Here is a 1,153,433-nt window from a genome sequence, read left to right as displayed (position 1 = left end):
CGTGGCAGTGTTACCATAACCGTGTCGGTGCGTGAGAAACAGAGTGCTGTAATAGAATTTCGAAGTGTTCTTCCGCACATGCAGCACCCTCTTCTTCAGCATGACATGGCCACACCGCAGCACGAGCGTAACGACATGTGCAACAATCCGACTTCGTGGGTTCACTGCCGTCGATCATCCTCCATACAGTACCGACTCATCTGTTTCGCAAGTTAAAGAACGGCTTTGAGGATTTCATTCTGATAGTGATGATGTGATGCAACCATAGGAAAAGTTGTGGCCCCGTTATCACATATTCTACAGTGGTGGTACGAAAAAACTGGTCTCTCGTTGGGAGAAATGTTTTCGTTGCCGCGGTATCTAAGTTGAGAAATAAATATGCAGACATGAAGAATAAAGACGCAGAATGTGTTTAAAACGATATGAAGACGTCTGCTACTACATGTGTTTGGCGTTTGTTAGCTGTGTAGGGGCGATTTGAAAACGGAAATACTTACGGAAGAAATGATTTACATTTTATGTCGAAATGTTTAATTTCTTTCATCAACCTCATTTCAGTTAAATTGTTTGAATTATCAACTCTTAGTTTTTTGGGGTTATTCTACCGTAGAAATTCTTCAGGCCAGGATCGCATAAACATTTATTTTTGTACAGCAACCGGTTTCTAAAGATTTAGCACTCTTTTTCTTCGGCTTTTTGTCTTTTGTTATAAAACTGTTAATTTTCAGTTGGACCTCAACCTGAGGCTCCAAACAAAAAGTATATTTGCAATCGTGACTTTAGAAAGCTATTACCACGTAAAACAGGTCGCTCCTTTTGATTCCTTAGCATGAGAAAAATCTATAAAATTACTCCACTGTTATGTAAAGAGAGAGGTGTCTAGTCTCCTTGCCTGCTAGTCCTGATTTTAACTTGTTTATGTGACCCTCACCTTTTTACGTAAGCAAGAGCTGATATGTAGTTGTCTTAGGAGCAGTATTAACGTACGCAGTGACTATCTTGAAAGGGTTATCAAGCCTTCCAGAAGTCTCCAAGATGAAATAAAATTGTCCACTAAGTCAGATCCAGACAAAGTACCGTAATATTTAGAGTAGCCGTCTGTTTTAACAACAGTCTGTTTTAACAATTACACTTCGATGATTCACATATTAATGTTTTGATAGCCTAAAGGGCTCCTTTTTGTGTAACACCCAGCAAATAAACTACGATCAAAATGCGCCGTCTACGAGATACTGCGTAGAAATTCTGTGCCACAACCGCCCAGGATAACTTTGGTTCCTCTCTGTCTTAATCTGTCTAAAAGTTGGAAGGCTCATTCATCAGAAGATTTTCGCTGTTTCTGAGAAAGCATTACCCACAGCTATAATGTAACCATTGTGGGTAGACCCTATTATTCGTCTCTTTGATTTTTAAACGAATGAATAACAGTTTTGCTTGAGAATGACATATTGACACATTACAATCAGCATGTTTTGTTCCTTGTTTCCTATTTTCATCACAACTGCTTTTCCTTTCAGTTTATCGGAAGCTTGACTCGAACTAGTGCAGCAATGATTCATTTGTTAAATTACCTTCAAAGCTTTTGAGTTCTGCTTTCTGGTCACTGCGATAAATTCCTTCGCATGGTTTGATTCCACCATTGGAAACTGTAAGTTATTCGCACCATATGAAATACTTTGCCATTTGTGCGAATTCTGTGGTCATCACTGGGAAAACAAGGGAGAGCCGTTACATGCACGTGTGTGCTGGTTTAGTGGCAAAGTGTTCGCTCTTCGACTGAAGGAGTGTATTAGGTTTCTGGTCTAATCTCGTTGGAAGCAATGTTTTTACCTCCTCTGTGAAAGAACCACCAGCAGACAGATCTATAACGAGTAAAGAAATCCTGGGACAATTTGTATCCCACAAGATTTCGCTACTTTGATTCTGTACTTTGTAATTGTAAGGGTGGAAAACTTGCTGGATTGCACACTTGTAGTGTCTGCTTTTTCAGCCTGTGTCAATTGTAGTGACTTAATTGTGCCACTGAATGATTTGCTAACTGGCCATCTTTGCATACTCTTGTGGTAGTCTTGTAACGCTACTTCAGTAAGGTTCAAATGGCTCTGAGCACTATGCGACTTAACTTCTGAGGTGAGGTCAGCAGTCCCCTAGAACTTAGAACTACTTAAACCTAACTAACCTAAGGACATCACACACATCCATTCCCGAGGCAGGATTCGAACCTGCGACCGTAGCGGTCTCGCGGTTCCAGACTGAAGCGCCTAGAACCGCTCGGCCACACCGGCCGGCTTACACTCAATCCCTGCTATGTTCAGTATGGTGTGCGCCAAATGGCTCTGAGCACTATGGGACTCAACTGCTGAGGTCATAAGTCCCCTAGAACTTACAACTACTTAAACCTAACTAACCTAAGGACAACACACACATCCATGCCCCAGGCAGGATTCGAACCTGCGACCGTAGCGGTCGCGCGGTTCCAGACTGTAGCGCCAGAACCGCTCGGCCACCAGCGGCCGGAATGGTGTGCACCCCACTCGAACGAACTTTTAATCCTTCTCCAGATTAATCGATAACAGCTATACCAGCTGTAAATCTTGTCGTTGGTACGGTTTTAACACATTCCGCCCAGCTGTCGCTGTTGAAGGTCTGACTTCGCAGTACTTCATTTCTACGAAAGTGAAATCCACGAATTTGTTCTTTAGGTTTTGGAAGCATATGAACGTCAGATTTGGTGAAGTCGGGCGGATGGTGGATGACCCAAAACTCTGTACTGTTGCAGGTGTCGCAACTCTCTTATGTGGTCTGGTATTATCATACTGGAGGACCTGGAGCCCCTTGTTCATATGTTAGCAGTGCTAACTATAAGACCTTACACTGCTGACAATATTCTCAGTTTATTTCATAGTGTGATATTATATAGATTGGACACATTAGGAGTGCTTGAGTATACATTATGAGAGAATTTTAACGTGAGTGATTTCAGCTGTCCCCCATTAATCGTTCTGTTTTAAATGTCTACTATCTTTAATTTTTACTATGGAGACAAAGTGTGTTTAAAAAAGCTAATTGCCGGTAGCTGTACAAGGCTGATATTATGTGATGATCTGATTGGATAGTATTTCTAATTTCATCAGAATTAAACATGTCTTTTCATAAATATCTGAGATGGACTAAGTTATACGTAATCTCTCCCTGACACACACACAGAGTAATACATATTTGTATGTGCCTCTTTATTCATCCAGTATGTGTTAGTAAATAAGAAAGAGAAAAAAATTACGTTGGATCCTAGGAGCTTTTACATTAGTTTAGGACTCCAGTTTTAATTACTACATTTTAAAAACTGACAGCTTTATGCTTTCAAATCCTCTGAAATGAGCACTCTGATAAGACATTCAAATCAATCACAGTTTCATCTTCTCGCATTAAAAGAATACTGCACCAGTAGAGGACTTCCGTGACATTCAATTGTCTAACGTTGCGAGCCGGTAAATGTGAAACCAGTTCCTCTGCTACACAAGGCCTTTATCCGGAGGGGTCGCTGCACGCAGCCCACGCAGAGGCATGTGAGAGAGGCCATGCTGTTCCCTGGTTGGCTTCTGGGCGCGTGGAGGTCGGAAACAGGAGCCTGTTGTACGAGCAGACAACAGCGCCACAAGAACGCGCCGTGTGTTGGCGTGGCGTTCGCCAGGGGAGGGGAGGGGGCGGCGCAGCGCGGGCGGCGCCGTACACACTGGTGGCCGGCAGCAACATTGGCAGCACTGGAGGGCTGTGGTGGCAGCCGTGCTCGGACATTCCCCGGGGCGGACGATAAATCCCGTGCCGAGACGGGCCGGGCCCCGCGGGAAGGAAGCCGCGCCCAGGCCAGCCACTACATAAATATCGCCCCGGCAGCTCGCACACGAATACCAACCACCTCGCTGGCTCACCGAGGCAGGGCAACCGGGAATGTGCCAGGACGGCCGCTGCATCTGCCTCTCATCAGTCTAGTTTCCAGTTCATAGTCCCTCACAAGCAGAAAATACATAAGAATATGGATTATTTGTAGTGTTGTATTGCTAAATAGGCTTCGCCCTTGTTGTTTTTATCTTTAAAAGTTTGGAAGGAAATAATTCAAATACATCAATCAACATATTTTTTCCATAATGGAAAAGTTCTGAAAAGGATAAAACGAAATACGATTTTCCCGTCATTGATTTCAGCACGTGATATTCTCCGGCAATTCATTCACATTGCCGAGTATCTTCTATTCTTATAATACGGATTACTACTGCAGAAAAGTATATTTCACGAGTACTAAAAAATTTAACAAATCTCCTAATATCTGGAAATACTTCGATATAAAGATGTTAAAACGAGTTGTGCAGTCATATTTCATGTACCAAGCTTCCTAATCATAAAATATAAAAGCACCGCATTTAAATTCAGTTCGTGATTCATTTATGAAATGTTTTATGTTAGATGCTTAATTCTTGTTAGTCTTTAAGGAAATACGAATTAATGTTTGGCAACAAATTTCTTTGCAATGTAATTTCCTGTATTAAAAGAAGCAGTCAGATTAAAACAGGACGGATGCAAAAAAAAAGGTAAGTAAACTCTTTATTGTTCCAAAAGTAATGGTTATAATTGTTTATCCATCTATCCTACTGTGAGACAGGACGGTCTGTGTCTTCATGGATAAGCAATTGCTGTGCGGTGGAACCATGATTCCACCGATGCGTGCAACTCTTCGTCTGCAGCAAATCGACAGTCACCAACGTCTTTCCTCAGGGCTCCATAAACGTTGCGTTGGGAGAGATCAGGACTGTGTGTAAGGGCTTCCCAGCGAAACTTCTGCGGCGTGGTCGACAGTGGGTCCGCCCACGAGTTGCCCAGGTTCTTTCGAGTAGGCTACACAAGTTTCGCTGGAATGCCCTTCCCTTATACGTTCTCCATACATTCTCGATCTCTCGCCATGCGATTTCACTTTTTTGGAAGAGAGACATTCGTGGCACCCGATTTGCTTCGGACGAAGAGGTGCATACCTGCATTCAATCATGGTTCCGTATGCAAACAGGAGCGTTTCTCCGTGAAGATATTAAACTTGTTGTATCAACACGGGATAAAGGTATTAACAATTATGCCGATTACCTTTGAAATAATAGGACTGAAACCCATGAAGTCAAGATTGCACAGGAAATATTTTTTACTTGGATGGATTACTAGTTTCAGCTAACAATCTGGCCATCTTCAGATCGAAGACATGATCAAGACTTTGTCTTAAGTAAGAATATAATGTATGAGTAAGGTATAGGATATTTTTATACATATTAGACTAAGTGTCGTTTTGACTAATGATGGTTTAAGTAGCAGCCCGCACGCGCAACATCAAGAATCATAACGAAAACCTAAACAATGTCCGACAATTTTTATTTCTTAGTGACGGTATTAAGTAACAATAACGCATTATTCAATTTATTAAAATGAAAGTTCTTTGTAGTTTAATAACTGTATAATCTGTTGCTATTACCATTACCGTCAGAATGACGCAAAAAATTGTATATCTTTAGTTCTACATCAATTGTGGCTCACGATGTTGTGTGTTGGTGACGTTCCTTACAACTTCGGTCGTTGCGTAGACATGTATTAAAAATAAAAATATTTTGAGACTGTGGATAAGTGCTGCAATCGCTCGTGAAGTATCATTACTACAAAATGTAACATAAAATTAGGTCGCTTAGTTTGATAGCGTCACTAGATACCTATAATACTCGTTGTTATTGTTGAATTCCTGTTGCTTTAACTATAAGACAAACTTTTTCATATCAGCTACTTAATTGTATGTATGGACCCAGGATGGCAGGATCGTAGTCAAGACGGAAGGAGGGAGGAAAACGGTGACGAACATGTCCGAACTGAAAGACTGAGCGAAATCTCGCGAGACTCAAAGTCTCATATTGCTCTGTCTAATATAAGTTAATTTTTATTCTTTTCATTTTTTTACGTAAATATTGCTTCGTTATTTCTATAAGTACCATAAGTACTGTATTTAAAATCAGTCAATTGTTTCACATAAATATTGCTTCTTTATTTGTCTATCATAAGTGCTCATGTATATTCATATTGTTAGTCAAACGGGAATTAACATTCTCAATTAACAGGAATCTCCTTAAAACCGCCTTTCTATATCTGTTATTTTCATCCTCGTCACTACCACTACTACTACTATTATCTGTTTCGTAACCACTACTGCCACTTTCCATCTTTCTTTTCGCTCCCTGCTCCGATACCTCCAGCTTGTCTTTCACCTTAATCCCACAGACGCTTGAGTCAGTCACGACCTTGGACACACCTGTAAATATGTCTTCCCCCGCGAAATCCAGCTTTTGTCCCTCTTCCGGCCAGCAGGTAAACGGAGCGTGCTCGGTCCTACAGGCGGCCACAGTGGGACGGACCGGTTCCGGCGGCGGGCTCTTTGTGGCCCATGCGAACGCTCAGTCGCTAACGGCTCACTTCGACGAGTTCTGTGACCTGTTCTGCCAATCGCTGTTCCATATTATCCTCGTCTCTGAAACTTGGTTGAAACCAAACATTTCTTCCGACGCTATCCGAATCACTAGTTACTCTCTCCTAAGGGCAGATCGTGAAACACGACGCGGGGGTGGTGTGGGTGCCTATGTTCGCTCTGATCTGAGACCTACTATACTATTCACATCGGATGCAAAGGGCGAAGGAGAAGCAGAGTTCTTATTTTTCGAAATAAATACATCAAATCAGAAACTGGTAATTGGAGTAATCTATAAACCTCCAAACGTCGGTGCTATGTCCTCCTTTCAGTCTGCCCTGTCCTCGCTCGTGACACTGTATGAACATATAATCATTATGGGCGACACAAACATCGACTTACAGTTAAAATCTCCTTCTGCAGAGAAACTAAGGAGACTGTTCCACTCCAATGATATGAGTTTAACACCGCTGGACCCAACTCATCACACGCCACACAGCCATACACTCATAGATATAATAGCAACAAAGCAACCAGATAAAATAATTCGCGCCAATCAGACATCCGCTCCGGGACTCTCTGCTCATGACGTGATATTCTTAAATTACTCAGTGCATACTACCAAAGAAAAACCTCACCTGGTAACCTACAGAAACCTAAAAAAATGTTAACCATGACGCTCTTCAAAAGGATTGCTCAGACATCCCTTGGCATGATATAAGCAATGAACCGACTCTAGACGGAAAAATTCGGGAATTATGTCGCAAAATTATTGCACTGTATGATAAACATGCTCCTCAACGCACTCTCAAGGTAAAGAGAGCTCCCGCTCCGTGGCTCACCACTGCATTACGCCAGTTAATGAATAAACGTGATGCTGCACATAGGGCCTTCAAGCGTAACCCAACTCCCGAGGCGTAAGAAGCTTATAGGAAACTCCGAAATAGAACCAAGCAAAGCGTGAGGAATGCCAAAATCAGACGTGCCCGCTCTGTCGTATGAGGCATATCAAAACCTGCTGCACTGTGGAAAAAGCTGCGCAGTTTCGGTGTAGGGAAGCGAAGATCTGACGCTGTTTATCAAGCGTCTGCAGGAGAATTAAACGATTTCTTCTCAACAGCTGTAAACTGCCACGCGGCGACAAATTACCAGCCCCAAGATATCAATCTCTCGAGAGACAAGTTTTTCCTAAAACATGTCACTACCGGCACAGTACACAAGGCAATTATGAGAATCCCTTCCGAGGCATTAGGAAATGATGGAGCGAGCATTGGCATGATCAAGAACGTCGTAGACACTATTACTCTAGTTATCACAGACATCTTCAACTAGTCTCTTGTCAGTAGTACATATCCTACTGAGTGGAAGCAAAGTTTAATTCAACCTATACCCAAGACTGACAACCCTAAGTCGCCAGGTGACTACAGGCCGATCAGCATACTACCTGCAATATCTAAAGCCCTAGAATACATCGTCCATGAACAGCTGACGGATTACCTCAAAACTCATAACATCCACGACAAATATCAGTCAGGCTTTCGAAAGCACCATAGTACAGCAACTACATTAATCAAAGTAACTGATGACATTAAACATGCTATCGACAGACGTGAAGCTACCATCCTAACGCTGCTTGACTTTAGCAAGGCTTTTGATACAGTTGACTTTGAGATATTACTAATTAAAATGAAGGAGCTGAATTTCTCAAACAGCGCAATGAACTGGTTCGACAGCTACCTAAAAAACAGTTGTCAACAAGTCATTTGTGGGTCGGAAAAGTCATCATGGAAAAACGTGCGCTCTGGAGTTCCCCAAGGCTCCGTCCTTGGTCCATTACTCTTCTCACTGTACATTAATGATATTTCTTCAATGATTCACTCCTGCAACTACCACCTATATGCCGACGACATCCAACTGTACATAAGTGCAAGCCCCAAGAACATTGCTGACGCAGTAGCGAGTATGAACGCAGATCTTTGCTCTGTTTCTCGATGGGCACAGAACCTAGGTCTGAAACTAAACCCCAAGAAATCCCAGGTCATACTTATATCTCATCCCAAGTTAATCAGTCGGTACTTTCGCAAAACAGTCCCTCAAATACTCCTCAATGGTACCCATCTACCATACCAAAAAACAGTAAAAGACCTTGGAATAATCTTGGATGAACACCTAAACTGGGAGGAACAAACAGTTACAGCTTGCCGGAAATCGCTCTCCTCCATACATGCAATTCAAAAATTTAGAAAAATATTTCCAACCCATGTTAAACAAAAATTAGTCCAAACACTAGTCTTGCCTAATCTTTACTACTGTGATGTGGTTCAGCATGGCACAAATAGTGAAAATTCGAGACGCCTCGAGCTAGTGATGAATGCTTGCGTTAGATACGTGTACGATATACGGTTGTATGATCATATCAGTCCTTTATACTCCCAGCTAGGTTGGATACGCCCACATAAGGCACGCGATCTCCACACGATGTGCTTACTTCATCGATTTCTTAGCCACTGGTGCCCCCAATACTTATCTTCTCACATTAAACACCTATCATCATTCCACAACCGCAATACCAGATCGGATATGTCTAGCATCTTGGCTGTACCTTTACATAACACAAAATCTTTCTCCGTGTCATTCTCCATCTCAGCCATACGACTATGGAACGCGCTCCCCTGTGATCTGCGTCTTATCCAGAACCACTCAACATTCAAGAGGGAACTCAAGACTTACATATTAGGGACGGTATAGCCACCATTGTTGTGCCCCTTTCATCTCTTTCTTTCTCCTCTCCATCATAGCTTCGAATTTAACCATTCTATTTCTCTTCCTCTAACCTACTACCTCTTCTATATCTCTTTTACCCCATTCTATCGTCTTATGTCTCTGCTTGATGAGAATAACTCACAAGCTGCAAGATTATATAACGAGAAAATTCCCAACTAGCAATAGGACTGACATTCATAAAAGCAAAATATGTTTACTTTCACATACATAGTCATTACTATTATTATTATTATTATTCTTGATTGTTATAATAATTTTTTGATTGTTATAATTATCATTGTACTACTTTTATAATCTCTATTATTTTTCTTTAACATTAATACTTTAATAACATGTTATATGTCCTTAATGTTCTGTAGAAACTGAAATTTGTTGAATCTGAGCATGCCTGGTTAGGTGTAAGAGAGGGCCTGAAGGCCCTAATCTTGCCAGGTGAAACAAATGCATAAATAAATAAAATAAATAATTTTAATTACATCTACAACTTGTTCTTTACAATGTTATTAGAAAATATCCTTTGTATATATAGACCGTTAGGTGGCGTTAGCATATATATATATGCTAACGCCACCTTACGGTCTTCAAGCAGCTTGGTAAAGCTAGTGGCTGTCAATTTTCATTTCGCTACAGTATCGGCCACACAGATGTATATTATCTACATACTGAATGTTGCGTTTGCTGAGCGCTGTAATGGGCATTAGCTGCCATAATATACCATGTACTACTTTACAATAACCTTCATATGATGATGTCTGTTAGAAAATAATGTAAATGCTGATTGTGTCAGTTACTACTTTCTAACAGCATCACGCCTTTGCTAAGATGATTCCTTTTACATTTAGCCATTCTAGTGGAAATTTCATGCAGATAATGTTCTTTTATTCGCACTGCTTCTCCTTTATATTAATAAATATTTTCAGTTTTATGATCATCGGTCAGAAACACTGGCTATGAACGATGAAAAGCTGTTTTTAAGTTTGTCATATACGGATGTTGTCATTTTAAGAAAGATTTTAAAGATATGTGAAACGGTAATGGCACCAACACTAACCAAGACCTTTTTATTTCTGTTGATTGTGTAATTAAATCAAGTAGTACTCTTGAATCCTCCTACAGTATCATATACAGTTCTGTAAGCTGTTGTATCTTTCTAACATGTTTTACATATTGGATCTGAAGTTGCGTAGACTGTTAACCGAAACTAGTAATCCACCAAATAAAGAAGATTCCATGTGCGATCTTGACTTAGTTTTCTAACACCTAACATAAATAAAAAAACATACAAAATTTCGCGTACTAGGTTGATAACGTCAGCAAACCTGATAAAGTTTACCTACTTTTTTCCAGCTGTATCCTTTTCGTTTGACTGCCCTTTAAATATGTGTAATCAATGTTTGTTATAAATGACACTCTACTAGCGCGTTTTTCTGGCTGCATTTGAACCTTACTCTCAGAAGCCACTGTAGCGATCCTGATCTCATTTATAAACAGACTGACCCACGAGGTGGGTGTATAATTTGTAAATATTTCGTGTAATTTAATTGCACGATGATAAAATAATATCTCCACCGAGTTCTTCAGTATGTATACGAATGCTAACGTCAGGTACTACTGTATGTATTCTGATCTATTTTTCACTACTTAGACTCACGAGGAGGGTTTCTGTTTTATGTTAGGTTGGTACATAAGTTCGAAGCGTTTTTATTTTTTGCATGTTGGTATTCTGATTTCTGTTGGTTTATTTCCCGTCTGTCAGTATTATTTGTAATTCACTGTCGCTATTTTAGTTTACATATTGTCAGTTTGTCATTTGGAGATAGTTAGTGGAGTTGTGGACGCTAGAAAATGGACTGCCACAGAGAAATCGGATCATTTCTGACGTATTCATCCGAATTCAATACAGGAGTGACAGCAGTGAAGGCAGCCAGAAACATCTACGGCGTGTATGGGGATAATGCCATTGGACAGAGCACGGCAAGAAAATGTTTTAAGGAGGATCGTTTTACCATTAGTGGCTCTCCGCGTTCAGGAAGACCTTCGGGGTTTGATAAAGATCGTTTAAATGCATTATGATACTATAATCCACGTCAGTGTACTCGAGTACTGCACATGTGATGAACTGCGATCATTCCACCATTGTTATAGATTTGCAGGCAGAGGAAAAGATTCAGAAATCGGTTACATGTATACCGCATGCTCAAAGCCATTCACAAAAATCAGCGGTGGTCATATGTACACCTCTGCTTCCTCTTCATCGTTCCACTCATTGACAACAACGACTGTTTTATCCCGTATCGTTACAGGTGACGATTATGGTGTCTCTATGCTAATGTAAGGAAAAGAAAGGAGTGGCTGAGCTCAAACAAAGCAGCAGCTCCTCGTACAAAGATCTGTGCACATTTAGAAAACATAAAGTCATCTATACGGGGGAACAGCGATGGTGTAGTGTACTATGAACTGCTTTCCAGGGGGGTAAACATCACTGCTGACGTTTATTGTCAACAACTGAGACGATCAGCGGACGCAATCCCACGCCAACGATTAGGAAGGTTGGCTGAAGTGAAGGAGAATGTATTATGGATGACTGAAGTCTCTGTTATGTGTATCTGTTGTGGTCCCTAAACGTACGGAAAAAGGCTGTCAAGTTAGGCACCAACCCAATAATTTACCACCACTACGCCAGCAAAGTCTTCAGGTCGCCAGAGCGTGCGGGGTTGTTGACAACAAAGAGGGCCATCATATAATTACATTTCATTAGCAATACCCGACGAACTTCTGGGACTAGTAGAATACAAAATTTGTAGACAAGAAACTCAGAAAAGTGTCAGATTGGCGAACATTTGTTCACTTCGTAGTAACGTCTAGTAGGGAGCATTTCTTTTAAACTTGACACTTTGATTTTCTCAAGTCGCTTTTTCTTACTTACTGTTTACATTGGATCGGTCTCGTGAAATTAGCGGTATCTAGATTTGAGAATTTGTAACATCATTTTTGTTATTTATTGATTCAGGTTCAGGAGAGGGTTTCACATTTGGCTGCGGCGCCACGGTGTCTGCGTTTCGGCCAAAACTTGCAGTTCGTCATGGATGTTCGTGAGACTACCATACGTTCACGTTACTATATTGCAGTATCAAATACTTCGAAATTACGGACTAATATCTGTTCGCTTATAAAGTACTCCAGAATTCCGTGAAACATGTGAGAAGAGTGACGAGACAAAAATAAAACCTGTAAGTTAATATCAGGGATGCAGTGTCACACAGCATGATAAACATTCTCGTAGGCGTGATTTAGTTTTCAATTCGTAAGGGTAAGAAACGTGAGAAGCAAGTGGTACTTTTCTAAAATTTGACCAGTTGAGTTTTATCCAATTAGTGTTAATCTCAAAGTAATCTAGACTGTAAAACATGAAAGAAAAGCTGTGCCATACTGCTGGTAAGTCCAACTGTCTACTGTTAACTTGCACTGCAACTGTAGAAGGCAGGTATTTCCGTGCGTGCGTGCGTGAATTTTGTGTTTGCGTGAATTTTGTGTGTGTGTGTGTGTGTGTGTGTGTATGTGTGTGTGTGTGTGTGTGTGTGTGTGCACGTTTGTGTGTTTTGCGAGGAATGGCAGCGACATGTTTGCTGCAGTGTTTGCGTCACATATTGCAGTTTAACGTCACAAACAGAGCGTGTAATGAAGGTGCAGTTGCATTTCACAAGAGTAGCTACTATATATATGTGACTAGTTTTCTAGAGCAGTACAGCAAATCATATACTCCAGCTGGCATTGTAATTTGCTTCCTGACTTAGTTAACAAAACAGATTTCCTATTGCAGCTCCGGTGAACGTAGTGTGTTACATCTCGCACTCCATGTAAAAACACACGCAGTAATGAGAAACTAGTTCCTAATTTAGACGGAATACTACGTCACCCCCCTATGACTTCATACGTAGCACTACATGCCGGACGAGCAGTTGTGAGTCTCCATCCAATTACAATGTTTTCTTTGTTTTCCGCGATTTATACGAACTGCTTAAGATGAATTCAGCTACGGTACCAATAAAATAAAACTACCGATATCGTTGGCCTTTATTTATAATGAGGAATTGTGTTTTATCTGTAATGAGATCGTCGTGGATGGGACAACAATCACAGATCTAAGGAGAAATCATAATATACTTTCGGCGTTACTGAAATTTACGTAGATTTAGGAATACGTTTATTTGTGTAGGGACCCAAAACCTGTCAAGCAGCTAAAACGCAAATTTCTAGAACCGTAGTATCAATACACGAGAGCGAACATGCAGAAGCTATTAGAGACGCAAATGCGCTTGTGAACTATTGATGTGAAAAATATACAGAAGAATACACAGAAACTTTAATGATGTACCCCTACTGAATGATGATCAGATTGGTTTAAAAAATCGAAACCGTTAAGAGATTCTGATATTTCACTTGGTAGCAAAAGACGGAATGAAGGAAACCCATACTTTCTATAGTTCGTTGATCTGCAAAAGAGCTTCGTCAGTGAAATGTGGAATAAAATTTTCACAATCCTTAGAATATTGGGACTAATTCACAGACACGAAAATCTAAAAATCTACAAAACACAAGCTGTAGTAATAAAACGGAAGACCCAGAAAGTGAGTTTCGTGTAAAGAAGTGTGTAATATGCTATAACGAGTTACTCCTATTTATTACTACAATAATTAATGTTGTGCTTAAAAACACCTACAAAAAATAAATAAAAATACTGTGTTTCAGTAATTAACGGTCAATGCGAGGAGAGTGATCTCTATATCAACATAAAAAAACTTTCACTATAGAAGTTTTACTTCCCAAATCGCAATTGATGCGTACCCTGATCACAAGTTTCAACAAAGCTGTATTATCATCTTCAGCTCTGTAAGTGTCACAAATTGGTTACTAGGTTTATAATTATCATACGTAATACCGAAGAATGACTGAGCTTTACATACCATCGGATACGCGAATTATAAAGCCTCTACTTTCAGCACATTGCACATTCTCCACCGCCATAGCCTAAGACAATGTTTACCTCACGGAAAAGACCTCCACATGCACCACTAAATGCACTAAAATAACAGCCAGAACTGTATCAGAAAGGCACAGAGATGTCAAATACGTCAGATAGAGCCCATCCCCTGCTGTCAGACGTGTGTATGTTGATAACCGGCGCCTTAGTGCTGTGTAGTTTTCAAATGAACATAATACTGAAGAGTACCACCGGGCGGCAGTAGTCCCGTACAAACTAAGATGAGATGTAGGAACAACTGTAAGCTATATATAAAATAAACCAGTTTGCTTACATCAGCAATAAGCTCACATATTACAGAGCATGCCTTAGTTTTTTCCAATCATACTGATCGAAAAATATTTAGTGACCGTCTCAGCAGCGCTTGTTCTTGAAAAAAACTTGTTCTTTAGCTGAACTCCCGATAGTCGCGACATAACCCGGAATTTTGCGTGACATAAACAAAAAAAATTCTATAAAAGTTTTCCTGATAGCAAAAAAAAAAAAAAAAAACCTGTACTGTAGAAACCAACGCTTCGGCCACGGTTCAAAAATGGTTCAAATGGCTCTGAGCACTATGGGACTTAACATCTGTGGTCATCAGTCCCCTAGAACTTAGAACTACTTAAACCTAACTAACCTAAGAACATCACAAACATCCATGCCCGAGGCAGGATTCGAACCTGCGACCGTAGCAGTCCCGCGGTTCCGGACTGAGCGCCTAGAACCGCTAGACCACCGCGGCCGGCTCGGCCACGGTTACAGTGGCTTTTGTCTGAGTCTACTTATCTGATGTTCGAAATCTGTGTGAGTTCAGGTGTAGAACTGTGCTGATACAGTCCTTGATGCTGCTATAAGATGTAATGGATACTTATGGTAATGGCATAAAAAGAACTACGGTACTTAGGGCTAACAACTAACGTGAGGATGATTTCTGATAATTAATATAATAGTATAATAAAAGTATAGGTGAGTTCAGACATGGGAAATTGATAGAGCCAGGTGGAGCATAGGTTACACGATCGGGCAGCAAGCACAATCATAGTAAATTCAGTGAAAAAATTCACTTACTCTTAACAACTAATGTCGGACCGAATTCAGACATTCATGTAGCCATCATACCAGTATGTCTACAGGATACAGACATTGGGTGACACATCGCAATCTTCTATACAATACGTTAGGTAGCACCTGCTTTCGTCCTTATAACTATGCTTGTTGTGGTCATATTATTTTCCACATCAGTAACCTACACCTTACCCTTATTTCATAGCTCTATGTCCTAGACATTGAATTACTTGTCAAATAAGGTGTAATACCTTACACTTGATTTATCAGCATGAAAACCTATTTTGCAGATACTCGTAGGTTTTCTCTACAATTTTGTGCTCCATATAATGTTTTACTATGGCCTTGATTATGTACTTGCCATTTTATTTGCGTTTTAATCAACTTCCTGTTTATTATGCAAGCAACATTAAAAATGTAATTCGCCCAGTAGCAGTGCCTGGTGAAGACTCTTATGAGATTTAATTTATATCATGCTTGAACAGTTTACGTTGTAATTACGTTAACAGCTTTGAAACATGTTAAGAACATTTTCACATTGTCTAATGTTGGTTTGTTGTTATTATTACTATCATGCTTAAACTGGTACAAAACGTTGACCACTGATAATCGTTGCTGTGGTCTCTGTGCTTATTGTCAATATTGCAATATACACGATTATAGCCCTCTTTCTGTTCTGATATCATCTCGAATATTTGTAACTGTATTATGTCATGTACCATAGTATGCTTTCTTTTTGTGTAATATAAAGATATTGTATACGTACATATTACTGATATGAAACATGGATTATAAATAGTTTGGACAAGAAGGGAATATAGACTTTCGAAATGTGGGGCTACAGTAGAATGCTGAAGATTAGATGGGTAGATCACATAACTAATGAGGAGGTATTGAATAGGACGGACGTTAGAGAATATTCACTATCACTAGCTGAAATTTATTGAACTTAATTAGTCTTCCTCCTTTCTCGTTCGTACTACCAGGCCTATTCTCCCACAACTCTTCCTTCTACTCCTTCCGTTACGACAGCATTCCAGTCCTCCATGACTATTAGATTTCGAACTCCCTATACGCATTGAATTAACCGTATAGTATCCACGCATACTTTGTCTATGTCTTCATCTTCTGCTTGTGACGTCGGCATGTGTACGTGAATTATTATTGTCGGTGATGAGTTTCTGTCGATTCTGATGAGAAGAAATCTATCAGTGAACTGTTCACAATAGTTCACACTTTTCCATACTTTCCTGTTCATAACGACCCTACTCGCGTTAGACGACATTCTGCTGCTATTAATATTAACTCATCTGACTATAAAACCTCGTCTTCTATGCATTTCATGCATCTAGATTTACACGCGTACAGCGTTGTACATTGTTGGTTATTCAGTCTTATCTTCATGGTCACCTTCCACCACGGCAGTCGTTTCCCGGAGATCCGAATGGGGAACTCATCCCTAATTTTTTTATAATGGAGAGATCATGATACTTCTTCGATTTCATGCCTGATGTCGTGTAGGTACACAATTTTTTCCTGGTGGCCTTCATCAAATCAAACGCATGACTGATGAGTCATTTGACTGGCTTGATGAGCTGCGCCGCGAATTCCTCACCTATGACAATCTGTTCATATCAGAGTAGCACATGCAAACTACGTCTTCAATTATTTTCTAAATCTATTCTTATCACATTTCTTTACAGTTTTTACCCTGTGCTGCTCCCTTTAGTACCACCGAAGTCATTTCCTAATGTCTTGACTCATATGCTACGATCAGTCCCTTCTTTTGGTCCGTGTTTTCCATGTATTCTCCAGAGGACCTCCTGATCTCTTATCTTTCAGTCCACCTAATTTTCTTCACTCTTCTTTAGCAGCACGTCTCAAAGGCTTCGAATTCCTTCTTTTGCAGGTTTCCAACAGTCCATGTTTCACAACCATAAATTGGTCTGCTCCAAACGTACTTTCTCAGAAATGTCTTCCTCAAATTAAGACCTATGTTTGATACTAGTAGCTTTCTCTTCTACAGAAATGCACGTTTGACAGCGTTAGCCTTTTTTCGGTGTCCTCTTTGCTTACTAGATTGCACAATTCCTTCACTTCATCTACTTCGTGGCTATCAGTCCTGATATTAAGTTTCTCGTTGTTTTCATTTCTGATACTTCTAATTACGTTCCTGTTTCTCTTGTTAGACTGTTCGTTCGATTCAGCTAATCCTGTAATCCTTCTTCATTTCTACTGAGGGTAGCAGTGTCATCAGCGAGTCGTATCATTGATATCCTTTCCGCCTGAATATCAATACGACTCTGGAACCTTCATTTTATTTCCATCAATGTTTCTTCGATGTACAGGTTGAACAGTAGATGAGAAAGACTACATATCTGTCTTGGACACTTATTACTCCGAGCACTTCGTTCTTGGTTTTCCATTCTTGTTATTCCCACTTCCCTCTTGCATATATTGCATATTATTCGTCTTTCCCTATAACTTACCCCTATGTTTATCAAATTTCCATTATTTTACGCTATTTACATGTCGAACCCTTTTTACATGTCGATAAATACGTCATTGTGTCTTTATTTTTCTTTAGTCTTCCTTTTATTATCAGATGCAACGACAAAATTGCCTCTCTGATGCTTTTATCTTTCCTAAAGCCAGACTGATCGTCATCTAATACATCCTCAGTTTTCTTGTCCATTGTTCTGTATGCTATTCTTGTAAGCAACTTGGTTGCATGAGCTGTTAAGCCGATTGTGGGATAAGTCTTGTACTTGTCGACTCTTGCAATCTTCGGAATTGTGTGCATGATGTTCTTCCGAATATCAGACGGTATATCGCCAGATTCATGCATTCTGCACACCTATGTGACCAGCCTTTTTGTTGACACTTCACCCAATGATTTTAGAAATTCTGATGGGATTTTATCCAACCCTTCGCCTTATTCGATTTTAAGTCGTCCTAAGCTCTTTAAAATTCTTCTTCTAATACCGGATCTCTTATTTCTTCTGTATCGACTCCTGTTCCTTCTCCTGTCACGTCATCAGACTAGTGCTCCCCTCATATACGTCTTCAATGTACTCTCTCAACCTATCCGCTGTCTCCTCTGCATTTGACAATGAAATTCTCGTCGCTGTCTTAATGTTACCATCCTTGCTTTTAATTTCGCCAAGAATTGCTTTCAGTCATCTGTATGCTGAGTCAGTGCTTCCGACAACTACCTCTTTTTCGATTTCTTCACATTTTTCGTGCAGTCATTTCGCCTTAGCTTCCAAGCACTTCCTGTTTATTTCATTCCTATGTAACTTGTGCTTCTGTATTGCAGAATTTCTCAGAGAATTCTTGTGCTTCCTTCCTTCACCGATCGGCTGAAGCATTTCTCCTGTTATCCATGGTTGCTTCGTAGTTACTTTTTCTTGTAAGTTCTGTGAATTACATGTTTAGAGATATTCATTCCTCTTCAACTGAACTGCCTTCTGAGCTGTTCCTTAGTAGTTCCGTATTCCACTTCTTTGTGCTTTTATTCTTCCTTTCCTGACTATCCCTATAAACTTCTGCCTACTCTTCATTAGTACTAACTTGTGATCTAAATCTGTATCTGCTTCTGGGTCCACCTTAAAATCTAGTATCTGATTTCAGAATCTCTCTCTTCCGCTAGTTGTACGTGAATTGAGTATTCGCTATTATTACTTGGATTTGTTTCATAACTCAGTCATCCTCTTCTCTGATACCTAGTACCAAACCCATATTCTCCCATAACCCTTTCAGCTACTTCACATTATGTGTCACATTATGAAATGGTTCCCATTGACTTCTGCATCCTCATACTGTTGATCATTGCTGATTTTCCCGCCTTTTAGGAGCGGTTCCCATCCCAAGGGCAAGAGAGCACTCAGAAACTCTGTCCACTCCTCGGCTTCCTTTGACTGGGCCGTTTCTGAACGAGGGCGAATTTCTATGACAGAAGGCTTCGGTCGTCACTGCTGATGATCTTTATTCATAATTCAGACAGCGGCGGGGTTCCAAGCCAGGACCAACTACATTTTGATCACTAGGGGACAATTGTAAATCTAAAGAAGAAGAATATGAAGGAAAGTTACATTTAAGTGGAAAAATTAAATACTATTGAAGAAGTGATGAATGACGATTTTTTTTGTTTTTTTTTTGTTTTTTGGTCAGCAGTCTTCTGTCTGGTTTGATGCGATCCGCCACGAATTCCTCTCCTGTGTCAACCTCTTTATCTCAGAGTAGCATTTGCATCCGACGTCCTCAATTATTTGCTGGACGTATTCCAGTCTCTTCCTTTCTCTACAGCTTTTTCTGTCTGAAGATCCCTCTAGTATCATGGACGTTATTCCGCGATGTCCTAACAGATGCTCTACCATCTTGTCTCTTCTTCTTCTCAGTGTTTCCCATATATTTATTTCCTCGTCGATTCTTCGCAGAACGTCCTAATTCCTTACCTCAATAGTCCACCTCATTTTCTACATTTTTCTGTAACACCACATCTCAGATGCTTCGATTCTCTTTTTTATGGTTTTCCATGTTCACTACTATACAATGCTCTGCTGCAAACACATATTCTCGGAAACTTCTCTTTAAAAATAAGGCCTTTGTTTGAGGATTTATCGAAAAGCTTACCAAAAAATTGAACAGTCTTGTGGAGCATTTGTACGGATGCAGGAAACAGCTGTTCTTTAAGGCATTCAGTCAAACATAATTTCCACGTGATGTTTTGCGTAGCTTTTATTCAAGTCCATATTTCTGTCGTAAGAAAATCCAAGCATTTCGAGTGAGTTGCAAGTGATGAAAGTTCATCATTATGAGTTGGAAAAAGGTTTGCTTGATGAAGAGACCAAGGAAGAAGTAAATTTCATGATGGAGACAGTAAAATGCCTTGCAACTTTTGAACATTGTGGTTTTCATCATCTGTTTTTGTGTGTCTACGTATTTATATGAGAGTGCGTGTGTTTGTTCGAATGGTTCAAATGGGTCTGAGCACTATGGAACTTAACATGTGAGGTCATCAGTCCCCTACAACTTAGAACTACTTAAACCTAACTAAAAAAAGGAGAATACAGACATCTGTGCCGAGGCAGGATTCGAACCTGCGACCATAGCGGTCGCGCGGTTCCAGAATGAAGCGCCTAGAACCACAGGGCCACACCGGCCGGCCGTGTGTTTGTGTGCGTGCGTGTGTGTGTGTGTGTGTTTTTAGGGTGTTGCATTACAATAAACTGTATGGAAGGACATCATATCACAACCCTAAATTCAAAATTCGAAAACATGAGCTGTGTGGTGACATTTCACTGCAAAAACACGCATACTAAAACAGTAAGAAACATTCAGGCCACTTTGATCGTGAACATTCATTACTAAAGTACAGTGTCGTTTTATGAGGAAATATATACCAGACAGAAATACTTTTCGGGAAGCAAAAGGCTGTTATATGAATGCAAGGAGTAGAAATCTCTGCTTGTTTTTTTTTTTTGTTCGAAAGAAGTAAAAATGTTACCCCTCATTAAAATATTTATGTATTGGACGTAAGTACGCATGTAAAAAAAGTATACTGAGGAAATAAAACCTTTTTACTCAAAACAAAACTGTTTTGACTGCACTACCACGTCAACTAAGGACCTACTCCTAGACACTTCAGCACAACATTGTGCTGAAAAGATGTCAGCCATACATACAGGAATTATACCACACAGCACATTACCCAGACGTACAAAATCTCAATGTGAACTATATATTTTTAACAAATCTGGGACATCATATGTGCTGCAAGACTACCAGTATCTCAGGTGAGGAAACGTACTTTATTGTTTTAATTGTAGATATAATTAATGAGTGTATAGCATATGCTGAAATTTGTAACTATTTCCCACACTGGTCCACTTCATTACAAAAATTTTAATAATATATATTCGCAAGTTTCAAATCAACAGGCAAAACTGTTTTCTAATCGGTGTCTTGTATACAACATATGTACTGAAACGTTATTTAAATAGATAAATAAATATTATTCTCTTCCCTCTCTCACTCACAGTAACAGAATTTCCTCCTACTTTGTTCGCTATTACTAAATACGAAATAAATATTATTCTTCTCACACTCTCACTCACTGTAACAGAATTTCTTCCTTCTTTGTTCATTATTACTAAAATATACGACTCTTATCCGCAACCTTTGACTTTTCTGTATTGCACACGCCATCACCTAATTAAAAGTATTTAACACTATCATGAGAATTATTTATTTTTGATTACTTCTGTGTGTGTAACAACGCTGCAACACTCGTTACATTTGAAACCCAGTTATTTCTTTTCGAGCTTATCGTTCCTGTGAAAGCAAAAGCATCTGGTCCCCTCTACTAGTAACATTGCCAAATCCAGATTAACATTCGAAACACGTGAAGTTAAGGGATAAAGCCAGGCGAGAGCAGAAGAAAATTAAATACATTTGTCACAGTGAGTGACATTAAGAAAATAACGTTGGAAACGGCATGTCTACACAGTGTAATTTTTTCAGACCTGAGGGAAGTACATGCCAGTAAAGTTAGACTTCTACATCTACATCTACGTGATTACTCTGCTATTCACAATAAAGTGCCTGGCAGAGGGTTCAATGAGCCACTTTCAAGCTGTCTCTCTACCGTTCCACTATCGAACGGCACGCGGAAAAAACGAGCACTTAAATTTTTATGTGCGAGCCCAGATTTTGCTTATTTTATCATTATTATCATTTCTCAATATGTAGGTGGGCGCCAGCAGATGTGTTCGCAATCGGAGGAGAAAACTGGTGATTGAAATTTCATGAGAATGTCCCGTAGCTACGAAAAACGCCTTTGTTTTAATGACTGCCACACCAATTGACGTATCATGTCTGTGACACTATCTCCCCTATTTCGCAGATAATACAAAACTATCTGCTATTCTTTGTACTTTTTCGATGTCATCCGTCAGTCCCACCCGATGCGGATCCCACACCGCACAGCAATACTCCAGAATAAGGCGGACAAGCGTGGTATAAGTAGTGTCTTTAGTAGACTTGTTGCACCTTCTAAGTGTTCTGCCAATGAATCGCAGTCTTTGGTTTGCTCTATCCACAATACTATGCATGTGATCGTTCCAATTTAGATTATTTGTAATTGTAATCCCTAACTATTTAGCTGAATTTACAGCCTTCAGATTTGTGTGACTTATCACGTAATCGAAATTTAGCTGATTTCTTTGAGCACTTATGTGAATAACTTCACACTTTTCTTTATTCAGGGTCAATTGCCACTTTTCGCACCATACAAATATCCTATCTAAATCATTTTGCAAGTCAGTTTCGTCAGCTGATGTCTTTACAAGACTGTAAATGACAGCATCATCTGCAAACAATCTAAGACGGCTACTAAGATTGTCTCCTAAGTCGTTAATATAGATCAGGAACAATAGAGGGCCTAAACCACTTCCTTGGGGAACGCTGGATATTACTTCTGTTTTACTCGATGACTTTCCGTCTATTACTGCGAACTGTGACCTTTCTGACAGGAAATAACTAATCCAGTCGCACAACTGAGGCGAGACTCCGTAGGCACGCAGTTTGGTTAGAAGACGCTTGTGAGGAACGGTGTCGAAAGCCTTCTGGAAATCTAAAAGTATGGAATCAATTTGACATCCCCTTTCGACAGCACTTATTACTTCAGGAGTATAAAGAGATAGTTGTGTTTCACAAGAACGATATTTTCTGAATCCGTGCTGACTATGTGTCAATAAATCGTTTTCTTTGAGGTACTTCATAATGTTCGAATACAGTATATGTTCCAAAACCCTACTGCAAATCGACGTTAGTGACATAGGCCTGTAATTCAGCGGATTACTCCTACTTCCATTTTTGGGTATTGGTGTGACTTGAGCAATTTTCCAGTCATTAGGTATGGACCTTTCTGTGAGCGAGTGGTTGTATGTAATTGCTAAATATGAAGCTATTTTATCAGCATACTCTGAGAGTAACCTGACTGGTATGCAATCTGGACCGGAGACCTTGCCTTTATTAAGTGATTTAAGCTGCTTTGTTACACCGAGAATATCTACTTCTATGTTTCTCATCTTGGAAGTTGTTCTTGATTGGAGTTCAGGGTTATTGACTTCGTCTTCTTTGGTGAAGGAGTTTCGGAAAACCGTGTTAAATAACTTTGCTTTAGCGGCACTGTCAACAGTGACTTCACCATTCTTATCGCGCAGTGAAAGTACTGATTGCATCTTGCCACTGGTGTGCTTTATGTATGACCAGAATCTCTTTGGGTTTTCTGCCAGACTTAATAGTGAATTGTAGAGACCATGCTGAATAATGTGGCCAGTAGATGTGCAATCAGCAAGGCATGCATGGGGAGGTTAGTAGTGGTTGGGGTTCCAGGCAGGCACTGTAGGGGAAAACTGAGCACTCGAGGGGCAGTGACATTCTAAACTGAAGCCTATACTAAAATTTTTGTGAACATTAGGTTTAGCAAACAAAATTCTGGGGAGACCAACCACAGCTCATAGGTAATATAAATAATAACAACACTCAACATTCAATAACTGTTCAAATTGTCAAAAAATTATTACAATTGGAAAGTCACGAACGATGAGCTGTTTCCAAAGGCCACATTGATGTACGAATGTGCTTGATTCACAACTACCGGTTTTACATTAGTGTTGAAGCACCTTCAGGTTTATAATACTTACAATTCCATACCGTTATGGAGCCTCAGTTATCGGGAAGTTGTCCACATTAAGAGTCGCACCACGTTGGTCGACCATATTGTGGAGTGTAATGCTAGCCTCCACAGCTTGCTTACACCATATCGGCCTGTTACCAAGACGGTGGAATTACTCACGTTACATGGGATTTTAAGTTTCATTTATATTGGTTTTATACAGCTGGTGTCTGCTGGATCTTATAACATATACTTCTGGGTGTCATACGGCCTCAGTCATTCAACAGTTATGCTTTGTACATTTTAACAAGCATCATTTTGTCTACTTAATTTGATTATGACATCCCACAACTTCCCGAAAGCTGGGTCTCCGTAATTGTCCATATACAGTATAGAAGTGTAACCTGAATATTTGTTTATACTGACGTGAAACCTGTAGTTGAGAATAAAGAATACGGCTTTTGGAAAAACCGCATAATTCTCGATTTTCTAATCGTTATAATTTTTGTGATACTTTGAACGGTTATTAGGTGTTGAGTGTTGTTATTGCTATTCATAAGTACGCCTTCACACCCATACTTGTTAGGTGACCATTCAAAAGATCTTCAGTCACCTCTGTTATGGTTAGTATCTAGAAGGAATTCAGCTGAAAATGCAACATAAGCAGCGATTTATTTTCGCCTGGCGTTTTGACCATTTTTAATTTTCAGAGAATCGTTACTAGTGGCTAATTTTGAGCAAAACCTGGATTTTCCTTGCAGACATGTTAAAATTTGCCTCTTTTACCAAAACACAGTGCAGCTTACGCTCACCTCACTACATGTGCAGACGCATTTAGGAGAGAATTCTGAAACCATGGTCTATTAAGTGAGGAACTGTGGAAAAATAAGATCAATAGTTTATGAAAAAATGTCCTTGGTACAAAAATAAATGTGTAATGTCTTCACTTATGCTGTTTCAAAACCCTCAGCATTTCTCGTTTAACCAGTTATCTTTTGCCCTTACAACTACATTCTTTCGCCGATATAGCGTGTAGTTAGTGGAATAAAATGGTAGGCAAGGAAATTTTGCGTAATGAACACACTGGAAAATATTATACTCCTTACGTGATATCATTTGCCAAAATTTCATTTCAGTATCCCAAACTTTTGATGGAATATGAGGAATGTTGTGATTAATACATTATGGCTTCACTGATGCGCCCGATCTCAAATAATCGTGGTACATTAGATCAATTTTCTGGAGATTGGTGGCAGATACGGACCTACACCTATGACTAATGAAAAATTCAACATAAATTCCATGTACAGCAACATACTATGTAATATGCGCCAAACAAAAATCACAGGGATCCCTATTTTACATTTCAAGGTTTTCGAATTTCGAGAAGTGTCTTACTTACATAGAAATATCATAGTAACTATGACCATTAACGAAATGATGGGCACGTCTTCATGAAACCAACACGTAAAGTTAAAAGTAGCGCAAAAAATATATTATTTTGCCTTACAGTTTTTTGTAAAATCGTTGAGGATAGATTGCACGACGTGCGTCTCGAGTCTGTCATCGCAGTAAAAGTGGGCAAACAATGTGAGCCTTCCCTTCCCAAAAAAAGCGAATCGATTCGCCCAACGCTTTGGAAGAACTGGTCATTGCACAAACTTATTCCACTAATCTCTTGTGAACATAGAAAAAGTTGTCCTATGTTTGATGCTAGCATGTTTCAATTTATTTCTTGTGTAGCTGTAGGCTCAATACGTGTACCAGGAGAGAGTGACCAGCCACCAATTGTGAACATTCAGATATTATTAGAAGGTCAAAGTTTTTTAAGTTGTTTAACATTTGGTGATTCATGCAAACAACTAATTAGTGTTCATTCATTTTATTTTTTGGGATATATATATATCATAGAAACTTGTTACAAACCATTTGTTATGCAACCGACACTGTAAAAATTAAACATTTCTTAAAATTAAATATAGGTGCACGAAATTTTCTGGTGTATACATAAGTGCCAAATATTTATGACACTTTAATGTTTACATAGCTGGAGTTTGCAACGCCTGGTGAAAAGGACCTGGTGGAATAAGAGTTTTGATTCTGCCAAACTGTAAAAACATGTGAGGAAATATCAAATGTGAGAAATTTTTGAGAATAATCTGCAAAGAGACAAATGTACATTTTGAGCATTTGTCGATCAATTAAACGCTTTTTACATTGCTGGCTGGAATACACTCTGGCATTTGTCACGTCATCAGGGATAAAATATAGGGAGTGGAAGGTTATCTACAACTTGTACAAGAACCATACTGATGTTACTATAACTGGCGGATGTGTTACAGGCAGTGCTTATGAAGGGGATCGATCAGGAATGCAGCTTATCCCTTATGTACTCAATACGTACTTATTGCAAACGCTAAAGAATACTCGCGGGAAATTTGTAAAGTCAGAATTTAAGTCCAGGGAGCAAAAAAGGCTTTTAAGATTTGAGACAGAAAAGGACTTGGAACATCAGTTAAACGCTATGGATAGTGTCTTGAAAAGAGGTTATGACATGAAGATGAACAAAGGTAAAAGAATGTTACAGGCGTCTTGTCGAACTAGTTAATACGATACTGAAATATTTACATTATAAAAATGGGTGCTGAAATCAGTAGATGAGTTTCCCCTTTGAGGAGCAAAATAACACTGTCAGAAATAAATAGTACATACAAAACACCGAATGGGAACAACAATAAAAGCTATACAGGTTGGTCCATTGATTGTGACCGGGCCAAATATCTCACGATATTAGCATCAAACGAAAAAACTACAAAGAACGAAACTCGTCTAGCTTAAAGGGGGAAATCAGATGGCGCTATGGTTGGCCCGCTAGATGACGCTGCTATAGGTAAAACGGATATCAACAGCGCTTTTTTTAAATAGGAATCCCCATTTTTATTACATATTCGTGTAGTACGTAAAGAAATATGAATGTTTTAGTTGGACCACTTTTTTCGCTTTGTGATAGATGGCGCTGTAATAGACACAAACGTAACATTCCGCCAGTGCGGAAGGGATTTGCTTCAAGATACATTACCCGTGTTAAAAGGTCGATATCGTGTTGATGTATGGCTATTGCGATCAAAATGCCCAACGGGCGTGTGCTATGTATGCTGCTCGGTATCCTGGACAACATCATCCAAGTGTCCCGACCGTTCGCCGTAGAGTTAAGTTATTTGAGGAAACAAGAAGTGTTAAGTCACATGTGAAACGTCAACCACGACCTGCAACAAATAACGATGCCCAAGTAGGTGTTTTAGCTGCTGTCGTGGCTACTCCGCACATCGGTAGAAGACAAACCGCGCCAGAATCGGGAATCTGAAAAAACGTCGCTGTTCAGAATGCTGCATTAAAATTGATTGCACCCGTACCATATTTCTATGCACCAGGAATTGCATGGCGACGACTTTCAATGTCGTGTACAGTTCTGCCACTGGGCACAAGAGAAATTACGGGACTGTGACAGATTTTTTGCTCGTGTTGTATTTAGCAACGAAGCGTCATTCACCAACAGCGGTAACGTAAACCGGCATAATATGCACTATTGGGCAACGAAAATCCACGATGGCTGCTACAAGTGGAACATCAGCGACGTTCGCGGATTAATGTATGGTGCGGCATCATGGGAGGAAGGATAATTGGCTCCCATTTTATCGATGGCAATCTAAATGGTGCAATGTATGCTGATTTCCTACGTAATGTTCTACCGATGTTACTACAAGATATTTCACTGCGTGACAGAATGGCGATGTACTTCCAACACGAAGGATGTCCGGCACATCTCTCGCGTGCGGTTGAAGCGGTATTGAATAGCATATTTCATGGCAGGTGGATTGGTCGTCGAAGAACCATACCATGGCCCACACGTTCACCGGATCTGACGTCCCCGGATTTCTTTCTGTGGGGAAAGTTGAAGGATATTTGCTATCGTGATCCACCGACAACGCCTGACAACATGCGTCAGCTCATTGTTAATGCATGTGCGAACATTACGGAAGGAGAACTACTCACTGTTGAGGTTGACGGACATCATTTTGAGCATTTATTGCATTAATGTGTTATTTACAGGTAATCATGCTGTAACAGCATGCGTTCACAGACACAATAAGTTCATAAGGGTAGATGTATCAAATTGGAACAAACGAAATAAAATGTTCAAACATAACTAACTTCTGTATTTTAATTTAAAATGGCTACCTGTTCCAACTATTCGTCTAAAATTGTGAGCCATATGTTTGTGACTATTACAGGGCCATCTATCACAAAGCGAAAAAAGTGGTCCAACTAACACATTCATATTTCTTTACGTACTACAAGCATATGTAATAAAAAAATGGGGGTTCCTATTCAAATAAACGCAGTTGATATCCGTTTGACCTATGGCACCGCCATCTAGCGGGCCATCCATAGCGCCTTCTGGTTTCCCCCTTCAAACTAGACAAGTTTGGTTCTTTGTAGTTTTTTCGTTTGACGCTTATTTCGTGAGATATTTGGCCCGGCCACGATCAGTGGCCAACCCTGTATATATAAAAGTTGAGTCCGTGATTGGATTCGTCTTTGACATCTAGGCCTTTACGATGTAGACTTCAAAATGGCCTGGATAAGAAGGCTGAAAGTGGTCGACGTCTCAGATAAAGTACGTGTCAGCAACTGGAGCAGCCTTTCATTAATTAAATAAATTTAAGTGTTTGGAATTTTTTTCGATAAATATCTGTTTACAGTATAGGTATAATACGGACGATAAACAGAAGCAAACTAGATTAGTTTTCCAGTGTGGTGCTATACAAGAGCACTGTAGATACGATGGATCGATCGACTGTGTAATGCAAAGTTGCTGAACGGAAACAGAGAGAAGAGGATTTATGGCACAGACTGACTAATGGGAGGGGTAGAGTGCTAAGACAAGTCATAAGGAGCCACGAGTAGTTAATTTGTTAGAACTGTTAGAAGAGAACATTAATGTTGCTGCAAATATGGAGAGATTGAGGGACTTGCATAGGATAGACTAACCAACGCTGGCAGGTTGATGAGCAGAGTATTCGGACCGAAGATCCTCAGAAGAAGAGCCTATGAGCATTAATTAAAGGTAGATACAGGTGGCATCTGTAACACTTCGTTTTTCTTTAAATTTTTTAGTAGATTATCCTGTAACGGGTTATCTAATTGTTTGTGCCGAAGAAGCTGTAATACATTATCAGAATGCCTATCGTAAAATAGTGACTGAAATCTATAAAATTTTGAAGACGTTGGCATATAGTAAATCTATTAACATTCATTTTTGATCATTTTAGTTCAGTCTATTGCCAAGAGGTTTAGACCTGTCATCTGGTAACTCTAAAAAGGCCAGTGACATCCAAACTTATTTATACGTACACAAAAAGCTAAAATAAAACGTTACATTGTCACGGCACGATACAGATTTTTTCACAAGTGTGGACAAGGCTGTGACCAGCGTAGCTCACTCACCACTTGACGACAACGTTTTTGTCGTGGGCTGAGGACTACTATGTCGCCCTGAATGGGGTGAGAGGGAGAAAGTCTTCCAGGCTGCTCAGCACAGGTTATTTGGGAACGGAGAAGAGGAGCTCTGATTCATAGGAAGCGATTAAGGATCCAAGCACTTAATTATTCAACATAAAAGCTATTTATTGCTCGATAGTTTAACCTTTTTCGTAGAAATTTCTTACACCTGTTGTATACCTGCAAATCAATCAGCACACCCTATCACTCTATGTGGTAGACCTTGCCATCTACTCCCAATTATTGAGTTCCGTCTTTCCTTAACTATCATTTGAGACAAGTTCGAAGCAGCACTTGTTTCTCATTATATTCTGACAGATAGAGAGATCAACTATTATTCTTTGCGACTATACGTAATCAGATACCTTATTCGCAATTCTAGACGTGTACAAGACACCACTTGTTCCTCTTTTCTATTTTTACGGACAGAAAATATCAACTCTTACTCGTTGCTACTAAAGACAAAATCCGTAGTGTTTGTCGTTCTCTAACAGGTAGAAAATTCAAGATAGTAATTGTTGTTGGATGCTCACCGGAAACTCATTTCATTTCCCAGACTGTGTACAGCTTTCTTGGAATCTTTACTACAGCAGCATCAAAGCGTCACTCTGTGGTGACTGCATGTCTTGGTTGTGGTAATGCTCCTGACGACTGATAACTACACCTGATTCCTTGTAATGACTGCTTCTGACTCAGCTGGGTCTCTGTGATTTAGATTCTGCCCTTACTCGTTCGAGCAACAGGAGCAGCAGTGCAGAAAGTACACCTTTGTATCACTGGAGCAGTGTGGAATCGCTGACTTCCTTCTGCGGGTTTACGAACAGTTAGCTGAGGTCGTTAAAACACGGACTGGCCACTCCTTCTACTGACAAACAGTGGCTATATAGCTGCTACTGCTCTGTGTTATCGTCCGCTCACGCTTTCAAAGAATATATCTCTGCTCCTAAAGACATCTTAGTGGTCTGACACAACAGCGTGTGACTCTGGGATTCGTTCACTGAAAAACGCAGACCACCACTAAGTAACATATTCTGAATAACTCCATTAGCCTTGGCATATTTGTACATCATTTTAGACATTACTGAACTATTTAAAAATTTGTTTATTTAAATACAGTTAGAGAAAATCTGTAAATAACGCAGCAGTTTTGCCTGAAAGAGAAGAGTATTCTGCAGCCTTGCTGACACTATTGGATGAAGTTAAGAAGCATAGCAAGAAAAATTCTGAACCAACTCTAGAGCTATTCTTCCAAACTTACCCTTTTACTCTTAGAAAATGCAGTGTTAATTAGTGTCGCAGTGGGTAACACTGGAATCATATTCGGAAGGACGCCATCTCAGATCTCCGACTGCCAGTCAGGATTTAGTTTTTCTATACTTTCCCATAATTGAATGAGGATAATTATGGACTGGTTCCTTTGAATGGTCACGACCAGTTTCATTTCACATTCACTGTGGGCACGTGGAGCTATAGCCTTATCTGCATATATTTCGTCGTTTATCAATATTGTCCCTTCCGTTCTTCCTAAGATGTAATACTACAAATCGCGGATGGGGTAACGAACAAATGAGATGTAGAATTCTTCATATTAAATATGTGTTGCACCGTGTGAGGCATAATGGCCTAGGTTCCTATTAACTGCCCTAAGACATAGGTTGGCTACGCTTTGTAGTCGTTTGCTGTTCCCTCTCTGGTTGCGGAAGTGTTTATCTGGCAGCGGGGAAACGAAGAAGAGGTCAGTCGGTCGCTGGTCGGAGCGACAATGATAAGCGATCGCTTGGGAAGAATTTTTCCTCAGGATGAAAATGCAGTATGTTAATGACCAGCCTCAGACACTGAGGAATCGCGGGCCTGCAGTGGTTTGGATTCGGAGGCGGCCAGCCTGAACTTCCGTCAGTGACTACAGTGCGTCTACTCAAGTTTGGAGCACGGATTGGATCCATGTACGCTTCTCATTTAAACGTATAGTGAGTCTGGGTGTAGCGACATCGCCATTTCCTAGTTACCACTTACAGAATTATTTAAACTGTGTTCAGTGATTAGATACACATCCTCTGCTCTGCTTCTGAATGGCAGTACGAGTAGAATTCACATGTGTATGCGATGTGAGTGGACACTTGTATGATTACCTTTAACCGTCTATGAACCGTACAGATATTTCAGTGTCGTTCTGTAACTGAAGCCTTGTACGACAGCACGTGGCCCGTCGAAATCGTACAAAGTGTTCTTACACTGTCTGGCCGTGCTAAGAATTTCTAGTTTCCTGTTGTTAACACTCAGTTGTTCCACGGTAGCCTTCGATATTTCCTTCTATGTGTACTTACTAGTGGACTGAGTCTCCATTGGCAAGGCCTTTGCCACGGCACTATTCTGACCGCAAATATTTATGCTCCTACCAAGGGAAAATTCGGTCCCAATTATCGTCTTTATTGCGCTTAATACTCCTAACAGGTTGAGTATACAAAGTATTGATATTCATGATTCAATGCTGTTCTGAATTTGATGCACTATTAATTGAATAAATTGAATTCAGAGAAAGAATGGCGTGAACAGAAACGAAACTTTTAGAAAAGTTCTATGTTGTCATGTCGGAAAACCAGTGAGAGTATGTCTAGCTTAGTACTGAAACACTGTAAACGGAAATTATGTATTTGAAAGTCCGACATAGTCAGTCGATTTTTTGTCCATTCTATGACATTATATTGGATATAGCGATCAGTTTGCTTACTTAGAAATTTATTTCTGAGTACCAATATACAAGGCGTTGTTTTAATTTAAGTAAATGGTAAGCAAACTTACAGAGACGTTTCGCTAACCTAAAATTCAGTTGTAAGGTATAATTTAAAAGGACTTGAATTTCGGTTAAATGAGTATGTACTCTCGTGTTTTCTGAATATGGGGGCTGAACAGAAACAATAGTCATCAGTGTTTGATCAGAACAAGAGCAAGAACTTGAATGAACTGAAGAACCAACTGGCACTCCTCAACTCAGGAGATTATGCTGTGATTAAAGTAAATGGAAGAAGTAAGCAGTCACTTAAATTGTATGTATGAAAAATTTGTTATTTAGAAGGTAAAGGTTACTTTTGTTTAAACAAGACCGATTAATCACGTTTATTTTAACAGTTGAGGAGCTATCTTTGAGTGAAGGAGATGTTCGAGAGCTATTATTTTTGTGGGTACGACTTGTGGGTTCAACGAATCATGTTTAAACATAAAGCCCGTAACTTAACTTGATAACAACAAAACCAGTTCATCAGTTTAATGTTAGTTGTTTAATTTAATTAGAGATATAACAATTCTTGCTTTGAAATCAAAATAAAAAACCGTAAACCATGTAATGATTTTAGTTTTTGTACTGAATAACTCATTTTTGAACTAGTTAAATTTAGCGTCGTGTTGTCCTAGACGCAAACCAATGTTGACTTGTCCTTGTTTACTAAAAAGGCCGATAAATACAGAAAAGGAAAGATCTTCACTGGTTCTCTGTGGGGTGAACAGAATAACCAAGATTCTTTTCCAAATTTTTTTAGTTATAAAACCGTGGGCTAGTTCCCTAATCTAACTGTGTGTTTAAATTTAGGCACAGTATGTCTAATCCCCCCCCCATGAACCATGGACTTGCCATTGGTGGGGAGGCTTGCGTGCCTCAGCGATACAGATGGCCGTACCGTAGGTGCAACCACAACGGAGGGGTATCTGTTGAGAGGCCAGACAAACATGTGGTTCCTGAAGAGGGGCAGCAGCCTTTTCAGTAGTTGCAGGGGCAACAGTCTGGATGATTGACTGATCTGGCCTTGTAACATTAACCAAAACGGCCTTGCTGTGCTGGTACTGCGAACGGCTGAAAGCAAGGGGAAACTACAGCCGTAATTTTTCCCGAGGACATGCAGCTTTACTGTATGATTAAATGATGAGGGCGTCCTCTTGGGTAAAATATTCCGGAGGTAAAATAGTCCCCCATTCGGATCTCCGGGCGGGGACTACTCAAGAGGATGTCATTATCAGGAGAAAGAAAACTGGGGTTCTACGGATCGGAGCGTGGAATGTCAGATCACTTAATCGGGCAGGTAGGTTAGAAAATTTAAAAAGGGAAATGGATAGGTTAAAGTTAGATATAGTGGGAATTAGTGAAGTTCGGTGGCAGGAGGAACAAGACTTTTGGTCAGGTGATTACAGGGTTATAAATACAAAATCAAATAGAGGTAATGCAGGAGTAGGTTTAATAATGAATAAAAAAATTGGAGTGCGGGTTAGCTACTACAAACAGCATAGTGAACGAATTATTGTGGCCAAGATACACACAAAGCCCATGCCTACTACAGTAGTACAAGTTTATATGCCAACTAGCTCTGCAGATGATGAAGAAATTGATGAAATGTATGACGAGATAAAAGAAATTATTCAGGTAGTGAAGGGAGACGAAAATGTAATAGTCATGGGTGACTGGAATTCGTCAGTAGGAAAAGGGAGAGAAGGAAACATAGTAGGTGAATATGGATTTGGGGGAAGAAATGAAAGAGGAAGCCGCCTTGTAGAATTTTGCACAGAGGATAACTTAATCATAGCTAACACTTGGTTCAAGAATCATAAAAGAAGGTTGTATACCTGGAAGAATCCTGGAGATACTAAAAAGTATCAGATAGATTATATAATGGTAAGACAGAGATTTAGGAACCAGGTTTTAAATTGTAAGACATTTCCAGGGACAGATATGGATTCTGACCACAGTCTCTTGGTTATGAACTGCAGATTGAAATTGAAGAAACTGCAAAAAGGTGGGAATTTAAGGAGATGGGACCTGGATAAACTGAAAGAACCAGAGGTTGTAGAGAGTTTCAGGGAGAGCATAAGGGAACAATTGACAGGAATGGGGGAAAGCAATACAGTAGAAGAAGAATGGGTAGCTCTTAGGGATGAAGTAGTGAAAGCAGCAGACGACCAAGTGGGTAAAAAGACGAGGGCTAATAGAAATCCTTGGGTAACAGAAGAAATATTGAATTTAATTGATGAAAGGAGAAAATATAAAAATGCAGTGAATGAAGCAGTCAAAAAGGAATACAAACGTGTCAAAAATGAGATTGACAGGAAGTGCAAAATGGCTAAGCACGGATGGCTAGAGGACAAATGTAAGGATGTAGAGGCTTGTCTCACTAGGGGTAAGATAGATACTGCCTACAGGAAAATTAAAGAGACCTTTGGAGAGAAGAGAACCACTTGTATGAATATCAAGAGCTCAGATGGCGACCCAGTTCTAAGCAAAGAAGGGAAGGCAGAAAGGTGGGAGGAGTATATAGAGGGTTTATACAAGGGCGATGTACTTGAGGACAGTATTATGGAAATGGAAGAGGATGTAGATGAAGATGAAATGGGAGATAAGATACTGCGTGAAGAGTTTGACAGAGCACTGAAAGACCTGTGTCGAAACAAGGCCCCGGGAGTAGACAACATTCCATTTCAACTACTGACGGCCTTGGGAGAGCCAGTCCTGACAAAACTCTACCATCTGGTGAGCAAGATGTATGAGACAGGTGAAATACCCTCAGACTTCAAGAAGAATATAATAATTCCAATCACAAAGAAAGCAGGTGTTGACAGATGTGAAAATTACCGAACTATCAGTTTAATAAGTCACAGCTGCAAAATACTAACGCGAATTCTTTACAGACGAATGGAAAAACTGGTAGAAGCGGACCTCGGGGAAGATCAGTTTGGATTCCGTAGAAATGTTGGAACACGTGAGGCAATACTAACCTTACGACTTATCTTAGAAGAAAGATTAAGAAAAGGCAAACCTACGTTTCTAGCATTTGTAGACTTAGAGAAAGCTTTTGACAATGTTGACTGGAATACTCTCTTTCACATTCTAAAGGTGGCAGGGGTAAAATACAGGGAGCGAAAGTCTATTTACAATTTGTACAGAAACCAGATGGCAGTTATAAGAGTTGAGGGACATGAAAGGGAAGCAGTGGTTGGGAAGGGAGTGAGACAGGGTTGTAGCCTCTCCCCGATGTTATTCAATCTGTATATTGAGCAAGCAGTAAAGGAAACAAAAGAAAAATTCGGAGTAGGTATTAAATTTCATGGAGAAGAAGTAAAAATTTTGAGGTTCGCCGATGACATTGTAAATCTGTCAGAGACAGCAAAGGACTTGGAAGAGCAGTTGAACGGAATGGACAGTGTCTTGAAAGGAGGATATAAGATGAACATCAACAAAAGCAAAACGAGGATAAAGGAATGTAGTCAAATTAAATCGGGTGATGCTGAGGGAATTAGATTAGGAAATGAGACACTTAAAGTAGTAAAGGAGTTTTGCTATTTAGGGAGTAAAATAACTGATGATGGTCGAAGTAGAGAGGATATAAAATGTAGACTGGCAATGGCAAGGAAATCGTTTCTGAAGAAGAGAAATTTGTTAACATCGAGTATAGATTTAAGTATCAGGAAGTCGTTTCTGAAAGTATTTGTATGGAGTGTAGCCATGTATGGAAGTGAAACATGGACGATAACTAGTATGGACAAGAAGACAATAGAAGCTTTCGAAATGTGGTGCTACAGAAGAATGCTGAAGATAAGGTGGGTAGATCACGTAACTAATGAGGAGGTATTGAATAGGATTGGGGAGAAGAGAAGTTTGTGGCACAACTTGACTAGAAGAAGGGATCGGTTGGTAGGACATGTTTTGAGGCATCAAGGGATCACAAATTTAGCATTGGAGGGCAGCGTGGAGGGTAAAAATCGTAGAGGGAGACCAAGAGATGAAAACACTAAGCAGATTCAGAAGGATGTAGGTTGCAGTAGGTACTGGGAGATGAAGAAGCTGTCATAGGATAGAGTAGCATGGAGAGCTGCATCAAACCAGTCTCAGGACTGAAGACCACAACAACAACAACATGTCTAATCCCGCATTATTTTCACTTTCATGTTTATTTTAAATTTATCAAAGGTTTTTCTGTTTTTAAGCTGAAAACCTTTCCATCTTCCCAATTTTATAACACCGATTGTACTGTAAGAGAGTTCCTTATTTCCGTAGCGCTAAGTCACTCACGGAGCTCGTTTACAGTAGGTGAACTACACTGTCGATATGCTAGAATACTGCAAACCGTTGATGGTGCAACCCATTCGTTGCCCTCTGACTTCCTGGTATCTCCGCTTCACTACGGCTCTCGGTAGCGCCACGAAGCGTGTGCCTTTCGAGACACAATGTAGCAGTCTAATGGCTGACGCTCCTTTAGAAACCACAGCGGTAGTGAGTGTTTGACACCTGAAAAGCGGCCTCTTTTTCAAAGAGATCTCGCGCTCTGCTGCGGCCGAAAGAAAGATCGACGGCTGTTTGAAGAGGCTCTCAGCACGTTTCCAGAGGTGTTACCTGCGTCGCAGGCCTTTCATTGCTACGAAATTCTACTTCTGACGCGGTGCTGCGGCTAGGGTCAAAGGTGGCGAGTCTCTGCCATGGCTCTGAATCCGGGATACACACTGGAATTCCAGTGGAAAAGAACTGCGTTTCACGAGAAACACTGACGAGTTAGTAATTCGATGCTTATGTCCACGTTCCTAGTGTAGTAGGCGCATGGCTGCACGCTGTCCTCGTTAAAATACACGTACAGAGGTGAGACGATGTTTGGGATAATTAGATTAATTTAAAGACTGCTGTTTACTCACCCGTCCTCCATTTCTCTCTGTAAAGAGTGACTGATAAAGACGAAAGTTGCTGCTGAAGACATTGCTAAGCACCAAAAGCACACAAGTGTGAACATAAATTAGGTTCATCACGAAAATCTTCCCTAAAGTGTTACTGAACATTGCTGTTAGTGATATCTCCCGAAAGAATGTAACTGTCTCGCACTAGGACTTGGATAACAGTTTTAGGGAATGAGATATTGTGAGGAGCGATTATCTCTCTCAGACAATCACTAGCAAGTGGCTCAGCTATTGCCCACCACATTACGTCTCTCACACATTCGCGTCTCTCAAGGAATAACGTTCTGCTAAATACAGTTATTCCAAATGGTGAGGATCTCGTTAGTAGTGTTAGTTTATTATACCGTGTTGTTGAACAGAAATATGTACAATTTGTTGCAGGATAACGTTTCATTCAGATAGTTCATTACGTTTAACTCCTTCGCTTACCAACTGCAAACGAGCTGCATACTATCAAAGAATTTAAAAAAAATCTGCGTTCATAATCAGTTTCTGTAATCATACTTCTTCATCTGCTATCCTGGAATCTGAGGTTCCAGAATTTGTTTTTGCACCTGTTTCTCGTTTCTCAGGTGAACGCCAATTAGGTAACAAGTTCGTTTCATCTATATTACAAAGAGTGATTTAGTAGCTTCACAGGGATTGGTGTACTAAAATTAAAAACAATGTATCGAAAAAAACAACATATTTGTGCTATCAGTTGTACTATTGTATGTTTATTCTCTACCGGTTTCGAACATTACAATCATATTCACAGCAGATAATGTGTACGTCAGTGGGTGAAAAAAACATTTTCGTCAAATGTGATCCATCCAAATGCAGAACATACTGTTATAACAATTTGTCTTAAGACAGTCCATACAAACGTCCTGTGTCCTGACACAATGGGAGTAATGCACATTTGGTTACCACCAGGTTATCTCCAAATGTGCGTTACTGTAACTGCACCCTGGCACAGCACTTTTACTGGACAGTGTTAAGATAAACTATTGTGACAGTTACGTCAGTTAAGATCTTCATTTGGATCGGTCATATTTGACGAAAAATTATTTTTCTCTAATTGATGTACGCTGTTTTTCTCCTGTGAAGATAATTGTAGTAATCGAAACTGGAAGAGAATAGTCACAAAATTGTAAAGGTGACGGTACAACTACGTTTCTTTCCAAATCTTAAACAGTAGTAGACAGTCACCTACGAAAAGTTCCGTTAGAAAGTGTGTATTAGCATCGTATTTCTCACATTCATTCCCATGTATTCATTCCCATTTATCATTTTCATATTTATTTTCTCGTTAAGTTACATCCCATTTTGAAAGCAAATATTAATTCCTCAATCATGTTAACGAATGCCAAAATCTGAAAGTTTTGTTCACATGGTTCCTTCATATACTGTATTGAATGGAAAAAGCTTAACACAAATAAGAAAAACCTGATAAAAATAGAAAATCCTAATAGTAAAGTTCGGGATAACCTCTAATGAATTCCGTGACCAAAAATAAAAACAGGTATTACAATTTACCATCGTTAGTATTCGGTTCACTTACAAATCTTGTCTCAAGAGGAAAGCGTTTTGTGCGAGAGAACGTCTTAACGGACGAATGAAAATTTTAAATAATTGTGAAAACGAAAATACACATATAATTCTCCCCATATGAAGCTGTCTTTACGACAGGTTAGTAACACAACCGAATAAATGCTAATGCATGAATTTATTTTCAAGCTGTGTTCCCGATTACACTGTTCTGAAACAGAGAAAGTTGTTATAGAAACAAACATTACGGGTATTACACATTTAAGCAATGAAGGAATCAGTTTTATTATTGGGCACTTCTTTTAGTATAGAGAGATTTCCAATATACTTCACTACTTACAGAAATTTGGAAAACTCTATAAAAATGCAGAACCTTTCTTCCAGTAGCACGGTGAGAAGTTTGAAACTTTGAAAACCGTTATCAAATAATGGAACTAAGAAATGAATGCTAGGAACATTAGGCTGAATTTATTTGCATTTTTAAGCCATGAATTTTTTCCTGACACCTCAGGCTATTACTTACAGCTTTTAGAGGCTATTCGCTTTATAGAAAATACTGGAATTTCTTCGTATGCAGGCTTTTGGTTCTCACCTGAACACTATGCTCTAATTGCAGGCCAACAGCTTGCATATTACAACGTAGTAACTTCATTTCTAAGCTGTCTCGCAGTGGACCTATTTCGTACATTATGGAACGAGTTAACATGCCATATAGCATCTCCATTACGAAATAATAATGGATATCCTAATGGATCCAGTGACTAATCTAAAAACGAGATTTTTTAATGTGCCAGAGTTGCTTAGAAAAGACGCCATATTTCTTTCGAATGATGGCTCACCGTCAGCTGAGGTCAAGATAGAGGCCACATCAGTTTGAACTGTGTCTAAATTTATATTAACCGTAAAGCCATGAAAATTTCTCTCTTTTCATTTTCGACAGTTGCCGGTAATATTTAATAGCAGTGAAAAAACGCACAAAACGCTTAGTGCGTTCTAATTCGATAGTAATTTCATGTATTACATTGTTTTTATTATTATGACATGACTTATTTTATTGTTCATTCAGTTTTTAGGGGATAGCGGTGTCGATGTCAAAAAAATATATTTCCGCATGACACGGTGAACGAATATACATAAAAGTCATTGGATCTGACCTGTGATAAAAAATGTCGTGTGTAATACACTCGATATAAAACTACGTCTGAAATTTTGGCATCAGAACTGACCATAGCTATGGCTGATTGTTACTAGAAGTATTATTGAAATAATTCTTTGACTTCTCTTGAATTCTTGGATCACTTGTAGTGTGTCCTTCAAAAAAAATACGTTGAAGAATAAGTTCTGCGTTAATACCGGCAAAGTAACTTTTCCCTTATGACCTCACCATGTGAATGCCGTTGTATCATCTACATTAACTTCTAATTCGAAATGTTTTGCATTACGAAATCGGCAATATAAGTCCATAAAGCCGCAATTGTAACTCTCAAAATCGTGCGGAATTACCTTCAGTGCACATTTAAATGTGACGTTAAAAAATCAGTTGTATTATCACTAGGAACGTCCACATTCCTGTAACATTCTACTTCAAAAAGTTTTGTCTGTCTAGCTCTGCATCTTTCAAGCCGACCCGTTAGCGTTCTCCTTATAGGCATAGACTAAAAGAAATATAGTTTCCGTAGAAGTTCGAAGTCGTGGTTATTCCAAATGAAGAAATTAATTGTTAGGAACTTACTTCAAATTTTCTGGCAACGGTAGCAAACCACAAATTTACTCTAACAGAAATGGAAGTGAAATAGCGACGCCAATATACAACATTGTTTACAGACTTCGTTACGATGGTGTTTTTATTTCCATGGCTGACTACTTTATCCACCAAGCAGTTGTCGCATTGTAGCTGCCCGGTATGCATGTGTTATTGCAATTGAACCATGTAAACATGAACGTCCCGGGAATTTGATTTCTGGAAACTTTGTTCATTTCATGTGTCCTTGATGCTGTAATAACTGATCGGTACCCAGGATAGAAATTGGTAGTACCTCAGTTTTCGTTACTTACTTATTGGAAATTATAATGCATGACGGAAAATGTATTGTCACAGTTATGAATAAGAAAGCATCTATTTATTTTTACCACTCTTAACGGCTACGTAAACACATGATTTGTTTCTTTGCGCATATCTGTGGCAAAGTATCTTTCAAGTTATATAAGTTCCACCGGCCTGCTTGTGTAATTAATATTAAAAGTCGGTACTTCATTTTTCGTGTTCCCATGTTAATATTATGATGTCAGACGCTAAACTATTTCTGGTATTGTGGTATAGAGATTGCGTCTTCAACTACTGACCAAAAACTTTTGACTGCAGGTTCGATCCCAGCGATGACTACTATTCTAGATAAAATTCATCATCAAGGGAAGATCAAGGTCGCCGCCATAAATGTGTAGTTGTCATTCCACGAAAAGCCTTTCCGAAGAAAGCGGAGGAGCGGTTAAGGTTTCAGGCCACTCTCTTATCTTTGAGATGAGAAACTGCCCCTAAGGACGGAGAATTAATCAATGACCAATAGTATCAGGATGTTGAATGTGATGGAAACCTGTACTTCAAGGACACATAACGAGTAATACGCACAGCAAATTTAGTCTTTAAATGAATCAAGTGCCTTGATGACCTCCCCATTGCTAAAAGATTGCGGATTAGTCTGCCATTCTAACGTTAGGGTCTTCGGAAAGGGACTGAGAAAGTGGTGGTGACGACAAGAAAAACGGTGTCTTTCCATGAATAGGAAAATAAACATGCATGGGCTAAATATGCGTTTCCAGCAGACACGGAAGTGAAATGGAAGGTATGAAGGGTTTCTCTTAAAATACTTTTACGAACTTTGTGGACAGGTTGTACTAGGAGAAGAAAAAAAATCCAAGAATCCTTCGAGAAATTGATGAAAGCTGACGTTTAACGGCTTTCGAGATACAACCCTAGAACTTCACTTAACTATGCAACTGTTTGTCTCATTGTATCCTAGACAGCATTGTCTACAATGTGTCAATTGTATATGTGTATTACAGAGAGTAAGTTAACTGAAAGCCACCTGTCCAAACGTGGCAGAATATTCATTTCCTGAGCAAGCGGATATGACATTTATGTGCTGTAGTATGAACTGTAAAGGACACGAGGCTGCGCGGCTGTATCAGACGGCGTTTTCAGACCAAAGAGAGCCAATCATCCAACGGTTGGTGCTATGAATCATCACGATTCCGAGACAGGATTCATAGCACCACAGACTAATGGCCGAGAAAGACAACGTGTTGCTAGTACGCATGAAAGGAACATTATACGGACTGTTGAGGAAGAGCCGGGAATCAGCGCAAGACAAGTGACAGTGGCGTATGTTACATCTCCAAGTTCAGCATGGAGGATAATTTGTGAGCAGCTCACGTACCCGTATAATCTTCAACGTGTGAGCGCTTGCACTTGCTAACTACCCACTATATGAGAAATTTTGCTGATGATGTGTTGCACAAGTTGCCAATCCATTGATGTCTCTTCAGTTTTCCTTGCGGACGAGTTAATGTTTGGAAGAGATGGAATAATATATTTTCACAACTACCGCTTGTGAGCCGGTCCAAGTCCTCAACCTACAATATAGAGTATACATCAGCACCAGTTTAGGATTAAAATGTGGGCTGCAATAGTAGGTGACTGTCTAATAGGGCCACACGTTCCCTCAGCACATCTTAAAGGTGCTGTCTACAAGGACATTATTTTGAGCTCCCTCCAGGACCTACTACAAGATCTGTTCCTGCAAATTAGTAACAACGTGGTTTATGCATGATGAAAGTCCGGCACTTTTTAGTCACAGGATTCGAGATGCACTGTCTGGTATCCACCATGAGAGAGGAATAGGTAGGAGGGGGCCAGTTCCATGGCCTGTACATTCTCGCGACGTAAGTCCTTAGGATTATTATTATCTCTGGGGCATGTTAAACAATTTGTGTATGCAGCAGTTCAACCGAATGTAGCAATTCTTCATCAAAGTGTGATGGAGGCCTGCAAAACCATTCGAAACCACCAAGCAGTACTTGAAAGAGTTTGACGGTCTATGATTCGACGACTGCATGCTTGTTTAGAACCAAGAGGAGGATATCGATAGCATTTATTTTGCGTTTACCTGTTGATGAGCTCGGATCATTTACAGATCGAAAACGAAGGTATTTTGGACATACATTACTTGTTCTGGCGAAGGGAATTTCTTCACAATGTTTGTAAAATTGTTTTTGAACACCCTCTAACTGTCTGACGGGATAAATACATAGGGTTCCCAGCATCAGGATTAGTTATGAATAACTAATATAATAATTGTAATAAGTTAAGGAATATGATTTCTCTAACTAGAATAAAAACCAGACCAACGTCAAGGGGCTACTAACGGAGTGACGACGCGAGTGTAAGACCTCTCTCACTCAAATGTCGACCCTTCATGCTCTTGGTGTACCCTATTAAACTAACAAAGTTCTAACGACCGAGTATCAGCGGTAATACTGTAAAACTGATTGCAGAGGAAAAGCTAAACTAACGCTCAAGGCCCATTTTTGTGAAATACAACTTCGGTAAACTGAAAGATTTCAGGCCCATCACCATTAGTACCTGCTCTGGGTTGGCAAACCATTCAGGACCACTTCAAATTACTCACCGTTCCCAAAATTGCCTCGGAGAACAGGATGGATTTTCTATGACGACTCTGGTAAGATACAACGAAAAGAGGAAACACATACGTGAAGAAGTAAGATTAGCTATATGGAATACGCGACAAATTGATTACGGAGAAGAAATAGAAACATTATTCACACAACAACAGACAGACGTTGCAGCTATCTCAGAAGCTAAGAATAAGCTTGGATGTAGTAAATGTCTTGGAAAATATATAATGTTTTGTACCTGACTGCAATGGAAAGAAAGAACAAGGAAAGGTTAGGAATATACGTAAAGAGAGATTGGAAAAGTGTATAGAGAATATTGTACATATAAGAAAAAAATTATAAATCTAATTATAACAGTGGAAAGAGGAAGTCTAACTCTTACAGGAATGTGAGACTGAAGAATAAGTTCCCTTTTGTGACACTAGTGTAATCGAATACATCAATTTGTTCTGCTTGGTGAGGTAAATGCTAGGGTAGGAAACAAAATCACTACCTAATGTTGTTAGAATGTATGGAGAAAGAACTCGTAATCAGAATGGGCACTTACATAGAGAATTTTATGTTTCCAGTCATTTAAAAATAACTAATAACTCTTATAGTAAAAAAGAGATTTTCGTAAGTATACCTCTGTTGGCAGTAGGTATGGCTCAGTACGTGGTAATGAACTAAAAGAATATAAGTTCAAGTAAAAGACACAACAGTACAAAGAAGTTTCAATATTGCGATTTATCACTATCTCGTAATATTTCAAACTGTCACGTTTGCTAAATGGAAGAAGGAGAAACCTTTTACCACACAGAAGCAAGAAGAGGTCTATATGGAAGGCACATTTACCCCAGGATTAAAGTACTAAGCGTCTGTATCAGCATAGATTATAAAAAGAATTAGAACACGTAGCTGCTTGGTACACTATTCAGGAACAACTGTCAAATATGAGGGAATAGGAAGTAAAAAGAAATATCACCAAAGGCGTGGACTAAAAATGTGGCCAACAGAACCTGTATAATCAATACAAGAAACGAATAGTATGTATGAAGTATACATTTCTGGGAATACCCTGGAAAACAAATAAATCCATGAACAGAGAAGGAAACATACGAAAGGATAACTGAAGAGAGCCCACTTGAAAGCCTGGGACAGATATGTTATGAAACTCAGCATGATATTCTTGGCCACTGGTGGATAGCGAATAAGGCTTTCAGAACATTAAATAAACAGAAAAGAGAAAATTCGTTTGAATAATTTTACGAAAAAGTCGATGAAATACTATGAAATCCTATGGTACGATTGTGATATGGAAGAAAAGAAATAAAAATATCCCGAAATAAAAGAAAAAGGTGTAGCTGTGATGACAGTAAAAGAACTAACATCAGCTTTGATAACCACAAAAAGTCGAAAAGTAACATGTACAGATGTAATTACGTAGAGTTTATTAAATATGGAGAATTGTCACAAAACTGTACATTATTATATTTATTTAACAGGTACTAGAAGGAAAGGTGTACCACGAAATTCTAAGACGCGAGAAATAATATCGCCATGTACTAAACGAGGAAATAGTACGTGTGACAGTTACTAAGGTATAAGCTTACTTGACAGCGAATATATACACTTTATACAAGTATTTTGAACAGAAGACCAAAAGTTTACTTGTGATGCAACATGCCGGATTTAGAATGAGTCTGTCACCGACAAATGCAGTTTTTAATTTATGACACATTATTAAGAGACAGAGGGAATCTAAGAGAGAGGTACATATCTCTTTTAGAGATTTTGAGAAAGCTTTCATAATGTGGTTAGAGAGAATATGTGAAGAATCTTGAAGCATAGAGGTAGCCCATCTTATCGTGTACCAGTAACATGAAGTATCATAGAAATACACGGCTTACATACGGAACGGACACAAGTAAATAAAGGAGTGAGACAAGGCTGCTGTTTACCAGCTACGCTGTTCAACACTTACAATGACGATGCAGGTCTCTAATGGAATTATGGAGTAAAGAGTTGGGTGGAACTAAAGAACTGGGTAAAAATAACATCACTTCTGTATGCTGAAGAACTTATACTGACATTTCCAAGGGAAGACGATTTACAAATAGGTATCTATGAACTAAATAATGTAAGTGCAGAAAATAATACCAAAATATTTTCTATGAAATCTAAGATGAAGCCATCTTATGAGAAATGTTCAGTGAGAAGAGATAAAAAGTTCCGGAAAAAACAACTCAACAGGTAAAATATTATAACTACCTTGGATCTAAAATATGAATACTAAGAAACTACTGAGATTAAGTTCCATGTGTTTGGATCTGTGGGACAGTTAACATGAATTTAAAACATAAAACATGGCAAGAAATAAGACCGAAATTTTATAAAAGAATCGCATTTTAAAAATGGGTAATGATTACAAGGCAAAACCAAAAGAAAATGAATATAAACTAGTTTTCTTAGAGCATTGAAAGGAACTAAGAAATTGGATTAAAAATGGTATGAATATAATCTAAACAAGATAAATATATTGAATATGAAAGAAAAACTAGATAAAAAAATTTCTTTCACTGGATTGATCAGCTACAAACTATTAATCCAGAGAAACTACCATATCAGATAAATAACTTTCAACCAAAACGGGAGACGAGAACCTGGCAGATCGAGAAAAATATGGAAACTGTAGCAGGCCATCATTGTCCTAACACGGAAAGTGAAGAAGTAAGACACCAAAATCTATAGCTCACATTTATCTATCCTGAGGTTGAAGCTCACTGTCCATGTTAACTTAGAAACAAATTTATTTTTCGTTAAGTTTTGCATTGAGGAAACACATTATTCTTCTTCTTTATATCTAGATAAGTTTTGCTGAAGTTACAGCGTCATCAGTAGGATTTTTATTTTCTTTCTTTTAAGCAACATGAAAACTGATCTTTAATATCTCTTCAACTAGAACTGCAGTTTTCTATAAGAAAAGTATGTATTCCCAAATTCGAAGACAGACATTTTTTATGCATGCCATGTTAACACATGCTGTCGTTTTTAAGGATTTATGTATTTTGCGTCGCAGCTGTTTACTCTAAACAGTTTCGCATTTGCAGCTTAGTGAAATTAATAAAGAAACTTGTTTACATTGGCAATTTATACCTAGGAAAGTTAGTCTGTCTTGGTTAACACTCTGGATTCAGTGGGAACGATTGTATTTCTGTCTACACGTTTGTATCTGTGAACACAATTTGATTTTCCCCTTTGGCTTTGCTGTGAAACTGCACCTCCAAACACGTACTATTTTTGTATTTACAATCTATAAAAAGAAGAGTTAAAACAGTCGAATGTGTTCTGGGTAAGAGTTTTAAATGTGATTTATGTTTTAGGATTTGAGATGTGTATCTGACACTGTGTGTACATATGTTGTGTATATGTATGTGTTTGTGTATGTGTGTGTGTGTGTGTGTGTGTTTGTGTGTGAGTGTGTGCGTGAGTGCGTGTGTGCGTGTGTGTCATTTTGCTTTGCATGTGCTGATAGTTCTCTGATGGCAAAGAACATACATCCTCTACTAAAGTATTAGTTCTGACAAGAGAGTTAATTGGAGAAGAAATTGAGCTCATAATAAGGAATGACATAGGTAACACATTGTTAGGAACCGAAATTGAAGTAGAAAAAATCCTGAAGAAAAATGAGTAAACGTTGAAACAAATGCATTCCAATTCTCAAGAAGAGAAATCGACACTGTTGTTATAATGGAACAGGAGAGATAGAAAAATAAAACTCACTAATTTCTAGGAGACAAGGACATAGTAAAGCTAAGCAGTGACCTGACACAAAGAAAGAGACACAGTTCGCTCTAAAAAAAACATCTCACACACATTCCAAACACATTAAATGACTATAACAAAAAACATAACACACATACACTAAACTGCCACCAAAAACTGAAAAGCTGGAGATGCTGATTCAGTAGTTTTTTACATGCATGAATGCACCTAGATATCACTTAGGCAGAGAAATACCCATATAGTTACATAAAAATTATCTATACAAGAATAACAGAAACACACACAATGCCAGAAAGCTGGTAAAAAAGATCAGATATATCAGCATACTCAAAGCAGCCACACTCACATTGTACATCACATCCATGCACACTAGTAGCCCCACTACAGAAATTGTAAACTCAGCATATGTTAATTGGAACAAATCAAATAAAAGAGTGACAAACCTCATAAAAAATAACAAACAATTTAAAATTAAAGACACAGCAATACTGCTTCTTATGTATCAAATGGATCTACGGACATCAAGACATATATCCCATTGGCTCACCAGTCTGTGGAGTCCTGGGCAACATCTTCCTTAATCCAACTGAAACCTAAATATTCGATACCGTTATAAGACTCAAACAATACAGGATAGTATATAGACATTGCTATGTAGATTAAATAATACACATTGTCTCATCCAACAACTCAACAATGACAGAAGCACATTTAACTCAATAACAAAATTCACCCCAGAAACAGAAAATAACAAAAGTTGAATTTTCTACATCTCACAAAACATGGACACAACACTCAAAACAAATTTTCCACATTCAGGAAACTTGCCACCACCAGCACACCCATACACAAGAATTCTAAACATCATATAACAGAAAAAAACGAGCAGTTTACCAATACATGAGGCACAGACTGAATAAAACTGCAACCAATGAAAAAACTACAAAAGTGAACGACATTAACTTGCCAAGAGCGGATGTGACAGAAACACTTTAGACAACGAATGAATAAATTAGAACAAAAATCAAAAGAAAAACCTACAAGACAAAAGCAAACAGACCACGATCACCATACAAAAAACAGAACACAGAGAATAAAAAGACAGAAAACAAACACGCACACACACACACACACACACACACACACACACAAAGCAGGATCATCAGCATCAACAATAACAGTGATGCTGCTCGTAGGATAGGCATAGCTAAAAAACAAGGATTGAATGTATCGTATAGAACAGATGAGAAAGTACAGAGAAAACTGAGGTTCATAAATTGACATGTGAAGACTGAAATTTAGTTAATGTCGGAAAGACGAGCAGGAATTAGAATTATCAGGTGTACAGAACATAGAAAAGCACCAAAATGAGACAGCTGTCATCCTACCATTACAGAACAGCTTATCAGTATAGATCATAGATTAACAGATATCAAAACTGACTAAAATATTCTGAAATACAGCCACAGCCCACGTTCCACAAAAACTATAATTGAAGAAAACTACCAATGTAATTGAAAGAAATGAAATAATAATGATTACACAACCTTTGCAATAGAATTATGTTCTCTGCCCTCAAAACATATCAAACGAACAAAAGAAAAGTAAACTCACAGTACACATACAAACAAAATAAGAAATACTTCTCGTATTCACTCTCAGGTAAAAGACCACGCACACACACACACACACACACACACACACACACACACACACATAGAGAGAGAGAGAGAGATAAACCTCTCAAAGCCTAAGAGCAAAGCGAGATTTAGTTTAATGGTGAAGGTAATTGATAGGCCAGAGAAAGTACGTGGTATCATAATGGACCCACAGACACAAACACAAACGTAATTTCATACAGAATGAAATAAAATTGATTACACTGTAACGTTACCAGTCGTAATTTTCGATGTAAACAACTTTCTACATTAAGTTCTCCAGGATGCAGATCACAAAGGAAAACAGCAGTGATGAACTCTTTGTACAGAAAACCACAAGAAGCGCAGCCTGTATTAAAATGCCACCAGTAAAGAAACTGGCTGTGTCCAGATTTGTGAACACTCTACTTAAAGACTTAAATTCTGTATCTACAGGCAACAAAGAGAAATTTTCATGTTACATAGAAGAAAGGAAATAAAAATATCTTGTGTGAAGCTGAAACTGCAGCGGAACATATCTGGATGAAAAGAAGAAAAAATTGTGTCTGATCGAGGCACAACCTACCTGAAGTTGACATTTACAGGTCGACATCATCAGCAGATAATAGCGAGATGAAGTCTTTGTGGGAACTTAATACTACTGAAAGTGAACTGAAAATGTATTAATCATGTTAATTGTAATGGTGCAGTAGGAGAAGGAATAGAAAAGGAATTTACTAGAGATCACTGTCTCAGTAGTAGAAATGACACAGATGAAAGACGTCTTGAATTCTACAATACACTTCAGGCAATATAGCACATATACTATTCAAGAATCACAAAATGGGGAGATGTACATGAAATGACCTAGAGACATGGGAGCATACCAGATGAACTACAGCCTGGTGAGATAGTTTCTGTAAAAGGACAACGGTTTGTAATGCACACCCAGGAGCATATACAAGTTCACATCACAATTCATTGATGAAGAGTAGGCAGAACTCCCAAGAAATGTTAAGGGGGTAATGGTGTGCATTATTATTCATAAGTGGAAATCGGTTAGAATAACTCCTGAAAAATAAATGCTCTTAAGAAGAGATGAACTGGTAAATGCTGACGTAAAATTTAATCTGTTTAATGTTAAATTCATATCTTTATTTCAAAATGGATTTCTGCATGAGCTGATCAGAAAGAATATTAAGTAGCTGCTAAAAACCATGGTTCACTAGACGGATTAAAGTAACTTTTGCAAGGAAAAAGCAAATGAAAATTTTGGCAAGATGAAACAGAGATCTTTCAGTAGTTGCACATTTAAAAAAAAGGAACTACTCAAAATTACTAAGAAAAGTTATTAAAAATTCAAGGAACATCCACAATGCGTCAGAAAATTGTACTTCCAACAATAGATGTAGGGCTCTATGGAGTGCAGCCACAGAACAAGATATCATCACTCTAGAATTAAATGGAAGGGCTAAAAATAGTGAGTCACAGGTAGAAAATACGTTTAGTAATAATTTCTTAAATGCAGTGAAACATATAGGAACAAAGAGTCCAATGGAAAAATCTCAGTAATATGTTGAAAAAGCGTTTCTTGTAAAATGCAATCATTGGAATGTATCACCCACTTCTCCTACTCAGAAAATCGCGTGCTCTCTCCTCAATAAAATCTCATTTCCATTTAATGGCGTTTCCAGCATAGTACAAACTATTTGTATCCATATAATAAGCCCTGTACGCATAAAATATGTAATACATCCTCAACTCAAGGAATTTTTCTAGTGTCATTGAAATATGCCATTGATAATCCCCTCTGTAAGAAAGATGGTAGCAGACATGTCAATAACTACTGACCTGTTTTACTCCAGACTATATATTTCAATATTTTGGGAAGGGTGTACTGTTCCTTTCAACCCACTTCAATTGAATGAACTGAATTATAAAAATAGTAAAAAAAAACAAAGAAAAGAACTTCAAGTGTTGTTGGCAGAATTTCAAATGGAATTCTGAAAAGTAGTTCCAGCTCAATAAGTAAATTCCATAAAGATATATGTGACACATCACTGGCACAGGGAGCTTTAGCAGACAGTTTAAAATAAGCTGTTGTTAAACCTGCGCTTAAGAAATGTGACAAGAAACATTTAAACAATTATCGTCCCATAACCTTACTGACAACATTTTCAACATATTCAAAAATGTAAAGATGTCAAGAGCAGTCTCATACTTAAATAAAATGAATTTCTTAACATATCACGGTTAGGATTCCAGAAGAATGTCTTGGGTGAGAATGCTGTTTATTCATTCACTCATTAAATAGTATGTCTGAAATAGTAACACACTCCAAGTCCGTATTTTTTGTTATTTTTCCTAGGGATTAGTCGCTAGAAAAACTTAAGTTTTATGTGTTGACTTTAGAAACACAAAAAATCGTGTTTTTAAGTGTAGCTGCAGGAGTAATACCAAAAAAATTACATGTTTTTTATGGTGATACTAATCGACAATGTGTATCCTGTCAACTGACTTGTTACACATCATGTCGATAGAAGATAGTGTCATATGATCTATGGAACACGTAACTAACAAAATACTAACTACCTCTAAAATAGTATCCCACCTGAACAACAAGAATATCCCCAGTAAATAATAACCAGCGTACCAGAAGAGTTGCTCTACTGAGAATGTCATTTACACTTTCACTTACCAGTTTTTACAAACATGGAATAACGAAATAGCACTAATAGATATTTTTTTCTTACCTATTTAATGCAACTGACTGCCTGAATAACAATATTCTTCTAGATAAAATGAGATTCCATTGGACTGATGGTCAGCCAACAAATGGGTAATGCCACATCCAACCAAAAGAATATAAAAATATGTTCATAGCAATTCAACGAATGTAACCAGAGGAGATTCTTTTGACTGGAGAGAAGTTATGTGTGGGACTCCCCTAAGCTCAATCTTAGACCAAAATGGTTCAAATGGCTCTGAGCACTATGGGACTTAACATCTAAGGTCATCAGTCACCTAGAACTTATGAGGTCATCAGTCACCTAGAACTTATAACTACTTACCTAACTAACCTTAGGACATCACACACATGCATGCCCGAGGCAGGATTCGAACCCGCGACCGAAGTGATCACGCGGTTGCACACTGAAGCGCCTAGAACCGCTCGGCTACACCGGCCGGCTATCTTAGATAAATTTTCTTCGTCATATATGTAAACTATCTTCTCATTGCGGATGAAACTAGTACGAAATGAATTAAAGCATATATACAGTAACGGAAAAAGCGGTAATCAATGTTTTCAAAAGTATCATTGCCTGAGTATCTGTGAATGGTCTCACCATTTTAAATAGACACATGTTCAGGTCTGCACGTGTAGAGGTACTGCATCCATTGTGAGGAAATAATAAACGGGGTGGAATTTTAATCATAGTTGTTAATATTGATGAGAATTTATGCTGGAAAAGGCACATTTTTGAACTCCTACAACAATGCAGCCATATTTGCACTTAGAATATCATAGATCTTGGAGACAGATGTATCAGTGAACTGACATATTTTGTAAATGTTCTTTCAGTAATGACATATGAGATAAAGTACAGAGGTTCCTCAGCATTAAGGAAGAAATTCTTCGTTGCTTAAAAATGTGCTGCAACAATAATATTTGCGGCTCATCCCAGATCAACTTCAGACATCCTTTCGAGTCAGGCAATCAGCGTCACAGCATATTTAATCTCTTATAAAGTCCGTTGTAAATAATCAACTGCTCTTCATAATAAACAATGATGCAAGCGTTCAAATGATATATGGGAATACAGACAGATTACACCGTCGTCAACCGCCGATATTTCGACAGGACCACATCCAGCCATTTTCAAGGCATAACTCCCGTTATCCCTTGAAAATGAAAACACTTTCACATCATTGAAGATCTTACCGAAATGAAAAACAGGTAAAATGCAATATATAGAATAGCCTAAACGAAGCGACCAGAATGGAAAACAAGAGAGAAATGTTTGGATTAAGAAGGTCTTGGAGCTGAAATGCTACTTTCTATACTGTTTCTCAATGTGTGTGCACAAGAATCAATGAACAAGTTGAAGAAATAATTCAAAAGTGAGATTAAAGTTGAAGCAGAAAGGATATTAGTGACAAGGTTCGCTGGAAACACTACTGTCTAAGAGATAGTGAAGAAGTATCAGAAGACGTTTGGAATGGAATGGACAGTCTACTAAGCACAGAATAGTGTCGATTGAGTGTGAACTAAAGAAAAAGAAAGTGCAAAGAAGTAGTAAAAACTAGATTATGATGATAGGACACGACTGCAGATATTAGCTTCTAATGTACGTTAAGGATCTTAATAGAGAAAAAATTGCAGCGGAAGTCAGGCACTATAAGACATTCAACAAGTATTGGAGGTCGTTGGTCGCAAGTGCTACTGTGAGACAGAGAGGTTAGCGTAGGAGAGGAACTCGTAGGGCACCTCATCAGACCAGTCACACCAGATGTAAGATGAGCAAAAAATAAGATTTCAAACCAGTGCTTAACTAGTTACTTGTTTAGATTGTAAGTAACTTATTATAGCCAGAAAAATTAACTGTAAAAAGTTTACATACAATGAATTTACAGATATACACTATGTGATCAAAAGTATCCGGACACCTGGTTGAAAATGACATACAAGTTCGTGGCGCCCTCCATCGGTAATGGTGGAATTCAATATGGTGTTGGCCCACCCTTAGCCTTGATGAGAGCTTCCAGTCTTGCAGGCATACGTTCAGTCAGGTGCTGGGAGGATTCTTGGAGAATGGTAGCCCATTCTTCACGGAATGCTGCACTGAGGAGAGGTATCGATGTCGGCCGGTAAGGTCTGGCACAAAGTCAACGTTCCAAAACATCCCACAGGTGTTCCGTATGATTCAGGCCAGGACTCTGTGCAGGCCAGTCCATTACAGGTATGTTATTGTCGAGAAATCAGACCGCCACAGGCCGTGCATTGTGAACAGGTGCTGAATCGTATTGAAAGGTGCAATCGCTATCCCCGAATTGCTCTTCAACAGTGGGAAGCAAGAAGGAGCTTAAAACATCAATGTAGGCCTCTGCTGTGATAGTGCCAAGCATAACAACAAGGGCTGCAAGCTCCCTTCATGATAAACACGACCACACCATAACACCAGCGCATCCGAATTCTGCTGTTGGCACTACATACCCTGGCAGATGATGTGGGTATTCGCCATACCCACAGCCTGCCATCGGATCGCCACATTGCGTACCGTGAATCGCCACTCCACACAATGTCTTTCCACTGATCAGTAGTCCAATGTTTACTCTCCTTCCACCAAGCGAGGCGTCGTTTGGCATTTAACGACGTGATGTGTGGCTTATGAGCAGCTTTTCGACCATGAAAGACAAGTTTTGTCTCCTGCCGCCTAACTGTCATATTACTTGCAGTGACCCTGATGCAGTTTGGAATTCCTGTGTGATGGTCTGGATAGATGTCTGCGTATTACACATTACGACTCTCTTCAAACGTCGGCGATCTCTGTCAGTCCAGAGAGGAGGTCGACCTGTACAGTTTTGTGCTGTATTTGTCCCTTCACTTTAACACTGGACTATCAGATAGGAAACAGTGGACCTAGGGATGTTTAGGAGTTTAGAAATTTCGCGTATTGTCGTATGACATAAGTGACACCCAATCACCTGACCACTTTCGAAGTCCGTGAGTTCTGAAGAGCCCCCATTCTGCTCTCTCATGTCTAATGACTACTAAGATCACTGAAATGGTGTACCTGGCAGTAGGTGGTAGCAGAAAGCACGTAATATGAAAAACGGATGTTTTGGGGGTGTCCGGATACTTTTGATCACATAGTGCAACTCTGTTATACCAAATTCAAAAATAAACTACCTCAAAATTTACGGTCGTCATAAAACAATGGCAACAAACTTTAATGGCACAAAACTAATTTCACAGTAGAACGCACCTTTCTATAGACTCATCAGACAATTTGGCTCTTATGTTAAAAAGCCCAAAAGTATTAATTATTATTACAGACATGACAGATGCAATAATGGATTGTAACCTCCCCCTCACTTATCGACCTTAATGACAGTGAAAAATTAAACCGCGTGTACCTAATGGAAATTTGAGAAAAAGCAATCGTCACCGAAGTTAATGTGTAGGTAATGAGGGAGGAAAGGGTTACATCTAAATGAAAGGAAAAATGCAAATGAAACTGGTGGACATTAATTTTGAAAAGGGGTAAAGTTAATAGAGAAAGTAAATGTGCGGCCGTTACGTTAACAATTAACCAGCGATAATTAGATATTTGAGATTTGGGGGAAATTACGGTCGCCAGTCCTAAGGACAATTACTATAGTAACTGAAAAAGAAAGGTTATTAAACATATAAATAGCACTAGAAGCGCGGCAACTGAAGGTTGACACGTGTAGTGTGAAAACTGAAAGTTTGTCAGAAGTAATAAATTTCGCTACACTCTGACTTAATTTAGCAAAAGAATTAATAAAACCGGAAAGTCGAAAGTTAATTTAGTGACTGAAGTTAATAGTGAGCTTTCTTTCTGAAGCACATCGAAATTCAGTCAAATACGGTTAGTCTTGGACTGCTTCAACAATCATTTCAAAAGCTACTTGGATCTACGCAATTTAGAAATAAGAGATTTAACTTTGAACTTGAATTAAATGATTCTGAACAATTAACAATAGTAAAATTTAGTACGTACCAAGCTGAGCTGTAGTCACAGGTAAGCTAAAATATGGTAACAAAGCTCGCACTCATAATTTGTGCTTGTGTAATCTAAATATTGTAGCCAGCTATGAATACTTTAACTGAACTTTGAAATTAAAGCAGTGCAATAGAATAATATTGCTTTAATGCTGGCGTTTGAATTTCAACGACACTCGGGTTCATTCCGGTAAAGGAAGGGACCCTGCTTGGTAATGGAATTGGGACAATGAGCAACAAAGGTTCATGCTACGTTGCTGTATTTTGTGATTTGAACAGTTTGGAAAGCTGAGGTCTGCCATACAGTTCTAAAACTTTACGTGCTTCCAGTCTTCCTTGTTGGTTGATTGAAGGTTTGAAGCCGTCGATCGAGGAGGTGGCGACAGTCACTCATTGTCGGCCGTCGCTGTTGCAGAAGCTGGATGTTGGCGCGCCTTCTTCTCGACACGGTCACCAGACGAAACGGGCTCTTGATGTGCGCCAGCTAATGCTTCCCGTCCGCGGCACCGTGTCAGAAACTATCATAGCAAGTCGAGCGCAGTTACCTGCTGCCAAACCCCGAACGCGCGGCAACTTGCGGGAGCCTCACACAACACACCTGCTCCACTGCACTACCCCAGCCAGACTCCCGTCTCTCTGCCCGCGCTCCACGCGGCCGAGTTAACACTACCAAAGATCCTAAACACTTTCGTTCTCCACACGACCTATCGATGTATTCGTTCGATAGCATAGTTTTCCCTAGGCAAGACCCAGCGTAAAATACAAATAATATTTACAGAACAAACCAATTATACATCGACATAAATGCATAAATTATATATATATATATATATATATATATATATATATATATATAGTAAAGCAATTACAATATATAAAGACACAGAAATGTCATATCTTGAGGTAACAAAACAAAGAAAAAAAATTATAGTACAATAGATGGAAATAGGAGGATATGCATTTCCGGCGTTACAGGATGATCAATACTGTTTAAATTGCATCAATGACTAGATCCTTAAGAATGGACGTCATGCTTACTAAAGAAATCACCTACAGTTCCTAGAGTCGGCTGGTTGAGTTGATGAAGTGTGCTAGCTTTGCTCGCGCGATGTAAGAAGAGCTAAGCATTTACATAAAAGTACTCAGACTCGGTTGCAGTGGTCTGATTTGGAGCCGTGAAAAGGGTTCAAACAAGGGGCTTATCGGTAGATTTCTCGAGCCGCCTTGTGATATGGAGAATTGTAGGATTCCCCTGGAAAGTTCAGGGGTGCGTTAGACAGAGGCAACAGCTACTCGGGAAGTAGAATACATGTGGTGTCATCACAACCATGACGGTTGCTAAAGTTAAAAAATGTATGGCGAAAGCTAGGAGAGATTTTACGTTGTACAGAAAAGGATGAACAGTTGTAACCGTTCAACTTTTAAAGAGGATGGACGTAGCTCCAATATGATGGACGTAGTGGAATCATGGGCGAAGTTTAAACAGAAAGTAAATCGCGGTCTTGAGAAGTATGTGCTGAGTAAGTGAATTAAAGAAAGAAAAACCCAACTTATTTTAAAAACAAAATTCGAAAAATTCTGAAAAGGGGAGATTGTCGCAATCTCGGTTCATAAAAGGACGTAATGTCGACAGGCAATAGTCGGTACACAATCGTGCGTGTATAGAAAGGTTGATGCGTTAAACATACAACTCCCACCATTATACGTTAGCGAACAGTTATGACAAGAAACATGGAAAATTTTGTGTGGCAAGGGCTTCAACTCAGTCACTCATATACCAGTGTGGGTGCAGCGGAAGACAAGAAAACGGAAGCTGAAGTTTTAAATTGCACGATTAAAAATCATTCATGTGTCGAAGATTTTACAGACGTACCATCTGATGTAAACTTAAGGTGGAGGGGGAGGAACGGAATGGAACTAATGAAAGCAGCTGCATCGGGACGTTATGCGGAATCAGCGGTGACGAGCGAAAATCCGTGCCAGACCGGGATTCAAACCCGCTATCTCCTACTTACGAGGCAGCTGCGTTGCCCACTGCGCCACACAAACAGAATGTCCAAAAGGACAAACATCACCCATTCATATAACTGATTCGCCAAGATTTAAAAACGTATCCACAACTTTCAGGGCGGATGCGAAAGGCCATGGAGGGTATCGATGGGGACTGCGGATAAGTGGTACCGGGTTGGAATGTGGGTCGGTTGGGAGGCGTGCGGAGATAGTCGGCGCAGTTGCGACAAAGACAATTTCCAGGTGACGCAGTGGTTAACTCAACCGTCTAGTAAGTAGGAGAATCCCGGTCCGACATTATTTCCCTCGTCGCCACTGATTCCGCATAAAAACCCGATGCAGCAGATACCATTAGTTACTTTCCTTTCTCCCCCCTTCAGCATCAATTTACATAAAATGTATCACATCTGCAAATTTTGCGCGGACATGCACGAAAGAACAGACACCAAGCATTCATATAAATACCACCGTTAGACAACAGCTCCATCTCCCGTATGGATGACATCAATATGTTATCAAATATATCCGAACACCCCACTACAACATACAATTTTCATATTAGGTGCATTGTGCTGCCACCTACTGACAGGTACTCCATATCTGTGACCTCAGTGGTCATTAGACATCATAAGAGAGCAGAATGGAGAGTTCATATGGTTCAAATGGTTCAGAGCACTATGGGACTTAACATCTGAGGTCATCAGTCTCCTAGAACTTAGAACTACTTAGACTTAACCTAAGGACATCACGCACATCCATGCCCGAGGAAGGATTCGAACCTGCGACCGTAGTGGTCGCGCAGTTCCAGGCCACATTGGCCGGCAATGGGGAGCTCCGCGGAACTCACCGACTTCGAATATGGTCAGGTGATTGGGTGTCACTTGTGTCATGCGTCATGCGTCATTCCTAGGTCTACTCTTTCCGATGTCATAGTGAAATGGAAACGTCAAGGGGCACGTACAGCACAAAAGCTTACAGGCCGACCTGGTCTGTTGACTGACAGAGACCGCCGACAGTTGAATTGAGTTGTAATGTGTAATTGCCAGACATCTATCCAGACCATCATACAGGAATTCCAGACTGCATCAGAATCCACTTCAAGTACTATGACAGTTAGGCGGGAGGTGAGATAACTTGGATTTCATGGTCGAGCGGCTGCTCGTTAGCCACATATCACGACGTTAAATGCCAAACGACTCCTCGCTTGGTGTAAGGAGCGTAAGTAAACTTTGGACGATCGAACAGTGGAAAAACGTTTTGTGGAGTGACGAATCACGGTAAACAATGTGGCTATCCGATGGCAAGCTTTGGATATGGCGAATGCCCGGTGAACGTCATCTGCCAGGGTGTACTGTGCCAGCAGTAAAATTCGGAGGCGGTGAAGTTATGGTGTGATCGTGTTTTTCATGGAGGGGGCTTGAGCCCCTTGTTGTTTTGTGTGGCACTATCACAGTACAGGTCTACATTGATGTTTTAATCACGTTCTTGCGTCCCACTGTTGAAAGGCAATTCGGAGATGGCGACTGCATCTTTCAACACGATCGAGCACCTGTTCATAGTGCACGGCATGTGGCGGAGTTGTTACACAACAATAAAAATCGGTATAAAAGACTGGCCTGCACGGAGTGCTGGCCTGAATCGTATAGAACACCTTTGGGATGTTCTGTAACGCCGACTACATGCCAGGCCTCACCGACCGACTTCGATATCTCTCCACAGTGCAGCACTCTGTGAATAATGGGGCTGTCATTCCCCAAGAAACCTTCCAGCACCTGATTGAACGTATGCCTGCGAGAGTGGAAGGTGTCATCAAGGCTAAGGGTTGGCCAACATCATATTGAATTCCAGTATTACCGATGGAGGGCGCCACGAACTTTTAAGTCATTTTCAGCAAGGTGTGCGGGTACTATTGATCATATAGTGAAGATATAAGCGTAAAAGGCGGGTGAAAGACTTCCAAGCAAGTAAGTCACCGGGTCCAGATGGGATCTGTGTTCAGTTTTACAGAGAACATTTCCCCCAGAATTAACATCCTTTCATCGTAAAACTTTCGCACAGCGCCACAAACGAAATGACGAGATCAACACGCGCTGGTGACTCACAATGTAAGAAGGATAAAAGATCGGAACTAAAAAATTACAGCCTAATAACTGCGGTTTGAAAGTTGCATATTCACTCAGCACTTTCATTACTTCCCATTATTATTGTTTGTTCGGATCACGATATTTATGCCTGCTGTACTGTATGCGAGTATGCTATACTCTGTTTCGATCAATCTGTACAAGGACTGTAGCAACCTATTTTCTTTGGACACATGTAGTTTTACGGCTTTGACCTGTCAATATGATTTCTACCAATGGGAATCGTACGCTGGTTGCAGGCCATGCGAGCCTTCTTGTTTGAAAGGGTTGTTGTTCCTGTGGTCTTCAGTCCTGAGACTTGTTTGATGCAGCTCTCCATGCTACTCTATCCTGTGCAAGCTTCTTCATCTGCCAGTACCTACTGCAACCTACATCCTTCTGAATCTGCTTAGTGTATTGATCTCTTGGTCTCCCTCTACGATTTTTACCCTCCACGCTGCCCTCCAATGCTAAATTTGTGATTCCTTGATGCCTCAAAACATGTCCTACCAACCGATCCCTTCTTCAAGTTGTGCCACAAACTCCTCTTCTCCCCAATCCTATTCAGTACCTCCTCATTAGTTATGTGATCTACCCATCTAATCTTCAGCATTCTTCTGTAGCACCACATTTCGAAAGCTTCAATTCTCTTCTTGTGCAAACTGGTTATCATCCATGTTTCACTCCCATACATGGCTACACTCCATACAAATACTTTCAGAAACGACTTCCTGACACTTAAATCTATACTAGATGTTAACAAATTTCTCTTCTTCAGAAACGATTTCCTTGCCATTGCCAGTCTACATTTTATATCCTCTCTACTTCGACCATCATCAGTTATTTTACTCCCTAAATAGCAAAACTCCTTTACTACCTTAAGTGTCTCATTTCCTAATCTAATCCCCTCAGCATCACCCGATTTAATTTGACTACATTCCATTATCCTCGTTTTGCTTTTGTTGATGTTCATCTTATATCCTCCTTTCAAGACACTGTCCATTCCGTTCAACTGCTCTTTCTTTGGAAGGGTATCCGCCGTTATTACTTTACATCTGAGTCTGTGTTCTGTTCCAAGTCGGTTGTATACTTGTTGGTGGAGTTGTGTTTGGAGAAATGATTGCTCATGTTTGGTGTAAATCTATGTTTTGTGACGAATCTACAATTTATGAAAGATAGGATGATGTAATTACAGTTTACTTGCTGTGATGAAGCTAAGGTATTGTGAAGATGTTAGATTGTGAGTGTTAAATATCACTTGGCGAGTAGGCCATGTATTTATGAGATGTAAAATGGAAGTTTGTAGCTTGTTAATATGTGGTTAAATTCAGGCTGACAGTGGCGTAGTACATAATTTTTCATTTCGTGGTACTGCATTTCAGATATGTACTCTCTTCTTAAGTATGAAATAGTTTTCATTTATTCAAGAACTGGGAGACGAGGATACGATGTTTTGCAGTAAATCTTGGTTTTGTAGGCTTCAGTTGTCCTGCGAGGTTGTAAAGTTATTTTCTTGCATTCAATGACATCGCAACTGCCTGCATCTACATCCTTTATTTCAATTACACCATATCATTCTTTGCCATAAGTCACTGGAGCATGCCACGTTGCATGGGAGCGTTTGGGCTGAAATCTGTGGCATGGCTTTACGATGTACAACAACTCAAGGTGGAACGTAAACCAGCAACTAAACTCCGAACCCACAATACACTGATAAGTGATTTTACTTTGTATGCCGTTAAATCCTAGGTGATGATAATAGTAGGTCGAAGGGTGCTGTTATGCTTATTGCTGTTTGCCAAGGATTGTGCTACGCAACCACACTCACTATTATGACTTCAGGAAAGAATGCTAGTCGAGGTTTAGATGCTCGTTCGATATATTTCGGCATACAAAATTTGTGATTATGAAACAGAGTACATCCTCAGAGCACAGTTGAACATATAGGCGAAAAGTTCCCTTAAGTTCAGTTTGATTCATAGCTTTTGCAAGTCAGTACCCCATGTGCGATATACAAGTATCAGCACTCCTACTTTCTTCCGTGGAGTTGAAATTATGAAACTGCATGCGTGTGTATCTATTTCTATTTAATTTCACGGGTCAGGTAGCGTTCTCAAATTGTTATCTATGGCATGAGAATTGAACACTTGCATAGCTTGAAGGTTTCAGAGCTTGATTGTTACAACTTATGGGAGTAGGCTTTGCTTCTCTAAACACGCACACGGATTTGAGGTTTGCTGCATAATGCTTGAGGATTTCCTATTTTCGAATATAAAAGACTTCCTTGTGGTAGAAACACTAATTGTCACAAACGAACACAGACTTAGAAAGCACCGCTACTCGAAACTTTTCTCGCACGATGCTAGACAGTTGTGCCTGTTAAATGTGTAGGCGTAATGTTACAAACTGGCATAAAATGAAACGAGGACGTATTCCGGTTGTAGGGAAGGCCAATTGTCGACTTCGGTTTATTTGGAGAATTCGAGGGAGGTGGAGCTCACCCACACAGGGACCGCTTACGTAACGCTTCTGCGACCCATTCTTGAGTACAATGAGGTGCTTGGGGTCCGCAACAGATCAGATTAAGAGAAAACATCGAAGAAGTTCAAAGCATTTGCCGGACTTGTTACAAATAATTTACATCACCACGAGAGTATTACGGCAGTGCCACATGAACTGCCATGAGAGTCCCTTGAGGGATGGAGGAGTTTCATTCTCAAAACACTATCGAAGAAGTTCAGAGAACCGTCATTTGCGACAGTTTACAGAATGATCCTGTTGCCACCAATTTACACCTGCCACCAATTTACACCTCGCGTAAGGACCACGAAGGCAAGGTAAGAGAAATCAGGACTCGGACGTGAACAATAGACAGTCGTTCTTCTGTCACTCCAATTGGAAAGGGAATAACTGACAGTGGTACAAGGTACCCTCCGCCATGCACCATAAGGATTTTCAATGGGCTTGGAGGTTGAGTGGGTGAGGTGGTGACGCAACAGTTGCAGAAGGCCGAGCTAGGAAACTGATGACGATGGCTGTCATACGCCCTAACGCTTCAGTGAGACAGCCTTATTCAGGAACGTGTTTATTACTGGTGATTTTACAGTAGTCCTAAGGACGGTCTTCTCCGGCACAGTCGTACTGATTTGCATGCTCGAGGGCAACAAGGTGTGTGCTCGAAGTTCTTCGTCAGCTTCGTCGGCTTGTGGCATGTGAATGTAGATGTGCAAACTATTTATTTATGTAAAGGACAGAAAAACTGTTCATAGATATGTTCAGCCGATTTAGATACGACGGAAATATTAGACAAAAAGAAGGACCAAAATGACAAAAATTAGTACAATGAAAACATATCTATTCATGCCGTTGTGGTAGTTACGACATTCATCAGTACAAAGGAAGGGATAATATTTATGTAGAACATTATTTCTGTGAATCATTTTGAAAATAGAATTACTAGACATCCAGCTGTATTTGTTAGCAGTCCGTATACCTCTCACAAGTTCCAGTCAGAAAAACTGAACTTGTTAAACATTTTTATCTACCGTCGTATACTGCGTATACAATGCAGCATAGTGTGTTGCTTTACAGCCCAATTCATCTAACATGCATTGTGACGTTGTGAGCCATATTTCATACAACATGAACATTTTCACTAACAAATTTCATTCTGTTCACTGGTCTCAAACAATGCTGTCTGTAGCACTATCTACCTTTAGTGCGTCCCGTGCTGCCCTTACACACACTCTCGCACACAAACACGCACACTCACACACACACACACACACACACACACACACACACACATACACACCTCCGTTGGCGGTCGCGCTTTATCTCACGGCATGCCAGACCCTGCCACACGAGGACCACGTTTATTGGTTCTCAGAAAAGAATGCGCCAGCAGAATATATTGCTGTGCAGTTTGGAGGGATGGAGGTCAGTGGGTCGCTGTGAGCTGCGGTGGCGGGACGCGGAAATTACACCACCAGTGGCAGCGAGCATCAGCAGTGGCGACCTGCTATCAACGAAAGGCGCGCTTTTGCCATTAAGAGCAACACGTAACAGAAACATGCATTTGCACCAGAAAACGCAATTCTTCTACTTGGAGTTATTGCAGGGAGCGTTGTAAGATACATTTAAACACGAGCATGCTTCAAGGTTGACCTACCTGAGAAAACAGTAAGTAAGGCAATCAAATGCGAATGGGAATTTCCGGCACGTAAAATGGAGATAATTATCGCCGCTGTGGTCCTGATATTAGTGGGAGTAGTGTTACACTATGAAATAATGTGTGTAGGTTGTGCAACATACGTCTGTGTGTTGCGGAGAGAGAAAGAGAGAGAGAGAAAGGGATATAGACAGAGAAAGAGAGAGACGATTGGTGTTGAGAAATTAATGCATGGTTTAGAATTAACTTTTTCTGTTATTAAATAACTGCTTCGCCAAACAGTATTGTAGGCATAAACTGAATGAGGCTGTGCTGCGTTAAACAGTCTGGTATTGGATTCGGAGGAGTGGAGCCTGAAATCTCCATCAGGCCATCTTAATTTAGGTTTTCAGAAGTTCCCATAAATTAATTCACTAAAATATCGGCATGGTTCCTATTATAGGCCCAAGATAGATCACCTGTCCCATTAACGCCAAACGAGACCAGTAAGTACATCGATGAATTTCTATATGAATTGCATTTTTAATGTCGTCGCGTTTCCGATACCCCAGTAAACTGACCCGCGGACAAATAAAACTAATGGAACTACTCTACCTGCTACTCAACTCGGTTTCCGGCTACTTAGATTCAGATATTCTCTGATTTTCATAATATTCTTAACGTGACTGCTTGCATCTGTTGTCCGACATTTTACCCTCATGTCGACAGTTATTCGCATTTACAGATTTTTTTTTTTATTTTCCTGGTGCTACTGCTACTAGAACATCTTGTGCTTGTACGCGATGCAGGAGGAAATAGGTATTTTGTGGCAATTCTTGACTCTGCCTTCACGTCGAGGAACCCTGGCTAGGGCTAGTGCCCCAGAAGCGAATACAGCTCATCATGAACTGTTGCTAGGTCTACTGGCTCGGACGAGACTAAATTTTTGTTTCAAGAAAACGACTTTGATATTTAGATTGAAGGAACTCCAGGCAAATTCTGTTGCTAGGGAATAAAAAACTCTCTTGGTTCACTAACTCTGTACGACTTATTGACAGTCGCTGTTGTTGGAGGAAATCAATAACAGAACGGAGAAGGTGAAGGAGGTACTGATTTCATCACGTTGTTATACAACTATGTTTCTGTTCCTATTGGGTCTCTACGGAAAGTTTGCTACACAGCCCTATTTAGTTTGCTTCCCTAACATAGCTTTTTTGTAGATTCTTGTAACACACACTAGGAGATGTAGAGAGTACTAGAGAGATGGCAATTTGATAGTAATCAGTTTCCAAGGTGAAATGTGTTCGAATGTTCTGAGTTACTTAGTTAAATAACAAAAGGAAATAAACTTCATATAGTGTTCTTTGATCAGTGGCATGTTTTGATTAACTTCTCAAACAGTATGCTTCAAAAAGAAAGCTATAAACTATATTATTAGATCATCTAGTGCATAAATATATTACAGAGCAAATTAATAATCATATAGAGGATGACACAGTAGAGTATGGCCCAATAAGCGACTCGCATTTTGCGAAAAATTACAAAGCGGAGAACCAGTGTACAAAATGTTTTCTGGTTAAAAAGATGGCTTTCTTAACACGTATATAGTTTTCTTTTCTCTAGACTGTGTCGTAAAATCAGCAACAATCCTGCTGCCTTGCAACTCCAGGTAAGTGGTTTTCGTTTCATTTGAAGATATTTTGTTAGGCGGGAAAAATCATAGATACGAAATAAAAATAATAACTCCAAAAGGACAACACACGCACTTGCAAGCAATGTTCCTTCCACTGCGTATTATAGGATACAGGAACTATTAGATTTCATGCCTAGAAACAAAATTTTTCAATATGTTTTCTCAAATTGGTATTACTCGAAATCGGAGTTGATGTTCTCAAACGGAATGTCAAACCTTTCAGATGGTACATATCTTCCGCGGTATTGTCTTCGTGCTAAGGATCTGTTATACCAGATTCTCCTGGTGTAGCGGAGTTTATTGAATAGCAACTAATTACGGTAATAACAGAAAAATAGCCTTTGAAGCCAGAAGTACTGTAGAAACAATATGGTAAAGTCTGAAAATAGTTCCATGAGTAGGCATCTTTCAGGTTATTTTCTTTACGTGAGTCCTGAGTCAATGAGCTGTTACAAATACTTCGTGTTCCCAGCTTATTAATGGCTAAGCTCTCCGCAGGTTTAGGCTAGTGAAGTGAAGGTATGTCTCCAGGCGGTACTTTGGAACTACGAGTAGAGAATGCTGGTCAATAGGAGGTCTGCACAGGCAAAGTCGCGTGCTAGCGTGACCCACAAAACGCAACACAATCTGTTTTTCTTTGTGTTTCCGCCTTGCTGGTGTTTCTTGCTTCTCGCCAGTTGTTCAGTCCGGCTTGTTAACGAAGCCTATTCGGGTTGTTGTTACAGTCCGATGGCCATTCCCATGCTGCAGTCTACCAGGATTACAGTGAGACGGCGACATTGTCTGGCTGTCTGGCGTAATATCTTTTTTGCAACACTTTTAAGTCTATAGATACGCTTTCAGTTTTATTCAAACTTCGGTTGTTGAAAGGGACAGGGTTCTTCTATGCTCACGACACAAAATCGGAATTTCTCTCGCCCAGCAGTGAGGTTAGCATACTTCATTAGACATCCACTGCTTCAAGTACTCCCGTGTGTACGGTATATTCTTTTGTTCTGATTTTCATATATCGTCGATATGTGCACCACGTGGTCTATCATGGGATATGAGCAAATTCATTATTTGCCATTGTCCTTTGATTTATTTGTTAGTAACAAAGAATGTATCTTTCACTCATTTTCTTCCCACAGTTATTTATGAAATAAGCACAATATTTGGATGGCAGATATGTTCAATCTTGTGCTTGTACCAGATTTGAACACGAACTTTGCAGAGCATTCTGCCTTCAGCGGTGTTGTTAATCAAAGTGGAAGCAACTGCTATCAGAAAAATGTGTAGAATTCTTTGCATGCCTTTACAGCTTATAAGGGATATCAGCACTGCTAATACTACAGGATTTGGCACTGTTTAAGATTATGTTCGATATAATTTTATATTCACCGGTTTTGTGGACAGACTTTAGGCTCACAGAGAGAAGTTGTACATCATGATTGCATATTATCTGCCTATAAGAAAAGTCACGTCGACAGTTTTCAGTAATATTAGGTCAGTTCAGTTTATTTCTTAATGAACTTCACATTAAAATGGCTCTGAGCACTATGGGACTTAACATCTATGGTCATCAGTCCCCTAGATCTTAGAACTACTTAAACCTAACTAACCTTAGGACATCAAACAACACCCAGTCATCACGAGGCAGAGAAAATCCCTGACCCCGCCGGGAATCGAACCCGGGAGCCCGGGCGTGGGAAGCGAGAACGCTACCGCACGACCACGAGCTGCGGAAGAACTTCACATTCAACGTTGACTGTAGAGACTGTTTATTTGTCAACTTTATTTGTTACTGCCTTGTTCACTTTCACACCCCAAATAATACTTTTTTTCACTTAGTATAGTATAATTCAACATTCAATCACCCATTAAGCAGAAATAGCACTTACGTTAAAATGGAACTGATAACAAGTTGACATTGTTGTATTACAAAAATAGGAAATGCAAAACAGTAATGTATCAAAATTAATGCAGTTTAATGGGGAACAACAAAAAGTTACAATTTAAGGAACACAAGGGAGACAGATTACGAAAATATAGTGTCAAAAACAGGATTGTATAATGTAGCTATACCTTTCACCAAGAAAAGGTGTTTAAAATGAACTTTATTTATAGCAAAAATTTCTTTTTCTTTCCATGTGCACTGCAATGCACGAAATCTCGTAATATTTACAACAGGTGTAACTGTCAAATAATGTCTGTTCCTTCAGACATGCATGCATGTATGAAGGACATCGTAATGTGAGATACAGTCTGTGTGAACACTGACATTACAAATTACATTCAACTTGCGTGATGCATAAAACGTTACACAAACTGAGAATTCTCCGCTCTTCTTGAATGACGGATGCACACCTGCCGAGCTGCCAAACAATGCTGAAGGGACACAGTTGTTGAAGTGGCAAGTCATGCAGTAACCTACAGCAAAACTGCCTGAGGCGGACCAATTTCGAGGTAGAGACGTGATGCTTTTCGTGCACGTTGACACACTTCTGAGGTATTTTTCAGCGACACAAGTTAAAAATTGCCTTTTTTCTACTTCCGTCAGTTTTCTTGGCGGTATGCGATGTGTATATGTCATAGTCATGAATGAGCCTAGTCACCATAGTAATATAACAGCAATGAACGAGCCAGAAGCTCCGTACGTCGTGAAATTGTGATGTAAATGAACTATGTCCAATGTCGGCATCATTAATAAAAGTAACAATATACCAATGTCCTTAAACACTGTTTACGTATGAACTGAGCAATTTTAATGTATTTTCCGGAGAAATGCCTCAGTTCACAAGTAAACAGTGTATAAGAACATCGATGTACTGCTGTTACTGTTAACGATGTTAACGTTTGGAATAGTTCGTATAATTAACATCATTTCACGATGTACAGAGCTTCACGGTCGTTCCCTGCTGCTATTTTTTGCAGTGAAAAGGCTCAGGCCCGATGATACCATCTCCACTTCAAAAAATTTGAAGTTTAACATGTGTTGAGGCAAAATATCTTGCAATATCACTTAATAGCGGCCTCAAGACCGAAACTGTAAAATAAACAATATCTATAGTCAACAAATTCTCCTCGACCTTGATCCCCAGCCATGAGAAGTTAACCAGTACGTTGTACAATCGTGATCTTAGAGTTACTCAAACATTTGTTCATACCCTCGTTCCTTTCCAGTGGCGCAATGGAAGCATGCCATATTAATTAACATTTCCATTCCATTATCAAATAGCGTTATTAATTATTTTTGGGTGAACATTTTGCATCAGAGAAAAATATTTACAAGGCGTTTTACTGAAGTCACACATTTCGTTTACTAAGTTCAAATTAAATATAGAGACACGAATCGGAGACTGGAATGTAGAAATTGTAGTCAGTTACTGACACTAGAAAATCTAAATACGGAAACACAAACGCTCAAACTAGATATACAGGTGTCAATGAAACGAAAGGAGGATTTCGCATCAGACGAATACACGATATAATGTGGTACATCCAGCATACGATTAAGAAAGTCCTGTCTCTATGTTGTGTGGCGCTCTTTAGTGCTAATTGAAAAGTAGATTTTCGTAAGAGAGAAGTAGCTGGAGTTCTGTTAGTTAAAAGAAGCAGCCAAGTAAAAAAAAAAAAAAAGGAGTAAATTTCAATTATCACACGGCACAGACAAATTTATTTCTCAGAGAGAGAAAATTACTGATTCGATATTTTGTCTAACCCGCTTTGATACCGTGGAGTGGACTGACCAGTCACATCGTTTATTGACCGTATGCTGATCATTAATATTACGCGTTATGCACAGAAGTGCTGCCCGGAAACTGCGTTTACAGATTGTCTTAACAGATCAAGTTCGAACATCAATGATATTCGGCAGCGGTCAGCAAACGATATGTCGGCAGTTTTGCAGTTCTCCTAGCTGAAACATAGAAAAGTTGGCAGGCAAGGTTAATGTTCTTGAGCTGAAACATTGGTAAACAATAACAATTGTTCGTATATTGACGACATTTTTACACAGATAAATACTTTACACACCTTCAAAATATCTTTTAAGTACAATTGCCTGTTACGAAATGATTCGAGAGAGCGGTCATTAAGAGAGAGCGATCGACAAGAGCGGAGACATCAATAAAGAGCGTACTCCAGGAGGGAACGCGCCAGACGCCGCTCGTCGTTATATATAAGTAGACAACTGAAGACGACTTTACTGTAACTTTTCCTCAGTCTCTTCCTGTTCTGGTAGCCTCTTTCGCGGAAAAATATTCGAGAGACTTCGCTGCCCTTCTTTACGGTGCGGCTGATCGCATAAAATTCGATTGTTGACGTCGCTTGCGCTGTGCCTGATGCGTTATTTGCAAATTTAAATACAATACAAGGAATTAATACAAAAATATCGCGTTTCTTACGTAGGTTTACATAAATTATTTTAGTTTTAGGGGCTTATATTTATTTACACATAAAAAGACACATTTCAAGCAAGTCAATGAAGAGAAAGGATAATTTCACTTTAGACGAATATAGGGTAATAACAACATCAGTACAGTGTAGCACATCCAGGGTACGATTAGTTATAAATAAGAGGAGAGAACAGAGAGTGGGTCACTGCGAACGGTTCTATGATAGGGTTGCTCTTATTAGAATCGACAGCAAACACACGCCAACAGTAATAGTTCTATTACATGAGCCGATGTCACAAGCACAAGATGAAGAGAAATAGAAATTATATGAGAATGGGAGCAGGGTTGGAAAAAGATTTACGAGAGATCTTCCCTAAGATTGGGTTCGCAGCTGTGATGAACTCTGTAAATGATTTACTGATGACTGTGTGATATTACTGCTAAGTCATAGACATAGGCCGTGTACTTCAGAATGAGCGGTACTGGTTGACCTAATACCTATAATCATGTAGTTTCCCGTTGAATCGCGTGAATTTTATTACATGTCTCAAACAACAGGTAACTTAACGAACTTAATTTGTTACATAGGTGTGACTCTAGCGTACGTGAAATATGGGTGTGGTAATTTACAAGATGATAAAAAAGAGAGGTACATCAAAATAGTAAATGAAACAATCGTCAGTGTAAAATGTTATTTATTAAAATTTATGCGGACTTCAAGTAGAGGGGGAAATCATTACGTTCACTGAGTATTAATACGAGTGTCCAATGGAATTATAGTAACAAGACATTAGAAAAAGGTCGGATAATGAAGTAGAGGTGAATACGTTAGAATCACCTGGGGGACACTAAAATTAGTGAAAGTCGCACAGTTATTGCTGAATGTTATGCATAGGGGAAAGAATGAATGGCAGAAAGAAACATGCATGAGCCCACTGTCTTCATTGATCACATGTTGAGTTTGAGATTACTAATGACTGCGCTTATATTAGAAACGCAAAGGCCCTAATGCCAGTCTCGACACTTCGTGTACTTGGCTAGCAACCGCTGTGGTGGCTCACTGTAGTTGTGTTCCTAGTGCCTTTGAGTGGCAGCTGTGGCGGTTCAAAATTCTAAGTCAACTGAGCTGTCTCATAGGTCGGAATCGAACCCCTCTCATAGCTGAAACGCTCTCTGGAAGTCTCAGATGGAAGTAAGTTAGCCGGCCGCGGTGGTCTAGCGGTTCTGGCGCTGCAGCCCGGAAACGCGGGACTGCTACGGTCGCAGGTTCGAATCCTGCCTCGGGCATGGGTGTGTGTGATGTCCTCAGGTTAGTTAGGTTTAAGTAGTTCTAAGTTCTAAGGGACTTATGACCTAAGATGTTGAGTCCCATAGTGCTCAGAGCCATCTGAACCATTTTTGGAAGTAAGTTCTATAGAGCATTCCCAGCAAGAAGTAGAAATTTACTTGCGGATAATTGTGTATACTAACGACAGTGACTTTGGAAGTGCGAGCAATCTGGACTGTTCTAATATTGCAACAACCCCTCCCCCCTCCCATACACAGGCTGTAGTTAAACAGTCGTACTTGGCTATCACTATCTATCCAATCTTTCATTTTTGGCCAACCAGTCCTCCTGAACATACAAACAACGAAATTATTCCTTTTCTCCAGGACTAGACTTTTTTTTCCATATTATCCATTGACAACAGCACTTACTATTTTTTAACAGATTGAACAATAAGGGACTTAACCGTTTTACTGCTATATAAGTGGTCTCTGCATTCCGTGCTGAATGTGGTTTTGCTGTCGCCATACTGCTTGCCTCATGTTGTTACCAGCACTGAAAGACGGCGTTCTGGCCGCTACGAAACACTTTTTAACAAAACTATTAGGTGAAAAACGTTGATTTTTTGTACTCTTACAGTCTGATATCTATCGTCGATCAAGTACTGAAATTCTTCGTGTTATTTGTTACAGTCACTTGGTGCATCAAATAAAGTAAAGCATTGCACGAAATTTTAAAGAGCTTGACGAGGTAAAAACACATTTCATAGACGTAGCAAATAGTCGATTTTAGCTCATCCATTGCTATGTATGAGATATAGAGAAGAAAATGAAATTTTATTTAAAATTGAGAGTAGAACGATATCTCATTTCGCTCTGGAGATGTTAGTTCTTGCATCTAGTGGACGGTCTTGTGCGTCACACACAATTCCATCCCAGCGTATTGGGAATCATGTGGTCATAACATCATCATGCCGTATTTTATAAATGGCTCAAGATATTGAAACGAGATTTTTTTCCAAGTAATAGCTAGCACAGAGGTAAGTATATTGAACGATAAGTACTCAAAAGCCTTTTATTCACGAAGATGTGATATGTCGGCAGCACTGAGAGACTCATCGAAACAGGATATGTATACACATCAACAGAGATTACAGAAGACGCAGATACCGTGTTTAAACACGTCCTGGACACCTAATGAGTGGCAGAGCATGGCGAGTTAAGTCATCCACAGCAATCAATGGTTACTTTGCTACATCCTTATGGCTGTGGGTCAGTGTTCATAAACATGCAAGGCCTCCCATCTTATTCCACTTCAAACACTTCTGTCTCCAAATTGGTTCTCATTGGCCGCTTCCCAGAATGCTGACCTCCTGCTGGGGGCAGGGCGCCTCAAAATTCTGTTCTTCCGCTGTTTTACTGGACAAAATGTAGAATGTGCCTCTTTAATGGAGTTTAGCCTGCACACAATATACTGTCCCGACTTCCGAACTGCACTTCTCCTGACAGCACTTCTTCTTTCACAAGGCCTGTGGCTTAAGCAGGTGCTGGTTTTGTCCCTTATGAGGCTGACCATTGTCCAACCAGTCATCAATAAGGCAGCCAGTCACATTTAAACAGCCATCGTGAAAAAGAATTTAGCATGAAAATCTAATACCTTATTGTGCAGATCATTGACATTAACTTTGATTATACTTATACTTTCATTCCTAGCATAGGGTTAGTTTAGATTTGCTGGACTTGTAAACATATTGGCATTTAAACGTGGTATGAAACAGTTTTGCGAAAAATGGTCGGGTCCAAATTTTCTTCAGATGTAATTATGTTTAGACGTCTCATAGCATGAACATGTAGTATCCATGGTCTACTTAGATTAGTAACCAAAGCGTCGTCGGTCTTGGTTCGAACACTGCCACCACTTCGATTTGGAATAAAAGGAGGCCGAAGATTTCTGACATAAGAAGTTATCCTCATTCTGCCAAATGTTTTGTCAAAGAGGGAAGAGCAGTGGACAGAGGTGCAGGGACCACTCTTGCCTTTGGGGTGGGAAACTCCCTAAAGGTAAAAGAATCAGCAATGATAAAAGGCATGAGGATGAAGAAGGCAATGGAAATCACTGCATTAAAGACACGTAATGTCTATCCACAAGACATGCGGCCTGTAATTTAAAAAGTCATGATGATCTCCCAATTGGCAAAATATTGAGGAATATTCACCAATCGGATCTCTGGGAGATGGCTAAAATGGGGGATGTGAGCATGAGAAAAATTTTAAATAACCACCGAAAGAATAATGTTCCACGAGTTGGAGCGAGTAATCTCAAATTAACAATCATTCTTTACGTAACCTCCTCATTGACACTTATTTACTTCATAAAAATGGCAAGGCCTCAATAATGTCACTCGGACATAGATGGTTCAAGAACTGCATCAGACATGTTCTTCATTTAATACTAAATTGTGGTCACGTTAACACTTACTATATATAGTTGAAGTTTCACTAGCATTCACATATTTAGATAAAATCAATGTAAAACGAAACAAAGAACGTACGAACAGTAGATCATAGATTATCCAAATAATCAGTTATTCAGGTTAACAACAAGATCATTCTCATTGTTTGTTTTCGTCCATAATAAAAAAATCGAGGATATATCTGTAAATTTGGCACACACAAACCGTATACAGCTGTACTAAAGCATGCATGTTTATCACCGCCAATAATGTAAGTGTATCGTAAACGAGTGATCCAAATTCGTAGGGACATACATTACAAACACCATTTTCACTGTATGTGTGTTCATACGTATACTATATACTAAAATTCTTATTTGAAAATATTGGTACATCAACATTAAGATAAGAGTTACCTTAAAGAATCATTTAATGTTCACACCTGCCACAAGAAGATTAAGATTACATAGTTTATTAGCTCACAAAAATATTCTTTAATTAGTGAATTTACATCCAGTTGTTTATATCATTATAGCATGTTTTGCTCATTATCAAGGCCTACAGGCCAGTTCCTATGAAACAAAAATTTTACAGCATGTGAAACACTTCAAGATTTAACAGCGAATCCCTGTTAGATATAGAGAAACACGCACAAATTCATCACTGTTTCGAGGTTTATCGATCTGTTTGTCACATGACAGAATTTCTATCAACACTTTGGCTTGAGTCACAGTTCACTGGTACTAGGCTATGTTCATCTTCAATTTAGAATCGTTTTCGCGTTAATGCCCGTAGGGTTTACTAGTTACCTCTCAGCAATAATTTCTCCCATCTTCTTCTCAACATGTATCGGTGTACGTTCACTAAATCTATTTCTCATATTGTCTCTGACCATACCCTGTCTATTCTAACCGTTCAACACTGCAACTCGGTCACCATCATTATGTTTTATTTTAGTTATATGCAGGTTTATATTATTCAGCGAGAATATTGTAGAAGTTCATGCTTCTTACTGTGTTCCATCACTTGCTCAAAACGTTGTGTATCTTTTATTACATTTTAGTAGTATGCACTATATTTTCCTTCCTCAGTTAACGTGGTTCAAGATGAAAATGGTGTTCCCGTTGAGCCGGTCCATGACTGCTTTTGGGCCTCGCTCGAGGCAGCGAAACCCTGCCGCCTCGTTGGGAAGCGACAGAGTAGCGACTCTGCGAAATAAAGGAGCATGTACAGCCCGGTTAAGCGGTCTGTGGGTCCCTTCTGCCAAGAGTGTTCTGTTGACTGAACGAGTAGTGTCTGCACCGCCGAGTCTGTTGTTTTTGTGAATTGAGGGAAGATTCTGTGGGAGTTGTACGGTGACGCTCTGTCACTAGGATATGTGGTTTTGTTCCTTGGCCGCCGTAGTGCATCTTGCAGTAGAATGACCGTTATAGTTATGGTCGCCAAATACGACCTATTAATGGAGGTGCTGCACGTTGGTGATCAGAACCATCAGAAGTTGTCAGCCGTTTTCCACAATGAAGCCTGCTGTGGGTGCTTCCTGAGATATGTTTGCTGATGGAGAACAAAGCGATACTTTAATGCATATTGGGCCTTACGTTGGCACGAAAACAGTTTTAACTGGCGTTAGGACAAGTGGCTCGTCTGTGCTCTGAACGTTGGGGTGTGTGTCTGGGCTTTGAAGTTCCTGAATTTAACTGGTTCTAAGGCTTTGTTGGTTTAAGACTTTATTGTTTTAAGGACAGAGGTCAGACTGTTTCAAATTCATTATGTGTTTGTTGAGATAACGCCGTTTAAATGTTCATACTGTGCTCACCCACTTATTTTAGTGTCGTTAAACATTCCACAGTTCATTTTGAATTCAAATGGTTATGTTGCTTGAAGCAAGTTACGAAAGAGTACAGCTAACCTGTCATTCAGTCTGGTTCTGTGTCAGCTGCTGAGACTAAATGGCTGCATGAAACATATGAATAAATCGAAAAAGAAATGATTGGCGTGTGAACTGACTCAGAATGTTGAAAATTCAAAACAATTTTCAGTGTAATTAAAGAAACGTGGTAACATTAAGAGTGCAATGGAAATTCCATTGCCAATTGTTGAGGGTACAGAGGGATTGTTGGAAAGAGTACATCAAAGCCTCTATGAGAGGAAGAGTTTTATGGTGTCAGAGAAAAGGAAGCAGGAATAGAAGTAGAAGAGATAGGGGATCCAGTATTAATATTCAAAAGACCTATGGAAGAGTTAAGATCAACTGAATCTGCTATGGTGTCAGCTGTTCTACCTGATCTTCAATCTTCTTGTGCGTTATATTTAGGAACTGTTTATTGTTCTTTTCCATCTGCTCGTTGTGCTTATTCTCTCATCGTTTTCTTTCTTTTACTTTTTTGATAATTATTTGAATTGCATGTCACCCTTCTCTTATGTTTTTTGAACTGCTATTTCAAACATGCTTGTAAATCAATTGCTACTGGGACTTGGGGACTCAGTTAACGATTTACAAAACTTTGTGCAGCTGTTTCGTGACTGGTGGCTTCGGAAGCTTCCAACGTCCGTGAAATTGTCCACTGACCTCGTCCACTTACTCAGCTCCTAAAACATTCCCGCTATTCTGCATGTTACTCTGTTCCGTTTGCACATCTACTCCACCCTTTGAGTTTTTTCTGATGCATCTCCATGTTAAATATTTTATTTAACGTTTCTAATTTACTAGATAGTTCTCTCCCAATTTCGGGCAACTTCATTTAACTTCTGTCTCGCACATGCGTTACTTTCGACGTGATGTCACAAAATTAAACATGAACGTTCCTAACACTTGAACATGGCGTACAGGATCTTGCACAAATTCAATAAACTTGAGTATGCAACACAATAAAACCCTAAAGAAAACAAAAAGGTAGTAACAGACAAACCCCTCCAAAAACAGAACGACAGTCTTCAACTGGACAACGATTGAATAATATAAAGCACCTATTTTTGCTGAGAGAGAGTACGTACGTTAGATATGCACCAGGAACTTCATGATTATTTAACTTTGTTACTTCAATTGTTATTGGGATTACAATAATGGTTCTTCCTTCACAGCGCTGATTGCTTAGGAAAAGGCTAAAATTTTAATTGAAAACAAGTGTTCCGACTGCTATTTATGGAGATTGCAACTAATCTAAATCGTTGTAGGTGCCGTTAATTTTTTCTGTGATGTTACTGCTGGGCAATCGACATACCGCGCCCGCATCTCGTGGTCGTGCGGTAGCGTTCTCGCTTCCCAAGCCCGGGTTCCCGGGTTCGATTCCCGGCGGGGTCAGTGATTTTTCTCTGCCTCGTGATGGCTGGGTGTTGTGTGCTGTCCTTAGGTTAGTTAGGTTTCAGTAGTTCTAAATTCTAGGGGACTGATGACCATAGGTGTTAAGTCCCATAGTGCTCAGAGCCATTTGAACCGACATACCGCTTTCGATGTCGGAAAAAGGTGTAACAGTGGACCTCACGGAAATTCAACTGTCTCGCCATAAAATCAGATGAATGTAATTACAGGTATCACCCAATGGATAACTTAATTAATTTCTTTTATTAAATAGATCCTAGCATACGTGATACACAAGATGATAAAATGCGGAGTTTCACCAGATTCTTAAACGAAAGAATAGTCGCTATAAAACCTTAATTATTAAAATATATTGTGGACTTCAAATTAAACACAAGTTCACAAGGACACTAAATCATTACGTTCATTGAGTACTCATATAAATTTACAACGGAATTAATGTATTAGCACGTACGCAGGAATTGGGTACTGAAGTGGAGGTGAATGTGAAAAAGCATGTCTTAGATTTGGGAAACAAATACATTAGCGGGATTCGAGCAGTGACTGCCGAATATTAATCAGAGGGGAAAAATGAACAACAACAAGAAAACATGCATGTACTGACTATCCTGACTGAGCACATGTTGAATTCCAGATTATGAATGATTGTTGTAATGTAAAAGCGCTAACGTCAGGCTCAAAACTCCATGTAAGTCGTATCACTTAGTCTGCGAACGCTACAGTGGCTGGCCATAGGTAACGATTCAAGCGAGTGGCGTCTGTGATGGCAGAAAATTCTGAGTCATCTCGGCTGCCTCAGAATCTGTAATCAAATTCCCTCTCTAGACCGAAATGTTCTCTGGCAAGTCTCGGAAGTAAGTACCACGGAGCATTCGAGGCAAGGAGCAGAGATTTTACTTGTGCGTGATTTCGCACACTATGAACAGAGGTTCATCCGAGTGCTGACCAAACAGATTCATTCTAATACTGAAATATTCACCTTTCAAACTCAGTTGAAACATAATAAACCAGTCGTATGAGTTTTTGTGCTGGATTTCGGAAGAAGCAGCTTCTGAATCCCAACATCTATCATATCTTGCTTTTTTAGTCAACAAGGTCTCCTGCATGTACACACAGCGGTTCACCTTCTCCCAACCTTGATTTTATCAAAATTACCGAAAGCTGCAGCTGTTATTTTTTTTAAACAGATTGAGCAACAAAGCAAATGCTTGGTGCCAGCCTGACATCTGTGGTCAGTCTTATTACACACGAAAGTGCCGGACGGCCTCCTGTCTTTCTATTGCTTCTGTGACTACATGCTAACGGCAGGTCGCCTCAGAACTGACTTCTTTCATTGCCTGTTAGGGGCGTGTGCCTCTGGCGCCAGCGGACATTCGTGTTAAAGTCATGATAAAATTGCTTCCCGTCATTCACGACACAACACAGACCGAGCCTCTTTGACGAAATTTATCCCCTACGCAATATAGTGTTCTGAGCTCCCACCTGTGCTTCTCATCTTCCGGCAGCTCTTGCCCTTTGACAAGACCTCTGCCTCATCAATAGCCGGACGCTGCGTCCCATTCACGGGTGGATTCTGCTCGACCGGTGTTCTGTACGGCTACCAGCTACATTTAAACAGAACTCCAGAATGAGAATTTATTACAGAAGTTTTGTACTTGTATGTGGCAATCACTGATATTAACTTAATGTGTTCTTATATCGTTTCCAGTTTGAGGTTAATGCACGTTGGCTTAACTCATTAATTTATTTGAATTTAGTTGTGGTACGTGACACTTTTGCGTAAAACACTTGCTTAACACCTGCATTACTGGTCGTACGACTGCACAATTTCGACTACTATCAATATAAAGTTTTGCGTTTCACGCGTAGTTGGTAACGGTCTGGGACCAAAAGTGCACAGCCAATTAAGGACACCCACTGCGGCACTAATTCATTTGCACTTGTTAAGGGATAACACGGGCTTCGTAGTACGAATGAAATAGATGATAAACTGACCAGGTTCTGTAATAAATTCCAGGTAGTAAGAAAGAATATACTGTTCAAAAATCAAATTATACTTAAGTATGGAAAGACTCCAGGTGAATTGCGTCATGGGCAGACAGAGATTCCGAAATCAGGAATGCGACAGTAAGGTGAACCTAGGAACAGAACAGATTCGGCTACCCATTTAGTACTGATGAAGAGTAGACAGAAATTCAAGAGAGCGCCCGGGAGAATAATTTTGGAAAGAAGTATAAAGAGGGATGACGAGATGCGTTTGAATTTCCCCAAAGGTGTGGGTATTGTGACGGGAAATACCACAGCTGGCAGTTCAGTTGAATAGGAGCAGACATCTCTAAAAAGAGCAATCACACAATTTGGAAAGACAACAATAGTGCGAAGAAGGCAGTTACGAAGAAATCTTAAGTAACAGAAGAAATACTTTTGGAACACGTCAGCCATCTTCTGGCTGGATTGTTTCACGTCAATCCATTGTGGCCATCATATGAGACTAATGCTGCCAATAATTAGGTACGACAAGTTTATAGCAGTGATAGGAGAAATAATTACGACATGATAACTGGGGGTAAGATAGATACTGCCTACAGAAAAATTAAAGAGACCTTTGGAGAGAAGAGAACCAGTCGTATGAATATCAAGAGCTCAGATGGCAACCCAGTTCTAAGCAAAGAAGGGAAGGCACAAAGATGGAAGGAGTATATAGAGGGTTTATACAAGGGCGATGTACTTGAGGACAATATTATGGAAATGGAAGAGGATGTAGATGAAGATGAAATGGGAGATAAGATACTGCGTGAAGAGTTTGACAGAGCACTGAAAGACCTGAGTCGAAACAAGGCCCCGGGAGTAGACAACATTCCTTTAGAACTACTGATGGCCTTGGGAGAGCCAGTCATGACAAAACTCTACCATCTGGTGAGCAAGATGTATGAGACAGGCGAAATACCCACAGACTTCAAGAAGAATATAATAATTCCAATCCCAAAGAAAGCAGGTGTTGAGAGATGTGAAAATTTCCGAACTATCAGTTTAATAAGTCACAGCTGCAAAATACTAACGCGAATTCTTTACAGACGAATGGAAAAACTGGTAGAAGCGGACCTCGGAGAAGATCAGTTTGGATTCCGTAGAAATGTTGGAACACGTGAGGCAATACTAACCTTACGACTTATCTTAGAAGAAAGATTAAGGAAAGGCAAACCTACGTTTCTAGCATTTGTAGACTTAGAGAAAGCTTTTGACAACGTTAACTGGAATAATCTCTTTCAAATTCTGAAGGTGGCAGGGGAAAAATACAGGGAGCGAAAGGCTATTTACAATTTGTACAGAAACCAGATGGCAGTTATAAGAGTCGAGGGGCATGAAAGGGAAGCAGTGGTTGGGAAAGGAGTGAGACAGGGTTGTAGCCTCTCCCCAATGTTATTCAATCTGTATATTGAGCAAGGAGTAAAGGAAACAAAAGAAAAATTCGGAGTAGGTATTAAAATTCATGGAGAAGAAATAAAAACTTTGAGGTTCGCCGATGACATTGTAATTCTGTCAGAGACAGCAAAGGACTTGGAAGAGCAGTTGAACGGAATGGACAGTGTCTTGAAAGGAGGATATAAGATGAACATCAACAAAAGCTAAACGAGGATAATGGAATGTAGTCAAATTAAATCGGGTGATGCTGAGGGGATTAGATTAGGAAATGAGACACTTAAAGTAGTAAAGGAGTTTTGCTATTTAGGGAGTAAAATAACTGATGATGGTCGAAGTAGAGAGGATATAAAATGTAGACTGGCAATGGCAAGGAAATCGTTCCTGAAGAAGAGAAATTTGTTAACATCGAGTACAGATTTAAGTGTCAGGAAGTCGTTTCTGAAAATATTTGTATGGAGTGTAGCCATGTATGGAAGTGAAACATGGATGATAACCAGTTTGGACAAGAAGAGAGTAGAAGCTTTCGAAATGTGGTGCTACAGAAGAATGCTGAAGATAAGGTGGGTAGATCACGTAACTAATGAGGAGGTATTGAATAGGATTGGGGAGAAGAGAAGTTTGTGTCACAACTTGACTAGAAGAAGGGATCGGTTGGTAGGACATGTTTTGAGGCATCAAGGGATCACAAATTTAGCATTGGAGGGCAGTGTGGAGGGTAAAAATCGTAGAGGGAGACCAAGAGATCAATACACTAAGCAGATTCAGAAGGATGTAGGTTGCAGTAGGTACTGGGAGATGAAGAAGCTTGCACAGGATAGAGTAGCATGGAGAGCTGCATCAAACCAGTCTCAGGACTGTAGACCACAACAACAACAACAACAAGGAAACAGCACCCTGATTACACTTTTCTGTGCATGGCAATGCAGTAACAATGTTTACTTCATTTGAGTAATAAAAGTCTCAATTAGGTAGCAAGGTAAGTTTGGTATGGCATCTGGTCGGTTTGTTTCGAAGGATCTTGCAGTGTGGGAGGCCTCTAGTTGCCATCTATACCCGTGTTGTGATGACCCGGCAACGGGTCGTCTCGCTTTTTTACTCGTACATGTGAGAATTTAGACACAAAAGTGACTTTCGAAAGGGGAAATACCCAGGCATCTAGTGAAAAGCGCCGTACCTGACGTCGGCTTATCTCGGTCACGCTCGAGAATTTATCAACAGAATGATTTTATCAAGAACAGTTTCTCGCCAAAGCAATTAGACGTTCATGTTACTTATATGATGCCGATAGTTTTATGCCTGGCTTCGGAACTAACCGACTCTTCTGAAGTTCTTAACGAACGACGTTCATGAAAAAGCACTATTTAGAAGATCGCCCAGATCCACAATAATGAAAGTACGGAAATGGTCATTGTCACCTTGCTTTACATGAAATTAACACGTTTACTGTTAAGTTCCTTGAATTATACACGTTTAACTTTTTTATGAAACTTAAAAGTATTATTTAAAAAAATGATATTTGCATCTTTTTCTGAGAAACTATTCAAAAGTAGACAGGCGCTGTAAATCTATTCCTCTCAAGGTGCCTTCAGTGTACGTTCCTACCTTAAAACCCAATCGCTATAAAACCTTCCATCCTCCCTACTTTCCCATCATTAAAAACAAGAACTACATCATAAGTTGCATTTATGACAACCTAAGGAGATAAAAATGTGGCTGAACCTCATTCCTTAGGTGAATGATGTTCTGTCCTGTACTGCTTTATATTAAAGATATACACTGAAGCGTCAAAGAAACTGGTATAGGCATGCGTATTCAAATACAATGATATGTAAACAGTCAGAATAAGGCGCTGCTGTCGGCAACGTCTGTACAACACAACAAGCGTCTGGCGCAGTTGTTAGATCGGTTACTACTGCTACAAAGCTACTGCTGTCATCAAGATTTTAGTGATTTTGAACGTGGTGTTAAAGTGGGTGCACGAGCCATGGGACACAGCATATACGAGGTAGCGATGAAGTGGAGATTTTCCCGTAGAACCATTTCAGAAAAAATGGTTCAAATGGCTCTGAGCACTATGCGACTTAACTTCTGAGGTCATCAGTCGCCTAGAACTTACAGCTACTTAAACCTAACTAACCTAAGAACATCACACACATCCATGCCCGAGGCAGGATTCGAACCTGCGACCGTAGCAGTCCCGCGGTTCCGGACTGAGCGCCTAGGACCGCTAGACCACCGCGGCCGGCGAACCGTTTCACGAATGTATCGTGAATATCAGGTATTCGGTAAAACATCAAATCTCCGACATCACTGCGGCCGGAAAAAGATCCTGCAAGAACGTGGTCAACGACGACTGAAGAGAATCGCTAAAGCTGACATAATTGCAACCCATCCGCAAATTGCTCCAGATTTCAATGGTGGGCCATCAGCAAGTGTCAGCGTGTCAACCATTCAACGAAACATCATCGATATGGGAATTCGGAGCCGAACGCCTGCTCGTGTACCCTTGTTGACTGCACGACACAAAGCTCTACGCCTCGCCTGCCTGGGCCCTCAACGCTGACGTTAGACTGTTAATGACTGCAAAAATGTAGCCTGGACGGACGAGTCCCGTTTCAGATTGTATAGAGCGGATAGACGTGTACGGTTATGGACACAACCTCATGAATCCATGGACTCTGCATGTCAACAGGGGAATGTTTAAGCTGGTGGAGGCTCTGTAATGGTTTGGGGCGTGTGCAGCTGGAGTGATACGGGACCCCTGAAACGTCTAGATACGACTCTGCAGATGATACGTATTAAGCACCCTATTTGATCACCTCCATCCATTCATGTACATTGTGCATTCTGATGGACTTGGGTAATTCCAGCAGGACAATGCGACACCCCAAACGTCCAGAATTGCTACGGTATGGCTCCAGGAACACTCTTGTGAGTTTAAACCTTTCCATTGGCCACCAAACTCCCCAGACATGAACATCATTGAGCATATCTGGGATACCATGCTATTCAGAAGAGTTCTCCACCCCCTTATACTCATATGCATTTATGGACAGACCTGCATGATTCGTAGTATCAGTTCTCTCCAGCACTACTTCAGACATTAGTCGAGTCCATGCCACTTCGTGTTACTGCACTTACGTGTACTCCCGGGTCCACTACACGATATTAGGTGGGTATACCAATTTATTGGGCTCTACAGTGTATTTAACTAGAACATGTAGCTGTCGTAATGCACGTTATTGCATAGCTAATTGGATTCATTGCCTTAGGCTTGAAACTAATGATCAAGTAACTTCTTCTTCTTCGGTTGCATATCCACTAATGGATGTTTGCGATCACATTTGCCCAGTCTTCTCTATCTGTTCCAGCATGGAACAAGTCGCCGGCGTTTCTTATTCCAGTCCACTGTCTGATGTAGCAGTGCAATGACAGTTTTCTCTTGCCAGTTCCACTTTTGCCTTCCATCTTCCCCTCGATTATCAATTTAATAAGGTTTCATTTCGTATCACATTTTCCTACGCTTGATTGTGGTTAGCAGTTTGCGGTCTCTTTTTACTATTTTCAAGATCTCTTCTTTTGTGATACTCATGTGAACAATTGTCGCAGGTGGTTTCCCGTTGCCTTCCTGCCCCGTGCAATAAACAGCCGCTCTGAACCTGGAGAAGAGACGCTGCCGTGAAGCCGCTCCTCTGGAGTACAGAAACTGCCCACGTTTCTGGTTCTGGGTCACCCTGGGTATTTCATTTCCCCGGCACCACCCAGGTACCACTCATATCTGCTAGGCATTCCCCAATCACCCAGCTGGGGAAGCGCCCGATGGGGGCTAACAACCCCTCACGCATATCAAGTAACAAAGCATTACAACATTGCAACGGTTATCGGCAGTTTATTGAATAATTTCGAATTTTAGTGATGGGTATCTGTAGGTATCTATCTGAATGGGTGCCAGAGTAAAAAAGCTCTTCTTTCATGATTCCATACCTCAATCGGTGCGAACGGAACCTTTATAGTATTGATTTGCTGTCCATCCGTCAGACTTTCTGTCTGTCGGTCTATCTGTGGGTCTCGCTATTGTGACCCCATTTTCTCAGGAACGGATACACGCATCAACTGGAAATTTATGTCTCACACACTAATGTCTCTTGGTCGTGTAATACATTCAAGGTTCAACGACAATGCCATCGAAAGGTAAGGCCATTTATGTGATATATTTTGATACTTGCAACTCAACTTTTAAAAGGTATAGAGATTTTCTAATTGACCCAGAATCATGAAATATGGGGAAAAGCAAGTTTTTGCAGTAAAAGTACAGTAGAAGAAAAAAAATCTGAAAATTATTAATTTCTAACTTTATCACTGGTAAAGAAATATTTTTTTATGTTAGTGTCTGTCCATTTGCTAAGACCGCTTTTTCTCCGTAACGGGTGGACATATCAAGATGCAAATTGTATCACACACTGAAGCCCACAGTGCCTTGCCGGTGTGAGAAATTTTAGCATCCACACCAGTGCAGGCAAAATATATACCTTAAAGGAAACCGTATTTAATTACTATATCCAAAACTCATCTTAGTACGAGTGTGGATAGAGGAGGCCTTTCAAAACAACCATCTTTTAATTGCGTAGGAATGAACCAAAATAATCCTCATCGCCCTGATTTCACACGTTCTTCTGTAGCCACGGCAAGTAGACTCCATTACTCGTAACTCTACGGCTGATGTCGCCCTGGGTCCGAACACCATTAGTATCTTCTAACCCAGAAAATTAGAGTTGTCCTGCATTTGACTTCACGGATGTATAAGTGATTGCACCTTCAGTATAGCATGACCGTGTTCTTCACACTTCATTACTATAGCCCTAAGTTGTAAAGATGAATGTAGTCACTTCGTCCAAGAAAAATGTTGACTTACTTGTTGAGATTAAGTTTTGCAGTGGCTGAACCGGTTTTGCTGTGGGAATTACAATCGGATGCTGGACAGGTATGCTGCCATCATGTTTATACTATGGTAGGTGTAGGAATTGTCCATTCTGAATCCCACTAAATTCTGTATACAGAAACGATAGAGAAGAGAAAGGGTGCTCTATTTCAGAAATATTTGAAACGGTTCACATAAGCTATGTTCGCACAACACCAGAACTGCCTCCAAGACAATAAAACGTTAAAATTGCCTGTGAACTCCATGACAACACAGCACTATTGCGCTTATTAAGTCATTGTCTTTCTCCTTGAAATTGATAATGCGAAATAATTATAGTCACAGACAACCTTTTCTAGAAATGTACAAGAATTCTGTAACGAATAAAAAGTCTGTACTCCAGATTCAAGTAGGGGAAAGTGCGCCCCTATTGCCGCCGCGCCTTTCCGTTGTGGAATGAATTAGAGGAGGTAGAAAATCTACCATGAAAAAGAGAGAAAGTAAGGCAAAACATTGGAACATGGGACAGATAAAAATGTACTGATCTTGTCTGTGATAAACCCCTGGAATGTGTGTTGAATACATGGGATGGGGATTGAAAATTCTTGTAGGAATACTCCACAGTGTTACGAAATATCTATGAACGTCTACACGACTTTAATGCCAGCTATGGTATGATGCAGACAGTTTTTTCATAGTGTCTGATGTGAAATGCGATGAAAAAGTATAAAGAAAGTAGACGGTTTCTTGAGGAGCAAATTGAAGGAAGAAACGTAACTTCGAAAATTTCAACCGTTCGTCATAGTGGAACACGCCTGCTATTAGGCCACTCCTTCGTCAGCAGTCATTTGTTATATCGCTGATGAGTCTATAACACAAAGTTTAACGGTCTCTACAATGTTGTAGAGACAGGTAAGTCCACCACAGATCCAGATAATGTCCAGATTGCTGTCAGCTCCAGTGAGAAAAATTCAGACTACCATCCATCACGTCACAACTAGCTCTTTGTGAGTTAACGAGCATTTCGCTCTCATTTGAGTATACGACCGGAAGAGCCAACCTCCAGGAATTGTGGAACGAACCCTGTCGTCCAGGACCGCGTGCCACAAATGGCGCAGAGTCACCACGAGATGGGGAAATTCACAGGCGTCTATTGTCTATTGAGGCCTAAGCACTCCAGTGTGCGAGTGAGACAGATGAGAACCTACGTCATAGGGAAACCCAATAGAAGCCTTTTGTGGCCAAGGATACGTAGCAGTGTTAAATATGGCGGACCTAAGATCGGCCATAAACATTTATTAAAATTATTTAATTCGGTAGTAATGCGCGGAATCAAGCCACAGTAGTTTTAATCTGCCGTCCTCCATAAATTTTCACGGTGATCCCAACAAAACTTGAATATTGACCATATCTTTGTAACAAAGGCCTGAATGCTAAAATCTGAACGCTTTGGTCCATCTTAACGATCGACATTTCATATAGAAGCGCATAATTAAAATGACAAACGTGGTAAATATCAACTCTGTAACTTTATTTGTTTAAAAGATGTAGTAAATTTAAATGATTAGTATTTTCAGTTAAGTATCACATTATCATTTCCTCTACACAAAACACATTGAACGTTAACAGCATGACACCTTATTGTCATTGTTAAGTTTAGTGCATAATAGTTACTTTCGTTCTTTATTTATCTATCAGAAAGAAAACTGGTGCAAGGCTACTGGCCGTGCCATTCAAAGTTAAGATGGAAATTGTAATGGTTTTATGTAAAAGAATTTAACGTTTATTTTGGAATGGATATTATTGTTACTTTATTTAGAACGTGAAAGTGATCAAGCTTTGATTATTTAAACATGTTAAAACGTACAGAAAATCAGAATAAGCTCTAGCCAATCAGATGGACGGCTTCAGGAAAGGGAACTGCGCTAGTCAGTTGAGTGAAGATGTTCGGCTCGCGGGAAACGCGGTCGGAGACGGTCAGAGGACAGTGCTGGTGCATGCGCGAAAGCGGACAGTTCGGTTGGAGACACCAAAGGGTACATTGCTGAAGGATACGCGAAAGCGGGCGGTCGGTCTTTAGGCAGCTAGGAAGTGAAACGACTTACAGAATTTCGAGTTGTGCGGTATTGCGGGACTTAGTCTCTGAGCGGTAAGCAGCCGCGCGCTTGGTGTGATCTCTAAATTTTCGCCTATTTGACGAGGTCGAGTATCGATCTTGTAAATCGCGATGAGATTTTGAACGAGCGGACTGTGTCAAATGGATATGCGCTCAAGTGTAACAGTAACTCTAAATATGACCACTTTCGCTATTAGTTAGCTTTCTGAACAAACATTATTCTAACAAAATCATAACTGTGTGGCCTGATTCATTTATTGGTCGTTAATTTAGTTCCCGATATCATTATTACAGTTCATATATGTTATGTTAACTTTGTATTTCGCAAACTTGGCATCAGCCGGACAATTTAAACAAAGGGTCACAAGTGTCTAATTTAGGGCGTGTAATGCGACACGTGCGGTTCAACCCGCAGACGAGTTTGAACCAAGACATTTCGACGAAGAAGAACCGCATGTGAGCCCCAACATTTTTGGGATGTTAGCTCGCAACTTCGTGCCAAAGGGCCGGCCTAGCGACAAACGCTTTTCTCTGTAACTGCGATGATGTGTACCATCGTTGGATGACATACACAGATATGATTTCCAATCTTTAATTTGTTCTTAAAGACCAACTCTACAACCCTGTGAAGTTTGTCGCTTGTTTTGTTTCACTACTGGCGATTGCAATTTTAACACCAGGAAGGATAAAAAACATGATGTAACTTATTGTACAAATACAGTATAGAAGGAAGAATTATTAAATAATGTGTGGTCCGGAAGTACAGAAGTTTTCAGTACACAGAGCTGCAACCGCTAGGTGCAAGAACACCTGTGGTACGACTACACATCGAATCTAACTTAGCTTTGAATGACAGACAAAGCTACGCAATTCCATGCCGCTTCAACGCTATGCCAGAAGTTACCAGCTGTAGTGGCTGATGAGTGGAGGCATTACAATCTCTTGGCACCCCTGATCGTATTTGACGGGATAACAGGTCCGGTCAGGACAATGGTCGAACACCATCTGTTTCGAGGTAGGTTATAATTGAATGGTTACCAGTTGGTCTTGTGTTATTTTGTTTGAAGGTAACTTCACGGAGATCTTGGAGAACAGTACAACTGGCTTCGACATATGTTAAACTTGTTGTCCAAATGAACGACTATCAGAACCGAAGGTGCTCCTGTTCTGTCAACACTAGCACCCATACCAACAGGTGATAATCAGATATGGTGATGACCATGCTTCGGTCTCCTTTGATCCTCCACACACGTGTATGTCCATCTTGGAGCTGTATGTAGAACGTCGTGCCGCCTCCCCTGCATCCAGTACTGTCGCAGGGGCACCACTGTCGGTTTGCCCATTTCTGCTGCCGCATGATGCGAATCCGCGCTGATAGTCAATGGTCCTCCAGATGTCGGCCCACTCTCCGTCAAGTTACTATTCTTGCTGCAAGGACTTTTCATGATTTACAGTACCCGAAGTGGGTGTACCAATCTCTACAGGAGAGCAACAGTGCGTGTTCTATCGGATACCAGTCGCGCGAGGCTATTGAGGTCCTCCATGGCTTTGAGTATGGCCCTCCACCAATCGATTCAGTATTCGTATGACTTTTGTCTAATCCGGCCAACACTAGCAACAGTTTAGCGGGACGGTGATTCACATTCTCGAAATCCCACTATCTGCTGTTGTCCAACTCCGACAAGTGTTGGCGCCTGTGTCTACTACTTACAATAGCTATAACATCGTCCAGTGGCAAATAAGCACACATTCCAAAGCGATTTCCGAGAAAGGCAGTGCGTAATGTTGTTTCCACATGCGTTGTACGCAATATAGATGTCGTTATTCCTTTCTAAAGAAATGCTACCATTTGTACATACACGGGTGTTACACATTTAGTGCCAATTTGTCCACTGTTGCGTGTCGCCTTCATGATCCTACAATTTTAAGGTTCCATAACATCCCCAGAAGCGAAACAAAGAACGAAGGGGACCTCTATCGACTTGAGGCCAGCGAAGGCACTCGGGGGAAGAGGATCGACAAAACCCTTTTTCTTACGAAAAAAATATTTTCTCTTATTATTTTGTCTCCAACAATCGGAGTTAATTGTTTCTCTAGTATCAATCAATCCCAAAGTTCTCAGGCTTCATCAATAGACAGTACACCTTGGTAATTTGTCCATAAACGCAATTACATTCGGTCACTGCAAGCCTGTTACAGTGTGATTATTACCTGACTCAGTCTTCTTGAAGAAAGCACTTCACTTTGCAAAACCCTATTAGAAAATCCCAAACAAAGCTTCTGCGGATAGAATCTCTGAATAATTCATATCCATTAGCTAATCACTCATACCGGATGGCTGTAATTAAAGTGAAACTACTACTCGAGGTATTATGTGGGCTGCAATCATCGTATGGCAGCGAAACTTGGTAGGTAGATATGCTAATTCGTTAATGCGGTATTTACATCGGAAAAAATTAGTTCAACTTTCGGTTCTCGGTGCATATTTGGTAACTGGTATGTACGACGGTATGACATACACGCTTCCATCTGACAAGCTATAACATGAGAGACTGCTGCATTGAGAGAGTGTCACCGATTGAAAAGTCTGGGAAGAGGCCCTATATCATAGTTTAAGGAATAAGACAATGACACGCGGGTGAGTGTGGTGTAGCACCTGGAAGAGGAAGGAGTCCTGTACCGGTGGCTACGTTGACGATGTTGCTGTTGCTGTAACTGACAGTGCAGCCCGTACCCCGAGTAGTACTAGTGCTGGTCCAGTGTCACGTTAATTGTCCACCCCACGGTAAACACTACGGAAAGTTGTGCCGTCTATATTACACTGGTACCGGAATAAAACCCAGAAGATACAACAGCTGAAACCACATGATCGGCAGCAACGTTGTCAATGTGCTTTTAGGTTTCGGGTACGGATCGGAGTTGATTACATGTGGCCGGGCAATATTCAATGGAGAGACGAGGCACATTTTACACTACATGGAGCAGTGAATGAACAGAAACGCCGAATTAGGACACCGTTAAACTGCGTATTGTGCACGAGAAGCCATTTCACTCGCCATATCTGACTGTGTGGTGTGGATTTACAAGCACCTTTATTCTCATTCCGTTCTTCTTTCAAGAATACATCCGGAGGGTTTGTCAGGCGTACCGTTACGTCAGCACGTTTTCGAGATCTCCTTGTACAGCGCGTGACTCCTGCTTTGGAAGAGAACATTTGTGTAGAAACCACTGTTTTCACGCAAGATGGGCCAACTCCTGATGTCACTCCCCCCAATGAAAGGCCTGCTTAATGCAAACTTCCACGAACCTGTGATCTCCAGAGGTTCCCCAGATGCAAGGCCTGTAGGATCACCTCAGCTGAGTCCACGTGACTTTTCGCTCAGGGGATATCTAAAGGAACACGATTGCCAGGGACATCCGTTCGGTCTGTACGTGATGTGAAGGCCACTATAAAGAAACACGTTGTTCAGATTCCACCGGAACTGCTGCGAGCAACTGCTGCTAACGTCTTTTTACAGTGGGAGCTTCTCGTTCACGTCTCCTGTGTTCATACTGAACAAAATTACCTTTCTCACTTGTTTCACCTTTACTGCCCAAGTCCCGTTCCTAATCCATTACACAAGGAAAGATTTATATTCACCTTTCCTGTATTCCCAGGGCTAGATTTGCACCCAGTGGACGAAATTTGAACTTATTGTTTTCCAGCGTAGGTCGGTCCCGCATTAACGCCTTAGAACATGTATCTATTTCCGCTGCCATAAGATAATTACAGCCCGCAATGAACGTCTGTGAGTAGTTGTACTTTAATTATAACCACCTGCTAAAAAGCAACGCGACGACAGCATTGAGATAACACTGAAGTAATAGTGCAGTAGGCGTTTCAGTGCTACTTCCATAAAAGGCACTTAACGATCTTCATTTGAGCAACAAATAAATACCTCTTGATACTCGCTTGGCAGTTATTTGCACATCTTCTTTGCAGACTATGTTGAGGGTTTTATCAGACTTTCCCTAAGACACGTGTCAAAAGACGTCGAATTTTTCCTTCGAATAAAGCATGATGTCTTTTGTCTCCCATATTCAACCAGATGAAATTCTGTTCTCTCTTTAATGAACTTTGCGTTTACATCACGTTATACGTTACGTACTCGTATTTAAGAGATGCTGAATGTGAAACAAGCTGGAGTACGTAACATCTTCCAGCGCTGTCTGTAGTCATTTTGCAAAAATCATATATTTCCATCTCATTAACCACCTGACATGTAGAAGCAATTGTGCTGCAAAAGTACTTCATTGCTGGTTCTTTTGAAGGAGAGAGATTGCTTACCGAGAGCAACGATCTAATCGTAGCAGCATATCGCAGAAATAACTGCGTGTAATCAGTCAGAAAAATAATCTTCTTTTTTAGTATCTACATTTCCATGAGCTCGTACAAACTTATTAAGCCACCGTATGATGCATGGCGAAGGCTCCAGTTTAACACCATTTGTCATTCCCATTACTGTTCCACATGCAAATAGAGCGAGGGAAAAACGATTATCTATAAGTTTCTTATTTCCTTTATCTACGTGGTACTTACGCGAAATTTACTTGGCGACAGTAGTATCAGTAATATTAAATGCCGGTTGTCTATACTTTCTCGATAGTTTTTCACGAAAAGGACGTTGATTTCTCTCCGGGGGTTCCCTGTTGTGTTCGCTGCAGTCCGGAACCGCGGGACTGCTACGGTCGCAGGTTCGAATCCTGCCTCGGGCATGGGTGTGTGTGATGTCATTAGGTTAGTTAGGTTTAAGTAGTTCTAACTTCTAGGGGACTTATGACCTAAGATGTTGAGTCCCATAGTGCTCAGAGCCATTTTTTTGTTCACGAAATACCTCCGTAATACTCACGTGTTGATCGTAGCTACCGGTGACAAATCTGGAAGCTCGCCTCTGGGTTACTTCGATGTCTTTCTTTAAGTCGACCTGTTGGAAACCCTTAGCACTTGACCAGTACTCAAGAAGGGAAAGCGCTGTTGTTTTATACCCAGCCTGCTTCATAGATGAACCACGCTTTCCCTGTACACCGAAGTCTATCATTCACCTTTTCAACTATCGTCCTTAGGTGGTCGTTCCATTACATATCGCTTTGTAACGTTACGAACTGATATTTAATCGACGTGATTGTGTCAAAGCACTTCTAATGCTGCGTCCGATTATTATGTGTTTGTAAGCGTAAGCTTCCGCGGCCGTTGTCTTTTTCAATAAAATTCTTCAGGGTATCAGACCGCATCGTCATAATTTAAAATGCGCCAACGTTTCGGCCAGCGTTGCAGCTAGCCTTCATCAGGGCCTTACGTTAACTGCTGAATGAACACACGTGGTTCCTTAAATAGCTGCACGAGAAAACCGTGTCGTTACTTGATTGGCTGTAAAAGGAGGAGGAGGAGGGGTGAAAGGTATGCTTTATTGGTGTTTCCTATATTATCTGTCATTGGTTGAAATAGCTGTTTTCTATTGGTCTTTATATTAATCCACCCCATTGGAGGAGACGGACGAATAGCGAACAGGTGATGGCTGTGACGTCACACTGTTTCCATACTGTCCAGAAACCGGCTGCGGCATGCCATTGCTTTGTGTGCTCGCGACCACTACTGCGGCTCTCCGCGTGTCTGCATGGGCCGCCACGGCTCTGCCGCCGCTCCGTAGCCCTGCTATTGCAGGCAGCCAAGACCTCGGAAGCTTGTACCCGTCCAAAAAATGGTTCAAATGGCTCTGAGCACTATGGGACTCAACTGCTGTGGTCATAAGTCCCCTAGAACTTAGAACTACCCAAACCTAACTAACCTAAGGACAGCACACAACACCCAGCCATCACGAGGCAGAGAAAATCCCTGACCCCGCCGGGAATCGAACCCGGGAACCCGGGCGTGGGAAGCGAGAACGCTACCGCACGACCACGAGATGCGGGCTGTACCCGTCCTCTCTATTCATGTTGGCGGGTCTTTTGGCTATTTCTATCGCCTCTGTAATCTTTCTTTTGAAAGTGAGAGGCTGTTTCGCCAGGACGAGGGCTTCTTGAAAAACTATTGGTTTCCCGCACTCGTCTCGGTGTTCCGCCACTGCTGACTTAGTGTGTTGTTTCAGGCGGATATATCTTTCATTTTCCGAGAGCCTTGTGCTGTTCGGACGTCTCGTCTCACCTATGTAGACTAATCCACACGCACAACCAATTTCATACACGCCAGCTGTGTGTAGTTTGTCAACTGCATCCTTGGTAGAACCGAGCATGTCTGATATTTTGTTTCTGCTTCGGAAAATTGGTTTGATGTCGGCTTTTCGTAGAATTTTGCCAATACGTTCGGTGACCCCTTGTACATATGGTATTATGTGTTTGTTTTCCCACTCATCCGAATTAACTTATCTTTTTCTACATTTGGAACCAGCGGTCATTCATCACACCAACTATAAATTTTGTCTAATTCACTTGCATCACCTTACAGTCACTGATCTTCGACACCGTATACCACAGCATCATCAGTATATAACGGCAGATTGCTGTCAGAGAGAACAATGAAGTATATAGAAAATAACAGCGGTAACATAACACTTTCCTGAGGTACTCATGGCGGTCCCGGATCACTGATGAACACTCGCCTCGAGGACAACATCCTGGGTTCTATTGATTAAGAAGCCTGTCAGCTACTCAAACCTCAGGGAACCTACCTTGTACGCCCATACGCTCGTTAGCAGCCTGCAATGGGTTACCGTGGCAAATGTTTTTCGGAAATCTATGAATACGAAATCAGCCTGTAGCCCTTCACCCAGTTTTTGCAGGATATCGTGCATGAAAAATGCAAATTGAGTTTCACCTGAGCGACTACAATAATTCTTCTGCAAACTGTACGAAGCTTTATTGAAAAAGGCCCTCTTAGCAACCCCGCTTTTATCAACTCCAAAGACAATGTATACTGTAGTTTTGTATGGAGCTACTGCAACGTCTCCCATTACACAAGACGAATACACCGACAGAATTTGAAGGGTTATTATTAAGTAAAAACATGTGATTGAAGAAAAGGAGTAACCTTTGGTAAAGTTATGTGCTGGGTGAAACTTCGGAAAACACTGACTTCTTTCTCAAAGTTTTCTGTAAAATGGAATGAGGTACAATATATTTGTAAGGCGTCAAGATTTTGCAACCAAGCATTTAATTTATGTAGATTGTTTTCGATTTGTATTTATATAAGATCTCTGATTATGATACATAATTGGATTATTAATCATTTCATTCGCTGATACTGGCTAGCACCACTTACTAACGATTGCTGTAGTACTGCATGTCTGGGAGTTAATTAAAACTGAATGGTGACAAAAAGGGCGACGTGGACAACGCATTCCTCAGAAGCAATTTTCAGCTAAGGAGGGGTTCGGAAGAGAGTCTTTGTGTTCTGTAGGGGCGGACATTTACTCCCATGAGTGAGAGCAGAGGGAAGAGGTGGCGCTTTACAACGCTGCAGGCAACAGAAACCCTACAGCATGGACAGTATGAGTGGAAAGTTGCGGTCTGGTGGGCTGGTAAAAAGATTAAGAACAGTGTACAAGGCAGAAGAGTGTCGGTGATGGAATAAGGGGAAAATATATCCTTTCAGTATGAAGAACTGTGTAGGGTCACAAATGACGGTAACAGTGTGAGCTCTGAGGAATATTCTCACGGAAGGCGCCAGGACACGCCTCCTACTGGAGATCAGAGATGAGTGTCTGATTAGCAGAGTGCTGATGACGTAGGAGGGGAAATTGAAACTTTCAGAAAATCTTCTGAAAAGGGTTTGAACTTGAGGCAATTAGCTGGCAGATTCACGACCCATATAGTGGGAGGTAATATGTTTGTAATTGCCTCCGAGATTCTTCACCTGACCACGTAAGCAGACACCACATGTCCAGCAGGGATCGAGCATAGGAGTGGACACAGTGTGGACACACTTTCCAGCACGGGTCGATGGAAGACACTTCCCCTTGTGCCTCGGCGTACAGACCGCTAGAGAAAACCAGAACGGAGAATCTAGCTGTTAGATTTTAAAAAGCGTTGATTTCTCCGTAAGGGGTGTGTAAAGTCGTTTCTCTGTGAACAGATTTGTTTAATGTTTACTCGAGGGACGATTCGTTACCTCTCTGTGGAATCTGACACACTTTCAAATGCTTCTTTACAGAAGAATACCTGAGTCGAGTTTCTGTTCCTGGTTAGTGACCGAGCAGAAATCATGATTCGTGTTCTGTCACTTACTAAGGTAATTTCAGCTGTAGGAATTTTGCGGACGGCACACTCGTATTGCGTCCACTGTGCAGTCAGATAATTGCAGATACGCCATGTATATCATCTGCACAGTGGCCAATGCCGCAATGGGTGCGGTATAACTACCGTCTGTACTTCAGTAGGCGATATGTGTGGGTAGGGAGTACTCGCAGCAAATGCATTGAGCTCCATTTTTTGTCCACTGAGTTATCTGAAAGTGCCAGTCAGGCTGTAGGTATTCCGTTTCTCACAGCTAATCAATGTCGGCCAACTTTGTGTCCATAGTCCATATAATAAAAGGGGACACAGTATAATGAAAGTCAGACAAAGGTTCTGCCTATCTCTAAATTAAATTTAGGATAGAATCTGACATTGTATACTTTGCATTGACACCAATTATGCACTCTGCACTTTTGTGAGAATAAAGCATTTGTGATGTTCAATATACGATTCGTTCTGGTAACACCCCATCACGATTAATTGGTTTGATTTGCTAGACTGAAGTGATGTAAAACCACAAAACGATACTTCGTTTTCTGGGACTCCCTGCGTATGGCAGGGCCGTTTTAATCATTTGTAGGCGTGATAATTCCTTGCGGAGACAGCATTAGGCAACCACACTTACTCACGCTATGTGTTACAAACACCACGGGACCTTCCACGTTAAAGTCATCGATGGATGCAATTCAGTTACTGCTTGTATGAAGGGAAAATGTTTTTTCCCTTAGCTTTTAAGCTGATATATGGATCTATTTTTAAAGACATATGCTGAGTGCTTCCTCGCCCAGTGCACACACATTAGTGACAAAAATCTACTGTGTGCACGTCTTCAGACCTCAGCGGTTTTCTCTAAAGGGGGAACCTGGTGCCTCTTTTGACAGATATCGTTATTGGCTTCATCGGAACTATTCTCAGATTTGGCAAGCACATCATTATAACGCACGAATGGTTTCAAAAGCCATTCAGTGGAATTCAGCTGCCGAATTCCTTCCTCACAGATACACGAACATAGGGGCTGTGTAACTGCTTCTCAGAAGCAAGGAAGGAAATATTGTTATCCCTCCACAATCGGCTTTCCAAATCTTTTTTACTAGCACTGCGAGAAGTTGTCAGATGTACTAAAGTTTCTGCTAAGGAAATTACCACCCACATACGTTATTTCTTTGTCTTTAAGTCTTTTAACTGTTCAGTTGTTAACGATTCAGTTTTAGAACTAACTTTCTGGTAGTTATCCGCCATAAGCGGAAATGAACACAAATAAAATCTTTAAGTTAGAGGTACAGAATAACTATAAAATTTTTAACAGAACGTATCTAAAAAGTTTGCAGTTGCCCTTAATTTGGAGTTCTTACTCGTAGTGTATAAAATAGCTTACGATGCGTTTCACGGACAGTCTCCGAAAGATATCACATTAGCTGCGTGTTATATCATACCAGGAAATCATGTCTTCACATTTCTAGTCAGCTTTCTGTGCAACCAATACGCTGTAATTTGTGACGAAGTCAGTGTTCATTATCATCTCGTCACTTACACATAGCTTAAGAGATCATTTTGTTAAACCTCGGTTTATTTCTTAATGCACCTACTTTCATCTAACTGTGACTCCTTTCCCTTGTCCAATATCAGAAGTACGGTATGAATAGGAAGTGCTACGTTCAGCATTCTTAATTGGTTTACAGACAGAAATATCTGACGTATTATATATTTTACTCCTATAAGAGCTCACTGTCACAAACGACCTATACTCCGGCAAGAAAAATAGTAACTGGTAAATTCTATATAGCTCGTTGGGCATATCATAGTAGAACAACGGAGATATCGAAAGTGATGATGGTGCTCCTCTTATGTGAAGTTACTAATCTTTAACAAAAAAAAAAACTACAATGATTTTTGCCTTCACGTAGAATTTCTTAAAAGAAATTTCCTCCATTTCATTGTTAATTGTTCATTTATTTTACAAGATCACGGTTTCGCCTGAATAGCCATTCTCAAGTGCATGTTGAACTGAAAAATAATAACGTGCATCTCATAACACACAGTGCAATTCGTTTGATCAACAAATCATCATGCATTTGACAACATTACTTACACGTTAAAACATATCTGACTTGACAGTGACATTTCATCGTCGAAACATTGTATTTCTGATACAACAGCCGTCGTATTGCAGTATATGAGTACATTTCGAAGAAACGTAATATGGCTGACATTATGCACAATGAATAACCATTAACACACGCCAAGTTGTATTCAACAGCCAATATTTCCCTGTGACCTATATTCGTCACTTTCGTTAATCAACTGACGTTAGCTATGTCGAAACAGTCGCAGAGGTCGTAAAAAAAGCTGCACCATTTTGTGAGCCATATTATCTTTGAATTATCAGAGGTATTAACCGGGAAAGGGAAGGTGGATCTTTATTTAGATAAACGCTTAACACGTCCTGGTAATACACGTTGGTAACATCCTCTTGCCACGATACAATACCCGGTGTAAATGTAACAGCCGTGTCTGTTCGTTCTATGTTCCTACATCTTTGCCCGCTGGCGCGATTCTAGTCGCCGGGTGGCGCTTCAGTCGACTCTTTGTCTGCACTTTCTTGGAGCAGGTTGTTGACCACATGTTGATCGTAGAATTGCGTAGGCAAATAGGAAATACCAATCTGGTTGGATATGAACTGGCGTTACTAATGGAGTGGCAGGTACGAAGTTATCTGGATCTCCTAGAAGGTAAGGATTAATTAGGCATAATATAATTAATAATAATGTTATTAATACAAATGTGATAGAATCTTTGGGCAGGAGGTCGGTCGCTGTCAGTGTGTGTGTGTGTGTGTTTGAGAGAGAGAGAGAGAGAGAGAGAGAGAGAGAGAAAGAAAGAAGCACATGTGACGTATGGTGAGCTGTTCACGAAGCTTACGTGTGCACGATTGTCTAAGCGGGCGGTGGACGGTGGAGTTGTATTGGACGGCAATATGTGGGCCTAACGCAGACATAGCTGTTTTCCCATAGATTAAGGGGGCATAGCTGCTGATGTGCGTGTTGGAGTGCTGTTAATTTCTGGTGCCATCTGTTCTGGCCGTTGGGAGTGAGGTACTTGTTACTGGATTGACGTATGTGCCCCCGTGTTCAAATTGCTCCCGTTACGCTGGAATGCTTGTGATTCTCCGTCACTCTGAATCAAATATTACACTTATTTTCTTGTGCCTCTGTTTGAAATTATCTGAGTGACATATTTGATATGTTTCAAATTTTTTTTTTCAATTGCAACTTGTAGAAATAATTCAAACGCCATGATCGCTTAAATACTGTTTACTGGATAACCGGTTGTATACGAAAGGTGCCATCATCGGATCTGAATGTAGCTTAACATTTATAAACCATTTGGATATAACAATACTCGAGGCAGATCAGCTTAAATAAAATCATTGTCACCAAAATAAAAAAATAGAAAACAACTGCTCGTTATATACAAATGATTTATAAATGTTAAGCTACATTCAGATCCGATGACGACACATTTTGTGTGTTGAAACCGGTTATCCAGTAAACAGTACTTAAGCGATCTTGGTTTTGAATTATTTCTACAACAGAGTGTTCGCCCAACTACACACTATGTGTTCACTACATAATTGCAACGTGTTCACTGTCTGCTTATCTTGTCACTCAGGCCCGAAATTGTGCCAAATTTTCTAGCCAGCCATGTGTGTTAGTGATCACTGAGGTTGAAATTGATTCTGATTTGTACTGGAAGTTATGGCTTCCCTGACTGATGTAGTGACTATAAAATCCCGTGGCGAGTAAACGCTAGCGGCCCAGTGAACGTTAGCTCATTTGGGTAATTACGTTCCATAACTCTGGTGAGAACTCCGCTGCACTGGTTCCAAGCGTGGAGCCTTACCATACAAGAGGTGAGGAAGGAGTAGGGGGAGGAGTAACAACCTCGTTAAAAGACCAAGGTTCATTTGGCCCGGGTGATAGTACCTTGTAAGGTCTCCTTGCTAGGACTACAGTCAAGACCTCACCGGTAGTGAAGGTGGAGGCAATAGTTCTCGGTACGGCGGAAATAGCGGAAGAGGCAACCAAAGAAAAAAATCAACTTGGCGTCTGTCTTGAAACAAGCGGCTAAGTGGTCAGCGTCCGTCCATCGGTGAGGCGACTGAAACCCGTTCCTCGGAGTTAACAACCTCGAGTAGAGCCCTTAGGGGACTTGTTCCCCTAACCCAACAAACAATCAACAGTGGATATGCACTTTGTAAGCGATTTTACCCCAATGAGTAACCAATCTCCTATTTCTAAGGAAATTAAAAGTAGGCATTCGGATTCTGGGGGCCTACAGCAATGTGCGAAGGATAAGTCGGAGCATCCTGAATCCTGCCTTAAACAAGCATCAAATAAAATTAAGCACAAAAATATAAACTGTTAGGCAACTTCCAACGTAAACTCGCTTCTAAAAACAGGAAAACTTAAAAAGTTAATAAATTTTATAAAACAAGGTATACTGATGAACATTCATTTGATTCAGAGGGATTCAGAACCTTCGAAGGGAAACCGTGGAAAAGAGCTATGATGAATGTACCCCAATTTGGAACAGGAGTCGTTGTAAACCAAAATATATTAAACTCAATAATAGAATTTAAATCTATCAATGAAAGACTTCCAACATTAACCTTCAAATCAATAAACAAGCTGTATACCATTGTAAATACACATGCACCAACAAATGAGAAAAACAGAACACAATAAGAACAAACAGATTTTTTTTGGCACGAACCATCAAACACCTTAGACCACATTTCATCCCAAAACTCAGTTATATTGCCGGAAGACTATAATGCTCAAATCGGCAAAGAACATCATCACCGATCCTTAATAGGCAAATTCCCTGCACATAAAAGAACCAATGCAAATGGAGAAAGACTTATTAGTTTATGCAAAGAACATGACATAGTTCTAAAGTATACATTTTTCAAAAAACTCCCCAGGAGAGAAACTACATGGGTATCCCCGTATCCAGTCTGTGGGGAGAAAAACTTGACCATGTTGCAATAAACAGACAGTCCACATCAGAGATATTCAATGCAAAAGTTGCTAAGAGTACAGGTTTAGATTCAGATCACTATCTATCTATCGTTAAATTCAAAATTATTCCGATATATAAAATGAAGAGCCAATATCAACTTAAAAAGTTTAATACTCAGAAATTAACTAGGGAAGATAATTTCAGGACTTTGGAAAAGAGAACACCTAAAACATGGGAACAACTTCAAAAAGACGTGGCACAGACAGCAGAAGTAACCATTCTCCTTATCAAAAAATGGAAACATGCCTCGTGGAATGATGAGTGTGACGAACCAATCCAAACAAGGCAACGAGCTTGGAACATATGGAATGCAAATAAAAATGATAAAAATAGGAACTCCATAAAAGAAGCCCAGAAGTAAGCATCAAAAGGCCTTAAAGAGATCAAAGTACAATACTTGAAAGATCAAGTAGCATCAATAGACTCCAGCTTCAAATAAAACTATGATAGGGACTTTAACAAAACTTTCAAAAGTACCCTAAAGAAACACACTCCACCTAGTCTATTTTTCACGGATCCAAAAACGCAGAAAACTGCTTATAATAGTGTGGCGTCGATAGTTACGATGCCAGAACGTAGGTGCACGCTATAGTAAGTTGGCACTACGAGAGAAGACTAACTACGCCGACCACAGCGCCATCTGGCCGACGCTGTGGAGCTCAGGGAGTACCGTCTTGATTTCTGCCCCATTTCATCAAGAGCAGACGGTCTGGAAATATCGCCTCTACTACCGATTGGGCTAGTTTGCCATTAAGACTTTGTATTAGTTACGTACAGTTAAAGTTTGAACAGCAACGAGTATTTGTTAGCTTTGAGATTATACAGAACAGTGTACTGTTTCTCCTGGGTGGACTTGGGTTTTAAAAAGATGTAAAGAAATATTACGATAAATTTTATAAATAACCGACAAGTACGCCAAAGAAGAAGAGATAGAACTACAATGGACATGTTATTCCATGGACTCTTGCGCTTCTAGGTATCAACTATCTTTCCTTTGTCTTTCGCTTATCTTATCTGCCTGGATTCGGACCTAAGAGGACGTTGTTGTGTAAAGCTCATCTTACTGTACCGGCTGATAATGTAAGCTGTACTTAACACCTGAAAAATATAATGGTTATTTTGTCAAAAGAATTTGTGTATGTGGTCAATCTGTTGTTAGTCTGATACTTATATTGGGGCCTTAACAAAGTATTTTCTTAGGCGCCATCTTAGAAACGTCCTTAACATTTTTCTTTTAGCTCATATACGAGACGTGCCGTCGGTAAGGACAATTAATAGTACAGATAACTATAGAATACTTGCCGAATATTTTGAAGAACTACATAGTTGTGATCCACCGAAAGAAAAATGTAATTTCGATATTGTAAACCCAACACCACCGGACTCAAATCCACCATTCAATTGACAAAAATACACTGCTTGATATGTTGAAAGAATTGGGATTCGATACTAAAACAACGGAAATAATTAAATCAGCTTTGACAAATACAAAATCGAAAGTAAAATTTAGGGGAGAGCTCTCAAAATCGTTTGAAATAAAGTCAGGTGTCCGACAGGGAGATGGTTTGTCACCTCTGCTTTCCAATTGTGTGTTAGAGAAGGTAATTTGAGAATGGAGGGAGGCCACCAATACTAAACGGATTGAACTAAGAAGAAATCAAAACAAGATCATTTCGCAGATGACATGGCATTGATTACAGACTCGCGAGATAATTCCCAAGAACAAATTAGAGAACTGCATAAACAAGCAGCTAAAGTAGGACTACAAATATCGTTTGAAGAAACAAAGTTCATCTAAACCTCTGTGATGCTCCTCAAAATATTGCAGTTGACAACACTACAATACATAAAACGGATTCGTTTAGATACCTCGGAGAGTGGATTATATACAATGCAAAAGAAAAGACAGCTATAGAAAGTAGAGCACACAAAATGGAAAGAGCGTTTCACCTGACCAAAAACGTTTATAACAAATATCGTTGTCCTGGAACACGAAATTAAGACACGACCAAATAGTGGCCAGACCTGAAGCTCTTTTTGCGGCACAAACACTTAAACTAACAAGAAACGGAGATCTTGAGAAACTAGAGAAGGTCGAAAGAAGAATTTTAAGGAAAATACTGGGAGCTAAAAGAAACGACAACGCTGAATACAGGTTAAGACTAAACGGAGAGCTGTACTTGAAAACTGAAAAACTTACTGATGTAATGAGGAAGAGAAGACTACAGTTTTTTGGACATATATTCATAATGGGTACCAACAGACTAACCAAGCGGATATTTACATTACTCAATAGCTACAAATCCAAGCAAGCATGGTTGATAGAAACTTAAAAGAATATGAAAACGCTGGAATTACAATAGACACAATAGAAAACAGAACGCATTTAATAACGGCAGTTCAAAAGCCAAGATTTCAAGAGAGAAAGAAAGCAACGAGAAGAAAATGGACTCAATCAGAAAGGGAACAACACCGTAAAAGGATGAAGGAAATTGGGAAACTAGGGAAATCTAATACAATGAGGAGTAGACAAAGCTGATTCATCGTACCCTCCAAATGGGTTGTTCGAATTAATAACTCTGGCAAAATTCCCCCCCCCCCCCACAAAAAAACTTAAAAACTTTTGTTGTTCTGAATACAATTACTGTTTTAGTTGTTCGAGTGTGAACCCTCAAGATTTGCCTCCTACCTTTTAAACCACTTAAGTTAATGTGTATCAGTAGCCCTGACATTTCTTTCTTATGACCTTAACTTGCAATATTAACCAGTTAATACTGTTAGTAATTTTTATTGTGATATTATTGTAGTAATACGTAAGGATTGGCTTAGGCTTGAGTCCACGCTCACATTGAGTTTCTTGTCTTGGTTTGGGCATTTTCGTATGTTCTATGATTACTATGCATGAATTATGTCTCTACTTGTTTGTTCTCGGCTTTTCCAGGTGTTCGTAGCGTTTGGAGGTGCTGACCCTGGGTTTTACCTGCTACCACCGTTTCATCGGGCGTAGCCTGTCCGCGTCAGCTGTGTACGTGCTTGCGGACGGCGTGCCCCTTCCTGTCTCACCGTAGCACCTGAGACGTTGCAACCCCATGGCTTGCTACGACATCCTTCATAAGTCGAGTTTCTATTTCGTAGCAATCGTCTGTTAATTTTATCTGAAGTGCTCTTTAGTCTAAACCCTCTTACTGAGACCTGGTCGGCCGTACCTGTCCCTTCCATGCGTTCCCTGTTGAAGTTTAATTTTAACGTAACAGTTTCAATATTGATGTAATGGTCAATTTTTTGGGGTGTATTTTATTATTTTTCCACATGAGCGCTTTTATTGTGCCCAAGGGGCTTCTCTGATTGACGAAATGGTGGATACTTGCGTTGAGAATTGTTCCTGTGCTCCTTGCACAAAATATTAGTAGTTAACGTGTCTCAGCTCGTCAGATGCTAGACTTGTGAAATTTTATGGTGCTACACTTCTTGTGAGTTATATTACATAATTTAAAGCATCGACTCTGTCGAGCCAAATGTTGGAATTGTAATCTTTAGCATCATTGCTGCCACTGTTTGCCCAGCGCTTATAGAATGTTTCAATTATATTTGATTGCACCACTTGCTTGTTAGTCCTTCCTAAATTGGTGCATCTCATTCGTAATATTAATTAATTAACCATCAGTTGCTTTAATTGAAGAAATCTTGGAGTAACTGCCTGAATAGCTTTCCTTAATTATTTTATCTAATTTTCTGCTGAGATTGTAGCTGCTGTTAACGTTTTAGATCTGTTGGAGTCGCTACTTGCCACTTATCAGTAGCGCCTTCCTAATTACGTCCATTACAATGAGCTATTATCATTTGTATGTCATTAGTGTTTTTGGTATCTTTGCAGTAAAAGTATGTTGGCCGCTTGTGAAGTAACAAATGACTTGGGATAAACGGCCTGCACCTTTCCCATGCCCGTTTAGTTATTACATTATCTTGTGACGTCCACTGACATTTTAGATGCACAATAAAATTTTGATCTCAGATCTATCGCATGGATACAGTATTATAAAATAATAATTCAGTGAGTCATGGAGACACAGAAACGATCAGGTTGTGGCTCAGGATCTCTCAGATTGAGTTTTGTCACAGTCCCACCATTTGACGTGGGTCGTGCAATTCGTTGCTCAGGTATGACATCTTTTGTGAAAGTCTCCATGAATAAGTGAATTTCGATTTCATAGTTTTGTAGCTACGCGATCGTCTTGAGATCAAAATTTTAAAGCACACCTCAAATGTTTACATTCCGAGTATTAACAATCTTTCGCTGTAAGAGGCTGATATGAACGTGTATTACAAGGACATGTTGAGAGTCTAGCTACAGGAATGTCGATCCCACTTTCGATGGTAGTACCTCTTGTAAAGCGAAGACGATGTGGTTCACACAGAGGTGTAGCTTTTTGAATCGCCGCGCGGTGCAGCCTCACGGTCTAGGGCGTCTTGTCACGGTCTGTGCGGCTCCCACTGTCCGAAGTTCGAGTCCTGCCTCGGGCATGGGTATGTGTATTGTCCATCGCGTAAATTAGTTTAAGTCATATTAGGTAGTGTGTAAGCTTGGGGACCGATGACCTAAACAGTTTGGTCCCGTAAGATCTTACCACAATTTAATTAATTAATTTTTGAACCTGTCTGCCACTGTTTTAACGCACTTGAAGAACAGAAGTGATGGATGTAGGTCTCAAGATTACACTGGCTGTTACATACATTATAACAAGTATTTATGTTTATTCACTGTGCACAGTGTTAGCCTCATTAAGTGTCCTCGATGTGTACTCATATTCTGTAATGGAACGACTGGACTATAAGAGCACGACGACGACATGCCACAGGGAGATCAGATTTATTTTAACATGTAAGCAACGTTTTAAAATAAGCAATGATTTCTTGATCCTAAGCCCTCCATTGTATTATATGTATGCTTTATTAATTTTCAGTTCAACATGCACTTGGAAATGGCTATTGTTGTGGCGTAACAAGACAGCCATGCCACTCGGAAGCAGCCGAAAGGCACGCGTTAACTCACGCAGGCTAGTAGATAGGTCTGAAACAGGATACGTAATGAATGCTATAAAGAAAAGTACGTAGCTCCTGGAATACTTAACTTTAATCCATCCTTGTGGTACATCGCTCCTGACGATACAAGTGAGACTCTTTAGATACAAGCTATGTAATGCTAATGGCGCCTTGCTAGGTCGTAGCCATTGACTTAGCTGAAGGCTATTCTAACTATCGGCTCTGCAAATGAGCGAGGCTTCGTCAGTGTGCATCGCTAGCTACGTCGTCCGTACAACTGGGGCGAGTGCTAGTACGTCTCTCTAGACCTGCCGTGTGGTGGCGCTCGGTCTGCGATCACTGACAGTGGCGACACGCGGGTCCGACATGTACTAATGGACCGCGGCCGATTTAAAGTTACCACCTAGCAAGTGTGGTGTCTGGCGGTGACACCACAGCTATAAAGCAAAAATTATGTTTGTGTAAAATAAATGAACAACTTGTAGTCAAATGACTCAAATTTGTTTGAAAAAATAACTAGGATGAAACTGCATCACTTAATATACCGTACACCTTACGTAGATAGACGCAAGGTTGAGGAACCATTACGTAAATATAAATTTAAAAGAAACCAGTCTCCATTTTCGTACAGAAATACACATCACGAACGGAAGTACGAATAAAAGACGGCCAGCTGTGCCATTTTTGAGAAGTGTAACGGCCGTGGAAGTAATTGCGACATTGACACTCCATTCACCTGCTTTATTCGGAGGCCGAAAGTATCTATTAGTCTGATCTTCCTCCTGCATCAGTTCCTACACTCTTTCCAGATAATTGATAAATTTATTAATATCGTCCCTGGGAGCAGCTATTGTTTTGTTAAGCGAGTTGACAATCAGATTCGCATCTAAATCCAATACAATCTGCTATGGCTCTGATTTGTTAGTGAGATACGATAAATTAGCCAACAATGTAAAGCAAACTTGTTCACCGTCTCTTTTCTGGGATTAAACTTTCCCCCAGCCCAGAAATTGTTTTGCACTTCCGCCTGCTTCTGTTACCTAATATTCTGTGAAAAATATATCTTTAAGCTCTTTCAAACCATCGTATCGTTCAGTAGCATCACACTACAGATATTAGCTTTCCCAATAAATTTTGACTAAATAAAACCGATCTTTTGCCTATCGGTCCACAATCTTGGTAACACGTTTTTAAAATCATTCCAGAATTCCTTTGGCGGCACATTTCCAGCAGGATCAAAACGTAAGAACTGTCTTTTAGTAATGTAAGCTAGTTCAGCCGATTAAGTCATCAAGCTACCACGCACACTGTTAGTACCAACTTGTATATTATGTTCTAGTTTACTTAGTCTGTTGTTTTGATCATGCAATTAATCTGCTATCACCCCCATCTGACTAGTCAAATGCTCCATGTTAGTTCCTAGTTCTTCCACAAGATCGGGCACAATCTTTGCAGGTTTTAAGCAATTTTCACTTTCTTCATTGATTTTACTGTAGCTAGTTTACGCCCTACTTTCTGAATATTCTCTTGGTTTTGATCAACTGTTTGCTTGCTTTCATTAGCTGTCCTTTGTATAGTCTCTGTTAATTCCTTCTTTTCGGTTTCTGAGGATATCTTACAACTTTCCTCAACTTGAGAAACTTTGACTTCGACCTTTTCGTCAAAAGCCAGCAACTCATTTCGGCATATTTCCTTTAGCTCAGAAGTCTGGTTTTTTATTTACTATCAGTTTCAACTTTGAACTGTTTAAGCTCACTAGCTAAACCATTTATATTACCAGACTGCCGCTTCATCTCACCATCTGAATTCTTATTTGCTTCATTGATGTTAAGATTAGTGCCAGACTGCTGCTTCAGCTCACTAGCTAACTTTCTGTTTGCTTCATTGGTGCTAAACATTAATGCTGCTAACATCTCCTTTACACTTTTGTGTTCAGTTTCCTTTACTTGCAATATATCAGGTTTGACATCTGTCTCTCTTGCCTCCTGTTCACTTATGTCACTCTGTCTCATGTCAAATAATTCAACATCACTAAAATCACTCACTCTGCTATTAAAAGAGCTGTTATCCTCTCCCCAACTTACACCTATTAAAACATTTTGGCTCTGTTTCTCTCCCGCTACTGGAAATAACTGTTGTAAATTGGGAACTGGAACATCGTTGGTTTTTAATTCACCCACATCTCTCTGCTCTGTAGTGCTTGTCTGATTGGCACTTCCATCAAACTGAATCACATCCTCTTGCTTCACAACTACAGAATTGTCATTCCCGTCAGTTTTAAACAGTCTTTTGATACAAGCAAACAACAGATGAACTTTTTTAACTTATCTCCACTTGTCGACTGTAGTCTCGGCGCGCTGAAACTGCGGGTCCGTCCTGTGCCTCTAGCTATTTCAGTTCGTGCTCTGCCATCTGATGCCAACCGCCTCAACGCAGCTGTTGAAATAGCGGCTGCCACTGCATCCGTAGTTCCTTCTGCAAACTCCGCGCCGCATCTTCTGCCGTATCTATGCTGTCCCCTTCTTCTTCCAGCCGTAGTAGTATTATAATTCTCGTTACAGTGTTCCGCTTTTCCACCTTGTCACACTCTGTTCTATCCCATCTGTTGATCACTGTTCGTCACTGTTCATTTTCTCATTTATTCTCGAGCGCGGTTCTCTTCTCTACAGCTTTTTATACTTCCCGAGCCGTGATAAATCATATCCACCGTCGCGGCGTGCGTGAATTTAATGCTTACACACCCTAGAGGTGCTTTACGTGTTACACGCTTCCTCGTTGTAAATACTGAAAGGCACTTCTAAGTCGCAAAAAGCTACAGAGAAAATAGCTGTAGTCACCAGAATCTCAATGCGCACTAAACTCGCCTTCGCAGTGGGAAATATTTATATGAAAGTATTTGTGTGCGTAATATTTCACTCTGTCACAATAAGCTGGCATACACTAATTACTACCAAGCCTTACTCTTTACTGCATATAGTTTGAAAAGTTAACACGTACAACTCATTCATAATTATAGACAATTTATGGTAATTTTTCACCGAAAGTGTACAAACAGATTGCTCCTTTTAGAATTGCTCGTTCAAACGTTGCTGGTATCCGTATCACTGAACAAAATGTTCAAGTTCGCGAGTAAGCAACACGCCACGCGGTAACTAATGATTTAAATATTATCAAATGTTACGAATTTCACACTGTGTTTTAATTCGAATTCCTTTCTCAAACATTTTAGTACGAAATACCACTATATTAACAATTTTAGCGGCGCACATATCAACACGTCTGTTCACTGACATACAAATCCCGGCTCTTCTCTAGTTCCCAAAGAAAAAAGCACGAATGATGATAATTTCTGACTGGCAGAGAAACATCGTAGAACATCGGAAAGCAGTATCAAGCCCACTCAATCCCGCATATATATATATATATATATATATATATATATATATATATATATATATATATATATATATATATATAGAACCAATCAAGATATGTCACTGAAGCAGAACAGTAAATTACCACAAATAAATTGGAAAACCCACAAATATATAATTAATTCGCTTTTAACGAAACTGTTTTTCTGAAATCATTATCTCATTTCCCCAGTACCACGAACTGACGAAATAGTGTATAATAACGAACGACTCCTCACGTGACCAGTTACTTTAATGCATAGTATAAAAGTTTTACATAAAACAGTATTTCACATTCACACCCTCTCTCACTCCCGTACGAAACAGAACAATAGTAGTAAATAACAAGCAATTAGAAAACTAAACAAACAAAAACGGAAATATAAGTAACAGTATTTTGATTACATCTCCAACAATGCCCAACAGCTAGTAGCCTCTATGCTATGGTATAGAAACTGCATAAACTCGGTCCGTATGACGCCACATGCCTGGCGCATTAATGACGCTGCACGCCTGTTGACAGATCTCCCATCTCAATGGGGACGACGCAGCGGCGCTACGCCTCTGTCTGCAAATAGTATTTAGTGTTCTTCAGCCGAATGTGATCTAAGCCGTTTGGCAAATTTCGCCAAAAATTTTCCTTTTGCTCTTTTGGAATTCCATTTTCCTCATTTGTTAGTTCATGTGTATTTAAAGCAGTCTAAACATTGCTTGATAACTTAAATGTTTCAATCGAAAGTTTTTCGTTTATTGATTTAAATTCAATTACTCCAATTAACATGTTTTTGTTTAGAATTAAACCTGTCCCAAACTGAGTTACATTCTACTCTCTCTAATCCTAGTTTTCTCTTAAACATCTTGAATCGGTCTGACTCTAATGGACGTTTATCAGTAAATTAAGTTGCATTGATTATAATTACACAAATTTCCCTTAAAAAGGTTATAAAAAATTTAAATTTTCCTGATGATAAGAGTTTATTTACTTTCAGAGTGGCTAGGTAATTAACGTTCATTTCATGGGTTTGTTGTTGCAGGCCGGTTTCAGGGATCTACAACTCATTCTTTGTACAGTTTTGTACGCCCCCAGAATTCCTATACTTTGTTTGCTGTTCCTTTGTGCAACGGAAGATTGGTTCCTGGGATTTATTGTAAAGTGTTATGATCACTGCATGTTGTTTTAGGGGAACAAATCGACTGTAGATACTACTCGAAGTTGTCAGCTTACGTCAAAGGCACATGTTTCTAGCCGGACCTCTGGTGAACAGGCGCTGATCACATTGCCGCTTCTTGCAATTTCGGAACAGTGTACTTTTTCCTTGAGCTATTTCATCCGCTAGTTCCGTCGTCCCAAGAAGCATTGTTTCCGCCTTCACTACTGTTGAGATCTTCACGGTAATCCTAGTTTGTAACCCTCACTGGGTGGCAACATGCGGTTGAACCTTGTCTTGCTTTTTTGTTTCTTTTTTATTTTTGCTTTTTTCGACCATGTCGTTACTACTCCCTCTTTACTTGCATGAGGATAACCAGGATACGAAACCTGCTATTTGGTTATTGTACAGAACAGTGTCTAAAAGCCGGCCGGAGTGGCCGAGCGGTTCTAGGCGCTACACTCTGGAACCGCGCGACGGCTACGATCGCAGGTTTGAATCCTGCCTCGGGCATGGATGTGTGTGATGTCCTTAGGTTAGTTCTGTTTAAGTAGTTCTAAGTTCTAGGGGACTGATGACCTCAGAAGTTAAGCCCCATAGTGGTGAGAGCCATTTGAACCATTTGAAGTGTCTAAAACGTATAGTATTAACGAAGCAGACCTATGTGCCAGAAGACAACGAATAGTAAAACTTATGTACTGAGCATATCCACGTTGAAGCATCATTAATTTAGGCCTCCATCCGCTGTGAATAGCAGCAACCCAGTACGTCATTACAGGATGTTTGAATGACGTATACGCGTGCCTCACTTCTATGGAGCAGCCGTTCCCATGTTCATCAGGCAGGAGAGGTGGTCGATGAGCGAGCCACCGCATGGCTACTAACCACGTTATTAATGTTTACCAGCCGTATCTCGGCGATGATATTTCACTGTTTTGATAACGCTTGCGGCACGGCGCAGCGAGGACAGTTCTGTTTAATGTGCGGCATAAATATAGTGGGCTTCCGTCGCGGCACAAATTCGGCCCATTTCGGCGATTTACACCGGCGCGCCCGACGTCCGAGCAGACGTCAGCCGCGTCGCGTGTTTTAGGATGTAAACATCACCGACGGCGTATCGCGCAGTACACGAAAGCCGCGTAATGATCTAATCGTCAATACCATCGCGTCTGTCAGAGTAACGCACACCAACTAGTATTTGTTTTTCAGCAAACGTTTTAGCCTTGTAGATGGAATTACGATGACAGAGAGATCAGCTCGTAGCAGCCGATTACAACACCGTTCTGCCAGCATTCACATTTAGGAGAAATACGGATAAAACAGTTACGCACAATGAAAATCGGGTTACGAACATAAGTGGTGAGTAACTGCTGCAGTACTGGATGTTAATAACATCTCTTTCACATTGCTTCATAACTGAACGTGTGATATTTGATACTGCAGAGGTTGATTTACATTATTTAGCTTCCATACTGTTTGCTTAAAGTGCTGTAGTAAGTGCGTAGTTTGCAGTGCATTTCAAAAAAAATGAGACATAACGCCACATAGTATGCAGTATGATTCCTTAAAAGGTTAAGTTCAGGGAGAGATCGTAACAGCATACAGATCATTACGTGAAGAATGTAAACATTCCAAATGGTAGTACGCAACAGGATTAATGTATTATTTGAATTGCGAAGGTTCCCTTTCTGAACGAAAAACTAAGTAGTAGGGCAGTGTATGTTCTGGTCAGAAATTCTATGACATCAGCATCAGCACTTTCTTATCTATGATGACATATTATAGTTGCCAAAACTGTTATTATGATATTCCACTGCCATCAGCACGTTCTTATCTTCAAGGCAATTCCAGGAAACCTACCATGATCATGCAGTTGTGAGTGACGTCAGAATCAGCACTTCCTTATCTCGAAGATCATCCCGGAAATCACATCCCGCCACATACAACATTTGCCCCATGCCCAAATCTCCACCCACACGGCAGCCAATTGCATGATGTACAGCAGAGAAGCTGTGATATGGTGATGTCACAGAAATAATTTAATATGTAAAATGCATCACTCCAAACGTAAGCTCTAAACACGATTAATTATCTGAAGAGTCTAACATACCGAAAATTATCTCAATTATGTTTACTTTCCTGACTTCCAAAACTTCTTTAATGGACTGGCTCACCACTCACATTGGTAAAATTCATCTGAAGCTATACGTCATGTACATCAATGTGGACAGTAGAAAAAAATGTGCCCCAACAGGGACTCGAAACTAGGATCTCCTGCTTACATGGCAGATGCTCTATCCATCCAAGCAACCGATGGCACAGAGGATAGTGCGACTGCAGGGACCTATCCTTTACATACTCCCTGTGAGACTCACATTCCCAACTTAATGTCCACACAATACATTCGTAGTGCCACTGCCCATTACACTCATTACGCGCGGCAGACCATGTTACCGAGTCCCGTAAGAGTTTGGGCAAAACGTGTGCATCCGCACAGAAGAAAGTCAATGGCCGGTTAGCCTTAACTATATGAAGATGGTATCTGTTTCTTCGGACATGTCCGAAAGGACAGATACCAACGGTGACTATGCAGTGCTCTAGAGTGAAATTATAATTAAATCAAGAACCTACACTGCCGACAGGCGTTAATATATATCAACGGGGACAGTTGAAAATGTGTTCCCTGACCAGGACTCGAACCCGGGATCTCCTGCTTCCATGGCAGATGCTCTATCCATCTAAGCCACCGATGGCACAGCGGATAGTGCGACTGCAGGGACTTATCCTTTGCATACTCCCTGTGAGACTCACATTCCCAACTTAATGTCCACACACTACATTCGTAGTGCCACTGCCCATTACACTCATTACTCGTGACAGACCATCTTACCGAGTCCTGTAAGACTTTGGGCAATACGTGTGCATCTGCACAGAAGAAAAAGGTCAATGGCCAGTTAGCTTTAACTATATGTAGATGGTATCTGTTCTTTCCTACATCGGTTTTGGAAATCGATAATTGTAGTAAATTTCTAAACTTACCTAATTTTCAATTATTATGTAGAAAGCCGTCAACAGATGTAATGTAGAATTGTTTGTCATCGTTAAATAATCAACAAGTTCAAAACAGTGAACTGGCTAAAATAATGATAGATACTGTTATTTACGTAGAAGCATCAAACCTGGAGAAACAAATATAATTCAGAATTGATATATATTGATGATACGTCTGTTAAAACAGTTGTCGTCGGAAATTGACTTACAACTATCAATCAACTGTTCTTCGTTCAAAAGGTGGTGGAGGGGATGGTTCGTCAACATAACAGAGCAAGTCCTCTAGTCTTCGCGACCTCTCTGATCTGACTTGCCCACCATCTTTGCCAAACTTGTTCACGTTTAGGGGGGTTGCCACTATCCTACCACAGAACGACTCTACACGTGCAATGCTACGACCTCTGATCAGAGCTTTCTGCTACATCATATACTATATCATTCATACAGTCCAAGGACGCTTAAGGGAATGGATACAAGGAAACGTGGCACACATGAAATAAAAAGAATAAATAAATAAATAAATAAATAAACACCACTTGGTCCATTCTCTTCTGTTTGTTAGACACGTAATTTACTTCTGCATAGTCAAAACACTCTGGCTATGGTTCTCCAGTACCGGCATTTATTGGAAAAATATGGAACGGGACAACAAGCTCCGTTTCACTAGCCCGGCCTGTATGGCCGTTCGGTTCTAGGCGCTTCAGCCTGGAACCACGTGACCGCTACGGTCACAGGTTCGAATCCTGCCTCGGGCATGGATGTGTGTGATGTCCTTAGGTTAGTTAGGTTTAAGTAGTTCTAAGTTCTAGGGAACTGATGACCACAGATGTTTAGTCCCATGGTGCTCAGAGCCATTTTGAACCGTTTCACTAGCCCTAGTCTTTTTACCTACTTGATATTCTGCTGCCTTCATTATTTCATCTCTCAAAGCTAGCCATTCTTCTTCTACTCTACTGCTTTCCCCTGTTCTAGTCAATTGTTCCCTAATGCTCCCCCTGTAACACTTTACAAACTCTGGTTCTTTCTACCTATCCCAATCCCAACTTAATTTCTTATCCTTTGCAGTTTTATTAGTTTTATCTGCGTTTCATGGCCAATAAATCTGCCCCTGGAAATGTCTTACAATTAAATTCTGGTTTTCAGACCTCAGTCTTACCATTATATAAGCAATCTAAAACCCTCCAGTACCTCCATGTCTCTTCCACATAAACGCCCTTCTGTTATGGTTCTTAATCCAAGTGTTAGCTATAATGATTAATCTCTGTGCAAAATTCTACTAGGCGGCTTCCTCTTTCATTTCTTTCCCTCAGCCCATATTCAGCTACTCCTTTTCCTTCTCATGCTTTTTCTACTAACATTCCATTACACAGAGACTATCAAATTTACGTCTTTTTTAACTATCTGAATAATTTATTTTATCTCATCATACATTTCTTCAATATCTCACTCATCTGCCGAGCTAGTTGGCGTAAAATCTTGTACTGCTGAGGTGATTGTGGCCTTCATGTCTATCTTGGCTACAATAACGCGTTCACTAAGGTGCTCATAGTTGTTAAAAATATGTCGTCGATATATTGAAAAAATATTATTTTATTTTCTTAAGTTAATTAATATTTTCCTTTCTTCAACGTGGATCTTTTTTCTTCCACAATAACGACTTATTTAAGGATCTGACTGCGTTTCATATTTAGTTTTACTGAATATCTTGCTCGAAGCTATCGTATCTTAGTTGGCAAATATATTTTATCTTTATCTGCACTTCTTTTTCTTTTGCCTTAGATATTTACATAGGTAAAGTAATGTTACTCTTTCTTTGAAAGAAAATTTTCAGTCTCTCTTTTGAGTACTAGTAATACGTTTCTAAGCCAATCTGCTTATAAGGAAGTAGGTCTCGGTTTTAGTATAACGCGATAGGGGAGTTTCTTTTATTGGTCACTTCAGATGACGTGCCGAAATCGAGCTCTAGTATTGAGCAGGAATACCTCGGCCTTGCCTACAAAGAAGTTAACTGTTGCCACCGCCACTTGATCCCTGGCAGTTAGACAATCCAAGGAAGTCTCCACCCCTTTCATCCGTTGGCTTCTAACTAATTATTCTCCTCAACATGTGTAGATTAGAGATTAGATTAGATTAGTACTTGTTCCATAGATCATGAATACGACACTTCGTAATGATGAGGAACGTGTCAGGTTAGTAAAAGATGTCAATACAAGATATTATATTATACAAAATATTACATGACACCTAATATTTTTAATTTTTTTTTCAATTGGTGTTCGATATTCGATTCAGCCTAATGACGACTGCTAACACAGGACGTCGTTTATTTTAGCGTGTAATTATCACTACACTAATCGATGTAGAATTAGATCAAGTGCGAGTTTTTTAAGTATAATTGTATCTCACTAAGGGTAACTACAGTTCACTAACAGCTCAAACTCGCTGATGTGCAACAGTAGTTCCTGCAACAAGAATAACTGGGTCTTGAACACAAATCCTTCCAACCAAAAGACAGAAAGCTTTGTAACATATCGTAATATTATAAACTGATTAGCCATATCTGCGAACGTCGTCAGTGATTATATAATATTCTAGAGGCGATATTACGCGGGCAGCTTAAACGCAAGTCGCCTTGTAATTCTACTCCCTGCTTTATTAAAATAATAAAAATAACTGGCCTCAATTGCAGGACCCCTTTTTTTCTTGTTCCTCAACCGATGCAGGCTAAGCACAAAATTCTTGCATTACGCTATGATAGTGAAATTTCATTATTTAATTATCAGAGATCCTTTCACAAAAGAGTTGTTTTCAGATATTTGATATAATTTCAGAATTGGAAGCCCGGAAAAGGTATATTTCAATATGTATAATGTTTAATGCATTTTGATACCAATTGCAAGTGGCTACTAATTGAGACGGCATACGCTCTTACTTTGACGATAAATCGAGTGTGGAACTTAGCAACATCTTTCAGAGAGTAAATTACTTAAGAAATTTCGATCATAGTACCCTTTCTTCATGTCAAGTCGTCAAATGGGTCAAGCACACATAACAATGTTTATTTCTGCGTGCAAATACATGGCACATTATACCACTCAAAATTGATATGGGTCTGCACAGGCGCACTACTTTTTTGAGTTGTTGCGACAATTAGCATAAAATTATAACCATCTACTATTTCTCTAAACCAATTGTCTTCCTTATGCAGGACTTTTACGTGGACAAGTAAGTCGTCTCCAGTATAACTGAAACATGAATTGTCGTCGGAAGCAGGTGGCCACGCTTATATTGCACTCAATTGGGGCTGAATAGATAGCTTCCAAAGAGCCATATGGCCGGCGAACAATACGTTATTACTCAAACTTTTCACTTGACCCGTTTCTAATGTATCTCCATCGTCAGATATACAAGTTCACAGATGGACACAGTGTACTAGTGTTACTAAGTGTGTTGTTATTGGCATCTTCAGTCCGAAGGCTGGTTTGATTCAGTTCTCTGTGGTATTCAGTCCTGTGCAAATCTCTTCACCTGCGAATAACTAGAGCAACTCATATCCTTCTGAATCTGCTCGCTGTACTCGTTCTCTTGGTCTCCCTCTGCGATTGTTATCCCTAAACTTCTAAATTTGTGGTCCCTTGATGTCTCAGAATGTGTCTTATCAATCTATCCCTCATTCTAGTCGTCTTGTGCCACAAACTTCTTTTCTTCTCAGTCCTGCTCAGTACGTCCTCTGACTTATGTGATCTGCTCACCTAATCTTCAGTTATTCTGCTGCCCAAATAACAAAACTTATCAACTGCTCTGAGTGTGTTGTCTCCTAATCTAATTCCCTCAGCATCACCGATTTAATTCGACTATACTCCTTTATCCTGATTTGCTTTAGTTGACGTCCATATTATATCCTCCTTTCAACACACTATCCAGACCATTCAACTGCCCTTCCAAGGCCTTTGCGTCTCTGACAGAATTTCGCCGTCGTCAGCAAATTTCTTCTCCCTCAACTTTAATTCCTACATCAAATTTTCCCTTTGTTTCCTTCACTGCTTGCTCAATGTACAGACTAAATTACATTACCGACAGGCTACAACTCTGTCTCATTGCCTTCTCAACTACTGCTTCCCTTTCATGCCCCTCGACTCATAAAACTGCCGTCTGGTTTCTGTACAACTTGTAAATAGTCTTTCGTTACCGTCAAAATTTCAAAGAGATTATTCCATTCAAAATTGTCGAAAGCTTTATCTAAGCCTACAAATGCTGTAAATGTAGGTTTGCCTTTTTTAAACCTATTTTCGAAGAGAAGTCGTAGGGTGGTCAGTACGCCTCTGGTATTGCTACATTTTTCCGGAATCTAAACTCATCATTCGTGAGGCCGGCTTCTATTCTTCTGCAAAGAATTCGTGTTCGTATTTTGCCACCATGACAAATTAAACTATATTTCGCCAATATGCTCACCTGCCAGCACCTGCTTTCTTTGGGAATGGAATTATTAACATTCGTCTAGAAGTTTGAGGGCATTTCGCCTTTCTCATATCGTATTTAAGCGAATTTAACGCGCCGTCGAACCTAATGCGCACCCAGTTTCAGAAATTAAATTAATTGTGGAAATTTATTTTACAATTCTAAAATTATTTCAAAGAATAGTGAACATATACATGAACCATAAAAAACAACAATTTATTTTTAAGTTACTCATTACGGCAATATTAAACATTTTCATTATTAAAAAAGAACGCCTAACTTGATTACCTACATTACATACAACTAAACATGTCATCATTACTGGAATCCTCGGGAGAATATACATCAGATTAACAGATACTGTACCTTTATTGTCTTACTAGAGTTTAATAAAGGTTTTTGTGCTGCAGATCACACAGGGTAAGAAATACTGGTGAATGATTCAAATTTGTTCTTGTATCTAATGCGCCATCGAATCTTATGCACACCCCAACTTTGAGTACTATGTACGGTAAAAAAAGTGCGCACTAGGTTTGCGTAAATACTGTATATCTTCTACACCAGATGGAAGGGTTTCGTGACGTCTGACTTTCCCAAGACCGTCAGTAGCTCAGGCGGAATGTTGTCTACCTTAGGAGCCACGTTTCAAACTTGAGTATTTTAGTGTTCTGTCACATTCTTCTCGCAGTATCACATCTCTCACCTGATCTTCATCTATGTCCACTTCCCTTTCAATAATATTGCCTCCAAGTTCATCTCCCTTCGACAGATCCTCTACAGTCTCTTTCCACCTAACAGGTTTCCCTTCTGTGGTTATCATTAGCTTCCTACCTGAGCTCTTGATATTCATAGATCTGCTCCTTTTTTCCAAAGGCCTCTTTAATTTTCCTACAGGCGAGATCTATTTTTCTCCTGATGAAATATGCTCCTAAAGCTTTGCATTTGGCATCTAGCCATTCCTGCTTAGCAATTTTGCACTTCCTCTCAGCCTTACTTTTTAAACTTTTGTATTTCCATTACCCTGCTTCATTTACTGCATTTTTATAATTTTTCTACTATCTGCTTCATTAACTAAATTCAATATGTCATACGTTATCCAAGGATTTCTATTAGGTTATGTCCTTTTACCTATTTGATCCTCTGCTGCTTTTATTATTTCATCTCTGTAAGCTACCCATTCGTCCTTACTGTATTCCTTTCCCCTGTTCTAGGGAATCGTTACCTAAGGCTTTCTCTAAAACCCTCAACTACCTTTGGTTCTTTCAACTAATCTAGACCCAAAATCCTTAATTTCCTATCTTTCACAATTTCATTGGTTTTAATTCGCATTTCATTACCAATAAATTCTGGTTAGTCCACATCCGCCCCTGGAAATGCCCTACAGTTGAAATCTGGTTCCCAGATCTCTGTCTCACCATTGTATAATCAATCTAATGCCTTCCGGTGTCTACAAGTATCTTCTACGTATAATCTTCTTTCATCATTCTTAAATCAAGTGTCTGCTGCGGTTAAACTGTGCTCTGGCAGAACTCCACCAGGCGGCTTCCTCTTTCATTCTTTTCCCCAAGTCCGTATTCACCTATCATTTTTCCTTCCATTCCTTTTCCTGCTGCTGCATTCAACCTCTTACCTAACTGAATATTTTCTTTTACCTCATCATGCATTTCTCCTGTCTCTTCGTCATCTGCTGAGCTATTTGGTGTGGATGCATAACAGAAGCAGTTGTCGTCAGCTTTTGTTACATATCCATCCAGTAACGCTCATATCCTGTGACTCTCTGTTCACTTTGTTGTCTGATGACGAAAATAAATATGAGAAGGGTCAAGTAGCAGTTTGAGACGTAGAAATTTCCAGCTTCTGTATGACTTTCCTGAAGCGATCTATTCAAATCCGATACTTTACTACGTTATAACAAGTCGACTTCAGTTGGAGTATCTTCTGAAATGAACAACAAGGATACTGCACGTCATAGAAGCGTAATACACTCCTGGAAATGGAAAAAAGAACACATTGACACCGGTGTGTCAGACCCACCATACTTGCTCCGGACACTGCGAGAGGGCTGTACAAGCAATGATCACACGCACGGCACAGCGGACACACCAGGAACCGCGGTGTTGGCCGTCGAATGGCGCTAGCTGCGCAGCATTTGTGCACCGCCGCCGTCAGTGTCAGCCAGTTTGCCGTGGCAGACGGAGCTCCATCGCAGTCTTTAACACTGGTAGCATGCCGCGACAGCGTGGACGTGAACCGTATGTGCAGTTGACGGACTTTGAGCGAGGGCGTATAGTGGGCATGCGGGAGGCCGGGTGGACGTACCGCCGCATTGCTCAACACGTGGGGCGTGAGGTCTCCACAGTACATCGATGTTGTCGCCAGTGGTCGGCGGAAGGTGCACGTGCCCGTCGACCTGGGACCGGACCGCAGCGACGCACGGATGCACGCCAATACCGTAGGATCCTACGCAGTGCCGTAGGGGACCGCACCACCACTTCCCAGCAAATTAGGGACACTGTTGCTCCCGGGGTATCGGCGAGGACCATTCGCAACCGTCTCCATGAAGCTGGGCTACGGGGTCCCGCACACCGTTAGGCCGTCTTCCGCTCACGCCCCAACATCGTGCAGCCCGCCTCCAGTGGTGTCGCGACAGGCGTGAATGGAGGGACGAATGGAGACGTGTCGTCTTCAGCGATGAGAGTCGCTTCTGCCTTGGTGCCAATGATGGTCGTATGCATGTTTGGCGCCGTGCAGGTGAGCGCCACAATCAGGACTGCATACGACCGAGGCACACAGGGCCAACACCCGGCATCATGGTGTGGGGAGCGATCTCCTACACTGGCCGTACACCACTGGTGATCGTCGAGGGGACACTGAATAGTGCACGGTACATCCAAACCGTCATCGAACCCATCGTTGTACCATTCCTAGACCGGCAACGGAACTTGCTGTTCCAATAGGACAATGCACGTCCGCATGTATCCCGTGCCACCCAACGTGCTCTAGAAGGTGTAAGTCAACTACCCTGGCCAGCAAGATCTTCGGATCTGTCCCCCATTGAGCATGTTTGGGACTGGATGAAGCGTCATCTCACGCGGTCTGCACGTCCAGCACGAACGCTGGTCCAACTGAGGCGCCAGGTGGGAATGGCATGGCAAGCCGTTCCACAGGACTACATCCAGCATCTCTACGATCGTCTCCATGGGAGAATAGCAGCCTGCATTGCTGCGAAAGGTGGATATACACTGTACTAGTGCCGACATTGTGCATGCTCTGTTGCCTGTGTCTATGTGCCTGTGGTTCTGTCAGTGTGATCATGTGATGTATCTGACCCCAGGAATGTGTCAATAAAGTTTCCCCTTCCTGGGACAATGAATTCACGGTGTTCTTATTTCAATTTCCAGGAGTGTATTTTCAGTCGAGCAGTATGCTTCAATGTGACCTGACAACCTCTCAGTTACGACTTTAAGTAATTCTTTAAAATCGACTCGCACAGCTGGTACCCAACTCAGTAGTCAACAGCCCTTGCAGAAATCTCTCGCGTAACAGCTTTATGCAAATTCCTTCGCACAACTGCCAATATACCCGTACTACAGCTCAGGAACCTTTAAAATTCAACTAACAGCGCTGCTAGTAGTTTCAACAATTAGCTGCAGGAGTTGAGCATCGAGGAAGCGGGTAGAGTAGACCAGGATGTCCATAGTTAAAGTCTTAGTATCAAGGCACTATAGAAATAGAAGCACTGCTCAGGATCACGTGAAAGTAGGAGAAAAGAAAAAATAGCCAATAGATGGCGCTGTAAGAGTCTTAAAGTAAACATAGTCTGCTACAAATGACAGCTGAATCCCAATACCACAGTAATGGTTTGAGTTCCACGTTACACCATCCGCACTGATCAAACTGCATGGCTGCAATTCGGTAGTCAACAGTTGTGTCGTGTTCGTTATAGATCCAGCTCGTCACATTCGTACCACAACGGTTGGAGAAATAATTTTTTAATTTACACGAGGCTAAAAGCCGCATGAAACGCAATATGACGTTGATCTTAACTATCCTGTGGCCACAAACCGCATAAAAAGTAAAGTGAATCGGTTTATAACTGCCGCGACACTGGAGGAAGATATCTTAAATAAACTGTCTACCGTTTTCTGCCACAAGCTGAAGTCGAGAAACAGCATCTTTCACAACAGATCGGAGTGTCTCGAAGATCACGTTCAGAAAGTATTGCTCAATGTTTGCTTTCGCTTTAGCTACGTTCGTAAGTGGAGCGCTGAATACAACATCTTTCAGATACCCTCACAGCCAGAAGTCACGCGGTTGAAGTGAGATCTGAACACCAGGCTAGAGAAACGACAGCTGATAATTCCAGCATTTCCCAAACGCCTTTAAAGCAGTCGCTTCACTGGCTGTGCAGTTTGCGCACCAGCACCATCCTGCATAAAAATCATCCTGCCCATTGAGCAACGCTTTTGAAGCATTGGAATGATGTCGGTGTACAAAAGTCTCTCGTAGTGATTACCAGCGACCGTATAACTAACAGGACCCGCGGGACTCATCTCGAAAAAATACGATCCTGCGATAAGCGATGCCGTCAACACGAACAACAGAGTCATATTTGCGCAAAGAAGTGGTATCGGTTGACTTGAGTGCACATTTTCCGTTGCCCATGTTCTGCACTTCTGCGTTTTATCAAGTCCTTGGAAATGGGCTTCGTCTGTCCACAGAACGTTCCATGGCCATTCACTGTCCACTTCTATACGAGCAGGAAATTCCAGAGCGAACGTTTGTCTTACAGGCAGATCAGTAGGTAGCAACTCCTGAACGCGGGTGAAATTTTATAGATGGAAATGCAAGACGTTTCGTAGGATATTATGCACCGTGCTCGCAGGCATGCCCACAGTTCAGACCTGCATGCAGTTCAGACCTGCACGTTTGCACACCATCACTCTACTCCTTTTGCATTGATGTGACCACATATTCGACATCGACATACGTCGGATCAGCTGCTTTCCTCCCTCGGCAACATTGCACCTAAAAAGAACTTGTCTTTTAGAATTTAATATTCATTTTCTCCAGACTATTAGCAGACACCACAACAATGCCTTTCTGCGTACCCTTGAGTGTCCGGAACTTCATCAGGGCTACTGGCACACAGTCACCTTTCTAGTAAATGAGCGTAACCAGTAGCGCAATCATTAATTGGGTCTGCCATGTTGGGCGTCTCGGACGCCAACTGAGGAAGATCTGTGTGCCGCGTGTCTATTGGTGTGCATTGCATGATCTTAAGCTTACAGCGGCATCTATTGGTCAACCCTCTCTTTTCTTTTTCTTTGTTCATTTTTCCCTGTCTCAGATATACATGATAAACCTACGTGTTCAAAAGCCACACGAAAGCAACGAAAGCAGCAAATCACTAAAAGCTCTATTTAAAAAAAAAGTATAGATATTATATAAGTAACTCCATCATTTTACTTGGACGCTCTTAAGTTAATTGTTGAAGTGAGAGAAAAATTTAAGAAATTAATACTAATGTGTTTGTGACTGCTAGCTGTTAATGCTGAGACTTACGGATGACAGAGCATAGCTGTGTGTGTGTGTGTGTGTGTGTGTGTGTGTGTGTGTGAATTCTTAAGCGACGAAACTGCTGAGGTCATCGGTCCCTAGACTTACACACTACTTAAACTAAATTATGCTAAGAACAACACACACACCCATGCCCGAATGAGGACTCGAACCCCCGGCGGGAAGGCTGCGCAATCCGGCGCTTAGCTGACCAACGAAATGATAAATGAAAACTCTTAAATAGAATGAAGATGCTTCTTAACACAAAAACAAGTTATTTCAATAACCAATGAGGAGTCGTAATGGGGAGCAGAGACACAGTCCGTGCGGCTCCCCCGTCGGAGGTTCGAATCCTCCCTCGGGTTTGGGTGTGTGTGTTTCCGTTAGCGTAAGTTGATTTAAGTTAGATCAAGTAGTGAGGAAGCTTAGGGACCGATGACCTCAGCAGTTTCGTCCCATAAGACCTTACCACAAATTTCCCATAATGGAAAGGTAACATAAAACTCTAGAAGTACCGTTCAATAAGTGAAAGGAGAGAAGCCAGACTATTCCATAATACTGAAGAATCATCAATATTGCTTTATGTGATGACAGCATTTTAAGCTGTCATGTTATTCGCCTGTGTTGACGTTGCTGAGAACAAAATTTTTAGTTGTCTTCCAGTTCATAATATGTAACGAGCCAAATATTTGCGTGGCAGACTCCACAAGAAAAATTTGAGGCTTAATCTTATTTACCGATCGATGGCTAATGTGTAAGGCTATGTATCAAATTATTTTACGTTATGCTATTCTACGTACAGGAATATTTTTTTTTCAAATTACATTTTAGATTAAAGGAAAGGAGAAATATTCCACAAACCGCTGATGCCACAGGTAGCTACGCTGAAACCCCGTGGCGGCAAAGAGAAGACAGGGCGTCCGTAATTAAAGTGAAGTTTCTAAATACCGAAGAAAGAGAACCAATACTCAGAATGAAGTCAAATTTGAACAGAATATTATTGACGTAGGGACAAACGCCATGGGAAGAAACTGTTAACGTTAATTTGACCAGTAGATGGCGTTGAAGGGGTCAGAATATGCAAACACACGGATGTTCCTTCGAACATGAGTGCCTTCATTAAAGACCACGTGCTGCTGCCGGTTATGCTCTTTTACAAGAACTGTGACTGTGCACCATTAGCCCTGCAGAAGTTGTCGACACTCACGTGTATCAAGAGAGGGATTGGTCCTACGTCTAATGAGATTCTGCATCAGATGATTATAGAGTTCGAAAAGACAGATTCGAAGTGAAATGTGGCATAGAGAGGTGTTCAACGGTGGTTCACAAACATGCAGTGCACGCGGAATTTCCCGAACGCTGGACATGCCTGCGAACACAGGCATAAAATCGTACGAAACATCCTACATTGCTATCTATCCAAAATCACCAATATTCAGAAGGTGCTCCCTGGTTACCTACCACTAACACAAATTTTCGCTCTGGAATTTCCTGTTCGCAAGAACTGCACAAGTAACGGCCATGGAACATTCTGTGGACAGACAGAGCCAATTTCCATTTCCGAGAACAAGTCGGAAGGCAGAATTCCAGAATATGGCCAACGAAAAATCCGCATGCATATTAATCGGTACCATGTCATTCTGTAAAGATGGACTGCGTGGTGCGAGTTGACGCCATCACCTATCGTAAGGCCGTAATTTTCTGAGGAGATGTGTCCTGCGAATCCTGTTACCCATAAGTAACTGGTAAACGTCTTAAGAGTCTTTTGCCCAACGTCAACCGAATACTGCGTCGATTGTTGGGTAGGATAATTTTTATGCAAGACGGCGCCCCTCCACACACTGCACAGCCAGTGAAGTGGCTGCTGAAGAGGTATTTCGGAAATGCTAGAATTATCAGCCGTCGTTTCCATAGCTTGGCGTTCAGGTCATCCGTCTGAATTTTGACCGTGGGGTTACCTGAAAGTTGTTTTCAGCGCTCGAAGTACTAAACTAGCCAAAATTTCCATACAATCTGGCCGTATTGATCTCAATCCGCGTAATTTCTGGCTCTGAGATTATCTCATGATGTGTTCAGTGCTCCAGTTACGAACAGCTGAAATGATGGCACCCTTTGAGCAATGCATTCTTAACGAGATCCCCGGGGCACTCCGATGTGTTGTAAAACATTTTTACCTTGTGGTAGAAGACGGTAGATAACTTACTGACAATATCTTGTGCCAGTCTTACGACAGTTAGAAACTAATTTCACTTTACTCTTTATGCGGTTTTTGGTATCGGGACGAAAATGGTTCAAATGGCTCTGAGCACTATGGGACTTAACTCCTAATGTCATCAGTCCCCTAGAACTTACAACTACTTAAACCTAACTAACCTAAGGACATCACACACATCCATGCCCGAGGCAGGATTCGAACCTGCGACCGTAGCGGTCACGCGGTTCCGGACTGTAGCGCCTTTAACCGCTTGGCCACCCCAGCCGGCGGTATCGGGACACTTAAAAACCGATATCATAATGCTTTTTGTGATCAGTATTTATTCCATTCTATGTAGTCTACGTTGTCGTGGTAGAAGCGCTTACCTGGCTAGTTGTGTCACAACCGCTGACTGCCCAACTCCTGCAGTCACGCACAGTGAACAGTACGGATGGTGTAATTTGCAGCTTAAACCTTAGCCGTTGCATTGCGATTCATCGGTCGTTTGCAGCCGACCACATGTACATTAGCACGGCTACAGCACCATTTACTGGTAAAGCTTTCGATCAATTTTTCTATGTACCATTACCTTTACCCCTGCGTCAATAACATGCTGTTAAAATCTGACGTCATTTGAACAAGGTTTCCCTTTCTACAGCGTTTTGAAACTGGAGCTCAAATTATGGAGACCAATCGTACTGCATCGAATACAGTACGAATAAGTCATTGAGACAACTTCATTAAAAACCCTGCTCTGTTTCTTTTTAGAAATTTTTTTATGTCCTTCGTTTCTCTTTCTCACCCTCTCTTTCTACCTTCCTATTCCTCTCCATCTCTCTCTCGCTCTTTTGTCTCCAATATTTCAGGCAGACGAGAAAGGTAGGGTCTGTAGGTAATACTTCAATTGCACCTTCTCGATACCTTGCCGTTTTTTACCCCACAAGTGAACGTCAGCGGATAATTTTTCTGTTCGTTCCCATATCCATCCCTAACAAGGAGTTTGGAGGGCGTGCAAAATTTTGGCACCAAAATTTATGCGTACTGGGCGGCAATGCAAATAGCTGTCGTTTGCTAGCCGACGCACGCCGCAGCCTGGGGCTCGTTATTAGAACGGAGAAACAATGGCGGAAATCGAAAAGTAGGACCGAGTTGCTAACACAGCGCCCAAATTCCAGCAGTTGGTGAGCGCAGATTCGTCGGATTTTACGGGCGCATTATAATGGCGACACGACAACTACGGCGCGGGCCGTCATTTGCACACAATGCCCGCGCCAAACTGCGCCGCTCCCGCGACGCGCAAATAATTAGCGAGTCGCCGGGGGTCGCTTATTCGACGCCGGACTGTCAATGCGGCCGTAATTAGACGGCGGCAAATTGTGCCGCGGTCTGCTGGAATGCGTGGCTAAACACGTCATTCGGCAAAGAATAGGAGTTAATGTTACACGAGAATAATAGATCGCATACCGTAACTCCGATACTTTAGAGAGTACTTAGTCGATACGAGTTTCTCCATGCATTTGGTTGCATTCTCAGTTTTTACCAATAGTGTCGTACGGCGCAAAAGTAATCAGACGATCAGTGTAATGTATCAGTATTTACCACTGCCCCGAATAGGACCTGTTTCAGTTCGCGCGCGGTCCGTAACACTAATGGAATACATTTTACAGATACTAGACACTTTTAAGCTCCATTTCCAATTTAAATAAGGTTTTTGGATCACTGCGCACTTGGGTTTTGTGTAGAGTAAAGCTGACAAAGTGAGTGGGAAGTGTAAGCAATATTGTTACAGATTTTGACCATATCTAGAACTACGGGCGAGTAGAGATGCGACAGTTGCCTCCCATGCTGCCATTAATTGTGCACATCGTCTCAAAACTGATTACAAATTATTAGGTTAGTGCATACGTTCCTAGAGTTCTTGCTTTGGGAGTTGGCATGCCAGTTACTAATGGTTTATTTATCTATTGTCTTTTTTTATTTGTAGTTCACGACCAGGAAGACTGCGTGAAGCGGTGTTACTCCACAGTAACACTCGCTGTCATTCTTCTAGACTGTCAAAAAAGCCTATACGAGCGTTACGTCTGGGAAGTCATTCTGCACCCGCCTTCACCTGATCTTGAGCCCTCAGATTTTTTATCTTTTCGATCTCTGTCGAATAAGCTTCAGAACTTTTCTTTCCTGATGAAAATGCGTTCCGAACATGGCTCGACGACGTCTTCGCCTCGAAAGCATGTGATTTCTACAGTCGCCGAATCTAAAAGCTACCCTAGCGCTGGCAGGCTGTTGTAAATAATGGAGGAGAATACGTTACTCTAGTCCGCAGTTTAAAACTTTTCTCAGATGATTTGTTGAATGTAGATGTTCTTGAATGAATTTTTTACGTTGTTTCTGGAGACAACTTCCGCTTTTGTTTATCACGTGAGATATTTACAAAAAATAAAACGTTATAGTTTGACGATTTGCACCTCTGAGACCACAAATATATTCAAACACCATTTCAAACAATGTGCGTTTTTATTCAAAACATATTTAATAAATGAAAAACATTTAAGAAATACTCTACAGAACGCCCCTAATTTATTTCGTGACTACCTTGTCTAAAAGCATGAAGTCAACAGTATTCCATTAATTTTTAAACTTTCTCTTCTTTGGCTTCCATGCAGATCCTTGTATATCATGAGTTCCCCTTTTCAATATCTAAAAATATTCGGCCGTAATAGTCGCTTTCCAGTTCCCATGGCACCTCCTCTCAATCTCGTTAAAATCTTGGTGAAAACTTTTACCCTGCTCTTCACTATAATGTCCCAACTTTTCTGGAAAGTAGTCGATACGTGAGTGTACAAAGTGGAATTTCAAACTCATATTATATCCCATCTTCTCGATATTTGGCATCATTTTTTCAGCAAATGCCTCAGAATTAGGGTCTTTGTTATTCCCAGAAAATTCTTAGTAACTGATAGGAAGGCGAACAATGTGTCTTTTTCTCTCCTATTCATCGTCTTATGAAAGTCTCCATCCTTTATCAGTTGTCACGTGTGATGAAGGGAAATTTCTTCGAAATTTACTTGAAGGAGGGTCCATCCTGCAGTTGAGCCTCTACAAACTGCTTCATCAAGCTTAATTTTGTTTGTAATGGTGGACGCAAGATCTTCTTTTTTTGTGATTCTACAATAGGTCCTTGAAGGATATTATTAGTTCCAGGCACAAAATTTCTCAACTCTGGCCAAACTCCCATACGCCAATACGCTTTACTTTCTCGACTACCCCATTCGCGTATAAAGCAAGGCATTTTGTGAACCCAGCTTATTCTGATAATTTTGAAGCCACCACAGATTATCCATTTGCGTTCCTAATAATGCATGCTTGTTAAGAGTAACCTCATTGAGCCGTGTGTACTTCCATCTTTCCATGGCTCGGTCCTGAGCGTCGTGTGGAGCCAATATTTTGGTAATCGATAGTGTTTGGACGCGATCGGGCTCTAGCATCTCGTTGCTGTCTTTTATTGCTTCGCCTCTATTTCGTTTTTCCGCAGTTGTTCAGCGTTGGTCTTTTATGAAGCTCTTTCTTTTGAACTCCCGCCTGTAGTGTACCCACTATCGATTGCGAGTTCTGTCTTTGGTGTACTTAGAAACCGTAGGTTGGTAACACGACCGACTCACGTGTTTACTGCAGCAGAATCTTTGGCCTGTACTGTTTATAGGCGAGCGCGATCACGCTGGGAAGTTGTCGCGCAGTGGCCTTCGTGTCTGCTCTGGTGACGTCGACATCCTGCCTTCCGCGTACGGGTGTTGTCGAACCCGCACTTCTACACGTGGAGGAACGTCGGCCTGGTTGAGGCCCCTCTGTCCGCTCTTTACTGGTTGTCCGCGGGAGGCGGATGGCAGTCTACTCATCGCCTGCGTCGAGAAGGCAAACAAACAGTAACCACCATGGGGCGGTCGAGCCGCCTTTCGGCGAGGGTTTGGCTCCGGGAGCAGTTCGGCTGGATCGGTGTCTGCCGGGACGACTGGGGACGGCTCAGAAATGTGCACAGCAGTCCCGGACAAACGACGAAGTGCGCCGAGGGAAAGGAGAAAAGAAATTGAGTGTGAATGTTTCAAGTTGATCGTCCTTTGGGATTGAGTTCATCCAGTCGTCTTTCCCGCCTTGTGGCCACCGTCGTGGCAATCCTCTGTTATGTTCACTGGTGTAGATTCCTCCACGCATCGTTGCTAACCGGTGTAGTGGTGTATTTTGGTAGTTATTTGTGTACGTTTGCACTTCTGTGTTTTGGTAGTTCATCCTCCAGCCCTGTGGTTGCAGAATTTCGAGTGGGGAGTTAGTTCTTTGTCTCCCAAGGTCTAGTGCTCTATTATTAAGGTTAATTCTAGTTCAGTCTAGTGTTGTGTTAATCCCTGGGCATATGTGTCCGCCATACTATTTGCGCTGTATTTATTCTAAGTGAGTTGCACTGACAGTAGTTGGTGATTCGAGTCCTGTCACGCAGCTGATAAGGGGTCACATTGGTTTCGGCTTGTCAGTTAGAGGGTGTTGCCTTAGAGGTTTGTTAACATTGGCATTTCAGCGTTGTCTAGCGCTACCGGGACCTAACTAAGAACACTGTGCTGATTACGGAATGTTGTTACACGTTCTTGTTTTCATTTCGATATCTGTATTTGTGAAGGCAACTGCATGAAGTAGGATCTGTTCTGAAGCTATGCTGGATCTTGCGCGCTTGGTATTTGTGGGTTTGTTTTGATCCCGATTATTTGGTGTCAGGAATATGGAACTGTGTTATTAATGTTTGGCTTGAACAGCGGACACGCGGCTAGTTTAGTACGTGTGTAGTGGCATGGCGTCCTCGTGAAGGCGTGCCCGCTAGATTGCTATTGCGTCTTCTCAAAGTGTAATTTCCACCTTCCTAAAACCCCCTTGTTAAAAGGGAGAAAAAAAACTTTAGAAATACCTTCTATTTGCATTAACTATCTTACCTGTCGCTTAAGTAAATATCTGCTCAGTGATCAAGCTAATGGGAGCACCTATCCTAAATGCAACTAGCGCAATTCTGTTATGGTGGCCCACGTGCCTATTTTGGTCCGAAAGTTTGTATAAACAGGCTTACATGCTCCGTATCGAACATCTGATATTGTTTTTTGAGTGATTGTGGATTATTAAAATTCATTATAGTGCAAACGTTTGTATTTTATCAACCGTGTTTATAAGTTATTAATGTGATTGGCCGGAATGTAATACGAAAGTTTTAGGACCATAGGTTGTCCAGGTTGAAATTTGAAGCCATGCTGTGTTGTGAATTCATGTATTTATGTTTTATGTTGCAATGAGATTTTAAATGTGGTAAACCCACGCTTTGATATTAATAATTAAAGATTTAAGAGTGCGCTCACTTAGCGCTTACTTATGTGTTGTATTATTATTATTTTTAAAAAATTCTATTAGGCGTTTTAATTTCTTAAATTAAAGCCTTTCCAATTCGAAAGTGGTGGCCCTCCCATTTTGGGCAATTGCAAGCATCGAAGCAGGATTTACGTAGTTGTTTTGTATTGTATGTTACGAATAAATTATTTATGTGTTAAATCACGTCGAATATGTCAATTCCTTGGACCCGTCCACACCTTGGTCGTAGTCTTTTAATATTAAATGATGAGACCACCGTTCCACTCATGTTCTCACACGCCTCTTTCAGTTGAACTAAATGGGCCAGAGGAATGGACTGATACACGTTCCCATTACGCAGTAACACGCCTTCAGGCTCTTCGTTGATGAGTCTAGAAGAAGTCCCCACTGGGCAGGATTATGTTCAGTGCCGCAGAAGTGCATTAACTTGCTTATATTACTGCAGTAAGCTAAGAAGTCCTTCTGTGAGAATAAAGCCACTACTTCTTTCTCTCTATGTCTGTACCATAAGTAATGTGTTTCTAGTTCCAGAAGATTCTTACTCTTTAACCAGCAGCTAAGTGGTTCCGCAGAGTTCTATAGGCAAATTCAAATCTCGTGTGCCCTGAGAGACTAATTGTGGAGTAAAGTCGGATTCAGCCTGGTATAAATCATTATTGTCTTCGGCAAGTGTGTCAATTTTATTTTCATCGTCGTCTTCTGCCTTTTTCTCTAACAGTTGGAGGAAAGGGAACAATCAGATCTTCTCCTTGTGCAACTGGCCTAATGGCTGAATGAAGGTTTGGATATACAATTTGCTTCTTAATTTTGGAGTTGCACCCGGAAACAATAACTAAACAGAAGCAACAGTCATTATGATGACTTTTAGGCCACCTCCACACAAATGTAATCGCAAGTGGCATGCATGTTTTATTTCCACAACCCTCAAAACAATAGCTACAAATTGTCTTTGGCACCCATCACTTGGTTACCAAGTTTCATTTTAAAATAAGCATGGTAAGCTTTTTCCACAACGTCTGTTTTAACCATTCTCTGCTTAGGCACTGTACAATTTCCACAAATGCAACAGAAAATATTTGGATCGTCCACACACTTGCGCGTTGACATTGCAGTAACTGACAACAACAGGCAAACTGTTTTGTTAATACTGTGTTAAATAAATAGAATAATCACCATATAGCACTGGTAATGCAAGTCTGTGAGATAAACAACACTTTCAAGGTAAGACAGCTAGCATCAACAGGTGTAGCAACCCAAAGGCATACAGTGCCGTACTGAGAAAATTTGCTTCCAACAATACGCATAACCTAATGGCGTAGCAATATACTTTGAATAAGACTGCGGCAAATTTGTAAGTGATACAAAAAAACTTAAAGCAGATTTGGAATCAGCACAAAAAGTTGAGTAAGTATCGCGAATTAGATTTCAGACACCTGATACAACACAGCCTCGTGTTATTTATGACTGAAGTCTCTGTTACATGTATCTGTTGCGTTTACTAAACTTATGGAAAAACTCCACAAACTTATGCAACAACCTAATATTACAGCTAACGTTGGAATTAAATTGTTCGCTACTATAAACCATTAATGTTCAGACCCAGAACAGAACGCACTTCCACGATACTATAGGTCTGTGCCACACGGTGAAAGTGATACATCCATTGAGAAAGGTTAATTATTCGGTGGTGATGGAAAATGGAAACCTAACTCTGCAACATACAGCGAGAGAGAATACTTTTACTGGAATGTCTGAAAGGATGTGTGATGCATGAACATGCTATGAAACTTAGGCCACGCTCTGGCCGAAAGAAAATTAGTCAAAGGAACATAAGACAGGGTCGCAAAAACAGCAGTAAGTGTACACATTCATCTCTAATCTTAACTGAAAGAAGTAGATGTCAAAGTTTGTAAGTATTCCGACTGACTTTCCGCTGAGTGGCATATTTCATATGATGTGGGAGTATTTCAGTGTGAGCTCTCCCTCCTGCGGGTCCGGGGGTTAGAATAGACCCGAGGTATTCCTGCCCGTCGTAAGAGGCGACTAAAAGGAGTCCCTCCGCCTCAAGGGGGTAGTTTGCGCCTGCGTCCGAAGACGGACGGTTCCATGACTTTTATTTGTGGTCATTTTGGTTTTTCACTGATTCTGGTTTCTTCCTTCCTTTGTTGGTTCCTTTCTTTGTCCTTCTCCCTCTCATTGCCTTCCTTACTTTTTTCCTTGCCTTCTTCTCCTTGCCTTCTTCTCCTTGCCTTCTTCTCCTTGCCTTCTTGTCCACCCTCTACATCTACATCTACAACCATACTCCGCAAGCCACCTGACGGTGTGTGGCGGAGGGTACCCTGAGAACCTCTATCGGTCCTCCCTTCTATTCCAGTCTCGTATTGTTCGTGGAAAGAAGGATAGTCGGTTTGCTTCTGTTTTGGCTCTAATCTCTCTGATTTTATCCTCATGGTCTCTTCGCGAGATACACGTAGGAGGGAGCAATATACTGCTTGACTCTTAGGTGAAGGTATGTTCTCGAAACTTTAACAAAAGCCCGTACCGAGCTACTGAGCGTCTCTCCTGCAGAGTCTTCCACTGGAGTTTATCTATCATCTCAGTAACGCTTTCGCGGTTACTAAATGATCCTGTAACGAAGCGCGCTGCTCTCCGTTGGATCTTCTCTATCTCTTCTATCAGCCCTATCTGGTACGGATCCCACACTGCTGAGCAGTATCCAAGCAGTGGGCGAACAAGCGTACTGTAAACTACTTCGTTTGTTTTCGTATTGCATTTCCTTAGATTCTTCCAATGAATCTCAGTCTGGCATCTGCTTTACCGACGATCAACTTTATATGATCATTCCAATTTAAATCACTCCTAATGCGTACTCCCAGATAATTTATGGAATTAACTGCTTCCATTTGCTGACTTGCTATTTTGTAGCTAAATGATAAGGAATCTATCTTTCTATGTATTCGCAGCACATTACATTTGTCTACATTGAGATTGAATTACCTTTCCCTGCACCATGCGTCAATTCGCTGCAGATCCTCCTGCATTTCAGTACAATTTTACATTGTTACAACCTCTCGATACACCACAGCATCATCTGCAAAACGCCTCAGTGAACTTCCGATGTCATCCACAAGGTCATTTAAGTATATTGTGAATAGCAACGGTCCTATGATACTCCCCTGCGGCACACCTGAAATCACTCTTACTTCGGAAGACTTTTCTCCATTGGGAATGACATGCTGAGTTCTGTTATCTAGGAACTCTTCAATCCAATCACACAATTGGTCTGATAGTCCATACGCTCTTACTTTGTTCATTAAACGACTGTGGGGAACTGTATCGAACGCCACGGCATCTACCCGGGAACCCGTGTCTATGGCCCTCTGAGTCTCGTGGACGAATAGCGTGAGCTGGGTTTCACACGACCGTCTTTTTCGAAACCCATGCTTATTCCTACAGAGTAGATTTCTAGTCTCCAGATAAGTCATTATACTTGAGCATAATACGTGTTCCAAAATCCTACAACTGATCGACGTTAGAGATATAGGTCTATAGTTCTGAACATCTGTTCGACGTCCCGACGTCCCTTCTTGAAAACGGGGATGACCTGTGCCCTTTTCCAATCCTTTGGAACGCTAAGCTCTTCTAGAGACCTACGGTACACCGCTGCAAGAAGGGGGGCATGTTCCTTCGCGTACTCTGTGTAAAATCGAACTGGTATCCCATCGGGTCCAGCGAACTTTCCTCTTTTGAGCGATTTTAATTGTTTCTCTATCCCTCTGTCGTCTATTTCGATATATACCATTTTGTCATCTGTCCGACAATCTAGAGAAGGAACTACAGTGCAGTCTTCCTCTGTGGAACAGCTTTGGAAAAAGACATTTAGTATTTCGGCCTTTAGTCTGTTATCCTCTGTTTCAGTACCATTTTGGTCGCAGGGTTTCTGGACATTTTGTTTTGATCCATCTACCGCTTTGACGTAAGACCAAAATTTCTTACGATTTTCTACCAAGTCAGTACATAGAACTTTACTTTCGAATTCATTGAACGCCTCTCGCATAGCCCTCCTCACACTACATTTCGCTTCGCGTAATTTTTGTTTGTCTGCAAGGCTTTGGCTATGTTTATGTTTGCTGTGAAGTTCCCTTTGCTTCCGCAGCAGTTTTCTACCTCGGTTGTTGTACCACGGTGGCTCTATTCCATCTCTTACGATCTTGCTTGGCACGTACTCATCTAACGCATATTGTACGATGGTTCTGAACTTTGTCCACTGATCCTCAACACTATCTGTACTTGAGACAAAACTTTTGTGTTGAGCCATCAGGTACTCTGTAATCTGCTTTTTGTCACTTTTGCTAAACAGAAAAATCTTCCTACCTTTTTTAATATTTCTATTTACGGCTGAAATCATCGATGCAGTAACCGCTTTATTATCGCTGATTCCCTGTTCTGCGTCAACTGTTTCAAATAGTTCGGGTCTGGTTGTCACCAGAAGGTCTAATATGTTATCACCACTAGTCGGTTCTCTGTTTAACTGCTCAAGGTAGTTTTCAGATAAAGCACTTTAAAACATTTCACTGGATTCATTGTCCCTGCCACCCGTTATGAACGTTTGAGTCTTCCAGTCTATATCCGACAAATTAAAATCTCCACCCAGAACTATAACGTGGTGGGGAAATCTACTCGAAATATTTTCCAAATTATTCTTCAGGTGCTCAGCCACAACAGCTGCTGAGCCAGGGGGCCTATAGAGACATCCAATTATCATGTCTGAGCCTGCTTTAACCGTGACCTTCACCCAAATTATTTCACATTTCGGATCTCCGTCAATTTCCTTCGATACTATTGCGCTTCTTATCGCTATAAACACGCCTCCCCCTTCACTGTCCAGCCTGTCTCTGCGGTATACATTCCAATCTGAGTTTAGGATGTCATTACTGTTTACGTCTGGTTTCAGCCAACTTTCTGTCCCTAGTAATATATGGGCGTTGTGATCGTTTATTAAAGAGAGCAGTTCTGGGACCTTTCTATAGACGCTCCTGCAGTTTACTATTAGCACATTAATATTGTTATTCCCTGTTGTATTTTGCCTACTCCTACCTTGCCGCGTCTCAGGAGGCATCTTGTCGGGCCTAGGGAGGGAATTCTCTTACCTAAAAAACCCCCATGTGCACTCCACACGTACTCCGCTACCCTTTTAGCCGCTTCCTGCATGTAGTGCACGCCTGACCTATTCAGGGGGACCCTACATTTCTCCACCCGATAGCGGAGGTCGAGAAATTTGCACCCCAGATCTCCGCAGAATCGTCTGAGCCTCTGGTTTAAGCCTTCCACTCGGCTCCAAACCAGAGGACCGCGATCGGTTCTGGGAACGATACTAAAAATAGTTAGCTCTGATTCCACCCCGCGAGCGAGGCTTTCCGCCTTCACCAATTCCGCCAACCGCCTGTACGAACTGAGGATGACCTCTGAACCCAGACGGCAGGAGTCATTGGTGCCGACATGAGCAACAATTTGCAGTCGGGTCCACCCAGTGCTCTCTATCGCCGCCGGCAGGGCCTCCTCCACATATCGGATGAGACCCCCCAGCAAGCAGACAGAGTGAACACTGCCCTTCTTCCCCGACCTTTCCGCTATTTCACTAATGGGCTCCATCACCCACCCAACTAATAAACCCCTCCCCCCCCCCGTGCCTGCACGGACCTTGCTGAAGGAGCGGCCGCATGTCCACTCACAGGCAGAGCGGGCGACGCCACACGGCCAGCCTCCACATTTACCCTCCGCCCCGTGCGCCGCGAACGCCGCTGAACCCGCCACTCCCCTTGGGGAGAGGGTGGCCCAACCGCGCCCGGTACCCGCGAACATGTCTCGACAGCAAGGACGGTGGGTGAAGCATGTAACACCTGGGCTGTACCTTGCGACGCACCAGACTCCCCACTGCCGTTACACTCCGAGGCAGTAGCCTGAAGACGGCTGACCGCGGCCATCAACACGTTCAGCTGTTCGCGAACAGTGGCCAGCTCCTCCTGCGTCCGTACACTGCAGTCGCACATCCTATCCATCCTAAGAAATCAATTTACTGTAGAGAGTTAATCAACTTTTAACTAGACTGCTAATTCACTAAAGGCGGCTGATTGTTGACTAAACTGTGGTTGCTAGCCACTTCTTGTAGAGAACAATGAAAATAGCACTACCTGTCTCTGGACTGTATTGAAAAGAAACACTAGCACTACTGGCACTATGGTTGACTAAAGGGACTCTCTCTGACTGTATTCAAAACAAACACGAAATCTATGGAACACTATTCCTAGCACTCGACAATTAAAGCTTCCTAAAAGCAAAAACACACGGAAGGAGAAGTGACAAGTAAGAAAAATACAGTTAATACCTAAATTAGCTCGCTGCACAGCAGACGTGAAGCAGACGGCGGTTAGGACGACACTGACACTGGTCTCCGCCTTGGCGTTTGAGACAGTCTGTCCTCTCTCCCTCTCTCCCTTTTTCTTCCTCTTCTTCTTTCCTCCCTGTGCGTGTCTGAAGGCCGATCCACGCGTTCGCACGCCTAGCCGGTGACGGGGTAACGCGTAATTCCCCGCCCTGCGTAGACAAGTAAGGCACGCACGTACCCCCTGGTAAAGGCCAGGCCCAGGGAGTCGTGATTACCTGAGCTGACACCTTCCGACGATGCCGATTGGTCCCTCCGTCCGTTTCTCGGGATGTGTGACCTGAGGTGTAAACATTCACCTAAGGCGGGAGTGCCCTCTGAGAGGGTCCCCACAAGGAAGGAGCGCGCCATCGGAGACGCTGGCAATCTTAGGGGATTCATCCGCAATGGATTTCTCTTCTTCTTCTCTCTCGACTTCTGCCCAAAAACGGAAACTTGACCAGCCACCAGTTACAAAATTACTACCGCCTGCCCCAAAGTTCCTCGTAGTTTCTCGATCTGAGGACAGAAAGGATTTTTCATCTGTCAACCCTTTCGTTATCCAGAAGGGCGTAGATGCCATAGCCGGATCTGTGAAGTCTTGTACCAGGATGCGTAACGGTACCTTGTTATTAGAAACTGAGAACGCCTTTCAGACACAAAAACTGCTTTGGGCCACACTCCTGTACACGTTCCCTGTCCGGGTGGAGGCTCACCGCACTTTGAATTCGTCGCGTGGTGTGTATATACTAGATCACTCGACGAATTGACTGACGAGGAGATTCAGTCTTTTCTCGCTGAGCAGGGCGTGACGGCTGTCCATTGGGTCATGAAAAAGGTCAAGAATGACCTTGTACTGACCCGGACACTTTTCTTAACCTTTGATAGTGTTCAGCTGCCGTCGCGCATCAAAGCGGGCTAATAGGATATTTCCGTTGGCCCCTATGTCCCGACATCTACGCGCTGCTACCAGTCTCAGCTTTTTAATCACACTCGCCAGTCTTGTTCTAATGCGGCTAAATGTGTCACTTGTGGCAGGGACGCCCATGAGGGTGACAGTCCACCTCCATCTCCTCGTTGCGTGAACTGTCAGGGTGACCATGCAGCGTCCTCCCGCGACTGTCCCATCTACAAGGCTGAGCGCTGAATACAGGAAATTCGGGTCAAAGAGTAAGTGTCCACCTCTGCTGCTCGCAAGCTATTTGCTAGTAGGAAGCCCACGCGGCTCCCAGCGGGGAAATACAGTACTGCCCTCGCCTCTCCTCGGACTACCAGGGAGGTGGCGACGCAGACATGCGATCTGACCTTCAGCACTACGGTCGTCCATTCGGAAAGTGCTAAGATCGCCCGGTCAACGTCTCCTCCCCTCCCGTCACCCCTAAGACACAAGCACCTTCATCAGCTTCTGCTAAGACTAGGACCCAGAAGTCAGATGCAAGGGCCTTCAAGAAGGAACCGTCCCGTGCCGACTTCCTACGTATCTCGAACTCCCAGCCATCGACCAGTACTTCCACTAAACGACCTTCCAAGAACGCTCATAGGAAGTAAAGTTCTCCTTCTCCGCCACGGCGAGTTTCTTCTCCTGCGCCACCCAGCGATTGCCGCCCCAGGCCGTCATCCGTTTCGCCTGGCCGCACCGCTGGTAGCCGAACATCTGGCCGTTCACTGGCGGAGGAAGCTCACCCTCGCGACCATCTTAACAAGATGGCCGACGAACCTATTGAACCAATGGACGATGACTCTCCATCTATTGATAGCGGCGGCAGTGCTCGCTCGAAGCTAGGCCCTCAGCGGCCTTCGAGGTGACCCCTTCTTGCATCTCCTTTTTCTTTCTCCTCTCACGATGGCACTTCTTCATTGGAATATTCGCGGCATTCGCTCCAACCGACAGGACCTAAAGTTGCTGCTACGCTTGCACTGTCCGCTCGTCGTAGCTCTCCAGGAAACGAAGCTACGCCCATGCGATCAAATTGACTTGGCACACTATGCCTCTGTGCGTTTTGACCTTCCCCCTGTGGCAGGTATTCCGGCTCATGGAGGGGTTATGTTGCTGGTCCGAAATGATATTTACTACGATACCATCACATTACACACTGACCTGCAGGCAGTTGCCGTCCGAATTACTCTCCCCACTTTTACATTTTCCATTTGTACCGTTTACACTCCATCGTCGTCTGCCGTTACCAGGGCAGACATGATGAAAATTATTGCTCAGCTACCTGCACCATTTTTGTTAACTGGTGACTTCAATGCCCACCATCCGCTTTGGGGCTCTCCAGCATCCTGCCCGAGAGGCTCCCTGTTAGCAGACCTTTTCAACCACCTCAATCTTGTCTGCCTCAATACTGGCGCCCCTACTTTTCTTTCGGACACAACTCACACCTATTCCCATTTAGACCTCTCTATATGTACTACCCATCTTGCACGCCGGTTTGAGTGGTATTCGAGCGACCACTTCCCATGTGTTATCCATCTCCTGCATCATACCCCCTCTCCATGCTCAACTAGTTGGAACATCTCCAAAGCAGACTGGGGGCTCTTCTCTTCCAGGGCGACCTTTCAGAATCAAACATTCTCAAGCTGCGATAGTCAGGTCGCACACCTCACGGAAGTCATTCTCACTGCTGCTGAATATTCCATCCTTCACACTACTTCTTCTCCACGTCGCGTACCGGTCCCCTGGTGGACCGCAGCACGTAGAGATGCTTTACGTGCTCGTCGACGTGCTTTACGCACCTTTAAACGCCACCCTGTGAAGGCGAATTGTATTAATTATAAACGATTACGTGCGCAGTGTCGTCATGTTGCTAAAGAAAGCCAGCTGGGCTGCTTTCACAAGCACCTTCAACAGTTTTACTCCTTCTTCTGTGGCCTGGGGTAGCCTGCGCCGGCTATATGGCACTAAGGTCCACTCAGCAGTTTCTGGCTTCACGGTCGCGAATGACGTCCTTGTGGCCCCTGAGGATGTCTCCAATGCCTTCGGCCGCTTTTTTGCAGAGGTTTCGAGCTCTGCTCATTACCACCCTGCCTTCCTCGCCCGAAAACTGGCAGAGGAGGCAAGACCACCTAACTTCCGCTCCTCGAATCGTGAAAGTTATAATGCCCCATTCACCATGCGGGAACTCGAAAATGCACTTGCCCGATCACGGTCCTCCGCTCTGGGGCCTGATTCTATTCATATTCAGATGCTGAAGAACCCTTCTCCTCCGGGTAAAGGTTTTCTTCTTCGTACTTATAATCGAATCTGGATTGAGGCTCATGTTCCAACATGCTGGCGCGAGTCTATTGTTGTCCCGATTCCTAAGCCGGGGAAGGACAAGCACTTGCCTTCCAGTTATCGACCCATCTCTCTTACCAGCTGTGTCTGAAGGTGATGAAGCGAATTGTTAACTCTCGTTTGGTTTGGCTGCTTGAATCTCGACGCCTACTTACCAATGTACAATGTGGATTTCGTAGGCGCCGCTCTGCTGTTGACCATCTGGTTACCTTGTCGACCTTCATTATGAATAACTTCTTGTGGAAGCGCCCGACCACGGCTGTGTTCTTTGATTTGGAGAAGGCTTACGATACCTGTTGGAGGGCGGGCATTCTCCGCACCATGCACACATGGGGCATCGCGGTCGCCTCCCTCTTTTTATTCGTGCCTTTTTAATGGATCGACAGTTCAGAGTACGTGTGGGTTCTGTCCTGTCCGACGCCTTTCACCAGGAGAATGGAGTGCCACAGGGCTCAGTTTTGAGCGTCGCTCTCTTTGCCACAGCGATCAATCCAATAATGGATTGCCTCCCAGCCGATGTATCAGGCTCCCTTTTCGTGGACGATTTTACCATCTATTGCAGCGCGCAGCGTACATGTTTCCTGGAGCGCTGTCTTCAGCGTTGTCTTGACCGTCTTTACTCCTGGAGTGTCGTCAATGGCTTCCGTTTTTCTGCCGAGAAGACAATCTGTATTAACTTCTGGCGCTACAAAGAGTTTATCCCACCGTCCTTAAGACTCGGTCCCGTTGCTTTCCTATTCGTGGAGACAACAAAATTTTTAGGTCTTACATTTGACAGGAAACTTAGCTGGTCTCCACATGTGTCATATTTGGCTGCCCGTTGTACCCATTCTCTAAATGTCCTCCGTGTTCTCAGCGGTATGTCGTGGGGAGCGGATCGAACCGTTCTACTTCGCCTATATCGGCCGATCGGCCGCTCAAAGCTGGATTATGGGAGCTTCGTATACTCCTCTGCACGGCCGTTCATCTTACGCTGCCTCAACTCTATACAACATCGGGGTTTACGTCTTGCGATGGGAGCGTTCTATACTAGTCCCGCCGAGAGTCTTCATGTGAAGCCGGTGAATTGCCACTAACCTACCGGGGCGATACACTGCTTTGTCGGTATGCCTGTCAATGCCCGACCACCGGTCTTATCATTCCTTTTTTGACGACTCTCTCGACCGTCAATACTGGTTGTATGTCTCTGCCCTGCTACCCCCTGGAGTTCGCTTTCGTCGCCTCCTTCAGCACCTTGATTTTTCACTCCCTGCAACCTTTCGAGTTGCCGAGAGCCAAACGCCATCTTGGCTCCAGGCTCAGGTCCGCGTTCACCTTGACCTCACCTCGCTCCCATAGGAGGTTACCCCAGCTTCGGTATACTGCTCCCGTTTTGTTGAACTTTGTTCGAAGTTCATTAATATGATATTCATTTATACAAATAGCTCTAAGACCAATGACGGTGTCGGGTGTTCTTTTATTCTCGGGGCACACAGTTTCAAATACCGGCTCCATGGTCATTGTTCGGTCTTCACAGCTGAGCTATTTGCCCTCTACCACGCTGTTCTTTACATCTGCCGCCATGAACGCCATCCAGAGCCTCAGTGATCCGTATCCGGTTCACCCTTTCGTGCACCGGATCCAGCCTCTCTTCAGCAGCTGGCGGACGACAGCTCTCCGGTTACCTTTATGTGGGTTCCTGGCCATGTCGGTATCCCAGGGAACGAAGCTGCAGATGCCGCGGCCATGGCTACGGTCCTCCAGCCTCGGACAGCTTCTTGTTGTGTCCCTTCATCAGATTGTAGTAGGGTCATTTGTCAGCGCATTTTATCGCTGTGGCATGCCGATTGGGCTACACTTACGGACAACAAGCTTCGGGCCTTGAAACCTCTTCCCATGGCTTGGGCGACCTCTTCACGCCCTTCTCGGTGGGAGGAGGTCGTTTTGGCCTGGTTACGAATTGGACACTGCCGGTTCAGCCATCGCCATCTGCTGACGGCTGCGCCGGCGGCGTTCTGCCCATGTGGGTAATTGCTGACGGTACGCCACATTTCAACGTCCTGTCCGAATTTTAATACACTGCGGTTTTATCTTGGCCTGCCATGTACTCTGGATGCCATTTTAGCAGATGACGCAGGAGCAGCTGCTCGCGTTCTTCGTTTTATCCACTTGACAAACCTGTCTAAGGACATTTGATTATGCTTTTTTTCTTAATCCTATGCCTGTTAATATGTCTTTTATAGTGTTGTCCCTTTTAGTTGCCGTTTCATCCTTGTGCCTCGCGGTGCATTCCTAACTTAGTCTGGGCGCTAATGACCACTGTAGTTGTGCGCCCTAAAACCACAAAAAAAAGTGTGAGTTCTGTCAAATAATCTGTGTCGAATATGTTGCGCCGGTGGTTCATAATAATTCACCATATAATACCATGTGACTTAATAAAAGAAAATTACGAACAATGGATTATTAATTGTGGGAAAATGTCATTTACGTCACTGTTTTATTATTTCCAACAATCATTCACACACGTTCTTAAGGTTTGTTGTTATTTACAGTCAGAGCCTGCTAACTGTTAACACACATCAGGTAGTATCTTTTAAAGTGATAAGGCACTGACACTCCCATTATGACAGTTACGAGTGGGTTTTTAATAAGAATTTGTAATTAGTTCATTGATAAGTTATTGTAATGATAAAATAAGTCTTTCTTATATCTTTGGCAAGAATATTTCAAAATTGGTGTTGTTCGTATTCAACATTTTGAATGATAGGCACAAAACAGAGTTAATATTGAAGAAATATTTCCTGCAGGCAGTTACTATGCAAGCTTTTTCTAGAAGAAATGAAGAGCTTCTGGTAAATCTACCACAGCTTCCATGAAGGCCTAACTCAGTTTTGGATGGAGTGGTACAGAGGAAAGTATGTACAGACATTAGTGACAACAATAGTAGTAGGGTAAAGTGGGTCCTGGTGCCCTTTTGATGTCAAATTGATATGGTAGGTGATTAAACATATTGTTGCGCTAATTGGTTTATGGCTCCCTGGGAGGTTTATTTATGACCCCCTGAAAATAACCGATCCTTCTGAGAAACACTACACCCCATTCCTGTTCCCCCTCTAACTCTATCTGCCTCCCCCCTCTGGTAAAAGGGGCACTTGTTCTGTCCTGAGCCACTTTCCTCCTTTATGGGAAATTCCCCATCCCTTGTCTTCCACATATGGAAATTGATGGAAGACTCAGTCTGTGCAAGTGAGAAGGGATCTGATGATATAAAATTCAAATAAGTGTCAATAATATATTGCAGCGTGTTTTGTATTTAATCACTTTGTGGGAGGCAAGGCTTCACACTGGTAGAAGATACCTCAGTTGCAGTACCTGCACTCATATGATGTCACCTCTCATCCCATTTATTGATACAGGTATAGTTAGGTCAAAATCCTTACTGTATCGATTCCTCAAATATTGAGGGAATTTTGATCAATCATTTGTTTATTTGAGCATTAAATTGATTGACTATGTGGAATATTGCTGTTTGTGTGTAAAACACTTATCATATATCCAATGCACCAATGCATGATTTCACAAACACACTTCTCCACCATCACATTCCATATACGTCGAAAAAATTTTCTGTTCATGCCCTTGCAGTGACTGCAAGAGAGATGTGCTGGGAACTGCAACCACACAGCCCACCTCATGGATTCCCACTCTCGCAGGTGAGGAGAGAGGCCCACATGCAGGGCTGACTCATGTGCTGTGCAGACTGCAAGTCATGCTGATCCCCAAACAAAGCATCAGATGATGACAACCCTTTTTGTGGTTGTGCTGACATGTAGCAGGTGATAGCAAGTGCTCGCTTTCTACTGTCACAAACGTCCGATGTGATGCCCTGCTCTGTGATTACAGTGCTACAGATTTGGTGTGGGAATAACGTATCACAGAAAACATTGTTAACAAAGGACTAAAGCTTACGGAAAACGCCACCTAACACATAAACTGTAGATAGTCTCTATAAAACATACAGCCACTAATGGTTCCAAACAGGCACATAGTGTTAGAAAAATGACTGCCTTATAGCACTTTGTTGGAACCATCAGCTTCCTATGGTATCCAGAAGACTTGTGCCCATGTCTACAGACAACTATTGAGCAATCCCAGTGCGCCAAATGACATTATTGGGAACTACTAACTGGTGATCACATCACCAAGAGTGATGTGGTCCATCCCTATGTGTAAAGACATTTGAAAGCAAATCAATTATTTACTTTTCAAAAACATTCATCATATATTGGGGGTCTTGTATGGAGAGGTGTTTGAGAACAAAAGCAAGCTATTCCATGAATTCTACGCAACACACGTGATTGCAAAGGCAGCCTAGTGTGTACTCAGTAGTAGATCACAATACAGCTGCACAAAGGTTGCTGCAAATGCAGCCATACCACATCTTAATCCCAAAAAGGAATATTTTATACCAGATATCAGTCTTCTTTGATCTCATGTTTCTTAAGAATGCATTGGATGTCATCTTTCCTTTGATATTTGATACCTGATGAACATTCACCAAACCACCACCACTCTCTCTCAAGTGGCTACTTCCTGTTTGTGTGTGAACCAGCAGCTTGAACATGTAGATGAAGGTTTTCACCCCTTCTGAGAATATTTTTTCCTATAGGCTACTACTGGAGACAAAGGGAGAGTTACCACATTTGTGATGTCACAAATGACAGCATATAATCCATTTGCAGTACTTTATCAAATTAATTGTTTACAAATTTACAGGAGTCAAACAGATTGCTTAAAACAGACCCCTTCGTCTTAGGAGGCACCTTTTTTGTGATAACACCTTTTTTAACTATAGAGAATCACATGCAAACATTACACAAATCAAATAATTAAATTTCCACCACGAATACTTCATAGTGCTAAATATATCTGGGGCCTCCTATGCACTGTGGTTAGAGATGAGATGAACCCTCCTCCACCACAACATTTACACCAAACATATCTGGCAAAAATCCTTCCAATCTCGCACACTCACGATTGTGAAGCATGTGCCATCTGCAAACTGCCAGAGAGCTGGGACCATGCCGACCATGCTGTCGATTGCCGCCATATCAGATACTCAGGGGCCAGAGAGACTGCCACTGTAGCTGCCAGCCATCTACCGATCAATTTGCATGAGGAGGAATAATCAGAGAACACAATCTCTCACCATACTGAATCTTCTTACAAAACACACACATCCACTTCTGCCACACACTACCAGAGTCATGACTAGTTCAGTATTCAGCCATCCAGAGAGCACCACTAATAAAATTTGCCCCACCACTGAAGGCAAGAGCCAAGAGCATTCTTCATGCCTGCCACTCACATGCAGCTAAGCTTTGACGTCTGGTAGCCCAATAGCCACAGACACTGTGAGACCAGTAGGCATAGTTTGGACATACAGTTCTAACAACAATTTCACGCTGAAATAAATTCCCCAGTTTCCACTTTACGCTCCCAAAATGAGGATGTTGTCCATACACCTAGAATTTCTCATGTTGGTTCCTTTCGCATTTAGATTTCTTCCCTTTATAAGAGTTATTTTCGAAGACAGAAGATATCAGACCACACATACACTTTCAAATTGCTTAGACAACGTCAGTTATTGTAAAAATCCAGTACAACAGCATAAGTAAGATATATCTTCTATAAGTATTTTAACATCCAGTGAAAAAATATCTTATTATCAGCTTTACGTCCGCTGCATCCTGCGCCATAGAATGATAATACTAAACCCATTTTTAGCTCATGATGGAGTGCTAAGAGCTTACTGTACTTCAAGGCCAATACTATGTATCACTTTATAAATTTGATAATACAGCTGATTTGATTATGATGTCCATTTATCCATGTGTATGTGGGAGATTGAAATTTCATTAAAATACCTAGCTGAAATGGATAAATGTCTGATTGATTATCCAATTCACAAATCATATCAGTGATACTCTCGGCCTCGCTTCCATCCATCCAGTGAGACATTATTGATATAAAGTTGATTGAATTAATTACATTGACCACAAGAGGGTCTTCCCAGAGTGATATAATTTTTCTTGCAGTTGGATTACACTCGCTAGGTACCCGAAATGGAACTTTGGGAGGGAAGGCAATGTTCTCTTCCAGAAAAACTATTGAACACCAACATTTGAAGCAGACTGCTGAAGGATTCTACCGCCACCAACATACATTTTACGTAAGGACCATGAAGGTAAGATACGAGAAGTAAACACTTCTAAAGACGCATATACACAGTGTTTCTTTCTCTCACTCTATTTGGGGGTAGAATAGGAAAGGAAATCACAGCAGTGGTACAGGGTACACTCCGCCATACACCGTGCGATGGCTTGCGAAGTATGCTTATAGACGTTGGTGTAAATTTACTCTAGCTATTAATATGTCAGCCCATCCGTTTACAGACACACAAAACTCACAGAAGGATGTTGTCCTTTATTTGTCGAGAAAACAAGTACGGAAGTTCTGCCGCTCATACTCTCTCAGAAAAAACCTTTCGTATCAGCTCTTCATTTCCTCAGTCCAGTCACTGCTCGAGATGTTTATGAGAGGTTGTAGTAAGTTTGTCCACAAGGCTTAGAAGAAATGATATGGGATCCACCTCTTCATTCCCCTTTTGTCAGAATATCGGTTACCAGCCATATTCTCATGAATCTTCCAATCTTTGATGTGTAACATTTGAACCCCCCTGATTTCGATAAGAAAGAGATGTCACACCACAAGTTACAGAGCACTGATAATTCTCCCAAATTCCCATCACATTCTGACATGATTGCTCCACTAGTTAGAAGACTATCTTGTCCACCAACTGACTAGGTAGAGAGCTATCACAATGAGAAAAATAGCACACTAACGTACAGAAGGGTATTCATAACAATGAAGAGTATTGTGGACTGCACAAAGACATTCAAAAGCGTAGCACCTACAATTCATTGATGTCAAATAACTATTTATAAATATCCCTGTGTACCTATCCTAATATCCTTTATCATTTTCCTATGATTACTAAGCTAGAAATACATGTGTGTAATGTCATCAGAGTCTTTATTAACAGCAGACAGCCTCTCTCTCCCTATCCCCCCCCCTGTCTCTCTCTCTCTCTCTCTCTCTCTCTCTCTCTCTCTCTCTATATATATATATATATATATATATATATATATATATATATATATATATATATATACTTTTCTCCCTCATAATTTTTGTAACATCTAGCAGGGTAAAGGGCAACGGCCATGCCGCAGTGGATACACCGGTTCCCGTGAGATCACCGAAGTTAAGCGCTGTCGGGTGTGGTCGGCACTTGGATGGGTGCCCGTCCAGGCCACCAGGTGCACTCAGCCTCGTGATGCCAATTGAGCAGCTACTCGACCGACTAGTAGCGGCTCCGGTCAAGAATACCATCATAACGACCGGGGGAGCGGTGTGCTGACGCCACGCCCCTCCTATCCGCATCCAAACTGAGGATGACACGGGGGTCGGATGGTCCCGGTAGGCCACTCGTGGCCTGACGAAGGAGTGGTTTAGCAGGGTAAAACTACAAACTATGAAAACTTTGCTATTGTCACCTGACAGAGAACTCAGTAAGATTTTAACGCATTTCTCTCTTCTGATCAATCGAAAACAAATATTGTCTGTGTGTTGAAATCTAGGATATGTGGTGACCCATTAAATATATATGTATTAGTCCATTGTAGTAGGTGGCCAGTGACCGAAGTGGCTCCTGCAGACCTGTGTAAAGTTTGTCACTTGTACTGTGAGAAGACCACATCTCATAGATTATCAATCGCAAGAGAGGGCTCCTGTGTTGTTACTTCGTAAGCAGGTTGATAGATTGTTTTCTTGCTGTAACACATCTAAGCAGTGTATGACTAGAGATTTGTACACTGCCATATATTTTGGTTTATCTACGATGTCTTTCAAGTCCATGTCAAGTGCGAAGCTGATCCACTGGCGTTCATGGAGAGCTGCACATAGCATGATGTAAGGTAAACTGCTTACGCAACACATAGGAAGGTTGAAATGAAAGTATATGGCAATGTTTCATATTAAAACAAATGTGTAAGACATTGCAACTTACGGAAACTGGATGAGTTTGTGGCATTGTCGAGCATTTCGAAACAGATGTCTGAAGGATATAACCTCTGTATTTAATCTCATCTTCCACATTATGTGGTAGCAGGTGTCTCAGTGTTCCATTTTCTAAGAGACCAAGAGCACTGATTCCCCATATTGGTGGTGCATGTCACACCAAGATATATGAACGTTGTCTGGGATTCCTAAGTGGTAGTAATCCCGACCTCCAAATCTTTAGAAGCTTCATCTTTCAGTTTTATGACTTACAGAGCAGAACTGCATGTACAACAAGGAATATTTTCAGGTCCTAAGCCCACAGAGCATGGATAACATGCACCATCAGTTGTCAATCGCACCAGTGGAGAAAAGGTAGGATTTTCATACAGACAGTTGCGCATGTACCTACCATCAACGTTTTTGTGGTCTTATAATCAATTTTACGTATTTTTCATAATTTTTCGTAATTTTACGAGGTTCCACTTGATTGTAACGAATTGTACCCAGTTACTTGAGCTCCAAACCACCACTCTCAATGACACCAATGAAATGTCTCATTTCATCAATGCTAGCAGTAAATGACATTGTACCAAGGTTCTCAGTTTCTGTATCATTGATAAACTGCCCTTCCATTACTTTGGTGGGTCATATGCATGTGGACATATCCCAAACCCTGTTACACACCCTACATCACACAACTCAAATATTATTTCTTAGTGTTCTTGGGGTGGGAAACTGCCACTAAGGGAGGAAGAAGCAGAAATGATCAGTGGCATGAGGACGCAGAGAGCAATGGAAACCAAAACAATAAATACACATAACGTGTATCCACAGGACATGTGGCCTGTAATTGAAAAATTTTGTGATGATCTCGCCCTTGGCATAAGATTCCGGACTATTCCCCCATTCGGATCTCTTGGACGGGAATGCCAAGGGGGAGGTGACCATTAGAAAAAATCATTGGATAACCACCGAAACGATAACGTTCTACGAATCGGGGTGATGCATGTCAGAAGCTTGAACGCAGTAGAGAGGCTAGAGAATGTGAAAAGGGAAATGCAAATGCTAAATCTAGATATAGTAATGGTCAGTGAAGTGAAACGGAAAGAAGACAAGGACTTCTGGTCAGATGAGTACAGGGTAATATCAACAACAGCAGAATGTTATAATGGGAGTAGGATACATTATGAATACGAAGGTAGGGAAGAGATGGTAATTCAGTATTTAAAGGGAGACGAAAATCTAATAGACCTGAGGGACTTTAATGCAGTTGTATGGGATGGAGTAAAAAAAAAAAATTGTTACAGGAGACTATAGGCTTGGGACATCGAATGAGAGAGGAGAAAGGCTAATTGAGTTCTGTAATAAATTTCAGTTCGTAGCGAATACTCTGTTCAAGAATCGCAAGAGACGGCGGTATACTTGGAGAAGGCCAGGTGACATGAGAAGATTTCAATTACAATACATGAAGGTAAGACAGAGAATCCACAATCAGACATTGGAATGTGTGGCATACCCATGAGCAGATATAAACTCAGATAACACCATAGTAGTGACGAACAATAGGCTGAAGTTTATGCGATTAGTCATGAAAGGTCAGTATGCAAACAATTTGGATACAGAGGTACTAAGGAACGAGGAAATACGATTGAAGTTCCCTATTGATACAGCAATAAGGAATAGCTCAGTACGCAGCACAGTTGAAGAGGAATGGGTATCTCTAAAAAGTGCCATCACAGAAGTTGGAAAGAGAAACATAGGTACAAAGAAGAGAACTGTGAAGAAATCCTGGGTAACAGAGGAAATACTTCAGTTGATGGACGAGGGAAGGACGTACAAAAATGTTCAGGGAAATTCAGGAATACAGAAATAAAGGTCCCTGAAGAATCAAATAAATGGCAATTGCTGGGAAGCTAAGACAAAACGGCTGCACGAAAAATGTGAGGAAATCGAAAAATAAACGACTGTCAGAAGGACTCACTCAGCATACAGGAAAGTCAAAACAAGCTTCGGTGAAATTAAAAAGCAAGCATGGTAACATTAAGAATACAACGGGGATTCCATTGTTTAGTACAGAGGCGAAAATGGACAGGTAGAAAGAGTACACTGAATGCCTCTAAGAAGGGGGAGATTTGTCTGATCTGATAGACGAAGAAACAGGAGTCGATTTAGAAGAGTTAGGTGATCCAGTATTACAATCAGAATTTAAAAGAGATTTGGAGGACTTACGAACAAGTAAGGTGTAAGGAAAAGATAACATTCCATCAGAAACTCTAAAATCATTGAGGGAATTGGCAACAAAACGACTATTAACGTTGGTGTGTCTGGCATCATACCATCTGTCTTTCAGAAAAAATCCGTCCACATAATTCCGAAGACTGAAAGATCTGACAGAGAATTATCGCACAATCAGCTTAACAGCTCATGCATCCAAGTTGCATACAAGAATAATATACAAAATAATGGAAAAGGAAATTCAGGAGGTGTTAGATGTCGATCAAGTTAGCTTAAGGAGAGCTAAAAACACCAGAGAGGCAGTTCTGACGTTGCGGTTGATAACGGAATTAAGACTAAAGGAGAAGCATGACATTCACAGGACTTGCCGACCTCGAAAAAGTGTTCGATAATGTAAAATGATGCAAGATGTTTAAAATTCTGAGGTAAATGGGGGTAAGCTATAGGGATAGACCAGTAATATACAATATGTGCAAGTGCCACGAGGGAATAATAAGAGTGGACGACCAAGAACGAAATGCTTGGATTAAATAGTGTATAAAACAGGGATATAGCCTTTCGCCCCTACTGTACAGTTTGTACATCGAAGAAGCAATCATGGAAATAAAAGAAAGGCTCAGGAGTGGAATTAAAATTCGTGGTGAAATGATATTAATGATACGATTTGCTGATGACATTGCTATGCTGAGAGAAGGCCAAGAATAATGACATGATCTGCTGAATGGAATGAACAGTCTTATGACTACAGAATATGGAATGAAAGTAAATCGAAGAAAGACGAAAGTAATGAGAAGTTGCAGAAATGACAAACTTATGTCAGGATTGATGGCCTTGATGTAGATGAAATGAAGGCATTCTGAAACCTATGCAGCAAAATAACCTATGACGGAAGGGGCAAGGGGAGTATCTAAAGCAGACTAGCAATAGCGAAAATGGCATTCCTGGCCAAGAGGAATCTACTAGTATCAAACATAGCCGTTAATTTAAGGAAGAAATTTCCAACAATGTTCATTTAAATTTTTATGTGGTAATGAAACATGGATGTGGGAAAACCGGAGCAGAATAGATTCGAAGCATTTTAGATGTGATGCTACAGACGTATCCTAAGGGTTAGGTGGACTGATAAGGTAATGAATGAGGAGTTTCTGCACAGAATCGAAGAGGAAACCAATGTATAGAATATGCGGAAAACTCTGCCAAGGAGAAGGGACAGGATGATAGTACATCTGTTAAGACATGACGGAATAACTTTCATGGTACTAGAGGGAACTGTAGGGGGCAAAAACGGTAAGGGAAGAGAGAGACTATCATAGATCCAGCAAATAATTTAGGACATAGGTTACAAGTGCTACTCTGATATGAAGAGCGTTGCACAGGGGTGGAATTCGTGGAGGATTGCATCAAACCAGTCAGAAGAATGATGACTCAAAAGAAAGTATGGGAAATAGCCATCGAAATAGAGGAGGTGCCCACTCTTCCCAAGCTGAGCCTCTTTATAAATTCGGTAAGATTTTATTACGATTTGCTATCTGTCACTATGTGGATGGGAGTCACAAAGTACTCTTGCATTTGTAGGATTAAGTTGGAGATTCACAGGTCTCACCAACATCTTTTATCATTACCACCCCAACAAACGAATCATATAAATAGCAGCACTCTGCCCTCTATTTCGAAACGAGCTGCCTATTTAGTCTCCAGATTTCACCCTCAGTGCTGCGTCATACATTATCTCTCCAGATGCATGCATGCTCAGAAGGTTATAACTCATTGATACGAGCTTGACACATTTCTAAGTGTTTTAGTGATATAACGGACGATTAAAAAGAGGAACAAACGTATGGTTTATGCGTGATGGGGTCCAGATGGAAGGAGTTTGAAGCATTTAATATAAGGCACTTGTGCTGTCAATTCTATAGTACTGTTCTAGTTTTGAATTCCATCATACCATGTAGGTCCCCCACCCTCCATGAACCATGGACCTTGCCGTTATTGGGGAGGAGTGCATGCCTCAGCGATACAGATGCCCGTACGGTAGGTGCAACCACAACGGAGGGGTATCTGTTGAGAGGCCAGACAAACGTGTGGTTCCTGAAGAGGGGCAGCAGCCTTTTCAGTAGTTGCAGGGGCAACAGTCTGGATGACTGACTGTGCTGGCCTTGTAACACTAACCAAAACGGCCTTGCTGTGCTAGTACTGCGAATGGCTGAAAGCAAGGGGAAACTACAGCCGTAATTTTTCCCGAGAGCATGCAACTTTACTGTATGGTTAAATGATGATGGCGTCCTCTTGGGCAAAATATGCCAGAGGTAAAATAGTCCCCCATTCGGATCTCCGGGTGGGGACTACTCAAGAGGACGTCGTTATTAGGAGAAAGATAACTCCCGTTATACGTATCGGAGCGTGGAATGTCAGATCGCTTTATCGGGCAGGTAGGTTAGAAAATTTAAAAAAGGAAATGGATAGGTTAAAGTTATATATAGTGGGAATTAGTGAAGTTCGGAGGCAGGAGCAACAAGACATTTGGTCAGGTGAATACAGGGTTATAAACACAAAATAAAATAGGGGAAATGCAGGAGTAGGTTTAATAATGAACAAAAAGATAGGAGTGCGGGTAAGCTACTACAAACAGCATAGTGAACGCATTATTGTGGCCGGGATAGACACGAAGCCCACGTCTGCTACAGTAGTACAAGCTTATATGCCAACTAACCCTACAGATGATGAAGAAATTGACGAAAAGTATGATGAGATAAAAGAAATTATTCAATTAGTTAAGGGAGACTAAAATTTAATAGTCATGGGTGACTGGAATTCGAGAGTAGGAAAAGAATGAGAAGGAAACGTAGTAGGTGAATATGGATTGGAGTTAAGAAATGAAAGAGGAAGCCGCCTAGTGGAATTTTGCACAGAGCATAACATAATCATAGTTAACACTTGGTTCAATAATCATAAAAGAAGATTGTAAACATGGAAGGATCCTGGAGATACTAGAAGGAATCAGATAGATTATATAATAGTAAGACAGAGATTTAGGAACCAGGTTTTAAATTGTAAGACATTTCCAGGGGTAGATGTGGACTCTGACCACAATCTATTGGTTATGAACTGTACATTACAACTGAAGAAACTGCAAAAAGGTGAGAATTTAAGGAGATGGGACCAGGATAAACTGACTAAACCAGAGGTTTTACAGAGTTTCAGGGAGAGCATAAGGGAACAATTGACAGGAATGGGAGAATGAAATACAGTAGAAGTAGAATGGGTAGCTCTGAGGGATGAAGTTGTGAAGGCAGCAGAGGATGAAATAGGCAAAAAGACGAGGGCTAGTAGAAATCCTTGGGTAACAGAAGAAATATTAAATTTAACTGATGAAAGGAGAAAATATAAAAACGCAGTAAATGACGCAGGTAAAAAGGAATACAAACGTCTCAAAAATGAGATCGACAGGAAAATTAAAGAGACCTTTGGAGAGAAGAGAACCACTTGTATGAATATCAAGAACTCAGATGGAAACGCAGTTCTAAACGAAGAAGGAAATCAGAAAGGTGGAAGGAGTATATAGAGGGTCTATAGAAGGGCGGTGTACTTGAGGACAATATTATGGAAATGGAAGAGGATGTAGATGAAGATGAAATGGGTGATATGATACTGCGTGAAGAGTTTGACAGAGCTCTGAAAGACCTGAGTCGAAACAAGGCCCCGAGAGTAGACAACATTCCATTAAACTACTGACGGCCTTGGGAGAGCCAGTCCTGACAAAACTCTACCATCTGGTGAGCAAGATTTATGAGACAGGCGAAATACCCTCAGACTTCCGGAAGAATATAAGAATTCCCATCCCAAAGGAAGCAGGTGTTGACAGATGTGAAAATTACCGAATTATCAGTTTAATAAGTCACAGCTGGAAAATACTAAAGCGAATTCTTTACATACGAATGGAATAACTAGTAGAAGCCGACCTCGGGAAAGATCAGTTTGGATTCAGTAGAAATATTGGAACACGTGAGGCAATACTGACCTTACGACTTATCTTAGAAGAAAGATTAAGGAAAGGGAAACCTACGTTTCTAGCATTTGTAAACTTAGAGAAAGCTTTTGATAATGTTGACTGGAATACTCTCTTTCATATTCTAATGGTGGCACGGGTAAAACACAGGGATCGAAAGGCTATTTACAATTTGTACGGAAACCAGATGGCAGTTATAAGAGTCAATGGGCAATAAAGGGAAGCAGTGGTTGTGAAGGGAGTGAAACAAATATTCGGATTAGGTATTAAAATCCATGGAGAAGAAATAAAAACTTTGAGGTTCGCCGATGACACTGTAATTCTGTCAGAGACAGCAAAGGACTTGGAAGAGCAGTTGAACAGAATGGACAGTGTCTTGAAAGGAGGATATAAGATGAACATCAACGAATGCAAAACGAAGGTAATGGAATGAAGTCGGGTGATGCTGAGGGAGTTAGATTAGGAAATGACACACTTAAAGTAGTAAAGGAGTTTTGCTTTTAAGGGACCAAAATAACTGATGATGGTCGAAGTAGAGAGGATATAAAATTGAGACTGGCAATGGCAAGGAAAGCGTTTCTGAAGAAGAGAAATTTGTTAACACCGAGTATAGATTTAAGTGTCAGGAAGTCGTTTCTGAAAGTATATGTATGGAGTGTAACCATGTATGGAAGTGAAACATGGACGATAAATAATTTGGACAAGAAGAGAATAGAAGCTTCCGAAATGTGGTCCTACAGAAGAATGCTGAATATTAGATGGGTAGATCACATAACTATGAGGAGGTATTGAATAGAATTGATGAGAAGAGAACTTTGTGGCAAAACTTGACAAGAAGAAGGGACCGGTTGTTTGTACATGTTCTGAGGCATCAAGGAATCACAAATTTAGCATTGGAAGGCATCGTGGAGGGTAAAAATCGTAGAGGGAGACCAAGAGATGAATACATAAGCAAATTCAGGAGGATGTAGGTTGCAGTAAGTACTGGGAGATGAAGAAACTTGCACAGGATAGAGTAGCATGGAGAGTTGCTACAAACCAGTCTCAGAAGTGAAGACCACATCAATTAATCAATCACCATGTAGGTACTGGAAAGAGGGAAGTGGTTGTAGAACACACTCCTAAGGCTACATGGTTCTGCACTTAAACACGGTACAATGTTAAAGCATTGAGGTTTCCAATATATTAGTCGAGTGGAATGCAATGCTGTTAAAACTCCAATGAAGGAAATATATTTCCAAGACGTGACGTACATTCACCACGCAAGTTTTCTATCACAGCCACTATGATAAGAAACTTTAAAATGACAGAACTACCACCTGGTACGCCGAAGGAAAGAAAACATAGTTTCTTTGTGATACACGCACTACATAAATTTCCAAAGGTGTGTAGCACCAACGGTTCTCATCTGATTACAGTTTAGATGTTATGCTATGCTCACATCAGTCCCATAAAATGATCATCACCAATGGAAAATGCTTGAAAGAATGAAATTTCTTGAAGAAATAGAGAAACACATAGCAGCGGTGTTTGACGTGTGAAATTACAGGCCATACTGCACTAACTCAATGAATGAAACACGGTCTCTCACACGCACAGCTGTCAAACAAATGTATACACCGGGATCGCAGTACCTCACAAAACCCGGTCTCCAACTCAGAATTACTGCAGTTATTAAACTGAAGACTCGATTAGTGACCGAGATGTGGCAGGGAAGTCGAGTACTTCACTTACATTTTCATTAATCTAGAGGAGAGTGTCGCAATAGGTTTTCCATCGGTTGGTGGACATGATTCATCACACATCCTTTGGTTGCTCTCTGCTGACCAAGATATGGGGAGGTTTGCTGTTAACGATGCAGGTAGACAGCGCTCTGAGACACACCCAAAACTTGCAAATTTATGTGAGTCAAACACAGGTTATACTACGTAACCGATACAGACTGAGAGACCAAGGGAAGAAAATGTTTAAATGTGGGTGTAAATGATCTGTCACAACACATTCCACTCTCTAGAATACATCATCAATCTACCATTAAATCTTAGCTCGCTACAACTCCTTCTCATATCCTTCATCTACGTTTATCGTCCTTTAATGCAGATCCATGTCAGTTTAGAGGTGATGGTTTTCGTTTGTAGGAAAGCATCCAAGACATAATTGAACTTTCATGTGGTCCTATACTTCAGTAGACACACAGAAGAATATTGTCGAAAGCCATGCAGAAAGTTTTCTATAAAGTATTTATTGCTGACATCGCATGGTTGTGATTGATAGAGTGTGCAGAGAAGGACATTGTAAATACTGTTTTTTAGAGTTTCATACACGTAAAGATTCCCGTACAAGGTCGGACATGCGACCCATTCAGCAGTTGTATATTGCAGTCCCTAAGCTTGTAATACAATGCTGTTTAGCTAAGAACACGTTATAAATATCTGTAAGTTGGTTGCCTATAGCTCTGAGGTCACTCGTAGTCTTGTCATCTCTCATACATAAATTTATTATTCTACAATTGCTGCTCATACACGTTAAACAATCTATTGCAGCCACCTTATCGCTGCCCACGAAATATTACTGTTGCCCTGGTTCTGATACTTCGGTATCAACTTTGTTTTTGATACATCGGAAGCGAGAGACACGGTAAAATCTTATCGAGTTGTCTACTAGGTGACGATAGCGAAATTTTTATAGTTCGTAGTTTTACTCCATGAACGTCACTAAAATGACGAGGAGAGAGACAGAGAGAGAGAGAGAGAGCTGTGGCAACGATGACTCTCATTACACCGTCGTATTTCAAGCACAGTGATCATACGACTACATTGAAGCAGTTTAGGGCATGTACACTGGGCTATTTATAAACAGTCATTCGATGGCAATGAATTACAGGTGTTATGCTTTGAATTTCTTTGTGCAGTTTACGTGTATCCAGCATAGATGTAAATTTCCTCCTGTACATTAATGTGCTATTTTTCTCGTTGTGGTAGCTCTGTACCCAGTCAGTGACAGACTAGACAGCCTTCAGACTAATGTACAAGTGCTGTCGTAACATTATGGGTTTTCTAGAGAACTAGCAGTGGCCTGTAACAAGGAGGGGGACATCTCTTACTAGTCGACATCAGATGGATTCAGATGCTATATACTGATGATTGAAAGATTCTTGAGAAAACCGCGGGCAAGTGAAACTCTGACGGAAGGGAGTTTGAGAGTGAGCCACATATCATTCCTTCTAAGTATTGTAGACAAACAAATTACAACCTCTCACATACGTCTCACAAAGTGATTGCAGTGAGGGATCATGCGTTTCTCATTGCAGCGAGATCTTTTAATGAAATTTCAATCTCCTGCCTACACATTGATAAATCTACATCATAATAAAATCAACTGTATTGCTGAATTTATAAAATGATACGTAGTATTAACGTGACAGAACTGTTTGCTCTTAATACTTCATCATGAGACAATAATGAGTTTAATATTCTAGTCCTGTGATGCAGGACGTAACAAACAATAAGCACATCAGAGCAGATTTTCTTTATTGAACGAGAAAGTACTTAGAGGCTACACAACCTATCTCATGCTGTTGTACTGAATTTTCACAACGAGTAACGATACCTTAGCGGTATGAAAACGGGTGAATGGTCAGATTTCTTCTGTCTTCGAAAATAAATCGTATAAAGGGAACGAAACTAAATTTCTCGTGGGAAATTAAGGTGTAACATTCCCGTTTCGGATTGGGTAAAGTGGATTTTTTAAACTTTAGAGTCTATGTCGGGTTGAAATTGAAGTTAGAACTATATGTTCAAGCTGCGTTTGCTTGACTCACAGTTTCTGCGACCTACAGCCAACCTTTAGTTAGCCCCACACGAGTAGTGGGTACAAAGAATAGCCTGACTACTCGACCCTCGGCGTCAGTGATGGGGACAAATTCCGGCTGCGGCACTCTGTGGATGGTTGGATAGTGAATTAGTCATTAAGCTGGTAGAACGGCGATAGATGTGGACGTGTCTGTTGCGTGAGAAGGTTCAATAAGGTGAGTGTTTGGGCTGGACGATTTTTCCGCCTCATGTAAATTGATCGGTTGGCGGCTGGGCGCCCACAGTGACTGGCTCTACAGTCCCTAATCGGCCACAACTACCGGCGTGGTCAGCGCGACCGCTGCTTTCCCGCAATTGGCGAACCTCACGCGCTTCGCAGTGGTGAGTGACTGCGATCAGAAGGTTTCTTCGCCAGATAAGTTTAGTGGAAACTTGATGGTGGAGGAAGATGCATGTGATCTCAAGCGCTGGTGCATAAAAGACCTCGAATATATAGAGCGGTACGATCAGTTTTTGGCGGATATTTAATTACTTGATTTGCATAATGTTTGCGCCTGATTCTCAAGCTTTGAAAATGTGTTTTTCTATGAAGCAGTATCTTTATTAGGTGCTGCCGAATGTTTTAATTCATGTATTTGGCTCCTGTAAATGGTCAAGTAATTAATTAGATAGAATATTGCAAATGGACTATTTCCCACAATTTTGTGTATCGCAGTTGTACAAGCTCTCCGTTTGTCCCCAGCATTAACCACAGGAAAACAGTTTTCTGTGGAGAAATGAAAACCTCCATCTGCATGTCTGGAGAAGTTGGTGCACACGCAAATGGAAGTAGCCACTTCAGAGAGAGCGGTGGTGGTTCGGTCGTATTTCCCCAAAAGGATGCCGCCATCCGAAGGGTTTTTTTGGATCCGTGACACCAAGGGAAGCTGACATCTAATATCACAGACTCCTCAGTGCCGTGAAGACGTTAGCTGCTGCGCAGCCCTTGCATCGGCGCTCGTGGCGCCCTCTGAGCTGCTGTTTTGTGAACTGCTACGCAGTATGCATTGGGCTGCATTCTCGATAGCGAGTGTTGAGTGGAACACGTGGAGGAGACTGCTTGTTTCAAACATCTCTACATATGATCTTCGTGGAATTTTTACTTCTTTGTCAGCGATGACTCTTTGGGACATGTTATTTCCAACCCCAATCTATAGTACCCTAATCAGTGCAAGACACTAACATCTGGTGATTGTAGCAGCAGGAAGCTAGTGCTTCCTACCACTTCGTACCTCCCGTCACCTGACACTTTGCTCGAGGATTCGTGTGACTTCCGGTTTGTACACCACATGAGGCAGCACTGTTTGCGCGCCTCACTTCTGACCTTCACGTGAGAATATGCGCGTTGCGGTTCCCAACACGTCTGACCTGTGGTTGGTACGAAGACGCGATCGGAAGGTTTTTCTTGCTGGATATGGATGTGGTAGTGGAGGAGGCTGCTGGTGCCACCACACGGCGGTGCATATCAGACCTCGGATTTGTGATGAGTGTTTTTCCTACAAATTGCAATATTTCACACAGCCAATGAAGTAAATAAGATATTTCTCACCCAATATGCAAGCAGTCAATCAGAAGTGCAATATTTCGAAGGATCAGATAGGTTGTGGAATCGATGCAATAAGCATTTACATCTAACTGCAACAGTATTTACCAACAGGATGTGAAGTGACATCTTAAGAGTGTAGGTACTCCCTTTGGATTGTTTCCCACCAGGGAAGTGCTTTATCTCCTGGAAGCCGATGAAATAAACAATAGTCCGCAGCTCGTGGTCGTGCGGTAGCGTTCTCGCTTCCCACGCCCGGCTTCCCGGGTTCAATTCCCGGCGGGGTCAGGGATTTTCTCTGCCTCGTGATGACTGGGTGTTGTGTGATGTCCCTAGGTTAGTTACGTTTTAGTTGTTCTAAGTTCTAGGGGACTGATGACCATAGATGTTAAGTCCCATAGAGCTCAGAGCCATTTGAACCATTTTTGAATTACACAATAAGCAGCAATATATCATTGACAATGATTTGTATTTGGTGTCATGAGACCCTACCTCTACAACACAATCTGATTCTTTTTCCTGGCAAAAAGTGCCTCAGAACTGAACTAGTGTCCCTCTTCCCAGAGTGGTGGGGGAAAAGGAAGGGGAGGGAGAGGGATGGGGTGAGCGGTTTCTCAGAAGGACGGTTTATCCCAGGGGAAACATAAACTAATTCTCGGGAGTCATAAAACACTTAGCATAATAACAGCTTAATGGGAGAGGGAGAGGTGGTTTAATTGATCAGTTTAATTAATTACTGATATGTGGTATTTATTGGTATTAAGGAAAATGTGGAAGGGAGGATCCACCAATGTAACTTTCTTTTCACAACCCTTTTATTTTAACAATATATACTCATAAATACGTTTTCTTTACAAATTAACAAATTTGTGAAATGCTTTTACAACAGAAATCAAAACAGGAACAACACGATAATAACTACAAGGGCACAGACCTGCAGCCTACCCGTTATCGGGTGAAACAGCGGTTTTCACTACCGCACTGGACACAGTTTCTCTTAAAAATGTTTTTTTATTTTTCCAGTCTTTGATTACAGTATCAATTATTTAGACGATGACCGGTTTCAGTTCGTAATGATCATCCTCATATCATCTTATTAAATGCCTTCTGCAACACATGAAAACATACGAGTATAAGTAATATTTATGAAAAGAGTGTTTCAATTACTCAAACAAATGACGTATTTTTTTTTACTTGGAAACTGTATGTTGAAAGGTTCGGGATTAAGAGGTGCACCTATGCTTAAAGGTTAAACAAATCAGGAAATAATTATGACAATGATGAGGCTTACTTCAAAGCGAGCAAACGTTTAATTTCAATCAGCAACAAGGTGCGGCTGGATCCCAACCCGACTTTTTTCACACTCTTATTCTGGCTATTCTGGCTGTCACGTAAAGCTTGATGTTTTTACGGGTCAGGCGCAATGTCCTCTGCAGAAATTACATGTCCAAGACATTTTTTAGAAGTTTTACCAAAATTGCGATTTACTGAGATTAACTGTGAGTCCTTGTGCACGAAAAGTTCGTAACAATTGTTCAAGAATCAGATTGTGTTCAGACCAGTTAGCTTCTGCAATAAGAATGTCGTCTACATACGTTGTGATTCTGTCTTTCATGCAAAAGTGTGTATCGGATGTCGTCAAAAGTAATAACATTTTCGTGAACAAGATTCTGCGTGTCAAAAGCATTGCTTGCGTTGCTGGAAGATGCAACCTGTACAGTATCTAGTCAAATTCTATCTGACGTGCTATTATTTGCGGGAGTATGCTGTGGCATTTCGACTATTTGTACTGTTCTGTTATTTCGTCCTGACGTATTACATTCGGGATGATATCTGCTGTCTGGTTCATTCATGATAATATGTTGTTGCGGATGATTTTGCTGTTGGTAAGACCGACTGTTATTAAACGTCCGCTGAAAATTGTGCTCATTATTTTTACGTATGTCATGATAGTCATTGCTATATGGCGCGTTGCGATAGGAATTGAAATGGTGTGTTTTCTGCACATACTGATTTCCTTGTTGCTGTGCGTTACTATTTGTTGGAGCTGATGCTATACGTGCAGGCGGCGAAACATTAATGCTTGGTTGACCTTGTACATTACATTGTTGGTTAGGTATGCTAATCGGCTGGTTTTGCTGCTGCTGTTGGGAAAAACCTCTATTGTTACTGAAATGTGGTACCTGTTGCTAATAATTTTGACGATACTGATAATTAAAGTTTTGTCTGTTATTAAAGTTCTGGTGGTAGTTCTTGCCATTTCGGGAGTGTCTAATAAAAAAAATTGTCACTTTCGGTAAAACTTGTTTTATCGGGTTTTCTTTACTCATTCTTAATCATAAATAGATCGATAGTTAAAGAGCTGTTTTGATAGATATAAAGGATAGTAGAAGAGAAAGCAGCAGTGCAGAAAACTAAAGATGAAACAGCACTACTACGGCTCGGGGCCCTGTGCACGCTACAGCACATATTGATTAAAGTGTAATGAATCCCCTGAGGTCAATCACACGCTGCAAGTAAATTTTAGTTTCTGCGTTACAGGCAATGCCGGTGCAAATTCAAAAGCAAATTGTCGTATCCAGTCCAAAGCTAGTTTCTGCATTACAGGCAATGGCGGTGAAAGTACAAAAATAAATCGACATATCCAGTTCAAAGCGTGTACCTGTGCTCTGTCATTTTTAAATACTTTAGATTTTTTTACGGATAAAAATTGCTTATAATCAACGTTATCGTCTCTGAATGTGTGAACAGGTTCAGGATTGCATAAGAATCTGTTTTTCTGTGTCACTTCGTATTCTAAGTCACGTAGTCTCTGTAAATTACCTAAGTTACACTGGCTGTGTGAGTGTGACAAATGTTCGGAATGTGCCGTATGCTGTGACGTGTTAGTGACTGAAACATTTTTCATCTCTGCCACTTCTTGCTGTAAAGTTGACAATTTTCTACGTAATGTTTTATTGGACGAATCTATCTCACTGATCGTCTGCTGTAAATTTTGGAATTCAGGTGTTTGATTAAACGAAATCGGTGAAGTATCGTCTGATTTGCTGTCATTATTACTTTCAATAACGTCAATACGACTGGCCAATTCATCATATTTTTCAGTCAGTATTTTTACCTGATCATCGTTTTTAGTGTCACAAGCATTAATTTGTTTTTGTATTTTACGTGTGTTTTCGTTCAATTTTTTAACGTCTGCTTTGATGGCATCGGGATCCTGCATTAGTTCTAATTGTTCGAGTCTGTCGGTCAATGTCTGAAAGTCTACTGTGTGTGTATCTGTTTTTGATTTAAGATCGGAAATTTCATCACGCAATTCGGTGTTCAACTGTTTGATAGTATTAATTTCGTCTGATACTGTAGCAATATTGTTGTCTACGTATGTTTTTGCTTTCGTAAACAATTTACGTTTATCTTCCTGTCTCTGTGCGGTAATTGTTTCCATCACTTGTCGCTTTACTTTATTCTGTTCCTGTATGAATTTACGGTAACGCGTTTCACTGTTTTGTAGGTGGTGATTAAAACATTCGTCAATTTGGCTGTTCTGTTGTTCAAATTTCGCGTCTACCTTTACATCCAATGTGCGCGGAAGTTCTGCTGACATTAATTTAAACTCGTCGCGTAACTGTGTTGCGCTTTCAGAGAACTGTTTAGCGACTGCACTAATTTCGTTTCTAAGTGATTCTGTTGCAGCGGTTTGCGTATTCCTTAATTCTTGAGCAACAGATCGCGCTTTCAGAGAACTGTTTAGCGACTGCACTAATTTCGTCTCTAAGTGATTCTGTTGCAGCTGTTGGCGTATTCCTTAATTCTTGAGCAACAGATCTAATTTCTTCACTACTTTTCCTAGCACAAGCCTTAATTTCCTCACGTAATTGTTCTTTAGTATCATGACGTTGGGCGACAACGGCTATAATCTCTTCGCTAAGCTGTCTGGAATTGTTGTCTAGTTTTTCATTAAGTTGTTTGTTCTGTTCACTAAGTTGTTTGAGACTTTCATTAAGGTTGTCTTGTTTTTCATTCTGTTGTAGCAATACTGCTATAATTTGATCCAACCCGACATTACCTACTCTATTCTCTGTGCTGTTTGATGACGTACCTGCAATTGTCACGTTTTGTGTAACCATTTGGTCATTCTGTGATTCTTGAAAATGGTTCCCAATCGGATGCGCTCTGTTAGTCACTACCTCGGAATCAAATAAATCTGCCGTACTTTGAGTACGGTGTTCATTTTCGTTAGAAAAATTCATCTGTTCACAATTCAAATTTTGCAAATCGAGCGTGTCGAACTGGGCACCGTTCATTGGATCAGAACGTCCCGCGACATCAATTGTCGTTAAATTAACAGAGGACACAACTGAATTTGTTTGCTCATCATTAGCATTAAAATCATTACTAGTGGTCAGTACGCACTGATTGTCTGAAAATGAAGTATTGTCATCATTACAATGAGTGTCGCAAATATTATCGGTCAAATTATTAGAGTCGGCTATTTCACTCATTACACATCGCGATGTACTGTTAACAGTTTTTCGCGGCATTTTCCACAAATCAGAATTAAGCACAAAGACAATGCAAAAAATGCAACAAACACAACTACAACAAAGAGCAACAAATTGCCGATGATCTGTGAAAGAAAGAGTGACAAATTAGTAAATGCGTTGCGCCAGATGCAAACTACATTTAAGTAAATAAGAGCAGATATATGACTACTTCTCAGAATATTCCCAAAGAAATACGATCCTGGGCGGATGTCGCCAAGTGTAACCTCCCCACAAAAATAATTATATAAATAAAAATTAACCAAGTGTAACCTCCCCTCGGAAATAAGAATTAAATGAATTTTAAATATTGTAACCTCTGAACAAAATTGGTTCCCATTTATAATCTCCGTGCAGAAATGCATTCACATTTAATGTACCCACAAAATTCTTTTCTCACTTAATGTTAAGTTCGAAACAGAAAAATTCCTAAACACCAAAATAATAAAAAAATTCAGTAACCTGGTAAATTTTATGACGACAGCAGCGCTGCGCCACGGCCCTGTATTCTGAATAAAAAAACAAAAATTCTTACCTCAATAAAAACTGCGAATATATCTGCTCTTACCTAAAAAATTTTCGGCACAGCTCCGTGCAATGCTGGCCTTTGCTTTGTGATTCATGAAAGGAATAATTATTCATTGGATAAAATCTTTAAATTGAAATTAATGTTTTTTTTTAAATTACTTTATATTATAAAAATTATTATTGGGCTTTTTTTAAAAAGAAATTGGATGACACTTAACATACATTACTAGATATGCGCAAGGCTGCTTCTTTATCTTCTACAATAATACTCATCCTCCAGAGTCCCGACCAGGGCACACTGCAGACAAGCGCAGACACGCGCAGACTACCGCCGACTACCGCAGACTCCTGCCGACTACTGTCGACTAGCGACAGGCAACAGCTAACTACATACTGCTCTCTGGTCAGAGACTCTCTTGCCTGTTGCAGGCAGCGCATACATCGCATATCTCTTACATAACCCTCCACTGGGGGGGGCAAAAATTTGGCAGCGATGGTGAGTCAATTGGACTTGCCATGAGCAACAATTTTTTCCTAATTAACTAAGTTTACAATCACAGAATATATACATATATGTAAGTGCAGAACATGAAATAAAATATAGTGCACATGCGCTCTGATGAGCACTCGCCGTCGTGGACAACACGCTACGTTCTATTACTTAAGATGTCTTCGAGTCACTCACTTATCTGTGAACCTATTCCGTATGCTCGTACCTTCGTTAACAGTCTACAGTGGACTACCGTGTCAAATGCTTTCCGGAAATCTAGATATATGGAATCAGCCTGTCGTCCTTCATCCATAGTTCGCAGTATACGAGGTGAGAAAAGGGCAAGCTGAGTTTCACATACCACTGACTTATTACCATGCCATTTGGTACATCCATCACTTATGTCTGTTCCCGAAGCAGTTTCTCACTTGTTATTGTTGTGTTCTCATGTACTGCTCAAGGGAGTGAATTACGTCTACTAGCTGCAGTATCCCAAAATAACGTAACATAAAATAAGGTGAACCTCCCAAACTGATAATTAGCGAATAATGTCACTCTAGCTAGAACGTTGGAAAAATACACATTCGGAACAGTAATGGCGATTGGTTACTGTTTCTGGTCACATCATTCTCTAATTAAATATAAATCTATAATTTATGTTTTGATTGTAAGGGAAGTCCAGTAATTTTTCTGACTGATGATTAAAGCCGTTTTTCACTTTTGAACTGCTAAACAAGCAACAATTAAAATAATACTGTATGACGAGCACTCGAAACAATGGCTGGATATTTCCCTCCAATTAAAAGTACCATCTAAATAGACGTTAACTCCCGAATTTATCTACTTTACGTTAGCTAAAAAAAGATCTCCTCTACCGCATAACAAATGTGTTTATACTATAAACACGTAGTGCACACTAATTAGCACGCACATCACATAAGACGCCAGTTCTTTGACCTATCGTAGGTACCGTTTGGGGCACTACTAATTTTGTTCATAAAAAGAATATTCCAACGTACAAACTCTAGGGTTAACAAAACTTTTTCATTTCATTCCGGGGTTGGTACAGAAGATTTGTGATATGGACAATCAAACAGTCTTGATTTTTAGTACATCACAAGGACGCCTTTCACCTTTATTTAGACATATTCAGATAGGCCTATGAAAGAAAAACTAAATTTGATAACAATAGCGTCACCACATTGAATTAGCTTGAATAAGAAGAAAATGCAAAAAAAGGTACTGATATCTGGTAGCGATAGGTACATGAGATACCGCGCGTAAAAGCATCCCAACAGGTAAATGTCTCTTGTCAAAGTTTTAAAAAACACAATGCGGTGTCGTATAAAATAGAATAAAACAGCGGATGACCGCAAGGTCTTTTCTAACCATTTGTCACCTACTTTGTCCCTAAATTGACAAACCACATTAGTAATAAGAAACAAGCAGCAGATAATCTCCTTACGGCATGTGTCGCAGTCCAGTGCAAACCAAATGGGATCAGGCCTACATTAAATCTTCACATCAATAACGTGCCGGAGGTGTAGTGCATATTCTGGCTACACACGTCACACTGGATATGAAACTATACAAGGCCACTAAGACTAATGTACGCAGCTCTTGACAGATTGCGCCTGCAGCCTGTGAGCTACTATAGCGTTCAGTTGCCAAATCTTGTCGTAACAACAAATCGTAACGGTTATTATAGATGACTGGTGTTCTAAAAATTGTTAGTAAAATGCGTACATATAATCCGCAATGATCAGGGTGAATAAAATTAATAACTGCAGCATAAAAACAAAACATTGCTATAGTTGATAGGCGAAAAAGAACACAAGGAAGCTGCGAACAGCAATTTTGAGTGTCCGGAGCAGTATTATAGCCAACAACATTGTGCACGCCCGAAACTCCCTAAAACAATAATCTACGCTCTTCTACACTCCCCCTGACGCACGGGATCGTGCCATTCTATCTACCTCTCACTACAAAAAGTGTCAAAGCTATGTCCGGATGCCAAGCAAGTGAGGCATGGAAGTCGTGGAATCTTCATGAAAGCAAATAAAACGTACAATATAATATATAATATATAATCACATCATCGTTAAAAACAACCAGTGTTAACTATATGGCACCCTGGTAAAACACAGACATCCCTCAGCGAAAAAGCTGATGGAAAAAATCGATCTTAAAAATCCCACTTCCAGACAAGAATAAAAGTTCCTGTTAAAAACTTTGAGTTTTGGGATGCAGTGCATTGACTGAGTGGTATTCCCGATGTGTCCAGCCAGAATATTCACTACACCTCCGGCATGTTATTGATGTAATGACATCTGTAGGCCTGATCCCGTTTGGGTTTCATTGGGCTGTGCGACTTGCCGTAATAAGGTAATCTGCTGCTTCTTTCTTATTTCTAGGGTGAGTTGTCAATTTTGCGAAAAAGCAGGTTGCATGTTTTCAAACCGATTTTACATGTTTTATTTTATATTATAGGACACTGCGCAGTGTTTTTAAAGCATTTACAAGGAACAATTAAATGCTGGGAAAGTTTTATGCGAGGTATCTCATGTACCCATCGCTGTCTATTATCGGTAGTTTATTTTTTCTTCGTAATCCGAGCTCACTAACGACGGTCACGCCACTATTATAAAATTTTGTATTTCTTCCGTAGGCCAGTCCGAAGATGCCTAAATGAAGATGAAACGCTTCATTGGTACGTAACGAAAAATTTTAATACTGCAACTAAGTTTACTTGTTCATATGTAACGCTAGTCTCTCTCTCAGTCTCTCTCTCTCTCTGTGGGTCTCCCTTTTATAGAAACACACCATTATTTAAAACTGGATATAACCTACAACGAGATTTGGTTTCAGTTTTATCGCACACTAGTCACGCATCATTAGAAATACTTCTCGACAGTGGAGAGTGTGTGAGAGAAAACCTGTATGGGTTAAATGATCAGCTGATGTTGTCATCAAAATGGAAAACTACTGATAACAGTTGCTTCTCTCCCAGCTTTAACATATTCGAATTTCCTCTTCCCAGAGATAAAAAATACATATGATTCAGAACCATATAAAATTTAATAACATTAGTATAGAACCGAACCGTAAATGTGTAGATCACTTAACAATTGGTCATCTAACTTAAAGATTTATTGAAGGTTACCTTTTCGTACTTGAACACCTTTCCCTCTATTAGTTTATCCATTTGAAATGTGTTGTTTGCTGCAGAAACCAAACTGTGTTATGAGCTTTGGTCCCTGAATCACCTGCAGACTTGAACACACAAGCCTAGAAATATCTACCTTAGTATTCTTAAGAAAAATGTGCGAGATACCTCTGTAACGAAATTTCGTCACCATGAATCCTTTTCGTACTGTAAAACAGAATGAATCTTAAAAAGAATAATGTAGAGTACAATTTATTACTAAATACACCTGTAATCAGTATCGTGTGTGAATACGACATTACTTTTAAGAAATAAATTTTTTGCGGAGATGACTCCTTATGAATCTTGAAGGGAGATTATTGATTTTATGTTCAATTCTTATAAGAAAACGTCCGGTAGTTACTGGGCTACATTTGGGTGCTAGTCTATGGTCGTTACAACCATGTTAAAACATAGAGACAGTACATTAACTTTTTATGCTTACAATAAAAGTTCCGCTGGAGACTTCCGCGCGACCCTCTCCCGACATTTTCGACCTGTTGCTTCATTCGTGTGTCAACGCTATGGAATCATGATAAAAGAACCAGAAGAGTTATTAAAAATGAACACTGCATTTATATTTTTTGCAAAGATTGTTTGGACGACAATATCTTAAACTTAGTAGCTGATACGTATCCATAAGAAGTACGATAACAAAAAAAGGATACATGAAAATCAAGCATTCCTACACAGAGGATGTGACTGAAGTTTTAGATTAACATAAGCATCAAATGATCCAAATGGGATTTTATGGATCACCTGATGTTAATTCTTGAGTTTATTTTTTATTTTTTTTAAACTGGTCACATACTTAGGAAACAAAAGATTCTCAATGAATTCAACGTGAGAGGTAATATAGGTGAACGTATACCCTCAATGTACTCGTGGACACTAAACCGCCTTCAAGTAACAGAACCTGTACATTTACAAATGCTGGTGGCAGAATGTTTTCATAAATCTGAACCTGAATGATTCAGAAATTATAGGTTGTGGCGTACTGTTGCTCATCTCGCGAACATGTATCGTTATCTTGGTGTGAAGGCCGGCCGAAGTGGCCGTGCGGTTAAAGGCGCTGCAGTCTGGAACCGCAAGACCGCTACGGCCGCAGGTTCGAATCCTGCCTCGGGCATGGATGTTTGTGTTGTCCTTAGGTTAGTTCGGTTTAACTAGTTCTAAGTTCAAGGGGACTAATGACCCCAGCAGTTGAGTCCCATAGTGCTCAGAGCCATTTGAACCATTTTTTGGTGTGAAATCCTTCCCCCCTGGAACTGTGTGGTGTAGATAAGTCAAAAGGGACTGTTGTTATCTTCCGCAAGGACCAATTGTTTTAGTCTCCTTGTAGTAGCGTTACGATACTAGCAGATGTAAGAGTGAAAGGAAATGTAGAGGAAATAGAATAGACGAGAAAGAAATCGACGAAAAAAACAGTGTAGCACAGTATACACTAATGGTAAAGATGGGAAATGTGCAATAGCTAAAGGTATTGATAAAGTCTAATTACTGGTTGCCAACGGCCTTGCCGCAGTGGTAACACTGGTTCCCGTCAGATCACCGAAGTTAAGCGTTGACGGGCTGGGCTAGCACTTGGATGGGTGACCATCCGGTCTGCCAAGCGCTGTTGGCAAGCGGGGTGCCCTCAGCCCTTGTGAGGCAAACTGAGGAGCTACTCGATTGAGTAATGGTTCCGGTTTCGGAAACTGACATACGGCCGGGAGAGCGGTATGCTGACCACATGCCCCTCCATATCAGCATCTAGTGACGCCTGTGGGCTGAGGATGACACGGCGGCCGTTCGGTACCTTTGGGCCTTCGTGCACGGTTCGGGAGAAATTTAGTTTAGTTTAGTAAATACTGGGTACGTATTAAACTATGAAACAGTTGACGCTGTTACGACAAGTAAACAATATCGGTAAACAAGCCCAATAAATCCGCCATAGTTTCTGCTGTGTTTCCGCCATACGTGGTAGACAGCGACAGACTTGAGACGCCGTGATACCCAAAGCAGTCTCATGGCGGCGTCACACATAATTCGGTCAGTCGCCTTCTAGGTGGCTCACATTCCAGGAACTAGTTTATGCTGCGCTTACAAACCATTCACACAGTCCATTCATCCGCCAATAACTACATCTGCCACCACAGAGAGTACTGATACTCGGAACTCTTAGATGGATTCCAATACGTCAAAAACAGTCTCGTGCTGCATACTGATATGCCGAGCGCAAGATTAAGGTGACCGCCCGCCAATACTTCCCCACTTGCCTTCGTTTGCCTCAAGTTCTCTCCACTTGCCTACAGTTCTCGTCAGTTGTCCAGCAGGTTATCTACGGTTGCCAACCAGTTCCAACTGTCAGTCATCGCCGATCGTCTAAGATCAGTCTATGTGATAGTGAAAGTGTTCGCCTGTTCATAGACAGAACGTGTAAACTAACAGCATTCTGAACTGCAGTTACATTACTTAGTGGTCATCAACTACATTAGGTCAGCGCAGGTTCAGTAATTTTACATCAGCACGACGCCTTCTTTGACGATATTTTGATGTAAATTTTAATAAATGATTGTTCTTGTTTCCTATTTGTTGCCCTAGTTATTTTGTTTTAGATATTTTACCGGGTGACGTGACTGCGGTAAGGGCGCAAGTAGCCCATATTTCTACAGCCACGGAATTCTGTGGCAGAGGGTTCGCTTCGAGCTATCTTTATGTTGGGAACCTAAGTCGCTGGTGAACACAGCATGTTTGAGCCAACAGGCGAGTTCAGAGACAGTGATTTTCGGGCAAGTGCGCAGTGGGCAAGGCCTGAGGCCGTCGTCGGACCCATCGCTGGAGAAGGATTTTCAGTGGTGCAGAGTATGCGATGCTGTCCGGCCCTACGGCAGTACAGGGCTATTACAAATGATTGAAGCGATTTCATAAATTCACTTTAGCTCCATTCATTGACATATGGTCACGACACACTACAGATACATAGAAAAACTCATAAAGTTTTGTTCGGCTGAAGCCGCACTTCAGGTTTCTGCCGCCAGAGCGCTCGAGAGCGCAGTGAGACCAAATGGTGACAGGAGCCGAGAAAGCGTACGTCGTGCTTGAAATGCACTCACATCAGTCAGTCATAACAGTGCAACGCCACTTCAGGACGAAGTTCAACAAAGATCCACCAACTGCTAACTCCATTCGGCGATGGTATGCGCAGTTTAAAACTTCTGCATGCCTCTGTAAGAGGACATCAACGGGTCGGCCTGCAGTGAGCGAAGAAACGGTTGAACGCGTGCGGGCAAGTTTCACGCGTAGCCCGCGGAAGTCGACGAAAAAAGCAAGCAGGGAGCTAAACGTACCACAGCCGACGGTTTGGAAAATCTTACGGAAAAGGCTAAAGCAGAAGCCTTACCGTTTACAATTGCTACAAGCCCTGACACCCGATGACAAACGCTTTGAATTTTCGGCGCGGTTGCAACAGCTCATGGAAGAGGATGCGTTCAGTGCGAAACTTGTTTTCAGTGATGAAGCAACATTTTTTCTTAATGGTGAAGTGAACAGACACAATGTGCGAATCTGGGCGGTAGAGAATCCTCACGCATTCGTGCAGCAAATTCGCAATTCACCAAAAGTTAACGTGTTTTGTGCAATCTCATGGGTTAAAGTTTACGGCCCCTTTTTCTTCTGCGAAAAAAAACGTTACAGGACACGTGTATCTGGACATGCTGGAAAATTGGCTCATGCCACAACTGGAGACCGACAGCGCCGACTTCATCTTTCAACAGGATGGTGCTCCACCGCACTTCCATCATGATGTTCGGCATTTCTTAAACAGGAGATTGGAAAACCGATGGATCGGTCGTGGTGGAGATCAAGATCAGCAATTCATGTCATGGCCTCCACGCTCTCCCGACTTAACCCCATGCGATTTCTTTCTGTGGGGTTATGTGAAAGATTCAGTGTTTAAACTTCCTCTTCCAAGAAACGTGCCAAAACTGCGAGCTCGCATCAATGATACTTTCGAACTCATTGATGGGGACATGCTGCGCCGAGTGTGGGAGGAACTTGATTATCGGCATGATGTCTGCCGAATCACTAAAGGGGCACATATCGAACATTTGTGAATGCCTAAAAGAACTTTTTGAGTTTTTGTATGTGTGTGCAAAGCATTGTGAAAATATCTCAAATAATAAAGTTATTGTAGAACTGTGAAATCGCTTCAATCATTTGTAATAACCCTGTACATGTCTCACAATCCTTAGATGGGACAGGCAATCCGTTCGCAGGAGAGCACAACTGTCTAAGCTTGCAAATAGACAACTACAATGTAGTTTGAATGGGTACTAAAAATTTACGGCATGCTAGAATCTTATGATCGTTATAGGAAACCACGCGTAAATATTATAGTATGAAGTCATATTGACAAGATTTAAGAGGCTTCATCTTCTTCCGTTCGAGCAAGCATTTCCTCTTGGTGAAATTCATGCAGTCGTCGTCAGAAGGATGTTAACAGTCCACATTCTGGAAAAGTAACATTTAGCAATTTGTATTCACTTACACAGCACAGGTACACTCAAAAGTATTGACGATCAAAAGTACATTAATTATCCATTTCTATGGAACACAAATGTCCAAATTTGGTCGGCAGTTTATTCTAGAGTACTTAAATCCATAGCCAACACATACGAAGATGAGTTGTTACGCATGCAGCGTGCCGTAGCATTTCGCGCAGCTGGCCGGCATCCTGCGGATCCCCAGTTCCAACTCGATTACCATCAGTTTTTCGTTATTCAGCATTTAGCATTTCTGGAACGCTCTTGAAACAACTTACGTTTGTAATATTTGCAAAATTCTGGTTAATTTGTTGTCTCTACAAAAACCCAGCACAATGGAATATTCGATATTTTTATAAATAGCTGCACTTTCTATCCAGGTCATTTCTGTTCTGACTGTAGGTTGATGTTTGTAATAATCGTACTTCCAGGATTAAGTTTTGTGTTTCATTGACAACCCTCCATTCGGATACGGACGTTGAGTGTTGTTACGACGTGACAATATATTAGATACGCTATGAAAGTATGCTGCTGTCCGCATCTTTAATGCTCATAGTTCTTGTCCAATAACCTAGTTCAGTAGAGGCAACAAGCTTGAGGACCATATTCCAGTGAATGTTGTGGAGCTATACAAGGTGATTCCGTGATGATGTTAAAATTTTTCAGGGATGATGGTAAAGGATGAATGAATCTGTTTTAGGTAAAGGTCCTTGGTCCGGAAACGACAATGTAGAAAGTTGTAAGCAAAACGCACTCTTATACCTCTGACAGTGTATTATATGTAACGGTACTCTGGTGGCTAAGATTCTAATATAGGTAGTTTTCCGGCGTTGTAGTGTGGACCAAAGCAAGAAAAAATTTCCAGTAAACATGGGCTCTAAAATTCATACCTTAAGAGCTATGAGCACTTGTTCATCTTCGCTATAGTGAAACACTTCTCTTTTACTGAACAAGTAGAATGTATTTTAGAGTCCACATTTACTGGAGATTTTTTTCCTTTCTTTTGACCTATATGACATCGTCCAAAAACTGTGAAAGCCGCAGACCTTCCAGTAGATGAAACGTGTTTCACATTATAGAACATCAACAAGTTCTGATAGCTATTAAGGTATGCAATTCAGCGCCCATATTTACCAGTCTTTTCTGTTGTTTCGGCCCAGCCTACCAACTCTGAAAGTAGCACGCCCTTAAATCTTACCAACAACAGTACCGGTGCATTTAGTCCACTGTCAGAGATAACAGAACGATTCACGCTTACATCTTTCGACTCTGTCGTTACCGGACGAGAGTGCCTTTCCCCAAATTGGTACATTTACCCTTCTGCGTCATCCGTCAAACTTCACAATATTATCGCGGAATCACCCTGTATATTGGACAATTAGTAGTTCTAATGTTAGAGGTAATGGTTGTGCTACGGGCACTGTTTATCATAGAAGAGTGTAATTTTTCTCTGCATAATGCGCTGGTGCGCAATATCAACAAAGCTCTTTCTCATAGTGTTTCATGAGCTGTATTAAACAACGGTAACGGTAGACTTTTTGTGATAGGCCTTTTAATAACACCATCATTACTGTCCAGCTCGTGACTAAACATACAGCCGCATCAACAATACTTACTAGGAGTTTGTTTTAATCCTTAGTCCACTAACGCTGATTTCACTATTCATGTGTTGAGTAGGTCTACTTCTTACCGCATTTACGCGATTACCTTTGAGTGGCATGTGATTTTTGCATTAGCCACTATTACTTTTATACAGTAAGTCCACTGTGTACTATTTCCACCTAAATTTTATCTTTTGAGCGTAAAAGATACAATATCACAATTTAGAATTAAAATAAATTGCAAGAACAGTTCGTCTTGTGTGAGTCCTTCTGAGTCTGTTCAGTATAGTATCATTTCTACTTTACTTTGTTAATAATTAACGCAGTAAAGCATTGTTTTCGCTGAAGCTGCCCATAAACATTTACTGTTAATAGAGCTTTTGACCAGAATCTGCAAATACGCGTAACGCATAATTTGAACACCTGTGCTACATTGCAACGTTATGATTCCAGCGTATAGATATTATAGCCACTTCCGGAAATACGTTGATTTCCGAAATAATTACTGATTCATGCTGTTGGAGAACGATGTGTTCTGAGAGTACGTTAGCAATGTTTATCAGGCAGGTATTAAATCGGGCTATCTGGTCAATGTTTATAAGGCAACGGAATCAGTTTAATAGGCACGACAATGGAGAGATCCACCACCATATTCAGAAAGACACGACTATTCTAAGTTCAGCTTTGAGATTAGAACAATGTCCACCTTAACAAGGTATGGTATAACTGCAGTTTGGTTTCTGCACTTCTCAAATCACAGCTCTGGCTTCCATTGCCAGTAGCACTTCGTATCTCCAGTAACATTGATAAACAGAAACCCTTGGGTTATTGACGTAATTTTATAGCGAAACGGAATTCTATGGTGAAAGAGTACGATGTAAATCCACTAACAAATTGGAACCTCAATTTCAATTGCCACTTTGTAATATACAAGAAAAATGATTTCACTACTCTACAGTGTTCGATAAGAAAGTTTCATTGGTAAATCTGAAAATAATAGCAGCGAGAAAAAGCAAAAAATAAGATCTGCTCATGAAAACAAAATTACTTATTTGTTAAAGGCAGCAGAGGCCGCTCGATATAATAAATAAAATCATTTAAGTATTTGCACTAGAAGGGAATACCAGAAACCCATAAATTTCTGAAAAAGTTATAAACTTATTTATCAAAAGTCTAACAGATAATTAACACCGACTTTGAATATATACACTCCATTCAACAGATGATAATTGTTATCAAGCGACAGCAACAGAAAATTTCAAGAAAGCGCTTGAGAAGGAACTAGTCAACTCACACCCATTATTTACCACTACTATTAACTAAACCAAAGAAGATAAACGTATAAAGTTAAGACATTACCTCTGTAATCATTAAGGGAGGTAAAGGAAATGCTACTGTCGCTCTGCCAATAAAGGACTGTATTGACAGTACAGTATAGTTGTTTGTTCACAAAACATTTTTGAAAATTCAAAAGACTTCCACTCCCATATTAGAGAAAAATCACTTACCGTAACACACACTGTACAGATTTGGTGTGTGCTCATGAAGGTAAAAGCAGCGATGCTCTACCACGTTTGAGACGTCATCATTGTCAACATAAATCGTCGGACTGCTTGCCGTCTTCCTTACTTGTGGAAGTTTAAACCAGTCTGAAACAAGTCACGTTCAGGAGCTCGCGAAAACGTGTAAATGTGCTAATCATCTGCGTTGTAATTATGTTCATTTCCGTATACTGCCCTCTCTGGAGCTGTAGACTGCTAATTTTAATCCACGCTTACAATAGACGTTAATTTTTATGGCATTTGTAGCCTGTTACACACATGACGTATGTATATTGACGTCCGTAAAATTGGCAGCTATATTTTTGGCTTGTAGTTCAAACTATGTAGTTTCAAATTTATTTTGATAACAAGTTGTGAATTTTAGGCGTGTGTCTTTTAACGCTCGTAAAAGCGGTGGATATTTTCCACGGTGTTATGATATTACTCTTTTCTGTATTGCATTACGCTTAAAGAGGTACTTTCCAGCAAATCGTATGTCGACAGCCCTTTGACTCAGTCGTCAAGAAATGACATATCCTCCTGTTCAATCATAAAATGTACCCGAACAGCGAACTTGCATTTACTGTAGACAACTAACTTACTGCGTTTTATATACGACCGAAGAAATATTTAACGTGTCGCCCTTCCCCATTTAATGTAACATATCACGTCAAATGAATATATGAGTTTATTACGTTTTATTGTAGCGTAACAAATTGTATTTTCACAGCTCAGAAAATGCTTCCGTCTCTCGAGTGAAACACGTCAGTAATTGAGAATTATATCAACTTGTGTCACCTCTGCAATTTTAATTACTACAAATCATTTTACTTCATTACATCGAAAAACAAATACATTTCACTTTGCATGGTTTTCCCGAACTCTTGCGAAGTCTGAAGCAGAAAAATCATATCAGTCTAAGTATAAACTACGAAGAGCACACCAACCAGAGAACCTGCGATTTGATGCAATTACTCATTAATTAGGAGAGTGAACGACAGAGAGAACAAAGGCCACAGTCGTAAAAGAGCAAGTGTTACTCTGCTTATTGGCCAATAACGGATACGACGAACGTGGTGTGACGGTGACAGGTGACGCGTGAAGGCTTCCCCGCTGCTGGGTGGTGCTGCCGGCGGGTGCTTCCCGGCGAACAATGGCCATTCTTCCGCGGAGCGCGGATAATGGCGGGCGAGGTGCCCGCGGCGGCTGCCTCTTACCAGTGCAAACAGCGCCACTGCACAAAAGGCCTGCAGACACTTGTCGCGTCCCCTCCCGCCATGCACCGCGCGCTCTGCTCTGTCTCTATTGTCAGTTGCGTTCAGCTAGCGGACGCTCCACGGCCCTCACGAGTGTGCTCTTACGTCACAAGTCACTCTGCACTGTCTCCAGTTGATACCTGGCGAATCGACACAAGAAATGTACACGTCTGTACACTTACGTATTTTATAATTATAAAAACCTCTCCTCCGCAAGCCGTATAAAGTCTGACACCAACAAAGATTTAGGTATTAATTCAGTCTCATGTAGCGTAAAGTGGGGCGGTTCGAGAACATTTTTCCACACAAACGACATCTCATTAGGCGTCAGGCGTCTGTCCCCTTTTCCATGGTCAACTTTCACTCTCGTCAGTTTTTGCTACTAATATTGTGATACGCATCGCAAGTAAGCTTTACACTTGAGCGTTCCTGAGGCATCGGCGGCTTGTACTGCTCGGTCTGTAAATTAGCCCGCGTAGGACGGTAGCGGAACGATAGTTAGCACTGACAGCTCCAGGACTGCAGGGGACATGACACTGCCATCAGCATTCAACACTACAGTGTTTTTGCTAGGCATTTTGTTATTGGAAGCATATGACCTCGCTTCCCACCGACTTTTTGCCCAGCCAGTTACTGGCTGACCTGCAGTTTCGTGTCAACTCATAACCATTGGGAACCTCGATATTTTTCACATTACCGAACCTCTTCCAGAGCAGAGAAACGATAAGTGACAGAAAGAACCTTTCGATTAATCAGGGGCTGGATCGTGGGCATTTGACATATGGTTTGATGTTGATCTACAGAGACAAAGTTTGCAGTTTTTTGGCGTACTCCCATAACTAAACCTATGTCACACTCTAAGATTCGCTGCAAGCTTACTTGCTTGCTTATGCGACGGCTCCTTTCAGGGCTCTGTCACCTGCTAGCCATCAGCCCTGCTGGGAGCTCTGCGTATTTAATGTGAAAGATCCGGTTTTATTTATCTCATGGTTTCTATTGAGGTTCCTTGAATGCTATATGCACTGGTCAGTCTGGAGTACTCTTTGCCGACTCACGTCACAGCCTACTGGGCGGGAACTCTCGGACAACGACAGTTAACCCTCAAGACCAAACAGAACGACTCGCGCCCGCCAGCCGACATGGGGCCCTATCTTGTATCGTTCACACCGATCGGTGCATTAGGTGAGACTCGGTAGTGACGTTATTTTCGGTTCTTTATCCGAAGTTCCTATCCAGTAAGCTTCTGAGACCTGTTACCAATCGGCCCTTCTGCCGATATTTCAACAACTGTAGCAAGAGATTTTAGTTATCAATATGGCCCACTCATTGTTTTTGGTGTGGTTTATTTACACCTAAAGTTTGTTATTTTAAACATATTGAGTTGTTTTAGCTGCGGACTTAGCGATTGTCTTATTGAAGAATCACCAGGTCACGCCAGGGTGAAAACTGAGTTCATAATAGATTATTTTTCTTTGTCAGAATTATGGTTTGGATTAGTGTAACTATGAATGATTATAATATATAAGAGAAGGTTTTGGTCAATACTCTCACAAAGTACCTGTTATGTTAACGTAATGAAGACTTTAAAAATTCGTTATATTTCAAAAGGTCGCCTCTGCTTACGTATATCACATGAGTGTTAGCTGAAAGCCGGCCGTTGCGGCCTAGCGGTTCTAGGCACTTCAGTCCGGAACCGCGTTGCTGCTGCGCTCGCAGGTTCGATTCCTGCCCCGGTCATGGATGTGTGTGATGTCCTTAGGTTAGTTAGGTTTAATTAGTTCCTAGTCTAGGGGACTGATGACCTCAGATGTTAAGTCCCATAGTGCTTTGAGCCATTTGAACCGGTTTTTTTTTGTTTTTTTTTTTTTGTTAGCTGAAATTACTAGTGACTTCGGGTACTTTCTTCCCGCGAATGATGTTCTTATTAATTATCGAAACACATTAAAAACTTTTAAGTAACAATGCAAAGGAATTTTGTGGAGCCTGATAGAGGAAACCTTCCAAACCTTCATGCATTTACGGCTTACGCCCGCATCATTCGGCAACCAAGTCAGCCTGCATCTCTCTTGACTGGAATTATATACAATTATTGTACTAGCACAGTGGAAAAGGACCGAACTGCCGTTCTGAAGATCGTAGGTTTGCATACCGCTGGATACCAAAACATTTTTTCTCCTCTTTGTGTTTTTAACACATTCTGAGACTTTGTTAAATGCCAAAGTTAAGCATTTTTCTGATATATTCGTTGTTATTTACACGTAAGAGCGCGCTTTCTCAGTAATGAGTATCTGCGATTTCGTGACTTGCTCATGTTTAAGAAATGAAAGATAAAATTTCTGTGTGTGAAACAACTGACTGTGACATTTGTACTTCTCACAAATTATTCACCATTTTTTTCTGAATACATAGCTTTTTCCAAGTGTGTGGTCAGGCAGGAATCTAGGAGCACAACTTTAGTTACTGCGAAGGAGACTAGCCACAATCCTCTTTATACTATAGCTTGTCACAAGCATTTATCTGCAATCGAATCCTTAACAACAATAGACAGAGATGAAAGATTCCTGCCACAGTATTTTTAGACTATTCCACCATATATAAAACGTTCTGATTCATCAGATGCGTGTTGTAAACTACAACCAACTTCTATAGCTGAACTCGCCACACACTCTCGAAAAGGCGTTTTTTTTTTTTTTAGTTTTGTTTTTATGAACCAAATCGTTGCTGTATCATTTAGGGAAGTAGACTACTTCATCATTTCGGTCTCTAGGAGCGAGGTACAACCAAATTCTATGCATGTTGTTAGTGTTTGAGACTCTTAAACAATTTTTCGGGTTCGTGGAGATGTGTCCCGTCTATGCAACTAATTGAAGGCAGTTTGTTTATTGCCATAGGCGTTTCGATTCTTTTATTTGTGAAGCAGCTTCACAAACTGCCTTCAAATTAGTTCCATAGATGGAACGTAGCTCCATGAATTTTGAGGCAACTAAGGAACAATGGAAAACAGAAAATTGACGAATTTTTCCGGTGTTTCTATTCATGTATCTGTACAACGGTACTCCATTCCTTTCCCAACCTGTATTCCGAAACGTAAAACCCAAAACACGTCATCGATGTGAATGAGAATAAAATTGGAACAGTATTACATACTCTAGCCACACTTTTAACAGTATTACATACTCTAGCCACACTTTTTGGAACTATGAAGAATAGTAGGCCTGTGTCGGCTGCTAGCCGCTTTGAGTTCGTGCTGCCGTAGCGCTGCAGTGCGCATGCGCGGATCTGAGGCAGATTTCTTTTGAGTGGTCGGTGCGAGGAGAACTAACAACAGCGTTTCGGTTTGCTAGGACCGTTCGGCATCGCTTCCAAAATGCTTACAGAATAATGCTGTGGCTCTGCTTCGAAAAAAGACCGTGTGGTGCGTTCGCTTACCGAGCCAATCGGCAACATGGCGCGAAGATACAGAATAGGGCCCCTGCAGTTTTTCTCAGACTGTTGCAAAGAAATTCTTCGGCAACAAAATTTTATTCTCGCCATGTTATAGCTTCATTCAGCAGCTTCATTATGCACTCCTTATCATTTCGTGAATGGTCACATTTACTGTCAGATTTCAGGCTCCACTGTAAGAATTTCGGATAATTTGCAATGAGAAACAGAGCTCGTTATGAATTTGCGTTTAGTGCATGTTAGGTGACACGTATCTACGAGATGTAGCTAACATATTGAATATTCCTTTTCACTTTGAAGGCTAATTCTGACTACCACCATTCTCGACGAAATGGATCACATGTAAAGGGCTTTGTCCCAACCTGTGCGCCATTGCAAAAGCCATAATGAAATGCAGATAACCTTGTAGGTGGGGCAACCAGAGCTATGAGTAATCATCTTGGGTATTAGTGACCGCTTCAACTGTATTTAATCATTTATTACTGGATAACTACCTGTTTCATTGCAGCAGATTCTGTGACATACTGTCTTTTACCGGTGTTTTGTTTTGGTGGACTACGAATGTTGGGTAAAAAGAGTCCAAGCTTTTCTGCTCTAACGTTTTAATCATATGTTCATCAGAAGATGTGGCTTTTAGTGCACCGAAACTGGTAGTAATCCAGTAATAAAGGACCAAATACAGCTCAAGCGGTTATTAATACCCTAGATGAAAAACATAACGAAATATTCACAAAATTTCTCGTATCTCATGTATGGTTTCAGGCACTGAAACATGATTTTGACAAATCATAGTGTGCAAAGAGCAGAGTATTTCAAGATATGCTTAGAATGTGAAACTTCCATATCTGCCGCGGTGATCAAGCGACTACAGATTTTTTTCAATGAAATGATGCAATATTTAAGCGCTATTAATAGCTGGTGAAACGAGAATTGCTTGGAACAATACATGTGAAGAAATTTCAGTTTATTTTTGTACAGAGAACGGGCATTTTCAGAAATTAAGGATTTGTCTTTCTGTCAATTGTTTTATAAATCTGTCAAAAACTTCAACTGCATTTGAATGTTAGTGAGGAGAATATTTATAAACTCAGCTGTATTTTGGCGAAGGGAGCCGGATAATGTGGTAACAAGGACCCTTACATGTTACTCAAAACTCGTCATTTGTAACGTCTTTCAGAGAAAAATAAAGGCGGTGATAAGTGTGCAGAAAATAAATCGCTATTTCTGTTGAAATTTGAGCAGACTCCTACAACCCAATGTACTTTTAATAATGAATGATGTGGATTTATACCAGTCGATAGATTTTATTTCTGTTTCTCAATAATTTAAGAAATATATAAGCAATTAACAGCCTATAGCATGCCATGTTTTCTTTCGCATCGCTATACATAGTGAGTGATTCTACTTTTTCTCTATAAACATCTTTTAGTTTGTCAAAGTTATTGGTTAGTTGCTTGGAATTAGCAAATTTAAATGTTTTCATATTTCTCCGATCACTGAGATACAGAAATGGAAGTCTCTGGTCATTGTCAACCCATATCATTCACTATTAAAAACACAATGGGGTACTATATTCTGTTAAAGTTCCAACAGAAATAGCTATTCGTTTCTCCAGACTTTTTATTCCCCTTTATCGTTCTCTAAAGAGACGTTATCAGTGACGAGTTTTGAGTATTCATATGTCCTTTGTTGCCACATTCAAGTCAATACAATAATATGATTCAAATATTCAATCATATGATTGAATCACGCAAGGAAGATTATTTTTACATGGCTAACAAACGTGGACGACATATCTGATAAAATCAACTACACGAATTATGTCTGTATAATAATTAGGAAAATAAAACTAAAAACTGCAGTGGAATGAAGCACAAGTGAAACATAATTGTTAGAAACATTATGATAAAAAAGTACCATGGAATGAGGAAGTAGACTTGAATGACCTATGTTCCATATTATCAACCTTCACGAATAGAAGTGTTCCAGTTTTAAAGTACACCACATTAGCAGGTGTGGCAGTTGATTTTAGATGGCTGTAGTGAGCGCTTGATGATCGCTTCATTTGTTAATTTAGTAACAAAATGTTGGATTTATTTTACCCTTTTGCTTGTGGTTTTTAATATTGTGGTAAGCGTTTACATTTAGTTGCAATCTCGCATATGTTGTCATCCCTATATTTTTAGTTCTGATGACGGCTTTCTACAGCCAAAAGCGGTTAACTGTCATACATCTACCACAAGCAGTCAAGACAATTGTGAATGAAATACTTCAAAAAGATAGCATGACCCAGTTCCATAAAATAAAATTTCTGTCAAATAGACAATCTTGATACCTAACAAGAAACAGTCAACATAATGCCCCAATTTGCACTGTTATGAGATTTTTACAGATAAATTCAGATGGAACAATAAACAAGGATAAGATATCAAAAATGAAATAACTCTGTAATTAGTTGCCACAGGCTATTGGTCCCTTATAATGAAATATTCCTAAAAATCCACGAAAAAAATTCAGAAATTTTGTCTGTGTTGTTCGATTGTAGTCTCTGTGTATAAGGGATATTTTGTCTCGAGACACTTGCAGCAGAAACATATATTCAGCTCTTGAAATAACTTTAGCAGCTGCAGGTGTGCAATGCAAAAAGCATAACAAAAAAATGGTTCAAATGGCTCTGAGCACTATAGGACTCAACTGCTGTGGTCATTAGTCCCCTAGAACTTAGAACTACTTAAACCTAACTAACCTAAGGACATCACACACATCCATGCCCGAGGCAGGATTCGAGCCTGCGACCGTAGCAGTCACACGGTTCCGGACTGCGCGCCTAGAACCGCGAGACCACCGCGGCCGGCAAAAATCATAACAGATGAATAAAGTATATTCATGCAATCTCTTCCTATATTTTATGAAAGATATTATTCACTGACTTGCAGGAAACAATTATACATTCTATTACAATGGAACGTCGTAAGGTAGAGATAGTTTCGGCAGATGAGTTAAGTCAAGTAGATTCATCTTGCAACGAACAAGAAAGTCCGCGTTTCCCTCCATGGACCAGTTCACAGATCAATGCAATGATTTTGCCTCAAACTCGCAACATTTGTGATAATACACAGATGGCGACTTTAAATGACGAAATGTGGAATGGACGCGAGACTAGACCCTCAGCGCCATTGTTAACATCAGTGTCAGAACCGAATATGAGACAAATTCAGCAATGTGACACAAATCGGACACAGGAAACTGACAAACTGGACAGACTATTATAGTTATTTGCAGACATGAAACGAGACGTTAGTCAGAAAATTGACGCAAAACTGGACGCACTTGGTCAGGACTTTAAACAAAGGCTAGATAAAAGCGACGAAAAATTTGCCGTATTAAACCGTACTATGACCGAAAATTTTGAACGAACGACAAAACAGATGACAGAATTAAATAACACCACTCAACAGCTTAGCTAGCGATTTGAGACATTGCCCGATCGAGTAACTAAACAGGAAGAAACTTTGGTTACATTCACACATGAAACAAAAAACAATATCACCCGATGTGAGAATCAGTTAACTCAAATAGTTAATGTGCAGCAGGAAGTGAACACTGGTGTGGAAGAGTTAGCTCAGGTTCAAACTTCAGCTAGCTCCACCCAAGAAAAGCTGACTGAAGAAGTGGGAAATATTACCCAACAGCTCACAATGGTAGTTCTTGAACAAACCCACCTCAAAGAAAAGATAGAAAAATTAGAAGATCGAGCGGACCTCGCGTCACTAAACAACGACACAAACATGGCCGAGAGAATTGTACATAAATGTAAATTGTGTGACGACTACCTGGACAAAAAACTTGAAACAATTACACGACATACTCTCAAAAACAAAGACACATGTTAAAGACGAGACAAAACACATACAAGACGAAGTGACAAAATTACAAGACAATGTTGTGCCGTGTTTGGCGATTGGTGCAAACGCATCGTCAGGGAACGACAAAACAGCTAAAACCATGGCTAATGACACAGACAGAACACCTATTGTGGAATCACCTATTTCAAATCAAAATTACAATGTGCCGCTTTCTTTCCCATCAAACGAGCAATATTACAGTACGACACCTAGAGTAGCAAGTGACACAAACTACGTCAATACAGTTACGCCAACCGGCATGGCCGATGACACGTTTGTAACACATGGGTATTTCCAGACATTTTCCAGTGAGGACAAGCACAAAGTCCACCCTATTGTGTTTATCAGATCTTTTGACGGTGTTTTTCCACGTAGTTGGTCAGAAGTCGATAAAATCAGATACGTCACCAATCTCATGAGAGGACGAGCAGCTAAGTGGGGTGCCGCTATGAAATGGCGGTGCCTTACGTTTGAACAGTTCGAACAAGCCTTCTTGGACGAATTCTGGTCCGAGAATGAGCAACAGAGTCTAAGGAGAGAAGTGTGCAACCCCGAGACCTATGACCCTAAAAAAGAGACGTTAAGAAAATACTATGAGAGGTACCTAGACAAGACACTGTACTGGTCCAAACCAGCCGACTTGCCAGCGATAATTGACACTTTAAAGAGCCACTTACCCTTTCCATACCGAGACAGATTAATAGGAGTACCGGAGAATGACGTTAAGACTTTCTTAAACTTCTTAGATCAAATGGACGTAGTTTACAGAGGCGATTCACGCCATTCAAATTTTACGCATATTAGTAAACAAAATCAGCACCCACCCCAAAGGAACCGTAGTGGCGGTGGCTGGTGGAACCATCCGTCCGCGCCGCGACACAATACGATGCCTGCACGCGAAACATATTCAAATGGAAACGTGTATGACAGTAGGAACAACCGCAGAAATTCGTGGAATAACGATAACTACAATAATTATCACCCATATCAAAATGGTAACTACATGCAAAATGAAAATCACAGACAGTGCAACAACAACAGCAATAGGAGACGTGAGAATAACCGGTTCAACCCGGGCTACTTTGATAGGAACATGACATATAACAGACATAATTACCACCAAAACAATAACAATCCTAACAATCACCGACAGAATATGTGGGACACACAAAATTCACGCATGACAAATCATAACCCTCCACGGAAACCGCCGCCGTTTTCCAATACAGTTATGCACTCCCCACCACAAAGTAGCAATAACAATTACGGCGCGCCATCAGCTGACGCGTGGGCGCCAACCGGCCGGAATGTAAACATAGTGGAGCTGGTCAATGAACCCGGCCAAACACAGCAGACGACGGAAAACAGTCGACGACCGAGCTAAGCGCACGTGATTCGGTCGTGAGGTGTTGTAAGAGCGCAACGGCTGAGACGATTTGTTTCCTCAGGTACGACGACAGAATGACAGTAGAACAGGAATTAACAAACCTATCAAGTTGATGACCTTGTTCTTTTGCGTTCACATCCCAAGTCTACAAAATTAAAACAACTGAACAGAAAATGGCAGCTATTATATTCACGTCCTTTCAGAATAGCAAGCATACCTCACCCAGGTTGTTACTCCCTAGAATACCCGTTATCTCACAAGCCGAGGGGGCTGCATCCCCACAGACATTTGAAATCCTTTGTGCACTAAAACAACATAATATAATGACAACTAATTTGAACATGAGCAAGCTGCTGTGAAAACGAGATCGTAAATATTTGTATTGAATACACGAACATTAAGTTATACAGCCTAAGAACACAAACGTTAATTTATGGAAATTATATACTGCAGTTACACTTGTACACATAATTATGAAGAGAATGTAAAACCAGGCGAGTACACTTACTGAATGAGAAAAGATATTCATATAGGAATGAGAACAACACAGGTTACATTTGTTGTTAATTGTAAATTATAAGGTAAATCAACAATTAGTTTGTTATTTCAAGGCACTCCAATGACAGGAGATAATAGCTATAGAGATCAGTAATGACGTAGGTATGTAGCAGAATGAATGAGGACGTAAGAATGAATGATCAGTATGAATGAGTTAATATTTAGGTTAATATAAGAAGGTAAGTTCCTGTGAAGTAGTCGATGGAGACAAGAGATTATTTGAGGAAGATGATATTGGAGTTTTATGAGAATGGAAGTGCCAGATGGCCCACATATATGATATATTAATGTTTGATGAGGAATATGTTTAAAGTATAAGAATATATATATTATGATGAATATGCGAGTAAGGAATGAGTGAGAATGTTTTGGTAATATTGTGCTGCCTAAAGAAGTGAGTAAATAGTCTACATCTTTTGATTACATAAGAATTTCAGTTTGAAAGAAAACATTTGTGATGAGTTAGAACACGTGAGGACAAGACGTTAAATGTGAATCTATTTGCAGTGCCCTTGAAAATGAACGAATGTTAGAAAAGCAGAGTGAACATAATGGTGATTACAGCTGTTGAAAGAAACGTAATAAGAATGTAACTTGGAAACACATTAGCCTTAATTGTTTTCAGAAGTGTAACTTGGTAACCTTTTTTTAAGTTTTGTTAAGCCACTGTGTGGAAGAAAACATTTATATTTCGTGTTCAGACAGGAGAGTGATATTTTAAGGAACTTAAGTTGAAATATAGTTTTTACACAGCCCTCATGTGAATATATTTGTATAATTTTTTTTACGAAAGTGAAATTTAGTGCAATGCTAGCCTTTAATTATTATACTTACACACAACAAAAAACCCTGAGGAAGCAAAAGATAGGAGAGTTATTAAGGCCGTTTTTGCGACTCGTACAACACCTCCACTTAGCGAACAGATGACAAAATTACATCTACTTTGAAGACAACATTTGACTTTTCACGTTATGCAAGGTAAGTGCAAAGGAGCAGTGACCACCCGTGCAGCCGACATCGAGCAACGGACACTAAGAAAGAGAAATTTTACTGTCAATTATAATACTATGTTCTTTATTCATGTTTTATACAAAGAAATGATATATATACACCACATACATGATGTTTGACCTTCACTAAAGTAGAAGGAAGTTCATGGTTGAACTCTTGAGAGGAAATTTGATATATTATTATGTAATACACATTATGAGAGAAACAATCTCTGTGAGATATATTTTCCATTTGTATAGACGGTATCCACAAGAAGTGGAGATATCGAGGAAGTACTGAGCAGCTATGTGATTTACTCATGCAAGGATTTGTTAATGTATAATACAGTTAGTCATATGAACAGGCAGAACACAAACACAGGATCTGTCATGATGTTACACTACACAGACTTGACGTACGGACACTTTCATTTACCCATGATTTGGTAAATTGTAAGCACCTCCTTTCATACACCCCTTGAAGGTGATCCAAATGTTATAATGTATTATGTTCTCTTTTATGTAGTAGCTGTAGTATTTGGTAGTTTATAGGTAGTGAATAGTTTCTTCCAGTCTATCTTTCTTTCTTTCTCCATTATCCTACCACCTCCTGCAGCTGGGTATTGTTTGTTTATGGAATGTAAGAATATATTGTGTGACAGTAAACTTTCAGGTATGAATTAAAAGACATGAAGAAAACTGAGTATGGTATTACAAGCCTGGTCAACCACTAGCCAAGCTAAACTACATCGACCATATATGGCCCGGGAACAATAGTCATGAAAACGCACGAGGACCTGGAGTGTTGTGTCGTAACAGAAGACATGGACGTTGCTTCAGATCACGCACATGCTCAATCTGATATCCCTTGGCACGCCCAAACCTGAATAAAAAAAAAAAAATTAATACCCCAATAAAAGAAAGCCAATGGGACTTAGTATAATTTTTTAGTGTAAATATTTCACATGCAGATTCTTATAAATTTATATGTATTTGTATATGTATTTGTATATGTATTAAAACTTTGCATATTTCAACATATTTTGAAATGTGACCACGAAATGTAAGCTTTCATAATTAACTATGTAAACATGCTGGGACACGGTAAACTTTGTTAAAATGTAAATATGGCAAAAAAGTGTTGCAAACTGTGTTAAACTGTGAACGTTATAAACGACGAATTTTGTGTTGTTTGTGAAACTTATGTTGCATAAACCAAATAACTGTTTGTAAATCGATGTAAACTGCAATTTACTTCGACGATAATGAGGATTTTCACACTGCAAATGAACGTTTGTTGGCAAGTGTAAACAATGTGGTGAAACACCTACCTTTGCGAACATCGACGCCGTTGTTCCTGGCCGGCCTTCTGATGCTTTGGAGACAATAAGCTCAGTACCTGTCGTAGGCGATGTGGAGGCTAAAAACTACATCGACCATATATGGCCCGGGAACAATAGTCATGAAAACGCACGAGGACCTGGAGTGTTGTGTCGTAACAGAAGACATGGACGTTGCTTCAGATCACGCACACGCTCAATCTTATGGTGTCACCGAACTTAACACGCCATTTATGCTGGAATAACAACTTGTAATGAATACTATGTGAAAGTGAATACTGTGCAAGATTGTCATAACACAGCGATTTTGAAACTGCCGCACGCGAAATTCAGTGATGCTATTGCGCATGCGCAAAGACTACGTGCTGCCAGAGATGCATTGGGAAACCAACGCGGGAAGCGCACAACATTAACTGCGCTGGTGAGCAGCTTGCTCAAACACACACTATGTAAACATATATATATATATATATATATATATATATATATATATATATATATATATTAACTGTCTAAAAAGGATCAAAACTGTAACAAGTGTATGTAATATATAGATTTAGAAACCAAGTATTGACAAAGATAATCCTCTAAGTATGCACGTGGCGTTTCCTGGGAAAATATGTATAATAGACATTTAGGTATATCTATTCTATTGTTTGCTAGCCTGCCACGCTAAACGTTTTAGCGTGACAGTCGAGGGGGCGATGTAGCGGGGCTTTGAATTTCGCTGCGCTACACTCGTTCCCTCAGATAAAAAATATCCCGTCGCAGCGGTATGAGCACTCGACGGCAGAGAAAATACTAAAATGGTAACACTTTTTTTGTTTTCTATCCTTTTTTGTTTGTCTCTTGTTAGCCGAAGCTTAAGGCAGGCGTGATCTGATGCTGACGTAAAAACTTAATGGCTAATCTTGATCTGATTGTAATGTGTAGACATTGTGGAAATTGTTATGAAATTCGGAGGATGGAGAGAAGCAACTAAAATAAATTGCATTTAATAGCAAGACGGTTTTGTGTAAATTAGTAATTCCTGGACAATGAAACTTATTGCAAGATTTCGGAGCCGACTTTTCACACAGAAATGAAGGAGATTTTTGAAGACCTGGACGCCGCCCGAAAGAAGACAAGTTAACCTGGTAAAGGATGATTTATCTAGCCACTTCCCCATGTCAGTTACATTTTGTTATTCCCTGTTTCTTTTCAGTAAGTTTTGTAGTGGAAATTGGTTTAACTTTTGCTCAAAAACGCCACAAGGACAACCCCAACTATAGCTTTTCTGTAATACGAAGTCCGATTTGCTTTACATTCTTTCCCTTTTTCACGGTCTCTCTTCTCCATTTATTTTTTTATTAACCACTACAGGGGGATCCGACAGCCATCAGTTCCAGTCGTTGAACTAGGAAGGAGGCACACGGCTTGTGTTGTCTGTAGTTCAACCAAGCCTAGACGGTCAATACCGCGACATCTCAGAGTGAACCAAAGCGATGTTGTTCGGTCTTGGATGAGATACAGTGAGACAGAAACTGTCGATGAGATGCCTCGCTCAGGCCGTCCAAGGGCTACTACAGCAGTGGATGACAGCTACCTGCGGATTATGGCTCAGAGGAACCCTGACAGCAACGCCAACATGTTGAATAATGGTTTTCATGCAACCACAGGACGTCGTGTTACGACTTAAACTGTGCGCAATAGGCCGCATCATGCGCAAATTCATTCCCGACGTCCATGGCGAGGTCCATCTCTGCAACCACAACAGCATGCTGCGCGGTACAAAAGGGGCTAACAACATGCCGAGTGAACCGCTCAGGATTGGCATCATATTCTCTCCACCGATGAGTGTCGCATATACCTTCAACCAGACAGTCGTAGGAGACGCGTTTGGAGGCAAATCGGTCAGGTTGAACGCCTTAGACACACGGTCCAGCGAGTAAAGCAAGGTGGAGGTTCCATTCTGTTTTGAGGTGGCATTATGTGGGGCAGACGTACGCCGCTGGTGGTCATGGAAGGCGCCGTAACGTCTGTACGATGCGTGAATGCCATCCTCCGCCCGATAGTGCACCTATATCGGCGGCATATTGGCGAGACATTCGTCTTCACGGACGACAATTCGCGCCCAAATTGTGCACATCTTGTGAATAACTTCCTTCAGGATCACGGCATCGCTCGACTAGAGCGTCCAGCATGTCTCCAGACATGAACCCTATCGAACAAGCCTGGGGTAGATTGAAAACGGCTGTTTAAGGACGACGTGACCCACCAACCACTCTGAGATATCAAAGCCGAATCGCCGCCGTGAGGAGTGGGACAATCTGGACCAAGAGTGCCTTGATAACTTGTGGACAGTATGCCACGACGAATACACGCCTGCATCAAAGCAAGTGGACGTGCTATTGGGTATTTGACGTACGGGTGTGTACAGCAGTTTGGACCACCACATCTGAAGGTCTCGCTGAATGGTGGTACAACAAGCAGTTTGTTGGTTTCATGAGCTATAAAAAGGGTGGAAATGATATTTATATTGATCTCTGTTCAAATTTTCTGTACAGGTTCCGGACCTCTCGGAACCGAGGTATTGCAAAACTTCTTTTGATGTGAGTATATAACCTTGCAGCAGTCTGGAATGATGTGCTGTAGGTCATTATAGAAAATTAAGGACATGAGAAATGTAATTAAAGAGGCAAGGAGCCTTGAAAGTAGGATGTATAAGTATCACAAAACAATGAAAACATCGTGCTGCGTGTAGGAATTCTAGTTTCTGGGAAATGACAGGAATATCTAATTGTCTTTTCGATGAAGTGGGATTTTACCAACATTCAAACTTACTAAATACAGGGTGACTCAGGAGCAAAGGTACATGCTTTGAAATGTGATAGTAAAAGTTATTCTGAAGAAGAAACGTCTTATGAACATAAGTCCTGTTCTTAACCGTTTTCGACGAAGCTAATGAAAAGAGTGGGGACAGAACAAATGATTGTGAGAGTAAATGAAACTGTGATTTTACATCACGTGTAATTGTACACTTCCTCACAAATAGTAGAGAAAATCTCCAACGCCAACTGCAATGCTTTTTGCAGCTCTTGTAGACAGCTGTTGTTTTGCTGATACGAGCTCATTCGCACACTCCTTTACTTTAGCATAGTCATGTAACAGACAAGCTGATGTTCGATGTAGTAAGCAATGTCTTTGCTGTTGTTTAAGTCGAAGTGTCTGTAACTGGAGTAGCATCAGCCTGTCCAAGTCAGTTACCGTGAAGATATGTAGGAGACCGACTACTGGAAGCTGCGAACTCACGGAGTCGAAGTATATGTGGGAAAAAAGTGTGGTTTCAGAAAAATGACCGCTCACTAAAGACGTAGCCTAATATCGATTTGGTATTCGACTGTGAGAGCTAGTGAAGACGGACATGCGACTGACGCCCATAATTTTCAGAGTGCTGTATGTCGGATACAGTTAAGCAAGGGGCATAAGGCCATCAGGAGTTTTCGTTCAGAATTACAGATAATGTCACCGCTCAAAGCATGTGTCTTTCCTTCTGGATGGATGATTGCTGTATGCGACAGCAGTTTTGGATAATATTAGTATAGCCGGCCGGAGTGGCCATGCGGTTCTAGGCGCTACGGTCGCAGGTTCGAATCCTGCCTCGGGCATGGATGTGTGTGATGTCCTTAGGTTAGTTAGGTTTAATTAGTTCTAAGTTATAGGAGACTGTTGACCTCAGATGTTAAGTCGCATAGTGCTAAGAGCCAATATTAGTATTTCAATATTTGTCACATATTTCACACACATAAATTTTCCAATAACTGTTTTTCCGCTGTAAGTATGAACCGTAGGGGAATATATGTTACCTATGCTGCCCTAAAGCTACCAGTTCGCGTGGGGGTAGGGGTTGAGGGGAAGCTGGGGGGAAGAGGGATGTGGTGTCAAATGCACACGGACAGACAACGAAAGCAAAAATCTTTCAACATTCAAATTTGTTCTTAAATTAAAATGCATTAAGAATGTACACTCTTGTCTGACATTCATTTTCAACAGAATCTAGCTATACAAAGTGTGAGTGAAACACTATCAGAACATGCAAACTCGATTTTGACCAACTCTCTTTGCGAGAAAAACAATGTAATGAGATACTAAAAGCACTTACACGTTCCAACATAAAGTAGTTCGTTAGGGAACTCCAATCCTAAAGGCGTTGTGAAAACTTTCATTTTGTAAAATTACATAAGCAATAAGCATATAACTGGTAGCTTTGGACGAAAACTTGAGAGGGCTATCCGACCGTTCGAAGGACACATGGTTCTTAGAGGAAAAACTATATCTGTGTTTCTACTGTTCCACAAATATTTAAAAATTTAAAATACCTACTTTAAACTCCTGAATGGCACAACCAAGCGGCTTTTGTGCGATCACACCAAACATGGTACAAACCTTGATTGCATGAATTCGCAACGTCTCAAGTCGAACGCCAACAACACAGCATCCCAGGATAACATGTATTACACCACAGCCGCAGAGTGGAGTAAGCTAAAGAGGTTTTCCTACAACACACACTACACTCCGCGTGGATAACACGACACTTCGGGGCACGAGCATCTAAACGATTATGGTAGAACTGGCGTCTGCTGAACTGCTCAAATATGGCGTGAACTTAATTATGCAACATTACAGGTGAGTTTCCATTTAGGATTGACGTTCGTTGGCCACGGTAACTAAAAACCAAATTATCACATATCAACGTAACCTAGCTTTCGGGCTACGCTACTTATCTTTTGTCACCATAGTTAAATCGACCCATTTCACCGAAATCCAGTTGTGCTGCACTCATTTTAGTGACACATTTGTGGGGCGAGCGTTGCAGCAAGTTGGGCTTTCTGTGGCCTCAACTGATTGTCTCTGACAAGCGGTCGAACACGGTGCTAATGCAAACTGAAGTAGGCGCGAAATGTAAACTAGAGTGCTTGTACTTTAAGTGCGAACATAAAGCTCTTATTTACACCAGCCGGGTGCGTATTCTTGATTTACTTGTCAAGCAGACAAAAGAACTTGATTAAATGACTGACATTTAGGTGATTGGTGTTGTGTGCCATATTTTCAACTATACGTAATTCTTTCAGGGATCAATTCTTGTGTTTTGTCAGTGACTTGAATTGGAATTGGGACACAGTAAAATTAGAAACCTTCTTTTACATAAGGTTTTTCAACAAAACAGGAGTAGACAGTGACATGGGAAACTATTAGTGGGTAAAACGGGACACTAATAGCTCCTCAGATATGTTTCATCATGTCCCAAGTGCCACAGTTAAGATATTCCCACTCTACACTGCCAGTTTCGTTAGTTGTGTAACACATCTACTTCATTAGATTATTTTTGTAAGACTGCTTGCGATATGCACTGATTTTGATAGGATCGACGGCGGCCTTCATCGATAAATCCGTTATTTTCTCAAAATACTGTTTTTGTTGTGTACGATGGTTCGGAAAGTTTTCCAGATTTTGTTACATTGCTCCATACATTTGAAGCGGAAGGAAATAAGAGCAGAGGTCAATGAACGTACGACGGGTTTGTAAATTCGAGAAGGTATTCATACCTAAGTGAATTCCATACCCGTTTCTCGAAGGCTGCGCCTTGTCGATTTCCTGCAATGAATGCTCTCATCCGTCTGAGTTCATGGTTGATCCGGCTTCATTTCTTATTGCGCAATTCCTATTGCAAGTGATGTTGTTCCGTGAGATTATCGGCTACAGATGTCCATATCGGCTGTACATGGTGGTCATAACCAACCTTTCGTTACATGAGAGGGCCCCCATGAAGAACAACTGATCATAGGAAGGAGAAAACATTTGTAAGGAAATGCGGAAGACCAATAACGTACAAACCATTGAAAAAAAGAACAACAACAAAAACATATACTTTCCACACGAGAGCATAAAATTTGTTAAGTGCATACTGTGTATACGCTCCAGGTAACAAACGTTGCTCAGTGTGGAAACCATCTGCATCCACGAGACCTTGGAACCGCTCTTGAGACTGCTCTACTGCTATCCGAAACGTCTCAGATGGGATATTGGCTACCTGCCTCGCTATACTCAACTTGCAGCGTGTGTTAGTGCCCAACTGATACACCCTGTCCTTCAGGTAATCCATCAGACAGAATACATGCAGGTTCTAATCTCATGATCTTGGTGGTCACGCAGTCTGGAACGACTTACTTATGGTTCAGATTTCTCCAAACGTGTTACAGAGTAACTGAGTGACTTCACGAGCAATGTGAGGTGGAACTCCGTCGCGCATCAAAACAGCAGAGTCTACAGTACCTCTCTCTTGTAGAGCAGGGATCACATGTTTGTGAAGCGTACCGTAGTAACGTATGTTGTTTATGCCGCTATTTTACCTTGGTTCTCGGTGTCGGAGTTCCTCCTATGACGCATGACCAGCAAGTCATGACACGCAAATCCCGCAGCGCCCGGTCTGAATATAATTCCCATAAAGTTGGGTCCCAATACAATAACAAATTCTCCGTCTATACTGCCTTAAATAGTGCGAGTTTCATTATAACTACCGTGTACACCAGTGGCGGCCAGGATTTCGTCTCGTGGGCTGTGGCCATGCACGAGGCCCAAAGCGCTGTGCCTCGCAGCACATTTCCCCCACCGCCATGCTACGCTCTCTCTCCCCGACGAGCGGGAAGAGGGGCAAAATGCGAATGTACCACATTTGGTTTCATATTTCACATTTATCAATAACATAGGTCACAAACAAAACAAGTTTTCAATATTATTTGAATATTTTTGGCCACTGAAGATATAAAATAATTTTTATCTGGTACAGACTGTCGGCATACGGACACATGAAGATAATTTCACGGTGTTTCGCACTCAAGTTTCCACGTAATTGTGACTTATTTAGTTCCATAATCGAAGAAATGCCTTTCACACAAATAAATTGCCCGAAATATTGTAACACTTATGCGAGCTCATTATAGGGACTTCTAAACTCTACCAGAGAAAGCAATGTTGACGTCCTAGACAGTTTTAAGATAAAAAAAGTTTGTCACTAAAACTAGAATTACCTTGCAGGTCAATCAGCTACATCGGCACATGCACAGAGGCGCTTGCTACTAATTCGGCAAACTGTAGCGCAAACAGTACGGAAACAGATGTAAGACTTACTGTATCCTCAAAATCTTTATAAAAGTACCCTTATAATTTTTTCAATGCCACAATGAATTCTTCAAACTACGCGTTTTATTTAACGTCGGTAATCTTAGGTAACTGGTGTGTCTTTGTCAGAACCTGTTACTTCTGCAACGCTATTTTCTTTTTAAGTGCATCCCTATCAGAAAGCTATTGCAACGTCTTACTGTGACAGTGTGCAGTCAAGTCCACTCAGAACGTGAAGTGTGCAATACTTTCCGGATATTTTAATTTTCGTTCCTGCACTTCTTTCTCCTTCATACATTCAACAATAGTGAGTTTGAAATCGGAAAACTGTTGTAGTCATGCCGCTGACTTCCCCGTTGAAAACGGCTGCAACTGCTAATGGAATAATGCGTGCGACTTCGGAAATATAACTTTTTATACCACCGATCTCTGAAAACTTAGCAGAGAGTTCTTTTTTATGTACACAACAATGAATCTCACCTGCCGATCGTTGCAATTTTTTGCCCTTACGTTGTCAACTAAATCTATAACTTCTTTCTGCGAATTGAGAATTCTCATCCGTCATTCCCAATCTTTTTTAAGGACTGTGACGATAATTCGCTGGACTGCCACTTTTTGTGCAACAGCCCCTGGACCTGTGAACGTCCTCAATACCACGACCGAATAGCGAAGGTTAGATAGCGCTAACAGCACGTTTCTGCCGAACTCAAGTGAGTTGTGCTGACTGAAAAAAGCCGCCTCGTAGTTCTAAATGGAATTTAACGCAGCTTAAAAGTGCTTACGAGAAGGACTGGACAATGCCGAGTGACAGGCCAGGCCTTGGATCGACCGCAGCCCGCACACACTGCACGCGTGCACTTTGGCACGCCATGGTCGGCCCTGCTGATGTGTGGGGTATGGTAGCTGTAACGTTTATAACAGGACGTGACGAGGTATATGGCCAAGGCGCGCCAACCTCAGTAGGCAAGCAACATACCTGACGTCGCTGATGTTGGTTAAAAGTAAACATCTTTTACACTGTCTCTGTGATGTACAACCGTTAATCGGCGGTCAGCAAACGGTCGTCAGTAAGGATAGCATTTGACCGCGATTAGCTGAGTATATTGCAACGGGAGGCGCCCTGTAGATGCTACCATGTTAATAGAGATATTAATTAGCACACATCCGCCTGGATATATAAGTTTCCTAGAAAATCGCTGGTGAGTGACGTCATTGATACATGCTGACGCTTTCATCAACAAGCAGATGTGTGTTAACAGCGTTACTAGTCGCTTACTTTACTTTGACGAAATGGAAAACAAAAGAATAACACCAAATTTTTCGAAGTATGAGATAGATATAGTTCTCGAATTGGTCGGTGGGAAAGCATCAGTTCAGGAAATTATAAAGAACTGACGGATGCAATACAAAAGAAGAAATGTACAGAGATACTTTTGGGTCATTATTTTCTGTTTCCTTTTCTTTTTTCAATTCAGCTTGAATACCTACGTAATTACGTTTTAAATGCATCAAATATACGCTAATTACCACATGTAATAGTATCCTGAAAAATGTACATCTGCTTATTTCTAACTATATACTACACATTTCTACAATAGATACAAAAAGATCTACAGGAAGGTGCTGATTGCGGCAAAAAAATCATTTAATGACAAATAATATATAATGCAGAGAATAAAAGCAAAGCAGTCTGGGGTGTCATAAAAAAGGAAACGGGGAGAGGCAAAAAAAAGCAGAATAACATGTTGCTAAGGGAGAGGGATAAGGTAATAAATGATTCACAACACTTAGCGAACTATGTAAACGAGCATTTTTTAAGTATCGCGGAGAAGTTACAGCAAAAATTCTCCTAAACAATTATAACATCTGTAAATAATGTTGTACTAAATACAGTGGTGTTACTTCCAAGTACAAAGAATGAAGTCATTAAAACTGTTCAAAAACTAAAAAATAAAAAGTCAGAAGACTTAGATGAAGTACCAATGTGTGTACTGAAACAATGCATAGAGATTATACATGGCCCCTTAACAAACATAGTAAATGAATCCTTCACATCAGGGACATTTCCAGAGCAGTTAAAACAGACAAGAGTTGTACCTTTGCTTAAGAAAGGTGATGCAGAAGACATAGAACATTACCAGCCCATTTATCTGCTGTCACCATTCTCAAAATAATAGAACCAGTTATGAAAGACAGATTAATGAATTGCCTGAATAAATACAATCTTTTAAGTGAATCACAGTTTGGTTTCCGAAGTGGCAAAAATACGGAGTCAGCCATAGCATAACACACAAAAGTTGCACATGATGCTCTTGATAAAGATGTGTGTTCACAGGCAAATTTTTGGATCTTTCTAAGGCCTTTGACACAGTTGACCACAAGATTCTATTAAATAAATTAGAAGCATTACGAATAAGAGGGGTAGCTAGTGACTGGTTTTAATCGTACCTAGCTGATAGGGTACCAAGAGTAGAGATAACACATACTTCAAATAGATCTAAACATTTAATGAAACACTTACCGCAACCAAAATACATTAATATAGGGGTTCCACAAGGTATCATATTAGGACCAATACTGTTCCTGATATATATCGAAGACTTTCCCAGTAGTACTACTCATGGTGAAAAAATTCTCTTCGCTTATGACAGCAGTATTATAGTCGCCGAAAAAACAAGACAATTCCCTGAAGAGAAAGCAAATGAAACGCTCAATGAAGTTTATGCTTAGTCAATAAGCAATAAAGTGACTATGAACGCAAAGAAAACTAATTCCATGAATTTCAGTTTCAAGAGGAAGAATGAAAATGTTAAATTAAATTTATGTGTCACCTCTTTAGATTGTGTAACAAACGCAGAATTTCTAGGAATGAATATTGATTCTCAGCTGAAGTGGTGTGAATACACATAGGTACTTGCAAACAGAACGCCATCGGCATGTTATGCCTTGGAATCCTATCATCAGTGTGTAACATGTAGTATCTTTTAGTTACATACTATTCATATGTACACGCATTTCTTAGCTAAGGCATTCTTTTTTGGGGAGCAAATGCACAAACTATGAACACAGTTTTCAAACTCCAGAAAAGAGACATAAGATGCATAACGAAAAATGGTAGTCGTACTCTTTGTAAAGATCTATTCAAAACACTGGGGATTTTAACTGCTGCATGTGAATACATTTACCAGTCAGTTGCACACATCAGAAATAACATTGTTAATTACTGCACAAACAGCTCTGTCCATGACCTTGGAACAAGAGCTAGACTCAGATTACATTTACCAAGAAAAATAAAACACAAAACTCAAAACACCATTTTCCAAAGAAAATAAATAACCAAAAGAGATTAAATAAATTGCAAAATTACAATTATTTTTAAAGGCAGCTAAAAAGTACCTGTTATGCAATAAATTTTATACATTGAAGGATTACTTATACAAAACATCGTAGTGGTTTGGTAATACAAATGGTATACAAATAAATAATAATAATGATTATAAAGCATCCAACATTACACATAACACCTTCACCCTATGTTTTTTCCTTTTTTTTATTTTTCTAGAAATACTTACCCCACTCCCCCCCCCAAGCAATGCATAACATAACACTAACACCTCTTCCTCTTTCTGAGCTCAGCATCTCGCTCATTATAGAGAAATGCTGACTCAGTTTTTCAGGATAGCAAAAGGGAAGTTGCGATACAGAAAATGGCCCAGAGATCGCCAGTCTTTTTGTGTTGGTATGTGTAGTGAGTGAAGAGTTATGAAACAATGTGTGTATAGAGTGTGCAGTGACTGATAATGAGATACGAGTGAACAGTGTGGCATTACATTATTTAACAAGTTATTTGTAAAAAAAAGTATTGTATACGAGGTGTAAGTCTAATGATTGTCTCTAACTAGAAGTCTGTAAATGTATGTGTATACGAATTAGCTTACTTTAAATTGGTCTAAGCTTATAAATACTTTGACATGTCCTACGTCCTTGTAAAAAGAGATCTACGGATGAATAAAGCTACTACTACCACTACTACTACTACTACTAGAAAAGTTAATAATTATGGATGATTATAAAAGGATGTCAAACAAGATTGTACAGTTAAAACATTACAACTTTTTCTTTCTTTTTGTGCTTTTACACTTCACGTAAATGCTCATACAATATGCAACTTTGTTTATAAATTTCAATCTGTTTGTTATCGAACCCAAGTCTCCAACGCACCGAACAAGCCCCGTAACACAAAGCCGCACTGCTTGCCAAATAATACTTAACTGATTTTAGCATACTGAACATAGCCGAAAATCTTAGAAGACAATTTTGTCGACAAAATTCGATTCTGCTTGTGGTAAGTTTGGTTTATAAACTTTCTGGGTTCGTACAGTAAACGATGCCTTGAGGATAGTCTCAGTACATCTAAACTAGCAGTCAACTTAACACCATACGTTTATTAAATCCTAGTCATCTCGGGAAAATCGGGCGATAGCCTCGGCCACATTTAATCTCTGTCAGATCCCACATTTAACTTGGATCGAGGAGATGCACCAGAATTTTGGGCTGAACTTAGTGCCGTCTTTACCGTGCTTAACTTTTAATCGAAGCCGGCCGAGGTGGCCGAGTGGTTCTAGGCGCTACAGTCTGGAACCGCGCGATCGCTACGGTCGCAGTTTCGAATCCTGCCTTTGGCATGGATGTGTGTGATGTCCTTAGGTGTAAGTAGTTCTAAGTTCTACGGGACTGATGACCTTAGAAGTTAAATCCCGTAGTGCTCAGAGCTATTTCAACAATTTTTTGTTATCGAAGTTGGTGCACTCGGCCTTGCTTGGTTACTGCTGCAGGGAATCCACTTAAGGTACGTCCTACTCATAAAATCTACACGCACAAGTCTGTGTTACGAGATGAATCCATAAAGTTTTAATTATCATATTAAAAGCACCAAGCATATTCACCCTTCAGTGCGACACATTGTCCCAAAGATGAATGAATTGACGGGGACCTCGACTGTACGCGTCTGCATCTCGGTTGTTCAGGAAAAGTTTCACCTCGAAAATCAACTGGTTGTTGATTTGTAAATGGATACAACAGGAATCATACAACCAACCAGTTGCACGTCAAAAGTTTATTCAGACCATTATATAAATTTCGTCTGATAGAAACCTCTCTTCCTCAGAAGAAGTAATAGCACCTAAAAATAGAATATGGTACAACCAGTATGTGCAAGTCGTATGTACAGAAAAAGAAACATCAAAATCTACATATAGTGGGATTAAAGTAGACGTAAACGTCACATACTGCGTAAAAAGAGAAAGGAAATCGTAGGGCTTTGTCAACAATAAAACGATCCATATAAATCCTGCAGCATAGTCATATGGTTTAGTGAACAGGAAACATGATCCATGTAAAATCCCAGGAAACGTGCATCACTACGGAAACCGACAACTAACAGGACAAAAGGGACAAGCCAACAGGCAGCGTACACACTGGCGGCGCTCACTTAAGAAGCTGTATGTCACAAAAGCATCTGACGTTGCAACAAAATTACGTTAAAATAACATTACAGAAAGCGTACCAAACAAAAATTATAAAAAAGCACGTAAACCTATGCAATTGGCGAACAGTACTACGACGTACAAAATGTATGAGATTGTATCTTTGAAAAAAGCAACATTTCGAAACAACGTGAACGCGATACAGCTGCTATGTCAATCTAAGAACAGACCAAAAGCCACCGAAAAAAGTTTTTGTTTTAGGCTGTAATTCATTATTTACGATAAAGCCCCTATAACTGAAATTGTGCGTAAGAATTTGTAGTTTCTCAGCAAGTCCAATCTAAAGCCCTTCCCTTCATTATGCAAAATAACCGTGTCCTCCAGTTGATTAGGAGAGTGTCCGCATTGTACGAGATGCACGGCAGAAGTAGAGTCATAAGCGTTGCCGCCTCCTTTACACACTAAATGTTCTTTGAATCTAACCTTGAGTGTTCCTCTTGTCTGTCCCGTGCAGAAATAAGGGTAACCACAAAGACTTATGTTATACACGCCTGAGAGAGAAAATCGTTCGTCGTTACGCTTTACGGCATGAAATAAATATTTCCCAAGTCAGTTGTTAGTTTCTTAGTTTCCCAGAAGCGGTATTGAATATAAATTCCCTTCTTCTTTTACCAGTTTGTAATCTCCTAGAGTGGAACATTTTTTTCAAGTTTTACTAACAAATATTTGATTTGCTAATGACATTAAGTTTGCCGTTATTACTGGCTATAGTTTTAATCAAATTTGTCTCTGCCTGAAAATTCTTCGCCGAATATGGAGTAAGGCCAAAATGTGTGCGGGAGGGGGCGGAGGGGGGGGGGGGAGAGTACCACACGAAGATTTCTTCATATAAGGTACGTCACTAGACGCCACGTGAGTTGAGATGAGACGAAACTTGGCATTCCATGGAGGCAGCACGTACGACATTGTGCTATGCAGCATGTGCTGAAGCGTTGTCGTGGAGCAGAAAAATGCCACCGGAGGGCTTTCTGCGACGCATCGCCTGGACAGCTCGCGGCAAAATCGCCAGGTTTCGTCGGCAGTATATCCCTGTGACGGTTTTCTCCTTACCAACATAATTTGTCAGCACCGTGCCACCAATGTCCCAAAAAGCAATATGAATTACTTTGTCCGACCCATGGTTCGTCCTTCACATTTCTTGACGGTGGTGAATCCACGTGTTTCCGCTGCTGCATTTGCTCCTGCATTTCGGGATCACATTGACACCCAGAAAACTGGTCAGCACCGTGTTCGTTTGGCGTGAGTTCCCAGTGTTTGTCAGAACCACAGATATATCCACTCAAAAAAAGAAATATTATTTACGTTAACTTAGTTTACGGAGGCAATAACTAAAACTTTATGATTCCCCTTCATACGTGTAGTGGACAAACAGTATGATAACCAAGACTAGAATGAATTTTTAAAGTTCAAGCCAACGCTTTTAAAATAGCTTACGAACATTAGCATTCGCTTGTCACTAGTATAATACAAATTTATAATATAAAATTTCACTCATTATGTACCTGACGCCCTCGGGTAGTGAACACCCACTGGGAAAACAACCATTTGACATGTTTCGGTGCCCACAGAGTTGCAGTTTTTTTTTTATCGTGCTCTAGGATACCGCAGTTTACCCGTGACATCTCCTTGCAAACGTAATCTACGTGACTACGCTGTCGCGACAGTACATGATCGATTTATGTTTATGTAAGTGGTTCTCGGTGTATTCTGTGCACAGAAACTTGTGTTATGTTTAACATGTGTGTGACTCCGTACAAGCAGGCCATAAGGCAACTGCAGATACAAGTTCTTGCAAATTTCGACACTAAGTTCATATAAAGATCGTCAAACAACTAAAGAACGCGAATTTTTATATATTTCAGAACAAAGAACCTCACACATCAAGAACATTATGTAATAATGAAATAGTACACTGAGAAAACGCACATGAAAATAAGAATCATTTCCTGCAACGCACCGTGTAAGGTACAAATAAAAGAAAACAGCGACTCGTGTCAGAATAAGTCATGTACAGACAAACCCATTGGTCGAATTCAGACTAAAATATTACACTCAGAACATTGGTCCAGTGTCATTTGACAACTACTGCTACAATGTAACAGACTAGCGTCACAGCACAAGTCACAGGTTTCACTTGTCAGTAACCAGTTACTTTGCCGTAGCCGGTACGCCTGAATTTAGATTCTTGATACGAACACAGTGTTATTGGTATATTGACACTCGTTGAGGCTCGTACAGCACTAAATTTATGATTGATGAAATGCTGATTATAGGCACGTAATGTTGTACTGTTCACTCATTCATTTGTGTGTGTGTGTGTACCACGGGGCGTCGTATGTTAACTCGGTTCCCCATAGATTACGTTTTCATCCCTATGTTTCAGATTTCAGAAACACTAGTGCATTTCATAATAATCATTTTAACGGCAAGCATGTCTACTAATGATATCAACTGGATTTTATATGTACTGACAATGGAAGGGAAAGACCTAAGCCAGGCAACAATTTCCAGGAATGGATGACTGAATTGCTCGTAAATATTACGGAAAAACTGTTGATCAGGTAGAGAACTATAATAAATTCAAATATTAAGGGTGTTAAAATGAAATATATCGGGGCTAAATTAGTTTCTTTTTAGATTTTTACAATAAACTTGGAAGTCAATTAGACCATCATTTTGTCGTGACATCATGGTCGATTTTGTCTACGAAGCTGGAACTTCACAAGTGTATTGCACACTAATTTCGATTTTCTCAGGTTAATTCATCATTTATGTAGTTAAATATTATTTGTAGACCATAATAAATTAAACAGTTAATACGTTTCCTGAAAATTTTAAATGTTACACGAAATATTTTCATGTAATATTACTGATCGTTCAAGAAACATTACATAAAGTCATTACATAATAATTAGTTCGCTTTGGAATGATGTAACGTTTCTCTGGCACTATAATCTCATTACGATCCCAGCGAACTGCCACTGCGATAATGTTTGTCGATAAACATCCTCACTCTTTTCAGCTCACTATGTCACCCAGAACTGATTTTTCCCTTAGCAATATGTATTCATAACAAAAATGAGCTTTAAATTGAAGTTACAGGGCAGTCAAATATTTTAATTAAGAATCGGAAACTAAGTACTATATTAGCACAGTTATTACATAGCCCAGTCCTTTTCTCTAAGAATTCAAATGAGTGTTCTGTTCGGGCATTATGAGGCCTGCCTGCCGATAACTCGCCAACATGGAAAGATACTAATGTTTGAAATATTCATGTACGTCGGCGCATTAACGGAAGGCCCACCACACTCATTAAACAAAAACATTTGGTATCAATATTCAAAGCCTATTTCCAAAAGAAAAACGCGTGAATTCACACGGAACCCAGCTGACGGCGAGTCCCCTGTGGGGCCACGAGGGACAGGCAGTCACAGCCGGTAAGTAGTCACCGCCCTGATTAAGCCACCGGCCCGTAATTATGCTGGCCATCTATTATCCACCTGCCAGTCAACAGCCAATATGTAATCAGCCGCGCCGTTCCCCGATATCGCTTCAAAGCGAGAAACGTCAATATGCTTGTGTGCTGATTAAAGCCTCGTATCGCAGTAATTAGGGTAAGGCATTGTTAAGATGTTTTCTAAAGCACGTTTTTAAAGCACAAACAGTAGAGTACCACTAGCATAGTAACTAACAGGAATTCAACTTTGATAGTCTGTCAGTGTTATACTTCACAATACTTCACATGTACAGAACCTAACAGGTTTTGAAATTCGGTTTTTATTTATCTCTTTCAACGACAGCAATTGATTTGACAGAAACAGGTAAAGGTGTACAGCATGTATACGTCTCCCGACATCTATCGTTTTCACAACCTCCCTTGTTAAGGCAGTCCATTAGTTTTGGAAACAGATGTTTGGTGAAAGAATATTTTTGCAAATGTGGAGAAAGAATTCTGTGCATACAGCGGTCAGGTGTAAGTTGCGAACGATTACAGAGTAAGAAAATAACACATGTATTTTATTAAAGAAACACTCTTCTTTGGGTTACAGAAAACCTCCTATGAAAGACCTAAACTACCCTTCCCGACGATAATATCACATGTAGGGTATTCCTTTGCAGTAGATAATGGAGAGTAAATCAGAATTTTCTTTCAAATGCTTGCCATGACCACGAAAAGGGTACATTGAAGCCGGCTTACATTTTAGGAATGAGTTTAAATGAGTTCCGTTGGTGTTTTGAAACGATTAAAATGCATTCACTTTGTAGGTTCTTGTTTAATGTCCACGTTAATACGCGAAATTTTATAAAAACGGTTTTTAATGTAAACGTAAACCTCTCATTTTAGTTCATGGTAAGGTTCTATGTAATCTATCTACAACATACATCGAAACTGCAGTGATGAAAGGACCACGATGTTATTCATCTTTTTTCGATATAAGTTCCTCCATTGTGTTCCTGAAGTATATCACACACAAGGATCTCTCTTCACATAATGTAATCTTTCAGTTGTTCATTTATCCCTTTCTGGACTTTTCCGTTGAAGTTATTTCCAAGGGTTTTATATCTAAGTGGTGGCAGTAATCTGTAGACACAGACAGCACCCGTGATTCACTTTTCAAGGTCCTGCAGCTCGCGAAATGGATAATACAGTGACACTAAAGAATTTTTTATTTGCAACATTTTCCAGTTACTTCTCTCATAGTCGACGCTCTCAAACGTTTATCGTCGTGTGTACCCCAATACTCTTCTCATAGAACAGAACCGCCTGTGCTCCCCGCCAATTCTTTAGGTTGGTCTGCAACTCGTTGCCAAAATGCTTTCCTCGTAGCCAGCGGTTCGTGTGAGCAAAGAGATGAAAACCAGATGGCGCCAAGTCCGGGCTGTTTGGTTGGTGATCATAAACGTCCCATCTAAAACGAAACCAAAACATCTTTGTTGAGGTTGCATTACTGCTTGATGACAAAGCTTTTATCTGATTTGTCTTTCGTAGTCAATTTTTCGAGTCGTCTGTTTCACTCGCTGAACTATCGGGTGATCAAAAAGTCAGTATAACCACAGTGAGATTTTCACTCTGCAGCGGAGTGTGCGCTGATATGAAACTTCCTGGCAGATTAAAACTGTGTGCCCGACCGAGACTCGAACTCGGGACCTTTGCCTTTCGCGGGCAAGTGCTCTACCAACTGAGCTACCGAAGCACGACTCACGCCCGGTACTCACAGCTTTACTTCTGCCAGTACCTCGTCTCCTACCTTCCAAACTTTACAGAAGCTCTCCTGCCAGTTTGGAAGGTAGGAGACGAGGTACTGGCAGAAGTAAAGTTGTGAGTACCGGGCGTGAGTCGTGCTTCGGTAGCTCAGTTGGTAGAGCACTTGCCCGCGAAAGGCACAGGTCCCGAGTTCGAGTCTCGGTCGGGCACACAGTTTTAATCTGCCAGGAAGTTTCAAGTCAGTATAAATTTGAAAACTTAATAAACTACGGGATAATGTAGATATAGAGGTAAAAATTGGCACTCATGATTGGGATGACACGGGGTTTTATTAGAACCGAAAAAAAAACAAAGTTCACAAAATGTCCGACAGGTGGCCATGGACAGCAAAACGTCAGTAACTGCTACCGTGACGGGTGAGTCGTACGCCGATATGTTACAGAATCGCATCATCCCCAGCCTGGCTGATAAACATCTACTGGAACGTATGATGTTTATGCAGGATGGCGCTCAACCCCATATTCCTAGACGCGTGAAAGATCTCTTGCGCGCGTAGTTTGGTGATGATCGTGTGCTCAGCCGACACTTTCTTGCTTGGCCTCCCAGGTCCCCAGACCTCAGTCCGTGCGATTATTAGCTTTGAGGTCACCTGAAGTCGCAAGTGTATCGTGATCGACCGACATCACTAGGGATCCTGAAAGATAACATTCGACGCCAATGCCTCACCATAACTCAGGACAGGCTTTACAGTGCTGTTCACAACATTATTCCTCGACTACAGCTATTGTTGAGGAATGATGGTGGACATATTGAGCATTTCCTGTAAAGAACATCATCTTTGCTTTGTATTACTTTGTTATGCTAATTATTGTTATTCTGATCAGATGAAGCGCCATCTGTCAGACATTTTTGAACTTTTTTTTGTTTTTTGTTCTAATAAAACCCCACGTCATTCCAAGTATGTGTGTCAGTTTGTATCTCTATCTACATTATTCCGTGATTTATTCAGTTTTCAAATTTATACTGACTTTTTGATCACCCGGTATATCGTCGGTTGACGCTGTCTTCCGCCCCTGACTGCGTGCACCATGAACGTCTGTACGTCCTGCTTCAAAGTTGCTGCACCATTGCCGCACTGTGCTGTCACACGTGACAGTTTCGTCAAACTGAACGCATGATTTAGAGTGGAACCCCGTAGAAAGACAAAATCTAATGACAACACGCACTTCACATTTGTCGGGAGACGCCACTGTTCTTTGCACGCTAACGTACTCATAGCTCACTGCTCACTCAAAGTTGAAAAATGCGACGTGATACAATCTAAGGGTGTATTAAGATACTGCAAAACACATCACAAAGCTTCATATGGCTGTCACTGTCGTTTTAACTTCGTGACCAATCGGACCTTGAAAACAGATATAGCCCTCGTAAATGTATACTATAATGTCAAAGCAGAATTTATTGTGCTTTGACTGCAGCTAAGATTGTCTTGGTGTAGTCAACCTTTTTGGCCTACCTTCAAGTTTTGTGTCTCTGTCTTTACCCACCCACCCGTTTCACGTGGATGGTGACTTGTACAGTGGGGAAGTAACTTTATGTTATAAAATTTATAAAACATTGTTGAAGCATTTAATAATAATTAGTTACTGGTGGGTCGGCTAGTAGACCTTATCGTGTACGCTATTTTACTTATTTACTTTTTGTGCCATATATGGTGTAAAAATGCCACATGTATCAGCGATGTATTGCGGTGTGAAATGAAGCTGCAAACTTAAGGTATGTGCTTGAGAATGATCCAAAGTCGATATTGACCAACTGTACGTACGGATAATGAACAGAATACGGCCAACTTGGGTTATGATTTCCTTCTAGAAACTTACCAAAACTTTGTGTAAAACTTTTATGCAAACCTAATGAAAATATCTTTAACCCCCAACCGCTCACCGCCCACCATGAAAGCCGAAACGTCCACTACTTGGCGGCAGGAACCTGGTTGACTACCACTGCTCTAGTCAACGCAAAGCGCAAAAGCAAGGTCGCCTTTAGGCCCTGATCGGCTCTATCACAGTTCACAAAAATGCAACTGTCAGTTTGGTCCTTGGACAAACTGTAATACACGTTTTTTAACTGTATTGTTAGTTGCGCAACCCAGATAGCATTCGATAGTTGAAACATCTTCCAGCGGTTATTCAAAGACAATTGCTTTTTGTCATTCGCCTTCGCGGTACTGTGAAGTATAAATGTTGACAAAGACGACTTACCATTTCAAAAAAAAAAAAAAAAAACAAAAAAAAACTTCCGCCCATTACAATCTAGTATCAGTAACCTGTTTACCTATATCACGTTTTAGATGGCAGGAAAGAAGCTGATAATTATTATTTCTACTGCTATTTGCACATTAAGTGAACAAGTTCCGTACATAAGAAAATGACAAGATATTTTGCATTTGAACTCAATCGTCAAAATTTCGAAAGTATGTAGTGTTTTGAGCTTGGCAAAATCGAACCGCAAGAAATAAATAATCTCTACCATCAGGTTCAACTGATCTCACCTGGAGATTTTCTGCATCCTTTACTGTGGAAACATCACTTCCATTACCGCAGGGATTCACTTTCCGAAATGAATACGTCAGTTGATTACAGAAGGGAACTGGGCAGTCTACAGACGAGTAAAACACGGACGTTGGCAACAGCCGTTGTTGAGGTCTTCAGTCAGAAGACTGGTTTCAGGCAGCTCTCCATGCTACTGTATCCTGTGCGAGTCTCCTCATCTCCAAATAGCTATAGCAACTTACATCCTTCTGAAACTGCTTTCTATATTCCCCTGTTGGTCTCTGTCTCCTACACTAAACTGATGATCTTTTGATGCCTTAGAATGTGACCTAACAACCGATTCCTCTTTCTAGTTAAGTTGTGGAACAAATTCCTTTCCTCTCCAGTTCTATTCAGTACCACCTCGTTAGTTCTGTGACCTACCAATTTTATCTTCAGCATTCTTCTGTAGCACCACATTTCAAAAGCTTCTATTCTCTTCTTGTCTACACCGTCTGTTGTCCGTGTTTCACTTCCATACATGGCTACACTCCATACAAATACTTTCAAAAAAGACTTCCTAACACTTTAATCTGTATTATTTGTAAACAAATTTCTCTTCTTCAGAAACGCTTTTCTTGCCATTGTCAGTCTACTCTTTATATCCACTCTACTTCGACCGTCAAAACTCATCTACTACTTTAAGTGTCTCGTTACCTAATCTAATTCCATCAGCAAAGCCTGATTTAGTTTAACTACACTTCATTATCATTGCAGTGTTTTTGTTAATGGTCATCTTATATCCTCCTTTCAAGGCACTGTCAGTTCCGTTCAACTGCTCTTCCTAGTCCTTTGGCCGGCCGGAGTAGCCGTGCGGTTCTAGGCGCTACAGTCTGGAGCCGAGCGACCGCTCCGGTCGCAGGTTCGAATCCTGCCTCGGGCATGGATGTGTGTGATATCCTTAGGTGAGTTAGGTTTAATTAGTTCTAAGTTCTAGGCGACTGATGACCTCAGAAGTTAAGTCGCATAGTGCCCAGAGCCATTTGAACCTAGTCCTTTGCTGTCTCGGCAAACCTCAAAGTTTTTGTTTCTTCTTCCGGAAATTTAATACTCACTCCAAATTTTCCTTTGTTTCCTCCAATGAGCTGGGATAAGCTATAATCCCGTCTCACTCCTTTCTCAAACACTGCTTCCCCTTCATGCCCCTCGACACTTATAACTGCAGTCTCGTTTCTGTACTGTTGCAATAGCCTTCCGCTTCCTGTATTTTACCTTACTATCTTCAGGATATCAAAGAGAGTATCCAGCCAACATTATCAAAAGCTAAGTCTTCAGATGCAGTTAAAGTGGTTTTGCCTTTGCTTATACTATCTTCTATACTAAGTCGTAGGGTCAGGATTGTCTCGCGTGTTCCTAAATTTCTCCGAAATCCAAATTTGATGTTCTCAGAGGTCGACGTCTACCAGTTTTTCTATTCTTATGTAGAAAATTCGGTAATATTGGTACCTGTCGGCCTCTGCTTTCTTTGGACTGGAATATTACACTGTTTTTGAAGTCTGAGGCTATTTCGCTTGTCTCATACGTCTTACACACCAGATGGAAGTTTTGTTATGACTGGTTCTCCCAAAGCTATCAGAAGCTCTGGCAAAATGTGATCTACTCTCTGGGTCTTGTTTTGACTTAGGTCTTTCACTACTCTGTCAAATTCTTCTCGCAGTATCATTTCTCTCATCTCATCTTTATCTACGTCATCTTCCATTTCTACAACATTGCATTTATGTCCCTTGTACAGACCCTCTGTATAATCCTTCTACATTTCAACATTCCCTTCTTCGTTTAGGAATTATTTCTTGGTACCCACCAGGCATTCCCCTCTTTGTTTAGGAATGATTTTCCATCCGAGCTACTGATATTCATTCAGTTGCTTCTCTTTTCTCCAAAGGACACTTTAATTTTCCTGTAGGCAATGTCTGTCTTCCCTTAGAGAAATATGCTTGTAGATCTTACTAAACCTTCTATATTCTTAATGAAACATCGGAATGCGAGTGAAACTCGTAACATGTAGTGGGAATTCGTCAGTCCCTAATTTCGGACAACACGGCGATCAGCAAGATTGCTGTGGGTCGAGTTAAATTTACATCAAAAGCCACAGAAACACATTAGAAATAATGATAACATCTCTGGAGAGATTATTGATCAGAAAATCAGCAAGGAATTTTGAGAATTTTTAACTATGACCGAAAGTAACGAGCCATGAGCATCCATATCTTGCGAGCACGCAGACCGGGGCAGTGTGACAGAGTTTACCACTCTATTACTGAAGGTACTTTGAAACTAGCAAACAGCTTACTGGATCCCTGTGCTACAAGCATTCTACAACATACTTCTTGCGTCTAGCAGAACCTTAAGTGTGCATACGTAAGAAGATGAAACACCTACAGCGGTCCTTATGATGTCATTCATTGCATGGCTACCAGTTTCGGCTCTTCAATGCACCATCTTCAGGCCTTAGATGATTCTGAACTGGTTCACATCATCTGTACACACGGTGTATCAGTAGCCAACATAACCTGTTTACGCAACTACCTAGAACTGTGATTTTGTGTCTCCAACCATCAGCTGTTTATGGTTGTAGAGACAGCATAGTTACAGGTAGTATGCTTAAACCAGTTCATTGGCCACTGATGCATCTGACATACGGATCGTGTTAACCCCTTCAGTGTCAGCTAAGTCCTGAAGATGATACACTAAAGCACCGAAACTGGTAGCCCTACAATAAATGACATCATAAGGAGGGCTGTAGGTGTTTCATTTCGTTACATAAGAGAACGGCCGTAATCCCCCGGACCTCCAGCCACAAAAATGGACATTCGAAAACTAACTATGCATGGTTGCTTCCAAGAAGGCGGAAATCAAAACTTGAACAATGAAAAAGTCGGCAACTACCGCACTAACACTAGTCACCAAATAATGTTGAAGATTCCTTTGCTAGATGTAAACGATTACAATATTAAATGGACAAACAGAATGATCACGGCTATTATTGCTAGTTCTAATACCTTGCGTGTATTTGGTCACGTAAAGATTGCCGCTGCAGCCTGAATAGCATTGGCTCTGGTTTGATATTTGGCAGCCGCGTGTTTAATGTAAAATGCAACCTATCTAACCTTGAGGTAGTTTAAATAATTAGTAATAGACGGAAAACAATGCCCTGTATTCAATTATTGCGCAAGGAAATGCTGTGGAATGCGCCTTGGATCAGAGGTGGATTGGGAGTGGTATGAAATTGAGTTACTGAAAACCTGTATACACTTGGGGATAAAATGAACATTTATCGACTTCGATATATTAATTGAACCACAAGTGAATATAATAAAATGCAATGATTACTGGCGCCTGATACATGTTATGTTCTGTACTAGATAAATCTTAAACCATGCTTCTGAGTCCGCTGCTAAAATCGTGGTTTATGGGACGGGAATAATCAATGGACGGGTTAACCGTACACGCACTTAACATGCACATGCATTTGATGAGGTTGCCTCTGAGGAGAGAGGAAAAGAACGAAGGTCGTCCATCATGATCACATGTGGCTAACAAAGAGATGCTACTCCTGGATTTTAACACTCAAAATGAAGACGTAAATCAGCAGTTGAAACACACAAATGAAAATCAAAATGTTAACTAAAAATATAGTTAATATCATTACACTGTTCAAGAGTAAGATTAGGGAGGATATAGCAGAAAAAGCTCTTAAAACTAAACACAAGTATATGTTGGTAACGAACTCAGGCTGTAGCGAACAAATATTGATATCGAAACAAATGGATTGAAACTGCATTGAGTTCATAGCAAAGCTAACAAAATGTTATAACTAAAGGCTCTTAAAGATGAACATTAACATGTGATGGTAATGACCAAAGACAAGTACCAAACACTGGCAGCTACATGACAAAACAGACCGAAAAATCAGCGGCAATATCACAGTGGTAAAATGAAATGCACATACACTAGCGGCTAGAAAAATGAGAAGCTGATTGAACTGTATCTTTACCTATTTCGACACACCGCCACTGGTTTAAGCAACTGTTAGCATCGGAGAATAGCATACTGTATCACATAAGTTTCAAGGTACTCAGCTGTCTCTTCATTGAATACAGTTGGCCACACAAACAAGATACTATAAAGCTATCAGAGAAAAGTCTTCGGTCTTCAGCCAGACTGAACACTTATCCAAATCCAAACAATTACTTAACTATCGAGGAAAAAAAAAAATGGTTCAAATGGCTCTGAGCACTATGGGACTCAACTGCTGTGGTCATTAGTCCCCTAGAACTTAGAACTACTTAAACCTAACTAACCTAAGGACATCACACACATCCATGCCCGAGGCAGGATTCGAACCTGCGACCGTAGCAGTCGCACGGCTCCGGACTGCGCGCCTAGAACCGCGAGACCACCGCGGCCGGCTATCGAGGAAAAGCTCTTACTAGCAACAGATCTTACCAAGCTCCTAGCGGACAGTGAAGAGCTTCCTTAACAAAACTAACGTGTATCCCTCTTACAGACATGATCAAAGAGCAGCCGTACTGCATTGCCCTAGCCTACACAAAAGTTTCGGCCAAGTCAAGCAGAAATCTCTTTGGTACCCATCGGACATGAACTAAAGTTGTTGATACTTTCACAGTAGCAGACTACTCTACTCTCACGGTTACGCTCATAGCAGTCGTAACTACGCACACATATTCAGTCCTTTTTTTTTTTCATTCCAAGAGGAAAGTAAAGGACAGGTACAGTAGAATATGGCACGGAGGCATTGTAAACGTGAGTGTGGGACTTAGAGAAGTATAGTAACATAATGGGCTTGGCACAAATGTATCTGAATCAGAAAATAAGCGAAAGAGTTTAGTGTATATGTGTAAACAATACGTAGAAAAAAATGGCTCTGAGCACTAAGGGACTCAACTGCTGAGGTCATAAGTCCCCTAGAACTTAGAATTACTTAAACCTGGTAGAAGCGGACCTCGGGGAAGATCAGTTTGGATTCCGTAGAAATATTGGAACACGTGAGGCAATACTAACCTTACGACTTATCTTAGAAGAAAGATTAAGAAAAGGCAAACCTACGTTTCTAGCATTTGTAGACTTAGAGAAAGCTTTTGACAACGTTAAGTGGAATACTCTCTTTCAAATTCTGAAGGTGGCAGGGGTAAAATACAGGGAGCGAAAGGCTATTTACAATTTGTACAGAAACCAGATGGCAGTTATAAGAGTCGAGGGGCATGAAAGGGAAGCAGTGGTTGGGAAAGGAGTGAGACAGGGTTGTAGCCTCTCCCCGATGTTATTCAATCTGTATATTGAGCAAGCAGTAAAGGAAACAAAAAAAAAATTCGGAGTAGGTATTAAAATTCATGGAGAAGAAGTAAAAACTTTGAGGTTCGCCGATGACATTGTAATTCTGTCAGAGACAGCAAAGGACTTGGAAGAGCAGTTGAACGGAATGGACAGTGTCTTGAAAGGAGGATATAAGATGAACATCAACAAAAGCAAAACGAGGATAATGGAATGTAGTCAAATTAAATCGGGTGATGCTGAGGGGATTAGATTAGGAAATGAGACACTTAAAGTAGTAAAGGAGTTTTGCTATTTAGGGAGTAAAATAACTGATGATGGTCGAAGTAGAGAGGATATAAAATGTAGACTGGCAATGGCAAGGAAAGCGTTTCTGAAGAAGAGAAATTTGTTAACATCGAGTATAGATTTAAGTGTCAGGAAGTCGTTTCTGAAAATATTTGTATGGAGTGTAGCCATGTATGGAAGTGAAACATGGACGATAACCAGTTTGGACAAGAAGAGAATAGAAGCTTTCGAAATGTGGTGCTACAGAAGAATGCTGAAGATAAGGTGGGTAGATCACGTAACTAATGAGGAGGTATTGAATAGGATTGGGGAGAAGAGAAGTTTGTGGCACAACTTGACTAGAAGAAGGGATCGGTTGGTAGGACATGTTTTGAGGCATCAAGGGATCACAAATTTAGCATTGGAGGGCAGCGTGGAGGGTAAAAATCGTAGATGGAGACCAAGAGATCAATACACTAAGCAGATTCAGAAGGATGTAGGTTGCAGTGTGTACTGGGAGATGAAGAAGCTTGCACAGGATAGAGTAGCATGGAGAGCTGCATCAAGCCAGTCTCAGGACTGAAGACCACAACAACAACAACAACTAATCTAAGGACATCACACACATACATGCCAGAGGCAGGATTCGTACCCGCGACCGTAGCGGTCGCGCGGTTCCGGACTGTAGCGCCTAGAACCGCTTGGCCACTCCGGCCGGCAAATACGTAGACTGTGGCTTGTATAACGCACTCAGCTACTTACTCTCTTTATACCGGAGGAAACTTACTGCACCGTGAATTGAAGTGCCTGAGATATTAGGATGAGAATACTTTAAATAAAGCCTGTTATCGCCCACTACGAACTGAAAGGAACTCAGACCGACATAGGGCCCCGCAGTAGTTTTGTGTTCTAGGGCGCAACACAGCAGAGTGCATCCTCTCATAGAAAAAGGCCCTGCAGAAAACTTGACTGGGGGAGGCAACGCAGACTGTTGCTAGGCTTTCTCCTGTTGGGCGCTCGGCCCGCCCAAAGAAGAGACTGATGGTCCAACGACCGCGGAAAGGGTCAGTGTACCTATGCCACTTTGGCTTGTATGTAAAGATAACGGCCCCTAAAACTTCTGCTGATGTATGCCATTTTCTGTGTTGTACAGATTACTCCTCATCCTCGATCGATAGCCCTCTATTCAGGGAAGGTATCGATGGCTCCAGTCGGCTGGGGAAAATAAATTTTAAAGTTTAAGCAAGCAGACTGGATTCATAGAAATTTTAATCAACTGACATACAGGATCGTTCCTTCTACCGTTTAACTCATAACTAAATAACCAGTGTGAATCTGTGATTTCGAACATAGTCATAATTTCATTTAACTCTCTCTCTCTCTCTCTCTCTTTGCTGTGGAACTGGAATGGACGGCTGCTGAGTCTTCGCTACGTCTCTAACCATCTCAGAAGTCTCTGTCTTACAATTTTGTTCGGTAATATTGTGTAAGTATCTTGGCTGGTTGCAGAGTAATTGTACTTTTTTCGGTTGGTATCTTACCATATTTATATTTGTATCTAGACTGCTCTGGAAATATTTGCTCATGAGTGCAAATTCCGACAGTATCCGCTATGTGTCCTTTCGTGGAAAGGAACTTGTGACAATCGCCAATAGCAGTTTCCGCTGATGCAGAATTGGCCCACATGCACCTCGTGTGTGGGTTCACTGAATGTAATCGAGAAGTGGCAATGCGACGCTCTGCTGAGCGGTTCCCGCAATGACGTGAGACCGCTGATCTCTCCTTCAGAAGTATCTCCCAACACACTCCGAAATTTTGTCGTTGGAGTTTATATTCATCCTGTAATTATTAACATAGGCACGTGGGCATAAAAGACAAAACAGCTTCCCAAATATTACTCCGTTTGTTTATGGATGCAGATGCAAACAATGAAAAGTGCTTAATCAGTTTTTCTGTCAAAAATATTCCCCTATCACTACAACTCACAGCGAAAATGTAGCTCGGAAACTAATCGATGACTCGAAGGGTGGATATTATCAATAGATGGCCGCCGAGTAAGTGACGCCAGAAACCATTTCCAGAAAGATAAGTGATTTAGACAGTAATATAATTTAGTTTAACGCCGACAACAAATTAAATACGTGCATTAGTGTATCGTTTAGTCTTGCCATTAAAGGTTTCACTTTTCTTTGCGTATTTTTTCAGAAAACACAAAAAGATCGTAACTTCGCGAAGTCGCGCTTAGGCTTAAATTTTGTAAACGTGTTTGTTTCTTGTTTCACGGTAATTTAACTAGTTTCTCGATAACAAATAAGTAAACTACCGCAAATAGCGTATAACTTCATTGTTTTAATACAGATTTCAGAAAAACAGCGTAACTTTATATCAGAAACTTGCCTATATACATTTGTTTATAGGCCTAATTCTCGTAACGTTTTTGGAGAATCAAAGTTAAAGTATCTCGTTTAATTGTCCTTTTTTTCATTCCATCGAGTGAAATATATAATAAATAGCGTATACCTTCATTGTTTTAATACAGATCTCAGAAAAACAGCGGAATTATAAATCAGAAACTTGCTTATATACATTTGTGAATAGGCTTAATTCTTGTAACGTCTTTTTTGATTTTCGGTAATTTAATTGATTTATTCTAGCTAAAGTATTATTTTTGCCATGAGTGAGAAGTGCCTGACTTGCCGTAGAATTGTTAGTTCCGGGGTTTGGTGTGATGGATGTAGTAGTTTTTTTCACTGGGGGGACTGCAGTGGCGTGGGTGTTGGGAAAGTGGATCAGGCTCATCAGTGGTTATGTAGGATTTGCAGCAGAGATAGGAAGATAGTGGAACAGGAGGGGAAAATTGCTGCCCTTCAGGCTGAGCTAGATCAGGCTAGGGAAGATCTGGACAGGTTAAGGAGGGAGAAGGGCAAAGAGAGGTGGGAAGTGGCAACAGGTAGCAGAAGGAACAGGCCTAGAACTAAGTCTGACAGTTTTGTGGTGAATGTCAAAAATAAGTTTGACCTGTTGCTTCAGTTAGAAACTGATGAGCCTCAAGCAGAGGTAGGTGTAGACAGGACACAACAAACTTTCAATAGGAAATTGAAAAAGAATGTAGGAAAGTTATCGAAAAGGAAGAAGGTTTTGTTGTTAGGCAGTTCTCATGCCAGAGGTGTAGGCCAACTTCTGCAGGAGGAATTAGGACCAGAATACCAGGTCACAAATTTTTTCAAACCAAGTGCTAGTCTGGATCAGGTGACAGAGGATTTAGGTTCACTCTGTAAAGGATTTACCAGGGAAGACACCGTGGTTATTGTGGGAGGGCCAGGGAACAGCATTGACAGAGATCCTGGGTACAGTATAGAGTGTGACCTGGTAAAGATTGCGTCGGCATCGAGACACACCAATGTTGAATTTGTATCTGTCCTGAGACGTCATGACCGGCCTCATTTGGACTCTTCTGTTGGGAGAGTTAATTTGGAGTTGGACCGGCTGCTTGGGTCGGGTGCGGGGGCTCATATTGGTGTGGTTCCTGTTGATTATCTCAGTAGGTGGGACTATACCAGGCACGGCCTACATCTCAACAGGAAAGGGAAGGGGAAACTGGCTGGGGTAATAGCAGGAAATTTAAGGGGGGGAGGCACTGCCATGAATGGTAAAATACCAGTGGTTACAGGTGTTGGAGCAGCACCTTTTTTAGGATAGGTAAGACAGAAAGATGTCAAGTTCTACGAGAGGTCAGGATTGAAACAAATCTTCAGTTTAGGAAAGAAATTAAACAGCACAATTCTAGCACATTGGATCACCAATCACAGCTATCAATTATAAATTTTCACCAATCACCAGAAATTTTATTTCCACCAAGTTGTAGCTCAGTCCTAGGTAATTGCATTGATGAATTAAAGTCACCCAACCCAGTTGACATAATCTGCCTCTCTGAACACCGTGTGACCACTGGTATAGGAACTAGGCCTAAGCACAATGAGAAACTCAGACAGGAGAGTACTGCAAATGTTAGAATAAGGAAAGGTTCTCATAAAGGTATAATTAAAAATAATGTAAGTATATTTCATCAAAATATTGGGAGTTTAAAGAATAAAGTAGATGAGCTTCTGGTTTGTTTAGAAGATTTAGAAGCTGAGAATGAAATAGATATACTATGCCTGTCTGAGCATCACATTGTTACTGATATGGATAAGGTAAATGTAAGTGGATATAAGCTCTCTGCACATGTAATGAGAGAAAATATGGAGAAAGAAGGAGTTGCCATATATGTCAAAAGTTATCATTGTGCAAAAAGTATAGAAACAAAAAAGTTTTGTGTAGAGAAACATATAGAAGCATGTGCCTGTGAGCTTAAATTAAATAAAGGCACATTTATAATTGTAACTGTATATAGGTCCCCATCAGGAAATTTTCATCTATTTCTGAAAAATTTGGACTCCTTGTTGTGCTATCTGTCAGACAGGGGGAAGCAAATTATTATTTGTGGGGACTTCAATGTAGATTCTCTGAAAGAGGGTAATAGGAAAAATGACCTTGAAGTATTACTCGGTTCTTTCAATTTGACACCCGTGATTGATTTTCCTACTCGGGTGGTAAAGGATAGCAGCTCACTGATAGATAACTTCTTTATAGACCAAGATAAGTTTAACCAGATAAATGCTCAGCCTGTTGAGAATGGTCTTTCTGATCATGGTGCACAGCTAGTTACAATATATGACATAGCTCCATTCAGCAATACTAAACAGTCCTCCAAAGTGGTACGTTCAGTCAACGATTTAACAATTGCAAATTTCAGGGAAAGCCTACAGCAGTTAGACTGGGATGAGGTGTACCGTGAACCTGATGCCAATTTAAAATATAATTTATTTCATGACATTTTTGTAAATGCATTTGAAAACTGCTTCCCCAAGAAAATAGTTAAATATACTCGTAAGAAACCTTGTAAGAAACCATGGCTTACTAAGGGTATAAAAATATCTTGTAACCGCAAAAGGGAAATGTATCTGACAGCAAGAAAGAGTAGTGACCCAGAAACTATCAAAATTTATAAAAACTACTGTGTTATATTAAGAAAAGTTATTAAAAAATCCAGGAGTATGTGTATCATGTCTGAAATCAGCAACTCTGATAATAAAATTAAAACAATTTGGAATATTATTAAAAGAGAAACAGGTCAACCAAGAGCAGAGGAAGACAGTATTACCATCAAATTGAATGAAAACTTTACGAACAAAAAGTCAGAAGTTGAAAATATTTTTAATAATCATTTTCTAAATGTTGTGGATATAGTAGGATCCAGGTGTTCATTAGAAGATGCTAGGCTGTTAATGGAAGAGGCCATACCTATGCAATTTGATACAATTGAAATCTCACCCACTTCTCCCTTTGAAATTAGGAAAATAATAAACTTGCTTAAAAGCAAAAACTCACATGGAATTGATGGCATTTCCAGCAAAATACTAAAAGCTTGTTCTCAACAGATAAGTAAGATTCTCAGCCACCTGTGTAATAGCTCTCTGGAACAGGGCATTTTCCCTGATAGACTGAAATATGCTATTGTTATACCTTTGCATAAAAAGGGGGATAGATCTGATGTCAACAATTACCGTCCAATCTCCCTTCTAACAGCTTTATCCAAAATTTTTGAGAAAGTAATGTATTCAAGAGTAGCTTCACATATCTGTAAAAATGAAGTACTAACAAAATGTCAGTTTGGTTTTCAGAAAGGTTTTTCAACAGAAAATGCCATATATGCTTTCACCAGTAAAATTTTGAATGATCTGAATAACCGAACACCACCCATTGGGATTTTTTGTGGTCTCTCAAAGGCTTTTGATTGTGTAAATCATGAAATTCTGCTAGACAAGCTCAAGTATTGTGGCATGAGTGGGACAGTGCACAAATGGTTTAATTCGTACCTAACTGGAAGAGTGCAGAAAGTTGAAATAAGTAGTTCTCATAATATGCAAAGATCAGCACATTCCTCAAACTGGGGAACTATCAAGAATGGGGTTCCACAAGGGTCAGTCTTGGGTCCTTTGTTGTTCTTATTATATATTAATGACTTGCCATTCTATATTCATGAAGAGGCAAAGTTAGTTCTCTTTGCTGATGATACAAGTATAGTAATCACACCTGACAAACAAGAATTAACTGATGAAATTGTCAATACTGTCTTTCAGAAAATTACTAAGTGGTTCCTTGTAAACGGACTCTCACTGAATTTTGATAAGACACAGTACATACAGTTCCGTACAGAGAATGGTATGACGCCATTAATAAATATAGACCTTAATCAGAAGCATATAGCTAAGGTAGAATATTCCAAATTTTTAGGTGTGTCCATTGATGAGAGATTAAATTGGAAGAAACACATTGATGATCTGCTGAAACGTTTGAGTTCAGCTACTTATGCAATAAGGGTCATTGCAAATTTTGGTGATAAACATCTTAGTAAATTAGCTTAGTACGCCTATTTTCACTCATTGCTTTCATATGGCATCATATTTTGGGGTAATTCATCACTGAGGAATAAAGTATTTATTGCACAAAAGCGTGTAATCAGAATAATAGCTGGAGTCCACCCAAGATCATCCTGCAGACATTTATTTAAGGATCTAGGGATATTCACAGTAGCTTCTCAGTATATATACTCTCTTATGAAATTTGTTATTAACAACCAAACCCAATTCAAAAGTAATAGCAGTGTGCATAACTACAATACTAGGAGAAAGGATGATCTTCACTATTCAAGATTAAATCTAACTTTGGCACAGAAAGGGGTGAATTATACTGGCACTAAAGTCTTTGGTCACTTACCAAATAGTATCAAAAGTCTGACAGATAACCAACAAGTATTTAAGAAGAAATTAAAAGAATTTCTGAATGACAACTCCTTCTACTCCATAGAGGAATTTTTAGATATAAATTAAGAAAAAAAAGAAAAAAATATTAAAAAAATAAAAATAAAAAATAAAAACAAAAAACACAAAAAAATAAAGTTGTTATATTAACTTAAGTATGTTGTTAAATTAACCTAATTATGTCATGTATTGGAAAATTCGACTCGTTCCACATCATTACGAAATATCGTATTCATGATCCATGGAACTAGTATTAATCTAATCTAATCTAATCTAATCTAATCTAATCTGGCTGTATCACGTTCCGTTTCAACTTATTCCATGTAGATACTTCTCCAGAATCTTCAAATGTTTCGATAACGGCAGACTTCTCCCAGATAAGCAGGTTATCTGTCTCATTTATTCTGTTCTGTTTGACGCATTCACACTTTATTTACCTTCGCAAATGCATCGTTTTTCATTACCATCAATTTACAAAGAAAAACGATAATACCTTTTAGATAACTATGTAAGATATTACTTGTTAGCCATCGATAAATGTCATATTCAATGAATCCTACGTTGGGGAAAAATAAAGAAAGAAAGAAAATCTTCACTTTAGATTTTCAAACGATTTTCCTTTATGTCCAACATAAGGATGTCTTCCTATAGTACCATGCACTCATCGTTCAAACGATCTTGTAATTGAATCCAGCTTCCGTGCACACAACACTAACAACAGGAGAGATGTTTCTTGCAACAGTTTTTTTTAAACAGTTCATCTATCCCTAGGAATTTGCCAGCCAGTGCTGCGCAACATTTAGAGAAAACTTTCTTGGAGCGTCTACTTTTTTTATGAAAGCTCAACTTTTTTCTGACAATTCAGATATCCCCTAGAAATTTACCTATCCGTGCTCGACTCTGAAGCCTATCAACAAGGGGCCAGACTGTCAATGAAGTGCCTTGCACTGACTTATTGCAACAACTCCATTCGTCATTACTGCTGAAAACGTGATGATCTGCACTGGTTCAGAGATCCAAGTACTGCATATGGGTTTTTCAATTGGACATTTTCAAGCATACATCATGAAAGCTCTATGCAATCTCCTTGCGTCGTCTGTACTTGTGCCCCTTATGAAGGAGCTATCGCACATCCATCGGTCCTTTGATTACGCTCTTCTGGACAGTAATAAAGACTACTTGTCGTAGGAGATTTGGCTAATGGCATTGTGTTAAGTAATTATAATGATGCCACGACACCTTTTAGGGTTCCATTTCTCAAAGAAGAACCCTTATCGGATCGCTTAGTAATCTGTCTGTCTGTCTCTCCAACAGTTGAAGTCCCTTTTCCTCAGAACGGCTACACGTACCAAGTCAAGTTGAAATTTATGTTACGTGCTTCGGTCTATAGACCTTCGGCAGTGTGAAAAATGTATGTTCCTTAGTCAATGCAGTTAATAGATACGGGCATTTACGTCAAATATTTTCATCAAAACCTGCATATGAACTAAACAGATGCATGTTGGAACTGGTAGTCTAGCATAAAATCTCATTCCTGGAAATCGAGGCCTCATGGGATCGAATCGCAGTCTTCGTTGTAACCTAGTCTTCCAATCTCAACGATGAGGAGAGTTGCCAGAAACAAAAGGTGATTGGGATTCCACGTTAAACTCCAGGTCCCCTTTCCCCATTTTGATAACTGAGGTAGTTCGGCACGCAGAGCCAATAGAAAGCCTTGTAACTGGTCGTTAAGCAACACGAACTTACTGTTATGGTATGTAGAGCATTAGGTTGGTACGGAACCTCTGAGCGCGAGTCTTGTTCGCTCTTTTCCTTTTTTATGAATGAACACTAAGTTTAAAATAATTAAATACAGCTAAAATAGCATCAAACAGACACCTTGCATGGTGGTATTTGACTACATACCAGCAACATCAGACTGGTAATTCATTAACTTTTCTTTTTGAGTCATCTGTCTTCTGATTGATTTGTTACGGTCCATCACGCATTCGTCTCCAGTGTGAACCTTTTAATCTCCTTGTAGCACTTGCAACTTACGTCCTAAATCATTTGCTGGATGTATTCCAACCTCTGCGTTCCCTGCAGCTTTTACTTAATATTCCCTGATGTCTTAACAGACGTTCTTTTATATTGTACCTTCATCTTGCCAGTATTTTACATATACTCCTTTCCTCCAAATTGCTGTGGAAAATCTCCTCATTCCTTACCTTACCAGTCCACACAATCCAACAGTTGTCTGGAACACCACATATCAAATTCTTCGATTCTTTCTGTTTCGATTTTCCTACAGTCCATGCTTCACTACCATACAATGCTGTCTGTGCTCAAAACGTACATCCTCAAAAGTTTCCTCCTAATAGTAAGGCCTACGTTTCATACCAGTAAACATCCCTTGGACAAAAATGCCCTTTTTGCCAGTGATAATCTGCTTTTTATGTCCTTTTGCTATATTCATCATTGGTTACTTTGCCACCTACATAGCAGAATTCCTTAACTTCGTCTACTTTTTGGTCCCCAGTTCTGATATTGAAGTTTCTCGCTGTTCTCATTTCTTCTACTTATCATTACTTTCGTATTTCTTTAATTTACTCTCAGTGCACATTCTGTACTCATTAGACCCTTCACTCCATACAACACATCGTGTATTTCTCTTCACCTTCACTGAGGATAGCAACGTCACCAGCAGATCTCATTATTGATATCCTTCCTTATTGACTTTTAATCCCATTCTTGACACTTCTTTTTTCTTCCGTCATAGCTTCATCGATATATAGATTGAATAATGGGGTGAAGGACTGCTTATATTGAAACGTCCCCTTTGAAAAATTATACACGACTGTGCTTAAACTGACACACAATATTTTTAGCGCAACACAATCTGACTTTCAATAATCCCTACAAAAGAATGGCCCTGCTAACATTAAACTATACCTTTCACAAAACACTTACCTCACAAAAATCTTGGTTACTCGAACTACTGCAATACAGCGAGCGCCACTACTGCCAGCTAAATAAAAGATTCAAACTACTGAAGGCACTAACTACTGATAGGCATAGTTAGCAAATGAAAGATTTTAATAGAGAACAAACAATGTATTTACCTTAATAATGTTGAAAACTCATAATATACATAACAGATCATTGTATATCTTACAAATTTCCAAACTCCGCCATCTCTCTCCCCACATCCACCACTGCCGGCGGCTCACCTCCAACTGCTCAACGCTACGCGCTGTTCACAGGCAGCTGCCTAACACTACAATGGCGAGTATTACAACAATGCAAAGCAGCCACAGACTGCACACAGCACAGGCAGTGATTTTCATACAGAGGTGGCGTTACCAATAAAAAAACCTAAACAGCCTACTTACATAGCCCCCATGCTCCCCACAAAAATTTTACAAATTGTTTTGGGCATAGGCCAATAATGATTTGATAAAATTTTCCATAATTACAATAACAAAGAAATCAAATGCACACAATTATTGATACAATGTTGGTCAAAAGCTAAAATTTTCTCACAGTCCATAAAGACAGTCCTGATCGTTTATCACAGTAAAATAGCAGTGTTTTTCTCAAAGTCTGAGCAGTAAAAGAAAATGCACACGGAAGTAGTGGATTTCCATGCAGTCTTGAAGAAGTAGCGTTGTCCTTCCAACGGAAAGACAGTGCTGACTCTCGACATGCAGACAGGTCATGGGCCACAACAGAGCAAACCCACAGCGGAGTCAGTCGAAGTTTTGAAGGCTATTGGTAGGTAGGTCATCACAGCTCCGCCATCTCTCTCCCCACATCCACCACTGCTGGCGGCTCACCTCCAACTGCTCAACGCTACGCGCTGTTCACAGCCAGCTGCCTACCACTACAATGGCGAGTATTACAACAATGCAAAGGAGCCACAGACTGCACACAGCACAGCCAGTGATTTTCATACAGAGGTGGCGTTACCAATAAAAAAACCTAAACAGCCTACTTACAATATAACTAACTAAGATCCCATACTGTGCACATCTTCACTGCACGCCACCATCAGACTAACGGTACCCGTCCGTTCAAAAAATGGTTCAAATGGCTCTGAGCACTATGGGACCTAACTTCTGAGGTCTTCAGCCCCCTATAACTTAGAACTACTTAAACCTAACTAACCTAAGGACAACACACACATCCATGCCCGAGGCAGGATTCGAACCTGCGACTGTAGCGGTCGCCTGGTTCCAGACTGTAGCGCCTAGAACCGGTCGGTCACTCCGGCCGGCTAACCGTCTGTGTTAGGACATTATGGAATCATTTTTCTCAAAACTAACATGTCATAGACCAGAAAAGGCAACTCTTCGTAATAAGGTCATGCTGCGGATAGTAGCAGGTAGTTCTCAGTCCTTCCACATGCTCGACCACACACTCATCGATAGTCACTCAGTGTCTCGCCCAAATGAGTTTATCTCATATTTCACACCATTGAAGGGAATTGCTTGTGTAGAGTATTTGCTTACCAGCAAACTGAACTGCTCTTTGCCATTTGGCTCATCTCAGCATAGGACTAATTAGTCAAAAACATTGCAAGAGTGCAGTGAAAAGGAGATCTAGAAACGACCCAAGCGGACGATTAACTGCCGACACCGGCCACTGGCATTACCACTGGTGACGCATTTGTGACGCTGCTCCGAGGGACAGCTAACGCCAGCAGTTGGATCGCACGTCGAGTCGGGCCGAGGTGGCGCCGTTGATTTACCGCCGTCAGTAGAAATGAACTGGAGCCGCCGCGCGGCAGAAATACCAGCTCCGGCCCGGCGCCCAGAGATTTGCAAGATAATGGCGCATTTCGTATTCATTTCCGAGGAATGCAGCCGCCGGAGGCGCTGCGGCGGGACCAGCAGCCGCTCGGGTGAGTAACGAGGTTGCGAGCCCTCCCCACCTCCCCTAACACCTCACCACAAATCCCCCACAACTGGAGACCGAGATGTCTCTCCCTTCTTCAGGAGGCGGCACTCGGCATTAACTTAATTAGTGCTTCCGAAATAATAGTGTTTGGCGCGAAATGAGATCACGAAAGCGCCCCAAAAGAATTTGCCGGGTCTCCGTCGTAAAGAAACTGTGATCAACGTCGCTGTGATGTTCCGTCGGTGAAACCAGCGTTGCGTGTACTTGGTAACCGACATCGTTCCTCGTTTTTAGATTAATGGCTATGCTAACTAGCCGTCTCGTAAATATTCATCAAGTTCATGCAATTCATCGACTGCCGGGACGGAATGCCGCTGGGGAAATCTCTGCAATGCTAAATTCCTTTGCAGGAAGATTTTCAACTTAGAATATGTCCCGTTTCTGAAAGAGAATCCTGGTATTTTGGTGTGTTTCCTTTACAACTGCTGGTCCTGAAGCCGCGTTCGTAATTAATGACAAGCAAAAGAAATATTATGGTCACCACCACTGTTCGTACCACCATCTACATGTTCCTCTCACACCACGTTTAACTGATAAAAATGCAATAAAAATGTGTGTAAGTGGGAGTAGGGCTCGCTCACCGAGGGTTCCGTACAGAGTTAATTACGTGTAACGGTAGTTCATCCATGCCACAAATCGAGAATTTCAAGTATTTTTGCCTATTGAGGACATCTGTGCTGCAAAGACATCAAAATATATGACACGAACGACCGCATCTTTTGATTCCATTGATATACAAGCTTAAATATTTTATACGGACAATGGACTTGATACATAAACCCATTCTTGAGAAAAAGGAGTCTTAACACTAAGATAGACAGACAGTCATATAAAAATGACAAATAAAAACATTTTTTTCATGTTGTCTCCTTACAAAGTAACTCTTTTCGAAACTTTTTATTTACTTTGACTGTGAAATCTTACTTCTTGCCAAATTTCATGGTTCCAGGCCAAGGTGAAGTACCGTTTCGGTTTGCGTGAGTGAGTTCATGAGTACCAAAATATGTGCCGTAAAATCGTCTGATTTCATTGGCTTAGAAGCTTAAGTATCTCACAACGCCAATGGACTGTAGACATTAGTGAGTGACATAAATTTCAACGTGTTACGTTAACGTGTTTTTAACTATAACTGGTATTAACAGACGGACAGGCAGGCAGATAATGGATAACAGATGACAAAAAATTGGTTTTCGTTTGATACAATTACAAGCTGAAACTTTTCACATATTTTTTCCACTACTGGAATTGTGAAACTTCGCTTCTTGTCAAATTAAATGATTCTTGGTTACAGGGAAGTGCCCTACGGTTTTTATGAGTGAGTTCTGGAGCATCAAAACATGTCTCATAAATGGTCGTATCTTTTGACTGTACTGAGTTAGGAGGGACAGTGACCTTACTATGTGATATAATCTTGAACTTCGTATGCATACTCGTTTCTGAGTAAAATATGTCTTAAGAGACAGACGGACGGACAGACAGTCGGATAACAAGCGATAAAAACCTTTTTTTAAATATAAATACAGATTAATATTCTTCGAATCTTTTTCCTTTGATTGCACAGTGAAATCTTTCTTCTTGCCAAATTTCACGATTCTAGGTGAACATGAAGTACCTTACAGCCTTTGATTAGTGAATTTTCAAGTGTGACACAAATGGACGTATCTTTGAAGTGTAATGACTTACTTCACGTTTGTACACCATAAAGAGACCTTAGACATCAATGTGGGACATAAATGTCAACTTGGTAGGCCTGTCCAAACTTGAGGAAAATAGCTTTCAACAGTGGTACAGACGGTCAAGAAAAAAAAGTGATCTTATAATGTTTTCGTCTTTTCCGACTGAGGTACGGAATACTAAAAAAAAAACGTTTAAGGGGTGAACAGCTTTCACCTATGAAATGTGATTCGACGTATGCTTAATCAGTTAGCTTCATTGTCTATTTATAAGTTGTGCAGCAGGCATTGCAACGAAATTTTATCAATCGGTATAGTGTTGTAGTGATTGACCTCAGTCGAAGAGCTTCGGGAATTGGCTAACTTGAAGCAGACATGCCGACAAGAGTGAGCCAGTAGTAATGTCTCTATTGGAACTGTCCTTTATGATTACAATTTCTGTGATTTTATTCGTATTATATACAAATTACGTTCATATCTACTGAGCTGGCCACGGTGATCTAGTAATAAATCGCATACCTGGGAACAGAGAGCTTGAGGTATTGTATTCCAGTCGGAACTCGGAATATTTCACCGTGCCACCAATTTACCTTTCACCACTAAATGATGTGAAAATTCGGCTGCAACAACACGTGATTCGTAGTCTATAATATACTGAAGGTCACCTCTTTGAGTTAGGTATACTGGGTCAGGCCAGAGACACCCAACTCGCCAAAGTGAGGTTTTAATCGAAAAGCTTACGCCAAACCGTTGAACTACGTAGTATTAATTAATTGATAAAGCACTATCAAATTATTATGGCGAGTATTTTTGCTGGTTTTAGCTCCTAAGCAGTCAATCCATCTCTTCTCAACATTGGAATGGCCTCATAAGACTTTCAGCGTTTTGCATTTGTATCCAGCATGACTAATAAGCGTATACGAGGAAGATTACTTAACCCCGCCTAGTTAACCGTGCGACCTAAAGCACTGCATTCCGGGCGGGAAGGCGTGCCGGTCCCCAGCACGAATCCGCCGGCGGATTAGTGTCGAGGTCCGGTGTGCCGGTCAGTCTGTGGATGGTTTTTAAGGCGGTCTTCCATCTGCCTCGGCGAATGCGGGCTGGTTCCCCTTATTCCGCCTCAGCTACACTATGTCGGCGATTGCTGCGCAAACACTGTCCCCACGTATGCGTACACCATACTTACTCTACCACGCAAACAAACATTTGGAGTTACATTCGTCTGGTGTGCGACGTACCCCAGGGAGAGGAGGGGGGGGGGGGTTTCCATTGGGGGCCAAACCGCACAATAATCCGGGGCTCGGTGTGGGGTGGCGGTGGGGTGAGTGGACTGACGTAGCCTGCTGTGGGGTAGTGTACCACTGACCGCTACGGTGGGGACGAAGCCTCTCCGTCGTTTCTAGGTCCCCAGTTCCATACAATACAAGATTACTTAAGCACAATAGCAGCGTAACACTAAAGCTATTGTTTGTGGTACTGTGTTGTTTACTACCGAGGTTCTACTAAAATAACTGACATTATTTCTGTGTCTCTGCTGAACTTGGGTTCATTTTTATTTGCATTCACCAGGCTACATGATTACCATGTACTGAAAAGGAAATTCCGTATCTATATATAAACATACACGTATTCGAATGCAATGTTGTGTCAAAATTTCCAAGGATCAGTGAAGAGATTTTGAAGGAACAAACATGATAATTTTACTAACAATGTATCTTCTTTATGTATTACACATTCATTTATATACGTATCGCGATTCTCTAGATTTGTAAAAAAGACCATGTAAAAATTCGAGTGAAAAGTGTTAAGATTTCAAAGTAATCAGTGAAGCACTTTCGGGGATTCAAGGCTTTGAACAAACGTGCTATAAATCTGCGAAAGTTCTTCACCTACTGCTTTGAAATTTTGACAGAAAGATGCATTCGAATGTGGGCCTTTTTTTATATATCTACTGGAGAGCAACATATAATAGACAAGGTGACGAAAAAAATTGCGCGCTGGTAGGTCGGAATGCGATTCCTCATCTAGACTGAAGAGAAAAGTTTATCTAGGAAAATGAGATCGCGGGAACTTTGAAAAATGTGTGAAAATGAGGAGCTGACAACAATGTCACACCGTTCAGCGCATCGCAATGTACAGACGAATGTGTATCACGCCGAACTACCGTATCAGCAATCGTGGTTCACTGAATAAACTTGGGCCATCAAACCCACATGTTCCATGGAGCAATGGGTCGAATCCCCGACAGGTTCCTTTTCCATTTTGTCGTCGGCCGTTTCCTATATCTCTCTTAAGCAGGAAATCGTTTTGTCGCTTGACAATAGCCTACCACATGACATTTGGATCCGTTAAACAGCGTGCATGGTCTGCTGACCGCACGGTGCACAACCATAACTTGTACTGTCGTGTTTACGTAGGGTGGCTTACCGATGGGGTGAACAAACAATGAATAAGTCGATATGCTTATGGTGTATCCGATGCCAAACTTTTGGTGCTGCCCATGCGTATGTTGCACGTTGCCATCAAAGGCGTTATCCAGATAAGAACTTTTGTCGTAGCCTGGAGCAACGCTTTCGGGTAACAGGTAATTTTCGTCTACATTGATGGACAGTAGTATTTCAAGGATTAGACGCACTCTAAAAACAGAGGACGCAGTTCTTGGAAACATTCACCAATCACCACCCGTTATTCTGCAAGAAAGTACCAGATATCTCACACACTCGTTGATGACGGGTTGCAACCTGAAGAACTGCGTCCACGTCATTATAAGTTAATATCAGCGGCCAAAACACCGAATCCGACGAGTATAGTTCTGTGAATGGCTTTTGCACCAAGTGGAAGCTAACGTACATTTCATTTCATAAACAACCTGATACGGATGACGAATTAGCTTCACTCATGAAGGTATTTCCAGCCTCCACAACAGCCATTTTTTGTCGGAACACATAATTTCACCAGTGAAGGCGGCTTCCAGGCACGCTTTGACATAAACCTGTGTATTGGGATCGCAGGAGCAGTGGTTTCGGACCCATACCTATTGCCGGACTAGTTGTATGCGCCCACGTATCGTACGTTTCTTTCCAATTCTTTGCCTCACACATTAGGAAACGTTCCAGCTGGATTTCGGTGACTGCTATGGTTGCAGCTTGACGGTGCATCGCCACTGTTTGGAATGAATATGCGTGGTTATTTAAGTGAAGCGTTTCCAAGGAAATGGATTGGTTGTGGAGGTCCAATGTTCTTGCCTCCACGTTTCGCGGACCTTAATCCAGAAGACTTTTATTTTTGTTGAAGCTTAAAGGGAGAAGTTTACAGTACTCCACAAACAGCTGTACAATACCTAATATCTAAGGTGCAAGCTGCTTCGGCAGTGGTGATGCATATGTGTAGCATGCGATCCAGCGAAGTACGACCCAGCGAGTGGTGTAGTGTTTGCAAATGCATAGTGGTCGCTTTGAACATCTTCTCTAAAGTAGATGTTCCTCATACATATAGTTTACTGGCTCTATGAAGGTTAAGTCTCGACCTAAAGAGTAGACAATCGAATTACTTCTTGTGTAGATTACCTGTGGTGTTTTCAGTACCTCATCGAATACAGAGGATGTTACTACATCCACTATTAAGTTCTGTTGTTTTTATTTGTGTCATGGACTAATAACGATTTCCTTTCAGATATAAATACTGCTTCCGACGAAAACCATGAAGAACAACAGAGTGGCGGTGGTGATCATGATTCTGGTAGTGATGATGATAATGACGATGTAGGTAATTATGTCTATGAACGAATAAGCTGAGAAACGGATACCATATATATTGCTCCAAATGGTGTGCCATGTAATGCAAAATTAAACGACTGAATATAATTCGGTGAAGTTTATACAAAGACCAGCAAGGAATGTAACCTCTTACACCACCAAAGATGCTTGGGATTCATTTATTCCTCTGGCCATTACGGATGAAATTATGAAATACAAGAAAATAGAGGAAATGAACGATTTATACCAGGAAAATACACTGGCATGGTGTAACTGGAGAAGAAATGTATGCCTTCCGGGGAACTTTGCTTCATATTGGAGCAGATGAACGCTGGGATGTTCCAGTTAGAGAACGCTTTCTGGAAAAGTTTTCCAATATATGCTAGAGAGCTGCAATGTCTGTGAGTCGGTTTAAAGCAACAGGAAGATTCATGACGTTTGATGACAAATGATCAAGAAGGATTACAAACAGATTACAAACTGATAAGCTTGCTGCTACATCCTATGTATGGAAATTATGTATAGGACAGTGCAGGAAAATTATTATACCTTGTGATGAATAGTTATATTCAAACTGAAATATATGAAAATTTTTACTTATTGACACAGTATCGAGTGGAAATTGGCTGAGTAAAGTGATCGATCTCATACTAAAGGTTAGTTAGTGTTAAGGAAACCTATATAACTACGTCAGTAAGCAAAAGTGTAATGTTTGTGGTAAATGTTCATTGGAAGGAGAGAGTATTTTTTTGAAACACTAATAATTTTGTGCAAAATGAAATCTCGAAATGAATGTAAGTTGTAAATGTACTGACTGTAACATTCTAAGAGTATTAGGAAACGTAATTCATTTAAACAAAATGAAACCATATAGGTAAGAAATTCACCTAGAATTTTCAATCACCTGTCTTTTGGATGAATTTGACTCTAGCGCTACAATGGAGAAAACGAACGGAAAACCAGAAGCAGTTGCAGTCGAGCCTTGACAGTGTACATACCGTGGTGTGCCGCGTCTGGCGATGTGTGCCTTAAACACAAAAAAATCGTCGTGAAAGTTCTTAATATTTGGTGTGCAGTGGTTTATAGTTCCTCAAGTCATCTACAGTTTATTTTGTGTCGGAAAGCAAGGATATCCCATTGGTCTTATATGATGGAATATGGAGCCGATACTCCATCAAGTTAACATAGCTACCACAAATGTGTGGTAGCTATAAATTAATTCCATCACTGGAGACAGCAAGCAACAACTACAAACCTGATGCGACTGCAACGAACAAGAAGAGACATTTCCATATTAACAGTCCTTAGCAGTCTATCAGACTGTTACAATCAACCACATAGTTTGCCGAAGTTCTAACATAATTTTGTTAACAGTATTTGTTTGAATCATTCTCCCAAACTCATATATTGATCCATTGTTCGCTGTCCATTTTGTTAAATGTAAATTTTGTTTGATTCTTTGTGGCCAACAGATCGCAGTTAGTTGATTTTGGTTATACAACAATCATGCAGTATCACATAAAACTAACTTCCAAGAGTAATTGTTTATTTCAGTATGAAGAGAGAAGAAGTGTGCTCAGTTTGATAAGTCACTGTGAAGTTCAGTACATGAGATTTCTTATCTCCAAATTTGCTGTATCAGAATATTAACTTTACATAATTATTTAAAGTACAATGGCAGCCATTAAGCCATTTAAGACTATTTCAGTCTGCCTCCATCTTGTTTCGAAGCTAAATTATTACCACAAAAGTCATTAATGTAAAATTACTTGTTGCACATTTAAAGAAATGTAAACTGAAACAAAGAATTGGAAATTGTTTCTTAAGATCTGGTGATGAAAACAGAATTCGTAGCTATAGTTTTATGTGAGTGGATACATCGTAAGGTAAGGCTACAAAGATGCAAAGCTGTTTGCTAAACGGGTACTGATAAAACCAAATCCAGGCAGGCCATATAAAGTGTTCTGTGTGTAATGTCTTGTGAGGCGTACTAGTCCTGAAAATCCAACCACCTTATCTTCACCTCGATTTGGAGAGAGGTTTAAAGCATAAATACGCGCCATGTTATTAATATTATTTTGTTAGGTGACACGTGTAAAAATTTGTGTTAGATGTTGTTGTTAATGTTAGTCAAAACAGTGTAATATTGTGCTACTGGGCGTGCTGAAAGCTGTATTTTCCTGAGAAGTGAATCAAAGTCAGAGGTGGGAGGGGGGGGGGGGACGAAGATTCTTCCTTTTTTAAGGCAGTCCCGGCAGGTAGTGGTAGACACACAGCGTTTCGTTAACCCGACCGCTAACCTGGTTCACTTTCCGTAACGTGTCCAACACCGTATTTTCACTTCCTGGGAGATACAGAAATTATTCTGCAAATTATTGCTTCCTTTTTAAGCAATATTAGCGGGTAGTACAGATAAATGTTTTCACATTCGTAGTTAAAAAGCATTCTTTTCCCTGCTACGAAACATCAAAACAGCTTCGATTAGACATGATTCGGACATTTAAAATACAAAGCTCAAATCTCAAACTGGGTATATAATAGATGAGATTATCTGTATAGGAAAAGAGTCTTGTGAGCGAACCTAGAAAAATTTGGACCTTACCATAGTGAAGACCGTTGCTGGCAATACTGCTGGAACAGCCAGAAATGTTACTGTAGTTAACTATTGTACAAGTGTACCATTGGCTGAGTATTGCTTGGGTAAAAAACATAACTTCAGTGGTAACAATGATGATAAATAAAGGAGAAATTTCAATGGAGATTAAATCAAGCAGTAGAAGAGAAGTAAATTCAAGTCTGTTGACATTTACAAAAGTAACGACACTAGTTAGTTTTCGCAAAAGAAAGACAAGTGTGTAATTCTCTAAAGTATCATGCGTCATGATAACTCTACAGGCGAACAACGTCAAAAACGGAAGTCCAAGATTGTGAAATACTATAACCTAACGAAACGCGGTATGAATATTACGGATCAGCTAGCGTGCAATTGTTCATGCTAAAGACAAATCACAAAATCCTGCCTGTCTGGTTCAGCATAGTGGATGCAAGCACTCTAAATGTCTCTATTGTTTACACAACACAACATTCCACATACGACAAAGGGGTTTTACACAGGAGAAGACTTTTCATCAAGAAACTATCAATAGACCAGATCTAACTCTCTGTGACCAGAAGACCTTCTAATCCCTTTCTAGAGAAACTCATGTTCCTAGATACAGAGAAGTGCGTTACCATACCACAAACACAAAAGGCAGTAGCAACAGCAACAGTACATTGCAACACGTGAAGAGAAGAGGTGTTGACTGTATCATTCTTCGAAGGACAGAAAAACAGAGACAGTTTGCTGTAAATGCACAAAAACATGTGTGCCATGACCACGGTGGTGTGGTGTGCAACAAATGTAAAAATTAATGTGATACTTTATCATTTAACAATTTTTTTCTTGTCAATTTTATAGTACCAGTTAGTGAGCTGTTTCCGATGAATAATAGGAGTTGCTTATGTATCACTTGCCATAATGTACATGATTAAAAATATACCATTTTCAACTTTAAAAAATGTAGAAAATGATCTCACCCCTTTGATATTATACTGATAAACATTATAAACAAAATTTTTGTATGACAGTGCCCAAAAAATACTTGCTTCCTTTTCTAGAAATAGTGTTAGATATTACAAATCCAGTGAACCCATGTGCTTATGATAGAGGTCATGCAGAGAAGGTTTGATGTATGAATTACAAAATTTAGATATAAACAAAGAGTTCGATTTACATATGTAAAATTGGTATATTCAATTTAATTACGATTACTACCCTAGAAAGTAGAATGCTGTAGTCTATCACATTGTAGCACATTTGTAAAATTTTGCATGAGCTGCCACTGATTAGATTAATGACACTTGCTGATTATTGATGATGATATATTTTTTTTTGGGCGCTGGATGTTGTTATTATCAGACAGGTGTTTAACACTATGCATTTTTGGTGAAAAATAAAACAAAGCCCTTCCTTCGTAACTAAACGCGCCTGCACACCCTGTGATGTTTACTTTATTTTGGATAACTTCTACATAGCTCCTGTATAAAGATGATGTGATACAACTACAACATATTTCTTTATCTAAGAGTTTCTTGGAAATATATAATATCAAGCAAGAATCTCAAATATTTAAAAAACGCTGTAAATAGAGTTAATTTAATAGTTGAATCTGTGAGGACATGGTGGTGTAGTCGGCTATGGCTACGTTAGTTAAATCACGCCACATAGAGGGAAATTTCTCGACAGTTAGACGCTGACCTGACAAAGATGACATGAAGCAGAAATTCTAGAAAATCAACTCTTTTCCTGTTTTGATATATCGTTACCTGTAGCAGAAAATTACAATTAGTGGGTTATAGCTACTTCCTGGCTCCTCCTGCCGGCCGCGGTGGTCTAGCGGTTCTGGCGCTGCAGTCCGGAACCGCAGGACTGCTACGGTCGCAGGTTCGAATCCTGCCTCGGGCATGGGTGTGTGTGATGTCCTTAGGTTAGTTAGGTTTAAGTAGTTCTAAGTTCTAGGGGACTTATGACCTAAGATGTTGAGTCCCATAGTGCTCAGAGCCATTTGAACCATTTGGGCTCCTCCTGAGTGTACATAAAATGTCGGTGTAGACGTATGAATGAAGTGAAAGACACTTTGGACCTGCTCAATGCATCTCTTGCAATGAAGATGGTCAATGCAAGAAGAAGACAGAATGTAGTACTAGACCTATAATGTTCTCATACCAGATAAAAAAACGAATGAAATTCTGTCAACGAGATTAGCTCACTAGTTACATTTCAGATAATTCGAAAACATCCTTGCTATTTTCATATAACAATTTTAGTTGAGTTTTGACCTTACAACATTTACAAACACACACAAATCAATTTCGTTTCTTAATCACACCGTAAAAAGTCTAATGTAAAATATGAAATGAGACATACAAATGTCAATCACTGTCTCCGTAATAAAGCAGGATGAGCCAGGCACTCCATAGAACAAAAAATTCTCCAAGCAGTAAGCTCATGCTGAAGGTTGGGAACTACACTTCATTGAAAGGTGTTTAATCACATGCGTCCAGTCGCCAGATTAAATAGAGGCAGGTGAACACTTACAACATTTTGGTGGAGAAGGTAACCTTACTTGAAAGAAAGTGCAATGCATATTTAGTCAATGCATAACGGTAGAACCATCATGTTTATTGCGAGCACAGTCTAAATTAGTGTTCCTTAATGTGTGTGGTAGTTAGTAGATCACAGTTTCAGCAAGTTTCTATAATAATGGAAATAGCTTATTCCCGAAGCAAAGCTAAGTTGGAGACATTTCTACTCCATGCACGAAACTTGACGTCTACCTAATGCTATTATGAAAATGTGATTCAATGAAATAACTGAAATTGTAAACGCTATTGTTCATATTTGTGTACTGAAGTTCATTTCAATCTCTTATTACTAGTTACAACGATGTATTCATGTAAACAGATGTAGTTCAGGTAATACGAATATAAGCTGGATTATTTGACATTGCATTTATATTTTAGATAAAGAATGTTTGCTCGGTGCTTCCAGACGAATGCCTGGATAGCCTCTAATATTACTCGTAGCTCGTGGTGGTGCCCTTCCTCTTTCCATCCATGTTATGAAGACCTGTAAATTATTACAATGTATATGAATTATTATTTTTTATTATTGTTGTAATTTTATTGTTATTTTCACTATGTATTTTCATAGTTCTATGATTTTTATGCTTTTATATATTCTTTCCGTACGTACAGTGTACGTAACGTAGTATGGGATGTGTGTTGCTAATATTCAAATTCAACTAAATGTGTAGGCAGAAGTTAAATAAATAAGAGAAGCGGTTGATTTCTACACATTGTTTCATGGGGGAATCATCAGCTACATAATGTAATTTGACAAATGTTTTCTTCAGAGGCGTGTGGTTCAGAAGATTGTATAAAAGATGTGTCGTGTTGATTCTACGTGCAAAGGCGCGGTTATTGAGTTTCGTCCAACAGAGAACAGTTCTACTCAACTTTCAATGATTTCCCGTTAGAAAAATGCGAAATGTTTTTTGACAAGAAAAAGCTGTTACGGAAGCTAGCCGCATTACACATCTCTACAGATCGCATCAAAATGTTTTTCAGTATCAATTTAGCTGAGGAATTAATTGAATGGCAAAAACTTCAATATATTGTGACATGTTTGAAACACAGCATCGCCAGACCCCTGATAATATTGAGTTACAGTTTCGTCATCCACACGCAGTGACACTCACTCGTAATAGCCAGATAATGGCAACCAACCAAACCCGTTACCAAAAGGACGCTCGAACATTACAGTCTGACCGCTACGAGTGTTCCGTTTGCGATCATGATTATGTGTAACACATCACGCGCATTTTATTTATTTAGAAGTCACACTTTACATACTAAAATCGCAGTTCCACGTGATCGTCTTTTCACACTTTCGCGTTCAATTTGCTGCTCTTCCCGGACAGGTTTTAACCATTATTGGGTAAAATATTCACATCTTTTCAGAGTTCCTTAGATTCCCGAGCATGATCACAGCAGAGATGTGAACAAAACAAAGCAATTCTCTTAGGCTGTTGAATGTGATGTCTTCTGATTGGCTGATAAACATCGCAACCAATCTAATGTTAGTATTAATCTCTGGAATCCCATACCTCTTAATTTTGACCAATCACAACATAACAGCTTTTATCAACAATTTACTAAGTGATCAAATCTAGAAACTCAGCAATTATCAAAATAACACCCTCTTTGAATAACGAAATTATCGTAAAATATTTTTTGTTTCCATAGTCCCAAATACTGGCTACTTGCACTTTACAGTTTCCCCTCAATTTAATACATTTTCTCTCTGCACGGTTCTCATGCTAACGTACACCCAATCAATAAAAATAACAGTATCCATTTATTTAAAACTTCGCGTTCACACCATTATTTACGTTAATAATCAAACAATTTAGCAATAATTAATGAAACTCGCCAGTCGAAATAAATTCAGTTTTGTTTCCGAAATATGTAGTTTTAACTAATTCATAATTCCATTCGCCATAAAAAGCTGACATCTTTCGGCCATAGCTTAAACTACTTGCAGCTAGCAGCTGAATCCGAGCGTATCAGTCATGTGGGACATGGCTCGTGTAGGAAGCTGTCTGCCTGCTACTTTCCCTTACGTACACAGGCGCGGTGAAACGCGCTGCACCTCACACGGACATCTATGGAGGATAGTCGAAGACCGCTGAGTTAATGATTCTCACGTACTGGAACAAGATATCAACACGCAACATAACTGTCAAGAAGACACTGAACTAAGTGGCTAATGAAGTGTCAACTTCAGTGGCCTAACTGGCACTAACTTATCACTGTTGAGAACCGTAACTTTATCGTAAGACCAATTAACGCTGTCCATTAGACGTTAATAGCCTAATATTCCGCATCATGTTTCCTTTGAATAATTAATAAGTTATATTATGGTGTTAGTTCAAAATGGTTCAAATGGCTCAGAGCACTATGGGATTTAACATCTGTGGTCATCAGTCCCCTAGAACTTAGAACTACTTAAACCTAACGAACCTAAGGACATCACACCAATCCACGCCCGAGGCAGGATTCGAACCTGCGACCGTAGCAGTCGCGCGGTTCCGGACTGAGCGCCTAGAACCGCTAGACCACCGCGGTCGGCTGGTGTTAGTAATTAGACGCTAAGAGTCATCGAAGTTGTACAGTTCCTGGTCTTCAACTCTTAGTGGAACTAGCCACAAACTACCACAGCTCAGCAGTCAGCATTCACATGTTCAACAGCTCTTACTTGCAATTATCCACTCTGTCTGTAGGTTTACAAAAAAATGGTTCAAATGGCTCTGAGCACTATGGGACTCAACTGCTGAGGTCATTAGTCCCCTAGAACTTAGAACTAGTTAAACCTAACTAACCTAAGGACATCACAAACATCCATGCCCGAGGCAGGATTCGAACCTGCGACCGTAGCGGTCTCGCGGTTCCAGACTGCAGCGCCTTTAACCGCACGGCCACTTCGGCCGGCTGTAGGTTTACAAATATGACACATTTCGTGTGCCGCAACAGTGCTACATACTCTTCATTTTTTTTTAATTCTTCACCTAAAATATAGGTTACTACAACCACATACAGATACTGTCCATTCTGAGCATAACAACGTACAAATATTCTCCATTCGGAAGTTCAGCTAGCGAGTGGAAGGAGTTCTCAAGCAGAAATCATTATGATCTGTTTTAAAATCTTCCATTATCTGCCAGCACCTTTACTTCACTTTTGAAGCTGTATACTCATTTCTGGGGATAAGATAAGCCTGTGAATACGGAGACTATTTTAGGTAGAAGTGCTATATTTATATAGCGTTCAATTGTTTTTTAATTATGTGTTCTTTACAACAAAATTTCGAAGTGAGTTGGCGTACAGTAACGCAGAACTTTATGTGTGATACTCATTTTCCGTTAATTTGGATCTATTTTTGAATTGATCTCCTACCCAGCATTTTATATTTTAACTTACCCATTTTACCTCACAAAATATTTATTTCTTTCAACAGTCATAATCAGCTTTTATATTTGTTTTTAAAAAAAAATTACGGTCGTGCGGCTGAAGAGCGGCGAACTGTATTCGCTGACAGCCCGCACCCTGCTCATATGGTGTGGGCAGATGAAATAACAATAAAGAAAATATATTTGGTAAGTTCCTTCACCTCAGTGACAGAAGTAGTTTCGGATGGTTACTTCAGTGACGGAATAAAGAGCCAAAATCTTATCTTAATGCATACATATGTACATTGAATTTTCTTGGCAAGGATGTATTGATTTACTGGTTTCACTATGTGTATTAAAAAATTAACGACAGTGCTTCGCTTCTTTCGGCAGGTTTCGAGTTTGCTTTGCGATATGGCTGGCTGATCGTTATATTTGGATTTCGTTTTCTTTACAAATAAGAATTTCTAGAAAACTGTGGTGTCTGTCTGAATACAGCAGAATGGCTAAAAGACTGAAGACTTTGCGGTCTCAAGTACTCAGTGAAAATTTTGAAGCGAGCCTTGATGCAGCTCGAGAGTCTAAGACTTTAATTAACCCTTTGCAAACTCTTTCCAATAAAGAGGCGTGACTTTAACTCTCATCGAGGCGTCATTCGCTATCTCGCTGTTCAGAACGCCTCACTTACAGAAATTTAAAGTAACTTTTCTACAGCATAGCATCAGAAACGCGGAAATTTTGACGGGAATTGACAGAGGCGAGAGAGTTTTTATTATCTGATCCCCACACATTCCTAACAATTAACCATTTCGCTTTAAACACGTATAATTCCTGGTGAGATTATATTACGCCATGACAAAGCACACGGCCCGACTCGGCACGCTTCAGTTCCCTTTCACATCACCAGCTCTACGTGTCTCTCTCCCGTGTCTGTGAAGTAAACAAGTTTTTCTTCCTCGTCCCGAAGTGTACTGTGTCAAACGCTGCATACAAGGAAATTATGTACGGGAAAAATAAATTCCTCCAGTACGAAGTGTCCGTCACAGCTATAAATACATACCCGGGAAATAACGGTTTTGTTTCGTAAAATGTGTGTGTAAATTCTTAAGGGACAAAACAGCCGAGGTCATCGGTCCCTTCAGTTACATACTTCTTAAGCAAACTTATGCTAAGAACAACACACACACACCCATGCCCGAGAGAGGATTCGAACTTCTGGCGGGAGGAGTAGTGCAATCCGTGATATGGTACCTGAAACCGCGCGGCCACAGCGTGCTGCTTTGTTTCGTAATAAGTTTCTCTGCAGAGAATGCTTTACATCTACATCTACATGGGAACTTTTCAAATTGCATAACTTCCATAAATTATCTGTGAGTACGCATTAGGAGTGATTTAAAATGGAACGAACATATAAAGTTGATCGTCGGTAAAGCAGATGCCAGACTGAGATTCATTGGAAGAATCCTAAGCAAATGCAATCCGAAAACAAAGGAAGTAGGTTACAGTACGCTTGTTCGCCCACTGCTTGAATACTGCTCAGCAGTGTGGGATCCGTATCACGTAGGGTTGATAGAAGAGATACAGAAGATCCAACGGAGAGCAGCGCGCTTCGTTACAGTATCATTTAGTAATCGCGAAAGCGTTACGGAGATGACAGATAAACTGCAGTGGAAGACTCTGCAGGAGAGACGCTCAGTAACTCGGTACGGGCTGTTGTTGAAGTTTCGAGAACATACCTTCACCGAAGAGTCAAGCAGTATATTGCTCCCTCCTACGTATATCTCGCGAAGAGACCATGAGGATAAAATCAGAGAGATTAGAGCCCACACAGAAGCATACCAACAATCCTTCTTTCCACGAACAATACGAGACTGGAATAGAAGGGAGAACCGATAGAGGTACTCAAGGTACCCTCCGCCACACACCATCAGGTGGCTTGCAGAGTATGGATGTAGATGTCGATGTAGATGTAAGTGCCGGGCAGAGGATTTATCAAACCCCTTTGTTATTTCAGTCTCGAAAAGATCGGGGAGAAGCGACACCTATATCTTTTCGTGCGAGTTCTGCTTTTCCTCATTTTATTATGGTAATCGTTTCTCCCTATGTTGGTCAGCGCCAACAAAATGTGTTCGCATTCGGAGGAGAAGTTTAGTGATGTAAATTTCGTAAAAAGTTCCAAAAACGCCATTGTTTAAATGATTTCCACCCCAAATCCCGTATCAAGTCCTCTCTTCCCTATTTCTCAATGATAAAAAACGTGGTGTCCTTCTTTGAACTTTCTCGATGTACTCTGTTACTCCTATCTGATAACGATCCCACACCGTGCAGGAGGCTACCAATAGTGGACAGGGAAGCGTAGTGCAGGCAGTCTCTTCAGCACATCTGTGGCGCTTTCTAAGTGTTCTACCAATAAGAACGTGTCTTCGGTTCGGAATCCCCACAACATCTTCTGTGTTCTTTCCGATATCCTATTTCAGTTATTTGTAATTGTAATTTCTAGGTATTAAGTTGTATTTACAGCTTTTATGTTTGACTGACTTATCGTGTAATCGAAGTTTAATAGATTGTTTTAGCACTCGATGACCTCACTCCTCTCATTATTTAGAGTGAAGTCTCAATTTTTGTACCATATAGGTACCTTACCTAAATCGTTTTGCAGCTTGTTTTGGTCTTCTGATGACTTTACTAGACGATGAACGACAGCGTCATCTTTCCCATCTCTTTCCCCATTCCAGAACTGACAAAGGATTTCCCTTACTCCCTACCCCACCCTCTCCTCCGTTACAGAATTGAATCATTGCTTGACCACCCTCCTCAAGGTCAAGTTGCCGTGGAATTAATTGAAGGCTGACGTTAAACCGTAGCTGAACCTCACTCCCCTCCTGTGGAGGAGTTATGTGTGTCCCAGTAACCCAATGCTAGTTGCCACACTTGTCCTAGGGGGAAATTCCAATAGAACATATGTTATGAACTAATGGGACGTTATTTGTATTACAGTTGTGGTGTCATGCTGCACCGTCTTTCATAAACAATTAGACTTTTCTAATATATATTTGTGGGCCTTACCACATCCGCTGCGGATAAGCAGCCAGTCATGCCAACTGCCAGCAGTAGTAGGGATATCTCTTCTGAACAATTATGTATTTTTTATTGTTAACAAATGTAACAGGACTCAATGCCATGCTGTACATCCTATGTCTGTCTGATCACGCCATACAGATACAGACAATTATGCTATGAGCAACAAGAGTGAATCATCTCCCAGCCACTTCATCACACCAGATCTCAGAGACCTCGCTAAATCCTATCATGCCTCACTGCATACAGTGCGACCAAAACACGCTAGATGCAGCGACGCACCACACATGTTGCTTCAAGTTCCAATAATCAGTATGTTCCCCAAGGCTCTGCAGTTAATCCTCTCTGTACCCTTAGTAAGCTTACTTCTAACATGTAACCACTGCAGTGATTCTCTTTGGACTCAACAATTTGGGGCCACACAATTAAGAGTTGCCTGCTGACCAGTCTCCTATTGTAACCTGTCCTCTCTAAAAAACACAAAAGCAGAATTAATTAAAGGGTATGGTCTATGTAAACGGGCTTCCTTTTAACACTAGAGAGGATAGGAGGCGCTCAAGAGGAATTAATAAGTAACCTGATTCTATTTCAGTCTCAAGCATAGAGGTACCATGGCAGGCAACCAAACCCTCTTCTACCTTCGGGCACAGAACCACTGGGTTTGTGCGCTTACTCGCCCATTTGCTCCATCCTTGGTGGGTACATAACATGGAGTTTTTGTAAGTACTATTGCGTTATTCTCTAACGAAACGCTAAGCGAATAATGCTGGACGTGGTGATTCTGCTAGTGGCAAGCAGCTGTAACTCGATCCCGACTGGGCATGTCCTGCAAACTAGATGCTGAAAGGCACCTGTTTATTCAGAAGTTTCATTTTCGTCAAGTTGTATCTTGTTTTCTGTGTGAAAGTTTTTTATATGCTCTGCTCTGCGCTCTACTCTAGCCACATTTCATAACTTGCTACAGGATTTGCGGCCCACTCTTTTCTTGGTCACTGACATGGTTTTAAGCCCTTGGAGGGTTATTTTCTCTTGTCCCGTAAATCTTGCTCCCGGGACTGCTATCTGTTTGCAGTTTGCACTTTTGTGCATACTGTACGTATAAATTATTATAAGCTTATTTTGCACATAAGTAACGCTATGTGTGTCTATTAAGAGTTTCAGCTCCTTAGTATTATTTTTTTATTTTTCGTGATAATAGCCATCCGAGTCATATTACTATTTAGAGCTACATATTTTTACTTGTTAAGACTCTATTACGATAAAAAAATTCGCTGTGATGCAGTAACAAATGTATAGTCTCTCTCACTAACATCCTACATCCACAACTACGTAAATATTCTGCAAGCCACGTAGGGTGCGTAGCTGAGAGTATACCGCTACCAGTCATTTCCTTTTCTGTTCCACTCGCAAACAGAGCGAGGGGAAAACGACTGTCCATATGCCTCCGCATGAGACCTAATTTCCCGTATCCATCCTTTGTCATCCTCACTCGAAATGTATGTTTGACCTAGTAGATAGTGTCGGAAGTTCCATGCGGCTTTTCGCGGATGATGCTGTAGAATACAGAGAAGTTGCAGCATTAGAAAATTGTAGCGAAATGCAGGAAGATCTGCAGCGGATAGGCACTTGGTGCAGGGAGTGGCAACTGACCCTTAACATAGATAAATGTAATGTATTGCGAATACATAGAAAGTAGGATCCTATATTGTATGATTATATGATAACGGAACAAACACTGGTAGCAGTTACTTCTGTAAAATATCTGGGAGTATGCGTGCGGAACGATTTGAAGTGGAATGATCACATAAAATTAATTGTTGGTAAGGCGGGTACCAGGTTGAGATTCATTGGGAGAGTCCTTAGAAAATGTAGGCCATCAACAAAGGAGGTGGCTTACAAAACACTCGTTAGACCTATACTTGAGTATTGCTCATCAGTGTGGGATCCGTACCAGATCGGGTTGACGGAGGAGATAGAGAAGATCCAAAGAAGAGCGGCGCGTTTTGTCACAGGGTTATTTGGTAACCGTGAGAGCGTTACGGATATGTTTAGCAAACTCAAGTCGCAGACTCTGCAAGAGAGGCGCTCTGCATCGCGGTGTAACTTGCTCGCCAGGTTTCGAGAGGGTGCGTTTCTGGATGATGTATCGAATATATTGCTTCCCCCTACTTATACCTCCCGAGGAGATCACGAATGTAAAATTAGAGAGATTCGAGAGCGCACGGAGGCTTTCAGACAGTCGTTCTTCCCGCGAACCATACGCGACTGGAACAGAAAAGGGAGGTAATGACAGTGTCACGTAATGTTCCCTCCGCCACACACCGTTGGGTGGCTTGCGGAATATAAATGTAGATGTAGATGTAGATGTATGCTGATGTCAGTAGGATCGTTCTGCAGCTTTCCTCAAATGCCGGTTCTCTAATTTTTCTCAATAGCTTTCCTCGAAAAGGACTTCGTCTTCACTCCATGGATTTCCATCTGAGTACCTAAAGCATCTCCGTGATACTTCTGTGTTATTTGAACATACCAATAACAAATCTGGCAACCTGCCTCTTAATTACTTCGATGTCTTCCGAAAGGTGGGATGGTCCATACGGAGAATAGCCGTACAAGTTGGACGCGCTAGGTATGTTGTGCAACGACACTGATTTGAATAGTCAAGTGAACATCCTTATACATGTAGCCTAGCTTCTGGACGTCTATGCAGCACAAATCTGGACCGGGATGGCCGTTATGTAAGATCAGCAGTATACATATCAGCTCACTCGGAAGGTCATAATTTGACTTCTTTCAAGCTCACTCATTTGCCTGTTGGAAGCACGGGTGCATCTCCGTCTCCTGGTTACCTTCTTTCTTCACAGGTTTGCACCATGTTGAGCCTTCTGGCTTTCAAAATGGTTCAAATGGCTCTGAGCACTATGGGACTCAACTGCTGTGGTCATCAGTCCCGTAGAACTTAGAACTACTTAAACCTAACTAACCTAAGGACATCACACACATCCTTGCCCGAGGCAGGATTCGAACCTGCGACCGTAGCAGTCGCACGGTTCCGGACTGCGCGCCTAGAACCGCGAGACCACCGCGGCCGGCCTTCTGGCTTTGACTGTTCTCTATTAAAAAGTAGACTCAGATAGCGCTCTCGTAGCTATGCCACTACGTTATCTGTTTGAGGTCGACTTTGGAACCATTATCAATACCACTACAGGTGACATATGCCGTCAACGGATCAAAATGGACGTCGTCTTTCCAAGTTTCACGGCAGTGTATTTAAACAACGTGACTGTGTCAAGTAGCTCACCACTAATGCTCTATTTGAACATTATGAATTTGTTTCCCCTACTGATCTGCATCAACTTACGTTGCAAATAGTTGACCTGCAAAAGTCTGTCATAATTTATAAACGAGGTAGGACACTGCTGATCTGATTCTGACTGTCTCCAAACACGTAAGATTTTAACACTCTCACGGTAAAAGTGTTGCACCTGGTAAAACAATATCATTATACTGTATATACACTACCAGTCAAAAGTCTTCGATCACGTATGATGAAACTATAATACTTTATTTCAATATATTAACTTATCATATAAATTAAATATATCAACTAAATAAATATTTTCTGTTTCAGTCATTAAGGAAAATACAATACAGCTTATATTTTAGACTCCTGAAAGTATCCTTCCTTTGCCTTCAGCACAGCTGGACAAACTCTTGGCATTCTTGAGGTACGATTTTGTACTGTTACTGCGTATATTGCAGCCAAATACTTCTGTAAATTATTACATAAATCTTCTAATTTAGATGACAGTTTTCTGATCTGACTTTCAAGTTCATCCCACATAAAATTCAATATAATTTAAATCATGTGACTGACTTGATCAGATCATGTTCTTCACTTCCCCACATTTCTCTTTTCTATTGAAATGCCCTCTCCACACTTTTGAAACATGCTTGGGATCATTCTCCTGCTGGAGAACAGACCCAAGTCTAAGCAGTTCAATGAAAAAAAAATGTTAATGACCGTTGAATACCAGCATTCAATAACTTTAAAAGTTGTAAACACTTTTTCTTAGTTTCAGTAATACTTTAATGTCCTTGAACTTATAAGTTATTACCTGATGCACTTTAGAGCAGAATGAAAGCCTGCTTTGCAGTGATATTCAATGAACCTTCAGTTTCTTAGAAGTGGAACTTAGCAGCGGCATCTTATCGGCTGTAGACAGTTTTTATACATGGTTTAGTTCAGTGGTATTCTATTAACTCTGAGTACACTAGTATTTTCTACTTTTCTCTGTCTTTGGTGTAGATTTTAGTGCATTGTCTGAGGCAATTTCCCTGGCTTGACAGAAGTGCCACGTGAAGCGACTCATTTTTAGTCTCCTGTTAGTACACAAAGTATAGTTTAGATCAGTGTCTTAGTTCGTGTATGTATTTCCTGCAGTAGTTTTGTATAATCAGAGTTTCTAGTAAAAAGCAACTGTTGTTACAACCGTTTTCAGCAGACAGATTTATTTCTATTTCAATGAGCTGGTGGATCAAGGTATCTTAGGCTGTAATGAAAACTCCGCAGAGCCAATTTCAATGTTTGCTTATTTTTATCATTTATGTTTTGCGTGTGTACCTACCACAGTCGGAAAATTTTGTTTCTTGTGAGATCTGTTTGTACTTTCTCATTCATTCCTGACAGCTATGTTCTACTTTTTTAGATCACATTCAGTTTTTACACAGTGCAAATTGGTAGGTACTGTGCTTGCTGTGAGTGGACACAAGAAGAATTATGCAGTTTCAAACTTTTGGAGATGTAGGACCAGAACCCAATTAAACTCGCGAAGAAAACTGATTTGAATTGACTTACATAGTGGGCATATTTATATTGTGGCATTTCTATACCATCACTGAGTATTGCATACACTGCCAATTTTAGGTGACTGTAGTTAAGACCAGTCGCACTCAGTGCAGCTTCAGTAGGTCAGGTTTGAGAATGAAGCATCAGGTTCGCCCGCCAAAATATATGTACTGCAACAGTGACAGAGTTTTAACAAACTCTTCATGACAAGGAGAATTGGCTGCCGTCCGTAAACAGCTGGCAGCCGTATTTGGCACAGCTGATGGGTTTATGCCTACTGCTCAAGATGCAGCAATATCGAATTCCTATGACAGTACTTGCAACACCTTTGGCTCCGTTGGAAGTCTCCAGTGACATGGTCGTCGCTGTGTCTTCAGATAGCCAACATCGGACCAGTCCGGCTGTACTTAGGAGTGAGCGTAGACAGTGTTGGATTCTCGTGTGACAGGGCAGACGGTAAAAGAGGGAGTGGGTCACTGCTGGCACCTTACGAGTTGGCAACAGGTACGGGGTGCAGTGTTTGTAGATCTTCTGAGCCAGCTTGGTATGCCTCTCCTTTTCAGCTAGCGGCCGATTTTCCTTTCCTTTCCGGGAAAGTGCAGAGGACGTGTATGTTAGTCATTGGGAGCTCCAGCATTAGGTTGGTTATGGAGATCCTCAGAGAAATAGCAGACAGGGCGGGAATGAGCGCCAATATGTGCTCGATATCTTTGCCTTGCAGCCGCCTATCGAGCGTACTGGCTGCAAACACCTGCAAATATTGTTTCATGTTGACATGAATGGCATCTTCCGCTTGGGTTCTGACGCCCTCTGCAACGTACAGGATAAGCTCACTATTTGTAACATCATACCCAGAGTCGATTGGGGTCCTGCGATTTGGAGAACAGTGGAAGGTCTAAACAGAGGCTCAGACGATTCTGACATGCACTACATGCAAGAAGCGCCTACTACGGTAAGAGCGTACGTGTGACGGGCACGTGATGGTTTTTAGGTTAGAGGAACCCCCCCTTACGTTCATAGACGAACTGGCTGAGGAAATAGAAGGTACATCAGCCACAGTATTCTCTGAGAATCCTCATTCTTTCAGATCGGGTATAGTAAAGTTTGAAATGATGTTAGTAAACTACGTAAGCATCCAAAGAAAAGTCCGAAACTAGTATCGCTTATTGAAGGTAATAATGCTCAGATAGTGTTAGGAACAGAAAATTGGTTGGATTCAGGAGTGAATAGCAACGAAATCACAAGTGAAGGTTGGAATATCTATCGTAAGGGTAGAATAGTCGTCAACGGTGACGGTGCATATACTGCAGCAAAGAATTCGACAATATCTAGTGTCTTTATCACGGATTCTTAAGTTAAGCATCAAAGTTGGGATGGTTTTATAGACTGAATGGGTCCAGACCTATAGTGGCAGAATGTTTCACAGATAACTTTCAGAATATCGTTAAAAATTGCATAATCATTCCTAACAACATTCCTAACTTGCCAGGCGTAGATTGGGAAAGTCATGCTATCGAAATCGGTGCCACAGACAGGGATTCTTGTGAAGGTATTCTGAATGTGTTGATCAGAATTTACTTCTAACAGATAATTGGAGAACCATCTCGAGAAGGTAACGAGTCAGACCTGCTAACAACAAACAGATCTGAACATACCGATTCAGTTAACGTGGAAGACGGTATCAATGATCATAAGACGTTGATATCAACTACTACTAAGAGTATTACGAGAAATGTTAAGAAAAATGGGAAACAATTTTTTACTGTGTCAAAACACACATAGCAGAGTACCTCAGCAGTCATCATCAAATATACAATACTGAAATGCTGAGGATGAGGATGTGGAGCACAAATCGAAAAAATTGAAAAGTATCGCTCATTATGACCTATTCAACTGTGTTCCCAAAATATCTTAACGGATGGGAAAGACTCATTGTGGTTAAATAGCTGTGATAGAAGAGTGCTACCTATACAAAGAGAGCATAACAGATTCAAGAGAAGTCAAAACCTAGCTAATAATATATGCTGAACGAAGCTATAACGAGCGTAAGGAGAGCAATGAGACAAGCGTTCAATGACGTTGGAAGTAAAATTTTGTCATCTGATCTTACAAAAAAATCAGTAAGTGTTTAGAAGTTATATATTTAGTCCACCAGCGACCATGTATGCACCGAAATGAAATAAAAAAAGAAAAGCCCAAAATATTGAATAAGGCCTTCTGAAATAGTTTCACCGTGGAAAATCGTAATAAGTCCCTCGCTTCAATTATCGAACGAACGCCGAAATAGCAGATACTTATATAACCGATAGTGGAGCAGAAAAATAAAAACAATCGTTTAGTATGGGAAAGGCATCAATATCAGATGAAGAAGAGATTAGAATATAGAGATTGGAAAGAAGCGCATGCCTAGTTTGTGGAGTTCTCACATTACATCATCTGTAATTAACTTATAAAGTGCCTTTCTTAAAGTGCTGAAATTACTGATATAATCATGTGAGATGTATTTTCAACAGTGGCTGCTACAGTGAGTAGTTTTAGCCATTAAATTATTTTGTTGGAATCATCACAAGATATAAATAATGCAGAAAGCCATTTCTCACTTTTTATGACGAATATGATGAATGTCACAGTCACATTTTCCCTCTAACACTCGTTTAACAATGTTTTTGTGTTTTTCACTGAGGGAGTGTCTTGTGCCTACTCATTCGACTTTCTTGTGTACAGAAGTCATTAGCAATAGTTGAGCATATAATTCTATACCTTTCAGTATATACTTGTTTATATTTAAAACTTTTAATATTATTAAAATCGGTAAACTAGATTTTCATTCAAGCTTTCTGTCCCAGTGTGCATTCTATGCTCTGTTAAACTTGTAGACTGTGCACCTAGCAGGTATGCTTTCCCCTAGAATAAAGTGCTTGGACTAAAAAGGGTGTATGACAGGAACGTAGTCTTTTACCTTCTATTCAAGATATACATCAAAGAAGCAATTATGGAAATGGAAGAAAGGTTCATGATTGGAATTAAAATTCAAGGTGAGAGGATATCAATAATGAGGTTCATTGATGATATTGTTATGCATAGTGAAAGTGAAGAATAGTTACGGGATCTGCTGAATGAAATGAACAGTCTAATAAGCACACAATATGAACTGGCAGTAAACCAAAGGAAACTTAACATCGCGATTCATGTTCATGAAGTGAATGAATCTAAAGAATTCTATTACCTAGGTAGCAAAATAGCCAATGACGGATGGAGCAAGGAGGACATCAAGAGCAGATTAGCACTAGCAAAAAGGGCATTCCTGTCCAAGAGAAGCCTACTAGTATCGAAAATACACTTCAATTTGAGGAAGAGTCGCCTGAGAATATACGTTTGGAGTATAGTATTGTATTCTAGTGAAACATGAACTGTAGGAAAACAGGAACTGAAGAGGATCGAAGCATTTGAGATTTGGTGTTACCAACAAATGTTGAAAATTAGGTGGACTGATATAGTAAGGAATGAGGAGGTTCTGCACAAAATCGGAAAGGAAGGGATTATATGGGAAACGCTCAAATGAACAAGGGACAGGACGATAGGACATCTGTTAAGATATCACAGAATACCCACCATGGTACTACAGGAAGCTGTAATGAATGAAACTGTAGAGGAAGACAGAGACTGGAATATACTAAGCAAATAGTTCAGGATATAGTTTGGAAGTGCTATACCAACCTTTTATTAACCTTGTATTAAATTTCTGCTTCTAGCTATAAAATTAGCAGATTTAGGTTTATCAGGTAGTCTAATTCCTTGATCTTGGAGGAGTTCGAGCAATGATGTAGGCTGCATCAGTCTGTCCAGTGGAAGGGTGAAATCATTAAGGGTAGGAGTTACCTTGGGAGGAATATTGGGTTTCTGGAAGTATGGTAACAATGAAGAATAGGCAATTTCTCTCATTTCCCTGTTACTCGGATGCACTAACAAAACAGAAGTTTCTTCTTGGAACAGCCCTTAGCTGAATCATTCTTCGCCGCATTATTTCTCAGTGAACTCTGGATTCGAGTATCGCTACAAGTTCTAGTTTCGCCTGACAGGAATCTTCATTATGCTGGGCATTCAGGAGCAGACTGAGAGCTATATTGTGGGACATTCTGCCGTGTTCGCAATACATATTTTCTATTTTATTAGGCTTTGAATGTATGATTGAGCAAGTGTATTTAGTGGTTGTAGTACACTGTTGTGCTTAGCGAGAAGAATGCACATTTGTTGCTGATAAACAAGTAAGACTGTCAGTTACTGAGGTATAGTTTCGAAAACAGCCACGAATTTTGCCTCGCTACTCATCACACAGCTTTATTCGAAAACCGAGTTGCGTGTAGAGTTTTCGGTGATCTGTTTTGTGGTTTCCACAATTAATACGACTGGATGACGCTGCCGCCAATTGGCACGAATATCGGCAGCAAGAATACTGCCTGATAATGTATGAACCACTCTCCAACATTCCAATGCGTTTGAACAGCACTACGGTATCCGTTGTGTTATATTTAATGAACTACAAAAAATTTAAAGAAAATAGAAATAAAATCTAAAATAAAGTTCGTTTATCAATTAAGACGCTCTTACTGTTCAGCAGCTTCCGTATATCTTATTTGGACATTGAAGGAAATGCTGTTCGCTCTACTAGAAAGTTATTTATTTCTCTATTAGGGGAAAAGTGGGAACCGAGAATTTCATCGTTTTGCTGGTGTAAATACTTAAGAGTTAGTCATCAGTGGAGCCTTATTAAAGGCATGCGTCCTAAAAAAGGCGCAGTAAGTGTACTTAATGCGGCACATGCTCTTAAATTATTATAGATTCAGAAAATAAAAACGACCGTCACATCAAATGTTGCTTTATTGTTGTAACAAAATCTAACAAAAAACGACCTATTTTAGTAGAAAAATAGCTGTGCTCGTTAGTAAAAAAATTGTTGACGTTTATAAACAGAAGCCTTTAAGGAAGCTAAATATATGAAAAATGTTTGAAAATTCTTATTAAACTCCAATTTTTCTTATCGCAAAATCGATTTTCTGTCACTGAGTGACCATCTTCAGTGCTAGAAGTTAAAAATTTTGCGACATTACGATCAGAGAGTATAAAACAGAAAATCACAATTACATCTGCATATGAACATAACACTTGTTAGGAACATACCTGTATTATATAACTTAAATTAGTAAGCACTGGTGTCAATAAGCTTACGGCAATCACATAGACTGAGGTCGCTGTTTACATGCACTTGTTCAGCAGACCTCGGTGTGACGGGTCTTGACACGCCCTCTATGTGACATGTGTCACGTGAAGACATATTATTACTGGTTTTTCGAGATATTAACACTAAATAACTCTTGTGCATTTGTGAATCGTGCAGTAATTCAAATTTAAAATGTACGTACAACACATAGCAGACGAAGGGGGAAGGAAATATCTAAATTACATTGGCGTATTGTTTTTTTACAAACTTATAAAACATAAAACAGATCGATAAGTTGTCAGAGTGCAGGACATATAAAAAAGCAAAAGATAATGACAAAGAATGATAAATGAATAACTTGAAATGAGGTGTAACACAGGTTTTTTAAAAAACATAAAACCCACCATCTGGCGTGGGAAGTTAGAAGTACAACGTTCGTGATTTACGTAAAATGTTATGTTAAGACTGAGGAGTCAAATATATAAAAATAATAACAGTACGAAACTGCCATTACTTAATAACTAAAATGCCGTGAAACACAATGTTCATTACAAAATGTTTGTAGGTGTGGATAAACAATTTTGTTAGCATATTTAACGGCGTGATAATGTACATATCATTCGTCCCATCACTGGTTGTACGCTTCCGCATAAGCACTGGGTCAGAACCCATATGTACATTCACAGGTTGATAAAACAGTAATGAAGTTGCCAAGCAACCGGTTTTGAATATTAATAAACTAATTTGATTTTACATAACTTATAGTAGTAGTGGGCCCCATATGAAATACAAGCAGACTGAAGAAGTACCTATAATTCTAATTGTGTATTTGAAATACATTTGAAAATATAAGGTGCGAACAGGTAGTATACGTCAAACATCGAGAAACCATCATGAGGAAGGACAGGTAATAGTGTCACTTATACCAAAAGTATACATCGTACTTTAGAGAAATTAAACATAGGCTATGCACGATATCCAGCACTTACTCAAACAGCAAATGAATTGTTAACATACATTAAAAATAATTACGTAAAGTGATAACCGGTTCGTATTACTTTGTGTCAACGCCTACGAGATGTCGACTGTAGTAAATTTATGTTCAGTAGGCGTCCATGAGTTCTGCAAATTACGGAACAAAGAAGGAGCATCTTTTTTAAAAACCGAAATTAGTAATGTTATTAAACCGAAAACATGTGTGTCTATGTGTTGAGATAGTTGGAATAGCGGCCATTGTAAGCAACTATGACTGAGGCGTTGTATATAAGGGATAACAAGCAACTGACTTCGACATCTAGAGGGTTGGATCCCCTCCTTCGAAAGCGTCAGATTGCAAAGCCTGGGCTACTCTCAGGGTGGAATCTCCGTCTTCGAAGATTGTGTTTGTCTGTCTGTCTGTGTGTGTGTGTGCCCGCCGCTTGTTGCTGTCGCTGTTCGTTCGTTCGTCCGTCCGTCCGCCTGCTGTTCTTCCGTCTGTTCGCCACCGACCATCGCCGACGCCGACGCCGCCGCTGCCTGCTGCACGTCCGTCTGTCCGTCGCCGTTCGTCTGCAATGAGTACTCCCACCTCCACCGTTATCTACACATCCCCCTCCCCTTCTCACACAGTCACTTCCTGGAGTGGCGCCCCTGGCCTCCCTCCTTCCGCCTCCCCTTCCCTTCCCCCGCTCACACATCCCCCTATCTCCTCCCCTGCTCTATACCCACACCTCTACACCCTTCCTCCAGCTTCCACACCCTCAACAGCTCCCACTCCTACCCCCGCCCTCATGTACGCCTCTGTTGCCGCCTCTGCTGCCGCCCCTCAGGTCGTTGGCTTCCCCTCTCTCACCGACCCCGTCGCTTCGTCTTCTGCATCTCCCGCACGCATCACGTCGCGCCGAGCCACCATCGCCACCACTGAACCAGCTGCTTCTCCCGGTGCCTCCGCTACGCCACAGGGAACTGCCACCCGCCACCTCCCTCTCCTCCCCGTCCCTCTCCCCTCCTCTTAGCCTCCAGTCTCCAAAAAACCCCAAAAGCGCGTCCTTACCGACTCTGCTCCCGAGACTTCCCACAAAGAATCAACACCACCTCCCCCTCCCCCTGCCGTCACCATGGACACCACCCCTCCTCCTGCCACCCATAACTTGGCCCCCACCCTCCACACCTTCGTCCTGTCAACTCCCGATCCTCAGTTCCTCGACGCTCGTACCCTCACCAAGGAAATACGAAAGTACTTACCTGGTGCTCCCATTTCCCAACTCATTCCCCGCAGGGACTCAGTCCTTATCAAGTCCCCGTCCCCATCCTTTCACACAGACCTCCTGCGAAAACTCCCACGAGTTATGTTTGGCCCCCACACCTCTCTGACACCCTTCCTTTCCGCTTCCACTCCTCGTCAGCCCCAGCCTCCCCGTCGCCCCCCCACCTACACCGCTGTGATCACCAAGCTCAGCCCGGTGATCACAGAGGATGAAGTGTTGGTAGAACTGAACTCCCACCCGGACTTGGAAATCCGCTCTGCCCACCGTATCCACAATGCCTCTGGTCCCACCTACCTCATGCGGGTATTCTCTGAATCCGCCCCATTCATAGACCATCTCGTCACCCAGGGTGCCCTGACATACCACCGTCGCCACCCTGTTGAATCCTCCAAATCCCCTCCCCAATCCTACCGTTGCCAGCGGTGCCTGATGTACAATGACCACCTGACTCCCAACTGCAAAACCCCCCCCCCCACCTGTCCCCATTGCAAGGCCTCCCTCTTTCTTAAGAACTGCCCCAAACTCGCTGCTCCTCCTTCCTGTAATACCTGCAATGGCCCCCATCCCACATACTCCCACAAATGTAAAGCTAAACCCCCTCCAGCCACCCCTGAACTTACGGTCCCAGTTCGTCCCGTCGATCCCCCTGTCCATCCCAACAATTCCCTCCGTCCACCCCCCACGGCCGAGGATATCATCCGGTTCATTACCGTTGTCCTCCAAAACATTCACCCTTTTCAGCACCCCCACACCTTCCAACAAATATCCCTTGCTGCTCGCTCTGTTTTCCACCTGAACGCCTTCGCCACTCCCACAACCAAGCCCACTTCACCTTCACCCGCCTCGACACCCTAGTTTAAGTCTCTTCCCTTCCCTCTCTTCCCCCGCCCTTCCCGTCATGGCGCGGCACGAGTCTCGCATCCTCTTCCAGAACATTCGCTCCTTCCGCTCCAACAAATACCTCCTCATGCACACCCTCTCCCACCACCGGGTCGACACCTTCCTCTTGAACGAAACCTTTCTCCAGCCCCACCATTCTCTCCGCACCTCCCCCTATATCCTCCACCGCACTGACGCTCCTGGTCCTCGTGCGCAGGGTGGAGTCGCGATTGGCCAACTTAAGCATATCCCTGTCCGGCCACAACCTCTCCTCAATGACCCCACTGAACACCTTATCCTTAGCGTCTTCTTCCCCTCCCTCACCATTACCTGTGCCACCATCTATGTCCGCTCCACTGCTCCTCTTCCTTATGACTTCCTCTCACACATTGACCACACCTTCTCCACCTATGTGATTGCCGCTGACCTCAACATCCATAGCCGCACTCCTGCTGCCCTTCGGCGGTGGCATCAGTTCCTCTCCACACTTCAAGGTGACCTTGTTCCTCTTCCCCAGCACACCCGACCTGAAAGTAACACCACCCCCGATGTTGTCATTGCCTCCGCCAACCTCCTTGGGCGTATCACTGTCGCCGTCCTTGACCCCACAGGTAGCGATTACCTCCCTGTCCTTCTCACCATCACATCTGCAAACCGCCCCCCTCCGGCTCCGCACCCTGCACCCCCTCCCAAGGTCGTCCATGACTATCGCCGTGCCAACTGGGATGCCTACCGGGACTCCATCTCCGCCCAGGTCGAAAGCCACCCTCTTACCTATCGCCATCCTGACGACATCCACCATGCCTCGTCCTTCCTTTGGCAGGTAATTACTGACGCCGTGGAGGCCCATGTTCCTACTAAAACCATCCACCCACACCGTCCCACTCTCCCTCCGCGGGCTGTCCTCCTCCCCCGTGAATCCCGCCGCCTCTATCGCTCCTTCCTGCGCACTCGTGACAGGGATACACTCCAACGCCACCGGCAAATACAGCGACACGTACGGAACCTTATTACAGCAACGAAACGCCGAGACTGGCGCCAGACCTGCACACGACTCAACGCCACCCTCCCTATCAACTCCTCCAAGTACTGGTCCGCCTTCCATCGTCTTACTGGTTCCCTTTCCGCTCCCCACTACCCCCTTCTCCATAACGATCGCCCCCTTCCTGACAACCTCAGTAAGGCCAACCACTTCGCTTCCCACCTTTCCGAGGTCTTCTCCATCCGTGATGATCCCCACTTTGATTATTCTCTTTTCCCCACGGTCATGGAATGTGCCGATACCTCAGTCGCTCCTCTTGCTCCTAGTCTCCAGTACTTGGGGCAGTTGCCCCCCTCCGACATAAACACTCCCATCGCAGCACAAGACATTAAACTTATCCTCCGGTCCAAACGCAACACGGCCCATGGTCACGACTGTGTCACCTACCGTCACCTTCGCGAAAGCCCCTATTCCTTCCTGACTGTCCTCGCCCATCTCTATAATGTCGTCCTCTCTACTGGCTTCTACCCTGACCTGTGGAGGACCTCCCGCGTCCTCTTATTCCTCAAACCCAACAAACCCCCTTCTGCCGCCTCTTCCTATTGTCCCATCTGCCTCACCTCCGTCTTCAGTAAGGTCTTTGAATCCATTCTCTCCCGACGTATCCATCAGCACCTTGCTCAACACAACCTCCTCCCCCTTACCCAGTGTGGCTTCCGACCCTCCTTCTCTGCTGACGACCAACTCCTCAACCTTGTTCACCTTCTGTCCCTCCAACTCAACTCCCGTCGCTCCGCCATTTTTGTTTCCCTTGACCTCCAAAATGCCTATGACCGTGTATGGCATCCCGGTCTCCTCTTTAAACTCCAAACCTACGCCCTGCCTATCAATTTTGTCCGTCTGGTCGCTTCCTTCCTCTCGCACCGTCCTTCCTATGTCACCCTCCACAACACCAACTCCCATATCTTTTATCCCACGGCTGACGTCCCCCAGGGTTCTGTCCTCTCCCCTCTCCTTTATCTCTTGTATACAGCTGATATGCCCAAGCCACCCGCACCAGTCCACCTTCTCCAGTATGCTGATGACACCGCCTTCCTGGCTCTCTATCCTACCCTTCAACGGTCTCAGCGTACCCTCCAAACCCACCTTAACCAGTTCACCACTTGGTGTAACCAGTGGTTCCTCCGTCTCAACCCCTCCAAAACACAGACAATCATCATAGGCCGCACCACTCGCTCCTTTCGCCTCCATGATTTCTACCTCACCCTTTATGGTCATCCTATCCAACTCACCCCCACCCTGAGATACCTTGGCCTCACCCTTGACCGACACCTCACCTGGACCCCTCATCTCCTGACCATCCAGCAGAAAGCCCATTCCCGCCTCTGCCTTCTGAAACTCCTGTCTGGCCGGACATGGGGATTGCATCCTTCTACCATCCTCCACACCTACAAATCCCTCATCCGTCCTTTCCTCTGTTATGCCAGCGTTGCCTGGATCTCTGCCCCCACCCGCTTTTACAAGGCCCTCCAAATCCTTGACCGCCATGCGCTCCGCCTTGCCTTCCGTATCCGCCTTCCTTCCCCCACACGGCTCCTGTATGAACTGATCCCCTTCCCCCACCTCCTCCTGTTCCTCCAACATCTCCGCATCCTTTACATTGTTCGCAGGCTTGATCCCCCCCACCCTCTGGCTTCCTCCTTCCTCTCCACCCCCCCCCGTTGCCGCGCCTCTATCGCTGTATCCCTCCCTCTCTCCACCTCCACACCCTCCATCTCCTTCATCAGGGCAATTTCCAACGCCTCCCCCTCCCGGATGACGAACTTTGCCGTGACATCTACCCTTCCTTCCAACTATAACCTGGCCTTGTTCCCCCCTCCCCTCCCAGGGCCCCCTTTTCCACTTTCCTCCTTCTCCCAGAGCGGATTTTCCTCCGTCCCCCCCTCCCCTGAGACCCTGCACCCCATACTTGCCTCTCTCCTTCCCACATCCCTCCCTACCTGGCCCTCTTCCGCGCGCCCCCCGCTCACCTCCCCCGTCTCTTCTCCTCCCTCCCTTCTTCAGGTCTCCATCTCCTAGCGCCTGGCAGATCCTCTGTATTGCTCTTCCTCAGTGTGCCACATCGGTGTTGTTTAGTGCTCTTTCTCGTGTCCGTCAAGAGGTGTGATTTTAATTGTGTCCTACCTTGAGGTTCGCTGTCAGTGTTACGTTATGTGCTATGCCATCCGTCGCTACCTTTATGCTCCAGTCATACTGTGCCTTGTGTTCTTTTAACCGTCGCAGTGTGTGGCTTTTTGTGTGTGCTACTTTTAAACAGTTTTTTATCTCCATTTTACAGTCACCCCGTTTTTTGTCTATTGCCTTCCATGATGTTCCTCTTTTTTATATCTATGTTCACCTTATTCTCTCCTTTGCTGTTTTCAAATGTCTTCTATTGTTTTGTTCTATGTCTTTCCGCTGAAGAGCAGTGCCTATGCTGCTGCCAGCCCGCCCCGATGGGAAATTGAAATACAATAAAGGAAAAAAAAAACTGACTACGAATTGCTAATTGTGATAACTGGCCACAATTTGACTTTATTTCATAGGAAATCGGAGAAGCATTCCCAAAAATGTGTGCTTCTCGATATCGTTTGCTCGTTAAGTAGCGCGATATCTGGAGCTTTATTATGACAAAAGATCTCCATCTCTTCCATAAGGTCGAGGAAGCGACCTTTTTTACCCTTGTGCAACAACTTCAATTGCGATGTCAAATCTGGAGTTGTATGACCAGTTGCTACCAGATGGGCTGCGAAATTTGATTTTTCAGCAATATCTTTCCTCTCAAGTGCAACGTGCTCACGGAACCTTGTTTCTAATTTTCGTGCGGTTTGCCCTATGTAACCTGCATTACACGTGGCACACACAAGTTTGTAAACACCTGATTCATTTAAGACGTTGCGTTCATGAATGTTATTCCTTAAAAGCACGCCTAGTCTGTTCGTCGTCGAGAAACCTTCATTAATATTCCTCTTCTTGAATACTCTGGCAATTTTATTGCTAATGGGACCATAGAAAGGCAATGTGATAAATTTCTGATTTTTAGTTTCGCTTATCTCATTCTGACTTAAATTATCTTTACTATATTTTTTGGATATCATCTCATAAATGTTCATGACGTATTTCAACGGGTAATTATTATTTCTTGCAATTTGTTTAACTATGTTTAACTCTTTCTCATGGTTTTCATTAGATAATGGTAATCGTAACATACGATGAAATGCAAAGTGGAAAAACGCTTTTTTGTGTTGGTCAGGGTGTTGTGAACCATAATCTAAGATGATATCTGTGAATATTGATTTTCTGTAAATGTCAAATGTATGTTTTCCATTTTCCCTTCTAATGGTTAGGTCTAAAAAATTAATGACTCCATTCTGTTCTTTTTCAACTGTGAAAGCAATTTTGTTGTGTAAGCCATTAAATGTACTGACGACTTCGTCAATATCAGATTGACTGCCATTAATAAGCAATAGCGTGTCGTCTACATATCTATAGTAGTATACGATCTTTTTAGCTAATGTTGGAAAATCTTTTAGGAATTTCAATTCAAGATAGTTAATAAAGATGTCTGCCATAATCCCTGACACCGAGTTTCCCATGCTGAGTCCGTCCTTTTGGACATAAATTTTGTCGTTAAATGTGAAGTAGTTATACTTTAAGCAGAATGATAATAGTTCTATGAACGCATTTATTTCTACACTGGACATATTACTGTGGTTTCTGAGATTAGCGTCAATAATTTGTATTGTTTCCTCAATCGGGATATTCGTATATAAATTGGCAATGTCCAGCGAAAGAAACGTCATAGTGTCTGTAATAGGTATATCTTTTATTTTCTTTAGTAATTGGGTACTATTTTTAATCGAGAACTGTTGCACAAATTTATAATGCTTATTCAAAATAGTCAGGCATTTTTTCGCAATATTCAGCAACGGGCCCCCTCTCCCATCAACTATCGGCCTAATGGGATTAGATTGCTTATGAACCTTGAATTGTGATCGTAGCTTAGGAATATTTGGATTCATTACCTTGAGATTATCTCACGAGGGGCTATTACATTTGAAAGTGATTTAAGTTTCTCATTTAACTTTCTTTGAATCTCATTCGTTGGGTCTCTCGCAATTGCTGTAATACCGTTTTCTTGAAAAAATTGTAAAGTTTTTTCTACATACATTTCTTTTGTAACAATAATAACAGAATACCCTTTGTTTTAAATCCTCTGTGATCACCGGGATGAGCTTGGTGATTACAGCGGTGTAGGTGGGGGGGGGGGGGCGACGGGGAGGCTGGGGCTGACGAGGAGTGGAAGCAGAAAGGAAGGGTGTCAGAGAGGCCTGGGGGCCAAACATAACTCGTGGGAGTTTTCGCAGGAGGTCTGTGTGAAAGGACTGAGTCCCTGCGGGGAATGAGTTGGGAAATGGGAGCACCAGGTAAGTACTTTCGTATTTCCTTGGTGAGGGTACGAGCGTCGAGGAACTTAGGATCGGGAGTTGACAGGACAAAGGTGTCGAGGGTGGGGGCCAAGGTATGGGTGGCAGGAGGAGGGGTGGTGTCCATGGTGACGGCAGGGGGAGGGGGAGGTGGTGTTGATTTTTTGTGGGAAGTGGCGGGAGCAGAGTCGGTAAGGACGCGCTTTTGGGGTTTTTTGGAGACTGGAGGCTGGGAGGAGGGGAGAGGGACGGGGAGGAGAGGGAGGTGGCGGGAGGCAGATCCCTGTGGCGTAGTGGAGGCACCGGGATAAGCAGCTGGTTCAGTGGTGGCGATGGTGGCTCGGCGCAACGTGATGCGTGCGGGAGATGCAGAAGACGAAGCGACAGGGTCAGTGAGAGAGGGGAAGCCAACCACCTGAGGGGCGGCAGCAGAGGCGGCAACAGAGGCGTACGTGAGGGCGGGGGTAGGAGTGGGAGCTGTTGAGGGTGTGGAGGCTGGAGGAAGGGTGTAGAGGTGTGGGTATACAGCAGGGGAGGAGATAGGGGGGTGGTTAAGTGGGGGAAGGGAAGGGGAGGTGTTAGGAGGGAGGCCAGGAGCGGCACTCCAGGAAGTGACTGTGGGAGAGGGGGAGGGGGAGGTGTAGATGACGGTGGAGGTGGGAGTACTCATTGCAGACGAACGGCGACGGACAGACGGACGTGCAGCAGGCAGCGGCGGCGTCGGTGTCGGCGATGGTCGGTGGCGAACAGACGGAAGAACAGCAGGCGGCGGTAGCGGCGGCGGCAGCGGCAGTGGTTACGACGACGGCGATGGACAGCGAGCAGGCAGGCGGACGGACGGACGGACGGACGGACGGACGGACGAACGAACAGCGACAGCAACAAGCGGCGGGCACACACACAGACAGACAGACAGACAAACACAATCTTCGAAGACGGAGATTCCACACTGAGAGTAGCCCAGGCTTTGCATCTGACGCTTTCGAAGGAGGGGATCCAACCCTGTAGATGTCGAAGTCAGTTTTTTTTTTTTTTTACTTTATTGTTATTTTAAAGCCTGTACAACAGGCAGGCTGTCAGCAGCACACTACGCTGCTCTTCAGCCATAGAAGATACAAGCAGTAAACAGGAGAAGACACAGAAGTTACAGAATGGTGGGCAATAAAACAGGAGACACAGAGAGACAAACACGGAGCCGTTCACACTCGTCGATAAACCACACTGCTAACTGATGAGACGACGCACAAACACTGAAGATGACGATGGCACTGGTGAACGAGGGAGTGTGACGGGGAACACTGAACACTAAACACGACGGCACACACGAAACACTGATGGCGGTGATCTCCGGCGCGCGAATGTCCACTTAGCGTGTGCGAGTCCGGGGACCTGCCAAGAGGGGAACAGGGGTGAGGTGGGGGAGAGGGGGGAAAAAGGATGCCAATGGCGGAGGAGACGGGGGCAGGAGGAGAGGGACAGGGGAGGGGAGGCCCGGGGGAGGAGGGGGGAGAGAAGGAGGAGGGAGGGAGAGGAGGGTGCCCAGAGGAGCAAGCACAGGAGGAGGGCGGGAGGATCAAAGTTGGTAGGAGGGGTAGATGGAGGGGAGGAGGGCATCATCAGGGAGGGGGAGCTGGCGGAAGCCACCTTGGGAGAGGGTAAGGAGGGTGGACAGATGGAGACCGGGCGGGACGTGGGAATACAGGCGCGGCAGCGGGCGGGGGTGTGAGAGGATAGGGGAGACGAGCGGGTGAGGAGGGTCGAGTTTACGGGAGGTGTACAGGATACGTATCCTTTCAAGGAAAAGGAGGAGGTGGGGGAAGGGGATGAGATCATACAGGATCCGCGTGGGGGAGGGGAGACGGATGCGATAGGCGAGGCGGAGAGCATGGCGTTCAAGGATTTGGAGGGATTTATAAAAGGGAGGGGGGGCGGAGATCCAAGCCAGATGGGCATAACAAAGGATAGGGCGGATGAGGGATTTATAGGTGTGGAGGATGGTGGAGGGGTCCAGACCCCACGTACGGCCGGAGAGGAGCTTGAGGAGACTGAGTCGGGAGCATGCCTTGGCTTGGATTGTCCGGAGGTGGGGAGTCCAGGAGAGGCGACGGTCGAGGGTGACGCCAAGGTACTTAAGGGTGGGAGTGAGGGCGATAGGACGGCCATAGATGGTGATGTAGAAATCAAGGAGGCGGAAGGAAGGGGTGGTGTTGCCTACAATGATCGCCTGGGTTTTGGAGGGATTGACCTTGAGCAACCACTGGTTGCACCAAGCGGTGAACCGGTCAAGATGGGATTGGAGAAGGTGTTGGGAGCGCTGCAGGGTGGGGGCAAGGGCAAGGAAGGCGGTGTCATCGGCAAACTGGAGAAGGTGGACGGGGGCTGGCGGCGGCGGCATGTCCGCCGTGTACAAAAGGTACAGAAGGGGGGAGAGGACGGAGCCTTGGGGCACACCGGCAGAGGGGAAAAAGGTGTAGGAATCTGCGTTATGGATGGTGACATAGGAAGGACGGCGGGAGAGAAAGGAGCCGATCAGACGGACGTAGTTAATGGGAAGGGCGAAGGTTTGGAGCTTGAAGAGGAGACCGGAATGCCATACGCGGTCATAGGCACGTTCGAGGTCCAGGGAGAGGAAGATTGCGGAGCGACGGGAATTAAGCTGTTCGGAAAGGAGATGAGTGAGGTGAAGGAGAAGGTCGTTGGAAGAGAAGGACGGACGAAAGCCACACTGGGTAACGGGAAGAAGGCGGTGCTGGCGGAGATGCTGGTGGATGCGTCGGGTGTCGAAGTCAGTTGCTTGTTATCCCTTATATACAACGCCTCAGTCATAGTTGCTACGAGAACACTTACAATGGCCGCTATTCCAACTATCTCAACACATAGACACACATGTTTTCGGTTTAATAACATTACTAATTTCGGTTTTTAAAAAAGATGCTCCTTCTTTGTTCCGTAATTTGCAGAACTCATGGACGCCTACTGAACATAATTTTACTACAGTCGACATCACGTAGGCGTTGACACAAAGTAATACGAACCGGTTATCACTTTACGTAATTATTTTTAATGTATGTTAACAATTCATTTGCTGTTTGAATAAGTGCTGGATATCGTGCATAGCCTATGTTTAATTTCTCTAAAGTACGATGTATATTTTTGGTATAAGTGACACTATTACCTGTCCTTCCTCATGATGGTTTCTCGATGTTTGATGTATACTACCTGTTCGCACCTTATATTTTCAAATGTATTTCAAATACACAATTAGAATTATAGGTACTTCTTCAGTCTGCTTGTATTTCATATGGGGCCCACTACTACTATAAGTTATGTAAAATCAAATTAGTTTATTAATATTCAAAACCGGTTGCTTGGCAACTTCATTACTGTTTTATCAACCTGTGAATGTACATATGGGTTCTGACCCAGTGCTTATGCGGAAGCGTACAACCAGTGATGGGACGAATGATATGTACATTATCACGCCGTTAAATATGCTAACAAAATTGTTTATCCACACCTACAAACATTTTGTAATGAACATTGTGTTTCACGGCATTTTAATTATTAAGTAATGGCAGGTTCGTACTGTTATTATTTTTATATATTTGACTCCTTAGTCTTAACGTAACATTTTACGTAAATCACGAACGTTGTACTTCTAACTTCCCACGCCAGATGGTGGGTATTATGTTTTTTAAAAAACCTGTGTTACACCTCATTTCATGTTATTCATTTATTATTCTTTTGCATTATCTTTTGCTCTTTTATATGTCCTGCACTCTGACAACTTATCGATCTGTTTTATGTTTTATAAGTTTGTAAAAAAAACAATACGCCAATGTAATTTAGATATTTCCTTCCCCCTTCGTCTGCTATGTGTTGTACGTACATTTTAAATTTGAATTACTGCACGATTCACAAATGCACAAGAGTTATTTAGTGTTAATATCTCGAAAAACCAGTAATACTATGTCTTCACGTGACACATATCACATAGAGGGCGTGTCAAAGCTCGTCACACCGAGGTCTGCTGAACAAGTGCATGTAAACAGCGACCTCAGTCTATGTGATTGCCGTAAGCTTATTGACACCAGTGCTTACTAATTTAAGTTATATAATACAGGTATGTTCCTAACAAGTGTTATGTTCATATGCAGATGTAATTGTGATTTTCTGTTTTATACTCTCTGATCGTAATGTGGATAACTTCTAGCACTGAAGATGGTCACTCAGTGACAGAAAATCGATTTTGCGATAGTAAAAATATACGACCAATGCTGTCTCTCTTTTCAAGTATACCCATTATCTGGTCGTAGTACACAGGACACTATGGAGTCGCCAATCAATCAAATTTTTAGTTATCACATTGCAGATCATTCATACAATGAGGAGTAATTTACTTCTTGACGTTGAGAATATTGATTGGTGTCCTTGGCACATCCTTTCGTTCTGAAACACTGATGCTTTAGGATCCTTTATTTCTGTAAACAAAGACTTCGAAATAACTGTTGTACTTTTTTTCTTTTTTCACACAGTTTTGAGGTAGACTAGTCATTCTGAAAACCTTTAGTGAATGCACTAAATACTGTTGATGTTCCCATTGTTACGGTTTGTCGGTGTTTTTTTGTAATGTTACTGGTCGTAGGATTCGTATAATTACATTAAGGACTTTATGATACAGTGTTCCCGTCGTACTGCTTACTCCGTAACGAAATGTTACTGTAACAAATCCTTAATTCGTACCGTAGGTGTACACCACTGTGCAGTTCGAAAGATAATATTTATTTATGTGCCTGGTTATATATTGAATATCGAACGTCGAAGACTTAAGGCTTTTACCACTGATTGTAGTTGTAATATCTGAGCTTAGAAAATTGCCTTATCAGGGTCTTGTATATTTGGTTGATGTAGTAACTCACAGGAATTAACTTCATGCGAGCTCGGCGCAGTTTACTAGCTTTGGTCTTTCAGTATTCAGTTTTGTATTAGTCTGTTATAATTAACGAAGTACACACTCAATAAAATAAATGTAAATGTCGTGTGACTAGGGCCTCCCGTAGGGTAGGCCGTTCACCGGGTGCAAATCTTTCGATATGACGCAACTTCAGCGACCTGCGCCTCGATGGGGATGGAATGATGACGATTAGGACAACACAACACAAAGTCTTTGAGTGGAGACAATCTCCGACCCAGCCGGGAATCGAACCCGGCCCTTCGGATCGACATTCTGTCGCGCTGGCCACTCAGCTACCGGGGGCGGACTATACACTAAATTAATCTGTACTATCGGTTCTAATGAACACTTTAAGAAATTATTTATCACAGTCCTGTCATGAGTACGACGACAGTCCCCATTATTACTGCATCTGTCGTAAGTTATAACGTCTATCGATGTTACTATTCGTGCGGCTCAAAATTTTTGTTTCAGTCGCTAAGACTGCTTCAGCCATGTTATTTAAGAACTGTCACTTGTCTAATTAATTCACTGCCAACTTTATAATTACCCTTTCCAGAATGAATGCCAAGTCAATTTAGCCCTGAAAAATTGTAATAAATGTCGCTTTACTAAACTATCTTTAAATGAAATCCCCTTACAAACAATAAAGTAACTGCCACAAACCAGAGATCTCACCAGCAATTAAAGTAACTAGTGCTATAGCTTTCGTCTAGACAATTCCAAATAATTCACCAAACTTCGCACGTGTGACAGTTCTGACTCATTCAACCGTTTAAACATAAGACGGTGTCGTCTCGTAAATCTTTTAGTGGTTTCAAAACACTCTTTGTAAGTGGGTGAAATTCATGTCTACAATTTCTTGATAGTATGAGACGAATACGTGGTTTTCTTCGACACCATCCATAATATTAGCGTCCAGATGCGATTTTGCTTCATCAAAAATGAGGAGCGTTTCGCCAGGGCTCTTATATTTAGAAAAGTGGTCACTCGAATTCATGCAGATACTGGTTGTCATCAAACACTATCACGACATTTCGAAAGAAGGATCAGCTTTTAATTTGTCACATCATTCATCTTTACGTCTCGTTTCTTTGAATATAATCATGGGCACGATTCTTTGGCCAACAACATTTCCTCATCGAATGAGAATGTTCAAGAGCACAAAAATGAATTCTTTTAGTACTCGTCTAGACGAATACGTTCTTTTATCTATGAAGAGTGGAGCAGGAACACTTTTCATTAGCATCATAAATGTTTTGAATTTTTGCCGTAAATTCGATATCAATCATTACTTTTCTCAATTATTGAAAGCGAATGAAACGATATATTTGTATAATTTGGAAGCTCTGCCATTATTCATTACTTGAGATCTCCTTCTTTCTACATGAAGACTACGCCGAGAAAATTGTTTAAACCGTGTTCTGCCAGCTACCTTTGTGTCCTATTGATGGGAATGACTTTATTATTTATCGCGCAAAACTTAAGTAAGATAATTTTAAGAGTTTGCTTGTCGGGTGTACACATATGTAAACCAGGTTAATTATTCTGCCACATAGTTTATTTTCCTTCTCTGCAATTAATATGATAGGTCTTCGTATTTTCTGTATGCGACTGCCATGTGAAAGTGGTTCTGTAAAAGTCGTCTAGGATTTCGGAATCCCTTAGCAACGATTCCTACATTCGTCCCATCTGCAGTCGCATCTGACGTTCCCGTAAGACCACTTGTTACCACTGTCTATGCCTTTTGACTTTGTGCTCCACCATTGTTTCTTCTTGACGTTTAAGACGTGACAAATGTTCGTTCATTTTGGCTTATTTATTTAATGAAGATAGACTACCCCTCGTAATAAATTCCACGTCGGAAGATTGTTGTCAGGTAGCAGCTCTCATAGTACACACAATTAATTAAGCATAGCAAGAGGATATTATGATGTGATTCTCAGTAAAGAGAAATAGTCACTTTGATTATTACAGCATATGTATTAATCGAGGCCTACCCGTAGCTTCTTAGACTTAGTATACGCATTCTTGATCAGCTGTTAACAACTCCAAACCACTAATAATTTAGAAAATAATAACATAATGTTAAAAACAAATAAACAGGATTTCCAGGCTTATGTGTAGTATAATAAATAGTAGATCACTCTCAAATTATTCCAGATATATCACACTCACCAGATATGGTCAAACGTGACACTCAAAATCGTTAATACAAAATGGGGAAAAAGAATCAGAGCGGGCATACAGAATTCGAGCTTTCGAATGATGCAGATAGTTCGGTAAGTACTGCAGCCTTCCTCGTCTCGCTCATATTTTCAGAATTATGACATGTACAACTTATTTAAAACTGGGCCTCATCTGACACGCCAACCTTGTATGTAGTGAGTTACATAAGAGAAGCGCTTAGTTCAACGACTTCTTATCGATAAGTTGGACGGTATCCATAATCCTCTCCCATATAATACAAACACAGAACTTACATATAGAAGGAGTAGAGATTAAATCCTAGTTCACCGACCCAGATGGTTTTTAGTTGTGTCCATAAAAAATTTAAAGAGAATGTCTGGACAACCCTTTTGAAAGGAGTCGGTCAACTTGTTCTCCATCCTGCAACATTTCCTTTTTGCTACATTAAGCTTGGTAGAACACACGTCATAAAATAACTGTATCGATTGAGATGCAAAGAAGAGTTTAATCTTTTACAGTCTGACATCCTGAGGAGCCGGTATTCTGCCGGATATCAGCATCGTTCATACATATTACTTCCACTACGTAACTCATTATCTTCAGGACCTAAGAATGCTCTTCGGGTGGAATGTCTCCAGTATTAATACCTACAGCCTTTCCCCTCCATCTTCGGTTCTGTCTGGAGTCCACTCCATGTAGACGCAACCTCAGGCGCCCTCTTCCGTGTGATACACTTGGCCAAGCGTTGGTGTTACGTGTTTGGTCCAGTGCGGTTCTAAGTGCAAACCGCTCGCGCTAGAAGCGTTCTTAAGCGTGCCCCAGATCGAGCGCTGGAGTTCTTCATTCGGTCCGGTGCACGTGTCAGAACCCTGGCGTCCCACTTGGGTCCGGTGCAGTTTTAGGTGGTCTCTTTGCGGTTCGCTCCCGCTGGGAACATCCTGCGACATTACATCTTCGGTCCGATGCTCGTGGTGCTTTGTCTCGGTCCGTTCCTCACATCCACACTCTCAGTTCATGTATTTGGGACGGTGGGGTTGGGAAGTTCTGCTGCTGCCATAATTGCTTTATCAGCAACTCCGATGCCGAGTTGATACTCAGTGTCACGATTGATGATAGTCTTTGTCACCTTTATATCCATAGAATGTCCGCTTACCTGAGGTCTGTGCCAGAATCCTCGTTTCTTCATAGTTTATGGCATGAATGAGTTTCACGCAATGCTCGGTAATCGGTCATTCAGTTGTCCGTCTTAGTCGGCTGTGCCTTCGCCGTTTTTGCACCTCATGTCTACTGTCACAGTTGTTTGGTCAATGTAGAAAATTGAACTAGAGACTCGTTCATATGTGTGTGTGTGTGTGTGTGTGTGTGTGTGTGTGTGTGCGCGCGCGCGCGCGCGCGCGTTTGTGTATGTTGTTTATTTCAGAAGGCCTCGTTTGCTGCAAGCTTACTTCCTGACAGTCTTTTTTTTTTACATCTATCTGAAACTCAGCATCTCCGTTAAATGGTAAGCAGGAACTGCATTTACCATAATATTGTCGTTATATAAGATTCTGTGATACATAGTTGCTTGAGACAGTGCAGGAATTCCTCGGAAGCGCGGGTGTGGGAATACATTTTCCGACATATGAGAGCAGCAGTCTCTTCAAGTATGTGGCTTTTGCGTACGTTGGTGCGTCAATTGTAATGATAACTAGGTACACTGTCACGCCCTCTGCACGTTTTTCACCTCATATAGTCTAAGTGGAAGTGGTGCTTCAGATCGTAGAAGTGTAGATTACCTTGTCAGGCATACCCATTCCCTTCAAGGGAGCTCTGGTCTTCTTGTCCAGTTTGTCCACAGGGTCACATTCCAAAAGTCTGTATGCATGGTTCTTCAGAAGTTGACACACTTTCTCAACATAATTAATTCTCATCATAATTATTCGGTTGTAACACGACTGCCGGCCGAAGTGGCCGTGCGGTTAAAGGCGCTGCAGTCTGGAACCGCAAGACCGCTACGGTCGCAGGTTCGAATCCTGCCTCGGGCATGGATGTTTGTGATGTCCTTAGGTTAGTTAGGTTTAACTAGTTCTAAGTTCTAGGGGACTAATGACCTCAGCAGTTGAGTCCCATAGTGCTCAGAGCCATTTGAACCATTTGTAACACGACTGTGGAGATACCTTCGTCAGCTCGAAATAACAGATGCTGCAGACTTCATGGAGCCTCTTGAGTGAAAGTGTCTCATCACCCGAATGATCGATATTTCATGCTTGTTCTAGGTGAGGGTCTTGCAGATCTCCCAGCGAATTCATTCTGCCACATTTCGTATGTTGGCTACTTGCTTCACCGCACTGATAAAACATTCTATGGGAACATTTGTAGAAATCGTTACGAAGTAAAAACTGTACAGAAGTCTGTCAAAGTGATGTCAGAAATTGTTTGCAGCTTTGGTTAACCACAGCGTGAGTGTCCTCCACCTGCTGTGTTCTCTTATACATGCACACTAGCTGAGCTAGCTGGTATGTTGTTGTTTTCTTCTTGGCACACTCCACTAGAGACGAAGAAACAATGTCTGCTCAGTCCAAGTCTTCACCGCCTAACGAGGTTGCCATGTACATCAGCTCCCTGGCTAAGAAATCTTGCCTGTCGTGCGTATCTCGAATCCTCTCTAAGTATTACACTCATCCGACGTTTTAGCTTGTTTCCCATTCAGGAGATGATGTGATACTTAATCCTGGGGAAAACTTGTGCTATGTCTGCAGCCTCGACATTTCAGTACGAAAATGAGAGCGCTCAGTATCATCCCTTTACTCCGTCGCAGATTCTCCAGGTTCTTGTTATTTCGGCGCATATCCTCCCTGTAGAGTCTGTGGCGTCACCTGGAAGCCTGTCTAATGTATGACGCGATTTATTCAACTGATATGAATGTAGCGTAAAACAAGAAATTAATACCTGTAATATCATGAGTCGTTTTGTCGAGTATGAAAATATTTTGTGACAAACATTGCAAATGTTTTCCATTAATCTCAATGATACAGAATACGACAGTTCAACACGTTCCATGAAAGCATGGAACTTCAAGTGTAATATATATACACAACAGCCATGTTGCTCGCCCCTTTTTGTTCTCCGTTTTTCGCCTGTTTGTTCTCTCTCTCCTGTGGATCGATGTATATATAACTAGTTGTCTGTATGAGCTTTACGGTTGTTGTTGTTGTTGTGGTCTTCAGTCCTGAGACTGGTTTGATGCAGCTCTCCATGCTACTCTGTCCTGTGCAAGCTTCTTCATCTCCCAGTACCTACTGCAACCTACATCCTTCTGAATCTGCTTAGTGTATTCATCTCTTGGTCTCCCTCTACGATTTTTACCCTCCACGCTGCCCTCCAATGCTAAATTTGTGATCCCTTGATGCCTCAAAACATGTCCTACCAACCGATCCCTTCTTCTAGTCAAGTTGTGCCACAAACTTCTCTTCTCCCCAATCCTATTCCTCCTCATTAGTTACGTGATCTACCCACCTTATCTTCAGCATTCTTCTGTAGCACCACATTTCGAAAGCTTCTATTCTCTTCTTGTCCATACTAGTTATCGTCCATGTTTCACTTCCATACATGGCTACACTCCATACAAATACTTTCAGAAACGACTTCCTGACACTTAAATCTATACTCGATGTTAACAAATTTCTCTTCCGCAGAAACGATTTCCTTGCCATTGCCAGTCTACGTTTTATATCCTCTCTACTTCGACCATCATCAGTTATTTTATTCCCTAAATAGCAAAACTCCTTTACTACTTTAAGTGTCTCATTTCCTAATCTAATCCCCTCAGCATCACCCCATTTAATTTGACTACATTCCATTATCCTCGTTTTGCTTTTGTTGATGTTCATCTTATATCCTCCTTTCAAGACACTGTCCATTGCGTTCAACTGCTCTTCCAAGTCCTTTGCTGTCTCTGACAGAATTACAATGTCATCGGCGAACCTCAAAGTTTTTACTTCTTCTCCATGAATTTTAATACCTACTCCGAATTTTTCTTTTGTTTCCTTTACTGCTTGCTCAATATACAGATTGAATAACATCGGGGAGAGGCTACAACCCTGTCTCACTCCTTTCCCAACCACTGCTACCATTTCATGCCCCTCGACTCTTATAACTGCCATCTGGTGTCTGTACAAATTGTAAATAGCCTTTCGCTCCCTGTATTTTACCCCTGCCACCTTTAGAATGTGAAAGAGAGTATTCCAGACAACGTTGTCAAAAGCTTTCTCTAAGTCTACAAATGCTAGAAACGTAGGTTTGCCTTTTCTTAATCTTTCTTCTAAGATAAGTCGTAAGGTTAGTATTGCCTCAAGTGTTCCAACATTTCTACGGAATTCAAACTGATCTTCCCCGAGGTCCGCTTCTACCAGTTTTTCCATTCGTCTGTAAAGAATTCGCGTTAGTATTTTGCAGCTGTGACTTATTAAACTGTTAGTTCGGTAATTTTCACATCTGTCAACACCTGCTTTCTTTGGGATTGGAATTATTATATTCTTTTTGAAGTCTGAGGGTATTTCACCTGTCTCATACATCTTGCCCACCAGGTGGTAGAGTTTTGTCAGGACTGGCTCTCCCAAGGCCGTCAGTAGTTCTAATGGAATGTTGTCTACTCCCGGGGCCTTGTTTCGACTCAGGTCTTTCAGTGCTCTGTCAAACTCTTCACGCAGTATCGTATCTCCCATTTCATCTTCATCTACATCCTCTTCCATTTCCGTAATTTTGTCCTCAAGTACATCGCCCTTGTATAAACCCTCTATATACTCCTTCCACCTTTCTGCCTTCCCTTCTTTGCTTAGAACTGGGTTGCCATCTGTGCTCTTGATATTCATACAAGTGGTTCTCTTCTCTCCAAAGGTCTCTTTAACTTTCCTGTAGGCAGTATCTATCTTACCCCTAGTGAGACAAGCCTCTACATCCTTACATTTTGTCCTCTAGCCATCCCTGCTTAGCCATTTTGCACTTCCTGTCGATCTCATTTTTGAGACGTTTGTATTCCTTTTTGCCTGCTTCATTTACTGCATTTTTATATTTTCTCCTTTCATCAATTAAATTCAATATTTCTTCTGTTACCCAAGGATTTCTATTAGCCCTCGTCTTTTTACCTACTTGATCGTCTGCTGCTTTCACTACTTCATCCATCAGAGCTACCCATTCTTCTTCTACTGTATTTCTTTCCCCCATTCCTGTCAATTGTTCCCTTATGCTCTCCCTGAAACTCTCTACAACCTCTGGTTCTTTCAGTTTATCCAGGTCCCATCTCCTTAAATTCCCACCTTTTTGCAGTTTCTTCAGTTTCAATCTGCAGTTCATAACCAAGAGATTGTGGTCAGAATCCATATCTGCCCCTGGAAATTTCTTACAATTTAAAACCTGGTTCCTAAATCTCTGTCTTACCATTATATAATCTATCTGATACCTTTTAGTATCTCCAGGATTCTTCCAGGTATACAACCTTCTTTTATGATTCTTGAACCAAGTGTTAGCTATGATTAAGTTATGCTCTGTGCAAAATTCTACAAGGCGTCTTCCTCTTTCATTTCTTCCCCCCAATCCATATTCACCTACTATGTTTCCTTCTCTCCCTTTCCCTACTGACGAATTTCAGTCACCCATGACTATTAAATTTTCGTCTCCCTTCACTACCTGAATAATTGCTTTTATCTCGTCATACATTTCATCAATTTCTTCATCATCTGCAGAGCTAGTTGGCATATAAACTTGTACTACTGTAGTAGGCATGGGCTTTGTGTCTATCTTGGCCACAATAATGCGTTCAATATGCTGTTTGTAGTAGCTAACCCGCACTCCTGTTTTTTTATTCATTATTAAACCTACTCCTGCATTACATCTATTTGATTTTGTATTTATAACCCTGTAATCACCGGACCAAAAGTCTTGTTCCTCCTGCCAACGAACTTCACTAATTCCCACTATATCTAACTTTAACCTATCCATTTCCCTTTTTAAATTTTCTAACCTACCTGCCTGATTAAGGGATCTGACATTCCACGCTCCGATCCGTAGAACGTTACAGTATATTAATTGATAGTCTCTTGTGTTTCCTTTCAAAAATACCTCCATGTGAAATTTTTTTATTAATAATAATAATATAGCTGTCTATTGCCCATCTTGCTTCGACTGTTTCGGTGGCGCTGAGTCCGCCACTAGATGTACTAAAGAATATTTTAGTGTTAGCGAGTTTCACTCGCAAAGGAAAATAATTTTAAGTGCTTTTGTGAATTTTTACAGTCAGTTTTCTATATTAAGGTTAATTAATATTTTGGATTACGAAATTTATTCAGAGATTTAACACCGCAAGGACTAACAGCTAACTCAATTCTTAAAGACATAAAGTTCAGGAAATTCTCTGCAATTGCTTCGATAAACGCAAGTGTTTGTATAATTTTTTCTTTCTGTGTAACATTACATTAAGTTTCCTGGAAAAAGAAAACATTTCATGCTCTATATTAACCCCGAGTTAGTTGCAGGTTACGTTGCTGTGTCATTCATTCATAGAGAACGTAAAATTTCCATTAATAATAAACTAGTTTTTGCCTGCGTATTGAGATCAAGTCAAGGTACGTATATTTAAGACTCATTAACTCGCGCTCAAAATATTCGTGGCTTTCCCAAAATAGTATTCAGAATTTAAAGTGTTATGTTACATGATCATCGCTGTAGGTTGCGACTGACGCCTGCGCTCGTATTTCAGACCACACGTAGCAATCTTCACTGACTTATACGATATAACTAAATAAGTGGGTGCACCCCAAATTACTAACTAGAGGTCGTAAGGGTACCCCTTCCTTGTGCATCTTTGGCAGACCATACAACCTACGCAGTACGACAGCATCTGAAAGTTCCTTGAGCAACTCTTCTGACAACGTGCTCTTATTCAAAAGTGAAACAGTCTTGCACATAATTGTTTCGGTGCAGTCACTATATTATCTGCTGTCAGCTGGGTCACTGATTAGTGTTTCCATTTTCGTACGTAATCATCCTGGGTCAAAACAATCTTGGCATTCCCCTTGCCAGCTAGTAAAACTACTAAAAATGGCTCTGGGCACTATTGGACTTAACTCAGTAAAACTACTACTTCATCGTCGTTTCTGAGGGAACTGATAGCTGCTCCCTCTGCAGAAGAGATGTTGTCCCAATGTGGTGGTGCCCGACGCAACGTGTGGGACGCATATTGATTAATTTCTTCCTACTGATACCTATAAAGGTTGTGCACTGCTTGTTCTATACAGAAGATAAATTATGTGGCTGAAAGTTTCCTTGGAGGAGGAGCAAAATTTAGACATTTTTCCGACACCGCCACTGTGGGCCTTCCAACTTCTTACTCGAAAATTAAATCGTAGTATGTTGGGGTATCCTCTTCTGCTCCTGTAGTACGAGAAAGAAACGTTTCAAATTTCGACAACTCTCTTAACGGCGCTCCTATGTGTCCAGTCTCGGAGTTCCCATTTAGAACCCACTCCCAAACGTCACTTGAAAACAGGGATGCCAACTCCAAATATAAGTAAAATGAATCATTGGGAACAAAATACAGCTCTCTAATGGTAAAACTAATGCGTTCCCTAGGTATTGATTGACTAGTAAGTTTCTTTATCATATTAATCCTCTTATTTTTGTCAAATTGATAGCCACATTATGAATCTTCATGGCATCTCAGAAAGAAGGAGAGTCTATTCAACAGCATTCCTGTCTTCCGCCTAAATTTATCCAACTTCTGTACAAGTTTGACCACTTCTTCCCCACCGAGGTAGCTGATGTGACTATGTAGTCCTTACTGAAGAAATAAATGTTAGTAGTCTCCTCGGGATTGTTGCCGGATCCTAAAATAAATATAACTCGATACTTATTCATCTGGCCGCAATCATCTGTAGACTTCTGCTGCTGTTGGGCCTCACTGTAAACTGATGGCAAGGCTGCAAATTGTTGTCCTTTATAGCCCTACGTACCGTTCACGTCGCACGCTCCGCCGATCACAGTTGCTACATCCAAGAGTGAGGTGCTGGTGCCGCCTCTTGTAGAACACCAACGCCAACGATATTTAGCAGTCGAAGACTATCTTCACTCGATCCAAACGCACCAAAAAACGTTGTGTTTTGATTCGAGATAGTAAACGAATCCATTTCCTGCTAAGAGGAAGAGGAAGACGACCAACATGGCGTGAAATTTGTCGAGTCTTTGGTAGCTGTCAGTACGTCCAGGTTTTTGAACCGTATTTCTATAAAGGCAATTGAAACAGGCGGCGCGAATATTTCATTGAGATTATTCGTCGGCGGTAGTGTTGTTCTGGGGACGGCGCCAAGAGCCGTTCTTGGTGCCAGCAATTGTGGTGGTGGGTGGCGCATGCGCCATGTACGGTTTGGTAGCCTATACAGGTCGACGATTTGCAGCCTTAATATTATTTTTCAGTGGGACTCAGCAGCTGCAGCAGCAGCAGCATTTTCCTGATGATGGAAAAGTGATGGATCTCCGAAACACCGAACGTTGATTTTAGTATACAGCAGCAAACTCAAGGAGATTGCCACTTGACGAAAATGCTGCTTCCATATGTGGGGAAGTGCAACCACCACTTCCGCAGCTCTGAGGACGTCTTGCAAGTATGTATCACCGAATCGAATGTAATGGCCAGTTTTATGTCGCACACCGTACACCACATTGCCAAAGACACGCTAGAAGTGAATGCGGAAAAATTTCGCTGTGCTATGTTGGAACTGTTCTGGCGTACACTGACCTCATCTGTACAGGGCACAATATTACCAGCAGACAGAAAGTGTAGCCCAGGGCAGTCCCTCTCTCCTGTGATTGCCCAGAGCTTTATGGAAAGAATAAATTTCGTTTATTTCACGTCCATGGTCACAAATTTTTTGTCGTCACGCTACCGGTTTCACTCTATAATGACCATCAAAGATCAGTTTTGTAAAAAAAACATGGTAATTATAGACCGAAACCGGTAGTGTGATGGCAAAAAATTTGTGACCATAGACATGAAGTAAAGGAAAACTATTCTATATTCGGGTCACTGTTCAATTCGTGACCATGTCGCAGCTTGTAAGTTCATGAAATGATTGAAGGAGGAAGCGTTAGCGACGGCTAACTACAAACGTAAATGCTTCTTCAGGTGCTCTCTTGACCGAGAGGGACTCAGTGAGTTTCTGGAACATCTTAATACACGCTACCCAAATATTCCCATCACAGAACTGGAAAATGATGGCTAGCTGCCATTTCCCGGTACACATGTCAAATGGGGAGTAGATGGGTCGTTCGGCGACAGTGTGTGTCACAAACGTACGCACACTGATTTATATCTGCAAGCCAGCAGTTGTCAGCACCCAAGGCAGAAAATGGAATTTGATCAATGGCGTCCACTCCTTGTCTTACAGAGACAGTCTGATGGAGGAAATATAGCATCTAGATTAGTATTCTGTAAAAATGGACACGTAGCCTAATACACACACGAAAAAAGTTTTGCATCACCTCGGTTCCGAGAGATCCGGAACCTGTACAGAAAATTGGACTAGAGATCAACATAAACATCATTTCCGCCCTTTGTTTAGCTAATGTAAACCAGCAAACAGCGAGACCTTCAGAGGTGGTGGTCCAGATTGTTGTACACACCGGTAACTCTAATACCCAGTAGCACGTCCTCTTGCATTGATACATGAATATATTTGTTGTGGCATACTATCCACAAGTTTATCAAGGCACTGTTGGTCCTGATTGTCCCACTCCTCAACGGCGATTTAGCATAGATCCATCAGAGTGGTTGGTGGATCACGTCGTCCATAAACAGTCTTTTCAATCTATCCCAAGCATGTTCGATAGGGTTCATATCTGAAGAACACGCTGGCCACTCTAGTCGAGCCATGTCGTTATCCTGACGAAAGTCCTTCACAAGATGTGCACGATGGGGGCGCGAATTGTCGTCCATGAAGACGAATGCCTCGCCAATATGCTGCCGATATGGTTGCACTGTCGGTCGGAGGATGGCATTCACATATCGTACAGCCGTTACGGCGCCTCCCATGATCACCAACGGCGTACATCGGCCTCACGTAAGGCCATCCCAAAACAGCAGGGAACCTGCACCTTGCTGCACTCGCTGGACAGTGTGTGTAAGGCGTTCAGCTGACCTGGTTGCCTCCAAACACATCTCCGACGATTATCTGGTTGAAAGCATATGCGACTCTCATCGGTGAAGAGAACGTATTGCCAATCCTGAGCGGTCCATCTACACCGCGCTGCAAGGTGTCGTGGTAGCAAAGATGTACCTCGCCATGGGCATCGGGAGTGAAGTTGTGCACCAAGCAGCCTATTGCACACAGGTTGAGTCCTAACACGACTTCCTGTGGCTGCACGAAAAACATTGTTTAACATAGTGGAGTTGCTGTGAGGGTTCCTGCGAGCCATAATCCGTAGGTAGCGGTCATCCACTGCAGTAGTAGCCCTTGGGCGGCCTGAGCGAGGCATGTCATCGACAGTTCCTGTCTCTCTGTATCTCCTCCATGTCCGAACAACATCGCTTTGGTTCACTCAGACACGCCTGGACACTATCTTTGTAGAGAGCCCTTCCTGGCACAAGTAACAATGCGGACGTGATCGAACCGCGGTATTGACCATCTAGGCATGGTTGAAATACAGACAACACGAGCCGTATACCTCCTTCCTGGTGGAACTGATCGGCTGTCGGACTCACTCTGTCTAATAGGCGCTGCTCATGCATGGTTGTTTAAATCTTTGGGCAGTTTTAGTGACATCTTTGAACAGTCAAAGTGACTATTCTGTGATACAGTATCCACAGTCAACGTCTGTCTTTGGAAGTTCTGGCAACTGAGGTGATGCAAAACTTTTTTTTTTTTTTTGATGTGTGTAGATTCAGGTGGCCCCTCAGTCATCCAATCTGCTTTACGATCTATAACAAGCGCAAGATGAAACGTACATTCACTATGAGGGATTTATTTCTGCCAAATTCAGCACTATTCTCACGAAGCGTAACATCTAGTATCTGTCCCGCCCATCTACCAAAATATGAGGAGTGCTGGGAAGTGTGGAAGATGAGCTGTAACCACGAGAAATAGGAAAAATTTCTGTACTTTATAGGCCACCCACTGACTGTTTATTGACTTGTAGTTGACTTTTTCTTGGTACAGTCTGGCTGGCTGGAAAGTCGGGCACCGGACAGTCAAAAGTAGACGGTTTTGGAGGACGAACTTATTCCCAAGGTACATGCGTCGATAACTAAAGTTCTGACGGTGAGCCTACAACTCATGCAGTATTTGTTCTCCCACACTGATCTATAACTTATTGCCCTCCAAAATATTTAAATAATATTGAATACATTGCAGTATGTGAAATTTTTTTACGACTCAGATAATTTATTCTACTTTAAATTCAAGTGTTAGACCCCTGATTGTTCTGATCACACTCATACTACAGTTACAGTCACAACTCTGTTACGAGCTTATATGAGTTTAGCACTACAGATGTCTTCTGTGCTGTCGCCTTTTCGTGATATAACAACTCCTTCGACAAGGAATTAATCCTGAGCTTCAAAATTCTCACTTTTACCACACATATACGCGTCCTACTCACGTGATTCCGCCAGGGAAACATACGGTCCTTCCGCACGTACTTCACTTCTACACGCGATCACGGGAAGCGCGGGCACCGGAATCTGCTCTGCAGGCATGCTCCTGCTCGACCGACTCACTCTTTTTCTTCAAACTATGTCTTTGCGTCAGTTTCACTCTCCTACAACTATAGGGCATACCCGTCAGCGATGCTGCTATGCTGTGGCAAAGAAACATATGGATGGATTCGATCCTTCACGTATAAGGTTGATGTGTACTCTTACTGCCTTGCCAACGTGGCATCTCACGCATTGGCCAAACAATTAGGACAGTAGATATCAGCTGCAAAGAAAATGAGAGGCACATCCATGTAACACAGGCAACTAAATCAGCTGTTGCCGAGAACCGTCTGGATCTCAGTCATTCCATGAAATATAATAGAACGGTGGTCATGGCACAGGGTCTCACATACTGAGAGGTCTACAGAGATAAGGGCGATAGAAGAGCTCATGTATTGTGAAGCTAAGAACCACCTCCGTAGAGCCTGGAATCCCGCCGTGGAGCTGTTGGAATGAGGGCAGCAGCAGAATTCTACAAAAAGACGAAATGAGACTGAATGAACCCCACAGAGCGCCAGGCACCCCAGACCAAAGAATTAACACCGCAGAACTCTTATAGCGGGAGTGGGACGTAGAAGGAACACTCAGAACCGTACAGGCCCGAAATCGGAATGCCTGTCTACGAAAAGGTGCACCGGACCAAAGACTGAACGCCAGCGATCGGCTTGATGCACTGGACTGCAGGGGGTTCCCCTAAGAACCTTCAATAGGGAGCGGACCGCACCTAGGACTTCACTAGACCGGAACCGAGGAGTCAGTGCGCAGTGAGGTGCGCCAGATGAAGGAAGGAACGCCAACGCCCTCCCTGGTACACGGGACCGAAATGGGATCACCTGAGGGTGCTTCCAGCGGGAAAGAATGGCAGACGGAATGTCTAGTAGCAACCATGGAAGGAGAAGGACGTACATATAAGTACTGGACTCGTTCCCCTCAACGAGCAACCGCCAGATGACGATAACAAATCACCTTTTCGAAATACTGTGCATGAACTACGCTGCTGTCCGACATATTACTCGATACGTGAATATGGCAACAGATCCCTGGGAATGGTAAAAGAATTACATTTTTATAGTTTTACTGACAGTGACAGATTTGACGTGGGGGGAGGGAGGGGTCATTATGCGTCACAGCCATTTTTTTTTTTTTTTTTTTTTTTTTTTTTTTGGGCATCAGTCTACTGACTGGTTTGATGCGGCCCGCCACGAATTCCTTTCCTGTGATAACCTCTTCATCTCAGAGTAGCACTTGCAACCTACGTCCTCAATTATTTGATTGACGTATTCCAATGTCTTCCTCTACAGGTTTTGCCCTCTACAGCTCCCTCTAGTACCATGGAAGTCATTCCCTCATGTCTTAGCAGATGTCCTATCATCCTGTCCCTTCTCCTTATCAGTGTTTTCCACATATTCCTTTCCTCTCCGATTCTGCGTAGAACCTCATCATTCCTTACCTTATCAGTCCACCTAATTTTCAACATTCGTCTATAGCACCACATCTCTAATGCTTCGATTCTCTTCTGTTCCGGTTTTCCCACAGTCCATGTTTCACTACCATACAATGCTGTACTCCAGACGTACATCCTCAGAAATTTCTTCCTCAAATTAAGGCCGGTATTTGATATTAGTAGACTTCTCTTGGCCAGAAATGCCTTTTTTGCCATAGCGAGTCTGCTTTTGATGTCCTCCTTGCTCCGTCCGTCATTGGTTATTTTACTGCCTAGGTAACAGAATTCCTTAACTTCATTGACTTCGTGACCATCAATCCTGATGTAAAGTTTCTCGCTGTTCTAATTTCTACTACTTCTCATTACCTTCGTCTTTCTCCGATTTACTCTCAAACCATACTGTGTACTCATTAGACTGTTTATTCCGTTCAGCAGATCATTTAATTCTTCTTCACTTTCACTCAGGATAGCAATGTCATCAGCGAATCGTATCATTGATATCCTTTCACCTTGTATTTTAATTCCACTCCTGAACCTTTCTTTTATTTCCATCATTGCTTCCTCGATGAACAGATTGAAGAGTAGGGGCGAAAGGCTACAGCCTTGTCTTACACCCTTCTTAATACGAGCACTTCGTTCTTGATCGTCCACTCTTATTATGCCCTCTTGGCTGTTGTACATATTGTATATGACCCGTCTCTCGCTATAGCTTACCCCTACTTTTTTCAGAATCTCGAACAGCTTGCACCATTTTATATTCTCGAACGCTTTTTCCAGGTCGACAAATCCTATGAAAGTGTCTTGATTATACTTTAGCCTTGCTTCAATTATTAGCCGTAACGTCAGAATTGCCTCTCTCGTCCCTTTACTATTCCTAAAGCCAAACTGATCGTCACCTAGCACATTCTCAATTTTCTTTTCCATTCTTCTGTATATTATTCTTGTAAGCAGCTTCGAAGCATGAGCTGTTAAGCTGATTGTGCGATAATTCTCGCACTTGTCAGCTCTTGCCGTCTTCGGAATTGTGTGGATGATGCTTTTCCGAAAGTCAGATGGTATGTCGCCAGACTCATATATTCTACACACCAACGTGAATAGTCGTTTTGTTGCCACTTCCCCCAATGATTTTAGAAATTCTGATGGAATGTTATCTATCCCTTCTGCCTTATTTGATCGTAAGTCCTCCATAGCTCTTTTAAATTCCGATTCTAATACTGGATCCCCTATCTCTTCTAAATCGACTCCTGTTTCTTATTCTATCACATCAAAGAAATCTTCACCCTCATAGAGGCTTTCAATGTATTCTTTCCACCTATCCGCTCTCTCCTCTGCATTTAACAGTGGAATTCCCGTTGCACTCTTAATGTTACCACCGTTGCTTTTAATGTCACCAGAGGTTGTTTTGACTTTCCCGTATGCTGAGTCTGTCCTTCCGACAATCATATCTTTTTCGATGTCTTCACATTTTTCCTGCAGCCATTTCGTCTTAGCTTCCCTGCACTTCCTATTTATTTCATTCCTCAGCGACTTGTATTTCTGTATTCCTGATTTTCCCGGAACATGTTTGTACTTCCTCCTTTCATCAATCAACTGAAGTATTTCTTCTGTTACCCATGGTTTCTTCGCAGCCAGCTTCTTTGTACCTATGTTTTCCTTCCCAACTTCTGTGATGGCCCTTTTTAGAGATGCCCATTGCTCTTCAACTGTACTGCCTACTGCGCTATTCCTTATTGCTGTATCTATAGCGTTAGAGAACTTCAAACGTATCACGTCATTCCTTAGTACTTCCGTATCCCACTTCTTTGCCATTTACGCAAGAAAAATGTAACAGTGGACCAGACAAACATTAAACCAGTTACTAAACGATACGAGAACTTGGTATGACAGACACAGCTAACAAATGACAGTAACACAGGCTAGAGTGAAACACACAACACTGGTGTAATATGCTATATTCATTATCTGTTACACGGACCGGTTTTCGGCTGTTACGCCATTGTCAGATACAAAGATAAATTTGTGCTGCAGTGGAATCTTGTTGGACCAAAGAATTTAAACTAGTGTATGAGCAGATACTTCCATTTCGAGAGGAGAAAAATATTAATGTTCGAATTAGGACTAATACAAACGGGATTATTTCAGTGCAAATGCGATATAAGATTATTAGGCTAAGATACAATGTGTGGCACATTCATTAATGAATTGTAAAGAAATTACAAGAGTTTTACATAGAAAAATATGAGTGAACAATAAACTTTGGTGACATATTCCGAAGATGTGGCTTAACAAAATAATCTTGTCTTTAATAGATCGTAAATTACAAACATATGAGATATATGTGATAGTGATAATAAGCAAATGAGTGAAGCAGATGTGATTATACAAAGTAAAAAAGTTTTAACACATCAAGAAAACTCACGGTAACCGAAATAAAGGAAATGGAGCATGTGAATAAAAGCGGTAATTAGCACCACGGCCTTGATGAGTTATGAGTAGTATCTGCTGTTAGAAGTGGCGAGTAAGGGAATTATGTCTGTTCAACTCTGAAAATGGAAATACTCTACACATGCAGTAGTTTAAGATCTTTGAACCAGCAAAATTCCACTGCACCACATACTCATCTTTGTACTTGATTGTGACGTAACGTCGAAAACCGTTTCGTGTAAAAAATAATAAATATTGTAGAATATTGCACCAGAGTTGTGTGTGTTTCATTCACAATGTACAAAATTTTCCACCAAGTATCGACGGAAGAATGCCGTACACTATAGCTTTTAGTTGACCTGAAATAAATTGATGCAGATACAGTATCTTTCGCCTTTGGAGCTTGCCGGAATCTGCTTAGCTGTGTGTGATGCCTACCATAGGGATGGCTACTACAGAGATCGTATTTTAATTATTCTTCTGTTTTTATTTTTTCATTTTGCATTCTGGAAGTTCAGTCCTTCACGTCTCTCAAACGCCTCCTTGCAACCAGGCGTTGCGTTTATTAAGACGCGCGTTTTATAAGACGCCTTTAACGTGGGATACAAACACAGAAATGACCATAAAAAAATATACGAAGGTGGTAGATAAAAATTAGGGTTGGACAAGTATAAAACGAAGACCAGTTCAACGAGGAGAATGAAGAAGTGGTAGAAGAAAAGAGCTCAAAAACAAGAAATCAGTAATGTTTTCTGAAAAGAAACAACACTCAATGCAAATCATATAAAAAAGAAACGTAGAAAGTTATACGGGAAACCAAAAGAAACTTTTCAGCTCACAGAAATACAATTTGTCGATAAGGGTATTAAAATTTTTAACAAACATTTACAGACACACTTATAGGGTATCAAGCTGAAAGTGTTTGTCTGAAAGATTGAAATGAGAGAATAGTATTATGTAAGTAGGAAATCTGTGATATACCGGGTGATCAAAAAGTCAGTATAAATTTGAAAACAGATTAAATCACGGAATAATGTAGATAAAGAGGTGCACATTGACACACATGCTTGGAATAACACGGGCTTCTATTAGAACCGAAAAAATACAAAAGTTCAAAAAATGTCTGACAGGTGGCGCTTCATCTGATCAGAACAGCAATAATTAGCATAACAAACTAAGACAAAGCAAAGATGACATTCTTTACAGGAAATGCTCAGTATGTCCACCATCATTCCTCAACAATAGCTGTAGTCGAGGAATAATGTTGTCAACAGCACTGTAAAGCATGTCCGGAGTTATGGTGAGGCATTGGCGTCGGATGTTGTCTTTTAGCATTCCTAGAGATGTAGGTCGATCACGATACACTTGCGACTTCAGGTAACCAAAACGCCAATAATCTTATGGATTGAAGTCTGTGGACCTGCGAGGCCAAGCATGACGAAAGTGGCGGCTGAGCACACGATCATCGCCTAACGAAACGCGCAAGAGGTGTTTCACGCGTCTAGCAATATGGGGTGGAGCGCCATCCTGCATAAACATCGTACGTTCCAGCAGGTGTTTATCAGCCAGGCTGGGGATGATGCGATTCTGTAACATATCGGCGTACCTCTCACCCACCACGGTAGCAGTTACAAAACCAGATTCATGCATTTCCTCGAAGAAAAAAGGCCCGATAACGGTAGATGTGGTAAATTCAACACATACCGTGACTTTCTCGTCGTGCAATAGAGTTTCCATGAGAGTTCTAGGCTTTTCGGTAGCCCAAATTCAGCAGTTGTGGGCGTTGGCAGACCCTCGGAGGGTGAAATGAGCTTCGTCGGTCCACAACACGTTACTCAACCAATCGTCATCTTCCGCCACTTTTTGAAACGCCCACACTGCAAATGCCCTGGCAAATAGCCAGGTAACAGTTCATGATGCCGATGGATTTTGTACGGATAGCATCGGAGGGTACGCCTCAGTGCTAACCAAACAGTAGTGTATGGAATGCCGGTGCGACGTGCGACTGCATGAGCGCTGACTTCCCCGTGCATAGACGAACCCGGTAAAGTCTCCATTTCTTCCTGAACTGTCTCAGCAGCATTACGCCTTGTGCTCGGTCGGCCACTACGGTGTCTATCGTCTAAACAACCCGTGGCTTCGAAGTTCGAAATCATTCTCGCCACAGCTGCATTTGTCAACGGACTTTTACCCGTTCGAATCCCCCTGCTATGGCGATTGGATCGTAACGCTGAACTAGCACATTCCCCATTCTGATAATACAGCTTCACTAAAAGCGCCTTTTCAGGTAACGTCAACATGCTGCGACTGCTGGCGCATCTGATTCTCTCTCTCATTACAGCTCCTTTTATACACGATTGTCATGCGCAGTCACTGACCTTTTGATGTCCAGCGCCATCTGTTAGACATTTTGTGAACTTTGTTGTTTTTTTTTTTTTTTGTTCTAATAAAACGCATTTCCTCGAAGAAAAAAGGCCCGATAACGGTAGATGTGGTAAATTCAACACTTACCGTGACTTTCTCGTCGTGCAATGACCCCATGTCATTCCAAGCATGTGTGTCTATTTTTACCTCTCTATCTACATTATTCCGTGGTTTATTAAGTTTTCAAATTTATACTGACTTTTTGATCACCCGGTATAGTATTCTGACACATTCTTAAACTGTCTAGTTCTAACAGTTATATTCAAGTATCCTGCAATTCCAGAAAATCTTGAAGATTTCCCAGCATTACAGCTATAAATTTATGAAGCCATCAAAGCACTGAAAACTGTAAATGAAGTAGTGAAGACTCCTTTACACTTCAATTAATAAAATCTTTGGGACCAAAGAAAATAAATGATCTGTAATTGCTTTCTGAAACATTTGGAAACCAGAAAAGAATCCATTAGAGTGGAAAATAGTACTGATCCACCTGTATCACATAATCGGACACAAACAAAATGTAACAAAAATTGCGGGGCTGTGTCACTTCTGCAAATGCATACAAAATAGTATCAAGTATTCCATGAACAAAGTTCAATAAACTTCACACGAACAATTTTTAGAAAGGGAAGGACGTTCACTAACGCTAATCAGTAACTATCCAACAAACCTTTAATGGTATCATGTATTGACTGATTTGAAACAGTAGACACAGAAATAACAGACAAATCATAACAGAATTTAATGTTAAAGCAAAATTAGGAAACATACTTCGTGCAATTCTAGAAATACGACAACTAAGGTTAAATTCGTTGGAGAAGTATCTCACCGACTTGAAATAAAAAAGTGGTATTAGACATGTAGTTTGATTATCATATTTACTATGTAAATAATTTTCAGAAAACGCTCTGAAGACCTTGTATTTTTGGTTAAAAAATACAACATTAAACTAATAAATCTGGGAAGGGAAACAAAAATTGAGTTATGATGAACTGCCTTGGTTTTGCACAAAATTTTGCATTTCTTCCAGAAAATCTCCCAGAGACAGCTACACAAAGTACTACTGGTCTCAAAATATCCTACGAAACAGGTAAAACTGAGCGAAATAGTTAGGTTAAATACCTTGGACAAACTACCCAGCAGAATGGACTAGAAAAATTAGCAATAGATGTGAGAGTTATGCAAGAGAAAAAACGCATGGTTTGCCAAAAAACTACAAAAAGAAATGCATATGGAAAGAAACAGCATTAAAACTGTATATCAGAACCGTAAGACCAGAATGATTATATGCATCTGAATGCTTAACGATGAACTACAAGCTAGTACTTGAGAGATGGGTTATTACTAGAGACGGGTTATTGTTACATAAACATTGGGCGAAATTCAAAATATGGAATGTTGGTAAAAGAGCAGTAACGAGGAGATATATGAAAATTTAGGAAACATATAGGAAATAACGGCAAACTGAAGATTAATCTTCTTTGGACAGCTCGAAGCTATATCAGATGAGTAACAACATGCTAACGAAACAAATTTACTTGCATATCTGAGAAAAGAAATCAAAAAGAGCTTGAATTACAGGTATAAGACCGGAACTAAAAAGAAAAAGAAAAATAAAAAACATCAAAAATACGAAAATAACAGAAAGAAATCTTTCATGAAAAAATACTAACTTTGAAAGAAGCACTTTGGAGCTTAGGAAATATTACAAACCGAATTTTTGTGACGTTGATGAACTTTTATTATGTCTCTGAACCTAAAATCATAAATATTGCTTCATTAATACCGCTGTTATTTTATTATTAATCTTCTTTGTGGCAAACATTTACTTCTGGATCAGTCACACCGAAAATTTCAGTAAGTACGGGATTTAGTTTTTGGCTACAGGCCGGCCGGAGTGGCCGAGCGGTTCTAGGCGCTTCAGTCTGGAACCGCGTGATCGCTACGGACGCAGGATCGAATCCTGCCTCCGGCATGGATATGTGTGATGTCCTTAGGTTACTTAGGTTTAAGTAGTTCTAAGTTCTATGGGACATGACAGATGTTATGTCCCTTAGTGCTCAGAGCCATTTGAACCATCTGGCTACAACAATTTTACGTATCTGATTTATTTACAAATGTGCACAAATTGGGGCAAACCATTCATTTGCTGACATTGTCACTACATCTCAAGACCGCCTCGCCCCATGCCAAGATGCGTGAGAGCTCAACCAAGGCCACGTATGAAACAGATAACAGCTCTTAAATAAAATCAGATGGAATGTACGGTATATTTGTCCCCCTTTACAACTAACATTGATGTGTTTTATATTTCAACACAACTTTTTGAAATGCTTATTTCAAGGTTTCCAAATGCGTGGTTGGTTTTAAGTTATCTGGTTTCATTTATCATCTAGAGGGCCATAAATGCACTTGTCACAATACCCTACTATCCTACATGATACAGTTCAACAATTTATACCAAAATATAATCAGGATTTCATGTATGACGGCAAATTTTAATTAGGTTCACAGTTCACTTCGATTTAAAATAAAGCAAGTTTATTAATTCTCATCTGAGGATGAATTATCAGAATGACAGATGTAATGGTTTCTGAATTTTTTGTCCAGAGAAGTACGTTGAATTTCGGTAAATCACCAAAATCATTCTGTGTACAACCCCTTGTGTTCAGACTTATAGTTCAGCACTAGCTTAATTACGTGAAATAATTATCTAGCTCATAGAGAATTTTTGAAATATTCTAAACGCAACTGTTACTACATGTCCAAGCACTCGCTAACTCACGCAAATATTCTAATTTGAAACTGCGCAGCCTATGAGAACCACTCGCTAATTCGAGGAAATTTGCAAGTCAACACGAACATTTTCCGAAAAAACGTCAAGGTTTTCACAATCGACGTGCAAGAGTTTCACAATCTCTCATCTGGGATGGCGCTGTAAATGTTGCCCAACAGGGGTCTCAGAGGGGCCTTTGCCATTTTACCCACGCAACTGTCAATGTCGCACTCCTCCGTGATCACGTCGTAGGAGGCAGCGAAACACTAGTGTTGAAAAAGCATGAGACCTTTGCTGCTTCGGATTGTGTTCATATTTGGTCTAATGTTCTGAACAGTCCATAGTGGTTCAGCGGTTTCACCAGATCAGACATTGCGGTTCCACTGCAGTCTAAGGGATGTGATCACGTTCAGTGGTTTGCTGGTCCTCGATGTGCTTGGAGAGGGGTGGAACCGTCTTCGTGGTGTCAGCAGTGTCAAAGATGGACAAGAATGTCGTTATGTTGCTCATCGCATTGCGAAATGTAGTTTCCGACCGCAAAATTTATGTGCATCAACGCCTCAAGCGAAGTGGTGTTGAACCACTTTATGCCACTCCTGAGGTCTTTTTGTATCGATTGTGAGAGACTGTGTTTCTGAAATGTTTCCTTCGGACGGCCACAAGAAAACCGCATGATTTCAACTCTGGGCGTTGTGGTTTTAATCTCCATCGTGGAGGTGTTGATATAAGAGGATGAATGTGGATGAAGGAGTTAAGGGGGTGTAAAGACCTTCCCATCGCATGACACGTCCACAGTGGCGTTAGGCCGAACTTTGCTGAAATTTGGTGTCAGTGTGACATCATTAACTCACCTTGCACCTGACGTGAACGTCCAGGCTCTGGCCTCTTTGTGTCATGTATCCACACACTGGTGTTTGAAACCTCGCCGAGCCCGAGGGTGACGCAGTGCACATATTCGTACACAGGGTGTCCCATTTATCTTGTGCACCATAAATAACTGTTTGTCTAGATGCAAAATATAAAATGTTTCAAGCAAATGTTCTTCAGCCGACAGGGGGAACATCAATCAGCATATTTGATTTCGTTGTAGCTTTGTTTTTTACAAAGATATGAGCAGCGGTATGATTTTTAAATCGCATCCTGTAGTTTTTATTCGGTAATTCATTTCCTCTCCTAATGTCCTATTCAGAAATGTATCACAGTCACCCATTCACTGAAATATAACGTTATTAATTACATAACACAACGTTTACCTTGGTGGAGTTGTTAGAAAACAAAATAAAACCTAGTAAAAACATAACACAAAATTGACTTTGACTCTCCCGTACCATTGCCCAAGAGTAGAACATTCAAAGATGCTCAAAGTGGTGACCCTTGACACCGATGCACTGGTGCACTCGTTGATTGAAATAATTATTTACTGCTTCCAGTGTTGCCTGCTGAAGAGAATTACAAGCAAGCACGATACGTTCCTGCATGTCCTCTGGAGTTGTTGGAATATCGCGATAGACGTCTTTAATGCATCCCCAAAGAAAAAAAGGTCGAGAGGATTTAAATCAGGAGTTGACCCTGGCTGTTGACACACTTGTGCCACTGTGACACAAGGCGGTGAATGGCTGTCTCATAAAGTTCCCGTGCCTGCGATGTTAACTAGTTCCGCTAGTACAGCTTCTAATATAAGAACAATAACATACGTACCAATCCAGCAGAAGTCAATCTCTAAGCTAAATACAGAATAAACGAAATTGGTCACTCTAAATTTATGCCGTATCTTTATTTATTAGTTTTCTCAGTGAAATTTTACTTTACTTTAAATGAGTGAAGTTAATACTGAACACTGCAGATTAGTGAGACCCCTGTTATGCAATACAAAAATGAACTGTTTATGAGGCAGCAAAATTTAGACTGAAACTGGTCATTAGCGAAAAAAGCCTAACTGGAAGTAAATACATAATCAGTTCTAATATTTTAACGACACTCGGTTGATTGCTTGGAATGGAAAGGGGCCCTGTTTGGTAATAATGTCTGAGGACAATGACTACACAGGCGTCCTACAGGTTTTAACGATTGCAGGTCATTATTCAAAGAAGTTAGTTATCAACGGTTGTTAAACAAATGTCACCGGGTAATGCCTGTACAATATTAGTTGTACTCTGTTAGTTAACAGTCTTACGATTTCGTAGCTTTGCGGACGACGACAATTCTGAGCTTCTGGTTGAGAAACACTAGTCGTCTCCAGAGCCAAGGTAATTATGGGACAGGCAACAGCAAAATTTGCTGCTTTCTCCGCCTATCAACTCCGACCGGCTGTCAATACTCGGTGGTTAACAAAACAGCTACGCCTACATTGGCACGATCATAACTGCACACCGCGTCTGCGGGAATGCCCAACAAATACTTCTGCACTCCTTCAAGTCTCAAGTTGCTGTGTGTTCTCTCCGCCCGCAGCGTGACACAGACTCACCATACGCAAAGATAAACTACAACAGCACAACTACTGCCATTTCTGCGTCGCTATCGATAGATTTAAACAGTTCCCTTGAAAGTTGCCCACCAATTTACAGTATCCATTATGTATTAAATTAAGTTTCCCTAATAAAGCTCCTAAATTCAGAAATGTTGACATCCCAAAATATTGTCTGCATTCTTGGTACATTGGTGGAGCTTGTTCAACATTACACTGTTGCACTGCATAAATTAATACAATTTTTGACGTATTTTCGCTGCGTAAAATCTTCTCCAAGGATGTAAATCGTATATCTTGAAGTCAACGCGGCGGCATTCCTTAGTCTCTTTCTTATTAACTGTGTCGTCTACAGGATACTGCTGTAAAACTTCACAGAGCACAAGGATAAAAGCTGAGATCGTCGTGCTACATTCAAGTCATTCACACTGTTAGTAAATTCATAATTTTTCTTCTCGGAATAACATTTTTCGAATCTTGTTTAATGACACAGGTCACATTTTGAAACTCGAAAACAATCTTGAAATTTTTTACAAACTCGGGAAAAGTGAAAGAATGGATAAAATGAAGAAATGGAATTTTTCATTTTTAATGCAGAAAGGAAATGATAATATTCTTGATGAGATACCTGAATTCAGAAGCACCGATTTCTTCAGTTGTGTTAAAGCAGTATACTGAAGTAGATTTAAGATGAGCCAGTGTGAAACAACGACTACCCGACTGGCAGTGTCGCGAATAACAGAGGTAGGAAACGATAGTCGATACTTATCCATGTGCTGCAAGGCCGCCATCTAGTATTTAAGATATACTGTTTACATCTATGGAGAAACGTTTGTTCAGCGAAAACAAATTAAAAACAGTATTAGATTAAGCAGCAAACTAATTTAATGGATAACAACATCCACGCTAATGTACCAGTGATGCAGATGACGTTTCGGGCCATCAAAGTCATAGGTGACAACCGATATATATAGTTTAAGATTATCACACTCAAACACCACAACAAGTGATGCACAACCCCTTGCATCCCTCACAGGTTGTGTTACCAATAACAACTACTGGAGTAGCTCCACATCAGCAGACGGCAAAACAGGACATAGATTTTTTCTGGCCACCCATTACCAGCAGTCTCCCCCAAAGTATCCTAGTAACTGCTCCAGCAGCAGAACAGCGAACAGAAACTGTTCCAGGTTAATTTAGACCCTTGAGGTTGAAGCTCTCCTGTCCATGTTTGCTGACAAACAGATTTCTGTTTGGAGATGGCCTGCCTTGAGCAAAACATAATTTTTTATTTTCACTTTTATTTCCCAGAGATATTTCGGTGAAGATTCAGTATCATCAGTGGATTTTTATTATCTTTCTATACATACATATCCGGTTGAGTTTTTAAGACAGTGTTTACACATTTGAAAAACAAAGTTTAGTTTTTTACCACATGCTGTGAATTTCGTGGAATTTTTATGTTATTCATTGCAGTTGTTTGTTTCACAGTTTTTTATCGCCAACTATACGGAACTGAATATAGAACAGCTACTTACTTAGAAATTTTAAAGCTGGGAATTTTATGGTTATGTCTGCCATTAAGTAATTCTATGTGGAAGATGGTGTGTGTGTGTGTTTATACTATGTTTCACTTACCTCCTCTGGTTCTCCCGTTATCTTCTCTGTGAAGGTCTGGGCTAAGTAACTTTCACTGTCATTACTTACAAACTACTGAAACTCCTGTAAATGTGAACGTCTGATGACAAGCAGAACATGTCGGAAATACGTTGCAATGAGTTAAATAACACTGGTCAACACTCATTTTCTTGCCAAGGATATTTGAGTGGCTTTAGGATGGGTTAGTGGTGCTGAGGACGAATATAGCAACCATTTATGCAGTTTGGCTCTAGTTTTTGAGATAATGCATGATTTATTCAAAAAATTAGAAAAAATTGCTAATACTGAACTCGATCGCTACAAACTACAATGAAAAAAGAAAATAATCTTTATAAATAGCTTCTATGAAAACCTGATAGGCATTTGTCCACGTATAAAACATAATTGAAAAGTTTCTCTATAAGTATATCATTTTCCGTCCATGACGAACCGCTTCCTGCACGCTTTCCTTTTATAGGTCTCTTCAGAACAGTCACGTTGCAGATTCCAGCAATAATCTGCCATCATATGCCTGTCCCATCTTCCTTTATATCTTTCCTCTATTCCTTTCATATCTTGATGGAACCGCTCTCCTTGTTCCTCACTGAAATCACCTAGATTACGAGGAAATCGATCCAAGTGGCTGTGAAGGAAGTGCAATTTTATGCTCATGTTAGCTCCTAAGTTTTGAAAGTTAGTGAGCATGTTTTTGACCAGTTCCTCGTACTTGGGAGCTTTATGATTGCCCAAGAAACATTTTACAACAGCGACAAAACTGTTCCGGGCCGATGCTTCAGTGACAGTCATGACACTTGTAAAATTGGTATCGTTGATTAGCCTGCGAATTTGAGGACCATCAAATATTCCTGCCTTCAGTTTTTCACTACTGAGTCCAGGGAACGTATTGCAGATGTATGTGAAGCAATTACCATTTCTGTCTAAAGCTTTGGTGAATTGCTTCATTAGTCCTAACTTAATATGTAATGGTGGAAGAACAATCTTGTCCCTACTAACCAGAGGTTCATTAATGATGTTTGCTTCACCAACAGCCATATGTTCCCTTGGAGGCCATGTTTTCTGCTTCCAATGTTCGTGCTTTGCCCTACTATCCCACATGCAGATAAAACATGGGTGGTTTGTGTATCCACTTTGTTGTCCAAGCAAGAAGTTCACCATTTTCAAATCAACACAAATCAACCACTGGTGCTGCATATACTGAATTTTCTGCAGAACCATCTTGATGTTAGCATATGCTTCAAAAAGTTTTGTTGAGTGGGCAATTGGAATAGATGCGTAACGATTGCCATTGTGTAGGAGAACACATTTTAAACTTCTAGTGGAACTGTCTATGAAGAGACGCCAGTCCTCTGGTCTATATTCCGGCAGCCCCAATTCAAGTAAAAGTCCAGGTATATTGCTGCAATGCACTATAACCTCTTCTTGGTTGAAGTATGGAAGAAGGTTTTCTTCTCTCGTCCGGTAAGCTGTTATTTTAACACTTGGATGAAGACAGTTCTTTTCCTTAAGCCTGGATGCTAAGAGTTCTGATGCTTGCTTTGAAAGATTGAGTTCTCGTATCAAGTCACTGAGCTCCTTCTGGTCGAACTGCTGGGGTTGTGTCTCACGTCCTTCGTATTCCGAACCACTACTTGTACATTCCTCGCCGTGCACATCGTCATCTGATGATGTTAGCGTGGGTAATGTTGTGAAGGTTGGTACAGGAACATCGTTGCTGTGCACCACCGGTCTTCTTGCTGACTCCAAATCGGGATATTCCCACTTTCGTTTTTTGAACCTATTAAAACCTTTCACATTAACAATGCAAAAATAGCAATCATCTGTATGGTTCTTCTGCTCTCGCCATACCATAGGCACTCCGAAGTTTAAGCTTTTCCTTTTTCGTTTTGTCCACTGCCGTAAGCACTCCACACAGCATTTACAAACTTTATGGGGTGCCCACGCCTTGTCTTGATCTCCAAGTTTAATTCCGAAATATGCCAGATACGCTTCCTTCACAAAAGGAGTGATATTCTTCCTGTTCTTTTGAAGAACGTATTCACCACAAATGTAGCAGAACTCATCTGGATGGTTCACGCAAAGACGGCGTGAAGAACTCATGTTTTCCTAAAACAAAATTGCACAAATACTACATATTATGCAGAACTTTCTTGTATTTGCATGTCAATCACATCCAACAAACATCATTAATTGTTTTGTGTGAAATGAATACTCACCTCTTATTTGCTACGTCACGATGAAAAGGTTCTATCTCCTTGAAGCTGCACTGCACATGTGTGTGACTTTCGACCATCGCCATTTTTCTTGTTTACACTGAACGCTACCTATCGGCTGTTGCGGGGATTACCTCGGCCAACAAATGAATGTCGAGTACCGCCGAATTCAAATCTGCACAACCCTCAATATCTTCTACACACGCACCACACAACAGGACTGAACACATGCTGACAGTGTGATGTTTGCGTGATGTAATCCTCAACCACACAGATGCACTCCCTGAGCACAATTGTTTAATAAAGATAGTACAATATCACTAATTAAAAAACAGGTAGTAAACACATTACACCACATATGGACCCTGCAGTCGATATTATCCACATGAAACTCTCATTTCCACAAATAACCTATATCTCAAAAACCAGAGCCAATTTGGAAAAAGTACAAATATACTCGGAATGAGTATCATAACAATATCCCATTTTCGTTCAAACTTCCCTGGCAACGAAAAAAAAATTTTATTTTGTAGAGCTGTGTAATCATAAAATGAATTAAAGTGTCTTTAGCAGAAAAATACTATTAATTATAATTAACACATCCCTTGAAAAATTTTGAACTGCTGCGGAGAACTCCTGCACAAATTAAAAGGAGAATTCCACAAGGCAATTTTTGAAATTAGGTTGAGTACTTGAGTTTATTATTCATTTTTTCGGTTATGATGCGAGTCTATTGAAAATGAGACCCGTTGAACAGCGCATACCTTTCAGTAAATTTCTTTTTCATGTAGAATTCACTTAACAAATTATGCAGTTTCTTCTGAATGAGTCAGTACCGTCAACAACAAATCCTGCGTTTGGCTCTTTGTATAGGATTGACACACTAAGAATTTAGAGAAACCTCCAGAATGGGGCACTCGATGTTCGCTAAGATAGCCAACTGACTGACCACCCTTTTTTAGATTGACAATATTCTTGATGAGGACTCGGAGTACCCGCAAAACATACCTGCATATAACAGAATGAAAATAAATTTGCCAAAGGTACTTGGTGTCAGAGACAGTGGAGATTATTGTTCTTATAGTGAAGATACCAGCATTGTATCTCTACACAAATACTTCGACGTGTTCCGTTCAAGAAAGCTTTTCACCTATTCTCAGCCCTAAGAATTTACAGTAATCGACTGGCTAACTGTATAACGATATTTCCTTGTCAAAAGCTGTATGCTTTGTGTTTTGTTGCAGTTAAGCATTAAAAAGTTCTCACAAAGCGACACGCTGATGTTAGCAACTAACCTATTAGTTATTACATTAGGTTCGATGTCTCTCACAGTAACCAGGTATGTACAAAGAGATAAATGTTTCAGTTATCTGGCATGTTTTGTGACAGACTATTAATGCGTGTCAAGAAAAGCAAAAGATCAAGAAGAGGAACCTGTATAACCCCCCTCCTTGAAAGATCCCTGTCAGATTCAAATGAATCAGTTTTGTTGACAGTGAACAGCGAATTTCTGCTTCAAATAATTTTAGGTTATGAAGTGAACCGTTGTAGGGAATTACTTATAACCCAGTACGGTTCTAGCCTACGAAAAAGTTCTGTAATTTCCACGCAAAAACATACGCTTGTTTATTAATGAAAATAACTTCTGTCCTCAACTTTTGCTTTAGATCTAATTGCACCTCAGAAACTAAAGAGTACATTACATCCTTTGTGCGTGCTCCTTATCTGACACCAAACTGCGAGTGGGACGGGAAATTATGTGTTCTGAGATGGGCCACTAATTTCGAAAACAAAGACAGCAAAGAAATTGGTCGGCAGTTGCCCACATTGTCTATTTCCCCTTGTTACAAAGTGATTTCATTAACAAGTAGTTCAGTTTGTCAGTCTGAATACTGAAACAATATATGGGGTAGTGTTCTTCATAATCCAAATTAATGTTTCATTAAACACATGGGCGTCTTTATTCATAAGTAACTGTCCGCAGCTCGTGGTCGTGCGGTAGCGTTCTCGCTTCCCACGCCCGGGTTCCCGGGTTCGATTCCCGGCGGGGTCAGGGATTTTCCCTGCCTCGTGGTGACTGGGTGTTCTGTGATGTCCTTAGGTTAGTTAGGTTTAAGTAGTTCTAAGTTCTAGGGGACTGATGACCATAGATGTTAAGTCCCATAGCGCTCAGAGCCATTTGAACCATCATAAGTAACTTTACAACTACCTCAGTGTTGTCTTTGCTCGTTGAATAGCTGTCCCGGAACACCAGGTTTTAAAGATTCAGCATATTTACCCGTACTAACAGAATTTTAATTTAATTTGTTTCCTATTTACGGGACACCATTATTATTTTCCGCAGCTTCATGCAACAGAGATATTACTTCTAAACGGTCCAGCGGAAATCACAAACGTAAATAAATAAATTAAAAACTCCGATGGGAAAAGTTTGTAATTTCAAAAAACAATGGGAATATATTATTCTTCAATCGCTGTTCTGTGATTTGTTCCAGAAGTAATATGGCTATGTGATGAGGACGCATGAGAATGTATAATAATAGTTGCACCGGTTCCTGTGTGGGGCGAGTGACGTATTTCTGCTTGTTCGTGCAGACTACATTTAACAGCCATCGCGGATGGGTAACTACGTAGATGACGGAGCAGTGCGTAGGAGCACTAGCTCCGGGGCAACACTGTACGTCAGGCACACCTGAATGTCGAGCGACTCTATTTGCAGAAATAAACGGACGGCAGCGAGGGAGCGAAGCCACACATAAGCATTGTTCAGGCCAGTATTTATGGCACGGCCGCAGGCCCGGTTTTTTCCGAAGACGTATCTTCTCGCGCGCCGGGCTTCCTTTTTGCCGCTGACGCTCTTGGCAGCGCCATAAGTCAATTTGTTCGGCTTCTGTAGCGAGGAAAAGGATTCTTTCGCTCTCTGGAATACGAGAGAGCTTGTGCGCCTTGGAGTACAGGAAAAAAGCAAATATAAAGCTACGTTCACTTTGCAGGCCATCTTCGCGTAATATAAACGAACTGAGAGATAGGAGATGAAGACGCATTCAGATCGTCTTAGGAGGTTCGACAAAGATAAACATGCATAACATGAACAAGCTACCCACATTTTTGTAAAATATTTGTACTAGAGGTTGAAAATGTACATATGATAATGTAGTATATAACCATATTCAATACTCAAGAGATATCAATCACCTCCAGTTCTTTAATATATACGAAAAGTTAAAAACGAACTACTGGGTTTGTATATTCCTTGATAGCTCTCCAATTATTAAATGTTTGTTCAATGAAGCGCCGAAAAACTGATATAGGCTTGCGTATTCAGAGAAATGCAAACAGCCAGAATACGGCACTGCGGTCGACAACGCCTATATAAGACAACAAGTGTCTGGCGCACTTGTTAGATCGGTTACTGCTACTACAATTGGAGGTTATCAAGATTTAAGTGCGTTTGAAAGTGGTATTATAGTCGGCGCACGAGAGATGGGACACAGAATCTCCGAGGTAGCGAAGAAGTGGGTATTTTCCCGTATGACCATATCACGAGTGTACCGCGAATATCAGGAACCAGGTAAAACATGAAATCTTCAACATCGCTGATGCCGAAAAAAGATCCTGTAAGAACGGTACCAACGACAACTGAAAAGAATCGTTCAGCGTGACAGAAGACCAACCCCACCGCAAATTGCTGCATATTTCAGTGCTGGGCCACCACGAAATGTATGCGTGGGAACAATTCAACGAAACATTATACATATAGGCTTTCGGAGCCGAACACCAGTCGTGCACCATAGATGGTTGCACGACGGAAAGGTTTAGACCTCACCTGGACCCGTCAACACCGACATTGGACTGTCGATGACTGGAAACATGCTGTCTGGTCGGACGAGAGTCGTTCCTAATTGTTTTTAGCGGATGGACGTGTACGGGTACTGAAACAATCTCATGAATCCAAGGACTCCGGATGTCAGTAGCGGACTGTTGAAGCTGGTGGAGGTTCCGTAAAGGTGAGGGTGGCGCGCAGTTGGAGTTGTGTGGGACCCCTGGTACTCTAGATAGTACTTTGACAAGTTTCTATCGCCTGCGTCCATTCGTGTCCATTATGCATTTCGAGGGAATTTGGCAATTCCAGCAGGACAATGCGACAGCCCACACGTCCAGAATTGCTACAGAGTGGCTCTAGGAACACTCTTCTGAGCTTAAGCACTTCCGCTGGCCACCAAACCAAGACATGAATATTAGCTGGGATTCCTTGGAACATTCTGTTCAGAAGAGATCTCCACCTCCTCGTACTATTACGGATTTATGGACAGCACTGCAGGATTCTTGGTGCAATTCCCTCGAACAACAGACATTACTTGAATCCATACCATGTCATGTTGCGGCACTTTCGCGTGCTCGCCGGGGCCCTATAGGCAGGTGTACCAGTTTCTTTAGCTCTTCAGCGTAATTGAATTCGTAAAACTTAATCCAAGATACGGACAAAATATGAGCTGGAGAAGTCAGCTATATCACTTAAGACCTTTTAGTAATTATTGGATGCAGTGAAGTCTTCCTCAGAACTCCTTGATGGTATGAAAAAAGACTCGTTGCGTAAACCAGACATAATTACCTTATATTTCCCTTAATACATATGTGTGTGAAACCACAGTAAAATATATATATGCTTTTACTGAAATTCCGTAGCATTATTTGCAGGGTGTTGGAGCTAAATTCGTAATGTTGCTGATAGCAAGACCAAGAAACCTGCTTTTACTGAATGCAAATAACTCCCTAAGGCCCTATAATACAGGGGGGCTGCCAAATGAGAAACTAAACACCCGTCACAATGTGACCAAGGAATGGTTCGATTCAAAAGTAATCATCAAACACAATAAGACATTTGTCCTACTGGGAGACGGACGATAGTTCCTGTTTCGTAGAACGAGTTCGGCCGCTGACGAATCCGCAACTGCACCTAATCCTGGACTTCCTAGTCCGGCTGAGACGTACGTCCACGCATGCCTTCTTCAGGTCGCCAAAGACACGAAAATCACACGGTGAAAGATTCGGGCTGTACGAAGGGTGTTGCAGTGTTCCCCAATCAAATCGCAACCTTCGTCCGATTGGCAGTGTGGGGGCGGGTCTTAACGTGACCTCCTTCGACTGCTGACGTCCTATGCTCCTCGAATTCCTCGATAGTGGAACTACGAGTATAATCAATGTGCAGCGCTATGAAGACACTCTGGAGACTTTGCGAAGCGCTATAAAGTCAAAACGCCCAGTAATTCTGTCATGTCTCATTACACGATAGCGCCCGTCCCCACACTGCCGATGGGACGAAGGCTTCTCTTCAGCGATTTGATCGAGAAACACTGCAACATCATCCGTACAGTCCAGAATTTCACTGTGTGGTTTTCGCATCTTTGGCGGCCTGAAGGAAGACATGAGTGGACATAGGTTTCAGTCTGACAAGGAAGTGGAAGTGCGGGGTGCGGTTGTGGATCCGTCAGCGGCCGACCGCGTTATACGAAGCAGTAATTGATCGTCTCGCTTCCCAGTCGAATAAATATCTTGATGCGTGAGGTGATCACTTTTGAATGGAACCAGTCCATGCTCCCGTTGTAGCGGGTGTTCAATTTTCATGTGACTGCCCCTCATGACAGGCTGTGCCCTGCAAATATAGTTGACAAGCCTATTCGATGAGTTGAACGAGTGTTCTTCGTATTCAGTGAGCAGACTTCCGTTGCTTAGTTAAGCTTCTGTGAGATTTTTCTACTGGTTACTATGAAGAGCCATTCAGTTCGTCTACTGAGATCTATTTTATTGCGTATGTCATCCTAGACAGTCACATGTTATTTGAGTTGATGTGTAATTCGTCCAGAAGAAAAACTGGTTAAACTTATATATTATGTTGTGGAATATTATCAAGTAAAAGACTAAATAAAGGCCGAATGTTTCGTGGTATAAAATTCTATACGCAAAACGCTCCACAAGGAGCTCACAGCTAGACATCGTTCAAGTTTTAATCTTCCACAAAATACTATCGCTGTAAATGGAACGCTGAAGGATAAAGACATCAGACCTTGAGGAACATTTCCCTACTTGCTTGTTCTTTTGCGTCCTTAAGAGCTATTCATTAAGTTACAAGAAGCAATTTCCCGGCTTTTCTCTTTCTTTCTACTCATCAGCAGGTAATTTACGTCCTAAGGCTTTTTCATTTCCTCTTTAATTATGCAGAAGCAGCAATAAAAATATTCTTTTATTAACATCATTGACCAAAGTAATGTCTTTCGAATATGCCGCGCCATTCTGCTAAGATGTGCGTTTAAATTTTTGTGCTCATGTTCTGACAATAGCATCTTTTTACACAAAAGGCAATGTTGAACAAGGTCTGCGACAGGTACAAGTCCGACGTGGATAGCTGTCATTGTGGGACTATTCCTTTGTGCCCCCAAATGGTTGGTCGTCTAAGTAGAGCGAGCATTTCTCTGACACGCATGTATCTGTGGGGTCATTATGTGCTTCTAGTCTTCCTACCATTAAAAATTGCACACCATGCAGGCGCCGTGAAAGAGAAACTTTAAACTGGCGCTATGTGTACTACATGCTTCAATATGGAAATGATTAAGTTTTGGGTGCACATAGTAGGTAAGAGGAACAACAGCTGCATTTCCCGTGCAATGAAAAGTTATGCAGTGGGTTTCTCCGTCAGTTATCTCAACTGAATGTCGTTTGTGAGAAGATAATTTTCAGCCTTATGTAAGATGGATGAACCTCTACCTGCCGGGGTCGGAATTAGAAAAGAGGCAGGATTTGTGTAGGTACATATATGGTTTATCTGCATAGACAAATGAGATGTATTAATTCCTACAAGCGCCAGTTGCATGCGCCAAAGGTACATTAATTCGTATTACTTCGCTTTGACGTAATTTGAGAGGGCGGCGGAAAAATTAAAAACAATGCACCTTCAGATATTTTACAACACCTCTCTTGTTTTAATGCTTGTGACATAGCTCAGCTGCTCTATTCAGACGTATTTTTGCTCTATGTGTCCAACAATTAAAAAGTGGATATTTCGTGAAAGAAAAGTATTTTAATTCTACGAGCTTCAAGTACACCTGATCCTCCCTTTTTCGCACCATGAACCACTGGAGTAAATCTTCGGATGTACCGGAATAATTCTCAAGAAGACGACCGCCGCTATGTCATTGCCATTGTCGTACTACGAGAGGGAAGAGATAATTATCATTAATAGGAAGAGACCTCTCAAGAATAAAATTAATGTTTCAGAAGATTGGAAGCAGTCCCTATCTTCATATCCTGCACGGTGTTTGTGTAAAAGAAAAGAACTTTACCAATCGACGCAGCTGCTGCCTAGTACGAGACCATCACCATACCTTCCTCTCTAGTCAAATTATTTCTGTTTTTATACAGATCATCGCCCGAGACTGAGATTTACCGTTCCGCGATATTGTTGGTCGCATCGGTTGGGACTCCACGACCGTTATGGGAATATGAAATAGATAGGTTCGAGGTAGCATCTTTGACTAATAATCGTAGCGCCCTGGCTGCCGAGTTTGACCCTAGCCACTGCATAATTTACGAATAAAAGTCATTACCGATAACGGCCTAAGACTTCCGGCAGAAGAAGTCACCCTTGTTTTTGCCAACGACATTGACGAAGAGGGCAGAACAGCGGGGAGCGGCTTAGGACACTCCCCTGCCCTTGGGGTGGGAAACTGCACCAAAAGTGTGGGAAACTCAGGAACGATCAACGGCATGAAGATGCTGAAATCAATAGAAACCACTTCAATAGAGACACAGAATGTGTACCCACAAGACACGGGATCTACATGTGACCCGTAAATGGAAAGCGTAATGATGATCTGTTCACTGGGAAAAGATTTCGCAATATTGCCCCATTCGGGTTTTTGGGAGGAGATTTCAGAGGCGAGGTGACGATAAGAATAAGACAGAATAACCAACAACGGGATAAAATACCACCAGTTTGAAACTGGAATGTCGGAAGTTCAAACGTAGTGGGAGAGCTAAAAATTCTGACAATGGAAAGGTAAAGGCTCACTCTAGACACAGAAGGGGTTACTGAAATGAAATGGACGAAGACAAGGATTTCTGGTCGGATGTTTATAGGGTAAAACTAACAGAAGCAGAAAATGGTATAACGGAAGTAGAATTCGTTCTGAATAGGACAGTAAGGTAGAGAGTGAGCCACTGTAACACTTCGGCGAACGTGTTGTTCTCATCAGATTCGACAGCAAACCAACACAGACAATGGTAGTTCAAGTATACATGCCAACGTCGCAAACAGAAGATGAAGAGGTAGAGTAAGTATATGAGAATATAGAACGAATAATTCAGTATGTTTGCGGAGACGAAAATCTAATGGTAATCGTGGACTGGAGCGCGGCTGTAGCGGAAAAAATATAAGAAAGTTTTACTCGAGCATATGTGCTTGGCGGTCGGATTGAGAGAGGAGAAGAACTAGTTGAGATACCGAATGAATTTCAGAAGGTGATAGCGAAGAAACTGTTCAAAAATCAAAGGAGGAGGTGTACTTGGAAAAGACTCGGAGATACAGGAAGATTGCGGCAGCATTAAACCATAGTTAGAGAACGGTTCCTAAACCAGACACTAGATTGTAAGGCGTTCCCAGGTGCCGATATACACTCCCGGAAATGGAAAAAAAAACACATTGACACCGGTGTGTCAGACCCACCATACTTGCTCCGGACACTGCGAGAGGGCTGTACAAGCAATGATCACACGCACGGCACAGCGGACACACCAGGAACCGCGGTGTTGGCCGTCGAATGGCGCTAGCTGCGCAGCATTTGTGCACCGCCGCCGTCAGTGTCAGCCAGTTTGCCGTGGCATACGGAGCTCCATCGCAGTCTTTAACACTGGTAGCATGCCGCGACAGCGTGGTCGTGAACCGTATGTGCAGTTGACGGACTTTGAGCGAGGGCGTATAGTGGGCATGCGGGAGGCCGGGTGGACGTACCGCCGAATTGCTCAACACGTGGGGCGTGAGGTCTCCACAGTACATCGATGTTGTCGCCAGTGGTCGGCGGAAGGTGCACGTGCCCGTCGACCTGGGACCGGACCGCAGCGACGCACGGATGCACGCCAAGACCGTAGGATCCTACGCAGTGCCGTAGGGGACCGCACCGCCACTTCCCAGCAAATTAGGGGCACTGTTGCTCCTGGGGTATCGGCGAGGACCATTCGCAACCGTCTCCATGAAGCTGGGCTACGGTCCCGCACACCGTTAGGCCGTCTTCCGCTCACGCCCCAACATCGTGCAGCCCGCCTCCAGTGGTGTCGCGACAGGCGTGAATGGAGGGACGAATGGAGACGTGTCGTCTTCAGCGATGAGAGTCGCTTCTGCCTTGGTGCCAATGATGGTCGTATGCGTGTTTGGCGCCGTGCAGGTGAGCGCCACAATCAGGACTGCATACGACCGAGGCACACAGGGCCAACACCCGGCTCATGGTGTGGGGAGCGATCTCCTACACTGGCCGTACACCACTGGTGATCGTCGAGGGGACACTGAATAGTGCACGGTACATCCAAACCGTCATCGAACCCATCGTTCTACCATTCCTAGACCGGCAAGGGAACTTGCTGTTCCAACAGGACAATGCACGTCCGCATGTATCCCGTGCCACCCAACGTGCTCTAGAAGGTGTAAGTCAACTACCCTGGCCAGCAAGATCTCCGGATCTGTCCCCCATTGAGCATGTTTGGGACTGGATGAAGCGTCGTCTCACGCGGTCTGCACGTCCAGCACGAACGCTGGTCCAACTGAGGCGCCAGGTGGAAATGGCATGGCAAGCCGTTCCACAGGACTACATCCAGCATCTCTACGATCGTCTCCCTGGGAGAATAGCAGCCTACATTGCTGCGAAAGGTGGATATACACTGTACTAGTGCCGACATTGTGCATGCTCTGTTGCCTGTGTCTATGTGCCTGTGGTTCTGTCAGTGTGATAATGTGATGTATCTGACCCCAGGAATGTGTCAATAAAGTTTCCCCTTCCTGGGACAATGAATTCACGGTGTTCTTATTTCAATTTCCAGGAGTGTAGAAGCAAAACACAATATAATGGGTAAGAGTGTACTTAAGTTAAAAACAATCGTTCGGAAGAAATAGTGACGAAGGAAGTGGGATACTGACGTGCAGGGAAACGATGACTTACGTTTGAAATTCGCTAAGGGTGTGGATACTTGGATACTGCCACAAGCAATGACACAGAAGGTAGTTCAGTTGCAGAGGAGCGAACGTCTCTAACAAGGACAATCACAGATGATGTTGGGCAAAACTATGTACAAGTAAGGTAACTGTGAAGAAACCTCATTCAACAGAAGAAATTTTTAATAGGTAGACGAAAGAAGGCAGTACAAAAATTTTAATGGAAAGACAGGAATGTACCAACATAAATCCCTTGGGAATGAAATAAACAGGATGCGAAAAGGATAAAAGGTAAAATGCAACAGGAAAAATCAGGAGAAATCGAAAAAGAAATTATCGTCGGAACGACTTAGTGAGCAATTTATAGAAAGGGTAGAAAAACTCACATACGCCCGAAAGGGCTTGATCATTAATCTTCAGGCCAAGGTTGGAAGCATTTCCGAAATAGCTGTGTCTGTGAATTGTTCGCATGATACCGTGGTTAAATTAGTATCCTGTGCGTGGCAAAACGGTGCTATCGAAAACTGGAGCCGAGGGAACTGTGGTATACCACGAGCCATAGATGTGAGGTGTGAACGACGGCTGCGGAGAGAACAAAAGTGCAGCTCTTCGGAAACTAATAATCGAGAAGAACCGGGGGGCTACCAGCACAGTCTCCTCAACGACCGCTGAGCTAACGTTGCTGCGTATGGGCCTCCACAGCAGGCGTCTCGTTCATGCAACCATGCTGACAGCTGTTCATCGGATTTTGCACGTCAACACTCCAACTGGATGTCCACTGTGTGACGACTTGTGACCTTTTCAGATGGCCGCTGGCATGGACGGCCTGAAACGTCTTAAAGTAAACACCCGGCGGCAATCGGAAGGGTTCAGACGGAAGGAGGGTGCATTATGGTCTAAGGAATGTTTCCGTGATATTCCCTAGATGATCTCGTCTTCTGGAAGACACAGTGCATCAATAAAAGTAAGCACTGATCTTTCAGGACCATGTCCATCCCAACATGCAATTTGTTTTCCCTCTGCACGATGACATCTAACAGTAGGGAAATGCACCGTGTCCCACATCTCGCAGTGTACCGTGCGTGGTTCGGAGATCACCAGGACGAGTTTACCGCGCTCCCTTGGCCACCAGACTCCGCGCATATGAGCCAGCTCGATTGGGCTGCACGCTCCATGGATCATCAACCAAGAAACCTAGAGCAGCTGGCTAAGGCACTAGAGTCGGCATGGTTCCATAGTCAGTGCCATCCACAACCCCATTGACTCTCGTTCTATATGTCCGCACTGCAAAATGTGATTCTACATCTACATCTGCATGGATTCTCTTCAAATCACATTTAAGCGCCTTTCAGAGGGTTCATCGAACTACCTTCACAATTCTCTATTATTCCAATCTCGTATAGCGCGCGGAAAGGACGAACACCTATATCTTTCCGTACGAGCTCTCATTTCCCTAATTTTATCGTGCTGATCGTTTCTCCTTATGCAGGTCGGTGTTAAAAAAAGTATTTTCGCATTCGGAGGAGAAAGTTGGTGATTGCAATTTCATGAGAAGATTCCGTCGCAACGAAAAATACCTTTCTTTTAATGATATCAAGCCCAAATCCTGTTATCATTTCTGTGACACTCTCTCCCACATTTCGCGATAATACATCAGTCCTATCTGGTAAGGATCCCACACCGCGCAGCAGTATTCTGAAAGAGGACGGACAAGCGTAGTGTAGGCAGTCTCGTTAGGATCTGTTACATTTTCTAAGTGTCCTGCCAATAAAACGCAGTCGTTGGTTAGCCTTACCCACAACAGTCTCTATGTGTTCCTTCCAATTTAAGTTGTTCGTAATTGTAATACCTAGGTATTTAGCTGAATTTACGGCTATTAAATTAGACTGCTTTATCGTGTAACCGAAGTCTAACGAATTCCTTTTAGCATTCATGTGGATGACCTCACAATTTTCGTTATGTAGGTGTCAACTTAGGGTGATTATTAAGGCTTTTGACATGTTGTCATATTAATGCGACTGGACCCTGTGTTACAGAAGCCTTAATTTAATTTCATATTCCTTGTTAAAAATAAGTACCACGTTTGATGATGACTATCGACATAAAGCGCACTCACGAATCCATGTTACCTCCGTTGGAAATTAGTACCATAGCAGCAGATTTTAACGACGCATACACGCACATTATTTATCAGTATGGGAAGACAATAAAATATTCCCATTCTCAGTCCTTTTTCTCTTCAGCGTTCGCTTCACTTACCCTTCTGCCATTAAGTTAAGATCCCAACTTTAATCAGCTCACGGCCGAATTGAACAACGCTCTGGGCGCTAACAAAACCCTCACCATTACAGAGCCCCCACCAGCTTCAACAGTCCCCTGCTGAAATGCCGAGTCCATGGATTCATGAAATAGTTTCCATACCTGTACACGTCCTTCCACTCGATATAATTTGATACGAGACTCGTCCGACGAGGCAACACGATTCCAGTCATCAACAGTCCAATTTCGGTGTTGACGAGCCCAGGCAAGACGTAAAGTTCAGTTGTGCAATCAACACGGGTACAAGACTGGGCCTTCGACTCCGAAAGCCCACATCGACGATGTTTCGTTGAATGGTTCACATGTTGACACTTGTTGATGGCCCAGCATTGAAATCTGCAGCAATTTGCGGAAGGGTTGCACTTCTGTCACGTCAAACGACTCTCCTCGGTCGTCTTGGTCCCGTTCTTGCAGGATCTTTTTGCGGCCTCAGCGATGTTGGAGATTTGATGTTGTACCGGATTCCTGATATTCGCTGTTCACTCGTGGAATGGTCATACGGGAAAATTCCCATTTCTTCGCTGCCTCGGAGATGCTGTGTCCCATCGCTCGTGCGCCGACTATAATACGACGTTCAAACTCACTTAAATCTTGATAACCTCCAATTTTAACAACAGTTACCTATCTAACAAGTGCGCCAGAGACTTATTGTGTTATATAGGTGTTGCCGACCAAAGCGAAATATTCTGCCTGTTTACATATCTCTGAATACTCATGTCTATACCAGTTTTTTGGCGCTTCAGTGTAGTTCCTAGATGCATGTTGTTTTAAAATATTGTTGAGGACCTCGGGCCTCACGAATAATTGATACTGGTTTCAAGGGGGCCGCGGTTTATACGATTTTACCTCGAACAGTATGATTTTCGCATTGAGATATTAGACTACAAATTATTAAAGAAGGTGACGGTATGGTCTTCTTTTTTGTGTCTTTTTCCTGCATCAGAGCAAGACCGGCATGGTTGATGTTACGGGGTTGCCAGATGCCCTTCCTGTCACCATCCTCTTATCTCCCAGGACGGAAAAAGTATAGGATTACCGTGTAACGTTACACACGTGAAATTGAGCAAAAGCTTTACTCATTCTTGCGAATTGCGGAGTTGTGTGCCAGTCAGTGTAACTGCTGCGGACTTCCAACAAATTGTTGAGTCCTCGCCACATCGAATTGTTGCAGTATGCCGTGCAAAAGAGGTCCATCACAATGTTAGTAGGTATCCCATGAGTTTTGGAAGCCCAGTGTATTTTGATAGTAGGCCTATATGTCATGGGGCGAACTTCCGTTTGATATTGGTACATCTTAATTATACCAGTTTCCTTTCTGTATACATGTACATACTTACAGTAATTATTTTAATTGTGCCTCTTACAATGAGTCAATAGTACTAGACAATACGATCTTGTCTCTTACTTGGTTTTCAATATTCAAAAACTGACTACTGTATAAGGTGTACTACTAGTGTGGCTGGTCTCACGAAACTTTACTTTTAAGACCTGACAGTATTTACCACGTTCAAACTTTGTTTTTATAAAGTCAGCTACAATCAATCGGCTTTCAATGCTTGGAAACTATTTGGCTGAAGAGAAGTCGATAACTGCATCCTTCGCTCTTAGGACATCAGTGCCAAAAATACAATATACTTACCATTATGAATGGGTATTTTATACCTCCATTTCCTATTTCAGCTTCCACCTGTATTTGTGTTTTATCAGTTTTCGGCTTAACACCAAAAATGACAACGAGCCTACAAATGTGCAGACACGTTTTTGGTATCAAAAATTCAGAAATAGTATTCAATGAATTAGGTGACATGACATTTACCGTAACATCCATCCCTAAAACCATCACAGACAGTATCTTCTCAACAATTACATGTACTGTGGCTTGTGGAATCTCTTCCCAGTAATCATGGCATTTGTAATGATCAGCATTTAATTCTTCCCTAATGTCTGTGTCATCATAGTAACATAATACGCTTAATAGATTATATTCTTTACCCCAAAACCACCCCATAGCCAATATCTGAGTGTTTAATGCGCCTGATCTTAGCTTGTCATATTCTACGTCAGGGGGCAGGGTTCCTCTGTCAACTCAGTCATATTTATGCTAGGCTTCTACATCCCCCAGTCACGTTCAAATACGTGATTTTGCATTGGACTTTCTTACATACTGTTGCTGTGCATGGTGGCTGAATGTGGTACCCTGTGGGAATTCCATACACTTTTGTTGTTAAAGTTCTGTCAGTGGCTGTTACCGTTACCATTGGTAATGCGAATAATGCATAGGAGCCCACCATGTGTGCATCATACAATTTATTCAGTTGTGTCTTGGGCTGCTGTGTTTGTGCAATTATGCATGCAGTGGAGAGGGCTGTGCCACGCTTTTTCTGTGACGCTTATCCTCATGAACGAGGTCAAGTAAATCTAAAACAGATATGAAGTGTTCAAGACTAGTTTCCGGTATACGGCTAACTTGTCCCTTACATTAAGCGGTAATTTCACGTTTAGTAACCTTAGACTGCACTTATTCAACAGCGGTTCGTCCCAGTACCATACCTAACTCAAGTATTTTTGAAAGAACTTGCAGAGCTTAATCGGTACTATTAAAAGGTTCCGGGTTAAAGACCTCCTTTCGGGGTGTCTCTTGAAAACAACTTGAGCAGTATTTAGATAAGAATGCCCTTTGGAACTGATCGTAATTTTGACGATTTTGTGTGGCTCGGTTACCCAAACGGCGGCTTCTCGCTGCATGACACCTGTGATGAAGTGGATCTTTACTTGAAGCATCCATAGCCTTGGTGATACACGTTAAATGACGTAATGAAGGCAACAGTATGAATACTTTTTTACCTGGCGTAAACACTTGAAGCTGTCAATTTTTAATAATGTTTCATCCAATAGAGCTGAAGAAAATGGAGTTACTACATCCATCACATGACAACCTGTATTACTTACATCATTGCTGTATCTTCTCTCATACGACGCTGGACTAACATTTTCACTATCATATCAACAGTAGGCAGAGCACCATTTACTCTTTGTTTAACAATGGAAAGCACGATTCTGTCGTGAGATTGTCACGGAATTGTTCTAGTTCCTTGTTTTGCGCCATTTTCATTTCGTTTATTTCTGTGTTAATTACTTCTCCTGAAGCTCCACCCTATGAAAACACTTCAGAAACTGTATTTTGAGCATTACATAATACTATTAAATCTATCAATCATTTATATTTATTTCCTTATTACACATACAGCCAGAAAAATCTTTAGGAAATCTCTGTTTGGATGAAACTGAAGTTTCATCTTAGCCTCCCGGTCAGGAATAAAATTCTCTGCCTTTAGACCTAAGTTTCAAACGTATGCCGTTATTTGTGTCTATTCATCAAACAATTGTTTTATCACACCAAATATACCGAGATAAGCAGTTTTCAATGTGATAATTTCAGTAGCTAAACTACTTTGTTGCAATGACAAATTTGTGACCTCCTTGGACAGACTGGTCAATGTAGATGACCTTACATTTAATTCAATTGTCACTTGATATGAGATCTCAGGCTATAATTTATTTGACATCTCCTTCGACTTCTCTGACATTTAAGATGACGATTTAGACTACAGTTGATCTGTTATTTCATTATCTATAATGAACAATCATTAAGCTTAAGGAACCCATGTTATTTGAATGACATTCCGTCACATGTAGCTGAAACTACATTACGTGTTTCACTATGGTATTCGTCATTGTTAGTGGGCGTTTGCCGTATCATGTTCGATATCAGGTGAAACATGTCAAAAGCTGCACCTCATGTGGGGCAGGTATCGGAATCGAATTACTCACTTGGAGTGACTGATTCAACTTCGTGAGGTGAGGTTTCAACCTTTTAATTTGCTACATCAGCAGATTAGCTATCACCAGCAATGGATTCTATCTCGTCTCTCGTTTCACGTTCCATTTTTCAGACCTTTCCTATTTTCATCATAACATGTAAAACGTCTGAAATCAGACGTGTAAAGTGAAGGAAGTATTTAGAATTACTATTATGGTGCAATATTGCTGAGCAAGATCTTTGTGGAAACTCGACATTACTGAGACGAAACAATAAAAGAAGCACCGTGGCGTTTCTCTCGTCTTGTACAAATTAAGTTCTTACTGTTATTAATTACCAAAAATATTTTAGAATTTTAAGTACTATGTAAAATCTAGCCTATGACGTCTACAGATATTCTGCAAATACGCTCTATTCTCAGGCTTAGCAAATTACCAATTTGCCCTTACCTTTTCTATCACCACATAACGTAGACAGTGCTCCAGATTTAATTTAAAAATTTTGGTTTTTGTTTCAAATATAACAATATTTCCCCACCGTCTATTTTTCACATTCTGTTTCTGCAGCTGCTATTAGCTCTTTTCAGCTCTCCGGAGTTTCTTTAATGGAAAATGAAACAAAAACAGGAACAGTTATAACAATGTGAAGACAAACAGTTATAACAATGTGAAGAAAAACAGTTTTGGACATAATAAATATAACATGTTAAAATGGTACAGCCAGAGTATAACCTTTGCAATGTTTCCCACAAAATAAAGAATGAACAAATAAAGTGAAATTTTGAATGTTAATTATTCGGAAGGTAGTACCTTTCACATTGATGACAGTGAGCATGCGAATGATATAAGATAAGTAGGTAATTTTTCAGGTGGAATGAAATTAAAACTGCCATTGCTGGAAGCAGTCTTATTACCTCGACACATAATTTCTTGTAATTATAGGCGGTGAAGCCGTCCTTGGGGTGAGGAGGAGCTTAGTGATGCCAGACCGTGGTAATATGAAATTTATTGTAATAAATGATTTGCATTACAACCCCAACAGTAATCCTACTTCGTAAAAGGGATTTAGACTCAAGGTTTGCTTTATGAGAATTCAATAGTGTGTTGTTGGCGTGTGATCGTCATGCCATCAAAGTAATCTCATCCATTTCATATAAATGGCTGAAACATAAACACATGCTTTATGCATTGTTAATGAAAGGGTATTAATCATTTCCTAAATGAAAGCAAAACTTAATTAGGTCAATTAATAATATTATTTGTATCCAAATAACATGTAACAAAATAACATGTCCTTACATCATGGAAGTCTGGGGCCAAAATGTGACTGAAAGGTGATTTATCGTGTCTCATTTTTTTTTTTTTTTGAAAACGTAAGATAACCGCAATTTATAAACGTATATTATTTTACGTCAAAGATATAAGTTCTGCTATAAACTGAAAATGATACGATCTCTGACATTGCGAGCACAGTGTTTCGTTAGACTGCTATATGCACGTAAAATGGACAGACTGTATTAGTCTATCTGATGATGACTAGACCTGAAATTAAAGGCAGTTACGAAAAAGAGTCTTAGTTGTCCATCATGTTCACTTGTTCTCTAGGTCGTTCGTGCTAAAAGAAAAAAAAAGACGTTAATATTTCATCTGTCACCTGATAGTAGCTTCAAAATTACATTTATAAAACATAAATAATTCGACATCATTAAGAAACTAGATGTAATTAAATGTTAAATTCATTGATGAGGGCCGGCCGCGGTGGTCGTGCGGTTCTGGCGCTGCAGTCCGGAACCGCGGGACCGCTACGGTCGCAGGTTCGAATCCTGCCTCGGGCATGGGTGTGTGTGATGTCCTTAGGTTAGTTAGGTTTAAGTAGTTCTAAGTTCTAGGGGACTTATGACCTAAGCAGTTGAGTCCCATAGTGCTCAGAATCATTTGAACCATTGATGAGGTTTCGGTGAATCTCATTAGATTTATACTACATACTATGAAACACTTCATGATAGCACGGTCAGACACGTTACATTTTACAGCCTGGTTACACCCAGATGTAGTATATGAGTGGTCGTATGTATCGTGTTCAGGAGATGACACATTCACGTTAGCCACCGAAATTTAAACAAAGACTTTGGATTTAGAATACTAACTATTTTCGCCTTACGATATTTTCACTGTGTAGGATGTAAGTTCTTCTGATTAATTTTGGCACATATTGTGAGCTTCTTGAGGCGACTCGGATAAATCGACTTGCCTGCGTTCTTCGGTTAACAGACGCAAGTACACGAGGCGTTATTCTCCCTCCCCTAATTACCCTTTACATCTAATTAGCATTCCAACAACGACAGTAAGTGCTGCCACGCAATCAGGCTGTGTTCGTATCAGTTGCTGTTTCCCTCCCACCACTTACCTCTGGCACAGTCGCTTCAAATAAGCAACAGTAGTCTTTGTTAGAGAGAGACAAACAACAATTTACAAGTTGTACTTCCTGTTGTCTTTGAGAAACTAGGACGTTACTCTTGCGCTGTATTGGAAAACCCCTTACCGTCGGCTTGGCCTTTCAAATGCAAACTTGTGTCCGGGCCAGTAGCTGATTGGCAATTTCGCACGTCGCTGCCCGTGGCAAATCTCGGCGTCTGTGCACTTAATTGGAACAAACTAGAAAGGGCGAACGCTGTTTGCCAAATGTAGATGCTTTCCTTTTCTTTCCCATTCCATTTCAATTTATTTTGCATCTCCTTTCTATATACACTGTCGTTTGAAGAATGTGCTTGGTCTCAGATTTAAATCTGCCTCCAGGAAAGCTGTGTAGGAGGACTTGATTTCGGACTACGCAAGTTTCGTCAGTGAGCTCTAAATATTTAATTTCTGTTGACAACGACATTTATGAAATGAAGCTTGTTTTCTTATGCTAAACGTAATAGGTAAATCATACAAAGGAATCAGAATTTGTATGAAAAAGTCATATTTTCTTTTTCTTGATAATATTGGAACTTTTATAGAAATCAGAAAAACTATTGAAAACACAATATACAGGATGACTGTAACTCCATCTTTTTGTGGAGTATGGGACTACGGCTGTTCGAAGTTCAATAAAAACAATACCAATCGTGAATGCCCGTAATAGCTATTACGAGACCAGTTAAAGGCACTGCTATATTTGTGACACGAAGGTTACTGGACTGGAGCAGTTTAGGCCTGAAGATGACGTAGTGCAGCGTCGATATTGGTTGCCAAGAAATAAACGTTTACAACGGCGATTGGTATTGTTTTTATTTAACATAAAGGATGGTCGGGTAGTGAGGGTGTTGCAGGCTTGATTGTGCTGAGAAATGATGGTTAAGAAAATTAGATACGTTGCGCTGTTTCCGAGTTAATTAGCATTGAAGTTAGCCGATTAGACAGTCACGCGCACATATTCAAGTTTTACGTCGTAGGTGGTATCGCCAAACGTGTTCTCTGCTTGGTCGAGTAAAACCAAACAAGAGAGCAACACAAAAATTTGACATGTAACGGTTGTATGAATAAAACCCGAGCCAAAGGTCGAGCAGTCTCGTGAGCTGTCATCTATATTATGAGAACAACCGACACAAATTGTATCTGGCTGTCCGCTTGAATTTGCTGCGCAACTGCCTAATTGTCTAACTTCAATGTTCATTAACTTGAAAACAAAGGGAAGTATTGATTTTTTTTCACAGTTATTTCTTAGCACGAACTACCCTGCAACACCCTTAAAAACCTTTTCAGATTATTTCTAACCATCCTGTGTACTACTACATAGCAAGCAGTAGCTGTTTATGTTTCCTTAGTTACCGGGGAGAGCAGCAGTTAAGGCATTTTTCTAATGGTAAGGATTACTGTAGTCAAATACACACATCGAATATTACCATTATTTACATTTATTGCAAAATCTCTTTTTATTCATGAATACAGTTTATTATTTTGACTGATAATTAGTTTCGGTTGAAGTTGTTAGACACCTTCAGATCTGTCATTACAAAAAAAACTGAATATGAAGGAAAACGTTGTGGTACAAACTGTCAATACAAAATAGTTTTTCCTGAGTGCAACCGCTAACCGGTAGGATACGTCTTCATAAATTTTGTGCAAGTTGTGTAGACTAATCTATACAAAATGCAGTGTCCTGACTGACTGCCTCATCATCGCCCAGTCCAAACCGCTAAGGATAGGAACTTGATACTTGGTGATAGTGTTGAACTTACACTTTAGGCGTAGTTTAAGACGAGATTTTCCGATATTTCACCCCCTAAAGGTATAAAATAGGGGGTGAAAGTTGTTATGAAAAATGTCGCGATTAACGAAATTTTTGATTTCGCAGTAAAAATAAAAACAATACGTCTTTCATCATTAATGGAAATTTGACACTCGTTGGGTGGAATAGTGGGTGGAAGTGTTTTTTTTTCTTTTTAAAATATGTCGTTATTAAAGAACTACTAAAATATTTTGCAAGCACCATATATGGAAACTGGTATTTGACTTCTAGATCATAAATAAAAAAATGCATATTTCAATGTTTTGAAAATTCAACCTTTAAGGGAACGAAATAGGAAATGAAATGGTTTTTAGAATATTTAATTATAGAATCATTTTTAATTATGTATCTATGAAACTTTGATTTTAGCTCCTTAGAAATAAAAAAAATTGTGTTTCATTGTTTTTGGAAATTCATCCCCTATGGGGGTGAAATAGTGGATGAAAGTTTTCATGAAAATATTTCATTATGCAAGCATTTTTGAAGCTAAATCTATGAACATTTGTATTTAGCCTGTCTATTATAAATTAAACAAATATGCATTTCACTGTTTCTGGGAATTCAATCCATATGGGGATTAAATAGGGCATGAAGTAGAGGTTGAAATGTATTAATCGTATTGTGGAAGCATTTCTAAAGCTGAGTCTTCGAAATCTGGCATTTGGCTTCTCGGTTAGAAATCGAAAAATACTTGTTTCAGTATTTTTGGAAATTCGACCCCTAAAGGGGTGAAATACATAATAAAATTTTTTAACAAAATATTTCGAAATTTTGAACAAATTTTACAGCTACATTAATAAAAAATGATATTTCACTTCGCGGTTGGATATAAAGAAATAAAGTGTCTACGGAAATATCACCACAAGAAGGCTTAAAAGCATGGTTGGTAAAAACATAGACAATATTTACTAGACTCGCTTTTTGGTCAGAAGTACAAATGGTAGACACCATGTGGCCTTAATTGGAGTGAAAAGTTTAGAAGGTATTGCAATTTGAGAGCAACGTAAAAATTCAATAAAAGGAAAAACAAAACAACAAAATGTGGAGATTGTACAGTCTACGTGAGCAAAACTGTGGGCTCTACGTCAGTCTTATTACACAGCATGACGAGACATTAATGTAAATTCATCTGAAACCATATTTACATCATGAGCAGGTGTTAGGATGCAATTCAGCATATCATAAGAAAAGTTGAGACCATATAATTCTTACCCAAAACTAAGAGAACGTCGCATCCACACTGCAATAATATAATTAACACATTACTTTCCTGCAGAGACATAGCATACGAAAACAGTTCGTAATTTTCACTCTGTCAGATGATCGTCACGCTGAAATAACTTCTGACATAACCAAATTGTTGTCCAAATCTTAGCTGAAGGGGGTAAACGAAATTACCTCCATACCACATCTCTCTGCGCGTGTAAGACCCAGTATTAGCCTGACATTTGACGCGCGTTAGGCATGAGGTCCTCTCAAGTTGTATTTTTTGCTTCCCTTCCACACCGCCGCCCAACCTCTCCCCCCCCCCCCCCCCCCCTACTGCCAGGGCTGTAGCCACGGCTGTTTACAGTGTTGTTCACGTGGAGGCTCGGATGCGCTGCGAGATCGTTTGGAGGCGAGCCAACAACACGGCTGGAGCCTCCTTTCTCCGGGGAAGAGCGCAAGACGGCAAAAAGAGCAAGGTCACTTTTGTTTCTGGATCATTAACCGTCCGGATGGGACGAAAGCCCCGCAGTTCCGGGCGGCTACTTGTAATCTTCAGAGGAAGAGGGATGGGAGGCAAGTGGCCCGCTACGGACAGGCTTTCTTCCCGAATGAACGCCTCCTCATATCTCTGGGCACATCACGGACAGCCGGGATGTCACCCACGCAGAAAGATTAGTTGTGACATCTTTTTTCTACAGATATCATGTTCAAAGGGAAAAGTTTCACTTACTAACGAAATATCACAATACTGTTCACTTCTACCACCCACGCAAATATTTCGTGCATTAAGGAGTGATTTAATACACAAACTTCTCACATTATTTTATGTTTCACTAGTGAGTGGAATCTCAGGAAAACTACTGTATGCAAGCACACGCTCGACAATCTCCCTGACGCGATCTTATAGTCCTTATCAGAAATACATGCTGAATAAAGTACAATCGTTTAACATTTAATAATCCCATTGGCTTGCATAACAGATTTTCTGTAAGAGTACGTAGTTTTTATACCAATAGCATGTAATTTCCTTGTGGGCATCCTTTACACACTAATGTATGACAGTGTCGTCCTGTTATAAATGTAGTAGAGGGTATCCAGCTTAAGAGAGGCCCCGTCACTTATTTGTCCGTCCTATTTTGTACACAAGTCGACACCCTTGACCATGTTCCTGGCTACTCTTGTTAGCTTTACACTCTGTATTTCTTTGACGGCTTTCCTAATGTTTGTCTTCAATTCCCGCATTGTATGTGGATTGTTCCGGTCAGCAATATCTTTTAAGGAGCCCCACAGAAAAAAGTTTGGGCTACTAATATCATGGGATCATGGCGGCCACAACATTGTCGAAATAATTCTTTCACAACAACAACAACAAAAAGTCCTGTAGCACTCGCATAGTAGAGTGAGCTGTCTGGCAACTTTCGCCATCCTGTTGAAACGAAGAGTCACGCTCATTCTCTTGCAGTAAGGCTATGAACTGTTGGATAGTGTCTTGGGAGACGGCAGCATCCACAGTTGATTCAAGAAAGAAAGTTAGTACTATTCGTCGCTTTGAAACCGTACACCACACGCTAATGTTTTGAGGATGGAGGGGAGACATAATGGAAGTGTGCGGTTTGTCAGTACCTCAGGTCCTATAGTTCAGGATATTAACACGCCCAACAGGATGAAATCAAGCTTCATCTGAGAAAAACACTTGAACTAATACGCCAATGTTGCCTCTAATGCAGAACTGGACCATTCGCAGTAGTGAACCCTTCTGACATAATCAGCATTATTCAGCTCACAGAAAACCTGCATGCGGCACGGATAACACTTCAATAGTCTTCTCACTGCAGTGCGTGCTGAACCAAGTGACATGTTCTTTTCCTGGTTTAATCTACGCAATCACTTATCGAAAGATACTGTAATTGCTGCTTTAATATCCTTAATGACGTACGCCGTTAAAATGGCCTTCGTCTGTCACGTTTCTTGTCTAACACTGAACCTGTTTCCCAAAATTTTGTAACTAACTTCTGAATAACATTTTTTCACAGGTGCTTCCTTTTCCAATTTCTCCGTGAAATTTTGCTGGCGAACATAACAATATATCATCATAACAAGATATTCAGCTATGAATATACGCTCTTCAACAGCCAAGCGGCATTTTAACAAACAACAAAATACTATTACGCAAAAACCAATGCTCAACAGTGACTGGCACAAGTTATTAGTTTGCAGCCAACAAACATGCCTCCCTCTCCAGCTCCAGTCTTGCCAACAATACAAACGTTAGCTCACTCATCTCACACTGACGCACTCATTTCATCAACGATATATTTAGTACAAACTATCGAAAAATGGAGCCCCTCTGACATCATTCGATTTCCTCCTTTAGTATAATCTGCTAAATCTTCCAATTATACATCCAGTCCCCCCTAGATTCTTCTTCCACGAAACGTCTTTTGAAGATCCATTAATGCATAATCGTACCATTCACCACGATGTAATACGGATAGCCCACACAAAAATGAAAAGGAAAGTACATTTTTATCGGTAACATTATGCTTTCGTATTACATCTGAGAGTAGCACTTGCAACCTACGTCCCCGATTAGTTGCTGCATGTATTTCAATTTTTGTTATCTTCTGCAAGTTTTGATCACCACAATTCCTTCTAGTGCCATGGGAGTTGTTACGTGCTGCATTCACAGATATCTTACCATTCAGTCCTTTTTGTCAGCGTTTTCCAAATATTCAGTTCCTCGCCGATTCTCCGGAGAACTTCCGCATTCGCTATCTTATCAGTCCACCCGATTTTCACACCCTTCTGTGGCGCCACACCTCAACTGCTTCCATTCACTTCTTTCCCCGTTTTCCACCAGTCCATGTTTCACTATCATACAAAGCTGTGCTCCAAATGCACATTCTTAGAAATTTCTATCTCAAATGAGGGCCTATATTTGTTACTGGTAGATTGCTCTTCGGCAGGGATGCCCATTTTTCCAGTGCTAGTCTGCTTTTATGGCCTTATTGCTCCTTCATGGGTTATTTTGCTGCAAAGTTAGCAGAATTCCACAACTTCAAACCTGATATTAGCTTTCTCGCCATTTTCATTTCTGATAATCCTCATTACTTTCCTCATTTTGCAGTTTATTCTCAGTCCATATACTGTAGTCGTTAGACTGTTCATTCTGTTCAGCAAATCTTGTAATTCTTCTTCACCTTTAGTAAGAACAGCAATAACATCAGCGAATATTATCACTGCTATTCTTTCACCCTGAATTTTAATCACACTCTTGATCCATTCTTTTAAGTTTGTTATTGCTTTTTTGATGAATAGATTCAACAGTAAGAGCGAAAAACTACATCCCTGTCTTACACCCTTTTGGATACGAGCACATCATTCTTGATATTCCACTCTTATTGTTCCCACTTGGGTCTTGTAAACATAATATATTAAGAGTCTTTCTCTATGGCTTACCGACATTTTCCTCGAGATTTCGAACATTTTACGTCATTTGACATTGTCGGACCCTTTTTTCCAGGTCGATAAACCCTATGAACGTGTCTTTCTTCCATTACCAACCGCAGCGTCAGAATTGTCTCTTAGGTGCGGTTCCCTTTCCAAAAGCCGAACTGATCGTCATTTAACACTTCTTCAATTTTCTTTTCCATCCTTCTGTACACTATTCTTATCAACAAGTTGGATGCATGAGCTGTTAAGCCGATTGTGAAATAATTCTCGCACTTATCGGCTCTTGCCAAATTCGAAATTGTGTGAATGATATTTTTTCGAAAGTCAGATGCTTTATTCCCGGGCTCATACAGTCTACACACGATCGTGTACGGCCGTTTTGTTGACACTTCTCCCGATTTTAGAGATTCTAATGGAATCTTATCTATCCTTTCTGCCATATGCCTTCGAAAGATCTAAATTCTCATCGTAAGACTGGATTCCCTATCCTATATCTACAGCTTTCTTGTACCACGTCATCACACAAGTCTTCCCCCATATAGAGCCTTCAGTGTACTCATTTCACCTATCCGCTCCCTCCTCTGCATTTAACAGTGGAATTCTCAATGCACTCTAAAATGTTACTACCCTTGCTTTTGTCTTTTCTGTGTGCTGATTCAGTCCTCCCGACAGTCTTTCAGTTTCGATTTCTTCACATTTTTCACGCATGTATTTCGCCTTAGCTTTCTTTATTTCCTACTTATTTTGTTCCTAATTCACTTGTATTTCTGTTTTCCTGAATTTTCTTAAACATGTTTGTACTTTCTTCTTTTATCGATCAACTGAAGTATTTATTCCATTACCCATACTTTCTTCACAGTTACTATCTTTGCAACTAAGTTTATCTTTCCAACTTCTGTGATTGTGCTTTCAAGAGTTGTCCATTCGTCTTCAACTGAACTGCTACTAAGCTATTCCCTATCGCCGTATTATTGCAGAACTCAAATACTCTTTCACCTCCCTCATTCCTGGTACCAAGCTCATATTCTCCCGTAACAGTTTCATCTCCTTCTTTCCCTAAAGCTGCATTTCAGTCTCCTGTTACTACTAGATTTTCATCACATTTTACGTTCTGAATTACCCGTTCAGTATACTCAAACACATTCTATATCTCCTCATCTTCTACTTCCGACTTCGGCATGTGTGCCTCAGTTATCGTTGTCGATGTTGGGTTGCTGTCGACTCTGATGACAACAACCCTATCATTAGACTGTTCACCTTAACTCACACTCTGCCCCCCCCCCCCAAACTTATTTATAATGGATCCTACTCCTGTTGTACATTTCTGTTGCTGTTGAGTATACCCTATAATCATCTGACGAGATATCCTAGTCTTCTTCCCAGTTCACCTAACTGACGACCACCACGTCAAGATAGATCCTTAGCATTTCCCTTTTCAAATTTTCTAGCTGGCCTACCACGTTAAAACTCCTAACATGCCACGCCCTGGCTCGTAGAACGATATAATTTCGTTGGTTACTCAAACTTTTTCTCCTGGTTACCTCACCACTAGCAGCCCCATTCCGGTGATCGGAATGGGAGACTACTTTGGAATTTCTGCCAGTGGAGACAGTTTTTCAGTTACAATCCATGTGTTCTGTGGATTCATTTTGTGGTCTTTACTGCAGTGGTTTCCATTACCTTCTGCATCTTCATGCCGTTGATAACTGGTGATACTTCCGTCTTTTTTGGGGCAGTTTCCGACATCAAAGGCACGAGAGAGCTATGAACTTCTGTCCACTCCTTCGTTCTCGTTCACAATTTGATTGTCAGCATGAAGGTAACTTCTTAAGCTAGTTCTCTTCGACCGCAATTTTTTTTTTTAATTTAAGCAGTGGAGGTTTAGGACATTGGAACGAGATCGTTTTGATTAATAATTAAAGATGCTGTCACTAGAGCACGGGTTCCTTAACCAATGTTCCTATACACTTCTTTAAAGTAAGTTGTCGTTCTTTTAACCAAGTGGATAAGTCGTCCAAAAAAGGGAAGCCGCCAGGTCACGGATGTGGATTACAGAACAAAAAAAATAGTGAAGAACGCTGTTGGCTATTAATATAGGAACTGCGTCAGAGAAACGTCAAGTTGATTGGAGTGTACTAAATGTTTGGGTACACAACCTTAGCATCTCAACACAACTGCTCCTGATAAGTAGGAGTAACGTCATCTGCCATTCTGCGTATTAGGAAACTGTATGTGAATGTCGATTGTTTGCGGGAATATTGTCTTATGCTTCTTGTAAGAAAGAGATGTGTCTACCTCCAAGTTTCCAGATCGATAATGGCAGGATTATAACCAATCACTATTGTCACGTGTAGTCTGGCATGTTACTACTCGCGCTAGTCGCGATCCCACGACTGTCACGGGAGTATCTGGTCGATAGTTTGAGGACGGACACACCCAACGCCATTCAGTATCTCAGCGGCCAGAGTGACTAGAGCCAAAGAGCACAGATACATTGTTCACTGGGCCACACACAATCGTACAGTCACGCCATGAACCTTGCATCAAAAATGCTCTTGTTTGCAGCGAGACGACTATCTGCATGACATAGTACCGACTGCAACACCACGTACTGGCGGAACGCGACCATTAGTTCAGCTTTGTTAGATCCGGAAGCAGAGAGGGATATACAGTGGCGCGCACAACAACACTGGACACAGCCCCACGTGGCCTTTTCATACGATCACCAGTTCCGCGTGTAGCACGACGAGACGCAACAATGTGGGAAGGTCTGAGGCCAGTGAACATTCATCAGTATCATACCAACCCATCATCGTGTAAGTGTATTGCATTATCGATGCCAACCTTCTCTCAAGAGCGCGGCTCGTGTTTGTTTAGAAAGTAGAGTAGTAAACTAGATAAAAAATCGGTAGTGTCATATCTCAATGAGGAAACTGAAACTTCCAGCAAAAGCCAGGAGCACGTACAGGAAATCTGGCTCAAGTTTAAAAGACTAGCTGACCGCGTACTGGATTGATATGTGCCTACTAGAACAGTTCATAACTGGAGGGAACCTTCATGGTATACAGTCACTGTAAAGAAACTTTACAGAAACAGAGATTACTGCATAATAGGCGTTAAACAAAGCGTAGGGCTATAGGTAGAGAGACGCTGAACGAAAAGCGTTTGCTTTCCTGAGGACAATGCGTGATGCCTTCAATAACTACCGCAGCAGAATAATGTCAAGTAACCTTTCGCAGAATCCAAATAAATCCTGGTCGTATGTAAAGGTTGTTAGTGGCACCAAAGTCGGTTTCCAGTTCCTAGCGAATGAGACAGGAACTGAAATTGAGGACAGCAAAGCAAAAGCTAAAATGCTTAAATGCTTAACCGTGTTTTCAAATCTTCCTTTACAAACTAAAATATAGGAGAATTACCCAAATTTAATTCTGGTACTGAAAGGTCTCTACATGATCACGTTCATGATTTTGCCAGTACACACAGCTTCATCTGCTTGCTCTCTGGCACCTCAATTTTTCGTTCAAAAAGTCTATTACCCTACACGTAAAGAAGAAAAGTGAAGAGACTGGACAGCTGAGGTGTGTTTGTGGTGGTCAGAGTATACTCTCCATACTTCCTGTTAACATTTCATTAGGTTATTGGTGCCGGCCGAAGTGGCCGTGATGTTAAAGGCGCTGCAGTCTGGAACCGCAAGACCGCTACGGTCGCAGGTTCGAATCCTGCCTCGGGCATGGATGTTTGTGATGTCCTTAGGTTAGTTAGGTTTAACTAGTTCTAAGTTCTAGGGGACTAATGACCTCAGCAGTTGAGTCCCATAGTGCTCAGAGGCATTTGAACCATTTTTAGGTTATTGGTACTTGTCGGAGAGGCAGACGCATGTTTGATACATTTAAGTGCCGTATTTCAATGTATCTTTTCATTCCTCTTCTTGTTCGATCAGGTAAATGTATGAATGAGAGTGTGCAAGGATTTCAGCGTGTAGATGTATGCAAGTGTAGTAGCCTGCCACTGTGTCAGAACAGCCAACTGTAGGAAACACGTACCAGGTAGTAAAGAGGTTTCTGCTTGCCTTGGACGAACCTTTCGTATAGTTTGGCACCACAACAGGATTTCCTCTGGCCACTTCCATAGGTACGGTGAGCGGTTTTGGTTGGAGAGCGAATGCTCGTTGAGTGTTCCGTGGGACGTGAGACGGGTGAGACCTAATGGCGGTAAGAAGTTAATGTTGTGTTTTATGTGATTTTTTTAAAGCTAATCAAAGTAAATGATTCCTTTCATCGTTCATAGTTTCATCGAGTGTGACAAATTTTACTTACTAATTTTCGAGTGTTAAATGTGTTAAAATCCAGGGACGGTGTAGGCTACTGTTCAGTTGATCTGTTAATCAAACACGTGGATCCATGTTGAGTTTATTGTGATTCAGTTCTTTTGTTTAGTATCCCTTTCGCAAGATCATGTATATCGCATATGATTTCCACGATTTTATGACAGAATTTTGTGCAATTTGTCTCACTTGATAACTTTCTTTGTGCGCACTTTTGTTTGTGAGGACCACATGGTCGTGATCTAATGAGAAAGTTTGCAGTGCCAAGGAAATAGTGATCTTCCGCTGTAGAATATCCGAATCAATTATGATTCTTAATTATGCTTCACTTTCATAGCAATTCACTTCGAATAGAAATTTTATTCATTTATTCCTCATGTTAAATTCAACGGAACAACCTCTCTTGCTACCCACGTCTGCTGTGGTGAAGATATTGTTTTTTTTTCTTCCTGGTAGTCTCTCAAATGCGCAATTAAACCATCCTTTAATCATTCCCCTGCATAGATCATAGACCTTGCAGGGGACTCGGAAGTGAAGTTGTAGGGTTAATTAATATGCGACGTAATTGATTGTAGGCAACAGCAACCATCATATTACTCACTATACACATTCATGTCTGCAATTAAATTTACTGATGTAGTAAATGTTCTTTTGCCAGAATGTTTGTTTACGTTCTCAGTGCTGAAATTCCACTCCATGCTTCATCCAGCTCATATGTACAGGACACCCTACAGCATTCCGTCTGCGCGACAGTTGTACATTGAGGCCGCACTTTACCCTCGATATTCAGATTAATTGTAAAGATGGCCCTTCATTGTAAAGATATCTTTCAGTACCACTAAAAAGATGAATGTAGTAAGTATTAGTGTCAGTGATGTTGAGAAACAGTAGAAACCGTTAAAATTGAACAAAGCTCCAGGCCCTGATGGAATCCCTGTCAGATTCTATACCGAATGTGCGGCTGAGTTAGCCCCTCTTCTCATTATAATCTGTCGAAGCTCCCTCGAACAAAGAACGGTGCCCAGTTCCTGAAAGAAGGCACAGGTCACACCTGTGTACAAGGAGGGTAGAGGGAGTGATTCACAAAACTACCGTCCAATTTTCTTGACATCGATTTGTTGTAGAGTCTTAGAATATATTCTGAGCTCAAACATAACGACGTACCTCGAACACAATGACCTCCTCAATACCAACTAGCATGGATTTCGAAAACATCGATCATGTGAAATCCAACAAATATTTTTATCTCGTGACACAATGAAAGCTTTGGATCGAGATAACCATGTAGATGCACTGTTTCTTGATTTTCGAAAAGCGTTTGACTCAGTACCGCAACTATGCTTATTGTCAAAATTACGATCATATGGGGTATCATGTGAAGTTCGTGATTGGATTGAGAACTGTTTGGTAGGGAGGACACGAAGTGTTGGACGGAGAGTCATCGTCAGCTGTAGAAGTAACTTCGAGTGTGCCACAGAGAAGTGTCTTGGGACCCTTTCTGTTCTTGTTTATATTTATGACCTTACAGAAAATATTAATACTAAAATAAGGCGTTTTGCAGATGATGCAGTACTATCTGAGAGAAGCTGCATAAATATCCAGTCAGATCTTGATAAGATTTCAACATGGTGCAGGGAAAGGAAACTTGCCCTAAATGTTCATAAATATAATATTTTTCACTTCACAAAGTGAGAAAATTTAGTATCCTATGTCTACAATACCTGTGAGTCACTGCTGGAATCGGACAACTAATACAAATAATAGGATGTAACACTCTGTAGGGATATGAAATGGAATGATCACGCAGGTTCAGTCGTGGCTAAAGCAGGGGGTGGACTTCAGTTTATTAGTAGAATAGTGGAGGAGTGCAATCAGTCTACAAAATAGATCGCTTACAAATCACTCGTACAACCGGTTCCAGAATATTGCTCGAGTGTGTGGGACCCGTACCAGATAGGACTAACAGTAGTTATTGAACGTATACAGTGAAGGGCACCGCGAATGGTCACAGGTTTGTTTAGTCCGTGGGAGCGTGTCACAGGGATACTGAAGGAACTAAGCTGACAGACTCTTGAAGACAGACATAAATTCTTCCGAGAATGTCTGTTAACAAACTTTCAAGAACCAGTTACTCTAGGGATATACTACAACCCCTGCGTATCGCTTACATAGGGATCGTGAGGGTAAGGTTAGAATAATTACTGCACGCACAGAGATATTCAAACAATCATTCTTCCCGTGTTCCATACGTGAGTGTAGCAGAAAGTAACTGTTACAATGGGACGTACCCTCTGCCAAGTACCTCACGGTGGCTTGCAAAGTGTAGAAGTAGATGTAGATGTAGATTTGGCGTGGTCTTCGTTGTTGGTACCATGAGTATGTTCGGACGCGTTTCTTACATAAATGCAAACTGTAGTGTTGGAACCTGAAACACAGAAATTGTTTGTCCCTTAACTGCGTTCATCGTAAAAAGTATGTGTAAATTATTATGAAAAGTGTACTTTCCGCATTCGTGTGCCATGTGGTCGAGGTACCAATTAGCCGCACCGCGACGACTACGGAGGCAAAAATCGTGGAACTAATTATAACACAGTGTCCATTCTAATTGAGGGAGAGAGTGAGGGAGACCTATTAACTGTGTGCAGTTAAGATTTGCAAGTCGAGGTACTTTTGTTCTCATATTGAGTTGCGAGATCGCAAACCAGTAGCGTCGTGAAATGGTTAGGTATTCGCTTTTGAAAATGACAGGTAGTGTAAATAGGCTGAACTAATATTAATTACTAGAAAATTCTTTTGTGAAAATGATTGGTAGTGTAAATGTGCAGAACTAATGTTAATTACAAGCTACTGTGTCCACTCCCACCCAGGCAGCCAGGCATGTTAAAGTATCAATTCCGAGACCGATAGATGCGCTGGCATCGGTTCGGATCCCCGGTGAACTGACGATGAGGGTCAGTGTACCTGGAAGTGGGTCTTATAAGCGTCCCGCTAACAATGTGTTTTATTTCACCAAATCTATATGCATGCTCCTCTTGCCAGCAGTAATTGAAATAAAGACTTACAGGAATAAATTTTAGCTGGTGGTTCGAGAAAAGAGGAGACAAGCGCCCCAGTGGAACAGGTAGGTGTGATCGAGGTGTACGGATATTAAATATTCCGATTCGCATGCCTCTGCTATGTAACACTATGCAGCTTCTGAGACAAAAAAAAATTGTTCAAATGGCTCTGAGCACTATGGGACATAACATCTGTGGTCATCAGTCCCCTAGAACTTAGAACTACTTAAACCTAACTAACCTAAGGACATCACACACATCCATGCCCGAGGCAGGATTCGAACCTGCGACAGTAGCGGTCACGCGGTTCCAGACTGAAGCGCCTAGAACCGCACGGCGAAACCGGTCGGCCCTTCTGAGACACTCTGTGAACTGTGGACGTACTATTTAATGGTCTTGACCCCCATGTCCAATCCCCACCTACCACCCCGCGCCTCCTCTGTCCCTCTCCACAACATCGCTTAGAACCTGGTGTTATATTACAGTGTGCCACTGAGTGCATATCTATTTAGAATAGCCAGTAATGTGGACTTCCGACGTTACAATGATCCCTTAATGATTGTGGTTGTGCCCTACTTTTGAAGCATTCGTGATGGTATCCTTCCCACAGGATGGCACAAGACCGAATTTTGCCCATTCTGTCCTGAGCCACCTCGATACTGAGGATGTTCGACTGTAGTTATGGCCAGCACATCGCAGCGATTTTGAAAATATCTGGCCATAGGTTACCAATACTCCCAACACCTACGGTTGATGAAGTCCAACATAAGGACAAAGTAGCAAGGAGTGATACATCAGTATCGGTCACCCCAGCTCACATTGATTCGTTGTCCAGCAGTGAAAGAGCTATTTTTAATGCCAAAAGTGGCAACCCTGGGTGCCGCATTTCACACTGTGTGAACCTAGAATCACCTGCTAATTAGGGAGTGAATTATGGTACGTTAAATCCCGCCCGCTCCGACGGATATGTCCGCCGGTTTCTTGTCACTGATTGACCAGAATCACATGTAACGCATTGTTCTATCGACAGCACCGCCACGCTTGAGCTGAGAACAGTTGTGGCTAGACACGAGCCTGTCTGTGTAGAGCTACCGAGAAAGGATCACAAGTTAGCAACAGACGCGGGCGTGTGTGGTACGAATAGAGCTGCAAGTTCGCTTGGCCAGCAGAGGGGCAGGCTTGTCGAGTCTGGACCTGACTTACCTGCTGATGAAACTTGTGTTCAAAGCACGGAAATCAGTTTCTGTCCCGGGTTGGACGTTACACCAGTGTATTCTGTTCCTGGGCGGCTGTACAGCGGAAGAGTGTTGGCCGTTAGAGCTTGGAGAAAGCATCGGTTGTGCAGTCCCTTGCATTCTAATTGCGATACGCCTTCAAACTGTCCTAGCAGTAGGATGATTCAATGGTTTCCGTTTTACGGCTGTCCTAAGGTGTGTCCCTGAAAGGCCTAGATCTCTTTGGCTGAAATATGTTGCAGCTGTAGAAAATTTATATGAATCAGACACTGGTGGCAGGGCAGGGGTGCTTCTGTGTTATTGTTGAGTAGTATTTAAATGGGCGACCTCTTACATCTCATCGGCTGGCCTAGTTTTTGATTCTGAAGAATCCATCTTGTCTATGTAACAACATAGTGTAGAACGTTTTATGTGTTGTTTAAGTTACCCGTTTTGTACTGTCTTTAATTGGTGGTGCGCAAAATAAATATTAACTTTAAGTATTTGCGAGTCAGCTCCTTTTTATATTCTTATTTATGAACTCCCTATTCCATGATAGTTCCTTTCAGCTGGTATAAGTAATTAGTTGTAGGCTTGGAAATGTAACTTGTATCTCGTTCAGTTTTATATTAAGGTGCAAGAATACTGTGGTGTTTCATAAGTAGCTAATTTCATGTGTGTGTGTGTGTGTTTTCATTTGTGTGCAATCAACAATTTTTCTTGTTTTAATGATGCTGATGAGCTCTGTTGTACTCCATTCTTTTACTAATAAATTCTTTTAAACGTTAGACGTATTTATGCTGCCATAACCGCCAGCCACTTACCACTCTCAACGTTTCCTGCTCCACAAAACACAACCATCAGTTCTTTCTACTTCACTGTCTAATTTATTTAAACAGGACCTTCAGAAGAATATCATCCACAGATGGCAAATTCAAGAAAGTCAAACAGAAGTGAAAAATACCGAATAGTTTTTTTCACAGCTAAAGCATCAGCGTTGTGGACAAAAATAACATTCAGAGAAATCGCAGAGGAAACTGAGCTCCTGTTAGATGACAGCTATTCCGCTTTAGGTAAGGTGAAGGTATTACACACACACACAAAAAAAGTTTTGAATGACCTCGGTTCCGAGAGTTCAGGAACCTGTAATGAAAACTGGAATTGAGATCAACATAAACATAATATCCGCACATTTTATTGCTCATGAAAGCCACACATTGCATGTTGTACCACCTTCAGAGGTGGTGGTCCAGTGCCGGCCGGGGTAGCCGAGCGGTTCTAGGCGCTACAGTCTGGAACCGCGCGACCGCTACGGTCGCAGGTTCGAATCCTGCCTCGGGCATGGATGTGTGTGATGTACTTAGGTTAGGTAGGTTTGAGTAGTTCTAAGTTCTAGGGGACTGATGACCTCAGAAGTTAATTCCCATAGTGCTCAGAGCCATTTTTGGTGGCGCAGATTGTTGTACACACAGGTACCTCTAATACCCGGTAGCATTGATGCATGCCTGTTTTCGTCGTGGCATACTATCCACAAGTTCATCAAGGCACTGTTGGTCCAGGTTGTCCAACTCCTCAATGGCGATTCAGCGTAGATTCCTCAGAGTCGTTGGTGGGTCACGTCGTCCATAAAAATCCCTTTTCAATCCATCCCAGGCATGTTCGACACATGCTGGCCTCTCTAGCTGAGCCATGTCGTTATCTTGAAGTAAATCATTCAAAAGATGTACACGATGGGGGCCCGAATTGTCGCCCATGAAGTCAAATTCTGCCGATATGGTTGCACAATCGGTCGGAGGATGGCATTCACGTATCTTACAGCCGTTACGGCACCTTCAATGACCACCAGTAGCGTACGTCGGCCACCGCTAAACACCAGGGAATCTCCACCTTGCTGCTCTCGGTGGACATTGTGTCTAAGGCGTTCAGCCTGACCGGGTTGCCTCGAAACACGCCTCCGACGATTGTCTGGTTGAAGCCATATGCGACGTACGTCGATGAAGAGAATGTGATGCCAATCCTGAGCGGTCCATTCGGCATGTTGCTGAGCCCATCTGTACCGCGATTCATGGTGTCGTGATTGCAAAGATGGACCTCGCAACGGACGAGGGGGGTGAAGTTGCGCATCATGCAGCCTGTTGCACACAGTTTGATTCGTAACAAGACGTCCTGTGGCTGCACGAAGAGCATTATTCAATGTGGTGGCGTTACTGTTAGGGTTCCTCCGAGCCAATCCATACGTAGCGATCACCCACTGCAGTAGTAGCCCTTGGGCCTGAGTGAGACACATCATAGACAGTTCCTGTCTCTCTATATCCCCTTCTTGTCCGAACAACATCGGTTTGCTTCACTCCAAGACGTCTGGACACTTCCCTTGTCGAGAGCCCGTCCTGGCACAAAGTAACAATGGGGACGCGATCGAACCGCAGTATTTGCCGTCTAGGCATGGCTGAGGTACAGACAACACGAGCCGTTTAGCTCCTTCCTGGTGGAATGTGTGGAACTAATCGGCTTTCGGACACCCTCTGTCTAATAGGCGTTGCTCATGCTTGATTTTTTTATATCTTTGAGGTGGTTAATTGACACATCTGAACAGTCAAAGAGTCTGTCTGTGATACAATATCCACAGTCAATATCGTCAGGAGTTCTGGGAACCGGAGCGACGCAAACCTTTTTTTGATGTGTGTAGAACGGCTGTTCTGACGTTGTGCTTCATAATGGAGGCCATGCATAACTGTTCGACAGTATAAAATGATGAACTCTGTTCGCAATCCTCAGAATTATTTGCATAGGCTTCCGTGAAAGACTACAAGCGTAGAATACTTACAAGAGCAAATAGAGATAGTTGTGAATGGATGATCTAGTAAATAGTCCTGTGGTGTAAGACACGGTATCAGTCCCGCATTGTTACGTCTGTGACGTGAATGAGCAATTATATGTACGAAAGAAATATTCTGAAGTACAAACGATAATAAAGTTTATAGTGGCAGCGTCAGGAGTCTCGCTCGCCGGCGGAGATAGGGCCACGGCCATTTGCGACAGCGGCGCCTCCCGGCGGAGCGACTCGCCAGGCGGCGGCCACGCTGCTCTTCGCTCCGCGGTGGTGGAGGCGGCTGTGCGCGGGTCTCGACCGGCGGACGGCGGCTGCTGTTGTGACACAGAGTCCCTCCCTGGGCCTCAGCGTCGTCGGTAGCAACCACAGACAGAGGGCCGACGAGGCTGTGGCACTAAGTTCCGTGAAGGACCCAGCGTGGCGGCAGACGCTGGTCTCAAACTGCTGGCTGCTGGTGGCTCTGTCCTGTCGTCTCTCGTTAAGGCAGTGCCCGGCGTCGTGGTGCGGCTACTTAGTGATGACCAAGTCCACGAATCGAATGACGTCCTATCACCGAATTCAGCCTTGTTTGTGCTCCGTTACAACTCTTTTGCTTCTTTAATGTCTGGTGTCTGGTCACGTCGCCCACAACAAAGCGACTCGCTCGAGTGTGGTGACAAATAATTCTAGCAGTGTACCACAGACCCACGCACACGGACCGTTATTTGCACCGGGATTCGAACCACCACCCACAACAGAAGCGGGGTGTTATCAAGACGTTAGCGGACAGAGCTAGAAATATTTGTGAACCTGAGTTGCTCGACGCTGAGATGGAACATCTCCACAATGCACTAACGAAGAACGGATATTCGTCCGCCGAAATAAAACGTGCGTTGAGGCAGCCACGCAGAAATCATACTGAAGTACAGGCTACTGCAAAATCTAAGGTTTTCCTGCCGTTTGTTAAAAATGTAACGGAAAGAATAGGGAGGATCTTGACTAAGCGGAATATTACCGTAATTTACAAGCCCACCAGGAAGATACAGGAATACCTTAGGCCTGCCAAGGACGCTCGCAAACCATTGGAAAAATCTGGAGTGTATAGGATCCCATGCAGCTGTGGTGATGTTTATGTGGGTACCACCAAAACAACTGTTTCTAAACGTTTGGAAGAGCACAAGGGAAATTGTAGAAGAGGAGAAACGGAACGATCAGCTGTTGCGGAGCATGCTTTCCAGCCAGGGAACCACAATATTCGTTTCGAGGAGACGCAAGTACTAGCGGCCACGAGCGGATACTACGAAAGGCTTTACAGGGAGGCAATCGAAATCGCTAAACACCCAAATAATTTCAACCGAAAGGAGGAGGGCGTCAAATTAAACGGTATATGGATGCCGGTGTTAAAGAAGATGTGTACCACTCGTCCACTACTGGGTGATGGCAACGGCGATCGACGGCGACGGACAGCGGCCAATTGCACTGACGTTTTCAAAACACGTGACGTCACGCCGCGGCGCGGGGGCGCGCGGACACGGAATTTAGCGGCAGTCAGTAGCGAGCCAGTGTGTGTGTTGGACCTTCCATCAAGCTACGGACCCCCTTGAAGATGTCTCCCGCAGTCGGAGACGAAACGTTGGGAAACAATACGGAATTCATCAACCGACCACGGCATAACAGCCCGGATAATTATAATGGACAGTGCCACTGTAGCAGCTTCAACCTACCATAACTGGTCGACAGTGTAAAATGATGGTGAACCATATATTATGGTTTACTTGGTCCTAGTTGATTCCATTCGAACAGAATTGGGCCTCACAATGGATTCATGTAAAAAAAAAAGCCTGATTGCGTGGTAAAAGAGATTAATTCATGGGAGAATTTGTTTAGTTTCCACCCCAATGAACGCTTTGTCAATAAAGCACCATCCTGTTTCTGATATGTGTTTGTCACTTTTTTGTAAGATTTATCAGCTCGTTGTAGTTATAAAAGGATGACCAAAAACTTGGCAGTATCTTATGATTTGGAAGTTACTGAAAATAATATTTTTTTATGTAAAGGCAACATTTAGCGTCACTGAGAATTTATTTATCATTAAAGCAACCGACTGTTTGTAGCCTACCTCTTGTGCGCTCGCAGTGTGTTGTTCCTAGCGGCCCGGCAATTTTTGCTTATAGTCTCCAAACTACCATACACGAGCAGTATGTCGTTGATCGACCAGACTTTATTAGACAACGGTGAATTAACAGCGAAGGCAAACATGGGTCTAGCAGGTGTAGCACGATGAGCCTCTTGGTGCGCAATATCCCACGCGAAGGTCAGCCACCCTATAGAGTTGTCCCACTGGATCTTAGCCTTCGAATGAAGCACAATGAGAGCAAGTTTCGATTCACGAGCTCTGCAAATGACGGTTGCGGGTGGTAAGGAGTAGTTGTTATATGTCGGATAGCACTGCCAAAAGGAAACTTCTTAAATTTCCTCGACAAAAAGGGTGGAGCACATCACATACCAGCACCCTAGGTGCCCCAAAGACGGAGAAAACCTTAGGCAAATGTTGAATAGTAGCTCAGCATACTCACGCTACTCGGAAACAACCAAACAAAGCGAGAGAACGCGTCTACTACAACCAATAAATATTTGTTTCCCAGGTGAGTGCGTGAAAGAGTACCTAGATAACCAATAAACAGTTTCTCCATGGGTTGTTTTGCGAGATCAGAATTTAATTCACCTTTCTTGGAATTCAGATTTGGGTTAGCTCTATGATACTCTCAGCACTGGCTAACCAAATGCCTCACCTCCTTATTTAGGTTCGGGTATGTTAAGTCCTCTTTAATTTTCGTAGGGGTGTTTAAGATACCTAAGTGACCGTCCCAAGGAGAGTTATGAGAGTACTTAAATATGGCAGGCACCAAGTCCTGGGACACAAATATCTTAGGCTTTTCATCCTGACGGGTAGCAGAACACAATCTCCTTAAAAAACCGGTAACCCGGAACCTCTCCCTCCGGCTTTAGTCGCGCCTCAACTACATCTGGCTGTGCGTCGTCTTGCCTAGCACCAAGATCACCAATGCATGCGCGATAGTTCAGGAGAATATCGACGCCGCGCAAATCAGGGAAAGACGGAAGAGAGCGCGCAATCATCTGAGGCTGGCCTATGGACGGACGGAACATAGGTACAACGCGGATAGGGATAAGCTTCGTACGAGGGATAATCCGTGGTTCCGTAATTTTCAAGCCACAAGTGAGCGCGTGAACAAAGTCATCATGAAATTGTTGCCTCGGTATAGTGGGTCAGAACAATTCCTACGGCTTGTAACTCTGGTTACCATACCTGTAAGAGATCCTGCATCTAAGTGAATACTACAAGTCACAGGATTAGACGTTCCAAGAGGGTCCCACGCTAGAGCCACAAAAAAGTGTAAACCGCGCGTCCAATACTCGCTTCCAGAATGTAAAGCTTCGTATGGTTCCTTGTACTACTTAGTTATGAGTACATTGACTGCCTCCTGATAGACACAGACGCCAAAATGAAGTTCGAAATTAGAGACGCTGGGGTTCTGGGCGCTGGCGTGCTGGGATATGTGAAGGTATCCTCGAGAAGTATCGTGACAGTCTGCTGTCATTTACATGTATCCACGACTGCTGCCGGTAAGACCTGTTACGAGGGACCAGTGTTGATCTCGCCTCCTCCTCCGCTGCCCGGCTGCTCCAAGTTTGCGGAGGGGTGACGGGGTGCCATTATCAACGTCACCTTCCGAGCCACTAAATTTCCCGCCGCGGTGGCCAAATACACAGCATCGCGCATCTGGCCGGAACGGCGGCGTTGCGGTGGCCAGGGGCGGAAGTCGGCGGGAGCAAGAAGCGTTCTAGAGGACTTGAGTTTTGACCACCAAGGTGGAGAGAATGTGTGTATCGGGGTGTACAGCTGTGGCGCTGTGGTGGAATCTTCACCGTGCTTTTGGTCAGTGTTAGCGGACAATGAGCTGGAGTAAATGAGTGTCTGTGAGTTGTAACGAGGTGTGGAATAGGAACTGCGGAGTTTTTGAGACTTTGCATCTACAAGTGGGATAGGAAACATGAATAAATGCATTGATAACTGTATTTTGTGGATTTTTTTTATCTTGTACGATTAAACTTTAGGCGTAGGGTCAGTGTCAGCCCTTAGTATTCATGGATGTTTACTTGTTGTCGCCGGCCGGAGTGGCCGTGAGGTTCTAGGCGCTGCAGTCTGGAACCGAGCGACAGCTACGGTCGTAGGTTCGAATCCTTCCTCGGGCATGGATGTGTGTGATGTCCTTTGGTTAGTTAGGTTTAATTAGTTCTAAGTTCTAGGCGACTGATGACCTCAGAAGTTAAGTCGCATAGTGCTCAGAGCTATTTGAACTTGTCAGTTTCTTAAAACTCGTTTAGTTTAATTTAAGCAGCTGTATTTATGTATGTTAAATTTTGTGCTCAAAGAGTGCTGAGTAATGGCTATGAAGTAATTTTAATTTTGTGCCTTGACACAATAGGCTAATTTCTCGACAAATGTTCATTGGCAAGTTGACTGCTAAAAATATGCGGTGCGTTACAGCCGTTTCACAAAAGGGAAATAAGCGTATGACATCGTTGGCTGGGAGGCACCATCTGGGGAAGTTCGGCCACCAAGTCCAAGTTTTATTTCAGTCGACGCCACATTGAGTGACTTGGGCGCCGGTGATGAGGATGAAATGATGATGACGACAACAGAACACCCAGTACCTGAGTGGAGAAAATCTCCAACCTGGCTGAGAATCGAACCCGGCCCGGCTTGCATAGGAGGTGAGCATGTTACCACCCAGCTAAGCAGGCGGACGGCCGTTTCACACTTTTCATGACAGTCGATATGATCATCATTTTCGTGAGCCTTCGACCCACTTCAACACGGGGCTGGCCTCCGTAACATGGATCTGCCGATGTTAGTGACGGAGGGTGGCCGGGTGCCCTTTCTGTTGCCACTCCGTACACCCCCCCCCCCCTCCTCTCTGGACGGAATTAGTGAATCCTCCAGCTGTCTGAGTCTGGTCTGCTGTAAGCCATGGAATAGTGTGAACTTTTTCAAATGTCTGCGAGTCGTGTAACTGAGGTGGGGTATGGAGACCAGCCCGGTATTCACCTAGTGCGATGTGTAAAATCTCCTCAAAACCACATCCAGGCTTACCGGCACACCGGTATTGGTCGTTAATCCGGCGGGCGGATTCGATCCGTGGCCGGCGCGTCTACCCGAGTCCAGGAAGCAGCGTATTAGCGGCCTCGGCTAACCTGGCGGGTTCCTTACAGTCAATATATGTCTAGTTATTTGTTCTTTGTTTACGGGGCGACAGTCTATTGCTTTCTTCGCTATACTAAGTGGGATCCGACTTAGTTCGATGTCGCTGGTCGTGCCTGTTACCTGAATTCTTGTTGTCACTAAGGCGAACGCCTAAGTGTGTTCGTTGGACGACAAGGACCTTGAGAAGCAACTTAAACTAAATGTGAAAGAAATTATCTCTGTTCTAAATGTTTCTGCTCTAGTGTCTGTCATTTACGTTTGTGGGGAATCTGAATGAATAGATATCGAAGTTTGGTTGACAAAGGGACAAACGTAGCAGACATATTATTGGAGCTTTATATATATATTTCATTTGAATAAATGTCTAGATAAGTGTAACAGGTTACCTGCTAGTTGATGAAGCAAGTCTGAAGTTATGATAATCTGTGTTTGTCTTGTCCAGTGTACTAAGGAGGCTTAGGGGAGCAAGTAAAGTGTTCAAACGTTCTTGTAATGTGCTAATGGTCAGATTTTAATAAATGTTTCTGCTGACGTCTAAATCTTGGCGAATTCCTTCTCATCCCAACTTCGCCCAAATCTAATGGGATTGTATCCTTGCTCCACCCTCTATCCTTGCTACAAACTTAGCATCCTGCACCTTTCAATTTTTCGTACGCCTACTGTCACAAGGGCAAGTATGAGGTACTTACATTCTGAAGTTTCGTATCCCTTAGATTAATAACACAATTTTGAGAGAGATGGTGTGTTTCATTCAATATTATCAAGAAACGTTGTGGTAACACTGATTTTTAAATACTTTTGCAGTTCTTTGTGACAGTGAATAACGAGTTACGCTGGACGTTGGTAATATGCTGACGCCTTTGTTTGGCCATCATTAAAGCAGCCTTAATTCTATATCGCATGGTGATTAATAGAACCTGCATTTATTCTAAATTTATCTTACACAGTCCGATATCTTACAAAGAATCATAGCATTGAAAGCCCATGAAGGTATTAGCAACGAATCAACGATGACTGATTACGCCGATTGCTACTTTAGCTCAAGCCATTAAGATAATTCAGGTGTCTCGTCTTGCTGGTCATCAAATAACTAACCTAAAAAATGGTTCAAATGGCTCTGAACACTATGGGACTTAACTTCTGAGATCATCATTCCCCTAGTACTTAGAACTAATTAAACCTAACTATCGTAAGGACATCACACACGTCCATGCCCGATGCAGGATTTGAACCTGCGACAGTAGCGATCGATCGGTGCCAGACTGTAGCGCCTAGAACCGCTCGGCCACCCCGGCCGGCAAATAACTAACCTTTCATCTTTTATTTGAATTGAAGCCATTCTATGCAATAGTTGATACCGCTGCATTACGCATCCTTCAAGCCCTTAATAATAATTTAGCAACCGGTTACCAACAGTTGGGTTCACAACCACGCGGGCCGCAAAGTTACTCGTCTGCAATTTGGTGAACTGTTGAGTTCTTTGTGGAATCATGCTGAAACTGTGGGCAATGCACCTCTGTATTTTCATTCTATGGAGTTTTATCCACATGACCCATCCAAAATCTCAGACTACGCAATATCCACTAAAGCAACTCCATGTACAATTGACACACAATTGGGAATAGCAGAAAATGTAATAACAATATTTAGTGTAGAGTAATCTAATAATCCTGTTGTACCGTCCACAAGTCGTGTTTCAACGATTACTCCTGCACCAGTACCTAAACAGCGGTAGCTATACGCAATGCAGCACTACCCAGTGCTTCAGAACCATACAAAATCCGTGGAGAACTATCTAATAATTCCTTTTTTTATGACATAAGTTCTAAGCCTTCAGCGTCTAGGCCAAACAAGACAAAAACGCAAATTTTAAAGTTTCTAACGAGCAGTCGAGTAAGAATTCAGATGCAAGACAAAGCATAAAAGAACGGATAAAACGGTGTAGTCCTCGAAGGAAGGAGTTGAGACCACAAAGCAGTTCATCTTCAGTCAATGAGAAATCTTTATATCTGAATAGCACAAATTCAGAGACTGACCGATAGGACGATATTTGTCTTGACTGTAAGGGCTTTTTTCGTATCAAGAAAGGCCCCCAGTGTGACTGGATACAATACATCGGATGTAAGAAGTGACTGCTTGAGGGCTGTGGAAATGACAACCACTACACAAATATTTGTAAAACAAATGAAAGTAGCAATAACCGACTGTTGACTGCCAGTATATTCTAGTTTATATTTTCCGTAGTCAAAATAAATTAGTTCTGTTGTGTTAACACTTAATTTATTTACAAATTTAATTTCTTTCACATAAATACGTCTTCTTCCAGTACAGTTATTATCAGTGGAAGATGCAGCTGTACAGTACTTCCAGTATCACAATATCTGTCATTTATTTAAATGTTTATGCTTTATAATTTCAGTGTACTTAAATGCATTATCATGCTTTAACACAAAACGAATTTCAAGCTTTTTGGATGGGTGGTTCAACCATTACAAAAGGAATTTCCTTAAATATGTTGTGTTCTCCGACTTACCTTACTTAAGCATCACACAGAGGAGAGTCCTATAGCATCGCCCACTTTAAGCTTTCCACTTGTAAAATGTTAAAAATTTAAAATTTGGGGATTTAATACAGGAATCTAGTACTTGAACTAATGCCTTAGGGTTATAGATGTATGATTTTCCAGAATCTTCACAAAAGTGACAGGTTTTGTAGTAAAAGCAGGCGGTTTTTCAGTCAGTACAAAAGTTGTCTATCAGTACCGGCCAGTTCCTCTATCGAACGATTTTCAGGCTTTATTGATAGATAACATTACACAAGTAAAGAAAACCATTGAACACAACATTATAATAACAAAATTCACTAATTTCGTGAACCATTGTTCACTAATAGCAACGATGACAATAAAACACAGAATACTTTCTTGGCCTTCACAACGAACATCTGCCCACTCTTTACATTTAGTGCACTGCACCCATCCTTCTTCAAGCGATTCACAGAATATTACACCGATTGTGCTCTCGTCCGTTGTTAGAGCGTCCCCACAAAATTCCAACTTCTTTTGACGTTTCCTATTTGTTGCACCACTATTTGAACTGACTACTTCTTTCCTTCTATTATGTACACCTGTCGTTACTCTATATAGCGTTTGACCGACCTCGAGTCTTTTTATCACTTCAGTTTCTCTGCTCTTTGCCTTTCATCTTCGATTAATTCCTCTTTTCTTACAGCTGTGGCTTGTAGGGTGAAGAAATAAAGATTCCATCTCTCTGTGTCAGTGGCTTTCGTTCTTGGAGTTTCACTTCTGAGTGTTTTGCAACAGGAGAGGTTTTCTCAACTACTGGTCCTGAACTAGAACGAATAAGCTTAGTCACAGTTGACAAAGGAGCTATTGATACATGACTGGAAGACGAGGGTGATACCGCAGTATTCCGATTGGAGTTCACATACCAGAAACTGGTTGAAGAATTTGCTGAAGTTCCTGGTTTACATGCGTTACCTGACGAAGGTCCCTGTTTGGAAGGAATATATGATGATTGTCCTGGTTCTGAGCTAATAGGGCTGAAGCACTGATCATTCATAAGCGCAGGTTCCTTAAAATGTGTAGCACCAATAAAATCCAAATTAGTGAACCAGTTTGGGTTCAAGGGCCAAAGACCTCTCAAGTAAATACAGACTGCGCTAGATCCATTCTGCAGATAAGATAGGATCAGTGTTCACCAGTCCTGCAAGATTTTCTGGGCGATCTTCAGCAGCTGGTATTTTCTCATCCACACGCAACAGGCCTGATTGTATGCTTACTTAAATGGTCGTTTTATTGCTCGATCTAAAGGCTACAACCTGTGCGTTGTGTGAGGAGGCAAGTTGATCGTGCGTACATGACGTTGCCTTGCGGGTACAAGATTACTTCGAGATCTTGGTGGCTTGCGTGGCCATCCGGAAAGAGAAGCACTGGTTCATCTTTAGTAGGATTTGCCCTTTCAACAAACAAAACTAACCACTTCATAAATGATTTTGTAGATATCCAACTACTTGCTTGAGCTGTGAAAGTACTTCCTAGAGGAGCACCCTTTTTTCAACACTTCGTATATTCTCGATTTATTGGGAAAGACAAAAAGAGAAGGAACAAAAATATTTACAACAGCGTTTAAGCATAGGAGGTGGTCACATTCCTTTATCTCTCTTCTGAAGTGATTTCGCTCAGTTGTTTTCCCCCTTTGTAATACGACCTTCATATCATTCGCATTAACTACTGAAATTCTAATTTGGTCGTAGTTATGAATTGTGCTACTAGAGAAACTAAATATCCTAAAGAAGAACTCAAGCTGGTGTCTGTTGACTCCCAAAGTTCTCCGAAGGCTAGTAGATTCAGGACACCTAATGGACAGTTCAGAATACCGTGCCATAAAGTCATAATAAATCTTGCTGCCGGCAGGTGTTCTTTTCTTTGTTGAATTAGTGAGATGATTTCAATGTTCAATCAACGCAAATGCTAAGTTCAAGAATTGTTTCCTACTAAGTAACATGAACCTGTTGTCTAAATATTACATGTACAGAAGTATCCGTGTGTCCACGTCATCGTTGAACGTGTTCTTAAACGTCTTCAGATGAGTAGGGTACACATATGCGCCTGTTCTAATTACTTTTATTCGATCACCTAAAGTGCTCCTCGGGCCATGAAAAGATTCATCTGTCTGCCTTGCTGTCATTGTCTGCGTTATTACTTAATTTATTGCCATCCTCATATTCTCTTCAGTTAATTTTCCTCTTATTCGCAGCCACTGCAAACTGAAAAGTGAAGAGAAAGAATTATTATTGATTTTCACCAAATGTTCTAGTTGGTCGGTACTGCAAGACTACTGGCCGGCCGGTTCTGTACGGCGATCAAGCACTAAAAACGATGCCGATTGCGTATTTTTTAATAACACACAATGTCTTTAAAGTATTCCTAAACAAATAAATGTAAAAGTCAATCAAATTACCCACCTCATAAAAGTGTACCGCAGTCTTGAAACTGGCTTCTTGCGCGCTCCTCTCACACAAACAACATTAAGCGCTTACAACACACAAACAACTGAACACAGGACAAAATTCCTGACGTATTGTGGGTGGGATCATGACGTCTCCAGCTCACCGCTTGCATGTGCCGCCACTTGGTACTAGAATCAAGAACAAGCGATGGCTGTAGGATCTTCCCCCATTCTTACACGATATGTAATACACATCCGCGAATGTTTTATTTTATTAAACTTTTCTGTTTTTAGCGTGTACCGTGGGTAGTGAATTGTCTGGGTGACGTTTAATATGCGTGACTTTCTTCATAAGAGGACTACAAAATTCCGTAAGTAACAATTAACCCCCAAAATTCACCCTGACGCCTACAGAAAGATCCTTGACTAATTATAAAATTACACATGTTTATTCGCCACCGGTAAAGATGTTAGTACACCCTTTTAGAGCTTTCCAATTCCATCAAGATTTGTTGTTGCAACAGTGCTTATGGAGTGCATATAACGATTAAACTCACAGATCAACAGCGCAAACGGTTCTGAGGTACCAGGTCCGACACATTCTGTAACACCCATATTAGTACGTGGTGCAGCCTCCAGGCGGCAATGCTGGCGCTGACTCTGGTATCCAGTCGACCATACAGATGGCGGGGACTGTCCTGGGATACGCCATGGCACGCCTGCTCGACTTGTTCACGCACATCTGTAAGAGCTGCTTGTTGACGACTCGTACGACCTACTTCTTGCACCATCATATCCCACAAGTGCTCGATTGGAGACAAGTTCGGAGATCTTGCAGGCCGGACAAGTTGCTGCACGTCTTGCAGAGTATGTTGACTTTCAAGGGCAGAAGGTGAGTAAGCATTATCCTGTTGGAGCAACACAACACCTTCCTGTTGCAAGAACGGCACGTACCCAGCGCTGGTTAGCGTCCATCGACAAACACCAAATGCGAACGAGACTTGCAGATTATCTCAACTCAGACCATAAGGCAGAATCTGCTTTCATCGCTGAAGACTGCGGCGTGTCATTCCATTTTCCAACTGATTCTCTGGCGACACCAGTCGAGCCGTGTACGTCGATGCTGTGGCGTGAATGGAAGACAAGCTAGAGGTTTGCGCGCCCGCAGTCCCACTGCTCATAACCGGTTCACAATAGTTCATAATCACACGTCCGGCCTCGCAAACCTTCTCATCTGTATTATGGTAGCTCTATAATCTGCCCTTACAATACAACGATCCCGGCGGCCGTCTCTGCAGCGTAGACGTCCACATCCTCGTCTATTACTGTGAGAATCTTCAAGCGGTCACTGATACAAGCATCGTTGTACAGCCGACGCAGTAAGTCCTACTTGTGTGGCGTTTCTCCGAAAGGTCCATCCAGCCACTCGGAAGTTCACAATTCGACTCCTTTCAAACTCGCTCAGTTTTCGACTCGTTTGCAAGTCGCTCAGTTGGCTGTAGGAAGCACGAGTGCGTCTTCTTGGCATGACTGCCTGCTCGCTTCGCACGTCTGCACCACACGGCGCCTACTGGCAGTGAGCATTCCCTATTAAACGGTAGAAACAGGTGTCGCTCTTGTAGCTATGTAACTACACTATATGTCAGCGAATGTCGTTATCAGTACATCTTCTATTGACCAGGTTGCCTGTGCTATAATCGGATCAAAACGGACGTCGTCTTTGCAGATGTACAAATTTTTCCAACGGTGTATATCACAGAACACGCTGAAGACTAATTTACACACATCAAAAAAAGTTTTCCAAGATCTTGGTTCCGAGAGTTCCGGAACCTGTACAGAAAATTTGAATAGAGATCAACATAAACATCATTTCCACGCTTCTTATCGCCCATGAATGCCACACATTGACTGTTGTGCCACCATAAAGCGAGACCTTCAGAAGTGGTGATCCAATTGCTGTACACACCCAGTAGCACGTCCTCTTGCATTGATGCATGCCTGTGTTCGTCGTGGCATACTGTCTAGAAGTTCATCAAGGCACTATTGGTCCAGATTGTCCCTCTCCTCAACGACGATTTGGCGTAGATCCCTCAGAATGGTTGGTGGGTCACATCGTCCATAAACAGCCATTTACAACCTATCACAAGAATGTTCGATAGGGTTCATGTCCGCAGAACATGCTGGATGCTGGCCACTCTAGTCGAGCGATGTCGTTATCCTGAAGGAAGTCCTTCACAAGATGTGCACGATGGCGGCGCGAATTGTCGTCCATGAAGACGAACGCCTCGCCAATATGCTGCCGATATGGTTGCACTATCGGTCGGAGAATGGCATCGTACAGCCGTTACGGCGCCATCCTTGACCAGCAGCGGCGTACGACGGTCCCACATAATGCCACCCGAAAGCAGCTAGCAACCTCCACCTTGCTGCACTCTCCGAACAGTATGTCTAAGGCGTTCGGCTTACCGGGTTGCCTCTCCGACGGTTGTCTGGTTGAAGGCATACGCGACACTTTTCGGTGATGAGAACGTGATGCCAATCCTGAGCGGTCCATTCGGCATGTTGTTAGGCCAATCTGTACCGCGCTGCATGGTGTCGTGGTTGCAACGATGGACCTCGCCATAACCGTCGAGAGTGAAGTTGGCGCATCATGCAGCCTATTTCGCACAGTTTTAGTAGTAACACGACGTCCTGCGGCTGCACGAAAAGCATTATTCAACATGGTGGCGTTGCTGTCAGGGTCCATCCGAGCCATAAACCGTAGGTAGCGGTCATCCACTGGAACAGTAGCCCTTTTGGGCGGCCTGAGCGAAGCATGTCATGAAGGGTTCCTGTCTGTCTACATCTGCTCCACGTCCGAACAACATGGCTTTGGTTCACACCGAGACGCCGGGAAACATTCCTTGTTGAGAGCCCTTCCTGGCACAAAGTAACAATGTGGACGCGATCGAACCGCCGCACTGACCACCTAGGCATGGTTGAACTACAGACAACACGAGCCGTGTACTTCCTTCCTCGTGGAATGACTATAACTGATCGGCTGTCGTACCCCCTCCGTCTAATAGGCGCTGCTCATGCATCATTGTTTACATCATTAGGCGGGCTTATTGACATCTCTGAACAGTCAAAGGGACTGTGTCTGTGATACAGTATCCACAATAAACGTCTATCTTCAGGAATTCTGGAGACTGGGGTGATGCAAAACGTTTTTTTGATGTGTGTAGCAATGTCGTAACACTGAAAATGCGCTTGGAAACATGCATTGTATCCCGAAAGACGTCGTGTAGGAAATGAATAAAACCAAATCGTAACTGGCCGAAAAAATATTATTCTTTGACTAAAAAAATTATTATGTTTACAGTCTCAGACTTCCACAAAAAGAGCCTCAATTATAATTGAGATCTAAAATTTTAAAGGTAAGTAATGGAGACGCCCGTGAGAGGTTGCTAGTGCCATATTGGTCGCCTCCCAGGTGGCTGATTGGGGAAAGCATCCCAGATATCGGTTGCTCTGTGTAATTGAAATACCTGGGGTGGACCAAATCTAGCAGTATGGGCGGCGTCTGTATTCCAAAGGAACAACCCACCAAAGGCGTTTGCACTCCACGTTAGGGGCTGTTTTGAAAATCAGATCAGCAATCAGTTCTCAAACAAACCTGGTGATTACGGTTCATACTTTAAAATCGCAATGTTTGACAGCAAGGTAATAATATCCGGAGTTAATTTAGCCCCTCATTAAGATCTCTGAGTGGGAGCTGCTTTAGTGTCACAAAATCGTAAGAGTAAGGAACTAGAGAAACATTAATATGCACATATAACTGTCGATCGGTAGTGGAACACGACAGATTGACAGAAACAGGAACCAAGTGTTGAGTGCTATTGACAAGTGATTTCAAACTCATTCCGTATATCTAGATTTACAGACGGCTTTAGACACTGTACCTCACAAGCGGCCTGCAATCAAACTGCACCCTTAAGGAATATCATCTCAGTTATGCGACTGAATTTGTATTTCCTTCTCAGAGAGGTATTAAGTGAAGGAAAGTCGTCTACCAAAACAGAAGTATTTTATGGCTGTACCATAGATAGTGTTATAGGCCTTCTGTTGTTCCTTAACTTTATAAACGATGCAAAATGATTTAGATATCAGTATGGAGCGAAAATTGGCAGTTGACTCAAAATAATTAAATGTTTGAGGTCATCCACATGACCCCTAAAAGTAAACAGTTAAACTTGGGTTACACGAAGAATCAGGCAAATATAAGACCATAAATTCAACTATATGCCCAGGAATTACAATTACGAACGACTTAAATTGGAAAGAACACGCACAAAATGTTGCGGGGATGACAAACCGAAAAGTGATTTTATTAGCAGAACACTTAGGAAATCTCAAGAGACTGCCTACCCCACGCTTTTATGCCTTCTTGTGGAGTACTTCTGCGCGGTCTGGGATCACTACCAGGTAGGATTAACGGAGTACATAGAAAAAGTTCCAAGAAGAGCAGCACGGTTTGTATTACGACGAAATAGGGAAGTGAGTGTCTCTGAGATGATACAGGATATGGGGGTGGAGATAATTAAAACAATGGTGTTCTTTGTTGCTATGAAATCTTATCTTCTCACGAAATTTCAGTAATCAACTTTCTCCTCTGAAAGCGAAAATATTTTGTTGACGACCACCTGCATAGGCAGAAACGATCATCATGATAAAATAAGGGAAATCAGTGCTCGCACGGAAAGGTATACGTGTTCATTTTTTCCGCGTGCTGTTAGAGTTTTGAATAACAGAGATTTATTGTGAGGGTGGCCAGATAAATCTTCTGCAAGGTACTTAAGTGTGATTTACAGAGTATCCTGTAGATGTAGATGTAGGAGAGGAATTATAAGAAAATAACTGAAACATTATTGGCTTCGGCTGAGTTTGGTAAATCACTTCCCTTACTGTGGTGAACCAAATGAAACACTAAACGGAATCGGTTTTTTTAATAGACAGAAGGATCTTTAAACAGAATTGCACTTGGGTCTTCAAAACATATGCACCTACTTCTAGTCACTCAGATGAGGAGATAAGAGAATCCTTTTATGAGTGCCTGAAAAAGCATATGAAAAACGGAATCATGTTGTTGTTGTGGTCTTCAGTCCAAAGACTGGTTTGATGCAACTCTCCATACTACTCTATCCTGTGCAAGCTTCTTCATCTCAAAGTACCTACTGCAACTTCCATCCTTCGGAATATGCTTAGTGTATTTATCTATTGGTTTCCCTCTACGATTTTTACCTTCCACGCTGCCCTCCAATGCTAAATTTGTGATCCCTTGATGCCTCAGAACATGCCCCAACAACCGGTCCCTTCTTCTTGTCAAGTTGTGCCACAAACTCCTCTTCTCCCCAATTCTATTCAATACCTCCTCATTTGTTATGTGATCTACCCATCTAATCTTCAGCATTCTTCTGTAGCACCACATTTCGAAATCTTGTATTCTTTTCTTGTCGAAACTTTTTGTCATCCACGTTTCACTTCCATACATGGCCACACTCCATACAAATACTTTCAGAAACGACTTCCTGACACTTAAATCTATACTCGATGTTAACAAATTTCTCTTCTTCATAAACGCTTTCCTTGCCAGAGCCAGTCTACTTCTATGTCCTCTCTACTTCGACCATCATGAGTTATTTTGGCCCACAAATAGCAAAACTCATTTACTACTTTAAGCCTCTCATTTCCTAATCACCCGATTTAATTCGACTACATTCCATTATCCTCGTTTTGCTTTTGTTGATGTTCATCTTATATCCTCCTTTCAAGACACTGTCCATTCCGTTCAACTGCTCTTCCAAGTCCTTTGCTGTCTCTGACAGAATTACAATGTCATCGGCACCCCTCAAATTTTTTATTTCTTCTCCATCTATTTTAATACCTACTCCGAATTTTTCTTTTGTTTCCTTTACTGCTTGCTCCTATACAGATTAAATAACATCGGGAATAGGCTACAGAAATGTCTCACTCCCTTCACAATCACTGCTTCCTTTTCATGTCCCTCGACTCTTATAAATGCCATATGGTTTCTGTACAAATTGTAAATAGCCTTTCGCTCCCTGTATTTTACCCCTGCCACCTTTAGAATTTTAAAGAGAGTATTAAAGTCAACATTGTCAAAAGCTTTCTCTAAGTCTACAAATTCTAGAAACGTAGGTTTGCCCTTTCTTAATCTATTTTCTAATATAAGCCCTAGGGTCAGCATTGTCTTATGTGTTCCAACATTTCTACGGAATCCAAACTGATCTTCCCCGATGTCGGCTTCTACCAGTTTTCCATTCGTCTGGAAAGATTTCGTGTTAGTATTTTGCAGCCCTGACCTATTAAACCAATAGTTTTGCAGTTTTCACATGTGTTAACACCTTTTTTGTTTGGGATTGAAATTATTATATTCTTCTTGAAGTCTGAGGGTATTTCACCTGTCTCATACATCTTGCTCACCAGATGGTGGACTTTTGTCAGGACTGGCACTCCCAAGGCCGTCAGTAGTCATAATGGAATGTTGTCTACTCCTGGGGCCTTGCTTCGTCTTAGGTCTTTCAGTGCTCTGTCAAACGCTTCACGCAGTATCATATCTCCCATTTCATCTTTATCTACATCCTCTTCCATTTCCATAATATTGTCCTCAAGTATATCACCCTTGTACAAACCCTCTATATACTCCTTCCACCATTCTGGTTTCTCTTCTTTGCTTAGAACTGGGTTTCAGTCTTAGCTCGTGATATTCATACAAGTGGTTCTCTTTTCTCAAAAAGTCTCTTTAATTTTCCTGTAGGCAGTATCTATCTTACCCCTAGTGATGTGCGCTACTACATCCTTACATTTGGCGATCTCATTTTTGAGACGTTTTTATTCCTTTCTCCCTGCTTCGGTTACTGCATTTTTATATTTTCTCCTTTCATCAATTAAATTCAGTGTATCTTCTGTTACCCAAGGATTTCTACTAGACCCTCGTCTTTTTACCTCCTTGATCCTCTGCTGCCTTCACTATTTCATACCTCAAAGCTACCCATTCTTCTTGTACTGGATTTCTTTCCCCCATTCCTGTTAATCGTTCCCTAATGCACTCCCTGAAACTCTCTGCAGCCTTAGCATCTGTCAGTTTATCCAGATCCCATCTCCTTCAATTCCAACCTTTTTGCAGTTTCTTCAGTTTTAATCTAGTCTATTACAGTTTATAACCAATAGTTTGTGGCCAGAGTCCACATCCGCCCCTGGAAATGTCTTACAATTTAAAACCTGGTTCCTTAATCTCTGTCTTTCCATTAAATCATCTCTGTGAAACCTTCGAATATCTCCGGGCCTCTTCCAAGTATACACCCTTCTTTTATGGTTCTTGAACCAAGTGTTAGCTATGATTAAGTTATGCTCTGTGCAGAATTCTACCAGACGGCTTCTTCTTTCATTTCTTGCCCCCATTCCACATTCACCTTCTACGTTTCTTTCTCTTCCTTTTCCTCCTATCGAATTACATTCACCCATGACTGTTAAATTTACGTCTCCCGTCACTACCTGAATAATTTCTTTTATCTCATCATACATTTCAGCTGTCTCTTCGTCATCTGCGGAGCTAGTTGGCATATAAACTTGTATTACTGTGGTAGACGTGGGATTCGTGTCTATCTTGGCCACAATAATGCGTTCACTATGCTGTTTGTAATAGCTTACCCGCACTCCTATTTTTTATTCATTATTAAACCTACTCCTCCATTATCCCTATTTGATTTTGTATTTATAACCCTGTATTCATCTGACCAGAAGTCCTGCTCCTCCAGTCACAGAACTTCACTAATTCCCACAATATCTAGCTTTAATCTATCCATTTCCCTCTTTAAATTTTCTAACCTCCCTGGCCAATTAAGGGATCTGACATTCCACACTCCGATCCGTAGAACGCCAGTTTCCTTTCTCCTGATAACGACGTGCTCTTGAGTAGTCCCCGCCCGGAGATCCGAATGGGGGACTATTTTGCTCTGGAATATTTTACCCAAGAGGACGCCATCATCATTTAACCATACAGTAAAGCTGCATTCCCTCGGGAAAAATTACGGTTGTAGTTTCCCCTTGCTTTCAGCCGTTCGGAGTACCAGCACAGCAAAAGCTGATTTGGTTAGTGTTACAAGGCAAGATCAGTCAATTTCTAACCTCCCCGGCGAATTAAGGGATCTGACATTCCACACTCCGATCCGTAGAACGCCAGTTTCCTTTCTCCTGATAACGACGTGCTCTTGAGTAGTCCCCGCCCGGAGATCCGAATGGGGGACTATTTTGCTCTGGAATATTTTACCCAAGAGGACGCCATCATCATTTAACCATACAGTAAAGCTGCATTCCCTCAGGAAAAATTACGGTTGTAGTTTCCCCTTGCTTTCAGCCGTTCGGAGTACCAGCACAGCAAAGGCTGATTTGGTTAGTGTTACAAGGCAAGATCAGTCAATCATACAGACTGTTGCCACTGCAACTACTGAAAAGGCTGCTGCCCCTCTTCAGGAACCACACGTTTGTCTGGCATCTTAAAAGATACCCCTCCGTTGTGGTTGCATCTACGGTACGGCTATCTGAAAGTTTGCTTTTAGAAATTTATAAGTGGTGACTTTAATGCCTAAGCTGGAACTTGCAAGGAAGGTGAACCAGTTATTAGCAAACATGGAACACATGAAAGATTTGATAGAGATCAGAGACTTGTTCAATTTGCAGAACGCATGAAAACACTTATTATGAAAACATTTTTCAAGACGCATCCTAGTCGCAAATGGACTTGGAAGGTGTTATGTATGAGACGGAACTATGGACCTCATGGAAAAAGGGTGACCCGGCTTAGTCACGCAATTTGACTCTTAATCTTATCACGAGGGGTGGCCAGTAATTGCACGCGTTGATTCCGTAGGCTGACGCGAGGATCAATGAACTGTACTTAACGGGAGGTATCTAGAATATCTTAGGTGATTAGAAAGTTAGTAGACAGGAATAGAATTAAATACTTAGCTTTAATTCAGCATCAGCGGTGAACATCGATCTTGACTTTGTCCAATAATGTTTACAAGTGCAGTTACAGACTGAACTGCGAATACCTCTTTACAATTCTGATTACTTTACGCATGTAGATCAATTGTCAATGAATAAGCTGTATGTGGCACCTGGCTAGGTCGTAGTTACTGACTTAGCTGAAGGCTATGCTAACTAGCGTCTCTGCAAATGAGATCTCTGAAGCTATAACAAGTGAACCATTCCTATTAAAGTCGGCTGTAGAACTGGCCAGTGCGCTAGCTTGTCTCGTAAGAGCTGCCGAGTGGCGGCGCTCGGTCTCCTAGCGTCGACAGTGGCGATTCGCGGGTCCGGTGTGTACTGACGGTCCGCGGCCGATTTTTTGCGTACAACCTAACAATTGTGGTGCCTAGCAGGTGACACAACAGAAGGGTTGTAAATTTAAAGAGAAAAATGAAATAGACTTTATTTTTACCACCAGGCCTCAAAAAGTTAAGGCTCTCTCTGTTCTGTACAGGTTCAAAACAAACACTGATCATCGATTAGTAAAATCAGTATTTGAACTGAATACAAAAAATAAGATATTTAGTATTAAAAACAGTCTCTATCAAGATTTATTTATTAAGGTGACCGATTTCGACCACTACTGTGGTCATCTTCAGCTAAAGATTATTACAGCCTACTCATTGAAGATCGTTTCGATAAAGACAAGTTGCTGCTCAATAATATATCGTCTGACGTGACAGTCTTCGCCATTGCACTTTCGCAACAACTTCGTGAGAAAGAAGCCTGCTGCCACATCTTTGCACTGGCGTTTATCCTCACCATGGCAACCACTAGTTTGTCTATCGACTTTACAACAACTTCAGTGGAATGAAGCCTGCTGCCTCATCTTTGGAACGGCGTCCAACTTCACCATGGCAACCAGTGGTTCCAAATGGTTCACTAATAGGCCTTGAGAGGGCAACCCATGTACTGTCATTTATCCTACATATTTAAATGTTTTTAACGCTTCTTTATTGATAATAGCTGTTTAATAATCTAAGTTTTGTGTGTGTTTATTTTTATTTCTTGACAATGTTCTTTTAACCAAGAACTTTTACATCGTTATTCGACTTATAACTCATTGGTTAGTAATGACGTCATGCCGTCAAAAGTGGGCGGAGCCTCCATTACATATAGTAAGACGTGCACTGGTTTCTCCAGTAGTGATTCTCCAGCAGAAAGAGGTTTCTACTCAATGGTAATCCATCGTTTTATAGCTTTATAACTTTATGTATTTTCTTTAATGTATTTAGCCCTCTAATTAAAGCTTCGAATACGACTTGTAGGTCTGAAGATGACCACAGTAGTGGTCGAAACCAGTCACATTAATAAATAAATCTTGATCAAGACTGTTTTTAATAGTAAATATCTGTAACACATTGATCAATGTCACTCCCATAATGTATTCAAATACAAAGAAGAAAGACTGAACGTAATTAAAGAAAAAATAAAAATTCTAATTTTGAATATCTCGAACATCGGGAAAAGGAATTTTAAGAAAGAATTAAAACAAAATTAAAGGAAAATCAAGCAGAAGCAGTAACAAAGATACTACGGCTGAAGAAGTTAACAAATAAAACCGTAAGTTTGATGGAGAAGAGAAGAATAATGGAAATGGAAACACACAAAGATAAGGTTGTGGGAAAGAGCGTGAAAGATCACATCAAAAAGTATGAATACAATACGCTAAAAGCCAGTCTTGTAAATAAATCTAGTTTAAAGATGAGCAAGTGGAAGCTTAAGATTGGAAATAATGAGCTAACAGTTTTAGGCCGAATTACTGTTAAGAAATAAATACTCGAATATGCTGAAAACTCTTACACTAAGCTGTACAATAAAGTCAACGATAAACACTTAACCCTAAAAATACTCCCCTCAGAAGTCAAACATGCTGCAGACGAGATGAAAGAAGGAACCGCTGCAGGTAGTGATCACCTCTCAGTCGACATTTTAAAGCTTATGGATGACGAATCTACAAACGCTTAACCTAAAATATTTTCGGATTGACTGCACAGTGGAGTAAAGCCCAAATAATCCTAATACAGAAGAAAGAAAGTACTAAAGATGTAAAGAACTACCGCCCTTCAGCCTCCTGTTAATAATGTACAATACTTTTACTAGAATATTGACTACTAGATTGAGCATTTCACTTGACCCTACCCAACCCATTGGGAAAGCTTGATTCCACACAGGGTGACAATTACTGAACTATATGAAATAAAATCTGAACGGTTTGCTTTAGGACGTTCTAACTACACAGTTGGCCACTGAGCATGATGGGAACTAGTATTCACATGCATGATTTGATTTATCGACGAAACCCATTTTCATTTGGATGGGTTCGTCAGTAAGCAAAATTGGGGGATCTGGGAGACTGAGAATCCGCATTTCGCGAACGAGTAGTCTCTTCACCCTCAATGGGTGACTGTGTGGTGTGCAATGTCCAGGCACGGAATAATTGGTGGGCTATTCCTTGATGGCATGGTGACTACCGAACGTTGCGTGAAGGCTTTGGAAGATGATTTCGTCCCCATTACCCAAAGTAACCCTGACTTCGACAGGATGTGATTTATGCAAGATGGAGTTCCTCCTCATCGAAGCAGGGGAGTGTTTGATGTTCTGGTGAGGCAATTTGGTGACTGAATCCTGGCTCTGGGATACCCAAAGGCCACTGGCATGGTCCTCGATGAGCCGCCAAATTATCCGGATCCGAACACATGTGACGACTTCTTGTGGGGCTACACAGCCACAATCCCAAAATTATTGCTGAGTCATTCAAGAGGTAATCGACAGTATCGATGTCACGACACTTCAGGGGTCCTGCAGAATTTCGCTATCATCGCTAATGATAACAGGCATATCGAACATATCATAACCTAAATCCCAATATCTATAGTGACGTTTACACGTTGAATAAAGTGTGTCCACGCCATAGTTTGTAACTAATTTACGTTTTTCTTTTCATGTAGCTCAATAATTGTCACCCTGTTCAATTCATTATATCTTCACTCGACCAGAAACAATTAGAAGAACCAATGAGTGCCATCTACCTCTTGGCCTTACATTCATAGATTTTGAGAAGGCGTTCGATTCGATAAGTCACTCAGCTGTGTTTGAGACTGTAACAGAGCACGGAATAGAAAAGACCTGTATTAAAGTTTTATTCAACTAGTACAAATCTTCCATAGCGTTTGTAAATGTAGTTGAAGAAACCAAGCCGGACGCTGTGGCCGAGCGGTTCTAGGCGCTTCAGTCTGGAACCGCGCTGCTGCTACAGTCACAGTTCCGAATCCTGCATCGGGTATGGATGTGTGTGATGTTCTTAGGTTAGTTAGGTTTATGTAGTTCTAAGTCTAGGGGACTGATGACCTCAGATGTTAAGTCCCATAGTGCTTAGAGACATTTGAACCATTTTTGAAGATAGCAACGAATTTCCCGCCGAGAAGGACGTAAAACAAGGTGACACAGTATCTTCAAAACTATTTTCAGCAGTCTTCGAGAAAGCAATGTCCACATTAGATGGCAAACAAAGGGAATCCAAATGCTGGGACCGAGATAAAAGAAGCCGAGGTTAGCTGATGGTATTACACTATCTGCAAACAGTATTGAAGAACTTAAAATATTGGTTAGTCAACGTGTATCAGTCTGCTCTGAAGTTGGCCTAAAAATGAATTATGATAAAACGAAGACCATTATGAATGAATGGACATCGGAGGGAAATATACCCGTTGGAAGTACGCAACCTCAAACGGTCACAGAATATGTCTATCTCGGTCAACTGCTAAACACGAAAGGAGTCTTAAAACTGGAAATATTTCTCGTATGAAATTAGGTTGGCAAGTTTATGGAAGATAAAATTCAGTTTTGAAGCCCAAGATGTTCGCGGAACTGAAGAAAACAGCAGTCTATATTGCCAGTAATACGTTACGGCTGTGAGACATCGACATTAAATGAGTTTGTTGTCAGAAAAATAGCAGTAGCCCAAAAAGGAATAAAAAGGTCAGAGTTGGACTATGCAAAGAAAGTAGGAAAGGAAGCAGTTGATATCAGGTAGACAACTAAGGTCAGTGACATAGTGGAAAGAATGAATACCCTGAAATAACAGTAGGCTGGTTATGTCGCTCGAAGAAAAGATGGCATGTGGTCAAAACAATGAAATATTCCAACAGATAATTCCGATGCAATGTGGAATATTATACTGAAGAGCCAAAGAATCTGGTACATCTGCCAAATATCGTGTAGACCTCACCCCCCCCCCCCCCCCCAAGCACCCAGAAGTGCTGCAACACGCCATGGCATGGACTCTACTAACGTCTGGAGTAGTGTTGGAGGCAACTGACACCATGAATCCTGCACGGCTGCCCATCAGTCCGTAAGAGAACGAGGGGGTGGAAATCTTTTCTGAGCAGCACGTTGGAGGGCATCCCAGATATGCTCAATTAGGTTATGTATGAGGAGTTTGGTGGTCAGCGGAAGTGTTTAAACTCATAAGAGTGTTCTTGGAGCCACTCTGTAGCAATTATGGACGTGTGGGCTGTCGTATTGCCCTGCTGAAATTGCCCAAATCCATCGGAATGCACACGAACATGAATGGATGCAGGTGATCAGACAGGATACTTACGTACGCAGAGTCGTATCTAGACGTATCAGGGGTCCCACACCACTCCCACTTCACACGCCCCACACCATTACAGAGCCTCCACCAGCTTGAAAAGCCCACTGCTGACATGCAGTGTCCATGGATTTACGTGATTGTCTCCATACCAGTACACATCCATCCGCTCGTCCGACCGGGCAACATGTTTCCAGTCATCGTCGGTGTTGACGGGCCCAGGCGAGGCGAGGCGTAAAGCTTTGTGTCGTGCAGTCATCAAGGATACACGAGTGGGCCTTCGGCTCCGAAAGCCCACATCAATGATATTTCGTTGAATGGTTCGCAGGCTGATACTTGTTGATGGGCCAGCACTGAAATCTGCGGTAGTTTGGGGAAGGGTTGCACTTCTGTCATGTTAAACGATTCTCTTCAGTCATCATTGGCCCGTTCTTGCGGGATCTTTTCCCGTCCATGTAGGACATTTGATGTTTTACGGGATTCCTGACATTCAGGGTTCACTCGTGAAACGGTCTTACGGGAAATTCCCCACTTCATCGCTACCGCTCATGCGCCGACAATAACACCACGCTGAAACTCACTTAAATCTTGATAACGTTCCATTGTAGCAACAGTAACGGATCTAACAACTGCGCCAGACACTTGTTGTTTTATGTAGGTGTTGCAAATCGGAGAGCCGTATTCAGCCTGTTTACATATCCTCGTATCTGAATACGCATGTCTATAGCAGTTTCTTGGCTCCTCAGTGTATGATCTCTGTAGAAAAATAGCGAATATATTAAGGTTGATCTTGTTTTGTCTGTATATGGTACCTTTACTTTTTGTAGCATTGCACAGAACTTGGACAGAGTGGAGTATTTTCGTTCCTTATCTAATAATAAACTTTCGAGCAAAGAAGTCGGCGTACGTAATTATTATTATAGTCCTTTGGCACGTTTTACTGTACAGATGGGAGCTGTTCTTCATGGCTGTAGAAAGATCTAAGTGAAATGGGATTAATTCTTGGCTTCAGAATGAGATTTTAACTCTGCAGCGGAGTGTGCGCTGATATGAAACTTCCTGGCAGATTAAAACTGTGTTCCCGACCGAGACTCGAACTCGGGACTTTTGCCTTTCGCGGGCAAGTGCTCTACCATCTGAGCTACCGAAGCACGACTCACGTCCGGTACTCACAGCTTTACTTCTGCCAGTACCTCGTCTCCTACCTTCCAAACTTTACAGAAGCTCTCCTGCGAACCTTGCAGAACTAGCACTCCTGAAAGAAAGGATATTGCGGAGACATGGCTTAGCCACAGCCTGGGGGATGTTTCCAGAATGAGATTTTCACTCTGCAGCGGAGTGTGCGCTGATATGAAACTTCCTGGCATATTAAAACTGTGTGCCCGACCGAGACTCGAACTCGGGACCTTTGCCTTTCGCGGGCAAGTGCTCTACCATCTGAGCTACCAAAGCACGACTCACGTCCGGTACTCACAGCTTTACTTCTGTCAGTACCTCGTCTCCTACCTTCCAAACTTTACAGAAGCTCTCCTGCGAACCTTGCAAAACTAGCACTCCTGAAAGAAAGGATATTGCGGAGACATGGCTTAGCCACAGCCTGGGGGATGTTTCCAGAATGAGATTTTCACTCTGCAGCGGAGTGTGCGCTGATATGAAACATCCTGGCAGATTAAAACTGTGTGCCCGACCGAGACTCGAACTCGGGACCTTTGCCTTTCGCGGGTAAAGGCTCTACCATCTGAGCTACCGAAGCACGACTCACGTCCGGTACTCACAGCTTTACTTCTGCCAGTACCTCGTCTCCTACCTTCCAAACTTTACAGAAGCTCTCCTGCGAAGCTTGCAGAACTAGCACTCCTGAAAGAAAGGATATTGCGGAGACATGGCTTAGCCACAGCCTGGGGGATGTTTCCAGAATGAGATTTTCACTCTGCAGCGGAGCGTGCGCTGATATGAAACTTCCTGGCAGATTAAAACTGTGTGCCCGACCGAGACTCGAACTCGGGACCTTTGCCTTTCGCGGGCAAGTGCTCTACCATCTGAGCTACCGAAGCACGACTCACGTCAGGTACTCACAGCTCAGATGGTAGAGCACTTGCCCGCGAAAGGCAAAGGTCCCGAGTTCGAGTCTCGGTCGGGCACACAGTTTTAATCTGCCAGGAAGTTTCAATTCTTGGCTTGTTTGGACTTTGTCAAAATGGCAGTTTGCGCGGTATGTAAAAATTAGGAGAGTAGTTTCCAACCTTTTCAAGAACTTGCAGTCCTTAACTTGCCGATTTTACGGTCAAAAGATAAAAGGAATAATAGTTTTCTCCGGGTCAGCTCATCAGAGATACCGATTTAAAGCGAGACAAAATAAAATACGTCACTAGGAAATAGCGCGTTCGTACCTCTCTCGCTAATGTAAAACCCCCTTTTGTGTGCTGCGGCTAACGATTCCGTCCAGAATCATCCTCAAATTGCGAGCGTATCTGATTTTTAAAACTATTAAATTATTTTTCTGTCATTATGCAGTCAACAACTTTTATCGCCGTCAGTAAAGCCTCACATAGGCAGATGGGACAGAGACTTGATAAAGACAGCCTGACTGAAATGGCATCGAGAAAAGGTCATCAGATATGGAAGAACTAGCAGGGATCCTATGTAGCACGCCAACTCAGAGAGGCCACATCGCCAAGTGATCGAATTGGCTGATGATGACAACGATGGCTATGAATGGAGGAGACCTTGCACTTTCATCTTGTGAAAGATGGTTCAGATCGTATGGAGGATACAAGAAGCGGGAAGAAACCCTGTGCTCTCAAGTCCGCCGCCGGTGACACTGAAGCGAGCGTCCATTCGGCGGGCATCGTCGGCGGCTGCCGCCGCGAGGCGCTAGCATCGCGCCGCGTCGGGCCGTGAGCGCCTGGCAACGCCAGCCCCCGGCCTCAGTCGCCCTGCGCCGCAGCTGCAGACACGGCCGGCTGTCGGACGCGGAAGTACCGCTCTGCGTGCGCGCTCGCAGGCTACGTCACTGGCCCAGCGCGGGAAAACCGAAACGTGCGCTCCGAGACTACCGGGGAGGCCGCCTGCCCCTCAATCTCCTCAGTGTGTTCGCCACGAACGGCAACGTGTCTCTGACATCCCAGCCGCGAGGCTTGTCTCTCCCGAAAACATTCCCTTTCATCGCAAATACATCGTCTCTTTCGAAAGAGATCGATACACAATGCAACTGATATTAGACACATCCCCACTTCGCAGGGCCGTGACGTCGGGCCTCCGCGGACGGTACAGTATCGCGGGCGTTTGAATCGGAGAATCGACTGTCACTATTCGCGAATGTGGCGGACACTGACGTAGAAATCTGAGTTGGTCAGACGAGGCTTTCAGTGCGGCGATGGACAGCAGCTGAGCGCCATGAGGGGCCTCCTGGTGGTGTCGTCGCTCCTGCTGCTGTGCTGCGTCGATCGCATACCGGCGTCCACAAAGAAAAGTGCGTATGGCCAGCCAAGCCTTCCGTAGTCGGTACGCTACTCGTGGCCCACTAGTCTGTCTAAATGGCTCTGTTTAAAGTATGTCTGTGAATGAGTTTGCGAACTGGTGTGCGTGTGTGTGTGTGTGTGTGTGTGTGTGTGTGTGTGTGCGCGCGCGCGCGCGCGCGCGCGCGTGAGAGTGAGAGGGATAGAGACAGAGAGAAACTAAGAAATGCATGCGCTCTAGCAGCCGCGAGGCACTTAGCAGCGGCTCCATTGTTTACAACCAGCTGTTCGTGGGTGTAAGAGCGCCTATTAGCACGTATGTGTATTCATTAAAGTTGTCACGTACCGGTGTTTGCGGCCTATGCTGCCCTTAATGACTATCTCCACACTTGTGTGAACATAGACACTGCTTGAAACCTTACACCAAGTGTACAACGGTAAGCAGCCCACAGAATGATTCTACTAAACGTTTAGAACAAACTGAATATCAGTTTCCGCTTTCGTCACAGTACGTATTTTTTTTTCTTTTTTTTTATACAGCATACTGCACATACTGTGCAGTTTTATATAGACAGTATCAAGCTTTCCGAAAATTTCATGATTTTAAAGCCACGGTTTCCTTTGCGACATTTTATACAGATACATCTCCTCTTCGTTAATACAAGTGTATTCCCGTAACACTGATAATGCCTTCCCCTTCACGCACTTACAGCAAATGTAACGGCAATGTAGAAAATCAATTCGCAACCATGGCAACATCGAATGCAATACTAACTGGCAGAGGCGACAACTAAATTGATCCAGTTGGCGGTAGTTACTTACCCTTTATGTTTACACATAAACGGTGCTTTAGAACGTTCACGTTATGGGCTTGCCTCATTACCAGGGAAACTTCGGCGAATGATAAAGTTGAAAGCGGCCTGGCTAGAGTGTCTTAGTAACTTGCGTTGAGACAAATGCAAAACTGACGAGAGCAACGTAATCATTAGTTGTGTCCAGGCCCTGAGAGAAGCAATATAACAGGAATGTTGTTAAAATTTTAGAATTTTTTTTAAAGTTCTGACGTGGCAATACAGTCAAAACTATTTTAGTAAAAAATAATGTACAGAAGTTTCCCATAAGGCTCATAGAAGCACATCTACATAAAGTCTATAAACACTTATTAAAATGTCTCTTTCCACATAACCAACTCCATAATGTAGACTTAACTACGACCTAGCAGCACGTGTGTGAGTAACTTCACATTGATGCAGAGTTTGTAATTTTTCTTGTTTCTGATGCATATCCTTTAGTTGAAACAGCAGGAAAATAAATAAGTGCATTTATGTATTACTCGAGTTAAGGTACTCGTATGAAGTACACTTAAATGCGCAATACCTTGTCCAATATTGTCATCATTAAAGGCCAAATCCCAGTTCAAAAGTCACTGCTAGAAGATTTTTCGAAAACAACTGCCTTGTTGCTCCGATAAGCGCTACATTTTCCTCTAGTTAAGCATTTTGCGTCACAACAGCAATCTGAATTTGGTTCGCGCGCTACAACTGTCGAAGCGCTTATATAATCCTGTAAGTTGATAGTATGTAATAGACGCACGCAGTAATTTCTCTTTCAGTATTTCACGTATTGGTGTAATGTTTGCAGCCAGAATAAGTAAATTTCGCGTGACGTTACAAAAAAAACTTGGGAAAAAGAGCGCTTTTCATGAAAAGTGTATATTTCGGTGCTTTCAGAATTTAAGAAATATACTGATGCTGGAAACAGTTCTTCACCCAGTCACCTTACAGTTGGTTGAAAACACAGTTATTACTGAATCTACCGGAAATGTCACTGTTCCCCAATATACTGTCACTATACGATTTTTCAGATATGTTTGCTCTCGCTTTAATAGTTCAGTTCTTAGTTCAAATGGCTGTGCAGAGAATATGAAGCACTTTTTTTAAATACTTTCGGTCTTTAGGATAGTTTCATCTCGTTTAACAACTGCTAACTTAATTGTTCCTACATTCTTCATCTCCTGTTTATCGGTACTTCTGTTAAAGACTTCCCGAAGACTTATTTCCTCATGTATTGTGTCTAACAGTTTATTATTACGTATTAATTATGTCCACTTAATATTTTACATATTTATTTTGGCCAGAAACAGATGATGCATCAAAATGTACCGTTTGTAACGATAATATACACTTACTTCTGTTACCCTCTCTACGCGAGTTATTTCTTTCCTGTTGAATGACGGTTATGACAGTAATTTATATTCCCATTTCATTTATATGTTCTACCTTATTTTCCTTTTTCACATGGTAGTTTTGTGGTAACTTTTTTTAGTACTTTTCTAGAAGTGTATGTATTTTCGGTCAGTTTTAAGTATCCTTCTGCTTGAGATGCTCATGAATTTTGGAGAGTCATTCACAGAATATGTATTAAAGTTTTTAGATTTATTTATTTCCTTAGCTACTTGGTTTTAATATCTCGCTAGGCTAGCTTCAGTTTGGACACTCATTATCATCTTCGTTATCACTTGTAAAGACTCTACTATTACAAACAATTTCAACATGAAAAAGAACCTTGCGTTACTAGAAGAAAGTCATACAAAGAAAATAACTTACGACAATACGGTGCTTGATGATGACCTCACAACTGATATGGTTTTCATTACAACTAGCTGAAGTTTCCCTAGTGATTTAGTATCAGGCATTTGATTGAAATAGTTAAGACTCTTCTTCAAACATTTCAGGAAGCTAAATTGGCAAGGAAAAGTATTTCGTCTGCGAAAAACTGTATCTCGTTTATTCGTTACAGAAAATGACGAAACATGTGGTACTTCTATCGGTAGAACACATATTTCTCTGCAGGAAGCTGAGTTTTGTAATGAAATATTAACCTATAAACTTTAGGTACGAAATAAAGTAACACTCTGCCCCGCAGGAATAGTAAAGTCATCGGTAATACAGGGTGATTCAAAAAGAATACCACAACTTTAAAAATGTGTATTTAATGAAAGAAACATAATATAACCTTCTGTTATACATCATTACAAAGAGTATTTAAAAAGGTTTTTTTCACTCAAAAACAAGTTCAGAGATGTTCAATATGGCCCCCTCCAGACACTCGAGCAATATCAACCCGATACTCCAACTCGTTCCACACTCTCTGTAGCATATCAGGCGTAACAGTTTGGATAGCTGCTGTTATTTCTCGTTTCAAATCATCAATGGTGGCTGGGAGAGGTGGCCGAAACACCATATACTTAACATACCCCCATAAGAAAAAATCGCAGGGGGTAAGATCAGGGCTTCTTGGAGGCCAGTGATGAAGTGTTCTGTCACGGGCTGCCTGGCGGCCGATCCATCGCCTCGGGTAGTTGACGTTCATGTAGTTACGGACAGATAAGTGTCAATGTGGTGGCGCTCCATCCTGCTGAAATATGAATTGTTGTGCTTCTTGTTCGAGCTGAGGGAACAGCCAGTTCTCTAACATCTCCAGATACTGTAGTCCAGTTACAGTAGCACCTCCGAAGAAAAAGGGACCAAAAACTTTATTGGCTGAAATGGCACAGAAAACGTTCACCGTAGGCGAGTCACGTTCATACTGAGTTGTTTCCCGCGGATTCTCAGTGCCCCATATACAGACATTGTGACGGTTGACTTTCCCGTTAGTGTGGAAAGTTGCTTCATCACTAAACACAATCTTTGAAACGAAATATTCATCTGTTTCCATTTGAGCAAGGATAAAATCACAGAAATCGATTCTTTTAATCTTATCAGCTGCAGACAGTGCTTGAACCAATTTCAGACGATAAGGTTTCATAACTAACCTTCTTCGTAGGACTCTCCATACAGTTGATTGTGGAATTTGCAGCTCTCTGCTAGCTCTGCGAGTCGATTTTCCTGGGCTGCGAACAAATGCTTGCTGGATGCGTGCTACATTTTCATCACTCGTTCTCGGCCGTTCAGAACTTTTCCCTTTGCACAAACACCCATTCTCTGTAAACTGTTTATACCAACGTTTAATACACCACCTATCAGGAGGTTTAACACCATACTTCGTTCCAAATGCACGCTGAACGACTGTCGTCGATTCACTTCTGCCGTACTCAATAACACAAAAAGCTTTCTGTTGAGCGGTCGCCATCTTAGCATCAACTGATGCTGACGCCTAGTCAACAGCGCCTCAAGCGAACAAATGTACAACTAAATGAAACTTTATAGCTCCCTTAATTCGCCGACAGATAGTGCTTAGCTCTGCCTTTTGTCGTTACAGAGTTTTAAATTCCTAAAGTTGTGGTATTCTTTTTGAATCACCCTGTATATATCGTTTTTGTGCCGTCATTAAATAGTGACATATTCAAAATAATACTTTCAAACATTGACGTAAGGTGTCAAGTATTGACGTCTAAAAGGTCACAGTATTCATCAAGACTTTTGGGATATTAACGATGAGATTATTTGTAGAGTATTGGAAGCATTAACATTCACGATCAAAAATATGTTACACACGTTTCAAAATAATACTTTCAAACATTGATGTAAGGTGTCAAGTATTGACGTCTAAGAGATCACAGTATTAATCAAGATTTATGGGATATTAACGATGCGATTATTTGTAGAGTATTGGAAGTATTAACATCAACGTTTCCTGGTTTTTAATGTCTTGACATTACTTCAATGTACTCTTCAGGATTCTGTATTACCTGCCTTTGTGAATTTTCTTTAGAACACAAGCCAGCGAGTCAGTCACGTGAAATAATATGTCCAAAAGCTGAAAAATGTTTTAGATTTGTGGCAGATACCTGTAAACCATCGGAGAGTGTATAACGATACGTCTAGATGCTTACGTATTACCAAAAATGAACACAGCCTAAATAGTTGTAAATACTGAAACATAAATGAGTTATTAGAATGAGTCACTAAATTAACAAAGGAAGAAGTATTTATATCATTGCTTAGTCTGCAATGGCATTGTTGAAACTAGTTTTTAATTACAAGAGCAAACCAAACACTAAGGTAAGGAAAAGAAGTAGAAGTTATATCAGCTATTTAGCTGTCGATCTCGTCCATTTCTCTGGATGAGACTTTCTGTTCCTTGCTCTGGTGGACGAAAGTGGGATTACTTTCTCTGTGGTATTTACAGTATATAATGTAAAGTAGTAATAGCTCCTATTGTAAATATCTCAGTAGAAGCACCATTAGTACAATTTATGACGAAGTTATGCTGTAGTTAAACAAACGAAAAACCATGGCTAGCAGTCACATGAACAAATGTGGTCTATGAGTGACCAAAATGGATATTGCAAGCCTTTGCTACTCAGAGTGCAACAGATGATCATGCAAAGTGCAGCTTTCGCTTCTATGTCCAGTTACCAGTAGGGACATAAATCCATTTACTGGTACATCTGCTTTTGCTTCTTCAAACGGGTGGACGTTGCTAGAAAACCAGCATCTATCTTGTTCCTGCCACAACATAACATCCTAAAAAATTGGAGATTGCTAACTCCGTTTCTAGGGGGCACAATTTGTTTTTTAAGGTTGCTCGTATTTAGATCAGATATTCATATCTGTATTCTCGGGCTTCTGTGAGTGAGTCTTCGTGGTGTTTTAGAAAACTTTTAAAGACTGTATACACCGCCCAGTACGACACACTAAATATTTTCATATCAAAAGCCTCCTTCTGTCGAACTACTTCTAGGAACAGCATGACTGCTTTACTGAGAGAAAAACTCGAGTAGCTGGACAGGCTAATTAATTATCAACTCATGGACGTGTGAGAATGCGAGAAGTCAGGAGTGAAAAGCATGGAGTCGACAATTGACAAGCCGTCCTGTTTCTATCGTTACTGTCGTCGTCCTGCTTATGTCATCTGCAAGTCCCAGATTTCACGTATACTAAGAATACTTTCACGATAACAAAACCCATCTAACTATCTGCTACTACTATAACTACCTACTATTGCTATGAAGGTGACACGAATATAAGATGAATTTCGCAGGCACGCCAGACAAAAAATAGGTCCAACAGTCACGTCACTAGTACCGTGTAGCACCGCCTCAGGCCCACACATAACTGCGTCATTTCGACAGTGAGAGAGTCCATAAGGTTCTTCAAATAGACCATCCAGCTGAGACCACTCTTGGAGACTGCTATCAAACTACTGGGATGTAGACTGATAAATTTAACCGGGCGTTTCAAATAATGCCAAACATGTCCTAAGGGATGAAGATCGGTTGATATAGCGGACCAGTCGTGGTATCATAGGTCATCAGAGTATCCGTCAAAAGAGGGACCTATGCATGTAGACCTGTGAACACGGCTGCTATTACGTTGGATGACAAGACTGTCCACGGCATAAGGATCATTTAGAGAAAAGGACTACATTTTGACAACGACAATGTGAAATAAACATTGCTCATTAATGCTGAACTGAATGAGTGGGCCCAAGTCATGTTGCGAAAAACTCTCCGAAACTTCACAGAACCGCCTTCTACGTGAACTACACTTTCGACACATGGTGGGTTAAACACATCGTTGTACCCTAGGTCCGCGCACACGAACAAAGGAAAAATCGCGAGTCGTCGGACAACACTAAATACATCCAGTTAGTGCAGTGTCTTTGATATTTGGGTCATTGAAGAAGTGCATCATGATCTACCGTTTTGAGTAACGGGCTTAGCCAAGGTGCCCGATTCCCAATTCCCATTACATATAGTTCGTTTGGCAGTGTTTACTGGTTGGGATGGTCCGGCAGTCACTGGCAGAAGCATTTTTTGTAAGGTTTGAAACTGATTCTGGTTGACAAGCTGTTGCATCCATCTCCGGTCGATGTTGGTTAGGATCTACTTAAGACTAATTTTCTTAGGCCGCGTTACATGGCTAGGATTGGTATATTATTCTTCATAAAAACAGGGGCTCACTGCGTTGATCCTCTTACATATCGAATACCTTCATCCATAGTATTATTCTGTCAGTTCCCTATGTCGACTTATTTTACGGTGCTGATTTCATCCAAACTACTCGCGCGTGGCCCACGCACACACACACACACACATACACACACACACACACACACACACACACACATACATACACACACAAACCACATCGTCTTCATAAAATACATCAGCAGTAATGGGTTACAGACCAGCTAATGTATTGCCGTCGCGGTGTTCCGTCACACCAAAGCTTAGCTGAGATTCGAGTTTCAAGCCGTATTTTGAGTCCATGACTATTGCTTTTTAAGAAATATCCCAAATTTTGAAGAAAGGTTTGCGATCGGAGTGTAAAAGTTGCTTGACCACGTGCTAATTGCACCTGATGATGTAATGTAACATTACGAAACCTGTGGTGCCTTTAGTAGAGGATTTTTATTGAACACGCTTGTTATCAGTACTACATCACCTACATTGCCATAGAGCGACCGCTGAGCTGCTTTCAGGTCGTGAGTAATATTTTGTCCGGTGATCTTATTAATGTTACGGAGGTACAGCTCTTAGTTTGAGAGCTCCAGTAGAAACTCATAACACTTATTGAATCAAAGGCAGCCAGCATATGTTATTGGTAATCTCCTTGAAAGTGAACTTTATGTGAGTTCACGCATCACCATACGAACAAACTTCTGACCATTCATGTGCTAGACGACATTTTACGCTAACCGGCGACGGTTACAAAGCTGTGCTACCGAGCGTTCTTCGAAGACGGTTTCCACATTCGATGCTACATATTACTGGACATCGCCCTGTTCAAACATGGCGTGTATAGTTACCAGACGAAGAGATCTATGGGCGCCTCCCCAGTGTAACAGTAGCCGATCAGATTTCTCTCATAAAATATGACTGGGCGCCTTTTCATCTGCCCTGAAACCGTGGGAGACGTAAACGGAACTACGGGCCCCACAAATTCGGTGCGACACCAGAAAGGTTAGGGCAGAAAGAAATTTCAATTTCTTTATTTATCGTATGCTTCTTTAAGCACAGTATTAAAGGAAATACAAAGAGTGACAATTACAATCAGATATATAAATTTTTAATATAATCAGTTGCGTCGTTCGTTTACATCATGAATTCGTCAAAAAGTTCTGCCTTATTCCCCATTGTGACATTCTGTAACAACGTGGTGAATTGTTTGCCTGGCTGGTGCTGAGTTGCATTCTAGAGATGGAGCCTTATCTCATCTGAGAATCCACGCTTCTGGCATGTTTGATGCGTGTTCTGTTAATCGTTGTCCATGTTCCGTGTGATTGTTCGCAAGCAGCGAGCTTCTTTCTTATGCAGGAAAAAGTTTCGGCAATGTGGAGTATTAGCGTCTCTCTAGTCTTGTCTCCATGAGTCGGTTAAGAACAACTGGGACGTGTATAGATCCAAGGCTACTTTAATGTTGATGTTATTACTCGAAGCCGGTCTCTTCCTACGAGTTGCGGGTTGCCTTGCACGAATTTAAAATGACAGAGAAGAGCTGCTCTTCGTCAAATACCAGAGGCCGTAATGTGGCTCAGTATAGAAAGCCATTCGCGTGGGGATGATGTGCGCTAATAAGCCACATAGGATCATCAAATTCCAAAGTGCAGAAGACTAGTACAAGTGCCGAAGTGTGCAGAACTTCATCAGCGGAGCCAGTATTATTCCGTACAGCTTCTGCACGATGTTGTTCCTAGTTCGTATCTTCACCGCGGTGTTTTCCAGATGACAAATTTAGTAGACAAAGCAAGTGTGAGCGTACCTCTGGAGGGAAAAGTAGCTCTTATGCAGCTGCGCGTCGAGTCGCAGTCGTGCCGCGAGTCATGGCGCTAATATTTTCCTTGGACGCACCGCTGTCGGCGTGGATCTCTATACTGCCGCTATGGCGTAGTCATCATACTCCAGTTGTCGTCGCCCTGTCCGTGTTGACAGTTGCTTGCTGTAAGTAATTCCATTTCGTGACCCAAGGTATGTTACGAGCGTGTACGAGGCTGCACAGCCGAGCGAACTATACAGTGTGATCCATTGACAGTGACCGGGCCAAATATCTCACTAAATAAGTGTCAAACGAAAAAACTACATAGAACGTCTTGCTTGAAGGGGGAAACCAGATGGCGCTATGGTTGGCCCTCTTGATGGCGCTGCCATAGGTCAAACGGATATCAAATGCGTTTTTTTTTAAATAGGAACCAACATTTTTATTATATATTCGTGTAGTACATAAAGAAATGTGAATGTATTAGTTGGACCACTTTTTTCGCTTTGTGATAGATGGCGCTGTAATAGTCACAAACGTATAAGTACGTGGTATCACGTAACATTCCGCCAGTGCTTCGTGATACATTACCCGTATTTAAACGGACCGTTTACCAATTGCGGAAAAGGTCGATATCGTGTTGATGTATGGCTATTGTGATCAAAATGCCCAACGGCCGCGTGATATGTATGCTGCTACGTATCCTGGACGACATCATACCAGAGTCCAGAGCGTTCGCCGGATAGTTACGTTGAAACGTCAACAACGACCTGTAACAGAATATGATGATGCCCAAGCAGGTGTTTTAGCTGCGGTCTCGGCTAATCCGCACATCAGTAGCAGACAAATCCCGCGAGAATCGGGAATCTCAAACACGTCGGTGTTGAGAATGCTACATCAACAACGATTGCACCCGTACCATATTTCTATGCACCAGGAATTGCATGGCGACGACTTTGAACGTCGTGTACAGTTCTGCCAAGGGGCACAAGGGAAACTACGGGACAGATTTCTTGCACGCGTTGTATATAGCGACCAAGTGTCACTCACCAGCAGCGGTAACGTAAACCGGCATAATATGCACTATTGAGGAACGGAAAATCCACGATGCCTGCGAATATCAGCGACCTTGGCGGGTTAATGTATGGTGCGGCGTTATGGGAGGAAGGATAATTGGCCCCCATTTTATCGATGGCAATCTAAATGGTGCAATATGTGCTGATTTCGTACGTAATGTTCTATCGATGTTATTAAAAGATGTTTCACTGCATGACAGAATGGCGATGTACTTCCAACGTGATGCACGTCCGGCACATACCTCGCGTGCGGTTGATGCGGTATTGAATAGCATATTTCACGACAGGTGGATTGGTCGTCGAAGCACCATACCATGGCCCCCACGTTCACCGTATCTAACGTTCCCGGATTTCTTTCTGTGGGGAAAGTTGAAGGATATTTGCTACCGTGATCCACCGACATTTCCTGAAAACATGCGTCAGCGCATTGTCAATGCATGTGTGAAGATTACGGAAGGCGAACTACTCGCTGTTGAGAGGAATGTCGGTACACGTATTGCCAAATTCATTGAGGTTGACGGACATCATTTTGAGCATTTATTGCATTAATGTGGTATTTACAGGTAATCACCTTATAACAGTTTGCGGTTTCAGAAATGATAAGTTCACAAAGGTACATGTATCACATTGCAACAACCGAAATAAAATGTTGAAAGGTACCTACGTTCTGTACTTTGATTTAAAAACTTACCTGTTACCAACCGTTCGTCTAAAATTGTGAGGCATATGATTGTGATAATTACAGCGCCATCTACCACAAAGCGAAAAAAGTGGTCCAACTAAAACATCCGTATTTCTTTACGTACTACACGAATGTTTAATAAAAAATAAGGGTTCCTATTTTTAAAAAAAAGCTGTTGATATCCGTTTGACGTATGGCAGCGCCATCTAGCGGGCCAACCATAGCACCATCTGGTTTCCCCCTTCAAACTAGACATGTTTCGTTCTTTGTAGTTTTTTCGTTTGAAGCTTATTTCGTGAGATATTTGGCCCGGTCACGATCAATGGACCACCCTGTATAGTGAGGTGGGAAAACTCGTAGTACACCTCCTAACATCGTGTCAGACCTTCTTTCGCTCGGAGTAGTACAGCAACAAGGCGTGTTATGGACTCAACAAGTCGTCATGAGTCCCTTGCACAAACAAATGAGCCAGAGTGCCGCTATAGCCGTCCATAATTCCAAAAGTATTGTGTGTGCGGGATTTTATGCACAAACTGACCTCTCGACTGTGTCCCATCAATTTCGATGGGATTTACGAGGTGTGGCTAGAAAAAAACCGGACTAGTACTGGTGAAACAATAAAACGAATGCAATAAGGCTGAAAGTCGCGTGGCCTGTCACGTGACTCTCGCTCCGCCTACTGCTAGAGTTTCATCTGCCTCCTGCACTCAGTCTGCCGTGGCGTCTGTTTTAAGTAGTTGACGTTTTGTCTGTGCGTCGGAAAATGTTGAGTGTACAGAAAGAACAGCGTGTTAACGTCAAATTTTGTTTCAAACTAGGAAAATCAGCAAGTGAAACGTTTGTAATATTACAACAAGTGTACGGCGATGATTGTTTATCGCGAACACAAGTGTTTGAGTGGTTTAAACGATTTAAAGATGGCCGCGAAGACACCAGTGATGACACTCGCACTGGCAGACCATTGTCAGCAAAAACTGATGCAAACATTGAAAAAATCGGTAAACGTGTTCGACACTTTCCTTGTCAACTCCTGTTAACTCAGACACTGCTCTGATTGTTAAACGGCGATCTTGTCGAACACCGATTTTTTCAATGTTTGCATCAGTTTTTGCTGACAATGGTCTGCCAGTGCGAGTGTCATCACTGGTGTCTTCGCGGGCATCTTTAAATCGTTTAAACCACCCAAACACTTGTGCTCGCGATAAACAATCATCGCCGTACACTTGTTGTAACATTACAAACGTTTCACTTGCAGATTTTCCTAGTTTGAAACAAAATTTGATGTTAACACGCTGTTCCTTCTGTACACTCAACATTTTCCGACGCACAGACAAAACGTCAACTACTTAAAACAGACGCCACGGGCAGACTGAGTGCAGGAGGCAGATGAAACTCGAGCAGTAGGCGGAGCGAGAGTCACGTGACAGGCCACGCGACTTTCAGCCTTATTGCATTCGTTTTATTGTTTCACCAGTACTAGTCCGGTTTTTTTCTAGCCACACCTCGTATGTTGAGCGATCTTCGTGACCAAACCATTCGCACGATATGTCCACAGTGCTCTTCAAATCATGTAGCCAACAGTAGTGGCCAGGTGACAAAGGCGCATTGTCATCCATAAATATTCCGTCGGTCTTTGGGAACATGAAGTTCATGAAGAGCTGCAAATGGTCTCCAAGTAATTACATAAATGAGTGGCATCTGTTCTCTCTTACATATCCGGAAGAACACACACCAAGCATTCATATACACTCCTGGAAATTGAAATAAGAACACCGTGAATTCATTGTCCCAGGAAGGGGAAACTTTATTGACACATTCCTGGGGTCAGATAGATCACATGATCACACTGACAGAACCACAGGCACATAGACACAGGCAACAGAGCATGCACAATGTCGGCACTAGTACAGTGTGTATCCACCTTTCGCAGCAATACAGGCTGCTATTCTCCCATGGAGACGATCGTAGAGATGCTGGATGTAGTCCTGTGGAACGGCTTGCCATGCCATTTCCACCTGGCGCCTCAGTTGGACCAGCGTTCGTGCTGGACGTGCAGACCGTGTGAGACGACGCTTCATCCAGTCCCAAACATGCTCAATGGGGGACAGATCCGGAGATCTTGCTGGCCAGGGTAGTTGACTTACACCTTCTAGAGCACGTTGGGTGGCACGGGATACATGCGGACGTGCATTGTCCTGTTGGAACAGCAAGTTCCCTTGCCGGTCTAGGAATGGTAGAACGATGGGTTCGATGACGGTTTGGATGTACCGTGCACTATTCAGTGTCCCCTCGACGATCACCAGTGGTGTACGGCCAGTGTAGGAGATCGCTCCCCACACCATGATGCCGGGTGTTGGCCCTGTGTGCCTCGGTCGTATGCAGTCCTGATTGTGGCGCTCACCTGCACGGCGCCAAACACGCATACGACCATCATTGGCACCAAGGCAGAAGCGACTCTCATCGCTGAAGACGACACGTCACCATTCGTCCCTCCATTCACGCCTGTCGCGACACCACTGGAGGCGGGCTGCACGATGTTTGGGCGTGAGCGGAAGACGGCCTAACGGTGTGCGGGACCGTATCCCAGCTTCATGGAGACGGTTGCGAATGGTCCTCGCCGATACCCCAGGAGCAACAGTGTCCCTAATTTGCTGGGAAGTGGCGGTGCGGTCCGCTACGGCACTGCGTAGGATCCTACGGTCTTGGCGTGCATCCGTGCGTCGCTGCGGTCCGGTCCCAGGTCGACGGGCACGTGCACCTTCCGCCGACCACTGGCGACAACATCGATGTACTGTGGAGACCTCACGCCCCACGTGTTGAGCGATTCGGCGGTACGTCCACCCGGCCTCCCGCATGCCCACTATACGCCCTCGCTCAAAGTCCGTCAACTGCACATACGGTTCACGTCCACGCTGTCGCGGCATGCTACCAGTGTTAAAGACTGCGATGGAGCTCCGTATGCCAAGGCAAACTGGCTGACACTGACGGCGGCGGTGCACAAATGCTGCGCAGCTAGCGCCATTCGACGGCCAACACCGCGGTTCCTGGTGTGTCCGCTGTGCCGTGCGTGTGATCATTGCTTGTACAGCCCTCTCGCAGTGTCCGGAGCAAGTATGGTGGGTCTGACACACCGGTGTCTATGTGTTCTTTTTTCCATTTCCAGGAGTGTATTTAATTAAGCCTAACTGGGCAATGGATGCACCTTCTTTGCGGACCTCCTGTCGGAATCTCAGAGTAGCGAGCTTGGAGGAAATGGACGGGGACTGCTGATACGTAGCGTTCGATGGGAATGTGGACAGACCCTCAGGCGTACCAGTCTAGTCCAAGCAGCTGCTGCAATGCTGTGTCTCGGTTCCCGGTTGGCGCAGTGGTTAACGGGCCTGTCTAATAAGCAGGAGACCCTGGGTTCAAATCACGGTCCGGTATACATTTTCACTCGTCACCGCTGATTCCGCGTAATGTCCGGATGCAGCTGACAGCAGTGATCCCCTCTCGTTCCTTTGCTTTCTCCCACTATCTACGTCAATGTATACATAAAGCCTCCAAGGAGCCGAACATAACCATTTCCTGTCAATGATCAGTCCATTCCGTGTAAACACAGCCCACACCGTTATGCAGCCACCACCAGTTTACATAGTGCCTTGGGTGTATGGCTTCGTGAGGTCTGCACCACAATCGAACCCTATCGTCAGCTATTACTAACCGAAATCGGCGCTCACCCGACCAGGCCACAGTTTTCCAATCGTATACGGTCCAGCCGATATAGTTACGAGACAGGGGGAGGCGCTACAGACAATATCATGCTGTTAGCAACGGCACTCGCATCAGTCGCCTACTGCCATAGCCCATTAACGCCACATTTCGCCGCACTGTCGTAACGGATACGTTAGTCGTACTTCCCACATTTGTTTCTGCGTTTATTTGTACGCAAAACACCGTTATTATCGGTAGTTAAGAGCAGGACGTCGGTCAATTGAGACGCCTGAAATTCGGTGTTTTCGTTACGCTCTTGATTCTCTCGGTCGCAGAATACTGAATTCCCTAACGTTTTCCGAAATGGAATATGCTACGCGTCTAGCTCTAACCACCACTCCGCGTTCAAAGTCTATTAATTCCCGTCTTGCGTCCATAATCACGTCGAACACATTTTCACATGAATCACCCGTGTACAGATAACAGCTCCGCCAATTGTTTCCCCTTTTACACCTTGTCTGATCGATACTACCGCCATCCCTAAATGTGCATATCTCTGTCCAAAGGCTTTTCTCGTCAGTGTATGTTTGCCCTGTCGGGCATCAGTCGCGAGGAGTTGCTGAGATCGTGCGTGGCGTTGTACGTGGCCCTCCTGAACAGATCGATCCCGTAGTCGGATGATAGGCGTGTGACCCCGACCAACGTGAGCGATAGACCACAGAATCAATACGAATTGACCCTTCTGCTGTTCTACGTCTACAACTTCATCTACATGACTACTACGCAATGACGATTAAATGCCTCGCAGAGGGCTCATCAAACCAGCATCAAGCTATTTCCCTATAGTTCCACTCTCGAACAGCGAGCGGGAAAATGAAACTTTTCAGTCTTTTCGTGGGAGCTCTGCTTTCTCTTCTTTTATTACAGTGATAATTTTTCACTGTGTAGGTGGGGAGCAACAAAATACTTTGGCATTCGGAGGAGACATCTGGCGATTGAAATTTCCTGGAAAGATCTTGCCACAATGAAAAACGCCCTTTTTCTAAACGATTATCACCCCAACTTGGTTATTATAAACGTAACTCTTCCCCATTTCGCGATAATCTGAATATTAAGGGCGGTGAAAAGTTTCCGTCTGAGAGCGTTGCTGCAGCTTTTATGAAACGTAGCGTTACCCCGGTGCTGGTATACAACCTCCGATAGGTAGGCGACGGATTCGTGTGGCGTTCATGTCATTCTGACGTGCTTGCCGTAAGTGCGGAAACGGGAACTAAGGTGACGTAATTACCAAATACGTTCAACCATGATCAACGCGCTATTATTCTCTTCTTGCCTAAAAAAAATGGCTCTAAGCACTATGACAACATCCGAGGTCATCAGTCCCCTAGACTTAAAACTACGTAAACCTAACTAACCTAAGGACATCACACACATCCATGCCCGAGGCATGCTACGAACGTAGCAGCCGATTGGTTCCGGACTGAAGCGCCTACAGCCGCTCGACCACAGCGGTCGACTCTTCTTGCCTGAAAGGGACAAACACACACGTTCCCATATCGCAAATTTCGTAACGCAGAAGGGCGCCAACTCAAGAGGGAGGTACTCGAGTATCCGCGCGGTAGTCCTGATCTCTCCACACGCGATTATCATCCCTTCTGACCCGCGAAAAACGCCGTGAAGGTTCGACGATTCTTGTCCGACGACGACATGCAGCCGGCAGCTACGGACTTCTTCACACAGCAGGACGCGGTGTTTCATCAGACAGCTATCTTGAACGAGGTGCATCTGTGAGATGCTTGCCTCAGTGCTCACGGCGATTTTACCGGATTGAAACACCGATTCTGGACTTTTCGGTCTCCGAATGCACACGTTTTGACAGTCCATTATATAAAAGGAGCTACCATTTTTTGAACTTTTTCGATGTTCTCCGTCAGTTCTACCTCATGCGGATCCCACACCTCGCATCAGTTCTTCAGAAGTGAAGGGAGAGGCGTAGTATAGTCTGTTTAGTAAACCTATCGCATCTTCTAAGTGTTCTGCCAGTAATTCGCAATATTTGATTGATCTTCCTCACAACGTTATCTATGTGATCGTTCTAGTTTAAGTTATTCGTAATTGTAATTCCTAAGTATTTGGTTGAATGCACAGCTTCAGATTTGTGTCTTTTATCGTGTAACCGAACTTTAGCTGACTTTTAGTGCTCACTTGGATGACTTCACACCATACAGACATCTTGCTTAGTCATTTTTCGGTCAGTTTTGATCGGCTGATGACGTTACCAGACTGTAAATGGTGGCATCAGCTGCCAACAATCTGAAAGGGCTGCTCAGATGGTCCCCTAAATGATTCAGATAAATCAGGAACAGCAGGGCGCCTATGACACTTCCTTTGGGAATGTCAAATATCACCTCTATTTTACACGACGGATTTCCTTCGATTACTGGAAACTGAGACATTTCTGAAAGGAAATCACGAATCCAGGCGTCCAATTAAGATAATATCCCGTAAGCACGCTACTTGGCTAGAAGTAACCAAAGTTAAAACCCTTCTTGAAATCCTTGTAAGTTGAATTCCGTCACTTGGGGCTATAGGTTCCTCCTTCTTACAGGATAATCTAAGAAAGACAATTTTCAAATGTGATTTCGGAACGAGAAACCGGTGCGTAATCATCCTCTACACTATAGAATGTAGATGCCGTTGTGCGGTTGCATTGAAATGCTTAACAATCGCACATCGGCACATGTAGTACTCATCATGCTAGTTTGATGTTTCTTGCCTGCCGCCTTCGTGTTGTTGCAATTTTGTCCAGCTATGCAATATTGCTTCCACGCAACGAGGCCGGCCAAGGTGGCCGTGCAGTTCTAGGCACTATAGTCTGAAACCTCGCGACCGCTACGGTCGCAGGTTCGAATCCTGTCTCGGGCATGGATGTGTGTGCTGTGTTTAGTTAGGTTTAAGTAGTTCTAAGTTCTAGGGGACTGATGACTTTAGAAGTTAAGTCCCATAGTGCTCAGAGCCATTTGAACCGCTCAACGAGTCTCTTTCCGTATCGCTTCGGTGACCAGTTATTAGACTGCGTTTAACAGCACAAAAGCGATCGCTTTTGGCGACGGTTGCTGCTCATAATTAAATGTTTTCAGGTCGATGCCACTGTAGATGCCTGAGACAGCTTTGCAGCCATTACTGCGGGATTGACAAGGGACTGCGCCTACTTGTCATCACCGATTTTGATCAGATTGATGGTATCTGCGGGGATTGGTTATAAGGTAAAGTGACAGCAACGGGAGCTCCAGATGCTGAAGCGTTTGGAGGAAACAGTATTTTTGGGGATGGCAGAACGAGGCAAGCCATTTATGTTAGCGATCAGGTAGCGGCTGGGGCCGATGGATAAGCACAGACCGGTAATCGAAGGGTCGTGTGGTGAAGTCCGCGTGTGGAAACTTTCTTCGATTTGAATTTTTATCTTAATTACACACAAAATAAACTAAAATAATATTCAGCGTATTGTACTGAATAATATTTTCATAAAAGTTATGAAAAGAAAAGGCAAAAGAAAATTTGGGATTGGAAATAAATTTCCAGGAAGACATAACAAGTGCGCATGAGTACATCGATGATATTTGTCGTAAAAATGGTAAGCAGGAATTTTTTCAAAATCTTGCGTCCGTTACACACTCCACATTTTCCCAACTACACGATATTTTAAAGTTTCTACACAAGAACAAACTCATTTTGCATCATAAAAGTTTCGCGCCCATTACACAGTTCAGTTTGGCAGCGAACAACACGTAACGCATCATTTCGCCAAATATTGGAGAGGATAGGCGCTACTGTATAATGGAATGTAATTTCCCATAGTCTTCTCGGAATGTGAATTCTTTCCTCTTTCTCGATGAGACAAGAGCAGTTGTTGAAGTTTCTTGATCAAATTCCTTAACTGGCGTTAAAATAGACATCTAAATGATCGCTCTAGCGGAATGAATTTGGGCAGAAACGCTTTAACGCTTTCCAGGTTTTACGAAATAATGACACATTCTTATGTATTTTGCCACGTAATAATCCTCCATTTTTGAATCCTCTGTGTAAAACAGCCAGTACTCTCCTGTAAACACAGATGGCAATAATTTTCCACAAAGCACTACAGCAGACATTCTGTTCATTGCTCATATTCCTTTTTATTTTTAGCATAAGTAAACGTAAGACCTACGAATAAAAAATTCCATGTAGGAGCACGACACCATGACCTTCGAATTACACTTCTGTGCTCTTTCTGATGCACAAAACTATTACTTATTAACTACGCTAGTAAATATTATCTTTTCTAAACGCTAGGCCACCTGCAGCTCTGACTTCTGTCACTTATTTCTGGCCAACTCCACCCTACTGTATATACAAATTTGGTCGAAATCGACGATGACAAGTAGGGGCCGTTTGCTTGTCAGTGAGGGAAACCCGTAATAAGATACAACACCCTCGACGATATTTAAATACCCGCTACTTCACGCAGTGTTTGTGTGTGCTGCGAAAGGCAGTTTGGTCCAGTGGCGCTCTTGCCGACATTCCAGCGTGCAGCGATGCCGGCGCAGACAGGTCCATGGTTTTTGCAGTGCTCCAGCGTCGATCCAACACCGTGGATCGCGTTACGACCATGCTAACGTGCTATAGAATGGACCCAGCTGGCTGTACGACCCGTTCCGTCCATTGGTTCGATACAAGCATTACTATTATAGTGGCAATGTTCGTCCGAATCGAACTGTCCCTGAATGAGTCAAACTTTTATGCTAGAGAATGATCTTCCTCCTGTTTTCTAGCTCAGTACTAAAATTTGGCTCAACCAAACGAATTCATAGTGATACAAAAGTCACAAGACGTGTTTCAAAAGCAGTGTCTCGTCTTTTAGTAAAAAAAAAAGAAAACAATAATTTTTAATAAATGGTAACACTTTAACGAACTAAAATGCAGAAAATTTGTTAAAGAATAAACTTTTTTTAACTATGCTTGAATGTTTCACCTGAAAATGTGTTATGTGACTTGATTCCCCGGCAAGGATTTAATGTGAGTGAGGCAGATTTAATATGTTACTAATATTTCGCAACAGCGATCTCACCTCTTGCTGAAATGGAAATATTTAAACCGACCTAGTTCACTTTGATACATGGATACATGGATTTACCTTCATATGTCTAATTCACCTGAAAGTCCTAAAATTCCTGAGTCTTCAGGTCACACATGACGATGGTAGGATTGTGTTGACGTTCGTTCTAAACTCATGCGAGAAGAGTGTGCTTATCAACGAAGAATGTTTAAAATTAGACTAGCGTAGAATAATATGTCTGGAAAAACACTTGTGCAGCCCTAGAAATAATATGTAGAAATCTTATACATACTAAGCAAAACTAAGAGAGTGAGTTCAAAAACTTAAGGTAAGGATGCGGGATATGGTAACTTATAAGATGAACAGAATAGGAAGCTAACGTTGTTGACCGTTGGATTAATAAACAATGAGGGGCGTTGACTAAGTAAGCAACACATTTTTCCCTCGGCCGATTTTGGTTGAAAATATGTGCAGTTTGTTGTGGGACATTGTGCAATATTTCCACTTCAGCCCCTATAGTTTCAGGAAGTTCCAATAGGGAGCGGCGCCATACGAAGCCTTCAAATTGGCATCTGTAACGGAGGAGCGTTCCACCCAGAGAGCTACCAGTGATTTTCGTTTGGCGGAAACCCAGAGAATCGCAGATACTCATGGAAACTAGCAGAATGTCTATGGAGCCCTAGTAGTGAAGAAATATAAGGCGAATCATTGTAAGAGGCGTCTGTCACAGCAAGTTCGCGCAAAGTTGTCCGACCTCCCACGTGCTGACTGGTCGCACACAGCTGTGACTCTTGCAATATCGGAACGTGCGGAGACTCTCATTCGACGCCATCAACGGGTCACAATCAAACACCTCGATCATCAACTGCTCAACGTCTCCGTTGGCAGTGCTGACACTCGCGTCCACCAGCTGGTTTCCTCAAAGATGTGTGCCTGCTAGGTTCCTCACCCCCTAACTGAAGTCGATAACGAGTAACGAAGGACCATCGACGCGGAGCGGCTAGATCGCTACGAGGCTGATCGTGGCAACATTTTATCGAACATCGCCAGATGGAATGAAACACGGGTTCATCACTTCGAACCGGAAACAGGGGTGCAATCCATGATGGAGTACCGCCACATCACCTCACCTCCGAAGAAAAAGTTTAAAGCTGTACCCCCCCCCCCCCACAGCAGTTATAGTCATGGAGACTGTCGTCTGGGAGTATAAAAGGTTTATTATGTTTGATGACCACGCTCATGGTGCAACTACAACTATCAATTCTGAAGTGTTCTCTGCTACCCTGAGGAAATTGACAAAACGACTTCGGCGCGTCTGTCGCCACAAAAGCCGCGCGGGATTCGCCGAGCGGTCTAAGGCGCTGCAGTCATGGACTGTGCGGATGATCCCGGCGGAGGTTCGAGACTTCCCTCGGGCATGGGTGTGTGTGTTTGTCCTTAAGATAATTTAGGTTAAGTAGTGTGAAAGCTTAGGGACTGATGACCTTAGCAGTTAGGTCCCAGAAGATTTCACACTCATTCTTTTTGTCGCCACAAAAATGCAAATGAACATCTCCTTCTCCATGACAACGCAAGGCCTCACATATGCCTGCCCACCCGAGAGGGACTCACAAATCTTCATAGGACCGTTCTTGCTCATCTACCCTACAGCCCGGATCTCATACCCTCCGACTTCCACCTATCTGGCCAAATGAAGAGTGCACTCTGCAGGAAGCAGTATGTGGATGACTGGCATGTAGTTGATGCAGCGGGACATAGGCTCCGACGCCGAAAAGTAGAGATATATCATGCGGTCACACACGTCCTCCCAGTAAGGTGGCGTAAATCCGTCGCACTGGACGGAGATTATGTTGAGAAGTAGGATTTTGTAGCCAAAAGAGTGAGGAACAATATGGTGTATTGGAATCCAGAATAAAATCAGCCTGCCTAAAAAAAGAGTTGTATTACATATAGAACACCCCTCCTATAAGCCCGCTTTGCCTGGTACTCGGACGTGACACATTGTATCAAAAGAATGCAGTCGTTAAGAGGGAATGAAACCCATCCTCAACGTCCGTTTAGTGCTATATCCTCGTGAAATTATAAAACTGGTTATAGAGTGGCTGAGTCTGAAATTCTCGTAAAGCGTAACGCGCAGCGCGCTAGCTTCAGAGACAGGGGAGTAAGCCAGATCCCGATCGAATCCGGGTGGCCAATTAACTATTGTGGGCGTACAAACAAACCATCTGGAACGTGGTTTTGAAGAGGTTACCAACGGTCGATTAGACAAATGATGGGCTATTCCCCAAGTTCCACCTCAGGGAATACGATATACAAATAGTTTTATTGTGCGATAGCATACACAGATTAAAGATTGAAAGGTTCGCAGACAAACGACGCACATGACTTCCCTTCCTTTGGTTACTTTGACTGTGGCGACAGAAAGGGTATTCGGCCACAAAGTTAAATAATGAAACCAAGTTTACGAAATCCATACTAATGGGGAAAACGCTAGGGGAAGAGCTAAGTGTGCAAGTCTAAGGCGAGCTATTGGAGGGACCGATAATATGTGTCAAAAACTGAAGTATAGCTGCATTTGCTACAAGTGATCGCCAGTTAGTCGTATTCTCACATTTACATCCCTGTCTGATTCACCAGCAAGAGGACAACCAGCAGTGGAACGGCATACCACCTGTTATTCCATTCGCTCGGTTCCATCGGTTCCCCAGTGCCACTGCATGCAGCCGTCCCATCAGAACTCACACTCGCAACCCTTTTTGACGTCTTTATATGGTTTCAGAGGTTGTATGGGACTCCAGGTATCAAAGAGGTAGATAAAACTTTTCAGAATGAGGTTTCCACTCAGCAGCGGAGTTTTCGCTTATATGAAACTTCCTGGCAGCTTAAAACTGTGTGCCGGACAGAGACTCGAACTCGGGACCTTTGCCTTTCGACTGAGCTACCAGATCAAGCCACACGACCCGTCCTCACAGTTTCAGTTCTACCAGTACCTCGTCTCCTACCTTCCAAACTTCACAGAAGCTCTTATGCGAACCTTGCAGGACCAGCATTCCTGGTAGAGCACTTGGCGCGGAAGGCAAAGGTCCCGAATTCGAGTCTCACTCCGACACACAGTTTTAATCTGCCAGGAAGTTTCAGATAAAATTTTTACGTCTGTGACTTTCAGCAGTGCAGTATTAAGGATAGCACGTAGATCTGCCAGAACAGATGAAGTAAAATTCTGAGGAGTCAATGCGCTTCTCGATGAACTACATTCAAATCAGGGTTCACATGTAAATAATACAGAATTAGGACTTGAATGATAGTTGTAAATGAGCTCCACTTTAAGCTTTGCCAGTTCTAAACTAATTTTAGGCTCTCCAAAATTATCCTCTATTACTGATCTCAAAATCTATCGTTCCTCCCAGACGGTACTTAAAACGTCGTTTCATTGGTGAGCGAGCGGCATTTCCTCGTTGGGTATTACTTTCTTACGATTAGTTTTGGAGAATCATAATTCACAAGTCAGTAATGAAGTAGAGATTGGACGAAAATTCTCTAAAATTAAACTCTCATGTCTTCTCTGTTCTTTATGATTATGCCTACAACATTTTTAAAGAATTGAAACGAAATAGAATATGTGCTTTCATATCCCTAATAGCTTTAACATTTACTTTAATTTATATATGATAACTTCACGTTCTTAATAGGTGGCTCAGTACCGTCATCCGCAAGTCCAAGAAAATTAAAAATACAATTTGATCGGTTAGAAAGAGGCCAACTCAGCTGAGACTCTCATTGATCAGTATGTGCGATATTTCAAGAACACAGGAAAGAACCATGGTGGACGAAATTCTCGTAGCAGCTCCTGAGTGCTATCACCACACCGTGTTCATATGACCTACTTTGTTTTTGAAACAGCTCAACTTCATTGTGCGCAAGATGCCCTCCTTCCCCCCCCTCCCCCCCCCCCTCTGCGCCAATACCAGCAATTGTTGGAGGAAACTTCATGCTGCGTCAGGCCTCAGGTTTGAGGAGTAAAACAGCACTTTAGCAACAAGGCTTCAGAAATTTTTAATAGTTTCTCCAAAAGACATACAACCAATGATTTATCCTGTGTTAGAAGTTGGTTTATGCACATGCACCCAAAACGCACTGGAGTATGGGAGCCGTTTAATGGTGTACTTTATCATGTTCCACCCATATGTTTATCTGTCGACTTGAAGAAAGGGCGCGTTTGAGGTTAAGTGTTGTGCCGTTAGTTAATCTAAGCGCACTACCCAAATTGCGGTGGATGATTTGGACATTAGGATAAGACTTAATCCAGATTTTCGCTCATAGCATCAATTTCGTATAACATAGGCCGAGCGGTTAAAGGCGCAACAGTCTGGAACCGCACGACCGCTAACGTCGCAGGCTCGAATCCTCCCTCGGGCATGGATGTGTGTGATGTCCTTAGGTTAGTTAGGTTTAAGTAGTTCTAAGTTCTAGGGGACTTATGACCACAGCAGTTTAGTCCCATAGTGCTCAGAGCCATTTGAACCATTTTCGTATAACATATATACAAAGTAGTTTATTAACCACAGGAAAAAATTACCCATCCACATTAACATACATCTATTTATTCTTCGAAACAGAAAATCGTTACTCACAAAGTATCAAGCCAACAAGTTTTTAACATCAGTGTAAAACTTCAATCACGGATACTGGCCATTATCTTACACAATGAATATCTTGGCAAAACTGAGGCAAAAGTTCCCACAATGTCTTAATTTTATGCTTCTTCTTTTAAAACTTATGTTGGTTGTCTTGAATAATCACATCTGGAGCAACATTAAAACAATTTCCTCAAACGCAGTTATAGTGGACAACCAACACAAGTTTTAAAAGAATAATCAGAAAAATATTACGTAAGAAGGTGAAAATAATCCGTAAAGACTGTTCGGCTCCAATAACTAGCTTACAAAAAACTACAGGCTGGCTGAAAGGTAACTTGATGTGTCGAAGACACAGCACTCTTTACTTCACACTTTCCACATATGCTTAGCATCTCTTAACGACCAGTGGAGCTACTGACGACCGCTTTCATTACAACGTAACCCAGCTTCACAATGTGCCTTTGAACATAATGCACGCCATTCCCTGAAACATGCACACGGTAGACACCGGCTAACGGCAGATCAAAACACAAGCAGGAAGTGACGGCAGTGCTTACTGCGCTACAAATACTTTTAATCTCGAACAGAAAAGCTGACAAAATCTTTTGAGGTTGTGAGCAATAGTTGATACAAATTATGTCCAGCGAGAGATGCAATACTAGCCTCAAAAATATTTGTAGTGCAATCTCAGTCCTAACGCAGGCCTTGGGTTTACTTGGTAAGCTTTACGTTAGCCGTGACATTACAAATCATAGACCACAATTTTACTTGTTGCCACAAACAGAAAATAAAAAAAATAGTAATACTGAACAAGACAGGCACCAGAATATTCGTAACATCAACTCGAACGAATCGCAGTAATCCTACAGTATCTCTAAGCATAAGGAAACAATTACTATGCAAATGGTTCAAATGGCTCTGAGAACTATGGGACTTAACTTCTAGGGTCATCAGTCCCCTAGAACTAGTCTCAAAAATATTTGTAGTGCAACCTCAGTCTTAACGCACGCCTTGGGTTTACTTGGTAAGCTTTACGTTAGCCGTGACATTACAAATCATAGACCACAATTTCACTTGGTGCCACAAACAGTATACATGTTTCAGGGAATGTCCTGCATTATGTTCAAAGGCATACTGTGAAGCTGGGTTACGTTGTAATGAAAGCGGTCGTCAGTAGTTCCACTGGTCGTTAAGAGATGCTAAATTAAAGTTTGTACTGACTGGAAAGAGATGAGTACTTACAAGTCACATTTTAAAAAATCTAAGCCGGAAAGGCGACGTCATGAATAGTTGTAAATAAGATGGCGAGTGCTAAGTGCTGCTCGTACTTGAGTGAACAATGGTGGCAACATTATTAATGTATTATATACCTAATATGTTTTAGAACTGTTAGTTTAGTTCTGAAGACGACGCTCATAGTAGCGTCGAAACCTGGTCAATTTTGACTTAATATTTGTGACTGAGGGCTTATTTGTTCTAATATGATAAGATATATTGTTAGCAAGAATGTGCTAGGGCTTTTTATGTCAATATTCGTAAATCTTTTTAAATAAAACGAACGTTATTAATATTCTACACCTTTATTCTTCATGTATACGTATTTTCAGCCTTCTGTCGCTAGAGGACTATAAAATTGTAGCGTGTGTAACGAAGCTAGGTCTGTGTGTTATAAAATGCGTGCTCTAACCGAGTTTCAATTTGGAATGTTTCGTCCACGCACTGAGCTCCCTCTCCTTCAGATTGACAATGCCAGACTACACAAGAGTGCTTCGACATCTTCAACAATCCAACGCCTTGAGTTCTGCGTCATTGATCGTCCTCCATATAGTCCCGACTTGGCCTCATCCGATTTTAATTTGTTCGCCATCCCTTAAAGAACGGCTTCGAGGACTTCAGTATGATAGTGATGAAGCACCGCAAGAAGAAGTGAGGTTGTGGCGATCTCAACGAACTGATCTCTCGTCGGATGAAACGTGTTCGTCGCCAAGCCAACTATGTTGAAAAATAAATTTGTGTACATGAACAATAAAAATGTAGTATATTAAAATCATTTCTTTTATTTAAAAGGCTTTAACAATTTTCCTATTAAAAATTCGGAAGCATCGCTTTTCGTCACGATCTCGTAATTTTATTTGCTATTATTTGTATAATATATACTTGTTTCAAACCATAACTTTGTGGGTTCACTTGTTCTTTAGAAAATGTATTACGAAACAGTATCATTTCATCTGACACTGAAAAGATATTACGTCATGTATACTGATGACGGTCACCGAGACAATTTCCTTGTAATTATTTACTGCTTTGTGACGACGTTGGCCGTGATACTTTTGATTAGAAACACCCCTATATATCATTATAAGTGTTCAACGTGTTAGCATCATCAACCATTGTGTACTATCTATTCTGCAGCCTATGGGCAAGAGCCGTTTGCAACTCGTGGATGAATATGTGTGTGTGTGTGTGTGTGTGTGTGTGTGTGTGTGTGTGTGTGTGTGTGTGTGTGTATATAAGTGTGTGGCTGCTGAGTTGGACTGGGCAGCTATCCATACGAAATGACTGAGAGCCATTGATTAAGCACAAAATAGTGAGTTTCCCGCAGACTTTTAAGTGCCAGACGTTTGTACCAAGGAAGTCTCCCCTTCTGGAGACCAAACTTCCGCAGAATCTACAAGGTGTACGTAAGTAAGGTTACAGTTTCAGAACGCTGTAGAAAGAGAAACTTTTCTCAGAACGGTGTCATACTGCGTCAGCTGGCTGGGCTTCCTTAACTAACAATGCCTCAGCTATTGACAGCAGAACTGGTGCACTGATAGAAATTGAACACTAGGATGGTGTAATGTGCAACTCAAAACACAGCCGTCGTAATGCGATTCATCTGTCATTTGCAACCAACACTGTTTACATTAAGACGCTTACAGAACCATCTATTGGTGAAATTATCGTTCCATGATGTTTCCCCCTGCGTCAGTAATATGCTGATCTAACCTGACGTCATCCAGAGCAGTGGTTATCTTTGTATAGCGTTTTGAAACTGGAGCTTAAATTAAGGACACCCTTTGTTTTCTAAAAGTATTCTGTTCTTCAATAAGACGAAGTCTGCCAGTATCTGCCAATCTCTGTGTTGTGTTGAGTGGCGAATCCTCATACGGAGCTCGGATTGTCACCTTCATTGTATGCATGCACTATCGCCCTGACCAAAGACCAAAAAAATGCTATGTGTTGGACACATTCCTTTGCAACAGCAATTCCTGTACAATGCTGAAGACTTTGAAAGACGACAAGATACTTACAGCATTTCGGAGAACTTCTCTCCGTGAGTCTCAGTTACGACTTTGGAAAGCATTCACCATAGTGAAAGTAATACGAAAATTGCTGCCAGACCAAAATTAGAAAAATTATCTGGTTGTTACTTGGAAAAGTCTGATAAAGTGGTCACAAAATTATACTTGCTAGCTCAAAGCGTTATAGCATTACCAGCACCCCTCTTCTATGGAGAAAGCAGAGGTTCACTTTAACACAGATGGGATTGTAGCATGTGAGATACTACTAGAATCGGTACTTTGCCTACTCTTTTTCTTATGCTAAGTAAATGGTCTTCCCGAGAATTTAAGGGTTAGTTGAAAAACAGTAGTGTTTGCTGATGACACTAGAATGAAGTTCAGGGATCGAAACACAAACTTAGGAGATATCGCTTATAGGATAGCAGAACACATCCACTGTTGGTTCATAGTTAACCGTTGAAGGCCTAATCTCACAGACACTAAAGTTATGTGACTTTAAAATAGGAAAAGTGACATATTACTAACAGAAATGTAAATTAAATTTCGTACACTAATTGAAACACGGTGTTTCAATTTCCTTACCGTCCCTTAGGTACGTTAAAATGACAGAACACATGGAATTCAGCGTGTTGTGCAGTGAAATAATCTGTCATCGTCTTGACACGAAGACAATACTTTTGGCTTATTTTTGCATTATGTTTTCAACTGCTATTGTGTTATTAAAGTACGTTTTGTGACAAAACAACAGAATTGAACAACGTGTTTCTTCTACAGAAGCTAGCAGTATGAATACTGTGTGAAGTTCATAACCGTATGTCTTGCAACAGCTTTTTTAAGGATCTTGGAACTACTATGTATATGCGCTTCCCATTAAATTTACTACTCACTGCTTTTTGTTCCTGGTAAAAATCAATTTCAGCTGAACTTCGAATTGGTCAGTTTCAAAGATAAACACATTATACTGTGGAATTTGTCTCCTTTTATAGAATTCGGAATTTTATGTGCTTTGATGGGAAGATATTTAGCGAGTTCCCATCTATCACGAAGCAGGAAATTCCGATTGATTATCATTAAAATAAATCGCTCATTAGCCATTTTTACTTTAATTATTTTAAATACATGTACTCTAAATCGAAATGTTCTGCCAGTTACAAGCCAACTAGCAAAGTCCGTTGTAAAACTTCAAAACAAATAGTAATATTCTCTAAGTAGGTCTTAGTATTTACAGATGTAAGTAAATTGTTTCTTTTGGCCCTCACATGAAAAGAAATAATTCCTTTGAATTTTGATTATATATCAGCGTCCAAAAAGAGGTGCAACTTAAAATGGTATAAAAGAGTTTCGGTTAGAAAACTTCGTGATAGTAGATTTGTACGAGGTTGCTGAGAAGGCATAATTCAACATCACCAGGCAGTTACATTGTCAGTAAGTGCAGTGCCGTCGACGGTTGTAAAAGCAGTATATCACCTTGCAATGCTGAAGTTTATTTAAGATATCCTGTGTACAGACAATAAGTCGTAGACTACCTCTCTCTCTTTGGGGATAATACTACACTATTTTCTGTGGCGAACTGAGCACCATTGTGAGGATTTAGAATCATTTGGCATTATAATCTATGGAAAATCTTTTGCCTGATATTATGATGATGAGCTATTCATGAAATGTTTAGTAAATAAAGTTTTAACAATACGTAGACCAAAAAATGTGCCTATTACATGGAAGGTTCCCATCAATTTTTTCCTTGCTTGAATTATATCAACTATCTTCTCTTTGTACGGGCAACTGTGTCCTGAACCTTCCAGTCTCTTCCTGGGACACCTGAAGTGATCTACGAAGTGTGTCGGTGCTGCTGTAATGTTAAAGAAATTGTTTTACACTTGTTACAGTGTGCTGTACAGGGTGACCCGAAAATATTAATAGGCCAGCCGCAAATGTTAATGGTGGACGCATAAAGTGAAGTAGTAAAGCAAATGATGTTACATAAATTTAACGAAGACGCTTTATAATGGCTCTTGCTTTAGGTCCCTGAAGTAATTTTAGGGACGGAAGGGATTTCGGGGGCTTGCGTGACCCACGCACAGTGCTCAGCCTGACAACCAAGCGCTGGCGTCACGCAATCCGTGACGGCGTGAAGGGGTGAGCATCTTTGGTGTGGGTGCAGCCGCTGACAGGCAGGCAGAGGAAATGACAATCATAGGCAGAGTAAATACAATAGGGAGGCACTAACTTCACTGAGTGTTCACCTATAACCAATCACTCCGATGTTCCATGGAAAATATGCTTATGAGAAATGCAAAACTTGAACAATGTATACATTTGAATGGAATTTGTACATTTGTGATCGCTTCGTCACATATATGTAGACAGATGGTCTTGGCCAAAATTTTTACATCTTGGGTAGCCTCTTCTACCTAACTACAAACTTTCAGCCCATAAGGGGCGACCAAAAATTTTCCATTTGAGGGCACTGCTGCAGCGTATTGGAACGTAGCATGTCGGCAAGGGAGTAGTGTGGTTTTCGTGCCTTTCCGACGTGCGTGCAGTAAATGTGGAAACGTGAATAATGGCGACATTATTACCAAATGCGTTAGAACAGGACCAAAGTGCTGTTTTGGTTGCCGAATGAGAAACATCGGTAGACATCCATCGGGGAATAAAGAATGTGCGTGGAGCAACATGTCTGCCGAAAATCACCGTTGTGTAGTGGTGCGCCCAGTTCGTAGCCAGTCGTGATGCGACACAAGACGCCGGTCGATCTGCGAGGCCGGCCTCATCCATTGCGGCAAATCAAGGTTGGAGACCTTCCAGCACCCGCCTTATTATCCCGTAGGATTATGACGCCTTCGATCCCTGAAATAAGGCCTTCAGGGGGTCAACGATTCCTTCTGTGGAGGAAGTGCAGCAGACAGTTACGTATTCCTTCACGCAGCAACACACGTTTTTTTTTTTTTTTTTTTTTTTTTATACTTAATGGATATGTATGACCTGGTGCGTCGGTGGAATGATTATCTCAATGCTCACGGTGATTTTGCCTGATTGGCGTACCTATTATGGAGTGTACGGCCTTCGAACGTAACCCTTTTGATCTCCCCTTATAGTACATAAACATAGACCTCGTGGTTGTGTGGACGGAGATATGTGCCTTTGCATGTAGGCTTAGTTAAGGTATACAGTCCCTAAAATCTTTGGGAGGACGGCAGGATGGTTGTGTTGTTTTAGTGATCGTATCCTCCACTGTTCCGTGTACTTTAAATACAACTTGGAGGCTATCATAAATCACGTAGAAATGAACATGTGCGTGTGTGTACTTGAGTGTACACTATGGAAAATAACAGATGAGATCTTAAGTTTAGGGCTTCATCGCTTAACAGGAATCGTTGTTTACTATTTGAGAAAATTTTTCAGTTAGAAGCAGCACGGACGTTGAGGGTACGTACAGTACTAATCATCAAAAATGAAATCTTCACCGCAAATGGTATCAATGAATATGTTATAAACACAGAAAAACGCTCTTTAGGACGGCGGGAAAGAGGTGCTTATTCCACCATGGTTTATGGTTCCCTGACCTTTCGGGCTTCCAGCCGAGTTATGTCGACATCTTGCCACGATAGCTCGTCTGTCAAGCACTCAGTTACCTTCAAGTGAACTTTTGCGCTGGAGATTGGTGGTGCACCGCGAATGATCCCGGTTCTATATGCGCGTAAGTCGTAATTTCAGACATCCCTTTTCTCGAGTTTAGCACCAACTGTCGAATATTGCTCTACTTCAGATGAACTGGCGTATGTGCAACGTTGATATTGCCGCAGCGGCCTCTGTCGAACTGCAGGACTGCAGAATTAAAATTCAGTTATCGAAATGAGAAAATTATATTTCGTTGAACGCGTCATCAGGCGAAGAACATTTTCTGTCTGAAGATATCAGACAAATCACCGGCTCTCAAGCCTTGTCAAGACACCATCACAGTTAATAAAATCTTCCCTAAATGTATTTCCGCAGATTCGTTCATAATTCAGTCCCAGAAGGATACGGTCGTTACCAACATTCTCAATGGAGAGTAACACAAGAATGTCCTGTGGAAATTCAGTGTTCGGCTAAGGCTGACTTACTAGATGCGAAAGGAGATTGTGGGGATCATGTTACACGCACCTTTCATAAACTGTAACAAACTTAGACTTTGCCACATTGATGTATGCAGTACACTCTATCTTTTCACAACCAAAGTGCCGAGAATAGCACAGGACTTTGTAGGTGGCCGAAAGATTATGTTAACACTGTGTTCCTTTAGGATACAATGTAATTTAGATGAAATTTGGCCCACTTGATGCTCTGCAAGTAAACAGTTCCGCTCCTTTACCTTGTGAATGATCACTTTTAGTCCTAGTTAAAACCGTCCAAATTTGACGTGAAGAACATCCATTGACTTTAAACACATATTGTAGATGTTCTAGCTCCTCTGAAGAGCTGTCCGTATCAGAACCAACATACCTACGGTGCACCGGCATTCGAACTACGTTCATAGTCTGCGAAGAGTGGTGATAGCTGGCCGCCTGAAAATACACGTCCGTGTGAGTGGACTTAAGGGAAACATATTGCCCTAGTGATCCATCCACTTACCGACTACGACATCCAGGAAGTAAATAATAATCCACGTACATCGTAAATTCAAAATTATCTAAATAGAATTTAAATGTTTACACTGTAAAACTGACGTGTAATTTGCAAAGCCCCACTTTCTCAAACGAAGTATATACCTACACAGGAATGTAGTTTGTGTCACCCCGAGATTGTGGTAAAATGAAATGCTTTTTGCTCAGGTTCGTAGTATGACTATACTGCTTGTGGGGCCTACGGTAATTTAGTGACCGGAGATATACTGATGGTTTTAGGAAATTTCAAAACAAGTATTTGAAATACGAGCCTGGTTGTTGGGTGATACTGCTATGCAACTGGGTGAACTGATAGTTGCTAGTAATAAGCTAGCAGGGCTTGCTGAAATATAATGCCATAGAATTTTTTATAAAGTTTTTTAATTCAAGCAAACGCTATTAACATACTACAACATTATTCTTCATGTCTACATATTTGTTTCTCAACACAGTCACCCTGGCGAAAAACTCATTTTCCCAACGATACTGTGGAATCTTTGTTGGTGAAGCCACAACCTCACCTTTCCCTGAACTTTATCACTATTACTTTATCACTATCGAAGATGTTCTCTAAGTTTTGGAAACAGACGAAACTACGATGGCGCCAAGTCGGGACTGCATGGAGGATTATCGAGGACAGCCAAACATGTTGTTGTTGTTGTGGTCTTCAGTCCTGAGACTGGTTTGATGCAGCTCTCCATGCTACTCTATCCTGTGCAAGCTTCTTCATCTCCCAGTACCTACTGCAACCTATATCCTTCTGAATCTGCTTAGTGTATTCATCTCTTGGTCTCCCCCTACGATTTTTACCCTCGACGCTGCCCTCCAATACTAAATTGGTGATCCCTTGATGCCTCAGAACATGTCCTACCAACCGATCCCTTCTTCTGGTCAAGTTGTGCCACAAACTCCTCTTCTCCCCAATTCTATTCAATACCTCCTTATTAGTTACGGGATCTACCCATCTAATCTTCAGCATTCTTCTGTAGCACCACATTTCGAAAGCTTCTATTCTCTTCTTGTCCAAACTATTTGTCGTCCATGTTTCACTTCCATACATGGCTACACTCCATACAAATACGACTTCCTGACACTTAAATCTATACTCGATGTTAACAAATCTCTCTTCTTCAGAAACGCTTTCCTTGCCATTGCCAGTCTACATTTTATATCCTCTCTACTTCGACCATCATCAGTTATTTTGCTCCCCAAATAGCAAAACGCCTTTACTACTTTAAGTGTCTCATTTCCTAATCTAATATCCTCAACATCACCCGACTTAATTCGACTAAATTCCATTATCCTTGTTTTGCTTTTGTTGATGTTCATCTTATATCCTCCCTTCAAGACACCATCCATTCCGTTCAACTGCTCTTCCTAGTCCTTTGCTGTCTCTGACAGAATTACAATGTCATCGGCGAACCTCAAAGTTTTTATTTCTTCTCCATGGATTTTAGTACCTACTCCGAATTTTTCTTTTGTTTCCTTTACTGCTTGCTCAATATACAGATTGAATAACATCGCGGAGAGGCTACAACCCTGTCTTACTCCCTTCCCAACCACTGCTTCCCTTTCATGTCCCTCGACTCTTATTACTGCATTCTGGTTTCTGTACAAATTGTAAATAGCCTTTCGCTCCCTGTATTTTACCCCTGCCACCTTTAGAATTTGAAAGAGAGTATTCCAGTCAACATTGTCAAAAGCTTTATCTAAGTCTACAAATGCTAGAAACGTAGGTTTGCCTTTCCTTAATCTTTCTTCTAAGATAAGTCGTAAGGTCAGTATTGCCTCACGTGTTCCAGTATTTCTACGGAATCCAAACTGATCTTCCCCGAGGTCGGCTTCTACTAGTTTTTCCATTCGTCTGTAAAGCATTCGTATTAGTATTTTGCAGCTGTGGATTATTAAACTGATTGTTCGGTAATTCTCACATCTGTCAACACCTGCTTTCTTTGCGATTGGAGTTATTATATTCTTCCTGAAGTCTGAGGGTATTTCGCCTGTTTCATACTTCTTGCTCACCAGATGGAAGAGTTTTGTCAGGACTGTCTCTCCCAAGGCCGTCAGTAGTTCCGATGGGATGTTGTCTACTCCGGGGGCCTTGTTTCGACTCAGGTCTTTCAGTGCTCTGTCAAACTCTTCACGCATTATCGTATCTCCCATTTCATCTTCATCTACATCCTCTTCCATTTCCATAATATTGTCCTCAAGTACATCGCCCTTGTATAGACCCTCTATATACTCCTTCCACCTTTCTGCTTTCCCTTCTTTGCTTAGAACTGGTTTGCATCTGAGCTCTTGATGTTCATACAAGTGGTTCTCTTATCTCCAATGGTCTCTTTAATTTTCCTGTAGGCAGTGTCTATCTTACCCCTAGTGAGATAAGCCTCTACATCCTTACATTTGTCCTCTAGCCATCCCTGCTCAGCCATTTTGCACTTCCTGTCGATCTCATTTTTGAGACGTTTGTATTCCCTTTTGCCTGCTTCACTTACTACATTTTTATATTTTCTCCTTTCATCAATTAAATTCAATATTTCTTCTGTTACCCAAGGATTTCTACTAGCCCTCGTCTTTTTACCTACTTGATCCTCTGCTGCCTTCACTACTTCATCCCTCAAAGCTACCCATTCTTCTTCTACTGTATTTCTTTCCCCCATTCCTGTCAATTGTTCCCTTATGCTCTCCCTGAAACTCTGTAAAACCTCTGGTTCTTTCAGTTTATCCAGGTCCCATCTCCTTAAATTGCCACCTTTTTGTAGTTTCTTCAGTTTTAATCTACAGGTCATAACCAATAGACTGTGGTGAGAGTCCGCATCTGCCCCTGGAAATGTCTTACAATTTAAAACCTGGTTCCTAAATCTCTGTCTTACCTTTATATAATCTATCTGATACCTTTTAGTATCTCCAGGGTTCTTCCATGTATACAACCTTCTATCATGATTCTTAAACCAAGTGTTAGCTATGGTTAAGTTGTCCTCTGTGCAAAATTCTACCAGGCGGCTTCCTCTTTCACTTCTTAGCCCCAATCCATATTCACCTACTACGTTTCCTTCTCTCCCTTTTCCTACACTCGAATTCCAGTCACCCATGACTATCAAATTTTCGTCTCCCTTCACTATCTGAATAATTTCTTTTATTTCATCATGCATTTCTTCAATTTCTTCGTCATCTGCAGAGCTAGTTGGCATATAAACTTGTACTACTGTAGTAGGTGTGGGCTTCGTATCTATCTTGGCCACAATAATGCGTTCACTATGCTGTTTATAGTAGCTTACCCGCGTTCCTATTTTCCTATTCATTATTAAACCTACTCCTGCATTACCCCTATTTGACTTTGTGTTTATAACCCTGTAGTCACCTGACCAGAAGTCTTGTTCCTCCTGCCACCGAACTTCACTAATTCCCACTATATCTAACTTTAACCTATCCATTTCCCTTTTCAAATTTTCTAACCTACCTGCCCGATTAAGGGATCTGACATTCCACGCTCCGATCCGTAGAACGCCAGTTTTCTTTCTCCTGATAACGACATCCTCTTGAGTAGTCCCCGCCCGGAGATCCGAATGAGGGACTAAAATGGTTCAAATGGCTCTGAGCACTATGGGACTCAACTGCTGTGGTCATTAGTCCCCTAGAACTTAGAACTAGTTAAACCTAACTAACCTAAGGACATCACAAACATCCATGCCCGAGGCAGGATTCGAACCTGCGACCGTAGCGGTCTTGCGGTTCCAGACTGCAGCGCCTTTAACCGCACGGCCACTTCGGCCGGCTGAATGAGGGACTATTTTACCTCCGGAATATTTTACCCAAGAGGACGCCATTATCATTTAATCATACAGTAAAGCTGCATGCCCTCGGGAAAAATTACGGCCGTAGTTTCCCCTTGCATTCAACCGTTCGCAGTACCAGCACAGCAAGGCCGTTTTGGTTATTGTTACAAGGCCAGATCAGTCAATCATCCAGACTGTTGCCCTTGCAACTACTGAAAAGGCTGCTGCCCCTCTTCAGGAACCACACGTTTGTCTGACCTCTCAACAGATACCCCTCCGTTGTGGTTGTACCTACGGTACGGCTATCTGTATCGCTGATGCACGCAAGCCTCCCCACCAACGGCAAGGTCCATGGTTCATGGGGGATGGAGCCAAACGTATGCGTCTAATTTTTCCAGAGTATATGGCCTGGCTTTTTCAAGCTCAAGGAGAAGGTGCTCCGTGTGTGGCCGACTCTTTGAATTCGAAACTCGATTACAACACGCTGTTTCTCACGCACCAGCATACAGTGAAAAAAAAATCCCAACACCATAATATAAGTAATATAGGATAATGAAATTTCGGGAATCACTTGTCTAGCTAACACATTTAAGTGATTAACATTGCAAGATCAGAGGTTAATGTGTGTGCGAGGTAAGCCATTTTAAACGTGAAGTGCTGGTATGTTAATAATCGGTGCAACAGCCGGAACGATGAATGTTGAATGAATGGGTTGTGCAGGTACTGGATGTCGGTTTGTGGGATGGAGTTCTATGCCTGTTTGCACTTGGTTGGTCAATACAGGGACAGTTTATGCTGCTTGTTGATGACAGTGCAGTTGTCTGATGATGTCCTGTATGTGCTGGACTAGAGGCAGAACTGGTGATCGAGCAGGCCAAGGACACGTCGACATTCGGTCGAGCACGATGGTTTGCATTAGCGTTATGTGGGCGAACGGTATCCTGTTGGAAAACACTTCCTGGAATGTTATTCATGAATGCCAGCACAACAAGTCAAATCACCAGATTGACGTATAATTTGCTGTCAGGGTGCGTGGGATAACCACGAGAGTGTTCCTGCTGTCATATGAAATAGCACTCTAGATCATAACTCCAGAGGTAGATCCAGATTGTCCAGCACATAGGTTGGTTGCAGGCCCTCAAATGGCCGACTCCTAACCAATACACCTCCACACTGCCCTCCACTGTGCACCGAAGTCGCAAACGGTGGTAGTTTGGGGACAGTGGATTGCATACTACAGGGCGTCTAGTTCAAAGTTGTCCTTAATGTGACCGATTTTTTAAAATTTTTTTGTGTCGCTGTGGTGTTAACTGCTGCACCTATTGCTGCTGCAGATGTAGCACGAAGTAACAGACCTATACGCCGAACAGAAGGGTTTTCCCTCTCAGCAGTGTCACGTGGTCTCCCGGAGCCCGGTGTTCTTGCGATATTACATTCCCATGACTACCGCTGCCAGATATAACGTACACTGGCCACATTCCTACCAAGATTTTTTGCAATAACGCTGAAGGAACATCCAGTTTCTCGTAGCCCTGGTACACGGCATCGTTCAAACTCTGTGGGGTGTTGATAATGGCGTCTTTGTTGTCTTAAAGGTATTTCTGACTATCATTAACTCACCACATCCAGTCTCAAAGGTAACTAACGTTCACAACCGTTACAGAGTGTATTTCAAGCAAATCTGATTTGCATCCTCACAGTAGCAGTACTAGCGCCATGATTATGTCACTGGTGCGAAATTTCAATGGACGTTATCTTTCTGATGTAGAAACACGACTACCAACTTTCGCTTGTGTCGCACATCCCCTTACTGGTGCTGCGATGTTTCATTCCGTCAGTGTAGTTACCTTACACCCTGCCATGTTACAATTCGAAGCCAACTAAGAGCAGAGGGCTGAAAATATATGGACATCAAGAATAAAATGGTTCAAATGGCTCTGAGCACTATGGGACTTAACTTCTGAGGTCATCAGTCCCCTAGAACTTAGAACTACTTAAACCTAACTAACCTAAGGACGTCACGGACATCCATGCCCGAGGCAGGATTCGAACCTGCGACTGGAGCGGCCGCGCGGTTCCAGACTGTACCGCCTAGAACCGCTCGGCCACACCGACCGGTATCAAGAATAAAGATGCGGAATGGTAGCAACGTTTGTTGTGTCCGAAAAGCTTAGGAAATTTCTAATAGGATACTCGGAGCATCACTTTACAACATGTCCTCGTAGTAATGATGGTATTAAATATCTAATATATAATTTAAACTGTGTTTGAATTCCCAAATAATGGACAAACAGATCACAATGAAATAATAATTACTGTCATAAGCCGAGTTACTGTTAACATTAATCACTCTCGTTGTGTTATGTTACGTGATGAAACAGCGTTCGGCAATGATATTACAGGGTGACAATTATTGAACTATATGAAAAAAACATAAATTAGTTGTAAACTACGGTGTGCACACACTTTATTCAAAATGTAAACGTCACAACAGATATTCCGATTCAAGTTATCACATGTTCCATATGGCTGCCATCATTGGCGATGATGTGACGCAGACAGTTAGGGAAATTCTGCGTAACCCGCTGAAGTGTCGGCACATCGATGTTGTAGATTACCTCCTGAATGGCTGTTTTCAGCTCATCAGTGGTTTTGGGGTTATTGCTGTACACCTTGTGTTTAATATAGCCCCACAAAAAGGAATCGCATATGTTCAGATCAGAAGAATATGGAAGCCAATCGAAGTCCATGCAGTGGCCTCTAGGTATCCCAGTAGAATGCGGTCCCCAAAGTGGTCCTCCAGGAAATCACCTGTTTCGATGGGGTCGAGCTCCGTTTTGCATGAAGTAATTTCGAAATCATGGTCTGTCTGGATGATGGCGACGAAATCATCTTTCAAAATCTGCACTTACTGTTCGGTAGTAGCCGTGTCATCAAGGAAAATCGCACCGATTATTCAGCGACTGGACATTGCACACCACACAGTCACCCGTTGAGGGTGAAGAGACTTCTCGATCGCGATATTCCGATTCTCAGTCCCCCAAAGCACCAGTTTTGCTGATTAATGAACCCATCCAAATGAAAGTAGGCTTCGTCGCTAAACCAAACCATGCATGCACATAGTAATTCTCATCATACCTCGCGGCCAACCGTGCAGTTTGAACGTCCTCACGCAAACCGTTCAGAAGTTATGATTTTATTTCATGTAGCTCAGTAATTGTCACCCTGTACCAACATACTGCGCACGGCATGCGCAGTGTTATAGAATTTATGGTGTAACATTATTTTGCCGCAAGACTTCTGAGTGTAGCACATATTTAGCTGTTTACTTGTTATCGAATGAAAACTATGTATAAGGGCAGTCAGATGAAAACGAGATAGAAGGGAAGAAAGTAAGGAAATGTATGTTATTTCAAAAGTAATGGGTATGACTGTTACGAAATGTATACCCCTGTGAGACCAACCGGTCCATACCTACACAGAAAAATGTTTGCCGTTAAATACGGAACCATGACTGTACCTACGTGTGCACTTCTTCGTCGGAAGCAAATCGACGGCCACGATTGTCTTCCTTCGGGGCTCCAAAAGTACGTCACATGTGGAGACATCGTGGCTATATGTAGGATCTGTACCGACCCACGTCTTTTCTTACTTATTTTCCGTCTGTCTAGTTTCATATCACTGCGCTTAAAAGTACATGCGACTCGAAACGTTAGGTGTCGAATATGGCAAAATTTACACAAAGTATATAACAAATCACGCAACAGAAAGAGAATGTACTTGCAGATTGTGGTGGAAGTCAGTACACGCTTACAGTGTGCAGAACGTCAGTAAGAAATGTGATTGCTACGAACAGTAAGCACAAAGGATTCATGGAACGGTGGTATTGCTTATGGCGTCTACGAACTGTACAAACATTTGCGAAGTTGTTCTCACAAGGGAACCTCCCCATCGCACCCCCCTCAGATTTAGTTATATGTAGGCACAGTGGATAGGCCTTGAAAAACTGAACACAGATCAATCGAGAAAACAGGAAGAAGTTGTGTGGAACGATGAAAAAAATAAGCAAAATATACAAACTGAATAGTCCATGCGCAAGATAGGCAACATCAATGATAGTGTGAGCTCAGGAGCGCCGTGGTCACGTGGTTAGCGTGAGCAGCTGTCGAACGAGAGGTCCTTGGTTCAAGTCTTCCCTCGAGTGAAATGTTTACTTTATTTATTTTCGCAAAGTTATGATCTGTCTGTTCGTTCATTGACGTCACTGTTCACTGTAATAAGTATAGTGTCTGTGTTTTGCGACCGTAACGCAAAACCGTGCGATTAGTAGACGAAAGGACATGCCTCTCCAATGGGAACCGAAAACATTTGTTCGCAAGGTCGTAGGTCAACCGATTCCTCCACAGGAAAACTCGTCTGATATATTCCATACGACACTGGCGACGGCATGTGCGTGACCTGACAGGAATATGTTGTCGACCCACCTAACTTGTACACTTGGCGAATGGGTAAAAATATTCTTCTACCTTGCCCGATTTATGTTTTCTTGTGGATGTGATAATCACTCCCAAAAAAGTGATCGCATCGGACGGACGGACGGACAGATAATAATTGCCTGAAAATAAAAAAATTAAATTTTTCACTCGAGAGAAGACTTCAACCAAGGACCTCTCATTCCGCAGCAGCTCACGCTAACCACGGGACCACGGCGCTCCTGAGCATGTGTTGTCCATGATGTTGCATATCATCCGCATGGACTACTCAGTTTGTACATTTTGCTTATTTTTTTCATAGTTCCGTACAACTTCTTCCTGTTTTCTCGATTGATCTGTGTTCAGTTTTTCAAGGCCTATCTGCTGTGCCAATTTATAACTAAATCTGAGGGGGGTGCGATGGGGAGGTTCCCTTGTCAGTGAGGAAAGAGTTTGGTGGACGGAACGGGCATGCCTCAACAAAACGCATCAAATAGCTCTACGGTATCAAAGTTGGCGATGAGGCCACTAAACTACCATTTCATTCCCTTACTGTTGAAGGTTTTCGTCCAAGAGGTGAGCTATTTTTTATCAAGCCTCTTTCCTTTGTCGGAATATACTATTTCCTAGAACTTAAATGACGTGCACAGACGTACACGTAAGTAGCGTTGGTTGTCAGACACAGTTTGATAAGATTGTAGCGGTGTTGCAGGGTAGGTTGTGCTGAGAAATAATTGTTAACCAGGAAATTCTATACGTTGCCCCATTTCCGAGTTAATTAGCATTTAAAGCCAATCAGGCAGCTGCGCACGCAAATTCAAGCAGCCCCCTAGAAATGGTGTCGCCATTGGCTTCCAGAACCGAACAAGAGAGCGATACAATAATTGGACCTGGGGCGGTAGTAGGCATCGAACCCTAGCCAAAGACTGAGCACTCTCGTGCGCGATCATCTGCATTGTATGTACAACTGATACCAATTGTATTTGGCGGGCCACATGGTTCACGCGCAGTGGCGTGATTGGCAAACTTCAGTGCCAATTAACACGGAAATGGCACAATGTATAAAATTTTGTTTCTTATCAGTTACTTTTGAAACGTCCTTGAAAGCCTTCCAGGCTGTTTCTGACCACACTGCAATAACAGTGTTCGTTGAGGTATGACAGAAGTTACATTTAAGCCTGAGGATTCCTCTCTGTGCTGACGTGCTGTGTTCTGTTTCCCAGGAACTACATTCACAGTCTGGTTCCTTATTTCGTTCACTCTTATTTTCTTAATTAGGTGACAGTTGGGCATTGTATAGCATGCCTTCCGGAAGAAACGAACACAGAACCAATCTAAGCGACGATATCAGTGGGAGACGCGATTCACACAATCGTTGTTTACGGAATCAATGTACAGTCCTACAGATAAGACATTTGATCTCTAGAAAGGGCATAATACACTACTGGCCATTAAAATTGCTACACCAAGAAGAAATGCAGGTGATATACGGGTATTCATTGGACAAATATATTATACTATAACTGACATGTGATTACATTTCCACGCAATTTGGGTGCATAGATCCTGAGATATCAGTACCCACAACAACCACCTCTGGCCGTAATAACGGCCTTGATACGCCTGGGCATTGAGTCAAACAAAGATTGGATGGCGTCTACAGGCACAGCTGGCCATGCAGCTTCAACACGATACCACAGTTCACCAACAGTAGTGACTGGCGTATTGTGACGAGCTGGTCGCTCGGCCACCATTGACCAGACGTTTTCAATTGGTGAGAGATCTGGAGAATGTGCTAGCCAGGGCAGCAGTCGAACATTTTCTGTATCCAAAAGACCCGTAAACGACCCTTCAACATGCGGCCGTGCATTATCCTGCTGAAATGTAGGGATTCGGGGGGATCGAATGAATGGTAGAGCCACGGGTCGTAACACATCTGAAATGTAACGTTCACTGTTAAAAGTGCCGTCAATGCGAACAAGAGGTGGTCGAGACGTGTCACCAATGGCACCCCATACCATCACGCCGGGTGATACGCCAGTACGGCGATGATGAATACACGCTTCCAATGTACGTTCACCGCGATGTCGCCAAACACGGGTGCGACCATCATGATGCTGTAAACAGAACCTGGATTCATCCGATAAAATGACGTCCTGCCATACGTGCACCCAGGTTCGTCGTTGAGTACACCATCGCAGGCGCTCCTGTCTGTGATGCAGTGCCAAGCGTAACCGCAGCCATGGTCTCCGAGCTGATAGTCCATTCTGGAGCAAACGTCGTCGAACTGATCGTGCAGACGGTTGTTGTCTTGCAAACGACCCCGTTCTGTTGACTCAGGGATCGAGACGTGGCTGCACGATCCGTTACAGCCATGCGGATAAGATGCCTGTCATCTCGACTGCTAGTGATGCGAGGCCGTTGGGATCCAGCACGGCGTTCCGTATTACCCTCCTGAACCCAGTGATTCCATATTCTGCTAACAGTCATTGGATCTCGACCAACGCGAGCAGCCATGTCGCGATACGATAAACCGCACTCGCAATAGGCTACAATCCGACCTTTATCAAAGTCTGAAACGTGATGGTACGCATTTCTCCTCCTTACACGAGGCATGACAACAACGTTTCACCTGGCAACGCCGGTCAGCTGCTGTTTGTGTATGAGAAATCAGTTAGAAGCTTTCCTCATGTCAGCACGTTAGGTGCCGCCACCGGCTCCAACCTTGTATGAATGCTCTGAAAAGCTAATCATTTGCATATCACAAAATCTTCTTCCTGTCGGTTAAATTTCACGTCTGTAGCACGTCATCTTCGTGGTGTAGCAATTTTAACGGCCGTAGTGTAGCATAAGACTCTTACAATTCTAAAGCAGTCTGGTGTCTCGGAAATCGGCCGACTATTTTGTGCTTTTGTTCGATGGCCATTTCTTTTTAACGCGACGAAATTGACAGATGTAACAGTTGCTTCGGGATTACACCAAGAGATTGTTACGGAACAATTATTAGATAAAATATAACGGATGTCGGACAGTGAACTATTAAGAAAGAAAGACGCATATATCGTAAACTTAGCGTTTATGCCATCGTGGCTTACATATCTGAGAAGAAGAACTGGCAGCATTTTAGTACAATTCGAAGTAAGCGTCATTCTTAACGCGTAAATGTTCGCAAACGTCTCCGGTGCGATCTATCTTACATCCGTCTTTATGTTCCACGATGGTATGCAACATGAGCTACTGTAAAGGTATAGCAATGTAAACCACTATCTGGTACGAAGGCACCTCTTTCACGTGTGTGTTTGATTTGCTACAAACTAACTGGTTTGCTGTCACTTTGAAACCTGAAATGGCACCCAGGCACGACGCGTAAGGTTCTCCATTGAGCTGCAGTGCACGATAGATGTTGACGAGGCTGCTGGGAAGGATCCCTGCAGTGAAGAGCGGTGAACGGCAGAGCGGCACACTCGTGGCTGGTTCGCCCTTATGCGTACACAATTTATGAGCCTCTTTGGGCACACTCCTCGGCATCGCCTTTCGAGTTCCTCCGGGATCAAAACTCGGTCGTCGGCACACGTTGTAAGCCATTGCAGTCGTTCTCTAGATTTCGGCTGTGAGATGCCACCACTGCCTGTGAACAGCGAAAGTCACAAACGGGGGAAAAGCAGGTACCACCTATGTTCAAGAAATGCAAATGTAACAGAAGTGATTTGCAGAACTACTACCCTGCCTCACTGACATCCATTGTAGAACCCTGTAACATATTTTGAGCTCAGGCACTACGAGTAATATCGAACAGAATTAACTCCTCCTTATCGACCAGCAAGGATTCTGAAAACACTGATCAAGCGAATCGCAACTGGCAGTTTGTACACGGTCATCGGCAGAAGTAAATGTCTGGCATGCCAGAGGGAAATGTATTAAGACGCTTGTTGTCCGTATTCTATATTAATGACCTGGCAGACAACATTAACGGTAACATGAGAGCTTTCGCAGATCATGCTTTTATTTATAATCTTTATTACTAAGTGATTATCCAGGAACCTGGATCTCAATTCCAATCGCAAGTTGCCTGCTTAGTGGCTTGTAGGGGCAACAAAACTTAGATCTTCGATTTTTCGCGTAATTATTGGCCGAATTTTAAAATTTAAATAACTTTTCGTGTGTCTTGACCACACTTTTATTATTTTCAAAAAATGTTACACGTTTCGACATTCCGTCATTTTCAAAGGCAGTGTTATGTCAGTCATACAAATTTGTTCATTAGATCGCGTCATTATTCTCATTCATGACACAAGTGCAAACTTGTGAGTTTGCACTTGCGGTAAAGAATGTTGACGTGATACAATGTATCCAATGAACAATTTTATACGATTGACATAACACTGCCTTTAAAAATGGCTTACAGTCGGAAAGCATCAGATATATTTGGAAATAATGAAAGTGTGGTCAAGACATCAGAAAGGTTATAAAAGTGCATCCAAACGGCTGCCTCTTCTCGCAGCATTTTCATGCAAATTGCAACTTCACATTTAAAATTCTGTCACAATCTCTTCATCGGGAGATATGGTCTTTTGTTGAAATTTTAACACAGTGGCGTAAGTTTCACAGTTAGTAATTGTGTGAATATCTTGAATTAGCGTAAGTGATGGCGCGTAAATACTTGGACATTATTCATCCAGTATTTGAGAATTACTTAGCGACTATAACAAATTTTAAGCATTATTCAACCACCTTTGAACTTATTTTGTTTACATGGTTAACGTTAAATATTCAACACATGAATCATTTGTAAAGTAATCAGATGTTTGAAGCTGTATTATACATGGTAGTTCAATTCCTTAAGGAATATTGACGGGTTTACTATTTAAGCTCTGTCTGAGGAAAGCTGCACGTACAGCGTGATTCAGAACATCATATTCTTTATCAGTATCATGAATACATGTAAATACCTTTATAAAAGATTCTAAAATTGTCCTCCATTTTGTAATAAACACTTATCGCCCCAACGGTACATGTTTGCAGATATTCGTCTCGCTACCTCGAATGTGGCGCCCCTGGCAGCAGCGACAATGGTATTCTTTAAACCCTCCAGCGTTCTCCAATTTCGGTAGCCCACTTTCTCTTTAAAATAACCCTACAAAAAGAAATATGGTGACGTGAGATCCAGTGAGCGTGGGGGCCACTGATTTTTACACATTAATCGATCGTCGAAGACTTGCGAAACATCGTCATCGGAGTTGTGACATGTTGCACAGTCTAGTTGAAACCAGGAATAACGTTTATTCACTTCAAGCATGGCTGTAAATTGGTTTATGATGTGTGCACACACAGCTGAAGAAATTAATGTGTTACAAACATTTGTGTAGCAGTTCACTACCTAGATATGGCATACCACATTCGAATTTTTGTGGTTTAGGTTGACACTCATGCAATGTGTGTGGGTTACCGGTAGCTGAAATGCAAGTGTTCTGCCTGTTAACACACACATTGACGTGGAACCAGGCCTGATCATTGATAAACTTATTGTTCACTCTTTTAAACCACTGACAGTAGGCAATACCTTAAGCTGAACCCAAAAGATGCAGTTCCTGAAGTACCTAAATTCAGTATTTGTGCAAACTCAGATGCTTCGTAGCACTTTGTCAGGTTTAGGAAGATGTTACAAGCTGTTGAGACAACCGACGTAGTAATTTACCAAGATATATAAGGGAAGGCTGCTGAACACTTTGTTAACAAGTGAGGTTGACAGCTTCGAGACCTCTGGCTAACACCTCCTGTTTCACAAAAAGTTTTACAGTGTCATGAATTATATTTTTTTCCTGGAATAGAGACATCAGGGAACTTCCCGTGAATCAACTAAACAACGCTTATGAGACTTTATCGCGAAATATGTTTCAGATACTGCTTTCTATCCTCTGCCATTGCGTGAGCAACGTGACGAGCTGAGTAGCCGCCGCCTGGCACCAGCGACACCAGTGGGTGTGTGTGGAGTGGGAAAATGAGGCATTACTATATAACGTCTCCCAAGGTCAGCGCTATGAATAACAATAAAATGAATCGGTATTGCCGGCCGCGGTGGTCTCGCGGTTCTAGGCGCGCAGTCCGGAACCGTGCGGCTGCTACGGTCACAGGTTCGAATCCTGCCTCGGGCATGGATGTGTGTGATGTCCTTAGGTTAGTTAGGTTTAAGTAGTTCTAAGTTCTAGGGGACTAATGACCACAGCAGTTGAGTCCCATAGTACTCAGAGCCATTTTTGAATCGGTATTGCTTTTAAAACAAAATGCATAAATATCTACGCTTCCGACGTACCTGAATCACCGCATATCGAGCCAGATTTTGACAAGATTTCAAAGCTGTAGGACGTTAAATTTTTAAACATCCAGAAATAAAAACTCCACATTTTTGAAATTCAGGCATATGACATAGTGATAGCAGTCATAGACCACAACAGAGTAAAATCTTAAACACAAAAGATGGAAAATTAGAATTTACAGCCAAAGCTTAGCCTCGTGGGCGCGATCTCTGCAGACCAACGATGGAACTAAGTACGCCGCGACCAACTCGACAGCCGAAAATCTAATAAACAAGTGTGTTGAAAACGACACAATTTTCGCGCGTGACCGGAAAGGGCGGTCCCGCTCTTCGCCACGTCCAAAACCCAACAGCCAGCGTCCGTCTAGTCCACGGGCGGGCAGGAATTCTGCACGTGTGCGGTGCACATGCACGTGTGCAGTTAACAGGTGTTCTGCGTGCACACAGGGGCAAGCTGGCCACCCGCTTCTCTCCCCTCCCCACCATACCGTCTCTCCGCTTCTTCCTCTGTAATGCGTTTTTTTTTTTTTTCCTGGCCTGCTTTATTGAATGAAGGAATAAGGTTTGTAGGAGTGCTTGAAAGTAATCATCATTTGAAAGAGTACCTATTACCTACGATACGTTTTATTTAATTATCACAGGTGGAGTTTACAATACGTTTAATGTCTGGAACAAAATTTCTACATACAGACAAATGCAAACAGTTACGTAGATTTTCATTACTGATGTTTGCTCTTAACCGAGACTTATTAATTTTCATAACAGAAAAAATCTCTCACAAACGTATGTCGACCCAAACATTGACATTATCTTCGCGGCTTCACGATGGAGACGAGGAAACTTGCTGTGGAAAGTCGTGATAAAAATCTATCACACATCTTGCCAAAAGGAACCTGTCTCTCAGACGAGAATTACGGTGTAGACCTATTAATTCCATTTGCAAACTGGGATGAATATCATCTACAGAAACAGCAGATTGTCTCGAGAACTATTCAAAACCTTGGGATAAGTAAGATATATCCCCAAATCGCTTGAGAAATTACTCTTTTGTTGCACTAAGAACGGCAACATACTGCAATTTATTATAATGGCGTTCAATATTAAACTTCCGCTGACCAGCGAGAATACTGTAACATATTATACATTTCCAATTTTCACGTTTTTGCACAGAGAAAAAATGATTCTCCCATTCCTTTTTAAAATGTAGCAAATCTCCAATTCTCCGTTTCCTTGATTCACTCTGCATTCTCCGGTTATTGAAATACAACGTTCACTAAGTAGTGGGGCTTCGCTTCAACGTCCGCAGCGTAGCCTGGAACTACACGGAGTGCCATATGGCGCCACAGGCTGTTGCAGTCAAGACATCAGGTGGCAGCCGGGGAGCTGCTGGCCTCTCCAACAGCACCAACTTCTGTTGTGCCGTGAGCATGGTGACGAGTCGGGTAGTGTGAGTTTACAAGGGACTGAATGGAAGTGACAGAAGTGAGAGATCCAGATGGCCAAGTGTTTACAGAAAAATATCATTTCTGATCCGTGTCGGGCGATGCATGAGCCACTTATGTTAACGCAGTTGCTGGGCAATGATTGTTGCAGCGAAAAGGGTACAGAACGTTAGTCCGATGGTTGTGGGGTTGAGTCCCTATGGCGAGAATTTTTTCCAGTTTTAACGTTACTCACATTGCAAATAAACTAAAATGCTCAATACATTGCATTTCCTTATATTTTCATAAAAGAAAAACCGTGGAAAATTTGAAATGGCAAACAAAATTTGAAGAAAGGGTTGTACTTACAGCGTCCCAGACGACACAGTTATTAATCCTCCAACAACGTATTGCCATTAAAGAGTAGAGGATTTCGTATTTCATTAGTTTCATTTCAACCTTCAAACACAGTTGCGCGTGCTTTGCTGCAAAATCTGCGATGAGAGACAACCAAGTTTGTTTTTCTATAGAAACTTCATAACGACCATGTGATTGTAAAACTGAAGCATTTATACCGAGCGCAAGATGACGAGATATTTACTGTTCCCCCCGTTTTACGATGAGTACAACCCCCAGGAGGTAATGGGAATGAGCGTTTGGCGTCATTGGCCGGGAGGCCCCATACGGGGCAGGTCCAGCCGCCTTCGTGCAGGTCTTATTACATTAGATCCAGGTGGGAATCGAACCCGGGCCCCTTAAGACGGCTGTCCGTCCCACTGACCATTCATCAGTCGGGGCGGGCACCCCCAGGAGGTGTAAATCTTCAACTGTACAATAATAACAGGATCTAATTTTATGTATATACTTGTGTACGTCTTACAAACTTTTCCTGGAAATTTATTTGCGATCACAAATTTTCCTTCGCCACTCCTTTTAATGCCTTTCACTAAAATATTAAGATGCGATGTACACTCTTCTTTATTTAGGTTTGTTTGCAGTATTAGGAACATAAAATTTGAAAATAAATAAGCTTCCACTTAAGGACTCGATCCGACGACCCCAGGATTATCGTTCAGAGCTCTTTCCGCTGCGCCTACCACCTCTTGAGAACTACGTTAACATAAATGGCTCATGCCTCGTCAGACCCGAGCCAGTGTAATGCTTTTTGAGCGCCCCCTTCTTGCACTTTCATTGCTGGCCAAGCAGTACGCATGCTATAAATCTGGACGAAATCGTTGATGAGGAGTAGGTGCGGTCTCCTTCTCAGTGAACGATGGTTCCTTCCCAACTTTCAGGCACTGTACGGCTTTATTCAAAAATGGTTCAAATGGTTCTGAGCACTATGGGACTTAACATCTGAGGTCATCAGTCCCCTAGAACTTAGAACTACTTAAACCTAACTAACCTAAGGACATCACACACATCCATGCCCGAGGCAGAATTCGAACCTGCGACCGTAGCAGTCGCGTGGTTCCGGACTGAAGCGCCTTGATCCTGCTGTTATTTGCCTTTCCTTTTGTTCTGGCAGCCTATTCGCGAATGATTGGAAAATAGATGCTGGGCGATATTTTCCCCCGATGAGCTGCCAGTTTTGTGGAACAAGGGTCTACAAGAAAAGGATTCATAAATAAATGCGTACATCGATCTAAACGACGAACTGAGTGGATCATATCAAACAGTGATCGATAAAGGAGGAAGGAGGAAGTTAACAATGTTTTATTGTACTATTTTCTAAAACGTGTCTATTGAAATTAGTAACAACTCTTCCCAAAAAGTTGTTTTATAAACCTGCCGGTTGACAGATCCAGTTGAATTAAAAAAAGACGTCTATAATTTTGCTTTGTATATCATTCGCTGAAATTCATCCAAGTATATGTCTATCCGCCTGCACTTGGACAGTTATTGACTATCCATTTCCAGAAATACAGTCTTCTTGTGACAAGTTTTAGTTGCCCAGTCGGCAGTCATTACACTTACATACCATTGATTTTGGCAAATTTGAATTGCAATATTCATACCATCTATAGACGTTAGATATTGTGCCATTCTAGGTAGTTCACAGTCACTACGTAGTGCAGTACATAGAGTGGCACAGCATTAGATGCTTGTAAATTAACTGAAATGGCAATTAAAATTTGTCGAAATTAGTGGTATTTATGGGTAATTGCTACGGTCTGGGCAAGTGAAACTTCTCTAATAAGATTATATTTTTCATAATAAGAAATAGCTCTCCTGCCGACATTGTCAGGTAACGAATGGATTTTCAGTTTCAAAGTTTTCGTTGTCTCGCACAAAGTTGTACGAATCGGCACATGCTTTTACAATATCTACACAAAAATCAGAATCCAAGTTCAAATACCTTTGAAACGTACTCCATTTATCGCTCAGTATCACAAAGCACATTACACATACCATCCGGCTATGGAAAGAGAATAATTGAAAATGCTTAGCAGCTGTCAACATATTTCCTCCGTAACACAGAAGGTGTCTGTGCAGTCGAAAATCGTTAGCGTTATTGAATGTTGATATGGTAATTCGCAAGTACTGGAAGAATTGCCCCGGATCAGTACGAAGATCTTGAAATAGGAGACTAGTTTTTACATTAATTCAATTATTCCAGGCCGGCCGGAGTGACCGAGCGGTTCTAGGCGCTACAGTCTGGAACCGCGCGACCGCTCCGGTCGCAGGTTCGAATCCTGCCTCGGGCATGGATGTGTGTGATGTCCTTAGGTTAGTTAGGTTTAAGTAGTTATAAGTTCTAGGGGACTGTTGACCTCAGCAGTTAAGTCTCATAGTGCTCAGAGCCATTTGAACCATTTTTTGAATTATTCCATTTTACTGTATGTCTTCTTCTTTTTAAGCAACGATGAGCTAGCGTTTGTTCAGGTTCCATTTCGCTTGGACGGCGCTAGGAGCCTGCGGAGGAATAAAATGCTGCGAACTGCCGTACTGTGCCACGCACTACCGCCACCGGATGGAAGTGAAACTGAGGCGTGTACATATTACCGTTTAGACGGTTGCCGGAGAAGTCTGAAATGGTCTTACGAGGTTGACGCAGACCTGACACATCACTGAATGTGCTCCGTGGCCAGGTGAAATCTTTACCGTTACAGCTGGACAACTTTCGCAGGCGGTCGAAATGCAAAACTAATGCGTCCCAATCTTGACACATTTCCTATTCTAATCTGCTTTTTATCAACAGCACATCGTACCTGGCTATGTTTCTGAATAATCGTGATAATGCATGTGCGGGACACTTTCATTACCATCTAGTTTCTCTTCGGCTTTTAGGGTAACAGTAAAATTATGGTTCCTTCCGAAATTTTGTCGAAAAATGTTACGTTTGCTGTCAGTTGCTTTACTGGTCATTGTGAGACAGTAGAAATACCATTACGTCAAAAGCAGAAAGAACAATTTCATGTAACTGATTTCAATTTAGCAGATTGCAGAAACGTGACAACTGGTGACTACGATCACGGGAGAGAGGTGTCACCACTCGCCGTATTTTTTTTCACTCAAACCAGCATTGCCCAAACTCTGACATCCCGACGTGTAAAATTTCTGTAACACGGTGTAGCGTCCACCCCGGACGTGTATATATTAAAAGTCGATTAATGGAAAACGATGCACTACTGAAATTTTCACACAAAGGGGCGAGTGGGTCGGGCCGGCGAGTGACACGGACGACCAAACGATTTCACGGCTGGTGGAGGCGCGGCACCGGCGAGCTGTCACCGGTGACGGGGCCTGCGCTCCGTGCCGGCAGTCGGAAATGGGATTAGGGGCGGCGCGGCGCTGCTCTGCGGGCAATATGGGGGCGGGCAGCGGCCGCGGCCAGGTGTTAATGGAACGCTGCGGGTATTGCTCCGCGGCGGCCGCAGCGGGGCCGCGTGCGTGGGGTGGGGCGGCTTTCATTAACATTTCAAGTGGGCAGCCGCGGCGCGAAGGGCGCCAGGGTGGCAGCGGCGGCGGGAGCGGCGGCGGGAGCGGCAGGAGCAAGGGGAGCGGGCTTTTTTTAGCGAGCCCACTTCCGGCCCCCGCACCTCATGGCGTCTCAAGAGACCACCCCGTCACGTGGGGCTCCCTCCTCTGCCTACCCTCCAGCTACTACGGCTCAAGATGGAGCACAGCCGACTTGGGGCCTTGCAGTCGCACAGTGTTTCCCTTAGGAAGCAGTCCATATTGCAGAGAACGTGTTTCGTCATTTGTGTAGCTCTGTGTCTTACTGTCCGGAAGTCCGTCAAGACGAAGGCGAAGCAGATCGTTTGATACATACTCTAATTCAAAAATTGTCCGCTCCCGGTAGCTGAGTGGTCAGCGTGACGGAATGTCAATACTAAGGGCCCAGGTTCGATTCCCGGCTGGGGCGGAGATTTTCTCCGCTGAGGGACGGGTGTTGTGTTGTCCTAATCATCATTTCATCCCCATCGACGCGCAAGTCGCCGGGAGTGTCAAATCGAAAGACTTGCACCTGGCGAACGGTCTACCCGACGGGAGGCCCTAGTCACACGCCATTATTATTCAAAAATAGAAAAAGAAGAACCTCGCACCGCGAAGGAAGTATCCGAATGGGACGGAAATCGCAAATATAATGTACAAGTACAAACAAACAAATGAACAAAATTCCAGAAAAATTTCTTGATCTATTCAAGAGAACAAGCTTCAGAATTTGAGCAGCTCAATAACGCATTTATCCACCTCGGAATGTCGTCCAAGCCGTTAATGTACTTCGCACTGATTGACATAACTGTCGGATGTCGTCCTGAAGGATATTGCGCCAAATTCTGTCCAGTTGGTGGGTTAGAATGACACAATATCGAGAAGGTAGGAAGGCCCTGTCACTCTTGCTCCAAACGTTCTTAATTAACTAGGGAGAGATCCGGCTGGGCAAGGTAGCTAGGTTTTAACAAGCACTAAGATAAGCGGTACAACCTCTCGCCGTGTAAGTTTGGTGAAATGTACGCCCAGGATGGCTTGCCATGAAGAGCGTAGAATATCGTCGACGTACCGATGTGCTGTAAGGGAGCAAAAATTTGGAAATTAGTGGTAAGTTCTTATGGGACCAAACTGCTGAGGTCATCGGTTCCTAAGCCTACACACTACTTAATCAAACTTTAACTTACGCTATGGACAACACACACACCCATTCCCGAGGGAGGACTCGAACCTCCGACGGAGGGAGCCCCACGGACTGCGACAAAGCTCCTCAGACCGCGCGGCTACCCCGCGCGGCTGTGAGGGTGCCGTAAGGATGACTACATTGGCACCCCAGAACATCTCGTATCCCACCACTGTCCGGTCAGTCTCCGGCCACGAGTTCCCGGGTCAGTTTCAACCGGGACACATCACTGGAAACAGTTCTTCTCCGCTCAATAATATTTCACGCCGAAGACGTGTCTGGACACACCCTGACCAGCAACTGGATACCTACCTCAGTAGCGCACGCCATACATCCCGAAAACGAAGTGTGATGGTCTGGAAGGCCACTTCTTTTCATTGCGGAACCCTGTGGTCGTGATACTGCACCCTTATAACACACCGGTACGCTAACGCTTTTCTACGATTCATTTGTAGCTCTTCATGCCAGCTACTTGGGCTTATATTGTAGAAAGCAAATGCCCGCCCGTATACGGAGAGAGTTTCTACTGAAGTTAAAATCTTCTGGATTATTAGGCCGCGTCATGTTTCATGTTTCTTTTAAAATGTTCGACGTTTCGACCCCTCTTCTGGGATCTCCCTCAGGATCTTTTGGTGTCCACCGCTTCTCTTCGTGCTTCGTGCTTGCCAAACATCACCAAGGCCAGCGAGGTCGTCGGATCTCTCACCAGTTGAAATCGTTTGGAGCATTACGGGCACACAATTTGGCACGACATCCCTCAGGAGGATATTTAACAACTCTATCAACCAGTGCCCAGGCGAGTTACTCCTTGCATAGGAGTCAGAGTTAGAAACTGCCCGTTTTCGAATCAATTTGTGAAGCTTCTTTTTTTTAAAAAAATATCATTCAATTATTTTCTGAAATTGTTATCATTTGTTAGTCTGTTCTTTTAAGTCACATATACCGATTTCTGCCCCATTTGGGTAATTCCTCCGAAGTGCGTAGCTTTTTTCGTCTTAGAGTTTATTTTCTCTGTTACGAATGAAATATCTACATCTTTCTAGTCGACTATGATAACAACTGCACTTTCACAGAGAACTTCACATCATTAGACGGTTCTATCGACGAAAACCACGTGCACCTAGTCCAAAAGCGACTATCGGTCTTTTTCGTTGCGGAAAATGGTGAGGGAATTGAGGTCATCAGTGAAGAGGAGGCTGAAGTACATCTGCGACAACTTAACCCCACGGTGACCAGGTAAAGAGTGCCGTGTAAAAACAGCTCTCCGAACGCGCCATCCGTCCTCTTACCACAATTTTGCGAGCGTCCTTGCGGGGTGTCAACATGCATAGGTATTTGCAAAGGCTACTGGACGACTAGTCTTTGAGAGACATTGTCAAGAGAGCATTGTATGTCAGTGCTGAGGATCTCATTCCATCTCGTTTGATTTCCGGTCCGGGCGTAGCAACTACTGCATCTTGTGGAGGACGCGATGGGTGTCATGGAGTTTTGAGAGGGTCGGTATTCCTTGGCATCTTCGAGGCATCTCACCGCCTTTTGCATGCGGGTCTCTCAAACAAACTCTTTATATTGGGGTACCAACGCCACACGTCATGCTCATCGAGTCCTACCTACTTTCAGAATGTGTGCTGGAGATGGCGCAGGTCTATCTGTACCTAGGCCAACAAAAGGGGGAGTACCGCAGGGTTCCGTGCTTTGTTTCCTGCTGAACTCTGTAAACTTCAGAAACGCCAAATGTCGACGGAGTTGCGTAGGCGTTATATGCAGACGATACTGGTCTCTTTACTATATGTCTAAAGATAATATCACTCGCTACCGCATGTCACGAACTTCGACTCAGGGCTGCTAAGACTCTAGGCTACTAAGTGGCTTCTCCTAATAATCACGAAAAAAATTTGATTGGGATCTCCAACAAGTGCGGATTATGGAGGACAAATCAGAAGGTCTCGCACTGCGAAGTATCTTTGAGTATCTCATCTAAGGACCACATATCAAAGAAATTAAATGCAAAGCGTTTGGCCGAAGACAGGTCGATCGAACCACTGCCAGAATATGCAGCCGTGGTGTGACGGTTTACGGCTGAAAGTCACATCTATCGGCTCCATGGCCTGCAAGACACAGGCTGTAAAAATATGAGTTCTCGCGGAGACAGCATATCTACTGATATTGTATGACTTAGCGTAATATGCAAAATGAATAGTGACACAAGCAAACAAAAATACTTTCGAGGTTTGTCGTACATGATAACTCTGAGGAGTTTCAGCTAAGATTCCGGTCTACGAGGGCAGTTCAATAAGTAATGCAACACATTTTTTTTCTCGGCCAATTTTGGTTGAAAAAACCGGAAATTTCTTGTGGAATATTTTCAAACATTCCCGCTTCGTCTCGTATAGTTTCATTGACTTCCGACAGGTGGCAGCCCTGTACGGAGCTGTTAAAATGGCGTCTGTAACGGATGTGCGTTGCAAACAACGGGCAGTGATCGAGTTTCTTTTGGCGGAAAACCAGGGCATCTCAGATATTCATAGGCGCTTGCAGAATGTCTACCGTGATCTGGCAGTGGACAAAAGCACGGTGAGTCGTTGGGCAAAGCGTGTGTCATCATCGCCGCAAGGTCAAGGAAGGCTGTCTGATCTCCCGCGTGCGGGCCGGCCGTGCACAGCTGTGACTCCTGCAATGGCGGAGCGTGCGAACACACTCGTTCGAGATGATCGACGGATCACCATCAAACAACTCAGTGCTCAACTTGACATCTCTGTTGGTAGTGCTGTCACAATTGTTCACCAGTTGGGATATTCAAAGGTTTGTTCCCGCTGGGTCCCTCGTTGTCTAACCGAACACCATAAAGAGCAAAGGAGAACCATCTGTGCGGAATTGCTTGCTCGTCATGTGGCTGAGGGTGACAATTTCTTGTCAAAGATTGTTACAGGCGATGAAACATGGGTTCATCACTTCGAACCTGAAACAAAACGGCAATCAATAGAGTGGCGCCACACCCACTCCCCTACCAAGAAAAAGTTTAAAGCCATACCCTCAGCCGGTAAAGTCATGGTTACAGTCTTCTGGGACGCTGAAGGGGCTATTCCGTTCGATGTCCTTCCTCATGGTCAAACGATCAACTCTGAAGTGTATTGTGGTACTCTTCAGAAATTGAAGAAACGACTTCAGCGTGTTCGTAGGCACAAAAATCAGAACGAACTTCTCCTTCTTCATGACAACGCAAGACCTCACACAAGTCTTCGCACCCGAGAGGAGCTCACAAAACTTCAGTGGACTGTTCTTCCTCATGCACCCTACAGCCCCGATCTCGCACCGTCGGATTTCCATATGTTTGGCCCAATGAAGGACGCAATCCGTGGGAGGCACTACGCGGATGATGAAGAAGTTATTGATGCAGTACGACGTTGGCTCCGACATCGACCAGTGGAATGGTACCGTGCAGGCATACAGGCCCACATTTCAAGGTGGCGTAAGGCCGTAGCATTGAATGGAGATTACGTTGAAAAATAGTGTTGTGTAGCTAAAAGATTGGGGAATAACCTGGTGTATTTCAATGCTGAATAAAACAACCCCTGTTTCAGAAAAAAATGTGTTGCATTACTTATTGAACTGCCCTCGTAGAACGAGAGAAAGAGGAAAAGTGCACTACGCCGTAGTAATGTCGGCAAAGTTTAGAAGACGGATCAAAGAATAGCCTCGATATTGTACATGTGGAGTACAGCAGAAGACGTCAAGGGCTACACTATGATACCGCATGTGATGTTATGTGTTCATAGAAACGCTCCTAAAGCTGTGTTGAGTCTGTATTCACAAAGTAGAAGACTGCGACTAAAAGAATGGAAAAGGCACTCGTCATAACTGTACATATTCGGCTCCGGAAAATAAGCACAGGTCACTTAGTATAACAATAAGGGGTCAATGAGAGTCAGTAAAAAAAAGAAATACCAAATGCAAATTTCGCATTTGGTAAGAAAACTGTGGGGACAGACAGAATTATAACGTGCTCCTCTGAAGATATCCCTGGTTCGGAATATTTCGGATACTGCGAAGACGTATTAAAACCAGAATGTCTTGAGGAAGCTGCAACCCTCATCGCGGCACTGCAGCATCTGGTGCCACTGGGACTACCGAACAGGTAAAAATATGTAGAAAGTCACTTTTCTACTGGTGGAGGAAGTCCAGGCCTATTAATAATGTGGCCTATTAATAATGTTTTCAGTGAAATAAAATAGCAGCTCCACTCGGTTTAATGGTGCTGATGTTGATTAGTGACATACTGAAGCAAAAAAAAAAAGTTTAATTGCATCGTCTACCTAGGCTACTATGTTGTTTGTTAAAGTGCAATAAAGCTAAAAGGAATCTTAATAAGTATCTCAAAGCCGATCAATCAATATCTGACTGACAGGCCGTTTGTTGTGAGATCTGGGGAACTTACTCCAGATTCGGTAAACTGAAGACACTATGAAAGTCATGAATTATATTTGGGGATAATTTGTGTTTTGGTTGTAGCGGAACAAAGGTTTGGATTTTAGGTGGTGAATGTTGGGACAAACATACAGACAGAATTATAACGGGCTCCTCTGAAGATATCCCTGGTTCGGAATATTTCGGATACTGCGAAGACGTATTAAAACCGGTAGCGAGCTGGAAAACAAATGATCCAAGGAAAACACTTTGTTGTCTTCGATAAAGTGGAAGTGTGCATTGCATGTGTGTGACAGTTGAACCCACATACCTTTGACTGTCAAACGACGACAATTCTCTCAATTGATCAAAGAGCAAAGAAAGGAACTGGCAGACAGTTAAGTGGAGCTGGCAACGTCCAGAGATCCGATCACGAGTATTTAAATGAGGGTTAACAACAGGGCTCAGTGCAGTGGTGCAGGAAACGGCTAATGAACCTTGTCTCGCTGGCCAAAGCGAGGCTGCAAACTCTCTTACTGAAAGTGGAGTAATTTTATTCTAAATTGGAAAACTCTCCTCTACCTCTCAGCCTACTGTGATATTTAGACGAAAAAATCTACGACACTAATAGAGCAGATCTCTAATATCCCATACTATCTCTTGGAGTAGGCAGTGAAAAATATAACAATAGTAATGATAATAACAGTAATAATTTACATAGATAATGAAAATGAATTTGGCAGGACACTGCTTGGAAAATGTGGATGCAGAACTGCTGACATAATTGGATCAGACATGACATAACTTTTCCACCTGGCATGCAAGATGTATGAAATAGGCGACGTACCCTCTGACTTCAAGAATTGTATAATGATTCCCGTTAACATAAAAATCAGACTCGGACAGGTGGGATGTTACCGAATTGTGAATTTTAAAAGTTATGGTCGCAAAATACTGACACGAAGTACTTACAGAAGGATGGAAGAACTGGTAGAAGCCGACGTCAGTGAAGATCATTTTGGGTACCGGAGAAATATTGGACAACGCGAGGAAATATTGACCCTACGACTTATCTTTGAAGAAACGTTACGGAGAGGCAAAGTTACTTTTACAGCAAAGGAAAATAGATGTTATAAGACTCAAAAAGGCCCCATCCCTTTAGCAGAGCATTTATTCAGATTACCAGCTTCGGCAAACCTATATTGCCATATTCCGATCTTCTGCACCACAATTCAAAGCACTTGGGTCACATAATAAATAGCGTCTGTTTATTATGTGACACAAACTATTGTACATGTAAAGGAGATGCTTTAGAGTGTAGTGCATCAAATCCGAAGATTGCAACATGGTTTCTCGGAATTCCGTAATCTGAACAAATGCTATACTAAAGCGATGGTGGCATTTTGAAGTTTGGTACTTCCATTTTTATATAAATCTAGATCGCCCACGAGTGGAATAACTTTCAGCATTAGTAGATTATGAGAATGATTTTGACAGTGTTGATTGGAATAGAATGTTTAAATTTTTGTAGGTAGCAGGGAGCGAAAGGTTATTTACAACTTGTACAGAAACCATATGGCTCTTATAAGATCGATGTGAATGAAAAGGAAGCAGCTGTTGAGAAGGGAATGAGACAGGTTTGTAGCCATTCCATAGTGTTACTGAGTCTGTACATCGACCAAGAGAGGAGACTGTATTGAAGTTCTGGGAGAAGAAATAGAAACTGAAGTTTTTAGAAGACTATGTGACTCTCGCAAAAATAGAAAAGGACCTGGAAGTGCAGTTCAACGGAATGGACAGTGTCTTGAAAGATAAACGTGAGCAGAAGCAAAACAAGGGTAATGACATATAGTCGAATTAAATCAAGCGATGCTGAGGGAATGAGATTAAGAAATGGGACAGTAATAGTAGAAGATGAGTTTTGCTGTTTGGGCAGTAAAACAGTTTATGATGACCAGAGTATAGAGGATACAAAATGTAGAGTGGCAATGACAAGAAAAATAAAATCTGAAGATGAAAAATTTATTAACTCAAATGTAATTTTAAGTTGGCTCTGAGCACTATGGGACTTAACTTCTGAGGTCATCAGTCCCCTAGAACTTAGAACTACTTAAACCTAACTAACCTAAGGACATCACACACATCCATGCCCGAAGCAGGATTCGAACCTGCGACCGTAGCTGTCGCGTGGTTCCAGACTGTATCGCCTAGAACCGCTCGGCCACAACGGCCGGCGTAATTTTAAGTGCTGCGAAGTCGTTTCTGAAGGCATCATTGCCGTAGTTCAGTCTTGTACGGATGTGAAACGTGGACTATAAGCAAGTGAGACAAGTATAGAATAGAGCCTTTTGAAACGCGGTGCTACAGAAGAATGCTGAACATTAAAAGGACAGACTACGTGATTGATGAAGAGATACTGAATATAATTGGAAGCAAAAGAAATTTGTGGCCTGGCATGTCTAAAAGACGGGACATAATGATAGGACACATTCTGAGACATCAAGGAATCGTCAGTTTAGTATCCGAGGAATCTGTGAGGGTGAGGAGGATTAAAAATTGCAGAGAGGTGCCAGGAGGCGAGTACAGTCAGCAAGTTCGAATGGATTTGGGTTACGGTTGTTATTTGCAGAGAAGGAGGTTGGCAATGACTGATCAGCGTGGAGACCTGTATCAAAATAATGTTCCTGCTGAAGACCGCCACAACAAAAACAACATGTGGACAATTCCGGCGAAAGTTTCATTAGCGTATAGTGAAGAAGAAATTATTACGTTTTACAAACTAATTGTGAAGTCTTTTATGATAACGTCCTTGAGTGAAAATAGCGGTTTTTTTAAGATACTGAAATAAACTGTTACAGTATATTCTGTTGTGCGTTGTCCACTGTAACGGTCTAGTTACATTGCAATCTGAGAGAAACAGTATCGCTCGTATAATCATTTTTACCTTATCGACCCTTGAGTCTGTGTTGATACTCTTCCTACCACAACGAATGAGAAATCCTGTTCAAATACAACAGCGGCTCTAAAAACACAGATACAGAGTTGAGACCCTACATTATAAATATTAAACTGATTAATGCACTTTGTGCAGCTGTTCGTATATTGCATAACGGAATAACGTATCAATCACAGCTTCATTATGTCGTTTTAAGTAATTTAACATTACATTCTGCAGCAGTTAGATTACTCTTTAATAACTATGCTTCCATAGCAACAGTTTATAAGGAAACAGAAAACATCTCATGAAGATCATTCTCAAAGACTCAAAATCTTCTCTGAATATATTTTAAAATAATCTCAGGTAGCACTTAAGTAATCAACAACATTGTCAGTAAGCCAAAGTCAAAGAACAGACATGTCTTCACAGACAAGGCGATTGATGAACATGAACTAATACAATTCTTTAATGCATGTAGCAATATATATATATATATATATATATATATATATATATATATATATATATATATATATATATATATATATATATATACACTAAATGTGTATTTTCAAGCAACTGATTGGTGTGATTCGTGAATATGTGATACATGTATGTATACAGTTGTACAGAAGATTAGGATGACATGATGTCTCACTGCCAAGTACCATACTCGCAGCTTGATGGAACTTGGCCCATACATAGAAAGAGCTGCTGCAATTTAGTAGAGAGTGTAATGGAAAGAAATATGCAATGAGACCAACAGAAATACCACTTTTTTTTTTCAAAGACAACAATTACACAGTGACCACTGCTTTTCATGATGTCCTCTGAACGTTAAAACATCGAGGACTAGGTTATTTATAGAATTTGTGATAACCACGGTAGGCAGTGCATGCTACGCAACACGCTTCCATGTGGGCCTGTGGGTGGTAAGAAGTTCCTGTGGTAGGCTGCCATCAAGGCAGCTGAGACATTGTAAATGTGTGTAAACGTGCTGCATACATCTCCCAAACGCTAAAATACTTCTCTTCATCACATCCCACACGAGCTGAATCGGAATAGGTAGGCCAGTCCATTCGCCAAATACCCTCTTGTTCCAAGAGTTCATCGAACTGCACTATTCTATGCCATGCGCATTTTCGTCCATAACAATGAGGTCAGGACTAAATGCACTCCTGAGAAGATGCACGTGGGGAAGAAGTACAGTGTGATAACAACGTGCCACGTTCAAATACTTATATCTACCTCCAAATATTTGAACGCGGCACATTCAACAGTCAACGAGTTGGACTAACAGTAGAGTGGAATAAATACTTAGCTGTGCAATGCCGAATACTTAGCTAGAGTACACATATACTAGCTGAGTACTCGGCATTGCACAGCTAAGCATCTATTCTACTGTTAGTCCACCTAGTCCTTCCCCCTCCTTTGACCATCTTCTTCCCACTTATCTATGTTGATGTCCTCCTTGCCTCTCGTGGTCTGTCCATCTCCTCCGCCCTCTTCTCTCGCCAAATTATCACCCCCCCCCCCCAATAGGAGGATGGCGGTTCTTAGCCCCACCCCACAGTATTTCTTTCCAGATCGTAACTAATATGTGTACCAAATTTGATTGAAATCGTTCCAGAGGTTTAGGATGACCTTTTTACCACTGGAAATACTCGCTTAAGTATATGTCTAATATATTCAACATATTTCACACGTGTTTACACAAATATTTCACGTATATTTCCAGCGAATTTCGCACTGCAGTTGTGAACAGCTGTCTTCAGAGCAATGGAAAAGAGATACTTCGATTTTTCGTCCTGTGTAGTTGTTGCAAATCCTTTACTGTGCCAAAACATATAATTACATACAGTAAAATTGCGAAAGAGGTAGACAGTGGCTGCACGGCGAAAATTACTTCCCGTAAATTATATCTTCAGTATACGCCAAGTACGGAAATAATTTATCATCGGCATCTGAAATCAGATAGAAGCCATGTACATTAGCGCTCAAGTAAGTAAAAGCCAAACAAGCGAAAAAATTAGTATCATACATTTTCACAGTGAGCCATTTCTGGTAACATTGTAAAATATAACTGATTTCACATTTTATGATTTGATGACGTTGCATAATTGGGAAATAAACTGTTGGACTGATGTGGTGGAGAACGGCCGTTCGTCTAGACACGAACACGGAACCACTCACAAATACAAATATTTCTCTCCCCATGTGACTTCAGTCCCTACTCAAGCAATAAAACATGATTTCTAAGTGACAGCAAGTGCATAATACATCTGCTCAGAAAATAAAATGAAAGAAGCTGTGAATGTTCACATGGAGCTGCTGCTGAATTCAGCATGTACAGAATGAAAAATCTTCTTTGCCCAGTGTCAACTTCATTAATAACCTTTCGACTTTTTGGCAAGGTTGCACGCTTTGTTTTACATATTTATGAACAATATTATTACACAAATATGTTATTATAGCATTCTAAGCTAGGTCAAGGCAAAAGATTGCTCAACATCTTGTTGTATTCTGTTGACAAATGTCTTCATCAAAAATGTGATAGCCTTCAAATGACTGTCCCAACCGAATATACGGTGAAAGAAATACAAAACGTAAATATTAAAATAAAAGAAAAAATGATAGGGCTTTCAGATGAGTGCATACAGTTTAAACAAACATTACCAATGATCATTAATCGATCATCTGGCTCAACTTAGTTGAGATGTGAAGAAAGCAATGATCAGTGCTACGACACTGTGCTAAACACCAAGCTGAGTTATCAAAATGGATGGGAAAAGATGACACGTGCAACAACACAATAACAGTCAGACCAGCTTAGCATAGTGTGTTACTCCTTTCAAGAACACTTGACATAAATTCCAGGCCTGTAATTTAATACAATAAGATACTAAAAATTCATGCGCACGGCCTATCAGGGCAAAAGTTCGAGTACGCAAGCCGAAGATCTCACAGAAACAAAATTTAGCAGATCTTAATGTAAACTCGATCTCTTAACCGCAGGAAGGCCACTGCAATCTACCACCATGGAAACGAGAATACTGTAGAACGAACACAGCAGATAAACCCCCGTTCGTCATGGTCAGAACACTTCTGACTACCGGCACATCTCTCGTAACCAACTCTACGCTCCTCACAGATGCCCAACGATGAATTCAAGGTTTCTTCAGGCTGCGATGTTGAGAGCCTTTTTTCCCTATTGCACCGACAGACCAGACTCTGGCAGACGATTTGTTTTCGCTTCCGCTTGACAGCCCATACTGCCAAGAGTAACGACAGCCAAACTCCGGGTCACCACAGCCCCCACAGAGGCAGCCACACTCGTTTCAAAGCCCCGCGGTCAAAGATGAGAGGTTACTACCAGAGTCGATACCACCAGATAAGCCGCCAGTGCTCAACACTGACATCGACAGTGTAGTAGGGGCTATTTGTGTATGCGGAGGATAATGAAGATTTGATTTGCGTTCTTATCGCACACATAGCCACAGAGTGATTGAGATCTAGACCTGCAATAAACGGGTTACTAGCGACTGACTGCGTTACTTTTCTCAAGTTCAATTCTCTTTCATCAGTTCCATCTTTGGTTTCCTTCACAACTTTCTCAGCATGCAGTCCGAGTAACATAGGTGACAGGTTACAACAATGTCTCACTCCTTCCTGAAGTACTACATCTCTTTCATGTCCTATGGTTCAAAAATGGTTCAAATGGTTCTGAGCACTATGGGACTTAACTTCTGAGGTCATCAGTTCCCTAGAACTTAGAACTAATTTAACCTAACTAACCTAAAGACATCACACACATCCATGCCCGAGGCAGGATTTGAACCTGCGACCGTAGTGGACTCGCGGTTCAAGTCTGTAGCGCCTAGAACCGCTCGGCCACTCCGGCCGGCTCATGTCCTATGAATCTTATTACTGTATAAATTACAGGTAACATTTCGCTCCCTGTATTTGATTCATCTTACAGGTAGATGAAATGTAATATATAGTGATCGTGAAAGGTTTCACTCAATTAGAAAACGAAAATAACAATAACAAAAGCAGAAATGATTATAAACGTTCTCAACAGTTAACTAAAATACACTAAGTGGTAAATTATGGAGGCCACATAGAAAATAAACGTAAGTTTCATGCCGGTCTTTAAAGCACATACGAAGAAGGAAAATGCAACAATGATGACGTTGCTCCAGTTCCTAAGTACCAAGCTCTCACCGGAAACGGGGACAAGGATAGCACCTCGTGAGATACGTGGCTCAGATTATACAGCTGCAACGCCGTCTGGTAACGGAGCACACCGGTCACAATAGGCAACTGCAGCGATCTCGGCGCCTCCTGGGAAAGCCACCAGGCAGAGTGGAGGCTGAGGTGAGCACTGCGGGTAGCCGCAGGAGCAGCGGCAGGCGGCGGCGCTCACCTAGATCGCCCACGCATCTCCGTTTTAATTAACGCTGATGAGTGTAGCCCAAGAAGCTGGTGGGGCGTGCAGACTAGCTCCGGCAGGAGAGCGCCTAGGCACCGCTTGCACTTTATAGCTCGTCGTCTGCCCAGTCATTAGGGCCGCGCACAGCCAAGTCGGAGTCGGATTACGCAAACTCCCATTCCAGTGGCAAACCATTTCGCGCATGGGGCGTAATGGCCGGAGCAATCGATTTCTGTAATGAGACAATGTGGTTGCTCCTCTAATCCTGACGTAGACTCAGTTGCTATATCTGGTGCATTAACTTAATATGTGACACAAGGAGGTTAGCATATTCCAAAGTTAATACTTCCGTCATACGAACATAAAAATATTTGGACGTATAAGTGAAAGGTGTCAAAACATACTCATTGGTCTGCCCCCTTTTACGGTCAGCAGATTCATCCTGTGAGCTGCATTTGTGGAAGGTATTTAGAATTGGAATCAATACCTTTCACAACACGATCATTCAGTTAAAATCTTTTGCAGTCATAAATTTGAAGCGAAAAATAAATGGTACATTTAAACCCCTTCCTACGGCTGAGGTACACAAAACAAATGTTTTACCCACAAGAACAATAATTTGTTTTTCTAGCCACACCTCCTGCAGCTGCTCCTCAAAGCTGCATAACAATCAGTACTTATAGTTTTACCCTTTTCAAGTTAAAGAACAAGTTCATACAGTGCTCTGGAGAACTCTGACCATAATCTTGACTTCAAATGAGGGCGAGTCCGCCTAGTTGGTGCTGAACTATCCCTTGCAGCCATTTCCGTTTTGATCAGCATTACTCCATCTGGAATTTTTTTTTTTTTTTTTTTTTTTTTTTTTTTGGTACCGAGCTTTTCTTTCTGATATATCGATAGTGTCTGCGATTCCGTGCGTCTATAACTGACAATCATTCGATATTATGTTTGCACTCTCTTTTTCTATAGTTTCAGGCCTGATTAGCTCTTCATGATCCCGGTTCTCAAGGGTTGAAATGTACAGCTTGAATTCCGTGAGCTATTCCTTAACCATTTAAATAATGGTCATGACTGATATTACGTGTTAAAAAACCTTAATCTCTCTCAGTAAACATTGAAAGTACGTTCCTGGTAGATGGTACCTTTATGCAACACTATTTAGTATTCATTACGTCACTAATATAAATAATAAACCTAGTTGTTAATTTGTTATATCTATGAGTTACCTTTCCACACCTAAACAATATTTACATTGCTTACAATTCATTAGTTAAAAATAAACAGTGAAATGTAGATATACGTATTACAGAATATGCAAGAAACGAACAGGAAATTCGTGCCTAGTGCTGCATCAAGCTGGCTGAAAGACCTAGGTGAAGTTCATATGGTAATACAGGAGGGAAAGTACGCTTAAAACTTTGAGGAAAATAATAGTCGTAAGACAAACGTCTTTGAGTGTGGCAGAAGTAAAGTGATGTACTGATGACATACAACATATGAAGATGCTATCGTAACACTGTAGGGGCTGGGAATATATCAGAGAAGAATTATGTACCAAATTTCCAATTTTCTCAGGAAAATCGTTATAATACAGTTTCATTTTGATAACCCTCGTTCACGGTTCTGGTGAAACTGTAGGGTATCGTGATTGATCAGATTCCTCTCGGAAGTTCATCATCCGCCAATAATTGTATTTCGTTAAACATCCCCCGCCCGCCACTGACGATACGGTTTTATCCTGGCGGCCAGCAATCGCGTGACGGGGGCCCATTTTCTGCGGAATGCGTTTTAAATTGGGGCGCCGCTTTACACGATTCGCATGCGAGTCGAAGCGTGGGGACCGAAGGCAATCGCCGCGGTATCGACCGGGCGGGTCCTGGAGTGCTGAGAGGCGAGGGGGGAGGTGGTACCGGCTTAGGGAGGTGGGGGTGGTTGGTTGAGAGAGGGGGCGGGGGCGGGGACGGCAGCGGCGGCGGTGGGAGGCTACGGAGCCGCCGCAATCACGGACGCCGGCCGGCCCGGCACGCGACCAGCCAGTGTTCCAAGGAGTTTGCTTTCCTATTACGACGGCCTAATGACGTTTTCATGGCTCTCCTCAAGCAGTCACCGAGGAGCGTTGAGTTAATTGCTTCGACAATCGATTCTCTCAGTTGCAGGTTCTAGAGATTTCATTCGAGAACGAACTGAAATTGTCGCTGATGGACCATCACAGTGACGCACAGTACAAGAAACTAGACCAAGAACAACCTTTTCCTGTAAGCTTTAACGTAGTTTAAAACCAAATATATTGAAGGTGCAATAACAGGTATAATTACAGTCACTTACATGTGAAATGGCATCAGTCAGTCGCTTATATAAAGGCATCGCTAGGTAACAGATCATTATCATCGCAGCAGACACTCGTAGAATGGATTTGTCTACCAGTTACCTGTGATTTCGGAGGTGAGTGTACAGTCCGATGTGAGTTTCTTAATGTCAGCCTCAATTACATTCTTAAATCGTCTCCTCACATAGAGCTTACCCACTGTCAACTGGAACACTTGTTAAGGAATGGGATTATTTACCATGCCAAGTGCGTTTCCTGCCAAACGTAACTGCTGAATTACAACCGTCCCTCCTACATTGGCAGTATATGCCTCTTCAGTGATGCTGACATTTACGCATGGTTCCACATTTTTAAGAAGCAGTCTCTAGCACGTCCACGAATGAAAATTCATTAAGCAGGGCAGGATTTACTAGTGAAAAATTGCATGCAAAGAACTTTCTTGATGTCATGAGTGTAAAGAGTTGATGACTCAATGATGTTTGCTGACAGAGGGTGTAAGCGTGATCTGGTATCGAACCCACAGTAAGACGTACTGAACTGAAATATTTGGGAATGTTCTTTTTCTTATGAAGCTTCCATATAACATCCGTTTGTACTAAACACCTAAGTGAATGACGAGATTGTACAGCCTATGATAATACAAGGCAAAATGTATGGAAAGTAGAATTTAAAATGATAACATTAGTGTTAATGAAAACCACCACAGGTGCAGTTCATGTACGTTTATTACGTCACAATAGGTTTAGTCCTTCACGTAACTGACATTTCACTAACAGGCTTCATATAACACTGCTACTGTACAGAAATTTCCAAAAAATCTCCAAAATGATCTTAAAGAATCCTGTAATTTTTTTAAAATCAATAAAAATTAGAAAAGACTGCGTTAGCTGTATCAAGGCTCCTTTATTAGGTAATACAGCCGGTTTCACACCATTGCACATGCAGCTTCAAATGATAACAACTTTTTACTTCATAAGGCTAGAGGGAATGTGCGATGTCCCAACGTTCGAGTCCTAAGCCAGTGAACTGCTTAACCTCTTAAGAGGTTGATTATTGAATGAGTGAACTCACCATTGTAGTTTACACTGTAAGCTGAACGTCGAAAGCGTCAAAGCTCATGTTCCATTTAAAAAACCTAGGGAATGAGAGCAAATCATAGAACGGTGTTAGAATAGACTCAGGGTCTAAAAAGCTGACTCCTTATTAAACATGGTTCTTAAATGCAATCCCCGTTAAAAGAGTAGTACAGTTAGCTCATGCAATGTCTCAGACAGGTAGAAAAAACTGAAGTTCATGTAGAACACCAATAATGCTGTTCTAAGACAATGATAAAGGAACCGTGATAGTTGAAGGTGTGTACTGCAGAGATCTGTTGTTTTCATCATTCGAAGATATCGAATCGCCATACAAACAAGTAAGCGCACATTCTGGAACACTACGAGGATGGAGGGACATTTCACGACCAAGCACACACGTGGTACAGACGAGGAACACAGAAACACGCTACGGTATACTGAACTGTTCAGATGATGCCACTATAGCGTTATGCGTGGAGATTAGACACAGTGGCACATTTCCGCCACTTCATGAGATTTAGTGACAAAGTCTGTCAGGTTTCGGTCACCTGAAGGTGCTAATTTTGAACCAAACCGGTTGTGGAACTAATAAACGTAATTACAAAACAGCTGTGGTGACTTTGATTAACATTTAAAGTATTTAACTGAGGAGTAAAATATGATCAAGATTACTTAAAGGCGTAATATTTCGTCCTATCAAAGATGAGAATGAAAATTACTGTGAAAATTGTAATACACACAATGCATATGAATTTAGTTCATTTTACCGATATTAATAATGCAAAATAGAGCAGAAAGGTATTGGCAGGGGCATACCAATAAATTTGAAATACCGTGGAATGATTTGAGAAACCACGAAAATCAAATATATTTCTGTGCGTTAGTTAATTTTCACCTCATGTTTCTGCTACCAGTCATATGGAAGATATTGTCTTGCGATTTTGGATGAATCTTTCCAAAACACCCTATGCCGTGAGAACAACTTCATCAATATGTATCACAGATAATAACATCGGTGGAATTCCTTCTCATTAGTTAACGGAAAGGTCAGCAACTTTCCCTGCGTTACAGGCAAGAAAGGTAGGTACAGTCTTCTTCGGTTTGTTACAAGTAGGAACTTGTTTGAAAATCTTTGTTTCGACAGGACTTCAAGACTTCAGTAATTAATTTAAAAAAGTCTCAGAGAATACGCCTGCCCAATAAATACTAAACATCCAATATCGATTTCAATCGTACATAACCTTTTGAGTTAAAATTAATCGTAAATCTCTATTGCCCCTCTATAAACGCGTGAACGATAACGCGATGTCTTTGCTTAAACGCTTATTATTATTTAGGTGTTTCCAATTGGAAAACACGTTCTGCTATGGTCGACTTGTAAATACGTTCTAGACAGCCGCTACTTCTGTGTACGGCTAGGTGGGTGTCAACATTCTTTTTGTGGTTCCAATGTGTACTTGTTCACAACTATAAGGAATTTTATATCCTCCAGGTGTGGCTAATGCATGTCGTGCATTTTTTGCCATTCTTAAGCACTGTTTTCTTTTCTCTGGGGGGGAACGTTCATTTTAACATCATATTTGGCCAATACTTTTCTGATGCGGTCCTTAATCTCGTTCTTACAACCTTGTTCTCATTAGGTCTTGCTTTCTCTTTATTTGAACAGAAATCACAGTCCATCACTTTACAGAAGTAGCCACGCTCCTTAAAAGACGACCGTGACTGATTCAGCTCACCTTACAAGTAAAACGACTCATAAATTTTATTAGCTTTAACTAAGGTGGTTCTAACGAAACCACTATTTTGCTTTGGGATATGGATTTCTCATAGAGGTATAGATCATTGTGTTACCTGTCCTGTAGACCTTATGAGCCAAAGTCCAGTCCACTCACTGTGTGACACAGGATATAGAGATTGCTTGGGTGCAGGGAAACCGCCGTTGGACGACCTTATATTGACAAACGCCTGCGTCGACTGATCAGTCCCTGTGCACTACGTAACGTGGTGATGACAAAATCTGTGTACCCTGTAAATCTAAGAGGCCCGTAAACGGTCAATCGTGTTTGACAAAATTGCTCTTACCTAGCAACATATTTGCCAAGCAAGCCCGTACACGTTCAAACCACGTTTTTCCGTTTAACCTCACTTTGCTGCAGATGGTGTCCGTCATCGTAAGTATTTTGACAGTAGTGACAACTGCAACAAACGTAGACAAACCGGTCCTGGCACTAACTTTGGCACTATGTTTAAAGAAGAAGAAGAATAAAACAAGATTCCGGTCCAGGGAGTGGCTTAAAATGAGAGATTTGCCCATGAAAATCTGCTGAAGGAAATATTACCCTCAGCGCCTGATGATTACGTCAGCTTTCTTCGAATGGATAATGAAATTTTTGGAAACTTGTTAAGAGTCTCCTAATGGAACAAACTGTCGAGTTCAATCATATCTAGCCACGGCAGTGTCAAACAAGCCCATACACGTATCACGGAGGCTTGTCAACGATACTTTTGAAGCAGAAGTTTTCCGTGTATGTTGTATTTTGGCAGTAGTGGGAATGGCTAAAAATGCAGATAAAGCGTTGTTAGTAACATGGGGAGCTGCATAAAACCACTCTTCGGACTGAGGTCCACAAAAATAACAACATTCACTCTGCCAATGTGCTTAAAGAAGAAGAAAACAAGGCGCTGGCTCAGGGAATGTTTCAAAATGAGAGAGAAATGTACAACTGAAATCCTGTTAATGGATTCGTTACATTCAGAACCTGATGATTACATAAACTTCCTGCAGACGGACAGTGAGACGTTCTCTCCTACTTATTCCTCTAACACATTTCATTAAAATACCACAACGCAGTCTCTTATAGCCCACATTGTCAGTGTAAGGACAGGATAAATTCGATTTCTTCTATTTCATTCCAATTTCGCCTGTATGTGACTGTAGGCGTAAAATACTGATTTTCTTCTTAACCTTTTAATATGTAATATAAAGCTGGGAGAGATGCTGTACCTCTACCATTTTAGTAATTGTCAGTGCTATTCTGTTTTTATACTTGACCGCAGTTTCCCTGGTTGTGGAAACTCACGATATAATGAGACGAATTGTAATAAAACAGTTTTTCACCAAATATTTGCTGCGAATCATCGTCACAAATAACGTCTACCATCTTGTCAAACTTTCCATCAGTCAGAATATCTGGCAAACACGTCGAACACCATCTATGCTTGACAAACACGTCAAACCGCACAGCAGACGGTCAAATATTTGGCAAGCATAGTTAAGTTTGACCCAATGTTTGATCCTTTACCGGGGCCTTAACACGCTACAACCAGAGATCCGACATGATACTTTTGCTACTGCATGTGAAAAATTTTCTCGCGAGGGGTATGTTTACACGTAATCAAACGGCGCACTTGATATATGTCATCCTCTCACATCACGTTCGGAATATAACGTTTACATTAACAGGTTTTCATTTTACATTTATCTCTCATTCTGAAACGTTCCCTGAACCACTGTCTTGTTTTCTTCTTCTTTAAACACATTGCCAGAGTCAGTGTTGTTGTTTTTGTGGTCTTCAATCCTGCATTTGTAACCATTCCCACTACTACCGAAAAACAGCACACACTAAAAGCTTCTGCTTCAAAAGTAGGGTTAAGTTGACAAGCTTCCTTGGCACGTGTACGGTCTTGTTTGACATATCCGTAGACAGATAAGAAACAGTGGTGCGTCTGTGTAACTTCGGTCAGGCGATCTTCTGCAGAACATTTCAGTGCCCCATCGCCCAAAATTCCGTCAGAATTGTAGGAGGAACACCTCACAAATGCGAGATTTGTAGTGTAGCTCAGGATTTCTCCGTAGGTTGCTTTTTTTTCAGTCCACACCAGTTCACGTTATGTTCCGACTGTCATTAGTGTTAAAGGGGCTAGTACAGGCCACTAAATTGCGAAGTTTCAGGAAAGGGATTAAAATTCAGGATGTCAGTGACAATATTCATTGATAAAAGTGAGGAACAATTACAAAACCTGTACAATAGAATGAACTGCCTAATGATCAAGTAATGAGGACTGAAAACTCCGTCAGACCAGGCTTTGGAAGACCCAACGGTACCGACCGGCCGCCGTGTCATCCTCAGCCCACAGGCGTCGCTGGATGCAGATACGGAGAGGCATATGGTCAGCACACCGCTGTCCCGGTCCTATGTCAGTTTACGAGACCGGAGCCGCTACTTCTCAATCCAGTAGCTCCTCAGTTTGCCTCACAAGGGCTGAGTGCAACCCCCCCCCCCCCCCCCCCTGCCAAAACAGCGCTCGGCGGATGGGATGGTCACCCATCCAAATATTAGCCAAGCCCTACAGCGCTTATCTTCGGTTATTTGACGGGAACCGATGTTACTACCGCGGCAAGGCCGTTTGCTATAGGGACTGAAAGTAATCCTGAAAATGACGGGAGTGTTGAGGAGTACCAGAATTGAGATTAATGATAAACGCAATAAACGTAACATCAAAACTGGGAGGCACGCTGTAGACGACGTGAAAGAATTGTGCTGTCTTGGAAGCAAAATAACGCATTGCGGACGAACCAGATTAGTAGCCGGCCGGAGTGGCCGTGCGGTTCTAGGCGCTACAGTCTGGAACCGAGCGACCGCTACAGTCGCAGGTTCGAATCCTACCTCGGGCATGGATGTGTGTGATGTCATTGGGTTTGTTAGGTTTAATTAGTTCTAAGTTCTAGGTGACTGATGACCTCAGAAGTTAAGTCGCATAGTGCTCAGAGCCATTTGAACCATTTTTGAACCAGATTAGTAAAGGCAAAGAGAGTATTCTTCGCTACGAGAAGACTACTACTATGAAACAAGTGGACTACTACTACGAAACATAGGTGTTTGTTTGTGAAGACTTTTCTGTGAATGCACATGTGGAATACAGCTTAGAATGGAAGTGAATCGTGGACTGTTGTAAAATTGGTAAAGAAGAGAATGGGACTTCTGAACAGTTGGTGCTGAATATTAAAACGCTGACTTGAAGCGACAGAGTGGTAAGGCATGTGCGGAGACACCAGGGAGTAACTTCCATTGTAGTAACTAGTGATCTCTCCGTCAAAGCGAGATACGGCACTTAAATGAAAACTGCAACGTTGTCATTTAAATGAAGATGCAGTGCGTGACTATTGAGACTTTGAACAATGAGCTGGTAACAGATTTCACTAAAACCGGTCAACGCAGTGGTAAGTGACTTGTACTTCATTAACAACACTATTCTTGCACTTACACGGAAAATGTCTTGAAAGAGGACTAGAACGAAGAAAGACTGGTGCTGCGGTTCGTTGAATTAGTGGTGTATCCGTTGAAAAGTAAGACTCAACAACTCCACATTTGATAATTCGTTTCTTCCATAGTTCACACCTTGTCTGCTTGTACTGTCCAGGAGGGAAAAACTCATCACTAATAAACCGTCACATTGTTCATCGACTTTGACGAAACGTAACGCCGTATACGATAAAAGCTAAATGAGCCGGTAACGGATATCACTAAAACCGATCAACGCAGTGGTAAGTGACTTGTATTTCATTAACAACAGTATTCTTGCACTTACACGGAAAATGTCTTGAAAGAGGACTGGAACGAAGAAAGACTGTTGCTGCGGTTCGCTGAATTAGTGGTGTATCCGTTGAAAAGTAAGACTCAACAACTCCACATTTGATAATTCGTTTCTTCCATAGTTCACACCTTGTCTGCTTGTACTGTCCAGGAGGGAAAAACTCATCACTAATAAACCGTCACATTGTTCATCGACTTTGACGAAACGTAACGCCGTATACGATAAAAGCTAAGGCCCACTATTACTGTTATTTCCATCTTAAAGTTACTGCGGTTTAGAGCGTTATTCATCAAACGCATTTCTCTTTTATTTGCAAACCAAGTTAAGCTGTCATTCTTGAAGTATAGCGTACGTAATATCCATAACATGTATCAGCAGTTTGATATTAATAGATTAAAAAGAGTTTCTGGTTATAAATTCTGCCTATGATTTACCCAGTGTGCCTTTCCTCTTGTTTAATGTTATGTCCATAGGTTTTTCGTTAGCCTAGATTTAAGTCGAAGAAAAACGGGTTGCTCATTCACCTTTCACAATATTTCAGTATTAAAGAAGCCCGCATTTCCTTATGTAATGTGACTTAATCTTCGATAGTGACACGGGAGAAAGCAATGGAATTCGAAGATCCACACGGGAGGAGAAGCTCAGTCAATAACTCGAACACAATGATAAAGAAAAATCGTTTCAACAAATGAATACTGCAATTAAAATGATACTATGTGTACCATATTGCCCGAATGACCGCTGAAGATGATTCGTGAGTAAGAGCGGAACGCATCTGGTAGACAGTATTCTTGAATTGGCAAGCTTAAAAAGGCAATAAAACAGTAATTTATGTATAACAGCTGTTGCAGAAGATGGGCATGCAAAGAAACATATAACAGTTCAAGGTCTATCAACATATGCGCAGCCAGCCGGGGTAGCCGAGCGGTTCTAGGCGCTACCGTCTGGAACCGCGCGACCGCTACAGTCGCAGGTTCGAATCCTGCCTCGGGCATGGATGTGTGTGATGTCCTTAGGTTAGTTAGGTTTAATTAGTTATTAGTTCTAGGCGACTGATGACCTCAGAAGTTAAGTCACATAATACTCAGAGCCATTTGAAACATTAAAGTTAAGTCCCACAGTGCTCACAGCCATCTGAAGCATTTGAACAAATGCGCAATGATGTGTCACCGCAAGTATATCTAAAGGAATATGAGCAAAGTCGTGTCTTTTGCCACTTGGAAATACACAAAAGCGCCAAAGAAACCGGTATAGGCATGCGTATTCAAATACGGAGATATCTAAATAGGCAGAATATGGCGCTGCGGTCGGCAATGCCTATATAAGACAACAAGTGTCTCGAGCACTTGTTAGATCGGTTACTGCTGCTACACTAGCGGACTGTCAGGATTTAAATGAGTTTGAACGTGGAGTTATAGTCGGCGCACGAGCTATGGGACACAGCGTCTCCGAGGTAGCGATGAAGTGGGGATTTTCACGTATAACCATTTCATGAATGTACCGTGAACATCAAGAATCCGGTAAGACATCAAATCTCCGACATCGCTGTGGCCGGAAAAAGAACGGGACCAACGACGAATGAAGAGAATCGTTCAGCGTGACAGAAGTGCAACCCTTCCGCAAACTGCCGCAGGTTTCGATGCTGGGCCGTCATCAAGTGTCAGCGTGCGAACCATCCAGCGAAACATCATCGATACATCTACATACATACTCCGCAATCCACCATACGTTGCGTGGCGGAGGGTACCTCGTACCACAACTAGCATCTTCTCTCCCTGTTCCACTCCCAAACAGAACGAGGGAAAAATGACTACCTATATGCCTATGTACGAGCCCTAATCTCTCTTATCTTATCTTTGTGGTCTTTCCGCGAAATATAAGTTGGCGGCAGTAAAACTGTACTGCAGTCAGCCTCAAATGCTGATTCTCTAAATTTCCTCAGTAGCGATTCACGAAAAGAACGCCTCCTTTCCACCAGAGACTCCCACCCGAGTTCCTGAAGCATTTCCGTTACACTCGCGTGATGATGAAACTTACCAGTAACAAATCTAGCAGCCCGCCTCTGAACTGCTTCTATGTCCTCCCTCAATACGACCTGATAGGGATCCCAAACGCTCGAGCAGTACTCAAGAATAGGTCATATTAGTGTTTTATAAGCGGTCTCCTTTACAGATGAGCCATATCTTCCCAAAATTCTACCAATGAACCGAAGATGACTATCCGCCTTCCCCACCACTGTCGTTACATGCTTGTGCCACTTCATGTCGCTCTGCAGTGTTACGCCCAAATATTTATTCGACGTGACTGTGTCAAGCGCTACCCTACTAATGGAGTATTCAAACATTACGGGTTTCTTTTTCTTATTCATTTGCATTAATTTACATTTATCTATATTTAGAGTTAGCTGCCATTCTTTACACCAATCACAAATCCTGTCCAAGTCAACGACGATACCTTCCCGTACACCACAGCATCATCAGCAAACAGCCGCACATTGCTATCCACCCTATCCAAAAGATCATTTATGTAGATAGGAAACAACAGCAGCAGAAGACCCACTCGTCTACCCTTGATGAATGCACGACACAAAGCTTTACGCCTCGCCTGGGCCCGTAAACACCGACATTGGAATGTTGATGACTGGACACGTGTTGTCTAGTAGGACGAGTGTGGTGTGCGTACTGTAAGACCTTCGGTACACACACCATCAGATTATTTGATTTGTCGCTGTAACGAAGTAGGCGAGTGTCAGCAATATGTCTCGTGGTCTTATCGTGGCGTCTTTTATCTTCTGCCTTTAGGTCAGACGATAGAAATGCCACTTGCACGCTTAGAGTAGCAGATTGACGGTGACCATCTTTAAACAGAATTTGATTAATTTTCACACACGTTTACTAAAATAATAAAAAACGTACATATTACGTAACTTGATTCTGGATGCTGTTTACAATTGACAATCTGAAGTTCCTTTGGTCTTGGTACGTTAATCTTATTCTCACATATGTCTGATACTTGACAAAGTGTTTGTACATTTCTCTTCATGGCTATGTACAGGAATATGGTAATCTTATTAGGCGTAGACTGAAACTTGACTACAGACTAATGCAGAGTGGTACAGACTAATGCAGACTGAGTCGTTATAATACCTCTAGCGTTCAGGTATCACTGCGCGAGTGTGATCCGCGAGGAAAAAAGTTCTACGTTAGCAGCAATCTCATTGGCTGCGTTACATATTAATACGCGGATCGACGGCAGCAGAATTTGGTCCGTCTCTAAGATAGCGCCATCTCGTAGTGCGGAGACGGACGAGCGCTGCGCCTGCGCTGTTGTGCTTAGCGGGGCGCGCTCTAGTGGGAAAGTTGTGTGCGCGCTGACTACGCGGAACTATGTACACAACAACGAGTCTCGTTTCAAATTGTATAGAGTGGATTGGCGTAACAACTGGAAATTTAGACGGCTGAAGGTGTTCGACATTTTATGGTGAACATTCGAGATCCCGCAATCATCTGTAGAAAGATGGACTTCGAGGGATGCGTGATACTAGCCATATGGCACAAGATGACACGGCGACAGGTCGGCACCGCGCGATTCAATGTGTCTTTAGCAGTGTTTACACAAATGATGACATACCTGTCCCCTTCTCAGTTAGAGTGACGTACCCTCGACTCTACGTGAGACAAATACAGGGTGTTTCAAAAATGACCGGTATATTTGAAACGGCAATAAAAACTAAACGAGCAGCGATAGAAACACACCGTTTGTTGCAATATGCTTGGGACAACAGTACATTTTCAGGCAGACAAACTTTCGAAATTACAGTAGTTACAATTTTCAACAACAGATGGCGCTGCGGTCTGGGAAACTCTATAGTACGATATTTTCCACATATCCACCATGCGTAGCAATAATATGGCGTAGTCTCTGAACGAAATTACCCGAAACCTTTGACAACGTGTCTGGCGGAATTGCTTCACATTCAGATGAGATGTACTGCTTCAGCTGTTCAATTGTTTCTGGATTCTGGCGGTACACCTGGTCTTTCAAGTGTCCCCACAGAACGAAGTCACAGGGGTTCATGTCTGGCGAATAGGGAGGCCAATCCACGCCGCCTCCTGTATGTTTCGGATAGCCCAAAGCAATCACACGATCATCGAAATATTCATTCAGGAAATTAAAGACGTCGGCCGTGCGATGTGGCCGGGCACCATCTTGCATAAACCACGAGGTGTTCGCAGTGTCGTCTAAGGCAGTTTGTACCGCCACAAATTCACGAAGAATGTCCAGATAGCGTGATGCAGTAATCGTTTCGGATCTGAAAAATGGGCCAATGATTCCTTTGGAAGAAATGGCGGCCCAGACCAGTACTTTTTGAGGATGCAGGGACGATGGGACTGCAACATGGGGCTTTTCGGTTCCCCATATGCGCCAGTTCTGTTTATTGACGAAGCCGTCCAGGTAAAATTAAGCTTCGTCAGTAAACCAAATGCTGCCCACATGCATATCGCCGTCATCAATCCTGTGCACTATATCGTTAGCGAATGTCTCTCGTGCAGCAATGGTAGCGGCGCTGAGGGGTTGCCGCGTTTGAATTTTGTATGCATAGAGGTGTAAACTCTGGCGCATGAGACGATACGTGGACGTTGGCGTCATTTGGACCGCAGCTGCAACACGGCGAACGGAAACCCGAGGCCGCTGTTGGATCACCTGCTGCACTAACTGCGCGTTGCCCTCTGTGGTTGCCGTACGCGGTCGCCCTACCTTTCCAGCACGTTCATCCGACACGTTCCCAGTCCGTTGAAATTTTTCAAACAGATCCTTTATTGTATCGCTTTTCGGTCCTTTGGTTACATTAAACCTCCGTTGAAAACTTCGTCTTGTTGCAACAACACTGTGTTCTAGGCGGTGGAATTCCAACACCAGAAAAATCCTCTGTTCTAAGGAATAAACCATGTTGTCTACAGCACACTTGCACGTTGTGAACAGCACACGCTTACAGCAGAAAGACGACGTACAGAATGGCGCACCCACAGACTGCGTTGTCTTCTATATCTTTCACATCACTTGCAGCACCATCTGTTGTTGAAAATTGTAACTACTGTAATTTCGAAAGTTTGTCCGCCTGAAAATGTACTGTTGTCCCAAGCATATTGCAACAAACGGTGTATTTCTATCGCTGCTCGTTTAGTTTTTATTGCCGTTTCAAATATACCGGTCATTTTTGAAACACCCTGTATATGTTGAGGAAACAAGGCTACCAGGTGGGACAACTAGGTCGCAAGTAGCTGCCTAGACGTACTCGAGCGAGGCGCACTCGCTGTGAAACTTAGCGTCAGCGGTGTCCGATGTCCAACAGGTGCAGCCATTGTGCGGCAGCTATCGCCGGACAGGTGACGCAGCCCGCTACGCGCCACCTCGTGCCGGCCCGCCACGCACAAAGACCGCCAACGCACAATGGAGCGCGCCGCCTCGCGAAACAATTGCAGCTCCGGCGCCGACGCCAGCGCGCACACACCGCCCTGCCGGCGGCGCTTCGCGCGAGCGCCGAGTCCGCCACCTGTCACCTGGCGAAGCGGCGGGTCGAGCGTACGTCTGGCGGGGCGCTCGCACTCCCCGGTAATTGCAGTCAATCCGAACTCCGCGGTCGGAGGCCACTGCGCCCACAACTTGATGTAGCAGGTAGTTACGGCAGTTACAACAGTGTGTTGTGCAGAACTGGGTATTTGAGTTAGTGAAATGAAATGGCTGTGAGCACTATGGGACTTAACAGCTGAGGTCATCAGTCCCCTAGAACTTAGTACTTCTTAAACCTAACTAACCTACGGACATCACACACATCTATTCCCGAGGCAGGATTCGAACCTGCGGCCGTAGCGGTCGCGCGGTTCCGGACTAAAGCGCCTAGAACCGCTCGGCCACTCCGGCTGGCAGCATTAGAGTTAATACAACTTTAAATGCGAACATTTTCAATGGGCTTGATGGCGCCTATTATCATTATCAAATGAAAATAAAAATTTCTATAATTAGTCAAACAAATTGGTGTTCAAAATTTTAAGGATGCAAGTGTCTTGGGCATGATAAGTCACTATAAATCAACATAGCTTAATGAAGCCATAAATCGAAAGAACAGCAACAGAGCAGTACAGACCCTCCTGATTCAGATGATACAGTAGCTGAACGGTTTAAAGAAAAGTTGAGAATCATTGAAAATGGCTACCCCGTCATATAGTTATACAGGATGGCTCATATGCCCCTAGCGATAGGTTTTGTGGAACCCGCAACGTCTTCAAAAAACATATTCGCTCATTCCCTATATGTAAACCAATAATCCAACAGGAAAATTAACAGGTCCTTTTTGTAGGCCACAGCTTTCGAGTTATTGAAGGGAAACGAATTTTAAGGCCACTTTTGTTCGTTTTTCTTGAAAAACGCGAAAAATGTTGCGTCCAGCGAAAATGTATCTGAATAGATAATTTAACTACATTAAATTTCCTACAAACATCTTTTCCATGTTTTCAGTAGGAGCGCATAGCGAGCGAGAGAGCATCAAAACATGCACGTTGATTTTTGTAGGCGTTGGAGGTTGCACAAAACCCTTCAGTAGGAGCAGCTGAATCGGTGTGTAGTTGGTGGTGCCTTCAATCTTCCTTCGAGATTTTGGCAGTATACGTGTCGAAAGCAAGTGGTATGTGTGAAACCTCGTCTGAAATTGTTCTAAACGATTACTGCAGAAAATATTTTAAGCAGTTAGTTTAGGAGTCCATTCCAAGTGTAAATGGTCGCAAAAACAAAAACATCAAATGGGACTTAACTGCTAAGTTCATCAGTCCCTAAGCTTATACACTACTAAACCTAAATTATCCTAAGGACAAACACACACACCCATGCCTGAGGGAGGACTCGAACCTCCGCACAGGGTCGCAAAAACATACTTGAGCTCTTTTCGACTAATAATCTCAAGCAAATAGAGAACATCGTGGTGAATATAGGGATTACTGACCACATAGGCCGTTGTAGCGAGACTGAATACCTCAACACAGAAACCAACCAAAAATAAATGAAACTCTATATATTTAAAAAAGCAGATAAAAATTCGCTTCAAACCTTCCGCAGTGGCAGTCTCCATTCCTACTCACCTACGTAATCTTAGATCAGATGATGCTTGAATTCAAAGAAATATTTTCGGCATAAATTCAGAAATTCGTACCACAATAAATTATCACGAGATGGAACTGGTTATCCGAACCCTTCCCCTCCCCTATCCCACCCCATTGCATGAAAGTTAGAATAATGTTGCAGAAGGAACGGAAGAAGTATTTCAAATTTAAAATAACACAAAAAAACCCAAGGTTGGCATGGTTTACGGAAGCTCGGAATTTACCGTGGATGTCAATGCGAGATGCCCTTAATAGTTTCCAAAAAGTATTTCGGTTTCCAAACTTGACAGAAAATCCAAAGAGATTCTGGTTGTACGTCACGTACACCAGCGGCAATATGATATTAATTCCTTCACTGCGTGGTAGCAACGGTCTTTTTATCGATGACAGTACTACTAAAGAGGAGTTAGTGGATAGACTTTTACTGTATTCCTTCAGAAAAAGAAGACGAAGTAAATATTTCAGAACCCCAATGAAGAACTGCTGCCAACTTGAGTAACTTAGCAGTAGATATCCTCGTAGCAGTGAAGCAGTACTAACTTAATATAGGGAAGTTTTCCAGTCCACAATGTATACCAGTTACATTCCTTTCAGAATGTGGGGATAAAATAACTCCACGTTTAGCAGTGATAAACAACTCCTCGCTCAACGAAAACTCCGTTCCTAATGACTGCAAAGTTGCACAAGTCACCCCAATACTCAAGGAAGAAAATAAGAGTAATACGCTGAATTACACACCAGTATCTCTGATGTCGATTTCTAGTAGACTTTTGTAACAAACATTATATCCGAAAATTATGAAATACCTCGAAGAAAACAATCTAGTGACACATGGCACGGGTTCATAAAATATCATTCTTGTGCAACACAAGAAGTTATTTATTCACACGAAGTAATGAAAGCTGTCGACAGCGTATCTGAAACTGATATCATCTTTCGTGTTTTCCAGGTGACTTTCGAACCGGTCCCCACAAGCAGCTTCTAAATGAGGCGTACCTCCGTTGTGCGAATAGATTCATGATTTACTGCCCGAAAAGTCACAGTTTCTAGTGACTGAGGGCAAACCATCGAGTAAATCAGAAGTGATGTCTCAAATTCCTCGAGGATGTGTTATAGGCCCTCTGCAATCACAGCAGCTTAGATTGTTTGTAGATGATGCTGTCTTTGACCGTCTATAAATCCATCAGAAGATAAAACCCAATTACAAAATTATGTGGACAAATTGTATGGTGCACAAAGTAGCATTAGTCCCGTATAATGAAAATTGTGAGGTCATTCACATGATTGTATTGTATTGCATTGTATGTTAACCGAGGACCTAGAAACGACTGAGAGGCTCCGTCCCCGCCGCAGCCTCAGTGGTCCACGACCCCACGGCGACTATCGCAGTCCACTTCACCCCTCCGCCGCACCAAGCCAACCACTCTTTCAGGGTTATTGTGCGGTTCGGCCTCCATGGACTTCCACAGGGAACGCCTCACACCAGACGAATATAAGCCCTATGTTCGTGTGGTAGAGCAATGGTGGTGTACGCGTACTTCGAGAACTTGTTTCCGCAGCAATCATTCACATGATTACTAAAAGAAAATACTTTAAATTTCGGTTACACGATAAATCACACCTAAAGGCTGTCAACTGAAATAAATACCTAGGGATAAGATTAACGAAAGACGTAAAGTGGAACGATCACATAGATAGAGAACGTTGTGAGAAAGGCGAACCAAAGACCGCGTTTTAACAGCAGATCAGGTGAAAGATGCAATAAATCCACTACAGCGACGGCCTACACAATGCTTGTTGCTCCTGTGCTAGAGTACTGTTATGCAGCATGGGCTCCTTAGCAGACAGGGCACTGACGGGGAAGATCGTAAAATCTCAAAGTAGAGCAACTCTTAACTATTGCGAAATAGGGGAGAGAGTGTCGTGCATATGATACGCGAGTTGGATGGGTAATTATTAAAGGAAAGTCTTTTTCGTTGCAGCGATATCTTCTCACCAAATTTCTATCTCCAACTCTCTCCTCCGATTGCGTAAACATTTTGTTGACGCCCACCTACAAAGGGTGAAATAATTTTAGTAACACAAAAGAAAAATCATAGCACGCAAGGAAAGACTGAAATGTTCGTCTTTTTCGTGCACAGTTCGAGAGTGGAATTATAGTAATAGTGTGAAAGTGGTTCCGTAAACCCTCTGTCAGGCACTTACAATGGTCTGCAGAGTAGTCGTGTAGATGTAGATGTTGAAGATAACTGAAAGAAATACGAAATGAAGCGAACAGAAAAGACCCTTTTATTCAAAAACAACAATTACACTGATGTCACCGTGAATATTAGGCGAATGGACCGGCCTTCCCGTTCCTACGGCTTGTATTCTTCCCAGCAGAAGTGGGGTGTGTTTTGAAGATGTACTGCAGCACGTGCACACGCACCAACGACAATTCGGCTGCGTGAATCGCGCTCTGAAGGAATGAAACGCCCTGCCACGAGAACTGGCGTGGAAACACATTCCACGGCGTGCATTGCGATCCGTGGTGATTACACACCACATAGAGAATCGTGTTCCGTTTTTTATAATGTCCGGGGGACCTTTACAAGTAGCGGTGACTTTAGTGTAATTATTGTGCCTTCTGTTCGTCTAATTTCGTAACTATGAGTGCGCCTTTTTGACGATATTTGAAAAGTGAATAACGAAACCTGAAGTAGCAAGCTAGACTTACCACAATTATTTTTGTTTAAAATACACATTTCTTGCAAATTAGGTAAAAAATATCCATGAGTGGTTAAATAGCGAAGCCTCTGAACATGAAACGTTCTATGGCGTCTGACATCCTAGCGTTCGTCAAAGTACCACTTATGACCACGGTCAGTGTCTGCACACTCTTACTTGTTTGTTTTGTGCTTTATGCGAGATAAATGACGTGACTTATTTCTTCTTAGCCTGTCTCCTAAGCATTTGCTATTGGTCCCAGCTTAATTGTATGTATTTATTCACGTATACTATTCATTTAAATAGGGGTCGCCATCCTCGCTTTGACTTCTACACAGGTAATCGATGACCTTATAGCAGTCCAACTACTTTCGAAAGACCCGGAAATCCACCAACTGCATTTGAAAATGTACACGTCAAACCGTCACCACATCATCACTAGCCAATTTCTGCGATTTCGTCTATGAAAAACACATGATCACAGTTTAAAGACAAAAATGATAAAGGAACACACAACAAATCTACACTTGAGATTTCCATTCGAGGAAAACAGAGTTGATTATATTCTAATAACGCTCAGTAGCCCCAGCAAGCTAGTTTCTCCACGCTTTGCTATGTAACCTCGTGCATTCAGTTCCTTTTATACCCTTTGGCCAGCAACCGCCTCCTTGAAAACTGACTAAGCCAGTACTTATGTCGGTCCTCAGGAACACACTGCTGAACTCTATCGATACTTCCTGAGAGGGGAGGACCGCACCACTGATCACTGAAAATAAGGTCCGCAACACTATCTCTGCCCCAAAGGGCACAAAAATAGCCTCATGTATCTCACGAGTGGTGATGTGGAGATGGCTGACTGCCAGTTTCACAAGATACCAAACCGCTCCATCAATTTGTTTTAACATGAAGACCTTTAGGCCAGTGAGCGTCCAGAGTAGAAAATAGGCACTTGAATTGTCATTCACCTGCTAACGCTCATAGTACTTGCTCTAAAGTGCTGCTTCCTGCAGACATTCTAGAATCTCAAACAGTAATAAGAAAGACCAGAGCACAATCGGTCCACAGCACTGTGAGGCAACGGGAGAGTTGTGGTGCCCTGAAAATATTCTATGTTCGGAGTTGGCGTGGCCGCGCTGGGGCCTTTCGGCGTGCCGCTGTTCTGCGGCCGCCGCTTGGTGGCGAACGTTAGCTGGGGTCCAGCGCGACCACGTGGCTGGGAATTCCACTGTGACGCTGTGTCGATGAAGGAGACATGCCGAGAGTGCCAAAGATGGCGGACTTTTTGAAACCATAATGGCAGGCATTTCATAGTTCGTATAGGAATTAATAGTAGCTAGATGAATCATGATACCTCAAAAAGAAACATCTACATTACCATTATTTTCACGACGATCCTAATGGTGTAATCAGATTTTCAATACCTTTATTAACTTAAAGTTTAGTATCTGATGATAAATTAACAAGTAACACCCAGCAACGAATTTCCAAAATCTAAACGGTTCGTCCGATTTTGTCAATCAATGTGTCTTCAGAAAGCTATTAGTGTAAACCTAAATTAATATAAATCACAGGCATGTAACTTGAATAGTACATGAGCTATGGGAGGTCAAAGTGGCCGATTGCTATCGATCACCTCAGGCCGTAAGTACTCCAAAGTTACATGAACAAACGGTAGCAGCATGCTTATAAATATACACTCCTGGAAATGGAAAAAAGAACACATTGACACCAGTGTGTCAGACCCACCATACTTGCTCCGGACACTGCGAGAGGGCTGTACAAGCAATGATCACACGCACGGCACAGCGGACACACCAGGAACCGCGGTGTTGGCCGTCGAATGGCGCTAGCTGCGCAGCATTTGTGCACCGCCGCCGTCAGTGTCAGCCAGTTTGCCGTGGCATACGGAGCTCCATCGCAGTCTTTAACACTGGTAGCATGCCGCGACAGCGTGGACGTGAACCGTATGTGCAGTTGACGGACTTTGAGCGAGGGCGTATAGTGGGCATGCGGGAGGCCGGGTGGACGTACCGCCGAATTGCTCAACACGTGGGGCGTGAGGTCTCCACAGTACATCGATGTTGTCGCCAGTGGTCGGCGGAAGGTGCACGTGCCCGTCGACCTGGGACCGGACCGCAGCGACGCACGGATGCACGTCAAGACCGTAGGATCCTACGCAGTGCCGTAGGGGACCGCACCGCCACTTCCCAGCAAATTAGGGACACTGTTGCTCCTGGGGTATCGGCAAGGACCATTCGCAACCGTCTCCATGAAGCTGGGCTACGGTCCCGCACACCGTTAGGCCGTCTTCCGCTCACGCCCCAACATCGTGCAGCCCGCCTCCAGTGGTGTCGCGACAGGCGTGAATGGAGGGACGAATGGAGACGTGTCGTCTTCAGCGATGAGAGTCGCTTCTGCCTTGGTGCCAATGATGGTCGTATGCGTGTTTGGCGCCGTGCAGGTGAGCGCCACAATCAGGACTGCATACGACCGAGGCACACAGGGCCAACACCCGGCATCATGGTGTGGGGAGCGATCTCCTACACTGGCCGTACACCACACTGAATAGTGCACGGTACATCCAAACCGTCATCGAACCCATCGTTCTACCATTCCTAGACCGGCAAGGGAACTTGCTGTTCCAACAGGACAACGCACGTCCGCATGTATCCCGTGCCACCCAACGTGCTCTAGAAGGTGTAAGTCAACTACCCTGGCCATCAAGATCTCCGGATCTGTCCCCCATTGAGCATGTTTGGGACTGGATGAAGCGTCGTCTCACGCGGTCTGCACGTCCGGCACGAACGCTGGTCCAACTGAGGCGCCAGGTGGAAATGGCATGGCAAGCCGTTCCACAGGACTACATCCAGCATCTCTACGATCGTCTCCATGGGAGAATAGCAGCCTGCATTGCTGCGAAAGGTGGATATACACTGTACTAGTGCCGACATTGTGCATGCTGTGTTGCCTGTGTCCATGTGCCTGTGGTTCTGTCAGTGTGATCATGTGATGTATCTGACCCCAGGAATGTGTCAATAAAGTTTCCCCTTCCTGGGACAATGAATTCACGGTGTTCTTATTTCAATTTCCAGGAGTGTATTTATTCAACTATGTCTTTGTTTATATCCAATATATGTTACTCATGAAGAAATCGGTCAATTATTTACTGTGTTAGGAAGCACACAGGCATTAGGCTACGGGCTTACTTCTGTTCTATTGATATATGTTTATTTAATTTGGTTATGTATTTAATAACCTGTGTTAGAGCGTGTTTATGGCCCAGCCATAGGAATATTTATTTAATTTCAAGTTATTTAATTGTAAATCCAGTATTTCTAATGCGTTTAAATATGTTTATGAGTGTGTGTTGGCTTGAAGACATAGCGGGATTGCTCTAGCCCATCACAGCGCTCGTTAATGGGGAGACTGGATGTAAGAGGGGAGAGGACACGAGAGAGTTCTGGACAGTACGGGAAAGGACACGAGAGAGTCCCGGACAGTAAGGCGCGACGGAAGCACAGTCGCAGGAAAGACTTGGAGAGTGGAGCAGTTTGCGCCTGGTCGCGGGAGATATAAATATTTAGTAGTGCCGACTTGTGCACCTGGGAGTTTTCCATGGCTTCTGCAGTGAAGACGTAGTTTGCGTTTAGAAGTGAATGTTTCGAGAGCTATGCTGTTGTTCATATCCAATTACGTGAAGTAGGAATTTATTGTTTCCCTGTTATTCAACTTATATTTTATTTAATTGCTGGACCATCGACACCAATAAGTGTTTTCCATTAATAAAGGGCATTCTTAAAGGTACTTTTGCTATCGTATCCATCATTTAAAGTCGTTAAATAGTACCTGCAGAATTTATTTAATTGCAACTTTTCATTTATAAATTTCTGTAGAGCATTCAAAATTCGCAATTGCAGAGTGATAGGAACTTTGGACCATTCGATGCATATGTATATTCATATTGTATACTGTAGACTCAGCAATATTTGGCTTTTAATGCGGCAACTACATGTCCCGGCCCCTAGACAACGAAACCAACGAAGTCAACTTTTAACATTTCAGCTCTGAGTCAGAGGGTAGTTGAGGGCCACCATTTCATTCGTAACTAAATCCCCTCACCAACTTAACTGATGTCTATCCTGTTGTAACCTACACGCAGTCCTCCAGCAATACAGATCGCTGCTGCGGGTTGCCGGATCCAGGGCCTGCCGGCGCCGCGTTAGCGGGATATTAACAGTAACAAAGCGGGCCTGCCGAACCTGCGTCAGCGAGGAAGAAATACAACAGTCCAGGACAACAACGACAAAAACCATGGGTTTTCGTCATAGGAAAGTATGACAGCCACCGCTGCGACCAATGGCAGGGGCGAACCAGAACCAGTACAGCTGACGACTCTTGACAGAATTCACCTGCACCGACCTCCAGTGCAGTCTGGCCTTGGATTTGTTTTCGTTGGTTATCCGCCGGGCTACACCTAGCTTCGCCTCATCGACGTGGTCTCTGCGATTCCGAGCTTCTATCGTATACTACATCAGTTATGTACGTCAGACAGCAGTCCAGCCTCTGGGATTCTCGCACGTAGACGTGGATCACGTCTCACTTTGACTGCGCTCCCTTCACGGGCACTTAATTAAATGTCGTTGAATTACTGTCTGACAGTAGCAGCGCATTGTACTTGTTAATGACGGATTCAGCAGCAGTGGACATGGCTCTTCCAGTGTCTATACTCACGGTATGCCTAATAAAACACATCGTGTGTTACTTGTCTACTAGAGAGCTTCTTCTGTTGTTCAGCGTGGCCATGTTACTTCAGAGCCCACTGTCTCCCGGCTGGGGAACAGCCTCATTTCGGAAACAAGAGATGTGGCTCCTGTGTTCGTAAGAGCGAACAGGTTTAATCGATGGAGGCAGCCTGGAAATGGTGTGTGACAAACGGTAATTTGTGCAGCTAGATGGGGGACATACAGTGAGCAAAATATGCTCGCTGGAGGAAGAGAGCAAAGACACGGGAAACGGGATCACCGTTATCACGCACGGCTGGCCCTGAAATGAGCTGATCTGTTTTTACAGTATTCACGACAAAATGTTTCTTTAGGCTCCTTCGTTAGGAAAAATCCCAATGAGAGAAAAAAAAAAGAAATTTTAATGTTAATTTCCCAAAATGGTTCAAATGGCTCTGAGCACTATGGGACTCAACTACTGAGGTCATAAGTCCCCTAGAACTTAGAACTACTTAAACCTAACTAACCTAAGGACAACACACACATCCATGCCCGAGGCAGGATTCGAACCTGCGACCGTAGCGGTCGCGCGGTTCCAGACTATAGCGCCAGAACCGCTCGGCCACCAGCGGCCGGCAATTTCCCAAAAGTGAAATGAAAGCTAGTGATGTGATGTGCAGCATGTTTTAAGTGTATTTTTGTAAGTAAGCTTCTGTTGAGTGGCGCGGATGTTAAAAGTTCGAATGTGGTATGTAACAAGATTTGTAAGTACAATAAATAGCGATATCTGGTAAAGGCATGTGTATTTTGTATTATCCGTGTTTTCTGTTATCCGTGAAGATTTTATTCCGCATTAACCTGGATGGTAGGAGATGCTGCATTATTTCTTCCACTCTGCGTTTTGGGGAGTTCATGTCAATTAATCAGGCATGGACGTTTTGTATGTACGACTTTTAAGTAAACTGTGGCACTAAATAGGTGCCTCCGACCACTGACCAGTATTTAAGTTTATATTAGAGTTCACTTCTGTAATTGAAACAACCACACAACCGTGAACTTTGTATTAAAACAGTTTTTTCCTTTCATTGCCAGATAGTGCCACAGGTTACCGAAAAGTCGTACAGACAGTACATCTGTGCCACATTCATTAACATAAAATCCAGCTGCTCATGAAGGTATAAGCCACCGACAAGTGTATTGTAATGTTCAGTGTACTAAATGTGATCGGTTACAGAAATTTCTATTTTCAGTTCTTAGAGATATAATCAATTAACCTTTGATCTCTGTTATACTCCATATCTCCATGTATTTAATTATGAATAATTGTGATTATTCTTCTCCAACGTTTTCTCAAATTTTTCAGCGTTCCCTCTAACCATTTCACGAAACGCTGTTACTCCATTCATGGGGGCACTGCCACCGCACTAACCCATGCATCTGACGGCGACATTCATTTGTTTAACACTCAGGATTCAAAAATATTCTGTGAGAGGGCTGCCATACGGTCCTCTTTTCAAGAAAATTTATTTTGCATACTTCTATTTAGCGATTAGTAACTAGTTTTTGATAATTTTTCCACTACGCGTACAGAATGACACATTCATGCATAAATAATTAATCTCTCGAGCTTCCAGTAGTATTATCTTGTTAAATTGCCAGGAATGAATTGTACCTAATAACTGCAGTGTTGTAGACTATCTTGTTGTTCTGCATTAAAAAACGAAGTCCCTCTCAAGAATTGCGTGGCAATTTAGAGGCTGAGAACTGTGCAGTCAAATGTTCTTCAGATTGTTTTAGTTATCGTAATTAGCTATGCGTTCTGTAACCCACTAATATAATGTGGACGTACAGAATGTACTTTTGGAATGCTTAATCTGATTTTAAGACGGAAGCCGTGCACGAATGGTGATCGTTTCATCGGGGATAGGCGTTAAATTTAAAATAAGGTTCCAATGTGACGATGGCTCGGTGTTCCACATTTCGTGAAGAAAACAAAGAAAGTGTCACACTCTATGGCACATTATAAAGGGACTTAAAATTTTTAATCTCTATATAGAGTGCATCGTGTAAATCGTTAGTGCAGAATTCATTACATGTCTTAGATAAATCGAAATACAGTCACAGTGGTTCTCTGCTGTATTTTACGTAAGACTGTAGTTGACCGTAAATAAACTTGAATAACTTCTACTGTACGCAAAAATAGCATGCAACGGATGGTTTATTCGAAAAATCTGACAGGAAAATTACATCGTTGCGTGAAGAAAAAAAAATGCAGCTGCCAAAAAGTTTCAGAGGATCAGTGCTTCTAACTAGATGGACCGCATATTCTGAAATGGTAACTCTTATACTCACATATTTGTATATTTCCAAATAAACTACGCGAGTAAAGGTTGGTAAAGTCCTCGAGAACCGTCGACTTTTGGTCACCATTTTCAAGGCACAGATGAAAATACCGATCTCATATGCATGGCAATTTAAACTCCCAGCGTGAGGGGGAGGGCGTGTCTGATGCCGTCATAGAACAATGAACAAGAGTCGACACGGAAGAGATAGGGGAGACAGTATTAGAATCAGAATTGCAAAAAAAATTTTAGGACTTAAGATCATATAAGGTACGAGGGATAGGTAACATGGCATCAGAACTTTTAACAGACAGATCCGACATGAAGAGCTCTCAACTGAAAAAAACACCTTCCACACTTTCATGGTGAAAAAGTGCGAATTATTTTGCATACACATGTTACTGAATACGCCATAGTATTGACCTAGCGGTTCACCCAGTAATTCACTACTTTCCTCTCCGTAGCATATTGACAGAAGCGCGCCACGTAGCGGTTGGGTATGGGCATTCGTCTAGTTTAACTATTTCTAGTTGAATCATGTCACAACGAAGTCTGCAAATCGCTGTCACAGCGAACTGCTATATATAATTTATTTCACTATCACTGTAACTAAAAATGTTGACAATTTTCTCATCGGTCTATCGGAAACTGTCGCATCAAGGTAATGTCCTTTTCGTTTAACGGTAAAACCCCAACGAAATCTTTTCTTTCTTTCGCTCTGGACTGTCGTACCAGGGGTTACCTCTCGATTCATACAACATTTCGCTGTGACAGCGATTGTAACATGATTAACCTACAGTAAGAATGACGTAGGACGATAAAGTTAAGACATGCAAGCTATCTTAAACCGCCATTTGAAGAAGTGGGTGCTAACATTGAAGTTCAGCTGCTATAACATGAATGTAACCGTTACTTGGTACGATGTGTATATTTTAGAAAATTTACAACACGAAACTAGTCAGAGATATATCTGATTCCCGATTTAGAAATATACCTTTTTCTAATTACAAACTTTTACAATCTTTGCATCACGTTTCTTGACTGTGTAAACTTTAGGGTAAACCTAATACTCATACACTAAAGTGAGATGTGCAATACAAACAAAAAATAATCTCCCAAGCGAAATAACTACGTGCTACCACAACCAAATGTTAGTGGTTGGTCCTACTGAGTGAGTATCTTGAGGTACAATGTTAGAAATGTTGCTGTCGAAACGAAAATCGTCATGAATAATGGTAATCTCTGCCAGCTTTCCCCCGGTCTCGTATCTCACAGGTGATTGCTGTGTTCCGTAGCCTATGAGAGTCAGCTTCCTCTCTGTCTGTGCAAAGGGGATTCAGCTATTTAAGGCTGAAAAACGACGAACACTAATGGCAATGAGAAGCCAAACGGTAAAATTTCCTTTTATTCCATTGCATCAAGGTACCTATTTCAGATGAAAGCATAATACCACTGTACAATACTAGTTGTTATTCACTTCCCCAAAACAGCTGGACCGAAATACTTAAGACAGCTGCCAACAAACAAAAGCCAGTTGCATCCCTTTGAATGATGTGGTGCGCAGTGGAGGCAGTGAACTCAATTTAGAGTCGTGTGAACCTTAAATACTTTTCTCGACATCCAGCTCTAACTTTTTTCTGCTCTCCTTAACTCGTTTCTGGCGCAAAACAATTTATATTGTGAGCAGCCAAAGTTGTAAGAATGCTTACTTGCTATACAAATCCGCAGCAGCTGTTGGATAATCTTTTATTAATACAAATGGTTTCCCAGCCAAAAGTCGTATCAGGTACATACTGAGACTACTGGACGTCCTCCTCAGTCTCGGCCAAATTGTAATCAAACGTCCTTAAAAGGAACGTTAGTCAAAATATGTAACTTATGATGCAATTTTAGCTAGCTAAACCGGTTGTATTAATGGAAGATATTCGACAGGCGCCGAGGCTTTGCTTGACTGGAACCATTTAGTGCGAATAGCAGGATGATCAAGTAGAAAACGGCTACCTCATTCATAGATTGTGTTTAAGAATATGCCGTTGACCCCACGTTATATCCTAAGCTTTCATTGCTTATTTTTGCAAGTTTCAACAAAACTGATTCAAGAATGTCGCTTACCAGCAGGCATTTGACCTAAGAAATTTCACCTCTATATAGAATTTTGCAGACATCGCTATCCAATTCAGTAAAGATTCCAATAAACGTCAGTGTGAAGTGTGCGCCACAGTCCCGATAAAAAATCCAATCCCCTGAGCCCTCCCTATAATAATAAATCAGCGGTAAGCACCAAAACTTCAGTAGATGACACGGAGATTCATGTAATGCATTTGACCAGGTCCGCATCAAAATGTCTCATGGACAGATAATCTGTAGGTTAATGGGGGTATAGTACTGGCATATTGCTCCAAAGTTACTAAATAGCTGATAAAATGTTGCAATTAGCTGGACATAGGATATACAAGCTTCAAAAAAATGGGCCGCCGTCTCCAAGCAAATAGCAGCCGAAGAACCATATCACCAGTCTTCTAAAGTTTGGAAACACATTTGATCATCCGTCGACAGGTGGAATTTATGGTTCATCAGCCTTCAACATATGAAAGCAACAGGTCACCAGACAGACTGACTGAAAGCTGATATCTTCAAAGATGCTACTGGAGAGAATTGTGACAACCGGAGCGACTGAGCGACATTTTAAAACCTTTATGCCTGTGTTGGTAGCAGGAGGAATAAAACGGAATCTCCAAGAACAGTGTAGAGATGGTAAGAAGTCCAATAATTCTGGTACGACACTCAAGATTCGTGAAGAAATCAAGAACTCTCCTCGAACTGCCTATTCGTTTCCCCTCCTGGCAGCATGTGTCCTGATCTGAGAACACTGGAGACACTTATGAGCTTATACAACACACGCATTACAGCCCCCTGAGCCGGCCGCGGTGGTCTCGCGGTTCTAGGCGCGCAGTCCGGAACCGTGCAACTGCTACGGTCGCAGGTTCGAATCCTGCCTTGGGCATGGATGTGTGTGATGTCCTTAGGTTAGTTAGGTTTAAGTAGTTCTAAGTTCTAGGGGACTGATGACCACAGCAGTTGAGTCCCATAGTGCTCAGAGCCATTTGAACCATTTTACAGCCCCCTGGAGGGATTTAGGGAGAGATAATGATTGTTTACCTGTCGTTCGAAATAGCAAAAACAGCCAGCAGAATGAGCTAACCAACTTAAACACATGTAAAACGAGGAAATGTTGTTGATCTTGCAGCCCCTGTGTCATTGCTACGGTTTTCATTCTGAAGAACTGTTTGACGTACGTCTCCAAGCTAGCCTATCCTGTGCAAGCCTCTTCATGCTGCATCTACAGCATCCTACCTCTTTCTGAACTTGCCTATCATAGGAAACCTTGGTCTCCGTCTAGAGTTTTTACCCTTCAAGCTATTTTGAGCGTTCCCAGAGGCCTCAGGACATTGCCTATTAATCGATCCCTTCTTTTATTCAAGTTGTGCCATAGATATCTTCTCCATTCAATTCGATTTAATAGGTCACCTATAGTTAGCTGATCTATACACTCAGTATTCAGCGGTCTGTCGTAGAACTATGTTTCAGAAGCATCTGTTCTCTCCTTGTCCGAAACGTTGATAGTCCACGTTCCATTCTCGCCCTAAAGGTCTTTCAGGTAACACTTTGTAATGTCTTAGTGACTTTCGGTAATAACATTGTTAACAAACGTGAAAGATGTTACGTAATTGCAACGCGTATTGCGGCTTCATTACTGTGATACTCAGCTGTCAAATTTATTCGATTTAAAAACAAATATACTGCTTCATTACCCAGCAACAAATCATTGTGGTTGTTACATTTTCAAACGACTCGAATCGAATCACCCATATACCTGAGTAACCAGCTTTCTATGCAATGATGTAAGTTTTGTGGTATGGACACAAAGATATTTGTGGGATTTCTTACCTACGTACTGTACCCTAGCACAGACTACTCATCTTTAACTTATTTCATTTGTAAAATTCTTTGTTGGAAACGCTGATTTCGCCAGGCTATTTTCTTTGCGCCACAGTATGTATTTCTTCGAGTTTCAGCTGAGCTACGATTGAACAATACTGTTCTCAGAATACGTAATGCAAACGGTGGAAATAACTACAATTATACAGTACTACTGGTGCACTACGCAATACAAGCGACAGGAATAATTTCAATATATCCGTGGTCGCGGGTTACGTCTTCTGAATTGGGACAGATTATTTTTGCTGTGATCGAAGTGTTCTATCAAAAATGGTTCAAACGGCTCTGAGCACTATGGAACTTAACATCTCAGGTCTTCAGTCCCCTAGACTTAGAACTACTTAAACCTAACTAACCTAAGGACATCACACACATCCATGCCCGAGGCAGGACTCGAACCTGCGACCGAACGGTCGCGCGGTTCCAGACTGTAGCGCCTATAACCGCTCGGCCACTAGCGGCCGGCGAAGTGTTCTATCAATTTTTAATTATTAGAGGAACTCTGAGAGTATTGGAGGCTTAAATCCGAGTGTGAGGAAGAATAATGTCATGTGCCATTTACTACACAACCACTGATATTTGATGTTAATTTTGCTTTGTCCAAAATAAGGAAACTTAGAGCTATATATACAGCAAGAGCATTCATTGCCTGCATCGGGTCTTTGTCGTTGTCGACGTCGTAACTTGCTACTCTACTTCAAACATAGTTCAAACTTAAGTTTAAGTACTATAGTACTTTCAGGAGTGCTAGTTCTGCAAGTTTCGCAGGAGAGCTTCTGTAAAGTTTGGAAGGTAGGAGACGAGGTACTGGCAGAAGTAAAGCTGTGAGTACCGGGCGTGAGTCGTGCTTCGGTAGCTCAGTTGGTAGAGCACTTGCCCGCGAAAGGCAAAGGTCCAGAGTTCGAGTCTCGGTCGGGCACACAGTTTTAATCTGCCAGGAAAGTTTCATATCAGCGCACACTCCGCTGCAGAGTGAAAATCTCATTCTGGATACTATAGTACAGCCAGTTTAATCCTTAGTGCTGCCGGCCAACTTTAATCTGTATATTCTTATGATGCTCTAGTTCATTTGAAGGGCGAAACCGATAAAGAAAAACTGCTAATTATAATTGTGACTGCTTTGGTAAAACATAGCTACGTTTTCAGTGAGCTGCATAGTCAAGAAATTTATAAAAATCAGGTTTAATTACAGTAAAAACCCAATTTGAACACCAGAGAAATAAATCACTAGAGTGAATATTTCACTCTGCAGCGGAGTGTGCGCTGATATGAAACTTCTTGGCAGATGAAAACTGTGTGTCGGACCGAAACTTGAATGAATAGACACTACGCATTCATGTACTCTATTCGCCTCGATGGGCAATCAATCCACAGTCCTCAGTGCCGACGCACAGTTACACCCAATTTCCTGCGGGAATCCAACATTAGCGAGCGTGGTGAACATGGGTGGGAGATTGCAGATAGTTGGTACTAGGTGGGAATGTGAGTCGGCTGGGGACAGTCCCGAGGTAGGCCATGCATTGATGTAAACACTGTGTCTGAGTGGCCCAGAGGTTAACGCAACCGCCCAGTAGGCAGGGGATCCCGCATTGAAGTCCGGTCTGGTGCACATTTCCACTTGCCGCCGCAAAAAGTCCCGATGCAGCTGGTATCACTATATCACTACTTTCTTCTCTTTCCTTTCCTTTCTCCCTCCTTCACCTTCAATTTACGTAAAAGCTGTGTCAGAGCTGCGGATTTTAAGTGGTGTCCGTTCGCTCCGAATGTTCGAAAGAACAGACACCAAGCATTCACATAAATGGTTATTTGCAGACTAATACTTTCACACACTCATAGAAATACTCTGGACGTATTTGTACATATCGTGAAAATGATCTATGGAACATTAACTATATAATCGATAAAAACGAATCCTAAGACTCCAAACGAACTCGATTTTTATTTATTTAGCGTATGGCATCCACAGAGTAAAATTGCACACGTGCTATTAACTAATGTAATAAACGAATTACAAATATATTATTAAATGATTGATTGCAAAGAACAATATGCGAAAGATTAGGGAGACGGCCATTGCGGCTATTACAAGTCCACATCTAAGCAGGTCACCCGCTGAACAGCACGTGGAGTAGCATTCATTATATCCCTCCATTCTCCTTCATACATCCTCGCAGGACATTCGAAGATCAGGTGAGGGATTGTTTGTTCTTCTGCACCACAGTCTCATCGTGTGTCATCAGTGAGTTTCCATTTGTGGAGAATGGCCTTACACCTGCCGTGGTTAGTCCTCACACAGTTAAGTCTGCACCAGGTTCTTCTTGGCATTTGCATTCCTTACACCGGTTTCGAAGGATCAGAATCAATGACGAGAGGATGGTGATTATTCAGCGACCAGTACTGCGTCCATTCCCTTGCTATGTCGTACCTTTCTAGGAATTTGAGGACTTCGTCTTCCCATATAGGTTTCCAGGATTTTAGGTGGGTAGTTGGTAGATGGTCCATTATTTTTCGGATGGGTGTATCTTCAGAGACAGAGGGGTCATTAATTTTCTTCCATTCTCGGATAGCTGCTTGTTGCCTTCTTAGGGAGGGAGGAGCTATACTGCAAAGAGCAGCCGGCCGGTGTGGCCAAGCGGTTAAAGGCGCTACAGTCTGGAACCGCGTGACCGCTACGGTCGCACGCCTCGGGCATGGATGTGTGTGAGGTCCTTAGGTTAGTTAGGTTTAAGTAGTTCTAAGTTCTAGGGGACTGATGACCTTAGAAGTTAAGACCCATAGTGCTCAGAGCCATTTGAACAATTTTTTTGTAAAGAGCATGAAGCCAGGGAAGAGTTGATTGCAGAGCTCCTGAGACAATCCACATGGTTGTATTAAGCTGGAAATCTATTTTCTTTATATGTGTGTTCTTGTACCAGACTGGGGCGCAGTATTCTGCCACCCAGTAAATAAGAGATTGTACTGTGGTGCGTAGGGTGTTAGCTTGAGCATCCCAGACGGTTCCAGTCAGCTTTCTTAATGCGTTATTTCGATCTTTTATCTTTTGACTGGTTATTTGTAGGTGTTTCTTATATGTTAGTAACCGGTCAGGAGTGATTCCTAGGTATTTTGGATGGCTGTTGTGCCTCAATCGCTCATTGCAGAATGTTACTTGTAACTCTCGTCTTGCCCCATTAATGTTCAGGTGGGAGACGCTTACCTCAGTTTTATCTGGATATGGGCAGAGCCTCCATTTCGTATAGTGCTGGTTAAGAAGTTCAAGGTCCATTGACAGAGTAGCTTCCACCTCTTCGAATGACTTGCTCTCAGTGGCTATTGCAATGTCATCTGCATAGCAGAATTTTTGCGATTTAGTTGCTGGTATGTCACTCGTGTATAGGTTGAAGAGAAGGGGAGCCAACACTGATCCCTGTGGGAACCCATTGTTTATTGAGCAGGATTTACTCGTAGACTGACCTACGTTCACTCTGAAGTAGCAATTTTTCAACGAACTCGATGAATGATGTTTAATCTCATCGCGATGATACCAGAAATGATAACGTTTGGCTGTGTGGGCACTCTTATCAATTCTGGCAGTTCATTGAATTTTGCCTTTTTTTTTTTTTTTTTTTTGTTTCCTAATGAGGAGCTCCATCGCATCCCGCAAAGGGACAAAGAACTTTCGAATCTTTGACGGTATTTAATCGCACGCTCGCCTCTCTTCTGGAACTTGTCTCGTTGGCTGTTCTGGGTGCTACCAGGCTCGCTGAGCACGGAGGCTGTTCGCTGTGTTGTGGCTATCAATAGTTCACCGTGAAGAGCCTTTAAAGAACGTCCGCTTCCCTCTTCCTCCGTGGTCGTGCGTTGTTTCTTCTGAGGTGACACAGTTTCTATCTAAGCTGTTAGTTTGGTGGATGTAGTCCCATCAGCATTCCTTATTTCGCACAGGTCCGGTGTGCTAATAAATGGTAAGTACCTTGTTTAGTGTGTAATTAAGTGCTGGATGCTCCGATTAGCGAAAGCCCCTGTTTTTTGCTGAGCCCTTGTGACTGAAATGTTTTGTGTTTTCGCCTATAGCTTTGCGAAGCTTGCGCTGGTGATCGTTACCTTGGTTTGTGTTTTTAAAGTGGATAAGCAACCCCCGTAATCGGATCATGCCTCAGTTATTGTCAGGAATGTTGTAAAGGGGTTCACATTCCGGCCGCTTCCAGTTCCATTATTACGTGATTAACCACAGTGGTTAATATTTCAAAACGTAGAGAGGTTGATTTCTTAAAACTGCACGCGTGTTTTTCTCTCATTGCTCAGATGTTCAAACTTCTATAAAATATTTTGTATTTAAAGCACTCGTGCATTAATTCTTTAAAATTATAAGCGGTTTTTATTCTGAGTGTTCAGGTGTTCGAAGAGTTTTAAAACATTTCTTTCATCAAATGTCTGCTTAACTAAATGGTATTGTGGAATAAACGAGCAATTTTTTTTCTTTTTTTTTTTTTGCTATAAATTTATCAAGGTAAATCCCAAGACCGTGTGCGACCTGTAATTTGTTTCCCTGGTAACTTATATTTTAATAAGTATTCTGTGGATGTTGTAGACTCTGAGCTGCACTGAGCAACTGTGTGGCTGAGCACAAGACGGTAAATTTAGATGGCTTAATGGGTCCTGCATACTCGTTAAATATGGGGTGCTTAAGAAACCTGCTTTCTTGTGTCGCTAGACAAGAATTCAAGCAAATTGTATTAATGAATTTTTATTACAGTAAGATAAATGACAATACGTAACTTTGATAATTTACAGTGGTGTGTCACAAGCAACGGAGGACAGAAAAAATAAGAAATTCTCTTCAGTAATCATAACTCCTAATACAAGTGAAACAGTACAGTTCCTACGTCGCTGCTGTAGAGCTCGTAGAACGGCTAGTTTTCAATTGGGCTTCGGCCAGATGGCGCGGCGCTTATGTTCTCTTCACCTAGAGGCGGCTGCTGTCTCGGTCTCGTCCTAGAGAGGGGGCGGTCAGCGCACTATTGGCTGACGACTTCTTCACAGCCTCTCTCCTCTGCCGTTCCTGACATCGTGCCTGTGCTTGACATTTACACTGGAACATGGCTGATGCATTCTTTTCAGTTCCCCGTAATTCCGTTTCAAATATTTTAAAAATGCACATGTTTTGCTGAAATACCGTCTTAAGGGGAGGTTTACTACCTTTGGCTGAAAAAAAGCATGTTTTTTAGAATTTTTTTCTCGGGGTGTATTGTAGATATCAGTGTCAAATTTCGCCAAACTATTTATTGAAATTTCCTCTACAAACTGCAATTTTTTCTACCGGAAATTCCGAATAGCAAAGGTGGAAGTGCCGTCGGAACGAAACAAAATTTTGATGTAGACCCCCAGCCGGCTTGTCTGAACTCAAAACTGAGTTCACGTTAGCGAAGTATATAAGATTCTTTAAGAGTTGTACCACGCTTAAGTCATTTGGACCATAGGAAACAAAATGGAGGCCATTTGAAAAAAATAGGGTTTTTTTAAAAGTTTTTGCGATCTCGGCGGCCAAGTAAAAATATTTATAGGTGATGGATCGGAATAAAAGTGGTACAACTCCTTGACAATTTAGTTAGCTTCGTCAGTAGATTTGAAGGTATCATACCGCGCGATAAAAAAATCGTCATTTCGAGAAAAACGCGTTTGAAGTTTTGACTACATATAAATGCAACATTATGCAACGTACGTTCAATCTGCTATTCCGGGTGCATAAACTAATCGTTCCTCTTCCTCATAGAGGGCGTTCTGCTCGATCTGGGCCATCCTGCGCTGCTCCAGAGCCGCTCCTACGGCCGGTGACAAGCGGTTTTCGGCCGCTTGAATCCGGTGGACGTCCGAATGCTTGGCAAACTGCGTCGAGTAAAGTCCCAGGGTGACGTCCATCGTTGTCATGGTCTTCAGAATTGCTGAATACCCTTCGTTGAAGCTGCTCACTGGCAGGAAAGTCACAATCGCCACAGTCTTCGCACCAGAATATAAATGCTTGGGGGCTAACTTCCAAACACAAGCGTTCAAACTTTCATTTGTATTTTGTGTGTTTCCTCCCAAGCACCAGTACAATAACTAGTCCTCCGAAAGAAAAGAAAAAGACTGGTGCGTGAAAAAGTCCGATTTCAAGCAGGTACATTTTTTTGTTCAACCATGAATAACAAACATTTCCGTTCCATATTCTGAAAAAACGTTTCAGGGATTGATTCTTAACACTTTTATCGATCCAAAAGTATAGTTTAAAAAAATCAATTTTTTGAACCAAAAGATAGTAAACCTCCCTTTAAGCATTCTTCTACCGATTGATGATGCAATTTAAATTATGCTTGAGTTAGATGATTCCGTAATTTTAAAATTTTTGTTGAATATTTCTCAAGTAGCGAATACGTTAAAATCTTATTCTAAGCTGTTGTGAATAGTCTTTTGAATGCCTCTGGGACAAGCTCTTAAACTTTTGTCAGATTTAAGATCTGTTAAAATTTAGAACTTAAAATTATAATGTATTTATGTTTGGTACACCCAGCACCTTAGGATTTCCGGATACAGGCTCCCTACCATTTTACATTTATTATTCGGAACTGCAAGAGGCCGCTCCTTTTTGTATTTCGGTGATGCCTTGGCTCGTCCGTGATGCCACTAGTCAGTGTATATCAGATAGTGTGTAGACCGTCCAGTTAATCTTCTCCATGTGCTCTAATTAATTTGCACTCACGCTTCAGCCGAGAGGGATTCTCTCTTACATTTCTTGTACTTGAAAATACAACATAAGTGCATCACAATAGGCATTCAAATTTCTATTGATCAGAATATTAATGATTAAATACACTCAAATTATAGCACAAGTTATCATTTTGTAGCTAAATGCGTCAATGTGAAACCAGTGAAAGGGATGATCCGAGAATGGAACGTTAGAATTTCCTGATATTTAAATCCGTATTACACTAAATATTTACCTTCTTGATAGCGATTGTGTTTGTTAGACCCGTCTGTCTCAGTAATTTTTAATTCCCCTTGCGTCGCCTTATTTAATTCGCCTTCATTCCATTACCCGTCTTTTATCTTTATTGACGCTCAACTTTTAACTTCGTTTCGAGATACTATCTATTCGACTCATTTCAACCGAACTTCCAAGCTGTTTTCCGTCTCTAACAATATTACAGGGCTACCGGAGTTTCAAAACGTTTATTTACCACCGCAGAGAATAAATTTTCTTTCCCAATGAAGGAGATCAATGGATGGATATGCTCGTCCTTGGTTTAGTAACTACTAATCTAACCATATTATCCGTTGCTTTTTGGAATGTAACTCAGCTGGTAACAAGTAATTCAACAAACGGCACTAGAATGCATGGTCCTCTATGTAAATTTCTTGTCTAATTGTATTTATTTTCCCATCTTCTATTATTTTAACGAAGCACACAACATTCGATAATACAGAATACACTCTTTTGGTTATCGCTTCCTTCCGTCAATGTCTTCAATTTCTTTTTGCTGTCCTTCACATCTAGTTAGATCTAATGATTAAATAACTTCGGGAATAGCCTAAAATACATCCCCACTCTTTCTTCAACTATTGCTTCCCTTTCACATTCTTTATCTCTTATGACCCATCTCGTTTCGTTATAAGCTTCTTAGACTAACAAATAAGTCCCTTGCTAAACAGTATTGTACACTTGGGACCAAATGACGTAACACTGTTTCACACACACTGTTCGTGTTGAGGTTTCCATTCCTCATCCAGTTAAACTCATTTACGTTCTCTGTGATTTCCCTAAACCACTCCAGGTAAATGACAGGATGATTTTACTATAGGGCCACGGAAGACCACCTCTCTTATTCTGATACGTGTGTGGATTACCGTACCTATAAATTCTATCGTTTTTTTATTTTATTTTAATTTTTTTTTTTTTTTTTTTTGCTTTTAAGTTGCAATACCACGAAACGTGATATATACTTGTAGAAGTTATCTGTAGATAACTACTGCTACTACTACTACTTCTGCTACTACTATGGAAAACAAGGAACGAAAGATTATCTACAACATTTAGTAGTAGTGGTAGCAGTGGTAGTTAGTAGTAGTAGTAGTAGTAGTAGTAGTAGTAGAAGCAGCAGTAGTACCACTTCTACTACTACTAGTACTACTACTGCTGTGGTAGTACTTCTACTACTAGTATAGTAGTCGTAGTGGAAATGGTACTACTGCTACTACTACTACTACTACTACTACTACAACTACTCGTGTTCCTGCTGCTGCTACTGCTACGGCTACTGCTACTACTATTGATGCTAGTACTACGGATTGAAGATAATCTTTCGCTCCTTATAATTTGTCCCTGGGATCCAGGGAATTTGAAATAGTTTATTGCAGTAAACGCTGTCAAAATCTTTATATAAATGTAAAAACGCTATAAACGGAGGTTTACCTTTCTTCAAACTGTCTTCTGAGACTTAGGATAAGAACTGCCTTGCATGTTCCTATAATTCACCGAGACTCAAACCGATCTTCGTGCTACCTTCATTTCAGTTGTTATGTAGCTAATTTGTTTAGTTGCTATGCGACAGTCGTTTTGCTGGTCTTTATCGCGAATACTCACGGGGTGTGCATGTTGATAATAGGATTTGACTAAAGTGGTAGTGGGTTACCGGACGCCCTTCCCGTCAGCAATCATTACCGATCGGCGTAGTTTATGTACCTAAACTGTCTGCATCTAGTGTTATTCCATGAGGTATCGTGAGAACGTTCTCTAAATGTTTGTACCGTATCACTGACGCGAGACGTACGTGCCAGCCCAGTACTCAGGTAGTCGGATAAAGGAGACCACCTAAAAACCATATCCAGGCTGGCCGGCGTACCGGCTCTCGTCGTTAATCCACCGGATTGGTTCGATCCGGGACCAGCATCCCTCCCTGAACCCTGAAGTAGAGTGGACGGGAAGCATATCCCGACAGTCGTGTTCTGCAATGTTCACATCTTCATCTCTTCTTGAATTCTGAGCGTATTTGACGTGCGTGATATACGTTGTATACCACGGTGAATTGATTTGCCATTGTTTCTTCCCTCGGTTATATTAACCATTCTGAGAGAATATTGTCTATTATCTTCTGAGGTTCAAATAATATATTCTACTCCAAGTTGCCACAAGCTTCCTCCAAGGCTAAAGGCCATTGTTCAGTAGGTGAGGGTGTATAGCTTTCACCTGTAGCCAGCCCTGTAATAGAAATTTAATACACTTTCTTCTCCTACTTTTAAGCGACATGGTTCACTTTCCATATCTTTTTCTGAAATTACAAACATAACTCCGAAAAATTAAGGATTTCCGAAGGAGACACGTGGTGCGACATGTCATGTAACCAGGAACAAATGTTACGAGGGGCGTTCAGAAAGTAAGCTCCGATCGGTCGCGAAATGGAAACGACTATGAAAATCCGATAAAGCTTTGCACAGATGTGTTGGGTAGTGTCTCTAGTATAACCCCAGTTAGCATCACGTCGCTCTTCTCATTTCTGAGCTCGCAGTGAGTGCGTAAAGATGTCTAGAAAATAGTGTCTGCCGCCAAGTACGAGGGCCTTGTGAGAAATTTCGCCTGAAGCTATGCAGCTAACATTACATAACTGTCGTGCTGTTTCTTCTTCAAGACAATTCTCAGCCGCATTCTGCAGGGGCAATGAAGATGCTCCTGCATTGTTTTCAAATGGAAATGTGAGATTACCCACAATACAGTCCGCAATTGTCTCCCCCTGAGTTTCATCTCTGGTCACATGAACCGCTGTCTTTGAAGACAACATTTTGACACAGACAACGAGGTGTAGGCCAGCGTGGAGAATTGGCGGAAAGCACTGGCGGCTGCCTTCTATGATGAGGCTATTGAAAAGTTGGTACAACGCTATGACAAAAGTCTAAGTCAGAACGGCGACTACGTAGAGAAGTAGCTGAAAGGTGTAGCTAATTGTTACAAGTAAAACATTTCTGATGTTCACTGTGGTTTCAATTTGGCAATCAATCGGAGCTTACTTTCTGAACAGGCCTCGTATATTGAACTTTGAAAGCTCTGTGTTGTGTACATAGTTCCGCGTAGGCGTACACAACTTTCCCACTAGAGCGCGCCCCGCTAAGCACAACAGCGCCGGCGCAGCGCTCGTCCGTCTCCGCACTACGAGATGGCGCTGTCTTAGAGACGGACCAAATTCTGCTTCCGCCGATCCGCGTATTAATATGTAATGCACCCAATGAGATTGCTGCTAACGTAGGACCTTTTCTCCTCGCGGATCACACTCGCGCAGTGATACCTGAACGCTCGAGGTTTTATAAAGAGTGTACAGACCTCCGATCAGTCAGTCTGCATTAGTCGGTATTCAAGTTTCAGTCTGCGCCAAATAAGATTATCATATTCCTGTACATAGCCATGAAGAGAAATGTATAGACACTTTGTCAAGTATCAGAGACGTGAGAATAAGATTAACGTACCAAGACCCAAAGGAACTTCAGATTGTCAATTGTAAATAGCATCCAGAACCAAGTTAAGTTACTTTTTATGCTTGTTATTATGTTAATAAATGTGTTTGAAAATTAATCAAGTTCTGTTTAAAGTTGGTCACCGTCAATCTGCTACTCTAAGCGTGCAAGTGGCATTTCTATCGTCTGACGTAACGGCAGAAGATAAAGACGCCACGATAAGACCACGAGATATATTGCTGACACTCGCCTACTTCGTTAGAGCGACGAGTCAAATAATCTGATGGTGTGTGTACCGAAGGTCTTACAGTACTCATACCACACTTTGTAATGGAAAAAGTCTTGTCAATACTATATTTCATTGTCTATAGATCACATTATTACGCTACTACACAGCAATGTAACCAATAAGTGAAGTGAAAAACAGGTACAAGTTAAATACATTTTCAAAATTACGAATTTAAAACTAAGAAATAGTGAATTTAAAAGACAGGTAAAATAGTTAATACTTTAAAGACAGTCAGTATCACATGCGTCATGGTAAAGACTGTCTGTCTCAAGGTGTGCACGACGATCGATATATGCCTCGAGTATCCACATCGTTTTCTAAATAGTTCTATATACACAGGATTGTCAGAAACAGTCTGGAAGCTTGTAAGGTTGTTCCCTGTGGTTATGCTGATAAATAATTGTCAAGACCAAACCTCGATACCTTGCGCCATTTCCGAGTTAATTATGCTTGAAATCAGCCAATCATTCCGTCGGGCGCGTAATTCAAAAATCCTGCCAGATACAGTTACTGCTAGTTGTTTTCACAGGTTAGATCACGGCCTTTGAAAGGTTTAAACCCTGCCCGCGGAAGACGTTCATGAGAAACACAGACATTTTACTCTCCCGTGTTCCAGAGTTCAGTTTTGAGAGTTTCTTTGTATGATAATATTCATGTTCTCTGAAAAGATGTATTTGAGGCATAATTTATTGGCATGGCATGTCAGCAACCTTAGGCCTCAGTTAAAATATCCGTAAACATTATCACGAATGCCGTATCTTCGAATTTATGCAACAGGGGCGCTGCTACCAAGTCACCTGCGTAATACTTCCTTATTGGCCGTACAGTCTGCAAACGATTTAGAGCTTTCTGCTGTGTTATGTTTAAGCAGTTGAGGCCATTCCGTGCAGTGCTAGTAACATATGATTCGCATATGTCGTCTGATGGTAGATACGTCACACGGAAGTTAGGGGTCGATGACACCATCATACTTGGAAAAGGCCGGGAGACACGGGAAGATTTCAATTAGATTACATCATGGTCAGACAGAGATTCCGAAATCAGATACTGGATTGTAAGGCGTACCCAGGAGCAGATATAGACTCAGATCACAATATAGTAGTGATGAAGAGTAGGCTGAAGTTCAAGACATTAGTCAGGAAGAGTAAATACGCAGAGAAGTAAGTACTAAGAAAGGACGAGATACGTTTGAAGTTCTCTAAAGCTATAGATACAGCAATAAGTAATAGCGCAGTAGGCAGTACAGTTGAAGAGGAATGGACAGAAGTTGGGAAGGAAAACATAGGTACAAAGAAGGTAGCTGCGAAGAAACCATGGGTAACAGAAGAAATACTTCAGTTGATTGATGAAAGGAGGAAGTACAAACATGTTCCGGGAAAATCAGGAATACAGAAATACAAGTCGCTGAGGAATGAAATAAATAGGAAGTGCAGGGAAGCTAAGACGAAATTGCTGCAGGAAAAATGTGAAGACATCGAAAAAGATATGATTGTCGGAAGGACAGACTCAGCATACAGGAAAGTCAAAACAACCTTTGGTGACATTAAAAGCAACGGTGGTAACATTAAGAGTGCAACGGGAATTCCACTGTTAAATGCAGAGGAGAGAGCAGATAGGTGGAAAGAATACATTCAAAGCCTCTATGAGGGTGAAGATTTGTCTGATGTGATAGACGAAGAAACAGGAGTCGATTTAGAGGAGATAGGGGATCCAGTATTAGAATAGAAATTTTAAAAGAGCTTTGGAGGACTTACGGTCAAATAAGGCAGAAGGGATAGATAACATTCCATCAGAATTTCTAAAATCATTGGGAGAAGCGGCAACAAAACGACTATTCACGTTGGTGTGTAGAATATATGAGTCTGGCGACATAGCGTCTGACTTTCGGAAAAGCATCATCCACACAATTCCGAAGACGGCAAGAGCTGACAAGTGCGAGAATTATCGCACAATCAGCTTAACAGCTCATGCATCGAAGCTGCTTACAAGAATAATATACAGAAGAATGGAAAAGAAAATTGAGAATGCGCTAGGTGACGATCAGTTTGGCTTTAGGAAAAGTAAAGGGACGAGAGAGGCAATTCTGACGTTACGGCTAGTAATGGAAGCAAGGCTAAAGAAAAATCAAGACACTTTCATAGGATTTGTCGACCTGGAAAAAGCGTTCGACAATATAAAATGGTGCAAGCTGTTCGAGATTCTGAAAAAAGTAGGGGTAAGCTATAGGGAGAGACGGGTCATATACAATATGTACAACAACCAAGAGGGAATAATAAGAGTGGACGATCAAGAACGAAGTGCTCGTATTTAGAAGGGTGTAAGACAAGGCTGTAGCATTCGGCCCAACTGTTCAACCTGTACATCGAGGAAGCAATGATGGAAATAAAAGAAAGGTTCGGGAGTGGAATTAAAATACAAGGTGAAAGGATATCAATGATACGATTCGCTGATGACATTGCTATCCTGAGTGAAAGTGAAGAAGAATTAAATGATCTGCTGAACGGAATGAGCAGTCTAATGAGTACACAGTATGGTTTGAGAGTAAATCGGAGAAAGACGAAGGTAATGAGAAGTAGTAGAAATGAGAACAGCGAGAAACTTAACATCAGGATTGATGGTCACGAAGTCAATGAAGTTAAGGAATTCTGCTACCTAGGTAGTAAAATAACTAATGACGGACGGAGCAAGGAGGACATCAAAAGCAGACTCGCTATGACAAAAAAGGCATTTCTGGCCAAGAGAAGTCTACTACTATCAAATACCGGCCTTAATTTGAGGAAGAAATTTCTGAGGATGTACGTCTGGAGTACAGCATTGTATGGTAGTGAAACATGGACTGTGGGGAAACCGGAACAGAAGAGAATCGAAGCATTTGAGATGTGATGCTATAGACGAATGTTGAAAATTAGGTGGACTGATAATGTAAGGAATGAGGAGGTTCTATGCAGAATCGGAGAGGAAAGGAAGATGTGGAAAACACTGATAAGGAGAAGGGACAGGATGATAGGACATCTGCTAAGACATGAGGGAATGACTTCCATGGTACTAGAGGGAGATGTAGAGGGCAAAAACTGTAGAGGAAGACAGAGATTGGAATACGTCAAGCAAATAATTGAGGACGTAGGTTGCAAGTGCTACTCTTAGATGAAGAGGTTAGCACAGGAAAGGAATTCGTGGCGCGCCGCATCAAACCAGTCAGTAGACTGATGACCAAAAAAAAAAAAAAGACACCGTCAACATTACTGTGTATACGTCAGTATAATGACCGTCTGAAATAATGGCGAACAATACTAATGTCGACCAAAATATTTCTATATTAGAAGTATCCACTGAGCATTAGTAAATAAGTCTTGTCCGTTATGGACTTATGAGAACACTACAACGTTTGAAATAAAAAGTAACTTATAAAATATTGGAAACAACCCGTTGCTCTTATTGGCATTTGTTCCTCAATAATTAAATTTCAACATGCCTGGCTTCAGGTGTTTTAATTTATTTACGTATCGTCAAAAATATTTCTTTGAATCTAATGTTGCAGAATTTTGAAACGCAAATTTTTAGGAGAGCTGTTGTGAAATGTCGTAAGTAGAGAAACAACGTAGATGACTCGTAAATATCTGAGGTCTTTAGGAAGTAATGCAACACATTTTTTATTCAGGATTCCAGTATACCATACGCAGTGAAGAGCCAAAGAAACTGGTACATATGCCTAATATCGTTTAGTACCCTCGTGAGCACGCAAAAGTACCGCAACACGATGTGGTGTGGACTCGATTAATGTCTGAAGTAGTGCCGGAGGTAACTGACACCATGAATCCTGCAGGGCTGACCATAGATCCGTAAGAGTACGAGGGGTGGAGATCTCTTCGAAACATCACGATGTTCATATCTGTGGAGTTTGGTAATCAGCGCCGACCGTTGTGGCCACGCGGTTCTAGGCGCTGCAGTCCGGATCCGCGTGACTGCCACGGTCGCAGGTTCGAATTGTGCCTCGGGCATGGATGTGTGTGATGTCCTTAGGTTAGTTAGGTTCAAGTAGTTCTAAGTTCTAGGGGACTGATGACCTCAGATAATAGGTCCCATAGTGCTCAGAGCCAATTGAAACTTTTTTTTTTTTTAATCAGGAGAAGAAGTGTTTAAACGCAGAAGAGCTTCTGGAGCCACAGTGTAGTTACGGTCGCAGGTTCGAATCCTTCCTCGGGCATGGATGTGTGTGATGTCCTTAGGTTAGTTAGGTTTAATTAGTTCTAAGTTCTAGGCGGCTGATGACCTCACTTTGTCTTGCTGCAATTGCCAAAGCCTGTCGGAATGCACAATGGACATGAATGGATGCAGGCGATAAGGCAGGATGCTTACGTACGAGTCACCTGTCAAAGTCGAATCTAGACGTATGTGGAGTTCCATATCACTCAAACTCCATACGTCCTACCCCATTACAGGGCCTCCACCAGCTTGACCAGTCACCTGCTGATATGCAGGGTCCGTGGATTCGTGAGGTTGTCTCCATACCCGTATACGTCCATCCGATCGATACAATTTGAAACGAGACTCGTCCAACCAGGCAACATGTTTCCAGTTATCAGCAGTCAAATGAAGGTGTTGACGGGCCCAGGAAAGGTGTAAAGTTTTGTGTCGTACAGTAATCGAGGATACACAAGACGATCTTCGGCTCTGAAAGCCCATTTCTATGATGTTTTATAGAATGGTTCGCACACTGACGCTTGTTGATGACCCAGCATTGTAATATGCAGAAGGGTTGCACTTCTGTCAGGTTGAACGATTCTCTTCAGTCGTCGTTGGTCCTGTGGTGTCACCGCTAGACACCACACTTGCTAGGTGGTAACTTAAATCGGCCGCGGTCCTGTAGTACATGTCGGACCCGCGTGTCGCCACTGTGTACTCGCAATCCTAGCGCCACCACATGGCAGGTCACAAGACACGGACTTGACCTCGCCCCAGTTGTACGGACGACATAGCTTGCGACAAGACATACCAAGTATTCCTCTCATTTGCCGAGAGACAGATTAAATAGCCTTCAGCTAGTCCATCGCTACTACCTAGCAAGGCGCCATGTGTATCATTGCTAATTGCTTACTACTATGCAAGAGATGTATTTCAACAAGAAGAACATCATTAAAAGTTAAGTAGATGACAATCTCTCTTCTTTTCTTTATAGTTTTTCATCCAGTCTCCTGTTTCAGAATTTACGCCCGTCTGCGTTAGTTTCGCGTGCACCTAGCCACTCATTGTGTCGAGACCTTAGGGAATCGACACAACAATATTTTGGCGCCGAGGAGTGGTGCCGCGCCCACGTTGCAGTCTTTGTGTTCTATTTGCTCTAATTTGCTTGTGTCATGGCTTCGCCGCATTCTCCAGATGTACTGTCCGAATTTTTTCGCTTGCAGAATCAGCAGACGCAGGCGTTATTGGAAGCCCTTGGACAGCTCGTCCAGGGTCAACGTGCGCTGCAAACCGATGCGGCGGCAGCCGCTTCTTCGCTACCGCAGCCACACAACGCTGTCGCACCGCCATTTAGGCCCTTTGAGGCCACAACCGAAAGCTGGACTGAGTGGGCCGATCAGTTCAACTTCCACCTCACTGCTTATGGAATTCAAGGTAAAGAGCGGCAGCCGTTTTTGCTTTCTTGTGTCGGTGTGTCTACCTACCGGGTGATAGTGAAATTGTTTCCCCGACGCGACGTAGCAACTCTGACCTACGAGGAAATTTTGTCGGCTTTAGATGCCTATTTCAAAGAAACAGTAAATGTAGTTGCCAAACGGTATACGTTTTTTCGTACAAAACGTACGGCCGGTCAGACTAATAGGGAGTGGGTTGCAACTTTGCAAGGACTTACTAGAGACTGCGCGTTTGCCTGTGAATGTGGCCTCCCATATTCAGATACTATGGTGCGTGATGCAATTGCACAGAACGTTTCTGATGTTCGCATAAGGGAACAGATTTTGAAACTAGTTAATCCCTCCCTGCAACAAGTGATAGACATATTGGACAGGCAAGACACACTTGACTTTGCTCAGGCATCATTTGAAACTTCGCCAGCAGTGTGTCACATTAATCGGCCCGCCCGGCCCGCTGCACGGGACGCTAAGCGGCCCTCGCGCCCGACTTCGCAGCGGCCGCCTAGCTTGCAACCACGTGCGCCGCGTAAGCAAGCAAATGCAGTGAAATCTTGCCCGCGGTGTGCAACTAGACATTCGCGTGAAAATTGCCCGTCACGCCAAGCTATTTGCTTTTACTGTCAAAAGAAAGGACATGTACAAAGTGTTTGCCGGAAAAAGTTAAGATCAGACAATCGCACAAATTCCAGGCCTTTTGCTTCGCGCCGGAATCGAATCCAGGACAATCAGGCTCGTGGACCTTCGCCCATGGACATTAATGTAGTTCATTCCCACCCGTCCAGTGACACTTTAGCTAACAGTGACTGTGTTCGTCCCACCCAAAGTGTGCGTCGACGTCGCCGGCAATCCCGTAAAGTCGCAAGTGCTTCTGTACCTGTCTCAGTTCAAATTGCACGAGACAGTCGCTCTTGTCGTCAACAAGACAATAAACTTTTTGTGGACTTAGACTTTGCAGGAAAAGTGATACAATTCCAGCTCGATACCGGAGCTGCAGTTTCCTTGCTCAATCACGACACGTACAAACAACTGGGCGCCCCGCCATTGCGTGCCGCAAATGTTACGTTAACTAGTTACTCAGGACAGCATATACCTGTGTTAGGACAGTGCAGCCTTCTTGCAACATACAAGGGACAGACAAAACTTGTGTCATTTTATGTTCTTCGTTCCTCTAGTGCAGTGAACTTGTTTGGATTAGATTTGTTTCAATTGTTTAATTTGTCTATTGTAAATCAGGTCCTATCTGTGAATCAGACTGTGCCTTCCGCCAGTGTTTCTAGTCTTTGTGAAGAATTTGTAGACATTTTTGCACCGGGCCTTGGTTGCGCTAAGAACTATGAAGCGCATTTGGAACTGAAAGACAACGCGCAACCGAAATTTTTCAGAGCGCGCAATGTTCCCCACGCATTGCGTGATGAGGTCGCCAGAACATTGCACGATTTAGAATCTCAAGGTGTAATTGAACGTGTGCAGGCTTCTCTCTGGGCCTCACCCTTAGTAATTTTGCCAAAACCTTCCGGAAAATTGAGACTTTGCGTGGACTTCAAGGCAACTGTGAATCCACAACTTGTGACTGCTACTTTTCCTTTGCCCCGCCCGGAAGATCTTTTTGACAAACTGTGCCCGGGAAAGTATTTTTCAAAATTGGACCTAGCAGATGCGTACTTGCAGATACCTGTGGACGAAGAATCCCAGCGCGTCTTAGTGGTCAACACGCATCTTGGCTTGTATCGCTTCAAAAGACTGCCATTCGGGTGTGCATCCGCCCCTGCTTTGTTTCAGCAATATTTACAAACTGTTTGTGCGTCGGTCCCTACAGCTGCGAACTATCTGGACGATATTGTAATCTCAGGAAAGACAGAAGCAGAACATTTGCAAAATCTCCGAACATTATTTCAGGTATTGCGTCAGAATGGTCTTCGCTTGAGGAAGGACAAATGTGTGTTTTTTGCTCGTGACTTACCGTACCTGGGCCATGTCCTTAACGCCCAAGGTATACATCCGAGTCCAGAGCACCTTCGTGCCATTCAGGACTTGCCGTCACCGCAGAACTTAAAACAGCTACAGAGTGTGCTGGGTAAGGTAAATTATTATCACCGATTTGTGCGCAATGCTTCTTCCATTTCAGCTCCGCTTCATCGCTTACGCCGTAAAGGTGTTCCGTTCGTCTGGACGACGGAATGCGAACGCGCCTTTCGCCAGTTGAAATCGGCGTTACTTTCCAATACTTGCCTTACGCCATTCGATCCCCGAAAACCCCTTTTGTTGATGGTAGATGCATCGGATTTCGGGATCGGTGCTGTGCTTGCGCACAAAGATGGCTCGCATGATCGCCCTATTGCCTTTGCGTCCAAATTGCTCTCATCTGCGCAAAGAAATTATTCACAAATAGAGAAGGAAGCTTTGGCTCTGGTGTTTGGTGTCACAAAGTTTCACGATTTCTTGTATGGTCGTCACTTTACCATCATCACGGACCACAAGCCTTTGACATCGCTTTTTCATCCGAACAAGCCTGTACCTCCACGTACAGCGCAGAAATTCATTCGCTGGTCACTTTTTCTCTCGCAGTACCGCTACGATATCTTGTATCGGTCCACTGCTAAGCACGGCAACGCTGATGCGTTGTCCCGTTTGCCTGTTGCTGAGGATAAAGCATTCGATTCTTCCGAACTTGCTTGCATGTTCATTGATTCGGAAGCCGATGACGTGGTCGCATCGTTTCCGATTGATTTTCGTCGTGTAGCTACAGCCACAGCTGCTGACCCTGTCCTTGCTCCTGTTTTGCGTTTTGTTGCTACGCAATGGCCCTTGTCAAAGTCACGGATCGAGGATCCTTTGGTTCGCCGATTTTTTGCCCACAAGGAGAGACTTTTTGTCCGACGTGGTGTTTTGTTGTTGCGTTCCGATAATGATCAATCCCGAGTCGTGGTCCCACGTTCGTTACAGTCCTCTGTCTTAAAGCTTCTTCACCAAGGACATTGGGGTATAGTGCGAACGAAACAACTTGCTCGACAGCACTGTACTTGGTTCGGAATCGATGCTGCGATTACAAATATGTGCTCCTCTTGCGTGGCGTGTGCCGAACAACAATCCGCACCGCCGCGGAAATTCTTTGCATGGCCGAAAGCCACTTCCCCTTGGCAACGCTTGCACGTCGATTTTGCTGGTCCATTCTGGAATGCTCGATGGTTGGTTGTGATCGATGCTTTCAGTCATTTTCCTTTTGTTGTCCGGATGTCTTCCACGACGTCTTCTGCCACCATCCAAGCCTTGTCTGCTATCTTTTGCATTGAAGGTCTTCCGCAGACTATTGTTTCCGACAATGGCCCACAATTCATGTCCGCAGAATTTCAGTCGTTCTGCAAGGCCAATGGTATTCAACATCTGACATCCGCGCCGTTTTCGCCTCAGTCCAACGGTGCCGCGGAACGATTGGTCCGGACTTTCAAGTCACAGATGTTGAAATTGCAAGAATCGCATTCTCGGGAGGACGCTTTGTTACTCTTTTTGTCCTCATATCGCTCTCAGCCCCGCGAGGGTCGCTCGCCGGCTGCGTTGCTCCATGGTCGTCCTCATCGAACTCTGATGTCTTTGCTGCATCCGCCACATCAGGTTCCTGTGCAGCGGCAGACTCCTGCTTTTGCTCCTGGCGCCGTTGTCTATTATCGCAACTATCGCGGTTCACAGCGTTGGCTCGCAGGGCGCATTCTTCGCTGCCTCGGCCGCGCGATGTATTTGGTTTTGGGGGCCTCTGGTGAGGTGCGTCGGCATCTCAATCAGCTGCGCCTCTGTCGTCGCCTGGGTTCTGCCGCTCCCCGTCTGCTTTCAGCGACGGAGCCGTCAGGTCAGCGCCCTGGGGACCCATCTACTGGCTCGCCTCATCCCCAGGTGTTACCGACGATGCCTTCCATTTTGCCTCATAGCGTCGCGCCGCCGCAGCCGCCGCCGGCGCCGCCGGCCGCGGCCGCTTCGCTGCAGCCGCCTCGCGCCTCCCTGGGTCACGCGCCGCCGCTTGCTTCCCGTGACCAGCCGTCCTCCGCCATGGACCTCTTGCCCGCTCCGGACCAGATGTCGTCTTCGCCCGTCGGGTGCTCCGACCACATGGAGGTCGACCCCGCGGCTCCTCTTATATCATTACGTGCGCATACACCTCATGTTGACGTGCACCCTGGACTAGGTTTGCAGGCGTTTCCTAGCTCCCCTCGGACCGAATGGCCGGGTGCGGGTGGCACAGCCTCGCCTGTTGTTAGGCTCCCCACCTCATCGCATACGTCAACATGGGGTCCTCCCCACGGCGGGCGGAAGCCTTATCTCACGACCGTTCGCCGATTTGCGGGGGAGGAATGTGGTGTCACCGCTAGACACCACACTTGCTAGGTGGTAACTTAAATCGGCCGCGGTCCTGTAGTACATGTCGGACCCGCGTGTCGCCACTGTGTACTCGCAATCCTAGCGCCACCACATGGCAGGTCACAAGACACGGACTTGACCTCGCCCCAGTTGTACGGACGACATAGCTTGCGACAAGACATACCAAGTATTCCTCTCATTTGCCGAGAGACAGATTAAATAGCCTTCAGCTAGTCCATCGCTACTACCTAGCAAGGCGCCATGTGTATCATTGCTAATTGCTTACTACTATGCAAGAGATGTATTTCAACAAGAAGAACATCATTAAAAGTTAAGTAGATGACAATCTCTCTTCTTTTCTTTATAGTTTTTCATCCAGTCTCCTGTTTCAGAATTTACGCCCGTCTGCGTTAGTTTCGCGTGCACCTAGCCACTCATTGTGTCGAGACCTTAGGGAATCGACACAACAGGTCCCATACTTGCAGGATCTTTTTCCGGCCTCAGCGATGTCGGAGATTTGATGTTTTACCGGGTTCCTGATTGGGTACATTCGTGAAATGGTCGTACGGGTGAGTCCCCACTTCATCGGTACCTCGGAGTTGTTGTGTCCCATCGCTTGTGCGCCGTCTATAATACCACGCTCGAACTCACATCGTGCTAACCTGCGATTGTTGCAGCAGTAAGAGATCTAACAACTGCGCCGGACACATGTTGTCTTATGTAGGCGTTGTCCATCGCACACCCGTATTCTGCCTTTTTGCATATCTGTGTATTTGTATACGCATGCTATACCAGTGTCTCTGGCGCTTCAGTGACAGTCCCCACTACAAAACCCTTTTTTTCAGTATGATCTGCGTTCAATGGTAAGGCATTACGCCATCTTACCGGGAGGGCCTGTATGCCTGCATGGTACCATTCCATTGGTTGACGCCGTAGCTAACGTCTTGCTGCACCAATAACCTCCCCATCATCCATGTATTGCTTCCCGCGGACTGCATCCTTCAGTAGGTCCAACAGACGAAAGTCGAAGGTGTGAAACCCAGGCTGTAAGGTGGATGAGGAAAAACTATCCAATAACGTTTTTTGAGTACCTCTCTGGTGCGCAGAATTATGTGTGGATTTGCTTTGCAATAGAGAAAGAGAAGTTGGTCTCCCATAACAAAATACTTCTCTCAGCAGCCTGTGACTGTAGCGTGCTGCACGTTTTGAGCCGCCGTTCACCTCGATGACGACGTTTGTGGAGACCACCAGCGACCTAGTGTAGCAAAAGTGTGGCTCACCGAAGAGCCGAAAGGTTTCCACTGATCGGCGGTCGATTCCCAATGGTCCCGTGACCACTGCAATCGTAATTGATGATATCATTGGGCCACCACTGAAGACGTAGGAGTCGTCTGCTGCAGAGCTCTATGTTCAATAATGTACGATGACCGTGTGCTCCGAGACACTTGTGCATGCACTACCACTGTGCTCTTTCAGAAGAGATCCTACAGATCACCGTCAATCCTATTTCACAGAGCAGACAAGCCTCTGAACCCCACGTTCTGTAAAGAGTCGTGGACTGCGTGTTTCACTATTTTCGGAAATTCTACAGCTTAGGTGGTGAAATAGGGGGTGAAAATTATTAAGAAATTATTTAGTTTTATAAAAAAATTTAAAAGCTAAATCTATGGCAACTGATATTTCATTTCGCAGGTAGATATAACGAAATATGTGTTAAGGAATGAAATGGAAATATCACCACAAAAACGCAAAATGCATGATTAACAAAAGTCTCCAACTACCAGAATCGCTTTTCGGTCCGAAGTACATTCGGAAAAGGCCATGCTTCCGTCGTTGTATTTAGCGTGATAAGTTTAAAAGGTGTCGCAATTTGTGAGAAACTCAAAAATTCGATTAAAGTAAAACAAAATCTGTGGAGATTATAGTGACTACGCGAATAAAATATCGGGTGATAAGCTAGTATATTATGCAGCACTTGCGTTGTAGAACGCGAAACTTTTACAAAAGCTGCAGGAAAAGCAACCTCTCGACTAACAATAACTAAAGCTATGGAAGTGATAACGGGGATTTCTAAAGTGCTTTCCTTGATGTGCTAAGATCACTCACTAAGCTGAAGTACCGACCAATATAATCATGTGTTGCTAGGCACAATGTCTTCTAGGAACAGCACTCTCCACTTCTAAGGTTTATCACAGTGTATTGCCTTGCATATTCCTGTATCTCTCAGAAGTCGAAACTTACCTTCGCCGATGTCGTCTTCTACCAGTTCTTTATTTCTCTAGTTAATTGGTGCACATTTGTCACTACCGGTATACTTTGGATTATGAATTGCTGCATCCTTCTTGATGCCCGAAGATATTTCACATGTCTCAGGTATCTTCCATACAAGGTGGGGCAGTTCTCCTAATGAGCTTATAATTCCGACGGTGTGTGAACGTCAGAAGCCTTGTTTCGACTTAGGACAGATTTTTCTTCCAAGGGATATTTTTTCAGCTTAACTCTCCCTTTACAGTCACTGCAAATTACAAATTAAGTATCGGTTACCCGAGATTTATAGTTTTCAAGATCAGCCGATGTGGAAACATTTGCGTGCGCTCCTGGTGAATGCGGAGGGAAGTGGACGGTCCCTTCTTTTTAAACCTATTCGTTCTTCCCTGGAGAGGGCGCTGCTGGCAGGCGGCTGTCGAATTGTTTCCTCCGAGGTTGATGTGTGCTGCGGGTTGCCTGCTCCCTCGCCCCTCCCATTGCTCGGGCGACGACAGCCCTGGGGAGCGCCGGCGGCGCGCCGCCATCAGCCGCCGCGGGAGATTGACAGCGGCTTATGGGAGCGCGCGCTTCGTTAGCTCGCTCCCAAGGTAATACGGGCGCCGCTGCTAAACCCAGATAATCAAGTTGCGTAGGCGCCGATGCAGTGACGGCGCCGTGCAGCCGGTCGCCCACCGTCGAAATATCCGCGCTCACTTATTCAAGGGCGCCCACGCGTGACGCGCGCGTCAGCCGCTTCCATCGGCTGACGCCTGCTGTCGCCGTGACTTTGATTTCGGGCTGCACTCCACCGTGAGGTTAATGTTCATGAATACCAATACTCTTAATGTGAATTTTAATTTACAATGGAACACTATAGATGGAGAACACAACCAGCCACAAAAACGTTTAATGTGCTTTATTTTACTCCGATGGACCGTTGTGACACCTTTCTTGGGTTAAAAGTTTTCCTACTCCTTTGATGCAGCCTGCCACGGGTCCGTCTTCAATATAAACATCTTTATCTCAGAGTAGTACTTGCGCTCCACGTCCTCAATTACTGTTGTATAGATTCCATCGCCTATCTTCCCCTACATATTTTACCTTCTAACAGTCGCCCATGGAATTTATTACCTGATGTCATAACTCATATCGTATCAATCTGTTACTGTGTTTTCCACTACAGTATTCATTTCGTAACAAAAACTTTGCCGGCCGGAGTGGCCGTGCGGTTCTAGGCGCTGCAGTCTGGAACCGAGCGACCGCTACGGTCGCAGGTTCGAATCCTTCCTCGGGCATGGATGTGTGTGATGTCCTTAGGTTAGTTAGGTTTAATTAGTTCTAAGTTCTAGGCGGCTGATGACCTCAGAAGTTAAGTCGCATAGTGCTCAGAGCCATTTGAACAAAAACTGTGAAGAATCTTCTCATATCTCATGCAATCAATCCACCTGATTTTCAACAATTTTCTGTCGCACCACATCTCATATGCTTCGATTCTCTTCTGTTCGCGTTGCCCCACTGTCCATGATTCGCTTCCATGCTGTGATATGCTTCAACTATACGTACGATACTATATTATAATCTCTCCCCTGCATGGGAATATGTAGGGTGATTATACGAGTAATTAAACTTTCAAACCCCTTTGAAATCAGGTTACCTTCCATTCAGGAAGCTGATTCACTCAGGGACTGTTATATTGACTTGTAAATTATAGATTTCAGCGATCAGTCCTCCTTTTCGCTCAATGCATGTAATTCCCTGCTGGTCGGGCTTCATCGACAGTTCATTACATACTACAACTGTAGAAATAACAGCACTGGTTAGAATGACGTCAAATTGCAACCGAATATTATCGGAGAATGGGGACAACGTATGGCAGAAGAAAATTAAATAGTTACAAAATGTAGCAATAGATGGCGCTGTAAACATCATAATTTAATAGTGCTCGACTACAAATGACAAATGAATGATTAAACAATGTGTAAGGTGTGCGACTGACGTTAAACAAACTGTACTACTCAGTGTGCATGGGTGTACAGGTGTGATACTCTTAGTTATGTAATCCCATCCACCACGGCAAGGTCATATCATATCGGATTGGAAAAAAAGCGTTATTTAATTGTTCTGAGGTCTAAAACTGCATAAAAAGACTCACTCACATCGGTTTTTAAGTGTCCTGAGGCAAAAAACTGCATAAAAAGCATCAATCCAATCGGTTTTCATATGTCCTGAGACCAAATACCGCATAAAAAGCATCAATCAAAATCAAATCTGATTATTAATTTCCGTGTTACTGGCGCAAAACATGTTCAATATGTTGTCCATTGTTTTCTGCAACAAGTTGAAACCGAGAAACAGCTTGTTCCACAACTGATTGAAGTGTTTCCGGAATCACTTTCAGAATGTGTTGCGCAATGCGTGCTTTCAACGCAGCTGAGTTTGCAGTCGGAACACTGAACATCTTTCAGATAGCCCCAGAGCCAGAAGTCACAAGTATTACGATCAAGTGATTGGGACGGCCCGGCTGTAAGGGAATGGCGACTGATAATTCTAGAATTTCCGAAATGGCGTTTTAGCAGCTGCTTAACATGGATACGTGCTGAGCACTCTTGTGCAAGGGCTCACGCTCCCCATTGCCACGTTCCTGAATTGTGGAATTTCGTGTGCTTTCTTGCCCCAATTAGCTTCGTATCTGTATTGCACTGAAAACAGTGCACAACAGTGCAAATGCCGGTCTGTGCTATGTTCACTGTTTCCTTTCGCTCACGACACAGCGGATGGCAACAGCAATGTTAGGATCACACTGAAATGCAGTTTGGACGACAATTGATCGGTTGCTGTGGTTCTGGTACGCGGTCAGCGCGGTCACCACACATGATGCCAATCACCTTCGTCTTCTGGGGACATGTAAAGGGCCTCTTTGATGAAACTCACACCAATACTCGCATGGACTTGATTGCTAGGATCATCCTAGCCTCGGAAGTAATACGCCAAACTTCCGGAATTCTAGAGCGTGTAAAACAGACTACTGCGCGTCGATATACACTCTGCGATCATGGTCGAACTTTTAAACCATTACTGTAAGGGAAAAATTGAGCATTTGTTGCGTTCTGTACCGTATACTGACGGAACAGAACGGCCACACCGTGATAAGAGAGTGTGTGCTGTTGTCAACCACTGTATCGTGAGCGAAAGGAAACAGTGAACATAGCACAGACCGACATTTGCACTGTTGTGCACCATTTTCAGTGCAATACACATACAAAGCCAATTGGGGCAAGAAAGCACACGACGTGCAACAATACTGGAACGTGGCGTCAGAGACCGTGAGCCCTTGCACAAGAACGCTCAGCAGATACCCCTGAAATACGCCTGAAAGTCTGTCTGTGGAGTTGCGTTTCAACCCGCGTACAGCAACAATCATCGGACTGATAGTGGTATTACTGAAGCTATTTCTGTTTTAGTAATGACTGCGGAATTGTGTATTGTACTTTATTTTTGTGTTAAATAATATGGGTCCGCAGCCCCTATAAATTTTAAGATTATAGTATGTCTCTCATTATAGCCATGATATTATGGTAACTGACTAGCGAACGTAACGTTATTTGAAGATATTAGTACATCTGTCACAATAATGATGATATTATAGTCATTATCATTATTTAACTAAAATTTTGTATACTGTACTATCCAAGAAAGCTTGATCAGTTTAAATAAACAGGTAAATAAAATGAACGAATAGAGTGGAAAGTGTTTAGTTGCAGTTCTGTGTGCTTCACCACAAGAACTTTTGCTAACCTATTGCTGTAGCCGAAAAGAGGAAAGTAACGTAGATGGCTGAGTTGATGTCCTCCCCTCTCAGTTGCAATAATCTGGTGACGTCGTCATCTCACTTGGCGATGAACAGTTGGTTTCATTGAATTTAGGAACTAGTTTGCAGAGGAATTCAGTTGATTAGAGGTAACTCACTGATCAATATTGGATATCTTTTGTTTATTGTCTCCTTCGCAGCTCAACAAATTAATGATGGTTGCCTACATGGCACAGAACAATTGTTCAGTATGTCCAACAAGAGTCTATTAGCCGACACCACAGAACAGACAAGCTTTAGCTTGCGCTGTGGAACACAATGTCTCTGCAATAACGCAGGCTGGCTTTTATGTGGTTGCGGCATTGATATGGGAGACAATGGCGACAAACTGTTTCCTTCACAGAGGCGTTAAGCGAAATACCCAATTGTAAGGGAGCAGAAAATAAAACTGCCACGACCACTAACCATGGACGTCCAAAATTTTCGTTAAATTGTTTTTTTTTTAATCTTCCTGAAACTGCGGAAATCTGAAACATAACGCAAGCTAACTCAGTTGTCCCCTAACTCCATTTACTACGATCTGTATTGGATTTGTTATCGTCTCCATAATAAATAAACGTTGCTTTTGTAGTGGGTAGTAATGACTCGAGCTTCATAAATACTGCGCTTCAAGATTTTCCTAGGCATATTCTTTTCTGTGTTTCTCTCTCAGAGTGAGGACTTTCTTCATCACCACACCGTTTTGTCTGAAATACTTATCAACAGTGCTACAGTTGTTTCCATTACACTACATATTTTGTTGTTAGTAAAATAAATTGAATGGACTATGAGGAAAAGTCGCACAATGTTCTGTTTACGAACACGTATGAATAATAAAATCCTACATGATAAATAATCATTATTGTAGAGTCTCTGTTTCTGCGTGGTACACCTAGTGACATTATTACCCTTGAAGTTTGGAACGTTGTTGGAAGGAAAATTTATTGAATTCTTCGAATATCGAAAACACTCACAAACCAAGGTTAAATAAACACATCTGCGTAGAGATAAGAAGTTTTTAAGGGCATTTTTACGAAATAAAAAATTATTTTTACTGTGCTTAATTATTTAGAAGTCAAAGGACCATAAGAGAAGTGCAAAGAGAATATGCCATCACTCCAATCCTCAAAAGATCTCTAAAAGAAAGTGACTGTAATTCTTAAAAGTATCTTAAATTACTGAACCACTAGACATAGACTGAACTGTATATTAAATTGTTTAAATTTGTGTGCAGATTTCCAATAATTTTATTTCAGTAGTATACACATCGTCTTTGTGGGTTGTTGCTGATTGTTCTGGTCATATATCGTGACGTTTAACTGAGAGAGTGGAACAGTTTCAACAATATGAACGACAAACGTTCTGTAGTTCAACGAATGCATTAAACTGAAGTAAATTTAATTTTGTGAAACTTGGAAACATTACTCCGAAATATAGTTTTTTCAAAATTAATGTTTCGGAATGAAAGCAGTATTTTTCTAGACTCATAATACTAAAGCAGTTGTTTTGACGCACTTACTAATATGTAACTTTTGAACATCATACGATCCACGGGGCTCTGACGGCTATAAATTACAACTGTGCCACTGGAAAACAGCGTACGCACGAGTAAACCTGGGGATAATGTTGCCGCCCGTGGTGTAGAGACCACTTGCTGTCGACAGCGGGAGCCCAGACTGGCAGCTGCCTCGCATTCCTGGTCGTATGAGCGATGCTTGGTCTCTATTAGCCGCGTGCCGACGTCCAGCGAGCCGCATCGACCAATTTGAAAGCGAATTTTCCATTTAATTGGTAGAATTCCGGGGCCGACCTCTGGCTACTGGCCCAGAACGTGGACAGTGACGACGGCAGCAACGAGGAAAAGGCTTCCTATTGTTTTGTTCATTCTGCTTTATACACTTAACACTACGAAACACAGGCATTCTTGGAACGGGACATTAGAGAATACTGTTCTGTCGTGGCCACATTGCGCGTGAATTAGATACTTATCTTGAGCTTTGAGATATTTCTGCAGTTCAATTGTGCGGCCCTTAGACTTCCAATGTGAGACATTCTCACAGTGATTCCCCTAGTGGACATGTAAATTGTAGATTCATAACGGAATTAGCAAACTACAAGGTAATTAAACTATGAAGTAGCATCTGAAATGAGAGAAATCTTACTTCTGATTGTCATAGAAACACATGGAACGTCCACGTAAAGAAGTGTTTAGTGTAACAGGAAGGTGAATAAACGACATATAAGTCGTTATATTTTGTGAATATAAATTACATAGGAGATGGGTTACATAGAATGATTTAGGCATGGATGGTATTATAAGTAGATTTGCGGACTCGGATAAAGTTTACGTTCGACATAAAATCTTTTGTAAGTACTGGAGAATGGAGCACGTTAAACTGAAACATAAATCACCAAAGCGAGGAACGACTTGAACAATTTGAAATACGGTGCAGCAGAAGTACGTAATTAACTGGGTAGAAGAAGAACGAATCGAAGAAGGTCTATGAAGATTAAGTGCGATGCGGTAATTCTTTACTAGGGAACAGGACAATCGGTTGGACACTACTAGCATCCAGAACTAGTAAACTTGACATTGGAAGAACCTGTAGAGTCACCATCCAAATCGCTCACAAAGACTAAAATATTTCAGACAGGCTATGGAGAATATATGGTATAATATATAGAGAAGAAAAAAAATAGTACAAGGCTGCAAAAACAGCAGATGGCGTCAAACCACTAGAAATAATCACGAATTACAAAAATAAATCATATATACTTTTCTTTTATGATTCAAATGGCTCTGAGCACTATGGGACTTAACATCTGAGGTCATCAGACCCCTAGAACGTAGAACTACTTAAACCTGACCAACCTAAGGACATCACACATATCCATGCCCGAGGCAAGATTCGAACCTGCGTTCGTAACGGTCACGCGGTTCCAGACTGAAGCGCCTAGAACCGCTCGGCCACTCCGGCCGGCTTTCTTTTACAACAGACTCATCCGAAAGTGAGAGAAAAATGTACATATAAGTTTTTGTTGTTTTTTCTACTGTATCTGTGAATGTGTCTGTTACCTATTACAGTACTCAGTCGAGCGGGTTACCAAAGAAACCAAGATTTTCCTTCCTTCATGGCAGGACTGGAACTGTGTTGCCAGCCTTAAAACGAATATTGAAGAGCAGCATGTAGGAACAGTAGAGGGTCTAGATTTATAATACCGCCAAATGACGTTTCTATCCCAATTTCCAGTTGCAGTGTAGCACAACGTGACAGCTTAATTTTCTCTTTCGCGTCCGATCTTTGTGGCATTATTTCATGAGAGTGTAGGAGGAATAATGAAATACTGAGAGAGTATTTTCATTATTTCCTCTGCGTTCTGTGAAAAATGTTTATCTGTGTCAGGAGAATAAACTGACGAGATGTCGTGCAGTGTAGTGTTTCGTTTGACTATTGGTCGTCCTCTGTAGTGTTGCGCTTGTGTTTTATGTGTTATCGAGTTTTTTTCAGTATATGAGACATTGTGTAGCATTTTTCAATTAGTGCACAATATTGCCAAAAATACTAGCAATCAGGAACGGACATAACTTCAACTCACCTGGCTGTCCAAATGTTGACGAGGAAAGCTGCAGCACTTTCGGCAGGAAGGTTAGCAGTTTCTAACTCCAAATACAAAGGCACTAGCTCTGTTTGGTAACATCTTTTTCTGCATGTGTTAGTAAATGGTTTGATGTGAAATTTATTTCCATTCCCAGGTTTTTGTTACACAGGATTTCTGAAGACATTTATCATATGAAAATTGGCTGAAAGTACAGTTTTAATCTTCTGTGACATACGAGCGTGTAATATGAGTTCAACATGACACTATGAACGAAGTGAGAACTTTAGCAAGTCTGTAGCAGAAGTTGATGTGCCTATAAGACACACCTGCTCGTTATTGCTTAGCTTTTATCTAAGGAACGCGAAATTTATGCGGACGAAGTTTTTATATTAAGGAACGCATAATGAAGAAGGTATCAGAGTTCATAAACTGGGTCATTTCCCTGTTTAACCAAAGGCTACTACTTTCATTCTCCAGCGAATATGGAGTGGACACAAGCAAAAGTAAAGTATGTAGTTTTACAAGGCTTTAAACTCTCTTCCTTAGCTGTGCAGACTTGTATACAGAAATATAATTACAAACTGGGCACAGAACAGTTGCGTCCCAAAACTGTGCTGACCATACGTATTTCTAGACGACGTACCTGCATAAAAAGGCATAAACTGTGTCAGTGTATGTTGCACTGAGTAGTTTATTCTGCCAACAACGAATGATCGATCAACGATTTCAGATACTTCCGGTATTTATAAGATGTCCAACTGACCACTTAAAACAATATACTACGAAATCCTTTATTTTCTAAATATGAATTCGCTAGTCTTGTATACAAAGTTATGGCTTTATGAATACAGAATTTGCGCCATGTCACAGGACTGGTATGTTTTCCTTGGTGTAGTCCTTCATTAATGCAGAGTTCGTTTTGTGGCATATGGTTGGTATAGCTGGTATTCTTTCCGTGACGTAGTCTTTTACGAATACGTAGTATGTGCTGTGGTGTACTAGTCACAGAGTTTCGTTCTATTATATTGAACACTGTATGACCACACATCTAAGATCACGCCACAGGTATCCAACAGCAGATAGCCCAATACTTATGCTCCTTCCATGAATTTCAGTGACTTGGTTAACGAGAGATTCGGCATTAGTTGCTTCATTGTGTATGTTCAACTGATGTAGTACCCATCACACTGTCTTAGTCGATGTAGTGTTTACTGAACGTGTACTGAGGTGAAAAATCGTTTCCTTGGAGGTAATTATTCTGTTAGATGTTAAGAGCCACACAACTGCCCCATTCCCTATCAAATATATTTTTATCTTTCACTTTTTTGTCGTGGCAAAATAACATTTTTCCATGACAGCTCATACTTCCCTTGAGCGCAGGAAATGTAGGTATCATCATCCCTAAGTAGACATACACTAACGTCACGACAGTATCAGATTAGCTCCCACCTACATTTTTTACGCTTTGCATTTAATATAGGCAGCTTGTTTGACAATTTGGCGCCACCAAAATCGGTAAATTATTTCGTGGCAATGTTTTCTGGTTTATTTATGGATTGTAGGAAGAGATATAAAGCATATACTTTTTATGGAAGGGTGAGACGTGCTCCATTCACTTGCAAGAATTATGGTGTTATCGAGTCGTAACAGCTTCGCCGTAGATTATATGGTCCGTTCTAACGTTGTACTGTAAGTTCCACCACGTGAAATCATTTCTTAAAGTTAACATTATGACGTAGTGTCACGTGTTTCCTTGACTCTTCATGAGGCATGCTTGAAGATCATGTCGGAGAATGACATGCAGTCATCATCGCCGATATTACAAGCGTCGAGTTCCACCAACGACATATGTAATCATTTTTCTTGGAAATGTAAGGAAATCACCAAGAACAGACACTTCAGCAATGATAAACTTTAAGATTTGTTGTATACTGTACTCAAATATCAGTAAAATACATTTCGCGTTACCTAAATTGTTAAACAGATAGATAATACGGATATTCGATGCTTCGAATAAAATGGTACGTGCGTGGTGGACACTCTTCGTGATTTTCACATAGTCTGGATATTTTCTGCAGAAATGGACTTATATCTATACGCCGCATTTACTTTACCACTATAATGAGTATCAGGTTCAAATTCTCGATATTAGCTCGTTTGAGTAGAAAATAAAGTCGTGCAGATAAAGTATTGCTGAGAAATGAACGGTACAGACCTTAATAACTCAATTCGTTTAGTTCCCAGCAAGGAGTAAAGTTATTTTTCTAGGCGTGTGTAAACGAGCTAACAGCGTAGATAGACAGTGATAATTAAAGGAGCAGGTACACCACCATTTAATGGTGTTCGTTAATTATCCTCAGTTACTGTCTAACTTACTGAATCGATATACAAGGGTCGATCAAAAAGTTTCTGTTTGGGGCTGCTACTACAGCGTATGTGCAACGTAGCTACACTACGATGCGGGTACACAGGCATAAGCATGTAGGTAGCGCATTAGCGTGTCATTCCGACCCGCGGTCGGCAAATACGGAAACGTGAAATATGGAGAGGTTATTAGCAAATGCTTCGTAACACGACAAACGTGCTGTTATTCTTTTTTTGGCCGCCGAAGCACAAACGCCGGGGGACATACACCAGACAATGAAGTATGTTATTTGAAGGCATGGTGTGTCTTCCTTCGCAAGAACAGACACCGCACAAATCCCGCAGCTCTAAAACACTATTTGTATATATTTACTTATAGCGTTTCACAGTTGTGGGATGTGCGTGGTGTCTGTTCTTTCGAAGGAAAAGACACCATGCATCCAAATAACAGATAAGCCTGGCTGGGAAATGGATCCACTCTTTTCAGTGTGAATATACAGCGTGGTCCATTGATCGTGACCGGGCGAAATATCTCAAGAAATAAGCGTCAAACGAAAAAACTACAAGAAACGAAACTTGTCTAGGTTGAAGGAGGAAACCAGCTTGCGATATAGTTGATCCATTAGATGGCGCTGCCATAGGTCAAACGGATATCAACTGCGTTATTTTTAAAATAGGAACCCCCATTTTTTATTACATATTCGTGTAGTACGCAAAGAAATATGAATGTTTTACTTCGACCACTTTTTTCGCTTTGTGATAGATGGCGCTGTAATGGTCACAAACATATGGCTCACGATTTTAGACGAATAGCTGGTAACATGTAGATTTTTTAAATTAAAATACAGAACGTAGGTACGTTTGAACATTTTATTTCGGCTGTTCCAATGTGATACAAGTACCTTTGTGAACGTATCATTTCTGAGAACGCATACTGTTACAGCCTGATTATCTGTAAATACCACATTAATGCAATAAATGCTCAAAATGATGTCGGTCAACCTCAATGCATTTGGCAATACGTGTAACGACATTCCTCTCAACAGCAAGTAGTTCACCTTCCGTAATATTCGCACATGCATTGACAATGCGCTGACGCATGTTGTCAGGCGTTGTCGGATGACGATAGCAAATATCCTTCAACTTTCCCCACAGAAAGAAATCCGGAGACGTCAGAGCCGGTGAACGTGCGAGCCATGGTATGGTGCTTCGACGACCAATCCACCTGTCATGAAATATGCTATTCAATACCGCTTCAACCGAACGCGAGCTATGTGTCGGACGTCCATCTTTTAGGAAGTACATCATCATTCTGTCATGCAGTGAAACATCTTGTAGTAACAAAAATAGAACATTACGCAGAAAATCGGCATAAATTGGACCATTTAGATTGCGATCGATAAAATAGGGGCCAATTAACCTTCCTCCCATAATTCCGCACCATCCATTAACCTGCCAAGGTCGCTGATGTTCCACTTGTCGCCGCCCCTGTGGATTTTCCGTTGCCCAGTTGTGCATATTATGCCGGTTTACGTTACCGCTGTTGGTGAATGACGCTTCGTCGCTAAATAGAACGCGTGCAAAAAATCTGTCACCATCCCGTAATTTCTCTTGTGCCCAGTGGCAGAACTGTGCACGACATTCAAAGTCATCGCCATGCAATTCCTGGTGGATAGAAATACGATACGGATGCAATCGATGTTAATGTAGCATTCTCAACATCTTCGTTTTTGAGATTCCCGTTTCTTGCAAAATTTGTCTGCTTCTGGTGTGCGGATTAGCCGTGACAGCAGCTAAAACACCTACTTGGGCATCATCATTTATTGCAGGTCGTGGTTGACGTTTCACATGTGGCTCAACACTTCCTGTTTCCTTAAATAACGTAACTATCCGGCAAACGGTCCGGACACTTAGATGAAGTCGTCCAGGATACCGAGCAGCATACACAGCACACGCCCGTTGGGCATTTTGATCACAATAGCCATACATCAACACGATATCGACCTTTTCCTCAATTTGTAAACGGTCCATTTTAACACGGGTAATGTCTCACGAAGCAAATACCGTCCGCACTGGCGGAATGTTACGTGATACCACGTACTTATACGTTTGTGACTATTACAGCGTCATCTATCACAAAGCGAAAAAAATGGCCCAACCAAAACATTCATATTTCTTTAGGTACTACACAAATATGTATTAAAAATGGGGGTTCCTATTTTAAAAAGCGCAGCTGATATCCGTTTGATCTATGGCAGCGCCATCTAGCGGGCCAACCATAGCCCTATCTGGTTTCCCCCTTCAAGCTAGACGAGTTTCGTTCTTTGTAGTTTTTTCGTTTGATGCTTATTTCGTGAGATATTTGGCCCGGTCACTATCAATGGACCACCCTGTATATACAGGTTATATCAAAAAGGATGGAGCAAACTTACACGGCTGAAAGTATACGATAGCAGAAGTTCAAACGTCAAATAAACGTGGGCTCTAAAACGCATACCTTAAGATCTATGAGATATTCTTGAGTTTCAATATTGTAAAACAAATCTCTTCTACTGAAAACTCTTTGATGTCCATATTTTGAGAAGTGGTAGTATGGATCAAAATAAGAAAAAATGTCTAGTAAACATGTGCTCTAAAATGCGTAACTTAACAGCTATGATCACCTGTTCATCATCGGTACTTTGGAACACAACTCTTCTAATGAACAAGTGCTCATAACTTTTAAGGTATGCATTTTAGAGGACGTTTTTCTTGTTTTGGTCCATACTACCACTTCCCAAAATATGGAAAGCAAAGAGCTTACAGTAGAAGAGATTTGTTTCACAATATTTAAAATCAAGAATAATTCATAGCTCTTAAGGAATGCGTTTTAGAGCCCATGTTTACTGGGCATCTGAACTTCTGTTATCGTGTACTTTCAGCTGTGCAAGTTTGCACCAATCGTTTTTATACACCATACATATATCCCAGAAAATTGTATCCATAAGCCCATACGCTTCACAGCTGCCGGATCTGCGTCATGTCTGTTCATTTAAATGATTGATAAGCTTGGCTGGGCGATGGATCCACTTTATTTATTGCGAATGCGCAAATACATCAGACCTCAGGTGGGAATCTCTAAGCACCGAAAGGGAATATAATGGACAGGAACTGCGGATAGGTGGCGCTCGGTTGAAGTTTGGATTGGCTATGAGGCGTACCGCGATAGTTCGTACAGCTGTGATAACGCTGTGTCCTGGATGGCACAGGGGTTACCGCACCTGCCAAGTAAGCGGCAGTTCCTGGGTTCGAATCCCGCTCCAGTGCACGTTTTCGATCGTCGCCGCTATTGCCGTTTAATATCCCGCTCCAGCAGATAGCAGTTACCCCCCTTCATTTTACATATAAATATATCCCAATTTCAAATTACATATAATGAAGTATGTGTTTGAGGCAGCATGTCTGTCGGAAACCGTCGTTGTCAAATGGTGGGAAGAGAGGGGGGGGGGGGGGAGATTACTGTTTGACGTCCCATCGACAACGAGGTCATTAGAGACGGAGCACAAGCTCGGATTAGGGAAGGATGGGGAAGGAAATCGGCCGTGCCTTTTCTAAGGAACTATCCCGGCATTTGCCTGAAGCGATTTAGGGAAATCATGGAAAACGTAAATCAGGATGGCCGGACGCGGGATTGAACCGTCGTCCTCCCGAATGCTAGTCCAATGTGCTAACCACTGCGCCACCTCGCTCGGTTTGTCAAATGGTGCGCCAAGGGTGCTGCTGCTTCATGATAACGCACTTCATCGTATCGCAAATGTCGTAACGCAGTAGCACCTTCAACATAAGTGGGAGACACTCGAGCACCAACCCTATACTGTTGATTGCTCCCCATGTGCATATCACATCTTTGGTTCCTTAAAAAGGCCTTCAAGGGTCAACGATTCTTGTCGGACTACATGCAGCAGGCAGTTACGTTCCTTTTCACGCAACTGGGCACGGTATTTTACCAAACGGGCTTCTTCAAACGCGGTTCTTTTCCAGATGGCGGGTCGGCGGGATGATTACCCCAGTCCTTGCGGTAATTTTGCTTAGTTGGCGTACTGATTCTGGACTGTACGACCTTCGAACGTTAACTTTTTGATCAACCCTCATAGCATTTGATTTCTATTCCGCAACAAGCATAGTGATTTGTGGCATATATTAAAACACAGTCTACGCCTTTTTGTTAATTTTTATAAGGTGGTATTGTTCCACATAAATTAGAGTACCTTAAGCAAGAAATAAGAAGAAGAAGGAGAAGAAGAAAAGTATTATCCATACAAGAAGTTAGTTAGTAGGTTGAGTAATATCACTTTTCGACGATGGTGTTGTGATACTTATGAGCCGTTAAACATTTTTCTGGGCTTTAAGTGGAACTTTTATAGTTTTATAAATTTAAAATTCGGTCACTGCTCTTTGTTTCTTCCGTTTAATGATTTATTTTAGCTCATTGTCCAAAACTTATAACAAATAATTCGTTTGCTTTACTCTACCACTAAAAGCTGGATATTAACGTGAAAACATTTGTAAAGAGAAGATTTCGAAGAGTTTGAAGAAAGAGTTAAGACTATATTGCTTTATCCATTGATGGGACGTAATTCCGACTGTAAATGAAACTGAATATGAAATAATAAGTCAACAGAAATTTGGGAGTTTACACCTGGAGATTAAAGCGTTCATATAACTACAGACAGCACGGGAAATCTGAGAAACACAATTCAGTACCTGGTATAAAATCAGAAATGTCTCTAACTGCCGGCCGGTATGACCGAGCGGTTCTAGGCGCTTCAGTCTAGAACCGAGCAACCGTTACGGTCGCTGGTTCGAATCCTGCCTCGGGCATGGATGTTTGTGATGTCCTTAGGTTAGTTAGGTTTGAGTAGTTCTAAGTTCTAAAGGACTGATGACCTCAGTCCTATATCGCTCAGAGCCATTTGAACCATTTTTGTCTATAACTGAATGTCTGCATCACACAGTAAAACCGGATAACATGGTGAAGTGTTCCTCGGTTTTCACAACGCTATGAAGTAAACGTTTTTGCTATGCTTCGAAGAAACTGTAAGAGAGCAGCAAGTGCTTTACATCGTTTTTCTTCTGACAATTGCAAAAAATGTACTCTTCACGTCAGTCGAATGAATTTGTAAAGAAGTTGAACCACAGTTAGTTTGCAGTGGTACCAGGGGACTTACCAGATTCTTGATAGCATGATATATTCAAAACCAAAACACTTTTTAATTACTAATTGTATTGCAGCGTAGTATTGACCTTCAGGGTAGACTTGAAGTCGGCCTTCCTTTGCCCATTCTTCTCTGACTAAATTCCGCATGCAAATCTTGAAATTTGACGTTGGTGGACGGACTTTCATTATAGAATTAGAAACGCTAGCCTGCTTCGCCATCTAGTCGATACTATCATTGTAAATGTGCTAGGGTGATTTCCACACCCCTTCGTTTGTTTTACAATGATTCTTGTATAATTTCAAGTATTAGGATGTTTACATTGATGTCCCACTTTGGGTATACCATAAATTACAGTTCACTTTTTGAAAGTAATTAGTTCGTGTTTCTTGCTCCGAAATGCAGGCAGATTTTACAGTCTCTCGAGCGACTGTGGGTTCCTGAATGTTAAGTGAACTATATGCCGTGAGACGAAATGTTTGTGCTTGGTGACCACAAATGCACATCTTTCTGCTGCAGTTTGTTGATGCTGAGAGTCGTTGCTATACACTTGGGTTTTCTGCGGCCACTAACGGATAACGTTAAATGGTGACCTTCTCCTTCACTTTCAGAGAAAAATTCTATTTGCGAGTCCATAGGTGGTAATAAGTTTGTTTCCCAAATAGTTCAACAGCTGCACTGTATTCCAGGAGAGAGTGATATTTCTAGAGGGTAGTGTGCCTAGGAACACACGACGTTCTTTAGTCGTTGCTTCAGTCTAGTGACATTTTATAATCACATGAAAGAATTGCCCTACTACCACCGTAAGCCGTTTCCACCACTTTCAACAATATGTATTGTTGCTCGACAAGGGGTTGCATTTTTTGTGCTGCTTTTGTAAAAAGTCTACATGTTTATGTGCGTCTGATATAACTCCTTGAATAAAACTGCCATGTTCTTTAAATCAGTTACTGTATCAGGATGCGGCTTTGGAACATTCTCAAATAATCAGAGAAATTAAATTCCTTCCAAACTTCGAAGTACAGTTAATGGCCCACCTATCACAAAAGCCATCTCTCCCACATATACTAGTCGGCAACTCTATCGTAAAAAGCACTCCCTCCCACACAACTTTTCCCTCCTCCTTGCTACAAGAGTTCCTTATTTAAATTCTCTTCTTTTCTAACAGCCACTGTTAATGTCATTTCGACTTATGACCTCAGAAGTCCCATAGTGCTCCGAGCTAATGTCATTTCAATCTTCTCCTCTTTCCTTATCTTCTCTGTATCTATAATACTAGACTTGTATTCAAATGTACTAAAGTAATTTACGTCATTTGTAATTTCCTTTACTATTATTATCACTATTATTATTTTCATTGTTATTCTTAGGGTCAATTATTGTTTTCAACATTAGTGCCATTTATTGTTATTATTATTACTTTTATCCTGCGAATATTTTGTAATATCTTTGGAGTGCAATGTTGCTAGCCATATGTAACACAGGACATTAGGGTGCTAATCTGGCCAGGATAAATAAACAATAAATAAATAGACAAATAAGCTTGTAGTTAATTCCTTAGTTAGAGAGTTTCATGGCAAGTGATAATTTACGTATTGTTAAAACTAGTTACACACTGTGTGTTCGTTTAAGTCATCTTTCGTCGATCACGCTCAATATTGTACCTTGAAACAGAAACAGGACTTTTACCATGGAACATGTAATGTTGGCAAGTGAAGCGAATTTCGTTAATGTCTTTCCTTAATGTTTTTCGTTGATGTCTTGACAGCTTTACTTGTCTCGAAAATGGAAATTTTTATTAGTTTCCAGTAGCTTCTATTTTGCAATATTTAACTTGTAAATGATCCAGAATGAGATTTTCAGTCTGCAGCAGAGTGTGCACTGATATGAAACTTCCTGGCAGATTAAATCTGTGTGCCGGATCGAGACCCGAGCTAGGGACCTTTGCCTCTCGCGAGCAAGTACTCTACCATCTGAGCTACCCAAGCACGACTCATGCCCCGTCTTCAGAGTTTTACTTCCGCCAGTACCTCGTCTCCTACATTCCAAAGTTTACAGAAGCTCTCCTGCGAACCTTGCAGGACTAGCACTCCTGGAAGAAAGGTTATTGCGGAGACGTGGCTTAATCACAGCCTGGGGGATGTTTCCAGAATTTTTGATAATGATACTTGCTCATTTAGTTTCTCTCTCGGTCTGTAGTAGAGTAGTAATAGAAATATAATACTGACAAGATTTTCTCAACTGCAACGCTTTTTAAATTTAAACAGAGTATTTGTTGCTAAGTTCGCCGGCCGGTGTGGCCGAGCGGTTCTAGACGTTTCAGTCTGGAACCGCGCGACTGCTACGGTCGCAGGTTCGAATCCTGCCTCGGGCATGGATGTGTGTGATGTCCTTAGGTTAGTTAGGTTTAAGTAGTTCTAAGCTCTACTGGACTGATGACCTCAGATGTTGTCCCATAGTGCTCAGAGCCATTTGAACCATTTTTTGAAGAATCCTTCACTTGAGGCGATGATTTGTGTTATTTGAGAGAAAGGCAGCAGGGCATAAAAAGTGAATTCGGTCATTTACAAATGAAATAAGGAAACGTACTAAGCATCCACTTCAGGCCTGGCCAGAGGCGAAAGAAAAGTATTGCAAGGTACAGCTCTCTCTCGTATACCTTGGACTATGGTAATTACGAGCGCGTGGAACAAGCGAATGAAACTACAACTAGTAGAAGTATAAATAAAAGAAAAAGGATAAAACGTAGCTCCTGAACTTCTACTTAAAAAAACAAAAAAACCAAAAACAAACAAACAAACAAACAAACAAACAAAGAATTACCACTAAAACTCGAATTGGCCGTTTAGGAGTCATTTTTCATCAAAACTGTCATATTGAACATAGGTTTCCACTGGTTTCTGAATGGAATTCCAAGTGGGACAGTGCCGCTATGCGAGCCGTGACACGTCAGCAGGTGGCCGTGTCGGGGGCACTTGCTACAGCCGGTGTAGCGGGCAGGGGCAGGCGAGTACACCGTGTCGTGACGTCGGGCGCAGGGGGTGCGCGCGGCGGCGGGCGGCGAGTTATTCTTCCGTGGCGGGGTGGCGGCGGCGGCGGCGCTATCGACCGGGAGCGCGCGGCCCCAGCGCCGGCCCGTCACGCTGTGGGGTGGCCTCGTTACCGCGGAGCACCGCGGCACGCGCACACACTCGCCCAGCGCCGCTGCGGACCGCCGGGTCACGCCACGCAGCGGGCCGGTACCCCGCTAGCTGCACACTCTCTCGTACCCTGTCGGCAGAGCATCGACGAAAAAGAACGTCTGCCGATGACGATGATGCGGTACTCTTGCCAAAGAGCAACTTTTGTGCAATTTCTAGCTTCCTTCTCGAAGTGTTTTCAGCTGTCAAACTCAGCTGTTCATTTCCGTTTTATGGACAATATTTCGACTGCTTACCCAATCGTCTTCTTCGGAATGAACAGTTCGGACGATCGCAGACAAAGAGGGTCTAGTGAGAGATTTGCAACATTTGTGAATAGCAGTCTTAGGAAATGAAACAGACTTTGATTGCAAGACTTTTTCTTTTGTCTTATGACGGGTTTTGAGCAAAAAGATCACAAACAGACATACCAGTATGTTGTTATAAACTAGTATATCAAAGATAAAGAAATGGTTCAAATGGCTCTGAGCAATATGGGACTTAACATCTGAGGTCATCAGTCCCCTAGAACTTCGAACTACTTAAACCTAACTAACCTGAGGACAAAAAATGGCTCTGAGCACTATGGGACTCAACTGCTGAGGTCATTAGTCCCCTAGAACGTAGAACTAGTTAAACCTAACTAACCTAAGGACATCACACACATCCATGCCCGAGGCAGGATTCGAACCTGCGACCGTAGCGGTCCCGCGGTTCCAGACTGCAGCGCCAGAACCGCGCGGCCACTTCGGCCGGCCCTGAGGACATCACACACATCCATGCAAGAGGCAGGATTCGAACCTGCGACCATAGTGGTCGCGCGGTTCTAGACTGAAGCGCCTAGAACCGCTCGGCCACACCAGCCGGCAAAGATAAAGAAAAAAAGCTTGTTTCTATTATACGCACGGTTAAAAATGTAAACACATGACGGTGTCCCTGCACTGCTGGTCATTTGAGTTTCTTTATGATAATTTCCTTACGTTTTTCTATCTATTGACGGTGTCTGTCTTGTAGCTAATATATATTTTATACTGGGTGGTCAGAAATACACTATGTGATCAAAAGCATCTGGACTCCTGGCTGAAAATAACTTACAACTTCTTGGTGCCCTCTATCGGAAATGCTGGAATTCAGTATGGTGTTAGCCCACCCTTAGCCTTGATGACAGCTTCCGCTCTCGCTTGCATATGTTCTGTCAGGTGCTGGAAGGTTTCTTGGAGAGTGGCAGACGACTCTTTACGGGGTGCTGCACTGAGGTGAGGTATCGTTGTCGGTCGGTGAGAGGCAATTCTGACGATACGGCTAATAATGGAAGCAAGGCTAAAGAAAAATCAAGACACTTTCATAGGATTTGTCGACCTGGAGAAAGCGTTCGACAATATAAAATGGTGCAAGCTGTTCGTGATTCTGAAAAAAAGTAGGGGTAAGCTATAGGGAGAGACGGGTCATATACAATATGTACAACAACCAAGAGGGAATAATAAGAGTGGACGATCAAGAACGAAGTGCTCGTATTAAGAAGGGTGTAAGACAAGGTTGTAGCCTTTCGCCCCTGCTCTTCAATCTGTACATGATGGAAATAAAGGAAAGGTTCAGGAGTGGAATTAAAATACAAGGTGAAAGGATATCAATGATACGATTCGCTGATGACATTGCTATCCTGAGTGAAAGTGAAGAAGAATTAAATGATCTGCTGAACGGAATGAGCAGTCTAATGCGGACACAGTATGGTTTGAGAGTAAATCGGAGAAATACGGAGGTAATGAGAAGTAGTAGAAATGAGAACAGCGAGAAACTTAACATCAGGATTGATGGTCACGAAGTCAATTAAGTTAAGGAATTCAGCTACCTATGCAGTAAAATAACCAATGACGGACGGAGCAAGGAGGACATCAAAAGTAGACTCGCTATGGCAAAAAAGGCATTTCTGGACAAGAGAAGTCTTCTAATATCAAGTACCGGCCTTAATTTGAGACCGAGCGGGGTGGCGCAGTGGTTAGACACTGGACTCGCATTCGGGAGGACGACGGTTCAATCCCGCGTCCGGCCATCCTGATTTAGGTTTTCCGTGATTTCCCTAAATCACTCCAGGCCAATGCCGGGATGGTTCCTCTGAAAGGGCACGGCCGACTTCCTTCCCCATCCTTCCCTAATCCGATGAGACCGATGACCACGCTGTCTGGTCTCCTTCCCCAAACCAACCAACCTTAATTTGAGGAAGAAATTTCTGAGGATGTACGTCTGGAGTACAGCATTGTATGGTAGTGAAACATGGACTGTGGGAAAACCGGAACAGAAGAGAATCGAAGCATTTGAGATGTGGTGCTATAGACGAATGTTGAAAATTAGGTGGACTGATAAGGTAATGAATGAGGAGGTTCTACGCAGAATCGGAGAGGAAAGGAATATGTGGAAAACACTGATAAGGAGAAGGGACAGGATGATAGGACATCTACTGAGACATGAGGGAATAACTTCCAGCCGGCCGCGGTGGTCTCGCGGTTCTAGGCGCGCAGTCCGGAACCGTGCGACTGCTACGGTCGCAGGTTCGAATCCTGCCTCGGGCATGGATGTGTGTGATGTCCTTAGGTTAGTTAGGTTTAAGTAGTTCTAAGTTCTAGGGGACTGATGACCACAGCAGTTGAGTCCCATAGTGCTCAGAGCCATTTGAACCATTTGAATAACTTCCATGGTACTAGAGGGAGCTGTAGAGGGCAAAAACTGTAGAGGAAGACAGAGATTGGAATAAGTGAAGCAAATAATTGAGGACGTAGGTTGCAAGTGCTACTCTGCGATGAAGAGGTTAGCACAGGAAAGGAATTCGTGGCGGGCCGCATCAAACCAAATAGTAGACTGGTGACCAAAAAAAAGAGACCTGACACGACGTCGGCCTTCCAAACCATCCCAAAGGTGTTACATATTATTCAGGTCAGGATTCTGTGCAGGCCAGTCCATTACAAGGATGTTATTGTCCTGTAACCACTCAGCCTCAGGCCGTCCATTATGAACAGGTGCTCGATCGTGTTGAACGATGCAATCGCCATTCCCGAATTGCTCTTCAACAATAGGAAGCAAGAAGGTGCTTAAAATATCAATGTGAACCTGTGCTGTGATAGTTCCATGCAAAACAACAAACGGTGCAAGCCCCCCCTCCATGAAGAACACGACCACACCACAACACCACCGCCTCCGAATTTTACTGTTGTCACTACACACGCTGGCAGATGACGTCTACCGGACATTTGCCATAACCACATCCTGTCAACGCATCACCACATTATGTACCGTGATTCGTCACTCCACACTACGTTTTTCCACAGTTAAATCGTCTAATGTTTACGCTCTTTACACCAAGTGAGATGTCTTTTGGCATTTACCGGCGACTTTGATGGCTTATGAACAGCCGCTCGTCCATGAAACCCAAGTTTTTTCACTTCTCGGAAATTCAGTTGATGCTGATGCAGTTCGGAATTGCTGTGTGACGGTCTGGATGGATGTTCTCCTATTACACATTACAACCCTCTTCAACTGCCGGCAGTCTCTGTCAGTCAACAGACGAGGCCGACCTGTAAGCTTCTAAGCTGTACGTGTCCCTTCACGTTTCCAAGTCACTATCACATCGGAAACAGTGAACATAGGGTTGTTTAGGAGTGTGAAAGTCTCGCGTACATATGTATGACACAAGGGACGCACAATCACCTGACCACGTTCGAAGTCCGTGGGTTCCGCAGAGTGTCCGATTCTGCTCTCTCACGATGTTTAATGACTACTGAGATCGCTGATGTGGAGTACCTGGCAATAGGTGGCAGAGCAATGCACCTAAAATGAAAAACGTATGTTTTTGGGGGTGTCCGGATACTTTTCATCGCATTGTGTAGGTGAGTAACTTGTAAGGGTGTTCCAGGGGACATTGAGTTGAATAATAACCATTAAGAAGAAGATTCGATGCTTTGCGTCGTTTCTGAGTTATACAGTACTAATGTTAACCAATCAGCTTATTGCGCCCGCAAAATACATGTATTTTCACGTGATGAAATTGTGAATCCGTTAGTTACCAATTAAAATGTGCCTTTTTTCGAAAATGACAAATTGAAGCTATGTGAGCAATAGCTACATTTGTTTGTTTTGAAATGCACGTTTGGCGACACCGCCTCTGCCAGGCTATTAACTCAGAAACGGCACAACGTATCGTGTTTTTTCTTAAGAATTATTTTTCAGTAGATCCTCCGCTGCAACATCCGTACAAGATTAACAGACTGTTTGTGACCAGCCTGTATACTAGTCTAGGGAGATAGACATACATGTTGATTATCCTGAAATTCTTTGTCACAAAAAAAAACTAGGAAGTAAATAAAATTAAAATTTGATCCAATTACTATTACATGATGCGAAAGCCGATGTTAGTAAACAGTGCTATAATGGTGTACTCTGTAGGAGTGCCTGAATGCCTGAAGTGCTGTAAACTGGTCATAAAGTAAAAGAAAAAATTTTACGAACAAAGACTTTCCCAAACCATACAAATTTCAAAACTGCTTCGCCATATCCTTCATTACGATTATGCAACAGTTCCTCAACTTACTAATAGTGTTCCGAACTAACGAGTACTCACACCAACAAATTGAGCGGGCGTTACAGTCAAAACCATCAACGCCTTAGGAAGAGGTTGAGAGTTAGTATCGCATATCTGCCTTATACAGATCCAATTTCCGGATAGAAAAGAGGCCGTCTACATTATTTCGCTCGGGTGTGCAAAGATAAAAAATCCCACTTGTAGTGTTAAATACGATCTAGGTCCCCGATAGCTGGACGTGGAGCGCATTTCATTTGAATGTGGCGTACCTTACGTGGGATACGTCATCAGAAAAGCTGAGGAAAGATATAAGCGAATTAATCTGCTTTCGCCCAGCACCATCTCGAGTTTAATAACTGAATGAAATACTGCGAGACCAGTGTCGTAGTGCAAACACCAAGTTTCTAGCATAGCGTAATTAAGGAAACTATCGTAATGAAGGTATCGGTAACCTAATAGCCGGGATGTAGGTATGAATTTTAGCAACGCTTGGTGTCAGACGAACAATTTTTTAAGATGCCGACAGCTGTCTCATCCATCAGAGTTTTAAAAAGCTGAGAAAATGTAGGATTCACGGGGTAACAGCACAGTCGCCGAAACATAAATTAACATCAAACGGCGCTGCTAGCAGTGGGAGTCGACCTCTCCAGTGTTTCACAGTCCCGTTGGAGTTCAACTAGCCAGAATGCGTAACGCGACTCTCAGCAACCGAAGGAGGCGGGTGGGCGAATTGTCGAAATATTACTCTCGAAAATGAAATCAACTACTGTTCTGAACACAGAAATATAAACCATCATTTTCTTTCCTGACCTACTTATATTTCATTAGTAAATAGCTTAGTAGTAAATAATTAACATGAGAAGTATTCGCAGTTACGAATGTGAACAACCATCAGCTATAAAAGGAAATGACGACAGTAAAAATATGTGCCAGATCGGGATCCCAACCTGGATTTCCCGCCTTACGCAAGCAGTCACCTTACCTGCTTTGGCTATACGTGCACGACTCACAGCCAGACAAATGGGTTCAAATGGCTCTGAACACTATGGGACTTGACATCTGAGGTCATCACTCCCCTAGAACTTAGAACTACTTAAAGCTAACTAACCTAAGGACATCACGCACATCCATGCCCGAGGCAGGAGACGAACCTGCGACTGTAGCGGTCGCGCGGTTCCGGACTGAAGCGCCTAGAACCGCTCAACCACCGCGGCCGGCTCCACTGCCAGACCCTCACGTCCCTGCGTCACAGCCTGAGTCGTACATACATAATGTAATTCCCGTCCAGGGGAGGACATTTTAATTGAAAATTGCTGCCTGATATCGATGAATAAGTACCACATAACAGTGCCTGTGTTGTTAAGAAGAAAGTGTGTAGTGTTCCTTCGGACATGAATGTTGTCTGAAGGAACAGTGAAACGTTTTCTTAACAATAGAGGCACTGCTATACAGTAAATAAATTAGCTGTGGAATTCTGGGTACAGCATTCACTTATACATTCTTTTCATTTTCCACAGAGTCACGGAACATGATTGTACTCTTAATCGGTTTCAGCCGTACGCTATTCATCTCCAAAATCTATACGTTATGAGTGGCCAGAGACTGCTCAGGACGTAATCATCAACTGAAACAAAATTGCAATTCGAAGTGTCGGAGTGTGGAATGTCACATCCCTTAATCGAGTAGGAGATAAGAAAATTTAAAAATTGAAATGAATAAATTAAGGTGAGATATAGTGGGGATTTGCAAAGATGTTGGTAGGGAGGACTCCTGATAAGGGGGTTAGAAGTTTATCAATACAAAACCAAATATGTTTTTTGTGGTCAATAAGGGAATAGGAATGCGGGTACGCTTCTACGAGCAGTATAGAGAGAACATTATCGTAGCGAAGATAGACAAGATGCCAACACTCATCACAATAGTGCAATTTTTTTACGTCAGCGCTCTACAGATGATGAACCATCATCATCGTCATAATTGGTGTTCTACGCACAGGTTTTCACATTGTAACTCCATGTTTTCATGTCTTCGGCCACCCTCTTCAGGTCCACGAAACTTCAGCTTCCTTTGATGCCGTCTGTCACCTGGTATCTCCTCCTGCCTCTCACTCTCCTCTCACAAACTAGTCCTTAAAAAACGCTTACCAGTAAGCACTTATATCTCAACGAGTGTACCATCCAGTTCCTTATCCTTCCTGTTAAAATCTACATCAGTCTTCTCATCAATCCTTTCCAAACGTCTTCCGTCACTCACTCGTTTCAGCCAGCTTATGCTCTCCACTGTCCTCCTCATCCATACCTCAAATGTTTCTAGACTTTTTTCAGCCTCACGTCCCAGTGTCCATGTTCTACCGCATACAGTGCCATACTTCAGACAAAATACTTGCCAAGCTTTTTTTCTCAGATCTTTATCTAATTTGCCACATAATAACCTCCTCTTTCAGTTTCCACCTCCTCGTCACATGTGAAGTCTTCACTGACAGAACTTCCAAGGTATTAAAATTTGTCCCACATTAATATTTGCCAGTGTCACCATACTGTTTGTTTTTGTTGTACTGATTTTCATCCCATATCTAATACGAGGTTCATTCAGACCTCTTAGCATTTTATTTACAGTTCGTTCCCTTTCTGCGATTAATTCCTTGTCTTCATCAAATCTTAAACATTGTATTCTCTTCCCAACAATAAATACTCCCCTTTTTGCATCTAATAATTTCGCAATAATCTCTTAGAGATATAAATTGAACAACAAAGGGAAGAGGCAACATCCTTGTCCAACGCCCCTTCCAGTTCCGCAAAGTGGTGAAGAGACTGAAAAAATGTATGAAAAATAATATGAGATTATTGAGAGACTTTAGAGAAGAAACTTAAACTGTGACTAAGCACTGGAATTCGATTGCGGAAAAAGAAAGAAAAGGAAAAACAGTAGGAAAATGTGGACAGTGAGAAACGAATAAAAGAGAAATGGGTCTGACAGAATTTTGCGTAGCCCATAATTTAACCATCGCTAATACTGCTTTAAGAATCATAATGAAGGTTGTGCACTTAGAAGAACCGTGGGAAGGTTTCAGACAAATTATATAATGGTAAGACAGAGATTCCGAAACTAGATATTAAACAACAAAGCATTTCGAGCACCGGCCGATGTGGCCGAGCTGTTCTAGGCACTTCAGTCCGGAGTCGCGTTCTGCTACGGTCGCAGATTCGAATCCTGCCTCGGGCATGGCTGTAAGTGATATCCTTACGTTGATTTAGGCCTAGTTCCATGAAGCACTGAAGGCTTTGAAGAAGAAGAGGAAGGTGTGGTATAGGTGGAATTTAGTAAAGAGTTTAGTAAAAATTAATAAAGTGAGAAAAATGAGTGTAAACGAAAGCGCGTAGAGAGAAGCGACCGTCATGCAACTTTCTCGGAGCCACATTGCAAGGATAACCAAAATAATTTTTATTTTCCGTACGTTTCACAGCTTCAGTTGACAAATACGACAACGTACTTAAAATAAGTCTTAGAACATCTTCAGTTTAGTGAAACATTCAAACAACTTTCATACATGAGTCCGTAGGTGTCCACTTGTATTGACCACATTGCTCATCTACTGATCAGTCTTTTTGACTAATTTAGTACATTTTATTACATTAACCGCTGTTGACAAGGGATTTCGAGTGATATCACTTTCGACGTGCACTTACTGAACTGTAAGGGAACTAGAATGTTTTTCAATAAAAAGAAAGCAACCACCATTGCTGCAAGTAAACGTTAAAGTTTGTAGGATATCGCCAGTCTCGTTAAAATCTTTGTGGGGAGACTGCCTCTTCATCTAAGAAAATACTTAAAAAAAAAGGTTAAATTAAGCCGACGTATCTGCCGTATTGTAGCAGCATTCCATGGGATTACCGCTGTAACACAGCCAAAACCTCGTTCTATTTTAGATTTTTGCAGTACTTCATATGATGCAACAGTAAACTCAGGCGGATTTTAATGAGTCAGTGGGCGTGGGAGCCGACTTACGTATTCCATGTGTTCGTCTGATGCACCCGTCGTATAATAATAAATTTTTTATGAGAGAAGGCCCGCTTTTCCAAGTGTACAGTTACTACTTGAACAGCCTCAGTCAACGTAGTAGTAGCTTATTGGATGTTGTTGCCACTACCCGGTCGGCCGTACTTCCAAATACACTCGCCGACTGTTACGCCATCGCATTTCCTACAGCTGCCACCGCGGCACGAGAGCGCTGTCGCGAACGGTTACGCCGCTGCCTATGAGATGCAGGCCTGCCCTCTCCGCAGCTCCAGCGACGGCTGTATTTAAGATCGAACATTTATGTGCAGAGCGCGTTGTCTGTGTTGGCCAGTTGAAAAATATTTACAACTTCCATAATGGCCAGCTCTCGTGGTCTACTGAATGGTTATTGCGTTGAAGACTGACTGATTTGTACATCTCCGGTATCCGTATATGTCTCAACATCCAAACCTACCGTTAGCAAACGACGATCCAAATACAGCAAAGAAGCTGTTTGTCACTTTTAGTATTTGATACAGGCTTTCATGTAAAAATAAAATTATTGAGATATCTTAGCACGTCTTTTTTTAATTTCAAAACGGTACTTACATAAAAAACACGCCTGGTAGCTTATGCCTATTTTTCGTACAGTTTCGTATATCTTGCTCCATTTTAAGTGGTCCAACACTGTTTGAAGAACCTCGTATCCTACAAATGTATCTGGATTTTTCTTAAATCTTGCTTCCCTTATGAAGTGCTACGTGAGAACTGGCTCTCTTCTTCCTTTACCTTTGTTAAAGCCAAAACAATCGTCTAGCAAGTTCTGCTTTCCGGGCGGGAAGGCTTGCCGATCCACGGCACGAATACGCCCGGCGGATTAGTGTCAAGGTCCGATGTGCCGGCCAGTCTGTGGATGGCTCTGAAGGCGGTTTTCCATTTGTCTCGGCGAATGCCGGGTGATTCCCCCTATTCCGACTCAATTACACTGTCGGCGATTGCAGCAAAAAACACTGGCTATACGTACGCGTACGACATAATTACTCTACCACGCAAACATTGGTGTTACACTCGTCTGGTGTGAGACGTTCCCGATGGGGTCCACTTGGGGCAGAACCGCACAATAACTCTGGGTTCCATGTGGGGCGGCGGTGGGGTGAGTGGACTGCCGTAGCCTGTTGTGGGGTAGTGTACCACTGCGGCTACAGCGGAGACGAAGCCTCTCCGTCGTTTCTTGGTCACCAGTTCAATACAATACAACTCTTGATTTTCCTCTAATGAGAATATATACTGTAACAGATGACGTCATTCGATATTCATAGTAGATGCTGTGAACTTTTAACATAAGAAAAAATAGTAATTCGTGCGATGTATTAAAAAAGAATAGAATGACAGAAATATAATAGTAAAACACAGAGAGGCTAGTAAGTTTCATTGGCATGTATATTTGCTACTGAACTTGCTGCCTGCTTCTATACGGAGACGCATCGATTCGGGTACTAATTATCCGTTGGAACCGGTAAACGGAGAGTGTGCAGTAGCAGAGCCGGCAGGAACTATGATATAGCGAGAGCTTCCAGCAGGTGTTTACTTTGCGGAGACGTACGCTGCTAATTGGACACTCATGCGAGCCAGGCCAGGCACAGCTGTGGCAGTCGGTACTGCGCGCTCCTGCTGTCGCTGTTACGGCTGTAACTTGAGAAAATACTGCTCCACAGAGAGCAAAAACTAACGGACAGGAGATAAAAGCAAAACAATTGCGTAGAAGTAATACAAAACTGAGCTCGCACTGAAGTGCGACCGAAATGAAGTGCTGCAAAACCCGTCTACACGATATTATTTACGGGAAATAACAGACACCACGCTGACACAAACATATTTTTGTGAGTGTTCTCACTATTAACTTGTTGCACAGCAGTGAGTAAGTTTCCTAATCTCCAATGTAAATAAAAATGTAAATATTGAAAATCGTGTATCTCCGAAAGTTCTCGATCGATTGCTTTGAAATTTTGGCAAAATGATACATTCTAATATATATATATATATATATATATATATATATATATATATATATATATATATATATATATAATGGTAGGGAAAGTTGTTACAAAATTCTCAGAAAGTTACACATACACACAGTGCAACGAAGTTTCAAAATTTTAAAGTAACGGTCAAAAACTGCCGGAGATTTGCGAGTAGGAACATGTATAGTTTCTTTATAAGGACAAACATAGATGTTCGTTACTCCAAAAACTCAAATATCTGAAAGCTCTTCATGGATTGCTTTGAAATTTTGACACAACGTTGCATTCGAATACTCAAGTGTTTATTTGTATGTGCTGGAAAGCCATCTTGTATATTTCTAATGTATATGTAATAAAAGAGGCAACTTTATAAAAATATAAACGTTGGTTTGTTCAAACTCGTTAATCTCCGAAAGTTCTTGACCGATTCCTTTCAAATTTTGACAGAACATTGAATTGTAATACGGGTATGTTTTAGGTACGTAATACAGGGAAAACATAATTACCAAAAATCTCAAAATTTACCTTCCAATTTACTCCAAGTTTCTACACGTTACTGTAATTTACAAACACACACACACACACACACACACACATATATATATATATATATATATATATATATATATATATATATATATATATGGTGTGATCCCTAAAGGTTTTCGACTTCTTTGGGGGGGGGGGGGGGAAGGGTGTGTGGGTAAGTAAAGGGGGCTGCCATCAGTCTTCCGACATGTTTCATAAGCCCTGTCACGAATTTCTCTCCTGTGACAAACTCTTCGTCTCACAACACTACCTTCATCCAATGTCATAGATATATAATAACAGTGAGACGTTATTAGTAAGTAGGAACGTTGAATTTATGGCTTACTGTTTTATGATTAGAATACTACTACAGTATCCGAATTTTTAATAACAATAAGCAAGTCTCACGGTCAGAGATAGTGGGAAAAGGAGATGGACACAGAGTTGGTAAGAAATGTAGATAGAAAACTGGAAGGAGATGATGTTCAGAGAAAGGGGGTAAGAGGTGATGGACTGAGAGAGTGGGAGAGAGAGGTGGGGCGGGAGGAGAATATGGACAAAGAGAAGGGGAAGAGGTTATGTACAGAGAAAGGGGGAGGAGAAAGGCACAGAAAGGTGAAGGGGAGATGGACAGAGACAGGCAAGAGTGGGAGATTACGGCACGTGTATCCAGCTCCCATAGTACAAGTATTAGAAACGTGGGCATTCTCTTTCCATTCGTTTCCATTTAAGCAGAGTGTCCCACAGGAAAGCGTGGCTGGATACAGCCGGTACATAATTAGAATCTAATTTTCAAAAATAAACGAAATCTCTTCACACAGGCACAAGAAACACAACGGTTACCGTTATATGAATGATTTCCTGTGTAGCCACTACGTAATGGTCTTCGACACAGAAATCTCTTATCACATTTCTCCCTCCAATTTGGTTCTGTGTAAAGATTTTTATTCATGTTGTGTTCTACAGAGTTTGATTGGGGGCTTACCTCCACTCAACAGACCGTATTCTCAAGGAGTACACTCGACCGAATCGAGAAATACCGGAAAGTAAGAGCAGAAATTGGTGATACGTCATTCGAACCGAACATTGTACAGCAAAACAAGATGTGTATGAACATAGAGACAGAGTCCAGAATTAAGTGAATTGCAACACCATCAAAATCTAGCGGGCTTTCGATAGCCAGTGGCGACGTGTTGGTGCCATGTTTCACGCAGGAACCAGTCGACCGCTCTGCGTTTAACATCTAGTATGAACCCCAAAGCTTTTCGACATTTTTTGGGGTGTGATCGGGGGAAGGGAAGGGGAGGGCGTGTGGCGAAGTAAAGTGGGCTGCCATCAGTCTTCTGACGGGTTTCATGCGTTCTGTGACGAATTTCTCTCCTGTGACAACAGTCTCACAACAGTACCTACATCCATTGATCTCAACTACTCGTGCGACATGTTACGATTCCTAAATTCTAAATTTACCATCACTGGTCCATTTAGTACCGTGTAAGCTGTTCCCTAAGGCCTTAGCACATGTTCCACCATCCTGTTCCTTCTTGTGAGTGTTTACAGGTATTCGTCGGCTCGACTATTTTGTGGAGAACTTTTTGGCTTCTTATTTCCACTATATATTCAGCATCCTTCTATTGGAACATCTATAACGTTTCAATTTTTTAAAGTTTTCCCACAGTCTATGTTTAACTTTTATGTATGAGGGGCATTCAGAAACTAATGCAACACTTCTTCTCAGCCAATATTTGTTAATACGGAATTTGTTGTGGGACATCGTGCAATATTCCCGCTTCAGCTGCCACGGATTCATGAAAAGTGGCGTCAATAAAAGGAGGTGCGTTGCAAGCAGAGCGCGGTCATTGAGGTTCTTTTGGCTAAAGCAAGAGTAGTGCAGAATGTTTACGGAGACCTGGCAATGAACAAAAGCACGATGAAGCGTCTGTTACCATCGCAACAATGTCTTGCTGACCGTTGTCCAAGGAGCTCGCATGCCCGGAATAATCGTTTCGAGACCAGTTAAATGTGCTACTGTATTTTGTAACACGAAGGTTACTCGATTGAAGCAGGCCTGAAGATGACGTAATGTATCGTCGAAATTGATAGCCTACAAATATAACCTAAATAGCGGCGATTGGTATTGTTTTATTGGAATGTCGTGCGAGGTTATCCTGTCTCCCACGTGCCAGCCAGCTGCACGCAGTTGTGACTCCTGCAATGTTGGAACGTGCGGACACTCTCATTCGAGGAAACTGATAGATCACAATCACACACCTCTTAGCACAACTCGACGTCCCTGTCGGTAGTGCTTGCAAAACTTCATTGGACTGTTCTTCCTCATCCACACTACAGCCTGGATCTCGCACCTTCCAACGTCCATCCGTTTGGCCTAATGAAGCATTACGTGAATGATTGGGAGGTTACAGATCCAGGAACATGCAAGACGTTGGCTCCGACTTTAACCAGTAGAGTGGTAACAAGCGGCTATATTCTCTCTCTCAGTAAGGTGGCTTAAGGCCGTCGCAATGAAGATAGATTATGTTGAAAAATACTGTTTTGGTGCCAAAATAGTTGGTAATCACATGGTGCATTGGAATCCTGAATAAAACCTACCTCCTTTCAGAAAAAAAATGTTGCATTCATACTGAATGTCCCTCGTATCAATCCCCTTGAGATGAATATTACTAGAAATGTATTCGTCAAATGAACGTCTATGACTGTAGATTCCTTTTGACAAGGGATGCTCTCTTTGGCTGTGCTAGTTTATTTTTCATATCATTCATGTTATTTACCTTCCAAGGTAGCAGTAGTCTTTCACTTTGTCTACTTTGTGGTCTTATGTGTTTATTTTGTAGTCTTATGAATAGCGCTAACCCTATTTCCGTTTACTGTTGCTTTCGTCTTTCTTTACCTTCCTCTCAACCTATAATCTGTGCTAATTCCATTTGGCAGGTCCTTAGTTTCAATTAAGATAGCAATTTTATCAACGAATCTTCGCATAAACTTTCATCATGAATTTTGGTCTCACTCCAGAGTATTTCTTTTGTTTCTGTAATGGGCTGTTTTGTGTACAGATCGAACCAAAGGGACCAAATGCTGCATGCTGTCTTGTACCCTTTTTAAACCGAGTGCTTTGCTTATAGTATCCCTTTTTACTGTTTGAGCCCGCATCTCGTGGTCGTGCGGTAGCGTTCTCGCTTCCCACGCCCGGGTTCCCGGGTTCGATTCCCGGCGGGGTCAGGGATTTTCTCTGCCTCGTGATGGCTGGGTTTTGTGTGCTGTCCTTAGGTTAGTTAGGTTTAAGTAGTTCTAAGTTCTAGGGGACTGATGACCATAGATGTTAAGTCCCATAGTGCTCAGAGCCATTTGAACCATTTACTGTTTGCTTTTTAAACATATAACACGTCAGCCTCAGTTGCAAATACACTCCTGGAAATGGAAAAAAGAACACATTGACACCGGTGTGTCAGACCCACCATACTTGCTCCGGACACTGCGAGAGGGCTGTACAAGCAATGATCACACGCACGGCACAGCGGACACACCAGGAACCGCGGTGTTGGCCGTTGAATGGCGCTAGCTGCGCAGCATTTGTGCACCGCCGCCGTCAGTGTCAGCCAGTTTGCCGTGGCATACGGAGCTCCATCGCAGTACTTAACACTGGTAGCATGCCACGACAGCGTGGACGTGAACCGTATGTGCAGTTGACGGACTTTGAGCGAGGGCGTATAGTGGGCATGCGGGAGGCCGGGTGGACGTACCGCCGAATTGCTCAACAAGTGGGGCGTGAGGTCTCCACAGTACATCGATGTTGTCGCCAGTGGTCGGCGGAAGGTGCACGTGCCCGTCGACCTGGGACCGGACCGCAGAGACGCACGGATGCACGCCAAGACCGTAGGATCCTACGCAGTGCCGTAGGGGACCGCACCGCCACTTCCCAGCAAATTAGGGACACTGTTGCTCCTGGGGTATCGGCGAGGACCATTCGCAACCGTCTCCATGAAGCTGGGCTACGGTCCCGCACACCGTTAGGCCGTCTTCCGCTCACGCCCCAACATCGTGCAGCCCGCCTCTAGTGGTGTCGCGACAGGCGTGAATGGAGGGACGAATGGAGACGTGTCGTCTTCAGCGATGAGAGTCGCTTCTGCCTTGGTGCCAATGATGGTCGTATGCGTGTTTGGCGCCGTGCATGTGAGCGCCACAATCAGGACTGCATACGACCGAGGCACACAGGGCCAACACCCGGCATCATGGTGTGGGGAGCGATCTCCTACACTGGCCGTATACCACTGGTGATCGTCGAGGGGACACTGAATAGTGCACGGTACATCCAAACCGTCATCGAACCCATCGTTCTACCATTCCTAGAACGGCAAGGGAACTTGCTGTTCCAACAGGACAATGCACGTCCGCATGTATCCCGTGCCACCCAACGTGCTCTAGAAGGTGTAAGTCAACTACCCTGGCCAGCAAGATCTCCGGATCTATCCCCCATTGAGCATGTTTGGGACTGGATGAAGCGTCGTCTCACGCGGTCTGCACGTCCAGCACGAACGCTGGTCCAACTGAGGCGCCAGGTGGAAATGGCATGGCAAGCCGTTCCACAGGACTACATCCAGCATCTCTACGATCGTCTCCATGGGAGAATAGCAGCCTGCATTGCCGCGAAAGGTGGATATACACTGTACTAGTGCCGACATTGTGCATGCTCTGTTGCCTGTGTCTATGTGCCTGTGGTTCTGTCAGTGTGATCATGTGATGTATCTGACCCCACGAATGTGTCAATAAAGTTTCCCCTTCCTGGGACAATGAATTCACGGTGTTCTTATTTCAATTTCCAGGAGTGTAGAAACCAATCTTTACCTAGGTTTCAGCCAAAATAATTTGGCCTTCCTCAGGAGCTATTGACACTAGACTACTGCATACCAAAGTTTGGCCATGTCAAGTATAAAAATATAGCACTATAGTACCCGGTCATAAGTCTATGGTACTTAGCTGAAGAGAAACAGTAGGCCCCACTGCGCGGACGAGGTCGGTGGGCCGCGAGAGCTCTGCCGGAACTAATCGCATCGAGCAGCTGTGTACCGAGCACCGCTGATGGTCATGAGCGCTTGGAAATATAGATGCTTAACAGTAGCTACCTTATGTTAGAAATTGTATTAATATAAGCATTAAAACTGTTAGTGGCACCAGTCGACCCTTGCCGGATGCCTCCTACTTTTCTGCCATTTTTGAATCCGTCATTGTTTCATTGGCGTTTAGTTTAAATTCATGTAATTTCGGTGACTCTATCGAGCTTGTCCCTCTTAAGCCAGTAAAGTACGGCTCTATAAAGTATTGTTATGTCTGTAGGGCTGGTCCCCATAATGACGCAAACTGTCTCAAGTGATGTGGTGTTGAAGGCTCCGCTGATTCTCAGGAGTACTCGAAGTTGACCTCGTCTAGCAATCGTCTTGTTGGTCTGTATGTTCAGTCTTTGAGCTCAGCACTTGCAGTGAATCACGCAGTGGGTTCAAATATTGCAATTTTGTAGGTTCTTATCGTCTTAATGAGTAATGTGTACTGAGTTGGGTTGGGTCTTGCTAATTGGTGCACAATTTTGGAGGGTCTGTCAATTGTCAGTTTGATATGATCGCTGAAAGTTTGTTTTTCATCAGTATCCAGTCCTACACAACGTGCATCTTTCTTCCTCTATATGCTAGTATTGTCTGATTTTACAACTGGGTTCCTCTGTAGTGCCTCTCCTGACGTACGCGAAAGACAACAACTAAAACATGTCGACCGAAGCCAGGGGTGGTCCATTTCCTGAAAGGCCATGGGCCGTACCCGGTACACTTAAACCGTGTGGGACTAACAATGAAATATCCATTTGCGGAGAAATTGGGAAACCAGAAAACATCACACTACCGTGTATCACGCTAGCACACGTGAGACCAATACAAAATGACAGTGACATCGCCAGAATAATACGAAATCCGATAACTGGAACCCAATAAATAGAGTAGCCGATATCGTATGGAACACATTCCCTGAAGAGTAAAAGCGCCGAAATACATATAGAAGGAGACGCAAACAAGCACAAACAACACATAAAACCACATGGGAGGACACAAGCACGACCATAGGTTCCGAAACGGAGAAAGGAACCAACAGACTAAGTGAGCATTACTAAGAGGGGATCAACACGTAAGGTTCAAATGGTTCAAATGGCTCTAAGCACTATGGGACTTAACATCTGAGGTCATCAGTCCCCTAGACTTAGAACTACTTACACCTAACTAACCTAAGGATATCACACACATCCATGCCCGAGGCAGGATTCGAACCTGCGACCATAGCGGCAGCGCGGGTCCAGACTGAAGCGCCTAGAACCGCTCGGCCACATCGGCCGGCAACACGTAAGGGGCCCAAACAAACAACATATGACACTGCATGCCATAACACAGTCAGAAACTACACAACAGGCAGTAACAGTCATAAAACAAACAAGCATCGACACCACATACTAATAATGGCATCCGTCCATCCTTGAGGGATGATGGTGTAGCATGCTTGGTTCAGAGTCTGCAGCGTCTGCTGTGGCTAAAAAGTCCCACTCGAGAGTGGCAGTCCCTACTGCAGTTTGGACATGTGAAATTTGAGGGACTTCGAACAGAAGCCGCTCTGTCTCTTCGCTTTGTCCTCTTCCTGATTTGTTCCTGTGTGCGTTCGTCCTCTGAGAGCTTGACGCCGTTGCGCACAGTTACTCGCCACTTGACACGGTCATCTGCAATGCTTTCCCAGCGGCTTGGATTGATTCTGGTCTTGGTCAGGTCTCTCTTGCAGACATCCTTGAAACGAAGATGCGGTCGTCCCACTGGCCTCACACCTTCCTAAAGTTCGCCGTACAGCAGCTGTTTCGGTATCCGCTCAGGATCCATGCGCCTAAACATGTCCCAACCATCTTAGACGTCGATGACTCAGGAGTGCAAAGATGCTGGTTGTGCTTGCACGATGAAAGACTTCGGTGTTGGATATTCTATCTCTCCAAGAGATCTGAAGGATCTTCCGGATACAGCGGAGATGGAAGCTGTTGAGTCGAGATTCATGATTAGAAAGAGTTGTCCATGTCTCACAGGTATAGAGAAGGGATAACACAAGCGTTGTAGACTTTTAATTTAGTTTTTGTGGTAAGCAGTCCGTTGTTCCATACTCTGTTTTTCAGTCTAGCCATGACAGATGATGCCTTTGCGATTCTGTTAGTAAGTTCAGTGTCCATGGACAAGTTGCTACATATTGTGGATCCCAAGTAGGTAAAGTCATTAACTATCTGGAGAGGATTGCCATCAATGCTAATGGATGGAAGGTTGGTAGTGCTCTGCGCCATGATCTTAGTCTTTTGAAGGCTGATGAGTAGACCAAACTTTTCACAGGCATTTGATAATTTGTTGATTATATACTGCAGCTCATCTTCTGTGTTCGCTACTAGAGCTGCGTCGTCCGCATATAACAACTCACGGATAACGACTGTATTTACTTTGGTCTTGGCCTTGAGGCGAACAATGTTGAAAAGATTTCCATCAGACCTCGTATGTAGATACACTCCCTCCTCACAGTCTTCAAAGGCAAATCTGAGCAGAAGGGAAAAGAAAATCCCAAACAATGTAGGAGCTAACACACACCCCTGTTTCACACCGCTATTAACAGGGAATGCTTCTGATGTTTTACCGTTGAAGCAAATTGTTGCTTGTGTTTTCTCATGGAAAGAGACAATTATCTGCAGTAGTTTAGGTGGGCATTCAATCTTCTGCAACAGTTTGAAAAGCCCATTTCTGCTCACTAAATCAAACGCTTTAACAAGGTCAATGAAAGCAATATAAAGTGGCCTCTGCTGCTCACGACATTTCTCTTGTAGCTGTCTTAAGGAGAAGATCATATCTACGGTTAATCGGCCGGGCCTGAAGCCACACTGAGATTCTGGGTAGATTCTGGAAGCTAAGATCTGTAATCGCATTAGGATGACTCTTGCATAAGCTTTCCCGGCTACACTTAGTAATGAAATGCCTCGGTAATTGTTACAGTCACTTCTGTTCCCTTTCTGTTTATATAGAGTAACTATCCTCGAATTCCGCATACTCATCGGGACATAACCTTCTTCCCAGCTGGTTGTGATAAGTGAATATAAATGTTTGAGAATAACAGACTTGTTGTACTTAATAACCTCTGCAGGGATCCCATCTTCACCTGCGGCCTTTCCGTTAGCAAGAGAATCTATTTCTCTACTAAGTTCTTCCATAGTAGGCATTGCATCTAGTTCTTCCATAACTGGCATTTGTTTGATGGCGTCACATGCATCCTTGCTAACTTCATTCTCGACTGCATACAACTCGAGGTAGTGTTCAACCCAGCGTTCCATTTGTTTGCCTTCATCAGTAATGACTTCACCCGTCTTGGACTTCAGAGGAGCTGTTTTTCTGATAGTTGGTCCAATTGCTTTCTTAATACCATCGTACATTGCCTTAGCATTCCCAGAGTCGGCCGCTTTCTGTATACCTACACATAAATTCAGCCAGTAGTTATTTGCGCATCTCCTGGATGTTTGCTGTGCCCTGTTCTTTGCTTTCTGTAGGTCATCTCGAGTTCTTTCATTTGGGTTTCTTTTGTAAGCAAGCAGGGCTTTCCGTTTAGCCTCAGTGACTGGTTCCATTTCTTCCAAATTTTGCTCGTACCAGTCCGTATTTCTATTTCCTTTTATTCCATAGGCCAATACTGCTGAGTTGTAGATTGCACCCGAGAGTTTTGCCCATTTCTTATCAACATTCCTTTCTGCTTGTACGTTTCCTGGGAAAGCACTTTCAAAATTACTGGCAAAATCCTGCTTTCTTTGTGTGTCATGAACATGATCTGTGTTGATACGGGGATGACCTCTCGGTTTAGCGTGGTGACATTTCTTAGGAGTGAGCTTCAATGTGCACGCTACTAGGGCGTGGTCTGTGTTGCAATCAGCACTATGATAACTTCGTGTCAGTAGCACATTTTTGAGACCAGTACGCCTAGCTATGACTAAGTCAAGTTGATGCCAGTGATGAGAGCGCGGGTGTCTCCAAGACACCTTGTGCTGATCCTTAAGCTGGAAATATGTGTTTGTGATACAGAGTCCATAAAAGCAGCAAACTTTAAGCAGTCTCTGGCCATTTTCATTCATTTTTCCCACCCCATGATGTCCCAGGAAATTCGGCCATATGTCGTTATCTGATCCAACTCTAGCATTAAAGTCCCCTAGAATATACAGTGTCTCGGTACTAGGTACCTTGGCTATTCTGTCACTGAGTAAGTCATAAAACAGATCCTTCTCTTCCATGCTGGATGATAAGGTAGGAGCGTACACATTTAGGATGTTGACAGTGCCACTTGAGGAGCATATTTTCAAATCAATAATTCGCTCTGTTCCACTGGATGGTGGCACAGTACAGTCCAGGAGGGCGTTTTTAACAGCAAATCCTACGCCATGAAGTCTTGGCTCGTCTTGAGACTTCCACTGCCAGAATAATGTGTAATTATCCTCCCTGATATAGCCCGCATCTGGAAGCCGCGTCTCCTGCAGTCCCGCAATGTCTACATTCAAACGATGGAGCTCTCTGTCAATTTACGGCAGTCTAACGGATGAAATCAACCTCTTGGGCATCGTCAATGTACCTTGGACACATTGTCCTAACATTCCAGGTGGCAATACGCAATAGTGATTTCTTTATTATTTCATTTTTGTTGTTGGTAGTTGTACTATATCAACCCGCTTGTCGAAGATTACTTCTAAGCTTCACACACCCCGTGAAGCAGGCGGATAGTGGCGGGACAGCACCTTATTGACTGGGGGCTGCCCAGCTTGAGGCGGGCGGTAGCTGTCCAATGAGATGCAATGATCTCTCACACCGTCGGAAGTGGCCCCTGGCACTCGAGTCTTACGCCAATCAGACAGAGCTTATAACCGGTAACTGCCTCTTCCCGTGTTGTGCCGAAGTCCTTGGACGCCGCTGAAGTGTCCTCTCCAGGATGCTACAAGCCTGAGCGATAAATATGAAGACATGTGAGTTGCCCCATTAACACGGTCTCCCTCTCGACCTAAATGATAATATCCAGAGGAAAGGCAAGCCAATACGTCTGGTATCACTTCGGTTGCAGGAGCTGCCGAAAGGGGACGTAGTACGGATTCCAACTGCTTCTGGGGCCCCACTCCAGATTTTCTTTCAGGGTTTTCTCCCTTAGCCTTCATCCCTTCGAGACCAACCACAAGGCAGTGGTGTGTTAAGGTAATTAGAGAAAGAGAAGGAATGGTAACTGAGGAGAGGGTAGGGAATAGGATATATAGGATATAAGACGGGTCGTTGTGAGGCACACTTTGTCTGGCTCCTCTGCTGAGACCTGCCCGGCTAGGTTGGACCTGCCAGTAGCTACGCTACCGCCGATATAGCTCTCAGCTTCCTTGGAGCACACAAACTCTCCCGCCCACACGGACAGTGCTACGATAAGGCGGTGCCTCATGGGAGACGCTAGTAATACGGTAACGTCGCTTGGGAGGAGAAGGCTCTAAGAACTTCTATTCCGAGGCTCCTCCTCCCCAACAACTCATCGCACAATATTTAAAATATTCTGTACACAATCAGTAATGTATTTTTCGTCTTATTAGATGTTGACAGAAGTACATTCTCTTCTTAATGTAAAGCTACAATCAGGCAATTTTATATATGAAATGTATTTTCTGTATCACATATCTATCAATCTAAAAGTGTAATGTGTTAAGTTATTTAAGGAATACTGTAGCAATGAAAGACGCTCTATTTCTACTTACAAATTTACAACCGTAAGTGTATACATAATGTAAAGTTAAGATTCGTGTATTCCCTGTACCAAACACTGAATCAGTACAAGCTCTATAATACAAGGTACATGTATGTAAGGTATCACACAGAATGTATCACAACTAACAACAATAAGACAAACAAACAACTACTAAATATCATGTAGTGTCCTGAGATGCAACACTCCAAGTACTCTATTAATATACGCAAACACAGTAAACATACATAAGCACAAACCATTTCAGATGAAAACAGCTCGAGGTTCTACGGAAACGCTCTCATCCGAAGTATGTGGAAACAGGCTATTATCAATCAACAAACTACTTAGACTATATTAAACATCCAAATATAGAATATCACTTCTGTCTACATGTTGCAACTGATTTTCACCACACTTATTGTATTAAACTTTCTCTTTATTGTTTGATATTTGCATTACATAAATTATATTCTCCTCAACTACACAGATATAAGTCATATATAACCCATTTAACAACTGTTAAGCATTCAATTCTTTGTACCCTTAGAGAAAATTTTGTATATCATGTTCTTTATATTATTTAAAAAAAATATTAACAAGTATATACCAATGATGTTCGACGTTTGGTTTGCGGGGCGCTCAACTGCGCGGTCAACAGCGCCCGTACAGAGTCCCAATTTTTAGGCAGTCCAGTTTTGCCACTGTCACGAATGATGATGATGATGAAATGATGAGGACAACACAAACACTCAGTCCCTGCGCAGAGAAAATCCACAATACAGTATACCAATGAGATTGTAATAATAAGAATCCTTAGCTGTTAGATTTAGAAGTATCTCACCCACCTTATATTTCAAAGCTGTGGGTGACTCTGTACTGTTAGTGAAATAAATAAATAAGTCGTAAAGCTGAAAAGGAGAACGAGATGGAACGTATTCGATCGCCTCTGTGAAAAGAGATACTAATGCTACCACCAGTGACTAAGAAACAGAGGAACTAAACAGAGCATGTGAATATCACATCGCCCATCCGAGCGCATCCAGCCTGAACGGACAAAGGACTCTCGTCATCGCTGACATGATCACACAACACTTACGCAACTGCATCCACCCCTCCCCCCCCCCCTTTCTTACGTGTGTCTCTCCGGATCATGGGTTACGAACTGGCTCGCACGTCATCATGCTTCTGACAGTATTGTCTTAGGCTGGTTGCTTTTTAACGCCAATGCATGTTTTTTATTCACACTCTTCGATGCGAAATCCCGTGCATTTCGATTCGAACGACTTGAAGGTGGTTGACCTAGTAGATAGTGTCGGAAGTTCCATGCGGATTCTCGCGGATGATGCTGTAGTATACAGAGACGTAGCAGCATCAGAAAATTGCAGCGTAATGCAGGAAGGTCTGCAGCGGATACGCACTTGGTTCCGGGAGTGGCAACTGACCCTTAACGTAGACAAATGTAATGTATCGCGAATACATAGAAAGAAGGATCCTTTATTGTAGGATTATATGATAGCGGGTCAAACACTCGTAGCAGTTACTTCTGTAAAACATCTGGGAGTATGCGTGCGGGACGATTTGAAGTGGAATGATCATATAAAATTAATTGTTGGTAAGGCGGGTGCCAGGTTGAGATTCATTAGGAGAGTCCTTAGAAAATGTAGTCCATCAACAAAGGAGGTGGCTTACAAAACACTCGTTCGACCTATACTTGAGTATTGCTCATCGGTGTGGGATCCGTACCAGGTCGGGATGACAGAGAAATAGAGAAGATCCAAGGAAGAGCGGCGCGTTTAGTCACAGGGTTATTTGGTAAGCGTGAAAGCGTTACGGAGATGTTTAGCAAACTCAAGTGGCAGACTCTGCAAGAGAGGCGCTCTGCATCGCGGTGTAGCTTGCTGTCCAGGTTTCGAGAGGGTGCTGCTGTTCAGGTTCAGAGAGGGTGCGTTTCTGGATGAGGTATCGAATATATTGCTTCCCCCTACTTATACCTCCCGAGGAGATCACGAATGTAAAATTATAGATTCGAGCGCGCACGGAGGCTTTCCGGCAGTCGTTCTTCCCGCGAACCATACGCGACTGGAACAGGAAAGGGAGGTAATGACAGTGGCACGTAAAGTGCCCTCCGCCACACAGCGTTGGGTGGCTTGCGGAGTATTAGTGTAGATGTAGATGTAGATGTAATACACCACCGAAACTGCTCATCATGTATGGGTTGTCTATCCAAAATTGCTGTCGGGACAGCAAAAGTGTTTTGTATAATTTTTTTAAAAAGTTTTGATAACTTAGGTTAGGGCCATTGTCTCCCTTTTGATAACGGCAGGCTTCAGAAATTCTAACGGTGTAGTCGAAGAACCATGTTTTGTATGCATCGTCTTGCGGGTGACTGCTTGTAACAGAAATATTAGATGATCAGACCGCTTACATGTCATATCGATATGTTTTAACGGAACGGAGAGTGACCGAATAGATTAGTGTCATCGTTAATAGACGTGCCAATTACGTTGCCATAGTAATATGTCCGACACCTAGATGTCTAGAGTGATTCGAAGAAGTAATGAGAGCTTAGGTAATGTTTTGGCGATCGCAACTGCTCTGGGCCTCCCTATTTCTTGGTGCCTCGACCGCGGGTCGTTAAAATAGAGCTCCCCACAGGGCCGAGAGTCATTAGGGGCAGGCTCTCACGCAAACGCAACCGCTCGAGGGCGGAGGCATCTATTCGTGTCGTTTACTTCCCTTCCCGCGCTCGTTTATTCGTGCATTTCTGACTTGCCCTCCGGAAAAAAGAGAGTGCTCGCCGGCCGCCTAGGGGAGGTCCTGGCCGGGCCGGAATGTCGTGCCAGGCGCGGCCCGGCGTGCGTGCGCTGTCGGCTGCACAGTCGGCGACTTCTGACTAATGGAGCGCGCGCGGGCAGTAAAAACCGCCGAAATATGTCGGCCGGCCTGCGTCACGCAACACTAACGAACGAACACCCGCTTCTAGCGCGATATGCATGCTCCACGAAACAACTGCAATATCTCCGGCCGATGAGAAACATATCCGTCTTCTGTCTGTACATCGTAGATACAATACACGGACGAGGAGAGACCTTTCGGGGCACAAAATAATTCCGTTGGTACGAGACCTATACTACGGCGTAATGTGCAGCGGTGGTAAGACACTGACTCGCATCTGGGAATACGGTACTTCATATCTCTGCCCGATCGTCCAGATCGAGTTCTCCCGTGGTTGCCCTAAATCACTTAAAACAAATTTCAGGATGGTTTCTTCATAAATGACATGCCCGAATTTCTTCCAGATTGTTTCCCACTCTGAACCTGTGCTCCGTCGCTAATGACGTCATTGTTGACGAAAATTTAAACACTAAACCAGATCTCCATCTTTTGAGACAGACGCTGTGTTCATCTAAGCTTTATTTCTTGTTCGAAAGACTTTGGTTACGACGTGCGTCCAGTAAGTAATACAACACATCAAATTTTTAACTCGGCCAATTTCGGTTGAAAAATATGCGGAATTTGCTGTGGGATATGGTAATATTCCCGCTTCATCTCCTGTAGTTTCATTAATTTCCGGTAACAGGCGACACTGTACATAGCTTTCAAAATAGCATCTGTCACATAGGTGCGTTCCCACCAAGAGAGCTGACACTGATTTTCTTTTGGCAGAAAACCGGAACATCGTAGTTAGCCATAGGCGCTTGCAGCATGTAGGGCGTCTCTCACCACTGCATCAAGGTTGCACAACATGCCCGATCTCCCGCTTGCCGGCCGACCGCATATAACTGTGACAACTGCAATGGAGGAACGTGCGGACACCCTCGTTCGAGGTGATCGACGAATCACAATCAAACACCCTGCTGCTCAGTTGGAGGTCTCTGCTGGTAGTGCTGACACACTCGTCCACCAGTGTTGGACCCTACATCCAGGATGTTACACCTCTCGATTTCATCTGTTTCGTACAATGAAGGGCAGTATGACGTTGGTTGTGACACCGACGAGCTGATTGGCGTCATGCGGGCACACAGGCCCTCTGTAAGGTGGCGTTGCATTGAACGGAGTTTAAAAACTTGATTTTGTAGCCAAAACAGTGGGGAATAACATGGTGAACTGGAATCTTTAATAACACCAACTTGCTTTCAGAAAGAAAAGTGATACATTACCCACTATCAAGTTGAATGACAGATAATGGAACACTGCGCATATCATGTTCAGAACTCACCGGTTTTATCCGTCACATTAATCATATTCGACTTCGTGTTCGTGAAACTATGCTCAATTATGAATCGGTGACTCTGTTTACTAATGTCATTATGGAACACTCTTTACCGAGCGAGGTGGCGCAGTGGTTAGACACTGGACTCGCATTCGGGAGGACGACGGTTCAATCCCGCGTCCGGTCATCCTGATTCAGGTTTTCCGTGATTTCCCTAAATCGCTCCAGGCAAATGCCGGGATGGTTCCTCTGGTCCTCTGAAAGGGCACGGCCGACTTCCTTCCCTAATCGGATGAGACCGATGACCTCGCTGCTTGGTCTCTTCCCCCAAAACCAACCAACCAACCAACCATGAAACACTCTTTAGCCCTAGTACCACAGTTCCTTAAAGGAGAAGAGGTCGAGGTATTCAGGCATTCTCTTACGTTATCTTATTTTCTTGTACAACCGCCAATATTACGATCAGATAGACGACGATGTAATTGGAAGACCATTAGCTCTAGCTGCTACAAACGTCTTTATGGAGACTTTTGAGGATACTGGAGTAGACATAGTCCATTAAAGCCTAGCTGTTTACTTCAATACATTGACGACACGTTCGTCATTTGGTCCTAGGAACCTGTAAGACTTGGCGAGTTTCTGGAAAATCTCAGTAGCCATAACAGTAACATACATTTAATTGCGGAAGCAGAATCTCTCTAATTTTACATTCGTGATCTCCTCGGGGGTATAAGTAGGGTGAAGCAATATATTCGATACCTCATCCAGAAACGCACCCTCTCGAAACCTGGCGAGCAAGCTACACCGCGATGCAGAGCGCCTCTCTTGCAGAGTCTGCCACTTGAGTTTGTTAAACATCTCCGTAACGCTATCACGGTTACCAAATAACCCTGTGACGAAACGCGCCGCTATTCTTTTGATCTTCTCTATCTCCTCCGTCAACCCGATCTGGTACGGATCCCACACTGATGAGCAATACTCAAGTATAGGTCGAACGAGTGTTTTGTAAGTCACCTCCTTTGTTGATGGACTACATTTTCTAAGGACTCTCCTAATGAATCTCAACCTGGCACCCGCCTTACCAACAATTAATTTTATATGATCATTCCACTTCAAATCGTTCCGCACGCATACTCCCAGATAAGTATTAGAAATGCTTATTAAACTTTGCTTTCATATTGTGCACTGTTTAGACTAATTTTCATCAAGCAAACCTTTGATACTTTCGTAAGAAACACAGATAAAAAAGCGATACAAATCGCTATCATCACTGGCTGCGCTCCTTGCAGCGGAAAGAAATAATTAACACAGATAATGGTTACTGAGAGAGGAATTAAAGTTACTAATAATTATTCACTCATATTTGTAATAATAATGAACTCTATTCTCAAGTAATAATTAACAAATAATTACAATTTCTTAACAGACCTCAGTTTGATGTACGTCTTTCGTCCGCAACCTTCAAAAGCCAACCAACAATAGGTAAAAACAAAGGAGGACAAACGCAGATCATAAAAGGAATTTAAAATTGATATGTCGAATTATATCATAAAATATTATATAAATAATTAATATTATTACCGTTTTATATAAATGTTATTTCATATGTCGGATGGATAATGTTTATAACTGGTAGAGGCGTAATTTCCTCTCGTCGCACTGTAGCTAAAATTTATCTCGTGGATGTTACAATACCCACTCAAAGTCTTCAGGAACAACTGTTACAACGATCACAATACAACTGAAATGATCTCAAGTGGGAATTGCAATAAGATCGTTGCAGAGGAGGAGGAAAAAAAAGCCTACTTTTTTGGCTTTTCTGTGGCTCTGTTTCGCACAAGGTAAGTCGCCTGACGATAGAACACAAAATCAAATCGGCATTAAAGTCAAAAATCGGTCTATTATTGAGTTCAATTAAAGCGGCGATAGGTCCCAGAACACCCCAGGGTGAAAAAAATACATTCCGAGTTTGGTCAATGTTACATCAGACAAAAAGTGCACACTGAGAACAACGAATAAAGGAGCGTAAGTCTGAAATATCTGCTGTAACTGACCGAGGCCTAGAAAATGATCACTATTTCACATTTGACGAAACCTCTGTCAAGGGTCGGGTTAGCGGCTCCAATAAATGCAAGGTCGAAGTGGGGAGGTCAAACGCAGACCACTCAAATATGTACACATACTTACATCTTCCGCAAACCACAGTATGGCGCGTGGCTGAGTGTACCCTTTCTCACAATCATCGTTTCCTTTGAAACTTCCTGGAAGATTAAAACTGTGTGCCGGACCGAGACTCGAACTCGGGAGAAGGAGACGAGGTACTGGCAGAAGTAAAGCTGTGAGGACGGGGCGTGAGTCATGCTCGGGTAGCTCAGTTGGTAGAGCACTTGCCCGCGAAAGGCATTGGTCCCGAGTTCGAGTCTCGGTCCGGCACACAGTTTTAATCTGCCAAGAAGTTTCATATCAGCGCACACTCCGCTTCAGAGTGAAAATCTCATTCTGGAAACATCCCCCAGGCTGTGGCTAAGCCATGTCTCCACAATATCCTTTCTTTCAAGAGTGCTAGTTCTGCAGGGTTCGCAGGAGAGCTTCTGTAAAGTTTGGAAGGTAGGAGACGAGGTACTGGCAGAAGTAAAGCCGTGAGGACGGGGCGTGAGTTGTGCTCGGATAGCTCCGTTGGTAGAGCATTTGCCCGCGAAAGGCAAATGTGCCGAGTTCGAGTGTCGGTCCGGCACACAGTTTTAATCCGCCAGGAAGTTTCATATCAGCGCACACTCCGCTGCAGAGTGAAAATCTCATTCTGGAAACATCCCCCAGGCTGTGGCTAAGCCATGTCTCCGCAATATCCTTTCTTTCAGGAGTGCTAGTTCTGCAGGGTTCGCAGGAGAGCTTCTGTAAAGTTTGGAAGGTAGGAGACGATGTATTGGCAGAAGTAAAGCTGTGAGGACGGGGCGTGAGTCGTGCTCGGGTAGCTCAGTTGGTGGAGCACTTGCCCGCGAAAGACATTGGTCCCGAGTTCGAGTCTCGGTCCGGCACACAGTTTTAATCTGCCAGGAAGTTTCATATCAGCGCACACTCCGCTTCAGAGTGAAAATCTCATTCTGGTATCGTTTCCTTTCCTGTTCCACTCGTAGACAGAGCGGGGGAGAAACGACTGTCTATACGCCTCTGTATGAGCCTTAAGTTCTCGTGTCTTATATTCGGGGTTCCTATGCGAAATATATGTTGGGGGCAGTAAGATCGTTCTGCAGTAAGAAGGTTGTGATGGGTGGGGGGCGTGTGGGGGGATGGGGGGGAAGGGCCGCGTCAAATCCGTTAATAATGATGCCCGTCAATGCATCGATGCGGGATACAAGCAAAATAAGAAAAAAGAAATATCTTAGATCTAGTGTACTCGAAATTAGTATACTAGTGCTTAAAAACCCAAAGGACGACCGAAAAAATCTCTGTCAATGAATGCCAAGCCGAATAACTGCTTGCGTAAGTACCAGAGGTAGACTGGCACGTTATTGACTTCTTCGGTTTGTAAAGCACTTTCGCTTGAATAAATCGTACAGTTTTTTAGTAGTTGTAATCATTTGTTTGTCTGTACATGCACGTCAAATCTAGCAATTTCCCTCCCGTTCGTATAATTCCTTCATGGTGAGTATCTTTGTTTCTTCTTTCATTCCAAGAGTGTATTATTAAAATGCGCTTGTGTGCGGCAGATGCAAATTTGCAAAATATATGTAGCGACTGGGAGCGCCAGCCCAAAGAATGTAAAGAGATTGGTCACAAACACTTATTCTTGTCAACAAAGTGCCATTGGACAGCAGTTACTCAAATACAATTTACAAATTTCTTTATTCCTGAAAGAGACGAAAATTATTTGCACATTGTCATTCGCAAGATTCTCGTTGTCGTTAGCAGCGCGATTAAATCGTGCTTGCACAAATGGAAATGGCAGCCGGACCTGGACGGAGCTGTGGTGCGGTTTACGTGGCGGTGATTAGGCTCCTATCGGCGCAGTGGAAGATTCGCCGCAGGCAGCTGGCAGTCTCCGCGACGGCAGGCATGTGTGCCGCAGACGGCTGGCCATATCTCCCAGCGGCGCGTATGCTCCGAGCAGCGCTGTCTCGGTCACAGGTGTCTTTTTTTCTCCTCTAACCAACAGTTGTCTTCTTTCCCGACTGTTGGATTACAAGTGTCCTCCAGGACGATACTTTTACGTTCTTCAGAGCTCTTTTCCTGGGCATGGCATACACCCAATCGGCTAGCTTATATTCTCCTCCATCAAAAAAATGGTTCAAATGGCTCTGAGCACTATGGGACTCAACTGCTGAGGTCATTAGTCCCCTAGAACTTAGAACTAGTTAAACCTAACTAACCTAAGGACATCACAAACATCCATGCCCGAGGCAGGATTCGAACCTGCGACCGTAGCGGTCTTGCGGTTCCAGACTGCAGCGCCTTTAACCGCACGGCCACTTCGGCCGGCCTCCTCCATCAATCAAGTCATTGTTCACCATGCTAGTTAAATGCTCTGTGCTGCCTAGAATTCCCACTGCTTCACCACCAGTTGCAGGCTGCATTGCGGGTGGAATTATTTCAATGGGCAAACTCCACGTCGCCAGTTATACAAACTTATGAATACGTATTACCTGTTATGTCCACTTGTCGCAAGCTTCTCCTCTACTAAAATCCCATTCCACTTCAGTCAGACCTTTTACACACTTTCCTCGGTAACAGAGCGTATGCGAACGCTAAAAGGCATTCACTGCAAGCACTCTTTCCCTTACCAAACTGCATACGTAGTTTCACTTTAGCGTCCCACGTCCTATAGAGACGTCCGACTATCGCAACCGCTCCTTGATCTGATAACGTGTCCCTTCTGCTCAACAGCATAGAAAAATAATCTGGCATCTGTCGGTATTGATGTCCCAAAGGGGTAGAGGGGGCGGAGGCGGAGAGCTCTCTTTTTCTGGTACCTGCTTGCCTCCTACAGAGGCAGACAGTGACCGAGGATTTGGCAGGTTTCTATCCTTAGATCCGTCACACTATCAGGGGGTACATTTTCTTCCTGAAGGCCGATCAAAAAGTTTGCGTGTTTCTTAAATGACAAATCAATTTTTTATTATGAGGATTACAGGAAGAAAATCGTGCCACAATCTCTCTGGCAGTTTATATTTATGTACCTTAATGAAGTTACGTATAAAAGTTACCATTAGAGATTGTTACTTCTTACTTGATGTAACATACTTCTCGCATTTTTATTTTATTTTTTTTTGGTTACATGTACCAATTAGTTATTTGCAACCGGTTCGTTGAGTGATTCCTATGATCAGACCGAGCAGTCGTGTCAGTTTACTGAAATTGGAAGTTAGCACCTACTCGTCCTACTCACCATCACCTACACGCTTCTTCACTCTGTCCTAACATACATCGAAATGTTATGTAGGGCTATCCCCTTAAAAAAACTAAATCCATAATACCCTCTAAAGGTCCTAGAACCTGATGATGCCCCTCACGTCGCCGATTTCATGCATAAAAGCTTGTCAGACGCTATATTATCCCAATCACTTCACTCTCACCCTACAAGCATTACTAAACCCCCGACTACCCCGTATCTTACACCATTCCTCTCTAGCGACTAGTAACGTGAATACAGCTTCAGAAAAATTAGAAGGCTTATTGAAGAGGACGATCTGCACAAGCTGAGCAAGTCAGTAACGAGATGGTCCCCCTCTGGCACTTATGCAAGCAGTTATTGTATTTGGCACTGATTAGTAGAGTGGTTGGATGCCCCCCACAGAAACACTGTGCCAAATTATGTCCAACTGAGGCGGTAGATCGTCAAAATCCCGAGCTGGCGGGAAGACCCTGCCCAAAGTGCTCTCAGCTCGGGAGAGATTCGTAGACCTAGAGATATTCTGAGACCTTGCTGGACTAGGCTGGGTTTGGCAAGCACAAAAAGAAGCATAGAAACTTTCGTCTTGCTGAAATGCAACCTCTGGATGGTTTGCCATGAGGAACAACAAAATATTCCTTCCCATAATTTTCGGGTTTGCAGCCGCATTCCTTCAACATTCTGCCACGATATTTTGACCCAGAGACGTCCGGCCATCCTCAGGTGGTAGACGAAGTACTGAAGAGACCTGATGCAGTCATGTTATTCGCAGGGAATCCCGCGCATGCGAATTGTACTGGCGGGTTACGGCGTATGCGTTAGGAGGTGACATGCACGAGGCAGCCACGTAGTGTGTGCTGCCCTCAGTGGTGAAACAAGAACAGTCTAATCGCTGAGTATCAACTGAGCATGTCCATTTCGCTATGACCACGACGTGGCTAGCAAGGTCATTGGATCTCTATACAATTTAGAACGTCACGAGCATTATCGGTAAGCCTCTCACACCAGCTCGGGAGTTTGAAACGAACTGGACAGAATCTGGCACAATATTCCTCAGGTGGACATCCAACAACTGTGCTAGTCAATGTCAAGCCGAAAAACTGCTCCCATAGGGTCCCGAGGAGGACCAATGCGTTAGTGAGTAGCTTATTTTAAAGCTCTTTCTCTTGAATAAGTCCTCTATTATAGTCATTTATTTGTCCATGCAACATCACATTTACCGTTTCATGTTTCATTCCTGTAATTGCGTCATGGAGCGTCTTATTTTCTTTTTGTTTTATAGTGTACCTAAAGTAACAGAATTTTATGAAAAACTACTGACACTAGAGATGCAACATACTTCACCCTCAACTCCTCCGATGTAGATACACATTTCATACTTCACTACCCACTGATCCACAACCACCATGCACCTAACAGCTTGAGTAAACTGATCATTCTGTATTCCATATGTGTGACATCTTCACAGTTCCTGACGACCCTCATTTCGACAACTCCCTCTCCTGAGATTACTGCACTGAACTGTGGAAAACCTCCAAAATCCTACTTTTCATTCAAAAAATTGTCTTTCTTCTGATATATCTTCTCACTGACGAAGGAGAATCTGTCAGCGTTTGGCAATTCATTTGAATCCATTCTCTTCCGACATTTCCAAGAAAGGAAGGATAGGGTTAACATCCCGTCAGTATCGATATCATTAGAAAAGCCTGACGTTTCCATCAACAGTTGACCTACTAACAACACCTTAACTCTAACCAATGTTCCTTCATATTCGATATATCCCATTTGTTATCCAATAAGCAAAAGAACCGAAACACAGAGAAATCAAGACCTCGAGAAAGCGTAAGATCATGTATGGCATTCCAGCATTCTTTTCGAAGTCGACATATGCTTTTCCAGTTAACTAGGTCTACATTATTGTATCCTTCTTATTTAGTCGCTCATCCTTTGTCAATATTAACAACATCAAACCCCATACATCCATCCTACTACAAGTATGCACTAAGGCTCTGTCGTCTATTTCTCCTTTATATTCTCAACGAGCGAGGTGGCAGAGTGGCTATCATAACAGAGTCGCATTCGGGAGGAAGACCGTTCAGATACGAGTCTGGCCATAGTGATTTAGAATTTTCATGATTTCCCAAAGTCGCTTTAGGCAAATGCCGGGATGAACACAACTGATTTCCTTCCCCATTCATCCTTGATTCAAGCTGATGCTCCATCTCAAATGACCTCATTATCGACGGTCTGTTGAATACAACTGTTTCTTCTTTATATTCTCTACACTGCCGATATTCCAGGAACACCTCCAAGTGTCTGTCTGCTTCAGAGCACTGAAGACACCGCTTTAGCCTACACTCCAAAGACGGGTCTATCTTAAGTAGCTTACGTGTAAGGTAATCAATGAATATCAAGACAACTCTTCCAAAATTCCTAAATCGGAGAATAATTATAAAATGAAATACTCACGGGTTCAGCAGCTACGAGATATACCTCACAATTTATGTCGGTCCATCCTTATCAATCAACAGAATAAAATGTCTGAGATTAACAACTCGATAGCATCTAACGTGAAAGTCCCACCTACCAACCATAAAACAGAAAATCCACAGTAGACAAAAACAATGAAACTGCTAACTGATCAGATATGGTATTCGCAGATCTCCATTATCCTCTACACCTATAAAACGTCAATACGACCTACCCAGCACCAATATTGAATAGTTACCACCTCGACTGAACTTCTGTCGCTCGATCGATATCTTTGAGTACTTTGTCTTATGCCTTATTTCCTCAATATCCAGAATGGATCTTTCACCATCTGATCACATTCTGACATATTCCCATGCATACTGAGCACCTCTATACATTCCACATCATCCTCAAACTCACATTCGACGGTTCTCCCTTCTCCTTCCTATTTCTGACCCTGGTGTGCTTCCGCCCTTCCAGCTGCATATTCTACCACCCCTATAGTGTACATACCTCTTACCCTCTCCCAAAGTGTAAACATTCTGGATATCCTATAAACTCTGCTCCACCTATCCGACCCTACATCGCGACTCCCTCTTCTCTCTCCCTCTTTCTCTGTCACTCCTTTCTTATCCTACCTCCATCTCCATAAATGATAGCCAAATTTCCTTTTGATATACCTACGCCCTTCAATCATAAAACAATTGTTTACCCAGCGTAGGTTCTTCAGCTGTTAGAAGAAATACTTTTCTCTTTTTGACTTTTCGGTCTTATGTAACTACATACCAAAAACGTATCTTTTAGTACATTTGTGTACGTTCCTCGTTTTAATTATAATGTTTCGTTTTTATGTGAATTTCGAACTTCTTAGCTGAAGAACGGGATGTTCACACCGTTGACAACCCATTCCCGCCCATATGGGACGAAGTACTTCATCATCAACAACGTATTTATCGCTCATCCAGATTTCCTGTACTTTATGTGACAGACGTTTTCTTCGTATGTTATTAGTAAGAGGTATGCATTCAGCTATTTGAAGACGAATAATGCTGTTGAGAATAAATGACCATATTTTCAAATAACATTTACGGAAAGGTACGCCTATGGGTTCTAAAACTGAAAATTGATTATTGATTTTAATGAAGTACAACCGTAATCGTTTTGTCCCTCCAAAGCTGAATAATGAGAATGTAAATAAAAACCGCCGCAGTTCTTATATCTATTATATTTAACACGCCACAAATAATTTCGTTCTAAATTATCATCTTTAGGTAATCTGAAAATGACAGAAATTTGCCGCTGCCATGACTCAAAAACTCCTGATCACCCACTAAAATATTAAGACCAACATGAAGGGCACAGTGTGGTAGTCGTCTTCCAACCGTTTCAGTGTTTAGTATGGTGATTATGCATATTTTACTCACGGTACAGCCACATTTTAGCCACTTTCAGATAACCCCAAGAAGTTCATTTAGAACGAAACTAGTGTTGGCGTAATAAACTCATCTAATAAAATAACAGCAGTTATTTTTATTAATATTCTCATTGAAGGAATTTTCGTCTTACATACGTTTATCCTGCAGTTTACGTTTCTTGGAAGCACCGTTACGAAGATTAGATCGCTGTTGATTGCCGTTCCAGGGATTTTTTTCTGCCACAGAAAAGCAACGCAAAGTAAAACGTGAGTGACGCCCGCATTTCCTGCGAGACGTCGGAATGGAACGCGCCACCCTATCTGTAGCGAGATATACGATCTCCGCGTCAGTCGCTAATGACGTCAGCTTGAGGGTAAGGTAGCAGTGTGGGCCGTTCAGCAGTTTCCCTGCCATTCGAAACTGGTGCTCGAAGTCGGTGTAAATGGATCACCAACCCACTAAGCTTACAGTAGTCGACAAGCTAAATCTCCTCTTTCCCCGTATACGCCGTTTGTACGTGTGTGTTTGTGCATGCGTGTGTGGACGCACGGGTGCGTGCATGTGTGCATAAGGGTGGCGACGTGAGGGGAGGAGTAGGAGGAAGCAGGCAGCGAGTGTGTTGCCGCGGAGTGGAATTATATATCAGAGGAGACGGCGGCGCACGGGAGCGAAAGGGCACAGCGCACCGCGCGAAGAAAGGCGGAGATTTATCGCTTAATATCCGGGCGGCGGCGGCTCGTCCATCGCGGCCGCTGCAGACGGCTCCATTGAATGGCCATCGTTCCATTGTCACCCGGCGGCCCGCCGCCGCAGCCGCAGCCGCGCCCCGCTCCCCTCGCCACGCTGTTATTCCCGCGGCCGGCAATTGGTTACGTCACAGCCACTGTGCGACTGTCAGGCCGCGTGACAGACGTCCGCTGCGAAATTCCAGTTCGCCGGCTGACAGCTGCTACCTGGACCAAGTAACGACCCTCGCCCACGGTCCAGCTAAGCTGGTTACCGCCGTTAATTATTTGATGCGCCGTTTCAGTCTGCTGCGCCGGACGTACGCATGCGGATGCAAGCCAGATGTCTGGATGAGGAGGTCAGCGTTGTGCAAGGGTAATCCGCTTATAACGATAACGGAAGTCTTACTCATTAGCTTCAAGATCTGGTTTGTTACGATCTCAAAGGTCTGATTCCAGTCGACACTCCTTCTCTAAGAAACTTCCCCATTTCCAGTGATTTAGTATATAGACAATCTGCGAATTCAGTTCTAAGTGTTTGCACATTGCAGCCTCATGATTCATCCAACTGTTTTTACACTCTGCTACTCATTATTCAATGTGTCTTCTCCATAGGGTTTCACAGTCATATGAAATGAGTCATCACTGTTACGGTCCAAAGACAGTAATGGAATTTAAAACAAAATAATTTAGAGAGCAGAAGGTGACAATGATGACTTTAAAAAATGATTCATTCTCTATTATTTTATCTCCTCTTCTTCCTCAGCATTGTCCTCCTGCCGTCAATATATCAGCTCCTTGACGTCTTCCATCAGTATGTTTTATCGATGTTGCTTTTTTCCCCTTAAAATCCAGCGAAAAACCATGTTCATCTGTTATCCATTTTCCTGACTCATTGCCAGCATATCTCCATTTCTAATTAATTACCATCGCAGTTACGTCACATTTTAGTTTGTTCCACATACATTTATTTGTTTTTTTATCTGTCCTAGTAATTCCTGCCACGCACCTCTTTCGCCTGCTTAGCAGACCTCGGTTACTGAATGCCTTTTGCTTCTAAAGTCCGTCCCTCTCTGATGTACTTATAAACTGGCAATATACATTGATTACAAACCTGGCGTTTGTGTCACAATGGAAATGTTGCTACGAAAACGTCTCCGTTTTCAGCTGCTGTTAATACACTAATTCATCTTCCGATTGTTCATAGTCAATTAATACAATTTTCATTTCGCTACGTGCAACTTGATTCATTATACCGTAAACGGCAGTGAAAGATTCGTCTCAGCTACCATACACGTTTCGCTTCTACGGTTTACTGCATCTACATTTGTTCGGAGTATGACAGAAGGCACATTGCGAAGCGTGATCAATTTCCCCCGAAATTTTTATAATCGTGGTCCACGTTGGAGAAAATGATGTGTTTCTTGTCTCATGTTGGAGCTTGTACATTAAGAACTGTATAAGAGTGAGGTTCTCTGAAATTACGAAGTTTCTAAATTAGTGGCTACATTGGAGTTTATGAGGCATTCCCGTGATGAAAGTCAAATCAGCGAGGAATCAAGCAGGGCAACGTGTGGTAGCGGAGCGGTCTGAGGCGCCTTGTCACGGTCCGCGCGGCTGCTCCGTCAGAGGTTCGAGCCCTCCCTCGGGCACGGGTGTATGTGTTGTCCTTAGTAGTGTGGAACCTTAGGGACCGATGACCTCAGTAATTTGGTCCCATACGACCTTACCACAAATTTCCAATCAAGTACGATTTCGTGTGTTGCGTACTTCGTGATAAATGACACCTCTGACTAGCTTTTGCGTTTGTAAGAGCTTGAATTACATAATCGACCGATATTCAGTTGTTCTGGATCTATATTCTTAGGTATTTGATAGTTGTTACGGATTCCTGTGATTGGTTGTTGATCGTTATGTTAATACTATCTTTCGTCCGTTTATTTAAGCGTATGTTATTAAATTTATTACTCTTGAGCTTTAGCTGACGGTATTTTCTTCCATTGCTGATCATCGGCAAACGATTCTGAAGTTCAGAACCCATTTCTAACAATGTGTTAGTTCTACATACAGCTACGTCGTCTGCAAAAGGCTTCCGAGTGTATCACGTGATATGTGTCGTTACGAATAACGACAGATAGTACTTTTTAACATCCAGTAAATCACACAAGACTCGGCTGCGTGTTAATCCTGCTGGTCACCAAACGTAAGCAGTTTCAATCTGTCTGCTACATGAGAACTGCTCAGTGGTTTTGGTGGAAGTATTGAGGTACATGAGATCAACGTGACTCATGTTAAAATATTGTTACTAGGGCTGTTCTTCTTTCAGCTAACTTCTTCGGAAGTACGATCTGCCCTGAAGCGATATATAATGTTTCTCAGCTAAAAGAAAAAAATAAGCTTAAAAAATAGCTCCACTAGACATGTGAACAAAGTGCTATAACACAAAGAGTTGATCGACGTAAATTTGAAGTATGTCCCGTTATGTTTCACTGAATGAACTGAAGTGTATTAGTAGAGAGTTGTTAAATCAATGTATTAAGAGGTGTACTGTGTAACTCAAAAGCAATGAAAGTGTACCCTTATATTCACGCTGTACCTATACTTAAAGATGCAAAATACAGGATCAAAAAAATTAATTAGCATCATTTTCCGGCATTAAATATGCAAGGACATGCTAAAAAGTCGGACCTTTTACGTTAAAAGTCTATTAAATAAAACAACCGTTATTAAAACCTTACATCTTTATACTTCATGCCTACAAGTCTACAGCACACGGCTTCTAGAAGGTTTGAAATTGCATCTTGTAACGTGGCAGAGAGTAAAAAAAATACGGCGCTACCCCAGGCCACGCCGCGTACGTCGCAGCACGTGACACTGCAGGTCTAACGCGGCCCAGCGGTCGTCTCCGGCGTGGAACGAGTAACTACACTCCTGGAAATGGAAAAAAGAACACATTGACACCGGTGTGTCAGACCCACCATACTTGCTCCGGACACTGCGAGAGGGCTGTACAAGCAATGATCACACGCACGGCACAGCGGACACACCAGGAACCGCCGTGTTGGCCGTCGAATGGCGCTAGCTGCGCAGCATTTGTGCACCGCCGCCGTCAGTGTCAGCCAGTTTGCCGTGGCATACGGAGCTCCATCGCAGTCTTTAACACTGGTAGCATGCCGCGACAGCGGGGACGTGAACCGTATGTGCAGTTGACGGACTTTGAGCGAGGGCGTATAGTGGGCATGCGGGAGGCCGGGTGGACGTACCGCCGAATTGCTCAAAACGTGGGGCGTGAGGTCTCCACAGTACATCGATGTTGTCGCCAGTGGTCGGCGGAAGGTGCACGTGCCCGTCGACCTGGGACCGGACCGCAGCGACGCACGGATGCACGCCAAGACCGTAGGATCCTACGCAGTGCCGTAGGGAACCGCACCTCCACTTCCCAGCAAATTAGGGACACTGTTGCTCCTGGGGTATCGGCGAGGACCATTCGCAACCGTCTCCATGAAGCTGGGCTACGGTCCCGCACACCGTTAGGCCGTCTTCCGCTCACGCCCCAACATCGTGCAGCCCTCCTCCAGTGGTGTCGCGACAGGCGTGAATGGAGGGACGAATGGAGACGTGTCGTCTTCAGCGATGAGAGTCGCTTCTGCCTTGGTGCCAATGATGGTCGTATGCGTGTTTGGCGCCGTGCAGGTGAGCGCCACAATCAGGACTGCATATGACCGAGGCACACAGGGCCAACACCCGGCATCATGGTGTGGGGAGCGATCTCCTACACTGGCCGTACACCACTGGTGATCGTCGAGGGGACACTGAATAGTGCACGGTACATCCAAACAGTCATCGAACCCATCGTTCTACCATTCCTAGACCGGCAAGGGAACTTGCTGTTCCAACAGGACAATGCACGTCCGCATGTATCCCGTGCCACCCAACGTGCTCTAGAAGGTGTAAGTCAACTACCCTGGCCAGCAAGATCTCCGGATCTGTCCCCCATTGAGCATGTTTGGGACTGGATGAAGCGTCGTCTCACGCGGTCTGCACGTCCAGCACGAACGCTGGTCCAACTGAGGCGCCAGGTGGAAATGACATGGCAAGCCGTTCCACAGGACTACATCCAGCATCTCTACGATCGTCTCCATGGGAGAATAGCAGCCTGCATTGCTGCGAAAGGTGGATATACACTGTAGTAGTGCCGACATTGTGCGTGCTCTGTTGCCTGTGTCTATGTGCCTGTGGTTCTGTCAGTGTGATCATGTGATGTATCTGACCCCAGGAATGTGTCAATAAAGTTTCCCCTTCCTGGGACAATGAATTCACGGTGTTCTTATTTCAATTTCCAGGAGTGTATTTCAATCGAGTTCAATACTTACTAACTGCGCGTTTAGATGCATGCAAGCTCTCGACATCACACGATGAAGTTAAGACCTTTAATGGGTACCTTTGATTCGCATATTGATTTCCTGCTAGCCCTGCACGGAGGCGGCCGTTCACGAAGTGTGGCGGACAAGCCGACTAAAGTCACAGCCCAAGTTCGTTGCAGGGCTCTTATATATCGTGGGTTCCGGTCGCTGCACGAGAAACGGGGCACTGCAATCCAGTTTCGAATTCGAAGAGTTTGTCCACACATCGAGCACCCTTTCATTCAGCATGACAATTCCGATCGACACATTAGTACTGCGAGATACGTAAAAACCCGCTCCCCTGCGTTGATTGCCATCAATCATCCCAGTCCCGACTTGGCCAAATCCGATTTTCATCTGTTTCCAATATTTTAAGAACATCTTTGAGGCCTTCATTTTGAACATGGTGAAGCGGTGCAAGCAGAGGTGAGGGTGTGGCTCCGTAAAAAATAAAAATAAAAAAATAAAAATCAAACACCCTGCAGGGATGGTATCAACAAACTGGGCTCTCATTGGTAGAAATGTGTGCGTCACTAGGGTGACTACCTTTTGAGAAATAAATATGTAGAGATGAAGAACGAAGATGTAGAAAGTTATTACTGTATTCTTTTATTCTAAAAGCTTTAAGAGTTTTCACATGAAAAATTCGGAGGCGTTACTTTTCAGCACGACATCGTAGTTCCTACAAATACGTGGTAACAGTGTTGGTGAGTTGGCGAATAATAGATACGCATGCACACAGAAAGGCAGTCACTCAGTCGGATTATATTGATTCTCTCAACCTGTGCCACTCGCATAACAATGTAAGTAAATCAGCAGCTTACACGTGTACACGAGCCGTCAATTTCAAACACAGCAAGGGGTACAGTTCTCGTCCAATAACACCAGAGCACATTTACGATGGAGTAAAGCGCACGCCGTATAATGATGGGTGCAAATTTGCTCACAGAATGTTATTTATTTATGACGTGAGGAATCAGAACCTGCGAAACATGACAAATGCACTGAATAAATGGAAGCATGTGTCACTACAGTTCCACAAACGAATAGAAGATTGTAGGAGGGAGGGGGGTGGGGGGTTGTGGAGCAAAGACAGAGGTTACACGTTAGTGCTGTTGCGGTGTCGTCTCCAAATCGTTACACACACACACACACACACACACACACACACATACACATACACACACACACTCCTGACCTATTGCACGGAAGCGGTATGACGTCTATAACGTCGCAGCCCCCACCGTGTGCATTTCTGAAATACGTGGTTCTGGTGTATTTACGGATTACACTTGTGTATACGATGTCCTACTCCGAGGCATCCATGAAACAGTTCCAGTTCAGTACGTGATTCGGCAAATTTCAAGGCTTATTCCCGTCACCGTAATCTTCAAACATATCGATCATACAGATTGGTTCCAATTCAGCCACGAATATTAATAGCTGCCTTTCTATAATTCACACTGACAAGGCGTGCACATTAATTTGAATGTTTTATCCGTGCCTTTAACCATCAAAAACTGCCATACTGTTACATCGACGATCACCGTCTGCCCGTCAGTGATAGTGTACCATTCGATTTCTCAGTTACGATAGTCTAAACAGGCTCACTTATTGCATATATATGCATCTACAAATAGAAAGAACTGTTTATGTTCAGCTCTATGTATAATTTAAATGTTCTGGCGTTTATTTATATACTAGCTGACAAACCAAACATTGTCAGTTTTTTTAGACAAGAAAATGACCTCTGTAGTGAAATATCGAAAAAATCATATTTCCATGTATTCGTGGAAACACATTTGAAAATATGAAACAGTCACTCAATGAAATATGCGTAATGTACAAATGTGGAAGTACATTACCCAAATAAAGAAACATGATCCCTGATAGTTTCTCTACGATGGGCACAGATGCTTCGAGTGTCTACAACGCGGTTTTGTAAACGTCTCTATGGCAACTGCTCTTCATAGCTCTATAGAGGGTTATTATTTTCGCCTGCAGCCATTTCCGCCCGCAGTTGAAAGTTGTCAAAAGTGCTGCAAGGTTTTAGGGATATCCTTGATTTGACTCTGCTGTCCGAGTGTCGCAGCAGTAAAGAATAAATGTATTAAAACTTCGTGCATGAAGCGACAATTTTTCACGTATCTCAGTGTTTATGACACCATATCTCTTTAAATATGTGTCGTACAATGATGTAATTGTGTACATACGTTCAGCGGAAACTGTGAGTACTCTCTGCGAATTGTGCTGCGAATAGAGTTAGTAGCAAAGGAGTAATAAATTTCAATGTCAAGCACAATGCTACAGCTTTTCACACACCTGAAGTTTATGACGTCATATCTCCTCAAGCATGTTATATAGGTATTTCTTATCCCCCATAATCGTTATTGCCTGACAGTGAAACATACGTGCACAACGTCTGGTTGTTCTTGCTCCAGTGAATGAATAGGAGATGTTAGAAACACACACACACGCACACACACACACACACATGGACATACAATTTGTGATCAAAAGTATCAGGACACCCCCCCCCCCCCAAAAAACATACTTTTTTCATATTAGATGCATTGTGGTGACACCTACTGCCAGGTACTCAATAACCTATCAGCGACCTCAGTAGCCAATAGACGTAGTGAGAGAACAGAATGGGGCATTCCGCGGAACGCACGGACTTTGAACGTGGTGATGTGATTGGGTGTAACTTTTGTCATACCTCAGAATGCAAGATTTCTACTCTCCTAAACATCCCTAGGTCCACTGTTTCCGATGTGATAGTGAAGTGGAAACATGAAGGGACACGAACAGCACAAAAGCGTACAGGCCGACCTCGTCTGTTGACTGACAGAGACAGCTGACGGTTGAAAAGGGTCTTTATTGTGACAGTATGTACGCATGAATCTGTTTAATTCCCAGAAAACTCGCCTATTGGATTGCCTTGAGGGTGGTAACATGATGTCAATATTTGCCGAATTCCAAGCTGTGTTAGTGTTTGTTTCCAATTACATCCAGTAAAAATTCTGGCATTGTCTGAAATTACGGATTTAGGTAAACGTGCATGCGGAATATAGTCACGCACAAATCTCATTGCAACAGTTCTGGCAGTACCACATTTAAATAGATATATTTTTACGTATTTTGTAAATACATCATAAAACCCAACAATGAATCTTACTCCTCCTCTTGACCGTGGAAGTGGGCCACAGATATCACACGAAATTAGGCTCTTGTGGAATAATTGAATGCAGAACATCTTTACTACCTCTGTTATCCGGTTTTGCTTTCTGACGGATTAAACGCTTTTGTATTAGTTTGTGCACTTTCCTCCTAATATTCGGAAAATAACAGTAGGCTCCTATTTTGTTTGCATATTTAACCACTCCAAAATGTCCCCATGATAAATGGGTGAACCAGATTAATTTCTCCTCGTATTCTTTAGGGGTTCACACACACCACCGTGGGTTGTTGTCCTTCCCACATCTGAAGAATAATACTCCATTCACTAACTTGTAGTGATCTAAATTGGCACTTCAATTTTGTTGTTTCTTTAGCTGAATTATCTTGTTCCATCGCTGATACTTCCGTTGTAAATTTCTCATATCTCTACAGAGTTGTATATAGTAAGCTTTGTAGTTATTCTCTTGCACAGTATTATTGGAAATTCCGAAGTATTGATTGATTCTATTTCCTGCGTTAAACCTTCAGGAGATCTCGAAAGTGCATCAGCAATAGTATTCTCCTTGCCAGATACATGAACGATTTTAAATTGTTATTGCTGTAGTGTCTTTGTCCAACGTGACGATCTGGGATGTAATAATTTACACGTCTGCCTAAAGTTTAGTGGTTGATGGTCACAATACACAATGGTTTTCGAGCCATATAAATAATAATTAAACTCCTTGAATGCCCAGATAACTGCATGTGCTTCAAGTTCTGTTGTTATATAAGCTGTTTCACATGGTGCTAAAACTCTACTAGCAAATGATACTGGGCAGAATGTTGTTACTTCTTTTATTTTCCTGATCTGAAAGAGACAGGCACCTAATCCAACTTCCGATGAATCCGTAGAAAGACAGAACTCACAATTCATGTCAAGGTGATATAACAAGGATGCATTGACGAGTTGGTCTTTAATGTCTCGAAACGCTAGTTCACATTCTTCGGTCCATTGCCATGGCACATCCTTACGCATAAGTCGGTTTAATGCTTCGGAATTCATGGCTTGATTCTTTATGAAACGACGGAGGAAAGACGCCAGTTCTATGAATCCCTTCAGTTGTCTCTTATTCCGTGGAGGTGGGAAATTTATAATTGCACTTATCTTCTTCTCAGTCGGCAGAATACCTTTTGCATCAATCATACGCCCCAAGAACTTAATCTGTGGTAATGCAAAGTGAGACTTCTGTAGGTTTACTGTAATTCTTGTCTTCTTGAAGACATCAAAAATCCTTTCCAGAATATGTAAATGCTCTTCCCATGTCTTCGTGGCTATTAATAAATCGTCAACGAATACAGTTATGCGACTTCGCAATTCTGGCCCAGGAGCATAATCCAACGCTGAAATGAATATTCCGGCACTGATTTTGAGTCCGGACGGGACAACTTTCAATTGGTAACTTCTATCTGCATAGGTGAATGCCATATTTTCCTAGATTCTTCATTCATGGGGATTTGCCAATAAGAACCTCTCAGATCGACACTAGTCAAGTACGAAACATCTTGAAAATTTTGAATTAACTAATCAATATTTTCCGGATGGGTTCTCACAGGTACTATTATTTTATTGATCTGTCTCGCATCAAGAACAAATCTTACGTTGCCTCCAGGTTTTGGTACGACTAACAAAGGGGAACAATATAGACTCGTTGATGGCTCAATCAGGTCTCATTTTAGCATTCTATTTATCTCCTTTTGAATAGATTGTTTTAATCGCCAGGGGATCGGATAGTGCGTGTGACATTAAGTTTGATGTGGGTTTACTTGCAGGTGGCAAATATACTCTCCGCTAATTCCCGGTTTCTCTTCATAAGCCGCTAACAGATGATGAAGTTGCTGCCTTTGTTCTATGGTAAGCTGATTTGATTCACTGGCTTTAAGTATTGCTGTTTGATTAAAGTCTTCATTCTGCATCGAATTATTTGAAAAATCCTTCCAACGACCGTTTGTAGTATCAATTAACTGAATAGTGGCACCGCGTCAATACTTCTCATACACTGTCTCCTTTCTGTTTAAGTCCAGTGCTATTTCTCCTTCATTTATTCTAAATTTAACTTTCCCTTCCGAAAAATCAATCTTACAATAGTACTTCTGCATACTCCTAATACCAAGAATACAATTCACTAACAATTTCTCTACTACAAGGAATGTGCATCTTATTTCTACATTTCCCATCTTCATCTCCAATTGTGTTTGTGCTTTGACACTGGGAGAGCGTGCAACTACAGCTCGGATGATTTTATAGTTTTGTACCGGTAAAATTGGTACCTTCCTCTTCTTAACAATTCTCCTAAAAAGATCGCCTGAGATGACATTGGCGGAAGCGGCGATGTCTAGTTTTACATTCGTTGGATTCTCCTCTATTTCGACAACTACCTCCGATACAGGAACACTCGATCTTTCATTGTGACACATTGTTAAATCTTTCGTCAACTCTTCATTTAATAGTTCACCATCATTGTATCGTAACATTTGCACTTTTACTGACTCGCCCCCAACAGATCCCCTGACCGCTCCTCCGGGGCACGATGCGGTCACGATTAGTTTGACTGATTTGTATTACCATTGCTATTTGTATCGTCAATTATTTCAGTAAAGATCGTTTGTTGTGGTGAGTCGTAATTACATTCTGTCTGTTGAGGTGAATTTGGTCGGTATTGCCTCGATTGGTTCGTGTAGTTATTGTTATTATTCTGCGGCTGTTGATAGAACTGTCTTGCATTCCCATACATAGGATTAAATCGATTAAAATTTCTGTTGTCCCTGAAACTGCCCCTCGCGGCACTGTTATTGAACTTTCCGTTATAATAATAATTGTTGATTCCATGTAATCTATTTCCGTTCCTGGGGTAGCTCGGATTTGCTTCAATTGCTCTTATTTGATGGAACATTTCTCTTGACCTTTGATCGTCCTCCTCAATTAAATCAAGGTGATCAAGAGTGGTCATAAACGAGTCTAAGTCCTTATCATTTATGTACAAAAGCTGATTCCTTATATTCGTGGGTAATCTGGATTTATGAATTCTGAGTATGTCAGGCAAAGGAATTGGTACGTCCCAGTATAATGATTTGTTAACATATTTCTCAAAATATATCTTTAGGGATCCTCTAGAGAATGAGAAAGGCTCGGATATAACACTTCCTGCCTTAGTCTTTCTTGTATTCCAGCAGACCAGGCTTTTGATAGAAAAGCCTGCTCAAATTCTTTATATACTTTACAGAACAATATTTGCTAAGATGCCCACAATGCACCTGATCCTTGAATATATCCTGACACAAAACTAACCTTTTTCCATTCTGTCCAAGATCGTGGAAATAGACCTCTAAAGCTTCTAATGGATTAAAGACTAGGAATTGTCTTTGTTTAATAATTTTTTCTTCTACCGTACTACGATTCCAAAAATCATCCTGTTCAAAATCTTCACGGCGACAATCTGGTAGATCAACTCTAACCTGTGACGTTATACTTCTGTCTGCGTCTGACCTTGACGTTGACGGAATGTCACGCATAGACTGAGAATTTGTTTCTTGCTTCGCGCGGTTTCCAAATCCTCCTGCGAGAGATTTAACGATCTTTCAGTATTCTCCTTCCAACGCGAAAATTCCTCACCAAGTTGGTCACGGACTTCCTTCTACCCTTTGTTAAAGAAATTCTCTTCGAAACTATCAGAAATCGACTGAAAAGCTACTTTCACTGTTTCTTCGAACTTTTCAGAAGAAAAATTCTGCCGTTCTAAAGTTATTTCTGAAAATTTTCCGGTAAGTACATTGATTCTATGTTCAACATTGGTCTGGTTTTCCCTGACTTCGTCGAACTGCCTCTTTAGGTTGTTTTGTGATTCTATTATTTGAGGTATCATAGCTACGGCACACTGCATGTCCTCTTGGGCTTGTATTAATTGAGGAACAAGTTCGACTTGTTTTTGTGTCGCGTCTATCTTGACAGATACATATTCGGTTAGTTCCGCCTTTAATGTACTGTTAGTTTCTTGACATTGCTGACGGACCTGCTGAATTTGAGCAATGAGATTTTGTTCGGTTCTTTCTGCCTGTTCTTTCATTTCCTGTGTCTTGGTATTTAACCTGTGATCTAGTTCATTAAAGCTTACTCGTAATTGATTCTGTAATTCGGTTTGATTTTCACTTAACTTATTATGCAGGTCAGACTCTACTGCTGATAATACTCGTTTGACTTCGGCTTGCCCTTCTGCTAAGAGGGATAGCTGCTGCATAATCACAGTTAACGGGTCCACAACATTTTGATCTGGTGCCGTACTAACATTGTTTGAACCAGCGGGGGTTTCTATATTGCTACCGCTATCCACAAAAGTTTCAGAATCACTTTCTGTGGCCTCCGCTTCGGCGCAAACAGCTGAAGGCTGTTGCACGTCTTGTTGCTGATGCATCGACATTTTACATGCAGCTCTAGTTAATACCATGTAATAATTATCTATCACAGTTTATAAACTACTGAATATTGTTTCAAAATTAAGTTTAACGTTCATATTAATTCACTGAGGTAGTCAAGTTAAATGCTCACACACGAAATAATAATCATACAACATTAAAATTCTACAAGCAAACTACTCTCTGAAAAACTTCTTTCCTAGATACTTCAAATTCTATTTTAAGTTCAAAATTAAAAATTGGTTTGTTCTGGCCTTTATCTGGAGCGCAATTCTTGTCTAGTAGGTGAAATCATTCCTGTCGACAACCTTTACTGTCAGCACAGGATATCTCTGCAGCTTAATTCCAGCTCGTTCTCGTAGTTTATCATGAAACAGAAAATAGATGTATTATAGAACAATCCAAGAGAGTCCTGTCACACTGGCGCCAATATAATTTTAATTAATATTGTGACTATACTGGTTGTTGGTGAGGAGGAAATTTAATTATTAGTATTTTAATAATTATCTCATTTATAAGCAGCCATATCACAGTCATCACAGTCACTATAGAAAGTTATAATTAAGCTTTACTTGTTTAATCAGAATCGGACGATGACTCTCCTTGTCCGCAGTCTCGACGATTCGAAGCGATCTGCAATCCTGTGTAAATAAAATATCTTGGTTTTCTTGCGTTGCGTAGTCAGTCGGGAAATCTCAGATCAAGCGGAAAGTTTGCTTTGATAGAGTTTAATTATACGATGAAATAATGGAGCTCTTGGATCTAATAATTGCAGGTTAGTTTCCAATTCATCAGTAGTTCGCTTCTGATTACCAACGAAACGACACCTCCGTGCTAATTTACATATATAATGAAATTCCTTACACACCTTTGATGTAAATGCTCAGTATATATTTTCTTGAGTAGCATACAATATATTTCCAATCTCTTTCTTCCAGTAATCTCGATAGCAAAATTACAATTAATCAATGCGACTATTCGGCACGGAGAAGATCCTAGAAGTCCTCTCAACACACCACAGAGAATATTACAAAGATTAATTATGCGCTCATGGAATAGTAGTAGTACAGTACTACTTTGCGCATCGATTCTGCGAATATATAGATGGTCAAGTAGGAAACGTAATTCACTCATAGAATTGTGCAGGGATAATAAGTAGAAAATAAAAAAAAAATACAGGCCGTAATGTATAATAGACAGACATCTATCCAGACCATCACACATGTATTCCTAACTGCATCAGTATCTACTGCAAGTACTATGACAGTTACGCAGGAAGTGCGAAAACTTGGATTTCAAGGTCGAGCGGCTGCTCATAAGCTACACATCACGCCGGTAAACACCAAACGACGCATCGCTTAGTGTAAGGGGAAGAACGTTGTATGGAGTGACGAATCACGGTACACAATGTGGCGATCCGATGGCAGGGTGTGGGTATGGCGAATGCCCGGCGAACGTCATCTTCCAGCGGGTACAGTGCCAACAGTAAAATTCGGGATGGGTGGTCTTATGGTGTGGTCGTGTTTTCATGGAGGGGGCTAGCACCCCTTGTAGTTTTGCGTGGCACTATCAAAGCACAGGCCTACACTGATGTTTTAAGCAGCTTCTTGATTCCATTGTTGAAGAGCAATTAGGGTATGGCGATTGCATCTTTCAACAAGATTGAGCACCTGTTCGTAAAGAAAGGCCTGAGGCGGAATAGTTACACTACAATAACATCCTTGTAACGGACTGGCCTTTACAGAGTCCTGATACGAATCCTACAGAATAACTTCGGGATCTTTTGGAACGCCGACTTGGTGCCAGGCCTTACCCACCGACATCGATACCTCTCCTCAGTGCAGCACTCGGTGAGGAATGGGCTGACACTGCCCAAGAAACCTTCCAGCACCTGATTGAACGTATGCCTCCGAGAGTGGGAACTGTCATCAAGGCTAAGTGTGGGCCAACACCATATTGAATTCCAGCATTACCGATGGAGGGCGCCATGAACTTGTAAGTCATTTTCAGGCAGGTGTCCGGATACTTTTGATCGCATAGTGTACATACATTTTTGCAATATGTATGGATTTACGGAATAAAATGAAATAATAACGGCAATAAATATTTATATACACTCCACAGAATAATACATATATTTATATTGCAAGAGTTATTTAACTACGTTATAAAAATAAAACGAGTTGATATCAGTACGTCTCCGTGCAACTCCTAAGTGAAGAAACATCACTGCGTTGAAATCTGTTTTGTATTGTTACTGTACGTGAGCAAATTTTATTATTACGTCCTTCCCACCACACTTCGAGGAATAAAGGTACGAATGTAAGCATACTTTGTACCAATAATTTATTATAACATCTCCCCCCCCCCTCTCTCTTTCTCTCTCTCTCTCTCTCTCTCTCTCTCTCTCTCTCTCTCTCTCTCTCTCTCAACCAGTTATTGAAAGAGCTGCCCATTAAAAAAATAAAAATGTTATAAAAAACAATATATTTAAGGGCTTTGAATTATCCTTCAATCAACGCGTAGTTTATTTCATCTACGAGCAAAGAAATTCATGCATGGTACAACACACGTATTTTCTTAACCTCAGGATTAAAATCTCAGTTACCACTAAAAACACGAAATTTCTGTAGAAATCAACCACGACTGATCCTAAGTGTTCACATATTATTCAAATTTTTCGTAAATCATCACAAAAGGAATTACAGGCGGAGGCTGTATGATCTCACTTCGCGAGAGGTGACCACCGCCTTCTCTGTGTTCGCGCACGAAAATCCTCTGCCCCTACCAAAAAGCACGAAAAGTGTCCTTTCCAATTGGCTGAATAACATAGTAAGCCGTGAGCTTCATACTTAAATTAACGTAAATCGGTGAACAGTTGGCATCAGTAAAGCGCGATGTCAAAAATAACAGGACTTCTGGTCAGAACAATACAGTTTTATCCATACAAAATGAAATAGAGCGCCTTCAAAAAGGAAGAACAGGTTTCAGTTTCATGTGTTATAGAAAACCTGTGAAAAATGGACATACTCAGCGCATGTCATTGGATAGAGGAATGTTCAAAATATTATGTTCACGCAGACGCCCTATCGTACCCACAACATGAGGCGATACGTTTGTCGAGAAACATAGAAACGGTAGCCCATTTCATTCCACACACGAATCATTAGGATTCTATTTGTTGAATCAATAGCTTCAACAATTCGCTTTCTCAGTCCTTAAAGAGTAGCTGCCATAGGTGGGGCAAAGACTCTGACTTTTATGTCCCCCCACACAATAATTAGCCTGCTATGCGGTCAGGTGACCTGAGAGGCCAAAAAAAATGAACAAGATCTTGTTGTCCATTTCTTCCGATATAACGCGGTGGTATAGTTTTGTTAAGATAACGCCGTACTACAAGGTAAAAGCCAGGCCGGGCGCCGTCACGTATAAAAACTAAATTATTGGGATCTCCGTGTTGCTAAGCAAACAACCAATTTTGTAGAATGTCCAAGTATGACATTCCTCCCACAGTTGCCTTCGCAAAACAGGAAGGTCCATAAACTTCGCGAGCAGCAACGATACAAAACACGTTCACTTTCGGTAGGTCTCTTTCATGTTCGACAACGATACCAGGGTTTTGTCATCCGAAGATTCTTACATTATCGCGATTTACTTCACCAGACAGATGAAACATCGATTCGACCGAAAAGATCAGTCGCTCAGAAAAATTATCCTCTGCCGTATCCTTGAGAACCGAACTCCAAATTCGTACCTTTCGTTATGGTTGGCGGGTGCAATTGCTGCAGTAACTGCAACTCATAAGGCTACAATCCAATCGTCGTTTCAGACCATGCTAAACCGTTGTTTGAGAAAGTTGAAGTTTCTGGCCTGTCAGTCTTGTGGACTTCCGGGAGCTCCGTGTGAAAGCATCTCGGATACGTTTGACATCTTCAGTAGAGGTGTGTGGTCGATCTGTGCTCTTCCCTTAGCGTATGCAACCAGCTTCCAGGAACTTTTTATGCCAGTCACAAATCTGCTTTCGCAGGGGCAGCTTCTTGCTGAATCGACGGCGGAATGTGCGTTGCACTTGAACAATGGATTGAACTCGCACAAATTCCAGCACGCAAAATGATTTCTCTTGTGGTGTAATCGTAACGTTGCGACAAACGAACATCGGCGCAGCTGTGTCAATACTTTGAACCTTCCTCTGTCCAGTGAAATGCGCTGTGTGTTTGCATCTTTTATAGTTTGTCTGTAATCAACAACTGAAATCTGTGCTTCCTTTTCTAAGCATCCTATATTGTTAATACACGAGGGGACATAATAATGAATAAGAAAGCAGGAGTGATGGTAAGCTACTATGAAGAACATAGTGAAATTGTTATCGTAATCAAAATATGCACGGAGTCAACAATGATCATATTAATATTAGTTTCTAAGCCAAGTATTTCCGCAGAGATGAAGAGATTGGAAGGATGTATGATGAGATAAAGAAAATTAATTATTGAGTTAAAGGTGACGAAAGCTTAATCGTAATGGGTGAATGGAAAGCAGTAAGAGGTAAAAGAAGAGAAAGAGAAGTAACAGCAGAACGTGGACAGGGGTAATGGCATGAACGAGGGAGCCAAATGATAGACTTCTGTACAGAGCATAATTTAATCATTGCTAACACTTCGATTATAGATGCAGTTAATCAATAAGTGCATTTTTATCTATTTTTTTAGTTCTGTTCCTTAGGTTCTTTTAGTTTCGTGGTTACACTGATAATCTTAAAATTTGCTGGTATAAACAATTCTGTTCATTTCGATGTTAGAAAAGATCATATTTTGTGACAGAAATATATTGGATCAAACACGTGGTTATGTACTAAGGAAATTTGAGGATATGCAGCGTTACTAAGTGGTGTTCACTCATTATACGAGTATCTGTTGGTGTAGGGATAACGCCTTCGACTAATCCTGGGTCCTGTGGTTGTAAATCACCATTATTTAAGAAATCGCTTTCGTTCTTACGACGGCCTTGATGAGGAAAGAGGAACGGACAGAGGTTCAGAATAATCTGTTGCCCTTATCGTGGGAAACTGCCCCAAAAGCCGGAAGAATCAGCAGTGGTCAACCGCACGAGGATGCAGAAGGCAACGGAAACCATTGCATTAAAGACACATAATGTTTAACCACAGACAGGTGTCCTGTAATTGAAAAATATCATAATGGTCTCTGCATTCACAAAAGATTTCGGACTAGTCCCCCATTCGTATGCCTGGGGTGGAGTGACTGACAAGGTGCAGGTGACTATGTGAAAAACATTCCATAACCAACGAAAAGATAATGATCGACAATCTGGGCGTGGAATCCAAGGATTTTAAACGTGGTAGGGAACAAAGAAAATCTGGAATGACGAACGCTAAGGCTCAACTAGATACAGTGAGATACAACGAAATGAAATGGAACGAAGACAAGGATTTCTGGTCAGACGATTATAGGATACTATCTACAAAGCAGCAGAAAATGTACAACGACAATGGTATTCGTTATAAATAGGAATATATGGCAAGAGTGAGTTACTGGGAAGAGCTCAGTGACAGGTTGGTTTAAACAGAATCGACAGAAAACTAATACCGAACAATAGTCAAAGTGCACATGCCGACGTAGCAAGCAGAATATGAAGAAATTGCGAAAATGTATGAGGATACATAAGGGCATTTCAGTACATAAAGGTAGACGAAAGTACTAATTGTCATGGGGGACAGGAATGCGCTTGTAGGGGAAGGAGTAGGAGAAAGGTTTGCAGGACAATATGGGCTTAGTAAAAAGGCCGAGAAGGGAGAAAGGATAACTGAGTTCCGCAATAAATTTAACCTAGTAAGCTGAAAAGATCGGTGAAAAGACAGGTTCCACCTTAACTTTACTGCTTCATTTACATCTCGACAGTATGTAATTTCCTCAAATACGTCAACAAGTCAATTTTTCTTCTACCTTCTGTAGAGCGACTCCCACAGCTATGGGGATTATAATATACGAGCAACTGTGTGACCAAAATAGAGGAACTCTTAACAGTATGTTTTGTTTAGTAATTAAGTCATTAATTAGTATGTTATCCTATTTACATTATAGTTGTTATGTAATCCTGATACCAGAGATTAACAGAAATTGCGTAATATGAAATGTTAGGTAGACAAATACTTTAAACGCATTTCCATTCAGTTTATAATTATAAATTGTCTCCTAATTGTTGTTTCCTTTTAATGAAGCGCTACGTCATGATGGCAAGGAAATATCTTCTGGAAGTTTGATGCCAGCCAGTATCAGCCAGATACTTGCAACCTACACATCTCGCGTGTAAATTGACCTACGTTTCTTTAAGAACTATTTAAATTGTCAATAAAAACTGTCGCTGTTTCTGTCCTAGGACAGTATCTTTACAAAGCTCAGAGCAGGAACGATGAGCTTCGCATGTGTCATCTATCTAGAACAACCAACACGGGACGTCCACGTCTGGTAATCAGTGTGCATTACAACGGATCTCGATCTTCACGCAGGGCTGAAGACAGTCTCTTACTGACGTAAGAGCTAACATACTCGTACTAGTTTACTTTTGGGATCGTGAGTTTCCTGACTGGTGTGATGCGTCTCGCCAAGATATAATCTCCTATTCCAACACCTTCATCTAACAGGAACACTTGCAACCAACTTTCGCGGCTAGTTGTTGTATATATTTCTGTCATCCTCTAGAGATTAATCCTTCTGCTACTCCCGATCCATCTAGTGTAATTAATGTTATTTCTTTATTTTTTTAAGACATGTCACCTTCTCTCCCTTCTTCTTTTCAATTTTATCCACATTTTCATGTTGTCACACTTCTCGCAAAAACCCTTCTCCTCCTCATCCTCCTTATTTCTTACCTCTCTAGTTCACCTACTTCTCAACATCTACATATAGCACCACATTTCAAACGCTTCGATTCGGTTCATTTCCGCTTTTACCACAGTCCATGGTTCTGTACAGTGTGACCAGTCAAGGAATACGTTGTGGAATTGATTTAAAAATTACTATTCCAAAGGCTACATTAAAGTCTCGACTAGTTTTCTCCAGAGTATCTTGTGATATGCCTACGTGACCCAAACTGCCTGCCTTTCCGAACCCAGGCAGTTGGTCCGGTCAAAACTGCAGACAAGAGGTTCCATCAGCCTTCCACACTTGAATTCACACCATCGTTATAGCCGATAGAGAGCGAGGAAGGCATATCATGTATGTGGACACTGGAGCATTCGGGAGAGCAGAACACAGTCGCTCCTCTGTCTTGTGATCCAGACCTCGACTAGAACAGACGTCTTCCTTGGGAGGCAGAGCCTGTGGCTCAACATTCTATAACCGGCCACCAGCAGAACACGGACCGTCATCTCTCCTGTTGCCTACTAATTTAGTCTGTTCGATCTTCTCGACGCGTCCCATGTAAACCGTACGCTGAAATTTATGCTATTTATTTGACCTAATTTCCTGTTCACATTTAACATCAGCCCTGGACGTCCACTCTCAGGTCCTGACCATTGGACAACCTGTACATCGTCGTCAGAAGCGGAACACAACAACCTCCCTCTCCTCGAACCTGTACAATTCATTTCTCTAGAATGCTGTACTCCAAACATACAATCTCAGTAACTTCTTCCCTAAATTAAGGCCGATGTATGATACTGATAGACCTATTTTTGGCAGAAACGCCCCCTTCACCTGTGCTAGTCAGTTGATTATGTCCTCATCTCTTCGTCTCTCATGTGTTTTTTTAATTCCAAGGAACATCTTGGCCGCCCATATTGAGGTTGAATTTATCGGTAATCCCATCCTTTGCTTGTGCAGCCTAATTACTCTAGTCTGCCTTCGGTTTCTCTCAGTCCATACTGTGTGTTCAGTAGACTACTCACTCCATTCCGTATGTCCTGCAAGTATTCGTCAGTACATGTAGGATAGCTTTGCGTCAGCGAGCCCTATCTTTAGTTCCTTTCCTGAAGCCTTCTGTTATTTCCACCATCGCTTCTTCGATGCATAGATTGAACAGTAATGGGCGTTTAACACCCCAGTCTTATACCCCTAATCTGATCTTTTCGTTTTTGGTCTTTCATCCTTATTTTTCCTTCTTGGTTCCTTCTATTTTAACTGTCTTTTTCCGTAGCTTGCACCTATTATATTATGCGTGCTATATTTTGCGTCACAATACTATTGCCAACAGACAAGATGTTACAGCGTCACGTTTTATTGCAACTTCTTATTTCTGCCTGACATTGCCTTTCTCTAGCACATACACATTTCGTAGCCTGTTCTAGGTTGGTTCAAATACGACATGATTTCAGTGAAATTGTCTGTTATCTGAATTGTTCATTAGTCCAATTTTCATTTCACAGTCTTTATCGAGAGTTAAGTATGTCGTCAGTGGCAAATAAAATCGACTTTCGGATATAAGCCCCTTAATAGCTTTCCATCCATTAAGATTTTAAGCTTTGCTATCGAAATTTGTCCTCCTTGGTTACATCTTCAGTCATGTCCCCTTAGGAGGCCCATGTCGTCCTTCAGGTCACGGAGGTTTGTCAGTGATGTACACAGGATATAAACGTTAGCCGTTTACACTGTACCACAGAGGTACTAGCTGCCTACCAAGTCCATAATTAACTAATTAACCTCTGACTGATCCACAAAAGCACGTACGCATGCCGTGCCGGATTTTCAACATCCTCTCGCTTTCTTCCCCTTCCAGCATAGTCGTCTGTTTCATTAATGTTAGTAATTTCACTTTTCCTTGGTGGAAATGAAAGGACGAAAACAACATTTGTAAACTTTATTCAAAAACTAATCACGTCTACAATTCGATCTAGCACTGTGGCCATGCAGTAAGGAAGTCAGAGAAAAGAAGAATTAATTGTTAGTTTTATAGTGATTAAATTAACGTTATGAGGTGAAGTTTATACAAACGTCAAATTAACAATTTATGAGTGCATGACTACACGGTTTATATTATTCAAGGAAGATTTTGGACTACATTTCGCTCTTTGCTCATGCATCGTAGCTTAGGTGGGCTTTGTATGCCATTTTGAGGCACAACAAGCATCCCTTACCAATTTATTCGTCTCTATTTCATCTACACCACTGCTGTTCACACTCCCTGTATATATGCGGTCATTATGTATCATGTGATATAAGCATATGTCTGACCATATGTACATCATAATTCATAACGGCCATGTGACCGACAAGGGGGAATAGTGTCTCAGAAAACATTTTATTCAAATAACAATAATATGATGTCGTGCCATCAGTGTTTAAGTCAAACACAATAAAGAACTTCCTAAATTCATGTCCTTAGTAACCAGTGAATCCCGCTTTTTGCTGATTTTATTGTAAAATATTTTTTAATAATTGTTAGTTGTATAAGTTATGTGACATTTATTCTCTTCTGGCGTTCGTGGTACGATCCGCCTCTCCATCCAAAGCTGATTACTCATTGTCATTTGTCACGCTTGTTTATCACCTGGAGAACGAATTTTTCGGGGATGAGAGGAAATTTTCTTTAGATGTTCTAGCCTATTCCTATTTCTTTCATAATTTTCTACGCTTCCTATCCATATGCTACCTTTCTTGTTGTGTAGTACTGATTACACCTGTATTAAACTTCTTTCTCGTTAGAAAGTGAACTACTTGTGCAGTGTTTCCTCCCTGCAGCGTTATAATTAAAGAACTGTGCGTCTTTGCTAATTTCATTAAACTTTCTGTGGATATTTTGATATTTATTCCAAACATTTTCCTCTGTTTTCTTCATTACATACTAAATACACTGAAGCGCCAAAGAAACCAATATGGCATGCATTTTCAAATACAGAGATACGTAAACAGGCAGAATACGGCGCTGCAGTCGGCAACGCTTATCTAAGAAACAAAAGGCCTTGCGCAGTTGTTTCTTCGGTTACTGCTGCTACAATGGCAGGTTATCAAGATTTAAGTTAGTCTCAATATGGTGTTACAGTTGGCGCACGAGCGATGGGACACAGCATCTCAGAGGTCGTGATAAAGTGGGAATTTTCCCGCAGGATCGTTTACGAGTGAATATTAGTGAAACGGTAAAACATCAATTCTCATTCTCCGACATCGCTGTGGCCGGAGAAAGATCCTGCAAGAACGGAACCAACGACACCTGAAGAGAATCGTTCAACGTGACACAAGTGCAACTCTTTGGCAAATTGCTGCAGATTCATTTCTGGGGCATCAACAAGTGTCAGCGAGCGAACCATTCAACGAAATATCATAGATGTGGGCTTTCAGAGGCGAAAGCCTACTCGTGTACGCTTTATGACTTCACGACACAAAGCCTTACGCATCGCCTCAGCCCGTCAACACAGACATTGCACTGTTGATGACTGGAAACATGCTGCCTGGTCGGACGAGTCTCGTTTCAAATTGTATCGAGCGGATGGACGTGTACGTGTATGGAGACACATCAAATATCCATGGTACCTGAATTTCAGCAGGGGACTGTTGAAGTTGGTGCAGGCCCTGTAATGCTATGCTACGTGTGCAGTTGGAGTGGTATGTGACCACTGATACGTCTACATAAGACTCTGACAGGTAACACGTACGTAAGCATCCTGTCCGATCACCTGCCTCCATTACGTCCATTCTTTATTCCGATGGACTTCCAGCAGGACAATGCGACACCCCACACGTCCAGAATTGCTACAGAGTGGCTCCAGAAACACTCTTCCGAGTTTAAACAATTCCACTGGCCACCAAATTCTCTAGACATGAACATTATTGAACATATGTGGGATGCCTTGAAAGGTGTTGTTCAGAAGAAACCTTTATGGGCAGCCCTGCAGGATTCATGGTGTGAGTTCCATCCAGCGCTACTTCAGACATTAGTTGAGTCCATGCCAGGTCGTGTTGCGGTATTTCTGCGTTCTCGCAGGGGCCCTACACGGAATTACGCACGTGTACAAGTTTCTTTGGCTCTTCAGTGTATAAATGTTGGTATCATCTTTTAGACTCTAAAGCAATTTGTCACGTCTCCTTATGGTTGTTTACATTCAGAAATGGTAAACTGCGTCAAGTGAAAAGGCAATGCACGTTATTGTTTGGGAAAAAGATAATTTCACGCCAAACGCGATAAGACCGATAATCCCAGTTTTAGAATCCAATTGCCTTTTTCACCATTGTATAGCCTGCGGATAACGCTTCGTGCGCTGCTGATACGAGGTGATTAATTACCTCTCTGTTCGTCCAAGTTTTTTAATCAAAGCTGCCGTCATTAATTTACATATAATTGGAGATATCGGGGAAACAGTGCCTTTGCGAGAGAAAATAAAAGACAGAGGTAAAAATAAAAGAAGAAAATGCAAGAAAGTAGGTGCGTACCTTTGTATGCTGATGGTCTGCAACAAAGGGCGAGACGTGCAGGGAGAGATAAATTCTGCCGCGACGCGAGCCCGAAATTCCTGACGCAAGAATATTCCGGGCGCGTCTCATCAGGCGTCGACATTATGCTCTCCGGCTGGCGCCTGCCCTCAGCGGCTGCACAGATCCACCAAGTAGATAAGTCCGCTGAATATGCAAAAACAGCGCCGCGTTTAAGCGTGGGAACTTCTGGAACGACAAAGGCGACTCTCCACTGCGCTGGAAAGATGCATTTCATTCCGCGGCCGGGCCGGGCGCCTGCAGATAACGGCCAGAATGCAAATGACACATTTTCAGGGCGACTTCTCCGACGATGCCGGAAATAGAAGGCGCTGTACGATTCCATCGTAAGCGCCAAGTGTGTGAACGGTCTAAGAAAATCTCCAGTAGGTACTGTTTCCTTAATTTCCAAGGCAGTAGTATTCGTTTCAGCTCTTTCAAGTTTATGAAAGTATTGCGCTCATGATATTGGACTCAAGAACGTGTACTCACTTGGCTGTAGCACTGTTATTCAGGGAAGACGTAATAAAGCGGGCCACTTAAAATACCCTGACGGAGAGAGTTACGAAATTTGGGGAATACTTTTGTCTAGGTAACATATTCTAGTCATTCACATTGCAACATGACAGCTTAGCCTGAGATAAGCCCGTGCAATGGTCCTTCGTGCTTTACACGAGGCATAAAAGCAACCCAAATGCGGCAGTTGTGTGTATTCAGTGCAGCCTGTAGTCGAAAATGTTCCTCGTCCCTACGTAGCATAATGCCCGGCTACATGTCATCTACTCCGAGCTGTGCCAGAAACAGAAGAGGATATTGCGAACGCTGGTGCAAATTGTGACGCGTCACTTCATGCACCGTTTGAATCTTGCACGGGTACCAGAGAAATATAATCGTAGCCCACAAAACGTTCCATAATGTTAGTCATGGAGTGGACAATTCTAGAGACACAGCACGACCACTAACACTGCCAGTGGCACGTGCTGCATAGTCTACCACGCAACGGAAACCTCACCAATAACTTCCAGCGGGATAGGACGCCTTACTCTTCCGTGTACCACAGCAAGCTCACCCGTGTTTTCGAAATTCATTATCATCTTCTCTCAACCATTTAGTGAAATCGGGCTCTCTTCTCAGACCTTCCAGTCTGCGATACTCCCTCTATGCAGCACTGCAATTTCTGCCGTTCACATGAAGCAGTTTCACTAAGAGCGCACAGTCTCTCCTCTCGGTAGACATACTGTTCATTCACGATATGACTTGTCAATTGACAACGTGGATGTCAAACTGTCATACGAATGTGTAATGCTTCTACATTAATAACCTGTATTGTATATAAACACGCAGCCGCGCGTGCATTTTGTTGTGCAGGTGATGGGTGTTAGTTTGTGGGATGGAGCTCCGTGCCTGCTGCACATGGTCGGTCGATGCACGGGCGGCTAATACTGTTGGAAGATCACGCTGGAGTTATCGTCTGATGATATCTCGCATGTGCTGGACTGGAGACGTATCTGGTGATCGAGTAGGCCAAGAGACAAGTCGACACACTGTTGACATGTTGGTTTACAACAGCGGTATGTGGGCGAACGGTGTCCTGTTGGAAAACACCTGCTCTAATGTTGTTCATTAATGGCAGCACCATAGGTCAAATCATCAAGTTGACGTTCAAAGCTGAAGTCAGGGTGCGTGGGATCACCACGTGGGATAACCACGTGGGGTAACCATTCCAGTGTGTCCAGTGAGTAGGCTGGCCGCAGGACCTCTACCGGCCTCCTTGTAAACAACACACGGAACACTATGGTCTTTCCTCTCGATAGTTCCGCTCGGAGCCCGGTCATCTTGTGGCTATACATTCTCGTAACCATTACTGCCAGCAGTAATGTACATTCCCGCCAAGTGTTTATGCAGTATGGCAGAGAAAACATTCATATTCTAGTAGCCCCATTACACGACTTCGTCCAAACTCAAAGGCCTTCTTGACTTTAACGGTCACGAGCGTTTGTTACCTCTGAAAACAACTCGCCACGTCTAATTTCAAATGTAACTAACGTTCGCGACTGGTGTAGCGTGTAGTTGAAGCAATCCTGATTTCCATGTTCATAGCTTCATTCATATGCGACAGAGGTGAAATTAGAATAGACATCATCTTTCACATGTAGAGACATACGTAACACCTTTCGTTTATGTCGCGCAACTGCTCCTTGGTGTTGCGATTTATCCGTCAGTATATTTATGAGACTAGCACGTAATTGACTGTCATTAATTAATAGATGAATCATCCCTCAAAGAAAATGCTGAAAACCGTGATTTAAATGCAGCAGTCAGTTGCTATTTTATGTCTGTACACGAGAACTTTCCACTCAATCAGTCCTAACTTCTTCGCTGTATCATGACATTTGTGCGGGTAAATGAAGCAGACGTTTTTACTGACATTTTAAGTGCAAAAAAACGACGCTGACGATAAAACAGCTCACATTCATAGATAACATGGTCAGCGATATTTATTTTATTCAGGTGTTTCAGTAAGTCTTCATATTACAGATCTGTTCGTTCCTTCTTTCCTCCCTCGGGTGCGTAGACCGTTATAGGTGTTATATGTCCTCTGTGAAATTTCAATCTTCCTTTGATAATCCTTTCCTTACCAGTGCATGCTGCCGTACGTTATCTTCTCATTTTCTGTCCATCAGTACAACGAAAGGACAACTCTGTAGGTTCGAGTGGGACAGGATGCTCTGCTGAGGGAGGATGACGGACAGCTGCAGGAAGACCGAATACGTTTCCAATGACTTCGATTGAAGTTTGAAACTAAAGACTTGTGGGCGGCGCAGTGAATATGACGACGTCGGGCTCCCGGCTGGTAACTGCGCGTTCCGCTGCTAGGCAGTTGGTGTTCTCTGGCCGTAGCGAGTGTGGCTGGCGGCGGCAACCAAAGGAACGTCGGGCTGTGTCACGCTACTTGGGCCTGAGGTGTAGTGGTATTCTGTTGGTATCCCAGCGAAGGCAGAGATGGCCGGAACTATCGTCGTACTCCCGAGATCGTGTCCAACTACAGAGCTGTCCCTGATACCGAGAAATTTAGGCGGCAGGCAGCGTTTCAAGTCCGAGTTCAGGCAAAAGTGTCTGCGCCATCGGCGGGGCGCGAAGTAGCACAGGATCGACTTCTCTAGCCAGCTGTTCGTCGGTTACGGGCTTGTACTGTTCATTTATGGTAATTTTTGCTGTTTACGTAGGTTAGTTGATCGCGCCGAATCATATGGAAGGTTTTGGTGACCTCGCTGCTGCCGTAATTGGGTTGAATTACTCCTGCATGCTCCGCCACAGGTCGACAGCAAGCGTGTTCTGTCGCCAAAGGAGCGTTGAGAAGTCGCCGACCATGAAGTCCCCTCGCCAGTGGCGACCGACTTAATGGTCTGGATTCGACATGGCTCCTCTCTGCTCATTTCACAACCTTTCCTTTTACAATATTACCACTCCACTACATGCTCTTTGCTCAGATGGTGCTCCACTGTATAACATAAGGTCATCTTCTAGATAGCTCTTACGTTTCAACTTCTTTTTGCTTTTAGTAATGAGATGTATTGACATTAAAACCTTTGAATATTGTTTTAAGCCCGGTCTGACGTGCATCCGCTGACACTGTATGTACCATGCGGCAACAATGAATATCGCTTTTCCTCCGTCGTTCCTAACTTTTTCTTTGACTGTTCATCGCTCCTTAGTGTGAAGGTTTTTACATGGAGGAATAGGTTTTGACTTAATGATTTTCCCCCATAGCAAAGCTGGCTTCACCAAGCCTGAGGCCTTCCTGTCCTATTGAATATAAGATTAGACAATGAAAATGAAAGACAACCTCTGGCCTTGCAATCCGAATACCGTCGGGTCGAAAACAGCAAGAACTGGCCAGGAGCGCCAGATAGAAAAGAAAACAGAAGCCTCACGCAGGTAAGACGAAACAATGTCTTAATTAGCTAAAGGCACGTATGGTTGACACCCACCTTCTCCCAAGAAGTAAGTCCGACAGCTCTCTCACTTACTGACCACCTTGCATGGGTGTCGTACCACGAGCGCAACTCCCACCAGCAATCCTCAGTCATTCATTGAGACATAAAAACCTTCCAACCAACGTTCAGATGGTAGTTCCTGTGGAAGATACGTATTATCTGACTTTAAATTGTATTAGTACCATTATTATTACTATTACAATGCAATCTCGTACATTTAATTGATGAATGGATGTTTGTAGTTACCTTAAATTTTCCACTAAACAGATTTGTTAACAAGTAAAGTAGATCTTAGTGAACACCAAGAATATACTCTCAGACAAACAATAGCACATTACCACAAGGAAGCTACAATATTTTTAGTGTATATGAATGTTCAGATTACAGTACTGCATTAGAAAGGTTCCTAAAATGCACGTGGTACGGCACACAAAGTGCGCAGTACACAAAGGGAAACAATCAAACGTTCGTCCAGTCATTAAATAAGGATAGCAAACGATATTCATGATAATTCTCATTTGTTGTTTCGTCTCAGTTGCACATTTTTCTTTCTCCACTGTAAATAATATGTACATGAGCTACTGAGTACTTGGCAGGCTAGAAGTACCTCCGTCATGGACAGATGACAAACCACAAAGAATACATATATTTAAAATTTATGAAAGTGGATAAAATTTGTACACATATATAGGCACTATTTCAACGCAGAAAATTTAGGACTATTATTAAGTAATGAAAATATGAACCCATGTATAACCAGAGAAGAACGTGGATGTATACAGGTATCATGTGGATACCAAAGATGTATGTATTTCACCATATAAGAAATTTCAATTCTTTAATGCATGTCTATATTAAATAGGCACTGAAAGCGTAATATTTATTGCTGATCTGTAAGATCTAGGCTTAGTCCCTAGCACTGGTGCGTTGGGAATATTGTGAACACAGGCACAAATTTTCAAGTACGCGTAAGTAGTTAAGAAATAAGAAATTTAACAACGCTTTCAGTGTAAGTATTTTTCTTGAATTTACTTGATACACTGGAGGTAAATTCACATTATCAGTCCATCAGAACGATATGGTTCTCCTGTTTTTGTGTACCTACATCACAGATGGTAGAAATTCAGTCTGCACACCAAACACTTCTCGCTGAAGTGACAGTTGTTAATGCACATCAATAATTACACCTGAAATCGTTACCAAACTTTCCCACTAACATCCAATAGCTAAATGATTAATCGAAGTGATAGCTCACTTGTAATACATTCCAACGCCTGTTGCAAAACCATGACAGAGTATCTACCAAAATATGACTGTCCTACGGTGCTCTGCAGATTGAGTGTCAGACAATAGATGCTGACCAGCCGTCTCGCTTTGAAACCGTGTTGGAGGTGCTACCCACCACCAGCATAATGGCAAATCCTTGATCAACGATCTGCCCTGTCAATAAAGTTTAACGTCACTGCGCTACTGCCCAAACACAATCATACGATTTGGGATTAATCACAGTACACAGTAAAATGCAGTTATACAAAATAAAGATTAATAAATGTGGACTACGATTCTTTCCGTCTCCTAAGGCTTACTACGTTTGCATACAGACAACTGGAGACAACTAAACACAGCAATAACTCAAAACTGAGACTTCATTATATGAAATGGATCATATGGGCCCGTTTCATCATCATCTGACACATTTCTACGAGGTAACCCTAGTTTGTGGGAATCGGTGTTGATAACAAGGTACACACATATTAGCGAGAAGAAGCCTAGACTGTGAAGCAAACTTGGAATAGAAAGACAAAATGGAATCAACAAAAGCTGTTACAATGAATATTTATTCAGAGACAAATTCTACGGTGAAGCTACCATCTTCCTATTTTTCACGAAGTGTGTAACTACGGCCGTACACGTGAGCGTGAATCACTGAGAAAGTTAGGAAACACTATCTGTGGTGTCACCGCCAGACACCACACTTGCTAGGTGGTAGCTTAAATCGGCCGCGGTCCATTAGTACATATCGGACCCGCGTGTCGCCACTGTCAGGATCGCAGACCGAGCGCCATCACAAGGCAGGTCTCGAGAGACTGACTAGCACTCGCCCCAGTTGTACGACGACGTTGCTAGCGACTACACTGACGAAGCCTTTCTCTCATTTGCCGAGAGACAGTTAGAATAGCCTTCAGCTAAGTTAATGGCTACGACCTAGCAAGGCGCCATTAACCATTTGTAACGTTGCATGTACCTCAAGATAGAGTCTCACTTGTATCATCCAGAATGCTGTATACCAAAGGACAATATAAAAGATAAGTGTTCTAGTAGCTACGTTCTTTTCTTTATCACATTCATTACGAATCCTGTTCCAGACTTAACGCCAGACGGCGTGAGGTGACGCGTGCCCTTTCGGCTACTTCACTGTGGACTGGCTGCCTTAACAGTCCACTACACTATCTACATCCGTTTGAATACGCTATCTTATCAGCAAAATCGCTGAAGTCGTAAGGAAACAGAAAAACGAAGCTCTCTCGATTTAAACGTCTGCCTATGGTACGGCTTTGCTCAGTCATACACTGAGATGACAAAACGCACGGGATAGCGATATGAAATATTTACATACGGCTGTAGCAGCACTTACCCAAGCTGTAGAAGGCCAGTGCATTGACGGGGCTGTCATTTGCACCGACGTGCTTATGTGAAGAGGGTTCCGACTTGATTATGGCCGCAGAACGGGAATTAACGGACTTCGAACGCGGAGTGGTAGTTGGAGCTAGACACATGGCACATATCATTTCGGAAATCGTTAAAGAATTCACTATTTCGAGAACCACAGTGTCAAGAGTGTTTGAGAATACCAAATTTCAGGCATTAGTTCTCACCATGGAAACGTAGTGGCTGACGCTTTCATTTAAAGTTCAAGAACGCCAGTGATAACAGACAAGCAACACTGCGTGAAATAGCCGAATGTATCAATGTGGGACGCACGTCTCCGTTACGACACTTCGTCGAAATTTGGCGTCAACGGGCTACAGCAGCAGACGACCGATGCAAGTGCCTTTGCTAACAGCACGACACCGCCTGCAAAGCCTCTTCTGCGCTCGTCACCATATCGATTGATCCTAGAGGACTGGGCAACAGTAGCGTGGTCAGAAGATAGCCGATTTAACCTGGTAAGAGCTGATGTATGGCACAGACCCCACGAAGTCATGGTCACGAGATGTCAGAAAGATACTGTGTAAGCTGCTCGGCCGGCCGCGGTGGTCTAGCGGTTCTAGGCGCTACAGTCCGGAACCGCGCGACTGCCACGGTCGCAGGTTCGAATCCTGCCTCGGGCATGGACGTGTGTGATGTCCTTATGTTAGTTAGGTTTAAGTAGTTCTAAGTTCTAGGGGGCTGATGCCCTCAGAAGTTAAGTCCCATAGTGCTCAGAGCCATTTGAACCATTTTTTTGTAAGCTGCTGGTAGCCCCATATTGATGGTGACTGTGTTTACGTCGAATGACGTGGTCCTCTGGTCCAACTGAACCTATCATTGACTGGAAATGTTCGGCTACCATTTGTAGTCATTCATGGACTTCATGTTCGAAAACAGCGACAGAATTCTTATAGATGAAAATGCGCCATGTCACCGGGCCCCAGTTGTTAGCCTTTGGTTTCAAGAACATTCTGGACAACTCTAACGAATTATTTGGTCACCCAGATCGCCCGATGTGAACCATATCGAACATTTATATGACATTCATGCACAAAATGTTGCACCGACAACACTTCCGTAATTGCTGACGGCTTCAAAGGAAGTATGGGTCAATATCTCTCCATGGGACTTCAGACGACATGTTGCGTCCTGCCATGTCTAGATGCTGCACAATGCCGAGAAAAAGGAAGTCCGACTCGATATTCGGATGTATCTCAGACTTTAGACATCTCAGTGTATATTTAACATTGCCATAAACGGTTGCCGTTCGCGCTTAGGAATCGCTGAAAGTGTAAAGCAGCACACACACACACACACACACACACACACACACACACACACACACACACACACACACACACATACACATATAAACACGCCAGCTGAAACGTGGAATGTTCTGCCCCCTCATTACCATGTGTCACTTACGTAGAAGTAGACACTATAGACACTGCTGGGTGTTTTTACAACGCATCCTGACACATCTTTCAGTCTTTCTTCACACTATCAAATCCATTTGCCATGCACTAGTGATATGCAACTATGGCGTTTGCGTATTGGCGGCGAATTGGGCATATACCAATGCCTTAAGTGCCCTCCCTGGCCAGAAATCCAACAAATTCAAGCCCGGTGAACGGGAAGGACATGCTACGGTACCTCATCGTCCAGTCCATCAACAGTGAAATACTGCGGTGAGATACTGTCACACGACTAGAAAAACGGGTTGGCCGAGTGGTTCTAGGCGCTACAGTCTGGAACCGCGCGACCGCTACGGTCGCAGGTTCGAATCCTGCCTCGGCATGGATGTGTGTGATGTCCTTAGGTTAGTTAGCTTTAAGTAGTTCTACGTTCTAAGGGGCTGATTATCTCAGAAGTTAAGTCCCATAGTGCTCAGAGCCATTTGAACCATTTTTTTTAACTCGAAGAAAATGGCGTGGCGCCCTACAGTGACAAAACCATAGCCGTTGGCTTTCAGTAAGGGTCGCTGGGGAGATTTCCTTGAACTTACTATTAATCTAGAAACCTCAGTTACAGAAAATGATTCACCGCAATTACATTCCATGTTATGTTTCTTATACACTTTTATGCATATATACGCGACTTAAAGGTGATTGTTCGACTGAAAGTAATTGACTATAAAAAATGTTCATTAGATTAAAATTTTTATTTTTGTGGGGGTCCAAAGCTCAACGTTTTTTGAGAATCAAAATATGGTCCAGGTAGGGTGTATCCTTTTCATTGTCTGTACGCTTGCCTGATAGCAATCTCTGGTCATTTTCAAGCGTAATAGCTTTTGATGTTTTCGTGCTACCCTGCTTTAAACTCCTCGAGACTGTGCAGCACTGTCTTCAGAAAATATCATTGATTGATTGTTTGATGTGTGTACTGAGGCGATACACTACTGTTACTGTGGTACTACTTATTCTTTAAGAGCATATGTACTCTGAAAAACTCTGTGGATTGCATGGCAGATTTCCATTGTACCAGTTATCAGGCCTTTTCGCATACGGAGCGCGGGAAGAATAATTGCTTGAACGGCCTATGCTCGCTGTAGCTATAGTAATCTTGTGTTACGTATTTGAGCACATGTGAGGAGTTGAAGCGTGGATTAAAACAGATTCTTGGAACTTAGCAGGTAGGCTTTCACGGGTTAGTGTGCGCCTATTTTCAAGCAACTGCATTTCAAGTTTCTGCATCATTTTCGTGACACCTTCCCACGGGTCAAACAGACCTGTGACAATTCGAATTCCCCTTAATTGTATATGATCATATCTTTATTAGCCCTTATGGTTCGGGTTCTTATGCTTGAGCTATGGTATAGCACGGATCCTTTGTGAAGAATGTTCAGCTGTGTGAAATTGTGCACTTTGCAAAATTGAAATGTATGGTGCCGTATGGCGGCAACATCAATGAATCAGAACTGACAGTTCTGTAAAGAAACATGGGTGTAACAATTTGTAGGCATATGTAATAATTCGATCACATGGGCTGAGTCGTAGATAAAGCTAGTGCCAACTTCAGTTCTTCAGTGGGATAATATAGAAAAATTCAATCAGCCTACAAAGGAGACTGATTGAACGTTAAGGTGATCTGCTAGTGTCTGCATCACTTTTGAAATCATACCTAGGCTTCAGTGAATATTGTGCAAATGTTTTCAGATAGTAATTCATTTTAAATAACTGAACACAGTCTGTGATTAATTGCGATTGTATGCAAGATTATTAGTAACTACATGAACAAGAATCCCGATAAACTTCCTTGAGGCACACATGAAGTTACTTTTACATCCGTCGATGACTCTCCATCCAAGATAACATGCTGTGTGCACCAAGTCAGTCCTGGTTTAGTCACAAATTTCGTTTGATACTGATGCACAAAATATCCTCCGCCACACAGCATAACATTCATTGCGGAGTATAGATGTAAGTGTGGCTGTAGATACGCCATACAGTCGTATTTTGGAAACTAAGCCTAGTTGCGGTACGAAATCAAGAATTAGTTCATGTACGAGACTACCTCGATTTACGCTTCTTAGGATGTCAAATGACAAAGACTTAAACGTTGACGTCGAATCATGAGTTTCATGAACCTAATTGGCAAGCAGGCTGCTGCTGGTTTTGTACGTCAGTGCGCACGCCACTATTCACAGTGCAGACCCGACACGCACGCGCTCAGACTTTCGGAGCGCCAGCAGAAGAGGCGGGAACACTGGGAGTGGCTGGATGTCGCCGGCGCCGGGGAGCGCCTCGTCGCAGCGGCCGCGACGCGGGGGCAGCCCCTGTTAATTAAACATTGGGCTAATTTATGGCGCAAGTTAAATTATGCCGCCTTGGGCGTGCCGATTCATCATTCCCGCGCCCGCGCCCGCCGCCGCAGCCTGTGTTAATATTAAAACGTCCCCAGGCGAGGCGGCCAGCCAGCCGGCGCCGCTGCCTGTTGCCAGAGCACTGTGCGCCGCGCCACGGTGACCCCGGCTCGTTTCTTACGGCCACCTGAGGCGCCACGTGCGGCCCGCGCGTAAATCACGTCGCCGCGCGAGGCTCCATCAGCGAGAGCAGCGCAAGAAGTGGCCCCCGCCTAGGCTGCCGCACTCTGCAGCACACGTGCGGGCTTATCCGTAAATATCTACGGTGGTTTTTAAGACGAAAGCGCGGAAACTACGAGATATATAGAAAAATGCCACATGGTAATTGACAGAGCAACTCTTCAAGTTTCCACTCATAATAAACGCCACGGTGTAGTTGCAGAGCACCCAGTTAGGGGGTAGACTTGTCAGAAGATTTAGACAAATCATCTCCAACGTATTTTCATATACACTAAGCAAAAAAACAAAGGATCACTTTTTCGGTGCCTAAGATTGAAATTTGGCACAAAGACGCCTAAAGGCTGCTTTTGTAATTGTGCAAAACCTTGAAGCCCTGTGACGTCACCCTCGGACCATCGGGCTCAGCGACGCTTCACACATCAAGGACCGAGCGAGGTCGCACAGTGCCTAGCACACTGGACTCGTATTCGGGAGGACGACGGATCAATCCCGCAGCCGACCATCCCGATTTACGTTTCCCGTGATATCCCTAAATCGCTTCAGGCAAATGCCGGGATGGTTCCTTTCAAAGGGCACGGCCGACTTCCTTCCCCAGCCTTCCCTACTCCGATGACACCGATGACCTCACAGTTTGGTCTCCTCAAAAATGGTTCAAATGGCTCTGAGTACTATGGGACTCAACTGCTGAGGTCATTAGTCCCCTAGAACTTAGAACTAGTTAAACCTAACTAACCTAAGGACATCAGAAACATCCATGCCCGAGGCAGGATTCGAACCTGCGACCGTAGCGGTCTTGCGGTTCCAGACTGCAGCGCCTTTAACCGCACGGCCACTTCGGCCGGCTTGGTCTCCTCCCCCACAGCAAGATGTCGACATATCAAAAAACAATACAATCTCAGATGTTCATGTGAGCTACAAGGTGGGGTAATGATATGAAATTTAGCACCAACTTTCACCATAATATCACCGTCGCCACCATGCATGTCAACACGATGACAAGGTCGTCGCAGCCCTTCCTATCCGCATTTTACCCCTGGTTTTCACGCCTCTGCAATGGAGTTCAGAACGGCGACACCCAGCGTTCAATTCATGCAGGTTTCTTAAGTGTGGCCGAGGGAAACATTTCGGACACATTGCCGCTCAGAATCCACACGAGAACGGCTCAAGCTGTAGCGTAAGGGGCGTGAATGGAACTCGCCGTTCCCTTGGAGCGTTGATTCCCACAGATTTCGTAATCGTAAACTTCTGTTCGCAGTGCGATAACTAACAGGACGACATTCTTGACAACGGTCGACACTGGGTGTTTCAGCCCTGCTCTGAGGAGATCGTAGGTCTGCAATCTCACTGAACGTGTCCGACCGATTTGGAGCCTAGCGCTACGGCAATTTTAGCTCTGCTGTACAGCTTGGGATTACTAGGGACAGCCGCGCGGTGTAGCCGAACGGTCTCAGCGCCTTGTCACGGTTCGCGCGGCTCCTCCAGTCGGAGGTTCGAGTCCTCCCTTGGGCATGAGTATGTGTGTTGTCTTTAGAGTCAGTTACTTTAAGTTAGATTAAGTAGTGTGTAAGCTTAGGGACCGATGACCTGAGCAGTTTGGACCCGTAAGACGTTACCACAAAAAAATTTCCGCTAGTGCCTGTAAAAATCTATTCGGCAAAATCTGAACACACAAACTTTTTCACCCTTCCTTTTTCGCACCATCCTATGGTTTTATCGATGATGAGGGGGGGGGGGGGGGTTGAGCAATATTAGGATGTACGTGAATAAAACGCCAGAGATTCCATGTAAGACCATCCCCCTCAAATAAGCAACAACCTCGGTGCCACCGACGCACCTTCGTCCTGGACGTTACAAATGGATCTATCAGAAAGTTTGTCACACATTTAGCCTAGTGACTGTTCTAGCGTTTGAGGGTTATGGTTCAAACGGCTCTGAGCACTATGGGACTTAACATCTGTGGTCATCAGTCCCCTAGAACTTAGAACTACTTAAACCTAACTAACCTAAGGACATCACACACATCCATGCCCGAGGCAGGATTCCAACCTGCGACCGTAGCGGTCACGCGGTTCCAGACTTAAGCGCCTAGAACCGCACGGCCACACTGGCCGGGGCGTTTGAGGGTTAGGTGACCCCTTCAGCATCCCTTAAGAAACCCGTGTGACTTCAACGATGGGTGTTGCTGTTCTAACCTCTATCACAGAGCCATCAAAAAAGGCGTAAAATGTGGGTAAGAGGGTATGTGACGACCTTCAAATCGTGTGGTACGTGCGTGGGGCTGTAGATCTCAATTTTGGTGAACATTGGTGCGAATGTGACACCATTAACCCTTCTTACATCTCACGTGAACATGTGAATGACCTATTTTTCCATTTTTTCGACACCTTGTTGTTTGAAACGTCGCCGAGTCCGATGATGAAGTCACAGGACGCATTTCTATTGCAGTAGTAGAGAGGAAGTTTGCGTCGGAATGGGAGATTATCAAGGGGTTTCGAACAAGTGGTCCTGCATATTTGATGTGCTGTATAGAATTCGTTGTATCTTATAGATAGGTAACCCATCTAACTGATTCCCAAAGTTATTGGCTTGAATTTGACCTACGAGTACGTATCCACGTTTCGCAGCATAACAAAACGGTGCTGTTATTGAGTACCTGTAAACTGATTTAAGCTTACGAATTTTGTTTTAGTTGGTCCTGTCGACATTCTTGGATAACTGATTTTCGGCTTGCGTGCTGTGGTAGATTTGTTCCTTTATTCAGGCTTTCAACTACTTCGTATGTCATAAGAAATACTTTTGTACTAACAGACCATGTGGTAACTTCAAATGCCATTGGCTAAACAATGTCATGTAGACGTCAAGAAGAGATTGAGTTTCCATATGCTTCTGCTTCTGAAATTACCGCACGGTCTTTAATAAGGTAGATAGCTTCATATTACGGCACCAGTGGAAGTCATTGAGAGCTTGAGTATAGAAACACATCTTATGCGGCAAGAAAACCGAGAAACATTTATCTAGAGAAGTACTTTTGTTGACTATTAATGCAGTTATATACAGTGTGCTTTCTATCTTAAATAAAAGATTTGATGATGGCACGAAATAATATCCATTGATATTGATAATTTTTGTCTGCAAGAAAAATAAAGGAGTGTATCAATGACATGTTGTTTAGCTACCAGGGGGGCATTAAATGGCGTAATTGCCTTTTTTGTAAATTTTTTCGTTGCCGATATGTGAGCAGCAGTACGTTATTCTTTTAAATAGCACCCTCCATATTTTTATTGGGTAGTCTACCTCCTCTACTCAAGACCTATTAATAGTACACCGTTCACTTTAAGGCACGGTTTCTAAAAATTTAACAGAAATTTGATGTTGTCTGTCATGTACTAGCATACATAGCAGGTATCAGCGGTAATGTACCTCGTCTAAGTGCTGGAGATGATTGTAAACAGATGGAAACACAACAAAAACGCATACTGTCTTTCAATAAAACGTCCTCAGTTGAAGTGCACTGAGAGTAAAATGTACAACGTCGAAGAGAAGGTAGAAATCTACTCATCTGTGGAGAATGTAAGTCAGCAGAACTGAAACTGAAACAATGTTTTGTTAATCACCATATGGGTACGTATGATTCAGTATGGAAGTATTTTTAAACGCTATGTTACATACAGGATAGGCCGTCCTTGATTAAATAATGCTTCATCATCACTTGCCTTTTAATGTGATTGAAGGTAGGTGTAACGCTAATGAGACAGAAAAATCGTCGAGAGAGCGATATCGTTCCTCACAGTTCATTCTTCGTTGTGTTGTGACGCTTAAGGAAACGTTAAGTTTCTATCGAAGCCTACGCGGCTGTAGAACTCGCACAGACGAAGCTGCCGAAGTTACAGTTCTCACTTCTGTTGCAATCATTCGACATATGATGGCAGCTTGTACAGGAGACAGGCATTCCTAAGACCACTGCGCATCGTATTCTAACACGTCACTTGTTCCCTCCTCCTTGTGCATACCTACCCAAAGACTTCTGTGGAAATTATTTCTAGAGATTTGTACAGTTCCGTCAGCCTTAAATATAAATATTAGCCCTCATTCCATCAATGGTAACTTGAACACCAAAACTACGCCAGCATTCTCTCACAAATTGTTCATGGTCTTTTGAATGAAGTGCCGCTAAGAGCCAAAAACTTACGTGTTACCTATACAATGGAAGTCCAGTACATAACAAGTTGCGTGCGCGTCATGTTCTGAATCAAAGGTATCCTTCCATATGGAATGGTCATGGAGGAACAATGGATTGGTCTGTTCAGTCTCCTAATTTAACTCCTCTGGACTTACATGTTTCGAGGTGTGTAAAAGACATTGTCTATCACGATATTCCAACAGTTCGAGAGAAAATGCAGGAGCGTATCATCTTGTTCCTCTTCTTTCTCCTCGCCTAATCCAGTGTCGTGTTACTCTCGAATTGGCAACGTTACAGTTAAAAATCTGTCATCCTCATTTGCCTGCGTTTAGTGTTATCCTATTTGGAAGTGTGAAAATGATTGCGAATACTGCAACGAAGGCTGAACTTAGCCAACAGCCCGGTATTAACCTCGTCGGATGTGAGTAATCGCCTACAAACCATATCCAAGCTGGCCATCACACAAGTATGCGTTGTTATTCTACTTTGTGGAGTCGAGCTGGCCCGGCACGTCTTCCCGAATACGTAAGCAGCGTGCTAACTCGCGCGGATACCCTGGCGGATCCACGAACGTATCGTGTTTGCTTTTAATTCAGCATGCAACCACGAAAGCAGCGACGAATTCTTTTTACTATGGCGTGGATAATCTATGGTCATCACTTTGAATACCCCATTTTGGCGCTCCCATTGCATTTCAGTACCACGAAATGGGATAACCATGTTCGCTTTTGTTGTTTGTTATAATGAACGCTCTAATGAAATGAATACGTGACTCGTTTTTGAATGGTCTTTGACGAAAGGAAGCAAGTTATCGATTTAAAACAGTGTGTGCTAACAGAGACATACTGAATTTCATATCCTCTTAGAGGACAAGGTTATCAGAAAGGTTTTATCTTTAATTTTCCGCCGGCCGGGGTGGCCTTGCGCTTCTAGCCGCTACAGTCTGGAACCGAGCGACCGCTACGGTCGCATGTTCGAATCCTGCCTCGGGCATGGATTTATGTGATGTCCTTAGCTTAGTTAGGTTTAATTAGTTCTATGTTCTGGGGAACTGATGACCTCAGCAGTTAAGTAATTAGTTCTAAGTTCTGAGGAACTGATGACCTCAGCAGTTAAGTCCCATAGTGCTCAGAGCCATTTGAACCATTTAATTTTCCTTCTAGACATATACGTATTTGGGTTGTCAAGGAGAAAGGGGCACACTCCTTATAAAATCACAATTCATCTAAAAGTTTTATGGCGTATAAGGGACATCTCTACAGTAACAACTGTTGCACGCCAACCTTGTATAGGGCAGTAAAACGGCTGAAATTTTCGAAGTCGCAGAGCGTAACTATCTCGCTAGATTACGGCGATGTCGACACAACGCGGGCGCGGTGAAAACATTCGTCACCGAAACAGGGTCAGGGCAAAACATAACACAGGCGTTTCTGGCGAGCCAGGCAGCAGACTTCAGCAGAATGCTGTGGGTCAGAGCAGACAAACAGGGTCACGTCACCATCGTTACGTGACGAAAGAAAGCATAAGGCGAATGCAGCAAACGGTACCAAGAGCTTTTATGAACTATAACAAACTCGTTAAGTAAGCACTGCAGAAGGAAATCAGATGATACCTTCCAAATAGCAATCCCTATGCGTCATGACGAGCAACGTCAGGTAAACATTGGCCTCTACGTCGCTCCATAAAAACTCCAGCAGTTTACCTCGTAAGGCAGTCGTTCAGACTGATCGATGGCATACATGGCGCTCGCACTCAATTCCCTGATAACAGCGAAGCCACGTCTAGCACATGTCTGTTGTAGATATCCTGTACGCTACGGACATCAACAGCCTGTACTGGGAGAAGTGGCTACCTCGCCATTATCACAGAGTTGAACACTGCAGTCTGCTGTATCGCATATTGGAGGACCTGGAGGCTCAAAATGGTTCAAATGGCTCTGAGCACTATGGGACAACATTCAGGTCACCAATCCCCTAGACTTAGAACTTCTTAAAACTAACTAACCTAAGAACATCACACACATCCATGCCTGAGGCAGAATTCTAACCTGCAACCGTAGCAGCAACGCAGTTCCGAACTGAAGCGCCTAGAACCGCTCGGCCACAAAGGTAGGCTGACCTGGAAGACATTATTTCAAACTAAGATTAGGACACCAGCGTTCCTGACATTACCGCGGACTTAATATGGTCTACCTGGGTGGCAGGCCAAGGTTGCTGAATTTGATGGCTACACGGAAACAGTCATCGCTGTACGACGGATGACGGAGAAGGGCGGTGAGCGGGAGGGGAAGAGTACTAGAGTGCTGCAACGCTTAGTGTTTCACCGGTCACAGCTCGCCTGTTGAGGGGGGACCGAGCCGCTCGTGTCCGGCCTCAACACGACTCGGCTCGGTCACGTACTCGCCCCATGTCTGATGTCCGGATTCCGGACACGCGGATAACCGAGCATGACCGGTCACCGCTGACGTCTCACGTCACCTCGCCTCGTCCCGGCTCGCTGCACTGTACTGTACAAATCCAACGCCTCTCTCTCTCTCTCTCTCTCTCTCTCTCTCTCTCTCTCTCACACACACACACACAGTCTATTTATCTCTCTCTCTCTTTTAATACAAAAGTAACATTTCCAAGAACGCGTACGTGAGAGCTAAATTCATAAAGCATCTGGAAAGTAAAATGCTATTTCAATACAATCGCGGATAGAAGACGAGTGTCATTTCCAAACAAATGATACATTTTTGCTTTCATTTATAGGAAACATTAAATAAGTGCTTTCCCTGTAATCTAGAAGACAAACATCTTTATAAAGAAAGCATACAAAGAACATTAAACATTTACAGACGTAAGTAACTTGTCATACTTTTCAATTGTTTGTAACATAAACAAAATTATCGGTATTGTTGATCAGCAGGAAATCACTAACGCGTTCCGGATTTAATTGGCAGCGGCAATTTGTTAGTAACATGCCGGCCTTACTGAAGCACCTTTCACTAGGTGCGCTTGTTGCTGGGATACATAAAATACGTCTTGCATCTGCAGCCAGATCTGGCAGATCTGTTTCATGTCTGCTGCACCACTTTAAGATGTCATCATCATCTCCGGGGTGCATTAAAATGTACAGATCTACTTCATCTGCTGCCGATGATCTGTTGTTCCTCCATTCCTTGAAACGATCTCTCTATCTGGGTGGTGATGACACAGTACTTGAAGGATCTATGATAATAAACAAAAGAGACTGATATGGAAAATGATCGAAATGTTCCCGTAAGAGACCGATGACCTCGCTTTTTGGTCTCTCCCCCTAAACAACCCGACCCCCGTTCCCATAAAACCAGATGTTTTACGGTAATGAAATGTTATACGAGTCACAACATTTCCGTTTCTCTATATGCCTAATACACTTTCCACTAACTATGCAAAAACGATTATGTTCATGATTGCATGTTGTACCTGCGTACGTAGCACACATTGTCGCACATTGCTAAGAATTTCTTGCTTTTCACTTATTTCAAGCATATTAAGATCACGGAAGGACGGCCAAAGAACCGATCTTTGTGAGGTTTCCTGCAACTGTGTTTCTTTAAATGAGTGGTTCCCGACTGGAAAAACAATAAAGTGGAGCAGTTTATGCACGATACGTACCCAGTAGACGCACTGTTTTCATCTACAACCAACAGAAATGTACTCCATACTTGGCTTTTTAGACCTTCCCGTTTCTTTAATGTGTAAACATTGGTTTCAATCTTACGCCTTACTACACTGGCTTCCTCGCGCTGCTTGATTGCAGAGAGAGAGACACCACAAATGAGAAGCCCGTACTGGCTGCAGTGTCTCACGTGTAATGTGTTTGAAGTTATGTGCTACGTATTCGGTCACGGCTTCTAAGCTCGGTCACCACAACTAGTGCGGGTAGCCTATCCAGTTAGGGTGTGCTCGCCCCACCTCGTATTTTGTGCTCGCTTACTCGGTCATGCAGGACTCTACAGAGTACCTCCGAAGTCGGAGGTACTCTGCGGCGTCGCGGTACAGCCAGTGCGGGGCCAACGCAAGTAGCGAACCGCCAGTATAGCAGCCGGCTGGAACGAAGTGCGCAGTGTCAGCTGCTTTGAGCAGGCTGAAGGCTGCTTACGACCCGGTTTCCCCGCGGGCATTGACGAAAAAGCCAGTCAAGTGTCAAAACACTGCCTGCACTTTTATGGAAATGAATAGCTATTTTTGAATCTTCTTTCACTACGCCTACCGGCAACCACAGATCACTACCATCCTTCCGAGAAAAACTGGAAAGGAGCGAACTGGGAAAGTGTCTCCTGACACAGAACAATTCTGGTTGCGCCCTCCCAATAGACGATAGCAGTTTGATCTAACAACTGTAAACAATAGATCTGTATTCAGTCACTCAGTTGTGAGCAGACAGTGTTAAGTAGTGGATATGTGGCCTGTAGTCAGGCAACAATGTTGTATCACAAGTCGGAATCGAGCAACATCTCTAAGTAATTTGTTCAAGACACTGACACGCTAAGAAGAGAAAAGTGTATGCAAAGTTTGTCCCGCACACCTCGACTCCAGAACAATCACAACGACGCCTATTGCGACTTGACTGAAATGGAAAATGTGGACAAATCCGCTCTGGAAAAGATCATCACTGATGACAAGACATGATATTATCAATAAGAATTCAGCATTAAACAAAGAGGGCAGAAATTCACACGCTTTGACGACGTAACCGACGTTCAACCCAATGTGGCACGCCAGGTGATCAATATTCCAAAGTAAGGCTTTTCTGACGGTTTTGCATGGTTGTATGTTATGGGCGTGGGTGGGGACGGGGGGCGGTGGAGGGGGCAGGCGGGAGGGAGGGGCGGGAGGGACGGCCTTGTAGAATACCTGCAGCATTAAAATCGCTGTCGTAGCTAAATTTCATTAATCCAGCTTGGAACCTTTTTGGACTGGCGGGTTCATTGATGACTTTACACAGTGTAATTCATTCAAGTTCGTAATGGCCACAGACTCATTTAAGGAATTTATTTCATTTTCCTGTAAGTATGTGACTCTGACCACTTTCTTATTGCCAATGGACACATGAGTTTTAACAAAGGAATAGACACGGTGCCTACCTTTTTATATCGATGTAGGATTAACCCTTCGACAGCCTGACTGCAACCGCCGGCCCCTGCGGCCCACGTGCGCCGCCTCCCACGCCCCCCGGGACGGCCCGAGGCCAGGCAGCAGCTACAGCCAGCAGCCAGCATCGGCCAGTGCTCTCCCCTCTCCAAATCCCACGCGGCTCCCAGCGGCTCAGCCGCCCCATTGCGACACTTACGACTCCGGCACCTTTCCTCGCCTCACTGCCCTTCCCTACACCGCCCCCTCGCCCCCCTCCGCCTCCGCTCACTGTCAACCTCTGCTGTCCTCGCATCGTTCAGGTCGTCTTTTTTCCTTCTTTTCACGCTCCGCCTCCCGGCCTTAGCCCACAAATGTATACACCGACCAGCACCGAAATAGGAAAGCTTCGCAAACTTCGGTAACCGAGTCGTAGATACACGTCCGAGTAGCCACATTTCTGTCCTATGCACAACTTTTCGTTCTTGTCACGTCGAGCTGCTTGGTTACAAGACCAGATGGACCGTGAAGCTACTTCTGTTGCGCATTAACGTGAGAATGGATGTAACGATGTCCTCAGCCGCTGGTTAGTATTGTGTCTCACTGTTTAGAGGCACAGAACGCGTGAGTGTTTTCAGCTCGTTACTAAATGCAAATAAGTAGGAGGCCGAGTTGATAGGAGCTGAGGGAGTCCAGGTTGCAATAATATGCGGTGCGGCACACTGTTAGAGAGAAGGATTATTATTCAAGAAACACATAGTACAATGAAAATTAGTTACCTTCAGTAGTTTGTAGGACTGCAGCTACGGCTATAACTAATACAACATATTCTCAGGGACTAAGCCTGATGATTCCTCCTCACAGATTCAATGCAAACAGAACTCGCTGAGGGTTGATTATGAAAGTGCGTCTGCCTAGGTTGAATCTAGCTAAGAAGTGAACGGGGCACAATCCAGTTCCGTCGAACTGCACAGCCCGTTAGAGAGTTAGAGTGCGCTGTGCTCGGCAGACGACGGGCTGCCAACCTTGCGTTGGCGCGGCGCTGTAGTAGCATCTGTGGCAATGGTACTACTACAGTTAGTTTGAGAGATCTACATCTGCACTCAGCATTCCATCTTGCGGCGTGTGCTGGAGGGCACCTCTGGTATCGCTGTCCGCTCTCTATTTGTTCCACTCACCAATGGTGCTTGGGAGGGACGACTGTCTAAAAGATTCCGTAGGAGCTGTTTAATTTCTCAGATTTTCTAGTGGTGGTCATTTCATGAGACATTTGTGGGAGCTAGCAATATGTTGCGCGCTTCTTTTCTGAACATTCACCTCTTCCGTAGTGAGTGGAATTTGTAAGGCATCTGCATAACGCTCTCGCACCGAATAAACGACCCCATGAAGAAACATGCAGCTCTTCGATGAATCTTTTCTGTCTCTTTTCTTAATCGTACTTGCTAAGGGAGACAGGCTAAGGAAAGCTGCTCAAGAATCTGTCGAAAAAGTGTAAGCCACATCTTTCGTAGATTAATTAAATTTCTTAAAAATTCCCCCCGTAAATCTGAATCTGGAATCTGCTTTTCTTACAGATGACTTTATGTAAGCCATTCTACTTAAGTGCGCTTAAAACGGATTTCCCAAGATATTATGTTGTTACTGTTTACAGCAAGTTTTCATCCCTAGTGTCACGGAAGAGCAATGGATCGCTTCGTATTTTTCAACGTAATATGTTAGATTTATTTACTTTGAAGTACAACTATTAGTCCCAGTACAAGCCATCGCTCCACCATAGGAATTCCTGCATTCCTCAACAGTCATCTAGCGTTTAGACTTTCCTGTAGACAACACTATCGTCTTCAAAAACCCTTATACAACTACCGACGTCACCCACAAGATCATTTACGCACTGCAACACCCTTACCAAATCCGGCCGGAGTGGCCGAGCGGTTCTCGGCGTTTCAGTCTGGAACCGCGCGACTGCTACGGTCGCAGGTTCGAATCCTGCCTCGGGCATGCATGTGTGTACTGTCTTTAGTTTAGTTAGGTTTAAGTAGTTCTAAGGGACTGATGACCTCAGAAACTAAGTCCCATAGTGCTCAGAGCCATTTTTAACCCTTACCAGAATTTCAGACAGTTTCTCACCACCCTGTATACCGTAAATGGTAATGGACCACTACAACTCCCTTACGGTACTCCCAGAAGATTGTCAATTTTATCTGGTTATGAATAATGTAGTGAAATTTATCTCTTAGAAAGTCCTGAATCCTTTCACATACCTGGACTGATCCTCTGCACGCTCGTAAAACACTAAGGAGCCGTATACAATGCTTTGTGGAGACCAAAAAACACGGTAACACAAGGGGCGCCTTTATCTACGGCGCTTGGGATTTCATGGATGCGTTTTGGAGATAGTTGCTTCCTAACCTCATTCTAAGTAGCTTGAGAAGATGAACTTGCGCCATAACTTCGAGCGTGTGCTACTATTTATCTCAAACATACAAAATATACGAATGTGGTGGCTTGCGTGCTCAATAATACAGACAGCTGTACCTTAGGGGCTTCTATAGACAGGTCAGAATCATTCATTGATCATGAAGTGGTAGAGCAGCCTTGTCAGTAGCTTCGGGGTCAACAGTATGGATGATTGACCTGGCATTGTAGAAATATCCACCATGGCCTTATTGTGTAAGTACAGGAACAGTTGAAAGCAAAACCGTAACTTATTTTCCCTAGGGCACGCAGGTTTACTGTACGGTTCATTAACGATGGCTTACACTTGAGTAAACTACTCCTGAGACGAAATATTCCCCATGTGGATCGCCTAGTGGGGATTACTCAGGTTGGTGTCATAATCAGGAAAAGCAGATATTGATTTCTACGGGTCAGAGCTTGGAATATTAGATCCCTCAACTGGATAGGCAGGTTAGAGAATTTAAAAAGGGAATCGATGTTAGATGTAATAGGAATTCATAATGTGTGGTGGCATGACGAACAGTAACCCTCGTAAGGTAAGTTACAGAATCATCAACAAAAAAATCAAATAAGAGTAATACAGGAGTAGGCCTAGGAATGAATTAGAAAATAAAAGTGTGGTTAAGCTACTATGAAAAGCATAGCAATGCATTATCGTAGCTGAGGTAAAGACGAAGCTGATACCCACCAAAGTAGTACACGTTTATTTACGAAATAGTTCTGCAAATGACGAGAGATGGAACGAACCTAAAACGAGATAACGGAGTTTATTCATGTTGTTAACAGAATTAAAACTAAATAGTGGTGTTGACTGATATTCGATAGTAGGTAAAGGAAGAGAAGAGATAATGGTAGGAGAAACAAGGACTCAAGGAAAAAATAAAAGAGACAGCCGCCTGAAAAATTTTGCAAACAATCGTAATTTGTTCATCACAAACATGTGATTTAAGAACCATAAAAGAAGGCTTTATACGAGGATGAGTCCTGGAAACACTGGCAGTTTCCTGCTTATATGGTGGTAAGACAGGTATTTCGAAACCCGGCTAAACCTTTAAGACTGTAAGACTTTTCCACGGTCCGATGTGGAATCTGACTATAACTTACCGCGTAAATCTGCAGATTAAATTTAATAAAAATTGCTGAATGTTAGGAAATTACGGAGACGGGCTGTGGATAAACTGAAAGATCTAGAGATCGTTGACAGTTTTCCAAGCGAGATTAGGGAACATATAAGGATGAAACAGGCAATCTAACACAGCATCACACAAGTAAAAAGACAAGGCCAAGTAGAAATCCTTGAATATCAAAGGAGATATTGAATTTAATTGATAAAAGGAAAAAAAAACAGTAAATGATGCAGAAGCTGGGAATACTGGTCTAAAAAATTGAATCGATTACGGACCAAAAATTACTAAGCAGGTGTGATTAGAGGGGAAACACAAGGCTGTAGAAATATCCATAACTAGGGGATGCCACCAACTGCAAAATTATAGAGACCTTTGGGGCAACAGAAGAAGCAACTATTAGCTCAGAAGCAAGCCAAAATGAAGCAAGTAAAGAAAGGATGGAAGGAGTATGCAACAGGTCAATATAAAGGAGACATACTACATTCCCACACCTTTATTGAGGTTCTTGAGAGAACCAGCATCTTGTGCAAGATATGAGTCAGAATACCATTACACTTGAAGAAGAATGTAATAATTCCAGTTCTAAAGATTACAGATGCTGTCAAGTGGGAATACTATCGTACCATCAGTTTAATAAGTAATGTTTTCAAAATACTGACACGAGTTGTTTGCAGAAGATTGGAGGAGCCTGTGGAAAACGTCTTCGGCAACCATAAGTTTGGATTCCGGAGAAATCTAGGAAGACTCGAAGCAGCATTTACCCTTGGAAGACAGGTTAAAGAACATAAGCCTACATTTGAAGAATTCGTAGGTTTAGAGAAATGCTTTGATAGTATTGAGTGGATAAGCTCTTTGAAATTTTGAGGACAACTTGGATAAAATACAAGTAGTTAAAGCATATTTACGACTTGTACAAATGCCAGATGACATTTATGTAAAGGAAGCAGTTATTGAGATGACAGTGAGGCAGCAAAGGAAACCAAGAAGAATTTTGGAAAAGGAATAATGGTTCATGGAGAAGGCATAAAAACCCTGAGGTTTGACGATGACATCGTCATTCTGTCAGAGAAGCGAAGCACATCGGAAGAGCAGGTGAACGGAATGGATACTGTTTCGGAAAGGGGCTATGAGATGAATTGAGATGAATATTAATGAGCGTTAAACAAGGGAAACTGAATATATTCAAATTTAATCAGTCCATGTTGAGGGAAATAGATTAAGAAATGAGAGAGTAAAAGAAAATGATCAGATTTGCTATTTGGGCAGCAAAATAACGGATAATGACCAAATAAAGGCGTATAAAATGTAGACTGGCAAAGGAAAATAATGCGTTTCTATAAATGGTGAACCCAGTGATATTCAAAATAAATTGGATAAGAAGCACTTTTCTGGAAGTATTCGTAGTGTATGTTTGTAAATGCGGGTGATAATCGGTTCAGCTAAGAAGAGAATGTTTTCAAATTGTTGTGCTGCAGGAAAATTAGGAAGATAGGTAGACCATATAACTAATAAGTTGGGGGTGAGGGTGTTCAGAGTCGAATACAGAAATAAAAATAAAAATGGCACAAACTGATTAAAAAAGAGATTCATTTATAGGGCGTATCCTAAGGCATCAGAGAAAAGTGACATCGTTAACGGACGGAGGTGTGGGAGAGGGGGGGGGGGCGGATGAAAAGTGCCGGGGGCGACCTGGGCATGAATACAGTGAGCAGGTTCAGGTTGATGAATACATCAGTTGTTGTTCAGAGATAAAGAGGGTTGCATAGGACAAACTGTATGGAGAGATGTGCTGAAGCGCCAAAGAAACTATCATACGCTTGCGTATTCAAATACAGAGACATGCAAACAGGCAGTATACGTCGCTGCGGACGGCAACGCGTGTATAAGACAAGAAGTTCCTGGTGCAGTTTTTGAATCGGTCACCGCTGCTACAGTGGCAGCTTATCAAGATTTAAATGACTTAGGACGTGGTGTTATAGTCGGTGCACTAACGATGGGACACAGCATCTCCGAGGTAGTGGGGATTTTTCCGTACGACCATTTCACTAGTGTACCGTGAATATCAGGAATCCGATAAAAATATCAAATCTCCGACATCGCTGCGGCCGTAAAAAGATTGTGCAAGGACGGGACCAATACCACTGAGAGAATTGTTCAACGTGACAGAAGTGTAATCCTTCCGAAAACTGCTGCTGGGCTATCAACAACTGTCAGCTTGCGAACCATTCAACGAAACATCATCGATATGCGCTTTCGGAGCCGAATGCCCACTCGTGCACCATTGGTGATTACACGACACACACGTTTACTCCTCGCCTGAGCCCGTCAACAACGACGTTGAACTGTTTATGCCTAGAAACCTGTTGCCTGGTCGAACACTCTCAATTCAAATTGCATCGAGCGGATGGACGTGTAAGGATATGGAGACAACCGCATGAATCCATGGACCCTGCATGTCAGCAAGGGACTGTTTAAGCTGTTATAGGCCTTGTAATGGTCTGGGCGTGTGTAGTTGGGGTGATATGGGACGCCTGAGATGTCTAGATAAGACTCTGAAACATGACTCGTATGTAAGCATCCCGCATGATCAACTTCATCCAATCATGTCCATTGTACTTTCCGACGGACTTAGTCAAATCCAGCAGGACAATACGACTCCCCATACGTACAGAATTCCTACAGGGTGGTTCCAAGAACACTCTTCTGAGCTTAAACACTTTCGCTGGCCGCCGAACTCCCCAGACGTGAACATTATTGAGCATATATGTGATGCCTTGCAACGTGCTGTTCAGAAGAGATCTTACCCGTTCATACTCTTACGAATCCTGCAGACAACCCTGCAGCACTGCTTCAGACATCAGTCGGGTCCGTGTTGCGGCACTTCTGCGTGCGCCGGGGGGGGGGGGGGGGGGAGGCTAGACGATATTAGACCTGTGCACTAGTTTCTTTGGCTCTTTAGTATATATCAAACCTGTCTACAGACTGGACACCACAACAACAACAGTCATTAAGGTTTAATTATCACCTCGAAAAAATAAATTGATAAAGCGAAGATGAGTTGCGTCATTTCGTTTTGACTCTAGTAGTGCATTGCAGCGGAAATGTGGTGACGAAATTTCAATGTATATCTCGTGGGATTCCATGCTAATATGTTCAAATGGATATACATTATGCGATCAAAAGTATCCGGACACACCGAAAAACACACGTTTTTCATATAACGTGCATTGTGCTGCCACCTACTGCCAGGTACCCCATATCAGCGACTTCAGTAATCATTAGACAACGTAAGACAGCAGAATGGTGCGCTCCACGGAACTCACAGACATCGAATGTCATCAGGTGATTGGGTGTTACTTGTGTCATACGTCTGTACGCGAGATTTCCACACTCTTAAATATCCCTACACCCACTGTTTCCGATGTGATAGTCAAGTGGAAACGTGAAGGGACAAGTACAGCACAAAGGGGTACCGGCCGACTTCGTCTGTTGACTGATAGAGACCGTCTACAGTTGAAGAGGGTCGTAATGTGTAATAGGCAGACATCTAACAGACCATCACACAGGATTTCCAAACAGAATCAGGATCCAGTGCAAGTACTATGACGGTTATGCAGGAGGTGAGAAAAATTGAATTTTATGGTCGAGCGGCTGCTCATAAGCCACATATCACGCCGCAAATGCCAAACGACGCCTCGCTTGGTGTAAGGAGCGTAAACATTGGACAACTGAACAGTGGAAAACGTTGTGTTAAGTGACAAATCACGGTATACAATGTGGCGATCCGACGGCAGGTTGTGGGTATGGCGAATGTCCAGTGAATTGTGAATGTCATCTGATAGCGTGTGTAGTGCCAATAGCAAAATTCGGAGGCTGTGGTGTTATGGTGTGGTCATGTTTTTTCATGGATGGGGCTTGCACCCCTCGTAGTTTTGCGTGGAACTACTACAGCACAAGCCTACATTGATATTTTAAGCACCATCTTGCTCTCCGCTTTTGATGAGCAATTTGGGGATGGCGATTGTATCTTTCAACACGATCAAGCACCTTTTCATAATGCACGGTCCGTGTGGGGAGTGGTTAAACGACAATACCATTCCTGTAATGGACTGGCCTCCACGAAATCCTGACCTGAATCGTATAGAACACCTTTGGGATGTTTTGGAACCCCGACGTCGTGCCAGACCTCACCGACCGACATCGATATCTCTCCTTATTGCACCACTCCGTGAAGAATGGGTGCCATTCTCCAAGAAACCTCCCAACACCTGATTGAAGGTATGCCTGCGAGGATGGAAGCTGTCATCAAGGCTAAGGGTGGGTCAACACCATATTGAATTCCAGTATTACCACGAACTTTTAAGGCAGGTGTCCGGATACTTTCGATCACATAGTGTACTTAATGTGTTTTGATTTGGAGAAAACATGCAAATATGGTCATTTATCGCCAATCTTGGTCATACGATCCAAACGGAATACGCTATTGGTGAAGTGTTGTATTGTGATGCTGAAGTCGTGTGTCACCAACAGCAGTGCTACTAGCTAACGATGATTGGACTGTACGTTCCTGTAACGTTTACGGTAACGGAAGATGCAACCGTGCGAAAGACACCATTGCATCCCTTCTACAGATTCCACAAACGAGAATCCTGCCAACAACCACCTTGCGGTGACCGCGATGGGTCGCCTCATGTAGCTGCCGACGTGCCTCAGACTGCTGTAGTACGAGCCAATGCGTAATGCGGCGTTTCAGTCTGTGGCAACTTTCTCCGTCTTTTGAGCTCCTCATCCAGGAGTTTCCCCACGCATGCTTATCTCTGACAAATGTCCGTCGGTGAACAGTCACACATAAAACGGCGAGCATAAACATTATGGCCATGTGCTTAGTGGTTTATTTGCCTATCACGCATCCGACTGTTTTTTGGTAGGGTTGTGGAGGTACGTAGCATTGTATGTCTACGCACAGGTAACAGAATTCGCTTAAATAGCAGGCCGCTAATTCACGTACCCGGTGATGGCACCCGGTAGCTACTCAGATGAGTTCCATACGACTTACATCAGGCGAATTTGTTCGTCGAGACATCAATGTGAGTTCACTACAATATTCCTCAGATCACTGTAGCACGTTTCTGGCTTCGAGACTCGAATAATTATACTGCAGAAAGATAACCTAGCCGCCGTGGAAGACATCAAGCATGCAATGACGCAGGTGGGTAGCAGATGACACCGTGTCTTCGATTACTACCATAGGTCCCATCAAGCTCAGGAGAATGTTTCCCATAGCGCAATACTGCTCCCACCAACCTTTGTGTGTGGCGTGCTCCAAGTTTCGAACTGATGACGGCGTTTGTGGAGAGAACCAGCGAACCAGTGTATTAAAAGTGTGATTCACCCGAAGAGCAGTGACGTTTCCATTGATCGATGGTCGATTCCCAGTGGTGCCGTGGCCACTGGAATTGTAGCTGGCTATGCCGTTGAGTCAACATTGAACACGTAGGGGTAGTCTGATGCGGAGCTCCATGTTCAACAATATACGATGAGAACGGTGTGGTTCGAAACACTTGCATGGGCACCATCATTATGCTCTTTCGGCAGTGATGCCACAGATCACCATCTATCTTATTTTACAGAACAGACAAGCCTCCAAACGTTATTTGAAGGGTCTTGGACGTACAACCATTCAGCGGCTAGTGGTATTTTCACTGCCATTCTACCCCTTTTTGTAGCTGCTTACCACGGTAGCACGTTAACATTCGACCATCCTCACCGCTTTCGTGTAACAAGTCTAGACACTCTGAATAATAATAATCTGTCGTTTGTCAAAGTCGCTTATCTCAGCGATTTCCTTATTTGGAGCCCATATATTAGCTAGGGTGTTCCCCCGTCTTTGTCTGCTCTGCTTACATAAGAGTACTCTAATTACCGCGTCACGTGCCTGCAATGCATGCTATAAGTTTTAGGTGCACAACTGTTATTAATTGTTGTCGAAGGTATAGTTTTACGGTGCGATGCTCATTTAGAGACGATTATATGTGAGTATTAACAATTTTCTCTTTAAAAAGAAAAGTCAGTACGATACGTAAGTTTTTCTCATAGTTCATGCATATTTTTTGTGATATTTTTAATCGACTCTCTCCACTTTCATCAATGCTACATTCATTATTCACCGCTTTTCATTCATTGGAAGCGTTGTGTGTCATACAGGGTCAATTCTCATCAATGTAATCACTGCTTTTGTTCAAATTCAACGTGCAGAAATCCCTCAACAAGTCAGGTGGCACAGTGGTTAGCACATTGGACTCGTATTCGGGGTGACGGCGGTTGTAACCCGCGTTCGGGCGTCTTGATTTACGTTTTCCGTTATATCAATAAATCACTTCAGAAAAATGCCTGGATGGTTCTTTTGAAAGGGCATGGCGACTTCCATCCCCATCGTTTTAATCCCTGGGCCCGCTGACCTCGCTGTTTGTCCCCTCCCCTAAAATCGATCAACCAACCAAAAACCAATCACAGGCGGCAAGTGGCAGCACTAACAATGGAGAGTATGTAAAGCGTGTTGGAGGGACTTGGGAAACAGAGCAGTCGTTGTTGCAGTGCGGAAATGGAGCAATTTATCTGACGTCCGAAAGGGCATGGTCATTGTCTTTCGAGCCAAGGGCGGAAGCATTTCGGACACGGCGCTCATAGTGGTTAAGAATACCGAGCATGGTAAAATGACACTTTCCAAAACTAACGTCGAGGAAACTATGATGATGCGCTACGGGCCATGGATGGACGAATATTGCGGTGATGTGTTTGGTCTATGTGGGGCGGCGAGTAAGTTACTTCACTGGTTTAAAGTTTTGATGCCGTCTTTAATCACGTGAGCCTGGCATGTAATTTAGTGGTCAGCCAGAAAGCGAAGGGAAACATACTGACCTAAGTTTCCAGTCTGCACGGCCACATTCTGGTCCAGCCCACTGAAAGAAAAGTGTCTATTTCCCATTTCTTTACGGGATCAGGACTATGACTTCAGTAAAAGTTTAAAGTTCCAATCAAGATTTAATTTAATTAAAGTTTCTCACAAACAACACTTACAATTGCGTTATGTTCAATTGAAAACAAGTCTTTCTAATCTAACAACACCTTTAGCAGTTCAGAGGCGACCTCTACGGTAACTTCCTACCAGATTGTTTTTCGCTGTGACTAACATCACTCAATTGAAAGTTTGCAATAAATGTTCAAAAATTAATGCTCGCCATAAAAGTGAAATAAATTCACCACTTGCCAAGCGGAATTGAATTTCACACGGACGGCACACTAACAGTTATTTTACCGAATTCTAAACGATCCAGGACGGTGTACAGTCCTCGCGAGTTCACTATCCGTTTTCACTGCCAAATACGCGCTTGTCACAGCTCGCCTCTGACGTCATCCGAGGCAGAGCGCGACGAGACGTTTAACTGGCGTGGACCTCACATTGTCTGAGAGCGAAGTGAACCTTCCTACTGCTTCAGAGACTGTATTTATAAGGTGCTGGTGCCGACTGCCGAGAAAACATCTGTTGTCTCTGTCTATTTGCATACGGCGGCAGTCTACAAACGACCGCTATCTCGGGCACATAATCTTTAATAATATACACTCCTGGAAATGGAAAAAAGAACACATTGACACAGGTGTGTCAGACCCACCATACTTGCTCCGGACACTGCGAGAGGGCTGTACAAGCAATGATCACACGCACGGCACAGCGGACACACCAGGAACCGCCGTGTTGGCCGTCGAATGGCGCTAGCTGCGCAGCATTTGTGCACCGCCGCCGTCAGTGTCAGCCAGTTTGCCGTGGCATACGGAGCTCCATCGCAGTCTTTAACACTGGTAGCATGCCGCGACGGAGTGGACGTGAACCGTATGTGCAGTTGACGGACTTTGAGCGAGGGCGTATAGTGGGCATGCGGGAGGCCGGGTGGACGTACCGCCGAATTGCTCAACACGTGGGGCGTGAGGTCTCCACAGTACATCGATGTTGTCGCCAGTGGTCGGCGGAAGGTGCACGTGCCCGTCGACCTGGGACCGGACCGCAGCGACGCACGGATGCACGCCAAGACCGTAGGATCCGACGCAGTGCCGTAGGGGACCGCACCGCCACTTCCCAGCAAATTAGGGACACTGTTGCTCCTGGGGTATCGGCGAGGACCATTCGCAACCGTCTCCATGAAGCTGGGCTACGGTCCCGCACACCGTTAGGCCGTCTTCCGCTCACGCCCCAACATCGTGCAGCCCGCCTCCAGTGGTGTCGCGACAGGCGTGAATGGAGGGACGAATGGAGACGTGTCGTCTTCAGCGATGAGAGTCGCTTCTGCCTTGGTGCCAATGATGATCGTATGCGTGTTTGGCGCCGTGCAGGTGAGCGCCACAATCAGGACTGCATACGACCGAGGCACACAGGGCCAACACCCGGCATCATGGTGTGGGGAGCGATCTCCTACACTGGCCGTACACCACTGGTGATCGTCGAGGGGACACTGAATAGTGCACGGTACATCCAAACCGTCATCGAACCCATCGTTCTACCATTCCTAGACCGGCAAGGGAACTTGCTGTTCCAACAGGACAATGCACGTCCGCATGTATCCCGTGCCACCCAACGTGCTCTAGAAGGTGTAAGTCAACTACCCTGGCCAGCAAGATCTCCGGATCTGTCCCCCATTGAGCATGTTTGGGACTGGATGAAGCGTCGTCTCACGCGGTCTGCACGTCCAGCACGAACGCTGGTCCAACTGAGGCGCCAGGTGGAAATGGCATGGCAAGCCGTTCCACAGGACTACATCCAGCATCTCTACGATCGTCTCCATGGGAGAATAGCAGCCTGCATTGCTGCGAAAGGTGGATATACACTGTACTAGTGCCGACATTGTGCATGCTCTGTTGCCTGTGTCTATGTGCCTGTGGTTCTGTCAGTGTGATCATGTGATGTATCTGACCCCAGGAATGTGTCAATAAAGTTTCCCCTTCCGGGGACAATGAATTCACGGTGTTCTTATTTCAATTTCCAGGAGTGTAGTTACCAATTACTTCAGATACTTCGTAATTTTTTCTGGTATGCAGATATGTAGTTTGCAAGCACGTAGAAAGTTTCAACTCGCTAGAATGAAAACTTTGCTTGAAAGAATTTATTTAGTGGAACTAACGGTAGCTTGTTACCTATGAACAATACCTTTACTAAGACTTATATCAGTTGCTATTTATGTTACAAGTCTTAAACTTGGTGTAGCTCTATTATTTGATATATTTGATCATCCGGTTTAACCAGAATCCTCTATCATTAAAATTTCAAGTATCTAATCTACAACACTCAGGTACATTTTAGTTACAAAATTAGTTTTTATTTAATTATTAAAAAACTATAGGAGGTAGATTCACATGGACTCTCTTTTACTATTTTTGGAGTGTAGTGAAGCATAAAAAATATTTCCAAGTTTCTAAGTTGATTATTTAGCTCCTCTGATTTTTCGAAAAACGTGGATTCTGGCGTTTATTTTTGTTTTGTGGTTTTGGAGACCAGCATCACTTATTTATAACTTGTAACAGCACCTTCTGACCAAATTCAGGCTTCTTAGTGTCATTATTTAGCGCCTCTGATTTTCCTCTTAAAACGCCATTTTTCCGTAAACTATTAAGTTTAGCATCAAGACTTGGTATTTGGAACATTATTATACTAAACTATAATTTAACAAAGTTTTAATCATAAATTTTGATTTTTAATTTCATACTAAATTGTGGTGCAATACTTGTACGCTACATGCAGACGCGTTAAGGTGACGTGGCGTTAGTAGCAGTGAACTGGGGTACGTTCCAATGCACTCGCTCGCCTCTGTATCTCACACATGATACAGCGCTTGGTTTGTTTGAGCTAACAGGCGTGCAGCTGTTGAACAACCAACCGGCCAAATGAGAAAAGAGGCAACCAACGTGTCTCCTCATCGGTCACTGAATGAAAGTTGCTGTGTAAGGGTCCTTGCAGCAGGCGTCTGATTTATATAGGTGTCCCAGCTATCTTGTCCACCCAAAATATCTCTGGAACAATAACAGCTATTGGAAAACGACTTTCACCGGTATCAATTCAGGGCTGGGGCCCATGAATGTACATATTTGGAAACATTCTAAAACGAAAGCATATGTGTTTTTTATCACAAACTTATGTTTTTATAAATGGACCTCCTATATTTTTTCTTCAGCAATCCATAGCATGACAAAGCACATACACAATGGCGTTGATTGCATCGCAATATTCCCATTGTGTCCATTATAATTATCCGGGCTGCTATGCCGTGGTCGGTTGATGAATTCCGTGTCGATTCCCAACGTTTCGTCTCCGACTGCGGGAGACATCTTCAAGGGGGTCCGTAGCTCGATGGTAGGTCCAACACACCCACTGGCTCGCTACTGACGTTGGGAATCGACACAGAATTCATCAACCGACCACGGCATAACAGCCCGGATAATTATAATGGACATGATATTTCCGGCGTGAAAGTCTACATTGTAATATTCCCATTACATTCCGAGATATTGAGACGCGAAGTAGAGCTTGAAACACCCGTCAGGTTGTCTTATTTATCCTGCACACCCAAAATAAGGTTTATATAATGCGTTATATGACCCATTGTGCCTGTCCCGCAGGGCCTGGCTCTACCTAGTCAAGTGCCCAACATAGTTCCCACTACTGCGACAGTTACCACTTCGCCTTGTTTATGATTTGTGACCCATACAAGCGCCTATACTCCACCACCCTCCGAGCATCCCATTTGTTGTTGCTTTGGCGTACAGTACACCGCTTGCCAGTGTAGTCGTGCATCAGAGTAATCTAGTGACGGCACGGAGGTAGTACACATTGTGAATAAACGTTGTGTTGTGGAACTTATACAGTACAGTATAATGTACACACATGAAGATATGGTAGAAATGCTGCTGATCTATGGAGAATGTACGTTGACGGGAAATACGTTATGAGATTTCTTGTTTGTTGATAGTACTGTTAGCGAACATTATGGTTATTAAGTTAATATGTCTGCTTTCTACCCTACTCTACATACCTGTACTGTACCCTGTTGTAGGTGGACGAAATGCTGTTCAGACAGAACGACTGTACAGAAGACGATTCCCTGACAAGCCATCGCCTTCGCGCCGGATGTTTGGTCATCTCACATCTCGTCTACGTAAAACGGGAAGCTTAAATCCAAGACCTCGACATCGTCCTAGAACACGCACAGATGAACGTGCTGAAGTTGCTCTGCTCGCTACCATAGCTGTGAATCCTCAAATCAGCACACGTCAAATTGAACGTGAAGTTGGTGTGTCGAAATCAAGTGCACAGCGTATTCTTAAACGTCATAAATTTCATCCTTACCAGGAGCTTCATGGAAATGACTTCCGTAATAGGGTAACATTTTGTCGGTGGGCTCAGCAAAACTTCTGACTAATCCAAATTTTTTTGCAGATGGTCTCTTTACCGACGAGGCATCATTCTCCAACAAAGGAATTGTTAATATGAGGAATATGCATTATTGGTTCGTAGACAATCCAAAATGGCTCCGTCAAGTAGAGCATCAACGTCCGTGGAAAGTTAATGTTTCGTGTGGGATTATTGGAGATACCATTATCGGATCTTTCTTTATAAATGTCATCCAAAATGGCAGACAATACTCCAGATTTATACGACACAATCTTCCTGTTCTCTTGGACACCGTACCTCTGAACCGGAGAATGGTGGTATCAGCATGACGGATGCCCTGCACATAACGCCTTACGAGCACGACGACTTCTGAACCGTAATTTCCCTGGTAGGTGGATTGGACGAGGTGGCCCAGTTAGGTGGCCTGCCCGATCTCCGGACCTTACACCGCTGGATTATTTTCTTTGGGGAGCAGTGAAGGATGCTGTTTACCAACATGAACCAACAACACCAGAGGACATGAAGCAACGCATTACTGATGCTTGTCCAGCCATCAAAGAGGAAATAGTAGCACGAAGTAGGGCATCCTTCATCCGCAGAGTGACCCTATGTATGCAAGCCAATGGGCATCACTTTGAGCATGAGATGTGAACGCTATGTTTAGTATGTAGTGCTGGTATCACAGTGGAAGTTTCTACATAGGGTCATTTTACCCAGTGATGTTAAGGAACATTTGTTTGCAACAATTTGTCATTTAACGCATTTGATAAACATAACATTGATAATTATGTGATAATAAAACTAATTGGTTAAACATGTTTACATTCATCTTCTATGTCCTACCTGAACTTCCCAAATCAAAACATTTTTACCTAAACAACGGTAAAACTTTTATTCCACTTGCTCGTTTCACTAGAACCATCAACATGAATTTTACTATTACGAGTGAATGAATAACTGTCACTTGCGCTAGATCTACAGTAAAGTAAAGTTTTAACGTTGAACGGCATTACCTTTTTAGTAACGGATTAACGATAAGCGAAGTTAACTTTGTGACTAACGTTGCGGTACACAGATATGTTACAGAACCGCATCACCCCTAGCCTATGGGATAAATACCTGCTGGAATGCACGACGTTAATGCAAGATGGCAGCAGACCGTATTATTCGTTTCGGACCTCTTGATAAGTATGGAAGTATGAATACGCATGTCAATCACATCGCGATTACGGGCAGCATGGGGTTCACGCCTGAGCCTCGGGACGTGCGCTAGCAGCGCATGTCGGGTGTTTCAAGCGTCAACTTCGCGTCTTAATATCTCGGGATGTAATGGGAATATTGCAATGCAATCAACGCCATTGTGTATGTGCTTTGTCATGCTATGGATTGCTGAAGAAAAAATATAGGAGGTCCATTTAAAAATACATAAGTTTGTGTTAAAAAAACATATATGCTTTCGTTTTAGAATGTTTCCAAATACATACATTCATGGGCCCCAGCCCTACATTGATACCGGTGAAAGTCGTTTTCCAATAGCTGTTATTGTTCCAGAGATATTTAGGTAGACAAGATAGCTGGGACACCCTGCATACCCGTACTGACTGCTCTTCATGGCGACGAAGGCTGGTATCTGCACGCCAGTCCTGGAGCTAGACGTCTAGTGAGAGGTGACAAGTGACCTTTTCGGATGCATCACGTTTTATACGCCATTAGAAAGATGGCCTTTGTCGTGTACAGCATGAATCTGACAGCAAACAATCCCCAACAATCATTCGAGCGTTGTAGTGTGGAAATGTTCTGGTGGCATTCCCTAAAGATTTAGTCATTATGGAAGGTTCAACGGTTAAACAACTACGCATCTATCCTTGGGGCCCTCGTCTACACTACATGCAGTATGTTTCTCCCTGGTGTCATGGCAGCTTCAAGCTGCATGTGTTTACTGTAGTCCCCTGGCCACTGAACTCCCCGGATTTACACCAGGTGGGGAATCAATGGAATTACCTCTATCGGGCTGTTTGCGTCATAGACCCCAAAGAGAGAACCGTAACGCACTTGGCTACAGCACTGGATTCTGTATGCCCCGACATCCCTGTCGCTACCTTACAGAACCTTACTGACTCTGTTCCTGCACGTCTCGCAGTGATTTGCTCTGCAAGAGATGGATCTTCAGACAGGTTGCCACATTAATGTGACTCGACAGTGTATCACGGATAAACGTTTGGGAATTGATGAGAACGATATAAAAATCCAGTTGAAAATTGCCTACATAATAGAGTAATATTATCTACATGGCTGGTCACTTAATTTACAACTACGTGAAATTTAGTTAGTATGCGTATATATAACACTAAAGGAAGGAGACCCGAGTAAAGCTGTAGACAAAATTTAGTATACAGTGGCTCTAACGTGGCTAAGAATCGAGTCGAACTAAATGGACGTAATGTGGAATAAACGAATGTAAGAAGAGAAGCTGAAAGAGCTTCGACTGTGAAAGGATAGGATCGCATTCAAAGAAACCATCCAAGCCGTTGCTTTGCGTCATTTAAGGAAACTGTGCATGTGCATGCATAGGTGGAAATTTGAAGCCCAATTTTCCCCGATAAAGTCCAGGGTCCAACCACTGCACTGCCTCCCTTGGTGGCTGGCTTTTAATGTGTGATACATTGTTGTCAGTGAATCCAGAAATATAGTTTACATAAAGTCAAATTCATACTCATACAAATTATAAAACTGGATGTACGTATGTATGTATGTATGTATGTATGTTCCACATCTCCTCCTATACCACTGAACAAATTTCAACCAAAGGTAGTACGCATGTCATTTATTGTCTGAAAGGAATCACTGTTGTGTCAAAAACCGCCCACCTGTGAAAGATGTGGGGTTGGTATTGAAAAAGCTGTGTAGTCCAAGAAGCGATAATCCTCATACTTTAGTTAGCTAGAGACTTGCAATACTCTTCACACATAATTTCAGTCCTTTACGAAACATTTTATCGCTATAGACCACCAGAAAATGATGAAACGAAAAAATGTTTATCGCTTACTATATTTTCGCTGTTCATGCCGGAACACTGCCACATGAAGCCTGACGTTTTAAGTTAGTATTTTTACCGCTAACTTTATACGTCATGCATTTTGCAGACATTATTCGCATATACCTCTGTATATGCCTATAAAAATATAATGTTGTATGATACAAAGTTCAGGAGATATGACGTCATAAACACTAAGATACGTGAGAAACTGCAACATCATTTATTACGTTTTAATTTATTAATTCTTTACTACTAAGTCTATTCCCAACACAGTTTTCAGACTGTAGACACATAGACCATTGGATGTACCAGCAAAATTTTATCATTGCACAACGCATATTTCAGCGGATAGGGCTCATAAATATCAAACTGCGTCAAAATGAAACTAAGAGCAGAAATTCGTTAGACATATTGGTGAAACATGTATACAAATACGCGGGAAATATGTAAAATATGTACGAGTATATTTGTCATGTGGATAGCTTACAAAGCGAAGACTGGACTGAAGTACTGTAGGTGTAAGACACACTGGCCTCCTGTTGGGGTGAGTGTGACAACGTGAAGAGAGAAGAGAGGACGAAAAAAATGGTTCAAATGGCTCTGAGCACTATGGGACTCAACTGCTGAGGTCATTAGTCCCCTAGAACTTAAACCTAACTAACCTAAGGACATAACACACATCCATGCCCGAGGCAGGATTCGAACCTGCCACCGAGTACGACGGGGTGGTGATCTCTTCTGAACAGCAGGTTGTAAGACATCCCAGAATGCTCAATAATGTTCATATCTGCGGAGTTTGGTGGCCAAAGGAAGTGTTTAAACTCAGAAAAGTGTTCCTGAAGCCACTCTGTAGCAGTTATGGACATGTGAGACGTGGTATTGTCGTCGTGGAATTGCCCAAGTCCGGCAGAAAGCACAATGGACATCAATGGATGCAGGTGATCAGACAGGATGCTTACATGCGTGTCAACTGCCAGAGTCGTATCTAGACGTATCAGAGCCTCATTTCACTCCAATTGTACACGCCTCACAACATTACAGACCGTCCACGAGCTTGAACAGTCCCCTGTTGACATGCTTGGTCCATGAATTCATGAGGTTATCTCCATACGCGTACATGTCCGTCCGCTCGATACAATTTGAAACGAGACTCGCCCGACCAGGCAGCAAGTTTCCATTCATCAACAGTTCAGTGTCGGTGTTGACGAGCCCAGGCGACGCATAAAGCTCTGTGGTGCAGTCATCAAGGGTATACTTGTGGGCATTTGGCTCCGAAAGCCCATATCGATGATGTTTCGTTGAATGGTTTGCACACTGACATTTGTTGATGGCCCAGCATTGAAATCTGTAGCAGTTTGCGGAAGGGTTGCAGTTCTGTCTCGTTGGATGATTCTCTTGAGTGGTCTTGACCCCATTCTTGCATGATCTTTTCCCAGCCGCAGGGATATCGGAGTTTTGATACTTCCCGGATTCCTGTTATTCACGGTGTACTCGTGCAGTAGTTGTACGGGAAAATCCCCTTCATTGCTTTCTCGGAGATGCTGTGTCCGAGCGCTCGTGCGCCGTCTATAACATCAAGCTCAAACTCACTTAAGTCTTGACAACTTGCCGCTATAGCAGCAGTAGCCGATCTAACAACTGCGCTGGACACTGGTTGTCTTATACAGGCATTGCCGACCACAGCGCCGTGTAGCGCCTGTTTTCATATCCCTGTATTTGAGTACTCATGCCTAGACCAGTTTCTTTGGCGCTTCAGTGTAATTTGTTCAGACAGAAAATGTGAGGAGTTTTGGTGTTACGTTAAATGAATAAACGGATCAAAGCCATCTGTAATCATAAAGGCATTAAAACGGAATATAGCACAGAACAGCTGGAAATACTAAATTTCTTTTTCGAGAATTATTTCACACAGGAACATCGCACTTTTGCGTCTCCTTTAAATAGTCAAATAGGTAAAATGGCTCGAGCACTATGGACTTCACTTCTGAGGTCATCAATCCCCTAGAACTTAGAACTACTTCAACCTAACCAACCTAAGAACATCACACACATCCATGCCCGAGGCAGGATTCGAACCTGCGACCGTAGCGGCCGCACGGCTCCAGACCGAAGTGCCTAGAACTGCTCGGCCACTTCGGCCGGCTTAAATAATCAAACCTACGTCAAAATGACGATTGTTGTGACAAGTAATCATGATACAGAAAAGCAACTGATATTGCTCTAGGGAAGGAATGTCACAAGGTTCAAATGGTTCAAATGGCTCTGAGCACTATGGGACTCAACTGCTGAGGTCATAAGTCCCATAGAACTTAGAACTACTTAAACCTAACTAACCTAAGGACAACACACACATCCATGCCCGAGGCAGGATTCGAACCTGCGACCGTAGCGGTCGCGCGGTTCCAGACTGAAGCGCCAGAACCGCTCGGCCACCAGCGGCCGGCAATGTCACAAGGCCTGACGAGTTACCCATGTGATTCGACATACAGTATGCGAAAGAACTTGCCCCTCTTCTAGCAACAGTGTACCGTAAATCTTCTGACAATGGTAAAAAGCACAGGTCATTCCAGTTTTCAAGAAGTGTCGTCGAACAGAGGCACATAGGTCTATATTTTTGACGTCTCCAGTTGCAGAATTTTGGTACATGTTTTATCCTGGCGCAGTAACACATTTCTGGATGCAGAAGATCTGCTCCGTAGCAATTAACATGGGTTTCTAAAACACCGACTGTGTGAAACCCAGCTCATTCTTTTCATCCAAGACATCCAGAAGGCGCTAGGTACCGGCGGCTTGATAATTGATGTGTTCCTTGTCTTCCGTAAGGCATTAGATACAGTTCCGCCTAGTGAACACAATAACAGGGTACATAATATCAGGCCAAGTAGCAAAAAGAGCAAAGCATGTCATCCCCATTGAGGAGAACTCTTTAGACGTAAAAGAGAATTCAGGCGTACCACAAGCGAGTGCATAGGTCTTTGGCTTTTCACAGTATATGTAAGTGACATAGTAGACAACATCGGAAGTTCCACGATGCTTTTCGCTGATGATGCGTACACGGAAGTCGCAAAGCTAGAAAAATGAAGTGAAATGGAGGACGGACTGGAAAGTTGAGAAAAGCGGCAACTGACCCTCGATATAAATAAATCAAACATATGGCGTATACATACAGACCCATTTTTCGATGATTAAACGATTGCTGGAAAATCATTGGAAGCAGTTACATTCACAAAATTTGTAGGAGAATGAGTGCGGGATGTTATTAGGAAGGCAAAGACTATGTGGTATGCAAACAGAATAGCTAAATCACAGGATAAAGCTAAAATCATATGGTCAGTTGAGAAGGATGCGTCTGGTCAGTAGCACAAGGTCTACGATATAAAGTCAGTTCGTAGTAAAAATATTTCTTTTACTGATAAATCAGATATATGTACAGTATTTTACAATCATTTTCTGAGCATTGCTGGTGAATTAAATAAAAATTTAGTTTCTACAGGGACTCATAAAACTTTCTTGGCAAATGCCTTTCCGAGATTGGTGTCTGAAATACTCATTTGTGGTACAGACAGGGAGAAGACTGATTCAATAATTAAATCACTGAAGAATAAGGACTCTCATGTTTATAATGGAGTTCCTAGCAGAATATTAAAGTACTGCGCTGCACATCTTATCCCTGTATTTAGCCATATTTGTAGATTTTCCTGTAGGAATGGTCAGTTTACTGAACGATTAAAGTACCCAGTAGTAAAGCTGCTATATGAAAAATGAGAAAGGGATAATGTAGATAATTTTAGACCTGTTTCTATGCCATCGATGTTTTGGAAAGGCTGCATGTGTATGGATAACTGATCATTTTAAATCAAACGATTTGCTATGAGTTACACAGTTCGACTTTAGAAGGTGTTTAACAACTGAAAATGTTATATTCTCTTTACTCTGTGGGATAATGGACGGCTTAAACAAAAGGTTTCGAAAGCTAGGCATATTTTTTTATTTAACTAAGGTGTTTAATTGTATTGATCACAAAATATTCCTCCAGAAGTTGGACCATTACAGAATAAGGGGAGTAGCTCACAGGTTCACCTCTTACTTTAGCAACAGAGAGGAAAAGGTCATTTTCCACACTGTTGAGAATGGCTGTGATGTGAGGTCTGAGTGTGGTACAGTCAAGTGGGGTGTGCCCCAGGGATGAGTGTTGGAGCCACTCCTGTTCCTTATTTATATAAATGAAATGCCCTCTAGTATTACGGCTAACTATAAAATATTTATGATTGCTGATGACACTAGCTTGGTAGTAAAGGATGTTGTCTGCAATACTAACTCGGTTTCAAATAGTGCAGTTTAATACCAAAGTTCATGGCTTGCAGAAAATAAACTAACACTAAATCACAGGAAGACTCCGTTTTTACAGTTTCTAACACACAATTCAACGAAACCTGACCTTTAAATTTCACAGAATAGACGTATTATTAGTGAACTGAGCAGTTCAAATTTGTAGGTGTTACGATAGATAGTAAACTGTCGTGGACAGCCCACGTTCAGGATCTTGTTCAAAGAATTAACGCTCCAGTTTTTACTATTCGAACGGTATCTGAAGTGAGTGATCGTTCGACATGAAAATTAGTCTACTTTGTTTATTTTAATTCACTTATGTCGTGTAGTATTATATTTTGGGGTAACTCTTCCCATTCTAAACAGCTATTTTTGGCTCAGAAACGGGCGGTTCGGGCAGTAAGTGTTGTAACTTCACGAACCTCTTGTCGACCCTCGTTCACGAGGGTATTTTGACATTGGCCTCCCAATATATATATTCCTTACTGTCATTTCTTGTTGACAATATTAGCTTATTCCCAAGAATAAGCAGCTTTCACTCAGTTAATACATGGCAGATATCAAACCAGCATTTAGATCGGACTTCCTTAACTCTTATGCAGAAAGGTGTGCAGTATACTGCTGCATCCATTTTCGATAAGCTACCACTCGAATTCAAAAATCTTAGCAGTAATTCACGTGCTTTTAAATCGAAACTGAAGAGTTTCCTCATGGGCCACTCCTTCTATTCTGTCGAGGAGTTCCTTGAAAAATTGAGGTGATTCTTGTTGTATTGTTGATTGCGTTTACTTGAACTTATTGACTGACTTTCTTCGGGTTCATAAACATTTATTTTTGTCTGTCAGTACTTTTATGTTGTAATTCCATGTACTGACACGTTCCATGACCTTGGAGACTTACTCCTCAATTTGGTCCTACGGAACTTGAAGTATAAATAAATAAATATATAAAATTTAAACTGGAACGAACAGATAAAACTAATCAGAAGTGCGGCTGATGCCAGACTGAGACTCACTGGAAGAAACCTCATGAAATGTAGTCCACCAAGTAAAAATGTAGCTTACAAAAACCTCGTTCGACTCTTATTGTTCATAAATATGGGATGTGTGCCAAGTAGCATTGATAGAGGAAATAGAGAATATCCAAGGAATAGAAGCGCGTTTAGTTCAGATTCATTTATTAAGTCTGAAAGCGTTACAGAGATGATCAAGCAACACTAGCGATAGATGCTGCATACATCTCGCGAAAAGACCAACAAGATAAAAGTGGACAGATTCGAACCCACACTGAGGTTTACTGTCAATTGTTCTTAACACGAGCTGTTAGCGACTGGAACACGAAAGCGATAAAGTGATGGCCGAGGGAATGGGGAGTGGGGGGGGGGGGGGGGGGCGGGAGTGGAGCTGCTTCCCATATGTCGAATACACTACATCTACAAACTTCAAGCAAGCTTTCTGTGCCTGATGGGAGTACCTTGTGTATCAGTGTCTCCCCCCTCCCCCCCCCCCCCAAACACACACAGCAACACAGCAAGGCTGCTTGCAGAGTGTAGATGTAGATGTAGTTTATTTGACATATGGAGGGCAGATGCTCTGTTATTCGAATAAAATCAGTTGTTGTGTATGTACGGATCAAACTTTGTTTGTTTCTAATGTCTGTGTTAATGGCTTTGAGACCTGTTGAAAAGAACAGCATAGTGCCTCGACAGTTGTTATGGTTTTCGGTAAAATTTTCCGAAAAATGAAGAGCTTGAACTGTAATAAACACAATTATCAGCGCGGGTAGGCGGGTAAAACCTAAGGTGTGTCAGCAGTACTCAGAATCGCGTTTTGTACCTATTACCCCTCTACAATTTTGGGAAAAGCTTCACTAGAAATATTAACCAATTTGATTTCACTTTACTTATCATTTCCAGTAATACCAAGTGCAGTTAAAAATTCGCTGTATCGTACAATTAACAGTAGGGCGGTTAGGAAGCTATGAGTGTTGATTACACTGAATAACGTTGAATGCAAAACAGCTTAAACCAAAATAAATTCTTTTTTTGTATAAAATGCATTTTATCCATCGGCTGTTTATTTGTCCTATTAGTCATGTACCGGTTTCCGTTATTATCCATCATCCAGAATGTAAGGTACAACAGATTTGTTAACAGCATCGCATATCCAATGAAACTTAACAAACAATTATTCTTAGAATACTGACAGTCATGCCTTATGTCAAACAGACAGATGTCCCAGGAAAAGCAAGTCTTGTGTCTCTTGTGCGTCTCTCTGTTTGACGTAAGATATGACCTTCTGTATTCTAAGGCAAATATTTTTCTACAATTTTACTGGATAATTTCCATATTGTTCATTTTCAAAGGAATATGGGATGCTTTTAACTAACCTGTTGTACCTTACATCCTGGATGATGGTTAGTAACCAAAACCGTTAGATGACCCACGGCTGTTGAAACTCACCTAATGGAAACATCACAATAAATGCTATATGGAGACGACTTGCGTAGTGCTTCACAAGAATGAAGTGAATTGCAAAGACCACAAAAGCCGGAAAACTAAAACCGGACTCCGAAGATCCTAAAAGTGGCGAACGGTGCCAGTGCAACTTTTATCCAATTCAAACTCTGCTAACAACGAAAGGAAAACCTTTCTAGTTTGCAACATGTAAAAATGTACAGTAAACACCAAGGTCAATCGAAAACCAAATCCATTGGGAAAAACTGTTTTTAAAGTATAAGTAGCAAAATGTAGACATGCATTATGCACCTACATTTACGGAACGAAGTTCTTAAAAGCCGCCACGCTTAACGGGGGTAGGACGTGAAACAACCTGGAGAAGAAGAGGACTTTTTAATTTCCACTGTCTATCATTTCACAGAAAAAGTTATAGAATTTTATGAAGAAAAGTGTACCTATAGCAACAAATGCAGCCAATAGTAAGTGAAAAAATGATGAAATTTCACATGTAAAAAAATTATTTTGTTATGTTTCTGAACTTCCTCTGCTGTGAGTGTGAATCCTGAATCCTTCCTGGATATGCTGACAAAGTTTCATGAATTTATTTGTAAAAGTATCTAAAGTGGAAATTAAGATGTCCTGTGGTGTCTCTACTGCTCCAAGTCGGCCTGTCTCACATCCTACCCCCTTAAAACAATTAATAATGGACGTTTACCATTAGCAGATCCCCTTTTTCTGCAGGAGATGTTATATGCGTGACGTTACAGCGTCAAATGCTGATGCGGTAAAACAGCATATCTTCAATATGGGCAAGGATCACATGCACACAGTTTCGCGAGTACTCTGATGTGGTTCGTTTTGTTACATGTCAGAACTGTGAATTCTTGTTTAATTTTAATTTCCAATTGGTCTCACAGTGCCAGAATTTCTGCAAGCATATACATACACAGAGTTTAGGGCATACAACGACAATATACAGAAGCTCAACTTGGTACACCTAAAACTCCAAGATCTTGCTCACCAGCAAGGGGTCATCTGTGTAACTCTTGATAAGCAACACTTCGTCTACAACTTACTCGCGGCTTCACCTAAAATTCTTAAATCCGACGTGGCGCACTGTTCCATGTATCCTGAAATGTGTGGTGGTGACGGCAACTGATGCTTATTAAACTACATTGGCCCAGTCTGAGGTTCATATACATTGCGGACGTTGATCGACAGTCTGCAGACCTATAATATAATAATGTGGTAATTGAAAGATGGGTATTTTGTACTGCAAACAGGTTGTGCAGCTCTTAATTCTTTTATCTGGGACTTTTATTTATATTCTACATTAAGACAGTCATAGAATTCATACACATTCACTTTCCATGAAAATTGTTACATCTAATTCAAAACATTCTTAGATCACAGGTCACTGTTCTTCCGTATCTTGATGATTGGCGGTCTACTCTGTTAATACTGTGAATGTTATTGGAAACACGAAACACCCTTATGCACGCGTACAGAACAACTTCTAAGTATTCTGCCATGTACCATTGATTAATCGTATTACCTTGCCAACCAAGTATACATTCACACAAGAAACGCCGAGTGCACAGTAACGACATTAGACTATGCACAGAGGAGCCTCCCCAGGCTCATTAAGCAGTAATGAATCACTTTGTAATTCCAGCTCCCAGTACCGCAGTACAGATAACACAATATTTTGCTGCTGGTGATCCTGAATATTCAGCAGCTAATGCCATTATGGCCAACTGCTGGGATGCTCCTTCCCTCGGATGGGCCCCAGAAGAACCATCCGCTCCAAGCGTTAAGGCGTGAGGAGACTATAAGTGCAGAATTTAATCCTCAGACACTCCGAGTAAGTTTAAAAGTTTTATGTTACGCTCAGTCCATTAAGGTTAACACTAGCAAGAAATGCGATGCTCCTGCGAAGACTAGATTAATAAAATATTGCAGCACCGTGGGTGGAATGCGCAATGTCATCGCTCGTTGCAACCATCGCTCGGTACGAATATTAAGAGTTCAAGATGCTCATGGTTTCTCATTAAAGTAATTTACGAACTCTCCTTAGGAGCTGACGTCATAGAGCTCATGTCGAAAATTATAAACGTTACAGAAAAAAGTGTGTCGATGAATGGAAAGCAAGCATTCCTTCTCAAGCACCTTCTTGTAACAGAAATAATAATTCTACAGCGATTAAACTAATAATGCTCAATAAAAACTTTAGTCAGGCACCAGACTTGAAATACGCACGTTACGTTGGCACAGGATTAAAGGGGGAATTATTACGGTTATGAGTTTGCAACTAGTAAATGTAGATAATTTCTCTGACTCTTACGTAAATGTTAAGCAGAAATAGAATTGAAGCATAAAAATGAAGTGTTACATCACCTTTGCCGTCATACATGTTCTCACAGTGTCAATGAGACACAACTAGTGAACATATAAATCATGTACTTTGAAACCAAGCCTCATCTGCGAATAGCACTTATGTACTAAAGTGAAGGTTTAAATACTGTTGAATGAACCATTCGCAGAAGTGTATCCAGGCAGGAAAATCAGCTGCTGACAGCGCATACATATGCTGTACGTCGTACAGATACAAAAGTTTCTCATGTAGCACATTACAGACACTCACATGTTCAACATAACCTGCTGCAGTTAATTGTCTTATACTGACACTAGTGTTGTGGTCAACTACCCAAAGAAGTTCCTCTTCCAGATGAGGTGACGCTGTCCTGTCAGACCACCCCCACTCGCAACTCGTAATGTTAAACGTCCCTAACTCTCTGAAACGACTATCAGTTGACTCAAACGTCCATCTGCAAGGGCACTGGAAATATCTCCCGATACAAACGATGAACCCCATTACGGTTTGCTGATCAGTACAGCAAATGGGCATCTGCCATCTCAGAATTTGAGTAGATTTACGTTGCTCTATACCTAAAACCATGTCCGTGATGAACACTAACGATTGGCAGCTGCGTGCTTGATGCTAGTAGTTAGTCGCAAATCAACACAAGGAATGAAGTGAGTCACATGTCACTATTACCCTCGTAAAGTTGGAACAACCAACACTGGCTGACGACCTATGAATTACTACCTACTGTAAATTCTGACAAAATCCTACCAAGAAGGTATTTTACATTTGTCATGTAACAAAATGTTTCATGTAATGCTAGTACGCTCTTTTTCTGTGTGTTTCTCGTGGTTAAGGTGCTTATAAAGGAAAGTAGAAAGTGATCTAAAACATGGAAATAAAACGTCTCCAGACTCATTTTGGTACAACGCATTCCATTCCTACAAGAAAATAAAGCATTCCCAGAGCCATTTCCATACAACACACTCTCGCATTCGGGAGGACGGCGGTTCAAACTCGCGTCCGTCTATCCCGATTTAGGTTTTCCGTGATTTCCATAAATCGCTTCAGGAAAATGTCGGTGGTTACTTTGAAAGGCCATGGCCGACCTCCTTCCCTAATCCGATGCAACCAATGACCTCGCTGTTTGGCCACCTCGAACCAAATCAACCAACCGACCAATCCCTAATTATGTTCTTGAGTGTGTGAAGAACGTTTCCTGAAGCTTTGCGCGTAAGTTTTCGTTACACTATGTATTAAATGATGTGACTAATGTCCATTGGCAGTAATTCCATTGCAGCCTGCAAGTTTTTTTCTGAATGTTGAAGTAGTCCATATAAATCCATAGACGTAGTTTCTATGTTATCTACTAATTATGCTTTCCATATTATGGTGTTCACATCCCAAATATTGTAGAATTTTTTACTGACACCACGACATTCCGTTTTCAGTTATAACGCTTCTTTCTCCCTTGCATTTATCTAGTAATTCATAGAATATCAGCGATTCCCAACAGTAGTACATATTTCCCTTCTGTCGTTTTAATTTTAAAGAAAAACGGCGTTTGTATATAAAGTACGAAAATACTATACCAAGTATTTCTATCATGTGCTTCTGCTTTCTTTGACGTTTGTAATAGCGAAGTATTGCACAGGTTGGATTGAAATTCGTTCAGGAATAGATATGTATTTTGTTAAAAGAAGAATGTTCACTCACACCATACCGATGCGCGGTGCAAACGTTCACTAACTGATTGATGTAACTTACTGACGAAGTCCTGTTTCACAATCAGCAGAGAAGGATTCAACAAGTTTTCTTACCCTACAATCCTTGTTAAAATTCTTAATGTTTCTAGCATTATTTCACGCAAAAAGTGTGATGCAGTTTTTAAGTTTGCTGTAGAAATTGGTTTCTTATTCTCTAGAAAATATAATAAAAAAATTTAAATCCTCAGTTTCATCAGATACACAGTGTGTTTTAGAAGCAGAAGAAGCCAAACTTCATTTTTATTTGAATTATTTGATTATTCTTTGATTGGTGTCATGGTTGAAAGTCCATTCTCAAGTGTTTAGTTATGTGTACAACCAAATTGTTGAGCTGAACCTGGCATCGTCATTGGTCAGAGTCTGACAAGACTTTGAAAATAAAGGAGAAGATCGTGAGCTACGCAGTAGTTCTAATAGAAGTTGTGAAATCGATATGAACATCTGATATTTTTCTGGGATTACTCTGTACAATTTCTGGAATAATGCAGAATAATGCATACTTCTTTCATTCGAAACATTACAATGTTTTCAGTTATTGTATTAATTGTTGAAGAATAATCATAGATTTACAGGAAAGAAATTGGCTGTCGACATAGCGAATAGCTAATGTTTTTATAAAGCTAATTACACCAGAGTTTATTTCAATAATAATACGTCACGATCTGCTAAACTGTGTGGGCGGTAATGAAGGACCAATTTAAATACTGAGGGTAATTTGCACGGATAGTGCAGTTCGCCACATTAACAGCGGACGAGCTGATGAGAAAAGAGAGGAAAGTGCCGTTTCACCCTTGCTAACAATAACGGGGTTGTATTCCAGCACAGCGGCCACGTTAGCGTGCCGGTGTAGGTATCAATTCTGCTGATGTTGCAAAATTTTACTGCAACACGTTTTTTATGCTCTCGAGCGCAGCGGCTGCGAATGAAGCCGAGCGAGAGCTCCGAGATTGCGGTCGGCTTGCGAAAAACAGTGGGGCTGCCCGCGGGAAATTTATTCGGAAACAGTGTCCTGCAGCAGCCCTTTTTTGTCCTTCCCTTTTTTTCCACAGAAAAAGGGAAAAAAGAGCCCGCTTGGCAAACAAGAGGCGGACAAACAGGGCGGTGATATCCACGGTGTGGACCACGCTGCAGCACAGCGCAGCGCTTCGCGGGAAGTCGGCCGCGCTGGCGCGTACAGCCAGGGCGGCGCAAATGACCCGTAAAATTTTAACTCTCCATCGCGGCACCGGGGGCGCGAATTCCATTTTCCAGCTTCGCGGCCATGATTTATTACCGCCGGGAAAAATAATAATAACGGTGGACGCCGAAGTGCTGGCCGTCCCGGCCGGTGACTGGCCGCCCGGCCGCGGCTTGGCCACGTGTCGGCCGCCAGTTGGCACACAGCGCGCTGGGCCCAGGCAGGCGCCCGCTGGCAACCAGCGCAACACGCCGCGGCCAGCAAACAGGCGCAGACAGGCAAACCCGCGACACACGTGGCTGCAGTCTCATCGGCTCGCCAGTTTCACGCTCGTATGTGAGTGAAATCGCCTGCACGTTTGAACTTACAAGGTTAGTTAGATAACTGGGTGCTTCAGACTTAACAATAGACACAATATTTACACCGACCCATCACATTGGATAATAAGTTAGAAATCACCTGGACACATTACGCTACTACGATGTAACACCGCCTCCATCCCTGTCAACGGCCTCTGTTCGGTCAGGACGAGATTGTGCAAGTTCAGCACGTATTACATATACAGCCAAAGCCACTCATTTGTGATGAAATCACTTGGAACTACTTATTTGCAGCAAAAAAGTGGCCTACTTTATTTCAACCACGTGTCCAAGTGCCTCCAGACAAGTGCTTTGGGATAATGAGAGAGAGATCTAGTGAGTCAGTTGACTTTCGATAAGGTGACTGTTCAAACCAGGAACATGTCATCCTGCGTCATGGTAGCGTCATCAGCGTACTCATGCTGAAAATGAAAGGTCAATCTTTTATTGCTGAGAATATTGAAATAAGTATCCCTGCTTCATATTCGCAGTAGTCTGAATGACTGATCAATAGCCATGGTACGAATTCCTCCGTCTCTGTCTCCTCCCCCAAGACTAGAACCACCTCTGGCCTGAATGAAAGACCCCACACTCTGTGGGTTAATAGGTCACTGAATCGCTGCTGCACACGAGGCCTTGCATCATTTATAGTGAGAATGAACAGTGACTCGTTACACTACACTACACGTGTCCAGTCACCCTCGTCACCGTATGGCCCGTTAAAGACTTGAAGCTACACAGGGAGAGGATAAAACCATGGAACAGCAGAAACACAATACATTACCATTTCTAATACGGAGTAGGAAAATCGCTGGTATTCTAAACAGCTGCTAGTCGTCTCGAAACAGAGAGTTCAAGCCTTTTGTGTGTTTCCTGCGGAATAGTGGAAAGTTCTAGTAGACCACAAAGGCTCAATAATATTGTGATTTGTACACTATGGTGACCATATTCTCATGCTGAAAATCCAGGCGTGGACGATGCCACCTATGTGAACAGAGGACCTAACGCCTTTGAACACACGGTCGCCATTGGGAAACGAACATCGTGCAGTGAGATGGACCAAATCAGCCAAAATCGTCATATATTCCTTGGCAAAAATGCGACCTTGCACAGTAACCATGAGGCCAAGAAATTACCGTGATGTGACAGCCCAGATGACCATCGAACGCCCGCCACGTTTCACACTTGGAATTTAAACTCTAGCAAAAATGGGAACTGTATGAAACTAGATTTATCCGACCAAATAACATTCTTCCATTGCTCCTAGTTCAGCTGTCATGGATTCAGCGCCATATTTTCCTTTGAAATTCGAATGGACCTGCGTCTCCCAGCTTCTGAAAACCCTTTAGTGTTGTTATGATGCTGACTTTCAGTTCGACCGTGACTTTTTCTGCCGTCGTCCTCTTATTTTTCTTCACAACCCTCCTCAGTGACCTCTGTCACCATCATTTAACACACAAAGTTGTCCGAATTGTGACTCTGTGGATGATATTTCGCCGCTTTTCCTGTACGTGATGTAAATCTTCCTTATGGTGCCTGTTGAAACAACAAACAGTCTGTATACCTCGGTTACAGGAGAACCTACTACATGAGCACCAAGAATATGACCACGTTAGTGTTCACTTACCTCCGTCATATTGCACTTACAACTACAGAAAACACTGTTCTGATCACGACTCACACTTGAAAAATATTGAGAACACTTCACAGGTGCCGTTTGTGCTCAAATACAGTAGTGCAACCTAGAAGCAAGCCTAGCAACTGCATTTATGTTCTTCCATGCATTTGTAGCGTTGTTTGCATATTGTAGACCAACCCCTTTATATCAGCCGTTGTGAGTAAATGCCTTGGGAGAAGTACCCTTTTCCAAACACTCGTCACATGCAATTCCTTTCACAATGTTCTCTCTGAATTTGTTTCAGATGTACCTGCATTCATTGAGAGCAACACTTAATGTCGGTGTCTAGCCGATTGTCATTGATAAGACGTAATGCTCGTCTTCAGTACTATCGGTTAGGATATCGTTATAACAGTTTCTCTTCCACTGTTTTATATGGTTGTGACTTGCACATCATTTAATGAATACACTTTGAATAACCCCGTTGATGCACCAGCCCATCAGGTAACGGCGTAGTGAGAGGCGCGTCCAAACATGATAGCTCTTTTCTGTTATTCTATCACCTGTCCATATCTATGACATCTTACTGCGCTTGTAACGCTACCGCCCTTAAACGGACGTACGTTAGCTGTATAAAGCCTGTACTGTAATAAGTTCACGGGCTTCACCTTATAAACAAGGATTTTAGTACATAAATTGACCGCGTGTACCTAATAGAAGCAAGATCGGACTTGTAATCAGTAAATAACTACAGTGATGCGTCAAACATATGTGAAGCACAATTGCTCGTCCGCATGTACAAGAAGTAATCACAGTAGATGCTACCTTTGATTAATAATTCGGTCGCCAGCCTACTTAGGCAATGAGTGAGCTTTTCCTTGTACAAGTTGTTACATGTACAAACATAGTCATGCGTAGTAATGATGCGTTATATGGCAAAGTTTGGACCCGGAAAAATCCACTGAACTAAAGCTTTCTATCTTGGTACTAATTTGGACGAGACAAATTCACACAACACCACACATCAATGATTACTACAAATTGCATTTTTGTATATTGATCAGACTGAAATCGGGCATAGATTGCCCTAGGATACCCAGTTTTGAAGCCCACATACAATGTCACTATTAAAATTGAAAAACAACACTAATGCACTTAGGATTAATGTAGAACTTAACTTTACTGGTCAAATCTGATCAGCACATTTCAAGGTTTGAAAGAATGAACAAGAAAAGGGGGGGGGGGCCTGAAACTGTTATGGTCGTTATACTGAAACTGTTAATTACTAAAAGTCAAATTAACACTCAAATTTCTCAATCAATGGATAACCAATCTTTTGTTTTACTTCTGAATAATTTAACTGTCATTAGTTCTGTCTCAAGTTAATTAAATAGCATCGCTAACTCAATTCAAAAGATTATCTTTCAGTTTATTTATACTTCTACCAACATTTGCAATAGTTCACAGAACTTTTAAATTTCTTTATAGCAAAAGTTTGATTGCTGATAATTCTCATTTGCACTAATTATAAACTTTCAGTTCAGGATACTCGGGTTGCACAATACGAGGTAAGGATCCTGTCTAGGTTAGTGATCAGGATAAGTCATGGCTAAAGCAATTCTGGTAAAATTCACGTTATTATTACACAATTAGAAACAGTTTCGACACTGGTCCACACATTTACACTTCTAAAGATGAAATAAAGGTTTGACCTGTGCAAGTCGGTGCGGCGGTTGGCGGGCAGCGAGGTTACGGGCAGCACGGCACACATACAAGCGCGGCTAAGGCTCACGCTACATAGGCACTTTCCATCTTCTTAGCGTCGTAATCTTTCCAACTTTGTGCCTCAGATTATAGCCATGCCAAGTAGTCGTCGGAATCGATGCATCCGAGGCTCAATGTAATCCACTTTTCCTAGGTAGCCTCCTCGGTACAGTACTTGTTCCTCGGATCCATTTACCACTCCGACTCTTACTGTTGCTCGCCTCCGACTGACTGCTGTGCCCGTTGCGCCGAACCGCGCCCAGTGTGCGTTTTCCCGCGCTCGCCTGCCTCCACCTTTTCCCGCTCCCCTACAGGTAGGGTATTCACCACAGGTTTTCTATTACACATATTCTAATGCATTACCTACGTATGGACCAAGTGTTTAAATTACAATTTCCACATTTTACAATATTTTTAACATTAAGTACACTTTCTTTTGATTATCACATTCTCTGAAATCTAACATAAATAATAATATTCATTACAAAAGTTACTCGCAGTTTCTTTAACATCACTATACGAGCCGAAAAAGAAGTTCAAAACCCTGCCAACATTAACTTATCTAAATTCATAAAGGAAAAAATTATTATAGATACAGTTGTCGTTACACATGCCCCTGTTTCCAGTAATTTTCACAACGTGTAAATTTAATGGGAACACTAAATATTACATTTATACAGTTGTTCTGAATCCTTTTTACGTAAACGTCCAAAATTTTATACCACCTACTTCCTTTCACTCACATTATATAGGTCTATATTTTTTAACATACCAAAAACATTTACTTGTCATTTACTCAAGTGCCTTTTGCACAGTCCAACTTATCATCATAACATTACTAAAATAGTAATTTAATTATTTTTCCTAAATTTATCAAAGAAATAATTTAAAATTATGGAATACAAACATTTAATTACAAAACAATTGCATATTTTGTACACACTATAAAATAATTTGTCGCTGCTTGTTTTGAATAGCAGTCCATTTCCTTACTTACTAAACAAAGTACACACACATATATTGAAAAAATTTAAATACACCTATTTGCTGCCTATTGTGCGGATTTGGGCAGTCCTTTTCACTTCATATTGTCACTTCTTCTGGATCATATTTACAATTTTCCATCGACTATTTATCTGCCCTCATTAGTATTTGGCAGTCCTTCATATCATGATTCATACACTGCCTATTTTCCTTTTTGACAGGCCCATCTTTTATCTGGCTTATAGCCTTTATCCTTTCTCCATACATTTTTACAGTTACGGTACAAGTGGTAATCTGAAACTTACATAACTACATTAGCACACTTTCAAGGGTATACAGACATTTACAAAGATTAGTTACTTTTAGAATAACTTGGGTTCAGCATAAGATACAGCACATTTATTGCCAGTCGTTTTCTGATTATTCTTATATCACTCATTTCTAGGAACATACAGTTTCAGGTCCACAATATTTCTTACACCTAAAGGTCTTTTGGATTTTGGGTACATCAGGTAGTAAGCATTGTCGTGTGGAACATTCTGTATTATATATGGTCCATTATAAATATATTTAAATTTTGAAATTTCATGGTTTAGTTCACTAGACTTTTCGTGGGTTTTTAAAAGAACATAATCTCCAATTTTAAACTTTGAAACTTTTAAATTTTTATTGTGTCTTTTAGATCTAGCTTCAGCTTTTTGCTTTGCCCTTTTTATCACCAATTCTTTCTTTTGATCCAACCCCAAACTTGTACAAGGTGGAAACTCTAGTTTTTCTTCAATTAAACTTTTACTACTTCTGTCTAACAAAATTTCTTCCGGTGGAAATCCTGTAGTTTCATGATGTAATGTATTCATGACACTCTCAAAATCCGATATAAATCTGCCCCAGACTCCAAATCAACAAAACAATAATTCACTTTCAGGTAACACTGAGATACTGTAATAATAAAGTCATACCTAATACTAATATTATATACAAATACAGTATCCTGCCCCCAGTCTCTTTATTAACAAGGCAGTCATTTAGGGTTCATAAAACAGTCACTTAAGTCTGGTGGCTTTTTAGGCCGCCTGTTTTCTACATCTTTCACTAAGCCATTCAGATCTTGCCAACGTTTCGTTTCATCAGGTGGCTTTTTAGGTTTTGAAATTTCAAAGTCTTTAGCAAGGTACAACATTCCCTGTTCTGCCATCATTTTATCAGGTGGTTCTTTTTGTTCCTGTAATTCACACTCCTTCAAAACATTTATTAAGGCGTGCCCCAGTATAGTATCATCTGGAGGTTCCTGCAAATTATGCCCCTGTTTTACATTACTAAATAATTCATTCGGTTTTTGCCCACTTCTATTTACTGTATCTTGCTCTGGAAAATTTTCACTAATTTTCTCATACCCTCTTTCAGTAAAAGTATATTCACTTTCGTTTACACCTGCAAATTCATCGTCACTAGAGTCATCATTACTCTCTTCCTCACCATCAGATTCACTTAAGTACGCTACTTTTGAACAATAGGGAAAGTTAGTATATTCATTTTCGTCTGTATTTGCGTACCTTTCATCATCTGAACTATCGTCGGAATCCGACCATTCCGGATCGCTTTCAGGTTCTAACATAAAAGCTTTTCTGAGACAGGCACTAAGTTCCTCCTCTGTATTGTTGTCAGGCTTGGATTTTAACTCAATGTCCTCTTTTGGCAATACGGCCTCATCCTCAGCTTTATTCACATCCACTGTGACTTCATATTCGGTGTAATCCTCGTGGACTTTGATTACTTTCAGGTAATCATCTGTCCCTTCTCCGCGGTGCCTATCGGTAGCAGCTTGTACTATTTGCGGACTGTTAGCAGAAGTTATTTCTTCGTCAATGCTGAGGATTTCATCCTCCAAATCCTTCCCATTCTTAATCTGCCTCTTATTGACGGCACGCGTACTTTGCGCGGCGCTATTTATTCTCTCCCCTTTCAATTCGGGCCACGTCACCTTATCGACGCCCCTATCATTTCCTTTCCTATTAACTACTTTCTTTGCCTCATACTCCTTCTTAAAATCCTCCCACTCACATTGCTTTAGGCCCTTGTACAGATTATCGATCTGCACACGCCAATCAGTTACTTCTGCTAATTCATCCTCGCCTTTAATTTTATTGCAAACACTGCTAACCGCACCTCTCTGTGTATTCACAGTTTCCTTTATCGTTTCCTTTGCCACGGAATTATCACTCGTAAAATTTTCATTAGCTTTGACGGCTATGTTCGTATCTACTGCTGCCGTATTTCCAGCGGCTTCTTTCCTAACAGATGTTCTGCTAGGCTGGGCCGTGGCCCTCTGATGCTCCACTCGCCTGTTAACATGTAGCGTTCTGTGCGGCAGAAATGACTCATTCTGTCTCGCAGCTGACGCTTGTTTCGCCACAACACGTCGCAGCGTCCCGTGCCTGTCCCTAGCCTGTCTCATTACATTACGGTCGGTCCGGTATCTTTTTTCAAATCGGGGCCGGTATGTATTGTCCGCTTCCGTTTGGCCCGCAACGTTCGCGGAAATTAGTTTCCCGCGTCGTTATTATGTTGCGCGGTATACTCTCTACCGCGACCTGAATAATTTCCTCTTCCTCTACCTCTGCCTCTACCTCTTTGTATCATATTGACGCGAAATCCTTCGCCGTCATTTCTTTCATCATTATGTCGGTTATCACGGTTACCAAAATTTCGATAATTGGCACGACTTTCGCGCCAATGATCTTCGTCTTCGACTCTTTCTAGAAATGCTTGGAAGCTACGATGATTGCTTCCTACATACCTCTTTGAATCTTCTGGAAGCTTTTTATATAACTCCCAGATAATTTCTGAATCTGACCTTCGGCCTCTTAAATGTGTCAATTTTCGGTACCAATACTCGCAGAAATATTTCAAAGAATTTCTGCCCCTGTTATCATGCTGTTTGGCCATGATGAACTCCCGCCATAAGTGGTCCTGCTTTTGTTCGGACCAATATTCTTCCGTAAATTTCTGCCTGAATTCTTCGAACGTCATTCGTTCGATATTTAAATTTATTCCCCAGCGCTTAGCATCACCGGCTAAGGCGCTAATTACAACGTTTATCTTTTCCTGATCAGACAGGTGCTCAGGAAACATTCTCTCGCAATTTTTGATAAAATCTAACGGATGCCACCCGTTATGTTTTTAGGCTGGATCGAAGCGTTCCTCGCCTTCTAACAGCTTCGTAATCGGTGTGCTATTACAGACAACACCAGGCCTATCTTTAATTTTGTTCTCAAGGTCAAAAATTTTGCCTTGAATTTTCGTAGTATTTTGTTCACAATTTTGAACACATCCGGTTACTTTTTTATCTAAATCCCTTTCAGTTTCTAAAACTACCTTTTCCAATCGTGATATTCCGTGTTGACATTCGTTTACGATCTCAGTTTTGAGACCGAAAACTTTTTCGTCTACTTTTGTTTTTACCAGGGGCTCTACTTTCTCTTGTATGTTGAGAATTTCAACATCGAACCTACTGTTAATGTTAACAATTTCCCCCTGCACAGTATCCATATTTTTGTTAATGTTATCAATTTCAAATTTCAGAGTATTTACCACAGAACTTAAATTACCCACTTTCTGTTCTACTTGTTCTATTTGTTTACTAATTTTAATTCCCTGTCCTTCGACCTGTGCTTTAATTTAATCCACGTGTGTTTTAAGCTGTTCATTCTGTGTTTTTAGCTGATGGCCCTGCGTTTTGAGCTGCTCGTCAACGTGCGTTTTAAGCTGTTCATTCTGTGTTTTAAGTTGCTCGTCAATGTGCGTTTTAAGCTGTTCATTCTGTGTTTTGAGTTGCTCGTCTACGTGCGTTTTAAGCTGTTCATTCTGTCCTGCAATTTGTTTGGTTAATTGTTCAAATAAGTCATTCATACTTAAAATTTTTATACTGTTTTGTTCTACAGGATCGATGTGTTCCGATTCTACTTCAACAGTCTCTTTCGGTTCTTTCTTTATCTGTGGTGAATCAAACATGTCAGTGGATTCGTTCACGTACCCACTATCATCTACCAAGTCATCCTCTACTTCCTGTTTTGTCCCTTGCTGTGTTCGATACGATCTCGACATTTCAATCTGCTCGTTGACGTGTTCATGGTACTGTATGTATGCTAATTGTCTTCCGCTAACGCCATCTGTTATCTGGCCGCGTAAACTCCTGCTACTGCCAGCCGCATTCTCCATTTCGCTTGGCGCATCTACCCTGCCTACGTTTCTATCCATACTAGATACCAACTACACCACACTATTATACCTGACGCTCCTGCAATTTATTTTACTGATCTTTATTGCTATTCGTGCCACTGGACATCCACTGTTCGATCTTTACGTTAATTTGTAATCGACTACAACTGGATGTCCTGTCACCGGGAAGCCACATGTAACGCTACCGCCCTTAAACGGACGTACGTTAGCTGTATAAAGCCTGTACTGTAATAAGTTCACGGGCTTCACCTTATAAACAAGGATTTTAGTACATAAATTGACCGCGTGTACCTAATAGAAGCAAGATCGGACTTGTAATCAGTAAATAACTACAGTGATGCGTCAAACATATGTGAAGCACAATTGCTCGTCCGCATGTACAAGAAGTAATCACAGTAGATGCTACCTTTGATTAATAATTCGGTCGCCAGCCTACTTAGGCAATGAGTGAGCTTTTCCTTGTACAAGTTGTTACATGTACAAACATAGTCATGCGTAGTAATGATGCGTTATATGGCAAAGTTTGGACCCGGAAAAATCCACTGAACTAAAGCTTTCTATCTTGGTACTAATTTGGACGAGACAAATTCACACAACACCACACATCAATGATTACTACAAATTGCATTTTTGTATATTGATCAGACTGAAATCGGGCATAGATTGCCCTAGGATACCCAGTTTTGAAGCCCACATACAATGTCACTATTAAAATTGAAAAACAACACTAATGCACTTAGGATTAATGTAGAACTTAACTTTACTGGTCAAATCTGATCAGCACATTTCAAGGTTTGAAAGAATGAACAAGAAAAGGGGGGGGGCCCTGAAACTGTTATGGTCGTTATACTGAAACTGTTAATTACTAAAAGTCAAATTAACACTCAAATTTCTCAATCAATGGATAACCAATCTTTTGTTTTACTTCTGAATAATTTAACTGTCATTAGTTCTGTCTCAAGTTAATTAAATAGCATCGCTAACTCAATTCAAAAGATTATCTTTCAGTTTATTTATACTTCTACCAACATTTGCAATAGTTCACAGAACTTTTAAATTTCTTTATAGCAAAAGTTTGATTGCTGATAATTCTCATTTGCACTAATTATAAACTTTCAGTTCAGGATACTCGGGTTGCACAATACGAGGTAAGGATCCTGTCTAGGTTAGTGATCAGGATAAGTCATGGCTAAAGCAATTCTGGTAAATTTCACGTTATTATTACACAATTAGAAACAGTTTCGACACTGGTCCACACATTTACACTTCTAAAGATGAAATAAAGGTTTGACCTGTGCAAGTCGGTGCGGCGGTTGGCGGGCAGCGAGGTTACGGGCAGCACGGCACACATACAAGCGCGGCTAAGGCTCACGCTACATAGGCACTTTCCATCTTCTTAGCGTCGTAATCTTTCCAACTTTGTGCCTCAGATTATAGCCATGCCAAGTAGTCGTCGGAATCGATGCATCCGAGGCTCAATGTAATCCACTTTTCCTAGGTAGCCTCCTCGGTACAGTACTTGTTCCTCGGATCCATTTACCACTCCGACTCTTACTGTTGCTCGCCTCCGACTGACTGCTGTGCCCGTTGCGCCGAACCGCGCCCAGTGTGCGTTTTCCCGCGCTCGCCTGCCTCCACCTTTTCCCGCTCCCCTACAGGTAGGGTATTCACCACAGGTTTTCTATTACACATATTCTAATGCATTACCTACGTATGGACCAAGTGTTTAAATTACAATTTCCACATTTTACAATATTTTTAACATTAAGTACACTTTCTTTTGATTATCACATTCTCTGAAATCTAACATAAATAATAATATTCATTACAAAAGTTACTCGCAGTTTCTTTAACATCACTATACGAGCCGAAAAAGAAGTTCAAAACCCTGCCAACATTAACTTATCTAAATTCATAAAGGAAAAAATTATTATAGATACAGTTGTCGTTACACGCTCATTCGATTAAACTCTGAGGTACATATACATTTCTTCACCATAGGGTCACATAACCGCTAGGCACCAGTTCTACACTAGCAACAGTTCACCAAAGCCCCTGGACCATCCCGTAAATGTGGAGAGAAATGTATGGTCTGATGCTTCAGTTCTTCGTCTATATCAATAGGGTGTCCGTACAGTGGTGACCATTGGCATCAAATTTGCAGAGAAGTGAAGTCGGGAGCTGTACCTGCCATATTGGTGTGTTGGATGCCGTCTTACAACAGCAGCCAAATTTAGCAGTACCCACATGTGCATGTACCTTATTAAACAGCCATGAATCACGTAAAAACTTAGAGGTCAACTTGACGGAACTTAATCTGAAAGTGAACCAATGAAATGCAATTGTGCTAACCAAGACTTCATATTGGAGATAGTTGTGGCATGTAACCACGCATTCGCAACTATACGGCAAACGGTTCGTTACCAGATGGAAGCTTTTATAACGTATTTGCAAAGAAATATTTGGACGTCCTTTTACGTCATTTCGTCACCAAAGCTCCCTGTGACGCTCAATTCACTTTCAGCGTTATTTGACACTGTAGTCAGATGAACGTATCTGTCATACGCTCTCGCTCTACTTCAAAACGCTTTTGTTTCCTTTGGATCTGCTTTATCTTCTCCATCAATCCAGTCTGGTAAAACGTGTAACCTGCAGATAAAAGAAACAGAGCTAACATATGTGAGCAGCATCACCATTGTTGAATTGTATTTCTTTAACATTCTGCACCTACATCTGCATCACAGCTCTGTGGTCCACCAAATAGTATGTAGTCGAATGTAGCTTAGGTTCCACTATCATTTCCCATTTTCGATTGGTTTTGTGAATGATGAGCAGGACGTGTGACTATCGCTAAGTATTCGTATGTCACTGGCATGCTCATTTTTCGAGATGAATACAGGAGGGGGTTATACGACAGCTGACTCAGTTCCTCAACTCTCGGATTTTAACACCAAACTTATCCATGATGTATAACGTCTTTCTTGCAGCGTCTGCCACTGGTGTTACTTGAACACTTACACCGCTTTCTGACGCTTCTCTGTATTAACTAGCACCTGGTAAGTGTTCAAGAGAGGCGAGTGCTACTGAAGAAATGGCGTAATCAGAGTTTCCATGTTACCAGATTTCTGGGTGTATCGTACGGGGATATGTTGAAAAGTAACGACTCCGAATTTTTATTCTGTCGATCGACTTTACCGCTTCGCTGACGCAAGTCTCAACCCTCTGTTATTCGAGAGTTCCGAACTGTAGTGTGTAACATGGCGGTGTGTAATTTAACTATGTCACCGCATGGAAAACACCCTGCTGTAATCGAGTTTCGAAGAGCGGAGAACATGCCTTCAATTGAAATCCATAGCAGAATGGAAGCTGTGTACGATTATGATTGTATCGACCTCAGTAATGAGCGATGTTGTGTTGTTCGCGCTTGAAATGAAGACAACTGTGGTGCTAACCTCAAAGTATATGACAGAGCTCGGAGTAGACGACCGCATACGACAAATGACGAGACTCATCAGAAACAGGATGATGAAGTCATCAGAGAGATATCGGCGAATAACAAAGACACAGTTGAGCCTGGCATATCACGAGACCGTGTTCAGGCGATCATTGCAGAATTATTTGCACAGTCGTGCCTCTGATTCTCACTCCTGGCATGAAACAGAGTTCAAACGTCTCCCAATAGTTTCTCTTGTATTTGAAGAGCGATAGGTATGGGTTCCTTGACAACATTGAGTCAGGTGATGAAAGATTGGTTCACCATTTTTGCCCCCGAAAACAAGAGAGCATCAGTGAAGTTGTGCCACAAAGGATAACCGACGCCAAAAAAAAGTTCATGATCATGCCATCAGTAGGCAAAATCATGCTCACGATGTTCTGGGAAGTTCAAGGTGTGATGAGTTTGGAATTCATGGCTGAAGGTATCACCGTAAACTCTGTAATGAGACCGTTGGAGAAGAAAAGCACTAATTCGAAAAGTTTGTCCACAAATGAAGCACACTCTCCTTCACCATGACAACACCAGACGGCACAGGAGCGCTGTGATGTCTCCAACAACCCGACGCCTCGGGTTTGCTGCCATCAGTCATTCTCTATTCCGCCCCATCCAATTTTCAACTCTTTCAAACACTTAAAGAACACCTTTGAGGACTTAACTTTGATTGTGACGAAATGGTGCAATCAGAGGTGACGCTGTAACTCCATCAGCAAACATTCTACTGTGGCGGTATTAACCAACTGATATCTTGGTATGAGAAGTACATTCGTCGTGGGTGACTATGTTGAGAAAGAAATATGTAGGCATAAAGGATAGAGACGTAAAAATGGTTCAAATGGCTCTGATCACTATGGGACTTAACATCTGTGGTCATCAGTCCCCTAGAACTTAGAACTACTTAAACCTAACTAACCTAAGGACATCACACACATCCATGCCCGAGGCAGGATTCGAACCTGCGACCGTAGCAGTCCCGCGGTTCCGGACTGAGCGCCTAGAACCGCTAGACCACCGCGGCCGGCGATAGAGACGTAGAGTGTTAATAATGTTTGACTTATATAAAAAGCTTTAAGGGTTTTCACATAAAAGAGTCTGAGCCATTACTTTCCAGCAAGCCCTCGTATTTTCATGGTGCTCTTGCTATGAAGCTCAGTCTGTCAGTACTGAGGCATCACCGTTTCTTGTCTGGTCGTTCGGTCGTTTCTGTTTCCACTGACAAATTTCCAATCGTATATCAGGTCTCATCTGAATTGTAGCAAGGTACGACAAGGGCACAACAGGGGTCAGCAGCCAGAGTAAATTCTTAACTGCAGCTACAGTCGTTGGCCTGTCACTGCAGGTAAGAATTTTGCTACCTGGTAATTGCACAAAGGCGATCCCAGAACGTGGAGACAGACCGGCTGTGAGCTCCACCGTTTCACAAAAAAACTCAAATGTGTGTGAAATCTTATGGGACATAACTGCTAATGTCATCAGTCCCTAAGCTTACACACCACTTAACCTAAATTATCCGAAGGACAAACACACACACCCATGCCCGAGGGAGGACTCGAACCTCCGCCGGGACCAGCCACCGTTTCACAATTCCATGCTAAAAGTAATCCAGTTTACAACCATGTACTTTCATTCTCAACTGCTTTTACCTTGCAACGGGTGTAAACGTGGTTTTGGACAGTGGAAAGAGCGAGGTAGTCTAGAACTACCGTGCACTTTGCGGGTGCATACAGGGCTTTTGCACTTATTTTTGTACAGGTCAGCTGCTGGTATCTTCATTAAGCGACAATTATCTGATGGTCATTTGGCGTTGCATTACGTTTCTCCGACTTTGTACTTTCCCATAGGTGATAGAATTACCCACGAACGCCATCGTGGGTATTCATTCATCCAGTCGTTCACTTATATTGGAACAGAAATATCTCTGCAAGCTGTCAAAGTCTGTTCCCTATGTTTCACTTTCTGTCCGTTAAGAATGAGGTCATGAAATATAGGTGCTTGGAAACTCTCAGTCCACTTGCAAAGCTGCACAAACTTCCTCACTCTAGCATTTCGTTCTTTAAATGGCAGTGAAGAACAAAGTTGAGGATTTATTAGATGATAGTTTGGAATTAGGAAAGCTGAAGTCATCAGACGCAGTACTGACGCTGCCCATGATATCTGAAACAAGGCTTAACAAAAGTATATATACTTTCATAGGAACTGTCAACCTAGAAAAAGCGTTCTACTATGTAAAATTGTGCATGACGATTAAAATTTTATGAAAGGCGTAAGCTATAGAAAAAGGAGAATATTATTTAATAGGTATAAAGAACATTATGGTACAATAAGAGTGGAAGACCGAGAGCGAAGTGCTCGGATTAGAAACGGTGTACGAATTGAAATTTAGTCTTTCTTCCTTACTGTTCAATCTGTACAGATAAGAAACAACGCTGGGAATAAAAGATAAATTCAGAAGTGGAAATAAAATTCTGGGTCAAAGGATATCAATGACAAGAATCTCTGGTAATATAGCTACCCTCAGTAAAAGTGATAAAGAATTATGGAACCTGTTGAAAGTAACTCACAATCCAATGATTACAGACTGTGGTTTGGTTGCAAACTGAAGAAAGACGAGCGTAACGAGGAGTAGCTAAAATGAGATTAGTGACAAACTTAACATAGAAATGAGCATCAGTAAGATGAATTGAAGAGATTGTGCTACATATCAGGCAAAATAACGTATGATAAACGAAACAAGGGTAGAATAAATATCATATTAGCAAAAGCAAAGTCATGTGAGCGTTACTGACTGAAAGGATATGTAGGGTGTTCAAAAAAAGTGTCAAATACATTGAGTGGTGGTAGTACTCATTGAAACAAGAAAAAAAGTCCACTAAACACGGGGCCGGAAATGCAAAATTTCTGAGACAAGTCCAATAAATATGGGTCCCGAAATGCATACTTTCTGCCATAAACCTGTGTTAACAGGAGATGTTCAACGTCGCGTCCATTCACGACAGTGCACCTCTCTGACCTCCGGCGTAAGAAATGACGCACTCTTTGAAATACACCCGGTTGTTGTTGTACCTGCTGGCGCGCACTGGAGACTAGATCCTGTAGTCTCAAGGTATCGTCAATTGGCGTGACGTAGACTAGTTCCCATAACCAAAGGTCAGAGAACTGAGATCGGGGGCCGGCCGCGGTGGCCGTGCGTTTCTAGGCGCTCCAGTCCGGAACCGCGCTGCTGCTACGGTCGCAGGTTCGAATCCTGCCTCGGGCATGGGTGTGTGTGATGTCCTTAGGTTAGTTAGGTTTAAGTAGTTCTAAGTTCTAGGGGACTGATGACCACAGCAGTTGAGTCCCATAGTGCTCAGAGCCATTTGAACCATTTGAACTGAGATCGGGGGAATGAGCACGCCAAGGTATGCGCCCCCCTCCCCCCCCACCCCCTCTTGACAATTCCAGCAGTCCTGAAATGTGTGCATCAGATGTTCGCGCACATTGCGACGAAAGTCTGCTGGTGCGCCATCATGCATGAACCAGAATTGTATTCGTTGCTGCAATGGCACAACCTCCAGCAAGGAAGCAGTACATTGATGAGAAAGTACAGATAATGCACTCCAGTGAACCTTTGTGATAGCATGTAAGGCCCTATTAGTCTATCGCGAAGTACTCCTGCCCATACATTGACCGAGAATCGGTGTTGATTCCGTCTTCCATGAATTGCTTGGGGATTTACCTGTGCCCATACAGTCTGGTTATGAAAATTCTCTTGTGAACGCTGCCTCATCGGTAAATAAAATCTTGGATGTGAACAGTGGATATGTGGCACACTTCTGCTGCAATAGCCTCTGGCAGAACTGCCATCTGCCACGGCGAACCTGCGGCCGTAAGGCCTCAACGCACTGTAGATTGAAGATATGGGTACAGCAATTGTTCGTGTAGTACCCCCCGGTTCACCGCCAAGATAAGAGAGTGAGACACGCCTTCTACTACTACACATCGGTCCCAGGGTTTTTTTTTTTTCCACCGAACGTATCACATGCTCCTCCATGTCATGCGTGCGGGCTGTTCGGGGCCTTCCGCCGTCAGTCGTTCGAGGTTAAAAGGTATCTGTGTGTTTAGACACTAGTAAAGTCTGCCGAACAGATTATAAGAGGGCACTGTGCACTGTGGATATCTTCCAGCGTAGAGGGCAAGGGGTTGCCGGCTACGTCCAGTTGTTAAACTATAGCAGAATGCCATATCCGCCACTTCAGTTGCCGAGTAGCAGGCTTCCATTGCTACCAATTAGTGGAACAGAGACAATGTAAATGTACTATATGATTCGTACGTACTAACAGGGCAATAACAGTAAACACGTAAGGCTCTGAGCACTATGGGACTTAACATCTATGGTCATCAGTCCCCTAGAACTTAGAACAACTTAAACCTAACTATCCTAAGGACAGCACACAACACCCAGTCATCACGTAAACACGTAAGGGAATATGCGTTTGGAAGAAGGTAAAACCGCCTTGATACGTACCCAGGGTTGACAGTACTGTACAACAAGACACGCAAACACGACATAAACTAACGTTCCGTACAACTGACACCATACCACCTAATGGTTGGTAGAGTACTGCGAGACATTTTAAAAGTACCTACACCAACAGTAGCAAAATATGTGGCGTAGCACACACTAAATAACAACGCAAGTGCATACGAGTGCACTGTTATGTGGATTTTGACCTGTCACGTGACAGTTGACCATCACCGTTCGGTTCAACGTGATCACCGGCAGCGGCAATAAACGCTTCCGTCTGGTTTGGAACGACTGCTGAACGAGTGCTACCATTTCACCGTAGAGTCTGAGTAGGCAGCAGTAATAAGTCGTTGTACATCATAGGATGTGGTTGGTATGCCCCGTAAGCAGCATCTTTTGGTATTCCCCACAAAAAAACGTCTATGGTCGTTAAATTCGGGAGACGGGCCAGTCAAGGTACCTGTTTCTGCGTCCAATCCAGTGATTGGGAAACACTTCATGAAGACATGCTGAAGTACTCCGTAAAAATGTGAGCATGGCAACTATCATGCTGGTACCACAGGTTCATACGAGGCTGCAAAGGAACGTCCCCCAGAGTCCATGAACGATGATCTGTTAGGAGGCTGCGATACTTGTTCGCGTTCAGTGTTCCGTACACGAAAACAACGCCTATGAGCTGATGGTTAGCTAACAACACACGTGTACATTCCATGGACGCTGAAGTTTCGTCTGGTGAAGGCACTGGGATCGTCAAAAGACCAATCGTGCATGTTTCGGCGATTTACCTGTCCATGATTGATAAATGTGGCTTAATCACTAAACAAGATACGTGATGCATCTGAAATATACTGTCCTAATGCCCACCTACAGAAGGTAAAACGACTCTCAAAATAGTTTACATGCAGCACATGATTGAGAGAGGTGCAACAAGGATGGAATGTATGTGGATGCAAAATGTAAAGGACACTTCCCTGACTCATGCCATTGCTAGTGCCATGCGCGGGAGCGAACTTGGGAATAATCTGCAGCAGCAGCAAGAACATTACTTCCTCATCGTCTATCCTGTTTCATTCTGTTAACGTGGTCTGTGTGTTACACTGCCGTTTTACCGTAGCTGGTTGAAGAGGTTGATAAATAATTGACGTCTACTGAGATATTTTACCACATACGCCGTACAAGAATGAGCTGCATTCTTCCTACGCTCTCCGTACACCATGAGCATGTCGCCTTTTTCTGCACTGGTAAATCCCAACGTCCACTGGCGGACGAGTTTACGGGAACACAGCGCCGAGTTTGTCAGTGCTTCTTCCATTCACGACCGACTGCTTGCACCGTAGTGCACTAACTGACCAGCAAGTCGCAATGCACTCAAGGAACACACAATCACACTATAAAGAAGCATAACAACATCGTATTTAGCAACAACGCAGGATGAAGGGCACAAACAAGTCTTGGTGTAGAAACTTTCCATAACACGATATCTCGTAAACGACTCGCGCTGGAATACTGCAGCAAACGCCACTAAAATTCTAATTTACCCTACTTTTAGTTTGTTAATGTCTGTCAGCGATGTTACATTTAAGTAAGTGTATTTTTGCACAAAAGTACACATTCTAAGTACACTCCTGGAAATTGAAATAAGAACACCGTGAATTCATTGTCCCATGAAGGGGAAACTTTATTGACACATTCCTGGGCTCAGATACATCACATGATCACACTGACAGAACCACAGGCACATAGACACAGGCAACAGAGCATGCACAATGTCGGCACTAGTACAGTGTATATCCACCTTTCGCAGCAATGCAGGCTGCTATTCTCCCATGGAGACGATCGTAGAGATGCTGGATGTAGTCCTGTGGAACGGCTTGCCATGCCATTTCCACCTGGCGCCTCAGTTGGACCAGCGTTCGTGCTGGACGTGCAGACCGCGTGAGACGACGCTTCATCCAGTCCCAAACATGCTCAATGGGGGACAGATCCGGAGATCTTGCTGGCCAGGGTAGTTGACTTACACCTTCTAGAGCACGTTGGGTGGCACGGGATACATGCGGACGTGCATTGTCCTGTTGGAAGGAACAGCAAGTTCCCTTGCCGGTCTAGGAATGGTAGAACGATGGGTTCGATGACGGTTTGGATGTACCGTGCACTATTCAGTGTCCCCTCGACGATCACCAGTGGTGTACGGCCAGTGTAGGAGATCGCTCCCCACACCATGTTGCCGGGTGTTGGCCCTGTGTGCCTCGGTCGTATGCAGTCCTGATTGTGGCGCTCACCTGCACGGCGCCAAACACGCATACGACCATCATTGGCACCAAGGCAGAAGCGACTCTCATCGCTGAAGACGACACGTCTCCATTCGTCCCTCCATTCACGCCTGTCGCGACACCACTGGAGGCGGGCTGCACGATGTTGGGGCGTGAGCGGAAGACGGCCTAACGGTGTGCGGGACCGTAGCCCAGCTTCATGGAGACGGTTGCGAATGGTCCTCGCCGATACCCCAGGAGCAACAGTGTCCCTAATTTGCTGGGAAGTGGCGGTGCGGTCCCCTACGGCACTGCGTAGGATCCTACGGTCTTGGCGTGCATCCGTGCGTCGCTGCGGTCCGGTCCCAGGTCGACGGGCACGTGCACCTTCCGCCGACCACTGGCGACAACATCGATGTACTGTGGAGACCTCACGCCCCACGTGTTGAGCAATTCGGCGGTACGTCCACCCGGCCTCCCGCATGCCCACTATACGCCCTCGCTCAAAGTCCGTCAACTGCACATACGGTTCACGTCCACGCTGTCGCGGCATGCTACCAGTGTTAAAGACTGCGATGGAGCTCCGTATGCCACGGCAAACTGGCTGACACTGACGGCGGCGGTGCACAAATGCTGCGCAGCTAGCGCCATTGGACGGCCAACACCGCGGTTCCTGGTGTGTCCGCTGTGCCGTGCGTGTGATCATTGCTTGTACAGCCCTCTCGCAGTGTCCGGAGCAAGTATGGTGGGTCTGACACACCGGTGTCAATGTGTTCTTTTTTCCATTTCCAGGAGTGTATTATTACAATCTGCTGATTGGATAACAATGCGAGCCCCTGACTACTAATCCATTCTGTGAAAATCGCACATCAATAGCACTTTCCATTTCCACAGTATTTGCGATGCAAGTTTCAGCTGATGCACCATATGTATAAGTCGTGTCAGTTCTTTTGGTAAGCTGAGGATTACCAACGATCCTTTCATTCTATTCCAATTAACACGTTTCCCTAAGTCTTACATGAATCAGGGAATGCTAGTAAGGGGTTCATGGGTGTCGCTATGTCACTAGTAAATAACAGTCTGCGAACATGGGTCGTAAGAGATGTGTGCTCGGATGCCGGAGGCAGTCAGGGAGACTGCTCGTATAAAGTAGGAAATCCGATTTGGAGTCCCGGTCCGGCACAAATTTTCACCTATCAAAATTGGTACGTTTTAAAGCCCAAACGCAGCTAACTTCATTAATCGGTTTAAACGATAAGTCAAACATCCACATTAGTTTCAAGAAGAACTTAATAAGAATGGGAAAGCTAGAGAAGAAGAGAGAAATCTGTGGTAAGGTCTTTACGGGACCAAACTGCTGAGGTCATCGTTCCATAAGCTTACGCACTACTTAATCTAACTTACGCTAAGGACAACAGACACACCAATGCCTGAGGGTGGACTCAAACCTCCGACGGGGGGAGCCGTGCGGAACGTGACAAGACGCCTTAGACAGCGCGGCTACCCCGCGCGGAGAGAAGAAGAGAATCGGAGGGTTTGAGGTATGGTGCTAATAAAGGATTTTGAAAACTAGGTGACCTGATAAAATACGAAATGCGGAGATCTTCCTCAGTCTCTGTGAGGAAAGAAATACGTGAGAAACACCAACAAGAAAAAGCGATGGAACCTTTGGTACGACATCACGGAATACTAGTTGGGGTGAGAGGGTGAAAACTCTATTAAAAGACATGTATATATTTATTAATTGCAACAAATAATTGAGGAACTTTCGTGTAAATGCTATTACGAGATGATGAGCTCGACACAAGCGTGTCAGGCGAAATAAAAGCTGTCAGAAGACTGATGTGCCAAAGAAACGGGCAAGTGCTTGTAGGAGTCGCGCTCTGAGGGTTGCGTGCAAACTCAGTTAATCATGTAGATATTCAATCAGTATGTTTTTATGATTGAGGTAGCGATTATCCATAAATATGATAAAAATGGCCGTATCTTTTGATTGCACTGACTTAGAAACTTAAGTTTCCTACAACACCAAGGGACCATAGACCATGGTATTTGACATAAATGAGGAGTGTTTATTTCAAACAGTGTAAATGCCAAATGGTACTTTCTTCAGGAAATGAGAAAAAACTAAGATATTAAGTAATGTTTGTTTTGTATTAATAATGGTTATACTGGTGTCTCTTTAATTCAACTGCGTCACCGACAAATGTTTCTGGAAAGGATACGGTATTTCTTACCTATGAAAGGAAGCAGAGACAGCACTTTCTTGATGTGGTGGATGAAACTGAGGAGGATTCACCACAAGTGTCACATTTTGCTCCATATCACCTTTCATGAGGGCTGAATAAACATTCCATTCCTCAGTTTCTCTGAAGGTTTTCTTGACAAGAATTTTGTTCGAATTACTCATTTTAATTGAAGAGAGATGGATCAGCTCAAGTTTGGATCTACCGATGTATCGATCTGCTAGTGCAGAAACACACACAATGTCTGAAGTAACACATGTTTCAATTTATTCGAGAGCTCCTTACATTTGTACTTTCATTTGATTGCTATCTGGAATAAAACAATATATGTAAGAAAATATTCATGTACATTTTTCACTATTACAAGATTTGCAAGCTTAATTTATAACAACAACATGGAGAAATATGGTTCTGTCGTACTGGAATTTTTACTGGTTCAGTTATCCCTGTATATAGTGCAAACCTTTCCATGAACTGTCAATCTTTACTAGCAGCCGCTTTCTTCCTGACAGAATTACATTCTGTCCATCTTAATGGAATAAGGTAATGAGTAATGAAACGAAAGCACGTAAATATCTATGTTCTTGGGTAAAGCACACAGAACAGAATGTGTAGAAGGCGGCTACAGTAGCTTTCGGTGTAGATGGCAGTTATATGAGTCTCCATGGGAAATGTAGTGGAGTAGTCCAAGTAAAATCTTTGGACAAGCCTTTGATCTACATGAGAAATGCCTGGCACTTGTACTGTTTCCTGTAGTACTACCAGTAATACATACAACGATTCCATTGCAAAATCTCAGTAAAAGGTATTCGGGCACTTACACCGTTTTACACAAACATCCATGAGGAAACCGCGTAACAGTTGCTCGATCCACTATCTCCTATTGTGCGCCCGACCGGTTTCGGAACACTGAAAGTTCCATAATTGTTTGTGTTCCCGGCCGCGCAGCACAGGGGAGCTGTTTGCTACGGAATTTATGTCCCTTTTATCCTTTTGATACGGAACCTTTTGTTCCATGGCAACGATGTGTTGGGGGTGACATAGGATGGTTAAGTGACTTCATTTTTTACGTCAGATGATGTAATTTTACGTGTTCCGAAACCGGCTGTGTACACAATAAAAAGAGTCTGGATTAAGCGATTGTTAGGCGGTTTCTTCATTTCACAAATCAGACTTATACAGTTGCGGCTGACCCAAAAGGAAAAGTCTTTGATGTGAAATCGGTTTCTGCTGGACGTCAGGGGTCAACAAACGCGGCACAGTTCTTCACGAAAGCATTTTTTTAGGGAGGGGGTTAATTTTACATTCAAATTGCAACTAATTGTTTACACAGTTTGATTGCACTGTCACTCCACAGTTTCTTATTGATTTGTTTACGTGAGAATGTGTTAAGTGACGGAACTTCGGTTGCTCGTGTGATTCGTGTGCCGGATACTGATATCTCCCTACAGTAAGTGAAGGTACGATTGAAATTATTTAAATACACAACACACATAACGGTACACACTCGCATACAGTAATATTTCAGAACAGGGACTACAACCGTTCGGTACACAGTCTCACTAACAGACCTGAAAAAATTCCTTTGGTACTTCTTCTGAATCTGCAATTAATTATTAACCTATAAGTAAGAGTTTGGCACTTAATGATAGTTGAATTTTGCTGAAAGGCTTTGTATGAATGAATTTTGAAAATAGACGTGACTGCACCTGAAAAAAATTGTTTTAAAAGTTTCGTAGTGCAGTCACAGAAATCAACGAAATCCATACATAGTTGACAATTTTAAGTGTACGAGGATTTTTTGGAGCCGTCTGAACTTAGCCGTAACACTGAAACTAATTTTACGGAACCTACTGTTGGCAATGGCAGTGAACTACTACCATTACAATAGTTCATAAACCTGACGGAAGTATTGAACGATTTGTAAACATTTGTAAGTACGGCTACTCAAATTGTCAAGATTATGAGACATTGCTTGCCTCTGCTGCGTCCCCAGAGCTGATTAATTACTGGTGCTGCGCGCTGCTTAAAGCAGATGCGAGAACAGCTGACTGCTGTTGGCGACGATCCGATCGCGCACGCGACAACGGCCGAATGATGCCGACGGTGCCGGCTCGGGCGCCGGCCTGTATTTTATTGGCCTAATATTCCCAACGGGCGCTTCACATTTCTCGCCGTTAGCCCAGCGGCGGCGCGGCTTAATGGAACCGGCGCAACATTAAACTCGCTCACATACTCGGCGTAACTCGGCATTAAAGTGGCCCAGACGCTGCTCTCGCTTCCAAAGCGAACTCCCACCGCAGTGCCCCGCGCCCTTCTGATTACTGGCCACTGTGACGTCAGCTAATGCGGGCCACGTCTTCCACTCCGCAACCTTTCTGTTTCATATCTTTCCTCGCTCTCTGTTTTCTTTCCTCTTGCTGCCGCACAGGGCCACAGAGGTAAATAGAACACGTAACTTTGTTTCTGGTTATGAAATTCCTTTTCTGGGTGCTTCACAAGCCCAGTATTTCTGTGCACCCAACCCATGCATCTACAGAGTAACTCAATTTTCTCTTTTCGGTGTTTCATTTCTTTCGTGAAGCAAGCATACCACCTAATAACAAAAATGACGATGGCAGCGTCGGGCACCTTTCATCTCAAAACGTCTTGAATATTAGGGCAACCTTTAATAAATTGTACTGCCATATAGAGAGTGTACGTAGTATGTATATGACGTACGAGAGGCAAAATATAATTATTATTACAAACTAACATGTGTTTCTATCTGTATATAAAAGAATATTTGAATTTTTAGTAAACTTGGAAATTACTAAACTGAAGTAGCGTGCTTTAACTTTCGGTGACGGTCACTTAGTGACCAGAAGACACACTCTACATGTGTTTACCGTTACCTAGAATGTAGGTTCACTTAGTAATTGTTTGAGAAGCCAAAATCCTCAAAACGAAACGCCACATTAAACGTTTATGAGATTTCCCACGTATATCTGATGATACTGGAATTATTTATACTATCAGATAATGATCTATGATTAAGTAAAATAAAGATGTTCTCCAAAAGACTCCGAGATATTACTACAAAATTTTGCCATATTTTTATGTTTTTTCATGAGTTGTACATTATGATCTGCTTGTGTAGACGGCAAAAATCGATTAATATAGCAGGCTAGTGCATGCTATTGTGGGAAGAATCATGTACATAAACAGCCACAAGGGCTAGAGGCAGTTCTTAAAAGCAGCACATTGGCAAGGAAAATATTTGCAAACTGTTATTCAGGAGCATTGTACAAGCTTACCGATTAGTTCTTCCGAAGTTTAAGAGGACGACTGCGCGAAATCCACAGGACATAGGGAAAATAACTCATATCAGTGGCCAAAGATAGTCTCTTTATTTAACACAAATTAAAGGTGCTCACTGTGGGCACCATTCGTGATGTAAACATCAATACGTCCGTGAAATTCGTGAAACTTCATAACACGAATTTCCCAGGGAGGCGCGACAGCAACCCACTTTGGGGTTCTTGCCATTGGGTTGTCTGTCAACAAGTGTAAACTAATTCGCTGCCATAATTCGGAATCGATGGTATTTCTACACGTCCTGACACGCCCAATCCTTAGTGAAACTACGTCACGGCGTCCACTAAGAATCTAAACCTGGAAATATTCTGTATCCCCCTGACAGATGTCATTTTCTTATGACTCGTGTTTCTCACGCAATCGTCTTCTGAAAGCTCCTAGGCATTTACGACTAATTCTTGTATTCTTGTTCATTTTAAGGTACAAAAAGAAATCTGAAATTATTACTTAGTTTGTTACCTACATGTACCGCAGACCACTTGCATGATTCTTTTATCGAAAGAATGTGTGATTAATTACTTTACAGCATTTGTATGCATGATTATTGTTAAAAATTAATGAACATTTGACCTTTTAACCCTACTGATGCAACTACACTGAAGAACAAGGCTTCTTTTACAGGCTAAAACCTTTTATATAGATATTCGTGCATGAAATGCAAATATTTGTCTAGTTATTTAAGGTTAGATGTAATAATTTCTTTGCTACTTGTCAGATTTTTCATGTTACTGGTCAAATGCTCAATGATTTTTCTTGTTGCGTATGAAGCCCTTTCTGAGGGTTTGATAGTTTTAATAATTGATAATAAAGGTCATTCTTCCTCTAATGCTGTAGGTCTGGACATCGCTTTGCTTTTATGATGGATTTATACGAATAATGTCATTAAGGAACATAACTATTGCGACGGGACAGTTAAAATGACTAGCCGCTTGAAGACAGAGCTACGTGATGTCCATAGATGAAAACTACATATTATTCTTACAGCTCGCTTAACTGTAATTAGCACTTTCTTTCTAATTGCTAAGTTACCATAGAAAATGATTCTGTAAGACGTAGTTGAGTGGAAATAGCCACATAGTCATGAGGTTATCCGTTTATTTCCAAGAATAGAAATTGTAAGGAGAACAAAAGTTGCCGAACTTTATTGTTTGAGGAGCTTAGTTATAACTGCCTTCCAAAATTTCCTGGCAGATTAAAACTGTATGCCGGACCGAGTCTCGAACTCGCGCCTCACTGGGAAATTCGTGTCAGGAAGTTCCATGAATTGCACCGACTCGGGTGCCGAGTTCGAGCCTTGGTCCCGCAGACAGTTTTAAACTGCCAGTAAGTTTCATATGAGCGCACACTCCGCTGCAGAGTGAAAATTTAATTCTGGAAACATCTCTCAGGCTGTGGCTAAGACATGTGTCCGCAATATCCTTTCTCCCAGGAGTGCTAGATCTGCAAGGTTCGCAGGAGAGTTTCTGTAAAGTTTGGAAGGGAGAAGACGAGGTATTGGCAGTACTGAAACTGTGAGGACGGGGTCTGCGTCGAGCTTGCGTAGCTCGGATAGTAGATGATGATGATGATGTTTGGTTTGTGGGGCGCTCAACTGCGCGGTTATCAGCGCCCGTACAGATTGCCAACCTTTGCACAGTCCAATCTCGCCACATTCATAAATGATGATGAAATGATGAGTACAACACAAACACCCAGTCACCTCGAGGTGACCCCGCCGGGAATTCAGATAGTAGAGCATTTGTTCGCGAACGGCGAGGATCCCGAGTTCGAGGTTCGGTCCGGTACACAGTTTTAATCTGCCAGGAAATGTCGTATTAGTGCACACTCCACTGCACAGTGAAAATGTCATTCTAGAACTTTATTCCAATTCAATTTTTCATTAATACATGTACCCAAAAATTTGGAGTATTTTACCCTGCTTCATAAGTCCTGCTCATCTGCCATATCAGCTGTTCGTTCGTATGGCTCTGTATGCTGTACAGAACTTAATTTACTGTGTTATATACAAAATTTCGCGGGAGTCCATTTCCTGAGAACCACTTAACAATCCCTTGGCAAATACAATTTAAAACCACCTTCGTTGCTTTCACCATAGTAGGAATTATTATAAAATCAGTCTTTTCTGCAAAAAGTACAAATTTTCTTTGTAAGATGTTAAGTGCAAGATAATCTACATGTATAAAGAATAGGAGCAAATGCTAATCTGAGCTCTGTGGTATTCCCTTTGTGATTTTTCTCAGTCACTAAACTTTTCTAACCTTCCAAAGTTGTTTGAAAATGTACGTCTGGTTTCTACTCTGTTGCCCATGTCCAACAGAACAGACACCACACTGTTGTTTGGTACAGTGGCTGTAAATATCAAATTTCTAAGGAAAAACCCACCCAGTCTTAGTCGGGCGTCGCATTAAATCGTACGAGAAAGTTGAAGATCTGTGCCAGACTGGGGCTTGAATCCGGCGCTCTCTCATAGCGTGAGAGTTTGCCTCAGCTGCCCTGCCCAGGGGACACGCTTTTAAAGCAACACAAATTCTCAACTTGTCACACGCTACTAGCGTTTATTATCCCTTCACCTACTTGTACGCAACAATTCCTGTATCACCATATGAGACTCAGACCCTGACGTCCATCCGCACTGATGTTATCAAGGCAGTTATGCACAAGAGGGTCCCAGCCCTTGCAGAAATACTGGATTCCCTTAGAGCAAGCAGGTGAATGGAATAATGACTGCTAGCGTCTGACTACTTTGATTTTTATATATATTTATTTGTTGCCAGTTGCTACGATATACAGGGTGTTACAAAAAGGTACGGCCAAACTTTCAGGAAACATTCCTCACACACAAAGAAAGAAAATTTGTTATGTGGACATGTGTCCGGAAACGCTTACTTTCCATGTTAGAGCTCATTTTATTACTTCTCTTCAAATCACATTAATCATGGAATGGAAACACACAGCAACAGAAAGTACCAGCATGACTTCAAACAGTTTGTTACAGGAAAAGTTCAAAATGTCCTCCGTTAGCGAGGATACGTGCATCCACCCTCCGTCGCATGGAATCCCTGATGCGCTGATGCAGCCCTGGAGAATGGCGTATTGTATCACAGCCGTCCACAATACGAGTACGAAGAGTCTCTACATTTGGTACCGGGGTTGCGTAGACAAGAGCTTTCAAATGCCCCCATAAATGAAAGTCAATAGGGTTGAAGTCAGGAGAGCGTGGAGGCCATGGAATTGGTCCGCCTATACCAATCCATCGGTCACCGAATCTGTTGTTGAGAAGCGTACGAACACTTCGACTGAAATGTGCAGGACCTTCATCGTGCATGAACCACATGTTGTGTCGTACTTGTAAAGGCACATGTTCTAGGAACACAGGTAGAGTATCCCGTATGAAATCATGATAATGTGCTCCATTGAGCGTGCGTGGTAGAACATGGGGCCCAATCAAGACATCACCAACAATGCCTGCCCAAACGTTGATGACGTGATCGCACAATTGCGTGCGGATTCTCGTCAGCCCACACATGTTGATTGTGAAAATTTTCAATTTCATCACGTTGGAAGGAAGCCTCATCCGTAAAGAGAACATTTGCACTGAAATGAGGATTGACACATTGTTGGATGAACCATTCGCAGAAGAGTACCCGTGGAGGCCAATCAGCTGTGATAGTGCCTGCACACGCTGTACATGGTACGGAAACAACTGGTTCTCCCGTAGCACTCTCCATACAGTGACGTGGTCAACGTTACCTTGTACAGCAGAAACGCCTCTGACGTTGACATTAGGCTTATCGTCAACTGCACGAAGCATTGCCTCGTCCATTGCAGGTGTCCTCGTCGTTCTAGGTCTTCCCCAGTCGCGAGTCATAGGCAGGCATGTTCCGTGCTACCTAAGACGCCGATCAATTGCTCAAAATGGCTCTGAGCACTATGGGACTTAACTTCTATGGTCATCAGTCCCCTAGAACTTAGAACTACTTAAACCTAACTAACCTAAGGACATCACACACATCCATGCCCGAGGCAGGATTCGAACCTGCGACCGTAGCGGTCGCGCGGTTCCAGACTGTAGCGCCTTTAACCGCTTGGCCACCCCGGCCGGCCGCCGATCAATTGCTTCGAAGGTCTTCCTGTCGGGACACCTTCTTTCTGGAAATCTGTCTCGATACAAACGTACCGCACCACGGCTATTGTCTCGTGCTAATCCATACATCAAATGGACATCTGCTAACTCCGCATTTGTAAACATTGCACTGGATGCAAAACCACGTCCGTGATGAACACTAACCTGTTGATGCTACGTACTGATGTGCTTGATGCTAGTACTGTAGAGCAATGAGTCGCATGTCAACACAAGCACCGAAGTCAGCATTACCTTCCTTCAATTGTGCCAACTGGCGGTGAATAGAGGAAGTACAGTACACACTGACGAAACTGAAATGAGCTCTAACATGTCCAAATAACATCTTTTCTTTATTTGTGTGTGAGGAATGTTTCCTGAAAGTTTGACCGTACCTTTTTGTAACACCCTGTATATATTCTATCCGCTAGTGTACTTTGTACGGCGTTCTAGGTACTTTGCGTTGCCCACTGGGCGTTCTTGCGCGGAGCTATTAGTTTTACTTAGCAACGCGCGCGCTATTGCTCCCACGCCGGAAGTTGATAAGGGACTCGGCTCGCTACTGGCCACCGGATCACGGTCTGATAACTGGCAGCTATTTAAGCGACGTTTCTAATAAGACGGCGTCAGTCGTCGAGCAGCCGCACGTGCAGCAGCATCGTCACAGTTTGTTATGCCGCGTTATTTTAGGAGAAGGCGTTCGCGCCTTACAGTGTATAAAGATATTGGTTATATAGGTATTACTACGAAGAGTGGAGTAGATGCGCAAGTTATTCTGAATGGTCCTTCAGTGTTTTGTGGATGCGCACTGAATTTTACACTTACTAATGCTGATGCTAGTGCACATGGTAGTGGCTGGGTTACACTGCTCTAATACGTGGTGGTGAAGTGGAGACTGTATCATGGCTGGAGAATTTTAAGCAGAGAAATTATTGCTTATCGCACATTTCAGATATGTGAGGTGTATAATAGAGATCGTGGTACATCTTACTATATGTCTACAATGCCGCTGGTTGTTAGGACAAAGTAAATGAATCCGAGTCTGTGTCCGTATGGGTTAAAGGCGCACTGAATTGTGCAAAGATTAAAGTTGTTGGTGATGTCACGCATTATTTCAGAAACTGAAAAAAATCACCTGTCCTTTCCTTCTTTGATCTTGAGAAAATAAGAAAGAAATAAAAAAATATTACACGACAGCAAAAAAGAAACCTATTGGGTCAAATGTGTGCTGAAGGTCAAATAAGGAAAGGTCAGGTGCTTTATTTCAGTTTCTATAATAATGCGTGACATCACCAACAACTTCAAACTTTGCAAAATTCAGTGCACCTTTAACCCACACGGACACAGACTCTGATTCATTTGCTTTACGGTGATTCCTCGTTCTAAGAACCAACGGCATTGTAGACATATAGTAAGATGTACCACGATCTCTGTTATACACCTCACATATCTGAAATGTACGATAAGCAATAACTTCACGGCGGTCTGGATGGCACAGTATGTTAAGGCGAGGTCTCGTCTTCAGTGGGAGATCCGGGTTTGAGTCCGGGTCCAACAAAAATTTTAAACTTTCATCATCAAATTATTTCTATGTCTGACTACGGCTGGGATCGTTCTCTCCTTCAAGAATTGTTAGAATTATTTAGCACAACAATTTACATTTTGCTTGTTTCGCATGATTCAAACCAGGTCTGCCTAGGGCCAGCATTTGCATAAAATCTGAGTTTTATAAGAGAGTGGCATGTTTCCAAAGGCCTTGGGGAGGTGATAAAAACCACAGCTGAGGTATTTTATTATTGTTGTCTGTTTGATGACTGAATGTACAAATAGTATTCACAATCGAGCAACCCTTCTGTAATCCAAACTGTCATATGCCAAGTAAACTATTTTCACTTCATTGTGACAATACCCTCGAGTACAAATTTTTGCCGGATATTTTGGGAAAAGATAACACTAATAAAATTGGTGACAATCATTTAAGTATGTAAATCAAAGATAGAGGGGACAGAAACGAAGGGAAAGGAAAGGGAAGGAGCTATTGACGTCTACAGCATCGGGACTTTATGGGGAACAATGGACAATGAATGAAAGTATGGGCCGGACCGGATAAGAATCGGGGATCTCCCGCGTCTTGGGCAGTTAATCGTTCGTTAACCACTGCGCCATCTAGTAGTAGTGTGTACCGCAATTATGTGGTCAATCTCTATATGCTCCTTGGTAAACCCACCTCTTTCTGATACAGCTGACATCAATAGTTCCTTCCGTTTCCTGTCCTTTCTGCCCCTACACCTTAATAAATATGTATCACATCTGTGGATTCCATGTGGGTCTGTTCTTCCGGACGTGTCCGGCAAAAAGAGACATCACGCATTGATACAATTATTTGGGTCTTTCTTTCCACTTTCCTTATGAAGAGGCTTGACAATTGCACACATTAACCTGTATGGAAAAATTGCCTTTGCCAGTGATGCATTACATTGTTACTGAGGACATTACTTATGAAGTTGGAACAGCTTTTCAGTATGGTGTTTGAAATTCTGTCAACACCAAATAAACTTTTTTATAATTTTTTAAATATTTTAATTTCAACGAAGGATTTTGGTGCTACTTCCTGCTGCTTAAGGTTTGGGAAATAACATTTTTGTATATTCTCTTGCTTCTTCAAATGAATCATTGTCCTATCTTTGCTCCTCCACTTGAGAAGTAAGTGTTAAATGTACTCACAAGTTGAGAATTATTACCCTAAACATAGTCATTTAGTTCAATGGTAACGGCGCCTTTTACAATGACTTAGCACTCCACTCTCAAGTTTGATAATATCACATGCGGTTTTGATCTTATTCACGCCAGTACTAATTTCTGTCAGAACCTTTTAATGACGCTCCTTAAAATGAAGCAGAATTTTTGTAGTATGGAAGTACTGTCGTATCTTGACTTATTATCGCCACATGGCTACAATGCTGAAAGTAAAGAATGTATCTGTAATATTGTGACCACAGCTTCAGTACTGATTTTTTCGTGGCCTTGATTGAGTGACAAACTGATTTACCTGAAATATATATTTTTCGTTCTTGGAAAACACAGATGATGTTAAGTAATCGTGCAAGTCCGTTACCATTATGATGAGAGGTTCTGTTGGAAAAGTCATCAAGAGTTACTGTTTCATCGATGGTCAGCTGTTTGTACCAAATTTTTTATAGCTTTAGAGTAATGCTTTCACTTCCCACTTCATGCTTATTCATGGTATAGCCGCCATAGAGATCACATCAAAAAGATGATGAGAGTGTACTGAAACGTACTCAGTGATATTGCTTTAGGTACGGCCGGATAGGCAAACCCAAGGTACAGCCAAGAAGCACAGAATACAAGCCACAGGGCAAAGAGTAATGTGGTCATTTCTGTTGTCAACAGCGAGTACTGTGAGTGAATACAATAAGTTTGTTTGCAAACAAGACGAACAGAGTGTACTGTCAGCATCTCTGGCATTGTTCGTGTTCGTTCAGAAAGGAAGACATAAACAGGACAGCGAAAAATGAAGAAGTATGCGAATAAGTTGAAAATACTAATCATTCATAAAATTTAGTGTGTTGCTGGAAACACTCCAAGGTATTGTGATACATTAAATGCAAACATTTTAGGATAGGTTTTACCGTGACTGTTACTGACATTGAATGAAACAACAAGTCTACTGTTACCAGACACTGTTTATTTATCTCCACGACGAGTTTCAAAGGTTTAAACCTCCATCGTCAGTTTGTTAGTATGACTTGGGTGTTTGTATTATGTTATGCTTTTTTGGGGAAACTTATGGCAATCTTTATTGGTAGGAAAAAACCCTATTTCACAAGGTGATTTTTGATTTCATTTGACAAAAAAAAACTAAACGTATATCTAAAGGTAAAAGTAAAATAGAGTATCTCCAGTGGTTACAGGTTCCTTTCAGTGCTGTAACACATCACATGTGAACTGTCATATTTTGTAAACAAATATGGCGTCGGGAAACTATTAGGTGCAAAGATCATATCGCAGAAGAGAAACATTATCACAAAGAACAAAGAATATACATCGTAACAACATTATTACTGACTAAATTTTAAAAGATTTTGGAGATGTTTGTTTTGAGGTGTTGAGTACATGAATTGGAATAAATATTTTAGGTGGTACATAAACCAGATTTTTTCAAGTTGATATAGCTTAAACTTCGTACTCGTATTTCACAGGGTGAGTCACCAACTATTGCCTCCAAGAATAACTCCAAAAGTATGACAGGAGTTGAAAAGTTTGTGGGACAAAAGTTGCATGGGACAAGGAGGGCCATAATATGACGTTGGTTTTTTGTTGCTAGGTGGGGTCGCTTCAGAAATATGAAGGTTACTTTCTTTTGAGTGGAATTTTCTGATAGCGGCAATCGAGACGAATCCAGTGATGTATAACAGTAAGGTCTTTAAGGTCAATGAAGGTCACAAAGGTGGCGTGAACGTCCATTGACACAAGATGTTCGCAAAAAAAATGGTTCAAATGGCTCTGAGCACTATGGGACTCAACTGCTGAGGTCATTAGTCCCCTAGAACTTAGAACTAGTTAAACCTAACTAACCTAAGGACATCACAAACATCCATGCCCGAGGCAGGATTCGAACCTGCGACCGTAGCGGTCTTGCGGTTCCAGACTGCAGCGCCTTTAACCGCACGGCCACTTCGGCCGGCAGATGTTCGCAGTGATGACCATTGGTATCAATGTAGTTCTGCAATCTTCTTATCATGGGTTGAGTGGTAATCCTTATCACATCGGCACCTGTCGAAGCACATGCTCTGACTGTTCTCTCTCGCATATCTTCATGTGTAGTTGGAACGTCTTTATAAACAATGTCTTGTACAAATCCCCACAAGAAAAAGTCCAGAGGCGTGAAGTCTGGCGAACGAGCCGGCCCGACACAGCTCCTCCGCGTCCAATCCTACACTTTGAGAATTGTCTCTGCAACTCATTTCTATCCATCAGCGAAAAATATGCCGGACACCCATCGTATTAATACCAAATTCTGTTCATTGTCCCTAGAGGTATTTCTTCCAGTAGCAGACCTAATGTTTCTTGCAGGATTGTGGTGTACCCTACCATTCCTTTGATGAAATTGGGGCCCTATAATTCTGTCCTCCAGAATACCACACTATACATTCACCGACCACGGTTTTTGGTGTGCCACTTGCCGCAGCCAACATGACTCTTCAGTTGCCCAATAATACATGTTATGCAAATTAACATTTCCATGAGTGAGATTTTCACTCTGCAGCGGAGTCTCGGTCGGGCACACAGTTTTAATCTGCCAGGAAGTTTCATATCAGCGCACACTCCGCTGCAGAGTGAAAATCTCATTCTGGAAACATCCCCCAGGCTGTGGCTAAGCCATGTCTCCGCAATATCCTTTCTTTCAGGAGTGCTAGTTCTGCAAGGTTCGCAGGAGAGCTTCTGTCAAGTTTAGAAGGTAGGAGTCGAGATACTGGCAGAAGTAAAGCTGTGAGGACCAGGCGTGAGTCGTGCTTCGGTAGCTCAGTTGGAACCGTCGTTTGCGTGGTGTAGCGGTTATCACGTCTGCTTCACACGCAGAAGGTCCCCGGTTCGATCCCGGGCGGGAACAGTATCTTCCTGCCTATATCGTATTCTACAGAGTCTGCTTTAGACGGTGGCGCGGCACGGACCTGCTGTCCCGGCCGCGGGCGCGCGTGGACGAGGAAGTGTTTACACCGCCGGTACTCGCGTGTGTTGTTGTCTGACTCGATCGCCATGGCACACAATTTTCGAAAGACTACGCTCCAATTTACGTTCGACAACGAATTTGCCAGACCCAAAGCTTTCGAAATAGAGCGTTTCTTGAGGGAAGAAGTTCGTTTACCTGCTGCAGACATAATTGGAATACACCTGTCCATTGTAAAACGTACTATGTACGTAAAGATGACCGATGAAGCTGCGTGTGAAAGAACTCTCTCCGCTGCTCAAAGAGGATTTAAATTTCGACACTCTGATGGCCATATCAGCGATGTAACAGTAACTCCTTCAGGATTGGGTGTGAGGGTCATTCGGATCTTTGAATTGCCCTTTGAGGTGCCAGAATCGATGGTTACTGAATCGCTGCGACCATATGGAACGGTACTTAGTCATACGCCTGAACGCTGGGCAAGTTTTAGTACCTATCCTGTGCTAAACGGCGTGCGACAGGTGCGGATCGTCCTTACTAAACATATCCCGTCTTATTTATACATTGGCGGCTGTCGAGGTATTGTGATCTACGATGGCCAGCCACGCACCTGTTCTGGCTGTGGTGGAGAAGGACATATCCGCTCGGAGTGCATACACACATGGCGAAGCGTCACAGCGAGAAGTTCCCACGCAACTGCCGATGACGTACGTGTCGGTGGCCCGCCGGGAGGTGTTGCCAAGTTCGGAGCGTGACAAGGACGTGTTTATGCAAGAGCAGACCGAGTTACGGGAGCATGGAAGTGACTCGGAGAATGTCCATACACCCACGTCACGTCAATCGAGGGATGAACATTCCGAAAACTCACATGTAGTACGCGGCGTGGAAGTAGAGGTCGAGACAGTGGCGCCGGCAACGGACCAACGAACGATCGACGACCACAGTGAGGCAGCAGAGGGCAGGGCACGCAAACAGCGATCGCCGAAGCGTCGCAAAAAGCGTCGCCATAGTTCCGGTGACAAGTCCCCCCCTAGCCCAGGGGACACGGAAGGTATCCTAGCCGAAGAACTGTCTGACACAGAACACGTGCCTTTAGAGGACGCTGACAGGATTCCGTCAGATGGTGACCGGATGTCCTGCCTTTCAGATGGTCACTCTTCATTGACACCGACTGCCCCAGCGCTGCCGACGAAGGAGTCAGGGACACCAATGTCCCGGCAGCCACGTCGAAACACATCAGAGGACGTTTCTCGGATGGATGACCACTGCGACTGGGCGGAACCAGTCGAAGACATACAGGAATTGCCACCCCCAAATGATGACCACTCACCTACAGGATGCACATCACGGAACGACAACAAAGGAGGGCAGCCCGTTGGCGGGCAACCCTCTGAGGACGAATAGTGTACTACAGCCTTTCGAGTTCTCAATGACATGACACGAGCATGACAACGACAACGAACCAAGCATATAAGGTGGGCACCGCGAACATTAACGCCGCACGTTCGCTAGCAAAGATGCAACTTCTCCGGGACATGATTTACGCCACAGACGTTGATATTCTGCTGATGCAGGAAACCTGCAATGCTGCTTTTCCCGACGTGCTTGGATACAACACTTACCTCCAGATGGAGGACGTGGCACAGCGATACTAGTCCGGGAAGGGATTCCGATGTGTGACCTCGATTACCTTCCTTCGGCTCGGGGTTTGGCTATGACCGTGAACGGCATTCGTATCGTCAACATCTATGCACCCTCCGGATCTGACAATCGACAGGCACGTGCACGTTTCTACTCGGAGGAGATTGCCCCCCTATTCAGTGGGAGGTATGACCACATCTTGGTAGGGGGGGATTTTAACTGTGTACTCACACCGAAGGATCAAACTCCTAATTTCAGCTCCTGCCACGCATTGAAAACGATCTGCCGGGACATGGCCCTTATGGACACGTGGGAAAAGATCCATGGGCAGCGAGAGGGTTACACATATTTTACTAGCCACTCGGCGAGCAGGCTGGATCGGATTTATGTTTCTGACGGATTAAGAGCTCACGTGTTGGCTGCTTAACGTTGGCCCACAGCTTTTACGGATCACCTTGCATATTTATGTACGTTAACCCTCCCACAGCAGCGGGTCTGGCGGAGTCGTAGTTCCTGGAAACTTAATTCATCTTTATTGGTGGATCTCGAATGTCGCCAGCGGATCGAAGAAACATGGCAGACTTGCACTCGCCGTCTGCCGCTGCACCGTACGGTTCTTTCGTGGTGGCTGCAGTGTGCAAAACCGGCGATACGAAGAGCTCTCATAACGTATGGCAAGGAAAAAGCGAAATGGCTCCGAGATACAGTTGATTATTACTACATGGTGCTCCGCGACCTGTCCTTCAGGGCCCCATCGCCCGAGCGTCAAGCGGAAGTCCATCGCATTCAGGCCAGCATTTTATCGATCACGAGACGTCGACTGGAGGGACTTTCGATCCGTGCTCGGTGCTTGGACAACGTCGATGGAGAACGTATTGGCATGCACCATGTGTCCAAGGGTCATGCGCGTAATCGCCGATCCCTAATCACAGTGCTCCATGATGACGATGGTCGGCCCTTGACATCACAACAGGACATTGCTGCTGAGTTTCTGGAGCATTACCGCCTCCTTTTCACTGGGACGCCGACGGACAATCTGACAGGAGATGAAATTTTGCGACAGATGCAAACGGAGGTGGATGGTGCGGATGCAGAGGCGCTATTGGAACCCCAAACGGAAGACGACATCCGGGGCGCACTCGCGAAGGGTGCGGTGCATAAATCCCCTGGGACAGATGGGTTGACACTCGAATTTTATCGCACATTTGCGGATTTAATGATGTCCCAGTTGGTATTGATGTATAATGAGTTACTGAGCCCTGACACGGACGTTCCGTCGCAGTTCATGGCGGGACTGCTCATACCAATACCGAAATCGACAGCGAGTGACAGCACCCATCAATTTAGACCTCTCACGATGCTCAATACTGACTATAAGATCTTTGTGCGAATGTTGGCGGCAAGGCTCAAGACTGTAATATCCAAGACAATACCACCAGACCAGGCTTGTCTAGGGGTTCGGAGCAACATACATTCTATCCTCGGCGAATACCGTGACGTAATTTCCCTGGCGGAAGCTTGTCGCATGCGAGCGGCGTTCGTATAGGTGGATTTTGATCGTGCCTTTGACAGGATCAACCATGATTTCCTTGACAGGACCATGCGACGCATGGCGATACCACAGGATTTTATTACAGTCCTCATGCGCCTCCTTCGCGGGGCTTCTTCGACGGTGAGAGTCAATGGCAGGGAGGTAGGAACGATTCCTGTTTGCAGCTCAGTTAGGCAAGGATGTCCCTTGTCGATGATACTGTTTACAATAGCGCTCGAACCATTGATGCAGACTCTTAGACGGACTCTAACAGGCGTCCGACTCCGTGCGAGCTCCTTCACGTGTCGTGCATATGCCGACGACTTGATGAGACTCGTCCGGTCGGAGAACGAAGTAAGTCAGGTGGTTACCCTTCTTACTACGTACGGAGTAGCTGCGGGAAGCAGAGTCAACATGAATAAAACCAAGATCATGCACATCGGTCGAGGGCTGGACGCTCTGCACAGTCCGTTTACGACGGTGGACATCTTGCGATCCTTAGGTGTATTGTTCACCCGATCGCTACGGCAATCAGCGGCGGCGAGCTATCGACGTCTCCTCCAGAACGTCCGACTGCACATACGCAACAATTCACTCCGAACGCACGACCTGCTCCAAAGGGTGGACTACACTAATGTTCACCTGGCCTCGCGACTGCCGCACATGGCACAGGTACTGCCAATGCCACATGGTATTGCCGACAGATTAATGGCGGCCTTTGGATACTCTGTCAGCCAAGGAATGTTGTTTAAGATCAAATACGAGACTTTAACTCTCCCACACCATTCTGGAGGCCTTAACGTCACGGATGTGCAGAACAAGGCTCTAGCTCTATACCTGCGAGCGACGCTACGCACTTGGAACCAACGGCAACACGCCATCACGTCGGCCATCCTGGATGTGCTTCTTCCGACGTCCTTTGAACCACCGGTGGCGGTCGGCACAATCTCGCCCTCTTTTTCTCACGTCGCGCGATTTTTTGTTGATTTTAGTTATCTACAGTTACAGATACCTTCTACAAGAATCCCCAGTACCCGTGAGATATATCGATACTTGCGGCGTCATCATGGCAGCAATGTTGTCGAACTTAAATACCCAACACGAAACTGGCGACAGATTTGGCGAGCTGTCCATATACCTCTCCTCACCACAGCAGCGCGATCGTCATGGTATACACTAATCAACCGCAAGACAGTCAATCGCCAACGATTGTACGACATTCGCACGGTAGATTCCCCGCTCTGCCTTATATGTGGCATGCAGGACACCGACGAACGTTCTCTGCAGTGCAGTGGGGCAAAGGATGTTTGGCGGCTGACGCAACGCATCATGGCCCTCCTCCGACGCACCGATGAATCAACGATCACGACGGACGCTTTATTTTTCCCTGACGCTGTCTTTTTCCCCTCACAAAAAACTTCGGCAATCCGATGGATTGGAAGACACGCATCGCACTACGTGCTCTCGCGGACCTTGATATCGGGCATGGACTATTGGCATTATCTACTAGAACAACACGAAATAATCCGACGCCACTCTAAATAGAAAACGCATTTTGCGAACTTTCTAGGCAGCATGTTTCATAACCCCCCGAAGCGGTGGGGAGTCCCAGGTTTACGTTGTATCGAGGGATAGGATATTACTCCCAGTGAAGTGACGAGGATGTCACTTCAGCCCTATATTTCTTTCCCTTCTTTTTTATATATGATTTTTCTTTTGGGACATTAAAATTAAATGAATAAATAAAATTTATTGTTACTAACACAGAAATTACAATGCACAATGTTTCCTTCCTGTTGCCTTATTTATCCTGTCAGGAGACGGGGACACCGTGGCCAGGCCTCCAAGTACGAGCCCTGCCCACTCTCACCCCTGACTGTCATTCTGTCATTAGCTTATATTTAACAAAAAAAAAAAAAAAAAAGGATGGATAGAGCGTCTGCCATGTAAGCAGGAGATCCCGGGTTCGAGTCCCGGTCGGGGCACACATTTTCAGCCGTCCAAAAAAAAAAAAAAAGTTGGTAGAGCACTTGCCCGCGAAAGGCAAAGGTCCCGAGTTCGAGTCTCGGTCGGGCACACAGTTTTAATCTGCCACGAAGTTTCGTATCAGCGCACACTACGCTGCAGAGTGAAAATCTCATTCTGGAAACATCCCCCAGGCTGTGGCTAAGCCATGTCTCCGCAATATCCTTTCTTTCAGGAGTACTAGTTCTGCAAGGTTTGCAGGAGAGCTTCTGTAAAGTTTGGAAGGTAGGAGACGAGATACTGGCAGAAGTAAAGCTTTGAGGACGGGGCGTGAGTCGCGCTTCGGTAGCTCAGTTGGTAGAGCACTTGCCCGCGAAAGGCAAAGGTCCCGAGTTCGAGTCTCGGGGGGGCACACAGTTTTAATCTGCCAGGAAGTAACATTTCCATGGTTCGTGAATGTAGCTTCATCAGAATATTAAATCAAATTAATAAATGTGTCGTCTTCTGAATCTGAAGTTTAGCCCATTGGCAGAATTCAATGCGAAGCATACAGTCCATAGCAGTTAATTCTTGGTGGAGACATATATGGTAAGGATGATGTTATGTCGATGCAAAACACGAACAACACTACTGTGACTCATGCCAGATTCCCTTGCTATCTGACGTGAAAATACATGAGGATCTCGAACCACAGCGGCAGAAGTACCAATTTCCCTTTCCTCGTTAGTAACTTTCCTTTGCCAGATATGTTTCCGATGCATTAAAGATCGAGTTGTTCTCAATTTATCATACACATATTTAAATTTAAAGTAACTTTCATAATGAATTTGACTCTCACTACCCCAGAAGAAGTAATGTCCATTATAAAATCTTTAAAATCAAGTTACATCTAGTTGGTATGATGAAATATCAATAAAGTTAATTAAACAATGTGATTCTGAGTTGAGTAACATATTAATCCATCTGTGTAAACAGTCGTTTATCAGTGGATTATTTCGTGAATAGTTGAAGTATGCTGAAGTTAATCCACTGTTTAAGAAAGGAGATAAAGAAATACCGTAAAATTTCCGTCCAATTTCACTTTTGCCTGAATTCTCAATGATTTTAGAGAAGGGAATGTAAAATCGGCTTTATAACCATGTTATCACAAATAACATACTGTCAGAGCAGCAGTTCGGATTTCTAAAGGGTTCTGATATTGAGCAAGCTATCTACACTTATTTATTTATTTAATTTATCAGACAAAACACTGCAGGCAACGGGTACATTCTGTGATCTGTCAGAGGCATTTGACTGAGTAAATCACAATATCCTTCTAAGTAAATTAGAGTATTATGGTCTAACAGGAAATGCTGCAAAATGGTTCAAATCTTATATCTCTGGCAGGAAAAAACGGTATTATTAGGAAAGAGACATGTATTAAGCTATCAGGCATCATTCAACCAGGAGCTAATTACATGTGGGGTCCCACAAGATTCAATCTTAGGGCCATTACTTTTTCTTGTGCATATCAGTGAACTTTCATCATTATCATTACCAGATGCCAAGTTTGTTGCGTTTGCCAATGATGCAACATTGCAATAGATAGTATATAAAGAGTAGTCTTAGAAATATTGGCTGGTAAAATATTTGTGGTGTGGGCTTTCATATAAAATGAAATGGCGTGGTGGGGTGGTACTCACCCATGTACTGTCTGACTCAGTGATGAAATATTAAAAGTTTTGGCTGGTTTCATTGTCTAGGGCCTGGGATACGTAGTTGCCGCGTTACAAGCCAAAAACCTCTGAGTCTACAGCGTACAATATGAATACACACATGAGTCGAACTGTCGAAGGTTCCAATCATTCGGCAATTGTGAGTTATGAATATAAGATATAAATTTATAAATGAAAGATTGCAATTAAATAAAATCTACAGGTGCTATTTTAATGACTGTAAATGAGGAGTATGACAGTAGAAGTACTTTTGAGATATTTCTGCAAAACACTTATTGGTGTTGATGGTCCAGTAATTAAATAAAATATAAGTTGAATAGCAGGGAAACAACAGATTCCTACTGCACATAATTAGTTATGAACAACAACATAGCTCGTGAGATATTCACTTCTAAATTCACACTACATCTTCACTGTAGAAGCCATAGAAATCTCCCAACTGCAGAAGTCAGCACTCTGAAGTATTTGCATCTGCCGCGACCATTCACAAACCGCTCAAGAATCTCCAAGTCTCTGCGGCGCTGTGCGTCCCAGACACTCAGTCCTGTGAAATCGTCCCGTCCTGGCCTCTCACCCGTGTCATCTTCAGAACTCCTCCTCCATTCACTTCGGTAGTCGCCTCCCCTAGTAACGAGCGCTGCGATTAGCGATAGCGCTTCCGTCATGTCTCCAAGCCAATGCACACTCACAAACATTTTGAAACACATACAAAACACTGGATTTACATTTAATTAACTTTAAATTAAATAAATATTCCTATGGGTGGAAAATAAGCACGCTCTAACACTCATTATTAAATACATAAACAAATTAAATAAACATATATCAAAGGTATAGAACTGTAGGTAGGCCAGTAGCCTAATGTCTCTGTGCTTTCTAAAACACAGTAAATATTTAACCAATTTCTTCATAAATAGTATATATCGGATATAAACAAAGTCATAGATGAATACATATATATTTATAAGCATGCTGCTACACTTTTTTCATGTAACTGTGGCATATTTATGGCCCAACCAGCTCGAGAGTAATCGGCCACTTTTACCTCCAATAAATGTAATTTCAAAGCTACATGCCTCTAATTTATACCAATTTCGGTTTACACTAACAGCTTTCTAAAGACACGCCGATAGACAAAAGTTCGTTACTCGGTGTTACTTGTATAATTTATCGTCAGACATTAAACTTTAAACTAATAAAGATATTGAAAATCTGCTTACACCATCAGAATTGTCGTTCAAATAGTGGTAATGTACATTATTCTTTTTGAGTTATAATGATTCATCTGGTTACTATTAATTTCTATATGAACTGTGAAATGTCTGCCATTGAGGTTTCACAAAGTCCGCCATCCTTGGCACTCCCTGCCTGTCTCCTTCATCGACACAGCGTCACCGTGGAATTCCCACCCATGTGGCTGATGAACCCCGGCTAACGTTCGGCACCACGTGGCCGCCGACGAGCCGCAGCCGGCCTGCCGGGAGGCCCCAGCGCGGCCACGCCAACTCTGAACTTAAAATACTTCCAGGGCACCACAACTCTCCCATTAGGTCACAGTGCACATTAATCACCGGTTCCTAGCCGTTTCTTTATGACTAAACTTTGAAAATACACACTACATGCTGTTCATAATTTGCAAGTGGTATCACACTAGTATACAGAGTGGTCCATTGATCGTGACCAGGCCAAAAATCTCACGAAGTAACCGTCAATCGAAAAAACTACAAAGAACGACACTTGTCTAGCTTGAAGGGGGAAACCAGATGGCGCTATGTTTGGCCCACTAGATGGCTCTGCCATAGGTCAAGCGGATATCAACTGATTTTCTTTTAATTAGGATCCCCGATTTTTTATTACATATTCGTGTAGTACGTAAAGAAATATGAATGTTTTAGTTGGACCACTTTTTTAGCTTTGTGATAGATGGCGCTGTAATAGTCACACACATATGGCTCACAATTTTAGACGAACAGTTGGTAACAGGTACGTTTTTTAAATTAAAATACAGAATGTAGGTACGTCTGAACATTTTATTTCGGGTGTTCCAATGTGATACATGTACCTTTGTGAACTTATCATTTCTGAGAACTCATGCTGTTACAGGGAGATTACCTGTAAATACCATATTTATGCAATAAATGCTCAGAATGATGTCCGTCAACCTCATTGCATTTGGCAATATATGTAACGACATTCCTGTCAACAGCGAGTAATTCGCTTTCCGTAATGTTCGCACATGCATTGACAATGCGCTGACGCACTTTGTCAGGCGTTGTCGGTGGATCACGATAGCAAATATCCCTCAACTTTCCCCACAGAAGGATATCTGGGGACGTCAAATCCGGTGAATGTGCAGGCCATGGTATGGTGCTTCGACGACCAATCCACCTGTCATGAAATATGCTATTCAATACCGCTTCAACCACACGCGAGCTATGTCCCAGACATCCATCATGTAAGAAATACATCGCCATTCTGTCAAGCAGTGAAACATCTTGTAGTAACATCGGTAGAACATTACGTAGGAAATCAGCATACATTGCACCATTTAGACTGCCATCGATAAAATGGGGGTCAATTATCCTTCCTCCCATAATGCCGCACCATACATTGACCCGCCAAAGGCACTGATGTTCCACTTCCCGCAGCCATTGTGGATTTTCCGTTGCCCAATAGTGCATATGATGCCGGTTTACGTTACAACTGTTGGTGAATGACGCTTCGTCGCTAAATAGAACACATGCAAAAAATCTGTCATCACCCTGTAATTTCTCTTTTGCCCAGTGGTAGAACTGTACACGACGTTCAAAGTCGTCGGGGTGCAATTCCTGGTGCACATAAATATGGTACGGGTGCAATCGATGTTGATGTAGCATTCTCAACACCGACGTGTCTGAGATTCCCGACTCTCGCGCCATTTATCTGCTACTGATGTGCGGATTAGCCGCGACAGCAGGTAAAACACCTACTTGGGAATCATCATTTGTTGCAGGTCGTTGTTGACGTTTCACAAGTGCCTGAACACTTCCTGTTTCCTTAAATAACGTAACTATCCGGCGAACGGTCCGGACACTTGGATGATGTCGCCCAAGATACCGAGCAGCATACATAGCACGGGCCACTGGGCATTTTGATCACAATAGCCATATATCAACCTTTTCCACAATTGGTAAGCGGTCCATTTTAAAACGGGTAATGTATCACGAAGCAGTTACCGTCCGCACTGGCGGAATGTTACGTGATACCACGTACGTATACGTTTGTGACTACTACAGCGCCATCTATCACAAAGTGAAAAAAGTGGTCCAACCAAAACATTCGTATTTCTTTACGTACTACACGAATGTGTAATAAAAATGTGGGTTCCTATTTTAAAAAGTGCAGTTGATATCCGTTTGACCTATGGCAGTGCAATCTAGCGGGCCAACCATACCGCCATCTGGTTTCCCCCTTCATGCTAGACGAGTTTTGTTCTTTGTATTTTTTTCGTTTAATGCTTATCTCGTGAGATATTTGGCCTGGTCACTATCGATGGACCACCCTCTATGTGTAACATGATGACAAGCAGGTAGAAGAAGTGGATTGTGTTAAATTCTTGGGATCACAGCTTGATAATAAATTCTACTGGAAGGAGCACACCACAGAACGTCTGAAGCATCTAAACAAATCTCTATTTGCAATGCCAATTCTGTCAGACATAGGGAATACAAAAATGAAAAAAGCTGGAGTACTGTGCTTACTTTCACTCCATAATATGCTATGGAATTATTTTTTGGGGTAATTTATCAAGCCAAGCTAACGTTTTCTGGGCACAAAAACGTGCAATAAGAGTTATATGTTGTGTGGACTCCAAAACATCCTGCAGAGGCCTTTTTAGGGAACTAGGGATACTAACTACCGTTTCCCAATATACTTATTCCTTAATGAAAATTGTTAATTAAAAATATATCACCTTTTCAAACCAACAGCTCAGTTCTTGGAATCAACTCTAGAAATAAGAACAATCTTCACAAGGATTTAAAGTCACTTACTCTTGTAAAAAAAAGGTGTGCATTATTCAGGAACACACTTTTTCAATAGCTTGCCAGCAGCCATAAAAAGCTTAACGACCAGTGAAATTCAGTTTAAGAGCATCCTAATGGATTTATTGGTGGCCAGCTCCTTCATTGAGAAATTTCTCAGTAGAACCAATTGATTTTGTGTATATATATATATATATATATATATATATATATATATATATATATATATATATATATATAATGCAATCTAACTTCTGCACCAATCCATTGCAGTAATGTGTTCATTGTAAATAAGTCATGTAGTAGTTTCATTATATGTTTATTACCTTAGAACAAATTTTTTTTAAATTTAAAATTCAGTGTATCAATATGAGCTTAGTAAATGAGTGTTGTAAAATGACCCTTTCATAGAGTGTTCATTTAAAAAAATCTGTGGAAGGTACATTAGCTTATTTGCTTTAGTTGTTAATATTTGTCATGTGTTATTGTTTTTCTGTCATGTTCTACATCCTGGAGGACCTCCTCACTATGGATCAATTGGAATGAAAGTAAATCTAATCCAATCTAAAATATACGACGTGTACGGTGAATACTTTGAGGATATCTTTCATACCTTCATTTTAATCAGTGGCACAAAAGTTGACATGAATGAGTTGAATCACTCATTCAAAAACTCCTATGAAAACATAAAATTCACAGTTGAACACCAAGCAGATGGCGGTATAAATTTTTCAGACCTTATCATTAGAATAAAGAATAACAGATAACAGTTTCATATCTATTGGAAACCTACCAAAACACAGGGTACAACAATCCACACCTCCTCTTGTCACCCAATAGCCCACAAAATGGCAGGATTCTGGTACATAACCGATAGAGCTACCCAACTACAATTCCATGAATACAAATATGAACAAGGAATTGAAATAATAAAACAAAAAATAATAAAACAAAAAATAAGATGCTCTCAAACATTGAGTGTGGCAAAGCAATCATATCACAAAAACAAAAAGAAACCATCATCTTCCAAACAATACCCTTTCTAGGTAACGTTTCATATCATAATGCGAATGTCTTCAAACTAAAGGGCATAACGTGTCCTTTACCACAGAAAACAAGATTGGGCAGAAGTTACCCCACAACAGCAACACAAGAAATTACATTTCATCACACACGTGTGTAGCAAATTGAATGTTTGGTCTGCGACTACCTCTACATATGACAGACAGGCAGATCATTTGAGATTAGATTCATAGAACACATGGCAGCACTAAATAAAAAATACCACACATCAGCAGTATCCATCCACCTGCATGAAACAAAACGCTATATGAACAACACAAATACTAGCATCCTGCACATCCAACTTAAATATAAAAAAACTAGACATTCTCAAAACACTCCAAAAATATAAACACCAAACAAAAACAACTTGAGTCCATCATAAATGAGAAAAATGACAATATTTACAATAGTATAAACTCTGCTTTCAGCAAATGCCTACGTTAATAAATTTGCAATGCACACACGTGCACACACACACACACACACACACACACAAACACACCTTGATATTTACTATAATTATTTCACTATGCTACCTCGAAATTTCCCAAATGTATAAGGGATTGACCTCATTTACAAATATATCATCACACCAACAGCCTGAACCCCCTGTCAACTTGAAACTATAATTACATCAACTAATGGCAAAAACTGTTTGTCCATCTGCATATTTAAAAGTATTAACCAATGTATTACCCCAACCTTTAGGCAGTTATTAAATGTAACAGATATAATCCTAAGGACCGCTACTTTGGAAAGTTTGGTCTCATCCAATCACTCCTTCCACCCTTTCTATCCCTCTCCCTTTCTCTCCCTCTCGCTCTGCAACCAGCCTTTCATTTCTGTCTGTGAATCCCAACGAAACTTGCTATTTGTGTATAGTTTTACCACCGCAGTCAACTTAATTATTATAGTTAATGGTGCCAACATCTCACCTTATTATATAATACGAGTAAGAAGTTTAAGCCACATTAAATCGGATTTATATACCGCCTGAAATATTTATTCCAACGCATGTACTCAATACCTCGAAATGAAGATCTCCAAAATACCTTAAAATTTATTCTGTAATAATGTTGTTTTGTTTAGAATATATGACAGTACACTTGTGATGTGTTACGGCAGTGAAAGGAACCTGTAACCACCGGACGTACTCTGTTTTACTTTCACTGTTTCTTTCAAAAGATACCAAAAATCATGTCTGAAATAGTCTTTTGTTTCTCCCACTAGGCAGTGCCACAAGTTCATCCAATAATCGTAACACAACACAATCACACATGTCGTACTAACAAATGTAAATCCACCTGATGACTGAGTTTTAAACCTTTGAAACGCTTCGTGGAGGTAAATAAACAGTGACTGGTAAAAGTAAACATGTTGTTTCATTAAATATAGTATGACAGATTACAAAGGAAGCGCTTGAAATCCCCATCAGAGGAGAAAAATTTAAGAATAAAGGAATGAAGATAAATATGAGCACATGATAGCCCAGAAATTCCTGAAATATGTACAGGAGTATCGCTGAAAAAGAAAAAAAAAAGAAAAGACCGCCTCTTAAATAAAAACGTTGTGATTAAGTTGCGTTTACACGTGGACACGTGCTTGGCATCCTTCCCCACCACTCCCTCACCTTTCGATGTGTCATTAATACCATTCACAATTCTCTTCTTTATATTAATTATTTCTGCCTTGTCTGTATATTCTTTTTAAGATTTCCCTCTCTGGTATTTTTTCTCTTTGTTCACGCTATAATCAATAGATAATAAAATGTAAGATAATGTTTTAAAAACCTGTCAAACGTAATTTTGGAGATAAAGCTACTAAATACGCATTGCAGGAACTGTTTACTTAATTTTGCCCTGATTTACAATGTTTGCGTTCCGGTTAGCGTATAACTATTACTTTTCGCTACAGTAAACGAAAGTGCTTACAGAACTGCTTGTTTTTGGATGGTCGTGGCATGTCCGAAACCACACGTTCTCCATGTCTGACCATGCCGGTTTTTCCTTTATATACTACAGACACACTAAATAGTCCCTGGCGGTTAATAACTTCTTTCGAATAAATAGTACATTCATATGTAAGTAGTCAATCGCTGTCCTATGGCCTTCCACTTTGCACAGCAGAAGCAACGACTATCCGTCGGCAGTGTCTCACTCAGCTACTCGGGTTGCTACAGGCCTCGCTACGCACGCTGCCTCTGCTCAGGGGACGAAAAAAAGTGAAGAGATATTAGTTATATACTCTGCGGATGACATAAGTTAATTTTGGTCGCATAATTAATTTTGGACTTGTAACTCATAATACGTCATGTTGGAAGTGTTGCATTTGTGTTTCACTGACTATTGACCCACACCTGGATTTAGTCTTAAAGATTTGTTACCACAGAAATACGTATGAGATAGCTTGATACGTGAAAATGAAAGTCATGGATAAATAACATTGTGTAAAAGGTTGATTATATCAGAAAATGAGGTGCAGGTGGAGGGAGGGGGAGGGGAGCAGCACTTGAAAATTCCGCACGGGAGGGGGGTGGAGGGGAGGCAAAGTACCTGCAGCCGTTCTTAAAGGTATATCACCAATCCTGGTCGCAATATTCGCTATTAAACGGTTGGAATCCAAACTTAATATAAGTCGAGAAGATACAGCAGCCCTACAAAATTACTGTAATGGCTTTATCTTACTTCATCTGCAGTTATTGTTTGCTTTACGCTATCGGATAATTTCTTCTGGTATACCATTTTCGAGCTGTTGTAAGCATTCATGAGCTCAAACCCCCAAGCTGTCGAGTCAGGGCAAACAACACCGTACGACATGGAGACATGTGCGTGATTTGTGTAGCTACCGTCCTAAAGTAAAAACTGAGACGAGGACAGAGTAGCGGTCGTGGAACCCAGCAGCCAGCGGCACGTGTCGCATTCAAAATGTCGTCAAATTTGATGACAACTGATAGGTGACTCCTGTTTGCTATTTTAAATACCGCTTCAGTTGAGATATATCCGTCTTCGAACAGCAGGGCCTCCTCTTGTCATTTTCAGTTCTTTACAGAGGCATTGTCTGCCACTTCGTTTCTCGCCGTTCCTAGTCGTTTAGGCAGACAAACCGTTTCTGTGGTCTCCTAACCACTGTGCCGTGTGGTAGTGCATTGTTGTCTCACGCAAACACCAACTCAGTGTTCTCTTTCAAATACAAGAAGTGATCTACCACACGGGTATCCGCTTTATCTACGATCGCGCATTTTTTGTATTCTATTTCTTGTTTTTATTTTTATTTATTTTCATCTTTAGTTTTTTCGCGCCACATTCATAATACTGTGGTACTGTGACGCCGGAAACCTCGAACGGACAAGTGAGATCTCCTTATGTTAGCGGGCGCGGTGCGTACTTTGTACTCAATACTGATCTATCACGTATCTATCCATCCAGTGCAGCCGTATTTAAGGATATCTCATTTATAAGTAATTTATTATTGTTCCAATTCATTTAACTGACAATTTTCACTACATATGGTGTGGTTACAGTAGAATTATGTGTAGATATCCATAATATATTAAGTATAAGTTTGCTAACTTTACCAGCAAAACATATTTGTTCTGTTATATAAATTAAATAGATACTTCAGGTAAGATACATAATATCTAAATTTATTATAATAAACGATATTTTTATACTTCGTTCTGCTTTTATTGGCTTCGAAAATTTTCTTCCATTTGCTCTGTTTATCTCTTCCTGTGAAACACATCTCATTTGCAAGCACACTATTATCTTTACTGTAACCATTTTCAGGATCGTGTTCCTGCTCAATTTGTGGATCATGCTCTCCGTAGTTTCATCTTCTTCGCCAAAACTCTCATTATCCCCATTTCATTACGGCACTCTAGATCCGCATCGGAATTCGTATTGAGTAGCTGATATTGTCAGTGGTCACGTTTTTATGCGCCATGATCAACATAACCTTCTTTACTCAATACATAAAATTAACGATATTACTGAAAGCAGCAAAATTAAAAAGAAGAAATTCACTCACGCGGCATAAAGAGCGGTGTATTTTGTTTGCCAAACGTGACACACACGCATTTAAGCCTGTCGCAGAGAAACTACAAGTGTTCGGTAATGGACGCAGCCGATCAGCATGGTACCTGAAGCAATAATGAAGGAATAGCTCTTTGCCCCGATCCAACAAGTCATCTAAACTCGCTAGAATTAAACTTAGTTTGCATTTGGCATACGTCAGCTGCAGGGTTAGGCATCTTATAAACTATATGTGCTGCATTTAAAAAAAATTTAATAGACATTTCAAACGCAGCTTGTAGTGTTTACAAGACTTTAAAAAAGCAGTAGAGAGAGAGAGAGAAAGAGAGACTGGGAGAGGGAGAGGTGGACGAGGAGGACGAGAGAATTTCTAAATTTTACATTTTTGAAGTGATCATTGGCACTTTATGATTAATCGTCATACATCAAAGTAGACTAACTACGAGGAAAGTCGAAGAAAATGAATCCAGTTACATAATCAAAATAGCCGAAAGTCGACAAACGACACAAGGTGTCTTCCCACAGCGAAAATACGAGACATGAAGGCGAGGACGGCATATTGGTGTAGTTTCTTCACAATATTGTTATTCATTATATTAAAATCACAGCGTTCAATTCCTCTTTATGTCCTGTAGCTTATATTGACCCATGGATGTTAAAATTTTACTGAAACATTTTCGTTTAAAAGATGAAAGGGATTAGTGAGTCACCAAAGGGAGACAAAAATAAAAGTGCTCGCTTGTAAATACAACGCTGTCGCGCGGTGTTGGCCCCGGTAAAATGCAGTAGAATCTAAAAAGCAAGTTTAATTACGAGTGCCACTCAGACAGGATGAGTATGAAACTCGGAACAAAATTGCAGCAAGCAATCAGCGAGCGACGGAAAGCGCCCATCTGGCTGCGCTGGGCCGCTGTTGGAACACAGGCCGGCAGACTGGCTCCATCAGTGGAACAGCTGTTACAGCTTACGAGCCGGTGTCAGCGACAGGCGGACCTGGTCCAGATGGGAGACAAATGTAATCACGGCCATTCTGTTCAATGTAACCAAGTTTTAATCCAATATTTGACGATGGACACTACACATTATATCTGCGAAACATTGTCCTCAGTTTCAGAACATTTATCTTTCGGTAGAGCAAGCGACGATTTTATCGACAACGTGTCGATAATTTCTGCCACTCTCACGATATTCTGTAAACATGCTCCAACTGATAAGACACGTGCTCAGTATTAGTGCTCTCGTCATTAATACGCAAGTATGGTAGCCAAAGCTCACATCAGTATCTGTATCAACAGCTTTGAAGTGCGTAACAGAGGAACTTCCGCACTGCATCGGCAACAATAGCTCCCTCCCAATCAGTTCACGTACGGAGCACCAGAAGAATGAGCACTTAAATGATTCTGCACGCGCGGTAATTAGTATTATCGTGTCTTTACAATCCTTATATGAGTGTTGTGAGGGGAGTTATAGTACATTTCTAGATTCCTCAATGCTGGCTCTGGAAATTCTGTAATTAGTCTCCCGTGTAACAGTTACCATCTATCTTCAGACGTTTGGCAGTTCAGGTTTGCTCGCATTTTTGTGATACACTTCCAAGGGTTAAACAACTCTTGACCATACATGCTGATCATCTTAGCGTACGTTCGAAACCCCTTTTAGAATCAGGTTTATTATGGGTCACATACACCTGAACAATTGGACGGGTCGCAACAACGAATCGAAGCCTACCACGTGCTTTACCTGCCACTAAGCCTACGGGATCATTTCATTTCATACCCCTGCAAACCGGTACGCGCAATTCAACCTGTTACAATAGCGGCTCGTTGTTATTGTATTCATAGGACACTATTTTTGTTGTTTCGTGTGGTGCCAAACTTTACATTCCTGACAATTATGTACTGATTGTGGTCTTTGTTAACATGAACCTGTAGCATTGAGTTTAAGAAAGTGCAGGCACAGGGAGTAAACATCGTCATGGTGTTGATATAAACTGCCCGCATCTCGTGGTCGTGCGGTAGCGTTCTCGCTTCCCACGCCCGGGTTCCCGGGTTCGATTCCCGGCGGGGTCAGGGATTTTCTCTGCCTCGTGATGGCTGGGTGTTGTGTGCTGTCCTTAGGTTAGTTAGGTTTAAGTAGTTCTAAGTTCTAGGGGACTTATGACCACAGCAGTTGAGTCCCATAGTCCTCAGAGCCATTTGAACCATTTTTTGTTGATATAAACTGACGGATAGATTTGATTTCGATAGAGCGTCATTGATGAGATCTATACCTCAGAGGTTTCGGTGGTGATAGATGTGCACAAGTCGACTGCCAGCATTATTATTCCCAAGTTGCAAACGTCAGACAGCATATGCCTAACCATTGCTCCTAGGGGTGCAAGACGTCCACTGCTTGAGACTACAGTAACCGGTTAATCAGCTCTCAGGCCATCATGTCTACGAATTGTGGAATAGTAACAGTGATACACACAATAATCCAGGAAATAACAAACTTTCTTTATTTATTTTCGGTATTTGATCTCAGAATACTGTCTGCCATTTAACAGAATAAATCGGTTCAACACTACTCATAATGTTAAGCTCCTTGCAACCTGTTCGCATTACGTTTGACTTGTTTCTGAGGGCGCAGAGACACACCTTCAGAAGAGTCAGAATATTTCGATGAACATAAAGCACATCTCACAGAGTCACTCGTGAAGATTCATTAATGATCTGCTTCCGGCTATTCTTCGGAGTTATTTCCATTTTATGCAGGATATAAGACAACCGACTGCGACTTACCTTTCGCATTTCTTGCTTTTATGTTTTCGTCTTTTTTCAAATGCAACGATAAAAGGTCCAGCGGTAGCCCAGCGTAGAGCCTACGCTTACCGTCACGTATTTTTTATTTTCAAATGTTAAGAAATATGAGATGTTTTCCTGTTGCTTGGTAAGAGGAAGGACTCGCTCTCTGTTAATGAATGAAGGTAGGCGCACGTTATTTTAGAGCGTAATGGGCGGTAGACATTTTGGTTGTAAGAATAACTTTCAAGTCTGTATTCTAGATATGCGTAGATGGAAGAATATAGTATTATTTCACCGCTGAAAAACTCTTTGAAACATCATCCCAAGTAATATGGCAATATATAAAAACCCAAGAGCCTACCTGTATACCTCGGAGATATTACGAAGATCCGATTACAAAAGGAATGATGGACACAGTCAAGATTTTGTAGGTGGATACGGCGATCGGACGTAGTATTATTAATTGGTAAGCATAAATCCACAACAAGGGAAAGACTATTTCGTTTATGTAGAACTAATATGAAAACATTCTTTACCCATTTACAGACATAGCTCATCTTATTGTGCTTGTCCCACATGCCTAGAAATTAGTTTCGTTATTTCCATATATCTAGAAACTTTATTTATTTATTTTATATTATATTTTACGACACAATCGTCTCCTTCACATGCTGCGAGCTGTGCTGTTATGTGTACTCGCCATCTGGATGGAGAAATGAAAGCAAAAATCTGTTCATAAATACAGTAAAATATAAAGAAAATTAAAAATTTTAGCCTGCCTTCGCTTGCGTTCCTTGCCAGTCCGGATATCAGCCGGATGGATAGTACACAGAAAAAAATTTTAAATAAAAATTGTACTATCTTTACGAAACAATATGCGCATTTATTCTCTGATTTACGAGTATTCTCAATTTTCTGATGCTGCGTGGATACAAATGGCACTTTGTCCTCTCGAAACGCATAATTGTTATGATTCTTAATATCACAAGTATGGCTGGCTACAATTTGTATTCAGTTTTTAAGTTGCAACCACGACCTCGCTTCCGTAGAGTAATGGATTAAATTATAGTTCTGAATCGAGTTGCGTGACTAACACAGGCCAATGGTGGAAATACGTTTTTGCTGAATATACCTTATTCTTACGTTTTTTAGGGTGGGAAAACCGAATATGATATTACAAAAACTGTATCACCCACCATTGCTTCACATTTTACAGTTAAAAGTATAAAATTAAGCGATTTTTTTTAAAAGAATTTAACAAATTTTATATAGTTAAAGTAATTTGAAAGGGATGTGTAATGAATATAGATGACTTTGGTAGCAATGTTGAAAAACATTTGCTGGTAAAAAAAAGGTCGATTCTATTTTTATGTTAACAGATGGTGTTTTGTTTACCGTCAACCTACCCTCACTTTCCCATTTCCTGTATATGTGGTCAGTACAATGTCTAATCGTGGTTGTGAAAACTCTGCTGACAGTGTTTGTTACATTTGTGGTGAATTTGTGATTAAAAAACTCCAAATAAACCTTATAGACTTGGTAAAAGAGGTTTATCTATCATACTTTGGATCTAAACATGTTGGTCAAGATAAACCTTGGGCACCGCATGTGGTATGTTATGTGTGTGCTGAAGATCTGAGAAAATGGTCCAAAAAGGAGAAAAAATCCTTTGGATTTGCTGTTCCTGCGATATGGAGGGAGAAAAGAAATAATTCCGATGACTTCTGCTTTTGCAGTGTTGATATTACTGGTCATAATTCGAAAAACAAGAAGGTAATAAGCTTCCCTAACCTTCCGTTCACCACCCGATCAGTAGGGCATGGTGTAGATTTGCCAGTTCCTGAATCACCAGATGATTTAAGTTCTATTCCAACAGAATTATTTTCTGATGTACAATATGATCTAGATGAACCAGGTGATGATGAATGCCATTGTGAAACAGAAAGTCTAGAACCCAAATTGTTTAGTCAGACTGAGCTTAACCATTCGGTTAGGGATCTGGGCTTGACGAAAAGAAGCTAAACTGCTTGGCTTTAGATTAAAAGAAAAGAACTTATTGTCAGTTGGAATCAGCATATGCATGTATACAACGAGAGAGCAACAATTTTCCAAGTTTTTTCAACAAGAAGGTGCTTCAGTGTACTGCTCAGACATCCCTGGTCTGATTAATGAGTTTTGTATTGAATACAAAAAGGAAGACTGGAGGCTGTTTATTGATTCATCCAAAACTAGGTTAAAGGCTGTTTTGTCACTCAGTGGAAACATGTATTCATCTATACCTGTTGAACATTCTGCACATATGAAAGAAAACTACGAAAACATAGAAATAGTGATAAATAAAATAGACCATTCTGCTCATGGTTGGATGATACGTAGCGATCTAAAAGTAGCATGCATGCTCGTCAGTCAGCAAGGTAGCTTTACTAAATTTGCATGTTTCTTGTGTGAATGGGACGGAAGGGCTAGGGATCAACACTGGCGCAGAAAAAACTGGCCTGTGAGGGATTCCTTCAAATCTAGTGAGTAGAGCATTCTAAGCAAAAAAGATGGACCTTGTTTCAAATATCTCTGCCAAAAGTTTCCAAACCTTTTAGAAGCTAAACTAAAAGAACGCGTCTTTGTCGGACCTGACATTAGAAAATTGATGTTTGATGTTAACTTTTAAACAACAATCACCTTAAATGAGAAAGAATCATAGGTATCATTCAAGCCAGTCGTTACAGGGTTCTTAGGATATGAAAGACACCCAGAATATGTTTCTGTTATAGCTACAATGTTAAAGAATATTAAAACTTCAGGATGGATAATGAACCTGAAAGTTCATTTTTTTGAACAGTCACCTTGATTACTTCGTGGACAATATGGGAGATGTTTGTGAGGAGCAAGGAGAGCGTTTTCATTACGACATTAAAGTGAAGGAAAAACTCTACCAAGGCCGCTGGAACACCAATATGATGGGGAACTACTGTTGGTCACTTCGTCGAAAAGTACACCAGGCGACTCATCGTAGAAAAAGCTACAGAAGAAGCTTCAATGAAAACAGAGGAAGAAAATGCAAACCAATTCCACCTGACAAGTGAAACCTCTATTAACAGATATCATTGATTTAAGTAGCTTACTGTACATACCATGCTTATGTTGTAACAAAGCGTTACATTAATTTCCCCATTTACTGTATAGCATAGGATTTTTATACTATATAATAAAAAGCATATTGCTCGAAAACTATGGGTGATACCAAAACATGGCTAGATTTGGATTCAACTCATGAAAATCTATCTAGGTAAGGAAGGTTTTAAAAAAAATTTTTTTCGTTGGCCTGTGTAATCAGCAACCTCAAATCTACGTAGAACTTTGGCACTCTCGCGTTTCCGTTGCATACACTACATGGGGTTGCTTGACTCAACACTGTAACGTTTTTAAAATTAATTCAGTCTGTCTGTATTCAGATCAGGAGAAGGTCATTGACTGGAATCGGTAATATGTCACAATCTTCGAAGATCTCATCACTACGGATTTACGGAATAAAAAATTACTTCTAATCTGTTCTAATCAAGTTGGTATAGATATCAACGTAGGTTATGTTTCGTCATTCACTAATACTTAAAAGTCTTTTTCACACTACTTGTTAATGACATCGACAGCGCTTAATCCCATTACGTGTCCTCTCATTTAATGCGTCTTTCAACGGTGGTACCGCTTTACTTAGTGACGTAAATTGAAAATTAAACCTTGAACTCGCTGTAAATGACAGGGAAAGTCAGCTGACTGATGTATCATAATAGTTCAGAAACAAGTCTTCAGATCGGAAACATATTTTCCTATTAACTGAGAATTGGGCTCAAACACATAGTTATTTACCAAAATCTCATTTGACTTACCGCACAGTCTATAAAGAGGACTGCCTACATAATTAACGATGGGTCTCATTGGGGTATTTAGTTTATAAATCTGTAAATGTGCCTATAGACAGGGGATATGTGGCTTCATTACTTCGAGGGACGTGCAGGTTTTCTCATCAAATAAGAATGAAGTCTTCTAAAACCATTATTGACTTGTTAACTAACTATTTAGTGGGTTCATGGTCTGGTTGTGATATCCTATTGTCTTCAACAAACTCTTTAACCTTATCACTATGTTCAGCGGCACTTAATATCACCAAGATATTTCCGTAATCAGCTTCGTTGTAGAATGGTTGATGCTCTTTCACTTTAGAATTAATGCTACAAACTAACCTTACATCAGTATTTTTCAGACCCTTATTCATCCTCTTATTCATAGTAACAAGTCGGTTAATTCTCTCTGCAACTCTGCTGGTAACATTTATGCTGCACTTTATCAATCTTACAAAAATTTTGGGTTTCAATCATTGCTAACATTAATTTAGTATCTTTATTCTGCACCTCTCTGTTCACAGTGCGTTTTTTACCATTCTGTAATAATCTTAATTCATCATTACTGAAAACAATGTCAGTCTTGTTAACTACCATGTAATAGAATACATGACCAATATATGTATACTCTGTCCTGTGTATCACACCTCACCTACGTTTTAATTTATAGACCTTCTTTTCATAATTGGTAACAACATTTTGAAACTTATTACCTACTACATTACTGATATAACGCATTGTCCTATAAAGCTACTGGGGATTTATCATCTTGCAAAGCTGTAGGTGATCTAAAGAAACCTGTCCTGAAAGGAAATCATGTCTCTGATATAAGTTCTTAAGTTCAAGTTTTATCAATACCGTTTCACTAGTTCGATATACTTTCTGTTATGTGCTCTTATCTCCTCTTATTCTTACTTAAGCGTAGTTGGGAGTGACGCCTTCAAGACACATTCCATGTTGAAGTTGATGGCCGCTGCTGTCTTCATTGGCTTGACCCTGTTACTAATAAATCTGGGAGTATTCCATTACCTGGCCTGGTACATAAAGTTTTTCTAAGGCCATCCTTTTGCTAGGAGGTCTTTGGAACGACGGACGTTTACTATTGTGAGGAAGTAAAACGCCTATTACCATGACTGTGACTTTACTAATATTGTTGCACCCAGCTTCGGCGCTTCATTGCGCCATTTTCAGGCCTGTATGTGGCTTGACTTTTACACAATTTGTATGACTGGTGCTTTCGTCTGAAAATTTTAATTGAATGGATGTAGGGGCTTTTGATTTGAATGTCACCAAAAGTCCTAGGTGTGTACTGGTTGCAGTACATTTATTCATAACTATATACTATTTTAGATCTGATATATCTTCGTGATCACTTATTGTTAACACATGTGAGTACTTTTTGAGTGGTGTGCTAGTCATAAAGCTTTTCAGATATTTCATGTATACACATTTGTTGAATCATCCTTCGTGATGCACTGCTTCCTTGCAGGCTACTTAGTGTTCCTATGTCTGATTGTTTCATGGCAGTACATGATATGTATATGCATTCGCACATTAATGTTTTTCATCACGAACAGGCTCTCGTGGGAGTTTTTCATACGTTCTACATATATTATGATCGGAGGTGGTTCTTTTAATCGATCTTCTAACACGTCTTTGACACTCACTTTATGAATATGACATAATGTATGCCCCCAACTGCGTACAGCTTAGCATTTTATACTTTGACGCGACCCATAGGTCATTTTCCTTCTCTTTACTTCTTTGTGAGGTGTTGTCTCTTTTTTACATCAATCACCTTCTACAGTTACTTTATGTTTCAGTAGGTTATTTAGAGTTGTGCAGGTAATGTATGTCTGACTGGCCAATAAAATGATGAATAGTTATTTAAATAAGTGTTTAATAAATAATATAATTGTAAAATGTATTGAGTGGAAATTCGTGATGGTATATTTGAGGTATGTGACAATGGATGCATCTGTTAGTTCTCTCAAATGTTGGCTGTACATTGACTTGTAGAGTCTTGTCCTCGTTCCTCATTCTGTTTTTAACCTGTTTTATGTTAGTTGATTAATAAGTTGGTAATTATATCGTTACTGTTTGAAGCATACAGGCCTGAAGATGTTGCGTTGAAGCTTCAAAATTGGTTGCAACAAAATAAATAAAATCATAAATACAGCGGTCGGCGTTTTATATTCTCACAGTAGTAGACGGCCATCGTCCCAAAGACTCCTGCCAAAAGAATGAACATACAAAAATGTTATGAGTTTTGGTCTGTTCAATCAGTCGCATTCTCTGGTTGTTCTTCTCTCTGGGATATGGCTCATATCAAATATCTCGTTCAACCTCGTCAATTTCGTATGGGTTATACGCTGCTAAGGTTTTATCGTATGGGAGCTACATATGGAAATGTTCGCTCTGATCTAAGAACGCAGATACTAAGTACATAGGATGCAAATATAGAAAAACAATAAGAATTCTTGTTTAGCATGATAAATATAATGAATCAGAAATTTTTAGTGAGAGTAATCTGTCACCAACCTCCAAATCACCCTGGTCCTCGCTAGTGTCACAGTACAAACATCTAATCTCTATGGAATGAGATATTTACTCTGCAACGGAGTGTGCGCTGATTTGAAATTTCCTGGCAGATTAAAACTGTGAGCCCTACCGAGACTCGAACTCGGGACCTTTGCCTTTCGCGGGCAAGTGCTCAACCATCTGAGCCACCTAAGCACCACTCACGCCCGGTCCTCACAGCTTTACTTCTGCCAGTATCTCGTCTCCTACCTTCCAAACTTTACAGAAGCTCTCCTGCGAACCTTGCAGAACTAGCACTCCTGAAAGAAAGGATATTGCGGAGACATGGCTTAGCCACAGCCTGGGGGATGTTTCCAGGATGAGATTTTCACTCTGCAGCGGAGTGTGCGCTGATATGAAACTTCCTGGCAGATAAAACTGTGTGCCCGACCGAGACTCGAACTCGGGACCTTTGCCTTTCGCGGGCAAGTGCTCTACCAACTGAGCTACCGAAGCACGACTCACGCCCGTTCCTCACAGCTTTACTTCTGCCAGTATCTCGTCTCCTACCTTCCAAACTTTACAGAAGCTCTCCTGCGAACTTTGCAGAACTAGCACTCCTGAAAGAAAGGATATTGCGGAGACATGGCTTACCCACAGCCTGGGGGATGTTTCCAGAATGAGATTTTCACTCTGCAGCGGAGTGTGCGCTGATATATAATCTCTATCAGAGACACAAAGAGAAAAATCTCAACTAATACCGTACAGAAGCTTAAAACAAATAGACCATGATACCCTACACAATGACTGTTTGGATTGTTCATAGCATGTTATAAGCAAAGACCCGACATTACACAATATATTTGTTGAATAAAATCGCATAATCATGATTCTTAAGCTTTTGTCAAAGTGAAGAGACTACTACTCCATAGCTGACTACAGAATTTCGACAGATAACGAGTAAATGCGATTATGTACACAGAAAATTCAAGCGATTTCCGTTCTCCGAACTATGAGAACATGTAAATTATTTTTCAAATTGTATAATATTTACTTAAAATATCTACGACGGTCTTTCCGAATCGAATGTTTCCCATTTATTCTCATGAAAGATACAACTTGTATGAAGTCAGTAACTCGAATAGTGCATGATTTTAGCTACCTCCTGTCATCGTTCCTCTTATTCACTATATATTCGCTACCATTCGTTGTGCACGTTTTCAACGATGAACAAGAGCCTCAATACCGAGCTCATGAAAATCTGAGGCTAGCCGCTGTCTTATGGCTGTGACAAGAGGATCTGAGCGTGAAAAACTTTTCCCAGGTCGTTCGTCTTTCAAAGAGCTGTGTTCGTGTGTATAGTTCAATAGTGCAACCCTATTTGGCAATTTCCATATTATTAATCTGATTGTTCTGTGTAAAACACGTGATTATTAGGATCGAAATTAAATTCCCTAATTAGCAGACAGTCACATATATTTATTTCCATTTCGTTTTCCTCATGAGTTTAATTAACTACACTACAATTTTTCGAGAATGTAGTACAAAGTAACCATGAGCCTTTGCACTAATTCTTGCATACGCGTAGCCAAGGACCCGCTTTTATGCCTTCAGCTTACTTATTACTTCGGCGATAATCATTTTTCACGTTGTAAAAGTAATATAGTTCAGGAAATATTTCTTTTAATTATTTCAGGTCACAAGAATTAAATTACGTTCAGAGTCAACAGCTGTTTTGTCGTCTCGTTATTGTGTTCTGCCACCAAGCTGCATTACCAGGTCACAATAATAAATAGTAGAAAATTTCAGATAGCAAAGGAATTTCCGTTGCGTTAAATGCGTGTCTGTGACAGATTATCTACATACGTACTCTGCAAGCCACAGTAAGGCGCGTGTCGGAAGGTGCCCTGTACCGGTATTAGTAGCTTTCTTCCCCGTTCCATTCGCAGACCGACCGAGGGAAAAACGATTGTCTATATGCCTCCGTATGAGCCCTAATTTCTCGTTCCTTATCTTGGCGGTCTTTATGCGAAATCTATGTGCGCGGCAATAGAATCGTTCTGCAGTCAGCTTCAAATGTGTATTCTCTAAATCTTCTCAACAATGTTCTTCGAAAAGAACGTCATCTTCTCTCCAGGGATTCCCATTTGACATCCCGAAGAACCTCTGCAGTACTTGCATGATGTTCGAACCTACTGGTAACAGAACCAGCAGCCCGCCTCAGCCCCTCTTTGAATTGCTTCGATGTGTTCCTTTAATCCGACGTGGCGCGTTTCCCAAAAATTCGAACAGTACGCAACACTACGTCGTACTACTGCCATGAATGTGGTCTCTTTAACAGTTGAAGCATACTTTCTTAAAATTCTACCAATAAACCGAAGTACCCATTCGCCTTCACTGCCACTTTGGCAGCTTCCCATACACCACAGCATCACCAGTAAACAACCGCATATTGCTGCCCACCCTGTGCGCTAGATCATTTACGTGTAAAATAATAGCTGGTCTATCCACTTCTCTAGTACACTATTGATGATACCCTTGTCTCTGACGAACACTCGCCGACGAAGAGAACGTACTGGATTCTATTACTTAAAAAAGCCTTATTACTTAAGAACTCACCAATCGGGTGTTCTATTACATACGCTCGTACCTTCGTTAACAGTCTGCAGTATGGCAAATGCTTTTCTGGAATCTAGAACTAAGGAATCTGATTGTTGGCCTTCAACCACAGTTCATACCAGAAAAGGGAAAGCTGAGTTTCGCACAAGCGATTCTTTGTAAAACCATGCTGATTCGGGGATATAAACATTTAGATGCCTATGAAATTTATAATGTTTCAACTCAGAATATGTTCTAGAATTCTGCAGCAAACCCATGATAAGGATACTAGTCTTAATTTCTCAGTCCTGAGGACAGTCAGATCGCGTTATAATATTATCTCCTTCGGGCTTCAAATTCACAGAGGGCATCTTTAATAAGGTCAATCTCAAGTGGAAATTTACTAACCATTGCTATTAACGTAGTCGTATCGAATTTTACGAACACGGCACAAGCTGCATACGCATTTCATTGTTTGCAATCCGTCGATCATCGCTGTTGAGTTCGTGTAGCCACGGTTCATTACGTGGTTTTGCAACTGAGCTGTGTCGTCTTCGCCGTACCTTGGTTTGTACATAATTTCACCAATGCTGAAGCGTATTTCTCAAGGTCTCACTTCTATTGAGTCGCCTACACATTTCTATAATAAGCTTTGGTGGATCACATGTTTTCAAGGTGATGCTGTAGGGACAGTTTTAAGTTCTTTTTGATACCATTATCTGTTACCGAGATCCTGAGGTTCAAAATTATCGTACTTAAAAGATTGTAAACACATGACAAGGGTTCTGAGAATATCAACCTGTGTTTTTATTTGCCATGTTTTCTCCAATAGAGATTTATAATGCGCTGTCTGTATATAAACGGCATTGCTCGCCTACACAGACTGACTTGATCTGGAAATTATTCGGTGGTGCCATTTGAGGGGGTAAGCAACTTACAGAAATGATTTTTCCATACGAATTTCTTTGGAATTGAAAATCAACGTCCGTATTTTTTGAATACTATAGGTGTATCCTGAAAGTGTTGCAAATTTTCATGTTAGAAAGTGTAAAGTGAACTTGTGCTGAATGGTAGAGGATTTTGTGTTAACCTTATATATGCATGCGTCGAAGTATTCAAATTAACTGTCAAAATGTCAGTATCTTACAAAATTCGTTTTAGATATGCAGCACATCTTCCTGTAACAGGGGAAAGAAGGCAATCAGCTGAGAAATACTCCTGTCAGATCATAAAAGAAGGCGCATACGCTCCTCCTTAGAAAACTCTGGCAGAAAAGTGGCGAACAAGCTGCCTCAATCCTATTTCCGACTGCCTCGCCAAAAATTTTGGCGTGCGAACGTATTCACATTCATTGTGCTGCAAGAATAATACGAGGGTTGGAACACAAATAGTGGCAACTATTTATTCACAATCGATACAAAAGTTACATGTTTTCACCTGTTACTGTCCTTCAAAGTAGTCACCAGTTTTGCGTAGAGCCCGGTGTCAGCTATGTGGAAGGCGTAGTATACCGTTAGCAGAGCCTGTTCTTTTGATGGAGCGAACGGAGCGGTCTACTGCCTGTCAAATCTCTGGAACAATTCTGAAGCGAATGCCACGAAGTGGTTCCCTCATCTTCGGAGTCAAATCAAAGTTACAAGGACTTAAATCCGGGGAGTACGGAGGATGGTACAGTACTTCCCATTCCATCGACCGAACAGAGCACCCACGGCTTGCGCCGTATGCGCCCGCGCATTGTCGTACCAAATGATGGGTGGGTTGCGCAGAAAATGTCGCCGCTTCTTCCGCTAAGCTGGTCGCAGGTGATGCTAAAAAAACGAACACTAATACTGTGCATTGACGCTCTGCTGTGGTGGAACGTAATGCGTTAGAATAACACCATCACAGTCGTACACGAGAATCACCGTAACTTTGGACCGGTCCATTCGCACCATCAACAGAACAGGCTCTTTTAACGGTATACTACGCCTTCTACATCGCTGCCAACGGGTTCTACACAACGCTGGTGACTAGTTTGAAAGACAGTAACAGGTGCAAACATGTAAAGCTTTTGTTTCGATTGTGAGGAAATAGTTACCACTATTTTAAGTTCTAACCCGCGTAGAAAGGCAGTGATTGTGGAAGAGGAGACGGCTGCAGTGGCCAAGCGGTTCTGGGCGCTACAGTCTAGAAGCGCATGACCGCTACAGTCGCAGGTTCGAACCCTGCCTCGGGCATGAATGTATGTGATGTCCTTAGGTTAGTTAGGTTTAAGTAGTTCTAAGTTCTAGGAGACTGATGACCTCAGAAGTTAAGTCCCATAGTGCTCAGAGCCATTTGATTTTTTTTTTTGTGGAAGAGGAAACAGAGCCTGTTGGAGAGAAACAGAAGAAACAGTGATAGTAGGACAGAGAGAATGGGAGTGAAAGAGAAAGAGGTGGATGAGGGTAATCGCAGTGGTAGCCAAAGAGTAAGGAGATAGTGATGATTAGTTGAGAGACAATGGAAATTTAAAAGAAAGAGAGAGTGATGGAGTTAGTACCAGTGGGAGTGAAAGAGAGAGGACACAGTGGAAATGAGAAAGAGCGATGAGGCTTGTGGGTCCGCGAATTTTAATAAGTAGTAACCCCACTTTCCCACCTCCTCTTAACTCAGTGTTGGATGTGACAGAGGTATGTGCGCAGAGGTAAGTGGGTGCTCAGGCTGAAAGCAGAAACAATTAGAAGTGAACGTAATCTGAGTAATGCTGAAGTTTACTAAATTTAATGTAATAAGTCCATTTGTATTCCAGAAATCCGTTAGAGCCTAATCATCATAAACAATCACAGCACACAGACAGTATGAATAAGGTTGTTAATGTGCTCGAGGTACTCCACTATCAAACTAGGCGAGATCGATGCTGTGTCCTGCTTAAGCCATCTCGGTGATGGTTCTGCTCGCACTTACAGTAGGTGTGGCTTCAAGGAGGCCGTGGATTGGCGAAGCCGTCGCGCTGTTTAAAGCTTCCCGGCCTAGAGGCCTCAACTCCGAGCGAACAATCCTGAACGATACGTGTGGAGAGGAGACAGTTGTGGTTGACAGTAGACCTTAAGCGAGATATAGAGAGACAGTGGCAATGAAGAAGAAACAGTGTAGGTCAAAAACAATGACAGTGGGACAGAGCGGCAGTGAAAGTGGCAGAGAAGGAAACAGTGGAATGGCAGAGCGAGAGAAAGGGGTGAAGCTCATGACTGTGGGTACCAGACGGAAGAACATGTCAATCGGAGAAACAGGGGACTGCGAGAGAAATATATGTAGGGTTTGGCAGTGAGGGGCAGATGAAGGCTTCATTACAAAGAGAGACTGGGTTAAAGGATTGAGAATATTCTGCTTTTAACGGGTGCGAATACTTTTGTCCGCATGCAAAAATTTTGGTGAGGGGGACAGAATGAGGATTTGGGCAGTTGGTTCGCGACCTTTCTATCGGAGTCTCTTAAAGAGGAGCATATTCGTCTTTTTTTATGCTGCGACAGGAGTAGCTCGTGTTTCAGTTTTTTCATTTTTTTTAGATTACCAGTTTTGAAATATAAATTCGTATATGGAATAGGAGTTGTCCAGAAGAAATGAATTTCGATTCGATCTAAAACCTGCTTTCCTGTCTGATAGATTTTTTAATGTTATTGGACAAATGATCAAAAATTTTTGTTGCTGTTTGTTGAACTTCCGTCCGGACCTCTGACAGCTTAAATTATGGGTAGAAAAGTCCATTGTTTCTCTTGTGTTGTAGGTATGAACATCATTGTATGTTTCAAATTGTACTGGATTGCCTATTACGAAATTCATTAGCGAAGATATGCATTGCGTCGAAGCAGTTAAAATATAGAGGTACCTACCGGATGGCCAACGGCCTTGCCGCAATGGTAACACCGGTTCCCGTCAGATCACCGAACTTAAGCGCTGTCGAGCTCGGCTAGAACTTGGATGGGTGGCCATCCGGTCTGCCGAGCGCTTTTAGCAAGCCGGGTGCACTCAGCACTTGTGAGGCAAACTGAGGAGCTACTTGATTGAGAACAAGCGACTCCGGGCTCGGAAACTGACATACGGCCGGGAGAGCGGTGTGCTGACCACATGCCCCTCCATATCCGCATCCAGTGACGCCTGTGGGCTGAGGATGACACGGAGGCCGGTCTATACCCTTGGGCCTTCATGGCCTGTGCGGCAGGAGTTTAGTTTAGTTTTTACCTACAAGATGACCGCGGGTGAACACCACAGATAATTGTTTGTGCTCACTTATGTGCAATCATTAAATTTTTTCTAAGTGATAAGTTGCCTCAAAAAATTATTCCATAAGATATTATTGAGTGGTAATTTGGAAAACACGTCGGGGGGTTAATTCACTTGTTTCCTAGACTAATAAGTGAAAGTATCTGAATTTAGTAGTTTGAGAAGCCCAGTTCAACTTTTCATCAGTATGCACAACCAAAAATTCGCAGCATTCCACAATATTTATAGACTCCTACAGCTGTATAACAAAGTAAGCATTATCCGGTCAGAAGAGCAAAGTCCGCATATCGCGTAATACAGCAGTTGGGGAAGAGATGGACGGTGCCCCGTGTGCGGAGCTGTCTGACAGCGAGGCGGACGGACAGGCGGACGTCGTGCCCGCGTGCGCAGCAGGTCCCCTTTAATAGCCGCGGGGCCGACTCTGTCCCTCACACTCCGGCCACCGGTTCACAGGCGTCGCGGCGTCCTGTTCCGCCGGAAAGAGAGCGCGTGGCAGCGAGTCTCCATTCAGCCCTCTCAGCCCACAGAGGCTCGCACGCCAGCTGCGGGTAGGCTGCCCCGCGTTTCTTTTGTTCACTACCGCTTGTTAGCCAACGAAGCTGCGAGGACGCCGCATCGGAATCCATTATTGGAATGAAGACTAATGTGACGTTCGCTGTCCCTTTTCAATAAAAGACAAACAACGTCCTCCTTTCGCACTTTTTAAAGTAACTTAGGTTCACGAATACCAGGAAACATACAAAATTTACACTCGAAAAGTCAATAGTACATTTTGCACGGAATTATGAGTCTGGATATTAATTTAGTCCTCCGCATAAATTACGCGTTACCCCAAAAGTACATATATTTTAACAACTTTGTATACTGGTTTCATTTTATTTTATATGTGTTTTATGCCTTATTATACACTGAAGCGCCAAAGAAACTGGTACAGGTACGCGTATTCGTTATACCGAGGTATGTAAACAGGCAGAATACGACGCTGTCGTCGGGAACGCCTATATAAAACTGCAAGTTTCTGGCGTAGTTTATAGATCGGTTACTGCTGCTACAATGCAGGTTATCAAGAATTAAATGCATAAAGTGGAGGCTTTCCCGTACGACCATTTCACGAGTGTCCCGTGAATCCAGGAATCCGGTAAAACATCAAATCTCCGATCTCTGCGGCCGGAAGAAGACCCTGCAAGAACAGAACCAACGACGACTGAAGACAATCGTTCAGTGTGACAGAAGTCCATCCCTTCCGCATATTGCTGCAGATTTAAATGCTGGGCCATTAACAAGTGACAGCGTGCAAACTATTCAACGAAACATAATCGATATGGTCTTTCAGAGCTGACTGCAAGACACAAAGTTTTATGCCTCGCCTGGGCCCGTCTACACCGACATTGGATTCTTGATGACTGGAAACATGTTGCCTTGCCGGACGAATCTCGTTTCAGATTGTATCGGGCGGATGTACGTGTACAGGTACGGAGACATCCTCATGAACCCATGGAACCCGCATGTCAGCAGGGGCTGTTCAAGCTGGTGGGGGCTCTATAATGGTGTGTGGCGTGTGCAGTTGGTGTCATATGGGACCCATGATACGTCTACATACTTCACTGACAGGTGAAACGTAAGCAAGCTTCCTGTCTGACCACCTGCATGTCCATTCTGCTTTCTGACGGATTGGGCAATTCGAGCAGGACAATTCGAGACCCCACATGTTCAGAATTGCTACAGAGTGGCTCCAGGAACACACTTCTGAGTTGGAACATTTCCGCTGGCCACGAAGTTCAAAATGGTTCAAATGGTTCTGAGCACTATGGGACTGAACATCTGAGGTCATCAGTCCCCTACAACTTAAACCTAACTAACCAAAGGACATAAGACACATCCATGCTCCATGCCCGAGCAGGATTCGAACCTGCGACCGTAGCAGCAGCGCGATTCCGGACTGAATCGTCTAGAACCGCTCGGCCACTTCGGCCTGCCGGCCACGAACCCCCCAGGCATGAAAACTATTGAGCATATCTAGGATGCCTTGCAACGTGATATTCCGGAGAGATCTCCACCCCCTCTTATTGATTTATGGACAGCCCTACAAGCTTCATTGTGTCAGTTCACTCCAGCACTACTTCAGACATTAGTCGAGGTCGAGTCCACGCCACGTCGTATTGCGGCACTTCCGTGTGCTCACGGGCCTTACACGATATAAGCAGGTGTACCAATTTCTTCAGTGTACATCCACATACGAAGTGCGGAGGCCACCGGACGGTGTATTGCGGAGTCTACCGTGTACCGCTACTACTAATTTCCCTTCCTGTTCCACTCGCAATTGGTGCTATGGAAAAACGACTGTATTTAAGTCTCCGTACCAGTGCTGATTTCTGTCCTCATATCTTTGTGGTCTTTACGCGTAATGTACATTGGTGGCAGCAAGAGTAGTTCTGTAATCAACGTCCAATGGCGTTTCTCTAAATTTTCTCAATATTGCATCGCGGAAAGAACGTCGTCTTCCCTCCATGGATTTCCGTTCTGCTTCACGATGCTTTTCCGTAATACTCGCATGCTAATCTAAACTACTGGTAAAAACTCTAGCAGCATGCCTTTTAACTGCTTCGGTGTCTTCCTTTAATCAGGCCTTATGACAAACCCAAAAACTCGAGAAATACTCGGCGATGGGCAATACTAGTATTCTATACGCCGTTTCATTTATAGATGAGCTACACTTTTCCTAAATTTTCCACATGAATGAAGAGCTTGTGGGAACTACCAGGAATGAAAGAGCTGTGGGATTTGTATGTATATGGATGGTTTGTAGAGCCGGTGTTATTTGGGTGGATGTTTAGTTGAGGGATTTGGGAGGTACATGATGGATGAGGTTCATAAAACAGCACTAACATGTTGTTGAATGGCAGTGGTGAGGCTGAAAGCCCAGATAAGTGGAGGACGCGAGAGTTCTGTTATATCTCGTAGCGGATGGTTAAAAATATCTGTCTTCTCGTTCGGTGGGGGAGGGAGAGTGCGGGTGTAAGGCTGCGGTAACTTCTTAGTGTAGATGCGGCAGAATACTAGGCTTCTGGAGGAAGGGTGGTGGTGGTGGGGGGGGGGGGGAGGGGTTTCGGGAAAGGAATACAGGGCGGATAGTGTCAAGTTTGTGGGTGAGCTAGAATTTTCGGAGGTGTTCTGTATGAAAGAGTGGGGAATTGTATAAGTTGACAAAGGATTCCTCAATGGGATAGTAAACGAATCCAGAAGACTAGTTGGCACACGTGGCGTTCTAGGATCTGTAGAAGTGACAGAAATTTTCCGGAGTGGAAATCCATGCTACGTTTGTGTAGCGCAATAAGGATTGCATTAAGGATTTATCCGTGTGGAGGATTGTAGAAGCGTGCAATATTCACATTGAAGCTCTCCTTTTTTAGGTGGAATATGTCCAGTGTCCCGGTTCCAACTTACGATTCGGAAAATTCCCCTAAGAATTCCCTCCATCCCATTAGCGGCTCGCCCGATATTTGCTTCATGACATCTGACCTCTGCAATGGGTCGGATTTCAAACATCAAGCTCCCCACTTCTGGATTAAGAAAGAAATTTATAATAAAAACGACGAGATGCACTAGTAATGACATGTTGGGAATATTGTTATAAAAGGCTTTGATTTCATGTTTGCAGCGTTCCTCCTCCACTCTACGGCCTTTTAAATGACCTTGTGACAATCTGTAATGACCAGCTTTGTATATAGAAGATGGGTCAATGCCTGAAGTGGCGAGGACTGTTCAGCTTTCTCCAACATACGCCTCAGTGTGTGAGACAGAAACAATGCTCTGAATATGTGATTTTTATTTTATTTTTTTTATTTTTTATTTATTTATTTATTTTTTTTTTTTTTTTTTTTTGCGAATAGTTACACGAAGATCTGATGTACATACAAGGAATACAGTGTAAAGCTATAGACCGCGTACGTTACGTAAGTGTTCTTTCAGCAGCAACATCCATCCAGAGGACGGGATGTTGGAAGTTGTATTATGTATCTGTTATGTCACAAGAGACGGGCAAGTAGCTAGCTTCTCTTCCGTGTGTCACTTGCATTACCAGGCAGGTTGGCACAAATATCTGTTTGCATTAGCTGTTTGAACTGTACAAAAAAGAGCTAGCTATACTGTCTAACTGCTATTTTTCACTGTTGCTTGGTTTTCATATTCTGTTTCATTGCGTGTTTGGTCTTCCGTTATTTGCGCCAAAACCTTTTTTAGCAAATTTCACAGCACGATACTAAGCGGGCCAGCATAATTCCTGCAAAATTTCACTGTAAAGGCCGGAACAGTGCTGAGGCACCGTCGTGTGACACACCAATCAGTCGCAGTGGCGAACGGGGTTCCACCTTGCCGCGTTCTGATGTTGCGTCGCCACGGCCTCTGCCTTCTGATGCTGCGTCGCCAAGGCCTCTACGTGTCTAGACGCTTGTCCTGCTCATAACAAGCTGGTCAAATTTCACATAAACTCTCGGCGTCTGAACGTAGCGGTATCTGTGTTCAACTGCTAAAAATGGCTCTGAGAACTATGGGACTTAACATCTGAGGTCATCAGTCCCCTAGATCTTAAAACTACTTAAACCTAACCTAAGGACATCACACACATCCATGGCAGGATTTGAACCTGAGACCGTAGCGGTCGCGCGGTTACAGACTAAAGCGCCTAGAACCGCTCGGTTACAGTGGCCGGCGTTCAACTGCAGCCTGAGAATCACTCCACACCAGCCATACACGCAGTGTGGGTCATCCACCCTCGCCTACTTCTAGCCGCCACCTCCACTAGCTGTTGGTTTAAGTACCGCTGGGGGCTGGTGCTACCCGCTTCTGAAGGCTCACGGTCCGCCTGTGATCTCCACCAGAACGTAATCAGGAGACTCCTCTGCGTCTACAAGGGGCCCTGGGACCAGTCCGCACTTGCCCAGGTCTCGCACCTGACCTTGTGGCGCTAGCCGTCTGGGACACATACGCCTTGCTGTCAGAGAAACGCCTAACGCAGCCCCGTGGTGCAGGACTACAGACCTTGGGACTCTGTCGAGGCCGCCTATCTGCCTGGCGCTCTCGCGGCGACCGCAGCCAAGCAAGCTATCTTAGGTTTCCCTGAGGTGAACTTTGCTGTTTGGGGTAATGACAGGCCACCGACACGTCGCCTTCGACTACTGTATTAGTCCTTTCAAAATAAATAATGTTGATATCGAGCAGTTCTGTTTATAAGGTCGCTGAGGGGCTGATTCTTTGCATCCAAAGCCTTACTCACCACCCTCAGTCTCCTTCCTGGCATTCAAGTGTGTCAATGTGTAACCACTCTTTAGAGAGTGGTTATACAGAAACGAGTATTATATTAAATTCTGTAATATGAAATGACCTAAGAGCCAAAAAACGGTAGTAGTATTTCGAAGTAATAGTTAGTCAAAATTTTACAAAGAGTAGATATTCGAAATAGAGTAAAGCAAAGTATACAAAGGGAATCCAAGTAAGTCCTAACAGAGCGGCGTTTTGTTTTAAATGTAATATGTAAACCAATGCGCAGAACTGTTCAAAATGGTTCAAATGGCTCTGAGCACTATGGGACTCAACTGCTGAGGTCATTAGTCCCCTAGAACTTAGAACTAGTTAAACCTAACTAACCTAAGGACATCACACACATCCATGCCCGAGGCAGGATTCGAACCTGCGACCGTAGCGGTCTCGCCGTTCCAGACTGCAGCGCCAGAACCGCGTGGCCACTACGGCCGGCGCAGAACTGTTCGGTCTCTTGAGTTTTTATGTTCTCAGCGGTGGCGAGTGTGTTCGCATTTCTTCCGTGGTAGTCGGAAATTTGGTATTAGAGGCATAATGAAATTGCATTCTTAAAACTGGATTAGACATTGGAGTGGTGGAGCATAGATTATTTTGAGATAAATCCAGAGACGCAGTCAAGTAGAGGTCATTAGGCGTACGAACATTGATATTCAAATGAATGGTGATTGTACGTGTTAAATGAAACTCTATGATCGCATACTTACGACGGGGAAGAGATTTATTAACAAGACGAAAACTTTTATGTTGAATTAGGACTTTATTCGCTGTATGCGAATTATTAACCGAAAATAGTTTGGACCTTACCACACTAGTATCTTTGTCGCTCGTCGTCAAGGTGATTCCGCTAATAGACGAGAAGTGAAAAATAGTGCCCGTTAAAAGATTAACCTTGTGCTGAACAGACATTGACAGTAAATGAACCCATAATTAATATCGTTTCCTGAGAATTGAGAAACTTAGACAATTGTAAGGTCCAGAGACATATTTACAGTTTACCGGACCTTAATGGCAAATGACAGTTTCAATTGAAAGCATAACTTTGGTGATAGGCACATGAAAGAATGTAGTACTGACTGACTGACTGTTATCATACCGAAACAATACACACTAGGATCAACTCTCCTTTCATTGATCCCCCAATGCCATCTCTCATTAATTTAAGAACTGAATTGTATCAATAAAACAGAAATATACGAGACATTCCCATTGTTTACTAAATTCCATAATCAGCTAGTACATAGACAATAATATCTGTGAACATTCAAGGGTTATTGAAGGAAGCTGATAAACCTTTTCACAAACAGATTTAATAGGATTCAACGAATGCATACAGGCTGATAAAGTAACTAAATCAAATTACCTAGGAAAACAAATTAGTAGAAATAAACTGGAACTCAACTGATATCTTACTCCAGAGTAATAGAAAACAAAACTGTCTTTGGATTCGTCGTGGTTGAAAGTGTATGAATTATCTCTGGAAAAACGCGATCAGTTTTCAACTGCTGGTTCACACGACAATATTCACAGCGTGATTCAGAGATGTTTAATGCTCGACCCACACGGCAGGGAATGGTTCTTAATTAACCGGGGCAATATATACACCAACTTTTGAGATCAGCTCCGCTGCCGGGAGGGGAACGGCGAAGCAACATCTGTGGAATCGCGAAGACGGTAGGTGTGCGGGCATAAGCGGCCAGTGGATGATTCTGATTGCTTCATATGAAAAACTCATTGTCAGATGCAAAGTTATTCTATTCAGCCACATCAGCCACTTTCATTTGTAATACAGGCTACTTCATGTTACATTTGTGCTTCAGGTAATACACAGTTCTATTGCAACAACTATATAAGTACGAGAAGATGAAGGAAACATGAAGGTAGATGTCGCTTGTGAACGAAAAGGTAAAATGTTCCCCAGACAGGATATCTCGACATTTCTGCCGCGGCTCTCCCACTTGGAGAAATAAAACACGAACGAGAATGTATATGTTCCATTTCGTTTGAATACTAAACGGACATCTGTAGATCGTTCCTTCCCTATCTTTCCATTATCTTTCGTCTAAATTACTAACATTTATTATTTTAACCTACCGTTTCCTTGAACTAGTTTAATTTTGTTAGTAACTCCTGGTTATTATTAACTCATGTCATTAGTCTTCTTTTTATTGGCCAAAATGGTTTTTACAAACTTGTAAAATATTCGACCCGCTTTTAAAATATCAAGCAGCAAGGTTTTAAATGTGAAATAAATGAAGTGAAATGAAATTAACTACAGTGATGTCGGACTGATCTTTTGCGAAATCTGGATTTGTCGGACTGACAAATTCCCATTACATAAATTGAACGCGTGCATTAGTTTTGTGGAACGTATTTTTGTATCTTCTTTCTTTCGAGTATTCAACTGCTTTACTATGAGGGATAGAATTGTATCTGTGATGTTGGCAACATTATTCGTGATCGAACAGGATTTTGCACTCGTTCCCCATAGGTTTCCCACATCTTAAGCAGGGATGCTGATTGACTGGGAGAGTTGGTCTACTGGACTATACGTTATTTTAAACGCACTGCAGCAACTTTTAACATGATGGATTAGAACGTGCCGAAAGAAAGTAATGATGCAGTGTGACTTTGAGATCCCTTAACGACATTCCATACAGGAATCAAATGATGCCTCATGAAGTGAATATAGTCAGTATATATTCCAATCTTAATCAGTTGATGCAGACCCTATGAAAAGTATTTCATAGGTCAGTAAATATTCAGTTACGTGCTTAGCAACAAGTCATAGTGATACATAGGGTTAATAAAATTGTTCTAATACGATCTCGTCCAATCGAAAGTTCCTTAACGTTCAACAGATGTTTCCTCAAATTATATCGAGCTTAAGCTGATGGTTTAAAGTCCTCGAACCTTATCACAGATTACGTAAACTTTTTCAGTGACAGTAAACAGTATTCGTAGACTTTCTTCTGACTTGATATACTGAATTGTCATTGTTCTACTTCATTTTATCTTCCTATATTTACCATTATTAGTGCTGCAAGTCCGTAGTGCAAAAGACACGATGTTCCAAGCAACGGCAAGAAATAGGCACAGGGGAACAAAACAACGGTATGATTATACTGTTCGCAATATGCGTCGCTTCAATTCCGCTAAGAAGTATTTTTATAACTATGGGCAGGTTGCGTCCTTACACATATTTTCATTCCATGTCAAAGAGAGTATGTATGATGTGGACTGAAACTTGTGCATAATGAAGAGGTATTAACGTTTTGAGGACATCCAGTCATTCACAGCACGTCTTCATGATATGGACGTAGGCCTACCTACTCCTTAGCAGAAGAACATGGAAAGCTGCTGCCTCAGATGCCGCTCGGAGATCGTTCATGTGACTACTGTAGGGTTTTAAACCGATTAACATCTACGAGGGTGTACTGAGATGTAACGGCACCGAAATTTTTATGCAAAAACTCTTAACGCCCTTTAAATGACTAATGTTATTAACATTGTACACCTTTACTCTTCATGTCTACATATTTGCAGCCCTCTGCCACTAGAGAGCTCCGAATTGTTACACGTAACAGGGTGGTGTGCAGCTTAACTACGTCGGTGTGTTAAAGACAGCGAGAGGTAACCGGGTTTCTAATTCTAGGAGTTCACCCGCACAAACAGCACCCTTTCCTTCAGCACAATACCAGATCACACACGAGCGTGGCGACATCTGCAATAATCTATCGAATTGGGTTCACTGCCGGCGATCATCCTCCATACAGTCCGACTTGGCCTCATTTCATTTTCTTATGTTTCCTATATTTATGTAGGACCTTCGAGAAAACCACATCGATAGTGGTGAAGCGGTGCAAGAAGAGGTGAGATTGTGTCTTTGTCAGCGAAGTCCCACAGTCTACAGTGAAGATATCGAAAAACTGGTCTCTCGATGGGAGAAATGTGGTCGTCGCCACGGTGATTACGTATAGGTCTAAATCTGTCGACATGAAGAATGAAGGAGTAGAATGTTAACACGGTTTCTTTCTGTTAACACGTTTTAACAGTTTTCACATGAAAAAGGTGGAAGTATTACATTTCAGGACACCCTCGCAGCAGCTCCAGAAATTGTGCATAGTTTTCTGTTAGTTTGTGTCGACTAATTTGTTTTGTTGTGCTAAAATGCAGGACACAATGTTCCCCTTAGTTTAGAGGCATTGCGATCGTTATGTGGAATGGTGCTACGTAGCAGGAATATTACTGAGGGAAATATATGAAATATCTATACTGTTTATGTGGACTTTTCCGCCACAAATAAGATATCCTGTCTGGGGAACATTTTACCTTTTCGTTCACAAGCGACATCTACCTTCATGTTTCCTTCATCTTCTCGTACTTAAATAGTTGTTGCAATAGAACTGTGTATTTTGCAGAGATATTCATAACGCCATATCATGCAGTATTGTAAGTCTTCGTTACTTCATGCTACAGCGCCACATGGGGACCCGGGTTCGATTCGCGGTACCACCAGGGATTTTTCATTGGTGAGAGAACTGGTATGCGGTGCACTCAGGCTCCGGATGCCAACTGTAGATCCACTCGACCGGATAGCAGCGGTTTCAAGATCAATAAAACCGACAACCGTCGGGAAAGTGGTGTGCTACCCTATCACCCTCCGTACCTCATTCGGCGACAACACTGACGGAGGAAGACACAGCGGTGGGTCGGCCCGATTGGCCCATCTAGGACCAGAAAGCGGAACTTCACCTTTTTTTTCGGGTCAGGAAAGTTTTTTCTGTTTATCCTGAAATGTGGTTCAGTATTTCTGTGCATCTTCCAGAACTAAATTAGTCAAAATAGGAAGCTAATATTTCTGAGAGAAGCTACTATTTACTCTTCTGTTTCACATAGTTTCTAAAAAGGCCTAAAGTAGAATGCGGACGCATTTCATAAAACCTATGTTATCAGCAAATTTTGCCGTGACATGTGCGCCACGTAGTAATGGGCACCGCCACGTGAATAGTGATGAAATGTGGCTATGTGTGTGTGCAGATGCGCGAAGCTGTGCAGTTTCGAAGAACGTTGGTGGCGGAGTAAGAAACGCAGATAATCTTCCTTTACAGAACGTTTTTACAATAACACCTCACTGTACAATTAATGACTTTGTTCACCAATTATTTACATTTTTGGATTTATGTAAAGCTAATCTAATGTAGCTTGTACATTTGTAAACAATACAAATAATGTTCTTCAGTCTGTCAGAATGAGGTCTTTGTAATGTGGTGTAAAAGATAACTATGGTCTTTAAATTCAATACACTTCCTGTCTCATTCAGCTAAACGATTCACTGTAAATGTTATCAACGTTTAAATAAATACATGTCTTTTGTCAGTCAACATCGAATTCCATTAAAAACTAGGATTTTGTCAGTTATGCAGCAAGATAAAATTTTCAAAGCTAACTTCATTCGTAGAAGCTTTCACGAAAGAATATCAGTTTTCACATTTGTGTAATTTGCCTTTATTGGATTAATGGACACACACTGTTACATTACGGCGTAATTCCGCCTTTTGCATGCTTCTGTAGACGCCTTAGCTGCACTGCATATTTATCATATACCATCAAATTATAAGTCGTTACTTTCGTTAAAATTGAGTGGACACAAAGATTTTCAAATTCTCTTCTGAGAATAACATTACCACTTTCTGTGCTAGATACGATTCCGTACTGTCTGTATAATTGTTCTTTTTAATGTAGCAAATTAGGCTGAAAATGACTAGCGCATTGTATTTAAACTCACTGAACGCTCTCATTCTACTACGCAGTAATTCACAACCAGCTGTCTGCGATATTCACTCACCCTTCCAGTTTTGTTGACAACGACATTTCCAGTATTAGTTTATTAGGTTTTCCACCGACTGGAAATACATATGATACAGTTACTATTTTGCTATTCTAGCAATGTCCATAAGTGAACAGTAGTTATTAATCATCTTACGAAGGCGAGTTGTGGTCTGGCGTTGCAGATAATTTGTGTGGCGAAGACAGCAGCACAGTGCTTCGAGGGGAAATAGGAGGAACAGCAACTGCACGCAGAGCAAATGATAATTAAAGCCCCTATTATAATATTTTACAGTGCATCAGATTGCCCGCTGCAGGGAATGGAATTTAAAGAATATAAAATCAAGACATTCTCAGAGCATACTTTCAAAACGCACTGCTTATTGAAAAAATTACGTTCGTTTAGTTCACAGTATGAGTGATATGTGAAGGACAGTTGCTATATGGGTGGTAGCCAACTAAACAAAAATAAGTTCATGTGCAACATTCTATGCAATTCAGTAATACTTTCTTTACTAACAGAATATGACGCGTAACTTTTCAAAATGCGATAACTCCAGAAATAAAAATTTTACGGGAAAGGATGCAGAACTTTTTATCTGTGGACTTGTTCAGTTTTGAAAAACTACTCATCGTACTCACATAAAACTAATATCGAGTATAGTTTAATCACAAATTGTTAATGATCCTCAATGCTAAAAATGGGATAAATAGAAAAAATCTTACTCATCATTTAGAAGCTCAGCTGCTTGACCAATTTTTGGATTCTGTGCTCTTATTTCATTTTTCATCAATCACACGGACATTTAATGTTTTGAACCATATTTACATGAGACGAAAACAGCAGTTTCAGCAACAATAAACGGCAGAAAGAAACAAGAAGATGTGTCCAACTGCAGTGTAACAAATATAGCCGAAATCAATGAGTTTGGTTTAATGGTAACATATTGTTAGTAGGAGAAAGTTCTGTTTTATCTCCTACCACGGGTTCAATATTGTAATTAGACAGTACTTCTGTAAACAATTATTAAAGAGAAGAACCAAAACTGTAATTCAGCTTGTTACTTTAATTATATACACTCCTGGAAATGGAAAAAAGAACACATTGACACCGGTGTGTCAGACCCACCATACTTGCTCCGGACGCTGCGAGAGGGCTGTACAAGCAATGATCACACGCACGGCACAGCGGACACACCAGGAACCGCGGTGTTGGCCGTCGAATGGCGCTAGCTGCGCAGCATTTGTGCACCGCCGCCGTCAGTGTCAGCCAGTTTTCCGTGGCATACGGAGCTCCATCGCAGTCTTTAACACCGGTAGCATGCCGCGACAGCGTGGACGTGAACCGTATGTGCAGTTGACGGACTTTGAGCGAGGGCGTATAGTGGGCATGCGGGAGACCGTCATCGAACCCATCGTTCTACCATTCCTAGATCGGCAAGGGAACTTGCTGTTCCAACAGGACAATGCACGTCCGCATGTATCCCGTGCCACCCAACGTGCTCTAGAAGGTGTAAGTCAACTACCCTGGCCAGCAAGATCTCCGGATCTGTCCCCCATTGAGCATGTTTGGGACTGGATGAAGCGTCGTCTCACGCGGTCTGCACGTCCAGCACGGACACTGGTCCAACTGAGGCGCCAGGTGGAAATGGCATGGCAAGCCGTTCCACAGGACTACATCCAGCATCTCTACGATCGTCTCCATGGGAGAATAGCAGCCTGCATTGCTGCGAAAGGTGGATATACACTGTACTAGTGCCGACATTGTGCATGCTCTGTTGCCTGTGTCTATGTGCCTGTGGTTCTGTCAGTGTGATCATGTGATGTATCTGACCCCAGGAATGTGTCAATAAAGTTTCCCCTTCCTGGGACAATGAATTCACGGTGTTCTTATTTCAATTTCCAGGAGTGTATTTTCAGAAAAAAGCTTTTAACCACTTTTCCAAGAATGTAGTATCCAGGTTCCTCTTCCAAGCAATCACGCTCCTCATCCTCAAATTTTTCTTCATCATTCGTTGCCAAAACATCTGTCCCACGTACTTGAATATACAACTGCAGGCTTAGATATTCACTCCAACTGTCACTTAAGTGCTGTTTCAAGAAGTTGGCTAAGTCCCTTTTTTCAGGTTTTCTGTGGTGTGCCAAACATAGAACATTTGGTTCAGGTACGTGATCTTGGTACACCCCTTTTTAGAGAGTTGGTATAACATTTCCACGCATCACCAAGGCGTATTAAGTCCCTATTTTAAAAATAATTTAATTTCGATTCCACTTCAGTTTCTTTTTCATTGCCACTGGCCCATCTGGTAATGGCAGACGTGCTTACAATTTAACGATTTCCAGTGCATTCGAGTCAGTTCCTAGGCCCTAACACCAACCTATTTCCTGACAAAAATAGTGTTACTGTTGAGGAGTTAATATTTCACTCTGTTTTCGAAGACTCTTGTCTACTGTACCGAAAAGGCGACCCGTAGGCAAGTGCGTTTAACCTAGGACTGGAAACATTAGACATACACTCCCGGAAATGGAAAAAAAGAACACATTGACACCGGTGTGTCAGACCCACCATACTTGCTCCGGACACTGCGAGAGGGCTGTACAAGCAATGATCACACGCACGGCACAGCGGACACACCAGGAACCGCGGTGTTGGCCGTCGAATGGCGCTAGCTGCGCAGCATTTGTGCACCGCCGCCGTCAGTGTCAGCCAGTTTTCCGTGGCATACGGAGCTCCATCGCAGTCTTTAACACTGGTAGCATGCCGCGACAGCGTGGACGTGAACCGTATGTGCAGTTGACGGACTTTGAGCGAGGGCGTATAGTGGGCATGCGGGAGGCCGGGTGGACGTACCGCCGAATTGCTCAACACTTGGGGCGTGAGGTCGCCACAGTACATCGATGTTGTCGCCAGTGGTCGGCGGAAGGTGCACGCGCCCGTCGACCTAGGACCGGACCGCAGCGACGCACGGATGCACGCCAAGACCGTAGGATCCTACGCAGTGCCGTAGGGGACCGCACCGCCACTTCCCAGCAAATTAGGGATACTGTTGCTCCTGGGGTATCGACGAGGACCATTCGCAACCGTCTCCATGAAGCTGGGCTACGGTCCCGCACACCGTTAGGCCGTCTTCCGCTCACGCCCCAACATCGTGCAGCCCGCCTCCAGTGGTGTCGCGACAGGCGTGAATGGAGGGACGAATGGAGACGTGTCGTCTTCAGCGATGAGAGTCGCTTCTGCCTTGGTGCCAATGATGGTCGTATGCGTGTTTGGCGCCGTGCAGGTGAGCGCCACAATCAGGACTGCATACGACCGAGGCACACAGGGCCAACACCCGGCATCATGGTGTGGGGAGCGATCTCCTACACTGGCCGTACACCACTGTTGATCGTCGAGGGGACACTGAATAGTGCACGGTACATCCAAACCGTCATCGAACCCATCGTTCTACCATTCCTAGACCGGCAAGGGAACTTGCTGTTCCAACAGGACAATGCACGTCCGCATGTATCCCGTGCCACCCAACGTGCTCTAGAAGGTGTAAGTCAACTACCCTGGCCAGCGAGATCTCTGGATCTGTCCCCCATTGAGCATGTTTGGGACTGGATGAAGCGTCGTCTCACGCGGTCTGCACGTCCAGCACGAACGCTGGTCCAACTGAGGCGCCAGGTGGAAATGGCATGGCAAGCCGTTCCACAGGACTACATCCAGCATCTCTACGATCGTCTCCATGGGAGAATAGCAGCCTGCATTGCTGCGAAAGGTGGATATACACTGTACTAGTGCCGACATTGTGCATGCTCTGTTGCCTGTGTCTATGTGCCTGTGGTTCTGTCAGTGTGATCACGTGATGTATCTGACCCCAGGAATGTGTCAATAAAGTTTCCCCTTCCTGGGACAATGAATTCACGGTGTTCTTATTTCAATTTCCAGGAGTGTATTTACTTCGCTAAGACTGGAGATTTTTGAGAAGCCTCCTGTAGGGAAAATGAACTAATGGGCATTTCTGTTCTGTTCCTGGCAGTCATCGGAAAATAATCTTATAGTTTTAGTGTGTTTTCGTACCCATGCGAGCTCATTTGGTCCACTGGCAGAAGCAAAAATTTAGGACTTATTTTCAATATCGGTGATGCAGATAAATAATTCAAATTTAGTAACTGGAGCGTTTAGTACTCAACAAAGAAAATCAACTGCTTAGTCAAATTCATAAAAGAAAATTCCTTCATATTTACTTACCTTTCCATCAGCGTCACTTTTCTTCTCACTGCGCCCTTCTGCCGCTTTCTAGGAACAGAGGAGTAGCCCCCTACACGTACACTTTCATTCATTTCCGTCAATTTCTAATTAAGTGCAAGCTCACACAAAAGTACAGTGTAAGACAACAGACTGTTTTATCCCACAATGCAATGGCCGCAACAATATGCAGTATACAACGTAAACATTGTGGCGAGATTTCGCAATGCATCCAGTCATGGCGTCAAAGATTTTATTAGATTTTAGGTACTACTCACATCAGTAGTTGGGGGGAAAAATTGGCTTATCGCGATTTGAACCAAATTCCCTGCTGGACATATTGGGTTTTGAGCCAAAGGCCCAACTCTGCACTTGATTTAAATGGATAAAAATTATTTTTTGAACTAACATCATAGTAGCTTGGTGCAGCCCATCTTCCAGAGCAGAAATCCACTTCACAGAAAATTACGACCGTCAGTGAAATTGTCTCGTTACGAAACGTCACTCGTCAAGTGCAAGGATAAAATTATAAACAAACCAAGGTCTGAATAGGTATCGTTTATTACAAACAGTAGGTGGAAATGTTATTCTTAGGGAGAGATATTGCATGTGTTACTAACAAGGGGTGGACAACGCAAGGCTAGTAGAATAACTAAATACCAGAAACATAAAAGAAAAATTCGTCCGGTTCTTTAAGCTTTCGAGTCTATTTTCTTCAAGATGTGAAAATTACTATGATATCCAGTCGAAACAAATTCTAAACAGTCACTACAAAAGTATGTAATATATTCTTCTGAACTATTCTGAACAACTCAGAGTGGATGACAACAACAACCTACATTGATATAATTGCTACAAACGACATAAATTTTTAATATACAATGATGAGTGAAAACTGAAATTTAATTATTTAGTTACATGGTCTATAGGTCATCTGACCGATTCTTATACCGAAATGATGTAGAACGAGTCAGTTTACAACACACGTATACATCGTTATTAGTGAAACTTCCTGGCAGATTAAAACTGTGTGCCCGACCGAGACTCGAACTCTGGCAGAAGTAAAGCTGTGTGTACCGGGCGTGAGTCGTGCTTCGGTAGCTCAGACGGTAGAGCACTTGCCCGCGAAAGGCAAAGGTCCTGAGTTCGAGTCTCGGTGGGGCACACAGTTTTAATCTGCCAGGAAGTTTCATATCAGCGCACACTCCGCTGCAGAGTGAAAATTTCATTCTGGGATCTTTATTAGTGTTAATATTAATGAGCACATTACTTCTTATGTTTTCGCATTAATGATCAGAAACTATTTATCCTCCATATTGAACTCCTTTCTGTCTCACTGCAGCTTTAATAATGAGTAATAAACGACATTTCCCCCTAATGTTCTTGGAATGGACATCACTGTTCCTCCCAAATTGTGATAGATTACCTACCACGTATTTCAATAGCGAATATATGTATTGTGACGGGGCGGTTAAATCTCCTACCTTTCTTTAGAAGGTACCTACATGACAATCATAGGCGAACACCCCATATTATTTTTACTGCTCGTTTTCGTACACTTAATTTATTTTTTCTAAGTGATGAGATTCTCCAGACAATAGAACGATTTGGACAATAAGTTATCACCGTTTAATTGTTTATGCAAAATCTTCTTCATCCTCAGGCAAATGGCCTCGACTGCTAGGTAGCGACCTTTTCCAGAGATTATCATCCTCAGACACACGTATTCATGTTATTCTCGAATGCTTTCTGATGTTATCTACCAAACTAGTATAAGATCCTATGTTCGATTTTTTCATGTTCCTTCAGGAAATAACTTCCTTGCTGGTACCTGCCTGGCTCGCTTGCTTTTAATTTTCAAGAAAGTCTCTTCCCTGTGCTATATATTTGTTTTCACTTCGCTTACAGCACGTCCCAACATGCGTTTTTCTATTGCTCGCTGAACTGGCCTCAGATATTATACTATTTTTGCCTTCCGTAAGTCAGAACTGGTAACACACACATTTTGTAAACTTTCAATTTAAGATAGAACGGAATTACCATCTCGAAAACTGTAGTTAATTTCTCAGATGCTCTTGAAACCATTTTTATTATTTTCATTATTCATTTTAAATTCGGCACGGTTGACCTACAAATTGGTCAGTCATGTCTAATTACGTAGACATTACATGAGAGCATTTATTATAATGTTCGCTCACTAAGTTCTGCGAAAATACTAGTTTGTAATTTTGTAGTCATGCACGATGCATTTAACTGATTCATCACTTGCAACCTCTGAAAGTTAACTGTAACCTATACTACATTCAAAGAATGCTGTAAGAAAGTCACTCTACATAAAACGGACTTTGTTGCCAACCTTGGAACAGTGTAACAGAATTAATTTCTACTTCATAATTCTCCCTAGTTACTCGCAACACGTTGTTTCTTAATGATAAGTTCACTTACATAATGATCCTTTATTACCAGTTAATGAAATGTCAGCTATATGAATAAAAGTGTTTTCTTCCACTTTTAACTTTTAAGTGTTCGACATTTTCTCTACTCGCCTACAGTTGACGAGATTTTTGAGGTTAGGAATTATAAACGCACAGTAAATTAATAAAATTCTTATGGGTTTGAGTAAGCATTGTCAACTATAATTTTATATTAAAACCCAGAGGAATTTTATTGACTGTGAAAACGGCCGCGGAAGGCGATGTTTACATTTAACGGGTAGTTACTATAACATAGGCACTTTCATGTAAAGCGTAATGTTTCTTCTGTGGAGGAAATGTTACTAACCAATCGTGTCAAATTCTAAGCTGACATTAGAACTGATAATAGTTAATCGTGGAAGGAATTGGAATTCTTACAGCAAAATCGGAAAGAGGATGTTTAAAGTGGTAACCCTAACACACTAGATTTTACACAGGTTTCATCTGCAAAAATCTTCCATTTCACTACACACAAGACCTTACCAAATTAGAGGAGTAAATATGTGATAAACTCGCATTGTAATCCAGCTGTCGTTGCAATTAGCAGCAATGATTTCAGAAACAGTGGGACAAAGCTGGAGCAATGCAGAATCAATGCTATGAAATACACAATTCAGGGCGCAAAGTGATTACGTAAAATGCATAATTTACCCTATAAACAAGAATTTGTCATAGAAATTCTGTGTCAGTCTTGTTGTTAGCTATCATATATGTACGAACTCAATGGCAACCTGCAACTTGCCGAATTGAATAACTAAAATATTCGATAATCAGTGGTTACCAAAATAGACACTTTTTCAGTAATAACATAATTAGTGAAACTCAAAACGTGGTGATATCTGCTAATGATGTCCATTTAATAACGAACTGTCTTCACAGCTCTCACGTAACCTGTCAACAAACTATATAAATATAATTTATTTACATAAAAAGTTTACCACTTCGTTGTCTTCTTTTATGTCCACTGTATGCTGGTCACCTTGTGATTTACACGCACTACACTGTGTCTTAGCAAGAGAAAACTCATCACTCATCGTATACATGACAACTGTTATGTGATTGTCTCAAGGTTTTGTTGTAGTATCGTCAGACAAAAGACATACCGACACCAAAACCCATACACAGCCCAAAGGCGAGGGTCCATCCGCAGATTCTGAGTGCTTTGCTGCGACAGCTCTCCCTGTCAGACTCTTTGTCTCCGTCACACTCAACGTCCATCCACACAGATTCGTCATCACTCCTAGCTGATATATGCGCTGCGTCTGCTGCGGGTGACTCGCTGGCGGTGATGCAACTTGCAACATCACAGGCTGCTGCTGGTACGTCGTTGTCTTCTGAGAGCGGTTTGCCGGAATCTAGGCTGCGGGCATCCTCATCGCCTTCAGAAACCACCGCTATGCTGGTCTCTGTTGGCGGTGAAGTAACCTGATTCTGATCGCAGAATCCTTCGTCTTCAGAAGCGTCAGAGAACTTAACGGTCAGTCTCCTGTTAGGAGGCATGAAGACTGCTAGCTTCAAACGTACTTCTTGTCACGGCTGGAAGGATGTTCTTGTATTTGCTGCACTAACGTAATGCTTTATTCTTCGTTGAAGCTCTTCTGTATTAACGTCTACTATCAATTTCGACTGTTGAGCCTGTGGTCAACGGTCCCGTACACAAGAGCAGCAGGTTTCGTACTGAGCCGCTGTAACTGCCGCTGGGTGTTTTTGTACACTGTCGATGCATTCGGTTACTGTGTTTTTCATCGGAGTCTGCCTCACTACTCGCGAACCTGCGTCACTGTGGTCACGCACACAGAGCCACATCCGTCCACTGACCACATCCGCAGATAACGGCGAATGCAATGTCGCGCTACCGCGTAATGCAAGTGTGTTTATGTACACGGCTGTGGCGCCTAGTCACTGTCACGAGCGATGATTTCACAAGCAAAGATCAAAGCACGCCACAGAATCGCTACAAGATCTGTCTGCTGCTCATGGCACTTCGAGGTAAAAGCTTATCGATACAGGGTAACTGTAATTTTCAATTTTTGTTACATGAGTTTTAAATACGTCTAGAAAGTTTTAAACTTTCATGTTTAATTAGCACTGCTACTAGACAAAGCATAAGATTACGAGTAGATACAGTCTTACTTGCAGACTATCGAGTACTAGCAGGGGAGCGAAAGCACTAAGAACTAGGGATTTATACCTGTTCAAGTCTGCAGTCGAATAAGAACGTCTGGCCGCTGTGGCCGAGCGGTTCTAGGCGCTTCAGTCCGGAACCGCGCTGCTGCTACGGTCGCAGGTTCGAATCCTGCCTTGGGCATGGCTGTGTGTGATGTCCTTAGGTTAGTTATGTATAAGAAGTTCTAAGTCTAGAGGAACGATGACCTCAGATGTTATGTCCCATGGTGGTTAGAGCCATTTGAACCATTTTGAATAAGAATATTCAGTATATCACAGATCATGCCATTTCAAACAACTGGACATAGCCCTCATGCAGTATCATTGAGGGCTGTCTACGATGGACTCCATTAAGAAAGGTATACACCGCATCTGCCTCAGCACCCACTGACACTAAGCAACCCAGGAAGAAAACTTAATGGTTCCTCCTCCGAAGCACATCTGCTGTATGGCTGCGAACCACCTGTCAGAGTATGATGTGCAGGAAATTCTTTGTGTTCAGTGGAAATTTGACGCCTTCCGAAAAAATTCCACCCATAAGTAAGAGATAAGGTCGATGTTACTAATGCCAAATAGACAGGATTGGTTGCTTCTAGAGCTGAAAGATGGAGATGGAATTCTAGAAGCGAATCATGTGTGAATGAGGAGAGACCAAACAAGGATGTATCACACGAACTGTCTATTATATCCGGCGACGTGCCCAATTGCTTGCAACGTCCAATGCGATTGATGTTGACAACGTATGGTCTAAAATAAAATAATTCGTAATTTATTTCTGCTGACGTCAGTTTCCGATGGAATATGTTTCGTTTTCCTACTTTCCATAATGTGTACTTATAGTTTCGTTTTAAGTTGTGTATATTTTGCGTTCTTTTATATCTTGTACTATGATTCTGACACGTTAATAAGTAAAACATAAATTTTTGCGTCATATTCCAGCTTACAATACGTACTATAATCAATTTTCGTAGACAACTTCTTAGCTAATATCTGATACCGTATTTTATATTCAGTTCTGAACATCACAACAGAGTGTCACACTTTTTATCAGTGTTTTGAATTCGTGATTACGGAATATAACGTCAATATAACGTCAATATAACGTCTTCATTAACCTCTCAGATTTCAATTGGCATTTGTTTGCAGAAAAAGTTGATAGGGTTTCCCTAGACTGAGTTATGAAAAACTGATCTGACAACTGCATTAACAGAATTTCATGAAGTTCACTGTAGCATATTCACTGCCATTCATAGTACGGGACAATGAGTGTCTAGCGGAATTCAAAATAAACTCTCAGCTCAAGATTACAGTGAGTATGAGACCGTTAACATACTCAGGCAGACTGATTAAATTTGCAGATATTGTCGTTTGCAATTCTGTGTGCATATATGATCCTGTGCTGCAGACAAAATGCAAGGTAAACGCTAGCTTTTTCCATTCAGACTAGTTAAAATCCTAAACTGTTACTGTTGACGTAATAGGACAATGATGGCAGTATGCATTCCTTACTTCCAAGGGGGTAATCTGTGCTGGAACGCCAGTCCAGTAATGTAACAACATGTCTGAGATATGACGTGTTTCCCTTCTGAATAGCGAGGAAAATGTAGTGGACATACATAGATTTATCGATTCTTTTCAATTGGTTCAAATGGCTCTGAGCACTATAGGACTTAACATCTGCGGTCATCAGTTCCCTAGAACTTAGGACTACTTAAACCTAACTAACCTAAGAACATCACAAACATCCATGCCCGAGGCAGGATTCGAACCTGCGACCGTAGCAGTCGCGCAGTTCCGGACTGAAGCGCCTAGAACCGCTCGGCCACCGCGGCCGGCGTTTCTTTTCACTATTAAAATTTAAATAAGACGAAAAACATGCTGCTCTTAGTAATTTATTGCACCTATAAAACAAAATTTTTATGTGGTTACTGCGTCACTGATACTATCCTGCGTGTACACCAATTGCTATGTCTTTCAGTATTCAGCAGCTCCATCAGTCTATAGTGGAAATATTTCTTCAAGAATTAAAAATTCTTGCATCAGTAAGATGCCATTTGTATAAATAGTTCTACAAAGCTGCTATTAATCAAAATGAAATACAGTCTGATTTATCTCCGCAATAATTATTTTCTTTCCTTCAAGTTTTTATACACATTATGAATCCGATATTTTACATCATGATAATTACCATTAATTCCTTTCTTGCGTTATATCTAATGCAGCATTTTGTGAACGTGTCAAAACGTGTCAAAATACTTTCCTTTTGAAACGCGCACTGTGATTTCGTATTAGAATTCCTGACAGAGGCATGATGTCAATATGACGGAGTGGTATCCGACTACCATTTCTCCCTGTCAGTCGTGAAGTCCGTGAAAAACCAACCAGCCACAGTATCATCCTCTTCCAGTGGACACTTTTGAATGCGGTTTGGAGTGCCATGGGGTCAGCACACAACTATCTCCGCTGTCATCAGCTTACCATTTCTTGGAGCCGCTGATTCTCGTTCAAGTATCCCCTCAGTTGTCATCACGAGGCTGAGTGTTTTCAGATCCAGTCATCCTAACAGGAAACGATGATAGCCAGAACCATAATTTTGGCCTGGGTCTTCCAAATATGCGTTTGACACGTTTGTAAATACTATAAATCGTAAAATACCGAAACAGGACTTCCCTCCCTCCCTCCCGCAATAGACATTTAATATCAGTGCAGTACGGTTATTCGATTAATAACTTGGACTGCGGATCGAAACCTGGTTCTGCAGATTGTCCATCAGCACAGTGTTAGTGAAAATTAACTTCAATTTCAACTCTACCATTTTGTCTGTTTGATCCATCTCTGTGTATGATGACTGATAAACATAGACATTTATGAGTGAGTTAAACATTAAAATTTTTTATATAAATTCCTTTCATACTCTAAATCGCTATGTTTTAACAGTTATTAATTACTAGTTGCGGCTGAGAATCAGCCGTCTTCACACGAATGAATAAAATGAGTGCAATGTCTAAATCAAGACTGGATGAGGACACATTGACATTAGTGTGCCACTTGGTGGTTCACGAAAGCGACCACAAAAAATTTTGCCGCGTTACAAATCGATGGAACATTACGTAAGCAGTAATTTATTTCTGCGTCTACAGCTACATCTGCATGATTACCCTGCAAATCACAGTTCAGTCGCTGACAGAGGGTTGATTAAACCAGTATCATCATATTTATCTAACGTTCCCCTCTCGATACACGCGCGGAAGAAGTGAACACTCAAGTCTTTACGTGCGAGTTGTGATTTCTGTCATTTTATTACAATGATTTCTTCTCCCTATGCAGATGTTTCAAAATGGTTCAAATGGCTCTGAGCAGTATGAGCAGTATGGGACTTAACATCTGAGGTCATCAGTCCTCTAGAACGTAGAACTACTTAAACCTAACTATCCTAAGGATATCACACACATCCAAGCCCGAGGCAGGATTCGAACCAGCGACCTTAGCGGTAGCGCGGTTCCAGACTGAAGCGCCTACAACCGTTCGGCCTCCCTGTGTAGATGGGCGCCAGCAAAATATAGGGATTTATAGTAAAGACCTGATTTTGAAGGGTAATAATTATGAAACGGTGGACGTGCCAGCTAGGAAATGTGTGCTGTTCGAATAGACGTGGCGTAGACTTTCAGAAAATCGCTGTTAGATGTCAGTCATTGCGTCTTCTCAGTTTGCAGTCAGAATTAAGATGGCACATGCGCAACAGAAGTAATTTTGTATGCGTAGTTTGCAAAGCGTTAATCAGTGATTTCGGTCCAGTGTGCATTTTGTCGGTGATATGACATTGATCCACATCCAGGCAAAAATATTCGCCGTTGATATCACCAATGCGAAGAGACAAAATGCTTGTGCAAAGGTAAGATTCCAGGTCACGTCGCACTTCTGATGACGTGGAGGAAAGAACTCGACAAACGTTTGCAAGGAGTGAACGAAAGTCCATTCGCAGATCAAGCAGAGAACTGATAATATCTCATACGACTATATGGCGCGTGTAGAGGCATCGTTTGGTCTGTAAATCATACAGACTACAATTAGTGAAAGCTCCTCGGGTTGGTGATAAAAGGAAACGGGTTGACATCATTGATGCTCTGCTATAGAACACAATACTTTTATACCTTGGTTAATTTTTAGTGAAGAAGCAACATATCATATTTGCGGTAAAGTAAAGCAACAAAACACGCACATATCGTGACTCCAGAACCCTCATTACATTATGGAGCTTGTAAGAGACTCGCCAAAATGAACAATGTGTAAAGTTTATGACGAATTTAGTTAATGTGTTGGTGTTGTTTCTGCTTCTGCTGGTGGACACATAGAGAATTTGTAATAGCACAACTAAAACTCTAAAATTTTATGAGATTTTTGTAATTCATCCAATGGTTTCAGTATGTATTTATCAATAAATAAGGATTTTTCCAAACAGGTCATTCTTTTTTAAACTTCCTGTATTTTCACATTCGGAGGAGAAGGTTGGCGATTGAAATTTTACGAGATGCCTATGACCCAACCAAAAACTGCTTTGTTTTAATGTTGCCACGTTTCTTATTCAGACACGTACTAACGCCTTATTCACTGTACAGCTGATACGTTATGTTGCTCTGAATTGGGCACACATCACTGTTTATGACTGTTCATTGCTCTTTATTGTCTGCGTAACACGTGTTCCGCACAAGAACTTGATGCAAAGTAAAATTATAACTGTCATAGAACAAAACTATTGAGACTTTAACTGACACAAAATATGGAAGAACGCCCATGACCCGCTATTAACAAGCAATGTAAAGCGGTAAAGGAAACAACGTATGGCTGTCCATCAGAAAAGAAAAGAAAGAAAGAAAGCATCGAAAGGCATCGCCCTGCACGATACCACAGACGACCCTTCTACATCGAGATGAAGAACCTTTCTTGAAAATGAAGAAAAACGCCGTCAACTGGTTAAAGGCGCGAAATGGACAGAACTAAGAACATTTATGATTGTACACGACACACTGCAAACTACAACAAAATGACCATTATTATGAGAAATATGCTTTCTGCGTCAAAAAATAACTGTAATGTGAATCCTACAAAAGTTTCACCTAACAAAGTACCCAATGGACAATTTCTTACGGACTACTGTATGCGAGAACGAAATATGAACGTGATGCCGAGTACATCATTATTTATAAAATTAATTGATTTTTGTATGTTCCGTTATGTTATGCGATTATGTGAAAGTATTAAAAAAGAAAAAAATGGGGATAGATGAGAAGTAACAGCATTCCCCTCGGCTCTTTAGGTAGACCACCCGAAACGTGGAGAACGCTATTAGATCAGCTTTCGCCGACTAGGATTCCGGAGCGGCAACTGATTAAGAAACGTTAAGCAACATTGGATATGTAGATATGTTTAAAGCCCATACAGCGGACTCCATACACTTTAGTACGCGTTGTGTCTGCTGTGTAACTTCGAGCTTAAATAACAATGGGCGCAGGGTTGAAACAAACAACTGAGTCATCACAAACGCCAGGGAGAAGATGATGCGCATCTACCTCACCGGGATATAGGATAATTTCCGCAGCGATAACTGGCATCATTCCAGAGAGGCAGTCCACCGAATTATAGACAACTGGTAACTAACTGCGACGTAGTATTATATGGTATTTTTATTCACACTTATGTTCGCTCCGAAATTGCTGAAAAGCTTGGAGCAACGTAACAATGCTGCGAAAGTTTTCGTCAAGTCACGATTATTCACATATGAACACTATTGTTTCTCTCCATTCTTTTTGGATTTACTCAATGATTCGTCGAAAGAACGATTGTTGGTAAGCCCCGAAATATGCTCTAAATTCTCCGACTTTGCTGTATTGATTATTTCGCAAGGCGAATATATGTGAAAGTATCGTTTGTTTCGACTCTCCTTGGGTGATGCTACCGTGGAGTGCTGAGAGCAAACCTTCCTGTGATGCACTTCATCTTCCTTGCAGAGACGTCACCCCCTGTAGTGGATGAGCATCTCCGTAATTCTCTCAAGCTTACGATAGGATCCCATGACGCAATGCGCTTTTCTTCTCTTATTCAATTGCTTTACCAATACTCCCTGCTGAAAATGTAAGTCTGAGGAGTATAATTAACAAGAATAAACGAATGGAGAGTTTTTCAAGACACCTCTTCCATTAGGTTCTTTACCGGTAATGTCTAGCCGTGATCTTCTTGCCTGTTTTCTAGTTATACGAGGTCATTCCAGTTTAATTCGCTCCGGACGTCCACGCCAAAATACGTGGCTAATGTCTTAGCGGTTAGCGATTTATCAACAAACTGCAGTCAGACAAAATGTGTCTCCGTCTATTTATGCTTTATAGTCTGCATTTACTTACAACTGATAGTCCGAGCACCAAACGTCGATTATCTACATTTTGCTACGGTTGTGTGGCCTTGTAAATTACCTATGTGCAACATAAACAGCCCCAGTAAAGGTGAATGGTACAATTTTGTGTTAGTCCCGAAACTACACTTACTTCTGACGATTCTTGTCCTTCAACAAAAACGTTCCGTTTGATATTTACAATTTTGTTCCATATAGTTGTATAGTCTGTTAACCTTATGTCACATGAAAAGCTAATTATTATGAAAAATTATACTATTTGTGAATTATACACTTCACTGGCCAACTGAATAGATGATCGTTGTGCGCATACGTTATTGGGTGTACATATTATGGACCCAGAGGAGAAGAGGGTATCATATACACTCACCTGTGTATTACTCCGTCAGTCTTCTCTGTGTTGGTTACCAGAGTCATTGACCGTCATCGGTAACACGCTACATTTCTGCCACTGACTGGCCAGAGTTCCCAGTTGGTGCACATAGACAGCGCAGAAAGATATGTATATAGCTTCTTTTCTGTGTTTACTTCGTAGATTCTTACTTACGTTGCGTGTGAGTTTCGTATAGGAGGTGTAATTTCGAGTTTTAGTTACTGTAATCGTAAATTCAGGCAGGTTGTAACGCAGTCGTAAGGCATTTGTTTTTTTTGGTACGTCAGTGGCACTTGTCTGTCTAGTACGCTCTCAGAGACCAGTGTGGCTTGATCTCCCAGTTGTTGCACATCAACAGTGCAGAAAGATACATATATAGCTTCTTTTCTGTGTTTACTTCGTAGATTCTTACTTACATTGCATGTGAGTTTCGTATAGGAGGTGTAATTTCGAGTTTTAGTTACTGTAATCGTGAATTCAGGCAGATTGTAGCGCAGTCGTTAGGCATTTGTACAGGTTAGTTCATACATTCTTTGCGTGTTTGCCTTGCGTTATATGGCACGGACTCGTGTTTCAGTAACTGTTGTTCGATTAGAATGGATCAGGGACTGTGATTGATGTGTTCGGATGAGGGCTGAGTTGGCATCCCTTCGCTCACAGCTGCAGGCGGCGCTGACTTCGGTCGCACAGCTTGAGGCTGTTGCCCATGGGCACCACTGTGGGGAGCCGGACTTGGGTATCATGTGGATGTCAACCTCGTCCCATCTGTCCCCAGATCGGTCTGCCGCTGTGGTTGCCCCTGTTGCTGCCCGCAGTGGGGCTGAGCCCTTGCCTGTGGTTGATTGGGAGGTCGTTCCAAGGTGTGACAGGCATCGAAAGACGTCGCCAGAGGCTGATCAGAAAGCCTCCCCGGTGCGTCTGACAAACAGGTTTCAGGTACTGTCTCTGGCTGAGCCAGATGCAGCTGCCTGCCCTGTTTCAGAGGATGATTCTCAGCCTTCAAGGTCCGGACAATTGCAGAGGGTGGGCTTATGGTAGTTGGGAGCTCCAATGTTAGGCTCGTAATGGGGCCCCTTAGGGATATGGCGGCTAAGGAGGGGAAGAAATCCAGTGTGCACTCCGTCTGCATTCCGGGTGGAGTCATTCCTGATGTGGAAAGTGTCCTTCCGGATGCCATGAAGAGCACAGGGTGCAGCCAGCTGCAAGTGGTGGCACATGTCGGCACTAATTACGTGTGTCGCTTTGGGTCTGAGGAAATTCTCTATGGATTCCAGCGGCTATCTGATTTGGTGAAGGCTGCCGGTATTGCTTACGAGATGAAGGTAGAGCTCACCATCTGCAGCATCGTTGACAGAACCGACTGAGGACCTTTGGTGCAGAGCTGGGTGGAGGGTCTGAATCAGAGGCTGAGACGGTTTTGCGACCGTGTTGGCTGCAGATTCCTTGACTTCCGCCATAGGGTGGTGGGGTTTGGGGTTCCGCTGAATAGGTCAGGAGTTCACCACACTCAGCTGGTGCTACACGGGTAGCGGAGGGTGTGTGGCGTGTATTAGATGGTTTTTTAGGTTAGAAGGCCTGGGGAAAGAACGGGGTGGGCTGCACTCTCAAAGGGTTCGAGGCAAATACAGGACGTGCTTGGATCAAGGAACAGTCGGAATTGTAGTTGTAAATTGTTGTAGTTGTGCTTGGAAAGTCCCTGAGCTTCAAGCGCTAATAGAATGGACAGAAGCTGAAGTCGTTAGAGGCACAGAAAGCTGGCTAAAGCCTGAAATAACTTCTGCAGAAATTTTTACGAAGTCTCAGACAGTGTTCAGGAAAGATATATTAGGCAGAATTTTTGGTGGAGTGTTTGTGTCTGTCAGTAGTGGTTTATCTTAGTGAAGTCGAAGCAGATACTCCATGCGAATTGGTATGGGTGGAGGTTATACTTAACAGCCGAACTAAGTTAATAATTGGCTTCTTCTACCGACCCCCGACTCCGATGATATAGTTGCAGAACAGTTCAGAGAAAATTTGAGTCTCGTAATAAATAAATACCCCACTCATACGGTTATAGTTGGTGGGGACTTCAACCTTCCCTCGATATGCTGGCAAAAATACTTGTTCAAAACCGGTCGTAGGCAGAAAACATCTTCCGAGATTGTCCTAAATGCTTTGTCCGAAAATTATTTCGAGCAGTTAGTCCACGAACCCACGCGGATTGTAGCAACAGCAATTGAGAGATTCATACCTCATAAACTGGTAAGAGATGGAACTGATCCCCCGTGGTACACAAAACAGGTCCGAACTCTGTTGCAGAGGCAACGGAAAAAGCATGCGAAGTTCAGAAGAACGCGAAATCCCGAAGATTGGCTAAAATTTACAGACGCGCGAAATTTGGCACGGACTTCAATGCGAGATGCCTTTAATAGGTTCCACAACTAAACATTGTCTCGAAATTTGGTAGAAAATTCGAAAATTCTGGTCGTATGTAAAGTACACAAGCGGCAAGACGCAGTCAATACCTTCGCTGCGCAGTGCCGATGGTACTGTTACCGACGACTGTGCCGCTAAAGCGGAGTTTTTGGACTCAGTTTTCCGAAATTCCTTCACCAGGGAAGACGGTTGGAATATTCCAGAATCTGACACACGAACAGCTGCTAGCATGAGTTTCTTAGAAGTAGATACCTTAGGGGTTGCGATGCAACTCAAATCGCTTGATACGGGAAGGTCTTCAGGTCCAGATTGTATACCGATTAGGTTCCTTTCAGATTACGCTGATACAATAGCTCCCTACTTAGCAATCATATACAACCGCTCGCTAACCGATAGATCAATACCTACAGATTGGAAAATTGCGCAGGTCGCACCAGTGTTTAAGAAGGGTAATATGAGCAATCCATCGAACTACAGACCTATATCAGTGACGTCGGATTGCGGTAGGGTTTTGGAGCATATACTGTATTCAAACATTATGAATCACCTCGAAGGGAACGATCTATTGATACGTAATCAACATGGTTTCAGAAAACATCGTTCTTGTGCAACGCAGCTAGCTCTTTATTCGCACGAAGTAATAGCCGCTATCGACAGGGGATCTCAAGTTGCTTCCGTATTGCTAGATTTCCTGAAAGCTTTTGACACCGTTCCTTACTAGCGACCTCTAATCAAGCTGCGGGTCTATGGGGTATCGTCTCAGTTGTGCGACTGGATTCGTGATTTCCTGTCAGGAAGGTCGCAGTTCGTAGTAATAGACGGCAAATCATCGAGTAAAACTGAAGTGATATCAGGTGTTCCCCAGGGAAGCGTCCTGGGACCTCTGCTGTTCCTGATCTATATAAATGACCTGGGTGACAATCTAAGCAGTTCTCTTAGGTTGTTCGCAGATGATGCTGTAATTTACCGTCTAGTAAGGTCATCTGAAGACCAGTATAAGTTTCAAAGAGATTTAGAAAAGATTTCTGTATGGTGTGGCAGGTGACAGTTAACGCTAAATAACGGAAAGTGTGAGGTGATCCACATGAGTTCCAAAAAAAAATCCGTTGGAATTCGATTACTTTCTCAAAGCTGTCAATTCAACTGTGTGTTAAAATTACGAACAACTTCAGTTGGAAAGACCACATAGATAATACTGTGGGGAAGGCGAGCCAAAGGTTGCGTTTCATTGGCAGGACACTTAGAAGATGCAACAAGTTCACTAAAGAGACAGTTTACACTACATTCGTTCGTCCTCTGTTAGAATATTGCTGCGCGGTGTGGGATCCCTACCAGGTAGGACTGACGGAGGACATCGAAAGGGTGCAAAAAAGGGCAGCTCGTTTTGTATTATCACGTAAGAGGGGAGAGAGTGTGGCAGATATGGTACGCGAGTTGGAATGTAAGTCATTAAAGCAAAGATGTTTTTCGTCGTGGCGAGATCTATTTACGAAATTTCAGTTACCAACTTTCTGTTCGGAATGCGAAAATATTTTGTTGAGCCCAACCTACATAGGTAGGAATGGTCATCAAAATAAAATAAGAGAAATCAGAGCTCGAACAGAAAGGTTTAGGTGTTCGTTTTTCCCGCGCGCTGTTCGGGAAGGGAATGGTAGATAGATAGTATGATTGTGGTTCGATGAACCCTCTGCCAAGCACTTAAATATAAATTGCAGAGTAATCATGTAGATGTAGATGTAGATGCTAACTAGTAGCCATCGTCTCGCTCAAAATGGGCATCTGACATGTGCACCGCTCCAGGCAATCACGTCTTTAACTACTGCTGTTGTCAAGTATGTAAACCTCAAGTACGTCAGACAAAATGTGTCTCCGTTTATTTATGCTTGATAGTCTGCATTTTCTTACAACAAGGGTCAACTGATAGTCCGAGCACCAAACGTCGATTATCTGCATTTTGTTACGGTTGTGTGGCCTTGTAAATTACCTATGTGCAACATAAACAGCCCCAGTGAAGCTGATCTCTTGCGTTTTGTCGTATGTAACTTTCGACATCCAAACAAACAGTTAAAACAAACAAAGATGAACGTTAGTAACTTACACATCTATCTTTTATGTTGTTACAGCGGAGGCACGTCGGGACCACTGCAACAAGACGGTGGACATCTATGAGGATGTGTCGAGCCCGGAAGTGACGTCAGAGACGGCGGGGCGGCCGATGACGTGCTGGTACCGCTTCCGGTCGTTCCGCGGCACCCCGCGAGACTGGGTGCTGCGCATCCGCTTCAAAAAGTTCAAGGTGGGCGTGCTCGCCAACAGCACCCACTGCCTCGGCGGATATGTCCAGGTCAGTGACAGCTACGTCAAGTTCTCCTGCACACGCCATACCTGTATTTGATCAAGGGGAATGTATCCATCTACATCTCGAATTCCTTTACCGATGACTTCTCGTTTCCGACAATTCACCCTTGTACTCTCTTTTGTCCCGAAGGCATACGATTACATCGCATCGTACGTTCAATACAAATTTACTATTTCCGGTTATTCGATAATTGTCAAGGATCTGAGATAAAGCGACTGAGAAGACGCTGAAACGCCTCTTTGCACTTAATCACTCCCATGGTTAGTAAGGTGCTGGTTTCTCGCTGCACTACATTCTAATTGTTGTTCTCTTCGTAATATATTATGCACTCAGTCTCATGCGGTACTGGAGTTATTAATGCAATCTTGACTGTATACGGAGGGGTCCATAGAAGTTAGGCACTCATTGATAGTTAGTATCTTTGGAACAAAATGACTTACCATTGCAAATTTTGCACGATAGTGTAGTCCATTATTTTCTCAACAGATCTCGGCGCGCGTATTCCAGCAGATAGCAGTGCAGCAATGAATGACGTAAGATTGGCGTCTGAGCAACGCAAGGTCATATTGAAGCGGTACTGGAAGTAATAAAACATCATGGAGGTACAACGGCAATGGCGTAACGTGTGAAGAAATCAGCCACCAACACGTACAACAATTTATCGTATTCAAGATGAATTCGAAGATGACGGTACTGTTCAGGATGTGCATAATGGAAGATCTAGCCCACCGAAAATATCAACAAGTCCAGCATCCACCACTGCTGTGTTGCAACATTTTACTAGGTCACCTACAAAATCTGTGAAGCAGGGTGCATGTGAAAGTTGGAGTAAGCCAATCAAGTTTACGACTGGTTCTGAAGGCTGCGAAGTGGAAGGATGGAGTACTGCGAGTGGGTTGGAGGCATGCTTGGTTATGGTGAAAGATTTGCAGGGAGGTTTAGCTGGTCTCACGAGGAGGAATTCAACCTGATCAATCTTGTAAACCACCACAATTGCATATACTGGGGTCCTGAAAATCCTCATATTCACGAGGACAAACATGTTAATCAACCAGGTGTTAATGTGTGGTGCGATCTGTCATCGCCTGGTTTGATTTGTCGATTTTTCTTTGAAGGTACCTTAACTTGTGAGATGTATCTTCATATGGTGCAAACATCGATTTTGCCTGGCATCCGAGAGGTGTTTGCTTATGAAAGATCTTAGCTACAACAAGACAGCTCTCCGCCTCACTACCTCAGAGATGTCAGAGACTCCTTCGAAGAAAATCTACCTGGACTATGGATAGGTCGAAGAGGATTTTTTGAGTGCCCACCACGGTTCAAATTGGTTCAAATGGCTCCGAGCACTATGGGACTTAACATCTGTGGTCATTAGTCCCCTAGAACTTAGAACTACTTAAACTTAACCAACCTAAGGACATCACACACATCCTTGCCCGAGGCAGGATTCGAACCTGCGGTCGCACGGCTCCGGACTGAGCGCCTAGAACCGCTAGACCACCGCGGCCGGCTGCCCACCACGGTCTCCAGACATTTCGCCTCTTGACTTCTACTTATGGAGGAACTTGGAAAATGAAGTTTATCAACAGAAGCCAGTTACAGACTTCCTGTGCGGCTATCACACCCACACTGACAGCCGTAGCTTTGTCAGGGTGTATCCTCCACTCGCGCATGAGTTATAACGGTATGTCATTTTGTACCATTAATGTTGACTATCAAAGAGTGTCCACTTTTTTCTGGATCCTTCTGCATTTGAAAAATATTTTAACTTTTGGTAAAGTTCATTTCTAAAATACAAAGCTGAACTCTCACTGTATTATATAAAGGCAGGGATATAGTCAGTTCCACAAGAAAGTGTACGCCATAATGTTAAATGTAACGTCCGTAGCGACATCTCTGGTACAGGTCTCGAATCTGTACTCAATGAGCTTTTGCACAGTGTATAGATAAACAGTGTGAGAGTTGAATGTTATGTTTTGTCGCTTGCAGTTTTTGTTATATGCACTTATTTAAAGCCAGTTTAAACGCTGAAAAAATTTGCAGTACTTATCAAAAACGCCTTCTGAGGTCCTTTAAGGAACTTTGTTTCTAACGAGGGAAACTGGGTGCTTCAAGAGGATAGTGGTCTGAAACATCGCAGCCGTCTCTGTACAGCGTGCAAACAAGACAATGGGGTGTCCACGATCTATTGGCCTGCAATGTCTTCGGATGCAAATACGATCGCAGTGTTTGGTAGTATATTAAGATGAAGCTTAATGGAAAGCCAATACGTACTTTGAAATAGCTCTCATATAAAATCAGGACGATATGAAGATCGTTACCGAGAGAATATACAGAAAAACTCGTAAAAAGCATGCCAAAATGATGACATGCCGTAAACGATATTGACGGGGATTCGATTAACTATTAGGTATTTGTGCCTTTAGTAATATCATGTATTTTTATATAAACATATATTATAATAGTTTCTTTTAGTTCATACAGATAACGGCGTGCAAATTCTTGTGGAACTGGCTATACATGCTACAGTTAATCTCCTTTACTGTCTAACTTCTTAGAATACTATTTTCAGACCTTCTCTTAAAAGTTTTGTCAAAGTAAGAAGTAATGCCTTCTTGGCTATGATACTGGTTGTCCAGTCATGCAGTAATGAAACATTATAAGTTGTAACATTATTAATTTTATATAACCTGTTGTTACCCCGCTTCAAGTGGGTAACATGTGGTATATCAAGATCTTGCAACATTTTGTAAAAACTTTCTTTTGCTGCTCGACACGCACATCACTTGAATACAATTGGTTCAACTGGAAACAACCTTCGCCCTGTATTCCCCTAAAACCTGAAATAAGTACTTTCAATATTCTGTTGTACAAATTATCATAATTCTGTTTCATTTCTTGACTGTGAAAAGTAAAACTACATATATATTGTTATCAGATACTCGTGTAAATTCCACGTTGTAGTTTGTTTATAGTCCTGTGAAGTGGCAAAAGTGAAATACTACTAATTAGAAGAATGCAATGAACTGAACACCCATATAGAGCAATCTATAAAAAGGGCAGAAAATCGGATGCACATAATAATCGGCCAATTTCACAGACATCGATTTACTGTGGAATCATGGAACATATTTTGTGTTCAGACATAATGACCTTTCTAGACTCTGAGAAGCTCATCTGCAGAAACCAGCACGATATTAGGAAACAGCGGTCATGCGTGACAGAGCTGGCCCTCTTTGTGCATGATGTACACCAGGCTCTAGACACCGGCTCCCTGGTTGATGCCATATTTCTCGACTTTCGAAAGGTGTTCGACTCAGCTCCGCAGTGTCGCTTGCTCCAAAAGGTGCACGCTTACGGTCTATTCATTGACATACGATTTTGGATAGAAAGTTTTCTAACAGACACAGAACAGTATGTCGTCCTGAATGGGGTGACTTCAACAGCGTAACTTCAGGTGTGCCCAGGGCAGTGTAATAGGTCCGCTGCTTTTTACGATTTACATAAACGATTTGGTTGATGCTATTGACAGCGGCATTAAACTGTTTGTCGATGATGCGGTAGTCTACGGGAAAGTAGCATCACACGAAAGTTGTGAACAAATCAATGAAGATTTTCAGAGAATAAATACGTGGTGTAGTGACTGGCAGTTATCTCTCAATATTAGTAAGTGTAACCTACTGCGTATAACAAAGCGAAAATCCCCATTAATGTACGAGTAGAAAATGAATGCCTAGTATTCGGAAGCGGTAACCCCCGTCAAGTATCTGGGCGTGACTATTCGAAATGATCTCAAACGGAACGATCAGGTTACACAAGTAACGGGTAAGGCGAACTCTAGGTTGCGGTTTATTGATATATTCCTGAAGCGATGCAATTCAACAAAGGAAATTGCTTACAATACTTTAGTTCGTCCAGTCTTAGAGTACTGTTCGTCTGTATGGGACCCTTATGAATTGAGTCTGAATCAAGGGATTCAGAAGGTCCAAAGAAGAGCGACAAGATTCGTGACTGGTACATATAGCCAACGCAAGAGCGTTACAGATCTCATAGTAAGATTGACGTGGGACACACCTGCCGACAGACGACGCGCTGATCGGAAGGGGCTGTTCACTAAATTTCAAAATCCGATCTTCGCCGAGGCTGTAGAGCATATATTATTACCACTAAATTTCATATCGCGCAATGATTACCATTCAAATATAACGGAAATTAGAGCTAGTACTGAGGCGTCCAGACAGTGGTTTTTAACTCGCGCAATCCGCGAGTGGAAAAGAGGGGGAAGGGGAGGGGATATGACTTAGGCGTCAATAGTGCCCTCCGCCATACACCGCTTCGTGGCTAGTGGAGTATGTATGTAAATGTAGATGTAGATACGCTTTCGAAGAAGTCGTATACGTCGCTTTCAAGTTCCGCTGTAGGTAGAGGTCAAGATGTGTAGAGTCTGGAGGCCGTGGTAGGTACTCAACAGCTGCTCTTCGACCTGTCCATTGTGCAGGTAGATCTTCATCCAAGAAGGGTCTGACATCTCTGTGGTAGTGAGGCGGAGCACCATCTTGTATATAAAATCTTTCATTTCCAAACACCTCTCGGATGGCAGGTAAAATCGATGACAGCGTAAAAGGACACTATCCAAGCTGCTGTTGCGGCCTCTTAAATTTTAATCACTTCTGTACTAGGGTCTAGCAAAACGTTTGTTTGCGAGTCTTATCTTTCCTCACTCCTCCTTAACTCTGTGTTCATCATCGCGGCCAGTAGCCTTATCGTTCCTGTGTTTACGTAAGACTACTTGTTGGTTGCTTACTAAGATTAAAAGTAAGAGTTTTGACGCGTTTAGTTATTGAGTGGGGGGGGATCAACGACTACTAATAGTTTTTCAACACTTGGCATATTACAATTCAAATTCTACTTCATGATAAATTATCACCCTAACAACAACTCGATGGCTTCGATTCTCTATAGACTCAGTTTGAAACACATCTGAGTTCTGCAGGAGAAACATATTTCAGCTGTCATCTAACACAAATATGAAACGTATTTTCCGCAAAGGAGCGAGTGGGCCAGCGAAATAAAAATCTTCACGCACCGTCAGTGTCATAAAACGAAATAAATCAAAGTTCGGCGTAGGCAGCTCATTTTAATCCTGATTGTGGTGAACAAAAGAAGAGTGACAGATTCCATCGACATTTCATTTTAGTAGCAACACTTTAAAACTTGGACATGGAAGGATTAAGAGCGACAGTGGCACTCTTCCGTCCTGATACTAAGTTTAATTTTAGGATATAAAATAATTGAGCTTGTCAAGAAGGAATTTTTAACTCTATTCCCTTTTTAGTACATTTATTTAATGCCATGTTCTCTTAATCCACCGACAGTCTAGAAACATTTATGAACATCAGATGATGTGGGCATGCTGTGAATACATTAAAATAAATAGTTTGACGTTCCTTCAATGACAAGATCATTGGAGACAGAGCACAAGCTCGAAATGAGAAATAAATTGAAAGGTAATCGGTCGCGTCCATTTCGAAGAAATTATCACCGTTTCTGACAATGAAGTAGACGAAGTTACGGATCTTCCTATTTGGAAGCAATTTAATACGTGTCGTACAAAGCAAGGAGGACATGTAAAGCGGAGTAGCACATGCAAAGAGGGCATTCCTGGCAAAGAATAGTCTACTGGTATCAAACACAGGCGATAATTTGAGGAAGAAATTTCTGAGGATATACGTCTGGCGCACAGCTTTGTTCAGTAGTGAATCATGGACACTTTAAAAACCGGAACAGAAGAAAATCGAAGCGTTTCAGAGGCGGTGCTACAGAAAAATGCTGAAAATTAAGTGGACTGATAAGGAATGAGGAGGTTTTCCCTAGAGTAGGCAGTGGAATGAACATATGGAAAACACTGACTAGAAGGCAGGATAGGATGGTAGGACATATGTCAATACATCATGGAACAATTTCCATGGTACTGAGGGAGCTGTAGAGGCTAAAAACTGTGTAGGGCGAAGGAGCTATGAATATATCCAACAGATAATTTTAATAATGGAGGACATATTGTCATGAGAGATGCCTCAAACAGCAATTTTTAAAGTAGTTATTGTAGCTGTCTCAATTACAATTTGTCACACTTGATAACTAGAATCTGTCTCAAACACAAATCGATACTGTACAATAAGTGGCAATAATGTGACATTGGTCATAGTTAACAATTTTCTTAAGTGCATGAACCACGCATGTTCTCTGGATTCCAAAGCTTATATTGTTGTCATGTAGTCAATCTGCGTGAGAAAGAGACAGACTGAGACAGATGTGTCAGCTGTTGTAGAGGCCTTATTTCGGAATGCTGTTGTTATAATCTGCAATTTATTAAAGAAGGTAAAATCAAGGAGCGTGTCCTAGCTTTGCAGAAAGTGGGATGCCTTGTTTTGGGAACACTTTCAGTTCTGGCTTACAAATTTCGTGACTCGCATTGTTTTACTATTTGGTATTGTTGATTTAAGAAATAAAAATATGCACCGAGTCCCATCCCATTATCTTCTAAACAAACCTATTTCAAATTACAGTTTTACGAAATTTATCCTAAGTATTCAAAGCCATTGCACTTGTCTGTAACAGAGCATACGTGTTCACATTTTCAACTCTGGTTTAAGAATACAGGAAAGTAGATTTAGTCTTAAGAATGTTCGACGTTGAGCCTAAAGAGAGAGACAGAGAGAGAGAGAGAGACTGAGACAGATGTGTCAGCTGTTGTGGAGGCCCCATTTCGAAATGCTGTTGTTATAACTTGGAATATACTAAAGAAGGTAAAATCCCGCAGCGTTTATTAATAACGGCAAACCAGCGCCCTTTATTTAAGAAATATAATAGCAGGGCGCAGCTCAGCTATGCTTCGTTGCGTCGGTAAGCCGATTAGCCCCAGAATTGAATATTACTTGGCGTACTTAGGCAACAGTAACAGTAACTGTCTATTCAGTTTACACTCAGTGAAACCATAACTTCATTGACACACTCTCTGATATTATTGGGTTTAGTGACTGTGTTTTGAGTTACAGATCTAAATACTTAGGTAATACACACGATGTAGTTCAAATTCGTTGTGTTCATAAAGAATGCATGTAATTTACAGAATAATGCACAGAGTTACTTTTAACACGGAAGTTTCATATGCTGTACAAATAATGGTTGCATACAGCCTGTAGTGCGCATAAAATTATATCACGTACACCGTAGGACTAAAATCGAAGTATTTCATTGAGAAGCTAAACTAGAAAAACCCTCTTTTAAAAGGTATACTTAGCCATTCGCACAGATAGTAAACATAAAACGTAAAACTAAAAACATGTAGTGATTATCTACGGCCAAATTTCTTTATACGATCTTGTATGTAGCACTGTTCCCGTTATATTTCAGCTTATCTAAGTTCTTTTTAAGTAATTTGATAGTTCAGAACTAGTGGGACATGACTGCTTCAAAGAGAACATGACATATTTCCTTTACACTTCTTTTACATTGGAGCTTCTGATAAAAAAAGTACTATTGAGAGCATTCATACAACACGTGACGTTCTGTTAAGCTTCTTGTTTCTCTTGAAATGAAAATGTGGGGTTAAAACGCGATGCTTTACTTACAGAAAGACAAACGAGAAAATTGTTGTTATAGAACATCTGCTGTCGTTCCCCAACGATGGAAATTTTACGAATGACATTTCGTCATGCAACCGGAGTACAGTTGTTCGCGATTGGTTTTAAAAACATTCTGGACTATTTGAACGAATGATTGGACCACCTAAATCGCCCGACGTAAATTCCATGGAACATTTATGGGACGTAATCGACAGGTGAGTACGTGCAGAAAATCTTGCACTGGCATGGCTCGGTATTTCTACAGGGGACATCCAGTGACTTGTTGAATCCATGCCACGCCAGAGAAAAGGAGGTCCGACGCGATATAAGTAGATACCGATGATTTTTGTTGACCGATGACCTCGCTATTTGGTCCCCTCCCCGCAAATCAAACAACCATGATTTTTGTCATTTCAGTGTACGCTCTGCCATGCACCTGGCGGTTGTTTGGCAGTGGGCATAGGAAGAACTAAAGAGGATTGACTCTTAGTGAGAGGATTGTCAATTTTTTTTAAACGGATGTAATGTATTGTAGTTAAATAAAGTCAGAGAAGTATGATTATACTACTACGCGATACCGAACGATCATTAAATATTATAAGAATGCGTACTAAGCTATTTAAAGTAAAATGTAAACATAAGACTACACCTAAGAAAGGCAGAAGCGAGACTTAAATTGATTGTGTGACTCCTAAGGCTGGTAACGGCCGAATGCCTCATTAGACTCATGCTTGAGCAAAGTTTTTTGCTCTGTGACCGTTAACAATTAGATTTACAAAAGGAAGAAAGAGTATCCAAAGAATATAAGTGAATTTCTTGATTCGTCCATTTACGAAGTACGAAAGCGTCTCGCAGATGATTACCCCTCTCGAGTGGCAGACGCTTCGAGAGACATCATGGCGTGGCTTCCCGTTAAAATTTTGAAACCGTAGGTTTCCAGACGAGTCAACAAAAATATTGCTTCCTCGTACATACAATAAGTTGACAAAAGTCACGGGATGCCTCCTAATATCGTGTTGGACCTCTTTCAGCCCGGAGCAGTGCAGCAACTCGACGTGGCATGCAGTCAACAAGCCCTTGGAAATATTGAGCCAAGCTGCCTCTATAGCCGCCCATACTTGCGAAAATGTTGACGGTGCCGGATTTTGTGCACGAACTGACCTCTCGATTGTATCCCACAAATGTTCGATGTGATTCATGTCGGGTGTTCTGGGTGTACAACTTATTCACTCGAGCTGTCCAGAATGTTCTCCAAATTAATGGCGACAAACTACGAACTTGAGATATGTCGCATTGACTTCTATTAAAATTCCATCGTTGTTTGGGAACATGACCTCTTAGCAACCAAAAATTACCTTTTCCAGTCAGAGACACTGTCCATTCATTGTAAACACAGCCCATGTCATTGTGAAGCCACTTCCAGCGTCCACAGCGGACACTTGGATCCGTGGCTTAGTGGCATCTGCCCCACACTCGAACCCTACCATCAGTCCTTACCAACTGAAATTGGGAATCATCTGGCCAGGCCACGGTTTTCCTCGTCGTCTAGGATCCAACCGTTAGGGTCATGAGCTCAGGAGCGGCGGTGCAGGCGATGTCGTGCTGTCAGCAAAGGCATTCGTCTTTGTCGTCTGCTGCCATAGCCCATTAATGCCAATTTTCGCTACACGATCCTAAAGATTACGTTCGTCGGACGTCCCAGATTTATTTCTGCAATTATTTCACGCTGTGTCGCTTGTGCGTTAGCACTGACAATTCTACTCAAACACTGCTGCTGTCGGTCGTTAAGTGAAGGTCGTCGGTCGCTGCGTTGTCCATGGTGAGAAGTAACGGCTGAAATCTGGTTTTCTTGGCACGCTCTTGACACTGTGAATCTCGGAATACAGAATTCCCTACCGATTTCTTAAATGGAATATCCCATGCGTCTAGCTCCAACTACCGTTCCGCGTACAGAGTAAGTTTGTTCCCGTAGTGCGGGCATAATCACTTTGGAAACGTTAACACATGAATCACCTGAATACAAATGACCACTCCGACAGTAGTGCCCTGTTGTACCTTGTGTACTTGATACTACCACCACCTGGGTATATGCGTATGGCTATCCCATTATCTCTGTCACCTCAGTGTTTATCCTACGAGAAGATCGTGAAGTCAAGACCGGTTCGAACTGTCACGGAGACTTACCATCATACGTTTCTTCCCGCGCATCATACTGGGTTTGTACACAAAGGGGGAAGTTATTTGTGGCACACGAAGCCCTCACAGCCACACATAGTAAATAAAATCTGTGGAGTGTAGATGCAGATGTAAGAGAATTAACTAGTTAATTGTAACTGCAAGTAGCTGTGCAAATTTAGTTGCTTTGTCTAGCCCACAATATTAATTTGTTGGGAATAAAACACAGCCTATTAATTTGTGTCACGGAGTAGTCTACATTTCGTGACGATACACTAAATAGGGAACATAAACGCTTGACTATGTACTAACGGAAAATGGTACGATACGTGGTTTTTTACATATAGATAGTCTATAGCCCGCCAGGTTAGCGGAGAGCGCTAATGCGCTGCTTCCTGGACTCGGGTAGGCGCGCCGGTCCCGGATCGAAGGCCGGCCGGAGTGGCCGAGCGGTTCTAGGCCCTACAGTCTGGACCGCTACGGTCGCAGGTTCGAATCCTGCCTCGGGCATGGACGTGTGTTATGTCCTTAGGTTAGTTAGGTTTAAGTAGTTCTAAGTTCTAGGGTACTGATGACCTCAGTCCCATAGTGCTCAGAGCCATTTGAACCCGGATCGAATCTGCCCGGCGGATTAACAACAAAGGCCGATGTGCTGGCCAGTCTGGACGTGGTTTGTAGGCGGTTTTACACATCCTACTAGGTGAATACCGGGCTGGTCCCCACGTTCTGCCCCAGTTACACCACTCGCAGACATCTGAAAACGATCGCACTATTTCATGGCTTACACTAGACACAGGCAGCTGGGATACACTAATTCCGTCCCGGGGAGCACGGGGTGGTAACAGGAAAGGAATCAGGCCACCCTTTGACACCAACATTGCCACATCCATAGTTACAAGGCAGACCCCGCGTTGAAGTGGGACAAAGGCTCAAAGAAAATGATGATAACATATAGATAGTCTATAAATGCCGCAGGATTCATTTCATTGACTGTGTCAGATAACGTAACTGTTGTATGGAAACATAATTTTTGGCAATCAGGCATAGTGCATAAATATGAGAACACAAACCTGAATATTAATTTTATCGTTTGATCTTGCTTCTCTGCAGAATAGCTTTCGGATACACTTGATGATGTCCTAGAAGAGCGGAAACCAGTCGTGCCAGGTCTTAATAAAGCCCCAATTAAGCATCTGGAGCGACTTTTCATAATACTCTAGCTTCGGGAAGCACTGGTCAGAGCTAGCAGTAAAACTTTTTGTATTTAGTCGTGGATAATCTAAAACTTTATAATATACATTGGTGTTCAAAATTAAAGAAACGAATTGCTATATCCCCGTCCTGTATCTAGTTCACGATATAATTGTTACGATCGTGTTCTGTACAGAAGATGGCATTCCGATCAACGGACAACCACGCCAGGAATGACGACAGGCCACGTATCAAGTGGGGTAGTGCTTGCGGGGCTATCCACAATCACTGTATACACAGTCAGAGACGGTGAACTATGGCACAGAGAAGACGCCTACTGACTTCTGCTGTGGAGGGCCATAGGAAGAATGGAAGGGGGAGAGTCGCAAACTGTTGTGGCCTGCTGGCTTAACGGGGTTCGTTCTGTTGATTCTCGGATGAGGCGACAGTTTATAGAGACCGGAACTGTATACCGGAGACGACGACAGGGCCGACCAGGTGTCACTTCAGAAAGAATCGGCCGTTATCTGGCTGTAAGGGCAAAACGGTACCTCGTCAGTACTGCACTTCATTTCTTAGACATGTTGTATCGAGGGAAACGGTGTACAAAAGGCTTCGGCAAAGTGGCTTTTGTTGTTGGAGACCTGCTGTCTGTTTACCTCAGTCGTGTCATCACAGAAGGAAACGTCTAGAGTGGAGCCATAAGCACGCTACATGGACGGTCGAACGGTCGGCCAGTGTTTTTTTCCCAGAAGAGATTCGATTTGGTCTGTAGAGCGATTCTCTATGGATCTGCAACAGAAGGTCACATGGAATACGATTTCGGGGCCCAAAAAGTATTTAAAGAGACCGATTTCGAGGAGTATCCCTAACGTTGTAGACAGCGATTATGTTGACCTCTCGAAAACCTCTTCATGTGCGGGTGAATCAGTATGATTATCTGCTGTCAAGTACCGCGAGGAGATCTTGGGATCTCTCACGCTGTTGTTGCGAGGTACTGTGGACTCAGATTTCGTATTGAGGGAAGATTATGCTCGATCTCGTAGAGCACAGCTGGTTGAAGTTTTTTTTTCGTAACAAAAGATATTGCACGAATGCCGTGGCTTTCTTGCTCTCCCAATTTGAATTCCATAGATCGTGTCTGCGATGCACTAGAGAGACGGACTCCATCACGTCAGCTTCCACCAACCACTCTCCAAGATTCGTGAGCAGCTCTGCGGGAACGATGGGCTCTGTTGCCTCAACACGAGATTGATGACATCATTCACAGCATGTCCTGTCGTTGCTAGGCCTGTATTCTTTACTTTCTTTCCTACTTTACTATCACCTGTTTATACTGTTTTGTGACAAAATAAACGCAACCTTGCAAAATTCACATTTGCTGCTTTATTTTTGGACACCATTGTATTATTTGAACTCCCTGGACAATGTTAACACTGAGTCAACAAGAGGTTTTTTTGCTGAAGGTTTTTTGAATACGATCGATGAGCTAAACAAAACAGAAAATGTAACTGTTTCTTCCATGACCATTCTTAAGGCTACGTACCAATCGGAGTGCAGTATAAATATGAAATTCCTGACCTCCTGCAATTTAAAAATCTATTACAATGGTTTCTTAGTACTGACGTTACATCGAGCTAATAATATGGATAAATCAGCAAGAAAGCGCGTGGTGCAGTCATGCTCGGTGAGTTCTCGGCACTATCCTGCCTGCTCCGTAGTCCCGCTAGACTCCTAGGAGAGCCATCCTGTCTCGCTGCGTTCGGCTCAGCTCTCATCAAGGACGTCGGCGCTGCGTGCTTTTCAGATGACATGTTTTGCTTCGTCTATACATCCAGATGGCACCCATCCGGCTATTCATACTTCTGAGCACTGCTCGCGACTCCCGCTCTGCAGAAATTACCCGACCGAAACTCTCGTGGAAATTAATCCCTCTCTTGCAAAGAAGTCCTCTTTAGCTACACCGCAAAGGGCGCATGCTGTAATTTCTACTACTTAATCAAGTTTTCAGAGGGCATAAAATACTACATGCAGCTTCTAATTTACAAACGTAATGTGGTACTTGCGTAGGGAACTTTAACGTTTTCTCTTCCTCGTACAAATTACTTATTACTTGAACAGTAGTTTTATTAATAATACTGCAAAGTCTCAGATAATTATGGAATTAATTTCTTGTTTACTTAAAAAATCCACTGTACCGTGAATTGTCTGACAGTAAATGAAAGTCAGGAACAAGAACAGTATTTTGCATTTTGCTTCATTTGCATAGTGTAGAAATATCGTTGCTGGAGTGAGCATAGCGTTCTGCACATGTTGTCAACATGATGCTAGTACATATAAATCACTCCATAGAAGCCTCATTACATTCCTCATCTGAACATGATTTATTATATCCAATTCAACAGTACTGATGATGATTTCATCTATTTAACGACACAGTATCGCCTACAGTAGTCTTCTTCCAGTTGTTGAACCTTCCGGCAGTACACTTCCCAGTCGTTGTCGGTTTCTAACAGAAGGGGTTTAGTGAAAATCTTACACAGATTGTCATTGGACATATCCCTCGAAATGTTGCGCTCCCCAAACCAGTCCCGTACCAGTTCTACAGAACTAAAATCACAATTATAGGGCTTCAAGCAGACTATCGTGCCACCTTTCTCTTTGGCCATGTCATCGATCTCGTAAGTTTCTTAGCAAGATCCAAAACACGGAGCTTGCATCCCCATCCTCACGATGCAGACAATCAGCTCTGTTGCAGCCATTCAACATCCTTGGTTTGTTATTATATCATGTGGATGTCTTTTCTGCCTGTCAGCTATGAAACGGAGTGTTGTCCATCAAAATGGCGACTTTCGAGGACGATTTAGGAGAACCACATTCGCAAACAACACGTCAACAGTGTCCTCTGGCCATGGTAGTTACCTTCTTTCGATTTTGTCCAGAATTAGAATTTGCAAACAAGTAACAATGACGGTAACCAGCTGTGAGATTTACATCATAAAACTCTCTGGTCAGTTCTATTTATGGTCCCAAGTATCACACTGTATAGCAACTATCAACTGAATGAAAATAATGATGACTGTCATTTTTATGAAGATGTGTACAAAAAAAATCGACATGTGACGGCACTCGTAAATATTACCTCAGGCATACCAACTAAGCAGCTTTCCGCCACGCTTTGGAGAGATATCGACATTACCAGGCAAGATTAGGACATATCATTCGTTGAAGGATATACAATAGCCAAAGACTTATCGGTGTTTAATGGACAAACTGATATCTCGTGGCGTAGAGCACTGCCAAAAAATGTCGTCGTTGAAAGCTACCGAAGCAACGCAGTAAATTGATGCATAACTACTAGCAAACTTTCGCTAGCCTATCGTCAGGGCATTAGATAGCATAATGTGACCCGTGTGTCGTCAAGAACGCATGGAGTCCAACTGTATCGTCAGTGAGACTTCACACGTTGTCATGCACGAGACGAGGATACGCATAACATTGTAGCACCTTGGAGCATTGACACAATCGCGCAGATTATTATCCGCAGCAGGTGGAAGATTAAACTGCCAATTGCACAATGAAGAGATCCCAGCAGCCTAAATCTCACAGCTAAGCACGGAACATATTGATTATCCGAAGGAAGTGAATATTGGTTGAGAGAAGGTGGCGAACATTGGAAAAAGTAGAGATGAAGGAAGAAGAAATGGAGAAGGAACGTTTGAGATGAGAGAGGGAAGGATATTTGAAAAGAAAGGAGGAATGGAGGAATGCAAAGAGTGAGGGACAGAGAAGGAAACGAGAAGATCATGAGACAGGAACAAACATGTGAGTAGAGACGGAAGTGCGTATGAATTTGACGGAAATTTTCCTAGGGAATATTTATTTTTCTCTCTTGCCCTTGAGAAAGAAACGGTTCAAAGTGATCTACTCTCCGTAGTCAGAATTTGGTGACGAATCCTAAACGAATGCAAATCGCAAGAAGTGTCGTAACTAATTTCGATGTGACAACAGGTTAAAATTTTCTCAGTTATAGTTGTGAAAGCGAAATAAACTCACACTCGGTGATACGTCTGTGGTAATATGACGTTCTATTGGATGTAAACACTATTTTAGTAGTTGAACAACTGTCCAATTTAAAGTTCCCACTGATAGCGTTCCTCAGTACATCACTTCTGCACGTTACATTTAGTTTTAACACAGTACCCTTAGCAAAAGCATTACAAACTTGAAACTCTCCATACTCAGTTAATAATAGATTAAGAAAACAATTGATATGTTTCTTGGCTAGTGATGAAGCCTAGTTGTGTGAAACAATCATAGTCCAAAATTTTGAAGATAACTTATAGATAGCGGTATTTAAAGACATAACGCAATTTTAAATCCATAAGAAATTAATTTACAACATACAGCATTAAGAGATCTGTATGTGTGGCATGTTACTTTTATTAGCAAAACCACTTAAAATTATGAGAATTCGATAGTTGTCGATATGTTGTATCTGAATGCTTAACTTTGTGTTTGCAAGTTTGCTACTGTTAGTTAAGAACTGCTAGAACATTAGTGAGGAATGGAAATGGAGTAATCACCGAAAGGGTTATGGAAGGAACTCCATGACCTCTCTAAGGAGGAGAAGAGAAAACGTTTGAGATAGATTTAACAAATGTAGAGCTACAGAATAGGCAGACAGAAAGGATTACGTCGCAATGGAACAAGAAGAAGAAGAAGAGGAAGAATAACAAAGAAAGTGATTTCAATAGGTAGAATAGACTATCTGAACACAATCATGTGGTTACCGATTAGTTAATATTACCGTAATAATGGCTGTGTCCTCACTGCCGCCTTCTCGATGGCCTGATGTCGTCTCATTGAGATCTGGATTATGTGCAGACCAGTCTATTTCAGGAGCGTTATTTACCACAAACCACTGGATCAGAGATGCTTCTCAAACAGGATGAACAGTCATCCTGATACATTCTCTGAATTGTTGCGCTACACTGCCCAGGACATAGTGCTGTAACATGTGTTCGTACCCTTCCGCGTTATCGTTTTCTTAAGTGCAATAAGGGGAATATACCCTAACCACCGAAAACACTCCCATCTACATCTACATCTACATCCATACTCCGCAAGCCATCTGACGGTGTGTGGGGGAGGGTATCTTGAGTATCTCTATCGGTTCTCTCTTCTATTTCAATCTCGTATTGTTCGCGGAAAGAAAGATTGTCGGTATGTATCTGTGTGGACTCTAATCTCTCTAATTTCATCCTCATGGTCTCTTCGCGGGATATACTTGGAGGGAGCAATATACTGCTTGACTCCTCGGTGAAGGTATGTTCTCGAAACTTCAACAAAAGCCCGTACCGAGGTACTGAGCGTCTCTCTTGCAGAGTCTTCCACTGGAGTTTATCTGTCATCTCCATAACGCTTTCGCGATTACTAAATGATCCTGTAACGAAGCGCGCTACTCTTCGTTGGATCTTCTCTATCTCTTCTATCAACCCTATCTGGTACGGATCCCACACCGGTGATCAGTATTCAAGCAGTGGGCGAAAAAGTGTACTGTAACCTACTTCCTTTGTTTTCGGACTGCATTTGCTTAGGATTCTTCCAATGAGTCTCAGTCTGTCATCTGCTTTACAAACGATTAATTTTATATGGTCATTCCATTTTAAATCACTCCTAATGCCTACTCCCAGATAATTTATGGAAATAACAGCTCCCATTTGCTGACCCGCTATATTGTAGCTAAATGATAAAGGATCTTTCTCTCCATGTATTCGCAGCACATTACACTTTTGTACATTGAGATTCGTTTGCCATTCCCTGCACCATGCGTCAATTCGTTGCAGATCCTCCTCCATTTCAATACAGTTTACCATTGTTACAACTTCTCGATATACCACAGCATCCTCCGCAAAAACCCTCAGTGAACTTCCGATGTTATCCACAAGGTCATTTACATATATTGTGAATAGCAACGGTCCTACGACACTGCCCTGCGGCACACCTGAAATCACTCTTACTTCGGAAGACTTCTCTCCATTGAGAATGACATGCTGCGTTCTGTTATCTAGGAACTCTTCAATCCAATCACACAATTGGTCTGATAGTCCATATGCTCTTACTTTGTTGATTAAACGACTGTGGGGAACTGTATCAAACGCCTTGCGGAAGTGCAGAAACACGGCATCTCCCTGGTAGCCCGTGTCTATGGCCCTCTGAGTCTCGTGGACGAATAGCTCGGGCTGGGTTTCACACGATCGTCTTTTTCGAAACCCATGCTGATTCCTAGAGAGTAGATTTCTAGTCTCCAGAAAAGTCATTCTACTCGAACGTAATACGTGTTCCAAAATTCTACAACTGATCTATATTAGAGATATAGGTCTATAGTTCTTTACATCTGTTCGACGTCAATTCTTGAAAACGGGGATGATCTGTGCCCTTTCCTAATCTTTTGGAAGGCTACGCTCTCCTCCCTCCTTAACTGTTGAGTAACGTATGTCGGCACTTAATGTTCTCCAAACATTCGCCAAACTCAAACCCTACGTTTGCTTTGCCACAGGGAATAGCATTATTGACCACACCGAATCACTCATTTCCAACCATCCTCCAGCCAGTGGCATAGCTCTGGACACCACGACAAGCGTGGCTTATGATCCACTACAGGAGTGTGTGGCTTAAGAGGAACTATGCGACCAATGTCAAACATTCTTTTCAACTTCGTATGCACAGACTGTGCCAACTGAATTGCTGGTAGCACTTCGGAAATCAGGAGTGATACCTTTCTCTGATTTCATGCGGTTTTTTTCCAGCCACCCTATACAATGCTCGACATTCCCTGTCTAGCAGTACATAAGACCTGAGCTGGTTTTGTTTTCACTGTGGTTGTTCCTTCGCGTTGACACTTCAGATTAACATCATCAACAGTCGATTTAGGAAGCTTTACGAGGGTTGAAATCCCCCTGTTGGATTTGTTACTTAGATGGCATCCAATGACTAGTCCATGTTGGAAGTGACCAATCTCTCCTAGTCCACCTAGTCTGCTGTTACTGGTTCTCTAAACACAATACTCTCTGTCTCCTTTCATACTGGCTGGTCCGTCTCTGGTGACACATAGTCAATTCCGCATTGCATCGGTGTCCAGATGCTTTTTACCGGACAGCGTATGATGATTTTAGGGCATCGGGGTGACCAGATATTTTGGATCCGACAGCGTACGATGGTTTTATTACAGGCCTTGTAAGACGTCACCCTTGATGATGAGGAATTGTTCGCTAGTTACTTACGTACGCAAAATGGAGCATCTTACTCCAAGTTTGTTTGTTAATGTGTGAGTGGCGTGTGTCACGGGCCGGCAGCGTGCTCGATTCTACCTGTGTGGTGACAGGCGCTGCGCCACGTGTACTGCCGGCAGTTATCGATTCCACCCCCGCACCCCTTCGCCCTTCTTGCAGCCCTCTGCGCCCTCGGGCCACCTCCGACTCGTCACGTGCAGACTCTGCTCCTCTCGCCCCCTCTGTGCCTCCGTTTCTTTATTCCGTCGCGTCGCGGCGGCAGTCGATGCCACTCAGGAATCCGGCGAGTTAAGCAGATTTCAACTGGGTCGCCGCAGGCGGACAGCGAGCCGCCACAATATTCCGCCCCCGCACCCCACCCCTCCCCACCGTCCCAAATCCCACCAATGGCCAGTCAGCGTTCTGCGCCACCTCGAGGCGAGCCGCCCTCAGAATGCGCTATCGGCAGCCCTACCCGTGCCAGCACGCTGCCGTCCCGTGCCGAACGGCGCTCTCCGGCAGACCGGGCCAGGCCACTTGGAAACCCGCTGACCTGGTGAACGAGCAGTGGGCTGCTCGCCGTTTCCCGCGGACCCGTCACACTTCTCACAGAGCACGTGCCGCTTGTTCCTCGACGGCTGGAAGTATACCAGACCCTCTCCACATTTCGCCGCCCTTCACTGGCGTTCTAGCTTCCTCCATAACAGTTTTCTGTTAACGAGAGCCAATCAGCGGTACCAAGACTACATACTACACACTTACATTGTTAACACAGTTGTTTATTAATTTACCCGCGCTCGTCGTGTTCTTCACAAGACACTACAAAGGGAAGACTTCATAGATAAAAAAAGGTTCAGATGAGTGTAAAATCTTATGGAACAACTCCTAAGGTCAACAGTCCCAAAGCTTAGACACTACTTAACCTAAATTATCCTAAGGACAAACACACACACCCATCCCCGAGGCAGGACTCGAACCTTCACCGGGACCAGCCGCGCAGTGCATGACTGCAGCGCCTTAGACCCCTCGGCTAATCCCGCGCGGCACTTCATAGATATGAAACAACTTTTAAATACTCATTAAGAAAAAGAAGTGGCACTTGTGAACTAATTCAGTACACTGCATTGCGAAGTTTTCAAAACTAAGTAATGCCAGTTGCCACAAAAGCTTCTCCAAATAAAATTCAGTAATGTAGAAGCACAAGAGACAATACTTACCCTATGACTTTTCTTAGAAGACAGATTCAGGTAAAGGAAACCTACGTTTATAGCTTTCATAGATCTGTAGAAAACTTTTGACAATGTCGACTGGAACACACTCTTCGAAATTCTGAAGGTAGAGTACAGGGCACGAAAGGCTATTGTACAGTTTATGAAGGAACCAGACGGAAGTTATAAGAGTCGAGGAGCATGAAAGGGAAGCAGTGGTTTAGCAGGGAGTGAGACAAGGTTGTTACTTATCCCCGATGTTAATCTATCTGTAAACTGATCAAGCAGTAATGGAAACAAAAGAAAAATGTGGAGAAGTAACTAAAGATCAAGTAAAGGATATAACAATTTGGAGGTCTGCCGATGGCATCTTAATTCTGTTTGAGACAGAGGAGGGCTTGGAACAGCCATTGAACGAAATGGTCAGTGTCTTGAAAGCAGAATATATAATGAATATCAAAGAACAAAATAAGTGTAATGGAATGTAATGGAATTAAATCAGGCGATGCTGAAGGATCAGATTAGGAGACGAGACATTAAAAATAGTAGATCTGTCTTTCTATTTGAGCAATAACTGTTGATGATTGTAGTAGTTTGATATAAAGTGTAGACTGGCAATGACAAGAAAACGTTTTGTGGGTAGAAAAATTTTATGGCAACAAGCATTTCTGAGTAAGAGAAATTTTTTGACAACGAACGTAGGTTTCAGTGTTAGGAAGACTTTTCTGGAGTTGCTTGTTTCGAATGTAGCCTCCTATAGAAGTGAAACGTGGACTAGAAACAGTTCAGACAAGAGTGAAATAGAAGCTTTGGAAATATAGTGCTACAGAAAAATGCCGAAAATTAGATGTGTAAATCATTCAACCAGTGCGGAGATACTGAAAAGATCTGGAGAGAAAACAAATTTATGGCATAACTTCACTAAAAGAAGGAATCGGTTGATGGTACACATTCTGAGAAATCAAATGATCACCATTTTAGTATTTGCGGGAAGAGCGTGTGTGTGTGGGATGGGAGTGGGGCAGGTAAAATTGTACAGGGAGTCAAGAGAAGAATGAAGCAAGCCGGTTGAAAAGTATGTGCCGGCCGTGGTGGTCGAGCGGTTCTAGGCGCTACAGTCTGGAACCGCGCGACCGCTACGGTCGCAGGTTCGAATCCTGCCTCCGGCATGGATGTGTGTGATGTTCTTAGGTTAGTTAGGTTTAGTAGTTCTAAGTTCTAGGGGACTGATGACCTCAGAAGTTGAGTCCATAGTTCTCAGAGCCATTTGAACCATTTTGAAAAGTATGTAGGTTATAGTAGTTATTTGGAGATGAAGCGGCTTGCATAGTACTGAGTAGGATAGAGTAGCGTGCAGACAGCATCGAAGTAGTATTCTCACCGAAGATCACAACAACAACAACAATTCTTCATAACTAATATCAAATATTTTCTGACTTTCCATAATAGTGGATGGTGATAACGCAGCAGTGTTATGATATGCTGTCAAAAATAAACTAGTTTTTGCCTTCAAGACCGTTTATATGTTCAGTTTATTTTTTGCATAATCTATTTCGGGGAAGTCATCCCCATCTTCAGATGCATCATTAAATATGTTGCGTATTATTTTTTCCGTGATGTAACCGCTCTTTAGAGAGTGGGTATTCAGAAACGAGTATTAGATTAAATTCTGTAATACGAAATGACCCAAGAGTCAAAAAACGGTAGTCGTATTTCGAAGTAATAGTTAGTTAAAATTTTACAAAGAGTAGATATTTGAAACAGAATAACGCAAAGTAGTACAAAGGGAATCCAAGGAAGACATGACAGAGTTGCATTTTGTTTTGGATATAATACATAAACCAATGCGTGGCATTGTTAGCTTTCTTGAATCTTTGTTTTCAATGGTGCATGTTCGCAGTCTTCCGTAGTAGTCGGAAGTTAGCGATTATAAGCCTAATTAAATATCATTCTGATAACTGGATTAGACATTGGAGTGGTGGATAATAGATTATTTTGTTACATTGGGACAGAAAAAAGTGGGACTTTATCATAGTAATATCTTTGTCGATTGTTGTCCAGGCGATTCTGCTAATAAACGAGACGTGAAATATAGTGCCCGTGGAATGACTAAATTTGTGCTGAACAGACATTGAAAGAACTCGAACTTATAATTAATATCGTGTCGAGAGAATTAAGAAGCTTAGACATTGTAAAGCCAGAGATATACTTATGATTTATCAGATATTAATGGTAAAGCACAGTTTCATGAGAAATCATATCTTTTATGATAGTGTAGTGAGGTATTTCTGACAATCGATCCCTACAAGTGTACAGTGCTTCATAAACATTTCGTGAAGTGTTAATTTACGTTCAGTGATATAGTTATTCTTTGACTCAGCTTTTGTTAGTTATTTCGTGCTGTTCATGTCTACACAATTCATTCATGTGTGTAGTGTTAAGTTATTGCTAAATATATGTGGGAATAAAGGAACTGTTTCCTCCAACACCCACATTTGGTGATCCCGACGTACTACGTTAACATCCGCGTCGGCTTCAGCGTTTAACGAAGTTCCGCACCGTTCACGTTTGTAACTTCTGCGTCAGCCGCGTCGCGCTCGTTTCAGCACGGTAATGACCGATTCGCCAGTCTCAATTCAACCTGAAGCCAGCAGTGCAATTAACGGGGTTACCATAAAACCTCCACCATTCTGCTTACAGTCCGCAGCTCGTGGTCGTGCGGTAGCGTTCTCGCTTCCCACGCCCGGGTTCCCGGGTTCGATTCCCGGCGGGGTCAGGGATTTTCTCTGCCTCGTGATGACTGGGTGTCGTGTGCTGTCCTTAGGTTAGTTAGGTTTAAGTAGTTCTAAGTTCTAGGGGACTGATGACCATAGATGTTAAGTCGCATAGTGCTCAGAGCCATTTGAACCATTCTGCTTACACAATCCTCTATTGTGGTTTGCCCAGTTAGAAAGCCAGTTCATCCTCGCACAAATATCGGCTGACGAAACTAAGTACAGTTATGTGGTTGCAGCACTTACAGAAGATCTAGCAGCAGAAGTACTAGATATCCTAGCCGCACCACCGGATACCGATCGTTATGCATCCATTAAAAACGCATTAATAACGCGTTTGTCACAATCAGAGGCAAAAGGCTAGAGACGCTACTGCGCACTGAAGAACTCGGAGATCGCTCTCCATCACAACTCTTACGACGTTTGCACATACTGGCAAGTAACATTGTAACTGATGATGTGCTACGAAATATATGGTTGTCTCGGTTGCCGTCAGATACTCAAAAAATTCTCACGGGGTGTGCAGGCGATTTAAACGCACTAGCACAAACGGCCGACATGTTAATTGAAATTTATCCCACATCAAGTGCCTCAACATTAACACCACAACAAGAAAATTCGCCCACAATGAAGCTAGTCTCCCTACAATCACAACTGGCAGAGTTGACCGCACAGGTAGCTGCATTACAAACAACGCACAATCGCCAACGGCCACGCCGCCGACGGTCACGAAGTCGCAATCGATCACCATCACTACAGAACTTATGCTGGTACCACAAGACATTTGGTAATGATGCACGCCACCTTGCAAGTGAAAACATGAAGCAGACACCGTAGCAGCGATAACTTCCAGTGCAAACACTCGCCGACTTTTTTGTGACAGACCGCGAAACAAAACTACAGTTTCTCGTCGATACAGGCGCAAAAGTGTCCGTATATCCAGCAAACCGCCTATCACGCCGGAGCTGCGACGACTGTTATCTATTCGCCGCCAGTGACTCCAAAATTAGAACATATGGTCGAGTAACATTATTCCTTAACTTGGGTCTACGCCGTGTGTTGGAATTGCAATTTACAGTGGCAGATATATAACAGCCTATTATCGGAGCAGATTTTTTTGTCCTTCTACAACTTAATGCCAGATCTGCGACGTCAGCGACTAATAGATTTGACTACTAGTCTGCATACTACAGGAGAAGTCCGTTGTATCACACCACTAGAGGTACGCACAGTCACAGGCGACACACCATATATACGATTACTGAAAGGATACCCCCAGATCACATAGCAATCGCCTACTCTCCCACCAGTCAAGCATACAACCGTCCACCACATTTTGACCACGCCAGGGCCGCCAACTCATGCTCGGCCTAGACGTTTAACTGCCGAAAAGCTAAAAGTGGTAAAGCAGGAATTTCGCAGCATGCTGTCACAAAGTATCTGCAGAGTTTCTAATAGCAGTTGGGCATCCCCAATTCACATCGTGCCTAAAAAGAAGAATGGATGGCGCCCCTGCGGTGACTATCGCCAACTCAATGCAAGGACCATTCCAGACCGGTCCCCAGTTTCACATATAGAAGACTTTTCTGCAAATGTTCACGGTAAGACTATATTTTCTACCACTGATCTAGTTCGAGCTTACTTTCAGATCCCTATAGCTGCAGAAGACATTCCTAAAACAGCGGTGACAATACCATTCGGTCTATTTCAATTCACCCGAATGCCATTCGGACCATGTAATGCCACCCAGACCTTCCAACGTTTTATGGATGAGGTTACAAGAGATTTAGATTTTTGCTATGTGTATATAGATGATTTATTGGTGATGTCTGCATCGGAAGAGGAGCACTTACAGCATTTGGCACAAGTGTTTGACCGCCTACGCACACATGGACTAGTAATTAATCCTGCCAAGTGTGTTTTTGGTGAGAAAGATGTCCACTTTATAGGATATTTGGTAAATGCACGGGGTATTCGACCGCCACACAGTAAAGTAGAGGCCATAAACAAATACCCCCGCCCTGTCACAGTCAGAGAATTACGACGATTCATTGGAGTAGTGAATTTCTACCAACGCTTCTTTCGCAATCATGCACTGGTAACTGCACCGTTGAATGAACTACTTCAAGGCGCACCTAAACCTAACCACAGTGTGCATTGGACTATCGAGGTGGACACAGAGTTTCACGCCATAAAAAAAGCTATAGCAGAGGCCGCACAATTAGCACACCCGGTCGCGCATGCTCCACTCGCTCTCGTGGTTGATGCTTCGTCCACTACCATTGGTGCCGTACTTCAGCAACAGATTGATCAGTTATGGCAACCCATTGCATTTTATAGTCATAAGTTGTCACCATCTCAGTAACGTAGGGCAACAAATGACCGTGAGCTATACGCCGCTTATGCGGCAGTAAAAAAATTCAGTCACGCATTATAAGGGCGACAGTTCACCATTTACACAGATCATAAACCGCTTACCTATGCCTTTAAGATAAAGCCAGAGAAAGCATCGCCCAGGCAGCTGCGGCACTTAGATTATATCAGCCAGTTCACGACCAGCATTGTCTATGTGGAAGGGAAGCTAAATGTTCTAGCTGATGCAATTTCTCGCATAGAAGCAGTGTACACAGTAGCAGATGACATCGCACAGGTGGAAGCAGTGACAAAGGCCATTGATTACGACGCCCTTGCGCATGCGCAACAATGTGATAGTAAGTTGCGTGATCTATTGCAACAAGAGAAAGGATTGAAGCTACAGCTCGTGACATTTCCTGACGCAAGCATTGTACTGTGACGTAGCAAGAGGAAAGATACGTCCATTTGTGCCACAGCAATTCAGAACACAGGCAATTGCATCAATGCACAATCTTTCACACCTAGGAGTAAGAACCACGCTCCGATTGGTCAAACAAAAATTTGTATGGCCATGTATACACACAGACTGTAAAACATCTGTGAAGCAATGCTTGGCGTGCCAGAGGAATAAAAACACACCGCACGTCAGGGCACCATTAGGCACATTTCTTCCACCAAATCAGCGTTTTGACCATGTGCACGTTGACATCATCGGCCCACTCGCCCACTCTCGACATCGGAAGGCTACAGTTATTGCCTCACGGTGAATGACAGATTTACTAGGTGGCCTGAGGCATTTCCAATGAAGGACAGCACTGAAGAAACTATAGCTCAAACATTTTTTCGTGGTTGGATTGCTCGGTTCGGAGTTCCACTGAGAATTACAACTGATCAAGGACGACAATTTGAAGCCTACGTGTTCAAAGCATTGACTACGTTATTAGCAACGAAACGCATACGCACCACGGCATACCACCCCGCATCAAATGGCATGGTTGAGCGTCTTCATCGACAATTAAAGGCAGCACTGAGATGTCAAGCAACACCGAATTGGACAGAGACACTACCTATCGTACTTTTGGGTCTACTAACGTCATTCAAAAGTGATCTGAAAGCAACAGTAGCAGAACTGGTGTATGGACAAACGTTACGCCTACCTGGAGAATTTCTGCACAGCATGGCAGATGATACAATCACAGCCTCAGAATTCGCCACAAGATTAAGAGGGCATGTACGCTAATTGAGACCAACTATGCCTAGAAACCAGCTTGGAAGACACTCGTTCGTTTTTGCGGAGCTAGACAAGTGCACGCATGTATTCTTACGCAATGGTACTGGGCGTAAACCACTGCAGCCACCATAAGACGGACCATATCTGGTAGTCAGTAGGGATACCAATACTTTCCGCATAATGATTAACTGTACACCCACCACAGTTGCAGTGGACCGTATCAAGCCTGCATTTCTGGACGCAACAGACACCACAGCTACCACTGAACACAAACCGGAGAAGACAGGAGAAGCTACAAGATGTGTTCCTGTACCCCATGAACACCACAACGCTCAGCGAACACCAGTAACTGCATCACTAAGATTGACGTCGAGGACTACTACACCACTCCCTGACATAACCACTGACACACGTGACGGACAGCCCGGTTTCAAGAATAAAGTAGTTACAAGAGCTGGACGGCGTGTGAAATTTAATCTGCGGTATCGTTAGCATTAAAGGAGGGAGTCATGTAGTGACCTATTTCTGACAATCGGTCCCTACAAGTGTACAGTGCTTCATAAACATTCCGTGAAGTGTTAATTTACGTGCAGTGATATAGTTATTCTTTGACTTAGCTTTTGTTAGTTATTCCGTGCTGTTCATGTCTACACAATTCATTCATTTGTGTAGAGTTAAGTTATTGCTAAATATATGTGGGAATAAAGGAATTGTTTTCTCCAACACCCACAATAGGAACGCGAAGGAATGCGGTACGGACTGACTGTTATTATACGGAAAGATACACTCTAGGATCAGCCCCTTCTTCATTGATTTCCCAGTGCCATCTCTCATTAGTTTAGAAAGTGAATTTATCAATAAAACAGAATATATACGAGACACTCTCCGTGCATTCTAAATCCCAAAATTCAGCTAGTACATAGACAACTATATCTGTGAATATTCAAGGGTTACTGAAAAAAGCTGATCAGCCTGTTACAAGTAGTAACAGGATTTAACGAAGGCATATTGACAACTAAGGTAACTAAACCAAATTATTTGGGAAACAAAAATTAGAAAAAATAGATTGGAGCCCGATTGCCATGTTATTACCGAGCAATAAATAAAATCACTGTCTTTGGATCCGTCGTGGGTGAAAGTGTATGAAATATCTCTGGAAATAGAAAACGACATCAAATTTCTACTGCTATTTCACACAATTATATCCACAACGTGATTCAGAGACGTTTTATGCCCGACCCACACGGCAGGGAACGGTTCTTAACTAGCCAGACAATATATATATATACAAATTTTTCAGATCAGCTCCGCTGCCGGGAGGAAATGGCGAAGCGATATCTGTGCAGTCGCGACGACGGTGGGTGTGCGGTGATAGGGACCACAGCAGGTTGTCATCACCGAGCAGCAGACATGCAGGACAAATGTCGTGAATTTTGTTTGAAGACGGATGTTATACTGTAAGAGTTCTAGCACAGATGTTTGATAGCCATTACCTTTGTGTCACATACTAGTAATTTTATGAGTCCACAACACAACACAAAATGAAACGTCAGCGTTCAGCATGAGGGTGCCAAGTCTGCTGCGGCGTCCAAGGTGTCACTTGATGTGGTGTTCTGGACTCATAGCAGAATGATATGTGACGAAAAGGCTATGGCTATTAAACATTTGTGCTAGAACTCTTGCAGTATAATGTCCCTGTTCAAATAAAATTCAAGACTTTTGTTTAAGTTGTCTTCCATGTAACTTTATTGGTTTATTTACCAGTTGTAAATGTCATTTGCTTTTTCTGCAAAGGATTCGACTTTTTTTTTACTGTACTACAATTTTTCTTTCATCAGACCGCAGAACATTTCCATACTGACTTACTCAATTAGGAAAGTCATTAACATAGCACAGAAGCACTATTGATCGTAACATGCTAACCCGAAGAACTTCAGTGGTAATATGGGTTGGTACTAATGTTTCACTGAATGTTACTCGTTATGTGATGTCTGTGTTATCTTTAGAGTATACAATATTTGTTACGTAAAATCAGAATCAGACTTTAGACACACTATCTCATCCTAATGACAGCTGTTTATTTAATAGAAATTAATAGTCAACAGCACAAAATGTCTAGTCTGATTTATAAATACGTCTATGACACATTCATTATTGACAACAACATCAGATGTCACATTTGTACATTCTACTACAGCTGCTTCTGTACACCTACCACTTCGAAGCCAAAGTAACCAAACAGTGATACACTTAGAAATTTTTATGTACTGGAGGTATATTTTTTTCTACGTTACATTTATTTAACAGTTTTGTCTGTTTTGGGTTGGAAAGTTACTTGATAATAGCAGCTGATATATTATAAGTGTTTAGCGGCTTGTATGTATCATTTCAGCAGAGATTCTTCATTTTAGGTTTACTGATTTTTTATTCAGTTTTCGTATTATTTTCTTCACATGGGGCGGTGTAATTGGCATTATCATCATTGTACTTATTGCATAGTTATATTCCGGTGTAATATCTGCCTTTGGATGTTTTTGTTGTAGTGTCTATGCAACGTTTCAGAAATACTCTGTCAATTTATTTGATAGCTGTTGTGGATCATCATTTTACCCCCAGTCCCCTAACTGCATTTTATTATACATCTGTTCGTTTCCTCCTACGTCTTGCTTTATGACATCGAAGAGTGTTTAGCTCTTATTTGCATTAAGTAGCATTACTTCATATGAAGAATTTATTGCAACTGACGATGCCCTACTGTAAATGTTTCTTTACCAGTGATAAAAATTTAAAAACTATGGGTACTTTTAGAAATGTAGTTTCTAAATGCAATTTATGTCTCGTTCGAACTTAAAGAATTTCCCATTTACTTAGGTTCCTTTGTGAACCTGATCCCCATTTTTAGTGTGCTAGGTTTCTTCGAGATTCGCACCCGGGTTTTCCGATTCCCAGCCATTTACCTTGGCCGTTGCGCTATCGGCGCTGCCGGCGAAAAGCGTTTACCATGTAGGTACAGTAGGGCAGTTGCAAAAGTTTCTTTCCTCGATTTCTGGAGAATTTTGCGTTTGCGAACCCCATACCTGATGATCGATCCCTCCAATTTTGAGTCGATTGCTCGTCATAACTTGTACTGGTGATTTTCTCAAAATTGCGGGGGTGTTGAGCCAAACTACCTTAAGAGTCCTTCGTTTTAGGTTGTACACAAGCGACCTGCCAAATTTGAGCCGAATCGGTTGGAAGTGTCTGAGGACTCCCCCTTGTTAGACGAAAAGTCTCAAGTGCTCATAAAATACCATCCTACATGTTTTCGTAATTTTACTGCCAAACAGATATACAATTTACTTTACTTTTCAAATATAACAATCTTTTATGAATCAACAATAGCGGCTCGAGATGGGCCACAAATAATACTGGGTTTTTACAGCGTGAATTTTCAGTTTAGATAGCTATAGTAAATGTGTTTTCTGTTTTATGATTGTCGTTTGGTGTTTTATGTAGCGAAATTACTGCGAAAATGTAACAGAAGTGATCTGGATTTTTCTAGACGGGGAAGTCATAGAATTTCTCGGCGGACATAAACTACGTAATCGTAGTGATATCTGGAAACGAAATCCATATCATATCGAACACTACAGACGTTGTTACCTCTACTAAGTAACCACGTTGTTGCAATGTTCTCAAGAGGTAGTGAAATTCCATCTAAAAACGGCAACTATAAACTCTAAACTCTACCCTGATTTAAGTATAGCGGAAGACAAGTAGAAGCACGTTCAACGTCGGAAGGCACTTTCATGTCGTGGCCAGCTGAGGATGCGTTCTTCACCAGGAGTCTTTATCAGCAGCGTATCCCAACTAAAAGAAGATAAATCAACACGAACACGTCGAACATTTTACCAAGTACAAAAAATCTTGTCCCAATACGAAATAAGGAGTTACACATATCAATTCGTAGCGATTGTATGCACACTTATAAGGCATCTACATAGTAGCGTCCAGCTCCCCTTTCGTCCCGATGACCTCAACGGCCCGTCGAAAGGAGTGGTCGAGACGAGGAAAGCATAAGAAAGCCATCACCGCATCATAATGCACAGACTACCAGAGTCAGTCAGTCGACCATCATGATGTAGATATGGAGAGACCACAAGAAATACATGCGATATATTGTGAACAGGTTCAAGACAACTACCATAACACAATGAAACAGACTGAAAAATTATTTACATCTTAATGTGAAGCAACCTTTCCTATTGTGCTAACGGAAATGTATTGTAACAGAGCATATTCGTAAACATAAGTGTTACCTGACACCAAAAGTTGATATTATGAGTTGAGTGTATGATTATAGTCTGTTCACAGAGAGAAGAACGTGGGCTGCCTAGTTTTGAATCGGCAGAGGTAGGCAGAGGTCTGTCGATTTCTAGCCTCACATGTTTTGCGCCCGGCTGGTGCCAACCTCAGTGATGTAATTCAGCATCTTGCGCTTGCAGCCGTTAGAAAGTGATGGCTGTGCCGTGTTGTGCTGTGTTGCAAGAAAACTAATTAATGATCTCGCTGAATGTTGAAAGCAGGGGAGCAGAAATAAAGCGTTCTCTCTTAGCCCTTTACACAAAAAATGAAGTACCTAACAACAAGTACCAACGCTGTGAGAAGAATTCGGAAATTTTGCGAATCTTTCATTTCGACAGTCCTTTGAAACTGCCTTCTCCTTTGTCTGCATTACTTTAAAGTGACAGTTCCGTTTGTGTGTGGAAAAGCACCGTTATTTATTGTAGGAATTGGTGGCGCGGTTCCATTACAATATAGCTTTTTGAGACAACATATGTTATTGTGGAGCTTAGGGTCCGAAATGTTACGACATTTTACACCTATTTACAGTTATGAGCCCTCGTTTACGACTAATCAACAGAAAATAATTTCCTTTCACGTAATAAATAACTAAAGCCGCAAATAACAATGGTGTTTATCGACATCCCTCAAAAATGGTTCAAATGGCTCTGAGCACTATGGGACTCAACTGCTGAGGTCATTAGTCCCCTAGAACTTAGAACTAGTTAAACCTAACTAACCTAAGGACATCACAAACATCCATGCCCGAGGCAGGATTCGAACCTGCGACCGTAGCGGTCTTGCGGTTCCAGACTGCAGCGCCTTTAACCGCACGGCCACTTCGGCCGGCTACATCCCTCCCTAACGTAGTAGAAAAGTTGTTAAGCTGGTATATAGATGGTAGTGGGTACTGTAACGTTACACGTATGTAGGCAAGCTAACTGGTCGCTTAGAACTGGTACAAGCTGAGGTTAATTTGTCTGCAAAGCTGTGCGGCCCTACGGCCGATAGCACGAAGCGGCCGGGCAGGCCGCCACCGCCGGCTCCAGGTGGGCCAAGTGCTTTAGCGAAGGACCGGATGTGGGAAAAATCCTCTATGGTGTGAGTTTGGACTATACGTCGATCGCTTAAGAGATCTGCCTATGCTCCCAGCAATGATGGGCTTTGAGACAAACTGAAAGACGGCTTCTAAAGCCTCTCTGGGAGCCTACAATAATTCATAATCAAATGTCAATGGAGATCTAAATAAATTGGCGATCCCTGAAAAACTATGTGCGTCCAATGCCACCATAGTAATCTCAGTATGTCCCAAACTACAGAAACTAATATTTCACAATGAATAAACATTTACACAATGATACCATGAATTAAAAACTTTCAATCGCCTCATGCGATTTCAACAAACGTTATCTGCACACCAGCCATCATCTCTGAAAGCTACGTTTCTATTTCTATTTTATTTTTTGATTTATGACGTTCTTATATCTCTCTCATTGCCCGAATGTTTATCAGAATATCGTATTAATCACATTTACACAGCAAATGAACACAGTATCAGTACTTTATATTTTTTCATACTTGTGTTTGCGTTTAATCAACAGTTTACTACAGTGAAGCGCAAAAGAAACTGTTATAGGCATGCGTATTCAAACACACAAATATGTAAAGAGGCCGAATACGGATCTGTGGTTGGCATATATAAGACAAAAAAAGTCTGGCGCTGTTGTCCGATCGGTTACTGCGGCTACAATGGCACGTTATCAAGATTTATATGAGTCTGAATGTGGTATTATGGTCGGCGCACGAACGATGGGACACATCATCTCCGAGGTCCGTGCGACCATCTCAAGAGTGTACCGAGAATATCAGGAATAAGGAAAAACAGCAAATCTCCGACGTCGCTACGGTCGGAAAAAGATCCTGCGAGATCGGGACCAATGAAGACCAAAGGGAATCGTTCAAAGTGACAGAAGTACAACCAGTCCACAAAGTGCTGCAGATTTCAGTGCTGGGCCATCAACAAGTGTCAGCCTGCGAACCATTCAACGAAACATCATCCATATGGCTTTCGGAGCCGAAGACCCACTCGTGTACCCTTGATGACTGCACGACACAAAGTTACGTCATCACCGACATTGGACTGTTGATGACTGGAAACATGTTGTCTAGTCGGGCAGGTCTCATTTCGAATTGTATCGAGCGGGTAGACGTATACGAATATGGAGACAACCTCATGGATCCATGGATCCTGCATGTAAGCAGGGTATTGTTCAAGCTCGTTCAGGCCTTGTAATGGTGTGGGGCGTATGCAGTTAGAGTGATATGGGACACCTGATACGTCTAGATACGACTCTGACACGTGACATGTAAGTAAGCATCCTGTCTGATCACATGCATCCATTCACGTCCATTGTGCATTTCGATGGACTTGGGAAATTCCAGCAGGACAATTCGACATCCCACACGTCCAGAATTGCTACACAGTGTCTCCAGGAACACTGTTCTGAGTTTAAACACTTCCGCTGGCCACCAAATTCCCTAGACATGAACATTATTGAGTATATCTGGAATTCCTTGCAACGTGCTGTTCAGAAGAGTTCTCCGCCCTCTCATACTCTTGCGGATCTATGGACAGCCCTGCAGGATTCGTGGTGTGAATTCCTTCCAACACTACGTCAGACATTAGTGAGGTCCATGGCACGTCGTGTTACAGCACTTCTGTTTGCCCTTGGGGGCCCTATACGATATTCGGCAGGTGTACCAGTTTCTTTGGCTCTTAGGTGTATTTTGCCAGTAATTTTATTTAAATGTTGATTCCAAGTGCTATTGAAAGCTGTGGTATTTAAAAGTGGTCAATAGCATGTTTTCGCGGTCACCACAGCTCAAAAGAGAGCTAAAAGATGGTTCTGTGAAGAAGGGATAAACCATTATTGAAATAATATTTAACGGCAATTCATTGTCATTTAATGTAAGTGCACTTGTGAAAGAATGCTGGCATATTTACGTATGGACAGACCTTTATTTATAACCATTCTAAATTACCTGAGTGTGAGAGATTGTTTATAACACTTCTTTATTTAAATATTGTTGTAAAGTATTACATTAGTCCGGGAAGTGGTCAAGATGAGTAAAATCACGTCTAGAATGATGTATTTTGGGTGGTGATGTCCTTCAGCCAACTGGAAAGCAGACAGTATCAGAACACTAAAGGGTCAGGTGGAGACTGGGACTTTTCGAGTGAAGAGCGCAAGATAGCGGTTCAGGACAGTTTATGTCTAGTTATTGAGGTAGGAGGAACTGCCTGTGGTAATGTGGATGATTTGATCGTGGAGGTGTTTGATTCTGGCAGTGAATCGCCTCTATCATATTTCTGAAGTGGTTTTATGTTTCCAGAGTTCTGAACGTGATCCAGAGTAGTGCTCTAACTTCTTCGGCACGTATCACGGAACTGACAATAGACAGTGTATGAGTTAGTATTGTTTGTCTGCACTTTAACTGAATATCATAGGACCACTTTCTGTTTCTCCACCCTCTCATAATCTATGGACAGCCCTGCAGGATGCGTGGTGTGAATTTCTTGAATAAACATTATTAAGTATAATTCTCTGTCTTCTACGTCAGGTACAGGCGACAGAATAGATCCTTTGAATTAAATTAATCATTTATCTTTTATTCTGCATTTCTGTGTTTTTTATTAATTCGCAATTCTAGATAATGCATAGACTGTTTAACTGCAGGATCACAGCTATAGGCTTTTATTCGCAGCAAATTATCTGGGAGGCTTGAAAGCAGACGTGTGCAGCTCAACCCTACGAACACATCGAGCTATTCTTTTTTAAACAGAGCCCTGCATAGCCCAAGTACCTAGAGTGCGAGTAACCACAGCTTCAGACGCAACAGGTTTGCTGGTATGGGATGCTGTTTGAGAGAGCAAATCAGCAGCAGTTACCGTTCGTACAGTCGCAGGATGAGTCCCGTCACATATTTTTTAATCTTATAGAAATCACAGCCATCATTATGTTATACCACTGTCAGATGACCTCTGAAAAATGTGAATGGTGGTTTGCGAACATGTTTTTCCCTGATCTTACTCCAAAGTTAATCATTGCGGTTGGCTAGCTCCATACCATAACAAACAGGCGGGAAAAACGCCCACACGGTATGATATCAAAAGGAGAATGTTGGATTGGCCGCAAAAGTATTATATAGCCGGCAGACTTTGTTCACTTTCATTCAGGAATATACACCTGCTAACGAAACGTATGTGATCGACGAAATGGCTTGAAGTCCAATAATTGTGATTTAAGTGCAGTGGATCTGGCATGGGCAAAAGTGATAAAAATTGTTTAGGGAACGCCACAATTCAGGAAAAATCTCCAGCGACAATATGTTTAAGGTTGCCAGTGGATCCCTTAGTCAGTAACTGTTTAAGATTGGGAAAGTGATGCAGGGAGGTCTAACAACTGTTTGAAACTTACTGAAGGCGAAATGGTTTCGTCAAATCGTAGTAGACGAAGTTAGCATTAACATTGCTGAATCGGACATAGCGACGGTAATAATCAACCATGTACAGATGAGGAATATGAGACTGGTTCTGAGTGACTTACGTGTACTTACAATTTGGCGTTACATGTGTTAGTAAAGGTTCAAAAATTTAATCATTCTCTTATTGCAACAATGTAAGTTTTACCACTAGCTCTATTTAAGTTCGGTCTGTCTGTGCGAACTGATACGGAATTAGTAGCAAAACGACTCGTATTCGACATGAAACTATTAATTTCGATTTCATGAATCCTGTAAGCTTTCGTGATCCCCTGTTTCAGCTTTTACTTTCATAGAAGCGCAATACGTAGAAGCTGACAGATTGTACGGCACTGTCAACTCCGATCGAAGCATAAATTGATATGTGAGCACAAGCATAGCGCTAGTAATGTGTGACGTAAGATCGACTTGTTCCCTTCGCAGTGCCCTTCACCCTCGGCATCCCTGTGCTGAGAGCCAGTGGCGGAACTTTGCTTCTCCGCTACCCGCACTGCTCTCTGTGTTCGTGAACAAATAAAGTGAATCAGCTAGAAGGGGAGGGAGAAAATGAAATGAAATTCCACGGACTTTAAGGTTCTTGATGTGTATTCAGTGATTACAAAATCAAGTCAAAGATACAAATAACTTGGTGGTTTGACCCTGCTTATGACTTGACACCACCTCCGGCGTGGATACGTGCACTGATTCTGTGGGGAAGTTGATGTATCCCTTCCTGAGGCAAGTTCGCTCACAGCTGTTGTAATTGGTCCTTCATATACTGCATACTTGCAGTGGAAGAGGGGTGACGTCCGAGTTGACCTATCGGAGACCGATCTGGGGATCTCGCTGGTTACGACAGTACCTCAACATCTCTAGACACATCATAGAGAAACGTTCCAAGTGTGGACGAGCATTGTCCATTAAAAATAGTACCGTGATACTATTTCGCGAGGACACGGTGTGTCCGTAACGGACCTTTGGGCGTTCAGAGTTGCCTCGCTGACTAACACCGGTGACCTGAAGGCATGCTCGATGCCTTCCCACACCATGATGTCAGGAATAACATTACTGAGCCATTTCAATAGCACCTCTCTCCAGGTCGCCTCCATACCCATTGATAATGGTCATTTGGGCTGGTGCAGGTCATAGCTGAAGGCAGTGCAACGCCATTAATCAGCAGTCAATGCTTCCCGGTCACGGAAAAACTCGAAACGGAGTCATTTGCGTTGTCGTGATAGCGGCAGCCTACTCCTGGGACGGTGACTCCGTAAGTTACTTGTCATCTCTGACCAGTGACGCAAGACGACATACAATGTTCTGATGTGCAGGGGAAACGCTGTGCGTGGCGCACAATATTCGATCCTCCCTTGCGGTGGTTTGACGGGGTCGATCTGAAATTCGGAAAGTACAAGTGACGTTTACAGTAACATATTCCTCAGGTAAAATTAATCGTTCGGTGAAACTAATTTCCTATTTCCCAATTACGGTGAACACACAACAATGTATTAGGACAGGTGCTAGGTATTAGGAATGTATTAGGAATGCTAGGACAGCGCTGTAGGATGAATAGCGTAACACTATCCAAGCCCGTTTTGCGATTTGGTCAGCAGTCCTCAGACTTGTATGGGGCTGAGCGTTATCGTGTTGCAGCGAAACATCTCCTAGGTAGATATGGCGCTGAAGTCGCCAGAAGTGCGTCCTCAGTTTTGTTAATGTAATGACATAATCTTCTGAATTAATGGTACCGGCTCGTGGCATCACATCAATGAGAAATGGTTCAAACGGCTCTGAACACTATGGGACTTAACATCTGAGGTCATCAATCCCCTAGAACTTAGAACTACTTAAAACTAACTAACCTAAGGTCATCACACACATCCATGCCCGAGGCAGGATTCGAACCTGCGACCGTAGCGGTCGCGCGGTTCCGGACTGAAGCGCCCAGAACCGCTCGGTCACTCCGGCCGGCCACATCAATGAGAATCACACCTTCACAGTCCCAGAACATCATGATGACGACCTTACCGGTGGAAACAGTTGGTTTGAATTTTTTGTTCTGTAAGGAGTGGTGAAGGTGTTATTCCATCGACTTTCGTTTTGTTTCGGGCTGAATGTGGTGAACCCAGGTTTCATCACCTGTCACAAGCCAGGACAGGAAGACCTCCCCCTTAGCTTCAAAACGTTGCTACAAATAAAAATAAATGTTTTTTTCTGTGCAATTTGTGATCCACCGTTTGACACCGTTTGCACACACATTTGAATATCCAAGAGTGCGGGTAACTGCATCTACACTTCCTTTGCTGATTGACAGATGCAGCGCCAACTGCCGAGTCGTAATGCGTCTGTCCTCGCGAATGACATCATCGCGCTGAAACATGTCGAGTGTGACAGCCGTGGATGGTCTCCCCAACGGCTGCAAATTGTGGAGTTCCGCTGATGGCCTCACCATCCGTGATCAGCGATTATCTGTACTAATGTCGACAGCAGATACACCATAGACTTTCTGATGAGCTCATCATCCGTGCCCAGCGACTAACTGTTCTTCTGTCGACAGTAGATCTCCATAGACTTTGCACAAGCGTTTTGTGAATATACACCACTGTTTCTTTCTCCGCAATGAGAAATTCAATGACGGCACGTTGCTTGTAACCTACATCACCAACTGACGCCTTTTTGAAACTGTCCTACACCTACGTTATCTGCGGGAGTGATGGAAACTTGGCGTGCTCAGTCAGGAAACTTCAAATAATGTATATGTAAAGTTTCGCATTCGAAGCATTGTTTTCGGCTGACAAAAGAAATGCGGTGCATTACTTTCTGAGCAACCCTCACACATAAGATGTATTAAACATGATCGTACTTAACAGTCTGTTGGAATATGACTGTAACCTGAGAATCGTATAACATTCACTCCCAATTTTATTTAACTAAACAAAATGGGTGCCTCAGAGGGACTTATATTTACCCAGCGAAACCACCACGATATAAAACGGCAGTGCAGTCAAGGCAAGCCGTGCGCACACAGGCAACGGTTAACTCGTGGCGATGGTATTCTACAGTTCACCAAAGCGTTAATCTGAACAAATTCCTCAAATTTGACAGTTCACTAAAATCTGTCTGAACACCAGCAACGTTCAGTATCCAAAGTCTATAATAACTCACACTGAATACACATTATCAAACAACAAACTGTTGCATTAGAATAAGTATGTCCAATATAGCTGCGCCATACGCTAACTCTTTAACACACACACGAAAAATAGGTGGCTCAAGCTCTTACTCAATTGCAAATATAGTCGTATATGTTTAAAGAGTACTAACTCCCTGTCATTTCTTTTGAATGACACGTTGTTAAATTGCTAACATAACACTACATTTAATATCCTCCACGTATCGGAATGGTGATTGCTAGTCAACTGGCCATGTTTATTTCCTCTTGTCATTTTGACTATACTTTGTTGAAATATCTTCCTCATAAATATTAGTCCACATTTTTTTGTAAAATAAACGTAAGCAATAGAAGTAGTGCTGTAAACAATTCACGCAATGGCTGAACATTACGTCTAACTGTGGAGAGGTCGGCCGGTGTGGACGAGCGGTTCTAGGCGCTACAGTCTGCAACCGCACAACCGCTACGGTCGCAGGCTCGAATCCTGTCCCAGGCATGGATGTGGGTGATGTCCTTAGGTTAGTTAGGTTTAAGTAGTTCTATGTTCTAGGGGACTGATGACCTCAGCAGTTAAGTCCCATAGTGCTCAGAGCCAGTTTTTAACTGTGGAGAACTCTTTATTTTGGTACTCAACAATAGTAATATAGCTCTTTATTATGATAAACACATGGTCTGTAAGTTACATTTTGTAGCTAATGCATTTTGTGCCCTATGCACATGTAGTGTTCGTAGTTTCTGTGACTGTTTCCGTAAACAGTTTCACATACAAATGTTAATAACTTAGTTAAAAATTATGATACAAACATGGTAATAATTTTATGAGAATCGAATCTTTATTGGAGTTTCAGTGCTGTCTTTAGTACTTATGTAGCTGTTTTGGAAGCGGTTTTAGTGACCACCAAAGACGAGCAAAGTAAATCCACTCATGTGGTTGTTCTACGTATCACAAGAAACAGAAATTTAGCCGTTGATGACTATGTTTTATATACACAAGGTGGTCAGAAATAGTGTGAAAATCGTGTACTGGCGTTGCACGGTAGAGTTTGATGAGAAATGATTTCCGAGTTAATTAGCGTCCGATACGTGTTTCAACGTTTAATGAATGTGTAGGTTCTACGAGTTTTTCCACATAACATACATATAATTTATGGCAATAAACTGAATCGTAGTGAACATCCTCTTATTTTATCATTTATTCATGTAATGCAGTTTCTTTATTTATTGGGTAACTGTTACCTGCTGCAAAGAGTATCGTCATCATTATTGTCGTTGAAATGTTGTGTAACTCGCCTCTATAGTTTTAAATACTTTTACATTATCATTGATATGAGGCCAGCAAACTTTCGAAGATGGGTATAATCCATACGAGGCCAGGAGCGATTATCCTGTAGCTCGCAGGAAGCTCTGATGACTGGTTACGTGAGCAGCCAGTTGCCTGTAATGACAATCCGCTCTAATGACCCCAGTCGAATCATATGACGAGCATATCCGTAGTTGCCCATCATAACGTTACGAGCCTACTGCTCAACGACAAAGTTATGTAAGTAGGATTATGAGCAATAGATATCGCCGTTCGCTATTCGTCCTTTTTACATTACGTTTGTGGAGAAAACTGGAGAGTGTGAATTATGGAAAATATACAGAGTTAGTATTAAAACATTTTTAACTTGTAAAGGAAGTGCTAATATCAATACAGACAAGGAAAACAAATGATTTTCGGTGTTAGATTACAAATGAACGTGTAATGAGGCTACATTGGAATGGAGGATAGTGGACGGAAGGGAGGAAAAGATACCAACCAACTGGTCAGATTGTTAAACGAAGAGGATGGTGCCAAGACCAAGGTACATTTCGCTTACACTGCAATATATACAGACAGCAGGTCTAATCTAAGTTTTCCAACATCCCATTCTTTTTTTTTTTTTTCTTTTGAGTCGTCTGTCATCTGACAGGTTTTATGATACGGTCCACAACGAATTTCTCTCCTGCGCCGACCTCTTCGTCTCAGTGTAGCACGTGCAATCTACGTCTTCAATTATTGGTTGTGTGTATTCAAATCTCTGTCTTTCTCTACAGTTTTTACCCTCTACAGCTTTCTATAGTAGCGTGGAAGTTATTCCCCGATGTCTCAGCAAGTAGTCTATCGTCCAGTCCCGCCTTCTTGCCAGTGTGTTGCATATGATTGTTTCTTTGCTGATATTGAGGAAAACCTCCTCATTCCTTATCTTACTAGCCCATCTAATTTTCAACATTCTTCCGCTGAATTCTCAAAAGGTTTGATTCTAATGTGTTCCGGTTTTCCCACTGTCCGTGATTCAGTACCATACAATGATGTGCTCCAAATGTACATTCTCAGAAATCGCTTCCTCAAATTATGGCTTATGCGCGATAACTGACATCCATCTGAAACAGGTCTCGGAAGAGTAGACGGTACCGACCGACCACCGCGCCATCCTCAGCCGATAGGCGTCGCTGGTTGTGGATATGGAGAGGCGCGTGATCAGCACAACGCTCTCCCGGCCGTTGTCAGCTTCCGAGGCCGGGGCCGGTGCTTCTCAGACAGCTTCTCAATTGGTCAATTGGTCGCACAATGGCTGACTGTACCCTGCTTACCATTAGCGCTCGGCAGAGACGGACGGTCAGCCATCCAACGGCTAGAAAGCCGACAACGGTTACCTTCGCCACTCAGACGGGAACCGGTGTTACCACTGCAGCAAGGCCGTTGCCGGCTCGTTATTGAACTCTTTTCTAGAAGGTACGTGCAAATGACGACAGGCAAATGGTTCAAATGGCTCTGAGCACAATGCGACTTAACTTCTGAGGTCATCAGTCGCCTAGAACTTAGAACTAATTAAACCTAACTAACTTAAGGACATCACACACATCCATGCCCGAGGCAGGGTTTGAACCTGCGACCGTAGCGGTCACACGGTTCCAGACTGAAGCACCTAGAACCGCACGGCCACACCGGCCGGCTGACGACAGACAAAAATTAGTAGAAACTCGTGCGTCTGTAAAAGATCGATGAGTGGAGCATACAACTACCACATTATATCTTAGCTAAAGATCTTGCCCGAACTCGAAAAAATTCTGCTCCTAAGCAATGTCGGCAAGCCCATCGAAGATCCTTTCTAGTCTTTTATTGATCAACGTGGTGTGGCAATAGAAGATAGCCAAAGGAGAGGGTTTAAGAAACGATACATGCGGGAGGATGGTACAAACATACCGTCGTTTGACATTTGCACACACACCCGCTTGGAGAACATAGTAGTAGGCATCCTTGATTGGAAAGCAACTCAAAAGAGTTCAAAATATGTAAGTCCCCAAGCGCGAATGGAATCCCTGTTCGGTTTTGCAGAGGATACCTTATGGTTCTGGTTCTTTACTTAGATTGCATTTATCGCGGATCTCTCGCCCAGGGAAAATTCCCAAGCGACTGGAAAAGAGAAGCTGGTGCCATCTGTGTACGAAAAGGGTAAAAGAAGGGACCCGCAAAATTAGAGACCAATTTCGTGAACATCTGCTTGCTGCAGAATTCTTGAACATATTCTCAGTAGGAATGTAATAAATTTTAATGAAACGGAAAAGGATGTATCCACAAATCGTCAAAGATTTAGAAACCATCGCTCGAGCGATATTTAGGTTGACATTGCCTCACATGATATCCTTCGAACCTCCAATGAAGGGTAACAGGCAGATTCCGTATTCCAAGATTTCGGAAAAGCGTTTGACACGGTGCCCACTGCAGACTGGTACGGACTTGGTTCCCGGATATGTGACTCGGAGACTTCCGAAGCAATGGAGTACAGAACATTGTCTTCAACGGCGACTGCTCATCAGAGATAAGGGCATTGACAGGAGTGCCCACGGGGATGTGAGGCAGGACCGTTCTTAGTCTCTATATACGTAAATGATCTGGCGGACCGAGTGAGGCAACAACCTGTGGCTGTTGGCTGATGATACTATGGTGTATGTAAAGACGCCGTTGTTGAGTTACTGCAGGAGGATAAAAGGTAACTGGGACAACATTTGTAGTTGGTGTGATGTAGAAGATTATAAGTTGATGTAGATGAGAAGCTATCCCGAAATTTTAGAATACAGCATTAGCAGTATGCTGCTTGACACAATCACCTGAATCAAACGTCCACTCGTAACGTTCCTAGGGTATATGAAACAGAACGAGCATGTAATAATGGTAGTACGTAAGGTGAATGTACGACAAAGGTTTATTAGGCGAATTTTAGGTGAATGTTGCTCATTTGTAAAGGAAACAGCGTATAGACTACTAGTGCGACCCGTTTGCACATGTTCGCGAGTGTTCTGCATACCCACTAGGTCCGATATGGGAAGACTTCGAATAAATTCGGAAGCGTGCTGCTAGATTTATTACCAATCATCAAGTGAATGTGACAGAGATGCTTCGTGAACTCAACTGTGAAGACGGCGTTCTCTTCGCGGAACATTATTGAGAAAATTTGGAGAAACGGGTGTTGAAGCTGACTGCAGAACGATTCTGCTACCGCCAACGTACATTTCGTGTAAGTGCCACGGAGATAAGAGGAACTTGGGATCGTACGGAGTCGTTTTCCTCGCGCTCCAATTACGAGTGCAAAAGGGAAAGAAAAGACTGATAAACGTGAAACGCACCCTCTGTAACCACACTTTTATTTCGGCAGAAAAATGTAAATTACTATTTTGAATAATTGGGATATTTCATGAGACAACTTAATTAGTCTTCATTAAGTTAATATTGAAATAAGAAGAGACTTAGAATAACAGAATTTAAAGAGCGTGAAACTGTTAGTAGCGTATTGTTTTAGTAGGTTTACTGATGTAAGGTAGTGATTCAGCCCTTCCTGTTTCTTGCCCCCTGTCTCTGGTGTCTTATGTCTTGTGTTTTGTGTCTGGTGTCTCGTCTGTGTTTGGGAAAGAATACCACACTTTTGAAATCTAGTATCTTCCTTCAATTTGTTTGCAGACCCTATATCGTAAGGCATAAACGCGAAGATTCAAGATATTAAAGCTACTTCAACACAGTATTAAAGAATAGGAAAAAGATAATAGAACTCTTTATTACAGTGATGGTTGAGACATTCCTAGCTAATAAACGGAACACAGTCTTTTAAATTTGCCTCACTGTGAATTTTATTAATATTGCGAGATGAAAGGTTTTCGAAAGACCTTACAATGTTTTTTTTCAGTATTCATAGCGATAACTGATAACATTGTATTTCACTTGTGAGCTAGTCGGCAATTGTGAACACTAAAATTAGAGGATACGTAGTTTTCTTTTAAATGTAGAAACACAAAAAATGTTGACAAACAGGGAAATAACCACTCTACCCAAGATATATAAGCTACTAGAGAGAACATTGAGACGCAGTATTAGATAGTGGTACACGATCTGTCTGCTTGTCTTACATCGTAAATTCAGCGAAACTATTGAGCTTTGTCTTCCATCTACAACTTTATTCTGAGAGGGTATTTATATAAGAATATGCCTTCTTGTACTGTTATCCTTTTTATCAAATAGAGTGCGAGTGTTAAAAATCCTGAAAATAATGTCAAAGAAATCGGCATGACAGCTTTACGCATACACGAAGAGACGGTGTATTGAGGACTATGTATGCAGATAAAGATGTAGCTACTATTCGACTTCCCTGGGCCAGGAATTTCCTTTATTCATGTGCTAGTCTGCTTTTTATGTCCTCTTTGCTTCGTCCAGCATGGGTGTTTCGGCTTCGAAGGCGTCAGAGTTAATTAACTCTTTTGCTGTACTTCGGGATCACGAGTCTTCGTGTTAAGTAACTCGCTATTAACATTTGTCCTACATCTCATTACTTTCATCTTACTTCGGTTTACTCTCAGTCCATATTCTGCACTCACTGGGCTGTTCATTCGATTCAGCGCAGACTGTAATTCATCCCCATCTTCACAGAGAATAGCAATGTCGTTAGCAAATCTTATCATTTACATCTTTTAGCCCTGAATGTTAGCGCAACTCTTGAACCTTTCTTTTATTTCCGCCATTACTTCTTCACTGTATAAACAGAAAAGTAGGGGTGAAAGACTGCATCCATCGTTACACGCTTTTTAATCCGAGCATTTCATTCCTGATCCCCCTGTCTTACTATTCCTTCTTGGTTCTTGTATATTAACCGACTTTTCCTGTAGCTTACTGATTTTGACTCAGAATTTCTAAAACCTTGTACCATATTACATAGTCTAACGCTTTTCCAGGTCGACGAATCCCATGAACTTGTCTTGATTTTTCTCCAGGCTAGACTTGAAGTCACTAAAGCGGGACGCAGTGAGCCAAGAGTGCGCACGCAGCGTTCTTTCATGGGGCAGGCGTGGCGTGCGTGCACTGTTGCACCCCGTGATAGCACTCGTTGCTATGTTACCAGTAGAGCGCATACTTGTATACATTGATGAGCCAAAACATTGTGACTACCTACTTAAAAGCGTGTTAGTTCACCTCTGGAATGCAACTGAGCAGTGATTTTGCGTATCATGGATTCGACAAGTACCTGACAGGCTTCTAGGGGTTAGTGACACCATATGCTGACGCACAGATCGTACACTTTCCGTAATTCAGGGGCGGTTGGTTTGTGGGCGTGGAGATGGCGCCCGATAGCGTCCCAGTTTGGTTTCATCGGATTCAGGTAAGCCAAATTTGATGGCGAAGAGCCAAGACATCAATGTTAGTTCACTATAATTCTCCTCAAACTATTGCAGCACGGTTCTGGAAGACGTCATCGCTGTTGGGGAAGACATCAAGCATAAGGGGTCACAGTGGTCCCTAATAATGTTCACGTAGTCCACAGCTGTCATGGTACCTTTGGCTACTACGGCACGTCCCATGGAAGCCCAGCTGAATGTCCCCTATAACACAGTACTGCTCCCACCGACCTGCTTCCGGGGCGCGCTGTTTGTTTCGAGCAGAGGTTCACCTGGATGATGGCATATCTGGACAAGACCATCGTCCTGATTTAACAACCAAAGTGGTTATCCGACCAGGCGACACGAGTCTTCTGATCCGTGGTCCAATCTCGATGGTCCTGTGCCCACTGTAACTATAATTGACTATTTTGTTGGGTCAACATGGGAACATGTAGGCGTCCTCTGCTATGGAGCACCGCGTTAAATACTGTGAGCTGAACGGGTGCTCCAAAACATTTGTGCCTGCAGCAGTACTGTATTCTGTCATCACATCTGCCACAGATCACTGCCTCACCTGTTTTAAAGAGCGGGCAAGCCTCCGGTCTCTACGTTCTGTTGTGAGGTATGGACGTCCAATTTTTTTCGTCTACTCGTGGTTTTAGCATTCTTCAAGCACTTTGCATGGATGATCACGATAGTAGCACGAGCACAATCGACCAGCCTCGCCGTTTTCGAGATGCTCGTTCCCAGGCACTGGGCCACAACAATCTGACTTTTGTCAAAGTCACTTGAGTCGGTGGATTTCCGTGTTAGCGCCACCTATCGTCGCTAGAATGATTCCCCATTCGTCTCTGCTCCGCTCATATTCATCCTATTACCGCGTCACGTACCCTCAGCGTCACCGGTCAGCATACAACCTCGCGGTGGGCAGTGGTCATTATATTTTGGCTCATCGGTGCAAGCAGTAAGTTCACGAGTTGATACACAGCCCGCTGTGTTTCAGCGCACAGTAGTAATCCGGGTCGCCAACAAACGTTCCAGAGAAAGTCTACGGAGCAATACGTCCCTTTACTCGTGAATTCTAACCGCTGATGCTAGTGGGACTTCGAGAGACGCTTCGGAGGCTCCTTGAACTGGACCAGAAGGGACGTTTGTCTTACTTTCAACATGGAATTGGACAGAAATAGAAACAGAAAAACAGTAATAGCTCAATAGGACAAAACACAGTTTATTTTCATTTGCGAGGAGTTAAGTACTTACGAAGTTACTTGTGAAAATCCTATGAAAATTCATCTAACAGTTTTGGAGCTTAGCGTGTTCAAGCAGACAGACAAGATGTTTCTGGTAAAACTTTAAATCAAAATATCATTTTTATGTGGTACAATTTTATTAAACTGAGGCCCGTACGGTGTCCAAAGTTACGTCAAAATTACCTGTGAAAACCACTTCGTCTAGCAGTTTTGGAGAAGTGTGATCAAAGAGACAGACAGGCACGACAATTACAGACTATTTATTAGCGTTGTTTGGTAGAGAGAAATGGCCACAGTTCTTTCTTAAATTCAACAGGCTGTTGAACTGTTCGCAGCTCTGATACTAGCTAAGTGAGACCTTGTGCTACAATTGTGATGTTATGGTAGAAAATGGATCTGGGATCTGGGTGCACACTGCGAACCCAAATATTTTAGGCATAGAGTACGAAACTTAAATTGCTTCAACGATCCTAAGTGGCAATATGGAATATACAAATGGCAGAAAATAGGGATCGTGGAGATGAAGAGGAATTCAGGTAAGTAGAACGGTATCTAGAGACCTAATTCAAGCGAAAAGGATGGCTATTTTTCAAACAACGCAATTGTGTTAGATGGCTTCTAAATAACTGGGTAAAGAACTTCCCCTCGGGCACAAATGTGAAAGCATCTTGACTGTGCACTACAGGCTACGAATGCAGCACCTGCCTATCAACAAAAACTCCTCTTAGGGGACGGCGGTGCTCGGGTGCAGAAAGGAGGCGTCGATCGTCTGAGTTTTTCGCTGACGAGTATCGCCGGTGGTGGGGCGGGCGCCAACTTGTCGGGCTCCAGAATTCTCCCTGATTGCGGCTGAAGAGGCGTTCGACGCCGGCCTCAAAAGCCATTTCAGCATTTCTCCTACCTTTGAAAGCTGCGGCTGTAGTGACGGCTGCGCGACTGGGAGTGAGAATTTAGCGAGGGCGGCATTTTGGTGGCGGCTGCAGGAGCGCGGCGATTGCCGTTTTGTTGCAGTAATGAGTGCTCCTCGGGATCCGTGCGGGGCCGCTCATTTGGACGGGAGAGCCTCCTCGCGGCGCACGCCGGCCTTTTGTGTCGTGACGCAGCACGGCGACTGCGTTCCGCGGAGAGCCTGACGCCCTCTCCTCGGCGGCGTCGCCTCGCCTCGCGTCGCGTCACGCCACGTCACGTCACGTCACGGAGGCGTTATCGACGCGACGTGCGGTTTCGCGGTTGCGGCAGGACGCGCCGTTCCCACAGCCGCAGCGTCTCCAAGGGCCGTCCTTCCTAACTGCGCAAGACGCTCGCGCAAGTAGTTGTTGCTGTTCGACGTGAATGATACGGGGGTTAGACAAAACTGTGTAAACACCACGAGAAATACGTGACTGAACATAGATGCAAATGGTAGCCGAGCCTACAGGTTGCGCGGTTGTATTCGACCACGAGAAAAACCTGAGCACAATTCTCAATACATTTGAAGTGTCAGAACAGTGCATCGTGCAGATGTGCACAATGTCGGAGCTAGCGATTCCTAACGCGGGCAAATTTTGGGTGCTCGTAAGGCGAGTGCTTCCGTAAGCGAGGTAGCCGAAGTGTTTACTGTTCCAGGTGACACAGTATCGTGTATTTATATCGCGCACAGGGAAATCAGAAAACTAACGTGCACTAAGTCATAACGTGGACGAAAGTGTGTGTTAAGTCATAATGACGGACGGTTTTTGAAGAGGATTGTGGCGAAAACTAAGAAGACGGACAGCTGCAAAATTCACTGAAGGACTGAATTCGCACTCGCGAACCCTGTCACTACGAAAAACTGGAAACAGCGGGCCGAGATGAAATTTTGAAATCACTCATAATTGGTGGATAAGCCCTTAACAGAAAAACGCAGTGCCGCAGCCATAAAACACAATGTTTCCAGTTTCTAACTTGGCTTACGTCCCAAGATTGAAATATGGTGGGAGTTCGGTGAAGAATTAGGCAACTGTATCGTGGTATTCCATGGACCCAACGGTTACTGTACAAGGTCGGGTTTCTGCCAAGTGTTATGTGACGATTATGGCTGATCCCGTTTACTACGTGGTACAGTCTGTTTTCCCTAATGTGTTCCAAGACCACAGGGCTCTTGTTTAGACAGCCCGCATCGTCCAGGACTGGTTTCGTGAGCAATAGGACGAAGCATTGCATTCAATCTCGCCATTACAGTGACCGAATCGCAATATTATCGATCCTGTGGGGTTTACTTCGGAGAGAAGGGCATATGATCGCTATGCATCTCCCTCATCATTAACTGAAGTGACCCTAATTAGCCGAAATAAATATGTAAAACACCCCTGAAAAACATACTAGACCCCTATTATCCATTCAGAGACGAATGAAAGTTGTTTTAAATGTCAACCGTTCTCCTACACCGTAGTACGCATGATAATGCATCGTGTTTATGTCTTTCCATACTATTATCTACTCACTGTACGTCCTACTGAGTGACTTTTACGGTGTGTATCAGGATTACTAGGGGTAACTGAAACGGGTGTAAGTATTTATGTTTTTCTTATCTCGGTTACAGCACTGACTTCACCGTCTTCTGGTTATAAGGCGAATCGTTACGTTTTATTTATTCTGTCATTCTTTAATTTGAACTCTGAACAAATAAGATACATTCAAAACGACACTATCCGGATGCTGTAAAATAAAACAGATGAATAGCTCCTAATACATTTGCCTACGGAAATACGTGTGGTTCCTATAAGAGCACTGAGACTCCGAACTCGCCGCTAGACGGGCGTGGGCGCACACCAACGTGGCGAAAGAGCGTGTTTGTGCACACGTAGACAGTCCGCTGTACTGACTCATGCTGAAAACGGGGCAATGGAGGCTACCAAGAAGAGCAAAGGTTTGAATGCGTCCGGGACCGGAAATTTATCAAAGAATGGCACAAGTGTACGACGAGCGCTGCACGTCCGTCGCAGTGGTCGAGGTATGGCAAAGGCGATGCAAAGTACGACGTGTGCCGGCCGATGACGCTAGATCTGAAACGCCACACGGAAAAGAGAGCAAGGGGAGTGAAAAAGAGTTTTCTTCATCTACATTTCGTGAATTTAATATACATGTCCTTTTCGACTTCATAGTTGTCTCCTTTGCTTCTCGGATTGTTCTCGGCTATTATCGGAGCCGGGAAGTTACGGGGGCAGCCATTATTCTAGAGGTCGGAAATGCAATGGACGTTCAAGCTCTTCATACACGTCTGCCACTCTTCGATGAATTTTCGTTCCTCTCGCCTATTACACCCCTCTACCCTCGTGCCACGCCTCCACTCCCCCTACGATAATGATCGAAGCAGAAGCACTGCTGAGTACGGTGGACAGTCGACGCAAGCACGTCTGTCACATGGCTTTGCTCCCTGTCCCTATAGCGACCTGCTTGTGGCCTCAGCGCTCTTCTAAGGACCACAGCTGATTTCCAGGTAGACCAATGTTTCTTTATGTCCTGGGGGAGATTTCAATTGGTAGCATCCATGCTGGTAGGTGAATGTTGGTCGCTCTCCATAAATTCAATCTTGCAGTGTGAGGAGTTTCAGTTAGATTTTCGGTTCTACGGATGAATCTCCTCCTACAGCTCAGTCGTTGGGCAGGTTATGGGGGCAGGCATTATCCTACAATGAGCGAGGATGGGAGGCAGGTGCTTTGGATATCTCAGTCATGGACGGAACATATCTTCCAGTATCTGGCGAAGCGATTCATAACAAACATTAAACTTCATAATACTTTGGAAGTCTCAAGCAAACATCGAAGCCCAACATATTTCATTCACAGAAATGTAGCATCGTGTAGGATGAGAGTATCTGCAACAAACGACAGTATCTGGAACAGACAGGATGAGTACGCTCTGAGGCAGAGTAGCACAGAGACAAGACACTAGATCTCTACGCCTTCGGTTGTGCACTCCAGTTGGTTCCAGTCACTTTACGAATGACATCATTTCTAGCTGTCTCTTTCTGCTTGATGATAATACATTACTTTCTCTAAGTGAGGATGCGCCGCCCATTGTTACACTTAAATAAATGACGTAGATGTTGTAGAGTGTCCTAATTCAATGTCCTGTCAAGCTACTCGCAATTTCCTTGAAATCTGCTTGTCCTTTAGATGGACATCACATGTCTGAGCTTTTTATAGGTTAGGCTTTAATCGGTCTTTTCTGTAGTAGTAGGTAACCTCAGACAGGGCTTCTCATAACTTTTCTTCTACAAGGTCGGTTTAGTAAAGAGCAATAGCTCCATCAGCCGCATATATGAAGATTCTACTAGTATCTAGGAGGAGTTGATCAGTCGTGTAAATGCAAGAATGAAAGAAAGCCAGAAGAATGAAAAAGATTCTTCTTCTTCTACACTTTATGGGTTAGGCTTTCTTGTACTTTCCACATTCACAGTCTCTAGCGTGTCTTGCGTCATCCTCGACTTTAGGCATGTAACCTGCATGTAATCCTACTCTGCACTAGGAAGTGTGGTATTTTCTATTCTTTGTAAGTGATCAGTTCATTTATGATCTTATTAAATGTAATTAGGTGCTGATTCTATTTTTAATTTGTTCTCATTATCTTCATTTCGCATCCTATGCCTCCTATTACGAACATTTAACTCCTTAAAAACCTCATTTACGACTATTTTATTTTACGCAGTTGATTTTGACTCAGCACCAGGCTTCACTGTCAGTAGAAATGTTGGTGAATCCACTAATTTATAAAATTAAATTTCAGTTTCTTTCTTAAGTCTATTTAAAAAAAATTTTCAACGGTACCACATACAGCTTGAAATTTGCTGTCTTGTTATTTCTTGTTATTCAGTGTCCTTACCATTACAAAAGCCAGATGTCACGAAAAAGGTATTTAAAATTTGACGCTTTTCCTAAATATCTTTTCTCTAGAACAATCTTTGATCTGACTTGACCGTTTCCTCTAAAAGACATAGTTTTCTTTTTATTAACTTACATTTTAAAATAGTGCGATTTACATTAGTTATTTAAAACGTACATGAATTTCTCTAGCTGTGCCTCATTTACTTAAACAATTATTTACTCGCCTGTAACTAGAAACATGTTTGCATAGACACCGTTTTGTAAGTTTATTTAAGGATATACTCTTATTTCATTTCTTTGAAATGTCTTAAATACATACACTAGAAAGAGTAGGAAATTAGTTATACCCTTGTTCAAGTCCTGTACTTGCTAAAATCCGTTCACATCTCTCAACTCTCGTGTTTGTAATAAAATTACTATCAGTACTACCGAAATTAGGTGCGATATGCAGCCCTCATTTGACAAAATTTTATTAGTTTACCCTCTCAAACACCTTATCAAAATGGGTAAAAGCGAATTTTTTCTAATTTTTTTCTCCTTTGATCTGTTATCTCTCCACTGGTGAACAGCGTATCCATTCTCGATCTGCCTTTCCTTACATCACTTTCCACTTCTTGTAGGAGACAATGTGACACAGTTTTAATCTGCTGTTGAAGACGGATAACCATGTCTTTCTTTAAGTCTGTGGTTATACACTGCCTGACAAAAAAAGAAAATAAATAAATAAATAAATAAATAAATAAATAAAGCACTCATACGCGATGGAGAATACAGAATGAAAGTTCTCAGGTTGAGAGGGAGTGTAATGTTATTTCAGTGATTAGAAAATGACGTCAGATTTACAAACGCGCTGTCAGTGTGAGCCCACTTGTCAGAATGACGCCGGACTCTCTATGATCTGGATGCCCGAACTGATTCGGTTACGAAGTGTGTCACAAAGCCCTTGTTTCCTACCCTGGGGGAAGCTGATCCACAACATTTATGACCAATCCTTCATATACTGTACACTGGTACAGGGAAGCGGTGTTCGAGCTGGTCCCACTAATGTTCTACCGGGGACAGATCTGGGGAGTTTCTGGCCACTGGAGTGACTCAAAATTCGCATACTGTTCATAGGGACAGGTGCCATGTATGGACGAGCATTGTCTTGTACAAAATGGCAGCACTATGCTGTCTTATAAGTGATAACACATGGGTACGTAGAATGTACGTTACGTACCACTTTGTCATCAGAATTACCTATCACTGCCAGCCGTGAGCCGAAGGCATAGGCGATGGTTCACTACAGCATGATGCAAGGAGTAACATCGCTGTGCTCTCCAAAACGTGAAATTTCTACCTAGGGTGCTCTCGTATTTTCCGACGATGATCATCCGTGTAAGAGCAAAACCACGATCCATGGTTGAACAAAATGCGTGGCCACTGATCAAAAGTTCATATTTCATAACCATGGCACCACTCCAAACGCAGCAGTACACAGTTAAGTGCCCGGCAGAGGGTTCATCGAACCAACTTCAAGCTATTTCTCCACCGCTACACTTAAGAACAGCCCGCGGTGAACGCGATTTTTCTTATTATGATGATCCTTTCTCTCTGTTCAAGTCGGTGCCAACAAAATATTTTCACCCTCTGAGGAGAAAGCTGGTGACTGAAATTTCATGAGAAGACCCTGCCACAACGCAAAACGACTTTGTTTTAATTGCCACCCTAATTCATGTAACATACAAGGTGGTCCATTGATAGTGAACGGGCCAAATATCTCACGCTATGTCAAACGAAAAAATACACGAACGAAACTTTTCTAGGTAGAAGGGGAAAACCAGATGGCGCTAAGGTTGGTTCGGTAGATGGCGCTAACATAGGTCAAACGGATATCAACTGCGATTTTTTGAATAGGAACCCCCATTTTTATTACATATTCATGTAGTACGTAAAGAAATATGAATTTTTTAGTTGGACCACTGTTTTCGCTTTGTGATAAATGGCGCTGTAATAGTCACAAACATATGGCTCAAAATTTTAGACGAGCAGTTGCTAACAGGTAGGTTTTTTAAAGTAAAATACAAAACGTAGATACGTTTCAACATTTTATTTCAGTTGTTCCAGTGTGATACATGTACCTCTGTGAATATATCATTTCTGAGAACCTATGCTGTTACACCGCGATTTCCTGTAAATACCACATTAATGCAATAAATTCTCAAAATGATGTCCGACAACCTCAATGCATTTGTCAATACGTGTAACGACATTCCTCTCAACAGAGAGTAGTTCGCCTTTCGTAATGTTCGCACATCCATTGACAATGTGCTGACGCATGTTGTCAGGCGTTGTCGGTGGATCACGAGAGCAAATATCCTTCAACTTTCCCCACAGAAAGAAATCCCGGGACGTCAGATCCGGTGAACGTGCCAGCCATGATATGGTGCTTCGACGACAAATCCACCTTGTCATGTAATATGCTATTCAACACCGCTTCAACCGCACGCGAGCTATGTGCCGGACGTCCAACATGTTGGAAGTACATCGCCATTCTGTCATGCAGTGAAACTTCTTGTAGTAACATCGGTAGAACATTACGTAGGAAATTAGCATACATTGCACTATTTAGATTGCCATCGATAAAATGGGGGTCAATTACACTTCCTCCCGTAATGCCGCCCCATACGTTAACCCGAGAAGGTCGCTGATGTTCCACGTGTTGCACCCATCATGGATTTTCCGTTGCCCAATAGTGCATATGATGCCGGTTTACGTTACCGCTGTTGGTGAATGACGCTTCGTCGCTAAATAGAACACGTCAAAAAATCTGTCATCGTCCCGTAATTTCTCTTGTGCCCAATGGTAGAACTGCACACGACGTTCAAAGTCGCCGCCATGCAATTCCTGGTGCATAGAAATACGGTACGGGTGCAATCGATGTTGATGTAGCATTCTCAACACCGACGTTTTTGAGATTTCCGATTCTCGCACTATTTGTCTGCTACTGATGTGAGGATTAGAAACGACAGCAGCTAAAACACCTACTTGGGTATCATCATTTGTTGGATGTCGTTGTTGACGTTTCACACGTGGCTGAACACTTCCTGTTGCCTTAATTAACCTAATTATCGGGCGAACGGTCTGGACACTTGGATGATGTCGTCCAGGATACCGAGCAGCATACATAGCACACGCCCGTTGGGCATTTTGATCACAATAGCCACACATCGACCTCTTCCGCAATTGGTAAACGGTCTATTTTAACACGGGTAATGTATCACAAAGCAAATACCGTCCGCACTGGCGGAAAGTTACGTGATAACCGTACTTATACGTTTGTGACTATTACAGCGCCATCTGTCACAAAGCGAAAAAAGTGGTACAACTAAAACATTCATATTTCTTTACGTACTACACGAATACGAGACACTGGACTGTTGAACACTGGAAACATGTTGCCTGGTCGGACAGAATTGAATCAAGCGGATGGACGTGTGCGGGTATCGAGACAACCTCATGATTCCGTGGACCTTGCACGTCAGCAGAGGACTGTTGAAGCTGGTGGAGGCCCTGTAATGGTGTGGGGAGTGTGTGGTTGGAGTGATATCCGACCCCTGATAAGACTAAATTCGACTCTGACAGTTGAAATGTACGTAGACATTCTATATGATCACCTGCATCCATTCGTGCCCATTCGGACGGACGTGGGCAATTCCAGCAGGACTATGCGACATCCCACACATCCAGAAGTGCTACAGAGTGACTCTAGGAACACCCTTCTGAGTTGAAACACTTCCGCTGGCCACAAAGTCCCCAGGCATGAAAATTATTGAGCATATCTAGGATGCCTTACAACGTGCTGTTCAGAAGAGACCTCCTTCCCCTTGTAATCTTTAGGATTTATGGACAGCCCGGCAGGATTCATTGTGTCAGTTCTCTCTAGCACTACTTCAGAGATTAGTTGAGTCCTTGCCACGTCGCGCTGCGGTACTTCTGCGTGCTCGAGAGGGCCCTACACGATGTTAGGAAGGTGTACCGGTTTCATTGGCTGTTCAGTGTATCCTGACGTGGTACAGCTATTGGTCTTTTCTCAGTTAGATGAAGCTGAACCATAGTATTTTCTGTGGCAACAAGATAGCGCGTTGCCTTACTGAAATAATTCAGCACGCCATTGGTTAAACGATGTTGGACTCGTTCACCCGATATGACGCCATGCTTTTTTATGTTTATAAAACATCGTATGTATGTGCTTCCCCTACGACCTGATCTATCGGACTTAAGAAACAGGATTGAAGCTGTTGTTGCAACAGTTACTCCAGAAACATTGATCAATTTTTGGGAAGAACCCACCCATCGACTCAATTTATGCCGTGTGACGAATAGTTTCCACTTAGAAGCAAAACAGTTTGATATATTATGTATAATTGTAAGTGGAATGTAATAAATGCTACAAAGCTTCAAACAAGCTGTATACTGACGACAATGTTAGGTAATGGAAACAAGATTTTGTCCCCCAATAAAATGAAGTCCTAGAAGCAAACATTTAAATACTATGCTCTTCGCCCAGGACTAACTAATTTTACGAAAGTTGGAGGACGGTTTACAATTTGCTCTACAGCACTTAACATTTAACAGACAAACATAATAATTTGTAAATGCCAGAAAATAAAAGCAAAATTATGATGGTCAAAGGAAACTCCCTAGATCGTCCGAAAACAATGCCCGATTTTTTACTCCAGTGCGCAGGCACATATGAATCGTTATGTTTTTACAGATGCTGTAGCGATAGAGTCACGTGGTCAACCGCACACGCACTGCCTCTACTTGAGCATAATGAAGCAGCGATTAAAGAAATATTTATCTTTCAAGCGACCACTGCACGTAAGCACGGTTATCGAAACACGACGTCAGAATTGTGGGTGGGAAAATATCCTGACTGTGAGGGACCGGAGACGCGTTTCAAAGCTTGTGAAATGAAAATGGCTTCCAAATTCGACAGGAAATGCTGTACTTCATCCTGAATGTGTGCAAGGTCATGCTCAAGCCGATGGTGATTCTGTGATGTTTTGGAGGTGATCCTCTTATTGTGAATTGGGCCCGCTCACTGAGGTGACCACTAGCGTGGACCAGCATGTTTATTTGAGCATTCTGAATGAACAGGTGGCGCCTTCCAGTCAATATCTGCATGATGAGTATGCTACTGAGACCTTTATTTTTCAGTACGGTAACAGCAGAGTTCATGGGCTGGAAGAAAATGTGATTTTCTGAACAGTCCCCCATTATATTTCGATTGGCCTGCTAAAGCACCTGACTTGAAACCTTCTGGAAATATCCGTTACGTGTTGGAACAGCGGGTAAAGCGCTGACAACAGCATCCTCGCAGGTTGATGGAATTACGCGATCAGATATTCAGGGAGCTGCTTAACGTGGATGCAACGTACCCACACAACGTCGTGGATTCATTTCCTAACTGAATTCAGGTGCTTATCAAATCCAGAGACGGAATTACAAGGCAATATTTGATTTCTCTAGGGTTGATTAATTTTTTGTCTGGTGCACTTTTATGAGGGCCAGCTGAGATACATGAAAAAGTCGAAGGTACGTACAGAAAAGATGTAGTGTCATATGCAGTGAGTGGTATTTCAGCAGCTAGTATCTGCAAACATGTGACATGAAGCTCTCTTTCTCTGATACTATGAAGAGCGCAAGCAAATAGAAATGTTGCACAAGCACAGTAGTTGATTCCGAAAGCCACAGGATAGTGTAGGTTACAGTATGGCTGTGTACAAATATTATTTTATCTCTTCCCGTTCCATTAGCAAATAATGCTCTGAAAGAACGGCTGTCCATACATTCAAATTTCTGTGGTTTTTACCGTTATACTCGTTACGTGAGATACGTACACTATCTGATAAATATATTCCTGGCATCTGTATGTAATGGAAAGTTGACCACTAGCTGTCACGATATGCAGGTCTCCCAATATTAAGGGAGGCGGGAAGTATTGTTTACACAAGTAATAACAGCAGAATCGGCCGCTTGGAGAGCTCACTCACTTCGAACGTTGGCTAATCAGTGGATGTCATCTGAGTAACAAATCCGTCAATCACAATTCAACCCTTGTAAAGCTACCTGTTGGTGACGTCACTGTCAAGTGCTGACGTGAAGGAACAGCCACAGCTAAGCCAAGACCAGCCAGTCCGCAGGTATATGCGTACAGGAACCATTGGTCATTGCGTAGCGTGGTTGTAAAAAATCACGTGACATCAGCAGGAGTAATCAGTCGTGAGTTTCAAAGTCGTACCAGCAGTCCATCTAAACATAGGGAGTTCAAAAGAACGGGGCGCAGTGCTCGAACAGTTACGAGCCACAAATTACTGTTGTCGTTGCTAAGCGACAATTTAGGCAGCATGGAGAGCGACACCACAGGACAGTGAATGACAGGAAACGAGTGATCTGAAGTGATGAGTCACGCTGTACCCTTTGGCAGTCCGATGGATGTGTCTGATCTTGGAGAATGCCTGTAAAAAGTTCCTTGCTGTTATGTGTAATACCAAAAATTATGTACGAAGGTGTTAGTGTTTCAGTATAAGGGTGCTTTACGTAGTCAGCGTGGAGTCCTTTTCCTTCCACTTAAGAGAACGATAAACGCGGAAGGTTATAAACACACTTTATAACATGATGTTCTGCGTAAGTAGAGGAACAGTTCTGGGACAGTGACTGTTTTTATCTGCATGACGTTTTACATCTACGTGATTACAATTCTCAATAAAGTATAAAAGACATTATATTTACGCCCGTGATTGTAACACTTTCTTTACTTCAAGCCATTTCAACTTAAAATGAGCTGACACATTTATGTGTCGTGTCAGCTCATTTTAAGTTCACATGGATTGGGAGTGAATCAAAGAAAGACGAAAGTAATAAGGTGTAGCAGAAATGAAAACAGCTAGAAACTTAACATCAGTGCTGGTGATCACGAAGTAGATGAAGTTAAGGAGCTCTGCTACCTAGGCAGAAAAATAACCCAAGACGAACGGAGCAAGAAGGACATTAAAAGCAGACTAGGTTTGGCAAAAAGGACATTCTGATCAAATAAAGGTTACTAGTGTTAAACGTAGGGCTTAATCTCAGGAAGAAATTTCTGAGAATGTACGTTTTGAGCACAGCATTGTTTGTAGTGAAACCGTAGAAGCAGAGAATCGAAGCATTTGAGATGTGCTGCTACAGATGTATGTTGAGAATTAGATGGACTGATAAGGTAAGGAATGTGGAGGATCACTGGAGAATCGGAGAACTTAAGAGGAGGGACAGAATGGTAGGACATCTGTTAAGACATAAGGAAGCAACTTCCTAGAGGGAGCTGTAGAAGGTACAAACTGTACAGGAAGACAGACGTTTGAATACAAAGAACAAATAATTGAGGACGTAGGTTGCAAGTGCTCCTCTAAGATGAAGAGGCTGTCACACTAAAGGAATTCATGGCGGCCCGCTTCAAACCAGTCCGAAAAATGATGGCTCAAGTTCCTTGTTCTATAAAAATGCAGCCCTAAGAGTGCAACTGGAGATATTGTGATTCAGCACCACAGTAGAATATGGAAGAAAACGCTTTAGATACAAGTAACATCGACAATAACTTGGAATTGCGTTAAGCAATTTTGGTTTCTGATGCACATTTGGCGGGCATTGGATGCCAGCGTTATTATACCATTAACGTTAATAAGAGAGTCGTTAGAAAAAACTCCTTTATTCATGTTTTCGAATGCTGCTTTTGTTTATGAACCAGAGTTAATGATTCAGACTAAGCTGCTTTGATTGAGGTTTCTAAGAAAGAAACAAACCAAAATGCGATTTTCGTCAACGGTACCACTGTTTTAACCTACAACATCTCCTGATGAAGCCATGCTAGGCCATATATCACATTGCCCTATAACCCTCTTGAAGACAGGAAAGACTTTTTGTAACCTAATATTGTATTCATTCATAGAGTTCTCCTAATGACTAGGTTTTAATGTTACCAATTACTCCTCCTTCGTGTCGCACATGCTAGACACATCTAGTTTCTCGCCAAAAGACCTCCCATTCGCCTGAAACGTTATGCAGTCTGCGTTCGCGGTAATCTGCGTGGTTGTGGACGTAATTAATCAGTTTGGTTTGGCTGTTTTATCGATCCTTCCCTAATGGTTCCGTCTGTGAAGCAGGGAAAAGACCTGTGTCCTGGGAGTATTTCAAATCAAAAGTTGTCACATACATTATATAGCTGCATGTTACTTGTTAAAAATACATCCTGGGTAAGAAGTAGACTTATAAACAGAGAATGGACCCATTAACAAACAAAAATATCACATACTTGCTAGTAACTAATTTTCTTCTTTTTCCATACCCGTTTCTGGCAGTCAAACAGTAATATCGTTGTTGGTCTCTAGAGGTAAACGAGAAGTTACAAAGCGATATTGCAATTTGCATTGATAATCAACAATAATAGTCCTACATTCCAGTTTTAACTCCACCTACGCATTCCTCCATGTTACGGTGAATTTATACCCGAATATTCAACCTTGTTGCTCCGTGATTCTAAAACGCAGCATGCGAATGTGACATTGGCTGACGTTGTAACAGAATACGCTTTGCGGCCGGACACAGCATACGTAGCGACAGGCTGGAATGTCATTAGCTCAGAATAATACACGTCGTGTTTGCATGGATGTGACTGTAATGATTAAAGCCGACGGCTCGCTCGGTGAAGCTCAGAGGGGGACGCTTTCGCCTTTTCTAGAAATTATATGTGAAATAAACATTTACTGTATGGGAAAGTTGAATTAGCGTCATAATTCTTCTGGTTCGTCGCTATCACATCAGTTACACTACTTGTCCAACTCTAAGAAGCACACTGTTATAGGTATGTAATGTCTCCAGTTTCGCAGTAGCATCGATGTATGTATTCGTGAGTAGACAGGATAAGAATAAAAATTTGTTTCGGTGCACAATGGTTCCATCACTTTCATACAAAGCGTACTGCTGAATTTCTTCAGCAGCAGGAAGGTTATGTATGCCAAGTAATTTTCACTGTTCATGTGAAGTGTTACAGCCTTTAGAGATACTTTCTACAAAACAAAATCTGCTTCTCTTTCTGTGCATTTGCTTGACCATTTCGCACTGAGTTCTTGTTTCTGTAATGAGCGTCATAAGAAAATTGCGCTTCCTGGTAGTGTTTGAGGAAGGCGTGATGGATGCAGTATTTAGACTTCCGTCAAGGAAGAGATGTTTGCGGACGGAGCGCAATTTCGGATTTGGCAAACTTGGGGAATATAGTGACTATGTCAGTTTCAAAGGAATCTCACTAGTGTTCATTTTATGCGATCTACGTAAACTGTAAAAATCCTATACACGTATTGCGGGACTGGTATTTGAACTGCGTTTCGAGTCAATGCCAGTTGCGTGTATTAGTAACTGTGCCGCATTACTTGGTAAAGATGGAACGAGACTTCCACCCATATTGTTTCAACACATTAACGGACCCACCTGAAGGTACCGTTTAAGTGCTGTCACAAACGGTCTGGAGCAATATTGCAGATGAAGGTAGTGTAACACTTACATAACGCGAAATATTTTCTAGTCATATACGTAACACTGTTCCGATTTGAGGCAGATCTAGATATTTAGAAAACAACTAAAAAACTTGAAACACTCACAGTCTCTTTTATAGAACATTTATTGGGATTATGAGTTTCGGAAAACTATGTTTCCGCTTTCGTATATTATGCAAAAAACTTCAAAGAATTTCGACCAGTGAACAATACATCGCGTCACAGCCTCTTTTTGTGCATGTGGACGAGTTCTATGAAATGTAGCGTGTAAGATCCGAAGATTACAATACAGTTCGCCGAAATCGGTAGTCTAAATAAAAGTTAGGTGGCTGTTTCAATTTCTTCGCGTTTGTTTTCGTATTCTAGTGAGTCTGTATTCCGCTAATAATAATCAGGGTCTCTAACACTGCTACTTACACATAGGTCAGTTGCTTAGCAGTGGCATTCTGTCGGCTTAAAAGGACACCGCCTACTCGTCATCACCAATTTACTCGATATTTATGGTGTAACTCACCAAGCCAAGTAAAAGTTTTCTGGGTAGAAAAACGTGTAATAAGAATTATTTGTGATGTGAACTCAAGAACATCACACAAAGGCCTGTTTAGGGAATTAGGGGTATTAACTACTACTTCCCAATATATTTAATACTTAATTAAATTTCTCTTCTTCCAACCTACAGCTATTTTCGTAGAATCATTACTAGAAATAAGAATAATCTTGATAAGGATTTAAAGTCACTTACTATGGTCCAAAAAGGTGTCCATTATGCCGGGACACACATTTTCAATAGCTTGCCAGCAGCAATAAAAAGTTTAACTACCAATAAAGTGCAGTTTAAAGAAGCCTAAGGGATTTTTTGGTGTGCAACTCAATCTACTCCACTGATGAATTTCTAAGCAGCAACAACTGATGTGTGTGTGTGTGTGTGTGTGTTTTACTAATAATAAAAAATAATGAGAATATTAGATCAGTCATTACTTCAATGGAGTAAAGATATCATTGTAAATAAGTATTGTAAAATAATTCTCCTATTCAGTGTATATGACCTCAAATGAGAAATTGTTAAAAACTGTTAGACTCATTCCACATCCATGACGATCATTCCATTTGGGACCTGTGGAAGGTACATTATCTTACACTTATTGCAAGTATTTGTTGTGTAATCTTGTTCTTCTGACATGTTATACATCCTGGAGGATCTCCTCACTATTGATTATTTGGAACATGTAATCTAATCTGGTCTAATGTGTAGGGCTTGGCCGGAAAGGAGAGTGACATAAGTTCCAAATTGGCAAACGTTTAGTAAAATAGCATTTGGGAGTAGGGGAGGCATGAGCCATTTATGTTTAACGTCCTTTCCATGCAGAAGTTGACCGAACGGAAAGAGCAGAGAATGGTAACCCGAAAGCCATGGGATCAAGCTCCCATGTGGAAATTTTTTAAAAGTCCCAATTTTTACACAGCCTAATATCTCCACAATCCAATTTAGCCACTGTCACGAACGGTGATGATGATGATGAAATGCTCAGGACAACACAAACACTCAAGCCGCAAGATTAATAAGTGGTGATCAAGCATATCAGATTGTAGAATTTAGTTCAAGGAGCTATCAGTTTTGATAATTTGTTTGTTTCTTTGTTTTGTTTTTGTGTTTTTTGAATCAGTCTTCCCACTGGTTTGATGCGGCCCGCCACGAATTCCTAACCTGTGCGAACCTCTTCATCTCAGAGAAGCAGTTGCAACCTATGTTCTGAATTATTTGCTGGATGTATTCCAATCTCTGTCTTCCTCTGCAATTTTTATCCTCTACAGCTCCCTCTAGTGCCATGGAAGTTATTCCCTGATGTCTGAACACATGTCCTGCCATGCTACTAGTTCTTCTTGTCGGTGTTTTCCATGTGTTCCTTTCCTCGCCGTCTCTGCGGAGACTTCCTCATTTATTATTGTATCAGTCGATTCTCTTTTTTCCGGGTTTTCGCGGTCTCTCTCTCACTGCCGTGCAATGCTGAGCACCAACGCACATTCTCAGAAATTTCTTCCTGAAATTAAGACCTATGTTTTGATACTAGCAGACTTCTATTTGCCAGGAATACCCTTTTTGCCAGTACTAGTCTGCCTTGTATTCGCTCCTTGCTCCGTCAATTACAGGTTATTTTGGTGCCTAACTAGTAGAATTCCTTAGCTAGGTCTACTTCATGATCCCCATCTTAAGTTTCTCGCAGTTCTGATTTCTGCTACTTCTTATTACTTTCACCGTTCCTCGATTTACTCTCAGTCCGTATCCTGTACTCATTAGACTGTTTATTCCATTAAACATAGAATTTGTATTTGCTCATTACTTTTTTTGCAAATAGCTCATTACAGTTCAACAGAAACAGTGCGAGAAGATAATGACAATCATTATTTCACGTCACATTTGAAAATAATACAATGTTGCTGTCAAAATTTTGTATCACTTAACTAATAAATAACGTAAATTTGGAATTTAGGCAACATGTAAAACGTGTTGTATAGGGCATACTAATTCACATCTGTATTTAAAAAACCAGCTACGTAAGTACAACTCTTCCAACACCATTAAGTATCTTTTACAACAGTATATAACTATCTGGAAAGGAAAACAGTCTTGGTTGCAGGAGAACTAGTTTTAATACACTGTAGCTTTTCCGATAGTGCCTCAGAAGCGCGAAACCAATACCGTTTTTCTTTCGGGATTAAGTAAGGGACGAGCTTCTTGCCGTATTCACATATGAATATAACGTATATATTCCCACATCGTTAGGAATAAACGTACAAATGATTCGTGGTACGCAGATCTAACGAAGTATGTATATGGCACCTATTAAAATATAGCGGTAGCATTATGAACAACGGAGTTATTGACTGACTGCAACACAGAGCCAGTGATCAATCTCTGTGAGTACACGCATTGTTTCCTTTATGTGGACAGAACTTCTCTGTCAGTAGCAAGCGTGTGTTTGTGTGTGTGTGTGTGTGTGTGTGTGTGTGTGCTGTCACGTGTTCATGTGCCCACATGTGGGAATGCACCAGAGGAGCTACAAACCGACAGGTCGGTAAGCGGCTTTGTACCCTCCACCCGCGACGCGGAGAAATCTGCCTAAGACGGCGGTGCTGCCGGCGCTGACCTCTCGAGCAGGTCGTTACGGGCACCTGCGCGGCTCCTCGCCCCGATCAAAGCCGCCTGCCTCAGGATCAAAGAGTCGCCGCCTCCTCCCCCGCCGCCCGCTGCTCCTTGACCCGCCCCCCTGATTAGAAGCCAGCCCGCGACACGCCTGGCCCCCTAAGAAGCGCTGGGGAGCTGCTTGCTGCAGGCGAGGCCCCAGCGACCACTTCCTCGGCTGCTGAGTCCGCACCAGGAAGACGTTTGCGCGCCACGGCGCAGCCGAAATCGTTTCGCCGTTCTCTTTCCCTGTCGCTCCTTTTACGGCCCTCCCCTCACTTTGGCCCTATCGACACCGACGTATAAAGTGATTGGATTTTTGACTCTAGCATCTTCTCTAACACAAGCGGCAGGACAAAATTCCGAAACAATCTCTCCGAATTTGACTGTACGCATTTTACATCTATGAAATTTTCTTTCACAACAGCAAAAAGTTATATTTAGTTGTTTTTTTCCATTCTTAGGTACCAACTCTTTCCTCTGAATGCATTCATTCACTGTTTTTCTCTTCGCGTTTGGTAGACAGTTTAAGACGATAAACACTTTATCCGCCGCCATCAGAGCCGTATCTTGTTACAAAAGTAACATGACAAACAATCGTCTAGCGCTCACTGTGGTCACTTAAAAAACATCCCTAATGACTATTTGACGTGTTACTTTCGTAACAAGCTGACGATGTAAACTGTCATTAAGTCCGGGAAATGAGGTAATGAGTATTTTTCAATGTGGATTGTGTGCTCCAATTTGGTAATGTCAGATTCCCATTTGGTTATTAATATTTCTTTGAACTTGTTTTGGACTAGATATGTTATGTGTAGTAGAATTCGTTTTAATTTTTCTCCATTTTAAATGTCTGCTGTCCTTTACACAAAGTCTTTGTACGAGGGCAGTTCAATAAGTAATGCAACACGTTTTTTTTCTCGGCCAATTTTGGTTGAAAAAACCGGAAATTTCTTGTGGAATATTTTCAAACATTCCCGCTTCGTCTCGTATAGTTTCATTGACTTCAACAGGTGGCAGCGCTGTACGGAGCTGTTAAAATGGCGTCTGTAACGGATGTGCGTTGCAAACAACGGGCAGTGATCGAGTTTCTTTTGGCGGAAAACCAGGGCATCTCAGATATTCATAGGCGCTTGCAGAATGTCTACGGTGATCTGGCAGTGGACAAAAGCACGGTGAGTCGTTGGGCAAAGCGTGTGTCATCATCGCCGCAAGGTCAAGCAAGACTGTCTGATCTCCCGCGTGCGGGCCGGCCGTCCACAGCTGTGACTCCTGCAATGGCGGAGCGTGCGAACACACTTGTTCGAGATGATCGACGGATCACCATCAAACAACTCAGTGCTCAACTTGACATCTCTGTTGGTAGTGCTGTCACAATTGTTCACCAGTTGGGATATTGAAAGGTTTGTTCCCGCTGGGTCCCTCGTTGTCTAACCGAACACCATAAAGAGCAAAGGAGAACCATCTGTGCGGAATTGCTTGCTCGTCATATGGCTGAGGGTGACAATTTCTTGTCAAAGATTGTTACAGGCGATGAAACATGGGTTCATCACTTCGAACCTGAAACAAAACGGCAATCAATGGAGTGGCGCCACACCCACTCCCCTACCAAGAAAAAGTTTAAAGCCATACCCTCAGCCGGTAAAGTCATGATTCCAGTCTTCTGGGACGCTGAAGGGGTTATTCTGTTCGATGTCCTTCCCCATGGTCAAACGATCAACTCTGAAGTGTATTGTGCTACTCTTCAGAAATTGAAGAAATGACTTCAGCGTGTTCGTAGGCACAAAAATCTGAACGAACTTCTCCTTCTTCATGACAACGCAAGGCCTCACACAAGTCTTCGCACCCGAGAGGAGCTCACAAAACTTCAGTGGACTGTTCTTCCTCATGCACCCTACAGCCCCGATAGCGCACCGTCGGATTTCCATATGTTTGGCCCAATGAAGGACGCAATCCGTGGGAGGCACTACGCGGATGATGAAGAAGTTATTGATGCAGTACGACGTTGGCTCCGACATCGACCAGTGGAATGGTACCGTGCAGGCATACATGCCCTCATTTCAATGTGGCGTAAGGCCGTAGCATTGAATGGAGATTACGTTGAAAAATAGTGTTGTGTAGCTAAAAGATTGGGGAATAACCTGGTGTATTTCAATGCTGAATGAAACAACCCCTGTTTCAGAAAAAAAATGTGTTGCATTACTTATTGAACTGCCCTCGTAAGTCTATACATGCTTCACTTCGATATCAACGCTCAACTCCACAACTGACTCATATTAGTAGGACTCAATACTCAGTAACAAGTACTAGAAATGACATTAGCTATTTAGTTAGCTAATTACATATTCAGTTCTTCATAATTGCAACCTCTCACTACGCTACAAACAGAGTTAGTTACACAGTTATGGTATATTTTACCAACGAAAATTACGGTAATATGCTTGCGACTTATATCACTTCTGAAGTTGTATTTTTCCTGAATACCATGATTTACATTCATAATAATTTGTATGTTCATAAAATTTATTCGTATCACTGCGATTATATTATTGTTTTCAAGTTATGATTGATTCTTGACAGAATACTTCATAAGGAAGTAAATGCATTCTGAGGTTGTTGTCAGTATGCCCTACCATTTAAAGAGTTCTCTGCGAGGGGTTCTAGAGTTTACATCACGTATTATCCTTATTAAATATTTCTCTGATCACTAACAAGGAAACATTGTCACATTGACTACATACATTGAGGAGAAAAAACAACACAAGCTAAATAACAGCTCTTGCAATCTATCGCGTGTGAAAAATTGTGTCACAATTCAGATATTACATAGTTCTTCTTAAAGTGTAGCAAATGTTCAAATGTGTGTGAAATCTTATGGGACTTAACTTCTAAGGTCATCAGTCCCTAAGCTTACACATTACTTAACCTAAATTATCCTAAGGACAAACACATACACATGCCCTAGGGAGGACTCGAACCTCCGCCGGCACCAGCCGCACAGTCCATGACTGCAGCGCCTAAGACCGCTCGGGTATTCCCGCGCGGCTAAAGTGTGGCCTTTAAACACTTGTGTGCACTTGTCAGTCTTTCCGCCCTACTGTAACCGCCCTATACAAGAGCAGGAAGTACCACACACGGCAGTGAGTAAGAGGTTTTTAAAATACTTTTTGACATTGGTAGCTTGCTTTGTTCACTGGCTCAAAGAGGACAGTTTGTAAACTGTAACTGGTGCCTGAGATCTCTCTGAACATATTTATGTTGTAAGCTGCGAATGCAGCATACACGAATAAAACGAATGAGTGTGTCATGCAAGACGTCGTGTAGTGCTGTTTAATTATTAACATGGCAGCTGAGTGTTACTTTCATCGGATATTAAAGAAGACACTGGTAAAGTGAATAACATTTGCACGAAATGCTCTATTCTTTAACGTGAGCGGCTTGATTATATAGAAAATCGAAATCGACTCCTTCATTTCATCATCTTTCTTCTGTGGCTTTGATTTAGGCATTTTGATTTTGGGGCGTGCATATAACTGCATAACATCAACATGAAGACATTGTTGAAATAATATTGCACGTATGTGTGCTTGAGGTTGACGTATTAGGTACTCATTTTACCTATTTTCCGCTTTTCCCTGCCTCTTCCCTCGCCGTCAATATCACGCGAATTGTAGGCTCCGGTAGTCACTCCGCTGTTCAGTACTTCGCCCTTGGACCGTAGTTGGCGGCAGTGGGGCGGAACGAGTGACAAACAACCGGTGCGCCCCAAAGTTTAAAAGCTATACATTCGGAAGTTCACAACTGCATAATATGAGGATTATGTTCCCAATTTTCGCTCTAAATCAGTTACTTGAGCTGGTCGCTTGCAAGTGAAATTTTTGCTCTTGAAAATGAGGTCATATTGGTGATGTACTCTTGTACGTTACGTAAACATATCTATGAGCCCTTTCTGAATTTCTGTTGTGGTAGTATATCTTCATCTCTGTTTGTGATTAAAATTCTATCGTTCTTCCAGAGGCTTTTTGCAATCATGTGTTCAACACATAGCTGGAGCATAGAACTTCGAATGCGTGGCACTGCCAATGTAGTGCTATTACATTAATAGTTGAGAACCAAAAACCACCAAAAAATGGCTTCAGTTGCCCTTATTGCACCGTTCGCGGACTCAAAGTCCGACTTAAACTAAATGACGGCACTTTCATAATTGTAACAGTGTATAGGCTCTCCTCAAAGAAATTTCCAGCTATTTCTAGAAAACTTGGATGCTTTGTTGTGCTATCTGTCGGACAGAGGGAAGCAAATTATCATTTGTGGGGATATCAGTGTTGATTCCCTAAAAGAGTGTAATAGGAAGAATGACCTTGTAGTATTACTCAGTTCTTTCAATTTGAGCTCGGTCACTGATTTTCCTACTCGGATAACAAAGAACAACAGTACATTGATAGATAACTTTTTATAGACCAAGATAAGTTTAAGGACAGAAATGCTCATCCTGTTGAGAATGCTCTTTCAGATCATGGTGCACAGCTAGTTACAGTACATGACATAGCTCCATGCAGTATATCAAATCAGACTTTCAAAGCAGTGCTTTCAATTAACAATATAAATATTGCAAACTTTAGGGAAAGCCTACAGCAGCTAGACTGGGATGAAGTGTATAAGGAACCCGATGCTAACTAGAAATATAACTTATTTCATAATACATTTTTAAGGGTATTTGAAAATTGCTTTCCCAAGAAAATAGTTAAACATAATTCCAAGAAAACATATAAAAAACTTTGGCTAACTAAAGGAATAAGAATATCTAGCAACCGTAAAAGAGAACTGTATCTAACAGCAAGAGGGAGTACTGACCCCGAAGTTGTTCAATATTATAAAAACTATTGTGCGATACTAAGAAAAGTTATTAAAAAGTCCAGAAGCATGTGTATCATGTCTGAGATCAGTAACTCTGATAATAAAATTAAAGCAGTTTGGAATATTATTGAAAGGGAAACAGGACAACCAAGAGCACAGGAAGACTTTAGTGCCACAAAAACTGAATGACAAGTGTACTAACAAACAATAAGAAATTGAAAATATTTTTAATAATCATCTTTTAAATGCTGTGGAGGAAATAGGATCTAGATCTTCAGTAGAAGAGGCAAGGCTACTAATAGAAGAGGCCATTCCTGTGCACTTTGAAACAACTGTAATTCCACCAACCTCTCCTTCTGAAATCAGTAAAATAATAAACTCACTGAAAAGTAAAAGCTCTTACGGAATTGATGGCATTTCCAGCAAAGTACTTAAAGCTTGTTCCCCACAGATAAGTAGCATTCTGTGCCACGTATGTAATAGCTCTTTCGAGCAGGGTGTTTTCCCAGATAGACTGAAATATGCCATTGTAAAACCATTGCATAAAAAGGGGGATGCGTCAGATGTCAACAACTACCGCCCAATCTATCTTCTGACAGCTCTATCAAAAAGTTTTGAGAAAGTAATATATTCAAATGTAGCATCCCATATTTGTAAAAATAAAGTACTAACAACATGTCAGTTTGGTTTTCAGAAAGGCTTTTCAACAGAAAATGCTATATACGCTTTTACTGATGAAATACTATAATCTCTGAATCACCGGACATCACCCATTGGTATTTTTTGTGATCTCTCAAAGGCCTTTGATTGTATAAATCATAGAATTCTTTTAGATAAGCTAAGTCATTATGATAATCAAAATATCCACAGGTGTACGGCCGGTCTACAGTGTCCAACGGGCACAATATTTCGCCGATCATACATACTCCCTACGCCGTCCGCGCCCCGCGCCACGGTCGCGCGGTGGAACAGATTGCGGTGTCGTCTGAGATGACGTCGGTGTGATGGCTCTGTCCACCGTGGTCGTCACAACAATCGTTTGCTCGATTTACTCTTGATTAACCCAATCGCTGGTTCCCAAGACTTGCTAAGATTATAACCACAGTCACGGTTCATGAGGTCGTCACTGGTGCGAATTTCGATGGCCTCTCCAACAACGCTGTCCCAGTATCTCGACGTCTGTACCAGAATCCTCATGCGTTCATACTCCATAGCGTGATTTTCCGACAAACAATGTTCAGCGACCGCCGACTTGCTCGGATACATCAGCCGAGTGTGCCTCTGGTGTTCACGGCATCGATCATCGACGGTACGCATCGTCTGACCAATGTACGACTTGCCACATTGACACGGAATCTGGTACACGTCGGTGTTCCTCAGTCCGAGGTCATCTTTGGCGCTCCCCACCAGTGCACGAGTTTTATTCGGAGGACAAAACACAGTTCCGACCCGGTGTTTCTTCAAAATGCGGGCGATTTTCCCGAGAGTGTGCCTGTGTATGGAATAAATGCAGTGCCTACCTCTTCCCTCGTGACTTCATCCATCTCAACAGGTTGTGCTGCAGTGGTTGGGCGGAGAGCACGTTGAATCTGCCACCCTGAGTACCCATTTTTTCGAAATACAGTTCTCAGATGTTCCAATTCCTGGGGTAGACTCTCTGCGTCAGAGATAGTGCGCGCCCTATGTACTAGAGTTTTAAGTACCCCATTCCTCTGTGAAGGGAGGTGGCAACTGTCTGCGTGCAAATATAGATCAGTGTGCGTTGTCTTCCGATACACCCCATGACCTAGGGTGCCGTCAGCCCTTCTCTTGACCAAGACGTCAAGGAAAGGTAATTTACCATCCGTTTCAGTCTCCATAGTGAATTTGATGTAGGGGTGTATGGAGTTTAGATGTGTAAGGAAGTCAAGGAGTTTATCCATACCTTGTGGCCAGATGACGAACGTGCCGTCCACGTAACGGAAAAAGCAAGTAGGTTTCCATTCGGATGACGACAGGGCTTCCTCCTCGAAGTTTTCCATGTACAAATTCGCTACCACCGGTGAGAGTGAGCTACCCATGGCGACTCCCTCCGTTTTTTCATAGTATTCTCCATTAAAAAGAAAATACGTGGAGGTTAAGACATGCCTAAAAAGTTCAGTGGTCTTCTCGTCAAACATCTGACTAATCTAACTCTCGCAGGGGAAACCTGGTAAACAAGGAAACGACGTGAAAAATCACCATGATATATGACTCATCCAACCTGAAGCTATCAAGGCGTTTAACAAAATCCACGAAATTAGGGATGTGATGAGGGCATTTACCCACATAAGGACTTAATATTCCCGTCAGGTATTTGGCCAACAAATATGTAGGTGCCCTGATGTTGTTGACAATGGGGTGTAATGGTACCCCCTCTTTGTGAACCTTCGGGAGCCCATATAGTCTAGGTGGTACCGGACCTTGCGGTAACAATTTCTTAGCGCCACCCTCGGGTAAATCTGCGTCCTTGAGAAGCGACCTCGTCTTGTTCTCCACCTTCTTTGTAGGGTCAACGCTGATCTTCCGGTAGGAATCGTCATTTAGCAGGCTCTGCATCTTATCAGTGTAGTCCTCATGGGAGACAACTGAAGCATTGCCTTTGTCAGCCGATAAGACAACAATTTCAGAGCACTCCCTCAGATCACGAATGGCCGCCCTCTCTTTACTGGTGATATTTGACTTCATCGACTTGGATTTCGTCAACGCAAGACAAATTTCACGACGTATTTCCTCAGCTGATTCAGGCGGAAGTCGTGCTGAGACCTCGGTCTGAGGAAGGCCGGCCTGTAGCAGATTCCGTGTCAATGTGGCAAGTCGTATATTGGTCAGACGATGCGTACCGTCGAGGATCGATGCCGTGAACACCAGAGGCACACTCGGCTGATGTATCCGAGCAAGTCGGCGGTCGCTGAACATTGTTTGTCGGAAAATCACGCTATGGAGTATGAACGCACGAGGATTCTGGTACAGACTTCGAGATACTGGGACAGCGTTGTTAGAGAGGCCATCGAAATTCGCACCAAGGGCGACCTCATGAACCGTGACTGTGGCTATAATGTTAGCAAGGCTTGGGAACCAGCGATTGGGTTAATCAAGAGTAAATCGAGTAAACGTATGGTTGTGAGACCACGGCGGACAGAGCCATCACACCGACGTCATCTCAGACGCCGCCGCAATCTGTTCCACCGCGCGACCGTGACGCGCGGCGTGGACGGCGGAGGGAGTGCGCCGCGGGCGGAGGGTATTTAAATCGGCCGCCGCCGCAACCGAAGCCAGTTCCCCCTGAGCAGCCATAGCGTACGGATCTCCATACCGGCACGTTCACAGGAGCTCAGTCCGTCAGTTCACCTGATGATGGCGACATGTATGATCGCCGAAATATTGTGCCCGTAGGACACTGTAGACCGGCAGTACACCCGTGGATATTCTGATTATCAAATACGCCGGGAGAAACTCAAGAATCACATAAATCATTATGGTTTGAGAGGGGGCAGTGCATAAATGTTTTAATTCATACTAAACTGGAAGAATCCAGAAAGTTGAAATAAGTGGTTCATGTAATGTTAAAACAACAGCTGATTCCTCAAACTGGGGGCTATCAAGTACAGGGACCCACAGGGTTCGGTCTTAGGTCCTTTACTGTTCTTGATACACATTAATGACTTACCATTCCACATTGATGAAGATGCAAAGTTTGTTCTTTTTGCTGATGATACAAGTATAGTAATAACATCCAAAAACCAAGAACTAAGTGATGTAATTGTAAATGATGTTTTTCACAAAATCATTAAGTGGTTCTCAGCAAACGGACTCTCTTTAAATTTTGATAAAACACAGTATATACAGTTCCATACAGTAAATGGCACAACTCCAGTAATAAAAATAGACTTTGAACAGAAGTCTGTAGCTAAGGTAGAATTTTCAAAATTTTTAGGTGTGTCCATTGATGAGAGGTTAAACTGGAAGCAACACATTTATGGTCTGCCGAAACGTCTGAGTTCAGCTACGTATGCTATTAGAGTTATTGCAAATTCTGGTGATAAGAATCTCAGTAAATTAGCTTACTATGCCTGCTTTCATTCACTGCTTTCGTATGGCATCATATTCTGGGGTAATTCATCGTTGAGTAGAAAAGTATTCATTGCTCAAAAACGTGTAATCAGAATAATTGCTGGAGCCCACCCACGGTCATCCTGCAGACATCTATTTAGGATATAGGGATCCTCACAGTATATATATTCACTTATGAAATTTGTAGTTAATAATCTAACCCAGTTCAAAAGTGTGGTGTCACCGCCAGACACCACACTTGCTAGGTGGTAGCCTTTAAATCGGCCGCGGTCCATTAGTATACGTCGGACCCGCGTGTCGCCACTATCAGTGATTGCAGACTGAGCGCTGCCACACGGCAGGTCTAGAGAGACTTCCTAGCACCCGCCCCAGTTGTACAGCCGATTTTGCTAGCGATGGTTCACTGACTAAAAACGCTCTCATTTGCCGAGACGATAGTTAGCATAGCCTTCAGCTACGTCATTTGCTACGCCCTAGCAAGGCGCCATTATCAGTTGCTATTGATATTGTAAATAATGTACAGACAAGAGCTACGTTCAACATTAATGGATTAAAGTTAAGTATTACAACATCTGCGTCCGTTTTTCTAATTTCCTTGTCCTGTTCCAGACCTCACGCCAGCCTGCGTGAGCTAAAACGCGTGCCTTTCGGCTTCCTCTCAATTTAGTGGGTTGGTCTCCTGCCAATCCACAACAAAATGTAATAGCAGTGTGCATAGCTATAACACCACGAGAAAGGATGATCTTCACTATGCAGGGTTAAATCTGACTTTGGCACAGAAAAGGGTAAATTATGCTGCCACAAAAGTCTTTGGTCACCTACCAAACAGCATCAAAAGCCTGACAGGTAGCCAACTACATTTAAAAATAAATTAAAAGAATTTCTAGATGACAACTCCTTCTACTCATTGGCTGAATTTTTAGATATAAATTAAGGGGGAAGAAAACAACAACAACTTAAACATTAGTGTCATGCAATATTTTGTGTAATGTAATATCTTGTACAGACACCTTTTATTTACCTGACACGCCCAGATCATTACGAAGTGTCGTATTCATGATCTATGGAACAAGTATTAATCTAATCTAATCTAATCTAAAGGTTTTTGAAACAGTAAATGCGTTTACCGTTTACATGTGTGAAATAAACATTTCATCGCTTCTGAATTCACCCATCCAACTCGAAAATTAATAGATCTGTGTCAATCTATAGTTGAGCACCGTGAGTCCATAGCCCAGACACGAGTCCCACAGGGAGAGCGCGCCTACTGATCATCACCGATTTCCTCCATATTTATTATGTTTGCACGGCTTGACTAAAAATGAAAATGAAGACATGGGAACGCATGGTCAAGAGTTTAGAAAAAAAAAAAAAACAATTTTTGGCTGGGGTCGAGCAACGCATGAGCTATTTATTTTAGCGTACACTCTAAGCAGAGGTTGGTGCAGCGGGAAAAATGCAGAACGGTAGTCTTGGAGTTGTGTGGCTGACTCCCTATGCGTAAAATGTTTTTATATTAAATCTTTACGTTTCTTAGCCCACAAATGACCCGAAATAATGCTCACTATAACGCGTTTTTTAATAGTTTCATAAATGCCATAAAATGGAAGACAAAGGAAACATTTGGATTACAAATAAATTTTCAATAAAGGATTGTACTTGAAGAGCCCACGAGAGCACCGCAAATAACTTTTCAAAAAGGGACTGCAGTATAAGCGTCCAGTCAAACAAGGAAGTCAAGAATTCTTATTCATCGACGTCAGTCGAAACACTCTTTTTAATGTCACGTATAATAAATTATTTACATCCGCACATTATTCTTCTAGGTTTCCAGAGCCAATCGACTTATAACGAAACCCTGTACCGTCCAGGGGTAAAGTGGTCCCCATGGAGCGACAGGATATGAACAAAGTAACCCACCAGTATACGGCGCAGTATGCTACAACCCTCTCTCGGAAATTATTGTCAGCAGTCTACTTATGCCTACAAGAGATTACTGGCTCAGTTGGACCGAAGACTCAAAAAACGGTGGATGAGTGTTCAGCAAAACATAGGAATGTTGTCATTACTTCATCAAAAACTACGAAACCTACAACTATCTTATATAAAGAGCTTTTCGACTGATGCGCAGAGAACAGATTTCTAGTGTTAAGTGACTTCTTGGGAGAGAAGAAGGTTGTGCAGCATTAAAGTGATTCCTCCCAAGTGCACTCAGCTAGTGAAAGCCAGCGACGTTAGGTAAGAACCTGATAAAAACGTTTGAAATGTGCTCTCATCTCATCAAGAGACGAAAATGAAATTACACCCCGAGAAGATTGCACTAAAATACATTCAGTTGTACATTACGAGCCATTCTCGCTAGTATTAGGCGAAATGATGCATTACGCGTGGCTTGCTGCTAATCTGTGAGACGAGAGAATATTTCATGAATATAAACTAAGTTTATTTTTCTATAGAAACATTGAAACAATCATCAGTCTTAAAAATGCGGCGTTCGTAACACGTTATGAGAGAAGCCCAAAATATTGAAAGTCTACTGTTTTACGATGAATATTACCACAGCACGTGTAAATCGTCAACTGTAAAATAAAAAAAAACTATCTAATATAATGTATGAAGTTCTAGTGTTCTCGTTACGTTCAGTTAATGGAAATTTATTTGCAATTCCAAACTATCGTTTGACTTTTCTTTTCGTGCCTTTTAAGAAAATATTTACACATATAACACATTGAGCATTATTTCGGTTTCTTTGCATGGTGAGTAGCACAAAAAACTGTTTCCACGTGGCAGTCGAGCCCACAATCCTCCCATTACCATTCGCTGGTCATGCCTCGCACAACTCAAGCCCCACATGCTACTATTTTTCTATTTGCCATCAGGAACTCCCAGACCTGTCATTTTCATTTCTGGCCGGATCCTGCATACACAGTAAATGTAAACGAAATCGGTGGTGGGGAGTGGATGCAGTCCCCATGTCAGGTGGGGTGTTGTCAGCAATGTCGGCTGCTTCGCCGGCGCAGTACCAGAAACTGCATCCCGGTGCCAGTGATACCAACTTCAGTTGTCGGAACAACGGCACTTCTCTTCCGTCCCCTTTCCCTTTATCAACCCCGCTCCCCCCGCACACACAGCTCGTGGGGCGGCGAGCGCCACCTCTGTGTGTTTCAACTTTTATATTTTATTAGGCCCCCCGCTGCCGTTACCCTTAATGGACTCAGTGAAACATGAAACTTTTACCTTCAGTCCAGCCGTCTCAAGATTAACTGTGCCACTTCCCAGCCTTCTTCCCTTTCTTCCTTCTTCCCCCTTTTTCCTTTTTCGCTTTACCAACCTCGCAGGCTTCGTCGAAGACAATGAGTCGTGAATATTCAGAAACCTTCGCGCTACTGGGACCGAACGTTTTATTAATTTTTCACCGCAACTCGTAGAGCTGCAGAAGGAATAAACAGAGAAAGTACACTTCTTTCACCAAACTGATTTAGCCTTTGCGTTTCCGACAAATATTTCAATAAATGGCAAAACGACAAAGGTAGGATGCCAAGCTATTCCAGTAGCTATACTACACTACCTTCTCATAAATAAAAATTAATGTGGCTGATTGCATTAGAGGAGAGCTAATTTTCTTTGCGCGACTCTTTTCCGACATCAAACAGTGTTTTATTGCTGTGACACATCTGATCAATAGCAATTTTTGCAGTGTCTGTAGATAACTTACCACAGACGTATTGCATACGAGCTGTGTAACAGAAGAATCGATACTGACGAAAAAATGTATGTAATTTCCACCAGACACGTTCAGTTAATCACGATCACCTTTAAATAATGGTCTATTCAAAGCTGTTAACTTCTGCAGCAGTGCCTTCCTCTGGTCGTTACTTAGGCCTCTCGCGAAAGATAACATGTAAGCCTGATTTACAAAGAAAACTAAAAGATCTAATGTACACAATTATAGGCAAAAATCACTGACGTATGTATGAGAGAGGATTTTCTAAGTCCAGAATTTATGACGTTGCTGTAGGAAAACCACTCGAATGAAAAATAGCTTTATTCGTCCATAGTCGTAATCTTGGAACTATTGGATGCAAGTGGAAACGAAGATTCGTGCTTCCAAGACCTCTACCCGATGTACGAGTCGGTGCAAATACAATTAGTATAGAAAATATTTGACTAATAGGGCATACGAATGAAACAGAAGTAACATCGGGTGAATCCCAAGGAAATATAACAAGACCACTAAAGTTTTCAACTTACATAAATGATTTGTCAGCTGCTCTGTAATATTTTTCTGTGGTGAGGCAGTTGAAAACCGGAAAGTATCGTCATCGGATGACCAACTGCAGAAAGACTGTCTGAATATACGCTTGGTAGAACAGTACTGGTTGTAACTGAATTTTTTATTTTATTTACCTTCCAATGACGCGTTTCACATTACTCAAGACATCTTTAGATTGGCCAGAGACGAAAAAGAAACATATTTCACAGAGATAGCATGATCCAGATGTAACACATCTGTACTAGTAAGAAAAAATAAAACAAATTCGTGACAAAATATAGTGTTCAGCACACAGGATGCTGCGAATACAATTGTCCGTGGATAGAACCTGAAACGAACATAATGTGGTGTCCTGTAACATAAGAGTAATATGTATCGGAATATGACCGATAAAATGCTCAGAAGCCTGTAAAGAGTGTAATGCACTAAAACCCCAAAATTCGCTCAAACAAAATCCAAAAATTAAAAAAAAACGAGTTACTGATATAGAAGTTACCAAATGCAGCGGAATCGCGCCTAAATGATTTGGGAGTCTCGGCGAGAAGTTGCATTTGTCAATTTTTTGAAAGGCCTCGCCCGGCGTTCTATAAAACAGATCACCTCGAGATTAGTCAAGAAGTATTCAAAGGCAAGTAATTAGCCTAGTCTCGCAAAAACTACGGATATCTCTACAAAAAGCCAGCAAATCTCTTTGTCAGATACGCACCGTCGTCCACATCCACAAAGAAGTGTTCAAATGTGTGTGAATTCCTAAGGGATCAAACTGCTGAGGTCATCGGTCCCTAGACATACACACACTTAAACTAACCCATGATAAGAACAACATACACACCCATGCCCGAGGGAGGACTCGAAACTCCGACGTGAGTGGCGACATCCAGTAAAACGGGATCAACCCTACACAGACGCATCGCGCAGTAAATACGTAGGTGGCGCAGTTGCTCGTTAATAGGTGCTGTTATATGAAATACAGTATTTTTTTCGTAGGCTATCTAAAAATGCCTTGTATAATGCGAAAAGCGTTATTGGAAGATAAATAAGGTGAAAAAATACACTTAGAAACCAAGGTTGCTTCTTCTTTCGTATTGTTTCCACTGGTTGCTGTGCCACACCGTCATGGGTTGGAAAAAGTTAAATTTACGCTTCGTGTTATGAATAGCAGCCCTGGTTTTACGTAAGAGAATGCCTTTAAAAAGAGAAAGCGTCAGACAATAAGATTAATTGTGGAAACTTTGGATACGTCACATATTATAGGTATTGAGCGATAGTAACTATTAAGAAACTGTATGACATGGTACGACCACGTAAAACCGGTATAAAAGGAAGATGAGCGGGAAATTAAGCAGAAACGTTTGGAAAAATGCAATGCATTTGCATAAGACATAGCATATGACACGCTATTGCGACGCATTCTATTGTTACAGTGTTTGATGTACTCATCGACATGCGAAAAGAGTCGAATGAATACAGAGGTGCTCTGATACAGTAATAACAGATTGGTATATATGTGCGAATGTGAAACGGAACAGGAATTCCTTTGAAGAAAAAGAAATAGACCCTGGATGAGAAACTTGTATACGAAGAAGACTGCGACCATTATGTGCCACAAATGTAGGGTAGGTGGGAGTAAAAGTACACATGCTTAGTTTTACAAAATACGAGCTGTGATAAAAGAAGATGATTTTTTTTTAGGAGCAACTGCTGACACTACAGCCTAATCCATTGAGATAGGTCGCATAGAGTCAGCATCTGGAGAGTCTACGGTGAGGTTTTGTTCACCGTGTTCATCGCGCGTCATGGATTTCGATCAATGCGTGAACGTTCAGTTCCCTTTTAGGTTGCAAAAAGAAGTTGCAATTAAATGTTCCGGAGTTAAAAGCGGAAATGAGTCGGCAGAATACGAGCAACGTCCGAGTCGTCCATAAAACTGAAAAACAGAAGAACACGTGCAAAAAGTAGCAATTATTGTTCGTTCAAACAGGCAAATAGCTGTTCGAGAGCTCATCGAAGAACCTAGCACCTCGTTCGAGTCCGTACAAAGGGTTTTAACCTATAATTTGCAAGTGAGAGAAGTGAGTAGAAAATTTGTTTCCAGACTTTTGAGTGATTAGCATAAGAAAAATCGTGTATCAGTTTGCCCAGAGTTGAAGGATTGTCTTGAGTCAGATGCGAACTTCATGTCCAAAACTGTAACTGGACATGAAACTTGGGTCTATGTGTATGACCCTGAGACGAAAATTCAGAGTTTTCAATGGAAAACCTGTAAATCTCCTCGCCCAAAAGAGGAAGTCAGTCGAAATCGAATATCGAAATCATGCTTACTTTTTCGATGTTGAAGGCATAGTGGGATCAGAGTTTCTTCCAAGGGAAACAAGTATAAATGCTGAATTTAGCAAGGGCGTACTGCACACGTTTGCAGAACGATATATAACTAATGAGACCAGTGGCTTCCTTCATCAGCACACAGTGCCGTACATCGTTTTCGGTTCGCGAGTTTCTGTACGGAAAAACAGCTCCTGCCTGTCCATATCCGCCTTTGTCAACTTATTTAGCGCCATACGATTACTGGCTCTTTCCAAAAATCAAAACCGTGGTTAAAGGAAAGCGTTTTCACACTGTTGCTGACAGTGAGAGGCGCACAACAAAACAGCTCAACGTCGTCCAAAGAAACCTTCACAAAAAGCTTCCGGTCATGGATCTAACGTCGGGCTAAGTGAATTGCTTCCCAGTGACAGTAATTCCCCGAAGAAATTAAATCAAATTCCATGTAAGGTTTTACTATTTTCTTTTTCAATTTTTCCGTATTTTATATCAAAACCACTTTTTAAAAAAATGCTTACGACAGTATTTTATTTGCAACGCATTAAAGACCTAGATTGGCACTGTAAAGGTTTCGTTGTGATCGAGCTATTATTGGAGAAGTAATAAAATTTTTCCTAAAAAACAGTTTTGCGTATTGTTACCACATGCTATGTTATAAGTGTACCTAAGCCTGGCTAAGGACTACCCACAGAGTACTTTTACCTCCAACTGAAGAAAATAGAAACAATTACAAACAAATAAAAGGAAAAATATTAGTAACTGTTTACTTTTCGGCTAATTGAAAATGTAAATGTCGTAATAACCTGAGAGTTAGCCCTACAAAACGTCTATCGAGGGAAATGCAGTACTGCACTATTGTCTGTTAGTCCCACAAAGAAAACTTTCTGGGGAATCGGACGAGGTGCTCACTACGTTTGCCTGTTTTAACAAGTTTTCTTAAGCCGGTCTCTGGAAACCAGGACGCGTTCGATGCTTGTTGTCCTGAGCTCCCATTTTCAATAAGACCAATAGATAGTTGTTAGAGCGGCTCTGTTAATTGGCTGTCGAGCAGATGTTCTCGATCGGTTGCTGGGGAAAAATTCCACTGTGGAAGATGCGGTTGCATTCGAAGTGTGTTTGATGGGTAGATACGGTTGGAAAAACCACTACCCAATGACACAAAAGCTACAGAAAAGAAAAATTAATTCAAATGTTCTAATGTGAATAATGGGACAAAATGGTTCAAATGGCTCTGAGCACTATGGAACTTAACATGTATGGTCATCAGTCCCATAGAACTTAGAACTACTTAAACCTAACTAACCTAAGGACAGCACACAACACCCAGTCATCACGAGGCAGAGAAAATCCCTGGCCCCGCCGGGAATAGAACCCGGGGACAATAATAAGACATATATGGTAAACAAACATCAACAAAAAATGCTTCAATGCGCAAGAAAGGATTACACAAGTCAAAGTACAACCAATGGTGTGAGTGGTCACAAATAGTTACTTGATGGGGTAAAAGTGCACACGAGGAACTTCTGTCGCATAACACCTGCGTAGTTTTTCCCCATTCAGCTACTTTATTTTTCAGCAGCCTACAGATACCACACTAAACTAAAGTCGTGTAGATGAAGGAGAATATTGGAACCTAACAGTCGACAGTTCCCGTCCCAAGTTTATCTAATTTGTAAATACATTTAGGTTCAATTAACACTCAGTCAGAACGACGCAAAAGTTACATCGAAGAGTTCAAAAGAAACTTACCATATTTTCTCCAGCTGTAAGCGTCTGGCTGCCTCGAGGTTCCAGAATAAGCGTTTCTTAAAGGGGACACGAAAACTCGATGCGCACTCCTGCCCTCCGCGTACGTTTACCCCACATACCATACACCTTGTGTAGGCATCATAAGACTCTGATGAGGTACGTTAGGGCACGTTCAGAGGGATTCAAAAATTCATCTCTCGCCCCGTATACGAACGGAATACGAATAAATTCGAAGAAAGTGTTTTGATGTGCAATATGTCATTCACTGTACATTGGCTGTGAAGATTTCGATTTTGGTGAAACTTGCCACAGCGTAAGGATCTAACATTCTGCGTCGTGTCTGTTTGTTCTAAGTCGTGTCTCCCTACCACTTTCGCGCAACGACGCTCTGAGCGTGTTTTTCAGGGAATTGACTAGTTTGAACCTGGGACCTGTTGCTGGTGAGGAGACGCCAGACCACACATGACATGTAGAGTTCAGAAGAGTTTGGTGAGACTAGCTTCAAATGGTTCAAATGGCTCTGAGCACTATGGGACTCAACTGCTGTGGTCATAAGTCCCCTAGAACTTAGAACTACTTAAACCTAACTAACCTAAGGACAGCACACAACACCCAGCCATCACGAGGCAGAGAAAATCCCTGACCCCGCCGGGAATCGAACCCGGGAACCCGGGCGTGGGAAGCGAGAACGCTACCGCACAGTGTGACTAGCGATGATATAAACAAATACTTAATGATTTCAGCGTCAGCTCCACTGCACTCCCTGTAAAAGAATCTTAATACTAAGTAAATGTAGTGGAAGGGGTTCAAGGCTTTCCTATTTTTAGGTGGCTGGTTAAATAACGTCGAAAAAGCAGTTAAGTTTACCATTGGAAATTTTATTCTACTCACAAAACATTGTTTATAAGTTGCACTATTGATAAAAGTAAATATTCTAATACAGGATGATAAAAACCAACTGCGTTCAACAAAAATGTGAACGAATATTCCCTAAGTGGGTTTCCAAGTTCTACAATGGATCGAAGGATGACCTATGCCATATCACAACCACACTCCTGGAAATGGAAAAAAGAACACATTGACACCGGTGTGTCAGACCCACCATACTTGCTCCAGACACTGCGAGAGGGCTGTACAAGCAATGATCACACGCACGGCACAGCGGACACACCAGGAACCGCGGTGTTGGCCGTCGAATGGCGCTAGCTGCGCAGCATTTGTGCACCGCCGCCGTCAGTGTCAGCCAGTTTGCCGTGGCATACGGATCTCCATCGCAGTCTTTAACACTGGTAGCATGCCGCGACAGCGTGGACGTGAACCGTATGTGCAGTTGACGGACTTTGAGCGAGGGTGTATAGTGGGCATGCGGGAGGCCGGGTGGACGTACCGCCGAATTGCTCAACACGTGGGGCGTGAGGTCTCCACAGTACATCGATGTTGTCGCCAGTGGTCGGCGGAAGGTGCACGTGCCCGTCGACCTGGGACCGTACCGCAGCGACGCACGGATGCACGCCAAGACCGTAGGATCCTACGCAGTGCCGTAGGGGACCGCATCGCCACTTCCCAGCAAATTAGGGACACTGTTGCTCCTGGGGTATCGGCGAGGACCATTCGCAACCGTCTCCATGAAGCTGGGCTACGGTCCCGCACGCCGTTAGGCCGTCTTCCGCTCACGCCCCAACATCGTGCAGCCCGCCTCCAGTGGTGTCGCGACAGGTGTGAATGGAGGGACGAATGGAGACGTGTCGTCTTCAGCGATGAGAGTCGCTTCTGCCTTGGTGCCAATGATGGTCGTATGCGTGTTTGGCACCGTGCAGGTGAGCGCCACAATCAGGACTGCATACGACCGAGGCACACATGGCCAACACCCGGCATCATGGTGTGGGGAGCGATCTCCTACACTGGCCGTACACCACTGGTGATCGTCGAGGCGACACTGAATAGTGCACGGTACATCCAAACCGTCATCGAACCCATCGTTCTACCATTCCTAGACCGGCAAGGGAACTTGCTGTTCCAACAGGACAATGCACGTCCGCATTTATCCCGTGCCACGCAACGTGCTCTAGAAGGTGTAAGTCAACTACCCTGGCCAGCAAGATCTCCGGATCTGTCCCCCATTGAGCATGTTTGGGACTGGATGAAGCGTCGTCTCACGCGGTCTGCACGTCCAGCACGAACGCTGGTCCAACTGAGGCGCCAGGTGGAAATGGCATGGCAAGCCGTTCCACAGGACTACATCCAGTATCCCTACGATCGTCTCCATGGGAGAATAGCAGCCTGCATTGCTGCGAAAGGCGGATATACACTGTACTAGTGCCGACATTGTGCATGCTCTGTTGCCTGTGTCTATGTGCCTGTGGTTCTGTCAGTGTGATCATGTGATGTATCTGACCCCAGGAATGTGTCAATAAAGTTTCCCCTTCCTGGGACAATGAATTCACGGTGTTCTTATTTCAATTTCCAGGAGTGTATAATCTAGGTTTAAATTAAGTTTCACAAAAGAGAAAACTATCCAAATGGTCTACAGTGACCCTCAAATATCTTTAATTACTTATCTAACTTGTCGTAAATTACAGTGGCTGATGTGGCTTCTCAATAATTATATAACAGAAAAATCATCGTGTTTCAGATTTTAACTTACGTAGCACATGTGAATACCATGAGCTTTAATTGACAATTGACACTAGTATTACGCAAAAAGGGGGTGTAAAGATGAGACTTCTGCAGTTCTGAGTGAAGCTTTATGCACTGTTATGCGGCATCGCGTGCGTTCATTACCTTGTCGTTGGTTAGGCAGTATCAGGGGTCGGCGGGCGACACAGCTCCATACAGCTCGCCGTCTCGGAAGCAACTCTCTCCTAACTTCTCATTACTACAATTTACCGAAGTTGGTTTAAAAATACTATCTGGCTGTGTTTTCATCTGACCAATCAGGGTCTCAATGTTAACCTTAAGCTCTGCCTACAATAATTCTGTCCATACAATGAGAAACATTATACTTTTCGTGGTGGGGCAATGTTTTTAACGTTTGCAACATAACAGAGACGCGAAAAAGTCTCACGCTAAAACCTGCAGCTGGTGTGGCCCTTTCAGTGTTATCGTAAGATCTGTACTGTGCTTCTGGACGGCTCTGTCTTTTAACATGGGATGGGGGGTGGTCCTGTCGGTTACTTTTCGTGGTGGGGCAATGTTTTTAACGTTTGCAACGTAACAGAGACGCGAAAAAGTCTCACGCTAAAACTTGCAGCTGGTGTGGCCCTTTTAGTGTTATCGTAAGATCTATACTGTTCTTCTGGAGTGCTCTATCTTTTAACATGGGCTGGGGAGTGGTCCTGTCGGTTGGCTTGCGACATGGGTGTCCGTCCCTTATCGTAGGGCCTTCTAGCTTAGCACGGTTCTGCTCTCGGCTTCTGTTCTCGTTTCTCCCCTCGGAACTTCGTCTGTGTCACGGTGGGAAGGTATGACACGTATTCAGGCATTCTTGTGTTAGTCTGTGGTATTCCATTTGCTCACTCGTTACTCGTATTACTTTGGTTAATTTAATGTCACGATTTATTCAGAGCTATGTGACATACTGCTGGATTTGCTTATCATGTCAGGGTTTTCATGGAAGGTGTTAGATTTGCCTGACATCTTACATATCACCACCCTTCGAACTTGATTTTTGCACTGAAGTTGGGGAATGATTGAATCGTTGTCTAAGTCAGTCAAAAATTATTCCTTTATCTAAATTTTGTTGCCTACTGTTCAGCCACATTATTCTGGTTCTATGCTACTTTGTATTACTAATTTATATTTTTATATTCTTCCACATTATTCTCAAAAATATGTTTATATTGAAAAGAGAAGAATATTTTTATGCTGTTATTATTATTATTAATTTTTAATTATATTCTTTCTTTATTTAAGTGTGAATTTTGTTTTTTAAAAAGTTTGTTATCGCAAGTCAGGAGTCTTTCACATCGATGTTCTTAGAAATATTTTTTTTATAAATGTAGTAATTAAGTAAAATCTATTCCTAACACATTTTCTAAATATCATGTACAAGTACAATGTTTTTGTTTCTAGACACTCTTTTCAACATTGTTACACTAACAAATAAGAATTGTTTCCAAGAATTGCTTTGACAAACAAATATACATAAACAAGTATTGAGATATTATCCTAATAAAAGGTACAAATGTTAAAAAAAAGGGAAAACATCCAACAAGATAATTTTTTATTCTTTGTTTTTATAAGGAGAAAATAAGTAAAATATAGTTATCCTTTTATTTGTATGAGGAGAAAGTAAGTGGCATATAGTTTTAGTGTTTATTATGCCTTACATTTGTTCTTTATGTACTGTCCATTTCAAAACTAATGACTTATTTTAATCGATAGTCTATTTTTTAGTTAAGTACATAGTCAATGACTGTTATTATGTAGTTTATTAGCTGTCTGGTGTGCTTAACTTATTTAGTTTCTCACACGTTTCTTTTGAGCAATTCCTACATCACATAATTTGATTTCACACATTCACACAATCCTATGAATGTTTAAGCATGAGGTTGGCGAATGTTTTTGCACAAAGGTGATGGACTTGAGCGAGACGGATGTGGGGAAGTATTTGATGTACAGCTTTGTTCGTCATTCCTTGTTGCCTTTGCAACGGTGTGTTGCTGTTGTGGAGGTCCGATAATGGAATGGTGCTGTGAGTGCAGAATCTCGTTGTTTACTGGCTTTGTATGCGTGAAAGTCATCGTTATGTGTCGCTGAAAGCGGTCGTTTTTCGTTTTGATACTTTTCAGACGACTGTATTACAATAGGATAGGGATTTGGGAAGGTATGTCGTCTACTCTTCACCCATCTTCTTTCTTGGATTCAATCTTGCGAATCTTCAACTTGTGTTCTTCATGCTTTTTCTCTGCTTCTTGGTTCTTCTCTAAGCAGGATATGGGAATATTTATTGATAACTAGTCGCTTTGAAGTTCTCCTCTTAGTAACAGTTTGATAAATTGTTTGGACATGTCATTTTTACTTTGTGGAAGTTTTCTTCAGTTTCGTGCATCAGTGTGCTGTTTAATACCAGTGGTGTGACTTTAACACTTTTTTTTTCTTTTTGTCAGTGGTGGCTTGCCCAAGCGGTCTTCTCGTTGGGCCGTTGTTTTGCTCGCTCCGCTGAGTCGCAGCATCCCAAGTCCCACTTGCCCTTCCATGTTCTGTCTCAGAAGGGTTCCGCTTAGCGGCAGACTTACTGCCCACTTTAGCTACAAGGGCACTCTGTTGGTTTCGTTGTCCTTTACCTTCTCTCGACACTTCTGCCTTGTAGGAATCATATATTGCTAATTACGTCCTTTACTTTGTTGATACTTCTCGCATTGCAACTTGTGGGTTGTTGCATCTGGTTTTTTGCTGGAGTTTTTTACAATGGTTCTTACAAAAAGTTTGACTTATATTCATCTAATATATGTCTAGTACCTATACTGTTTTACGCCTTTTTAAAAAGCTTTACAAATTTTGGTGCCCTTTTCATGTTACAATTCTAAGATATTTTGAGTCTTAACTTCTACAAGAATCCTCAAATTGGTTTTTTAATTTTATGTAGTGTCACGGTGTATAGCATTTTAGTATTTCACACTGTTAGACTATCTACACTTTGTCCCTTCACCTGAATCTATGGTACTATTGATGTTATTGTATTTTTTTGTTTTTATTGAAACTTATTTCTTTTTCCCACCTTCCTCTCTCTTCATTCTTCTTCCTCATGTCGATCTTATCTGCAATATAATCTTGAAATATTGTGCTGATTATTTACCAGTAATAAAATTAATCTTAAAACTTCTTGATATGGCTCACATGATGAAGTCCTAAGGTTTTGCCTGTTTTTGGGTTCATTAGTTCCAGAGCATTATCATGAGCAATTCGGCTAATTATGACATGTCCTTTGTATGCAGCGTAAAACTTATGTATTTTGTGTTTCTGTTTGCTGGAGAGATGGTGTGTTTTTACAAAGTCTTTCTGGCCTACTGAGAATGTTCTTTTAATTGTTGTGCTATCTTTCTGATGTTGGAGAGTGCTGTTGCTATGACTTGTTTGTGCTGTCTACATGGTACAATAGGAAATCTAACATTTTCTCTGTTTATGTTTTGGGGTTCAATATTCTTAAGTACAGTAAGTGGAGGTAGTAGTGTAGTGCCATGTGGCATTTCATTTATTATTTCTCGAAAATCTTTAAGGTATATATCCCAAGCGTTGTGTCTTTTGCCTGCATATAATCAGCATAAAGTGCTTATGTCCTTCATAGATCGTGTTGCTGGATTTACGCTAGGTTTATACATAGATATGTAGATGGGTTTTATTTTCTGTTGTTTTAATGTCTTCTGGCATTGCACTGATTTGTATTGTGGGCCATTATCAGAAATTAGTAGTTCCACTCAACCTACTTGTCTGAGAAAATCTTGTCTAAATGTTTTACTTAAAGTAAGACTTGTTGCCTGTTTTAATGGTGTCAAGGTAACATATTTAGAAGTAAGTTCCAAAACGACAAATATGAAAATATATCCATTTCTTGTGCATGGGAGGGGCCCCATCAAATCTGTTGCAGCTATTTGTTTTAATTTTTTAGAGATTATTGAAACATAGGTGGTTTGGTTCGGAAAGTGACGTGTTTAGCCTTCATACGTTTTTTTGCATTTGACTAATACTGTTCTAATTCGTCTTTCCATATTAAGAAAATGGCTTGTTTGTTTTATTTTTAAAAAGCATTTCTTTGATCCAAAGTGGCCATTACTTAAATGTGTATACCATATGTACTTATTAATTAGTTCATCTGGGATATAAATTAACCATTCATTCGTTGCAACATTTCGTCTAAAGAATAAAACATTGTATTTTACGAGATAGTGCTGTCGAATGTCTGGAAAATCCTTACTTCTCCACTTGTGTTTGATTCCTAGTATTTTGGGATCCCTGTCCTGTACTTTGCCTATGTTTTTCAATGCTGTCGTAATGTAGTTTTCGAAAGGTACTTGTTTCATATAGTACATTGTAAACTGGTCTTCTGCTGCTTCCAAACCTATGTTATTGGATGCATCCTGTGGACATCATGATAAAGCATCTGCTAATACATTCGCTGGTCCTGGTATGTGTGTAATAGTGGAGTCAAATTCTTGTAGTAATAACATCCATCTGGCTAACCTCCCATGAGTTTGTTTGGCGGATAACAGAAATTCTAATGCTTTGTGGCCAGTGTATACTTTTGTTTTTCTTCCGAATAGGAAGTATCGAAAACGTTGGAAGCCCCATACAATGGCCAATGCTTCCAGCACCATGATTGAATAGTTTTTCTCGCTTTTTGTGAGTACACGACTGGCAAATGCAACTGTTCTATATGATCTTAGCCCTGCCTTTTCGTATCCTTGGAATAAACTCCTAAACCTGTTTTCGCGCTATCAGTGGCCATACAAAAATTTTCTGTTAGATCAGGATGTGCTAAAATCGGTGCTGTTGTTAGTGCGTTTTTCACTTATAAAAATTCTTCATTGGCTTGTAGATCCCATACTCATACTGTGTTTTTTCCAGTCAATGCACATAGGCGTGGTGTTGCGAGAGAGTCGATGCAAATAAATTTTTTATAGAATCTGGTTAGACCTAGAAATCCTCTGAGAGTTTTCTTATTGACAAACTGCCTATTGGCCGACACGGAAGTTCTGGCTGTAGAGAACCACTATCACACGCGCTTGTTCAGAGAAGCTGTAGAAATACAAAAACACGGGAACAGTTTGAACAAGAAAGAGGAAAGCCTTAAGGTCAACGGATCCTGGCTTCCCGTACTGCAGCGAACGACCGTCGCAGGTAGCAAGAGGAGAACCGCAACGGAAATGACCGCGGAGAAGCCCTCGGACGTTGGCGCGCCAGGTACATATAGTCTGCGCCCGCGAGCTCGGCTCCAGTTCACCACCGGCAATGGAGGGTGAAGCTTTGACAATGCCAGCCACTCGTGCTGGCGAAACGTCAGAAAAATCATTAGATGAACGTCGGCCGAAGAACCCGAGACAGAAGCCAATAGGCAGTTTGTCAACAAGTGGCCACGAAAGCCTCAACAATTTTGTAGTTTTCTTATTATATGGAGTACAGAATTCTTTGATTGCCATTAGTTTTTCTGGGTTGGGTATTACCCCTTTCTCGGAAATTATGTGTCCTAGAAATTTGACCTCTCGCCTTCCAAATTTGGATATTGTTATATTTACTGTGACCCCATGCTCTTTCATGATCTGTAACAACTGATTTAATGTGTCGTTGTGATGTTCCCAAGAGAGTTCTGCTATAATCACATCATCAACAACACAAGTAATTTTTTCTAAAATTTCTGGACTGAGTATAGTATTAAATCCCCTATTAACCCTGCTGATGATATGTTTAAACCAAATGGCAATCGTTTAAATTGGTAACATCTACCGAATACGATAAATGCTGTAAATTTTCTACATTCTGGGTCCAATTATATTTGCCAGAAACTACTCCGTAAATCAATTGATGAAAATATCTTAGCACCATGGCAGTTTTGTATCAATTCCTCTAATTTTTCTGGGTGACCTGTCTGAGTGATTATGATTGTGTTGATCCGCCTAGAATCAAGCACTAATCTGATGCTCCCATCTCGTTTTTGTACAATATGGAGCGGGCTGTTATATGTGGAGGTAGCTGGTTCAATAATATCATCATCTAACGTTTTAGATATCTCCTGGAATACTTTATTCCTGTAGCTTAATGGGATTGTATAGGGTAGCACTGTAAATGGTTTGTGCTGTTTTACTTCAAACTTGTACTGAAAGTGTTTAATACTACCAGCCTTAGGTAAAAATACCTCTGCTTTATCTCTTGAAATACCCTCTAATTCTCTTTTACTGTGTTCCGAAATACCTTGAACTTCTTGCAATTTTTCGTCGATTTCTTTATGGACTTCTAACATGAGATGAGGCGATTCCCCCTTTTGTGCATACCATTCTAATTCTTCATCCTCTTTATCTCGCATCATTCTTAATTGTTTGTTTATAACTGGTATTTCTTCTAATTTTAGCTTTTGCTCAAAGACAAGTGTGACATTCCCGAATGTTACGCTACCTTTCCCCATATGTATTATCGCTCGTCTCTCATTTATAAAATCTGCACCTATAATCAAATCTACAGTTAGTTTAGGTATAATCACGAAGTTGGCTTCGATCTTTTGACCTTGACACGAAAGAGTTAACCTTGTTTGTCTCGTAACTTCCGCAGCATTGTTTCTAATAGGACCTCTTATTTTAATCTTACGTGTTTTCAGAACTGGCAATTCCTCGTTGGCATTACACTGCATGAAGAAGTTTTCTGAGATCGCGGTCAGTTCACTTCCGCTATCAATTACAATATTGACTGGGATATCCTTTACCATGCTCTTCAAAATTGGTTGAATTTGAAAGGGTTGGTTCTGTTCTTCTTTTTCTTGCATCAACGAATCCTCCACTGAATCATACATGAGTCTTTTCAGGACTTTCCCCTGTGAATTCGAACTTTCTGTAGGATAAGCTTCGACTGCTACTTCTCCCTCTTTTATTTCCTCTTCTCTATTTCTTCCTTCATTTACGCTTTCTTCAACATCCTCTACTTTTTCCTCACCCTCGTCTATCTTCTCCTTCTTCGTCGCTACTTCCACATAGTCGCATCTAAATGCTCTAATTATCGCTTCATAACTTCCTTCATTATATACGTTGGGTTGTGTGCCCACTAGTAACTTATTTTCAACTTCTGTCAACTGCACATTATCCTCATTGAATTCGCTTTCCCTGGTTTCCATCTCAAATAGCTCTGCAATACTCATTACTTCGTCCTTTCCTCCTACATTCGTTGTGCATGCCTCTGGTAATTCATCTTCCTCGTCAGTATTCTCCCAATTAATTTCGTCCCAACACGATATTGTTATTTTCCTGCCTTCGTTTTCATCTGGTCCCTGCGGTTTTGTTTCTTCCTTCTTCTCTTCTCGTGATAGGGTATTTACTTCTCTTTTCATTGTGCTGCAAATGTCCTGGGTCGGTGCGTCATTGTCTTTGGCATGAGCGCTTAGTTGTCAATTCGAACGTTTATCGGGGTTTGGTGGTCTTACCTCCACCTCTTCCATCTATATTCTCTTTTCTTGTTCAGCTTGTTGATATTGGTTTCTTTGTTGATCATTTGTCGGTGTATTGGTTCTCCAATACCCGTTCCGGTTGTCGTTATTCCCTCTGTAATAGTTGTTGCCGTTCCTGGGTGAATTATAGTTATTGCCATATTCTCTTCTAAATCCATAACCGTTTTATTGTTGAAATCTATTGTCGTTTCTTGGTGCTAAGTTATCACGTGGTTCGTAATTATTGTTTCTTCGTACTGTGTCTTGTGGATTCCACTGCTTTTTGCTTTCGTTTTCACGTGCGCTTCGTCTTTTTCTTGCGTCATCTTTAGAAAATATGAACTCTAGTTCCCTTAGAATACCTTTAAATGCTTCGACGTCATTGCCTCCGCGACCTACTAATGATTGCTGGTATTTCAATGGTAACTTCATTGCGCCTAATTGTATCAACTCTCCATCACTGTATGGTACATCTAAGCATTGATTGTTCTTTGCCATTACATCGAAAAATTTCACGGGACTCGTCTCTCCTGAAATTTCAAAATATGGGTTCTGTAAAAATTCGTACTTCACTCTGTTCTGTGCTTCGCTGGACCAACATCGTGAGAGAAACTTCTGTTCAAATGGTTCAAATGGCTCTGAGCACTATGGGACTCAACTGCTGTGGTCATAAGTCCCCTAGAACTTATAACTACTTAAACCTAACTAACCAAAGGACAGCACACAACACCCAGCCATCACGAGGCAGAGAAAATCCCTGACCCCGCCGGGAATCGAACCCGGGAACCCGGGCGTGGGAAGCGAGAACGCTACCGCACGACCACGAGATGCGGGCAGAAACTTCTGTCTGGAATCTTCGTACGATCGGCATGTCGCTGCAACATTCTGCATGGTTTCCGCGACTGTTCCTGCACATATAAAGTCTAATTTGTGTGCTAGCGTCCAGTGTTCTGGTAATCCTACTTGGAATTGATCAATAAAAGTTCGTGGATGTAATGAGTTTCCTTCTCGAAAGTGTTGAAATTTTCTGACTGTGAGGAAATGATCGTTGTCGTACTTCGTCATAGTTCCATATGAAATTCGCGATTCTTCGCCACTTTTGTTTCTGATCATTTCTCCCGTCGTTCTTTCCGGTTGTGGTAGATCCATTGGATATTGTCCACTGTAACTTTCGCGTACCCAGGCGTAGTATCGTTGGAGTGGTACGCAATAATTTTCTTCCATCAGTTGTGAACGTTTAGCTGAATGCATTGCACTGTACTCTTCGCGACCTGGCTTTCCATTGTCACGTATTGGTTCGGTATCTTGTCTGGCTAACCTTGCCGCTTCATTGCACGATCCAGACTGTCTTGAAATATACATTCGTGGTTCTGCATGTGTTTGTGGTGTCGTTTGTTCATCAAGAATTTCGAAACGTGTTTGTTGCAGTGCAGGCTGTCTGATTTCACTTATGTTATTTTCCGCCTGTGATTGGAATCGAAAATGCATTAAATCTTCGTTAATTGCTTGTTTTTCCGGTGCTGTTACAGATACGGATGTGGTTGTAGACTCAGTGCTTGTTCGATACTGTTCACTACGCCCTTCAACGGTTTGCAACAACTCTGTTCGCAATTTCTGAAATTGTTGCTTCGTTTGCGCTTCTGTTTTGACTACGCGGTTATCATATCTTTTCAGCACTGCTTTTGTGATACGTTTGTGTAACACACTGTTTCCAACAATTTTACGCATTGTACCTGCTGCTTGTCTAGTAATTACGTTTATCTGTTTCTCTAGTTTCTTGACTTCTCCCTGGGTGTTGTTACGTAATGTTTTGATCTCGTCCTGAGTGTCATTACGCAATGTTTGACGTCCGCTTGTACCTTGTCAATGTCTGTTCTCAATTGATTGTGACCTGTTACTAAGTTTCCTATCACTTCTCGAGATTCTTTTGCCTCGTCTTCAATATGACTTAGGTTTAACTGATTTTGTTTTGTTTTGTTCATTAATCTCACGCAACTGTCTCGTGGTTTCAGCATTTTGGTTCGTCGTTTCTGCATTCTGAATTTTAATTTGGTTCGCAAGTTCTTTATTTTGTCTTGTCATGGTTTCCGTCATTAATTGTAATAATTCTGCCAGATTGATGGGTCCTATTGCGTTTTCTTCCGACGTCCTACACTCTGTGTTTTCGCCAAATTGTTGGTTTGCAACCGATTGCATTGAACTGTGTGGTGACACGTTACTGCTCGCATTCCTTGTACTCTGTGGTGAGGGAGCTCTGATTACTTGTACTATGGGATCTACGTATTCAAGACGCAAGTTAGAAGTCTCATCGGCTGTCTCTACTTTCCTGCTCCTCTGTCGTATGCTGTCTTACGTTTTCTATGCCTTGGCGTACATTATCCTCGTTATGGTGCGTTATCTGTCCTATTTCTCGCGATACATCATCGTCTGTTGTACTGTCCTCTATTCTCTGTCCATCTTCATGTTGGGTCTCTACCTCAATTCGGCCAAGGTCTCGATCTGCCATTGCTAATCTTTCCGCATCCCTTATTTTCTATTTTAAAAGCAATTCACGCGCCCTACTTCGCGTCAACATGCGCTCATACGATCTCACGCGTTTCATAAACTTTTTGTTCACACGACTTGACACTTATTCTACCCAAGACTGATATTCCATTCACTTACTTGTTGGGTCAGAACCAACTTGTCAACGATGTATCCGCCACCTGTACACTTGCATTGGAGAGAAAACTTAATTCTAACAATATTAACATTCATAACTTAATTATTCTATTTTCTCTGCTAGAATGTCTTACGTTCTATTGATTACTTTCTTACTATCTATTGCTGTAGCTACAGTTTTCGACTGTTTATAACTTTCAAAAAAAATTTTTTCATTACGAAAATTTTTCAACAGGACATTTTTCCGACCTAGTTAGGCATGTGGTGACTTTCAATCATGGTATTTTACCATGCTGGCAGGGTCGCCATTCTCTAAAATTCTGCATGGTGTTCTAAGTCGTGTCTCCCTACCACTTTCGCGCAACGACGCTCTGAGCTTGTTTTTCAGGGAATTGACCAGTTTGAACCTGGGACCTGTTGCTGGTAAGGAAACGCCAGACCACACATGACATGTAGAGTTCAGAAGAGTTTAGTGAGACTAGCGATGATATAAACAAATACTTAATGATTTCAGCGTCAGCTCCACTGCACTCCCTGTAAAAGAATCTTAATACTAAGTAAATGTAGTGGAAGGGGTTCAAGGCTTTCCTATTTTTAGTTAGCTAGAATCTTCATACTAACTAAATTTAGTGGAAGGGGTTCAAGGCTTTCCTATTTTTAGGTGGCTGGTTAAATAACGTCGAAAAAGCAGTTAAGTTTACCATTGGAAATTTTATTCTACTCACAAAACATTGTTTATAAGTTGCACTATTGATAAAAGTAAATATTCTAATACAGGATGATAAAAACCAACTGCGCTCAACAAAAATGTGAACGAATATTCCCTAAGTGGGTTTCCAAGTTCTACAATGGATCGAAGGATGACCTATGCCATATCACAACTATAATCTAGGTTTATATTAAGTTTCACAAAAGAGAAAACTAGCAAAATGGTCTACAGTGAACCTCAATTATCTTTAATTACTTATCTAACTTGTCGTAAATTACAGTGGCTGATGTGGCTTCTCAATAATTATATAGCAGAAAAATCATCGTGTTCAAGATTTTAACTTACGTAGCAAATGTGAATACCATAAGCTTTAATTGACGATCGACACTAATATTACGCAAAATGGGGGTGTAACAGATGAGACTTCTGCAGTTCTGAGTGAAGCTTTATGCGCTGTTATGCGGCATCGCGTGCGTTCATTACCTTGTCGTTGGCTTGGCAGGTTAGGGGGCGGCGGGCGGCGCAGCTCCATACACAGCTCGCCGTCTCGGAAGCAACTCTCTCCTAACTTCTCCTTACTACAATTTACCGAAGTTCGTTTAAAAAAACTATCTGGCTGTGTTTTCATATGACCAATCAGGGTCTCAATGTTAACCTTAAGCTCTGCCTACAATAATTTTGTCCATCCAATGAGAAACTTTGTACTTTTCGTTGTGGGGCAATGTTTTTAACGTTTGCAACGTAACAGAGACGCGTAAAAGTCTCACACTAAAACTTGCAGCTGGTGTGTCCTTTTTAGGGTTATCGTAAGATCTATACTGTTCTTCTGGAGTGTTCTATCTTTTAACATGGGCGGAGGGGGGGGGGGAGGGGGGGTGGTCCTGGCGGTTGGCCTCGTTACTCGTATTACTTCGGTTAATTTAATGTCACGATTTATTCGGAGCTATGTGACATACTGCTGGATTTGCCTATCATGTCAGGGTTTTCATGGAAGGTGTTGGATTTGCCTGACACCTTAGAAGGATAGAGTTCTGTACATTGTGGGAAACGTGGCTTTTACTTCTTTTATGTCAAGATGTTTCGCAACTTGATGGCATGGTAAACAGGATGATAGTCCTCTGCAGTCTGTTAGAACAGTCTTCCTTTCGCCTTCTGAATTCAGCCGTCCACACCGACAGAAAAAATTGGCAACACCAAAAAATAGTTAATATAGAGTAATGAAATTTCCGGAATATATTCGTCTACGTAACAGATTTAAGTGATTAACATTGCAAGCGCTTTAGCGCGAGATGTCAAATGCTAAATGCTGACGCACTAATAACCAGTGTTACCGCCGTACTGGTGACTGCGAGCACGCAGAGCCGCAAGTCAGTTTATAAGATTTCCATGCATGTTGCACTTGGTCACTCAATACAGGGACGGTTAATCCTGTTTGTCGATGACGCTGGAGTTCTCGTCCGATCACGTCCCGTAAGTGGTTGACTGGAGACAGATCTGGTGATCGAGAAAACCTACATAACATGTCGACACTCTGTAAAGCGCATAGGGTTACGGCAGTTGCTTGTGGGCGAGCGTTAACCTGCTGGTAAACATTCCCTGGTATGTTTATCGTGAATGGCAGCTCGACAGATAGAATCACCAGATTGACGTAGAATTTTACAGTCAAAGACATAACCCCCAGACAATAATACCAGGTGTCGGTCCAGTGTGACTATCACGCAGACACGTTGGTTATTGGGTCTCAACCGCACTCTTTCTAACTAACACAAGATAATCACCGCCACCCAGGCATAACCAGCTTCAATCAGAAAACGCAACAGACCTCCATCTTGCCCTCCAATGAGCTCTCGTTTGACACCACTGTAGCCGCCCGAGACCTTGTCGTTTGGAGTCATTTATATGCACGCTACAGGACCTCTGGTTCAGAGCTATCCTTGAAGTAACCGATTTGTAACAGTACGTTGCATCACTGTGGTGCCGCCTGCAGCTCAAAGTGCTGCTGCTGATGCAGTAAGACGCGCGAGGCCCATAAGCCGAACACGATGGCCTTCCCCCATGGCACTGCCACATGGCCATCTGGAGTCTGATCTGCTTGCAACCGTACATTCTCGCGACCACCGCTGCGAGTTGTCATGTACGGTAGCTGCGTTCCTGCCAGTCTTTCTGCAATATCGCAGAGCGAACATCCAGTTTCCAGTAACCCTGTCACAAGACCTCGTTCAGTTTAGGTGAGGTTCTGATAATGTCGTTTTTGTCACCGTAAAACTATTTTGACTATCCGCTAACCACGTTCAGTCTACAAGGTAACTAACGCCCAGCACCATTACAGCGTGTACTTAAAGCAAACCTGATATACATTGTCATAGTGACGTTACAAGCTCCACTCCAATGCGATTAGCTTGAAATTTGAAATTATATCATCTTCCAGATGTACATACATGCCTACCAACTTTCATTTATGTCGCACAACTTTTTTTTTTCTTTAGATTTTTATATTCGACGAAACACCCTGTTTCATCGGAAGGCATTATAGGCTGCTTATGAAGCGACTTAATAAAAAATATTTTCAAACGAATATTCTTGGGAAGTAAATTAAAGCATGTGTAAAGTATCAGTATTGAAAATCATGATCACTGAACAAGCTTCCGCACCGACACGTGTTTGTGCCGTTCAACCTGCGTGGTTGTTAGGGACGGTGTTTTTATATTTCCTTACAGTGTGCATGTGTGATCCTTGAGTGCACTACGACTTGATTATCAGTTAGTGCGTGGCACCACAGTCCAAGCAGGGTGAGTTAAGTATAGGATTTACTAATGCAGAAAAAGCTGACAAGCTCATGATTTAGAAGGATGGCGAGTGTAGGAAGAACGCAGTTCGTTCTTGTACGGTGTATACAGCGAGGTATCCCAATAGACGTCATTCATCTTCAATTATTTATCTGCCTTTACAACAGCTACTTGAAAACGGTAGTGCAAGACCTACCCAACGCAACACAAGGAAACAAGTGACGACAGAAAAGGGGTACATTAATTTATCTGCTGCTGTTGCAGTGGATCCGCTCGTTAGCTCCCGTGTAATCATACGAGGAAGGGCCACGAGTCAGACAACTATCCTACGCATTCTCCACCGACATGGGTTCCATCTCTATCACATCTCACTCCATCGAGGGCTGCATGAAAACGATTATGAGAATCGTGTTAACTTCTGTACTTGGGCATTAAAACAGGTTACTACAGATGTATCATTTATCTTGTTTAATGATGAAACCACATTTACCAATCTGGCCCGTTGGCTTCGTCAGGTGGAAAGTCAGCGTCTATGGAGTGTAAACGAGTGGTGTGTGATAGCGATCCATCAGCTTAAAGGCACGTTTTTCATAGACGGAACATTGAGAACGCACATTGTCGCAGCCTCCTGACAGACCATTGTCCACGGATGCTATCAGAGATTCCCCTGCAGATTGGGAGGAACGTATGTTACCAATATGATGATTGTCCTGCCCATAGTGTACGAAGTACTACAGCATGTCTTCACGAATTGTTTCCAAATCGTTTGATTGGATGCTCAGGACCGGTACCTTGGCCGGCCAGGTTCAAATGGTTCAAATGGCTCTGAGCACTATGGGACTCAACTGCTGAGGTCATTAGTCCCCTAGAACTTAGAACTAGTTAAACCTAACTAACCTAAGGACATCACAAACATCCATGCCCGAGGCAGGATTCGAACCTACGACCGTAGCGGTCTTGCGGTTCCAGACTGTAGCGCCTTTAAACGCACGGCCACTTCTTGGCCGGCCAGACTCGCGGATTTGACACCTGTAAAGTTTCTTTTGTGGAGGAAGCTGAAAGACGCAGTGTACAAGAACATACAAACTACACTCGATAATATACGACTACGTATTACTGTATTCTGCTGCTCAGACTTACCCGCTAAAATGCTAGAACATGTGGGGCAGCGGTTACTTACCAGACTGGAAGCGTGTATTCCACCTACCGCTGGTCGTTTTGCACACAATCTGTGATGGTCAGTTGTTTCGTTACTGGTCAGAATGTGCATAACTAATGTTCGCGCTTGTGTTTTTCTATAGTGTGTGCTGTCGTAGGTATTGTACAATTGCCGGTGTGGAAACGTTTCAAAATACGATATCTCGTAAACAACTCGAACTAGTCTTGCAACGAACACCACTGACATTCTAATTTACCCTACTTTTATTTTTTTAATGTCAATAGATACTGTTGCGTTTAAAAGAGTGTGAGTTTACAGAAAAATACACGTTATAGGTATTGATACAATTCATTGATTCGGTAACAACACGAGCCCCTGACTACCTATCCACCGCACATCAGTAGCACTTTCCATTTCCCCCATATTTTCGTTTGAACTTTTAGGTGATTCACCCTTTATAAATCAAGTGTAAGTGATTCAGATTGTGAGATAAAGAGATGGGTTTATAGACAGTCATGTGTGCATCAACATATAGTTGATGACGCCTATGACAATATGAGAGAAATTACGCTGACCTCTACAAATAATTTTGTTGACAAACATGTGGCAGTAGAGATTTTATTCAGCAGCAGAAAGTAATTTTCACTTTCTTCCTGGAATAACGCAACTTCTCACATTCCTTTGCAGCTCCTACTGCGGTGAAATGTGTACGTAATTTTCAAATAATGAATGGAAGAACATAATGCAGACGTGTAAAAAATGTCAGTTACATGCGGTACGTTCTTCGACTGCAAGTGTCTTATAAGAAACAATTCCTTGATTTCACAACGTGTGACAGCAGCCTTTATTTTAAACACCATTTCTTTTTCATTTTTGACGTCTCATGCATTAGTATTCAGTTTAACGTTTCGTTGCTTTTTTTCTCTTAAGACATGTCGTCTTTCTCAATCTCGTTTCAGATTTGTGTGAAAGCATTGTCCCGTAGTTTAAGGGAGTATTTCTTCCAAATAAGAGGGCCATGCAGCTCTTCATCTTCTTTTTACATACAATACGAAATTCTTATTTGTGGTGCAAAACAAGAGAGCAAGAACACTAGTACCCCAAAGAGAAAACAAAATGCAGCAAAAGACAGAACGAAAGTAGGGTACAGTAATGCATCCAGTGGAATCCTCATTACATATATGCTCTAGGAAATGGTGGGGAAACATGTATATAAAATTCAATGTGATGCAGTAGTGTTTTAGGCTAGTCTGAAAAGCTAAGTCGAATACTGATTAATTCAGGGAGAAATATGATACTGTTATGTACGGGAAAAATATCTTGCAATCCTTCCGAACGCCTTCACATACTATGAACACAACCACCCCTAAGCTAGTTCGGCACGTAATTGAGTAATTTTAAGGCGAAAATATTCTGCTGGTGGACCACAATTTTCACCTCCTCCGCGTCACCATTGGATGATGATCTACACTTTCGTATACTACCCCTCTTAACTCCCGCAATGCATCCGTTTGGGAAACGGCGTCAATTGCAATTTAGTGGCTACTCACGCTGTTTCTAGCTAAAAATGTCTGTAGAGTATTGTACGACATATTAAGCAACAGAATTGTGCGTAATATCATAAAACTTTCAGAAATAGTGTTGACATTTATGTTCTTTGGAGGCTAGACTGTGCTTATTGTAGTGAAGGGAAATAGCTGAAAGAGAGTGCGACGATGAAAAACTATACTTTGTATGCCTGAGAGGCTCATTCATCGTTTTGAAAAGGCGACCTCAGAAGTAAAGAGGTCTCACCGTAGCTAACTGCTGATTCTGGCATAAGCTAGAACAAATTTCGAATGTCGATAAAAATCAGTCTTGCCCAGATAGTTAATTTGAAGCTGGTAATATACAACGCTGGTCCTTGAAAGAACCACGGTTGTCTGTTTTTTTAGCCGAATGGAATGTATGGAACAGAGATTTACGCTTCTGACTTCCTAGACGCACAGCGTAGGATTTGAACTAAAGGGGTTACCCTACGAAGCGCTGAAGTGTATTACACACCGAATGGGACTGCGAGTGTGGGTTGCTGTACGTGGAATGCTGCTTAGTGGCATTTTAGATTAAGCGACTGTAGTATCAGTAAAGACAAAAGAATGAGCAGAACTTCTAAGGACGACTGCAGGAACACTATTCAAGCGTACGTGATGTAAATAATTTCTTTTCTAACAGCGAACATTAAGCGTATACAAAGCAGAATACACAATAATTAACTTTGCAAAAGAGTGGGACGCAAATACCAGAAAATATCACTGACAGACTCTGCATTCAACAGCTCGTATTAACTACGAAAAGCCATTTTATTATGTGGTATCTACGTAACTTTTCTCATATCCACATATATCGCTTCTGTAATGACAGTGAAGGTGAGACAGCAAGAATTTACTTCCGTCGTTGCATTTTACTGAAAAACCTGTTCACTGGATTGCGTTACCACCGTGTCGTTGAGTCTGGTATGCAGTAAGTGTCAGTAAATGCTTTCCATGGTACGTTACGCTTCCTGCAACGTTGATGGTGTGGACGTTGTGTAGGTTATATCATATTGCAGCATGAGGGTGTTTGCTCTGTTGCGGAACACGTATCGTGAACAGAGTCACTAATCATGGTTAACGCGTACAGTATTGTTCGGAAGATAAAGCAAATTATCTTTAGAGTTTCGTGATTAGGGCCATAATTAAGTAATTCACAGATGACATTAAAGATTATTAGAAGCATGCTGCTTATAAAAGAAATAAGTAAACGAAATCCCAGTTACAATGAAGAACATTACACGATCTGTAACGAAGCAAGGAACAAGACTGCTAGACGTAGATGTACGAAGCCCGGTGGGGGTCTGAGCGGTGTGATAGAACGAGTATAATGGCGCACAGCAAGACAGGCTCAGTGAAGCTGGGCAAAACTGGAGCACTCAGCTACTTGGCATTACTGCCACAGAATCACCACACAGTTTCCTTGTACTCACTCACCTTTTGCTGACGTCTCCATAGAACTATCTTCAACTAATCCTTGCAGGACTTTTTTTCCCCATTTTCTGCTGAGCTCCTTCCCTAAAATGCTTTGTAGGTACTGACTAGGGTAACTAGGAAGTGACAATTCTTTTGAACCATATTTGCGTGAATAATCTCTGCTCACCAGAAGAAAACCAATTCCAAACCTCTAAAAAAACATAAAACGTTCTTTTATATTAAGCAATAGGTCAGCGTCTCGCAGTTTCGTTGTTATTCTATATCAGTACCTCTTACATTTGATTTCGTGGTGAATCAGAATGGGTATTACTCAAAATACTACTAATAAACGTAACTGCGAAGAACTCTATTGTGCGTACAGTAACGGCTATGATAGGCCAAGTATTTATATTTGGCGTACAGGCCGAACCTAATATTGGTCCGAAAATTAGCTTTTTTGCGGGATAACAGTGACCGTCGTTACGCGTTTCCACTGACTTCAGAAACAAAGTACAGTACAAATGTGTAAGAAATTTCAACATTTAGATCGAGACCAAGTTTTCGACAATGTCAAATGGCCCAAGATTTTCGAAATTCTTAGAAACGTACGTTTATGCTTTAGGGACTGACGATGACAATAAGAATGGAAGACCAACAACGAAAAGCTCGGATATAAAGGATGGAAGACGATGATGCAGCTTTTCTCCCCTACAGTTCAATCTTGAGTAGCAATAGCAGCTGTAACAGATAGGTTCAAAAGCACCAATAAAATTCAGGATGAAACACTGTCACAGATACGAGTAGCTGATGACATTGCTATCATCACTGAAAGTGAAGAAAAATTACGGGACGTGTTGAATGGAATAACAGTCTAAACCGAAGAAAGATGAAAGAGACGAAGAGTAGCAGATTACCTGTCAAGTTAATATGGAAATTGGGGATCAAGAAGTAGACGAGATGACAGAATTCCCTTATTTTGCGAGTAAAATAGCACATGAAGGACAAAGCAAGGAGGACATAAAAAGCAGCCTGCTACAGGCAAAGAAAGGCATTCGTGGGCAGGAGAAGTCCGCCAGTATCTAATACTACCCTTAAATTGAGGAAGGAATTTTTTACATTTTACTTCTGGAACACAGCTTGTACGGAGGTGAATGAACGATTTTTCGGGAACACGGGAAGAATTCAGTCGTTTGTGACATGATGCTGCCAGTGTCGTTGTAACTGCCGTCTGCTTCACATCTCCTGTGCAGCAAGCTACGTAAATTTTAGTATTAACTGTGTTTTTCTTATTTGTCACTTCTTTTTTCGTGTGTTTTTGCATTTACGAAGCTTTAATTTTCGAATATTAATGATAGTGTTCCATAGATTTCGTCTTTGTTGTGAATACAGTCGAGAGAGAGTTTCTGCTTATTTTCATTGTTTGCAACAAGAAGTGTCTAGTAACAACATTTTAGTCAGCTATCAGCCGCCTTCAGTTAATTAACAGTCTAGTTAAAAGTTGATTACTTGAGTCTCTACTGTAAAGTTTTAATTTCTTAGGATGGATAGGATGTGTGACTGCTGTGTACTGACGCAGGAGGAGCTGGCCACTGTTCTCGAACTGCTGAACGTGATTATGGCCACGGTCAGCCGTCTTCAGGCTGCTGCCTCGGAGTGTAGCGGCAGTGGGGAGTCTGGTGCGTCACTCCATGCAACCCAGATGTTACATGCTTCACCCACGGTCCCTGCTATCGAGACATCTTCGCGGTTACCGGGCGCTGTTGGGCCACCCTCTCCCCAAGGGGAGTGGCGGGTTCAACGCCGTTCGCGTCGTACGAGGCGGAGGGTCAATGTGGAGGCAGGCCGTGTGGCGACGCCCGCTCTGCCTGTGAGTGGACATGTGGTTGCTCCTTCAGCAAGGTCCGAGCAGGCACACGAGGGGGAGTGGTTTATGAGTGATTGGGAGCTCCAATGTTAGGCGGGTGATGGAGCCCCTTAGGAAGACAGCGGAAAGGTCGGGGAAGAAGGCCAGTGTTCACTCTGTCTGCTTGCCGGGGGCGTCTCATTCGAGATGTGGAGGAGACCCTGCCGACGGCTATAGAGAGTACTGGGTGCACCAGACTCTATATTCTTGCTCATGTCGGCACCAATGTCTCCTGCCGTCTGGGTTCAGAGGTCATCCTCAGTTCGTACAGGCGGTTGGCGGAGTTGGTGAAGGCGGAAAGCCTCGCTCGTGGGGTGGAATCTGAGCTAACTATTTGTAGTGTCATTTCCAGAACCGATCGCGGTCCTCTGGTTTCTAGCCGAGTGGAAGGCTTAAACGGGAGGTTAAGACGATGCTGCGGAGATCTGGAGTGCAAATTTCTCGACCTCCGCTATCGGATGGAGAAATTTAGGGTCCCCCTGAATAGGTCAGGCGTTCACTACAAGCAGGAAGTGGCTACAAGGATAGCGGAGAGCGTGTGGAGTGCACATGTGGGTTTTTTAGGTTAGATAATTCCCTCCCTACGCCCGACAAGACGCCTCCTGAGACGGGACAAGGTAGCAGTAGGCAAAACGCAACAGGGAATGACAATATTAATGTGGTAAGAGAAAACTGCAGGAGCGTCTATAAAAAGGTCCCGGAACTGCTCTCATTAATAAACGGTCACAATGCCCACATAGTACTTGGGACGGAAAGTTGGCTGAATGATTCAAATGGCTCTGAGCACTATGGGACTTAAATTCTGAGGTCATCAGTATCCTAGAACTTAGAACTACTTAAACCTAACTAACCTAAGGACATCACACACATCCATGCCCGAGGCAGGGTTCGAACCTGCGACCGTAGCGGCCGCGCGGTTCCTGACTGTAGGGCCTAGAACCGCTCGGCCACTCCGGCCAGCTAGGAAAGTTGGCTGAAACCAGATGTAAACAATAATGAAATTTTAAACTCAGATTGGAATGTATACCGCAGAGACAGGCTGGACAGTGAAGGGGGAGACGTGTTCATAGCGATAAAAAGTGCAGTAGTATCGAATGAAATTACGGAGATCCGAAATGTGAAATAATTTGGGTGAGGTTCACGGTTAAAGCCGGCTCAAATTTGGTAATTCGATGTTTCTATAGGCCCCCTGGCTCAGCAGCTATTGTGGCAGAACACCTGAAGGAAAATTTGGAAAATATTCAAAATCAAAGTAAAGTATTGCAGTAATTACTACAAATCTGTAAGAAATTTCAAATTTTCGATGTAGACAAAGCTTTCAACAGTTTTAAATGGAACAAGATTTTTAGGAATTCTTAGGAACGTAGGTGTCTGCTTTAGGGACAGTCAGGGACAATAAGAATGGAAGACCAAGAACGAAAAGCTCGGATATAAAGGATGGAAGACGAGGATGCAGCTTTTCTCCCCTACAGTTCAATCTTTACTTCGGAGAAGCAATAGCGGACATAACAGATAGGTTCAAAAGCACCAATAAAATTCAGGATGAAACAATATCAACGATACGAGTCGCTGATGACATTTCTATCATCACTGAAAGTTAAGAAAAATTACGGGACGTGTTGAATGGAAGAAACAGTGTAAACCGAAGAAAGACGAAAGAGACGAGGAGTAGCAGATTAGCTGTCAAGTTAATATGGAAATTAGGGATCAAGAAGTAGACGAGGTGACAGAAATCCCTTATTTCGCGAGTAAAATAGTACCTGAAGGACAAAGCAAGGAGGACATAAAAAGCAGACTGCTACAGGCAAAGAGAGGCATTCCTGGGTAGGAGAAGTCTGCCAGTTTGAAACACTAGCCTCAATTTGAGGAAGGAATTTTTTACATTGTACTTCTGGAACACAGATTTGTACGGAGGTGAATGAAGGGTTGTTCGGGAACACGGGGAGAAGAGAATTCAATCGTTTGAGAGATGATGCTACGGAAGGATGCTGAAAATTAGGTGAAGTGGTAAGATCAGCGATGAGGACGTTTTGCACAGAGTCTACGAAAACAGCAATATGTAGAGAACATTGGCAAAAGAAGGGACAGAGTAACACAGCCTGTGTTGAGAAATGAGAGAAGAACGTCCTTGGTACCACAGAGGTCGGTAGAGGACAAAAACTATAGGGAAAGTTCAACTTAGGAATATACACAATAAATAACTGTGATAGTTGTGTGTAAGTGCTATTCTGAAATGGATGGACTGACGCAGAATAGGAATCTGTGCTGGATCGTATTGAATCAATCCGATGACTGGCCATCTAACAAAAAAATAGCTTAAGAATGAAATAAATAAAAGGTGCATGCAACACAAGGTAAAACTGTAGTGAACTGACAAGGCAGCCAGTCCACAGTGACGGGTAGCCGAAAGGCACACGTACACACACGCCGACTGGCGTGAAGTCTGAAACAGGATACGTGATGAAAGCTATAAAGAAAAGAACGGAGCTTCTCGTATACTTAACTTCAATTTCTTGTTGTACATTGCTCTTGATAATACAAGTGAGACTCTCTCCAGATATGGTTAATGGCACCTTGCTAGGTCGTAGCCAGGGACTTAGCTGAAGGCTATTCTAACTGTCTCTCGGCAAATGAGAGAAAGGCTTCGTACGTGTAGTCGCTAGCAATGTCGTCCGTACAACTGGGGGCGAGTGCTCGTACGTCTCTCTAGACCTGCCGTGTGGTGGCGCTCGGTCTGCAATCACACAGTGGCGACACGCGGGTCCGACATGTACTAATGGACCGCGGCCGATTTAAAGCTACCACCTAGCAAGTGTGGTGTCTAGCGGTGACACCACAAAAACAACGGCGGGGAAAATGTGAAGAAATCGAATAGAACAGGTCATCGGAAGGCCTGTTACAGGTAATAGCAAAATAAAAATAATTCTCACTGAAGTCGAAGGCAATGGCGTGATGAGATTTTCACTGCTAAACGCAGAGGAGAGAGTAAATGTGTGTAAAGAGCACACTGAAGGCATCCACGAGGATGGGTGTGTGTGTGTGTGTGTGGGGGGGGGGGGGGGGGGGGGGAACAGTCTGATGTTTTAGAAAAAGAAATGAACGCTGATGATGAGATCTGTAGAAAAGATTTATAGTCAGAGTTCAACAGAGCTTTGGAAGACTATCGATAAAATAAGGTTAAAGAGACAGATACCACCGCCGGCCGAAGAGGCCTAGCGGTTCTAGGCGCTACAGTCTGGAACCGCGCGACCGCTACGGTCGCAGGTTCGAATCCTGCCACGGGCATGGATGTGTGTGATGTCCTTAGGTTAGTTAGGTTTAAGCAGTTCTAAGTTCTAGGGGACTGATGACCTCAGGTGTTAAGTCCCATAGTGCTCAGAGCCACAGATACCACCATAACGGAATTTTTGAAATCAATGGCAGAAATGTCAGCCACACAGCTATTCAAACTGGTGCTTCGATTTTATGAGACTAAATCCTAAATATAGCAGGGCAGGTAGGCTAAGTGAGAGAACTATGGCTACAGTCAGCCTAAAAGCTTTTGACTCCAAGTAGCTAACAACAGCTATAATAGCAGGAAGATAAGAAGTTGAAGATCTCTCTGATGAGACGATCAATTTGTCATTTCGAAAGATAACAGCATTAGAGAGGCAGACCTGACGTTTCGTTTGATAGCGGAGGAAAGACATAAGAAAAATCAAGATGTGTCCATAGTATCTGTTATCCAAGTAAACACATTCGACAATATAACATGATGGAAGATGTTTGACATTTCGAGGAAAATAGGAGTAATCTATAGGAAAGGACGGGAAATGTACAGTCTGTACAAGAATCAAGGTGGGACAAAAACAATGGAAGATGAATAACGGAGAGCTCGGATATAAAGTGTGTAAGGCGAGGATACAGTCTAGCAGTGACTGTAAAATTCAGGGTAAAACATCAGTAATATTCATTGCTATTGCTATTTCCCATGAAAGTGAAGAAGGGGTAGAAGCCCTGTTGATAGGGATGAACAGCCTAATGAGTATAGAATATGAATTGAAAGTAAACCGCTGAAAGACGAAAATAATGAGGTATCGCAGCAATGAGATTCGCGATAATCTCAACACTAAAATTGTAGAACATGAAGTAGACTATGTGAAGGAATTCTGCAACCTTGAAAGTAAAATAATATCAAAACTAGACTAGCACAGGTAAGAAACTTTGTCTATAAATGACATAAAATTTGCGGGTAAAGAAGGCATTCCTGGAAAAAACAAATCTACTAGTACCAAATTAAGTCTTAATATGCAGAGGAAACATCTGACAGTGTGCGTTTGAAGCACAACACTGTATGGTAGTGAAGCATGTACTGTTGGGAAAACTAGGAAAGGAAAATATTGTGGCATTTGAGATGTCATAATGCAAATGGTTGTTGAAAATTATGTGGACTAATAAGAAAATACATGAATAGGTTCTTGGTAGAATAGGCGAAGAAAGGAACACATTGGTAAGTGACCAACAAAAGTAACAAAGACGCTAGGACGTGATACGACAGCTGGGGATTACTTCTATGTTACAGTAGGAAGGTGTAAAGGGTAATATAGTAATTGAGGATGTAATGTCAAGCAATACTCTGGGATCAAGAGGGTGGCTCAAAGAAGGAATTCGTGGTGAGCAGCAACACATTAGTTAGAAGAGTGAAGATTTAAAAAAATGGTATGTAACATAATGAAGGCTATTATATTCACTGTTAAAGCAGACCATTTGTGAAATTTGAACGCAGGTAGATGCGTACTGAATGGAAAAGTTTCGCATCAAATGCATTTGTGCAAACTGTGGTAATATTACACGTTAAAATCAGATGCGGCTTGTAAAAGTGCATACGTATTTTCGTCCTAAATGTCTCGTTTACGGATCCTTGCTGTCTGGAAAGTTTTTACTTCTACTATTGTGTACTCTCGCCCATGCAGGTTTTCGGTATTAATTGTTACACACCGGGGAAGAGAAGCACAGAAAGTCGACATGCGTTGTTTTAGAATTCTTCAACAGTTAGAGTATTCATGGATCTGTGTTGTTTGTGTACTAAAACGCTCCCAGTTCACCAGCCTACAAGGACGTTGCCAGTATTTTATCATAAGGGAGCGGGGGGGGGGAGCTATTTGTACCTAACTTGCATTTTTGGAGGCCATTGTACAAATAGTATTTTCCCTGTAAGACTGAGCAAGAAAAGCTTTCGTTAAAAAATGTAACATATATATGCACAACAATATAGATAGCAGAGAAACACCGAAACGCACAATTAAATATTCCTTTATTTGACAAAATGATTTTGCCTTGTAAGTTACAGATGGATGATTGAATTTTTTGGAGTTTTTGAAAGAAATACAAACGTCGGTAATTGGGTAATATTTTTGCAGATCAACGCGATTCTCAGGTGACACAGCCAAATCCTAATGTATTTTAATGCACTGATTTTAATTCATTGTTATTTTTAGTTATATTTACCAATCCGCCGCCTTGTGAAGGACTGAAATATAGCAACCCCAATGTTCTACCAGCCTCCAAATAACAACTATAGTGCTAACATGTAAGTGCTATCCATAGGTAATGAGGCTGTTATAGTAGTGTGTACTGATTCTTAACTTACCATAACGGTGGTGGACGAATTTCAATTGGGTTTTGTCTTCATTCTTTTTACAAACTTATCACAATTACGAATTCTCACAACAGCACACGAACAGTCAACGGTAGCATTCACATTAAATTCAATTGCAAGCAAGAGCTGAACTGTTTAAGGAAACAACAACTGAGCTCAAGTAAGGCCAACAGTGTACAGTAATTTGTCTTACTCAAAGTGGGGTGGGCGATAACTCATGTAGCTATCGAATATCGAGAGTTTAAATCAACTGACGGCACTGTCTAATGTCGCTAACGCGTATCCCGTGTAACGTATATACAACTAATACATGTGTAACATAGCTACAGCCAATATATCCGATGTTCGTCCGTGAAAATGGACTAGCTAAGCAACCTGAGCTGTCAGTAAAAGGAATCTAACATTGTGTGCGTGTTGTATGAGTGTCAGTTTCACTCTCGTTTAAGCCCTCAACAGATCTTTACATAAAAAACGTAAAACTAACATTTGGATAAGCTGTATAATTGAATATGAAAAACTGCAGGAACAAATGAACCTGTAACAATGAATACATAAGCTATCTGTCTGCGTTTTTGAACAAGAATTTACAAATCATACAGAATCTGGCTTGGTGCAACGGAATTTACTGGATTAGAGTACATGACATTTTGTTGTGTGTCACTGTATCTCTTTTGGCCCTAAGTTTCGCACTCACCTCTTTAGATGACTGCCTTTGTCCATGTGGTTTACAGCAACGCGCAGTAACATGCAGCAGCAGCGGCTAAAGCTTATTGTTACTAGCAACGAATTTAATAAAAATGAGTTGGTTTGGGTCCTTTTACCTACTAAATAACTTGTGAGAAGGGATTTCGTAAATTAAGTCCATTTAAAACTTCTAAAATAATAGACAATGACAATGACATAGGTATCAATCATGACCGAGTATGCGATTTACAAATTACATCAATTTCAAAGATAGATTAACATTTAATAACCATAGCATTTATTTATTAATTAGATGTGGAGAACAATTGTTATTTGGAGGATAAGGAGGCTTCTTTAACTGACAGGCAAAACATGGGGTTACTGCAAATTCGGACTAACAATCACGACCAACTGCTTTTGCGCTATGCTTACGACTTTGACCTTGAAATCCATCTTCAGGCGTCGTTAAGCCATCTAAATCTCTCCTGGCTATATAAATGAAATCGTACATTAAGTGTGGTAAGATCTGCCATCACCCACGTGAGGCACGTGGGTGTCTCCGAGCTTCTGTCTCCGAGCTCTCGACTGACACTACTACTTCCACTTCCGCAGACAGACCTCGTCTCACAACAATGTATAGAATCGCGCTCCCACGTTCCACTCTCCGATTGGTACTATCGATATCTGAGTGCTTATACAATGCAAAGAATAGCGTTAAGTTGGCTATATTGTTTTCAATGTAATGGATAGTTCTGGCACACTTCTTACATCCGTTTACGTCGCATGATTGAGAATCAAATTATCATTCAGCTTCCCTACGCGGCACCTAGGTCGAGTGTAATTTCATTTGCTGATGGGTCGGGTGGTGATGGTCATCCCGAGGGAGGGGGGGCTACGTCCTTGCTGCCTAAAATGTTTATGTGCTGTTGATAATAACAATGCAGTAAAAAGGGGTATACCTCTAAATTATTTTGTGAGAATTTATTATAATGTACTTTATGAGGAAAAATGATGCACTCGCTGTTACTCTCATTGCTTGTACATACCCCCAAATATTTTACCTCTTCCGCATCTACAATTACTTATCCATCTACCTCCTGATTATTTACTTTTTCCGTTTCAAGACCAAAGTACTCTGGTCATCTGGAAAATACAAGCTACATATCTTGCTGTTATCTACTGCCACTCCCTTTACCTGGCATTTTCTTTGCTCCTGCCCATAAATACAGCTTGAACAGGTTCGGTGACAGCCCACATTCCTGCTGCAGATGCTTTTCATATTGAATTTTTCTATCCAACTACTCTCTATCCTTACTCTCTGTGCACGATTTTCTGAACAGACTTTACCATTCTTTGATCCAGTTCTACCTGTTTCATACCTGTTTCACCTTTTTCCACTCTTTGTTGGCAGCTACATTATCACATGCTTTCTCTAGGTCAGTCGGAGCAATATGTGTTTCCAATCCAACCTTTGTGGGTTTTTCACACATGAGTTTCTTTATGAAGATGTTTACCATTACTGATCTTCCTGTTCGGAATCCTTCTTGCTCTTCTTGCTGTTTGTGACTTGTACCTTCTCTACCAGGTCTTTCAGTGCCTTCGAGTACAGTCTTCCAACCAAAAGATATAATTTTTTCGGTCATTACGTGACCCTGTTCTATCCACAGTTCTTATCTAACATGTTTTCCATACCGATGGAACATCTTCTGCGTTTAATATTCTTTCAAATATCCTCCTTAGCATCTCCAACAATTTCGGTGGACCTAACTTCAACAACTTAGGAGATATTGATCCATATTCTGGTTCCTTCTTCATCTTACAGCTGCTCACAGCCAGTTGACGAACTTTTGTATCAACACGTTTTAACCTATCGCGTTGCATCCTCACCTCACATCGATGAAACTTGTCACTAGCTGTCATTCGCATTGACTTCATTGTTCAAATGGATCAAATGGCTCTGAGCACTATGGGACTCAACTGCTGAGGTCATTAGTCCCCTAGAACTTAGAACTAGTTAAACCTAACTAACCTAAGGACATCACAAACATCCATGCCCGAGGCAGGATTCGAACCTGCGACCGTAGCGGTCTTGCGGTTCCAGACTGCAGCGCCTTTAACCGCACGGCCACTTCGACTTCATTGTTCTCCATGCCGCAGCACTACGAGCTCCTCCAATCATTCTCTCTACATATTTACATCTTTCTGCATACGCCTTGTTTTTCATTTTTAACACTTCTCTTTTCACTTCTCTATTTAGCGTGCATCATCGGTCTCCACTTTGACTGTCATCCACATTGATGAATGTCAAATAAGCTTCTTTTCTTCCTTTTGACCATCGCAACTACTTTTGCATATCACCAAACTGGTTTCATCTTCATGTTCTGCCATTGCTACTTTCGCTGCTGCTTCTAATGCCTTCTTTATGCAGTCATGTTCCACATTCCTGTTCTGTGTGCACTCTCCAATTTGTTTACCAGTTGCTGTTGGTAGGGGTGTGTATGTGTATGTATTGAACCAGGGACCTACAAATGACGGAAAGGCTTCGTCCCGTCTTAGCCCTCAGTGGTTCACAACCCCACAAAAGGCCACAGCAGTCCACCTACACCACCGCCACCCTACACCGAACCCAGGGTTATCGTGCGGTTTGGCCCACAGAGGACCCCCCACCCCCCTCCCACCCGGGAACGTCTCATTCCAGACAAGTGTACCCAAAATGTTTTCTTGATAGAGTAATTATTGTGTACGCGTACGTGGAGACAGTGTTTGCACAGCAATCGCCGACTAGTGTATCTGAGGTGGAATAAAGGGAACCAGCCCGCATTCGCGGAGGCAGATGGAAAACAACCCAAAAACCATCCACAGGCTGGATGGCACGCCAGACATCTACACTTATCCGCCGGGCGGATTCATGGCGGGGACCGGCAAGCCTTCCCTCTCGGGAAGCAGCACGTTAGACAACGCGACTAGCCGGGCGGGCCGTTGGTATAGGTACTTAGTGCTACCTTCCCTTAATAGTCTCAGTTCTGTCGAAATCCGTCTTTCTGCCTAATTACTAGAGGCTACTCACAATCTAAATAACATCACCTTTTGTTAAAGGTAGCGAGCAGTAGAACATCAGGTTAACTAAAAGGAAATGGAATGTCACATCGATTCTAGCCTGCGAAGATTGAAACGCGTACGTTTCATATGTATTCATTACCAGCGATGGCGAGGCATGACAGAATCTCTGACCAGAGAGTTATTTATCGTTGCTTGTCTGCGCTTGACCGCGCGAGTCGTAAGTAGTGTGTAGCGAGTCGGCAGAGGGAGTAGTCAGTTGGATAGTAGTAGTCGGTCGGCAGTAGTAGTAGCGAGTGGACGGTTGTACTGAGCGGGCGTCGGCATGCGTCGACGGCGTGCTGTTCTTCCGAATCTGGTCAGGATTGTGGTGGACGATGTGTATTATTGTAGAAGGTAATGAAGCAGCATTGCGCTCAGCTAATAACGTATGTTAATTGTAATTAATTTGTTCAAAAAATGCCCAATAGTAATTTTTCTATAAAGTAACTGTTTTAAAGAAAAAGATTCATTTCATTTTAAAGAATATTTCCTATGCATTTCCTCCAAGAATCAAAATTAAATATAGGACAGCATTGCACGGAGCTGTGCCGAAAAATAAGAGCAGAAATAGATGCAGTTTTACTGAGGTAAGAATTTTGGTGTAATTATTTCACAGGACCGGTGGTCAGCACTGCTGCCCTTATAAAATTTGTCAGGTTTAATTATTGCTGTTGAGATGTTACATTCAGTTCATGGTTCATTATTTAATTAATATTATTGTGGATTAATGAGCAATCTTCATTCGTTAATGTTTGTGGGGAGTTTACATTTGGGCAATTTTTATTCTTTAATTTTGCAAGGAGGTTACGCTTGGCTCATCATTGACTTCCTTATTTCTTGCGGGGAGATTACACTGATTGTCCGTAAATGGAGGATTGTCACCATTACACTGCGTGTCGCAAGTACTATCGGTCAAGTTGTATAAGTCGGTTATTTCACTCATTATACCTCGCGATGTACTATTTATTAACAGTTTTTCGCGGCATTTTTACACAAATCACAATTATTTAATAATGAAACAAAGACAATACAAAATGCAACAAACACAAATACAACAAAGAGCAACGAATTGCCGATGATCTGTGAAAGAAAGTGACAAAATTAGTAAATGCGTTGCGCAAGTGCTAATTACATTTAAGGAAATAAGAGCAGATATCTGACTACTTATCAGAAGATTCACAAAGAAATACGATCCTGGTCCGGATGTCGCCAAGTGTAACCTCCCCGCAAGGAATAAGAAAGTCAATGATGAGCCAAGCGTAACCTCCTTGCAAAATTAAAGAATAAAAATTGCCGAAATGTAAACTCCCCACAAACATTAACGAATGAAGATTGCTCATTAATCCACAATAATATTAATTAAATAATGAACCATGAACTGAATGTAACATCTCAACAGCAATAATTAAACCTGACAAATTTTATAAGGGCAGCAGTGCTGACCACCGGTCCTGTGAAATAATTACACCAAAATTCTTACCTCAGTAAAACTGCATCTATTTCTGCTCTTATTTTTCGGCACAGCTCCGTGCAATGCTGTCCTATATTTAATTTTGATTCTTGGAGGAAATGCATAGGAAATATTCTTTAAAATGAAATGAATCTTTTTCTTTAAAACAGTTACTTTATAGAAAAATTACTATTGGGCATTTTTTGAACAAATTAATTACAATTAACATACGTTATTAGCTGAGCGCAATGCTGCTTCATTACCTTCTACAATAATACACATCGTCCACCACAATCCTGACCAGATTCGGAAGAACAGCACGCCGTCGACGCATGCCGACGCCCGCTCAGTACAACCGTCCACTCGCTACTACTACTGCCGACCGACTACTACTATCCAACTGACTACTCCCTCTGCCGACTCGCTACACACTACTTACGACTCGCGCGGTCAAGCGCAGACAAGCAACGATAAATAACTCTCTGGTCAGAGATTCTGTCATGCCTTGCCATCGCTGGTAATGAATACATATGAAACGTACGCGTTTCAAGATATATTACTTCTTCAGAGAATTGTGATATTCTTCTTAGTCAACAGTATCTGTTTCAACTAAATTAAGAAAATCTCGGTCATTTTCCTCTCCAACCATGTCATTTTAATCACAACAGCTGCCTTCTAGGTGTCCAAAATACACGGATACATGTCAATAACGTGATATAACTGTAGAGATTGCTTGATAAAAGGTGACTGCCATGACGAATTGCTAACGTGCGAGGTCTTGTAGCTGGAGTATTGGAGTGTACTCACAATATCAGTGCTCCACTGACATTGGCTTTTTCTTAGAAAGACAGCAGTATCCGCAATACTGTATCGAGTCCAGTTTACACGTGTCAACTCTTACGAATCTTCGTGGGAAGTAATACTCGTTGTAAGAATAATGCATTTTTCTAATTCTTACAAGCCAAAAGCGTTAGAAGTCTTTAATTACTGAGTATAGGTGGATAGAACATAAAGTACGCTATGGCTATAATTGTTTGCTTCACAGTAGTGCTAGACTGCATTACGATACGTATCATACACTCCTGGAAATTGCAATAAGAACACCGTGAATTCATTGTCCCAGGAAGGGGAAACTTTATTGACACATTCCTGGGGTCAGATACATCACATGATCACACTGACAGAACCACAGGCACATAGACACAGGCAACAGAGCATACACAATGTCGGCACTAGTACAGTGTATATCCACCTTTCGCAGCAATGCAGGCTGCTATTCTCCCATGGAGACGATCGTAGAGATGTTGGATGTAGTCCTGTGGAACGGCTTGCCATGCCATTTCCACCTGGCGCCTCAGTTGGACCAGCGTTCGTGCTGGACGGGCAGACCGCGTGAGACGACGCTTCATCCAGTCCCAAACATGCTCAATGGGGGACAGATCCGGAGATCTTGCTGGCCAGGGTAGTTGACTTACACCTTCTAGAGCACGTTGGGTGGCACGGGATACATGCGGACGTGCATTGTCCTGTTGGAACAGCAAGTTCCCTTGCCGGTCTAGGAATGGTAGAACGATGGGTTCGATGACGGTTTGGATGTACCGTGCACTATTCAGTGTCCCCTCGACGATCACCAGTGGTATACGGCCAGTGTAGGAGATCGCTCCCCACACCATGATGCCGCGTGTTGGCCCTGTGTGCCTCGGTCGTATGCAGTCCTGATTGTGGCGCTCACCTGCACGGCGCCAAACACGCATACGACCATCATTGGCACCAAGGCAGAAGCAACTCTCATCGCTGAAGACGACACGTCTCCATTCGTCCCTCCATTCACGCCTGTCGCGACACCACTGGAGGCGGGCTGCACGATGTTGGGGCGTGAGCGGAAGACGGCCTAACGGTGTGCGGGACCGTAGCCCAGCTTCATGGAGACGGTTGCGAATGGTCCTCGCCGATACCCCAGGAGCAACAGTGTTCCTAATTTGCTGGGAAGTGGCGGTGCGGTCCCCTACGGCACTGCGTAGGATCCTACGGTCTTGGCGTGCATCCGTGCGTCGCTGCGGTCCGGTCCCAGGTCGACGGGCACGTGCACATTCCGCCGACCACTGGCGACAACATCGATGTACTGTGGAGACCTCACGCCCCACGTGTTGAGCAATTCGGCGGTACATCCACCCGGCCTCCCTCATGCCCACTATACGCCCTCGCTCAAAGTCCGTCAACTGCACATACGGTTCACGTCCACGCTGTCGCGGCATGCTACCAGTGTTAAAGACTGCGATGGAGCTCCGTATGCCACGGCAAACTGGCTGACACTGACGGCGGCGGTGCACAAATGCTGCGCAGCTAGCGCCATTCGACGGCCAACACCGCGGTTCCTGGTATGTCCGCTGTGCCGTGCGTGTGCTCATTGCTTGTACAGCCCTCTCGCAGTGTCCGGAGCAAGTATGGTGGGTCTGACACACCGGTGTCAATGTGTTCTTTTTTCCATTTCCAGGAGTGTATTTAATGTATCTCGATCTATGGTGGCTTGATATTCTTTCTTTTCTATTTTCATCGTTCGAATGAGCTCAAACGTACTCATACCTGCTAAACATGTTAGATCCTCTAAGACTGTCCAACATAAGCTGACCAACAGCTAGGTCACCGTTTCAGTAACATTGAGAAGTGTCGCACTAGATGGAGGGTTCTGTCACCTCGAAGAAGGGATCATATTTTTCAGACAATGTGGACGGTGAGTGTTGCTGCATGAAACGGTGGTAATTCACCGCTGTTACGAATTCAATTGCAGCTACTGTACGTCGTATGATCGCTCCCTTGCGATCATTCACCACTACGTTAAGCTCTATCTTTGAACTTCCTTCTCGTGATGCTGGGTGGTTCATTATGGGTGCCACACTTTGATGGCTCGTAGAAAACGGAAGTTCAGTGGGTACCCTACTTCATGCAGTATCTGCTGATCAGGTAAGCAGAAAGTCAGCAACCCGTAGTCCTCTCGGGCTCAGTTTGTCTTAATGATTTTTCCATAGTAGCCGATCTGATGCTAGTGATAGCTCCCTTACCGACTGGCAACTATCGATTTACAGGTAGTTCACAAAGAGCGAAATCGTCTTATTAGTGTCACCCAGTACAAAGGGCTTTATCTCCTCATTGCACTGTGGCGAGGAATAAGCTGATGAACTCTCATAATCCAGCATGAGAATGGTTAGCAGCAGGAATACAGAGTAAATCTTTCACACAAGAAAAACACTCTGGGTCCTTCTCAGGACCATAGCTGACCGTCATCTCAGTGAATACTCTGTTTCCTGGTTTGAGTGTGAATCTCTTTATTTTCGTCTTTAATGCCATTACCTCGCATTTTTGCTGAGACCACTTTTATTCTGAGAGAAGCTACGCAGCGCTTACCCTGGGCTAACATTCGGCAGGCCGACGATATAGATCCCTGGCTGGCAGTCCAGTTCCAGGTTTTCCATTGTTTTTCTAAATCGCTTAAAACAAATGACAGAATAACCACTCTGACATGGCCCAGTTGCTGCCTATTCTTCCTATGCTTCCGTGCTCCATGAGCTTCGTCGACTACGGGACGTTAAACCAAAAGCCCCTTCTTCTTCATGGTTGTACAGATTGTGCAAACGTTGGTTGTCGTGTATGATACTATGTGCGAAATAGTATTGAAAGTGCTGCAAGTATATATACGAGAGAGCAATCCATAATTTTCTAAGGACTTGTCCTATTAGAAAAGACATTGCTCCACCACGCTGTACTTCAAATTACTATAGTGCGCACTACAGCCATTCTCAAGTGAATTTCTAACAAAACTTGTGGTTACATTGTCCATGGTTCATCAAAAAATCACGTGTCTAGTGTATTTGCGCACATAATTCTTTCACGGGGCGTATATAATGTACCAGTTGTTGTAGACGCACTTTAGAATGTGCCACTCCCAAAGCAGGTAGTGCACAGTATAGTAATTTGAAGTACAGCATGATGGAACAACGTTCTTCTTCAAATTTATTGAGTCTGTGGACTTACCCAAAAGAAAATGTGTTGTAAGTGCAGGTCTTTCTCATAGTGTATATGGACGCTACACTGATTTAAACCAAAGGCTACCGGCTGGTGTGGCCGAGCGGTTCTAGGCGCTACAGTCTGGAACCGCGCGACCGCTACGGCCGCAGGTTCGAATGCTGCCTCGGGCATGGATGTGTGTGAAGTCCTTAGGTTAGTTAGGTTTACGTAGTTCTAAGTTCTAGGGGACTGATGACCTCAGAAGTTAAGTCCCATAGTGCTCAGAGCCATTTTTTTTTAAACCAAAGGCTCTTTCGTTTTTTTTTAAAGAATTTGGAGATTACTGGCTGAGCACCTGGCGTTGCCTGGGTGAGTATTTATTCAGGTCTTCTAATAGCCCATCTCTTCGTTCCAATTCTCTCTGCCATCTATTACTCCCACTCCCTGTCTCACTACCTATCTGTTGCTCCCCCTGTCTGCCCATCTCCTCCTCTTTCCTTTATCTGTCCACCTCCTTCTTTCTCTTCTCCCTGTCCATCTCCTCCAACCCTCTCTAAGTCCACCAAGTTACTGTCCATCTCCTCATGCCCCTCTCTCTGTCCATCTGCTCGTCCCACTCTCTCTCTGTTCATCTACTCCTACATACTCGTCACATCTGCTTCTTTCCCCTCTGTCCATCTCCTCTTCCGCCTCGCTTTTCTCGTCTCCTCCTCCCCCTCTCCCTGTACATTCCTTCCTCCCTCCTTTCTCTGTCCGTCTCCTCCTCATCTCCAGCCCCCCCCCCCCCTGTCGCAGTGCCTATCTGTTCGTCTCCCCTCTCTCTGACTGTATCCTCTTTCCTCTCCCTTTCCAACGCCTCCTCTCCTCATTGTTTGTCCAATTCCCACTCTATTCCTTCTATGTCCCCTTCCCCTCCACACATTTCTGTACATTTCCTCCTCTCCACTATCTGTCTCAATCTCCTCCTCCCATCAACTGTCTACCACCTCCTCCTCCCTTTTACCTTCACTCCATATGTCTACCAAATCTGATTGAGATCAATAAGTGATATTGTATCAAGGTTGGTTGAAATGTGTCCAGTGATGTGTAACATATGCACATACATACATTCATACATTTTTATAACACTTATGGGTTTGCATTTAATTTGGCATTTCACGCATTTCAATATTGTTAAATAATCCAAAGAAGAAAAGCTCAACCTCAGTTCACAGAAAGAGAATAGATTCTTCTAGTGAGCTAGCAATCGATTGATGACTCACATTTACTCATCTCGCCCCCATCCCCAGGTACCTTACATGTCCTTTCTCTTGACAACATTTTTAAAATGGGCGTATTCGGGAAGTGCGCAGTTTCTGGTGGTTGTAGTACAAAACCAATGTTCACTTAATACGTTGTCTAATTCACACTGTTTTATTACATAAAAATGAGCAGTTGTTTGTTATTCTGGAATAGACAAGGTAGAAAACAACAACCACCGGTCATCTGAAAACTGGCAAGTGAAGTTACTTCAACAGCGGCACTCGCTGTAAACATAAACACCTCACCCACGTGGTATATTATTCGCGAATAATAATGCATTACTTATAGAACTGTTGCTGCTATTCCAGGTTTCCACTGTACTTCCAGACTATCTCAGTTTCCACTCTCATTAGTACAACAGGTGTAGTTTGCAAAAGGAGCCTACTGTTTTTACGTATGAGAACTCTGCCCTCATAGTTAGAATTTTCCTGTCTTCCATCATCTAAAGATCTATTTGTCCTTCTCCTTGATCAGTCAGGGTACAGAAAAATTACTGCTGTGAAACATCGCTAGAGTCGTGTTGGGGCTCTAAATCTTCGAATAGCTACTACTGGAGACATTTACTAACAGAAAAGTTTCGATGTGACACTTACGACCCAGTTCATACAAGAGGTACAATAAGTTACCTAAGCCATGATCTGACCATACAAATAAAAATGTGTGCTTTCACTTATAAAGACGTGAATGACATCTCAAGAATTTGTCTCCCTCACACATTACTATGTCATACATACTACACCCATTGGTCTGAGCGCATATATATGTATATATATATATATATATATATATATATATATATATATATATATATATATATATATATATATATCCCACTGGTCAGCTTCTGAAGTTTATGACATAGTAACGTGCGAGGAAGACAAATTCTTATAATGACAAAAATTTTTTTTCAGCTCGTGCAAAACAGATACTTATTTCAAAGTCTTACTGACCTTCAAAGTAGTCATCAGCATTATGTATAGCCCGTTGCCAGCGATGTGGAAGTCGTTGGATACTCTTAGCTGCGCCAGTTGTGTTGACAGTTCGAGCGGCGCAGTCTGTTGCCCGACGAATATGTAGCAGTTCTGAAGTGAATGCCGTGAAGTGTTTCCTTCTGTTTAGAAATCGAGTTCAACTCAGGAGGACTTAAGTCAGGGGAGTGCAGTAGGTTGTATAGCACTCAGCAGCTCCATCAGTCACACAAACCAGTAACAGATAGCACTAACATTACGAAGTCAGATTCAACACATCCCTCTCAGAGGAATTCCGTCTGCGTTTCGAATACCGTCATTGCTGTGAGATGAAAACCAATGAGCGCCAAACGTTTAAAAAATTTCGAAGTACTGCACTTAAACTGTATGACCTATTTCACTGACATGAAAAAAGTAGTCCATGGCGAAAAATAACCTCGCTATACAGGTTCACGCTTCCATCACACGCTTGGACAACAATATGGAGATGCCCTCCTGCTTTCCCGCTCCGTCACAACGTAGCCCAGTAATTATGTTTCATTAGTCGACGCGCGCGGGGCTTCGGTACGCACCACCAAGTTCGACGGCGCGTCGAAAATGCATACATGCGGTAGTAATTATTGCACGTTAACCTCAAAGGATCAGTTGGCTTGCGTAATTTACATGGCTTCACTGTCCTGTAATCTCCAATTAAATTTAATTGCCGGCCCAAAGACCGCTCGAAGACGATCATAATCGATGGTCCGAATTCAATTAATTTCGCACAAAAGGAAGCCAGGCGGTAGAATCTGGGATTTCGAACAATAGGTCATCAGTCGCATTTATGAAATTACATCGTCACACAGCTAAATTGATTTTGCCATAGCAGCAGTCCCCAGATAAAGCACTCTTGAACTGCTGCTTTAAAATACTGTGTTGAATAAGAATTATCTTATACATAAATATTGCAGTTAAAAGGAGACATAGAAAATATGTAGAGAGGCCTATGCTGCATATGTCCTCTGTGATTTCAGCAGTAGTGGGATTAATCACAGCATCTGATGCGTTACATGATAGAATTTTTTTTCTATAATTTATTTAATCTCTATAAATTTTATTTTAACATTTAAACTTATTTTGTCCTGTGGATTTGAAGATGCTAGTGACGGTTGAAGCTTGCAATTTCGTAATGAAGTTGTTATATTAAGACTAACAGTAAATTAATTTCCAAAGCAGCAGTCACAGGCGTCTCCGGAGCAACTGAAATATCAGTTGATGTACATTTCTTTCATCTATAACGTAATTTCATGTTTCGTCCACATTGTTTGGTGGAAGACCTATTCATATGAAACGAGTATTTCATTGATAATCATGGTCTATTTTTCACCCACATCATGAGTATTGGTCATTGCTCCAGTTCACGTCGAGGAGTAATGCTCCATATTCCTCAATTCAAGCTTTCAAACTGATTAGTATCAATTGATAGTATGAAGAATTGCATTTGATAGTCTGAACGTTATCTGGCTGATGGGCTTCTAACGTGATTTTGTTAATTTGTATTGCCTGTAGATCGGTTATTATCAATGTATTCGAGAAATTACCGATAGCAACTGAAAGGATAACAGTAGCAACTATGCTGATGTATTGTAATACTTTCTTAGTGGAAATTTATTTTAGAAGATACAAATTAAATCCATTAGCAACATCGATTACTTTTGTTTATACTGTGGAATACGACAGTAGACCTTTAAAGTGATTTTTAAGTTGGTCAGAATGTACTGCACGAGTTTGATTACACGGCAGCCACTCGTATATCACGCTTGTTGTGAAGAATCTACTTCTATCATGAATGTTACTAAATATTGCTGTGGACAAAATTTATTTATAGCAACAGACAGTTTTCAGATGTTTGAGTTATCAGTTGTCATGTAGTGTACGGAAAGTTTCACTGTATTTAGTGACTCTAATTCATTGGTGCTACACCTCATAGCACTTTCGAATCTTGATTAACAAAAAATAGAAAAAATCTAGTTGTTTGAATGCTTCATACCGTCGGCTGGTAACTACACTACGTGATCAAAAGTATCCTGCCAGGTACTCCATATCAGCGACCTCAGTAGTCATTAGACATCGCGAGAGCGCAGAATGGGGGCCTCCGCGGAACTCACTGACTTAGAACGTGGTCAGGTAATTGAGTGTCATTTGTGTCATGCGTCTGTATGCGAGATTTCCACACTCCTAAATATCCCTAGTTCCACTGTGTACGATGTGATAGTGATGTGGAAACGTGCAGGGACACGAAGAGCATGAAGGCATAGAGGTCGACTTCGTCTGTTTACTGACAGAGAGAGGCGACAATTGAAGAGGGTTGTAATGAGTGATAGGCAGACATCTATCCAGACCATCACACATGATTTCCAAACTGCATCAGAATCCACTGATAGTACTATGACAGTTAGGCAAGGTGAGAAAACTTGGATTACATGGTCGTTAGGCTGCTCATAAGCCACACATCACGCTGGTAAATGACACTGTGTAGTTAAACATCCGTTAGACTTCACGTCACGGTTGTAGTGACTGAGGATGCTCTGATGATCCAACGCTACTCCGAGGACAGCCTAAGTCTTCATGTGTAAACTCTCAACCAATGGTTTCGTGGTGCCATTTTTCAGCGGGACAATGATTCTCCATGTATGACTCTTGTATGTATAAACTGTCTTTGTGATGTTGAGGTACTCTTGAGGAGAGAAGGTTCGCCAGATCTGTCAGCTGTAGAACATCTCTATTGGCAACTCATCCTGGTTCCAAAATCCGGGATTTCAAGGATCAGTTACAAGAGTTATGGTTCAGCTTGACACAAGAGAGTATAGAAGGTCCTTATGACAATCTGCCCAAGCGAATCATTTCATGCATCCCTGATAGATAGGATGCCACTTTGGAACGTCACATTGATAAGAGAGCTCATCGTGCCAAGATCTCTGTAAATTCGGCTCAATTTTATACCCTCTTAAATAACATCCGATACTGTATTAACCTGATGAAGTTTCATTTCGTTTTCTCCACTTTTGTTTCCTTCACTTTTTCTGTCAGGCAATGTATAAAGGCATTAACGGACTTGTAGCTCTAGTTTGACAACAATGGGGCAGATAGTCGGCCGTGGGCTTATCGTGGAAATCAACTCGACGTTTTCCTGAATTATTTAAGAAACTACAGAAATCTTACATCATTAGGGCCTAGTTGCAATCTGGAGCCCCCATCCATTGCAACACAAGGCTAGTGTGCTTAAAACAGCGATACGTCATTCAATTTATCCCTAGTGGACTTCATTGTTTCACAGAGAAGTTCATTACGGATGAATTGAGTGACTTAGCGCAAAGAAGTTCTTTCATAATGTAGAAAGCTAGCGCTATACTGTTTACTAAAACTCACTGCAAGTTACCGCACCCTTTGTATACACTGTATTTTACACTGATGAGCCAAAAGATCATGACCACTGCCCACCTCTAGAATGAATGCCTCCTTGTGTTGTTATGGGCAAGTAACGCAGTGAGGAATGAATGTAAGCGGAATAGAGGCATAGGGGCAGTCATTATAGCAAAGATAGGGTCCAAAATGTGGAAATCTACCGATATAAGCGGTTTTTACAAAGGGCACGTTGTTGTGTGGCTGTAGCTGGACACAAGTCTCTGAAACGGCAAAGCTGGTCACCTGTTGGCGTGCTATTGTTGAGAGTACCTATGAAAGTGGTTAAAGGATGGTGAAATAGCGAGTAGCCAGTATGATATTGGACGACTACGTCTCATCACAAAACGTATAGGTTGGAGGATCTCCTACTGTGTAATCCCGGGTAGGCAGCGATCTGTGCAGATATGAAGATAGCGTACAATGCTAGTGGAGGTACAAGTGTTTCGGAGCACACTGTTGGAAGGCTACTGTTGAAGATGGAGCTCCACACTCCTACGTGTTGATGTGTTAATCCAATAACATCGTCAGTTATGACTGCAGTGGGCATAACATCACTGACTTCTCCCCGTCTATCAATAGAAACATGTCGCCTATCGAATGAGTTGCATTTGTACTTGCATCACGTCAATTTTGAGTCCTTAAACTCCGTCGTCCAGGTAAATGGCTACACGAAACGACACTGCGCCACAGATGCAGTTTGGTGAGAGATGAATTATACTGCGGGATATATTGAGATGGGTTTCATAACAGCGAAGAACGACATGAACAGTGTTCCGGACCATGTGCATCGCTTCATGCTTGAAGTCACCCCTATGTCGATGACAACTTCTAGCAGGATACCTAGCTGTGTTTCAAGGTCAGAATTTGGCTACAGTAGTTTGAGGGGCATTATAGGGTACTCACGTTGACGTCTTGGCCTGCAGATGTGCCTGATCAACACCAATTGGAAAACATATCGGGCCCCAACTGCGTGCCCGTAAACCACAATCCCGTAATTTGCTTGACCTGAGCGTGGATATCTAGTGCCACATACTTTTGGAATCCTGTCAAAAACTTGTAGAGTCCATGCAAATCAGAGTCTCTGTTGTACCGTATTTGAAAAGTTGAACAACACGCTATTAGACAGATGGTCGTGACATTACAAATACTATCAGACATGATGTTCAGAACTTCCCATATTCTTGTCTGAAAAGCCTAGTCAGCTTTCATCCACAATTAGTAAGACGTTGAGATCAGGAAGTGGATACGGTTTTAGTATTAAACGTTGGAGAACTTTTTGAACATGATTTCCCAGAAAGGAAAATGGAGAAAAGGCATTACGGAGTAAAAGTGTTGTTTGAAAAGACAGAAATGTTGTATTATTGTTATTTACTTCTGTTATATGTCTTATCAAATGTCTGCTCTGTAACTAATCCCTCACGGTATATAACGTATTGATGAACTGGTATTTTTTTTTTTGGGGGGGGGGAGTTTTAACTAACGTTGGTTTAGTTAGTAATCTTTTTCTTAATCTCCTAGGTTACTGTACAACTTTATTTGTTGGTGGAAAATACTGTTTTGACTTTTAAATGTATCCCTTCTTACTGAATAATTTCATTCTGTATCATGCTTCACGGTCACAGGCTAGATGTTCGTATAATCATGAAATAATTTAAAATTGTTTCATTCATTATTTGAAATTTCTTGTGTTCTTATTTGAATCTATTGATACCCATGAATATGTTTCTCTTTTGATTAACCGGTTGTGGTACTGATTATGGTTGTCTAATTTTGTATTTTGGCGTTGAAATGTATACTAAAATATGTAACTACGGTGCTGTTTACCAGTGTGCTGTAGGGATGGTGTGTGTGGCACTATTACATGTTGAATGAATTTGTAACTCTACAGACTACGGTCGTCTAGAGATGATTCCGTCGTTCCTTGAACCAATCAAACCTAAGACAGTAAAAAATATAGCAAACTATTATTCTACCAACACAAACCACAGACCTATTTGTTCACAATGAATTTACAGAGCTTTGCAGACGACATTGTGACGACAATACATACTTAACGCGTTAGTAGCGAAAGTAAAATGCCACAACTCATACATCGACACCTGCACTCCACATGCCCCTTCAAGGTGCGCGGTGGAAGACGCACGATGAAACAGAAATATTTCTCTAATTCCTCATCCATTCGTGGGTGGTGCACGGAGAGATAGACTGCCCATACTTCTTTGTATTCGTATGAACTTCTCTGTCTTGTTCTTCGCGATCCTGAAGCTAAAAATTAATAGGAGAGAGTTATTCTTTTAGTGATTCGTATTGTCATGTGCGCTCTAGAAATTTTAAGAGTAAACTTCCATGAGATGTACAAGTGGTATCCACAACACAGAAAGATTAATTTCGTTGAACGAAGAGCAAAGTAATAAAAGGTGTATCAATTTCTCAAGATTCAGCTTTGGTGAAATATTTTCTATTGTGTCATTGTTATTCCGAGTAGTAAATTTTTTAGTGTTCTCTCCAATATGCAGATACTTTTACGCTAATAGCTCACAATCTTTCTATGTTTCTCATAACCGTCTTTCATTTGGGCTTCATCTATCACCATGTTTCTTTTTATTAATACCTCTTACCTTTCACCACATCTTTCGTTTTTTATCTTTTCGTACATCTTACTATCATCAACCCGTTCTCGTTATTTCCTCTTTCGTTGTTCCTTCTGGCCACTGCAGAAGATCTGCGATCTTTCTTCATATGCCTTCCATATATACATGTCTAATACCCAAAAAAATCAGTATGTCGAATAAACATGTCGCCAGTCTCTTTCCAGACGTAGGCTCAGTTTCATATGCAGGCTTTCAAATAACTTCGCACCCTCCGACTCTGAGTTGTAATATTAAAAGTTTTTGCTGGTTTCGTTGTCTAGGGGTGGGATACGTGGTTGCCGCATTACAAGCCAAATACTGCTGAGTCTACAGTATGCAATATGAATACACACATGAATTGAATAGTCGAGGGTTCTTATCACTCGGCAATTGCGAATTAATATAGAAATTTAAAAGTGAAAGACTGCAATTAAATAAAATACGTAGGTAGTATTTTAACGACTTTAAATGACGAGTACGATAGTAGAAGTACTCTTGAGAATGCGGTATATTTCTGAAAAACACTTATTGGTGTCGATGGCCCAGCAATTTAGTAAAACGTAAGTTGAATAACAGGGAAGCAATAGATTCCTACTCCACATAATTTGTTAGGAACAACAACATACCTCGTGAGATATTCAGTTCTAAACCCACACTACGTCTTCACTGTAGAAACCTCGGAAATCTCACAAGTTCACAAGTCCGCACTCCGAAGTATTTCTATCTCTCGCGACCACGCGCAAACTGCTCCACACTCCAAGTCTCTCTCGCGACCGTCCCGGCACTTCCCGTGTCCTGTGCCGTACCCTCTAGCACCCCTCACCCGAACTCCCTTCCATCCAGTCTCCCCATTCACGAACGCTGTGATTGGCTAGATCGCTCGCGCCGTGTCTTCATGCCAACGTACCCACACAAACATAATGAAACTTGTTCAAAATACTGGATTTACGTTTAAATACTTGAAATTGAATAAATATTCCTAAGGCTGGACCATAAACACGCTCTAACACACATTATTTGATACACAAAACAAATTAAATAAATATATATCAAAAGGAATAGAACAAAAGGTAGGACAGTGGACTAATGTCTCTGTGCTTTCTAAAACACAGTAAATATTTAACCAATTTCTTCATGAATAGTATATATGGGATATAAACAAAGACATCGATAAATAAGTATATTTATAATCATGCTGCTACCGTTTTTTTGTGTAACAATGGAGTACTTACGGCCTGCCGCGATCGATAGTAATCGGCCACTTTGACCTCCTATAACTCATGTACTATTCAAGTTACATGCCTGTAATTTATTCCAATTTAGGTTTACACTAATAGCTTTCTAAAGACACGTCGATCGATGAAATCGGATGAACCGTTTACATTTTGGAAATTCGTTGCTGGGTGTTACTTGTCTAATTTACACTCAGATACGAAACTTTAAACCAATAAAGGTATTGAAAATCTGATTACATCGTCAGAATCGTCGTGCAAATAATGTTAATGTACCTGTTTCTTTTTGAGGTATCATGATTCGTCTGGCTATTATTAATTTCTATATGAACTGTGAAATGTCTGCCATTAGGGTTTCACAAAGTCTGCCATCTTTGGCACTCCCTGCGTGTCTCCTTCATCAACATAGCGTCACCATGGAATTCCCAGCCACGACGCTGGACCCCTCTTGCTTCGGCCAGCGTCTGGCACCACGTGGTCGGCCTGCCGAGCGGCCCGTGCGGCCACTGCTTCCTCCCCGGGACGACTCGCCCGTTACCTCACACATACAATTCTTGGAATTGTGTTTTTATTTCTTTATTACACATAAAATCCACGTTGGTAAAGATATAGAATTATTAGGATAGTTTCACGATCACATTTTTGCCCTCTTGTATTCTTACGTTTATCTTCGTTTTACCCAATCTGCGTACTGATGTTCACACTCATGTTCATGTTGTACCGAAACCACTATATGCAGTTTAAATTAGACGTAGCTTTCCCTTCCTCTACTTGAAAATACACTGTTTACATCCCTTTTAAGTGTTCTCTAATCCATCAATATTGTATTTGGTATCACATTTCTAATCGGTACTCAAACTTGCGGTTCCATGAATTAGTTCAAAATTAACCGTGTTTTCCTTCTGTCAGCTAAATTGTTCGTATTTCAAAACTGGTGAGACAGTTTCCAGTTTTATTCTATCAAAAGTGTTATCCAAATCTACATAAACTTCCCTGTTCCTCTTTTCAGTCTTCTCTGTAACACAGTTGTCTCTATTCTGCCGCTTCGTCTTCCGTAACCATTTCCATTGTCAACAAAAGTTTCTATTATCGCATTTATTGCTCAGTTCAAGACTGATATTAATATTCTTACTGCTTGTGGTGTTAGAGTGGTAATTTGTAATTATTTATTTCTCTTACTATTGGAACGGTAACCATTATTGTTGTTAATAAGCGCTGTGGACATTTCTCTGCTTATAATATATTTCTTTATTTACTCCTTCGGCATTTACAAAGGCTTTCAGCATATAATGTGTTAACTAAAATATTCGGATTGTTCTATATTCAGTTACAATATTTTTTACGCATGTTCTTGTAGCACTATACAGTATTACAAATATTCTTGAGCCACTCTATTCTGAGTCAAAGTCTGTGTAAGTCCTTGAGATTACCCTCATAGCCATGCACTTCACACACAAGTATATGTTACATTGGCTTAATTCCACCGCACTAACATTGAGGACTGTCTGGTAGGCACCATTTGTTCATCAGTTGCTTATAGTTTACAGTTGTCCATAGTTTTCTCGATAGTTTGAATACATCGATCTTCTTGTTGGTGTCGGCCATAGTTGTTTCCAAGCTACCTTCGCGACGAAGCCTTTCCGTTTTTCTCCGATTTTCCATAAAGGTGACTTGGATTTAAGTCTGTTTAGAGGTGTTAGATCTTGATGTGTAGAGAGTTATGGGTTGTCTAGGATTTTTCTCTATAACCCTGTGAGTGCCTGTGATCGCCTAATTTTAGGGGGCTCTATGTTTCTAGGACGAGGAGCCAGGCACATCTGGTAGCCAGGAGTGTTTCGAACTGACCCACATTGTCTTCTTCAGTTGAACGTCCAGTTTAAATATTATCTTCGCTTCTCATCCAGACTGAGAAAAGTATTCAGCCGTGCTGTAAGCAAGGGCTAGTGCTGAAATCCTCAATGTGCTTGCTCCACAATCCCATGTGTTCAGGATAGTTTCGATACGATAGCATTACCTGATTTTAGCTTCTGTTTTGCATCTTCTAGGTGTTAGCTATACATTCGAGTACTATCTAATTTCTTTCCCAAGTATTGAGGCTTAACCTCATGCCTAAAGCTTTGGCCACTCATAGAAAGCTGTAGTTTTCTGTTTGAGTCTCTATTGTTAAAGTGGAGAATAAGGTGTTCAGTATATCCAGGTCAGATTTCAGTTCGTTAAAATTTTTACTTTTATATGCCATGACCAGCACGTCAGAATACGCAACTTTACGTTATTTTGTTTCTGGCATATGAAGAATATACGGACTGAAAAGAATGGATGCTAGTGCCGGACCCAGTGGCAGGCTATTATTTGGAATATACGAAGACAGTAACTTGTTCTCGAAAGAACAGTTACTGTTGATGACCGTGCAGCTCTTCCCTGGAATAAATGATGACTAACTGACAACCTCAGCTGCCGCCAGGTGTTGTTGATATACCTCGATGTGGACAGCTGAAAATGTGTGCCCCGACCGGGACTCGGACCCGGGATCTACTGCTTACATGGCAGACGCTCTATCCATCTGAGCCACGGAGGACACAGATGAATAGCGCGACTGCAGGGACTTATCTCTTGCACGCTTCCAGTGGGACTCACATTCTCAACTGTCCACAATTCTATATATGTATTGTACCTTATAGACATTTGCCCACCCACTCATTACTCGCGCTATTCATCTGTGTCCTCGGTGGCTCAGATGGATAGAGCGTCTGCCATGTAAGCAGGAGATCCCGGGTTCGAGTCCCGGTCGGGGCATACATTTTCAGCTGTCCACATCGAGGTATATCAACAACACCTGTCGGCAGCTGAGGTTGTCAGTTAGTCATCATTTATTCCAGGGAAAAGCTGCACGGTTATCAACAGTAACTGTTCTTTCGAGAACAAGTTACTGTCTTCGTATATATAGTTGAAGGCCACCCAGCCATTGACCTTCGTCTGTGCGAATGCGCACAGGTTACCCAAACTCTTACGGGAATCGCCAAAGCGTGCGCGAGTAATGAGTGGGTGTGCAAATGTCTATAAGGTACAATAAATATATAGAATTGTGGACAGTTGGGAATGTGAGTCTCACGGGAAGCGTGCAAGGGATAAGTCCCTGCAGTCACGCTATTCATCTGTGTCCTCGGTGGCTCAGCTGGATAGAGTGTCTGCCATGTAAGCTGGAGATCCCGGGTTCGAGTCCCGGTCGGGGCACACATTTTCAGCTGTCCACATCGAGGTATATCAACAACACCTGTCGGCAGCTGAGGTTGTCAGTTAGTCATCATTTATTATTCGGAAACTTGGTCTTGCTGTGCTCATACAATAAATCGTATTAGTCCAATTAATAGCATAGTATGAATTATACTTAATGTTGCGAACTATTCAGTTTTCCCTCTTACTTGACAGCCGGCCGTGGTGACTGAGCGGTTCTAGGCGCTACAGTCTGGAGCCGCGCGACCGCTACGGTCGCAGGCTCGAATCCTGCCGCGGGCATGGATGTGTGTGATGTCCTTAGGTTAGTTAGGTTTAAGTAGTTCTAAGTTCTAGGGGGCTGATGTCCTTAGAAGTTAAGTCCCATAGTGCGCAGAGCCATTTGAACCAATCTTACTTTATTTTGCCGTCTGTTGGCATGTTTTTGAGTAAGGCGTAAGTGTATTTGCATTAAATGATTAATTTTAGCCTCAGCAGTAACTCCTCAGTTCATACTGTATCGCAATCTGATGTAAGCTCTACGAGAACCAGGCTGATTTTAACATTGTGTTGGAAGCCTTTCTCAATATGGGTTGTGAGGGACAGTATTGATGGCAGCAGTTTCTACATGCACGAAAACCAATCGCCACTATTTCCATACTTCCAAGACCGAAAGAAGTTTTGCTAATAACTCATTCACTCGATTTCCATTTTGTCTTTCGATTTACTGAGTGCATTTATTACCTCCCTTTTACAATATGGTGGTTTTCTCATTTTCGTCTCCAGTTATTCATTACATCACGTATACACCTGTCTCAGTATTTTGTCTCATTCAGTATTTTTGAAGTATTTATTTCCTGGCCATAACGTCCATGATACAAACAATTATCTTTCTGCTAAACTGACATAGTACTTCCCTTTCGCTTTCAAATTTTGTGTTTCCTTTGTTCATTCAATTTGTGGAGTACTTTTTAGATAATTTAGAACCACTTTCGCTTTTCTTCTCTTTTTTACGCAGGTTTAATCTGTATGCAGTTTTCGTCCTTAGCCTAACGGAACTGTGACGGAAATTTGAAGAATTACACCCTGTACTATCAGTTCAATACACTACTGGCCATTAAAATTGCTACACCACGGAGTAGACGTGCAACAGACGCAAAATTTAACCGACAGGAAGAAGATGCTGTGATATACATATGATAAGCTTTTCAGAGCATTCACACAAGGCTGGCGCCGGTGGCGACACCTACAACGTGCTGATATGAGGGATGTTACACAAACAGCAGTTGACCGGCGTTGCCTGGTGAAACGTTGTTGTCATGCCTCGTGTAAGGAGAAGAAATGAGTACCATGACGTTTCAGACTTTGATAAAGGTCGTATTGTAGCCTATCGCGATTGTGGTTTATAGTATCGCGACATTGCTGCTCGAGTAGGTCGACATCCAATCACTGTTAGCAGAATATGGAATAAATGGGATCAGGAGGGTAACACGGAACGCCGTGCTGGATCCCAACGGCCTCGTATCACTGGCAGTCAAATTGACAGGCATCTTATCCGCATGGCTGTAACGGTCGTGCAGCCACGCCTCGATCCCTGAGTCAACAGATGAGAACGTTTGCTAGACAACAACCATCTGCACGAACAGTTCGACGACGTTTGCAGCAGCATGGACTATCAGCTCGGAGACCATGGCTGCTGTTACCCTTAACGCTGCATCACAGACAGGAGCGCATGCCATGGTGTACTCGACGATAAACCTGGGTGCACGAATGGCAAAACGTCATTTTTTCGGATGAATTCAGGTTCTGTTTACAGCATGATGATGGTCGCATCCGTGTTTGGCGACATCGCGGTGAACGCACATTGGAAGCGTGTATTCGTCATCACCATAATGGAGTATCAGCCGGCGTCATGGTATGGGATGCCATTGATTACACGTCTCAGTCACCTCTTGTTCGCATTGACGACTCTCTAAACAGTGGACGTCACATTTCAGATGTGTTACGACCCGTGGCTCTACCCTTCATTCGATCCCTGTGAAACCCTACATTTCAGCAGGATAATGCACGACGGCATGTTGTAGGTCCTGTACGGGCATTTCTGGATACAGAAAATTTTCGACTGCTGCCCTGGCCAGCACATTCTCCAGATCTCTCACCAATTGAAAATGTCTGGTCAATGGTGGCCGAACAACTGGCTCGTCACAATACGCCAGTCACTACTCTTGATGAACTGTGGTATCGTGTTGAAGCTGCATTGGCAGTTGTACCTGTACACGCCATCCAAGCTCTGTTTGACTCAGACTCAATTCCCAGGCGTACCAAGGCCGTTATTACGGCCAGAAATGGTTGTTCCGGGTACTAATTACTCAGGATCTAAGCATCCAAATTGCGTGAAAATGTAATCACATGTCAGTTCTAGTTTAGTATATTTTTCCAATGAATACCAGTTTATCATCTGCATTTGTACTTGGTGTAGCAATTTTAATGGTCAGTAGTGTATTTATCGGAATTCGTGGTAAAGTGTGACAGCTAAGAAAACGAATACATTGGTCTATTTGTTGTTGAGTACACACAGGCGGCCTGTAAATGTCACATTTCTTTAGCGCTGCCAGAAACATGTGCCGTGTCACTTAATGGTTATAGCTAGCTGGAGGTCGGCATGAAGATGTATGACCTAGCATCTCATCGCACGTATGCTCCACGGTTCATAAACCAGGGGACTCTAGGCTTCCCAAGCATCCGTGAGTTATGCAAATCTACTCTAGTGTAAACGCGCAGGAACATTGTGCAAACATGCCACCGTGCGACTGTCACACAGGCTCCCGCATGGAGGACTTAGATATGAGCATCCTTGGTGTAGAGAAGCAACTGAAGGGCCTGAAAACAAATAAGTCGCCTGATGTTGATGGAAACGCAGTTCGGTTCTACGGAGAGTACCCTGCGGCCGTCCACCGAAAAGTGCCAAGCAAGTGGAAAAAAGCTAAAATAAAAAAAAAATAAAAAAGAAACCGGACCAGAACAATTACAGACCGTTAATCCTGACATGGGTTTGCCGGAAAACTGTTGAACACGTTCTGAGTTCAAATATAACAAATTTCCTGAGGACAGAAACCTACAATCTACAAATCGGTACGGAGTTGGAAAGCATTGCACGTACGAGCTTGCCCTTTTCTCGCATGACATCCTGCGATCCATTGTTGGCGGACAGTTTTCATGCTCCTAGATTTCCGGAAAACGTTTATCACGGTGCTCCCCTGTATACCGTCTCTGAACGTCCGAACACGGGGTTTAAGTTCCCATAAATGCCAGTGGCTCCAAGACTTTTTGTCCCCGACGACGAGTGTTCATCAGAGGCAAGGTTATTGTCAACAGTGCTCCAGGGAAGTGTGACTGGACCGCTCTTATTCTCTATACACAGAGATAATCAAACCTACACGGTGAGCAGAAATTAACGACGGTTTGCTGATGAAAATGAATGAAATGATCGCATGGCTTTATTGACCGGGAGGCTCCATTCGGGTTCGGCCGCCAAGAGCAAGTCTTATATCAGTCGACGCCGTATTGCGCGACTTGCGGCCGATAATGAGGATGAAATTATGATTAGAATGACACAATAACCAGCCCACTAGTGGAGCAAAACTGCTACCCTACTAGGAATGGAACCCGGGCCTGCTATACGGGAGGCAAGCACGTTACCACCCAGCCAACCAGGCGGACTGGTTTGTTGATGACACTGTGGCAAGACAATGCGGATAAGTAGGAAGAAGAATACCACAACTCTCGTAAACAGCATTAATAGAGTGCCGTTTGCCACATTCACTTTTATGAAATGTCTAGTCGTAACTTTGCAAAGCAATACGAGATTGAACGAGCACTTGAGGTTTGTTGTAGAGAATGCGAATGGTCGACTTCGTTTTATTAGGAGAATTTTGGAATAGTGAAGCACGTCTATAAAGGAGAAGGCGTACACAACGCTATTGCGACCCATTCTTGAACACTTTTCGAGTCTTTGGAATTACCACCAGGTCGTCGTTCGATCAAGTCACTAGTTTTATGGAGGTGCTTCGTGGACTCAAATGGATTTCCCTGGAGGGAGAATGACGCTCCCTTTTTGGGAGGAAAATTTGTCTAAATAAAAAAACGGCATTTAAGGACAACTGCAGGATTATTCTATTGGCACGAACGTAAATTTCGCGTAAGGACCACGAAGAAAAGACGCGAGAAATTAGGGTTCGTACAGATGCTTTTAGAAAGTCGTTCTTCTCTTAGCTCTATTTGCGAGTGGAACAGGAAAGGAAATGAGTAGTTAGGCGTAGGGTAATGCCGTAAATACCTTGGTAATGAAGTGCAACATGTTTTACTGTCTTGCCACATACTGGCGATAATTCAGTTTTTCATCAGTATTTACCATATCAGCCCTGTTTTCGTATGTTGTAGATCCTCACACTAACTTAGCAGTAGCTGGACAGGTGTGGGCTTCGAAAGTCCCTGTTTCTTCTGATCTTTATCTAAGTCATCTACGGACACGTTGATTGCAGTTTGACAGCCAGAAAAAGAAGCGAGTCTCACCACTATAGACTACTGAATGCCACATAACGTCCCACCTGACTCTCGATCTACACTATCCAAATCTGTGTTGTCTACGCACGTTGTCAGTGACAAACGACGCATGATAATGGAAGGCCTCAACACAGGTTCCAGTGGTATGTTCCATCTACATCTACATCTATATCTACGTGACTACTCCGCAATTCACACCTAAGTGCCTGGCAGAGGCTTCATCGAACTATTTCCATACCACTTTTCTACCATTCCACTTTCGAATGGCGCGTTGGAAAAAGGAACACCTAAATATTTCCGTTCGGGTTATGATTTCTCTTATTTTATTATCATGATCATTTTTCCCTTGGTAGGTGGGTGTCAACAAAATATTTTAGCATTCGGAAGAGAAAGTCAGTGATTGAAATTTCGTAAATAGATGTAAATAGATCTCGCCGCAAAGAAAACGCCTTTGTTTCAGTGACTGCCTCCCCAACTCGCGCACCGTATCAGTGACACTCTCACCCCTATTGCGCGATAACACGAAACGAGCTGCCCTTCTTTGCAGTTTTTCGATGTCCTCCGTCAATCCCACCTTGTAAGGATCCCACACCGAGCAGCAATATTGCAGCAGAAGACGGATAAGTGTAATGTAGGCTGTATCTTTAGTGGGTTTGTCGCATCTTCTAAGTGTTCTGCCAACAAAGCGCAGTCTTTGTTTCGCCTTCCCCACAATATTATATATGTGGTTTTTCCTATTAAGGTTGCTCGTAATTGTAATCCCTAGGTATTTAGTCGAATTGACAGCCATTAGATTTGTGCGATTTATCGTATACCCAAAATTTATCGGATTTCGTTTAGTACCCATGTGGATGACCTCGCACTTTTCTTTTTTAGCGCCAATTGCCACTTTTCGCACCATACACATATTCTCTCTAGATCATTTTGTAATTGGGATTGATCGGCTGATGATTTTACTAGACGGTAAATCACAGCGTCATTTGCAAACAATCTAAGGGGGCTGTTCAGATTATGACCTACATCATTTATGCGAATCAGGAACGGTAGAGGGCCTATGACACCACTCTGCGGAAATCACGAATCCACTCACACAACTGAGACGATATTCCACATGCACACAATTTGATTAGTAGTCCCTTGTGAGGAACTGTATCAAAAGCCTTCTGGAAATCTAGGAATATGGAATCGATCTGAGATCCCTTGTCGACAGCACTCATTACTTCATGAGAATAAAGAGCTGCGTTGCACAAGAACGATATTTTCTGCATCCGTGTTGGTTATGTATCAATAATTCATTTTCTTCAAGGTGATCCATAATGTTCGAATACTGTATAGGCTTTAAAATCCTACTACTAATTTAGGTCAGTGATATGGGTCTGTAATTCAATGGGTTACTCCTAATTCTTTTCTTGAATATTGGTGTGACATATGATACTTTCCAGTCTTTAGGAACAGACTTTTCGTCAAGTGTGCAGTTGTATATGATTGCTAAGAAAGGCCCCATTGTGTCTGCATACTCTGAAAGGAACCAGATTGGTATATCGTCTGGACCGGAAGACTTGCCTTTCTTAAGTGATTTGAGTTGTTCAGGAGCGCCGTGGTCCGTAGTTAGTGTGAGCAGCTGCGGAACGAGAGATCCTTGGTTCAAGTCTTCCCGCGAGTGAAAAAGTTTAATTCAGGAGCGCCGTGGTCCCGTGGTCAGCGTGAGCAGCTGCGGAATGAGAGGTCCTTGGTTCAAGTCTCCCCTCGAGCGAAAAGTTTTGCCGGCACGGTAGCTCAGCGTGTTCGGTCAGAGGGATAGTTGCCCTCTGTAATAAAAAAACTGAGTTAATGGATCAACAACGAAATGAAACGAGGCTGTAGCGTTGCTCTTGGGGAGACGAAAAGAAAAAGAACTGTTATTTTATTTTTTTGAAAAATGTCGAAAAAGTGAATATTTTGGTGGCCCACTTGGCAACAGAATCAGGCACTGATTACACTATTATAATAACATACGTTGAGCATTAAATACCTGAATAAGAGCAGCATATTGATATATATATTTGAGATCGTTCGGAAGAAACATTATCATTTCTGTGCATTTTGATAGTCGCGATGTAGTCATACCCGGATCAACACTAAGGGACCAGAAGATTTATAGACTTTAAAAGAAATGCAACACAACACAAAAAGTTGGTTCGAAAATAATAGGAAAACGATAATGTTCCTTCTGCCTCATGCTGCGTTCGGCCCATCAGCGTGATCGTAATTGCTGGTGATGAAGTAACACAAAATAATTATAATTCAAGTAAATGAGGAGATGGGAATCATCAAGGTTAATTTACTAAAATAAGCACACTTATCTGTAACACACTTTTTTTAATGCTACGTACCTTTTCATATTAAATTACAATAGATGACCATTGTGGTTATACATATGAATCAAAATGTCCTCTTGATGCTGTCTGTTCGTAATCAGTTACAAGAAACTACATGTTTTCTGATTGAAAAAAACAAAATGTCCAGACACTCTGTGACCAAAATGGTACTGAAACAGAGGATGACAGACTAAAGGCCGAAATACTAAATGTCTTTTTCCAAAGCTGTTTCACAGAGGAAGAGTGCACTGTAGTTCCTTCTGTAGATTGTCGAACAGATGACAAAATGGTAGATATCGAAATAGACGACAGAGGGATAGAGAAACAATTAAAATCGCTCAAAAGGGGAAAGGCCGCTGGACCTGATGGGATACCAGTTCGATTTTACACAGAGTACGCGAAGGAACTTGCCCCCCTTCTTGCAGCGGTGTACCGTAGGTCTCAAGAAGAGCGTAGCGTTCCAAAGGATTGGAAAAGGGCACAGGTCATCCCCGTTTTCAAGAAGGGACGTCGAACAAATGTGCAGAACTATAGATCTATATCTCTAACGTCGATCAGTTGTAGAATTTTGGAACACGTATTATGTTCGAGTATAATGACTTTTCTGGAGACTAGAAATCTACTCTGTAGGAATCAGCATGGGTTTCGAAAAAGACGGTCGTGCGAAATCCAGCTCGCGCTATTCGTCCACGAGACTCAGAGGGCCATTGACACGGTTTCACAGGTAGATGCTGTGTTTCTTGACTTCCGCAAGGCGTTCGATACAGTTTCCTACAGTCGTTTAATGAACAAAGTAAGAGCATATGGACTATCAGACCAATTGTGTGATTGGATTGAAGAGTTCCTAGATAACAGAACGCAGCATGTCATTCTCAATGGAGAGAAGTCTTCCGAAGTAAGAGTGATTTCAGGTGTGCCGCAGGGTAGTGTCATAGGACCGTTGCTATTCACAATATACATAAATGACCTTGTGGATGACATCGGAAGTTCACTGAGGCTTTTTGCAGATGATGCTGTGGTGTATAGAGAGGTTGTAACGATGGAAAATTGTACTGAAATGCAGGAGGATCTGCAGCGAATTGACGCATGGTGCAGGGAATGGCAATTGAATCTCAATGTAGACAAGTGTAATGTGCTGCGAATACATAGAAAGATCCCTTATCATTTAGCTACAAAATAGCAGGTCAGCAACTGGAAGCAGTTAATTCCATAAATTATCTGGGAGTACGCATTAGGAGTGATTTAAAATGGAATGATCATATAAAGTTGATCGTCGGTAAAGCAGACGCCAGACTGAGAATCATTGGAAGAATCCTAAGGAAATGCAATCCGAAAACAAAGGAAGTAGGTTACAGTACGCTTATTCGCCCACTGCTTGAATACTGCTCAGCAGTGTGGGATCCGTACCAGATAGGGTTGATAGAAGAGATAGAGAAGATCCAACGCAGAGCAGCGCGCTTCGTTACAGGAAAGCGTTACGGAGATGATAGATAAACTCCAGTGGAAGACTCTGCGGGAGAGACGCTCAGTAGCTCGGGACGGGCTTTTGTTAAAGTTTCGAGAACATACCTTCACCGAACAGTCAAGCAGTATATTGCTCCCTCCTACGTATATCTCGCGAAGAGACCATGAGGATAGAATCAGAGAGATTATAGCCCACACAGAAGCATACCGACAATCCTTCTTTCCACGAACGATACGAGACTGGAATAGAAGGGAGAACCGATAGAGGTACTCAGGGTACCCTCCGCCACACACCGCCAGGTGGCTTGCGGAGTATGGATGTAGATGTAGATGTAACATGTAGCATATTCACTCAATATTTTCACATAGAATATAAAATACAGTTTCGGAACGCAGCAAGTCCGCGTCCGCCTTCCATAGAATACAAACAGTAAAAAGTGAGGCGCCAAAAGCCTCATTTGTCTTGAAACAACAGAATTCTTTTTTATACCATTAATCGATACATGTACATAGAGATTTACAGGAACCGCGCAAGAACGGCAAAGATAAAGAATAATAGACTCTATCGCTGCTATGCGATAGTTCATTTCTTTTACTTAACAATTGTTCGATAACTTTTGGCCACCAGGCATTTACTATTGAGCGTATATTAATGTTTCTGAGGCGAAAATTACTAATATTACAGGGCATGGATGTTTGTGATGTCCTGAGGTTAGTTAGGTTTAAGTAGTTTTAAGTCTATGGGACTGATGACCTCAGATGTTTAGTCCCATAGTGCTTAGAGCCATTTGAACCATGCTAACAGCTGTTCTGGTTTCGAATTCTGGAATATTTACTTCGTCTTCTTTCGTGAAGGAATTACGTAAAACTGTATTTAGTAACTCCCCTTTAGTGGCACCATAATCGGTAACATTTCCACCGCTATCGCGCAGTGACGGTATTGAGTGTTTTTTGCCACTGGTGTACCTTACATACGACCAGTATCTCTTTTGGATTTATACCATATTTTGAGACAATGTTTCATTGTGGAAACTATTAAAAGCATCTCGCATTGACGTCCGCACTAAATTTCGAGCTTCCGTGAAACTGAGCCAATCTTGGGGATTTTGCGTTCTTCTGAATTTGGCATGCCTTTTTCGTTTCTTCCGCAACAGTGTTCTGACGTGTTTTGTGTACCATTGTGGATCCGTCTCGTCTCTTATTAACTTATGCGGTATGAATCTATTGCTGTCGATACTGTATCTTTGAATTTGAGCCATGTCTGGTCTACACTTACATAATTAGCTTTGAAGGCAAGGAGACTCTCTCTTAGAAAGGTATCAAGCAAATTTTTGTTTGCTGTTTTAAATAGATATATTTTGCGTTTATTTTTACTGATTTTGGTTGAAACGGTTTTGAGCCTCGGTACAATGACCTTGGGTTCACTAATCCTTGTATCCGTCATGACGCTCTCTATTAGACCCGGTTTACTTGTGGTTAAAAGGTCAAGTGTGTTTTCGCTACCATTTGCAATACGTGTGGGCTCATACACTAATTATTCAAAGCAATTCTGAGAGAAAGCGTTTAGTACAATTTCGGAAGATGTTTTCTGTCTACGACGGGTTTTGAACATGTATTTTCGCCAACAAATCGAGGGTAGATTGAAGCCTCCACCAATTATAACTGTATGAGTGAGGTTCCTAGTGTCATTCTGCCCATAAACGCTTCTTGGATTTCAGTGCTGTCATCCGCCTTTTCGTCGAATCCAGTAGGATAATTCTAGAATCATCTTTCAATTTGCTCTTTCTAAAACGGCGAGTTCCTATTGTTCTAACTACACTGTTGTCCTAAGGATAACTCGTCACCATTTTCTCTGCGGTCATTCCACTGTTAAACGTAAACTTTCATAGTCACAAAAGCCACAATTAATAAAATGTTTCGGGTGATTATGCCATGGTAGTATGGATTTCACATTTAAACTCAAATTTCCGTCCCCGTCTGTGAAGGATATTTTCAAGGGGAATCTTAGCTTGTTTTAGTGTCCGATACACAACCTGGCTCACTATAGACTGCAGCAAAATTCGGTTTGAGCGTGCTTCCGCGCAGTTGCGTGACGTCACATGTTTTGAATACCCGAGCGTAATTGGCCGTTGTCTACTGTCATCGTCGGCTGTTGCTCTCACCACATGGTACACATCTTCTTCGGCACTGGAATCCAAATTTCATTCAATTTCGCGCCATCCTATCTTCTTCTAAGGGTGTTTTACAATCTGTATGGTCCATCTGAATAGTCTTTCATGATATTCGCTTGTGGCTGCTAGTACCTGAGTCTTATCAAAGTGGATGTGGTGATCTCCTGGTTCCAAATCGTATTCCGAAACAACCAATCTGTCAGTCTCCCCCCTTGCAACTATCCTTGGACGCTTCTGGCCGATATCTGAGCATTCTTTTTGTAGACCATTATTTTTTTAGTACTCACGTACAGCCATATGGAATCCCTTAAATTCCCGCTTTTCCCAGCGGTTGACGAACATCATTGACCAATTTTTAAATGATCTTGTGTCTTCCGTCTGGGTTGGTAGATTACCGCGACGTTATGTTTCTTCAATTTTTTTTCTTTATGCGGGGAGAAACGTCCTTAAAGGAAGGCCTATCACAGGCGCTTGTGCATCGCTATGATTTCTGCGCAGTGGTCTTAACGCTCTTTTTAGGTCAGTAGACGAATAACCATTCCTGAGCAATGCACTGCTGAGGTATTCTACTTCAGCGGTAAGCAGCTCTGATTAGCAAATGTTCCTTCTTCTATCCGTCAACGTTTTTATGATGCCTCGCTTTTGTTGTTGGTGGGGGTTCGTGTCCCGTTGTAGGTAACGGTCTGTGTTATCGGGTTTCCGGTAAACTGTGTGGCCTAAGCTACCATCTTTTTTTCTAGAAAACTAGAACATAAAGAAAATTAAATCTTCCACCTGCCTCCTCATCCATGTTAAACTGAATCTTTGGATTAACCCCGCTGACATGTTTCTTGATGTCAACTACAGCCAAGTGTCTCTAGGATTTGTCGGTGTGATTCTCGCATCTGAAAGGTTTCCTTAATGTTAATCTAATCGTCGTAATGCTTACAATGTCCTTCACCTATAGGAATCTCTTTTTCCTGCAATGAAAATATTGTGAATAAGCTCACAACAGGATGAAATTGTGATCAACATATCCCACAGACGTGCATGTGTTTTGTCAAAGTGATTATGGCGAACACATTCCACTTACGTTAGAGTACTTTTACTCGTGGGCTATGTTCCACATTCCTGAACATCTAATCACGTATGCATTTTTAGTACATTAGAATCAGCTTAAAAGTACACGAGTGTTAGGAAATGTTGCGAACTACCAATATAGCGTATCATCACTTATTTCTCTGGCGCGTTCCCATTACTTTATGTGTGGCTTTCTTCCTGTAGTATTTTCCGCTTATTACAATACTGAAACGTGAGGAGTTAAACGCTAGTTCACTCCGCAATTTTTTTTTCCTTGCGTAATAATTTCATTTGCCCTAACACCAGAGTAAGCTCAAGAAATTAAATCTGCTCTTAAATATGGTTCTTCATTCTGTACGCAATTTATAAATCTCTTTCGACTATACACAATCATTTTGGTAAAGGTTATCTTCAAATTATAAAGAATGTGTTCTTTTTTGGGTCTTGAAAAGTGTGTTTTTCATACACCTCGAATTTTCTTCGCGTAATCAAATTTATCTTTCATGTCATTTTTTTCTATTTCCCCTTACGTATATCTGAACTCTATCATCGTCTATATCTTCTCGAACAACTGCATTTCGACCCTGTAATATCATAATACGTCATTTCGAATTTCGTTTTCATGATTACTACGACAACGCCATAGTTATTTCTACTGCGTTAAGAAAATCAATATCTGCTACTCTACGCTGCAGCGATGAGTGACACTGACTGAGTGGACCTGAAACAAACCATTTTAATTGAAGGGAAGACTTGTGTTTGGAAAACATTCCAAAAGTTCAAAAATTATGAAAAACTTGAACAATTTTACGAACCCCGATACTTTTCTCTCGCAAAGAATTCTTTTTCAATGAGGTCAGATGAGCAAGCCCCATAGACTTACGCGAGACCTAAATCTACCACGAGTTCATCTCGATTGCCAAGAAATTATGCGGATACCCCTCCTCGAACTGTGATACTGCTATCGTCATGAAATGGAATAGTTTATTTTATCTAACAACTGCTTTAGGTAAGTTCTCACTTGTGGCTAAATGTTTGTAGCAATTTACAGCTGTAAAGAGTCGGCCTATGCTGGACCACCATTCGAGAGCGAGAGAAGGAGGAGGTTAGTGTGCAACGTCCCGTCCACAACGAGGTCACTAAAGGCGGAGTACAAGCTCGTTTAGGGGAGGGAAGGGGAAGGAAATTGGTCATGCATTTTCAAAGGAACTTTCCCGGCATTTGCCTGAAGGGAAATCACGGAAAACCTATATCAGGATGGTCAGACGTGGATTTGAACCGTCGTCCTGCCAAACGCGAATCCAGTGATGTAAGCACTGCGCCACTTCGCTAGGTCGAGACTGAGAACATGTCTTTTGCAGATATATTTTACGGTTGATGGCTGTGGATTATTTTCAGTTATCTGCATTTATAAATGAACTATTTTTCTGTGTCAAGTAGTAGAGTTGATATTAACTACGTTATCAATATGTTACAATGTGCAGAGCACTCATCGGAATCAACTAAATATATACTTTGATTTTTTGGGAGATTACTGTCATTAGCAACATTCTTGTGTTCATATGTTCATAATTTTTTGTAATAAATCTTCCCTATTAGAAAATAGTAATATTGTGTGAAATTTTTGAGGTACCTTTATGGTGAGATTCTATTGCAGGTCTAGAAAATGCTACATAGCTCTAATAATAAACAAAAATGGAAGAGTTCTCGTTTAGTTTCATTAGCTTGTTTTATATCGAATCGCGTTTGCAGCAGCTGACACCGAGTTTCTATTTGCAGATTGTCGATGGCAACGCAAAAACGGACGTGAGCAACCGCAAAGACCCGGGCATGTTCTGCGGCGAGACTGAACAGCCGCAGACGTTCATCTCGGAGACGAGCTTCGTCAAGGTGGTGTTCCACGTGGACAACTTCACGGACCAGACCTACTTCAGCTTCGACTCCCGAGCAGAACAGCAGCTGGAGGTGTACCTGCGGTACGGCCACCATCCTGAGCTGTATCCCAACAGGAGGGGGGAGGTGATATCAGGGTGAGTGCTCCTACGTGTCTCATTAATGCAGTATGGAAGCACTAACTATTGTCATTGTTATTTTTTAGTCGGTAAGTACCTGGGCAACACCGAAGTAATGCGCTCTTCACCTCGCATTTGCCATCTGCGTCTGAGTCAATGTAGATTATAATTCGAGGGTCTGCCAATATACTCAGAGCAGGTTATTCCTGGCCTAATGTAAGATATTGGCCTCACAGTGTAGATTGCATTTTTGTTAAGCGAAGACTGTTTGAGCACTGTGGTTTTTAGTAGGTTGCGCTCATGAGAGGCAGATGGGTGTGTGAAACAGAGAAAACAGCCGCAAGACAGATTATGAAACCGTTAAGGAATTGTATGCATTTTGTTTTCTAAGTAGAACCTCGAACACTGAATCCTTAACAGCGTTTTACTTTGTTCTTTGGAATTTTAAAGTTTATTCAAATTCTCCATGGCGCCTGAATGAAAAAAGTTATATTTAGCTCTATCCTTGCCACAAAGTAAGTCGTCAGTATAGAACCTAAGCAACTTCCATGTTCTAAAGTACCGAGTGATCTCCCAACTAATACGATAAAAGATGACAAATACACTCCTGGAAATGGAAAAAAGAACACATTGACACCGGTGTGTCAGACCCACCATACTTGTTCCGGACACTGCGAGAGGGCTGTACAAGCAATGATCACACGCACGGCACAGCGGACACACCAGGAACCGCGGTGTTGCCCGTCGAATGGCTCTAGCTGCGCAGCATTTGTGCACCGCCGCCGTCAGTGTCAGCCAGTTTGCCGTGGCATACGGAGCTCCATCGCAGTCTTTAACACTGGTAGCATGCCGCGACAGCGTGGACGTGAACCGTATGTGCAGTTGACGGACTTTGAGCGAGGGCGTATAGTGGGCATGCGGGAGGCCGGGTGGACGTACCGCCGAATTGCTCAACACGTGGGGCGTGAGGTCTCCAAAGTACATCGATGTTGTCGCCAGTGGTCGGCGGAAGGTGCACGTGCCCGTCGACCTGGGACCGGACCGCAGCGACGCACGGATGTACGCCAAGACCGTAGGATCCTACGCAGTGCCGTAGGGGACCGCACCGCCACTTCCCAGCAAATTAGGGACACTGTTGCTCCTGGGGTATCGGCGAGGACCATTCGCAACCGTCTCCATGAAGCTGGGCTACGGTCCCGCACACCGTTAGGCCGTCTTCCGCTCACGCCCCAACATCGTGCACCCGCCTCCAGTGGTGTCGCGACAGGCGTGAATGGAGGGACGAATGGAGACGTGTCGTCTTCAGCGATGAGAGTCGCTTCTGCCTTGGTGCCAATGATTGTCGTATGCGTGTTTGGCGCCGTGCAGGTGAGCGCCACAATCAGGACTGCATACGACCGAGGCACATCATGGTGTGGGGAGCGATCTCCTACACTGGCCGTACACCACTGGTGATCGTCGAGGGGACACTGAATAGTGCACGGTACATCCAAACCGTCATCGAACCCATCGTTCTACCATTCCTAGACCGGCAAGGGAACGTGCTGTTCCAACAGGACAATGCACGTCCGCATGTATCCCGTGCCACCCAACGTGCTCTAGAAGGTGTACGTCAACTACCCTGGCCAGCAAGATCTCCGGATCTGTCCCCCATTGAGCATGTTTGGGACTGGATGAAGCGTCGTCTCACGCGGTGTGCACGTCCAGCACGAACGCTGGTCCAACTGAGGCGCCAGGTGGAAATGGCATGGCAAGCCGTTCCACAGGACTACATCCAGCATCTCTACGATCGTCTCCATGGGAGAATAGCAGCCTGCATTGCTGCGAAAGGTGGATATACACTGTACTAGTGCCGACATTGTGCATGCTCTGTTGCCTGTGTCTATGTGCCTGTGGTTCTGTCAGTGTGATCATGTGATGTATCTGACCCTAGGAATGTGTCAATAAAGTTTCCCCTTCCTGGGACAATGAATTCACGGTGTTCTTATTTCAATTTCCAGGAGTGTAGTGCAGGGCGTATGTGAATTAGGTGTCAAAACAACTTAGTGATATTACAATTACTACAGTCAAAAAGACATATATAAACCAACTACTGGCGAGCATGGGGAACACAGACTTCTAGGTTCTGGGTATACTATGTAGACCTGTCAATATAATCGCTAAGGCCGTTTAATTTTCGTAAGAGATGGTATGCATAATTTATCGTAACTTCACTTTTTATTCCGCGTGTTATTTTATGTACGCATTGGCTTGGATTGGTAAACCGTGAACGTGCGGAAGTGTACTTGAGGTTTTAGGTGGCAAGAAACGTACGTCTACGATCCTAAGACACAATTATTCCTATACTTGGGCAACCACTAACGTTCCGTGAAGCATCACTAACGACGTTTCCCCACAATCACAAATCGAGAATAATTACTACGACGTGGAATGTCGAATGAGGTTACCGATCATCACAAATGAAGAGGTTGAAAATACATTCCGCGCTTTATAGAACATTTTCAAACGCATCACATGTGTAATTGGCATGAGGAACAAACATGAAAAACACAAGTTCCTTGTTCCGAGCAGAGTTCTGCAGACATTGTACATCTTTCCAGCCTCTGCTGTTGCCAGTTTGTTAATAATTGTTTTGATTTGACGCACATGTCACTGGTAACGAAGTTAAGTCCTGAAAGGAGTACATCTTAATTCCATTATCGGTGTATGAATCATCTGTAGCCGTGTTCGGGTAATCGATGCCACGGAGATCGTTTCTAGAACATCCGCTTTGTTGTTTCTGAATAGTTACTTGGCTGGGCCGTTACATACAGGACTTTATGGTGCGGAATTCATTGTAAATTTCTCTACAGAATGCTTTTTTTTCCATATGTTGGCTACTTACAGATTTGTTAAAGCATAAGACGAGTAGGAGAAGAGCCGCATTCTGGACGGAAACTTGTACCTCAGTACCTTCTCAGAAACTGTCCATTGAAACACCCTATATGTCCAACAGTTTGGACCCACAGACTGAAAGAACAAATCAGTGAAGCCGTTTACATTGTACGGTACCATTTAACAGCAGTATATACAAAAGTATTTCAAGGCGAAACGACAAGGTTATTCACCACGATTAACATCATAGGCTGTCATGGGTCAACAATTCCCCCGCCCCCCCCCCCCCCCAAACCCAGTCTAGGGCCACTGAGACAGTTTGTAAAATGTAGATTTCATCTTGAATTGCCTATTACTAAATTGCTATTCTTATTTCATTAGACGTCCTGTTACGAAGGATACTATACTTTGAGATATTTTATTTCAACATTGGTTTAACTTGAAACACTCGCTAAAAACATAAAACGACAGAAAAGGATTAAAAGTAGATTACAACATAAAGCAATATCTTATATTTGATTTGTCGCAATGGGAAAAATACAAACGAGGCTTACCCAGTGAAACCGACTGCTCTTGTCACCATGTGAATTTTCAAATGATTGGCAGAGGATTGCACTATCTCACATCAACTTTCGCCAACTGAACAATAGGATGACAGAATGACTTTAAGGTTTTCACTGGTATACTAAGTACATTTTTACTATGTTGCATTTTTTCGCCTCGCTGTTTGGAAAGGCAGTATTGCAACAATAAAAGACCTTGCGCTCATTATTGGATCGAAAAACTGTTTCACTGAGTCAAGAATACGTCAATCTTTTTATAGTAAATTACTTGCTAAAAGGCTTCACTGTTGCTTGAAGAAACACACACACACACACACACACACACACACACATATATATATATATATATATATATATATTGGGAGGGGGGAGTAAGAGAGAGAGAGACAGAGAGAATGAGTTAACGAAGAAGTGAATCACAGCTATTTACATTGTTTAAATATCTTTACAAAATACTCCTTGAAATGTAACAAAAATATAAATGATTTGTTTTACCCCATTACACGATTATAAGAAGTCACAATATTAACTGATCCTTAGAATCATGAGAAACACTATGGTAACCTTTAAATGAATGCATGACTGTGGTTTCACCTAAAATGTGTTCATAAGTATTAAAATATACGTTCAGATACCTTCGGCAGGAATACCTGCAGCAAAATACAGTGCCCGTCGTTATAAACCGAGATGAACTAACCATAACACATGGTTCCTTCCGGCAGGGGAGTAAAGAAAATCGGTGGACACGGAATAGGGAAATTCTGTGCGGAAAAGGCAACAGTGTTAATAACGAAACAGAGTAAACGGAAATATGCCCCTCAATGTAAATAATATCTCTGTGTCCCTCCTCCCTCTCCCTCTTTCGCTCTATCTCTCATTATTTATCTTATCCCTTTGTGTGCATGTTCATCCGTTGATTATTGGTTTTTAAGTTATTTGTTGCAGTATCACTGCTCGGCTCTGTCGTTTCTTGTGAAAACGTAGCAGGTAAGGAATACTTTTTTTTTTTTTTTTTTTTTTGCAAATATTGCATCATCGAATACTAAAGTGTGAGGAGGCCAAAGACTTGGCTACATTACTGCAGCACACACGACATATGCTCTTGACCATTTCATCAGACTTTAATCTGCTCTCTTGTGTGTCACATTCGTGGAATTCCTCGTCAGCGTTTTCCCCTTCTCGGTACGATCTTGCCTCACAGAGACGACATTAACGCACTATTCTCTCCATGCATGTCGGAGAAGTCAGCGCCGCTTACAAGATTTAATGGGGGGATTTTCAGCACACATACTCCTAACGACGCCCGTGAGATACGTTATGACGGAATTAAGAGTGTTTAATGTTACCTTAGCGCTTGCTGCAGCCACTAAATAACTCTCAGGAAGGAGGATGGTTCTGGAATATCTCCAGCTCGCAGTCAGGACGGAAGCTTTGCTCCTGCCAACTGGGGCAGTAGGGAAGAAAACAACTTCAGTAATATTCTTGGCACGCTGTTAAAATTTAGTGACGGGAAATAAAAGAAAAAAGAGAATGACATGATTTTGGCACACACTGGTTCATAAGTTAAGAAATGCTTTCTCATCAATGATATCGAAGTGAGCAGCAAAGTGTTGTTGCTATACCTTAAATATGCTAACAATTTTGAATACCGAAACACAGATAAATCATCTTTCGCTTCAGTTATCTGCTCTTAAAAACGTAAATATCTTCCTCTGGTGCATCATACCAACATAGCTTGTGAAAATGATCCTTGATACTTGATTATGTGATTCACGCAATTAGTCTCTCTGATGCGGTGTGATGTTAATGATAGACGTGCGGTATCCTCAGGATAGTTAGCAGTCAATCTTAGGGAACATTACTTTTATGGAACAAATTTCTCTATACAAGATGATTCAGCTACTCGTGCCGCTGGGTTTTATGAGACCTACAACGCCTTTAATACCACTCGCAGGTGTTTCATAATCTCTCGCTCGGTATGGGCAAGCAATTGGTCCTACAGAAAAAATGAACAGGGGACGTGGTGTCGATTTATTCAAGCAAACTGTGCAAAACTGATCTTCAGATACGTTTATCTCGTAAACCGTGGCTTTGGAGACATCCAAGTACGAAACTTAACTACATTAAATTTACTACAGAAAGGTCCTGTCAATTTATTTCAGTAGAAACAATCCTGTCACAGGAATATCCGCAACTGAGCATTATAGCAGAGGTTCAAAATACTGCAAGGTTCTTTTATTTAGGACACGACCGATTTCGGGCTGTTATACATGAAGATGGACTTACTGACTCCACGCTCAGCGCTCGCTGTTAGCACACCGCGTCATGTACTCGTCCACCCCGGAGCTCCGAGACACAGCACCAAGTTACGACACCTGAGGATGTGCGTATAAGAGCGCGAAACCGGTTGTGTCATAAATAAAAAAGCCTTACAACTGCAGCCGCATTTTCAACCACTGGTTATTTCTGTACGTCTAATAGTTTGTATGCAGCGATTCTGAGAAAATGAAAATCTCACTCGTGGTTTTTGAAGGTGTTGGAAATTGCATAAAAACAATCTGCACAGCAGTTGTATCACTCTGTAAAATATTTCTGGAGCGATTAACGTTTATTTCAGAAAATGAACCTCCTGCAAGTGTCCGTCAGAGAGTGTAGTCCACTCTTTCAATTGGATATTGAAGCTACCCACCATTCACATGACGTGAAGCACTTCGCGTCCTGCACTTGTTAGGAAACGTGTGATGGTACGTAATCTATGTTGCCATGCGTACATGACTGTGATGTACCTTATCAAGTGAGCTATAGGCATACAATATATGTGGAGGAATTACTGTGTTTCCGGAAATTCCCGTCATAGACTTCTAAGACGTCTAGAGTGGAGTGAGTACACAATATTTTGAACAGGAATCCATGAGCGGAAACGTACTGTTTCCGTTATACGACTATTTCAATTAATATATCTAACACGTCTATGTTTGCTGATGGTAACAAGTCTCATAGTTGCTTATGATGGTATGCAGTAGCGTAGACAGGATGACGTGTACTGTCGCTCTTAATGGCCGGCAGGATATATGGTTTCAGCGTGATGTTGAATGACCTAACTTCGGACGTGCGTTTCGGTGACATATCAACAGACGATATCAGGAAATATGGACAGGCCGAGGTGGTCCAACGGTGAGGCCACCGAGAACGCCGGATGTAACCCCTGTTGTCTACTTCCTGTGGGATCGTGAACAAAGTTTAATTTACTAGACTCCTGTAAGGACAAAGGAATTTCCGTTGGCACGAGTCCTGGCCGCTACACTAGAAACTGAAGAGACATCTCGTGAGATGGAGACCGTCTGCTAGGGCTTAAGTGCAATGTCTGTAACACCGTTTGCGGTCGCCACATCGAATCGCTATTGTAACTCATCTTTGTGTTTCCTTTCGAATTGTTACGTAATAGTACTACTGCGTCGCGCCTCATTCAGTTCCTCAAACAGAAGTGGGTGAGTTAAACACCTGATCTGAAACCATCATAGAACGGAAATGGTAGTATTCCGGACACCGTTTTCTATTCAATATATTGCGTACTCACCCCCTCTACATGTCGCAGAAGTTTATAACGGGAATTTCCGAACACCCTGTACAGCCTTGGTACCTGATTAACTTTAACTGCATTGTTCTTTAATTAAAATAATGCACCTGTCTGTAGCATCTTTGTTTTCATTTTATGGCCAACATTTGACCACTTTAGTTAATATTCTGAATTAGGTTCGTCTGTTTTTGTTGGTCCAATACATTTTCATTCCTTCAGATCGTGTTCGTCTCTCCACATCCGAAATTACACCTCACATTTTCTGTTTGTTACTTTTTATTAGTAGTGTGATATGTTTGTGCTGAAGTATCTTGAGTGCGTCTGTCTTGCCATTCAAATCCACCATCGTAATCTGCCGTTTGATCACGTCCTCCTTGATCTCTACGATCCATCTAATGTTGCACTTACTATTCTATAACTTCTCCATTGTTCTCCTGCTAATTCTTTTTCCTGCTGTCCTCAACAAATGTCCTAGGAAAGAGATCCGACTCATTTTCATTGTACTTGACACTGGTTTTATTTTTCTTTAAATTATTGAAGATATTCTCCCATAAATTATTGTAGCTATTCTCCCATCTCCGTCTTTTTGGTATTTTTTATTTATGCATGTTCTGAATATCCTTCCTTCTATTATAAGTGACCTGTCTATTGCTACAGTATTGCATATGTTACCTGTGTCCGTGTGACTGTTTTGTAGTGTTTCATTTTCGTGGCTACTGAAGGTACTTTTTGTTGTATGTGTTCTTTGTAACATGACGTGTTTTAATCAGTTTGTTTATTCTACTGTGCCATGATGTTTTGTTATTCAGGTTGTGCGTCATTATTTGTCCCAAGTATTTAAACTTGTCAACAATTTTTATGTCATGTTCGCCAGTTCTAATTTTGTTCGCCAGGGGTGGTTCCCTTAGCATTATTTCTGTATTTTTTTCCAAAAGATACTTTAAGGCCAGTAATCTGGGCTATTTTCTGTAATGGTTAAGTTTGTTGTTTGGTTTCTTGAATGTTGTTGGTTAGAAGAGCGCGGTCATCAGCAAATACTAAACAGTTCAGCTTTATGTCATCTTTTTGTGTGTAATTTCTTTTTCCCGGCGATTTGATGACATGTCGTGGAAATCGGGTTTTCAGCCGGATTTCAGCGTCTTCCAAACACGATATTTCGACGTCATTACTTGACGTCTTCATCAGGTGTGTCCTGATTTTTTAATCATAAATAGCTAAACTATTTCCATTACAAACCATTACAGAAACAAATAATTGTGGGGTCCCCATTTTGTGCGATAATTATTAATGAGTTAAGGCGAACAGATCATTGGCCATATAATGAAGACAGACAGGAAAACAATCCCTCACACAGTGGTAAATAAGTCCAGTAAACACACGCAATGGCGTTACCTTGAGATATTTACAATTTTCCAATACTGTTGCCCTGGAATAATAAACAGTTGGACAGAATGTGACATAAAAGGGAACTTCAGAAAGCGACCATGCATTGACTTATTTTACTTATATATGGTTATAGCTTGATGGAGCGCAGCAGATTGAAAGATGCTAAAAATGTCTATTGTATAGCCAAAATCGATAATTCTGTCCAAAAACTTTGCAATCATGGCAATAAAAAGAAACTATATAAACATCTGTGTTTAGCACCAGCAGATTCATACACGTGTGGACAGGAGGCCATGTCATGATTTCGTGAGACTACTAAGTTTTACTATATATTAACTTGCCTAACTGGTTGAACAGACATTGATAACGATTGACATCCGCCTGAAGTTAACTGGAATTAAATTCGGTGAATGCGCATGTCTTGACAGGATCAGTTTTAGGAGTTGACGTACTACATCTAGAATGATTATAACCAACACAAATTTTAAATCTATAGAACACCTACAACTACAGACATCATCACCAGAAAAATCCATATCACCACAGGTCCTATAAATATGCATACTTTAAGTGAATGGTCACAACAATCATAAAAATACCGCTGGAAGAACAATCAATGAAATATGAAATTACGACAGTACATTACGTAACACAAATAATAAATTTCGACCCAGATATAGTACTCAAAATGTACCAAGATCACACTAGACCTACAATACCGCTGGAAGAACAATCAATAAAATATGAAATTACGACAGTACATTACGTAACACAAATAATAAATTTCGACCCAGATATAGTATTCAAAATGTACCAAGATCACACTAGACCTAATGCAGACAGCATACATAAGGATAAAGCATTTAAGAAATGTGACAAAACCAAAGCCGAGCTGATACATGCGCCAACAACGTATACAGGCAAAGCAACATACCACACACAAAAGAAGAAAAAAAAATTATTAACCTCCTTGGTCCTGAGTTTAGATTTTATCAATGGAAATTTTATATCTGTGGTCAGTGCATTATTATGGGACCAAATAAGACAAAAATGTAAATTTAAAAGCAAAGAATTTTGATTAAACAACTTTTAGGACATTTTCAAAGTGAATGTTGTATATTTTACAATATACAAGGTGTTAGATGTATAGGTACAGATATTTTCATGATTAGTGCCTTAGTATGTATTCACTACAGTGTGTTATTTTTTCTCTGAATCTTCCCACAAGAACATCAGATAATTTACTAATTAATGATTCCTGCACAATCGTAACAGCACAATGAAGTGAACTACTCCTTTGTGTGCAGACTGACCTGCTGTCCAGGAGAAATGGAACATTATGGTCTGCTTGTGCTGCTCGAACTCTGAGGTAATTTCGAACGTAAAAGCATACTACTCACTGTAACTACACTCCTGGAAATGGAAAAAAGAACACATTGACACCGGTGTGTCAGACCCACCATACTTGCTCCGGACACTGCGAGAGGGCTGTACAAGCAATGATCACATGCACGGCACAGCGGACACACCAGGAACCGCGGTGTTGGCCGTCGAATGGCGCTAGCTGCGCAGCATTTGTGCACCGCCGCCGTCAGTGTCAGCCAGTTTCCCGTGGCATACGGAGCTCCATCGCAGTCTTTAACACTGGTAGCATGCCGCGACAGCGTGGACGTGAACCGTATGTGCAGTTGACGGACTTTGAGCGAGAGCGTATAGTGGGCATGCGGGAGGCCGGGTGGACGTACCGCCGAATTGCTCAACACGTGGGGCGTGATGTCTCCACAGTACATCGATGTTGTTGCCAGTGGTCGGCGGAAGGTGCACGTGCCCGTCGACCTGGGACCGGACCGCAGCGACGCACGGATGCACGCCAAGACCGTAGGATCCTACGCAGTGCCTTAGGGGACCGCACCGCCACTTCCCAGCAAATTAGGGACACTGTTGCTCCTGGGGTATCGGCGAGGACCATTCGCAACCGTCTCCATGAAGCTGGGCTACGGTCCCGCACACCGTTAGGCCGTCTTCCGCTCACGCCCCAACATCGTGCAGCCCGCCTCCAGTGGTGTCGCGACAGGCGTGAATGGAGGGACGAATGGAGACGTGTCGTCTTCAGCGATGAGAGTCGCTTCTGCCTTGGTGCCAATGATGGTCGTATGCGTGTTTGGCGCCGTGCAGGTGAGCGCCACAATCAGGACTGCATACGACCGAGGCACACAGGGCCAACACCCGGCATCATGGTGTGGGGAGCGATCTCCTACACTGGCCGTACACCACTGGTGATCGTCGAGGGGACACTGAATAGTGCACGGTACATCCAAACCGTCATCGAACCCATCGTTCTACCATTGCTAGACCGGCAAGGGAACTTGCTGTTCCAACAGGACAATGCACGTCCGCATGTATCCCGTGCCACCCAACGTGCTCTAGAAGGTGTAAGTCAACTACCCTGGCCAGCAAGATCTCCGGATCTGTCCCCCATCGAGCATGTTTGGGACTGGATGAAGCGTCGTCTCACGCGGTCTGCACGTCCAGCACGAACGCTGGTCCAACTGAGGCGCCAGGTGGAAATGGCATGGCAAGCCGTTCCACAGGACGCCATCCAGCATCTCTACGATCGTCTCCATGGGAGAATAGCAGCCTGCATTGCTGCGAAAGGTGGATATACACTGTACTAGTGCCGACATTGTGCATGCTCTGTTGCCTGTGTCTATGTGCCTGTGGTTCTGTCAGTGTGATCATGTGATGTATCTGACCCCAGGAATGTGTCAATAAAGTTTCCCCTTCCTGGGACAATGAATTCACGGTGTTCTTATTTCAATTTCCAGGAGTGTATAATATTTCAAATCAATAGAAATATTGCACATACCATGTATTTGCAGGGCTCAGAAAACAAAGCGTTAAACATCTAAAAATTCGGAGAGTAACAATACTCGAACGTGAAAAGTATAGGTCGTTGCCGAATATAGACGAGTGCTTCACCGAAGAAATGTTTCAGCGAATTCAAAACTCATTCACGTTGAAGACTGTTGAAAGCAGTCAGAAAGAACCTTTATTTATCAAGGCATGCCAACAAAACGATAAACAGTTTTCTTCAAGCAGACGCTGACTGGGATCATGCAAAAATGTGAGCAAAAGTGATGTACAGAAAGCACATGGTGAATAATATATGCGAATAAGGACTGAGGAGGTTATAAAACAAGAAAATACAGCTAGCATTTCGAACTACCAACAACATACAAGCAGAACCAAGATCAGGAAAAACCGACGTCCCTACTTTTTCTAATCAAGGTGTGTACAAAATTTAATGTGGCAGATACAATAGTTTTGTAAACAAAATTGTAAATCAGTAATAAGACCTTATGGAACCAAACTGCTTAGGTCATCTGTCCATAAGCTGGCACACTACGTAATCTAACGTAAACTGACCTACGCTATGGACAACACACACCCATGCCCGAGGGAGGACTCGAACCTCCGACAGGGAGAGCCACGCGGACCGTGACAAGACGCCTCAAACCGCGTGGCTACCCAGCGGGGTTACAACATTTCTTACATTGGACAAACAGATGGATGCTTTAGTATCAGATTTCACCTGCACTTAAGAAATGAAAATCACAGAGTGAACATAATCGAAAACGTTCCGAAAATTGTACATAGGATACCAAAACTTCAAAATTGTGAGCATTTTGGAAACACTGTAAATTTATAAACACACAAATAGATACCAAAACGACGTCATCAATGAACAGATGAACCTCATACTTAATAATCTGGAAAACTTAATTAACATAACATAAAAAGAAAAGGGATGAATAAGACACGTTGAACAGAAAACAATTAAGAGCATTAAGATCCACATCTACATGATGTAAAATACCTCTGGTAGAAAAATCTTTGACCAGAGGTAAAACATTTGTAAATCTAATGCATCAATGGAACGATATGACCTCTGACTACATTCAAAAAATAATACGAAATTTCGATAGAAAGTAAATTCATGGCATACATTAACAACACAGTGAACAAAAGAAATTACGTTCCAAAACGTTTTATGAACGTCACTCCATCGAGACGTATGTATAGTAAAAGGTAAAAATCTCTTAGTACTGTTACATAGACGTAAGATAAATCACTTTACAAATGTAATGTCAACAGGGACATTTGAAAATTACACGAAGTCTGAAACATTCTTTTCGTAAATCCAGGTAAAAAACAACAAGACATAAACTATTTGCAACAAATTTTGTAAAAATATGAAGATGTCTTCCTACCTACTTGTGACATAAAAAATTTGTGCAAGACTGGCACTCGAACCAAAATTTCCTGCTGATCGCGAGCTTCATCAGTTACATCGTTAATTAAGTTGCCCGATAGGTTGATGTATCAGCGTTGACAGTGCAACACATCTACGAAGAACGGAGTAACATTCGCAGCCAATTAACATGGCTTACTAACAATACGAACAATGGTGACAAAGATCCTTACCGACAGGAACTGGGAAAAAAGTTTTGCCACTTGTCAGTGACAGTCGGTTTCAAAACTACAAGAATTTTAGCTACCAGGGACCACAGTTACGTCACAACCAGTTTTGTAAATTTGTGGTAAGATCTTATGGGACCAAACCGCTTAGGTCATCGGTCCTTAAGCTTAAAACACAAACTTAATGTAACTTAAACTAACTTACGCTATGGACAACACACACCCCCATGCCCGAGGGAGGACTCGAACCACCGACGGGGGAAGCCACGCGGACCGTGATACAATGGACATCCGCAGTTACGAACGTCACAGAACTCCACTGCCCATGGCGGCATATAATGTGGGCGAGACACCATACACTGGATAGTAGCTGAGTGGACGCGTGTAGTGTGATCCACCAAATCGCTTGTTTGCCTCTTTTCAAACAACGTTGCAAGGTGTCGTATGGACCGACGGCTCAATGAAGCGTTTCATCTGCAGTATGTGGAGGTTGATTCTGTGGTCTGTGGGGATTTATCCTCGTACCATTGCCTACATGGGGTCATTTAGGGACCCAAGACCATAGATTGGGATTCTTATCTTAAAATAGTTGGGGAATAAGTACTTCCCTTACTTCTTAATATTCACGATGAGTATGGTGTTAGCACTCTCGTCTTGTAAGATGACAATAGCCATTTCTATACGGTAGCATGTATATATTTATGATTTGATGCACACAATGCCGCACGGTGCACTTCCAGTGTCTCAATAAACATCACATACTTAGTCCCACAGAGAATGACTAGGACACTTTGGACCAGCAGGCGAAACCTCACATCAGCATCCCTGCATTTTGGAACCTCTACTCGATGTAATACGTAATGAGTGGCTTCATCTGGATGTGGAATGCCTAAGCATACCTGTACACTCTCTTCCTCGTCAAAGTTACGCGCTTTTGAAAGTTACACAATGTGAGTAAGACGTCTGGAGTTAGCACTAGTTCTTTGTTGAGGTGCTTATATTTCCTTCTTCATCAGAATCATTGGAGTGACTGGTTTGTTCTGAATGTACTAAAATGTTTCAAGTGTTAGTAAACGAATATCATAGTTCTGTAGTCATGAATATCAATTTCGTACCAGTGAAGCAATAAAGAGCAATGCAAAGAGTGGAAAAATCTACGAGGTCAACTTAGTCCTGAAAAGCACATTAATTACATTTTATTCTTCGCAAAAGTTCTGGGTACAATTCTGGACCGTCACTTAGACTGGACTGAACACACATCTGCAGTCCGCAGGAAAGTGTCAGCTCTGAAACAATATTTCATCACGCCTACATCGCCATTTGATCAGTGCAAAAAGCCGCAAATCATGGATACCCTTAAAGAATCCGTGCTTGGGGCTACAAGGAAACTTTGTTCTGCAGTCGGTAACCATCAGGACAGTCACGAAGTCAATTGTGCGAATTTTTTCGCCAGTTGCAGGACGCTGCAGTATTACAAGTGATCGATTTTCTCTTCGATCCATTGTTGCCTGTAAAAACGGATATTTCTAACCAATTTCTGACTTTCAGCATCTTCCCAGTAGCCTGGAAAAAAGGGACTCATAAAGGCTCCACCTAGGAAGGAATCTGCCAAAGGACCCATTTGCATTCTACCAACATTATCTAAGGCTTTAGAATATATATTTTACTAACAATTTACCATTTACTTAACATAGAACAACTTTTTCGATGATTACCAATCTGGTTTTCGTAAAATGTCAGCACGACAACTGCTCTTATTTGACTATCGAACTCGAACAAGCTATTGACGAACAAGAGGCGACTGTCATGTGCTTTTTGGATTTCAGCAAAGCTTCCGACGCTTGCTCTGCTTGTTAAACCTAAGAGTCGGAACTTTTAACAAAGAGATCTTGTTGTAATAATGCAGTATCAGAAGTTCCACAAGGATCAGTATTGAGCCCATTGTTGTTCTCATTTTATAGCGTGGCTCAGCTGCCCCTGCCGAGATCGTTTTAAGTAGCTTGCGATGTTATACCTGGCTTTCTAAAACCAAGAGCGGGATTTTCATGTTCTATCGCTCGTTAAGCGCATACTAGTGCTCCTGCAGAAAAAATGAACAGGTTATTTTGGTTGGAAACTTAACGTAGTCAAATTTTGTACTGACATATTTCTCTGGAGGCCACGGTTTTTGATTTATTCAAGGAAAACATGCAAAAGTGACCATCAAACGCACCTCAACCTTGACACTCATACCCCAGGGTTTCTAGCAAGTTGTTCGTGGCACTCCCACCTTCTACTGTACAAAAATTTCCAAATACGCGAGCTATTCCCGATATTCGACCATTTTTTATCATTATTGACTGAACTGCTACGCCACCGGCATAGTCGGCTGTTTCGTTAGCATTATTAATTTAAAAGTGTCTGTAAGGCTAATGAAAGAAAAAACTACTTTTGTAAATGTTACGCTAAAACTAATTACGATGACAGTTCAATCTAAACCCTTACAGACACAGTAGGTTCGTAACCTAAAGGAATGACCAATACAACGTTGTTATTGTTTATTTTATACTGTTAAAATTCATAAAACTGTTAGGTCAGGTTTACAAAAACATCAATTTTGCTATTTGTAAGTGCTCAACTTGGCCGGAGGCATAATAAGACCAGTCAATAAAGTCCAAAAAAGGTTGAATAATGGAAGTAATTAATGCAGTAGCAAATTTATGTACAGTGGTAGCAGGGAGCGTCTTGAACAAAGCATACTAAAACCCCTGGGTGCTCGATGTACGCCTGAAGGTTACTTTTCTAGGTTTTCCTTGAATCATTCGGAAACTACGGCCTCTAGAGAAAAAGTATCACTCTAAAAATATTTAACTACACTATATTTTCGACAAAAAGGTCGTGCTTCTGTCCTCTCTAGGACCAATAGTTTGCGCGTAGTAAGCGAGAGAATACGAAAACCTAGCGAGCGGATTTTGAAAGTCAAATATAACACTGCGTTTTACATAAAATGACCTCGTTATGGGGAGCTGATTCACAGTGTATGTTAGTAATGCGTCGAGCGTTATCTCCTATTTCAAAAATCATTTATACGCTGATGACTTTCTGTTATATCTGAGTACAAACCCAACTAATCTGCACACAGGCACTCAGAACGTAAAAGCTGACTTAGTTTCTTTATCGCAATGGGTGCAAAACATAGGTTTGAAGCTTAACCAATCTAAAACACAAGCAATCTTAGTGGCTGACAAAAGACTTATTACTCCTCGGTTCAAAGAATCTCTTCCAACATAGTCCTGAAAAGCACATTAATTACATTTTCTTCTTCGCAAAAGTTCTGGGTACAATTCTGGACCGTCACTTAGACTGGACTGAACACACATCTGCAGTCCGCAGGAAAGTGTCAGCGTATTTCATTCACCACAGAAATGCAAAAAAGCATTTCATCTCGAGCTTAAAAAGAAACTCATAGAGTCACTAACACTCCTCATCCTTCATTGGGTGAGTCTATTCTCCAAGGACTTTCGTATGAGATCTCACGTCAGCTGGAACTGGCGATGAATACTTGTGTGCGATACTTATCTGCCTTATGCTATATTGACCATATCACTTCTGCCCATGGCTACGTAGCGATAAGCGTGCAGATTATCATATCCGAAGTTTGCTGTAATGTCTTCTCAATCACTACAGTCCTTTCTATTTATCTTCAACCCTTTCAATACTGTCTGAACAACACACTTGAAATACTTGTTCTCAACATACTAAAATCCCCTCTGCGCCACCACAGAACACTCCCACGTTATCTAAATTATTTTATGCATCAGGAATCCGACTTTTTAACAACCTTCCTCAAAATATTACAGAAAGTGAAGTCCTCTCAAACTAGAAAAGACATCTTCTATCACAATAATTATCTCTTCTGTAGCTCGCTCTCGTGAACAGTCCTTTTGGCTACAGAGTTCTCTTTAAAAATTATTTTCTTTCCTGTCAGCCATTGTCACATTCATTCCCGTCTTCTTCGCTTTCATTATTCCTTGCACGTCTTATAGGAAACAATTCTTCAGAAGTCCTAAACCAATCAATATCATTCCTAATACCAGCATTATCTTATTATTAGTGTTATTGTTACTATTATTATTATTATTATTATTATTATTATTATTACATTCTATCAATATTATTATCGAGTTTGTTATGCAACAACTAATCAATATCATTAATAATTCGTCGAATGATTTATCATCACTTCAGTGTTACTCTTATTGTCATTATTGCCAATTATTATATTTCTTATATTCCTTGTGCACATGTTAAAAGTTAACATTTCGTCATTGTTTTACTGATCGGGCTACCAATCTTCAGAAAGGAGTCAATTCTCGTTCGCCACCACTCTTTCATGTGAATGTACTTTTGACAGCATGAGAAGAGCCTCTTTTGATAAGAGCCTCTGTATAAATTATTCGTTATAACATAACTCACCTCCATGTTACCACATTCAGTATTATAGCATATACAGACATGCACTACGATTTCTATCATGTCATATATCTACGAATTTTCCAGTGTAACGTCTGAGTCCAAATAAGACGCACCTCTTACGTCTTTAACAATGTAAATACGTCCAAAAGAATAAATCAAGCTAAGGACTCCATCTTTGCTAAATAGCTGAGATCAAATTTTACTCTTTTAAATATACTAATTATAAATTTACTGTTTCTGAATTACGCAAAGTTTTTATTTCGAGGGGAGTATTCTAGAAATGCCTGCTTGCTATTTCAGTTACTTAGGGAAAACAGTAATAACTATTAGTGTTAGCTTTTAGTAATTTTCCAATGGGCACGTATTAACCACGTACAATAAGAAATACAATCACACAGTCATTCAGTCTATTTCAGTTAGTTTACCCCAATTTCACATGTCGGACTGCCGAGTTCCAACAGCCTTGTCAAAGGTACCAATCAGCATTGCATGACACCAGTTCATTAATGCTTAACACTTAGAAACTGCATGTAACAATACAAGTGGTGACAACACCATTCGGAATTTCTGGCGGTTACTGAAAGTATTTCTCTCGTGTCACCACAGTATATTCCTACCGCTAAATTTTTGGCTTAATTCATCTGAAGAAATATCCTTTTGCAAATTGTTTCAAAGCAAGATAGTACTTTGCATTTTTATTACATACGTTCAGTTGGTTATATCCTATGAATAATCCCATTTCTCCACTCCTGTAGCGACACACTCCTGTATTCTCGGAGGGTGCTTTCATTTACGCTCTAAGTAGAGGATAGTAATTAAATTTTAATCTGAAATTTAAAGAACAGGGCAGATACTGATTTTTGGTTTCTTATGTATTGCTTCAGATTAGATGCACAGCTGGAGCGTAGGAGTAATGTTGGCTTATATGATAATACGAGAACTTTTATGACTCTAATTTCATCTTATGGTATTATAACACTTCCGTCTGCTACTACTGTACCATAACCTTAAAGCTGGAAACAGGTTGTGAAATAAAACTAATTTGTTAAAGCAATTATGGTATAAAGCAACAGAGCAGTGTTACCCTCTGAGAGGAATTTTGTTACGTTGACCGTGTTGTACCTAACGGAGGTGGCTTATCGGAAATGGAAGTCTGAATTACGTAAATATTTGATCAGTAACAAACGAAATTTTGTTATCTGCACTGTTTAATGGATAAAGAAAACGGTCGCCAGCCTAACTAGGCAAGAGAATGATTAACATTCTCGTTCAAGAAAATAGTTATTAGTAATTTTAGTGGAGAAACACAACCTATACTTTGTCACACGGGAGTGCAGTGAACTCTGATACATACATTTGTTTACGTTAAGATTGAAGCTAGCAGCTAGAGCAGCAGAAACTATTTGCAAAATTATAAGAGATACCGAAACACACTATTACTTTCAGGGCTTAAAGAAATTATGGTTTTTATAATTAGTGGTCTTTCCGTTACTTGTTACCGAGCATTAACACAATAGGCAAACTGTGGATCCTTTTATACTATTAATATGCACTTCTAATACACAAGAGAGACAAGCACTTAGCAAACATGAGTATATAACGTTTCACAACTGCAGCTTTCCACTTTTACTACAGTGAGACACAAAATTAACATATATGTAAGATACTGACTCACTTTCTGCGATTTACAACAGGCAGTAATGTGATAATTTACTAAGCAAAACTTTATAAGCCTCAGTCTTAAGGACTTTTAATTTGAAGTTGGCAACAACACATTAATAAGCAGTTTTACTAGGAAAATTATTTTCAGCAAGCATCACTAACTTTAACTCACTCTCTTGCCACATTAACTTTATCTTTCTCTTTACTATGTTCAAGAGGCATTAATTAGAAAACTGCGTTTTAATGTACTTTCAGAAAGGACACTCGGTAATCACTTTAGTTCAAACGGAGAGGAACCTGAGAGGTGTTATGATGAGGAGAAAAATCAAGGTAGGTACATAAATTCAGATATAAATTACCTTATATTTGAGCACATTAGCACATCCATTAAGCTGATCCTTCACTGTACATCATTATAGTATTACGTTACAGTGATTGCGCAACGTGGTGGCAACTGCATGTTGGTAGGTGGATTCGCAGACAGAATTGCTGGACTCTGTCATTTCTTCGTGGCGACGACAGATACAAATTCCAGAATAGTTCCAGCTATTTATCCATCCATCCGAGGCATTGGAAAGCGGCAGGAAAAGCCTCTCTCGGAACCAGCACAATATGCAACATTTACATGACAGTGCACAGTTTGGTAGCTCGTCCCCGACTGACTACCAATTCCACCTTTTCGTCCTAGGCCAACCACAATTTGCGCGCGCTACACAGTTCCGTTCCAGAGGGGAACCACTACACGTTTTACATACAAACTAACTAAGAACCCTAAGTGAGGATCAGCAGTTTACATAACAGCAACCAAATTCATTCAATGAAACAGAAAATTTGCACATACTGACATTTTTACAAAAAATTATTCATTCAGAAATTACAATTATATATAGTAAATTTTGTTCCCTCCAAATGGGACAAAGATTTTAATGGCAGATATACTACATTACATAGAATCAAACCACGACATCAAAGTTTTAACAAAGAAAGGATTATACAATTTTATGTTATCGATTCATACATTCAAACACATTTACAGAAGCTCAATGTTATAACATTAAATAAAACAAAAGGCAAAATAAATCAGTAGAGTATTACAGTTATGGTGTTACAGTATTTCGGTGACCAACGTACACCTACACATTTGGCTTTCAAAAATAGTTCTTGGAATTTGCTAGGTATATTTACTAGGGATGTTAGAGTTCTTCCTTCACTTGTTTTTTCAGTTTCAGTTTTATATAATTTCCATCATGGTCTCTTGTACGTCGAACGATACTTTTTGGTAGAACGATAACAAAAATCTTTTCTAACTGGTGCTATTCTGGCAAAAAGTCTGTAGTGTTCTCGTCGTAGGAACAGAACCATTCATAGTTCATTTATTTAGATAAATTTTTCATTAGACACTTACTCTGCTTCTTGCTCCACGGTTCCCGACAAATGTATTACCAACGGCTTATGTTACAATCTTCGTCTTTTACTTCCATACGTGCTGCCACAAGCCGCTACCGCGTTCACTCAGCTGCTGTTGGATGCAGAAGCAACAGAGCTATCACATGCCTGGTTTGCTGCCTATTCTTCCTAACAACTTTTCGTGCAGTGTTGTACCTATTCACTCATCTTCTATACTTCCGGCATTTAATATGATCCCAGTTTGTTGTCGTCCAGGTTCGACGCAATACACGAATCTGCAAATTTACCACTTGAGAAACGAATTGTACACGGAAAAATCGTATTTATACAGCTGATAATAAGGAATTTCTGTATCGCAGGTCCTACTGCGAGCGACTGTTCCGCGACTGCCGCCTGCAGACGTGCTACGTGCAGTCTCCCGCCTATCCAGGCGTCTACCCCAGGGGGCTGCACTGCCGCTACCAGCTCAACACCAGGCAGCCTTTCATCAAGCTCTACATCGAGAACGAGGAGTTCAACATCGACGGACAACGATGCGAAAACATCATGATGTGTCCTATGAGACCCATCTCTTCCGGACAAGAAAATTGTCCCTACGACTACATCAAAATCTACGATGGCAAGGACGAATCCTCGCCTGTCATAGGTAAGTAAGTGTTCCATTGTCATTACGCTATATTTGCTACATATTCCGTTCTGAAACAGTATATGTTTATATCTACAGCAGCAGTTTACTTATGTTGTGTGCTGACTACCGGTTTCGATACACAATACGATCGCCGGCCGAAGTGGCCGCGCGGTGCTAGGCGCTGCAGTCTGGAACCGCGAGACCGCTACGGTCGCAGGTTCGAATCCTGCCTCGGGCATGGATGTGTGTGATGTCCTTAGGTTAGTTAGGTTTAACTAGTTCTAAGTTCTAGGGGACTAATGACCTCAGAAGTTAAGTCCCATAGTGCTCAGAGCCATTTGAACCACAATACGATCCTCAGTCCACCCCCAGAGCAGCAGTCGTCACGCTTGCTTCCGAAGTACGTGTTGTAGTTCTGAACCTTACTCACTGGCGGCATACCATATACAATCTACATGTCCTATTTACCTCAGGTAAGAATAGAACCTGAAGTCTCTAGGAAAATGTACTTACATCTGGGCCAATTTAATTCTCTAAATTTTGGAATAAATAATTGTGAAACACCTTTACTGCAGACTAAGACATGAAATAAAAAGGTTTGTCAGATTAGAGGGCAAAGGCAAAACTAAATAAACTATGTGGTTTCTCACTTTAGAGTCTGGTTGCGAATCTATTATTTGGGTAATCATTTATTTCAAATTAATTTTGCTGCGAATAGTCACTGCAATCCCGGCTAGTGGAGCTTTAAAATGAGTAACAGCACCTACAGAGTAGTAAGATGTAATTTAGAGACATTTTCAAGATCAGTGCGCTATTTAATCCGCTAAGAGCTAATTCGGTAATCACATAGTGCTCAGGACAAGACTAATTGTAAATTCAGCGGCATAGGTCTGCTTAAAATCGGCTCAGTCATGACAACATTCTTACAATGAGCTCAGGGTGACATCATATGAAGAAGTTCGTCTTTCACGACTGGTAAACAATTCGCTTATGCATCAAACGCTTAGTCTTTTTGGCAGTGGTCTGTGAAGAAATAGCACGATAACTTCATCAAACAAGGGTTTCATGCACAATTTCAAGAGTCTACATGTTTTCCATACCACTTAAACCTTCTTAGAATACAGTGAAGGCCACACCTGATAAATAACGCACATACCTTTCTGCCCAGCCACCAGCGTTCACGTTACATGAGACTTCAGAGGAAATACAGTTACTGACAAAATGGTAAATCGTTCGTAGGACAATCGTGGAATCCATTTCCTAAATCTGAAGGAATTATTATTTTATATGCATGTGTCATAAGCTGGCATGAGATACTAATAATTCTTAATGCAATACACTTATTTAACATGTATTCATTTGCAGCTTCTCCCTCGCATCGTTTCTTCTCAAACAGTAAACATTGTTTATTAATTGACATCAGAGTACAGAAAGCGCCTCTATATCTCGTGGTCAGTGTATATAACCACAGCCATTAAGTCCGTCCCCGTCCCACTGGAGAGTCCAGAGAACAAATGCAAGTACAGGTCAGAATATTCCTAAACGGTGAGAGCAACGACAGGACGAGACAGAGTTTCATGAGTCAAGGCCGTGGTCAAAGCTCCAGATTATATGTACTGCAGGTCCATCAACTAGTCCCACACAGTCACTAGGAATCAATCGCATGAAGTCTCTTTCTGGCCAGGTCGTCCTTAATTTAAGCCGTTGGCATCTAAGCCACCTATCTAATTGAGCAATACTACGATGCTTGAACTAGCACGACATTGCGACGTTGTCAAAATTTTATGTGGGTGTCATAGCGGTGGTGCCACGTGCTGTTAAAAACTGAGATTCTTTGGATTCTCTCGAAATTGTGGAGAAACCGAAGCTCCAAAAAGTAAATCACCAGTAAATGCGCAGTGGTAAATTAAGATGTTGGCCTTGACTGAAACGTTCATCTGACTGTGCAAAGTTGTACGTGATTTGTAAATTTTGCAAAACTCTATGAGTAATTATTAACTCTGAGGAATAAACGTCTTGCACTGTTCGAGCAACCAGTAAATTAAAGTCACGTGTGTAATTCAACACGAAATAACTTCGAACAAAGAGCAAAAACCACCGAGGCAAGGATATTATTCAACAAATCAACACAACAAATGTGCCTCATATCTCCCTACGTGATGTCAGGTGTTTCAAATCAGTCAAGTTCTACATCAGTGAAATTAGAGATGGCTTTCCGCAAAATGAATGATCTACATGAGGGTATCCAGAATTCGTTGGCGACTAGTATGGTCACACAACATCATACCAGGTAGTGCCACTTCTCCCAGCAGACCCGAACACAGCGTGACACCTTAGGGTGATTCAGCTACCCCTACCGGTAGGTTCCATGTACCCCATTACAGCTTAAAAACCCACGTGCCAGATTTTCACATTTTCTCGCTTCCTGCCTCCAAAATATTAATCCTACAGGGAACGTGAACCGCACTTTTCTAGGAAATGTATGGTATTGCGATTCGTTTTCCCAGAAGGTTAGCGTTTTTAAGTTATTCAAGAAAAGCTCGTGTGAAGGTCACTTTTGTAAGGTTTTATTAATAATTGGAGCACTATGGCCTCTAGGGGAATCGTATGTAATACAAAATTTAGCTGGATTACATTCCCTACAGAAAGGACCCGTTCACTTTTCTGTGTGTACGTAGCGAGAAAGAGAATATGAAAATCTTGCATGTGGTATTCGATGGTGTTGTGGGTTGCATAAGACCCACGGAGAGGGGCAGCTGAATTTCCCTGCGTAAGTTGTACTTCATATTAACACATAATACGTCTCACTACCCGTAAACCTCCAGGCCACCCAGCAGTCTTTATTGATAAATTCCTTTGTGATGCACTAGAGGACTGAAATAACGTACCTGTGGTCGTTCTAGGTGGTCAGTGAAATACTCCACACACTTGTTGAAACGGAAACCGCAAGGCTGCATTACAAAATCTAAATTTTGCGTCAAATTAATTTCTTATTTCGTTCTCACTGAAGAAATGGTTTCGCCAAATAAGACAATTTTGTGTGTTGGGTTGATCTGGATCGTTTGGTTTTTCATAAACCTGTTAAGACGAGGCCTATTCAAATGGTTCAAATGGCTCTAAGCACTATGGGATTTAACATCTGAGGTCATCAGTATCCAAGACCTAGAACTACTTAAACCTAACTAACCTAAGGACATCACACACATCCATGCCCGAGGCAGGATTATAACCTGCGACCTTAGCAGCAGCGTGGTTCCGGACTGAAGCACCTAGAACCGCTCGGCTAAAGCGGCCGGCCGACGGCTATTCGTTTATACAAGTCCGATCTGTCTTTGAAATGGAAAAGTATAATGAGGATTTTCAAACATGTTTTGGGTATTGTCTAATATGCACGTCGATCGCGTCATGTCTCTCTGTTCAGTGATCAGCGCACAGTCAGCACATATAAACGCCTAGAAATAGTGTCCCCAACCCATTATCAGTATCCGCTGAGAGATTACGCCTGATTTCATTTAACCCACACGACGTAACTGTCATGCATTTCGTTGTTCGTAGCAATTCTCGGTCATACGCTCCAGTGCCTTTGAAGACATTCGGTGGAGAGTGTTTAGACAGCCATCCAAACAGCCCGGACTCGGTTCCCTCTGAGTTTGAACCAATGACTACGGAGCCGACATTTTGGCAAAGGAAACCAACTGTAAACCATTCCAGAGAATTGGCGGAAAGCACAGGCCGCTAAGTTCTCTGAAGATGGTATTGGAAAGTTGTTATGAGGCTACGACAAATGTCTCGGTCGGAGCCGCGGCTATGTGGAGTAGTAGCTAGAAGGTGTATGTTTCTACTGGAAATAAAATATTTTTGATTTTTACTGTGATTTTCATTTCGCGAATGATCTGACCTTTATAACCAATAGCCCTTGTACTTATGGTAGTAGCGCAAGCCGGTTGTATTAGTAGAGTGTGACGCTCGCCATTGCCCTCAGGCGTGTTTTGCGGCATGGGCAAGTTCCCGTACTCCATCATCGGCACGTCGGAGGACCTGCTGGTGGAGTTCTCGAGCTCGGCGGCGGGCCCGCTGCTGAACACGGGCTTCCACTTTAACGTGGGCAGCTGGCCGGGCCACGTGGAGACGGCGGGCGTGCGCAACGGCACGTGCGACTGGCTGCTCAGCTCCGAGGCGCTCGCCTCCTCCGGGGACTCTGAGGGCATCTTCCTGAGCGTGGCCCACTGGTACCCGCCGCACACCTCCTGCACCTACCTCATGCGCGGACGCCCCGGCGAGGTCGTCCGCCTCTACTTCCCCAGGTATGTCGTCCGTTCCTATTTCTAAAGGGCTGTACACACGAGAAATGGATCGCGGCAGTCCGCTGTCACGACGCCAGATCTACCTGTAGATCGCAAATCGATGCAACCTAACAGTGATCGCTCGGAATTCCCAAGCGTTTTGATGAATCCCATAGGAAGAATCGTTCGTGTGTGGCAATATGACTGTCTGGCTGCGACTAATTGTTTAACGGGGTATGTAACTTACATTAAACTGGTTAAATAAGCTTTAGTTTCATTCTTCTACGCCTACTCTGAGTAAGTACTCTCCGATAAGATTTATAATTACTCAGGGAACCCCGAACCACTCTCAGAAATTAGTCTAAGGTTACCACTAACATTAAAAAGGAAGACAAATGCAAAAATACTGAACCGTTTTTTGTAGAAGTTGAAATTCAAAGCAATTCCACCGTCATTTTTTCCAATGACAGTCAGTGTCCTTGCAGGAGTATGTTTTATTATATTTTGTCTCATGAGTATAAAAAGGATTTGAAGGTAATATTGTCTCATCTTCAGGTACGCGTTCGGGTGGTTCACAAAAACAGTGGCTAAGTACTTCAACATTCGCTTTATGTTTCCACTTACGAGCATTACTGAGTTTTACTTCTAAGCGGAACGAAGGAACATTTTAATTTAAATGACTACCTTATACCTACGCAGCAGCCATACTCGAGTCCCTTGTCATTTCATACAATCCAATTCTCTCTCATAAAATTTTCAAAAAGAACTATGGAATCAGCAGTGTTGCTACTGAAAAAAATTCTAATATAAAAACATCGAGATTGTGAAGGTATCGTGGATCAATTTGCAGTTACATTATTTGCAGATGAACTATGAGACTAATAAAGAACTGAGGACTTTGTGATGTGTTTGCGAAATAAAGACTGGAAAAATGTAAACAAATGCTTAACTACAATGAAAAATGTAATGTGTCATGTAACATAATCTACAGTTCCGAAGTAAAGAATTCCACATAAACTTCTATAAAATAATATACCAGGTCATTTATTTTTCCATCTTTTGTTCTGCAAATATAATTTAACGTACCGAGACTGCCATCGCACTGAATACATTGGTTCAGTCTAGGGGCAGCGTCTTTGACTTGTAAACAAAACGTCATGGCTCCCAGGTTTCAACCCAACTATTGTCTAAATTTAGAGTAAAAGAAATGTAATGATCGAGTAACATTGTTGGCCGGGAGGTCACATCCGGGGAAGTACGGCCGGCGGACGAAAGTCTTATTTCAAGCGACACGATATTGGGCAAATTTGCGCGTCGCTGATGATGAGAAAAACTCAAGACCCAGTCCAAGGACGGAGAAAATCTCCCACAAAGCCGGGTATCGGACCCGTGTTAGCTGCATTGTAGGCAAGCACGTTACCACTCAGCTAAGCAGGAGGACAATATGAGTAGAAATCATCAATAGCAGCCGAAGACTTCCGGCATATAAAGTCAGTCTCGCTCTGACGACGGCTTTGTCAAAGAGGGCGGAGGAGTGAGCAGAGTTTGAGATCACCCTCTTGCCTTTGGGGTGGGAAACTGCCCCTAAAAGCGGAAGGATCAGCAATGACGTACGGCATGGCGATTCAGAAGGTAAACGAAACAACTGCAATAACGCAAATAATGTGCGTCCACAGGACAAATGGCCTGCCATTGAAAAGTGTCATGATGGTCTCCCCATTGGCGAAAAACTCCGGATTAGGGAAAGAGCTACCAAGGGGAATGTGACAATGAGAAAAAAATTGAATAACGAACGAAGAGGTAACATTCAGAGATTTGGAACATGGAATATCACAGAGGGAAGCTAGAAAACCTGAAACGGCTAATTCGAAGGCTCATTGTACATACATAAGAGATCAGTGAAGTGAAGTGGTGAGAAGGATTTCTAGTCAGACTAATATTGGGTAATACCAATAACAGCAGAAAATGGTATAACGTGAGTGGGATTCGCTGTCAATAGGAAAATAGGAGAGACAGTGAGCTACTGTGAACAGTTCACTGATAGGGTTATTCTCTTCAGATTCGATATAAATCGGTGTTGACTACGGTGGTTCAAGTGCACATGCCAACTTCGCAAGCAGAATATGAAGAGACAGAGAAAGTCCATGAAGATATTTAACAGGAGACGCAGTATTTAAAGGGAGATGAAATTCTATTAATCATTCGAGATTGCTACACAGTTGTAGGGAAAATAGAAGAAAGGGTTATGGGAGAACGTGGGCTAGGTAGTAGAAATGAGGGAGGAGAAAGACAAATTCAGTTGTGCAATAAGTTTTAGATGGTGGTAGCGATCACTTTGTTTTAATACCGTAAAAGGACACGATAAGATTCCAGCTGGATTACATCACGACCAGGCAGAGACTCCGAAATCAGATATTGGATTGTGAGGCGTACCCAGGAGCAGATATTGACTCAGATAGAAATTCAGTAATGGTGAAGAAGAGAAAGCAATTTAAGAGATTTTCACAGAAGAATCAGTGTGGAAGGAAGCTGGTTACTGAAGTACTATAGTATGATTAGGATCGTTTTCAGTTCGCCAAGGATGTCGATAACCCAATAATAAATATCGTAGCTGAAAGTTCAGTTGAAAAAGAATGGATATCTCTAACTAGGACCAGCACAGATGTTGGACAATCAGACATTAATACAAAGAAGCTTGCTCCAGAGATACCATGAGTGATAGATGAAATACATCAAAAGTGGGAGTATATAAATGTTCAGGGAAAGACAATAATACAGCTATGTCAAACATGAACGAAATCAACAGTAACTGCGAGGAAGACAAGGCGAAATGGCGACAGAAAAAATTTGAAGTAATGACAGCAGAAACGATCGTCAGGAGGACGGTGTCAGCATACAGAAAAGTTAAAATATCCCTGGTTCAAATTAAAGGTAAGGGTGATAAATTTAAGAGCACAAAGGCATTTTCACTGATAATCGCAGAGGGGAGAGCGGAGAAGTGGAATATGTATAGTAAAAGCCTCTGTGAGGGGCAGGTCGTGTCTGATGAGTTGACAGAAATGGAGTCTTTAAGGAAAGTTTAAGAGATCCACTATTAGAGTGAGAATTTAAAACAGCTCTGGAAGACTTGAGAACAAGTAAGACAAAAGGGATAGATTACTGTTCATCAGAATTTCTTAAATCATATGAAGAAATTCCAACCAAACGTCTATTCAGAATGGGAAGTAGGATGTCGATGTAGCATCAGACTTTCGGGAAAATATCGTCCACATAATTCCGAAGGCAACAAGGGCAGATAGGTGCCAACACCGTCGCACAGTCAGTTAAACACAACAATGCATGCAAACTGCTGACAACGATATGAAGAAAATGGAAAAGAACGTTGATGTTCCATTAGATGACAATCAGTTTAGCTTTAGAAAATGTGAGGGCACCAGAGAGGTAGTTCTGACTTTGCGATTGATAATGGAAGCAAGACTGAAAGAAAATCAAGATACGCTCATAGGTATAGTCAAACGAGCGTTCGATACCATGAGACAGTCCAAGTCGTTCGAATGTCTGAGAAAAACAGGAGTAAGCTATAAGGAAAGAACTAAGACCGAAGACTGAACAGTAAGATTGCAACACCAAGAACGGTGTGTTCGGATCAAAAAGCAAATAAGGCAGGGATGCATTCTTTCGTGCCCGCTGTTCATTCCATATATCGGAGAAGCAATGACGGGGTAAAAGAAAGATTAAAGAATAAGAGTAAAATTGGAAGTGAAGGGTTATCAATCACAGGATTCAATAATAGCATTGCTATCCATATAAGAATCGTATTCGAATTTGCGAATATTGCTTCACTTTGGCTGCGCTATACATTGGTTACAATTTTTTGCACGAGTCGCGGCTCGGACCCGGATCTTCCCCTTAACTAGAGAGGTCGCCTTGCCCGCCTTTTTTTTTAAAGTTTTTCTTTCATTTTGTTAATTATTGTTATCGGCATCCTGCCTGGGCGGACATTACATGACACATGTTCAAATTGATCGTTGAAGGCTTCAGTGAGTTTTTTTGTTACAGAGGGCAGCCTGCCCTCTGACCGAACACGCTGAGCTACCGTGACGGCGGCCTCAGCCACTTGAGCACGCTCCCCGGATCGACCCAAACTTCCATACGTCACTGCTTCCGTCTACATCCTATATTCACACAGATACCGTGAGTCCGGTACAGGAAGAAACGTCTGAATGAAGTCGAAGCCCAGTTATTAGGCGTGAAATACTATGTTACAGTATCTGTGTAGTTCTAATTTACTTTGCAATGTCCTTCAGACATGTATGCACGTCTGCAGCACACTGCAAAGCATAATAGATCTACACTGAAACTACAAAATAGTATAGCAGTCATGTCTATAGTCAGTGAAAGTGAAGGGGATTAGAGGATTTGTTGAATGGAATTAACAGTTTAATGTCGAAGTTAACGTATTCTGCTACCTTGGAAGAAAAAGAAACCTATTACGGACGAGACGAGTACTCATAAAAACCGGGCTAGGACAGGACAAGAGAACGTTTCTGGCCAGTACAAATTTACTGGTATGAAGCATAGGCCTTCTGAGGATGTTCGTTTGGAGCACACTATTGTGTAATAGCGCCTCATGAACAATGGTAAAACCGGAACAGAAGCAGATCGAAGGGTTTGATATGTGATACTACAGTACGTTGAAAATGAGGTGAACTGATAAGATAAAGAATGAGGAGGTTCTCCGCAGAAACGATGAAGAAAGGACCATGAGGCTATGGAAAACACTGACAAGAAGAAAGGATGGCATGGAAGGAGATTTTCTAGGGCGTCAGGGAATAACCTCCATCATGCTAGAGGTATCCCATCTTTTCACCAGTTCAGTGCAAAAACGTTCACTATTCATTTTTGTGACTGAAGGTTTTTTTTCATTGTTTGGCTCTGGATATTAAGCCAGCCACCAGTAAACTGCTCGAATTACTATTGTAGTACTGCAGTTGGTCTGACTACTTAATATCGAATTTCGATCTTGAAGATTATGCTAAGATCCAAAAATGTCTCACAACAGATATTTTTCGTATGGTTACGGATATTCCTGTTGTTTATATTGAATTAAGTTCTTGCGATACGATTATGCTGTTCCAATTTCCACAAACAGCAGTGAATATTTAATCCAAATGGCAGGTTCGGGGGTACTTTTTAGTTCACATTGGCGCTATCCCTTTCTTAATGTTAAAATGTAGATATATTGCGATATAATAAGCACTACCTCAATTAAGATTTGCTCCAAGCCATTCTGATTTCACGAACAATAGAACACAAAAGGTGCCTAAGAACTGTGTTTCTGTTTATGTTTTTATTTCAATACACCCCAACTGAGAACTTTACACACCTATAAACCAGCAGCTTTCGCTTCTCTGTAATTTATGGTAAGATGGAGTATTCGCCGGAGGTGGTAGTAACTTATTCATTCACAGACGCGTCTGTTCCAAACGTTAAGAAAATATGAATGTGTCTGTAATGATGGCAGAACTGGAAGTTGGAGGACCATTAATCGACAAAATGTCACTGATCAGCAGATGCAAATCATCGTATTGTTATTAGACGATACAATGTGACGTAGATAAGTAGGATTCTCAGCCACGTATGTAATAGCTCTTTGGAGCAGGATGTTTTCCCCGATAGACTGAAATATACCATTGTAAAACCTTTGCATAAATAGGAGGGTACGTCGGATATCAACAACTACCGCCCAATCTCTCTTCTGTCAGCTCTATCAAAAATTGTTGAGAGAGTAATGTATTCAAGAGTAGCCTACCATATTTGTAAAAATAAAGTACTAACAAAATGTCAGTTTGGTTTTCAGAAAGGCTTTTCAACAGAAAATGCTATATTCGCTTTCACTGATCAAATATTAAAAGCTCTGAATAACCAGACGTCACCCACTGGTATCTTTTGTGATCTCTCAAAGGCCTTTGATTGTGTAAATCATGGAATTCTTTTAGATAAGCTAAATCATTATGGTTTGAGTTGGGCAGTGCACAAACAGTTTAATTCATACTTAACTGGAAGAATGCAGAAAGTTGAAATAAGTAGTTCATGTAATGTTAAAACAACAGCTGATTCCTCAAACGGGGGGTGGGGGGGGGGGGTCCCACAGGGTTCGGTCTTAGGTCCTTTACTGTTCTTGATATACATTAATGACTTACCATTCCACACTGATGAAGATGCTAAGTTTGTTCTTTTTGCTGATGTTACAAGTATAGTAATAACATCCAAAAACCAAGAACTAAGTGATGTAATTGTAAATGATGTTTTTCACAAAAGTATTAAGTGGTTCTCAGCAAATCGACTCTTTAAATTTTGATAAAACACAGTATATAAAGTTCTGTACAGTAAATGGCACAACTCCAGTAATAAATATAGACTTTGAACAGAAGTCTGTAGCTTTGTAGAATTTTCAAAATTTTTAGGTGTGTCCATTGATGAGAGGCTAAACTGGAAGCAACACATTGATGGTCTGCTGAAACGTCTGAGTTCAGCTACGTATGCTATTAGATTTATTGCAAATTTTGGTGATAATAATCTCAGTAAATTAGCTTACTATGCCTACTTTCATTCACTGCTTTCGTATGGCATCATATTCTGGGGTAATTCATCGTTGAGTAGAAAAGTATTCATAGCTCAAAAACGTGTAAGTAATCAGAATAATTGCTGGAGCCCACCCACGGTCTTCCTGCAGACATCTATTTAAGGATATAGGGATCTTCACAGTAACCTCACAGTATATATATATTCACTTATGAAATTTGTTGTTAATAATCCAACTCAGTTCAAAAGTAATAGCAGTGTGCATAGCTACAACACCAGGAGAAAGGGTGATCTTCACTATGCAGGTTTAAATCTGACTAGGGCACAGAAAGGGGTAAATTATGCAGCCACAAAAGTCTTTGGTCACCTACCATACAGCATCAAAAGCCTGACAGATAGCCAACTAACATTTAAAAATAAATTAAAAGAAATTCTGGATTACAACTCCTTCTACTCATTGGCTGAATTTTTAGATATAAATAAAGGAAAAAATAACAACAACTTAAACATTAGAGTCATGTAATATTTTGTGTAATGTAATATCTTGTACAGACATCTTTTATTAACCTTACACGTTCCACATCATTACGAAGTGTCGTGTTCATGATCTATGGAGCAAGTACTAATCTAATCTAATCGAATTATGACAGACGTTTGGTGAATGACATTGGCACAGAACTCGATGTTATCTGTTCATTTATCCGTCCACGATAGTGTTAATGACATTTGAAAGTAATTTCCAACGTGATGTAGTACTCAGTCGCTAAAGATAGGATTACGGTAAATGACATTGATATATAACACGCTATTATCGCTTGCAGAATGTAGTGTATTCATTTAAGACCTATTTTCCTTCTGCTATTGCCTTTTGTCTGTGGTAGTTTTCCTCTAGAGTCAGTTTGCTGTATAGACTGTGGCTGGGTTTTAGTATTCTTAAGTCTGTTTCTGTTGTAGTTGGGAGACGATTGTGGGCTACAAGGCGGTCAGCAAATGTGTTATGGGAGCTGTTGCTTTTTAAAGCTCTGAGATGTTCTGAATATCTGATTTTGAAGTTTCTGCATGTTTTTCCTATGTACACTGACTGGCGAGTGTTGCATGTGAGTTGATATATTCCTGATCTGTTAAATTTATCCATGGGTGTTTCTTGTGTTCTGATCTTTTTCTGTGTTGTGTTCTCTGTCCTGTATCCTATTTGGAGTTCCTGTTTCTTTAATATGTTGCCTATTCTGTGAACAGTCTTGTTACTGAAGGTGAGTATGGGCCATTTCGTTTTGTGTGTGTGTTGCTCTGTTGTGTCTTGTGTCTGGTCATTGTTTGTGTTTTGTGTTGTTCTGTGTTGGGTGAGGATTTGTGTGTGTGTCGTATGTTCATTTTTGTACTGTTTACATATTTTTTCATTTAACTTGTCTACTGAGTGGGTATCATAACCGTTTTCTACTGATACTTGTTTTATTGTGTTTGGTTCTTGTGTGTAGTTCTGTTTCTTCATTAGTGTTCTGTTGAATCTATGGAGCATGAATCTGAAGTTTGCTTCCTTATGTGTCAATGGGTGGTTCTATAGGTTGTGAATTGTGGTGCTTGTGGTTGTCTGTTTCCTGAATATTGTGAAGTTGTGTGTGTTGTGTTTTAATATGGTGAGATCTAGAAAATGTAGTGTGTTGTTAATTTCTGTTTCTAATGTGAAGTAAATTTCTGGGTGTAAGTTGTGTATTTCTTTGTGTAGCTTTCTACATGTGTATGTGGTTCATCAATCATTTGACATCACATCAATGTACACTTGTATTGCAATAAATGCTATAAACAATATCATCACACAAAGATTTAAACAGCAAGAAAACATACGAGACACACACCTCAATGAAATAACAACCATACTAAAGACCATAACATCACATAATTATTTTGTGTTCAACGAAGAATTTTCTTCTCAACATGAAGGATGGCCAATGTTAGTATCAATCAATGGCCTCCTAACTTACATCTTTATGAACAACCTGGAGAACATGATCTTCAAACACATAATAAAACCAAAAACCTACCATGTTATACACAGGTACCGTTATGTCGATGACACAAAATGCCTGATTGAAGAACCACATGCGCGCATAGAACATCTACACAAAGAAATAAACGACTTACACCCAAAAATTAACTTCACATTAGAAACAGAAATTAACAACACACTACATTTTCTGGATCTCACCATATTAAAACAAACAACAAACACAACTTCACAATATTCAGGAAACAGACAACCACAAGCACCACAATTCACAACCTATAGAACCACCCATTGACACATAAGGAAGCAAACTTCAGATTCATGCTCCATTTTTAAACAGAGCACCCATGAAGAAACAGAACTACACACAAGAACCAAACACAATAAAACAAGTAGCAGTAGAAAATGGCTATGATACCCACACAGTAGACAAGTTAAATGAAAAAATATGTAAACAGTACAAAAATGAACATACGACACACACACAAATCCTCACCCAACACAGAACAACACAAAACACAAACAATGACCAGACACAAGACACAACAGAGCAACACACACACAAAACGAAATGGCCCATACTCACCTTCAATAACAAGACTGTCCACAGAATAGGCAACATATTAAAGAAACAGGGACGCCAAATAGGATACAGGACAGAGAACACAACACAGAAAAAGATCAGAAAACAAGAAACACCCATGGATAAATTTAACAGATCAGAAATATATCAACTCACATGCAACACTTGCCAGTCAGTGTACATAGGAAAAACATGCAGAAACTTCAAAACCAGATATTCAGAACATCTCAGTGCTTTAAAAAGCAACAGCTCCCATAGCACATTTGCTGACCACCTTGTCGCCCACAATCGCCACCCAACTACAATAGAAACACACTTAAGAATACTAAAACCCAACCACAGCCTATACAGCAACCTGACTCTTGAGGAACGCTTCCACATACAGAAGGCAATAGCAAAAGGAAAACAGGTCTTAAATGAATATACTACACTCTGCAAGGGCACACTATTTAACACATTAAAGGAACTTTACAAAAAAAGACAACACAAACAGATAAAGTCTACACACACACACACACACACACACACACACACACACACACATACTCACAAGGATAAAACGTAAAGAAAATGACTGAGATATGACGCCAAACTCTCTAGTGAACAAATGAACATTGACTGGGCTGGGACACATAAAAACCACAATCAACTTTGGTTTGGTGAAGTAAAAAGTGCTTTTACTACCTTATTTGCGGAAAATCCGTGTGATATTTACGTGTGCATCACTACACTCACCATGATGCGGAGAATAAAAGGGCTGGCCACACGAAAACGTAAGTAAAAATGAATACAGGTGCGAAATATCGCGACAAACTACATTACATTTTAGATGTTATTTTAACTCCCAGGAAAAAATTTCTTAATCAACATCGTTTTGATGCAGATGACAAGCTACCTGTAGTAAATAATACACAAGTGATACGGAAAAATCATGCACACCAAATGTAAAGGTATCAACAAAAAGAAACGAACTATTGTTTGAACTAAACACGACATAATTCTGTAACATTTAATAAAAATGTTCACATTACAGAATGAATAAAACGGAAACCCACTGATGAAGGCATAGTGGTGTTGAAACATGTTTGAGTGTTGAGAGGAAACGGTGTTTTGTATAACTGGCGGACCTCACATCCTACTGTTTTAACGGAAAACACGGTCAACACAAGGAGCTGCAAAACCAAATGATGAATATAAAAAATTAAATTATAAACGGAAAAATATCAACAAGTCATAAAATCCATTTTGTATAGTTTCTTTTTTTCAGTTAACGTTCATAATTCTGTTCTCTTATGAAAAACAATTACTTACTTTCAGTTCACTACAGGAAGCAAACAGAAATTACTGGCTCATTCAGGTTCACATTTTTCACAGAAGCCTGTCTTCTCTCTCTATTTTCCACAGACATATTTGTGGTACTGAGAGCTGGTAACAGTAGATTTTTCCAACCTGTTGCACTAGATCTTTTTAGATGAAGATTTTTGGCAGCATAGGCAGCACCTTCCACGAGGTCCTGGCTCTTCTGTTGATGGTGAAGATTGCATAGTGAAGCTAATCTTACGTTGTGTGATGCCTTCCATTGGCTTTATTACTGGCTTCTGAAGCTCATACAAATTTCGGGCCCGTTTATCTGTATGAAGCCTTATAAGTTCAAGACCTAATTTAGTGAGAAAAACTCTTTTGCGATATAGCTTACTCATTTTTCCAGTTTGGAGATCTGAGAAGGAAGACTGAATATGCATTTATTTCTGTTTTATGAATGAGTGTATAGAGGAGGGACATAGGCCGTATTTTTCTTCCTCCCTTCGTGCTGTAATGTCTTGCCATCTGGTCTATGGCGTTTTTGCCTCCACGTGTAGAATTATAAAAAAGATTTACCTTAGTCTTTTTGGAGTAGAGTACTCACTAATCACCGCTTCTGAGTAAAAAGTCCAAAGCATCAACAGGATCGGTTTGATTTTTCAAGGACTACAGTTGATGCAAGAGTGACTAGTGACCTGTGAGTCACTGGGTCAGTATATGCAAAGATGGATGAGCGTGCACTGGAGCCAGTTGTACCGTTCAGGCTCTCAGTTATGTGCCGTCTGTCTGACCACACGAGTCCCACAAGTGTGAGGTGGAAATAATTCCATAGATTCTCAGCAAGCTCCACTGAAGTGTAGTACCAATCTGTGGTAACAACGCCGCCTGATTTTTCAAGGGGTTTTATTAGTGTCCTTACAATACCCGTTGGTCCATTTAGATGCTGTGCATTTCACGACTTTCCTGTATAAAAGTCCTTACTGATCAAGTATCTAGTCTCAGAATCACACAGCATTCTAATTAGAAAGACGTATTTTCCGGGTTTGTCTCTTAGAAACACCTTAAATGGGCAGCGACCACGGAACAAAAACACCATCTCATCCGCTGTTGGGGGTGCAGACAGGCATGACATACAATGGAAATGAAGAATTCAAGAATTCAATAATTTCCCTCTTTGGAGCAGACTTGACACTCTAGCAATGAATTTCTCTTGTATTCTGATCACCAAACCTCAACATTGTAGTTAGTTCGAAAAATCGGGCCCGATTGGTTAACCCTTAGTACACTTGTCGGCGATGAAGCACGACGATGAATCTGGGACATGTATCTTACTGTTATGTTTTGAACCCTTGATTAGTAAGGCCCCTGATTAGTAAGAGCCCTATATAACAAAATAACTCACCATCATCGGTATGCTGAATACCTAGTTTTGTGTTGAGAGTAGTATAATTAGATCCATAACATGGAGTATAAAAAAGCTCGATAGCCAATTTCGGAGACTCAGTTCCTCCTTCTTGTCTTAGCCCCGTTCTTTCCCGCACAATATATTGTATAGAACGCCGATATTCTCGAGGTGGCTTCGAAACATATTTGCATCAACTTTTGGTAATGAATTTATCAGAGTTCGTGTCAGTACCATCTGGTGGGTTGGGATGACACTCATATTCATTCTGAGATGGTGAATCAGTTCCAGTCTCTTCCATATCATTATCCACTTCTCTTTCATTTAAATGTGGTTCGTTCAAGACTTCTTCAAGCACTTTTTCAATAGAAGTACAACGTAAACGTTGTATACTTATGTTACTTGTTAAACATCAGCAAAAACAATGAAAATAAAAACGATCAACTTCATAAAAAATGTTATAAGACAACAGTACAAAAGTTTGTTTCGTGTGAAATATTTCAATCCAAAGTGTCAAGCACCAGAAATGTTTCCTTGGTATTAGCGACGGGAGAAGGTGGAGGAGCCTCTAAGGCCCACGGAGAATAAAATCAGTTAAGTGGCTTATAATTGATTTTAATTAACAAATTCTATCATCACTCAGTCTTCAATGCAGCAGTTAACAATTAGCTTCTGTTTAAAGTTTATATACCAAACGACATGGATACAATATATAAATAGTTAGTCAGTTGGCCTACGAAGGCCGCCCACCCCACTCGGTAATGAGAGGGGTAATAATATTTTAATGTAATTTTCACTTACTGAATTGTGGGTGATCGTATAGCTCACTTTGTGTTACAGATGCTAGAGATAGGGAATGGGCTTGTGTTTACGTGTAGATAAGTATTTAGCGATACTTGGGTTGCTCCATGTCACACAATGGCATGAAATCGTTCTACAAAAGTCAAAGGCGAATTTTGTTCTCCTGAATTGTGAGCGTGTGCCACTGCCGCCTCATAACTGCACTGCCTAGTCTAAATATGCTATTCAGATAGAGAGATCTGGCATTTTGATGGCACAAACAACGGGCACCAATCCGAGTGAATCAGTTTGGGCCACATGGATGAAACGTCACAGGGCTGTAATCTACCCACATTTCTTCCCAGCACCGAACAGATGACAATACGGTCATGGTCTCATCTTAATTGATGAACTCATGCTGCCTTATGGGCATTACCCCAATTAGAAACGAGTTTATACGAGCACGATTTTTGAAACCTCGTGAAAGTATGATTCTAGTACCCCAGTGTCAGTGTTCGGAATATACAAAAGTGGAAGCATCGTGCCGTCTACCTACATGATTTTATATTTCGTCAGTTGTATCGCTGCACAGCAATGTACGTGGTGCACTACCCAGATAGCATTGTTGTGAACAAGCGAAGTTTTTACGCTCACACACTTTGTTTTCAGACATGATTTTACGGTTATTGATGGCGAAATCTGTCCAATAGAGTCAAATAACACTTTCATTGAACACTACAGGCACATAAACCAAAGTAAATTTGATGCTTTTAAACAAAATAACAGACATTAAGAGAAGGAAGTGCAGAATTTGCACGTAAAGAACTTCAAAGGAATATACAGTATGTTTTTCTAAAAGTGTAAGTAGTAGAAGAAATAGAAGTTCGTGGCAGGTTAAAACAGCATACCGGACCGAGTCTGTAATCTGAGATCTTTGACTTTAGCGGACTATTTATAGATTCAGCCTTTTCTCTGACTAGCGGTACACCCTCACTGCTGTACTTCCGCCAGTATCTTTTCTACCTCCTTCTACTCGGTAAGGGTGAGTCGAGAGTCTTTCTTGAATAGCTCAGTCGGGAGAGCAATATTACGTGAAATCACGCTCGAGTCCCAATACGACACACAACTTCATTTGTGATATCTTCCAAATTAGTGCACAGTAGAGCTGCAGAGAGAAAATTTATTTTTAGCGTATAAGAAATGGTTTAATCCCAACGAACATAAAAGGGACATAAGTTAGGCGATCCGAAAAACTTAAAGAGTAGGAGATTATGTAAGTGACAGTTGGCTGTTTGATTTTGGGGAAGGGACCAAACAGCGAGTTCATCGATCGCATCGGACTAGGGAAGGATGGGAAACGAATCGGCCGTACCCTTTCAGAGGAACGATCCCCGCATTTGCTGAAGCGATTTAGGGATAACTTGGGAAACCTAAATTAGGATGGCCGAACGCGGGTTTGAACCGTCGTCCTCCCGTATTCGTATCCAATGTGCTAATCACTACGCCACCTGGCTCGGTAAAAACGAAATTATTGAAAGCCATTTTTTTTCCACATGAAACAGATTTTTTTTAAAACAATTGTAGTATTTCAGCTACAAAGTGCGTATAAAAATTAATGTTGCGGTAAAAGAAACGCGTTTGCCATTGCAGTGAGCTGTTATTACATAAAAGAGGCACTTACGAATTTTTTCGCTGGTTTCTCAGTTTCCGCATCAACACAATCGAAGCACCCATCCGCGTGTTTGACGGGGATTGCGGCGAGTCGCTGACGCTGTACGACGCGTCGTGGGCGGACGACACGCGCATAATCAAGACCTTCTGCGACACCTTCTCCAGGGCCATGGAGAAGCACGACTTCGTCTCGACCGGCAGCTCGCTCTTCGTGCGTTTCGAGAGTAAGACGGGCAGCTACTCTGGGTAAGTATTGAATCGACAGTACTATGTGGCGTATTAGATCTTTTGATTAGACTGGAGCGATGTTAAGTGACGTGTGTGAATTTCTATAAGCGTTGGTAATGGTATCCATCTGATTCTCTGAGGAGTGTGTAAATGAAAAATATATCCAAAATGATCTGAAGCAGCTGACTTGGATAGTAAGTTAAAGTCTACATATTAAGTTACAAAATTAACTTAAAATGATTACCGCAATGCCATTTGTAAGGTTGTCGTATCAGATTGTTTAGGTATCAGAATACCGAATGACAATGAAATGGCAACCAATTTCCTCGAATATGACGAATACATAATCTCGGATTAGGTTTATTCATATATTTAATCCATTTGTGCACCGTTGCTCAACACCACCAAATGCCATTTTGCCAGAAGATTCACGTTTCCTAACATGTTACATGAGAGATTTCGTTCTTGAGGAAACACCACTATGAAAAAGGAATCGCTTTATCACGTACTAAGGATCTGAGTTCCAGACAACTGAGATTGTGTGGAACAGTTGCATATTCGTTTGTTAGTTTTCTGTTGAAGACAGTGACACTACGTCTGACCCTACTGTTGATGAGCCTCCTCCACCCAAAGACCGGAAATATTCTGGCAGCACAGGAGAGTGCGCGTGTCGAAGAGGTTGCCACTTTCAGTTTGGTAGACTAATCAGGTAATCCAGGATACTGTTGTAAAGTGCCTGAATTTTATCGAAACAGTTTCGGTAATTTGGGAAAATAAAACTGATTGCTGTGAGGATACTGAACATTTCCGAAAAATATGGTTTTTAGCTGTTGTTTAGAAGCGAGTAATGGAAAGCTGATTTTATGATAACTATCAACATACTCTAATCATTTCCAGAACTCTTTATCTTAACAGAATATATCAGTACTTTAATGTTAATGTAATATTTGTGCGGTTCTTATCATAGCGTTCTTCGATCAAAATAGTACTTACACCTAGAGTAGCTACCAGCCAATTTGCCTTCAGTCTTCCATGCCATTTTTGTTGTGATTCTATGAACAGTTTCCAGTCACAGAGCAAGAAATTATGAATGAACGACAAGCACTACTCTGGATGGACACTATATCAGTTTCATCATGTCGCGAAATCTAAGTTCACAGTTGCATCAACACCCAAATTAATTTTATATGGTCTGTAGACAACATATAAGCAACAATAACGGTGAGAGTTTTCATTGTGTTTTTCATATCCCTGCGTCTGAAAATCTCCATTTATTATTATCCTACAGGTATTGAATGACAGGAATTACTTCTTGGTGATCAAGAGTAGCGACCGAGCATTAAGGTTCAGATATGATACCGAATTCGCTAGAAAATATGCCTTCAGATTTGCCTTCAAGTGTTGTCTGGCAAGGGCTCTTTGGCGAACTATGGAACTACAGTTACAAAAGTTACGGATGTTCTCTTCCCGGAAAATTAAGTACAAATGTGAACGTGGAGTCACAGATGGAATTTATTACCTTTCCTGTAACGAAACAATTCTATTGAAAATTTGGTTGTATGGAACGGTAGAGACAGATGGAATCCAGAAATATGTCAGTGGATTGGTGTTCACTTTTCTGTGTTGTGCCTAAATCGGTTAAGACCAATGCCTGAACAGTTCCTTCCACGATAGGAAAATCCGAGTTTATGTAAACGTAGCAGTAATAGTCCAGAATGTTTTCCACTTGTTATACGTGGTGATGACAATGCCAATGCTTTGTTGTTCCTCTAATTACCGAAGGTTTTTTCAGTTCAGAGGATGAGCTCTGTGCCGTGCCAATCATTTTCGCACCCGTACTGACAGTTAGAATCACCTGAAGCCGTCCAACTTGCCTTACTTTAATGTTATCGGTCTACTACCAACTCGTATTGCTGAGTTCTACGCCGTACGCACTAAATCAAACGAATGAGGTATTGTACCTTGATCTCTTAGAGTCGCCTTCTAGAACCTCACTACCACAGGATTACGGGTCACAGAGTTCCAACAGCACTGTTCCGTCTACAGCTGTTGGTCAGTAACATGCTTGTGTCACTTAAAATGAAAATAATAATAATAACATATGCTGTAAAACGCATCACTTATGGAACTGGCTGTGTTACTTCCTGCATAGAAAGGAAGATATTCCGGCAAACAGGAATGATAAGAAAGCCACTTATGAAGTCAATTCAAAACTTGGTAATGGGAATCACCATGCAAATTGCATGTTAGACTATGGCGTGTGGATCTAACAGCACATACAGTTCAGCCCTCAGATCCTGTCTCGTTCATAAGCAGAACCTGTCAAATAAGTAAGCTATTCTGGCAGTTTTAAACTCAAGTAAAAAGAAAAGAGGGACCAGCATTTTTCTCCAGGTAGTGCTGTGTCAATTGGTTGGCAAGTAAAACATTCAACTTTGCAGCAGAAAATTTTGTCTAGTTATCTCATGCCTAATACTATACCCGCATACGTAACTATGTCTAACACACGCCGTTGCGGTGACACTCAACTCGGAGGTAAGCTGTTTGAATCCGAGTGGCAGATGAAATTCTACTGCCAGTATTTTTCCGGCAAGTCATCAGTGAAATATGAAATTTTACCTCAACAATAATTAAAGTTGATATTTGAATGACGCCTTTCGGCTGAATTTTAATTTACCTCTGCCACAACATATAATCCATTTGTCAATACTTCCTTTTGAAGATGACGTTTTAATAAACGTGGACCCACGGCAAAGGGGTTTTAATAAACCTTCCATTCAACATAGGACTGGCTGTTTACTATTTCTACAACTAAATCCTGCTTTACCGAAGTTATGATGCCACGTTATGTACGTGTTCATGACCCCCTAATAAAATTTTAATGCCATCTGACTGAAAAATTAAGGAAAGACGAAAACGCAGTAGAATGCACAATAGCCACGCAACAGAAAGTTGGCAGGTGTATGTAATATGGCTGAACACCAGACAGTGAGATAATCATTTATGAAATCCCAAGAAAATAAGATAGTGTGGATGTGGTTACTTGTAGCCAAACACAGCACAATGGCTGATTCCCTGTGAATGTAATCACAGCACTTCAGTTCGAAAACTGTTTGTCTTGACAAAATCACAGCAAAGAAATGCAGTAATGATGTAGTTCAAGTACAAAATCTGCATGTACTATTGCAAAAGTTGCAGACATCGTTACCTTTTTCTATCTTAGTTAAGTCTTGGTTACACAAACACCCCTGCTGCAAAATTCTACCACAGCAATATGCATTCCGGTAATGGCGTCAGACATTACCTTGCACAACTGGAAATATTTGGGATCTTTATTAGCAACAATGTGGGAGAGAAGTATACGACTGAGATGTATTATTCCCTTTACTACGGATAATTGATGAGTGGACAAAGCGGGATATTGGTAACAGGTATGATAAATATCGTTTCACGCAATCCGAGCATCACAATTACGGTTGCAAATTAAATAAATGACTTGGGCGAGCAGATATGAATGACAGTATTGCTGTTTTAATTTGAGTTCGACCAAACTAGAACATAAACCACGTGGCGATCACAACACGCGTGAACATGAATGGAATTTCTAGTAATGACGGAAATAGGAGCATTCTGAACAAGTCTCGCAGGAATGCATTCGTCAGTCTAAAGTCCAGGACATAATGAGGGAGATGAGTGCATAATGCATCGGATTAACTGGAACACGATCTAATAATTAGAGCTCAACTTACGAAAAACATTCCCTTTGCGTCAAATAATACCTTGTGCGTAAATACCAAATCATGTTCCCTATTCATCATCAGTTCAACACGCGAAATGACAGCAAAATAAATGTGCTAATACGATCATCCCGCGACGGAAATGTGTCGGTCGCAATTAACCACTGAAGATAACTACAAAATGTGATCAAAATGTTTCAGTTCGGAGGTTGTAAGTCCATAATCGGTATGTCAATCATGCGAAATCGCCGATAGGATTGATGCAATCATGCCAACAATGCACTAGGTTGAAGATATCCGTTTCGTAAGACACCGAGTTTTGCTGGTTGATGATGTCTGTAATTACCTGCCACACATCCTCGTCCATCAGGAATCGTCGACCCTACAAGGCCTTTATAAGGGGACCAAAGGCATGATAATGTAATGGACAGAGACCAGGACCATAGGGAGGGTGCTCGAATCTCTCTTACTGGAGTTAGCGTAACTTTTGCGTTACGACGTTAGTGCAATGGGGACGTGCGTTATTACGAAGCAGCAGCTCCCCTTGTGACAGTTTTCTCGAATCTGCTTAATTGCGTGATACAATTCCTGCAGCGTTGCGCACTACCGTTTCCTAGTGATGAAAACACCATGCTCCTCAAAGTCAATAAGCAGTTGGCCCCAGTAATGAAGGAACAGAGTGAGCATTACCTTTCCAGCAGATGGCAGGCTCTTGAACTTCTTGGGAAGAGGGACGATAGATGATAGTACTGCACCGTCGACGCTTGCGACTGCGCTTCCCGTTGGTGGAATCAGCTTCCGTCGCCTCCAAGAAAGTGCTCTAGAAATGTGTTGCCTTCAGAATTGAAACGCATTAGGTGATTGAGGCAAACGGACATCCGGTTGGCTTTTTGTGCAGCATTTAACGCCCCGGCAACAGTGACTGCAAAATGGTATCCTATGTGTTGTCGGATAACGTATTCCACTCTACTGAAGTTGAGGTCGAAATTCTATGTTAGCACACGAATGGTTTTGTGGTGGTTCGCCCTTATCGCGCCATCAACCACCCTGTTGCCATTAATGGATGAGGCTAGCCTCAGTTTTCGGCCGGTGTCAGCAGCGACCAGCACAGAACTTGATGCACCTTTCCGCAGCAGTGGTTTTCGACAGGCATTCATTCTGCTCCATTCACGTGTTTCATTTTCTGATAGATGTCTAGCCGTGTTATTCCGTCGACAGCCAAGAAGATAACAACAGCTCATTGGTCTTGTTTGGACGCACTTGGTAATAACGTCGGCATAGTTCACGTTTCAGTATTAACCGCACACACGTCGTAAAACACAAACGCCACACTAGTCCCTCGTCTACATGTCGGTGCTTTCACACCCGCATCTGGGTAGTGCTGGGTTTCATATATGCTGTAACAATGCCCTCAAACGGAAATTTTCTGGTCTCCCTTTACAAAACGGTCCCGTGAAAAATTTCCAAAACCGCAGCCGTCACCCCGAAACTACACCAAGAACCTAGGCTACATGTCGAGAAAGAAGCACGCTATTCTGACTGGTTGGCAGCGTGTGGACTTCGCTAAAGGTGAAAAAACGCTGTCTCAGAACTCAGACAAAGTGGGAACTCGGAATCTTAATTTATTGCTACTCATTACAGAATGTATTTGCATAGAGCCTTTTTTGCGATTAAGAGATTCACAACTGTAGTTCAATTTAAATTGTAGTTTTAACACACGTCATTCATATGAAAATGCACTTTTCAAACATGTAATCGTCCTTTGACATATCTGAGTTAGCTACGCACACGTGATTCAGTACATACACACACACACACACACACACACACACACACACACACACACACACACACTTACACACACACACAAACAGGAAGTAAGACGAAGTTGAACAATTAAATCTGAAATTTATAGTAAAATAATTTGGAAGATCATTCCTTCAGTGTATGAGGGAAAAGAAAATACTATTTAAGAATTCAGAAAGCACTTTGAGATGCCCCATGATACCCCAAGACGAGGCCAACTATAAAGTTGCCGAACACATACTCACTTGAGCAAGAGACTTCCTTGACTGGTTGCGGACTACTCTCTCCCCCTGTTGTTCCCCGATTACAGAATTTCACCATCACATTTATTGACAAATTCAGCATGATGATGCCTCGGAAACTTCTGTGCCCAAAACTGGTATATGCATGCAGAGAACCAACGCCCCCCCCCCTCCCCCCTACTCAGATCTTTTGATAATATTGGAAATATTACTAGAGGTAACTCAGAGAAAGTGTTAAGTAAGATTGTCGCGTTGTTCATGGAGTATGAAAGGAAAACATGAATTCTGGTCAATAAGACACTAGTTATTTACCCAAATAGGTACGGTACGTTTCCTTTGTCTGTCTAGCTTAGTGTCGACCGAAACACTTTAACGGATGGGTTGTCAGATTACTCCACCAGTAAGGTGATGCAGTAGCCTCGACTGATATGCAGTGCTGTAGGAACTAGGCGATAGTGGCTCGCTGCAGAGTGCCGAGTGGCGCTGAGGGTGCGCTGTGACTGCCACAGGTCTTCGCTGTACTACTGGGCGCACTACGACTTCTTCAACGCGAGCACCAGCGGCGACCCGGTGGCGGGCAGCGCCTGCGACGAGGTGTTCCCCGCGTGGCGCCGCGCCTCAGGGTACCTGCGCTCGCCGCTCAACACACTGGTCTACAAGCGGCACGCTGACCCGCACCACAGCGTGCGCTGCCAGTACCGCTTCGTCACAGACAGGAGGCTCTTCGCCAGGGTCATCCTCACCATAGAGTCCATGGCGTTCAAGGTAACAGCTTGACAGTAACATGCCAACACGCCCCTTCTGAGGCAATCACCTCTAGTGACGAATTCCATCCGTCAGCTTTTATCACTAACGTCCTGTGTCACGTCGTGAAATTACCTTGCCATCGATGTGGTGGCCTGTTGTTAACTTTATCTGTGGTTGTCTTGGTAAATTACGTAAATTATGCACCGCCCATATACGTTGCGTATTTCTTCGACGTGGTTACGACGGAACCTAAGAGCACGTCTGAAACTGCTGACAGTGAATGAAGTAGCAGTTGCATTTATAATCGTTGTTCTCACCAGTACTTGGCTGCCTTGTTGAAAATGTGACACAATTTCTGAGGGTAAAGTTAGGCAGGATTCTAAGAACACAATTAAAATTGCTGTGAGTAAAACAATTAGCAGTCATACTTATAATTATTACAGTTCTCAGAGAAAGTTTTCCTGTTTTCTTGTGAATATGGAACGATGTCCTTGGGTACGATTAGGCACGAACATTAGAGTATGAGTGGAATTAGATTACTTTTTATAATCTTGGCTCTCACAAATACCTGGGTTGGAACTTAAACAGTGGCAGCTATTTAATTACAACCGATACAAAAGAATTACAAGTTTGCACCTGTTACTGTCCTTCAAAGTAGTCACTAGCGTTGTGTAGAGTCCGTTGCCAGTTATGTGGAAGGCATAGTATACCGTTAGCAGAGCGTGTTCTGTTGATGGTGCGAATGGAACGGTGTACTTCCTGTCGAATTTCTGGAATAGTTCTGAAGCGAATGCCACGAAGTGGTTCCTTCGTCTTCGGAATAAAATCAAAGTCACAAGGACTTAAGTCCGGGGAGTATGGTAGATGGTACAGTACTTCCCAGTCCCATCAACCGAACAGAGCAGCCATAGCTTGCGCTGTATGCACCCGCGCATTATGGGTCGCAGCGAAAGTCGAAAGTGCGTCAGAGCCCCAGTATGGTGGAAGTTATGGTGATTCTCGTGTACGACTGTGATGGTGTTATCCTATCGCATTACGTTCCTCCACCGCAGACCGTCAATGCACGGCATTACTGTTCGTTTTTGGAGCATCACCTGCGTCCAGCTTTGTGAAAGAAACGGCGACACTTTCTGCGCAACCCACCCATCATTTTGCACGAAAATTCGCGGGTGCATACAGCGCAAGCGGTGGCTGCTCTGTTCGGTCGATGGGACTGAGAAGTACTGTACCATCCACCATACTCCCCAGACTTAAGTCCTTGTGACTTTGATTTGATTTCGAAGATGGAGGAACCACTTCGCGGCATTCGCTTCAAAACTGTTCCAGATTTTCGACAGGCAGTAGACCGCTCCATTCGCACCATCAACGGAACAGCATCTGCTAACGGCATACTACGCCTTCCACATCGCTGGCAACTGGTTCTACACCACACGCAAACATGTAACGCTTGTGTATCGGTTGTTAATAAATAGTTGCCACCATTTAAGTCCCAACCATCGCATTTTGCTCCTTTTTCCGAATGTGGTCCGATTTCCATGGGTGAGGCTATGCACGAACCTACGGCAACCGCGATATAAGTAGGTTCTCGTTTTCCATTCCACGATTCGGCAGTTTCCACCTTTTTTAAATTAAATATGTACTGTTATTTCTTCTAGGATTTATTTTGTCATTCTGTTCACATTTGAGCTACGTCCAGTTACCTGTTCCAAAGTTTGTTAATTTTTGAGATTTTGCAATAGCGCAGATAGCGGTGTAAGAAAACTAAATTCTTTACCAATTAACAATTCACACAAAAAAAAACACACCAAATATAGTGGAACGTAGAATCGATAGTTAGAATTGACCTGTGTTGTTTAATTATGAGCAGGGATCCCAGAATTTAAAATCCTAAAGAAAAGCACTTCACAGAGCCATTGCTAAAGTGCCAATAATAGCATTCGTTCGAATCGACCACTAGATCTGACCGATTCTACGGTCTCTTATATTTCCGTTTTTGTACAATCGGCATTGCTTTTTTTCAGCATTGCAATTTTTTGTGTTTATCTCTGTATTACTTAGAAAAATAATGCACCTTGGTCAATTGTAGTTACCGATTCCATCTTTGTCATTTTCTCATGAATTTTCGTACCTCTTGTAACGTTTTATCGTTCAGGATTTTTCTGTTGCTTTCTCCTTATTTCATTTTAATGTTCTTCTTACGTTTCGTATATGATACTATTTACTCCATTTCGTATTTCTTGTGTTGGAATATATTTTTTCTCTGCCCAAAACCCTGCTGTTCTGCGGTTACCGCTTACGATTCGTGATATTTTAGCGGACTTTCTAGATCGTCATTTACTCGCGTAAACTATGGTAATTTATTTTACGCATGCATATTTCCTTTTTTCCTGTTACTTTCTTTTTCGACATTTCAATTTCTTTGCGGCGGAAGTCATTGCTATGTAATTAACCACGTGAACTGTTATTGTAATTTATCTTCTGCCTGTGTATCACCCTTTTTGTAAAGCATTGGTTTGTTTGTGAATAAGCTTCGTTGCCTTCAAACATATAGCCTCTCCGGCTTATGTATGACGTCATTGGCCAAACGTGGCGGGTGGAATCGGACCCCAGAATTTATTCAATATTCCAATAGCAAACTTTTATGTGTACTTTTACAGTAATGTATAACCCAAAGACAAAATTTAAAATGTGTTAGATAAAGGTCAGTTTGTCTTTCTGAAAGAGACAAACACCAGAGAGGTAGTTCAGAGGTTGTTAGTCGCAATGGAACGAAAACACAGGACACATCCAGACACGTTCATGAGATTTGTGTACAAGGTAAGCATTCCACAGTGTTAAATGGTGTAAGATGTTAGAGATTCTCAGAAAAAAAATACAGCAAGTACAAGAACCAAGAGATAAAAATATTAATGGAAGACGAACAATGATATACTCTGGTGAAATAAGCTGTGAGACAGGGACGCATAGTTCTCCTCTCCCCCCCCCCCCCCTCCTGGTTCAATACCTACATCGAAGAAGCAATGACAGAGATAAAACCTAGTCTCAGGTGAGGCATTAAAATTCAGTGTGAAAGAATTTCAAAGATGGATATTATATTCGTGCCCTCAGTGACACGGAAGAAGAATTACAGGACCAGTTGAATGGAATGAACAATCCGGTGAGTGCAGATTATAGATCGAGAGTAAACCGAAGAAAGACGAAGCAGGTATGAGACTAGCAATAAACTTTGCGTCAGAATTGGTGATTCTGCTACGCTGAAAGTAAAGTAATATATGACGGACGAAGCAACGGTGGCATGAAAAGAACACTAGCACGGGAGAAGAGGATAAAACGGGACAAAGGAATTCCATTAGTAGCAAACATAAGTCTTAATTTTTGAAAGAAATTTTTGAGTAAGTACGATTGGAGGACAGCATTGTATGGAAGTGAATCACAGACTGCAGGAGAAACGGAAAAGAAAAGAATACAAGCGTTAGAGATGGATGCTACAAATGTATATTGAAAATTAAGTGGATTGATAAGGTGAGAAATGAAGAGGTCCTCCGCAGAGTTGACGAAGAAAGGAACGTGCGGAACACATTGTCAGAAAGAAGGGGTAGGACGAGAGGAGACATTAACTCATCAGGTAATAACATTCATTGCACTACAGGGAGCTGTGGAGTATAAAAACTGCAGGTGAGACAGAAATCGGAATACGTGGGCTATCGCACAATCTCAGAGCAATGAAGCATTGGGAACACGAAACGGTGTGGTTCAGCCTACTATCACATTCCATATGCACTGATGATACTTCACCACTGATTATTTAAACCATAACAATGCCTTTTTTGTTGAGGCCATTAGTCCGAAGACTGGTGTTATACAGCTCCCCATGCTAGTGTATCCAATGTAAGCATGTTCACCATTGCATAACTACTGCCACAGTTCAAATGGTTCAAATGGCTCTGAGCACTATGGGACTTAACATCTACGGTCATCAGTCCCCTAGAACTTTGAACTACTTAAACCTTAACTAACCTAAGGACAGCACACAACACCCAGCCATCACGAGGCAGAGAAAATCCCTGACCCCGCCGGGAATCGAACCCGGGAACCCGGGCGTGGGAAGCGAGAACGCTACCGCACGACCACGAGATGCGGGCACTGCCACAGTTCAACAGAAACTACTCACTGTATTGAAGCTTCCGTGTCCCACTACAAGTTTTACCACCCACACTTCCCTCCATTACTGAATTACGATTTTTTTCTGCCTAAGGACACGTACTACCAATTAATTCCTTCATTCTCTCAATCTGCGTATGAAAACCAGTTATATACAGTATCTCCATATTAATTACCCAACCTATTCATATGATCTTCAGCATTCACTTATAATATATTCCAGAATCTACTTTTCTTGTTTCGCCTTTTTATTGTCCAGTGTTGATTCTGTACAAGGCTACACTCCAAATACCTTCAGAAATGTCTTCCTAACATTTGAATTTATATCCAATGTTAACAAATTCGCCCTACTTCAAAAATACATTTCACGCTATCGCCAGTTCTTTTTTCTACCTGTTTCGATCGTAGTCCTTATTTTTCTGACACAGTAAGAGAGTTCATTTATTGCTTGTAGTGTCTCATTTCATAAACACATTCCCTCAGCATCAGCTGATTTAATTCTAATGCTTTCGACACTTGATGTTATACTTTTCTTGAATATCAACTGACACCGTCTTTTAAGGAGACCCTCTATTTTGTTCAACTGCCTTCCATAGTCCTTTGCCGCCTTTGACAAAATTTCGGTGTCACTGTCACACCGCAAAATTTTTATTTCTACTCCCTGCACTTTAATTCTCGTTCCTCATTTTTCCTTCACAGGTTCTCACAATGTCTTTGGTTGAAGGCTGAACGGACGGGAAGTATGTGTGAATGAAAGACCCAAGGAAAGCGGTCGTTTCACTGACGGCATTATGTCACCCCAGAGGCCCAGCGGCAATGTGTCTGAAATGTTTTGCACGTTTACCCATTTGAAAACCGCGTGATGGAAATGCTGTGCATCGCGGTTCTGACCTGAATCATTTAGGTGACACAAAAAGGGACGAAATCTGGATAAGAGTGGGGTGTGATGATCTTCGCATCGTGTGACAGCAACACGGTGGCGCTGGGGGGAATTGTGATGAAATTTGGTGCCAATGTGACATCTGGCTTCTTTCTAGAATGTGTCGACACCTTGCTGTTCGAAGCACCGTGGAAGTCGAGGACGACGCCACAGGGAGCCACACTTTTGCACCATTACAGAAGAATACGATAATGCGGTGCCTGTGTTCCTAGGAGAACGATGTAATGTTTCCCTGGACACGCACTAATTTCCAAAGCAATAGGCACTGAGGTGACAACAGCCATTATGAAATAAATGAATACGAACAAGCAACATTTGTGTAATGGAATGACGACAATGAAAATCTGTGCCAAACCTGGACTCGAACCTGGATTCCCCACTTTGGTTCTAATGGCTCTGAGCACTATGGGACTCAACGTCGGAGGTCATCAGTCCCCTAGAACTTAGAACTACTTAAACATAACTAACATCACACACATGCATGCCCGAGGCAGGATTCGAACCTGCGACCGTAGCGGTCTCATGGTTCCATACTGCAGCGCCTAGAATCACACGGCCACTTCGGCCGGTTTCCCCACTTTACACGAGCTGTCGCCTTTATCACTTTGACTACCCGTGCACAACGCACAGTCAGACGCAAACTTCCATATATCGCGGATCCTGCGGCAGATTCTGTTCTTGTGCACACATATCCGTACGTGGGAGATATTTTCAACATAAAGTTGGCTGTTTGGTACCTGCGGGTAGATACGGTATTGCAGCGCGTCTGTTGTTAAGGAGAACGATGCAGTGTTCTTTCGGACAGTCATGCCTGTCCGAAGGCACAGGCACTGTGGCGACTGACGCTATTATAAAATACATTAATTGTATTCGGATTTGAGAATGAGAACAACTGTCAGCTACATAAGGGAATGATGTAAACGAAATTTTGTGCTAGAGTGGGCCTCAAACCTGGATTTTCCGCTATATGCGTGGTTCCTAACCTTTCGTAGTCCATTACCCCTGAGTGCAATCAAACTTTAGATAGTACCTATACCGTCAACCCCACTGCCATCTATTGCCCATCCATACCCTACATTATCACCAACCTTAGCACCTAACTAACCTGTAGAATGAAAGACTTTTTTTGGAACACTTTTTTTTCAGAATAATGGAAGATAAATCATATTTAGTTTGTGTATGAGTGTGTGTGTGTGTTACAATTAATGACGAAGAAATCCGTGGTGCATCACAAGAGCTACCCACAACGTCCTCAGAAAAGAAACCTAACTATTCACAGTGAGGATACACAGTTGTTAAAAAACATCCTTCCCCTGCATTACTGCTAGCCATTACGGCACTTCCTTGAGCTCCACACTGTTACCCCATTCGAAATCAAAACAAGTTCAGCTGTGTGCACTTCATTGCTGCACTCCTTACTTCTGAACTGGCAGAAATTGGACGACTTCAGGCTCTTAAGGCTTTGGGTCTAACCACTCTAATGATAACAACAGTAACAATAATAAAACGGTATATGGACTATAGTAGCCCTTAAAGTTTTACAGCTGTGCCACGCCGTCAGTTAATTGAGTTAGCCGGGCGGGATTAGCCGAGCGGTCTAGGGCGCTGTAGTCATGGACTATGCGGTTGGTCCCGGAGAAGTTTCGAGTCCTCCTTCGGGCATAGGTGTGTGTGTTTGTCCTTAGGATAAATTAGGTTAAGGAGTGTTTTAGCTTAGGGACTGATGACCTTAGCAGTTAAGTCCCATAACATTTCACACACATTGGAACATTTTTAATTCATTTATCTGTTTCGAAGCAAGTAATGAAGCAGTTTCTGGACTACTGAGAAATTGAGAAAAAGTAATTATTGATACCTTACACAATCAGTATTAGATTGTTATAAAATTATGATAATATTAATGATATTTTGAAAATAGTTTAGTTTCATGAGTGAAAGAGAATCGAATCCTTTAGTTTCTACACCTCAGAAAATTTCATTTTTCCCCTCAGATCATCATCACACCCAGATTGGGAACAACTGCCTTATATGCTAGCGATTGCCTTAACTGCTTCGGCTATCCGTGCACGACCCATGACTAGACCCAAATTTCAATATTGAAGTTTGGGTCTAGTCACGGGTCGTTTCGTTGTTTCTGCGCCATAACCTGTCCTCGTGTAAGTTATACCTGACGCTTAAGAGTACTCGTGCCCGCAGGACAACACGTACGTGACGAGCAAGTGCAGCGACTGCCTGCGCGACCGCGCGGACAAGCTGGTGGTGCTGGAGCCGGAGGGCGGCGCGGCGGCGCTCAACTGGTCGGCGTCGGCGTGCCTGTGCCACGGGGGCGCGCAGCTGCCGCCGCTGTCGGTGGTGTCGCGCGGCGAGCGCCTCACGCTGGAGCTGCGCGTCGACGCGGCGCACGCCGCCTCCAGCTACTTCAAGCACGCGCCGCCGCTGTTCGAGGCGCGCTACCGCTTCGTGCACGCGCCGCTGTGCGGGCCGCCGCTGCTGCCGCCCGCCACCGACGGCGAGCTGCGCTTCCCCAACTACGAGGCGCTGCTGGGCAACGTCGATCCGCCCAGGACGGTGCACTGTATCTGGGAACTGCAGGTGCGAAAGCTCCTTCCCGGTTCTCCGTACTGGCTACACAGTAGCGGTGTATACATGAATTCGAGTTATATAGAGCTAAAGTTGTTTCTCGCTTGTTTACAGTCTTCCCAATTCCTCTCCGAGAGATCCCTTCAGTCAAATTCAGTCCATAGTATACATCTAAAAGTGTACGTATATTGTTGTTGTAGGAAGAGCCCAAACACAGATAGCGTTTTGTCTTTGATTTTACATAAAATATAAAATTGCAAAATATTAGGCTTAAAAGCACGTAACATTTACTGGTTACTGCTACGCACCATTCAAATTTTGGTTTCAGAAAATATAATTAAGATTTATTAGATCAGTGAATTTTAAGAACAGCTGTAAAAATCGGATACCTTCTAAAAATAATCAAAATAACACTAGAAAAATTCGTAGAGCGGTAGCAAATCAGAGAAAACGTAAATATCTGGTATACTAGATAGAACTGTAGTCCGCCCCGATATCTGAGTGGTCACCGTGACGGATTGCCGTCCTACGGGTCCGGGTTCGATTCCCGGTTGGGTCGGGGATTTTCTCCGACCAGGGACTGGGTGCTGTGTTGCCTTCATCTTCATTTCATTCCCATCCGGTGCGCAGGTCGCCCAATGTGCCGTCGAATGTAATAAGACCTGCACCAGGGCGGCCGGACCTGCCCCGTGAAGGGCCTCCCGGCCAATGACGCCAGTCGCTGATTTCCACTTTTTCATAGAACTGTAAACTCTCTCTGTGGTTTCTCTGCTGAATCTGAGTCCTGCTGTGGATTTTTAAAGTTTGCTTTTGTGGCGTTTAACGAAACTACTGACCAATTTTTTCCAGCAATTTCGTCTTCGAAAATGTGTTCAACGTCATTTCTCTCTGCTAACTGTAAGGCCATACTTCACAGTTCATTACGGGTAAGCGCAAGAAAGAAGCTTTCATAGCGAGACAATAATAAACCACTTAGTATTGAAGATCTGTAGCCAAAATTGTCTACTTCACCTTATTTTTGAGCTTCCCCAGGTGTACCATTCATGTTAGATAGTTTAATAAATGTTGTTTTTCGAACATTAAACTGTTCACTGCCTTCCTTTCAGCCCATCTGCCCTCTTTTACCAACCTCTCCCAGTGTGTTATTGGAGTCAGATACGTAATGGCAAGAGAATAAGAGAATTCAACCCTCTCGCTGTTACGAGCATACGTGTATGCTCGAAAGATAGAGCGCGCAGACGGCTACGGGCGTACATGAACGCCCGACAGACAAAACGGCCAGACTAAGGCATTCATTTACGCCCGGCAGGCAGCAGGACCTGACGGCTGTGCGTGGGAGCAGGTAAACGTGCACAAAACAATGGCTACTGGCCCTTGTCAGCATTTAAACATTCCTACCAACGCCTTCGTTAACTGTTCTTTGCAATGTCGGAAAGCACTACAGCTCTCACCTGCTCCAGGTTCCCCTCTGCTTACGACTTGATCGAATAGACACAATTTCATTTTCTGTCGAACACAAGACATATTACACAAACATATACTGTCTGAAGGGAACATATCCTAATGAACTAACGTATCAGATGTGTTACGAGAGGGGAATAGTGTACTAAAATACTTGCAGTTTCGCATCAACACTCTCGGCCGCGCGAAACCGATAACGGACGTACTTCCAAGCAACTGTAATCTGATTTACTAATCTAGAAAGAAGACCTGTAACGTAAAAAGGAATGAATTATTCTACTCAAGTAACGTATCAGACGTATAACAAAATACCTGCAGTTTCTCAGGAACTCTCGCGGCCGCGAGGAACAGGAGACGGCATGCACGGCCCAATTAGCTGTGATTTGTTTTTCTCATCTACAAAATACACATGACAGACACCCTTTATAATGTGGAAACGCATGAATTATCCTGCGCAACTCACGTAAAAAATGTTGCAGAAAGCAAGAAGTGTAGCAAAATACGTGCATTTTCTCAGGAACACTCACTGCTGATGCGAAACAGATGGTCCGTGCTTTGGGACCCATCGCTAGGAACTACTCTTTTTCAAACTTTATATGTTCAACCGTATTATTCTGATATTAATGAGATTTTGATATGGTTCAGGCATGTACTTTACGAGTGTAAATCTCAAGTTCCAGAATTTTCCGATCACAGATAGGGAAGTTCGTATAATTTCTCTAAACTAACTTTTCCTCTCACCAGGACAAACGTATAACAGTAAGCTAGGATTAGTTTTGAATCTCCCTTACGTGGGCATTAGAAATTTCAACGACTGTGACTGTACAGTGTGACAGTGATTTTACAACGAATTTTGTTGGAGAGTGGTTTTATGCACCCTGAAATGTCCGATTAGCCGTGAGTGGCCGCAGCTTGTAGCGGTCGTCCTGCTGTCAGACGCCCGCCGATTGAGGGCACAATACCTTCACCCACTTTGGTTGGTTAGGCAGACTGTACGCTGAGTCCTAGCAGCCGCGAACGGGTTAAACATGAAAAAGTAAGGAGTCCTGTTTAGTAACATAAGGGGGTCGATTTTGCGCAGTTACATCCTACTTGATGTCAACCAAATCAATTTATAGCCGAACATCTAAATGAAACAGTTTAATCGTGAACATTAACGTTAAACCTTAATAAACAAGAACACATATATAAATACAGATGCTCAAATGCCAATATTTACGAGAAACAACGAAAAATGTATCGCAGTGTAAAAATTTTTTCGTCGTCAAACCATGTAGTGGCGAACTGATAAGTAACAATTGAAGTGCGTAACTTGTGCACTCCGCTACACGGTAGTACATGCCTCAGCTACGACTTACACTTTGTCTCACTGGAGTTCGGGACAATGCATAACCAAGAGACCATGCAATCCGCTTTCGAGGGAAAGTCCATGAACCGTGGTATATACTTTCAAAATCTTTTCTTAAAGAATTTACTCTATTTTCTAGCGATTCATCAAGAACATTAACACACCATGTCAGCGAGGAAGTCGTTGCCAAGGAGTAACTGATGGAAACAAATTGAACTTCAACCAATGGAAATCTTATTCATAAACGCCTTTCCAAAAACAGATTTAAAATTTATAAGCAGAAAATCATCCACTAAATATCAAGTTACAATTTAACAAATGTGAATTTTATTCCTAAAGCTTTTTCAAAACAGATTTAAAATTATAAGCAGAAAAGCACCATTTTTTTTGTTACATTAGGAGCCTTCGGGCTGAGAAGCTTCCGCTCCCTTTCCTTTCAACACGGCCGTAATCACGACCGCTCACGACGAACTTTGAAAAACTACACGGGTGCAAATCTGCAACATACCAGATTACTTTAAGCTAAAAATTTTAAAACTCACACAAACACATTAACTATGCACCCCGTAAGAGCTATGGAAATGATACAAACAGTCACACTAAGAAATTATTTTCCACCAAAAGTGCAATTCGTTTTTGAAAGGGCTCTTGCCGTGGAAGGGTGGCAACGTTATAAAAATGACTATTTAAATAAATCCCATGAAATTGAGACTTACATTCTCTACATTACACATATACCGCCTGGCAAGGTGATAGGCAAGATAAAAACATATTTCAAGAATCGGCCTTTACCTTAATTCTTCTTCTTCTTCTTCTTCTTCTTCTGCTTTTACGGCCTCATTGGACCACTTCAGTCAATCATTTCTGGTCCTCTTCTTTGGTATTTTCCCCTTCCGAGTGGCCCAGTATCTCTTCATTCGTTCCGATGCTTTTCGTCGTTCCTCATCTGTAAATACCCTTTTCATTGTATGTCGTTTGTCAATTTTTGGTTTAAATCTTATTTCTGTGTCCCTCAACTTCTTTAAATTTGGCGTTTTGTTCTGCAAATCATCCAGGGTTATTTCCAGTTCTTCCATATCCTCTCTTATTTCCTTAAGCCATCCTCCTTGTTGTTTCAACTTCCAGAGTTTCTCAATAATTTTCCTTGATAATCTGGTTTCTGGTGTCCTCAGAATGTGACCACAAAAAGAGATCCTTTTCTTTCGTATAGTATCAGTGATGGGCTCCAGTTCTCTGTATACCACTTCATTTGGAACTATCCGCCATTGCCCAGCTTTTTGATATTTCTTATTTATGCATGTTCTAGCAATTCTTCTCTCTACTTTTAAAATTTTGTCAATTCTGTTTTTCTGGGTGACTTTAAAAAGAGTTTCACTTCCGTATGTAACCTCTGGTTGAACCACCATCTTGTAAAGTTTTAATTTTGTTTTAATTGATAGACATTTTTTATTGTACGTAGACCACGTTAGTTTTTGAGCTTTTATCATTTTATTAGTTCTTGCTCGCCATGCAGGTTTCTCGTCCAATTTATGTGTTATAATTTCACCCAGGTATTTAAATTGTTTCACTATTTTAATTTCCCTATTATTCACTGTGATGTGATCTATTACAAGTGGATCCGTTACCATTATTTCAGTCTTTTCAAATGATATTTGGAGTCCTAATTTTTGTGCTATATTTTGTAAGCTTGTTATTTGTTTCGTGGCTTCCTGAATATTATTAGCTAGTAATGCTAGGTCATCAGCAAATCCCAAGCAATTTAGGTTTATTTTATCTTTCTTAGTCCCAATTTTAATATTCATAGGATTTTCCTTGTACCATTCTCACATTACATATTCAAGAGCACAATTGAATAGCAATGGTGATAAACAATCTCCCTGTCTCAACCCTGTTTTAATCGTAAATGGTTCAGATATTTCTCCTCTAAATTTTACTTTGGATTTGGTGTTTGTTAAGGTTAACTGTATCATTTTTATTAATTTAGGATGAAGTCCAAAATTCCTTAATATTTTCATCATTGGAGATCTATGGATGCAATCATACGCCTTTTTGAAATCTACAAAGGTTATGACTAGTTGTTTTTGCCTTCTTTTGTAGACATCCATAACTAACTTCAGGGTGATTATCTGTTCTGGGCAGCTTCTCCAGGATCTAAATCCTCCTTGATATTCTCCCAGTTCCAGTTCTAGTTGATCTTTACAGCGGTTGTATAGTATTCTTGACATGATCTTATACGTGCAGTCCAAAAGGGAAATTCCTCTATAGTTGTCTGGATTTGATTTTTCTCCTTTCTTATGTAATGGATGTATTATAGCAGTAGTCCAATTTTCTGGTAATTTCTCTTCATTCCAGATTTTTACTATGCATTTGTGTAATGCTATCTTTACTGGTTCTGCTGCATATTTCCAAAGTTCAGCAAACGATTGATCTTCTCCACTTGCTTTGTAGTTTTTGAGTTCTTTCAAAGCTCTGTAGACCTCATTAATTGTAGGTGGATTTATATTTTCTGCTGGTGTTTTAATTGGGGTTTCTGTGTTTATCTGAAGAAGTTCTGGGGGATCTTCACAATTTAGTAACTTGTTAAATGTTTCTGCTAGAATTTCTGTATTTTTACTATTGCTATGGGCTAGGCTATTATCTTTATCTTTTAACATTAATGTTGGAGGATCATATCTTTGTAATTGTCTGCCAAATATTTTGTAATAGTCTCTTGAGTTTGTTTTTTCACTATTTGTTTCTATCATTAGAAGTATATCTTTTTGGTACTGACGTTTAACTCTCCTTATTATTTTTTGTGTTGTCTTCCTTTGTTTTGTGAGTTCCAAATATGATTTTTCTGTTTTTTCATTTTGATGCCTTAACCAGGCTTGGTGTCGATCCAACACTGCTTCATCACATTCATCGTTCCACCACTGGTGTTTTTTCCTTGGATTTATAGGGGCAACTTGTTCAGCTATTTGTTTCAATTTGGGAATTATTTCTTCCAGATCATCTGTTATTTTTATATCCCTGGTTTGTGCTTCATAATCCTCATTTTGTATCAGTTTATGAGGGTCATAGGTTCTCTTCTTCTTCTGGTGGGATTTTTTCTTTGCTAATGGGGTTAATTTAATTTTAATTTTTATCATGTAATGATCTGATCCGGTATCTGTCCCTCTCAGTACTTTCACATTGTAAATTTCCTTGTGGTAATTCTTATCCATGCAGACATGGTCCAGTTGCCATTCTCCTTTTTTCCAGTCTGGATGTTTCCAAGTTTTAAGTTTACTTGGTCTTCTCTTAAAATACGTCGACTTTGAGATCATGTCATGGTTTCTGCAAAATTCCACTAGTCTTATGCCATTTTTGTTTGTTCTTCTTTGTGCTGTCCATTTCCCTATTATGTCTCTATATCTCTTTTCCCTTCCTAACTGGGCATTGAAGTCTCCAATTAAAATTTTGATGTGATTTTTATTAATGTTATTCGTCGTTTGATCTAAGAGCTCCCAAAATTTTTCTACCTCTTCTCTGTGTTCTTTTTTATTATTTTTATCATTTGTCGGGGCATGGGCATTTATTATTGTGTACATTTTATTTGCAGCTTTTAGAGTTAATGTTGAGAGCCTGGGAGATTGTGCTTTAAATTCTATTATGGACTCTATTATTTTCAGACTCACCACGAATCCTGTTCCAAATTGTGGACACTGTTTCATGACTCTTTTTCCTGGTATTCCCTTATAAATCCTATATCCTTGTGATTCTATCGGCTCCTGATCAGTATTTCTCATTTCTTGAAGTCCGGTTATGAGAATCCCCTTGCGATCCATTTCATCCGTCAGAATTTTGAGTTTGCCTGGTTGTATGAGGGAATTTATATTGTGTGTCGCAATGTAGTTTATTTGTCTTGTCTTGAGTTTTGGTCGTCTGTCCGTTTTGGGTATTTTCAGATGCTCCGACTCATCCAAGTTATCTTTCAGGTGACTGCCCACCGTATCCGAGTGCAGTCTTCCTTGGTTATTGCCAAGCGGTGGATTATTCCTTGAAAGATTTCCTTCCATGTTTGACTTTCAAAGGTAGTCAACCTTGTATGGAGCAAGCTCCGAGTTACAACTGCGGTTGTTAGCCGTAGAGGTTGTTTAGTGTTTGGTCCGCGAGAGTTATTTTATTTCGCTCAAGTCCGCCGGTAAACCGGTGAGGACCCCCCTATCCGCCACCTGGGACGCGCCACGTCGGAGTATCACCTCTCCGCCTGCTACGACACCGTAGTAGGTTCGTGGTACCTTAATTCTATAAATTCGTTAACACCGAATCCGAAGAACATGACAGCGGCAGCTATTAACGTACGGCACACCGACCGACAGACCGACAGACAGACACTAACTGCCCAACAAATGCGGACGAGAGACAAACGAGCAAGCTGGGGACGAGAGACTGAAGACCAACACAAGTAGAATTTAACAAGTACCTGAAACAACATATCACAAATCACGTAAGTTCTAATAACTGCGATTTCTGGCGAAGACCTGGCGCAGCATCCCCAAAACGCTCTCCCGAACCGTCCGCTGCCAGCCGCTTCAACGGACGCAGGAAGGCGCGCCGATCTCCCGTTTCACGGCGTCGCAGCTCGCCCCGGCCAGCCCGATATCGTGGGTTGGCTCCAGTTGCTATCGTGTCAGCCGCGAAGCCACTGCGCCTCGCTATACGGCGCGGCCACTGGACTCAAGTGGCGACCTCACACGCGCCGACGCTCCAGGCACACAACTCATCTTGTGTCCCAGTGTGCGACCCACCAACGAACAATCCAACCGCCAATGACCGTTGCCCGAGTAACTCGAGCAGACTGGCGGCCTAACACATACTAGCACTCCGGACGACAGACAGAAAGACACTAACCGCCTCACCAATGCGGACGAGAGACAGACCCATACTAACTTCGCTGACCAACTAGCCAGACTCGGCGACTGACAGACTACCCTGGCTGACCAACTGCCTCCGACTGACTGACTCAGACTGACAGACTCACCAGGCCTGAGAGACTGCCCCTGGCGAGCTTATAGCGCCGCTTGAATGCACGTGAACAGGCAACTTTTCCCTTTCCCACCAGAGAGAGCCACCAAAGCCGCGATTGCCACAGCGGCGCCACCGCCAGAAACGGAAGGCGACTGCTTTACACTACGGTCTGCAGCGCGCTCTTCAAAAGAGCAAAACTTACTACGGATTCGTCCATATTAGGATAATTTCCTCTATCATTCACGTATCAGTAAAAATATAATCTCACCACCGATTTCATTGCAAATAGAAGCGATTCAGTAACGGAGGAAGTAAAGTGGAAGATCAACCAACTCATTTGGTACATGTCGGACTGTGATAAAATGTCGGCGGACTTGTCAGTGTCCTCTATACCGTGCAGCGGTTCGTTGACAGCTGGTCGTCTTCATCTTCCATGTCCCACGGCTGTGACGCTGCGCTCTCTGCCGCTTAACTCCTTCCTTTTTCTCCAGGGTGACAGCCCGTCCAGCCGCTCTTCAGGCAGATTGCTACCTTGCTGCCGAAGCGTATTATTGTGTCCTCTTATCTCCTAGCATTACCTGTTGATTACCTAGATGATCGCACACTGGTCTTCTTGGAAAACCGCCAAGAATTCCTCCAAGTATTTATCTGCATTTCTGTGTTGTCAACAAGGCTACAACCCAACAATATACCCACTTGTTTGCCACAGTAGTGCCCTCAGGCATTCGCTCAAGTAACCCCATGTGCTCGAACATTCCTCATTTGTCAGTCAGTTTTTAAATGGGACAACCCTTTCAGAGAAAAGCAAATAGTTAAACTATATCCGCCAGTCTTCTGTTGCTTTCCAGGAAGTCTCACAGTGTCTAAATAAGTGGAGCCCATCTGTAGTGAGCGTCTGGATACGAAGTACTTCTTTTTTTAAAATTTGTTTGTGCATTTGTGTGTGTTTGTGTGTCATACGTTTCCTCTACGCTTTGATACGGGCCACCAGTAATTCTTCTCCTGTGCTAAGCACTTCATGTAACGTAAGAGTACCAATTGCATCCTACAATCTCCATTATTTGCTGCCTGTATTCCAATTTCTGTCTTTTCTTACATATGTTTATCCTCTTCAGCACCCTCTGGTGCCATGGATGTCATTCCCTAGTGCCTTAAAACTACCTACCATCCTCTCTCTTCATCTTGTCAGTGTTTTCCACATTTTCGTTTCTTCCCATTTGTTCATTTCCTCGCCGATTCTGTGGCGATCCTTCTCGTTCTTTACCTTATAAGTCCACCTATTTTTCAGCCTTCTCATGCAGCTCTGCACCTCAAATGCTACGATTCTCCATACGTACACTCTCAGACATATGTTTCTGAAGTTAAGGCCTATGTTTGAAACCAGTAGACTTCTCTTGGCCAGGAATGCTGTCGTTGGGTGTGCTACTCTTATATGGTTCATCTGCCGTTGATTATTTTGCTTCCAAGGTAGCACAATACTTTGACTTTGTCTACCTCGTTATCACCAACTTTGATGTAACGTTCCTCGATATTCTCGTTTCTTCTAGATCTCAATATGTTTGTCTTTCTCTGGTTTATTCTCAATCCATTTTCTGTAATCCATTAGATTGTTCATTCCATCCAACAGATCCTGTATTTCTTTTTCACTTTCACTTAGGATTGCAATTTCATCGTCGAATCTGATCATTGATAACCTAGCATACTAAATTCTAATAGCACACGTGAACCTTTCCCATATTTGCATCATTGCTTCCTCGATATGAAGATTGAACGTTAGGGCGAAAGACTGCATCGCTATCTTACATTCTTTTTAATCCGCACACTTCGGCCTTGGTCTTCTAGTCTGACTGCTTTCTCTTGCTTCTTGTACATGAAGTACATATGGGTCTTTCCCTGTAGCTTACTTCCACTTTTATCAGAATGTAGAACAGCTTCGTCCATTTTGCATTGTCGAATGCATTTTTCTAGCTCAACAAATCCAATAAGCATATCGTAATTTCCCTTCAGTCTTACTCCCCTTATTAACTGCAGCGTCACAGTTACCTTTCTGGTGCTTTTTTCTTTACTAATGCCAAACTGACAGTCATCTAATTTTCTTCAGTTTCTTTTTCATTTATATTAGTCCTGTAATTCGCTTGGATGCAAGAGCTATTAAGCAGACTGGGCGATAGCTTTCGCGCTTGTCCATCCTTCCTATCTTCGGAATAGTGTGGACTATACTTCCGCAAATCTCATACTTCCTACACACAACACTGGATAACAGGAATGGGCGCTATACTTTACTAGTATATATTCAGTTTCTGGCTTCAAATTATTTATGTTTGATTTTAAATCTTCTCACTGAGTGATAAATGAATGTAAATGCCATGTGACTAGGGCCTACCGTCGGGTAGACCGTTCGCCGGGCGCAAGTCCTTAGATTTGACGGCACTTCGGCGACTTGTGCGTCGAATTGAGTGATTTACAGTCTGTTATTTGTTTTAATAAGAAGATTGGCAACCACTCTGAAAGCCCTACCCACAAGGTGTGAAGATGAGAAAACTATCAAAAACCTTCTAGTGATGGTCCCTGATAAAGGATAAGTAACAGCCAGAATTGCTGATATCCCTTTATAAAATGTACCTTATGCTTATCCTTAGACCCTAATCGGATTTGTTCGTATTGTAATAATACACTGTGTGGATTGATAATCCACTAAGGTATTTACGTAGTCAAAATATTTTCAAACCTGTGTGAAGGTCTTTTAAAATTAGGATGTAGGTTGAAACATTATCATCCTGGGAATTGGCCTTTAAGGAACGGTAGAATGGGAAATTTGGGCTACCCAACTTTTTGCTTCACTTGTTTTATTCTGACAACAAAAGGTGAAATGACAGACTTTTCAGAATGAGATTTTCACTCTGCAGCGGAGCTTCTGTATAGTTTGGAAGGTAGGAGACGAGATACTGGCAGAAGTAAAGCTGTGGGTATCGGGCGTGAGTCGTGCTTCGGTAGCTCAGTTGGTAGAGCACTTGCCCGTGAAAGGCAATGGTCCCGAGTTCGAGTCTCAGTCGGGCACACAGTTTTAATCTGCCAGGAAGTTTCATGACAGACTTTTGTTTTTATCAAATTTAGTGAGATATTGTTAGGTGCCTCCAAAACATTATTTCTTCGTGAAGTCGAAGCGAACATAAGATCTCACCGTGGGCCTCTTTTGAAGTTTTTTTGTAAGTATTTCAAATCTTCACCTATTTTATGAATGTGACACCTTCTCAGATGGTCGCTCTTAGCATGACTCGTCAACACTTGGTTGCATAAAAGGCACACAGCCAATCGTTTTTTCGACGGTTCGTAGCCCGTCACGTGCAATTCCAGGCAAGGGGCAATACCTTACTGGTTGAAGGTATAAAATTAATTTACAATGTCGCTGAAAGGTGCAAGCAGGAGACCTAAAATGAAGAGCTGCTCCACCCTCTCTTTTAGCCGAAGAGACGAATAGTAACTTAGAGAGGAGGAAGCTTCAACTTTGTGGGAAAAATTCAAAATTTCATTTACGATCTGCCAAAATCTCACTTTCATCTTCATTTACACTTAATGTAACGGCAACATGTTTTTTTCGATGAAATGGATCTCTTAGAGGATGAAGTCGACCCTGGGGGTTTATGTAGACTCCTTTGGAAATCACTACTCTAGTCCAAACTTACAGTGGACATTTTCTACGCTCTTTCCATTCGCAGGTACATTTACACGTTGTTATTAAATGAAGAACGAAATTTAAAACAAAAATTCGTAGCATCTCATACCACCTTGTGGTTTTCTTTGCGTTAATTTTTCAACCACGCTTACCATAGTCTTCAGGCATGCTCTGCAGCATGTAGATAGAATTGTCACTGTTTTAAGTTTTTATTACCTAGTCATCAGCGAATAAGAGACAGCTGGGCCTATAGACCATCATCAATTTACATTCATTCCGCTGCACATTTACCTCTAAATGACTTCATTGTTCCTTTGAGATACATTTTGAATTTCAGAAAAACTTATCGTTCACTGAGCTAATTTATATTTTCTCAACTAAGATTACCTTTCTTTTGCTAAACTGGTACACGACTCAAAATGTATGTTAAATGGCCTATTTGTCATCTGGAACTATAAACCGGTTAATCCTTGACTTTGATGACCAGGAATGTCGTATGGGACGTCAGAAAAAAGGGTTTGTTTGATTCCATCTTCCGATTTACACAGGAGCCCATATACATATCGATTTGACGAGGCCGGCCGCTGTGGTCTAGCGGTTCTAGGCGCGCAGTCCGGAACCGCGCGACTGCTACGGTCGCAGGTTCGAATCCTGCCTCGGGCATGGATGTGTGTGATGTCCTTAGGTTAGTTAGGTTTAAGTAGTTCTAAGTTCTAGGGGACTGATGACCACAGATGTTAAGTCCCATAGTGCTCAGAACCATTTGAACCATTTTTGATTTGACGCCATGTGGATGAAAGCGAGATCGACTAGATAACGAGCATTAGGCGGACGTGGGTGACGCATGTAGGTTTATGTGCAGATGTGCCTTCTCAAGGGTATCATAAAGGAGCAGTACGACGTTCACGGTTGTGTCATTTGTTAAAGGTACTCGACGTTATAGATCAGCGTGTCTTGTGTTTGTGTGTTCTGCTTCATTGAAGAGGCCGGTAGCAAGGAACGGCGAGGTAGAGTCCGAATTTTGACTGCAGAAGAGCTGTCGAAGTGAAATTCGTTCCCAAAAATCTGCTGAATACGGCGAACGCAGTGTGTCACGAGTTCGTGTATCAGAGTGTAAATAATCGATTTCGATATGGTCGGATGTCACTGAGACACAGCTGTCGGCCAGGAGAGACTCACTGTGTCATTACCGTCTTCCGTCCTGAAGCGGCTGATGCTGCCGCTAGAAATTATCGACGGTGGTCGATGGAAGACATTCGCCTCTCCTTCGGCATTAATAATGGCACGTCTCGCGCCTTCGTGACAGAGCAGTTCCGCAGAATCCGTGTGCAGCCCAACGGACGAACAGAATTTGAACAAAACTTCTGCATCACTGCAGCAACTGGAGCGGTATCACGAGGAAGAATATCATTTTCTGTCCTGTGCTGTCGTGGGAGATGAAACACGGTGTCATCATTTAGAATGAGAGCCATCAACTGAAGCAACATTTGCTTACTGGAATGTTCTTGCCTCTATTACCGTTTACTTTCGCCCATGTCACTTTTCTCTACCAATTGAAACCACAGGGGGGAAAATAAGTAACTACTCTTTTCAGTCACTTACTTCATACTCCATTCATGTAGCTAATTGTTTGTGTATTAGTGCACAACTACTTTAGGGATTAGGAAGAGAAATTTCGACTGCTTTAAAACAGGTCTGAATCACACCAAAAGCGGATTTTTTCTTTTTCCACTTTCGGTTAGCCAACCTGCATTCATTTAAATAAACATTTATTTTATTCTCCAGTTCGGTCATAAGCTTTTACCAAATGGTCAGATTCATTGTGATTCTTACTGCTTTTGGGGCAAAGTGCTTGTTGCTGAATTGTAGTTATAGTCAATCTCGAAGACCAACGGCAGATTTTACATTAATTTCTTTCTTCTTGCAAGATACTGCAGGACAATACACTGACGGAGAAATATCGCTACACAAAAAATAGTCAATGTACAGTAATTAAACTTTTGGAACACATTTGTCCAGGTAACATATTTCTTTAATTAACATTCAAAAATCACAGGTTAATGTAAGAGCGATATAAGCCATTACACATGTGAAATTCTGGTACATTGATACATTAATAACCAATATAACGCCCAGAGTGTTGAATGAAAGCATGCAAACGTGGATGCACTATGTTGTACATGTGCCGGATGTAAGTTTGTGAGATGGGCTTTCACGCCTGTTGAACTTGATCGGTCAATACGCGGACAGTTAATACTTTTTTTGGCTGACTCTGGAGTTGCCATGCAGTGATATCCCATATTTGCTCAATTGGTGGCAGATCTGGTGATCGAGTAGGCCAAGACAACATCTCAACACACTGTACAGCATGCTGAGTTACAAAAGAGGCATGTGTTCGAGTGCTAGTTTTCCTAGCTAGCAGAACAGTTGGTTTTAGACCCTCAACTGACCTCCTCGTAACACAGACACAGCCGAGGCAGAAACTGCTTTTATCAGAAAACATAACAGACATCCACCACGCCCTCCAATGAGCTCTCCCTTGACATCACTCCAGTCGCAAGTGGCGGTTGTTTGGGGTCATTGGAATGCACGCTACAGGAGCTCTCCTTGAAGTAATCGATTTGTAAGAGTTCGTTTTGTCACCGTCGTGCCAACTACTACTCCAATTTCTGCTGCAAATGTAGTGTAATGCTACAGAGTTACATTCCGAACACGACTGTCTTCCCTCTCGGTATTACCATTTGGCCGTCCGGGATCCATTCTTTTTGCAACCGTATATGTTGTTGACCACCGCTGCCAGCAGTCACGTACAGTGGCTACATTGCGACCACGCTTTTTCTGCAGTATCGCAAGAGAAACATCCTGCTTCTCGTAGCCCTATTCAGCGAACTCGTTCAAACTCAGTAAGGTGTTGATAATGGCGTATTTGTCGCCTTAAACGAAGTTTTGACTAACACCAATTCAACACGTAGAATCGCAAAGGTAACGAACGATCGCGACCATTACAGCACGTTTCAAGAAAACTTGATTTGTATCCTCACAGTGGCGCTACTAGCGCCACTCTCATGCGACTGGTGTGAAACTGAATAGTCTTCATCTTTCAGATGTAGAAACACACTTACCAACATTCGGTTATGTCCCACAAATCATTCTGGGTATTGCTTTCTTTTCGTCAATGTAGTTTATGTCTGAGCGACAAATACGTTGAACTACCTACAACTATAGATCATTCTAAACAGTATAGGTCCCATGGAACGTTGGAAAATTTAGTAAAAAGGCTCAGGCCACAGTGCGAAGTAGGCATTACAGCTGCAAAATGACATATTTTGGCAATATGCAGGCACTTTACGGTGGAAAATAATTTAACGTTTTAAAACTATGGCTCTCCCCGAGGCCAAACTAGGGGGCTTCAGTAAGTCATCAGTGACGTATTACTACATTCAGAATACAGTACCTGATTAAACGAATCCGAACACCGCTAAGTAATGCGAAGCTGATCACTTGATGTCACAAGAGAAAAATCCACCAGTAAAGAGTAAAGGAGGCGGGAGGTAGGGGGAGTTATCGTGTTGTCAGTACAGATTCAAATGGTTCAAATGGCTCTGAGCACTATGCGACAACGACATCACACACATCCATGCCCGAGGCAGGATTCGAACCTGCGACCGTAGCGGTCGCTCGGCTCCAGACTGTGGCGCCTAGAACCGCACGGCCACTCCGGCCGGCAGTACTGATTCATGTCATTATATTTCATAACGTGTTTTTTTTTTTTTAATTTACTACAGAATGTTCACACAACAATGAAAGCATGTACAATTACTCCCATACACTTACGCCACTACAAATAAACGAAGGCTTCAGGAATAGGATTTTGGTGTATGAATATTTCTTTTGGATTTCATGATACGGCCTGCACACGTGTTTCCGTAAGAGCTTGCAAAAATTTACAGTTCATATAGGACGCTCCGTTGAACTACCTGATATAGGGAACCCGGTGTCAGAGAGGCTAGCTTAAGGAGATAATAATGTGTGCGAGTGGTCCTCAAGTTGCCAGGTCTCTCGTTTCGTCTTTCCAACGAACCAGTCTCGCGCATTCGTATAGAGAGAGAAATAAACACTCCTCGTGACTGATGATGCTTGATAGCAAATCATGCCCTATGCAGCCTTTCAGCAGCGAGAGCATTAAAACGTACTTTGCCATACGCAAGTGCATGTCAGAGAGTTCTGTGAAACTGTACCCGTACTGTTCCATCGTACTGTACTGTACATATCTGAAGAGCATTCAGTAATGATTGGCTCTTTCGTTGACTCACAGCCCTTTCGCTATTCGGACAACACAGATACAATACAACAGAGCCACCTCATGGACAAGTGAAGTAAACAAAACCTGCATTATGACTTCCGAGTAATCAGGCTCGTCGTCCTCGTTTCCTTGCAGGAAATAAACAGCACAGTACGGGTAAACATTTACTGTTCAAATGTTCAAATGTGTGTGAAATGTTATGGGACTTAACTGCTAAGGTCATCAGTCCCTAAGCTTACACACTACTTAACCTAAATTATCCTAAGGACAAACACACACACCCATGCCCGAGGGAGCATTCGAACCTCCGCCGGGACCAGCCGCACAGTCTATGACTGCAGCGCCTTAGACCACTAGGCTAATCCTAACATTTACTCATGTTAGTAGCATATAAGCTGGGAGACAGCGATGCTGGACAATGTGGTACGTGAGTTTACTTCCATATCTCCCTAAGCTTTCTCCGATGCCAGGTTCTCTACTTCAAATTGTTCAGTGGAGCATTCTTTATGTCCTGTACGATTTTGCACTATATTACGGAAACACACTGTATAGTAATTGTTTGTTCCTCGCGTTGTTCAACAGGTCCACAGGGATCGTGACCTCTGGCTGAACGTGGACCGAATGAAGCTGGAGAACGGGGCGTGCGACGAGAACCGGCTGGAGGCGTTCGTGTCGGGCCGCGCGGCGCCCTTCCTGTCCATCTGCAGGGAGAACGTGGCGGCGGCGTCGCGCGAGCTGCCCATCCTGACCGCCGCCGACCTGGCGGCGTCGCTGCCGCCGCGCGCGCCGCCGGACGCCGTGCCGTCGGTGCGGCTGGTGTTCCGCGCCAGCGTCTGGCCCGCCATGCCCACCTTCAAGATCGCGTGGACCGAGCTGTACCGCCTGCCGCGCAACCCGGACGGCACGCTCGCCACCTCGCGACTCACCGAGGCGGCGGCCGGCTCCGAGCCGTGCGAGTTCGTCTGCCCGGGCCAGTCCGGCCTGTGCATCCCGATGCGGCTCGTCTGCAACGGCGTCGTTAACTGCCCGTCGCAGGCCGGCAACGCCAGCGGCGTCGGCGCCGGCGCGGCGGCCGGGTCCGCGGTGTCGTCTCCCGACGCGGGCGTCGCGGCGGCGGCGGCCGACGACGAGAGCGGAGAGATGTGCGCGCGCCAGGAGGCGGCGCCCGTCAACTGGCTGGCCGTGGGGCTGGGGGCGGCGGGAGGCGGCATCATGGCGGCCGCGTGCCTCGCCGTGCTGTGCCGCGCCTGCTGCCGCAAGAGGCACGCCGACGACGACGGCGACGGCGACGGAGACGACGCGCACGTGCCCTACTGACAGTGAGACCAGCTGCTGGGGCGGCGCGCGCGCCTCGCGCTGCACGGCGACCTCGAGTACTTCGTGTAGGCCGGCCGCCACCGCCCCGCGGCGAGCAGACACCGTGCGTCGGACACTCTGCGTTGACACGCCTCTACGGCGCTGTGCACACGAGAAAAGCCTCGTCACTTACAAGACTCCAATCCGATGTACTTCTCACACGAATATATCATTGTTATCGTACTACAAACACGTCGACAATAGTAATCTAGTAATAGTCACCAGACGCTACTTACTGGTTTGTCTCGAGTGTACCATGTCCACATACCGTCGCAACTGACTTTACGTCGACTTTACACTTGAAGTGCCCTCAGTCACAGTACACTCTCTTAAATTCTTACGTATCTCTACCGTTATAAGGCCGTTCTAGGGTAAAGTCACTCGTTGATGGAAATGGACAGCGATTCAGAATGCGGTATTTGCGCTGACAGAGAGGTCGTTGCTGACCTGAAAGTTCCGAATGATAGTTTTTTTTATATATACATATATATAGAGAGAGAGACAGCTGCCAACCATTGCACCAATCGCCGTTCCTCTGCAGGCCTCGCCGGATTTCTGTATGCTTTATCAGCTTGTGGCACTCATTCTGCACAGCATAAATAACATGCAGACACGTTGTCATATACATACGACCAATACCAACAGCAAATCATCTTTCTGTACCATCCAAAATATCTTTTTGCAGCAAGTTAATATATGATGTCTTGCTTTATTCTGTTTGTGATACTGACTTCGATATGAGCCCACGGGGTTACAAATTTTGGCAACCAATGCACTGTCAAATGTGGTGTGATCCCCCAATCGTCTCTGCCAGTTGACCGTTCTTTCCATGAGTTTGGTTTCTACTTGTTGATCAGCAGCACACGAGTTACAGGTTTCACATACATTTGCGTAGCTCGAATATCTGTGTGTCTCCTCCAGTCAAAAATCAATTATAGCTACAGTGACCGTCATGTTCTTGAACGTTATGTTTAAGGGAAAGTACACAATATAAACAAACAGGCAACGCTCAAAGGATTCACTGTCACCTGCACTTTTCGTATTCCACGCAGTTTCAACAAGTATTTCAGAGACCATTGAGAACATAGTACCTATTCAAAATCGTATCGTATGTTGGTTTACTCTGAAAGCATCGTCTATAGATGCAATTCAAAATTTTCAGACTTTCCATTTCAGACTGTTACTATGCGCTCTTGACGCAATCAATTGGTGATACTGAACTGCAGCAGCCCTACACTGCAGAACGGAAATTTCTGATGTGTACTGAAGTACTGATCCAGAAGTGACGTTCACGTTTGTAAAGATAAATCGCTGCGGCAAATAAACATTGTTTCATGAGCCGGCCGGGGTGGCCGAGCGGTTCTATGCGCTACAGTCTGGAACCCCGTGACCGCTACGGTCGCAGGTTCGAATCCTGCCTCGGGCATGGATTTGTGATGTTCTTAGGTTAATTAGGTTTAAATAGTTCTACGTTCTAGGGGACTGATGACCTCATAAGTTAAGTCCCATAGTGCTCAGAGCCATTTGAACCATTTTTGTTTCATGAATGTCGACATATATAACGCGTCATGAAATAACCAAGCCTTCACAACAGTTTTGACGAATTATAGCAGCCAAAGAACAAGTAGTTGCAGTATTGCTTTTTTCTAACGAGGTATGCGAGTAACTGTTGTGTTTTCGAGATTAGTGGAAAGTAATGGTGTACCAGCATGGTATCTATTTGCAGTGAATCCTTTTCCAGAACGAGTCGGAGAATGCAGAACTAATTCAAGCCATGAAAGGAAACAAAACAAGGTCTCACCTCTACGTAAATTCACATAACGCATACTGAGGTATATAAAGAGCTTTTGCTTCGCGCTAAGCAAACATAGCTGCTCGCTTAGAAGTGTGAAAGAAAATATTGAACAGCTTCATATTACAGCACACTTCTTTTACAGAGCTATCCGTTACATATACAGAACATCTGTTAGACGGAAAACAAACTTATTCTATATTCTATATCTCGTTGCATTAATCATATAGACTATTTTTCGCTCGTTAAGGTGAACGTGGAGTGTATAGGAAATGTGAGTTCTTAGACGGAAACTGAAATTACCGTAGTCCTCTACATTAAGGAGACAGACAATGTTGTAGTAAGAAATACGTGAAGATGTCACTGATTAGCTAGTAGCTTTTCTTGATATCATAATAGTGTCGAACAAGATAGTAAGAAGTCTGGTTGCGGACTCAGTTATCTCTCATTATCTTACTCAAGTGCATACAATTAATTCATTCCTTGGAAGCAACAGACATTTAGGTGAGTAACTATGAAGGTCTTATGCTGGACTTATTTTTCTTCTCAAAATACCCGTTAAAATTAGTTTTCGCAAGTGGGCTACAATAAACAATTGATTTCCAAATGTCTCCAGAAGTAAAACTGAACAATCGCTATGTCGACCTATGTAAATCTAGACTGGCAATTGCTATGATGTTCCATACTTCATGCTTACGTTTTTCAATCGTGTGCTCTACAGCTTCTTCAGTGCATTGGGTAATGAGTGATTCCTGACATGACATTTTATTTTGAGACAGTTGTAAAAATTTCTCAGTGCTGTTTAATCTTTTTTCAGCTGTCATTTTATAGCAACTGACGGAAGAAATACCATGAAATCAGGAAATCCGTGCTTACGTTTTGTCACCAAGTTTACAATCAGCTATATGTCTACTGTCTTGAATTTTCTGTAAGTGGTCACGTACGCCGTTTCTTCACCTGTAATTCAAATCTACGACTGTTACTTGGTGAGATGTAATGGCACTCGTAAACGAGCAGCACCACAGAACTTTAGAGGCGAAGTAACATTATTTGCGACAGATTTTTTAAATAGTTAATGGACATGCCAAATGTTCCTTAAGGATTCAGCTACGGAACTCAGACAGTAGGTTGAGCTTCGTTCAGATTTAGAAGTGTGTAATAGTGTGTAGACGCTAAACGATACAACGTGTGCCTCGAATTACTAAAAAGGAAACGTTATGTTTCACAGGATAGCAATAATGTTCAGAAACGTGATTGTAGCTTCAGATTTGCGCGTGATTCGAGAACACTGTCACATGCAATCCTACAGAAGTGATCAGCATATACGTTGGTGTTACAACATTCATTAATGATTGCAACTTTACTCATCCCGTGTCTCAAAGGCGCAAGTAAAATATTTTGACACGTTAAATTCACAGAATTTTTCTACATGAAATATTTTATCGTGTACTCTACGATCAACTGAAGCTTTCTTATTGCTTGAAGTGTGTATAGGTGTAGTTTAGCAACATCAGTATATGTATCAACAACTGGATAGCTTTACGAAACGCTGCCGAAAGAATTATTTACAAAGACTCACTCCAAGACAGTTGTGATCTTATTACGATGTTCTTGTCATAATCTTCATCAAAGTGGATTGTGCATAACATTTGCTGAAAGAATGCTTCATTAAAGTATATGCGGTGCGTATGCGGTTAATATAACGACGATATCGAGAAGATTAAATTTGTTGAGCTACTGTGATATCAAGTTGTTATAGAAGAATTCAAAATACTGTAAAAGATTGTCTAGCACCATGCATTTGATATTCACAGTTATTGTGTATTTTTAATAAAGAAATTTCCTTTTGTATTTAAAAATAAATTACAAAACTTGTTTCCTATTGATCACATTATATAGGTCAGAGCTAAACGTGAAACAGAGGTGACAACAACTACGTCGATGATGAAGAATGATGTCATTAATGGAAGACGTAAAGTATCCAGCGTCTGTGGAAGTCAGGTATAAAACGAATTAGACTTGGACGCTTCGACGTTATAATATGTAGCTGGTAAAATAACATAAATTTTCTTGTAGAAAGAAATGGTTTATGGAGAAAATGTTATACAATATGTCTAAGGATAATTTAGAAACAGAAATATGTTTTACTTCACTTACCTTTACGAATTATGGATTTGAAAAATGATGGCAACTACAGTAACAGACCATCAAAAACTCCTAAGCTATCAAGAGAACTGGTTTTAAATTTACGAATCTGCTAATGGTCATGTAAACCTCACTTGTCGCAAGCTCCTTCCTGTAAGCAATAATATTATTAACTACTTTACAGAGAACGGCACACATAACTGAAAAAATGGGGCACTACTGATTGAAACTTAATTCTTTGGCTCTTACAGGTAACACTGATGCTTTCTAGAGATAAACGCAGTAGTCACTGTCTGTATACAGTTTCAGAAAACCATGTTTAGGCGATGCCATGACAGGCTATATCCAAATTACACAGGAAACCAAGGTTTAATGTAGGTAATACCCACAGTAATAAGTGAAAGGTAGTAGCCACAATCGCAAATGTACATGATGCTGTAGAACCAAGAAACACACAAACTCTATCACAGCAGTATCTTCGTCATTAGGAGAATTGTATATGTTTGTTAATGTAAACAAAAGGAAACCCAAAAAATAAACAAAATAAAACATACATTAATAACTGCGGAGGATAAACATAATACCAAATTTATAATGTAAGAACAGCAAAACTGGAAGTTCTTACCCACAATATCAGTAGTGGCTCTGAGATCTACGTCCTACTGACCGATGCACCTGCTTAACAGTGAATGGTGTAGTTGTAACACTTCCACTTGCTTCAGGTTCGGGATGAATAAGATAAATTTGACCCAGAAAATACATCAATCACCTTAAAAGAGACAGCCCATTTTGTACGAAACGCAACTTGAGCGACTGACGAAATTTCGGTAGCTTACTTTAAAGTGCACGAAAAATTTTCCGGGCCACTTTCATTTGCCTCTCCCAGTACCTTGACACAAAGCGTTCGTTTGATTCCAGATGAGTTTTTAGAAGCTGTACTCTTTTAATATTCTAGACATTTGGGTAAGATATTCACGTCAATAATGAACTTATCCCAGTTTGTCGAACGTTTGAATAAGTTAGAGGAATGCAGCCGGGTAACGTCCTCGACAATTGGCAATAATTCGGCAAATGAACACAGTGACATTTTCAAGGCGCTAAAGAAAATGACCTTCGAAATAACTTGGTGTTCGGTAGTTGTTGAGAAAGTTGACCAGCTGCATTCCCATAAGTTTTCTGAAAAAGTTAACCATTGTATTCGATGTTCTACGAGGGACATGTTACGTATAACTGTTTATTAATTTCTAAGAGATACCTTAAGATTTTGTTAAAAGACATCAAAGTTGGTAAATGCATTCCTTGTACAGGATAATTAATCCTTAACGCAAATGCCTGGTAGTGATTATTTTCCCCAGTTTGCAGCCAGCCGTCACGGCAGCGCCGTAAAGTGTATTTCCTCTCTGTTGCGAGGTGTGTGTGTAGAAATCTTGAGCATGTAGCACATGTTTGCTAGGTGGCCAAAAACAGTGTATCGAGTGAAAATCTTGAAACTGAAATGACGAAATTTGACCATTCTAGAATGGTTATAACCATTCTATTTGCCAAAGAGTACTCATGTACGATTTGTATGTGCATACAGAATTAGCGCTCACAGTACGGAGATTATTTCAAGAGGAATTTCCTGATGTTCCAGCTCCTAATTAAAGTACGATATATCGAGTGATAAATAAACTCCGCGAAACGGGAAGTGTTCTTGACGGGAACACGGACAACTACGTACAGTCTCACACAAGATCTCTGAATAACATGGGGCATCCTCTGACAAGGTGTTCAGCAAAAGGAAAGTTCCTATGGCTCTGTGCGAATAGCTTCAAAGTTACCGAGATTATAGCGCTATGAAATAGCTGCAGTGCAAGAACGAAAACCTGATGTCCCTACGAAAAGTTAGCATTTAGTCACTGGGTTTTTAATAAGGTGCATAAAGGAGAAATTGATCCTCCAGCTAACTGGATGCGTTAATTCACAAAATAATTGTTACTGGAGTTCTGAAAAACCTAACATAATACACGAGGCAACCCCGAAAGATCAAGAAATAGTGGTTTGCGTTGAGAGGATATTAGGCCACATTTTTCTTCAGGAAACAGTTAACAGTGAGATGTATGTGGGAAACATTTGGCAGCCTTGTTTCGGCCAATTGTTTGAAAGAGATTGTGTTTTCACGATCTTTCAGCAGGACTTTGCGACAGCACATGCGGCCAGCTTCTCATTACAGGAAACGCGTGTCATGTTCCAAGATAGAGTTATCACAAGCAACATATGGCCTCTGCATGGAATTATTATATCTTGGGGCCACTGAAAGAGAAAGTGTACAAACCAAATGCACACGCTCTGTAGATGAACTTAAAACCGATATTTGTCAAAGAATTTCAGGGGGACAGCAGAGAGAAATGAGCGAACTTCTAAGCAGTTGTGAGTAATGCTAAAACAACGAAGGAAGGCATTTCCAACACCTCCCTGCTTAATATAAGTGAGTAATTTATTTTCCTTTTAAGTCTTTCTGTTATTTATGTTGTAAACAATTAATGTGACAAACCATATTATACAGGGACTTCCAGAAATTTTGTGACAGACGTGTAAGGATTGTAGAGGTTGTCTTGAGGAACAATTCGATGACTGGAACTAGAGTGCAGAAACGTCATCCAGTGATACTACAGAGCGTCGAAGCTATAGGCTCCATCGCCCACCACTATCCCACCCCTTCAGCATCAAACGTGAGTGTACGCTGACAAACCATAAGCGGAACACCTCGACATGTTGTGGTCAATAAAATTCTGCTGGGTTTGAGGCCGCATTGTCAACTATAAAATTCCCACGTTTCGGCGACTGCTGCAAGGCGCCTTCCTCAGGGTGTATTGCTAACTGCGCTTGCAACAGTCGCCGAAACGTCGGAATTTTATAGTTGACAATGTGGCCTCAAACCCAGAAGAATTTTATTGACCATGACAACGGCCGCGGAAGCCTATGTTTACATCTCGATGTGTTGTGTGTTGTTTCTTATGCAGTGATCATGACTGATTGTCATGATCGCCAGTGGAGAAGATGGAGCTAGACAGGCCTTGTCGCCCATGAATCCGATGCTCTGTTGCCATGGTGAATATCGTTTTCGGACGCAGCTTTCGATCTGCAGTTTATTTTTCTTCTGTATGCGGAGAAACATTTGGCATTTTGGAGGGTTCCGCGTGAAAAATAAACTGTGGATGGAAACCCATGTCCGAAACTGCCATCAACCGAGGAAACAGGGCGGTGCATTAATAGGATACAAGGCATTTCTAGACAACAGATAGCACTACCTTCTCCACAGGCGATCTTGGCAATCAGGCACGATCACTCAATAGCAAACGATATGGCGAGAAGTTCCGCCTACGGTCGTCAGCGTGCAAAGTCCCGTTTGCTGCCAAAGGCGTGGCCTAGTGGCAGGAAACGGCACCTTCAACTTCGACGCTCTGTAGAGTTGTTGAATAACGTTTCGAGACACGGGTTGCCATCCTCAATTTACTTCTCAAGGCACTCTCTACAACCTCTCGAAGTTCGTCGCAATATTGATGGGACATTCTGTATTTACTGCAGACCTCCTGTCACCCACACTGAGGGCATAGCAGCTGGCCTCTCCGGCTGCCCGCATGCCGTGAAAATGGTTACGTTAACGACTGGTCACCTTGTAGTAACGCTGGACAAAACAAGAATGTAATGCATGAGGCAAGTAAATGTTGACATCCACCTATAGTGTCATTGTCGCAGTAGCAGCTGCGGAATTCCGTAAAAGTAAAAAATCTGGTTAGCGCGATGAAATTATATTCGGACAAAGTGATCGGTTCCTTAATGATTATTTTGACAATATGAGGTAACATGGACTGTCTGTACAATGAAAAATTGGGAAATTCCTCAAGCCTACATACAAGGTTAAAACATATTTTAAATATTTCTCAATCAAGTGGCTGCTCAATTGGCCTCACAAGAGCTGACTGCACCCCGGTTACCAACAGCACTCGGCAGATCGGACAGTAACCCAACCAAGTGCCAACCAAGTCCCAACCAAGTCCGACAGCGTTTAACTTCGGTGATCTGTCGGGAAAAGGTGTTCCCACTGCGGAAAGGCCGTTACATAGTATCTTTGCTGTATCCATTCCCCACGTGGACAGAAATGAGAGTTCTATGTAGATTCATTGTGGACATGAAACAGCGGATGGTTAAATACACAGTAATGAAACCCACCAAACAGTCGAGCAAACTGAGAAACAATTTTATTTTACCTACCTGTTTCGGTAATTCAATATGCCGTCTTCAGGCCCCATGAAGATAAAATAAGGTCTCAATTTGACGGCTGTTTGGCGAATTTTTTTGTTAAAGAAGTAGAAGTTGCTGTAATTATGTGAGTACCTACTAATAACATCCGAGGTGGAATCCTTCAAAACATCTATTAGTAAATATACGGCTGTGGAGTCCCTCAGAAAGAAAATTTACTGTATATTTCACAGTTCCTATTACAGGATTCAGGAGAATGAAGACGATAGTTACTAAATATAGCTTGAGGGTAGGTTGTTCTGTCGTTGCGACTACATAAATGCGTAACTTTTTTCACCAGACGTATATCACTTCATTGATGTAAAGCATCATAAGTGGTCTGTAATTAAGTACTCTATATTTTGATTTGCTTTTAGATCGAAAAACAGTTCATTAAATGGCTCTGATCACTATGGGACTCAACTGCTGAGGTCATAAATCCCCTAGAACTTAGAACTACTTAAACCTAACTAACTTAAGGACAACACACACATCCATGCCCGAGGCAGGATTCGAACCTGCGACCGTAGCGGTCGCGCGGTTCCAGACTGTAGCGCCAGAACCGCTCGGCCACCAGCGGCCGGCTAAATAGTTCATTAACAGTAAGTTTATCTGTACGTACGATGGTTTTGCTTGATTTATCGCTTACTTCGGGAAACGCCGTCTGCTAGTACATTGTCGTTTTTCTGCGTTAGACACCGATAATTTTGGTCTAATTTTTAGTTTTTCTGCAGCACTATGCGTCTCTTATGTTTTTCACAATATTCTTTTATGCACACCACTATGGCCACACAAATTAACCAAGTAAAGTTTTGATAAGAAGCCCATTTATGAATATTTAGATAAGATGCCAATTTTGGGTATAACGTAGGTTGAAGATACGATCACCACTTACTGTTTCTCCATTCCCTGATACGTTCTCGTACGACGCGTGGGAAAAATGTTGGTCGGTAAGCCTCTGTATTATCTCCAATTTCTCGAATTTTCTCGTTGTGGGACTATTCCCGGCAAGTACTCGCTCTACGTTTTAATAGGAAACCTCTTGGTCATGCACACACCTGTTTTGTGCCTTCTGATACTGGAGTTTTTTCAGCATCTCCGTAGCGCTGTCGAGCCGGCTAAACGACCCCGTGACGAAAAGCGCCGCTCATCGTTGCATCATCTCTCTCTCTCTTCTGACAGTCCTCACTGGTAAAGGTCCCGGATATATGAACAGTACTCAAGAATCGGTCGAAGAAGCACCTCGTAAGCCACTTCTTTGGTGGTTAAATTACATTTCCTATGAATCTTAGACTGGCATCTTCTTCTCCAACTATTTGTTTTGTGAATTAGATTTTCACTCTGCAGCGGAGTCCCGAGTTCGAGTCTCGGTCCGGCACACAGTTTTAATCTGCCAGGAAGTTTTATTTGTTTTCAGTGGGTCATTCAACTTAAGGTCGCTCCGTATAGACACTCCAAGATATTTTAATATGGTTGTTGTTTCCAGAAATTTTTCATCAACTGTGTAACTGTACAGTAGTGGATGTATTTTCCTATGCATAAGCAATGTGCTATATTTACTCGTATTTACGTTCAGGCCACCTTTCAGCAGTCAATTCCGTCTGTAGTACTGCCTTCTGGTGTTGTTACCTTCTTATAAACAGCAACATCATGTGCGAACAGCCTTAAAGAGCTTCCGACGCACTCTACTGTATCATTAATATACATTGTAAACAATAATGGTCCCATTACTCTTTCTTATGGTACTGCGATAATTACCTTTATATCTGTCGATTCTGATCCGTTAAGAGCGACGTGTAGAGCTCTACACGTAATAGTCTTGAATCCAATCGCTAATCTGGTCCAGTACTCGGTAAGCTCTTTTTTTTCCAGTAAATGGTGGTGCGGAACGTTGGCTAATGCTTTTCCGAAGTCGAGGATCACGGAATCATCCTGAGCGCCAATGTCTACAACGCTGTGGGTATCAAGGAGGCACAGAGCGAACATGGTTTCTGACTGTTTGAGGAACCCATGTCGATTTTTGTAGAGGAGATTTTATTTCTCCAAAAACATCGTAAAACATAAGCACGAAACATGTCCCATAGTTCTACGACAGATTAAAGTCAACAATATAGGAATATAACTAGGTGTATGTGTCCTACAACTTTCCTTTACACCTGGAATAACCTGCCCTTTCTGACGAGTGAGCTACGATTAACTAATGCTAGAAGGGCAAGTACTTTCGCATATTCTCTGTAGAATCTTATAAATATTCCATCTGGTCCAATATCATTTTAAAAAATGCTGCTCCGTACCAACCGAACTACCGACACACCCCACCCGGAAAACACTTCACGTCCTTCCAAAGATAGTATGGGTACTAGATATCGATAAACGCTGATGCTGCCGCTCGCAGGCAGACGACGCTATCAAATGTAGTGGCGCCAGTAAACAGAAGAAAATGGTTCAAATGGCTCTGTGCACTATGGGACTTAAAATCTGAGGTCATCAGTCCCCTAGAACTTAGAACTACTTAAACCTAACTAACCTAAGGACATCACACACATCCATACCCGAGGCAGGATTCGAACCTGCGACCGTAGCGGTCACGCGGTTCCAGGCCGAAGCGCCTAGAACTGCACGGCCACACCGGCCGGCTAGTAACCAGAAGAAGAAAACGAGACGCCACTATCACTATCAAACGATGCCTATCTAACAAAGGCACCAACGTGAGCCGCACACGGCTCAGAAGGACCGTATTATTATCTTACGCAGTGAAACAATTTCCGAAGAGCAAATTCAATATATCGGCTTTCTCTCTGTCTTTTTCCGTCTCGGTTACATTAAAATCCATGAGTGACTGAAGATACCAATTCAAACCGCTTAGTGATTTTAAGTAAGACCGAAACCTCTTATAATTTTATGGCAGATTGGTTGACAAAATTTTACTTTTAGTGTCATTGCTCTCCTTACACTAATTTTTGCTTGTACTTTCGTTTGTTGGCTAGGATGTGACTTGTCTCGAATCTTTGATTTAGTGCTCTTTGCTTATGCAGTGGTTTTCTAACACGGCCATAAAAACCACTGTGGGTTTTTTCCATCCCCCATCCCTTAAGAACGTATTCAGAATATACTTGTCTAAGTGATTTTAAATGATGCTCTTCATTTTTTCATCTTCGTCCGCAGCATTGAATATTCGATGTTATCTACTCAGATACTCTACAACTTATATCCTGTCCCTCTAGATTAGCTAAAACATTTATCTAAATTTCCTAACATTCTTTGCAATACTCATAGTTTTAGATTCTGCCACGGCCTTATGACCACTGATACTCTACGTTAACTAGCTAAAGACGTTTAGGCCTGTTTGTTGCTAGGAGGCCTACGATCTTGACTTAACGAATTGACTCTGTTTCATCTTGAAGTAATTTTCGGACAAGAAATCCACAACATTGTCATACGACTCACTATCTCTGGCACCAATTTTAATAGCATGACCCTCAGAACTTATTCACTAAATTCAGCAAATTCTACCTGAAGCTGTCTACCGTTACGGCTCCTTGCACTGGTAATCTATAAAAGCATCCGGTTGCCATTTTTTATCCACATTTGATGCTTAACGCCTCCCAGGTTAATTCACATTCGGAAGCCGTGACAAACCCGCTATACGGTATCGAATTCTTAACTTCAATAAATACGTCACCTAAGCTGGCGACTCATATCCCCTTAATTTAAATGTACCAGTCTGAATCTAGGATATCGTTGCTATTAACTTCCAGTTTCAATCAAATTTCTGTTCCTGACACTATCTGGGCGTTATAAACTTCAATACTTCTGAGTCCTTATTACGGATGCTCCTGTAGTTTAGCAATATTATGAAAAACTATTCTCTTACTGATCTTCGGGGACGAGTATTCTCTGATACTAATGAGGAGGAAGTATCTTTGATTTTGGCATACAATTCTTCTCTAATTCCAATTCTGAGTCCTTACTACGGATGCTTCTGTAGTTTACCAATATTATGCCAAACTATTCTTTTCCTGATATTCGGGGACGTGTATTCTCTGAGACTAATGAGGAGGAAGTATCTTTGATTTTAGCATGCAATTCTTCTCTAATTCCAAGTGGAGAGTTCCTTAACAAAAAAAAAAAAAAAACACACACACATTCGGACGCCGTGTATTCTCTGAGACTAATGAGGGGGAAGTATCTTTGATTTTAGCATGCAATTCTTCTCTAATTCCAAGTGGAGGGTTCCTGAACAAAAAAAAAAAAAAAAAAAAAAAAAAACACACACACATTCGGACGTCATATGTTCTCCGTTACCCTCTAACAGAACCCTGTGTGTAGTGCACGCCGGTCCAATTAAGAGGAAGCACACAACTCACTACCCATAAGCGGAGGTCGACAAATTCGCACCCGAACCTGAGGAACGCGATTGGTGCTCTGTATGGTGCTACTAACAGTGAGCTTTGCTGTTTTTACCATATCAGCCATCCGCCTGTAGAAGTTCAAATGGCTCTGAGCACTATGGGACTCAACTGCTGAGGTCATTAGTCCCCTAGAACTTAGAACTAGTTAAACCTAACTAACCTAAGGACAACACAAACATCCATGCCCGAGGCAGGATTCGAACCTGCGACCGTAGTGGTCTTGCGGTTCCAGACTACCTGTAGAAGCTGAGGTCGGCCTCCACATTCAGTCAGAAGGCATCATTTGTGCCGACACGAGCCATGATTTACAGCACGTTACACCCAGTGCGCTCAATAGGCCCTGGCAGAGCCTTCGTCACATTTCCGACATGATTTCTCTCCTACCCTCCCAGCAAACATACCGAAGGCACACTCACTGGCATTCTCTCCCTACCTGCCTACTATTTCCCTGAGCGGCTCTGTCACCTGCCTAACGTTGGAGTTCTTAGTGACTGGTATATCAACCTTTTGCACTTGTCCGGACTGGGAGGGAAATTCGGCCACTGGCTCGACAAAAGAGGCTTCCCGTTCTGTCCAAAAGTGTTATCAGCACTGTGCAGCATCTCATACCTGTTGTTAAAGCGTAAGAAGTCAGCCTGCGGCCAGTTCCTACTTGAGCCCTCCGCCCAGACACATCTGACCCGACCACTGTCTGCCGCACACACTCGAGTACAGACAAACGAGTCAGATGGTTCAAATGGCTCTGAGCACTATGGGACTTAACTTCTGAGTTCATCAGTCCCCTAGAACTACTTAAACCTAACTAACCTAAGGACATCACACACATCCTTGCCCGAGGCCGGATTCGAACCTGCGACCGTAGCGGTCGCACGCTTCCAGACTGTAGCGCCTAGAACCGCTCGGCCATCCCGGCCGGCCTAGTCAGATGTTGCGTATCGGAAGTCCCAGTGACAATCGGCTCACCATGGGGCTACTGTGGCACCAAATGTTTCGCAGGTTACGTCTCCGGCGCAGCAACCTTGCCACAGCTTTGAGCAGTAGCCAGAAGCCAACTGACCACGGCCAACGTGGCTTCCAGCTGTTTACAGATAGTGGTCAATTCCCTTGAGTCCATATACAACAATCACAACGCAATCCATATCACTACTCTTTAAAAAAAAAACACAAACAAAGCAGTCTGGACTAATTGCGAAACGCCGGCCGCGAGGGTCTCGCGGTTCTAGGCGCGCAGTCCGGAACCGTGTGACTGCTACGGTCGCAGGCATGGATGTGTGTGATGTCCTTAGGTTAGTTGGGTTTAAGTAGTTCTAAGTTCTAGGGGCTGATGACCACAGCAGTTGAGTCCCATAGTGCTCAGAGCCTAATTGCGAAACAACAAGCGGACACCGTCCCCCCCCCCCTCCAAACACACAGACACACGCATAAAATCAGACAACAGTAGTTCTATTGGTGGTGTGAAGCTACGTAACAACCTCGGATGTCACAAAAGCTATATTAAGAAATAAATACACAAGCACTAAACGCAAATAAACACAAGGTAATCACAGAAAAAGAGAGATTACGTTCACTGCATGTCAGAAGCTCGCTTAAAAATTAAGCACTGAACCAAACTGAACCCTGTGTAGTAACACAACCTACTTTCGCTGCCGCCGCTGGTCGGTCACCCCGCCTGTATGGCTGACGCTATAAAACAGAGAAGAGGGCGCTGTCATTAGTCCCTGTTGTAACTGTACCATCACAAGCGGCGGAGAACTCGCAGCTAGGATCTTGTCACTCATACAGAAGAGAATCCAACGGCGACTAATCGAGATGCATTTGTCGTGCGTTCCACATTGATTTCTGCAGGTATTTCACGAGGAGTTACTTGTATGGTATCACTGACCACCTTAGGCAAAAGCCATTGCTCTCGGTTGTTAAGAGAATGCCATCGGCCACTGTTTTGCCCGTGATGAGAAGTAATGCCTGAAATTTGGTATTCTCCGAAGACTCTTGACTTGTGGCTCTGCGAATATTGAATTCCATAAAGATTTCCGAAATGGAATGTCTCCTGCATCTAACTCCAACCACCACTCCGCGTTCAAAGTCTTAATTTCCGTCGTCCGGTCTATGCCACCAACAATATGTCCTTTTACATGTTGCATACGCGTAACTACCGCCACTTGTATATGTGCACATCGCTATCCCACGACATTTCACCTCAGAGTATATTTCTATTTCACTGGAACATGAAGTGAGGTTTCGTTTCAAGCATTCTTCGCTTTTTTTCTACCACACTTATGAATCATTATCGTTAAATATCGTTTGAAAGCGTTTCTCGCCTCCACTATATTTCTAAGCTTTTAGGCATTATTCTGAATCCTTATTTGTAAGATGTGTCGTAGCACTCACACTGAAATTATTATTGTAGCTCTCAGCAGTCAATTTTGAAGCAGAAGTTGTAATAATGCTACGTAAGTGGGACATGAAACTTACAATCCGCAAACCGGTCACAAAAGGCAATCACAAGAAGACGAAAACATAGACTTGTAGTTCACAAAAGTTTACTACACATATCGCCAAAAACAGTTTTACAAAATCTTTTACAAAACCTGCCTTCGAATAGCCACCAGTAACAAATATAAGTAAAAACCTTATAGTGTCTGTACAAGAGTATACGGAATGAAACAAGTTAAGTAAATAACAAATAAGAAAAGTAAATAACAAATAGCGTCAGATAAATATAGATGACAAACATAATTATCCACAAATTTAACAGGAAATTAGCGGGATTAAATCCGCATTGGCAAAACAAGATACAGTACAGAAAATTAAATAAGAAATTTTCAGTAAAAAAGGAAATACCCCAGCGGGGACCTTAGACCAATAAACAGACCATAGACAACGGAATTCCACCAATTATGTAGTGACTTATTCCACTAAACTCACTCGTAAAATCCCTTTCAAGTGTAACAACTATATTAAGGTAGAAAATTCATCTTAATAGTTTAAGTACCACGCAACAGTGAGCACACCCTAACGGATGACTCTTCCTAAAACAACAGTGACCATACTACCAGCAACAGAAGGTGGATCTTGGCGCAGCCTGATCACATTAATGAGAGGTATCACTAAATAATTACAAGAGAGAATACTCCTGTCAACTACTGGGAGAAGCAGCGACTCTGACAGGATACAACCAAGTACCGCCGAGCGTCACCAAAACGTGGTTGGCCGAGCTAACGGCGTCCGAACATACTTCAATCAAGGCGCCGCCCCGTGTATTTGTCAATCCGGAACTGATAGTACCCGCCACTTGTAGTACACTGTAACTTTTATAAAAGAAAAAAAATCCACAAAGGACAGATAACCAACGGACGCAACAGAAATCCTCTTATGTCAGAGTTATGCCCCGACCTCCTTTAAATTTAATACCCTTAACACATGCAAGACCACAGACAAACAGTATCGAAAATTATCCACTTCTTACAGTCCATAATTGTTTACTCTTACAGACAGACCCAGATAACAAGCATAAAGTCAGGAGAAGTTAACGGCCTGCCGAACCAAGAGCATAAAGACCCGTAATACAAGACATCAAAGTCACGACGCCTTGAAACGGAGACCACAAAAAATGTTCAAATACGAGATGCGGCTAGAAAAAAACCGGACTGATGCTGGAAAAAACATTTATTTACAATTATTTACAATTTCATGTTATCTCCTTCAATGTACTCTCCTCCTCGGTCTCTACACCGCTCCATACGAATTTTCCACTGTTCATAGCAATGCTGCAGATCATTTTCGGTAAGTCCATACATTACTTCCGTCGCTTTTTCTTTTACTGCTTCAACAGTCTCACATCTAGTTCCTTTCAAAGCTGACTTGACTTTAGGGAAAAGAAGAAAGTCACAGGGGGCCAAATCAGGTGAGTACGGTGGATGATCTAAGATGGGAATGTTGTGTTTTGCCAAAACGTCTTCACTGATAACACACTGTGAGCTGGGGCATTGTCTTGGTGAAGGATCCATGACTCTTTTCTCCACAAATCGTTCCGTTTTCTCCGTACTCGCTCACGTAGGGTAGCCAGGACGCTAATGTAGTAATGCTGATTCACTGTTTGTCCCTCTGGTACCCAATCAATGGGCACAATCCCTTTGATGTCAAAAAAAAAATCATCATTGCCTTGAATTTCGATTTTGACATTCGTGCTTTTTTTGTCGTGGAGAACCAGGAGTGTTCCAATGCATCGATTGGAGTTTAGTTTCGGGATCGTAAGTAAAAAACCACGATTCATCGCAAGTAATAACATTTTGTAAGAAGGTGGGATCACTTTCAATGTTTTCCAGGATGTCAGAACAAATCATTCTTCGGCGTTCCTTATGTTCAATTGTGAGACAGTTTGGAACCATTTTTGAACACACTTTGTTCATGTTGAAACTTTCATGAAGAATCTGCCTAACACTTTCCTTGTCAACTCCTGTTAACTCAGACACTGCTCTGTTTGTTAAACGGCGATCTTGTCGAACAAGTTTACCGAATTTTTTCAATGTTTGCATCAGTTTTTGCTGACAATGGTCCGCCAGTGCGAGTGTCATCACTGGTGTCTTCGCGGCCATCTTTAAATCGTTTAAACCACTCAAACACTTGTGTTCGCGATAAACAATCATCGCCGTACACTTGTTGTAACATTACAAACGTTTCACTTGCAGATTTTCCTAGTTTGAAACAAAATTTGATGTTAACACGCTGTTCTTTCTGTACACTCAACATTTTCCGACGCACAGACAAAACGTCAACTACTTAAAACAGACGCCACGGGCAGACTGAATGCAGGAGGCAGATGAAACTCGAGCAGTAGGCGGAGCGAGAGGCACGTGACAGGCCACGCGACTTTCAGCCTTATTGCATTCGTTTTATTGTTTCACCAGTACTAGTCCGGCTTTTTTCTAGCCACACCTCGTAAGTGTGAAATCTTATGGGACTTAACTGCTAAGGTCATCAGTCCCTAATCCCGCGCGGCGGAGACTACAACATAAATCATAAGACACTCAAGTAACATTACAAGCACACTGCCTTAACACTGAACATGGCCTGCGCACTATCCTAGAATGACTCATGCAGCCTTCACACTACTCACGCTTAGTGCTCCTATCACTGAGCGGTGTTTTACACTCTTAACACCGCTACTCAACATATACCAGAACGAACAGTAAATTCCTTATTCCCGCCTCGGCGGGGATAATCACATACAAATCACGGCTTCCAGCTCTGAAAACAAATGACGATCCGATTGATCACAAAACATAACTTCAAAGAAATAGCAGATGCCAATCAAATCATAACACAGCGCCGCGAGCAACCAACGCCCCTCCGTAACGTCCATGACTCGCCAATACAAGATAGGCGCCAACAACGGGCAAGCACGACCGCTAGGGCCCCGGAGCAGAAAACCAAGAGCGCGGCGCTTAGGAAGCGGCCTGAAGAGGAAAACCAAAGAGAAAACCGCATGCCAGAAATAACGGGATTACTGCCCCTACTAGCTAAAAGAATCACTTGCTGAAGCGACTTCCCCACGTCTCAGTAAGAAAGTTTCTTATCGAAAACTCTACCAGAAATAGAGAATGTGGGTACGATCCCAGGTCACCAATACGCTGCGATAAACTGAAAAACAATTACATTGTCTCTCTCAGAGTGAGGACCAGTGATGCAACTGTTAGTATCTTGCTGGTGTTACTGGCAGCTCTCCTTGTACTATTCTAGAAAAGTGGATAGGCATCAATCCGTTGCATTCCTTAAAGACCTATCAGAATATGTCCTTACGCTAGACTGTTCTTGTAACTGATCTCAACTCCGGTCTGTATTACGGATACATATTTGGCACTGCTTATTAAATCGAATAAACTTCACGGGGACCGAATCTCAGGTGTTTTTGTGGATTTCGACGATTGACGATCTTCGTTCTGTATTCGAAATATATCTCGTAATAATAATACACTCCTTCTGCACCATTATTCCTATTTATATATCATTCGATGACTCAGTGCCTATGGGTTTTTTTGTAGCACTCTGTGTGCCCTCATCTTCTGATTTATAGCACCCAACGCAAATAAGAACTATGTGGACGAAATTTTAAGTTTCATCTCGCTGATAAATCAGAGGAAGTAACATACTATTGGGGTTTTCCATTTAACTCCGACATTTCTTTGCAACATATTAACAAATATCTTTATTGTAGCCACGAAATCGTAAAAATGGTTTTTCTGTTACCAAGATAAAGTTGATGAACAGCTACGGTGTGTCGCTATTTTTCTCGAATTTGCACATACCCATGACGAGAAATGAGAATTCTGATGAACAGGTTAAATTAGATAGCCAAGAAGATTTTCCCAGCCTCGGAGTATATTACTCATGGCAGCATTTCGGTGTTTACCGTTTACAATTCGTGTTGAAACAGTTGTTGACATAAAGCTTGGGACTTATTGTTATAATTTTGTTACAACATTAACGTGCGAATACATTTATTATGTATCAAAAGAAGAGGAATCTGCATGTTGACTTATTCAATCATCACATGGGTAACACCTTCACAAAGTCAACAAATTTAATTCATTGCAGTAAAGTACTAATTTCCTGGTTCTTTATAGAATAATATGTCTCGAAATTTTATCAGTAAACCTATTCGTGCGGCATTAAAAACCCTGTTGAATCAAATGCATCTAGATGTGTTTCATATCTGAGATTCTTTCGTATTTACTTAAACACTATGCTCATACACCATCCTGTTGTTTCTCTTTTCTGCATATGCATCACGATAAACACTTTTTAATGGTCTCACGCTTACGAGGAACGAGGGTTTTATGATCTACGTATTGTTTCACTTCAGAGGAAGCTATAGGGACTGATTTCTGGAATCTGGTAGATGTAAGCCTTGTCCCCGCTGGAGGTACGGAATTGGTCTTTCCCTAAGCAAAGCCTATTAGGCGGGCATAAACACTAGTGACGTCACATGGCGGCAAGCGTATTCCAGCGCCTGTTGGAAATAACTTGTGGGAAATGCCGGGATGGTTCCTCTGAAAGGATCGTTCCATAATCTGATGGGACCTGATGACTCGCTGTTTGGTCTCCTCTCCCAAATCAATCAACAAACCATCCAGCTTGCGGGAAGTTCTGACAGCAAGCAAAGCCTTCCAGAGGAGTGCTAGAAAAAGGACGTAACTCTCGATAATTATTCCATTCAGCTCCTCGTGCTGTCTGAAACGTAGATAAAAAAATCAGGGCCTTTTGAGAATTATAGAGCTCGAAGAGTTAAATGGCTGCTCGTACAGGAAATACCTAGTGTGCCTTCGGTGGTGGATAGGGTGTTGAAAAGCGTCTAATATTTCTGAATTCTTTATGTGCCGATACTGAGTCATCAATGATTTTATTTTCGGCACGGGAACTTTACGAGAGCTAGAAAGTGTTTTCCATTGAGCGGGGGTAGAATTCTGACTGGCCATGTTATGATTTTTGGGCCGAGTGTAGCAGATTTCTGAAGATGCATGTGCTCAGTGGTGATGATCATATATCAGACAGTGGAAACGTCACCTAGCAGGAAGTGATATTTAATGAAAAAAATTACCTTAAAGGATGTTTGAAGTAACGTACTTCTGTGACTTTCCACCCATTAAGTTTTAACTGTTGTGTCTGTGGATACTATCGGCGGAAGATCCCAGCTTGAGGCAGTATATTGACAGTGGGGTACATAATCAGTCCAGTGGCAGAATCTCGCAATTTCTCAAAAAATAGCTCCAAGCAATTGATCATTAAGTTTGTCTCTGTCCTTCGTGTTAAGGCAGGATTGTCGGCGTATGTAAAGAACTTGTTATTTGCCGACAGTAGGGGAGCCTCCTGTACCGTGGTAAACCTCTCAGACTTTTGCCTCTAGTCATTCCCTAACAGAAGTTTAATATATTTAAACGAAGGCATTCACTGTTACCTTTCTGCAAACTTTTTCTGGAATTAAAAATAAATACTAGCGAAATTTAATTTTTTTCCAAATGTGTAAACATGTTCCGAGGTACAATTGGTCATTTATCTGGCAGCAAACATTTCAGTGGAAGTTAATGGGATTTCAATCAAAAAATTTCTTCGATACTATAATTAATAGTCTATCTGTTAGTTTATTACTCTAAAACTCATCAACAAACAGGATGTGAAATAAAACTGAGCAGAAGTATCATCGACAAGTCGGACAAGTGAGAGTAGGATTCACTCTGTGAGGGTTCCATACAAACGTATTTATGCTTCTAGATAGCAATAATAAATACATATAGATGATAATAATAATAATTTCGAGTCTCGCAGTGGCCTGGTGCAAGTCTTTCTACTGATCGCTGCTGAAGCGACTATCGTGTTCCTGATCCATATCAGCGTTCAAATAGAGAGTGGGGATCTACAGGTTGACGAGAGATCCGAGCGACGTACTGTTTTTGGCGATTCCTCACGTCGTTGAGTGATAAAGGACAGGTTAAAACGAAAACTGAAAAGTACGTGCTCTGAGCGACATTCGCCCCGAGATTTGTCATTCACATGCAAGAGACTAACTCGTAGTCCATCAGCCGGCCGTCCCCCCATATACACAAATATATACACTCCTGGAAATTGAAATATGAACACCGTGAATTCATTGTCCCAGGAAGGGGAAACTTTATTGACACATTCCTGGGGTCAGATACATCACATGATCACACTGACAGAACCACAGGCACATAGACACAGGCAACAGAGCATGCACAATGTCGGCACTAGTACAGTGTATATCCACCTTTCGCAGCAATGCAGGCTGCTATTCTCCCATGGAGACGATCGTAGAGATGCTGGATGTAGTCCTGTGGAACGGCTTGCCATGCCATTTCCACCTGGCGCCTCAGTTGGACCAGCGTTCGTGCTGGACGTGCAGACCGCGTGAGACGACATGCTCAATGGGGGACAGATCCGGAGATCGTGCTGGCCAGAGTAGTTAACTTACACCTTCTAGAGCACGTTGGGTGGCACGGGATACATGCGGACGTGCATTGTCCTGTTGGAACAGCAAGTTCCCTTGTCGGGCTAGGAATGGTTGAACGATGGGTTCGATGACGGTTTGGATGTACCGTGCACTATTCAGTGTCCCCTCGACGATCACCAGTGGTGTACGGCCAGTGTAGGAGATCGCTCTTTAACGAAATCGATGCTGAATGAAATTTCGTTAAAGAATAATAATTTTCCTTTTAAGTTAATTAATTTGCCTTTCTTTAATTGTCTTCTGTAAGTACGAACTTTGTTGTAGAACCTCACTCTTATTTACGTGGGGTAATAAAAAAAATTCACTTTCAAAAGAATTACGTACATTTAAGGATTACGTGAACTCATGTTAACTGATTAAGAATATTTAGTTGAGAATTAAATCCTTTATATCATTCGGCCTTGGCACACATTTTCTAAATGCAGTGGATTTTCATGTTAAATAATTACTGAATTCTATCCCGGCGTTAACTATAGAACACAAGATTATCTCTATTAGCAGAAAATGGTTAATTATTGCCAAGCCGACATTTAATTATCACTGATCAAACCTACTTCGCTATACATTTAAGCTATTTGAAAGAACCAAAATTGTTAAATTTCAATGTTAACTAACATTAACTATCCGCCTACGAATGCACAAATGTATTATTAGGTTAAAAATTCTTAGGTCTCAGGATCACTGTAAAGGAAGAACAATTTCTTAATTCACTGTTAATTTTTATCTATCTGTTCCCGATTTACGGGTTTGGTTGATTTTTTCTTTAGCGGAACAATTTTTTAAATGTGCCGCCGCTGCAAATCGATCGGTCGCGGCACAGCCCAGCAACACCGCTAAAAATGCTGAAAATTCTTTAAAGAAATAATATAGATGACATGGGCAAGCTAATTTACATTAATAATACACACTTTTGATAAATTCTGATATATTTAGATCAAACAATAATTGAACTCACATTAATTCGTAACGCCTCCTCTAATGGCGGCTAAGTCTAGACAGAGACAAAAGACATCTACCCTTTCATGAATCGCTTCAACACAGCTTCTTCTCGCATTCGCATCTACACACATAAGACCAAAGAATACGCTGTACATGGTTCTTTTATATGACTGCTGACAATTAACATTTCTTTGTAATTTGACAATATTATCCTCCTCTGGCTAAATTTCACATCTCTGTTATCGCAGATAGTGACACATTTTACAATCACATAATAAATATAGAAAAATTACTATCCTAAATACAGAAAGAATATTACTACAAAAAAATATTACGATAATAACAAATGTCTTTTACACAAAATTCAATAATATTTTTGTTAAATAATTACAGTATATACAGATTGCTCAGAGCGGCGTATATGGTACAAATAAATTTTATTTTATTAATATCGTGAGTTTGCCAGGGAACGTTACAGCACCCCACACCATGATGCCGGGTGTTGGCCCTGTGTGCCTCGGTCGTATGCAGTCCTGATTGTGGCGCTCACCTGCACGGCGCCAAACACGCATACGACCATCATTGGCACCAAGGCAGAAGCGACTCTCATCGCTGAAGACGACACGTCTCCATTCGTCCCTCCATTCACGCCTGTCGCGACACCACTGGAGGCGGGCTGCACGATGTTGGGGCGTGAGCGGAAGACGGCCTAACGGTGTGCGGGACCGTAGCCCAGCTTCATGGAGACGGTTGCGAATGGTCCTCGCCGATACCCCAGGAGCAACAGTGTCCCTAATTTGCTGGGAAGTGGCGGTGCGGTCCCCTACGGCACTGCGTAGGATCCTACGGTCTTGGCGTGCATCCGTGCGTCACTGCGGTCCGGTCCCAGGTCGACGGGCACGTGCACATTCCGCCGACCACTGGCGACAACATCGATGTACTGTGGAGACCTCACGCCCCACGTGTTGAGCAATTCGGCGGTACGTCCACCCGGCCTCCCGCATGCCCACTATACGCCCTCGCTCAAAGTCCGTCAACTGCACATACGGTTCACGTCCACGCTGTCGCGGCATGCTACCAGTGTTAAAGACTGCGATGGAGCTCCGTATGCCACGGCAAACTGGCTGACACTGACGGCGGCGGTGCACAAATGCTGCGCAGCTAGCGCCATTCGACGGCCAACACCGCGGTTCCTGGTGTGTCCGCTGTGCCGTGCGTGTGATCATTGCTTGTACAGCCCTCTCGCAGTGTCCGGAGCAAGTATGGTGGGTCTGACACACCGGTGTCAATGTGTTCTTTTTTCCATTTCCAGGAGTGTATGTATATCTACTGACAACAGAGTCAGTGAGTAGAAAAATACGTGACATTCATGCCTGTATCTTTGGAATGCATTGACCTAGATATTCGCAACTAAATCTCCGAACATAATAATCCGCACCTCTCAAATATCTGCGCCTGGCATGTCTGCCCATGACATCATTTCCATGACGTATTCACTAGAATGCCATAGAAAGAAACAAAAACTGTCTACATACCGAGACCTCAAACGCATAAATTTGCCTGAACTCGAAACTGAGGCACAAGAAATAGTTTGGGAGATGACCTCTACTCCCCTCATGGACATAAACGACAAACTCCACTATTTCACAAACAAAATTACTCAACTATATGACAAATATGCTCCAATAAAGACCAGAAAAGTAAAAAGGCAACCTGCACCTTGGCTGACTGATGAACTAAAACAGCTCATGAATCTCAGAGATGCTGCACATCGAGCATACAAGATACACCCTACACCTGAAAATCACGCTGTATACAAGCAGAAACGAAACAAAGTCAGTCAAGCAGTGAGAAACGCTAAGCTCAGACATGCCCGTACATTAGCTGGCAATAGATGTAGACCAGCTATCCTGTGGAAAAATCTCCGTAGTCTCGGTTTAGGCAAAATAAAAGTTGCAGAAAATCCCATGGTCCCAGCTGAAGAACTAAACCGATTCTTCACATTACCTGCAACCAAAATTGATCCGCAAAAAAAAAACAGAGAATCATTGATTTACTTCATGGGGATGAACGACTGTAGCAAAGAAAAATTCTATCTACAGCACGTCACTTGCAGTACAGTCAAGAAAGCCATAATGCGGATTAGATCAGCATCTACTGGACATGATGGTATCACTACCCAGATGGTAAAACTTATTATTGACCAACTACTGCCCTCTATAACAGACATTTTCAACGATTCATTAATCACAAGTGTTTTCCCTGAGGCCTGGAAACTGGGACAAATTAAGCCACTGCCTAAAAAGGACATCGCCACAGCACCCTCTGACTACCGCCCCATCTGCCTTCTTCCTGCACTATCAAAGGCCTTAGAATACATAGTTCATGACCAGCTCACCAACTACCTAACTACTAATAACCTACTAGACGAATACCAATCAGGTTTCCGTAAACATCGAAGCACAACGTCCGCTCTGATAAAGGTGACAGATGACCTGAAACTTGCCATGGACAGACAAGAAGCGACTATCATTTGCTTCTTAGACTTCAGCAAAGCATTTGATACTGTCGACTTCGACATCTTACTAGCCAAACTTAGCGGTCTAAATTTCTCACCAAGAGCAGTGCAATGGTTTCGCTCATACATGACGTCTCGTCAGCAACGCGTCCTGTCTGGGAATATAAAATCACAATGGCGGCAGGTAGTGTCAGGAGTTCCCCAAGGCTCAGTATTAGGTCCTATACTCTTCTCTCTTTATGTCAATGATTTGTCATCGGTCCTGACCTATTGCAAATACCATATGTATGCTGATGATCTTCAGTTGTATCTAAGTGCGAAACCAAGCAATCTCAAGAAAGCTATTGAAAATTTCAATACTGACCTCAATGCACTGTCAAAATGGGCACAGGACATAGGTCTAAAACTAAATCCATCCAAAACCCAAGCGGTACTTGTTGGTCACTCTAAGCTCATTAGCCCAAAACATCGGGAATCCGTACCACCTCTTATCCTAAATGGAACAAATATTAAATTCTCGCCCTCAGCAAAGAGTTTGGGAGTAATAATAGATGAAAATCTAAATTGGACAGAGCACGTAACTGCAGTGTGCAAAAAAGCATCAGCATCCCTTCATGTCCTACAAAAATATAAAAAACTCTTCCCTTTCGATCTGAAAAAGAAATTAGTACAAACGCTTATACTCCCAATCATTGACTACAGTGATAATATCCTACAAGGCCTCTCTCAGGAAAATTCCCGACATCTAGAACTGGTCACGAATGCCTGCGTCCGATATATCTGTGACGTTCGACTTTTTGATCACATTTCACCAGCATATGCAAAATTGTCCTGGCTGCGTGCAGACAAACGCAGAGATTTCCATACACTCTGTCTCATCTACTGCCTTATAAATGTACACTGTCCCTCATATCTCTCCTCGTCCCTAACACTCATGACACAACATGACAGAAACACGCGTTCCCATCATAATAAAATCCTCTCCGTTCCACTGCATCGCTCGGTCACCTTCTCCAAGTCCTTTACAGTAGCGGGAACCCGACTCTGGAATGACCTCCCTCGTTATGTTAGAGAACTTAAAAACATGACCGGCTTCAAAAAACAGTTAATGACGTCTCTACTTAAGCAACAGTAATGCCTTCCTCTGTACATGAGTGCACTTCACCTCATTAGTTCCCTCTTTCCCCCTCCTTAAACCTCCCTTACCCAAAACTCGCTACACTAGTAAACATCTACTTTACACACCAAGATATTAATGTACATCTGCACAAACCTTCATTACTACTGCCAATCTTTCTCATGTTTGTCATTATTATTTGATTTTTTTACTGTTATTATTATTGCTTTCACCATAATCTGTATGTATAGCACCTGATGTAAAAATACTGCCAGCATTTACTTTATTAGGTCTTAGTCATGTTTATCATTATTATTTGATTTTTTGTTTTACTGTTATTATTATTGCTTTTATCATAATCTGTATTTATAGCAACTGTTGTAAAAATACTTCCGCATCTACTTTATTAGGTCTCAGTCACTACTCTTTATTCATATTTTCACTAGAGTAAGCTAATTTTCTCATTTAAACTATGTTCATGATGTAACGCTGATGTGTGAAATGCTGCATGTGTGGAACACTGGTCTGATGTAAGAGAGGGCCTGATGGTCCTAATCTGATCAGGTTAAATAAATAAATAAATAAATAGAAGCTTAAATTATTAACAATGCCGAAGGACCGTATATTTCACTATTTCACTTAAATTTCAACTTCATATCTTTATACGTTGTTGAGAAAAGGGGCTCTTAACATTGGGACAGACAGAAGGGCGGAAAAATTACCCTATAAAGGTTCCGTTTTTACAGATTTGTGTTTTCAAGATAGGTAAAATTATCTAGAGGGGCCGACCGTGGTGGCCGAGCGGTTCTAGGCGCTTCACTCTGGAACCGTGCGCCTGCTACGGTTGCACGTTCGAATCCTGCCTCGGGCATGGATGTGTGTGATGTCCTTAGGTTAGTTAGGTTTAAGTAGCTCTAAGTTCTGGGGGACTGATGACCTTAGAAGTTAAGTCCCATAGTGCACAGAGTCATTTCAACCATATCTAGACGTTAAAGACAGTGCATTTGCAATTATCACATGTTCCATGTCACAAGACCTTTTTCTAGTGCAAGATACAAGATGATGGTCCACCGACCGAGTCTGTTTTAACTGTCCATATGTTAAATAAATTCTTCTAAAGCATATAGAATTTTATGCACCACAAACTCCAGATAGTGAAGAATTAACAATGTATTTGAAATAGTTTTAATATATTGGACAGTACTTAAATGTGTTGAATGTGGAATATTTAAAAGCGCACCGCAATGCACAACCTCCTGTCTAACAACAACAAAAATAGTAGAATAAGTCGGAAGTGCTTATGGCGTTTTCTAAACCGCATTGATCTATGTGGTTCTAAAAACAGTCATTTGACTGAAACACCGACCAAACATCTTGTGTTCGTAGATATAGTATTCTCCAGGTAGAGCACTCAAGCGTACACTCGAGGAACATTCCCAGTTCACTTTCATACCAAACAAACTCATACATACATGCTTACATACAAATATAATCACACCTTTTTTTTCTTTCTTTTTTTGAGTCCTCAGTTTTCTGAGTGGTTAACTGCGGCCCGCCGCGAAATCCTCTCCTGCTCGAACCTCCGCGTCTCAGAATAGCACTTCCAATCAACCTAGTCCATTATTTGTTGGATGTATTCCGTTCTCTATCTTCCCCTACAGTTTTAACCATCTACACTTCCCTGTAGTACCATGGGTATTGTTATTTCCTAACGTCATATTGCATCTCCTGTTAACTTACCCTTACTTTTTGTCAGTATTTTCCTTATGTTCTTTTCTTTGCCAGTTCTGTAGAGAACTGCCTCATTCTTTATCTTACCAGTCCACCAAATTCTCAACAATCTACTGTAGCACCCTCTCTTAGATGTTCCGGTATTTTTTTCTTTTTTCTTTTTTTGCGTTCCACTTCTCCCAGCGTTTGTGAGTCATCGGCGTACACTGAAAAGCCAAAGAAACTGCTGCTTCTGCCTAATATCGTCTGAAGCCCCCGCGAGGACGCAGAATTGTCGCAACACGGCATGGCATGGACTCGACTAATGTCTGAAGTGATGCTGGAGGGATTTAACACCATGAATCATGCAGGGTTCTCCAGAAATACGAGGGGGTGGAGATCACTTCTGAACAGCACTTTGCAAGGCATCCCGGACATGCTGAATAATGTTCATGTCTGGGGAGTTTGGCGGCCAGCGGAAGTGTTTGAACTCAGTGTTCCTGGATCCACTTTGTAGCAATTCTGGATGTATGGGATCTCGCATTTTCCTGCTGGAATCGACCCAGTCCGTCGGAATGCACAATGCACATGAATGGATACAGATGATAAGACAGGATGCTTAAGTACGTGTCACCTGCCATAATCATATCTAGACGTATCAAGGGTCCCACATCACTCCAACTGCACACGCCCCACAGCTTGAAGAGTCCCCTGCTGACATGCAGGGTCTATAGATTCATGAGGTTGTCTCAATACCCGTACACGTCCATCCGCTCGATACAATTTGAAACGAGACTCGTTCGACCAGGCAACATGTTTCCAGTCATCAACACTACAATGTCGCTGATGACGGGCCCAGGCGAGGCGTTAAGCTTTGCGTCGCGCTGTCGTTAAGGGTACGCGAGAGAGTCTTCGGCTTCGAAAGCCCATATCGATGATATTTAGTTGAATGGTTCGCACGCTGGCACTTTTTGATGGGCCAGCACGGAAATCTGCAGCAATTTGCGGAAGGATCGCACTTCTGTCACGTTGATCGATCGTATTCAGTCAACGTTTGCCCCGTTCTTGCAGAATCTTTTTCCGGCCGCAGCGATGTCGGAGATTTGATGTTTTCAGAATGAGATTTTCACTCTGCAGCGGAGTGTGCGCTGATATGAAACTTCCTGGCAGATTAAAACTGTGTGCGCCGACCGAGACTCGAACTCGGGACCTTTGTCTTTCGCGGGCAAGTTCTCTACCATCTGAGCTGCAGAAGTAAAGCTGTGAGGGCCGGGCGTGAGTCGTGCTTCGGGATCTCAGATGGTAGAGCACTTGCCAGCGAAAGGCAAAGGTCCCGAGTTCGAGTCTCGGTCGGCGCACACAGTTTTAATCTGCCAGGAAGTCTCATTTGATGTTTTACCTGATTCCTGATATTCACGGTACACTCGTGATTGGTCGTAGAAACAAATCCTCACTTCATCTCTACATCGGAGATACTGTGCCCCAACGGCCGTGCCCCGACTGTAACACCATGTTCGAACTTGATAAACTGCAATTGTTGCAGTATTATCCCATCTAACGAACACTTGCTGCCTTATATAGGCGATGCCCACTGCAGCGCCATATTCTGCCTGTTTACATATCTCTACACTTGAATACGCATGCCTATAACGTTTCCTTGGTTCTTCAGTGTATAATGCTGTAAATCGAACATACATTCCAAAAAATTCCTTCTTCAAATTATAGATACACATAATTTTTTTTTCTATCTGGTGCATCAGAAATTGTCACAGCAATACATCGAAATAGTTACAGCCCCTCAACCTGACTTCGGTTTGATTTTCGAGAGGTTTCCGTCGGTTATAATCAAATGTTAGAACTGGAAATCGTCTACCAAAGATTCCTAATTCAGATTCCGTCATTCCCAACCCCACCCATCTGAGATATTTGGCTAATTTCGTGACGTCTTACTACAGCTCTTGCTATCCTCACGAGTTTAGGATGTATAAATAAACGAACAATTCTAGCACTAGTTTTGCATTTTTTTTTAATTGAAAGAATGGGCTGCACGTCTGACCATTATCTTCCGGCTGCGGGAACTTTTATCCCCTCTGATTTACACACAATTGCGAGCCACGTTGCTGAGCTTGCTTGGTAGCCATGGAGTAGAGAGTCCTAGGAGCCAAAGTTTCTAGGATTGCATAAAATCGATCCGTATGCGCCAATAAACTTTTTCTACGAAGGCTTCCAAAGAGTAAGTCCTGTAATTTGTCTCATGCGTAAATTCCAGCAGCGGTCGCGAGTGAGAATAGTACGATGTCTGAGAAACTCAGAAGTAGATGCTGGAACTTTTACACCCTTCAGAAAGAATGGAAAAAAAATCTAAAATAAAAACATAAAAGCACTTGTGGAGCCTCTGTCCCATATACTGAACACTTAATAAAAAGAAATTGAGTTCAAGACATTATTAATTCCTTGGAAGACGTGTTTGCACTTTCACAGTATCGTCGCATTCCGAGCCCGGGTTGTGACAGGGATTGAACTAGAGTGGTTCGCGTTCAAGGGAATTCAGTCATTTGATCAGAGACCTGATTGTCTGACATACATTCCCTGAGACGAATATAACAGATTAGAGGATGACAAGGAGAGTAAGCACTCGAAAACACATTTACACAGTGACTATTACTGCATATCACCTCAGTCTGCCAAATGAAATCCACATGCTACTAAGAATAACAGCGCCTGTCTAACTCCAGTTCTTAACGTCGACCCCTACAGTCTGACTTCCGCTGAATTCTCTACGAACTGAATTGTCTATTATAGACCCTCTATCCACTAGATTTATTTCGCTTTTCCTCTTTGACATTATGTAATGTGAAAGGGGTTCAAATCACTTCATTGGCTATCTTGGATCGATATTCTTCAGAAATGTTGCAGAGGCTGTATTGTAACACTTTTGTCACTAAATGTAACTGGGTTTTCTCTTTTGATGCTAGTCAGTTGTCAGGATGAGCATTACTGCAATGGGTATTTAATTCTAAAGCATTATGTCAGGGTGAAAATCCTAAATAAATTAAATTCTCTCTCTTAACAACATGTGGGCAGGGTGGGTTCTTCCTTGGCTCGGGTATGAGGTAGAACGAAACAGCCTTTTTAGATAAGAAAACTTTTATTGAAAGTTTTGTACAACTGTTTCTTACTGGATGTTCTGGCTCGGAGAGCGGCAGCTGTGTCGTTTGCGAAGCCTTCTGCTGCGGCAGCGGCGGCGTCAGATTACGCCTGGCGGTGTTTTTCTCGTGTCGCCGTCTCGCCCAGTTAACTGGAGACGCGCAGCGCGCGGTGGCCCGTTTAATTACTGAGAACGAAGTCGTGCATCGGATGGTGATACCTTGGATGTGGCGTCCCAGTGTTTCTCTTTTATAAGCGGCTGCGTGTGTCAGTGTTGTGCGTCGGCCAGCGGAGTGGCGCGGCGGTGAAGTCCAGTGTCCCGAAATCGAACAACGGACTCCCTCTTGCCAGTCTTCGGCTGTCAGATCTTCATCCCAGCTCACAGGTGACTGCTCCTCACGAGTCACCCGGTTACGTAAAAATCAGTCTTCAAATACCTTTTAACTTCTGTCTTCTGGCGCCGAGGCTGCTGCTTGCTATTCCATTACAGCGGCGGACTTGGTGCGTCTGTGTATGATGTAGTCTCTTCTTGCATGACGGTCTTCAGCACGGAAACTGACTGAAAACTACTGCTACTCTTCTCTTCTCCTTGTCGGGCCCACTGCGTCTCGCGTATTTATTCACTTCAGTTCACTGGAGGTGAACGACTTCAGGGTCATTGCCTCTTCTGTCACGTTGAAAAGCTTCTCGAAGAATCTTCTTGACGTGAGCCGGTCGGGCGATGCCCTGACGGCTGAATCGACAGCTTCCGCTTATGTGGGGAGGACGATGGCTCCTCCTGAACGTGCTGACTTCAAGGTCATTGTCTCTTCTGCTCTGCCCGCTGCTTGCCAGTATGTAACTCTTCTAAAATAAACCAAGTTTTTCATTTATTTTCTAATTAATACTTCACTTTGATTTCACTAATTTATTTACTTAAGTACCACTGAACAGTATGGAGGAAATATAAAGTGTCACCTTATTCGTCTGCGGAATATACCCGAAGTCCTCCACTGGCTTTTCATGACGTCACGCAGTCTCGATCACAAGCGCCTCCCTCTCTCTCTATAACAGATTTTCCTTTCTGTTTCCGCATTATTAACCTTTTACTGCTTTCTGCCACTTTATTTATCCTTAAGTGCCTCAGGACTTCGCCTCACATGTTCTACCATCAATTTTATTTCTTCGCCTACAGGCTTCGCATGATAAATATTCGTTCCTGCGTTCCTTGGCCCGACACGTGCGCCCTTCGTGGCTTCTTTTGTCATACCAAAGCTTCGTCCTTATTTTAGCCAGCTTTGAATATTGTTTACAGGACATGCCGTACAGCAGAGGCTTTTCTCTAACCTAACTGAACATGTGAATTAGAAACGACTCCCACCATGTGCAACCTTTCTGATAAAATACGTTTTACTTTTCTGATCGAAGATTCAAGTTATTCACAAATTTAAAAATCGTCTGACGTGTCACAAAAGTCCGTACGATTAATACTCAGAAAGACAATGAAACTAATCGTCAATTCAGCCATATCAAACTAATGTTCGCCAGCTATCAGACTTCACCGTAGACGTGCCTACCCAGAGGACTGTTGTCTCGTTGGGTAGAGTAATTTTTCGATTCTTGATCGAAATATTCCTAGTAGCTTTCAATATGGTCAACAGTTACAAAGGCTGCTGCAGCCGTTGTTTGGAATTCCAGGCCAAGGCTTCCTCAAGCCGGAGTAACACCAATCTCTCCCTCCCCTCTCGATAAGATGAAGGCTCCTCTTTCTGCCGTCGAACTATAAATGTTGGCGATTCTCTGTCAAGAAAAACTGGCGGGAGAGGCCCTCTCGTCCTAGTAGCTTGCATTGTTATTTGGAGTCGGTCCGTAGTGTTCACTAGCATAGAAGTTTCCACCATTTGTGTGCCTTTGTATTTGCTTATTTTTATCAGTAGCATCCATGGAGCTTAGAACACAGGTTAATATTGTTTCGCACTAAAGGTAATTCAACCACGATCATTTCAACTGTGATCTTTCATAAATGTAAGGATTTGCATATCGATGAATAGGGACGGTAAAGCTAACCGTGCTTGCACAGTAGGGCATTCCTTCTTGTGGTCTCTAGAATATCCCTGTTGCTTCCTACAACTCTTAAATTAATAATCAGCAATTCCTGCTCGATGAAATAAGGTCCGATGACAGCCACGGTCAAGACAGCGGGAGAGTAGGTCACTATCGGCCGTTATCTGGTGGGCTACTCTTTCAAATACGCGCGCCACCAGGTTACGCTGCCGCGTTTACCACAGCTACCACCGCGGCACGAGCGTGTTGCGATGAACGATTAAGCCGCTGCAAATAAGAAGCAAGCATCCCCTCACCGGAGCTTCAGCGGCGGGTGTACATACGTTCGAACATTCATACATTGTCCGCATTTTATGTGTTTGCCAGTTGAATAACATTTACATACACTACTGGCCATTAAAATTGCTACACAACGAAGATGACGTGCTACAGACGCGAAATTTAACCGAGAGGAAGAAGATGCTGTGATATGCAAAGGATTATCTTTTCAGAGCAGTCACACAAGGTTTGCGCCAGTGGCGACACCTACAACGTGCTGACATGAGGAATGTTTCCAACCGATTTCTCATACACAAACAGCAGTTGACCGTCGTTGCCTGATGAAACGCTGTTGTGATGCCTCGTGTAAGGAGGGGAAATGCGTACCATCACGTTTCCGACTTTGATAATGAGCGGATTGTAGCCTATCGCGATTGCGGTTTACCGTATCGTGACATTGCTGCTAGCGTTGGTCGAGATCCAATGACTGTTAGCAGAATATGGAATCGATGGGTTCAGGAGGGTAATACGGAATGCCGTGCTGGATCCCAACGGCCTCGTATCACTAGCAGTCGAGATGACAGGTATCTTATCCGCATGGCTGTAACGGACCGTGCAGCCACGTCTCGATCCCTGAGTCAACAGATGGGGACGTTTGCAAGACAACAACCATCTGCACGAACAGTTCGGACGTTTGCAGCAGCATGGACTATCAGCTCGGAGACCATGGCTGCGGTTACCCTTGACGCTGCATCACAGACAGGAGCGCCTGCGATGATGTACTCAGTGACGAACCTGGTTGCACGAATGGAAAAACGTCATTTTTTTTGGATGAATCCAGGTTGTGTTTACAGGATAATGATGGTCGCATCCGTGTTCGGCGACATCGCGGTGAACGCACATTGGAAGCGTGTATACGTCGTCGCCATACTTTCGTATCACACGGCGTGAGGGTATGGGGTGGCCGGCCGCGGTGGTCTCGTGGTTCTAGGCGCTCAGTCCGGAACCGCGCGACTGCTACTGTCGCAGGCTCGAATCCTGCCCCGGCCATGGATGTGTGTGATGTCCTTAGGTTAGTTAGGTTTAAGTAGTTCTAAGTTCTAGGGACTGATGACCACAGATGTTAAGTCCCATCGTGCTCAGAGCCATTTGAACCATTTTGAGGGTATGGGGTGCTATTGGTTACACGTGTCAGTCACCTCTTGTTCGCATTGAAGGCAATTTGAACAGTGGACATTACATTTCAGATGTGTTACGACCCGTGGCTCTACCCTTCATTCGATCTCTGCGAAACCTTATATTTCAGCAGGATATTGCACGACCGCATGTTGCATGTGCTATACGGGCCTTTCTGGATAAAGAAAATGTTCTACTGCTACCCTGGCCAGCACATTCTCCAGATCTGTAACCAATTGAAAACGTCTGGTCAATGGTGGCCGAGCAACTGGCTCGTCACAATACCCCAGTCACTACTCTTGATGAACCGTGGTATCGTGTTGACGCTGCATAAACAGCTGTACACGTACACGCCATCCAAGCTCTGTTTGACTCCATGCCCAGGCGTATCAAGGCCGTTATTACGGCCAGAGGTGGCTATTCTGGGTACTGATTTCTCAGGATCTATGCACCCAAATTGCGTGACAGTGTAATCACTTACCAGTTCTAGTATAATATATTTGTCCAATGAATACCCGTTTATCATCTGCATTTCTTCTTGGTGTAGCAATTTTTATGGCAAGTAGTGTACTTTCATAATGGCCAGGGCTTACCACCTTGTGAGTATCCATTGTACTGGAGAGTGACAAATTTATAAATTTTCTGTATATTTATATATATCCTCATTCAAAGCTACTGTTAGCAACTGATGCTGCAACTTTACCAACAAAGTTATGTATCATTTTTACTATTTGGTGTTACACGTATAACAAATTAGTATCTGAAGTCTCTGTTCATGAACGGCATCTGTTCCTCGCTCCTGTATCCACTGTAGAACCACAGAGTGTGCAAGGAAGACTTGACAATTAGCGGATAAGGTCAAATGTAGCTGTTAACTGGGAATCAGAGCTGGCAGCCATTTCAATTTCTACCACCGCTATCACCACGTTCGTTCACCTAAAAGAGAACTTTCGGAAGCCGCAACGTCTACAATGTCTTTTAGCCATGGTCGAGATACTAAGTCACACAGTGTATGCGATTTCGCGACTGAAGCGCTGCTGTGTCTTCAGCTCCGGCACTGCTGAGACATACCGGCGATCCGGTGATGTTTATAACACGGGCAGTATCACACGGGCGACTTCGAAAATGCAATCCACGCAGCGTTCCATGATTCATGTGGCCGGCAGCTCGGCAGCCGCTGCGACCGTTACGGGCTGGGGAATGAGTGATTTGTAGCCGGAGCCGGACTGTGGCTGCAATGGAGGGCGGGCCGCAGCGAGCAGCGCCAACGAGGCGCCGCGGCGCGGATAGCGCGATGAAATAGATGGCTGGCCGCGCCGGCGTATCGGCGAAACAATTTCCGCCCAAGTGGCCGGTCGCGAGGGGGACCATTTGCAGCGGCGACGCCGGCCGAATGCCGATGCTCCTCCGCGGGCTAAGCAGCTGGCCGGGCAGACGCTGCTGCGGCTGGTAGCGTGTCCGGCAGGGCGGCAACGGCCTCCGCAGGGGGCTGCGTTGCTCTTACTTCGTTACAAGACTTTGTTCGACGCATTTCTACGATCACGTAAAGGGAAAGGAATCAAAATTACGCAGAAGTAAACAAATTTAATCTCGAAATGGTTCAAATGGCTCTGAGCACTATGGGACTTAACTTATGAGGTTATCAGTCCCCTACATCTTAGAACTACTTTAACCTAAGGACATCACACACATCCATGCCCGAGGCAGGATTCGAACCTGCGACCGTAGTGGTCACGAGGTTCCAGACTGTAGCGCCTAGAACCGCTCGGTCACTCCGGCCGGCTTCACCTCCAAGAAATTACTAATGTGGAGTAACAGAACTTCGGGAATACATTTTCGGCGCAACCTTATGTAAGTGATAGACGTTGTAGGCTGTAAGCGCGAGAGCAGCCATTGCAAATCCGAATGCAGCTGCACTCGTAACCTGGTGTAATCGACAGAACGTTGAATGCAAACTTGTAAAGTACATGCATTTTCTTGTGCAGGTGACGACATCAGTTTGTGCCATGGAGTTCCATGCATATCGCACTTGGTCAATACAGAAACGACAAATGCTATTTGTGCATGATTCTCGCTGAGGTCCTTTACATGGACGATCGGAGACAGATCTATAGGTTCAGCAGGCCAAGGCAACAAGTCGACGCCCTGGAGAGCATGTTGTGTTACAACAGCGGTGTGTGGGCGAGCGCCATCCTGTTGGAGAGCACCCACCGGACTGCTGTTCATGAACGGCAGCACAACAGGTCGCATCACCAGAATGGCATACAAAACTGCAGTCAGCGACCGCTGGATAATGACGAGAGTGCTCCTGCTGTCTTACTAAATTACATTCCAGACGATGACTCCAGCTGTAGGTCCAGTGAGGCTAGGCCGCTAACAAGTTCGGTAAAGGCGGTCAGTCCGCAGCTCGTGGTCGTGCGGTAGCGTTCTCGCTTCCCGCGCCCGGGTTCCTGGGTTCGATTCCCGGCGGGGTCAGGGCTTTTCTCTGCCTCGTGATGACTGGGTTTTGTGTGATGTCCTTAGGTTAGTTAGGTTTAAGTAGTTCTAAGTCTAGGGGTCTGATGACCTCAGATGTTAAGTCCCATAATGCTTAGAGCCAGTTGAACCATTCTTTATTTTATTTATTTATTTATTTATTTTTTGTTAGACCACGTCATATTTCCTCAGAAGTAATGGACTTTTCCACGCCTCTGCTGGGATCTTCCTCAGGATGTTCCTGTGTCCACTGTTACTGGAAGAGTGCTCTAGCAGTAGTGGACACCGAAACTTCCTGAAGAAGATCCCAGCAGAGTTGTCGAAACGTTGATTATTTTAGAGGAAATATGAAGAGGCTTAACAGCCCAGAAGATTTATAACTTTAATGACAACGGCCACGAAAGCCTGCACACTTACAGTTCCTTATGTCCCCGATTTTGCTGCTCGATTTACTGCAGCAGACTCAGTACAATGCACCACAGCCACACGATAAACACGACGGCTTTCCCTCTCGTTTGTCCCACGTGGCCGTCCGGATCCTTGTGTTCTCGCGATCGTACCTTCCCGCGACCACAACTACCAGTAACCGGTAATCATGTAGAGTTGCTACATCCTTGCCAAGTCTTTCTGCACTATCACGGGAAGAATATCTACACTCTCGTAGCCCTACTAAGCGGCATTGTTCAAAACCGGTGAGCTGCAGATGGTAGCGTCTTCCTCGTTCCAACTGCAACTTGAAAGGTAAATAACGCTCACGACCGTTTCAGCGCCAATTTAAAGCACACCTGATTTGGATGCAGCTACTAGCGCCATTCTTATGCTACTGGCGAGAATATAGATTATCTTTCAACCATAGAAACATTCTTACCAACTTTCGGTTATCTCGCACAATTCCTTCCTGATGATGCGACTTTTTCCCGTCAGTATATTGAACGTAGATGGAAATGAAAGGTATTATACCATGAACATTTCGATCGAATGGTAGCATTTTTGAAATACCTAAGCAAATGAACATATGGGAGTGGTAAGGAGCCAGGCCACAAAAAACCTAAAACTTCCTCCAGAAAAAAGAGACGTAAGGATTCAAGCCAACTGTTACTATAAGCATATTTTAATATGTGAAATTTAACGATCAGTAATAAATACTATAAAATCATCAACAACGATTCAGTATTTGAGACCTGAGAAATATTCACTATAGGTTTGGAATTATAACATGGCGCAGAAATTCTGACAGACAATTAAATCAATAAGGGACATTTTGAGTTCAGGTACTGCTTGAAAAGACAAAGAGATTTCAGTAAACTTATGTTCCAAAACAATACATTGAGCATGAATGAACATACAGTAAACACATCAGTTAATAGCTCCAAAAATGGTTCAAATGGCTCTGAGCACTATGGGACTTAACATCTGAGGTCATCAGTCCCCTAGAACTTAGCACTTAAACCTAACTAACCTAAGGACATCACACACATCCATGCCCGAGGCAGGATTCGAACCTGCGACCGTAGCGGTTGCGCGGCTCCAGACTGAAGGACCTAGAACTGCTCGGCCACACCGGCCGGCCGTTAATAGCTAAACACGCCATTCATCAGAATGCAAATCATAGAAAGATAGAAGGTAACGCACGTATTTTGATTTTAAATTGGAATAACAGGTTAGTTCTATATAAGAGGGTATGAATAAAACTTAAACATCAACGTCCACATAACTTCAAGTAAAACAGAAGGTAATAAATGAAACAAGCATTGACAATGAGCACCAAGTAAATTCAACTAACCAGAACGAATGAAGCACTAGCTTACTGTACGAGTATGATCTTAATCCAAATCTATTAGTCCATTTGCTCATTTCCTCCCCCCTCACCCCCAGCCCAGCCCCGTCCATGCGTTCCTCTCTTCCTCGTTTCTCAGTCCATCCCTGCCACCCCTTATCCGCTCTTCCTTTTCTTTTTCTCCATTTTCCTTCCTCTCTCTCTCTCTGTCCATCTCCTCCTCCCTCACACCCGTGTCCGTCTCCTCCTTCCCTGTCTCTGTTCACCTCTTCCTCCCTCCATTCTCCCTCCACCTTGTGAAACCCACACCAACATGAAGTTGCTGGTTCGTACCACCACAGTACTTCTTCCCTGACAGTAGTAATACGTGTGCCAAATTTGCGGAAATCAATCCAGGGGTATAGGAGGAGCTCTATATCCGCGTCGTTGCCCGCATACGCACATGTCATATATATTTAATGTATGGTTAACGTATTTCATACATATTTCACTTGTATCGCTAGCAAATTTTGCTTTGCAATTACGTTTTCATGCAACTCAATGTTTATGGTGTCACATCTTCTAAACCATGGGCCATTTAATGATATAATTTTTAGTTACAATAAGCAGGATGTGTAGATATTACCTGAGAAATGTATTGCGAAAAGAGTTGGTAGCAAAGAAGTAATAAATTTAAACGTCATGCATGATGCGGCAATTTTTCAAACATCTTAGTCTTCATGGCGTCATATATCCTGAACCATGTGTCACACAGTGAATAATTCTGTTGGTACAGCTAACGTCACTTGCGGATAATAACCGTGAAATGTGTTGCGGATTGAGCTAGTAGTAAAGAAGTAATAAATTCAAATGTCATGAATAACGCGGCAGTTTCTCACCCATCTCAGTGTTTATGACGTCATATCACCTGACTCAAAAGAAATAATGAGAGTGGAAAACCAAGAGCAGAGTACTTGTATTGAAAAGGTTGTACGACAGGGATGCAGCCTTTCGCCCCTGCTGTTCCATCCATACATCGAAGAAGTAATGATGGAAATAAAAGAAAATTTCAACAGTGGTATTAAGTTATAAGCTGAAAGGATACCAGTGACAGGATTCTCTGACGACATTGCTATCCTGAGTGAAAATGAAGAAGAATTATAGGATCTGTTGAATGGAATGAACAGTCTAATGAGTACAGACTACTGACTGGATGTATACCGAATAAAGACAGTAGTAATGACAAGTAGCAGAAATGACAACTTGCGAAAAGTTAACATCTGATTTGGGGATTACGAAGCAGGCGAAATTAAAGAAATTCCGCTATCTAGTCAGCAAAGTAAGCCATGTTGAACGGAGAAAGTAGGACATAAAAAACAGATTAGCACTGGCAAAAACGGCGTCCCTGGCCAAGAAAGGTCTATTAGTATCACACATAGAACTTAATCTGAGGAAGAAATTTCTGTAAACATGCTTTTGAAGCACAGCATATGGTAGTGAAACATGGACTGTGGGAACTGGAAGAGAAGGGAATCAGGGCATTTGAGATGTGCTGCAACAGAAAAATGTAGAAAATTAGGTGGATTGATAAGGTTAGGACTGACGAGGTTCTCCACAGAATCGGCGAGGAAAGGAGTACATGGGAAACACTGACAAGAAGAAGGGACAAAATTATAGGACATCTGTTGGAATAACTTCCTTGGTATTAGAAGGAGCTTTACAGGGTAAAGACTTCAGAGCATTAGAGAGATTGGAAGACACCCGGAAAATAATTGAGGGCGCATGTTGTAAGTGAAACTCTCAGATGAAAAGGCTGGCACATGAAAGAAATTTGTGTGCGCTACATCAGACAAGTCGAAAGACTGACAAAAACACAAAAAAAAGCAGGTCTATGTCCACTTCAACGATATAATTTTGTAAGCACATTGAGCGGTATATTTGAATACCGTCTGAAAAATGTGTCACGAATACATGTAGTATTAAAGAAATAATAAATTAAAATGTCATATCTAATGCAGCAGTTTTAGCGTACGGACAACTGAAATGTAGTAAGCGAAAAGTTTTCTTCCCTTCATACGGCACTTCCTTTCCCCATGAACCGTGGACCTTGCCGTTGGTGGGGAGCCTTACGTGCCTCAGCAATACACATAGCAGTACCGTAGGTGCAACCACAACGGAGGGGTATCTGGTGAGAGGTCAGACAAACGTGTGGTTCCTGAAGAGGGGTAGCAGCCTTTTCAGTAGATGGAGAGGCAACAGTCTCGATGATTGACTGATGTGGCCTTGTACCATAAACCAAAACGGCCTTGCTGTGCTGGTACTGCGAAAGCCTGGAAGCAAGGGGAAACTACAGCCGTAATTTTTCTCGAGGGCATTCAGCTTTACTGTATGGTTATATGATGATGGCGTCCTCTTGGGTAAAATATTCCGGAGGTAAAATAGTCCCCCACTCGGAACTCTGGGTGGAGACTACTCAGAAGGACGCCGTCATCAGGACAAAGAAAACTGGCGTTCGACGGATCGGACCGTGGAATGTAGGATCCCTTAATCGGGTAGGTAGGTTAGAAGATTTAAAAAGGGAAATGGATAGGATATAGTTAGATATAGTAGGAATTATGAAGGTCGGTGGCAGGAGGAACAAGACTTCCGGTAAGGTGAATACAAGGTCATAAATACAAAGTCAAATAGCGGTAGTACAGGAGAAGGGTTAATAATGACTAAAAGAATAGGAGTGCATAGTGAACGCAGTTTTGTGGCCAAGATAGACACAAAGCCCACGCCTACCACAGTAGTACAAGTTTATATGCCAACTAGCTCCACAGATGACGAAGAAATTGAAGAAATGTATGATGAGATAAAAGAAATTACTCAGATAATGAAGGGAGAAGAAAATTTAATAGTCATGGGGAAATGGAATTTGATAACAGGAGAACGAAGACAAGGAAACGTAGTAGGTGAATATGGAATGGGGGTAAGGAATGACAGTGGAAGCTGCCTGGTACAATTCTGCGCAAAGCATAACTTAATAATTGTTAACATTGGTTGAATACGTGGAAGAGGCCTGGATATACTGGAGCGTTTCAGAGGTTATGTAATGGTAAGACAGAGATTTAGCAACCATGTATAAATCATAAGACATTTCCAGAGGCAGGTGTGGACTCTGACCACAATCTGGTGGTTATGAGCCTAGATTAAAACTGAAGAAACGACAAAATATGTGGAAATTTAAGAAGAAGGGATCAGGATAAACTGAAAGAACCAGAGGTTGTAGAGAGTTTCAAAGAGAGCATTAGAGAACGAAAGACAAGAATGGGGAAGAGAAAAATAGTAGAAGAAGAATGGGTAGCTTTCAGAGATGATATAGTGAAGGCAACATAGGATCAAAGATGTAAAAAGACGAGGGCTAGTAGAAATCCTTGGGTAACAAAAGAGATACTGAATTTAATTGATGAAAAAAGAAATTATAAAAATGCAGTAAATGAAACAAGCAAAAAGGAATGCAAATGTCTCAAAAATTATATCGACATGAAGTGCAAAATCGCTATGCATGGATGGTTAGAGGAGAAATATAAGGATGTGGAGGCATATATCCTTAGGGGTAAAATAGATACTGCTTACAGGGAAATTAATGAGACCTTCAGAGAAAAGTGAACGACTTGTATGAATATCAAGAGCTCAGATGGAAAACCAGCTCTAAGCAAAGAAGGTTCAAATGGCTCTGAGCACTATGGGACTTAACAACTGAGGTTATCAGTCCCCTAGAACTTGGAACTACTTTAACCTAAATAACCTAAGGACAGCACACACATCCATGCCCGAGGCAGGATTCGAACCTGCGACCGTAGCGGTCGCGCGGTTCCAAACTGAAGCACCTAGAACCGCTCGACCACAACGGCCGCCTAGCAAAGAAGGGAAGGCAGAAAGGTGGATGGTGTATATGGAGGGTCTAACGAGGGCGATGTAATTGAGCGCAATATTACGGAGATGGAAAAGGACGTAGATGAAGATGAAATGGGAGATATGATACGACGTGACGAGTGTGGCAGAGCACTGAAAGAATTAAGTCGAAACAAAGCCGCGAGAGTAGTCAACATTCCATTAGAGCTGCTGATAGCCTTGGGAGAGCCATCCACGACAAAACTCTACTAACTGGTGAGCAAGATGTAAGAGACAGGCGAAATACCATCAGACATCAAGAAGAACATAATAATTCCAATTCCAAAGAAATCAAGTGTAGACAGGTGTTAAAATTACCAAACCATCATTTTAATTAGTGAGAGATGTAAAATACTAACACAAATTCTTTACAGACGAATGGAAGAACTGGTAGAAGCCGACCTCGGGGAAGATCAGTTTGGATTCCGTAGAACTGTTGGAATATGTGAGGCTATACTGGCTCTACGACGTATCTTAGAAGATACGCTAAGGGCAAGCAAACCTACGTTTCTGACATTTGTAGACTTAGAGAAAGCTATTGATAATGTTGACTGGAATACTCTCTTTCAAATTATGAAGGTGGTAGGCGTCAAATACAGGGAGCGAAAGGCTATTTACAGTTTGTACAGAAACCAGATGGCAGTTATAAGAGTCAAGTCGCATGAAAGGGAAGCAGTTGTTGGGAAAGGAGTGAGACAGGCTTGTAGCCTACCCACGATCTTATTCAATCTGTAAATTGAGCAAGCAGTAAAAGTGACAAAAGGAAAATTTGGAGTAGGAAGTAAAATACAAAAATCCAAGGAGATGAAATAAAATCTTTGAGGTTTGCCGATGGCAGTATAATTCTGTCAGAGACAGCAAAGGACCTGAAAGAGCAGCTGAACGGAATGGACAGTGTCTTGAAAGGAGGATCTAGGATGAACATGAACATAATCAAAACGAGGAAAATGGAATGTAGTGGAATTAAATCAACCGATGCCAAGGAAATTAGATTAGTAAATGAGACACAAGTAGAAGATGAGTTTTTCTATTTGGGGAGTAGAATAACTGTTGACTGTCGAAGTAGAGAATAGACTGGCCATGGCAAGGCAAGCGTTTCTGAAGAAGAGGAATTTGTTGATATCGAGTATAGATTTAAGTATCAGGAAGCCTTACCTGAGAGTATTTGTATGGAGTGTAGCCATGTATGGATGTGAAACATGAACGATAAATAGTTTGGACAAGAAGAAAATAGAATCCTTTGAAATGTGGTGCTACAGAGGACGCTGAAGATTAGATGGGTAAATCACGTAACTAATGAGGAGGTACTGAATCGAAATGGGAGAAGAGGAATTTGTGGCACAACTTGACTAGAAGAAGGGATCGGTTGGTAGGACATGTTCTGAGGCATCAAGGGATCAGCAGTATTGGAGGGCAGCGTGCAGGGTACAAATCGGAGAGGTAGACCAAGAGGTGAATACACTAAGCAGATTCAGAAGGATGTAGGTTACAGCAGATGAAGAAGGTTTCACAAGCTTGCTCTGGAACGCAGAGTACAATAACTACATCAGGCGGAACTTCTTCTTCATCTCCCTTCCCTCCCCTCCTCGGTCTCCTCTTTTGATACGTAGGTGGTTCTTGTCCGGATCTGGACTGAAGACTACAATGACAACAAGCTGCACTTCTTCTTCCCCCCCCCCCCCTCTCACGCTCTCCTTCGCGCTCTCCTCTTTTGATAGGTAGGTGGTTGTTGTCCTGACAGCGATTCCTTCCAGACAGTAAATAATATGCGTACCTACTTTGACCGAAATTTGTCAGGATTCATAAATTACCAGCAGGGTTCAAATCTGATAGGAAAAATTGTGGCATAAACAATTTTAGAAATATAAGCCAACTTGAGAGTCTTCAAATAAAACTGCGATTAACTGACACCTATAACAATATATCAGACATAGTATAAAGAATCCTACAGTAGGATGGAAAGCTCTGAATAATTGTTCGTAGAGTTTACACACTACGGTACTCACCGAATAAGCCCAACAAGTGCCGTTGACTATGGGTCAGTAACATCACTTTGCTGATGACCTCTGCTGACACAAATACCGATGTCCCAAGTCGATACGATATGCAGTGCTTGTGTTGTTCAGAAGTACGATCCAATGTTCCTTCGGTTATGCATGTATGCAGATCCGACGGAATAGGCACTGTGTCGACTACAGCCGTTTTGAATAAATGAAACGTATTCACAACTGCGTATATGGATAACCATCAGTTATATATTAGAATAACGACAATGAACATTTGTGGTTGACCGGGACTCGAACACATATTTCTAGCTTATCGCGAGGTGTAGCCTTACCGTTAGGCTATCCGAGTACGTTTCATGGTCAAACCTATACTTCCATATGTGGTCAACCATGTGTCTACAACCTGCACTCGTACATTCATTATGTATATTCCCTTACAGGGGAGACACATCAATTCAATGTCGGCTGCCAGGCATTGACGGATAAGTAAGATATTGCAGTGCGTGTGTTGTTTAGAAATTCGATCCAATGCTCCTTCAGACATGCATGCATGTAGGACCGAGCATTTCATCGTTCTTCTTAACAAGACAGCCATTGCATTTTCCTAATAATAAATTTATTTTCAGAAGTAATAACATTCACGCACGTGGTGTCTCTACATGGGGCTATTGAATATGGTTAATGTTTCTAGGATTTTACAGCATGCTCAGAAGAAGAGGAGTGTAGGTTATCGTCATCTATCGGATTTTGAGAATGGTTTAATCATTGGTGCGAGTCACATTGGAGCATTATACCGACAGATCGAACAGATAGTTGGATGTAGGTCAATGACTGAAGAATGACTGGTGACGATGTGGCCAAGGAGAAATCTGAGGGAAGGAAAAGAGGCACGCTTTCTTCCAGAACAGCTGTATGTCGAGAATATTGCAAGTCTGTTCAGCTACACACCATGCCACAGACAAGAAACACGCATGGTGTATGATCCGTCTCAACTGGGACATTGCTTAGCACTACACGATGCTCAGCAATCAGTCTTGCTTCTGTTTTTGCCTGTCTGATCGAGGCAACCGATTTATTAAACAACCTGTTTAAAAGTGACGTAAAGTCGCTATTCTCTTGACCCATACTTCTAAAATCCCTGCATTCATGGTGCTGACAGGTAGCGGATATAACAACAGGACTGTTTAGCTAATTGCTGAAGTGAGGCCTACATTCTCTTAAGTAGCAAGATTGTATACGTTATTACGATACGCTTTACGACTGGGGTACCGCACGGCATAGTTCAACAGGATAATGCTAGTCCCCACACAGGACCACAACTGTCACGAGTTATGCACGGATTCTTGACTAGCTTGCCGACCTATAGAGTATGTCTGAGACGCTAAGGGAAGACGCATACTTGTATGCCAGCCTGCACGAAAACATCATGTGTTCCAGATATCTGAAGAAAGTAGTTTTCTTTCATGCCATAATTAATGCATGAGTGGACTTGTGTCGCCCAGAACGCGTGTATTCTGGTCGGAGCTGCCGCACCGGTGTGATTCCGCCCAACGCCACGGAAACTCCGACACACGGTGAGAGAGAACCGTTTTAGATTTACTACATTACTAAACATTTTCATCTGGCGGGCATCAACAGCAACAATATGGTTTGAAAAATGCACGACACAGAACTGTATTGTACATACTCATTCATTATTACTACTAGCTTCGGCCATAGCCATATTCATGGTATAAAAGAATGAACAATACTACTCACATGTCACACAAATCGAGACATGGAGGCACATTTAGTAGTACAATTGTGTACATCAAGCAAAGCGAAAAATCATAAAGCTGAGGCACTTTTGAAAACAAAAGAGTAAATAGTAAATTAACGCAACACACATTGGTATCATGCATTTTTCAGTACAAAATTGTTGCAAAAGAGAACCTTCATCAATGAACAAAACTACACGAGAAAGTACTGGAGACTGCATGAAATGGAACTCATGCACTGAGAAATGGAAAGCGTTATACTAGAGAGCGGTAGTCCGACATGTACACAAAATTATGGAAATTAGAGCACGCAGGCACGGCCAGGAAATGGTATGTTACAATTCGAGCAACATGTCTGGTATCCCTCTATTGTAGACACAACAGGAGTTGAATATCAAAGCTACAGTTTTTACCAAAACTGCACTTTCCCAATATAACTGAGCCGTGCGGCTGAGCTTCCTTCGAATTCCCGGCGTCTGTCTGTTTATTCACTTGTGAGTTGTTGTTCTGGTGGAGGCGTTAACCTCGCGGCGGCGTCTCAACTGCAGCGACGGTGGCCGCGAGAGGACGCGATCTGCAGTACGGCGGACGGAGTGATCAATGCAAGGGAGTCCTGTGGAGCGGCTCTGGCCGGACGGAAGTGGCAGCGAGAGTTAGGACGCGACCACCAGAACGTACAGGCGGAGACCCCATCTGTTAACAAAGCGAGAGGGCCACATTTGTTTGCGTTCGGTTGGAGGGAATCTTTGTTCGCCATGGTCGTTTTGCCACTACTTAGTGACCATCTTTAACTTTTGTTATGTGGTAGAGTGGATGTAATGTTGTGATCCGAGGCACTAATTTTGAACCTGGTTGCAAAACTCTGACTGATGGCTCAGCTGTTTGCTTACTTGAATTCCCGCAAGAATGAGCCTGTATAGCGTCACCATGGCGTCAGTTGATTCATATTAATTCAATTAATCTGATCGACCACCCAATGTCTTAAACTGTGCAAGTTGCTGTCTTCTCCGGAACTGACCTACGTTGGGCGGCTGTATGGTTTAACCTTCGCATCTGTCGGCCACCTCTTGCGTTGGTCTGTGTTTCCGTAACGTCTCTTATGTGATTTGGTTCGATATGGCCGCGTGAGGGTCGCCGGCGTTGATTTCGGCCCATTGACGTTTGAGCCCTTCGTATCTCGGTGCTTCCATATTCATTATGATGTCACAAAGGCATTGTGCTATTTCGCATCAGACTTATGTTCCCATGGCAACAGCCTTGTTGCAGTGGATACACCGGTCCCCGTGAGATCACCGAAGTTAAACCGTGTCGGGCGTGGCCGGCACTTGGATGGGTGACCATTCGGCCGCCATGCGCTGTTGCCATTTTTGGAGTGCACTCAGCCTCGAGATGCCAAATGAGGAGCTACTCGACCGAATAGTACCGGCTCCGGTCAAAGAGACCCATCATAATCACCGGGAGAGAGGTGTGCTGACCACATGTCCCTCCTATCCGCATCCTCAACTGAGGATGACGTGGCGGTCGGATGGTCCCGATGGGGCACTTGTGGCCTGAAGACGGAGTACTTCTTTTATATGTTCCCCTGTTGCGTGTATATATTAAAACTACTTCTGTACAAGTTTTATGGAACTGATCGTAAACACTACTTATTGTTTTCTAGTTTTTCCAGCGCGAGGGCCATGCCTTGCATTGGCGACGCCTGTCTGATGACTGGAATGGCGCCCGGACCTGCGACAAACGAGGGAAGACGGCTCTGCCATCTGCACACAGAACCAACAGTTACGTAAAGCAGACCATACGCATTTAGAAAATTGAGATAAAAACACATTTTGGGGGTTTCTTTCAAATGACTGTTTTTTTTTCTTAAATGTCTGATATCTCAAGAATTGTTCAGCTGTTTGTTTAACCGAAAGAGATTGTAAGGTTTTACTAACAACGATGGAACCTCTGAGACTTTAGTACTTCAAAGCAATTATATGCAATTTGAAGCTTACCTTGAAAGCACGTTTTGGGGGTGTCTCTTAAATGGTGTTTCTCTTAAATGGTTAATACCTTTCTTAAAAAAAGTCCTGTTGCTTGTTTAACTGAAAGAAAAATATAAGATTTTGATAAATATTCTGGACTCATTCGGAGGTTAACATCTTAAAGGATTTGATACATACTCGTATTTGGTAAGTTGAGTTAAAAGCAAATTTTTGGGGACTCTCTTAAATTCCTCTTTTCTCTTAGGTAGTTAACATTTCTTTGTGAACTGGACAGTTGTAAACCTTTCCCAAGCGCTCCAATAAGCCTGTAGTTTACGCAGCTTGTTTCTTATTTAAATCCTTTAAACTTTTCTATTATAGTTTTTAATTCACCGGAAATGTTTCCTTATTCGAAAAGCTGGGTCTCGTTTAAATAAATTGTGTAAATTAGAGCGTTACTGATACTTTCCCTGAACATTTCCTAGCCTTTCCACGGTCTCTTGGCCTTGCTTTCAAAACTGTTATGTCAATGATTCTACCCCCCCCCCCAAAACAGAAATTATTTGCTACGACAGCGTGATTGTTTGATTGGTTGACTTGGAGGGAGGGGACCAAACAGAGAGGTGATGAGTCTAATCGGATTAATGGAAGGAACCATCCCAGCATTTGCCTGAAGTGGTTTAGGGAAATTACGGAAAACCTAAATCAGGATGGCTGGACGCGGGTTTGAACTGTCGTCCTCCAGAATGCGAGTCCAGTGTGGTAACCACTTTGCCACCTCGTTCGACAGCGTAGAGAAGAGATGTTGCACATTTGTTACAGTGGAAAAGTACTTAGGGTATCAGCAACACTATCTTAAATAATTGTAACTATGACAAGTTGCTTTACATTTGGATTGTATCGCTTTAGCTATTGTCCAAGCAACGGAGAATGTAATTTAGTGTAATATATCGTGTTAGAGGTGAGTGTTGGCAGTCTGCTGTGGTTGTAGACTTCGGTCGAAAGACTGGTGTGGTTCAGATAGCTACGCCCTTTATCCTGTGGTACCTCCACTTCTGCAAAATTAGTGCAACCTACAACCACTTGGACTTGCTTACTGTGGTCAGGTCGTGACGACCTCTTGAGTGTATCACATTGATAGTTCTTGATGTCTCAGGATGTGATCTGTCAACTATCCTTTCACTTAATCAACTTCTTCTTCTTCTACTTCTTCTTGCTTTTCTTTACATCAAAGAATAGGTATATAGCCTGTTGTTCCTTCGCAAAAGTCACTTTTCACTTGATCATCTTGTGTGAACCTTTTCCTGGGATTTATAGCCTGTTAAATACCTATTCTTTCTCCCCCTATTCTTTCAATATACTTCTTTCATTTTGATATCCAGTATTATATTTTTTCATTCACGCAAAATATATTTCACTATTTTCTTATTCGAGAATTCTTTATTTCTTCTGTTGTAATACATCCTTCTGCTTTTATGAAAAATTTAATTTCAACAGCCTGTATCCTTCATTGTTCTGTTTTAGTTATTTCCAGGTCTCACGTCTGTATGTGAGCTTAGGTATCGACATTACTTCGTAGAATTTTATCTCTGTGTCTTATCTGGCTTTTTTCATTAACATTTTATGTATGGCGCCACACCTCATTTGAAACTTGTTTAACTTGCTGGAGACGTAACTTGAAAATGTCATTAAATAAAAGCAAAGTCACAGCCTTTAAAGTAACTTATATCAGGTATTTAATACCTAAGATATCTGTTCAACTGATTTTCCATTTTAGCATTATATTAGAACATACTCATGAAATTAAAGAAACATTACATTACATCGCGTTAGAACATTTAAAAAGATCGATATGGAAGAGGGACAGAAATAGTGTTATTAGCTGATGGCCACTGAGCACAAAGCCTTACAAGGAAGCCGTTGAGTGCGAGATCGCCAAAGGTCAGTAATGTTTACGGCATTCAGCGCCCCACGTTTTCTGTATCAAGCAGCCACAATATTGGCTGCTTATGTTAACAGGTTGCTAGACAGTAAATATCCAATGGTGAGCACAGCATGAGCCTACGAAGCTCAGTTGAACCGCATAGTCGACGAGTAACTCACAACAGAGCTACAGTACTAGTGGTATTGATACGAAGGAGAGCTATGGCAGCCATAAACGAAGCAAACATTGAGTTATATCTAGAACTGCTGCCGAAGTTGACCGTTCGTCAGAATGAAACCCAAAGAACTTCGCAGACTGACAAAAGTGTGGGAGATGAAATATTAGTGTTTCTGCAAGATGAGTCACTGGAATGCTGGTACTTGCTCGAATCTACGGACAATGTACGTGAGGAGTATAGTGGTGATGATACATGCTTAATAAGTGAAATGGGGACTCAAACAGATGTCGAGCAATGTAGTTCATCATTATCAGCCAGTAAAACCTAGTGAACGACAATCGTTGTCCAAGGAGCAGGTACCAAATAAAATTACGGCCATGGAATTTCATCCGCAGCACAGTAAAAAAATAAAAAATAGAAAAATTGGATGATAGTGAGATACTGTGTTAGGTACATCAAATAGCGCGCGACACACATTACAGTGGTTTCAAGGGAAACAGTGGTTGGCTATATAACTTCAAACAGTGCTTCAGAGTTGGAAATTGTAAGATAACGAAATTTCAAACAAAGCCTCAGATTGATGATGCCCTGGAAACTGTGGAATAGGCCAGAAAATTTTTAGATGACATAAACAAGCTCATACCATCTCTCAGCGAGTAATTTTCTTCATCTCCGACCAATCGGAATTTGAAGAGGAAATTCATATGAAAGAAACACTGGAAATTAGAGGTGCCAGGAGAGTTGTATAAAGATCAACTAACATCAGTGTATTGACGCATTCGTATACAGTTATTCGAGCTGTCGATCGGGATGATAAATTGGCTTGATGTTATTTATTGTGCTGTGACGATTTGGAAGTGCTCTGCCCACTACGATTGTTTCTCGTGTGCAAGGGCAATAGGGAATACGTACCTCACAGCGAGCAAGAATGAGAGAACGGGCATAAGAGCACTACAACGGTAGTATGAGCACTGATTTGGCCAATAGCTGGACAAATTAACTTATTTTTGCTTTATTCCTGCGAATAAAATTCGTACTTATCTAGGGCAAACTGTCTCTCCTGAAAAGTGTGTGACACTGCAGTCCATACCAGCAGTAGCCACTGGACAAATTCAGTAGCTGGATGTTTGCGTTTTCTGTGCCTACAATCCATATTATAGCACTACCTGCAGCTACGCCTTAGATGATAGCCAGTCCCATTATCATCTTCAAGACAGACTGTTTCATGTTCGGTTGCACGCCACTACATTCCGTCAGTTCTCATCAACCAGTGGCACCAGTATGACTCTACACGCATTCTTTAGTAATGGATACCTAGCTGAACGTCGCACACAGTTCGTAGTCCCCAAGGAGTTCGCCTTCGTTCTTAATGGGACGAGCCTTTGTGATCACTGTCGCACGACATTTTTCATCTGGTGTCCATGGTGCCAATTAACTGTTTGTTTTCATTTCTTGAATGACAATGATGTCCATTTAATAAAGTGTAATACGTAAACCTCATCGAGGACTGATCTCTGCGCCTCCCAGACACCCATTTTCTGTCGCCCTCCTGATGCACATACTGAACAATTAAGAACTAATATTTTCCCTGTCACATTTAATTGTACAACACGTTAAAATCAGCCTTACTTAAGTTTGAACTTGCCAGTTCGCATTCAATGGGTTCCTTGTTAATGGCAACGCTGGTTTCAAGTCACAGAGGCTAAGAAATAATTCTGGCATCAGTGATGTATGTAGGTGGAAGAGACAGCATGTAAACAGTGATGGGGACGTGTCCCAAAGGCGATTTTGATTATGTGTGCTGTAAGCTTAGCATATTGTGCTCCAGTCTATTTCTCGAACAGTGAATAATGAACTCCTTATTTTAGACGAAGGTGTAATTTAGCTTATTGAAGTTTATGACTTTGCAAACAAATACAGAAAAGCGAATTTCTGAAATAACTGCATGGAATTTATTAGTTTCAACCAAACAGTGCGTCAAGATCCGGTATTTCCTCAAAGTAACAAGTTTTTGTAGCAAAGTGCAAGACTATGTGATATCTCACAAAAAGGTTTGATATAGTTTTAAGAAAGAACACAAGGAAGGTAAATCTACATATTTCATCATTTGTCATTTCATGGAATACACTTCATTTCTTAATAAAAATGATGATGATTGCAAATTTTAAAAAAATATAAAAATGAATAACAACGCCCACAATAATTTAAAGAATTTTAACAGGATCAATTCATTCATAAAAATGTTCCTTTGTAATCTACATAATTAAGAACAGGGCTTAAAATCAGTAATATACTTAAGTGGGCAAATGCGAGTAAGAAGTCACACCAGCTGGACGTGACTGCAAGCTCATTCCAACAAACTGAGTTTACCACTAAGATGAACCACAAATAACTGCCACTAAAGGCACTAACAGTTCCCAAGAATGGGTAAAACATTAAAAAATATAGAAAGCCCACCCAAAATACAGTTAGGCTAACAAGTCACCCAACTGATTGTGGCTGCTGGAAAGGCCTTAACAATTTATAAACTTTATAAAACCCCTTAAGCAATAAAATAAACAATCTTCAAAATACCAGACAAACTGAGAAGGCATACAATTTGAATGTTACCCCCAGTTGGTGCACACGAGCAGAAACATTGGCAATGACCCTTAAATAAATACACAAAGAGGCAATAAGCAAGTAAGCTTCACAATGAATTGAATTAGCCAATGACTGGACAGAAAAGGAAAACTCAACAGTTCATACTCAAAAGTGTAGGGCCTTAAAACGTAACACGCTCCAGAAATGGCAATAATGGTGTATGGTTTAAACACGTAGTTAAAGAGCGAATAAAGTGCCTAGAAAATTCGGACTTGCAGAACGTGCTTTAAAGCTTATTTGCGTGCTGAATTCACCATATTGAATAGATCAAGAGTTCCGGAATTAATTGGCAGCACTCCGTCGTGGAATGAATCAAACGATCAGTTTTACTTAACTTGAGCAAACACGAAGCGACTGGTAGAGACACCTGATAGCGAGCCATCTTGGACGTCGTGCGACGATGAAACTGTAGCCACAGCAGGAGTTAAACACGTCTCTGCTCTCGACCCAGGAAACAAGAACGCTTCGTCCGCTGCCAGAACAACCCTGCCAACAAACTTCAGAATGGAACAGTAATCTGCCCAATGACGGCTACAAACGACATTTTCCAAGATGTAGGAAATATTAATTTATTTTGAAAGTAACTACACATACAACTTACAAGCTTAACACTCCTCAAAATTACTTGAAAATTAACAAGGTGAAATATGAGTGCCTCCAAATACAATTACTAGGGCATACCTATCGGTAGAAGGTGCCTTGCCTTGGACAAATAGTATATTTTCCACTACTGTTGATATTACCCTATACTTATGTGACAATAAATCCGTATCATCTTTCCATTTCATTTCACTGACCCCTAATATATCTATATTGAGCCTTTGCATTTCCCTTTTAAGATTTTCTATCTTCCCTACCATATTCAAGCTTCTGACATTCTACGCCCCGACTCGTAGAACGTTACCCTTTTGTTGGTTATTCGTGTTTTTCTCATGGTCACCTCCCCTTGGCGGGCCTCTCCCGGAGATCCGAATAGGAGACTATTCCGGAAATTTTTTTCAGTGGAGCAATCATCATGACACTTTTTCAATTTTGTCTTTAATGCAGTGGTTTCCGCTGCCTTCTGCATCTTCATGCCGTCGATCATTGCTGATTCTTCCGCCTTTAGGGGCAGTTTCCTACCCCAAGGACGCGAGAGTGCCCTGGACCTCTATTCCCTCATCTGCTCTTGTTTGACAAGGCCGTTGGTGGAATGAGGGTGACTTCTTATGCCGGAAGTTTCGGCCGACAATGTCTACATATCAAAAATATTCTATAATGAATGGTACATAAAACTACATCACAGAATAAATTTACCCAATTAAAGTGCAACAGTGAAATCTCAGTGGACAGTAGTCAACTGCAGAGAAACTGCTAATGTGAACTACAAACATCAAATGTTATTTCTTTTGTACATGTGTAGACTTCTAATTGGACGATTTGTTTTCTAACATTTATTGGAATGTAACTAAATATCCCACCGATCGCCACTAAAGACAATCACAAAGCACGAGAATACAGCGGATATGGTGCAAAGTCATACAGAGAAGTGAATTTCTGAAATAAGCCATGTGATGTAAAAATGTCATCAATCTGAAAGTGGATTCAGTGGTTCGTTGCACATTGTCATATTAGAGGTACCGTATCGTTGCTTTCATCTTACCTCTGGAGTGACTTACCCTGTTAGTTACAGGGGGATCTATATTTCCATATGTTAATAAACACTGTTAGATGTGAAAGAAGTGAAAGAAGTAAAAGCGACGCATAAAAATCCTAAGACTGACCAGAGATCGAACACGAGGCTTTTGAATCCATAGTGAGCCGTGGCGGCTTTAATTTTGGCGATCATGGCACTCCGCTGGCGCCACTTATTGCTTGGGCTACCGATATCGGCCCTGATCGTATGCCCAGGTCTAGGGTCTTTGGTCGAGGAGTGTGTTGTTGGTTTTTGACGCGCCGTAGCATTGACAGCTGGAGAGTACGTGGCTGGCTAGTTGGTGGTTTTGGTGGGCTCCTCGAGAGTGGCTAAGTCGGTCGAAGGCAAGCTTTTTCGCTTGGATTAGGGATTGACAGCGACGAGTAGACGAAAGAGCAGCGGGTGTTCCCTGCAACCCGGTCAGCAAGTTCCAGGCCAATTTTGCAAGCTTAAATGTTTAAGGCACCTGGAGATCAGCCAACGGACGAAATAGCACCTCTGCTTGAAATCCTGTAACTCACGGCTCCTTCAACCTAAGTGAAGTTAATTGCAGTTTTATGGTGTTGTTTTTATTTGTACTTGTTATCGTAAGACCACGTCCATGTTAATGTGGAATTACACCTGCCAGGCCATATTTACGCGCCTCTGAGTGACTGTGTGAGTGGTCATCAATTAGTGGAATTCATATTGATTTACTGTTCCAGGCCATATTCTGTGTAGCTGTACGAAAATGGTAAAACGGGAGTATGATTCGTTATGAAAAGGAGTGTATGGGAAAGAGTGCGTTAATGTGAACAGTCCAGTGAGTGGGTTGTACTTATCAGAATCGACAGCAAACCAACACCGACACCGGCAGTTCAGGTATACATCCCGACGTCGCAAGATGATGATGGAAGATAGAGAAATCATATGAAGATATTGAAAGGGTAATACAGTATGTAAAGGAAGATGAAATTGCAATATTCATGGGGAACTGGGATGCAGTGGCAGGAGAAACAGTACAAGAACAGGTTAGAGGAGAATATGGCCTTGGGACAAGAAATGAGAGAAGAGAAATACTAATTGAGTACTGGAATGAATTTCAGCTACTAATAGCTAATGAAACCTGGTGGTAGTAAAGGAAAGGCAGGATTCGGTGACGATTGTGGACGGGAACGTAATCAGTTACTATTGGTTGCCTTTTACAGTTACACAGAGTAATTCCAGACTCAACAATAAAAAAACCACACGTTATTAATGAAGGGATAAACACCTGTGTAAATAATAATGTTTTCAGTGCATTACAATTTAGCAAATTACCATAAAACACAGATACAGGTAATTAAAAAAAAAGAATCCACTGTGGTCACGGATGAAGACCTTACACGCCAAGAATAGCAATAAATTAAGAATGTTTATGAACTCGCTGCACTTACGACTTACAGGTATTGAAATATTAAAAAGTAAATGGCCACAAACGCAGCAGAAGGTATCAGACGCCAGAAATGGCAGTAAATAAGGTTCTAAGGATTACTGCTAAAGTAAAAATATCGAACTATTTTTTAAGGCAAATGACCACAATCACGGCTGAAGGCCTTACACGCCAGGAACCGCAATTATATTAAAAAAAACAGAAACATGCTGTAAAATAGCAAATATAAGCAAAGGTTAATTAAAAGAAACAAGCAACTGACAACCAAACAGGCGAAATAAGATGATGGTGACCATGTAACACAACCCTTACACTGCTAGATTTATTTCAGAATGCGACCGGGACTATTTACTAGACATACATAACCTCTAATGTAGGCATTACATTGTATGGTAATGAATAATATAATAATAAAACACAAGGACCTGTCACAGACGGTGCTTCAAGAATGGACCTCTGAGAAGGTCCGGCAAGAGTAGCATCCACTTCACAAGATGGTAACGTAGACAAGTGGCAGTCTAATGTATGACTAATGATAATCTTGCTGAAGCTGCTGGACGCCAAGTAAACCAAATGCAACAATGGAACAATACGCCAAAGCCGGAACAGACTTCAGTCCGGAACCGTGCGACCGCTACGGTCGCAGATTAGAATCCTGCCTCGGGCATGGATGTGTGTGATGTCCTTAGGTTAGTTGGGTTTAAGTATCTGTACGTTCTAGGGGCTGATGACCTCAGAGCCATTTGAACCATTTTTGAACCATGACCACAATCACGGCTGAAGGCCTTACACGCCAGGAACCGCAATTATATTAAAAAAAATTAGAAACATGCTGTAAAATAGCAAATATAAGCAAAGGTTAATTAAAAGAAACAAGCAACTGACAACCAAACAGGCGAAATAAGATAATGGTGACCATGGAACACAACCCTTACACTGCTAGATTTATTTCAGAAGGCGACCGGGACTATTTACTAGACATACATAACCTCTAATGTAGGCATTACATTGTATGGTAATGAATAATATAATAATAAAACACAAGGACCTGTCACAGACGGTGCTTCAAGAATGGACCTCTGAGAAGGTCCGGCAAGAGTAGCATCCACTTCACAAGATGGTAACGTAGACAAGTGGCAGTCTAATGTATGACTAATGATAATCTTGCTGAAGCTGCTGGACGCCAAGTAAACCAAATGCAACAATGGAACAATACGCCAAAGCCGGAACAGACTTCAGTCCGGAACCGTGCGACCGCTACGGTCGCAGATTAGAATCCTGCCTCGGGCATGGATGTGTGTGATGTCCTTAGGTTAGTTGGGTTTAAGTATCTGTACGTTCTAGGGGCTGATGACCTCAGAGCCATTTGAACCATTTTTGAACCGGAATCGACGGCCTGCACTACGTTCCCAGGATACTGTGTTTAGAGCGCTCGGAACGAGAAAGGAACGACTAACAGATTACCGTCCGATTCCACAAACCGTAAAATCTGAACAAACAAGTCACAATACAGAACACCAGACAAACTAACAGTAACTAAAACCCCAGTCGATTTGCGTGCGAGGCAAAACCGAAATGTAACCATCCAGAATCAGCAACCAGCCGTCATTACGGATACAATCGCAAAGCGAGCCAAAACCAAGTACCAAATGAGTGACATCAAATTCATTAGGCACACAAACGCACACTGTACTCACTGTGACAACTCTGATGATGGTTGGCAGAATGAAACAAATCTCTTTACGGCTTTATTAATTCACGGTTGAGTAACCACACCGTCTAATCACTGAGCCAAGCGTTTTTAACACAGTAGGCTCTTCAAGTACTAAGCGTTACACAGATCCACCAAACTACACATGACGGCGCGATGCCACAACATCACATACGTACTACGGGGCGCACACAGGTGACTGACTCCACTATGCTTGGATTGAAATGCACTCGTCTTAAAGCTTACTGGGTCCATTTCACGACGAGGTCGAGCACCCTCGTGACCACAGCTCTCCCATCCGGCAGTTAATGCGTGCCGCCAACAGTCATGGCGTGTTGTCGCACTGCGCGGACCTGGCTCCTCCTGAGTCCTCAACCGAACTAGCCACTCACACAACCCAGAAAAAAAAAAAAAAACGACGTCGCCCTAAAGATAGGGCAACAGTTAATACATATCGATAACCGCCGCTGCTCCCACTAGCGGGCAGGCAACGCTTGCGAAACGGAGTGGCGCCAGTCAGTACGAGAAGAAGACAAACAACCACAACCATTCCAACTAAACGATACCGTCCGTCCTCCAACAGACGGCGGAAACCTACAACCTGCACCAACGAGAGCCTTAGCATGATTTAGCTAATACTCTGTTCACAAGAGGAGCAATCTGTTCTTGGGAAAAAAGGGGTGATACGGAAGGATTTCTGTTAGATTACAACATGGACAGACGGAGAATGCAGTTGTAGGGGAGGGAGTAGAAGAAAAAGTTACAGGACAATGTGGACTTGGGGCAAGGAATGAGAGAGGAGAAAGACTAACTGAGTACTGTAATAAATTTATGCTAGTAATAGCGAATATTCCATTCAAGAATCACAAGAGGAGAAGGTATACTTGGGAAACGCCGGGTGATACGGGAAGGTTTCAGATACATTACATCATGGTCAGACAGAGAATACATAATCAGATACTGGACTGTAAGGCGTATCCAGGAGCAAATGTAGACCCAGATCATAATGCATCAGTGACGAAGTGTGGGCCGAAGTTAAAGGGATGACTCAGGAAGAATCAATATGCATATATTACGCCATTTGTGAACGGCTTCCAAGAGAAATGGGCACACTGACAACGAGATAGATCGAGCACTCCACCCTAGAAGAAAAGTGTCCGAAAATACATGACAACAAGAACTGTCGGCTGGAAACGTTTTTCTTCCATTTATTCATAACGTCACGGACCGTATTGGGAAAGTTTTGGCCAAGTTTCAAGAGGAGACAATCTTTCGACCTACCAAGAAAATTAGTGAAAGTTTAAGATCGGTGAAACACGCACGACACCTCTTAGCTACCCCAGGTGTGTGTAAAATTCCATGTAGCTGTGGCATGGTTCATACTGGAACAACTAAAAGGAGTGTTAATACCCGCCTAACGGAACACAAAAGGAACTGTAGACTGGGACAAATTGACAAATCAGCTGTAGCGGAACACGTTTTCAAAGACGGTGATTACGGAATAAAATTTATAGAGGCAAACTTGATAGCTAGGACCTCACATTATTATACCCGCACGTATAGAGAAGCTTCAGAGATTTACAAGCACGAAAATAATTTTAATAAAAAAGAAGAAGCATGAAAACTAGACAAGATATGGTGGTCGACTTTGCACCAACGAAGTGACAATCGGTTACCTGTAATCGAGAGAGATGGCACTAGCCAGAGATAGTTTTAAAGTCGAAAGCACGTGATGAGTGGTGGCATCATCTAAGCGCTCTATGTAAGTGGGACTTCCAGCTCCTAGGAGCTAGTCGCCGACTCACCTCGGAAGATGTTGCCCACAGCAGGCAACGAAACGTCAGGAAGGAGAAGAAGTTTTATATATGGACCACGGCAATTCAGCCCAGAAGTTTTAATTAATGAAGACGCCGGCCGTGAAAGCTTACATGTTATGATTAGACGCCTCTACGGGGAGGATATGTCGATTGTGGTACGACGACTGGAGAGCCTACGTAAGAAAAAAGGTCAACAACTTTGTTCACTCACTTTTTTGCTACGTTGTCGTGACACTGGGACAATTCAGGAGTTTTTGAAGGCGAGAAGAATGTTCCACTCAGTGCAAGCGAACCGTATTTATTTACACATGGAATTGGCGATGCTGCGAGAGTGGATCCATAAAACATGTCGAGGACATGCGGTAACTAGTAGTCAACCGTTAAATCATCATTTACGTATTAGCAGTACTATGCGGTTGGGTGATTGGAATAAGATGGATAGATTAACGTTTAGATCTATGGAACTTAGCGCAGAAGTGTCTTCCAGTAGGCAGAAGAAGAAGTTTGAGCATTTACAAAAAAAGGAAACATTGATTACAGACAATTCCCATACAATTATCAACTTGTCCGGGAAAGAACTATCCAAGGAGGAAGTCTCTGTTTTCTCGAAAGGAGGGAATTTTGCTATCACTCCATCACAGATTCCCACGGAAGATATTGTTGCCAATATAGAAGCAGTGATTCGTCTGTTATCACCGCATTCTGCCGATGAAATTAGGATGGAAACAGCCAGGATATTACGTAAAGCTAAGCCACCATGCAGTAATTTATCCCTAGGAAAAGGAAGGCGTTACGGGAGATTAATGCGGACAGGAATATTATTGTACTTACTGCTGATAGGTAATGCTACTGTCGTGCTGAAGAGTGAGGATTATCATAGGAAGATCAGTGACCTCTTGGATCCTACCACCTATAAAAAACTGGAAAAGGAACCTGCAACGAGTGTTAAGTGCTACCCACGCGATTAATAAAAAGCTCTTCCATTCCTACAGAAGATAAAAAATACCTTTGCAAAACGGAAGCTTACCCTCCTAGACTGTATGGGTTACCTAAGATACACAAGCGCAACGTCCCATTGAGACCGATAGTAAGTGACATTGGGGCTCCTACTCAAGAGCTAGCTAGATACCTTGCTTCTTTGTTGCAACCGTGTATAGGTAAAACTGACACTCACATCAAACTTTTCATGCATTTTATCGAAAAACTGAGGGAGATCACAGTTAGTCCAAGTGACACCCTTGTCAGTTTTGATGTAGTATTCCTGTTACCAAGGTCCCTGTTGACGATGCTCTTTCTTACATAGCTGATATGTTTCCTACTGATATAATAGCTTTGTTTCGACATTGTCTATCCTCAATTTATTTTCAATATAACAACGAGTTTTATGAACAATTTGATAGGGTGTCCATGGGTAGCCCTATGGGCCCAGCTATTGCTCATAAATTTATTGAATTTTTCGAACAACAAGTGCTGCAGTCGGCCAATAAATGCCTTTGAAATGGTATCGATACGTGGACGACGAAATTTTTGGGATGTATTGGTTATTAAACAGGCAGTTGGGACTTTTGGGCACAAGGTATATAGGAAAGACACACAAACCGATCGTTACCTACATATGGATTCGAATCATCATCCTAAGCAGAAGAGAGGAGTCATAAAAACTTTAGTGGACAGAGCTAATATCATCTGTGAGACAGTTCATTTGCAAGATGAATTAAACCATTTACGAACGGCTTTCAAGAGAAATAGGTACACTGACAACGAGATCGAGCACTCCACCCTAGAAGAAAAGAGTCCGAAAATACACGACAAGAACAACCGTCGGCTGGAAACGTTTTTCTTCCATTTATTCATAACATCACGGACCATATTGGGAACGTTTTGGCCAAGTTTCAAGTGGAGACAATCTTTCGACCTACCAAGAAAATTAGTGAAAGTTTAAGATCGGTGAAACACGCACGACACCTCTTAGCTACCCCAGGTGTGTATAAAATTCCATGTAGCTGTGGCATGGTTCATACTGGAACAACTAAAAGGAGTGTTAATACACGCCTAACGTAACACAAAAGGAACTCTAAACTGGGACAAATTGACAATCAGCTGTAGCGGAACGTGTTCTCAAAGACGGTGATCACGAAATAAAATTTAGTGAGACAAACGTGATAGCTAGTAGCTCACATTATTATACCCGCATGTATAGAGAAGCTACAGAGATCTACAAGCACGAAATAATTTTAATAAACAAGAAGAAGGATGAAAACTAGACAAGATAAGGTGGTCGAATTTGCACCAACGAAGTGACAATCGATTACCTGTAATCGAGAGAGATGGCAATAGCCAGAGATAGTTTTAAGGTCGAAAGCACGTGATACGTGGTGGCGCCATCTAAGCGCTCTACAGAAGTGGGACCTCCAGCGCCAAGGAGCCAGTTGCCGACTCACCTCGGAAGGTGTTGCCCGCAGTAGGCAACGAAACGTCAGGAAGGAGAAGAAGTTTTGTATATGGACCACGGCAATTCAGCCCGGAAGTTTTAATTGTTGATGACACCGGCCGTGAAAGCTTACATGTTATGAATGTGCATAGAATTGGGATAGTGAAATACTAAGGAATAACGAGATTAACTTGTAGTTCTGTAAGGCTGTAGGTATAGCAATAAAGAAGAGCCCAGTACGTGGATGGGATGATCATAGCTAAAACGGGCAATCACAGAAGCTATAGAGAAAAACATAGGTACAAAGAAGGTAACTGCGAAGAAGCTGCGGGTAACAGAAGAAATACTTCACTTGATCGATAAAAGAAGAATGTACAAAAATTTTTAGGGACATTCAGGATTGCTGAAACACAAGTAGGACGCGCAAGGAAGCTAAGACGAAACCACTGCATGCAAAAATATGAAGATATCGAAATCAATGGATTGTGGAAGGACTGACTCAGCATATAGGAAAGTAAAAACAACCTTTGATTAAATTAAAATCGATGGTGCTTACATGAAGATTGCAATGGGAATTATACTGTTAAATTCAGAGGAGAGAGCGGACAGTTAGAAAGAATATACTGAAGGCCTCTATGAGGGGGAAGATTTGTCTGGCATGATACAAGAAGAAACAGGAGTCGATATAGAAGGGATAGCGGGTTCAGTATTAGAATTAGAATTTAAGAGAGCTTTGGATCAAATAAGGTAGAAGGGACTCATAACATTCTATCATAATTTCTAAAATCATTGGGTGAGCTGGCAACAAAACGACTGTTCACGTTAGTGTGTGGAATGTATGAGTCTAGGAATATACCCTCTAACTCTCGGAAAAATATCATCTACACAGTTCCGAAGTCTGCAAGAGTGACAAGTGCGAGATTTATCGTACAATCAGCTTAAAACCTCATGTAACCAAGTTTCTAATAACAAGAATGGAAAAGAATGATGAGTTTGACTTTCGTAAAGCTAAAAGTACGAGAGACGCAATTCTGACCTTGCGGGTGATAATGGAAGCAAGACTAAAGAAATAACAAGACACACGTTTATTGGGACTGCCGACCTGGAAAAAGCGTTCGACAATGTAAGATGGTGCAAGATGTTCGAAATTCTGAGAAAGTGGGGATTAGCTTTAGGGAGAGACGGGTAATATACTGTACAAAATGTACAGGAACCAAAGAATGGTTCAAATGGCTCTAAGCACTATGGGACTTAACATCTGAGGTCATCAGTCCTCTCGACTTAGAACTACTTAAACCTGACTAACCTAAGGACATCACACACATCCATGACCGAGGCAGGATTCGAACCTGCGACCGTACCAGCTGCGTGGTTCCGGACTGAAGCGCCTAGAACGGCTCGGCCATGGCGGCCGCCCTACAAGAACAAAGCGTGAGTAATAAGAGTGGACGAGCAAGAAAAAAGTGCTCGGATGAAAAACGGTGTAAGACAGGGATTTAGTCTTTCGCCCCTACTGTTCAATCTGTGACATCGAAGAAGCAATGATGGAGATAAAAGAAAGGTTCAGGATTGGAATTGAAATGTCGTGTGGCTAGGGCCTCCCGTCGGGTAGACCGTTTGCCTGGTGCAGGTCTTTCGAGGTGACGCCACTTCGGCGACCTGCGCGTCGATGGGGATGAAATGATGATGATTGGAATTAAATTTCAAGGTGAAATAACATCATGATTCGCTGATGACATTGCTATCCCGAGTGAAAGTGAAGAAGAATTACATGATATGCTGAATGAAATGAACAGTGTAATGAGTACAGAATACGGATAGAGAGTAGATCAAAGAAAGACGAAAGTAATATGAAGTAGCAAAAATGACAACAGCTAGAAACTTAACATCGGGATTCATGGTCATGAAGTAGACGAAGTTAAGGAATTCCACTACCTAGGCAGCAAACTAACCAGTGATGGACGGAGCAAGGAGGACATCAAAAGCAGGGTAGCAATGGCAAAAAGGGCATTCCTGGCCAAGAGAATTGTACTAGTATCAAACATAGGCCTCACTTTGAGGAAGAAATTTCTGAGGATGTTCGTTTGGAGCGCAGGGTTGCGTGGTAGTGAAACATGGACTGTGGGAAAACCGGACCAGAAGAGAATTGAAGCGTTTCAGATATGGTCCTATAGACGGTTGTTGAAAATTAGGTTGACTGATATGTTGAGGAGTGAGGAGTTGCGCAGTATCGGGGAGGAAAAGAACATGTGGAAAACACTGACACGGACAAGGGACAGGATGATACGACATCTGTTAAGACATTAGGGAATGACTTCCATTGTGTTAGAGGGAGATGTAGAAGGCAAAAACTGTAGAGGAAAACAGAGATTGGAGTACATCCAGCAAATAACTGAGATCATTGGAAGACTGATGACTCAAAAAAAAATGTAGGCTTACATGATAACAGAGTAAAAGAAGATTATTATAAAATGAGGAAATATAATTATCAGCAGTATTTAAGCAAAGTCACTTGGATAATCTGGATATCTGCCACGCCATTTAAGTAGCAGCGTAAACTGTAGTTACATACAAAAAACAACAATGTACTCAATAGTAACTTAGTAAAAGTCAAATAAAAAATTAAAAAGAAACATAAATTTTTTAAATGTGGGGATATAGTTATCATCAGGGCTTACGCACGTCTTTTGGGCAACCATCGATGCTGGAGAAAAACGAAAATGAAAATCATGTGAGCCAAAAAGCAATAATCACAACATTAATTGTAACACACTTAGTGCAGTCTGATAGCCAGTAGATCGGTGAGATCATCTACTTCAGAGACCGTCTATCTGTACACTGTAATTACATTGCAGTGTGAATGCTAATGACGTGGAAACCCTCTAAAATCAGTTTTTTAAAAGTTGTGCCAAATAATTATTTCTCACAGACGTTAAAAAATTATTCTTACAGCGCTCATTACGTAGTGCGCCTGTATGGAGGCTGGATTAATATTTATGCAGTTACCAGAACTGATAAACGACTGATTATTTAATAACGTTAAGTCATTTATAAAATCCACGGATGGTAATATAACAACCCAAAATCAATAAAAATTTTCTAAAATTCTATCACACTTAGCAAATTGCAGGGGACACATTCAAAATCGAAAAGCTACAAACCCATTTGAGCAGCAGTGTATGCTGCTTTTATAGTCTGAGACAATTCTCTAAAATCACATACTAAAAATATAAATAAAATATTTTATTTTAAAAGAAAAGTAGAAGAATAGTTACAAGCTGAGCTCATTCTAAACCGTTTAGGTAACAATCTGTACTGTGGCGACATCTAAGTGAACATCACGTAAATAGATATTACCGCAAGACTGGTAGCAGACTTAATTCAACGTGGTAGCAGTAGGTAGACGATGTGACGGTCCACATCAGAGTCACAGTCTGTTTTTACAAGGTATTCCCTTGGGCTTACTACTTAAAAATAAAATTACGATGGCAATTAAATGATGGGATTAATTTAATGAATAGCAGCACGCTGTCATACATGGTACCGTTCTAGGTAGCCAAAAATAAAGCCATTTGCTTAATGTACGATACCTCATGTAATGCACGATTGCTCTGTTATGTTAGTGTTATCATGGGCAATGTTATTGCTTAATGCTTGGAATTCACACTTTCTTTCGTTAATATATAAGGAACGTCAGGAATGTTTCATGTGGAATAAAGCGTGGTTCGTGATCTAAGTGTACAGCGATACCATGGCAACTTATTAAGGCACGTAATCTAATAGGCTTCAACAATATTTTAAAGGTGGCGTGCATGTGTCTGTGGTTTTTGTAAAATGTTAAATCCTGTGCTAACTAATCTATTGTATGTCAGTTTATTTCAATTGTGCCAACTATACAGTCAGATTTTACGTAGCTACATTTGCGTAATGAATGCTATAAGAATAATTTTTTACATTCTACCTGAACAAATTATTTACCCTAATTCTGTAAACACGTGGTTAGGTTTATTTTCGGCCGCGTTTTAGCTACCACAATGCAATGTAACCACATAGATTATTTTAAGGAAGAATATACATTTTACACAATCGACATCTGTCGATCCAATTTTCAACATGTATCCTTTACTGATTACCGCCTGCTAGTCTAGCGGCGCCCTCGCTGCAGTGATATGGTCTGTTGTGAGTGGCGTAAGACGTATGTGGTGAATAACTGAACACACAGTTGTTTTACTTCTGACCACCCGTTGCAACAGTTTCCAGTCTCTTACGTATCCACCAGTTTATGAGAAACAACAATTTTACTGCCATTTCTAGAAATGTGCAATAACCTGTCCTTCGAGGTATATTGTATTTCCGGCTTTTTCTTTTATATTTGATCTGACATTTTATATTACAGTTGTTTTGTATACAGGTTGAATCACCTAAAATGTTCACCACAAAATTGCGGTAATGGAAAGTGCTTTTAGTGAGTGGTTTTCACAGAATGCGTTGGTAGTTACGGCATCGTACTGTTAGGCAATCAACAGATTGTAATATTGCTTACAGAGTGTACTTTCTGTGCAGACATACCCTTTTCTAAATCTAAAAATGCATATTCATGTTAACAAACTAAAGCTAGGGTAATTTATAATGTCAGTGATGGCTGTTGCAGGATTGTAGCGTGAGTCATTTACAAGATATCGCATTTAAAAAAGTTCGCACACCAACCAGTAATGAGAAAATTTATCATCATAGGTCATGTTCAAAATTACTACCAGCAACGGGAATACACGTTTCCATTCTGGTAGGGACCGACTGCTGCAAATGTGCAAGCATTTAAACGTAGATGTGCCAGCCGACTACAGGAATACGTCGTTGCATATCGTCCAGTGTAGTTTGTGTGTCCGTGTAGACAGCGTCTGTCGACTTTTCCCACAAAAAAGGCTGCAAGCGTCAAATCCTGCGGGCAGCAGCCATACTAATACTGTAGGTTCGCCCTAGTCTAGAAAGTAACGTCTTCTAGCATCCGTGGGAGATGGCCTGCTAGGAGGCTGCGATACCTGTGCGTGTTAAGTGTTACGACTACGAAAAGCTGGCATATGAGCTGATGGCTCACTATCCTGCACCACACGTTTACACTTCACGGACGCTAACTTTCCTCCTGACAACGCCAATGGGGATTTTCAAAAGTCCAATAGTATATGTTCGGCGGTTTACCTGGCCATGACTGGTAAATGTGGCTTCATCACTGAACAAGATACATTATACACCTGGAATATCCGGTATAATTCCTGTGTACAGAATTTAACACGATTCTCACAATCGTTTCCATGCAGCACTTGATGGAGAGAGACGTGATAGGGATGGAACTTATGTCGATGGAAATGTGTCGGACACTTGCCTGACTCATGCCACATCTTCGTGCGATTGCAAGGTAGCTAACGTGCGGATCATCGACAAGAGCAGCAAGGACAGTATTTCCCTCACTTGTTTTCTTCCGTTACATTTTCTGAGTGTTACACTACCCCTTTCAGGTAAGACGTACAAGTGGTTGGTAAATAACTGCCGAGATTGTTGACGTCCATTGGGATATCTTGCCTCACATACCGTACAAGAATGAACTGAAGTCTTCCTACACTCTCCATACACCATGGGCAAGCTGGCTTTTTCTGCAGTAGTAAATCCCATCGTCCATCCACCACCTGCTGCTTGGACTAAAACACACACACTAAGTGTCTAGCATTTCGCGGTGCACTCAGGGATCACATAAGGACACTGTAAGCAAACATAACACCATTGTACCCAACAACTACGCAGGTTGAAAGGCACGGACAAATGTCTGTGTGGAAACTGGTAAACGACTCACAGTGGAATCCTGTAAGGAACGTCATTGACGTTCTAATTTACCGTCCATTCACTTTGTTATTGTCAAAAGACAATGTACCATTTATAAAAGTCTATGTTTGTACAAAAAAATTGACTTTCTGAGTGTTACTACAATCTGATTTTTGGCTAAAAATACGAGGCTCTGACTATCAATCCTATCTGTGAAAACTGCATATCAGTATCCTTCAAATTTACTCAATATCCGCGGTTAAAATTTAGGTAATCACACAACAAAATGCTTTCGAGATAGCAATTCGTTGGAAATTTGTGGTAAGGTCTTATGGGACCAAACTGCTGAGATCATCGGTCCCTAAGCCTACTCATTTCTTAATCTAACTTAATCCGCTATCGACAACACACCCACCCATGCCCCACGGAGGACTCGAACGTACGAAGCAGCCGCACGGACCGTGACAGGACGCCTCATACCCCGTGGCTACTCCGCGCGACTGATAGCAAAGAAGCTTGTCTTCTCTAATGAATCTGAAACTTCAACTAAAGAATTAACATGCAGGATGGTTCATAAAGAAAGAACAGATTTCAGTTGTTTATGGCTCTGAGCACTATGCGACTTAACTTCTGAGGTCATTAGTCGCCTAGAACTTAGAATTAATTAAACCTAACTAACCTAAGGACATCACACACATCCATGCCCTAGGCAGGATTCGAACCGGCGACCGTAGCGGTCGCTCGGCTCCAGACTGTAGCGCCCAGAACCGGTCAGTTGTTTATTATAGGGAATCTTTGAAAAAAAAATGGTTCAAATGGCTCTGAGCACTACGGGACTCAACTGCTGTGGTCATAAGTCCCCCAGAACTTAGAACTACTTAAACCTAACTAACCGAAGGACAGCACACAACACCCAGCCATCACGAGGCAGAGAAAATCCCTGACCCCGCCGGGAATCGAACCCGGGAACCCGGGCGTGGGAAGCGAGAACGCTACCGCACGACCACGAGATGCGGGCGAATCTTTGAAAGATAGGATCACATTGCGCATGTCACTGGTGAAGGAAGGTTCAAAGATTTATGTTCGCACAGACGCTATACCATGCACTCAACGTGAGCACCATGCGTTGCTGGAGAAACATCGAAATGGTAGTCCGTTTCATCCCACCCAAGAATTAACAGATACCTTTTTTCTTGAATCGACAGATTCTACAATTCGACTTCTCAGTTGTTGAAGAGTAGCTGCCGTAGGTGTTAGATATGGTGACCTGGAAGGCCAAATGCAATGAAGCATATCTTGTTGTCCACCTCTTCCAATCCAGCGTTCCAGTATGTCGTTAAGACAACGCCACGAAAGGTGAAAGGGAGGCGGCGGCCGTCATGCATAAAAATGAAATCATTTCAATTTTGTTAAGTTGAGGAAACAACTAACTTGCAGTATGTCCAAGTATGGCATTCCTGTCGCAGTTTCCTCCACAAAAAGAAAACTTCCATAAACTTTCTAAACAGAAACGTCACAAACACATTCAGTTTCGGTGAGTCACTTTCATATTCGACGACGATATCAGTATTTTGTGACCCCCAAATTCTGACATTAAGGGGTCATCTTTAGCCGATAAATAAGAGTTCGATTCGTTCGAAAAGATAAATCTTTCTGAAAAAGCGTACTCTGCCGTTTCGTGGAAAACAGAAATGCAAAATTCGTACTTTCTGTTTTGGTCGTCGAGACAAAATTTCTGCATTAACTGCAACTTATAAGGCTTCATGAACAGGCGTTGTTTGTTTCAGAACACGCCACACCGTTGTTTGAGGAAGTCGATGTTCCTGGCCTCATCGTCTTGTGAACTTCCGTGGGATCAGCGTGAACGCATCTCTGATACGCTCGACATTTTCAGGAGATGTGTGTGCCTATCAATGCTCTACCCTTAGCGTATCCAACCAATTTCCGAGAAATTTTGTATATCAGTCATTAATCTGCTTATGCAGCTGCGGTAGCTTGCTGAGTCGACGGCGGAATGCATATTGCACTTCAACAATGCATCAACTTCACTCAAATTCCAGCACACAAAATGATTTCTCGTGTGGTGTACTAGCCCTCTCGCTACAAACAAACAACTTAGCTCTGTCCAAACTTTGAACCTTCCTCTATCCAGTGACACGCACAATGGTTCTCCATATTTAATACAGTGAATTAACAAAAGCCATGGGGTACCTCCTAATATCGTGTCGGACATCCTGAAGCCCGGCACAGTGCAGCAGCTTGACGTGTCATGGATTCAAAAAGTCACTGGATGTCCCATGCAGAAAGACTAAGCCATCTTGCCTCCTTAGCCGTCCATGATTGTGGAAGTGTTGCCGATGAAGGACTCTGTGCACGAAATGACCTCTCGAATATGTCCCATCAATGTTAGTTGGGATTCATGACGGCCAAACTCTCCAGAACGTTCTTCAAACCAGTGGCGAACAATTGCCACACGATGACGTGCTACATTGTCTACTATAAAAATTCCATTGCTGTTTGGGAACATGAAATCCAGGAATGGCTGCAAATGGTAGCCGAACGTATAAATTTTATTCAATGATCGGTTCAGTAGGACCAGAGGACCAAATCCATTCCATGTAAACACAGCCCAAATCATTATGGAGACATCACCAGCTTGCATAGTCCCTTGTTGACAACTTGCGTCCATGGCTTCATGGGGTCTGCGACACACTATAACCCTGCCTTCAGCTGTTACCAACGACAGTCGGGAGTCGTCTGACCAGGCCACAGTTTTCCAGTCGTCTAGGGTCCAACCATATGATCACCATTACAGGAGAGGCGGTGCAGGCGATGCCGTACTGTTAGCAAAGGCACTCGAGTTGGTCATCTGCTTCCATATTCCATTAACGCCAAATTTCGGCGCACTGTCCTAACTGACACGTTTTCCTTACGTCCCACGATAATTTCTGCAGTTATTTCAAGCAGTGTTGCTTGTCTGTTAGTGCTGATAACTGTACGCAAAAACATTAAGTATTCGCAGTTGCGAAAAAGGCCAACCATTAGCTGTAAAATGGAATTACGACAATGAAAATTCGTGCCTGACCGGGGCTCGAACCCGGCTTTGCTGCATACCACGAGTGGTCATCTTATCGTTTTTTTAAATCCACACGCAAACGTCCCGGCTTTGTGTGGATCAGGACAATTTTAGCGACCTTAAAGCTGGTCGGAAGAAGGCCTCCTTGGAATACTTAATTCACCATAGAAGTTATCGTATCAGGGGCCAAAATCGAATATAAAATTCTTTGGGAAGGCCATCGAAGCCAGGCAACTTGTGGCAGGGAGAACCAGCCACAATATCAAATACATCATTGCGATGGAAAACAGAGAAAAACTCGTCCTAGAGAGCTGTCGTAACAACACTATCGAGGAGGGAGGTAAAATCAACATACGGTGGACCATCTGAATCCACTTCAATATGAAGTTCTGAAAAGTACTGGTGAAGTTCACGCATGGTATTAGAGTGGGAGAACCACTGACGCCCATATAGAGAACGAATGGTAGAAAGACACGTCCATTGAAATCGCTTGTAAAGCCGAAAAAGATGACAGAGAGAGGTAAACTGATCCGGTACGATTGAATGAGGCTTTGAATGCAACCGGACATCATCCATTTGCCTATGTTTGAATTGTAGAACTTTTACCTTCACACAGTGGACGTCGACACTCTCAAGTGGTCATCACGAGCATTATCGTAAAGATCGAGAAGGGCAGCATAACATATTTCAGCCGTTGTTTCAGCTGTTACGACTTCTGCACCACTTGTTAGCAGCAGACACAGTGGCTGCGCCAATGACTGAGAAGGCGTGGAGTTTTACTATTATTTATTGAACTTTCTTTACAATTTCTCCCTCGTCGTCGCTGCCCAGCCCTGCGGATCCCTCCGCCTGGCTGCTGCTGTGTAGATTCTCCGACAATGCGCGAAACGCGCGCCGCTGATCGCACAAGGCCACCAGTGCTCCGCTGAGGCCAGGATGCCCTGTGGTTGAGATGAACTCGTCGCCGCTTGGCGCCCCAGTATGGCGTGCCCACGGAGCCGCGTCGCTATGAGGTCAGCTGCTGACGCCTGCTGCACCGACGGCTGGGAAGCCGTCAGTCGCGATGTCGGCAAGATCCCGTCATGGACAGACCATGCACTGTGGGGTTCTGACGAAGACCGAGCTGCGGCCGATCCTGCTGGAAGTTCTAGCTGTAGTTAGTCAGCCATGGTGCCGACCGAACTCGGGCCGACCTCCAGAGCTGAAGTTGCCATCTGGCGGCGAATGGATGACTCCTGTGAGCTGGGACAGACTTTCGGAATCGTCACCTATGAAGATTGAACATTCGGACACGGACCATGTCCGTCCTCAGATCCGAACTGCTTAAAAATGGCTTCTGTCTGTTGCTGCCTGTGCTCCACTATTTATATCTGGCAGGAGGACGTTTTTTACCCTCGGTGGTAGCTTTTTGTTATTACTCCCGTAGTATAGTTCAGCGTAACTTAGCATGCTGGCCTCATTTCCCCTTACTTAACACTCTCCAGGCTTCGTTCGCTCGCTGCTCGGTCTGTGTGCATCCTTGCGTGAGTCTGTTGGTAGACTGCTGCTGTCAGCAAGGCTATGTGTGCCTGCCTACTTCGCAACTCGTCGGTCGCCGGCGTGCCTCTGTTTTGCCATTCTCCACTGCGTGAAGTAATGCTTACTGCATGTGGTCGCAACACTGCCTCCTCCTAAAAATTAACTTCCTCCCCTAATTAACCCTATACATTAACTCTAGTTGTATCTTATATTCTAATTCTTCCCTATATACATCCAGGTTGCCCTGACACATGCCCTACTGGTGATCCATTCTACAGGAGTCTCATGGAGCAGTCTTTCAATAACATGCTGAATCCTCCGTTTTAATAAGACATATACAACACCGATAAATAGCATCAACACGGTAATAGTACAGGTTGAAATATCAATGGTCACTATGCTACGTTTCCACCTGATATCGGACTCCTCCACATGCCTTAATAATTGCTGCATTGAAATTTGACCTTTCTCCGAATCTACTAGTTTATCTATCGTTTGCAATAGTGTAGCATCCAAGGTCTTGTTAACACACGTCAAATTTTCTCCTGGAGCGATGCTGAATGACGCCTGTTGCCAGTACAACTTCAGATAAGTATCTGTAACCTTGGTGATTCCCATGGCTGTCTCACTGTCCCATAATTCCATCTCCATGGTTGCTGTCCAATTCCCACTGTCATAACACCTGGCTGATATCCTCTCCGTAGCAAATACAGAATACAACCTATGCCTCCTAACTTGTTGAAATTGTGGCGTAGGCTTCACTATTATTGTCTGACACTCCGAAGCTTCTACTTCTGCCCTAAATAACTGGATCCCACACGACCCCTTGCCCGGGAAAACAACCTGTGATGGAGAAATGGAAACTGACTCCGTTAGACATCTACTCAACTCTAAACTCGACATAGGAGCATGAGTATCCCCCTTCTTAGAAATTAATAAAACCTCCTGTGTCCTGAACTGTACGCCCTTCCCCATGCGCTCCCACCTGACTGGATAAGGATGCACTGTGTAACAGCGATACTGTCTCCCCACACTGGTTACTTGAAATCTAATCTCTATATACATCTTAACTTGATCCGTTGTCATCTTAATCCTAGACATATGATAAAAAAGTGACATACTCGTCTCAATTATTGCCACTACGTGCTCTACCCTCTGGAGACTCTCTCTCTGCCTGCTTAAGACTCCGTCTGAATTTTTATGGTGACATCAACGTCACACTCACTTGCCCGTGTAATGCGTGATGTACTGCCTCTTGCAATTCATCCATCCTCACTCGTGCATCACCAATGCTGTTAACCAGTTCCCACAGCAATTTAGCCATTTCCAGCTACCTGTCCACTACAAATGCTTCAAATGGCTCTGAGCACTATGGGACTCAACTGCCGAGGTCATTAGTCCCCTAGAACTCAGAACTAGTTAAACCTAACTAACCTAAGGACACCACAAACATCCATGCCCGAGGCAGGATTCGAACCTGCGACCGTAGCAGTCTCGCGGTTCCAGACTGCAGCGCCTTTAACCGCATGGCCACTTCGGCCGGCTGTCCACTACATCCAATCACGTTTGTACCTGTTCCAGATCCGTATTCAGTACTTTCTGTGTTTTTTTCTATATATGCTCGTAACCTTGTTGCCATCCCACACACCACACATGTCACATTCATCAACTCTGTACCTAATCCCCATATCTCTGTTGTGTGTAAATCCACTAACATCCCTATGCTTTCCTCCCTGTCGCAAATAACTGTTAAAGAATTGTTCAAAACCTCAATATCGTCTCTCTCCGCTGTTCCAAACATTGTTTTCAGCAACTTCCCACCTGCATTCAAGCAACTCCTCTTTACTCTCTTTCACCTCCCTGGAATCATGCCCACGACTTGGCGCAGTTGTTCCCTTATTTCCTTACATGACCTATCCAAAGCCTTGTACTCTTCTTGCACGTCCCTTAATATTCTGTTCTTAGATGCAACCGTTTCCACACTTGATACCACCTCCTATAGCTCCCGCATGTCGTTCCTCTCCCGCAGGATGTTGAGTGCAAGCCGAAGCGTCCACTCGAGACTCGGGAGGACCACATCTGGTTGTTTCCCGAACAACACTCCACTTCGCATCGGCATATCCTATAACTGGCCAGCTTGTGTCAGCTGCCAGAGGACTACACCCGATACTATCCACTTGTACCCCATCCTGCGTCAGCTACAGAATGGAGAGAGAAGGAAAAAACTCAAATCACTACCCCTTAATACCAGTAAAATAACCCTAGTCCGTGCACAAAAATAATAAACACATGATAATTACAGCTAACTGCACATACATAGAACGCAACTAATAATTGATACCCGGTTTACTGTCTGCTTCTGGCGCTTCTTTTCGCTTTCTGCCAGAAGGAGACGTACATATACACGGATATACTACCCCCTGGAACGGCTTAACTCTACTAACGTGAACCACCATTGTGTTGGTAGGCACTTGTAATTTTAAATTGACAGGTGATGTCGTATCCACTGCCTGGTACGGTCCCTGGAACTTGTTTGTGAACTTCTTGGTTCTCCCTTTCGGAACATACGGAATAGCTAGTAGCACCCATTGGTCTACTCTGTACTGTGGTAACTTCATCATTGTACCTCCCATCCGGTCTTGTCGTTCCAACGCTTTCGTGTTAGCTCGTCTCACTCTCTGCCATACTTCCTTAATGGTTTTCGCAAACTGCCTTACATGCTCGCCCTCCACTCCCAGCCTTGGACGAAGCATGTCAACAGGTGATGGCATCTTCCGCCCATACACCACTTCGTACGGCGACAACCCTGCTGTACCTTACTATTATATGCACTGGTTACGAAATGCAAGTACACATCCCAGTCGATGTGTTGACTATCTACATAGTGACTCAACATCTCAGCAATCGTGCTATGCACTCTCTCCGTTCGTCCGTTTGCTCGCGGATGGAATGGACTAGTCTGTAGTTTCTTTACCTTCAGTAACTTACTCAGTTGCTCCATCAGATCAGACGTGAAATTAGTACCTTGATCCGAGATTAAGGACTGAGGTATCCCATACCCGAGTAACCAATTATTTACTAAAGCTTGTGCCACCGTACTTGCTTTCTGATCTGGTAATGCGATTATGACTAAATACCTAGAAAAGTGGTCAATCACTGTTAACACATACTTATTCCCTGCTGCAATCCTATTAAATGCGCCTAATACATCAATTCCGATTTGTTGGAAAGGTCTGTCTGCCTCTGTTAATCTTTGAAGCTGAATCTTTTGATGGCTCAAGTCCGCACGCTGTGCGCATGGCACACAATTTCTGACGTACTCGTCCACGTCTTGACGTCGTGTCCTCCACCAAAACTTCTCCGCTATCCGCCTATCCGTAGCTCTTCTCCCGCCATTTCCTGAAAGAAAATGATCATGCGCCTTTTGCAAAACTTCAGATCTTAACGCTGCTGGTACGACGACGCGCAGGCCGCATTTCGTCGCCCTCCAAAGTAACCCGTCCTGTACTAGGAACTGAAGTTGCTTTGTGAACAATTGGCAATCACTATCCACGGCTTGTGCCCTTTTCCACTCATCTTCAGTCACCCCCTGTTACTTGTACTACTGCCACTTTCCTGCTCAATCCGTCAGCATTGGCAAGCTTCACACCTGGCTTGTGTATCACCTCATAATCGAACTCACTGAGTTTCAGCGCCCATCTCACTAGCCTATTCGCTGGGTCTTTCAGGCCTAATAACCATTTCAGAGCTGAATGATCCGTCACACTCTTAAACCTTCTACCGTACAGATAACATCGAAAGTACGAAATCCCGTATATAACCGCTAACAATTCCTTCTCCGTCGTGAAGTAATTTTGTTCCGCCTTGTTAAGTTGTCGAGACGCGAACGCAATCGGATGTTCTTTGCCATCAATGTCTTGCCCAATTACAGCCCCAAGAGCGTGATTAGACGCGTCACATTGTAGTATAAACTCCTTTGAAAAGTCTGGAAACGTCAAAACTGGATCTGATGTCAGTATCCGTTTCAACTCTTGAAATGCTTTCTCGCACTCTGACGTCCACTGGAAGGTAACACCTTTCCTTAGCAACTTAGTAAGTGGCCTCGCTATTTCTGCGAACCCCTGTACGAATTTTCGATAATAGCTCGCAAGAACAATATACGATTGCAGTTGTTTAACCGTTTGCGGAAATGGAAAATCTCGTACTGCAGAAGTGATATGAGGATCGGTCCATGCCCCGTCCTGACTCATAACATGCCCGAGTTAATTTACTTTTGCTTGCGCAAAACGGCGTTTGTCCAAACTTGATGTTAGGCGTGCTGCCTCTAATCTTTTAAACAGCTCCTCTAACCGTTCCACACGCTGCTGTATATCTCTTGAAAAAACTATAATGTCATCCAGATACACCATGCATTTTTTCGGTTTCAAGCAGCGAAGGACTCCAACCAACAACCTCTGAAATGTTGCTGGAGCTTTTTTTAGTCCAAACGGCATTCTGTTATACTCGAAGTGACCAAAATGCGTCGTAAATGCTGTTTTTGGCCTGTCCTCCGGACATACTTCAGTCTGGTGATAACCGCATCGCAAATCCATAGTGGAGAAAAATTTACACTGCCCTAGGTTGTCTAACGTTTCTGTGATATTCGGAATCGGATAAACGTCCGTCACTGTCCGTTCATTCAAATGTCTGTAATCGCAACAAAATCAAATTTTTTTCTACCCGTTCGGTTTCTTCTTCGGAACTAGGACCACGCTACTAGACCAAGGACTATTATTGTGCTGGAATACCCGATCTTCCAGTTGTTGCTCTATTAATTGCTCTCCTACTGGTTGTATTTGTTTCGGTAGTCTATATGTATTACGAGCGTGATTCCCTGTCGGAATACGATGCTGTGTTATCGGTGTAGCAGGTAATGTACCCTGTGCTTCAAACAATGTTTTATACTTTAGTAATATTGCTTCCATACCCGAATGATCATTTCCTCTCAAATGATTTGCCTCGTCACGAAGTGCAGACGTACTGACGGTTTGCTTTACATCATAGTCTAGCCTCGAACTATCGATGTCCTCTTCATCCATTAACTCTACTGTGGCTATTACTAATCCCTTCGGCAGATCGACATCATCCCGCCCGAAGTTATCTAAACTCACCGGAACAATAAACTGCTCGTTTATTTCCTTTACCCGTGATACACTCCTATGAATAAAGCAATGCTTTTCGTCTAAAACCTCATTACTCGGTAGTGTCTCTACCAAGAATAACCCCTGCTAAGGCACATTGACATCCACCGGTACCCAGATCAACTTCCCTGTACCTGTTCGTACTTTGTTACACTAAATCACCTTTAATGCACTTGTACGCAGTTAAGTTGGTATCAGCTTAGCTATCGGTGCACCTTGCGACTCTGAAACAGTTGGGCCTATTGAGAACAAGTTCCCATCGACTTCCAGCGTATGTTGCGAAAGGTCAATTTCGGCGTGATGTTTAATCAGAAAGTCCAACCTAACTATCGCTGAAAATCTCTGTCCCACAGTTGACAACACGTCCATTTGCTCCCGGAACCACACGTTCCCGATCGTAAACTTGAGCTCCTCTGTCCCTAGTGCATCTAATTTTTTATCACCTACTGCGCGCAATCTGTATCTCGGAGCTTCCAATCTTTCCTTACCCACGAGGTCCACACTGACAACTGATAAATGCGCTCCAGTATCCACTAAAACTCTTCGCCACTTACCTTCAATCCAAACCATCAAACTACAATCCGCCTCTTCGTCCACTCTCGGAGTACCTCTTCTAACTGGGAATGCCTGCCGACGGCAGGAACACTCCCTTTTTCGTTGAACAGTTTTCTACCTGCTGTATCATTGAACCGTATTTTGGCTTTATACTGCCGTGTCTTATGCCCTATTTTGTGACAGTTGAAACACTGCGGTTCCAGACATTGTCCCTTAAAATGACCTTGTTTCCCACAACGGTAGTCCGCAGCTCGTGGTCGTGCGGTAGCGTTCTCGCTTCCCACGCCCGGGTTCCCTGGTTCGATTCCCGGCGGGGTCAGGGATTTTCTCTGCCTCGTGATGACTGGGTGTTTTGTGATGTCCTTAGGTTAGTTAGGTTTAAGTAGTTCTAAGTTCTAGGGGACTGTTGACCATAGATGTTAAGTCCCATAGTGCTCAGAGCCATTTGAACCCACAACGGTAACGCTCTTTGGAAGACGAAAAAATTTTCTTGTCTTTGCGACTTCTAGTGGCGCTATCCACTTCCTGCAAATGTGTAGCTACGCGCAATGCTATTGCGAAGACACTTGGATTTTCCATTCGCATCCGGCGTGAAAAATCTGGCGAGACCCCTCGCAAAAATGCGTCTAAAGCTCCATTCTCTGCTTCTTCCAATAGAACTTTATTTGCACTCGCATTTTGCGTTAACTCATACGTGTGCGCATTCGTTCTCCTAATTATGTCTGAAAATTCTTCTACCGTTTCACCCGCTTTTTTGCATCATCCTCCCCAATTTTTCTCTAAAAAATCTGGCACTGTTTTGTTTCTTAAACCTTTGCAATAATTCCTCAGCCAACTCTGTGAACGTAGTAGCATGCTTTAACCCTTCGTGGTATGCCACATAAGTCTTTACGTCACCTACTAACCGTAACCTCGCCATTTGCAAACACACTTCATCTGACCAGTCACACAGTCTAGTTGCACTACGTGCGTCACCAATGAAAACATTCACATCCTCTAATGTTTTACCCGAGAAGGAAGGTATCAAATTACGCGCTGAACAATCTGACACACTGGAAAAGACAGTATCCTTGCATTCTACACTATCGCTTCCCGAGCCTGATTGAGTATTTTTCAACAATTCTTGCTCCTTCCTCTGCATGTGCTGCTTTTGCAGCTTATTTTTTTCAATCAGTTTCTTAACTTGCTCTGTCAATGCGACTACGGCGTCATTGGTCCCGGCTGCACGTGTCTGTGGCATTTTCGGTGTGGTATACCTCACCTCACAAAAATAAAATTGTATTACCCAGAAGCATGGTAATTCCTAGCACGTCTAATGACAAGCCATCTAGACTTACCACATTGCCCCATTACATGACCATAGAAGCCACACAAATTGCAAGTGACTGGTACAAATTTATCGCAAGGAACGACGTGACCTGTTAATCCACACACTACACATTTAGATGGTACTAAGTTAACGTGACCATCATTCCGACGAAACTGCGATAAGTCTAAAGGGCTGCTAGACCTTTCAAATGACCCTCTCACATCCCTTAACGTTACTCTCGACATGTCTAGCTACACAGAAAACATAGAGAGAAGGCAGTTGTTGGATTCAACCTATTCGGTGTTCCTCATTTGCTCCGCAAGGTGCTAGACAAAGTCGTGGCGTGGGTGCGCCTGACACCACTTGTTACGTCTTCTGCACCACTTGTTAGCAGCAGACACAGTGGCTGCGCCAAAGACTGAGACGGCGTGGAGTTTTACAATTATTTATTGAACTTTCTTTTAAATTTCTCTCTCGTCATCACTGCCCAGCCCTGCGGATCCCTCCGCCTGGCTGCTGCTGTGTAGATTCTCCGACAATGCGCGCAACGAGCGATGCTGATGCTGATGTTCGAGTATAATGACTTTTTTGGAGACTAGAAATCTACTCTGTAGGAATCAGCATGGGTTTCGAAAAAGACGGTCGTGCGAAACCCAGCTCGCGTTATTCGTCCACGAGACTCAGAGGGCCATTGACACGGGTTCACAGGTAGATGCTGTGTTTCTTGACTTCCGCAAGGCGTTCGATGCAGTTCCCCACAGTCGTTTAATGAACAAAGTAAGAGCATATGGACTATCAGACCAATTGTGTGATTGTATTGAAGAGTTCCTAGATAACAGAACGCAGCATGTCATTCTCAATGGAGAGAAGTCTTCCGAAGTAAGAGTGATTTCAGGTGTGCCGCAAGGTAGTGTCATAGGACCGTTGCTATTCACAATATACATAAATGACCTTGTGGATGACATCGGAAGTTCACTGAGGCTTTTTGCAGATAATGCTGTGGTGTATCGAGAGGTTGTAACAATGGAAAATTGTACTGAAATGCAGAAGGATCTGCAGCGAATTGACGCATGGTGCAGGGAATGGCAATTGAATCTCAATGTACAAAAGTGTAATGTGCTGCGAATACATAGAAAGATAGATCCCTCATCATTTAGCTACAAAATAGCAGGTCAGCAACTGGAAGCAGTTAATTCCATAAATTATCTGGGAGTACGCATTAGGAGTGATTTAAAATGGAATGATCATATAAAGTTGATCGTCGGTAAAGCAGATGCCAGACTGAGATTCATTGGAAGAATCCTAAGGAAATGCAATCCGAAAACAAAGGAAGTAGGTACGCTTGTTCGCCCACTGCTTGAATACTGCTCAGCAGTGTGGGATCCGTACCAGATAGGGTTGATAGAAGAGATAGAGAAGATCCAACGGAGAGCAGCGCGCTTCGTTAGAGGATCATTTAGTAATCGCGAAAGCGTTACGGAGATGATAGATAAACTCCAGTGGAAGACTCAGCGGGAGAGACGCTCAGTAGCTCGGTACGGGCTTTTGTTAAAGTTTCGAGAACATACCTTCACCGAAGAGTCAAGCAGTATATTGCTCCCTCCTACGTATATCTCGCGAAGAGACCATGAGGATAAAAACAGAGAGATTAGAGCCCACACAGAAGCATACCGACAATCCTTCTTTCCACGAACGATACGAGACTGGAATAGAAGGGAGAACCGATAGAGGTACTCAGGGTACCCTCCACCACACACCGTCAGGTGGCTTGCGGAGTATGGATGTAGATGTAGATGTAGACTTGAGAGCCTCAGGCCACCAGTTCTCCGCTGAAGCTAGGATGCCCTTTGGTTGAGATGAACCCGTCGCCGCTCGGCGCCCCAGTACGGCATGCCCACAGACGCCTGCTGCACCGGCGGCTGGGAAGCCGTCAGTCGCGATGTTGACAAGATCCCGTCATGAACAGACCATGCACTGTGGGGCTCTGACCAAGACCGCGCTGCGGCCGGTCCTGCTGGAAGTTCTCGCTGTAGTTAGTCAGCCATGGTGCCGACCGAACTCGGGCCGACCTCCGGAGTTGAAGTTGCCATCTGGCGGCGAATGGATGACTCCTGTGAGCTGTAACAGACTTCCGGAATCGTCGCCTACGAAGATTGAACATTCGGACACGGACCACGTCCGTCCTCAGATCCGAACTGCTTACTAATGGCTTCTGTCTGTTGCTGCCAGTGCTCCACTATTTATATCCGTCAGGAGGACGTTTTTTACCCATTGTGGTAGCTTTTTGTTATTACTCCCACAATATATTGCAGTGTAACTTAGCGTGCTGGCCTCACTTCCCCTTACTCAGCACTCCCCAGGCTTCGCTCGGCGCTCGGTCTGTGTGTGTCCTTGCGTGAGTCTGTTGGTAGACTGCTGCTGTCAGCAAGGCTATGTGTGCCTGCCTACTTCACAACGCCTTGGTCGCCGGCGTGCCTCTGTTTTGCTATTCTCCACTGCGTGAAGCAAAGTTTACTACATGTGGCCGCAACACAACGCTAAATTGCTTGAGTATATTTAGAATCCGGGTCTTAGCAAAGGTAACCCATCAACCTAGAAGTGAGGAATAACGCGCCTGGGACTGGGTTGACCACCGCCATACGTCTGCGATGATGCCCTCCAGGGAGGGCTACGTGAGATGCAGTGTTTAGCTTCCATAAAGGGCGCGAAAGAATGATGCGCTGCAGGTTATGGTTAAAGATCATTGACACTGCACAGCGATCAGTGAAACTGGCAGGAATTACATCAATCGATAGAAGCTGACTACATATGGGGGCAGATACATGAAAGTGGGTCAATCGGCTACTCGAAGTATCTGTAAAAAACGTAAACGCACCAATGTGGGATATATGCAAACCCACGCATCTTGGAAATACAAGGACGTCACCATATCATTAAGATCACGACAAAATGTATAATTGGGGGTCGGATCTACATGACGTAAGACGCAGTTAAGGTCACCTCCAACAAAACCTTGCGCGGGTTCCATCTGAGTAAATAAACAACTTCTTCCTTATCAAATCTCACGCGATCGGATGAACGACCGGATCGAGACGGAATGTAAAGAAAAATTAAGATGAACTTACAAAAACTACAGCCTATACTGCGACCATCATCTAGCTTTTCGAAGTCCGTCAACGGGATTCCATCTCGATAAAGCAAAGCCATACTGATAGAATTTTCAGATGCAACATTGAAAAACATAGAGCGTCCAGGAAGACAAAACACATCAAGTAAGACCTCTTGTGAACACACGAAATCAGTTTGGGAATCGTAAATAAACTGGGGTAACGCAGCAAGCCGTAATTGGGAACATATTCTATTAACATTAACAATGTATATGCCTGCATCCGTTAGTACATGTAAGGTCAATGAAACCACACTAAGGAAAATGCACTCATCACGTCCTTCTCTCCTCAACGTCCTGACGAGGGAGAAAGAAGGTATAATTCTAATCCTCCATACCGGAAACCGAGGAATCCTGGTTTTTCTTTTTACGAAGCGCCGCTGCACGTGCAGGTTGAAAACGCTGTTTGACACCACTCCGTGAAAACATACACTTTTGATGTGGAAGGGTTGGTGGCACGTCAAACTCCGATTCGATAGAGGAGCCATCGCCACTGCGCTCATCGGAAATCGAGCAGCACAACTCAGAACGACCAACAGTAACATCAGGTACATAAGAGACATGTAATTCAGTGACTGTGTCGGATGGCATCTCCTGATCATCAGGAAGAGAATCCGTAGAGTCCTGTTACTTCACCGTCTCAGCATGGCGAAGGGGTGGTATTTCACTGGAAAACTGTGAAGACTGGCCAGCAGGCAACGTTTCTGCGGGAACATCTGAACTCATGGGAACCGTCATGTCTACAGGTGAAGTGGGGGACGCAGATTCAACATACATTTCAACATCAACAGAAGGAGCTACATCATCTCTGGTAATACTGGAATCACAATTATCGTCGGTAGATAACTCATTACCGCCAGATGGTGCACCCTCTGTCAACGACATATCAGAAGAAGGAGACTGTTTTTGGGCGTCCTCTAAATCTGTACCAAATGGTTCATATTGCTCTAAGCACTATGGGACTTGGAGGTCATCAGTCCCCTAGGCTTAGAACTACTTAAACCGAACTAACGTAAGGACATCACACACATCCATGCCCGAGGCAGGATTCAAATCTTCGACTGTAGCAGCAGTGCGGTTCCGGACTGAAACGCCTAGAACCGCTCGGCCACAGCGGCCGGAAAATCTGTACCGTCCGCCTGCGTTTGACTTGCGATGCTGGAGCCGTCGTCCCCTCATGGACAGCGGCCGCACTGGAAAGCGCCGGTGACGGTGGAAATTCGAGAGGAGTAAGAGGTAAAGTTGCCCTTATATATCTTAAAGCTGGAAGTTGGCTGACCGCTTACTGCGATGACACTACGTGTGCTAATGTTAAAGGAAGACGTGTTTGATAAGACGACGTCAGAACAGTAGTACGGCGCGGACATTGAGATCTGAGATGACCGCTTTCGTTACAGAGAAAACATCTTCCTTCTAGTCCTGCATACGTAACATGGATCCGGTAACCTCAAACAGTTAAGTGGGAAGGAATATTCTTTTTAACATACATGTCCACAGTCCGGATACCATTATAACAATGGAAGCGATGTAGTGCTGACCAGCGCTCCCATCGGATATGCCGTATGACTCCAAACGGAAGCAACGCTGTTTTCAGAAATGAATGGTCCACTTCAGGAGGAAGGTCATAAATTCTAACCAGAGTATACTCAAGTGCCGCATTTTCAAGGAGGATGAAACTAACGGAGCCATCTCGATGTGAAAACATGGGACGGGGGAAGTAAATAAAGAAGTGCAGTTGAAGTGTTCACAAATGTTGGTTAAAAATGTTATTGGAAATTTTTGGCTCTCACGTAAGTCCCGGGGGATAATTTCCACACTTGCTGCATTTATACATTGTTCCACACCCGCTAATTTGTTATAGTTTTAGAATTAATTATTCACTCAGACATGAGTACAGTTTATGCAAGGGAACAAAAGTTAGGCGATTATTATACTAAAATCAGTTTTTCACGATACAGTTCAATCACCATTTATTGGCGTTGTCCTTTTCTTTCACACAATCAAATTAGCACTGGTGAGACGGTTTACAGCTTTACTTTAATAATAATTTGACTCCGAGCCCCCAATAGCAGTAATGTAAGCTGCTATAAACGAGAATTATTCAAATAATTCGAACAGAGCCACAAGTACCACTGTCCTCTTTGTTCTAGCAGTTTTGGTGCGAAATCACAGATCGCCATATGTTTATTTACGCCAATCTATACCTCGTAATATGAACTCACACAAATAATCGTAGCACTTCCAGTTCACCAAATATATGCTTGCACACTTACACTATGAAACAATACTCTGTGTAGAAATAAATCGGCGTGAGAAGAAATTCTCAAACGACCACATGGGCCATCCTCAAGTTGGGCTTGCTCCCCACATACCCTCCAAACGATTGACCAACGACTGACCTCTGGCCAAGATAGCCGCTCGCTTATATAGGCTCGGACGTCTATCCCCCTTGTTATGCAACTACCAATCACACCAGTTTAAGTTACAAATTTTGATACATACATCCCTCGACAAAAGTAAGCTCATTATCGGAACCACGCTAAAAAGTACATCTCATTTACTAAATTACATTAATTTCTAGGATTATCCTATCGGCCGTAAATCAAGTTTTAGTTTTTACGAAGTTTCGCCACTTAGCGCAAATTTGTTTGTTTACATCAGTGCTGCAAAGTTTTAACATAGAACTGCATATAGAACCGTTTTTAGACGTAATCTATAGCGATTTACACATTGCGTTGCTCAAAATCTTCATATCTATAATAATTAATTAATTTTTGGTGATAAATGTTAATAATAATTTGCAAACAATGAAAACTATTGCAAGTAAGTGTATAGTATAACTTAACTATTTTAAAATACGTGTGATGCCACCCAAAATATTACATAGTGCCGTTCTTTACATCATGAATTTTCTATTGAATTTTATAAACAGTGTTTCATCAAACTTTGTTTATTGCTCTTTACGGGCTTAATTATTTATGAATCTTAACATATGACTATGGCACTCGATCCGCTATGACGAAACCTTTTTAATGGGTGCTCGCTCATTGCTGTAAGTTGTTATTTACTATTTTTATTAATCTCTGCCCGCATCTCGTGGTCGTGCGGTAGCGTTCTCGCTTCCCACGCCCGGGTTCCCGGGTTCGATTCCCGGCGGGGTCAGGGATTTTCTCTGCCTCGTGATGGCTGGGTGTTGTGTGATGTCCTTAGGTTAGTTAGGTTTAAGTAGTTCTAAGTTCTAGGGGACTGATGACCATAGATGTTAAGTCCCATAGTGCTCAGAGCCAGCCATATTAATCTCTCAGTATTCGTGATATTAACCGATTTTGAGGTTACTATAACTTTTGCGTGTCGTGACATGAAATAAGGATCGATCTTTCAGAAGGTGTATATTGCTGACCACAATCAACTGCCGAATCGCTCTTCGCCGTAAGTTACATAGTTTCCGAGTAATGCGCGAAAAACCTAACAATGCCCCAACCTGCGAGCCTCGTGGCCGCCCGGCGCCGGAAACCATCCCAACGACCGTTTCAAATCTCGCGCGGGCGCGCCACGCGCTTCCACGATTCGCGCACCATGTAGTGCGCTCGCTCTCCACAAAGCAATCCTTGTATAGTAGATATATTCATCTAGTAACGGTGGTTTGTATCGTCACAAACAACAGTTTAGGACCAACCCGAGAGAGAAGCCATTCTACATGAACGGGATCATAAAACCTCACAAAGGATGCATACAAATCAGAATCGAAGCAAGCAGTATCTACATGATCAGGTCTAACACGGATAACATCAGCTAACCAATCGTGAATTTCTAAAGAGCCACGCTTAACACGACGCGCACTCTTGTCAAAACTGAAATGAACAATGGCTCGATAAGGAACAACCTAGTAGACTGGACAGACACCCTGGCGCGGGCAGCAAACACCGCCGCCAAGAGAAAAGCGACAACAAACTCCGCTACGCAACTACGATGTGAGGCCGGCCGATACACCAACAAGACCGAGTAGCTTCGAAACAAGCTGCGCTGCGGCACAGGCCGAAGTTAACTACGACCTGCTCGCTCGACGCACAAGGCGACACTACCATTCTGCTGTCCGAGCACGACTCGGGGTCAGACCCAAACTTTCATATGTGGTCAGCCTTGTACCTACAACCTGCAGTAGTACATTCATTGGATACATTCTCCTACAGGCGAATAATTCTACTTCAAAGTCGCTTACCCTATGTCGACGGAAAAAGACGCTGTTGCAGTGCCTGTGTTTCTGCATTGTGATGCATTTATTTGTACATACATCCTTGTCTAAATGTACACGACAGTGTAACTCGAAATAATAGAGGCATTACAATATCGTACTCTATGCAAACGCCGCTGCTTTCTTTCCTCAAGTGAAGAGCGTCGATTACTGCGTTGTTCTTGGTGAGAGATGACGCTTGAGATGCGGTATACTCATCACAATCTTGACACTGTGGATCCCGGAATACTGATTTTCCTAACGATTTCCGAATTGCTACGTCCGACGCGTCCCGCTCAGAATACCATTCCGCGTTCAATGTTTGTTAATTCCCGTCTTGCTGTCACGATCAAATTTTCACATGAATCATTTGTGTTCGAATGACTACTCCGTCGGTGCTCTACTCTTTTACACCTTTGTACACTTCGCTACCGCATCTGCATATATAAATATTGATATTCAATTACTTCTGTCACCTCAGTATAGTTCGTCTGCAATAAACAACTGAAATCTGTACATTGGTTTTAAATAACCAGGTATTTGTCTCCATAAATGACTTAAGCGAACATTCCAACGGATATATCTTGTATTCTATTCAAAAAAATTTAATACCACATCTTAATAAAAGACACCACTATGACATCTATGATTTTTTGTGTGTTTTTGAGTTGTCAGTCTTCTGACTTGTTTGATGCGGCCTGCGACTATTTCGTCTCCTGAAAGCACCTCTCCATTACAGAGCATCCATTATTTGTTCGACATCGTCCATGTCTGTCATCCTTTACAGCGCAATATAAAGTTGATCGTTTGGTGTTCACGGCAAAGTAAAGTCATTTGCGAATGTGGGAACGTTAGTTTTTTAGACTGTGGTGTTTTTTACAGAAAAGATAAAGGTAAAACGCATTTTCGTTGTCTTATGAGAACATACTAGCACTCGACTCCAGCAAGATTTTCAGGTGGCCAGTGATCTGAAGTCAACTACTTACAAAAATCGGAAACAACTACGACGGATACGCTAGTTCTGAAAACAAGGAAAGGTAAGTAAAACAACAACCATGTCCTTTTCAATCAAAATATCTGTGAATTAGATTGGGTGGCGTTGTTCATACTGTCGTGAAATGCACTTATCTCGTGTGTTGGTTGTTCCGGCTCCATCGATGGATAAAAACAATATTTTGTGGATGTGATTTCACCGCTATTCATGTAAACAATGTAGATGTTGTACAGCACTGCTGGTTGGGATTTCTCAAGGAGTGGGTACAGGGGCCGGCCGGAGTGGCCGAGCGGTTCTAGGCGCTACATTCTTGGGCCACGCGACCGCTACGGTCGCAGGTTCGAATCCTGCCTCGGGCATGGATGTGTGTGATATCTTGAAGTTAGTTAGGTTTATGTAGTTCTAAGTTCTGGGGGACTGATGACCTCCGAAGTTAAGTCCCAAAGTACTCAGAGCCATTTTGGGTTCAGGGAGTACATCCTCCGCTCTCACTGGATTGTTACCTTAGGGATATATTGTATGAAGATTGTGGTGTATGTTTCTCTTTGAAGTGTAGGTAAGTGTAATGTGAACTGTTCTGAGTGCGAGTGCGGTGAGCTAAACACTGCGCCATCTCACTCGGTGCTGCACACTATAACCATACGTTCATTACCTTGTACCTTTCAGCGCTGACAGAACACCCCGTTAACGTACGAGGGCAGTTCAATAAGTAATGCAACACATTTTTTTCTGAAACAGGGGTTGTTTTATTCAGCATTGAAATACACCAGGTTATTCCCCAATCTTTTAGCTACACAACACTATTTTTCAACGTAATCTCCATTCAATGCTACGGCCTTACGCCACCTTGAAATGAGGGCCTGTATGCCTGCACGGTACCATTCCACTGGTCGATGTCGGAGCCAACGTCGTACTGCATCAATAACTTCTTCATCATCGGCGTAGTGCGTCCCACGGATTGCGTCCTTCATTGGGCCAAACATATGGAAATCCGACGGTGCGAGATCGGGGCTGTAGGGTGCATGAGGAAGAACAGTCCACTGAAGTTTTGTGGGCTCCTCTCGGGTGCGAAGACTTGTGTGAGGTCTTGTGTTGTCATGAAGAAGGAGAAGTTCGTTCAGATTTTTGTGCCTACGAACACGCTGAAGTCGTTTCTTCAATTTCTGAAGAGTAGCACAATACACTTCAGAGTTGATCGTACAGAATAACCCCTTCAGCGTCCCAGAAGACTGTAACCATGACTTTACCGGCTGAGGGTATGGCTTTAAACTTTTTCTTGGTAGGGGAGTGGGTGTGGCGCCACTCCATTGATTGCCGTTTTGTTTCAGGTTCGAAGTGATGAACCCATGTTTCATCGCCTGTAACAATCATTGACAAGAAATTGTCACCCTCAGCCACATGACGAGCAAGCAATTCCGCACAGATGGTTCTCCTTTGCTCTTTATGGTGTTCGGTTAGACAACGAGGGACCCAGCGGGAACAAGCCTTTGAATATCCCAACTGGTGAACAATTGTGACAGCACTACCAACAGAGATGTCAAGTTGAGCACTGAGTTGTTTGATGGTGATCTGTCGATCATCTCGAACGAGTGTGTTCGCACGCTCCGCCATTGCAGGAGTCACAGCTGTGCACGGCCGGCCCGCACGCGGGAGATCAGACAGTCTTGCTTGACCTTGCGGCGATGATGACACACGCTTTGCCCAACGACTCACTGTGCTTTTGTCCACTGCCAGATCACCGTAGACATTCTGCAAGCGCCTATGAATATCTGAGATGCCCTGGTTTTCCGCCAAAAGAAACTCGATCACTGCCCGTTGTTTGCAACGCACATCCGTTACAGACGCCATTTTAACAGCTCCGTACAGCGCTGCCACCTGTCGGAAGTCAATGAAACTAGACGAGACGAAGCGGGAATGTTTGAAAATATTCCACAAGAAATTTCCGATTTTTTCAACCAAAATTGGCCGAGAAAAAAATGTGTTGCATTACTTATTGAACTGCCCTCGTAAGTCTAGCCAGTCACATGAAATGGTATGGTTACCAGCTAGTTAGGACTTGTCAATGAATAAGTCCCTAAAACCTGCAATAAAATTAGGTGGAAGGCTTTAAATGTATTAAATGATAACATTTTAAGCATAGAGGTGTAATTGGGGGCTATACACAAACCATTGAAGTGCCACAAATTACTGTAAAACAACGTATGTGGTGAGACTGCCAGAACATCTTAAAGATAGCCGTAAGAATAATAAAGACACAGAATATTTCAATTACCCGGCTCTAGCCACTCACATATCACCTAACATCCAACTCAGCTGCCGTTTTCACAGTTTTTTAAGCGTCATATAACATGACAGTGACTAACTGCTCGGACTGGCAGCCGTTACTTTAAGTATGCGGTAAATTACTAACAAACAGTAACTAGAACATAGGCAAAATTTCTTGTGCTAAAATGATGCCTATGCCGGCCCCTAATGTTTCAAACGACAAATATCAGAGATAACAGCCACTAGGCTACCACTACAGCCACACAACACAGAACTTAACGGATCTTCAGGCACTCTATGTTTTTGAATATACAGTAAATTTAAGTACAGAGGAAATAGCCACTCGGTACGAAAGAGTATTAGCCCAGGTGTACGACGCTTGTTGATTTCAGTCAAAATGCTTTACATTTGCCCACTAAGACACAGCTCAGGATCATATCCCAAGACTGTCACATCTCTAGCCAACCCCGGGCAAGATTCCACACCACGTGTATCTTCCAGCATACGACAACGAGAGTTTTATGGAAAAAGGTGATAAATTGTTCAGGAAAGATGCCGGACATGTTGCCATCAACGTGGGAGTAGTAGTTCCGTCTCTGCACTCCCAAACTTCGCGACGGTGACTGTAGTTGTTTATTTGATCTTTGCTAAATAGGACCGCTTCACGTCCCGCTGCTCCCGACTTTCGGACGTTGGTTCACTCGCACCCTACACGAGTACACAACAAGGCACCGCTGAGGTGTGTCACGTCTTGAGTACCGATTCGCCCGCATTTTCTTCTTTTTTGTACCTGTGTGTGTTTTTAAAGTTCGCGGAGTGCTACCTTACTTACTCCTGAGATGGTGGTTAAAACAGTTGGGTAGTTATTGGTGTGCCTACACAAGAGCACGGGGAGGCACTTTTATACGATGACACCGTTCAGGAACTTCCGTGCCGGTGTAGTTGACGTGACAACTTGTAGAGCGTAGCTTATCGATTTTCGCCAATAGTTTCCGTGTTGATTCCATGATTTGTTCTCTGATCATCGGTAGTTGAACTTCAATATGTAAGTCGTGGGTCTGAACTCATCATCCAGCGCCAAAGACAAGACCGATTGTGAATTACCTATAGGGGCCTAAGATTTCAGGGAATGACAGTACTCCAAGTTGAGCAGTCATATAACAGTGCAGGCAGGATCTCATTTTTGTACAGCTTGAGTTTTGTCCGGACATTCATTTGCCTACTGGTCAGAATAGGATACAGGTCATGCAATAGATGAAGAAGATGAACTTTCTTGACTTAGTAACTAGTAACTTATGATAATGGATAACTCCTAAGTTCTTTGTCCGCTGCTCGTGGTCTAGTGGCTAACGTTGCTAACTCTGAATCACGAGGTCACAGGTTCGATTCCCGGCGGTGTTGGGCAGTTTCCCTGCCTGGGGACTGAGTGTTTGTGATGTCCTCATCATTCAGTCTTCATTCGTGGAAGTGGCTAGGTTTGACTGTCTACAGATTGGGAACTGTTACGGGCGCTAATAACCGCGCAGTTGAGCGCGCCACAAATCAAACATCATCAACATCATCCACTGGCTGTTGTGCCTAGACTTCCACGCGCACTGTTTGGCACTGAGAACACCAAACAATGGTACCTTCGGATAATGGTTGAAGACAGTCCGCAGATCATCCTCTTCACATGTGAGCTGTGGGTGAGGTATGCCACAACCAATGTGATGATCCTGGAGGTAGTCTGTACGGTGATCAATGTGGCTTCCAAAGTGGACATCAGCGGGAGGGTGGTTGGTGCACGAGTGATATCTGTGCCTATCGTATGACCACTTGCACGGTCTGTCCCGTATTCTATCATGTTCTTGAGGTTAGGTGATTGGGTAGGGCGGAGGTGAGCCTCGTTGACAGAAAGGATATCAATAAGGCGCCAAGTGATGACATGGTCCAACTCGAGTTTCTTGTGCATGAGGCCATTTGCATTGAACACACACAGTGAATAGTCGGTGGTCCTACCAGATCTATGAGCCATTGATGGCGACGAAGAGAGTCTCCGCTCCCTCAAAACGAACCATCAGCTCTGTAAGGAAGTTAGGTGCAGACTGAAATCCTTATAATTTGACATATTCAGCTGCACTGCAACCTTCGTGGCTTTCTGTTTACGTACCCCGATTGCTTGTCCTTTTGCTGCGTAGGTCCTCAGGGCTTGCTGAAACGGGATCTAGCCATGCCATGTAGCTGGTTGATGACCTTCACAGTTTGCACACTTCACTTTTCTTCGACTGGTGCGTGCCCCCCACACCTGGCACATCTGTGGGGTAAGGTGCAGTAGTTGGCGCTGTGGAAGAACCTCAAAGAGCGTTTACACTGTGGCAGACTATCCGTTGCACGGCAGGTTTCAAATTTAATTCTTGTATCTCGTCATGTAACGTAAGTCGTAGCTGGACCTGCAGGCAGGGAGACGCAGTAGGCACGCTTTGCTACGAGATTGTTGCTTTTGTCATCTTCTGACTTCAATTGAAGAACGGCAGTTTGGTGGAAGCCCCTAGTATAGAGTTCTGCTTCAACTACTTTGGCTGTGATTTCAGCAGGTAATAATTTGTGTAAAACGTAACAGCCGGAGTTGTCACAATTAATAAAATATTCCGAAAGGACTCAGCGAGCCAGAATGTGAATCGGACATTCAACAAAGCTACGATCCCGCTTGAAAATCTCTTCCGCAGACGGGGACGAAAGGTTGGGTTTTAAAGTGAAATCCCTTCGACCTGAATATTTTATTAATTGTTAAATACTTTATGAGAGTCGTTCAAGTTAGGGCTGTTGCTAAAACATCGATATATAATACATCGATACAATTTAAAGATAATATCTCTAAGCATAGGCGACAATTTTCCATGGTACATCGATACATCGATATGAAAATAGCAATTCCAAGTGTCGCTATTTTAATTTTGTATTACATTTTTTTCGCAATTTTTGGTAAATAATTGAAATTGTAGTAGAACATAATTTTCATTTCAACGTATGAAGGACTGTTACCACTTTTTGAGCTTTCATCACGTTCAGCCTTCTGTTTGACTGTGTGAAGGAAATCTGGGTGGCACAAATATGAAATCCGATTTCACTGGGGGGGGGGGGGGATGGAGAGAGGGATAGTGGCGGTGTGAATGGAATAACAAGATATCCGACGTGAAGAAATAACACACTATTTGCGTTAAAATAGATTTTTTAACGCAAATGGTGTGCTATTTTTTCATACCAGCGTTTTTCAGAAACAAAATCTGGATTGAAAGTTTGGTATTCGCGGTGGACCGAGACGTTTGAGGAGATTTTCTTTTTTTTTTTTTTTTTTTTTTTTTAGTGGGGTTTAAGGGCGCTCAACTACTGAGGTCGTTAGCGCCCAGTCACTGTTGTTAGAGCACATGGAATCTAGTAAAACTCAAGGGGAGGGGGACACCAGAAAGACCTGACAAAGATGCAGATAAAATAAGTAAAAAGGTTAGTTGTCTTTGGACAAGCCAGTCAAAGTTATAAAACGCAGATCACGAGCAGCTGCTCGAGCGTCATCAGCTAAAATATCCGGTAAAGTAGATGGCAGGGACAGGACAACACGAAATTGAATAAAACGGGGACACGACAATAAAACATGGCGCACTGGTAATGCCTGACCACAAGGGCACTGCGGGGCTGGGTCACCGGAGAGCAGGTAGCGGTGGCTAAATCGGCAATGCCCAATCCGCAACCTGATCAGAAGGACCTCCTCTTGCCGAGATGGTCGGGAGGAGGTTGTCCAAGCAGTTGGGAGCGGTTTTACTGCCCGGAGCTTGTTTCCTTGGAGGGATGACCAAGCATCCCATCACAATGTCACAAGCCTCTTACATACATCCCCACGAACGTCAGATGACGGGACACAATGGGAGGCTGGCCGAGGCAGGAGGACTGCAGCCTTTGCTGCAGCATCCGTAGCCTCATTCCCAGGCACTCCTACATGGCCGGGAACCCACAGAAAGCTGACAGGAGAACCATTATCAGCGAAAGAATGGAGGGACTGCTGTATCCGTTGAGTCAAGGGATGGACCGGATAGGGAGCTCCAAGGCTCTGAAGAGCACTGAGTGAGTCAGAGCAGAGTACATACGATGAATGGCGGTGGCGGCGGGCATACTGAACGGCCTGATGGAGAGCAAAAAGCTCGGCCGTAAAGCTCGAACATTGGTCGAGGAGCCGGTATTTAAAGGTGGCGGCCCCGACGACAAAGGCACAGCCGACACCATCGTCAGTTTTGGAGCCATCGGTGTAAATAAAGGTGTGACCGGCAAGTCGAGCACGAAGTTCGACAAACCGTGAGCAATACACTGCAGCCGGAGTACCCTCCTTCGGGAGTGAGCTGAGGTCGAGATAAATATGAACCGGAACCTGGAGCCAAGGTGGTGTCGGGTTCTCGCCCTCTCTGAAGGTGGTAGGGAGGGCAAAATCCAATTGTCGAAGCAGGCGACGGAAGCGGACTCCGGGGGGCAGCAGGGCAGACACATACAACCCGTACTGACGGTCGAGAGAATCGGCGAAGAAGGACTGGTAAGAGGGGTGGTCGGGCATAGACAACAGCCGGCTGGCATACCGACACCGTCGCGCCGGTAGGTCAATGGTAATTCGGCAGCTTCAGCATAAAGACTCTCGACAGGACTAGTGTAGAAGGCTCCGGTCGCAAGACGTATCCCCCGATGGTGGATGGAGTTGAGCCGGCGTAAGAGGGATGGCCGAGCGGACGAGTAGACGAAGCTCCCATAATCCAGCTTCGATCGGACAATGGACCGATACAAGCGAAGCAGGACAGTGCGATCCGTTCCCCAAGATGAACCGCTAAGAACTCTGAGGACATTAAGGGAACGTGTACAACGGGCCGCCAAATAAGAGACATGTGGAGACCAACACAGTTTCCTGTCCAACGTGAGCCCTGGAAACTTAGTTGTTTCCACGAATGGGAGAACAACGGGACCGAGATGTAAGGATGGCGGAAGGAACGCTTTATATCGCCAAAAGTTGATACAAACCGTCTTCTGTTCAGAGAACCGAAAGCAATTTGCCACGCTCTAGAGGCTGTCTAGACAACGCTGAAGGCAGCGCTCCAGGAGGCATGTTCTCTGGGCACTGCAGTAGATGGCGAAGTCATCGACAAAGAGAGAGCCTGAGACATTAGATGGAATACAATCCATAATTGGATTGATCGCGATGGCAAATAGGGCTACGCTCAAGACGGAGCCCTGAGGCACTCCGTTCTCCTGGAGGAAGACGTCAGACAATACGGAACCCACACGTACCCTAAACTTTCGATCCGTTAAAAAGGAATCAATAAAAAGGGGCAGGCGACCGCGTAGGCCCCACCTGTGCATAGTGCGGAGGATACCTCCTCTCCAACAGGTATCATAAGCCTTCTCCAAGTCGAAGAACTCGGCTACCGTTTGGCGCCTTCGCAAAAAGTTGTTCATGATGAATGTCGACAAGGTCACAAGGTGGTCAACAGCGGAGCGGCGGCGACGAAAGCCGCATTGGACATTAGTAAGTAGCCGTCGAGATTCAAGAATCCAGACTAACCGAGCATTAACCATGCGCTCCATCACCTTACAGACACAGCTTGTAAGAGAAATGGGGCGGTAACTAGAAGGAAGGTGTGTATCCTTCCCGGGTTTGGGTATAGGAACAACGACGGCGTCACGCCAACGCATGGGGACCTGACCTTCGGTCCAGACGCGATTGTAGGTACGAAGAAGGAAGCTTTTGCCCGCCAGAGAAAGGTGTGCCAGCATCTGAACGTGAATGGCATCTGGCCCCGGAGCAGAGGACTGGGACAGTGCAAGCGCACGTTCGAGTTCCCGCATAGTAAAGGGGGCATTATAAGTTTCCAGATTCAGCGAGTGGAAGGAAGGTCGCCGAGCCTCTTCTGCCTCTTTCCTGGGAAGGAAGGCAGGGTGGTAATGGGCGGAGCTTGAAAACTCCGCGAAAAAGCGGCCAAAGGCGTTGGAGACAGCCACAGGATCAACAAGGTCCTCATTACCTGAGGACAGGTCAGGTACCGAGCAGTGGGCCTTAATGCCCGACAGCCGGCGCAGAACACCCCAAACGACAGAAGAGGGAGTAAAACTGTTAAAGGAGCTGGTGAAAGAGGCCCAACAAGCTTTTTTGCTGTCTTTGATGACTCTACGGCATTGCGCTCGGAGTCGTTTGTATTCAATACAATTCGCCAACGTAGGATGGCGGCGAAAGGTGCGTAAAGCTCGTCGTCGAGCACGGATAGCGTCCCTACAAGCCTCGTTCCACCAGGGGACGGAAACGCGACGTGAAGAAGAGGTAGTGCGAGGAATGGAACGTTCGGCAGCATTGATGATAACAGCCGTGAGGTATTCGACCTGACTGTCACAACTGAGAAAATCGTGGTCCGGAAAGGTCGCCAGGGAGGAGTAAAGTCCCCAGTCAGCTTTCGGTATGTTCCAGCGCGAAGGACGTGGGGATGGGGTGTGGTGCAGGAGACGAACGACACAGGGGAAGTGGTCGCTCGAATAGGTGTCAGAAAGGACATACCACTTGAACCGACGGGCAAGAGTGGTAGAACAGATCGAGAGGTCCAAGTGGGAGTAGGTATGAGTAGAGTCCGAGAGGAAAGTCGGGGCACCGGTATTGAGGCAGACAAGATTGAGATGGTTGAAGACATCCGCCAAGAGTGAGCCTCTTTGACAGGATGCAGGAGAGCCCCAAAGGGGATGATGGATGATGGGCATTGAAGTCGCCAAACAATAAAAACGGCGGGGGAAGCTGAACGATCAGGTGCATCATGTCAGCCCGACTAACAGCAGATGACGGTGGAGTGTAGATGGTACAAACTGAAAAAGTAAAAGCAGAAAGAGTAATACGGACAGCTATTGCTTGGAGTGGGGTGGTCAATGGGATGGGATGGTAATAGACATCGTCCAGAACGAGCAACATGACCCCACCATGAACTGGGATACCGTCCACAGGGGTGAGGTCATACCGCTCCGAGTGGGTAAAGGCAATACGGTCAGTCGGGCGCAACTTGGTTTCCTGGAGACCAAGGACGAGCGGACAGTGCAGGCGGAGTAGCAGTTGTAATTCCTCGCGATTAGATCGAATACCTCTTATGTTCCAATGTAACAAGGCCATCGCTAGTCAAAAAGTTGGGGGAACGAGACGGGGGAAGAGCTGGTCACCTCGACGGCCGCGGAGGGCCAGGTTGCGAGGGAACAACGCTACAACCGGCGGGAGGCGGATCCGGTTCCATCGAGTCGTCGCCAGCTGCGGCCGCTGTCCCTGGTTGTGTAGGAGGGGCAGCATCATTTGTCGACGAGAGGCCAGCTGAGCGCCTGGCAGCAGAGCATCCCGGCGAAACTGAGGACGGCCGGGAGCAGCGACTCACGGATGGAGCGTCAGACGAAATGCGCCGGGGTGAAGAGGGGGATAGAGACTTCTTCTTGGAGGCCTTCTTGGAAGGCCGAGGAGGCACAGGGATGGTGGGCTGGACCCAAAGAAGGTCCTCACGCGCGGGGTCCGTTTTGGAACGCCGGACCTCGGAAGCGGGGGTCTGGAACGTTTCCCCGATCGATGCCTGAGAAGAGGATCGCTTCTCAGGTGGCGGGGGGAGAGGGGGAGGAAGGGTGGCCCCTGGGGCAGAGGGGGCGGGGCCACGGGGGAGGAGGATTTGGAAGGGAGGGATTTGGGAGGCGGAGGCAGAGCCCCCTGATGGGCGGAGGAGGCGGAGGGGGGACAGGATAGGGGTGAGGATACCGCGGAAGGAGTGGACACAACTGAGGCAAATGAAGTGGTCAACGGCACGGAATGGAGGCGGTCATACTTCTTCCTGGCCTCAGAATAAGAGAGCCGATCCAAAGTTTTGAGTTCTTGTATCTTCTTCTCCTTCTGAAGTGCGGGGCAGTCTGAGTATCTAGGCGAGTGGATGCCAGGACAATTAATGCACCGAGGTGGTGGGGTGCATGTATGTTCCTCACGAAGAGGACGTCCACAATCGCCACAAAGGGGCTCAGCCTCACACCGTGACGACATGTGCCCAAAGCGCAAACACCGAAAACAGCGCATAGGAGGTCGCACGTCGCACCGGTAGCACATCACCTTTACCTTCTCCGGGAGAACGTCCCCCTCGAAGGTGAGGATAAAGGCCCCGGTGTCGATGCGACGGTCTTTGGGGCCGCGCTGGACTTGCCGGACGAAATGCACGCCTCGGCGCTCCAGGTTGGCCCTGAGCTCCTCATCAGATCGTAGCAGGAGGTCACGATGAAAAATAACCCCCTGCGTCCTATTTAGTGCCAGATGCGGGACAATGGACACTGGGATGTCCCCTAGGCGGTCGCACGCCTGGAGCGCCGCCGACTGTGTGGCGGAGGTGGTCTTGATAAGAACGGGCCCTGAACGCAACTTGCTGAGAGCCTCGATATCCCCGAAGATGTCCTCAATGTGCTGAACAAAGAACATGGGCTTGGAGGTGGCGAACGTCCCCCCATCGGTTCGAGAACAGACCAAATAGCGGGGGAAGTACTTCGCCCCAAGCCGGCGGGCCTGTCCCTCCTCCCAGGGAGTGGGCAAGGGGGAAAGGGCAGGAGAACCAGAACTAGAAACGGTACCTTTCCTTTTGAAAGACTCGGCCGCAGAGCTACCTGATACGTGTTGACGTTTCATCTGCGAAACGTCCGCCCCGATACCACCCACTCCGACCACGGGCTCTCCCCACGGGCGCCACCCAGCCTCAGCAAGGGTCACCTGGCAGGATGACCGTTGCCGGGAGTTCTGATGCCCCAAGGAGACGGGCATCTACTCCTTGGCCGACGTGGGGAGGGTGCAGCTCAGGTATCGGCAGTACGATCCCTGTGTTGTCAGGGGGCTACAACATAGAGGGTACATGACGACCCCACCACAACGGGCTGGCTACCGTGCTGGATTTCTGGTGCCATGGAAAGTCCATCATGATCGTAGGTGCAGATGGGGACGCACTATAGGCGTAACTTGTACAACCCATCAGGCGTTTAGGCCCAATTTGAGGAATAATGGGTATGGTTACAACGCCGGTACAATGCTGAGTGCCAAGGTCTTAGTGCACTTAGGACCAGTGGTACACCACGTAAGGTGTCCTTCCCCAAAAGGCTCGTACTTCTGTAGAATTTTGAAAAATGGAGGTCAAACCCGAAGGGGGACCATCACATGGAAGGCCGAAACGGTTGAAACTCCTTTTAGTCGCCTCTTACGACAGGCAGGAATACCTCGGGCCTATTCTTACCCCGGACCCGCAGGGGGTGTTTGAGGAGAATGGCTGACAGGCTCGATGCTACCAACAGGAACTGCAACGTTTAAATTCACCACCCAGGTTTGACACTACAGCTGTTACGAAAAAAACAGAGAAGTCGGGATGAAGTGATCAGGACAAATCTGATATGTGACGAACACGAAAAACAGACCCATCGGACACCTTTTGTTATGCCACTGACATGCAGTTGCCATTATTACCAAGCGTGAAGGTGCATTGTTCTCCTTTCAAGTCTTGCTCGAAGGGGGATAAGCCGGCTGCTAGCTTGTTGATGTACAGAATTCCAATAATAAATCAACACTTCAATATACAGCTCTGAAACCGGCAGTATATTTACAATTTGCAGCGGATATTGTTATAAGCCTGTTCGTAGTGTAGCTTCAGTCTATATATCGATACTTTCTTCGATGCATCGAGAACCGATAACATCGATTATCGGCATTTCAATTTTTTGAGAACTTCAGCAGTCGTACTTCAAGGTCCCTAAATGATTGTCTCACTCTTATGGACAGCTCTGATGGGCCTACTAATATGTTTCTTCAACTCCATGTTTAGGTACATAAATTTCGCTGTATAGTTGATTGTGATGGGCGGAACTTTTCCTGCCGGTGTTCTTGTTGCTTGTGATGCGCTAGGTGGAGTCGTGCTCGAAGCAGCGGTGGCGGGGAGTGTCGTCGACAAATCCATCTGTTCGCTCTCGAGAGGAAGTAGTTCGGATCTGTTCGAGGTCGATATTGGTTGTTGCCTTCTGGAGACTTCATCAAGGACTTGAGGACTTTTTCTCTTCAAATCCGCCTTTTTATGACTTACAGTTCGAAAGCCTTGATGTCATCGTCGTCTTCGGGTGACAGCACTCTGGATCAGTCGCCGGTACTGGGCTGCACCTGCTATCTTCTTGAGATACTTCTTTGTCGTAATCAATTGTTTTCAAGCCCATCGGTGATCGTATGATCTTGGCCTGGTAGCCACGGTTCCATAGTAATAGTGGAAGGAGTTCAGTCACTGAATGTAACGGGCCTCCCTGCTGAGCTGTGCCTGCTGCCTGGCCCCAATCTTTGTGTGGGAGGACGTTGGCTGGCCCGCATCTCGTGGTCGTGCGGTAGCGTTCTCGCTTCCCACGCCCGGGTTCCCGGGTTCGATTCCCGGCGGGGTCAGGGATTTTCTCTGCCTCGTGATGGCTGGGTGTTGTGTGCTGTCCTTAGGTTAGTTAGGTTTAAGTAGTTCTAAGTTCTAGGGGACTTATGACCACAGCAGTTGAGTCCCATAGTGCTCAGAGCCATTTTTTGACGTTGGCTGGCCGTCCGCAGGTGAGGTCCAGGCCCGCCGTCCGACGTATTTGTTGCCGTAACAGAGTGTGCCAAATCCAAAGCCTGAGTCGTCACCATCGGATGTCCTGCAGCCATAGCGTGAGTCGCCATACTCCATTGTCCTGAGTCCGTAACCTGGCTCGTCGTACCCGAATGGCCGTCCTTCATTGCCGTGTTCCTCATAAACGGAGTGACCGATGGGGCCGCCAGCGGGGCGAATGCCGCCGGAAAGCGATCGGCCAACTCCTGCGGCGCAGCGATCCGTCTTACTGGCCTGGCGCAATGGGCTGACTGCTGCCGTATGCCGCTCTCTGTGCCTCCTCCGCCTCTTACCGCGCGCCACTCCGCTCCTTAAAACCCCGTCCTCGACCTCGTGCGTTCTTTAGTCGCGTAGCCAGCCCTGCAACTGTGGCTGATGCGGATCGATAGCCAAAGAACTCAGCGGTACGTGTCGTAATGGATGCGTATAAAGTGTAGGGCTATGTTTGTGTTCTATGGCAATGATGATGACGATGTGATGATGATGACGATGTTATGGGAGAAAGTGAAACGCGGTGCCGACTCATAGACAACTCTTCTCGAAAGGCACCAATGACGCCTTCGGGGTTAACGTCCCCATCCGATATCATGGGTCACATGCCTTTACTTCATGAGACACTGTAGACAAGTAAGGAATTTAATGTAGGGCGTTCAAGCAACGATTGGTGAACAGGAACTTTCGGGCAGCACATCTGATCCCCTGGCTGGCCAAATACTGGCAGTGAAAATTTCATTCAGTATGAGGATTCGAGCCGGCTTACCTCAGAGTCGAGTGCCTTCAGTGATCTCGGTTACGAAGGCGGGCACTAACAAATATGAAAATAAATTAAACGACCACATCGAAGTGAGACAGCAGTTTATTAAAGAAGTATATTTATTCAAGCCCCAGAATAATATATTATGTGAGAGAACAGTTTACTGAAGAGACTGCATGCACATAGCTTGTCCGTGCTCTTCTGAATTATTGCTGTGTGGTTTGGGATCTGCATCATTTAGTATTGACACAGGGCATCGAAAAAGTACAACGAAGGACAGCTCGTTTTGTATTATCGCGAAACGGAAATAGGCGAGAGGGTGCGATGTATATGACACGCGAATTGGAGTGGTAATCTTTAAAACAAAGGCGTTTATCGTAACGGCAGGATCTTTTAACGAAACTTCAATCATTAAACATCTAATCCGAAAATAATATTTTGGCGCCCACCTGCATAGGGAACGATCATTGTAATAAAACGAGAGAAATCAGAGCTGATACTGAAAGACTTAAGTGTTCGTTTTTCCCAAGCGCTGTTCGAGAGTGGAACGATAGAGAAATAGGTAGAAGGTGGGTTCGATGAACCCTTTGCCAGATACTTAATTGTTAATTGCAGAGCGGTCTTAGCTGCGCGGTGTCGACGCATGGTTTGCGGCGTCATGTCACGGAATGCGCAGCCTCTCCTGACGGGGGTTCGAGTCCTCTCTCGGGCAGGGGTATGTGTGTCATTCTTAGCGTAAGTTAGTTTAAATTAGTTTAAGTAGTGTGTAAGTCTAGGCACCGATGACCTAAGCAGGCCGGCCGAAGTGGCCGTGCGGTTAAAGGCGCTGCAGTCTGGAACCGCAAGCCCGCTACGGTCGCAGGTTCGAATCCTGCCTCGGGCATGGATGTTTGTGATGTCCTTAGGTTAGTTAGGTTTAACTAGTTCTAAGTTCTAGGGGACTAATAACCTCAGCAGTTGAGTCCCATAGTGCTCAGAGCCATTTGAACCATTTTTGAACCTAAGCAGTTTGGTCCCTTAGGAATTTACACACATGTGAACATTTTTAAGAGCGGTCATCGCGATGTTGAGATACATTTTCCTTTGGATTAAAAGTTATTTTATAATTACGTTTAATAAAATCACCCGCGAACTCCAAACCAATTTCATTAAACCGAGCATTAGATTAATAGCTACCTACTTAAAGATATTATCTATGGACTTACAACTTGCTGATCTGTGTAATAAAACAACTGAAAACAAATTAATAAAAGACAAGATTCGGCTCATACCGACTTTTCCAGCTTCTCCACCGCGAGAAATTTGAACTCGGCACAAAACACAAACTGTAAAATTATTATTGTCATTGTTTATGTTAAAATATTGCCAAATAGGTGATATTTTGTTCACCAGCGACATCTTTTGTTAATCATCTTACAGTTACCGAATTATTTTCCAGAGTACCCAGTAACAATAAGTGAAGTGATTGCAATTCGCAACAAAGAAAATACTCAAGTCAGTCAAATGGTTCAAATGGCTCTGAGCACTATGGGACTCAACTGCTGAGGTCATTAGTCCCCTAGAACTTAGAACTAGTTAAACCTAACTAACCTAAGGACATCACACACATCCATGCCCGAGGCAGGATTCGAACCTGCGACCGTAGCGGTCTCGCGGTTCCAGACTGCAGCGCCAGAACCGCGCGGCCACTGCGGCCGGCCTCAAGTCAGTCAATCGATATATCATTCACTCGGTTCACTCATATACTGTGATTCTCGATTTTACCAGAATTCATCCGATCATCCACCCCTGACTTCCGTGAGCTCGCTCGGATTGATATACTACGATATGCCTCGTTGCAATATCCGATAGGATATCCGGCCACCGGTTGTCCGGACATCCGCTATCTGGCCAAACATCCATCCGTGTCATGTCTAGCTCTAATGTTTGTAGAGTAACATACTTCATTGTAAGAAGTGCCAATGTTTACAGGGTCTTGTGTTTGACAGCGAGGGAGTTTTTTTATCAGCACACAGCAAAAACTTCGCAGCGAACGTCGGCAACGCACATGTAATGTTTATGGCTTTAAGAGCCCTAATATTAAGTACGAAGCATCACTTCGTAATATACCTGAGACTGCGTTAGCTGATGTGTGACTTAAGAAATGGAGTGAGGTGCAGACAGTCGCTGGTACCATGGGTACCCATAGCGTGAGAGATTACATCAATTTAGTAGTCAGGTTATCTGACTGACGGCCATAACAGGAAATTTATGGAATATGCATGAACTAGCCTGTCAAATTTCTAATTTTCATTTATTAATATATACATTTTTTTAATATAGCTCATATTTAGCTGACAACCATACGAGCTATCTTCGCAATAATAGCTGTCATTCACCCATTCCAATTTCATGTTAATAACCACTTTCAGTAATCTAAGAATGAATATACGCCGAACAAGAACTTCCCGTACGACATCGTTTTCCATGAAAAATGTGCACCGAAAGATATGAGTCTTGTGGAACAGTTCAGATGACAAGTAGGTGCTGTATGGTTCAGTTCCGTGTAGGAGCCACACGATTAAAATCTGAGGAAGGTGTCGTATGTAATGATCTTAAGAAACAGTGGCTCGGCAAACAATTACAGAGAAGAACATGTAGAATTTGCAAACCGATTTGTGAATTAATTCGTACAATGTAGTTAATGAACAGGCTTCATAATTTCATTCTAGAATCTCTGCTATAAAAAGCAGTTAACCGTTGGTAGTACCACAATTATACAATGAAAGGACAAAACTTAGCTCCCACATGATGGACGTCAACGTATTACAGGCAAAGTTTTAACTGACTGTAAATCGCCCTCTGGGGACGTAGGCTATCTGCCAAGTAAGTCGGTCACGATTGGCAAGAATGGTTTAACAATCAGATTCGGTAAACGCTGAGGAAAGGGATTTTGTTGCACTCTCGGTTCAAAAGCGAACGCGCAAATGCTGAAAGGCAATAATTAGTAGAAATTCGTGCGTCAGTAAGAAGACCACTGTGCGAGGCATACAACTTCTTCCATCATTCCTTAGCAAAAAGTTCGTGCCGTAAAGCCTACATAATACTGCTCTTACGTAAAAACACTAAGCTGGCTGAAAGCTCCCATACAGTCACTCGTCGACAGTTTGAAGTGGTAATAGAAGAAAGCAAAAGGATATCCGAAGTTTTAAATTTCACCCTTGAGGAATCATTCATGCAGGATGCCCGTCCAAACATACAGTCAATTAATTGACTCTCGTCAAGACTGCCTTATGGATGTTATTAAAATAGGCATCCATGGTGTAGAGAAGCAACTGAAAGAGTTGAAAACAAATTAGTCACTAGGTCGAGATGGAGTCGCAGTTCGGTTATACAGAGAATACTATGCAGCAGTTGGCCCTTACTTGGCTTCTATTTATAGCGCATGTCTCGCTCAGTGCAAAGTCCCAAGTGACAAGAAAAAGCTCAGGTGATTCCTGTATATAAGAAAGGTAAAAGAATGGATTCGCATAATTACAGACCAATATCAATTGACAGCAGAATTTTTGAACAAATTTTGAGTTAAAATTCCTTGAGACAGGAAACCTACCATCCACAAATCAACGCGGATTTAGAAAGCGTTGGTCGTGCGGAAGTCAGCTTGGACTTTTCTCACATGACGTCCTGTAAACCATGGATGGAGTGCAACAAGCAGATTTCACATATCCTACAAACCGTGGATCGAGAGCAACAGGCAGATTCCATATTCCTAGAAAGCATTTGACACGGTGTCACACTGCGAACTGTTGATGAAGGTCCAAGAATACGGTTTAGGTTCCCAGCTATGCAATGGCTCGACAGCGAGTGTTCATCAGAGACAAGGGTGACGTCAAGAGTGCCCCAGGAAAGGGTGAAGGACTGTCCCTATGCTCTATACACGTCACTGATCTGTCAGACAGGATGAGCATTAATTTACGGTTATTTGCTGAGACGCTATGGTGTACGATGAGGTGTCGTCTTTGGATGAATGTAGGAGTATAAAAAATGACTTGGACAGAATTTCTAGTTGATGTGATTAATGCCAGCATGCTCTACATATAGAAAATGTAGGTTATTGCGGCCGACTAGGAAAATAATCCTGTAACGTTTTAATACAGCATTAGTAGGATGCTGCCTTACACATTCACCTCGGTTAAATATCTGAGCGTAACATTGGAAATCAATATGAAATAGAATGAGCACGTCAGGTTGGCAGTAAGGAAGGCGAATGGTCAACTTCGTTTTATAGGGAGAATGTTTGGAGAGCGTCGCTCGTCAATAAAAGTGATGGCGTGTAGAACGCGAGAACGACCCATTCTTCAGCAGTGTTCCAGTGTTTGAGATCCCTACCAGGTCGAATTAGAGGAAGACATCGACGTTATTTAGAGGCATGCTGCCTGATTCGTTACCGGTAGGTTCGATCAGCACGCATGTATTATGCGGATGCCTCGTGAACTCAAATGGGAATTCCTGGAGGGAAGACGACGCTCTTTTCGCGAGGCACTATTGTCGAAAATTAGTGAACCGGATTCAAAGGCCGACTGCAGAACGATTCTGGTGCCACCAATGAACACTTCACCTAAGGACCACAAATATAAAATGCGAGAAATCAGGGACCGCACGAAGGCTTTTAGATAGTCGTTTTTGCCTCGGTCTATTTTCGAGTGGAACGGGAAAGGAAATAGGTGGAAGTGGTACATGAACACTCCCCAATGCACCGTATGGTGGCTTTTGGAATACGTTTAATGTAGATGCTGATGTGATACACACATAAACTGTATTACTTGTTACTTTGTTAATTTGTTGGATGCATTGTTAGCAGTTTACGGCTGTAGATTTTCAGTGCGTTACGAATAAACAGCCGGCCGCTGGTGGCCGAGCGGTTCTGGCGCTACTGTCTGGAACCGCGCGACCGCTACGGTCGCAGGTTCGAATCCTGCCTCGGGCATGGATGTGTGTGTTGTCCTTAGGTTAGTTAGGTTTAACTAGTTCTAAGTTCTAGGGGACTTATGACCTCAGCAGTTGAGTCCATAGTGCTCAGAGCCATTTGAACCATTTTTGAACGAATAAACAACAAGCCATTTACACACCAGCTAACTTTGGATACTCATGTAGTACCGTAGAGACTCGTAGACAGCTTAGTATTAAATTTAACAGCCTCACATCCGGGAACGACGGATTCGCGACCTGATTGCCACATCTGTGCAGGGACAAGGCCCTCTTTAGAGAACATTATAGAATCTCAGTGTCTTGCTTTGATATGGCAGAGTACAAACAGGCCCCTCAAATTTCCTGCTATCCTTCTACAAATGAAAACACTTACTTGTTATCTTTGGTAATGCAGAGGAAGGAATGGATATATAGAAGACTTGTGGCCATGAACAGTGTCGCCACATTCAGTTGCAAGCCTTCTGTTGTTTTTTATCACCGTACACCGAACTGTTCTACAGGTAAGAAACATTTTGTAAAGTCAGCTCGGTCTTGTAATTTCAGTTTACCTAGAAACTGAATACAACTATTGACACTAAATTAATTTTAAAGAGTTACTACACTCCTGGAAATGGAAAAAAGAATACATTGACACCGGTGTGTCAGACCCACCATACTTGCTCCGGACACTGCGAGAGGGCTGTACAAGCAATGATCACACGCACGGCACAGCGGACACACCAGGAACCGCAGCATTTGTGCACCGCCGCCGTCAGTGTCAGCCAGTTTGCCGTGGCATACGGAGCTCCATCGCAGTCTTTAACACTGGTAGCATGCCGCGACAGCGTGGACGTGAACCGTATGTGCAGTTGACGGACTTTGAGCGAGGGCGTATAGTGGGCATGCGGGAGGCCGGGTGGACGTACCGCCGAATTGCTCAACACGTGGGGCGTGAGGTCTCCACAGTACATCGATGTTGTCGCCAGTGGTCGGCGGAAGGTGCACGTGCCCGTCGACCTGGGACCGGACCGCAGCGACGCACGGATGCACGCCAAGACCGCAGGATCCTACGCAGTGCCGTAGGGGACCGCACCGCCACTTCCCAGCAAATTAGGGACACTGTTGCTCCTGGGGTATCGGCGAGGACCATTCGCAACCGTCTCCATGAAGCTGGGCTACGGTCCCGCTCACCGTTAGGCCGTCTTCCGCTCACGCCCCAACATCGTGCAGCCCGCCTCCAGTGGTGTCGCGACAGGCGTGAATGGAGGGACGAATGGAGACGTGTCATCTTCAGCGATGAGAGTCGCTTCTGCCTTGGTGCCAATGATGGTCGTATGCGTGTTTGGCGCCGTGCAGGTGAGCGCCACAATCAGGACTGCATACGATCGATTCACACAGGGCCAACACCCGGCATCATGGTGTGGGGAGCGATCTCCTACACTGGCCGCACACCACTGGTGATCGTCGAGGGGACACTGAATAGTGCACGGTACAGCCAAACCGTCATCGAACCCATCGTTCTACCATTCCTAGACCTGCAAGGGAACTTGCTGTTCCAACAGGACAATGCACGTCCGCATGTATCCCGTGCCACCCAACGTGCTCTAGAAGGTGTAAGTCAACTACCCTGGCCAGCAAGATCTCCGGATCTGTCCCCCATTGAGCATGTTTGGGACTGGATGAAGCGTCGTCTCACGCGGTCTGCACGTCCAGCACGAACGCTGGTCCAACTGAGGCGCCAGGTGGAAATGGCATGGCAAGCCGTTCCACAGGACGACATCCAGCATCTGTACGATCGTCTCCATGGGAGAATAGCAGCCTGCATTGCTGCGAAAGGTGGATATACACTGTACTAGTGCCGACATTGTGCATGCTCTGTTGCCTGTGTCTATGTGCCTGTGGTTCTGTCAGTGTGATCATGTGAGGTATCTGACCCCAGGAATGTGTCAATAAAGTTTCCCCTTCCTGGGACAATGAATTCACGGTGTTCTTATTTCAATTTCCAGGAGTGTATTTCCACAACACTACGGCCGTTTTTTAGAACTGCATTGAGCACGAAGTATTTTTGTTATTATATTGCTAATGAATTTTTCTTTTTTATGTATTTTAGTGTGGTTCTGTAATACTGCCACACTTTTTGGTATGTAACATAGTGTGCAAATGAATTCTGGCTTCATTGAAACCTCTGATTACACCTCCGGGGACCTGAAGAAAATGATATATTCTAAATTCAAATATATAGTTCAAATATACACATGATTGTATTTATATTAGTTGCAAAAAGATGTTGGATGCCTGATCGCCTCCAGTCAACACTCATTATGAGGAAAGGAGATACACAATGGAAAACCAACGGACGCGTTACAATTTGAGTGGCTTTTTTCCCCAACACTCGTGAAGTGCCTTAACCCGACTGCATCTCGCTCATGCACAGAATATTGAGTATAGAGAAAGGAAACCAGAGAACTAATCCTTTGATTTGCATGAAGAAGCGCTGCACTCGTCACCATATCGAAACTGAATAAAGGCGAAACGATAGCTGCTTATTACGACGGCTCTAAATGGATATACTCAGGAAACTGAGCTAATTCAACCAACTACATGCAAACATTTAGGAAAGGAAATGCTAGTGAAATAACCTACGATAAATCTTTAGTTAAATACTTATTACAGTTATTTTTAAATTATTACTGTCCACATGTGCAAACCCTCCAGAGACAATCAGGTTATTTTGTTTTACAAATACCGATGTTACCTTGCAGCAATTGTATTTTACTTTTGAATTTCTTTCTGGGACTGTGAGCTGATAAATAAACCCCACTTGGAACAGAAAGAGTTGTTATGGAACACTATGCAGGAGTTTCAGTGTATATTTATGCTGGAATATTCATTCATGTACCCTACCTGAAAGTAAAACCTAGATATTACTTTAACTGAAGACATACGGCTAACTTAAAAATTTGCTTTCCAAAAATGTTTTGAATTAGTCCCATACCTTAGTTTACTCTAACATATTATGTAATATGAGTCGAATTCGTTTAATACATGACGATTGATAAATGTAGTAACGAAACTTTTGTCAGGCTTTATCAAAATTTGAGCTTTTCCATTATGTAGCTTGCTCTTCTTCATCATATTCTACCAGCAGTAAGTAAAACAATAAATTGTGATCTCTAATTTGAGAAACGTGCGCCTACTTGCTCGAACTGTTCATGACTGAGCCACAGGGTACTTGCACCTGAGGATCTCAGTTACTGTACTAAAGCAGAATACTTTAACTTCTGTTTACACCATACCGTTGTTAGATGTGGCTTTCCTACCAACTTTAACAACAGTTTCTATAAGTTAGCTAAACCGTATCACCTGAACGAATGAAACATCTTTCAGTGCAAACCCTTCAAAGTATGTACCACTTAAAAATTAAGTATCACAGTAACTAATACCAACGTTGAAAACTAGACACATCTCTTCAAGTTGTGATGTGAACTATAAGATACGAAATAAATTACCTGTACAGTATATCAAACAAGTATCTGTCTGTTGGTAAGCCCAGCAGTTAAAACGCATAAAATAAAGGAAACATAGCTGTTTACTCGATTTCAGCATGGCAGACTTCTCTCATGCGCAATAAATTTCGGCACACGAACTACAGCCGACTTTCCATTTTTTATACTGTCTATTCTGTGGTCCGGTGTTAATTCTGTACATACATCCGATTTTAGAGTTACTTGCTTTTAGTCAGGAATAACTTAATAACCCGAACGCAATATCTGGTTGTAAGTATCGGTCATCAGTCAACCAAATGTTGGAGGAATTATCCGTCTCCTTCCCTTAACGTCGTTCGAAGTAAATAATTGCAGTGTGTGAATTCGCAGAGAAGTTTGTCGGCAGCTATCAGTGCTTACGGACATCATGCAGGATACAGTTCCGACAGGCTATTTTCCTCTCGTAATCGCAAATATATCCTACTTCGATTTGCATTCATTTATCACTTGTCGAAGATGCCCTTAATAATTCTGGACTGAGACATGCAGCAATATCCGATGCTCATCTGGCGCCACTCCAGTTTTGCAAAGTTAACAGTTGCTACAGAGATTGGCGACGTCCCCGCTTAGTCAAACTTTCGAGTCGCGCCGAGACAAAAACAAAGGGCGCCGCCGTCAAGTTATTCTTGGGGCCAGGGTCGGCCCGGAAGGACGGCGCCTGCAAGAAAACAGCCGGCTCCAGGCTACCCGGCCCTCAGGCTGGTAATATCGGCGAGGGCCCCGCTGTGGCTGCAAAACCTGCCGGCGCAGAGCCGCCTGGTGGCGGGGCGGCGCACACCGCACAGTGGCAGCCAGCAGCGGTCGCCGCTGTGAGGGCGGCAGCTGGCCCGCGTACAAATGACCACTTGATGGCCCTTCAAAGGTGTAACAGTATCACTGTACCTAAACTTGTCATTTGGCGAACGGAAATAGAGGACATTCTATGTTCCATGCGGCTTTTCGCGGATGATGCTGTAGTATACAGAGAAGTTGCAGCATTAGAAAATTGCAGCGAAATGCAGGAAGATCTGCAGCGGATAGGCGCTTGGTGCAGGGACTGGCAACTGAGCCTTAACATAGACAAATGTAATGTATTGCGAACTCATAGAAAGAAGGACCCTTTATTGCATGATTATATGATAGCGGAACAAACACTGGTAGCAGTTACTTCTGTAAAATATCTGGGAGTATGCGTGCGGAACGACTTGAAGTGGAATGGTCATATAAAATTAATTGCTGGTAAGGCGGGTACCAGGTTGATATTCATTGGGAGAGTCCTTAGAAAATGTAGTCCATCGACAAAGGAGGTGGCTTACAAAACACTCGTTCGACCTATACTTGAGTATTGATCATCAGTGTCGGATCCTTACCAGGTCGGGTTGACGGAGGAGATAGACAAGATCCAAAGAAGAGCGGCGCGTTTCGTCACAAGGTTAATTGGTAAGCGTGACAGTGTTACGGAGATGTTTAGCAAACTCAAGTGGCATACTCTGCAAGAGAGGCGCTCTGCATCGCGGTGTAGCTTGCTGTTCAGGATTCGAGAGGGTGCGTTTCTGGATGAGGTATCGAATACATTGCTTCCCCCTACTTATACCTCCCGAGGAGATCACGAATGTAAAATTAGATTCGAGCGCACACGGAGGCTTTCCGGCAGTCGTTCTTCCAGCGAAACATACGCGACTGGAACAGGAAAGGGAGGTAATGACAGTGGCACCTAAAGTGCCCTGCGCCACACACCGTTGGGTGGCTTGCGGAGTATAAATGTAGATGTAGAACGCGTTGCGCTGTTATTGTGCTCTCGGCACTCTGGAGGAGAAGACTACTCTTTAGCGTCCCGTCGACAGTAAGGTTATTAGGGACTGTGAAGGCATTGCTAATTACGCATATAAAATTATTTTTCGTGATTTTCTTTAGATTTCTATTCTTTTTCTTTTGTTCATATGGGCATTTCTAATTGTGATTATGTAACATTCTGCTGTGGTTTTTAAATGTAAAGATGTAATTGTGATTATTTCGTTTGCCAATGAATAAATATGTTTCTTGCTTTGTACCTGTGGTAAAGTTTCTAAAGTTCTCTTTTGGAATATTATAAATTGTGAAAAATGCAATCAATAACATTTATAAAGGTTTATGTAATTTACGATAACGATATAACATCTATAGACAGGGGACAGCGATAGTGATATCGAGAGTTGAAAGGTTGTTGCGTAGTAGAGGGGATGGTGGATGGCATGTCTGTGAAGTGTGCGCGGGAAAAATAGTACTGTGTTCCATGAAAAGCACACGTAATTGTATGGACAGTGATACCGAACTATCAGACTGTTAATTCTCTTTACCACTGCGGTATGCAATGTCATCGCCAGCGTACTTTAAGAGCAAATAAACCAGACTGTGAAAATGCCGCCAACATTACTTTGTTGTGGCCGACACGAACTGTGCCTTTGTTCGAATGAACTTTGCAGGTATTGGTTTTTGGGTGGTGGAACTGTTGTATATCACATTCTATCAAGCTATGAAAGTGAAGACTAATTAACTGTGCAATATAAATGGCTTTCAGTGACGTTGTCGAAGTTTGAAATGCGAGAACAGAGTGGACATTGTTTACGGTGTGCTTCACATACATGAACAATTCTATGAACTGTGTATTTGTGGCTAAGACTATATGAATGTGACGAACCGTGTAATTATGGACGATAGCGTCACGGACAGTGCATAAAGTGTAAAAACGAGCGATGTCTACGTCATGTACTTTGAAAGAGAGGACACGTCAACAACGTTCGTATAGTGACGTCTTGTGGTTTCTTAATCACCACGGGGTTAATGATACGGCTGTGCCGGAACTTTATTTGCGTTTCGCCGGAGAAGATTAACCAGCGGAACTGTCTGTATCCTGCTCTCATCATCGTAACCCGCCGACATCGTGCTGTCCAACGCAACGCTTCGTATGCAACAAAAAGTTAAGGAATTTCGCTGAACGCAATCCCCTGACATAGAAACTTTCTTTCTCTATTAAAAGTATAAGAATTACAGACTATTTAATTGAATTCTTTGTTTAGTTGTCTGCTTTCTGCTAACGAAAATAAAATTACAATCAGTGAATTAAAAGTTGCCTGGTAGTCATTGTTGAAACACCAGTAAATATAAACTTCTTCCTCTCATTCGGACTAATTCTCCTTGAATGTCAAACTTATTGTAGTTATTTTATGTAGTTTTATGTATTGTTATGAGACTAGATATATGACTGTAACTAACAAGAGTATTTTGTCATGAAATATGGCTTCGCGCGAAAATTACGGCGACTGCCATAATTGCTTGCGTTCTGACCAATAATGTAAAAGCTGCTATTCCCGTATTGGTGCTTTTCCTGACGTGAGCGGGAATTATAAATGTCAGCTGTCAAATCACGTAGTGACTCATTACCCAGTAATAAAAGTTTTTTTGATATTGTATTGCTACGAGTCGTAGTATTAAGAGACAATGGTTATACTCAAATGTGGGTAGATGTATGGTGAAACCCCCCAGTGTTCATGCGATTGTTAACAGTATTGTGTGTGATTCACGAAATTTTGTCACTTTTTCTAATTCCTTTGAATTTCAGAGAATATATACACAATTTTGTCGGTTCAGGTTAATTTCAGAGCAGTTTCTCGTGAATATTAGAGTTTTCAGTCCATAAACAAAGTGGGATCGTGAACAATTGAGAAGTATAACGAAGAGTATGGTTTACCAACTAGAATTTTGGATGACTTCACAGTTCAGATTTTGATAATTATTTTTCATGTGGATTGGGGTCATCTTAGGACGGAGCACAAACCAGGATTAGGGTAGGATGGAGAAGGAAAGCAGCCGTGCCCTGTCGAAGGAACCATCCCAGCATTTGCCTTAAACGATTTTGGTAAATCACGGAAAACCTAAATCGGGATGGCCGGATGCGGGTTTCAGCTTCACGAACGCGAGTCCAATGTGCTAACTACTGCGCTGGCCCACTGGGTTTGGTACTCTGTGCAATGTCACCATACATGTTCCAAGTGCCAAATCATGGAGAACATTTTTGAAGCAACCTTAGTGGATGGTGTACGGCCTTTGTCCCGAGCGGCGCTACCCGATGGAGTTCCAAGTGCCATGATTCAAGATCTACACTCCATTTTGAACGCTGTAGTAAATGTTGTAAATTCTGTACTGAACTGTTTTAAAATTACGTACTAGCGCGCAAGTGACCCCGCAGTGTTTTTTTTTTTTTTTTTTTTGTGAGGGTAGCCCTCCAAAGAAGCCTTAGCATCAGTAAATGTAGATTTCCGTGCTGGTGATGGCATCCGGATAACACTCATAGCCGGCCGCTGTGACCGACCTGTTCTAGGCGCTTCAGTCCGGAACCGCGCTGCTGCTACGGTCGCATATTCGAATGCTGCCTCGGGCGTGGATGTGGGTGATATTCTTAGGTTATTTAAGTTTAAGTAGGTCTAAGTCTAGGGGACTGACGACCTCAGATGTTAAGTCCCATAGTGCTTAGAGCCATTTGAACCATTTTTAACAATCTTATCACAACACATCCCGCAAACGTCACACGCAGTATCAATGACCGCAAGAACTGCTATCGACTTTCGTTTGCGTTCGATACGAGCCTCTCACAAGGCTTAATGCACCCGTATCGGAGATTTATAAAAACATGTTATTAGTGGAATGATTTATTGCAATTATTGTTATAATTAAACGTCACTTAATGATTTACAGGTGGTTAATGCCTTCACATAAAACTGCTTTATCACGAGTAAGTTGTTATCGCCAATAATTTACAAATGAAGCATGAAACACGCTTTTATTATGATTTGCAGTAAGCCATTTAAAGGCAATGGAACCTTGAATATTTATCAGAAACAAATCACCCTTATCTCTGAACGTTAATTACTAACTTATCGACCATATAAGACTTCAAGAGGTAATATGATAACCAAGACTGTAGATAAATACCACACAGTGAAGTGCTGGCCTAATGGACTGTCTGCTTCCGGCAGTGGTGAAACGAGCACGTCTTGTTTGCGCCTCGCTTGTTGTGCTGCTAGCGAGCGAGCGCGCATTTGCTTACTTTCGCATAGCGGCTTGTCTTTGTGTCTGAATTCACCGACCATCATGACGTTTCCCTATCGCCAAGTCACGATTAAATTAATGTTTCTTTTGCATAATGAACGACCCAAAGCGTATGAATTTGAACGGTTTATGCGGGACGGAATGCGTCTCCGGCCGCAGGTTGTTTTCGGAATTCATTTTTCAATCCTTATTAGTACTGTGTACATAATTATGTCAAATCCAGAGCTGTGCGCCGATGTTGTGCGGCGCCATGACAACGACCACACGTTCCGATACTCTGGTCACCATATAGTACCTGTCGTGTTGTTTATGCTGGTTTTGGCCACACCTGCAGTGTACTCTTTCCTCTTATCCGTTCTCTTCTCTGCATTTAACAGTGAAATTTGCGTTGCAATCTTAATGTTACGACCCTTGCTTTTAACTTCACCGAAGGTTGTTTTGTCTTTCCTATATGCTGAGACAGTCCTTCTGATAATCTTTTTCTTTTTCAATTTCTTCTCATTTTTCATGCAGCCATTTCTTCTTAGCTTCCCCGCACTTCCTATTTATTTCTGTATGCTTGAATTTTCTTGAACGTTTTTGTGCTTCCTTCTTTCGCCGCTCAACTGTTGCCCATGGTTTCTTCGCAGTTCCCTTCTTTGTACCTAAGTTTTCCTTTCCACTGCCTACTGAGCTATTCGTTATTGCTATATCTATAGCCTTAGCAAATTTCAAGCGTGTCTTGTCTTTTCTTAGTACTTCTGTAAGCAACTTCTCTGCACATTGATTCTTCTTGACTGATTTCTTTAACTTCAGCCTACTCTTCATCACTGCCATATTGTGATCTGAGGATATATCTGCTCCGGGGTACGCCTTACAATCGTGTTTTTTATATCGGAATCTCTGTCTAACCACGATGTAATCTAACTGAAATATTTATGTATCACACGGTCTTTTCCCAGTATACCTTCTCCTCTTGTGATTCTTTAACAGAGTATTCGCTACTACCACATGAAATTTATTAAAGAACTCAATTAGTCTTTCTTCTCTCTCATTCCTCCTTCCAATTCCAAGCCCATATTCTCTTATAACCATTTCTTATACTCCTCATACGACTACATTCCAGTCCCCAGTGACTATTACTTTTACATCTCCCTTTAAGTTCTGCATTCCCGTTGAATATCGTCATACTCTTTCTCTGTCTCTTCATTTTCAGCTTGCGACGTCGTTATGTATACCTGTACCATCGTTTTCGGTTTTGGTTTGCTGTCGATTCTGACAGAACAACTCTACCACTGAACTGTTCATCATAACACACTTTGCCCTACGTTCTTATTTATAACGAACCCTATCCCCGTTATAGCATTTTCTGCTGCTGCTGATACAACCTTATACTCATCTGACAAGAAATCCTTGCCTTCTTTACACTTTACTTCACTGACCATTATTATGTTTAGATTGAGCCTTTGCATTTCCCGTTTCAGAATTTCTAGCTCTCCTACCAAATTCGAGCTTCTAACATTCCACTCATAGAGATTTATTCTTTCGTTGATTATTCAACCTTTTTGTAATGTTCACCTCCCGCTTGGCAATCCTCTCCCGGTGATCCGAATGGGGGACTATTCAGAATCTCTTACCAATGGGGAGAGAAACGGCCGCTAAATCACGCAGGGCTAACAGGTAATTAGGGTTGTCGAAAGGGCCAAGGGAGTTGCTGTCGGATTCATTTCGCTATTGTAAGTTATTATCATTTGGTTCACAAATACGCTTTTGAAACAATTAAACAGATGCTTTAGAATAATTTCAATTTTGAAAAGACATGACATACAGTTAAATTTACGAGTAAGACAAATCGTGTACATATATGAGATCAGCATGCGGAGGGGCTGAAGGCCGCCGGATTAAATCTTCAAAATTCCGAAAATACTGTGATGAGTACTGAATGCAAAAGGCCACAATGTTTTAAGATGCTGAAAGGGTCGATGGCCCGCAAGGTACACAGAAAGAGATAAACAAACGCAGTAAGATGGCTGAAGACCGCAAAGTTAAATTCTGCAAATCAGGGAAATATGTATAGAAACAATCTGTAAAACAACACATTAAGTTTAAAAATTTCCTTTTTGCAACACCAACGGTCGAAGGCCTACAACAACTTGTAAAATCTTTCAGAAGAAATTACAATAACCTTTCAAGAGCAGAAGGCGACAATGTTTGGACTTGAAGGAAACGCTGAGAACATGTTTTCAGCGCTGAAGGCCCACAACTAACCTTGCCAAATAAAAATTATAAGAAACAGTTACATTACAACAACAGTAACACCGCCAAAAGGATATTTCAGAGAATGGCACTCAGGAGACTCCAGTGCATCGCTCTGCCCTCGTTCACTTAAGTGAGACAGGTGGTGAGTCCAACTACATTTAATTCGTGCGAACCCAACCAAGGGACAGTCACGGACCGACCGACCAATCACTTGCTTGCCACGACGGAGTACACGAGAATTGAAGGCCCCCCAAAAAATTACAAGTATCACTATCCCCAAATAAACGCGTATGTGAACAGAGCTGCCAAAAGTACACACCATGTTGGGCAGCAACAACAGGTGAGGAGAAGACACTGCCTGAAAACTAATTTAGCGGCCAGGGTAGGTAACCAGAACACTAACGGCCACAAGGCCGAAAATTATGTTAGTGCACTTGACTATGGATAAATTAATTGAATCAGCTCCACATGACCCTGACGGCGGCTATCTGGAACCCTTCACTCGTTGTTGCTCACAGGAAAACCTTCACTACAGCAACGCGGGAACCAACAACATAGTGCTCAAAACCACTCAACATTCTCGTCCTGGATCGGCGAGCGACGATGCTAGTACCGATCGGATTATTAGTCCTTAGAGTAAGAGGCATTGTAGCGATAAAATAGGAAGCTCCCATATCTGTGTTGAACAATTGAGCAATATGATATGTACGATAGGCAACAATGTCTCCATCATTAAAAGCCTCCAGTCCTTGAACTTTAGACACTTTGTCTCCTGGGTGCCGTACAATTGCTACGGTCGCCCAATCATTGCCAGCGCTATTCTGATCATTATATTGTGGAGTAAAGTTAAACACTCCTCCACAAAAAGCAGAACAGCCATGCAAAAAGACCTGCCCATTAACGCTATTAACATTAATATGGCTGTGTTCGTTCAGCATCTACGTAAGGCGGGTGACCTTGAACGAGGTTCGCCTGGCTGCCGCTAGAGCTCGGAGGACCACGCTATAGTTCTAACTAAGCGCGGTCCGCTGGAATTGCCTCGTTTCCGGCCGCCATGTTGGATTTTGACCGCGCCTCTTCCTGCCGCGCCCATTCTTATCAATATCAGCATCCGCTACTGAGGCAGCTGCCTCAGTAACAGATGCTGATATTGATAAGAATGGGCGTGGCAGGAAGAGGTGCGCTGAAAATCCAACATTGCGGTCGGAAAAGAGGCAATTCCAGCGGACCGCGCTTAGTTAGAACTATAGCGCGGTCCTCCAAGCTCTAGCGGCAGCCAGGCGAACCTCGTTCAAGGTCACCGGCCTTACATAGCTGCTGAATGAACACAGCCATAATTTCAATGAGCGCCTCCTCCTCATGTAGCCCACCTATTTTATCTCTACGGTGTTGATCTCTCCAGATCTCGCCTTTGGTCCTTTAAAAAAGCCTTGAATGGTCGACGGCTTCTGTCGGACAAGGATGTGCGCCAGGCAGTCGTGGACATCTTCATGTGTCAGGACATGGTATTTTACCAAATGTGTATCTTCATCGTGGTAAGTCGGTGGGGTGATTATCTCAATGCTCATGGCGATTCTGACTTATTGGCATCAGGTTCTGGACTGCACAGCCTTCTAGCGGAAACCTTTTGGTCGCCCTCTTATAACAAACATCTGTACTTGAGGTGGATATTTTTCCAACGGCCAACTTGCAGCAGACTTTGCATGACACAGGTATCTACAGACCGCACGAAACAAGTAAAAAGATCTGTACAGGTTAATGGCCAAGAACTACTTAACAAATGACACAGTATGTGAAAGCAAACACTCTAAGCTTTTTTTACACTTTATAAATCTGTGCGTCTACACTTTGTTACACTGAGCCCAATTCTATCCACATCCGACCCAGCATATCAGTCGTGACGGTAAGAATAGTTGCTGCGTTGCTGCATTGCAAATTATCGACGTTATGTGTCAGAGGTTAAAACAGCGCTTTCCTTTATGTAACCCTACAAGGAAAAATTACAAAGCGGCTCCACTAGCGCCAGGTTAGAGGCCCTACCACTGTCTATCCAGCGAGGTAGCAACGTCTTGTTATTCAACTACACTACTCTGAATTAATAATTAATTTCTTCCAGTTTTGCTGTTGCGACTTTTTTTCGTGAAACAAAGTGTCATAAATAATTGTATAAAAATCTGTAGTGAAATTTTGAAACTTTCTGTTGTTTTTTATTGTAAAATTGAATGAATATCAAATGTATACGCTAGTGTAGTCATGGTTATATGTTGTTGTCAAAGAATATAGTGAAGTAGTACTCGCATTATCGCTGGACGTGCGAACACGGCGACAAAACAGTGTGTAAAACGGTGTTGAAACGTAAACGGTAGAGTCGAGGCAACCGTGTTGAAATTAGTAATGGCTGGGCGGAAGTTTGGTGTGGCAAGGCACACTACAAGGCATTAGGCGGGAACTGTATTATCACTACACGATAATACCAATTAACTTGAAGAGTACGGTGGGTCCAATTTTTCTTAATGTGGAGCGGCAAGAAGAAGACACATTGTCAACGAACAGTGCCTTACATGCACCGAAGACGACTCAACACGAAGTAAGACCCTACAATTTATTTGAGTTGACTTGTATACGATTAGCCACCATGTGACTGAATAATGGGAAGATATTACAAGTGTTGGTCATCAGTTCTACATAAAACAATTTACCTAAGTGGGTTCCATCCTGTCAATCATTACTGACCTGAGAAAATCCTAATGAATGAGAAGCAGATGCAATGTGTTTCAAAAAAGGAATTAAATCAAACAAAATAACTAAGCAAAGAGTAAATTTTTGCTGTGCTGAAATAAGTAACACTAATTTAAGTTTCAGTTGTTTGCAAGACAGTAATCAACCAGAGTGTCTCGGTCTAACAATTATGACAGTAACTTCAAAAGCACTGCTTAACAAAGTACAGTTCAGAAAAAAATTATTTTCCGGTACTTTTTTCGATGATAAGTAAGTTTCCATTTTACGCAACTGCCATCAATAACACGTGTTTTACGTCTTGAGCAAATAATGACAGTAACTGTACAAAGTAATTTTGGATAACTGTTAATAGATAATAGTGAAAGTTGGAAGTTATTTGATCTCAACAAGTCAGTGAAACCATTTCTCTATACAGCCACTAACATCTTCACTGTAACAGTGACTAAATTTCGAGTTCTCATAATTATTAATGTTAACTTCCTGGCTCAGTCGATCACTCTTCATTTGTTGCTGCGTTACCGAAGACAGTATAGTTAGTAACGTCTTTGGATGTTAGTTATTATTCATCAATATAGACGATATGATGGAATCACCTTAGTTCTTTTGTTGACAACATTTCATAGTAGTTAAATACCAAGAATGATTACGTTTTGTATAGAGGGAAGGAAAGGAGGGTTGTTTATACAATTACGACAGCTAAAATGTCCGTGATTTTTAATAGTTCGTCACTCAAAGATATTATGGCAACAACTATGGTCCATTACTATACTTCGATACAGTGGTTCAATCTGTTTTCGCTGTTACTTTCACAAAGCTAAGTATCCAGTCTCGCTCTTATATTAAATTTAATGTCCCCTCGTATAGTCCACAGATCCTATTATAAGTTATTCGGCATGTAATAGAATATACTACTGAGCGCTACTTTCCTCGCGCACAGAATTCCTCAGATATTCTTAGTCTGTGACCTTACAGACAAAGTCTGTCCCTTATAAATTAACTACAGTGAATTTTCTTGCAGTTTAACAAAAATGCCGTGATCCCGTCCATAGCCTATCACACGGAAATTCCATTTACATTGTATGCCACAGCAACATAAACTTATTGAGGGAGGAGAAACCAAGACAAGAGGACTAACGATACCGCACATGGTTTTTCGATTATATAGTAGAATTTAGAAACAAAAGTAGCCGCGTTAAACCCTCTTTGATTTCCCTGAAGCGCTACTTTGCCCTAGCGTTATTGTGAATGAATATATATTTTAATTAAAGCTTTTTCAATGTTATTAATTATTACCGTTATTATCAATCACCTCTGCCCTATACGAAAATAAGCGTAATATTATTGTTCTTAACTAAAGGAGCGATTATAAAAGCCCCCAGAATGACAACCGTTTGTACTCTGCGAGGCTAATCCTCTTGGCTTTTGCAGCACCGAATTGTTGGTGATTGGGGAAAGGGGGAGGGTAATGGTTGTGTTACATTGTTCTTTTTCTATTTGTTTGTACAATGGTTATTACAAATAACTTGTTTACCTAATATAATCATAGATTTTTACATATTATGTCATTTAAATGCTTTGTGAGTATATTAGCAGAATAAGTCTGCCTATAATAAATAAGCATCTGTGTTTTAGATATAGTTCATTTAAATACATCATAGCTAAATCATTCAGAATACGTCTGCCTATCATAAATAAGTAGTACAAGTATTTTACAATCGTTTAAAATTTATCTAAAATTTGTCTAAAAGAACAGTCTTCAGTGTTGAGCTTGATAGAGTTTTCAGGTGACGTCAGTTTATGAACTTCGCGTCGCCCTTCTCTTGAGGGCCTCCGTGCGGTTGGACAAGGGAAAGTAGAATGAATTTTTTTGAGGCCCTTCGTGCGGTTCCACAGGGGACTGCAGCAATTACTTGAGATGGAACTCATCTGTTCGAACCGCTCCTTGAATAGACTAGTGACTCGACAGACCTCAGTTATTTGTTCGTTACGTCAGAGTCTTAGCGAGATTGTTGGCAACTCATGTACCCGCCTCTTCTTATGACTTGCGGAATACATTAGCTCAACTGACTGTTTGTTGATATGTCTCTTCTTATAGTTATTAATCAGAGTTAGACGTCATATCTTGATCATTGGTGCATCTGATTTTGTTTTACTGATTGACGAAGTACTTGTTGGCACCTTCTTATCTTCTATTGCGTTTTAATGCATAATGGCTTTCTTAGGTGGATTTTTATTTTGCAGATGTTGCACCCCCCCTGCAACCACAGGTTTCTTTCTTGATATAATCGTCAATCTTGAAAAAAGTAGCTTTAGATGACCTTCTGGTTATTAGGTTGTCGTTGTTGCAATCTTCTTAACGTCTTGGTCCCTAGCTGCGTGCAGTTTCTCCAACAGGATACTGGTACAACATCTTGAAGCTCATTTCGTGCTGAAGTTCTCTGCTGCGGTTCAATGTGATCTCGTCCCATCAGAGAATTCAGGCAGCGACAAAACATCATCGGTGTGTATTCTCGCCCCATCAGGTAGGTTGTGTAGAGTCGGCACGCTGCACCGAGCTCACTATCGTAGTTAGTGGTTCCGCGCTCGTAGATAGCGTGGATATGGAACATAAAATTTGTGCATATATAGTGTAGCAACTACTTCAACGCTTCAAGGCAAAAGAATGATAATTATTCACGTTTGAAATAGTTATCTCCTTTGGAGTTCGTGAGCTTCACGAAATGAACGTAATCCTAGTTATTTTCCAACAAATCACTCACTACACTCTTTTTAACACAGATTGTAGATTGTCATTTATTAAATACGTAATCACATCGGGGTCAGTTTATAGTAACACTCACACTAATTACATTTAATAATCGTGCAACTAGTTACGTGAACAGATGCCGTCCCTTTAGTTCTACCCACGCACAGTGACAACACGTGAACGACCAAAGTCCCCCGTCAGCAGCTCAGATTCTGTACTTTCAGTTCCAAACACGTAATGACACGTCACTTAACCACTTCCTGCGCGTCACGAGCTCAGATTCTGTCTTTTATTCATTTCCGGACACGTAACGCGCTTGATACGACTGATCAAACTTCTGTCTTACACGTAATAATTCAATTACGTTAAGTTCATCTTTAAACACGCAGGCACACATCATCAAATCACTAAGTATAGCTCAAAATTTCTGTCCCCAAGCCAGCTCTTGATACCAGGTCACTCATAGTAGGTGACCATATATTGCTAAAACTCATACAGTTTGTTCCATTGAATTAGGATCAACCCCCATGAAATAGGAAATGACTGACTTAACTTTTAGGACAATTGCCCTCACATTACTTACTGAATTACTGCCTCAGTACTCATCATGCTTTTACATATACTTGCCTCACGAAACTGACTTTACATCTGAGTCAATTATTCAACTTAATACTATAACATAAATTCACTAACAATGCAAAAACCTTACATAAAACATACGCTCCGATAGTTTCCTTGTATTTACATGAAATCACACAAACGATATAACTTATCCTAAAGACAACATTTAAACTCATCCCCCTCGTTCTCTTCTCATTCATAATATTTCTTCAGGTCTTTACAAGGGGACAACCCTTTGACGAGCCCCACATTACGGATATCTCCCAGTACATAACTGCTCAGATGTGGAATCTCGATTATCTTATACGGTCCGTTATATAGATGTTGCCGTTTTTATCCATCTTCTTCATCGCAGACGACTTGACGTATTTCCATGACAGTACTATATTATTTAAATTATGTGTATTAACTTTAATTAGTTTCCTATCATACTTTCGTTTCCTTAACGTCGCAGCTTTGTGCAATGCAAGCAGAGGTTTACTAGTAATTACATTTCTGTTTATTACGGGATCAGCTATTCTCGGTAAGTTCACAATCCATTCCCAGAATGCTTCCTTATGGATCGTTATATCTACAGGACTACTCTGGGTGGATGAATGAAGGAGTTCGTTATGGATCCTCTCAAACATACCAACGTATTCTGTCCACCTATACCGGTTTTCTCCATGTATGTTCTTTCAAATTCTGAAGGTGGCAGGGGTAAAATACAGGGAGCGAAAGGCTATTTACAATTTGTACGGAAACCAGATGGCAGTTACAAGAGTCAAGGGGCCTGAAAGGGAAGCAGTGGTTGGGAAAGGAGTGAGACAGGGTTGTAGCCTCTCCCCGATGTTATTCAATCTGTATATTGAGCAAGCAGTAAAGGAAACAAAAGAAAAATTCGGTGTAGGTATTAAAATTCATGGAGAAGAAGTAAAAACTTTGAGGTTCGCCGATGACGTTGTAATTCTGTCAGAGACAGCAAAGGACTTGGAAGAGCTGTTGAACGGAATGGACAGTGTCTTGAAAGGAGGATATAAGATGAACATCAACAAAAGCAAAACGAGGACAATGGAATGTAGTCAAATTAAATCGGGTGATGCTGAGGGACTTAGATTAGGAAATGAGACACTTAAAGTAGTAAAGGAGTTTTGCTATTTAGGGAGTAAAATAACTGATGATGGTCGAAGTAGAGAGGATATAAAATGTAGACTGGCAATGGCAAGGAAATCGTTTCTGAAGAAGAGAAATCTGTTAACATCGAGTATAGATTTAAGTGTCAGGAAGTCGTTTCTGAAAGTATTTGTATGGAGTGTAGCCATGTATGGAAGTGAAACATGGACGATAACTAGTTTGGACAAGAAGAGAATAGAAGCTTTCGAAATGTGGTGCTACAGAAGAATGCTGAAGATAAGGTGGGTAGATCACGTAACTAATGAGGAGGTATTGAATAGGATTGGGGAGAAGAGAAGTTTGTGGCACAACTTGACTAGAAGAAGGGATCGGTTGGTAGGACATGTTTTGAGGCACAAGGAATCACAAATTTAGCATTGGAGGGCAGCGTGGAGGGTAAAAATCGTAGAGCGAGACCAAGAGATGAATACACTAAGCAGATTCAGAAGGATGAAGGTTGCAGTAAGTACTGGGAGATGAAGAAGCTTGCACAGGATAGAGTAGCATGGAGAGCTGCATCAAACCAGTCTCAGGACTGAAGACCACAACAACAACAACATGTTCTAAGAAACCTATTGAAGTCCCCGAGTATCCGCTCCACAGGCGGTGCTTCGGCATGGTAACGAGATACAAAGATGTGTTTTATATTTAGATTATCCGTACATACATGCCAGGCTTTACTAGCGTAATATGAAGCATTATCAGTCAATTCAGCAGTGGGTTTGCCTATATTTGGAATGTAGCTATTTCATATTTATGTATATTACACATGCATGCATCCATACACACACACACACACACACACACACACACACACACACATATATATATATATATATATATATATATATATATATATATATATATATATATATATATAATTACAATAGTTTATAGGTTTTACCTTCTGACATAGTTAACACTTGCGTAATATTTCAAATACTTACCCTCTTCGTATTGAGAACCAAACAGTATTGTATCAGTTCCTCCGAACACTCATCATCACTAATGTGGTTCAAATGGTTCAAATGGCTCTGAGCACTATGGGACTTAACTGCTGTGGTCATCAGTCCCCTAGAACTTAGAACTACGTAAACATAACTAACCTAAAGATATCACACACATCCATGCCCGAGGCAGGATTCGAACCTGCGACCATATCGGTCGCGCGGCTCCCCACTGTAGCGCCTAGAACCGCTCGGCCACTCTGGCCGTTCACTAATGTGTCCGCACGAATAATGGGTATATCATATCATACAAGTTGTGGAATCATTACCGTAGGAATACAACCTCTCCTTCTTTCTTCCCCACCCATAAATTTACGAAACCGTATATTTCGATGTAACTTATACTTTAGCATATGTGAATTACTAATGTTATTCCGTAGATTACAGATAATCTTATTCCAGGATGGGTACCTTTGCTGTCACTTGGACATATTTTTACATAAATATTCTACCTCGTTCTTAAAAGGCACATTTTGTATAACCACTATTTTAAAATTCTGATTCGGTTCGATTAGCTGACCCTCGTCTCCACTACCTTGAGGTAATCGAGATAAGCGTCAGCTACAATGTTCTCTTTACCTTTAATACATTTATTTCTATTCTGTGTTCCTGTAATAGTAAAGTCTATCTCATTAGCCCTTAATGAAGAATTTTACACGTCATAAGAAAGGTGAAGGCCTTGTGGTCACAACATACTACTGCCCTTATTGGGTATACAAAATATCTAAACTTCTTGAGAACCCACACCTCAGCTAATACCTACCCCTCGGTCGTAGTGTATATTCTCTCGCTGCTGGAAAGTGTATTGCTTACAAATGATATCTTCCAAATTCCTAGGTTCTTTGACTTAGAATATCATGGCTCCTATGCCTGTTTCTAACGCGTCCGTCATAATACAAATATTGATGTCAAGATGACACAAGAGATAAGCCTTTAAAAAAGCTTCACGTATATCGTCAAAAGCTTTGCTACACTCGTTCTTCCATTTCTAAGGCGCATTTTTTTAATAATCCCAGAAGCACATCATTATTTAGTAAGCGATTGGGTAAAAGTTCTCTGAGAAAAGACGCCATACCCATTTTAATTGTCTCTTTGTTTGAGGATATGGAGAATTTCTATTCACATCCAATTTCTTCGGACTGGGTAATATCCGATACGGCGAAATAATGTGCCCAAGAAATTTGATTTTATCTCAGCCAAATTTAGATTTTTCTAGATTCACTGTTACGCCGTATTCACTGAATGTTATTCATTTTCACCAAATGAACGTGCTCTTCCCAAGTAGCAGTGGCTATTAGCAAATCAACGACGTAAGTGGTTACTTTCTCTCGTAAATCGCAACCCAACAACTTGTCGAGTGTGGTGATAAAAACACCTCCACTTACGTTTAACCCAAAGGCCATCACTCTAAATTGATTGCTCATTCCGGGAAATATAAAAGAAGTGTAGTTCCTAGAATTTTTAGCTAGCTTAGTTCGCCAGTAAGATGATCGGAGGTCAAGAGAAGTTAAATAGTTCACCCCGTGAAAACTCTGCACTAATTGTCTAAATTTTCCGATCAGGTACTTACAGGTTTGATGATTTTATTACTATCTCGGGCGCCCAGAACCAAACGCATACTACCGTCCTGCTTATCCACAGCTACTAAGGAACTGCTGTACGGACGAGTGGGTGGCTCTGTAACGACCCATTCCAACTTCCATCGAATTTCCTTCTCCACCTTTTCCTGTTTTGCCCAAGGTATTGAGTGTAATGCTTTACAGAACGTCTGATGAGGGTATAGATCAATCTCGTACTAATGATCCTTCATAACAATAGGTTTTTGTCAAAAAGTTCAGCATGATTCCGAAGTACTTCAACTAGTTTGCACCTTTTCTCATTAGATAGATATTCGGATTATAGCAATTTACCTTTTACAAGTTCTTTGGCGTCTGACGCTTCTTGATCAGTTAACGAATATATGAGCTCCTTATTGTTGAAATGGGGTATTTTAGCTTTAGTACTTCTTATTTTAATCTGATTACATATTTTGTTTTGAAATTCTAGTTTCCGTACCAACAGTGACTCAACAACCCGTCCCTGGTTGGTTAAGGAACACACACCCATCGCAATGTCGAGCGTTATGTTTCGTTCACGCATAAAATCCCAGTCCCAAATGCATGGTTAAGTTAAATTAGGAGCCAGCCAGAAGGAGGTAACAAGCCGTTCACCTTGCGCTACTGTATCTACCTGTACTTCGGCCATTATCGGTACAGAATATGTTCCTAATGCTCCAGACAAAGTACAGTTGGCTACCAGTAATACTGGCAACTTCTGTTTTTTACCGAAATATTTGTATAGTCCCATATTCATCACACTAAAAGTTGTGCCAGTGTCCAGGAAGATGTTAATATCTTCATCTAAGATTTTAACTTTAAGCATGGCTCGCACCACTTCCATAAGGTTATCATCTGATTTTCCTGGATTAGCGAAGAGTTGTTCTCTAATATCCATACCATCATTATACGTCAATACGCACTCCTTTAAGATTTAATTGCCTTCCGTCAGTTCGTCAGCTACACTGGGAAGGCTCAGGATATCTGTTTTTATTTTCTCGCATCTGTTTGGTGGCTACCCGTTTCATCGATACCACTACTCCAACCCCAGAATTCCGACCATTCCATTCATTGTTGCTGTTAGCGGATATATTCTCAGGCCTAGACATTACGGGCGATGGTACGAATTGTCCGTTAGCTGCAATAACATAAATGGGAGCCTCACTGAACACACCTGTCTTGCCCTTGTCCTTGCTGTCCCGACTGCTCTCCGTACTTTCGTTTCTATTAAAACCGTTTGAATTGTGTCCATTCTGATTCTGCTGATTTCTGTTGCAATATTCAGCATTATTACTACGATTTTGTCCATTACTCCCGTAACTGTTATTAGAACTATTTTGTGTGTAATTTTTATCTCCAAACTGATTACCATTAACCTGATTGTTATACTTATTATTCTCATTTCGATTAACATAGTGGCCCTTTCCATTGTCTTTCATTTTACTTTTACTAGTATTGCCTAAACAACAACTGTTTTGTGGAGAGTGGTTACAATTAGTACAGTGAAATTGAGTCCCCACGCTCTTAGTGCCTTCCTGAATTACGACCAGGGAATCAATAACTGACAAAAATTTATCAACATCGTCATCCGGTACGTTTATTAATTTCTCTCTTAAACGAATAGGTAATTTTCCCTTAAGTTCTGATAACTTCACTGTGACAAGTGGGATTATCCCAGTATCGAGTTTTATTGATGTACTTTTCAAAGTATTTTCGTAAAGTCCATATTTTAGTATCGTAAAATTCCTGACTATGAATTTCATTCCTTAATCGATTTTGTTTCCTTTGCGACCATCTATTAGATCTATGCTAGTACACATGTGTACATGATTGACAATGCTAAAATACCAGATAGAAAGAAATATAAAATTTAGAAAGAAGACTAAGGTAATGAGTTTCTATGTTACAAAAACAATTTTCAACTGCCCTACAGGCACTTTTGAGGTGCTGAAAGTTGTAAGATGGGCAATAAATAAAGATTTCTTAAAATAATTTCAGTCACATTCGTTTCTTGATGTCGTTGTGCTCTTTACCTGTATTGCTGATATGCGTAAACTAAAGGAATGATTATTACAGCTACCTACGACGTAAAACCGATTGCAGTAAGACTAAAATAATATACAATAGTGCAATTATAGAAAAAAATTACATTGAAGTTCTAGAAACAACTAGAGAAACTTTGCATTTGGATAAATGAAAACAACGGATAGGTAGACAGAGAAAAGAATAAGCAGATGAATGAAAACGACTGGAAAGGCTCTTGGTGAAAATAAAAGTGATTTTAAAAACTACACTTGCCTCAACAGAATCGCTCAGTGTGAATCACGAGTTTTCACTTCAGGAGTGAAAAATGATCTTTCATTTGCAAAAACTATTCAAAACCATAGCAATAAAGGAGTAATGACAGAGAACAACCATCATAAAAATGACAACCGGCGGTACATTTAGCCGAGTAAATGGAATTCCTTTGGTGGATCTCATACACTGGCAGAAAAATTGCTGTCGACAACAAATGGCAAGAAACGGTTTTTTAAACAAGGGAAATATGTTAAAGCAGTACGTAAATGTAACTATTAAGACTGTTTCTTCTGCGAGCGTTCGTCTCAGGAGTAACCACTTAGTGAAGTGAACGTGAACAACAAGCAGTATAATATAAAAGACGAGGCAGAAACCTTTTGAAGTGTGAAGGATGAAACATCTTTACGGTACAACTTTACTAAAATAGGCTGTGGATTGTAGGATACATCATGCCGCATCACCTAAAAATTGGCTGTATTCGTTTCTGGAAAGAAGTTTGTGTTTGTGCGTGTGTGACGAGGGGGGAGGGGGGGTTGTAATGAGGCTAAATTGCAAAGGAAGAACAAGTTTTGATTAAAATAATCATATTGAGATAGAGATAGGTTGCAATAATTTTCAGAGGTGTAGCGCCAAATTTAATTCATCCCATAGTTCATCTCATTTATGAATAGTTTCTCGCTATAAAAATGACGTATCTGAAAAGATATGCCGTTAATGTATGCAATGGCAGGCGTTCGTTCCATTAAAGTCTATTGTCAGGACATTCACATAGATAGTAATAACTAATAATTCAGTTTGATGTAGATTAGTAATGACATCGTCTCCGACTAGTAACACATTTTAGTTAGCGATTACATTCCAACTGAACGTACACACATCATCTGCTAGAAAGTTCATCTATCGAAAAGCGAAAGATTAGATCCGGAGATTAAGATATGTACGCAAAATAATGAGAAACCCGTTATCTACAAGAACTGTGACATCGGAAGAAGAAATCGGTTTTGTATATTGAAGCTGCTTGACAGAGGGAGAGGGAGGGGGAGAGAGATGGAAAGAAACAATTAAAGGACATGAAATTTAACCCAAAGCGAAATTTTTTCGAAGTCATCCGTAAGATCTAAATAGATATTCTATGAAATGATGATACGTCAGAGGAAATTTAAATATTTTATTACATAGCAAGATTGGTAGACTTCGTAATAATAACAAGCGAAAAATTTTGCGAGGGAAGTATCAAACCTATTTACAATAACTGTCTACATCTACATCTACGTGATTACTCTGCTATTCACAATAAAGTGCCTGGCAGAGGGTTCAATGAACCACCCTCAAGCTCTCTACCGTTCCACTCTCGAACGGCACGAGGAAAAAACGAGCACTTAAATTTTTCTGTGTGAGCCCTGATTTCTCTTATTTTATCGTGATAATCATTTCGTTCTATGTAGGTGGGTGCCAACAGAATGTTTTCGCAGTCGAAGGAGGAAAGTGGTGATTGAAATTTCATGAGAAGATCCAGTCGCAACGAAAAACGCCTTTGTTTTAATGATTACCACTCCAATTCACGTATCATGTCTGTGACACTATCTTTCCTATTTCGCGATAATACAAAACGAGGTGCCCTTCTTTGTACTTTTTCGATGTCATCCGTCAGTCCCACCTGATGCGGATCCCACACCGCACAGCAATACTCCAGAGTAGGGCGAACAAGCGTTGTGTAAGCAGTCTCTTTAGTAGACCTATTGCACCTTCTAAGTGTTCTGCCAATGAATCGCAGTCTTTGGTTTGCTCTACCCACAGTATTATCTATGTGATTATTTCAATTCAGGTTATTTGTAATTCTATTCCATAGGTAAATAATTGATTTTACAGTCTTCAGATTTGTGTGACTTATCGCGTGATCGAAATTTGGCTGATTTCCTTTAGTACTCAGGTGAATAACTTCACACTTCTCTTTATTCAGGATCAATTGCCACTTTTCGCATCAGACAGATATCTTACCTAAATCATTTTGCAAGTCTTTTTCATCATCTGATGACTTTACAAGACGTTAAATGACAGCATCATCTGCGAAAAGTCTAAGACGGCTACTCAGATTGTCTCCTATGTCGTTAATATAGATCAGGAACAATAAAGGGACTATAAAACTTCGTTGGGGAACGCCGTATATTACTTTTTTACCTTTCTGACAGGATATCACGAATCCAGTCGCACAACTGAGGCGATATTCTATAGGGACGCAGTTTGGTTAGAAGACGCTTGTGAGGAACGGTGTCGAAAGCCTTCTGGAAATCTAAAAACATGGAATCAATTTGATATCCCCTGTCGATAGCACTTATTACTTCATGAGTGTAAAGAGCTAGTCGTGCTTCACAACAACGATATTTGTAAAGGTATTTTCTGAATCCATACTGACTATGTGTCAATAAATCGTTTTCTTCGAGGTACTGCATAATGTTCTAATACAGTATACGTTCCAAAATCCTACTGCAAATCGACGTTACTGATATAGGCCTGTAATTTAGCGGATTACTCCTACTTCCCTTTTTGGGTATTGGTGTGATTTGAACGATTTTCCAGTCTTTAGGTACGTATCTTTCTGTAGGCTTGTAGTTGTATATAATTGCTAAATATGGAGCTATTTTATCAGCAAACTCTGAGAGGAACTCTCAGCTCTCGCTAAGTTGAGTGATTAATATCGAAATAAGAGCTAATTTAGTTAATATTACATTTTAGACTAGTGTATATACTTCTTCTGTAGGCTATCTATTGAAGTTTTCGCTTCTCTGACCGTATTTAGATCGAAAAGGAAGTATTTAAAAAAATTGTTCAAATGGCTCTGAGCACTATGGGACTTAACTTCTGAGATTATCAGTCCCCTAGAACTTAGAACTACTTAAACCTAACTAACGTAAGGACATCACACACATCCATGCCCGAGGAAGGATTCGAACCTGCGACCTTAGCGGTCGCGCGGTTCCAGACTGTAGCGCCTGGAAGTATTTAGTAAAAGGCCAGTAGTCGCTAGTTTTGTTTACGTGTATTAGTTGTAAATTTCGTGCGAGTGTAGATTTTCCTATGTGACTAGAGTTATCGCTTCGAAGTCAAATTAATTAGTGCCGGTCATACAGAGTTTTTGTAGTTAAAACTTTCGGAAGTAAGTTAAAAAGTTTGTTTACATTAGTGTTTATTTACGGATTAGTAGGCTACAGGTTACGAAACTACTGTGTTCTTGTGCCAACTTATTCTCTGATTTTATGTTAAGTTTGTCTATAAAACCATGCGTGACAAATGTGGTGGTTGCGGTAAAATTTTGAAAGAGGGGGTGTTCTGTGTAGACTGTACGTTATGATTTCATTGGGGCGAAAGTAGCGGCGAGGAAACGAGGGTAGGAAATGAGGCTCTTCCATGGCAGTGTAGGTTATGTGGAAAGGACAGAAAAATCGCGGAAGAGGAGGCAAAAATTTGTACCCTTAGGGCTGAATTAGAAAACGCGAACTAAAAAATTACGTAGGTTAAGGGAGGAAAAATCAGACTGGGAACTGGGAAAAGGTAGCAAGCAAAGGGCGAAAAAAGAAAACACATGAAAAAACTCCAGAAATTCAATTAGTAAATCAGTTTGCCTTGCTATCTGAAGTGGAGGAAGGGCCTCAGGCAGAAGTAGTTGAAAGCAGGTTGTAGCAGAATATTAGCTTAAAGAAGAAAGACAGTTCGGGATCAAACCGCAACAGGAAAAGAAGAATTCTGCTTATAGGCAGCAGTCATGGGAGGGGTAGGGCCAGCCGCTTCAGGCGAAATTAGGTGCAGTGTACCAGGTCGCAAATTTTTTGAAACCAAGTGCTAGCCTTGCGAGGTGCTGGGGCTAGTAGTGTATTTATCACTAAATTCTACTAGAATCCACATGTGTAAATCATGCTCTAAGCCCCCCCTATTCTAACTCCGACTTTTGCTGTTGCACAAGGATAAAACAAATACGCGAACTGACTCTAATCAACCCTGCTAGTGGAGTAGAAGAGAGTTTGGCACCTGCAATAATTTAATTTGATAAATAAGTTAAATAAACAAAGGTTTCATTAGCATAGTGAGGAATGATAGGGTTGCTCTATTGATTAACAGAAAGAAAGTTCTGTCCAAAATAACAATATGATTTATTAAGATTAAACGCAGAATAGTAAAAGAGACACAGGAAATATAAAACATCAAATTGGCTAAAATTGGAGATTCATACAAACACAGTAAAGGTGAAGTTGTCCCTAACTTAGATCGTGAGGTTTAAGACGAAGTGGTATGTGGAGCCAATTCCTTTCCACTCAAATCTCAAGAGAGACACACAGCTAACCCAATAGTAATTGCTGCTACTCGAAACTGAACAAAGTTAGAAAAGGATGAACAGGCGCGCTCTGCTGAGCTCTGATTATCACCTAGGAAAATCCCTATCTGCCGGTGCTGCGGACGTACATTACCAACAGTCTTCTTATCTCCCAGAACACGATCTGGCGTACCGCAGGCGAGGGCTGGTTGCTCCGACGTCCTCGACCGAAAAGCGACTGCCGACTACTCAGAGCACCCGCACAGGCTGAACACCGAACATTCCCGCCCCCACGACAGTGGCCGTGGTTACGTTCCAATCAGCAACTCGAAAACCGGCGGAAATTCCACTCCAATGCCGGAGCACTACCATTCACCAATGGAGATTCTTGGCGCCAATTTCTGTGCTGATTTTGCAGAAAGTGCGGGAATTTTCCCGCTGCAACTGCGTGGGTACACAAGTCATTCCCACGCCTCGCTGGTAGCCCGCCAGAAAGTGTTTTCGCAAAGTTTCTCTGAAGTAACGGAACCTCTAGCCCAGCCGCTACTTCACACCCCAGCGGGCGTGTCTCTTGACAATGTCGGCGTCTGAAAAGCATTCACTCGACTGCCTCACACACGTCGGCTTAACTCTCTCCAGTTCCACAGAGCCCGCCTGTCACCGGCCCACCCGGGTGACGAGAGACGCTGCGTGGGAAGTACGCGTGTTAAGGAAAAGCAACCCTCCACCGCATGCAACTAGAGAGGAGAATCGTAAGATAGAAATATGAGAGGGGGCTCATGCCACCTCTCATTGCCCCTACGCCATTTTAGATTGTAATTGGTGAGCGGTTGGCTCACTTAGGAGCAAGGTAGTGAGTCAATCGCCCAAGAACAATCTTACAAAGTGACTCCACATACCGCACTCTATTAAAAAGATCATTGCAACTGAAAAATGCAACTCATAGAGGGAGGATTATTTATGATGTAGCCAACTTCACCTTCTTAATATTGAACACTAACACTCACATCACACATCCATACCCAGGGAGCCCCTTCCCAAACACCGATTCACGCAGACATTCACTCTCTAAATATGGCCCGGGCATCTGAGCCAAATATGGAGCAGTTTATTCTTTACAATCAGAGTTGGAGTGCTCCGCAATTAAATGCCCAAGATGTTACAACAATTTTAATCATTAAACTAACCTGAACTCACTCACATATGATACTATATAAGTTAACAATCTCTTTGTGAGCTTTCAGAATCTAATTACAACCTCCGATTCATTCTGTCTCCCTGCAGCAAGAATAACCTTTACAAAATGTTCCCTGAACTGATGGTCCATTCACAATGACAGTGGTGGTATCTGCTTCAGTTTATGGGGACTTCAGGCACACTGTTTGCATACACACAACAATAAACACAAAATACAAAAAAAACATGGTGTGGAGAACAATACAGTAATCTGTAATAAGAATTACAGTGTAAAACACAAACGCATACAAGGTATGACATACATTACCAAAACAACATAAGAGAAAGAAATTTAAGAAAAAAAACAAGGTTCATGGGGCATCAAATTGTGCGTGCACATTGCACAAAGTTCACGACTGTGCTGAGAATGAGGCACTAAATCACATTGTTAGAAATATCCGTGGCACTTCACTGATTCCACTGTACTGACATCACATAAGGCTAAACGTCGGTTGTAGTTGCTACGTTGTGGCAACAGCAATAGGGAGCTCTGGAGTGTCTGCAGTACGCTGTTGAGATTGTAGTCAGACCCACGCATATGATCACGGCCGTATGGTAGGAAGACACAGTGATAGGCTCTCCTCACGTCGATTAATTGTCTCTGAGGTCTACTCGTTGGGATACATCACTAGTCTAGGTCTCTTCTCTCGCTGGACAGAACTTTATGTTTCCCAATATTGCAGTTCGACGAGGGATGATGGCACGTGGAGTGACTCCACAAGTGTGTGAGGTCATCCATACAGGATCGAACTAGGAGCGACTATTGTTAAAAACTGCTCTCTAATAGAGAGGAGAAGTAAGACATGAGACCATACATTTGTTAGTGTGGCACGATACTGCTTTGTGTATGCAGATCGGCCAATGCTAGTGAGTTGTAAAAACCCAAACAGGTGAGTATAGAGCGTCCCTTTCTGTCCTGAGGCACATGAGGCGCAGGTTCTGACACGATATGTGATCTTCTTCGTGTACTCACGACAACGTGGTCTGCCGCAGGGAATCCCTCCAAGCGGCTGCCGCGTCCGGAGAGCTAGCAGGCTGTCGCGTGTCAGGGTCAACGGCCAGCCCCACTTTCGCTTGTGGCGGGGCAAGGGTCCCGTGTAATCCCTCAGGTAGGCAGCCGGGTGACTGTCAGCGTGTAGGACGGGACGCTCGCCCTCTAGCAGGTAGCCGAAGACCTCTTGTTTTTGCGCTGGCTGGCCTCTGCATTGCCATGTTCCTCGTCATCTGTACAATTCTTACAAAAGTCTTATGCCTAACTTTTTCCCATGACCTTCTATGTTATAATAAATTTACCTAATGAAACATTGATGGTCTGTCATTTCAGACACTCTTATTTTACTTTTATAGTTATTAATCTATGGCAATCATTATAACATCTAATCTAGACATGGAAATAATTTATTTTGATATACGTGTAGAGACCGATCTCAGTAAGTACATGGTGTGTGATAACTGATGCTTTGTAATGGATGAACAACTAAATGTGCGGGCCCGCACTAATATTACTATTAATTATATAGATCGACAGTAGACATGCTTCAAGAATTAACTACCATATCCCAACGATCTACATTCTACGTCTTTTAATTAAATTATGTTGTTATGCAGGTCTAAGTTTTACTGTGCTATAAAGAACATGCAACTACGCTACTTTCGCTCGCCCGTCGTCCCTCCATCTCGGGTCTGTGGTTTGGTGACCTGAAAAATAGCAACTCAACAGGCGCGCGCCACACTTGTGGTAGAAAACCCCCACAATATTAATCTAGTTATTGTTAAATCCTACAGTTTAACTTATCCTAGTATCGTACTTTCCCTTTTATTTATTTATTTATTTATTTATTTATTTATTTATTTTATTTACCTTATACAATACCCTTACATAGTTCCTGTTACGCTGAGATGTCTTGCTGCTCGCCGCTATTGACGACAGTGATGTGCGCGCCGTACGACATGACCTCCGAGTTTTCATTACGCCTCACTGAAACTCCAGAGACTGGGTTAGCCATGGCTATACACGACAATAAATTTATAGTTGCAACTTCCTTCTCTATGTGAAGCGGTTTTCGCGATCGAAGTACACCTTTCCAGAAGCAATGAAATATGACCAAGCCAGGACTGGTTCCTGTTGAGGATTCAGACACCCAACACACGCCAGCTACACAGTATGTCACGAATATCCAAGTACAATTCCTTGGTGATTCATCTGTGACAAAAACGAGCAGCACGCTAAATCCCCAACCAGCACATTAGCATGGTAGGCTTTTATGCCCTCATTTCTCTCGTCTAGGGCACCATTAGAGTCAAATGCTCACAGGTTCACCCCGACTTGCAAGACAACGATACCGGCGCAGCTCTGCAAAAACTATACTGCCCATATTCACCCTCGAAATCGCGCAATATACCACAACCGTGCAGTGCACTGACGCGTGCCTGCAAGCATTGGTATGAACGTCTCACGAACTGGTTGTGGCCGCTATGGAGCGTATCACGACCTCTCAGAACGCTTCTAAGAGCACGTTCTTGTATGCGCCCGTTTGTGCGACGTCTCGTCACTCATCCTTATCCCTCAACATGGACACCAGATAGGAAAGGACAAAAACATTGCTCATGAAAAGGTAGTGTCTCCTACTCCATCGACATTGGAGATCGCGAACATAAACAAAAAGAGGATAGCAGCAGTAAATTCTTATGCAAGACAACGCAGCGTGTTAATACTTTAGCAATCTTAATCTATTAATGTAACGATTATTGTTCCCCGAAAAAAGGTTCATATCTTTGCCTATTCTACTATGTACATTTCTTACACTACTACTATTCTACGAACTCCTTTATGTGAGAGAAGTGGTGGAGTCCTATGGACTAGCGTCAATCCCTTCTTAGACTCCCCCTCCTCTGACGTGCATTAGGATTTGGAGGTCTAATTTCAATCTCCTGGTTCTCCTGTTGTCCTTGATTTCGCTCCCTCCAATTACGGTCGCTTTGCCGTTCGTCATTCCTCCTGTCCCAGATTGCTTGTCTGGATTGACCCTGTTCCCTGACGTTCTGGTTTCCGTGTCTCTGGTTTCCATAACCTTGAATAGCGTAACCTTGATCTCGGTAACCCTGGTTTCCTAACTGACCAGTGCGATTATGCGATCTGTTGTCGTCTTCCCTTGCTGGCCCGTGGTATTTGTTATTTTGCGCCTTCTTCCTGTCCTTTGCGTCTTGTTTATCGAAGACTACTTCGAGTTCGCGCAGTAGACTCTTGAATGCATCTATGTCAGATCCACACTTCCCGACAAGTGTCTGTTGATACCTAACTGGCAATTTCGAAAAGCAAAATTTAATAATTTCTCCGTTGCTGTATGGACTATCTAAAAACTGATTCTTCTTGAGTAAGTCATCAAAAAATTTGGTTGCGCTCTTATGCCCGGACACTTCCAGTTCAGGACAAAATATTATTTCCTCTTTAATCCTGTATTGCGTTTCCTTTGACCAGTAGGTCCGCAGGAATGCACCAACAAATTCCTGATAAGTCCGACACGTCGCTGCCACGCCCCGCATCTTTTCCGCGGCTTGGCCTTCGATGTGTCCACACATGAATTCTAATTTGGCCTGGGTTGGCCATGACGACGGTAATGAATTAGTAAATTGCATCACCCAGCTCTTCAGATGCATCGACCCTCCATTATCTTTGAACTTCTGGAATTTGAGTATCGACAGGAAGTGATTGTGATCAAAATTCTGTCCGATCCTCGCACTGGTGTTGTCAGACGTTTCCGATACTTGCACGTCTGCGGAGTGTCCTGATCTATCTTGCTGATAACTGTGATGTGCTACGTCTGTATCACAGTGGAAGTGGCATTCAGCATTCACTCTTCTAAGTGGGCTGCAATTATTGGAGCTATTACTCGCTGTTTCTGCGTGTGCATTGTTTGTTCCGCACGCTGTCACTGGGCTAGAGCACGGCGGGCTTTTCCTCGGAGACACAATCCTGTGTGCTCCATCATTGGTATCCGAACGCGCAGTGCTCGTGTGCCCATTTCGCTCTAGTTTTGCTATCCGACTCTCTACTTCTTTCATTCGTTTCGTGATGTTCGTAACCGCAATATTACCTTGAGTCTTTAAGGCCGCTAGGGATTTCGAGTGGACTTGTGTCGCACGTCGCAAGCGCCCTGCGAGTTTAAGAGTTACTCTTGCGATTTTCATTGCCCCTGTTGCTGCAGTTTTGGCTAGGCCTGCTACTTTTTGTGCTACCATTGACATTTGTTTTGCTTCTCCACATTCTTTCTTTATTGTTAATAATTCCCCACGAATTGCCCCTATATGCGAGATTATTGCCTCAGTGTCCCTCTTACGCTGTTCGTCAGCTTCTTCCTTCTCCTTCTTACGTTGTTTCTCCTCTTCTTCCTTCTCCTTCTTACGTTGTTTCTCCTCTTCTTCCTTCTCCTTCTTACGCTGTTCGTCAGCTTCTTCCTTCTCCTTCTTACGTTGTTTCTCCTCTTCTTCCTTCTCCTTCTTACGCTGTTCGTCAGCTTCTTACTTCTCCTTCTTACGTTGTTTCTCCTCTTCTTCCTTCTCCCTCTTACGCTGTTCGTCAGCTTCTTCCTTCTCCTTCTTACGTTGTTTCTCCTCTTCTTCCTTCTCCCTCTTACGCTGTTCGTCAGCTTCTTCCTGCTTCTTATGCTGTTCGTCAGCTTCTTCTTTCATTGATCGTAGGAAGCTCAGTATTGGGTTTACGTCATCTTCTTGATCCTCTTCAAACATGGGCGATGTAACTCTGGACACCTGGGCGCTAGAGCTCTGACGTGACCGAGCTGGCCTCTGTCTGCACTCGTTCGTTTGACTATAAACTTCTGCTACCGTCTCGACCTGTGTGCCTGTCTCTGTTTCATCCTCTACTTCACTATCATAATCACGGCCGCAACGCTGCTCTGAGATCGCGTCCAAATCACCTTCCTCATCAATGCCCCTGGCGTCCTGTCCTGCTAAAAATGTGCCCATCTCATCTCCGAACCTATTCCCGTCAGTAAACTGCCCCTTATCCATTATGCTATCCTCTTTTGTTTTAGCTTCGCCCGATAATAGTCGTGCCTTACTTCTGGTTATCATTCATAAAAACAAATTCATCTAAAATGCACAATAAAATTAATCTACTCCATATATTTTTTACACATAAACATAAAATTTCAACAACGCTGTTCCAACGCTGTAATCACAAACACAATATGATGTGGTACAGAAACCGCACACAAAGCCGACAAAGTGCGATGCGGTACAGACACCACATCAGCGAAACACAAAAAAAACAATGAACAAAAAATATATACACTGAAAACAAAAACTGTAGTCATGCGCCGCTACTTAAAACTAAACGCGGAACTACCAAAAAAAACTTGGGTATTAATCATTAAAAAAAATAGAGAGAAAAAAATTGAATGTTCCTACTAAGAAACCTGTTTGTTTATCAGAGATTCACAGGAAAGATCCTGGCAGGGTCGCCATATTATGCGAGGTGCCGGGGCTAGTAGTGTATTTATCACTAAATTCTACTAGAATCCACATGTGTAAATCATGCTCTAAGCCCCCCCTATTCTAACTCCGACTTTTGCTGTTGCACAAGGATAAAACAAATACGCGAACTGACTCTAATCAACCCTGCTAGTGGAGTAGAAGAGAGTTTGGCACCTGCAATAATTTAATTTGATAAATAAGTTAAATAAACAAAGGTTTCATTAGCATAGTGAGGAATGATAGGGTTGCTCTATTGATTAACAGAAAGAAAGTTCTGTCCAAAATAACAATATGATTTATTAAGATTAAACGCAGAATAGTAAAAGAGACACAGGAAATATAAAACATCAAATTGGCTAAAATTGGAGATTCATACAAACACAGTAAAGGTGAAGTTGTCCCTAACTTAGATCGTGAGGTTTAAGACGAAGTGGTATGTGGAGCCAATTCCTTTCCACTCAAATCTCAAGAGAGACACACAGCTAACCCAATAGTAATTGCTGCTACTCGAAACTGAACAAAGTTAGAAAAGGATGAACAGGCGCGCTCTGCTGAGCTCTGATTATCACCTAGGAAAATCCCTATCTGCCGGTGCTGCGGACGTACATTACCAACAGTCTTCTTATCTCCCAGAACACGATCTGGCGTACCGCAGGCGAGGGCTGGTTGCTCCGACGTCCTCGACCGAAAAGCGACTGCCGACTACTCAGAGCACCCGCACAGGCTGAAGACCGAACATTCCCGCCCCCACGACAGTGGCCGTGGTTACGTTCCAATCAGCAACTCGAAAACCGGCGGAAATTCCACTCCAATGCCGGAGCACTACCATTCCACCAATGGAGATTCTTGGCGCCAATTTCTGTGCTGATTTTGCAGAAAGTGCGGGAATTTTCCCGCCGCAACTGCGTGGGTACACAAGTCATTCCCACGCCTCGCTGGTAGCCCGCCAGAAAGTGTTTTCGCAAAGTTTCTCTGAAGTAACGGAACCTCTAGCCCAGCCGCTACTTCACACCCCAGCGGGCGTGTCTCTTGACAATGTCGGCGTCTGAAAAGCATTCACTCGACTGCCTCACACACGTCGGCTTAACTCTCTCCAGTTCCACAGAGCCCGCCTGTCACCGGCCCACCCGGGTGACGAGAGACGCTGCGTGGGAAGTACGCGTGTTAAGGAAAAGCAACCCTCCACCGCATGCAACTAGAGAGGAGAATCGTAAGATAGAAATATGAGAGGGGGCTCATGCCACCTCTCAGCCTTAGCCAGGTGACAAAACTTAGGTCAGCTATGCAGGGACTTTGAGAAGGAAGATCAGGTAATTGTAGTTGGGGAGCACGAAACAGCCTGGCTATGAATCCAAGATACAGTATTAGGAGTGACCTGGAAAAAATTGGAGCAGAAACTGAGCACACAAATGTGGGTTTTGTGGAGGTCTTTCTGCATCATTACCAGCTCTGTGTAAACACTGCTGTAAGGCATGTTAACACTAAGCTGAACAGGATGCTCCAGACACTGGCAAAATCTCACATAACTGTTGATCCAGTAAATGATATTGGTAGGTGGGGATACACTACACATGGGCTGCACCTGAATACGATGGGGAAAATAAGTTAGCTTTTCTATTAGCAGAAACTGTAAGGGGGTCCACAGTCACGAAAGGGGTGACTCTGTTGTTAATGGGTCTAGGCAGACTGGTTTTTTAGGTTAAAGCCAAAGTCCAGACAGATGGCAATCAAGATCAGTAGAACAAAAGAAACTTCACGTATAGTTAATAAGGGTAAAGCTTAGGGCAGTATCAACATAATCCATCAAAATATCAGGGGAATAAAAAATAAAGTAGATGAGCTATTATTGTGTTTATATGATCTCAAAAATAAGAATGAGATTGATATACTACTTCTGTCTGAACACCATGTAACTGTGGGCATGGATAGTGTCAGAATAAGAGGGTATAATTTAGCATCGTACACTTGTAGATCTAGGCTGGATAAAGGAGGAATTGCCATTTTCATAAAAAAGCATATAAAAGCAAAACTGTAGAAGTAAGCAAATTTTGTGTTGATCAGCACTTTGAGGTTTGTGCATGTGAACTTCAGCTAGATAATGTAGTATTGATATTAGCAACAGTGTACAGGTCCCTATTAGGAGACTTGGAGCTGTTCATAAAAAATGTTTAACTCCCTATTATGCTGTCTGTCAGCCAAAAAGGAAAAGTTATTAATCTTTGGAGATTTCAATGTAAACTTTCTAAGTAAGTCTGATAGGAAAAGTGAACTATAACTGTTATGAACAACATATAACTTAGTGTCAGTGATCAATTTCTCTACACATATAGCTCCAGACAGTATCACGCTAATAGATAATGTATTTGTAGAGAATGAGGATGTAAAACACGTTCTTTCCCTGTGGTATGTGGATTGTCAGACCATGATGCACAACAGATTAACTTACAAAACCTAACAGGGTGTACTGTTCACAAACCATTAAGTAAAAGTTTGACGTCACTCAACCCGGTATCTATACAGCACTTCAGAGAAAGGTCAAGATATGTTAATTGGGGACATGTATATAATGAGCCAAATGCAAATGATAAGTGCAACTTATTTCTTGATGAATGTATATCCCTCTTTACTTTGAACATTGTTTTCCAAAGAAAATTACTAAGTGTAGCACCACGCAGTTTTCAAAAAAAACCTTGGATTAGTACAGATATTAAAGTGTCTTCAGAAAGAAAAAGAAAATTGTATGAGACAGCAAGAACTAGTAAAGATCCAGAAGTAGTTTTACACTATAAAAATTATTGTAACATACTGAGAAATGTTGTAAGGAAATCAAGAAATATGTATGTTATAGAAGAAATTAACCACACTGGCAATAAACTAAAATCAATATGGAATGTTGTGAGAAGGGAGACAGGAAAATTAACCACTGGGGTAGGTAGTAGTACTGTTAAAGAGAACGAAACCATCCTAACCAACAGTACACAAGTAGCTTATGTATTTAACAACCATTTATTAAGTGTTGGAGAAAAAATTGGTGAGAACAGTTGAAAAGGAAAAATTAGGCAATACATGGAAGTATCTCTTTTGCAAAAAATTAATCAGATTAAGTTTCACCTAACAACCTCTTGTGAAATAAGTCAAATTATTAAATCTCTGATAAATAAGTCTTCTGTTGGAGTAGATGTCATCTGTAATAAGATATTAAAACAATGTGGAAAAATTACAGTTGATGTTCTGAGTCACCTGTGTACCACCTCACTAACTCAAGGTATTTTCCCAGACAGGTTAAAATATGCCATTGTCAGGCCTCTCTACAAAAAGGGGGACACCACAGATGTCAATAATTATCGGCCAGTATTCTTGCTTACAGCTTTCTCAAAAATCTTTGAGAATGTAATGTACTCAAGAGCGGATAGCCATCTCAACAGTAATGGGATACTTAGTAAATCACAGTTTGGACTTCAAAAATGCTGTTCCACCGAGATAGCAATATACAATTTCACTGTCCACCTAATAGAGTCTTTAAATAGTAAAATGTTAGCGATATGAATTTTCTGTGACTTGTCCAAAGCATTTGATTGTGTGAACCATGACATTATGTTACAGAAATTACAATTCTATGGTGTAAATGGAATGCATATGTGTGGCTTAAGTCATACCTAGAGAATGGGATGCAAAAAGTTTCCTTATATGGGTCAAGTGATTTAAATAAGTTTGCCACTTCATCTAACTGGGGTGAAATTACATTACGTGTTCCACAGCATTCAATCATGGGTCCCCTTCTGTTCTTGATATATGTGAACGACCTCCCTTCCTATCTGAAACAGGAGGCTGAACTGACACTGTTTCCTGATGATACAAGCATCATTACTAATCCAGTAAAAGAAAGTCCAATGGAAAGTGATACAAATAAGGTCTTTGGAAAAGTCATTAATTGGTTTTCTGCAAATGGGCTTGCTCTAAACATTAAAAAAACACAGTGCATCAAATTTTCTGCTGGAAAAAATACAGTTCCTTCAATGAATATAACACATTAAAAAAAGTCAGTAGACAGGGTAGAGCATACTAAGTTTTTGGGTGTACATATATATGAGAATCTTCATTGGAAAATTCATATTTTTTTTTCTCCTAAAGCGACTAGGTTCAAAAACTTTTGCGATCAGAATAATTGCCAATTTTGAGCATAACATACTCTGCATACTTCCACTCTCTGATTTCATACAGAATAATATTTTGGGGTAACTCAACATTTAGACAAAAAGTATTCACTGTTCAAAAGAAGGTGGTTAGAGTAATGTGTGGGGTTCATAGTCGCATATCTTGTAGGCATCTTTTTAAAAGATTGGGAATTCTTAGAACAGCTTCACATTACATCTACTCACTAATGAGATTTGTTCTCAACAACATGGACCAGTTTAAAAACAAGAGTGACATTCATGATTATAACACCAGAAAAAAGAAAGACTTACACTGTCCTTTGCTCAACCTATCTTTGGCACAGAAAGGGGTAAAATATGCTGCTACAAAAATTTTCGACAAATTAATAGCTGAAATAAGAACTCTGACAGACAGCACAAATAGCTTCAAAAATAAATTTAAATCATATCTCTTTGACAACTCCTTCTATACCATAGATGAATTCTTGAATAGGAATAAGTAAATCTACAAATATAGTATATGCATTTTGTGCCATTCAAGGGAATGGGATAAGTAATAGAAATATTATTCTTTAACTCTGTATTGTAATATAAATATATTAAAAAAATTTGTTTCATATGTGCATTTCTTGTGCACTTGACACGTTCCACATCATAATGGCTACCATAGCGTGGGATTGATCGATGGAACACGCAACAAATTAACTAACTAACTAACTAACGAACCTGACTGGTATAAAATCTGAAACGGAGGCCTTGGCTTTATTAAGTGATTTAAGCTGCTTTGTTAGACCGAGGATATCTACTTCTGTGTTTCTCATGTTGGCAGTTGTTCTTGACTGGAATTCAGGAATACTTACTTCGTCTTCTTTGCTGAAGGAGCTTCGGAAAATCGTGTTTAATAACTCTGCTTTAGTGGCACTGTCATCAGAGACTTCACCATTGTTATCGCCCAGTGAAGGTATTGATTGCGTCTTGCCACTGTTGTGTTTTATGTAAGACCAGAATCTCTTTGGGTTTTCTGCCAGACTTAGAGACAGAATTTCGTTGTGGAAATTATTAAAAGCATTTCGCATTGAAGTACACGCTATATTTCGAACTTCTGTAAAACTTTGCCAATCTTGGGTATTTTGCGTTCTTTTAAATTGTCATGATTTTTTCGTTGTTTCTGCAACAACGATCTGACCCGTTTTGTATACCATGAGAGATCAGTACTATCACTTATTAATTTATGTGGTATATATCTTTCAATTGCTGTCGATACTATCTGTTTGAAAACATTCCCCAACTTTTCGACACCTACGTGATCAGATCGGTAGGAGTGAAACCTGTCTCTTAAAAAGGCGTTTAGAGTATTTTTATCAGATTTTTTAGATAGATATTGAAAGAACCCCTTAGAAAAATTTATGCATTACTGTGCTGATAAACCTCTTACATTATTTGATTTTCAAACAGCTCAGCAGAACTGAACTTACTCAGACACTTCACTCTTTACCTATTGTGATCAACTCTAAAATGACACACAATATTTTTAGTGCACCACAGTCTGACTTTCAAAAATCCCTACATAAGAATGACCCTGACTAACAATAACCTATATTTTTCTTTAATGACTTACCTCACAAAAATCTTCGTTACTCAAACTACTGCAATACAGCGAGCGCCAATACTGCCAGCTAAATAAGAGATTCTAACCACTGAAGACACTAACTACTGATAGGCATAGTTAGCAAATGAAAAATTTTGATAATGAAGAAACAATATATTTATCTTAATAGTGTTCAAAAGTCATAATATATATACACATACATATACATGCATACATACATATACATACATACATGTACATACATAGATACATACACATACATACACACACACACACACACACACACACAGACACACACACACACACACACACACACACACACACACACATATATATATATATATATATATATATATAAAAGTTCATGACACCCAGTCTTACAAATTTACTGACTCTGATGGACATACGTCCAGATCATCTGTTCTCAAAGCTCTGCCATCTCTCTCTCCACATCAACCACTGCTAGCGGCTCACCTCCAACTGCGCAACGCAACATGCTGTTAACAGCCAACTGCCCAACACTACAATAGCGAATATTACAAGAATTCTAACCAGCCACAGACTGCACACAGCACAGCGAGTGATTTTCATACAGAGCGCTATGTGGCGTTACCAATATAAAAACCTAAACAGCCTGCTTACATAACCCCTCACGCTCCCCACAAAAAATCTTACAAATTGTTTTGGGCAGTGGCCAATACATATTTGAAGAAATTTTTCATAATTACAATAACAAGGATATCAAATGCACACACATATTAATACACTGTTGGTCAAAAGCAAAGCTTTTGTCACAGTGCATAAAGACTGTCCTGATCATTGATCACAGTATTAATTACAATTATATTCACGAAGTCTGAACAGTAAAAGAAAATGCACATGGAACTAGTGGATTTCCATGCAGTCTTGAAGTAGTGTTGTCCTTCCAACGGAAAGACGCTGCTGACTCTTGACATGCAGACAGGTAATGGGCCACAGCAGAGCAAACCTACAGCAGAGTCAGTCGAAGTTTTGAAGAATATTGGTAGGTAGTTCATCACAGAGCAGACCCACTGTAGTCCGGGTAGAGAGTATGGTATTGGTGGGCCACCAGAGGTGCAGACCCACTGCAGTCCTTGTATAAATAATGGTATTGGTGGTTCATCAAAGGTGCAGACCCACTGCAGTCCTTGTAGAGATGGCCAGCAAGCTTCTGTTGTGACTGTACAGGTGCCCAATCACCATCGAAGAGTCTTGCAGGCAATATAGCAAGTTCATAACCACCACTTGTGCACTCACAAAGTAATTTGGAATTGCCCTTAGAACCAGCAATGCTGTTAAGCAGTCCCTTTCTGATTTATTAACAGACATGCAAGCACTAACAGTCCCAACTTCTCACATACTGTGCATATATTATGACTAACAGAAACGTGTGCACTGAAATGAAACTTAATTTGAAGAACTGGTGTCTATACAATTATAAATTTACAACCTAAGAATACAATTACAAAGGTACAAAATACATCTTTAAAGAACATAACAATAGAGATAACATTTGTAGTAATATGGCCTTTACAAAAGAATAGAAATGAACATATACATCAATGTTACAGGAATTATGACACAAGTAAATACTACATAAAAATTCAGAATAACTTTCGAAACATGAACTTCACACATGCGCATAAAAACAAAACAGAATAAATAATGTCTAAACATCTTTACAAAGTAAATAACATATTATAAATGCAAATTGTACTTGAGGATAGCAGTATTCCTCATCATAGTGAATGTAGCTGGGTATTAGAAACATTCCACAACATATGTCTTATCAGATAAACATAAAGACAAGAAGAACACAAATACACAAGGTACACAGACACATAGTGGAATGTCACAAACGGACAGGACATGGTTTGTTTTCAGTGTGGCATTTGGCACTGCAGTCCAACCCAAAACTTCATTTCATAGATGTTTCCTCTTATTTCACATTTTTGTATACCTTGTCAATGCATTTCTACCAATTCATCACAGCTCATTCTCTTATATAGCCTACCCCCTCTTAAGCTAACTTAAATCTACTGAGATGCTAAACTAAGGGACGAGGCAATGGAGTTGCACAAAACAGTTAACACAAACAGCATTGACAAAAAATGCAAACTGGCAAAGCAAGCAGCAATATATATAAATTTGCAAAGCAAATGCAACATTATCACTAATATGAGCCAATGTGCAGCAAAAAGAAAAATAAATCATTTGTAAAACTGGCTTAACAGAGTAATACAAAGTGAAGTTCAGTAACACTATGCCTGGCAAGCAGCAGCAGCTAATGCAATAACTTATACCTAAATATGACAAAGCTCAAGCAGAAAAACATATTACAGTAAAAATGGTCACGTTTAATACCTATGTCACCAACACTAGAGTGAGGCATTGCAAGAACTTACTCTAGCAGACAGGTTACGAAATCGTAAAAAAATTGTTTATGCAATTCCTGTGAAGGGAAATGTCTATTTATGTTCCCTTATTTTCTTGGAAGAAGATCATAAAATTATTATTTACTGGATCTGTAGGCATTAAATAACTACATAAGTACATCTATTAAATTTTATTTTAACCAATGCTGGAGCGCAGCTAGAAACTAGATATTAAACAATATGAGCAATCTCTCAACTAGAAAGACAGTAGATGTAAAATTTTTCTCATCATTTCATTACGCATTTTAGTAAATATCATAAATTAAGAGCTCCACAGTGTCATCATATGTTTACAAGTTTGAGCGTGTCGTATTTGTGATGCTTTCTACAAAGAAAGGTCAATAGCAAAGATAATGGCCTCTTTTTTCTCACTTAATGGCTGTTTCTCCAGGCGGCTGGCACAGCTGGACGCCCACAACGCATTATGTCAAGGTCACTTAGCTTTCGTACCGAAATATTTACGACAGCAGTTTCTGCTAAGTGACAGTCTCATATAAAAATTTCACAGGTGGAGAATTTGCGTTACAAATGTGTAGAAACAAAATCCTGTAAATATAACAGTGTCCAAAATATTTTGCCGGCATTGTGATACATTCATGCATATACACACATCTCATAATTCTTAAAGTATGATTCTTGGTTTCCAACATCCTTTGTCACAAACCAGAGTCCCTAACCGTTACTCCTTATTCCTTACCTTATTACACATATACATATTCATCAACATATCTACAATATTTCATCATAATAAATACATAGCGTAATTAGATTCATCATAGAGCATCATCTCATTGATCATAGACATAGCTCAACAGCATAATACACATAATCGTTGTAATGATAACATCATAACACCTCAGTCAAATCTCCAAAACGTCGTAGCTTTCTGCAATAATTTCAAAACCTAAAAAAAAATTCTCTGCTCATTTAAATAGTGTCATCTACCTCAAACGTACTTTAAAAATCATGATCCCATACCAAATACATCATTCAAAGCTCTCATAGTGTCATAATGGTTCTGAAAAAATATGAACAGTTCACAAAGTACAGACGAAATATAATTTCATAAGTAAGAAGTTATCCGACTGTGTGATTGCGTAAACATGTGTCACTGACGTAGTAAAAAAATGTTTGCTTCTCTGTTAAATAATCAGATAGCTGTGTAATTCTGTGTGTCACAAATATGGTACCGATGTGTAAAGTTTTATAAGACAATACCATATTAGCTAGAGCTCCTTGTGCTTGCCAAGCACATGGTACACAAAGTAAGCGTGTACCCCCTGCGAATTAATGTAATTATACGCTAAGGTGTTACAGATTACAGCAATGGAATGGAATGTGTCATGGAAAACCTTTGTATCATTGTAATTCAAAAATCTTTAAACATAAATGTTTTACGTAGAAAATCAGTCACTCAAATAAATACGTGTACTGAAGCACTAAACTGTGCGTCTTGTTGTACGATAATCTCTGTAATTACTTAAGGGTGCAAAATGTGCTAAGTGTCGCAATTATCGTCGTCTTTAATCAAAGTTCTGTAGAAGTCAATGTACTTACCTCGTAATAAACAAAGTGAATTGCAATGCATATAGCAATAGTGGTTGTTATGCTTATTGCCATGATGAAGTAAGTACTGTACTGTAACGTATTGTTGTGCTACAGAAAACGCTGTCTCATTGTAGATAGACCACGAAAGTTACTACTAAAACATGTTCCTTTCCAGAAGAATTCAGGAAAACTATGCAGATATAAGACAGATACACCGCAAAAGCAACAATGTAAATTGTGTCACACATTAGTAGCGTCGTGATATAGTTGTGTAGCTGTCAAATAAACTAACCACTGTGTTATCTGGTATCCCTTAGAAACCACTTTAAATCCATAATGTATTTTCAAGTAAACTAAAACGTTGGAGTAAAATCTCATTAGCAGTACTGGTATATGTTCTAAGTATGTAAGCCTTATAGTAGTTACGTATTCATGCAACTAACAAGCAAGAATGTACACACACAATATCACTGTGTCCTCTGTTCACTATAACAATGCATTTGTAATTACTTGTCTAAATAAGTTCCCTAGGTTCTTGACTGGATAGTTAACTTTAAAACATAGTTGCATGTTGATAGTTTCTAAGAGTGACAAAGAGTACTAGTAACGTGAAGTGAAAAATTTGATGGGAGAGCTTAAGTTAAAAAGCAGATTATCTCTCAAGAAACGGTTTTACATGTGAAATGTGGTGCAATCCTTTACCCTTTCTAGTACGCAGAGTTTCAACTTCAAAGTAATTATCATGTTGTATACGTCGGTAAGAAATGCAAAAATTTTTCTCAAGGTTAGCGTCTATGTTATTTTTCGCTGAGCCAGCCGGCGCACGTGGCTGCCTGCAGTGCGAGTCATTGTCTGTCTCTTTGTTGGCGCACGTCGTTATTGGGATTAGGAGACCTAACTACTACAAATTCACCTTGTCGAAAGGGCTCTGCCCTGTTTGAATCCCGCCAGTTCTGTTGCAATTCAGGTCTGTCGTTACGATTATATCGTCTGTCGACATGTCGGTAGATTCCATAATTTCTTTCTTGTAGGTCACGTGGTGGAGAATTTCTCCCTGAACCGTAACTGCGCACTGAACTGTTGCGTCTGAAGTTATTCTGTCTACCTTGATAATAATTGTTTTGGGTCCCATATTGTGTTTCTATGGTTATCTCTGTCATATTCATTACTACGGAAGTGCGATCTTTCTCTGTAATTGTTTTTACTCTGCAAACGGTTGTCATAAGCGTGATGTCTTTTGGTAACGATTTGTGTTGTGAGAATAGCCTTGTCATGTCCAGTTATTTCTTTCATCGCGGAATGGTGACGGATGTGACCTGTAATTGTTGAATTTCTGTTTTCGCGTCCCGCGATTGTCAGTGTCGATTTCCAATTATTGTAACAGTCCCTGAAAAGCTTCAATGTCGTCTTTGTAACGTCCTGCGTAAATAATGTGTCTTCAATGTTCAGGGCATTTGATTAAGCAAATGCAGATGAGTTCTGAGGGGCTGTATGGGTTTGACAAGTACTGATTCTTGTGCAACATGTCTACAAAATATTTCACAAGACTGAAAAATTCAGATTGTTCGAAATGTTTCATCATTATGATGTTATGTTTTACTCGGTCTTGTGTAGCTTGAGACCAATATCCTGAGAGGAAGGCATGATAAAATTCTCCTTCACTGTGACAATCGTGAATCACCGATCCCATTCTTACAGCTGGTTCATGCTCTAAGTAGCCATAGATAAATTCTAATCCATGCTCTAATGACCAGTTGGGAGGAAAACAATGAGAGAGTTGATGAAGCCAAGCTTGTGGATGAATGTCATTGCCAGAATTATTAAATGTTTGAATTTAGGTGTAGTAATGAACAGCTTATAGTCAAAGTCATTGTGTCGGTGACTCGCATATCGCTCATTGTTACGTCGTGTCGGCGGTTCCATCTCAAAATTCGGTGCACCTTGCCAATTTCTTTCATAATTTCCGAAGTGCCCTGTGTTATTATTTTGTGGCTGTTTCGTATTTCTATGTCCCTCTTCCCGTATTGGAGCGCGAGTGTCCTCTGAAATATGTAACTCTTGTATTACTTGTGCCAACTGATCTTGTACTTCCCGGATTTCTCTATTGTTTTGCGTATTAATTTGATTTTGATTATGTTTCAATTTCTTAATTTGTTCATATTCGTCTGTGTCAGTGAGGCTACAGATCTTGTGTCACTTAGATCATCATCCACCTTTGTAGATAAGTTAGTGAACTGATCCGAAACTTCGGCTACTTTCTCCGATAGTGAACTGAATTCCTCAGTGTGTTTTTCTGAACCAAGTCTCAGTGTGTCTATTTGTGTTGAAATCGTATCTACTGTGTCCTTTAAGTTTTCCTGAGTTTTTCGAAGTTGCGTAACCGAATCGGTAGCTGCTACTGAGTCAATTTTAGCTTTCAAGGTGCCGTGATTTTCATGAACAATAGTTTGCAGTTCCTTTATGGCTGCTTCGTGATTCTGTAATACATTTTCATGACAAAAAACTTGATTGGAAATGCTCACAAATTTGTTTTTTTACGTCATTACAGACTTTTTGACATTTATATTCGACTTTTAGGAACTCTGCGGTTAAATCTTCACGTGTTTGTTCAAGCGTTTGTTCCATTGAGTCTAACTTTTGCAGATGTTGCTGTGTTTGTCTTTGGTGTTGTTCCATTGTATCTAACGTTTGCTGTGTTTGTCTCTGATTGTTTTATTTTGTTGTATTAATTGCAATAATAATGTATTAGTGTCTGGAATCTGTTTCTCTATGTTTTTGGCAGTGCATTTTCACCGGCAACAATTACATTTTGACAAGCAGAAAATGTGTCTTGACTCATTTGAGAAAACGGTGAGCACCCAAAACCTGAATCTGCAGTACTTGCAAGATTGTGTCCTGTCATTTCGGATTCCTGAGGCGAGCTGTTGGCGACCGATCGATGGATAATGCTTCTCTGTTCACAAATTGTTTCACTATCTACACCATTATTTGCCGCCCGCTTCATTTCTTTATGCACAATTACCAAATTACTACTTTGAACGTCTGTTAATTCATTACACGGTGGTGCGGATAAGCTACGCTCGTCGTCACTGTCATTTCTCAATTTACTTTGGAGCCTAGTGTTACGTTTTTCACACGCCATAATTATCACGTATTTCACTCGATAACAAGGAAAGCACAATTTGGAGAACAAAAATAAGAAAACACATTAACATAGCACTGAAAATAATATCTAGTTAATTGCAAGCGCAGATGCGAAATACTTGGTGCAAATCTACCTGCATGACACAACTGTTTTACTGTACAACAATGAAAGACTGCAACTACAAAGGAGATTCTCTATACAGTTACGCACTAGCAATAAACAAAAGCTACACTAATTACACAAACTACAAGAAAGAATCAGAAGCTTCCAGTGAGGTATCCTCGGATAAGAGCGACATATGTAACGTCTCCTTAGAAAAATTTATGAATTACTGTGCTGTTAAACCTCTTACATTATTTCATTTTCAAACAGCTGAACAGAACTGAACGTACTCAGACACTTCGCTCTTTACCTATTGTGATCAACACTAAACTGACACAATATTTTTAGCGCGCCGCAGTCTGACTTTCAAAAGTCCCTACAAAAGAATGGCCCTGACTAACAATAACCTACTATTTTCTTTAATCTCACAAAAATCTTCGTTATTCAAACTACTGCAATACAGCGAGCGCCAATACTGCTAGCTAAATAAAATATTTTAACTACTTAAGTCGCTAACTACTGATAGGCATAGTTAGCAAATGAAAGATTTTGATAATGATAAACAATGTATTTTCCGTACTAGTGTTCAAAAGACATAATATATATACATATATGTGTGTGTGTATAAGTTCATGACATCCAGTCTTACAAATTTACTGTATCTGATGGACACACGTCCAGATCATCCGCTCTCAAAACTCCGCCATCTCTCTCCCCACATCCACCTCCAACTGCGCAACGCTACGCGCTGTTAACAGCCAACTGCCCAACACTACAATAGCGAATATTACAACAATGCTAACCAGCCAGCACAGCCAGTGATTTTCATACAGAGCGCTACGTGGCGTTACCAATATAAAAACCTAAACAGCCTACTTACAATATACTTTGCGTGTCTTTTTTATGTAGTAGTGAAATTGTGAATTCTATGGATTTACTTGGAACAGATAATGAGGATTTTATATTTGATGAATAAAACGTTCACGGAGAATCTGTAACTCAGATATCTTGTAACGAAGATTAGTTTAGCCTCACGAATGGTTAAACATTTTGAAAGTCTGCATTTCTAGGAAAGCGTTTGGATTTAATGATAATATGGTAGGCTGTAACATGTACACACAATGATCATGACAAGCCTCTAACAAATAAAAATGTCTAATGCTGCTCGTGGATGACGGAATGAGGGAATTTAGGTGCTTGTGCTCGAACTAAAGCATTTCATTTAAAATTACAGTCCTACGCTGAAATAACTTATTGCAAAGAATTTGGTGGAACTTCCGTTCTGACCTTAAAAAAGTAGACAAGCCTGAGAGCTCGGTTTACAGCTGACAGGAGTGAGAAATACTTTTATTTACAGCACAAGATATGTGGGCAGTAAAAATACGGTATAGAGTACTATAAAATTCATAAAATTGGAAAATATAATGTGAAACAATTTTATAGTTTGAAGTTAAGTAGATCAGGAGATGGTAGGGCAGATATGCTGTACTGTTGTCCCTGTCACGTGGTTGTAAGGCGTGAATACCAGTAAAGCATTAATAATCGTAGTCAATAACACGCGATGAGTGTGAACAGTGACAAGGATGTCTGATATGTGACAGAAAACATAAGATTATTATTGGTAACTTAATTGGAGAGTCTTCTCCCTAATTTCAGAAAAGAATATGGTACGATATGTGCTTCATGAGATGGCCAGTGATATTAGGTATCACATGTTGTCTCTAACAACCAAAACATTCCTGATGAGAAAGTATAACTGCGCAGATCGGGAATGAGGGGTACGATGATACTGTAGAAACGGTTGGCCGCTTTTTTAAAAAAATGTGAGCTTCCACAACGACAACGAATGGGGAAAAAATACGTGTTAGTCCTGCATAAATCGAATAACAAGGTATGTGCAGTACATCTGCTTTCCATTAGATGGGCATCTGTTGGAATTAAATCTTGAAATGTAATGGGTTATTAAAATATAGTTTCATATCAAACTTAATATAATATGAATATGATAAGAGTTAATGTGGATATTGAAATGCGGTAGGGAGCTGGTGTTGAGTGGAAAGGTACTGAGCCGTAATGAATTTATTAACGTTTCTAAAAACACTGATGAATTTATTTTTAAAGCAAAAATCCAAGAATAACACTGACCGAGGAGACCAAATTTCAGTAACCAACTGACAGCAAACATCTCAACAGGGCAACAGTATATAATAAATTCCTTTTTGTAAAGATTATTTAAAAAATACATTTACATTACGAACAGCAAACCATGTGACCTAATGATTATGTCACAAAATATCAGAACGACTGACTTTTAGAGGTTCAAATTTATGATGACAGGTGGTGAGAGGCGATGGCAGTAGCAATAATTCCTCTTTCTCTACTAAAATAGGACAGCTGTTGCCGCTACCGCTGCACTGGAAACCTTCATTAACAATTTCAGTCAAGGTACTTAGGCATCTTTAACAACATGACAGTTAACAAGAGATACAATCATCTATCGTGTAAAACAGGGACAACTCGTCAATTATCTAGTAAAAATTAACATACTAAAAATGCAGAAATCTTTCCTCAGTTTTTTTTTTTCTTTTGTAAATGCATATAATTTAGTAAACTGCTCGAGCTCGTGATACTAGCCAACAGGTAACTATAGACATGCCTCATAAATAAGGCAGCTAGATATAACAGTTCTCATTGGCTATTAACAACAATTCCTAAATCAGAAGAACTGCATCTGCATCCTATACCCTTAGATTCTAAAATCATTTTGGGGTAGTGACAGCCACGAGCCCACATACACTGACAGAACTGCACTCACGTAGTGCCAGGCAAAAGCTTCATAAATATCACATTGATCTACATAACAAAGGGCAACGAGGATACGGAGTGAAAATAGCCACTACACGACATCAAGTGACGTGCACACTAATCGGATGCTCACCGTGATTTCTCTTAAAATCCAGCACCCATTGACAAACGCTTGCTTGGAGAGCGCCGAGAGACGGATATAACGAAGATTACTCGTAGTCTGAAACCCACAGGTATCATCCAGCAGACGCCACCACGTCCAGTATTTTCAAAGGTCACACCGGACTCCAACCCAGCACCACAATGGACACAAACTGCTTGAAGCTTCAATATCAGTGTACACGTCAAATACTGTGCGTCGTGCCGAAGTAGCTTTTAACGAGCCATATTCACGGTTGCGACTAACATCTGGCGACGCCAGCCCCGCGATTAGCACAGGCACCACTTTTGCCAACGGACCATGGCAGCCGCTTGGTTACACCAACATGCCGCCTTACTTGCGCTCCTCGTCCACTCACCTTTTTAAATGTTGCCGCAGCCCCTAGCTACCTTCTCCTCGGACCTGCCCTGTACCGGCGACGGTAACGCTCCACGCGCCCTTGCGGTCAGAGGAATTCCACATCCGCGGTAATTACGCGAAATTAAACGGGCACACGGCACTGATATCACAAGAATAAACGTGTAACCGCTACTTCATCTGGCTATACAACTTTAAAGAATTAATGGAAAACTGGAAAATATAAAGTGAAACCATGAAAAGCGCTTAAAGTCTTTCTATTCAACGGACACTCCTCGCTTCCAAGTCCAGGGACTAATAATTTCACATCTTTACACCAATTATAGCAAATGTGACCGACTGTCTGACAGATTCTGAACTTTCTCATAGTGAATTCTTTGGAAAATACAATTGATATTACTGATAGCACTTTTTCTTTTTATCTTTCATTCCCGAGTCATGAGAGCACAGTAATGTGTCGCAAAACTTTGTTCTTTTCAGCCAAATATCAAATATCCCAGCAGACAGAGTAGGGCAGAAGGTACAACAACTGGGAATTGTTGGGAGGGAACTTACAGTTCTGCCATTCGCTTGATAACCAAGAGAAATCTTCCGGAAACGTTGGTCGCACTGGCCGACTGGCACTGTTTCATTTCTGCGTCAGTTTAGTCCATTGTGAAATACAAAAACTAAAATTTTGTGTGCATGCATATACGAGAGTGTGTGTTGTGTGGAAAGTGTACTAGACAAGGGATCCAGAAAGAGTTCGTACTAAACTTTACACTGAATTGGATGCGGCGTAGCTCTCTAAGAACATCATATTTATCTAACATCTCTTGCGTGGAGAACGGTGACTGATATACAAGAGAAAAGAACCGATATACAAAAATGTGGTTCTAATGGCTCTGAGCACTATGGGACTTAATATCTGAGGTCATCAGTCCCCTAGACTTATAACTACTTCACCCTAACTAACCTAAGGACATTACACATATCCATGCTCGATGCAGGATTCGAACCTGCCACCATAGCAGCAGCGCGGTTGCGGACTGAACCGCCTAGAACCGCTCGGCCACAGCGGCCGGAGCTTACAAAACAAAAGACCAATTTACCTACTCTCCCTGTATTATGACAACCGTGAACATATTCTGAGCTCGAAAACTGTGGAGAAAAAATAAGATTCTGTAAAGAATCAGCAAGGGTTCTGGACAAACGACACTTGTGAATCTGAAGGTGCTTTCTTCAGACACGGTCTGGCAAATATCAGATGCAGCTGAGAGATTTCTGATAGTCATTAGACTGTATTATACATTGCCGACTAATAAGCAGCATACTAACTGCAGACAATCTTCACAAATCAGGTATTACTGCGAATATACATAGCTTCTTCTTGTAACAATTTACACTCCATTAAGTAGGTAATAGATGAAAATAAGGTGGAACATTCTCTTAGTAGAGTATGTTTGCTTAATAGACAATAAATATTTAACTTGAACGAAAATAACTTCGACAGTGTCTCAAGGAAGCTTACTGAGGACGCTCGTCTTCGTAACTTCAGGACCAGCAGTATTCCCGGATACTTCAGTAAGGGTACTTTTGCCTCCAGGAAAGCATCCTGCTGCACCGTTATAATGAAATTCAGAACGATTTACATAGGGCTTACACTGAGCGACATTTATCTTTAAACGTAGATCGGGTAGTGTGTTGTCAATAACCACAAGAGTTAAACATGTAGATTTAATTACAAGTTGTATCCCAGAGTCTATCATACCGATCCTATATCTAGAGGTGACACTATGAAGTGATATGGAAAGAGATGGACCCCTTAAATCATTAGTATGAAAAGTCAACAGAAGTCTTCAGTTTGTTAAAAGAATTCAGAGAAATTACAACACACAGCATGCAAGACTATTGGGCATAGTGTTTAGAGTGTGGTTCTAGTGCCTAAGTCTTTTGAAGCAAGCGTGACGTAAGATTAAATGTAGAGATGGGGAGCTAGATTTATAACTGGCGATTATAGCCCAAGTCCTGTTTCTAAATGTCTCGCAAAAATTTAGAGAACCTGTATTTGCGTGAGGGCACGACTCCGCCGCGTCTTATTAACACACTAATTCACACACTTTTGTGCAGTTGCGTTGGTACAATATGTGGTACTCAACAAGAAAAGCGACTCGTTCTCTGTCGTAGATTCGACCACACGAACGCATAATATTCCGTCTCAGAAAGGGAGATGTCAGTATTTATGATTTATAATATGTGTCATTAAAAAAGTTCTTTGTGGGAGTGTCATGCAATAATATCTTCCACTGACAAAGATTATTATGACATTTATTCGATACGAAACAACGTTAAATTGAAAGGGCAGTGGAATGAGTCAAGTGACCCTCAGTGACTTGCGAACGCTTAATTTATCATGGAAACTGTTAAAATTGTTCATACTTAGATGAACTATTAAATGTTGACCATTATTTAACTAAATTTAAGCCAACTGTTGTGGTAGAATATTCCACACTCAAAAATAGTGCCCATATCACTGTTCATATCCACGTGTGTCCATCACTCACCGGATCCCGTGCCGACTGGAATGCCTACCGGGATACCCTATCCACCCAGGTCGATGGCCACCCCTTCCCCTACCGCCACCCTGATGATATTACCCATGCAGTCTCCTTCCTTCAGCAGACCTTGTCTGAGGCCGTGGAGGCCCACGTCCCTACTGTCGCCATCCACCCCCACCGTCCTACCTTACCCCTACAGGCCGTCCTCCTCCTCCTCCGTGAATCCCGCCGTCTCTACCGTGCCTTCCTCCACACGTGTGACCCGGACACACTACGACGACACCGGCAACTCCACCGACACATCCGAAACTTGCTCGCGGCTAAGAAACGCCGGGACTGGCGACAGACATGCACCCGTTTAAATGCCACCCTTCCTATAAATTCGTCCAAGTTCTGGTCAGCCTTCAGCCGTCTTACCAGTCTAACCCCCCCCCCCCCCCCCTACTATCCTCTACTTCATGATAATCAACAGTTCCCTCACATCCTTAGTATGGCCAATCACTTTGCCTCCTACCTCTCCGACGTCTTTAACATCCCCGACGATCCCCAATTCGATTACTCCCTCTTCCCGGATATCCGCGATCGAACTGACACCTCTGTCCCTCCCTTCGCACCTGGTTTCCAGTACTTGGACAACATTGCACACACCGAACTCAATGCCCCTATGACTACACAGGATCTCATTGCTACACTCCGCACGAAACACAACACCACTCCTGGTCACGATCGTGTCACTTATCGCCACCTTCATGAAGCTCCTGCCTCCTTCCTCTCCACCCTGGACAGGCTCTATAATGTGATCCTGTCCACCGGCTACTACCCCGACCTGTGGAAAACCTCCCATATCCTCATGTTCCTTAAACCCGGTAAACCGCCGTCCGATGTCTCCTCCTACCGTCCCATCAGCCTTACCTCGGTCTTCAGCAAGGTCCTGGAATCCATCCTAACCCGACGCATCCACCAGCATCTCCGCCATGACCGCGTGCTTCCCGCTACCCTGTGTGGCTTTCGGCCATCCTTCTCTTCCGATGACCTTCTCCTTCACATCTCCTTTGCGAACAGCTTAATTCCCGTCGCTCCGCTATCTTCCTCTCCCTTGACCTTGAACGAGCCTATGACCACATGTGGCATTCCGGTCTCCTCTTCAAGCTTTAAACCTTCGCCCTTCCTATTAACTACGTCCGTCTGATCGGCTCCTTTCTTTCCTAACGTCCTTCCTATGTCACCATCCACAACACGCATTCCTACACCTTTTTCCCCTCCGCTGGTGTGCCCCAAGGTTCCGTCCTCTCCCCTCTTCTGTACCTTTTGTATACGACGGACATGCCGCCGCCTTCAACCCCTACCCACCTTCTCCAGTACGCCGATGACACCGCCTTCCTTGCCCTTGCCCCCACCCTGCACCGCACCCAACACCTTCTCCAATCCCATCTCGACCGGTTCACCACTCGGTGCAGCCAGTGGTTGCTTAAGGTCAATCCTTCCAAAACGCAGGCGATCATTGTAGGCATAACCACCCATTCCTTCCGCCTCCTCGATTTCTATATCACCATCTATGGCCATCCTATCGCACTCAGCCCCACCCTTAAGTACCTTGGTGTCACCCTCGACCTTCGCCTCTCCTGGACTCCCCACCTCCAGATGATCCAAGCCAAGGCACGCTCCCGACTGTCTCCTCAAGCTCCTTTCTGCCCGTACATGGGGACTGTACCCCTCCGCCTTCCTCCATACCTATAAAACCCTCATTTGTCCTATCCTATGCTACGCCCACCCTGCCTGGATCTCCGCTGCCCCTACCTTTTACAAATCCCTTCATATCCTAGAACGCCATGTTCTTCACCTCGCCTATCACATCCATCTCCCCTCCCCCACGCGGATCCTGTACGACCTTCTTCCGTTCCCCCACCTCTCCCTTTTCCTCGAACAGATACGGATCCTCTACACCTCCTGTAAACTCGATCCTCCTCACCTGCTGGTGTCTCCCATCCTCTCCTGCCCCCGTCCGCTGCCGCGCCTGTATTTTCACGTCCCACCTGCTCTCCATCTCTCCACTCTCCATACCATCTCCCAAGGTGGTTTCCGCCAGCTCCTCCTCCCTGATGATGCTCTCCTCCCCTTCATCTACCCCTCCTATCAACTTTGATCCTCCCCTCCCACTTCCTGTCTCCTTCCCTCCATCCTCCCTTCCTCCCCCCTCCTCCTCCGGGCTTCCCCACCCCCTCCTATCTTCATTCTTCCCCATCCCTAACTCCCCTGCCATTGGCATCTCTGCTCTCCTCCCTCCTACCTCCACCACCTTCCTCACCTCTTGGCAGGTCCCCGGACTCGCAACACGCTAAGTGGACATTCGCGCTTCGGAGATCATCGCCATCAGTTTAGTGTCTGTGTCGTAGTGATTGTGATTTAGTGTTTTTCGCCGCCACACTCCTCGTTCACTTGTACCGTCTCTTTCGTCAGTCTTTGTGTGCAGTGCCGACAGTGTTTTGTGTATTTTCTTCCAGTGAGAACGGCTTCATGTTTTTTTATTTATTGTATCTCCTGTTTTTTTTCACCTCCAATTTGTTACTTTTCTGTCTCCTCTTTCAGTTATTGTATTCTTGTGGCTGAAGAGCGGAGTTGATGTAATCCGCTGCCAGCCTGCCTTTGTATAAGGTGTACAAATCACAATAAAGGAAAAAAAAACTTACCGGAACCCAACTGCAAATCTTTCTGAAAGTTCCCTTCTACCGAATAATGTTCCACAATTCTCCCGTTTCCATCGTTTATCTCAGAGACCTTGAGATTAATCCTTCTCTATCCGTGCAGGTAAAAGTACCGAAAGTCTCTAATAAGAATCATACGCCATGTTGTGTACATTATTTGGTAGGGTGTATGAGTAGATGTAATCGTTTCCTGGAATCCTCAAAATATTTCTCCCTCTGGTAAGGCACTTCCTCATACAGGGTGGACCATAGATCGTGTCCGGGCCAACTATCTCACGAAATAAGCGTCAAAACAAAAAACTACAAAGAACGAAACTTGTCTAGCTTGAAGGCGGAAACCAGATGGCGCTATGGTTGGCCCGCTAGATGTCGCTTCCATAGGTCAAACGGTTATCAACTGCGTTTTTTTAATAGGAACCCCCATTTTTATTACATATGCGTGTAGTACGTAAATAAATATGAATGCTTTAGTTGGACCACTTTTTTCGCTTTTTGATAGATGCAGCTGTGATAGTCACAAACATATGGCTCACAACTTCAAACGACGAGTTGGTAACAGGTAGGTTTTTTAAATTAAAATACAGAAAGTAGGTACGTTTGAACATTTTGTTTCGGTTGTGTGATACACGTACCATTGTGAACTTATTTCTGAGAACGCATGTTGTATAGCGTGATTACCTGTAAGTAACACATTAATGCAATGAATGCTCAAAATGATGTCCGCCAACCTCAATACATTTGGCAATACGTGTAGCGACATTCCTCTCAACAGCGAGTAGTTCGCCTTCCGTAATGTTCGCACATGCATTAACAATGCGCTGACGCATGTTGTCAGGCGTTGTCGGTGGATCACGATAGCAAATATCCAACTTTCAGCACAGAAAGAAATCCGGGGACGTCAGATTCGTTGAACGTGCGGGCCATGGTATGGTGCTTCGACGACCAATCCACCTGTCATGAAATATGCTATTCAATACCGCTTCAACCGCACGCGAGATATGTGCCGGACATCCATCAGGTTGGAAGTACATCGCCATTCTGTCATGCAGTGAAACATCTTGTAGTAACATCGGTAGAACATTACGTAGGAAATCAGCATACATTACACCATTTAGATTGCCATCGATAAAATGGGGGACAATTATCCTTCCTACCATAATGCCGCACCATACATTAACTCGTCAAGGTCACTGATGTTCCACTTGTCGCAGCCTTCGAGGATTTTCCGTTGCCCAATAGTGCATATTATGCCGGTTTACGTTACCGCTGTTGGTGAATGATGCTTCGTCGCTAAATAGAACGCGTGCAAAAAATCTGTCATCGTTCCGTAATTTCTCTTGTGCCCAGTGGTATAACTGCACACCACGTTCAACGTCGCCACCATGCAATTCCTGGTGCATAGAAATACGGTACGGGTGCAACCGATGTTGATGTCGCATTCTCAACACCGACGGTTTTTGTGATTCCCGATTCTTGCTCAATTTGTCTGCTACTGATGTGCGGAGTAGCCGCGACAGCAGCTAAAACACCTACTTGGGCCTCATCGTTTGTTGCAGGTCGTGGTTGACGTTTCACATGTGGCTGAGCATTTCCTGTTTCCTTAAATAACGTAACTATCCGGCGAAGGGTTCGGACGCTTGGATGATGTCGTCCAAGATACCGAGCAGCATACACAGCACACGTCCGTTGGGCATTTTGATCACAATAGCCATACATCAACACGATATCGACCTTTTCCGCAATTGGAAAACGATCCATTTTAACACGGGTCATCACGTAGCAAATACCGTCCACACTGGCAAAATGTTACGTGATACCACGTACTTATAGGTTAGTGACTTTTACAGCTCCATCTATCACAAAGCGAAAAAAGTGGTCCAACTAAAACATTCATATTTCTTTACGTACTACACGAATATGTAATAAAAATGGGAGTTCCTATTTAAAAAAACGCAGTTGATATCCGTTTGACCTATGGCAGCGCCATCTAGCGGTCCAACCATAGCGCCATCTGGTTTTCCCCTTCAAGCTAGACGAGTTTCGTTCTTTGTAGTTTTTTCATTTGACGCTTATTTCGTGAGATATTTGGCCGGGTCACCATCAATGGACCACCCTGTATACATAGCACCTGTTTATTTCCAGCTCCATCAGCCCAGATTTATAACTCTACGATTTGCAAGTACACAGCGCAACAGTCTCAAAATATCAGCTTTTAGAAACCACGTAATTGTTTCCCACTGGGACATAAAAGATCGAAATTTGGGTCAAAGGTGACTCCTTTAGTCTTCTGTAACGGTGCAAAAGCGTGGCATTCTCTGAGGCCACGCGCGGTCTCTACGACGATTTAAACTGCATGGTGTCGACACATGTGAAAAGAGAACCCGAGCTCAGAAGTTCATGTGAAGTGTAAGGTCTGTTAATGACGTAAGGTTGGCTCCAAATATCACAATTCTGCCCAGCGCCACCGTGGATGTGTCACAGGATAGAAGACGGAGTCACATTTCACCACTTCTACAAGTAAACTTACATCTACATACATACTCAGCAAGCCACCGTACGGTGCGTACCATGTACCACCTCTAGTCATTTCCTTTCGTGTTCCATTCGCAAATAAAGCCCTAAGTTCCCGTATCTTATCTTCGTTGTGCTTACACGCAATGTCGTATGTTGGCGGAAGTAGGACCGTTTGGTAGTCAGCTTCAAATGCCGGTTATCTAAATTTTCTCGAAAAGAACGTCGCTTACGATCTAAGGATTTCCACTTGTGTTCCCGAAATTTCTCCGTAGCACTTACGTGTTGTTCGAACCTGTCGTTAACAAATATAGCCGCGTGGGATTAGCCGAGCGGTCTAGGGCGCTGCAGTCATGGACTGTGCGGCTGGTCCCGGCGGAGGTTCGAGTCCTCCCTCGGGCATGGGTGTGTGTGTTTGTCCTTAGGATAGTTTACTGTAAGTAGTGTGTAAGCTTAGGGACTGATCACCTTAGCGGTTAAGTTTCATAAGATTTCACACACAATTGAACATTTTTGAACAAATATAACAGCCCGACTCGGAATTACTTCGATTCTTCCTCCAAGTCTACGTGACACGTATCCAAAACGCTCGAGCAGTACTCAAGAATAGGTGGCACCAGCGTCCTATATTCGGCCTCCTTTAAGATGAACCACACTTTCCCAAAATTCTACCAATAAACCGAAGTCGACCAGTGGCCTCCCCTGCCGTAGTTCTCACATGCTCGATCCATTTGATACTGCTCTGCAGTGTTATGGCTAGATACTGAAACGACATAACTCTGTTAAACAGGACACTAGTAGTACAGTATGCGAACATCGCTTGGGGCCTTTGTGATGGAGGTCACAACCACGTCGTCCAGCGTTGAAATCACGCGACGTTATTGTGAGTGGAACGAGGTAAACATTTCAGACACACCGCTGCTCAGCATCGAAACCGAAAACGCCGCAGGGGGTGGCATACAGGGTGTTAGTGAAACCGTCCGTTTCATTGGACCCTTGATTCCCTCACATTTACGGTAGAAACCGTCAGTTCGTATAGCGATGAGCAACAAGACGACGCTCTTGATAAGGGTTGACACTTATGACAACTCCATAGGTTTCAAACCTTCGCTATGGACATTTCGAGGCTGCATTCTTAACGAACGTGATCGTACCCCCTTGGAGCGCTGCGCGACTGGAAGTTTCGCCCTCATTTATGTGGTATACACCACTTCTAACAAACACCGAACAACGCGCTCCAGTACGCGGCCGCCAAATACATCGCTGGCCGCACTTCTCTGGGCGGCCCGCTGCTTCCATCGCTGGCCGTCTTCACACGCACGCTCCCTTACGTGGCCGAGAAATACATCGCTGGCCGCACTTCTCCGGGCGGCTCGCGCCTACTATCGCTGGCCGCCTTCGCGCGCGCGCGTTTGTGAGCTCACAGCAATTGGCTACGCCAGGAAACATTGCGATTGGTTTTCGCTGGGAAACAGCGACCCCAGCCGACGGCTCCATTAACTAGCAAGCCTTATATAAACTCGGCCGCCGCCGCAAACGACAGTTCTCATCGGGAAGTGCAGTACGCCGTGTTCCAGCTGCTTGTGGATGACTCGCCGCACCACTCGAGGTTACCTGGCTGCTCGGCGGAAAATCTTGCGACTTCACTTGGAGAGACTGAACTTCACTGGACTTGGGAATAATTACGGGACGTGCACTCCACCATGCACATTCGGATATTGGTATAACCAAACTTTAATTCTGCATTACTTCTGAGTGTGAGCCTGGGTAGACGCTTGGCTAACATAATTGTTAAAAAGTGATTTGTGATTTAATAAACCAGACTGAAGAGGTTATCGTGTTATTCCTGGTTATAACAATTTACCTGGTGAAACGACCATGGACCGTTTAGAACCAAATACAGGGACTGGGGTGGTTTATGCCACCCCTTGAGGCCTTTTCGTTTCGATTCAGAGCGTCGGCATGTCTGAATATTTTCCCTCGGCCACCCATAAGACCATCTTGTGATTTCTACCGGTAGAATCACGGTTCTACATTGTCAAAAGATGGACTGAACTGTGGGTAATAGGGAGTGTGATGACCTTTCCATCGTGAGGCGCGTCTACTGTGGTGCTGGGCAGAACTTTGGTGACATTTGATGCCAACACGACATCATTATCCCACCTTACACGTCACATTAAGTTCTCAGCCCTAGCTTTTTTTTTCACGCCTGTCGTCATCTTGGTTTTTGAAGCTCGAGCATGCCGTTAGGGGGCGCCACGCTTTTACAGCGTTGCAGAGGAAGGTTGTAGACACTTTTGAGCGTAATATCAAAATTTTGCGTCGCATTCGTAGCTAATTACACAGTTTCGGAAAAGTAATTTTGTAATTTTGTTGGGCAGTGTACTATGATAGCCTGTAGAGGTTCCTGTTGAAATGATGAGTCTGACTTAAGGAAGTCGCACCTAAACAGATGACGCATGGACAGGTAGCTGGGGGCCTTGGCAGGAACACAGGAGTGGGGTATCCCACCCGTAGCAGCACAGTCAATACGCGGCGTCGTCGTCGCCCGCCTGCCCGCCTGCCTGCCGTCTACCTGTCATGAATTTAGATTAAAGGAGAGCTGCGGAGACACCCCTTGCTGGCGGCGAGCTGCGCCGCTGAAATCTTCTTCGCCACACATTACAGGGCCCTCCGGGAAATCTACAGGCGTCAGCACAAATTGACGCTTAAATATTTCATTCGACAGACGGAGTCGCCTGCTAGGGGCTGTCGAACCAAATCAGGTCTACGCAGGGGACAACACCCCTCCCCCTCCACGACGGTCGTTCCACGTAATTGCGTTTTACCGACATGGGCTCAGGCCATTTTCTTCACGTAGCCCCATGTCTCTAAACAGTGACCACTGCGGAGTAATGCAAGGAGCTTTCCTACCTGCTTACGTAGTGTAGACTTCAGATGACGTGCATTTGACTTTCTCGAGAAACCTCTCTGATGATCAGTAACCAGTTTCGATGGTTCATTTCACGTCATCGCGCAAAATATTTCAAAACACTGGCAGACCAACGTATATCATACTTACGATGACCTCTTTCATTGGGTCCTAAACAGTGCGGTCTCCTTTATGTCGACACACTTAGATGTGAAAAGAATGTATTTCTTTAAAAAATGAACTCTATGTAAAATTTTCTCAGGCATTACTACAGAAGGTTTAAAATTTGTGGAAGCTATCTGACAGACGAGTTAACAACACGGCATTTTATAATGAAACGTTACTTGCTGAAGTCGCGCAACCATTAAGTAACAGTGCGTTGAACTGAACACTTGTAGCTGTCACACTAATGCCGAAATGTTCGTAGAGAGTGATTCCACAACACTTTTCATATTTATTTCTCGTTTATTTTGGCATCACAGTTCACATATATTTTTTTGTTATAACGAGGTTCTATCATATTTGATAAACTTCAGATATATATAGTTCTGTAAGTAGCTCGTCGTATCCATATGTAATTATACATCAAAATTCAAAACCATTGGTGTAACACTTGTAAATTGTCGTAGCTGTGTTGGAGAGTACCTGAGCTCCAAGCTCCAATAGAAAGTACTGACACTCAAATCGTTATAGCCACTGAAAGATGGCTAAAACTGGATGTAAGCTCAGCCGAAATTTTTGCGAAGAACCTAACTGTGTTCCCAAAGGATAGGCTAAACACGGTTGGCTGTAGCGTGTTTGTTGCTGTTAGAAGTAGTTTCATTTGTCGCGAAATTGAATTAGAATGGGCAGAGGTCATTGATGGCAACCGGAATAAAATAATAAATGGATCCTTTTACCGACGTCCCAATTCAGATGATACAGTTGCTGAACGGTTCAGACAAAACTTGAGTTTGACTTCAAACTCGTGCCCAACACCTACGATAGTAGTTGGTCGTGACTTTAATTTACCTTCGATATGTAGGAGAAAATATATGTTTCATTCTGGAGGTACGCATAAAATATCATCCGAAATTGTGCTAAACGCATTTTCTGAAAATTATTTCGAGCAGTTAATTCATGAGCCAACGCGAATAGTAAACGATTGTCAAAACGCACTTGACCGCTTAGCAACAAATAATCCTGACAAACTGCCTATTGGCTTCTGTCTCGGGATCTTCGGCCGACGTTCATCTAATGATTTTTCTGACGTTTCGCCAGCACGAGTGGCTGGCATTGTCAAAGCTTCACCCTCCATTGCCGGTGGTGAACTGGAGGCGAGCTCGCGGCCGCAGACTATATGTACCTGGCGCGCCAACGTCCGAGGGCTTCTCCGCGGTCATTTCCGGTGCGGTTATCCTCTTGCTACCTGCGACGGTCGTTCGCTGCAGTACGGGCAGCCAGGATCCGTTTACCTTAAGGCTTTCCTCTTTCTTGTTGAAACTGTTCGCGTGTTTTTGTATTTCTACAGCTTCTCTGAACAAGCGCAAACGGATCCTGCCTGCCCGTACTGCAGCGAACGACCGTCGCAGGTAGCAAGAGGAGAACCGCACCGGAAATGACCGCGGAGAAGCCCTCGGACGTTGGCGCGCCAGGTACATATAGTCTGAGGCCGCGAGCTCGCCTCCAGTTCACCACCGGCAATGGAGGGTGAAGCTTTGACAATGCCAGCCACTCGTGCTGGCGAAACGTCAGAAAAATCATCAGATGAACGTCGGCCGAAGAACCCGAGACAGAAGCCAATAGGCAGTTTGTCAACAAGTGGCCACGAAAGCCTTAACAATTTTGAAATAATCCTGAGTTAATAACGAGCATAAAAACCAATATAGGGATTAGTGAACACAGGGTTGTCGTAGCGAGATTGAATATTGTAATCCCCAAATCCTCGAAAAATAAGCGAAAAATGTACCTATTCAAAAAAGCAGATAAAAACTCACTTGACGCCTTCCTGAGAGACAATCTCCACGTATTCGAAACTAATAATATAAGTGTAGACCAGATGTGGCATGAATTCGAAGAAATAGTATCGGCAGCAATTAAGAGATTTATACCAAGTAAATTAACAAACGCCGGAGCTGATCCTTCTTGGTACACAAAACGGGTCAGAACACTGTTGCAGAAACAACGAAACAAACATGCCAAATTTAAACAGACGCCAAATCCCCAAGATTGGCGACTTTTATAGAAGCTCGAAATTTAGCGCTGACTTCAGCGTCAGATGTTTATAAGTTTCCACAACGAAATTTTGTCTCGAAACCTGGCAGAAAATCCAAAGAGATTCTGGTCGTATGTGAAGTATGTTAGCGCCAAGAAACAATCAATGCCTTCTCTGCGCTATAGCAATGGAGATAGTATAGCAGACAGTGCTGCCAAAGCAGAGTTACTAAACACAGCCTTCCGTAATGCTTTCACAAAAGAAGACGAAGTAAATATTCCATAATTCGAATCGAGAACAGCTGCCAACATGAGTAACGTAGAAGTAAATATCCTCTGAGTAGTGAAGCAACTTAAATCACTTAATAAAAGAAAGTTTTCTGGTCCAGAGTGTATACCAGTTAGGTTCCTTTCGGAATATGCTGATGCATTAGCTCCATGCTTTACAAACATATGCAACCGTTCGCTCGATGAAAGATTCGTACCAAAACAATGGAAAGTTGCACAGGTCACACCAATATTCAGGAAAGGTAGTAGGAGTAATCTACTAAATTACAGGCCCATACCATTAACGTCGGTATGCAGCAGGATTTTATAACATATATTGTGTTCAAAACATGAATTACCTCGACGAAAACTGTCTATTGACACAAAGACAACATGGGTTTAGAAATTATCGTTCCTGTGAAACAAAATAGCTCATTACTCACATGAAGTGTTAAGTGCTGTTGACAAGGGATTTCAGATCGACTCCGTATTTTTGGATTTCTGGAAGGCTTCTGACACTGTACCACACAGGCGGCTTTTAATGAAATTGCTTGCTTATGGTATATCGTCTCAGTTATGTGACTGAATTTGTGATTTCGTGTCAGAGAGGTCAGAGTTCGTAGTAATTGACGGAAAGTCATCGAGTAAAACAGAAGTGATTTCTGGCGTTCCCCAAGATAGTGTTATAGGAGCTTTGCTGTACCTTATCTATATAAACGATTTGGGAGACAATCGGAGCATCCATCTTAGGTTGCTTGCAGATGACACTGTCATTTATCGACAAATAAAGTCATCAGAAGTTCCAGAAAAATTGCAAATTGATTTAGAAAAGATATGCGAATGGTGCGAAAATTGGCAGTTGACATTAATTAACGGAAAGTGTGGGGTCATCCACATGAATGCTAAAATGAATTTGTTAAACTTCAGTTACACGATAAAACAGTCAAATCTAAAAGCAGTAAATTCAACTAAATACCTACGAATTACAATTACGAACAACTTAATTTGGAAGGAACGCATAGAAATTGTTGTGGGGAAGGCTAATCAAAGACTGCGTTTTATTGCCAGGACACTTAGAAAATGTAACAGACCTACTAATGAGACTGCCTACACTACGCTTGTCCGTCCTCTTTTATAATACTGCTGCACGGTGTACGACCCTTACCAGACAGAACTGACGGAGTACATCGAAAAAGTGCAAAGAACGGCAGCGAAATAGGGGAGATTGTGTCACAGAAATGATACAGGATTTGGGCTGGACATCATTAAAAGGAAGGCGTTTTTCGTTGCGACGGAGTCTTCTCACGATATTCCAATCACAAACTTTCTCCTCTGACTGCGAAAATATTTTGTTGACACCGACCTACATAGCGAGAAACGATCAACGCGATAAAATAAACGAAAACATTTCTTTTATTTAGTTGCCCAAACAGTACAGCGCAACTCCTAAGTATGACTATCGACAGAATACGTCTTTAATTCTAAAACGGCTGAAGGCCCAGGAATTAAATACAACTACTATTAATAGTTTTTTTTGTTTTTTTAGACGAGTTCTGTAGGCTTCAACCTCAAATAGTATTCAAGCCCAAACGATGTGAGACTTCATAAGTACGAATCAAAAATTTTAAAGCGGCTGAACGCCCATCATTTTAAGAACAATACAACTACGATAAATTTTCAACAGGCAGAAGGCCCACAGTTTTATCTTCAAAGAATGTAATACTTGATAAGTAAGAACCTTAAAACTTAAAGCAGCTGAGGGCGCATTCTTTTTTAAAAAAAAACAATACAACTACAATAAATTTTCAACAGGCAGAAAGGCCGCAGCTGTATCTTCCAAAAGGTAATACTTGATAAGCAGGATCCTTAATACATAAAGCAGCTGAAGGCCGATGCTATAAAACAATACAATACATTTTCAACAGGCAGAAGCACAAGCTTTATCTTCAGACAATGTAATACTTGCCCAATTTAGAAAAACTTACTTTTAAAACGGCTGAAGGCATTTGATTTTAAAAACACAATTTAATGCCAACAAGAAATGCAGTATAGGCAACGGTGCTCAGAAGTTTCCAGGGGGCTCGGTCTGCCCTTGAAATCTTAACGTTCGCTTAGGTGAGACAAGAAGTCGGCCCAACTATACTCCATCCGCCGACTACACAACCAAGAGACAGTCGGGGACCCACCGAAAAGATGACTTGCTAACCACTGACCAGTATACGAGATTTTCAAAGCCAAAAAGTTACAGATATAGCCGCCCACAACCAAACATACAAAATCTGTCAAAAACTACACACCATTTTGGTGAGCAACAACAGGCGAGGAAAGGACACTGCCTGAATTTACGTCAGCGACAAGGGCAGGTAACCGGAACACTAACTGCCACAAGGCAGAAAATTCCGCTGGTGCTCTTGAATTTCAAACCTACAAATATAGTTAATTCCACCACATGGCGGCTAAATCTTCACCAACTCGAACACTCGTTGTTGCTCTCAGGAATACCACCAACAGCAAACCACGAACCAACGGGAGAACGTGAGCAGACGTGCTTCTGTAATGAAATCACCACTCAATTTCCATGTCCTGGGTCGGTGAGCCACGAACCTCACAGCACTCGGAACTGCCCCCACACGCTCCGTCACTGTGTAGAGACTGCCAGTTACGGTTACATACATTTTGTCTGTGTAACCATGTGAGGTGTCCGGTATACGCAGTTGGTACAGTGGCAAAACTGTTTCTACAGTAGTGTTGTCTTTTTCAGATAAGAAAGCATTTTTGGCTTCGTAAAAGCTTAACGATGACTTGGAGAGTGAGTTAAGAGAAAGTTATGAGGGCAATTCATAGACAAAATTAAATAATGTTATTACTTCCTACTGTGAAAGTCTTTAATATAAATAATCATGTCTACGTAAGTATGTAGGTGAGACATAGATATTACTAATTAAATAACAAATAGGAGGGGAATATTAGTGTTTAACTTTGCATAGTCGCTGTGATAATCACTGACGGAATAAAAATGTAACAACTCAGTACAAATTGTTATTACAGTGGAAATAAATACAGTCTTCACACGTCCTTTAATATTTTGAAATATGAAAATTAAACTACAACGTCTGATGAGTGAAATCGGCTTAGGCTCCTATTGTGGCCTGAGGGTAGTAGAGAGAAACCACTTTTCTTGTATCTTCATTGGAGCACGCTTATCCATGTTGTACAATTTTGTGTACGTTATTCTCTGAGTGCCGCAACTGTTGTAAGGAGTTTGTAGATCGTTTGAAACCATCTGCTCATATTCTGATAATCTCTCTCGGAGATGGTTTTGATTTCCGTATTGCGTATAAGGGGCAGGCAATCGAAAACGGGACGGAGACGTGAGAAGTTACTGTAGCATGGGACACACCTAGCAGCCGTCACCTGTAGGGTGCCGTTTATGTCTCCGGCCGCCTTTTATAACTCGTTTATATTACGTCGTTTTCTCGTCTGTTCAGTACAAATCCTGTGAATGATTTTAAACAAACATGCCGATGAGCTAGAAAACTGAAACTTATCAACACTGCTCAGAACTGGGTCAGAATGATATATTAACTCGCTTTCTTGTCTGATCTTTGGCGGAGCTTACTTATGTACCATTGCTATTTTCCTCTTTTCCTGTTCCAGGCGCATCTCTTTCGTGGTAATAACGATTACTTATAAGCCTCCTTGTGAGCTTGGATCTCGCAAACTTTTACTTTCACTGTCTTTTCGTGAGATATATCGGGTGATCAAAAAGTCAGTATAAATTTGAAAACTTAATAAACCACGGAATAATGTAGATAGAGGGGTAAAAATTGACACACATGCTTGGAATGACATGGGGTAAAGATTGACACACATGCTTGGAATGACATGGGGTTTTATTAGAACAAAAAAAAAATTCCGACAGATGGCGCTGGACTGCAACACGTCAGTGGCTGCGCATGACAATCGTGTATAAAAAGAGCTGTAATAAGAGAGAGAATCAGATGCGCCAGCAGTCGCAGCATGTTGACGTTACCTCAAAAGGCGCTTTTAGTGAAACTGTATTATCACAATGGGGACTGTGCTAGTTCAGCGTTACGATCCTATTGCCATAGGAAGGGGATTCGAACGGGTAAAGGTCCGTTGACAAATGCAGCTGTGGCGAGAATGATTTCGAAGTCGGAAGCCACGGGTTGTTTAGACGATAGACCCCGTAGTGGCCGACCGAGCACAAGGCGTAATGCTGCTGAGACAGTTCAGGAAGGAATGGAGATTTTAGCGGGTAGGTATATGCACGGGGAAGTCAGCGCTCATGCAGTCGCACGTCGCACCGGCATTCCATACACTACTGTTTGGTTGGCACTTAGGCGTACCCTCCGATGCTATCCGTACAAAATCCATCGGCATGATGAACTGTTACCTTGCGATTTAGTGAAGCGGAGGGCATTTGCGGTGTCGGCGTTTCAAAAGATGGCGGAAGATGACTATTGGTTGAGTAACGTGTTGTGGACCGACGAAGCTCATTTCACGCTCCGAGGGTCTGTCAACGCCCACAACTGCAGAATTTAGGCTACCGAAAATACTAGAACTGTCATGGAAACTCCATTGCCCGACAAGAAAGTCATGGTATGGGTTGGATTTACCACATCTACCGTAATCGGGCCTTTTTTCTTCGAGGAAATGCCTGATTCTGGTTTTGTAACTACTACCGTGACGGATGAGAAGTACGCCGATATGTTACAGAATCGCATCATCCCCAGCCTGGCTGATAAACATGTGCTGGAACGTATGATGTTTATGCAGGATGGCGCTCCACCCCATATTGCTAGACGCGTGAAAGACCTCTTGCACGCGTCGATTGGTGATGATCGTGTACTCAGTCGCTACTTTCGTCATGCTTAGCCTCCCAGGTTCCCAGACCCCAGTCCGTGCGATTATTGGCTTTGGGGTTACCTGAAGTCGCAAGTGTATCGTGATCGACCGACGTCTCTAGGGATGCTGAAAGACAACATCCGACGCCAATGCCTCACCATAACTCCGGACATGCTTTACTGTGCTGTTCACAACATTAGTCCTCGACTACATCTGTTGTTGAGGAATTATGGTGGACATATTGAGCATTTACGGTAGAGAACATCATCTTTGCTTTGTCTTACTTTGTTATGCTAATTATTGCTATTCTGATCACATGAAGCGCCATCTGCCGGAAATTTTTTTAACTTTTGTATGTTTTAGGGTCTAATTGAACCCCATGTCATTCCAAGCATGTGTGTCAATTTGTACTTCTCTATCTACATTATTCCGTGATTTATTCAGTTTTCAAATTTATACTAACATTCTGATCACCCGGTACGTAGGAGGAAGCGATATATTGGTTGAGTCAGATGAGGAGAGAGTGAAATAACCTGAACTGTGTAACCTCCCCACAAAAATATTATAAAAATAAAAATTAACCAAGTGTAACGTCCCCTCGGAAATAAGAATTAAATGAATTTTAAATATTGTAACCTCTGAACAAAATTGGTTCCAATTTATAATCTCCGTGCAGAAATGCATTCAAATTTAATATACCCACAAAATTCTTTTCTCATTTAATGTTAAGTTCGAAACAGAAAAATTCCTCAACACCAAAATAATTAAAAAATGCAGTAACCTGGTAAATTTTATGACCACAACGGCGCTGTGCCACGGCCCTGTACTCTGATTTAAAAAAAGCAAAAAAATTCCTACCTCAATAAGAACTGCGAATATATCTGATCTTACCTAAAAATTTTTCGGCACAGCTTCGTGCAATGCTGGTCTATATTTTTTGTGATTCTTGAAAGGAATGATCATGCATTGGATATATTCTTTTAATTGAAATGAGTGCTGTTTTTTTTAAAATTACTTTTTATTATAAAAATTATTATTGGGGCATTTTTTAAAAGAAATTGGATGACAGTTAACATACATTACTAGATATGCACAAGGCTGCTTCTTTACCTTCTACAATAATACTCATCTTCCAGAGTCTCGACCAGGGTAGACTGCAGACAAGCGCAGACACGCGCCGACTACTGCCGACTACCGCAGCCTCCTCCCGACTACTGCCGACTGCTGAAGATTAGCGACGAGCAACAACTAACTACATACTGCACTCTGGTCAGAGACTCTCCTAAGTCTTGCCTGCTGCAGGCAGCGCATACATGGCATACCTCTTACATAACCCTCCACTGGGGGGGGGGGGGGGGGGGCAAAAATTTGGCAGCGATGGTGAGTCAATTGGACTTGCCATGAGCAACAAATTTTTCCTAATTAACTAAGTTTACAATCACAGAATATATACATATATATAAGTGCAGAACATGAAATAAAATATAGTGCACATGCACTGAGTACAGAACATATCAAGCAATGAAAAAATGTATACACAATGAGTACAAAACATATTAACAAATGGCAAAAGTGCACACGCACTGTAGTTCAGAACATATCAGGAAATCACAAAGTGTATACGCAATGAATTAACAAATGACAATAAGTGCAAACGCACTGTAATTTTTTTTACTATTTTACATGAACTAGGATAGGAAAGGGAAGGATTGTATCATGGTTGTAGCACATTAGGTTGCACGCAGCTGCACTGAAAGTCCATATCTTTCTACAGAAGCACAACACCAAGTGAGACATTCTGAAGTTCTTTTCTCTGAAGTATTAATCAGTGTAGCCAAGACACTGAAATGTCGTATTAATATTCCATGTTATCATTTTGGTAGTACATTAGGTACACCAAACAGTGGGACCATAATAACATCTCCATCGCTCAAGGTGGTGGACAGCATGTCGTGTCAACACCACGTTCTTGTAAGGTACACCAACGTAGAATTAGTGTAAAAACCAAATATAGTGCTCCATGAGCATGAGGATAGACAGGACACACGGATATTACAGTAATTTCTGGTATTTGGATCAGAAGGTGAAGGACATTAAGTCTTATGCCAGTCATCATTGATAATTACTAGTCTATCAACTGATTTGATTAATTAGAGGCACTCATCGCGCAGTTACTGAACATTTCTGTACCATGTGTGAAGTATTACAGAATAATGTTCATAAGTTATCTATTTACAGAGAACATTGGCACTCATTGACCATCAAAAGTCATCATTCAAAACAGGAGCTAATGAGTGTAGCATCAAGCTACTAGTATTCATATATATATGTACAGCATAAAAGTGACATAATACAAATTTAAAATATAAGAAACAGTGGCATTCATTAGTCAGCAAGTATTGAATATTACAAAACATTTTTCATCATTCAAGTGACATATGATATATTTAAAAATAATTATTGGCACTCATTGGCCAGTTACAAATCATCAGAAGTCATCATTCAAAACAGGAGTTAATGAGTGTAGAGCATGCATGCATTATTACAAAATATCATTCACTATTACTCAGAACTCATCATTCAAGTGACATAAGACATATTTAAAATGTAACATTCTGTAACTATTACTCAAAGTCTGTGTGTGATTAGAAAACATCATTCAGTATTACTCATAACTCTTTTAAATTGGTAGCATTATTAGGGACTGGTAATACTTTTTTTGTGCTAGCAATGCATTGTGTTGGGATCGATAATTAATTGCTGGGGCATAATAATATTTGCATTTGACTTATTGCTGCAAATGAAGATGTGTAACGCCATTCGTCATGAGTCAGCTGTAGCAAGTTTATGAAACAAATAGAGTATATGTTATCACATTCATAAATGACACAGGTTTAATGACCAACTGCCTATAGCACATTAATTTCATGAATAATTTCTCCTGCAAAAAATACAAAAATGGATTATTAAGCTGAAAGAAGAAACGCATGTTATGCTGAAAAGTAGTGAACTTCGAATTAACAGGTAATGAAATGTGTATAAAATATATATGTTCTCTAGCTGTCCTTTCCAAAACCTTCAGTCATCATACCATGTGACATAAGACATACTGTCAAAACGAACTGCAACAAATACCTAAATAGCTACATAGCATTTCTTAACTAACAGTAAATATATAAACTTCATCACTATTTTCATCTGCAAAGGAAAACTTCATATTCATTACTATCATCACCTGCAAAGAAAAGCTTCATTATCCATATCACTATAATTCCATTATTATCATCACCTATAAAGAAAAACTTCACTATCGATATTAGCATATTCTGCATCACTATTTATCACCATTCATTATCATCTGCAAAAAAGTCACTTCATTATTCATTATACAACTATTCATAGTATAGAGTTCCTTATTTCTAGCATATTTCATCACTAAAACTAAGATGTGTAGTTCTGTCTGACAGTCTGCATCAATCGCCTCGTATTCTGAAAGAAAAAATTAGTTAGGACTGCTATCATACGATGTGTGAAGTATATTCTTGTCAATGCTTGTTAATTCTGATCCATTTACTCTTCGTGACGAGGTATTGTATCTTCTTTCGTTCATTGCGAAGGTGAAATTCCCATAATTTATTTCTTTTACACGTTATTTCTTTCTGAAAATGATGAACAATGATTAATGTCTTGTATTTAAATCATTTACCCATTAAATAAAAACTGGTTTATAGTGATATAATTGAGCATACAGCATAGCATGACAGAAAACGTAATATGTCAAAAACATAGACAGTGTAAAGGTGCAAAAATGTACACAGAGTATCACAATGTAGCAGCAAAAAAAAAAAAAAAAAGTAAAATAGTCACGATGTTGAGATATCATAAGGCAAAATGTCAAAGTCAACTAGTGTTTGTTACATCTTAAATATTTCATAGTGCATACAAACAAAACAGTAAAACAATCATACATACATAAAAAATGGAAATTGTGCACGGTCTGATGTGTAACGACAAGAAAAGCGACCTGCTAAACTTACCTTGCCGGGCACTTGCCAAGAAAAAAATATGATAATCATCAGTAAGTAGTCACGTAAATATAATTGCATAAGTGGTCATTAAAAAATCAGGAAATGGCATTACAGTGCGATAAATCATAAAGTATTTCATTCAATAAAGGGTTTGATGTTGGAGATATGGTGATTCCCTTCGGTTTTTCTGGTTCTCAGAGTTTCGACGTGTACTACATTGGGGTGAGGAATGCTGCGAATTCGATATGGACCTGCATATAGAAGCTCAAATTTACTACATCTACTTTTTCCTCTATTAGATAAATAATGTGTGCGTATTAATATCTTCTGTCCAATGTGAAAGTCACGGCGTGTACAAACCAGTTTTTGCTGTCTTCTCCGGCGCTCTGCGGCACGTTTGATGTTGTTCAGCGCAATGTCAATTATTTCATGGTGTCGTAGTCGACGAGATGTAGGAAAGGTTACTAATTCTTTAATTTTGTTAGGTGGTTCAACATTTTTCAGTATAACAGACGGAGATAGCATAGTAGATTCATTTGGTATGGAATTAATTATATCCTGGAATTAGAGTACGTGTGTGTCCCAATCAATATGTTTTTTATGGCAGTATATTCTACATAGGTTACCAATTTCTTTCATTAATCGTTCACAAGGGTTCGAAGAAGCATGGTACCTGGATATATAGATCAGAGAAATATTTCTAGCTCGTAACATACGTGTCCATATAGCAGATCAAAACTGTGGTCCATTGTCGAAAATTACTTTCAACACATGCCCTACATGAAATAGAAAATGTTTTACAAATGCTTTCGAAACAGTTTTAGCAGTAGCTTTGCGTAACGGAGTGAAGGTAACAAATTTTGAAGTGAGTTCAACAGCGACAAAGATGTAGCAAAAAACTCTATTAGATCTGGGAATCGGACCAAAAATGTCTACAGCGGCCATGTGTCTCAATTTAACAGGTACAATGGGATGTAACGGAGGAATATGTGAAGTCGTATCTGGCTTAGCTTTCTGGCAGGTTTTACATGACGCTAAAACTCGTCGAATACGTTTCTCCATGTTGGTAAAATAACAGTTCTGTCTCAGTATAAGAAAACATTTTCTGGCTCCGTAATGCGCGTAACTTAAATGAGTATACCAGATTAATTTGTTAACAACTTCGTCAGGAATGCATAATAACCAACTGTTGCTGTCAGGGTGAGAGCGGCGAAACAGAATGTTATTGCGTACAGTGTAATGGTTTCTAATGGTAACATTATTCCTATCTTGCTAAAGGTGTTTAATTTCTTTCCATACGTTGTCTTTACTCTGCTCTTGTGCTATGTCTCGTAATGACGACGAAATGAAATTCTCAAATGCAACTTGTTGAATGTACATGACGCTGAAATTTGCTTTGCAGAAGTTGGTTGCGATGTCTTGCTGATTGTTGCTGAGAGAACGGGATAGTGCATCTGCTACAATATTTTGTGTACCGGGAATGTGAACAATTGTAAAATTAAATTCCGGCAAATAAAGTTTCCATCTGCTTAATCTGTCGTGTGTAAATTTAGCGGAAAGTAAAAACTGTATAGCTCTATGATCTGTGTAAACGGTCGTATGTCGTCCATAAAGAAAATACCGAAATCTCGTAAATGCCCATACAACACATAATGTTTCAAGTTCTGTAACAGAATAATTGCGTTCAGCAGGTGACAGAATGCGACTCGCAAAGGCTATGTTTTTAATTACTGTAGTGTCATCTTCTTCAATTTCCTGAAAAATGTGTACGCCTAAAGCGGTGTTAGAACTGTCTGTGCCAATGGAAAAATTTCTAGTAAGCTGTGGATCTGATAAAAGTGGTGCATACAACAAAGCTTGTTTCAAATTACATTTTCGTGAACAAGATTCTGTGTATCTGAAGTAATGCTTGCAATGAATGCTTTTTTTTAAAGCAGAAAAATTACTTTATATTATAAAAATTATTATTGGGGCATTTTTTGGAAGAAATTGGATGACAGTTAACATACATTACTAGATATGCGCAAGACTGCTTCTTTACCTTCTACAATAATACTCATCCTCCAGAGTCCCGACCAGAGCAGACTGCAGACAAGCGCAGACACGCGCAGACAAACGCAAACTACCGCAGACTCCTCCCGACTACTGAAGACTACCGTCGACTAGCGACAAGCAACAACTAACTACACACTGCACTCTGGTCAGAGACTCTCCTAAGTCTTGCCTGTTGCAGGCAGCGCATACATCGCATACCTCTTACAACTGTATCATATGTCTCAGTTGTAATCTCACTAAAATGTTTGAAATCGATTGAAAAATTGCACACATACAGGAACAAAAAGCAGAAAGTAATTATTCAGATTAAAAAGCTTTTTGCTGTAACGGGTATTTAAAACGGAATAAAATGTTTAAAATTATTCCTCGAAGCCCCATATAGATTCCTCAACTATCACAAGTAGTGCTGAACATCTGGTTTGTAAACTTTTGTTGGCTATTACTACGTTTATGAAATTTAGAAACGAAAAAACGGGGCAGGAGGCAACAGAGAATAGCAAGAACTGTATGGAGTAGCTGTCATTGGGAAGAACGGTATGACAGCTCATATCACTTACAGTGGTTGGTCGGTTGTTTGGTTGATTCGGAGGAGGAGGAGATCAGTGTTTAACGTCCTGTTGACAACGAGTTCATTAGAGACGGAGCACAAGCTCGGATTTGGGAAGGATTGGGAAGGAAATCGGTGGTGCCCTTTCAAAGGAACCATTTCGGCATTTGCCTGAACTATGTAGGGAAACCACGGAGAACCCAAATCAGGATGACTGGACGCGGGTTTGAACCGTCTTCCTGCCGAATGCGACTCCAGTGTGCTAACCACTGCGCATCCTCGTTCGGTCATATACAGTGGAATAACATTGTTAGTCACTTAGGTGAACTGTTCATCTGACATTTATCTATTGCACGCGTCCCACGTTCTTCGTTTCAAATTTTACACGTATTGTCATAGCTATTAAACATTCACAAATTTTCAGGGATGTCTATATGGCGTGAGGAATTTGTATGATGCTAGGAGATATTATTTTATACTTTCAGACCGTTTTAAAATCGTGTTTTATCAAACGGCTTTTAATTTAAATATTCTGTACTGCATGGAAGCTTCCAATAGCCTGACGGTCCCAACAGTTCATTGTCATCGTAGTTTCCCGTACCTGTAGACACAACTTTTCGTAAAGTATTGCAAGCAATCTTAAATCCAACAATCTGTTAGTTAGTGCCAATTTTTCTTGTAGCAGCAGCAAAGCACACCAGAAGTTCATGCCCCGGCACACGTAGAGTGAAGACCAATAACATACAACACTATTAATTTCATCCTAAGCCTTATAATTTGTAAAATCACAAATACAGTTTAAATAGAAAATGAGCAGGGACTAAAAGATGTGTCACAAACGCAGGGCTTAGTGAAGGAAGTCTGTGTTAGCAAGATTTTATGTCAGCGGTGACAGTAACCAGGTATGTCAGAGACGGTAATATAACGACACAGTTAACTGTGAAAGCAATTTTTGTATGGCGAAGAAAAGACGACGACGATGAATAATGAAGCAGAACAAAACAGGTCACGTCAAGCGTTCGTAACCTACATCCAGTGAGGAGGATTAATGGTAAAAACAGAGTTCTATAGGCAATCGCGGTTCTGGGTGACGGTGTTTTCAAATAGCAACAGACACAGTCCACTAGATAATAATACGAACCTCAAACCCACGTGTCATCTTAAGTGTGGATTCACATTTACGTTCGACCTCGAGTGGGAATCTAAAATGAGCGAGCATGTAGAACACACACGGGGCCTGCGGGCAGGCGGCGCTAGGTGGAAATGTGAATCGGCTGGATAGCGTGCCGAGATGGTCCGCGCATTTGCCATAAACACTGTGTCTGGGTGGTGCAATGGTCAACGCAACAGCCTGGTAAGTTGGGGATCCCGGATTCAAATCAAACCCGCACAGTAGCTCAGCTTGTTCGGTCAGAGGGCCGACCACTCTCCGTAATAATAATAATAAAAAAATAAAACCCGAGTGACATATTCAAGGATTAAATTGATCAAAAAATGGTTCAAATGGCTCTGAGCACTATAGGACTTAACATCTGAGGTCATCAGTCCCCTAGAACTTAGAACTACTTAAACCTAACTAACCTAAGGACGTCACACACATCCATGCCCTAGGCAGCATTCGAACCCGCGACCGTGGCAGTCGCGTGGTTCCCGACTGAAGCGCCTAGAACCGCTCGGCCACAACGGCCGGATAACTTGATCAGATCTCATGTGTCGCCCGCAAAGAAAAATAACAAAGACAATGGACAATCATAACAAAAATTCATTGTCCAGGACATGTTTTAACGTAGCCTCCGATTCCGCACAAAGCTCTGATGCAGCTGCTGTCACTAGTTTTTTCCCTTTCTTTTCCATTCCTTTCTGTCCTCTCCCCATTCACCTTCCTTTCTGTTTGTATTTTCTTTAAATTTCGATGATGTCTACTGACAAGGGAACCTCCCCATCGCACCCCCCTCAGATTTAGTTGTAAGTTGGCACAGTGGATGGGCCTTGAAAAACTGAACACAGATGAATCGAGAAAACAGGAAGAAGTTGTGTGGAACTATGAAAAAAATAAGCAAAATATACAAACTGAGTAGTCCATGTGCAAGATAAGCAACATCAAGGATAGTATGAGCTCAGGTGCGACGTGGTCCCGTGGTTAGCGTGAGCTTTCCTACAAGTTAAATATTTAATATTTTTTTTCAGACAATTATTATCTGTCCGTCCGTCCGTCCGATGCGAGGTAACTGCACCGTAGTATGGGGACGCTACACCCAAACAAACATCGAAACAAAACATATGTTTTAATAGAGCACACGGAAAACTGTGCGACTGTGAAACTGTTACATTTATTTGTTGCAGTTTATGTGACATCACTTTTTTGGGAGTGATTACCACATCCACAACAAAACCTAAATCGGGCAAGGTATAAGAATCTTTTTACCCATTCGACAAATGTACAAGTTAGGTGGGTCGACAAAATATTCCTTTCATGTGACGCACCTGCTGTGACCAGTGTCGTATAGAATATATCAGACGTGCTTTCCTGTGGAGGAATCGGTTGACCTATGACCTTGCGATCAAATGTTTTCGGTTCCCATTGGAGCGGCACGTCCTTTCGTCTACTAATCGCACGGTTTTGCTGTGCGGTCGAAAAACGCAGACACTAAACGTACTACAGTGAACAGAGACGTCAATGAACGAACGGACAGATCATAACTTTGCGAAAATAAAGAAAGAAAATATTTCACTCGAGGGTAGACTTGAACCAAGGACCTTTCATTCCGCAGCTGCTCACTCTAACCACGGGACCACGGCGCCCCTGAGCTCACATTATCCTTGATGTTGCCTATCTTGCTCATGGACTACTCAGTTTGTAATTTTGCTCATTTTTTTCATAGTTCCACACAACTTCTTCCTGTTTTCTCGATTGATCTGTGTTCAGTTTTTCAAGGCCTATCCACTGTGCCAACTCATAACTAAATCTGAGGGGGGTGCGATGGGGAGGTTCCCTTGTGAGTAATCGACAACATTTTCTTATTTTAAGTAAACTCATCTCTCTGCGAAAACAACACCGATATTAGTAGTAATGATGTTGTGCGCTCTAAACAAAAACTTGAATAGGTCGTAAAAAGCTCCACCACTTCTGCCAACACGAACACTGAATGAACCTTGTAATACCACTGAATGTAAAGCACTGTACACTGATAGGAGAAAAAAAAACTGGTTCCGACAGAGCATTAACGAGATCGTGAATCATGTAGAAGCGCATTTGGATTTTTATTTAAAAGTTAACGCATTGGCAGTAGTATTAAAACGAATAAAACGTGTTGTTGTAGCATGGAATCCCACTTACATTTTCGATTGGCAGTAACGTGTCAGGCGTCCGTGATGTAACTACATTTTAAGCGATGCCCGTACGTATTAGCTGTGCAGAATGAGGCCGGAGCCAGAGGTGATGTAGGAACACATAAAAGGGTTATTACAGGAATTGTATTTCACTGCTCTCTCCCCGTCGCTTGTACGGGAAGTTGCCTTGCTGGATGTGATGTCGGGAGGACAGACGCGGCATTTGCCACGTCGCTGTCGTAACACAGCGCCGGAGCGTATGACCCCCGAACAGTGCGCTCGCTGTGCGTTAATGTTTGATCGAGTTTAGGGAGTGGGTCCGTCGGCCGGCCGGCCGTTAAATGTTGATGGTACTCGCCCAGCACTCCGCAGGCAAATTGTTTGTCCGATGGCAGCGTGCGGCGTTCCGCGGGCAGCGCGGTGCACTCCCAGAGCGACGGCGTGTCGCGGTCAGCTCTCCAGTAACTGCAGCCGCCCATTACGTGGCACGATAGTTGCCACTGTGAGATAATGCAGCTGCCAATATGTCGGCGTTAACAGAGCCGGCACACGTTGATTACTAGACCGGAAAGAATTGAAATTGCTGTGGCTGTGTGTCTTTAGAAGCATTATACTCGGCATGCTGAGAATTTTATACATACTAAGCAACTGGACTTCTATTTATCTATATAATCAGCAATAAGCTGCATAAAAAAATATTTAATTTCTTAAACGGTTTTAGGCGCTTAAGGCCCTTATTTGGAAGGTTGTAAATGTCGCATTGCTTGCGACTGTCAACAATAAGATGCTTGCAGCATATACGAAGTGATCAAAAAGTCAGTATAAATTTGAAAACCGAATAAATCACGGAATAATGTAGGTAGAGAGCAAAATATTGACACACATGCTTGGAATGACATGGGGTTTATTAGAACCAAAAAAATACAAACGTTCAAAAAATGTCCGACAGATGGCGCTTCATGTGATCAGAATAGCAATAATTAGCATAACAAAGTAAGACAAAGCAAAGATGATGTTCTTTACAGGAAATGCTCAATACGTCCACCATCATTCCTCAACAATAGCTGGTGAGCAAGATGTATGAAACAGGCGAAATACCCTCAGACTTCAAGAAGAATATAATAATTCCAATCCCAAAGAAAGCAGGTGTTGACAGATGTGAGAATTACCTAACAATCAGTTTAATAAGCCACAGCTGCAAAATACTAACACGAATTCTTTACATACGAATGGAAAAACTAGTAGAAGCCGACCTCGGGGAAGATCAGTTTGGATTCCGTAGAAATACTGGAACACGTGAGGCAATACGGACCTTACGACTTATCTTAGAAGAAAGATTAAGGAAAGGCAAACCTACATTTCTACCATTTGTAGACTTAGAGAAAGCTTTTGACAATGTTGACTGGAAAACTCTCTTTCAAATTCTAAAGGTGGCAGGGGTAAAATACAGGGAGCGAAAGGCTATTTACAATTTGTACATAAACCAGATGGCAGTTATAAGAGTTGAGGGACATGAAAGGGAAGCAGTGGTTGGGAAGGGAGTAAGACAGGGTTGTAGCCTCTCCTCGATGTTATTCAATCTGTATATTGAGCAAGCAGTAAAGGAAACAAAAGAAAAATTCGGAGTAGGTATTAAAATCCATGGAGAAGAAATAAAAACTTTGAGGTTCGCCGATGACATTGTAATTCTGTCAGAGACAGCAAAGGACTTGGAAGAGCAGTTGAACGGAATGGATGGTGTCTTGAAGGGAGGATATAAGATGAACATCAACAAATGCAAAACAAGGATAATGGAATGTAGTCGAATTAAGTCGGGTGATGTTGAGGGTATTAGATTAGGAAATGAGACACTTAAAGTAGTAAAGGAGTTTTGCTATTTGGGGAGCAAAGTAACTGATGATCGTCGAAGTAGAGAGGATATAAAATGTAGACTGGCAATGGCAATGAAAGCGTTTCTGAAGAAAAGAAATTTGTTAACATCGAGTATAGATTTAAGTGTCAGGAAGTCATTTCTGAAAGTATTTGTATGGAGTGTAGCCATGTATGGAAGTGAAACATGGACGGTAAATAGTTTGGACAAGAAGAGAATAGAAGCTTTCGAAATGTGGTGCTACAGAAGAATGCTGAAGATTAGATGGGTAGATCACATAACTAATGAGGAGGTACTGAATAGGATTGGGGAGAAGAGGAGTTTGTGGCACAACTTGACCAGAAGAAGGGATCGGTTGGTAGGACATGTTCTGAGGCATCAAGGGATCACCAATTTAGTATTGGAGGGCAGCGTGGAGGGAAAAAATCGTAGGGGGAGACCAAGAGATGAATACACTAAGCAGATTCAGAAGGATGTAGGTTGCAGTAGGTACTGGGAGATGAAGAAGCTTGCACAGGATAGAGTAGCATGGAGAGCTGCATCAAACCAGTCTCAGGACTGAAGACCACAACAACAACAACAGCTGTAGTCGAGGAATAATGTTGTGAACAGCACAGTAAAGCATGTCAGGAGTTATGGTGAGGCATTGGCGTCGGATGTTGTCTTTCAGCATCCCTAGAGACGTCGGTCGATCACGATACACTTGCGACTTCAGGTAACCCCAAAGCCAATAATCGCACAGACTGAGGTCTGGGGACCTTGGAGATCTTTCACGCGTCTAGAAATATGGGGTGTGTTTTTGTGGTTCTAATAAAACCTAATGTCATTCCAAGCATGTGTGCCAATTTTTACCTCTGTATCTACATTATTCCGTGGTTTATTAACTTTTCACATTTATACTGACTTTTTGATCACCCGGTGTGTGGTCACTCGTTCAAAGTGGCTGTACAAAATTGGCATAAACCACAAGTGACGACGTCTTCGCAGAACTGAAGAAGGGCACAAAGTGCCTGAAAGCCTTTAACAAATTAAATTTCTTCCATAGAACTGCTTACTGATTATTCCGACATACACTCAGCTTGTCAACTTACTCCTCCTTTAAAAAGATAGTGCACTACACGTCGTAAATAACCGAAGAATGTTATGATTTACCACCGAGAGCTGTAGATAAAATTTCTTTATTGAGTGACCAGTTTTAGTCCATGGACAATCATCAAGTCCATAAAGGCATTTATAACAACATACTAGACAATATAAAATCAATAGAGGAAGATAACAAAATCTATGAACTCGTAACAGTTGCTACATCGTAATATACACTACGTCGCATATTAATATGTAACGACAGTGATGAATTCGTGGATTTTATATCGCATAGTATGATGTTGTAAATATTTTTATCAAGCTGATGATGGTCCGTGAACCGAAAGTAGTTGTTCAATAAACAAATTTAATTGAGAGCTTTTGGCGGTAAAAATGGTTTTCTCCACTCTTTCTTCTTTTCCTAGCATTATTCCCGTATATCGTTCACTGCTTTCATGATTTAGCAGGCTTATTTTACTTTACTCTGTGCCCAATGCCCTAACTGTTAATCTAACGAAAGGGATTCGTGTCCGCCGAGCGTCAATGAATGTTGTAAACTTGTTCTGTGAGTTATCATATTAGAACTGTTTGTGTATTGTATTTTTTTGCGGTGTGGATTGGGAACCAGCCCAGCGATTGCCTAACTGAGCATGGAAAACCGCCTAGTAACTGCAATGGCTGCCTGATTTACAGTGGTCTGTGTGTTACACATTCCCCTTTTTTGTAAGTGCACTGGGAGTTAAGCCACAGGAGTAGGCAATTTACTCTGTGTACGAAGAAAATAACTATAAATTCTGTGCCAGACAATCATAGCAGAAGGAAAACGTAAGAAGGTAGCCACAGGAGGCACATCCCTAAAATTTTCTTTTTTTATTTATATTCCACTCTCTTCCGCGAAAGGTACAGCAGGTTCTTTGAAACCGAGCACTTTAGGAGCTCAGATCTTCATAGACGTATTCCCAAAAGATGGGACTGGTCAGAGAAGCTCTCGATGGGAATGTTAGGAGACGGATATACTAGCTTCGGCTTAGGTATTTAATCAAGGGAAAGCCCCTAAAAACCTGTCAAATGTGGGACTGCAACATGTCTACTTTATTTCCGGGCCAATATGTCCCTAACAAACATATAATAGTCTACTTCGTGTTCTTATAAGCAGGGGATTAACTTCAGCGCCTTGCTCTGTAGTGCAGTACAAACAAATTTCTAATTTCTTGGGACAGTTTGGTACATTCACTAAGTTAGAGTGATATGTATAGGAAAGACGAAGCGCAAAATGTACGTTAGAAATGCCTTTGAAGTACTATGCCGAAAGGAACTATATATAGGGATTTTCTTTGCAACATCCGTCTGTAATAATTATTCGAAAGATTGTTTCGGAGTTCTACGGGTATGACTGAACAAAATTAGATTAGCCTGATCTTTAAGGATCTGTATGATTCAGCGTAGGAGTATAATTTTTTGAACCATGAACTCGAAGTTTTGCCGTAAGCCATCATGTCAGCGGGGGAGCCGTTTACTAGAGATGTGTTCTTGCTTCCTGTAAATAAATGTCATCAACGTCTCTTACTAAAGAAATGAAATTATGCTGTAAGTAATCATTAAAGCCATCAAAATAAGACAATCAAATCCATACTCGCCTGCCCTCGTTCCTTCCAGATCATAGAAATGTTACACGTGTGCGCGGAGTACCTGTGATGATTTGTTCTACCTACGCGGTGCAACGACAACATCGAAATAAGCTACTCGTCCAGTGAATTGATCCGGGAAACTATAATCATTTACACCTAGGGACACAGTCCCAGCTTATAAACATGTCGCGCACAAGTACACAACGACATGCAGTTCCTTAAGCCGTCGGCGCACCGTACGAATTAGCTAACGTTTACGTGGCGCTCAACGTTTGTGACGTTACTTCCTGCTGTTCGAGCCCCACGAGAAAGGCAAGGGGAGGCCCGAGCTCGCTCATTTGCTCACCTCGGCAGAGGAACTGCGTTTCCGCACCTTTTAACGCGGCATTGGGTATTAACGTACAAACAAGAACTACATCTTCTACAGGTATCCACTATTATGGAGTCTTAGTGATTACTAGTTCTACACCGAAACACACTACTTTGCTGGCCGGGGTGGCGAGCGGTTCTAGGCGCTACAGTCTTGGAACTGCGCAACCGTTACGGTCGCAGGTTCGAATGCTGCCTCGGGCAGTCCTTAGGTTAGTTAGGTTTAAGTAGTTCTAAGTTCTAGGGGCCTGATGACCTTAGAAGTTAAGTCCCGTTGTGCTCAGAGCCATTTAATGTGCACTTGAACACACTAATTTGCAGTATGCTGTTACTTACAGGGTCACAATTATTGAACTATATGAAAAAAGTACATTATTTGCAAATACGGCGCCTCACACTTTATTCAACATATAAACTTCACTACAGAAATTCGGATTTTGGTTATGACATGTTCGATATGCCTGCCATCTTAGCAGCCCGAGTCGCCGAGCGGTTCTAGGCGCTACATTCTGGAACCGCGCGACCGCTACAGTCGCGGGTTCGAATCCTGCCTCGGGCATGGATGTGTGTGATGTCCTGAGGTTAGTTAGGTTTAAGCAGTTCTAAGTTCTAGGGACTGATGACCTCAGAAGTTAAGTCCCATAGTGCTCAGAGCCATTTTGAACCTGCCATCTTTGGCGATGATGTGGCGCCGACGATAGCGAAGTTGTGCATGATCCTCTGAAGTATCGGATCATCGATTCAGTCGATGACCTCCTGAATGGATGTTTTCAGCTCAGCAGTGGTTTTGGGGTAATTACTGCACACCTTGTCTCTAACATAGCCCCACAAAAACGAGTCACATGTACTCAGATCCGGAAAATGTGGCGACCTATCGAGGACCATTCCAGTGGCCTCTGGGTACCCCATAGCCAGAGTGCTGTCCCCAAAGTGCTCCTCCTGGATATCAGACGCTCTCCTGCTTCGATGGGGTCGAGTTCCGTCTTGCATGAACTACTTCGTGTCGATATCAGGATCACTTTTTATAATGGGGTTGAAATCATCTTCCAAAACCTTCACGTTCCTTTCGGTAGTCACCGTGCCATCAAACCGATTATTTCATGCCCGGGCATTGCACACCATACAATCACCCGCTGAGGGTGAAGAGACTTGTCCATCGCGAAACGCGGATTTTCAGTCCCCAAATGCGCCACTTGCATCAATCGCATAACCGTGGCTGCTGGCACGAATTATGCCGATACTAAATCAATTGCTAAATCTCAGATCACTTGATAATTGCATAAAATTACTGCAAAACGAGCATTTAGTTTAACAAAACTTACATATAATACACAGAAAGAGTGAATAAACACTTGCCGTACCCATCCAAATGAAAGTGGTCTTCGTCGCTAAACCAAACCATAGAGCGCATACTAATTCCTATTATGCCCCGCTGCCAACTGTGCAGTTTGAACGTTCTAACGTAAACCGTTCAGAAGTCATGACGATTTAATTTCATATATCTCAATATCTGTCACCCTGTAACATGTATGTTTGACATAAATGTTATTACGCCTTTTTTATAGCATTCAGTAACTGCTGCTTAATAGGGTATAATTTGTAGTGCCTCTTGCTAGCGACAATCATTTTGGTATGAATCATGTTTTATTGATCCTAGTACAGTGGTAACAAATTAACAGTAGGGATGTGGACTTCCAGTTGTTATGGTACTAGTAATCAGTAAGACTTCATAATAGCTGATTGCAGTAGAAGATACAATCGTCATTGTACGCAGATACTCAGTTACGATTTAACAGGTTCAGAAACGCAATTCATCTGCTGAAATGAGTGAGTGAGCGAGCTTTTGCCTACTTGTTGACTCACGCCCCGCGGCGTGTCTTTCTCATGGGCCTCGCGGCAATTTGACGTCCAGGAGCCAATTCTTCACATGAACCACAAAATATGTTTGCGGTATTTCGTTGACGTGTCATGTAATGTATAACGACAAGGAAGCAAGAACACCACTTACGTCACAAGCAGTAAGCTTGCGGCGCGTACAAAGCAAGACGCCGTAGTAGAAACCCATATCTGGTAGGTTTCACATTATAGCTTTTACCCCATCAATATGTTCTGTTTTTCATTACCAGCACATTCAGTGTTCCCAGAATGAATCATTATTGGCATGATTTGTTGTAATAAAACTTGGGGAAACCTCATATTGCTGGCTACAGAATTTTCGTATTTACATATTACAGCGTTATAATTCGCATGTTATGGGAGTAAATTGCTTTAAGGTAATTGCACACTGAAGATTCATGAGGAACCTGTCGTTCTTGCTAGGACTTTGTTACAAGTAAATGTTAATTAATAAACTTTTGGCGATTAAAGCCCATAAAGGACTACAACACAAATTAAAAGTCGCTTATGACGAAGCTATAGCCTATCGTAGAGGGTAGAAGCATCACGTTCCAAGAAAAAGACAAGCTGGCTGAGAGATCGAGTCCTTTTGAATCTTTTTTCCCCCGTCGCATTTTCTATGAGGTTGTGGGACTTTCTTATAAAACTAATAGAAATAATTTCTGTAATACTTGATGTTACGTGAATATAAATAATTTCTCTATCAGGAGTGAGTTTTTTTCTGTTTGGTGAACATTTATACGTTGATGTCCTGGATGACTGGACATGTATCTTTCCTTTCAGGCTCATTACATGCTTATGGATACTGAAGCTTTTATCTATGTATACCACAGGCATTACAAGATGATGGTATATGGACAAGGAATGAAATGTGTGTTATAGACCTAACGTAGGAATTGTACAAGAGTCCATTCTCGTGAAGAAACTGCATTGTTTACTAGCCATATAAAGCTGAGAACTACCGCTGGAGACCGCTAAGAGTACAAAATCTCGTTAACCAGTTCGTCCTGTTTGCCGACAGCGCTGCGTCGTGACGTTGGATATCCCATCCGCATGCAGGTCAACGTTAACTGCCTCGTACAGTGTGCTAATGGTTTTAATAACGCGCATGATCTCTAGGGCCGCCGCTGTGTTACCGAACTGTTCCAAAATACGCCCCATATACAGGGTGTCCCAGCTATCTTGTCCACCCAAAATATCTCTGGAACAATAACAGCTATTGGAAAACGACTTTCACCGGTATCAATGTAGGGCTTGGACCCATGAATGTACATACATGGACACATTCTAAAACGAAAGCATATGTGTTTTTTAACACAAACTTATGTTTTTTTAAATGGACCTCCTGTATTTTTTCTTCAGCAATCCATAGCATGACAAAGCACATACACAATGGCGTTGATTGCATCGCAATATTCCCATTACATCCCGAGATATTAAGACGCGCAGTTGACGCTTGAAACACCCGACATGCGCTGCTAGCGCACGTCCTGAGGCTCAGGCGTGAACCCCATGCTGCCCGTAATCGCGATGTGATTGACATGCGTAATCACACTTCCATACTTATCAAGAGGTCCGAAACGAATAATACGGTCTGCTGCCATCCTGCATTAACGTCGTACATTCCAGCAGGTATTTATCCCATAGGCTAGGGGTGATCCGGTTCTGTAACATCTCTGTGTACCGCAACGTTAGTCACAAAGTTAACTTCGCTTATCGTTAATCCGTTACTAAAAAGGTAATGCTGTTCAACGTTAAAACTTTACTTTATTGTAGATCTAGCGCAAGTGACAGTTAATCATTCACTCGTAATAGTAAAATTCATGTTGATGGTTCTAGTGAAACGAGCAAGTGGAATAAAAGTTTTACCGTTGTTTAGGTAAAAATGTTTTGATTTGGGAAGTTCAGGTAGGACATAGAAGATGAATGTAAACATGTTTAACCAATTAGTTTTATTATCACATAATTATCAATGTTATGTTTATCTAATGCGTTAAATGACAAATTGTTGCAAACAAATGTTTCTTAACATCACTGGGTAAAATGGCCCTATGTAGAAACTTCCACTGTGATACCAGCACTACATACTAAACATAGCGTTCACATCTCATGCTCAAAGTGATGCCCATTGGCTTGCATACATAGGGTCACTCTGCGGATGAAGGATGCCCTACTTCGTGCTACTGTTTCCTCTTTGATGGCTGGACAAGCATCAATAATGCGTTGCTTCATGTCCTCTGGTGTGGTTGGTTCATGTTGGTAAACAGCATCCTTCACTGCTCCCCAAAGAAAATAATCCAGCGGTGTAAGGTCCGGAGATCGGGCAGGCCATCTAACTGGGCCACCTCGTCCAATCCACCTACCAGGGAACTTACGGTCGTGCTCGTAAGGCGTTATGTGTAGGGCATCCATCATGTTGATACCACATGACCATTCTCCGGTTCAGAGGTACGGTGTCCAAGAGAACAGGAAGATTGTGTCGTATAAATCTGGAGTATTGTCTGCCATTTTGGATGCCATTTATAAAGAAAGGTCCGATAATGGTATCTCCAATAATCCCACACCAAACATTAACTTTCCACGGACGTTGATGCTCTACCTGACGGAGCCAGTTTGGATTGTCTGCGGACCAATTATGCATATTCCTCATATCGACAATTCCTTTGTTGGAGAATGATGCTTCGTCGGTAAAGAGAACATCTGCAAAAAAATTTGGATTAGTCAGAAGTTTTTGCTGAGCCCACCGACAAAATGTTACCCTATTGCGGAAGTCATTTCCATGAAGATCCTGGTGTAAATGAACATGGTAAGGATGAAATTTATGACGTTTAAGAATACGCTGTGCTTTTGATTTCGACACACCAACTTCACGTTCAATTTGACGTGTGCTGATTTGAGGATTCACAGCTACGGTAGCGAGCACATCAACTTCAGCACGTTCATCTGTGCGTGTTCTAGGACGATGTCGAGCTCTTGTATTTAATCTTCCCGTTTCACGTAGACGAGATGTGAAACGACCACACATCCGGCGCGAAGGCGATTGCTTGTCAGGGAATCGTCTTCTGTACAGTCGTTCTGCCTGAACAGCATTTCGTCCACCTACAACAGGGTACAGTACTGGTATGTAGAGTAGGGTAGAAAACAGACATATTAACTTAATAATCATAATGTTCGCTAACAGTACTATCAACAAACAAGCAATCTCATAACGTATTTCCCGTCAACGTACATTCTCCATAGATCAGCAGCATTTCTACCATATCTTCATGTGTGTACATTATACAGTATAAGTTCCACAACACAACGTTTATTCACAATGTGTACTACCTCCGTGCCGTCACTAGATTACTCTGATGCACGACTACACTGGAAAGCGATGTACTGCACGCCAAAGCAACAACAAATGGGATGCTCGGAGGGTGGTGGAGTACAGGAGTTTGCATGGGTCGCAAATCATAAACAAAGCGAAGTGGTAACTGTGGCAGTAGTCTGAAATACGTTGGACACTTGCCTAGATAGAGCCAGGCCCTGCGTGACGGGCACAATGGGTCATATAACGCATTAGATAAACCTTATTTTGGGTGTGCAGGATAAATAAGACAACCTGACGGGTGTACACCGATCGGTACTGGTTCATATTGTGTACGTAGATACGTAAAACATGCAAGAGGGAAACCATATGTGCTTATGAGAGTTGATGGTAGCAGACCGTATTATTCGTTTCGGACCTCTTGATAAGTATGGAGGTGTGATTACACACGTCAATCACATCGTGATTACGGGCAGAATGGGGTTCACGCCTGAGCCTCAGGACGTGCGCTAGCAGCGCATGTCGTGTGTTTCAAGCGTCAACTTCGCGTCTCAATATCTCTGGATGTAATGGGAATATTGCGATGCAATCAACGCCATTGTGTATGTGCTTTGTCATGCTATGGATTGCTGATGAAAAAATAAGGGAAGTCCATTTAAAAAAAACATAAGTTTGTGTTAAAAAACACATATGCTTTCGTTTTAGAATGTTTCCAAATATGTACATTCATGGGCCCCAGCCCTACATTGATACCGGTGAAAGTCGTTTTCCAATAGCTGTTATTGTTCCAGAGATATTTTGGGTGGACAAGATAGCTAGGACACCCTGTATTGTGAGACTGTCCGGTTACAGGAATGTCGTCCTATGTTCTCTGCTGTTTCCATTAGATGTTGAGTACTATTGATCCACAAAACAGACAGTTATTTCCGTCGCGCGCCTTGAGATTCGTCGTAGTGCAGGACTAATGATATGCTTGGTGGGAAACGTGGTGTGCAGTGATCAAGCGGTAGCGCACCGGCGAACGCAATGCCTGGCGAACAACCTCCTCACGCCGCGTGTCGTAACACTCTGGTGCAATTTTAAATGCTGCAGCGATCCATACACTGATTCTGTCTCTTGAGTGTGGTGAACGGCTTACACTGCAGTGAACAAATCACTAAAATTCCGCCTTGCTGAGAGAAGCAACTTTAATCCACAAGATTTTGAACGGTACAAACACAAATATGCTGGTCTCGTGGCGATATCAGTTAACAGTCCAATGGGCACCTAAAATGCACTGTCTATAGAAAATGTGGTTCAAATGGTTCAAATGGCTCTGAGCACTATGGGACTTAACAGCTGTGGTCATCAGTCCCCTAGAACTTAGAACTACTTAAACCTAACTAACCTAAGGACATCACACACATCCATGCCCGAGGCAGGATTCGAACCTGCGACCGTAGCAGTCGCGCGGTTCCGGACTGCGCGCCTAGAACCGCGAGACCACCGCGGCCGGCAGAAAATGTGGTAAACGGCTTAAACTGCAGTGAGCAAATCACTAAAATTCCGCCTTGCTGAAAGAAGCAAACCCACAAAATTTTGAACGGTACAAACACAAAGATGCTTGTCTCGTGGCGATATCAGTTAACAGTCCAATGGGCACCTAAAATGCAATGCCTATAGAAAATCCACACACACGGATCGGTATCTGCGTTCTCTCAGCGACTACCATCCGGCGCGAAATCATGGCGTTCTGAACACGCTCGTCCACTGTACTACAGTCGTCTCAGACGCTGAAACTCAGCCACTACAACTAAGCCAGTTCTGAAAAGTCTTCCTTGAAAATGGCTACACTCGCAATCAGGTATCGCAGGCTATTCCTGGCGAGACATGCAGGAAAACACCAACGAAGAAGAAAGTAATAAACTAGCGTTTATGCCTTTCTGTGGCACAGTGCCGGGAAAGGTTTGCCCGCTCCTGAAGAGACACAAGGTATTATCAGTGTTCGGGACTCCCGTAAAAAAACGACAACTCATGAGGACGAACTGAATCTTAGAACCTTGTCAGTGTAGCTGCTGCTACGTCGGCCAAACAGTACGCTCTGAGGCGCAAAATAGAACGAAACACAAGAAGTGCTTACACCTACTCTATCCTGAAAAATCAGTTGTGACAGGACACGATTTAGAAAATAGACACAAAATTTACATTCGACGAACCATCTCTAATGATCAGAAGAGAGGGATTTTGGGGCAGCGTCATAAAAGGATAAGCATGTTGCGAGGTCGAAGCGGGAGCGATGGATGCGGGACGAAAAATTACCGTATTTCACTGGGAAGAGTGCACCAGTGACGTCACAGCCAGCAGCGCGGCTATGTATAGGAGAGGCCATGGCGACCCGGCACTCATTTACCACTTGACAATGGCCGAGGAGAGCTCTGTCGAAAGCTTATGAGATCTTAGCCACCTGACGCTGGTGGAAGCCCATTAAGATTTTATTAACGATGCAATACTATCTTTAGATCATTACCTTACTGCAAAATTCAGTTAATAAATAATATTGTACAATTCGTGAATACGTCTTTGTAGTCTTAGCATCTGCAACGTATTTCTGCGGGTGCTGTCTACACATACAAAAAAACGTACCTGAACGTTTAGCAAGCACGCAACGACCAATAAAGAATTTCCACACTGGGAGGAACTTGTGCCTGGCTCAAATTGCTAATATGACCCACGAATCAGCACCTAAACACCCAATGTTCTTGGTGTATAACCCATCCCGACCGAAGCGTCAATGTGATGTACTGCTCGGTATTTATACCGTGTCGCTGTATAGTGTGCCAAAAAGATTACGAATGGAAACTGATCATCTCCCTTTGGTTAACCAATATTCTTCTAGTATTTGAGTAAAGTTAAATATACACAGCTTTTGCACGTGTATAGATCGTGTATCGGAAACAACAAGAAATCTGGACTGCTGGTATCAGTGCTCGGACAACATTAACATGAGCAAGTAAGAATCATAAATGTCTGACCCCTTTTCCATGGTAAAATACTGTATCTAATCTCATATAAGTACACCCTTACCGAAATTCCGAAATATGGTCCTTCGATCCATTTTACTTATGTGAAAATTAAAATAGCAAAGATCTATTTTAATCACAACTCAGAGTCGCTGTTCACCCAGTTATGGTGGGTTTCAGAGATAGAGATTTCGTTGAAACATCGTAAAATTATATTCTTTATTTTCTTTCGTTTCGTAATTCTTAAATTTCATTCCTGTACGGATGTCTCGATCATTATGTGCTAAATTTTCCTCATATCTGAATGCGTTTCGTTCCAATAAAGCTAACACCTGACCTGAATCTAAAGTATCTAAACACAAGAGATATTTTACATTTGTTTCTCTACTTTTTCTTTGTTCTTTAACTTCGATCTTAGACTTCGGAAATGTAGTATTTTACTTTATTAACATCTTTTAATATTATCTGTTGATTTCCTTTTAAGTAACATTAGGATTTACTAATACAGCCAATAATTAAGGAATGATAGTTTGTAATTTATTCTATTTAACACTTAAGTGACTGTTGGTTTTATTTCTCAAATAATATCAGGTACAGGTTGATGAACTCCAGTGTAAAGAGACCTAATTAAGCATTTCCTACCAAAAAAAAAAAATTGGTGACACTGCCAACTTCTTCCTAACAGTTGAATATTCGTGCAAATCTATATCACTTTAGGCACTGGCAGTGAACATTGTATCCTAATTCTTGTTACAGAAGTGTTTGGATACTCGATTCAGCATCCCATCATATTATACATAGCACTGAAAGTTGTCCCGTTAAATGGTTTCCTACTAAAAGAGCAAAAATTAGTATTCAATAAAATAAACTTTTCAAATTCTCGGCAAATTAGGTTTTACAAGGATTTTATAGTTCCGGTAATAATAACGTTGTGTCCTGCTGCAACAACAAATCTGCTCTTGAGTATCACACAAGCTCTCAAAGAAACCTAATATGTCTTTCATACAGCACGACAACAGAAAGCACTCTTTCTCGAAATGTTTCCGCGCAGTAAATTATGGGCTATAGGAAATTATGGGAACTTGTTTCGATCCAGGTATTGTACGCCACGCACCCAGAACCCTGTATTAGAGTTGCTATCGGCCAATAATCGAATTACAATCAGCTGAGGTTGTGACAACCCCGTAACTGCTAATACAATACCGTATAACTCGAATTCCTTTCCGTGCCTCATAATCTTTGAACAACATTCATTTATGTTTATAGGGACCCGCGACAGCTTGCATTAGAAGCTTGTTGTAAATCCACCTGACAATCTTTCTGTAGTAATCTAAAGCCAGAATATCCAGCTGACTTCCCTAACCTCCGTCAGAAAACACGACCACGGTCAGGGAATTTTTATGTTCCCTGGACAAAATGATATTGTCCCAAAACTCACATCATGGTTCAGGAAGTATCAAAATTGACAAGACAACAGTGCTAATAGTTCATAGTTCTTTTTAAGAAATTAAATATTGTACAAAAAGGCCATAGCAGTTTCTTCCATCGGCTGGCAGTGTGCTCCTTATTTACCGGTATTCTCTGCGGGAATGGAGTTTACCACCGGTACCAACAGCTCCCAGCACATTTCTTCCTTGTTTCCCTCAATAACAATTTTGTACCATAGTTTAAATCAAGAAATCACAAGGAAATTATTTGGATCATTTAAATCATATTGTGTCCTCCTTACTGTTGATCGATGTATAGTTATGCGACATCTGTTTCTTTTTTCATGACAAACGACACGTAAATTTTGGCAAATTACGAACTGTCCAGAATACATCGTAAATTTGGTGCGGTGTACTCGCCGTAATGAATCATCCTCACGGTTGAAAATAATGGTGTGGCGCATGATTCCTCGTTTTGCTCAGATAATTAATCTCTCAGTGGGATTCCTAAAATTAGCAGCATTTGAACCATTTGTTTCGCAAAAAACGAGGTGTTTCGAAATGACTGGCCCAAATAACGATATCCTTGTAAACTAGCCGCTTGGTATTGAAGCTAGCCGGCCTGGCTGGCCGAGCGGTTCTAGGCGCTACAATCTGGAACCGCGCGACGGCTACGGTCGGGGATTCGAATACTGCCTCGTGCATGGATGTGTGTGATGTCCTTAGGTTAGTTAGGTTTAAGTCGTTCTAAGTTATAGGGGACTGATGACCTCAGAAGTTATGTCCCATAATGCTCAGAGCCAATTGAACCATTTATTGAAGCTAGCTTACTCCCCTTCATACATAATTCCACCGTTACATATCCACTCCGCACTTGATCATAATATTGAATTGTGAAGCCTAGATTTTTATTTTAACCTCAAGGTATTTATTGATATTTACGCTTTACCAAATTTTCAAAAGTTCATGTATGTGTGAAATCTTATGGGATTTAACTGCAAAGGTCATCAGTCCCTAAGCTTGCACACTACTTAACCTAAATTATCCTGAGGACAAACACACACACCCATGTCCGAGGGAGTACTCGAACCTCCGCTGGGACCAGCCGTAAACTTTATCAAAGAATTAAGTACCAGAGTATAAAAATAACACAACCTAGGAAACCATTACTTCCCTTTTGTCCTTGTCATCTACACGTTTCTACTCACTCCCTCTATTAGTCTCCGGACCACTAATGCAACAATACCTAAGTGCAGATGGTGCGGTAGGTCAAAAATCCCCTTTTAATGTATTGACTGATCACAGATATCTTACAAACACGTAGCACAGTTATTATACAGGGTGGAGAAAAATTGCATCACTAAATTTTAACCCTGGATAGCTGATGCCAGTAGGAACCAAAATTACTAATGTTGCGTATATCGACAGAGCACCATTTTTATAGTATGGAAACTTGGCGCCACGCTTTCCTTTTGACCATGGGTTTGCCCTGTTGCCGTTCGTCGGCTGACGGGCAGCGCTATGGTTGTCGATTCTCTCCCCCCGTCACTGCCCCAACGTGATACGCACAAGTGTCGAATAGGTCTTGCTGTTTGTCTCCAACTCATGTCAGAGGCATTCACACGTTAGCTTCGCTCCGGAGCACTCACACGTCTCCTCCGTTTTAGTCATACAATAAGCATGGCGGTACAGTATTCGTTTGAAGATTAACGAGATATGGTTTTTGTTTATGGACTAGCCGACGGTAATGCGAATGAAGCTCGACGGTTGTATGAGGAACGGTACCCAGCAAGACGCCACCCACACCCGCGTATGTTTACAGCTATTCACCGACGACTTGGCGAAACAGGCTCGTTAGCGGGATATAACTCGACGGGATGCTGCATTTGAAGAGACTTTTCTCGAGTGCTTCGAGGGAGCACTCACGATAAGTACTCGAGCGGTTGGACACGACATTGGGGTCACTCATCGGTTAGCCTGGGATGACGGCCATCATCCATTTAGTTTCCACCCTGTCCAAGACCTAAATCCTGTGGCGGACTATGAACACGGGCTAGGGTTTAGCCGGTAGTTTCTGCGACGTGTTGCCTGAGATCCCGACTTATTCGCCATTGTGTTATTTACCGACGAGTGCACCTTCCATCGGAATGCACTCGAAACGTTCATTACTGGGCAAGGAGAAATCCCTACGTCACGTACGTCCACAGACACGAGGAAATATTTTCGGTCAACATTTGGGCAGGCATTGTGGGTGACCATTTGATTGGGCCGGTCCGTCCATCTCCTAGACTTACCGGGGCCAATTACCTTCACTTTTTGCAAGAAATTTTACCCAGCCTGCTGGATGATGTTCCCTGAACATACAGCTACGTTTGTGGCTCCAGCATGATGGGGGGATCGCACGTAACAGTCGTGCTGTGCGCGGTAATTTAAATGAACTCTTCGACGGCCGAGTAATTGGCAGAGGTGCTCGTAGGACATGGCCTCCGCGATCACCAGACCTGACGCCACGGGACTTTTTCCTGCCGGGATTCTTCTAGGTTCTAGTACACCCACACTGACGCCAACGACCTAGAAACGAAGAGGAATTAACGGATCGCTTTCAACATTCCGTCAATCATATCAGGGCAATTCCAGGGCTCTTTGAAAGAGTTGGCCAAAACACCGTTCGACGTTACCAAGCTTGCGACGCGTCAGAGGGTCGCCAGTTCGAGCACTTACTTTAAGTAAACAATGTCCTAGCTACAAAAAACGCCCTTTTCAGGGACGACGCAATTTGTAAAAGACTATCTGTATGCGAACTAACAACTGTTGACACGTTTGTTCCCGGTACGTCTTATCATGAAACTACAATGAATGTGTCGGGATCCCGGCGGATTTGCCTGCTGAGTGGAAGGCTGGCTCGCTACCACCGAACGTGCGGGCCGCCTTGTTTACGTCGCGAACTCCAGTGGGCAAAGCATTCGCGGTCATGCGTTGTCCAAAGCATCCGGCAACAGAGCATTCCCGCGACCAATCGGAGCCCGTGGCACCAGGTTTCCGTAGTTTAAAAATGGTTCGTTGTCGACCTCCACAACATTAGTAATTTTGGTTCCTACTGGCATCAGCTATTCACGGTTAAAATTTCGTGACACAATTTTTTTCCACCCTGTATACTAAGCTTAATATTTGGTGAACGTCCACTTGCAATGTTTCACTTCCCCCTTCTGATTACCTTTATTTTGGACTATAGCATAAGGACAATGTAAAGTTCAGTGCCAATAAACATGCTTCTTTATTAAAACTGAATAAAACGGAAATTAAAAGAAAAGAAGAAAAAGCAAGTGTCCAGAGAATTCATGTCATAATGATGAAAAATAACAACTGTCAAGCCAATGAAAAACGGAATAAAATAATATAACAAAATTTCCTGCCAATATTTAAAATTTTCTAAATACTCAGGTCTCTTCCCTACACTTCAGTTGATTAACGACTGCACATACTATAAGTACAGAATACACATTCATGCCCATATAAGTCATTAAATTATCATAATATAAAGTCTAGTAAACATGAAGAGAATGATATTTAAGTCCATCGAGTTTGGCCGTCTTATTCCTCAATACAACGAAATCGTCTGCCTCACACATTCAAGTTTTTGGTTCTCTCCTGCGTGTAACTGGTATCGTGGATGTAGCTTGCTCATCACTGAACTCTAGCCTTATACCTCATCCATCGTTCCAAAAACGTGAAGTACAACCAGCGAGAACAAACACTGGCATTAGTGTCTGACCCACATATCAATCCACCTACGCAGATGAACAGAAACTTCCCTTGCCATAGTCAGGCGTTTCATGTACAGTATTACTGCTACGAAATATACATATTTTATTATCAACAAAGAAGTGTAGATCGTCCCAAATGGACATATAAGTAGGTCTCACCAATAAAAGTGCATTCACCCATGAAATCCCGCTCCAAAATAAGCCATGCATAACTTCAATCTCTCCCAATTTAGCAAAGATAGCAAAATAGATGTGTGACTGCCAATGATTTTCGCAGCATCGGAAACAAAGTTCCTTGCAGTTTACTGAAGGAAATCGTTGACTGAGCTGGGCAAGTAGTACTCATCCTACTACAAGCCTACCTCTTAGATATTTATACACAAAAATGTGAAAAAAATCTCACAGCTTAACTCTTAACCTCATTCAGCTACATCTACTGATATCATCACCTCCTCTGTTAGGTAATAAGACATGAGATATTTACACAATGAAATTTTCAATCTGCAGTGGATTGTGCGCTGATATGAAACTTCCTGGAAGGTTAAAAGTGTGCGACGAACCGAGACTCGAACTCGGGACCTTCACCTATCGCTGGCAAATGCTCTATCAGCTGAGCTACACAAGCAGGTCTCCCTGGCCGTCCTCACAGCTTTACTTCCACCAGTATCTCGTCCCCTAATTTCCTAGAGCACTTACCCGCGAAAGGCAAAGGTCCAGAATTCGAGTTTCGGTCCGGCACACAGTTTTAATGTCCCAGGAAGTTTCAAGACATCAGATAGTTCCAATAAATGTTCTCAAATTAAGTAACAGGAATACTCTATGTAATTTACTTTGGCCCCAATGCATCTGTACATATTCCATCAGGTAAATTTACCTACATTTAACCTATTTGTACATTTATATGACTATAAAGTGTGCACCCAGAAAAATTAGTTCCAACAATCCTAATCACATACTTTCTCCCTGTAGATATGTCGTCAGATCTATGGCATTTCTTAATTAATTCCTTCTTGGAATTTAGGTATGCAAGCAAATCGCATTTTGATGGGGCGTCTGCACTCCCTCAGATGGCTCCAGTATATGTGCCAAAATTTCTTTATTACTGAGTCCTCTTTGTTTGATAGATCGTTGCTCTGAATGAAAACAAAGTCCCCATCTTGAAATACAGTAGGTTTTAGTCTTTTTTGTGTCATCTCTTCCTTTTGCCTGCCTTTCTCCTCTTCTAATACTTTGCACTCTTTTCTTCTTCTCTGCTACAGTTATTTCTTAAATAATTCAAAACTCAACCTCTTCTTCTATCAAATTACTGGGTCCCCCCCCCCCCCCCATCAATAGCTCACATGGTGTGCATCCATTGGATTTATGCCATACATTATTTATAATTGTCCTTAATGTAGGTGCACTGTTAGCTCGTAAAGTATGTTTTCTATGGCAGTATATCCCGCACAACCTATTCAGCTCCCTTACAACGCTCTCACTCATGTTCCCTTGCGGGAAACAAACCGAAATTTTAATGCGTTTTACACCATTTCTCTCCATACACTCTTTGAACCACCTATACACAAACTGGGGACCATTGTCGAAGAACAAGACCTCTGGTTTTCCCAGTTCGGGTATATATTTCCTTTCCAACCAATCAACAAGACTCCTTTCATTTGCTCTCTTGACTGGATAGAGTTTAAAAAACTTCGGAAATCTATCTAGAACTACAAAAATGTAAATGTAGACCCCCCCCTCTTTCCTCCTCTTAACACTGGTAAAGGGTCAAACATCTCCCTTACTAATTCTTTAGGTCTTGTAGTGAATACACTTTGTTTCAAACCCTGAATTGGCATGGTAGTTGTCCTCAATTTCTGATATGTGTCACATGTAACTGGCATCTTCTTCACCTTCCTCCAGAAGTTGTTAAATGTGACACGTTCTTGAACCTTTGCGATACTCTTACATGGCTCAAAACGCCCATAATATTATTGCACTAGTTCAGTTGCAGTTGACTTTTGGATAACTATTAGTGTTCAAGTAATGTTTAACTAACATTAATTTTTCATCTAGAATTGGCTTATGCTTAATACTTTGGCACGATTTCGTTACTGAATTCTCATTTTCCAGTTTTTCAAAGTAAAGTATTTTTATTTCGCCCATGTTCTGCATCGCCTCCTGATCACTCCCACTCATCCTTGTCACTCTAGAGAAAGTGTCTGCTATGACATTTTCAGTACCTCTTATACTGGGTGATTATAACTAAAGTTAAACTTTCAAAAAGTTGTAGAAATAACACCACTGCTCAGAATGACGTCAAATTGCAACGGAATATTATCGGAGAAGGGGGAAAAGGTATGACAGAAGAAAAATAAATAGTTACAAAATGTATGCATCATAATTTAATAGTGGCGGACTACAAATGACTAATTAACCATACAACAGTGCCTAAGAAGTACGTTTGACGTTAAACAAACTGTACTACTCAGTGTGCATAGATGTACAGGTGTGATACTGTTAGTTACGTAAGACCATCTACCACGCTAAGGTAATATCACATCGGATGGAAAAAATCGGATTTTAAGTGTCCTGAAGCCAAAAACGGCATAGAAGCATCACTCACGTCGGTTTTTAATTGTCCTGACGCCAAAAACCTCATAAAAAGGACGAATCAAAATCAAATCCGCATATTAATTTCAGTGTGACTGGCGTAAAACATGTTTAATATGCTGTCCACCACTTTCTGCAACAACTTGAAATCGAGAAACTGCATGTTCCACAACTGATCGAAGTGTTTCCGGGGTCACGTTCAGAATGTGTTGCGCAATGCGTGCCTTCAATGCAGCTAATTTTGCAATCGGAACACTGAACACATCTTTGAGATAGCCCCATAGCCAGAAGTCACACGGATTAAGATCAGGTGATCGGGACGGCGAGGCTGTAGGGAAACTGCATCTGAATTTCCGAAATGGTCTTTCAGTAGCTGCTTAACAGGATTTGCAATGTGCGGAGATGCGCCATCTTGCATAAAAATGATCCCATCCACACATCCACGCAGTTGGAGGGCTGGAGGACGTGATTGCGCAAAAGACACTCACAGTGCTTACCAGTGACGGTACAGGTAATAAGACCGGAAGCACCTGTCTCTTCGAAAAAATATGGCCCTTTGATAAATGATGAGGCAGATGTGTGTGAAATGCTATGGGACTTAACTGCTAAGGTCCACAGGTCCTAAGCTTACACACTACTTAACCTAAATTATACTAAGGACAAACACACACTAATGGCCGAGGGAGGACTCGAACCTCCGCTGGGTCCAGCCGCACAGTCCATGACTGCAGTGTCTGATAAATGATGCCGTAAACCCACAACACACAGTGAATTTTCAGGATAAAGTGGTACTGGTTGATTTGCATGTGGATTTTCCGTTGCCCATATTCGACAATTCTGCGTATCTATATATCCTGTCAGATGGAAGTGGGCTTTGTCTGTCCACAAAATCTTCCACGGTCAATCATTGTCCGATGGGAGCAAGAAATTCTAAAGCAAATGTCTGTCTTGCAGGCAGTTCGTGCAGGCAGCAACTTGAGCATATGGGTAAGTGTGAATGGATAGCAAAGAAGGATGTTTCGTAGAATTTTACGCGCCGTGCTGACAAATATGTCCAATTTTCGGGCAATTGTCTGTGCACTACACATTTGCACATCACCACTGGTCTCCTCCTGTAATGCTGTGACCACTGCTTCCACTGACGTCGAATCAATTCGTTTCCTCTCTCTACTAGGTTGCACACCAAAAGAATCCGTCTTTTTGAATTTCCAAATCATTTTCTCCAGACTCACGACAGTCATCAGACCAACGCCTTTTTTCGAAGCCTTCAGTGTCCGGAACTTCTGCAGAGCTGCGTGTGCACAGTCATCCTTATTGTAATACAGCTTTACTAGCAGAGCGTGATCCTCCATTGAGACAATCATGGCTAACGCTGCATACGAGAAAGGAGGAAAAGCTGTGTACCCGGCGTGTTTATACCAACTTCAATGGGTCGTGCGCATGACAGGTGTTTCATTTGCGTATTCTGACACATACAGCGTCCTATTGATCATATTTCACACTACTTTTTTTTCTTCTTCCATACGTTTTCCTCCTTCTCCAATAATATTGCGTTGCAATTTAACGTCGTTCTGACCAGTGTTACTTCTACAGCGTTTCAAAGTTTAACTTTAGTGATAATCACCCTGTATACCTGTATTTGACACTGCAGCAAATACAGCGACAACTTAGCAAGCCTACTACACCACAACCTACAAGTTATACGAAAACTCAATGCCTAAACATAATAAAGAAACATCAGTCAGCAGCTACACAGAAAACATTTATTTCGTCCACTTTGCCATTTCGACAGTTTCAACTATGGTCTTCGCAAGTGAAATAGACTCTAATCATTTGTAAGCCAATGCCAAAATAAGGATTCGACAGGAGTGTACTTTGCTGCAGGATCAATAAAATAGAGTGCCATCGCTGAAAATATATGATATGTGCAATGAGTAACAAACAATTAATTGTCAAATCGCAACCCTGCATATATTGTGTCTCACGAAAGTTAGTACGTTGGTTGACTTTCGTCACAGATACCCCATACGATCTGCAGTTTGACAGTTAACTGTTTGTTACTCAGCCGGCCGCAGTGGTCTCGCGGTTCTAGGCACTCAGTCCGGAACCGCGCGACTGCTACGGTCGCAGGTTCGAATCCTGCCTCGGGCATGGATGTGTGTGATGTCCTTAGGTTAGTTAGGTTTAAGTAGTTCTAAGTTCTAGGAGACTGATGACCTAAGATGTTAAGTCCCATAATGCTCAGAGCCATTTTTTTTGTTTGTTACTCATCACAATATACACCTCTAGCGGTGTCACTTTATTTTATTGATACTTGTTTTAATGTTGGCTTATCAATTATAAGGCAACGGCCTTGTCGCAGTGGATACACCGGTTCCCGTCAGATCACCGAAGTCAAGCGCTGTTGGGCGTGGCCTGCACTTGTGTGAGTGACCATCCGGGACGTCATGCGCTGTTGCCATTATTCGGGGTGCACTCAGCCTCGTGATGCCAATTGAGGAGCTACTCGACCGAACAGTAGCGGCTACGGTCGAAGAAAACCATCATAATGACTGGGAGAGCGGTGTGCTGACCACACGCCCCTCCTATCCGCATCCTCATCTGAGGATGACACGGCAGTCGGATGGCCCCGAGGGGCCACTTGTGGCCTGAAGACGGAGTGCTTATCAATTATTAGAACCTATCTCGTTTTTTGGTGATAGCAACTGAAACTGTCGAAACCAGTCAAGTGAATCTAACAAAGATCTTCTGCTGTCGACTACTGAATTTTTTAATCTTTGTTGAAACATTTTGCAACTGCTGACCTACAGGTACATGCAAAATCACAACACTCAATGCCTTCTGATCTGTGAATACAGAGTAGCATAACCCCAACACCACAACGAGGGCTTCCAGTTCAGACACTACACGAATCCTCTCTGATGCTGTCAATGTTCGGCTACCATATGAAAACTGTCCTGTGCTATATCGCTCCTTGTGGGTACGTTTTGAAACACTCCCACTCTCGCTCCATAGCCACATGCATCAGTAACGATAGACTGCTTTTGAATGGTGGGGACTGCTTATTTTTCTATCATCTTCAGCTTCTCATCGTCTGGTGCTACTCCCTTTTCCCTAATAATATGTCCCAATAGCTTTAATTGCTTCTTGACAAATACTGATTTTGCTAGCTTTACCTTCATCCCACACCTTGTCCAAAGCAGACAGTACCTCATTGAACAGAGTACAATTCTGCTCCCTTCTTTTGCTTGAAATCAAAATATCATCCACATAAACACTAATCGTAATCAACGAAGTACTACCTTAAACTTTATCCATTACCCAAATAAAAACATATACCGTCACATTCAAACAAAAGGGTACCACTCGAAACTGATAACATTTTCGCTTGTAAAGGAAGACTGTGTATCTTCTTGACCCTTCTGCAACGTTTACATTCCAGTGGTATCTGAGAGTAATGTCTAGCGATCTTAAGTAGTTGGTTCCATAAAACTTTGGCATCGTTTCCTCCATATTGCCTTGCCTACCATACTGCCATATCACAATTTCATTCAAATGTAGTGTATTAGTCACTATTCATATAATTCCATCTTCATTCCCCACAATTATTAAACGATTGTTAAACACATTTTGGCACCGGTCAATGATCCCCATTGCGGCGGGGCGGGGTCTGTCGTCTGTGTTGCTGTTAACGCTATCGTTCAGTCCACCTACCTAGATAGGATGTCCCTTCACTCTGTGGTCGTAAATACGTGCTAGGCAGTGTAAAGCAACGTTGATGAAACCACTATTTAGTTCCTACCACCCAGAGGCCGCGTAACTCTAGTTGAAACTCAGTTCCTGAAAGTTCATGGTTAAAAAATCGGGCGTTTGGGATATTCAGTCTACATGCAGAAAAGCGTTTAAAACTCGATTAACCCCGTTTTTTTTATCTATATTGAAACACATGAAATGGCTATCAAATCCGTATTTACTATGGTGAAATGTTATCATTGAATGTTCACTGTCTGTATAACAACTATTCACTCGAAAAGCTAATTTTAGCAAGTCCGACCCGACTAATTTTCACGTTTTACCAGCACAGGCCGACAACTATTCACGAGCTAAACATTCGTTCGTTTCAGTGGTATTCATAAGCATTGCTTGACAAAATATTCCGTACGGAGCCTGAATCACGCCACGCGGAGTTCTTACTACGACCAGAAAGTTCACACGGTCATATCTCTCGAACTATTTAACTTAGAAACACGAAACTTTCATTAAAATGTTCGTAACTCCAGTCGCTTCAATCACGATATGTTCGAACCGAAATTAGCTCACTTTTTCCTCATCTTACAGAGTATTTTTAAGGAGCAGTCTAACATCGTGTTACCCGTAAGCGGACTAGCAAGCGACTCTCTTGAGGTACTCTCCTCTCTGCACACTCCTCTATTACCGAGGGAACAACTGAATTCTGATTCGATGTTGATCTAAATGACCAATCAGAACGTTTCCTTCCTGATATTCTCACCGCAAATCTTGACTTATCCAATTACTAATTTGAAAGTAATTAAAATCAACCAAACTTCAATTACTTGTATTATGTTTAATCAAAATAAGGAAAGTGCGAAATATTCTTTAAATTGATAAATAAACTTATTCCGTCTCTAACTGCCATTCAGGCACCTTTTATAGAAAAGGATTCTTACACAGACATACGTCACCTGAATCGTTGTTGCAACATAACTTTCCCACGGTTAGTTTTACAAGATTTTACGTAAGATAAAATATTAAATTTTAACTTACGTCCCACATACACTCTCTCAATCATTCTCACGCACTCACACAACAAAATATAATCAAATAATAATTTAGACAGAATTTTGTATTACTCAAAGCCACCATACTAGATGACTGCGTGCTTTACGGCAACGAATGTTATCTCGTAGTAGCTTGCTGCGTTACACACTGTCTATCATTCTGTGGCTTTCCTAACATACTGCCGGCTGTCTTGAAATACATATCCAATAATGCTTTCCAGATAATGGAATATGTTCCTTTACCTGTAATTTACATTCAAACCCATTTAAAGATCCTGGTCTATCAGAAAACGCAACTTCATTTCAAAACAGAATCTGCCTTAAGTCTTCCCTTTGTCATCTGTTAGTCCTATATACCTCTCATTTTCTCTGTGATAATTTCTTCCTGGTCTCATAAAACCTCTGTTGCCCCAGGCCACATCTCTTCCTCATTTTCGTTATACCATGTTTCTGTATGAATACTCTTCAAAGGTAGTTCGGCATGACTGTTTTCCACATGGTCCACAGATGGAATCTCCTGAACATTGCCACGTAAACCAAAATAGTCCTTTTGCAAGCCAATTTTCCCTTTCAATTTGTAGAAAATATCTACCCCATAGGCTGTTTAGGTTTTTATGTTGGTAACTCCTAGTACCCTGTACGAAAATCGCTGACTGCGCTGTGGGCAGTCTGTGGCTGGTTGGACTCATTGTTCAAATATTTGGTTGTGTAGTGTTGGACAGTTGGATGTGAACATCACGTAGCATTGAGCAGTTGGAGGTGAGCCACCAGCAGTGGTGGATGTGGGGAGAGAGATGCCAGAGTTTTGAGAGATTACTATGTGAGCGCGATCTGGACGTGTGCCAGTCAGAAAAAGGAAATTTGTTTAATTGGATGTCACAAAATTTGACTTTTGAACGCTGTTAAGGTAAATACATTGTTTTCTATCAAAATATTTCATTAGCGAACTAGGCCAATCAGTAGTTAATGCCTTCAGTAGTTAGAACCTTGTATTTAGCTGGCAGCACTGGCGCTCGCTGTATTGCAGTAGTTCGAGTAACGAAGATTTTTGTGAGGTAAGTGATTCATGAAAGGTATAGGTTATTGTTAGTCAGGGCGTTTCTTTTGTAGGTATTATTAAAAGTCAGATTGCGTTGTGCTAAAATATTGTGTGTCAGTTTAGTGATGATCAGAATAAGTAAACAGAAAACGGTCTGAGTACGTTGAGATTTATTCAGCTGTTTCTGTATCAAACAAAGTACAAGTTTTCCAGCAGTGTCATTCTTAATTTTTCAAAGGGGACGTTTCAAAAGGAATACTATCGCTAACCCAGGAATCACTAAAAAGTTAAATTCTGGTTTCTGTGCCAGTAGGAAATATCACTGATACTTGCCACTTGTTTGCTTTTACCAGTTTGCCAGTGGCCTCAGTGATATATACCATCATTCCCAGCCAGGTTACCTTCTCTATCTGCTGAGCGATTGACTCTATCAAGCGTTAGATGTCCAATACATCTCACTTTCACTGTCTAGCGAAGCTTTCGTGGGGATATCTCTATTTCGAATGACTGGATAGTTCTGTTTTATTTCATCGACTAAGAACTGGTCCCCATGTAATACCACGGCATTAGTCTGCTGTCTCTTACCACATTCGACTACCTCCTGCTTGTCTTCCCCGCCCCCCCCCCCCCCCCACCGCCCACCATTTCATGTATCGTCCAGAGATTTACCACTCACTCTAGAAGATTCAGTTTACAGGATTGTTTTAGTGGTTGGGCACCCACTGTAAACTAATGTGCTTGCACCGCATGTGGACCTCCTCCCATTTCTATTTCCTTCTGGCTCTTACTCATATCTCGCTTCTGCCTGACTCCCATAACTCCGCTAGTTCTACCACCCACCCATATTTCTCACCATCCAAATGACTTTTTATAAATGACACTTTCTCTCTGCCTGACCAACATCTCGGTAATATAATATGAAAGCCCTTCAGAGACTCTACAGGATTCTTATTTCTCACAGGATGAAATCCACAAAACTTTTTACGGTTCACAAGAAAGATTTCTGGATGCACACTTACACTACTATTCATTTACTTATTCCATAACTCTGTAACATGGTATTCAATATTTATGCACTTAGCTGTTCATCCTGGCACAATTTTTTGCTTCTTGCTTAACCACTTTATGGTTCTCATTACAGTGAGTCTATGCGATTTCAACTTGTTGCTCTGCTAACATTGCAAAAATTTTACATTGCTTGGCTAACTCTTCTGTGTTATTTTGACAACCATTAGCGATCTCCCCTATATACATGGATACCATAGCCTTTAGCTAACTGTTTCTATTGCCACATATGTTCTGATAGGCTCCATATCTCGTCTGTAACGAAATTCAGCATCAACAGAGTGCATGTCCGATTCAACGGATTTCCCACTTGTTTTGGTCCAGATTTAACTGAACTTATTTCCAGTTTTACCTGGTACCCAGTATTCTCAAGCGTCTCTCATTTGGGAATCACTTGTATCTCCCCAGCGCTACGATTGTAATCTTCCTGCATTACATCCTGGGGTTCCCTATTAGGCACCTGCACACACCTTTCAACATTGCCGTCTCCATGATACACTCAACTGTTAGCATTACAAGTATCCTCTAGTACTGGTTCTTGTTTAATAACCTTCTGTACTTGGTCCGTCTCAACCGAAAAAAAATAACATTGCCGTCTTTCACAATCGTATTGACTAGTCTTTACGTTCCAGGAGCAACCATACACAGCTACACTGCACTACACTTCAACTGTTGTTTACTTTCCATCAACATGTGAACTGAAACGGCTTTGACCACTCCGGGAGCAGCTAAGGAAAACACGTTCACCGTGCAGGCGTGACACTGCTGCAACGTGTACCGGGATAGGTCTCTGGATCTCTTGTCTGCTGCAACTCCCATCGCCTCCGCGCGCGTGTGCGCATTAGGCCAGCTCGATTTGCTGAGAAGAATTGACAGATGGTGAAACTGCGTCAGCAGCGGTTACCTTGCGCTGTCCTGAAGGACCTTAGTTTATTAAACCAAGCCGGCCGCCGTGGGCGAGAGGTTCTAAGCACTTCAGTCTGGAACCGCTCGACCGCTACGGTCGCAGATTCGAATCCTGCCTCGGACATGGATAAGTATAATGTCTTTAGGTTAGTTAGATTTAAGTAGTTCTACGTTCAAGGGGACTGATGACCTCAGCTGTTAAGTCCCATATTGCTCAGAGCCATTTGAACCATTTTTATTAAACCAAACTGCTTTGATCCTGGGCACGACACAAGTTGTAAACCAACTGGTTAGTTTCGAAACTAGCTTACTTCCCTTCAGAATTAATTTCAATGTTCCGCACTAATTCCATACTCGACCATGATAGCAAATTATCTAGCCAAGTTCTTCAGTTTAAACTCGAGGTACTTAGCGACCATCATTCTCCAACATAGGATTACGTATGAAAATATACAAATGACACATCATCTTCTAAAACCATTACATCCTTGTTGTCCTTGTCGTCTACAACGTAAGCTCCACTCTTTCTCTTTTAGAGCCTCCAGGCCATTACTAAGGGCAGAAGACATGAGAAGTCAAACACCTTCTATAAACTTATCAGCTACTCACAGAAATTTCACACACAGAGATCGATACTGGGTGGCAGGAGGGGGGGGGGGAGTAATTACTTGCAATGTTTCATTCTACATCAACGAGAGTAAAACTTGAAGTAATTTCTATATTACGAATCGGAATTAAAAATGCACCTGAGTGTTTCGTCTAGAGCACAGTACTGCATCTCCAGTTCAACGCACTCGACAATAGTAACACCAGTAATTTCAGAACAATACTTTTTCAGCAGAATACAATGGTCGTTAAAAATAAGTTTCGTTTTGAAGTTCTCCTGTGATTAGCAATGAGTTTTACTGAGGTAATATGTATTATTCAATCTAAAGTTATCCCATGATGGCTACCTCACCTGATCCTATATATTCGGTTTCAGATTGACAGTGCACAAAAATACAAATTTGAAATAAGTTAGAACTTTGGTGTTACAGCCAGCCGCGCGGGATTAGCCGAGCAGTTGCCGGCACGGTAGCTCAGCGTGTTCGGTCAGAGAGCCGGTTGGCCTCTGTAATAAAAAAACTGAGTGGAAGGATCAACAAACGAACTTGAACGGATGTCACTGTGACGTCCGCAACGACCAAACACAAACATCAACAAAGAACAAAATACAAAAAAAAAAAAGCGGTCTAACACGCTGCAATCACGAACTGTGCGGCTGGTCCCGGCGAAGGTTCGAGTCCTCCCTCGGGCATGGGTGTGTGTGTTTGTCCTTAGGATAATTTCGGATAAGTAGTGTGTAAGCTTAGGGACTGATGACCTCAGCAGTTAGTCCAATAACATTTCACTCACATTTGAACATTTTTTTGTTACAGCCAGAAGTTTATGAGCTTCAACCCTCCCCACATCAAAGGGGAGGGGGAGCAAGGTTCCTTATGCCAACCTTCTGAAAACGCTGTAATTTACCTGTACTTATCCAATTGAAGTATTGAAAAGACCGTTTACTGTTTGTAATTATTTATTATACTAGAATCCGCAATTATTTCGAATTTTTTCGTAAAATCTAACTCAAAAACTTAAGTCTTAGTAATGAATGCGACTTTTCACAACCAATGCCATATTCATATCTGCAAGTTCAGGATTCGTCTAACACATAAATATATCTCCAAAAGGTATGTTGTGAATAAAACTCAATGACAGTTGACGAAATGTGTAAGTAAAAAAATTGTAGTGGTCATCAAGTACCCCTCATCTCTGTGTACACATTACGGAAAATGTGTTGATATTGTTAATATTGCGCGAAAACATATTTTCAGGTTCTGGACTCTACTTATACATCAGTAACGATTCAGAATCGATGTTTTTAATAGAAGTTAGAAACAGCGAAATTTGTTTGTTTTTTAATTTTCTTTGTGGTTGGCACAAAGAAACCACCTCGGCCCCTGGCACAAGTGTTACGGAAAATGCGCTGGCGTTGCTAGGACTAAGTCCTTTCCCCTTTACATGTGCCTCTAAAAATCTCGTTGCGTAGATACAAATCGCTGGGCAGAGTGAATCAAGTACGTTCCATCTATGTAACAGCCACGTAGTTACCGCAGGTCTCGCAGATTGTGCACACAACGGTGTTGTTATCTCTAATGGAGCTCCTAAGTAAGAACACTGGAACAATACGAACTCACTGAAAAACCATTGTCTTTTCCCACCACAGCGAATAATGTTTTCCTGCAGACGCAGCTGCAGCTGTGCCTCACAGAGTTGGAATTACAGTTCACTTGTATAGCCTTCAGTAAGACTTTATATTGGTACAAAGCGAACACAGGAATTGTACTGCTTTAGGAAGTTACACAAATCGTTGCAGATGCTAATTATCCAGGTAGGTGATATATGCTGTATTGTCTATCTGAAAGACTAAAAACAGACATAGTGCTGCGCGACTCGGTACAAAATAGGATGCCAAATTCGTCTCAGTAGCCTGCAGTGAAACTCCTCGAGACAACTGTAAAATTTCTCAGTGATGGTTGAAGGAAGCAGAAGTCAAGTTCCAAACCAAACTATACAATAGAATGATCGTCCAACGTAAGAAACTTCACTATACACGCTGACGCGGAGCTGAACTGTCAGTTGGTATCTGATCAGACGCAGCGTTTTTGAAGAAAGGCGGAATATGGTTATCACAGTCCCGGATTCGATCGAAGCTAATGCCAAAATTTTGAATAAAAATCATCCGCAATGGTGGCCGAAGGTTCGAAGCATAACGAGTCACCCTGTCCCTAAAATTCGGAAGAATCAGTAACGATCAACATAAGGATGTAGTAGGAGATGGAAACTACTGCATTTAATGCAAATAATGTGCATCCAGAGGACATGTGGCCTGTAATTAAAACATGTAACATGAAGCTCTCTCCAGTGCCAATAGATTCCTGATTAATCCCCCATTCGGATTGCGCGAAGGATCTGGTAGATGGAAGTGACGTCGAGAAAAAGACTACATAAAGAACTAAAGGGTAACATACTATGAGTCGGAACGTGGAACGTCAGCGGTTTGAGTGGTAAAGAAGCAGTAAAATCTGAAAACGAAAACTCATAGACAATTTATATTTCGTGTCATTAAAATGGAAAGAACATCAGTATTTCTGGTCAGAAATTGTTGGATGTGATGATATTTATAGTGTACACATGGAGAAAATGAGGATATAAATTACATGAGACTGTTCAGCGTGTAACAGTACATAAAGAGAGATGAAAATCTTAATCACGTGTGAATGGAACGTGACAGTAGGGGAGTAATCAGAAGGCAGGATTACGGTAGAGGGAATGAAAAAGGAGAATGGCTAATGCACACTGTTTCAAACTTACAAGAGGAGGAGGTACACTCGGGAAAAGACAGGAGACAAGGGAAAACACATGTGGTGGATTACATCATGATCAGGTTCCGAAATTAGATTTTGGACTATAAGGCATATTTAGGACCAGGCATACACTCAGGTCATAATTTAGTAATACGTGAAATGTATTCGCAGTTACGAATACGAAGAACCATCAGGGGTATAAGTAAATGACGGCAATGATAATTTGTGCCCGACTGGGCCTCGAAGCTGGATTTCCTGCTTGAAGTGAGTGGTCGCCTCCTTGTACATCCCTTCTGAAATTCTGAAATCATTTGAGGAAGCAGCGACTATTAAAGTTGTTGTGCACAATCTATGAGACTCGTGATAAAACACACTACTTTCGGAGCAATATCTTCCACACAACAAATTGGAAATTGCGAAAACTTTCGTAGAAACAGCTTAAAAGCTCATGCATCAAAGTTCTGTATAACAGTTAATTATAGAAGAATGAAAAGAAAATTGATGACGTTTTACGTGCAGATCAGTTTGGCTTCAGGAAGCGTAAAGATACAGAGACATTAAGCTTCGGAGTAGAAGCAATTGTTAAGGAAAATCAAGGTATGTTCGTATTATTTTTGTCGAAATAGACAGCGCACTCGGTAATGTAAAATGGTGCGAGATGTTCCAAATACTAAAAACAGTAGATGTAATCTATAGGGAAAGACAGATATTATACTATGAATACTACAATTACGTATAAGAAACAAGAAAAACTAAATGGAAGCAAGGCCAAAAACAAAGTGTTCGGGTTAAAACGGCATGGCTCAAGAAGGCAGTCTTTCTTCCCTTATGTTCAATCTGTACACCGAAGTAAGTGGAGGATTAAAGTTCGGGGCGAAAGATCATCAACAATAAGAGCGCCATTCGTAGAGGAGGTGAGAAACTGTTTCAGGACATACTGACCGAATCTGAAGGAATTTTGCTACGTTGGAAGCAAATGAACTTGTGACATATGCAGCAAGGGCAACATAAGAAACAAATTAGCACAGAAAAAGGAGGACATTCCTGACCAAAATGTTACTGTTACTAAACATTAGCCTTAATTTGAGAATACATTGATCGGCCGGAACATAATGACCACCTACCAAATAGCCGGTGTGTCCACTTTTAGGTCACATAATAGCGGCGACGTGTCGTGGCATGGAAGCAATGACGCCTTGATAGCTCGCTGGAGGCAGATGGCACCACATCTGCACGTACAAGTCAACTAGTTCCCTTAAATTCCGGAGAGGGGTGCGATGAGCTCTGACGCCACGTCAAATGATATTCCGGATGTGATCGATCTGATTCAGATCTGGTGAGGTGAGGGGCCAGCCGTGTGGCCTATCCGCACTAGTCTCACGCACACGTGGTGTGCGAGTGAGAGCGCTAATACGCTTCGCGAAATTTGGAGGAAGTTGGCGAAGATTACCGATGTTAATGACAGTCGCGTGAGCGCATGTTCAAGCGGCTGTACCAGCCCGTGAGCCACGCGTATTCCACGCGCTTGTACTCGCTTCCACATAGGCTGTGAATGTACAGTGTGCGCATGCGTGGTGCGCTTCGCTCAGCACGAGGTTTGGGCGAAATTTCCGCGAATGGCGAATAACGAATAGTTCGCAAGTAACGAATACAAATATAAAGTACTATTCATTATTCGTGAATAACGAATATTATTTGAAGCGTTATTCACTTGCACAAATAAAAAATCTTATAAATCATATGTGAATTAAAAGCGTTAAGGATAACAGATATATCTGAAATCTCATCGCATTTATAGCTCCAATTCTTTGCCGTTCATTAAAGCAATTTTCTTTTCCTTTCTTTTAAATTAAATTCCAGATCAACTCTTTTTATTTGAAAAGTCTCATCAGAAACCTTATTTGATTTATAGAGATTTACTATTGTGACACTAAAGAAAATACGTTCTACACATGCAATGCACTTCTGAATTCGTCCTTGATCATGACTTCGAGGTATGACTTTCGGCTCATAATTTTCCTCATCAAAAAATGAGAAATCATCAATTCTGCTGTAGTTATGACAAATAATTCATTCTGATTCCACTTTAACTTCTCTCCTTAAGTCGCATTCCTAGTGAAATCTTCTTTTTACATCATAACATCATTAGAAACTCGTGACCTGATATCTCTGCCACCTCCTTGGCTATTATATGTCTGAAGTTCTTTTGAAGTCTCCCTTCGTCATGGTCAGCAGCAAAGTTGAAATATATGTTTTTATTTCGTGGGTAAGACCTTGCTGCAATAATTTCAGTTAGTATAGAAAGGTGAAAACGTCTTACAATCGGCTCTTGACACTTTCACAATACACCAGTTGCAAGTACACTGCAATATTATGAAGTCTTTTACACTCAAATCCTGTATTTCTTCCGAAGTATTTGAATCTCAAAGCACTATGGGAGTGCTCAAATGGAAATAGGACGAAAAACGTGTTCCATATTCTAACGGTAAGCTCACTCAAAGTTATTCCTAAAACACTTTACATGACTCTGAACGCCCAGCAGCATTCCATAAACGTTTTAGGATACTTTAGGTTAAAAGTCTGGTGATCTTCCTTGGTTCTCTCATTTTGTAGCGCTACAACCACGAATTGTGTAACAATACCAAGAACACACGCGTATCCCATATTGTTAGCAACCTAAGATAGGTTTTGAAGATTGACAATTTTTGTCGGCTGCGTTCTCATCGTTGACTGCTAACGCAGAGCTCTTGCGACATTTCAGCAGTGGGAGGGGGAGACGTATTGGCAGCTCCAGAGACAGATGAAGGGGGCCGAGTCAGTAACTAAGTAAGGCTGTAACGCACTGGGCAGCCAGTCTGTGGCAGCCTATAAAAAAAGTGCGTTGTAGCCCGCGTACTAAGCCGCTGCGACAGCCAGCTGGGTCGACGCTGCAATTGCGAGAAGGTGTCTCGTGGAGAACTTACGTGGCTGCCTTCTGTGTCCGGACACTTTTCGCAGCTGCCAGACCTTCCTTGCATCCTGAAACTAATTTCACGACAACTTTCGACAGCTTGTAGGACATGGTGAATTTTCAGTTCTGGATGTAGATACAATATCTTTTCAAATTTATAGTCATCTCTTTCTGGCACATGATTTTGCCAAATACAACATGCATTTATTAAAGCAATTGCAAATTCATCTAGAACGTCTATTGGACGAATAAGAGCTCTCCGTTCTCCAATTATTTTCCAGAGTGTATCCTATAAACCGCCTAGTCTGAGACAGTCTATTTTGAAGGTACATTTACTGTTTTTTAAACTCCTTCCTCTATAAGGACGCAATAAATTTTCAGATATACCAAATGCCTTCTCACCAACAATGACGCACTTCATCGGTACTCCCTTGTTTAATATGGGGATTTTCTTCGACGTTCGTAAATTTTTTCTAACGAAATTTTAATGCAAAATTGATTGCATGAAAATAGATGAGTCGCTACATTTTCCGTATGCTCCAACATCTATGTGGGAGAACATATAATCTGCAGCCCATAAAGCAAGTAAAATGAAGGAAAAATAATTTTTATATTTATAATCAAGTACGTTTGTTATGATATAAATGCTAAACTCTCGGCCGGTCACGACCGACAGTTAGCTGGCTAAATGGGGTGCTTAACATTACGATTGCCTAGTGTGTTATAGCCCAAATTGCTGAGGCCGTCCGTCTTTAAGTACATTTATGATTCATTTGCTCCTCTGCAAATCAACCCAAGCTTTGCTCAACGTGAACAATGGTTTCAGCACTGCAGTGCATTACGAGGCACGGTGGTGTTCCCTTGACTTCCTCCCACCTCTGAGCAGATAATGCCAGTCGGAGGCGGATCTACAGTTCAGCACTTACTCCAAAATTCGGTGCTACTTGACTTAGCATCACTGTAATTTTTTAAAGAAGCGATAATAACAGAGAAACTCGTGGGAACAACTGCAGATCGGACACTAAGCCTAAGTTTTGTAGTCCGGAACTTAATCCACATTCCGGGACAAACCATTAATAAGTTACTTATAAAAAGGAAACTACACTGAGTCAATGAAACAAATACTAATTTTATACAAGACGTAAACAAATAAAATTACGTGGCACTACACGTTATTCGTTATTTAGTTTAAAGATAATTTATTGGCGACTAAATTTGTTTGAATGACTAACTAATTCGAATAATTATCCAGATAGAAATCTGTTCGAATATTATCCATATCTTTTCACCACTACACTTTTCGCGTCCTCTTTCGGTTCATATATCGAATATAGCGAGCCCTACATCAAATTCTATTGATTCCTGTACCTCTGGGATACCCACGTCAAAGCACTTCATTATAAAATGGAAGATTACCCTAAGCGGCAATCACCTGAACCATGATCTCACAATGTTATGAAAGAAGCACATGTCGAATCCAAGAACATAATTTTTCCTGCTGTTCATAGGAAAGTGGGCCGAATGGAAAACTTCGTTAAGGCCACGAACAAAACTGAGGAAGCATTTCTCTATTTTCACGAGAAAATTCGACGTCTTAGTGTGGCGAAAATAAAAGGGGATTTTCTAGAGTCCCCAGATACGCAAACAGTACACAGATGAGCGTTTCTACACCATCCTGATAGACGATGAAAAGTTAGCTTAGTATGCCTTTGTTCAAGTGGCAACAAACTATCAAGGAAATAAGAAAGCAAATCTTGTGCACTGCTGCAGTAGACTGGGGTGCAATATGTCAGACTTACACTTCCTAGATTCCCACTAGGGCTTCTTACTTGAAAACTGGGGTGTTGCAACCTACGAGCACGGAGGACACCTCCACCAGCAAATTTCTGAGATGGGAATGAGATACCGGCGAAAGTGGAATGCATCAACGTCAGCCGATTATTGCTGGACACTAATCATGGAATCACCAGCAGAAAATCGCAAACGCCAGGCAAAGCGGTTGCGCCTTCGATGACCTTCCTCCGAGAGGTAACACCAAGGTAACATGCATAAACTTACTTAGGCAACAACGTAAAGTTATCATAATTTCACAATGAGAGCAAATCTTGCAATTCGATTAACATTTTCACTATCAGCACACGCGAAAACCTAAAGATTAGCTCTTTTCACGACAGTTACACAAAAAGCAATTTCTTCTACTGTGGCATCCTTACACCTGATATTTATAATGTGTGAGATGCACTATTCTGCTAGATTTGTGTATTTGACTTATAGCAAAATCATGAGAACAGTGAAATGTGAGATGAATCATAAACAATACTCATAAAAATGTCATATTACACGTATTACGGCGCGAGAAAACTAAACCACGAGAAATATCTCTTCTCTAAATTGCGGAACACCACAAAAGCCAATCAGCCTCCTGTTCTGATACATGCAACCTATCACTTTCCCTCATTGCACCAATTCTCGTTTGAAAGTAACTTTAGATTAAATTATACAACACATTCCCAAACAGCAAGTAAAATGAAACTACAGCGTTTTTAATCATCTGAAAGACGGATGTGTAGTTTGTGTTACTACGACACCGAAAACTGGTTGCTTTATAATTCACAATTTACTTCACGTGTTTGGCTAGCTTTAAAGCTGCACAATCAGATTCTCCTAAACACTCGCACTTAGTCACTCAAAATTTCAATAAACTTTGCTTTACATACACACTTATTTCCTCAAACACTGAAGGAGCATAATGGATCAGAATAGTAACATCAAACAAACCAAAAATATAATTACATTCTGAATGCTGAAAGAAAATACCATCTAATTAACTTTTCTGATGACTAATTATTCAACTGAAGGCATTCTTTAACGCAGGCACAAAAATACTTAACGTGTCTCAACGTTGATTGTACTGGGTATTTACAAATTTAATATTTCCAAATCTAGATCTATATGAATCTGGAACCAGTAAAATATTTCCGCCATCTTGGCCATGTAAACGTTCTACCCTTTCCAAGAATCTGATGTAATTCTCGTAGCTGACTCGTGGCAGTGCAACCATCAATTTACGAATCCCGAACCTACAAACTGAAGCGCCAAAGAAACTGGTATAGGCACGCGTATTGACATACAGAGATATGTAAACATGCAGAATACAGCGCTGCGGTCGATAACGCCTATATAAGACAAGTATCAAGCGCAGTTGTTAGATCGGTTACAGCTGCTATAATGAGAAGTTATCACGATTTAAGTGAGTCTTAACTTGGTGTGATAGTCGGCGCACGAACTCTGGGACACAGCATCTCCGAGGTAGCGATGAAGTGGAGATTTTCCCGTGCGACCATTTCACGAGATTTCTGTGAATATCAGGAGTCCGGTTAAATGAAATCTCCGACATCGGCCGCAAAAGGATCCTGCAAGAACGGGGCCAAAGACAATTGAAGACAATCGTTCAAAGTGACAGAAGTGCAACCATTCCGCATATTGTTGTAGATTTCAGTGGTAGGCCATCAACAAGTGTCAGCTTGCGAACCATTCAACGACACATCATCGATATGGGCTTTCGGAGCCGAAGGCCCACTCTTGTACCTTTGAAGGCTACACGACACAAAGCTTTACACCTCCCTTGGGCCCGTCAACACTGACATTGGACTGTTGATGAGTGGAAACATGTTGCCTGGTCGGATGAGTCTCGTTTTAAATTTTACCGTGTGGATGGACGTTTACGGGTATGGAGACAATCTCATGAATCCATAGACATAGCATGTCAGGAGGGGATTGTTTATGGTGGCGGAGAATTTTTAAAGGTGTGGGACGTGTGCAATTGGAGTGATATGGTACCCTGATACTTCTAGATATGACTCTGACATGTGACACGTACGTAAGCATTCGCCTGATCAGCTGCATCCATTAATGTCCATTGCGCTTTCCGACGGATCGGGGGCAATTCCAGCAGGACAATGAGACACCCCACGCGTCCGTAATTGCTACAGAGTGGCTCCAGTAACACTCTTCAGAGTTTAAACACTTCTGCTGGCCTATAAAGCTCCCCAGACATGAACATTATTGAGCTTATCTGGGATGGCTTACAACGTGTTGTTAAGAGATCTACAACCCGTCGTACGTTTACGAAAAACCGAACACCCGGCACAACGGGGTCACGTAATGGCTTCTTTCAAAAGTAATCACGATACGCCTTATGACACGCCTTATGACATTTATCCTTATGGAAGAGGTGATCCTCAGCTCCAGTCTCGTAAAACGTGTTTGGCTGCTGACCGACAGCCGCACCAACTTACACGTCCGATTCAAACTGACGTCCCTGCTTTTATTTCGTAAAGAAATAAATCCAGGCTGTAAGAAGGATATTGCAGTGCTTCCCAACCAATTTGCTGAACCTAGCCTTCGTCCGACCTGGAGTATGGGGTCGGGCGTTACCGTACAACGGAATGATTCCGTCTCACAGCATACTAACAGCCCGAACGCAAACCGTAAAGCCAAAGGTGAAAACATCCTACATCTCCACGACTAAAGAAATCAGAAGCTGTTCACACATTTCCGGCAAGGTAATGATAACCTTCTTCTTTGTCTGTGGTGGCCCTCAGCACGCCGAATTTATCTAGCGTGGAACCATGGTCAATGCGTAGCGCTATGAGAACACTTTGTAGAAAGTGTGGCGTGCCATAAAGTCAAATGGCGCAACAATGCTGTCTGACAGAACCATCTTGTTGCATTATAATGGTCACCCCCTCGATACCAAACAGAGGAAGGCTACGCTTCGGCGTTTTTGTTGGGAAACACTGGAACGTACTCCGTACTGCCACATCTTTCTCGACCTGAAGAAAGGCTTGTTTAGACTTCGGTTTCAGTCGGATGTGGAAGTGCAACCCCGGGTGTATTCGTGGATCCGTCAGCGGGCGACTGCGTCCTATAAAGCTGGAATTGTTCGTCTCATCTCCCAGTGGGATAAATGTGTTAATGCATGTGGACATACATTTTCAGTGGAACCATTCCTGGTCCTTTTGTGGTACGTGTTCGGTATTCATTTAACTATCCCTCGTACTTAATATGTTTCCTCCAGCAATCACAAAAGTCTCTCATTGTTACACGATATGGTTGATATCTACTTCCACTCCAGAAATCAACCAATAACACCATCTAAATTTCAGAAGATCAATATTTTTTCAGGAATCCATCGCAAAATGCTTCCAATGTGACACAAGCATTTGCAATGCCATTCGCCCAGCGATCTGCGTCCTATTACGATGTCCAATTGCGAAAAAAATGTGTTCCTGTGCCGACAAAGTTATCCTGTATGTAAATTCCTGGATGAACAACTTTGAGTGCACATAAGCTTTACGATAGAAATAATTAACTTGTGACATTTAATGAAGGCCGCTTGCACTTGAGGTAACAGGTCAATGTTGAACTACACGTTGAGAAAACTTTAAAATACCTTTAGCAGGTTTGACCATGATTCTGCGCCACCTGCTATTGCTCAAACGACTCATGCGCTTTCCAGTAAGTGACCGAGGTGCAATTAATCTCTGTTAAATTATTGATATAATTATTACACTATTTTTGCATTAGTAAGTTCTTCACGCAGCTTCTTCATTTAAGGCTTGCTTCAGCTCTACGTGCACAAGGATAGCGTGATAAGTTTTCCTATTTTCTTCCAACCTTTTCAAGATTTGTAGCTCATAATCTTTAGCACGTGGTTCCCAGCTTTTGCTCATACTGCTGATTTCCGAGTCTAGCTATGACACCATGATTTGCAACTGTGAATGGAGGTCCAATGGTAATCCGTAGTGGGATAATTGGTTTTAAATGTCTTGCCTTACTTCACATTTCAGTTATGAAATTTCTTTCGACAAATGATTTCCACATTACCACGTTGTGTTTTCACTTTCTTAATCTGTCTTCACGCTGGACGTTGCCTTATCAGTATTTCATTTTACCTTATCAGTCTCACTACTTACAAATTTTTATTTAGTCATCAGTCTTCAGAAACGTTTGATGCAGCCCGCCACGTATTCCTCTCCAGTGCCAACCTTTTCATCTCAGAACAGCACTTGATACAACGTCCTCAGTTATTTGCTGGACGTATTCTAATCTCTGTCTTGCTCTATATTTTTACCCTTTACCGCTCCCCCTATTACCGTGTAAGTTATTTCCTGATGTCATGGCAATGTCCTATCATCCTGCCCCATATTCTTGCCAGTGTTTTAGATATATTCATTCTATTGCCGTTTCTGTGGAGAAAATTCTCATCCCTTGCTTTATCAGTCCACCTAATCTTCAACATTCTTCTACAGCACTAGAGCTGAAATGCTTCTATCTTATTCTGTTCCTTGGTTGTAGAATTACTAAAGCTCCTCTACTTCGTCATTTACAATTCTAATGTTAAGTTTCTCATTGTTCTCATTGCTACTTTAATTTCGCGTTTCTTCGATTGTCTCTCAGTCCACATTCTGTATTCACTGGACTGTTCATTTCATTAAAAACATCCTGTAATTCTTCACTTTCTCTCAGAACAGTAATTTCATCAGCGAATCTGATCACTGAACTCCTTACAGCCTAAATTTGATCCCATTCTTGACCCGCTCTTCGTCATTGCTTCTATGATACATAGAATGAAATCCGAGCACTTCGTACTTGGTCTCCCAATCGTATTGTTCCCTCTCGGGTGGTGCAGATATTGAATATTACCCCTCTTTCTCTACAGATTATTCTGATTTTCTCAGAATTTCGATTATATTGCGTATTTCACATTGTCGAAGGCTTCTTTTGAGTCGACATATCCTATGAACGTGTTGGCTTTTCTTCAATCTTTTCCCCCATTATTAACAGCAACGTCAGAACTGGCCCGCTGTTGTCTTTACCGTTTCTAAAGCGAAATTAATCGTTATGTAACATATCCTCAGTTTTCTTTTCCATTATTCTGTATATTATACTCGTAAGGAACTTATATGCATGAACTGTTAAACTGATCGTGCGCTAAATCTCGCACTTGTCGGCTCTTGACACCCTCGAAATTGTGTGGATGATGTTCCTCCGAAAGGCTGACAGTATATCGCCATTCTCATAAATTCTGCACACCAACATGGATAATCGTTTCTGTTGCTACGTTCCCCAATGATTATGGAATTTCTGATGGAACGTTATCTATCACTGCTACGTTTGAAATTCTGATTCTAATACTGCATCCCCTATTTCTTCCTTGTCGCCTCCTGCTCCTTCTTCTATCGCAGTCATCAAACGTGTCCCTTTTAGTGGCCTTCAGCGCACTCTTTCCCCCTATCCACACTCTCCTTTGCTTTTAAGAGTGGAATTTCCATTACACTCTTAGTGTTACCAAGATGGCTTTTAATTTCGCCGATGATTTTTTTGACTTTTCTACATGCTGAGTCAGTCCTTGCCACAGTCATTTGTTTTTTAAATTCATGACAGCCATTTCGCCTTTGCTTCCCTGCACTTCCTATTTATTCCGTTGTTAAGTAACTTGTATTTTTATATTCCTGAATTTCTCTCAACTTTTTTGTACTTCCTTCTTCCATCGATCAACTGATGTATTTCCTCTGTTACGCACAGCGATTCCCTTCTGTGTACCTATGTTTTTCTTTCCAACGTCTATGATCGCCCGCTTTAGAGATGTCCAGTCCTCTTCAACTGAACTGCCTACTGAGCTATTCTTTATCGCAGTATCTATAGCCTTACAGATCTTCTACCGTATCTCTTCATTTCTTAGTAGCTCCGTGTGTCACTTCTTTGTGCACAGATTCGTCGTGGGTAGCCTCTTTAACTTCATCCTACTTATTATCATTACTAAATAGTGTTGAGTCTACATTTTCTCCTTGGTATGCTTCACAATACTGTATCTGATTTCGGAATCTTTGGCTGGCCATGATGTACTCCAGGTGGAGTCTTCCCATACCTCCTTACCTCATCCTCTAATGATTCTTAAACATAGTATTCGCTATTACTAGCTGAAATTTATTCCAAAACTCGATAAGTCTTTCTCCCGTAACTCTTTCTTCAGCTCCTTCCGCTACAATTGCAATCTAATCCTCCACGAGTCTTAGATTTTCATATGCATTTACATATTGAATTACCCATTCAGTATCCTCATATACTCTCTCTGTCTCTTCAACTTATGCTTGTGGCGTCGCCATGTATACCGGAGTTATTGTTGCCGTTGTTGTCTTTTCTCATGAGAAGAACGCTATCACTGAATTGCTCACTAGAACCCATTCTCTGTCCTGTCTTCCTATTTGGAACGAATCATGGACCCGCTGTATCATTTTCTGATACAGTTGGTATTAACCTACACTCATATGACCAGAAATCTTTGTCTTCAATTTATTTCACTTCACTGATACCCACTATATCCAGATTGAGCCTTAGCATTTCCCTTTTCAGATTTTCTAGCTTTCCTATCACTTTCATACTTCTGAAGTTCCACACCCACTCTCATAGAACGTTACCCTCTCGTTGATCATTCGGTCTTTTTATGGTCACCTCTCTGCTGGCAGCCCCCTCCGAAGATCCGAATGAGGGACTAGTCCGGAATCTTTTGTTAATGGAGACATGGTCATGGCTCTTTTCCAGTTCCGAGTCACATGTCATAAACTAGAATTTAGATTTCCTTCCTCATGTATCCTGCATATCAAGTGGAATACTTTTGTCTCGATGTGTTTTCCTAAGACCTAAGAAATCCCATGGGCTTCATGTTTCGGTAGATAACTCTTGTAACGCTGTACAGCCTTCTCCACAAATTATTAGGGTCTTCCTGCCCGTCAGTCATCAATCAAAATATGTTATTTCCACACTTAACGTAATGGTTCTGACAGGAAGGTACTGCCAGTTGGACGTGAGTTACAACAAGAACTATCCTCATTATAAATCTCTCAGACTGTTTAGCCATTAGTACACTGGTTTGAAGGGTTATGAGGAACACGCACAAATCACTGCTGCAACGAATGGAAGATCAAACTGCCTGGAGAGGAATTACCGTGGTGCTTGATCAAGTGATAAAATAGACGTACCTTTCGGCTTAGTGTACTAGTAGTCCATCCACATGTACTCGACCTGTTAAAGTGTACCTTATCTGTAATTATTCTTGTGTTGCCCTCCATATGGCATGGTTTTGCATGAACTCAACCCAGCTTTGAAAGAGTTCATACAATATAAAATAAATGAATCGCTGCTTTGGCGAAACCACACTATACAGTTTAGGTCCCATGTCCTTCGATTAGTATGACGTACATTGGTAACAAGAGAAGGCAAAGATATATCCGCCACCACCACAATTCTAGGAGCCGATACGGCTGATTAATTCTCAGTGCGAAGGAGCACTTATAAATTTAACTCATTAGCGATTCACGTCTGCGATCAAAATAATACTCCTGTTCCGTGGGACTTGGGACACTAGATGCCAGTATAGATTTGAATCTGACTGGCAACAACAAGATGCGCGATATTCTCTACGACAATAAAGATATTGGCCCCCACATTCATGACCGAAACATCATCAATGGCGAATTAATAAAACATTGAGAAAGTTTATAGTTAGATTTATTAAGTACCGTCCTACTGTACCTTCAGCAAGTTGAGAGATGACGTAATGACGCAACATTAGCTTTGGTCAGCTACGGTATCCATGTCTAAGTCTGTACGTACTGTCACAACCAATATTGTAAATTCATAACACCAAGTAAAGTCACCGCCTACGCGACTGTTCGTCTTCCGATTTTGTCAGTTTGAAGTGAACAGTTACAAAGCTTACTGCGCCTCTAAAATGAAATTGTCTTCGTCTGCAGGTCCCCCCCCCCCCCTCAGCCAACATCCGACACATTCTGTCTCGATTAATGGTCTGCTACCACAATTGATAACGTTTCTGCCATATGCGTCATCATACGTATCATTTTTCCAAACATTTACGCTTTTGGTGTTATTATGTGTTACACTGGTATTTCCAGAGTAATATCGTTCGTAACACTGCTTGAAATAATTTTACGATCATGCTACCTTCTTATTTTTCTAGCTCGACTATTGTTTCTTCTGTCCCCTTGCTTCAGGCCTTGAGACAAGTCCAACCACTTGTCGCCCAATGAACTGCGCCTTACTTTTAGTTCTTTCCCTTGCCATCATTGCCCCAAGATTCCAAAACCCTACCGAGACTCCGCTCTGGTTCCTTCACGGCTGACTTGCGTTGTATCAAACCAGCTGTTCACCTCGCTAGTACGAACGGACTTGGCCGTCGCACACTCTACTGAATTCGGCTAATGCTCAATTAAAATGTTAGACCAGATCAAAAGGTCGAAAGTTGTAATTTTTTTATTACCCTTTTGAAAGTTATATGTGTCTAGAACGTAGGGACGAAAGTTTTTTTTTTTTTTTTAATCCGTGCGTTACAGAAGTTTCTACAGCCCGAGACGTCCCGCTCAGATAGAAAAATTGTCGGTCCGTGGCGCACGTTCACAAAATGATTTATATTTCAGTATGCATGCAAACATATTCGCCGAAAAAGTTGAGGAACATCGTGTGCATGCTGCCGAACGGAGCATATCTAGATCATCCCAATCGGCTTTTCTCACCAAGCAGAACGAGTAGATTGCTCTCCAGGAACAATTCGACCTGGAAGAAGGGTTGATATACGGCCCTGGAATTGCAGACTAAACGTAAATAACGAAAACGCTTTTGTTTTGGTAAAATTTTGGTCGAAGTTGATCAAAACATAATTTTTGGCCGGCCATATTCGATTAGCCATTTCGAATTTTGAAAATCTAACTTCAGATTTGTGTTCAGCAACATTAAAAACACATGCTAACATATAGCTTTTATGCAAATTGAACAAATACTATACACAAAAGTTTTCCCTAAACCTTAAACGGTTTCCCTCGAGAAAAGATTTTTCAAAAACAGCGTGCGTCATAAAATAAAAAAGGTTCAACCTATTAACTTCTACCTTTGACTCCAAAAGGCAAACAGTTTTCCAAGGAGCTTATACCTATAATATACGAAATTTGTTAATCTCAACTATTTTATATAAAGCCATAAGGAATTAAAAAAAAATTAAAAATCGAACTCCAAGTTAGAGTTAGCACCATATCGTTAAATTTAAGGCTTTACGTATAATCTCCCATAATTTTAATGTAGTATCGAATGAAGTTATCCATTTATGGTTTCAGATAACTCCTGAGGAGCTACACTGCATGCAATCTGCGTACTTTAAACTCGCAAGCCCTTGATCAAACCACAATTACGGGAATCATTTTGTTATGACAAATCATAAACTCTAAACAGATCGCTTCTATGTCTTTTAATCGTCTCAGACCAATTTCCAAACTTTGCCTTGTTTTTGTTCATTTGAATGAGAGCCTGGCCTTAAATATCCACCGACCCAAAAGTGGGATTACGATGCGGTTTGAACCGACCACTCTCAAATCAAAGACCACACACGTTAATGATATTTTGATTCTCTTAAACTGCTGACTTCAATACTTAATTTACGCTGTGGGAAATAAGTGTGTCAGTGAGACAGTAGATAACTGCCACGCCTCAAGTGCGCAGTTAAATTCTTCTCAAAGCATCGTGTTTATAAAGTCACCTTCATCTCGTTCATTCTTTGTTTCCCTAATTTTTTCGTTTCCTTTGTATATTCATTTTATATTTTCGTTACGCCTTTAAGTATCAACTTCTTTGCTTCGTATGGATTTCTCAGCTGAAATCTTATAATTCATACTTGTTCTTCTCTTTTCTCCACAAGGCTTCTAAATTTGCCTGTAGCTGGCACCCATCTTTCCCATAAGTCATGCAGTTCTCATCTGATCATTCCTGCATTATCATGTACTACTTCCTGTTAACCTCACTTTTTAGAAGTCAATATTCACTTTTGCTTCCGTCATTTGCCACGTTATTATATTTTCCCTTCTGCAGCTGGATTCAGCATTGCTTGTGCTATACATGGGCATATATTGGACCTTGTGTTATTGTTTGTGTGATTCTCTGTTGCGTTCTCTATTTCATTCCTGAAAGCTACAAATTCTTTTTGTACTGTATTCGTTTCCCCTCTTTTAATCACTGCCTAGTGTGTATGTGTTAAGCTTCTTTAAGTGTTTGTGTTGTCCTTTCTGTAAAGTCCCTTTAACGGGTTAAATACTGTGCCTTTGTAGAGTGTATTCGTTTAAACTTGTTTTCCTTCTCTATGTAGAAGTTTTCTTCTGCTGTTAGTTTGTGGTAAAGGCTCTGGCAGGATTTCAGTATTTTTAAATCTGTTGCTATTGTAATTGCGTGGTGGTTATGGACCATTAGGTTGTCAGAAAATGTGCTATAGGTACTGCTACTGTCTAGAACTCTGAGGTGTTCTGAGTATCTTGTTTTAAAATTCCTGCATGTT

General features: G+C 42.2%; 1 protein-coding gene, 1 non-coding gene and 2 pseudogenes across 2 annotated transcripts; all 4 read left to right on the top strand.

The window, feature by feature from the left end:
- Nucleotides 1–170,831: 170,831 nt before the first annotated feature.
- On the top strand, nucleotides 170,832–170,949 carry LOC126238439 (5S ribosomal RNA; annotated as a pseudogene).
- A 190,417-nt stretch (nucleotides 170,950–361,366) lies between these two features.
- On the top strand, nucleotides 361,367–920,883 carry LOC126235063 (uncharacterized). Its single transcript, XM_049943798.1, has 9 exons — nucleotides 361,367–361,770; nucleotides 705,221–705,441; nucleotides 849,480–849,730; nucleotides 870,475–870,761; nucleotides 874,726–875,047; nucleotides 889,385–889,597; nucleotides 895,874–896,129; nucleotides 903,409–903,804; nucleotides 920,149–920,883. The coding sequence occupies exons 1-9, from the start codon at nucleotides 361,695–361,697 to the stop codon at nucleotides 920,881–920,883; spliced, it is 2,757 nt and encodes a 918-aa protein (XP_049799755.1). The 5' UTR covers nucleotides 361,367–361,694.
- Trnav-cac (transfer RNA valine (anticodon CAC)) lies at nucleotides 641,758–641,830 on the top strand. The gene has a single exon. It is a non-coding gene; the product is annotated as a tRNA-Val (tRNA).
- A 208,345-nt stretch (nucleotides 920,884–1,129,228) lies between the features above and the next one.
- On the top strand, nucleotides 1,129,229–1,129,346 carry LOC126237880 (5S ribosomal RNA; annotated as a pseudogene).
- The last annotated feature ends 24,087 nt before the right edge of the window (nucleotides 1,129,347–1,153,433 follow it).

This window comes from Schistocerca nitens, chromosome 2 (genome assembly GCF_023898315.1).
Source record: "Schistocerca nitens isolate TAMUIC-IGC-003100 chromosome 2, iqSchNite1.1, whole genome shotgun sequence".
In the NCBI taxonomy this organism is placed as follows: Eukaryota; Metazoa; Arthropoda; class Insecta; order Orthoptera; family Acrididae; genus Schistocerca; species Schistocerca nitens.
Note: the sequence above shows the minus strand (reverse complement) of the source record. Positions and strands in the feature narration are given on the sequence as shown.

Bases quoted from the DNA above. Each gene is read 5' to 3' on its own strand.
- LOC126235063 (XM_049943798.1), top strand. From the start codon at position 361,695: ATGAGGGGCCTCCTGGTGGTGTCGTCGCTCCTGCTGCTGTGCTGCGTC. The intron at 705,442-849,479 runs GTCAGTGACAGC...TTCTATTTGCAG, and splicing joins GCCTCGGCGGATATGTCCAG to ATTGTCGATGGCAACGCAAA. The intron at 903,805-920,148 runs GTGCGAAAGCTC...GTTGTTCAACAG, and splicing joins ACTGTATCTGGGAACTGCAG to GTCCACAGGGATCGTGACCT.